Source organism: Schistocerca serialis, chromosome 3, assembly GCF_023864345.2.
Source record: "Schistocerca serialis cubense isolate TAMUIC-IGC-003099 chromosome 3, iqSchSeri2.2, whole genome shotgun sequence".
NCBI lineage: Eukaryota > Metazoa > Arthropoda > Insecta > Orthoptera > Acrididae > Schistocerca > Schistocerca serialis.
The window spans coordinates 351,461,520-352,614,952 of record NC_064640.1 but is presented as its reverse complement, the minus strand read 5'-3'; the positions used below and the strand labels follow the sequence as shown (position 1 = coordinate 352,614,952).

The 1,153,433-nt window shown below is 41.5% G+C and overlaps 1 protein-coding gene and 1 non-coding gene across 2 annotated transcripts; one reads left to right on the top strand and one right to left on the bottom strand.

Annotated features, from left to right (window-relative positions):
* The first annotated feature begins 433,134 nt into the window (after positions 1–433,134).
* On the top strand, positions 433,135–1,103,823 carry LOC126470159 (potassium voltage-gated channel subfamily H member 2). The gene is made up of 20 exons (XM_050097782.1): positions 433,135–433,158; positions 504,927–505,170; positions 649,588–649,769; positions 742,099–742,253; positions 810,340–810,460; positions 854,933–855,053; positions 894,437–894,597; positions 912,325–912,473; positions 922,924–923,066; positions 943,779–943,972; positions 958,732–958,949; positions 972,320–972,447; positions 996,544–996,633; positions 1,011,591–1,011,755; positions 1,056,369–1,056,816; positions 1,058,537–1,058,666; positions 1,058,820–1,058,938; positions 1,078,420–1,078,612; positions 1,094,930–1,095,142; positions 1,102,779–1,103,823. The coding sequence occupies exons 2-20, from the start codon at positions 505,053–505,055 to the stop codon at positions 1,102,851–1,102,853; spliced, it is 3,123 nt and encodes a 1,040-aa protein (XP_049953739.1). The 5' UTR covers positions 433,135–433,158; positions 504,927–505,052; the 3' UTR covers positions 1,102,854–1,103,823.
* Trnat-agu (transfer RNA threonine (anticodon AGU)) lies at positions 1,037,187–1,037,259 on the bottom strand. Its single transcript has one exon. It is a non-coding gene; the product is annotated as a tRNA-Thr (tRNA).
* Positions 1,103,824–1,153,433: the final 49,610 nt, after the last annotated feature.

The following is a 1,153,433-nucleotide window of genomic DNA, read 5'->3' as shown; positions in this document are numbered from 1 at the left end:
TGACCGAGGCACACAGGGCCAACACCCGGCATCATGGTGTGGGGAGCGATCTCCTACACTGACCGTACACCACTGGTGATCGTCGAGGGGACACTGAATAGTGCACGGTACATCCAAACCGTCATCGAACCCATCGTTCTACCATTCCTAGACCGGCAAGGGAACTTGCTGTTCCAACAGGACAATGCACGTCCGCATGTATCCCGTGCCACCCAACGTGCTCTAGAAGGTGTAAGTCAACTACCCTGGCCAGCAAGATCTCCAGATCTGTCCCCCATTGAGCATGTTTGGGACTGGATGAAGCGTCCTCTCACGCGGTCTGCACGTCCAGCACGAACGCTGGTCCAACTGAGGCGCCAGGTGGAAATGGCATGGCAAGCCGTTCCACAGGACTACATCCAGCATCTCTACGATCGTCTCCATGGGAGAATAGCAGCCTGCATTGCTGCGAAAGGTGGATATACACTGTACTAGTGCCGACATTGTGCATGCTCTGTTGCCTGTGTCTATGTGCCTGTGGTTCTGTCAGTGTGATCATGTGATGTATCTGACCCCAGGAATGTGTCAATAAAGTTTCCCCTTCCTGGGACAATGAATTCACGGTGTTCTTATTTCAATTTCCAGTAGTGTAGTTTCTTTAAAGCGCAACATAATAATAAAAAATGAGTTCATTATAACGCACGAACATCACGTTAGTAGCCATTATGCCAAATAGACGGAATATGAGTTCATTTTAACGCACGAATTAACAGCCATTACGCCGAATTGACGTACGATAGGACCGCATCACGAGAACTTCTATCCTCTCTAGAACAGCTGACTGACTCTGAGCAAGTGTTTTAGACTATTGAAGTGAAGGTGAGGTAACCAGCGGGGATCACAGATAAAACCGTCGTGCTCGTGGCCAGTTGATATGAAATAAATGTGAATATACAACGGAAGGAAAAAGTGAGACACGGAACTGATGTGACCGGTAATATCAGAGTCCTACGTATGTGTATGTGTGTCATACATTTTAGCACGGTAATTGTAGCAGCTTATTTGCTTGATGAGTGCAGCTCCCAGAGATATGCCTCAAAGAAGATTTGGCAACGCACATAAAGCAACGTGCAGATATCTGAAAATGGATCACCTTCAATTTTATAGCCCCCATACCATAACTAACAGGACCAAAAATCACAGTAAGATTGCTTTGTCATCTGGAGATATGCTGTAGTTTCATTCGATCGGCATTTGGAAATACATTAGTATGGTTCATAAATTTCAGAGTAAAATCAAACCAGCGTGAGATATAGCAAAGACAGTCAGGGAAGCGATTTACAGATCCCTTATTACCTTAAAGGGGAAAGTCAAAATTTTATGACGTTACTGAGATGTCCAAAATCAATCTACCATCCTCTTTTTCTGTCTGTTTAGGGTAAAATGAATCAAAGCACATAACCAATGATTCATGTATTTTACAGAACATTTTTAAAGCTAACTACATGGGTTGGACCTATTGGCGACATATAGAGGAAGATGAGGCAATTATTAAGACACAGTCGCCTAATTTGTACGATTAAGATGAGACAGCAAGCAGGATAAGAACGACTTACACACGAAATATTATCAGTATACACATTTACTTGAGTTGCTCATCCTTTCAGGTGAGCCTTATCGCCGACAGGTTTAAGTATTCAACCGTGAGATTTATATAGAAGAAAGAAGAAAAAATTGATAACTGCATTCTAATAAAACTGATACCTTCGGAAGTAAATGCCTTCTTCTCGCTATAAATCTTGCGCTGAGGTTATGAAAGTCATGGGATAGCTCCTAATATCTTGTCGGTCCACCTTTTTTCCGGTGTAGTGCGGCAATTCGACATGGCACGGACACAAGTCGTTGGAAGTCCCATGAAGAAAAATTGAGCCATGCTGTCTTTATAGCCGTCCATAATTGAGAAAGTGTTGGCGGCGCAGAATATTGTACACGAACTGACCGCTCGATTATGTCCCATAAATGTGTGATGGGATTGATGTCGGGCGATACGGGTGGCTAGATCTTTCGCTCGAACTGTCTAAAATTATCTTCAAACCAGTCACGAACACAAGTGGCCTGAAGACATGGCGCATTGTCACACATAAAAATTCCATCGTTGTTTGGGAACATGAAGTCCATGAATGGCTGCAAATGGTCTCCAAGTAGCCGATCAAAAATATATTTCCAATCATTGATTTGTTCAGTGTGTCCAGACGACCCAGTCCATTCCATGTAGACACAGCCCACACCATTACGGAGCCACCACCATCTTGTGCAGTGCCTTGTCGATAAGTTGGATCCATGGCTTCGTGGGGTTTGCGCCACACCAGAACCCTACCGTTAGCTCTTACCAGCTGAAATGGGGACTCATCTGACCAGGCCACGGTTTCCAGTCGTCTAGTGCCCACCCGACATGGTCACGAGCCCAGTAAAGGCACTGCAGGCTCTGTCGCTCGTGCTGTTAGCAAAGGTGCTCGCGTCGTTCGTCTGCTGCCATAGCCCATTAATGCCAGATTTCGCCACACTGTCCTAACGGATACGTTCGTCGTATGTCGCAAATTTAGTTATTTCACGAAGTGTTGCATGTCTGTTAGTACTGACAACTCTACGTAAATACCGTTGCTCTCGGTCGTTAAGTGAAGGCCGTCGGCCACTGCATTGTCCGTGGCGAGGGGTAATGCCTGAAACGTGGTATTCTCGGCACACTCTTGACACTGGGGGTCTCGTTGAATTCCCTAATGATTTCCGAAATGGAATGGCCCATACGTCTAGCTCGAACTAGCATTTCACGTTCAAAGTGTGCTAATTTCCGTAGTGCAACCATAATCACATCGGAAACCTTTTCACTTGAATCACTTGAGTACAAATGACAGCTCCGTTAATGCACCGCCCTTTTATACGTTATGTACGCGTTACTACCGCCATCTGTATTTGTGCATATCGCTATCCCATGACTTTTGTCACCTCAGTGTATAACAGGGGTCGCTGTTAGGTTTTAGGAAGACTCATTTGTTGGAGGCGTAACATATTTGTTTCAAAATTATTCCGTATTTATTTTGGAACGATGTCTTTCATTTCTTGATGTCATAATGTAGGGACACATTATGAATATTTTAACTCTAAATCGAGCCACTAGGGCTATACCAGTGTTTAATTTATGAGCCTTACCTAGCCCTTTTCAAGCTTAGGATTCTCACACTGATATCGTAGTTAATCGATTGACCTATAAGATTTGTTGGTAATAATATGAATTTATTTGAAGGAACAGCAGCATTCATCCAGTGAACTATCTGTATTTTGCTAACATGGCTGGAAGTCCTTTACAAAAAGTAAGTTGCGTAAGTTGCACGAATCAACGTTTATTTTCAGTAGGCTTCCATAAGACGTGAATATTGTTATAAGTAAACGGTGGGTTTTGAAACCCAGGTGGAAGGCTTTTCTCGTAGCAAACTCGCTCTATTCCCAGATGAGCACTTTAGGACCGCTTAATTGTGTTATGTAAATGTAATTTACTGAAATACGTATATAAGTAGAATCACTGGTGACTTACAGCACCTCTAGGTTCATTTTCTTGTGTTATAGTAATTCCAAGTCACAAAAATGTTTTGAAACACTAAAAAAAAACTATACGTGCAAAAGAGATAGAGGCTTTCCTACCTGAATCTTTAATAAAGTATGAATATGTTATGAAGCATTATATTATCGTGCTTCTTTGTCACTGAGATTTAGTAGAATAAAAGTAAATAATTATTAATAAACGCATTGGTTCTTACTATATTGGTGGAAATAATCCCGTTAATGAATATCTACTGTTTGGAATTAATATGATTTTGCTGTTTCGGATGTTTTCTGTGGATCGTTAAGACAATGGACTCGCTTTCACCTGAACGGCCATCGAAATTTACGTTTTCCATGATTCCCCTAAAGAGCAATCGCCGGAATGGTTTCTTTAAAAAAGATTCAGGAATTTCCTTATCCATATTTCCTGAATCCGTTCTTTTGTTCCGCCCCTAAAGACCTCGTCGTTGATAACACATTAAACACTTATCTTTCTCCACCGTTGTTCTTTGTTTATCTCATCCAATGGCCTGAAGAAGAACTTAAGGTTCATCCACCCCGTATTCAACTTGTTACTTTGTGAGTTTCTGTTTGCAGGAGCTTTCCTTTCGGTCACATATTATGGAAGTAATATCTCGCTATCGTTCGTGGAACTGACGTTTCATCTAGGCGCTTTCTCGATTGTTCGTGGCCATGAACTGAATGGTACCTACACTTATGGAAGTCATTTTTCACGCTTCTAATCGCAAATAAACCAAATCTGGTACCTAGCTGGTTATTTCTATTTCAGGAAAAGGTATTTCATCTACCTAATAGGGAGGTGCATAAGTTAAGGCATCGGCCTCGTATTCACGAAGAATGGATTCAGGTTTAGGTCCCATCATCTTGACGTACGTGTCCTGTACTTTCATTAATTAAGGCCATTGCCACAGTGGTTCATTGAGGAGACTGCGACGAATTGTCTTTCTTGTACGTTCTACTTCAATTAGAGTCAGTGCTCCGTCTCTAATGACCTCTATGCCGACCTTCTGTTATACTCTAATCTTACTTCTTTTCAATGCAACATCCAGTCAAATAAAGAAGCAGTTTGAGTATGTAATTTCTTTGGTTCTGTGACTGGAATGTGAGCGTGTGAAAATTTAATTTAATAATTTTAGGGATCATATTGAAGAATACGTTTAGGAGTGGGAATTTTAAGATTCTTCTTGAGATTAATGTGGGCCATGCCAGTCGTGCAAGGAGCACTATTCCATTGTTTGAGTGCTTATTTAAAATAGAAATGTAAAGTAAATTAATCAGGCGTGACTTCCGCGAAAATGCAGTTGTGTATCTAGTAGCTACAAGTACTAAAGATCCGCGCGGTGTAGCCGTGCGGTCAAGGCGCTTTGTCACGGTTCGTGCGGCTGCCCCCGTCGAAGGTTCGAGTCCTCCCCTGGGCATGGGTGTTTGTGTTGTCATTAGCGTAAGTTAGTTTAAGTTAGATTAAGTAGTGTGTAAGCTTAGGGACCGATGACCTCAACAGTTCGGTCCCATAGGCTCTTACCACAAATTTCCAATTTTCCAAGTACTAAAAAATAGGCCCAACGGAGCACACTGATCGTAGAATAACCTGGTGACTGTAGTAATTTCAATTGAGAAATCACAAATACATGGAACCATTTTCGTTTATCATCATTATTATTATGATTATTATTATACACGCATAGGCCGCTAGAGAACTACGTGAAGCGTCTACTGGATGTGCGATTTTCTCAGGCGCCGCATTTCTTTCACCTTCTCAGTGTGCAGTTTCTTCTTTTCTTCAGACCGAGTAGTTCCCGTCTGGAATTTCTTGACTTGGCTCACTTTCCACTGGAATACTTCGGGATTTACTGTTTCTGTCTTGTATAGTGAGTCTGGTATGTCAGTATCGTTCAATATTTCTCTTACTTCGGTTATCCACTTCATGTTCTTAATGCTCCCTCTGTACCCCAAGATCTGTTTAGTTTGTCGGGTGTTTTGTTATTATTATTGACAAATAAACAATAAAAGTACGATTTCATCGCCAGTTTGACTGGGCATAGACATTACTCAGTAATTTGGCAGTTAGTGAGGGGGTAGGGCGATAAACCACTTCATCTCACCACCGGAAGGCATGGGCAATTTATGTGATAATGGCGCGACGTTTATATCACCTCTGGCGTCGTGAGGATGCAGTTTGATGGCAAGCAGCTTTCATGTTCTGTTTCGTGGCCCTGAGGCAGCGATCCTAGCGGCTTAACGCCTGCGATTATGGCATAATCCCATTCCAGGTTGTCCGGCTACCGATGTAGTGCTGAAATCAGACGAGGGATATACAGATGGAGACTGAAGCATTGGAATGCAAGAAACTCCATTCGGCTTGGAATGGAAAATGAGTATGTCACAAGGTGACGACAGACATCGGAATAAATGCATGGATCTGAATCAATCTTGAACAGTGAGTGGACAATAGGATGACACAACTCCAGAAGACAAAGTTAGAATACTTTGTGCGAAGCAGCACGAAAAATCGCTCCTTGTCAGCCATCTCTGCATCTCTGCTTTCTCCTCTCACAGCTCGTCTGATCTCTCCTCTCTGTCCTGACTTTCTGATCTCTCTTCTCTCCTCTCTTCCCATCTGATTGATTACTGTCCTCCCGAGGCTGCCCCTACATGGCACATTTGTCCATAGTCTCACATTCTGTTTCAAGGGCACTGAATTTTTCGTCGTATCCTATTTGTCATTGCTGGGCCCGGTTTGTTAACTCATCCAATCGACTATCGACACTGCATAGCCACGCCATCCAGTCTTCATCCAGGATGACAAAATTTCCGACCTACTGAGTGGGAAAGTCCTCAGCGATGGCTGCGAGCTCCCTAGTGGATTCCATATCGGATTTTCACATGGAAACGGCTAGGAAATTCTTCAAGTGTTTGCATTCCAGCGTAGTCAACAAGGCAGCAACCCAACAAAAGATTCGTTTGTAACAGGGATATTCGAGCTTCGCTCAATTGTCCATAGGCATCTGGGGCTCCGCGGGTGCTCTCTGCTGTTGGTTTGTACACGGCACAAACCATTCAAATCATACTATAAGGTATCGGTAGTGATTTTAGTTTTTGATGGCATAGAGTGATCTGATGGTAAGCTAGTGCCCTTAATCTGTATTTCTCTCTGAAAATTGGCAAAAATGTGACAGTAATCCCTTAATCATTCATTCCTATTGTTCTTTTAACACATCCGCTGATGATCGCGTCGTCCCCCACAAGTGTAATGGCCACACTGTCGTTAATTAGAAAAGGGGGAACTTCTGCCCTGAAAACATATCAAACAATTTCTTTAACCTAACGCAACGGAAGCAAGCACCACAATGTGGCCTTAAGAAAACAAAAACGCGATGTTTAGCTGTACCTCATATATTTTAACTCTATTGCCTGATGCCCCTGAAAATGACTAGCGGGGTTCGAAGTAAAAGACTCAATGCAAACCTATAGTTTTGTTAACAGTTACTTGTACATGAATGAAATTTGAACTGCGTAGCAAACAACGTTCTTAAATGCTACTGTCCCTTGCGAAATGAAGACCTGCCAATAACTTAGCAGGTAAAATGATCAGCATGGAGGTGCTGGGTGCTTTTATGGGAACAAGGGAAATGCTGCAACAGAGATTAACGTTGTTCAGGGCAAAGAACAAGAGAGAAAGTTGCTGTTATTCATTCACAGAGATTCGCGGGGCTGTTAAACTTACAATTTCGTTAACCGATTTGCACGGGACGAGAGCAGAGCTAGAGAAAAGTGGATATGAGTTACAGTTATTGAAGCAAGAGAATGAACGTACTGGTCAACCTAATACAGGGCGATGTAAAGAACACGGGGCAAATATTTCAGGAATTCGTAAAGATTTTGGCGCAAAGAATTGTGACTACTAACAAGCTCTGATCGCTACCTAACTGGCAGTACGCCATCAAGCAGTTGCATTGTGTCATGGTACAGCTGCATGCACGGCGTGTCCACAGCATCTCCAACACGTAAAACTGTTGTAGCGCGCCTCGTCTTCAACTGCCCGCCGTTCTCTCCTCATTACACTCAAGTGGACGCACTTTTTGCCGTACATTCCGGTCAATCACGGGCCTAGCTTCCGAGCGCAACAGAACGATCCAGTCGGTTCGCGTCAAAAAGCGCGCCCTACAAATCCCTTGTTCGTCCGTTTTATTTGAAATTTTCTAGAAGCAACTCGAAGCTTCTACCGCGAACTTCCAGCAACCAATGAAAGCACTCGCCCACGAATTCGACTGGAAAGATCGTTCCACCTAAGCGCTCCAAGTCATGTACGCCAAGACAGAGATGGCTGGGGTCTTCTGCCAACATTTCTGTCCGTGTTCTTCGAGCCCCCGCCCCCTGCTATTGTCCTATGCATTCCAACGGTTCAGCCCTTCGTTTCTAGGCTCGGAATGAGCAGGAAATTCGCCTTAGCCCGCAACCAAACTAACAGAATGGATTTCATGCAAGATAGGGAATGGTAGTGGAATAAAGGCTGCTGATCATAAAGAGAAAATTAGAATTAAATAAAACACATACCCCACAGATCAGTGCCTATGGCCATTAGTACGAGTCGAATATGACAAAGATGTCATATAAAAATGATTAAAACTGTACGTAGTTGATAGGATAAACTCTAATGAAAGATGTACTCAAATAAACGTACGTGTTTCAAAAGCAAAGTCTACAGTAAAACTGTATCTGTCTGGCTTTCGGAAAGTCTCCCATGCAGGTCCAGCCTAAGTGGAGTCTCCGTCTGCTGAGTGCCTGGCAGCGGAGTATTGCACTGGTTACCGACTGGCTGACAGCGTAGTTCCGTACGCGGTGCAACTTCGAAATGACAAACTGCACTTACGTTTGCGATCGTGGAGGAGAGGTACTATTGTTTGTAATAGCCGGGTATTTTTTTTAAAATCAGCATGTCGAATACAGATTCAAGCTCAGAGGAAGATATGGAACTCTATGATTATCATTACTTTATTATTATTATTATTATTATTATTTCTTTCTTTTCTCAGACGTTATGTCTGGTCAAAAATGGAAAGTGACGCGGACCTTGATCAAGCGCGACTTCCTTTTAACTGTACGGTATATGTTATATTGCATTTAGGAACTTTCGGGTAATTGAACATGTATCAATAATTACGCATTTCTGTAGTTATACAAGTTTGGATGTAGCTGTATTGCATTGATGTACTGGTGGATATTGTGTGGTATGACTCCTGTAGTTGATAGTATAATTGGTATAATGTCAACTTTATCCTGATGTCACATGTCCTTGACTTCCTCAGCCAGTTGGATGTATTTTCAATTATTATTATTATTTCCTTCACTTTCTCAGACGTTAAGTCCGCCGGTTAAAAATGGAGTGACGCGGACCTTGATCAAGCGTCACTTCCTTTTAACTGTTATTATTATTATTATTATTATTATTATTATTATTGATGATCAAGCGAACGAAAAAAATTCTGGATTCACACTTACATCCAGAGAATCATGAACTATAGCCTTTTTTGTGTAGAAGCCAAGGAGCTGCAACATACAGATTCGAAATTTGTTGCTGTGTTATACAATCATTTGTATTATAACACCATTGTGTTTACATTTATCATAGATTTGTTTCTTCTGTGGGAATTTTCCGCGATTTTCAATGGTCGTTTGCAGCTACAATGTAACTTTACAGAACGACACGAGTGCTGGCACTCGCACAAAAGAATAATTGTAAAGTGATTTACGTTTTCTTGTATACAGGGTGTTACAAAAAGGTACGGCCAAACTTTCAGGAAACATTCCTCACACACAAAGAAGGAAAATATGTTATGTGGACATGTGTCCGGAAACGCTTACTTTCGATGTTAGAGCTCATTTTATTACTTCTCTTCAAATCACATTAATCATGGAATGGAAACACACAGCAACAGAACGTACCAGCGTGACTTCAAACACTTTGTTACAGGAAATGTTCAAAATGTCCTCCGGTAGCGAGGATACACGCATCCACCCTCCGTCGCATGGAATCCCTGATGCGCTGATGCAGCCCTGGAGAATGGCGTATTGTATCACAGCCGTCCACAATACGAGCACGAAGAGCCTCTACATTTGGTACCGGGGTTGCGTAGACAAGAGCTTTCAAATGCCCCCATAAATGAAAGTCAAGAGGGTTGAGGTCAGGAGAGCGTGGAATTGGTCCGCCTCTACCAATCCATCGGTCACCGAATCTGTTGTCGAGAAGCGTACGAACACTTCGACTGAAATGTGCAGGAGCTCCATCGTGCATGAACCACATGTTGTGTCGTACTTGTAAAGGCACATGTTCTAGCAGCACAGGTAGAGTATCCCGTATGAAATCATGATAACGTGCTCCATTGAGCGTAGGTGGAAGAACAAATTAAAATGAGCTCTAACACGGAAATTAAGCGTTTCCGGACACATGTCCACATAACATCTTTTCTTTATTTGTGTGTGAGGAATGTTTCCTGAAAGCTTGGCCGTACCTTTTTGTAACACCCTGTATATGTTCTCACAGATATAACTTTTTTTCAAACAATAGGTGTACAGTATGCTGTATACTCGTCACTTGAACTTCTTTTCCCATTTCACGCCACACTTTCACTGTAAAATCCCTCCTGCAGTAGGGTGGGACCTTATAGTTGTCTAAAATGATTTTTTTACGCTTTTAGTACAAATCCAGTATCCCGAAGCTGCTCGTTCGTTTTCAAAATAAAAGAGTACAGAATTGTGTTTGAGGAGACAACGCGACTCGGATCGCTTTATAAGGACACCACAATGCCGCTGCAACTAATTCGCAACGGGTTGCGAATGATTTGTTGATCAGTCACTCTTCATTCATCAGAGTCCAATTTAGCTACACAGGAAATGACGCGCAAGCGCATAGTTACCAGGTCGTGACGGTGAGGACTTTCATTTATGTTGTTCCGTGTGCGGAGGGCCTAAGAGACAGAGCGACCTGCCCATCGCAAGGTCCAAGTGGAGGCGGCTGACCAAAGGTACAACGTGCAGGGCTGAAGCTGAGCATTAGCAACGTCACAGCCGGTAACCATGGGTATGTAAGAAGAGGGCGACAGCTACATGGCAGTGATTACCACTTGAAAGTGATCTAGAAATAGTCAGCAGAAAATTTGTCGATGTATAACCGCTTGTCGCTGCTAGAAGCATGAAAATTTTTATTCAGGTGCAAGATATTTGGTGAAGATGTACCGGTATTAAATATTGACTTTTACCTTCAGCCAGATTTTCAGACCTCTGTCATGAAACACACAGAATCATTTGTTGCACAATTTGGAATCACTGTTTTAATTTATTTAGAAAGTCTATACAGTTCTATAACTCGAAATATGATCTGCATGTCTGTTAAGTATTGTGCACTCTTTATGACCAAGTATTTTTGGTTATATACGTCATCATTTAGAGATTTTTTAATAATTTTTTGAATGTTTGGGTTGTGCATTGGAATTAACTATCAGCTTATTTTTCATACTATATATTTATTTTTTAAGATTTCAAAAATCTGCTGTAATTAAACATGTATAAGGCACATATGTAAAGAGTTATAAATATACAGCAACTTCACTAGTTTACTTTGAAAATGTACGTGTGTAGAAGAAAATCTAAACACTAGAAAAAGTCATTTGGTAATTATAAAATCCTTTCTGTCACTAGATGTTTAAGAGTTCTTCATATCAGAATGCATCATCTTCTGCATCGTCTTTTCAAAGTTTCCTCTTTATGTCTCTTTTTTGTCTTGTCTTCTTGTTTGTTTCTTCCACTGCCATGTCAGCGGCACTTCTAGTCTATACGTTTGACGTTGGAAGGCACCTGGATTGTACCTGATCGTATGTGTAAGTATCTTCTTCAAAATATTATTATTGTTGAACACCGATGCTGCATCAAATGTAGCAATTTACAAAAACAAGAACGATACGAAAGTTGTTTTTGGACAATTGTACCGGATCAGGCTTTTCAAACATTCATTTGAATTCTGAAATTTCCCATATGCGTACTTTTTTAAAACGTCATGGTCATCTAGTAATCTGTATGTTCACTTTATGGCGTCCATCACTGCCATGTAATCACCCCATGACTCTATACAATCAGGACAAAACCGAAGGGACTCATAACGGTCACTTGATATTTTGTGAAACAATGTCTTTGGTATTCTCTCATGGATCTGATATCGTAGTTTCTTAGATCAATTATTACAGATTTAGTTGCTCTGGCTTTGCTGCTCAAGAGTTTTCCATTAGGGAGTTATTTGCTTTTTTTTTTGTTTAGTTAGTTTCAGTAGTATTAAAAGTATAATTTTTGTGTGTCCTATACATACTAGTTTCTCAGTCATGTTTTCTGGTGCACAGAGTTCACTTTCTGAACGTGTTCCGAAAGCTGAAACCTACCTATGTGGTACACCGCTAAGACACTGGACTCTCACGCGGGTGGATGGCTGTACGAATTCCCGTACGCCCATCCGGGGTAAGATTTTACGCGCTTTCCCTGAATTGCATAGGGAAAATGTCGGGAGAGTTCCTTCACAATCCTCCTATCAGAGCTTGTGCTCCATCTTTAATGACCATGACGTCGATAGTACGTTAAACCTTAATCGTCGTACTTGAAATTTGAAGAATCTCAATCACATAGAAACTTAATATTTCTTATTCAATATTTCTTTATAGAAATAGAGAAAAATCATTCTTGCAGCAGCTACTTCAATTCCAACAATACAAGCCCTATAGCTCCTCAAAACTGTTTCTTGTGATTTTCTCACTGCTTATGGTGCTGTACACGGCCATCTATTGCTTTCCAGTTGACAAAAAAATGCCAAAACCTACAGAACCTGAATATAGAAAATTTTCCCAGTGTCAGTGAATTCTGTTGACAGATAGTACATGGATATGTGCTAACACGTCATCCAGGTACTGTCACCAGACACATAAATGAGTATTTATTTCTTCAGTGTTCTCTTCCTTAATACTGTCTTCATACACACACACACACACCAGGGTGTCTTTCTGTCTTCTGTTGCGGGAAGAAACATTTGTACTTGGTGAAATTATATTTAAAACACCATTTACCAGTTTTGTTCCCTCCTGATTCACACCTAGACATCTTCTGTCATACACAAGTCTCAGTTTCACTTCTCAGCCTACCAGTTCTTACAGTTTCGTGTGTTCTCGTCTTGTCATTTAGTTGTAATTGACTGTGAATCAATTAATATGTAAGAGTGAGGAGAATCACAAGTATTTGCAATAATATCTGTAGAAATTATATTGAAAATATTACTACAACCTGTAAAATTGTCGTTTCAATCCACGGAACAGGTTACATGACCCAAAATCAGATATTTCAAGAAGTTAGGGGCCTTAGCTGATGAGCGTTCTTAACTTAAGAACAATATAAACGAATGTATCTGACATGTGTAAATCAAAGAATGCGCGAAACAAAGATGAGACATTGTCTCACAACATCCTAGATGGATACAATAGTTTACCCAGAATATGCAGTATGGGAACACGTTTAGCGTCTTTTAAAGGAAATTATTTTATTGTGTTCTTCAGGCTCGGGTCACATAAATGGTATTCTAACAGGATTCAACTTCTTAGTAAGTCTTCGTCACTTGATTTGCGTTGGTTACGTAGTAACTCATCAAAGTAGAACTGAACGGTCTACGAGGGGTTCTCCTATGTAGTTTATCCATGCTAAAAAGTCAAAACCGATTATGACTCCATTCTTCTGACCAGAGGCTGCAAAATATAATAAAAGAATTTTGGGCACAAAAGGCCTGACTGGAAGAGATGATCAAAAATATAGCAGCAGAAGCCAAATGCGTTGAGTTCTGAACAGGCTTGTGGCACAACAGATTGGTTATTAAATGTTAAATATTACTGATAGGTCGAATTCGGATATTCGGATGCAATATTTGGTGAGACTATTTCTGACAAAATTACACTATAAAATGCAGAAACAAAAATGACCTTTGAACTGTCTTCGTGCCCCCCCCCCCCCCCCCTCTCTTATTCTGCAACGACCATGAAGAAATATCTTACTGCTGTTGTAACGGGAACGTTACAGTTTATAAGGAGTTTTCTTTCGTTCCCAGTTTACCAATATTCGTATGATTGTAGATAAAAGTCCATTTCTGAAAAAAATTTAAAAATTATAAAAGAGACAAAAACCGCAACGCCGCATAAGCTGAGCATGAAATTTCTGTCACCAAACAAATTTTAGAGTACAATCGGCGCAATCAAATCACTACCACTTTACAGTACGTGCGACGCATGTATGAACTGAAAACAGACTTTGTGGGCGAGTCGCTGCCAAAGCAGAGCAGCATTTGATATGCTTCAGAATTATTAATTAGGGGGTTATTTCGATTAAGACCATAGTCCACTGGGGAGACAGACGGAGTATTTGCTCATTTATCGCGATGCATCCACTCGCTATTGATACGTCTGACAAACGGCTATATGAACGAGTACGTGATCCATTGTGTGAGCTGCGTAGATCTCGTACAGAACTGCATTTAAATCATTCGTTACAGTAGTTGATATACCTCTCTGTAGCACCCTGCACTTCATATAAACACTCAAAAGGATATACTGAAACATGACTTCTGGGACTAAAGTGCCCGCATAAATGAAACCACTGAAATAAACGTACGGATGGCCTAAAAGTCATCCCGTAGAATACGTCTCTTCACAGCGTGGAAAAAGGCCTCGTTTATAAGTAGCTAAAGCCAATACATCTTGCCGACGCATTATAAAAAGGAACTTGGAGACAACTGCTTTGAACCAAACCACAACTTGTGTATCATTGAAAAATACCGTTTATGATGAAGATGAACGGAAGCTGAACTTTGGAAGTCATCCGTTAGAAGTGACGTTCAGCAAACGATTCAACCATAATTCGTTGTTGGTAATGTAGGCCAGGATGGTGAGGGAGGAATCTCCACAGTGTCCCTTCGCAATGCCCACATTGAGTGGTTTTTATCAGATCTCGTACACGGAAATATGTTTCAAGAATCCCACACCTCACTGAGGTTAGATGAACTGCTTCCTTTTAGGGTGTGTGTAGACAGTACTGATTCGTGATAAAGTAATTATAGAAATATTAATGACGGTGGTAACTGGTGGTAAATGCAGTACCCGTACTTGTAGTTGCAATAATAGTAATATTTGTTTCGTTATCTTTACATCAACACTGTTAGAATAATGAGAAGATAGCAGTAGAGGGAACGTAAGGATGATGTGGTCTGTTGTAAAATTCTAGCTAATAGGTTGTAATATACAAGAAGTAACTAAATTAACATATTGCATTTTTCAGAGAGCAGGGCCATACCCTTCCCTCACCACTTATTCCAACGAGAGAGTTCTAAATTACGTTTCTCCTGGCATGACAAAAGCCATCTTTACGTATAATACATGTCATTTCGTCTGTGTTAATTACACTCATCGCTCATTGAAACGGGGAACAATAGCCACGTAGCCTGCCAGTGTTCTCCAGAAGACGTTACCAATGAATTTCAAATGTATAGCCAAAGAACTTCACTGTGAATACATTTGTAACATAAAATGGCTCTCTGATTTAATCTAATATTCGAGTCGTCTTTTATGTAACAGTATTAGTTATGTATGGCATAACGTTTATGGTTTCCCGGTGACTCCATCGCGATGCTGAAAATTTTCACCGGGCGAGGTGGTGCAGTGATTAGCTTAGTGGACTCGCTTTCGGGAGGACGACGGTTCAAATCCCCGTCCACTCACCCACATTTAAGTTTTCACCGTTTCCCTTAACCTCGCAAGACCAACAAAGGGATGGTTCCTTTGAAAGGGTCTGGCCGATTTCCTTTCCTATCCATCCTTAATACGACTTTGTGCTCCATCTCTAACGGTCTCATTGTCAACGAGACCTTAAACTCTAATCTTCCTTCCTTCTTGAAAATTTTTCCTGCAGGCTATTAGCTCATATCTCTTAAACGAAAACATAATTTTTCGTAACTCAAAGATTTATTTTATTGTCTACACCTGTTTTGACAGTGGATGGAATATTGAATATAAAAATAGCTTTGCAGTAATGTAAGGTACTGTGAGACAGCTGTCAGCCTCTAAACTGACGAAATACTTGTGAAATGTTTCAATAATTTTCTTAGTACTTTTATGAGACGTAACAACGATCGTCTGGTTTAATTACTGGTTAAATGTAAGAGTAATTTTTATCTTTCTTCAATAAAATTCATAAAATTATTTTATTTTACTTAAACTGAAATAACAGCATTTTTTGTCTTTTGCAATCATTGCGCATAAAATTCATCTTCTGTCAACTGCTAGGACGTAAAATACTAAAATCTTGCCCGGTGACCAACAAATAAATGGATGTCCGTATTAAAAGACTGTAGCATCACAGTGAACACCATACTGGCAGTATTCGTAAATCACTTGAATTTTGGATTCGCAAACGTAGCTGAAAGTTGGCTCACTGATGGTTAATGAAGAGTTTTAGTTTAGTGTTATTTTTTTCATTTACCTTGGATCATATTAACGACAACACGCCATCATGTGGAATGTGGTAGTAGGCTCACAAAGATGATACATTCTCTATGAAAACATGCCTACGCTCTGTCTGTTTACATAACTGGATTTTTGTTTCAAGCTGAATCTACAATAAAATTTGATAAACATGATCCAACCACATATATAGGCTGTTTCAGGAGGGACAGTAAATATTTTATGGACTGATAGTATAGACTAATTCGAATAACACTATCTATAAAACGTGTGTCTCTTCTTTATTGATCACAGATATACAGCTTTTGTATGTATCGCAAACAAGTACTAAGAGAAGGTGTTAAGCAAAGGCAAATGATTCAACTCCAAGTTTATTTTCATAAATTCCATCTCTGAAACTGATGTACTTTCGTATTCTCTTGACGACACCATAGTAAGAGAACGCCAAGATGTTCTCAAGAGCTACACATGGCGTTGTCAAGAGAATTCGAAAATGTATTTACGTCAACGTAATTATTTGCCTTTAGGACCTTCTGTTAGTGCTTGTTTGAGATACATTCTAACAGCTGTATCTCTGTAACGCTAAAAATTGGACTCGTGTTATTTTAACTGTTTTATTCGAATTATGCTACCACTTCCTAAAATATTTTTACTGTTCCTCATGGAAACCCCTGTGTAAACTATCTACCAAAAAAAAAAAAAAAGAAAAAAAATTGCAACCTGCCGGAGTGGCCGAGCGGTTCTAGGCGCTACAGTCTGGAATCACGCGACCGCTACGGTCGCAGGTTAGAATCCTGCCTCGGGCATGGATGTGTGTGATGTCCTTAGGTTAGTTAGGTTTAACTAGTTTTAAGTTCTAGGGGACTGATGACCTCAGATGTTAAGTCCCATAGTGCTCAGAGCCATTTGAAAAAATGCATGTGTGGAGTAGGTGGAGTTGTCAAGTATAAATTATTTCAATTTGTTTTCTCGACTTTCATTATCTGCCAGCACCTTGAATTCACGAGGTAGATGGTGAAATATTTTGTGGCTTTCTGTGCGAGAGTAAGGTTACATTTGGATTGTGGAAACACTTTTTGTTCTTATGACTGTGTTTATGAATGCTAATATTATTTTCATATGGTTCAGAACAAACTTGATAAGAGAAAAAACTGACCTTTAAAATAAAACCAATTTCAACAAAAATTATATAAAAATAGTTATGTGACGTTCTGTGTATACGACTGTGATATTTGCAGTCCCCTGCCGCTACAGGGCTCTGAATTGTAGCCTGTAACAAGGCGGTGTGTAGCGTAACTATGTCGGTGAGTGTGCTGTAATAGTGTTTCGAATTCGAAGAGTCCGTCCACACATCGAGAAGCCTCTCCTTCAGCATGCGATATCTCCAACAATCTGACTCCTTGAGTTCACTCTCATAGATCATCCTCCATACAGACCCGACTTGTCCTTATCTGATTTTCATTGATTTCCAGTGCTTAAGGAACACCTTAGAGAGATCCGCTTTGATAGTCATTTAACGGCGTAAGCAAAGGTGAGGTGGTGGTTTCGTCAACAAGGTCAAACTTTCTAAAATAAAATGGTCTCTCGATGTGAGATGCGTATTCAGCGCCAGGGTTACTATGTTGAGAAATTAATATGTAATCGTGAAGAACAAAGATGTAAAATGTTAAGAACATTCGTTTCACTTCATAGTTTTTACAGAAATACACTCCTGGAAATTGAAATAAGAACACCGTGAATTCATTGTCCCAGGAAGGGGAAACTTTATTGACACATTCCTGGGGTCAGATACATCACATAATCACACTGACAGAACCACAGGCACATAGACAAAGGCAACAGAGCATGCACAATGTCGGCACTAGTACAGTGTATATCCACCTTTCGCAGCAATGCAGGCTGCTATTCTCCCATGGAGACGATCGTAGAGATGCTGGATGTAGTCCTGTGGAACGGCTTGCCATGCCATTTCCACCTGGCGCCTCAGTTGGACCAGCGTTCGTGCTGGACGTGCAGACCGCGTGAGAGGACGCTTCATCCAGTCCCAAACATGCTCAATGGGGGACAGATCTGGAGATCTTGCTGGCCAGGGTAGTTGACTTACACCTTCTAGAGCACGTTGGGTGGCACGGGATACATGCGGACGTGCATTGTCCTGTTGGAACAGCAAGTTCCCTTGCCGGTCTAGGAATGGTAGAACGATGGGTTCGATGACGGTTTGGATGTACCGTGCACTATTCAGTGTCCCCTCGACGATCACCAGTGGTGTACGGCCAGTGTAGGAGATCGCTCCCCACACCATGATGCCAGGTGTTGGCCCTGTGTGCCTCGGTCGTATGCAGTCCTGATTGTGGCGCTCACCTGCACGGCGCCAAACACGCATACGACCATCATTGGCACCAAGGCAGAAGCGACTCTCATCGCTGAAGACGACACGTCTCCATTCGTCCCTCCATTCACGCCTGTCGCGACACCACTGGAGGCGGGCTGCACGATGTTGGGGCGTGAGCGGAAGACGGCCTAACGGTGTGCGGGACCGTAGCCCAGCTTCATGGAGACGGTTGCGAATGGTCCTCGCCGATACCCCAGGAGCAACAGTGTCCCTAATTTGCTGGGAAGTGGCGGTGCGGTCCCCTACGGCACTGCGTAGGATCCTACGGTCTTGGCGTGCATCCGTGCGTCGCTGCGGTCCGGTCCCAGGTCGACGGGCACGTGCACCTTCCGCCGACCACTGGCGACAACATCGATGTACTGTGGAGACCTCACGCCCCACGTGTTGAGCAATTCGGCGGTACGTCCACCCGGCCTCCCGCATGCCCACTATACGCCATCGCTCAAAGTCCGTCAACTGCACATATGGTTCACGTCCAGGCTGTCGCGGCATGCTACCAGTGTTAAAGACTGCGATGGAGCTCCGTATGCCACGGCAAACTGGCTGACACTGACGGCGGCGGTGCACAAATGCTGCGCAGCTAGCGCCATTCGACGGCCAACACCGCGGTTCCTTGTGTGTCCGCTGTGCCGTGCGTGTAATCATTGCTTGTACAGCCCTCTCGCAGTGTCCGGAGCAAGTATGGTGGGTCTGACACACCGGTGTCAATGTGTTCTTTTTTCCATTTCCAGGAGTGTATATCTGAGACATTACTTTTAATCACGCCCTCGTACATTACACACCATGTGACAATTCAGAACGGTAGTAACTTCGACATTCACATCAGTGTAGCACGAGAGAATCGAAAAGAGGGGAGGGCCGTAAATAAAAGCTATACTTAGGCTTGGAGGCGGTTGCGTTGCCACTAGGTCACCAATTAAAAGTTGACGCAGGCAGACTGTTCGCTTATCACGGTGGATACTCTGCATTCCCGATGTGAAAAAGTCTTTTTTCACGAGCTTCTTTTGAATGCCTAGTGTTTGATAATATATTTCTGCAATGGAATCAAACAAAATCTCGGTTGGTAAATTTAAAATCGTCTGCATATAGATTCGTACGGGAATAAAACAAAGGCTTGATGTTGTCTGACCATATTCAGAGTTGTACATATGACACAAAATACAATTTCACATAAATAAGGCGCTGATAATTCGACCTACGTGACGTTTTGTTCAAGAAGAACATGAATAAGCCTGTTGCAGCAGAAAGTTTCCATTGTGTATATGGATTGTATGTATGAGCAGCTGTAACGAACGAGTATATTAGTGATACTGAGCGAAAAACATGAACATTTTTCTGTAAAAGCTTTCTTCAGTAACATTGTAACAGAATTGCACCTTTCAAGAATGGCACTTTAGTGTACCTTATACTGTGCTTTGTGTTTAACCTACAGCCTTTGTTTTTTCTTTTCCGTAAGCTCTCATGGAACTCTCGGCATATCTCTCTTTATAGGAGAGGAGAGTCGTGGTATGTAGAAACCCTTTTAGATCTCGGCCTGAAAGTTAGCACTGTCACATAATATAGCTGAAAGCATTCATTAATTATACCTATGAAATGTGAACTTCGTTTTATCAAAAGCGTAAAATGTATCTCAGAAAAATGTTCCTTTGAAAGTAGTCACGTTACAGTCTTATTACGATCTTTTAAAAAGAGGAGGTGATGTTAAAGTTGTTCTTTTACGTTATTCACCTTCTCACATCGCGTTTTCAGAGAAGAAGCGTTGAGAGCCGCAGTTTCGGTAGAGTAAAAAAAAAAAACCTCTAATCTCAATTTCGGAGCCTGTCTTCAGTTTTTAGTAGTAAATCTGTTACTGTACTATATTGACAGTTTTAGTAAGTGCTGACTGACTAGTAAAATTTAACGATTTGCAGGTCAACACCTGATGTAGAACGGAACAGCATAGTCTGGATCTTCGTTTATAATTTGTAAACCATTGTGAAGTGCACAACAGAGGATACTTCACATTGTATCATATTTTAAAGTTTCTTTCCGTTCCATTAACATATGGAGCGCGGAAGATGTCTGTTTAAATGCCTCTATGCGCGCTGTAATTACTATAATCTTGTCGTTGCGGCAACTGCGGGAGCGATACGAAGAGAGCTGTAGTGTATTCCCGTATTCCTTACATAATACTAGCTCCTGAAACGTTTTATGTAGGCTTTCGCGTGAATGTTGGCGGATATCTTCAAGCGTTTGCCAGTTAAAATTTTCGGGCATTTCTGTGACCCTCTGCTGTGAGTCAGACAAACCTCTGACCATTCGTGCTGCCCATCTCTCCATCTCTGTATATTTTTAGTATCGCTTGTCTGCCCCAATATCTTGAGCAGTTTTCTAGGATGGATTATGCATTGTACGAGTGATTTTCAAGTAATCTCCTTTTTAGTTTGGCTGCATTTTGCCATTGTCCTGTCAATGAACCGGAGTCAGCCATCTGCTTTGCTTACAGTTGCGCTAAGTCATCACTCAATTTTATGTCCTTACAACTTGTTACAGACAGGTATTTTTAAGAGTTGACCAACTCCAGTTACGACTCACTGAAACTATAGTCGCTGGATACTAAGCTTTTTCGGTTTTGTGAAGTTAAAATTTTACGTTTCTGAACATTTAAGGCATGTTGCTTATCCATGGACCGCTTTAAAATCTGATAGAGATCTAAAAAAAATTCTGAGATTACTATTAATATTGTCTACCACGGCCATTAATATACTGCAACAATAGGAAGGCTGCCAAAAGTGTTTCCAGGGGTACGCAGGAAATTGCTACTACATCTGTCGATGACTTTCCATCTGAAAGAACATGTTGCGGCGTCCCTACCATAAATTCTCAATCCAGTTACAAACCCCATTTGGTGTCCCACACGATCTTGCTTCGTTAGCAAGCGTTGGCATAGTACTGAGTTACACGCCGTACGGAAGTCAGTAAATAATGCATACACTTGGCTGCTTTGCTACATGGTTTGTAGGATATCCAGTAGGGCTGTGTCCAGGTTTTTCAGAGTCTATGTGCATACAGACACAGTAAAATACAGACGCTGCGCTGCTGTATTTCATGCCAAAGAAAGGCAGTCTAACGAGTAAAATAATGTCTTTCGCTGTGCGGGAATCACACGATTGGTGTGCGAGCACTATGGGACATAGACACTAGGGCGTATGGAAATTTGGGTCTGGCCGTGACACGTGCTCGGGTAGCCGAAGCGTTTAAGGCGACCGCTCGCGTAAATCGGGAAAGTTTTCATGTGTTAGTAGTAAATCGCATAGCTTTTCTACATTCAAATTCGCATTTTGCGAATGCATTTCATAATTTCGGGGTTTCATTGGAGAAAAACTATACTTCGGTTTGGCATGTGCGATGTTTTCAAAATCTGTGCTCATTTGCATGGAGGAAGGCACTCTCTTCGAGATATCTCACTACTTTTCAGTTCTTAATATATTGTAAGGTTCTAGAATTGATGTATTTCAATAATATTGGATGATTGTTGTGTGATTTACTTCTGTTATAACCTTCTTTTAGTCCGAGTGTGACCTATTGTTTCTTCCAACCAATATGCACAGGTTTTTGTTCAGGGTGTACACGGCATCTTCCAAAGGAGGAGGCTAACTGAGCACAAACTCTTTACAGGATGTGGCAGGTATTCCATCGGACCCTGACGCCTTGTTCTATTTTAGCGATTTCAGCAGTTTATCAACACTGACGTGTAAATCTATACCACTCATCTTTGCAACAAGTGAGAACTGAACTGAAATAGTACTCCTGGATCTTCCTTTGAAAAGGACGTTTGATAACGAAGTTTTCAATTTCTGTTTTTCCTTTGCTTCTTTAGGTTTCTTTGTTTTCTTAGATTGTCTGAAAACTAACTTTGGCGTCAGTGACAACCATTACATATGACTAGACTTTCTGTGGGTTTCGTTAGAGGTCTTTCGATGATATTCTACACCACTGATTGCTCTTTTGACAGCCAAAAGTGCTTCTTTCAGCGTTTCCCTGTCTTTAGCCCTACGATTTGTTTTATATTTTTTGTGCAGTAGTCGTTATTTCTTTCGAAGTTTCTTTACAGAGACAGCATGAGGTATAGCCTCACAATGACTTAACGTACTAGGTAAATACCTATCCAATACTTCAACAATTTTTTCTGACTTCAGCCGTAGTTGCTCTCTTTGCTCCTGCCTACAGCTGCTTGTTTCACGTACTTCCTTGGGGTATGATAGTAATGGCTTTTTATGTATTTTATTGAAAATGTAAATCGTTATACTTAGTTTAGTAATGTTACTATGACCATTGTTGCTACAACGGCCTCATTGTCACAAATGCCAGTTTCAGCGTGAGCATCCTCGAGGAGTTCAGGTCTTTGTTGTCATTGTGAAACTACCTCTTTAATTATTTTTTTAATTAAACACTGACCTACAGAATTTTCCCTGGCAAAGACAACGTAGTCTTAATCTATTCATTTATTACCCACAATACACAGGCCCAACGCAATCTGACTGCTATACATTGACAATATGACTTCCAATAATTAACGCAAAAGAATGGCCCTGAATTGCAAGAAAACCTAACAATAACACAAATCAAAAAATATGAAATTAATGAAATATGAAACTACCTCCAACTCTGTCAATTGCCTCAACTCATTTCAATCATGAATCCCGATAGTGGAAACTCCATTCTTTTTCATGTCACTTACCTCACAGAAAATCTTCATAACATGACCTACAGAAATTGCAGCAAGTAGCAACAACAGCCAACTAAATAAAAACATTTTAACTACTAGTAGGCATATGGTTAGCAAAAAGAAAGATTTTGTTGAAGAGCAAACAGAGTATTTAGAAAATTTTACCTTATTCATATGACATCCAGTTCCAAAAATTATATAGTTGTCAATAATTCCACTACACAAACATTATCAACCATCATACATTTCCTTGCGAATTTTCTTATAAACACATCATTTCATCTCACTTTACAAAGCATGTACTACCAACACAGGGTCTCGACTAAGAATGTCATGTCCGTACACTTCCCTATCCACTCGCTATTTGCTAGTCCGTCCAACCACACTATCACTTGCCGAAGGCGCAGAGCGCTGTCAGCGATATTAACACAGTCTATAGCGCTGCCAACACGCAAACAGGCTACTTACAATTGGTTCTAATATATTTTCATCACGGGTGGGCTAACTTCTCAACACTATGGAGCAAGTGAAGGAATTCACAGCCCAGCTTACCACAGATTCTTCGAAGTCTCTGGTTGAAGCCGTTTCACTCGACTCAGAGCCAGGGGTACACATCGATTCTGGGAATAGTGCTGTTACATTTCATCAAAGTGTTATTTTCTTTACAAACTAGGTGAGGGGTATCATGCAGTTACATATCGCATCCGTAGTTCGTGAACACGTAACAATCCAGGATGTGCAGCATCAGTCATACAAGCCTCTAATTTGGAAAAGGAACTGGTATCGCAATTTGTGTGTTTATTGAGGCCTCTGTAACTCCGTCAATAACAAGGAAGTGAATATTAACCCTATCTGAACGATTTTCTGAGTTTAGAAACTGTGCTGAGCTATTTTTTTATTATCTCTCTTATGTTCTATTGAACTTATTGTAACATTCGCATCAAATAACCGCCATCATATATGAACATTACAAATATTTTAACCAGTACGATGTAGAGTTTTTCATGATTTCGATTTGTCCTGGATTCCAGTTTACAGTGATTCAAGTTTTTAATTGGGTGAAGAAAATCATTTTTTTTTCATGACTCCCGGTTAAGCAGTGAATATAGAAATAGTATCACCGTAAATTAAAAAGAGGAAAGGAACACGTAATCGAAATTCCAAATAGCAACATATCTACATGCTAACGAGTAATATCAGATATTATATATTCTTCTCATGTCACTGCACTCGCATTCGAGAAGGTGACGGTTCAAATCCCTGTCCGGCCATCGAGATTTAGTTTTTCCTTGATTTCCCTAAATTGTTCCAGGCAAATGCCGGCAGGGTTCCCTTGAATACGGCAAGGTCGATTGCCTTCCCCCACCCATTGTTAATCTGAGCTTGTGCTCCATTTCTAATAAACGGGACGTTAACGTCTAATCTTCCAGCTTTCCTACCTTTCTAACTTCACATGTGTATTTTTAGTCATACTGCAATAATTAGTAGGCAAATAACTAAAAATTATATATTTCCTGTTTCAGAACTCATCCTGCGATATCTAAATGCATAACAATTATCAACATTTACATTTCTGAATGTACAAAAAATATTTGATTTGATATCCATATGCCTGTAGAAGATAGGTGCCTCTAAGCTCTAGGTTTGTATTTCTATAAAAATTTAACTGCAGAAAAATATTTTATTGTACTTTCTGGTTACATTCTTACAAAATTAGCTCAAGTTATAACGCGATACGTATTCAGAATACTCAGTGTCAGGTTGTGAACTTAAGAGCATTTGATCTTTTTATTGACTGCCTATGCCTTGTTTTACGTGTAGTATTTTTCTCATTGTGAAGATGGTTCAAATGGCTCTGAGCATTATGCGACTTAACTGCTGAGGTCATCAGTCACCTAGAACTTAGAACTACTTAAACCTAACTAACCTAAGGACATCACACACATCCATGCCCGAGGCAGGATTCGAACCTGCGACCGTAGCGGTCGCTCGGCTCCAGACTGTAGCGCCTAGAACCGCAAGGACACTCCGGCCGGCGCCATTGTGAAGAAGACAACTGTACACTTATGGTATTCTTCTGATTCCTTATTGGAATTTGTTCCGCAGAGGCCGGCAGTTTAGTTCCCCGTCCCCTCATCCTGATACAGTTTTCCCTTGGTTTCATAAAATCTCTTGTTGAAAATGCCCGGATGGAGCTTTTAAAAAAGAAACTGCAGATTACTTTCCTCTCTCCCTGAGTTTACACTCTCTGTCTAATGACCTAGCCGTTTATGGGACTTTTTTTCCTCGTGGTCGTTCATTATTTGCAAGGGAAACTCCTCATCACCCCTCTTAGATTTAGTGGTAAGATTGTCCAGTAGATAGGCCGTCAAAAACTGAACGCACATAAAGCATGAAAACAGGAAGAAGGTGTACTGAACTGAAAAAAGAAAAACAGTGAACGGTCCAAGCTTGTCAACTGCAATACTGAACGAAATAAAAGCAGTGGTGTCGTGGTTAAGTGGTTACGGTGTTGGACTGTAAAGCGGACGAGCCGTGTTGAAAACTCCCTCGTGTCATTTATTTTTACTTTTTCCACAATTTTTTTTCACGTTATGAAATTTTTATTTTTTTCACAACATTGTGACCTGTCCGTTCAGTAATTGAAATGTTGTTCCCTTTCTGTAGTCTTGGCAGCTGTCATACAACACATTGGTTATAGAATATGAGTCATGTGGTAATAATACGTTACCGTCTCAAATAAATGTGGTGAATAGTGAGAGCAGGCGAGATACCACATAGACGTCTCACAGAATTGAAAATAACAAATAAACGGGCCTGAGCAAATGTTACAACAAGGGAATTCAAGAGTCAAAACTTCCGAAACGGAACGCAAATTCAAAAACGTTAAAAACGTATGTTTTGACAGAGCACAGAAAACTGTGTGATTGTGAAACTGTTGCGTTCATTTGTTGCAGCGTATGTGACAAACTATTATATTTTCAACACTTGCTTGGGAGTGATCACATTCACATTCATACCAACACCTAAATCGGGCAAGGAGGCATATCTCACTCAGTTACCGGCTGTATAAATAAGGTGCGTCGGTAAGAGATTCCTATCATTTGACACACGTACTGTCACTAGTGCCGTGTATGACACGCCACGTGTTTTCTGGTGTAGGATTCGGTTGACTTGTCGCCTTATCATCAAACGTTTGCGGTTCCTCGAAAGCCACTTCCTTGTTGCTGCTAATAGAGCAGTCGTGCAGAATCAGCTGCCATTATATGTCCCTTCCTTACACTTCGCAGTTGCAAACGGACGTTACATCACGACACAGATACAAGTTGGAATACAGTGAACAAAGGAAAGAAAAAGCTTGGCGCGAGGAGGGAGATTTGAATAGGCTCGTCTGCTTGACAATTCTTACACTGTGACGACTTCGCCATGACGCCACCACTCATTCAGGTTTCTGTATTTTGCACTTCTTGTCCTTGTATCGTCCACTGTTTTGCTTTTTTTTTTTCACTGTTCAGTGCACATGCTTGATATGTGTTCAGTTTTTGACGGGCTGTCCACTGGGACCTCGTACCACTAAATCTGAGGGGGATGCGATGGGGAGTTTCCCCTTGATAGGATCCATCTGAATTCGAGAGACTTTTTTACTGGCTCGTTTCGGAAAGAATTTGTAACACAAACACAAATGACAATGGCTTAGTACTCCGTGTCCTCTTTGAGAAAGTGTCACGTTGTCCTGTGCGTTATATGGATTGGAGCGACGTGTTTTTGCTTTTATCGCAGCGGGTCGCAAACGTGCGGAAATATCCAGAAGGCGACTCAATGAATCAGGAGAGTGGTTTGTTAGAATTTTTAATTGATCCGTCATTCGTGTCGATTCTCTGATTTAGGGTGCCTAATAAAATTCGGAGCTTCCTCGTTGATGATAGGCTACTTTTTGTACAATCATTATTTATGTGTGAGGGAAGCTACGTCTTATTCCGTACTTCACGTTAGACTGTGCATCATCTTATAATTGTTTGGGCAAAGCAACTATTACTTCAGAGTAAGTTAAGGGCACACTACCTCAATTACGACCATGCCTATTAAAGCTCTGTGGTGTTCAAACAAACCATCCGAATGATGACTGCTTTAATTAATAAAATTAAATTTTGTAAGCCACGTACAAATGAACGATGTTGATATCGAGTAGCTGTTGTGAAACTACTGTAACATCCTCCTTGTTTAAGAGTAAAATATGTTTAGTATTATTTCCCCATCCCACTTACCGACATTACCATATCTTCTGTTTAACAGCTGTTGTAAGACCACATTACAGGTGGAAAATGGGTATGACGAGGACGGGATACAACATGATTAGAGAAATCATTTCTGCGTTCGTGTGGTGTGATTTAGGGAAACCTCAGTTAGCTAATTCGTAAGTAGATTGTCGCTCGTTCCTGGCTTAAGGACCTATAATGGCATAGAAATTTGTTTCCCATATTTGTCACATTCACAACTTTCTTTGAAATATTAAATTCCTTTAGTTGATAAGCTTGTGACTTAATCATTTGTTTAAATGAATGCGTGGCGTCAGTTGCGTCTGTTCTTTCGGACATGTCCTAATGCAGCTGACAGCAGTAATCCCTTCCCTTTCCTTCCCTCCCCATCCTCCCCCCGCCCCCCTCCACTTTCAATTTACATATAATTAATCATTTGTCCCACATTAATTTGCCAGTCTGGCATGTACATGAGTAGATATCGTTTCTTCTTCTTTTCCCAGGTCTTTATTCCGTATCTTCACAGAGTCAGCATATAAATTACTGTATTTGGCATTGTTAGTGGTAGTGGATGGACGGATGCCCTTCCTGTTGCCATCCCTTTTGTCCTTGAACTGAATTTGTGTACCCCTATTGTCTGGGTCTAGTATTATTCCACGTGAAAGTGTGCGAATGTTTTCTAAATGTTTGCGAATCGTGTTACTGATGCGGGACGTGGGTACTAGCCCAGTATTCACCTAGTTGGATGTGAGAAACCGCCTAAAACCAACACCGATTCAAAGGAAGGCCTCAGCGCTTGTTGGTGACGTCACGTCAGCTAGGCACGGCGAACGCTAGGTCTGTTGCAGGCAGAAACGCCTGGGCGTGCTTATCACTATAAATCTCTTATTTTTGGACAAAATGTTTGGTATTGCTTTGGATTCTGCAGTTTTATTTAGATGAAAGATTTTCTTACTATCGTAAAGCTACATATGGAAATCATAGTTCTGTATTACTGAATCCTGTAGAAACAAACGTAGATCAACATGGGAAGATGCTTTGTCCCATTGCAAGCTTCGGAAATTTTACATTCAAGTAACTATATTTACTTAATCCATTTTGTTATCGAAACTTACCCCAACCCCCTTACAATGAACTCGTTTCTTTTATTTATTTATTTATTTTCGTTTGACATCGTCACTGGAAATGTGAACTAATTTACATGTGTAAATGTCCAACTGTTGCCAGTAATTAGATTACAGTCGTTTTCAACGGAAGGAATTCTAAACAGGAAACAAAATAGCTTCATACATCGAAAATACTGCTGAGCTTAAACTTTTTTAAACATGCGCGGTCGAAAAGATAAATATTTCCCTCTTGCAACTGAAAGGAGAAACTTTATAAGATAAAAAAAATTTATTTGATAAAACAAGTATCTCTCTTTTGCCTCTTCTTCTGTCCCCCACCCCCTCCCTCAACGTGTAGAATCGCAAGATATTTCATTAACATTCAGTGCTCCTCACCCCATAGTCAACCAAGATACCTAAATAAGAGCATCAATATGATCACAGTTTCTTGTAAAAGCAACCAAGTACAAACGTAACTTCCTCAGATTTACAAATAAGGTAAAGAAGCACGAATTCTCTTGCTGCTGGCCATGAAGTTGTTTTCGTAAGTCAGTCCTTAAAACAGGTGGAAATTTAAGTTCAGGAGTACACTATTTGTTAAGAAGTGTAATGAATTGCACAATTAATTGATTGCAGAAATCTCTCAGAACAATGTGTGTTGGTCAACTACCGCCAATAGTTTCACATTTTCCTGTGTCAGAGAGGGAGACACCACCATTATGAGTATGCCTGCAACAGACCTGGTGTTCGCTGTGCCTAGCTGACGTAACGTCACTAACAAGCGCCGAGGCCTTCCTTTGAGTTGGTGTTGCTAAAACCCATATACATGTTGGCCGGTACACCTGCCCTAGTAGCGCAGCTATCCGGGAAGGTCACACATGGGTAGATACTGATTTTGCCAATTAGATTATACAAAGTCCAGCAAATTGTCAGACTTTTACTATTCTTTCGATTATAAACGGCCACATTATTCTTTTTTCTTTCAAAGTTCACATTCTACAGTCTAATGCAGGGCTTCACAACGTACGTGAGCAACAAGGCGCGAGCACGGAGCAGCGCGAGCACGCTACCCCCACTACGGGACCAGAGCGGAGAGTGGGGAGAGTCACGTGGGGCACACAACAGCTGCCGCCAGTCAATGTAAATCCGCGGCCACCTGCAGGGATATCACTCACGAATTATTACTGCGACAAATGGAACAAATAAAGGAGAATGTACACGTGCCACATAATTTTATTAGCTTAGTGTATGCCTCTACATTTGTATTAATTTGTGAACTGTTACACAATAAAAGGTGTCACTGAAGTGTGGGATTCTCTGTTATCTTGTACTTTTGCCTTTTAAAATTGCGTCTATGTTCGGAGTAATTGTTCTTGTGCATTGTAGGCGCAGCGTGCAGTTTAAATTTCGATCAGACAATGCGTTTCTCAGGCGTGTCTTGTTACATTTCATTGCAGAGAACAGTTGTTCACAAACATGCGTGCAACCGAACATTGATATTATTGTAGCTGCTAGTTTGTGTAAACGAGGAAATCTATCCTGAGGGAAGTGTCTGTAGAATTCCAAAATGATTTCTTGTTCTGAAATTTGTCTCCGTATTCTGTCACACTGCAGGTCACTAATTTCTAGTTGCAGCTCAGGACGAATCTCTTCTATATTTGCTGAATATGGAGAGGAGAACAGATCAGAATCACTGTCTAGTGCTGTCAGATCTTGAAAGCATTGATCAAATTCTTCCTTAAGGGCAACTAAACTATGTGAATAACGTTCAGTCTTTGTGAACATCTTGCATGGATGATAATTTAGGAAAATGAGCTAGATTTCCTGTTTCCAGCTGACTCACCCAAAGTGTCAATTTCATTTTAAAAGCTCGTATTCGATCTATGAAATGAGTAATTAGCAGATCTTTACCTTGTAGTGAAATGTTCAAAGCATTCAGATGGCTAGTTAAATCTGCTAAGAATGCCAGATCACATTTCCATGAAGGCTCTTTCAATTCAGGAACACACATGTTATTTATTTCCATGAACATATTTATCTCATCTAATAGGCAAAAAAATCGATTTAATAATTCGCCACGACTAAGCCAGCGGACCTCGCTGTAATAAGGCAGGCTACCATACTGGCTTTCTACATCCTCAAGAAAGCTTTTAAATTGTCTGTGTTGTAGCCCATGCTTCCTTACATAATTGGTTGTACGAACAATAACACTCATCACATTTTTTAGAGTGATACTCATTGCACATACGTTTTCCTGATGGATCGCACAGTGAACGCCCCTTATTTCATCCGGCACGGTCAGTTTTTGCATTTTCTCCTTCAACAGCGCAACGAAACCTGATTTTTTTCCCTGTCATCGCTGGTGCACCGTCTGTAGCCGCTGAAACTAAAGAATTCCACGACAATCCTATATTTTCAACACTTTCTTCAACACTACTTAAAATATCAAAATGGTTCAAATGGCTCTGAGCACCATGGGACTTAACATCTGTGGTCATCAGTCCCCTAGAACTTAGAACTACTTAAACCTACCTAACCTAAGGACATCACACACATCCATCCCCGAGGCAGGATTCGAACCTGCGACCGTAGCAGAAGCGCGGTCCCGGACTGCGCGCCTAAAACCGCTAGCCACCGCGGCCGGCACTTAAAATACCACCTCCGATTGTAGTGTTTTTCATGGCTACTACATCGAGGAGCTCCTCCCTCACCTGAAGATCTCTATTAACACCTCTAATAAATATAGCAAGCTGCGCTGTTCCAGTGATATCAACACTTTCGTCCAGAGCTAGAGAATACGCCATAAAATCTTTACAGATATTTGCAAGCTGGCTCTGGACGTCGTCTGCCATGTCCTGTATGCGACGCATAATGGTCATGTTAGATAATGGCACAATCCGAAACTGCTCAACTTGAGATGGCCACAAATGTTCTGCTGCAACCACCAAACATTCTTTTACTAAATCGCCATCAGTGAAGGGGCGCAGGGATTTTGCTAAAAGCAAAGCAATTTTGTAACTCACTCTGAGAGTTGCCTCAGTTGATTTTTCTTTGTCGTCCAGATCTTCTTCGGATAGCTTCCTTTTAAGTTTAATAACTGCCTGTGCACGATCTGGTCCATCACATTTTCCACTTCCGTAGTCTTTCGCGTGGTACGACATATAATGGCGCTGCAAATTAAATTTCCTAAAAGAATTCAGCGTTTTGTGATATACTAAACATTTTGCAAGACCATCTTTTTCTGTAAACAGATACAATTCCTCCCAATGGGGGTTGAACTGCGAAAGCATGGTTGGGGTTACAACAACGGCGACTTGACATGATTCTTAACCAGCGAAGTGACTGTTAGAGCTGATCGTAGTACTTTAAACGTTACACAGTCGGCGCGAATTCAATAGGCACGCTGCGGCTCTATTCAAACTCAAACGTGCGCGCGCATTTCCCCTCCCTCCCCTCCCTCCCTACTCCGCGACCTTGCAACTGCACGCGAGCACGTGCCTGAGCAGACGCGAGTACTCGCCCTGGTCTAATGGCTCTCATAAACCCTAATGGGAATAAAGACGACTATGAGAACAGCAAGAGATGAGATCAGTAAAGCAACGGGTAATTGAATCGATGAAAACACTGTTGCAACTTCGGATAAGCTACCTTTGCGGATCACATGATATGCGTTCTAGTACCGCAGCTAACATTTTAGAAAAACCTTCGTAATGACGATAACAATAGTGCGAGCGATACTGATCTCGTAAATTATGTTGCTAAATTATTATCTTCTTGCTGCAGTGGAACAATATGCTCCTACATCGTAACTGAATGAATATTCCTGGGAAATAATATCTGATTCTGTCTTTTCCGTCTTGATGAGGATAATGTCTACATCTACGTGATTACTATGCAATTCACAATTACCTGGCACGGGGTGCATTCTACCACCTTCAAGCTATTTCTCTACTGTTCCAGTCTCGCACGGTGCTCAAGAAATGCAAGCACTTAAATCTTTCTTTGCGAGCTCTGATTTCTCTTGTTTTATCATGATGGTCATATCTCCACATGTAAGTGGGCGCCAACAGACTATGTTGGCAAGCGTAGGAGAATTGGTGATTGAAATTTCACAAGAAATTCCTGCCGCAACGAAAAACGCCTTTGTTTTAATGATTGCCACCCCAATTCACATATCATGTCTGTGGCGCTTTCTCTCATATTTCGCGATAATACAAAACAAGCTGCCCTTCTTTGAACTGTTTCGATGTCCTTCGTAAGCTCCATTTGACGCGGATCGCACACCTTACAGCAGAAGAGGGTGGACAAGCGTGGTGTAATAGTTTCTTTAGTAGACCTGTTGCACTCTCTGTGTTCTGCCAATAAACTGGTTTAATTTACCCACAACATTATCCATGTGACCGTTCCAGTTTAAGTTATTCGTAACTGTAATCCCTAAGTATTTAGTTGAATTATAGCCTTTAGATTTGTGACATTTATCGTGTAACAGAAATGTAATGGATTTGTTTTAGTACCTAGCAGTGTCCATGACCTCACACGTTTCATTATTTAGAGTCAATTGCCAATTTCCGCGCTGTACAGATACCTTCTCCAAATCATTTTGCAGTTACTTTTGATCATCTGATGATTTACAATACGGTAAATGACTGCATCATCTGAAAACAATCTAAGGGCTCTGCTCAGATTGGCTCCTATGTCTTTTATGTAGATCAGGGACGGCAGTAACACTTCCTTGGGGAACGCGAGATATTACTTCTGTTTTTCTCTATGATTTTACGTCAGTTACTACGCACTGTGACCTTTTTGACAGGAAATCACGAATCTAGTCACACAACTGAGACAATACTCTATAGGCACACAATTTGATTAGAAGACGCTTAAGAGGAACAGTGTCGAAAGCTTCCTGGAAACCTAAAAATACGGAATCAATTTGACTTCCCCTATCGACAGCACTCATTATCTCTTGAGAATAAACAGCTAGTTGTGATTCACAAGAACGATATTTTCTGAATTCGAGATGATTATCTGTCAATAAATCGTTTTCTTTCGGGTAATTCATAATGTTCTAACACAGTATATATCCTAATATCGTACTACAGACAGACGTTAGTGACATTGGTCTATAATTCAGCGTATTACTCATCTTCCCTGCCTTGGATATTGATGTGACTTGTGCATCTTCCAGTCTTTAGATATGGATCTTTCGAAGAGGGAGTTGTATATGGTTGCTATGTATGGAACTAGTGTATCAGCATACTCCGAAAAGAAACTGACTGGTCTACAGGACCGGAGGCCTTACCTTTATTAAGTGACCTACGCTGTTTCACTACATTGAGGATTTCTACTGCTAAGTTACTCATGTTAGCAGTTGTTCTAAATTCGAATTCTGGAATATTTACTTCGTCTTCTTTGGTGAAGGAGTTTCAGAAAACCGTGTTTAGTGGCTCTGCTTTAGTGACCGTCATTAGTGACACCACTATCGTGATTTATTTATATTTATATAGACTTTCAGTCAACTTATTTCGATGCTAAATAATTTCGAATTAAAGACTGTTATATGTCTCTTAAGTAGATTAGTTTATAGTGCAGTTCAAGTGTGACTAAGCATGAGGAAGATACAATATAGTTTTAGAGAGTGAAGAACCGTAATACTAGTATAGTGAAATGATTTTTAGTAGAATGATGTACAGTTAAAAGCGTTCTATGACGAGAATATTTATTTGCCGTCATAGAAGGAACTCATTCATTAATGTAACACAAAGTTAGTCAGAATTTATTTGTTTAATCGATACGGTATTCTCGATTTCTTTTTTCTAACAGTGCATGATATACTTGGGAGCCATGCACAGAAAATAGATACTGATAAGCTTTCTCAAATTTTTTACTATGTAGTAATGTCCAATACTTAATAACGGAAGATAGTGGACAATTTTGATGAGCCAAAGTCAATATTAAAGTAATACAAGTAAAATTAAGTAATTTTTATATATGGAAATGATATAGGTTTCTTGTAGTATGAAAACTGAATTAGCTACAAAATACCCGACTTGAAACTTCAGAACGATTCACCATGGACCCAAATCAGCCTGTAAATTACAATAACGTAAACACATAGGACGATCTGTCAGTCGATCTCAGATGATACAATCTCACAGTGAATAACTGTTTGTTACGCTGTAATGGTTCATCACAGCAGGCTTTAATATTGCCCATATTCAAGGAGATGAGTTAGGACATAACATTTCTACTTACGCAGTTGGATTTATGTTTCTCATCCTCAGACATTGTTTGTGAAGTTTCTGAATAGTTTACGGTGAATTCAGTCATCCTTTAAGCTTCCCATAGTGTCGAATGATAAAATTAGAAAATGTGGAAATCTGGTGAGCGATGATGCGTTTTCAATAAAGGTGTTCCCCATACAAGTGATTTTGTCTAGAATTGAATGCAGTAATCTGAAGTTTAGATAGCCTGGAAACGATTTCTTTATAAAAGAGGTAGTAGACATTGTCGGTAGCGACAGCGAAAGATATCAGAATAACGTGTTCGAAAAATAATAATACACGAAGTAGCCAGCATATTGATGAAACGTTAATGTCGGTGGCCTATTTTAACTATCCCAATAGCTTTCAGTATGCTTGAGTCCACAGACATCAAAAATCGATTAAAATAAACCATTATCCGGCTGAGGCTGTGTTTTATATGAATATGGTACTTTAAGCAATGTTAACCTAATAATCTTTGTCAAATGGCCTGGTAAACGTAGCAGCGAACATATATGATGAGAAATATCTACACACCTAATTATGGTTAATATAGCATTTTCCAAATAATATACTCTCCCAGTGAAACCAAAAAATCTTTCACTTAGTTAAGCAATTAAGTTTTTAATGTAACCGTTTCCTCTTTAAGAGCATTGAGACCTCTTGAGGAGACAATTATAGCATATTCTTAAGTTTTTCTCAGTCCGAAGGATCGTTTGAACTTCACAGTGCTTTACTAGTCAATATCGTACTGGAAGTGGTACGTGATACGTCCTGGTAATTTTTCAACTTTTGAACTGACTTATCCAGCAAGTTATTTGGGGACCTGCAGTCTAAGCAGACACCGAACCCATTTATGCCATAGCATTTTGCATAGAGACAAAAAAAAATGTTCAAATGAGTGTGAAATCTTATGGGACTTAACTGCTAAGGTCATCATTCCCTAAGCCTACACACTACTTAACTTAAATTATCCTAAGGACAAACACACACACCCTTGCCCGATGGAGGACTCGAACCTCCGCCGAGACCAGCCACACAGTCCATGACTGCAGCACCTGAGACCGCTCGGCTAATCCCGCGCGGCATAGAGACAAATTATTGCCACTGTTGAAAGAAGTGTCCATATTGTGTTTAGATGTTATAAATAGTTCTGGAACTTTTTTCTTTTCTATGATGTAGTAATAATTTACAAATCTACTAACAGATTTCGTGGATGCCGTAACAAAGGAAAAACAACACTTGTAGATCAGCATCCACGAAATCTGTAAGTAATTATTACTGCATCATGGGAAAGCAAGAAAGACCAAAACTGCTTATAACGTCAATACACAACATTCAAAAAGGAAACTAAATAATACAAACAAAAATATGCCTTGCAAATAATAAAGGCGAAACGCGTGTGGCACAAAAACTATGTTTTAGTCTGTTGTGAGTAGACAGTTCCAAAGTAATAATTATCAATACACCGCAGTTTTATACACAACTGAGGACGACAGGACGGCAAAAGTTCAAGATGTTAAGAGAGAATTCCGTCTAAAGAAAATTTTGATTCCTTCATTATCTCAGTAGAGAAAGAGTTTACAAGCGCTGACTACACAGAAAAATACTCGTCGTTTTCCGTACTATCAGTATCGAAACCTATTTTCGATATTCTGAATGGATGATGGAATACTGTGAGTGTTCACGTTAATGTCATAGCGTTTTCGACGAACATGGGAAAGGGGGGGGGGGGTGAGGAGGATGAGAAGAGGGTAGTCTTTTTTAACTTAAAAAGGCGATATTAATCTATTTGGTGTTATTTATCACATTTTTAATAGCCGATTTACTATTTCTATGTCACATAGATCACTCTTATTGAATATAATATAATTTTGTCCCACAGTTGCTTGACAGAACCATAAACTCTGTTATAAAATAATAAACTATTATAAAAGTCTGCACTAAACCCATCAGCCATTTGATCTCCACTGCTGGTCGAAGGCCTTCTCTAGACTTGCCCAGGAATTATATAAACACCCATACTGCTCCAGAAAGTTTCTTTAATCCCAACCGCCCGCCTTCCATTAAGTCATCTTGGTCTTTTTCATCTCTTGGAATCTAACAAAGAATATTCTTCCTTCGTCCATGTACCATCCATTCACCTGCCCACACCCCCTGATTACATCCATTTCCTTTTCATTATAGTCGTAATTACATCTTCCACTCCATTCTGTGATCCGCTTCTTTTGTTTGTTTTCGGTCTCTTATAGACATCCGTCTTCTCGCTGAACAACACTTTTTTTTTGTTTTTGCACTGGAAAAAATATTTCTCACATAATATACACTCATCGTAAACTATCCTTTTCAGACACCTCGGAATCATAGTCTTAAAATCCTATTCAGTTTCCAAATAGCGCTGCAGGCAATTTTTCATAATTATCTGCTTTCGTAAGTGTAAAAACTCTTCCACTGGATCTGTAACATCGTTTTTAGCTTGTACAATTTGCTTTTATACATTTTTTGGTGCTGTTATGATAGATTTTCAAGCTTATTTTCATACTTGCAGTATTAAATTCTTCCATTCGCGTCTGAAATCCGCCTGCATTCGAGACAAATAGCACACAATTATTAGCAAAAGGATAGTTCAGACATGTTCTATTTCTGCGTATTCCCACTTTGTTTTCCCAATTTAAAGAGCTGAAAACTTCGTCTAGGACTGCTGGGAATAGTTTTTGTGATGCAGGATCTCCTTGCCTCAGTTCGCTTTAAATTCTGAATTTTTTTAACGTTGTGAAGAAGTGTAATGGAAGTTCTATCATTGACTGTGGGCTCTTCTTTACGTTAATATAGATTTAATCTGTGCTTTGTTTGTTAAACATTTCTCAAAATTGATGGAAGGAGTAGATATAAAAATGCAGCGAATGAGAAAAAGTTTTGGTTCATACCCATTGCTCCGTTCTGTAATTGCGTTCACGATTGAGAAATGGTCAGTTGTGCTGTCTTCGCTACAAAAGCCAGCTTGTTGTTATGATGATTAAAATCTAATGTTTGTTTTGTGCGGTCAGTGATAATCTTCCTGTCTTGTACGCTATGATTTATCTTCCCGTTTCTTCTGAAAGAGATCAGGTTTTGGAGAATTGTTTTCTTTCGCTCATATGGTATCTCACTGTCGCTGGTCTCATGCACCATTCACAGATATGATAGGAATAGGAGATACGATAGCGGAACCAGAAGAACTCTGCACACTGTAAGGTGGCTCGCGAGAATAGCTCTGTATGTAAATGTAAATGAATATTAAGGGTTGCTACAGGGACATGAGAGAGGTCCTGAATGAGGGACTGACAACCATTAATCTGGTACACCGACAAGCCCTAGTGTGAATTCTGGCTGTTTTTCACAAAGACAGGCGTTCCTCATTTTAGCCTCATCGAGTAATACTCAGACAACTGAAATATAAAGGGACTTACGTGGACTGGTATATCATATTCTCATGTTTCAGCCCAGCTTTTATGACGGTAACATTGTGCTGATTACAGTGGAATGTGGTGAAGTTGATTGGTTGGACGCATGTGTACACATAATGCATTCACAAACTAAATATTGACTCCAGAATACGTGTGAAATCTTCATTCTGTATGCAATCCACATCGCCATTCTGAAAATGGCCTCTTAGAAAATGAATAATAGCACTAAATATCTTCATAAAGCTGTATAATGTTTGGCTACATAGTACTCTCCAGCCTTCCTACACTCTCTGACAAACAGTCTAAACACAAAATGTTCCTAGTGGCTGAATAAAAGAACGTTCGGTGTTAAACAATGGTTAACGCGCTGAGCTCTCGATCAGGGCTGTAGTTCAGATACTTGTTCGGCCATTAACCTTTAGGCTTTAGACGGTTTCCATAAATCATTTTATACAAGTCCTAGAATGGTTTCTTTTGAAAAGGCAACAACCGCTTTCTTGCCTCAGTTCCTGCCCAGTCATAGCCTGTACTGCCTCTCTAATGACCTAGTTTTCGACGAGACATGAAACGCTAATCTTCTTACATCCTTCCTGGAGAAATGAAAAGTTTATACAGTCTTTGAGAATAAAGTTCTCCGAATATAAGCTGTGGAAAACTAAAATTAAAACTGAAAGTTTCCAGAACTGTAGCTGCAGTTATCGATAGGAGATAAAATCTGAGCGAAGATAAAATCTGAGCGAAAGGTGCCATACGTCGTTAGCATTTTACGACTCATAACTCAGCTCTTGATTCCTACACAATATTAAACCCAGAAGAGGACGCGCAGCCCACATGTACACTAATATGCAAACGAGCCTTTCTCATAGCTTCAGTCTTTGTCAAGTGTGAATGAACAACCGCTGTCCGTTAACAAACTGAAAAAAACACAGCGTATATGAAAGCGTTACTCGCAATTTTCTACAATTAAATTTTTTTCCATTTTTCGCAAGAGCTCAGTAGTTCTGGCGGCTGTGGTTATCATAGTTTAGAATTTTTCCTCTGGACGTATACAGTCCCTGACGCATGTGATAAATCAAGCAGTATAGGCAAGAATTAAGACTACATACTTTGTAAGGAGTATTGCGTGTGTCTTTTTTTATTAGCGTGCTTCATGTGATCACAAGAGAGTTCGCTATATATTGGCCAGGGCACGCACTTCATCACTGCTAAGAGTACTATTAATCTCTGTGTTCTTGTGAAATTGCAGACAGTGCTCTCTAGGAAGAGGTCGACGTTTTACTCTCCAGTTACTGCTTACGATTCAGGCACCACTTACAGACTGATCAGAGCTTGAGAGGAAACCCCGAAATTGGGTGCTTAGCGCAGCAATTTGCAGAATTTGGACGAAGTAGTATGAGCATCAGTCCTAATATCGTAAAGTGCCACCTTTGGCATCGAAAACATCCTGGATTCTTCCTGGGCTATTGCACATTGCTCAATGGGAGGTTTATACTTCCGTCGCAAGGAAACTGTTACAGTTATTGGAGAAGATGGTTAACGAGTCCTAAATTGGTTCTTCAATATATGTAATAATTACTTGAAAAATATTCAAAGACAGTAACCGAGAAGTTGGTGAAGACTTATTATTTCGGTATCAATCTTGTAAAACAATTTTAAATTACAAGACTTTTGCAAGGGCAGACGTGTACTCTGACTATAATGTATTGGTTATTAGCTGTAGACTAAAACTGAAGAAACTACAAAAAGGTAGGAAATTAAGGACACGGGACCTGGATAATTTTATAGAGCAAGAGGTTGTTGAGTTTCAGAGGTAACACTAGGCACCGATTGCCTGAAACAGGGGAAATGAATACATTAAAGATGCATGGGTAGCTGTGAGAAATGGAACAGTGGAGGCAGTAGAGGGTCAAACAAGTAAAAAGACAAGGCCTAGTAGAAAGCCTTGACTATCACAGGAGATATTGAATTTAATTGATTAAAGAAGAATATATAAACGTGTAGCAAATGAAGCAGACAAAAGAGAACACACACATCTAAAATATGAGATTGACAAAGTGCAAATGGTGAAGCAGGAAGGACTAGAGGACAAATGAAAGGTGGCTAAAGCGTATATAACCAGGTGAAAGAAAATTAAAGAGTCCGTTGGAGAAAAGAGAAGGAACTATGAGAAAATCAGGAGCTCAGATAGAAAATCAGTACTAAGCGTGGAAGGGAAAACTCGGAGGTGGAAGGAGTAAGAGGGCCTGTTCAAGGAAAATGAACATGAGGGAGATGATGATATACTGCGAGACGAATTTGACAGAGCACTGACAGAATGAAGTCGAAACAAGGCCCCTCGAGTAGACCACATTCCGTCAGAATTACTTGTATCTTTGGAAGAGCCAACCGTGACAAAAGTATTTGTGCAGGATGTATGAGACAGGTGAAATATCAAATGGCTCAAATGGCTCTGAACACTATGGGACTTAACATCTATGGTCATCAGTCCCCTAGAACTTAGAACTACTTAAACCTAACTAACCGAAGGACATCACACAACACCCAGTCAGGCGAAATATCCTCACACTTAAAGAGGAGTATAATAATTTCAATTCTAAAGAAAGCAGGTGGCGACAGTACGAATATTACTGAACTATCAGTTTCATGAGCCATGGTTGTAAAATACGCTCATGAATTATTTACAGGAGAATGGAAAAACTCAGAAAATAAGTTTAGGAAACGCGAAACTACGTTTATAGCATTTGTAGACTCAGAGAAACGTTTTGACAATGTTGATTGGAATACAGTCTTTGAAATTCTAAAGGTAGCAGGGATAAAATATAAGGAGCGAAAGGCTATTTACAGCTTGTACAGAAACCATGCGGTAGTTATTAGAGTCGAGGGGCACGAAAGGAAAGTAGTAGTTGAGAATGGAGTGAGACAGGGCTGTAATCTGTCCCCAGTGTTACTCATTCTGTACGCGAAGCAAGCAGTAAAGGAAACCAAAGAAAAATTTGTAGTCGGAATTAAAGTTCAGGGAGAATAAATAAAAACTTTGACGATTGTCGATGACATTGTAATTCTGTTAAAAACAGCAAAGGACTTGGAGGACAGGCTGAGTTGAATGGAAACTTGAAAGGAAGATATAAGATGAACATCAACAAAAGCAAAACAAGGGTAATAGAATGGAGTCGAATAGAATCAGGCGATGTTGGGAGATTTGGTTAAGGAAAGCAAACACTAAAAGTAATAGATAAGATATGCTATTTGGGCTGTAAAATAACTGATAATGATCGAAGAAAAGAGGATCTAAAATGCAAACTGGAAGTGGCAAGAAAAGCGTTTCTGAAGAAGAGAAATTTGGTAACAACGAATGTAGATTTAAGTATTAGGAAGTCTTTTCTTAAAGTATTTGTCTGGAGTGTAGCCTTGTACGGAAATGAAATGTGGACGATAAACAGTTCAGTCAAGAAGAGAATAGAAGCTTTTGAAATGTGGTGCAACAGAAGAATGCAGAATATTAGATGGGTTGATCGCGTAAATAAAGAGGAGCTGGTGAACAGAACTGGAGAGAAAAGAAATTTGTGACACAACTTGACTAAAAGAATGGATCGGTTGATAGGACACTTTATGAGACGTCAAGGGATCACCAGTTTAGTACTGGACTGAAATGTGGAGCGTAAAAATTGTAGAGGAAGACTAAAAAACGAATACTGTAAGCAGGATCAAATGGATTTAGGTTGCAGTAGTTATTCTGGATAGAGTAAGGTGGAGAGCACAGCATCGAACGTCTTCGTACTGGAGACCACAAAAACAAAAAACCCAATTTTACATCTACATCTAAACTTCCATCTACGTATATGACCCTCAGGGCACCTTACGGTGTCTGTATACCTCTCGTGCCACTACAGCTTTCCCCGTTTCGTGTTCCATTTGCGAATCGTGGTTGGGAAGAACGATTTTTTGATAGGCCTGGGCATGAGATCGAATTTTGTTGATTTTCTTGTTATGCCATTTATAGAGATGAATTTTGGAGGTATTAATATGTTGCCTGACTCTTTAGAACTTTAACGTTCGGTATTTTAGGAGTAATTCTCTCCTGGTTGCACAACGCTATTCTTGTAGCGTCTGTCATTGTACTTTGATTAGCATCTGCGTGACGCTCTTGCGCTTAGTTAACAAACCCATGACTAAACGCACTGCTCTTCTGTGTATCGTCCCTGTCTGGTCTGTTAATCCCGCCTGGTAATGATCCCAGACTGACCAAAAGTGCTCTAGTCTGTCGAATGAGGGTTTTCTAAACGACTGCTTCCGTGTTGAACAATATTTCCATAGGAGTTTTCCAATGAATTCAGCCCAGCATCTGCTCTTCATACTACTACTTACATGTTATCTCTCTGGATTGAGACTCTTTTTATATTTTGCGATAGTTTGTTTCCACTGATTTACATCCAATAGTTTCATATAAAAATTGTAAGTGCTTCTGTCTATTTGTGTGCAATACGGTAACTTATTTATTCTGAGAGTCAACTACCAGTCCCTTCACCGACGGTACCTGTCCTGCAGATCATCCCGTATTCCGCAAGAGTTTTCTGGCGTTGCTTATTTCCTTGATACAGTAGCATTATCCGCGAACAGCCTTACGAAACTCCCAACGTTTTTCACCACATAATTTATTTATATCCCAGCGAAAATACTGGGTGTTACTCCTGAAGTTACATTTACATCCGACGATTTCATCCCCTTATTAATGAAGTTTATTTGCGAAGAAGTCCTCAATCCAAAAGCAAAGCTGGTCATTTATCCTGTGAGCTCATACTACGATCTTTAAAAAACAGTTTGGGACCGTAAAACTCTGCGAAAGTAAAGGAACATGGCTTCAGCGTGGGCGCAGTTATCTACGCCCCCGGGATCTCATGGACGAACAGAGCCAATTAAGTTTCACAAGACCAATGTTTATGCTGATTCCTGTAGAGGAGATTTTAGTTTTCCGAAATATATGCGAGCTTAAAATGTGTTCCATAATTCTAAAAAAGACTGACGTTAACGACATAACGCCATGGATATTTGCAGTAATCTGATGTCAATTCTTGAGAACGCCAATGGCGCCTTTTTCCAAATGCTTTGAACGCTTCGTAGCTACAGCGACCGACGATTTTCTGCTGCTAGAAGAGGAGCAAATTCTTTCGCGTAATTTGTATGGGATAATGCATGTATCTCGTCACGTTCAGGTGCCTTTCGTTTCGTGAGAGATTTTAGCGATTTCCTATTCCGCAATCACTTCTCTCGATATCCACTTTTCGACGTTTTTACGGTGATTAAAGGAGGAACGATATTACGCTCTGCCGTAGTGAAACAATTTCAGAAGATGGTCTTCTGTAGGACATCTTCCGTTGTGATTCTCGCATGATCATTGAGCTACTGGATAGATGCTTTTGATTCATTTCTTACCGTCGCTTAAGACCAAAAGTTCGTGAGTTTTCTCAGATCCGTTGTCAGAATTTTACTTTTAAATTCATTTAACAATTTTCTTTATATTTCCCCCGAGTGAAAGGAATAATTATCATTTTCTTGTGATGTATTTAGCAGATGCCGTTTTCCTGTTACTCTATAACAGGGCTTAACAACTGGCCGGTTTTGAGCGCGAGTATTCGCGTCTGCTCAGGCACGTGCTCGCGAGCAGGTGCAGGGTCGTGGAGTAGGGAGGGCGGGGAGGGAGGGGAAATGCGCGCGCACGTTTGAATAGGGCCGCAGCGTGCCTATTGAATTCGCGCCGACTGTGTAACGTTTAAAGTACTACGATCAGCTCTAACAGTCACTTCACTGGTTAAGAATCATGTCAAGTCGCCGTTGTTGTAACCCCAACCATGCTTTCGCAGTTCAACCCCTATTGGGAGGAATTGTATCTGTTTACAGAAAAAGATGGTCTTGCAAAATGTTTAGTATGTCACAAAACGCTGAATTCTTTTAGGAAATTTAATTTGCAGCGATAGTATATGTCGTACTACGCGAAAGCCCGCATCTCGTGGTCGTGCGGTAGCGTTCTCGCTTCCCACGCCCGGGTTCCCGGGTTCGATTCCCGGCAGGGTCAGGGATTTTCTCTGCCTCGTGATGGCTGGGTGTTCTGTGATGTCCTTAGGTTAGTTAGGTTTAAGTAGTTCTAAGTTCTAGGGGACTGATGACCGTAGATGTTAAGTCCCATAGTGCTCAGAGCCATTTGAACCAACCCTGCTCTATATGTTGCCATGGTACTATATAGGCCTACAGTAACTCAAGACGCCTCCCTCCTTAGATATTTAACTGTTTTCATGATGGTCTGAATATATACATACACTACTGACCATTAAAATTGCTACACCACGAAGATGACGTGCTACATATGCGAAATTTAACCGACAGGAAGAAGATGCTGTGATATGCAAATGATTAGCTTTTCAGAGTATTCACACCAGGTTGGCGCCGGTGGCGACACCTACAACGTGCTGACATGACGAATGTTTCCAACCGATTTCTCATACACAAACAGCAGTATACCGGTGTTGCCTGGTGAAACGTTGTTATGATGCCTCGTGTAAGGAAAAGTGCGTACCATCACGTTTCCGACTTTGATAAACGTCGGATTGTAGCCTATCGCGATTGTGGTTTATCGTATCGCGACATTGCTGCTCGCGTTGGTCGAGATCCAATGACTGTTAGCAGAATATGGAATGGGTGGGTTCAGGAGGGTAATACGGAACGCCGTGCTGAATCCCAACGGCCTCGTATCACGAGCTGTGGAGATGACAGGCATCTTATCCGCATGGCTGTAACGGATCGTGTAGCCACGTCTCGATCGCTGAGTCAACAGATGGGGACGTTTGCAAGACAACAACAATCTGCATGAACAGTTCGACGACGTTTGCAGCAGCATGGACTATCAGCTTGGAGACCATGGCTGCGTTTACCCTTGACGCTGCATCACAGTCAGGAGCGCCTGCGATGGTGTAGTAAACGACGAACCTGGGTGCACGAATGGCAAAACGTCACTTTTTCGGATGAATCCAGGTTCCGTTTACAGCATCATGATGGTCGCTTCCGTGTTTGGCGACATCGCGGTGAACGCACATTGGAAGCGTGTATTCGTCATCGCCGTACTGGCATATCACCCGGCATGATGGTATGGGGTGTCATTGGTTACACGTCTCGGTCACCTCTTGTTCGCACTGACGGCACTTCGAGCAGTGGACGTTACATTTCAGATGTGTTACGACCCGTGGCTCTACCCTTCATTTGATCCCTGTGAAACCCTACATTTCAGCAGGATAATGCTCGACCGCATGTTGCAGGTCCTGTACGGGCCTTTCTAGATATTGAAAATGTTCGACTGCTGCCCTGGCCAGCCTATTTTCCTGATCTCTCACCAACTGAAGACGTCTGGTCAGTGGTGGCCGAGCAACTGGTTCGTCACAATACGCTAGTCACTACTCTTGATGAACTGTGGTATCGTGTTGAAGCTGCATGGGCAGTGTACCTGTACACGCCATACAAGCTCTGTTTGACTCAATGCCCAGGCCTATCAAGGCCGTTATTACGGCCAGAGGTGGTTGTTCTGGGTACTGATTTCTCAGGATCTATGCACCCAAATTGCGTGAAAATGTAATTACATGTCACTTCTAGTATCATATACTTGTCCAAAGTATACCCGTTTATCATCTGCATTTCTTCTTGGTGTAGCAATTTTAATGGCCAGTAGTGTATCAATAAAGGGAAATGATTTTGCACGAAAACGAAAATAACCATACGTCCAAACACTACGCACCACTTCGAAGCATGGTCATTATGAAATTAAAAGAAATAGAGCCACATTACCCAAAACAAATATTTGCGCATTGCTGCAGAGGAGTGCAGGAACACGTCTGTACTAAAGTGTCACTGTCACGGAGCAGACCTACTTTGATTACATTTCTCACGTAGAAAGAGTATATTTATGGGTTGGAAAACAATAACAGATTAGTACAGGAGGAGAAATAGTTCCTTAACAATGCGTATAACCTCGCTCCTTTCTTTGCCACACATATACTTATGAGTCAATGTGCCTGTATTATTTGTGAAATATCTATAAATCAACGTATGACTATCATCATATGAGTAATTAATTAGAAACGCTCTCGCAATTTTTGAAATTTGCGGATAATGCGGCAGATGTATCTAGTAAATGAGTACTGGACAGAGAAATGTAGAGTATCCTGTGATATTTTCGTGCATTGACTCCAGCGGCTGATGTCATTTCACTTGTTCAAATCTACGTAGCTGTGAAAACGTGAAGACTGGGGTTACTTGCTGTTACAGGAATTTGTTTTGGAAAGCGAAAGCAGACCATGAACATATGCCTAACTCTTCAGCAGTAAGAGGTACCAACTGAGGTACACTTATGCTCATAAATTAAGGATAATTGCAGAATGTGGTGCCACACAACGTGGCACTACACAAAACTGGTGCTAACAGCGTAGGCACATAGGGAACACACACGACACAGATCTGTAAGTCCACGGTATTGGTGACAAGTTGAGAAAACCGTCCCAAAACACATGTGCTACAAAATGCCACTGTTTCCTGCGCATGTACCCCGACATCAGTATGGGATATGATCACCATGCACCACGCACAACGGGTTGGCATACTCTTGATCAGGTGGTCGAGCTGCTGCTGGGGTATAGCCTCTCGTTCTTGGACCAGTGCCTGTCGAAGCTCCTAAAGTGTCGTAGGGGTTTGAAGACGTGCAGTGATACTTCGACCGAGCTCGATGGGGTTTAGGTCTGGAGAACAGACAGGCCACTCCATTCGCCTGATATATTCTGTTTCAAGCTACTCCACCACGATGGCAGCTCGGTGGGGCCATGTGTTATCATCCATCAGGAGGAAGGTGGGACCCACTGCACCCCTGAAAAGGCGGACATACTAGTGCAAAATAACGTCCCGATACACCTGGCCTGTTACAGTTCCTCTGTCAAAGACATGCAGGGGTGTACATGCACCAATCATAGTCCCACCCCACACCATCAAACCACGACCTCCTTACAGGTCCATTTCAAGGACATTAATGGGTTGGTATCTAGTTCCTGGTTCACACCAGATGGCCGGCCGGAGTGGCATGTGGTTCTAGGCGCTACAGTCTGGAACCGAGTGACCGCTACGGTCGCAGGTTCGAATCCTGCCTCGGGCATGGATGTGTGTGATGTCCTTAGGTTAGTTAGGTTTAATTAGTTCTAAGTTCTAGGCGACCGATGACCTCAGAAGTTAAGTCGCATAGTGCTCAGAGCCATTTGAACCATTTTTTTCACGCTAGATGAAAACCCGCCGAGAATCACTGTGCAGACTATACCTGGACTCGTCCGTGAACATAACTTGGGATCACTGTTCCAATGACAATGTACTGTGTTCTTGACACCAGGCTTTATGGGCTCTCCTGCGACCAAGTGTCAGTGGACTGCACCTTGCAGTCTCCAGGCGAATAAACCATGCCTGTTCAGTCGTATGTAGACTGTGTGTCTGGAGACAACTGTTCCAGTGGCTGCGTTAAGGTCCCGAACAAGGCTACCTGCACTACTCCGTGGTCATCTGCGGGCACTGATGGTGAGATATCGGTCTTCCTGTGGTGTTGTACACTGTGGACGTCCCGTGCTGTAGCGCCTGGACACGTTTCCCGTCTGCTGGAATCGTTGCCATAATCTTGAGATAACACTTTGTGGCACACGAAGGGCCCGTGCTACGACCTATGTTTTAACAGCCTTCAGTCGTCCTAGTATTCTACCCCTTATAACGTCATCAGTATGTGTTCTTTGAGCCATATTTAACACACAGTCACCATTAGCACGTCTGGAAACGTCTGCACACTTACTCGCTGCACCATACTCTGACATGCACCAACACACCTCTCCGTATGTGGATTGCTGCCAGCGCCACCGTGTGACGACCGCAGGTCAAATGCACCGCATGGTCATACCCCGAGTTGAGTTAAACCCGCAAACCGCCCACCAGAGCGTTGTTTCACCATGTATCAGCACTATCCTTAATTTATGAGCACGAGTGTATTTAAGTACCAGAATTAGCCGTCGTTGATATGTGTCAGCTTCTCTAAGGTAAGCTGTTTTCTTGACTTTAAGGCTCCTAAACCTCTGAAAGTAGCAGAGGGCTTGTAAAAAGTAAGTTCTAGTACAGGCAATAGCCTCAGTAGGGCCCTGTTTCTGTGTTCTTCTGTTCACAAGTCATCGGTAATTTAGATTCTTTGCAAGGGCGTGCTGCGTAGTCTACTGAATAGCTCCCTTCGGACCACTAACGTTTTCACGACGATCTAAAGCTCTCCACTTCAGTTGTGGTCAGTGTGCCGTGGACATAAACTAGCATTCGTTCCCTCGGGCAGAATTAAATATTCATTCGATCCACACGAAAGCTTAAAGCAGAAATGTCAGAATACAGACTAAAAATTCAAAATAACATTGCATCTAAATTTGAATAAATTTATTTTCTATAGTGTAACAATAACACTCGGTGACAGTGTTAGTTGGTGTAAAATACTGTGCATGACCTAGATTGTGCAGCCCTTTCTAAATGTTTGCTTGTGACAGCTACGTCTCGACATCTCTTACGTAATGTTCTCGATAACAAGACTACGATGAACTCTTCACTCACATTTCACAGATGGTACTGTTCGGCCTTTTTACCAAATTGCTGTTGTGTTTACCACCTTACCATTACTTATGCAGTCTCTCGTGGGCTCTGGTCGGAAGCCAAGTCGCTATCTTTGTCGGGGCCGTGGTATGTTTAATGAGGTTAGCTTCCTGGGCATGACTCCTTACGATTCTTATGAGCCTCTTTGCTGTCAGTTAATGTCCCAGTCTATCTTCTATAGTAATAACATTTGTATACTTCAAGTGACTGTTTACTTTATGGCACACGTTGAAATGTGTACTACATCAATTTGCTTCGTTACACTTTGTATTCCACTCATGAGTGAACAACAGTTGCTTAAGACCTGCGCATGTGCCCGTTTTCTTTATAATCTTACGAACTTTGTTATCAAGTGATATATGCGCTGATGAGTAGTTATATGATATACTCTTAGTGGGAAATTTTATGAAATTCTCGATATGTACATCGTTATGACGTACACCACATTTCTTTTAGGGTCTCCCAATCAGATAGTTAACCGTTTTGTGACGTCTTGACCGTAATGAAACAGATAAGTGAAGATATTCAGAACTTCATTTTTATACCTCCTCTGTATCTTTTATTAAAGTTAACTAATACAGATTTCAGATAGAAAATCAGAACTCTACAATACATCCAAGCAGAATTTTCTAAAGACCTCTTTCTTAAATGAGTCAAGGTTCCTTAAAATTGTTCCATTCAATCTGTGCTCTATATTTTCTAAACAACAACACTTATCCCACTATTCCACCTTACACAATACAAGTATCCCTCGATATTTAAGTAAAGTATTCAATATAGTGTATAACTTTTACTAGCACGGTAGTCTTTGTCTGGCGTTTTACTTTCTTAACAGAAGAATTTTTTGTGTCAGACGTAAGACATGACTGAATCGATGCTACAATAGTTAGCGTACTGAAAACGTCGAGGCTCTCGCAGTCGACTTCACCGGTGTTTGTTGCCGTGTGTTTCGTGATCTTCGACGACAGCTGTTTTACTGAATTTCTAACATTTCTAAAGCACGAGTGTAGGAGTTATTCAGTAATTGTCGATAATAGCAGGCAAATAATCTAATCTGCTTCGATGTGGTTTGAAAGATGCGAACATTGCATTAAAAATTCAAGTTTTCATTCACAACCATGACTGTGTAAACGTCAGCGAGTTATTCTGACTGTACTGGTCACACGGAACGCAGAAATTTTGCACCACAATGTACATCGAGAACCCACAATCGGGACCGATGTCTGCATAAATTATTAAATGAACGTCTGGCCCAAAGAAGAAGGCTGCCGGTCAGCAGCTGCACAATGTGGGAACAAAGAGTATGAATCCGCAGCATCTGGGACCCATTTGTTTGAGAGACTGTCTATATTTCTAAACGGGTGTACTGGAAGCTAGTAGCAGTTGCAGGCTGCCTATCTAACCGTTTCCAGCGGTAACAGAAGTTTGATTTTCAATATTTCGCGTGATTATTGACCGATACTAAAAATCTAAAATGCTCTAATAATCTGTTCCGTAAGAGGTATAATGTTACGTTAAAAGTTTAACATAATAAGACAAGTATTACAGTTGAAAGCTGTGTGTCGTGAGACAGCGTAACGGACGGCGCGCAAATACCCGGAATTCATCCATCTAGTATTTGAGAATGAGAGCACTTGGCGACTTCCAACAAGTTTTAACGTAATTTGAAACTTTAAGAAACTTTGTCTCGCTGACCTTAGGGGCCTTACGCAATGGAGAAAGGAAAGATGTTTATCGCTTATTACGTTTTTGCTGCCCATTCAGTCAGACTTCAGCATCAGGCCTGACTTTTTAATTTATTACTTATTTACTTCCGACTCTATTCGTAACACAATTTGCAGACGTTCTCGTATGGCACTGAAGGCATTTGCCAAGTTACATCATTGTATGACAAATCGTTCAGGAGATATGACATAAACTAGCTTTCCTTATTACTGGAGCGCAAATTACCCAGACTGTGTTCATGCAGTGTTTTATAATGAGAGCACTTCCAACAAACTTGTAGAATAATTTCAAACCTTTCCTAAACATTTCCTCGCTTACATATTTAAAATCAAATATTTAACACATTAACTCATTTGTAAAGTAGTCATATGTTTGAAATTGTTTTTATACGTGTGAGTTCGATTCTTTAAAAATATCGATGGTTTACTGGTAACTTTATAAAGGAAATCAAAAGTATTATAACAGGGAAAGTACTTGGGACAAGAGAAAATAGCGGACACGGCCTTTCTGCCACATATACTACTATCAGCTACTCGCTCAGATCCTGTTGAAACGAACTTAATATACCGTGCACGTATGAAAAACTGAGAAAGCCGAGCATGGGATAAGTGCTTTGAATTACAGTGTAAAATTAGTGAGACAGAGTTTAATGCGGGTAGGTATTGCTGATCCAATTTATTCAAAAAAGAAAACAACTTCAACGGAAAGAAAAAGTAAACTGAACCGACGTTCCTCCTGTAGAGCTGAAGTCCGCTGCAGGTGACAGACGGAAAACCGAGCCAGTAACGGTCAAGGAAAGGCCCTTGAACAATGCCCGGACCGCTACATATAACCTCCGCTGCAGAAGCTATTCCAGTCCACCAGTAGGACTGTACGTGACAGTTGTTTGAATATGTTGACTAAATCGTCCGTACAACCCTGAAACACTCAACGACGGGCAGTTGTAAAATACATTGCGTTCTAAAACGGTAGTTGTCACCAGTGCAGAAGACCTCTTGAGATATAAATCTAACCGTAGTTCCATATCTGTAGGACATAAAAAAAATTATCGGTACTGGAAAAATGTTATAAGTCACGTAAGTTGTCAGTGATAGTATTAAATTGCAGCGTTCTGGCAGTAAGTTATTCTATGCGCAAACATCCGTCCACTGCGCAGGTGCAAACAAGTATCTCGTCAATAAAAATGGTTCAAATGTCTCTGAGCACTATGGGACTTAACATCCGAGGTCATCAGTCCCCAAGAACTTAGAAAACCTAACTAACCTAAGGACATCACACACATCCATGCCCTAGGCAGGATTCGAACCTGCGACCGTAGCAGTCGCGCGGGCCCGGACTGAAGCGCCTAGAACCGCTCGGCCACCGCGGCCGGCTCTCGTCAACAATTTATCTTTATTTTGTTTTCTGTTCATCATTAACTGAAATAGTTACAAAGAAATTAAGCACGTTGTTTATTGACGATCTTGGAAAAATGATTGCGGAACAGTAGGGGCTGAGTTGAAATTGGATTTTCATGATGAAGTGATGAGGGCAGACACAGCCTATATCAGTTTGAGTTGCTCCTCACTCTAGTAGCTCTGTACTCTTAATTTACTGAAGAAATGTTCAGGGAAAGACTAATTTTCATGTCGTAAAATTGGACCGGTAATACTGTGTACAGAAAGGTATTACTTACTGTGCTGTTAAGTTATGATACATATATCACCTTTCCATTTTTCAAAAAAATTCACACCTTGTCTGATAACTTGGACGTCACCACAAAAAAAGTACAAAATGCCCAAATTGACAAAGATTCATTGAACCCTGCAACTTCTGATTGTTTTCCCCCAAAAATGTGTAATACATATGCCAATGTTTCGAACTGGTGATACCTGTAAAACAATTGACAAGTGATATAGCGCTTATGTGCATATCTCGAAGAGCGTCTCGGATGGTTGTGGAATGGGACGTATAATGTTTTCATGGTTATTTAAGTAATGATCATATTGGGATTTGGTTCATGAAGTTATTGATTGTCGCGATTACTGCAGTCAGAATGTACGATGTAAACCTAAGTGTAGATGTCACGAGAATCCTTAGGTGGTCTCTCTGAGGGAAGCAGCTGTCTGTGTACTCGCATGTTTTTAAAATAATCTATGTTATCTTTTCATAGAAAGTCCGCATTATTTCGAGAGACAGTCACTCCGTCACATTCTTTTGGCACTGATGCAAAGAAGCGTCTGCTCTGATTTACTAGCATTTACCTAACTCCTCGTTTTCGATAAATATAACACTTCTGAGTCGAGGCTTCTTTATATTCGAGAATTATCTAAACGACTAACATTGTTCTTAACTTTTTCTTACACACTACAATGTACAATTTTCTCCAGCAACTCTTTGCATGCGTTATCGCTCCACTTCCAATAGCTTCGGAAAAAACGAAATACGTGACAGATGTTTTCTAATAGTACCTCCACACGTTTTCTGTCCTTTTCGTTTGCTTACATTAGTGATCATATTATAATGATTGTGTCAGGTAAATAATATGTTGTATGTTCTTCTGGAGCGCTTATCTTTTGTGGAGGATTAAACGTCCTCTACAAAGAAAAAGTTGCTTGAAGCTGAATATTCCTGCGTATAATTTCTGTGTGTGTGTGTGTGTGTGTGTGTGTGTGTGTGCGTGTGTGTGCGTGCCAGGGAAGGTAATAGGATATGTCAGGCGGTAGACGTGATGTATTCCTGGCTGGGACAAGCCGAATTCGGTGTTATGAAATCTTCACACGAGTCACAAACTGGATGTTTACAGACATTCTCTAAAACCTGATTTTGCTGATTATTTGCCATTGCAGGACTGCATGAAAGGCTGTCCAAAAGACAAAGAAGACTGAATGCACTTGGGCGCTACCTTGAGTTGCTTGGCTTCGTGATGTGGCGCGCGCTGCAGTGCGAAGCGTCACCCATGATCGATGCCGCACCGGTGCGTCTGCATTATGCAGCTGGCGCCGTTTCCGTTCGTACACCTGAAAGCACCGCAGTTCTGGAAAAAAAAGCTTCCGTATAAAGTAAATACCGCCACACTGCCGTGTTGTAACCACCATCCTACAGTATACAGAAACGAAATTAAATTAACATTTAATACCGTATGACAATTCACATAGGCTACGTACTCTGGAAGCAACAGTAAAATGGTTAGAGGTTCATAGAGATACATATTTGTAAACTGTTTAGAGTGCGACTTCATATAACAGTAGTACCGGTTTCTGCTACTTAACAGCATACATTTGATGACGTGTGTAATGCGTCACTTAACTGCATAAACATCGTATGTGCTCTTTCAACTCCTAGTTGAAACTGGTAATTACATGACACGGTGTTGCGATGTAGACTGTTAACAAAGTTTAGAAGAAAAAAAAATTGGTGTTCGTAATTTGTCTCCTATAGATGTAAGGTCAGTGTCTATTGCGGAGATATGAAGCACGAATCCAATATTTATGTGCATCGATCCAATTTCAAATAGTTTTAGTAATTTCTTGAAAACAATTTAAATGAAAATGAGTCCTTACGTTAAAGCGCTCGCTCCTGTTTAGTTTAATGGTTTGACTGACGTCAGTTTGTTCTTGTTTTTTATCACGCTCCACTCGGAAGGATGTAACACATTTCACAGGTAACTTTGCTACGAGAAAACTTTGGTGTGGAACCAAATGTATTGGCGATCCAGTACTGGAAAAATTAACTACTCAAAAATTGCGTGACGGTGCGCACAGAGGTTCCGGAACGATTTGTAGGAACCAGTTACATAAGAAAAAACGCGTCCATATTTTTACTGCGAAAATCTTCAGGTAAATGTAAAAAGATGTAATATTTGACACACAAAACATGCAGGCGTTTTGTTGCATTGATCAAAAAGTTGGAGAAACTACCCGTTAAGGAATCCGTTAAGTTGTTGCGTGAGCGCCGTACATAGTAATAACGGAAAGTTAATTGCGGAGCCGACAGAAGCTCTATTCTCGTTACTTACCCTCCCATCGGTTGACCCTGTGTCCAAACTGATTCAGTTTTGATACGGATACAGAAATTCCTTTAAATGTAATGAATAAAATCCGTTTTAGATCACACGTGTAGTTTAGGAGATTAAATCAACATGTTTAATAATTGGATAACAGTTGGCTTGGTACCGTCGCAGCCATATGTTGTAGGCTGTCCCAGAGTTAAGGTCGTTATATCAGTACCGTAGCTATATTTTATGGATAGGAGGTAGTATGTCCAGATATGACGAAAGCTGTACAACCAAGTTCTCACTGCAGCAATGAGGGAAACCTAGAATCAAAGTTTTTTGTCCAAGTAAGGGACATCAATGAGTCTTATGTATGATGCCTACGTATGATGTCTACACGATCGGCCTAGTTCTGACGATCGCTGATGAAACGTCTCTAATATATTCTAGTGGCAAAACAAGGGAGACCTTTTTCTGACATGACATCGAAGACTCCTTGTTCAAGGAAATAACGTTTGGGAGTCAAGCTGAGCTAGAATGAAAGAATCGTGAGCTCATACAAGTTTTTTTTTATTTTTATTTGCACAGAACCCGACCTGCATTTTAGCCTTCCTGAAAGCATTGGCAGTTTTGTTGCACCTGGGGCCAAAATATGATACGAAAATATGGACGACCTTGTCTGAAGTGAAATTGTCTGCTTTTCTGCTTTATTAAAAAGGCGAGGTATCTTGTATTGGCAAGCTGCAACGTCACTACTTACGAGGGTTGTTCAAAAAATGTCTTTTCAAATTGCGCGGGCGGGCAACGTATATTCGATTATCTATCTTGTTTGTTGTTATGTTGGTACGCATGTCCCATACATAAGTCCACAGTTTCAAGTGTACAGTATAATTAGTTTGTTTTTGACAAATAGAAAACTTAGATGTGTTTTAGTGTGCTCAGCGATTTTCGATTATTATAAAAAAATGGAGCAAAGAATTTCCATCAAATTTTGTGTGAAAAATGGAATCAAGTCCTCTAAAACATTTGATATGTTGACAGTGATATACGGTGAGTCTGCTCAAAGTAAAAAAAAAAGTTTATAAGTGGTACAAGCTCTTCCAAGATGGCCGAGAAGATGCCAATGACGAACCTCGCTCTGGACGCCCCAGGACATCAAAAACAGACGATAACGTCGAAGCTGTGAAGAACATTGTTTTGGAAAATCGTCGAATTACCTCAAGAGAAGTTGCTGATCATGTTGGCATATCGGTTGGCTCGTGTCATACAATTTTTCGGATGTTTTGGGCATGAGACGTGTGTCAGCGAAGTTTGTTCCAAAACTTCTCAATCAGAAGAACCGTCACATGAGCATCGCTCAGGAGCTCTTGAATGACGTCAGCGATAATCCTGATTTGCTCAAAAGGGTCATAACTGGTGACGAAACATGGTTTTATGGTTACGGCGTCGAAACCAAAGCCCAAACGTCCCAATTGAAGCATCACGGAGAGCCAAGACCGAAAAAAGCGCGCCAAGTTCGATCAAATGTCAAACTTTTGCTCACTGTTTTTTTTTCTTCAATTACCACGGTGTAGTGTATAATGAATTTTTGTCTCAATGTCGTACGGTCAATAAGGAGTATTACCTTGACGTTACGTGCGGTTTGCGAGAAGCAATACGCAAAAAAAAAACGTCCGGAAAAGTGGAAAAAGAATTCATGGCTCTTGCATCACGACAATGCACCTGATCATTCATCGTTGCTTGTGAGATATTTTTTGGCCTACAACAACTCGACATTCATGCCTCAGCCACCATATTCACCGGATTTTCCCCCCTGCGACTTTTGCTTGTTGCCAAAGCTGAAGAGACCTATGAAAGGACGAAGATTTTCAACGATTGAGGAAATAAAAACTACATCGCTGGAAGTACTCAAGGTTGTACCAAAAAGTGGTTATGAGAAATGCACCGATGATTAGAAGAAGCGTTGGCACAAGAATATTGTATCTGAGGAAGATTACTTCGAAGGGGACAACATGAATATTGATGAGTAAATAAACATTTTTTTCATAAAGATATAAAGTCACCTTACTTTTTGAACACAGCTCGTACACACCATCTAGCGCAAGCGAGGTTACCTATGCGGTGTTGAGACCCGCTACATTTATTCGCCTGCTACATGTCGAGGTATTATATTTCTTTCTTCATGTGAATATAGTATCTTCATGATCTTAAAAGTCTAAAGACATCTTTGTTAAAGTATTGGTATTATATTATATTGCGGTATATATTTCTGTGAAAAAGCTTTATGAATTTTGGTTTTCAAACTTTTGTGCCCACATTAATACATTCATATACGCATTCACATTTGTAATGTAAAGGTGTGTTATTAAGTTAGCAGGTAATCTGATGATGGAAAACGCGTTATGAAAATAAAGGAAATCCATTAATATCTAGTGACTACTGTATGCGACCTATCAGCTTTTTTAGAATCATTTTAGAAACGTATCAAAATGTTAGTTTCTACATAAAAACAATGTCCGTCAAATTGCTGCCGAAAACTATTGTGAAGACTGAAGTAAGTACCCCAGTGCTATTTCCATGCAAAAATCAATACAAATAAAATGCTAAACAGAGTTTTGACATTTCAAGTTTAGCCTAAAGGCGAATAATTCGGCATAAACTAACAACGTAGTAAAATTAACCTGATCAGTCAGAAAATACGTGTCAACTGAAATAGTATGCTCAGGAGGCAAACACGCAAACAGTCTAAAGTACTGGAAGAAACCGACTATTGAGTCCTACTCTTGCTGTAAGGCGCAATGCACCCTCAAGTTAAATATTTCCAGATCTTCAGAATTATAGTAATAATCTCAGGGCTGCTAATACTCATAAGCAAAGATATTGCCTCTACAGACACGTAAATTCCAACAGATGCTGTAAATATGTCCATATCATTAAGCCAGCTTTAGATAAAAATGGTAATGAATCATTGAGAGATTGTGACATATATGTCGGTATGGGAGGGAACGCAATTTCAGAGACTACTCCACCTTTGCCCATTGTTTGATAGAAAAAAATCTCGCTATGTTTTATCACAGGAGAAGATGTGATTCAGGAAGCACGCACTTCAACTTCCCATCAGTCCTGTTTCTCAACCGCTACAGAAACTGGGGCAGGTGAAAGAAGACCAAGACGAAGATGTTAAAGCCAAAGAAAACAAAATATTCCGAAAAAAAGTTGAAGGTACTGAAAAGAAGAAGAAGAACAACAACAACAACAGGATAAAACAGGATAATTAGGATGAGGATTGAGGTAGAAGAAGCAGGAGGAGAAGGAGAAGGAGAAGGAGAAGAAGATGAAGAAGAAGATTATTGAGACTGGGAAGATAACGTTCATGAGTGGAAGACAGTCTGCAACGAGTCGCCAGCAGATATGTACTGAAATAACCTGAATGAATTAGTAGAGAAATTAATTTTGGTTCAAATGGCTCTGAGCACTATGAGACTTCACATCTGAGGTCATCAGTCCCCTGGAACTTAGAACTACTTAAACCTAACTAACCTAAGGGCATCACATACATCCATGCCCGAGGCAGGATTCGAACCTGCGACCGTAGCGGTCGCGCGGTTCCAGACTGAAGCGACTAGAACCGCTCGGCCACTGCAGCCGCCAATTAATTTTCTTGCTGGCTTTGAAAGAGGTAGGCAATAATTCACATAATGAAATAAAATCTGTTGAAGAGGAACTTTAGACAGCACCGATTATTCCGTGAATTTGCAGGAAATAAAGAGGGCTCAATGATAAGTAGCATATGAGACTTTCAGCCTTACGTAGAGAAATGCAGTGCTTAGATGAATATTTGAGAACCCACTATTTTGATCTGGATCCTTGCCAATTCCACCAGACTGGATAAGATGCAGAGGGAAATAGATCCACCTTCCCATAGGTTTCTGTCGTCGTTTGATGCATCAACAGGGAAAGCATTAGTATTTTGATCATAACGCCATGTTAAATGTATTCCACCGTTTATGGACGGATGGTGAACTGCCTTTTGCGAGCATAAGATTTTGTCACTGTTTACCTTGGTAATTGTTGTCGACAAGTGCACTTTAGACAGAAAGTTAGAGCAATTGTTCTGCTCATGTGTGTGTTTGGTAACCAATTTTTATGTATTTCGATGAATTTAATGCGTGGTACAGAGATCGAACTTGCCGTCTGTTAAGCTATAAGTTATTTCAGTATTGTCAATAAGGTAGCTGTACGTTATACTGAAAGTTAAGATGTGGAAATGTTTAATTTGAAGCTGAATTTTGAGTTACACCTGAAGTATGCCTAAATAATTGCATTCTTCCAGTAATTAAGACTTCCTATTTGTTTGTGTGTTTGACTCTTTAGCATAGTATTATAGCTTACATGTATTTTCTGCGTGGTCAGGCTAGTTGTTTCTCACTTAGGCCGAATTTGAAATCTTAACTGTCTATATGGCATGTTATTAGTAATTATTTGGCATGAAAGTAGCATTGACGTACATACTTTAGAGTTCACAGTCGTATTTTAGACAGCAATTTAACGGATATGTGTATGTGGAAAATATAGCTATACCTGATGTAAACATCGCATTTTTTGCGTTGCTGATGTATTTTTGCAAACTTTTAGGCTTGAAAAGATCGTTGTAACACGAGAACCATCATAGAACGGTACCTTAGATGTGGAAAATAAATAATTTGAACCTCCAGTACATCGTACAGTACATATGTTACACAGGTTGACGTATTTTTCCTGTGGAGATAATGTAAGACACAGCCATTACATAAGGTTTTAGATAATCACTATTGAACATAGCGCTAAAGTTCTGACTGATCCGATACTTTTGAGAGCAGTCAAGATACATACTCAGGGGCAATATTGTGAATTTAATATTACCCATTAATTCATTAAGCTGTGATTGGTTTAAATGATGCATAATTATCATTGTTTAAATTATTTAATTATTAATTAAACTATTGTAATTAATTAACTCATGACTGACACTGTTGCTGGCTTCATCGATGGTAATGAATAAAACTGACTGTTAATATTACGCTGATACTCGGTGCAGAGGAGGGAGGGGGGGCTTACAAACCGCAACTGGTCTATTTCCAACATCTCGGATTTATTAATTTTTTTAATTGCTGCTAGCACTGCTGTGTTAGTTCCACGATCTTGGGTTTTAATTGGCTATTTTATTTTAATGACTGGTGCTACATTGCGAGTTTCTGTTTCATGTTAATGGCCCCTAAAATACTAGTATGAATATTTGGAGCACTGCAGTAATAGTTTTGTTTCAAAAGTAATGGACAAAAGACTTTAATCACCAAAGACGTTTCTCAGTAGGAGACAAAATTTCTAAGAAATTGAAAGGACACATACTTCAACAAAGTCAGATAACAGACTGCTTTTAAGAAATAGGCCTAGTGCAATGGACCATCTGCAGGATAGGAATTATAATTCATTGATAGGAACTGGTAACATAAGACGCATATATCGATTTATTAAGCAAGGCCGGCTAGGGTTGCCGAGCGGTTCTGGGCGCTACAGTCTGGAACCGCGCGACCGCTACGGTCGCAGGTTCGAATCCTGCCTCGGGCATGGATGTGTGTGATGTCCTTAGGTTAGTTGGGTTTAAGTAGTTCTAAGTTATGGGGGACTGATGACCTCAGATGTTAAGTCCCATAGTGCTCAGAGCCATTTGAACCATTAAGCAAGGGGGCTGCGTAGGGAAATTCAGAATTAAATCTAAAGCTATAAATGGCGACTTCATATCAGCGACACTTTTTCCTGCAGCCTGCAAATTGATTTGAAATAATTAAACTTTTGTTAATAAACAGTACACATTACCAGACCACCTTTGTACAACATTGGTTTGAGGATAATACTTCTTTTTCATTTTTCGACAGATGATTAATTTTAACAAGAATGGAGAAAATACACTCCTGGAAATGGAAAAAAGAACACATTGACACCGGTGTGTCAGACCTACCATACTTGCTACGGACACTGCGAGAGGGCTGTACAAGCAATAATCACACGCACTGCACAGTGGACACACCAGGAACCGCGGTGTTGGCCGTCGAATGGCGCTAGCTGCGCAGCATTTGTGCACCGCCGCCGTCAGTGTCAGCCAGTTTGCCGTGGCATACGGAGCTCCATCGCAGTCTTTAACACTGGTAGCATGCCGCGACAGCGTGGACGTGAACCGTATGTGCAGTTGACGGACTTTGAGCGATGGCGTATAGTGGGCATGCGGGAGGCCGGGTGGACGTACCGCCGAATTGCTCAACACGTGGGGCGTGAGGTCTCCACAGTACATCGATGTTGTCGCCAGTGGTCGGCGGAAGGTGCACGTGCCCGTCGACCTGGGACCGGACCGCAGCGACGCACGGATGCACGCCAAGACCGTAGGATCCTACGCAGTGCCGTAGGGGACCGCACCGCCACTTCCCAGCAAATTAGGGACACTGTTGCTCCTGGGGTATCGGCGAGGACCATTCGCAACCGTCTCCATGAAGCTGGGCTACGGTCCCGCACACCGTTAGGCCGTCTTCCGCTCACGCCCCAACATCGTGCAGCCCGCCTCCAGTGGTGTCGCGACAGGCGTGAATGGAGGGACGAATGGAGACGTGTCGTCTTCAGCGATGAGAGTCGCTTCTGCCTTGGTGCCAATGATGGTCGTATGCGTGTTTGGCGCCGTGCAGGTGAGCGCCACAATCAGGACTGCATACGACCGAGGCACACAGGGCCAACACCCGGCATCATGGTGTGGGGAGCGATCTCCTACACTGGCCGTACACCACTGGTGATCGTCGAGGGGACACTGAATAGTGCACGGTACATCCAAACCGTCATCGAACCCATCGTTCTACCATTCCTAGACCGGCAAGGGCACTTGCTGTTCCAACAGGACAGTGCACGTCCGCATGTATTCCGTGCCACCCAACGTGCTCTAGAAGGTTTAAGTCAACTACCCTGGCCAGCAAGATCTCCGGATCTGTCCCCCATTGAGCATGTTTGGGACTGGATGAAGCGTCGTCTCACGCGGTCTGCACGTCCAGCACGAACGCTGGTCCAACTGAGGCGCCAGGTGGAAATGGCATGGTAAGCCGTTCCACAGGACTACATCCAGCATCTCTACGATCGTCTCCATGGGAGAATAGCAGCCTGCATTGCTGCGAAAGGTGGATATACACTGTACTAGTGCCGACATTGTGCATGCTCTGTTGCCTGTGTCTATGTGCCTGTGGTTCTGTCAGTGTGATCATGTGATGTATCTGACCCCAGGAATGTGTCAATAAAGTTCCCCTTCCTGGGACAATGAATTCATGGTGTTCTTATTTCAATTTCCAGGAGTGTAAAAAGAGCAAGTATCGACTGAATAGAGCAGTAAGACGAAATTGATGTACAAGGGCTTTTTTTTGAAGTAATGTCCAATTGGTCGCGAAACTGGAAAACACTGCGAAAGTAAAAAATTATTTGCAATAGTTAGCAACACTTTTTTTTGTCTCTCTACATAGTCGCCGCTCAGACTTGGTCATTCGTCGTTGCGTTGTACAGCTTTCCGCCAATTCTCTACGCTGGTCTACAGCTCGTTATCTGTGCCAAAATATTGTCTTTATAGCCAGCGGATCATGTGAGAAAAGATGAAACTCAGGGGGAGACAGTTACGGGTTGTATTGTGGATGATCAAACACTTCCCATCGAAAACGATGCAGGAGCATGTTCACTGGCCGTGCTGACTGCGGCTGAGAATTGTGGTGAAGAAGGAAACACATGACTGTTACGTTATGTGGACTGCGTTACTTCAGGCGACACGTCTCAGCAGGCCCTCATACTAGGCGAGAGACACTATTTTGTAGGCATCTTTACGTGCGCACTGTGCGCTCAGAGCTGGAAACAGCGACGTGACGCGATCGACAGGAATACTAGATACACTGCACAACACATCTGTGCAATGTTTCATCGAATTTCTCTGTAGTTTCCGTTTCGTGCCCGATCGGATTTTACTTTCGAATAGTCCTCGTATAATCACTGCACCGACAGGTAGACAGCAATTATTATAACAACGTTATTGAACTACACTGAAGTGACAGAAGTCATGGAATAGCACGTACACAGATGGCATTAGTATCGCGTACACAAAGCATAAAAGGTCAGTTCACTGCCGAAGCAGTCATTTGTACTCTGGTGATTCATGTGAAAAGATTTCCAACTTAATTATGGCCGCACAACGGGAATTAACAGACTTTGAACACAGGGTGGTAACTGGAGCTAAACGCGTGGGATATTTGATTTCGGAAAGCGTGTCGAGAATACCTAATATCACGTGTTTCCTCTCACCACGGACAACGCACTGACCAACGGCTTTCACTTAACGACCAAGAGCAGTGGCATTTGCGTAGAGTTGTCATTGCTAACAGACAAACAATGCGTGAAATAATTGCAGAAATCGATGTCGGACGAAGGACGAAAGTATCAGTGCAGCGAAATTTGGCGTTAATGAGTTATGGCAGCAGACTATTGAACGGAGTGCCTTTGCTAACAGCACATGGCCTGCAGCGCCTGTTCTAGTCTCGTGACCATACCGGTTGGACCCTAGACCACAGAAAAATCGTGGTCTCGTCAGATTAGTTGGTGAGAACTAATGGTAGGGTTCGAGTGTGGCGCAGACCCCACGAAACCATGGACACAGGTTGTAAACAAGGTGCTGTCAAGCTGGTGGTGGCCCCATAACAGTGTGGGTTGTGTGTGCATGGTCCAACTAAACCGATTATTGACTGGTAATGGTCATGTTCGGCTACTTGGAGATCATCTGCGGCCATTCATGGACTTCATGTTCCCAAATAACGATGGAATTTTTATGGATGACAATGCACCATATCACCAGACCACAATTGTTCGCGACTGGTTTGAAGAACATTGTGTACAATCCGACCGAATGATTTGGCCTCCCAGATCGCCCAACATGTGTCTTCTCGAACATTTATGGGACATAATCGAGAGGTCAGTGTGCGCACAAGCTGACAACTTCCGTAATTATGGACGGCTATAGAGGCAGCATGAGTCTATATTTCTCAGGGGACTTCCAACGAGTTTTTAAGACCTTGCCACGCCGAGTTGCTGCACTATGCCGGTCAAAAGATCCGATACGGTTTTAGGAGGTATCCCATGACTTTTTCGTGTATTTTACGTATTCGTATACTCACAAGGTCCAGATACAACGAACAGATGGACACTACAATAAATAAGATCATCAAATTTGATTGGAATTGGTTTGGAAAACTGAGAGCTGTCGTTAATAATAAATTCTCTATTTATATGAACCAGAAAGTTTAATCTGCCAGTTCTAAACTAAGGCAACGAAACGTATGCCTTAAATGGCTGAAACATCGAAATATGTATATCTCTTACTAGGAAATGGACCATGGCAGATTCAGAGTAACGACGAAATCCCGGAAGCTGTATAAACTTGGTAGAGAAATGAAATAAATTTGAGATTTCGTAATGAATGCTATGAAATTAAGCTGGATAAGTACGATGTTCGTAGACAGTTTCAATTAACGGAAGACGGAGATGTCGACGACGACCCAATCGAATATGATAGGCGATATTATTTAACAGGCACAATGCATTGAATGAATGCGCAAGGGAGTAAAGTATGAAGAAGTTCAAAAGAGGCTTTCTATAGCATTTGTTGGAAAATGGCTGATAATTATTCTTCTCCAGTCGCTCCAATTGACGGTCTTGGAACAACAGTAATGTTAATTAATTAGTCACATTGTGTAGTACCAGCCTGTTAAAGGTTTCATTGTTTTCCGAAGTTTGACGTATTACGATCGTGCTACTATTCGACACTACACACTACAACCTTTTCTCTTGCGGTACTGTCTTTTATAATCCCAGTCCATTCTAAATTTAATTTGAGATATTCTTCACGAAAGTTACGTCATTAGACACGCGTTTTGTGATTGTCGTGCAATATCGTTTACATCATCATATTATGGGTTGGGTTGTTTGGGGGAGGAGACCAGACAGCGAGGTCATCGGTCTCATCGGATTAGGGAAGGACGGGGAAGGAAGGCGGTCGTGCCCTTTCAAAGGAACCATCCCGGAATTTGCCTGCAGCGATTAAGGGAAACCACGGGAAACATAAATCAAGATGGCCGGGTGCGGGATTGAACCGTCCCGAATGCGAGTCCATTTTGCTAGCCACTGCGCCACCTCGCTCGGTCATCATGTTATATTATGGCACGGCAGTTCTTTTCCTATAACGGAGACAAATTTCAGCCTCGACGTAATCTGCACAAAATCAGGATACAATAATTGTACCAACATAAATTCCGCTTAGGAAGTAATCAGACACACGAGAAAGTTGCAAATAATCTTTCAGGTATTTTAACAGAATTCTTCAGTATTTCGTTTTGTAGTGTCTTTTAGAGGACAAATTTGCAGGGTTCAAGCATACTGAATAAGATCGCATAGTGCTAAATACTGTAACTCCTTATCGTAAACCTTTCATGTCCAACAATATAAGAAATTAATTTCAAAATTTTTCACGAAATTAACCTACATCTTCTTAAGCAATGAATACAAGAAGAAATTTGTAAAAAGTAAACAATCATTTGTTTGAAGTTGTGGTTTCACTTTGAATTTACTGGGACATACAGTTTTCAACCACCCATCATTTCATGAAATATATTTGAAAGCAATTTCGCATTTTTTGTAGATACAATCGCACATTTCCAAACTTCCATGAACTTATTATGCCTAAAGCAAATTATAGTCCTAAATAACCGACAAAAAGGGGCCTAAAACGAATAAATATGTATCAGGAGTACATCCTGCTCCACTGGTTTTATTTAGAAGCCACTCATAGCAACAGTAGTACAAACTCAGATTTAGGTTACAGTAGCTTTAGATACGCTTCATTTCACTGTCGATGATCTCCTGTATATGATCACTATAAAAAACACATGTCTCAATCTCCTACAATCACGCAACATTATCTCCGCGCCGACTATTGGTACATTGAAAGCTGTACGTGACTGCTGCAACGAACTACATACGTGGAAGTATCTCAGTGTACCACAGACTGTCTTTGTCTTGCAATAGCATCGGTGGGTTCATGCGAAAGGCACTGGTACTTAAAAAAATTAATAAATCGATGGTTTCAAACAGAAACCACTTTTACTCAGAGGGTTAAGGAGCCTATGTCAACTTCTTACGGGGCCATCCTGATTTACGCTTTATTTGGTTTTGCTAACACGCTCTAGGGGAACGCGGAAACTGTTCGTTATAGTAACGGTATGCATTTGATTTTCAGTCTAAGTTGGGCAAACCGAAGGATGTTGCCCTGTAGTACGACACTGGACCCACATTCGACTGGACGGTGGTTTAGATTATTGTGGGCCATCAACATTTGTGTTTTCCGGGGTTTATCTAAATCGCTGAAAGTAAGTTCTGGATAGTTCCTTCGAGGGGGACAGGTCCGGTTTTCTTCCCCCAACCGATCTTGTTTCTGCAGTATCGGTCGCTGTCCGGTCTGCCCCACTTTCAAATATGTACGCCGCCAGCTACGCCACCGCGTTTCCTACAGCCACTATCGCGGCGCGAGGGCGCTGCAACGAACTATCATGCCGCTTCCGGTGAGACGCAAGCATCCCCTGTCCGGAGCTCCAACGGCGGGCGTACTTAAGATCGAATATTCATGCACAGAGCCTATTTTGTGTGTCTGTCAGTTGAATAGCATTTACCGACTTTCATAGTGGCTAGGACTCGACATCTTCCGAATAGACAGTGTATTGAGCATCTGTATTTATTTCTAAATTCAAATCTACTGTTAGCGGCTGACGATAGAATACAGCAACAAAGTTATGTATCACTTTTACTATTTGAGATTAAATGTAGATTAAATTATCTGATTTCTGTCTTCATGAACGGCATCTGCTCCTCGCTCATGTGTTCACTAAAAAACCACACAGCATCCAAAGGAAGACAGAACAGTTTTTGTCTGCTGACCTCCCTCGTCGACGGGACATTCAAACATGATCATCGTTCCTTCCTTAGAAAAAAAATTCAAATGTGTGTAAATTCCTGGTGCCTCAAACCACGCGACCACTCCGCGCGGCGTTCCTTCTTTCTTACCATCTGAAAAGCTACCATCAAGACATTTGCCTTAAGTGATTCGTAAAGACCACAAAAAACCGAAATCTGGAAGTGGACAGAGAATTTGAGTCTGTATACCACTTCTCCAGCACGCTCATTACGTTGGTCTTGGATGCTCGTTTACGCGGATCACTCGCCCATGATAGGGCCTATCATAACTACATGAATTACGATCGCCATCTCCAACTGTACTGAAAATAACAAGCAGAGATGATAAATTAGCCCCGCTGTATAGAAATCTACCTATTTAGACTTTTCTTGGATGTAAGACTACATTAATTACGAAAGTTTGAGTAGAAGAGATCCGCTTCAGTGAAAATACTCATTAATCAAAGTGAGCATGTTTCGGATTACTTACCAACAAGATGACAATCAAATCACAGCCACAATTAGCTTCTATTTCCGCCTACCATAATTTAACCACTGTTCTGTATGAACTGGTGTCGTTATTTCAAAAAATGGTTCAAATGGCTCTGAGCACTATGCGACTTAACTTCTGAGGTCATCAGTCGCCTAGAAGTTAGAACGAATTAAACCTAACTAACCTAAGGACATCACACACATCCATGCCCAAGGCAGGATTCGAACCTGCGACCGTAGCGGTCGCTCAGTTCCAGACTGTAGCGCCTAGAACCGCACGGCCACTCCGGCCGGCTCGTTATTTCAGGTCTCAAATTTTTCCTTTTCCTGGTGGATCAGTCCTCTCACATTTCTGCTTCTTGTTTTTCCGCATGTAGATCTCGTTTCATTATTCAGCACTTGTCGCTATGTTTCAAAACTTCGCATTTAACGTTTCCTGTTACTCGCCTCTCGTGTGTTGTACTTCATGTACGGCGCATTTGAATGTGCTTGTCGATTTACTCGAGGGGAATGTACCCTCTCACCAACGCCACTGCTTTGCATAACAACTCCCGTTTTGCGGGATATACCTCTTAATGAAATCCAGACCATTCATTAGCTGCTTACAGGCGTTGATAAATATCAACGGGGCAGTTGAAAATGTGTGCCCCGACCGGGACTCGAATCCGGGATCTCCTGCTTACATGGCAAACGCTCTATCCGACTGAGCCATCGAGGACACAGCTGACATCGCCACTGTAGGGACTCATCTCTGGCACGCTCCCCGTGAGACCCACATCTCCAACTTACTGTCCACACATTGCATTTGTAGTGACCCTGCCCACTATACTCATTACTCGCGGCAGTCATTTTGCTGATTCCCGTAAGCGTTTCAGCAATGTGAGTGCATCCGCACGGAATAAGATCATTGGCCGGCAAGCCTTAACTATACGAAGATAGTATCTGTTCTTCCGGACATGTACGAGAGAACAGATTCCATCTTCATATAAACTTCTTAATGTTCTGTGGGAACGTTTTAAGAATCTCCTCTGTTTCTTTTATGACTCATTGCCAACTTGTCTGTTTTTCATGACAAATAGGCATTAGGGCTCTTTACCCTGTTAAAATTTCGCAAATGCCTCCCTTTACTACGTAGAACGAAACTGTTTTCCCTATCATTGCTTCTTGTTCTCATTTTCTCAATTTTTACTCACACACTCGGCCCTGTTGTCCGGTAGTATAGTGTAGCAAAGTGACTGGTCACATCGGATCAAAATTTCTTTACTACAGATGTCATAGTTGCCCCCTTAGAGCTCTTCGTAATCAGTGTAGCTTCACTATACTCGACAGACTGTCCACTGTAACTAAAATCTAAGTCGTTCCTCACCATCCCATGGGAGAAAACGTTCTCGGTCCACATAAATAAATGCCGGCCGGAGTGGCCGAGAGGTTCTAGGCGCTACAGTCTGGAACCGCGCGACCGCTACGGTCGCAGGTTCGAATCCTGCCTCGGGCATGGATGTATGTGATGTCCTTAGGTTAGTTAGGTTTAAGTAGTTCTAAGTTCTAGGGGACTGATGACCTCAGATGTTAAGTCCCACAGTGCTCAGAGCCATTTGAGCCATGTTGTTCGAAGTTTTCTGTAATTCCTATATGATTGGAGTGTAGTTCTTGTTTCACAGCTAGTTCTCACCTTCAATTATTTATAATTATTTTCCGCCTTGTCCTTCGTCATGTATTATCTCGGTGATCTCAGTCGGACATCTTTTAGGATGTTTTCTTTCTCTCGTACTGCTACCACTATCGAGTCAAATAGTAGTTTATATCGTGAGAATGGAAGGGCAAGATGTTAGTTACATATCTTGTTTAACGCTTCTACCAGCCAGTTTCAAAACCGTTTGCGAATGCTATATCTTCGCGTTAAGCCCTGGCATTGTTTCTGTTTCCCTCTTCCGATATGCATATGTCAGATATTTGTGGCTTGGTAGAATCCTAGGTTAGAGTGTGTACTACTGCCCATTACGTCAGTGCTGGTTTCATTTTATCCACGAATTTCTGATATTCTTCATTCAGTTGCCATATCTAGTGCTTTTTTGGTAGCACTGGGGTTAGTAAACTTCTGTATGAACTTCCCCACAGAAATTTGTGGATTCCTGAGCAACTCTGTTTGTCTTAGGCCACGAGGTGCTAAATACTTATCTTCTGAAAGTTTTTCTATATTGAGTGTATTACAACCAGATTTTATTACATGTACTAAGTATTTCATTTCTTTTCTTGAGAATCCATACTTCTGTAGGAGTTACCTTATCAGCTGGCAGTTCAGTTAGAATGTGTGTATTTCCGCCACAACATCTTCTACTTAGTACCAAAGTGACCCCCATAATTAGAAAGGTAGTGTGTGATCTGAGGCTCGAATAAGACAATTAACTATGGAGTTCAAACTAAAGTGGAACTCTTCCCTCGGCATAAAGGCTGCTAGTTGTTTGGAATCCCTTCTCACATCCATTTATAAAGAAAATGATAGAGGACAAGCCTATACATTATAATATGTCAGATCTGACCAAGAGGTACGTTCGTCAGCTCGTGGAGCGGACAGTGGTAGGATCGAGCGAAATGTCGCGGTAATTAAGATTATGGACTCATTATTTGGTGCACGGCGGTCATCCAGATTTTGATTTTCCGTGATTTTACGAAATAGTTTAAGGTGAATTTCGTGACAGCTTCTTCGAAAGGGCGCGGATGATTTTCTTCCCCAGTCCGATCTTGTGCTTCGTCCCTAATTACCTCATCGTTGATGGAACATTAAACGCTAATCTTCCTTCCTTTCTTCCATGTGATAGGCTGCTCATCAGACAACTGGGCCGCGTCGTGAAACACGTGATTCATTCACTGCTGAAAAGCCCAAAACCTTTTTACAAGAAGTAAAAGTGGCATCTATCGTTTTGTGGCTCAGCATCTTACGGAAGCTGAAATTGGGGTGGTGGTGTGTGCGATTCGGGTGAAAACACCCTAGAAATGAAAAGAGAGGCATAGTCACCATTGAGCGATGACGTGTGAGGAGTTGACTCAGCTTTCGTGGTTCCAGACACCTATTTCCTTGATTACACCAACACAACACCGTGCAACTTTCGAGACAAAAGACGTCAAGAGCAGTATAGTGTGGAAAATGAAATTAATTAGCACTCTGTTTAGGTTACATCAGATACTGTATCCTTTAAATGCAGTTCGGTATAATTTATCCAAACACTTCTACTCCGCTAGAGGAAGGTATATTAATATCATGAAATTAATGCGGTAATGGAGTCGCCTACCCATTGAAGAATTTCCCAAAGTGTACGGAAATGCTGCTGCCTACATGCATACTTTTGGTCAAATTGCTGTTAGAAAATCATTTTTTTTCAGAAAGGTCCCATCTCTATTGTCGGACATGGGAAAACATTTACGTCTTGTGCCAGCTCGGACAGATTTTTGTCACTCGTGAGTAAAATGAACTGCACCTCTCAGAAATTAAGTAACTTTTATGTACTTATCCTCTGTTTTAATTTTTATTGGTTAGCGCGGCCTGCTGTGATCACGGTTCTGTAGTAAAAGTGTGTTAACTAGCCGCTATTGCTGCTTGCATAAAGCTGACGGTCCGCCATAGAGCTCTGTCTGCTCACAGCCGCTAGCGAGCACTCTACGTAAAAAGCTTGCTATAGAGGATAGTGATTTTGTATTTTTAAATTTCTCTACTTTTTGGTTACGTTCGATGGATGATCGCGTTGAGCGTAAATATGTCATCATAATTCTGTCTCGCCCAGCAGCCATCTAACTTCTCCTTTGCCTTTATCCATCGCTATGTGGGAATTTTCATATAGCCTTGTACTCAGCCCGATCACTCTCCACGTTTCCATTTACCGAATTATCGTTACACAGGAATCTAACATTTTTAGAGGCGATTTAATGTTTCCTTTCCCCTGCCTGATAAGTCTCAAAATATATCTTCATGTTCCAATAGCACACCGAGAAATTCTTCCTTCTGATTTTCTGCACTTTTGCCGCCTATACTGTTTACCTAACGTAAGTTATCCTCACTTCCCAGTCCCCACACCTCAGGCATTTTTTCTTCCCTGTGTTTCTCTTCTGCTCTTCTGTTGTACGTTTAGGGCGCAATGGGACCCCATCCTTATGGATCTTTGACAAACCGTATAATCTAGGTGGAACGGCCGCACCAGGACGTAGTTTTTCAATTGTGTCCTCAGGTAAGGAACTCTTCTTCAGAAGTGAAATCTTAGTCCGTTTTATGCGATCCGTGGGATCCTTCTGTACTATACGCTACGACGGATCCTTAAGTAAATCACACATGTTATTACGCCCTATTGTTTCTAATTTGGGTGCACCTACATACGACTTGGCAAAATATTTAGCATCGGCTCTCAGCTCTCATATGGGTAAATGTGAACACCATATTTCCAATTCCATGGATTTTATTCAGCGTTTAAAGTTGCTTCGTCTTTGTCCCTCTGATTTACTTGTTAGTTTTGATGTGGTGTCACTTTTTACTCGGATACCTCGTGAAGAGTCATTGATTTTAATTAGTGAAAAACTTGATATGGAAATGACGGAGCTCTGCTGTCATGTTTTGACATCTACCTATATTTTTATTTGATGGCAAATGTTTTCAACAAACCGACGGTGTGGCTATGGGGAGTTCTTTATCCCCCACGGTCTCTAATCTTTTTATGGAGGACTTTGAGGATATGGCCCCGATAACATCTGTTTTGAAGACTTCGTGTTTTCTGAGATATGTTGACGATATGTTTCTTGTTTGGCCACATGGAATAGAATCTTTGCACCGGTTATTGGACCATTTCAATTGTCTTCATCCGAACATCAAATTCACGATGGATAATGAAAAGGAGGTAACGATACCTTTTTTGGATGTACTAGTTTATAGAAAAGAAGACGGAACTCTTGGATACAGTGTTTACAGGAAGCCGACTCATACCGACAGGTATTTACATGCTACCAGCTGACATCCACCTATTCAACGTACAGGAATCCTTGAGACCTTGGTTAAACGAGCATATGCTGTCTCGGATGCTGAGAATTTACCATAGGAGCTGCAACATCTTAAGGACGTGTTCAATAATAACAGCTATATGGACCGACAAATTCGACGTGCTTTTGAGTTTGGACCTCTACCTGAACCTTCTGAAGACACCTTTAGGTCTGTGGCTTTTCTTCCGTATGCTGGGAATGTGTCCGCCAAGATAGGTAGACTTTTGAAGAAATATGAGATCAGACATGTTTTTCGTCCGCCAGCTGAGATTCGAGCACTTTTTGGCTCTGTTAAAGATGATTTAGGTTTGAGGAGTCTGGCGTTTACAAAATACCGTGTGAGTGCGTGAAAATTTACATTGGCCAAACTATTCATACCGTCAAAGACAGGTGTATTGAACATCATCGCCATACACGATTATTACAACCAGATAAATCTGCGGTGGCTGAGCATTGCCTTACAGAGGGACACAGGATGCTATACAACGAGACGCAAGTAGTTGCAAATGCTTCACGGTAATGGGATTGTGTTTTAAAAGAATCTGTTGAAATCAGACTAGCAGATAATATCATTAATCGTGATAATGGATACCTGCTAAGTAAAACGTGTAATCCTGTTTTATCAGATATATAGAAACAATGGCATCTGAATCGGCCGACTGAATAATCATTTGTAACGATATATCGTTTTCAACAGTATTCACCACCGGAGGCGCTGTAACTCTTTTTGCCCCAGGGGGCAGCAGGAATGACTGAGCGCGTGCGCACTGTATTTGACGCATGCGCTGTTGTACTTCCGATGCATATAAAGGTGCAGTCATTTGCGAGTGGAATCAGTTATCGGCGAGAGCAGCGTAGCTTTTGTCACCTGATGATGGCGGCCAGGTGGACCGCTGAAATATTGTGTTTTGATGTGTGGTATGCGTACTGTAAGACCTTCGGTACACACACCACCAGATTATTTGACTTGTCGCTCTAGCGAAGTAGGCGAGTGTCAGCAATATGTCTGGTGGTCTTATCGTGGCGTGTTTATCTTCTGCCGTTAAGTCAGACGATAGAAATGCCACTTGCACGCTTAGCGTAGCAGATTGACGGTGACCAACTTTAAACAGAACTTGATTAATTTTCACACACATTTATTAAAATAATAACAATCATAAATCTTTCTTAACTTGATTCTGGATGCTATTTACAATTGACAATCTGAAGTTCCTTTGGTCTTGGTACGTTAATCTTATTGTCACATATCTCTGATACTTGACAAAGTGTCTATACATTTCTCTTCATGGCTATGTACAGGAATATGATAATCTTATTAGGCGCAGACTGAAACTTGACTATAGACTGGTACAGACTAATGTAGACTAATGCAGATTGACTAATCGGAGGTCTGTACTCTCGTTATAATCCCTCGCGCGTTCAGGTATCACTGCCCGAGTGTGATCCGCGAGGAGAAAAGGTTCTACGTTAGCAGCAATCTCATTGGCTGCGTTACATATTAATACGTGGATCGGCGGAAGCAGAATTTGGTCCGTCTCTAAGACAGCGCCATCTCGTAGTGCGGAGACGGACGAGCGCTGCGCCTGCGCTGTTGTGCTTAGCGGGGCGCGCTCTGGTGGGAAAGTTGTGTACGCGCTGACTACACGGAACTATGTACACAACAAGATGACAGTTTGATCCGGCTGGAAACCCGACAAGAATTTGATATAATACCGTTTCGTCCAGTTTCTATGCTGTTCACCTCTTCCTTTGGTTTATAACCTCTGAATTCTGTCATTCATCTTTTTGATCATTAAACTTTATTTCCTTTCTTTAGAAGAACAGTCTACGTTATTTCAATGCAGGTAACACTTTCTGTTCTACTATTTTATCTGGACTTTGCAAACACATTTGCCAGAACCACCCATGTGACAAGCAGAAAAGGTCTCATTTTTGCTCTGCTGTTTGACTGGCGTCTCTCGTACCTCTATCAGACTCCTCAAAGACGCTGCCGGCGAATAGGGCTTTTCTCCAGCTCACTCCAAGGTAGCAGCTCAGTGTTCATTTGCGCCGATCACTTAATGACTTAATAGTTGTGCAGACTAGTGGCCAACCATTTTCTTAGTTTTGACGGCACAACTGGACATAACTGTATAAATTAGATTATTCGCAAGATCGGCCTAACATAGTATTAATTAGAGATAAGCAGTTGGTCCTAATACATCTGATTCATATACAAAAAATCTCTATGAAGTCCATTCGTTTTACAGACCCTTAACCTAGCCTAACCGCAAGAAAACTTCTTCAACGTGAATGATCACTATTGGCTCAAATCCTAACTTAAATTATCGTTATACTGATCTAGAACAAGCTACAAAAGTCTGTATCTCCCGCCACCTTGTGAGCGTTGCTCCTCCCTCCCCCACCTCCTTACCATTTCCTAACCACGGGACCGCTTCCCGATTTCTGTGATATTTCTTCTGTCCATGTTCTACCAAACAAAACCTCTTGCTTACTTGTTACTATGAATTTGGTAACTACACTAGATACACTATTATCCAAAAGTTAACCATAATAAGGAAAAGAATAAAATTGGTAGAGAATAATCAGCTGTCATTATAAATAGTCCTCGGTTATAGAGGATCATTCCCTTCTAAGAATAGTTATATTGTTCTGAGTTAGTTGAAACCAGCTCGCTAGACATAATGCCACATTTATGTTTGCACTTTGTTTATGAGCAATGTGTAATCTTTTGGTGAGGCTTGCAATGTAATACTACAAAGAAAAAAAATTTAGGCCTTGCATTAAAGGACAGAAAACATGGACGCCAAGATGCAGGCCAGAAACGAGCTCCAGTCTCCGATACCTTAATGTACTCGTACTTTTCAGTCGCTTCAAGCCTATATCTAAGGTTCCAGGACAGAGCAAAATGCTCGCTAACACACTGGACTGGCATTCTGGAGGACTACTGTTCAAATACGCGTCCGGCCATCCGGATTTAGGTATTCCGTGATTTCCCTAAATCGCTCCAGGCAAATGCCGGGATGGTTCCTCTGAAATGGCACGGCCGATTTCCTTCCCCATCCTTCCCTTAATCTGAGCTTGTGCTCCGACTCTAATTACGTCATTGTTGACAGCCCGTTAAACACTAACCTCCTCCTCCTCCTCCTCCTCAGAAAATGCTCGACACAGAAAAGTACACGGCTAATCAAGAGTAATCCTGTCATAATAGGACCGATACCAGGCTGCATGACTAAATCCACGGTATCTAGTCAGTTGTCTTAATTTTACAGCTCCTAAGAACTTACAGTTTGTCAAAAAACTATGTGTCGGAGGTTCAGAGGTATTTGACTGTATGCAGTGCCAGACTCAAAGCAGACATTTCAGACACGTTCGTTCTGAGATTGGCCTTGTTTCAGAGTGCGAATGATTGTCGTCACACAATCTCCTGTAGGAAAAATGTGCTGTAGAATCACAGAAACGACATAGAAAAAGACTTGTAGTGGTGATACCTGATGTGGAAAGGTATAACCACAGATGGGTCGCACTTAGTTTGATACGTTCGTTGATAGAGGGCTATTATTAACGCCCAGTAATTCGAAGCTCAGGTACTGCAACTACATGTGTTGGTTTACAAAGACGGTGTTCATTCGATATCCCTTGCGATATGCCCATCCACGTAGAATTGCTCCGGCGAATCAGTTCCTCGAAGGCGAGGACATCGATCACACAGACTCGGCAGCGAGATCTTGAGAAATGACATCCACGTAGCACGTCAAGAGGCATTATGGAAATTAACTGTACCCTGTTCTCCGGGTCCACGAACTCTTGCAGAACACATAAACAGTCGTAAAGGACAGTGTAACATTTACTATTGTACGGGCATTAACTTCAACCGATTATTTAGAGTGAGTGCGAGCCACTTGTGAGCATCCATTTCACTTCTCCACGTGCAACTTCTGAATTACCCTTGCGCACACGACACTGAAAATGTGTGTAAAACCGGTGTTTAATTATAAACTTTCCCTATTTAAACGTTATAACAGGGAATCACCGTACGAGTACCAAACTTGGTAGCATTAATGTCCAGAGTTTGAGGGTGCATGACTTCCATGCGACACAGCGCAACCGTCCAGTTCCAACTATGGGCACCAGGTGCCGTAATCACTCATCGTGACTCATAGTCTCACACACCTAACCAGTCGCAGTGCACTTGTTGACATGTCAACATGAGCTTGGACAAAAGGAGCAGGCATTATTGGTGAAGCTCTATCATCAAAACAACAGTTATGCTGCAGCTGGACTTAGAAAATCACCAGCTGAAAGGATTACGGAAGGGTCCTCTTTCTCCACCTGCTGTGTGGAGCATGATGAAGAAGTTCGAATGAACTGGAGAACTGGGCGTCGCTCCGGGAAGAGGCCGACGACCGGTTGCACCACAGGTGGTTTATGAAATCGGTGTTGCTACGGGAGACAACGCTGCACGCGATTCCCGATCGTCAGGCAGTGCGCGTGCTGAGCCACGGTAGTTGAACATCCCGTTGTCCACTGTACGGGAGGTGCTTCGAAGCATTCTCAAATGGTATCCGTACAAAATCCATATTGTACAGCAGCTTGCGTCACTGGATGCACAACGACGTGTTGACTTCGGTCTCCACTTTCTCGCAGGGACTGAAGTTGAGAACGGCTGGCCTTGGACCATCCTATGGATAGACGAAGCTCATTTTTCTCTAACGGGTAAGGTGAACACACAGAATTGCCGAGTGTGGGGATTTTCCCCTACAGTCACTGTACACGAAGTGAACGTGTCACCGTGTGGTGTGACTTCACGGCGATGTTCATCATTGGGCCATTCTTTTTTTGAACAGGTTGGCGCTCAAGGACCAAAGACGTGCAGTGTGACTGGCCAGCGTTACTGCGGTACGCTTCGCGAGCATGTTATACCCGCCCTACAGGAGAAAATGGTTGAAATGGCTCTGAGCTATCACACGTTCTGAAAAATGCGTCGATAGGGCTAGGGTTAGGGTTCCCGTACAACCTGTACGTGTTGCGATGGACGTAAAGTATAACGAAGGAACGCATTTTTCGCTATCATTGAAACATTGTTGCACACATAAAAGAACGCTGGCTATTCGTACTACCGCAAACACAGGTGTGTAGTGTAATAGCTGATGGAAGTATAGGAGTTCATTTAAGCTATTTGAAGCTGTACGATAATTTTGAATCCACGAGTATACCAGTTGAAATCTGAGAACGGGACAATTCATTTCTCACGACTCGTGTACGAGTATAAAGATACGACATTCTTTTCGTGACAGACTCGATTTGACGCCTTAATATTTCGAATATTGGATAACGCGGAGGAACGGGCGTCGGTGAATGTCAGAGCAGTTCTCGAGGGCGTGCGGCCGCGCCGGCAGCGGAGGCGAGCAGTGACGCGAGCGTGCCCGCAGGCGCTGGCGGCGCGGTCGGCGCTGGCGCGCCAGTGATGCGCGTGCTGGCCGGCGCGCTTTAATGTCGGATGGCAGCGGCGGCGGCGCTGGGCTGAAGGCCGCCATCACGGCGCCGCACTCGCGCCTTGCGGGGGGCGGCGCCAGCCCGCCCCCCGGCTCCGGCCCCGGCGTCGGCGCGGGCGCTGGCGGCAGCCCCTCCTACAAGGACATCCGCGTCCTCAACAACCTGCTCGACGATCTCAGCAAGCTGGACGCCGACGCCGAGCGCGTCGAGCTGCGGCGGCGCGGCTCAGAGCAGCGGGAGCCGGCCGACAGCGACGCTCTGCTGGAGCCGCCAGGGCGCGCCGAACAGGTACGGGAGGGCGGACGTTCGTGCTGCGTTACGTCGACTCGCTCGCTGTACCCACCAGGTTTGAGAGACCTAAAGGGATAATTGAAATCTTCTGTGTACCACTATTTGAACTTAAAGCTGTACTAGAACTTCTGGGGCAGACACTTATACTTTCAACTAGAGAAAGCTTCAGCTATATGGCAGATGTATCTCCTGAGGGTCGTCAGGCGCATTGTTTCTGGTGCTGTGGTAGAAATTTTCAGTTTTGTTGTTGCTATGTGTAGATGGAGTCAGCCCAAACAAATACCGCTCGTCGTGTGTTTTGTGCGATGCCCATCGTCGATGGAAAACGTTGCTGTGTTCTTTGTTAGAAAGGAAACGTTTAAGCGTAATTGTATGTGCCTATTCAGATTAGTCTAATACGATATTCGCCCTAACGATGTAATTTAAATCGGGCAGCTACACACGAATAATAACCTGTATCCGATCAACGATTGAGCATTGCCGCTTTATAATCATAGACAGAGAGCGCACCGCCGATGGCATTCGCAAAAGCATAAGAAACGGTTCGAGCCGGGCTACAGACTGCATTAGAGATTAGTCTAAAGTAGATACAGATGTACGACACGTAGGCTCAGTGCTAATACAGCAGGGTACTACACCGCTTTCAAGACGTCAAGAGGTACCGCGAAAATGACTTGCCCGTCTCGGGTGCACGCTACGTCACGTTGTCTGCTTGTTACCACCATGGCTAGCGCTGCTTGTCGCTCCACGAATGATGGTAAAGTATCATATTTTGCTACCCCTGTTAACAAATATCATTGAGCCGAATATTACTGTTGTGGGTTGGCAGGAGAGCCAACACCGGGTACTAGAGGAAGCCGAAAGGCACGCGTTTTAGCTCACGCAGGCTGGCGTGAGGTCTGGAACAGGACAAGGAAATTGGACTTTAGAAAAACGGACGTAGCTGGTGGAATACTTAACTTTAATCCATTAATAATGAGCGTCGCTCTTGACTGTACATGACTCAGTATCAATAGTAACTGGTAATGGCGCCTTGCTATGTCGTAGCAAATGACGTAGCTGAAGGCTATGCTAACTATCGTGTCGGCAAATGAGAGCGTATTTTGTGAGTGAACCATCGCTAGCAAAGTCGGCTGTACAACTGGGGCGAGTGCTAGGAAGTCTCTCTAGACCTGCCGTGTGGCGGCGCTTGGTCTGCAATCACTGATAGTGGCGACACGCGGGTCCGACGTATACTAACGGACCGCGGCCGATTTAAAGGCTACCACCTAGCAAGTGTGGTGTCTGGCGGTTACACCACAATTACTGTGGACGTATTTGGGATCTCTCTATCGAACGGGCACGTAAAAGTCCTTTCTAAAAACAATTTGCTTGTTACAAGAAACAATGAGACGTTTTTCTGAGACGATGCCTCTGTGCACACATTATGAAACGAAATTATAAATATCTGCGGAAATACCAAAAACGACGAGGTGACCAGAGACGAAACACAAATTCCGATTTTGGAAGGATGAGGAAGGAAACTGGCCATGGCATCTCGAGGGAACCATCCCGATTTTTGCCTTGAGCGATTAGGGAAGTCACAGGAAACTCAAAACTGGATCGCCGGACGGAGCTCTGAACCGTAGTCTTTCCGAACATGAGTCCAGTGCCCTAGTCCTGTGCAACCTACCTCAGTCGAAACATCAATCAGAGTCTTAAAAGATACAGTCTGGAACCGCACGCCCGCTACGGTCGCAGGTTCCAATCCTGCCTCGGGCATGGATGTGTGTGATGTCCTTAGGTTAGTTAGGTTTAAGTAGTTCTAAGTTCTAGGGGACTTATGACCACAGCAGTTGAGTCCCATAGTGCTCAGAGCCATTTAAACCATTTGAAGTCTTAAAAGAAAAGATAGACTCAGTGTAGTCGGATTGCTATTAAGACGATAGCCTCCTTCGGCACATTTCAAATATCTCCTCTGAATTCTCACGAAAGCATAATCCTTTCACTACCATTAATTAGTCGTTGATAACGCCTGGGGAAGCCGCTTAGGAAACTCAGGTGAGAATATTGGTGAAAATTACGCGAGGAGACAAACTAAACTTTTATCATGAACATTTATTCTCATAAAAATGATGTTAACATACAAGAAGCAACAGCCTACTATTAACGTTAGGCAGTGCCTGATTAATTCATGACGAAACAGTAAATGGAAATCACGATAGGTACCAGAAGGACTCGTATTTGTTGAATCATATATGAACTTCAAGGAAACGAAGGACTCGGTCAACACACTCTTAACAGGAGCCACACAGAAAATGTTAAAGATGGGTGAAAGTTAGACCATCACCGTACACATGCAATTACGGCAAAGAGGTTCGTAGCGCCTGACCTCAGGTTAACAATAAATGAGATAGACTTACGTATAGGATGTAATAAATGATCCGAAGAATATTCACACGCAAATACGAAAGTAAAAGCCGATGTGGCTGAGTAAACTAATAAGGGTAGCAAGTATGCGAATCATCACAAACAATTGAAAATTGAATAAGTAACTAACACGCGTACGAAAAGTATTAAGAGAAATACACTAGTGTCGATTAAATACTGAATAGTAGAAGCTGAGGACTCGACCCGCTCGTAGCAAACGTGATACACGCGAACAAAGCAAGTTTCAGAAATACAGAAATGCGGGATTCATTCCACACGGAAAAACAAATTAAACACGGAATTCAATATAACAAAAATTACGGCATCAGGAAAAGATGAAGCTGATGGCCAATTGGAACTAACAGGAACACATTAATCCAGCGGGACAAAGCACACGGCCGCGCGGGATTAGCCGAGCGGTCTGAAGGCGCTGCAGTCATGGACTGTGCGGCTGGTCCAGGCGGAGGTTAGAGTCCTCCCTCGGGCATGGGTGTGTGTGTTTGTCCTTAGGATACTTTAGGTTAAGTAGCGTGTAAGCTTATGGACTGATGACCGTAGCAGTTAAGTCCCATAAGATTTCACACACATTTGAACATTTTTAACAAAGCACACGCATAAAAGTTACAAAGAAACTCGAAAATTGTTGAAACGGTAGCAAGAAAAAGGATTACACGCACAAGGAGAGACAATTTCACACGCGTTAACACTAAAGGAAGAACTATTCTCACATAACTAAGTCTCACGAAGTCTCTCACACTTCCACATCACAGAGTTCCAGTGGAACAAAGCAACTCCCTGAATAGCGTAATAGATAACGGAAATCCTATTATTCCCTACAATAAATAAATTATGGAAAATGATTCCGAAGACAAGCGGCAAAGGAAACAATTAAATACTCCAGTTAGGCTAATACTTACACATCATCATAACGATTCTGAGTTACCAAGCTCGCGCTTAACCTACGATGTGCACTCACCGGACATAGCAGCACACAGTCCCTGAGCACAATTGCTGACCAGAGAGAGCCCCCAGGCAAACGTAAATGACCAAAGGGGTCCTTCCCATCAACCTAACCAAGTTCGAACAACTTACACAGAGGGGACAAAACTCTGTCTTGGTCAAGAAACTGTAAGGTGGTTATACTGCCACCACAGCAGACAGCAACCGCTACACTACAACCACATTGTAAATATAAAGCACACGCACGCATTTACACACTACTTCATGCAAGAGAGGAAAGGAAGGTTCAAGATGGCTCTGAGCACTATGGAACTCAACATCTGAGGTCATCAGTCCCCTAGAACTTAGAACTACTTAAACGTAACTAACCTAAGGACATCACACACATCCATGCCTGAGGCAGGATTCGAACCTGCGACAGTAGCGGTCGCGCGGTTCCAGACTGAAGCGCCTAGAACCGCTCGGCCACACCGGCCGGCGGAAAGGAAGGAACATAGGAATATAGTATACAAGTATTGGAAGATAGCGATGTAGGTATGTGGGAAAAAATGGATAAAAATTATACATTCGTAAACATAATTTAAACTGATGCAGAACACGTGTCGTTTGCACCATAACATCAACTATGGTCGAAATAATGTATTCCACTGATTAGTCTTCCCCCAGGTAAAATTAAGAAGGTCATCGAAAATCAGAGGTGCTAATATGAGATGCAATAAAAAGGCAAACGAAGCCAAATCTCGTGAATCAGTCATGACAGAGAAGTTTTAACACTCTTAGGACATCAGTAGAAACTGAAGTGAATTAAAAGCAGGAACAAATCGTAAGAAAGGGAGATAGTTGAATTCTCAACTTCGAATAAGTTCGGTACACATTTTCCGCGGATGACACATAAGAAATAAACTGGAGGCTGTAAAATGTAAACCGCTGAAGTGATCGTAATGCCATTGCCTACGGAAGAAGTGGTGGTCTTACTAAGAGCACTGAGGCCCCAAACTCTCCACTAGTGGGACATAGGCGCACACCAACATGACAAAAAGTCGAGCACGTGCACGCGTCGACCGTCCACTGCACTCAGTCGTGCTGAAATCAGAGAAATGGAGACTTCAGAATAAGAGCAAAGGGTGTTGTGCTTTCCCTGACAGCGGAAGGAGTGCAGGGATCGGAAATTCAGCGAAGAATGCGCTAGTGTGCGAAGAGCTCTGCGTATCCGTTGCTACGCTCAAGGCGTGGCACAAGTGATTCAAGTAAGGTCGGATGTCATTCGCCGATGGCGCAAGAACTGGAACGCTGCACTGCATTACCGATACCATTGTCCAGCATTTATTGAAGACCGGCAAGTTACCGTCACAGTCATTGCCCCAGAGGTCGAATTGAGAGTCGGAATTGCAACGGACATTCTGTGCTCTAAGTACACTTGTGCCATTCTTCTATGAATTTCCGTTCCCCGCGTTCTTTCCGTTATAAGGAAACGGGCTACATGCTCCTCTTTTGAAGCTTCCACTTCTCTGTTTTCAGCACTACTGACAAAGGAAGATGTCAGACATATCCAACTGATCCCGCTCGTATTTGGCAGGTCGCTTCCGTACAACCCAAAATGAATCATTCTTAAGTTATTTCAGGTCAACAATCCCTCATTTTTGAGAAAACCACCCGTAAAGCTCATGACTCACAATCGCTTCAAATTGGACGGCATCGATAACTAACTGAACACTGAGCATTTTGCCTTATTATATATGGGGTTCGCAAACGCATGTATTCCTATAAATCGAGGAAAGAACCTTCTATTCCTCTAGCTTATATACCTCTTAGGCAAACGCCGCGCGAGGAAAGCGCCACTGGCGTAGCGACCAGGGCACCTGTATTCGATTCCTAAGTTCATTCATTTTTTATTTATTTTGTTTTCCGTTTCGAAATTGGTGAGGATAAAATGGTTAATCAGGTAAGTAAATGAATAATAAATAACAACGTGATAGGCAAATATATCTCAAATGATTTGGATTAGAAAGGAACTAAAACTTTAATCCTGGTCGCTGTACACTGCCTCTTTCACTCACTGTCACATGTCCTCAGTTTCTTTCGAACAAGTGGACGGATGGTATTTATCATATAAGTATTCGAAGAAAATATGTTCGTGACACCAAGAACATCTGAAGAATGCAATCTTCGTGCAACTACATCGTTTCTTCCAAAGATTCAGCGCAAAATGGACTCGGTTTACATTTAAAAATATTTATTTTTCTGGAGTTAATTTTGATGCCTACCACGCATACGATAACTTTGCCTGAAAAATCGGTGCTGAAAACTCATCATGAATTATGCTGAGAATCGTTATTGCATCCGCGCGATTGTGCAATTCCCACTGCGTTTCCAGAAGTAGATACAATTTTAAGCCTCGAAATAAAGTTAGCGAGAAAAATAAACATCACATGGATGGCATGCTGGTGTACAGTTTAGCGGTATTTATTCTGCCGTGCAAGTCGATTGATCCTCGTCATCTGTAAACATGCTATCATACGTGACGGTATTAGTTTGTCCTCCCAGGAATCCAGTATCAGGTAAAATTTTTTACCAGCAACGTATGGTTTACAAATTTTCTTAAAATATATTTTGTAAATTTAATTTGTCGTTTTCCTGGATTTGGAGCGAGTGATAAACATTTTTTAACGAATCCATAACACGATTGACCTTTAGTATCCCCCGACGGCGAAATTAGTCGGTAGTTTCTTATAATTAAAACCTTAGGCAACAGTTTTACAGACGTTATGAGGGAATATTGTATCGTGTACTAATGCGTTATTTTATGTATATTACCAACTGCGATAAGGGTTAGTTTTTTCTCGTATGGGGTAACGTGTGACGATTGCTCGTCTTCGCAGCAGTCTTTTTCGGCATTGTTTTCATACAACGATGCTTAAAATTTTTATTCTTTACTAATCCAAGAAATTTGAGAAATTTATCTTCCTTCATTTTTATCATTCCATTTGATTTAATTACCGTATTAACCCTCTTACGCCTACCAAGTTTGAAACGAAAAATAAAACCAATGGAATAAAAAACTGAATGCATTTGGGAATCGAACACAGGTTCTACGTTGCCCAGGCTGATGCCTTAGTCGTTCAGCCAGCGACGTGTTCGTTGCACAGCGTTTACCTTGTGGGTACAATAGCTGCAGTCAAAAAAGTTCCTTTCCTTGCTTTCTGGGAAAATATTCGTTTGCGATCACTATATATGCGATGAAAAATCCTCAATTTTCAATTATCTATCGATATCGTGAAATTTGAGTCTATTGCGCGTCATGAACTTTCGAGCGGTTTTCTAAAAAACAGAGGGTTGTTGATCCAAAATATTTTAGTCTTTATTTTTACGCGACCTGTCAAATATGAGCCGAATCGATTTCCCGTTTGAGGCCTTCCCTTTGTGAGCACAGTGGATTATAGCAACCAACGAGGAGTTGAGAAGACAGTCAGGAGAGGCCTGAAGGGTGGGAGCGTAGCGTAGGCTCTCTCTGCCCGCGTCCTGCTACCTGTCACCACGCTCTCCTGACTTATGTCCGTCGTATCTTAGTCGTGATGGCTCCTTCTAGCCGCTGGCGGCCTGCTCACCTTCCCTAGGTGTGCCTATTGTATACAGTATATGAAATAAAGAAGACAGTATACCTGTATAATTAACAATTCAAACTATTCCTACCCTAAGGCCACTCCCTCAGCCTATTCTGTTGGCAGTATAATGGCATTGAAGTAACATTAATAAAGATCTAAATCAAATACTGAAAGCAATGCCCTTAGCATAAATAATGAAGAAAGCAGAAGAGAGCAAATGATAAACTTCATGGAAACCAAAGTGAAGTGCTTTTCACTTAAAGCAGGCTTTTGAATATGTTACTTGTTACATGTGCGGAGAACTAGGCGTTAGATGCAATGTATCACTAAAAAGAGGTTCTCGTGAGAAAATCGAATAACTGAAAATAAAAACAAATTTAAATACCAGAACACATACACGTTAAAGTTCTTCATTTGTGTGTCCATATTGTCCGTAGTTACTTTATAATTCTTGAGGGTATTTTTGTTCTGTCGTTGCAACTACAAAAATGTGTGATTTTTTCACCAGACGCGTTTCGCTTTATCATCAGGGGTCTGTAATTAAGTTATTGATCTTTTGATTTTTTCGATCTTAAAGCAAATCACTATGTAAATAACTTAATTACAGACCACTGATGATACTTTATCTCTATAAAGCAAAACGCGTCTGGTGGAAAAAATCATGCATTTTTGTAGTTGCAACGAAAGAACAAAAATGCCCTCAAGATATATTAAAATTATTGCTTTTCTGTACACGTCACCTTTCAAGTAGTTAGTATGGCACTACAGCTTTCCTACTCCACCGTAGCTCCCTTGTATACCTTTCTGGACTAGCTGGTCGATAAGGCGTGAACGTTAGCCTTCCTTTCGTCTTTGTAACAATAAAATATTCCTTTTGGAAAATCCCATGACATAGTCTGTGTTGAAATGTTGTGATCTGTGTTGAAATATGCCAGCCGGTGTGGCCGAGCGGTTCTAGGCGCTTCAGTCTGGAACCGCGCGACCGCTACGGTCGCAGGTTCGAATCCTGCCTCGGGCATGGATGTGTGTGATGATGTCCTTAGGTTAGTTAGGTTTAAGTAGTTCTAAGTTCTAGGGGACTGGTGACCTTAGAAGTTAAGTCCCATAGTGCTCAGAGCCATTTGAACCATTTTTTTTTTTTTTTTTTTTTTTTTTTTTTTTTTTTTTTGTTTCTTGGCTGTGTTACGTTCGCTCTTTCTGCGTCTCCAACCCGCATCGATTATTTTTCTGGCAAAGTGTCACTAAATAAGGTACTGGATCGCAAAGGTTGCTTAAGTTGAAGCCTCCGCTTTTTTTCATCTGGTGTGTCGTGTGTGGTGACAACAGTCGAGAAGAGGTATAAGGAGTACGAGTGACGGTCAGTAAACTCAACTGTTGTATGTGCATTATGATCCAGCTCAGCAAAGAAGCAAGTTTATAACTTTTAGTTTTGCGGTACTAACAATTCCACACGGAATTTTACTTTCGCAAAGAAAAAAGGGAAGGAGGTTGGGTTTAACGTCCCGCCGACATCGAGATCATTAGAGACGGAGCACAAGCGAACTGTGTCTGATTGTGAATATTTGATATACCGGCATGATGAAGTCGTTTACGTTAGATAAGTACTCTGAGTAAATTCGTTTTTGAACTCTTCGTTAGTGAGAGCAGCTCATTCGGTTTAGAAATAGGCCTTAAGGTACTTAACGATCGAGTGTTACCCTGTGAAACATTGCAAAATGTTATTAATTAAAATGAGTCAAACTCTTGCTGTCATTGACAACGTGTGCAGAGATCGACAATATTTTGGCATACGTAAAACAGGATATATTCATTCCATATTACACATCACTTGCTTCAGAGTTGCTGTAATGTCTCTAAAGTCTTTACCAATACATTGCAACATAATGTAGTACAAGAAATAAAATGTTAAATGGTGTGAGGTCTTTATGAAGAAGTTGGAGATCAGTATTTGAATTGCTAAAAGTAATTCAACAAATGTTAACTGTGCTCGACGCATTTCAGTGATAAAACAAAATGTTTTAAGTGTGTTTACATACTGTCATTCAATTTATAATGAAACTATACTTAGGTGTGGGTGAATAATGACACTGTTTTATTTCTCTCATAGAATTTAAAATTTGAGTTGGTTCAAAAGCTAGTGCATGTTGCGTATAATTCAACGAACGTTTCGTAAAATACTTGGTCACTGAATGTGACAACCTACTGCTCTCCTCCTTTACGACAGCTTTACGACGTGTAATTAGACAATGTACTAGCCTAGTGGTTTGGTCAACCATCGTCACTACATTACGACTGTCAGTGCCATTTTATGTCTATCAACGATTAACCACATTGCCCGATGTGCTGATCCATGCAGTCCCACAAAAGCTCAATAGGATTCAGACCTGGTGAGTCCCGGTCAGCGAACGTAGCTACATATACCCGTGCCCCAATGAGACGACAATGCTGGGAAGCTATAACTTCTTGGTCACTAGAGATAGGTGTCGTGTTCTCTTCCAAAGGCCTTGGTGGTTTACGTTGTTGTCATACAAAGGTCCCTGTACTATACAGCTGTGAACGCCTGCGTCAATTACGAACACAGTACAAATGCAACACAAACGCATCCATGGAAATCCAGTGTCTTCACTATTGTAAATAACTTTTCGGACCAACAGTCTGTTTTTACATCGTTAATCGGAGACTTTCCATGGTCGTTCCGCCAGACGAGTAGATGAAATATTTTGAGACGCAGATGATGGAATAGGCGTTTGTTGGAATGGGTCACAATATACATGAGTGTATGCACAGCATGATCATCACATATGCGTTTCGAATTTCCGATTAAGTGTTGTCTGGGAGGCTGTTTTGTAGTGCTGCCAATACTGCACGTAAGTTTCACTCAACTTTCAAACCTTTCTGTAAATCCTAAATGGTGGGAAATCGGTTTTACGTCGTGTGTTCCATAGAAACTACAATAACTCGTCCCCCCAGGGGGTCCACAACTCTTTTGTGGATACGTGCGTGGCGAGCACGGGGCGCCGAGCCATTGCAGCCTTCTTTCTCTCCCGGGCTGCATTTCCTTTCCCTTCCCCTCCTTTCCCCTCCATGCTCCTTTCCCCTCGCCCTCTCCTCTCCCTCTATAGGTGTCCTTGCTTATGTTGGCCCCCGCTATCATCCTGGTTCTGTTGGTTTTACACTCCGGCTTTGTTGCGTAATCATCTCCTCCTTTTGGCATTCCTTGGTCCCCCTCTGGGGTTTGACCTCCATTACAAAATTTCTCCTCCGTAGTGTGAGCCATTTGGGGAAGAGCACCTTACCTAGTGTCTCCGACGTGCGCCCTCCTAGTACATTCCACCTTTTCTTTCACGTCGTCGTCTGATGCTAGGGTGCATAGCCAGCACGGTAGCCAGCCCGTGTGGTGGGGTCGTTATGTACCCTTTTGGTTGAGCCCCCTGAACACACAGGGATCACACTTCTGATACCTGAGCTGTGACCTCCTCATGCATGCCTTGGAGTGGTTGCTCGTCATCCTGGAGCATCGAAACTCCCGGCAATGGCCGCCATGCCAGACGGCCCTTGCTGTGGCTGGGTGGCGCCCGTGAGGAGAGCCCCTGATCGGATTGGGTGGTATCAGGGCGGACACTATGCAGATGAAACGCATACGGGTCCAAAACTCTGACCGTTCTTCTGCGGCCGTCTCTCTGCGTGGAACTGATTCCTCAAGTGCTGCTTCTCTTCCCCCTTCGGCCTTCCCTTCCATGGCTACCCCCTGGGAAGAGGGTCAGGCCCGTCGTCTAGGGGCAAAGTTTGCACCAGGACTGATGGAGATACTTTCACCAGTTTCAAACCTTTATTCTTTGTAGAACACATTGAAGACAAGTTTGGCGAAGTGGACTCCCTGAGCAAGATGCGGTCGGGTTCGTTGCTGATAAAAACTACTTCAGCTGCCCAATCTGCGGCCCTTCGTGCTTGTACCCATCTTGGCACAATTCCTGTGTCCATTACCCCTCACCAGTCTCTAAATATGGTACAAGGTGTGATTTTTCACAGGGACCTCATCCTTCAAACTGATGAGGAACTTCGGGACAATCTCGGATGGCGGGGTGTTCACTTTGTTCAGCGTGTTCAGAAGGGTCCTAAAGATAATCGTATTGATACTGGTGCCTTTATCCTGGCCTTTGAAGGGGATACCCTCCCTGAGAAAGTTAAGATTATGGTCTATCGCTGTGATGTGAAGCCATGCATCCCACCTCCTATGAGGTGTTTTAAGTGCTTGCGTTTTGGCCACATGTCTTCTCGCTGTTCCCAGGCCCCTCTCTGTGGTGACTGTGGACGTCCACTCCATGAGGGGTGTCCCTGTGTTCCCCCTCCTGTATGAGTAAATTGTCATGGTAGTCATTCTCCACGTTCTCCAGATTGCCCAGTATATAAGAAAGAAAAAAAGATACAGGAGTATAAGTCCCTCGATCGTTTAACCTACACAGAGGCCCATAAGAAATATGCACGACTCCACCCTGTGTCCATGACATTTAGGTACGCCTTGGTTACATCTTCACCCCTTCCTCCCCCTTCCTTACCCCCATCCCGGACCCCTCTCCTCCCCCCCTCCCCTGCGGCTCCCACACCTTCTCCTATGGGCGCTGCTCCCCCTCCCCAGCCGGAGAAGTGTCCCACTCCTTCGGCGTCTGCCGGTCAAGGGCGCCTCTCCCGGGATGCCCCTTCCCGGCACCTTCCAGGTCAATGGTCTGCTCCCGCGCGGCGACCGCGAGAGCTTGGGTCTGTCGGCCCCCAGGTCGCCCGGTCTCTTTCTGTTCCTGATCTTGCTGCAGCTGGCTCCTTTATGCCACACAGCCCTCCTCGATCTCAGCCTGAAAAGAAGAAGAAACATAAGTCCCGGGACAAAGAGCCTCTTGTGTCACCGGAGGTCCTTCACCGACTTCTCAACCGGATTCTGACCTGTCGTTCATGGATGTCGCCCCCTCCTTGTCGGTGACGGGTGGGGACCCGGCGGTATGACTGGATTCAGCGTGTTCAGCCCTCATTTAAACCGTCGTTCTATGGTTCTCCAATGGAATTGTAATGGATACTATTGTCACCTTCCGGAATTGAAATCCCTTCTTTCGTCCTACTCTGCAGCTTGTGTGGTTCTCCAGGAATCTCATTTTACTGATGCTCACTCACCGACCCTCCGTGTGTTCCGTGTTTTCTGTCGAAATCGGGTCGGACCCTTGCGGGCTTCTGGTGGCATTTGTACGTTGGTCCGTACAGACATTGCTAGCACGAGGATTCCTCTCCAAACTACATTGGAAGCGGTTGCTGTTAGGGTCCACTTAGACTCTGCAGTCACAGTTTGCAATCTTTATCTCCCTCCTGACAGGACTCTTACACCTGCTGCCTTAACCACCCTTCTTCAGCAACTTCCTCCTCCCTTCCCCCTCCTTGGGGATTTTAATGCCCATCATCCTTTGTGGGGCAGTGCCTTTCCATCTAGACGAGGTCTTCTTATAGACCAATTTATTGCAGACCACGACCTGTGCCTTCTTAATGATGTCTCCCCTACTCATTTCAGTGCCGGTCATGGTACCTTTTCTGCCATTGATCTTTCTCTTTCTTCTCCCTCTCTCCTCCCTTCATTACACTGGTCGCCACACGACGACCTTTGTGATAGTGACCATTTCCCGTTGATTATCACGCTCCCTTCCCGCTCCCCGATGGACAGGTTACCTCGTTGGTCTTTCCACCGCGCCGATTGGCCTCTATACACTGCACAGGTCGAGTTTTCTCCCTCTTTGTCGGGTTGTATTGATGACGTCCTACGTGACGTGTCTGACGCGATTGTTCGCGCTGCTGGCCTTGCTGTCCCGCGCTCATCTGGACCATTTCGTCGCCGGCAAGTCCCGTGGTGGAGTACGGCCATTGCCATCCGTGATCGCCGTCGAGCTTTGCAACACTTTAAGAGGCACCCATCCGTAGCCAGCCTTACTACCTTTAAACGCCTCCGTGCTAAAGCCCGTTATTTAATCAAACAGAGTAAGCGGATATGTTGGGAACGATTCGTTTCTTCCCTTGGTTCTACTGTCCCTCTGTCACGGGTATGGGCTACACTTCGTTCTCTCAAAGGTGGCCATCGGCAGTCCACCCTCCCAGGCCTTCACCTCCCAGATGGCATTTGTACGGACCCATTAGTTCTTGCAGAACATCTTGCGACCCATTTTGCAGTGGCGTCAGCGTCAGCCTCCTATCCAGCTGTTTTCCTTCATCAAAAACAGCTGGCTGAAGCTTCCACCTTATGTTTCACCCCTTGTGAGTCAGCATCTTACAACGAACCTTTTACTGAAAGGGAATTTCTTTCTGCTCTATCTTCTTCTCATGATATGGCCCCTGGCCCAGATTCCATTCATAACCAACTGCTTCAACATCTCGGTGCTCCACAACAGCACCATCATCTTCGGGTGTTTAACCGTATCTGCCTCCAGGGTGACTTCCCTTCTCAGTGCAGGGATAGCATTGTGGTTCCTGTCCTTAAGCCTGGTCAGAACCCCCTATCTGTTGACAGCTATCGGCCAATTAGTTTGACCAATGTTGTTTGTAAGTTACTTGAATGGATAGTAGCCCGTCGGCTCAATTGGGTCCTTGAATCTCAGGACCTATTGTCGCTTTCGAGAGGGCGGTCTTCAATCGATCATTTACTTCGCTTGGAATCCGAAGTTCGGCAGGCTTTTTCCCAACGCCGCCATTTGGTTGCAGTGTTTTTTGACCTTTGCAAGGCCTATGACACGGCCTGGCGCCATCACATCTTACTTACCCTTCATCAGTGGGGTCTTCAGGGCCCACTCCCGATTTTTATCCGCCAGTTCCTGATCCATCGGTCATTCAGAGTTCGAGTTGGTACTGCTTTTAGTTCTCCACGGACCCAGGAGACGGGCATCCCACAGGGTTCTGTCTTGAGTGTCCTTCTTTTCCTCATTGCTATCGATGGACTTGTGGCCTCTGTCGGTCCCTTGGTCGCCCCTGCCCTGTATGTGGATGATTTCTGCATTTGGGTTAGTTCCTCCTCGATGGCATCTGCAGAGCGGCAGCTCCAGGTAGCTATACGGCGTGCCTCTGCATGGACCCTCTCACACGGGTTTCAATTCTCTCCTTTAAAATCGCGAGTGGTCCACTTCTGTCGCCGTACTACGATCCACCCTGATCCAGAGCTCTATCTCGCTGCACAACGATTGCCTGTGGCCCCACAGTTTCGTTTCCTGGGTCTTCTTTTCGACAACAAGCTCACTTGGCTGCCCCATATCAGACTCCTGAAGGTAGGATGTTTCCGTAAACTCAATGTCCTTCGCTTCCTTGCCCACTCCTCTTGGGGTGCGGACTGTTCCCTCCTTCTCCGTCTTTATCGTGCTCTAGTTCTGTCTCGCTTGGACTATGGTTGTCAAGTTTAAGGTTCAGCTGCTCCTTCCACACTGCACGTGCTGGATCCAGTCCACCATCGTGGTATCCGTTTGGCCACCGGTGCCTTCCCTACTAGCCCTGTTGATAGTCTCCTGGTTGAAGCTGGGATCCCCCCCCCCCCCTTTCTGTTCGGCGGTCCCAGCTTCTGGTGTCTTATGCACTCACTATCCGTTCCTCTCCCACTCATCCTTCCTATTCTATCCTGTTCCCAGGCCATGGACGTCGCCCACCCGACTCCCGCCCTCGGGCGGGTTTACCGGTTGGGCTGCGCCTTGCGTCTCTTTGCCGTGATTTTCAACTTCCTTCTTTGTCCTGTCTTCCTCGCTCCCTCCCCTCCACCCCTCCTTGGTTAGTTCCTCGGCCTCGACTTCAGATGGATCTCCGGCGTGGTCCGAAAGATTCCATCCCCCCGGTGGTGTTCCGTTCCTTTTTCCTCCAAATTTTGTGGGAGTTTCGGGATGCTGTTGTTTTTTACACTGATGGCTCTAAATCTGCTGATCGTGTTGGGTATGACTTCACGTCCTCTATTGGAACGGAAAGTCATCTGCTGCCACCTACATGTGGGGTGTTTACTGCGGAATTGATGGCAATTTCCCAGGCCCTTACCTTTATTAAACAGTCCCAACACAACCGCGTTTTGTTATGCACGGACTCGATGAGTGGCCTTCTTGCTATTGACCGGTGTTTTTCGCGCCATCCCTTGGTCTCTGCCATCCATGACCATCTCGCTGATATTCACCGTGCTGCTTGTTCTATTGACTTCCTTTGGGTCCCTGGCCATGTGGGTATCCCGGGTAATGATCTCGCTGATCGTTTGGCTTGGGGAGCAGTTACTTACTCCCCGTTATCTGTAGCCCCTCCTGCAGCGGATTTACGGCTTCACATCAAATCCCACTTCGCACAGTCATGGGCCAATTCTTGGGAGGCTACTCCCCTGTCTAATAAACTTCGTGCAATGAAGGTGACACCAGGCCCGTGGCGTTCTTCCTTTCGCATCTCCCGAAAGGACTCGACCACACTGTGTCGTCTCCACATTGGCCATACTCGGTTGACCTATGGTTTTCTTTTGCGTGATGAGCCACCCCCACTATGTGGTTGTGGAGCCTTCCAGTCAGTAGCCCACATTCTGGTTGAATGCCCCCTTCTTTTGGCTCTGCGTGCTAAGTACAGGCTCCCCTACACTTTACCTTTGATGTTGGCTGACGATTCCCGGATGGTCTCTCTGGTTCTCGGTTTCCTCCGGGAAAGTGGTTTTTATTCTCAGTTTTAAGGTTTTTAATCTCTCTCTGGTGTTGGGGCGGGGCGGTGAGTGTTTGGGTGTCTCCCACTGTAAGCAGTGTTCGGAGATTCCTGATTCACCTCCCAGACCGAATTCCTCTTTTCTTCAGCTTTTACTCTGTTTTTACCCTTTTTTTAAGGCTTGGTTAGTCTTTGTATTCCCATACATTATAGCAGTTGTACCTTTTAAGTCACAGGTGGTCTTGCCTATGCTGCTTCAGCATAGTGTTGGGTTCGTTCTCTTGCCGACTTCCCTCATTTTGTTTTCTACCAATGACAACATGACTGCCTTTTTCCGTTTTTTCCCTTTTTCCGTTTTATTGTTCTGACTTTACTGAGTCGTCCCATTAGCGGAATGGCGCATATTTGAAACAAGGGACTGATGACCTTGCTGTTTGGTCCCTTAAACCTCAACCAACCAACTAACCAACCAACAATAACTAGTCCAGAGTATCGAACTACATGGGAACAGATGTAGGACAGGTGTTAGAAGTATCAGACATCCTCGTGTTTAGTGTTGTTGTAACTGTCGTTGCTACGGTGGTGGTTCTGGTTGTGGTGGTGGTTGTCTTCACTCCGAAGACTTGTTTGATGCAGCTCTAGGCGCTAGTCACTCGTGTTAATAACTACTTCAAACTACATCCATTTGGACTTGCTTACTGTTGTCAAGCGGTGGTTCCCTCTAAAACTTTAGTCCTTTTCCCCCGTCCCACGCCATACACAGACACACACACACACACACACACACACACACACAGAGAGAGAGAGAGAGAGAGAGAGAGAGAGAGAGAGAGAGAGAGAGAGAGAGAAAGAGAGAGAGAGAACAGTAGTTGTAACATGTGATAGACATACACTTCTTCAAATCATGGACAACCATAATTCAGAACGGAGCAACTGAACTTACATGAGAGTAATAACATTCAAAAAAACGGAATGTCCAGTATCACAGACGTGCGAAGTGATATGAAGCTTGAACTTGCCAGATTACTTATTATTTATCTATATCCATGAACGAGAAAAAAGGGAACGTTCCACCCTTGCAGATGACAATCTGGTTATACATTGTGGCACTGTTTATGTAACGCAATGTCATTGTCTTACGCTGTTATTTCTAAAAATAACCTTCCCAGCACCGATTTCTTAGAGAATGGAATACTAACGAATTAAAGGAGAACGAGACGAAGTATGAACTCTGTTGAGACGGACTAAGAGAAAGCCTAGGCACTATTATAGTGAATCAGCAGAATGTTGTGAAGATGGAACCCAAACTAATCTTCCTCAAGATCGACTCTACCAGTTCTTCTGTAAATAATTAGTCACAGTATTTTGCAACCACGACTTCTTAAACTTATAATTTAGTAATATTGACACATTCTCAGCACCAGCCTTTTTTTTCGAATTGGTATTATTACATTCCTCTTGAAATCTGAGATTTTGTCAGTATCATATATCTTGTGTACCAAGTAGAACTGTGTTTTCATGGCTGATTGTCACAAGGATTTCAATAATTCTGAGGCACTGTCATCTACAGCTTCCAACATTTTACGTTTTAGAGATTTCTTTATCGATTCCAATATCTTGTCTGTTAACCATGGCGGCTTCTTTTCCGAATTTTTAGATTTTCTGATGCATTTCCTTCACCTATTTTAAAGTTAATGCAGCCGTGTTTCACTGTTTGAAGTGTCGTTATTATGTTTTTATATTTATGTCAAGTCAGTCGGAGTTTTCAGTTCCACCAACTTGTGTAGTCCTAAGTTTGAAATGCTTTCGGTTTTATTTTTGAAATTTCATCTGGCGTTTTATTTCTGCTTTGTTATGCTCATTATCACTGCCAGCACCTAGATACCTGTTGCAGGTCTGGACTTGATTCCACACTTTTTATTTTTTCAAAATATGATCTACCTCATATCTTTGATCCCCTGGGATCTTCCTGTCTGCGTTTGTTCAAGTGGTTGCCGAAAATTGTATTCATAACTATTAACTCGTAAGCAATGCAAAATAATATTGACGTTTCTCCCCTTTCTTTTCAGTGGCCGACAGTGATATCTCCTCTTAGTTTCTATTCCTTACGTTCACTGATGGGTGCATTGCTGTCTCCTGTTGTGATTAAATTTTCATCCCCTTTGACATGTTTGACGAATTCATCAACATAATCATATACTTATTCACTTTCACGCTCATCTGCATTTTTGGAGAGCATGGATACATGGAATATTAAAATGTCTGTTGGATATCTATTACACTACACAATTAGTTGGTTAGTTCCATTTACGTTTTATTCTCGATACAAATTTTAATGTGGAATGTGGACATCTGCATCTACATGGCTTCTTTGCAAATCACACTTAAGTGCCTGGCAGAGGCTTCAGCGAACCGCCTTCACGATAATTCTCTATTATTCCACTTTCGAACAGCGCGTGGAAAAAACGAACACCTGTATTTTCCGTGCGAGCTCTGATTTCCCCTATTTTATTATGTTGACAGTTTCTACCTATGATGGTGGGCACCAACTTGCAATCGGATGAGAAAGATCTTGATTGAAATTTCTCGAGAAGATCCCGCCGCAATGGGAAACGCCTTTGTTTTAATTAAGTCCTCCCCACATCCTGTATCATGCACGTGAGACTCTCTCCCATTTCTCGATAATACAAAACATGCTGTTATTCTTTGAACTTTCTCGATCTCCCATCTCGTAAGAATCCCACACCACGCAGCAGCACTCCAAAAGAGGACGAACAAGTGTGGTGTAGGTAATCTCTTTAGCAGATCTGTTCAATCTTCTAAGTGTTCTGCCAATAAAACGCAGTCTTTGGTTGCTTTCCCCATAACATTTTCTATGCGTTTTTCCAGTTTAAGTTGTTCGTAATGCAACTCCTAGATATCTATCTCAATTTACGGCCTTTGGATTCGATTGATTTACCTTGTACCGGAATTTAAGCGGACTCCTCATGGCACGAATTTGGATGACCGCACACATTTCATTATTCAGCGTCAATTGCCAATTTTCGCACCATACGGATATCTTTTCTAAATCGTTTTGCAATTTGTTTTGATCTTATGGTGAATTTAGTTGACCATAAACGACAGCATCATCTGCAAACAACGAAACACGGCTGCTCGGATAGTCTCTTAAATCGTTTATACAGATAACGAAAACCAGAAGGCCTATAACACTTCCAGTTTCCGTCAGTTACTACGAATTGTGATCTCTCAGACAGTAAATAACGAATTTAGTTGCGTAACTGAGACGACATACCATAAGCCCGCAATTTGATTACAAGCCGTTTGTGAGATACGGTGTCGACAGCCTTCAGGAAATCTAGAAACACGGAATCAATTTGAAATACCTTGTAGACAGTACTCCACATTTTGTGTGAGGGAAGTGCTGGTTGTGTCTCACAAGAACCATTTTTTCTTAATCCGTGTTGACAATGTGTCAACAGACCGTTCTCTTCAAGGTAAATTCAAATGGCTCTGAGCACTATGCGACTTAACTTCATCAGTCCCCTAGAACTTAGAACTACTGAAACCTAACTAACCTAAGGACAGCACACACATCCATGCCCGAGGCAGGATTCGAACCTGCGACCGTAGCGGTCGCGCGGTTCCAGACTGTAGCGCCTAGAACTGCTAGGCCACAACAGCCGGCTCTTCGAAGTAATGCATAATATTCTTACACAATATATGTTCCAAAATCCTGCTACATATCGACGGTAATTACATAGGCCTGTAATTTAGTGGAATGCTCCTACGACTTTCTTGAATATTGGTGTGAGCTTTGCAACATCCCAGTCTTTGGGTACGGATCTTCTGTCGAGCGAGCGGCTGTACATGATTGTTAACTACGGAACTATTGCATCAGCACACTCTGAAAGGAACCTTATTGTTATACAGTCTGGCCCGTGATTTAAGTTGCTTTACTACTCCGAGGATAACTATTTATAAGTGACCATGTTGGCAGATGTTCTTGATTAGAATTCTGAAATATTTACTTCGTCTTCATTGGTGATGGAAGTTCGGAAGGCTGTCTTTGATATCGCAGCTTTAGCAGCACTATCATCAATAGTATTTCCATTTCTATAGCGCAGAGAAGGCATGAGTGTGTCTTGCCGCTGGCATGCTTTATATTCGTCCAGAATCTATCTGGATTTTATGCCTGGTTTCGAGACAGTTTCTTTGTGGCAATTATTATAAGGATATTGCATTGAAGTCCGCGCTAAATTTCGAGCTTCAGTTCAGTTGGCTCCAAGCACTATGGGACTTAACATCTGAGCCGGCCGGGGTGGCCGAGCGGTTCTAGGCGCTACAGTCTGGCACCGAGCGACCACTACGGTCGCAGGTTCGAATCCTGCCTCGTGCATGGATGTGTGTGATGTCCTTATGTTAGTTAAGTTTAAGTAGTTCTAAGTTCTAGGGGACTGATGACCATAGATGTTAAGTCCCATAGTGCTCAGAGCCAATCTACTTCAATTTCGCTACAAGATAAACTACTTCTAACAGCAACAAACAAGCAACCACCAACTCTTTTTTGCGTATCCTTTCTGAACACCGTTAGGTCCTTCCTACCACAATTTACAACTGCTATACCGATGGTTCCTATATCTACGTTCTTCGTGTGTTCAAGTTGCACCCTTTGGGACTAAATCCCTTTTTATGTTTCCCCGAGACTCTCTAACCTAAAAAACCGCCCAGTCACGCCACACAGCCGTGTAACCGACTCTTGCGTGAAATGGACTCGTGACCTATTTAGCGGTACCCGAAACCCCACCACCGTATGGCACAAGTCAAGGAATCTGTAGCCTACACGGTCACAAAACCGTCTCAGCCTCTGATTCAGACTCTCTACTGGGCTCTGTACCAGAGGTCCAGAATCGGTCCTGTCGACTATGTTGCAAATGGTGAGCTCTTCTTTCCTCTCGCAAGCAAGACTGGCAGTCTTTACCATTTCAGATAGTCGCTCGAAACCGGAGAGAATCTATTCCACTCCAAAGCGACGCACTTCATTGGTATCGACGTCAGCCACCACCTGCAGTCGGCTGCACACTGTGCGCTTCATGGCATCTGGAAGGACCAGTTCCACGTCTGGAATGACTCCATCCGGTATGCACACGGAGTGCACGCTGGCTTTCTTCTCCTCTTTGGTAGCCATTTTCCTAAGAGACTCATAACGCGCCTAACACAGGAGTCCCAATTACAAATAATCCCACCGTCGGTGACAACCCAGATCTTGGAGGCTGAGAAGTCTCCTTTGAAACGGGACAAGCGATTGCGTCTTTGCTGAGGGACACTGTCAGCCAGAGATAGCAACTGGAACCGGTTTGTCAGACTGGCCGGGGAGACCTTACTTTCGACCCCCCAGTACGTCTTTCACAGCTTTCCACGCCCCGAACCGACCCCCCAATCGATCACGGGTGATAGGTCAACCTCAATGCGAGAATAGCTGGGCTGGCCACCGGGTCGGACTCTGACATGCTGGTCGCCCGTTGGATCCCCATGGCCGGTCCACAGCAGTGATGCCCATCCAATGCAGTCTGAAGCTGTGTAACCGAAGCCAACAGTGCAACAAAGTGTCACCAACGCAGCTCGCATTCGCACACAGCAATCACATACCTTATCCATACTGTAGACGATGGAAAAATACACTACACAAACAAACGACTGTCGACAAGTGCTGCGAAACACTACTGTAGACACATAACGCAAGAACTGTGTCAAGTAAAGTATATTAACACGCAGTGGTTAAAAAACTAAACTGCGAATCACATAGGAGAGACTAAATAATTGGCTCCTTGTTAGGAACTTGTAAAATGTCACAAAATCGGTTACTTTTCGACATAAGCGAAAACGCGAAAACTGTGTCTATTAAATTAACACGCAGAAATTCATGAACTAAACCACCAAAGCACACAGATGGTACTATACAATTCGCTCCTGGTCAGGATCTCGTAAAATGTCACAAAACTCGTTACTTCCCTGTTGCTGTTGTTTCTCGGCCGGCGGCTGCTGCTGCCTGACTGAAGAAAAGATTGTATAGACGAGAAAGAAAGTATTTATATGGCTGCTTTCAGCCAGTTAGCCACTTTACATATTTGTAACTAACAGTTTATTTCTGTTCATGGATTCCTGTGGGTATGGAAGCTGTTATCAAGGAGAAACATTTTATAAAAAAGGAAACAAACGCCCTTTAGTCAAATTGTAACTTTTATTTCAGTGCACAATGCGGTTCAAACCCTAGAGCTCATTTTCAGGTGATTCATCCGTCCACCTCTTTCTTTTTTGTGTTTCGGTTACTACTGGTCCTCTTTAATAAGAGTACATAGGTACATTGCAAGATGACAAATTGTGACCACAATTTTACACAAAACTGAAAAATTACTTACTGTTTCCAGCAGTAATTACTTTTTCTTAAGCGTAGTGTGTGTAGACATGCACTCTTAAGACAATAAAAAAAGCGACGCACCACGAAGGAGTTACGGAAATTGGTCACAAATTGATATTCATACAGGTATCGACGGAAGATGCAAAACAGTAAACTTTGGCTGCCTGTGGGTGACTGTGTGACGCTAGAGCGCATTTTCACCTTGCAACTGGCAACTATAGTAAACAGGGGACATGTAGATACCAGGGCATAAGGTCTTTGCATATTTCTTTCCGTGTATTCTATTGAACACAGACTGTGCCTTTCAGTCAGGAGCATGAAGAATATATGCACATGTCAGCATTTGAGAAAGGGAGTGTAGCTGGGCTCAAAAATCCAGTTGGAGTAATCGGCGAATCACTCATTTGAATAGTAGTGATGCCACTATACGACGATGTTGGCTAGAATGGGTGAACTATTGCCTAAGGCAGCGTCAAGTAGGAGGCTGCCCACATAGAGAGACAACAGAACGTGAGGAGCGAGCAGTCGTCAGAGACCCACTTATGGCCCCGGATTCATCATCATCATCGATCCGACGTGCAACCGCGTCTTCAGTGACCACAAGCACCATTAATGGGCGACTCACAGAAAGGGGGTTGATATCACGGCGTCCCTTGCGCCGACTACCATTGACCTCTGTACACCAAAAAGCCCGTCTGTAGTGATGTCGGGCACGTTCGGAGTGATGTCGGTCACGTTCGGAGTCGAAGCTCATTGACTGGAGTGCTGTTGCCTTCAGTGATGAGTCCCGCTTCGAACTGATCCCCAATGGCCTCTTATCCCCTATTACAGGCGAAGACGTGTCTGGAGGTGCCCCGGACAGCGGTAGGGTACCAACCAGACTGTCGCCCGCCATACTGCCCAACAGCCAGGAGTGATGATCTGGTGTGCCATTTCATTTCATAGCAGGACCCATTTGGTTGCCATCCGCGGCACTTTTACGGCATATCAATATGTCGACGATATTCGACGCCCCGTTTTGTTGCCCTTTATGGCAAGCCGTCTTGGGCTTACATTTTAGCAAGATAACGCTCACCCGCGGATGGAAAGAGTTTTTATTGCTTGTCATCGTGCTCGCCAAACCCTACCTTGGCCAGCAAGCTCAACGAGTCTCTCCCCAGTTGAAGACGTTTGGTGCATTATTGGGATGGCCCTCCCACCAGATCGGGACCAGTCGTTGGACAGAATTTGGCACGATATCACACAGGGCAACATACAGTAGCCCTATCAATCAGTGCCAAGTCAATAAGTGCTTGCATACGGGACAGAGGGGGACCAACGATTTACTGACTAGTTCAATTTGTGAAGCTCTTTTTCTTGAATTAATCATAGAATTTTCCTGAAATTGTAATCATTTGTTTGTATATGCATGTACATCACATATTCCAATTTCCATCCCGGATAATTCCTTCGTGATGTGTCGGGTTTTTTGTCTTAGTGTACACTCCTGGAAATGGAAAAAATAACACATTGACACCGGTGTGTCAGACCCACCATACTTGCTCCGGACACTGCGAGAGGGCTGTACAAGCAATGATCACACGCACGGCACAGCGGACACACCAGGAACCGCGGTGTTGGCCGTCGAATGGCGCTAGCTGCGCAGCATTTGTGCACCGCCGCCGTCAGTGTCAGCCAGTTTGCCGTGGCATACGGAGCTCCATCGCAGTCTTTAACACTGGTAGCATGCCGCGACAGCGTGGACGTGAACCGTATGTGCAGTTGACGGACTTTGAGCGAGGGCGTATAGTGGGCATGCGGGAGGCCGGGTGGACGTACCGCCGAATTGCTCAACACGTGGGGCGTGAGGTCTCCACAGTACATCGATGTTGTCGCCAGTGGTCGGCGGAAGGTGCACGTGCCCGTCGACCTGGGACCGGACCGCAGCGACGCACGGATGCACGCCAAGACCGTAGGATCCTACGCAGTGCCGTAGGGGACCGCACCGCCACTTCCCAGCAAATTAGGGACACTGTTGCTCCTGGGGTATCGGCGAGGACCATTCGCAACCGTCTCCATGAAGCTGGGCTACGGTCCCGCACACCGTTAGGCCGTCTTCCGCTCACGCCCCAACATCGTGCAGCCCGCCTCCAGTGGTGTCGCGACAGGCGTGAATGGAGGGACGAATGGAGACGTGTCGTCTTCAGCGATGAGAGTCGCTTCTGCCTTGGTGCCAATGATGGTCGTATGCGTGTTTGGCGCCATGCAGGTGAGCGCCACAATCAGGACTGCATACGACCGAGGCACACAGGGCCAACACCCGGCATCATGGTGTGGGGAGCGATCTCCTACACTGGCCGTACACCACTGGTGATCGTCGAGGGGACACTGAATAGTGCACGGTACATCCAAACCGTCATCGAACCCATCGTTCTACCATTCCTAGACCGGCAAGGGAACTTGCTGTTCCAACAGGACAATGCACGTCCGCATGTATCCCGTGCCACCCAACATGCTCTACAAGATGTAAGTCAACTACCCTGGCCAGCAAGATCTCCGGATCTGTCCCCCATTGAGCATGTTTGGGACTGGATGAAGCGTCGTCTCACGCGGTCTGCACGTCCAGCACGAACGCTGGTCCAACTGAGGCGCCAGGTGGAAATGGCATGGCAAGCCGTTCCACAGGACTACATCCAGCATCTCTACGATCGTCTCCATGGGAGAATAGCAGCCTGCATTGCTGCGAAAGGTGGATATACACTGTACTAGTGCCGACATTGTGCATGCTCTGTTGCCTTTGTCTATGTGCCTGTGGTTCTGTCAGTGTGATCATGTGATGTATCTGACCCCAGGAATGTGTCAATAAAGTTTCCCCTTCCTGGGACAATGAATTCACGGTGTTCTTATTTCAATTTCCAGGAGTGTATTTCCATACATATACACATTTTTCTCCTCACAGCACATTTACTTACGAAAGTCAGACAAGTCAAAGAATATTCCAATGTAAAGATGTTGCTTCTCCATATATTCACTGATTTTGCTGTTTCTTAGGTGAAAGAAAGGTGTTAGATTGTTATATGTCCGTCGTAAAGCAATTATTTGTGCAGATGTCAAATGTGACCTTAGATTGTAAAATGGTTACATCTACTACATTTTGTTTCTTTAGGAAAAAAATATAAACTTTTGAAACTGCTGAAAAAAAACTGCACCTGTTAAACGATGTCTATTTATAGATGGTTTTTCTCTGTGAAACCGTGTTCCTAACTGTTCTAAAAGATCAAGTTTTCTACCACTGTTCTGTGTGTGAAATTAAGTTAGACCGTAGTAGGTGTAGGTGGACGTTTCAGCCCTTACTGTGACATAGCAGGATTCACTACAAGGAAGGGCAGACCATTTTTTTCTAATATTATATTTGTAAATATCTCTATTATTCTCAAAATGTCCTCCTCCGTAGCTGAGTGGTCTGTGCGGTTGACTGCCATGCGGGGGATCCGGGTTCGATTCCCTATACAGCCAGGGACTTTTCTTTGCTGGGAGGAATGGTAAGGTGTCCAGTCTGACTCATGAGGCCAGCTGAGGAGCTACTCGAGTAATTAATAACGGTTGCGAGGCCAAGAAATCTGACAACGACCGAGAGAGCGGTGTACTGTACACATGTCCCTCCATACTGCATCCGATGACGCCTTCGGCAGAAGAGGACACGGTGGTCGGTCGGACCCGATCGGCCCGACTAGAGTCAGAACGCGGAACTTTGTCATTTTATCCCTAAAAATGCAAGCAGGGTTGCAAGTCGTTCTTTATTGGAAAGGACAGACCTAAAATCAATGTTCATTTTATGGAATGCTAAATTTTCTTTTTTATCTGACTGACGTGGTCTAAGCCTAGATGTAGATATCCTTGATTCCAGTTTTACAGTGAGGTGGACCCCAGCGAACTTGCATCAGCAAAGTGAGCAATCTGTCGGTGTAAACACTTGGCGAAGGAAAGCGAAAAGCATTCACACGTGTTTCGGTTCGCGTTTACTCTTGTCTCGTCAATCATCGACATTTAAGTTAATCATCAAAGGAATTTCACGCTCTCTCCACTTCCGTCCTCGCCTAGTTGTTGAACGTACATTGAAAGAATTTCAAGTATCATGTAAACTAAATGGATATGAACGAAATAGGTATTGAATTTAACTTATAATTTACATATTTTAAGTTGAAAGGAAGTTCTTCTGAATATGCTGAGAAAATAAAAACTGATACTCGTTTTCTGAAGTTGTCCAAAAATTATAACAACTATAACTAAAATTAAATCGTACTTTAGCTATGGTTTAAAAAGTTATGTTTTTAAGGATTTTTCTATACTTCTGAATTAACATTTTTAAATTGAATCAATTGAGTTCTCTAATAACTAATATTTTTTGTTTAACTAGTTCATACGTTATTAACTTTTATTGTTTCAGCAGTATAAGAAATTGAACAGTCTGATAAATATTAATTTTAGAATTTTTTGCTGTGGCTAACATTCGTAACAGCGCACTGTGAATCCAATACTTACTTTTTTGCAGTAAATGCTTTTGCGGGATGTATACCAGAATTATACTGGAGAGAATGTTGTACCCAGAGGACAGTGTCCCAAGCAACATACGATACTTTCGGTCGGTAATTCAATCTAGTGACTGACGATAAAATCACAAGAAGGAATGCCCACTAGGGACCGCCGTAAACAGTTTCCTCCATTTTGTACAGTTTTTATTGTTGCTAGATAGAGATTGTGTTTTCTGCAGCATTAGTAAACATATAGTGCTCTACACACTTTCGTGTTGTATAATGTATTAAAGTTTCCAGTTTGACGCCAAATTTGAGTTTTGTTTATTTTTATCTCTCCCCTCTAAAGATACGGCCGTTTATGTAAAGAAAATTTACGCGAAAGGTCAAAAAATTGCTCTAAGAACTATGCGACCAAACTGCTTAGGTCATCAGTCCCCTAGACGTAGAATTGCTTAAACCTATCTAACCTAACACACATTCATGCCCGGGGAAGGATTCGAACTGACGGCGCAAGCAGCCGCGTGGTCCGCGATATGACACCTTCTGATACAGCAAAGTACATGATCAAACACAGTGTTTACGAAAATGTATCTTTACACTATTTTGGCACGTGTCTGTGCCTCATGACTACCGGAGTGAATCTTTTAATACTGAATACTGGCAAACACATCCTGCCACAGACAACATGACTGTACATCTCGACTGCCTAATCCAGAGTGACGAACAGGAACTTAAATAAAAATTGGAAACACATCCTACGACAGACAACATGTCTCTTCTTCTCGGCTGCCTAATCCAGAGTGACGAACAGCCCGAAACACTTCGCGCGCCATACCAGAAAAGGCGTGACCCGAACGCTTCCGAAGTGCTTAGTCTGCAATTCCATCAGTCTTTTGTTTTTGATTTAAATTGTTTTTAATAATTCCAAATGACTGAATGATAGATGTTGAGAGATATTTATATTAAAAAGTGAAGTCATTCCAGTGAGTAGTTTAACTAATAATATTAACTATACTTAAATGTATTTGCGCCCTTGCTCCGAACACAGCAGCCAATCACAGAGCAGTAGCATTATGCAGGCGGTCTTTCTCACGGGAATGGTACCGAATCTAACATCTGTCACAGGTACCTCACACCACATTTCGTCATCTATATTCTTCTTGCAACTCCACTGCTCTGGGAACAGCTTCTTGGAGCCAAATATGATGGCTGACTAAGCTAGAAATATTACACCAGGAAGCACGTCGCAACAGAAATTGCTGCTTACATTGACATTTATGATGCGAATTAGTCGTCTTTCCATCACATGGACAACGAGGATGCTCTGTTTTGCTACAGTTGTTTCATAGCTTAGTAGTATTGTGTGTTCGTGGCGTTGCCAGTTTACATACTGCGCATGTAACACACATTAAAAGCGTTGGATGCCTAAAGTGATCGGTCTACTTGAAAAACGTTTGTTGTCATCGTAATTTAGGTAACTTGCTCTTCGACTTACAATTTGAAAATTTGAGGAAAAACGCTTTACCTTGCTGGTCCTAGTTTCAAGCATTGTCTGACTGAGAAAACGTAGGCGTAAAGGAGTCAGTGAAAGCAGTTATTCTCTATTATAGTAAACTTTTGAATCCACTGGACACTTGAATTCTCTGTATTGGTTCTTAGAATTTTGTTATTCCTCTTCTTATTTACTGTGTCAATGTCATCCGTGAGAATAAAATTGACGGCAGTGGGATTAGGTGTGACTGTTTATTAATATTCTGCGCCGCAACGTAAATTTTAAAGGTTATATTCTTTACGTAAAACAGAGTATCGGTTTCAGTCATAGGATCGACGATAAACTTCAGAAGTTCAAAAATGGCTCGCCTAGAACTTAGAACTAATTAAGCCTAACTAACCTAAGGACGTCACACACATCCATGCCCGAGGCAGGATTCGAACCTGCGACCGTAGCGGTCGCTCGGTTCCAGACTATAGCGCCTAGAACCGCGCGGCCACTCCGGCCGGCTCAGAAATACAATTACAGAATAGTGGCATATCGATTATGGCTCCACACCATCAACAATAGTAGTTACCCATACTTTTGTATTTGCTATTTGGCCATAGTCGCCCTTTAGAGACCAACCTGATTGTTCCACAATGCCATTTTTGACTTGCTTCTTAATATGTCCTATAACTACAGATTTGTTGAAAATATTAACTGTTAAATACGCTATTCCGCAAATTAAAAATTTCCAGTTACTCTTTATATCTTGAAACTTACTATCGTTCACTTTCACTGAAGAAAAGATACATAATACACTACTGGGCATTAAAATTGCTACACCAAGAAGAAATGTAAATGATACACGGGTATTCATTGGGCAAGTATATTATACTAGAACTGACATGTGATTCCATTTTCACGCAATTTGGGTGCATAGATCCTGATAAATCAGTACCCAGAACAACCACCTCTGGCCGTAATAACGGCCTTGATACGCCTGGGCATTGAGTCAAAGTAAGTTTGGATGGCGTGTACAGATACAGCTGCCCATGCAGCTTCAACGCGATACCACAGTTCATCAAGAGTAGTGACTGGCGTATTGTGACCAGCCAGTTGCTCGGCCACCATGGAGAAAGCTCTGGCTAGGGCAGCAGTCGAACATTTTCTGTATTCAGAAAGGCCCATACAGGACTGCAACATGCGGTCGTGCATTATCCTGCTGAAATGTTGGGTTTCGCAGGGATCGAATGAAAGGTAGAGCCACGGGTCGTAACACATCTGAAATGTAACGTCCACTGTTCAAAGTGCCGTCAGTGCGAGCAAGAGGGGTACCGAGACGTGTAACCAATGGCACCCCATACCATCACGCCGGGCGATACGCCAGTATGGCGATGACGAATACACGCTTCCAATGTGCGTTCACCGCGATGTCGCCAAACACGGATGCGACCATCATGATGCTGTAAACAGAACCTGGATTCATCCGAAAAAATGACGTTATGCCATTCGTGCATCCAGGTTCGTCGTTGAGTACACCATCGCAGGCGCTCCTGTCTGTGATGCAGCGTCAAGGGTAACCGCAGCCATGGTCTCCGAGCTGATAGTCCATGCTGCTGCAAACGTCGTCGAACTGTTCGTGCAGATGGTTGTTGTCTTGCAAACGTCCCCATCTGTTGACTCAGGGGTCGAGATGTTGCTGCACGATCCGTTACAGCCATGCGGATAAGATGCCTGTCATTTCGACTGCTTGTGATACGAGGCCGTCGGGATCCAGCACGGCGTTCCGTATTACCCTCCTGAACCCACCTATTCCATATTCTGCTAACAGTCATTGGAACTCGACCAACGCGAGCAGCAATGTCGCCGTACGATAAACCGCATTCGCGATAGGTTACAATCCGACCTTTATCAAAGTCGGAAACGTGATGGTACGCATTTCTCCTCCTTACACGAGGCATCACAACAACGTTTCTCCAGGCTACGCCGGTCAACTGCTATTTGTGTATGAGAAATCGGTTGGAAACTTTCCTCATGTGAGCACATTGTAGGTGTCGCTCCCGGGCCAACCTTGTGTGAATGCTCTGAAAAGCTAATCATTTGCATATCACAGCATCTTTTTCCTGCCGGTTAAATTTCGCGTCTGTAGCACGCCATCTTCGTGGTGTAGCAATTTTAATGGCCATTAGTGTAATAAAATGAATTCTTAGATTAGAATCTCAAAGCATACTGTGAATGTTTAAAATGAAATGAACTGAAAATCATCTTCTTTTCTAAAACACGTTACTGTTCCAGTGAACTTCTTCACCTCTCAAAATTTTTTACACCTCCGATGTTTAACCACATGTGGACAAATAGTTGGTCTCATGAAGCACCACTGTTTAGCCGTCACAAAATAATGCCTCAAAAGTCAGTAAATTAAACTATTGTTCTTCTGTTGCTCTGAATCGCATATACCAACCGCCCTCTGCTGCGACAACGACTCGAAGTCTATTGGGTATTTGATTTTTCTCTTCTTTTTCGGGCCTCCTTACCTCCCCATCTAGCCCAATCTTCGCTCTCCAATTACACCTTCATCGGTGAGCTTCTCCTCAGTATTTTTCATTTGTGCTGAATTTCGTTTTACCTTTTTTGCATATACGCGTGTCATGTATTTTTAGGGACTGCATGAATATATAACGTGGGTATTTCTTCTCCTAGCAAATTAAATATTACATATCTTGTTGTGATGTAATTTCTTTGTCCAGATTACACTTACTGCATTTCCTTAAAATTATATAAAATATTCGTCCGTAAAAACAAAAAACTTGAAACGTCTGTTGCAGCTGATTGGTTAAGGGCTGAAAAAAGAGCACCTCTGCTGATGCTGCTTAGTATCGCGTATAGCCTTCCGGCTTCCACAACGGCTCGAAGTCTGTTGCGCATTGGGCCCAATACTCTAGCCACATAACTAGGAGATTAAAGTAACTCATTCCAAGCGTCTTGAATCACATCAGAAAGCTGTCGTCGAGTCGACGGAGACTGTCCCTTTTCCCGTATTACTCTGACCATTTCTGCTCAAATATTCTCAATGGGATTCATGTCAGCTCCTTTAGGTGGCCATTCCATTACAGTAATATTACTATGGTCATCGAACCACATCTTAACCACTCGTGCCATATGAATAGGCGACTGATTTTGTTGGAACATGACAAATCTTCCTGTCACAGAAGATAACATCACGTTCACCAGAATTGATATATAATTGCGCGCATCGAGTCTTCCTTCCACTTCCCACAGGAGCCCACACCCTTCGGCCAATATCTATGCCCATACCAATATCTATGCCCATACCGTTGCCGACTCCCTGCCACTTCTTCGGCAACTGTAAATATTTTTTGGATCATACCTAGCACCTTTTGGCCGGTAAACAAGTACTTTTCCGGTTGATGCCGTAGAGAAAACTTTTTCGTCCGTGAAAATCTCTCGCCTCCAAAACTGGAGAGGGTTGTCGACATTTTCAGCAACAAAAGCAAGGCGGGCTTCTCTGTGGGAAACAATCAATGTCTCTTTCACAGCAACGCTTCTTGTTCTCAGTCCACCTTCCCTTAGACGACGAGTGACGGCCCTACTGCTAACATCCTGAGCTGCTGTTGTTTTGCGGCGACGGTCATGAGGCCTTCCATTCAGGTTACCACCCTCTTCCTTTCGTCTAATCCACCTGGCTGCCGTCGACTTGTAATGACCCATAGTTCTTGCTATATAGCCATTTCAAAATCCCACTGCATGGAGTGCTATTGTAGTGCCCTTGTCTGCCTCAGCCACATGGGCCATTTAGCGTTGACTAAATGATTCGTCGCGGTTAATATCCGCTGCGAAAACGGCGCTAGTAGGAAACTGACTTGCCTCCTCTTCGACTGCAGCCACAACGCAATGGCCAGGTATGTGTAACACGGAAATCGATGGCATAAACGAGAGATCGCAAGACCGTACCCGTGTCATTACATACTGGAGCAACTTAGAATCTGTAATTTTTCTCAGTAGGGACTGGTCCGCCCCTGTCATGTCTTATCCTGATAAATATTACATGAAATGAAATGTTTACGTTTTGCGTATACGGCAGGCCTAACGCAAGAAACATTTCTGAAATATCTGAGGTTCTAGGCGCTTCAGTCCGGAACTGCACGACTGCTACGGTCGCAGGTTCGAATCCTGCTTCGGGCATGGATGTGTGTGATGTCCTTAGGTTAGTTAGGTTTAAGTAGTTCTAAGTTCTGTGGGACTGATGACCTCAGAAGTTAAGTCCCATAGTGCTCAGAGCCATTTGAACCATTTATCGACATTCATAAAAACCAAAGCGTTTTTCGTTGCCGCGAGATCTTTTCACGAAATTTCAATCACCAACATCTGTTCTAAATGCCAAAACATTATTTCCGCGGGAACTTACACAGGAAGAAATGACCATAGTAATAATGTAATTCAGGGCTCGTAATAAAAGATTTAAGTCGTCCTTTTTCCCGCACGCTGTTAAAGGGTGGGACGGTAGAGAAATAGTCCGAAGGTGGTTCGATGAACCCGTTGCCAGGCACGTAAGTCTGGATTGCAAAGAAATCCTGTAGATGCAGTCATGTAGATGTAACAATGAAATTATGTTTTAATTACGACATGAGAGTTGCATTTGATTTGAACATTGAAGTTGTTTGCTGTTTATTTATTCTTTATTCATTATTTTCAGCCGTAGACTAACACCTAGGTGCGTTAAATTGACACTGAAATAAAGTGTCATGCATGGACCAATAACAATAAATTCTTAACGACTTGTTATGGTACTACAGTATCTGCCAGCGTCTTCAGAAGTGGATATCGCACACGATGTTCCTAGGGTGTTTATAAGTGGATAGTGCAGACGACTTCGAACAAATTTTGAATGTAGCTTCGTATAAGTTCCGTGATCAAACGGTCTGAGTTGCTGGTGAATACAGTTTATGCTCACTAGACAGTACATACTATCATTATCGGGTGCGGTGGCCGTGCGGTTCTAGGCGCTTCAAAATGGCTCAAATGGCTTTAGGCTCTATGGGACTTAACATCTGAGGTCATCAGTCCCCTAGACTTAGAAGTACTTTAACCTAACTAACCTAAGGACAACAGACACATCCATGCCCGAGGCAGGATTCCAACCTGCGACCGTAGCAGCAGCGCGGTTCCCGACTGAAGCGCCTAGAACCGCTCGGTCACAACAGCCGGCCTCTAGGCGCTTCAGTCACGAACCGCGCGGCTGCTTCAGTCACATGTTGGAATCCTACCTCGGGCATGGATGTGTGTGGTGCCCTTAGGTAGGTTTAAGTAGTTCCACGTCTAACATAGCTCACTTTCTTACACCACCAAGGGACCGTATACCGCAGGAAGTGCGATACATTTCCGCTTATTATGTCTACCTGTACTCGAGGTAAACGGGTTTTAAGTGTTGGGTAGACAGATAAACGGTCAAGAAAGTGAGACTAGTAGGGTTCCATTTTTACCGATTTAGCTGAAGAAATCCTAACAACGAAAATAGCTACGACAGTTACTTAAGATGACGGCCGCATAAATAATTCCCCCTACTCTTTATTCGAAATGTTCTAGTTGCAGCCGACACAGCATATTAATCGTAGCTACGCTTTCGATCCAAATCACGTTTACAGGAATGCAAATAAAATCCATTTGCCTATACACATGGTAATTCAGATCCCAGTATTAATGCCACCGCGTTTTAGAAGTGCGCGCATTCCCATTGCTAGATAGCTTAAGAAACACTTCAGCTAATGAACGTTTTCTGGCTGTGGCGAGTCTAATGGAGAATTCGAAACATAGTAGAATTCGTTTGGTAGCTATGTAGCCGTTTGTTTCCTGGGATGGTGCAGAATTATTCTACTAAATTTGCTCGCTAATAACAGTATTTTGTTATTTCGATAAACATCTCGAATGGTTGTCACATATACGGTGACATAAAGGTAGAAAATTCATTTTTTTGAGTCCAGAAAGCTCTATGCAACAGAAACTGCAGATCATTTTTCCATTTTCAATACGAAATTTCGGGCTTATTCATGTGTGGGGTAATAATAGAGGGCTGTTTGCTGGGTTGTCTGCTAGCGTAATGAAAGGTGTTTGCTACTGCAAGGGAGGTCTGGTTTGTTTTCGGTTCTAATCTCGATGGAGGCAGTAAAGCAATTTTAAGAAATTCTAGCGCCCCCCAATATGTTTTATTGCTAACTTTATTTTGTACCGACGCCCTATGAATGTCAATATGAAACTCTTGTAGAATTTCATACTTGTTACTGCCTACTTTTTCCGCTTCTGTTAATAATTGAATGATTTTTAACTTAATTTCGTTATGAATCTTCACGCATTGCTAAATTTGCACACTTTCATGGTAGGTCAGCAACGGCAATCAAGTATGACTGGTCTGAACGTTGATACAGACCGTTTCGCGGCAGAATGCGCATAATATTTTTATGCTTCCTAACGATCTGGGGTACTTTGTGTTACTAAAACAGTTATGTTATCTCGATAAGTTTAAATTCATTTTTATTAGTACAGTTCATTCTAATTAGCGATTTTTCTTTCATTTATGTCTTATATTTACGTGTTGTATTTGACACACTAATCAGCATTAATATAGTCTTACACATGATTGAAAACAGTCTGACATAGTTCGAATAGTTTTTCAGTTTCACGCCTGTGCATAGTATATTGGTAGCACTTCGTCGTCTTGCTTGTTATGTTGTGCAGCAGACTTTAAAGCTGTGCGGACCAGCATAACGAAAAGGCGAGGGGTCTCGCTCGTTTTGTCCACGACTGTACCTGTCTCCATGTGGCGTGGCCTGTTAGATGGTAGATGGTAGTGGTACATCCACATCAACGTGCAGGATTTTCCCCATCCGGTCTATATGGTAGTTTGTCATTGTTGTCGTCACACATCAGCTGTATTACGGAATGGTACCATCCCTCGTCTTGAATTATTTTTCGAAGTGCGGTATCGATGAAATACAATGCTCCATTTACTTTAAAAGATTAAAAACGGGAAGGGTCACAACAAACGTAATGTATGGAGAAAACTTAAAACCTAACAGTTCATAAAAACAGAAAGCATCTGATCTGGTGCCTGTGTCTACATACAAGTGTTATGTGCTTGAGGGTCTTGAAAACAGGCAAATTAATACGAAAAAATAGTGCTTCAACCTCAGTTTTCACTTTTAGCACTGACTACTAATAATCTTCAAATAGTGCATTGATCCCGATTACAACATGATATTTGAAAAAAATGGTTCAAATGGCTCTGAGCACTATGGGACTCAACTGCTGAGGTCATTAGTCCCCTAGGACTTAGAACTAGTTAAACCTAACTAACCTAAGGACATCACAAACATCCATGCCCGAGGCAGGATTCGAACCTGCGACCGTAGCGGTCTTGCGGTTCCAGACTGCAGCGCCTTTAACCGCACGGCCACTTCGGCCGGCTCATGATATTTGAGCGTAGTTTAAAAAATCAGGATCATTAGAAGAATATTATTGATTTTTTTGCTGTACTCAACCACTTATAACTTCTCGAGGAAAGCAGCGAACGGTGGATGCACTAAGTTTTCTTCTACATACCCATCTCATGCGATGTTTTGAATATATGTTATCTTGAAACTGCAAGAATCAAAAATTTTCAGTTTTTGTTCGATTTCTGCGTTCATTATAGGAAATAATAGGAATAAAAACCGAAAAAAGGTTATTTCAGTAACCGAGTATTTTGCAAGATTTTAACGGTGTGGTTGAACTGGCTTTGGAAAAAACCAGTGTAACATAAAACCGGTTGTTCAAATGGCTCTGAGCAATATGAGACTTAACATCTATGGTTATCAGTCCCCTAGAACTTAGAACTACTTAAACCTAACTAACCTAAGGACATCACACAACACCCAGCCATCACGAGGCAGAGAAAATCCCTGACCCCGCCGGGAATCGAACCCGGGAACCTGGGCGTAGGAAGCGAGAACGCTACCGCACGACCACGAGCTGCGGGCAAAACCGGTTGTTTCAGCGATAATCGCCACCCCTGCTCTCCAGTCCTTACGAGCTGGTATCTTCTTCTTCCTCTGGTCCTCTTCCTTGTCACCATTCCTTCTAATGCCTCCTGTTTTAGGTAATCTCTTCTCATCCAGTTTTCCAGCCAATTTCTTTTCCTTCCCGTAATTGTTACCTGTTTTCCTCTTATTCGATCACCCTATGTAACACAAATGCAGTCCTTGTTTTATCTGTTCATTTCATCCCTCTCATTCTTCTCCAAACCTACATCTAGCAACTTCTAAACATTTCTTCTCTCCCTCCTGCAGTGTCGACGTTTCTGCTCCATACAAGGCAACACTCCATACAAAACACTTCACTAATCTATGAACCTCAGCTTTAGTCTCTCACTTTTTTCTGAATTGTATTTTGTGTTGCAAGTGAAATAAAGCATTTTAATTATTTATGTACGGCGTTAGTACAGATATCTCGGAATAAAAACAAAGTACAAGCTTGATTTTTTTTTCTAGAAGTTCCTTAAAGCAGACTTTTAAAATATGTTACTCTCATAAATTATTGCTCAAGTACTTTTTAACAATGATTATCGAAAATTTCCGAATTTAACTCATACCTTTTTATAAAAGTCTTTAATTTTCTAATTTAAGTCATAAGGATACTCTTCTTCTCACTTAAGTATTGTTTGAGAAGTGTACATAATTTCAGCTCGCTTCCTTTAAAACACTGGTGTCCAAAATTATAGCAACAACCCGCTATGTCCCCGTCCTGTGTCTAATTCACGATATAATCAAACTATCAACAGATGGCCGTACGATCGTTTTCTGCATGCAAGATGGCATTTCGGTCATCATAAATCAACGTCAAAGATGACAGCAGGGCAGCTAACAAACGGAGTAGTGTTTCCTGGATTGTCCCACATCCACAGTTGCTGTGTGCACAACTGCAGTATGGCACAGAGAAAACGCCTACCATTCTGTGGCGGAGGACCATAGGAATAATGGAAGTAGGACAGTCGCAAACTCATTTGGCCTGACGGCTTAACGTGAATCTTTTTATTGTTTTTCGAATGTGGCGACAGTTTATAGAGACGGAAACTGTATCACTAACACCAGGGCAGGGCCGACCGCGTTTGACATCAGAAGCAGAGGACCGTTATGTGGCTGTAGAGGCACGACGATACCGCCTCAATACTGCACAGCAACTGGAATCTGTCCTCACAGCACCCACTGGACGTGTTGTATCGAGAAGGCTTCTACAGACTTGCCTTTACTGTCGGAGACCTGCTGTATGTGTGCCTCTGACGCGAGTCTTCAACATGCCACATGTACAGTCGAACAGTGGGCCAATGTTTTTTTCACAGGTGGGTCCCGATTGGGTCTAGAGAGCGGTTCTCGACGGATTCGCTCTGAAGGGAATGTGCAAGACGATTTCGAACATTGCGGAAAGACCAATATCGAGGATGATCGCTAATGGGGTGGGCAGCGATTATGTTGATCACTCGAACATCTCTTCATGAAATGGTACGGGTGAATGAGAAAGTTTTAACTGCTGACAGGTATCGTGACGAGGTCTTGGGACCTCCTGTACGATTGTTGCGAGGTGCTGTGCACCCAGGCTGCGTACTGTTGGACGATAGTGCTCGACCTCATAGAGCACGAGTGGTTGATGTTTTCTTGGAAACGGAAGATACTGTACGCATGGCGTGGCCTGCTCGCTCTCCCCATTTGAATCCCATAGCGCATGTCTGGGATCCACCAGTGAGGTGGATTGCATCACGTCAGCGTCCACCAATCACTCTCAAAGACTTGCGAGCAGCTCCGCAGGAAAAATATGCGTTATTGTCTCAACATGACATTGATGACGTTATTCACAGCATGCTCCATCGTTGTGACGCATTGTTGACAGAGGTCGTCATACCCCATAGTGAGCATATTAACAGGTTGTGTATGCAAATCTGTTAAGTTGGAAAAAACGAAGAACATTTTCGTCTACTGTTATGCATGTTGCAGTTGTTTACGCTCAGTATTCTTTACATTGTTCCTACGTTGCTATCACCTGTTTCTACTATTTTGTGGCAAAATAAACGCAACCTTGCAAAATTTCCGTTTGTTGCTTTAGTTATGGATACCAGTGTAGCTTTTAACCCATGTGTACCAGAACATCAGGAAATTCAAGATAAATTTAAAACTTATTTCTCTATTTAGCCTGCAATAATGCATCCCAGGTCCATGTTCATCTTGTTTCTGGTGCTGTTCTTCCTTCTTTTTCTTTTTCAGACTACTTCTTCTTATTCTTGCTCTTGGTTCCCTGCACTAATTCCTCTGCTTTGCTTATTTAGTGCATCAAGCACTTCCATCAATTCCAAAACCATGAACCTTGACACTGCGCCATCGTTGAAACATAGCAGAGCATCCAGCACACCTATTTTCAAAGTATTTAGTCCTACTAGCACAATTTTTGGCATCCATTCCCACACACAATTGTTAAAACTCTGATTGGGTTTTGAGTTCTGCCACGTGAACACTTCTCTAATAATCTTGTGTCACTGAGATCCTTATGCAGGGTGAAGCGAAATTCGCGCACTCGGGCTTCGCAGCGCAGACTCCTCGCATGCCAGCGATAAAAAAAAAAAGTCAGTCACAAAATTTCATCCGGCGATTGCGCTCGGCAGCAAAGGGCGTTAAAGAGTGGCAATCTGGCAACACTGTAACCACATGTATGGTAACTACCTCTGCCAGCTCATACTAACCGTGCTGTACAGCTGGTGCAGTGGATAGAGTTTTGGGTTAGCATGCAGGAGGTCGATGGTTCGATCCTGGGTTGGGGCGCACTTTATTTGCTAATTTACTTCTGCCATTTCATACTGTAATACACACCGTTTCTTAGGTAACATATATCCTAAATTTACAACTTTTTGTGACACTGAACATAACAAATACGTGGTTACACAATTAAGGAACAGACAGTTGAAACAAATGACCTGTCATAGGACAGAATAACTACCAAAAACAATATAAGTTTCAAGCTGCTAAAGATGATAGCACAGTACAATAACACAACATGTTTTTTGTTTGGTAAATGTATTCCAGGTGGTAGGGTATCTGGCATCTTAATCGTCAACAGCGATTGCAGCGGATCTTCTAGAACACATTTGCACTTACATACTAGAATTGTAGTAATGGAAAATTGGTCGGTTTGAAAGAAGCCCTTTCCACGTCGTGGGCGTGAATTTATTCGCACCACTTCATCTACTAGATGCAAAACCTGTTTTCTTTGTACCATCCTCCAATGGTCCCATTATTAGTACCAACTATTATTCTTGCCTCGTTCAGGTCCATTACATTTCGTTAGAGCCTTACTTTACCAGTAGGACTAAGCAACGTGCTTTGCGAATAATTTCCATACTCGGTTACTATTTGTATGTGTTATCACCATGGTCCCACTAATTATGACTTTCAACATTGAGTCTGGTAACCGCATGCTATTTAGTACGTATCTCAATGCATTATTATTATTATTATTATTATTATTTTTCTATCAATGTGATTGTGGAAACATCATGTCTGTTACCGTTAGGGAAACAGTGTAATTCTAAACCAAACATTTCACAATTAGCATTGTCGGGATGAATCATTCTGAAAACCGGACTGGTGTTGCCGCTCGTGAATATGCTGCTAGATATCCTCGTCGACGCAATCCAGATAAAAATGTGTTTCGTCGTCTGGAGTTGCACCATTGGGAGTCAGGTTCCCTTCTTCCACAATCGCCTGACAGGGTTCGTCCACAGACTCGCCGTACTCCAGCTACTGAGGAAGTTATTCTGGAGGTCATCAACCAAGAACCTCAGCGAAGCACATGTAACATAGCAAGGCAGTTGCGTGTCTCCTGCAGATCGCCATCAGCGGATGTAATACTGTGAATGGTTCCAACAACACCAGGAAGCCAACGATGACTTTATGAACACCATAATATGTTCGGATGAAGCAGCATTCACTCGTGGGGGTGTCTTCAATATGCACAATGCCCGCCATTGGTGTGAGGTTAACCCGTATGTCACCCGCGACTGTGGATATCGAGTTAGCTTTGGTTTCAATGTCTGATCTGGAATGTTGGGCGACAGGTGTTTGGGCCCCTACATGTTGCCTGACTGGTTGACCACATGATGGTGCACCTCCATATTCTAGAATTAATGTGCGACAGTATTTGGACAGAACATTTCCAGGGGAATGGCTCAGACATGGAGGTCCAGTTGTATGGCCACCACGTTCACGTGACCTATATCCCCTGGATTTTTTCATGTGGGTACACATGAAGGAGCACGTGTACTCTACTCCGCCGACGAATGTGCAAGAATTGGTAGCACCTGTTCATGCTGCTCTTGTTTCTGTGGACACAGCTTTGCTGCGAAGGGTCCAGAACTGTATGATCCGGCGAGGTGCGACCTGCAGAGAGGTCGCTTTGAGCATCAGTTGTTCTGAGGACAACTTATTCTATTGTGAAGGTCATGCGGTCATTAATATGGATATTATTATTGTCACTGGTTGCTAAGGTGCGTCAACTGAGCTATCATATGACATGTAGTATGAATTACAAGTAGATGTTGTGTTATTATACTGTGCTATCATCTTTAGCATCTCGAAATTGATGTTGTTTTTGTTGTTAGTGTTTCCTATGACAGGTCATTTGTTTCAACTGTCTGTTTCTTATTTGTCTATCCACGTATTTGTTATGTTCAGCGTTACAAAATGTTGTAAATTTAGGATACATGTGACCTAAGAAACGATGTGTATTACAGTATGCAATGTCAGAATGAAATTAGCAAATCAAAAAATGCGCCCTAAACCAGGATCGAACCCTCGACCTTCTGCATGCTAATCCAAAACTCTTTCCACTGCACCGACTGTACAGTGTACATGGAATGTGCTGACAGATGCACTTCCATATATATGTTTACAATGTTGCCAGATTGCCACTCTTTAACGTCCTTTTTCTGCCGGATGCACTCGCCAGACGAAATTTTGTGAGAGAGATTTTTTTAATCGTTGGCACGTGAGGAGGCGCGCTGCGAAGCCCGAGTTCGCGAATTTCGCTTCACCCTGTATATAGGTTCTACAACTTCCATCATAGCAAATGGCAAAGAATGTTTGTTTGAAGGTCTCACCTTGAATAATAACCCTCTGGTAGCCACACTATGACTCACTGACAGGTCGGCAGAATGTATGACATCGGTTGTCATCTGTGGATGTTTTATTAAAGAAGGTAGCCCATACTGCCTGTATCAATGGAAATAATTTCGTAAATTTTAAAAGATTTCCTCCATTAATAAAATAGAATTAAAATTTTCTGAAATTTCTGCTAAAGGCCCATACAGAACTACTGCAGATAATTCAACATATGGTAAGTCTACATACGCAAAAGTGAAGGAACCATGATGCTTTCAAAGGTTAGCCAACATAAGAGACTAAAAATTCATAAAAAAATAGACAAAAGAGAACAAAACTCTGTTTTTAACAGAGCTGTGTGCGTGACATAGGGGATCATCATGTGTGCAGCCACTTTTGAATTCCTCTAATTTTGGGGTTTTCTTCGGTACAATTTCCTGGAAGTAAAGTTTTTCTTGTTGAAAAAAGTAGAGAATTTTTTTTAAGGCAAAAATTTAAAAAATCGGTTTCTTGGCACTCGCATATAGACCCTCAAACAGGGTGGGTGAAAAATAATAGCCTTGGTGAATCCCTCTCCAAATTTTAATCCTTCTCTCATCTTCCCTCCTATTCTACCGTTTACCCTTCGTGTTAATACAGTGTAAGTTAAATGCAGCGGCGTCCGTGGAAGGTACCAAATCTAACTTCGCTTATAAATCCTTAATAGTGTCCACATATCCACAGAGACAGAGTGCTGACTGAAACCAAATATTGGTAACAGTGGAATTCTAAATTCCGATTGGAATTTGTATCGCAAAGATAGACTGGACGCTGGTGGTGGAGAATTATTTATAGCCGCAAATAATATAATAATGTTTATTGTGGTTAGCACAGATTTGTGTGAAGATAAGTTTTAGAGATGAATCAAGCATGGTAATGAGACGCTGTTATAGACCTTCTGACTTAGCAGTAGTAGTGCCGCAACATCTGAGGGGAAACTGGGATAATGCTGCCCTTAAATTTTCTGGCCATGTTGTAGTATTAGGAGGAAATTTCAACTTACCAGCTATAGACAGAGGACTCAAGTATAATGGCGGTTAGTGTAGACACAGAAACGTGTAAAATTCTTCTAAATGCATTATTTGAAAATTAGCTTCAGCAATTAGGTATCATCTTAGACCTCATGGTTACAAACAGTCCCGAACTGCTGGACTTATTTAACGTAGAGCAGGCAACAAGCGATCGTAAGACCGCTATAGCATCACTGACTGCAGCGCCTACATTATAGAAATAAAAAGAAAGATAGGCAGGTATTTCTGCTTAGAAAGTTTACAAAACATAGATTAGACATTACCTGAGCAGTCAAGATCAACCATTCATCTCTGGGACTGAAAATGTTAAGTATATATGGGAATAGTTCAAGAGTATTTACAAAACGCCTTAGGCAGTCATGGCCCGAGCAATGTTCTGAGGGACGGGGACGACGCGCCGAGGTTCTACAGCAGTGTTAGAAAGTTGCTCCGAAATCAGAGTTTCACCGCAGGTGATATTTTTTTAAAAAAAGGATCGAAGCATAAATTAGTGCAAGAAGATTCATTCGTGAAGCATATACGAACTCGAAAGTAAAATTCTATTCAAAGCGGTATCTCCGGACAATCAGCAACCACGAAAGTGTCGAAACGGAGGATAACAGGGGAATGAATGCTTAAATACTAATTTCCATTTTCCATAACTGTTTCACTGAGGAAGGTCATGTTGCGGTTCCTCATTTCAAATCGTCCCATGGACACCAGAATGGCAGATTTCAAAACAAATGACCGTGAGACTGAAAAATCAACTGAAATCGCTCCACTAGATTATGCGAAAGAACTTGCTCCTCTTCTAGCAGCAGTGTACGGTAGAAGGAATAAAGTGTTCCAAGTGACGCAGAAGGCAGTATACGCTGGCGTGCAGGCGCTGCTGTGTTCCTTGATTTCCGGACGGCATTCGATATAGTTCCGCGCTGTCGCCTAGTGAACAAAATACGAACGCTTATAATATCAGACTAGCTTTGGGATGGGATTGAAGAGTTCTTAGAAAATAGGACACAGCATCTCATTCTTACGGCAGAAAAATCTTCAGACGTAAAAATAACTTCGGGCATATCTCGAGGGACTGTCGTAAGACCATTATTGTTCACGAAATATATAAATTATCTAGAGGATAACGTAGCTCAAAGAGGCCATTCGTGGATGATGCTGTTGTATATAAAGAAGACGCAACGGCAGGAAATAGCTTCAGGTGGTCAGTGCTTGGTGCGAGGATTAACAGTTGTCTCGCAACGTAAACAGATATAACGTATAGCCCATAAACACACAGAAAGACCCCTTATTATATGGTTATGCCATTGCTGAACCGTCACTAGAACAATCAATACCTGGGACTATGCGTATGGATCAATTTAGAGTGGAACGATCACATGAAACTAATCGTAGAAAGGAAGATGCCAGATTGAGTTTGCGTGACCGCTACGGTCGCAGGTTCGAATCCTGCCTCGGGCATGGATGTGTGTGATGTCCTTAGGTTAGTTAGGTTTAATTAGTTCTAAGTTCTAGGCGACTGATGACCTCAGAAGTTAAGTCGCATAGTGCTCAGAGCCATTTGAACCAACCAGATTGAGTTTCATTAAAAGAATCCTCAGGTAATGAAATCCACTTACGAAGGAGGTAGGTTCCAAAACCCTCTTTTGTCATGTACTTAAATATGGACCCTCACGAGAGAGGATCGGTAGAGAGAATGGAGAAGATCCGAACAAAAAAAGCGCGTTTCGTCGCAGGTCCGTTTAGTCAGCGCTAACTCGTCGTAGAGATGCTCATCCAACTCCTTTGGCAGATTCTACAAAAGAGTCGTAGTGGTATGATGTTGGAATTTCGAGAGCGTACATTCCTAGGACATTCAACCAGTACATTGTTTCGTCATACGTATATCTCGTGGAAAGGCCGTGTAGGTACAATTAGAGAGATTCTTGCTCACTCGGTCGCTACTAATAATGGTTCATCCTGGAAGAGGAAACGGGGAAGTGACAGTGTTATGAATAGTACTCTACGTGACACACCAGGAGGTGGCTTCGAGTTATAGATGTATATGTAGACTTCGGGGTGACGTCTGACAAACAGTTGGGCCAAAGTAGCGCTTCATTAATTTTTCTGATAGTTTGGCCGTCTGCACAAGTGTAAAAATCCATGGAAGTCATCCTGTTGCAGGTTACAGTACGGTGATTTGTGTCATAACGTCCATGGACATTATTTTTGGTGTCAAATATCTGTATACGTGCACGATCTGTAGCTGATTCAGTTCTGGTGATAAGCTGTTTGATGTAATCGTCATGGGGATCGTCATATTCAACCTAAAGCAAAGTATTCATTATTGAGTCAACGGCTTGACCGTGGGTCGGCAAAATCAAAGCGATAACTTTAATATCTTGTTTAACTATGTTAAATGTGAATATCATGGCAGGAAATATCTTGTTCCAGTCTTTGTGTCTGACTTCTACATATATCGAGAACATATCTGCCAATGTGTTACTCTTTCGTCAGGGAATGGTACACAACTGCCATGTTACATCAAGAAATTATTTCTGACGCCAGTCTTGACTGCAGCACTGTACCACCATCAACGACCATTACATGATGCCCCATGCTTCAAAATTATGTCGTATAAATGGTAATTTCCTCAGCTTCGTCAGTCGATACACCCATGATGAAAACGTAGTCCTGTGAGGTACTCATTGCGCACCATTATTTATTTATTTCTGTTTGTCGACTTAGGAAATCTCCCAAAGAGATCAGTTACAATGTGATGAAAGGGTAACTGAAAGAATATCTGGTACCGGATTTCCAGATGGTAACTGAGGCACATGCTTCCATCGTTGACAGTCCCTACACTGACTAACATAGCGTCTAACAGACCGGTAGATTACGTGTCCAGTGGTACTTGCTTTTTATTCTGTCGAGGGTCTTCGAAAATCCCTGATGAGCTGACGTAAGAATGACGTGAAAACATTTTGGTATGGGTGGTCATTAAATGAGCTGGTATGACGAGCAACCATTTCCATCTCGTTTGTTCCTAATGTCTTTTATATAATGTTTCATCAATTAGTTTGAATTTACCTTTGACATCTTCAACTTCCTTAACATCTCTTTGGTCTTTAGTAATGTTGCACCGTGTCTTTGTTCAGCTGCAATGTTTGTTAGTTCAGGTGATGCTGCGAATATCACCAGCACTGTAGTGAACAGCCAACGAATTCCATAAAAGGCAGTCGGCATCATTGTGTTTGCGTCCATTATTTTATACTACTGTGACATCGTATTCATGAAGCCCACCTTCACTGTCTTTCTGATGAATACTTTAAGCTTGTCAGCCAGTATAAGGAATCGTAGTCAGTGACAATAGCGAATGGTCTGCCATACAAATATGGTCGGAATTTACTGACTGGCCAGACTATGCAAGGCAATCTTTCTCAGTCGCAGACCAATTCTTCTCGGGTTCGGAGAGCACTCTGGAGCAATCACTGCATATGCCCACTAGGATCAGTATGTAGACCTCGCTTGGCATTGCTATGAAAAAGTACCAATATTCGTGAAGATGACGGCAATTAGTTAAGGATACAGAAAAATATTTCTTTCTCCTTTCCCCAAGAAAATTTGACGTCTTCCTGTAGCAATTATTGTTGTGGCCATGCTATGCAACTAAAATCCTTTAGGAAACGTCTGCAGTAGGAGCGCATACCTAACAAGGAATTGTAAAATATGTTGTGGCTCTTACTTTTTCTGGATCAGGACGGACTTCGTTTCCATTAATTAGGGAATCCTGTAATTTATATTTCCTGGGTTCGAGGAGGCACTTTCTTGGATTCAGACAGTGGAGATACTTCTACACAGTGCACAAGTGGCACAGATGCTCATCAAAAATCTTTGAGAAGACAACAGTCTAATCCAGATATCTGAGACGTGTCGTCCAAGTAAGATGTCGAAGTTAGTGTCCATCATACGTTCAAAGGTGGTAGAGAATCCTGCTATCGTACTGCACGCGCGTTGGAAAATTTACCGCTGAAATAAGATTAAAACAGGGGAATTTTACGAAATCTACACTGAAATCTCCACATACTATAAACTATCTGTTCTTGTCTGACAGGTAGCTCGATAACACATTTAGATTTCTCACAAACAGCGGGCAGTTGCATAGAGGAGATCTGTAGAATGTTCCAGTTTCAATAAAGACATTCTGCAGTAACAACTTCCAAAAACTGATGCATATTTGTGACTTTGTGTCCAACTTTTATATATGTTGAAACTCCTCCTTTTTCCATTCTAACTCTTCAAAAATAATCCTAGTGTATAATCCCTTATTTAACCTCTCAATCCCTGCGATTTCATAGAGTTCAGAGAGGCTCAGAATATCTATCACTTCAGAATTTTCCACATGCAAGAAGCTTTTCTTCCTAAGTTTTCAACACCTTAATGTCCTCATAAAACAAACTAATTTTAATTTTCTCTAAAGTGTTACATATACATTCTAAGAAAAGAAAAAAAACGACGCATCACGAAGGAATTATCCGAATGCGACGAAAATTGGTAGATGTGATATACATCTGCAGACAAACAAACGATTACAGTTTCAGAAAATTGGACGATTTATCGGACAGAAAGAACTTCGTAAATTCAGCAACTCATTAACACGTTGTTCCACCTCTGGCCCTCATGCAAGCAGTTATTCGGCTTAGGACTAATTGATTGTTGTTTGCTGCCCTCCTGAGGGATATCGTACCGCATTCTGTCCGATTGGCTCCCTAGATCGGCAAAATCCCGTGCTGGTTGGGGGACCCTGGCCATAACGCTCCAAAAGTTCTCAATTTGTGAAAGATTCGGCGACCTTGCTGCCCAAGGTGGGGTTTCGCAAGTACGAAAACAAGCAGTAGAAGCTCTCGCCATGGGCAGGCGGGCATTATCTTGCTGAAATGTAAGCCCAGGATGTCTCGCCGTGAAGAGCAACAAAACGGGCGTGCAATGTTGTCTACATACTACCGGGCTGTAAGGGTGTTGCGGATGACAACCATAGGCTTCCTACAATGAAATGGAATGGTACCCTCGACCATCACTCGTGGTTTTCGGGCCGTATGGCGAACGAAAGACAGGTTGGTATCCCTCCGCTGTCCGAGGCGTTGCCAGACACGTCTTCAGGCTGGAGCCTCATTAACTGGAGTAGAATTGTCTCAGTGGTAAGTCCTGCTTCTAACTGATCCCCGATGACCAGCGAAGACGTGTCTGGAGATGCCGCAGACAACAGTGGGATACCAATCTGACTGTCGCCGGCCACACGACCCGTCAACCAGGAGTGATTATCTGGACTGCCATTTCATGTCGTAGCAGGGCCGTTTGGTTGTCATTCTCGTCACATTTACACCACATCGATAAGTCGACGATATGCTACGCCTCGTTTTCTTGTCCTTCATAGTAAGTCGTCCTGGGCTTATATTTCAGCAAGATAATGTCCGACCGCACACCGCGAGAGTTTCTGCTGCTTGTCTTCGTGCTTACCAAATCGCCGTCTCTCTCCCCAATTGAGATGGTGTGGAGCATTACCCAGTTGAGATGGTGTGGAGCATTATGGTCAGGGCCTTCCAGACAGCTCGCTATTATGGAGATCTAACACGCCAATCCCTCAGGAGGACATTCAACATCTCTATCAATCAATGCCAAGCCAAATATCTGCTAGCAAAAGGGGCGGAGATGGACAAAGGCGTTACTGACTTGCTCAATTTGTGAAACTCTTTCTCTTGGATAAATCATCCATTTTTTCTGATATTGTAATCATTTGTTTTCTAAACATGTACATCAAATGTTCCGAATTATGTCTCATTCGGATAATTCCTTCGTGGTGCGTCGTTTCTTTCCTTTATGTGTATTATGGTCCTGTTCTGTTCTAATTTCTTTCAAGACTGTTTGTAACTTGGCTATAACCTAAAAGCCGGCCGGTGTGGCCGAGCGGTTCTAGGCGCTACGGTCTGGAACCGTGCGACTGCTACGGTCGCAGGTTCGAATCCTGCCTCGGGCATGGATATGTGTGATGTCCTTAGGTTAGTCAGGTTTAAGTAGTTCTGAGTTCTAGGGTAATGATGACCTCAGATGTTGAGTCCCATAGTGCTCAGAACCAGTTATCGCCAAACACTTTCTCAATTTCCGGCTGGAATATGTCGCAGCTGTTGAAGTTTTCATTGTTCTCATACTAATGCAGGACCTGTGAAAGTATAATATTTTTGCTGTACTTGTTGACCCGTCCCCCTACCATGATTTCTGGATTTTGCAGTTAACTCTTTTCTTTATCGCCAGTTTATCTAGTCATTAATATTCACTATTCATTACTACAAGTACTTCTGGTCGACCATTGTCCCCACTCATAAAACCCTCGTCTTCTTGCCATCGTATCTCACTGATTCAAAAATGTGTACACGCTCTCTTTTTATACTTTCCGATCGCCTTGTTTACCGCACTCCAAAGCGTTCTAACACTCCACGTGCCCAACATAATTACATATTTTTCCTAATGGTTCCTCTGCATTGTAATGTATTGTATTGTATGTTAACTGGGGACCGAGAAACGACGGAGAGGCTCCGTCCCCGCCGCATCCGCAGTGGTCCACAACCCCACGACGACTACCACAGTCCACTTCACCCCTCCGCCGCCTCACACCGAACCCAGGGTTATTGCGCGGTGCGGATCCCGGTGGACCCCCCAGGGATCGTCTCACACCAGACGAGTGTAACCCCTATGTTTGCGTGGTAGAGCAATGGTGGAGTACACGTACGTGGAGAACTTGTTTGCGCAGCAATCGCCGACATAGTGTAACTGAGACGGAATAAGGGGAACCAGCCCACATTCGCCGAGGCAGATGGAAAACCACCTAAAAATCACCCACAGACTGGCCGGTTCACCGGACCTCGACACACATCCGCTGGGCGGATTCATGCCGGGGACCAGGCGCTCCTTCCCGCTCGGAAAGCCGTGGGTTAGACCGCACGGCCAACCGGGTGGGCTTCCTCTTCATAGTCCGTGCGTGGAGATGCGAATAGGAAACTACTTTACATCTAGAATATTATACCCAGAAGAAGCCATCACGATATTTGAAGCTGAAAATTTAACGTCTGCTGGCTGCATTACAATTGGCATAGTGCCAGTCCTTTTCTTGTGGCATTTATTTACTATGTCCTTCATGAAGTTTTGCTAAATGTCCTATGTCAGTATCTTTTATTTCAAACAGCTATGCTTTTATATGTATATAAACAGCTACTTTTACCTACATTTTGAGACATCATCACTGGTGGTTTTTGCTATTGCTAGTTGCTTACATATGCCCTGTCTTTTTGCAGTTCTCTCACTGCGTGTTGGTTCTTCAATGAGCGATTTGCGCGATTTCTGTTTTAGATTCTGTATAACCCCACAGTTCAAAGCGATCATTATGCTATTGCTCTGTGCGTTGGTTAACTGCCACTGCTCGTCTCTTCCCTAGAGAGCAGCTATTTATACTGTAGTTCTGGCAATTGCTCGACAGCTGCGGCGCAAGCAGGTGAGTAGTGACGGTGCCATTGTAATTTTCTGGAGACTACGACGTAGTATACCTACTAAGTGAATGCCTCACCTGAAATAGCGATGCCTTTAGGCCTAGTACTTTCCACAGATAGTAGTATATGTAGTTTTGTGCCCCACCTCACCCAACATCGTGGCCTGTAATTGAATTAGGCTGCAACCAATTTGCCATAAGTTTAATTCCACATGGGAATTTACGACTGTGTCTTAATAATTATTTCCTTTAGAAATTTACCCAATCTACTGAGTAAATCCGTAGTCTCACGTACACTATCACCGTGCACATAATTCTGTCGATTTACCCAATCCACATCTTCACCTTCATTCGTTAAATAGATATGTAGTAAATATATAGTTTCTAAACGTCGAGTCTTCCATTTCCCGCTGGTATTATTCTTGTTGCAGAAGACTTACTAGTATGTTGAATTTTCTTACGAATTTTGTAAACATGTAGTGTTTCTGAAATCCCTGCGTAACAGTGAAACTCAGGACCTGTGTTATTTTTAGAATCTCTGTAGTTGGCCGGGGTCTGACCATTATGGAAGCAGGATTTTTGATTTGCTGAAGGTATTATCTTTGCAGTAGTATCTCGGACTTCAAGATGACATAATGCTCAGTTTATTACTCCACTATATGGGAGGACGACAGTCCAACCCGCCCGAAAAACTAGATAAAAGTTTTCCTAAATGGCTTAAGTCAAATTCGAAGGTTTTCTATTACTCCGCAGTATCCATAAAAAATCTGTGAAAATCGTCTAGTCAATGATTTACCCCAGGTTGCACTAATCAGTACCTTTTGAATGTCTTCGGGTATGTGAGCGGGACTTGTCGTCTCTGAAACTGTTCTGATGTGTATTCTCCTTATAAAATGTTAAACTTCCGTTGATTGTCTCCACAATTAATTACGATACCTCGTTACGAAACGGTATTTTAGCTAAGAAGTCGAAAAGCAATTTTCAGACGCGTTTTCCCAGAATAATGCTGTCTTTTAGGGGGATTAATTTTAAATATCACTTCGGGTCTACATCCGTAAACAGTACATGGTTTACAGTTAGAAGTCATACACAGTCCTCCATTTTTATGGACGACATTTCAGTTTCCTGTTCTTCATTTATACTTATTGCTGCTAAACCCTGTCAACTACAGTCGACGCATAAAAGGTTAGAAAATTGGACAAAAGAAGCGAATTAAATCCTTTAGTTAATAAAGAATCTAAAAATTGCGTGCGCGGTTTTAATCATCTTCTTCGTGTTTTTAGTTACGTATTTAAAGCTGAGAGACACTATTCTCGTAATTTTTTAAAGGGTAACTGCTGGGTATTATATCTTTCAGACTGGCTACCCAGAACAAGGCAAGGTATGGTTTAACGTGGCTGTAGAGGGTTCCAAACTTTTCATTTCAGACCCCAATTGGTGCGAATTTTAAGAGGTTGATGATCAACTAGTTCGTCTCAATAGCTGAGTGGTCAGCGTGTCTGACTGACATACAGTTTGCCGGGGTTGGATTTCCGGCTCTGCCCGGGATTTTCCTTTGTATGAGGACTGGAATGTACTCAACCTCGTGTTGCCAACTGAGGAACTACTTGAGTGAGAAGTAGTGACACCAAGGTCTGGGAAGCCGACAGTGGCCGGGAGAGCGGCGTGCTGATCCCATGGCCGTACATACCCAATCCGAATGTCATTGCCAGTTGATGACATAGCGGCCGGGCGGAACTGGACAGGGCACTGGGCCGCAGTACCACAGTACGCAGAGTTGGTGTTTTGGTTAGTGATCACATATGGAGGCAGTCACAAGAAACTGTCATAGTTTGAAGCTCTACTGAAAATGTGTTGAGGCTCACACATAAACGTTATCGACAGTTGGCTAAAACCATAAATTCAGTAGTACGATCTGTGGGAAAACCAATATTTTTACGTAAAAGCAGAAGAGAATCAGCTTAAATTAACTGAAGTAGAAATTTAGTCTTATTCAAAGTTTGCCGCAGCGGTGACGCCGGTTCCCGTCAGATCACTGAAGTTATGCGCTGTGGGTCGTGGCGCCATCACATGGATGGGTGACCATCAGGGTCTGTCGAGCGCTTTTGGCAAGCTGGGTGCACTTAGCGTTAGTGAGGCTAGTTGGGGAGCTAACTGATTGAGAAGTGCGGTTCCGGTCACGAAGACTGACAACGACCGGCAAGGCGGTGTACTGACCACATGCTCCTTGATATCCGCATGCAGTGACGCTGATGGACTGAGGATGACGCAGAGGTTGGTCGGTACCGTTGGGCCTAGCCTGTTCGGACGGACTGTTTACAAGACCTGTTAGACACAGCTAAAAAAAAAAAAAAAAAAAAAAAAAAAAAAAAAAAAAAATAATAAAAAAATTAGGCTAAATCTTTACACCGTCGTCCAGTCTTACATGCAGTAGTACCTGAGAACTTAGGGAAAACATCAGTTCACTAGTATATATTTCTGTGTCATGGCGTAATAGCTATAGGAATTTCACAAGTGACCGGGGAGAGAGAACTTCTCGCGGGATAGTTATAAAAACCTTGTCTAAAAATCACTAGGCCAGACAGTTCGCTACCATACCCATTGTGGAGAGGGTGGGTGGTTGCCTTTGGTTTAGTTTAGATAGTTTTGTCCTACAACTTATTGTCCACCACGCAAGAAGGGCGTGTAAACTATTGAGGTTGATAACCTGAACATAGTCGTAAGCCAGTTACCAGTAATCTGTATTCCACCTGCTCACATTTCCAGCTCTCCATAGCTGAAAGAAAAACGTTGCTTGACACCGTGAGGAAACTATGAAGGAACTGCTGAAATCATTTAACCAATGATTCCAGAAAGAATCCATATATCCGAACTTCCTTTGTATGATATACACACAATGCTAACATTCCATCTAAATTTCTTTGGACCTATCACAGTTGAAAATCAAAATCCTATTCACAATTTTACTAATTACAAATTCAGTGGATATTAAACATCGGTTGGATTAATCAAAAATTGCTTAGCTCGCCTAATAGTAGAAAGTTTAATGCTTTACTCGCCACGTTGATTTTGAGTATAGGTGGCACAAAAAAACTCGCGGAACCGAAACGGATGAGACAAATAAATGTCTAATGCTCAAACAAAAGTTCAATTTTACACATTGTGAATCAAGTACGGCCATATTCTCTCTCATTATAACTTAGTTTCTCCGCTTAAAATCATTCGAGGCTACTTTTCATGGGTGCAACTCATGTCACAACTGAACACATCCAAGCTTCCCTGACCGACTGCAACACACTGACGATGATTGATTGTTTTTTTCTTTATTGTTATTTCATCCCCTCACTTCATATGGACTGGGGGTGAGCTGTCAGCGGTACAATACTCCGCTCTTCAACCAAGAGCATTCTGAATGATATAACAAATCTTAGAGAAAAAAGATATGAGGAGTGTTGTCATTTTTAATTAAAAAGATTAATAATGAACAGTTAAAATGACGAAAAGTGTAAGCAGTTTAAAAAACACAAACAAAACGTGGTGAGTTTCTTCCATCAAAAAACAATGGTGTGTGTAGGTTAGGGACGTACGGATTTGTTTGTGAAAGCGTAGCAGCATACCAGGGTTGGTGAGTAGAGGCGATACAGTGGCGTTATTGGAATCTAACTTGCAGATAGTATACGAGATGCGGAGGTGTTCTGTGTGGTTGAGGAGGGACGGGAATTTGATAACATGGTAGAGGATCCATGTGGGGGAAGGTAAACGGATGCAGAAGACAAGGCAGAGTGCATGGCATTCGAGGATTTGGAAGGACTTACAGAAATTTGGTGTGTTGGCTCGTTAGTAGGTGATATTTCCGCGTTAGTTGCCAGACTACGGTTATTCCAAGATAATTTAATGTGTTAGTTAACTGGATAGGATAGTTGTAAATGGAAACGTAGAAGTCATGGAGGCGGAAGGTGCAGGTGGTTCGTCCTGCAATTATTACCTGGGTTTGGAAGGGGTTGATCTCGAGGAGCCATTGGTTACACCACTAGGTAAATTGATACAGGTGGATTTCAAGGGATCGCTGGGAATTCTGGAGTGTAGCATAAAGAGCCTGACTGCTCTCATGGGATTGGTTGTGTACCCACGACAAACCCCATGGGGAACTCTTTGGCGAGTTCGTGCTTGGCTACCATGGGGCCCCAGCCTTTGCAGCATCTTTTCTCTTCCGTGCTGCATGTCTATTCTCTTGCTATTCTTTTTCCCCTGCCTTGGGGAACATGTCTGGCATATTTTTGGGAATGTGTTCAGCATTTTCAGTAGCTAACATCAGAACAATCCCACCACTGCCTTTTCATTCTTTCTCTCTTTCTTTGTTTCCCTTCTATCCTCCCTCCACTTCAGCAGTTGGTGTTCATCTTTTTCTTATTGCTCCCTGTGCGCTCCTGAATGCTGGCCCACGCGTCTGATGCATAACAGGTGACTGAGTAGCGCGTAATTCCCGGCCGCGGGTCGACATGTAGGGTTTGCACGTACCCCCTGGTGCAGGCCAGGTCCAGATAGGGGTGCTGTTACATTCCCAAATTGCCAGTTGGTCCCTCTGCCAGGTGTTGGCGTTACGTGATCTGAGGTGTGAACAATCACCTAAGGTAGAAGGAGCAGACCATTGTAGATGCTGGCAATCGTGGGGGATTTTCTCGCAATGAGCCAAACATCTCCTTCCCAGTCTATGTATACTAAACGTAAGTGGAATGAAGCTCATGATTCAAAGACTCTTCCAGTAGCACCTCAGTTCCTCATGGTTTCCTGTACTGAAGAAAATCAGTCCTTTGCTACGGTTATCCGTTTATTATTCAGTAAGGTGTTGATGCAATTGCTGGCCCTGTGGAAACCTGCTCTCGTTTACACAATGTTACTTTGCTTTGCTGTAGTATACAGAGAAGTTGCAGCATTAGAAAATTGTAGCGAAATGCAGGAAGATCTGCAGCGGATAGGCACTTGGTGCAGGGAGTGGCAACTGACCCTTAACATAGACAAATGTAATGTATTGCGAATACATAGAAAGAAGGATCCTTTATTGTATGATTACAGGATAGCGGAAGAAACACTGGTAGCAGTTACTTCTGTAAAATATCTGGGAGTATGCGTGCGGAACGATTTGAAGTGGAATGATCATATAAAATTAATTGTTGGTAAGGTGGGTACCAGGTTGAGATTCATTGGGAGAGTCCTTAGAAAATGTAGTCCATCAACAAAGGAGGTGGCTTACAAAACACTCGTTCGACCTATACTTGAGTATTGCTCATCAGTGTGGGATCCGTACCAGATCGGTTTGACAGAGGAGATAGAGAAGATCCAAAGAAGAGCGGCGCGTTTCGTCACAGGGTTCTTTGGTAACCGTGATAGCGTTACGGAGATGTTTAGCAAACTCAAGTGGCAGACTCTGCAAGAGAGGCGCTCTGCATCGCGGTGTAGCTTGTTCGCCAGGTTTCGAGAGGGAGTGTTTCTGAATGAGGTATCGAATATATTGCTTCCCCTTACTTATATTAATGTAAAATTAGAGAGATTCGAGCGTGCACGGAGGCTTTCAGACAGTCGTTCTTCCCGCGAAACATACGCGACTGGAACAGAAATGGGAGGTAATGACAGTGGCACGTAAAGTGCCCTCCTCCGCCACACACCGTTGGGTGGCTTGCGGAGTATAAATGTAGATGTAGATGATTCTCAAGCACAACTGCTTGCAGCTTGGCTCCTCCACAGCTATCCTGTTCGTGTGAGGCCCATTGAATGCTGGATTGCCGGCCTCGGTGGTCTAGCGGTTCTAGGCGCGCAGTCCGGAACCGCGCGACTGCTACGGTCGCAGGTTCGAATCCCGCCTCGGGCATGGATGTGTGTGATGTCCTTAAGTTAGTTAGGTTTAAGTAGTTCTAAGTTCTAGGGGACTGATGACCACAGATGTTAAGTCCCATAGTGCTCAGAGCCATTTGAACCATTTGAATGCTGGATTCTTCGTGTGGTATTATTCTCACTAGGCTTCTGGATGGTCTGACTGAGGCAAAAATCCAAACTTACCTCTCTGATCAGGGCATCACTGCAGTCCATCGAGTGATGAGAAAGGTAAATGCATCCTTAGTGCCCACACGCACTCTTTTTCTTACATTTGATAGAGTACTGCTTCCATCGATGATCAAAGCAAGCTATGAAGTTATCACAGTCTGACCGTACATTCCAAACCTGATGCGCTGGTACCAGTGTCATTGTTACAACCACAATCGAATGTCCTGTCGACACCTAGCCAAATGTGTAACCTGTGGTTGGGATGCTCACGAGGGTGGCTGTCCCTGCTGTATGACGACCATTCAGCCTCCTCCCGAGATTGTCACGGGTATCTCGTTGAGCGGGCCGTCCAGGAGATCCGAGTGAAGGAAAAAGTGCGTTACCCTGTCGCTCGCAAGTTGTTGGCTAATTGGAAACCCTGCGTTCTGCCATCCGGCACTAACAGTACCGTTCTTGCTATATCTCGCTCCCCAAAGGACATGGCCATGCAGACATGCGACCTCAAATTCAGCACTACGGTTGTAAAATCACCCAGTGTCACGGTAACATCTCCGTCTCCTTCACCTCCAGCTGTGCAACAAGCCACCAAATTTTCGCCTCACGTGGCAAAATCACTTGCTACACAAACAGCAGGCTGGAAACGACAGAAAGAATGCTCCCGTGCAGACATTTTACGTACCTCCAGCCAACAAATATGTGAAACATCATCTGCCAATCGCAAAGGCTCCAAGAAATCAAACAGAGGCAAACGGTCTTCTCCTTGGCGGACTCGGAGATCCTCTTCAATGGTGTCGCCATGTGTTTACCCTCAGCGCCGGCCAGAGTGGCCGAGCTGTTCTAGGCGCTTTAGTCTGGAACCGCGCGACCGCTACGGTCGCAGGTTCGATGTGTGGATGTGTGTGATGTCCTTAGGTTAGTTAGGTTTAAGTAGTTCTACGTTCTAGGGGACTAATGATCTCAGAAGTTAAGTCACATAGTGCTCAGAGCCATTTGAACCATTTGATACCCTCACCCAGCAGACCTCCATGTCGCCAGTGTGCATGGCCAACCGTTTTTCTGGCCTGGTCTCCACAGACCGACCGAGGGAGAATGCTGATGCCTCTGTAGATCTCGTAGAGCAGGATCCTAAAGCCGATGTGCCATGTAGCAGAGTGTCTTCGAAGGCTGGCTCTCGGCAGCCGCCGAGGTGCACCCCTTCATTTTTTCCTTCCTTTCCTTTCCCCATCATGACTCTCCCCCAGTGGAACGTTTGCTGCCTTAGGTCCAAGAAAGAGAAATTATGGCTGCTCTTGGCATCGCAGCGTCCACTTGTTCTGTGCCTCTAGGAAACGAAATTGCGTCCTCACGACAGCTTTGACCTCTCGCATTTCTTTCCAGTCCGCTTTGACCTTTCGCTCGACGACAGCATTCCATCTCATGGGGTAGTCATGCTGCTCATCTGGAATGACGTTTGTAGTCAAACCATCTTTCTGAACACATGGCTGCAAGCTTTTGCAGTTTACATTTTCCTTCCTCGCTTCACCTTATTCTTTTGTATCGTTTACATCCCTTCGTCATTTGGTGTCACTAGGGCAGACTTCCTCCAACTTATTGGGCAACTCCCTCATTGCTTTTTCGCGCTCAATGACTTTAATTCACACCATCCCTTTTGCAACTCTCCCAGAACTTGTCAGAGAAGTGCCATCTTGGCTGACCTCAATCAACACAACCTCATCTGCCTTAACACTGGAGCACCCACATTCCTTTCAGATTCCATGCACACCTATTCCCATTTGGACCTCTCGTTCTGTACAGCCCAGCGTGCCCGTCCGCTCGAGTGGTCCATTCTCTCTGACACATACTCGAGCGACCATTTCCCGTGCACTATCCGTTTGCTGACTCTTACGCCACCTACGTGCAAATCCAAATGGCAGCTTTCTAAGGCCGACTGGAAGCTTTACACCTCCCTGGTGAACTTCTATGAACAACTTTTCCCCAGTTTTGACGACCAGGTAGAATTCCTTACAAACTTTATCCTTACTGCTGAAGAACGTTCCATTCCTCGCACTTCATCTTTGTCATGCCGTGTCCCAGTGGAATGAGGCGGGCCGCGAGGCAATTCGCGCGCGGAGACGTGCTCTCCGCGTTTTTAACCGTCTTTCTACGACGGTGAACTGTATTCGTTATGAACAGTTGCGTGCGCAGTGTCATCACGTTCTTCGGGATAGCAAAAAAGATAGCTGGATTTCATTTACTAGTTCTTTTAACAGTTCCACTCCCTCCTCCGTCGTGTGGATCAACCTCCGACGGCTCTCTGGGACCAAGGTCTATTCCCCAATTTCCGGCCTGACCGTAGCAGATGATGTCATAGTGGACCCTATTGCTATCTCCAATACCTTGGGCCGCTATTTTGCGAAGATTTCGAGCTCTGCCCACTATCATCCCCCGCCTTTCTCCATCGGAAATGAGTGGAAGGCGATACCCTTCTCTTCTCAGAATCGTGAGTGCTACAATGCCGCTTTGACTATGAGAGAGCTAGATCATGCTCTCACTTCATTCTGATCCTTCGCCCCAGGGCCGGACGATGTTCACGTTCAGATGTAGCAGCACTTTTTTCTTGTGGGCAAGCACTTTCTCCTTCATACGTACAATCGCATCTGGGCAGATGGCACATTTCCCAGACGCTGGCGTGAAGCCACTGTCATACCTTCCTAAACCCGGTAAGGACAGATACCTTCCTTCTGGTTACCGCCACATTTCTCTCACCAGTTGTGTTTGCAAGGTGATGGAACCCATGATTCATGCCCACCTGGTGTGGTGGCTCGAGTCTCGCAATTTACGAACCACTGCACAATGTGGATTTCGAGCACGCCGTTCTGCAGTTAGCCATCTCATCACTTTCTCAAGCCATGTCATGAATGGTTTTCTGCAGAAATACCAGACTGTGGCCGTGTTTTTTTGATCTGGAGAAAGCCTACGACACCTGCTGGAGGGCTGGTATTCTCTGTACTCTCTACATGTGGGGCTTCCTTCAGGAATTTTTGAAAGACAGAGTTTTCAAGGTATGTGTGGGTTCTGCCTTGTCGGACACCTTTATCCAGGAAAACGGTGTGCCTCAGTGTTCCGTCCTCTTTGCTATCGCCATTAACCCTATTATGGCCTGTATCCCGCCAGGAATCGCAGACTCCCTTTTCGTTGACGATTTTGCCATCTATTGCAGTTCACCACTGACTTGTCTCCTTGAGTGGCGTCGTCAGCGTTGTCTCGATTGTCTCTACCCGTGGAGCATCGACAATGGCTTTCACTTTTCCACTGACAAAACCGTTTGTATGACTTTCTTGCGGCGTAATTGGCTTCTTCCACCGTCTCTACATCTTTGGCCTGTTGCTCTTCCGTTCGCTGAACCTACGAATTTCTGAGGTTCATACTCAATAGGGAACCTTCTTGGTCCTCCCACGTGTCTTACGTCGCCGCCTGCTGTATCTGGTCCCTCAGTGTCCTACGTGTCCTCAGCAGTACTTCCGGGGAGCGGATCGGACCACTCTCCTACGTTTCGACCTTGTCCGTTCAAAACTAGACATGGGTGTTTCGTTCATGCATCTGCACGTCTGTCCATCTTACTCCATCTCAATACAATCCACCATAGAGCATCCGTTTGGCCACTGACATCTTTTACACTAGCCCAGCTGAAAGTCTGTATGCAGAAGCAACAGAACTACCACTGTGCTACCGATGTGATGTTGTCCTCAGCGGATGCATATGCCGCTTGTCTGTCATACCTGGCCACCCATCCTATGCCTCCTTCTCCAATGACTCCCTCTTCTCTGATACCTCCTGGAGTTAGCTTTTGGCTCCTGATCCGGCTACTTAACTTCACGCTACCTGCCACTTTCCCAGTGGGTGTGAACCCTTCGCCGTCTTGGCTTCGTGCGGCGGCATGTGTTCACCTTGTACTTTATTCACTTCCCGAGGACACTAATCCAGAGTCGCTCTATCGCCGTAAGTTTCTCGACCTTCGCAAGGAACTTCGCGATAGTACCTTTGTGTACGCTGATGGCTCTCGGACTGACCGTGGTGTTGGGTGTGCCTTCGACTTTAGCACAGACGAATTTCGGTATCGGCTTTCGGAACACTGTTCAGTATATACAGCGCGGAGCTCTTCACCCTGCGCACTGTATCAGACCACGCAGTACTCGTACATCCAGCGACATAGGTTTTCCAATTTCTCAGAGCCCTTCAGCGCCTCTGTGCGCTGTACACAGTCCATCTATTAGTGCAACTGGTCCAGGAAAGCTTTCACTTGCTCACTCTTGATGGAACCACTGTGATGTTTATATGGATTCCTGGTTACGTCGATATGACGGAAAATGAGGCCGCTGACACTGTTGCCACGGCCGGAGTTCTTCTACCTCAAACCGCTAGTTCCTCCATTACCTCCGACGATCTCTGTGTTGCCGTCTGTCAGCAGGTGGTGTCAGTTTGACATCACCATTGCTCTTCCCTTCTTGGGAACAAGCTCCAGGGAATTAAGCCTCTCCCAGCGGCTTCGCCGGCCTCCTCGCGGCCGTCTCGCCGCAGGGGGATCATTTTAGCTAGGTTGAGTATTGGACACTGTCGTTTTAGCCATCGCCGTTTGTTAAGCGGTGATCCCCCATCACTTTGTGCTCATTGTCATCAACCTTTGACGGTTCGCCATCTCCTGACGGAATGCCCTTTTTTTTAGGCACTTACGTACCAATTTATGTTTGCCGTCTGACTTAGCGGCCGTTTTAGTGAACGACGCGCAGGCTGTCGACCGCGTTTTAATTTTATCCGTCATAACAATTTGGCGAAGGACATTTAATCTTTAGTTCGGTCCTCCGTTGTCTCTGTGGCGTATTTTATAGACCTCTCTCCAAGAGCCCCACCCCATGAACTATGGACCTTGCCGTTGGTGGGGAGGCTTGCGTGTCTCAGCGATACAGATGGCCGTACCGTAGGTGCAACCACAACGGAGGGGTGTCTGTTGAGAGGCCAGACAAACGTGTGGTTCCTGAAGAAGGGCAGCAGCCTTTTCAGTAGTTGCAGGGGCAACAGTCTGGATGATTGACTGATCTGGCCTTGTAACACTAATCAAAACGGCCTTGCTGTGCTGGTACTGCGAACGGCTGAAAGCAAGGGGAAACTACAGCCGTAATTTTTCCCGAGGGCATGCAGCTTTACTGTATGGTTAAATCATGATGGCGTCCTCTTGGGTAAAATATTCCGGAGGTAAAATAGTCCCCCATTCGGATCTCCGGGCGGGGATTACTCAAGAGGACGCCGTTATTAGGAGAAAGAAAACTGGCGTTCTACAGTTCGGAGCGTGAAATGTCAGATCCCTTAATTGGGCAGGTAGGTTTGAAAATTTAAAAAGGGAAATGGATAGGTTAAAGTTATAGTGGGAAGTATCCACGTAGTTGATAGATGAATGTATTAAACAGCTTCCACACATAACCACTCTGCATTAACAGTTTGGTGAACTTATGGGTCAGTTCTAGTTTGGCCAACGTGCACCTAGCAGATAATTAACGACTGTACACGAAAAGATATCAGTAAGCGCCTACCACATGTTACATTAAAAACAAAGCATTAATCCGACCAAAAAGGCAAAGCACGAAGCCGTCAATAATTAACATAGCAATATACACTGAGGAGCCAAAATATTATACTATCTGCTTAAAAGCGTCTTGATCCAAATTTCGAAAGTCGTTACACTAACGATTCGCCTGGCATGGATTCGACAAGTATTTGGTAAGTTTCCGGAACTATATGGCACCAGATGTCTAGGCACAGGTGACGCAATTCCCGTACATTACGGGCCGGTGCATTGTGGCCATGGAGGTGGCGCCCAAGAGTAACACGCAAACAGCCGACCAGCTTCGACCTTACCGAGATGTCCGTTCGCACGTACCGGGCTATAACAATATGCTCTCTGTCAAAGTCTTTTATGTCAATGGATATTCACATTTGCTGCCAGTACCGTCCATAGACTTATTTATTTCTGCTTATCTTGTATACTTTCCTTACCAACTCACGTGCCTGCAGTGCTACCAGACGGCATTCAGTCTCGCGATGGGCAGTGATCATAATCATGAACAATTGGGATAAGGAATCGATAGGAACCGGGATGGAAAGGAGATGCGAAGGAAATTGTAACTTCTAGTCGCACAGGGCACTGCGGTAATTTAAAGGCGAAAGTTGAAAATTTATGCCGGACTGGGACCCGAACAGGGATGATCTGTTTCTCTATGACTGTTGCCTTACCCACATTGGGCATCCGTACACGCTTTCCACCAGACCCAGATTTCAAACCTCCCGCTCGCCGCACCGCTCGACGCCCGCCCATAAATCCCCCTACTTGGTTCCCTAGGAGTTCGGACGTTGGTTGTGCATCCGCACTGAAACTTTTTCGTCAAACAGCTGTCGCGTCCATAGAAATGATATTGAGGAACTGTCAGACGCCATGAGATGTGCTTGCGTTGGGCACTATTCTGACAAATATCCTTGAGTTTTGGGTGGCGGTTTAGGAGGTCATGTTTCAGGGTAGTTCCCAATGATTTCGTTGTCACGTAGAGCCCATACCATCAGGCATCGCCGCCGAAAAGTCGTGTTAAACGCTACTAGGTACGATGAGTTGATTACGTCTGTGTGTCTCGTGAAACTCCAGTAATAGATGTCCAAGCTAATTCGACTTAAGTCGCAATGATTAAGGAACATTTGAGGTAATATAGACCGACCCACACGTGTTCCTTCAGTTATCACATACAGGGTGACAAATATTGAACTATATGAAGGAAAACGTAAATTAGTTACAAACTAAGGCATGCAAACATTTTATTCAACTTGTAGACGTCACTACAGATATTCAGATTTAGGTTATGACATGTTCGATATGCCTGCCATTGTTGGCGATGATGTGGCAGAGATGAATATCGAAATTCTGCATGACCCGCTGAAGTGTCGCAACATCGATGCTGTCGATGACCTTCTGAATGGCTGTTTACAGCTCATCAGTGGTCTTAGGGTTATTGTTGCACACCTTGTCTTTACTATAACCCCACAAAAAGAAGTCGCATATGTTCAGATCCGGGTATATGGCAGCCAATCGAGGCCCATGCCAATGGCCTCTGAGTACCCTAGAACCAGAATGCGATCCCCAAAGTCCTCCTCCAGGACCTCAAACACACTCTTGCTTCGGTGGGGTCGACCTTCGTCTTGCATGCACTACATTTTGTCGAAATCAGGGTCACCTTGGATAATGGGGATGAAATCATCTTCCAAAACCTTCACATACCGTTCGGTAGTCACCGTGCCATCAAACAATATCGCACTGGTTATTCCGTCACTGGACATTGCTCCCCACACAGTCACCTGTTGAGGGTGAAGAGACTTCTCGATCGCGAAATACAGAGTCTGTCCCCCAAATGCGCCAGGTCTGCTTTTTGACGAACCCGTCCAAATGAAAGTGGACTTCGTCGCTAAACAAACCATACAGCGCATACTAATTCCCATCATGCCCCGCGGCCAACCGCGCATTTTGAACATTATAACTCAAACCGCTCAGAACTTATGACGCTTTAATTTCGTATAGTTCAATAATTGTCATCCTGTATATTGAATGGGTCTATGACTTCCCACATGTTTGTGATCGATTTTGGGCCAGTATGTCGCTGTTATGACATGTTGTCGCAAAGAAGGGAAAGCAGAAAGGTGGAAGGAGTACATAGAGGGTCTATACAAGGGCGATGTACTTGAGGACAATATTATGGAAATGGAAGAGGATGTAGATGAAGATGAAATGGGAGATATGATACTGCGTGAAGAGTTTGACAGAGCACTGAAAGACCTGAGTCGAAACAAGGCCCCCGGAGTAGACAACATTCCATTGGAACTACTGACGGCCTTGGGAGAGCCAGTCCTGACAAAACTCTACCATCTGGTGAGTAAGATGTATGAGACAGGCGAAATACCCTCAGACTTCAAGAAGAATATAATAATTCCAATCCCAAAGAAAACAGGTGTTGACAGATGTGAAAATTACCGAACTATCAGTTTAATAAGTCACAGCTGCAAAGTACTAACGCGAATTCTTTACAGACGAATGGAAAAAACTGATAGAAGCCGACCTCGTGGAAGATTAGTTTGGATTCCGTAGAAATGTTGGAACACCTGAGGCAATACTGACCCTACGACTTATCTTGGAAGAAATATTAAGGAAAGGCAAACCTACGTTTCTAGCATTTGTAGACTTAGAGAAAGCTTTTGAAAATGTTGATGGAATACTCTCTTTCAAATTCTGAAGGTGGCAGGGGTAAAATACAGGGAGCGAAAGGCTATTTACAATTTGTACAGAAACCAGATGGCAGTTATAAGACTCGAGGGACATGAAAGGGAAGCAGTGGTTGGGAAGGAAGTGAGACAGGTTTGTAGCCTATCCCCGATTTTACTCAATCTGTATATTGAGCAAGCAGTAAAGGAAACAGAAGAAAAATTGGGGGTAGGAATTAAAATCCATGGAGAAGAAATAAAAACTTTGATGTTCTCCGATGACATTGTAATTCTGTCAGAGACAGCAAAGGACTTGCAAGAGCAGTTGAACAGAATGGACAGTGTCTTAAAAGGAGGATATAAGATGAACATCGACAAAAGCAAAACGAGGATAATGGAATGTAATCAAATTAAGTCGGGTGATTCTGAGGGAATTAGATTAGGAAATGAAACGCTTAAAGCAGTAAATGAGTTTTGCTATTTGGGGAGCAAAATAACTGATGATGGTCGAAGTAGAGAGGACATAAAATGTAGACTGGCAATGGCAAGGAAAGCGTTTCTCAAGAAGAGGAATTTGTTAACATCGAGTATAGATTTGAATGTCAGGAAGTCGTTTCTGAAAGTATTTGTATGGAGTGTAGCCATGTATGGAAGTGAAACATGGACGATAAATAGTTTGGACAGGAAGAGAATAGAAGCTTTCGAAATGTGGTGCTACAAAAGAATGCTGAAGATTAGATGGGTAGATCACGTAACTAATGAGGAGGTATTGATTAGAATTGGGGAGAAGAGGAGCTTGTGGCACAACTTGACTAGAAGAAGGGATCGGTTGGTAGGACATGTTCTGAGACATCGAGGGATCACCAATTTAGTATTTGAGGGCAGCGTGGAGGGTAAAAATCGTAGAGGGAGGCCAAGAGATGAATACACTAAGCAGATTCACAAGGATGTAGGCTGCAGTAGGTACTTGGAGATGAAGAAGTTTGCACAGGATAGAGTAGCATGGAGAGCTGCATCAAACCAGTCTCAGGAGTGAAGACCACAACAACAACAACAACAACATGTCGCTGTCTGATACATCAAGTAGTTTCCGCTATCCTGGTCGAATCCACACTTGTAGACGACTATCTGACCCCCAGGCAGGATCTTCCGTCGTTACTGAGCGCATATATGTGCTGTTCAGCAATATAGTTTTGTCTTTCACTACATTATCGTAAGAGGCTTTCCTGTAATTAAAATTCTGAGCGGCGGGATCTGTGATAGTAAGCACGAAGCACCTTATTTGGATCGCTGACAACAACTTTAACTTACGTGCGGTGATCGGCTTCTTCGCTACTGGTTCCCGCTGAGTGCTGAAGATATCATTTACATCGTACGTGAAATATTCTCTACTTTTCCACAGCCCTCGTCAAAACTTCGCGGAATCGTTTTAAAGCTGGAAGTTAATTTGTTGCCGGACGATATGTGTTTTCTTCCGTTCATATAGCATACAGCTTCATGAATTCTGTGAAGCTTGGTAGAGGAGTCTGTCACACACACACACACACACACACACACACACACACACACACACATCACATTTGTGGTAACGGATTTGTGTTATCCGAATAGAAATACGCAATTTTATGGATGCTTATATTGTAGCCTAATTTTTCATCGTTCGAAATGTACGGTACTGTACCTGTGGTGTTTAGTGTATTCATAAAAGTATGATGTCGTGTAAAATTTAATTTTGTGAACGATGTTTAGGTTAGTTTCACCCGAAGAATCGCGTTTATACTCAGAAAGGCAGAGTTTGCTAGTTTAGTTTACCTAAACGCTCTATCCAGAGGTGTTTACTTCATATGGGCACAATTGATGATGGTTCAAATGGCTGTGAGCACTATGGGACTCAACTTCTGAGGTCATCAGTCCCCTAGAACTTAGAACTACTTAAACCTAACCAACCTAAGGACATCACACACATCCATGCCCGAGGCAGGATTCGAACCTGCGACCGTAGCGGTCTCGCGGTTCCAGACTGGAGCGCCTAGAACCACACGGCCGCTCCGGCCGGCACAATTGGTGATATTTTACAGTTTAATATTATGGAAAGCATGATAGCATGAGGTATGTAACGTAATTTGTGACTGGATTGGGATTTGTTGGTCGGAGGACGCAGCATGTCATCTTACGTGGAGAGTCGTCGACATTTGTAGAAGTGAGTAGATGTGCTCTAGGGAAGCGTGTTGCGACCGTCCCTGTTCATGTTGTATATTAATAACAGGACACACAATATTAATACTTAGACTTAATGCAGATGATACAGTTATCTATAATCAAGTAGTGTGTTAAAGAAATTGTTCAAATATTCAGTCAGATCTTGATAGGGTTTCAAGTTGACAAAGAGATGGGGAGCTTCTCTTAAAAGTTCTGAAATATAGAACTGTGCACTTCATAATAGGAATGCACGTAGTATCCTGTAAGAACAATATCAAGGAAACACGGTTGGAATCGGTATGTTCGTAAGACTACGTGGGTGTAACAATTTGCCGGCCGCGGTGGTCTAGCGGTTCTAGGCGCTCAGTCAGGAACCGCGCGACTGCTACGGTCGCAGGTTCGAATCCTGCTTCGGGCATGGATGTGTGTGATGTCCTTAGGTTAGTTAGGTTTACGTAGTTCTAAGTTCTAGGGGACTGATGACCACAAATGTTAAGTCCCATAGTTCTCAGAGCCATTTGAACCATTTTGTAACAATTTGCCGGGATATGAAATGGAATAGTGACATAGGATTAGTCGTAGGCCGGGCAGGTGGCAGACTTCAGTTCGTTGGTAGCGGCATCAATTTACAAAGATTACTTTCAGAGCACACGTGTGAGTCATACTATAGAATTTCGCAAGTGTGGGGGCCAAAATAAGAAAAATACAAAGTGTACTGAACCTCCATAAAGAAGGACAGCACGAATGGTCAGAGGTTTGTCTGAGTAATTGGCAGAGCGTCACCGAAATGCTTACAAAGTACTAGTATTCAGTGATGAATCTAGCAATATAATAAAATTCTTGACTTATCGCGATTAGTCTAATTACAGCGCGCGTGGAGGAGTTTAAGCAATCACTCATCCCGCTCCTCGTGTGAGAATGGAACAGGAAGAAACCGTGAAATATGGTAGAGTGGGAAGTACGGCTGGCATGCGCATCGCGGTGGTCGGCTGTGGATGTCGGTGGGCGTGCGCAGAAGGCGGGCTGGGGGCGCCGGCGCCGTCGGCAGCCGCGGGCGGCGCGCCTCAGCTGCCGCAGTCGCACGCACGCGCCACGCCGCACGCGCCGCGGACGCTCCGCGCTACGTAAGGCGCCAGCGACACCTCTTTGTTTACATGTCGTTCTTCCTCCACCTTGTAGTCGTTCTGCTCGTGTCCCGAACACACGAATTCGTAGACGTCTCCTGTGCACGTTTTGTGGTTGATGATTCCGTTTCTTTTCGTACCTATACGGCAGTATGTAGTCATTGGAGACATACGAAATTATTTTGGCGACATATAAAGTAGTGCGCCGTGAAATAAGGAAACGAACATAATTATCTTCCGAAACGCGGATAATGTGTTGTAAATAAGTTTTCTCAGGAATTACGGGATTATGACGGGCAGGGAAATCCGGCCATGGTGAAACATTCTGGTGTAATGAATGTTTCCGCTGCTGAGAAAATAGATTATTTCTTTGTCGTTCGACAACGAGTTCAAAAGTCGACGTTACCTTGCTCTGATACACGGTAGACCTAATACGACGAAATAGGGTCTCAATATCGTCAGTTATTTAAACTATAAAACTGAAGAGGCCCATTTAATTTGAAACTGTTTCCTCTCTGTGAGCACCTAGTTTATATGAACCAGACGGAGAACGAAAGTACGTGCCCAGATTCTTAGTCTACAGGTAGGCTTATCTGACGTATAATCTGGTTTACATGTTTAAATGAGCGTACAAGCCCACAGTTCCTTTTAATCGGAGACGCACTTAAATAGATGCCTACGAACTGTGTGGATCCAACTGTGTTTAGCAGAAGCAACAGATGTTTTTTTGATATATTCTTGAAATATGTGTTCGTATTGTAATGTTTTGGAATGCTCGTTGTAATATTTACTTGTTTGGGCTTCGAAATATCCGCTTCTATAATGGAATCACCACCTGTAATGTGACTTTTTTTACTTCGGGTTCTTCCGAATGCCACCCCATTGTACTCGGCCGAGTCATATTCATTGGCAGGTATAGTTAGTATCCACGAGTCTGCGGTGAGATTTATTCGAAGATGGAACGTCGGAATGTCAGAAGTCTTGCAAAATCGATAATGACGACCCGGCTGCATGCAGAGCTTCTCTCGCGAGGAAAAGGTGAAAGGTCACTGCTCAGCCATCGTTACCCGCACCCGGCTGGCAGCGTACTTGTTCGAGACGAGATGTAACAAAACGGGCCACATTCGCCCGTCTTATACAAGAGCAATATTCCCTCACATTTACTGCTCAATAATGGAAAGATGGAAACAGAGTTTATCGAAATTTCTTTATCTGAGATTTGTTATCATAGAATGAGTTCCTGTATCATTTTGAAAAAATCTTTGGTTCAAAATGATCGAAGTTTAACCTTATTTTTCTTATACTGTTTTAACCAAATCAGTATGAATCAACCATTATTGTGACGAAATATGAACCTGTGGGTGACAATGAACACGCACTACTATAAATGCTGCCTGTATTACATAGATATTCTTATTCAGTCCTTTCACGGACAAAAAAAGAGGTCGTCTCCAAATTTAAGTTTGCACTGTGTATAAATTAAAATTGTTTTCATTAATTATTAATTTTTATTAATCATTAGGTAACCGTTACTGGTGCAGATTAACTGAGGAACAACGGAATTGAAATATGTTCATGATGTATGTGTGAACTCACGTCTTGGAATGAGAGTAGCACCAAGTGTAATAAAACTGCGTACTCGCTAGGAACTCCGAGATACTTTATATTAGCAATTATTAAATCTTAGTCAACACAGAACCAATATGAATGTCAATGGTGGTATATCATCAGTTATTAATGCTCTAAAATCAACGAATAACTATTAACTTCAGCCGGGCTAACAGAGCGTTTTCCATAATTAGAGTTGTAGTACTCAACTCTTTCTGCTAAACTGTTTAATGCCGAATAATAACTACTAGCGATTTATGGGAATCACGCATGCCCTGCCCTTATAAAATAAGCCACGAGTGAGCAAATGACTTGGTATTCGTTTAATTTGTCATAGGATAATTGCTAAGGAGCGTAATGGGTGTGTGTCAACCAAGGTCCTCTCATGCCGAACAGAACCTAAGGCTTTTCGTTAATGAATATCAATACAGTGTACACGTGATGTAACAACGAAGAAATACTTAATGTTCTGAATGCGCTGTAGCATCAAATTAGTCAAAAAAGAAAAACAGGGTTTAACACACATAAACGTGAGGTCATCTTTGGATATGGAGCACAAGCTCGGTTGAGACAACGGCAGTGAGGAAGTCAGACGTGTCATGTTTACAGGAACCAGCCATGAAATAGCCTTAAGAAATTTACGCAAAAACACTGAAAACTCAAATCCGGATTTGCTGGTGAAGATCTGAATCCTGCTCTTTTCGATGCGAATCTTGTTCCCTATCAAATGCGTCATTTCGCTCGGTAAAATTTTAATCTTTCATTTTTAATGAAGTACCTACTGCTCAGTTTGTTACAGGTTTACACAAAAAGAGTGAATATTCAAAATTGTGTGTCTTTAAGACTTGGGGATTTTATTGGGCAGTATAGGTGCTACACATTTTTTGGCGTTTCGTTATTTACTATTATCAAGTTCTTAAAGAATTTTTTTCGTAAAGGTTTTTTTAACTACTGATATCGACTGTTATAAATACTTGTACAATATCGTTTGTCTCTATATCGTTCAGCAGTTGTAGCATCACAACTGAAACATCGTACCCAAAAGAAGCTACTTTGTTACTTAAGGTATCAGAAATATTTACCTTGAAAATGCATCTCAACCTGAAACGCTAAGTACGTGTTCACTCAGAAATAACTGGATAGAAGCAGCTCAGAAATAACTGGATGGAAGCAGAGCAGACACTTTGTTCTGGGGCTGCTCTGGTTCGCAAGAAAGAAAAATACTCAAATGAACGCCAATTACTAAATTAATGTTTCGGCTCTAACTGACGGCTAGTTCTGATAAATTTTAAGTATAAAAAATGCCACTAAATGGAAGTCTGAGTAAAGACTCTTTTTCACATGCTTTACATCTAGTGGTCAGCGAAGTAATTTGGGACGATCGGTGCTAGATCACATTTAATCTGACTTCTATGTATTTTCCAGTTACTTTTCAGTGTGCGTTTGCTTATAAAAACTCTCAAGTGTGTGAGTAACAACATCATGCTTAGTATATTTCTGAAAGGGATAGGTGAGCAAAATTTTCCTAAATATGAGCGTAAGACAGGCAGAAACGCGGTCTCATTGAACCAGGGCACATTAAACCCAGTTAACATCGGCCTGAGTGATCCAAAGGTGTTTTAAGGCCAGTACCTTGCTCGAAATCGGTGAACGATAGTGAGCGAATCGAAATTTATGAGCAGATCGTATAAATTGCAGTTGCCTTACTGAAAGCTACGTCCTTGAGGTCACTTAAAGTTAAAATACATGTCAAACAATAACATTTTCCTGGTAACCATATTGTTTCATGATCGTTGTGGGTATCCAATCACGTAACATTATTTTTGCCACAAACAGTCATTGTTCTCAATGCACAATGGAATAGTGAGCATGAGAGAAATTCAACAGTTTTAAAAACTGAATATCAATTTTAGTAGTTTTGCAATGCAGGAAGGAACCAGAAATCTGTTTTCTGCATTTTTCTAATGGCGATGAAAAGTTGAGTCAGTTTCAGGATTGAAAATAATTTGATATTTAAAAGAATAATTTCTGGGCAAACATATTAAACTTCAAGTAATGATAGCATATTCTTGCTCACATCTTCAGTCTCTTGATGTACGCATTTGTTCTTTTAACTGTGTGTGGTTGACATTTGACTTCATATTCTGGTATCCTCTCTGTTTAAAATATTTCTATAAAGTGCTTCATGTATATATTCGAACTGAGGATTAAGTCATCAACTATTTCTCTGCTGCATGCAAGTTTGCCTTGAAGCTCCTAAACATACTAAAATAATTTTCGTCAGCCTACTGTCTCTTATTCGTAGCACGTAGACGAAGTCCAGTCTTCATTTACTGAAAATATGTTACATTTCCCGCTTTTTATAAACTTCTCCTTTTTTTAAGGAACCTAATGATCTTTCTCCCAATTTTTCAGTCAAGCTTCTCAAGTGCTGTTTCGAAGTTTTGTATCTAAGAATCAGCGTTTCTGATGCCTGCTAAACCTCTTGCATCACAATTTTCTGTTAGTTCCTTGCCATCTCTCTCTATAATAGTTTATTTTAATTTTTGATGAAGAGAAAATGTAGCCAATTTCATTTTATTTGCTCCATCAAACACAACTATTTCGTGTTTTCCTTATGTCCACCACTGCTCTAAGGATGCAAAGATTTCACCTCTTTGAATATCAGCCTATTTTATTTGAACGATGGTCGGATTACCCATTATAAACTTAAGAAACCTGTTTCACTAGACCACTGTGCAGAGTTCTTCAACCTCTGATTCCGTTAACTTAATTAATATTAGGAATATCATAAGGTCTGCTACGCATGTTAGGCAATCTATATCCAGGATAATTCTCAAAATGAGACCACTTATTTTGTTGTTTTCTTTATTTTCTAATGACTGTTCGTAAGGCGCAGATGAAGAAGACCGGTGTAACTCTTCCCTTTCTTTAATCCCAACTGGATGTGGAAGAATTCCTAAATTTCTGCTAGGAACTTGATTGTTGAGGTGCTGATATTTTGGTTCTTTAAGGATATTTGTCAAAGTTTATTTGACTGTCGAATGTTGGGCCTTTTTTGTATCTGTGAAAGTTGTAACACGATATTTCTTTCTTAGCTTGGCAAATTCGGTTAACGCATTGGGTTAAGAATGTGTTACGTGATCGCGCTTTCTTGCAAGGGAACCTCCCCATCACACCCCCTTCAGATTTAGTTATAAGTTGGCACAGTGGATAGGCCTTGAAAAACTGATCACAGATCAATCGAGAAAACAGGAAGAAGTTTTGTGGAACTAAGAAAAAAATAAGCAAAATATACAAACTGAGTAGTCCATGTGCAAGATAGGCAACAAGAAGGATAGGTTGAGCTTAGGAACGCCGTGGTCCCGTGGTTAGCGTGAGCAACTCCGGAACGAGAGGTCCTTGGTGAGTCTTCCCTTGAGTGAAAATTTTAATTTTTTTTTTTCAGACAATCATCAAAGTTCAGGCACTCACACATAATCAACTTCGATCTCCGAAATTCCAGGACATGTTCAGATTTGCTTGGACATACGCAGGATTTGACGGTCTACACACGGAAAAATTTGAAAACGTTAAAAACATGTTTTGACAGAGCACAGAGAAAACCGTGCGACTGTGAAATTGTTGCATTCATTTGTTGCAGTTTACGTCACAAACTTTTATGTTTTCATCACTTTTTTGGGAGTGATTATCACATCCACAAGAAAACCTAAATCGGGTAAGGTAGAAGAATCTTTTTACCCATTCGCCAAGTGCACAAGTTAGGTGGGTCAACAATATATTCCTGTCATGTGACTCACATGCCGTCACCAGTGTCGTATTGAATACATCAGACGTGGTTTCCTGTGGAGGAATCGGTTGACCTATGACCTTGCGATCAAATGCTTTCGGTTCCCATTGGAGAGGCACGTCATTTCGTCTGCTAATCGCACGATTTTGCGGTGCGGTCGCAAAACATAGACACTAAACGTATTACAGTGAACAGAGACGTCAATGAAGGAACGGACAGATCATAACTTTGCGAAAATAAAAAAAAGTAAACTTTTCAGCTGAGAGAAGAATTGAACCAAGGACCTGTCGTTCCGCAGCTGCTCACACTAACCACGGGACCACAGCGCTCCTAAGCTCACATTGTCCTTGATGTTGCTTATGTTGCGCATGGACTACTCAGTTTGTATATTTTGCTTATTTTTTTCATAGTTCCCCACAACTTCTTCCTGTTTTCTCGATTGATCTATGTTCAGTTTTTCAAGGCCTATCCACTGTGCCAACTTATAACTAAATCTGAGGGGGGTGCGATGGGGAGGTTCCCTTGTTAGAACCATTCAGAAAATCCACAAGCTGTTGATCGAGTTAAGTTTCAGCTTTGATACTGAGGCCGTTGGAAGAAAAACATATGTAATAAATAAGAATGAGATCATTTCGTAGTAGTGCGTGGACTTCATTGTGTAAGGGACTCACATGGCCGATTAACTGTCATTAGTACCTTTATCATTTACCAGGTATCGTCAAGGATAATCGCAAGCATTCTTCCGGTTATTCTCCACTGAAATGTTTACATGGGACATAGCTTTCCTTTAAATCTAACGTAAATTGTCATTTTATTTCTCTCTTCTTTGTTAGCAGAAATTACGCTACTTTTCTAAATGTTAGATACTGTTGATATTCATCTGCATTTGTGCCTGTTGTATTGTCTTGTGTAGGTGTTAATAATTTTGATATTTTTTGTGTGTTCCCATCTTTGCGGTTGTGGTTTGGTACGAAGAGACATGTGAAGATCTCGTTGATTTAATGGGTATCTTGTATATTCTAATCTTGTTATTTTGTCTGTTGTTCTAAGGCAGGAGCCTGAGTGTGATTTTGAATACATAATAACTAGAACTGAAATCGGCCGTGCAGAGCACTTTGACATTTATTATTTCTCTTCATCGCTTAGAGAGACAGCCACATGGTGTGGCTGGAACTTTCCTAACTCTGTAAGCGACCTTGTAGTACGAGGACAGTCACAAAGTTTAAATTGTCACCTCGGAAATATCAAGCTTCTACTAGGAAACTTGTTGACCGCGCTGCTCGTTCTCTATGTTTCCACCCTTCAGTGCTACATATTTTTCCCAACGATGAATGATACAAAACACGTGTTATTTATTAGGAACAAATAGCACCGTTACCGGCTTCGAATCGATAGTTTCATCATCACATTATTGTTCACATATAAAATTACATTATGCTGTACATGTGATGTTCGCTGACCCTGGCGAAAGTTCTTTGGGGTGGTGGTGCCCTACAACAAAAAACGATGTGAGATTAAAGGACTGCTTTATTATAAATGGACCTAACAATGAATCATAATAACGTAAACAGTTTGCTAAGATAAGAACTATATTAGTTTTGTGTTTCTTACATCGAAAATCACAATATTGATGTAATATTCACTTTCTGAGTAGCTATGTACGTAAAATTGTGTCTCATCACATGTCTTTTATACGATATATAGTAAATATCAAATGTAAATTGCTAGCAGACTGCCATAATATACACCTCCATAATATTTGCGTGTACAGGTTTCTCATTTTTTTTTTTTTTTGTCTTTCATAATATTTAAAAGGACACCTATTTCCACAATATTTTCATATTGAACTGGTTTTCTTTATTGGTTTCTATTAGTTGAAATTAATATTCATTCAAAGTATATTTCATTTAATGCAACATTTATGTCCTGCGAAGTTTCTATTGGAACATCTATGTACATATTGTAAGTTCTCTGTCAGTCACACTCTTTGGCAGTTTTTTTGTCCATGTGAATCGCCATATTTGTATGTAAACATCCATGTGTTCGAAATAAATTTGTGTGTGAGTGCTCTACACTACCTGTGTCTTCAAAGTTCGGCAAATTGTTAACTTTTGCATTGCGTTCTGTGAATCATAAAGAGAACCAGAATTTAAGATACAAGTAAAACAAAGCTAATTCAGTTATTAACTTAGGAAGTTGTTGCCATTATTATAATTCACTGTTAGGTCCATGTACAAGAGAATAATCACTTTTTCTTACTTTTTTTTGCTGTAATAAGGCATTTCACCCACACTACGACCCCCTCTCACCAAAGAACTTTCGCCACAATTAGCAAACATCACATGTAGAGCATAATTTAATTTTAAATGTGGATGGCCGTCTGAAGATGAACCTGTCGATTGGAAACTGGTAACATCACTAAGCTATTTTTCCTAATGAGTAATGGTTGTTTGCTGGTTTTAACTTATTGCACAATTAACCTGTATTTTCACACAGACACAGTCTCACCGAGTCGATTCTCGACAAAACGGCTATGGTTTCTTCATCCAAGAGAAGCAGCACATGTGACGGTGTCCCGGGCAAAATGAGCTTGGATGTTGTCGTCGAACAACATGGCCTTTTGGACAACTTCCCGCGATTCTTTCTCATGGAAACCACTCGTAACCCCCTCCTGAGATTGCGATAGTATGCTCCTGCGACGGTTTGCCCCTTGCGAGCGTAATTTGTGAACATTACATCATGGCAGTCCCAAAAATCATTCAGCATGACCTTTAACCTCTTTCGGCGGTGGTGAATCCACACCTTTTCATTGCCTCTTTTATACCCTTGTCTCGGGGCCCTAGTGATACCCTCATCACTCGTACCTGGTGATTAGGCGGCCAAAGGAGCCATTTGCACTGTCATAACATAGCTACAATACTCCATATTTCCACTGTTGCTTTGGTTCACCGGGATTTTGGAAGGGCTGTGAGAGAACCTACTGGGTGGCAACCTTTGTTACGTTCAAAATATCGTGCTGTATATTGAAAAGTGATGATGGATTTTGACCGTTTCCATTATCACTTTCTTTGTGATGCGTTGGTCTTTGATCGCCTGTGTCTTCAATTTCACTTGCGATTCCTGGTTCTTGGCAGGGAGATGTTCTGCCCTTTTGTTTTTCGTCATTCAGTGTTGCTAGACAACAAGGGTAGTGTTTGTGCCTCGTAGCCACTGTGGGATGTGGTGCATTGTTGCCGTACACTTGTAGAAACTCAACATGGTTTGTTGGAGAGTTGTTGCCCCTGAAATGCAGGAAACGAATTACTTCACGACACTCCACTTTATCAGTGGGCTTTGACATTTTGTTTTGGCTAATCTAGCGACTTACTGTGATACTAGGAAGTGGAGATTTCAATGTGTATCAGGATTGTAGACGTGTACCTGCAAACAAAGAAATGATCAATTACAAACTTTATTTTCCAGTGCGATAATTAAAAGTTCATGATTACTGCTCGGATATGACCATTTCTGTAGTCTCTCTTTCCTGTTCCACTCAACAATGAGAACTGTCAGTAAGCCTCCATACGGGTTCATATTTGCTTCTCCGTGACGCTCTCGTGGTTACTAAACCAGCTCGTGGCAAAACGCGCTGTTTTTCTTAGGATGTTCCTTATCTCCTGTATCGACACTTTCCAGACGGCACGACAGTCTAACTAGCCCGCTCCCAAACGAAACTCTGGCGACGTTTCAAAAAGGTTAATCGTTTCCAATAAGAGTTCAGACTGATGACGAATAGTCAATAACGGTCGAATACGGCTTTCGTCAGAGTCAGGTATGGTGACTGCTACGTTCTAGTTTTCCTAGGCAGATATGGCACGATTTTTATTCGTGCATATATGAACTGAACCGTTTCTTTGTATTTCTTTTCGCTGACCGTATGGCTGCTGAAATCTCCATAGAGGATTTTCGTAGGCTAGAATACTATCGTTTGGATTAGACTGTAGAGGTGACCTATAAACTCATCCACAGCTTCTCCATCAGTCTTGTTGGCACATTTCGTTTGTATCTGCATATTAACAGCAGTGGATTTCTTGTTGAAGTTTCGGAATAAAATAGATGATGATCATCATGTCCGTGATGAGAATTATGAAAAATGTCCATTGAGTAGGTTTCGGCAAAATAACTTTGTGTCCCATTTTGCCAAGAAATAATTTACACTTAGGTCATGGGATAGCGATACGTACATATACTGATGGCGGTAGTATAGCTTACAGAAGGTAAAAAAAGACAGTGAGCTAAAGAGCAGTGAGTTGAAGGAGCTGTCATTTGTACTCAAGTGATTAATGTGAAAAGGTTTCCGACGTGATTATGGCCGCACAACGGGAATTAACAGACATGGAACGCGGAATGGTAGTTAGAGTTAGACGCATGGGGCATTCCGCTTCGGAAATCGCTAAGAAATTCAATATTCCGAGGTCCACAGTGTCAAGAGTGTACCAAGAATACCAAATTTCAGACAATTACCTCTCACCTCGGCTAATGCAGTGTCTGATGGCTTCACTTAACGAGCGAGATCAGCGGCGTTTGCGGAGAGTTTTCAGTACTAAAGACAAGCAACATGTATTGAAATAACCGCAGAAATAAATGTACGACTTACGACAAACGGATTTGTTGAGACAGTGCGGCGAAATGTGGCGTTAATGGGCTATGACAACAGACGACCGACGCCAGTGCCTTTGCTAACAGCACGAGATCGCCTGCAACGTCTCTCTTGGGCTCATGACCATATCGGTAGGACCCCAGACGACTAAAAAAACGTAGCCTGGTCAGATGAGTCCCGAATTCAGAGCTGATGGTAGGGTTCGACTGTGGCACAGACCCCACGAAGTCATGGACCCAAATTGTCAACAAGGCACTGTGCAGGTTGGTGGTGACTCCATAAAGCTGTGGGCTGTGTTTACATGAAATGGACTGGGCTCCTGGTCCAGTTTAACAGATAATTGACTGAAAATGGTTATATTCGGCTACTTGGAGACCATTTGCAGCCACTAAAGGACTTCATGTCCGCAAACAGCGATGGAATTTTTATGGATGATGATGCACCGTGTCACTGGGCCACAATTGTTAGAGAGTGGTCTGAAGGATTATTGAGTCCATGCCACGTCGAGTTGCTGCACTACGCCGTGGTGAAGGAGGTTCGAAACGATGTTAGGAGGTATCCCATGACTTTTGCCACTTCTCTGTATATGATTTTCATTCAACGGAATATACTTTTATTGTGACTTTTCTGACTTGCTTGGAGGCTAAACTAGTTTGGTGAAGAGTGAAATGCCGTTTGGACTAGTGAGTTACAACCGAAATTGTGAAGCTAGGGCAAAGAAATGAAAGACCGAAAGGATAATTCGTAGACGACGAATACTGTAATAGCGCAATAACTTGGCAAAGTATGAGAGAAACGTTGAGTGACTTGAAAGCGAAATTTTTTCAGATGATCTGACTAAAAACCCGAAGAGGTTTTGGTCTTACGTAAAAGCAGTAAACGATTCGAAATCATCAGTTGAGTGAGTCAGTGACCATAATGGCACCGAAACGGAAAGTGGCCGACAGGAAGTCGAAATGCTGAGTTCGATCTTCCGAGGTTATTTCACCGCGAAGATTGTAATTATGTCACTCATTTCAGTGTTTGTACAAACGGCAAAATGGCAGAAATTGAGATAAGTGATTGTGGAATAGAAAAGCAAGTACAATCTCTTAGTAGCGGAAAGGCATCAGGACCAGATGAGAACCTGTAAGATTCTACAGAGATTACGCGAAAAAACTTGCTCTACTTCTAGCAACAGTTCGACGTAGGTTGCTGGAGCAACGAAGGGTACCTAACGACTCGAAAAAAGCGTCGGTCGTTCCCGTTTTCAAGTGAGTTAGGGACAGATGCACGTAATTACAGGCACATATCGTTGACGTCAAACTGTTGCAGAATTATGGAAATGTTTTATGTTAATGTATTACGATGTTTATGTAAAATCGACATGGATTCCGCGAACAGACATCTTGCTAAACTCAGCTCCCTCAGTTCCTCCATGAGATCCACTGCGCTTTAGACATCGGCGCTCAAGTTGACGCCGCGTTGCTCGACTTCAGGAAGGCATTTGACATCGTCCGCCACTGCCGTTTAGTGAAAAAAAAATACGAGCTTACCGAGTATCGGACCAGATTTGCAAATGGATTCAAGACTTCCTTGGAGACAGAACTTAGTTCGTGGTTCTTAACGGAACAAAATCGACAGATGTATAGGTAATTTCGGTAGTATCCCCAGGAAGTGAGGTAGGATCGTTACTGTTTACAGTGTATATAAATGATCAAGTAGACTGCGATGGAAGCTCTTTAAGGCTGTTCACAGATGATGCAGTTGTCTAAAAGAAGGTAGCAACGCCAGAAGACAGTAATGATTTGCAGAAGGACCTATAGAAGATTTATGTAAGGTGCAGAGATTGGCAGTCGACCCTGAACGTAACTAAATGTAACTTACAGCGCATACATAGGACAATAAATCTGTTACTGTACAACTACAGTATTGATGACAAATTGCTGGAAACAGTAGCCAACGTAAGCTATCTTAGAGTATCTGTCCGGAGTGACCTTAAGTATAATGACCACACAAAATTTTGCTGATGCCAGATTGAGATTCATAGAAAGAATCTTAAGGTAATGTAATTAATGCACTAAACAAGTTGCTTACAAGGCGCTTGTCCGGCCATTTTTTCAGTATTGTTCATCAATCTGGGACCCTCACCAGGTAGGGCTGACAGAATAAATAGAGAAGATGCAACGAAGAGCGGCCCATTTCGTCAACGAGGTCGTTTAGTTCGAGAGAGAGCGTGATAGAGACGCTCAATAAATTCCAGTATCAGGCGTTACAAGAGAGGCTTTGTGCATCACGGAGATGTTAACTATTTTGATTTCGAGAGACAATTTCCGGAAGAGGCGGGCAGCTTATTACTTCCTCCCATATACATCTCGCGAAATGACCACAACCAGGAAATTGGAGAAATCAGACGTAATACACGGGCTTACCGACAGTCATTCTTCCCACGCTTCATTCCAAAATGGAGCAGGGAAGGAGGTATCAGTTGTTGGTACCAGAAGTACCCTCAGTCACACATCGTCACGTGGTTTGCGGAGTTACGAGTTAGGCAGTTTATATTTGGCAGGAAACAAGTTAAGAAATCTAGGAGCAATGTCTCTACCCGTAATGTAATGTCTTCTGGGACAGTAAGAAACGAAGCAATGGAGCATGCAGTGCGCAGTCTAAAATAGCGTAAAAGTCAATGCGCGGTGGGTTGCCGCTTCTATTTGCTCTATAAAGTTTTAATTTGACTTAAGAGGCAAACAAGAAATATCTTTCATTTCTTAAAGAAGTAAAAAAGAAAAACTAGATTCTCCGACATTTTGCTTCATTTAAATACCATGTATTTCTGGGAGGCGGCGTTAAGCCTTTAATCTTTAACTTCTTGTTGAAAACTCAAATCATGCATGTGTTTCAAATATACACTACCTGACAAAAAATCATGAAGCACTCAGAAGACATGGTCAGATGTCAGTGCAACTTTGTAAACATACACCATGGGCAGCTATGAGAATTAGAGTTACAGTTCTCTGTGACAGTTAGAACGTCCACCAGAGTGTATTACTGTTGTTCGTGTCTGGTAGGGTATATAAGGGGAGTGAACAGTGTCAAATGTTAGGCAATCACAGTGAAGAACACGGTGATGGCTCATACGCGTGTGAGACAGAGTTCTCAGCACGTGCTAAGAGTTTGCTAAGGGTTCATTGTAAATCGAATCGGTCAATATCCAGATTTGTGGGCATTCGGATGTGACAGTGGCTTGATGTTAAACTACGTGGGAATGTGAGGGCAGACATACCTGTCGTCAAGTTTTCGATCGACCACGTTTGACCACCACAAGTGGAGGATCGACATATTGTGCAGCAAGGTCAACGTAGTCCACATCTGCGCCTGCCATCCGAGAACAAGTACTCGACTTCCTGCAACATTCTGTGTCATTCCGTTGGAGACTTGTAGCAGCCGGACTAGGGAATTATTGTACCATGCGTAAGCTGCCATAGCATCGCACTGTGTTCAGCGATGAATCGCCGATGTTCAATACCCTGGATGACCATCATCGTCGAGTATGGCAGCGAACCAGAGAGATGTCCCAATTTTCCAATGTTTTGGAGAGTCACAGCTGTGTTGTTCCTGTCGTCATGGTGTGAGGACCCATCGGGTATGACTTCAGGTCACGGTTGGTAGTGATTGAGGGAATTTTGACGGCACAACGATACACGATGGGCATTCTGCGTGCTCATACGCTACCTATCATGCGACAGTATCGTGGTGCCATTTTTCGACAGGAAAATGGTCGGCGACATATAGAACGTATGTTCATGAACTGTCTGCGAGATGCTGAAGTAGTCCCATGGCAAGCAAGATACCCAGATTTGTCTTCAATAGAATATGTGTGGGACCAGCTCGGACATCAACTCCGTCCTAGTGCCAGTATCCGTGATATGCATCAGGAAAGGATGTGACAGCTTTATGACACTCTTTCTAAGCGAGTTAGTGGATGTTTCTAGGCATAAGGGGATGGAACGTCATATTTATACATGGGCTCATCTTTCCACGTGCTCTGTAAATTTGACTCGATTTTTTAATCGCTGAAATGACATCAGATGCTCTCTCAACCCGTGAAGTTTCATTTCGTTTCTTCCTCTCCTTCTGGAGAGTTGTCAGTTATTGTTATGTGGAAATATATTTTTCTAAAGCATATGGTATAGTTTTTAAAATAGTACATATTTTAGAATAGTGTCTTCGCCTCTGTTTGTATTTCCACTGAAGAAATGTTCACCAAAAAATAATTTACTTAAACCATAATCTGAAATATTTTTGTCTTTTACTTCAGGTAATTTTCTCATAAAGACTTTTCCTCATATTAAATTTAATATGTTACGTATTATTATCACTGTTAAACAAAATTCTTAGACATTTAGTATGTGTCAGTGAAAGTGGACGGATCACAACCTTTGTTTGGAAAGGAGGGGAAAGAAATCGAGTTTTCCTTTCTCCAAGGAACTATCCCATCATATGCCTTAATCGATTCCGATCAACCAGGGGAAACCCAAATATGAATGACCCGCACTGAAGTTTAAATTCCATTACTGCCGAACGCAAGACCATCGTCTTTGGCACTGCTCCTTCTTGCTTAGTTACGATGAGTTATCAGAAGACGTGAAACTTGGTTTCATTGATAGTTAGGATTAAACTGTCTTGGCTTTTGAGGAAAAACGCTTGTTGACAAGAAGATGAAATGTTTAAGTATTTAATCTTGACCACTAAATTTAAATTAATAACTAGTTTGTAGAATACGGAATAGACGTAATAGCATGTACCCCCACTTCCTCTTCGCCGAGAAGTGGAAGGGAAATGAATGAATAAATAAAAATGTTAAACGTTAAACACCGACTGTGGTATCGTCCATGCAACAATATAAACTGTACGGAAGAATTTGGCGCCCCTGTATTTTTGCGAACTAGTGTGGGCTTAGATTCACTGAGATTAGAGTAGGGAATGAGCGAATAAGCATTATTTTAAAGAAGAAGGTTGTGTGAAATAGAAAGAAAACAATCACCAAAATAGTCAGTCTTTTCGAAAGTACACATATTGCACATTTGTGAAATCTTATATATGCTGCTGAGTAATATTAAATACTGTGTTGCTCCACCTAGTAAGAGGCGCTGATGCTCCATGATATGTCGTCGCAAAGCGGTGATGCCGCACGGACCTGTCTCTCACTTCGACTGAGATTACTCAGTGTGTGAGGAATGTTCAACTGGTCTCAAGGCTGCCCAGTCTGATTTATGACAGTAGATACCGCAGGACATTTTATTTAGTTGATTCCTACCTCTAGGAAAAAAGTGTTAACGGGGTGGGCGTGGTGTGCTCGAGCATTATCGTCTCTAAAGACGAACGCATTGTCGAAATGTTGACTGGAGTGATAAACAATAGGTTGTAGGACGCTGTCCCGATTCTGCACAGCCCTCATATTACCTTCGACTGTGATGAGAAGCGTCCGAATCCAGCAATATACCGATCCAAGACGTGTCTCATCTGAAGCCGTGGGATTGCATGCCTGAGATGTACTTTGGTACCTGGCTACCTTCAGACTCTGATAATTCCTGCCTCATCAGCTGGTGTTGCCGACCGCCGGCAACCACTGCGATTCTTCAGTGATTTGTGTCTCACGGTAGCGGCTGAATTTTTTAATAACGTCGCTGTGATGTACGAAATTAGGAGATAAGTTTCCTGCGCTGACAACCACTGTTGCCGTACAGTGACAATGTGCGCGCGTTCGAAGGTTAAAATGGCCTTTCGAGACACGTTGACACAATGAAAGTGCACACAAGCTCTAACGGAAGTGTATAAACAGAGATTCCGATTAGCTCAGGCTTCTGTCAGAGAGATGCTAATTGACTGTGTAGTTTATTTCAATTCGCAAGTCGACCGTTCCTGTATTTCTGTTTATCGTCGAATTGTAATAGCCTTACAAAAGTACCTAAAACTCGCGTTGTTACTGAAATCCAGCCATTGTCCTAGCATGCTACGGTAACAAATCGTCCTTTGTTTTGTCAGCCAAGAAGCTACAGATTGTGTAATCTTTGGTACAGTGATTTGACGAGTTGAGGAAGAATGCATGTACTCAAAGCGGAGTAGACATCATGCTCAAGGTGATTCGGCGGCTGCGGGCGACGGCGGGCGACGCCGCAGACTGCGGGGCCATCGGCATGCCGCGCGTCGAGACGGTACTTTGCCATTTATTTATCTTCCTTTCTTACCGTTTCTTTTCTCTAACTTACTATCTTCACTCACAAGTTGCTAGTTTAATTTGCCAGCCCTGTGTATTTCATATTTACCTTTTGACATCTTTAACTGTGGTGCGTAGGTACGTACCCGATTGCAGTTGAAGACTGCTATAACAGCAGAACTGCTGGAAGTAATGCAACGAGTGATGACGAATTCAGCATGGATACTGGTCTGCGTCACACAATGTAAAGCATGAGTAGGTAAATATTAGATGTTAATGTCACTGAGATCGAGGAAGTATTGTCAGCAACGGGATAGCAGAGATTAAAGAACGCAGAAAAACACTCATTTCTGCGTTCTACAGATGCTATTTGGAGAAAAAGAGTAACGTATTCGGGCCCATAAGGAGATGTGAATGTATATATCTGTCGCTCAATTAAGTAACACAATAATTGCGGTAATGATACGAAGTAATCTGGGATATAATATATGATTCCTTTCTTAGCTTACACTCTGAATAATCGTGTCGGAACACAGTGACTCACAGGCGTTAATGGCCAATAAGATAAATCAGGTCTCCCACATGTGAATCACTTTGTTTCTCTTAAGAGAACAACACATTGATAAGTGAAATCGTATTTACTTTACTTAACAGAAGTAAACGAAAAACGGACCACAAGTCGTCATTCACTGTGTCGAGTATATGAAACCACATAAAAGCCACAACCGGGGTATATGCCTTCTCTTGCTCCTGTAAATACGATCCAGATCGAATACCAGACGGCAAAAAAATACTGACGAGTAACCAACGTCTACCCGAAACAAGTTGACACATGCTTATGTTGACCAACACAAACGACTTATATTACATTGCGTGTCAACGTGGATTATAAAATTTCTAAGCGTTTAGTAGTAAACAATAGAGAAACATGTCTGTCCGAGGAGAACTTACGCAGTCGTTCTTCGGCAGAGAATCCATAACCATTCATACGACTCCCCACTCCGTGGAGTCGCCACTCAAAACCTGTGTAGCTGTTCTAATTGATCACTAGCAAGTCACCACATTTCAAAAACTGTACGACTTACATACTGGATCAATGGTGCTTCTGCGCTCAGCAATGGGTTCCTCATCACTTACTATTTTCACGAACATAGGCGGAGAAGAGATGGTTTACTATGCCGCCGTGAAAAACAACAAATGAGGAAGTCAGATGTGCAATTAAATTTATTAGGGACAGCTAAATGAAAACGAGATAGATGGAAAAAAGTACGTAACCTGTGGACACTTTGCAAAAATTGAAGCCTCCCATAAAGTCCAAACGTCCAGGAATATTGACGGAGTGCATTATTGTGTTGCGGGATAATGCCTGCCCACATGTTGCTGCCAAGACTGTTTCGACTACGATGCACAAGATCCACCGAGATACCCTTACACATGCGCCATACAGTCCCCATCGCTCCCCAGGCGCCGGCCGAAGTGGCCGTGCGGTTAAAGGCGCTGCAGTCTGGAACCGCAAGACCGCTACGGCCGCAGGTTCGAATCCTGCCTCGGGCGTGGATGTTTGTGATGTCTTTAGGTTAGTTAGGTTTAACTAGTTCTAAGTTCTAGGGGACTAATGACCTCAGCAGTTGAGTCCCATAGTGCTCAGAGCCAGCTCCCCAGGCGATTTCCATGTATTTGGAACCCTGAAAAAAGACTTTTCGTTGCCGTCGATTTGCTTCGGACGAAGAGATGCACACCTGTGTACAGTCATGGTTCCGTTTTTCCATGAATTCATCATTGACCGTGTTGTTTCACAGTGGGATAAATGTATTAACATTTCAGGCGATTACTTTGAAAATAATAGTTTACTTACTGTTTTTCCATCTGTATCCCATACATTATACGCCCTCGCCTTCTCCCGCTCCCCCCGCCCCCTCTCTCTCTCTCTCACTCACACACACACACACACACACACACACACACACACACACACTCACACACAAACTTTCGGCAGTCTACGCCCTGGGTATAATTAACTTCGAGAAACCACTTTCGCCTCCAGAGCATGGTAGGGTTGAGAGTTTCCTAATGTTTCTTTGCAGTTACATTCCTTGCTAAGAAATAACACTGAAAATATTTTGCTTACTGAGAGTACCTAACAGTAGCGTCACATAGAAAATACTCAGATCTGGTAATTTATTGTCTTTAAGTGCTTCTGTTATTTGTTCTTCTAAACCAACAGAGAAAATATACGATTTCCACTTTTTGAATATCGACGAGAACACTGATATCGCTCGATGCAATTTTACTAGTATATCGTATTTCATAACGTTATACTGAGTTATACAGTGTATTACATGGTTTCATCATTTGAAGACAAACTGAAAAATTTCCTTAAGCACTATACTCTTACTTAGGTTAACTCCTAAAAGTAGTTACATGCATAACATGTGAGGTCCTTCATTTTTTCCACGATGTGCTTACTTGGGTTTGATACACAAATACCTGAAATAATCAACATTGTCGAGATGAATGTTTTGGTTAACTTCCGAATTTAGATTTGTCTGCAAGTCCTTCCAAATGGCACGCGACGCTTTAATTATTAATTCGGCAGTCCTGTGTCTTACATGCGAACTCAATATATGTGTATAGTGTGAGTTTACTTATATAATAGCTGAGTTCAGCGTTTCCTCATGTTTCATTCACTTTTTGCTGTATTTCTCAGGTCTTATCTATACATTTTCTTACTAACTTCATACTTGCAGAATCGTAATATGTGTTGTAGTTATAGCTTAAGAGCGACTAGACATTCTGCGGGCTGTTATCACTCTGATTTCCTGTATGTGCAAATGTAAACAACGCTGCAGATTATTTATACGAATGTTGCTGTTATGAAATGGAGTCCACTCTTATTACTAGGTTACCTTTGTTCATTTAAATGAGTTTTAATTACAGATTTTGTTTACAAGCGGAAAAAGACGTGCATTTCAATAAGCCGGTCAGCTAAATAGTGCTTCCTACCAAATTACCGTACATAATACTTTGTTCAACATTCTTCACAAATAATTGTTTTCCTCTAGTGGACTTTGCACTGAAATAAACTTTACTAATTGATTAGAACTGTTTGTATTTGTCATGAACTGCTTTTTGCAGTTTTGCAGGTATAAAGTCTATAAAAATGTGAGAGAGGTACATTGTGAAGCTTAGAGTCCTCTTCACGAGGCGTACTCATATAGCGCAGACGTTATAGCATTTCAGACCAAAGGTGAAGATAGTTCAGATGTCAATAAGACTCCCTGCCCCCAAGCACCCACATAATGATTGGTATCAAAGATCACTTGAAAACTACAACAGCCGCTGGCTTGACTGAGTGGCACCACAACGCTAGGCCAGAGAATTCTATGCAGAGGACGTTCTTTGTAGTGAGAAATGAACTTACTGCAGACAAGGGCGCTGATACTCGTCCAGTTGGACATATTGCTACAGAAATTTCACCAATTTCACACTCAGTTGGATACAGAACTGAACAGTATAGATAAAGTAATTACTTTTGGTAATGGTGAGAGGGAACGCAAAACATATCATTGGTATCTCAATACAGATGACTTTTGTCGTTTCTTTCTGTAATTCGTTATCAGTACAGACTTTTTTTTATGGAATTCTTCGGAATTTGTCTAGAACGGATAGCCGGGAAGCCGTCGCACACGATGTACCAACCCGACATAGTTATTGCTGTAAGATCGGGAGACCAACCTATGACCATTTTGTAGTAATATGAATGAATGATGGCAGCCAGAGTAATATTATAAAGACAACGAATGTGTACAAGTTCAGCCAAGTAAATCGACGTTTTCAACCTAAAACAAAGGTAAAGGTATGTTCTAACGTAGGAATCGCCTTTGGACCATGGTTTAAATGAAGAACAACAATTTAAAAAACCTTACCGGATTTTATATCCAAGTGTATATTCGTCTAGTTATACCAAGCGTTTCCGTAGAATTGCAGATAGTTAAATTTAAATATAAGTGTGCTAGGCTTTGAGACTAGCCATTGGTGAAGCCTTCAGAAATATTTTTGCGCTGGATGTGCTGACCCCAAACATTGTTGGTCAGAACGAAACTTTTTCCATCAGTGATAGCTTCTGGGAACATCTATACACTTTCAGCAACGTCTCTTTCAACTCAAAATGTTCTGCAGCAGGTATGCAGCGAAGAGCCAAAGAAACTGGTACAACTGCTTAATATCGTGTAGGGCTCCCACGAGCACGCGGAAGTGCCTCAACACGACGTGGCACGGACTCGACTAATGTCTGAAGTAGTGCTGGAGGAAATTGACACCATGAATTCTACAGGGCTGTCTATAAATCCCCATGAGTACGAGGGGGTGGAGATCTCTTCTGAACAGCACGTTGTAAGGCATCCCAGATATGCTCAATAATGTTAATGTCTGGGGAGTTTGGTGGACAGCGGAAGTGTTTAAACTCAGAAAAGTGTTCCTGGAGCCACTCTGTAGCAATTCTGGACGTGTGGGGTGTCGCATTGTTCTACTGGAATTGCCCAAGTCCGTCAAAATACACAATGGACGTGAATGGGTGCAGGTGATCAGACAGGATACTTACGTACCTATCACTTGTCAGGGTCGTATCTAGACGTATCAGAGGCCCCATATCAATCCAACTGCACACGCCCCACACCATTACAGAGCCTCCACCAGCTTAAACAGTCCCCTGCTGACATGCAGAGTCCATGGATTCATGAGGTTGTCTGCTTACCCATACATCCGCTCGATACAATTTGAAACGTGACTCGTCCGTCTAGGCAACACGTTTCCAGTAATCAACAGTCCAATGTCGGTGCTGACGGGCAGGCGAGGTTTAAAGCTTTGTGTCGTGCAGTCATTAAGGGTAGACGAGTTGGCTTTCGGCTCCGAAAGGCCATATCGATGATGTTTCGTTGAATGGTTCGCACGCTGACACTTGTTGATGGCCCAGTATTGAAATTTGCAGCAATTTGCGGAAGGGTTCCAATAGTGTCACGTTGAACGATTCTCTTCAGTCGTCATTGGTCCCGTTCTTGCAGGATCTTCTACCCGCTGCAGCGATGTCGGAGATTTTATGTTTTACCGGATTCCTGATATTCACGGTACACAAGTAAAATGGTCGTACGGGAAAATCAAACTTCATCGCTACCTCGGAGATGCTGTGACCCATCGCTCTTGCGCCGACTATAACACTACGCTCAAACTAACTTAAATCCTGGTAACCTGCCATTGTAGCAGCAGTAACCGATATAACAAGTAAGCCAGACACTTGTTGTCTTATATAGGCGTTGCCGACCGCAGTGAAGTATTTTGCTTGTTTACATATCTCTGTATTTGAATACGCATGCTTATACCAGTTTCTTTGGCGCTTCAGTGTAATTCAGTGGTGAATGCCTAAATATGAATGCCAAAAAGTGAAAGTTATAACAATGTTCTCTTGTCATCAACTATTTACTCAGAGACTGCATGAGTCGTGAAATCGTGGTCCACAACACTCATTATACCTTAAAACTCATACCCAGACTTAGCTTTGTTCTCTCCAGTTCTGGTTACTTTATGGTCCTATCCACTAATCACTTTGATAATACCCCTTATTTACACTGCCAGTTGTACGGTCGATCTGTATCACTACAGTTAAATGGGAATAAGTTATTCTAAGAGACCAAAAAAGAAAAAAAATACTAAAAGTGCGAGAAGCAAAATCACCGGCAATACATAGAAAAATTCCATTGAAATATTGTTCACCACAAAAACGTCAATACATGATAAAATGAACACAAGTCGGAAAACAAATCGTGTTTCATATATTAATGAAATTAGTTGAACAATGTAATAACTAACATGCTCAACAATAAATATCACGCCCGCATCTCGTGGTCGTGCGGTAGCGTTCTCGCTTCCCACGCCCGGGTTCCCGGGTTCGATTCCCGGCGGGGTCAGGGATTTTCTCTGCCTCGTGATGGCTGGGTGTTGTGTGCTGTCCTTAGGTTAGTTAGGATTAAGTAGTTCTAAGTTCTAGGGGACTTATGACCACAGCAGTTGAGTCCCATAGTGCTCAGAGCCATTTGAACCAATAAATATCACAAATGATTTACGCTATAATTCATTCAAATGGCTAGAAAAAATGACACATGCAAAACGAAATACCTTTGGGGAAAATATAAAAGTACATCTAATCCGACGAGTCATAAAACACAAATAACTTACGACATGTAGAACGTCGTATTCGACAATAATGTCACGTATTACGTAGATGATGGGTTACAGAGAAAAAAGTGCCAGTTTGTAGCAATCTGTCATTCAGAACGCTGGGAAAATACACATCGCAAAATGTAAATAAATTATCTGCATTAGTCATCAAACATAAAGGACACCAGTTGCGACACAGTCGCAGCAAAATTCATATTGGTCCTTGAAAGGTTCTTTTTTATGTACTTATTATAGTTATGGATTACAATATTTTACACTAGGTAATTAATTTCGGTCTATGATGATCAGTTTCCAGACATGAGGACAAAAAATTATCAATTACGTCGATCCGACATCTGAAAATATGGTACAGTCAGAGTGAAGGGTTATTACAGTCGAGTGTGCAGATAGGGTCCAATACATGGAGGAGATCAGTATGGGGGAAGATTGGTGGAAATTTACTAAGGCGACGAAGGATCTACGTGGAGGAAGGTAAGGAAAGACAGAGTTCGTGGTGTTGAAGGTTTTGGAGGGAGTGATAGAACTTTATGGTAGAGCGTGTAATGCAATCAAGCCAATGATACATTAGGAATCCTACGATACCAGCGGGTATCGAGATCTTTGTTTACATAAAAAACTTCATATAAAAAACTGTGTGCATAAAAATTAATTACTTCGCGCCTAAATATTTGCACTCCATGTATTTAAATTAATGCTGAAGTTTTGACATAAAATTTTGTAAATTCAATTCTATGGTTCAAATGTCTCTGAGCACTAATGGACTTAACTTCTGAGGTCATCAGTCCCTTAGAACTTAGAACTACTTAAACCTAACTAACCTAAGGACATCACACACATCCATGCCCGAGGCAGGATTCAAACCTGCTACCGTAGCTGTCACGCGGTTCCAGACTGTAGAGCCTAGAACCGCTCGGCCACTCCGGCCGGCCTTCAATTCTATCAGTTTTGCTAAATATGTACCAGCAATTGTCTCTGATAAAGGTGTAAATCTTTGCTTTCTATAGTCCCTCTGTCCATCTTGATTCTCTGGAGACTTGACGGGAAATTGTCGTAAATGTTAAGTCGGGTTATTCTGTGAGGCTACAGAAAGCTGACGTATTTTTTGTTTTGTTTGTTTAAATTTAGCCGTCGTAGTATGAGAAATGTTAGAGAATACAAACGCTTAAAAGTTCAGATACTTCTCTTCATTCATTATTTCTAGAATTACCCGGTTTTTACAATCGTTTCAACAGTTAAATTTCCCTGTACAAGAAGAAAACCTCCGGACGTTATCATGCCTCCAAAAAAGAAAACTAAGCCCCAACCAAGACAATAAGCTACGTAAAACTCAATATTTTCGTTTGTGGATGTGTCCTTGGATGCAACTCACTTCAAAATAATGATTAACGTCCGGTATGAGGACGCAATCTTGAACATGCAGCATTGAAGGGGCGCATTCCAAGCAGATATCCATGAGACTGGCCTAGGAAAAAATAGATCGAATCAAGGTTTTGTGGGTGTGGAAGATAGTTGAGGGGTGCAATCTCCATGTTTGGCCACTGCTGAACATTGAAATTGCAATATCATGAAGACGTTATTCAACTATCATCTGACTGGCATGAAGTGTACTACATGCTTGGATATGCAAATGAATAGCGTTTCAGCACAACCGTACAAAATAGAGTAACGTCATTTGCATAGCACATATACTGAAAGATTACGCTACGGGTTTCTCATTCACAGATTGCAGTTCAGTATTGGTTGTTTGTGGAAAGATCGTGTTATTCCTAGTGTACGAAGGAGAAACATCTAGCACCACGTGTCAGATTTCAACATTGGCAGGCTCGTGGCGTATCAAGACTGTCTTTATTGTTCCACTATGCTGATGCTCGCTTTGATCGGGATCCCGCGACAGTTGTTCTAGCGTGAAATCGTTGGGTTCAGGAGGGTCGTACTCAACGCCATGCGTCTAGCGCCCGACAGGACAGACGTACTGCGCTCAGCCGTGCAGGATCGTGCGGCCATATCAACTAAGTTAGATTAGGTGAAAAAAATGGTTCATATGGCTCTGAGCACTATGGGACTTAACTTCTGAGGTCATAAGTCCCCTAGAACTTAGAACTACTTAAACCAACTAACCTAAGGACATCACACACATCCATGCCCGAGGCAGGATTGGAACCTGCTACCGCAGCGGTCGCGCGGTTCCAGACTGTAGCGCCTAGAACCGCTCGGCCAATACGGCCGGCAGTTAGATTAGGAAATAGACGTATATGCAGTATGGCAAGTATCTACGCAGACGTTCATTTCATTTCATTTATTGCATATTTAAAGACCTGCTGCCTGGTGTATTAAAAAGTAGGTAGTACATTACACAATTTTACATGTAATAGCACATTGTTCCACATTACCAGCAAAATTTGTTTTGAGCAATAAAACAAAGGTAATAATAATGAGTCACAAAGAAAATTAAATTAGCTGTAGGAAATATAATGTAAAAATAACAAATGTTAGTAATTAGGAGGGTTATAGTAAGAAGACAGGAAAGAGACGATCTGCAAATTTCTTTTACCGTGCCACGCGGAGTGGCGTCTTGTCACGGGCTGCGCGGCCACTCCCGCCGGAGGTTCGAGTCCTCCCTCGGGCATGAGTGTGTGTGTTGATGTTAGCATAAGTTAGTTTAACTTAGTTCAAGTAGTGTGTAAGTCTAGGGACGGAGGACCTATGCAGTTTGGTCCCTTACGCATTCATACACATTTGAACATTTCTTTTATCGTTAAAACAAAATATACTACGTAAGTTATGGTTCGTGTTGTTGCTGTTCAAGGTGGTAGGGAGGGCCTCGGTAGAATCATCGAGTCTCTCCCACCTCAAGAAGCATACAGATTATGTCTTCTTGTGTTACTGAATGAAATACATCATTAGTCACTGTGGGTGCATTTGTTCTACTGTTTAAGAACTAGTAGTACTTATTACATCTTGTAAGTGCGGGCAGTGTGACGACGTCTAGAGCTCCGAGAACTGTCAGCACGATGATCATTGTTGCGGCTGCTCTTGACGCGAAAATGGAGAGAGGCAAATCGATGTTGGTTCGTCCAGCGACAACACTGGAAGTCGCACTACATCTTTTCACAGGAGCCACGATGCTGCATTTAGCATCACGATGCAAGTATCAGTGTATGGAGGTTCCGAGGAAAACTAGCATTGTCAAACTGGATACATCATAGTTCTACGAGCCTATTACTTGGCGTATGGTATGGGGTGCCATTGGGTACACAATCTGATCACCTCTGGTTCTCATGGCTGGCGGTTTGGAGAGCAGCCGTAACATTTATGACGTGCGAAAGCCGGCTACTTTTTCACATCCTCGAGGTCCCCGTGACGTTCTCTTTCAACAGTATCATGGAATATCGCATGTTATCCGTGCTGTCCACAACCACCTCAATAAAGAAGGTGTACGTCTCTCTCCGTTGCTTGACACATTCTCCAAACCTCTTCCATTGAGAACATGCGATCATGGGTTGACGAGAGACAGGCACGCCGCCACTCGTAGGCCACCTCAAGTGATTGACTCTAGCACACAGTTTAAGCGGAGAAAATTGCGCACCTGCTCGTTTCATTCAAGCTCAGTTGCGCTCGACGCGCAGCTGGGTTAGAACCGTTGTTGCTGCCAGAGATGGCATTTATATGTACTGGTTTTCGCTACATGTATAGTCCCCAAATCATGTACAAAATTAGTTTTGCATCCTTCCTTGTATACTTTACACACCAATCAATTAATATTTTGTTAATCTCTGTTACTGATAGTGTTGCAGTTTTAATGACCATCAGTGTAGCTTTAGTCTATGTTATGCTTTCTGTTGGATAATTAGCGTATGTGTATTCCATATTAGTCGCTTCTCCAGTGTTAGTTCCAGTTATTTTAGTGTGTTGCTCAATAGGTAGAGTTCATGAGAAAGGAACCTGCGGGTGGTTCTTTCTGTAATTGTTGCCTGGGCTTTTGAAGAGTTTATCTTCAGGAGTCACTGGTTAAGAAAGGAGATAAACTTGTTTAGGTTGAGTTGGAGGGATCGCTGGGACTTCTAGACTGTAGGATAGAGGGCTTGTAAATTAGTGTTATCAACGGAATGACGGACGTGAACAAGCGGATTATTTGGCCATTTCGGAAGCATAGAGTCTATGAAGGTGAGGAGAAAGGACAACACCGTGGAGCACTCGTGTAATAGGGTGGAAGTTTTGTGAATTCGTATTGTTAACAGTGACATCATTAGAGGAGAAGCTGGGAAGGAAACCACGCTGATTAACAGGAACGAGTTGGCGATCGTTTGGGTGTCGGTGGGTACGTCGCGAGAGGTGGTTTCAAAAGCCCTTGTTAAAGCGAGGTCAGGCTAATGGGTCAGTAAGTGGAAGTATGATTAGGAGGTTTGCTGGGTTCTGGCCTTTTGTTTTATTCATCCATACATTTCGGCAGCGAAGCGCAGTACCGTCACCTCAATGTTGATTATTGCGTGCACCATTTGTTCCTTTGCGGCTGCTCAAGATGAACTGCCACGACCAAAATGTTAAGTTAAAATTCACTTCTACATGTCGCATCTGAAGCTCTCTTTGTCTTCACTCACTTTGATTGCCTGAAAAAGTCATCTTTGCCTCGTTTCCAATGAGTGTTTTATGCACATGGATGGGGAAATAGCTCGCCATTCTGCATCACGCATCAGCAGTAAAAAATTCTGCCCGAGGATCCTGAAAGTAAAAGCATTCGTCACCTTAGAGTGCCACGCATGAGCTAGATGCTATTCCTAGAATAATCTTATATCTTACGCGGTTTGCATGCAAGTTTCATGAAGTTATGCCGCGAATTTATCATTTGCACCAACACTGAGACCGACAGCAGTTCCTCGAGGAGCTTGTGGCATTCTGCAACTTACACAGAACGAAAATATTGCTCTAGGTATCGAAAAACGTCTTCAGATTTTCATTTAGTTCCCCCTGTATTCTGACATTGTAATTTATATGTCTATTGCGTATTATGAGTACCTGCACGCTGGAGCGTTGAGGGTGCACTTCCGACCTCACGCTATATTTCACTGCTGCTACTTCCTTTTCAAATGGGATAACGCAGTTATCTTCCTGATCCTGTACGGCACTCACTTCTGTTGATTTCTGATCGTCTTGAATGTCGTGTTGCTATTTGCGCGTGCCGTATGTTCTGGTGTGTAGAATTCACATCAATTTCACTGAGCTCTTATCATTCTTTAGAAATTTGTTAGTTGGTCCGTTCTATCTACTCTGAAAGTGCTCATAGTTTTCTTGAGGGTAGTTTTGGTCTGTCGTTGCAGCTACAAAAATGCGTGATTTTTCTCACCAGACGCGTTTTGCTTTATTGAGGTAAAGCATCATCAGTGGTCTGTAATTAAGTTATTTACATTTTGATTTGCTTTTTGGATCGAGAAACAGTTCGTTATGAATAGGTTGATTTGTACTTACGGTGATTTGTCGGCTGATTTCTCGCTTACATCGGGAAATGCAGTCTGCTAGCACATCGATGTTTTTCTGTTTTTGACACTGATAATTTTCGTCTAGTTTTTAGATCTTTTGCAGCACTATGCATTTCGCACACCACACTTTTATGCACACCACTGTGTTCTGTTTCTTTTCTTTTATAAAAAGCCAATCAGAATGTAAATAACTTAATTACAGACCACGGATGATGCTTTACCTCAAAAAAAGCAAAACGCGTCAGGTGAAAAAATCACTCATTTTTGTAGTTGCAACGACAGACCAAAAATACCCTCAAGAATTATAAAGCAACTATGGACACTATGGCCACACAAATGAAGAAATGAAGCTAAAAGTTTTGTTGTAAGGTATCTAGCGTAGCTGTATACCTTGCCGGAATACCTGCTTCTGGGAAAGCATAAGACGAGCCTGAGTTTCCTTCATATTCAGCATTTCCATCTGTAGCTGTTGCACTTTCCATTACATTCGCAGTTGAGTTCTCGGAATTTATTATGATCCCTTTACGTTACTTTAACATTACGTCAGGCAACTATGGTAATAGTTTCCGTCAGGCGGCTCAACGCAATTAGTAGCGAAAGAGAGATCACATAACATAACGTCAATCTGCAGAAAATGACCAGTAGTACCAATCTCATGTTTGTCTCGACTTTCAGATACCTTGGTTTCCTCTCTCCTCACTTTTGTCGAAGAGTTCATTATTGTTCTTGTGTTATTAGTTTGTAGTAATCTCTGTTTGCACCAGTAATAGAAGTTGTTACCAATATACTCTAATTCGTCTCCTGCATCGTTTTTCTCTGCAGTTGTCTTTCATAATATCAGTCAAAGAAGAGCCTTGCGGGCTTTCAAATAACTACGCACCCTCCGACTCAACGTTGCAATATTAAAAGTTTCTGCTGGTTTCGTTGTCTAGGGGCTGGGATACGTAGTTTCCGCTTTACAGGCCAAATACTGCTGAGTCTACAGTATACGATAAGAATACACACATGAATCGAATGGTCGAAGGTTTCTATCACTCGGCAATTGCGAATTATGAATGTAACATATAAATACATAGATGAAAAATTGCAATTAAATAAATCTGCAGGCATGCATTTACGCCGGAATCGATTGATTGTCCAGATACTACAAACGTCTATTCTTGCAATGAGCTCGTGAATATTGTTGATGATGCGCCGATTCGGAAAATGTAGTTTTTGCGGACGAGTACTGCTTCGAGCTGTCCAACAGTAATGTCTGCATACGCATGGGGTGCTATCGTGATAGTCACAATCTGGAAACCTTAATTTTTCAAATGTGTAGCACAAAAACACGAAATGTGCTGGTTTAGGTTCTAGACTTCCACTTATTTGAGGGCTATCTCAACATTAACCATTGCTTACGGAAGTTTGAGAGCCTGAGGCACACTATCCCCCGTTCGAGCAACTAAGCAGGCCTCATTTCAACAGGACAGAGATCTGTTATATGTGATGAGAAATGTAACCAGCCTGTTTCGAAGAAGCACGCGTGTCACTGCTTTCATGGCCTCCACTTCAGCTTGACATGTCGCCCACCGGATGCCTTAGGGATATTTTAGTGAGTCAGTTGTTCGTCACGGTCCTCCAGCAATCGGTACAGATTCGTATACAAACTAAGTGGGGAGGCAGCGCTAAAAACATGTCCACGCCCTCACTTTTTCCATGCCAAAACGTCTGGAGGTTGTGATCACACAGCGTGTTCACGATTATTTCAGTATCAAATTTTGTTAACATTGATTTGCACTGCTTTGAACTTCGACTGCAATTGTTGCCGACTTACAGGTATTTACTTCCAACACTCTTTCATATTTCTGATCTAGACAGTATTTAGTTATCATAGTAGTCAATTATTAAGGCAGATGTTTCACTTTTACCAGTTTCTTATGAAATTTATTATTAATTTCCAATTATAATGTATAACTTCATAATGAACATGGCTTTCTGTGCGAATGGTGGGTGGAAAACGTTCTTGTGACACGCAACAGACTGTGTTATGTATTGTGGGTTTCCTCCTAAGTGTAGTCAGGTGCCACTGCCAATGTTTTGGTGAAGATGTTTCAATTTTTGTAGCTGAAGTTGGCTCATACAAAGCCGGTTCATTGCGTATTCCATCCGACGCCTAGAGTTAACGGCGGCTCTTTTAATGATTCTTATTTTGGAACTGTTGTTCCTGAAAAGGATCTGATGCAGTATGCCGTGAAGAGATGCCGATCCAGTGATTTTATATTTTTAGTCGTCTGTATCACAACTATTCCTAGTCAGTTACACCTAATGGTTAAGATTGGTTGGTTTGTGGGATTAAAGGGACCAGTTTATTAAGAAATTGGGGGAATGTACAGAAACTAATATTTTATTTTCTCTGCAGATAAATTTCTACGTGCAAATTTAATCTCTCTAACAGTGCACTGAATGATCCTGAATTTCGACTGAATGATGCCGTTTTTACTATTTACAAATTATTTGTATCCCTGAGCTCATATTTGGTGAAAGACTGCCGTTCTTCCATTCCTGGCATTAAAAAAAAGAGCCGTGACCGCTGTGCAAGCACTAAATACCCTAATGAGCCAAAACATTATGAGCGCTTACATAATAGCGTATTGGTCCGCCTTTGGGATGCAACGCGGCAACATCGGTTCCACAAGTCCTTGGTACGATATTGCAGTGCTTGTATTATTTCGAATTATGATGTTATGTTCCATGATGCATGCATGCACATCCGAAGGAACATAGCATCGTACTTATTAATAACTCCGGCACTGCAATATCGTATTTTTCGCCGACAGCGGGCAAGCGACTTTCAAGTAAAATGTCTCCCCTGTGCGGAAATATACATAATGGATGTACGAGTACAGGTTTTATACACATGGCTGACGACATATGAAAGTTTAGGTCTCTTCGTAAGTCGTGCTCGGATAGCTTAATGGTAAAGCGACCGCTCGCGACAAGCAGGAAATCCGGCTTCGAATCCTGGTCCGGCACAAATTTTCATTGTCGTCACCCCATTATACAGCTGATGGTTGTCCATATTCGCAACTGCGAATACATTTCATGTAGTCCTTGGTACGTTTCCGGAAGGAAACATGTTCATTGATCCATGGTCCTGTTCCGATGATCTGACGTCGGGCCATAACACTCTGCGCTTTGTCAGAGTCGCATATGTCGGTGGAGTTCACAACCTGTAGTCCGTTTGGTCGCTAGAATGATTTCCTATTCGTCCCTATTCCGCTTATCTGCTTTCATTACCGGGGTACGTGACCGCAGCGCCACCAAGAAGCAATCAATCTGGAGGTAATGGTTTGGCTCATCAGTGTATATCTACCAGTATTTGTTTGGACACATTTTTAAGCACCGTATAATAATATTAATGTCGTATGTCTCTACGGCCTGGTGCAAGTTTTTCAGTTGGACTTCGCTTCGGCGTCTGCAGCTCGTGGTCTAGTGTCAGCATTGCTGCTGCTGGATCACGAGGTCCCGGGTTTGATTCCCGGCAGGGTGGGGTTTTTCTCCGCTTATGGACTGCGTGCTTGTGTTGTCCCCAGCATTTCATCATCATTCCGGAAAACGGCAAGACTGAACAGTGAAAAGACGGGGAATTCGTACGGGCGCTGATAACCAAGCCTTTGAGCACCCCACAAACCAAAAAGTCATCCACTTCGGCGACGTAGACGTCTGTGAGCCAACGGTACCTTCTGTACCTTTGCGGCGACCCATCTATGTACGACTGTGATCCAACGTTGTTTAACTTTGGTGGTCCGGTGAGAACTGTGCAACACAGCATGGCTGTTGGCTCCGGCATTCTATACAAAAGTAAGCAAAAGGTTTCGTCACGTCCATGAATGCGATATTTCTAAGGATAACAGATTGATCTGAAAATAATGAAATAACTGCCACCAAATTTGTTTGAATATTACGTTACGAGACCACGTACAGCCGTAAGTAAATAGATATTTTTATATGTTAGTCACTCTAGCCGCCAGTTTATTTGCTTAACAGGATGGTTAACTATGAGGCATTATGTTCGCTCCCCATTCGCTCAACATACAGTGCGCACATTATGGCACAAGATCTTCGCCACTACACCTGTTAGTGACACGCATGTATTCCTTCCATTTTTGAAATAATTATTCTTTTTTTCCTCTGTCTCAGTTAACATTAGTACTGTTTCTTTGGACGAATCCTTCATTCTGTTTTAAAGTTTTTCATATTTCTACATTATTGCTCATTGCTTGAAGTATTTGAGATGAAATAATAAACAGTTTCGTAACCCGTGTTTCTATTTTGCAGGTAAGTCTGCGGGAATGGTTTCGGCTGTATGACACTGCGTAAGTATTGAGCTTGTATTGTAAATAGAGGCGGGTAGTTCAAAAGTTGCGTCTCTTGCTGCGTCGCAAAACCACCTTTGTTCGATTCTGCTGTACTGAAATAAGGTAGATTTTTTCCTGCAGGATATGTTTCACATTTAGTTCAAATTGCGACAGAATGGTTATTGTATATTCTGTCTTTTATTAGAAATCAGTAGTATTGTGGATCATGTTTAAGAAAAGTCGTGCAGAATGTTTATGCGTAAGGATTTACTAGCAATTCAACAGCTGCACGGCAAGGTGATGTTTCTTCCTCTTTGCATTTTGTTTACTTTTTCTCTATTTAGTACACCATCCAACTATCTCCCATCTAAATCGAAACGCACATCACAGTATTTACAGCTATCCCCGGCAAGCAAAACTTCAGTAAGTTATTCCAATTACACTTGTAGCATGAGAAATTCTTTGTCTATTTTATTTCTGCGTATCTACAAGTTTTGTACGCAAAAAGTGTGATTCTAGTTTTATTACAATGACTTAAGCCGTGTCGGAGTGTGAGGGGCAAGACTCACAACATAGGTGTATGGTGTGAATGTATTATTTACGTGCAGCAGGCGGAGTAAAATGGAGGGGGGGTCGGCCAGGCAAAAATCAATAGTGCAACCACCTGCCAGTGCCGGCTCTTCGTTGCGCTGCGGGTTAAGCTCTCTAAGGAAAGCAGCCAACGTTTTCATAATGTGAACTAATTTTCTGTCACTGGTAACATTCCTACTCACGTAAGGATACTTGCTACGTTTAGGTCACACAGAAAACTTTCAAATGGGATCATTATCACAGGAGATACGGTAGCTTACTATACTGATCATGTGACTTGGCGAGGTGGCGATACTGGACTAGTACACAGGAAGCAGAAGAAGGGACTACTATTCAACTAGAAGTCCTCTTTTTTTACGTTCCGTGATTTCCGTAAATTATTTCATTGTTCCCTAATAGGACTACGGAACGCTCGCATCTCGTGGTCGTGCGGTAGCGTTCTCGCTTCCCACGCCCGGGTTCCCGGGTTCGATTCCCGGCGGGGTCAGGGATTTTCTCTGCTTCGTGATGGCTGGGTGTTGTGTGATGTCCTTAGGTTAGTTAGGTTTAAGTAGTTCTAAGTTCTAGGGGACTGATGACCTAAGATGTTAAGTCCCATAGTGCTCAGAGCCATTTGAACCATTTTGAGGACTACGGAACCTACTTTCTCCCATCCTCATCTGTGTCTGTTAGTGATTCTTCTCTAATGAACATGGTGTTGACAGGCTGTTAAACCCTAACCGTCATCTCACAGACATGCCTACTGACGGTTCTGGGACTAAATACCTCTCTTCACATTAATTATTCTCAATAATAACCACATACTGCACTTCCGTCGCGGTTGACTCAGCTGCTCATTCTGATGACAAAGATGCAAATATCTTTTCAAACGTGGCATTGGCTCGAAGAATGTTTGACTGATGGAATCCAGTATATTGTCCCTCTACATTCTCCGAGGGATCGTTCTCATATTCCATCAATATTTGAAAGTAACTTTTCTAAAAGTTATACAGAAACTCTATTAAAAATAAGCAGTTCGTGAATAGCTAAAGGCATTAAAATATCAAGTAAGAGGAAAAGGAGAGTTTATATAAAGACCAATATAAGTCAAGATCCGGTTTACCTGCATCCTAAAGAAATGTGTAGTATTTAAAAGAAAGTCATTAAAATATTCAGTAATATGCATATTATGACAGAAAGTAATAATGTAGTCAATAGGATTAAAATTATGTGGGATATTGTGAAATGAGAGAGAAAAGACAGCCAGTCAGCGCACAAAATACTTACTGTCACAATTAAACTGAACGACAAGGTTGTAACGATAATTCGTAAATTGCGAGTATTTTTAACGAACGCTTCATAGATGTAACAGCAAAATAGTGTTAAATGCTTCGTGGAAGAAGAAAGGGAATATATTAAAAATGTCATACAAAATAACTTTAAGCAAGTGGAAGTTGCACCAACACTTTTCCCTGAAATTAACAGAATTGCCGATGTTTTCAAAAACAAAATCTCGTATGACGTCTGAGGAGTTTGAAACGCAATTCTGAAAAGAGATGTTTTGACTTCAAAATGATTGTACTTAATAACACATGCTATGCATCATTGGCACAAGCAGTTTTTGCATATCGATTAAAATATTTCATTGTTAAAACCTGTTTATAAGAAAAGTGACAAGAAAAACTTAAAGTAATTATCGCCCGATTTCCTTACTGACATCCTTTACGAAAATATTCGAAAAACTAATATAGAGTAGTCACACATTTAAGTAGAAACAATTTACTTAGCACAACAGTTTGCATTCCGGAATGGCTGCTCAGCTGGGAATGCTTGGCCCATATCAATCGTGACATCGAACATCTGGTGCAAGGTTGCGGCGCCTGTGCACAGAACCACGCTGCACCACTGTACCAGTTCTCTACTTGGTCGGTCCGCTAGCACCATGCGACAGGGTGCCTGTCGATTTCGCTGGGCCGGCCGCGGTGGACGAGCGGTTCTAGGAGTGAAGTCCGGAACCGCGGGACTGCTACGGTCGCAGGTTCGAATCCTGCCTCGGGCATGGATGTGTGTGATGTCCTTAGGTTAGTTAGTGGTTCTAAGTTCTAGGGGACTGATGACATCAGATGTTAAGTCCCATAGTGCTCAGCCATTTGAACCATTTGATTTCGCTGGTCCATTTTTGGTCAGTATGTGGTTGTTGGTGGTCAAGTGTTGTCCAGTTTCTCATACATGGCCAACTCTTCTCCACATCGTCGACTGACACTGTTCGTGTGTTGTCGGTTATTTTTGCCATTGGGGTATCGCATAGGACCCTCGGTCCATATCTGTAGGAAATTTGTGTCGCGGTAGTTTGAAGACTTTTGCGTCTGCAATGGTATCCAGCAACAGACTACCGCCCGTTTCAGCGAGCTGCTAGCTCAAAGGTAGAGTGCTTCTTGCGTACATGCAGGACCCAAATGAAGAAGTTCGTGTCTGCCTCTTCCCGCGACGATGCGTTGTCGAGCTTTCTGGCTACAAACTGGGCCGGTCAACAAGTGCAGGCCGGTGGGACGTGTGCATATGCGACCCCTTCTGTAGGGTCTTGTGGATCAGTTGCGCCCTGAGTTGCATTCCACGGACCACCAGAGCTGCGTTTTACTCCAGCCGCTGTCGTTTTGGCCCGGTCCTTCAGCCAGTGGCGGGGGCGGGTGCCGGGTACCCTGGTGGGCCAAAAGGTCGGGAGTTGTTTGTAATGGACACTGGCCAATCATGGACATCAGTTGCACCAGCACCCTGTTGGGGCAATGTCTCTACGGCCATCCGGTTTTCTGTGCAGCAGGGTTGATCTCAACGTTGTTCCAGGGGCGAGCTCCGACTTGCAGCGGTGCGCCTACCCATTGCCGCTCCCTCCACGCCCTGCGTGTCCCCTGTCACGTGCAGCCTCGGGGCCCTGAGCGGCTCGAGTCTCCGCCTGCCGAGATGGAGCCCACGTATTTGTACCCACCTCCCTCCCCTTCCGCCTCCTGCTACCCATCGTCGATGGAAGTGACCCAGTACCCACTCGTGCCGGTGCACCTGCTGTTGCTACAGCCTCCATGTCCTTCCACGTTGCCTTCTTTGGTGGTCGGTCTGCTGCCGGGTTCTTTGGCGCCCTCTCCGGTTCTGCGACGGAGGCCCCAGCCCAAGCCTGGCCATTTTCGGTCCTACGTGACATTTTCAAGGGGTAGGAGGGGGGGGAGGGGAGAGATAGAGAATCCCCACCAGCAGACATCGCGATGGAAGCAGATGAGCTGGAGTGGGTAGAGCAGCAGAGTGGTTCGGAAACCTGCTACGGAGGGCACATGTGTTGTCTAGTATGGCCAGTGCCGCACTTGGGGGTGGCAGTAAGAGGAGCGGGGCAGTGCTCACTCTTGACATCAACCATCGCAAACGCTTCGTGCTGAGTGGTGTTCTCGTGCACTTAGTCGTTAGCCACCAAAGGCAGCCGCATGCTGAGTTTATTGACGTGCATGTCTCTACATGGCTTCGGACGCTCTGCTTCGCGTAGATTGACTCGTACGGCGAGCTTGTTCCCTCTCATGGGGTTCTGTTCCCTGGTTGCTATCGAGCTACTGTCCGCCCATGAAGTACGCTCACCGACAGTGTAGAAGAGCGGCGTTGTCACTCCTGTGTAGATACTAAAATAATGTACATCTTTGAACCTATTTCTTCTGTGACCATGTAATGCAAGTGAACTCCAACGTATTTCCAGGTTAACGCCTGGTGTCATTGTATGAATGTATACGTCGCATCTCAGACAACTTTAATTGCTGGCGTCCCTCGTAGATCCATCTTTGATAGGTAGATCCCTGTGCAGCCGTAGCGTTCTCTTCCGTCTTTAAATTTAGTGCCACGGATGTCACTAGTGTGCATGCCAATGAGGAAATTATTACAGCTGATAAATGTTGACTCTCTAGTTACACAAAGAATCGTATTCGCAATTGTGTATTCTGTCACGTTAGGACTTCGGTGAACAACCGACATCTAGCCGGTACATTGCAGACTTTTACCGAACCGGAATGCCTGTATGATCTAGCGTAACCAAGAGTATCAATCACCCACAAGGTTCCGATAGCTCACGCCAGCCTAACGAGCATATTTTCCTATGGCCGTCGCAACGTTTCCCTGTGACAATCGATGCAAAACTGGGGTGCTGCAACACTGACTGCGGAGCTGGTGACATCTGTGAATACAACGCTGTTATACTTGCTTATTGCATTCAACGGTAAGGTAGTATAATAGTTACGTAAACATACTCGCAGAACCAGTCCAAAAACAATTCAGAGCACACATCGACATACAAAACACAATCACTACAATACATTCTACATCTACATCTACATCCATACTCCGCAAGCCACCTGACGGTGTGTGGCGGAGGGTACCTTGAGTACCTCTATCGGTTCTCCCTTCTATTCCAGTCTCGTATTGTTCGTGGAAAGAAGGATTGTCGGTATGCCTCTGTGTGGACTCTAATCTCTCTGATTTTATCCTCATGGTCTCTTCGCGAGATATACGTAGGAGGGAGCAATATACTGCTTGACTCTTCGGTGAAGGTATGTTCTCGAAACTTTGACAAAAGCCCGTACCGAGCTACTGAGCGTCTCTCCTGCAGAGTCTTCCACTGGAGTTTATCTATCATCTCCGTAACGCTTTCGTAATTACTAAATGATCCTGTAACGAAGCGCGCTGCTCTCCGTTGGATCTTCTCTATATCTTCTATCAACCCTATCTGGTACGGATCCCACACTGCTGAGCAGTATCCAAGCAGTGGGCGAACAAGCGTACTGTAACCTACTTCCTTTGTTTTCGGATTGCATTTCCTTAGGATTCTTCCAATGAATCTCAGTCTGGCATCTGCTTTACCGACGATCAACATTATATGATCATTCCATTTTAAATCACTCCTAATGCGCACTCCCAGATAATTTATGGTATTAACTGCTTCCAGTTGCTGACCTGCTATTTTGTAGCTAAATGATAAAGGATCTATCTTTCTGTGTATTCGCAGCACATTACACTTGTCTACATTGAGATTCAATTGCCATTCCCTGCACCATGCGTCAATTCGCTGCAAATCCTCCTGCATTTCAGTACAATTTTCCATTGTTACAACCTCTCGATACACCACAGCATCATCTGCAAAAAGCCTCAGTGAACTTCCGATGTCATCCACAAGGTCATTTATGTATATTGTGAATAGCAACGGTCCTATGACACTTCCCTGCGGCACACCTGAAATCACTCTTACTTCGGAAGACTTCTCTCCATTGAGAATGACATGCTGCGTCCTGTTATCTAGGAACTCCTCAATCCAATCACACAATTGGTCTGATAGTCCATATGCTCTTACTTTGTTCATTAAACGACTGTGGGGAACTGTATCGAACGCCTTGCGGAAGTCAAGAAACACGGCATCTACCTGTGAACCCGTGTCTATGGCCCTCTGAGTCTCGTGGACGAATAGCGCGATCTGGGTTTCACATGACCGTCTTTTTCGAAACCCATGCTGATTCCTACAGAGTAGATTTCTAGTCTCCAGAAAAGTCATTATACTCGAACACAATACGTGTTCCAAAATTCTACAACTGATCGACGTTAGAGATATAGGTCTATAGTTCTGCACATCTGCTTGACGTCCCTTCGTGAAAACGGGGATGACCTGTGCCCTTTTCCAATCCTTTGGAACGCTACGCTCTTCTAGAGATCTACGGTACACCGCTGCAAGAAGGGGGGCAAGTTCCTTCGCGTACTCTGTGTAAAATTGAACTGGTATCCCATCAGGTCCAAGGCCTTTCCTCTTTTGACCGACTTTAATTGTTTCTCTATCCCTCTGTCGTCTATTTCGATATCTACCATTTTGTCATCTGTGCGACAATCTAGAGAAGGAACTACAGTGCAATCTTCCTCTGTGAAACAACTTTGGAAAAAGACATTTAGTATTTCGGCCTTTAGTCTGTCATCCTCTGTTTCAGCACCATTTTAGTCACAGAGTGTCTGGACATTTTGTTTTGATCCAACTACCGCTTTGACATAAGACCAAAATTCTTAGGATTTTCTACCAAGTCAGTACATAGAACTTTACTTTCGAATTCATTGAACGCCTCTCGCATAGCCCTCCTCACACTACATTTCGCTTCGCGTAATTTTTGTTTGTCTGCAAGGCTTTGGCTATGTTTATGTTTGCTGTGAAGTTCCCTTTGCTTCCGCAGCAGTTTTCTAACTCGGTTGTTGTACCACGGTGGCTCTTTTCCATCTCTTACGATCTTGCTTGGCACATACTCATCTAACGCATTATGTACGACGGTTTTGAACTTTGTCCACTGATCCTCAACACTATCTGTACTTGAGACAAAACTTTTGTGTTGAGCGAACAGGTACTCTGAAATCTGCTTCTTGCATCTTTTTCTAAACAGAAAAATTTTCCTACTCTTTTTAAGATTCCTATTTACGGCTGAAATCATCGATGCCGTAACCGCTTTATTCTCGCTGATTCCCTGTTCTGCGTTAAATTTTTCAAATAGTTCGGGTCTGTTTGTCACCAGAAGGTCTAATATGTTATCGCCACGAGTCGGTTCTCTGTTTAACTGCTCAAGGTAGTTTTCAGATAAAGCACTTAAAAAAATTTCACTGGATTCTTTGTCCCTGCCACCCGTTATGAACGTCTGAGTCTCCCAGTCTATATCCGGCAAATTAAAATCTCCACCCAGAACTATAACATGGTGGGGAAATCTACTCGAAATATTTTCCGAATTATCCTTCAGGTGCTCAGCCACAACAGCTGCTGAACCAGGAGGCCTATAGAGACATCCAATTACCATGTCTGAGCCTGCTTTAACCGTGACCTTCACCCAAATCATTTCACATTTCGGATCTCCATCAATTTCCTTCGATACTATTGCACTTCTTATCGCTATAAACACGCCTCCCCCTTCACTGTCCAGCCTGTCTCTGCGGTATACATTCCAACCTGAGTTTAGGGTTTCATTACTATTTACGTCTGGTTTCAGGCAACTTTCTGTCCCTAGCACTATGAGCGTTGTGACCGTTTATTAATGAGAGCAGTTCTGGGACCTTTCTGTAGACGCTCCTGCAGTTTACTATTAACACATTAATATTGTTATTCCCTGTTGCATTTTGCCTACTCCTACCTTGCTGCGTCTCAGGAGGCGTCTTGTCGGGCCTAGGGAGGGGATTCTCTAACCTAAAAAACCCCCATGTGCACTCCACACGTACTCCGATATCCTTGTAGCCGCTTCCGGCGTGTAGTGCACGCCTGACCTACTCAGGGGGACCCTACATTTCTCCACCCGATAGCGGAGGCACCCCAGATCTCCGCAGAATCGTCTGAGCCTCTGGTTTAACCCTTCCACTCGGCTCCAAACCAGAGGACCGCGATCGGTTCTGGGAACGATACTACAAATAGTTAGCTCTGATTTCACCCCGCGAGCGAGGCTTTCCGCCTTCACCAATTCCGCCAACCGCCTGTACGAACTGAGGATGATCTCTGAACCCAGACGGCAGGAGTCATTGGTGCCGACATGAGCAACAATTTGCAGTCGGGTGCACCCAGTGCTCTCTATCGCCGCCGGTAGGGCCTCCTCCACATCTCGGATGAGACCCCCCGGCAAGCAGACAGAGTGAACACTGGCCTTCTTCCCCGACCTTCCCGCTATTTCCCTAAGGGGCTCTATCACTCGCCTAACGTTGGAGCTCCCAATAACTAATAAACCCCTCCCCCCGTGTGCCTGCTCGGACCTTGCTGAAGGAGCAGCCACATGTCCACTCACAGGCAGAGCGGGCTATGCCACACGGCCAGCCTCCACATTGACCCTCCACCTCGTGCGCCGCGAACGCCGCTGAACCCGCCACTCCCCTTGGGGAGAGGGTGGCCCAACCGCGCCCAGTACACGCGAAGATGTCTCGACAGCAGGGACAGTGGGTGAAGCATGTAACACCTGGGGTGTACCTTGCGACGCACCAGACTCCCCACTGCCGCTACACTCCGAGGCAGCAGCCTGAAGACGGCTGACCGCGCCCATCAACACGCTCAGCTGTTCGCGAACAGTGGCCAGCTCCTCCTGCGTCCGTACACAGCAGTCACACATCCTATCCATCCTAAGGAATCAATTTACTGAAGAGAGTTAATCAACCTTTAACTAGACTGCTAATTCACTAAAGGCGGCTGTTTATTCACTAAACTGTGGTTGCTAGGCACTTCTTGTAGAAAACAATGAAAATAGCACTACCTGTCTCTAGACTGTATAGCAAACAAACACTAGCACTACTGGCACTATGGTTGACTAAAGGGACTCTCTCTGACTGTATTCAAAACAAACACGAAATCTATGGAACTATTAATAGCACTCGACAATTAAAGCTTCCTAAAAGCAAATACACACGGAAGAAGAAGTGACAAGTAAGAAAAATACAGTTAATACTTAAATTAAGGTAGCTCGCTGCACAGCAGACGTGAAGCAGACGGCAGTTACGACGACACTGACTCTACACACTGATTCTACACACAGTAATCACAGTGATGAGTACACGAAATAGTGGCACTGAAGACAAATGATACGAAAGTTATACAAATAATGTAAACTACACTCATGACTATGCGGTAAGCGATCTCAGAGTGCATGAAAGATTATGAGGAACGGCGGTTATGAGTCCAGTAGAAGATGCCCTGTGAACATTTTAATATGTGACGTATTGATAACTATACAGATTATTAGTCATATATTGTATCTCTCCAATGGTGACATTTAGAACGTCACCACGCAGTGTGATGCCCCCATATGGCAAGAAATGATGCACAACGATGGCAAGAAATGATGCACAACGGTCTTCCATATCATGAATCTATCCTTCGACATCTCTTGCTGTAATAACTCCCATTGCTTGGCAAGCATCTTCTATGGGTCACAAACGGTTCATGGTGACCGTATTACGGCTACACTTCTATGGCGTAACGCATCCTGCGCAGGCGCAACAAGATTTGGGTCTACGGAATGAGCAGCGACTTTAGACATGTGGTTTACTCCCGCTGGAGTTGTCCAGGCCAGCACTGTATGGTCTGGCATTATTATCCATCAGATGAAGCTTAGGTCCATGTACACCATGAAGAAAGGCACGCATACAGTACATTTTCATTTCCACTGCCGTCACAGTTTTGATAGGTGTTGCTAATGTGACTGTTAACTGGAGCCACTGTATTCATACTTTTTGAGAATACTCGCAGTCTTTTAACGTCTACAGATGAACAGGACCCGAAAATCAATCTCCAGACTGAACGGTGATTCATCCGTGAACGGGACACTCTCCACTTGTTCCCGAGATCACTCACGATGTGCAAGACGGTACTTTCACCAGCCACAAGTTGCAATTGCGTGCGACCGCTACGATCGCAGGTTCCAATCCTGCCTCGGGCATTGATGTGTGTGATGTCCTTAGGTTGGTTAGGTTTAATTAGTTCTAATCTCTAGGCGACTGATGACCTCAGAAGTTAAGTCGCATAGTGCTCAGAGCCTCTTTTTTTTTTTTTTTTTTTTTGCAATTGCGTACGGGAAATGCATCTGTCTTGGTCTCCGAGCGTACAGGGAAACCTCTCTAATTCGACTACGTACATGCGACACGAAAGAGTATACTCCAACCAGCCATTTCGAAACTTACACTATGTGATCGAAAGTATCCGGACACCTGGCTGAAAATGACTTAAAAGTTCGTGGCGCCCTACATCGGTAATGCTGGAATTCAACATGGTGTTGACCCACCCTTAGCCTTGATGACAGCTTCCACTCTCGCAGGCATACGTTCAACCAGGTGCTGGAAGGTTTCTTGGGGAATGGCAGCCCATTCTTCATGTGGTGCTGCATTGAGGAGAGGTATCGGTGTTGGTCGGTGAGGCCTGACACGAAGTCGGTGTTCCAAAACATCCCATAGGTTTTCTATAGGATTCAGGTAAGGACTCTGTGCAGGGCAGTCCCTAACAGGGATGTTATTGTCGTATAACAGCTCCGCCACAGGCCGTGCATTATGAACAGATGCTCGATCGTGTTGAAAGATGCAATCGCCATCATAGAATTGCTCTTCAACAGTGGGAAGCAAGAAGGTGCTTAAAACAACAATTAGGCCTGCGCTGTAATAGTGCCACGTAAAACAACAAGGGGTGCAAGTCTCCTCCATGAAAAACACGAGCACACCATAACACCACCGCCTCCGAATTTTACTGTTGGTAAATGACTGACAGATGACGTTCACCGGGCATTCGCCATGCCCACACTCTTGCCATCGGATCGCCACATTGTGTACCGTGATCCGTCAATCCGCACAATGTCTTTCCACTGTCCAGTCGTCCAATGTTTACGCTCCTTACACCAGGCATTTACCGGCATGATGTGTGGCTTATGAGTAACCGTTTGACCAAGAAGTCAAAGTTTTCTCACCTCCCTCCTAACTTTCATAGTACTTGCAGTGGATCGTGATTCAGTTTGGAATTCCTGTTTGATGGTCTGAATAGATGTCTGCATATTACACATTACGAACCTCTTCAACTGTCGGCGGTCTCTATCAGTCAACAGACGAGGTCGACCTGTACGCTTTTGTGCTGTACGTGTCCCTTCAGGTTTCCACTTAACTATCACATCGGTAACAGTGGATCTAGGGATGCTGAGGAGTGTGGAAATCTCACGTACAGACGTATGACAAGTAACACCCAGTCATCTGACCACGTTCGAAGTCCGTGAGTTCCGCGGAGCGCCCCATTCTGGTCTCTCGCGATGTCTAATGACTACTGAGATCGCCGATGTGGAGTACCTGGCAGTAGGTGGCAGCACAATGCACCTAATATGAAAAACGTATGTTTTTGGGGTTGTCCTGATACTTTTGATCACATAGCTTATTTTGATTTGCATTACTGGTAGTCAACCTTGGATCGACTTAGAGTGCAGTATTTTAGTTGCCGATATAATTAGGAAGTTACTAAAACGATAATAAGGTAGTTATTATTGATTTTTCCATCATAAGTACACTGAAATTTAATTAAGGAGAATTTTTACACCAGACGCGGTTCGCTTTTATTTATAAAGCATCTTCTGTAGTCACTTGTGTTTCTGTCTCTTGTCCACATATTCTCCAAACCACTGCTTCCTCCCTCTTTGTTAACAGGGAATGGTGTCGAAACACTTCGTTTCACATATACACTTGGCAGTTTTTGCCTTTCTGCACTTTTTCTTAAACTGCACTTGCGTTATTTGCACTTCACTCTGCACAATATTACAGTGTTCATGATAAACGTTGTAATACTGTACTGAGTGAGAACACACACAACTTCAGTTCGAATTCCGAAAGTGCGCTGAAGTGTAAATATCGCAAATGTAGAGCAAGAAAAAGTGTGGAAAGGCAAAGAGAGCCACGTGTATATGTAAAACTAAGTCTTTCGACACTAAGCTCTGCTAAAAAAAAGACGGAAAAAGTAGTGTTTTCGAGAATATGTAAACAAGAGACAGGGAACACCAGTGACCACAGAAGATGCTTTATAAAAAAAGCGAAACGCATCTGGTGTAAAAATTCTCTTTAACTAAATTGCAGTAAGCTTAAGATGGAGAAACCAGTAACAACTGATTATAACAGCTGCTGCGGAGGAAGTCCACGTGAACAAACATATTAGTAGTAAAGTATGTTATTTTTCTCGTGGTTCATAGGCATATAACGGTTTGATGTACAGTACTAAATTCTCGCGATCCCCGATTTCGCATGCTCTTTGACACTGTCTCGTTAGCTTACCAATCCAAATGATGACTCCGCTGACTGAAAGCAGTTGAAAGGTTAAGAAATATCCTTAGACATAAACAACTTACATTTTATCTGTCGCGTTCTGTTCAACTTGATGAGAAGTTGACGTTATAAATACGAGATTTACAACACGTCGACAGTTATTCCCTGTCAGTAAGTTAACCTGTATACGTCAGATATTAATTTGTGGAACTAGTCGGTATATGGGTTGGGAAACTGTACGAGGAATGCAGACTAGTGTTTGGAGTATCTAAGTAGAATGCACACATCAGTGCCTGTCTCAGTTGCTGTGTATAAGAAAAGTTGAAATATCGGTGATACAGACTGACAAAAAACCTGGTGATAAGCCCTGGGCGTACGACATCCCATCTAGTTAAGTGGCGATATTCGCAGACTTTTACCATATGCACTGTGCAAAGAGGTATCACATTATCGAAACCCAATAGTTGTCTCCAATTGCGACGTATATGTTTGAAATTTGGCTCAAAGGTACCGAAACCTTCCTCTGTAATGGTGCAAGAACGTGGCCCTCAGCGACTCACCCTCGGATTCGGCGAACCTTCAGACACCAAGGTGTCGATACATGCGAAAAAACGACCACAGCTCAGAAGTTCATGTGACGTGAAAGGTAGGTTAATTGTGTTACACTGGCCTAAAATTTCGCCTCAAGTCTGTGGATGTGTCACACGATGAGAACTTCGTTACACCCCCTCTTATCCACATTCCATCCCTTCTTTTGACGCTTCAGCGGTGTAGGTCAGAAGAGCCACACCTAGGTTGAAATCACGCGGTTTTCTTGTCCGTGGCCGACGAAAACATTTCAGACACACCGCCGCTCAGAATCGACACGAAAAGCTCCGAGGAGGTGGCATAAAGGGTGTCAATGAAGCCACCCCTTCTCTCGGGGCGTTGATTCCCACACATTTCCCAGTCGGAAACGGCGGTTCGCAGAAACTACGATGAGCAAAAGGACGATGTTCCTGACAACCTTTCACACTGCTAACACCCCCAGCAGATTCAACCATTATCTGAGGACATCGTATGCAAGCAACGGCCCTGAATGTCACCGCACCCCTTTGGAGTGTAGTGCGATTACAGTCTTTGCTCTAGTACACGTGGTGGAACCGCTTGGGACTGTTCAAAACCCTTCGACGAATTATGAATGTGATCCTCCTATGTCGTGATCACGGAGGATTGCGTATCTGCCAGAGACTTCGACACCCATTCAGCTGAGTGGTGCCTGGCGGCTGCTGTAGCGCCTGAGGGCAGGCGACCTCACGCAAGAATTATGGAAGGGGTTGTCTTACTTTCTGTATTATGTTCTTCATCTTTGACATTCCTTACTGACGTTAGTGAGTAACCTATAATCTCGTGAGTGCAGGTTGATCTAACATGTTTCTCACTCCAAAATCTGTTCAGCTTTGGTTGGTTTCCGAATGATATCGGTGATTTGATCTGTTGTTGACATTATTTTCTTCTTCACTTTTGACAGAACAATCTATACAACATGGCATGAAGCTCCTGCGACTCATTCTCTTATCTCAAACGACATGTTAAGAATTTGTATATGAATTAGAATTTGATTGACATATTGCCTGTTGGCGTCTTTCTCGGGTTCTTCGGACGTCGTTTGTTTGAAGATTTTTGTAAGGTTTCGCCAGCACACGGGATATCTTTATCAAAGTTTCATTCTCCATTACTGGTGCGAACTGAAAAATCATCATTCAAACGTCGACCGAAGATCTAGAGATGGAACACAACAGAGAATACGTCAATAACTAGCCATGAAAGCTAAACGAGTTGGTAGAATTTCATTCCTATTGCCACTGGTGGTTACAGCGTAACGGATAATTTCAGTTCTGAAGGTTTTGATGAGATGTGTTTATCCAGTACCTAAAATACACGTCCAACTCGTTACATACGTACAACCGGGGCAGAGAAGACGCTTGCTATGACTCCAGGTGGGGCAGGGAGAACTTCATACTAAGAATGTCTGACTGGCAGAATGACAGGCGTCAAATGTGACAGCAAAGTTTCCAATTGTGAGTTATTAATCTTTATTTATTATTTCTTTAACCTTATCTGATTAGGGCCATCAGGCCTTCTCCTACATTGGACTAGGGTTTCACACCTGCAGTGTCTTTTTTACATCATAGTTAACCAAGAAATTACAATTTTAATATGACAAATAATACTGACCATGAACTATTAAAGTTAATACTAGCAGCACGTCTACTGTTGCTGCTACTGTCACAAATAATAATAATAATATTAATAATAATAATAATAATAATAATGACAATGACGATAGTAGCAGGGTGAACATAATGGATGTTTTCAGATACAGCGATTTCTGTGGAAAAGAAATTTGAGGAGACGATACCAGCTAAGAACACAGGGAAATGAGGAAGATCTGGTCGGGAAGAAGAATGTACAGGGATAACGAGTGCGTACAAGGTCAGTGGTAGTCAGTGCTGTTGCTTCAGTAGACATGTCATTAACTGTCTTCTGAAGCTGAAGATATTCAGTTCTCCAACAGAATGTTTCTACTACTGAGAAGAACTTCGAGAAAGTGACTGAAAGATGGAGTGGGACAGAAAGATTTTGCTTTGATGGGAACGGTTGTTTCTGCCATGTTGTTCAGACAAGAGCGCTTACGTCAAACCAACTACAACGTTTTACGTCTATTGATGTGTAAAATGGAGCATTTATCTGCTTTTAGAGCATATTCTAGTAGTAACATGTTCTACTGCTTGATCAACTACATGCCTAGAATTCGTCCATAACTTATGGAATGTTTCTAGCCAGAATTGAATGTCACTAGATCCGTTTCAAGACATATCAGGACCACCATCTTATTACCTATATTACCATTAGAGTGTTGTGAACATTAATCTCATCCTCAGTTGAACTCAGCGTTTCGCCATAAATCAGAATTATCGATTTGAATAGTCAGCTTACGTTTCCAAACTATGACTTCTAGTAATATTTTAGAAATAATTCAAACGAAACAATGGACGTAGTAACACCACATTAAACGGTAACAGGAAACTGATATTTGAAAGCAAAGAAGAAGGCACAGATTGTAGATACAGAAAAAAAAATGTTACCTGAAGATCCCGCAGAGTTAAACGACCATGAAAAGGAAAACAGCATAGCAACAAAAGAAAAAGTAGCATAACGTTGTAATATAATTGTAAACTGGCAAACCATGAGGATGTAAGTCTGGAACCGCGCGACCGCTATGGTCTCAGGTTCGAATCCTGCCGCAGGCATGGATGTGTGTGGTGTCCTTAGGTTAGTTAGGTTTAAATAGTTCTAAGTTCTAGGGGACTGATGACCTCAGAAGTTAAGTCCCATAGGGCTCAGAGCCATTTCAACCATAAGGATGTAATGAAATGACTGGTGAAATGATATATAGATGGAATGATGAAACGGATTTTTTAAATTAATCATAGAAATTCGTGAAATGGGGGAAATTATGGAAGACATTAGAAATATGCGTCCTCGGAGTCTTTCATGGAGCCATATCTCAATAAAATCTTCTTGGTTTTCAAGCTGCGTCCATTCGAATGCAGTTCTCGAGCTCTCGATGGCTACCTCCACCATCGTCGTCAGGAGTAAAACTACTGACTGGTGGGGCTGGGTTTTTCCTTATTTATTATTGTCTCATCCCCCCACGCTCCATACGGATGGGGGTGGGGGAGGAGGGCGGTGGGCTGTCAGCAGTACAATACTACGCTCTTCAGACATGAGTGTTCATAAAAAGATAACAAAAGTGACAAAAAAAACATTATATGGACTGAGTACATTTTAAGCTAAAAAGATTAATTTCGGACAGCTAAAACGACAAAAAATATATACATTTAAAAATACAGTTGCGATGAGGTGAAGTTCTTCAGTGAAAGTAGACTGGAGTACTGCACTTTCTCCTAACATCTGAAGGACCTGCACAGGGTGAAAAAGTTTTCTGGGCAGAGAGAATATGGACCATATAGGTTAAGGGGTACAGGTGGATTTACAGAGAAAAGGAGAGAGGAGCCCTGATGTGGCGAGGGATAAGTGGGGAAGGGTTAAAGCTTGTACAAGGGATAAATATCAAGGCAGATGTCATTGTCTGGGAGAGGAAGTTGGTTGAAGGTGCACTGGGATAGGATATGGGGAAGGTGGGGAAGGTAGACGAATGCAGAAAGCAAGACAGAGTGCACAGCATTTGAGGATTTGGAGGTACACTCCTGGAAATGGAAAAAAGAACACATTGACACCGGTGTGTCAGACCCACCATACTTGCTCCAGACACTGCGAGAGGGCTGTACAAGCAATGATCACACGCACGGCACAGCGGACACACCAGGAACCGCGGTGTTGGCCGTCGAATGGCGCTAGCTGCGCAGCATTTGTGCACCGCCGCCGTCAGTGTGAGCCAGTTTGCCGTGGCATACGGAGCTCCATCGCAGTCTTTAACACTGGTAGCATGCCGCGACAGCGTGGACGTGAACCGTATGTGCAGTTGACAGACTTTGAGCGAGGGCGTATAGTGGGCATGCGGGAGGCCGGGTGGACGTACCGCCGAATTGCTCAACACGTGGGGAGTGAGGTCTCCACAGTACATCGATGTTGTCGCCAGTGGTCGGCGGAAGGTGCACGTGCCCGTTGACCTGGGACCGGACCGCAGCGACGCACGGATGCACGCCAAGACCGTAGGATCCTACGCAGTGCAGTAGGGGACCGCACCGCCACTTCCCAGCAAATTAGGGACACTGTTGCTCCTGGGGTATCGGCGAGGACCATTCGCAACCGTCTCCATGAAGCTGGGCTACGGTCCCGCACACCGTTAGGCCGTCTTCCGCTCACGCCCCAACATCGTGCAGCCCGCCTTCAGTGGTGTCGCGACAGGCGTGAATGGAGGGACGAATGGAGACGTGTCGTCTTCAGCGATGAGAGTCGCTTCTGCCTTGGTGCCAATGATGGTCGTATGCGTGTTTGGCGCCGTGCAGGTGAGCGCCACAATCAGGACTGCATACGACCGAGGCACACAGGGCCAACGCCCGGCAGCATGGTGTGGGGAGCGATCTCCTACACTGGCCGTACACCACTGGTGATCGTCGAGGGGACACTGAATAGTGCACGGTACATCCAAACCGTCATCGAACCCATCGTTCTACCATTCCTAGACCGGCAAGGGAACTTGCTGTTCCAACAGGACAATGCACGTCCGCATGTATCCCGTGCCACCCAACGTGCTCTAGAAGGTGTAAGTCAACTACCCTGGCCAGCAAGATCTCCGGATCTGTCCCCCATTGAGCATGTTTGGGACTGGATGAAGCGTCGTCTCACGCGGTCTGCACGTCCAGCACGAACGCTGGTCCAACTGAGGCGCCAGGTGGAAATGGCATGGCAAGCCGTTCCACAGGACTACATCCAGCATCTCTACGATCGTCTCCATGGGAGAATAGCAGCCTGCATTGCTGCGAAAGGTGGATATACACTGTACTAGTGCCGACATTGTGCATGCTCTGTTGCCTGTGTCTATGTGCCTGTGGTTCTGTCAGTGTGATCATGTGATGTATCTGACCCCAGGAATGTGTCAATAAAGTTTCCCCTACCTGGGACAATGAATTCACGGTGTTCTTATTTCAATTTCCAGGAGTGTATTTACAGAACTTTGGTGGGGCAGAGATCCATGCAACATTTGCATAACAAAGGATGGGTTGGATCAGGGTTTTGTAGTGTGGAGAATAGTGGAGGGGTGTAATGCCCAAGTCTGTCCTATTAGTAGTTTTAGTCTGTTGTATGCTTTCTGCTGGATGGTTAGTAGGTGGGGGTTCGCCATTAGTTGCCAGTTGAAGCTTAATCAAAGATATTTTAGGTTGTTGGTTAGCTGGATAGGACTGTTGTAAATGGTAAGGTAGCAGTCATACAGGTGAAAGTTACAGGTGGTTCGTCCTATAATTATTGCCTGGGTTTTGGAGGGGTGGATCTCGAGGAGCCATTAGTTACACCTGGAGGTAAACTGATTGAGATGAATTTGGAGGGATCGTTGGGATTTCTGGAGTGTTGGGTAGAGGGTGAGGAAAAACCGATGGACCATAGAGGTGGCGGTAGTTCAGGCATATCAGCGGTGTAGGGGAGACAAAGGAGAGGAGAGAGTATAAAACCTTGGGGCACTCCTGCAGTGGGGTGGAAGGTACAGGAATTGGTATTGTTAACCGTGACAAATGGGGGACAATTAAACAGGAAGAATGGAATAAGGCGGACATACAGGGTGTTTCAAAAATGACCGGTATATTTGAAACGGCAATAAAAACTAAACGAGCAGCGATAGAAATACACCGTTTGTTGCAATATGCTTGGGACAACAGTACATTTTCAGGCGGACAAACTTTCGAAATTACAGATGGCGCTGCAAGTGATGTGAAAGATATAGAAGACAACGCAGTCTGTGGGTGCGCCATTCTGTACGTCGTCTTTCTGCTGTAAGCGTGTGCTGTTCACAACGTGCAAGTGTGCTGTAGACAACATGGTTTATTCCTTAGAACGGAGGATTTTTCTGGTATTGGAATTCCACCGCCTAGAACACAGTGTTGTTGCAACAAGACGAAGTTTTCAACATAGGTTTAATGTAACCAAAGGACCGAAAAGCGATACAATAAAGGATCTGTTTGAAAAATTTCAACGGACTGCGAACGTGACGGATGAACGTGCTGGAAAGGTAGGGCGACCGCGTACGGCAACCACAGAGGGCAACGCGCAGCTAGTGCAGCAGGTGATCCAACAGCGGCCTCGGGTTTCCCCGTGTTGCAGCTGCGGTCCAAATGACGCCAACGTCCACGTATTGTCTCATGCGCCAGAGTTTACACCTCTATCCATACAAAATTCAAACGCGGCAACCCCTCAGCTCCGCTACCATTGCTGCACGAGAGACATTCGCTAACGATATAGTGCACAGGATTGATGACGGCGATATGCATGTGGGCAGCATTTGGTATACTGACGAAGCTTATTTTTACCTGGACGGCTTCGTCAATAAACAGAACTGGCGCATATGGGGAACCAAAAAGCCCCATGTTGCAGTCCCATCGTCCCTGCATCCTCAAAAAGTACTGGTCTGGGCCGCCATTTCTTCCAAAGGAATCATTGGCCCATTTTTCAGATCCGAAACGATTACTGCATCACGCTATCTGGACATTCTTCGTGAATTTGTGGTGGTACAAACTGCCTTAGACGACACTGCGAACACCTCGTGGTTTATGCAAGATGGTGCCCGGCCACATCAGATGGCCGACGTCTTTAATTTCCTGAATGAATATTTCGATGATCGTGTGATTGCTTTGGGCTATCTGAAACATACAGGAGGCGGCATGGATTGGCTTCCCTATTCGCCAGACATGAACCCCTGTGACTTCTTTCTGTGGGGACACTTGAAAGACCAGGTGTACCGCCAGAATCCAGAAACAATTGAACAGCTGAAGCAGTACATCTCATCTGCATGTGAAGCCATTCCGCCAGACACGTTGTCAAAGGTTTCGGGTAATTTCATTCGGAGACTACGCCATATTATTGCTACGCATGGTGGATATGTGGAAAATATTGTACTATAGAGTTTCCCAGACCGCAGCGCCATCTGTTGTTGAAAATTGTAACTACTGTAATTTCGAAAGTTTGTCTGCCTGAAAATGTACTGTTGTCCCAAGCATATTGCAACAAACGGTGTATTTCTATCGCTGCTCGTTTAGTTTTTATTGCCCTTTCAAATATACCGGTCATTTTTGAAACACCCTGTCGTTAACTGGAAGTGTGTATGTCTGGGGTTTGAAAAAGAGACAGGAATGCCATGCATGGTCGTAGGCTTTTTCTATGTCAAGGGATACAAAAATAGCGGATTTACGGGAGTTGAGTTGCTGGAATAGGAGATGGGTGAGATACAGGAGCTGGTCATCAGAGGAGAACTTGGGACAGAAGCCACAGTGATTAATGGGAAGAAAGTGGTGTTGGTGCAAGTGTTTATGGATGCACTGGGAGAGGATTAATTCAAAGACCTTGCTAAACACTGAAGTGGTGGTAGGAGGAGGCATGAGTTGAAGGTTTTGGGATTTGAGTAAAAGTAGGATTTTGTATGTTTTTCATTGTTGAAGAGAGTAACCTGCGGACAGGATAATGGTGTAAACGGTTGGAAGAGTGATAAGAAAGGAAAAGGGGCATTCTTTGAGGTGTCGATAAGTAATGCAGTCATGACTGAGAAAATTGTTACATTTTTTGTGGAGTACCTGTTTTATGTCACGTGTAGTAATTGATGCATTTAATTCTGTGTGTGGTATGTTGTCCAAGTACTGGAAGCTAGGAGGCAGGGGTGGGACAGCGGTATTTGTACGATCATGGAAGGTATAGAAAAGAGAGTATTCAAAATGTGGGTCATCAGACAAATATGATCCAAAGTGGTTAGCTTTGTTCAGGTTGTCAGGTAAGGGATGGTTATCATGGAGAGGTGGGTATTAGGGTACAATGTTGTAGCCAGTGAGTCAATGGAATGCCTTCCAGTACTTGGTAGAGTTAATGGGGAGTGTAGTGTTGAGTTTGGTGCATGTCTGGCGCTTGTCTGAGCGTTCTTTCTTTTTTTGCACTTAATAAATTCCTGATATACCTCTGCATTTTCTAATATGTGAGTGTATCACGGTCATTGGTCTGCAAAAAGGAACAGTACACACCACGAGATTCTCAGAGGAGTAGTAGGCCTTATGTGGGGTGGGGGAGGGCGGTGGGGATCTATGGCCATGGTAGGAATGTGGGCGGATATAGCATTTGACATGGTCTGCTGCAGCAAGGGCATGACACAGGGGATAACATCAAGTTTTTGGAAGGACAGGGGGTGGCTTCCAGTCTGGGCTTCTATGGATTCCCAGTAGGCATTCCAGGTGGTATGATAGTGGTCTTGGATAACTCTTGGATAGAGATTCAGATGGAGTGCATAAGGATCAGGTTGTGTGAAGGAGAGGTTAGGAAAGTAGGTTGTCACTTCCATTTCAATGGAGGACCTCTGCTGTGAGGCGACCAAAGAGATTGGAAGATGCTAGGATGACATCAGGGGTGGTGTTGCGAGACAGGTGTGGTGTGGGATGGGAACAATGTCACCATGCAGGGTGCCAGTAAACTGATGGCACTGCTCGCGTTATGCGGGGATCTACTAAGGATGATGAGGTCTGTGGCATTAATGTTGGTGGACATTTACGATCTATATGGGTGAGGAAGTCATACATAGTTGACATAGTGATAGACATCCCTGGGGTTGTGAAGCAGCTGAATGGGTTGAAAATAAATAAATCGCCAGGTCCTGATGGGATTCCAATTCGGTTTTACAGAGAGTACTCTACTGCATTGGCTCCTTACTTAGCTTGCATTTATCGCGAATCTCTTGCCCAACGTAAAGTCCCGAGTGACTGGAAAAAAGCGCAGGTGACAGCTGTATACAAGAAGGGTAGAAGGGCGGATCATCAAAATTACAGACCAATATCCGTAACATCGGTTTGTTGCAGGATTCTAGAACATATTCTCAGTTCGAATATAATGAATTTCCTTGAGACAGAGAAGTTGCTCTCCATACATCAGCATGGCTTTAGGAAGCATCGCTCCTGCGAAACGCAACTCGCCCTTTTTTCACATGATATCTTGCGAACCATGGATGAAGGGTATCTGACGGATGCCATATTTCTTGACTTCCGGAAAGCGTTTGACTCGGTGCCCCACTGCAGACTCCTTACTAAGGTACGAGCATATGGGATTGGTTCCCAGGTATGTGAGTGGCTCGAAGACGTCTTAAATAATAGAACCCAGTACGTCGTCCTCGATGGTGAGTGTTCATCGGAGGTGAGGGTATCATCTGGAGTGCCCCAGGGAAGTGTGGTAGGTCCGCTGTTGTTTTCTAGCTACATAAATGATCTTTTGGATAGGGTGGATAGCAATGTGCGGCTGTTTGCTGATAATGCTGTGGTGTACGGGAAGGTTGAGTGACTGTAGGAGGATACAAGATGACTTGGACAGGATTTGTGATTGGTATAAAGAATGGCAGCTAACTCTAAATATAGACAAATGTAAATTAATGCAGATGAATAGGAAAAAGATGCCCATAACGTTTGAATACTTCATTAGTAGTGTAGCGCTTGACACAGTCACGTCGATTAAATATTTGGGCGTAACATCACAGAGCGATATGAAGTGGGACAAGCATGTAATGGCAGTTGTAGGGAAGGCGGATAGTCGTCTTCGGTTCATTGGTAGAATTTTGGGAAGATGTGGTTCATCTGTAAAGGAGACCGCTTATAAAACACTAATACGACCTATTCTTCAGTACTGCTCGAGCGTTTGGGATCCCTATCGGGTCGGATTGAGGGAGGACGTAGAAGCAATTCAGAGGCGGGCTGCTATATTTATTACTAATAGGTTTGATCATCACGCGAGTGTTACGGAAATGCTTCAGGAACTCGGGTGGGAGTCTCTAGAGGAAAGGAGGCGTTCTTTTCGTGAATCGCTACTGAGGAAACTTAGAGAACCGGCATTTGAGGCTGACTGCAATACAGTTTTACTGCCGCCAACTTATATTTCGCGGAAAGACCACAGAGATAAGATAAGAGAGATTAGGGCTCATACAGAGGCATATAGGCAGTCATTTTTCCCTCGTTCTGTTTGTGAGTGGAACAGAGAGAGAAGATGCTAGTTGTGGTACGAGGTACCCTCCGCCACGCACCGTATGGTGGATTGCGTAGTATGTATGTAGATGTAGATGTAGATACGGGATGTGGTGATTAGGTTGGATGTAGATAGTGCCACAGGTAATGATTATGCTGTGGAAAAAGAGGGTAAGAATAAAGTGCCCAGTGGGAGTATTGTGTAAAGTTTGTGGCTGAACAGGGATGTTCGTGTGGCCAATTGCAACTCCACCCCTGGCCAGGGAAATTGGATTAACTGTGTGGTGGAGGATATAGGGAGAGGTGCAGATGGTATGGTAGGATTGGACGAACGTTTCGTTAAGGATAAATATATGGACGTTGTGTTGGGATAGGGTATGTACTAAAAGGTATTTTTGGGTGGGGAGGAAGCGAATGTTGTGGTAGAGGATTTTGTAGTGCTGTCCGCCATTATAAGAAATAAGAGTCGTTTGTGTGGATGAGTTCTGAGATGATTTAGACAAATGTGTCAAGGTGGGTAAAAATGAAGTGGACCTGGTTGTGAGAGTAGGTAGCTTGGGTGTTGAGATGGAAGATGGAGTGGGCAGAAAGGGAGATTTGTTGGAGGGTATGTGTATGTTGGAATGGATGGATGTTTTGGAGGACGTTTATAATTTAATTTGATAATATCTTCATCAGTGGCAATTTGGTGGGGGGAATTGTGGGTATGAGGGGGGGCTATCAATGGGACGGATTTGGACAATGAGCTCAGGTTTTGGAGGTCGTGGCTTAGCTTTGCATTTTGCAGAGTAAGTGGGGTGGGAGTCATTGCAGGTGTTGCAGGTAGGAGGGCATGCTGGGTTATGGCATTAAGAAAATGGGGGATTGGCAATGTGGACAGTTAGGTGGGTTTTTACTATCTGCAGTAATGTGGTCATTGTAACAGAGGCATTTTTGGCAATCGTAGGACTGATTTTGAAAGTTTGACATTGCAGTGGTGGTGGATCAGGGTTGCCTCTTTAAGGAGGTCTATGTTGGAAGCAGGCGAGGTGAATGGGACCCAGGTCATCATTGATCTGTAAGGCTTTTCACGCTTTAAATCATGGTGCTTGTTCAGATTAGATGCCACTTCCTTATCCATGATCTCAAGGTCGAATTTCGTGATCACTGGGGTGAGGGTGGGAGTACGATGGGGAGGTTGAGGTTGTCTGGCCCTAGGTGTGGTGATGAGAGGTGTTAACAAGGCTTTGGGACCAAAGCTAACATGAGGAGTTTTGGAGAGGGAAAAAGTATGGAAGCTCGGATCTAGGGAATTTAGTAAGATGGAATCTTTTCTTGGGATGGTTTGCTGAGTGTGGAGACTGGGTAGGTATTTTTTGATTTCAAAGTTTAGTTATTTGGGTTTAAGGAATTTTGGGTCATGGATGAAGATGATGAAGGTGTGGATGGCAGAGAAAAATGTTGGAGGAGGAGGAGTTGTACCCATATGCTGGGTGCCTTCTGGTTCAGTTTGTGATATTGTAGGTGTGGGAGATGGAGAGATGTCAGTGGTTTGAGGTTTTTGCAGGTTTCTTAATGGCTGTAGGAGGGAAGGGTGGTTGTGGGATGGGGGATAGCGGGATATGACGTTGTTGATAGTTACCTGGGAGTTGTGCAGGTCCCTCATCATGTCTTGCATGTGTTGGTGGAATGAGGTTCGATGAGGTGTTGCTTGAGAAGTCATCTGTTGCAACTGTTACACAGCAGGCTGTGAAACATGTGGCAACGGTGGAGGTGACTGGTGAATTGTGGCTGAAAGAGAAAAAGTGCAGGGAGCTGTAGACAGAGACACATGCACGTGTAACTGCTGCAGTAGGACAGGATACGGTAGGTAGGGGGGGATAGATGTAGGAGAGGAGGGTGGATTAGAGTACATGTTCCATGTGGTGCCAGTGGGTGAAGGAGATGGAAGGGTATCGATGATTGATGTAGTAAGGTGGTCCATGATGGCAGAGAGGATGAATGGTGTTGACTGTGGTGAGCAACCGCCAATGTGGGACTGGGACAATGGTGACAAGCTTTGAATTTGGTGACTGGGCTATCTTCAGTACATATTCGCCAGTTGGAAGTTCTCAGTGGCCTTGCTCTGCACCATCCCACTACCTGCTGCTGCTGCCACTTTGGGGTCTGCTACTGCCTGTCCACTGCTGCTGCCATCCATCACTGCTGTCATGTTGGTGTCTCCATGCTGTTTCTCCAACTTTGTCTTCGTCTGCTGTGTCATCTCTGTGGTGTCACCGCCAGACACCACACTTGCTAGGTGGTAGCCTTTAAATCGGCCGCGGTCCATTAGTATACGCCGAACCCGCGTGTCGCCACTGACAGTAATTGCAGACCGAGCGCCACCACACGGTAGGTCTAGAGAGATGTCCTGGCACTCGCCCCAGTTGTACAGCCGACGTTCATAGCTATGGTTCACTGACAACTACGCTCTCATTTGCCGAGACGATAGTTAGCATAGCCTTCAGCTACATTTGCTATGACCTAGCAAGGCGCCGTATTCTATTGATAATTAATATTATGAAGCATGTACCGTAACGAGAGATGTTCTACAATTGTGGATTAAAGTTAAGTATTACATAATCTACGTACTTTATTTACAATTCTCAAGATATTGTCCTGTTCCAGACCTCACGCCAGTCAGCGTGTAATTAAACGCGTACATTTCGGCCTCCTCTAGCAACCCAGTGTTGGCGCTTCTGCCAACACTACAATCTCCCCACTCATTGTTTTCGTTTCCTACCTCAGTGACACCCAATGCTGGTAGGCTCATATCCCTTTAAACATGGACGCCCCAGCCACCATCATTATCTACACGTCACCTTCGCCTGCCTCCACCATCACTTCATGGAGTTCCTCCTCTGGCTCCCCTCCTTATGCCCAGCCTCCACTCATTACTTTTTCCATCTCCTCTCCCATATTATATCTCCACATATACCAGTCCACTTCCACTCCTGCCCCCACACCCCTTTTCAAGAGTTTCCCCTTCTCCACAGTCGCCCTAAAACCCCAGCTTCTTCACCCACCCTGGTCATAGCTGCCAGGCCACAGTAGCCACCCCAGAAGATTCACTGACATCACCTCATGTTGGCACTTCTGCACCCCAAGAAGGACCTGCCTCCTTCACCTTCCACTCCAGTCCATCCCTCACCCATGTTCCCAAGCTACCCTCACCAAAAAACACCCTTAATGATCTAGTGTTCATCCCACTCCTGCCCCTCCACCAACAAACCACCACCCACCCCATCCCTTCTGACCTCCCCCCATTGACACCACCCCTATTCACGCACCCCGATCCCCCACTGTGCACATCTTCCTTCTTTACTGTCCTGACCCCAAGTTTCTTTACATCTGCACCCTCGCCATAGAAATCCATAAATACTTCCGCAATGCCCCCATGTCCCAACTCATTCCCTGCAAGGACTCCATTCTCAGCTGATCCTCCAAGTCCTCTCTCCACACCGACCTCCTCAAAAAGACCTCCCATATCACCTTTGGTCCCCATGCCACCCTTACACCGTTCCTTACCCCCTCATCTCCCTACCAGCCCAAACCCCCTCACTATCCTCCAACCCTCACCATGGTGATCATGAAGCTCAGCCCTGTGGTCACAGAGGTGGAGGGGTTGGCAGAACTGAATACCATCCCTGTCCTCAAAATCTGCTCTGCCCGCCACATTTTCAGTGACTCCGGACCCACTTTCCTCTTGTGTGTCTTCACTGAATCCCCCTCTTCCACCCACAACCTATGCACGGAGGGAGCCCTTATCTATAACTGCTGCGACCCTGTTGACCCTCCCCACTCCCCCCCTCCCCAGTCCCACCATTGCCGAAAGTGCCTGGTATACAATGCCTGTAAAAATCCTCCCATCTGCCCCCCTGCTGCAAAACCTCTCATTTCCTCCTCAAACAGTGTCCCAACCTAGCTCTCCTCTTTCATGTAATACACATAATGAAGCCCACCCCACCTATTCCTATAAATGTAAGGCAAAACCCCCGCCCAACAAAACAGAGGTCACCATCCCCATTTGTCCCAGTGATCAACCTCTCCACCTCAAAAATTTCCTCTGCTCTAACCCTCAGAGCCAAATACATCATCTCGTTCCTTACAACTGTCCTTCAGAACATCCACTCCTTCCAATGCCCACAGACCCTCCAGCAGAACTCCGCTGTCTCCCATTCCGTTTCTCACCTGAACACCTATGCTACCTACTCCCACGATGAAGCCCACTTCATCCTTACTCACTTCGACACTCTTGTCTAACTCTCTCTCGCCCCCCTCCCTCCTTTCCTTTCCTCTCTCTCCATCATTGTATGAAGACAGTATCAACTATTATAACAAAACATCCGCTCCTTCCCTGCCAACAAGCTTCTATTTATGTATACCTGTCACAGCACCAGTTTGACACCTTCATCCTCAACGAAACCTTCCTCCAAACTCACTCTCCCTGTGTCATACACCATACTGATAATCACTGCTCCTTAGTGCGAGGTGGCGTCGCTATTGGCGACCTTCAGCTTACTCTGTCTGGCCAAAACCCATGCTCAGTGACCCTACTGAACACCTTATCCTTATCGTCTTCCCGCCCCACCCCCCCCCCCCCACCCTAATCGTCACCTGTGCCACCATAAACATTCTTCCTGCTGCTCCCATCGCCTATGACATCCTCTCTCTTATTAACCATACCTTCTCCAACCATGTGATTGCTGTGGACCTTCATATCCATAGTCATGACCCTGCCACCCTCTGGTGGTGGCCTTAGTTCCTTTCCACTCTCTGAGGGGACCTTTTCCCCCTCCCTCAGCATACCCATCCCAAAAGTAGCACCATCCCTAATGTCATCCTCCTTTCCCTCAACCTCCTTGGGCATATCACTGCAGAAGTCCTAGATCCCTTTGGCAGTGATCACCTCCCAGTCCTTCTTACCATCTCCTTTGCCCCGTCGCCCTTGTCTGGCTCCCCTCCCAAGGTTGTTCACAACTGCCACCATGCTGACTGGAATACCTACTGGGAATCCATCGACACCCAGGTTAGAAGCCACCCCCTCCCCATCCAACATTCCGATGACATTGCTCACGCCTTGTCCTTCCTCTAGAGGACCATCTCTGAGACTGTGGTGGCCTATGTTCCAACCAAACCTATCCACCCCGTCTGGTCTACCATTTGTCTCCCAGCCATACTTCTTCTCCATGAATGCCGCCAACTCTACTGTTCCTTCTTCTGCACTCGTGACTGGGACAAAATGGTTCAAATGGCTCTAAGCACCATGGGACTTAACATCTGAGGTCATCAGTCCCCTAGACTTAGAAATTACTTAAACCTAACTAACCTAAGGACATCACACACATCCATGCCCAAGGCAGGATTCGAACCTGTGACTGTAGCAGCAGCGCGGTTCCGGACTGAAGCGCCTAGAACCGCTCGGCCACCGCGGCCGGCGTGACTGGGACACACTCCTCTGCCACCATCAATGACAAAGACGTGTTCGAAATCTTCTGACAGCAAAGAAACGCCAGGAATGGCGCAATATATGCACATTAATCAACACCACCCTCCCTTGCAACAACTCCTCCAAGAACTGGTCCACCTTCCACCACCTTACTAGTAGCCATCTCACCCTGCATTACACACTGACAGTTGTCCGTTCCCTGACAACCTCAGTAAGGCTAACTATTTGACTTCACACCTCCCCGAAGTCTTCTCCATACCTAATGACCCTCATTTTGATTTCACCCTCTTCCCTGATGCCCTTCATTGCACCGATACCACTGCCTTGGCACTTGCTCCTAGCTTCTAATACTTGTACCAGTAACTGCCTTCAGAATTGAACACTCCTATTACAGCACACGGCATTAAACTCATTCTATGCCCCGAACACAATACCACCCCTGGTCATAATTTCATCACCTACTGCCACCTCAAGGAATGTCCTCTCTCCTTCCAAGCCGATCTTGCCACACTGTACGACACCACCCTCCCCACTGGCTTTTACCCTGTCTTGTGGAAGACCTCCTGCAATCTGTTGTTCCTTAAACCAAACAAACCCACTTCTGACACTTCCTCCTATCATCCCATGTGCCTCACCTCCATGTTCAGTAAGATCTTAGAGTCCGTCCTCTCCCACTGTATCCATCACCACCTAACTCAACACCATTTCCTGTCCTTACACAGTGTGGTTTCCAGCCTTCCTTTTCTGCTGATGACCAGCTCTTCAACTTTTCTCGTCTCTTCCCCCTCCAACATAAATCCTGTCTCTCTGCTATTTTTGTTTCTGTCAACCTCCAGAACACCTATGACCATTTATGCCATTCTGGGCTCCTTTTCAGGCTCCAGACCTACGCCCTTCCTATCAGCTTCATTCATCTCATTGCGTCCTTTCTCTCCCACCATCCCTCCTGAAACTCCTGTCCAGCTGGATGTGGGGGTTGCATTTTTCAACCATCCTTCATACCTCCAAATCCTTGATCCCCCCCGCCCCCCCAATCCTTGGTACAGCAGTGTCGCCTGGATTCTGCCCCTGCCTCGCTTTCCTATCTGTCTCATATCCCCCATGAGAATCCCATATGACCTCATCCCTTTCCCACATCTCCTCCTTTTCCTTGAACACATCCGTATCCTCTACACCAGCTGCCACCTCGATCCCCCTCACTCCCAGGTGTCTCCTTTCCTCTCCACTCCCTGCCTGCTGTCGCACTTCAACCAGTGTGTTACACCCTATCTGCATCTCCACACCCTGCACCTCCTCTACCAGAGAAACTTTCAGTGTCTCCCGATATTTATCCTTCCTTCCAACTCTGACACCCCTCTTCGTTTCCCCTCCTCCTTAGGGCTCCCTTTCCATCTCCCTCTGCTGTTTCCTCCTTCCTACTCCCCTGTCCTTCTCACGTCTCGTTTTCCAGTCCTTGTGCTCCTTCCTGGATTGTTCGCATCTCCTATCCCCACCCTCCCCATTTCCTGTCACTTGGTGTGCTACTGGCTCCCGCCCTTCCGCCCCTTTCTGCCCCCTCTGCTCTATCGACCCCCCCTTCCCTCGATCCTCTTTTCCTCCTGTCTAATCTCCCCTCTCTTGGCAGGTACTTCCAGTTTTAGTCCAGCTAATCTCTGTCATGTTTTGGTGCTCACCATATGTGTTACATAAGTGCGGTGTGTGTTATATGTTGTCGTCCCATGTGGTTTTCATACTGTGAATGCCGTTTTTAATTGTTCTCTTCGTGTCGTCAGTGTTTCTGTACTACATGTTCGGCGAGTGTCATTTTAATTGTATATGGATTTTATGCAGGCGTGCCTCGCTACATACTTCTTTTTTGTGTATGTTAACCCCAACTGTTTCCCCTTCTCATGTGTCAACATCATCTTTTATCCCCATATTCTTTGTAGTTTCTCCTGCATTAGTTTCTACAGTCTCTTGGCTGAAGAGCGGTGTAGTGTACCGCTGCCAGCCCACCCCTGCTCACATGGCAGGGGTATGAAATAACAATAAAGAAAAAATAAACCAGCCTCGGCAGTCAGTAGTTTTACTCCTGACGATGATTTCGGAGATAGCCATCGAAAGCTCGAAAATTTTGTTCGAATTGAAACGACTTGAAAAACGAAAAGATTTTATTCACGTCAGATATAGTCTCATAATCCCAATACTAAATAAACCAGGAACTCGCACTATGAATCTGTTGCTGCACATTTAGAATATGTTGACAAGAATAACATAAGCTTTCGACAAGATGAACTCGAATATGTAAATGAAGCTTATGTCTAGTTTCGGTATAGATTTCATAGAAGACGAACAGTATGTGAATTTCAGAAAAATCAAAGAGACAAGAAATACACAAATGGTGGACTGCGCTACGGAGGCGGACACTACAGACGGAAACACGCACACATCCACACACTCGTGATCTTTAGGCCATTTTCTGTTCCGCACCACCGAGCGAGGTGGCGCAGTGGTTAGACACTGGACTCGCATTCGGAAGGACGACGGTTCAATCCCGCGTCCAGCCATCCTGATTTAGGTTTTCCGTGATTTCCCTAAATCACTCCAGGCAAATGCCGGGATGGTTCCTCTGAAAGGGCACGGCCGACTTCCTTCCCCATCCTTCCCTAATCCGATGAGACCGATGACCACGCTGTCTGGTCTCCTTCCCCAAACCAACCAACCAACCAACCTGTTCCGCACCTTCCCATTTGCGATCCTGAAAAACTGAGCATACCTCTATAATGATTGAGATGTTGAGTTCAGAAGGAGGAAAAGGTGTTAGTATTGTGCTATACATAGCTTGGGGGTAACCTTTGCTAGAAAGGGAAAAATTGGGGAAAAAAATAGTGCGAAGATGTTATGTGGAATGTTGAATGTTTTGTAATCATTATTATTATTTATTTGTATAATTTTTATCGAACCCCTACTGAGTTTTATCTGAGTAATCCTTCAATGTATAAAATGTATTGCATAACAGGTACTTAATAGTAGCCTTTTTAAATAAGTGTATTTTTGTAATTTCTTTAATCTCGTTTGGTAATTCATTGTACAGTTTTATTCCTTCGTAGAAAATGCTGTTTTGAGTTTTATGTTTATTTTTTCTTGGTAAATGTAAGTTGAATCTAGCTCTTGTTCCATGGTAATGAACTGAGCTGTTTGTGCAGTATTTACCAGTGGTATGAAACTGACTAGTAAATATATTCACATGGAGCAGTTAAAATCTCCAGAGTTTTAAACAGATCTTTACAATGAGATCGACTACTATTTTCGGTTATTATTCTTATCACCTTTTTCTGAATTTTGAAAACTGTGTTCATATTTTGCGCATTTGTTCCCCAGAAAACAATACCATAGCTAATAACTGAGTGTAAATATGAATAGTATGTAACTAAAAGACATTGCATGTTACACGCTGATCATAGGATTCTAAGAGCATAACAGATAACATTGTGTTTGCAAGTACCTTTTTGTGTTCATACCACTTCAGCAGAAATTCAATAGTCATTCCTAGAAATTTTGCATTTGTTACGCAGTCTCTAGAGGTGCCATCTACATTTAATTTAACGTAGTCATTTTCCCTCTTCAAACTGGAATTGACGGCATTAGTTTTCGTTATGTTCAATGTCACTTTATTGCTTATTGACCAATCATAAACGTCCTTGAGAGATTCATTTGCTTTCTTTGCAAGGAGTTCTCTTGTTTTCTCAGCGACTATAATATTGCCGTCATCAGCGAAAAGACTTCTTTCACAATGTGTAACGCTACTGGGAATGTCATTGATGTATACCAGGAATAGTGTTGGTCCTAATATGTTACCTTGCGGAACACCTACATTAATGTATTTTGGTTCTGATAAGTGTTTTACTGAATATTTTGATCTATTTGAAGCACGTGTTGCCTCTACTCTTTGTACGCTGTCTGCTAGGTATGATCGAAACCATTCATTAGCTACCTCTCTTATTCCTAATGCTTCCAATTTATTTAATAGACTCTTGTGGTCGACTCTATCAAAGGCCTTAGAAAGATCCAAAAATATGCCTGTAACACACTGATCTTTATCAAGAGCATCAATTACAACTTCTGTGTATTCTACTATGGCTGACTCCATATTTTTGCCAATTTGGAAACCAAACTGTGATTCGACTAAAATATTGTTTTAATTTAGGTAATTCATTAATCTGTCTTTCATAATTGCTTCTATTGTTTTTTAGAACGGTGACAGTAGGAAATTGAACCGGTAATTTTCTATGTCCTCTGCATTACCTTTCTTAAGCAGAGGTACAACTCTTTCCTGTTTTAACTACTCTGGAAATGTCGCTGATGTGAAGGATTCATTTATTGTGCACACATCAAGAAAAGTTTTGTATCACCTCGGTTCCGAGAGTTCCGGAACCTGTACAGAAAATTGAAATATAGATCAACATGAACATCATTTCCGCCCTTTTTATTGCTTATGAATATCACACATTGCATGTTGTACCACCATACAGCGAGATCTTCAGAGGTGGTAGTCCACATTGCTGTACACACTGGCACCTCTAATACTCATAGCATGTCCTCTTGCATTGATGCACGCCTGTATTCGTCGTGGCATACTATCCACACGTTCATCAAGGCACTGTTGGTCCAAATTGTCCCACTCCTCAACGGCGATTCGGTGTAGATCCCTCAGAGTGGTTGATGGGTCACGTCGTCCATAAATAGCCCTTTTCAATTTACCCCAGGCATGTTCGATAGGGTTCATGTCTGGAGAACATGCCGGCCACTCCATTCGAGCGATGTCGTTATCCTGAAGGAAGTCATTCACATGATGTGCACGGTGGTGGCGCGAATTTTCGTCCATGAAGACGAATGCCTCGGCAATATGCTGCCGATACGGTTGCGCTATCGGTCAGAAGATGGCATTCGCGTGTAGTACAGCCGTCACGGCGCCTTCCATGACCACCATCGGCGTACGTCGGCCCCACATAATGCCACTCCAAAACAGCACGGAACCTCCACCTTGCATCACTCGATGGACAGTGCATCTAAGGTGTTCAGCCTGACCGGGTTGCCTCCAAACACGTCTCCGACTATTGTCTGGTTGAAAGCATATGCGACACTCATCGGTGAAGAAAAAGTGATGCCAATCCTGAACTGACCATTGGGCATGATGTTGGGCCCATCTGTACCGCGCTGCATGGTGTCGTGATTGCAAAGATGACCTCGCCAGGGACGTCGGGAGTGAAGCTGCGCATCATGCAGCCTATTGTGCACAGTTTGGGTCATAACACGACGTGTTGTGGCTGCACGAAAAGCATTATTCAACGTGGTGGCATTGCTGTCAGGGATCCTCCGAGGCCGGCCGGGGTGGCCGAGCGGTTCTAGGCGCTGCAGTCTGGAACCGCGCGACCACTACGGTCGCAGGTTCGAATCCTGCCTCGGGCATGGGTGTGTGTGGTGTCCTTAGATTAGTTAGGTTTAAGTAGTTCTACGTTCTAGGGGACTGATGACCTTAGAAGTTAAGTCCCATAGTGCTCAGAGCCATTTGAACCATTTTTGATCCTCCGAGCCATAATCGTAGGTAGCTGTAAGCCACTGCAGTAGTAGCCCTTAGGCGGCCTGAGCGAGGCATGGCATCGACAGTTCCTGTCTCTGTATCTCCTTCATGCCGTACAACATCGCTTTGATTCACTCCAAGACACCTGGACACTTCATTTGTTGAAAGGCCTTCCTGGTACAAAGTTACAATGCAGAAGCCGTTTAACCGCGGTATTAACTGTCTAAGCATGGTTGAACTACAGACGACACGAGCCGTATAACTCCTTCCTGGTGGAATAACTGGAAGTCATCGGCTGCCGGACCTCCTCCTTCTAATAGGCACTGCTCATGCACGGTTGTTTACATCTTTGGGCGGGTTTAGTGACATCTCTGAGCAGTCAAAGGGACTGTGTCTGTGATACAATATCCACAGTCAACGTCTATGTTCAGGAGTTGTGGGAACTGGGGTGATGTAAAACTTTTTTTGACGTGTGTATTTGTTAAGAGGCCTTCTATAATCGCTACGCATTGTTTCAGTACACGCATTGGTACTTCATCTAAGCTAACTGACTTTCTAGTTTTTTAGATTTTGAACAGTTTTATTGACTTCATTCTCTGTGGTTGGAAGTAACGTCATCGTATTTAGTGCAACATTATTTGCAGTTGTTATATTTGTTTTGGGGAATTTTTGCTTTAAATTTTCTGCAATACTTGAAAAATGCTCGTTTACATAGTTTTCTAAGTGTTGTGGATCATTGATTGCCTCATCCCCCTCCCTTAGCAGTACGTTATGCTGCGTTCGTTGGCCTCTCCCTGTTTCCTTTTTTTATAACATCCCAGGTTGCTTTGCTTCTATTCTCTGCATTATATATTATTTTACCATTAAATGACTTTTTACAGCAATCAGCACCTTCCTATAGATCTTGTTGAGTGTATAATAGAAATTTAAGAATTCTGGATCATTGTGAATCTTTTTCATGGACTAGAGGTATTTAGGTGTTTGGGAGGACTTCTTAACACCTGCTGTTACCCATCTGTTTTTGTGAAATGTTAATATGGACATGCATACTTTTGGAAATGCCTTTTCAGAGTTCAGTTTAAATAACGTGGAGAATTTAGAGAATTTCATATTCGCATTGGTTCCCTTATCACTTAATCCCCGCTTTGTTTTGCTAGTTCTTTTGAAAAACCTTTTATTTTTATTTCTGATAGATGTCGTTTGCAGGCTTGAAGTTTAGGGAATGATTCGATGTTGTTAGTTGACAGAAATGGTCCGATATAAATATTTTACAGCTACATATCATTTTCCCCTGTCGATATTTATGGCCACATAATCAATTACTGATGCAGTAATTGTATTAACCCTTGTTCACTATTGACCAGTAGGGACATGCCAAAACTTTGAAGGAAATTTATGCGGGTGCTGCTGGATTCATTTATGATATTAGTGTTGATGTTAATGTCCCCACACAGAATTATGTTGACCTTTGTACTTGAGACTTTCTCTATAACTTCTGATAATTTATTGAAAAAACTGTCGATACTACCACTGGGAGATCTATACACGCACAAAAAGTTTAATTTCTTGGTGATATCAAGCCCTGTTAATTCAATAGCTGACATTTCAAAGTGTTTGTATTCACTTACTGTGCTGAGGTCATGTCTTGATTTGAACTGTGTTCCTTTTTTGATATAAATGCATGATCCTTCACCCTTAAAGCAGTTCTGCAGTAAGAGTTTGCCCTTTCATAGAATGATAATAATATATGTTGGATTTCTGTGTCTCAACACCAGTGCTCAGTAGCACAAACTACTGTGCAGTTCAAAGATTAGAGGTCAACTTATAACAGTTGCGTGTTATTGATTGCTGTTTTGATGGAGGATCGTTAAGTCTGTGAAATGCCCTATGTTACTCTTTCCAATGGTTTGTTTTTCTTTCTCACATCTGGTATGTGTTATATTTGGATTGTTAAAATCTGTCTTGTGAGAGATTGTTTCAGTATTTTTTTTCAACTGCTGGGGACGCTCTAAGGCAGGGTAACATGTTGTGTGGATTTATCCTAAAACAAACTTACTTCTCCTATCCATGACATCAGGCATTTGACCATGTGTGACCCTAGATCCACCCCCTATACTTTCATGAATCAGCTGTACCAATCTTCCCTTCCCAGTCCTGTTTAGGTGTGGGCCATGCCTAGTGAAACCCCTATCTGTTGAATTTAATGAAACTAAACTTCTAATTGTTGTTGCTTATAGGTCCCCTAACTCTGACTTCAGAGCATTTATGCTCAAACTAGAGAGGGTTCTTGATTCACTTTGTAGAAAGTACCAGAAATTAGTTATATGTGGTGATTTTTAATATAAATTTTGTACATGATGGTGCAAGAAAAAGGATGTTGGTAGATCTCCTAAATTCACATCATCTGATGCAGACTGTGTTTCTTCCAACTAGGGTTTTTTCCAACTATTTTTTTCCAATTAAAACCATATGGTCAGTTGTGAAGGAAGAATCTGGTCAGGAGCACACAGTCGACTATATATAATCTGTTCGTAGTAAAAATATTTCTGTTACTGATAAATCAGATATATGTAAAATATTGAACAGTCATTTTCTGAGCATTGCTGGTGAATTAAATAAAAATTTAGTTTCTACAAGGAATCGTATAACTTTCTTGGCAAATGCCTTTCGGAGATTTATGTCTGAAATACTCCTCTGTGATAAAGACAAGGGGGAGGTTTAGTCAATAATTAAATCACTGAAGACTAAGGACTCTCATGGATATGATGGAGTGCCTAGCAGCATATTAAAGTTATTTATTTCAAGTTTCTGTTACCAGTCACCAGTCACAGGATATTAAAGTACTTTGCTGCACATGTTAGCCCTTTATAGAGCCATATTTGTAATTTTTCCTTTAGGAATGGTCAGTTTCCTGAACGATTACTCAGTAGTAAAGCTGCTTTATAAAAAGGAGAAAAGGATAATGTAGACAATTTTAGACCTATATCTATGCCATCAGTGTTTGCTAAAGTTATTGAAAAAGCTGTGTATGTAGGGATAATTGATCATTTTATATCACACTATTTGCTATCAAATGTACATTTCGGCTTTAGAAGTCGTTTAACAACTGAAAATGCTATATTCTATTTTCTCTGTGAGGTACTGGATGGGTTAAACAAAAGGTTTCGAACGCAGGCAACCCAGTAAACAGATTTCCACCGACTACAATGACTTCACTTCATGTAAGTATTGACGTTTTCTCCGTCACAAATAGTCCCCGTATAGTGCACTTATAACGTGAGTTCCAAATTTGGAGAAACACTCTATTCACTGATATATTCTATTTTTTGTGTGTCTTGTATTTTTCGCATATTCGTTTCCTGAAACCCCTGTACAGGACGGCACGGGTAGGATGTGGGCGGCATGAAAGAAGTGGATTCTCAGTGTCGAATGAAATATGTAGACTGAAACAATATGTATGCAGATTCGAACTCGGATATGCCACTGGAATGGACGACATGGGCCGGAGGGCAGGTTCATATGGTTCAAATGGCTCTGAGCACTATGGGACTCAACTGCTGTGGTCATCAGTCCCCTAGAACTTAGAACTACTTAAACCTAACTAACCTAAGGACATCACACACATCCATGCCCGAGGCAGGATTCGAACCTGCGACCGTAGCAGTCGCACGGTTCCGGACCGCGCGCCTAGAACCGCGAGACCACCGCGGCCGGCTCGGAGGGCAGGAGTTTAGACAATTATTTGAAACAGGAATTAATGACATTTAGCTGCTAGTAGGCATTGATATACGTCAATGCGGAAAGTTGAAAATTCGATCTGGACTGGGATTCGAACATGGGTCTACTGCTCACTAGGCAGATGCTCTGATCACTAAGCCATCCGGACACAGTGGTCATCACACTGCACGTACTACCGTAGCACGCCTCCCGTCGCACCGAAGTTCTCAACTTATGCTCATACTACTGATCTAGTGCCCCTGCCTATTATCCTCATTACTCGCGGCGTTTCGCTGGTTCCCGTAAGAGTTCGAGCATGCTGTGCATTGCACTGAAGAGGTCATTGGTCAGCCTCTACTTAGTTATGTATGGAGTGTCTGTTCTTTTGGAGATGTCACATATGAATGCCATATCAACAGGCACCACATATATAATTAACGAGAGGCTGGTCAATAATCCCTTAAGTGCAGATGTACACCATGCCCGAACTCTTGCGGGAATTGGCGAAAAGTCGCGGGTAATGAGGATATTGGGCAGGTGCACTACATCAGTAGTGTGTGGATAAGTTGAGAATTTGGGTGCGGCGGGAGGCGTGCTGAGGTAGTCTAGGCAGTTGCGACAACCACTGTGTCCGGATGGCTGAGTGGTCAGAGCATCTGCATAGTGAACGAGAGAGCCGGGTTCGAATCTCAGTCCGGCACAAAATTTCGTCTTCCCCAATGATTTAAATCAATGGCTACTAGCATCTAAATATCATTAATTCCTTTGTGTCTTGATTCGTAATGGCTGCAGAATCAAAATGTAGTCTGTCCTTTCTGACATCTAGACAGATCAACCGCTCCTTATTGTCACATCGAATTATTGCACACCTGCAGACAGGCAACGCAGTGAACATATTTCCAAAGCGGGCTGCTTTCTCGCTTTGTACGAAAGAACAGACATCACATATATAATTTTTTGAAAGGAACGGTCATATTACAGTGGCGAAAACTGAATAGTATAGCGGAGGGCAGACCCACGTTAAAAAGAGATAGAGGTAGGGGCACATGACATAATGCCGTTTGCCGTGTAGGACGCCTCAGGTACAAGAGAGCGAGGTTCAAAAGTGTCTCTCTGCAGGCAGACTCGGGAGACGTTTCGTGGCTTGGCTCCCAAGCCTCCCGATTTGTTATTCAAAGAACGCAGGACTAGGCAGCGTCTTAGTAACGGCTCTGTACTGCCCTTAGACTTTTGATCTATCTATTCAGCACGCATATAGCGGCATGTGTAGTTGGGTGAAACGACTGGGTGCTGAATGTGAAATTTTAGACAGATAGGAAGACAGTAAAAATTATTAGTTTCTTGGGGTCCACGATGCGACTGACAATGTACGATGCGACTGAGAATTGGGGTTGTACATTCAATTACTTTGGTTGTACACCGTAGAGGTACTTATGAATAACCCTGTTTATACCAGAAGCTAATTTAATCTATTGGTTAAGATGCGGATTTTTTTCTGTTGCAATTTGTTGTTCGTGAGTAAAAAGTGTGTGTCCGTAGAAAGGGGTGGGGGTGGGGGGGTTAGGAGAGGGGTATAAGGAGGAGGGTAAATAAATTCCCAAAACGTAACATGCTTTACAAATGATTGAGTGTGTGACAGGTGAAAGTCATTTTTTAAAACAGTTACAAACTTTCAGCATCGGCTATGGTGGATAAAATTAAGGAGAAAATAATTTGGAGAATTTTAGAAACTGGGCAAGATCTGTAGTATACTTGTAATCACCGATCTCGCGAGGAATGCAACAAAATTTCTACAATGTTGTATTATATAACGAGGAAATTTTAGTAGTTTGTAAACAACGGGCTTGGTATGAGACTGCTGTTGAAGTGTAGACATATGCACCAGTACTGACAGGCAGAAGTCTTATTTCGCTGGGGTTGACAACAACAGCCGTCACAGCTGGATCCTGCAAATCAGAGGTGCGCGTTGGGGATAAACATGCGACCGTGGGCCTGTGTACTAAACAACATCGCAGATTCGATACTGGAGTAGCAGTGGTAGCCCGTCAAGATATTTTTTGTTATTCTCATTTTATCACGATGACCAGCGGCTTTTGTGATAAAATCTAGCCCTAATTATGTACTAGATGTTTAGATGTGAATTGCTGCAACAAACTCGTAATGGGAACTGAAAAATGAGGTGGGTTTCATATAGTCATGCTTTTTCGCTGTTTCATAGATGATCTAAAAAAGGTGCTCCAGTATTATCCGAACCCTATGAAATACAATTGTCTCCGGAAGACAGCACGAAGAATATGAAGATTTAAATGGGCCGTCGTGTTAACGGCGTGACTGGAAACTGTGATCCTTTGGTTACAAGTATTTTTCTTCGGTTAGTAACCGGCCAGCACGATCCGTTAATAAACAGCAAAATACAGGGCTATTACAAATGATTGAAGCGATTTCATAAATTCACTGTAGCTCCATTCATTGACATATGGTCACGACACACTACAGATACGTAGAAAAACTCATAAAGTTTTGTTCGGCTGAAGCCGCACTTCAGGTTTCTGCCACCAGAGCGCTCGAGAGCGCAGTGAGATAAAATGGCGACAGGAGCCGAGAAAGCGTATGTCGTGCTTGGAAATGCACTCACATCAGTCAGTCATAACAGTGCAACGACACTTCAGGACGAAGTTCAACAAAGATCCACCAACTGCTAACTCCATTCGGCGATGGTATGCGCAGTTTAAAGCTTCTGGATGCCTCTGTAAGGGGAAATCAACGGGTCGGCCTGCAGTGAGCGAAGAAACGGTTGAACGCGTGAGGGCAAGTTTCACGCGTAGCCCGCGGAAGTCGATGAATAAAGCAAGCAGGGAGCTAAACGTACCACAGCCGACGGTTTGGAAAATCTTACGGAAAAGGCTAAAGCAGAAGCCTTACCGTTTACAATTGCTACAAGCCCTGACACCCGATGACAAAGTCAAACGCTTTGAATTTTCGGCGCGGTTGCAACAGCTCTTGGAAGAGGATGCGTTCAGTGCGAAACTTGTTTTCAGTGATGAAGCAACATTTTTTCTTAATGGTGTAGTGAACAGACACAATGTGCGAATCTGGGCGGTAGAGAATCCTCACGCATTCGTGCAGCAAATTCGCAATTCACGTGATTTGTGCAATCTCTCAGTTTAAGGTATACAGCCCAGTTTCTTCTGCGAAAAAAACGTTACAGGACACGTGTATCTGGACATGCTGGAAAATTGGCTCATGCCACAACTGGAGACCGACAGCGCCGACTTCATCTTGCAACAGGATGGTGCTCCACCGCACTTCCATCATGATGTTTGGCATTTCTTAAACAGGAGATTGGAAAACCGATGGATCGGTCGTGGTGGAGATCATGATCAGCAATTCATATCATGGCCTCCACGCTCTCCCGACTTAACCCCATGCGATTTCTTTCTGTGGCGTTATGTGAAAGATTCAGTGTTTAAACCTCCTCTACCAAGAAACGTGCCAGAACTGCGAGCTCGCATCAACAATGCTTTCGAACTCATTGATGGGGACATGCTGCGCCGAGTGTGGGAGGAACTTGATTATCGGCTTGATGTCTGCCGAATCATTAAAGGGGCACATATCGAACATTTGTGAATGCCTAAAAAAACTTTTTGAGTTTTTGTATGTGTGTGCAAAGCATTGCGAAAATATTTCAAATAATAAAGTTATTGTAGAGCTGTGAAATCGCTTCAATCATTTGTAATAACCCTGTATTGTAATGATACTACCTCGTTTTTGTTTGAAGGTTACCATAACGTCGCATACGTGTGTCCTCTTTATTACGTAATGAGATGCTCGTACGGCTCTCATTTAGAATGAGCGAACTTCAGTTTGGATATTCCGTGGTCTCTATAAATATACTCATAGAATGCCCAGATTCTGCCTTAAAACCGATTTTGGCCGGTGCCTTCTCTACAGTATTAATAAGCAACCAGTTTCGATAAATAAATAATTTAGAATATCATGTGAAGGAAAACGGACACTGTGCCGTAATATGGAGGACCGTCAGAGTGCAGTTGCAGAATTTCACTACAGAGAATACTACAAAGTGCTCAAGAATCTCAGTAGGTGGCTTAAAACGATGCGCTATGCAATGTAATCCAGAGACAGAAGAAAATAAAATTTTATCGTTCGCTGTGAAAGAATAAGCGGAAACGAAGATGGGTGCATAGTATGGTACGTCTCTTCTGTGATAGGATGAATCTGTTGATCAAATAAGTGCAAGATGTTTGATGACAACACCCAGTCCACCGTTGGTAAGATAAGGTAAATTTTTATTGATATCGGCAACTATTCAGAACTTTTAGTACGTTACTGAGCTTGTTTGAGTTTGAAACAAGGTGCTTTATGTTTTTAAATATTTTAGCGACGACAAACGTTTATAATGTGCTGAGTTTCATCCACTTGACATAATTGTGCTTGAGGTTCAGCGTAAAAGGAGCATGTTTTGCTGCAAAAAGATGTTTAAGACTTGAAGGTGACAGCAAAGACTGTTGAAACCAGTTGTCTTGAATAAAAAATATTTTGTGCGACCTTGGCTTTTGAATGGTATTTTTACATTGTGAAACAGTAACTATTTAAAGTCCCGTCGACGACGAACTCTTACAGGCAAAGCACAGTCTCGGATTTGGGGAAGGCTGGTGAAACAAATCAGCTCTCTCCCCATTTCAAAGGAACCATCTCAACATTTGCGGTAAGTTATTAACGGAAACCACGGAAAACTGGCATCTGTATGGCCGCACTGGAATTCGAAAGCCGGTCGCGGTGGTGGAGCGGTTCTAGGCGCTCAGTCCGGAACCGCGCAGCTGCTACGGTCGCAGGTTCGAATCCTGCCTCGGGCATGGATGTGTGTGATGTCCCTAGGTTAGTTAGGTTTAAGTAGTTCTAAGGCTAGGGGACTGATGACCTCAGATGTTTAGTCCCATAGTGCTCAGACCCATTTGAACTTTCTTTTTTTTGGGGGGGGGGGGAGGGGGGGTTTCTAATCATCGTCCTGCAGAATGCGAGTCTAGTGTTCAGCCACTGCTCTCCCGTGTCCGGTGACATATGTAGAGTAGTACAGGCCAAGGCAACATTCCTCGCCTAAGGAGACAAACACAGGAAATTCTTAAAATGTACGGCTGGAACACAGCATTGCACGGAAGTGAATGGCGGCTTGTGTGGAAACCGGAAGGGAGCAGAAGTGTTGAAACGCGATTTTATTGGAGCATCTTGACAATTAAGTGAACTGATCAGAAATGTGGAGGTGCTCCCCAAAATAAACCGGGAAAGGAATGTGTGCAAAACATTATCTAGAAGGAGAAAGTAGATAATGTGTTAAGGTATCAGGGAACCGTACAAGCAAACACCGAGATCTGAATATATACAAAAAGCACTGAAGATGTGTAAGTGTTACTCTTAGATTATCACAGTAGAGGAAATCGTGGCGGACCACATTAAACGAGGCAGAAGACTGACTCAAAAAAGATTTGAGAGTATCAGCAGAAATGCTGTTTACGATTCGGTGTGTAGGGCTAAATGATAAGTGTGTCTTTTCTCATTTTACGAAATAAATAAATTGTGTGGACGAAGCTGTACACATGGATAAGTTGGGGCGTTAGGAGAAAAGCTCACCAATTGTTGAAAGTTGCTGGTAGATTAAAGCTGTGTGCCGGACCGAGACACGAACTGGAGACCGTTGCCTTTCGCGGGCAAGTGCTCTACAATCTGAGCTACCCAAGCACGACTCACGCCCCGTCCTCATGGCTTTACTTCTGCCAGTACTTCGTCTCCTACCGTCCAAACTTGTTATTTTGCACCCTTAAAATAACTACGAGAAACGTCCTCAGATTTTCAACAAACATGTAACAGATATGTATCTGACTGAAGTGCTGTAAAGGAAGCCAGTGACTGATTGATTGAGACAAACAGAGCGTGTGTTTATGAAGTGGAAGGGGTTGTCATAGGCTTCCTTTGTAGGTCTGCGACTATTACAGCAATGATCTGTCGCTATAAATGGCCGATAGTTAATTTTTTTTTCCATTTGCAGATGACAAACGTTTGTGAAAGATAAGGAATGTACCGTAAATGATTTGATAAACAGATTAGTTTTTAAAATCTCTCACGGCTTACCAAAAGCAAATTGTCTGTTGATTGCACTAAAACACCTTGTGCCCATTTTATGTCGGAGACTTTTCGTTAAAGTGCTATTTTGTTATTATAGCATACTTAGCTAATCAAGGAACCCAAATATTTGAAAATTTATAAAAACTAAAGATAAGATAAAAGGTTATTCAGCATCTAGTTCTGAAAATGAATACAGCTGTCCTCACTGTATGAATTTTCACTGCCTCTGCAAGTGAAACGATTTTTTTTTAACTTATTGTGTACATTATATCGAGTGGTATAATTTTCTGCATGTTCATTATATCGAGTGGTATAATATTCTGCACTAACTGCACGTGCACAAAGAATATTCTTAGCTCGGAAGTGTTTGTCCGTTGATCAAGAGTTGCGGAAGCCTAAAAATGCCACCCCTATACATACATTTACTCATGAGAGTCGTTGTTGGTAGTATGAACTCATTGAAAAGGAACAACAGCGTTCACTCAGCCGAAAAAGCTGTTTGCGTTTGGGTGAAACCTCCTTTATCATTGTATAGAAATTAGTGCACTGTTCTGTTGAATTCAGTTTCACTAGGAATCCAGTAACACTGAAACATTTCAGTAATCAATCGCACACTTTCTGTGACTGAATGACCTGCTCTGGGAAAAGGTAGAGCTATGAAGGGAAGGTTGCACGTTGCGTAGAGTCGAAGAATATGGGTAGAAACAAAGGGGCCAGAGGGGTAGCCATCAAGTTTTAACTATCACCTACAAAAAATCAGATTTCCCAGTTAATATTCTGTTAGTTTGTAGCTACATGTCTGCGGTTCTGACACTAACTGAAATCCCCAAACCACAGTATCGTAATATACCACCAGAGAGCCGAGACATAATGGCACAACTGGAGGATAGTGCTGTAATTCGTTTTCTGAAGGGAAAAAAACTGCTGAGTTTGTGGAAGTGTACGGTAAGACTGCACGGTCGTATGGAGATGGTTTCTCCATTTTGTTGTATCTCCTCTAGCGGGGGGCTGCTACAGATCTCAGTATGTACCAGGGCTTCACACACGCTTATGCAAACAAACATGGAAATGCATTTCATAACTTAGTTGCTTCGAGATGATAAGAAAACATTTGACTACCTTTCGTAATGTAAGGATAGGAGCGGATGGGATGGGGGATGAGAGGTTTGGAACTGGAGTAAGGAATTGCTATATGGGTTTGGCTACACTCAGGAGAGGAAAGGAATAGGGAAATATGGAGTGGTTGGGGAGGGAGCTGATGTGGGGAAGGACATGGAAGGAAGAGTTAAAGCTAATAGGCAGGATAAATATAAGGGGGGATTTCATTGTGTGGGATAGAAAGTCGGTTGAAGTTCTGTTGGGAGAGCGTATGGAGTGTGTGTTGGTAGGATATCTCGGCATTGGAGTGGCAGCGTAGTAGGGCAGTTATGACGGCACCAATGGAGTTTTGGAGTTGGAGTTGAATTTGGAGATAGTGTACGGCGTACAGAGGTGTTAAATGTGGGCGAGGAGACGTGGGAATTTGGTTAGATGATAAAGGATTCCTGTTGGGGAAGTTACATGGATGTTGAAGTCGAGGCAGGGAGCTTGGCATTCAAGGTTTTGAGAGGAAGTAATAGGAATTTGGTGTTGTGCATATCTAGGCAACATTGATGTAGGAGAGGATAGATTGGATCATCGTTCTGTAGATGTGGAGGAGTAAGATCCACGTGTTAGGCTGGTTAGCAGTTTCAGTAGTTTTAATCTGTTGGGTGCATTCAGCTGGATAATAAGTTTTGAATTCATGTTGGAACATCAGCGATCTTCTTAAGCAGTGTAAGGAAAATAGTCAGTCTATATCATAACTAATATTTATTGATTTTGATAACCGGTTTCATTCAAACATGACAATCTTTAGAACATTAACTCCTTGGTGATGTGTGGAGCCAGTACACGGAGCTGCTGTACGTACCAGTTAACAGCTGTTGATGACCGGTACCTTCTGGTAGGTACAGCAGCTCCGTGTACCGGCTCAACACGTCTCCAAGGAGTTAGTGATCTGAAGATGTTATGGTTGACTGAAACCAGTTACCAAAATCAATAAATAATAGTTGCCGTCTAGACTGGCTGTTTTTTGTTATTTCAGTTGGATAGTTTGTAAGCCCGCTTCTTTTTCTTTTACCTGGCCTTTATTACACATATTCGAGGTATCAGCATGTTAATTATTGGATTTGAAAATTTTGTTGGAAGAGGGTGGCCGAATTCCCTTCCTGACTCCAAGTTTTAATTTAAAGTGTTTTAATGCATTAGTTAGTGGATAGGACGATCGTCAGTGACTAGATGAAAGTAATGGACACCGAAACTCGTCCTTTAATTATTGACTCTATTTTGAGGGGAAGACAATGGCTGAATAGAGAGATCAGGTAGTTAAAATATAGATGGTGGGACCACTGGGGTTTCTGGAGTGTAGTGCAGAGGACTAGGAAAGCGGTGTCATCTGCGTAGTACAAGAGGAGGACAGGAGTTGATGGCTCAGGAATAGCAGGACTGTAAAGGAAGTATAGGAGTGGAGAGAGGACCGCGCCTTGGGCACACCTGCATTGAGATTGAAGATAAAGGATTTTTTATTGATAGTGACAAGGGATTATAAGGACGCAAAAAGGCCGCATAATTGACTGAAAGTTGTTAATATGGCTTTGTTTGTCTCTCCCTGTTTTCTCTGTTGTGGCATCCTAGACTGCTTTGCTTTTATTATCTGCATTGTGTATTATTTTTTCATTAAACGACCTTCTTGCAGCAATCAAAACCCCCCTAAAAATCTTTTTGAATCTGTGATAGAAATGCAAGAACTCTGTCTTATTATGTCTCGTTTTCATGGAATTAAGGTACTTAACGATTTTGGAGTTCTTCTTAATAACTGACGTTATCCATTTGCTTTTGTGAAATGGCGATACTGATGTGGATACTTTTGAAATGTCTTTTCAAAGTTCAATTTAAATAATGTTGATCATTTACAGAACTTCGCGTTCACATTGGTTTCTCCATACACTTCATCCCAGCTTTGGTTTACTTGTTCATTTGAAACATCTCGTATTGTGACTTCTAATAAATGTTTTTGTAAGCTTTCAGTTTAGGGAGTTTTTCCACGTCCGATTTTACTGTTATTATTTCGCATGAATAGTCAGATAGTCCAAAATCTATTACAGCTACATCACACTGTTCCCTGTCCATATTTGTGGCCACATAGTGATTTACCGATGCAGTCGCTGTAGTAACCTTTGTTGCACTATTGACCAACAGGGACATGACAGAACTCTGAAGGATATTTATGAACGTGCTACTAGTTTCATTTACGTATGTGTTTTTATGTTCAAGGTGTGATAGTAGCTAATAGTAACAATTTTTAACGCATCTGGTAAAAAGCTACTTTCAGTGTCGCAGCTAGAAAATAAATCCCTTTTTCATTCTGATGGCACTAAAAACATTCGCAGATTGTTTTAGCATTATGTTATTAACTACCAGAACTGGAACCGTACAACAAATTATACTGTGACTCAAATCAATTCTTCTTCCAGATTTGTAGAAATAATAAGCATTGTTCAGTTAAAGGAATTTGCAGTGTGCCATTAAAAATATTTTCCATCATTGTGGAGTTTGTGGTAGCCTGTGCTTCCTGTGCTTAGTTCTTTCATATGAAAACTATACATAGATTGTACATCTGGTTTCGCAAATATTCGTGTTGGAAGCTTTAGGGGTCACTCGTACAACGTGACAGAATGAATCACAGTCGGTCTTGGCGGAGCACTATTGCACCTACTGCTTATGACTCATGGACATACCCTTACAGCTTTGTCGCTATTATCTGCCCCTGTTCTTCAATGATTTGAGACAATCCGCCAAATGTAAATTTGCAGACCTGGTGTGTACTTACCATAAACACTCACATATTAGTAAAGAAATTCTCCAGTTCGATTATTTGTTGTTGCTATAAATAAAAATGTACTATCCGCTTAGTACTTTGCTTACATTCAAAGACCTCGTCAGATAATTTGTTTTCATTCCTAGTAAACACGTGACGTGTAGCAAATAAAGAGCACGACGTTTCGCTATAGAGATGAAATGTACGGCTAATTAATAGCACATGAGTATAGAAGCAGTGGACTATTCCCTTCTCTGCGTTACCCCAGATAGCACATCTACATCTACATCTACATTTATACTCCGCAAGCCACCCAACGGTGTGTGGCGGAGGGCACTTTACGTGCCACTGTCATTACCTCCCTTTCCTGTTCCAGTCGCGTATGGTTCACGGGAAGAACGAGTCTGAAAGCCTCCGTGCGCGCTCTAATCTCTCTAATTTTACATTCGTGATCTCCTCGGGAGGTATAAGTAGGGGGAAGCAATATATTCGATACCTCATCCAGAAACGCACCCTCTCGAAACCTGGCGAGCAAGCTACACCGCGATGCAGAGCGCCTCTCTTGCAGAGTCTGCCACTTGAGTTTATTAAACATCTCCGTAACGCTATTACGGTTACCAAATAACCCTGTGACGAAACGCGCCGCTCTTCTTTGGATCTTCTCTATCTCCTCCGTCAAACCGATCTGGTACGGATCCCACACTGATGAGCAATACTCAAGTATAGGTCGAACGAGTGTTTTGTAAGCCACCTCCTTTGTTGATGGACTACATTTTCTAAGCACTCTCCCAATGAATCTCAACCTGGTACCCGCCTTACCAACAATTAATTTTATATGATCATTCCACTTCAAATCGTTCCGCACGCATACTCCCAGATATTTTACAGAAGTAACTGCTACCAGTGTTTGTTCCGCTATCCTGTAATCATACAATAAAGGATCCTTCTTTCTATGTATTCGCAATACATTACATTTGTCTATGTTAAGGGTCAGTTGCCACTCCCTGCACCAAGTGCCTATCCGCTGCAGATCTTCCTGCATTTCGCTACAATTTTCTAATGCTGCAACTTCTCTGTATACTACAGCATCATCCGCGAAAAGCCGCATGGAACTTCCGACACTATCTACTAGGTCATTTATATATATTGTGAAAAGCAATGGTCCCATAACACTCCCCTGTGGCACGCCAGAGGTTACCTTAACGTCTGTAGACGTCCCTCCATTGATAACAACATGCTGTGCTCTGTTTGCTAAAAACTCTTCAAGCCAGCCACACAGCTGGTCTGATATTCCGTAGGCTCTTACTTTGTTTATCAGGCGACAGTGCGGAACTGTATCGAACGCCTTCCGGAAGTCAAGGAAAATAGCATCTACCTGGGAGCCTGTATCTAATATTTTCTGGGTCTCATGAACAAATAAAGCGAGTTGGGTCTCACACGATCGCTGTTTCCGGAATCCATGTTGATTCCTACAGAGTAGATTCTGGGTTTCCAAAAACGACATGATACTCGAGCAAAAAACATGTTCTAAAATTCTACAACAGATCGACGTCAGAGATATAGGTCTATAGTTTTGCGCATCTGCTCGACGACCCTTCTTGAAGACTGGGACTACCTGTGCTCTTTTCCAATCATTTGGAACCCTCCATTCCTCTAGAGACTTGCGGTACACGGCTGTTAGAAGGGGGGCAAGTTCTTTCGCGTACTCTGTGTAGAATCGAATTGGTATCCCGTCAGGTCCAGTGGACTTTCCTCTATTGAGCGATTCCAGTTGCTTTTCTATTCCTTGGACACTTATTTCGATGTCAGCCATTTTTTCGTTTGTGCGAGGATTTAGAGAAGGGACTGCAGTGCGGTCTTCCTCTGTGAAACAGCTTTGGAAAAAGGTGTTTAGTATTTCAGCTTTACGCGTGTCATCCTCTGTTTCAATGCCATCATCATCCCGGAGTGTCTGGATATGCTGTTTCGAGCCACTTACTGATTTAACGTAAGACCAGAACTTCCTAGGATTTTCTGTCAAGTCGGTACATAGAATTTTACTTTCGAATTCACTGAACGCTTCACGCATAGCCCTCCTTACGCTAACTTTGACATCGTTTAGCTTCTGTTTATCTGAGAGGTTTTGGCTGCGTTTAAACTTGGAGTGAAGCTCTCTTTGCTTTCGCAGTAGTTTCCTAACTTTGTTGTTGTACCACGGTGGGTTTTTCCCGTCCCTCACAGTTTTACTCGGCACGTACCTGTCTAAAACGCATTTTACGATTGCCTTGAACTTTTTCCATAAACTCTCAACATTGTCAGTGTCGAACAGAAATTTTCGTTTTGATCTGTTAGGTAGTCTGAAATCTGCCTTCTATTACTCTTGCTAAACAGATAAACCTTCCTCCCTTTTTTTATATTGCTATTAACTTCCATATTCAGGGATGCTGCAACGGCCTTATGATCACTGATTCCCTGTTCTGCACATACAGAGTCGAAAAGTTCAGGTCTGTTTGTTATCAGTAGGTCCAAGATGTTATCTCCACGAGTCGGTTCTCTGTTTAATTGCTCGAGGTAATTTTCGGATAGTGCACTCAGTATAATGTCACTCGATGCTCTGTCCCTACCACCCGTCCTAAACATCTGAGTGTCCCAGTCTATATCTGGTAAATTGAAATCTCCACCTAAGACTATAACATGCTGAGAAAATTTATGTGAAATGTATTCCAAATTTTCTCTCAGTTGTTCTGCCACTAATGCTTCTGAGTCGGGAGGTCGGTAAAAGGAGCCAATTATTAACCTAGCTCGGTTGTTGAGTGTAACCTCCACCCATAATAATTCACAGGAACTATCCACTTCTACTTCACTACAGGATAAACTACTACTAACAGCGACGAACACTCCACCACCGGTTGCATGCAATCTATCCTTTCTAAACACCGTCTGTACCTTTGTAAAAATTTCGGCAGAATTTATCTCTGGCTTAAGCCAGCTTTCTGTACCTATAACGATTTCAGCTTCGGTGCTTTCTATCAGCGCTTGAAGTTCTGGTACTTTACCAACGCAGCTTCGACAGTTGACAATTACTATACCGATTGCTGCTTGGTCCCCGCATGTCCTGACTTTGCCCCGCACCCGTTGAGGCTGTTGCCCTTTCTGTACTTGCCCAAGGCCATCTAACCTAAAAAACCGCCCAGCCCACGCCACACAACCCCTGCTACCCGTGTAGCCGCTTGTTGCGTGTAGTGGACTCCTGACCTATCCAGCGCTATCCAGCGGAACCTGAAACCCCACCACCCTATGGCGCAAGTCGAGAAATCTGCAGCCCACACGGTCGCAGAACCGTCTCAGCCTCTGATTCAGACCCTCCACTCGGCTCTGTACCAAAGGTCCGCAGTCAGTCCTGTCGACGATGCTGCAGATGGTGAGCTCTGCTTTCATCCCGCTAGCGGGACTGGCAGTCTTCACCAAATCAGATAGCCGCCGGAAGCCAGAGAGGATTTCCTCCGATCCATAGCGACACACATCATTGGTGCCGACATGAGCGACCACCTGCAGATGGGTGCACCCTGTACCCTTCATGGCATCCGGAAGGACCCTTTCCACATCTGGAATGACTACCCCCGGTATGCACACGGAGTGCACATTGGTTTTCTTCCCCTCTCTTGCTGCCATTTCCCTAAGGGGCCCCATTACGCGCCTGACGTTGGAGCTCCCAACTACCAGTAAGCCCACCCTCTGCGACCGCCGGATCTTGCAGACTGAGGGGCAACCTCTGGAACAGGACAAGCAGCCATGTCAGGCCGAAGATCAGTATCAGCCTGAGACAGAGCCTGAAACCGGTTCGTCAGACAAACTGGAGAGGCCTTCCGTTCTGCCCTCCGGAATGTCTTTCGCCCCCTGCCACACCTTGAGACGACCTCCCACTCTACCACAGGTGAGGGATCAGCCTCAATGCGGGCAGTATCCCGGGCAACCACAGTCGGAGTCCGATCGGGGGATGCGTGGGACGAGCTGGCCGTCCCCGACAAACCCCCATCCGGACCCCCACAGTGATGCCCATTGGCAACAGCCTCAAGCTGTGTGACCGAAACCAACACTGCCTGAAGCTGGGAGCGAAGGGATGCCAACTCAGCCTGCATCCGAACACAGCAGTTGCAGTCCCTATCCATGCTAAAAACTGTTATGCAAAGAACGTCTGAACTAATCTACTGACAGCGCAAACAAATCGACAAAATTTAAACGGTAATTAAAATACAAGATTTCCTAGTAAATGCAGTAATGCTTCTACTTGCGCACTGCTGACACTGCTCGGCGGCGGAAGGAGACTACGCGAATTTACACTATTCAGGTACTAAAACGCGATGCTACAACTCTCAAATACTATAATACGCCCGAAATTTATGAATTAAACAATGCAAGTACCAAAAACACGCAAAGAAATTAAGAATTAAACTATGTAACAAATGAGTGAGCTAGGAGTATGCGACTTGCTGCTGCAGCTGCTTATCCAACGGCGGCGGGGAGCACACTGCACGTTACTGTCTCCGTTTGTACTGGAGTAGCAGTACGTGTAAGGGGCGTAGGCACAAATATCCTAAAAATTCCACCAACCTGGCGTCTTCCCAGTGCAGAAGTACTGGTAATGGGAATTTATATGGAACTGCAGTGAAACAGGCTAAAGTTTTATCTCGTCTAAAGCGTATTGGTAGCGTATAGGGATACCAGCTATTTTTGTTACAAATGTATTCCATTTTTGTTACAAATGTATCCCTTCAGCGAAAATAGCAAACATTCTTTAGTCAAAATTTAGCCCTTGGCCTCTTTTAGACTGAACAATGCATATGATTAACATATCACAAGACAAATTAGACATTACCGAATTCTTAATATCTTCTCGGCACGCAGATGACCAAGCTTAGTTGAACACATTCTAACGCCGGAGCATCACACCTAGAACTCCCTGATTGGCGCGAACCTCTTCCTTGGTCATTCTGTTACTGGTCGATGACACACGAAGTGATTCGTGTCTCGTTAACTCTGATCATTTAAAATTAACTTTAAAATTACTTTTTAAATACGTCATAATAGTACAGTATTGGGAGGATCTCTCATCTTATGCTATTGTGGTGTGTATCCGCAGATGAATTCATTTACTATTATTAAATGAAGATAAGCGAGCTGGAGGGTAGAGAAGAGGATAATAGCAACTAGAATTCACTGAAGCAGCCAATGAGAGTGCAAGTAGTTTCTGTTGGCGCAGTTTCTCAGAAGTTTCGCATCTGTTGTGGCTGCCTTATTCCACTTTGAGGCGTGATATGTCTGTCACCATTGCCTAACTAAACTCAAATGTAATCCACGCGAACAAATTAATGGGTCCAAGAGTCAGAAATGCTTCAAAGTGCTTGTAATGCCAGTAGGAAAAGAATATGAACAATTGTACTTAAAGTGGAAACGTTACAGTTAAAAGTTACAATGCTCAGGTTGGAAAGGATGCATCGCAAAAGTGGGTTGCCTCTATGCTCTGAAATATAAGCACCATCGATTATGAACCAAGGTGTGTGTGTGTGTGTGTGTGTGTGTGTGTGTGTGTGTGTGTGTGTGTGTGTGTGTGTGTGTGGCTCGTCCTACATGGCGCTTCTGAGGTATAGCAACAAAAATGCTTTTACACTGTACAAACAACACTGTAAAAGCGCACAGTTAACATTTTGTTGGAATGGAAAGTGTCTCATAAACCCATATCGTGACTCTTCGTTGAATTAAAATAAGCCATATGTTTTATTATATTGTTTTATTTATTTTTAAACTTGTCAAACATTGTTGCAACAGATTATCAACTTAGCCGTTTCAGAAGATCATCGAGTTACAGTAGAGCACATAACCGCGCAGGTACTACGCACTTACTTGGGGACGTATAAGAGCGGACCGAAGGGTCGGATGAACGTGTGTGCTCCCACTATTGGATCACGCAATTACCTCATGGAACTCCAATTTTTTTTTCCTTCTGTTGGACCATCAGTAAAGTCTTAGGTCTTAGAAATGCAATTTCTGTAAAAATAGTGTGCTTGATAACACCTGTATGTTCTCTTAAGTCACCACATTCCCGTTTTGATTGATGCGAACACTCGTGAGGCACTTGTCCCCTCTATCCGTTTTCGATAAAACACTGAAGACAGAAAATCCATTTGTACAGCTCGCTACATGCGGATTGTTATCCCAGTCGATGTCAGAAAGACATAAGATTGCGTCTACCTATATTATTGTATCAGGACGTTAGTACCCACTACATCTATGAAGTACCGTGAAACGTTCTCAAATGGTATGTGTGACCTGGGAATGGCTGTAAGAGTGACATGGTACGAGTTCTCGTGTCACATTCTTTCTCGTCGTGATATTATTTACTTTCGGTTAAGACGTGCAATGAGCGTGACTGAGCATTTAAACGGTCAGACATACAAGTGTTATATGTCTTCCCTGAGCGAGAATCTAAAACCCATTTCCAGGAACAGATGACCCCTGTGCGTTTCTTTACACAACAACATGCATCCGTAAAAGGAAAGAAACTATATCCAAGAATAGGTTTACAACTAGCGCTTGAGGAAATCGAGGCCTGATTCTTAAGTGTCCTTAGAGAAAGTCACATAAAGGCTGTGGCCTCATTCGAACGCAATCAAATGTTCACGGTTAGAGGTACTTTGAGAAGACCCACACTGGGAATCGATGAACCAGAGATAAAGGTACTTCCTACGATACAACACACAAAATACTTTCCGCTTACACATATTTAAAAATCTACGTTGTTGTTCGGCTCGTCTAGGGCCAGAACGCGGAACTTTATTGTTCGAAGAATAATTTTGCAATTTGTACTGTTTCTGCTGTAAGGAATGTGACTATCTCTGATTATCAGAAAGGGTATTTACGTACGGAAAGAAAATAGTGTATCAAAAAGAATCATCCGATTTGGCACATCCATATTTCTGAAACTAATAAACACATACAGTGAATTTTGTTTTTTGATGAACGGAAAATTCAAAAAGGTTTTTTTTCATACCTTTTCATTGGTGTTCAACATGGCTCCCTTGAGACGCACGGCATATGTCAATGCGGTATTCAAATTGATCCCATACTGCAGAGAGCATGTCTTGAGTTACAGCTTCCACAGCTGCTGTTATGCGATGTCTCAGTTTATTCATCGTTGTTGGTAACAGAGGCACATAGATAGTCTTTTATAAACCCCACAAGACATAATCACGCACAATCACGCACAATCACGTCCGGTGACCTTGGAGGCCAGTAATGTAAGGTTGAGTCATTTGGTCCAGTGCGACTGATCCATCGTTCAGTAATCCTTTGGTTTAAAGATTCCCACACTTCAAGATGCCACTGTGGCGGTGCCCCATCCTGTTAGTAAAGAAGTCATTCGAATCAGTCTCCAACTGTGAGAAAAAAAAGTTCTCAGACATATCGAGATGGCTCTAAGCACTGTGGGACTTAACATCTGAGGTCATCGAGGTCATCAGTCCCCTAGACTTCGAACTGCTTAAACCTAACTAACCTAAGGACATCACACACATCCATGCCCGAGGCAGGATTCGAAGCTGTGACCGTAGCAGCAGCGCGGTTCCGGACTGAAGCCATATCGAGATACATGCTTCCTGTAACAGTGTCCTCGGCAAAGAAAGATGGACCATACACCTTTATTCCGCGAAACTGGTTCTTCCGTATCCCACATTCTCACGTTTTGACGATTCACCTTTCCATTTAAATGGAATGTTGCCTCGTCACTAAACACTAAGCGTGGGAGAAAACTGTCATCCTCCATCTTGCCAAGAATGAAAACACGTTGTTGTTTGTCACCTTAAAAATATGTTCAAATATGTGTGTATTCCTAAGGAACGAAACTACTGAGGTCATCGGTCCCTAGACTTACACAGTACTTAAACTAACTTACGCTAATAACACCACACACACACACACACACACACACACACACCCATGCCCGAGGGAGGACTCGAACCTCCGACGGGAGAGGCCGCGCAGTCCGTGACATGGTGCCTCAAACCGCACGGCCACACCGCGCGGCTTGTCACCTTCACGAAGGGTTTGCAGTAGCTGAATTTTTTATGGCTTCGTGTGTAAACGTCGACGCAACACACGCCAGACGGACATTGGGGGCATGTTGAGTGTCGAGCTGCACGGCGAACGGATTTCTGCGGACTCCTTGTCGAACTATGGCGGATGCGTTCGATGTCTGTGCCAGACAGTTGGGGACGCCCCGGCGATTTGCCATTACATAAACAACCTATTTCTCTAAATTGTTCATACCATCGTCTAATGCTCTGTGCTGGAGGAGGGTCCACACCATACATAGTACAAAGTCACGCCAAACAGTATTTCTGACCCGCACTGCGCAGAACGTGGAACACAAAACGCTTTCTGTTATCCCGATACCATTTTTACTATATCTGAAGTGGACACACACTGCTGCTACCTAGCGGGAACCATGTAAAACTCGACAGTTTGCTCTTTCCAACAGTACGTTGTTCACGCACGTATGTCAGATAACGCAATAGATATAATTTTTTTTGAATCGGATGATTCTTTTTGATACACGCAGTAAACATCTGTGCGGATCGAAACATGAACTAGTGTAAAAAGCTATGATATGGAAATGCTGCACTTAAAAGCAGTCATCCGTCGCGAGAAAAATGATCTCAAAACACAAACGAAGACGTTGCAGCAGCGACCAGCGCGTATGCCACAGTCGCGTTGTTTGGGGCAGCGATACCAGGCACTGCATCACACAGGCGTCTAACGAAGAGCAAAGGAAGATTTCGCCGTACACTTGTTGATCCGGTGAAAGTTAAGGAGGGATGTTACCCACAACACGATAATACATCGTAGGAGCAGCGAATACTGTAATACAGCGTACTGACGTAGTGGTTTATAGACGTGTTCATTTTAGTTTAGAAGTTTCTTGAGTAAGTCGAAAAACGGCACGTAATGCGGAAATACCAATATTGTTGTTCATGTCAGTTCATCGTTCTTCCCAAACTTCACTATTCTTTGTGTTTCATTTCATATTGCGAAACACTCACGTGAATATGGCTGAATGGTTGTCAGCCCAAGTACCGTGGCAAGATGTCGATGTCATGTGTCTGCAATCCTGTAGCCTGATGGAAAATTCTAGGTAGTTATGAATTTACGCAACTCTTCTCCACTGCTGTAATGGGCAAAAGTGGACCAAGAATGGACACTGACTTTCATGTTAATACATTGCCCTAGCGCTTGTTGTTAGTATATTTAGCTCTCCTCTCAATTTTCGTCAAATAACCTTCTGCATAGCTTTAAGTATTAGGCATATATAATTATTTTGAAGTTACTGGAAACAAGTCTTTCTCACAATACGAACCAATTTCGTAGAATTCTCATTTTCCTTACCCGACAACTTTCACATCAAAGTTGTGTTATCAAAAGTAAGCAGAATACCGTATGTGTCGCTCGAACCTCAGTGGCATTTTCCACTTCAGGACGCAGAATATTTTTTTCCTCGATAGGAATTATAACCGCGTAAACACGCTTCTTGGAAACGTCCTCCAACAACTACTTCGAGGCAAACTTTTAAAAAAATGGATAAAGCTACTCGTTGCGTCTGTTTGAAGGCAACTGCTTTGTATTCCTGATTTTTCTTCAGGAACGATACTCTCCATCTCACTGAAAAATTAAAAAAATAATTTCTTAGATATTGTTAGGATTCTATGTTTTTATTTTTATTTTCAAAGCCATCCACGCACAAATAACAGCTTAGATATAAGAATGACTTCTTCGGAGATATGAACAGTTTTGAGGAAATAATAACGTTCGTAAGCTAATATACACTGATATCTTTCAAGGATACCACAGCACATAATTACCTGGTGGCCTGTTGAGGACAGATGCGTATAACGCGTGGGTGTGGGAGCCAAACATGTCCCCGTCAGATACAAAATTTCTGAGACAAAAATTGCAGCTTTTAGAATGTTGTGTTGCCTTCAATAATATCAAGAAGACACTGTGTTGTAAATACATTTAATAACAAGGCAATTCTGTGATCTTGCCAGCTGTTCGGAAAAATCTACTCACAAGAGATAGGCGGCCAGTACACAAATCAGGCACAGGCATTCGCTTAGACCGTTTGGTAGTGTGTGAAAGCCGTGATATGGAGCAAAATATATTTTTACTATATAGGAATGTGTGTTAGCCAAGTGGCAACATCTTCTTGTAGCAATGTTTCTACTAGGTTCTAACTCGTCATCATATTCTGAAGTAAGAAAGGTAGCTTCAAGACGATGCGACGCTGCCACTGGGTTGACACCCCAAACAGATTTCAATAGTATTTTTTTATCATCCGGGCTAAGTCACACCGACTGCCACCAAGTTACAAAAGGAGATGAGCACTGCATATTTAACACAGCAACTTTCTTGCGGTTTTCATATCTTGTAGTATAATTGCGTCGTATTATACCATTTCCAAATTCTGATAAAGCCTTGGTACAATCTTTAATATATCTAGCTGTAAATAAATTTATGTGATGAGGAATACCGAGTCGAAAGAGGGAAATGTTTGGTACGCAGTAATTCACTGTATAAATGGAAAAGTAAGTATAAAGCCAGAAACAACAGAAACTGCAACAATGTCGGCCATTCGCGGTAGAGAGTAGTTTAATTTTTTGTTTCCATATCTATGTTTTAAAGGACGCTGCACGCGTGTGAAAAGCTATCTTTGAATTTAAAATTGAACTTTGGGAAGAATGGCAGTGGGAGTGGATCAATGCGGGGTAGAGCGTCGGGGCAGCGTCGGCGGTGCGCGCGCCGCCGCCAGAGGCGCTAGCGTCGAGCTGGGTGCCGGCTGTACCCGCTCAGTGTGCTGTGAGCGCGCGCGCGGCAATGGAATCAGCGCACCCATGTGCCGCTTTGTTCTGCTGCTTGTTGCATGAGAGGAGCGCCATCCACTCGTGCTGCCTCTTGGCGACGTAGCGTTTCGTTAACACCTCCGACTAATAAAAACCACCTTTCTCGTATAAAGGTGTGTTTGGTGCCATGTATGAACGCTGAAATCTTGTCCGTTTTTTGCGGAGAATATTCTACGATAAATGTGTATCGTCGTTAAAAGAGCTAACATTTTTCGAAGTGATCGACATATGTGGTATTCCAGTACAGTTATACAACTAATCTGGTGTTTGTTTGTACGGAAATCTGTTTAGACCGTACAATTTAACACGACTGTTTAGAAAGATGTAATATTAGATTATTTTGCTGTACAACGAACACTCAGAGATACAGAGTGAATAACTAGTAATATTTGACATTAATTATTCGAATGTCGTATCAGATTGCCGGTAAAATATCTGACGAGTTTGTCTTTTCTTGCACAGAGTGATCATATGTTCAGTTTCCTCTAATGGCTAATACTTCCAGAGACCAATTCCAGTCTTTCACAGAAACAGCGAAGTGCATGTATCTTTATTTTTAATAATTTCTCCAGTGACATGTGTTATCCGAAATGCATGTGTGTCTATTTACAAGTAAGTCCGATGTATTCGAGCGCTCATGTGATACTATAAAAGCAAATTTTGACAAGAGACAGATTTTAAATATAGAAACAGAACTGTTTTCTGTTTCCTAATATTTATTAACTTGTTTTGTTTCTGATAAAGGAGCATTCATTGGAGTACTATGAAATGCTTGATGTTACGCTCCGAGTTCTCGAAAATCCAATTACTGCTTGAACAGCACGCTATGTGGTACGTTAGTAATTAAGGTGTCAAGCCAATTTTTGTTCCTGAGCACAAACGACCAGCATCTGGAAATTTCTAATTACCAGTGATTATGGTTCCTCAGTAAGTTGAAGACATAACATTAAAGTAGAATAGCATACGAAGAAATTAGGTGGTTGATCATGATTTTATTCGACAAAGTCTTCTACGTCGAAAAGTATCAGTGTGGCATGGTTATCATTTACATGTCTACACGACCTACAGCTCGTGAAGTGCGCAGAAATAGCTACTGAATTAATTCTTCTAGTCTTCATATACAGAAAACTGTGAATCACATTTTCTGTGTTTACAGCTTCGAAAAGACTTTGGCTATAAACTTTATACAGTGGCAATGTCAGAGATGTCAATGCATTATGGATAAGATGTTTTATTCAGTGGATATTGGCAAGGGCCCGGAATCTTAGTCACGTGGCGTCTTACAAATTTTTGGCAGAAGTTGGCTGACAGAGCTACAAGCAGTGTCGTAGCTTACTTCTTTTAAGTGTCAGCTGTAGTACCGAAATTGTACACGCTCGTGGTGGAGTGTACCAACTCGCTGATACAGATGTCTCGTGTATTCAGAAAGTAACTTTTCATGATTCTTCATGCTGTAATTTTTAGAAATAAAGTATAATTGCTAATTTCGTGCTATATTTGACTGCATAAATGTTTTCGACAGGCAGATTAAGGAGCAGCTAAGCTGTCGATATGTGTCATCGTGGCAGAAGGGAGGATGTTGACAAAAACGTATACACAACATACCAATCCTCGTCGTACTTTCGAGAAGACTGAAGGAACAACTGAAACACTAAAAGAATGCAGTGAACACGCACAATAAAGATTGTTCGCAAATGTAAAACATTATAAAAGTTGTGCAAAAGCATAGTTGTTGATTACACAGTTCACTAAACGCTCAGTTGATTCGCGGCCGAATAGTGTGATAAATTTACTGGAAAAATCGGTGAAACTGAAGCCTGATAACTCTTTTTAAAAGTATGTGTTCCCGTCTTCGAATATTAACTTAATAGCACGATTTCACAATCGTGGAACTCGTTAATATTAGGTAAATATGCTCGACGTTCCGTAAAACGCACAAACAGTTGTATTAGCTGCTGTGCTGCTGGACTGAGTAGAGGCTTTTGTTGGTTGGCGTTCGTAATTATCATAGAGTTTCGCACAGACACGGTGACACTGAAACGCACAAATCCTTCACGTACAAGGATATAGTACATTGGGTAGTGTAGCTGTAAATGAGGAAGTGAGTGCTTTATGTGGGGTAGCGAGCATCAGCCGGCATGGATAAACAGCTGCTGGGCGCCTCCGGAGCTGCAGACGACTCTCAGCACAGCCGTAAGGGCGGCAGCCTTAAATACGACCTGTACGGCAAAAGAACGTCCCGATCGTCCATCGCCCGCGACTGCAAATGGTCCAGCGTGCGGCTGTCCGGCCGCAGGGGCGGCGGGGGCGGCGGCGGCGGGGGCGGCGGGGGCGGCGTGGCCGAGGTGCGCGACGCCATAGTCCGCATCGAGGCTGCCGCCAACGGGGGCCCCCTGCCCTCTGGACAGCAGCCCATCAAGGCCATCGGCAAAGAGGTACACAGCACTGCATGCAGTTCTGCACTTCGGAGTAGCTCTTTGCTTATCATGACAACAAAGGGAGTTCCGAGAGGGGCACGGGACAGGAGACGGATGTCTGACTCATCTGTAGCTTAATGGTGATCTCTCTCGTTTCCGAATATTGTAACCTCTTCTATAACATAATACAATTTCCCTACCAGACCATCAGTAGTTGAAGAGCGGCGAGAATGAGCACAGTTGGTGCACTTGAAACGCTGCCGCCTGAAGGGTGAACACGTGAAATTCTCTCTGAAGATGCGTTTCCCATTATTGACACCGTGTATAATGAACGATTGAGGTATCTCCATTACTTTCACGAACAAGCGATTACTTGTTCTTAGTTGAAAAGGAAAGTTACGTTCCAGAAAAACTCAGCTCTTCGCCGAAGAAGTTCAGAAAGTCTTCGTGTAACGATGTAAAATATCCAAATACTGGCAGACGATTCAGCTGCGATTCCGATATTTTAGTGATTTACGAAATTTTACAGAGACATGGCTTGGATATCACTTGAAAGCCAGTCCTCTAACTGAAAAGATACATCCCTGCTGTTGTACTCGCAGAAGTACTTCTCTAATTCCTTAGTACACTCTTAGCGAACGTATTCACATTTAGCCCACTTTCCTGCTCATTTTATGGGGTTTATAACGAATACTATTAAAGGAAAACTGGTTTCAACTTGTTACCAACTACCGAGTTGAGATTCCAATGTTCCTGGATTCCATAAAAGTCACTGTACCTGCAAATTAGTTGCGCAATTTGAAATTTAACTTTCACCCAAAGTCCTTACGGAACTCGAAGACACTGCCTTTGGTTCACAAGTATCCAATGGTACTGTTGCGGTTTTTACTGTTCTCTTTAGCGTATTTTAGTGTGCTTCGAAGCTGTGACACAACAAATTTATTCGTTTTTCCTAGCCTGCGTGTAGTCATTGGCAGTGAAAACCTTAGTTCCGAGGCTCCAAGTAGCATCTACATCTTCCACAATAATCCGGAACAGCCACTTTATAAGAGTAAGAGCTCTGTCATTTAGTAAAGTCTTTCAGACTGATATTTGATTATAAATGTACTTGAGTAGTCTTTTTCTGTATTTTCTGTGGTTAGTATCATTTTCGTTGTTAGCTTCCCATTAAAGAAAATCAGCGACGTCTTTCTGAAAAATTATGAAGCAGTGCTACATTAACTGAAGCTGTATTGCTAATCACCTATGTGTTTTTAATCAAAGGCACAAATCATTTAGAATGCCTCCTGAAACTAAAAAGAAATGAAATTATGCCTGAATTACCTCATGTCAATTATACATCTACACTGTCCAGTAACATTAATATGATCACCCATAAAAATCCTGAAAAACCACCTTTTTCAGCGCGATACATGCAGGAAGAGAGCCAGTGAACAGTGAGGTTCTGAAAGTTACCGACAGGGATGTAGAGCCATGGTGACTCCAGTGCCGTGGCCAACTGCGCTAGGTTTCTCGATAGTGCGAACAACCCGATCGAGGTTATCCCACAGATTCTCGGCTGGGTTTAAATCCTGGGAGTCTGATGGCCAGGGAAGTAAGGTAAACTCATCCTGGAGCTCTTCGAACCACGCAAGTACACTGCGAGCTGTGTAACACGTAGCATTTTCCTGCTAATAGATTCCATCGTCATGAGGAAAAGCAAATTACATATTGAGGTGGACATGTTCCCCGAGGATAGATACATGCTTCTGTTGATCCACTGTGCCTTCCGGACCGACGCCAGCACCCAAGGAATGTCACTAAAACATTCCCTATACCGTAAAGCTCCCTCCTCCGGCCTGGAGCCTTCTGACGATTGTTGCAGGGTCGTACACGCCAACGGTCATCTGTCCGAGGGAGCATAAAACGCGATTCATCTGAAAAGGCCATCTGTCGCCACTCAGAGGACGCCCAGTTGCGGTACTGGTTTGCAGATTCCAGCCTTCTTCCCCGATGAACAGCAGTCAGCATGGTTGCACGAATCAGGCCCCTGCTGCGGAGGCACACACGCAGCAACGTGGCATCACTGAACAATTGGTAGCCCCCTGGTTCATCTCGGCGGAAATTTGTTCAATAGTTGCATGCCTGTTCGCCTGTACACATCTCCACATCCGTTGTTCACCCCTCTCGTCTATGGCCCGTTGTGTGTCACAGTTGCCTCGACGCTGGTGTTGGTTAGCGCCAGTTTACCATGCACGTCATACTCAAACCATGGCGGCAAACGAACAGTTTACGGACTTACCATTTTCGGAAATTCGTCCACCCTTGCCTCGGAAGCCAATGCTCGTGCCCTTGTGGACGTCACATAAATCGCTCCGTTTCCGCATTACAACGACTTCTCTATTTTTCGAATCTCCCCGATATGCTTTACACTGAGGTGACAAAAATCGTGGGATAACTCGTAATATTGTGTTGGACATCCTTTTGCCCGGCTTAGTGCAGCAACTCGACTTGTCATGGACTCAACAAGACGTTGGAAGTCCCCTGCAGAAATATTGAGCCACGCAGCCTCTTCAGCCATCCATAATTGCGAAAGTATTGACGGTGCAGGATTTTGTGCACGAACTGACCTCTCGGTTATGTCGATATGAGTGACCAAATAATTCCCTCGCACTGTCCAGAATGTTCTTCAAACCAATCGCGAACAATTGTGGATCAGTGAATAGGCACATTGTCATCCATCAATATTCCATCGCTGTTTGGGAACATGAAGTCCATGAATTGCTGCAAATGGTCTCCAGGTAGCTGAATATAACCATTTTTCAATCAACTGTGGCTTCAGTTGGACCAGAGGACCCATTCAATTCCATGTAAACACAGCCCACACCATGAGCTTGCACAGTGCCTTGTTGACAACTTGTGTCCATGGCTTTTTGGGGTCTGCGCCACACACGAACCCTACCATAAGCTGTTAGCAACTGAAATTGGGAGCACCTAGGTCACGGATTTTCAGTCGTCTAGGGTCCAACCGATATGGTCACGAGGCCAGGAGAGACTGTGTAGACTGTCGTGCTGTTAGCAAAGGCACTCGCGTCGATCATCTGCTGCCATAGCCCATTAACGCCAAATTTCGCTGCACTTTCGTGACGGATACGTTCGTTGTACGTCACATAATAATTTCTGAGGTTACTTCATGCAATGTTGCTTGTCTGTGAGCACTGACAACTCTACGCAAACACCGCTGGTCTCGGTCGTTAAGTGTAGGCCGTCGATTACTGCTTTTTTCCGTGGTGAGAGGTAATGCCTGAATTGTGGTATTCTCGACACGCTCTTGACACTGTGGATCTGGGTATATTGAATTCCCTAATTATTCCTGAAATGTAATGTCCCATGCATCTAGTTCCAACTGGAATTTCGCGTTCAAAGTCTTATAATTCCCGTTGTAGGGCCACAATCATGTTGGAAACCTTTTCTCATGAATCACCTGAACACACCTGACAGGTCCACCAACGGACTGCCCTTTTACACCTAGTTTACGCGATACTAGCGCCGTCTGTAGATGTACATGTCACTACCCCATGACTTTTGTCATCTCAGTGTATATATCCCTCACTGCTAATACTGTCATCTGCCGTCTGTGAGTGGTTACTGCAAGTTGACGTCGAACATGGGTGGTGGTCACATTAATTTGAATGGATCGTTATGCTCCTGCACTACTGCACTATGAGACGAAAAGAACACTTTCAAACCAGAAAGTGATATCTGTCGTACCTAGAAATATATTCTTTTCAAGACCTGTTGTATATTTATTTCTTTCGGTAGGTGTGTTAATTACTAGCTACCACCCTCGTTTCTAATTCTGGAACGTATACAAAAAAAAAACTCAGAATTTTTTGCACCTGTATTATGACTTCTATCATTTATATACTTTATATGGAAAATTTCTTTCCCAAGACTGCTTTGGCCCCAGAAAATCCCCGAACACAGCGGCCTATGTAACCGAAGTAACAGCACGTTGAATCTGCCACTCCTGCTCTCCGCCCAACTACTACAGCACAACCTGTGGAGATGGATGAAATCACGAGGGAGGAGGTAGGCACTGCGTTTATTCCATATACAGGCGCACTCTCGGGGAAAATCGCCCGCATTTTGTAGAAACATCGGGTCGGAACTGTGTTTTGTCCTCCGAATAAAACTCGTGCACTGGTGGGGAGCGCCAAAGATGACCTCGGTTTGAGAAAGGCCGGCGTGTACCAGATTCCGTGTCAATGTGGCAAGTCGCATATTGGTCAGACGATGCGTACCGTCGAGGATCGATGCCGTGAACACCAGAGGCACACACGACTGATGTATCCGAGCAAGTCGGCGGTCGCTGAACATTGTTTGTCGGAAAATCACGCTATGGAGTATGAACGCACGAGGATTCTGGTACAGACGTCGAGATACTTGGACAGCGTTGTTAGAGAGGCCATCGAAATTCGCACCAATGACGACCTCATAAACCGTGACTGTGGCTATAATCTTAGCAAGGCTTGGGAACCAGCGATTGGGTTAATCAAGAGTAAATCGAGCAAACGTATAGTTGTGACGACCTCGGCGGACAGAGCCATCACTCCGACGTCATCTCAGACGCCGTCGCAATCTGTTCCACTGCGCGACCGTAGCGCGGGGCGCGGACAGCGGAGGGAGCGCGCCGCTGGCGGAGGGTATTTAAATCGGCCGCCGTCGTGCCCGAACCCAGTTCCCTTTGAGCAGCCATAGCGTACGGATCTCCGTGCCGGCACGTTCACAGGAGCTCAGTCCGTCGGTTCACCTGATGATGGGGACATGTATGACCGCCGAAATATTGTGCCCGTTGGACACTGTAGACCGGCAGTACACCGGTGGATATTTTGATTATCAAATACGCCGGGAGAAACTCAAGAATCACATGTCCATAATATTTCGTTGAATGCTTGGCACGCTGACACTTGTTGATGGCCCAGCACTGAAATCTGGAGTAATTTGCGGAAGTGTTGCATTTCTGTCACGTTGAAAGATTCTCTTCAGACTTCGTTGGGCCTGTTCTTGCAGGATCTTTTTCTGGCTGTAACGATGTCGGAGATTTGATGTTTTACCGGATTCCTGATATTCACGGTACACTCCTGAAATGGTCATACGGGAAAACCCCCACTTCATCGCTACCTGGCAGATATTGTCTCCCATCGCCCGTGCGCCGACTATAACACGTTCAAACTCACTTAAATCCTGATAACCTGCCATTGTAGCAGCAGTAACCGATGTAACAAGTAAGCCAGACACATGTCTTATATAGGCGTTGCCGACCGCAGCGCCGTATTCTGCCTGTTGACTTACGTCTGTATTTGAATACACATGCCTATACCAGTTTCTTTGGCGCTTCAGTGTGATATTCCTCCCGCGGTTGAGGTAGCTCCGTCGGAACCACTCAAGAGTGGGGAAGTCGCTGAGCCTTCTGATTTTCCAGTGATTCAACAGCAGTAAATTGAGGCCCCCCTAGGGTTACCTGTTCCTCGATGTCACCCATTCAGGTGACGTCGGAACGACCAACTGTTGTTACTCCACTGGAGGAGATTGGTGGCCAGGAAATGGTAACTGTCGATCCAGATGTTGTGATGCCTGACACGTCTCTTGTGCGTCAATCTGCATTGCAGGGAGCTCATCCTGCGGGATGGATCTCCGCGGCTTCTTGTTTGTCACCTACTTTGTTTAATTTTCAAGAACTGTCTACGTCGCCTGCCGATGCTGTATTGCGTCGTAACCGTTGTAAACAACGCGTCCAAACTGAGCACGCAGTGGCTCGTAAAAAAGAGAAACGTGAAGATTCCAGTGGCGGGGGTACCTTATGTATCATCAGTGAACTCAGCAATGGGTCGTGATACACACTGATTACGTAGTTCATTTGGTCAGCAGATGGAATTTCGTTTCTTCTTGTTAACGTATGCAGGTTTATATGTTTCTCTTTTTGCATGTTAATAGGGTGGAATCGGACCGCCGGCCGTTGTGGCCGAGCGCTTATAGATGCTTCAGTCTGGAACCGCGCGACCGCTACGGTCGCAGGTTCAAATCCTGCCTCGGGCACGGATGTGTGTGCTGTCCTTAGGTTAGTTAGCTTTAAGTAGTTCTAAATTCTGGGGGACTGATGACCTCAGATGTTAAGTCCCATAGTGCTCAGAGCCATTTGAACCATTTTTGAATCGGACCTGTTGCTCGCTTCGTTGTTTCGGTTTATCTATGATTCCTGTACGGATATCGTATTTTTACAAGAAGTTCAATCCACTCGCTTTTCTCTACCTCGTTTGTATGTTGTGTTTAATGTGGCTCCCGAATGTTCCTCGGAGATTACCTTGTTTTTTATGGAGAGCATTCCCATTGAAGGGATTGAAGTTCTTGATAATGGTAGAGACACTGACTCTCCTTTATGCACAGTCCGATGCCGGATGCGCTTTGGCCTGTTCCCGATTATATGAGGAAGAGTTAGTTTCTTTGTTAAGGAAAAGTCCGCAGTGTATTTCCTACCCTTGATGGTTGAAAACGCATGGAAAACATAAGATTCCCGAAGAGTGGAAAATAGTATTGATTTATGCACTACATGAAAATGAAAAAAGTCAACAATTGCAGAGAAATGTCTATTATCAAACATTATTAAAAATTATCTCTAACAGAGTTAAAGAAATTATAGGCAAACAACAGGGAGAACCTCAGACAGATTTTCGAAAGATAGCTTCTGCACAAAACAGGTTTTTAACTTAAAATTAATAATTCATTGAGGAATGTTGACTTGCAGACCTGTAGTAGCATCAAAAATTATTTTCCAGAAAGCATTTGACTCGGTCGACAGAGAAACAGTAGATAAAATTATAAAAGAATTTGGTATTAAAACTAAATTAACGAACATAAGTCGTGAAACTCTGACAAATATGATATCTAAAGTTAATGGTATTACAGCTTCACTGTCTAACTGCGTTTTAGGAAAAAATTGTAAGGTTCTGGAATTTGAAGCTAAAAAATAAAAAAAAATGAACCAATAATTCTGAGATGAAAAACTAACAGCATTAAGTTAAACTTCTTGGCTTTGGCGATGATTTTCCAATACCTTCAGAAAATCTAACACACGCGGTTGTTCAAATAAATCTTCTAGAAAAAATAGCTAAGAAAACTGGTCTCAAAATTTCATCTGAAAGAAAGACAAATATAAAAAAGCATCAAAATAAATAGAAACACAAACAGGTAAAATAACGAATCAGTAAATTTAAATATTTTGTAGAAACTATAGCTCAGAATGGACTAGAGCATTTTTAATTCATGTGAGAGTTACGAAAATGGAAAGAGCATATGCTTTGTCAAAAAAAAAATCTATAACAAGAAGTGCATATGTAGAAGAAGGAAGTTAAAACACTATACTCCAATGCTAAGACAAGGATGTTTGTATGCATGTAAATGCTTAACGATGAATGAAAACTGGAGAGAATAGAGGTACTAGGAAGACGAATTATTAGAAAAATAACGTGTGTAACGCAAACTACAGATGGTTGGAAAATGTGTAACGAGGAGATCTAAGAAAAAATAGTGAAAGTATCAGAAGTAATGGCAAAGCTAAGGTTGATGTTGTTTGGACACTACCGAATGAATAGCAATTGAGAAATGTTTGGATTACAGAAATAAACGAACTAAAAAGGAACAACATCGAAGAATCGGAAGTAACGAAAGAAAGCTTCTTAGACACTAAATTTACTATGCGTTCGAGGCAGAAGAAGAAAGGAATCGGGAACAAAATGTGCAGAAGAAAGCAAAAGATAACATGAGTAAAAGATGAAGTAAGGAAACAACAAATAAAGAAGAGGAATTAAAGTTGTTACTTGATCCTAGTTGGTCAGAATGAAAATTTAAAAAAAATTAAAAAAATTAAAAAATGGACAAATACGAGACGGACTCGTGCTCCGAGGGTCCCGTACAAACTTATTTGTATACAGGATGTTTATAAGTAAAGCTAAACTTTCAAACCGCTGTAGAAATAACACCACTGGTCAGAATGACGTCAAATTGCAACGGAATATTGACGGAGAAGGGGGAAAACGTATGGCAGAACAAAAATAAATAGTTACAAAATGTAACAATAGATGGTGCTGTAAGGATTATAATTTAATAGTGGTCGACTACAAATGACAAATGAGTCGTACAACAATGGCTAAGGTGTCCGTTTGACGTTAAACAAACTGTGCATGGGTGTAGAGGTGTGATATTGTTAGTTACAGAAGCCCATCCACCACGGCAAGGTCATATCACATCGGATGGGAAAAATCGGTTTGTAATTGTCCTGAGGCCAAAAATCGCATAGAAAATATCAGTCACATCGGTTTTTAATTGTTGTGAGGCCAAAAACCGCATAAAAAGCATCAATCACATCGGTTTTTAATTGTCTTGAGATCAAAAACCGCATGAAAGGCATCAGTCAAAATCCAATCTGATTATTAATATGCATGTGACTGGCGCGAAACATGTTCAACATGCTTTCCACCGTTTCCTGCAAAAAGTTGAAATCGAGAAACAGCATGCTTCACAACTGATCGAAGTATTTCCGGGGTCACGTTCAGAACGTGTTGCGCAATGCGTGCCTTCAATGCAGCAAAGTTTGCAATTGGAACACTGAACAAATGTTTCAGATAGCTCCACAGCCAGAAGTCACACAGATTAAGATCAGGTGACCGGGGCGGCCAGGCTGTAGGGAAATGGCGGCTGATAATTCTAGCATTTCCGAAATGGCGCTTCAACAGCTGCTTAACTGGATTTGCAATGTGCGGAGGTGCGCCATCTTGCATAAAAATGATCCCATCCACACTGTTGGAGAGCTGGAATGACGTGTTTGCGCAAAAGACACTCGTAGCGCTTACCAGTGACGGTACAGGTAACAGGACCGGAGGCACCTGTCTCTTCGGAAAAATATGGTCCTATGATAAATGATGCAGCACACAATAACCGCCAGCCGGAGTGGCCGAGCGGTTCTAGGCGCTTCAGTCTGGAACCGCGCGACCGCTACGGTCGCAGGTTCGAATCCTGCCTCGGGCATGGATGTGTGTGATGTGCGTAGGTTAGTTAGGTTTAAGTAGTTCTAAGTTCTAGGGGACTGATGACCTCCGATGTTAAGTCCCATAGTGCTCAGAGCCATTTGAACCATTTTTGAACACAGTAACCCTTTCAGGATGAAGTGGTACTGGTTGATTTGCGTGTGGATTTTCTGTTGCCCATTTCCGACAATTCTGTGTATTGACATACCATGTCAGATGGAAGTGGGCTTCGTCTGTCCACAAAATCTTCCACGGCCAATCATTGCCCATTTCCTCGTTAGCAAGAAATTTTAAAGCAAAGGTCTCTATTGCTGGCAGGCCAACAGGAAGCAACTCGTACACATGGGTAATTTTGAATGGTTCAAAGGATGATGTTTCGTAGGATTTTAGGCACCGTGCTCCCGGGTACGTCCAATGTTCGGGCAATTCTCTGTGCACTACACATTTGCACGCCACCACTCGTCTCTTCCTGCATTGCTGTGGCCATGCGTCCACTGACGTCGAATCAGTTCGTTTCCTCTCTCTACCAGGGTGCACACCAAAAGAACCCGTCTTTTCGAATTTCCGAATCATTTTCTCCAGATCCACGGCAGTCATCGGACCAACGCCTTTTTTCAAACCCTTTAGTGTCCGGAACTTCTGCAGAGCGATATGTGCACAGTCATCATTCTTGTAGTATAGCTTTACAAGCAGCGTGCCATCCTCCATTGAGACAGCAGTGGCAAACGTCACTGACATGACAGGAGGAAAGCCATGCACCCGACATGTTTATACCATCTTCAATGGGTTGTGCGCGTGACAGGTGTTTTCATTTATGAATTCTGACACATACAGCGCCATCTATTGATCAGTTTTCATACTATTTTTTTTCTTCTGCCATATGTTTTCCCCCCCTCTACGATAATATTCCGTTGCAATTTGACGTCATTCTGACCAGTGGTGTTACTTCTACCGTGTTTTGAAAGTTTAATTATAATGACCCTGTATATATAGATAGTTCATCCATCCCGATAATCGACAATCTTGACGACGTTTCCTTGGTATCGATACCAATCCTGACAGCATATCCGCCTGAGGTATTCCAACACTTTCGATAATGTATTAATATTGACTTTGAAGTGGAAATTTGTTGTGTGATTTCGTATTTGCTATTGTAATTTTTCATTTGTTTCATTTATTTTGGAATTATATGAACATGCTTTGCTAATTGGCAGTGTATGATGCTTTGACTTTGTCTGCTCTCGTCGCTTTTGCTATTACTGGTAAGATTTGCGGAAGTCTCCAGAGAAGGAAACGGTACAACCGACCATAGGGTACTGTTGTTTCGCAAATGTCGAACTGTTCCATGGATATTTTATCGAATGTTTAAACCTCGTCCAAAACAATCCTACACCAGTTACGAGTATTACTTTGGTTCGAAACGTAACAGATGCTGTACGCGTCGCAAGCATAGACTGTCGGGGAATGTTTGTAAGGAGAACGAGCTGGCCTGGCGCCTTGCGCCTTTCATCGCTAGACGACAAAAGCATCGTTTTCACAACGGCAGCGGACTTCGCTTCGTCGTGGCTCATCCAATTAGCAAGAAATATTTGTAAATTCTACACTAAGCTTCCTCGTGAAAAGCTCTACCTATTACTGAAAACCAGATCAAAATAACTACGTTAGTTTCTGAGATTTTTGACAGATTACGAATGCAATGTAAGTTTGTAATCGCAAAAAAATATGTGATATAATTACAAATTAACAATTTTCTGATTTTTTTCCTTTACTTGTACTGTGAAACCGTGCTTCTTGTCAAATTTCATCATTCTAGGTCAGCGGGAGGTACCCTATAAGTTTTGGTGAGAGAGTTAGCGAATATCGATAGTGGCTGTATCTTTTTATTGAATTGACGTAGAAGCTTAATTTTTTTACACCGCTGAGGGACCGTAGATATTTGACATAAATTTCAACTTGATACCCTTGATACCCTTTCCGAAGAAAAAGTGATCTTAACAATCGGACAGAAAGGCGGACAACGAAATGATCCTTTAATACTTCCGTTTTTACCGACTGAGGTACGGAACCCAAAAAAACAGTTAACAGGAATATGAATCAACCTAGCTATCCTATTTCTGAGGAAGCGTTGAACAGAGGTCGGAAACAGTCGTTGGTAACTGCTGACAGCCTGCTATTCGTTGCCCCAATGCATCCCAGAACTGAGTAACCTCAATCAAGTCCAAATCCGAAAGCAGGTCCATCAGTGAAATACAACATTTATCATTGAAAGCATGTGTATGACGCACACCAACTGAAGTGAACTGAACTTAGCTGAACTGAATGGGAGAGGACTGAACTGAATTCCTATATGGAGAGTGCTGCTATTTGTGCAAACATCGAATATTCCAAAATATAAAAACATTGCCAGATTAAAATATTTCGGGAACCTTCCAGGAATGATAAATACGAAATTATAGGTGGTGGTCAGGTTTGAATCGGTGATCCACATCTCGCCAGCCAACGACGCTAACCGTTACGCCACATACCTTGAAGCACATCTCACTGCAGTATCACGGATATGGATGTGTACATGCGTAAGATATCTTCTCCTGCGGGATATAAATCTTCCAGACCGGTTCAGTGAACGGGCTTTATTGCCCATGAAGAAAAAGCTCTGTACCTCTGAATATTAACAATAATTCTTCGTCCACAAGTTAAGATGTGAAGCTCCGTACGTCCATCTAACATGGAACTTCCCCGCAGGAGGACTATGTCGAATGTCACGATATTACAGTAGTATTACCGAGTACCAGGTTCTCTACAGACGATTGTGCGCCGATAACAACACTGCGAAATGAAACGGGAGTGATATGTGACGTGCACGTGCCTCCATTCATTCATTGTCCAATACTGGTGTTCCTGGTTACCAATAAACGGGTTTGTTGTTGCACCACCGCTGGTAGGGCGCAGAGTGCCAAGCGTTTTTGCTGTTCTGATTTACTGATTTGAGCCTCCGACCCAAATTTGTCAGGAAACTGCAACTATTGACGAGACTGCGAGCTCTGTGTATAACTATCTGTCACACGTCTTTGGATTTCGTCGTATAGATTATAACAACAGTCTTTTCCGTTTTGAAGTCATTGTTGTTGACAAACCTTGTACTGGCAGACCACAACCGTTTCCCTCATCTCAAACCCATCGCGAAAACATAAACAAATATTTTTTTGGTGCATTTAACACTATTGAGAATTTAATCTTCTATGACTTACTTTAAGGAATACTAAGGTTACTTTCTGCAAAACAACATTCTGAAGATGTCTTTTGGGGCATTAAGTTGTACACTTCACAAAGCGATGTAAGTGCTAAGACTTACACGGCCGGAGTCAGTTAACGTAAAAGCTTTCCTATTGTAAAGCAGCATGGTGTTAACAAATAACTGTTATCTAGCCCAGATGAAAGCCACTGCAACCGTGGTAGAAATTCCATTTTTATTTATTTAGCGACAGTTATTTTACAACACGATGGGGCTCTGTACCCAGAGAACTTTTATTACAATGGAAACAGTAGGACTAAGCTGTCCTCACAAATATAGTGCTAACATGACTGTGACGTTTTTGGTCTAATGCAGCGGTTTTATTTCCTAGCGTGTTCGAAATAGCGGATACTAATTTCGGTTTAAGATTGCATGTTTTTTTCGGTTTGTGAGTAAATCTCGATAGTCAATTGAATCATTATTCGTCTTTTCTCTTTCTACCTGTGTAAGGCGAAAAGGCCGTAGACTTTGGCGCCAACACTCAACACTCACCCGGTCCACAGTTGATCAAATGGTTCAAATGGCTCTGATCACTACGGAACTTAACATCTGACGTCATCAGTCCCCTAGAACTTAGAACTACTTAAACCTAACTAACCTAAGGACATCACACACATCCATGCTCGAGGTATGACTCGAACCTGCGACCGTAGCAGTCGTGCAGTTCCGGACTGAAGCGCCTAGAACCGATCGTCCACCGCGGCCGGCCACGGTTGATCGATAGTGCATCACGCATCTTATCTATCTTTCACTTTAAACATTCTGGTGAAAAGGGATTTCCAGTTGGTTTAAGTCAGCTGACAACCTTTCAGGATCCGAGGTGACTTTGCCCTATGAACCATTGTACGAAATACCCTTACAAGCTGACCCGCATGATGACAACTATCAACCTGAAGATACAAATCAGTGTGAGGTGGCTTCCTAGAAGCGGCTCTGACGTACCATCAACCTTCCTTCTGACCATCACATCACGGAAAGGAAGACAGCCATCCTTTTCCACCTATATTTTGGTCTTTGTGATCCATTTACCACGCCTGCTACACGAAATTTAAACTTAAATGTTTATAATATTATTTCATCAGCTTTCTAACGTGTATGGTTTATGAAACCGCAGATAAATTTACAACACTACATGCAACAGCTCTTATACAGCATGGCACAGCTTCATATTATTGAGTGGTTTGCAACATACCGCCTTGCTTGAATTTGACTCCATGTCGAAATATCAGTCGCAATAAATAATGTTTCAACAGCCAAAAGCAGAGTTTCCATTTGAGGACGTTTCTGCAGTGTATGTGCAACCGAGCGCGTGTGTGTAAGCACCGACATGTAGATAGGGTGTGTGGCCTTCAGACGGTAAGTTGTCTTATGATTTCCGCAATTTCTTCGATTTGTGGTGGCTTATTAAAAATACCTTTTTGAATGGTGGAAAAGTCAGCTCTGTTGAAGGAGAGAAATACAGGTTTTTATGTTATTTGCCACTTAGAATGAAAACGAGACAGAGAAACTAATATAAAATGTCGTTATTTGGAGTACAAGACCCTGCATACAGTTATATCGAGTATTGATGGGGAATTAGTTAGAATTACGGGGGTAAGTCAATTATTATCCGCAAAGTAGATATAAAATTTGATTTTAATCAAATAGGAAACATACAAGAACATCATTTTTCGACACAGTCTCCTTGCGTTTCAACGCACTTGTTCCATCGTTGTACAAGATTCTTGATGTCCTCATAAAAGAAGGTTCTCGGTTGAGCTGCGAGCCAGGAATGCACCGCTTCTTTCACTACTTCGTCAGAGGCAAATCGACGGCCCCTTAAAGCCTGTTTGAGTGGACCAAACAAGTGATAGTCAGAAGGGGGCAAGATCGGGACTATATGGAGGATGATCCAGTACTTCAAATTTGAGTTTCTGGAGCATTTCAGCAGTGTGGGCAGCAGTATGCAGACGGGCATTGTCGTGCAACAATATAACATCTTTTTACAGCAATCTTTGGCGTTTGCTTTGAATTGCAGGCTTTAGCCTGGCAGTAATCATCTCACTGTAACGTACACTGTCTATTGTTGTGCTCCTTTCCCCATAACGTTCCAGTACTGGACCTTGTACGTCCCAAAAACCGTAAGCATCAGTTTTCCTGCGGACGGTTGGGTCTTGAACTTTCTTGCACGGCGAATTTGGATGTTACCATTCCATACTCTGCGATTTCCTCTCCGGCTCGTAATGATGGGTCCATGTTTCGTCGCCAGTAATGATCCTGTCTAAGAAGTTGTCCCCTTCGATACCACAACGATACAAATGTTGTTTTTTTTTTCTTTTTTTTTTTTGTAGATGTCCAAGCGCGTTTGTTTATCCAACTGTATGAGTTGTTTTAGGACCCATTTTGCATAAACTTTATGAAACCCAAGTCTGTTGTGGATGATTTCATAGGCAGAACAGTGACTAATTTGCAGACGATGTTCCACTTCGTCAATAGTTAATCGTTTGTCTAAGAGAATCATTTCACGGGAACACTTAATTTGTTTCTTCATTTGTGGCGGTAAACGGTCGTCCGGCTCCTTCATCGTGCGTAACACTTGTGCGACCATTTCGGAATTTTTCAGTCCATTCGTAGACACTCCGTTGTAGCAAAACACTCTTCCCGTACCGTACCGAAAGTCTTCGATGAATATCGGCCCCTGATACGCCTTCCGACCACAAAAAAACGGATCACTGAACGTTGATCTTCTTTGGTGCAAATAGACAGCGGAGTAGCCATGATTAACAGCACGGCAGCGATAACGAAACTAACCTAGCAGCTTGAAAATTGCAAAGATATAACAACAAATAAACAAAGCGTATGTCTTCAACGTAAAACGACAGTACTATCAAAATAAACAAAAATATAACTAAATTGCGGATAATAATTGACTTACCCTCGTATGTAGCGAACAACACAGATTAGAGTCCTCCTTTTTCTAAATCGGGGATGTGTTATTCCTTCTCGAAACTGGCCATCATAACAGTGCAGAATGAGAAAGGGATGGTATTCAGGTTAAAGTAATCTTCTTGACACTTTCCATAAGATGTCGAGAATCTTCTGATTCATGAAAGGAGTCAAACCAAGAATGAGCTATAGATTTCTCATTGTCTACTGTACTTTTTCTTAGCAACTGCATGAAGAAGACACAGAAATGCGCTATCGACTAGCCATGGACCTGAGTTCTAGGCACCTGGGAACGATTATATCATGGTTAACGTACTAAGCGGTCTCGTAATGGCACGCCGAGTAGGTCATATTATGTTTCCGTATTGCATCGCCTCCGTTTAGCTTGCTCAGCGTCGCAAAAGGTTCTTGTTTTCTTCTTGGTTCCTTTACTTACGGAGATGGGTAGCAACACAGTGTCATTCAGATTGTTTTGAAAATTATTATGACTAATCCGTGAAGTGAAGGAATTTCACACTGTTATCAACTGAGAATTTGCACATGATACTGCCATTTAGCGTCTAGCAAATTCGTTAGAAGATGAAAACGAATCGAAAAATGATTTAGACAAGACACAAGTATGGTGGGAGAGGTGGCAGTTGACTCTAAACAATGAAAAGTGTGAGGTCATTAACATGAGTACTAATAGGAATCCGTTAAATTTCGTTTACGTGACAAATTAAACAAATCTAAAGGCTGTCAGTTCAACTAAATAGCTTGGAATTACAATCATGAACAACTTAAATTGGAATGATCACATAGGTAATGATGTGGGGAAAACCAACCAAAGTCTGCTTTTTATTGGCAAAACAGTTTTAAGATGCAACAAGTCTACTGAAGAGACTGCCTACACTACACTTGTCCGTAATTGGAAATTTGTGGTAAGGTCTTATGGGACCAAACTACTGAGGTCCCTAAGCTTACACACTACTTAATCTAACTTAAACTAACTTACGCTAAGGACGACACACACACAAACACACACACACACACACACACACACACACACACACACACACATGCCCGAGGTAGTACTCGAACCTCCGACGGGGGGAGCCCCGCGGACCGTGACTAGACGCGTAAGACAGCGCGGCTACCCCCTACCCCGCGCGATACATTTGTCCGTCCCCTGCTAGAGTATTACTGGGCGCTATTGGATCCGTATCGGGTATCATTGACGGACAACATCGAAAAAGTTCAAAGAAAGGCAGTTCGTTTTGTATTATCGCGAAGTAAGGTAGAGTGTCTCACGGACATGATACTGGAGTTGGGGTAGTAGCAGTCATTAAAACAAAGACTTTTTCGTAGCGGTGAGATCTTTTCACGAAATTTCATTCAGCAACTTGCTCCTCTGAATAAGAAAATTGTTTGTTGAAGCTCACCTACATAAGGAGAAATCATCATTGTATTAAATTAATAGAAATTAGAGCTTGCACGGAAAGACTTAAATGCTCGTTTTCCCAGCGCTTTGCTCGAGAGTAGAACGGTAGAGAAATAGTCCGAAGATGGTTCGTTTAACCCTCTGCCAGGTACTTAATTGTACACTGTAGAGCAGTCGTGTAGACGTAGATGTACTTCTTTCATCTGCAAGAAACCCCTGTAGCTTTGTGATACATCTGGAAATGAATTAACCATTCACTGTTGTAAACATAAGGCTGTTCACTTGATAAAGTATGTGATAACCTTCTTACGTATCTTATTACTGCACGAATATGTCTCTACACTGATCGTTGTTGACCAAAAATAAACGTGGCTCGTGAATCCGCAGAGAGAGAGAGAGAGAGAGAGAGAGAGAGAGAGAGAGAGGGAGGGAGAGAAATATATAATTATCGTTATCTGCCTGTTTCCATCTCCTAGGCGTCTTCCTGGACGTATTCATATGAAGGCCTTATTGTTTTCAATTCTCAGAGGCACTGCCTACGTTTACTCTCCTTCACAGATCGACAGAATGCTGTTTTAGGCGTGAATTAACTCCTTTGCTAGGACATGGATTCTCGGCAGCTCACTGACGATTCCCTGTCAATGTAATGTAAACCCTGAACCAAACAGTGATGTGAAAAATGAAAATCTGAGCCATCTCCTGCAAGCTCATACTGAATATGTACATTATTTTCTGAGGAAGATATTCTTTGACCATTCTCAGGAGTTTATTTACGATATCAATGGCTTTACCTTTTTTCTGAATGTCTGCCCTTCTTCGTCCAGTGTGATCCTTTGAGTGAAACTCTTTGTGATCTCAAATCCCTTCCAAGCATCGCAGTCTCATTGCGCTAACCACAAAACAACGTGATCGTCTGAGGCTAGGGAGTAGTGTACCTGAGCACGAATCCTAGCTATCAACACAGATTTTCAAATGTGAGGTTAACAATTGATGACTTTTTTGAATGAATGAATAAATAGAAAGCAGTGATATTACCAAATGAGCAACTGATGCAGTGTAAATTTTGAAGTTCGACATCATATCTCAATTTCAGTAGGATATTCCTCTTAACCTCTTCACAGTGAATCTTTTCTTGATTTCTCTCTCTTTCCAGTGGCCGACTTTGCTCCTTGCATCTTCTCACATCATTTCGTGAGTCTGTTCTACACGAACGTCTCTCTGGCAGTTGATGACTCCTTTCGTTAAGACTTCTGTGTGGTGGTACTGCGGACCTTGCACTGGTTGTTGGCGAGACAACTAGTGCAGGACGGAACGTGCACAACACTTTTATCTGCACATTCGATCGCGGTCAAATAGTGGCTGCCGGACGCCTTTCTTCAGCAAAATAATATACCATCTTATCGCCCCGTATTGTGTCAGAGTGGTTTAAAGAACTTTGCACGTACTTTTGTGCTCCTGCCCTTAAATGTGCTATTGAGCGAAATGTGCACAACTTGGACCAACTTAGAGTAGTACCTACGAATTGTAGGCACCTCAACGGTCTAGGGTAAGGACGAATCCTTAGCGCCTTCGGTGTATCGTGGAGTCAGTGCCAAGACGCACAGCCGCCACCATCAGGGCGAAAGCAAGTGCTTCATGCTACTAAGTAGTGCCTCTAATTAAACTCATGAATAGTCTCCACCGACTCTAGTACAGCGAATTCCCTTCAAAGTTGTCAGGGAACTTGCAGTCGAAGCGAGGGAAAATAACTATATGCCATCCTACAAGTACTATTCTGTCTATCGCAAGTAAATGACGGAGCTAGGTAGATTGCTTACAAGGGAACCTCCCCATCGCACCCCCCTCAGATTTAGTTATAACTTGGCGCGCTGGATAGGCCTTGATAAACTGAACACAAATCAATTGAGAAAACAGGAAGAAGTTGTGTGGAACTGTAAAAAAATAAGCAAAATATACAAACTGAGTAGTCCATGGGCTACATAGGCAACATCAAGGAAAACGTGAGCTCAGAAGTGCCGTGGTCCCGTGGAAGCGTGAGCAGCTGCAGAAGGAAAGGTCCCTGGTTCAAGTCTTCCCACGAGTGAAAATTTTGCATTTTTTATTTTAGCATAGTTATTATCTGTCCGCTCGTTCATTGACGTGTCTGTTCACTGTAATAAGTTTAGTGTCTGTGTTTTGCGACCGCATCGCAAAACCGTGCGATTAGTAGACGAAAGGACGTGCCTCTCCGATCGGAACCGAAAACATTTTATCGCAAGGTCATAGGTCAACCGATTCCTCCACAGGAAAACACATCTGATATATTCTATACGACACTGTTGACGGCATGTGCGTCACATGACAGGAATATGTTGTCGACCCACCTAACTTGTACACTTGGCGAATGGGTAAAAAGATTCTTCTACCTTGCCCGATTTAGGTTTTCTTGTGGATGTGATAATCACTCCCAAAAAAGTGATGAAAACATAAGAGTTTGTCACATAAACTGAAAATAGAAAATTAAAGTTTTCACTCGAGGGAAGATTTGAACCAACGACCTTTCGTTCGACAGCTGCTCACGTTACCACGAGACCACGGCGCTCCTGGGGTCCCTGTGTCCTTGAAGTTGCTTATCTACCCCTGAACTACTCAGTTTGTATATTTTGCTTATTTTTTCACAGTTCCACACAACTTCTTCCTGTTTTCTCAATTGATCTTTGTTCAGTTTTTCAAGGCCTATCCACTGTGTCAACTTATAACTAAATCTGAGGGGGGTGCGATGGCGAGGTTCCCTTGTTAGTAATTTGACAAATTCTCTAAGCTCAATAATGACGTTTTTTCAGAATACGTTTTTATCCCATAGGTCCCCATGTTAGTTTTCTGTTCATCTCTGTAACATTCTCCTAACATCCTTAGTTGTCTTAACTGATCACCAATGAATTTTAACGTAGACACTCATCCAGCAAAATTATTTTGGCGCAGTCGGTCATTGCGTACCATCTACTACGTATTTAACATCGCCTGTGAATCTCAGTCAAGTTAACACCATCTTCACATACATTTGTTTGGTCATGGAATTAATAACTGCAGTTTTCATTGTACGCTACCACGATCTGGCTGTGACAGGAGCATGGAAGTCCATTTATCAAATCCAGTTTTAAAATCTCATACTTCTCTTTAGATTCACTTATTTCGCACTCATTGTTATAGTACGCAGAGATGATAATAGCCCACAGGTCTAATAAACCAAAAATGCTTTCGTAGTTCTCAATCTTTATGCACACAGCAATTTTATCACTATTAGGCTCCAGACGGTATTATAATTTCCTAGAAATGTCAAATGCACCCAACATACAAGACATATAATGTCCTTTCAGCTGTTGTATCTTCTTCGGCAATGACACGATCTCCTTAAGTTCCGAGTTGTCCTGTCCAGAATCATACTATCAATCGTTGACAAGAGCGATGTGAAACACCACTACCATCTCCTTCAATGTCTACATATACACCTCAATGACTACTTTGCAATGCACACGTAAGTTGTTGGCAGAGGGTTGATAGAACCATATTCAGACTATTTCTCGACCTTTTGTTTCTCGAACATCACGTGGTGAAAACTAGCACCTAAATATTGCATTGCGATCTCAGCTTTTATATTATTTTATTGTGTTGATCATTTTTCTCTATGTAGGTGGTAGTCAGCAAATTACTTTCGAGTTCGGAACAGAAAGTTGGTGACTGAAATTTCGTGAAAAGATCTCGCCGCAACGTACAATGCCTTTGTTTTCATGATTGCCACCCCAACTCGCTTACCATACCCGTGATACTCTCGTCCCTGTTTGAATTTCTTTGATATCCTTCGTCAATCCTGTTTGGTAAGAATCCCATACCGCGCAGAAATATTCTAGATGATGACCGAAAAGCGTAGTTTAGGCAGAAGATCTAGTTGCTCTGTCAACAAAATACAGCCTTTGGTTCGCGTTTCCCAAACCTTTTCTTCATGTGATGTTTCCATTTCAAGTTGCTCGTAATTGTAGTTCGTAGGTGTTCAGCTGATTCGACAACTTTAAATTTTTGGATTTTATCGTCCAACCGAAATTTAACAGAGCACTTCACACTCTTTTATTATTTAGCGTCAAGTGTTCCTTTTTGCACGATACAGATATCTTGTCTAAGTCATTTTTCAATCCGTTTTGACCTTGTGACGACTTTCCTAGACGGTAAACGACAGCATTATCAACAAACAATCTAAGATGGCTGATCAGTTTGTCTCCTACAGGTAAATCGTTTATTTGTATTAGGAACAGCAGAGGGTCTATATCACTTCCCTAGGGAATCCCAGATATCACTTTTGTTTTACTCGATGACTTGCCGTCAGTTACTACAAACTGCGATCCTTTGACAGGAAATAACGAACCCAGTCACACCGTGGAGGCGATACTCCTTGGGAATGCGATTAGATTGGAAGCCACTTTGTGAGGATATTTGTTAAAAGTCTTCTAGAAATATGGACTGAACTCGAGATGCCATCCTGACAGCACTCATTACTTCGTGTGAGTTAAGAAGCAGTTGTGTTTCGCAAGAGAAATAGTTTCTGAATCTTTTCTGGTTACTTGTCAATAGGTCGCTTTACTCGAGAAATTTCATAACGTTCGAGCACAGTATGTGTTCCAAAAACCTACTGCACATCTATGTCAGTGGTATGGGTCCATAATTCAGCGAATTACTTCTATCTTCTTTTGTTATTTACTGGTGCGATATGTACAATTTTCCACTCTGTCGTTGAGCGAGAGGTTGCGTACGACTGCTAAAAATTTGGCTACTTCATCAGCGTACTCCGAAAGGAACCTAATTGGTATACAATTTAGATCGGAAGACATGTCTTTATTAAGTCGCTTTAGTAGTTTCGCTACACCGAGAGTATCTGTTTCTAAATTTCTTGTGGTGGCAGCTGTTATTTATTCTAATTCTGGAATATTTACTACAACTTCTTTCCTGAAGGAGTTTCAGAAAACTGTGTTTTGTTACTACGCTTTAGTGGCGCTGTCATCGGTAAGATTACCACTGCTAGCGCGCCTTGGAGGTATTGTGTCGCGCCGCTGGTGCACTTTACGTAAGACATAAACTTCTATCGTTCGCTTATCTGTCAGTGATGTAACTAACTTCCAAATCTCGCAGTCACTAAACAGCATTTGTAAGGAGGTATGATAGGAGAGCAAGCACTATTTGATAGCGAGACATCTCCTGTTAAACGAGATGTAAAAGATCAGATATTGTATCGTTATTGACGATTTTCATTGATATTTATTTGTAAGTCCATTGTATTTGCCTTTGTAAACATGTTTTATCAGTATTCTTGCGTTAAAGCTGTGGCGATTTCATAATTTAGAATTTTTTTTGTCTCTCATAAATCATTTCAAATTTTCTCCTTTCGGTTTTTGTTTCATATTTAATTATTGGCGTAGCCTTCCAATTGCCTAAAATTGTACTTCTGCGAAATAAACCAATATATTTCGCTAATTTCAGAACATAGCTTTTCTAATGTAGAATTTTATTTACAACAATTCAATACAAGTTTATTGCAGACACGATTACACCGAGGCGACAAAAGTCATGGGATGCCTTGTCGGACCTCCTTTTGTCCGGCGTAGTGCAGCAACTCGGCGTGGCATGTAGTCAACAAGCCGTCGGAAGTCCCCTGAATAAATGTTGAGCCATGCTGCTCCTATAGCCGTCCATAGTTGCGAAAGTGTTACCGGTGCAGGATTTTGTGTACGAACTGGCCTCTCGATCGTGTCCCATAAATGTTCGATGAGATTCATGTCGGGCGATCTGGATGGCCAGATCATTCGCTCGAACTGTCCAGAATGTTCTTCAAACGAATCGCAAACATAGCGCGTTGTCATCCATAAAAATTCCATTCTTGTTTGATAACATGACGTAAATGGCCTCCAAGTAGCCGAACATAAGCATTTCCACTATATGATCGGTTCAGTTGGACCAGAGGACCCAGACTAGTGAACGTAAACACAGCCCACACCTTTATGGAGCCACCCACAGCTTGCATAGTATCTTCATAACAACTTGAGCTCACGGCTTCACTCGAATCCTACCATCAGCTCTTACCAACAGAAATCGGGGATCATATCACCACGCCACGGTTTTCCAGTGGTCTCGGGTCCAACCGATATGGCTACAAGCCCAGGGTAGGTACTGCAGGTGATGTCGTGCTGTTAGCAAAGGCACTCGCGTCGGCCGTGTGCTGCTATTATAGCCCTTTAAATCCAGATTTCGACGCACTGTCCTAACGAATACCTTCGTCGTACGTTCCACATTGATTTCTGTGGTTATTTCACGCTGTGTAGTTTGTCTGTTAGCACTGACAGCTTACGCAAATCGTGCTGCTCTCGGTCGTTAAGTGAATGCCGTCGGCCATTCCGCTGTCCGTGGTCATAATTAATGCCTGACTTTCGTTGTTATCGGTACACTCTTGACAGTGTGTATCCAAACGATTTCCGAAATGGAATGCCCCATGTGTCTAGCTCCAGCTACAATTCCACGTGCAAATTCTGTTATATGAATCACCTGTGTACATATGACAGCTCCGCCAATGCACAGCGCCTTTATACCTAGTGTACGCGATACTACCGCCATCTGTATATGTGCATATCGCTATCCCACGACTTTCGTAAGCGCAGTGTACACGTATTTCTAACAAGAATTTTGAAGACTTTCAAGATATTTACGCAAAATTAGATCAGCTTACTGTCTTATTCATAAATTTCGGACGCTCATCAGTAATCTGCGAAAGCAATCAGAAACAAACCCTGTGTTTAGTTTCTATAGATAAAGCTATTTGCGAAGCTTACTGTTATAGCAAGTCGCTCTTACATTTTTTATGAAGAAAGTAGTAGTCGGATTCAGTGGCTGATAATATAATCGTTCTTTTGTATTGATTACAGTTTTTTATGAAGACAGTAGTGGCCGGCCGGTGTGGCCGAGAGGTTCTAGGCGGTACAGTCTGGAACCGCGCGACTGCTACGGTCGCAGGTTCCAATCCTGCCACGGGCATGGATGTGTGTGATGTCCTTAGGTCAGTTAGGTTTAAGTAGTTCTAAGTTCTAGGGGACTGATGACCTCAGAAGTTAAGTCCCATAGTGCTCAAGCCATTGAACTATTTGAAGACAGTAGTAGTCGGCTTAAGTGGCTCATTAAATAAACCTGTTGTGTTCAGATTCGATGTTAGTTAATGGGTGTACCAGCACATTTTGTTACCTAGTCGTGGGCAGCTACTGTATACTGGAAACATGCGGCCTTTAAAAAGCATCAGCAAGCAGCTGGCGCATGTAGGCTTGGGAGGCCTAGACTGGATGTGGCATTTTCTCGTGCTGCATCAGCTACGTCGACCTCGTATGTTTCTCATCACCGCTCGCAACCCAAGTCTTCAGCCGTGCCTCAAGCAAATATATTCAACCACATACCTCCATCGGAAATGCCTTGGTAGAAGTTTGATGAAAGCCAAATACAAAAGCGTCTCTGTGTTCGCTTAGAACTCCAGTGAATTTCGCAATCACATTTTCACATGTGTGTAAATTCCTAACGGACCAAACTGCTTAGGTCATCGGTCCCTAGACTTACACACTACTTAAACTATCCTATACTAAGAACAACACACACACCCATGCCCGAGGGAGGACTCGAACCTCCGGCGGGAGGGACCATGCAGTCCGTTACATGACGCCTCAAACCGCGCGCCCAACACGCGCGTCATTTTGCAATCGGTGTATGTTTCATTTGACTGGCGACCGTGTGTTTATAAGTCCCGACAATCGAATGGTTTATTAAAAAAATACGTCACGGAAGGTTCCTCCCACTTAAAGCTCATTGAAAAAAACAGCATCCTGTAAAACCAATGTGAGTGACATTTCATTGCACTAGTGTCTCTTAAGGCATGAGAGCAATTTCGCTTGATCTGTGTGTTGCATGTTCAGAGGGTATATGACTCCTGATTTTCATTATGTCCGCAAGTTCGGTGTGACAGATGTTCTTTGTTTCCTGGTTCCACTAGCAACAACACTTGCCCAGTTCTCTCCATCTGATGCACTTGGAGCTTTCAAGAAGTACGGGCTACTGGTGCGTAGCAAAAAAAGACGTGCTCGTGGTCTGCATCTCCCAGTATAAAGATAAACTCTTAATACTCTCTATGGGTTGATCAGTCGCTAGTTAGGAAGACATTCTTTCGCGAAGTGAGAATGTTGTGCCTTAAATATGTCCATACAATGCTGATGATCGTAACGAGAGGGTGTGGTGTTGTGGTGTTTACTGTCACGTTTACGTTGCTGATGACGATGAGAAAGAAAAGGAAGAGTACGAAATCTAATCCCTGCTCCTAGCCAACCCTTTTCGAATAATATCAATGAGGAAGCTGAGCTTCATGGCCTCGTGTGATGGTCGGCTTGGTATTAAGAGTGTCAGATGCTCTTGTCACATACTCTCACCACATGAGAGACTGCGGGGGGACCTGGGATTTAACCTACGAAGAACGTTTCTCGTTTGTCAGGAATTGGGCACCGCCTCCTCTCCCTTGCCGGCCACATACTGACGATAAAAATTTCTTCCACCATCAGGGACCGAACCGGTTACCTTTGAGTCGGGTGTACAAGTGTGTCTTAGCGTCCTGGGCTTCAAAGTATTATCCTAATCTCTAGAGGCATTGCAGACGTATAAGTTATCGTAGAACAAAGGAGTGATAGCGCAATACGTGGTACACACGACGAAGTTCCACATATACCTGTTACATTTTACGATCAACATACGTAGCTAAGCACGTGTGAATTGTATTTTTTGTCAGTAAATGAAAGCTCCACGCTTTCCAGTGGTAACCTGTTTCGCTACACGAAACGGGGAACACTTAATGGAATATTGTATTCAGTGGACTCGTATCAGGGATTTGGACTGACCTCAAGGGTGTACTTAATGACGGTCTAGTCAGAGAGTGGGCTGTGTAGCGCCTCCCGCACTTCGAGGCGGCGACATTGTTTTGAGGTGTGGGCGGGCGCGCCGTGTCCGGGCCGCATGCCAGCTGCGGCGCTATTGATTGTGTTGCCGAGGCAACGCGTGGCCGGCTGACCTGGCGCAGCGGGCCCGGGCACCGCCTTCGCCGACCTGTACCGTGTCACCGACGCTACCGATCCGCCCTTCTGCTCTCATCTCGCCGTCCACTAAAAGTCTGGCAGCTTTCAGACTGTTACGGTATTCATTTCAACTTCTTCAAGGATTATTCTCGTACAGCAGGAATAACAATCTTAACTGGTTCGTACAGTCACAGAAGTGCAGTTTGCGAATAAATGACGCTGTTAGAGTAGTAGTGTTTCATTTTTTCGCGGAGTTTTCCATTCCTGTCGCTTTCCAACTATGCATTTCATTTCATCTTAACTGCTGCATCCTGCATTATGGACAATCTGCCTTGTATACTCAAATCCTGCCCAGCCTCTGCAAGTTTTTCTCTCCAGCATTCAAATGGTTCAAATGGCTCCGAGCACTATGGGACTTAACTTCTAAGGTCATCAGTCCCCTAGAACTTAGAACTACTTAAACCTAACTAACCTAAGGACATCACACACATCCATGCCCGTGGCAGGATTCGAACCTGCGACCGTAGCAGTCGCGCGGTTCCAGACTGTAGCGCCTTTAACCGCTTGGCCACCACGGCCGGCTCTCCAGCATTCGTTGGAAAACAGTTTTCAACAACTACTCCTGACGTAATATTGTGTAGGTCATCCAACCAGCCTAGGGATATCTCGAATTTTTATCATCATTTCCAAATTTTTCCTCACTTAAGTTTCTATCTATGATGATCAACTCGTTTGGGCCTATGTGTGATGTAGGATCACATCTTCAGCAGAAGTTTGTTTTTTCCTGTAAAACGCGCTGACCGACAAGTTCCTACACGCCCCTTTTAATAGCCAGTAAGGAGCGCGAGAGAGAAATCACATGTTGCCTAAAGACCGTTGCTTTAGCGTCAACTCAAGAATGGACACTCTCTCTGGCTTCGGCCTTTAGCTAGTAATGTCGTGAACCTTCTTTTCTCTTTCCCGATCGTTTGAACTTCGTTTCGAAGACTAAACCACACCTTCCCATGACCACCTCGATTGGCTAATGGTCTGGCAATCCGAGTAGGATGCGCCCAATTGTATTCCGTACACTAGAATACAGCCACCTGTTTTCAAATGAACACTTTTATTTTAAAAAAATGTGGACTTCAGATGGCCACATTCTCGTCTAATCTGGCCCGAATCTATTTCTTCCATGTTTAAAATTGTTTCTAGCAATATTAGATGTGACTTAAGAATACCCCGTCGCTTTTCCATTTGCCCAGCACGAATTGGAAAATGACGATGAACGTAAGTGACGGTATTAGTGGCAACTGGCGCTGCAGAAAATAATGGTACTAGGGAACTACAGCACCAGGTGCTGAGAAATGGTTCAAATGGCTCTGAGCACTATGGGACTTAACTTCTAAGGTCATCAGTCCCCTAGAACTTAGAACTACTTAAACCTAACTAACCTAAGGACATTACACACATCCATGCCCGAGGCAGGATTCGAACCTGCGACCGTAGCGGTCGCGCGGTTCCAGACTGTAGCGCCTAGAACCGCTCGGCCACCCCGGCCGGCGGTGCTGAGAACAGTGCATTCTACTGTACTGTAGTGACATCACACTCCCCTAAGAACTGTCATCTTACAGGTCTGCAATACGAAAAAAAACGAGCTGTCTAATATGCATTGGCTAACCAAAACGTTAAGCATCGGATTTAGACGCAGTTTGGTAGAAGTAAATAAGACTAGCGGGCACGTAAATGATTACAGTTACAGTGATCTGTTACTGGTTGAACAGCCGTTAGAGTGCGTTAGTGTTATCACTATATGACCATGTTATCAGGCCTGATAGTGTATACAGGGTGTACACAGGCCTGCTAAGACAGGCCCGCCAGGTATACATGGTGAACCAGAACTCCACCGACGAAATTACAGAGGTGCTATTATAGAGTAAATCAAGAAGAAATTCTAGTAAAAATGGGCTCTAAAATGCGTACCTGAAGAGCTTTGAGGACTTGTTCATCTTAGCTACTGTTAGAGACAACTCTTCTACTGAAAGCTCTTTGTTGCTTTTCATGTTTTCAGAGGTGGTAGTATGAACCAAACTTAAAAGAAAAGTCCAGTAGAAATGGGCTGAAACATGTATTTTCTGCTGAACAACTGCTCATAGCTCTTAAGGTACAGTATGCATTTAGAGCCTATGTTAATTGGAATTTTTTTGTTGTTTTGATCCATAGTACCACCTCTGAAAGTTTTTTGGTGGAGTTCTGGTTCACCCATATAGAGGAAACGTAAGGTTCCGAGTTCTGATCCTGAAGGTTCAGACGGGCCTGACCAATTACCGTGTCACTATCTGTCAATGGCGGTATGGAAAGGCATGTGGCCAGCACACCGCTCTCGTTGTTGAGTTTCTTCACATTTGAACCGCTGCTGATCGGTCGAGTAGCTCCTCAGTTGGCCTCACGTGGCTGAGATCATAGCTAACCAGTCCTGCGACCAAGGAAATGTCTCTGGCAGTACTGGGCAGCGACCTGGGTTCCCCGCATGACAATCATCCGCGCCGACCACTGAGCTACGGAGGCGGGTCTCACCCTGTATACAGAACAAGTCAATATATCGAGATACGATTTAAAGCAGGCAATGTGGCATATTTTTCGACGTGCACGTATAAATTTTGACATTGATAAAGCGAAAAGACGACACCAACTTAATTTGGGTAATGGAACTACACTCCTGGAAATTGAAATAAGAACACCGTGAATTCATTGTCCCAGGAAGGGGAAACTTTATTGACACATTCCTGGGGTCAGATACATCACATGATCACACTGACAGAACCACAGGCACATAGACACAGGCAACAGAGCATGCACAATGTCGGCACTAGTACAGTGTATATCCACCTTTCGCAGCAATGCAGGCTGCTATTCTCCCATGGAGACGATCGTAGAGATGCTGGATGTAGTCCTGTGGAACGGCTTGCCATGCCATTTCCACCTGGCGCCTCAGTTGGACCAGCGTTCGTGCTGGACGTGCAGACCGCGTGAGACGACGCTTCATCCAGTCCCAAACATGCTCAATGGGGGACAGATCCGGAGATCTTGCTGGCCAGGGTAGTTGACTTACACCTTCTAGAGCACGTTGGGTGGCACGGGATACATGCGGACGTGCATTGTCCTGTTGGAACAGCAAGTTCCCTTGCCGGTCTAGGAATGGTAGAACGATGGGTTCGATGACGGTTTGGATGTACCGTGCACTATTCAGTGTCCCCTCGACGATCACCAGTGGTGTACGGCCAGTGTAGGAGATCGCTCCCCACACCATGATGCCGGGTGTTGGCCCTGTGTGCCTCGGTCGTATGCAGTCCTGATTGTGGCGCTCACCTGCACGGCGCCAAACACGCATACGACCATCATTGGCACCAAGGCAGAAGCGACTCTCATCGCTGAAGACGACACGTCTCCATTCGTCCCTCCATTCACGCCTGTCGCGACACCACTGGAGGCGGGCTGCACGATGTTGGGGCGTGAGCGGAAGACGGCCTAACGGTGTGCGGGACCGTAGCCCAGCTTCATGGAGACGGTTGCGAATGGTCCTCGCCGATACCCCAGGAGCAACAGTGTCCCTAATTTGCTGGGAAGTGGCGGTGCGGTCCCCTACGGCACTGTGTAGGGTCCTACGCACCCGTGCGTCGCTGCGGTCCGGTCCCAGGTCGACGGGCACGTGCACCTTCCGCCGACCACTGGCGACAACATCGATGTACTGTGGAGACCTCACGCCCCACGTGTTGAGCAATTCGGCGGTACGTCCACCCGGCCTCCCGCATGCCCACTATACGCCATCGCTCAAAGTCCGTGAACTGCACATACGGTTCACGTCCACGCTGTCGCGGCATGCTACCAGTGTTAAAGACTGCGATGGAGCTCCGTATGCCACGGCAAACTGGCTGACACTGACGGCGGCGGTGCACAAATGCTGCGCAGCTAGCGCCATTCGACGGCCAACACCGCGGTTCCTGGTGTGTCCGCTGTGCCGTGCGTGTGATCATTGCTTGTACAGCCCTCTCGCAGTGTCCGGAGCAAGTATGGTGGGTCTGACACACCGGTGTCAATGTGTTCTTTTTTCCATTTCCAGGAGTGTATATACTTTTTATGTAGCATAAATTAACATGTCCGAAAACTGCTCAAATTGTAGCTAAATAACAACGCTGAAAATCCAGTGTCCCGCCGTCAGGAAAAAAGGTTCTAAAAGTGTCTCTCCTACTGTCCAGACACGTAACTCAGGTACTGCTCGTCAAGCCAAGTGGTAGCCCGGCTGTAGCAGGAGCTAACATCACCGCCTGACTAGTCTCACACACGTCACAAATCAAAGTAGCACACGTTCTTACCTCGCATTGCTTTTTATCAAAAGCCTTCCATACAAAAAAGACAAAAGAGAAAAAGCATACTAAATATATATAATTAATACATGCAAAGAAATATAGATACAGTGTGAGGCAATTAAAGACTATAATAATAGTTATATATAAAGCGATTACAAACACTAAACATAATGAGACCAAAAATTAGCAACCTCGGCAGCATTCTCCCTGTCCCGCAATAGGTCCTCCAGCTTGCAGGAAACAGGGCACTAAGGACAGTTGTACAAGTGCTCGGTGGTTTGTGCCAGAGTGAAAAGCGATCACGAAATGCGACCGCGGGAAGCCACGACATCTTACCGTTAACGTAGTTAATTTTACTGACATTGAGAACAAGAAAGGCTTAATAGTGCCGACATAGAAGGCGACACAGGGTGCAACCACATGTTAACAGGCAAAAGTTGAGTAAGTTAATTACGGAAGAAGGGACACGATGCTGAATTGAGCAGACTTGGAGTATCTGCCCAAAAGCAGAACAAGTAAAATGCATACAATAAATATTCCATTGATAATATAGGTAACTGTATTGTTAAACAGGATTTTCTGTGATATTATGAAGAATACAAAGAGAACCGACTCTACAAAAACTTAACAACTTTTGTTACACGAAACTGGACTTCCAGGTTAGCAAAGGAATTCTTAGAAAAAAAAACTGTTCTACCTATGGGATTTGATTTCAAAAGGCGCCTTAATAAACGAGTCATTACATATTTTTCATAAACGCTAAACTGTGAATAAAGTTGGAAAGTGACAGTGTCCGACGAGCATTGTCAAACAACAGTGTTAAGCAACGTTTCATTGTTGTCACTTCAGAGTCTCGTTTCGTGGTCATTTCTACCTCATGACTAACGACATGAAAGCTTCGACTATCATGTAGAAAGTAAAAGTGATTAGAGACAAGGAAAGCCGAACTTTTGGCATTAATTAAGGAACAACAACATTCTGCTGTTTATTATAGTAACAAAATTTTGCAAGAAAATGGTACCCTGTTTACTACCGCTATACCATCTAGACCTAAGTGCTATAGGACTGGTATTGGATCTTGCAAGTAATAAGATACATGTTCGTAATACGTCAAACATCTCGCTCTCTAACCCGAATAAATAACGGCTGCTGCTTTTGCTGCTAATAAAGTAACGTCGTGTATCATCTTGCCTGGTTGAAGCCTTTCGGTGTAACGCTATTTCGGTGACTTGCGCGTCAATTTCGTTGCTTCTGTATTCAAGTAGCTTTTCCGCTGACCTCACAAGGCTGAGTGGACCTCCTTCTAGACGTTACCAGCAGAAAAAAATTAATGTGGTAGCCCAGAATTGTTTCGTATTTGCTGAACGACTGATCCTACAATGTACAGATGTTATTTATGCAGTTAGGGGGCGGAGGACATCCGTCATGTTGGAACCACAAGGACTGCTTTATGTCCAGTGAAATGTCTTCCAGTAACTCTCTCAATATGTATATTAAGCAATATTTGACATATGTCCTTGGAGAACAAATACGTAACAATTATTCTTGAGTTTCTCCCGGCGTATTTGATAGTCAAAATATCCACGGGTGTGCTGCCGGTCTATAGTGTCCAACGGGCACTATAGACCCGCAGCACACCCGTGGATATTTTGACGTAACAATTAGTTTTCGCCCCTCAGCGGCTGAGCATTCGTTTGCTGGGTACGGGCTTAGCGATCCTGGGGTTCCTGAACTGGGGACTGGTAAGCGCCGCCAGTCCTCTGTCACCGTAAGCTCTGGGAATGCTTCAGCGACCACTGTGCGGTGCGGCGATGGAATGCTGTGTGTCTCAGGGAACGTGGATCTTGGCTTGACCGCCCGGATCACGAGGATAGAATAAACCTCTGTAGAAACAACCCTCAATGTCAAGGTGTGCTACGCGCTGATGAGATGCATGGCTGTTGAGGTAGGCAACCTCTGGGGAACCTCATTTGTATAAGGCTTACCTACGCTTGCAGGGCTCTGCCTAGGTGGACTTCTATTTCCCTAGCTGCTCGTGGGACCGAGATGAATCGTTCGAAGTTCCCTCTTCCACTTCCCAGCGAAATGGGTGGGCCGCTGGTAGGTACTAACACCCAATCAAATAAGAGGGCTCGTGTAGTCAAACCTCCAGACTCAGGAATTACACAGAATTTGTCCATGCATAGTAACAGAATGCATGCTACCAGTCAGAATGCGTTTTTAATTGTGAAACGGAAAAAGGGCAGTTTCGACAAAGTTTCGCCTTTTTATACTCAAAATGGTTTGGAGTGCATCGTAGGTTCACTGGAAAACGACTGCATAAGGGTACGCTGTTGGTTGAACTACTAATTCCCAACAAGCTAAATGCGTCGGAGAATATGCCATAGAAAGGAAGCTCCACAACACCATTAACTGTAGCAAAGCTGTTGTGACCTGTCGAGGTCTTGTCGACATTCCCAATAAGGAATTGAAGGATGAGTGGGCTCAGGAGGGGATCGTTGACATGCAGAATATATTGAAAAGGGCGGACAGGGATCTGGTAAAATCTGACTCCTTCATTCTTACCTTCAATAGCACGAAACTCCCAGAGCACATCAAGACAGGTTTTCTTCGTCTCAGTGTACGACCATATGTCCCTAACCCAATGTACTGCTTTAAGTGCCAGCACCTTAGGCACACCACCTTAGGATGTAAGGGTGAAGCCACTTGTGGAAATTGTGGCAATGCCACCCATGATGGCATTGGCTGCTCCTCCCCTACAAAGTGTGTAAATTTCTCTGGGGATCACCCTGTCTGGAGTAGGGCTTGCAGTGGCTTCCTTGAGGAGCGAAAGATACAGGAGACTTCGAAACGTATCCCATATGGGAAGACCAAGAAGATCTATAAGGCCATGCAGCATCCCACATTCTCTGTCTCTTTTGCTTCCGCTCTTAAAAAGCCTATTTCGACAGCCAACGCTGTTACACAGACGGAGGTTGCTAGTGTCGGCAGTAGTGACTGCATTCGTCAGTGTACTTGTCAAGCTTCAATTGTTTCTGAGCTCATAGTCCCTCCGAAAACATTATAGAAGGTCACAGTTACCACCATTGTGGAGCTCATAGAACCTCCATAGGCAGAGTCTTGTAAAAGGTCCAGCGCTGCCTCTGCCGCTGTTGCGGTAGTTTCCACACAGCCCTCCCAGGCGATGAAAGCAAATGGGAAACTTCCGCCACAGGCGAAAACAGACGATAGACCATCAGACCATGACGATGTCATCCGACTTGATGGCCCTGTTGCTTCTGCTTTAGAGCCAATGAACAGCGAAGTCTTCCTGGGACAACCATCTTGCCCCAAAGCTGAAACTCCAACCGTTGTGGACGGTGGAAAGACAGGGTGGAAGTCCAAACACCATGATAAATGGATCCCATACTAAAGTGGTACGAGAATGGGTTCAGGACTCATGTGACGAAACTGAAATTCCTGGCACAGACCCAACCGCTGTGCTTGTATTTACAGGGAACTCACTTCAAAGCTACTAACGCCCCTGTGCTACAGGGCTATACCCTCCGTCGTAAGGATGGCCTGACTGGGGAACGAGCCAAGGGAGGTGTTGCTGTGTTTGTCACTAACAGAAACCACTCCTCTGCTCTCCCCTTGCTTAGTGCCCTACAAGCCATAGCCGTTGCAGTTCATGCGAATCCGACGATCACTATCTGCAGGATGAAATAGACTCTGAGGTTCTCGCAGGCCTTATTGAACAACTCCCCCACCCATTTCTCCCACTCGGTGATTTCAATGCTTGTACTGTGTTATGGGACTCACACTGTACTTATCCCAGGGGCCAAGTTTTGGAGACCCTCATAATGCCTCACAAGTTGTGCATCCTCAACACAGGTGGTCCCACACATTTCTTGGCTGCCACTGGGTCATCCTCTGCCATTAACTTCTCTTTCTGCTCTCCAGCCCTTGCTGACACAGCACAGTGAGAGGCAATTGATGACCTTCATTCCAGTGATCACTTCCCACTGTGGATCCATTACTGGATGGAGGATTGCTCGAATGGACTCCATCAAAATGGATGATCAGCAGGGCTAACTGGGCGCTCTTCAACCAGCTAGCTGTGTTTGAACACTGCGACAGCGCCCAAGAATAGGTGGCCCACATCATACATGTGATCCATCATGCCATTGACGTATCCGTACCACAGCCTTTCGGTCCTCTTAGGAGGCAACCTGTACCTTGGTGGACAGAACAGTGCTGTTCAGCCATCCGGGACAGGTGTGAGGCTCTTTGGCGGTTTAAATGGCGCCCGACAGCGGACAACCTCACAGCCTTTCAAATCGCGAGAGCCAAGGCCACATGCATCATTAAGGGGTGCAAGAAACGGCCATGGCAAGTGTTCCTGGACTCCATGAACGGTTCCACTTGTTCTGCACAAGTGTGGTAAGCCATCCACAGGATTTCTGGTAAACACAGTTGTTTACCGATAGCAGCGGTACTGAAGCAGGGGTGTCTGCAAACGACGCCAATAGACATCGCTCAGACACTAGCCGAACATTTTGCAAAAACAACAGCCGTTGCAAGCCACGATCCGGTATTTCGTCATTACCGTGCAACTGTAGAGAGGGGCAATTTGCAAAATGGACTTCGGATCGGACTGTTCTGAGACCTACAATTCTCCTTTCTCCATGTGGGAACTCGAATTGCCACTGTCTGAGACTCGTGATACTGCACCCGGTCACGACCAAATCCGGTACTGCATGCTTCGACATTTGCCAGCGGCGTCAAAGGAAATCCTCCTCAAATGTTTAGTCTTATGTGGCAGACAGGCACCTTCCCCAACTCGTGGAGGGAGGCGGTTCTGATGCCTCTCGTGAAACAGGGAAAGGGCTGCACATCTCCCAGTAGTTACAGGACTATCGCCTTAACGAACTGCATAGAGAAGAACATGGAGAGAATTGTTAACCGTCGTCTGGTATGGTTATTAGAGACTAGACAACTCCTTAGCCGTTCTCAGTGTGGATTCCGCAGACTTCGGTTCACTATCGACAACCTAACCCTGCTAGGGGCGGCCTATTCAGCAGTCTTTCCTAAGCAACCATCACTGTATCGGTATATTCTTCGACATCAGTAAGGCGTATGATACTACTTGGAGACCTGTTCTCTTGCACAACTACATCAATGGGGCTTTCGTGGCCACTTCCACATCTTCATACGGTCTTTACTGTCTCAACGGACCCGAGTTGGTGCCTCGCTGTCAGATAGTTTTGAGCAGGAGAATAGTGTCCCTCAGGGCAGTGTTTTAAGTGTTACCATATTTGCCATAGCCGTAAACAATATCATGTCTACGGTAAGGAGCCCTGTATAGTGCTCCTTATTTGTGGACAATTTTGCTGTTTCCTGTTCCTCCTCCAGTGTTGCAACAGCAAGCTATCAGTTGGAACTTACTGTGCAGAGGCTAGAGGAGTGGGCTGCAAAGATGGGCTTCCAGTTTTCTGTGGATAAGTATGTGTGTGTGTGTGTGTGTGTGTGTGTGTGTGTGTGTGTGTGTGTGTGTGCGTGCGTGCTCATTTATTCGTTCTCGTCGTACTTTTAATTTGCCTTTCTTGCATATGGGGGCACCATCCAACATTTTGGAGACTGTGCTGCTTCTGGGCCTTATTTTTTACTCCAAATTGTCGTGGTTGCCACACCTGAGAGACCTGAAAGCCAGAAACCTGAAGGCACTGAATCTGTTAAAGTGACTTACCACAGGTCTTGGGAAGCTGACAGGGCGCGTCTCCTCCAGTTTTATAGGGCTTTCGTGCGTTCACGGCTGACTAAGGGTGCACGGTGTATGGATCGGCGAGGCCTCATTATTTGAAAATCATTGACACTGTCCACCATGAGTTGCTTATAGGACCAATCCCATACTCAGCATCTGTGCTGAGGCCGGAGAACCGCTACTTACCATCCGGCGGCAGCTTCTCATCGTGTATCAGACGTGTAAGATCCTCGCAGTTCCGACTTCACCCCACACTCCATACTGTTACTCTTCTGCCTCTGGAACACCTCCTCTTCAACTGCCTACGGGCCACAATGCCGTTTGGGATCCGCGTGCAGAGTGAGATTTACTCAATCAGTGTGGAGCAAGTACGACCCCCAATCCATGGTTTTAACTGTCTGCGCCCTGATTACTGAAGAGGCCCAGCGCCATTTTAGATTTAGTGCAGTACAGGGGAGAATGCACTCCATTTTATATGAGCACCACCATTATGTAGCTGTCTTTACGGATTCTAGGCTTTACTATCTTCGACGCAGAATTATATGCGATCTTGAGGGCACTGGAACAAATGAGACGTTCACCCAGTGCTAAATTTCTTGTCTTTTCAGAGCCTCCGAACGCCCTTTACTCTCTCTAACGTTTGTATGGTTCAAATGGCTCTGAGCACTATGGGACTACATCTCTGGTCATCAGTCCCCTAGAACTTAGAACTACTTAAACCTAACTAACCTAAGGACATCACACACATCCAGCCCGAGGCAGGATTCGAACCTGCGACCGTAGCGGTCAGACGGTTCCAGACTGAAGCGCCTAGAACCGCACGGCCACACCGGCTGGCCAACGTTTGTACCCAGCAGGTGAAGTCGTCTAGAATATCCAGGATGCTCGCCTCCAACTACAACGACTGAGGAAGGAGGTGTCTTTCTGTTGGGTATCTGGGCACATGAGAATTGCGGGGAACGAAAGGGCGGATCGAGGAGCCAACGAGACGTGTCGTGATCTTCGGGTATTTCAGTGTGCCGTCCCCCTACATGCTATCACCTCGCTTTTGCGGTACAAAGTCATGCGTAGATGGAAAGACAAGTGAGTGGAAGTGACCGACAACAAGCTCCGTGTCGTAAAGCCCACAACTCGGCCGCGGCGTACTTCAAAACAATGTGTGTGAATTCCTAAGGGACGAAACTGCTGAGGTCATCGGTCCCTAGACTTACACACTACGTGAACTATCTTAAACTAACTTACGCTGAGGACAACACAAAGACCCGTGCCCGCGGGAGGACTCGAACCTACATCGGTAGGGGCCGCGCGATTCGTGACATGGCGCCTCTAACCGAGCGGTTGCGGCGTACTTCCTTCCAGCCATGTCGACGGGACGAGGTCCTTCTCACTCACCTTCTCTTAGGCCACAGCCCCGTGAAGCATGGATTCTTTCTCCGGCGAGAGGACCAGCGGACTGCGGCGGATTTGCCAACAGATCTGCCGTCCGTTTCAAGCAATGTTCAAACGAATGTGCTTCAAATTTTAAAGTTTTGTGATTGTCCAACATTTTTAACAAGATGTTTTTAATATGTCAACAGGGTGACTGGCTCACCCAAGTTTTTTGAACGTGGTCAACCAGTCACATTTCTCTGTGCTTTTCTTTTAGCTCTTTTGTGTTTTGTTTTCTGTGTTTTAATTTCATGTATAGGTACCTTAACTCCTATTTGGTTTTAGTGCGTGTGCGGTCATTTCGAGTGTATGAGTGTACAACAATTTTAGTTTATCTCCACATTCGTTTGTTTTGATAAGTGCATGGCCGCTGATAACCTCGCCGTTGGGCGCCCATAAGATCCAAACACACACACACACACACACACACACACACACACACACACACACGCACACAGTAGTTTTCAAATAAATATTTTATCCGCCTTGACTGCATTAATCTTTCTGTATTAATAGAGTCACGATGTATAACAAAACCCCTTGGATGTCTATTAGCAACTGTACATCACCACGAATAAAACAGAGACCAGTTACGCGATTGTTGAAGAACCGGCGCACAGGTGGGCTAAGGCTGTTTATACACTTTTCTCAGTCAACGTGGATTTTCAGATGACCAGGAATGCATGTTGCGCATTCGGAGACCTGTAACCGATTCTGATTGTCATGGCGGTAATACTGATGGAGCGAAATGTGGAAAGGATTAAATAAGTTGGACTGCAGTGTTTGCAGAATACCCTCCTTGGCTGGTCTCGTTCGTATATTGGAGCTGCCACGTATTGGTCTGGTAATTGATTGTTAGCGCTGCTAAACTATTAGTTCCATTTTTCTCACCATTTATTGTTATTTTTCGTTGGCGTATTTTATTATTTATATTTTCTGTTTCTTGATGTTTTATAATCATTGCAACGAAAGATCGTGAGATCTTGGTACGAGCAAGGTACCTTTCCGCCAGGCCGGTGAGCATTATGCAGCCCAGTGCCCCCAGACAGCGGCTAGCAGGCCAGCCCGCCGAGCTGTGCGTTCTGCTCACGGTACTCTCCTCTGCTCTAACGCACCTTATTAGTGTCTGAAACGTCCTTAAACTCGTGAGCAGAAAATATTAATCTTTGACGTTTTGTACAAAAGCGATTCCTACAGTGTCAGTTGATTCATACAGAGGACAATTTGCCAATGTGTTGGAGAGACATGTCGGTGTCAGCCCTAGCGTCTTCGTGTTGATGGTATCCGGCTTGACTTAAGGTTGCCTCCGGAAGTCATACAGGGACCTCTAACGTAACAGAAGTGCGTCACAAACATCCTGCATCCTCATGTGTTAGCTCTTTGGGACAGTATCCCGATGAAGCTTTATTTGATAAAATCCAGGTAAGGTACAGTGATTAAGGTATTATAATCTAGGACAGGTGGAATGGAATACACATCCTGGAATCACTTAAGTTTTCCATCGTTTCCCTAAATCACTTAAAGTTAATTCCACAATGGTTGCTTTCAGTACACTAGGAGCGATTTCCATTCCAGTTTTTCTACTGCCGAGATAGAGCTCTAATGATCTCAACGTTGAGAGATTTTTAAACTCGAACTTTCTTCTCCCTACGAAAAGTAAGTCTTAAAGACGTAGAGCACTTACATCTCGGACAGTATGTACGTAGATGTACTCCATCTGTCTCCTTACCACGCCCCAATAGCAGAAGAAATAGGAAAAGATGAAAACAGGGAAATTGTAGTTTTTACTGTCTTTTTGAAAGACACGACAAGGTTATATAGAAACACAGTCAACTGCAACCACTAACAATTAGTGTGGCTTGGCGGTAAAAACAATAAAAAATCTAGAACTGGTCTTCATGGTTGGTTATAAGAACGTACTACTATGTTCTATATACACGGTCCAGCCACATTAATGTGACCCTCTGTCAAAAACCTAAATAACAGTCTTTTTCAGCGCGGACGTGCAGGAAGAGAGTCAGTGACGTTCTGGAAACTACCGACAGGATTGTGGAGCCACGCCGACTCCAGTGCCGTAGACATCTGGGCTAGATTCCTCGGCTGATGTACCATGGCACAAACATCCCGATCTAGGTGGTCCCAGAGATTCTCTATTGGGCTTAAATATGGAGAGTTTGTTGGCCAGGGGAGTACAGTAAGCACATCCTGGTGCTCCTCGAACCACGCACGTACACTGCGAGCTGTGTGGCATGTTTTATTGTTCTGCTGGTAGATGCCATCGTGCCGAGGAAAAACAAACTGCATATAGGGTTGGACATGCTCCCCGAGGATAGATGTATACTTGTGTTGATCCACTGTGCCTTTCATAAAGACGAGATCACCCGGAGAACGCCACGATAACATTCACTAGACCATAACGCTGCGTCCTCCAGCCTGGATCCTTCCGACCATTTGCTGCAGGGCCGAACACGCCAACGGCGTGAAAATTCCAGCCTTCGTCGCCGGTGAATTGCAGTCAGGATGGGTATATGAACCGCGTGCCTGCTGCGGAGGCCCATACGCAGCAACGTTCAGTAAACGGTCGTCGAGGAGACACTGTTGCTAGCCCCTTGGTTCATCTGAGCAGTCAGATGCTCAACAGTTGCATGTCTTTTCGCTCGTACACATCTCCATAGGCTACGTTCATCCCTGTCATCTATGGCCCGTGGTACACAACAGTTGCCTCGGCGCCGGTTTAAGAAGGCGCCATTTTGCCATGCACGGTATGATTTAACCATAGTGGCACACGAACAGTTCACAAACTTAGCCGTTTGGGAAATACTTCCACCCTTGTCCAAACCGCATAATCACTGATTTTCGGGCTGACAGATAAATCGCTCTTTTTTCGCGTTACGAATGTTCAAATTTGTGTGAATTCCTAAGGGACCAAACTGCTGAGCCGCACGGGGTAGCCTGCGGTCTTTGGCGTCTTGTCATAATTTGCGCGGCTCCCTCCACCCCCCCCCCCCCTCCCCGCGTCGAAGGTTCGAGGCCTCCCTTGGGCATGGGTGTGTGTGTTGTCCTTAGTGTAAGTTAGATTACGTAGTGCGTAAGCCTAGGGAGCGATGACTTCAGCAGTTTGGTCCCATAGTCCTTACCACAAAATTTTTCAAACTGCCGAGGTCATCGGTCCCTAGACTTACATACCACTCAAACTGAGTTAAACTAACTTATGCTAAGAACAACACACACACCCGTGCCCGAGGGAGGGCTCAAGCCTCCGGCGGGAGGGGCCGTTAGCGTTACGACAACTAACTGCATTGTTTTCCATGTCTCACGACACGCTTTATATACATCCACTGCTAGTGTTCCACCTACCATCTGTGAATGGTTATTGCACGTTGACGTCGAACATAGGTAGGCAGGTGGTCGCATTAATGAAACTGGCCCGTGTATGTATCATGCAGGGACCACAACTATAAAACTAGAAATAAGCTAGGATGCGAAGTGATCATCACAATCAACTTGCGTTCACAGATGAGGGGTTCAATACCCGCCCAGTCATCCACATGTAGGTTTCCTGTTATATTCTGAACCATAGAAGACAATCACCGAGATCGTTTTGTGGAAAATCAGTGGCCGGTATTAAACCTGCGAAAGTGCAACAAACACTCGTTATTACACAATTACACAGCAAGGTTGGAGGCACAATTACCTCTTGGCTGTCCGCAAAACCAGACCACGCTGGGTCGTTGTAAAGTAGTAGATACACACCAAAGAAGAATCCATAGAGTCAGTGGTCGCGAAACAGCTTAGTTTTGAGTCTTTCATTCATTTTTCCCATTCTCTCTCCATATCTGATTATTTATGTGTCGTTGGGACAGTAAATTCTCTAATTTTTTTATACTGACTTCTTTTTGTCGAGGTATGATGCAGCTTCAGTTACGATCTTGTTCGAGGCCGTTGTTTGTTCTCTCTGGTAGCCTTCTGTAACCTTGTCATTTGCACTTGTATCTCACTGTCGCCACAGTTACTTAAAAAATATTCAAGCGTACAACGTCACCTGTCAAACATCTGCTAAAGCCTGATGTTCAAAAGTTTGGGAAGCTGGGCTGCGCGGGGTAGCCGCGTGGTCTTGGGCGCCTTGCCACGGTTCGCGCGGCTCCCTCTGTCGGCGGTTCGAGTCCTCTCTGGGGCACGGGTGTGTGTGTGTGTGTTGTCCCTAACGTAAGTTAGTTTAAGTTACATTACGCAGAGTGTAAGCCTAGGAACCGATGACCTCAGCAGCTTGATCCCATAGGAACTTACCATAAATTTCCAATTTTTTGGGGGGGGAGCTGGAAAGTAGCTAAAAATTCCTCATTTCGAGTGTGCTCGGATTTTCAAGAAATATTTCTTTCGTCTTAGTCATATTGAAAGGTTTAGAACGAATTTTCAGTGCACTACAACCCCGTTATTAATATAAATGGTGATCTTTCTCGTATAAGGCTTCCTGTCTTTTTACTATGAGAAAGATATTAACTTACTTCATTGTTTTTATTATTACTGAAATAATATATTTCCCAAACTTGCTGTTGTGGGAAATAGTTTATATCAGTCTGCTGTATAAATCATATTGCAGACCTTATTTTTGTAATAAAATAATTAATTTTCAACAAAACGTGATTTTCTGTATTTTGCCTCCTACCTGCGTCTGTTACGCAGACCTGCTAACTCCACTTTCTCAGGAAGCAACTCTCCTGGACCCAGAGAATTTCAGTCTGGCATTAACGTGTGGGGTATTTTTGGTACTTGAAATACAATATAAGTTAATAGATACAAGAAAAATAAAAATTCAGATTAAATCGTTAAGTAAATTAAAGAAAATAAAAAATATAGTAACACTGCCACTAATAAACAACTGCCACCCTCCCCATGTTTCATCGTTAAAAGAAAAACGAGAAGTCATTTCGAGTAGCTACACTAGCGTGTAGTTCGTGTTCACCTCTGGCACACGGAAAGTGGAATTCAGAAGACAGACGACCATGCGCAGATGGGCCGATGTCTGGTGTGAACTTCTCTTTCTTCACGTTCTGCACGTAGCGCTCCAGGACACAACCACGACCGTAATTGCCGTGGCCACTCGGGTTCCCTGAAACTGTGGCTCCATTAAGTTTCATGAGAGCTCCTCTTTCAGCTGTCAGAAACACCGTGTACACGGAAGTCATCACGCAGCTTCCTCATCTTGATAGTGTTCCTCTAATGTGTTTCTCAGTTCCTTTGTTGTTAATTTTCCCATGTTCATATTCGTGTGACCTGCTTCTGCGCAACGGATGCCTGTGTTTTACTGCTGCTGCTGCTGATCTGAGGAAACCTTATTTTTTATTTAATTAACTTCGTGCCATAGCCTTTCTTCTCTCAGTATTACACGGTCTGTTTTAGTCTGGACGAAATTACTATCAGCATCCGCCTTTATAGATTGCCTGTTACACTTCTGTACCACATCATCCAACGTTCCTTCACAGCCCACGCTTATATGAATTGCTAGAACTTCAGTTTATTATTTTAAAATCACGCAGATCTGACCGTGTCCAGTCAAGCAGAGGACCATTCCCTTTGAGGGCCGACGGATTAGAAGCCAAGGGTCTGCGACACTGAGAGGTAGAGTAGTGTGATGCCCTACAAAATTATACGACGAATTACCACTTCTAAGAAAAATACTAAACCCTTGGAAGACGGCGGAGCTGATCGTATTGAAAAAGGGAAAGGATGGTACAGGATGCAACCAACTGCAGGTGGTGGCTCATGTCGGTATCAATGACGTGTGTCGCTTTGGATTGGAAGAGATTCTCTCTGGTTTCGGGTGGCTAGCGGAAATGGTAAAGACTGCCAGTCTTGCTTGCGAGATTAAGGCGGAGCTCACCATCTGTAGCATCGTCGATAGAACCGACAGTGGTCCTCTGGTGTAGAGTCGAGTGGAGGGTCGGAATCAGAGGCGCAAGCGGTTCTGTCACCGTGTAGGCTGCAGATTCCTTGACTTGCGTGCGCCATTGGGTGGTGGGTTTCCGGGTACCGCTTAATTCTTAATAGGTCAGGAATCCACTACAAAAAGGAAGCGGTCCACAGGTAGAGGGGGCTGTGTGGAAGGGACTGAGTGGTTTTTTAGGTTAGAGGGTCTCAGGGAACCACAGAAAGTGCTTACTTTATCCCTGTTAGCAGACCGAGCGAGGTGGCGCAATGGTTAGCACACTGTACTCACATTCGGGAGGACGACGGTTCAATCCCGCGTCCGGCCATCCTGATTTAGGTTTTCCGTGATTTCCCTAAATCGCTCCAGGCAAATGCCGGGATGGTTCCTTTGAAAGGGCACGGCCGACTTCCTTCACCGTCCTTCCCTAATCCGATGAGACCGATGACCTCGCTGTTTGGTCTCTTCCCCCAAACAAACCCCCCCCCCCCCCCCCCCCCTGTTAGCATTCGAGTTTCAAGGAATGTATTTCATTTTACATTGTCAAAAGTTTTCACTAAATCTACAAATGCCATCAACGTAGGTTACCAGTTCTTGTTCTTTAATCCATGTTCTCCACTATTCAACTTCCCCTTCTTTTTAGTACAGATTCTGATATTCATACGGCCCCTTTTTTTATTCAAAAATTTCTTTTTTTATTTTCCTATAGGGGGACTCTTTATATTTCTAGTCATCCATTTATCCTCTAACCATTCCTGCTTCCCATTTCATCTTCTGTTGTATTCCTTGTATTACTTTCCCCTGTTTTACTAAATCTTTGCATAGCGCTGCCTTTGCAGTTATCGACAACCTGTAGTTTTTTCAGTTTATCCAGATCCCATATCCCTAATTTTCTATCTTTTTCCAGTTTCATTAGTTCCAATCGCAAGTCATATTAAATTATGATCACCGCCTATGTAGGCCGCTGATAATAAGATCTTGTTTAGAAATTTCTGACTTACCATTATATAATCTGCCTAAAATTTTCCTGTGTTTCCATGTCTCTTAAACGTGCAGTACCTTCTTTCATGTGTTAGCAGTGATAAAATTATTGTTTCATGCAATGTTCTACAAGGCTTCCCATTTCTTTCTTCTCCCCTCCCCCCTCCTCCCCCTCCTCCCAGTCCAAGTTATCCTAGTATTTTTCTTGTACATCCTTTTCCTATTATTGAATACCAGTCCTTCATCATAACTAAATTTTCCTCTCCCTTAATCTGAATAGCCGGCCGGAGTGGCCGAGCGGTTCTAGGCGCTTCAGTCTGGAACCGCGCGACCGCTACGGTCGTAGTTTCGAATTCTGCTTCGGGCATGGATGTGTGTGCTGTCCTTAGGTTAGTTAGGTTTAAGTAGTTTTAAGTTCTACGGGACTGATGACCTCAGATGTTAAGTCCCATAGTGCTCAGAGCCATTTGAACCATTTTTAATCTGAATAACTTTTATATCTCATTATACATTGTTTCAACCTCCTCACCTGCGGAGCTAGTAGACATATAAACTCATATTACAGTAGAGCGTGTTGGCTTCGCGGCTATCTTAATTAGGATAATACTTTCGTTATGCTTTCCATAGTATATTCCCCGAATTCACATTTTCTTATTGTCATACCTAGTCCTGCATTACCGATTTTTGATTTTGTGTTTGCAATCCTTTACTCATCTAATCAAGTGTCCTTTTCTTCTACATCTATCTACATCTACATGGTTACTCCGCAATTCACACTTAAGTGCCTGGCAGAGGGTTCATCGAACTATTTTCGTACTAGTTCTCTTCCATTCCACTCTCGAATGGCGCGTGGAAAAAAGGAACACCTAAATCTTTCCGTTCGAGCTCTAATTTCTCTTATTTTATTATGATTATCATTTCTCCCTACGTAGGTGGGTGTGAACAAAATATTTTCGCATTCGGAAGAGGAAGTTGGTGATTGAAATTTTGTAAATAGATCTCACCGCAAAGAAAACCGCCTTTGTTTCAGTGACTGCCACCCCAACTCGCGTATCATTTCAGTGACACTCTCACCCCTATTGCACGATAAAACGAAACGAGCTGCCCTTCTTTGCACTTTTTCGATGTACTCTGTCAATCATACCTGGTAAGGATCCTACACCGCGCAGCAGTATTCCAGCAGAGGACGGACAAATGTAATGTAGGCTGCCTCCTTAGTGGGTTTGTCGCATCTTATAAGTGTTCTGCCAACATAGCGCAGTCTTTGTTTCGCCTTCTCCACAATATTATCTATGAGGTCTTTCAATTTAAGTTGCTCGTAATTGTAATTGCTATGTATTTAGCCGAATTGACAGCCCTTAGATTTGTGCGATTTATCGTATACCCATCGGATTTCTTTTAGCACCCATGTGGATGACCTGGCACTTTTCTTTATTTATTGCCAATTGCCACTTTTCGCACCATACAGAAATTTTCTCTAGATAATTTTGTAATTGCAACTGATCGTCTGATGATTTTACTCGACGGTAAATTAAAGCGTCATCTGCAAACAATCTAAGGGGGCTGCTCAGATTATCACCTAGATCATTTACGTAAATCAGGAGCAGCAAAGGGCCTATGACACTACCTTGCGGAACGCCAGATATCACTTCTGTTCTACTCGATGATTTATCGTCCATCACTACGAACTGTGACCTCTCTGAGAGGAAATCACGAATCCAGTCACACAACTGAGACGATAATCCATATGCACGCAATGTGATTAATAGTCGCTTGTGAGGAACGGTATCAAAAGCCTTCTGGAAATCTAGGAATATGGAATCAATCTAAGATCCCTTGTCGACAGCACTCATTACTTCATGGGAATGAAGAGCTAGCTGTGTTGCACAAGAACGGTATTTTCTGAATGTGTGTTGGTTATGTATCAATAAGTCATTTTCTTCAAGGTGATTCATAATGTTCAAGCGCAGTATATGCTCCAAAATCCTACTGCAAATTGAGGTTAGTGATATGGGTCTTTAATATTATGGGTTATTCCTATTTCCTTTCTTCAGTATTGGTGTGACCTGTGCTACTTTCCAGTCTTTAGGAACAGACCTTTCGTCAAGTGAGCGGTTGGTATATGATTGCTAAGAAAGGTGCTTTTGTGTCTGCATGCTCTAAAAGGACCCTGATTGGTATACCATCTGGACCGGAAGACTTGCTTTCTTTAGTGATTTGAGTTGTTTCGCAACGCCTAAGATATCTACTTTTATGTCACTCATGTTAACAGCTGTTCTGATTTCGAATTCTGGAATATTTACTTCATCTTCTTTCGTGAAGGAATTAAGGAAAACTGTATTTCGTAAGTCCGCTTTAGTGGCACCATCATCGGTAGCATTTCCATCGCTATCGCGCAGTGACGATATTGACTGTTTTTTGGCACTGGTGTACTTTACATACGACCAGAATCTCTTTGGGTTTTCTACCGTATTTTGAGACAGTGTTTCATTGTGGAAACTATGAACAGAATCTCGCATTGACGTCCGCCCTAAATTTCGAGCTTCCGTGAAACTTAGCCAAGTTTGGGGATTTTGCGTTCTTCTGAATTTGGCGTGCTACCTGCCCTTCACTAAGTCCATTGTATATAACTTCAACCCATCCCTTTCTCTTTTAAAAGTCTGTAACCTGCCTCATCGATTTCCACGCTGTGACCCATAGATTTGTTTTTCATGACGTCAGCTCCCTTCTGACAAGGGAAACTCCCCATCGCACCCCACTCACATTTAGTGGTAAGATGACCCAGTGCATTGCCCGTCAAAAACTGAATACAGATCAAGTATGAAAACAGGAAGAAGGTGTATGAACTGTGAAAAAAGAAGCATAGTAGAAACAGTGAACGATCCAAGCTCAAGTTGTGTAACATGGAGCGTATCTGAACACCCACGACGTCGTGGTTGTGTGGACGTCGTGTTGGAGTCCGAAGGGGGATCCGTGTTCAAATCTCCCTCGTGTCCCATTTTTTTCACAAAATTATGAACTGTCCGTCCGGTCATTCTCGTGTCTGTTCGCTGTATTCAAATTTGTGTCTGTGTTGTGGTTCAAATGGTTCAAATGGCTCTGAGCACTATGGGACTCAACATCTTAGGTCATAAGTCCCCTAGAACTTAGAACTACTTAAACCTAACTAACCTAAGGACATCACACACACCCATGCCCGAGGCAGGATTCGAACCTGCGACCGTAGCAGTCCCGCGGTTCCGGACTGCAGCGCCAGAACCGCACGGCCACCGCGGCCGGCATGTGTTGTGGTGTAATGTCCGTTTGCAACAGCGAGTTGTACGGAAGGGACCTGCAGGCCAACGTATCTCCTGTTCTACGTAAGTGCCGCACGTTATGACTATTGCATTCTATTTTGGAAGTTTTAACTCTTGAATTTTTTGTTGTAACGTAGCTCACACGCGTTTATTTGTTGTTTTTATTTCTGTGAGAGGTCTAAGCGGGATCTCGCCTGCTCTCACTATTCATCACATTTACATACGACGGTAATGCAGGGTTTATCAAAAAGAACCATCCGATTTTAAAAAAATCATAACTTTTACGTTATTTGACATATGTACGTGAACAACGTACTGTTGGAAAGAGCAAACTCTCGAGTCTTGCATAGTTTCCACTAGGTAGCAGCAGTGCGCGGCCACTTCTGTTCTAATAAAAGTGGTGTCGGAACAACAGAAAGAGTTTTGTGTTTGACGTTTCACGCAGTGCGGGTCAGTAGTAACTGTTCAGCATGATTTTCCTACTAGTTTTGGTGTGGATTCTTCTACAACACAGAGCATTAGACAATGTCATGAACAATTCCGAGAAACAGGTTGTCTGTGTAAAGGCAAACCGTGTCTGACACAGACATCGAACGCATCCACCATAGTTCCACAAGGAGTCCGCAGAAATCCGTTCACCGTGCAGCTTGACACTGAACATGCCCCCAATGTCCGTCTGTCGTGTGTTGTGTCGACGTTTACACAGGAAACCATACAAGATTCAGCTACTGCAAGCTCTTCGTGAAGTTGACAATCAACAACGCGTGGAGTTCTATAATTTCGTTCTTGGCAAGATGGAGGAAGACAATTTTCTTCCATGCATAGTGTTTAGTGACGAGGCAACATTCCATGTAAATGGAAAGGTGAACCGTCATAATGTGAGAATATAGGATATGAAACAACCACATGAAATTGTACAACATGGGAGGGACTCTCCAAAATTTAATGTGTTTTGTGCAGTTTCACGGGGAAAGGTGTATGGTCCATTTTTCTTTGCAGTGAGCACTGTTAGAGGAAGCACATATCTCGATAGGTTTGAGAACTTCCTTTTCCCACAGTTGGTGACTGATTCGCACGATTTCATCTAGCAACTGGATGGGACACCGCCACACTGTCATCGGGAAGTGCGGGAATTTTTAAACCAAAAGATTGCTGAACGATGGATCGGTCCCACTGGATCAAATGATTCAACCTTACATTACTGTATGTGATTATTTCTTGTGGGGTTTGTAAAAGCCTCTGTTTATATGCCTCCGTTACCAACAACAATGAATGAACTGAGACATCGCATAACAGCAGCTGTGGGAGCCGTAACTCAAGACGTGCTCGCTGCAGTGTGGGAACAGTTTGAATACCGCATTGACATATGCCGTGCTGTGCATATCGAACACCTATGAAAAGGTGTGAAAAAACTTTTTGAGTTTCTCGTTCATCAAAAGACAAAGTTCATTGTACATGTTTATTAGTTCCAGAAATGTAGACGTGCCACATCGGATGATTCTTTTCTTACCACATGACTCATTCTGTAACCAGGGTATTGTATGACAGTAGCCAAGAATACAGAAGGAGAGCAGACACGTCAATGGATGGCGGAAAGTTCATAATTCTGTGCAATAAAGAGAAAAGTTGGGCACGAGGGAGATGAGAACACGGATCTCCCGTTTTGCAGTGTGACAACATGACCACACAACCACGACTGTGAGGTTCTTGCAACTCGCTCGATGTTGCGTATCTTGAACTTGGAACGTTCATTGTTTCTATTTTGCTTCTTTCCTCACAGTTCAGTACACCTTCTTGCTGCTTTCATGCTTGATCTATTTTCAGTTTTTGACGAGCTATCCACTAGGCCACGTTACCACTAAATCTGAGAGGCGTGCGGAGGGGAGTTCCCTTGTGAGTAGCTCCTGACAGGAGATCCGAAAGAAGAACTATTTTACTCCCGGAATATTTTACCCAAGAGGACACCATTATCGTTAAGCCATACAACAGAGCTGCATGCCCTCCGTAAAAATTGCGTCTATAGTTTCCCCTTGCTTTCAGTCTTCCGCTGTACCAACATAGCTGGTCAATATTGGCTAATGTTACGAGGCCAAATCAATTATTCATCTAGACTGTTGCCCCTGCAGTTACTGAAGAAAGAGTGCTGCTCCTCTTGAGGGATCACAGGTATCGAAGAAGTTATAAAACGAACATAAGGAATTCAGCCAACACTGAGAACAGTTTCCACGGCATAAACAAAAGATGAGACACAGTTATAGACAAAGTATTTATATTTAAGCGTAGGACATGCTACAAATCCACAAACTCGGTGACAGAGTAGTACACTGGAAGGAATGAATGGTTCGAATGGCTCTGAGCACTATGGGACTTAACATCTATGGTCATCAGTCCCCTAGAACTTAGAACTACTTAAACCTAACTAACCTAAGGACATCACACACTGGAAGTATCTTTAACACGGAATGCAACTGCTACGAAGCGCAAAACGACACATACAAAGCTATGTGACGCCATGAATGATGGCTGGTATACACTCCGTAATTAGTGAATGCCATGCTTGTTACAGAGCAATGCTGAGCGTGGCAGTTCGTGTACAGTGAGCGGCCATGTGCCTCCCGAGCAAATTGCTTCACGTGATCCGTACTTGTGATCAGTTGGGGTTCAATTCCTGACTGATCACGGGTTGCGTTTATATGGATTGTCTAACCCACTGAAGGTTATGGTCATTACGAAGTGCCGACGGCCTATTTCAGACCTCCTATCTGAGATGTGCAACGGTGTTCGACGTGGTACTAAATCATAATCTTCATTATTTCTTTGCTGGAAGTATTCCAGACATGTTATATTAAATTCATGTCAGGGACATGATTACTGAATGCTCTGAAATGCTCTCTATTGAAATTATTCGTCGCCAACGAGGTCGGATTATTCGAGCGTTGTCGTCGTAAGCATCAAGTACGTCAGGTAGAAATATCTGTTAGCATTGCCTGCTGTGGGCGCTGTTGCCGATGTTGGAAGATTTTGACTGGGAATTACATGGTCACACGAGAGTGCTAGTTCCAATAAGCGTGTGGTAATATTAACAAACATTTTTTTTAGTGGTATGTAAATGGATGCGGCGATTATCCCACTCGAGCTAGAAGGGATGAAGTTATTCTAGTGTCCCACACATTGAAAAGCCTGAAATTTGAGTTCATTTATTTAACATCAACTTTTTGGCAGATTCGTAAGAGTAATCACGCCATCTTAGGGAATATAATTTGGAGCCAGTCATATTGGGCTTATATCGAAAGCAGCTGGGCTTAGCACTTGTACCAACCCATCTCGTCCAGCTTTTTTTTTTTATATCACTGCCTCAGTCGAGCCGGGTATGTGGATACTATTTTCAATAGGCTTGAAGCGTTCCTAACTGAGGCAGTGCTTCTCGATTAAGGCTGTCCATGTTGATGAAACACGAACCTTCCGTTCACGACCCATTCTCATTGGAGTTTAATTCCATGTAACACAAATTCGTTCTCGCTGCTGGACATTTCCAAAATTATTTCCCTGATTCGTAACCACTTGAAGCATTACCTATAGCAGTGTGTAATAGTACTTGGCAATCTTCAAACGATATTGGATCTTTTCATCTATATACGTGCATAACATTACATATCTGTATGTTCAAAGTCAGGTGCGAATCTCTGTACTAGCAGCTGATGACTTGCTAATCTCGCTGCATTTGGTAACAAGTTTCTAACGAAGTCACCTCTCTGTACACAACTGCAAATAGCCTGACAAAGCAACAGGCGTTATCAACCATGTTATTTAAATACATCAGCAGCCCTACCTCACTACCTCGAGTTACGATCCTGAGAACGCCTCTCCATTAAGAACGGCATACTAATTTATACTGGCTATGAAGTTTCCAATCTAATTGCATGTATTTTCGGGTATTCAATGTGTACGTATTTTGTTACTTGGCAATGGTGCGTAACTGTATCGAGTCGCCCGGGAAGTAAAGACACGTGACCTTCGCTATCTACTGCCTCCTAGATTTCACGAGCGAATTGGTGCTTGCGAAAACCAAGTTCACTCCTACAAAGGAGAGGTTTAATCCCTAGAAAAGTCATCATAAACGTGCACAGTCCTTGTTCCCTAATCCTACAGGAAATTTACGTCTGTGATCTCTGCGGTTCTGCGCATTATTTTTGCGGTCTTTCTTGTAAATAGGAACGACCTACATATTTTTCGACTCACGTGCCACGCTCCTTTATTCCAGTGACATACGATAAACAGCTGATAGAAGATAGTCCAGCTTTTCTTCATATTCAACATGGAATCAATGGGCGCACCATCAGGCTCTTGCTATTTCCTCTATCGAGCTCCTTGAGCTATTCGTAAATTGCACATTTACTTGAATCTGTAATTACTTACGTGCTATTTTGGTATCCGTGCGAAGGCCGAACCTAAGAACTGATTTGTGATCTTCTTCGGTGAACTAGTTCCGGAAGACATAACGTAGAATTTCAGCCTTCGTTTTATCATCTGTCTTTTGGTGCTATCATAATCAACGAACATCTTTGCAGGAAACATTGATTGCCTTATTTCAGGTGGGACCAAAACGCTGTAAGGTTTTTGACAACCTAACGTGTAAGGTCTTAGTTTCAGATACATTGAACACTTTTCGCACAACTCTCTTTACGGTTGTTTTGTTACGCTTGTTTTGTCTCTGCTCAGATTTTGTTTTTCGGAAAGGCTCGACTTAGTCTGAATCTGATATGTAATACTTCCTGTTTTCGTAATAGCTAAGTAGAGACTAATACTGTTATTGGACCACGGTGGGTTCTTGCCATTCTTTCTGTCTTTCGTAACACTAACTTATGTAGCACATGGGCTACAATACATTTGAATTTATGCCAGAGATTCTACATATTTTCCTCTCCAAAACTGAATGTTGCTCCTGATTGCTCAGATAATTTCGTATCAGTTTATTATTTTCTTGTCACATTTGTTAAGCAGAAAAACGTGTATCTTCCTTAACTTTTCGTTAGACACCATTTATGAATGATGCTATAAGAGAATTGTGGTCGATGATTCAGATTCCTTCGTTCACAGAATCGAGGCTCTTAGTTGCCAGTTGATCTAATATGTTTCTGTCACGGATTTCCTGTCTTACCAGTTGCTGTAAATTATTTTCCGAAATTAAATTTAGTACAGCATCACCAGATTCTTCTTCCCGTTCTAAACGCGTGCGTCTTCCAATCTGTAGATGGAAGATTGTAATTAATCCATATCACTATGGGACGATCGAGAAAATTCTCATAATTGATGTAGTTCGGCGACAATAAGCTGTGATTACAATTTTAGGCGCGCTTTTGACGTTTATCTTCACTCAGATAACTTCCTTATGAGTTTGCATTTCTCTCATTGACATTACGAAGATCACGCCACTACCGTTAGTGTCCAGTCTGAGTTAAATATTTTACTGCTATTTATTTCTGATTTTAATAATCTTCCTGCTATAACATTTATGTGCGCGTTGTTTTCTATCAGTGGGAGAAAGTAGCTGTGAGACTGGGTTAAAATTTTCTATTCCTGACCTACGGTGACGATTGTTCTCCTTCACAATCACTACAGGTGACCTGCACATGACTCTTTGTTGTACTACATCTAAATGCTCTGAGGGGTTTGTCTGACGTAAAATGCCGTTACGCACCTTCGCCACGTAATCTACTAACTGAGTAGCTGCTTCTGAAGTGTCGCTACAGAACAGTCAAGAAATCTACATCACAAATCGTCCCAGAACCGGTGGTGTTTCTAATTTCTGGGAACTTTGCTACAAATCATGAACTGTGCGTGCACCCCGTGAGCGAGGCTAGGCTTCATCTCGTAAGTCAGCCGCCGAAATGATCCCAGGGTGGCCTCTGGATCCAGGCGGCAGACATCAGTTGTGCCGACACTAGCCACGACTTTCAGCCATCTACATCCAGTGCGTTCAGTAGCTCCTAGCATATAGCCTTCTCGAAGTCTCTGACGAAACTCACTGGCAAGCATATCGATTACACCACGCGTGGGGGAACGGCACGATGTGGGCCGGATCCAACCCGCGGAAGAAACTGGTGGGAGAGAGCGCGAGGCGCTCGAATTGTACTCCGCGCAGGACGCATTTTCAAATATTTCCGCCAATTCTCGGCTGTCTTCGGGTTCGCAGCACACTACGCAACCACTGAAAGTTTTGCTTATTCCGCGCATGCGCAGTTGTATTTCGCCGCCGCTGCATTTGAACAACGAAGAGAAAGTGTGTGAGCGCAAAGTTACGGCCCATGTATTCATGTTCTTGCTGAGTGGGGGAGCCAATACTCGGAAGGGGTGCAGGGAAAAGTATTTTCGCTTTTAGATCAGTGCCGACAGCAACACACACTCGTTATTTACTGCTTACGTCTGTGCTACAAATTGATATACCGCAAACGCTGTAGTAGGCGACAATGGCACGAAGATTACCGACTACTACCGGAATAAAGTTCAGTTGTAGCTGTTTGTTAATTCCTTGCAAGTGGGCGTCTTTACCGAGCTTTGGTAAAATGTCTGTCATTAAGAAGAGAGAAGTAGGTGTTGAATGTCGTCAATTCCATGAGAAATGGACAGGGGGTTACTTCTTTACCATGTACAAAGAAAAATCTGTCTGCTTGTTGTAAAGTGAATCACTATCTGTTGTGAAGGAATATAATATGTAACGGCACTATTCTACGAAACACATTGCTCATGGACAGCTTACAGGACTACTGCGGAATGACATAATAAAAATATTTTCGAAATTAGACAAACAACAGCAAACGTTTGTCAGGCAGAGGACAGAGTGCGACAATTCGGTTAAAGTGTAGTGAGTAGAAAAACTGACAAATCGTTTAAGCCTTTTGAGGAAGGCGAATTCGTAAAGGAAGGCCTTCTGAACATTGAGGATGTACTATGTCGCGAAAAAAAAATAAAGAGTTCAAACGAATATGATTATCAAGACGAACAGTTGTTTTTAGAATTGGTACACTGTGTGATCAGAAATATCCGGACACCTGGCTGAAATGATTTATAGTCTTGATGACAGCTTCCACTCTTTTCTTGGGGAATGGCAGCCCATTCTTCACGTAGTGTTGCGCTGAGGAGAGGTATCTATGTCCGTCGGTTAGGCCTGACACGAAGTCAGCGTTCCTAAACATCCCAAAGGTGGTCTGCAGGATTCAGATCAGGACTCTGTGCAGGCCAGTCCATTACAGAGATGTTACTGTCGTGTAACCACTCCGCCACAGCCCGTGCATTATGAACAGGTGCTCGATCGTGTTGAAAGGTGCAACCGCCATCCCCGATTTGCTCTTCAATAGCGGGAAGCAAGAAGGCTCTTAAAACATCTGTGTAGGGCAGTGCTGTAATAGTGCTACGCAACACAACAAAGGGTGCAAGCCCCCTCCATGGAAAACACGACCGCACCATAACACCATCGCGTCCAAATTTTAGTGTTGGCAGATTGACGTCCACCGGGCATTCGCCATACCCACACCCTGCTATCGGATCGTAACATTGTGTACCGTGATTCGTCACTCCACACAACGTTACCCATGTTCCATCGTCCAATGTTTACGCTCCTTAGACCATGCGAGCGTCGTTTGGCATTTAGCGGCGTGATGTGTGGAAATTTTGGAAATTTGTGGTAAGACCTTATGGGACCAAACTGCTGAGGTCATCGGTCCCCAAGTTTACACACTACTTAATCTAATTTAAACCAACTTACGCTCAGGACGGCACACACACACACACACACACCCATGCCCAAGGGAGGATTCAAACCTCCGACGAGGGGAGCCAAGCGGACCGTGACAAGACGCGTCAGACCGCGCGGCTACCCGGCATGGCCTGTGTGGCTTATGAGCAGCCGCTCGACCATGAAATCAAAGTTTTCTCACCTCCCGCCTAGCTGTCATAGTACTTGCAGTGGATCCCGATGCAGTTTGGAATCCCTGTGTGATGGTCTGAATAGATGTCTGCCTATTACACATTACGACCCTCTTCAACTGTCGGCGGTCTCTGTCAGTCAACAGACGAGGTCGGCGTGTACGCTTTTGTGCTGTACGTGTCCCTTCACGTTTCGACTACACTATCACATAGGAAACAGTGGACATAGGGGTGTTTAGGAGTGTCGAAATCTCGCGTACAGACGTATGACACAAGTGACATCCAATCACCTGGCCACGTTCGAAGTCCGTGAGTTCCGCGGTACGCCCCATTCTGGTCTCTCACTATGTCTTATGACTACTGAGGTCGCTGATATGGAGTACCTGGCAGTAGGTGGCAGTACAATACACCTAATATGAGAAACGTATGCTTTTGGGAGTGTCCGGATACTTTTGATCACATAATGTATGAGAGCTGATGACATTGAAAAAAGTTTGTGTGATCGTGCTACCAAATTCTAAGCATCTGCAGTCACTTCGGACGAGAGCACTGATTTGAGAGACACAGCTCACAAAGAGATCACGTGACAATCAAATTTTTGAAATCTGTTATTTTTATGATACGTGATGTTCAGAACTCAAATATCAAGTCTGAAAAGCATTTCGATGAAATTCTAAAAAATTATCGAGGAAAACGACTTTGAAGTTTTCTGACCATCTTTAAAATACTTAAGTATGGTCGCGTTTGCGGCACGTAACATGACCTCGTGGTAGAGTGTTCGTGTGCATTGTAGGGGGCGTGGGCTCGATTCCAGGTGCCATCACATTTTTTAAAAAAGGAGTTTGTTCTACGAACGTGAAGCGCAATATACGTAAAGATAGAAAAAATCGGTAGCGCTCGAGACGTAATCACTGGATTGACTCTCGTTTCGATCATTACTCTTTTCTTTTTCCATTCAATTAGAATACCTGCATCATTTAAATATAAAATTCATCAAATATCTGCTAAGTAACACAAATCTGTCATTTTTATGAAAAATGCACTTCATATTTCTAATTACATATTGCCCACAAGAATCCAGCTGTCATTGCAAACAAATATAAAGTCCTAATTATTAAAGAGAGACATTACAAATTATTTTGTTCACATCTTTATATATTTTACGCTTCACACAGATGTCTGTAGAACATGCACCTTTGTTTAAAAATTAGAATCCGCCGTGTCTCGAACCCAAGCCCTCCACAGGGCAGGTGAGCACTGCCACAGAATCACACCGCTTTTCAATAAAACGAACTTACGTTAGCTTATCAAACATGGTCGGAACACTGAAGTCGATTTCTCGATAATTTTTGAGAGTTGCATCGAAAGGTTTTGCCTGGCTGATAGTTAAGTTCTGAACTTCACGTATCACAAATATTTAAAAAGAAAAAAGATACGATTTCCATATGGTCTTCTTTGAGCTAGCAATTTTTTATCGCTGTGTGGATGTGGAGGTCAACTAAGAGGAGAACATTATAGCCATTGAAAGGAAATGCTACAGGTGAAGATATTTTCGAAGAAGTAAAAAAAATCATATAAACGCTCCATCTGCAGTGGAATCAACTCCCTGGAGTGTGTTCTGATTGAGGAACTCTGATGGTTGGTCCACGAAAAGATTTTATTGGCTTATTAAATGAAAAATCTGCTGAATTAAATACTGACAAAACCAATTTAGCAATTTTCACTGAATTATTTACTAACGAAGTGTGTGTGCAAAATCAACTAAAATTAAAAACTTCATAGGTGTGGCTAACACGAGCGTCAGTTTTATAAAGAACCATTCGATAAATAATCACCGTTTCAAACAGTATTTGGACGACGTATGCTACAATCACGAGGATTTAACATACCATTGCGAAGTGAGATGGCTGAGTACGCCAAAACGTTTTTCTGAAATTGGGCAAGAAATTGCAGATTTTATGGCAGTTAAAAGAGAAAACATTGGCTGATGTAAATAAGTCCCAATATATTTGTGAATTAGCGGTTCTGATTTACATTACATGTCATTTAAATGGCATAAATTACAAACTCCAGAAATAACGCCAGTTAGTTCACGAATTATACAGCCCTCTGAAGCTATTCAGACTAAGATGCACTTTTGAGAAATGCGGATGAGAGCTGGAACCTGTTGCTCTTTTCCTACAGCGTTAGCTCAAGAAAATGTTGGTTATGTTATTTATGGTGATGAAATGAAATCATTATTAGTGCAATTTGCCACAAGATTCTGTGGTTTCAGGAATCCAACAGTGCTGTTGCTATATTTTCTAACCCAATAAAATGTGATGAAAACCTTTATATGGAACTTATCGATCTTCAGGAAGATTTTTCTTTAAAATCTAATTTGGAGAAATAAACCTGGTCGAATTTTATAAGAGTTATTTGACTGAAGAAAAATATCCACAACTGAGATCATGTGCAAGACAGGAAATTTGTCTTTTCGGAAGCACATATAAATGTGAACAATTTTTTTCTCTCATGTTATAAGAATACCGGTTGACAACCTAGGAAATATCTCATGACTCTGTGTCAGTGATATAAATCTAGATAAGAACAATATTGTGCTAAAAATTCAAGCCCAGAGCTCACATTAACCTGCTGTTGATTTTTTAAAATGAATAAACCATTTCAAAGGCATTAACTTGTCAAATTACTTTTCATTAGGAATGTGGAATGCACTCAACGACTGGGATATGACTTTCAAAATGACAGAGAACAGCAATCAGTCGTCCTTTCCTATAGGATTTATTAAAGCAAATCTAGATTGCGGCTAGTAACTAGCCATTATGAATGCTAAAAATACAAGTACATAGTCAAGCGATATCGCAAAATTTGTGTGTTCAGTGTACTGGATTGAGACAAGCTCACCATGTTTCACAAATGAGATTATGTGTAACATAATATTCACGTTTTTTTTGAGAAGGTGTATTTTGTGGTATAGGTTATTGCGAAGACTTGTCAGGAAGCAAGGAACCGAGTTAAAATGTATTATGCAACCACAAACATTCAAGAACGATATAGTTTGACATTATGCGCCAGGGGCTTTGCTGTCAAGTCACGTGTGTTTCTTTTCTTTTTGGGTGTGGCTGTCATATTTCATTTCGACAATGCCGTCGTCTTTTCACACATTTTGCTATCCTGTATTCTTGTGTATAACATTGAGAGTTTCTGTGTATGACAGTATTCATGTTCCCTAGGAAACGCGTATCTTGAGGTAGAATCTGTTGTGATGGCATATTGAAAACTGAAGCGCATAGTTAAAATGCGGGTATATTGGCAAGAAATATTAATGTGACGGATGCTATACCTTCGAACATATGAAAAAGGAATGGTTCGAAATTTGTTTGCTGTTATTAACAACCTATATCTGATTTCTTTAAGTTCAAAAGATTACTCAATTTTTTGTAGATGCGATATTTAAGTTTGAGAGCCCCTATCCTTCTTTCTGAACCGATAAAGTTTACTGACAAGGTTGTTCAACATTCATCATATGAGACCCTTTCTTGGTTATCTAGATATATTATTGGGATAATCCTGTTTAGTAACATTATCGTATGTTGGGGAGAAGACGGGAGTATTGATTAAAATTGATTTATATATTTTAGTACTTTTTCTGCCTTCTTTGATTCGTGTAATTACATAACTGCCGGTATAAAAATTTCTGTTCTGGTATATTTTTGGACCTTTTGGCCACACACCTCGGAGTACTTCCGCGATTTAAAGCTGAATCCTATATTTTCGTGTAAGAAAAGTTGCACGATAACTCAGGTAAATATCCTTCGGGTGATCTCTTACTCAAGAAGTGAAAATGATGAAATTTAAATGTATACGCAATTTTTTTTTTTTTTTTGCGTCACAATGGAAAAAATTTTCTTTTATTCGACAAGTGAATTTTTCTTCAACTTCACATTGTGTCTGAGTACTTCAACCATGTATAGACTTTTTGTAGGGAGTCGTGGCTACGCACCGTAGGGCAGACCGCTTTTAATGTGAATGTTATTGTGTCATACTTGAGTTTATGACAGATGAATTAGTTACAAAGCCCATATTCATTGTGCTAGTTTCAAACTGAAAAAATTGACTGATTCAGAAGCGAGTGAATGATAAAAATAGCGACAACATTATCACCAAGTCAAGAAAGTAAATACCGAGCATCCAAATCGAACATAACATAAACCGCGGTAAAAAATTTTCACTACACTCATATCTTGCAAACTTGTGCCTTTCTGATCCGAAAGCTCTATCGTCCCTAGGAAGTCACGGCGTGTAGCTAACTGTGTAAGGAAGAGCTGCATTCTTAGTACAGTTCAGCAGAGCGTGCTGTGTACTTTAACAGCACGAGATTCGAAAACACTGGGCGTGCTAAATCCAGCTTATGCTTTTCCAAAGAACAAAGCATGGACGTATTCAAGTGAACTGGGTACATCTAGGCATTCAAAAATATTTCTATTCGGAAGATCACGGAAGGAAGAAAGGTAAAAGACTTAGAGTGTAAAGTTCCGTCGACTAAAAGGTCATTAGAGACGCAGCACAAGCTCGATTAGGGGAAGGATGGGAAAAGAAATCAGCCGCGCACTTTCAGCGGAACCACCCGGAATTTGCCTTAAGCGATTTAAGGAAATTACGGATAACCTAAATCCTGTTGTCCAGACGGAGATTTGAACCACCGTTCTCCGTAAGACGAGTCTAATATCTTGCCACCTCGCTCCTACAACACCGAGGTCCTATAAAAAAATTCTTTCGTGTGGGATATTTGTCAAATTTGCTACCAGATCGAGAATTTTTGCTAAGAAGAGCGCAATTCTTATGTTAATAGCGCAGGGGGACTGTATCGGTTGCAACTTCATATTTTTGACAGTTGTGTTTTTATCTATGAGGAGGAAATGGAATCTCAAAAAATTACAGGAACTTCCAGTCGGAGATAGACAAATTTTCAGTATGGTGCAAGCATGGTCACTAGCTCTATGTAGTTCTCGTTGACTAAACGGTTACTTAGACACAATTGGAGTCTGTCATGTCACGTAGATTCATTCACATGGAAAGAAAATGTCAGGCTCCGATGCGTTTGTGAGCTTCGAAGCAAATTGCTTATAAATCATTTGTACGGTCCATTCTAGGTGTTTTCTGAATCGTGGAGGGCCAGTATTAGGTCGAGCTGACAGGGAAAATTAGAAGTATACATTTAGAGGCATTGCGAGTCAGCACACTGATTATAACAGAAATGCCGAAAACCTTCAGCTAGCGGACACCGGAAGAAACATGTTTAATATATCACAATTACCTACTTTGGATGTGCCACGAACCGTTTTTAAGTGCGATATGAGCCGCGCGGAGTGGCCGCGCTGTTAGAGGCTCCATGTCACGGATGCGCGGCCCCTCCCGCCGGAGGTTGGAGTCTCTCTCGGGCATGGGTGTGTGTGTTGTTCTTAGCATAGGTTAGTTTAAGCAGTGTGTAAGTCTAGGGACCGATGACCTCAGCAGTTTGGTCCCTTAGGAATTCACATACATTTGAACATAAGTGCGATACGAATCTAATTTCTTGAGCCTCGTACATTTTACTTCCGCAGAGTCCGTGAAAGGCATTCACAAGGGCACGTAAGCAATCATGCATCCCAAGTTCTTTTGACGAATGAAATAGTTTGGTTTGTTAGTTTCTTGTTCCATAGATCATTTGCATGATTCTTTTATTGAAATGATGCGGAATTGACAGGTATACTTGACGTGATTACCGTTAATGTTAAGGAAGACATTTTTTAGTCCTACTCATGCCATTAAACTTAAAAACTAGTTGCTTTTTTAATTTTTTTGTTTTTGTTTATCAGCTACCAATTTTTAAATAGATATTCGTGCATGAGATAGAAGCTGCTGTCCAGGAGAAATGATTTTAGGTTAGATTTAAGACTTGCTTTGCTACGTGTCACACTGTTAATGGTAGTGAGCAGATGACCAAAAGGTTTTGTTGCTCCGTATTGGAGTCTTTCCTGAGCCACTGGCACCTTTAATAATGGGTAATAAAGGTCATTATTTCCTTTAGTTTTTGTGGGTACAACTGTCACTACTGTTCTCAAATTGTGATGGTCTATTTATGAAAAATTTCACTAGCGAATATATGTATTGCCGTGGTTCAGTTAAAATTCCCAACTCCTTTAAGAGATAACTACATGACGACCACAGGTGACCACCACATATTTTCTTACTGCTCACTTTTGTGCAATCAGTGATTTCTGAGTGGTGAGTTACCCCAGAATATTATTCTGTAAGACGTTACTAAGTGGAAATTTACAAAATATGTAAGGAAGTTCATTCCAAGACTAACAATAATACGAAGAGCAAAAGTAGCTGAACTTAACTGTTGAGAAGCTCAGTAACATAATTCTTCCAGTTCAAGTTTTCATCAACGTGTACTCCAAAAAATTTGGAGCATTCTACTCTATTTATTGACTCCTGTTCATGTGCTACATCAGTTGCTGGTATGACTACTTGTCGTAGAGAACTGAAAATTGTGTGTTTTCTCAAAACTTTGGCATAGTCCATTATCAGAGAACCCTTAATAATTCTTTCTAAAACATCATTCACAATCACTTCCGTTGTAAAATTAGCTGCCTTTATAACATTGCCTGAGTTATTCAGCACAACCTTTTGCATTCTGTTTGTTAAGTATGGCTAAAATCAGTTCTGTGTAATGCCATCAGTCCATAAATGTTACGTTTTTCTAAGAGTGTAACACAAGCTACACAGTGAAATGTCTTGGAAACATAAAAAAATTATAACTATTGAAACGTTATTATTTAAGGCTTGTAATACGAGGTCTATTCAAAAAATTTCGGAACATTCGTAATTTCACGCCAAAGGTGGGTTGGGGCGAAATGCGGTTGGCATCCCTGCACACGCCTGTGTTTAATGTGTAACTGCTGAAAGTTTCATTGTTGCAAGTCTGTTAGTTATCGTTCCGTGCCGTATTGAGTAGAACGTTGTGTCGCATAGTTAGTGAATTTCTAGGTAGCAGAGTTAGAGGAGCAACGCGTCTGCAATAAATTTTGTGTGAAACTCAAGAAAACTTTTACAGAGACACGCCACATGATGCAGGAAGCCTACGGTGATCAGTGCTTAAGCCGTACTAGGTTTTAAGAATGGTTCACACGGTTTAAAAATGGCCGGACGGAAGTTAAAGTTGACCCTCGCTCAGGACGCCCTTCAACGTCAACCGACGACGCTCATGTCAGGAACGACAACGAAACTGTGTGTGCCAGTCGAAGACTGACTGTCCGTGAGATTGCAGAAGAATGTAACGTTTCAGTTGGATCACATCAATATACCCTGACACAGCATTTTGGAATGCATCGTGTTGCCGCCAAGTTCGTCCCACGGCTCGTGAGTCAAGATCAGAAAGTCCTTCGCTCCCCAAGAGCTTTTAGGTCACGCAAATGAGAACGAGATGTTCCTTAAGAGAATTGTAACTGGTGATGAGACCTGGGTCTACGATTATGTTGTTGAGACCAAGGTTCAATCTTCACAAAGGGTCGGTAAAGTTTCTCCAAGACCAAAAAAGTTCGTCAGGTCAGGTCAAATGTCAAAGCCATGCTGATAATTTTCTTCGATTTTGAAGGATTAGTTCATCATGAATTCGTGCCACAAGATCAAACTGTTAATCGATTGTACTATCGGGACATGTTGCACCACCTACGAGAAAATGTGAGAAGTAAATAGCCTGAAATGTGGCGAGACAATTCATGGCTCTTGCATCACGATAACGTATACGCACATTCCTGTTGATACGTGACTATTACACAGAAAACGAAATCGCTGTGCTACCTCATCCTCTGTACTCTGCAGATCTGACCCCTGCAGACTTTTTTTTATTTCCAAAGTTGAAAACCTCGTTGTAAGGACGAAGATTTGCAACGATAGACAAGACAACAGAAAATTCTCAGACGGCGCTTCGCACGATCCAGCAAGAGGCGCTCCAAGACTGCTTCCGGGAGTGAAAAAGGCGTTGGGAGCGGTGTATCAAATATGGAGGAGAATATTTCGAAGGAGACTATGCACAATAAGTAATAGGTAAGCGCAGAAAAATTTTGTGGACAAAGTTCTGGAATTTTTTGAACAGACATCGTATTTTGTAGGTGAATGTGTAAATAACATTCTCAGTTGAACAACGTATCTGGAATCCAAATTGTAATATGCTCAGTAAGTCGCCTGTACTTAAATGTGAAACTATTCTTGGGTGCATCACCTTTTCGAATATTTTGGAAAATATGTCAGCAAGGAAACTGGACGATAACTTTTTAAGTCTTCCTCGTCATGTTTCTTATAACGAGCCTTAACGGTTGCATATTTTAACCTGTATTGAAAAATTCTCTGTGCCAGTGATGCATTACATACGTTATTGAAGACATTATTTATTAAACTGGAACAACTGTTCAGAATTCTGTTTGAAATTCGATCAACACCATATGAGCCTTTGCTTTTTAAAACATTGTGATTCTGTTAATTTCGTTGACTAATGTTGGTGCTACTTCTTGTTGCTTGAAGTTTTGTGGAATGATATTTTTAGTATATTCCAGTGCTACTTCAACTGAAACATTTAATCCAACTTTTGCTGCTACATTTAGAAGATGTTGTTAAAAGTACTTCGAACTTGTGAATCATCAGTCACAACATTGCCATTTAGTACAATTGTTAAGGTATCTTGTTCACTGGCTGGCTGTCCTGTATCCTGTTTGACAATATCCTATATACACTCCTGGAAATTGAAATAAGAACACCGTGAATTCATTGTCCCAGGAAGGGGAAACTTTATTGACACATTCCTGGGGTCAGATACACCACATGATCACACTGACAGAACCACAGGCACATAGACACAGGCAACAGAGCATGCACAATGTCGGCACTAGTACAGTGTATATCCACCTTTCGCAGCAATGCAGGCTGCTATTCTCCCATGGAGACGATCGTAGAGATGCTGGATGTAGTCCTGTGGAACGGCTTGCCATGCCATTTCCACCTGGCGCCTCAGTTGGACCAGCGTTCGTGCTGGACGTGCAGACCGCGTGAGACGACGCTTCATCCAGTCCCAAACATGCTCAATGGGGGACAGATCCGGAGATCTTGCTGGCCAGGGTAGTTGACTTACACCTTCTAGAGCACGTTGGGTGGCACGGGATACATGCGGACGTGCATTGTCCTGTTGGAACAGCAAGTTCCCTTGCCGGTCTAAGAATGGTAGAACGATGGGTTCGATGACGGTTTGGATGTACCGTGCACTATTCAGTGTCCCCTCGACGATCACCAGTGGTGTATGGCCAGTGTAGGAGATCGCTCCCCACACCATGATGCCGGGTGTTGGCCCTGTGTGCCTCGGGGGTTTGCAGTCCTGATTGTGGCGCTCACCTGCACGGCGCCAAACACGCATACGACCATCATTGGCACCAAGGCAGAAGCGACTCTCATCGCTGAAGACGACACGTCTCCATTCGTCCCTCCATTCACGCCTGTCGCGACACCACTGGAGGCGGGCTGCACGATGTTGGGGCGTCAGCGGAAGACGGCCTAACGGTGTGCGGGACCGTAGCCCAGCTTCATGGAGACGGTTGCGAATGGTCCTCGCCGATACCCCAGGAGCAACAGTGTCCCTAATTTGCTGGGAAGTGGCGGTGCGGTCCCCTACGGCACTGCGTAGGATCCTACGGTCTTAGCGTGCATCCGTGCGTCGCTGCGGTCCGGTCGCAGGTCGACGGGCACGTGCACCTTCCGCCGACCACTGGCGACAACATCGATGTACTGTGGAGACCTCACGCCCCACGTGTTGAGCAATTCGGCGGTACGTCCACCCAGCCTCCCGCATGCCCACTATACGCCCTCGCTCGAAGTCCGTCAACTGCACATACGGTTCACGTCCACGCTGTCGCGGCATGCTACCAGTGTTAAAGACTGCGATGGAGCTCCGTATGCCACGGCAAACTGGCTGACACTGACGGCGGCAGTGCACAAATGCTGCGCAGCTAGCGCCATTCGACGGCCAACACCGCGGTTCCTGGTGTGTCCGCTGTGCCGTGCGTGTGATCATTGCTTGTACAGCCCTCTCGCAGTGTCCGGAGCAAGTATGGTGGGTCTGACACACCGGTGTCAATGTGTTCTTTTTTCCATTTCCAGGAGTGTAGTTTTAATCTTAATACCTGCGTTATTAATTTCTGTCAGGACATGCATAGTTCTGGACATTTTAATGACTTCTTAAAATATAACAGTATTTTTTGTAGTGTGTGAGTAATGTCGGATCTTGACTTAATCTGGCCTCTACATAAATTTCCCTCTTCCTCTTATTTGAGACTTTAATTTCCCTTACTTGTCCTTTTAATGGGTTTCTGGATAACTTTTAGGAATGCTGGTTTCAAATATTGACACAATTTGACGTTAGCATCTCTTTCTGTATATACCTCATCCCATACCGCCTCTTTTAACTTTTAAAACACTGTGTCCTGTTCTCATTAATAAGCCTCACTAATTTGTATGGTTTAAAATGTAATATTTATTTCCATTACTTGTGCAGTGTGAGGCGATAGTTCCGTAACTACAGGGTACACATTAACTGTTTGAACCTGAGCACAGTCTATAAAAAAGTTGTTTGTCAGGGACCTACTATGTTGCTGCATATGAGCTAGAATCTAAAACTTTAATACGTGATGCAATAAACAGTGTCCATTGTCACAGAGCTTATAGTGATTTGCAGGCAACGACGTTGATGTAAGTGTAAACGCCGAATTACTGTATTGTTATTAATGTAAAAACTCGTATGTAACAGAAGCAGCAACAGTCGACTTTATGTCAAGAATTATTAATATCTGCTTTACACATTTCCAGATGAAGACCAATAAATGACTATGTTGCGGATTCTTTTAAATAATGTAAAATTTTCTTACACCTGCTACCATTTTTGTGGTACAGTGTCATTTCAGAGGAGTCAGGAGGCAGAAATGACGATTGAGATTTTAACATACAGTCGACGTCAAGAACATAAGAGAAGCAGCAAATCTCGAGTTAGGAGACACTATCCTGTCATTTTCCGTAAAAGTGTTAGGGAAACCACAAAAACGTAAATCTGGATAGCCAGATGGCGATATGAATGGCCCCTCATTTTGGCTGTCATTCCATTAGCTTAACCATTGGGCCACCCCGCTTGTTTAGTTGAGTCACTAGTTGGTATAGTGGCGTAGTGCTGTTCACAATCCAGAGACGGTTAAAATTAACGTCCAGTGTGGCGCCCATCAGTCATCAAAACAACTACTAGAAGGGATAAAAAATATTGGCTAGAAATTAACTTCTGATTCCTGACATATGTTGGGGAATAACTTCATTCAACATGAAGCGCTAATTTCCATTGCGTTGAAAGGCATGATGGTAGGAATAACTCCGCTTACAGCGTAATAAACAACAATTTTGCCAGCTGTGAGCGGAGTTCTTCCTAACAAAGAAATAAAGCGTGCAGTTCTTTTAAAGCGTAGCATGACTCAATAATTAAAGCAGCAGTGAACCTCCTCCCTACTGTAAACACTGAATGATGTAATTTTTTTCCTCACTCGGTTTTCGTTTTACGTCTCCAGGTAGAATACGTTTTCCCTGTCATTATGTGAAATGATAGCTTACTTATCTGCAAGTCTATCGACCTTCAGTTCACATTATTTTCGTGTTGTGGAACAATCCAGTTACTAAACCCCAAAATGCTCGCAAAATAGTTTATCATCAGTTGCTATGCGTGTCATATTTTGTAAGAATACTTCTTTTGAGTTATTGTAAGCGATTAGCACACAGGCCCATCCGAAATGCCATGAAATTCTACGTCTGATGTCGGAAGCTGCTACTTGTGATTAGAACCGTGAGTCACATCTCGTGGAAACTATTAAGTCAATAAATTTCTTCACTAATCGAAAAATTCAATCTGTATAATTGTATGAATTTTTTACGGAAACCCCATGGTGTCACTGGAAAAACTTATCAAATTCTTGCTTTTTTCTGTTATATTTGAGTGCCTGGTACTGTGCGAACGTCATGTTTGCAGCAGTTTACATTTGAGATTGTCAGTACATTATTTTAAAAGAAAAACATTCAAGTGTAGTGAAACAGTATGGGACAAGACGAAATACATGGTGAGTCAAAAAGGACTTTACAACTTCGAAATAATACAGAAATTGATTGAGATAACTTACGGAATCGGTAGATGTGTCATCTTGTAGGAAAAATTCCGGCACCAGGAGCATCAGCGTAGTGCACAATTAAAATGGGTGCTTTAAATGGTGCGGAGTGTGCTCGCTGTGTGTTCTGGTTTCATGAAACTATCTCTACAACAACTTGTCGGCGTAAATTTGGTGCTGAATACGCAGGCCTGCGATTTTCTCTTGGCACAAGTACTTTGCTGAGACGGGCTGTTCACTGCGACATGATAAATCACTAGGTTGCTCGCATGTTGATGGTTATGTCGAACATGTGAAGGAGAGCTTTGACCGTGGTCCACAAAAAATCACCGCGACGTGCCTCTCCCGAGACTCGCATTCCACAAAAGACTGTTAGGCGAGTACTGCATAGACGTTTACACTTGAGACCAAACAGATTAACACTGGGACAACACATTAGTGACGGAGATAAAGTTGCTCGTGGGGAATTCTGTGCGGAAATGCTGCATCGGATAGAGGACGACGAGACATTCGTGAACACAGTAATCGTCAGCGATGAGTCAACATTTCATATCAGTATCATGGCGAATACCCACAACTCTAATATGGGGCAGCGATAATCCACATGTAACCCTGGAACTCGTTTGTGACAGCCCCAAAGTTAATTTGTTTTGTGCCCTTAGCAAATTGAAAATGTACAGCCCTTCCTTCTTCATGGAGAAAAGGCTTGCTTGAAAACTTTTTAATTCCACAGATCGATGAAGATGACAGAGATGGGATGGTCACTACCAGCAAGACGGTGCACCATCTAGTTTCTTCACGGAAGTTCGAGGTTTCCTCGATAATTGCTTCCCAGGTCGGTACATTGTCCGTGAAGGGCCAGTCACATAGCCATCTCGCTCCTCAGACTTGTCACCACTGGATTATTTTCTCTATGGTTTCATTAAAGACCGTTTGTATATCCCTCCTCTACCAAACAATTTAGCCAATTAGAAAAACCGAATCTATGCTGCCATTGCAGAAGTTACTCCCGATTTGCTGCAACGAGTGTGGGAAGAAATTGATTACAGATGGGATGTTTGCCGCATCACAAATGGTAGTCACATCGAACTAAAATGACACTTGACACACTTACGTGTAACTTGAGGTTGTTTGCTACAAAATGACACACCTACCGATTCTGTAAGTTATCTTAATAAATTTCTATATCATTCCAAAGTTGCAAAGTCTTTTTCGACTCACTCTGTACAATAAGGTGGACTTTTTTGGGCTTTTATTTCTATTACCGTACACTAAGAATGGCGCAAACGTCAAAATAAAGACTGCCTAGGCGCTACAGTCTGGAGCCGAGCGACCGCTACGGTCGCAGGTTCGAATCCTGCCTCGGGCATGGATGTGTGTGATGTCCTTAGGTTAGTTAGGTTTAATTAGTTCTAGGTTCTAGGGGACTGATGACCACAGTAGTTGCGTCCCATAGTGCTCAGAGCCATTTGAACCATTTGAAGTTCTAAGTTCTAGGCGACTGATGACCTCAGACGTTAAGTTGTATAGAGCTCAGAGCCATTTGAACCCAAAGACTGCCTAGGTGACAACACTGTATGAAATAATAAACACTGTGCATGCGGGGAGCGTTTGCGAGTTTAGATAATAATAACTCCGTGTGGCTCAACGGCCTGGGGTAATTCTTTTATCTAGACGCCACTTCAGCGACTTGCGTGTCCTTAACCTACCCCATTTCTACTACAGGGGGAAGGGGACATACACATGTCATTCGCGCCGAATTTTCACGTTGTTGATAGGTGAAGGCTAGGTTGGGTAGTTGATTTTGGGGACGGGACCAAACAGGGAGATCATCGGACCCATCGCATTAGGGGAGGATGGGGAAGGACGTCGGCTGTGCCCTTTCAAAGAAACCATCCTGGTTTCGTCTGAAGCGATTTACGGGCTTCACGGTTAACCTAAATGAGAATGGCCGGACGCGAGTTTGAACCGTCGTCCTCGCGAATGTGAGTCCAGTGTAACCACGCGCGACCTAGCTCGGTGAAAGCTAGGTTAAAGTCAGACTGAAATGTTCCTTGATTCATCGGAATTCGATCCCTCTACCTTTCGGTTTCCAGGGGCGCTTTATTGCTAGACCACTAGGTCCGGCTGCAAGTTCATATGAAATATTCTAGTAGGAGCGTAGATATCGTTACAACTAGCTACAATGGAGAACAGCTGAAATGGACTCTTTGTATAACATTGGACCTATTTAGTGGAATTTCTTCCTACTCACTGTTGCTACTATGGTGTAGTGGTTAGTATATTTCACTACCATACCGAAGATCCCGTGTGTGACCCCACTGCTTGTTAAAGTACCCAGTAAAACTTATGGTGCCCAATCGTTTGCGTTACGAAAAATTAACATGTATTCCGGTAACGGTAGTGTCGAAAGGCGACTGAATAGCAGATAGAAGTCTGGAGAACTCATTTGCCCTTAGAATGGGAAACCTAACATACTGACGGCATGGACGTGTCGATGGAAACGAACACTGGCAATTAAAAATGGTGCAGTATGTCCAAAGGTCATTTGGTGTGCTAAAATAAGGTCATTGTCAGCATTTCTTTTATGAAATATTCGTGAAATAAATAAGAGCCACACAGCCACCTTCCCAAGCCTAAAAAAAGGAAAATCATAAAAACAGATACCTGGTCGAGGTGTTATACCGTAATACTACACATGATGTGACAGATATTAGTTTTGTTACGAACAGTTTGGTGTGCAAGAGAATGTGCTACTATGAGCGACGCCTCAATGGAATTAATCCTCAAAACACTGAAGTGAAAGTAACGCTAGCTACCATTACACATTTGAAGTGCCACTAGTTGATGTTTAATCCAAGGAAATACTCTCTGATTTCCGTAAATTAGGGGTAAATCACAATGCCAACAATAATCCGGGTAAACATGAAGTTGTGGTTATGTTCTCATGAGTATTGCTGCAGAAAATCAGCACATGGATACTTGCCACGGCGCAGTCGGCTTGTAGTATTTGTACACAGCAGGCAACTGCATGTTTGCGGTTAGGACGGCATACAGTCATTTGAGAGTGAGAGGACACAGTTGGAATAGCCAACATTGATAAATTATGTCGAGGATTATTTGATGGAAGAATTGCGATCTAGGCGCATTGACCAACTGGAGACGGATCAAACTAAAGACAGAAGTGGTTAGATGATTATATGTACGGCCTTCTGCTGCCCATCGATTGTGTCAACTACTTCCCACATAGCCGGCCACGGTGGCCGAGCGGTTCTAGGCGCTCAGTCCGGAACCGCGCGACTGCTGCGGTCGCAGGTTCGAATCCTGCCTCGGGCATGGATGTGTGTGATGTCCTTAGGTTAGTTAGGTTTAAGTAGTTCTAAGTTCTAGGGGACTGATGACCACAGATGTTAAGTCCCATAGTGCTCAGAGCCATTTGAACTTCCCAAATGGCTCTGAGCACTAAGGGACTTAACATCTGAGGTCATCAGTCCCTTGAACTTAGAACTACTTAAACCGAACTAACCTAAGGACATCACACACATCCATGCCCGAGGCAGGATTCGAACCCGCGACTGTAGCGGTCGCGCGGTTCCAGATTGAAGCGCCTAGAACGGCTCGGCCACCACGGCCGGCTAACTACTTCTCACCAAAGGTTTGGCATCGAGAAGTAAAAGTGTTCTGAGTGAGCTAATGACCCCATCCCATTTAAGCGCAGAAATTGTTTCAGCCATCATAATGCCGTCATGAAAGGCTTCATGACGTAGACGTAGATGTACATATAAGGCGACAAACTATATAGGAATCTCTCACTGATCGTCAGCAGAGGGAGCCTTTATAGTGGACTTCCTAAGATATCCTAATTGCAGTTCAAGGAGAGACGTTGGAAAATGACAGCATATGTGACATCGAAACACGCTATCATACGTGAAACATCCGTGAAACTGATAACTTCGAACTAGTTAATCTTTGTGTGTTAAGCGAAAATTTGCTTTAATGTTCCATCGAGGCAGGGACCATTAGAGATGGAACACAATTTCGGAATGAAAAGGATAGATAAACATTTAAGGAACGAGGACAGGAAAAAGGAGTCTACAGTCATTGTCAACTTTACGAATAAATCCGTCTAGATCGCTTACTGATTTTTTAAAAATTTATAACATTGTTTCACGGTACATATTTCAGCTACTACCAAACTTATATCTTTCAAAATGGACTGCTCCTTCGCTTATTTCTTTGGCACACTGTTTACCATTAATTTTAGTTACGCTTATAACAGCAGTCGAAACATTTTACATGAAGTAGTATAATAAACAAAACAACCATTAAGCGATATAAACGGCATTATTAATAAACTTGAGAAATATTTTGACAGTGTCCTTTTCAAAACACCCATCCTGACATTAACCTTAAGCAATTAAGAGAAACCGCGGATTACATAAACCTTCATAGTCGTACCGGGGTTTGAACTCTGCTTCTCGCATATGGGAATCCGGTGTCTTCAACGTGGCACCATCTCATGCGATATCTGTATGTGATGTGGCATACTAGTCCATGCTAAATATTTTATTACAGTGAAAGACTGTATTCTTTTATTTAAAGATACACTTATTACATGTTGTCCTTGCTTAGATGAACTAACTAACTTCGTCGAATATTTTTCCGTTGTCAAGATTCCATTTCGGAAATGGGACTCTAAATTATTTGCAAAATACCAATCTGTGGCTTCCATAACCTGATAGTTGGACGCAGAGTATTCGAACCACATGTCCCTCTTTATCTGGGAGTAGGTGAAAGTCAGTGGGTTCCAAATTTATTGAATAATTTCGAATCGTGAAACTCTTCCATACCTAATCTCCTTTGTCGATCCGTGCGTAATGCTGAGGAAAAGGGATTTTTTTCCAATTCCATCGAGTGAGTTGGTATAGTGGATAACACACTGGTTTGCATTCTGTAGGAGCTGGTTCAAATCCGTCTGGCTCTATAGACTCGCTTGAGGCAAAAACATGGATGGTTTCATTAGATTTCCTCCCGCTTCCTTGCCCAATACAACCATACGTTTCATCTCTAATGATGTCAAAGGGGCGTTAACCATAATCCTCCTGTTATTCGTTTGCAGAACAGTCGTTCCTCACGTATATTTCAACCAAATTAGTAGAAAATGCTTGCCCAGCGTATGACGGTTATTGTTTTACCCTCTCCATGGGAATCATTGGACAGCATCCTTTGTATTCCATAAAGCGCTAGCAATAACTTTTTCAACAGAGGACATAGATTCCGATTTTAATTGCTGATGTCATCCACTTCTTGCTCCAATTGTTGTTTCCTTTCTGTAGTGAATAGTTGACCCATTTTTCATGCATATTAACATATCAATGAAAAAACTGTTGAATTTTCTATGGAAAAGTCCAAGTATTGCTGAGGAACATGTTTGAGCTCTTTCTTTTTCTCAGCATTCATTAAATGCGATGCTCATAATAAGCAAGAGTTCCTCATCGTTAATTCTTCAAGCAAGATGTACTGTACTCTTTTCTTTTGTTACGTCAGTTACTTCATGCACCTTTTATCGTCCATCATCCACTACATGATTTTGCACTTCTCGCTCTTTTCATTTGCGAATGTAGTTTTGGAACGTTTTTCGTGTGGATCATCTTCAAGACATGTACAGGAACGTTTTAATTCACTTGCTCGTACACAAAAACTTCGTGACTATGATTTGGAGAAGGAGTCTGCAATGAGGACACACAATTTTCTTCTTTCTTCACACTTACCTGTTTCAGTGACGTTTTCCAAGCACCAGTTGCTTCTCTTTATTTTGCAGGTATGCCCGGAATGGCGCTGAGAGATTCATCTTGAGGATCAAGCTCAGTTTCGTGTCCGTGTTTGCTCCTCTGTTTGTTGTGTGAGTCAAAATAAAAGAAAAAAATTAAGTTTGTTCAAGGCATAATCCTTTCCCAAGACAATATGAATATAACATAACCAATAAAAATGGTTCAAATGGCTCTGAGCACTATGGGACTTAACACCTGTGGTCATCAGTCCCCAAGAACTTAGAACTACTTAAACCTAACTAACCTAAGGACATCACACACATCCATGCCCGAGGCAGGATTCGAACCTGCGACCGCAGCAGCCGCGCGGTTCCGGACTGAGCGCCTAGAACCGCTAGACCACCGCGGCCGGCTAAGTTCTAGGGGACTGATGACCTCAGAAGTTAAGTCCCATAGTGCTCAGAGCCATTTGAACCATTTTTTTGATTGGACAAAAATATTGAGACACCGCGAGAAATGCAAACTTTGAACATAAATACAGATGCTAGCCAAGCCTGTAGAGGGACGCTGTTGTATTTGACCATGAATGGCACCTTCCAGTGCCCTCAATAGCTTGCAAGTGTCAGTCGTGGTCAGAATAGTGTCCTGTGTACTTGTGAGAGCATTATGTCTGTCGGAGCTAACTGGATTCGAACGCGGGAAAATTGTCGGTACTTGTATGCTGGATGTTTCTGTGACCAAGGCAGACGAACTGTTTCGTGTTTCAAGAGACACCATATCGAAAATTTATACCGCATACAGGGAAAGCGGAAAACATCATCCACAATGCGGACGAAAGTGTGTTGTGTGATCGTGATAGGAGTTTATTGAAGAGGATTGTGACGAAAAATAAGATGGCGGTAGCCGCAAAAGTCACTGAAGAACTGAATGTCGCACTCGCGAACCATGTCAGTACCAAAACAATACGAAGGAAACCCCATAATCGGGAAACTGTAGGGCGAGCTGGTATTCCAAAAATCACACATCAGAGATACAGATGCCTGTAACAGGAAAACATTCAGTTACCATAAAATCTGGGCTATGGAGCAACGAAAGGAAGTCATTTGGTCGTATGAGTCTTGTTTCACACTATTTCAGACTTCTGGCCCAGCTTACGTCTGGTATACATCGTCTCAAGTTTACGATGCAGACTGCTTGCTAGCAAGAGTGAAACATGACGGCGGTTCGACGATGATTTGGGCAGCCATATCGCGGCATTGCATAGGCACCATGGTTACCCTGCAAGGTCGCAATACTTCCAACGATTTTGTGACCATTTTGGCTGATAAGGTCAGTGGTACAATGTTTGTTCTTCAGTGGGGATGCTGTGCTCCAAGACGATAGGGCCCCTGTTCACATAGCTCACATCCTCCAGGGCTGGTTTTCTTGACACCAGGATGAATTGTCCCATCTCTCGTGGCTACTACAGTTACCAGATCTCATTCATCGACCATCGGCCGCCGTGTCAATCTCTGCTAATGGCGTCATCCCGATGTGGTGAGGAAGAAGTGGGATCATCACAATGCTCTCCCAGCTCTCAGGTTCCCAAATCTTGGAGCCACTACTTCTCACTCAAGTAGCTGCTCGATTGGTATCACAAGACAGAGTGCATCCCGTTCCAGTGCTCTCGCCAAGGAAAAATCCCCTACAGCACCGGGAATTGAACCCAGGACCTCACCATGGTAATCACACATCCTAACCTATTCAGTTACGAAGGTGAACACGCGAATCAAGACATCAAGAAAATTTAATAACATCAACTCCATCTTCTTTTCAGGCCGAGGAGTTTTCCCCTTGACTTCCTGTCTTTAGGTAGACGCACGAACCTCCGTCTCTTCAAGTGTACGGTACGTGTCACAACTAAAAACGAAAACTGACGCGGAAGGAAGACTACGATAATAGAAGTAAAAACGTTCCGATACACGTGGCTCCGCAAACAAGCCGTTCATAAGATACTTGTGAATGTGTTGCGTCATGTCTGGGGGCCATCTCAGAAGTGACTTGAACAGCACTCTCTTTGACATGGATTAAAAACTGGAGTTGCGACCTGTACTTCCATGCAAATATTTACAAACTGATCCGGTGACATTTGAACGAATTCGTAACTCATTACAGACTCGAGTGCAGTATTGATTCAAAATGCGAAAACGACACACGCAACACTTCCTTTAGCAGGTACAAGTGGACAGTAGATTGTAACATGTATCCTACTGTAGCAGTACTGTAATTCTCGTTGAGGAAGACCACGGGTAAAATTTGAGCCCATTTAGATAAGGTCTGAATCTAAATGTTTACATTTTAGACGGAATGCCGGTTCGTACCCCATATTCGCTGTTACCTTGAAAACGATTTGTTTGTGGACATTTACTGGGACGTCTTTACTTCTATTATCCTACGTTTTTACCCGTGTCAGTTTTTGATATTAATAATTAGCTCCTATAAAAGTGCGGCTGCGCAGGTCTATCGACAAGACATTGGTTGATTTTGGGGGAGGGGACCAAACAGCGATGTCATCGGTCCCATCGGATTAGGGAAGGATGGGGAAGAAAACCGGCAGTGTCTTTTTAAAGGAACCATCCCGGCACTTGCCTGAATCGATTTAGGGAAGTCACGGAAAACCTAAATCAGGATGGGCGGACGCAGGTTTGAACCGTCGTCCTCCCGAATGCGACTCCAGTGTGCCAACCACTGCGCCACCTCGCTCGGTGAGAGGACATTCTAGATTCTTATGGACGTTATTATGACGTACAATAGCCGCATATTTCCATCCCAAAGACGAGATCGTTTTATCAGAGAATGTATTCGTCATTGAAGTATTCAGCGCGTGGGGTTGCCCACTAGGTGTGACCTACACTCCTGGAAATTGAAATAAGAACACCGTGAATTCATTGTCCCAGGAAGGGGAAACTTTATTGACACATTCCTGGGGTCAGATACATCACATGATCACACTGACAGAACCACAGGCACATAGACACAGGCAACAGAGCATGCACAATGTCGGCACTAGTACAGTGTATATCCACCTTTCGCAGCAATGCAGGCTGCTATTCTCCCATGGAGACGATCGTAGAGATGCTGGATGTAGTCCTGTGGAACGGCTTGCCATGCCATTTCCACCTGGCGCCTCAGTTGGACCAGCGTTCGTGCTGGACGTGCAGACCGCGTGAGACGACGCTTCATCCAGTCCCAAACATGCTCAATGGGGATAGATCGGGAGATCTTGCTGGCCAGGGTAGTTGACTTACACCTTCTAGAGCACGTTGGGTGGCACGGGATACATGCGGACATGCATTGTCCTTTTGGAACAGCAAGTTCCCTTGCCGGTCTAGGAATGGTAGAACGATGGGTTCGATGACGGTTTGGATGTACCGTGCACTATTCAGTGTCCCCTCGACGATCACCAGTGGTGTACGGCCAGTGTAGGAGATCGCTCCCCACACCATGATGCCGGGTGTTGGCCCTGTGTGCCTCGGTCGTATGCAGTCCTGATTGTGGCGCTCACCTGCACGGCGCCAAACACGCATACGCCCATCATTGGCACCAAGGCAGAAGCGACTCTCATCGCTGAAGACGACACGTCTCCATTCGTCCCTCCATTCACGCCTGTCGCGACACCACTGGAGGCGGGCTGCACGATGTTGGGGCGTGAGCGGAAGACGGCCTAACGGTGTGCGGGACCGTAGCCCAGCTTCATGGAGACGGTTGCGAATGGTCCTCGCCGATACCCCAGGAGCAACAGTGTCCCTAATTTGCTGGGAAGTGGCGGTGCGGTCCCCTACGGCACTGCGTAGGATCCTACGGTCTTGGCGTGCATCCGTGCGTCGCTGCGGTCCGGTCCCAGGTCGACGGGCACGTGCACCTTACGCCGACCACTAACGACAACATCGATGTACTGTGGAGACCTCACGCCCCACGTGCTGAGCAATTCGGCGGTACGTCCACCCGGCCTCCCGCATGCCCACTATACGCCCTCGCTCAAAGTCCGTCAGCTGCACATACGGTTCACGTCCACGCTGTCGCGGCATGCTACCAGTGTTAAAGACTGCGATGGAGCTCCGTATGCCACGACAGACTGGCTGACACTGACGGCGGCGGTGCACAAATGCTGCGCAGCTAGCGCCATTCGACGGCCAACACCGCGGTTCCTGGTGTGTCCGCTGTGCCGTGCGTGTAATCATTGCTTGTACAGCCCTCTCGCAGTGTCCGGAGCAAGTATGGTGGGTCTGACACACCGGTGTCAATGTGTTCTTTTTTCCATTTCCAGGAGTGTATATTCTACAGAACCATTAATGACGTTTGCTGTTATTCTCACCAAACACTTGCCGTGCTGAGGTCAGTTCTGCAAGAAGAACGTATTCATTGTCTGTAGAGCTCATTGATAGCATCATTAACAGCATAAGGCATTCTGTAGGTCATTAACTGAATCACGTTCAAAATTGGAAACTAAACTTTAGGCACGGAACTATCTTTTCGTGATTTACTTATGGCGCATCACCTGTACTACACTCTGGCTGAGTTTCGCCACATTTCACCTATCTTCTTGAGTAATTGTCATATATTCGTTGCTTTATTGGTAGCAATGTATGATAAGTACGACGGAAATCATATATTACCTGAAAACTGGAACGCTATGCGTTGGGGGAATGGAATGAAAGGTCAAAACTATTGCGGAGTTTCGTGGTTATGTTTCAACGGCCTCCTGAGAATTACAACATGAGAAGCGAGTTTACTTCTAAAAGACTGGAAAATACGAAGGATGTAAGTGAAATACATTACGCGCTTCACAACGAAACTAACTATGGGAAAAAGTTCAGATCATAAACTGGGGTTGGTGAGCGGTAGATACGGTATATTAACTAAACTGGAATCCATTGGATACTGGTGGTGCATGGCGACTGTTGAGTATTCAAATGTGAAGAACAGCTCCAGAATCCATTGTTTATTGCAGATCTAGATTTCGACTATAACATAATCATGGGCTAAAATACAAAAACAGAAAAAATCAATAACAGGTACAAGATATGTATATCACGTAGCTATACGAATTCACATGCGTACGTGGGAACAGCGATAACATACCATTACCAGAAGAGCCATATACGCGCAACCATGTTAGGGTATAAACATGTAAACTTGACGCTAGCATTTACGTCGCAGAAACAAAGCTTAAGCCATTGCTTACAACCAACGAAGAAAGCGAGAACCTGTAGTGCCCTCCATTGGAGTATACATCCGAGAAGCTGTAGCTCATAGTGCCACAAGAGGCATGAGGCGCCCTTTCTGAGATTTCATTTGAGGGAGGCGATAAGCTAAAAATACTTCATCTTAAATAACCTAATGTTTGGATTTATTTTCATTTCCACACTTCCATATTTATATCTGTTACATAGCTGTAAAAGTAGGCCTAATAGGTATATCAGATCACTCATTCGTAATGTAAGCAATTCACTAACCCGTACATTTTAAATTGCTTACAATATGAATTAGGCACCTTGATATATAGCTATTAGCCATACCTTTATAGCTATGCAACAAACTATAATTCGAAAGTAGGTAAATGTAAATTCATCTAAACATTAGGTTCATTAAGATGAATCGTTTTTAGCTATTACCTTCCTCAAATGTACTCACAGAAAGGGTGCCTCATGTCTCTTGTGGTACTATTTTATGTTATATTACTGCAGATTTTCAGGTCTCATTCACAGTGTCTCTTTATGCCTTTTGACATACATTCTGTAAATGTATTTCTGCAGCATTAATATTTTTATAATATTCGACAGGGTTTGTCGCAATGTAATAGCGTTAGAAACGCCTCCCGTCTGTTATGACTTTATTTGCATTTAAATCCTATTGGTCGCTTTTTATGTGTTTATATACACTCCTGGAAATTGAAATAAGAACACCGTGAATTCATTGTCCCAGGAAGGGGAAACTTTATTGACACATTCCTGGGGTCAGATACATCACATGATCACACTGACAGAACCACAGGCACATAGACACAGGCAACAGAGCATGCACAATGTCGGCACTAGTACAGTGTATATCCACCTTTCGCAGCAATGCAGGCTGCTATTCTCCCATGGAGACGATCGTAGAGATGCTGGATGTAGTCCTGTGGAACGGCTTGCCATGCCATTTCCACCTGGCGCCTCAGTTGGACCAGCGTTCGTGCTGGACGTGCAGACCGCGTGAGACGACGCTTCATCCAGTCCCAAACATGCTCAATGGGGATAGATCGGGAGATCTTGCTGGCCAGGGTAGTTGACTTACACCTTCTAGAGCACGTTGGGTGGCACGGGATACATGCGGACATGCATTGTCCTTTTGGAACAGCAAGTTCCCTTGCCGGTCTAGGAATGGTAGAACGATGGGTTCGATGACGGTTTGGATGTACCGTGCACTATTCAGTGTCCCCTCGACGATCACCAGTGGTGTACGGCCAGTGTAGGAGATCGCTCCCCACACCATGATGCCGGGTGTTGGCCCTGTGTGCCTCGGTCGTATGCAGTTCTGATTGTGGCGCTCACCTGCACGGCGCCAAACACGCATACGCCCATCATTGGCACCAAGGCAGAAGCGACTCTCATCGCTGAAGACGACACGTCTCCATTCGTCCCTCCATTCACGCCTGTCGCGACACCACTGGAGGCGGGCTGCACGATGTTGGGGCGTGAGCGGAAGACGGCCTAACGGTGTGCGGGACCGTAGCCCAGCTTCATGGAGACGGTTGCGAATGGTCCTCGCCGATACCCCAGGAGCAACAGTGTCCCTAATTTGCTGGAAGGTGGCGGTGCGGTCCCCTACGGCACTGCCTAGGATCCTATGGTCTTGGCGTGCATCCGTGCGTCGCTGCGGTCCGGTCCCAGGTCGACGGGCACGTGCACCTTCCGCCGACCACTGGCGACAACATCGATGTACTGTGGAGACCTCACGCCCCACGTGTTGAGCAATTCGGCGGAACGTCCACCCGGCCTCCCGCATGCCCACTATACGCCCTCGCTCGAAGTCCGTCAACTGCACATACGGTTCATGTCCACGCTGTCGCGGCATGCTACCAGTGTTAAAGACTGCGATGGAGCTCCGTATGCCACGGCAAACTGGCTGACACTGACGGCGGCGGCGCACAAATGCTGCGCAGCTAGCGCCATTCGACGGCAAACACCGCGGTTCCTGGTGTGTCCGCTGTGCCGTGCGTGTGATCATTGCTTGTACAGCCCTCTCGCAGTGTCCGGAGCAAGTATGGTTGGTCTGACACACCGGTGTCAATGTGTTCTTTTTTCCATTTCCAGGAGTGTATATTGACTATGTAATTTTCATATTCCAGATATATCTTATTTTAAGATTAATGAAGAAAGATGAGGGGTGTGTCCATGAGATCTATGCTTTCTTCTTCTCAGTCACATCATGCACCCACAAATAGTCCCCGCCGGATAACACATTACATGCTGGAGAGACAACCACATTCCCTTGGCTTTATTCTAATCTAAGAGATTCTGCGGTACCCAACAGGGACACGTCTTCCAGTAGGCCAATTTGTTCTGCACGATATCCACTACTCTACCAATAGAGATTTTGAGTTCGTGTGAAATTTTCTCCACGTGAATGCGACAATCGACTATGAATCAACCATTCTACACGGAAACACATTGTTATCTGAGGTGAACGTGTTTGACCTTTCTGTACTTTCCTTGTTTAGCATATATGATCTCCATGTATCAAACTCCTGCAACCACACCATACCTGTTTTCGTGACATTACACACGTTCCATTAGCTTCCACGAGTTGGCGGCGAATAGTAGCTGGGGGCGTTTTCTTTAATTATATAAACTATATTCCTCGTCGCGCTTCAATCCAGCTCCATTTATCCGTCGATATCTCCATTTTGAAATTGTTTCAATATGCTGCGGCACATCTACTTCCATCTGCAGCGGCGTTTCGTAGTTTTTATCGCCTCTCCTGTCTAGATATAGAATTTAATATTCACGGGGTTAGTACACTGCCTGGTAAAAAAAAGTGAAGAATCCAGAAGAAGAGGAGACGTGAGATGTAACTTCACGCTTGGAGAGGAATTGTGATGATATTTCGGTGGTTACAAAGTCGAATAAATTTATAAAGAACTTGGAAGTAGTAGCCTACTTACTAGTACGACTTTGAGATCCTCTGATCTAGCTGCATGAATTGATTCGGTTAGAAAGGATGTCATAAAGCCGTTGTATCCTCCCTGAGGCAATCTGGCCCACGACTGGCCTTAATATTGTGAATACTTGTACTAGGACGCAGTTGACGTCAGAGATGGTCCTACAAATGTTCAATTGTGGACAGATCTTGGCATCTTAATGGCCGCAGGGGTATCTCAACATCACACAGACAGTTCATAGAAACACATGCCATGTGTGAAAGAGTATTTCCTGTTGAAATTAGCATGAGGACGCAGGATGTCCATGTCATACAGTTGTGTCGCCAGAGGTCCCTCAGTCACTACCAGTTGTGACTTAAAGTCACGTCCGATGGCTCTCCACATCATAACGCCAGAAGTAATAACGCTGTATGTCTCCAAACCATTGGAAGAATGGGACTTCTAATCAGGTCGCTGCCGAAGTTCTCGACGATGCTCATCTGGATATTGAAAACCGTGTTTCATCTCTGAACACAATGCGACGTCATCCATTAGCAGTCCATGCTTCGGTCACGACCCACTCCAAACGCAGACGTTTGTGTTGTGGTGTTAACGGCAGCCTATGATTGGGACGGTAATTCATTACCATATTGCAGTGCCTGTGTATTGTGATTATGATGCGGAGTTCCTTTGGAAGTGCATGCAGTATCGTATTTATCTGCCGATACCGGGCAAGCGACTTTCAAGTACAACGTCTGACCTGTACGGGAATGTACATAATGGATGTACGAGTCCATGTCGTGGACGCATTGTTGACGACATATGGAAGTTCGGGTCTGGCCGTGAGTCGTGCACGGATAGCCAAATGGTTAGGCGACCTCTCGCGATAAGCGGGAAATCCGTGTTCGAGTTCCGGTCCGACACAAATTTTCATTGTCTTCATTTCATTCTACAGCCGATGGTTGTCATTATTCGCAATTGCGAATACATTTAAGGCAGTTCACTAGGCCGGCTGCTCCTACTTTCGGACCAGTGGTGTGGGATGGCACAGAATATTGCAGGATTCAATTACTTGTTGATGCTGACGTGAAGGGGATACGATATGCTTGGTGCACATTACAGCGACCCTCCTGTGTACTGGTCTGAGGCAGTCGACCGGAACTTTGGCCACAAGTATGCGTGACCTCACGTTGCCATACAGTCCAACATTGGGCTATAGTCGCATCCGAATGTCCCACAAACCTGCCTAATATATGTTTTGACCAGCCGGTCAAACAGAGACCCACAATGAGGCCCCCTTTGAAACTGTGATAGTTGCTGATAACGCTGTCTCACACGAGCACGTGGTATCTCCGAGTACTTTAGAGTGAACATTCGACAACTGGCCGTGTTCACGTTCCTTATATACCTCACCGGGCCTAGTAACAGCACTCAACGCGAAAAACACTAATGGCCGTTCTATCTGTCACTAACAATTGCTACTGTAATCTTTTACATACCCGCTGACAATGTATACGTGTACACAGTTACATTGATATATGAGTATATCATCTGGGAGTTTTACATTTCGTAACGAGGTGGAGTGTGTAGCACTGCCTAATGATTAGCTTGCTTGTGACAAAAGTTGATGTGTAGGTGAATTATTTGTAGGAAGGAAGGTAGTATTGGTATCAGAAGCATGTATTGGGTGATGTGTGTGAAGGAGCAATGTTTAAAGAAGTTGTTAGTGCGTGTCGTTGATATTAGATTTTACTAAGTTAGGAATGTGAGTATGAATAACAAAGCCTTGGTTTATGTTCAGAGTAGGAAAGGAAGGGACTGTTCGTGGTACGGGGTAACAAATGTATGGTTTATTTTATATTTCTGGATCAGGGAGCCGAACCTTGGTGAAAGTTACTTTGAGACAAGATGTGGAAAGTTTGGAGTAAAAGGTGTAGTGCGTTGGTTATGGAGGATTATCTGCCCACGTTCATGCTAGGATTACGCTAGTAACTTTACAGAATGAACAACATTTTTCGGGAGAGTTTTGTTAATTTGAGAAAAAGTGGAAACGTAACTACCTGGTAAAGGATGCTCGTGGGGACGGATAGGCAGCTGTAAGGGTAACAGAGTACACAATTTCCACGTAATATGTATCTGCGTGAATGCACGTTTTCGGGGATAATAATATGTATTCAGATTTTCAGATAGAGAAATGTACTCTGTTGTGTAGTTAAATAGTATCTTATCCCAGCATTGTAGTTCTAATCGCCATCAAGCGGTAATTACGAAATATTCCCACAGATGCCGATACCTACTATTCATACTACCTGAATGGACACTGTCTGCAAGAGCAAGGACGTAAAGTGCCGCTTAGCGCCTTCGTAAATACCTTGGTGAACTATCCACCGTTTGAAACTGTATATGCCAGCGCCAACTGACGAAAGCGCTGCGAACTTCCTGGCTCTAAAAATCCATACGTAGCACCGTGCAGCAGCCGCTCTCGACGCTTGAAGCTTCTCACACAAACTTATAACGTCTTGCACAGCTTCTTTATTGAAAACGCGTAGATAGTTGGCGCAGACTACATTATTTCGTTTTCAGTGAGCAACTAGGCTGGAAAGTACACAATATAACTCCTGCTTAGCGCTTCAGAATTTTGGAAGGTGAACTGTTAATTTTCTTCTGTATAAGCTGCTGTGATGGAACGTGTATTTTTAACATAAAATATTTTTGTGGGTAAAGTCGAACCTGGTTTTACAATATATATTGTATAGAGTCGAAGCGTTATTACTTGTAGTTTGGTATTAGTATGTAAATAAAAGCACCAGCTGCTGTGGAGAAATATTTAAAGATGCATTTTACATGTATGGCGAATCATTCCCACAGTTAACTGTTAACCTGAACAGTTAAGGTAAACTGATCAACCTCTTTCATAAGACGAGACAATCTAGAGATGAGTTTCCTTTAATGTACGTCTATGGTCACAAACTTTTTATTAACAGATTACCGGTTTCTTTAATGACCATCATCAGATCTACAGCAAAAATAGGAAAAACTTACTAGAGTCATGTGTAAAACGTATGAAAACGAAGTAAATATGTTATGCATTCAGTACTAGGTAAACTTTTCAACACACTATATATAACAGAGGCGTACAGTGGTTAGAGTTAAACATTGTCAAATAAAGCAAAGTAGGCATTGGGCACAAAGTCATTTTGTCAGTTAAGCAGTTTAGTTGGTTCTCTATTTTAAGCTTTATAAATTTCAAGCTCCTCTAACAAATTAAGAGCACCGCCTTTTTCCACTCTGTGCAGAATACGCATACAACTCTTAATGCTCCCCAAGGAATGACCAGTACCAGATAAATGCTGTCCCAAAGCCGTTTTGTTTCGTGGCTGTGAGTGTTCTTTAAACCTTAATTTAAAAGAGCGTTCTGTTTGACCGATATAATATTTGTCACAGTTACTGCAGTCAATCCTGTATACTCCAGAGCTATCAAATTTATCGTAGTTCCCGTTCAGTTTATGTTTTATTCGTTGTTTTAGGGTGTTATTAACCTGAAAGCCACATCTGACATCATACTTGTTAAAACATTTTTCTATTGGCAGGGACATTTTGCAGTTAAATTTCATGGAAATGGTTTTCATTCTATCTTTGCCGGTTCTCTTTTGTGTGTGGGTGTGTGTGTGTGTCTGCTGTTTGTTAAACGTTTCTTTAGCCTACTATAGGGGCGCGTGACGTCATTTATAGAAAAGCCGTTAGCTATCGCGATCTGCTTTAAAATGCTAAGTTCTTTACGTATTTCGTTTTCGTCCAAAGACATCTGGCACACTAAACTAAACTAAAATGTTGTTACCCGATCGGGCTCAAAAGCTATAGTCATATCTGAAGTCAGTAAGCGATTCGAAATCATCTAGTGAGTGGTTCAAATGGCTCTGAGCACTATGGGACTTAACATCTACGGTCCTGAGTCCCCTAGAACTTGTTGTTGTTGTTGTTGTGGTCTTCAGTCCTGAGACTGGTTTGATGCAGCTCTCCATGCTACTCTATCCTGTGCAAGCTTTTTCATCTCCCAGTACCTACTGCAACCTACATCCTTCTGAATCTGCTTAGTGTATTCATCTCTTGGTCTCCCTCTACGATTTTTACCCTCCACGCTCCCCTCCAATACTAAATTGGTGATCCCTTGGTGCCTCAGAACATGTCCTACCAACCGATCCCTTCTTCTGGTCAAGTTGTGCCACAAACTTCTCTTCTCCCCAATCCTATTCAATACTTCCTCATTAGTTATGTGATCTACCCATCTAATCTTCAGCATTCTTCTGTAGCACCACATTTCGAAAGCTTCTATTCTCTTCTTGTCCAAACTATTTATCGTCCATGTTTCACTTCCATACATGGCTACACTCCATACGAATACTTTCAGAAATGACTTCCTGACACTTAAATCAATACTGGATGTTAACAAATTTCTCTTCTTCAGAAACGCTTTCCTTGCCATTGCCAGTCTACATTTTATATCCTCTCTACTTCGACCATCATCAGTTATTTTGCTCCCCAAATAGCAAAACTCCTTTACTACTTTAAGTGCCTCATTTCCTAATCTAATTCCCTCAGCATCACCCGACTTAATTAGACTACATTCCATTATCCTTGTTTTGCTTTTGTTGATGTTCATCTTATATCCTCCTTTCAAGACACTGTCCATTCCATTCAACTGCTCTTCCAAGTCCTTTGCTGTCTCTGACAGAATTACAATGTCATCGGCGAACCTCAAAGTTTTTATTTCTACTCCATGAATTTTAATACCTACTCCGAATTTTTCTTTTGTTTCCTTTACTGCTTGCTCAATATACAGATTGAACAACATCGGGGAGAGGCTACAACCCTGTCTTACTCCCTTCCCAACCACTGCTTCCCTTTCATGTCCCTCGACTCTTATAACTGCCATCTGGTTTCTGTCCCTAGAACTTAGAACTACTTAAACCTAACTAACCTAAGGACATCACACAACACCCAGTCATCACGAGGCAGTGAAAATCTAGTGAGTGCTGCGTGACCCTATTGCCACTGTAAGGGAAAATGACAGCGGGAAGGTTGGAATATTAAATTCGGTCTTCCGGAGCTGGTTGAACGCGGAAGATCGTAATACGGTTTCTCCTTTCAATCATCACACGATCGCCGAAATGGCAGATATTGAGATAAGTGATCACGTAATAGAAAGCAACTACAATTGCTTAATAGTGGAAAGGCATATGAACCGGATTAGGTACCTATTAGATGCTACAAGTATTACCCGAAAGAGCTTGCTCCTCTTCTAGCAGTAGTATATCGTAGGTTACTGGAGAAACGAAGGGTACCTAGCAACTGCAAAGAAGCACAGGTCTTTCAAGAAGGGTCGTCGGAGAAACGCAAATAACAAAAGGCTAGTATCACTGACATATTTGTTGGGAATCATGGAACATGTTTTACGCTAATGAATTATACGTTTTTGGAGAACGAAAATCTCATCTGTAAAAATCAACGTGGATTCAGCAAACAGTGAGCTTGAGAAACTCAGTTCGCTCTGTTCGTCCATAAAGTCCAGAGCGCCGTAGATATCAGCGCCAAGGTTGATGCTGTAATTTTTGATTTCAGAAAGTCATTCAGTATAGCTCCACACTGTCGTTTAAGGAACAAAATGAGACCTTACCGACCAAATTTGTGACTGGATTCAGGACTTCCGTGCATGCAGAACTTAACATGTTGCACTTCACGGAACAGAATTGTCACGTGTACAGGTCATTTCAGGAATACGCCTAGGAAATGTGATAGGAACGTTACTGTTTACAGTATATATAAACGATCTAGTGGATAACTTGGGAAGCTCCATCCCCGCAGATGACGCAGTTGTATATAGGGAGGTAACAACGTCAGGGGGCGGTTGGGACTTGAGGAAAGACCTACAGAAGACTGATGAATGGTGCAGGAACTGGATATTGACCTTGAACATAAATAAATGAAACATATTGCTCATATATAGGCGAAGAAAGCGTTTAGTGTAAGAATACACTACTGGTGACGAATCACTGGAAACATTGTAAAACTAATGCAAAATTAATGTAAAACACGTAGGAGTAACCATCGGGAGCGACCTAAAATGGAATGGTCACATAAAATAGATCGTTGGTAAATGAGATGCCAGGCTGAGTCGTTAGGAGAATTTTAAGGAAATGTAAGTAACCCACGAAATAAGTAGCTGACAAAACAATTGTTCGATCGATTTTTGAGTATTGCTCATCAGTCTGGGACCGAAGAGGTAGAGAAGATCCGAAGAAGAGCGACACAGTTCGTCATGGGATCGTTCAGTCGGCAAGACAGCATGTAGGAGATGCTCCACAAACTCCTGTAGCAAACGTTAGAAGAGAGGCGTTGTGCATCACGGAGCTGTTTGCTATTGAAATCTCAAGAGAGTACATTCCTGGAAGAGTTGATAAACATTTTATTTCCTCCCACATACGTCTCGCGAAATGGCCACAACGAGAAAATCCGATAAGCTAGAGCTATGCGGAATTTCACCATCACTCTTCCCACGCGACGTTCGTGATTGGTACAAACAGAAAGAGAGGGGGAAGAGAGGGAAAGATAGTGGTACTAGAAATACTCTCCTACACACATCGTAAGGCGGCTTGCGGAACATTGATGTAGATAACTGCAATTAAAAATTAACTTGTAGAGGCAACAGCAATATTAACAGGGAGTTTGTCACTGGAAAGTGGCACCGAGCAAGATAGCGTAGTGATCAGCACACTGGACTCGCCATTCGAGAGGACGACGGTTCAAAACTGCCATCCAGATTTAGGTTTTCCGTGATTTTCCTAAATCGCTCGAGGCAAATGCCTGGATAGTTCCTTTGAAAGGACACGGCCGATTTCCTTTCCCATGCTTGACATAATCCGAGCTTGTGCTGCGTCTCTAATGACCTCAATGTAGACGGGACGTTAAATCCAATCTTCCTTCCTTCCTTAGAAAGTGGCCAAGAAAAGTATGCAGTTATGAACCTTCACCTAGCTCCAAAGTCCCTTACCCGGTGTTTATCAGCGTCTGTGTACTGTCAGAGGAGGAAGTTGGTTGTCAGGAGAGAGACATTTGCGACGGGGTGAATGCAGAAGCAGCAGCGGGTGGTGCACGCAATCAATACTGAGCGCAGCAACAGCTGCTGCCGCGAGTGCACGCGCCTCTGTCTCTGCCTCTGCTGCACTCTAACCTTTACGTCGCATTTACTGCTGCTGCCGAGCATCTCGCCTCAGTCAACAACTTAGTAATGCAAACGGAAGCAATTAATGAAATTAAAAGATTATCTCAGTTCGGATGCCTGCGCTGCTCAGCCTGTTTAAATTTTGTTCAGACTTCACGGTGAGTGTGATTAACACAGCTGATACAAGTAGATCACACTTCGTTGCTGTATAGGCCATATGTAAATTATTGCTGCCTGTGTAATCCTTCACGGGCTAGGTTGTGCACACTGCAAGTGGCCCAGCGTGGTGACAGCAGTTAACTAGTTGGATTCGTGTTCGAGAAGATCGCAGCTCAAATCCTCGCCCGGTCATCCAGATTTAGGTTTTCCATTGTTTCCCTAAATCAGTTGAGGCAGAAGCCAGGATGAGTCCTTCGAAATCCTCCCTCAACATTCACCAATCCAAGCCTGTTCTCCGTCTGTAATGACGTGGTCGGTGGGCCATTAGATGTAATCATCCTTCCTTCCTTCACATTGCAAGGTTATTTCGCCGGATATAAACGCCACTCGAGTAACTAAAATAAACCCTTTGTAATATCTAAGTTGTTACAGACATCTTTATGAAAGGATTCGGTTGATATAATCAGTGACAGGCACTATTTCAGGACACGTCACCTAAACAAGAACAGAACCGGCGAACTATACGATGAGAAATGTGGAGCGAAATACTTTGTAAAACTCTGTAAAAGTGTACAAAAACAGTTACAAATGGGTGCGTTCTCCCCCCTCGCAATGTTTTCTTCGGAACCCTGAGAAGTGTTCTACGCTAACCAAAGAGGCTCCTCACTTGCAAGGCTAGCGTTTCTGTGAGAAATATTATGGTGTCTAAAGCAGTGGGATCAGTCTTTGTACAATTAATCACCCGCCTTTCGTCTCAGCTGCTAGACTCCTCTATTATTAACCGGACTTCAAATGGCACCCCGAAAGACGTCCTCATTTATCACTGCATACAATTTGGAGGGCACTCTTAAGAAGCTTCAATTCATATACTTCCGTTGTTTTACACTCCACTTTTCCCAACCACTGACAGTATCTCACTTCCTTAATCGAAGATCGTTATTGGGCGTCAGTGAATTCTTGTGTAAGGTAGGGTTTTCTGTTGCTGCTCGGGTTCACTTTTTCAGCTTAATTCTTCATAATTCAGCATAATTCCTTCACTGTTTTCAAAATATCTCCTTCAAATGTGCTATACAGTAGGTTAAAATGTGGACGGTTTTTTTTCTCTTTTTTCCCTGTTTTCAGCTTTAATATGGGGTCGGTCTAATAGGCCTACCAGATGTGTCTGTAGGTTTCTCCTGATTCCATTCCATCTAGTCATTGTTACCATAGACTGAAAACATTTCTATGGAACAAGAAAATGTATGCAAAATTTTCTGGTCTGAACAATGTGTGTATCCTAAGCATATACACTGTGTAAAACATAAAAATATCTGAGACTTGTGCTGGAAGTCATGGCGGTGAACTAGAGATGACGTGAATGTCGCAGCGGCAGAGGCTCGACGATATGTTTAGAGCTTGTGAAGCATGTTGAATTTCACACCGTGAGGTAGTAGCCGTGAACAAGGGTATGAACTGAGTTCAGATACGTAGAAAAAGTAAGATTCTTTACTGGCAAAGGAATCATGTAATTTCAGAAAAGAAGGCATCTCGCTCGGTCTAGCAACTGTCAACATGAAGAGATGACGCTAGGTAATGTTTTAAACAGGCGAGTTACTGAAGCTGCTCCTGCAGTCATCAAAAGCTAAATCCCTCTAATATGACGTCAGTTATGAAACTACAAGCCAGGAGCACGGAAAGGACGAAGCACCACGCTCGTCCAGGTGTCGAATCAATACTGTGCCTCCGCGCGGTCTCTCATCTTTAATGCGATGTATTACGAGGAAGAGCCACTGCCGATCCTGCAGCTTAGCAGCTTTCATCATCAAATTTGTTCCCAAATGCCATCCCTCCTTCAAACAAAAGACACTTTGCTGCGATAACGTAGACCTATATGGTAGAGTCTCTCCGTGGTTGTGCTCGATAAGCACGTCGTGCTAGGTGCATCTTCTTTGTGAATGAAAGCTCCTTTGGGGGTATGGTCACCATTGCCGTCCGTCCATGACTACTCTGATGAATATAAGCACCTACTAAGACCGTCTGACCTATTCCATGTGTACAACGACCAAATACAGATACCATCTTTGAATTATAATGGGCATTACTTTTTGATATCGTTTTGTGGATGCGTCGAAATTGTTTATGCTGTTGGCTACCCGATTATTAGTTGACTGCGTGGTCGTGCGGTTCTAGGCGCTGCAGTCCGGAACCGCGGGACTGCTACGGTCGCATGTTCGAATCCTGCCTCGGGCATGGATGTGTGTGATGTCCTTAGGTTAGTTAGGTTTAAGTAGTTCTAAGTTCTAGGGGACTGATGACCTAAGATGTTAAGTCCCATAGTGCTCAGAGCCATTTGAACCATTAGTTGACTGCAGTGATTACCCTGCATTCAACATTAATTGGGCACCGTGCGTTAACCATGAGCACCTGAGCGAGTTGGAAGGAAGGAGCGACAGGTATAGTTTAGCGTCGACAGCGATGACATTAGAGACGTAATTTAATGGACATGGGTCAGGGAAAGAATAGTCAAAAATGGTTCAAATGGCTCTGAGCACTATGCGACTTAACTTCTGAGGTCATCAGTCGCCTAGAACTTAGAACTAGTTAAACCTAACTAACCTAAGGACATCACACACATCCACGCCCGAGGCAGGATTCGAACCTGCGACTGTAGCGGTCGCCCGGTTCCAGACTGTAGCGCCTAGAACCGCACGGCCACTCCGGCCGGCGAAAGAATAGTCCGCGCTGCTATTGTAGGAACTATCTTAGCACTCTCCTGAGGGGATCTAAGGAAATTACAAAAAACTAAAATTACGAGAGTTGAATGAAAAGTAATGCCTCCACCTTCGTTAATTGGGTTTGGATGGGAATATTTTAAAAACTCACACGCAGAAATTATCCTTAGAATGTGATCTTTAATTACCAATATTCACTTTTCCACATAATCACCAGCCAGTTGGATACATTTCTGCCACCGATGAACAAGTTTTCTGAAGCCGTCGCAGAAGAAGTCGACACTCTATTTCCGCAAACACGTCTTCATCAGAATCATAATGATGTCCCAGCAGATCGGGAAAAGATGGAAGTCAGACCGTTCTAAATCTGGACTGTATGGAGGATGCCATACGATGGTGAGATTTGGTCTCTGAAGTTCTGCTGTTGTGAAGTGTGTGGTTTGGCATTGTCATGCTACAGGAAAACATTTCCCTTTCCCTTTCGGACCCTTGTTAGCCGTCGTTTCAGAGTTCGCAGCGTTCTGATGTAACACTCTGAATTTATGTTGTCAAAAAAATGGTTCAAATGGTTCTGAGCACTATGGGACTTAACATCTGAGGTCATCAGTCCCCTAGAACTTAGAACTACTTAACCTAACTAACCTAAGGACATCACACACATCCATGCCCGAGGCAGGATTCGAACCTGCGACCGTAGCGGTCGCGCGGTTCCAAACTGAAGCGTCTAGAACCGCTCGGCCACTCCGGCGGGCGCTATTGTTGTCCCACGATCAAGGAAATCAACATGGATAACACCATCTGCGTTCCAGAACACTGTGGCCATGATTTTTCCGGAGCTGAGGGCTGCGTCTTGAATTTCTTTTTCCGAGGCGTCTTTGTGTCGATATTCCGTAGACTGACGTTTCGTCTCCGGGTCGTAATGGTGTACCCACGTTTCGTCTCCGGTCACAATTGAATGGAGAAAGGCGTCACCTTCATACTCGTAACGCGAGAGGAGTTCGTGGCAAATTGCAAGTCTTTGCCCTTTCATTTCAGGAGTCAGCATCCCAGATACCCATCGTGCACAGATCTTTCGATAGCCAAGCAAAGCAATAATACGACCCACACGTTCTTGTGAAATGCCGATTGTGCTTACAATTTCTCTCTGAGTGTTACGACGATCGTCCTGAATCAGTCTGTCAACATTTTGCTTGTGAAACTCGGTGGTTGCTGCCACAGGCCATCCAACTCTTTGCCACGCAGGTCAGATGTTCCTGCCCCAACATCTTTAAACTTACTCCCCCAACGACGCACAGTACTCACATGAACACAATCACCATAAACTGCTTTCATTCTCTGATGAATCACCTTTTGGGTGACACCTTCTGCTGTCAAGAATTCAATGACTGCAAGCTGCTTAAGTCGCATTGACCGATCGTCTGCGCAGGGTTCCATACTTTACACTGTAACAACACAACCGTTCAGTGCTAAGGCTTCCCGCCAACTGGAGCTGTAGAGAAGAGGCTACGGAAAGAGCCAGTGCCCGCCGTATACCAATGCTACCAACTGTTAAAGAGTTACGAAGGTGGAGGCATTACTTTTCAGTCAATCCTGGTAATATACGTAAGATCTATGCCTGTGAAGCACGATGCAATGTTCATTCGGACTTGCATGTGTGCATATCCGAAAAAAACAGGCGCTGCACCGACTACATGTGTCAAGAAATATAGGAAATGTATTCGCATTTGCGAGTATGAACCACTTTGGGCTGTATAGTGGAATGGCGACAATGAAAATTTGTGCTGGACTGGGACTCGATCCCGGATAAGCCGATTTACGTGACCAGTCGCCTTAACCACTTTGGCCATTCGGGCACGCATCACAGCCAGACCCTAACTTCCATATGTCACAGACTGGGACTCGATCCCGGATAAGCCGATTTACGTGACCAGTCGCCTTAACCACTTTGGCCATTCGGGCACGCATCACAGCCAGACCCTAACTTCCATATCTGTCACAATCTGAACTCGTACGTTACGTATATTCCCGTCCAGGAAGGACATATTTATTGAGAGTCGAGGAGCCGGCGAATAAATACGAAAGAGGAGTGCCTGTCTTATTATGGAGTACGATACAATGTCCTTCAGACATGCAAGCAACATTGACACATGCATGAATCAAACGGCACAGGGTACGTCTAAGAGCCCTCAGTTCGACAATACCTTTGGTGGCACCTGCCGCTACGGTCGCAGGTTCGAATCCTGCCTTAGGTTAGTTAGGTTTAGGTAGTTGTAAGTTCTAGGGGGACTGATGCTCTTAGCAGTTAAGTCCCATAGTGCTCAGTCATTTGGCACCTGCACACCTTTATTGAGGACTTTGAAAATGTACCTGTACAGAGACATCCTCTGAAGTAGTCCTGGGCGCTGCAGGCAGGCAGCCCCTTGACAACCTCCAATTGCAGATGCTTGCCTGCAGCCGCCTAGAACTACTTCGCATGTTGTCTCTGTAAGGGCATATTTTTAAAATTCTCCATAAAGGTGGGTGGGTGCTACTGAGGGTCATAGTATGAAGGCTTTCACGACCGGATGACATATCTTCTGGTAAACCTTCCGGGATGTAAGGTCGTGGTCCATGAAACTCTTCAGCTCCTAACGTTTCGTCCAGAGCTGCGCTGGACATCTTCAGAGGGGTGTTTCTCCTCCGGCAAGACTCACCGGAGGAGAAACACCCCTCTGAAGATGTCCAGCGCAGCTCTGGACGAAACGTTAGGAGCTGAAGAGTTTCATGGACCACGACCTTACATCCCGGAAGGTTTACCAGAAGCTACTGAGGGTGTTGCTGAACTGGAGGGGGGTGGGGGGTGGGGGGAGTGTTACAGGGTCCATTTGCCGATTTATTGACGTATGTGTCCAGTGCTGTACCTCCCTCCCTCTTCCGCAAAAAGAAGGGCTGAAAAGGTATAAGCAACCTTTGTTGCTTCGGATCACGTTAAAATTTCTTCGAATGGTTTTGAACGGTCCCTGGTGGTTCCTAACTGTACATAACAGAAAACTTGCGGTCGCGCTGCACTTGAAAGGGGTGCGATCAGCTTCAGTGGGGATGCAGCCTGATGACGCCCATAGTGAAGGTTTGAAACAAATAGTTTTCGACCGAGAAATGTGTTGGATGAGTTGGAATCAACACCCCAGGGAAATGGTTGGTTCCACTGACGCCCTTTACGCCACCCCCTGAGGAATTTTCGTATAGATTCAGTGCGGCGGTGTGTCTGAAATGTTTTCCGCGGCCACCCATAAGAAAACGGTGTGATTTCAACGCTGGAAGTCGCGGTCCTGACCTCTATCGCAGAGTCGTCAAAATAAGGGGTGAAATGTGGGTAAGGCATGTTGTGAAGAGCTTCTCGTCGCGCGATAGATCTACGCTGACATTCGCCAGAATTATAGTGAAATTTGACGCCAGTGTGACATCATTAACTCGCCTTACACGTCGCAGTAACTGCTGAGTCCTAGCCTTTTTCTTGCATGGGTCAATACCTTGCTGTTTGCAGCGTCATCAAGCTCGAGGTAACGTCGCAGAGCGCCACGCTTTGAACTACACTCCTGGAAATGGAAAAAAGAACACATTGACACCGGTGTGTCAGACCCACCATACTTGCTCCGGACACTGCGAGAGGGCTGTACAAGCAATGATCACACGCACGGCACAGCGGACACACCAGGAACCGCGGTGTTGGCCGTCGAATGGCGCTAGCTGCGCAGCATTTGTGCACCGCCGCCGTCAGTGTCAGCCAGTTTGCCGTGGCATACGGAGCTCCATCGCAGTCTTTAACACTGGTAGCATGCCGCGACAGCGTGGACGTGAACCGTATGTGCAGTTGACGGACTTTGAGCGAGGGCGTATAGTGGGCATGCGGGAGGCCGGGTGGACGTACCGCCGAATTGCTCAACACGTGGGGCGTGAGGTCTCCACAGTACATCGATGTTGTCGCCAGTGGTCGGTGGAAGGTGCACGTGCCCGTCGACCTGGGACCGGACCGCAGCGACGCACGGATGCACGCCAAGACCGTAGGATCCTACGCAGTGCCGTAGGGGACCGCACCGCCACTTCCCAGCAAATTAGGGACACTGTTGCTCCTGGGGTATCGGCGAGGACCATTCGCAACCGTCTCCATGAAGCTGGGCTACGGTCCCGCACACCGTTAGGCCGTCTTCCGCTCACGCCCCAACATCGTGCAGCCCGCCTCCAGTGGTGTCGCGACAGGCGTGAATGGAGGGACGAATGGAGACGTGTCGTCTTCAGCGATGAGAGTCGCTTCTGCCTTGGTGCCAATGATGGTCGTATGCTTGTTTGGCACCGTGCAGGTGAGCGCCACAATCAGGACTGCATACGACCGAGGCACACAGGGCCAACACCCGGCATCATGGTGTGGGGAGCGATCTCCTACACTGGCCGTACACCACTGGTGATCGTCGAGGGGACACTGAATAGTGCACGGTACATCCAAACCGTCATCGAACCCATCGTTCTACCATTCCTAGACCGGCAAGGGAACTTGCTGTTCCAACAGGACAATGCACATCCGCATGTATCCCGTGCCACCCAACGTGCTCTAGAAGGTGTAAGTCAACTACCCTGGCCAGCAAGATCTCCGGATCTGTCCCCCATTGAGCATGTTTGGGACTGGATGAAGCGTCGTCTCACGCGGTCTGCACGTCCAGCACGAACGCTGGTCCAACTGAGGCGCCAGGTGGAAATGGCATGGCAAGCCGTTCCACAGGACTACATCCAGCATCTCTACGATCGTCTCCATGGGAGAATAGCAGCCTGCATTGCTGCGAAAGGTGGATATACACTGTACTAGTGCCGACATTGTGCATGCTCTGTTGCCTGTGTCCATGTGCCTGTGGTTCTGTCAGTGTGATCATGTGATGTATCTGACCCCAGGAATGTGTCAATAAAGTTTCCCCTTCCTGGGACAATGAATTCACGGTGTTCTTATTTCAATATCCAGGAGTGTATTACAGAGGAAGGTTTTAGGCACCTTTGAGCCATTTTTAAACTTCTGCGACGCAATGTAGGAAAATTACGGGATTTCTAAAAAGTGATCTAATTGTGTTGTGTACGTACATTGCTGACACATACAGAATTTTTCTGTTTTGTGTTGAGCAAATGGATGCAACACTTCTTCTTAAACAAGTGCACGTTTTTAAATTGAAATTTCATGAGAGATTATAAAACCTGCCAACTCAGTCTAAAACTCCCGAACTTCTTCATTCAGTTTTTGTGAGATAGCACCATGTACGGCACATACGGGGCACTATTGTGCTCGGAATGTGCTTCGTGTCACAGTGGGCCACTTATTACGAGTACATGTGTTAGCACAGGAAATATTCTGATCGAAGAAACATCTACTTTTGATTTATGCAGGAAATCATGAATATGTCCTATCCATGAGAGCTCTCCCTTCTCGCCTCGTGCTCTAAAATAAGACTTTATCCACTTCATTATGTACTTCTCTATTCTATTCGAAGCAAGTGGAACGTCAATCTTCACAGAATTATATTTGAGAAATCAAATTATTGAGTTGTTCTATGCTGCCCCTGTCAAATAGAAATCAACATTTTATTAAGTGGTTGTGTAGAGCACCTTTTTACTGTGTATGCTATAGAATAAAGTATATCGACTTGCCTTGACTCCATCGATCTTCATTTTATTTCGGAGTATGATGTTTGTTACAGGAACAAAAAATTTACTAGCTGAGACAGATACTCAAGAAATAATTCCTTGACAAAATGGTTCAAATGGCTCTGAGCACTATGGGACTTAACATCTGTGGTCATCAGTCCCCTAGAACTTAGAACTACTTAAACCTAACTAACCTAAGGACATCACACACATCCATGCCCGAGGCAGGATTCGAACCTGTGACCGTAGCAGAATTCCTTGACAGAACAATTTGTTGTTTAATACAAGAAGTAGTAATTTACCTTGTCGATTCATAACTCATTTCTAAAGACATACAACGAGTACGTTAATAACTTGTTGTTACTGATATACAGGGTGTTTATAAATGAATATCGTAGTTTTAACGTTTTATAATATTTATTATATTAAACTTGCAGTTATAAATGATATGTCAAATGAAAGAGAAACTCAAACAGTTTTACCAAGAACCTTATAAATGTTCAATGTGAGCATCTTTGTCACACAGCACATATCAAATCTATAGCCAAGTTCTTCCCAAACATTGATAAGTGTGTCTTCAGTGATTGTAGCAACAGCTGCTTCAATCCAGTTTCTGGTGGTAGCGGAGGCTCATACACACGATCCTTGATAAAGGCCCAAAGGAAAAAGTCGCATGGCGTTACGTCAAAATGGTTCAAATGGCTCTGAGCACTATGGGACTCAACTGCTGTGGTCATCAGTCCCCTAGAACTTAGAACTATTTAAACCTAACTAACCTAAGGACATCACACACACCCATGCCCGAGGCAGGATTCGAACCTGCGACCGCAGCAGCAGCGCGGCTCCGGACTGGAGCGCCTAGAACCGCACGGCCACCGCGGCCGGCGTTACGTCAGGTGAACGTGGAGGCCATGTAAAGCAAGCCCTGTCATTGGGCCCCTTGCGGCCTATCCAGCACTTGGGTACAGTGAAGTTCAACCAATTGTGTACTTCACTAGGCCAGTGAGGTGGCGCACCATCTTGCTGGAAAATGAAGTTCTCTGGCTCATCATCTTCCAACTGAGGGAAGAGACATTGCTCCAGTGTATCAAGATAAGAAGTGCCAGTTACAGTAGGTTTATCAAAAAGAAAGGCCCATAAACTTTCTTCAGGGATACGGCACAAAAAACAGTCACTTTAGGGGAATCTCATGGCATTTGTACGACGTCGTGAGGATTTTCTGAGCCCCAGATGCACGCATTGTGAGTGTTAACATGTCCACTAAAGTAAAAGGTCCATTCATCACTGAAGACAACATGATCAAGAAAATCTTCATCGTCATGAAACAACATTTCGTGTGTGAAGTTGTCTCGTAATCCATGGCCTGCCGGCTAAGCCTGTGATAACTGTAAACGGTAAGGACGTAATTGTACACATTTTCTTAAAACGTTCCAAACAGTCGATACGGGAACTTGTAATTCACGACGAGCCTTCCGCACTGATTTCTTTAGGCTACGAGTGAACGACTCTCTCACTCGCTCAACAGTCTCTTCAATAACTCTTGGTCGTCCTGTGCTCTTCTCTTTACAAAGGCAGCCGGTATCTTCAAATTGATGATAGCATCTACGAATGTTATTACCACTTGGAGGATCACAACCGAACTTCACCCGTAACGCACGTTGCACAGTAACTACAGATTCGGTCTTTGCAAACTGCAAAACACAAAACTCTTTCTGTTTACTAGCCGCCATCTTCGCTACTACCGTTGTCTAGCGGATTGCGGCGGAAACACTGCGTGCTGCACATGCGCACTGGTGCCAAACACAACTGTTTGAGTTGCTTTTTCATTTGACATATCATTTGTAACTGTAAGTTTAATGTAATAAATATTGTAAACCGTTAAAACCCTGATATTCATTTAGAAACAGCCTGTATACTGTACCACTAATGCCCTCAGAGACTTTCGCAGCAGTATCCACCTGTAAACCTTTTTCGATGTTAAAATCGCATCATATTTCCGTTAAAAGTCGAGCTCTCGATGACATTCACCATCTTAATGGTCAGAAGCTGACTGTGTGTCGGAACCAATATTTGTTTCCGACGCAACTAAAACAACTCTCCCAAAATACAGGGTGATTATAATTAAAGTTCAACTTCAAACCGCTGTAAAAATATCACCACTGGTCAGAATGACGTCAAATTGCAACGGAATACTATCGGAGAAGGGGGAAAGTGTATGGCAGAAGAAAAATAAATTGTTACAAAATGTAGCAATAGATGGCACTGTAAGCATCATAATTTAATAGTGGTCGTCTACAAATGACAAATGAATCATACAACGAAGCCTGAAGTGTACATCTGATGTTAAACAAACTGTACTACTCAGTGTGCATGGGTGTATAGGTGTGATACTGTTAGTTTACGTAAGCCCATCCACTACGACAAGGTCATAACACATCGAATGGGAAAAATCGGTTTGTAATTGTCCTGAGGCCAAAACCCGCATAAAAAGCAACAATCACATCAGTTTTTAATTGTTCTGAGGCCAAAAACCGCATAAAAAGCATCAATCAAAATCAAATCGAATTATTAATTTCCATGTGACTGGCGCAAAACATGTTCAATATGCTGTCCACTGTTTTCTGAAACAAGTTGCAATCGAGAAGCAACATGTTCCACAACTTATTGAAGTGTTTCCGTGATGACTTTCAGAATGTGTTGCGCAATGCGTGCCTTCAATGCAGTTAAGTTTGCAGACGGAACACTGAACACATCATCTTTCAGATAGCCCCACAGCCAGAAGTCCCACAGATTAAGATCAGGTGACCGCGGCGGCCAGGCTGTAGGGAAATGGCGGCTGATAATTCTAGAATTTCCGAAATGGCGCTTCAGCAGCTGCTTAACAGGATTTCCAATGTGCAGATGTGCGCCATCTTGCATAAAAATGATCCGATCCACACATCCACAATGTTGGAGAGCTGGAATGACGTGGTTGCGCAAAAGACACTCGTAGCGCTTACCAGTGCCGGTACAGGTAACAGGACCGGAGGCACCTGTCTCTTCGAAAAAATGTGGTCCTATGATAAATGATGAACCACACAGTAGCCCTTTCAGGATGAAGTGGTACTGGTTGATTTGCGTGTGGATTTTCCGTTGCCCATATTCGACAATTCTGTGTATTGACATACCCTGTCATATGGAAGTGGGCTTCGTCTGTCCACAAAATCTTCCACGGCCAATCATTAACCATTTCCATGCGAGCAAGAAATTTTAAAGTAAAGGTCTCTCTTGCTGGCAGGTCAACAGGAAGCAAATCGTACAGATGGATAATTTCGAATGGATTGCAAGGAAGGTTGTTTCGTAGGATTTTGCGCACCGTGCTCACGGGTATGTCCTGTGTTCGGGCAATTCTCCGTGCACTACACATTTGCACACCACCACTCGTCTCCTCCTGCATTGCTGTGTCCACTGCTTCCACTGATGTCGAATCAATTCGTTTCCTCCCTCTACCAGTTTGCACACCAAAAGAACTTGTCTTTTTGAATTTCCGAATCATTTTCTCCAGACCCACGGCAGTCATCGGACCAAAACCTTTTTTTCAAATCCTTCAGTGTCCGGAACTTCTGCAGAGCGACGTGTGCACAGTCATCATTCTTGTAACACAGGTTTACAAGCAGAGCGCGATCTTGTGCATTGAGACAGTCATGGCGAACGTCGCAGTTACGAAGGGAGGAAAAGCCATGTAGCCGGTATGTTTATACCAACTTCAGTGGGTTGTGTGTATGACAGGTGTTTTCATTTATGTATTCCGACACATACAGCGCGATCTATTGATCAACTTTCACATTATTTTTTTCTGCCGTACGTTTTCCCCCTACTCCGATAATATTCCGTTGGAATTTGACGTCATTCTGACCAGTGGTGTTATTTCTACAGCAGTTTGAAAGTTGAACTTTAATTGTAATCACCCTGTATATCAAAAACAGAGGTGCAATATTCCCAAAGTTATGGCGAAGAATGTGGTTAATTTTTCGACTCATACATACATAAATCCTTATGGTCCATGGTGAAGGGTACCCTGCACCACTGCTAGTCATTCGCTTTTCTGTTCTGCTCGCAAATGGAGCGAGGAAAAAAGACTATCTGTATATCTCTGTAAGAGCCCTAATTTCTCTTATCGTATCTTCGCGGTCCTTACGCGACATGTACGATGGAATCGTTCTGCAGCTAGCCACAAGTACCGGTTTTCTAAATTTTCTCATTAGTGTTCCGTGAAAAGAACGTCGTCTTCCCTCCAGGGATTCCTATTTCAGTTAACGAAGCGTCCTCGTAATAATCGCGTGTTGATCGAATCTACCGGTAACATACCTAGCAGTACGCCTCTGATCTACGTGTAAGTCATCCTTTAATTCTACTTGGTGGGGATCCCAAACACTCGAGCAGTACTCAAGAATGTGTAGCAGTAATGTTGTACACGTGATCTCCTTTACAGATGAACCACACTTTCCCAAATATTCTCACACTAAACCGAAGTCGACCATTTGCCTTCCCTTCTGCCGATCGTATTGGATCGTTCCATTTCATATTGCTTTGCAGCGTTCCGCCTAGATACACTGCCTGACGAAAAAGGGAAATAGCGAGAAGGGTAGGAAGGATCGAAATGAAATTTCACGGGTTGAGAGGGTGCATAATTTTATTTCACTGGTTAAAATTTCGAGCCAAGTTTGCAAAGAACTTGGAAGTATGAGCCCACTTCTCAGTATAACGTTGCACCCCACCTGGCATGGGGGCATGCACTGATTCGGTTGGGAAATATATCATAAAGCCGTTGCATCTTCCCTTGTGGCAAGCTGGAACACAACTTTTGTAACTGGTCCTTGATATCGTGGATACTTGCACTGGAACGGAACTGACAGTCGATCTGGTGCCACTAATGTTCTGTAGGGGACAGATCAGGGAACCTTGCTGGCCACGTGAGTACCTACATCACATAAGCCATGTGTGAATGAGCATTGTCCTGTTGAAAAATAGCACCAAATTACTCTTACTTGAGAGGTAACACATGAGGATATACGACTGCCATGATGTACCGCTGTGCCGCCAGTGTTCCCTCAGCCACTACCAACCGCGACCTCAAGTCATATTCGACTGCTCCCTACACAGTGACGCCTGGAGTAATATCACCGTGCCTGTGTAAAACATAAGAATCGTATCTCGACCCAGGTCACCGCCATACCTGCTAAATATGGTCATTGTGGTCTTCAGTCCGAAGAATGGTTTAATGCATCTCTTCATGCTACTCTATCCTTTGCAAGCTTCTTCATCTCCGAATAACTACTGAATCTGTTTGTTGTCTTCATCTCTTGGTCTCCCTCTATAATCTTTATTCCCCCCTGCCTCTTTCCCACCAGTAGCCTATTGGTGATCCCTTGATGTTTCTAAATGCGTCATATCAACCGGACCTTTGTTTCAGTCAAGTTATACCACAAATTTCTTTTCTTCTCAGTTCTTTTCAGTACCTCCTTTTTAGTTACAAAGTCTACCCATCTAATGTTAAGCGTTCTTCTGTAGCACCACGCTCCAAAAGCCTCTATTCTCCTTCTTGCGTGAACTGTGTGTGTCGAATGTTGCTCTTTCATACAAGGCTAGACTCAAGACAAGAAACCTTCAGAAACAATTTCCTAAAACTTAAATTTATATTCTGTATTAACAAATTTCTCTTCTTCAGGATCTCTTTTCTTGCCGTTGCCAGTTTGCATTTTGTATCCTCTCTACTTCGGCCATCATCATTTATTTTACTGCCCGAATAGCAAAGCTCTTCTACTACATCTGGTCTGTCGTTTCCTAATCTAATTAACTCAAAGTCGCCAGATTTAATTCGATTACTTTCCATTACCCCTGTTTTGCTTTTGGTAATACTCATCTTATATCTTACTTTCAAGATATTGGCATGTAATTTTGCGGGTCCGTTATGCTGGAGTCAACTCCCCTTTTGTCAAGTCGTTCGGGACTTTGCGCTGAGCGAGATTGCTCTCTGTAAAACCGAACTGATATTCCATTCGTACCTGCCGATTTGTTGAAAACAAATTCTTTCTGTCGCTTCTCGAGCCAGGCATACCTATTTCTATGTCCTCCACATAAGAAAGAGTCTGTGGTATGGCAGCCGATGGTATGTATGTCCGATCCTCTTGGGTTAATGATTTGTAAAACGCGATATTTAAAGTTTCAGCTTTCCGTTTGCTGTCTTATATTGCCAAACCAGACTGGTGTATGAGTGACTGAACAGAAGTCTTCGAGCCGGTTAGGGTTTTTACGAAGGGCCAGATGGTGTTCTTGGAAGATCTTTCGCTATAGTGTGGCGATAAAGGTTGCATACTTCGTGCATTCATCTTTTTACACTAAATTTGACCTGCCAAAATTTGCACATTCGTTTTGAACCGAGAAATCAACGATCTCTGTTTCCTCAGCATTCTCCGAATTTTGTTATTAACGCTTTCACTACCGTTAGGTCGCTGTCAGAGATGCAGTGGCAAATTATTGTAAGTTGTTTGTATATATCGATGTCCCACTGGTAGAGGGACAAAATGCAAAATTCTTATAATTACAGAGTGCACCTGTAGGCCGTGCTGCCTTATTAACCTTGTGCTCCATATTGTTGCATCGCATTGGTTCGAGACTGCGAGTGGACAAACCAGTAAACTGATTTGTAAAGCGGGTTACTGTCGCTCCTTCCACAACAATTCGTGTTAATGAATTACATGTACCTATTGACGTTTTCGACGTCGCAAACAGAGCCCATATTGAGTACCTGTAAGATGGGTTACAAACTGGGAGAGATACTACATCCACTGAAATGTGTCTTTTTTTCTATGTCTTGTAGTTTTTGCGAGGTCTTCTACCGAAACCCCAGAGTTACTATGAATAACCCTGCATGTCTGACCCCTTCCTGCGTAGGAAAAGGAAACGGCGGTAAATACACTAAAGAGCCAAAGAAACTGGCCCCCTCGAACACGCAGAAGTGCCGCAACACGACGTGGCATGGACGCGAGTAATGCCTGAAGTAGTGCTAGAAGGAACTAACACCATGAATCCTGCAGGGTTGTCCATAAATCCGTAAGGGTACGAGGGGGTGTAGATCTCTTCTGAACAGCATATTGCAAGGCATCCCAGATATGCTCAATAATGTTCGTGTCTGAGGGGTTTGGTGGCCAACGGAAGTGTTTAAGCTCAGAAGAGCGTTTCTGGAGCCACCCTGTAGCAGTTGTGGACGTGTGGTGTGTCGCATTGTCCTGCTGGAATCGCCAAAATCCGTCGGAATGCACAATGGACATGAATGAATGCAGGTGATCAGACAGGATGCTTACATACGTGTCACCTGTCAGAGTCGTATCTAGACGTATCAGGGGTCCCATTTCATTCAAGCTGCACACGCCCCACACCATTACAGAGCCTCCATCAACTTGAAAAGTCCCCTGCTGACATGCAGTGTCCATGGATTCATGAGGTTGTCTCCATACCGTACACGTCCATTCGTTCGATACAACTTGAAACGAGACTCGTCCGACCAGGCAACATGTTTCCAGTCATCAACAGTCCAATGTCTCTGTTGACGAGCCCAGGCGAGGCGTAAAGCTTTGTGTCGTGCAGGCATCATGGGTATACGAGAGGGCCTTCGGCTCAGAAAGCCCATATCGATGATGTTTCGTTGAATGGTTCGCACGCTGACACTTGTGGATGGCCCAGCATTGAAATCTGCAGCAATTTGCGGAACGGTTGCACTTCTGTCACGTTGAACGATTCTCTTCAGTCGTCTTTGGTCTCATCGTTGCAGGATCTTTTTCCATCAGCAGCGATGTCGGAGATTTGATGTTTTAGCGGATTCCTGATATTCACGGTACTCTCGTGAAATGGTCGTACCGGAAAATCCCCAGTTCATCGCTACCTCGGACATGCTGTGTCCCATCGCTCGTGCGCCGACTATATCACCACGATCAAAGTCACTTAAATCTTGATATCCTGCCATTGTAGCAGCAGTAACAGATCTAAGAACTGCGCCAGGCACTTGTCTTAGGCGTTGCCGACCGCAGCGCCGTATTCTGCCTCTTTGTATATATCTGTATTTGAATAGGCTTGCCTGTACCAGTTTCTTTGGCGCTTCAGTGTATTTTCTTTCATATTGTTACTTCTGATGTCAAAATGAATTAAAATACCTATTAATGTCTATAACTCCAAAAAATATTGGTAGTGAAAGGAATGAACCAGGATGGGTCTTTTCCGTCCTTAATCCGCTTACACGGCACATACTTCTCAAGAACGCATTTCGCAAACAGTTTAAACTTTACCTGTAATTACGTTTTTCGGCAAGATTATAAAGAGCCTCGAAGAGGGTTGCAGCGACGTAACAAGCGACACATGATCAAATAGTAACAAGATAACGTCGCCGAAAACCGCTGACCCGCCATCAGGAGAAGAGGTCCTACAACCACTATCCTGCTAGATATAAGCAAATACGTAACTCAGCTACGGTTTGTGTGTTCACCTGTGCACTTGAAGCTCTTTAGTCTCTGCTTTGCTGCTGTGATCATACAAGCTACTCCCGAAGTTGTTTAGACTTTTACAATGTGTACATCAGTCGAACAAATGAATGTGGTTTTCGGTTACGGTGTATGTCGCAAAACTGTTACAGCAGCGGTGCAGTTGCATGTTGAAAGGTATCATGATAATGCCAAGCCCTCACGATGACCCTTTGTAGATATTATAAAAAGTTTTTTAGAAACTGAAAGTGTGAAGGCTAAAATACACCAAAGAAAATTAACAAAACTGATGATAGAAATTTAGCTAAGATTTTAACAGCGGTAACACAAAATCCACATGTCACAAAAGGCACATTGAATGTGCGAGTATTATCAGCCGAAGGAGAGGTCTGCGAATAATCCATTTCAATTCACTTCGGCCTTTACACATTTCGCTCCATCAACAACTTCTTAGTAATAACTTTCAGAATTGGATGCAGTTTTCCAAATGTTGCCTACGAAAACTGAAGAGTCACCCGGCGTTTCCGTGCAACATTATGTTTACAGACGAAGCATCGTTTACAAACCATTGAAAAATCACTCTTTACAATATTGTACTAAGGGTTAGTTGAAATTGCACGCTGGCTGAGAGAAGTGGATGGACAACGACTTTGGTCTGTCCACATTTGGTGAGAGCTTCTCAAGAATCTCAGTATTATCCTTGTTTTATTGATGGCATTCTAAATAGTCGCAAGTATCTACAGCTATATTGGGAAGGTATTCCACTGGACATAAGGCAATCCATTTCATACCAACATGACATACAGATTATTTTTTGTTCCTATGTTAGTGTTCGTGTGTATTTATTGACTTTTAGTCTCCAAATTTCAAATATTTTCATATCCTATATTGAAATTGTAATATTCGATATGCACTGAAAGCATTCAGCGTTGTCTATTGGCAGTCGTAGATGGATGTTGTCTGTCTAATAGATGTACGTCAGGGAAACAGAACAGTTCTACAAAGTGACCTATTCAGTGCAGTCATACATAATGTTCGAAATATAGAAAAACAGCTAAAACACACGATTCTCCTCGTCAACATAAGTGAACAGATCTGTAAACACATGTTCAAACTTTTCAGGAAGCCTACAGCAATGTTATCTACTCTCTGCATGGAACATAGATAATAGAAAGGACAGTTGCTGAAGACGGCAATAACGTGCAGATACAGTACAGACCGAATACTAAAATTAAAGCCCAACTACAAAATAAAAACAACATGAACACAAAGGCGACCCTGTTATAATAACAACGACAAACAACGTACCAAACAGACACAGATTCTAATGACAGCATACAAAGTCTCAAAAAATGGTACTCAATAGTACTCAATGACTTATGCTCACAACTTGCACACAGGGTAGAAACCACATTCAATAATATCTCCACCTGACAAACAACACATTGCAGAAACAGAAAGCCATAATTAAAACAGACAAAATGGGGAATGTTAGAGCTGCGAAAGCAAAGAAGTAGACAAAAATGTGGAAACACGAAAAACACAACACATCAGCATGCCTAATACGGCGTAGAAAAACCGTTGGCATTCAAAACAGCGTCCAGTCGTCTCGAAAGACAGGTCCTGTACAGTTTTCAAGGGAATGTTATAATATTCTTCGTGCAAAATAATAGTTCAGTTAAAGGAGATAAAGGTGAAACAATCACGTGCCCTTCTTTCCAAATTAGACCACAAAGGCTCAGTAATATTGAGATCTGGTGACTTTGGAGGCCAGTGGAGGTGCGACTATGCAGAGTAATCTCAGGGCCTATGGAATACCACGATATGGCTGCCCGAAATCTAGCAGTGTTCCACTCGTGGCAGCAAGCAGTATGCACCGTAAACTTGGGAAACCGTACGTCAGATGTAAAATCGGCCAGAAATTGGAAGCAGTTGAAAGAAGAGTCGCCTGACGAAAATATTTTCTTCTATAGCTTCATAGTCCAGGTTATGCGGCATCGGCACAGCGTTTTCCTGTTACGGACATTTGCGTTACTGATATATTGATTTGGAATTCCATATCTCTCTTTAATTTCCCGTTTACGGTGCTGGCTTCGTGTTGTTTTGTTCGTGAATGCGACATTCAGTTCTGCAGAGACTTTTGCAACTGTCATCCTCTTATTTTTCGTCACAATCCTCTCCATTGATCGTCTGTCACCAAAATTAATAATATCAAGGATGTACGCCCGAAAGATCATGGAATATTCAGTCAGCCAGGAAAACTTCGAGAAACGCATGACACAAGTTACTCAACATTTGCAGAAAATCTTATAAAATAAAATCACAACTGCCAACAACACATAACTAGACACAAATGTCGAAAGGAACAAATTCAACATGAACACATTGATACTGCAAGAAAACATAAGAAAAGAAAAATAAGCTAAGTAACTTCATAAATTTTAATAGTAAAAAGTGGTTAAAACGGGTTGTAAAAATATAAGTAGTTAGAAACCTCACACACTTATTCCGATACCATCCCATACCTCTTTCTTGCTGCTCCTCTGCCGTTCTCATCCTCTCCTTCTCACAACCATCTTCCTACCATTGTATTTTGGTTCAAGTATGTGGGACTTGTATGCTCCTGTTTCCATTTCTCATTAGGTGCTGTAAATATGCTGTTAATTTCTTACGTGAATCACTATCATTATAAAATTTGAAACCACGTCGTCATATTAACGAAAAGAATTTCTGAGAGAAATGCACGTGATCGATAGTGGTTACCAAACAGTTCGGCGCGCACCTTGGCACCGGCTTTAAATCATAATCCTGTTTGCGACTTTGTACTTTTGAGGAGCTGAGCCACCAACGTCACGACGACTGCTCCAATAAGTTAAAACTGGACAAGCGTGCTTCTCACAATCAGTGCTCGAAGCCTAACCCTGCTGATGCTTTAGATGCAGCTAATCTCGAAAGAAGTTCACTTACGAAATAGGCAAGCTTCCTGACTTGGCTTCTTACATTACTATTAATTTTCGAGTGTTAGTCCCCTGCCTTATAGGAGTCAGTTTAGGATACATAAAATCGACTCTAAAGGTTTGGACATCCTGCGTGACCACAGCGGCCGCGTTTGTCAAAGTTTGTGTAGCACTGTGTTCGATCCAAGCCATGAAATGTCTTACTGAAAAACGATGGTGTCAGGTTTAAAGTGTCTCAAAGCATTTTATTTTTTTTTTAATTTACTAAACAAAGGGAAAGTAATCAGTGTTTGTGACATCCGAGTAACAGTGCCAAATAATTTTTACTTGTGTTGGTAGATGGTTGCTTTTCTAGGGAACAGCATCTATACCAAACGTTGTATGGGGTCATAAAGATGTGGTCATGAAACTTGGTCGTAATTTGTTCTTGGACAGTGCAAATACTATATGACTAACGCAATACCAGGACATTGCGAGTCTCATCACTTTCACATAGCAAGTCTACAAAGCATCTCCAAACTTCTGATACCAGTAGAGCATTGACTAGAAAATATGTTCAGATCCTAGCCTAATCCGATGAATTTGAGTCTCATGTGAGATTACTGGTATGACTGCAGGGAACTAAGCCTGTATATGAATGTTTGAGCCAAGCGACAGTTTCTGCCCTGACCGGAAGGTTGAGCGCTAAAGAGTATAATACTGCATCCTAACATTGTAGACTGCCCAGGAATAATTTGGTTTATGTAGGTGCAGATCCAAACTGCAGCCGCAGTTTATGTCTCTAGGCCATATACCCTGTCTACATGTGCTGATCCTATATTAGTCCCAATGTTGCCCTAACAAATACATTTTGAATGTGATAAGTGCATTGCAACACATATCACATATTGGCAACGGGTAACAACGTATTAAAAAGAAAAGACATGCGTTTTTCGTAAGATGAAATCCTGTAGTCAGTTATGCTTGTGGTGATTCTGGAGATCTAATCATTGGATCGTTACACCTTTACAAACAACACCGCTGTCATATTTGTGCAGTAACGCAGCCTCACTATGGATGAGTATTATTTTAACTAAAATTTAAGATATAGAAACTAACGTACTATAAGCAGTCAATTGTATGAAGCTACAGCTAGGCAGCACCTGAAAGATGTAGCAAAGATAGGAATGGACACACAAGACATATAGTAAAAACTTACGGAATAATAATTTTGGAAGATGTAGTTTTTAGATGACAAGAAAATACACTCACAGTGATCGTAAGAGAAACATTTAAAACCATACTGCTTCAGGGAGAATCTTAGAAGCTGCATCGAGCTAGGTGGCGCCGTGGTCCAGACGGCGGAGTCGCGCGAGGAGTATGAATAGCCGTCCGGCCATTCAGTATTCGGTTTTCAAATGGTTCAAATGGCTCTGAGCACTATGGGACTCAACTGCTGTGGTCATAAGTCCCCTAGAACTTAGAACTACTTAACCCTAACTAACCTAAGGACATCACACACATCCATGCCCGAGGCAGGATTCGAACCTGCGACCGTAGCGGTCGTGCGGTTCCAGACTGTAGCGCCTTTAACCGCTCGGCCACTCCGGCCGGCCATTCGGTTTTCCTCGCTTTAGTTGAGTGCCTAAGCTACTGGTCGATTTTCTTCCCCATTCTTGTCCATTTCGAGCTTCTGCCTCTTTGTTAATGATATTGTCATTGATGAGGTGTTAGAACCACGTTCTATGTTCATAGAAGCAAGGCACTGACATGAAAGAAACAAGAATCTAACACTGAACGTAAAAGAGGAGAGGAACATTAAACGTGTAGTGGTGAAATGGCAGTTATGTCACTATGTGATGTTTGTGACGGTTAGTAAGTATTAGCTGTATTGGGATATTTGTTGAGGAGATTCAGCTGCCCGTCAAATTTTAACGATCGTTAATTCTGTTTGCCGCTAGATTGGTGGAAAGTGCCTTTAAGAGAGTGAGTAGTACAAACAGAGAAAGGGAAGTGAAGGCCTACACACTTGTATATATGTTAACATAATGCCTGTAATCAAAACATCTGTTACATATAATATTGTTACTTGCTATTTCAAACATTACAGTAGATGATGTTGTAACAAAATGCCGGTGTGTCATGTTGAGTATCTAATAGCAGCGTAATATTTTAATAAACGTGAAATGGTATTCGAGAATGAGCTCTGTTTTAAATCAGTCACCCTTGCCTTTTCTTACAAGTGATAAAGAGTTAGTACGTGTTAGAAAGTTTGTATCGATCCCAAGTTATCTTGCAGTCAGTCGCAACAGTGTTCTCTTCATATCAATGACACATATATAGCGTTACGTATGGTCGTGAGCGTAGGTGTTCAGCTCGTAAGCTTAGAAGCCTACCTTGGCTGGCACGTCGAGGTTAGGCGGTCCTGCAGCAATGATGTTCGTGGCAGGCTCGGTGTCTTTGTGTCTGAAGTAGTTTACACGTCACTCGATGTGGGCAACAGGCGGCGAGGAAACCATACCACGTCGCCAGTCGCCTGCGGACTCTCGTAGCGCCCACTTGGCCACCGCAGCGGCTGCCCATAGGTACTTCTTAACACACTCCATTCGCTTGCTTTGCGTAGTGTCGCCAATCCCGATATACGTCTCCGTCAAAGTACTCATTGTTTCAAACAATATTTAGTTCTTAAGCAATAGAGTGTCACTAGATATGGTCTTTTTCCCTGGGGCTAGTGGCGCCAATTGTAAAAATTAGGAAACTTGAGCAGTATTATTTGTTGCTATGTCTTGGATATTTGAAACATTCTACAAGCAGTCGAAACAGGAAGCCAGGTTAGTTAGCGTTGCATAACGCGCATTTAATATTAGCTCTTGTCCTGTGTGTTGAGCGTAATTAGAGATGTAATCCCACTAACATTTATTACGGTAGAAACATTTGCTCCTTTTGCTCCTTTCGCTGCTTCGCGACCCGGCTGCGTATTTCACGACTTTAAGTCAGCAATATCTGTGAGACTGCATACTGCTGACCTGTTCCAATACATTCCATTACACAAAAGCCAGATCTTGGCACATAACATGGCAACTGTAGAATTTGGTGAGTAAGTTGTATAAATTTTTTACTACATTCACATTTTTGCAGCATGATTTTCTTGCCTGAGTTTGCATGGGAATTCGTGTCTGTCCGAAATATTTGTAACTCTTTAACACTATCAGAGTGATTTATGATGGCTGTTGCTATAAGTTATCGCATTTACATACGAATATTACCACTATTTGATATTCCATATAGGGGGTTGTGGACTATGTTTAGTACTTGTTTTCGCTTGAGTTTGTTGGTACGTAAAAAATGTTTGTTACCTGTCCGGTTATTCTGTGTAATTGCAATTCAGTGGTCATTTTGGACCGAAACGCGAATTCTTGTTGCGCCATTCACTCATAATGGTGCCTATACGTAGTTTAAAATGAATCTCAGATACTATGCTAGCGTCGGTCATAAGCTGATTCAGCCGTAGTTAGTAGGTAGTGCTACTGTAGTTCTTTGGTTTCTGTATTGGACAGGTTTTTGTCGCTTTTCATTCAGATGGAAATTTGTTTGTTAATTAGCTAGTGCCTAGTCGTATACTTAGTACTAACACTTTACATGATGAGGTATTTTTAATCCTTCGTTGGTGATACTTTCGCGATTAAGAGAGAGAAAATAAGTTATTGGGAAGGTTTCCAGTCAATATTCTTAAATAATGCTTCTTCTAGAACTTCCCTCTGCAGCCGGACACAACAAAATCTGGGTTTTTTGTTTTTGTTGCTCGTTTTCAAAGTTTTCTATACTGTATGGTATCTGTACTACTGTGTTTTCATACTCTTACCTTGACGAGGATATCCTTGATTGCTGTTATGTATTAGAATATGAGAAATTTATTTTTATGATTCTAATTTCCATTTTTGCGTTCATGACCTGTCCCCACAATTGTGCTGGTTATAATCGCGAGAATATTTATTCATGTTATCAGGCGATCATTGTAAGTTTAACTGTGATAGGAGCACACACAGATGAAAACTTGAGATCGCCTATCTTAGTATTTTAATTTTCAACAGTTCCATTTTGGTTTCACATTTCTCATTATAATATGTTAAATAGTGCATGCAATTAGGAAAAACTGAAACCAACACAAAAAAAAATTTTTTGCTTCGAAACACTTATGTACCAGCAGTAGGCTTAAGTTTATAGGCCGTCCTTCAGCAAGAACGTAGGAACAATGAGTTATTAGTCTGCAACAGTAATATCGATATGGTGTCCATTGTTCTGGAGCGTATAGTGATTTTCACACACACGTATTTTTACTTGTCATAATGATATGTTTTCATCCACGTACGTCGTCAGATATTAGCTAACCAACAAGACGATTAGAAAATAAACATAGCATACTTTCGTCACTGAACTCACCATACTCGACAATTTCATTTTATGACTGGCTGAGAGAAAAACAGCGAAATTTTCATATTAATTTTATCATACGGATAATGGCTCTTAACTTTCAGTTTGGGATTTTCTGTAAGATATACGCGAAAAATAAAATTAAAGAAATTACGAAATATCTTTGTACAAATACTCTTTGCAATATCTTTATGTTTAACAATAAAACTAGTGCGAAAGTATCCAGAAGGGTATTAAATTTTCAAGGAAAGTGAATTATCCTTCCTCTTGTGCCGAACGAAGTGTCTGATTGCACAAAGAAGCGTATATTTTCGTACTTAATGTGCCACAAAAACAGAGAGCTTTCAATGAAGGAAGAAAGAAGAAAATCATAAAAGTTTCAAAAACGGAAACATATTTCTAGGAAATGTGAATATATTACTATCCAAATGCGACGGCGATTAGTGATTACTAATGAGCTCAGGAACTTGATATCCTTTCTACAGTAAAGGCGGTTCCCTAAATATTACTCTATTTTATGTTTGCTAAAAACATAAAGTGCTAAAAACATAAAGTGAAAATGCCAGTGTTTTTATAAGCATCAAATACAGCCTGCTTGTTATGTTTTTCCATTCTTTGCCATAACTGGAAGTTCACACAGGAAGAACAGATTTGCATTTTGAAGGATTCAGGCTTATAATTGCTGGCCATGTCTATTTAGACTTTCATTGGTTTCGTTAAATTATCCCAAATGGATGCTTTTACCGCCCAACCGACAGAATGTTAAAACGTAACAAAAAAGGGTTAATTAATTCATTAACAATAAGATGGGATACATTAAAAGAACCTTGATTGGCTTACATAAATATGAACAAAATTATTCCAACAGATTACTAAATATGAATCCCAAACAGCTTAAACGTAAAATAGCTTGTGATGCATGTCGTTAACATTCTTGTTATCGGCTGTATCTAGTTATAATTATGAGAAATGCGTAAACTGTATGAAGTTCAAATCCTTCGAAAGCTGTGCTCTCACTGGTTTTAAATTCCATTATTTTTATTTTTGTAATTTATCTTGAAATTTAAATTATCTTAAACATATAGGAAAAGAGCGCACATTTGTGCGTGTGTCGTCTGTATCAGCGCTACGATCATGGTCAGGGACTGGCATATATTGTGGTTCGGTGTCTTATTAAGCTTGCGCGTGAAGCGCCTCTTGATCATGTTCTTTCATCGCGGCCAGTGGGCCCTCGACCTCAACCATCGATGAGGAGCTCGAGCGCTCTAAGGAACAACGTACAAAGCTCCAACTCACCCTCATCGCTAACAGGGAGGCGCGTGCACTGAGAAACAAAATCACTCAGCTTGCATTCTGCAGACAATGATCATCTGACGGTTATACCGGGTGTTTCTCGTTAGATTCGTCAGTACCATTTTCTCTGATGTTTCAGCAGATATTGGCAATTTGATTTTTGCAATGTGTTGATGGCGTTGGCCCATTCAAATACTGGGCGTCACGTGTTTCTTACGATGCCCTGAGTCAATGGAAACCGCCGATGTGTTTCCCGTTAGAAGCAAAATTATGTTAAAGCGGAATTATGTGTGCCCATTCGATAGGCCGGTCATAAATTAGTCTATTGCGATATTTGTTTTATAGATATGTATTATCAGCGACAGTAAAACACGAAGAGTAGCCAGTACTGCAGCAGCTACAGAGCAGCGCTGCTGCGTAGAGGTAGCAATCGGCTCGGGCTGGGGCGATGACGTAGCTGCTGGAGAACTTGTTACGTTTCGTGTTTTAATGTTCCTGTTAATAAAGGATCTTCCATTAAGAGTGATATTTGAAGGAAAAAAAAACAGTGAGACTGTCAAAGTAAACTCCGCTTTATTTTGAAGCTTACACATTGCAATTATAGTCTGAACAAAAATTGTTTACATGTCCAGCACGGCTTTGAACACACTGACAGACACGATGGCTACAATTGTTAATCACTCTAACGGTATTGGCGTTATATCTGCTATAGCCTGACGAACGTTCGCCTCCAAATGTTCCAAAGTCTGTGGCTTGGCAGCTTAGACCTGGACTGTGAAGTAGCTCCAAAGAAAAAAATTCGTGTGTGTCAGATCACACGACTGTGGCGGACAGTTCACAGATAGACATCTACAGATGATCCGGTCGCCAAACTTCTCCCTCAGCAAATCGAGCGTAGCGTCAGCTATGTGGTACGTAGCGCCATGCTGCTGAAACCACATGTTTTCAATATCTGTGGTCTCAAGTGTTGGCCACAGATATCAGCGTAACATGGATCTTTAGCGGTTTCCACTGACTTCTGACGTCATCTCCAAAGAAATAATGTCCACGCCATAAACCGCACCACACAGTGAGTTTTTCTGAATACAGTGGCTTCATGGACCACTTGGGGGTTCTTCTCTCTCCAAATAACAATTTTGTGTTTTGGTAAAGCCACTACTAAAATCAGGATCAGCTTCCAACTGCTATACGACCGAATCAGCGAACTCATGACGCCATCTGTGATAGCTCCAACTCTTGAATCAATGCAACCAAATATTTTCGCAAGACTTGCCAAGTTGATGTCTCAGATAGCCGCAACTTTTGAGATCATCTTCAAAATGACAGATTCGGTTCTTCCTCAATACTGGTCGCTACTGTTGGGAAACTGTCCTCGTTTCGCGCTTTACGTTTTCTTCTTGATGGCTTCTGGCCGGGTAAAGTGAAATGCCGCTCAAACTTGGCCACAGTGCGGCGTATATCATGAATAAAGAAACGGTAATGATTTTTTATGATTTCTAAACGTTCAGGAAACTGCAAATTGTGCTGGGTATTTTTAACCTGAAAGCACACGAAAAATGTATTAAAAAACTGGAAATTAAAATTTTTAAAAGTGTCACATTTAATGAAATATCCTTTACATAGCGATGAAATGAATAATTCACTAGACCAGTTTTGGATCGCTCTGTCGAATGAGCACTTAAAATTAAGATTTAAAATCATTTTGTTTGTAACGGGAAACAAACCGACGCTTTCCGTTGACACATGAGAAACGTGATGAGCAGTATTTGTTCGCGTTGACTCCAGCTACAGATTGAAATAAACAAATTGCAAATATCTGCCGAGACACCCGAGAAAATGCACCTGACTACTATTATAAAGAACACGCTGTATGGTACGCAAAATACTCGAAAGTTTCAACTCAGCTGATCCAACACGAGCTGACAATTGTTAGCAAACGACGACATTTCCACCTTTATGGCGGCGGGCATCGTGATTCTAGTAGACGGTAGTGACAAGCGAACAGCTACTGTCCTACACGTAACAGCAAGGACAATTTACTGTAATCATTTTGTGGTCTGCGACTCTGAGACTTTCGAAGCAAGAAGCATTCTGTAATAGTGTCAGGATGAATCGTCATATTAGAAAACATGGTTGTAGAGGAAAATCTCGTCAGCTTGGTGCAGGTCAAAGAATCCTTGCGTTCAGATTCGATGGTATTAATAAAAACTTTGAACTCTGAACGGATGGACGTTTCTGTTACCAGCATAAGATGTATATATTCATCGGGTTGATCGTGGAAGGTAGACAAGACACTGAAGGATGGTGCTCACTGCAAACGGTAGGAAGAAACTGCTCTGTTCTTTGCTTCATAGCATGGTAGTGGTCCAGACACCCATGTTCCCCAAGAAACATTTCACAACAGGAGAAGTTTTGGGTTGTACAGATGAAATACGTGTGGTGCGTCCCTCTAGCTGACAAGTCGCTATCGTATGCTGATTATCGTGGCTCAGGCCAACAGCAGTTCGACCGGATGTTTTCAGATGAATTCCGATTCAGTGTAACCAGCAAATTTGGACGCAATCTGAAGTTCGGAGTACGATACACACGTTGCCGCGAACAAAGTATATTCAGATGTGGCGATTACTGCAGACATACAACACCCTTCATAAGTTTGGAAACACCGAGTGATTATGGACAATGGGTAGGAAATACATTATAAAATTGCTTTTTAATGTTTCCTAAATGATGGTTAAGCTCAAACAATTAATAGATAACTGCAACTATTAAATTTTAGATTCTTCAAAACCGCCACCTTTCGCTTTATTGCTTTAGGCATGCTACGAGTCAATGTTGCCAGGGTTTCGGTCGGAATTAGCCTCCATTCTTGCTGCAGGACCTCCCACAAGTGAGCCCCACTCATAATTCCCCATGTTTTGACCCTCCTGCCCAATTCATCCCATAGTAACTACATTGGGTTACAATCAGGGGACTGTGGAGGCCATTCGATGTTTCTCAGAATTTTATGAACCTCTAGAGACTTCACATACTTCTAACACAGCTGGATGCATGTTTCGGGTCGTTGTCTTGCTGGAAGAGAAACTCTTTCCCATTCAGAAGCAAACCAGATGCCTTGGCACGTCGCTTGATAATGACATGATAATCCTTTTGGTTCATTTTCCATATACTTTCACCAGATCTACGGCCCATACCATCATACAACTTCCTCCATGCTTCACAGTTTGAATTACGCTCTGAAGATTCAAGCAGTCATGGAGTAAACGGCGCACGAATTGATGGCGTTTACTTTCAAATTTTTCGAACCTAGAATCATCAGTGAAAAAGATTCTTTCCCAGTCTTCTGCTGTCCTGTATTGGTGTGTCGTAGCCCATTGAACTTTTTCTTCTTGTTAAAAGGGCGCGACAATGGTTTCCTTTCTGCTACATAACCGTAGAAGATGTTTACTGCCAGACGCCGTCTCACAATTAACTCACTCACTGATGTATCCCTATTTGTGGTTAGTTCAGTAGTCAATTCATGGACAGTTTGAATATGTTACGTTTACTGGTCACTAGCACATTATTTTCCTGGGTTTCCTGACCAAGGACGATCATCATAGGAGCCTGAATCTCGATGCCGGTGTGTGATCTTGACAATTTCGCTGATGGAAGTCATCAGTTTCTTTGATATTTGTCGGACACTATTGCCATCGGCTGTTTGGTAGGATACTGGAAAAATTCAGTTAATCTACAAAGAATGTTGCTTACAAAAGACTCTGTGACATATGGGAGTGTCGGACTCGTACTAAATCAGACTACAGGGATGTGTCACAGGATTGTTTCACTTAGAAAAAATGTCGTGGAAATACCGAAAAACCTGTATTTTTCGGAGCTTGAATACAGGTGTCTATTGTAACAAGAAAGCCTATTTACCAAAAAATATGACCCTTGCCATCCCCCCCCCCCCCCCCTCCCCACGAGCCTGGATGACAGCTGGTGGCGCAGCAGCAAGTCATGCTGTAAGGGAAGTATATAAGCGGAGCAGAGGCGAATAAGAAAGTATTCTAGTGACGGCAAGAAGAGCAAATATGGAAAACCACTGACGTAAGAGACTCTGACAAAGATAAAGTTGTTAGGGCCCGGCGCCCGGGAACGAGCATCTGGGAAACGGCGAAACTGGTCGGCTGTTGACGTGTTACTGTCGTGAGCATATGTGGAAAGTGGTTGAAGGGCGGTGAAACCTCGGATAGGCGACAAGGTTTGGACGTCCACGCCTCATAACGGAACGTGGTGGTCGAAGTCTTGACCGCTCTGTAAAGGAGGACAGGTGGCGATCTGTGGCAGATCTGACAACAGACACAATTCTGTTGCAGTCACATGTGTTTCGGAGCCCATCATTCAGCGCACATTGTTGAACATGAGCTCTGCAGCACACAACCCCTAAGTGTTCCCATGTTGACCCAACATCATCATCAGTTACGGCTGCAGTCGGCACAGCACCATCCGAATTGTAACATGGATCAATGAAAGGAAATGTCACCTAGTGGGTTGAACAAAGTTTCTTGTTAAATGAGGCTCGGATGTCCATCATCCAGGCTAACGACTACCCGAATCATGCACCCCACAGCATGGACGCAGATCGAGGAGTGCAGTATTATGCTATGGGACCTGCGGTAATAATTAAAGGCACCATGCTAGTTGTGGAATACTTACATATTATTGCAGCCTACGCACATCCCGTTATGCTTGATGACTTCCCTGACGGCGTTTGCATCTTCCAACAAGATAACTGTCCGTGACACTTGGCCAGAATCGTGTAATCGTGGAATTAAGAGGCATGATAGTGAACCCACGTTGATGTTTCGGCCATCAAATTCACCTAATTAGAACCTGTACGTAATGTAAGGGAATGAAGTGACACTTGCGTAGACATCTGGTGCCACATATATATAGAAACTTATAAGGGACTTTCCGAATGTATGCCACGTAGAACTGCTTTATTGTGTTTCAATGGTGGACCAGTACGCTGTTCAGCCGGTGGTCATAATATTTTGGCTAATCAGCGTGTATCTGGCCTGTACAATTGCAGCTATATTGCACTTGACGTAGCTGAGTTGAATAAGTATGGAGAAAGGAGTGTTCTTATCGACGATTTCACCTGAACTAACCGAGGAAATCACGGACTTTATAAATCAGAATGGCTTGACGGAATTAGAACTCTGCTCCTCCCGTTATGAATCCGGTGCTTAGATGTGCAGCTAAGAAAAAAAAAAAAAAAGAAAAAGCGACGCACAGCTAAGGGATAATCCGAGTGCGACGGAAATCTGTAGATGTGATGTACGTACAGGGACAAACAAATGTCTGCAATTAAAAAAAAACTGGGTGATTTATTTAAGAGAAAGAGCTTCAAAATTGAGAAAATCAGTAACACGTTGGTCCTCTATGGCACTTATGCAAGCAGTTATACCGTTGGCACTGATATAGTTGTGGGATATCCTGAGGGATACGGTGCCAAATTCTGTCCAACTGTCGCGATAGGTCGTCAAAATCTCGAAATGGTTGGAGGGCCCTGCCCATAATGCTTCGAATGTTCTCATTTGGGAAGAGATCCGGCGACCTTGCTGACCAAGATTTGGCAAGCACGAAGACGAACAGTAGAAACTCTTGCCATGCGCGGACTGGCATTATTTTGCCGAAAAGTAAGCCCAGGGAGGCTGCTATGTGATATAAGGACGCTGCGGATGGCAATCAAAGGGGTCCTGGTATGAAATGGAATGGTACCCCAGACCATCACTCCTGGTTGCCGGGCCACATGACGAGCAACAATCACGTTGGTATCCCATCACTGTTCAGGGCGTCTCTAGACACGTACTCGTTGGTCATCGTGGCTCGTTTCGAAGCGGAACTTATGGCAGAAGGCACTTCTACTCCAGATAATGAGATTCCAGGCCGAATGTGCCCGAAAACACTGCAGACGGTTTTTTGATGCACAGAGGTAAATGGTAGTCTGCGGAAGCGGTGCCGTGGGTTCAGCACCATTTCTGTGAACTATCTATTAATAGTCGTTGTGGTCACTGAAGCACCATTTGCACGTCGGATCAGTGATGATGATGATGATGATGATGATGATGATGATGATGATGATGATGATGATGATGATGATGATGATGATTCCAGGGCTCGGCGTGATTCTGTGACTATTGCTCGGCCCTCAAGTTCTGTGGTCTCTCTAGGTCGACAGCTTGCTTCTTGACGCTGTGCTCGGCCATGGTTCACCCACTCCTGCCAACTCCGTCGAACAGTGGCATCGCTCCTATTTAAATGTCGAGCGATTCACTGATTACGCCCACCGGCTTCTTTGAGACTAGCTACACATCTTCTCTAAAGTGCTGACATCTACGTATATTGAAACTTCCTGGCAGATTAAAACTGTGTGCCCGACCGAGACTCGAACTCGGGACCTTGCCTTTCGCGGGCAAGTGCTCTACCAACTGAGCTACCGAAGCACGACCCACGCCCGGTACTCACAGCTTTACTTCTGCCAGTACCTCGTCTCCTACCTTCCAAACTTTACAGAAGCTCTCCTGCGAACCTTGGAAGGTAGGAGACGAGGCACTGGCAGAAGTAAAGCTGTGAGTACCGGGCGTGAGTCGTGCTTCGGTAGCTCAGTTGGTAGAGCACTTGCCCGCGAAAGGCCAAGGTCCCGAGTTCGAGTCTCGGTCGGGCACACAGTTTTAATCTGCCAGGAAGTTTCATATCAGCGCACACTCCGCTGCAGAGTGAAAATCTCATTCTATCTACGTATATTGTTCACGCACCTGCTGTAAGGCATAGCTACTGCGCGTCTGAGGGCACGAAATGAAATTCGCAAATACTTTGTCTTTGTATTGACATGTCCCCTGTTTACTATCCTTGCCAGCTGCGCGGTGAAATTACACTTCAGCGTCACACATTCATTCATCGGCCGCCAGTGTTTACAATTTTGCATGAATATCAAATTGCGACCAATTTTCATAACTCTCTCGTGGTGCGTCATGTTTTGTTTATGGTATATTTTACACATTTAACTGTTTAAATACAAGTTACTATCACGAATACACAATCTGTTGGTGAAAACAGTTAAAATCAGTAAACAGTTTTAATACAGATCAAATTTTTTCATCTTTAACTTATAAGAAAATCGACATAAAACATCATAAGATTACATTCAAGCTACAATAAAAAATATGGATCATTCAGGACAACAATGTAAACGTCTCAGTGATGCTCTGTTATTACTACGAGTGTAAGTGAACTCGTTATGCTCTTATGTTTATGTTCCTTGTTACAGGAAAACACATTGTAACTTTTAGAGAGCTTGCGAATGAAAAATTACTAGACGGCTAATGAGTGGATACAAGATATGTGAGAAACTGAAGGTGAATATACCACGTGTGCTATATTTGAACTACAGATTAACTTAGAGTTGCTACTCATTCCGCTACTCAGGACACTTCAGTAGCTTGACGCGAGATTGTTCCTTTCTCATCCTTGTGCGATCTGTCAGCTATCTCAGTCAGATATATCATTCTTGCCCCATTCTCCTCTTTTCGTGAGGCACTGTTGCGGAAATTTAGAGAACCGGCGTTAATATGAGAGAAATTCGGCCTCGTACGGAGGCTTTCGGACAGTCGTTATTCCCTCGCTCTATTTGCGAGTCAAACAGGAAAGGAAATGCTAGTAGTGGTACGTGGTACCCCCTCCATGCACCGTACTGTGGCTTGCCGAGTATATAAGTAGATGTAGATAGTCCTACGAAGGTCCACAGACAGTTCTATGCTTTCTGCACAAGATGCCATCCCATCTCCTTACAGTCTTCTTTCATTTATGTTTAACGACTTTTAATGAAACCCTCTTCTTTTCCAGATGAGTGTTCCTCTCTGCCTAACTAAACTTAGGATCCGTATGCGGTCGTAAGCGAAATTCATATTATAACCACTCTACTGTAAACCATTTGTTCTGTAGGGATGAGTAATCGGCAGTCAGAGTCGCTCTCCAGTCGGTATGGGGACTCTCACACTGGCGTCAGGGAACCATAGTTGCAGATGTATACCACCAATGGAAACTAAAATCTTGACGCTGGTCTCTGCCTCCTCCTCCTAATCGTTATATAAACATATCGTTCATTAGTAGCCAGTATTGGAAACGACCGCCCCCTCTCTCCATGTACGATCAGCGCATATTTCCTACCTCAAGATGTTAGGCGCTGTCCCCCTGAGGGCATTTGGAATATACTGGAGCCTATCAGACCAGCTCAGTTCAGAGATTGTGTGCAGAGCCTGTTGAATCACCACACTGGATTCGGCGGTGCCGCCTCCTCGCTCGACAGACTCTAAAAACATCACCGTTCTCAAAGTCGTTGGTATTTAGTGCACCAGTCCACTCCAGCTTTGAGCGGCTGTTCAGCAATTGTCCCCACGCGACCATGCCATTTAAGCCTGATGCAGTACAAGAAAACTTGTAATCAGAATACGTTTTTCTCTGACAGGGTTGTCAGTGTGTGCCTTCCGAACAATTTACAAATTATAGTGCGGATTTATATGGCATTATGACGGCACTGGAGTGGACTTTCAAGCACCACAGTAAAAGTTTGTCTGTTATGACTCGCTAATTGCGCTACAAGCGAGTCATCAAATGTGTCGAGTAGACCAGTTGATTCAGCTCATTCGTGACTTCTTACAGCGGTTGCAACACTGTGGCAAGCAGGTGATCTTTTGCTGGGTACCTGGACACATGAGAATACAGGGTAACGACATAGCAAAGCAGACAAAGAAGCATGTCGAGATGGTGTTTGCATGGATGTGTCGTCCCCTTGCACGCCGTCATCTCAGTATCTGACAGACGAATCGTGCATCAGTTGGAAACTGTATGGTTGGAGGTGTCGGGAAACAAACTGTGGTCACTCAAATCGACCACTCAAGTATGGTGGACTTCCTGCCAACCTTACCGATGAAAGGAAGTGCTGATAATCAGATTCCTCCGACAGGATTATACACCATTCTGTGAAGTTGGTGTTGTGCCACTATAGGTTCAGCATCGTTTGGCGAAGTGTGCCTTATACACCGAGATCAGGGCAGCCCTCGATTTGACTGAAGATCTGCCCGTCGTCCTTGCCAAAAATGACGCCAGTGTTCCATGGGCTGAAATTTTATGAAGTGTCGTGACTCATCCCTAAGGTGCTGTAAGGTTGAGCGCCCTGTACTCATTATCGTCATCATCATCGTCATCTATGTATAACAAGAATGATGCATTAATACTAAATATTACTACAGACTACTTAAGGATGAGCATTACACGACCTGCAAACTCATCCTGTCTCTTTTTACTTACAGTAAGTGTGTAGGTATTATGGTTTTGTTGCATTTTGACCTTTGCTCACGGGTTTTCTTCATGCAGGGGCCGGGCAAGTGCCTTCCTTACATGCAGAGGCAATAACATCATCAAGATGGCACGAAGTTCGAAAAATTTAAGATGGAACTGGCATGGAACTCAAAACTGCATGACTGGGGGAAACTTAAAAAAAAAAATTAAAAATCCAAGATGGCGGAACTAGCCCAATTGTCCTATGTACCCTGCCCCCTTCCCCTGGTTTGATGGTCAATTATTAAAACAAATACGTAAAATTTCAACCAATCACATTGCATCTACACACGCACACACACACACACACACACACACACACACACACACACACGCCTCAATTCCCCCAGGGGGCTTGCCACTCTTTGGTGGGTTCGTTCTTGGCTACCACGGGGCCCCAGCCTTTGCAGCATATTTTCCCTTCCGTGCTGCATGTCTATCCTCTTGCTATTCTTTTTCCTTGGGGAACATGTCTGGGATGTTATTGGAAATGTTCTGCATTGTCTGTAGCTGACGTAAGAACAGTCTCACCATTGTTTTCCCACTCCTTTTTCCTTTCTTTGTTTCCCTTCTCCTCTCGTTCCTCCGCTTCAGCGTTTGAGTATCCTCTTTTTCTTCTTCCTCCCTGTTCACTCCTGAAGGCCAGTCCACGCGTCTGACGCATAACAGGTGACTGGATAACGCGTAATTCCCAGCCCCGGGTCGACATGTAGGGTTCGCACGTACCCCCTGGTACAGGCCAGGCCCAGTGATAGGTGACTGCCTGAGCTGCAACCTTCCCAAATTGCCGGTTGTCCCTCTGTCAGGTGTTTGGGAGGTGTGATCAGAGGTGTGAACAATCACCTAAGGCGGATGCACCCCCTTGTGAAGGGGGCCCCCAGGTGGAAGGAGTGCGCCCTTGGAGCCGCTGACAGTCATGGAGGATTTTCTCGCAATGAGCCAGTCATCTTCACAATCAATGTCTACGAAATGTAAACGTAATGCGGCTAGTGATTATAAAACCTTTCCCGCTGCACCACGGTTCCTCGTGGTCTCACGTACTGAAGACAGTCAGTCCTTCGCCAGGGTAAATCTGTTTATTATTCAGAAAGGTGTTGATGCAATTGCCGGCCCTGTGAAATGCTGCTCTGGTTTACGGAATGGCCCTTTGCTTTTGGAGACTACTTCTGATTCTGAAGCACAACAACTGCTTGCGCCTCGCTTCTCCACGGCTGCTCTGTTCGTGTCCACGCGTCTGACGCATAACAGGTGACTGGATAACGCGTAATTCCCAGCCCCGGGTCGACATGTAGGGTTCGCACGTACCTCAGCTCTGAGGTAGTGAAATCGTCCAGTGTCAAGCGTCGCCATCCCCCCGTCCAGTTGTGCAACGAGCCATCAAACCCTCGCCTCAAGGGGCGAAGCTACCAGCTACACAACCGGCAGGCCAGAAAGGACAGAAGGAGCACTCCCATGAAATTTTCCTACGTCCCTCCAGCCAAACAACACCCGAGTCTTCCTGTAACCGGAAAGGCTCGAAGAAGTCCATCAAAGGCAAACGGTCTTCTCCTTTGCCGACTCGAAAATCCTCTTTGACGGTGTTGCTACTTGATACCTTAGCCTGGCTGGCATCCGTGTCGCCGGTGCACTCCACCAACCGTTTTTCATCGTTGGACTCCACAGACTGACAGTACAAGCAAGCCGATGCTTCTGTGGATCCCATGGAGCAGGATCCTCCTGCGTCTGTGCCCTGTAGCAGCGACTCTTCACAGGCTGTCACTTGCCCCTGAGGTCAGCATTCCGCCTCATGGGGGCGTCATGCTGCCCATACAGGATGACATTCATAGTCAACCCATCTCCTTGACTACCAATCTTCCAGCTGTTGAAGTTCCCCTTTCTCTTCCTCACCTAACCTTTTCCCTCTGTACCATTTATGTTCCTCCATCATTCGATGTCACCAGGGCAGACTTCCTTCAACTTATTGGACAACTACCTCCCCAATTTCTGCTACTCGGTGACTTTAATGTGCATCATTCCCTTTGGGGTTCTCCCAGAACCTGTCTGAGAGGTGCCCTCTTGGCTGATCTTCTTAACCAACTCTCTGCATTAACACTGGAGCATCCACTTTCTTTTCCGACTCCTCACACACCTATTCCCATTTGGACCTATCCTTCGACACTGCCCATCATCTTGAGTGGTTCGTTCCTTCTGACGCCTACGCGAGCGACAATTTCCCATATGCTATCCGTTTGCTGATATCTACCCCACGTGCGTGCACACCCAAATGGCAGCTTACTAAGGCGGACTGGCGGCTTTACTCCTCCCTGGAGACCTTCGAAGAACAAGATTTCCCCAGTTGTGATGACCAGGTGGAATATCTCACAAACGTTCCATTCCTCATACTTCCTCTTTACCACGCTGTGTCCCAGGCCCTTGGTGGACTAAGGCGTGCCGCGACGCAATTCGCGCACATAGACGTACTCTACGCGTTTTTAACCGTCTTCCTACGATGGCGAACTGCATTCATTATAAACAGGTGCGTGCTAAGTGTCGTCGCGTTATTCGGGATAGCAAAAAAGCTAGCGAGATTTCATTCACTAGTTCTTTTAACAGTTCCATCCCTTCCTCAGTCATGTGGGCAAACGGCTCTCTGGGACCAAGATCCATCAGCCAATTTTCGGCCTGACAGTAGCAGACGATGTCACTGTGGACCCTCTTGTTATCTCAAACACCTTGTGCCGCCATTTTGCGGACGTTTCGAGCTCTTCCCACTGTTACCCTGCCTTCCTCCATCGGAAACGAGTGGAGGAGGCTCGGGGGACTCTCTTCTCAGAATCGGGAGTTCTAGAATGCCACCTTTAGTATGAGGGAGCTAGATCATGCTCTCAGTTCATCCCGATCCTCCGCCCCAGGACCAGACGCTGTTCACATTCAGATGTTGCAGCACCTTTCTCTTTCTGCTTAACACATACAACCGCATTTTTGCAGAGGGCACATGTCCTGGACTTTGGCGTGAAGCCCCTATCATACCCATACCTAAGACCAGTAAGAACAAAAGCCTTCCATCTAGCTACCGCCCCATCTCTCTCACCAGCTGCGTTTGCAAGGCAATGGAATGTATGATTCATGCCGGGCTAGTATGGTGGCACGAGTCTCGCAATTTACTAACGAAAGCACAGTGTGGATTTCGAGCGCGGCGTTCTGCAGTTGACCATCTTGTTACTTTGTCCACCCATGCCATGAATGGTTTTCTGCGGAAATCCCAGACTGTGGTCGTGTTTTTCGATATGTATAGGGCCTACGACGCCTGTTGGAGATGTCCTCCGTACTCTTTACACATGGGGCTTTCATGGGCGCCTGACCTGTTTCCTTCAGGAATGTTTAAAAGACCGAGTTTTCAAGGTGCGTGTGGGTTCTGCCTTGTCGGACACCTTTATCCAGGAAAACAGTATGCCTCAGGGTTCCGTCCAGAGTTTCGTCCTCTTTGCTATCGCCATTACCCTATAATGGCCTCTCTCCTGCTGGGCATCTCTGGCTCGCTTTTTGCTGACGATTTTGCCATCTATTACAGTTCTCCGAGGACCTATCTCACTGAGCGGCGGTTTCACCGATGTCTTGATCGTCCTCCATCTGAATTTCTTGCGTCGCAATTGGTTTCTCCCACCATCTTTACATCTTGGGCCTGTTGCCCTTCCGTTCGTCGAAACTACAAAATTCCTGGGGCTCATGCTCCATAGGAAACTCTCTTGGTCCTCCCATGTGTCTTAACTGGCAGCCCACTGTACACGGTTCCTCAATGTCCTACGTGTCCTGAATGGTACTTCCTGAGCTGCCAATCGAACCACCCCCCAGGGGGTCCACAACTCTTTTGTGGATATGTGCGTGGCGAGCACAGGGCCCCGAGCCATTGCAGCCTTCTTTCTCTCCAGGGCTGCATTTCCTTTCCCTTCCACTCCTTTCCCCTCCTTGCTCCTTTCCCCTCCTTGCTCCTTTCCCCTCGCCCTCTCCTCTCCCTCTCTTGGTGTCCTTGCTTATGTTGGCCCCGCTATCCTCCTGGTTCTGTTGGTTTTCCAATTCGGCTTTGTTTCATAATCATCTCCTCCTTTTGGCATTCCTTGATCCCCCTCTGGGGTTTGACCTCCATTACAAAATTTCTCCTCCGTAGTGTGAGCCATTTGGGGAAGAGCACCTTACCTAGTGTCTCCGACGTGCGCCCTCCTAGTACATTCCACCTTTTCTTTCTCGTCGTTGTCTGATACTAGGGTGCATAGCAAGCATGGTAGCCAGCCCGTGTGGTGGGGTCGCTATGTACCCTTTTGGTTGATCCCCCTGAACACACAGGGATCACACTTCTGATACCTGAGCTGTGACCTCCTCATGCATGCCTTGGAGTGGTTGCTCGTCATCCTGGAGCATCGGAACTCCCGGCAATGGCCGCCGTGCCAAACGGCCCTTGCTGTGGCAGGGTGGCGCCCGTGAGGAGAGCCCCTGATCGGAGTGGGTGGTATCAGGGCGGACACTATGCAAATGAAACGCATATGGGTCCAAAACTCTGGCCGTTTTTCTGCGGCCGTCTCTCTGCATGGAACTGATTCCTCAAGTGCTGCTTCTCTTGCCCCTTCGGCCTTCCCTTCCATGGCTACCCCCTGGGAAGAGGGTCAGGCCCGTCGTCTAGGGGCAAAACCTTTCCCCCATTATCTAGTTTGCACCAGGACTGATGGAGATACTTTCATCAGTGTCAAACCTTTATTCTTTGTGGAACACATTGAAGACAAGTTTGGCGAAGTGGACTCCCTGAGCAAGATGCGGTCGGGTTCGTTGCTGATAAAAACTACTTCAGCTGCCCAATCTGCGGCCCTTCGTGCCTGTACCCATCTTGGCACAATTCCTGTGTCCATTACCCCTCACCAGTCTCTAAATATGGTACAAGGTGTGATTTTTCACAGGGACCTCATCCTTCAATCTGATGAGGAACTTCGGGACAATCTCGGACGGCGGGGTGTTCACTTTGTTTGGCGTGTTCAGAAGGGTCCTAAAGACAATCGTATTGATACTGGTGCCTTTATCCTGGCCTTTGAAGGGGATACCCTCCATGAGAAAGTTAAGATTATGGTCTATCGTTGTGATGTGAAGCCGTACATCCCACCTCCTATGAGGTGTTTTAAGTGCTTGCGTTTTGGCCACATGTCTTCTCGCTGTTCCCAGGCCCCTCTCTGTGGTGACTGTGGACGTCCACTCCATGAGGGGAGTCCCTGTGTTCCCCCTCCTGTATGTGTAAATTGTCATGGTAGTCATTCTCCACGTTCACCAGATTGCCCAGTATATAAGAAACAAAAAAGATACAGGAGTATAAGTCCATCGATCGTTTAACCTACACAGAGGCCCGTAAGAAATATGCACGACTGCACCCTGTGTCCATGACATCTAGTTACGCCTTGGTTACATCTTCACCCCTTCCTCCCCCTTCCTTACCCCCATCCCGGACCCCTCTCCTCCCCCCCCCTCGCCTGCGGCTCCCACACCTTCTCCTATGGGCGCTGCTCCCCCTCCCCAGCCGGAGAAGTGTCCCACTCCTTCAGCGTCTGCCAGTCAAGGGCGCCTCTCCCGGGATGCTCCTTCCCGGCACCTTCCAGGCCAAAGGTCTGCTGCCGTGCGACGACCGCGAGAGCTGCGGTATGTCGGCCCCCAGGTCGCCCGGTCTCTTTCTGTTCCTGATCTTGCTGCAGCTGGCTCCTTTATGCCACACAGCCCTCCTCGATCTCAGCCTGAAAAGAAGAAGAAACATAAGTCCCGGGACAAAGAGCCTCTGGTGTCACCGGAGGTCCCTTCCCCGACTTCACAACCGGATTCTGACCTGTCGTTCATGAATGTCGCCCCCTCCTTGTCGGTGACGGGTGGGGACCCGGCGGTATGACTGGATTTAGCGTGTTCAGCCCCCATTTAAACCGTCGTTCTGTGGTTCTCCAATGGAATTGTAATGCATACTATCGTCACCTTCCGGAATTGAAATCCCTTCTTTCGTCCTACTCTGCAGCTTGTGTGGTTCTCCAGGAATCTCATTTTACTGATGCTCACTCACCGACCCTCCGTGGGTTCCGTGTTTTCTGTCGAAATCGGGTCGGACCCTTGCGGGCTTCTGGTGGCATTTGTACGTTGGTCCGTACAGACATTGCTAGCACGTGGATTCCTCTCCAAACTACATTGGAAGCGGTTGCTGTTAGGGTCCACTTAGACTCTGCATTCACAGTTTGCAATCTTTATATTGATGACGTCCTACGTGATGTGTCTGACGCGATTGTTCGCGCTGCTAGCCTTGCTGTCCAGCGCTCATCTGGACCATTTCGTCGCCGGCAAGTCCCGTGGTGGAGTACGGCCATTGCCATTGCCATCCGTGATCGCCGTCGAGCTTTGCAACACTTTGAGAGGCACCCATCCATAGCCAGCCTTACTACCTTTAAACGCCTCCATGCTAAAGCCCGTTATTTAATCAAACAGGGTAAGCGGATATGTTGGGAACGATTCGTTTCTTCCCTTGGTTCTACTGTCCCTTTGTCACGGGTATGGGCTACACTTCGTTCTCTCCAAGGTTGCCATCGGCAGTCCACCCTCCCAGGCCTTCACCTCCCAGATGGCATTTGTACGGACCCATTAGTTCTTGCAGAACATCTTGCGACCCATTTTGCAGTGGCGTCAGCGCAGCCTCCTATCCAGCTGCTTTCCTTCATCAAAAACAGCTGGCTGAAGCTTCCACCTTATGTTTCACCCCTTGTGAGTCAGAATCTTACAACGAACCTTTTACTGAATGGGAATATCCTTCTGCTCTATCTTCTTCTCATGATACGGCCCCTGGCCCAGATTCCATTCATAATCAACTGCTGCAACATCTCAGTGCTCCACAACGGCAACATCATCTTCGGGTGTTTAACTGTATCTGGCTCCAGGGTGACTTCCCTTCTCAGTGGAGGGATAGCATTGTGGTTCCTGTCCTTAAGCCTGGTAAGAACCCCCTATCTGTTGACAGCTATCGGCCAATTAGTTTGACCAATGTTGTTTGTAAGTTACTTGAACGGATGGTAGCCCGTCGGCTCAATTGGGTCCTCGAATCTCGGGATCTATTGTCGCCTTACCAGTGTGGCTTTCGGGAGGGACGGTCTTCAATCGATCATTTACTTCACTTGGAATCCGCAGTTCGGCAGGCTTTTTCCCAGCGCCGCCATTTGGTTGCAGTGTCTTTTGACCTTCGCAAGGCCTATGACATGGCCTGGCGCCATCACATCTTACTTACCCTTCATCAGTGGGGTCTTCGGGGCCCACTCCCGATTTTTATCCGCCAGTTCCTGATCCATCGGTCATTCAGAGTTCGAGTTGGTACTGCTTTCAGTTCTCCACGGACCCAGGAGACGGGCATCCCACAGGGTTCTGTCTTGAGTGTCCTTCTTTTCCTCATTGCTATCGATGGACTTGTGGCCTCTGTCGGTCCCTTGGTCGCCCATGCCCTGTATGTGAATGATTTCTGCATTTGGGTTAGTTCCTCCTCGATGGCATCTGCAGAGCGGCAGCTCCAGGTAGCTATACGGCGTGCCTCTGCATGGACCCTCTCACACGGGTTTCAATTCTCTCCTTTAAAATCGCGAGTGGTCCACTTCTGTCGCTGTACTACGATCCACCCTGATCCAGAGCTCTATCTCGCTGCACAACGATTGCCTGTGGTCCCACAGTTTCGTTTCCTGGGTCTTCTTTTCGACAACAAGCTCACTTGGCTGCCCCATATCAGACTCCTGAAGGTAGTATGTTTCCGCAAACTCAATGTCCTTCGCTTCCCACTCCTCTTGGGGTGCGGACCGTTCCCTCCTCCTCCGTCTTTATCGTGCTCTAGTTCTGTCTCGCTTGGACTATGGTTGTCAAGTTTATGGTTCAGCTGCTTCTTCCACACTGCACGTGCTGGATCCAGTCCACCATCGTGGTATCCGTTTGGCCACCGGTGCCTTCCCTACTAGCCCTGTTGATAGTCTCCTGGTTGAAGCTGGGATCCCCCCCCCCTTTCTGTTCGGCCGTCACAGCTTCTGGTGTCTTACGCACTCACTATGCGTTCCTCTCCCACTCATCCTTCCTATTCTATCCTGTTCCCAGACCATGGACGTTGCCCACCCGACTCCCGCCCTCGGACGGGTTTACCGGTTGAGCTGCGCCTTGCGTCTCTTTGCCGTGATTTTCAGCTTCCTTCCTTGACCTGTCTTCCTCGCTCTCTCCCCTCCACCCCTCCTTGGTTAGTTCCTCGGCCTCGACTTCGGATGGATCTCCGGCGCGGTCCGAAAGATTCCATCCCCCCGGTGGTGTTCCGTTCCTTTTTCCGCCAAATTTTATGGGAGTTTCGGGATGCTGTTGTTTTTTATACTGATGGCTCTAAATCTGCTGATCGTGTTGGGTATTCCTTCGTCCTCTGTCGGAACGGAAAGTCATCTGCTGCCACCTACATGTGGGGTGTTTACTGCGGAATTGATGGCAATTTCCCAGGCCCTTACCTTTATTAAACAGTCCCAACACAACCGCGTTTTGTTATGCACGGACTCGATGAGTGGCCTTCTTGCTATTGACCGGTGTTTTTCGCGCCATCCCTTGGTCTCTGCCATCCATGACCATCTCGCTGATATTCACCGTGCTGCTTGTTCTATTGACTTCCTTTGGGTCCCTGGCCATGTGGGTATCCCGGGTAATGAGCTCGCTGATCGTTTGGCTGGGGGAGCAGTTACTTACCCCCCGTTTTCTGTAGCCCCTCCTGCAGCGGATTTACTGTTTCACATCAAATCCCTCTTCGCACAGTCATGGGCCAATTCTTGGGAGGCTACTCCCCTGTCTAATAAACTTCGTGCAATTAAGGTGACACCAGGCCCGTGGCGTTCTTCCTTTCGCATCTCCCGAAAGGACTCGACCACACTGTGTCGACTCCGCATTGGCCATACTCGGTTGACCCATGGTTTTCTTTTGCGTGATGAGCCACCCCCACTATGTGGTTGTGGAGCCTTCCAGTCAGTAGCCCACATTTCGGTTGAATGCCCCCTTCTTTTGGCTCTGCGTGCTAAGTACAGGCTCCCCCACACTTTACCTTTGATGTTGGCTGACGATTCCCGGATGGTCTCTCTGATTCTCGGTTTCCTCCGGGAAAGTGGTTTTTATTCTCAGTTTCAAAGTTTTTAATCTCTCTCTGGTGTTGGGGCGGGGCGGTGAGTGTTTGGGTGTCTCCCACTGTAAGCAGTGTTCGGAGATTCCTGATTCACCTCCCAGACCGAATTCCTCTTTTCTTCCCCTTTTACTCTGTTTTTACCCTTTTTTTAAAGGCTTGGTTAGTCTTTGTATTCCCATACGTACTTTCTACATTATAGCAGTTGTACCTTTTAAGTCACAGGTGGTCTTGCCTATGCTGCTTCAGCATAGTGTTGGGTTCGTTCTCTTGCCGACTTCCCTCATTTTGTTTTTTACCAATGACAACATGACTGCCTTTTTACGTTTTTTCCCTTTTCCGTTTTATTGTTCTGACTTTACTGAGTTGTCCCATTAGCGGAATGGCGCATATTTGAACCAAGGGACTGATGACCTTGCTGTTTGGTCCCTTAAACCTCAAACAACCAAACCGATCGAAGCACCCTTCTCCGTTTGTACCGGTTCCTTGTCCGTTCGAAACTCGACTACGGGTGCCTTGTTTATGCGTCTGCACGTCTGTCTCCATTACGCCGTCTCAACACCATCGACCACCATAGTATCTGTTTGGCCACTGGCGTCTTTTACGCCAGCCCTGTTGAGAGTCTGTAAGCTGAAGCTGTTGAACTACCACTGTCCTACCGCCGTGACTTTCTCCTCAGCAGGTATGCATGCCGTGTGTCTGCCACCCTATGCCTCCTTCTTCGATGATTCCTTTGATCGACAGTATGGATCGCGTCCTCCTTCTCTGGTACCTCATGGAGTCCGCTTTCGGCACTTGCTACGGCGGCTTAACTTCTTACTAGATGGAACTTTCCCGGCTTCGTGAAGCGGCCCATGTTAACCTTGGCCTTAATTCGTTTCCTAAGGACACTACCCCGGCCTCGCTCTGTCGCTTTCAGTTTCACGACCTTCGCATGGAACTTCGCGGTAGTACCTTTGTATATACTGATGGCTCTCGGACTGACTGTGGGGTCGGGTGTGCTTTCGTCATTGGCACCCGTGTCTTTCAATATCGGCTTCCGGCACGCCGCTCACAAGGGAACCTCCCCATCGCACCCCCCTCACATTTAGTTATAAGTTGGCACAGTGGATAGGCCTTGAAAAATTGAACACAGATCAATCGAGAAAATAGGAAGAAGTTGTGTGGAACTAAAAAATAAGCAAAATATACAAACTTAGTAGTCCATGTGCAAGATAGGCAACATCAAGGATAGAGAGAGCTCAGGAGCGCCGTGGTCCCGTGGTTAGCGTGAGCAGCTGCGCAACGAGAGGTTCTTGGTTTAAGTCTTCCCTCGAGTGAAAAGTTAATTTTTTTTAATTTTCAGACAATTATTATCTGTCCGTCCGTCCGATGCGAGGTAACTGCGCCGTAGCATGAGGATGCTGCACATAAACAAACATCGAAACACGCGACGTCAGTCGACAACAGCGGACGGAAGAGAGAGTATTCCTGCTAACGAATCTTTCTGGCTGGCAGTTGACTGTTTGCTACTTTGGACGGGAGTGCATTAAATACGTGAGATGTATTCCGTGGGCAATATGAATCCAGCAAATATAGCTCGCGACTTCAATAACAAGGTCAATGAATATTTTCCGAACTGTAATTTTGCGGTGCGGTCGCAAAACATACACTAAACTTATTACGGTGAACAGAGACGTCAGTTAACGAACGGACAGATCATAACTTTGTGAAAATAAAGGAAAAAAAATTTCACTCGAGGAAAGACTTGAACCAAGGACCTCTCGCTCCGCAGTTGCTCATGGTAACCACGGGACCACGGCGCTCCTGAACTCACGTTATCCTTGATGTTACCTATCTCGCACATGGACTACTCAGTTTGTATATTTTGCTTATTTTTTTCATAATTCCACACAACTTCTTCCTGTTTTCTCGAATGATCTGTGTTCAGTTTTTCAAGGCCTATCCACTGTGCCAACTTATAACTAAATCTGAGGGGGGTGCGATGGGGAGGTTCCCTTGTCAGTATTTACAGCCGAGCTGTTCGCCCTGTTCAAAAATGGCTCTGAGCACTACGGGACTTAACATCTGAGGTCATCAGTCCCCTAGAACTTAGAACTACTTAAACCTAACTAACCTGTGGACATCACACACATCCATGCCCGAGGCAGGATTCCAACCTGCGACCATAGCGGTCGCGCGGCCCCGGATTGAAGCGCCTAGAACCACTCTGCCACAACGGCCGGCTCTTCGCCCTGTATCAGGCCACGAAGTACATCCAGCGACACAGACTTTTCAATTGTGTACTCTTCTCAGACTCACTCAGCACTCTTCAAAGTCTATGTGCGCTGTACACCGCCCATCCCTTAGTGCAGCGGGTCCAGCAACACTGTCACTTGCTCACTCTTGGTGGAGTCAGTGTGATGTTTCTGTGGGTTCCTGGTCATGTCGGTCTGCCAGGAAACGAGGCTGCTGACGCAGCTGCCAAAGCTGCAGTTCTCGTATCTCAGCCCGCGAGTTCCTTTATTCCCTCCGATGATCTCTGGGTTGTCGTCTGTCAGGAAGTGGTGTCCGTTTGGCATCGCCAGTGGTCCTCCCTTCGCGGGGATAAGCTCAGACTTATTCAGCCTCACCCAGCGGCTTGGACGAACTCCTCTCGGTCCTCCCGCTGGGAGGAGGTCATTTTAACTAGGCTGCGGATTGGGCACTGCCTTTTTATCCGTCGTCATTTTACACTCCTGGAAATGGAAAAAAGAACACATTGACACCGGTGTGTCAGACCCACCATACTTGCTCCGGACACTGCGAGAGGGCTGTACAAGCAATGATCACACGCACGGCACAGCGGACACACCAGGAACCGCGGTGTTGGCCGTCGAATGGCGCTAGCTGCGCAGCATTTGTGCACCGCCGCCGTCAGTGTCAGCCAGTTTGCCGTGGCATACGGAGCTCCATCGCAGGTTTTAACACTGGTAGCATGCCGCGACAGCGTGAACGTGAACCGTATGTGCAGTTGACAGACTTTGAGCGAGGGCGTATAGTGGGCATGCGGGAGGCCGGGTGGACGTACCGCCGAATTGCTCAACACGTGGGGCGTGAGGTCTCCACAGTACATCGATGTTGTCGCCAGTGGTCGGCGGAAGGTGCACGTGCCCGTCGACCTGGGACCGGACCGCAGCGACGCACGGATGCACGCCAAGACCGTAGGATCCTACGCAGTGCCGTAGGGGACCGCACCGCCACTTCCCAGCAAATTAGGGACACTGTTGCTCCTGGGGTATCGGCGAGGACCATTCGCAACCGTCTCCATGAAGCTGGGCTACGGTCCCGCACACCGTTAGGCCGTCTTCCGCTCACGCCCCAACATCGTGCAGCCCGCCTGCAGTGGTGTCGCGACAGGCGTGAATGGAGGGACGAATGGAGACGTGTCGTCTTCAGCGATGAGAGTCGCTTCTGCCTTGGTGCCAATGATGGTCGTATGCGTGTTTGGCGCAGTGCAGGTGAGCGCCACAATCAGGACTGCATACGACCGAGGCACACAGGGCCAACACCCGGCATCATGGTGTGGGGAGCGATCTCCTACACTGGCCCTACACCACTGGTGATCGTCGAGGGGACACTGAATAGTGCACAGTACATCTCAACCGTCATCGAACCCATCGTTCTACCATTCCTGGACCGGCAAGGGAACTTGCTGTTCCAACAGGACAATGCATGTCCGCATGTATCCCGTGCTACCCAACGTGCTCTAGAAGGTGCAAGTCAACTACCCTGGCCAGCAAGATCTCCGGATCTGTACCCCATTGAGCATGTTTGGAACTGGATGAAGCGTCGTCTCACGCGGTCTGCACGTCCAGCACGAACGCTGGTCCAACTGAGGCGCCAGGTGGAAATGGCATGGCAAGCCGTTCCACAGGACAACATCCAGCATCTCTACGATCGTCTCCATGGGAGAATAGCAGCCTGCATTGCTGCGAAAGGTGGATATACACTGTACTAGTGCCGACATTGTGCATGCTCTGTTGCCTGTGTCTATGTGCCTGTGGTTCTGTCAGTGTGATCATGTGATGTATCTGACCCCAGGAATGTGTCAATAAAGATTCCCCTTCCTGGGACAATGAATTCACGGTGTTCTTATTTCAATTTCCAGGAGTGTATAAGTGGCCCTACCCCACCACTTTGTGCACATTACGCCCAAGTTTTAACTGTCCGCCACTTCCTGACGTAATGCCCATTTTTTAACCCTTTACGTTCCCGCTTGGATTTGCCGTCTGAGTTATCGGACGTTTTAGCAAATGACGCGCAGGCTGTCGACCGCGCTTTAGTTTTTAGCCGCCAAAGCAATATCGCGAAGGCCATTTAATTCTTAGCTATCGAACTCCGTTTCTGTATGGTCTTAAAGGCGCTGCAGTCTGGAACTGCAAGACCGCTACGGTCGGAGGTTCGAATCCTGCCTCGGGCATGGGCTTTTGTGATGTCCTTAGGTTAGTTAGGTTTAACTAGTTCTAAGTTCTAGGGGACTAATAACCTCAGCAGTAGAGTCCCATAGTGCTCAGAGCCATTTGAACCATTTTGTATGGTCTTTTTTAGCCTTTTCTCCACGTCCCTGTTTTCATCTGTCTTCTCTTGTGTCAATTGCGACTGACGTTTAGTTGTTTTTTAACTGCTCTTTGTCTTCGTGTTCTATTGTTTTGACTTGGGCGCGTATGACCCCAGTTGTTTTTTGCGCCCTAAAGCTAAACACAACCAAACCATCACTACCCAGTGTACCACCCTCCTCATCTAAATCTACATCTACATGACTACAAGCCGGCCGCTGTGGTCGAGCGGTTCTAGGCGCTTCAGTCCGGAACCACGTAGCTGCTACGGGCGCAGGTTCGAATCCTGCCTCGGGCATGGATGTTGTGATGTCCTTGGGTTAGTTTGGTTTAAGTAGTTCTAAGTCTAGGGGACTGATGACCTTCGATGTTAAGTCCCGCAGTGCTTAGAGCCATTTGAACATCACTACCCCGCAATTCACAAATATGTGCCTGCAGAGGGTTCATCGAACCACCTTCAGGCTATTTTTCTACTTTTCCACACTTCAACAGTGCATAGGAAAAATGAGTAACACGCAAATTTTTCCATGTGTGCCTTGATTTATTTTATTATGATGATCATTCCACCATATGTAGGTGAATTTAAAAAAAAATTGTATTTGAAAGAGAAAGTTTGTGATTGAAATTTCGTGAAAAGATCTCAACGAAAAATTCCAATGATTTAATGACTGTTACCCCAATTTGTCTACCATGTCTGTGACACACTCTCCCCTATTTCGCGGTAATACAAACGAGCTGCCCTTCTTTGAACTTTTTCGATGTTCTCTGTCAATCCTATTTGACGCGGAAACCGCAACGCACAGCAGTACTCCAGAAGAGGGTGGACAAGCATAGCGCAAGCAGTTTCTTTAGTACACTTGGTGCATTTTCTGAGTGTTTTGCCAATGAAACACACTCTTTGGTTTGCTTTCCTCACAACATTATTCATTTGATCGTTCCAGTTTGTTATTTGTAATTGTAATTTCTAAGCATTTAGTGAAATTGACAGCCTTCAGATTTATGCACGTTGTCATGTAACCAAAATTTAACGGATTCCTTTTAGTACTCATATGAATGACTTCACACATTTCATTATTTAGAATCAATTTCCACTTTTCGCGTCACACAGGTATCTTGTCTGAAACATTTTGCAGTTTTTTTAATCTGATGACCTTACTAAAGGGTAAGTGACAGCATCATCTATAAGCAAACTAAGAGGGCTGCTCAGATTCTCCTAAATCGTTTATTCAGAGTAGAAACAACAGAGGGCCTATAGCGCTTCCTTTTGGAACGCTAGATATCATTTCTGTTTTACTCAGTGATTTTCCATCTCTGACTTGAACTGTAACCAATCTGATAGTAAGTCACGAATCCGGACGCACGGTGGAGACGATACTACATAATCACACAGTTTGGTTAGAAGTCGTATGTGGGGAATTGTGTCGAAAGCTGTCTGTAAATCCTGAAATATGGAATAAATCTCGTCTCCTCCTATCAGAGTCTTGGGCTTTAGCCACCATTTAAATGAGAGAGTTAGTTACAATGTATCTCCATCTGAGTTGTAATTAAAAGTATCCGAGCGACCATAATTATTTATCAAAAAATGCGTCACACACTTCAAGTATCTGAATTCTGTAAAATGACAAAAATGTTGTCAACTAGGTTTTCAGTATTCACTTTAAAAACTCGTTTATAGATTTTCTCACCAATCACATCAGTAAATTTCATTGAAAGCTACGTATCACACACTATGGAATATTAGAACAAATACAAAACAGTCTGTGTAAACAGTTAGCCGGCCGGGGTGGCCGAGCGGTTCTAGGCGCTACAGTCTGGAACCGCGCGACCATTACGGTCGCAGGTTCGAATCCTGCCTCGGGCATGGATGTGTGTGATGTACTTAAGTTAGTTAGGTTTAAGTAGTTCTAAGTTCTAGGGGACTGATGACCTTAGAAGTTGAGTCCTATAGTACTCAGAGTCATTTGAACCATTCTGTAAACAGTTGAAAACAAACATTTCATTATCCAGTGTAATTAACGAATTTGTAATTCGTAGCTGTCGAACATGAGTTTTACTTTAAGGGGGATAGGACGTCAAACGGGCCGACTTGAAGCAGGAGAGGCACCACAGGACATTTTATTTTCTACTGTCTATACGTTTACAAATAAATTCATAAATCTTTGTCAGCATGACCAGGAAGGATTCAGGATTCACACTCCTAGCAATGGAAGTGCAAAAACATAAAAAAAGAAATTTTTTTAGATATGAAATTTCATCATTGTTTCACTTACTGTTGGCTGCATTTGTTGCTATAGGTACATTTTTCTTCACGAGTAAGAGAGATTCTTTGATGAATTTTGCACAGCATACAAATCATACTTACAGCTGTATGAAACTCTAGAATTTTCTAAATCTATTGAAAACTGTGGTAAAAATTGAGATAATTAACTACAAAATTTGATTTTTTTTCTAAACATAAAGTTTAAAACGTAACAGCTCATTCATTTTTTCATAATTTAAATAGATTCTAGAGTTTCAGACACCATTAAGTATGGTTTGTATGCTGTGCAAAATTCCTCGAACAGTCTCTCTTACTTATGAAGAAAACTGTACCTATAGAAACAAATGCAGCCAATAGTAAGTGAAAAAATGATGAAATTTCACATGTAAAAAAATTATTTTGCTATGTTTTTCAACTTCCGCTGCTACGAGTGTGAATCCTGAATCCTTGCTGGTCATGCTGACAAAGTTTTATGAATTTGCTTTTAAAAGTATAGATAGTGGAAATTAAAATGTCCTGTGGTGCCTCTCCTGCTCCAAGTCGGCCCGTTTGACGTCCTACCCTCCTTAAATCTTAAATACTATTCTACAAAATCTAAAAAAAAGGCGAAACATAATCAACTTCTGATTGCATGCTCCTGTCGCTTGTCATTATCAGCACTGCTAAAATGTTCAAAGTTCAATTTGAGTACCAGACATTGTTTAAGACACAACGAAGCCTGAGGTGCCGGCCGGTGTGGCCGTGCGGTTAAAGGCGCTTCAGTCTGGAACCGCGTGACCGCTACGGTCGCAGGTTCGAATCCTGCCTCGGGCATGGATGTGTGTGATGTCCTTAGGTTAGTTAGGTTTAAGTAGTTCTAAGTTCTAGGGGACTGATGACCACAGACGTTAAGTCCCACAGTGCTCAGAGCCATTTGAAGCCTGAGGTTATTTTCACATCTGTGGTGCTTGTGAAGTGTCAGTGTCCTTTCTAAGCCTAACTGTCAGCAAAAATACACTGATCAGCCGGAACATTATGACCACCTATCTAACGGCTAGCATGTCCATTTTTGGCACGGATATCAGCGACGACGCGTCGTGGCATGGAAGCAGTGAGGCCTTTCTAGGTCGCTGGAGGGAATTGGCACCCATTTGCACACACAATTCACCTAATTCCCGTAATTTTCGAGGAGGGGAAGCGATAAGCCCTGACGCCACGCTCAATCACATCCCAGTTGTGTTCGATCGGGTTCAGATCTGGCGAGTTGAGGGGCCAGCACATCAACTGTAAGTCGTCACTGTGTTCCTCGAACCACTCTGTCACGCTCCTGGCCTTGTCACATGGCGCATTATCTTGCTGAAAAATGTCACTGCCATCGGGAAACATGATCACCATGTACGTGATCTGCAACCAGTGTACAGTATTCCTTGGCCGCCATGATGCCTAGCACAGGCTCCACTGAACTCATGGGTGCCCACATGAGTGTTCCCCAGAGCACAATGGAGCCGCCGCCAGCTTGTGTCCGTTTCGCAGTAATGATGTCAAGGAGCTGTTCCCGTGGAAGAGTACGGATTCGTGCCCTCCCATCGGCATGATGGAGTTACTGGGTTTCATCAGGGCATGTAGTGCTCTGTCACTGCGCCAACGTCCAGTGCCGATGGTCACGTGCCCATTCCAGTCATTAAAGTGTGATCGTTCCGCCTTAGTTCGCCGGCTATCCTGTGTTTTACCAGTCTCCCCAGCCTACGACGTCCGACATTTGCACTGACGGTTCGTCGCCCAACTCCGCGACGTCTGGACGTGGTTTCACCTTGACTTCGCCACGTGTTGAAGACACACACCACAGCGCTCCTCGAACAACCGACAAGTCGTGTAGTTTCCGAAATGCTCATGCCGAGCCTCCGGGCCGTCACACTCTGCCATCGGTCAAACTCAGATGGATCGAGTGCCTTTCCCAGTCTACACATGGACTGCACACTCACTGATACCACATGTACCGTGCGTGTGCCTGACTAGCAGTCATTTCTCACCAGGTGACGCTGCTATCGCCTGGACGGGTTTATATCGATAATGTTCTGGTTAATCAGTGTCAGCAAAGTAGGAACATGTAGTTCTTACTTAAAGTCAGAAATGTGCAATCGTTACTTCAAGTATGCAGCATTGTTTTCCACTTACAGACATATTCATCAAATGAGTGCCTAACACACGATTGTAAACTTTAAAGTAAATACTCCAGTGCTATTTCCGTGCTTCAATAATTACGGATAAAATGATAAATTAACAGTAGACATTAGAAATCAGGTTTAAAAGAGCCATGTTGTAAAACTAATCTGACCAGGCTTGCAACACCAGAAAATACGTGTTAGTTAAAATACACTCCTGGAAATGGAAAAAAGAACACATTGACACCGGTGTGTCAGACCCACCATACTTGCTCCGGACACTGCGAGAGGGCTGTACAAGCAATGATCACACGCACGGTACAGCGGACACACCAGGAACCGCGGCGTTGGCCGTCGAATGGCGCTAGCTGCGCAGCATTTGTGCACCGCCGCCGTCAGTGTCAGCCAGTTTGCCGTGGCATACGGAGCTCCATCGCAGTCTTTAACACTGGTAGCATGCCGCGACAGCGTGGACGTGAACCGTATGTGCAGTTGACGGACTTTGAGCGAGGGCGTATAGTGGGCATGCGGGAGGCCGAGTGGACGTACCGCCGAATTGCTCAACACGTGGGGCGTGAGGTCTCCACAGTACATCGATGTTGTCGCCAGTGGTCGGCGGAAGGTGCACGTGCCCGTCGACCTGGGACCGGACCGCAGCGACGCACGGATGCACGCCAAGACCGTAGGATCCTACGCAGTGCCGTAGGGGACCGCACCGCCACTTCCCAGCAAATTAGGGACACTGTTGCTCCTGGGGTATCGGCGAGGACCATTCGCAACCGTCTCCATGAAGCTGGGCTACGGTCCCGCACACCGTTAGGCCGTCTTCCGCTCACGCCCCAACATCGTGCAGCCCGCCTGCAGTGGTGTCGCGACAGGCGTGAATGGAGGGACGAATGGAGACGTGTCGTCTTCAGCGATGAGAGTCGCTTCTGCCTTGGTGCCAATGATGGTCGTATGCGTGTTTGGCGCCGTGCAGGTGAGCGCCACAATCAGGACTGCATACGACCGAGGCACACAGGGCCAACACGCGGCATCATGGTATGGGGAGCGATCTCCTACACTGTCCGTACACCACTGGTGATCGTCGAGGGGACACTGAATAGTGCACGGTACATCCAAACTGTCATCGAACCCATCGTTCTACCATTCCTAGATCGGCAAGGGAACTTGCTGTTCCAACAGGACAATGCACGTCCGCATGTATCCCGTGCCACCCAACGTGCTCTAGAAGGTGTAAGTCAACTACCCTGGCCAGCAAGATCTCCGGATCTGTACCCCATTGAGCATGTTTGGGACTGGATGAAGCGTCGTCTCACGCGGTCTGCACGTCCAGCACGAACGCTGGTCCAACTGAGGCGCCAGGTGGAAATGGCATGGCAAGCCGTTCCACAGGACTACATCCAGCATCTCTACGATCGTCTCCATGGAAGAATAGCAGCCTGCATTGCTGCGAAAGGTGGATATACACTGTACTAGTGCCGACATTGTGCATGCTCTGTTGCCTGTGTCTATGTGCCTGTGGTTCTGTCAGTGTGATCATGTGATGTATCTGACCCCAGGAATGTGTCAATAAAGTTTCCCCTTCCTGGGACAATGAATTCACGGTGTTCTTTTTTCAATTTCCAGGAGTGTACTACGCTAAGCTGCCAAGTACATAAAAAACTGGCTTTCTGATTTAGTGGAAGAATGTAATTAATTATGCCTACTCCTGATGTGAGTCACAGTAAAACCTCCAGTTAACTAATTCCGCTTCTAAACTGTTTTCAAGCACGATTTTAGCGGGGGTAAACATAATGCATCGTCTTACATACTAGAAAAATGTAATCAGTGATATTGACTGTCAGTTACTGCTTTTATTACAAATTATTGCTTTTATTACAAATTACAGTTTAAGACGACCAAACAGCTTAAGTTCATCAGTCTCTCATTCACTCCCCCCCCCCCCCCCCCCCCACAGGACAGAAGCAGTGTACCCAATCTGTCTGCGTATAGAGTAGATTCTGTGTTCAAGTGTGCGTGAAAGTGTTCTAAAGGTTTGCGTACCGTTTTTCTGAGACGGAAATTGCGAAATAGCCCAGTATTCACCTAGTGGTATGCAAGAAATCTCCAAAATATCACACACAGTCTGCCCGGCACACCGACCCTTCGATTCGCGGTCAGCATACTTCCCTGTCCCAGAAGCGGTCAGGTTAACATGTGTGGCTACCCAGGAAGGTGCAATATTTACCAATCGGAACTGTCGTGTCAAGGCCATCTAAACGTATATTGATTGTACTTCCTAGTCAACTATGAAACAGCACCAACATTTAATGAAACGCGATGTGAAAACACACACAAACACAACATAGTCAAACGACAAACTAACTCAGCAAACGCCATATTAGGAAGGAATGAAGGAGTAGTTTCGACGATTTTATTGCGATGTAGCACTCTAATTGCATACTTTTGTAATACACAATGAGAAATTCTACTGTTTAGACACACATCAAAACCAAAGACGAGGACAGAGTTGAAATCTTTCTCCAGAGAAGATAGTGCAAAAAGACGGAGATGCTATCTAGTAAACGCTTTGATAAATTTATTTATCCTTTAGCGAGTATAGGAAAACACACACACAATATAAATATATACCCGGGGAGTTCTACGAAAATTCTGGCGCAACAAAGTTGTGTTATTTCTCGACTACTAAGGATTTTACACACTTTGCCAGCACAATGGACCTTCAAGTTAAATACTTCCACATCTAAATTATGTGTTGCTTATTAAAATACACACAGCTTGCTAATTGGTACTACTTCAGTAAATTATATGTTAATACACGACTATATTTCGATATTTGTGCAATGCACTAAATTCATCCAAATTCATAAAAATTCGTTGCAAATACATCCTCATGAAGATCTACATTGATGCGTCAAACAGTATGATCACCTGCTTAATGGCTTGTTTGTCCGTCTTTGGAACTAAATACATCACTGATCGTGCCTATCAGGGATCCGACAGTTTGTTGGTAGATCTGTGGAGGAGTGTGGCATTATATGTCTATGCACAGGTCATGTAATTCGCGTAAATAACGAACCGCTGATTTGCTTATGCCAGATGGGTTCCATAGGAGTTACATCAGGTGAATTTGGTCACCGGGATATCAACGTGGGTTCAGTAAAATGCTCCTCAAACCACTATAGCATGGTTCTGGCTCAGAGACACGGACAGTTATACTGCTGAAGGATGACATCGCCGTCGGGGAAGACATCAAGCATGAAGTGATGCAGGTGACTGGCAGCTGTCAGCGTGTCTTCGATTAATACCACAGGTTCCATGCAAGCGTAGGAGTGTGTCTCCCATAGCATAATGCTGCTTCCACCAGCCTGTGTCTGTGGTGAGCTGCACGTTTCGACCCACCGTTCTCCTAGGTGACGGCGTTGGCGAATACGACCAGCAACCTAGTGTATCAAAAATGTGATTCACCCGAGGAGCCGACACGTTTCCATTGATCGACTGTCGATCTCGAAGGTATCGGCCCACTGCAGTCGTAATTCACGATGTCGTTGGGTCAGCATGTGAAAAGATGGGGGTGGTCTCCTGCGGAGCTCCGTGTTCAGCAGCGTAGATGATCATGACTGTAGCACGTGAACATTCGACCAGCTTTGTTGTTTTCGAGATACTCGTTCACAGGCTCTGCGTCATAATAATCTGCTCTTTGTCAAAGTTGCTTATCTCAATGGATTTCCCCATTTGAAGCCCATACCTTCGCTAGGGTGATCTTCTCCACTTATATATAGAACGTTTTTTACCGTGTCACATGCCCGCAGCGCCACGAGGCGGCATCCAACGTCGCGATGGGCAGTGGTCGTAATGTTTTGGCTTATCAGTGTAACTTACAGCTTACAAACCACAATGAATTACTGTTACTCTCGCATTTAAAACTCTTGTCTACAACTGTGTTGCCAGACGGGGTGGGGACTTTCTCTGGTTGGGACAGGGTGGATGCATTGTCTTCATCATTTCATCATCATCGACACGCAAACCGCTGAAGTGGCATCAAATAAAGATACTTTCGCCAAGTGACCAAACTTCCCAGAAGGGAACTCCCAGCCAATTATGCCCTATGCAGACTATAATTTTTCATTCCTTTAAAGCGCTACTGCAGATGTCAGTTACAGCCAGAAGTGTATCGAGTGCTAGTAAAATAAATAACGACAACATCGCAAAAAGCAATTCATCATACATCATGCATTGCATTTAGCGTAGCTATATGATCAGAATGCCTAACACTGGAATAATACAAAATATTATCATCCCCCCCTGTTACAGAGTGGAAAACTGTATTCCCTCTGTAATACGTATTACAGTGAGGCGAAACAAATCATGGCTAACTCCTAATACCCTGCCGGGCTTCCTTTTGTCCGGCGTAGTGCAGCAACTCAAAGTGGCATGAACCCAACAAGCCGTTGTAAGTCGCCTGCAGAAATGATGAGCCATGCTGCCTCTATAGCCGTCCATAATTGCGAAAGTGTTACCGGTGCAGGATTTTGTGCACGAACTGACCTCTCGATTATGTCCCTTAAATGTTCGATGGGACTCAAGAAAATGGTTCAAATGGCTCTGAGCACTATGGGACTTAACATCTGCGGTCATCAGTCCCATAGAACTTAGAACTACTTAAACCTAACTAAGCTAATGACGTCACACACATCAATGCCCGAGGCAGGATTCGAACCTGCGACCGTAGTGGTCGCGCGGTTCCAGACTGAAGCGCCTAGAACCGCTCGTCCACAGAAGCCGACGATGGGATTCATGTCGGGCGATCTGGGTATCCAAATTGTTCGCTCAAATTATCTATAATGTTCTTCAAACCAATCGTGAAGAATTTTGGCCCGGTGACTAGGCGCATTGTCATCCATAAAAACTCTACAGACCGCACCATAATGGAGAAACCACCAGCTCGCACATTGCCTCGTTGACAACTTGAGTTCATTTCTTTGTGGGGTCTGCGTCTCACTCGAATCCTAGCATCAGCTCTTACCAACTGAAATCAGGACTCATCTGACCAGGCCACGCCCGCATCTCGTGGTCGTGCGGTAGCGTTCTCGCTTCCCACGCCCGGGTTCCCGGGTTCGATTCCCGGCGGGGTCAGGGATTTTCTCTGCCTCGTGATGGCTGGGTGTTGTGTGCTGTCCTTAGGTTAGTTAGGTTTAAGTAGTTCTAAGTTCTAGGGGACTTATGACCACAGCAGTTGAGTCCCATAGTACTCAGAGCCATTTGAACCATTTTGAACCAGGCCACAGTTTTCCAGTCGTCTAGGGTTCAACCGATATGGTCACGCAGGAGAGGCGCTGTAGGCTATGCCGTGCTGTCAGCAAAGGCACTCGCGTCGGTCTTCTGCTGCCATACGCCATTAACGTCAGATTTCACCTTATTGTCCTAACGGATACGTTCGTAATACATCCCACATTGATTTCTGCTGTTGTTTCACACTGTGTTGCGTGTCTGTTAGCACTAACAACTGTACACAAACGCCACTGCTCTCGGTCGTTGAGTGAAGACCGTCGGCCACAGCGTTGGCCTTGGTGAGAGGTAATGCCAGAAATTTGGTATTGTCAGCACATTCTTGACACTGTAGATCTCGCAATACTGAATTCCCTAACGATTTCCGAAATGGAATGTTCCATGCGTCTAGCGCCAGCTACCATTTCGCGTTCAAATTCTGTTAATTCCCGTCGTGCGGCCATAATCAAATGGGAAACCTTTTCACATCAATCAGCTGAGTACAAATGACAGCTCCGCCAATACACAGGCCTTCTATACCTTGTGAACACGATACTACCTCCATCTGTATGTGTGCATATCGCTCTCCCATGACTTTTGTCATCTCAGTGCATAATGTTGTTGCGCCATTAAAGTGAGCATTACAGAGAGAGGAAATACTGTGTAACCTATTAAAATCAATGTGTATCGGCAGTAAGTATAAGCTGCTGGATGTCAGTTACTGAGGGTGTCATCTACTTGGTCACCTACTGAGTATGTCAGCTATAGGAAGAAATATTAGCTACTGGGCTGTTAGCTTCTTGTTTTCCAGCTGGTACATCATAAATAGGAGGGATAATTGTTACAGTATTGCTGCAACATGGTTTAACTGTTACAGTATTGCTGTAACATGATCTTAATAAGGGAGGTTGATTGTTACAGTTGGAACATCTCAGTACCTGACACCCCAGTAGCTCATATCGCTCCCGGCAGCTGATATATTCAGTAGCGGTCCCCTTCCCCAGTAGGTGGCACCCCCCCCCCCCCAGTCACTGACAAACCCAGTAGTTGAAGCCCACTGCAAATACACACTGCTTTCAATAAGTTTTCCAGTATTTCCTCTCTCTGTAATGCTTACTTTAATGAGGCAACAACAATATAACATACAGGGTGTTAACAAAAAGGTACGGCCAAACTTTCAGGAAACATTCCTCACACACAAAAAAAGAAAATATGTTATGTGGGCATGTGTCCGGAAACGCTTACTTTCCATGTTAGAGCTAATTTTATTACTTCTCTTCAAATCACATTAATCATGGAATGGAAACACACAGCAACAGAACGTACCAGCGTGACTTCAAACACTTTGTTACAGGAAATGTTCAAAATGTCCTCCGTTAGCGAGGATACATGCATCCACCCTCCGTCGCATGGAATCCCTGATGCGCTGATGCAGCCCCGGAGAATGGCGTATTGTATCACAGCCCACAATACGAGCGCGATGAGTCTCTACATTTTGTACCGCGGTTGCGTAGACAAGAGCTTTCAAATGCCCCCATAAATGAAAGTCAAGAGGGTTGAGGTCAGGAGAGCGTGGAGGCCATGGAATTGGTCCGCCTCTACCAATCCATCGGTCACAGAATCTGTTTTTGAGAAGCGTACGAACACTTCGACTGAAATGTGCGGGAGCTCCATCGTACATGAACCACATGTTGTGTCGTACTTGTAAAGGCACATGTTCTAGCAGCACAGGTAGATTATCCCGTATGAAATCATGATAACGTGCTCCATTGAGCGTAGGTGGAAGAACATGGGGCCCAATCAAGACATCACCAACAATGCCTGCCCAAATGTTCACAGAAAATCTGTGTTGATGACGTGATTGCACAATTGCGTGCGGATTCTCGTCAGCCCACACATGTTGATTGTGAAAATTGGAATGAAGCCTCATCCGTAAAGAGAACATCTGCACTGAAATGAGGATTGACACATTGTTGGATGAACCATTCGCAGAAGTGTACCCGTGGAGGCCAATCAGCTGCTGATAGTGCCTGCACACGCTGTACATGGTACGGAAACAACTGGTTCTCCCGTAGGACACTCCATACAGTGACGTGGTCAACGTTAACTTGTACAGCAGCAACTTCTCTGACGCTGACATTAGGGTTATCGTCAACTGCACGAAGAATTGCCTCGTCCATTGCAGGTGTCCTCGTCGTTCTAGGTCTTCCCCAGTCGCAAGTCATAGGCTGGAATGTTCCGTGCTCCCTAGGACGCCGATCAATTTCTTCGAACGTCTTCCTGTTGGGACACCTTCGTTCTGGAAATCTGTCAAGTTACAAACGTACCGCGCCACGGCTATTGCCCCGTGCTAATCCATACATCAAATGGGCATCTGCAAACTCTGCATTTGTAAACATTGCACTGACTGCAAAACCACGTTCGTGATGAACACTAACCTGTTGATGCTACCTACTGATGTGCTTGATGCTAGTACTGTAGAGCAATGAGTCGCATGTCAACACAAGCACCGAAATCAACATTACCTTCCTTCAATTGGGTCAACTGGCGGTGAATCGAGGAAGTACAGTACAGTACATACTGACGAAACTCTGGCTCTGAGCACTATACGACTTAACTTCTGAAGTCATCAGTCGCCTAGAACTTAGAACTAAGTAAACCTAACTAACCTAAGGACATCACACACATCCATGCCCGAGGCAGGATTCGAACCTGCGACCGTAGTGATCGCTCGGTTCCAGACTGTAGCGCCCAGAACCGCACGGCCACTCAGGCCGGCATACTGACGAAACTAAAATGAGCTCTAACATGATGGAAATCAAGCGTTTCCGCCGGCCGCGGTGGTCTAGCGGTTCTAGGCGCGCAGTCCGGAACCGCGCGATTGCTACGGTCGCAGGTTCGAATCCTGCCTCGTGCATGGATGTGTGTGATGTCCTTAGGTTAGTTAGGTTTAAGTAGTTCTAAGTTCTAGGGGACTGATGACCACAGATGTTAAGTCCCATAGTGCTCAGAGCCATTTGAACCATTTTTTTCAAGCGTTTCCGGACACATGTCCACATAACATCTTTTCTTTATTTGTGTGTGAGGAATGTTTCCTGAAAGTTTGGCCGTACCTTTTTCTAACACCCTGTATATTACAGCGGAATACATTTTTCCACTGTGTAACTCCAGAAGATGACAACGTGCTGTATTACGCTGGCGATAGGTATTCGATCATAGAATTATACTAAATGCACTCCAAGATGTATGGAGAGCTGCTTCTTGCGATGTTGTGATTCTTAGTTTTCTAATTTTTGGTGTAATTTGAGCTGGAAGTAAGATGTGCAGTCTACCAGTATTTTAGTAAGTTATACCAAAATTAGATATAGATATTTTGATAAACAATACCACTTTAGTTTGCTTGAATTTTTGTAGAGGTCTGTAACTATACTTGCAAATTACAGCAAGCAATCAAGCACAAGGACGCGCTCGCGCCTGTGTGTGTGTGTGTGTGTGTGTGTGTGTGTGTGTGTGTGTGTGTGTGTGTGTGTGTACACACTATGTGATAGGTTGAAAAATGTATACAGTTTTTTTTTTTTAAGTTATCACTGATGGCGAGGGAGGGAGAAGGGGGATGAGTACAATGCGCAACTAGCTTAGTTTTACCATCTCGGATCTTAAACAAAAAAAAAAAAAAAAAAAAAAAACACCTTTCCCAGCACATTGCATTTTTTAATTTTCTGTTAGCGCCATCGTGGATTTCTTGAGTTTCCTGACGTTTTGATGACGTCATTGCTCCTGCATGGGGGGAAGTGGGAGGAAGCCACTGTCCATATGTGTAGGTGACCTGACAGGAAAAGTGAAAGTGGACCGCAACCGTCATAAACATGCTACTCCAGTATTCCATTTACATGTCAGTGAGCTGACTGGACAAGATATGATGCATGTCACCCATTGCAGCTGCAGCGTTTACTGTCACACAACACTACTGTTACACCAATCATCAGTAAGTTATTGTCCAAACGCCGAGAATCTATGGTAACATGTAGCTATATTTGCATTACACTGCTTTGTTGTTGGTTCGTTGGAATTATTTGAATCTTTGATCTGAGACTGATGGTCTGTCAGCTAATATTGGCGAATTCTGTACTGCGACTAAAAAATTAGAACTTGCAATCGTGTGAGTTACGGAAATGAAATAACAGGCACACGAAATGGATCTTAATTCAGTTAACCGTCCCTGGAAAGAGTTACGGTTCTGGCTGCGAGTGATATTAGACTGCACCAAAACGTCCTCGCAGATACTGTAAGAGTAGTGGTGATACCACTTGTGACGCCGCAACTTGGTGCGAAGTGTTCCGTGGCGATCAAGAGTGGGCTAGCGTCATACGGCCTCAAAAAATTCCATGTAACTTCAGTTTCGTGTGTTCGCTGTTGAATGAAAATACAGCGTATTCTGAAGAGCTAAAGAATAAATTTTATTTTTAAGGCGAGCCAACGAATAGCATATATTTTGCCGATTGTTACTGATGGAATATGCGTTTTAACATTGTGTTACATTTAGTAGGCTCGTCGCCAATAAATGTACGAAAGTTCCAACCAAAAATATATCCGAGTTCAAGCAGCATAGAATTGTAAAATTGAATGAGACTTTGCTTTCGTGATTACCTTAAATTGTATTCTCGTATTTCTGTGACTGAATGTACCATAATTATCGTACTGTGTAGATTTAGGAGTTTTGTAACTAGGGGAAATCGCTCAAAATGCTAACCTTCTTTTCCAGTCACTTGAGAAGGACATACACTGATGAGCCAAAACATTATGAGTACTGCCTACCGCGTGGCCTATGCTGCCTGGTGGCGCTGACGGCACGTGACGCCGTAGGGGAAATACATGAGCGGAGCGAATGCGGAAATCTGCCGACTTAAGCGACTTTGACAAAAGCCAGATTGTCGTTACCCAGTGCCTGGGTGCGAGCATCTCGGAAACGGTTAAGATGGTCGGCGGTTCGCGTTCTGCTGTCGTGAGAATCTATGGAAAGTGGTTGAAGAATGCTGAAACGAAGAGTAGTAGAAGTCAGACAGCCATACCTCATTACAGAACACAGGGATCGGAGGCTTTCCTGCTCTATAAATCAGGATAGTTGGCGATCTGTAGGAGATCTGACTACAGAGTGCAGTGCTGGCACGAGCACAAGTGTTTTAGAGCACAGGGATCCGCGCACAGTGTCGAATATGGCGTTTCGTAGCAGGGGACCCCTTCGCGTTCCCATGTTGATCCAAAAACATCGTCAGTTATGATTACAATAGGTCCAGGATCCTCGAGACTGGGCCGCGAGTCAATGGAATCGTGTCACCTGGTCAGATGAATTCCATTTATTGTCAAAACAGGTCGTCGGTAGTGTTCAGACACGACATTCAATTGGGCTTCAGTGGGACCTGCGGTAGTAATCTAAGGCACTATGACAGCTGTTGTCTGCGTGTAAATTATTAGGGACCACCTTATGCTCGATTTCTTCCCCAACAGCGATGGGCTCTTCCAGCAGAATAACTGTCCGTGTCACAAGGCCAGAATAGTGCTGCAGTGGTTTGATGAGCGTAATAGTGAACTCGTGTTTATGTCTCTGCCATCAGATTCGGCTTACCTGAATCCCATGCCTATCGCGCACAACTCCGCACCCACAAACCGACCGCCCGTAAATTACGGGAAGTGTGTGACCTGTGCGTAGGCATCTGGCGCTACAAACCTCTGGAAACCTTCGGAGTACTTGTAGAATCCGTGGCACGCAGAATAACTGCCGAATTGCGTTCCAGAAGTGGACCGACACGCTTTTAAGTGGTCACGTTTCGACTCATCAGTGTATAGATGATAAAGAATCTGGCAACTTTAATAGTTGGACGCTAAATTCCCGGATAGAAACCACGAGAAGAACACAATATGGCAGATTCGAACAGTATTTGACTTCTCGTCAGTGTAGCATTATTATCGTGTTTGTCATTATTAGAGTGCCTCCGCTTGCAAGAGGGAGACAGGAAAACAGTTAGAACAGCATTTGCAGTTTACGTGGGCGACGCTGGCGATAGACGAGGGCTGAAGTGGGAGGGTGAGCGTGTGCAGATGGCGCGCCCCGGCCGGTGCGTGTCCGCGGAGCAGCTGCAGCCGTGGCTGGAGGCCGCGCCGGGCCCGCGCGACGCGGCGCTGGCGCTCGCGTCGCCGCGCTTCGTCGCCCACCCGCCGCTAGCCGCTACCGCCACCTCCCGCTCCAGGGCCCGGGCGCGCGCCAAAATCCCGCAAACGCTCAAGATCATCTCCAGGTAACACTCAGCTAACCGCGCATACTGGTACCGCCTCTCGAGCATCACTAAAATCTGACCTTCGTTCTTCGGCCTCTAGCTCATCGCCAACTTTTCTCTTTTCCGTGATGGCTTCTGAATCGTATCGTATTTTCAGTTTCCACTTTCTGCTCGGACTTTTATAAAGTCTCTTAATTCTGTGCATTATAGAGTACGAGATTTATCCTCACTTCCTCTGTTATGCCTGCAGCTGTGAGTCAGCGTTTCACGTCATACATCATCTACTCTAATTTTCGTGTTGTGAAGCTAATGCTTCTCATCTCTTTAGCTTCGTTTGCACACAAATTTCATGTATTCTGTACGTTAGATTATGTTACGATATGTATCTCCTTCTACACAAAAAAAAAGAATCTCTATCCCAAGATTTATTTTCACGCCGCTCGTACCGTGAGTAGTGACCCGCACAGGTACACATGTTTTGTCGCTCCCTTCCTGGAAAATGGACCGTACATACAAATTAGTAAAATAAAGAACGTCACGCCGACGGAAATTAGCAGTGTATTTCCCGAGCCGGCCGCGGTGGCCGTGCGGTTCTGGCGCTGCAGTCCGGAACCGCGGGGCTGCTACGGTCGCAGGTTCGAATCCTGCCTCGGGCATGGGTGTGTGTGATGTCCTTAGGTTAGTTAGGTTTAAGTAGTTCTAAGTTCTAGGGACTTATGACCTAAGATGTTGAGTCCCATAGTGCTCAGAGCCATTTGAACCATTTGTATTTCCCGAAGGAATCGTCCTCGCACTTTCCTCGAGTAATTTTTCTTTCCAGTACTTACAGGAACAACAATGTCGGTAACTGACTGATCTACCTTGTAACATTATCTTATATGGTCTCGCTGTGTTGGTACTGTGAAAAACTGAAAGCAACGGGAAACTACAGCCGTTACGTTTCCGAGAACACGCAGCTTCACCGAATGCTTTAATGATGATGGCATCCTCTTTCGTAAAATATTCTGCAGGTAAAATAGTTCTCTATTCGAGTCTCTCGACTGGTACAACTGTAATCAGGAAAAATAAATCTACGGGTCTCCTAATCAGGTACTATGTACGTTACGGGTAGGTTGAACTTGGATATAGTGAGAATTAGTGATGTACGACGGCAGAAAGAACAGGATCTCTGTTGAAGTGAGTACAGGATTATAAATAGAAAATCAAATACGGGTAATGGAAGAGTAGGCCTAACAATGAATAAGAAAAATAGGAATTCGGGTAAGCTACCTCCGCAAAATTTGAGAAATGTAGGAGATTAAAAATATGCAACCGGTATATACTGAAAGAACCACAGGTTGTTGAGAGTTTCAAAGCGAGCGTTAAGCAACGATTGACTGAAACAGGGGAAAGGAATTAGTAGATATCAAAAGCGTAATGTTGAGAGATGAAATATTGAAGGCAACAGAGGATGAAACAGGCAAAAAGATAAAGCCTAGCAGAAATACTTAGATATCACAAGACATACTGAATTAAACTGACACAGAGAGAAAATATAAAGATGCAGCAAGTAAAGAACCCAATGGAGCGAGCAGGCGTCGGAAACATGAGCTCGAGAGAGTGAAAAATGGGTGGAGGAGAAATACAGGGCTGTAGGTGCATGTACCTGGTGGTTATAGTTAAAGTGCATAATTAAAGTTCTTCATTAATACATTAGGATATGTACCAACTTTCGCTGACAACCAATAATTACAGCGCACAATGGAACTTGGCGTTTAGCTGCACTTTAATTATAACCACCCAATGTGACTAGGGGAATGGGAGATGACACTTCCTGCAAAAGTAGAGAGATCTTTAAAGAAAAGGAAAGTTTCTGAATGAACATTAATGGCTCACGTGACAAGCCAGTACGAAACGAAACAGATACCGTAACTTTGAAACTTGAAAGGCTTGCATAGAAGGTATATAGACCTTCGGACTAATGACATTGTTAAGGAAACGGAAGTTGAAGCAAATGAAGATGAGATGGAGATATGATAGTCCGAGAATAATTTGACAGACCGCTGAAACGATGGAACTGTACTAGACGGCAATATTAAGATATTTGGAAGAGACTACGGTGGCAACACTGTTCCTCCTGGTATGCAGCGTAAGGAAACAGGCGAAATACTTCCAGACTTCAGGCAGAACGTACTAATTCCAATTACAAAAAGACATGTGATGACAGGTGTCGACATTACCGAAATATCAGTTTAATAAGTGATGGCTGCAAAATACTGGCAAATTGTTCGTGGAAGTATGGCAGAGGCCAACCTCGTGGAAGATTAGTTTGGATTTCGCAGAAATGCAGCAAAACGTAAGTTTCTAGCACTTTTATATTTTGAGAAAGTATAGGCAATGTTGACTGGAGAAACATTTGAAATACTGTAGGTAGTAGAGATGAAATATAGGTAATGAAAAGTTATCTAGAACTTGTACAGAAACCAGACTACATTTGTAAGACTCGAAGGACATGAAAGGGAGTGAGACAGGGTTGTAGTCTATCCCCGATTTTATTCAATCTGTGCATTGAGCAAGCCGTGGAGGAGACCGAGGAGAAATTTGGAAAGATAGTTAAAGTTCAGAGAGAAGAAATTTAAAAAAATTGAGGTTTGTCGATGACATTGTTATCCTGTAGCTACAGCGAAGTACTTAGAACAGTTGAACGAAGTTGACAGTGTCTCGAAAAAGAGATTATAAGATGAACACTAATCGAGGCATGAGTACAGTAAGCAGGTTCAAATGAATTTAGGCTGCAGTAGTTACTCAGAGATAAAGAGGCTTTCAGAAGATGGAATAGAGTGAGAGCGGTATCATACTAGTCTTTGGACTAAATACCGGAACAGCAACAGAACTTAAAGCATATTTTATTCCATCAGTAATGTGCTCACAACTACGAATTCATCAGCCTGCAGTAGTAGCCTCTAGTTATTTAGTTTTGCTGGTCAATGACTTCTGTGTTTTTCCTGTAGACCATCTTCTATTCTTGAAGTTAGCTGAGGAACATTCTCAGAGCAAACTAGCTGTTCGGTATGAAGGTGCAACTAACTTTTGTATTCACAGTACGTCGGAAATTAATCTTATATATGAAATAGAAAGACATTCCGTACTTACATATGTTTCCCTTTGTGTGTGTGTGTGTGTGTGTGTGTGTGTGTGTGTGTGTGTGTGTGCTGGGGTGAGGGGGGGGGGGGGGGAGGTTGGCGAGATGGCCAGTCCCAAGGTTTCAGTGTTTCGGAGCATCCTCCTCAGTGACGTAAATTTGTATCTTCGACGTCCTTTGCGTTTTTGCGATCGTCAGTCTTCCATAAACTTATTATTGTTGTTTTATTCTTGTTATTCCTGTTTTCTTTTGAAGACTTCATCAGTATTGAACATTGGAACTAATGCAAGTTCTTCCTTGTATGTACCCTCCAGCTATAACATTGTTATTTTCAATCTGTGGTTAACCTACCTACGAGCAACATAAACACACACAAATAGAGACGGAGAGAGAGAGAGAGAGAGAGAGAGAGAGAGAGAGAGAGAGAGAGAGAGAGCGCGAGCGAGCGCTAGACACGCAATACTTCGTAATGACGTTAAGATGTTGAACGCTGAAATCAGTGGTTATGCAGTCAAATTTCTTAAAATGTAATACTTCAGGTTTTGGTACTTCTCGAAAGACGATACCTGTATGTGCTTGGTTCATGCGTTATGAGCCATGACGTTGTGTGGTTATGTTTGACCTGCTTGATGCCGATATCCTGTATGCAATAAATATCGCTTACCAGTTGAAATCTGTCGAAGTACTGGTAATCAACAATGTTTTCCGCTCAAAGTAGAACCCTTGTCCATATCGCTAGAAGGACGTAACGCTTTAAAAAGTAGTTCGCTGAAGAGCTCTAAGAAAACAAGAAATCTCTCAGCATTTATGTGACATTGACTATGCTCAGAAACATTTTGCATAAAAGAGTACACTTCCTGAAATTCTAGGAATATCAAAATTTGAACATGTCACAAACTAAACAAATACCTTAGTATTTACAGTGAAAAACGTGAGAGTTACAAGAAAGTAACATTAGAACAAATTTAACAGTAGAAAATGTGAATTTATACTAAGAATATTTATTTTGTTTGATTATTGAACACAACTATCTTCTCGAAAGCGGTAATCTGGATCGTTTTTCTAGCTGCATATCAAAGCAAGGAATAACTGTAGCCGGCGTGGTGTCCGAGCGGTTCTAGGTGCTTCAGTCCGGAACCGCGCGACTGCTACGGTCGCAAGTTCGAAGCCTGCCTCGGGCATGGATGTGTGTGATGTCCTTAGGTTAGTTAGGTTGAAGTAGTTCTTAGTTCTAGGGGACTGATGACCTAAGATGTTAAGTCCCATACTGTTCAGAGCCGTTTGAACCATTTGAATAACTGTAGCAACAGTTTTAGTGCGTTGCAAGCTTTGTAACATGTTGACGGAAATCGGAGGGATCGGGGGCAGTTTTAAATTAATAATCTTCCGGAACTTCCTGGAGGCGAAAATGGCAGCATACCAGTTAGGCTGCATATTAATATTTATTTAAAATTGGTCATCGTCATACGGGTCCAGAAACTGACATGATGGTATGGGATGCCATCAGGTACACACACAGCCATTTCTTGTTGACATAGCCTCTAATATGGGCAGTAGCCGTTACATTTCTGACGTATTAAGGCCAGTGGTTGCGCCCTATCTTCGAGAACTTCATGACGTTATCTTTCAACAAGATAACAGAAAACCTGTTTCCCGTGCTGTCCTGACATACCACAGTAGAGAAGGCGTTAGACTGTTGCCCTGACCTGCAAGTTCTTCACATCTCCCACCCATTGAAAATATCTCGTCATATATCGGCAAGAAACCGCAGGCACTACACGTCAGACTGTGACACAGAGCTGAAGCAGCATGGAATGATATATCTGTCATCCAAGCTTACTCCGACTCGGTGCACAGCCAGGTTAGAGTCATGGCAGCTGTTAGAAGTGGCAGCTCTGTGTAGTAAATTTTGCACCCTGTATACCCCGAAATCACCTAGAGATTTAATCATATACTGACAATGCGTAAAATAGCATTATTTGATATCATTCAGGGTGCTTTTAATTTCCAGCTCTGTTCATCCCTGCGATGCAGAGAAATCGTCTGGTCGATTCAGCCTGCAGTATAGAAAAGAGAGAGATTACTAAATGTACGTGATTGTGGCAGCTGGAGATGAGTGTTCTCGGGAACTGCAAGTCTCGTCCAGTATTCTCACATGTTTAGAAAATTAGCGAATGGGATTGAATCCGCTATTAGATGATAAATGGTTGGAATTTCGTGTCTCATCCAAAAACAGGAATGTCTGTATAGCAGAACTGAGTGCAATCTGTGAATCAAGTGACTGTTAAGCAAAGTACCATGAGAGACAGTCCTATTTCAGAACACACCATTTATAGCATATTGTAGCAAATGGGGCCCCACAGCAGACGATATATGTGCCATCCCCTATTGACCGATATCATCTTCAGTTACGATTGCACTGGAACCGAGAATATTGCTTTCGTGCCATGTATTCATGAAATAAATTCCCTAGCCCATGAATCATGTTTCTTGTTATAACATTTCAACTTTCATGTCATGATATACCGTCATTCATGATAATTCCTGTTGGACACATGTTCGGCGGGTTATAGAAATTTCAGAAGGAAGAAAAGAAAGATTATGGTTGAACGTCCCGTCGACGACGAGGTCATTAGAGACGGAGCAATAGCACGGGATGGTTAAGGATGGGGAAGGAAATCGGCCGTGCCCTTATCAAAGGATCCATGCCAGCATTTGCCTTAAGTTGTTTAGGGAAATCTCAGAAAACTTAATCTGCGTTACCGGACGGGGATTTGAACTGTCATCTTCCCGAATGCCAGTCCACTGCGCCACCTCGCTCGGTAGAAAGAAATTTCGGAAGTGGCTGTACGTTGCTACAGCAGAAAGAATTGGCTTTACAGGTCACTTATTTTATATTTATAGAACAGAAGTTTTAGATGAAACTGTGGTAAGATTGTCGCTACTAGTTTAATGCTTTACCAGCTATAGCAGTTATACCAACTAAGAACAAGTGGTGACCTTAACTAATAGTACCCTGTCTGTTTCTCATATATATTGACAATGTCACATGACCAGAATCATGCTAGATTGGTTTCACGATTGCGATGATAAAATTCACCCTCTGTTCCGCAGCTCGTATTTGTCGATTGTTTTTGTGTTGTCGTCGACTGCCACGTAGGAACCTCAAAAGTATGTAGTGGCAGTCAACATAGGATTCCGTAGACATATGATGCCATCTATTCTAGCCATGTATCAGTGGGCTTGCACAACGTCTACCACGATAAATTCTGCTGTTTTGCTCGCAAATCCATTAGTTGGATGGCTAGTTCCCATCTGTTGCTATAGAGTTGAAGGTTTTCTGGCTTCAGTTAGATGTAAAGGATACTTGTTGTTCGTAGCTGGAGCATCTCGTATATTCACACTGTGGCTACATGAGTTAAGGAACAAGCTGCGTTTCCAAAACCAACTAACAGCCGCGACACTATTAATATTAGTTTTCTCTGGGCTCGAAAATTTTGCCGTTCGAACCTATATAATCTTCAGAAGACTCAGTTTTCTGTTTCTTTTAATACCCATCTCTGGATTAATGATGGAAATGATGTAATGTGTAAAAATAATGTTGCCACAGCAGTATACTCACATCGTCCGCCGGCCGGGGTGGCCCAGCGGTTCTAAGCGCTACAGTCTGGAACCGCGCGACCGCTACAATCGCAGGTTCGAATCCTGCCTCGGGCATGGGTGTGTGTGATGTCCTTAGGTTAGTTAGGTTTAAGTAGTTCTAAGTTGTAGGGGACTGATGACCTCAGAAGTTATGTTCCATAGTGCTCAGAGCCATTTTTGAACCACATCGTCCTTTCCTTGCACCAGTTAAAATGAAGACCACATTGACTGTTTCATGCCAGATTTCTTAAGTACTTTGCCTGGTTTTAAATTGCCATTCATTCACGACTCCTTTTTGTGGACTTCTTCCAATAATCCCGTCAGTTCCTTGTAGTTCGTGATGGAAAATCACGCAGTTGTTGTAGACAAGCCTGTTTCCTTCTCTAGACGTTGTCTCCTCTATCATCGTCTATAAAGCCCACTCCACAGAAGCGAGTAAAGTTGTTTCAGTAACCTTAAGTTTCCTGTCGTTCGCAGTGAGCTCTTCTGGCCTGTAGCAATTTTCCGACTGAGCAAAGTATGAATAGTGTATTTTTTACGGAAATTTCAGTATCTTTACTATAATATATTTAAATCGAAACAGTGTTGTTGGGTAGTTACTGAGCTAAGCAAGCATAAGGAGAAAACTTGTTCACTTAGCTTTTCTGTGGCTAGTTCTGTAACTTTGTGTGCTGCATCTGTAATTATAACAACAGTAATAAACAAATTCTTATGTGATGAATTAACTCTTTCTTTACATTAGGTGTGCTTAGTAACAACATTACGTTTTTCGTTTTAATAGCTGAAATATTTCCAACTTAGCCAATAATTTTGACATTATTAAGGCCGAATATGTTAAATCGTTACATCAAGTGTTATGGAGACTACTAAAGTTTTTGTTACGGAGTTTGAGATATACTACTGAACAAAAGATAAATCAACATTCTGATATGTATACCAAATTTTGAAAATAATTGATGTCGATAAAAGGATTTAAGAAATACAGTATCTCATATATAGAAGTACTATTCACTTCATTTCTCGCTAACTCACTCAAGCCACTTAGTGTTTTTGGATGTTATTCCTGTTTCATATTTAATTTGGAGTAGGCATTCCTTGTAAATTGTAGATTAAATAGCCTGTCGCTCACATCAGCAAAAAAAAAACACATGATATTCATATTAAGACTTTCGGGTGGAATTATTTGATTAGCTACGTGAACTTAACATCAAATGTACTTTCACTGGCAGCAACTGAAATTGCTTACGTATTTAAACATTTGAACGAGACGGATGCCTTGTAGGAAGTATTTATCCATGGTGAATTGTACGAAAATGAGGCATTAGGATTCCGCGTTTCCGATTCTATATAGTTAAAAACATGCCCGCTCCATTCTATATACTTACAAACATGCCCGCAAAATTTGAAAATCGGTCGTTGTATGTAAAGGTACGTACAGATAAATGCGTGTGCCCCTTGACCATTTCTGTTTACTCGTTTCTGCTTGGATATCAATTCCCCTTTCTCTTACAGAACTGATGGACGTACTATCCTAATCACAAGTCACAGAAACGTTAACTCAGTGGAAAGTTCCTAAACAGGTAATCCGTAAATACTTTGCAAGGTCTTCACACAAAGTAATGAAAGCGTTGTGGCTGTCTCCAGTTCATAGTAAACAAATGCAAACAGGCAAAACACTGGCTGTTGCGAGGAAACGATAAAAAAGCACAGTTACGTGCGTATACTTCACCCGATTTCTAGTAGCGCACTTTGGGATCAGAGTCACTAATTCTTGGCAAAAACGATTTCATTTTTAATTTTATTCCCAAGCGACAAATTCACACGTATTGTCAAGTATTTTATCGTGTTTGTGGACGATGTGAAAGTTACACCATGTATAATATTTTCGGATGCATCTGCAGCTTCTAGCATTTCATAGATTGCGTGCTGTGGTTACTACCAGTAAAGAAATATTTTGTTTCGATGTTCTTTTGTTAGGATGTAGGTATGCGTATCATATGAAATCAAAAAATGCAGGGCTTCCTCATTTGTTGTACTTAGATATCTTACGAGGAAAGATTCTATGTGATGCCTAAACTTCTTGTGAGATTCCTTCTAGAATCACAGAGTTGTTTAATCTTAATTAAAAGGTGCTGAATTATAAGTGGATTGTGGATTAATATCTTCTTTTGGAGAATAGATAAGATACCAGCAACAGTTTTCTACGACACCTGTTATTTCTAGAACATAGGAGACTTATGTTTGTGTGTGTGTTTCATGGCCAGTATATAGGTCTATTGGTTGCAACACAATTTAGTTTCATATAGTGGTGTCACTAACGCTTTTTGACACTTTGGTTTCAGAACGAAACTCTTGGGTGCGATGTTACCAGTAGTGCTTCAAAACATGGCTTTTTAGTTTGTCATGTTGTAAGACCAACTCGCTTATTATTTCTTAGGCAACTATGATGTAAAATAGGTACTGTATGTGTGAAACCCTGGTGCGATGTAAGAGAGAGCTTGATGACCCTAATCAGATCAAGTTAAATAAATAAATAAATCTGGTTTTAATAATAATTTTCATTCCTATGAACTTCCCACATTTCAGATAGTAGTTAGGTCAAAGCTGATCTTTTTGAGTGTGAACCACAGGCAGTCCTAATTCCATCGTAGAGGAACCGATCGTGTTCGTTCGTAAAGCTTTTTAAGTGTTGTTAACTTCCTTCAAAGCGAGGCCACAGACAACAGTTCTAAATTGGAGTAACGTCAGTAAATTGCTTTATACAATTTGCCGCCCACAGCTGCAGACAGCATTGAAGGTTCATTTCATATTCCGTTTTGCTCTTTGGAGATCGTAGACCTTATGTGTGGGAATGATTCGCGTAGAAAAAATTATTTTATTGCGCCAATCATATAGGTCTTTAGTTCTACTGCTTCGTATAAGACCGTCCGCCTACTTATCTCAGTGGTGACGTCTTTGTCTACCATGCAGTGGGTTCGGGTTCAATTCCCGGCCGGGTTGGATATTTTCTCTGCACGTGGAGTGGGTGTTGTCCTCAGCATCCTTTCATCATATCCGACATGCAAGGCGCGCACTGTGGCGTCAACTGAAAGAAGGCTTGCAGCCCGGCGGCCGATCTTCCCTGGATGGGGCCAGTCGGGGTCAATGCCACACGATCATTTTTTGTAGGAGACCATCTTTGTGTATACGAACGAGGAAATAAAAACGCATGTCAGACTATTTGAGCCCCCTTGTACTATTTTGTTTTCTAACTATGTCGTTCAGTCAAATATATATATATATATTTTTTAATCTGTAGGCAGATGAATCGAATTCTAGTGCTGGAAGAATTTCCCATCACCAATATTTATTGAAGGTGAAGGGTGGAAGGGAAGGGAAAGGAAGGGAAGGGAAGGGAAGGGAAGGGAAGGGAAGGGAAGGGAAGGGAAGGGAAGGGAAGGGAAGGGGAGGGAGGGGGGTCGTGTACCCTTCCTGGTCACCATACGGTGCGCCAGAGTATCTTGCATTGAATCCCAAACCTGTGCGAAGCGGCTCATGGAGCAAACTTGTATGACACTTCTGATGGTAATCACTTCGCCAGAAGAAAATGTTATGCTCATCCCCGTGTCAGGTACACAACTGACTCCATATACGGAGGAAAGAAATCGGATCCTACCTCATTATTTTACTTTGTCTTACTAGAGGCCGTTTCCTTTTCATAATATCTCCCAAAAGAAGAGCACATTATGGTGAATAACGGCTCGCAGTGACATCTCTCACCGATACACTAGCGTTGAGTGGATTTTATATTTTTTGTTCATTTTATTTTGTTAGTATGGTGTGAATCTAATTTTCTCGTTATGTGGTATTATTTTGTGTTGGTGCCTAGCAAGCTGAGCGTTACACATGTACCAATATCTCTGTTCCTGTGAGGTGTACTCTTGGAGGAGCATCCATATTTTTGGAAATTTGTCGTTGTTGTGATTCTTTTAGTGCATCTGAAGAGCTCTAAATCAATTTGGCAGCGTTTTGTTTGTATGCACTACCCTCAATTTCCCTGTAGTCTGATGAAGCTTTGAAATTTACCTTCCTTAATAATTTGGAGAACTCACTTTCATTTTCTGCATGAAACCTAATGGGTTTTTTTTCTACGATCTCTTCTTCACATCATACACTCTTAACAAATGTTTCTTTATAAGCTGAGGATTAGAGTCTTCCTGACTTTTTGTTCTAGTTACAATCGTATCCGTCGACGCTGTTTATACATAAAATGCAATTCAATAGGACTCTTTCATATACACTCCTGGAAATGGAAAAAAGAACACATTGACACCGGTGTGTCAGACCCACCATACTTGCTCCAGACACTGCGAGAGGGCTGTACAAGCAATGGTCACACGCACGGCACAGCGGACACACCAGGAACCGCGGTGTTGGCCGTCTAATAGCGCTAGCTGCGCAGCATTTGTGCACCGCCGCCTTCAGTGTCAGCCAGTTTGCCGTGGCATACGGAGCTCCATCGCAGTCTTTAACACTGGTAGCATGTCGCGACAGCGTGGACGTGAACCGTATGTGCAGTTGACGGACTTTGAGCGAGGGCGTATAGTGGGCATGCGGGAGGCCGGGTGGACGTACCGCCGAATTGCTCAACACGTGGGGCGTGAGGTCTCCACAGTACATCGATGTTGTCGCAGTGGTCGGCGGAAGGTGCACGTGCCCGTCGACCTTGTACCGGACCGCAGCAACGCACGGATGCACGCCAAGACCGTAGGATCCTACGCAGTGCCGTAGGGGACCGCACCGCCACTTCCCAGCAAATTAGGGACACTGTTGCTCCTGGGGTATCGGCGAGGACCATTCGCAACAATCTCCATGAAGCTGGGCTACGGTCCCGCACACCGTTAGGCCGTCTTCCGCTCACGCCCCAACATCGTGCAGCCCGCCTCCAGTGGTGTCGCGACAGGCGTGAATGGAGGGACGAATGGAGACGTGTCGTCTTCAGCGATGAGAGTCGCTTCTGCCTTGGTGCCAATGATGGTCGTATGCGTGTTTGGCGCAGTGCAGGTGAGCGCCACAATCAGGACTGCATACGACCGAGGCACACAGGGCCAACACCCGGCATCATGGTGTGGGGAGCGATATCCTACACTGGCCGTACACCACTGGTGATCGTCGAGGGGACACTGAATAGTGCACGGTACATCCAAACCGTCATCGAACCCATCGTTCTACCATTCCTAGACCGGCAAGGGAACTTGCTGTTCCAACAGGACAATGCACGTCCGCATGTATCCCGTGCCACCCAACGTGCTCTAGAAGGTGTAAGTCAACTACCCTGGCCAGCAAGATCTCCGGATCTGTCCCCCATTGAGCATGTTTGGGACTGGATGAAGCGTCGTCTCACGCGGTCTGCACGTCCAGCACGAACGCTGGTCCAACTGAGGCGCCAGGTGGAAATGGCATGGCAAGCCGTTCCACAGGACTACATCCAGCATCTCTACGATCGTCTCCATGGGAGAATAGCAGCCTGCATTGCTGCGAAAGGTGGATATACACTGTACTAGTGCCGACATTGTGCATGCTCTGTTGCCTGTGTCTATGTGCCTGTGGTTCTGTCAGTGTGATCATGTGATGTATCTGACCCCAGGAATGTGTCAATAAAGTTTCCCCTTCCTGGGACAATGAATTCACGGTGTTCTTATTTCAATTTCCAGGAGTGTATGATATGTATTGTTCCAAGTACACAAAAAAATGAGACCATCAAAACTGATGTTTTCCAAGAGGGGTTATTGAGCATAAAATCTTCCAGCACCGCAATAGAGCAAAGATGATCTGCTGCAGATGGGTCACACTCATTTCACCGATAACTTTCATAGTCACAGAACATTGCATCGTCAGTCATGATCCGTAAGAAATAAATGATACCGATTTGAAGCATCTGTCACTTATATTTATAGACAGCGTGGGAGACCCTAGTGTGAAGAAAGATAAAGTGAAAGTAAAACTTTTTGGCTCTAACGTTGCAGCACGCCAACACATCCATTAAAATGACTGACTCTCTCTGAGATGCTTGGTCTTAGAGCGAATAACTTCAGCCAGTATTTGCCAGCTACCAAGTAAGTCCTTATCTGAATCCACTGAAGTTTCATAGATGACAGTCTTCAGATTTCTTCACAGAAAGAAGTTCAATTGTTCGACGTTAGGTGATCGATGAGATCAATCTACAGTGTCACCCGTACCCATCCAGTGTTAACCAAACAACCACCTGGTCTGGCAGAGAAACAAAAACGAGGGGAAGCATACAATAACCAGTAAAAAATCATATAACGTATCGGTCTGTAACCTCCCCCTTCCTAATCGGCCTATAGATTGCGATATAACTGACAGTGATCGCATATGCCTAATTAAATTTTATAATGAGTAAGCCCATCGTTACTGAAGGAAAATAACGCCGGTTAGTTGTGAAACGGGTGGAGTATAGTGCAATCGCTCACGAACCGCACAGGGGGAAAAAGGATACCACGTAATATTTACTACAAAAATCACTGCTAAGACAGAGAAAACACTGATTAGCTAAAAAGTGAGGAAATTAAACGGCCGCCAGCCCGCTAGGGCAATGAATGTCCAGAATCTTGAGAAAGGTAGTAAGAAAGAAATTTAAGCAAATCACCGGAATGGCAACAGAAGGTCCACGTCACAACAGTTCACGAGAAAATAAATGAATCAGTAAGCACTGAGTTTGCAGTTACTTATTCTGAAGTACTAAATTTTGAAAGTAACGTTAAATGAAATTACTGGTTAAATAAATGACTGGCTTAACTTAAACTTTGTTATGTAAAAAAATAGCTTTCAATAACCTTAGTGTAACGTAGGGCAAAATTTAGAAAAAGGCAAGCAATTTACTTTTGATTATTGAAAGACTGAACTGAATTTACTTTAAGCAAATAAGTAATTGGATTTACTTCTGAAATAACAACAATAAAATACCTACCAAGCCAGCAGAAGTCACTCGCTAAGCTAAATACAGAATAAATGAAATTGCACACACTTAATTTGTGCTCTATCTGTAGTTATTAGTTTTGCCAGTGAAATTTTACCTTACTTTAAGTAGCCTCTGTCGTGCAAAACAAGAATGAACAGTTACTGAGGTAGAAAATTTACACTGAAACTGGTCAGTAGCAAACACACAAACTGGCAGTAAATAGTTAATCAGTTTTCATATTATTATGACACTCGGTGATTACTTGGAAAGGAAAAGGGAGCCTGGTTGGTAATAATGTCTGAGGACAATGACAACACAGGTGCCGTACAAGTTTTGACTACTGCAAGTTATTATTCAAGTTATTTATACTTTGTGAAAGGAATGTTGCTGGACAAAGCCTCTACATTACTATATTTGTCAGTTAAGTCTTAAGATGTTGTAGCTGTGCGGTCGACGAAGAATGTAGCCGACGACAATGCTGAGCTGTCGTTGAGTCGTCTCCAAAGCCACGGATGATTATGAGACAGGCAATAGCTGGAATTGCAGCTTCCTCCGCCTGTCTACTCCTACCGTGCCCCCAATACTCGCCGGTTAACAAATCAAGCGCATTAACATTACCGCGAGCATAGCTGCACACCGCTGTGGCGGAAGCGACCAACAAACACTTCCGCACTTTTCCATGACTCAAGCTGCTCAGCTTCCTCTTTGCTTCCAACGTGACAGTGTCTCTCCACACGCAAAGACAGAAAACGGCACAGCTACTACCATTTCGTCATTGCTATCGATACGTTTCAGTAAAGTTGCCTTGGCACATTTATGCACAGCCAAAAATAAATATACTAGTACATTGATTACATATTATGTAATACAGCATACAGCTTCAGAATCAAAAGTACAGTGCAAGTTATCAAAGGATAGTAAATGACGAAAATTTTGGATGGTGTAGAAGGTATTTTCTCTGCATTTTCGGTGTTACAGGTCCTCAAAATTATTGTGAAATTATTTATGCGCTCCCTGGTAGATGGTGTGAAGACTCCAGTTGGTTACAACCTTATCCTTACTGTTGGAACACACTTAGTAGGTGAACAAAATACGCGAAACATAATTCGGTTGCACTGCACAATATTGCAAATATTGCTACTGGACCCCACGTGTGCAGCAAAATCAAAAGGTCCCTCTTACCAAATGAAATGGATATTTCGATTTTTAATGCACTTTTCTTCAGACTGTGATGTGACTACTTCAAAATCCGTGTGCCCCCTTCTTCGAATAGGCGTTGATGAAGAACGTGAGTTACAGCGTAGTGTGGTGTGGGTATCATACGCTAAGGGGACAAAAGTCGTGGGATACCTCCTAATATCGTGTCGAACCTCATTTTGCCCTGCATTGTCCACCAGCACAACGTGGCATGGACTCAACAAGTCATTGGACGTCCCCTGAGAAATATTGAGCCATGCTACCTCTATAAGCGTACATAATTGCGGTGGTGTTGCCGTTGCAGTATTTTGTGTACGAACTGACCTCTTTATTCTATCCCATAAATCTTCCATGGGATTGATTTCGGGCGATCTGGGGTCCTAATCATTCGTTCGAATTGTCCGGAATGTTCTTCAAACCAATACGAACAATTGTGGTCCATTGACCTGGTGCATTGTAATCCATAAAAATTCCATCGTTGTTTGGGGACATTAAGTCCATAAATCGCTGCAGATGGTCTCCAAGTAGCCGAACATAACCATTTTCAGTCAGTGATCTATTCAGTTGGCCAAAGGACCCAGTCCATTCCATGTAAACAGAGCCAACACCGTTATGGAGCCACCACCAGCTTGCACAGTTCCTTGTTAACAACTTTAATCCAAGGCCTTGTGGGGTCTGCGCCACACTCGAAGCCCATCATCAGTTCTTACAACTGAAATCGGGACTCATCTGACCAGGCCACGGTTTGCCAGTCGCCTAGGATCTAACCGATATGTTCACGAGACCAGGAGGGGCGGTGCAGGCGATATCGTGCTGTTACCAAAGACACTCGCATCGGTCGTCTACTGCCGTAGCCCAATAACGCCACATTTCGCCGCACTGCCATAACGGACACGTTCGTCGTACGTCCCTCATTGATTTCTGCGGTTATTTCAAGCAATGTTTTTTGTATGTTAGCACTGAAAACTACGCGAACGCCGATGCTCTCAGTCGTTACGTGAAGGCCGTCGGCCACTTTGGTTCCCGCAGTGAGAGGTAATGCCTGAAATTTGTTATTCTCCGCGCACTATTGACACTGTGGATCACGGAATACTGAATTACGAAATCGAATGTTCCATGCGTCTAGCTCTAACTACCATCCCGAGTTCAAAGTCTGTTAATACCCGTTGTGCGGCTACAGTCACGTCGGAAACCTTTACGTGTGAATCACCTGAGTACAAATTGCAGCTCCGCCAATTCACTGTCCTTTTGTACCTTGTGTACGCGATACTACCGTCATCTGGATATGTGGACGTCACTATCCCAGGTCTTTTGTTACCTCACTGTATAATTAAATATGTTTTTCTGTAGATGTTGCACTACGCACATCGTTGAACCCATCTAACACTATCAGGCTAACTGCTGTAAGTGGCGGTTGTTATCGTTCGGCGTGGAGTCTGACAGCAGATGCTGAGAGGGGGTCCTACGACTTGGAATTGATTTACATGTCGCTGTCCTCTGTATTAAAAAGGAAGGAAGTGAAATTTAAGTTACAAGTAACCTTATACGACGGGCAACCACAGTTAAAGAATCTGTACATAATATGAAGGGCAATCAGGCAAATTCAAATAGGAGATCGTAAAACAGTTTATATTAAACTGAGTGAAAGTCCAAATCCGCTAGCACGCTGGACTCGCATTCGGGTGGACGACGAGTCAAACCCGCGTCCGGCAATCCTGATTCAGGTTTTCCGTGATTTCCCTTAATCGCTTCAGGCAGATGCCGGGATGGTTCCTGTGAAAGGGCACGACTGACTTCCCTTCCCATCCTTCCCTAATCCGATGGGACCGATGACCTCGCTGTTGCCGGCCAGAGTGGCCGTGCGGTTCTATGCGCTACAGTCTGGAACCGAGCGACCGCTACGGTCACAGGTTCGAATCCTGCCTCGGGCATGGATGTGTGTGATGTCCTTAGGTTAGTTAGGTTTAATTAGTTCTAAGTTCTAGGCGACTGATGATCTCAGAAGTTAAGTCGCATAGTGCTCAGAGCCATTTGAACCATTGTTGAATCTCGCTGTTTGGCCCCCTCCCCCAAAGCAACCAATCAACCAACCAACCAGTCCAAATCCGCAATAACTGTTTGTTGTGTTTCAACACTGCATGGCGACCGGTTTCACACCATGGAGATATGTCTTCATATCTGCATATAGAATGAAACTGCGTAAGTAAAAGGGCGAAATTAAAATTTTTAGAGATGGAGCAGCTGTTCAGTTGGATAAGAAACGCGAATAAATCGCTCCCGTATGTGTTTTTGTGTCAGTCTAAAGCGATTCGAGAAAACAACGGAAACCTAAATCTGAATGGCTGGCCGAAGATTTGAAATATGTTCCTGAGGAAAAGTGTCCAATGTCATAACCGCTGCACATTCTGTTTCAGTTTGCCATCCAGTGTTGTCATCCCCAGTTACTTTCCACATTATGTTCCTCAAGGCGCAGTCGCCGGCCGCTGTGGCCGAGGGGTTCTAGGCGCTTCAGTCCGGAACCACGCTGCTGCTACGGTTGCAGGTTCGATGATAATGATGTTTGGTTTGTGGGGCGCTCAACTGGGCGGTTATCAGCGCCCGTACAAATTCCCATCCTTTGCTCAGTCCATTCTCGCCCCTTTCATGAATGCTGATGAAATGATGAGGACAACACAAACACCCAGTCGTCTCGAGGCAGACGAAAATCCCTGACCCCGCCGGGAATCGAACCCGGGACCCCGTGCTCGGGAAACGAGAACGCGACCGCGAGACAACGAACTGTGGAACGCAGGTTCGAATCCTGCCTCTGGCATGGATGTGTGTGATGTCCTTAGATTAGTTAGGTTTAAGTAGTTCCAAGTCTAGGGGACTGATGACCTCACATTTTAAGTGCTTAGAGCCATTTGAACGATTTTTTCAAGACGCTGTCTGCAATAACAGAAGGTAGACGGTATCTTTTCTTCAATGTGTGTAAATTGCCCTGCGTAATTATGGACATTTGTTTTTTTCCTAATTTTCGACAACGTAGACCTCCAGCAGTTACTTCAGACTTGAAATTTGAAACATGATATACCCCAATGCAGAGCCGCTCGTCAGGACACAATGACAAGTCCTAGTTTGCCCAGGAGTGGTAAGTAGTCGGCAAAGATTATATACGAGAAAAGCCTAATTGGTGAACATGTATAGGTAACCAGAATGAGATTTTCACTCTGCAGCGGAGTGTGCGCTGATATGAAACTTCCTGGCAGATTAAAACTGTGTGCCCGACCGAGACTCGAACTCGGGACCTGAAGCTGTGGGGACCGGGCGTGAGTCGTGCTTCGGTAGCTCAGATGGTAGAGCACTTGCCCGCGAAAGGCAAAGGTCCCGAGTTCGAGTCTCGGTCGGGCACACAGTTTTAATCTGCCAGGAAGTTTCATGTATAGGTATGGTTGTCTTGAGAAACAGACGTCATGCTTTAACAATTGCTTCTGCACCATTCTATTTAAGGTATGTCGTGTCGCGTGACTGTTTATCATCTATCAACATGTAATATATTTTTACTTTCGTATAATTCCTTTTTTGCCAAGAATTAAGACAGTTGGTTCCAAAGTGAACCGGTGCCACAAATGTCCACGTATGATTTCGGAAATGAAATTAAGGTATTTACATATTTTTGTGTTGATTATCATCAGCGTTGCACAACCAGTGGTATATGTTTTTATCTACGTACAGGGAAAGTACAAAAATGTAGACTTTCTGTTGGTCATGGTTTTTTCCACATTACTGTGCTTGCAGTTAGCATTTAAAAAATGCTAGATGTTATCAATTTAATAACAGCTATAATACTTTAGGTACTAAAACAGACTACTAAGAACGAGCTGTAAAAGTGGTTACTTCTTTTAAGTATTGCAAAATATTAAATTTTACAATAATTTGTCATCTTAAGATTCATTGATGAGTAATTAATATCATTGTTATGAAATATTTGTGTAACCTGGCTGTATCTTTATTTGGTATTTATTCTGATGCGACGCAAAAGAGCCAGAACTTTTATTTTTAGTCTATTCACTGAAGTATGTTATTGTACTACTGGCTGCTGTTTGCGGTTAATATAAACCGTTGCTATCTCCTTTCTGAGGTTGGCCTGTATATATTATCAACCTCTTGATTTACTTGATGAAATTGTGGACGAGCAGCACATTGCAGGCTCGATGCTACGGATGACGTCATATCAACGGCCTGGTTGCACCAATCAGGAGCCAGCATTCTCCACGACAGCCCGCATTCCGTCAAAGACAGCGCGCATTTAGCTCGAGCGACTAACCAGGTCCAGGTATCTGGTGTTTCAGTAGAACTTGCTCCAGTATATTCAATCGTAATAGACTAGTGTAGGCATATATTATTATAGCCTAGTGCTTGATACTTTAGTTACATGTGTATCATACAGGGCTGGCCACGTCACAGGACTGTCAGAAAAAATCGCGTAACTCGGTGAAAGTACACAGAAAACAACAGTCGCTCTTTGTTGCTTGTTTTATCTGAGTAGCACAAGCATATGTTGTTAGTATGGAAATATAGTTATGTGGTTCCTTGTCTAGTCATTTCTCCATCTTATTTCTTGAGTAGTGTCGTTCTAGATTAGACTCGTATGAGGCAAGTGCATTACCTGTTAGCTTTGATGTTCCGTAGTTGCTCTAATATGTTAGTAGACGTAGTCTGTTATTAATGTGTATGTACAAGAAAAACGATGCGCTCTAACTTTACGATTTCTGAAGTTGTTTTAGATGTAATAATATGTGTGTTTTCGTGTGTGACCGAAATGTTTATCGACGTACAACGTTTGAATCATACGATAACTTGAGACTAAGGGTAAAGGAATTAGTTACTCGTATGGACAATTTTATGTACTTTTTCCGAGTCAAAATTGTGAATAATTTCAGTAATTCGTGGAAATGATTTAGTTTAAAAATTTTCATGTAGAAAACTTACTGGTCACTGATGATTTGAGATAATACTATTTACAGATTATTACAAAGCAACTAGTAGCTCCAGTATGACGTGTTTAGTAGCTACAATAAACATAGTTTCAGTGCCTATCGTTCTCGCTGTATACTGTGTCGGATTCAAGGTCTTACTGACATTATTGTTTTATGTATTGGCAGTACCGTAACACTTACATAATAATTTCACGGCCTTTTGTAAAGCAGGATATCTTTTTGCCCAGGATATTACAAACTAATGTTTGATAAACAATATGCTCAGGAATTTTCTGCCACTGTCTGATTCCTTGCTGAGCACTGAATTTCTTAATTATTATTTTGTTCTGCAGTTATTCATATATTTTCATATATCCTTACTGTTATGAAAACTAATCCTTACTTTAATTCTGAGTTTCACACATTGTTTGCATTATGAAACCCATGACCAACTATTTGTAGGTAATGTTTTCAGAAGCTAGCAACAGCGCCATTTCCTCAATGAAAATAATTATAAATCCCCCATAAAATTATGCTTTCCGTATCATTCCGAATTCAGTGAGGAGGTCCATTGAAAACCTGACTACTTCTTCCTGTAGGCCCTTAAGTGTCAACTCTTAACTTTCTCTATAACATATTAAAATGGATACTTCAAAAGAATATTTTATGTAATTAATCTTTTCATCTGTTATCTTCAATTGTTGAATTAACTGAACCACATGAGTATTTTTGTGTCAAAACAGACATACGCCAATAAATAAATCACTCAGGACCAAAAAAAAAAAAAAAACGTTCATTCCGAATTATGGAAAGAAAGGAATTGCGCAATGTGGGACAAAACTTTTTCTTGGAACTTACGTGTATCCGCCTGTTTTGTATACAGAGATGACTATTACAAGGTGAAACATTATGAATTGTAACTGTGAAGTGTCTGGATTTTAAAATTAATAAATGATCTGTCCGATTTTGAAAACACACAAACATGCTGAACATGGAAATCAATTCTTTTTATCGAAAAAAGTTCCAACTTGAGTCTGTTAATCTTAGAATATAAGGTACTCTACTTTATAAGCAAGCTTACAGCGGTCTTTTTCCTTATAAGAACATACTTCATCTGTGTTGACCTTCTAACTTCAGATTTGTCTATTACTCATAAAGAGAGCTGAGAGAGCTGGGACAACGGCATATTTACTCTTACGGATCTCGCTTCGGCCTTGGTCCAGGCGACTGTCGGAGCAGACCTTGGCTCGAACACCAAAATTTCACTTGCAGTGCGTGAAATGTTTACGTCGCGGACGCTGGACATTATGCCTCCAGCACAAAACTTTCCACTTGTGCGTGGCGTGCTTGAGTCCATTAACATATCACAAAATGGCACGTATCTCTACTACTGGGTGACCATAAGAGGTCCCCTCGAGACATAGATATTACTGATCTACGACTTCTTCATCCATCAGTCTCCGCCGATTTAACGCACTTGGTTCTCCTTGTGGGTAGACATTGGGCAATACATAATGTGGCCAGAGGAAGAATAGCGGAGTGTGCCTGAGAATGCCGTGAGCAATTTGTAGATGATGATGATGATGGTTTATTTCGTCGTGGCGTTACACCAGCATACCGTCCGCCTCCATAGCGGAGCGATCAACACGATCAACACGGCTCATATAGAGGGATTTTTCCTTGTTTGAAGGACTGGTAGTGGTGCACTCAGCCTCGTTATGCTAACTGAGAAGCTACTTGACCAAGTAATAGCTCCTCCAGGTCACGAAAAATGACTACGGCTGGGAGTACGATGTGCTGACCCAATGGCCCTCCACCTTCATACTTTATCCAATGAAGCTGGAACGGTGGGCTCGCCAGGATCCGTGAACCGATTTTATAACCAGCATTCCACGTATCCCATTGTTTGCACATTCTGAATCTCACGCTATGGTGAATACTGACATTCAGTTATTCGTGCGAAGTGTAGGCCTCGTACAGTTGACAGCGAATGGTTCGCTACTGGTACAGAACTTGACTTTCCACATCTAAAGAAATACTTTTTACATTGCTTACTTGATTCAATGGAATGATTCCTCGTCAGTGGTCTGTGCCTGTTCAGTTGATTGATGCGTCCAGTATGTCAGTCTCACTATTGATCTGCTGTTAATTCCTAAAAAGTGGAGAAATAGGTAAAATGACATTATAGTGTGTCACTTGATACGTTCCTGGGCAAACGTGACGGTAAATAACTACTCGTCGAAGCGTGTGGTGAGAGCTGAAGCGAGTGCGATCCAGACGGTGTAGCGGGTGAGTTGTTGCCAGAGCAATGAGAACTAGCGTTCCAGCAGAGCGCGTAGCTGGCGGGCCGCCACGGACCACGTGGGCGCCTGCGCGCCCTCTCTAGCTATTTTTGGCAATCTGGAACGGGCTGTCTGCTTTTTGCTCCCCCTGGCTGACAGTCGCGTGGCGGCAGCCGCCGCGCCGCACCGCCCGTTGCTCGAGCCGCGCCGCACGCTTCCAGGTATTGCGCCGGACCTGTGAAACTACCGTTGCCTATCAGTCAACAGCCCGGGACACATTTTATCGATAGAGAAAGCTGTGCTAAGTCGACTGACTGTAACATTCGGTTCCACTTTTTGTCAGACTTTAATCGGATGTATGAGTGAGTCACACTATTAAGTTGCTGCACGTAACGATACTTCAAGTGCTTTTATTTTTATTCCTCGTTATACGGTTAGATGTATACGTCGATTATCAACACGGATCTCTGTTAAACGACGAGAGGTTGGTTAAAATACAGGGTGTTTCATGTATAACATGAGTGCCGTTTCCGGCGATAGGCGGGAACTGATAATGGGAAGGCAGTGTGCGATTGCAGTGTATGCTATGGGCCGCTGCGCGGACTTTGCGACGTGACGTATTAGTTTCTAGCTTAACTAGACGAGTTAGGAGCAGAAATCTCTACGTCATGTTCCACTTCAAACTGGTGTGTTAGCAGCATGAGTTCGCAGGGCTGAAACCTTATAAAGTAATTGTAGTGCATCAGCTGACAGATTAACGTACTGTTGCTTGACGTCAGTACTGCAGTTGGCTGTTGCAGTCTGCGCATAAATGAGAGGTTCATCTTGAACTCCTCTTTTGTCCGATTAAGTATAGTTACATTTATCAAGGTACGTGAACTCGCAAAACAGTCGACTTAGGATTTCTAAAAATCCTCATTCGTTACATAAAGAGCTTGTGCGTGATGTGGAAACAGAAGTATGGTATGCAGTTAGAGCAACACGAATTACTGGATCGATCATTTCCCACCAAATAGTAACTTCTGATAGGTATGTAAATAACATTTTTCCACAGAGCTAATAAATAACTAAATGACCTACGGTTACTTCATGCTGCACTGTACAAGAATATACATTGCCAGTTCATCTGTAACAGCATTACTAGGTATTTTGATGAGTACTGTTACTAGGCACCGAATTATTCACTTGATCTGCCGTGTAAGGTTTCAGGTGCGTTTCTGCACAGCCCTGTGAGTAGACAATGATGACAAGAGTCTGAAGGGCTAAATGGTACTACGATTTTCTGGAATTTATTTTCAAGTTCGCCTTAAACCTGTCTAGTTCGGTTAAAGCCGATACGCTACCTGCCAAATTCCGAGCATAAATACAGCGATGGGAGATAGGATGCCCAGCACTATTTCCTGCTCAACATCGGACACGGCGCTTCGGTTGTACGTGTGACATGCTACTTATTCCTAATGAGGCATGTGGATAACAACTCGTTACCCTTTGTTTTAAACTTTGTTTCTACAGACTGCGGTACTTTTATTTGCGAAATTTATGGTATGAATTTTTGCACTTCGCTTTCGGGAGTTTTTTTTACTGTGCATTTCTGGCTTTGAATACCCCCTGGTAAAAAGACACAAACCAGACAACAATAATTCAAAGGGAGACATTTCCACCTAAGTTTTTGTTATATACAAATACTTCGTTCAGCGGTACTGGACAGTTTCGATCTTAGCGCAAAGTGAAACAAGTAGATGGATTCTCGTATTAGGTACATGTAACAAATCACATATCGTACAAATTTTACCTGACATAGGTATAAATGGACGCAACAACGAAACCAATAACAGGTAACACATTTTTATAGGCTAGTCACATGTGACTGTCACAGGTATGCGAAGAAAAGTGTACATCTATAAGCTATCTGACCAAATAGTGTTTTTTTTCTGCTAGCCTTGGTACACTGTCTCCTCTTTCACAATAGGTCTTCTGTTGAAATTTTGAAGTTATCGTGGATTTGGCGCCCTATAAGAAATAATGAATCAAAATAATAATTGTTGATCGCGTCTGAGATGATGAAAGTGAAAGAATGGTAACAAGGCGGAACTCTGCAGGAGCCACGAATTTAGTCGTGTAACGATGTTCAGAAGTTTTGTCAAGCTACGAACATTCGACGAGGAAGCTTCGAATAGTATTGTACAAGTTTCAGATCGTTGTCCTAAAGAATTTTAGCTCATTTTCTTTTCTTTAAACATAACACTATAAATATTTACACCAGTTCCCAAAAATACAAAATTTTATCTTTAGAAACTGAAGACATCTACTGTTTCAGATATTTCTAGCATATGCATTAGATGCATTCGAACAGTTGCATTCCATAAGGAACCTGAAGAAACGAAAGGTAACGATACAAGTGAATCTCCTGGCGACTGGCCCATCTCTTCTCACGGCATCTGCTCTCGCGTTTCACATTTACTGGCGCGAAGAAGCTACTTGAGCCACAAAAAGAATACATTTGCGAAGTAGCGTTGCTTGAGATTTCTCTTACGTTCAGGCACCATTCGCGGTTTTCCTCTTTAAATGTTGGTTCACCTGATATTTATGTAACAATAATATGAGAAAATGTATTCTAATAATTTAAGAATACGATCGTTGTTCAGTTTTTTCGTATTTCGATGATCTCACAAATAATATTTGAACTTATTATCTTCAGTTTTTGACCCTATCTGAATACCTACATTCTACAAAGATTTGTTACGCTTTCAAACGAAGGGATCGCGGCATTAATGCAAAAATAATTCACAAAGTGACGACAGTCGAGGAAATGAATTCGACTATTTTTCGTTGATCAACCCTTGTTATAGCGTTGGCGCGGCTGCGCAGCTGCGAGAGCGCCAACAATAAACCGCCCTCCCACTGCTGCTCATTTACCGGGTCATTAACAGGCGCCTGTGGGCCGGCCCAAACAAACAGCACAGCACGTCTTTGTCAAACAGTGCTGCTGCGGACTGCAAATTTCATTTCAAAATAACAAAGGACAGAAAACAGCGTTTCGTCACATTTAAGACGTTTTCATTTTGCGTTACGGTCGAGGAATCGTACCCTGCATCATGTTATTCCTGTACTGCGTATAAGCGTTCGCTCTTATTAGTTTCTAAGCTAGTTTAATTTAATAGGCAGATGTGTGAGATACATGTAACATATTCCAATTAAATTTCTCTGTTGTTGACTGTACTTAGGTTCCACGTTTCTCTCTCGTTTGATCATCGCTGTGTGTAATTCGTAATAAGGAGGCGATAGGTTAAAGAATTGTTCCATACTGGTGTAGCTAGAAATAGGTCACGGGAAAGACTTTCCGTAGTTGGATAGGAGTGATTTCTCTCTTTTTCAGTACATGCGTGATAATTATAGCACGCTCTATTTATCATTATTATTATTATTATTATTATTATTATTATTATTATTACGGGAGACATCCAGATAGGAAATTCCTTTCCAGATCTGCGATTCGCAATTTACTGCTTTACAGCAAATCAGTCACATCGAACGCAAAGACGAGCATTATTTTCATAAAGAAGTAACATCAATATTTAAAAAAAGGAGTGGACACAAAATTTTGACATAAATGACGTAAATAACAAATAATCTAGTGAACGGAACTCAATAATGTATTATTAAAACCATAGATCGTTTTGTGCGAGAATTTTCTCCGTAAAATACGTACCGTGACTGGTATGTGTTGTTGTGACGTTGGTCTTCTGCCCGAATACTGGTTTGATGCAGTCTCCACGCTAGTCTTTCCTGTGCAAATCTCTTCATTCTTCATGTTTGCACAACTCCTGTAACGTACACCCATTTGAACCTCCATACTGATTTCAATCCTTAGTCTCCCTCGAAAATTTTACCCCTCCCCCCCCCCCCCCACTTCCTTCCCCCACTTCCTTCCACTCTAAAGTTGACAATTTGTCGATGTTGCAGGATGTGTCCTGTCAACCAATCCCTTCATTTTTGTGCCACAAATTTCGTTTTCCCGCAAGTCGATTCAGTACCACCTCATTTATTATTCGATCTACCCATCTAACCTTCAGCATTCCTCACTAGCATCACATTTCCACGGCTTCTATTTCCATCTTGTGTAACCTGCTTATTGTCCAAATTTACATAAATTCACGGCTGCACCCCAAAAGAATACCGTCAAATGCGAACATTTTAGGCTTCGCTTTACTGTTACTGTTATTGATATCGAATCAGCAGTACACATAATGTTTCATTCGACGTCAAATACCTTCACGAAAGACTTCTTAATATTTCTTGATGTTAACACCCCTCTTTTTCAGAAATGCGTTCCTTGCTGTTGCCAGTCTCAATTTTATATCCTCTCTACTTCGGCCGTCATCAGCAAAACTCGTGTACTTTAGCGTCTCATTTCCTAGCCTAATTCCCTCAGACTCGCCTGATTTAATTCGATTACACTCCATTACCACTGTTTTGGTTTTGTTGATGTTCGTTTTATAATCCCTTTCCAATACATAAGTCGACCCGTTCAATCATTCTTCTGAATGCTACTACTTCTCGAATGCGTACAGGCGAATAAAGATGCTACCGAGTATTCCCGGAACAAAAGAAAAATTCGTTTACAGAGATCTGCTATACATTCAGATCAGTAATTTAAATCAAGATAAACGTATACTACACGGTCCAGTTGCATCAATGTGACATCCCTATGTTCGACTTACCGTGCAGTAACCACTCACAGGCGGCAGGTGGCAGCACAAGCAATGGAGATTATATAAAGCGTGTCGGGTGGACTGGAAAAACAGTGCAGTTGTTGTCGCGATGCGGAAACGGAGTGATTTATCTGATGTCAAAAAGGGCATCATCGGTGGCTTTCGGGTGAAGAGTGGGAGGTTTTCCGAAATGGCTAAGTTTGTAAACTGTTTGCGTGCCGTCGTGGTTAAAGTATACCGTGCACGGCAAAATGGCGCTATCCGAAACCGAGGCCGAGGCAACTGTGGTTCACCACAGGTCATAAATGGCAGGGGTGAACGACGGCTGCGCAGATGTGTACGGGCGAATAGACGTGCAACTGTTGGGATGACCGCCCGGATGAACCAAGGGGGCACCAGCAGTGTCGCCCCAACGACAGTGTAACTAACGTATGGGCCTTCGCAGCAGGCGCTTGATTCATGCACCCATGCTGACCGCAGTTCATCGGCGACGAAGGCTGGAATTTGCACGCTAATACCGCAACTGGAAGTCCACTGAGTAGAGACAGGTGGACTTTTCACGTGAATCACTTTTTATGCTCCATCGGACAGATGGCCGTTGACGTCTACGGCGTGAAACGTCTGAAAGCAAGCAGGTGGGCAGCTTTATCATCAGGGGAATGTTTTCGTGACTTTCCGTGAGTGATCTCGTCATTCTACAAGGCATAATGGATCAACACAAGTTTGCGTCTATCCTTGGGCACCATGGCCACCACTAAATGCAGTTTGATTTTCCTTGGCTTGATGGCATCTACCAGTAGGACAATGCAACGAGTCACGCAGCTCTGTGTGCATGAATCGTTCTAAGAGCACCAGGGTGAGTTTACCGTATTCCCGTGGGCGCCAAACACGACAGATTTAGACACAATCGAAAATGTGTGGGACCATCGTGATCGAACTCTTCGCACCATGGATCCTCAACCGAGAAATCTAGCGTAGCTGTCCACGGCACTATAGTCAGTATGGCTCCACATTCCTGTCAGTACCTTCCAGAACCTCAGTGACTCTCTTTCTTCACATCTGGCAGCGGTCCACGCTGCAAAAGATGGTTAGTCAGGGTTTCGGCTGGTTGTCATATTAATGTTACTAGGCAGTGTAGTTTCCAAAAGTGAAAGTAAGAAGTCTGGAAGACTCCAGACAAACAAAAGCCGACAAGAAATAAGTAATTGTTCTGGACGTGACTTAAATCTCTGAACGAACGGTCACAAGCCGACGTCTGCCGTTCAACATCCGCATCGGTCGTGAGGAGCAAGCGTCCTTCCTCACCTCACTGCTGCTTTATCTGATCCAAAAATTAGCTCTCACCTAACTGTCGGCACTAAGTAAAACGTTACTGTAAGCAATCAGCTGCTCAGCAGTTCTCAGACTTTACTCAAGTGTTGCAGTGGGAGTACTATGCGTAAAATAGTATGTTTCTGTAACTAAAATAACAGCACGAAACTCGTGAGACGTTAGTCCGTCTAACATTTTGCAGGATCCTTCAGTGGCTTACTGACGCATTAACAACTCATATATTAAGCTACCGGTATGTACACTAGTGTCCAAAATTAAACCGAAAACCTCTATTTCCCCGTCCTGTGTCTAATTCACGATATAATCATACAAACTGTCAACAGATGTCCGCACTATCGTGTTCTGCATGGAAAACGGTATTTCGCTCGTCGCAAAACCACGCCAATGACGACGTCAGGGCACCCATCAAACGGAGTAGTGTTTGGCAGGTAGTCCCACATACGCAGTCGCTGCGTACACAGTCACAGGCGGAGCAGTATGGCACAGAGAAAACGCCTACCAGACACTCTGCTAGAGAGGGCCGTAGGAAGAATGGAAGCAGGACAGTTTCAAACTCCTGTGGCCCGATGGCTTAATGTGAATCGCTCTGTTGTTTCTCGGATATGTCAAAAATTTATAGAGACCGAAACTGTATCCCGAAGACCAGGGCAGGGCCGACCAAGTGTGGCAGAAAGATAGGACCGTTAGTTGGTTGTGATGGCACGATTGTGTCGCCGTAGTACTGTGGAGCAACTAGCATCTGACCTCGCAGCATCCACTGGACGTGTTTTATCGAGGCGAACGGTGTAGAGAAGACTTCGACAGAGAGGGTTTCATTGTCGGAGACTTACTTGATGTGTGCCTCTGACGCGTCTTCACAGAAGGGAACGTCTAGAGTGGAGTCGTCAGTATGCCATCTGGACAGTCGAACAGATCGATATCAAGGAGCAGCGCTAATGGTGTGGGCAGGGATTATGTCGAGACTCGAAAACCTCTTCATGAAACTGTAGGGGTGAATCTGAAAGGCTTAAGTGCTGTCGGGTATCGTGAAGAGATCTTTGGACCTATTTTGTGGCTGTTGAAAGGTGCTGTGCGCCAAGACTTCTTACTGATGGACGAGAATGCTTGACCTCATAGATCACGAGTGGTTGATGTCTTTTTGGAAACGGGAGATACTGCACGCATGGCGTGGCCTGTTCGCTCTCCCGATTTGAATCACATAGAGCATATCTGGGGTGCACTAGGGAAATGGGTTGCATAACGTCAACATCCACCAACCACTCTCAAAGACTTGCGAGCAGCTCCGCAGGAAGAATGGGCGTTATTGCCTTAACATGACGGCACTGATGACATTATTCACAGCCTTCTCCGTCGTTATCAGGCCTGTATTGCTCTGAGAGGTGGCCACGCCCCATAGTGAACACATTAATTAGCTGTCGGAATGTGGGTGCAAATATGTTAAGTAAGAAAAAAGAACATTTGCGTCTTCTGTCATGCGTGTTGCAGTTGTTTACGTTCTGTATTCTGTACATTGTTTCTGCTCTGCTATCACCTGTTTCTACTGTTTTGTGGCAAAATAAACGCAACCTTGTAAAATTTCCGTTTGTTGCTTTAATTTCGGGCACCATTGTAGTTCTAATAGCTGGCCACATCTCTCGCGTACTTGTACACGGAAGATCTTATATCAGCAAAAACATCTTTATAGATTTCACATTGAGGGAATCCAGACACTAACGACCTCGTCGTCGACGGGGCGAAAAATCTTAAGCTTCCTTCAGTACTGAATGACCCAATGGCCAGAATTTTTTCTATTTCTTCAGAATGGGAAATACTGAACGTGTGGATATCAGCCTTTTGCCTTGACTCATGACGTCATCAAAATGGCAAACACAAATTTCTCATCGAAATCCAATAATCGTAAAATAAGTGCTCTAATAAGAATTATAATTAAACTCATGACATCACATTCTTTGACTTCACCAAGTCAACAACCTCCTCCTTGCCTAGACCTCAGACTAAGATGTACACTGGTATACAAAACTCAAGGACGACAGTAACTTTCGTGTGATTTGTCACTGCTAAGTGACAGCGCTAGATGGAACGTGGACCATACATGGAAATAACTACTACAGTATGTTCCAGAAGTTAACTGAAAGAATTGCGCACTGAGACGAACACAAATAACACTTTTATTCGAAGACAATAACTACAACTGAAGTCACCGCGATTTATGACGGCCAGTACGGCCATGCAACATTATGGCTCCCCACACCCGAATACCTGGACTACCAAAGCGACCATTGTGGCTAATGTTCCTGGGCGTATTACACATTCCCACATCTCCACATGTGAACGTACGTCCAGCATTTTCGAAGGTGATCGGTTTGGTGGTCCAGTTGTTTTGTTGTGGCGCAGCATAATATTGCACTGGCGTAATGACCTGCAGATCTTTGAACACGGTATACTCATCTGTCAACGTTATTGTGATACTGTACTCCACCCCTATGTGCGTCTTTTCATGGGTCCATTTGGTCCTCACTTCATTTTCATGGCCCCCCAGGAGGCCCACAGTCCCTTTTGTGGGTACATGTGTGGCGTGCACGGGGCCCCAAGCTATTGCAGTGTCCTTCCTTTTTCCAGACCGCATTACTGTTCCTGATCCTCTCCTTCCCTGTCCTTGCTCCTTTCTCCCTGCCCCTTCCTTTCCCTCTTGGTGGACTTCTTTATATCGACCTGGCTATCCTCCCAGCTTTGTTTTGGTATGTGCTATTGTTTAGTTTGCTGTTTCCATCTCCTTTTCGACGTTTTTGGTCCCCTTGGGGTTTGACCTCCATTTCCAACGTTTTCTGTTCATTGTGAGCCATTTGGGGATGAACTCCCTACCTAGATTCCATGGTGCAGGCTCCTCTCCCCCTCCCCTCCATTTTCCCCTTGCACCCTGGCTCCCTTCCTCCTAGGTCACCAGCATGGTAGCCAGTCCGTGTGGTGGGGCTGTTAAGTATCCACTTGGCTGAGCCCCCTGACAACACAGGGATCACATTGCTAGTACCTGAGCTGTTAACGCCTCGTGTATGCCAAAGAGTTGATGCTCATCAGTTTGGGGCATCAGAACTCCCGGCAATGGCTGCCGAGCCAGACGGCCCTTCTGTGGCTGGGTGGCGCCCATGGGACGAGCCCCTGGTCGGAGTAGGTGGTACTAGGGCGGACGTCTTGCACATGAAGCCCCAAAGGATTCAACATCCTGGCCATTCTGTGGCCGTCTCTAAGAGTGATAGTAGAGATGACACTCCTTCTGATCCTTTGGCGTTCCCCTCCCTGGTCACCCCCTGGGAAGAGGGTCAAGCTCGCCGGCTTGAGTTGAAACCTTTACCTCGGTACCTCGTTTGTACCAGGACAGATGGCGAGAGTTTTGCCACAACCAAGCCTTTCTTTTTCGTGGAGACGATTGAAGATGAGTATAGCGAAGTGGAATCCATGACTAAAATGCGGTCCAGTTCTTTGCTCATAAAGACATCTTCTGCTGCCCAATCTGCAGCCCTGCATGCTTGTGACCATCTTGGTAACATCTCAGTCTCTGTCACACCCCACCAATCTTTGAACTCGGTACAGGGTATCATTTTCCACTGGGATCTTCTTCTCCAAACTGACGAGGAGCTCCGTGCAAACCTCGAGCAGCGAGGAGTCTGATTTATCCGCTGAGTACAGCGACGCCCTAAAAACAATCGCAATGATACAGGCGCCTTTATCCTGGCCTTCGAGGTGGATACCCTCCCAGAGAAGGTAAGGGTGATGGTGTATCGGTGTCATGTAGAACCTTACATTCCACCACCGATGAGATGCTTTAAATGCTTATGGTTTGGACACGTCTTCCCACTGCACCAATGATCGCCTTTGCGGTGACTGTGGGGGTCCCATCCATGGGGGAGTGCCTGTGCACCCCTACCAGTGTGTGTCAGTTGTAATGCACAGCATCCTCCACAGTTGCCAGCAAGCCTGATGTATGTGAGAGAACGACTAATTCGAGAGTAAAAGACTTTAGATCGACTTACCTACACTGAGGCTTGCTGAAAGTTTGACTGGCTCCATCCCGTGCCTCTAACTTCTACTTTTGCTTGTTACGTCCATTCCCCCTTCTATCTCCTCCTCTTCCAAGCCCCACCCAATTCGCCCCACACCTTCCCCCTCACCCTCACCCTCACCCTCACCCTCACCCTCACCCTCACTCTCCCACTCCCCCTCTGCCTCCTCATCAGTACCTATACCCACCCCTTTGGGTGCTGCTCGCCCTACCCCGCCGGAGAAGCGCTCCCCTTCTTTGGCAGCCACTGGTACTGGAGCTCCCTCCCAGGACTCCTCTTCCTGGCACCCCCCTGAAAGGCGATCTGCAGCTCCACATCAGCCATGTGATCTGCAGCCGGTGGGCGCAAAGATTGCCAGGTGTAATGCCGTGTCCCACCTTGCTGCAGTCTGCCCTTCTCTTCCTTCACAAGAGAAGAAGCAGAAGCAGAAGCACAAGAACAAGAACAAGGGCAAGGGCCCTCCAGTCCCCCCTGAGGTGCCGGCTTCCCCTCCTCCAGCCAATGAACCAACAGTCTGACCCCACCTATGTGGACATTACCCCATCCTTATCAGTGAAGGATGGTGACTCAGCAGCGTGACCTGCTCCAGTCTGTTCGCTTCCCATTTGGACTCCAGCTTGAGAATCCTCCAGTGGAATTGTAGTGGCTATTTGTGTCACCTCCTGGAGTTGTAGCCCCTTCTTTCCTCCTACTCAGCTGCGTGTATTGTTCTCGAGGAGACCCATTTTGTCAATTCTTACTCACCCACCTTCATGGATTCCACACTTTCTGTCGAAACCAAATTGGCCCCTTGCGGGCTTCTGGTGGTGTATGCACCTTGGTCCACAAGGACATTGTTAGTAAATGGGTTCCCCTCCATACAACTCTGGAAGCAACTGCTGTCAGGGTCTATCTGGCCACGCCAATCACAATCTGTAATCTCTACCTCCCACTTGACGGGCCACCTACATCCCTTGCCCTAACCACCCTTCTTCAACCACCCTTCTTCAACCACCCTTCTTCAACCACCCTTCTTCAACCACCCTTCTTCAACCACCCTTCTTCAACCACCCTTCTTCAACAACCCTTCCTTCTTCTAGGGGACTTTAATGCCCACAACCCTCTTTGGGGTAGTAACACGACTACTGCCTTTGGCAGGACAGTTGAAGCTGTTCTGGCAGGGCTTGACCTCTGTCTCTTAATCACTGGCGTTCCCACACACTTTTGTGTGGCACATGGCACTTTCTCTGTCATTGACCTCTCTGTATACAGTCCTAGCCTTCTTCCCTCCATTCAGGGGGGTGTCCACGATGACTTATGTGACAGTGATCATTACCTGATTGTTTTGACCTTCCTTCAGTATGTCTCGCTCCATCACCCTCCCAGGTGGGCCGTCTCTAAAGCTGATTGGGGTGCCTTCTCCTCTGCTGCCATCCCCACTGTACTACCACACAGTAGTATTGATGATTCTACCCAGACTTCGACTGCCGCCATTCTTGCTGCAGCTGTTTCAGCCATCCCTTCTTCCTTGGGTTCCCCCCATCAGAAGATGGTCCCATTGTGGACTCCAGAAATTGCTGTGGCCATAAAAGGCTGCAGCCATGCTCTTCAACACTTCAAGCGGCACCCTTCTACTGCTCTCCTTCTGGTCTTTAAACGATTCTGCACCCAGACTCATTATGTAATCAAATTTCAGAAACGGATTTGCTGGAAACGATAAGTGTCTGCCATAGGACCGCACACCTCCTCTTCACAAGTCTGGGCGAAACTGATGCGAATTTTTGGTCATCGTCCTCCCGCCGGCATTTGCAGGAATTTCTGTGCATGGTGTTGTTCTTACCGATCCGGACTTTGTCGCAGAGCATTTCACTCAACACTCTGCCCAAGCCTCTGTATCGACTCAGTGACCGCCCATGTTCCTCCTCCTTAAAGAGCGCTCGGAACGACCGCCTTTGCCTTTCGTTTCTCGCTGCTTGGAGCCTTATAATGCCCCATTTAGCGATTGGAAATTCGCCAGCGCTCTCGCCCTTTGTCCCGACATGCTCCTGGACTGGATCAGATACATAACCAAATGCTTCAACACTTATCAGTGGCTGGCCACCATCGTATACTGGCCCTTTTCAACGGTCTGTGGAGTGAGGGGGTATTTCCTACCCAGTGGCAGGAAAGCATTGTTATTCTGGTGTTGAAGCCTGGGAAGCCACCTCTTCAGGTGTATAGCTACCATCCAGTTAGCCTTACCAACACCCTTTGCAAGCTTCTTGAACGCCTGGTGAGTCGGCGGCTGTTTTGGATCCTTGAATCCCGCGACCTCTTGTTATCGATGAGCTTCCCTCTCTTTCTCGTCGCCATTAATGGACTGGTGGCGCTTGCTGGGCCGGCAGTGTCCCTCTCTTTGTATGCTGACGATTTTTGTATCTATGTCGCTACTTCCATCATAGACGCTGCAGAACACTGTCTACAGGGGCAATCTATTGGGCGCAACCTTGGGCGCTCTGCCATGACTTTCTGTTTTCGGTGGCCTGGTCATGCGTCATGCATTTCTACCGTCGCTGTACAGTCCATCCCTATCCGGACCTGTTCTTCAATGGCCAGTCCCTCGCGGTGTTGGACACCCAACGCTTCTTGGGTCTGGTCTTCGATGCCCAGTTGACATGACTCCCTCATCTTCGCCAGCTGAAGAGGATGTGCTGCTTACATCTCAATGTTCCTAGATGTCTGTGCAATACCACCTGGGGTGCAGACCGCTCTATTCTCCTGCGACTGTACAAAGTGCTGGTCCAGTCTCGTTTAGACTACAGGAGTCCTGTCCATGGTTCTGCGTCACCTTCGACATTGCAGATACTAGACCCCATCCACCATTGTGGGGTCTGACTCGCCACTCGCGACTTGTGCCTTCCAGACTAGCCCCATGATAAACCTTCTTGCAGAGGTGGGGATTCCACCACTGCGAGTTTTGTGCCAACAATAGCTTATATCTTATGCACTCTGCACGCTTTGCACCCCAAAGTACCCTAATTATGGTCTCCTTTGTCCAGACAAAGAGATCAACCTTCCGTGGCAGCGGCCAGGATGTGGGCTTACCATAGCTGCCCGCATTCAGTTGCTTTTTTCTGAGCTCCAGCACTTCCTTTTACCGCCGCTTTTCCTCACTCAAGCATTTACCCCTCCATGGTGCGTCTCTCGGCCACAGCTCTGTCTTGATCTCTCCATCAATTCAAAGGATTCTATCCCTCCGGAGGCCCTTCGCTACCAATTCTACTGTCTCCTCAGTTCATTCCATGGTTCAGAAGTGATTTATACTGATGGTCCATGGTTTCTGGTCACACTGGTTATGCTTACACCTATGCGAGACACGTGGAACTTTGTTCCTTGCCAGATGGCTGCAGTGTTTTTGCTGCAGAATTGGTACCATCTTGCGCGCACTGGACCATGTCCGCTTCTGCTCATGACTGTCCTTCACTATCTGTAGTGACTCCTTGAGCAGTTTGCATGCTATCGGCCAGTACTTCCCTCACTATCCATTGGTCATAGCTATCGAAAACTCCCTTTCTCGCCTTGATCAATGTGGATGCTCAGTGGTTTTCATTTGGACCCCAGGCCATGTTGGGATCCCTGGCAATGACCTTGCCAATCGACTGGCTAAATTGGCTACTAATGGGCCACCTCTTGCTATTGACATTCCGGAAATAGACCTTCACTCGGCATTACGTCGTCGGGTTTTTGGACTTTGGAATGCAGAATGGCACACTCTTTCTTCGCCAAACAAGCTGAGGGCGATAAAGGATTCTAAAACTATGTGGCGGTCCTCCTTACGGTCCTCTCGTAAAGCCTCTGCAGTCCTTTGCCAGCTTCGCATCGGCCATACTTAGCTGACTCACAGTTATCTCCTCCACCGTGAGGACCCCCCTCTCTGTCGTTGTAGAGCAATGCTGACTCTGGTTCACCTCTTACTGGACTGTCCCTACTTAGTCGCCCTGTGACGGACTTTTAGCTTTCCTGACTCGCTACCCCTGGCGTTAGCTGACAATGCCTCAGCGGCTGATCTAGTTTTACGATTTCTTCGTGATGGGAGTTTTGCTTTATTTTAGGGTGGTACCTTCAACCTTATCGGTGGGTGGAGGGGATGACGGGCTGTCTTGCTCCCCCCTTCGCCCCAACTGGACTGGCTTCGACTGGGCTTGGTGGTTCTCTCCCGCCCCCTGCCTTCCCACTCCTTTCTTTATGAGGTCTGTTTTATCTTGAGTGTCTATCTGTGCTTCTTCCTTCATGCCCCTGTCATTAGTCACTTTCTTTCCCTCTTCTCTTCTTCCCCCTTCTTCCTTCCTTCTCTGTCAATAAATTGTAACTTTATGGTCATTGTAGTTACCTCTCATAGTGTGAGGTTTTATCAGTTTTTGTTATTCCAAGGTCGGAGGGACTGATGACCGCATAGTTTGGTCCCTTTCTCCAGTCTAACCAACGATCGTTTTCATGGACGACATTGTGCGACCGAATCGAACAGCGGAGGAGTTGGAGGAGTTGGAGGAGTTGGAGGAGGTGGAGGAGGTGGAGGAGGTGGAGGAGGTGGAGGAGGTGGAGGAGGTGGAGGAGGTGGAGGAGGTGGAGGAGGTGGAGGAGGTGGAGGAGGTGGAGGAGGTGGAGGAGGTGGAGGAGGAGGCATTGGCGACTACTGGAACGAAAGAATATTCAGCGAATGGACTGACTTATCCGTTCCCCCAACTTAAATCCCATTTAGGACGTGTGGGATGCGTTGGGGAGACCTATTGCAGCACTTCCACATGCACCAACTACCAGCAGTTGACAGTCGCGCTGGTGGAGGACTGGAGCCCCCGACCACAAGAACCCATTACCAACTTTGTGACCAGCATGGCAGTACGTTGCAGAATATTAACTGACGTCCGTGGTGATTACACACGGATTGAGAACCATGTCCCGACTTTTGTTATGTGCAGGGCACCATCATGAATGACGGTGACTTTAGTGTAATCATTTATTTCAAAGAAGTGCCTTTTCTGTTCTCCTCATTGTGTATTTCCTTCATTTACCTGCTGCACTGTACTGCAGCAATTCTTTCTACACAACTGGCCATTAAAATTGCTGCACCAAGAAGAAATGCAGATCATAAACGGGTATTCATTGGACAAATATATTATACTAGAACTGACATGTGATTACATTTTCACGCAATTTGAGTGCATAGATCCTGAGAAATCAGTACCCAGAACAACCACCTGTGGTCGTAATAACGGCCTTGATAGGCCTGGGCATTGAGTCAAACAGAGCTTGGATGGAGAGTACAGGTACAGCTGCCCATGCAGCTTCAACACGATACCACAGTTTATCAAGAGTAGTAACTGACGTATTGTGACGAGCCAGTTGCTCGCCCACCATTGACCAGACCTTAGCACTGTTCAAAGTGCAGTCAATGACAAAAAGAGGTGAACGATACGTGTAACCAATGGCACCCAATACCATCACGCCGGGTGATACGACAGTAGGGCGATGACGAATACCCGTTTCACCGCGATGTCACCAAGCACGGATGCGACCATCATGATGCTGTAAACAGAACGTGGATTCATCCGAAAAAATGACGTTTGGCCATTCGTGCACCCAGGTTCGTCGTTGAGTACACCATCGCAGGCGCTCCTGTCTGTGACGCAGCGTCAAGGGTAACCGCAGCCATGGTCGCCGAGCTGATAGTCCATGCTGCTGCTGATAGTCCATGCTGCTGCAAACGTCGAACTGTTCGTGCAGATGGTTGTTGTCTTGCGAACGTCCCCATCTGTTGACTCAGGGATCGAGACGTGCCTGCACGATCCGTTACAGCCATGCGGATAAGATGCCTGTCATCTCGACTGCTAGTTATACGAGGCCGTTAGGATCAAGCACGGCGTTCCGTATTACCCTCCTGAACCCACCGATTCCATATTCTGCTATCAGTCATTGGATCTCGACCAACGCGAGCAGCAATGTCGCGATACGATAAACCGCAATCGCGATAGGCTACAATCCGACCTTTATCAAAGTCGGAAACGTGAAGGTACGCATTTCTCATCCTTACACGAGGCATCACAACAACATTTCACCAGGCAACGCCGGTCAACTGCTGTTTGTGTACGAGAAATCGGTTGGGGACTTTCCTCATGTCAGGACGTTGTAGGTGTCGCCACCGGCGCTAATCTTGTGTGAATGCTCTGAAAAGCTAATCATTTGCATATCACATCATCTTCTTCCTGTCGGTTAAATTTCGCGTCTGTAGCACGTCATCTTCGTGGTGTAGCAATTTTAATGGCCAGTAGTGTATGTATGGTCACATTTCATTGAGCTATGTTACTTGGTAGTGACGTATCACGAGAAAGTTACTTTCGTCCTTAAGTGTCGTCACAACCTACATTCCACAAAATAAAATATAAGCAAATCAGATGTTGTCGGTGTTCTGGTCTGTCAGTTTGAACACACAAGTCGTTACATGCCACATCATTAGGTCACGGGTGAAAGCCGACGTCCTGTATCAGTAGATCAAAGCCAACTGCACAACGCTCTATCAGCAAGCATACCGCACATATGAAACGTTTCATAATTTTTAGAATATTGAATGCCATCAACGGTTTCCAGTTCTCTACACGTCTCCGTAAATAGTGGTGCCAAAATACTCAAACGGGACCACAAGGTAATCGGTTTTTTGTGTGCTTTTATATTTATCGTACACGAAGTTCTGAACTCAAATATCAATTATAGAAAGCAGTTCAATGCAACTCTGAAAAACTCTGGACAAATTCGACTTTTTTTTTTTTTGAGTTTGACACCCTGATTTATGTCCCTCGTTTTGGAGTGACGTAGTGGCTGTGTGGTGGAATGCTCACCTGCCTTGTAGGCAGCCCAGGTTCGATTCCAGGCTCTGGTAAGCTTTCAAACAAAGGTCCAAGTTTCCCTGAAGCGTGAAATATATGAAGATTAAGAAATAAATTTAATTTGTAACTTTTTTTAAATCCAAACAATCTCTAGTAACAATCTTTTATAAAAGATCAGCAATTAATAATTTATATTTGAAATGAACACGTAACTGTATGTATGACGTGTAATTAGAAGTAAGAAGACGTGCGTTTCTTGTGAATATTACAAATAGATATGTGTTAATCAGCATATATTTGACGAATTTTGTATTTGACATAGATAATCGAAATGAAAAACAAAAAAAAAACAAAAGATAGTAACTGAAACGAGACTCGAACCGGCGATTACCAGACTCGAGGGCTACCGATTTTTTTTCCATCTTTATGCATTTTACACTTCGCGGAAAGGCCCGTAGAACAAGCACCATTGTTTAAAAATCAAATCGACCAGGAATCGAACTCAGCCGCGAACACAGCAGGCGAGCATTCTGCCACAGAGCCATACAGTCTGTCAAATGGATCTTACTTTAGGATGTTGTAGGCGCTCAGAACACTTCAAAGTCGATTTTCTCCAGAATTTTTGAGAGTAGCGTCTAACTGCTTTGTGATATAAATATAAAAATGACAAAACTCCATTTGCCGTATTGTCTCATTTTCACACGAAAAAATCACACATGTTGGGAGCCACTAATCTGAAAAGTGTGATGACTAGCAGGCTCAATTATTTCGTATATAGCGCTCCATATCCGCAATTTCCTTCGAACGAAGTAACCAGTACTACGACTGAATTCTTAAATTAGAGCTGCGCAGTCTGTTGAGGGACTTAGCTACTTCATCTGTTCCTATTAGTAGCACTCGAACCTGCGCTGAACGCTGACGTACTGTTAGTCCTCGTCTGTTGCTCTAGACGTGTAGACAATTCTCAATAATCGTCGCTACCCGTGATCGTGATACAGCAACATACGAATGTCGCACACGACTGTGATGGGTCGCGGTGTATACAGGGGATGGTGCCGCGTCACGTCATTACCCGAGGCTTTTATCCTGTTAGTGTAATGAGTTCATTTTCTCTGGCGTTACTTGTTCGCTTATTTCTGAAGATAGTCCTAGTTTTACTTAAGTAGTGTTCCAATCGATGTAGGTATCAACGTGTCACATTTCGCGCCGAATCGGTTTTCTGACACGTGTACGAGAAAACCTGGCCGCCAGCAAAGGTTTCCGTCTGTGTGTGCTGCGTACTCCGGATGCCGCCGGCTATTACTAGGAGAAAAGACGCGAGTGGAGGCGAGTTGTGGACAGCGTGTCTAGCGGAAGCGGCAAGCTGAAGCTGGCCGCATGGACGTGTGCCGTGATGTGGCAGGCGGCGCAGCACGAGGCGCCTCCGCTGCCACCGCGCAAGTTCGGCGCCCGGCCGCAGCGACGCCAGCGCCGCCGCTCGACGCAGCGCAGCCGCCGGCTGCCGGCTGCGGCCGCCGGCTCCACGGGCCTGCCCTCCTGGCAGCAGGTACGCTTTATGGCCGCTTCCATTAACACATCATCCACGAAATTGTTAACGAACTGTATTACGCCACGAGGAACACTAAAGGATGAAGACGATACAAATTCTGTTTCACTTTCCAGAATAGCTAAAAATTCCCCATCTGGCAGTCCTGGTTTAGCTTGCCGTGTTTTCCTTAAGTTGCAACAGATGCACGTAAGGATAACGTCACGGCTGATCTCTTGCTCCAGTATTGTCGAACGGAAATAGTGCTTCGTCTTCAGAGATCTTTACGATTACGCCTCCAGCATGCCTTGGGATCACTAAATAGTTTGTTAGCCGACGGTAGAAATAGTGTGTAATGTTCTCGCGGGTTTCTGAACTCATCTGTCATTTTGACACTGAGGAGGGAAAGTAGTCCTACAGCGTACCGACGAGACGACAATAAATCATTAGCGGCGGCAAAACATGACGCCTTAATTCAGTGGTGTTAAAATTTCTGTTTTCTTGTGGCTGCGGAAAGAAATAGTCTTCACTTATTGTGATTATGGTACTGGCAATTATTATCCAATGGTCATCATTTTAGCTCCAGAGAGCCGGTAATTCGCTGATAAACAACTGCCGGCCGCGGTGGTCTCGCGGTTCTAGGCGCGCAGTCCAGAACCGCGCGACTGCTACGGTCGCAGGTTCGAATCGTGCCTCGGGCATGGATGTGTGTGATGTCCTTAGGTCAGTTAGGTTTAAGTAGTTCTAAGTTCTAGGGGACTGATGACCACAGCTGTTAAGTCCCGTAGTGCTCAGAGCCGTTTGAACCATTTTTGATAAACAACTGGGCATTTGGACATAGGATACAGACATTGTTACCTCAGAAGACAACCTCAGTAAGTACACGTAAAAGACAGAAGAAATTCTACTGTATGAAGTTCCGCAAACATAACTCGCTACTTGCAACAAATGAGCTATGCTGTCACAGACAACGACCGGAAAAGCCAACATATTTCTGAAATCGACTACTTTCCATAGACAGCGCGAGGTGTCGCAGTGGGAGCGTAGTGGTTCATATCCCCTCCCCCACCCTCGACATCCATATTTAGGTCTTCCATAATTTCCCTAAATCACTTAAGTAAATACTGGGATGGTTCCTTTGAAAGGGCACGGCAATTTCCCTCCTCAGCCTTCCTCAACCAGAGTAGGTGCCCCATCTCTAATGAACTCGGTGTCGACGGACTTCCTGCCCTAATACTGCTTACTTTCTACCCTAATATTGCTTCTTTTCTTCGCTACGTTTGTAAGCTTATACACGTCATCTCCAAATACTCCGTCGATTTCATGAAACAACTGCGCCTCTGACTTGCACGTAAATTGTCTGCGTCTCCATATCTGGTCCTCATACAAAGAAAGCACATCTTTTTTTTGCAAACAATCGTGTAGTAATACTTAACAATTTCGCTGAAAGTCAGGTTGCGTGTTCATTCTACGTGACCACACGATAGCTTTCATATGTGTAGGTCGTTTAGCCACACAGAACTATTTAGATGTGGTGTTACTGAACCTGCCCTGAATATCCTGAAGGATTGAATTTTGTTTTAACTGTACTTGAACGAGGTTAATCATCTAAAATTATTGAATCTTGTGTTTCATCGATATAGTGGAGACCAGCTCTGACACGGCTAGAGTTCTCTGGTGAAGGCAACTGCATTTATAGATATGAAAGTTACTCTTGACAGCCCGTAAGTCATTCCACATAACATGCTTCCGTACCGGAAATCGCTAATACCTATTTATACGGTTGTGCCCGCTTCGAACGTAACAGCGTGGAAATCTTGTGAGATAAAAGGAAAAAGATTATCGCCAATATTTGGTTGCCGATATGAAGAGAATTGTTTTTTTTTTTTTTCAATGTCTCCACCGTGTCTCAGTGAGTCAGGGTATGTGATGCTGCTGATGGTTTCTACCGTCGCCGAGAGTCGTTAAGCACGGTTCTATTCGAGTCGTGTAGGCTGTGCGCTAAAGTCGGGTTTCACCTTTCCCATTTTTCCATCGTTACTAACATCAGTAAACTCCACAATACATCGATACAGCTAAACTTCAGACACCTGACATGCAACATACCCAAGTGGGGTCAACTAGAAACGCTTTAACAAAGCCACGAGCCACTCGCGCAGATCAGTAAATTACAAACGGACTAATACTAGTGACGTGCAAACGAAAATTAGTCTACCATTCCTCAGTTTAGAATTTCATTGGTGGATAACGTTCAACTCGTGATTTTTCTTGTTGACTGTTGACAGCTAGCAGATTATCTTTGACATTCCACAAGGCTTTGATAGGATTTTTTACGTTATATTCAACTTAGTATGAATTTAATGACTGCATATCAGTTATAAGGTGAATTTGAATGGATCAGATGCAATTGCCCGAAAATTAATCATTCGAGTATTATGGAATACGTGTCGACGGAATTTTTAAGAAACGGCTGAAACACAAATTTCATGGAAATACTGTAGATGTCTTGAGGTTTCTGTGTCGTCGAATATGTGTGATCTTCTTTCATGTGACTGTTTCTTATGTTGAAACGGCCTTGGATGCTGCTTTCAGTCACTTGGTTTGTGGAACTGTCCCTAAATTCCGCTTGCCATCTTTTATTGTTAAGCCAAAATTAATCATTATTTTTACTCTACATTACATCTGATCCTTTGATATGAAAACTCACACATTTTTAACATGAACGTATTCTAACTCGTCTGAATATAATTGAGAATATAAAATGTCTGCTACGTAAAAATCTTTTCTGTACACACACACACACACACACACACACACACACACACACACACAGTAATGCATATCCGTGTCATACTGACTTCACGTTAAGCTAACGCGCCCTCTCGGTTTAGTGTTATTGGTGTTTCCGTGTCAGTGTTTGTCGCACCCAGTCTGAGATTTTTACCTTCTAATTTAAATTAGTTGACTCCTGACGTTTAGAGTCTGGAGAGGCGATCTGCATACAATCATCCATCACAGAGCTCTGCCCTCCATCGCCATAGAAAATCACTTTGAAGTCTGGCTCCTACAAAATTAGTGTCAAATATCTGAAATTCAGGTATGATGTCAATCGCTATAATTCCCATCAAGCATGTAAAAGATCTGTTCTTAACTTTAATTACAATTATGTTTACTCACTTTCTTCCGTACAGCGAACTGACGACACAGGTTATTTGGATCTTTCTCCGCAAAATAATTTAGAAAAATTTGATCTAAAATGTGGCCTGTAATACGCTGTATTGATTATAAACAAAATTGTTTTTCAACTTAGTCGTTCTGGAAGTTCTCAATATTTTTTAGGTTAGTCACATATCAGTGCCTTGGAAATTTTCTCATACATAGGATACATCCATACCTACTCCTCAACACACCACAAGGTCCATGGTCGAGGGTACCTTGTACCATTACTGGTCATTTCCTTTGCTGTTCCACTCGCAAGTAGAGCGATGGAAATAAGACTGCCTATATGCCTCCGGACAAGCCATAATTTCTCGTGTCTTCATCTCCCTTGTGCGAAATGTACGTTGGCGTCCATAGAATCGTTCTGCAGTCATTCACTCCAGTGATTACTATTTCAGGTCACAATGTATCTCCTCAATGCTCGCGTGTTGATCGAACCTATCGTTAACAAATCCAGCCGCTCGCCACTGAATTGCCTGGACTCCTACATGATGCGGATACCAAACACGCAAGTAGTACTCGAGAATAGGTCGCACTAGAATTCTATACGTAGTCTGCTTTATAGATAACCTACACTTTCCTAAAAGTCGGCCGTGCCCTTTCAAAGGATCCATCCCGGCATTTGCCTGGAGTGATTTAGGGAAATCACGGAAAACCTAAATCAGGATGGCCGGACGCGGGATTGAACCGTCGTCCTCCCGAATGCGAGTCCAGTGTGCTAAGCACTGCGCCACCTCGTTCGGTTGCTGTGTGTTTTCTGCTGTTTGTGTGTTGTGTTTCACAGGCGGAGAGAGTGAATCGGAGCGAGAAATCGCCTAAAATCCACACCCAGGTCGACCTGTGTACAGGTCGAACAGTCATTTATACGTCTTGCAGACTTTACTAGCTAGCGTTTCACTTCTATCTCTATAGGAATGCGCTCCTTAACGTTGTCAAAATATCGGTTTAATAGACAATGTGCTGCAATTTATTTCATTCTGCACAATTTCCAAACTGCATCGAGAGAGGTGGCACAGTCGTAAGATACTGGGCTCGCATTAGGGAGGACGTCAGTCAAGTCGTCCCCGTCCGACCATTCACATTTTCCTAAATCGATGAAAGCAGATATCGGGATAGGTGCTTTGAAAAAGGACACGTTGATTTCCCATCCTAATTTAAGCTTTTGCTCAATCTAGTGATTAAGTCTTCAACGGTATGTTAAATCTTTGTTTTTCTTTCTTCCTTTCTTGCTTTCCTCCTTCCATCAGTTCAACTTTGCTTGTTCTTTCTTGAGACAATTGAAATATATGGAGGTGAAGGGGTTCTCGGGTGTTACTTTCTCTTCACACGAAGGAAGCCAACATTTTTTTTGTCGCTAGATGAAGGAATATTTTCTGTTCCAGTTTCATTCTTTTTATCCGATTTTCATGGTTACTCTGATTTATATAGTCGTTGCATTTTTTGATGCCTAGACTTAATATTTTTCTAGCAATATTTTCTATGTTTGTTGTCACTGCACGAAGAAATTCTTATTACCAATTCTTTTAAAAAATGTATATTATCGATTTCAATGGCACAAAGTAATTTGTGGAGGAAGAGACGCACTGGAAAAACGTATTTCATTTTACTAGTAAGCCAGACACACACATAATCGGTAACAGGATTTTCCGTCCTGTGCACCGCATGTGCAGTTAACTGATGTGGCTTCGGTGTTTCCCTATTGACACATCATTTAGTTGACCTAACCAGTAAAGTCAACTTTAGGTAGACACAGAAGCTCATTAAAGCGATTAACGAATTCAATGTGCGACATCTTGCAAATCGTGAACACACACCAAGAGGTAGGTACAGTTTTACTAAAATTACGAAAGTTATTGTACAAAATACAGCAGTGTCGACTGATATGTGTGAAACAGATTACGTCGAAGTATGTCACTGGGTCGAAAAGTTCTTTACGGAAAAAATGCAGCAGGAGATCGTGAGGATGGTAACGTCGCCTGTACACGATATTCTCAATAAATCTAAAAAACATCAAAAGAATATGTGGCACTCTCAGAATGTTTGTTGGTCGTACAATTTTGAACAACGGGATGTCATCGCAGAAAGGTTGGAAAGAGTTCTAGAATGGTATATGATTCGTTTATGTTTGGTGTAATAAATAGCAGCTCCCTTTAAATGTGATTAATTTCAAAAATAGTGCTCATAATTAGCAGTAAAATCTCGTATTATTCTAATAAAACTTAACTGATAAAAATTCTGATCCATAAACATCAATGAAATGTTTAGGGTACAATGAGTGATACAAAACGTTGTAGACATATGAACTCAATTTTAGATAGAGCAAAAAGATCATCTTTTATTCACGGCGCTATAACTGCTCCATTAAATTTCTGATGTGCAGCCCCACGAGTTCCACTTCTTCTTTTAATATTTGAGTCGTATACTGTTCGGCCATCTTCACACTGAGCTGCTACAGCACACGCTCCATCCTTTTAAATTCGCGTACCGCGTCACTGCATTCAGCCACAGATACATAAGCGTCAGAGACGTTGATCGGCGGCAAACAAGCATGGAGGTACATACTAAGTAGCCAACGATTTATGCTGTACGTTTCTTTAAAGCCGGCGCCCACATGTTAGGTGCCCCAAATCATTAACAGACTACTGGTTATGGTTGCTTCTTCTTCTTCTTCTTAATTTCTGTCGTGTGCACGCAAAAATTGCATGAAATAGTGAATGGTACAATGCTTTCGTGAGTAACATAGTGTCACGAAAGCATTTTCAGACGATTTTCTGGCATTAAATGAATATTTGATCCAGTAACACGACGCATTTTGCCTCGTTAACGTAACTTTCTTTTTCTTATGCGTTTCAAATAACCGAGAAGTACGTGCCACGAAAAGACTGCTTTCGTAATCCAGCATTTTCCTTTATACGGACTGACTAAACTAATGTTCAGTCCTAGTCCTCTTCCGGAAAATACAGAGAACATATTTACATGAGTTGGGTCGGTTTTAAATATTCCCTTTTCACAGCGTACATCAAGAGAGTTTTTCTAGTTGGATTGATAGGAAATCGACAGTCTAATGACAGAAATAAAACCACTACAGTAAAAACAGAGCAACCAATTCGTGTGTTAAAAAAAAAGTACCGCTTGAACAAGTCCACTTACGAATGAAACGTGACTCCTTTACAGTTGTTTAGACAGTAATAAAAACGATTAGAACATCCGTAAATGACACAAGCCGGCATTTTTTATACTTCCACCAAAAAAACTAATGTTTGGGGCACCTAACATGGCGGACGTCCGCTTAAAGTCTGTGACTTCCTGACAACGCCCTGTATTATACCTCCATACAGAGAAGTGTTCAGGAATTTAATCTGTGGCTACGCGGTCGATCCACACCGAGAAGTCATTAGGAGCTGCACTGTGCCGACGTCTTTGCAAGTTTATTAACACATTAACTGCCGCGAGGCCGCCGGCGGACACAGTTTTTACGCCTGGTGGTGTGTGCCCGTCCACGGCCAAATGCTCCTCTCTGTTTAGTACAGTGTATCTTCGGTCTACATCTACACTCTGAAAATCAATGTGAAATGCATGGCAGAGCGTAAGTTACGTTGATGACGACGACGATGATGATGATGATGATGTTTGGTTTGGGTGGTACTCAACTGCGCGGTTATCAGCACCGGTACAAATGCCCAGTCTTTACTCAGTCCAATCTCGCCATTTTCATGAATGATTATCAAATGGTAACACAAACACCCAGTCCCCGGGCGGAGAAAATCCCCAACCCGGCCGGGAATTGAATCCGGAACCCCGTGATCCAGAGGCACACGTTACATTGAGTCAGTTACTAACGATTTTTCCCGTTCCATTCACGTATGGAGCGTGAGAAGAATGACAGTTTGAATGCCTCTGTGCGCGCTGTAATTAATCTAAACCTGTCCACACGATCCCTACGAGAGCGATGAGTAGGGAGTTGTAATATATTGCTAGAGTCATCATGTACAGGCGGTTCTGGTAATTTTGCAAGTAGGGTTTTCGGGATAGGTTACGTCTGCCTTAAAGTGTGTGCTGGTTCAGTTCTTTCAATCTCTCTGTGACACTTTCCTGAGGGTCAAACAAACCTGTGACCATTCGTGCTGCATATGTTCCATATACCTTGTTAGTCGTATTTGGCAGGGGTCACGCTCACTCGAGACATAGTCTACGATGCCTTCCGCGAGTGATTCGTAAGCAAACTGATCGCATGTTCCTTGTATTCAAACAATACCCAGAAGTCTGCCACCAGCTTTCTCTACGACTTAGCCTACGTGATCGTTCCATTTCAATTCCCTACGAGGTATTACACCTACGTATTTGTGTGACTCATTAATATTATATTCATAGGATGCTATGTTTTATCGTTGTGTGAGGTGCACAATTTTACACTTCTGAACATTTCAAACAAGTTGCACTAGTTTGAAATCTTATCATGCTCTGACAATATTTGCACAGTTTCTTTTAGAGTGTACTTTAAGATGTCTGCATCAGTAGCGAAAAGTCTAAGGTTGCTATTAATATTGTCCGCAAGGTCGTTAACATACTTTATGAACAGCAAGGGTGGCCCAGCACACTTCCCCCGGGCACTCCTGAAGTTGTTTCTACATTTGTTGATGACTCTCCATCCAAGATAACATACAGTGTCCTACCCTCCAATAAATCTTGAGTCCAGTCACTAAGTTGGCATCATAGCCCATACGATCGTACTTTCGATAATAAGCGTAGATTTTAAGCTTTTCGGAAATCGATAAATACTGCATTTATCTGACTACTTTGATCAATGGCTTTCAGTATATGATACGCGAAAAGAGTGAGTTGGGCTTTACATGATCGATGTTTACGATATCTATGCTGGTTGGAATGGAGGATGTTGTTCTGTTTAAGGTATATCACTACGTTTCAACTCAGAATATGTTCTAAGATTCTACAACAAATGGATGTCGGCGATATTGGACGGTAGTTCTGTGGGTCGCTTCCTCTGCCATTCTTGTAGTAGGTGTGATTTGTGCTGTCCTCCAACTACTAGACGCGGTTTTTTGTTCGAGGGGTCTATGATAGCTTGTAGCTAGAAGAGTAGCAGCAAATTCGGTATAGAATCTGACAGCGATTCCATCGAGTCCTCGTGCTTTTTTAATTTTAGCTACTCCAGCTGTTTCTCAACACCACTGACACTAATATCTATTTCACTCATCTTTTCAGTGGTACAAGAATTAAATTGGGATTTTATTCCCGGTCTTTCCTTTCTGAAGGGACATTTGAAAACCGAGTTAAGGATTTCTTATTCTTCTATGCTACTCTCAATTTCATTTCCAAGTCCGTGAGTGAAGAGAGACTAATTCTGGAGACACTAATAAAGTGAATGGTGTGAAAAGCTGGAAAGAAAGAAGTTTGAAACTTAGAACAAAATATTGTACCTAATTTTCAGTACAGTGGAGTCAACTCAGCCCCCCCCCCCCGCCCTCTCTCCCAGGGGTTCCACAACTCTTTTGTTGATGCGTGCGTGGCGAGCACGGGACCCCGAGCTAGTGCAGCTCTTTCCTTTCCGGGCTACATGCCGTCCTTTTCCACATCCCTCCCCGTCTCTGATCCTTTCCCCCCCGCCCCTTCCCTTTCCCCTTCTCCCCCTCTTTGGGAATACGTTTTGTGCGTACATCCAGAGACGGACACTTGTGACTGTAAGACATAGTTTCTCTTATTTGCTCTCTATGCTGGAAAGTCTCTGTCCTCCCTTTGGTCTTCTTTTCCTTGCCTCTTCTCTTTACCCTCTTCTCCAATGCGGCGTTTGAGACCCCTTTTTTCCTTTTCTTTGTTATCCCTTTCTCTTTCTTTCCCACACGTAGCCGGTGACTGGGTAACGCGTTATTCCCCGCCCCGGGTATACAAGTAGGAGATGTACATACCCCCTGGTAAAGGCCAGGCCCAGGGAGAGGTGATCACCCGATCTGGTACCTTCCAAACGTGCCAATTGGTCCCTCCGTCTGTTTCTCGGGAGGTGTGATCTGAGGTGTGGACGATCATCTAAGGCGGGAGTGCCCTCAGAGAGGGGCCCCCATGAGGAAGGAGCGCGCCATCGGAGACGCCGGTAATCATTGGGGACACTTGCGCAGTGGTGTCCTCTACTTCTACTACTTCTGCCCACAAGAGAAAGCTAGGTGAGTCTCAGCCGCGGACACTTCTTCCATCAGTGCCACAGTTCATAGTTGTTTCTTGGTCTGACGAAGGTCAAGACTTCTCTATAGTCAACCCTGTGTTGGCACAACTGCAGGTCCTGTAAAGTCTTGTTCCAGGTTACGAAATGGCACCTTGTTGTTAGAAACAGTCAGTGCCCTCCAGGCACATAAATTGCTGCGAACTACACTGTTACACGCCTTCCCTGTCCAGGTGGAAGCGCACTATACTTTAAATACATCATGCGGGGTGGTTTATACCCGCTCAATCGACGGATTATCCAACGAGGACATTCAAAATTACCTGTCTGACCAAGACGTAACGGCCGTACATAGTCATGAAAAGGATTGACAAGGACTTGGTACTGACCCGTACTCTCTTCTTGATGTTTGACAGAGTTCAACTTCCATCGAACATTAAAGCAGGATATGAGATCAATTCAGTTCACCCTTACATCCCCAACCGAATGGGTTTGCTATCGGTGTCAGTGGTTTAATCACATCATCCAGTAGTGTTCCAATCCGGCCAAATGCGTTACATGTGGCAGGGATGCTCATGAAGGTGATCGTCCACCTCCATCCCCTCGTTGCATCAACTGTATGGGCGACCACACTGCTTCCTCTAGAGATTGCCTATTTTCAAAGATAAACCAATTATTCAGGAAATCTGAGTGAAGGAAAAGGTGTCTTCATTTGCTGCTCGTAAGTTATGTGCCAGTAGAAAACCCACTGCTCTCCCAGCGGGTAACTATAGCACTGTCCTTGCAACTCCTTGGCCTACTAAGGAGGTAGCTACACAGAATTGCGATCTCACCTTTAGCGCCACGCTAGTCAGATCGGCCAGCCCATAGATAACTTGCCCATCCTCCTCACTGTCACCTGCTCACTGAGGCTCACCCTTCATCGGCTCCAGCTAAATCACGGGCCCCAAAATCGGACGCTCGGACTTCCAAAAAAGAGCCTGCTCGCAAAGATTTTTTACGTACCCTGACCTCCCAACCATCGATTACTCCCTCCTATCAACGTCCTGCTTCCAAAAAGGCTCATACAAAAGTAAGTTCTTCTCCTTCTCTGCCACAGAGTGTCTTATCTAAAACGCCACGCAGTGGTAGGTGCCCTCAGCCATTTTCCGTGTCGCTGAGACGAACCGCTGGCAGCCAATCAACCAGCCAATGACCGGTGGCAGGAGCAAACCCCCAAGCAATCTATGGATCAGGATCTTCTGCCTTTGGCTGAATGCTGTTCCATGCCATCGGACCCCCTGTGGGTCCGGGGATTAGAATAGGCCCAAGGTATTCCTGCCTGTCATAAGAGGCGACTGAAAGGAGTCTCACACGTTTCAGCGTTACATGATGGTCCCCTGTAGGGTTTGACCTCCATCCTTCAAAATTTTCCTGAAGAGCGAGCCAACTGGGGAAGGGCGCCTTACATGTTGCATTGTGTCCATTGTACATTGAGATCTTTAGCCCACTTTCCCATCATCACATTGCAGTCTCGCCCATTCTCCATCTCTTGGGCGAGGACACCTTTCTGGTTGCGTTTTCCACCAAGCCCTATGCAGTGTCGCTTTCTGCATCGACGATGACCATGGACTTCTTTGCACCTTTGCCAGTCCGTTGTGGTGGGGCCACCATGTACCCTGTTGGTTGTAGCCCTTACCACACAGAGATCACTCTGCCAATGCCTGCACCATTAACTCCTCATGTATGCGATGGAGTAAATGCCTGCCACCCTGGGCATTGAGAGTCCTGGCAATCTGCATCCTGCCAGGTGGCCTTTGCTGTGGATGAGTGGCGCCCATGGGGAGTGTCCCTTGTCAGAGTGGTTGGCATCAGGGCAGATGACATGCAATGAAGTGTAGTCCATCACCTCTTGCTGGTGGTGAAACACCAGCAGTCTCTAAGTGTTCTGGAGCTCATTTCCGTGCACAGAAGTACGATCCCAAATCATTCACCTCCTTGGCCTTATCATGGGAGGAACATCACGCTAAGGTTGGCAGTGGATCTTATTTGCCCCGGTACCTTATATGTTCGAGAGGTAATGGGGGAATCTTTCATCACAACGAGACTCAGTTTTTTGTTGAGCATTTAGAGGACAAGTTTAGGGAGGTGGATGGCTTGCCAAAAATGAGAGCTGGGTCAGTCTTGATCAAATCAGCATCCTCTGCCCAGTCATGGGTGTTACTCGCTTGTGACAAGCTGGGGGATGTTTCAGTAACCATCACGCCCCATAAGAGCTTAAATATGGTCCAGGGTATCATATTTTACAGGGACATTCTTTTGCATTCTGACGATGGGCTGCGCGCCAATTTAGAGCGGCGAGGTGTAAATTTCGTCCGGCGTGTCCACTGGGGTCCAAGGGATAATCAGGTTGCCACTGGTGCCTTCATCTTGGCCTTCGAGGGTGATACATTGCCGAGAAGGTTAAGGTGATGGTCTACCACTGTGATGTAAAGCCATATATCCCTCTCCTGATGCAGTGCTAAAGTGCTGAAAGTTAGAACATATGTCTCCCCACTGTACTTCCAGTGTCACATGTCGAGATTGCAGACGCCCATCACATCCCGATACTCCATGTGCCCCACCTCCCATCTGTGTCAACTGTGATGAGCACCACTCACCTTGCTCGCCAGACTGCAGGATTCTCCATAAAGAAAGGAAAATCATGGAGTACAAGACCCTGGACCGACTGACCTACACTGAGGCTAAGAGAAAATTTGAACGCCTGCATCCTGTGCATATGACATCGTCTTACGCCGCTGCCACAACAGTTCTGGCACCATCGGCTCCAACAACCCCAGTCACCTCTCAGAGCCAGAAGACTACACCTCCCACTTGATGGAGGGGGGTATTTTCCTCCCTGTTGCTCGTACTCCACCTACTTCAGGAGCAACACCCCCAACCAATGGGGACGTCTGTCCCCACTTCTAAGCGAGAAAAGTGTAATTTTCCTTCCTCTTCTCTCGCTAGGAAGAGGTTCCTTCGGTCACTCCCTTCCCAGGTTTCTGCTAGTGGGAAAAATGACACCCGCCAGTGGCTGAAGAGCCCAAAAGCAGCTGGTCATAGGGCTTCACGCTCATCCGCAGTCCTGGAGACTGAGCCAATGAAGGCCTCCCAGCCAGGGAAACCCAAGGATCAGCGAGATAAATCCAAAAAGAAAACCACTAAGACCAAGGAAATTGCGGTGACACCCACACCACCGCTACCTACAAGCTCTGCATCTGAGGATGGGGTGGAGATTTTGACGTCCGCTGGAGACCTAGATCTCGCCAGACCCTCAGACAAAATAGATATAGACTGCTCAGGCAATAAGTCGGTGGCAACAGGTGACTCTGTGGCATAAACTACCTCATTGAATGTTCCATGCCTTCCCAGTCTCACGATGACGTTATCCTCCAGTGGAATTGCGGCGGTTTTTTCCACCACCTGGGTGAACTACGGCAACTGTTTAGCTTTACACCTGCTATCTGCGTTGCCCTCCAGGAAACCTGGTTCGTGGCAATGCAGACTCCCTGCCCTCCGGGGCTATAAGGGATATTACAGGAACCATAGCGACTATAATCTAATGTCAGATGGAGTTTGCGTTTATATCCTAAACTCACTCTGTAGTGACGCTGTGGCTGTCGGAATAAGGACGACGCAGGAAATAACTGTCTGCAATGTGTATTTTCCTCTAGGTGGTGCAGTACCCCTGAATGTATTAGCTGCACTGATTGATCAACTCCCTAAACCTTTCCTGCCGGCCGCGGTGGCCGAGCAGTTCTATGCGCTTCAGTCCGGAACCGCGCGACTGCTACGGTCGCAGGTTCGAATCCTGCCGTGGGCATGGTTCAAATGGTTCAGAGCACTATGCGACTGAACTTCTGAGGTCATCAGTCGCCTAACTAACGTAAGGAGATCACACACATCCATGCCCGAGGCAGGATTCGAACCTGCGACCGTAGCGGTCGCCCGGCTCCAGACTGTAGCGCCTAGAACCGCACGGCCACTCAGGCCGGCCGCCGTGGGCACGGATGTGTGTGATGTCCTTAGGTTAGTTCGGTTTAAGTAGGTCTAAGTTCTAGGGGACTGATGACCTCAGATGTTAAGTCCCATAGTGCTCAGAGCCATTTGAGCCTTTCCTACTTTTGGGAGATTTTAACACCCATAACCCCTTGCAGGGTGGCACTGTGCGTACTGGTTGCGGCAGAGATGTCGATACTTTACTGTCTCAGTTCGACCTCTGCCTCTGAAATACTGGGGCCGCCACGCATTTCATTGTGGCTCATGGTAGTTACTCGGCCATTGATTTATCACTTTGCAGCCCAGGACTACTTCCGTCTATCTACTGGAGATCGCATGACGACCTGTGTGGTGGTGACCACTTCCCCATCGTCCTGTCACTGCCGCAGCGTCAGGCCCACGGATGCCTATCCACATGGGCTTTAAACAAGGCGGATTGGGAAACTTTCACCTCTGTGCTGTCACTGTTGAATCTCCCCCACACGGTAACATCGATGTGACGGTTGAGCAGGTGACTACAATAGTAGTTTCTGCGGCAGAAAACGCGATCCCTCGCTCTTCAGGGTGCCTGAGGCGTAAGGCAGTCCCTTGGTGAACGCCGTAAGTCGCTGAAGCAATTGAGGAACGTCGGCGAGCTCTACAGAGGCATAAGCGACACCCTACTCTGGAGCACCTCATAGCCTTTAAACGGCTACGTGCCCGCGTTCTCCAAATTACCAAACGGCGGAAGCAGGAGCGTTGGGAGAGATACGTCTCGACCATTGGGTGCCATACGTCACCTTCCCAAGTCTGGGCAAAGATCAAACGTATTTTCGGGTACCAGGCCCCAACAGCTGTCCCCGGTGTTACCATAAATGGCGAGTTATGTACCGACGCAAACGCGATTGCCGAGCACTTTGCTGAGCACTTTGCTCGAGCCTCTGCGTCGGAGAATCATCCCCCATCTTTTGGCACTCTTAAACGGTGGCTGAAAGGGAACGTCCTCTCATTCACTACACGCCACAGTCAATCCTATAACGCCCCATTTGCAGATTGGGAGTTCCTCAGTGCCCCTGCACATTGCCCTGACACAGCTTCTGGGCCTGATCGGATCCACTGCCAGATGATTAAACATCTCTCATCTGACTACAAGTAACATCTCCTCGTCGTCTTCAACCAGATCTGGTGCGATGGCGTCTTTCCGTCGCAGTGAAGGGAGAGCACCATCATTCCGGTGCTCAAACCCGGTAAAAACCCGCTTGATGTGGATAGCTATCGGCCCATCAGCCTCACCAATGTTCTTTGTAAGCTGCTAGAACGTAAGGTATGTCGGCGTTTGGGCTGGGTCCTGGAGTCACGTGGCCTAATGGCTCCATGTCAGAGCGGCTTCCGCCAGGGTCGCTCTACCACTGATAATCTTGTGTCCCTCAAGTCTGCCATCCGAACAGCCTTTTCCAGGCGGCAACACCTGATTGCCGTCTTTTTTGACTTATGTAAAGCATACAACACGACTTGGCGACATCATATCCTTGCCACATTGTAGGAATGGGGTCTCTGGGGACCACTCCCGATTTTTATTCAAAACTTCCTGTCGCTCCATATTTTCCGTGTCCAAGATGGTGCCTCCCATCCATATCCAGGAGAATGGAGTCCCTCAGGGCTCTGTATTGAGTGTGTGTCTATTTATAGTGGCCATAAAGGGTCTAGCAGCAGCTGTCGGACCCTCCGTCTCACCTTCTCTGTATGCAGACGACTTCTGCACTTCGTACTGCTGCTCCAATACTGGTGTTGCTGAGCGTCGCCTACAGGGAGCCATCCACAAGGCACAGTCACGGGCTCTAGCCCACGGCTTCCAGTTTTCAGCCGCAAAGTCGTGTGTCATGCACTTCTGTCAGCGTCGTACTGTTCATCCGGACCCAGAACTTTGCCTTCATGACGATCCACTCACTGCAGTGGAGACATATCGATTCTTAGGACTGGTTTTCGACGCTCGATTGACTTGGTTTCCTCATCTTCGTCAGCTTAAGCAGAAGTGCTGGCAGCACCTCAATGCCCTCTGTTGCCTGAGCAACAGCAATTAGGGTGCAGATCGCTATATGCTGCTGCGGCTCTACAGAGCCCTTGTCCAATCCCGAACTGACTATGGGAGTGTGGTTTATGGTTCGGCAGCGCCCTCAGCGTTGCATTTACTCCACCCTGTGCACCACTGCGGGGTTCGACTAGCTACAAGAGATTTTAGGACGAGTCCGGTGACCAACGTACTGGTGGATGCTGGGGTCTCTCCATTGCAGATCAGAAGTGCACAACTGATCGCCAGTTACGTTGCACACATTCGTAGCTATCCTGAGCATCCGAATCACCGTCTCCTTTTCCCACCCGCGGCAGTTCATCTTCCGCATCCGCACCCCAGGTCGGGGCTAACGATCGCGGTTCGCGTGCGGTCCCTTCTCTCCGAACTGGAGTCCTTCGCTTTACCACCTCTACTTGCGGTCCGATCACATACGCCTCCATGGTGTACGCCTCGGCTGCAGCTTCGTCTGGACATATCACATGGCCCTAAGGACTCTGTTAACCATGTGGCTCTCCGCTGTCACTTCCTCTCGATTCTTGATCTGTTCCGGGGCCCTGAAGTGGTTTACACCGACGGCTCGATGGCTGATGGTCACGTAGGCTTTTCATATGTTCATGGAGGACATATTGAACAGAACTCCTTGCCAGATGGCTGCAGTGTTTTGACTGCAGAGCTGGCGGTCATATGCTCTTGAGCACATCCGTTCATGCCATGGCACGTCATTTCTGCTGTGTACTGACTCATTGAGAACCTACAAGCTATCGACCAGTGCTACCCTCGCCATCCTTTGGTAGCGTCCATTCAGGAGTCCATCTACCACCGGGATCGCTCCCATCGTTCAGTGGTGTTTGTGTGGACCCCTGGACACGTCTGAATCCCAGACAACGAACTTGCTGACAGGCAGGCCAAACAGGCGACGCGGAAACCGCTTCTGGAGATGGGCATCTCCGAAGCTGACCTGCGTTCTGTCTTATGCCGCAAGGTTTTCAGGATTTGGGAGACGGAATGGCATAACAGTACGCACAACAAGCTATGTATCATTAAGGAAACGACGAATGTGTGGAAGTCTTCCATGCAGTCATCTCACAGGGAATCAGTGGTCCTCTGCCGGCTCCGCATAGGCCATACATAGCTAACGCATGGTCACCACCTCCGTCGCAAGGACCAACATCTGTTTCGCTGTGACTCCCAAATGACAGTAGTCCACCTCTTGCTGGACTGCCCACTTTTAGCCGCTCTTCGGCGGAATTTAACTTTCCCAGCTCCCTACCTTCGGTGTTGGGCGACAATGACTCAGCAGCAGCTTTAGTTTTAAGTTTTATCCGTGATAGTGGGTTTTATACTTCTATGTAGGTTTTAGCTTATGTCCTTTGCCCCTCTGTGTCCTCCACGCAAGTGCTTTTAGGGTGGAAGTTTTAATGAGTTGCAGAGTGGCTGGCCTGCCTCGATGGTCTAGCGGTTCTAGGCGCTCAGTCCGGAACCGCGCGACTGCTACGGTCGCAGGTTCGAATCCTGCTTCGGGCATGGATGGGTGTGATGTCCTTAGGTTAGTTAGGTTTAAGTAGTTCTAAGTTCTAAGGGACTGATGACCACAGCAGTTAAGTCCCATAGTGCTCAGAGCCATTTGAACCATTTTGCAGAGTGGCTGGCTTCTCCTTTTTATTCTCGTGGCCGGCCAGGCACTGTAATCTGCTTTCTTGTTTTACTCTTTTCTGTTTCTAGCGTCTGTGTTGTTTTCTTCTCCTCTTTTGTTTCTTTCAGGGTTCGTTGCCTTTCCTTCGTTCTTGTAGTTTTTCCTTTCTTTCCGTTTTGTGTTATATGTCTCGTCCGTTTCTCACACTTGTGGCAATGTTTTATTAGTAACAAGGGACGGATGACTTCGTAGTTTGGTCACTTCCCCCCTCTTTTAAACCTACCAACCAACCAAGCCATCGGCCACTGGTCGTTGAGTTGACGGCAACCGTGGTGAGATTTTTCCCTTTTCTGTCTGCCCTATGTCAATTACCGATTGGAATATCCGCGAAATTCCCTCCAATCGGGATGAATTGTCGATCCTCTTACGATCCTACTTCTCCGTCGTCTTCTGTCTTCAGGAAACAAAGCTATGTCCCCATGATCGCTTTGTCTTCCCTCATTTCCAATTGGTTTGGTTTGACCTCCCCTCTGTTGATGGCACTCTGGCACACGGGGGACTTACGATTCTTCTCCATGATACAATCAATTATCACCGAATCCCCTTAAACAGTTCCTTTCAAGTTGTCGCTGTCCGTCTTTCCCTTTCTGGATACACCTTCTCTCTTTGTACCGTATACATTCCATTGTCCACACCAATGGCAACATCCGATCTCCTTCATCTCCTTGGTCAGCTCCCGCACCCCTGTTTGTTGGTTGGGGACTTCAATGCCCACGACCCGCTTTGGGGATCTCTGTGTCCTTGTTCGCGGGTCTCCATATAAATTCATCTCTTCCACCAAGCGGATCTTGTTTGCCTCAACATTGGGGAACCTACGTTTTTGTCTGCCTCCACGTCAAACTTCTCTCATTTTGACCTTTAGGTCGGTACTGTTCAGCTAGCTCGGCACTTTGAATGGTTCGCTCTTGCTGATACACACTCGAGTGACCATTTTCCACGTGTCCTTCGATTGTAACCACAACTGCCATCTATGCGCCCAAGGTGTTGGAAGTTTTCCCAAGTCGATTGGACACTTTTCTCCTCTCTAGCGACATTCGATGACCGTCAGTTTCCTAGCATCGACGATCAGGTCACTCATGTTACGGAAGTTATTCTTACAGCAGCGGAACGTTCAATACCTCGTACCTCCCCTTCCCCCCGGCACCACCCACTTCCTTTGTGGAACAAGACGTGCCGTGACGCAATACGCGAGCGGAGACGTGCTCTTCGAGTTTTCTGCCACCATCCTACTTTGGTCATTGAATCCGCTATAAGCAATTACGTGCGCGATGCCGTCGCATCATCCGCGATAGCAAGAAGGCAGGCTGGGACATCTTTACCACCTCCTTTAACACCTTCACTCCCTCATCTGTAGTTTGGAGTCGAATTCGATGGTTATCCGGCAAGTCTAATTTCTCCCCGATCTCTGGGCTCACTGTCGCGCATGATACGTTAGTCGATCCAGTCGCCATTTCTAACTCATTGGGTCAACACTTTGCTGAGATTTCGAACTCTTCAAATTACCCGCCAGCCTTTCTCCCGAAGAAACAGGCAGCGGAAGTGCGACCTCTTGCTTTCTCCTCTCAAAATCGCGAAAGCTATAATACCGTTTTTTCTACATGGAAACTCCAACACGCACTCTTCCTCTATCTCTTACGCCACATGACCGGATTGCATCCACATCCAAATGTTGCTGCATTTATCATACCGTAGTCTACGTGACCTCCTTCGCCTTTATAATCAATTTTGGAGCGACAGTACCTTTCCCAGAAGGTGGCGAGAAGCTATCATCATTCCTGTTCCGAAGCCTGGAAAGGACAAACATCTTCCCTCTAGCTATCGCCACGCATCTCTCACGAGTAGTGTATATAAGGTTTTGGAGCGTATGGTGAATTGCCGTTTAGGCTGGTGTCTGGAGTCCCAAAACCTTTAGCACCTGCCCAATGCGGTTTCCGAAAACATCGTTCTGCAGTTCACCATCTTGTTGCTCTCTCCAGTTATATCATGAACAATTTTCTCAGGTAACGCCAAACGGTAGCAGTATTTTTTGATCTGGAGAGAGCATACGATACCTGTTGGAGGACAGACATCCTCCGCACACTGTTCTCTTGGAGCTTTCGAAGTCGGATACCCCTTTTTATTCGTCAGTTCATGACAGTGCGCACATTTAAGGTACGGGTGAACACTACTCTTTCCCGTACTTTCTCCCAAGAAAACGGGGTGCCCCAGGGCTCCGTGCTCAGTGTTGTACTGTTTGCATGGCCGTCAATCCAATTAAGGATTGACTTCTTCCCGATATCTCGGGATCCCTCTTTGTCGACGATTTTACAATCTACTACAGCTCTCAACGGACCAACCTTCTTGAACGACGTCTGCAAGGATGTCTCGATTGCCTCCCCTCATGGAGTATTGAAACCGGCTTCAGCTTTTCTCCCACTAAGACCGTCATTGTAAATTTTTGGCTTCGTACGGAGTTTCCTCCGCCTTCCATACAAGGTCGCCAAATTCTTGTAACTTATGTTTGACAGAAAATTGTGCTGGTCTTCCCATGTTTCATATTTTTTGGCTCGCTGTCTGCGATCCCTCAACACCCTCCGTGTTCTGAGTGGGGTACCTCCTAGGGAGGGGCCGAGTGGTCCTCCACCGCCTATATCGCGCCTTACTGCGCTCGAAATTACACTATGGATGCATAGTTTACTCCTGTGCACGGCCGTCTACTGTTCGGCGTCGGGACTCTTTCCAGCACCGTGGATTGCGTTTAGCGCCTGGAGTTTTTTTACACCAGCCCCATGGAGAGCCTTTACGCTGAGACTGCTGAGCCTCCGCTGTCCAATCGGCGAGCTGTCCTACTGAATCGTTACGCTATTCATCTGTCTTCCATGCCTGCCCATCCGACTCTTGCCCTATTTTTTCGACGCCTCCTTGGATTTAGGGCATTCAGCCCACCCTTCTTCTCTACTACCACCAGGTGTCCGCTTCTGTCAACTGCTACTAAAACTTTTTTGGATAATGGGGCTACGGCGCCACCTTAGCTTCGTCACCAGACCTGCCTTCTCCGTGACCTTTGTTAGCTTCTTAAGGATAGTACCCGCCCTATAGTTTACCGCCGGGAATTTGCTGCTCTATGCACACAAATGGAGGATGCTAGATTTATTTACACTCTCGGCTCAGACCACATTTGGTGTTGGGAGTGCCTGTATTGTTGATGAAACCCCTAATAGATTTCGGCTTCCCGACCAGTGTTCAGTTTTTACTGAGGAGCTTTAAGCTGTTCTCCAGGCTGTCCAATACATCAGCTACAGTACATTATATGCTCGGATTCATTCAGCTCTCTTCTCAACCTTCAAGCTCTTTATCCCGTGCCGGCCGGAGTTGCCGTGCGGTTCTAGGCGCTACAGTCTGGAGCCGAGCGACCGCTACGGTCGCAGGTTCGAATCCTGCCTCGGGCATGGATGTGTGTGATGTCCTTAGGTTGGTTAGGTTTAATTAGTTCTAAGTTCCAGGCGACTGATGACCTCAGAAGTTAAGTCGCATAGTGCTCAGAGCCATTTGAGCCCATCTTTATCCCGTCCACCCTCTGGGCCACCGGATTCTGGACAGTCTCCACTTGGGGGGGGGGGGGGGCGGCGGCGGCGGCGGCGGCGGCGGCTCTGTGTCATTTCTTTGGAGCCCAGGGCACGTTGGTATCCGCGGAAACGAGGCAGCCGATATAGCTGCCAAGGCTGCAGTCTCTCTTCCTCGGCCCGCTGTTCGCATGGTCCCCTTGCTGATCTACAAAGCGTTTTATGTCGTCTTGTTGCTCTTTTATGGCACACACATTGGTCTACACTTCCCGATAATGAATTACGGAACGTAAAACCTCTTCCCTGTACTTGGACTTCTTCCTCTCGGCTTCGTCGTCGGGAGGAGGTAATTTAACTAGACTCCGGATAGGGCACTATCTTTTCAGCCAACGACATCTTTTAAGTGGAGATCCTCCCCCGCTTTTCCCCATTGCTCTCAACCGTGGACGGTGAGACACCTTTTACTTCAGTGCCCCAATTTTACTCCGCTACGCGCCTACTATATCTTACCTTTTAGCAGATGACACGCGCTGAGCCGGTCGCGTCCTTGAGTTTATCAGTGTCAGTGAGATGACATCGGTCATTGGAAGCTCCTTTTTCGGAGAATACACCCCCCCTCCCTTTCAAAAGTAGTTTTGTAAGATTTCCTTCCGTTTTAGTTTCGCTCCCATTGCTGCTGATTTACCATTCGGTGTTTTACCCTTCCCTAAGCCACAGAATGGGCGCTTATGGCCGTAGCAGTTTTACGCCCTAAAACCATAACAAAAAAAGAATCGTCTCAGTACTGAACTATGTACTGCTATAAACATAGGCCTCCGGAAATAATGCAACACCCTCAAGGACTGTGTTCAGTGAAAAAATGAAACGATCGTATGGCATTGATGGCCGCCAGTCCCCACATGAGGAAGTTCGGCCGCCGAGTTGCAAGACTTTACGGTTGATGCCACCTTGGACGACTTGCGTGTTGATGATGATAACACAACTCCCAGTCCCAGAGCGAAGAAAATCTCTGACCCAGTCGAGGATCGAACCGAGATCCGCTGCTTAGCAGTCAGACACGCTAACCACTCAGCTAAGGGGGCGAAGACTATGTTCTCTGGCACAAGGGTATAATAATACGCGCATATTGAAGGGTTGTAGTTTACTGATACATTTGCCACGGTCATCGGTAATCAAGTGGCGTTCAGGTGGCCTGTCTGTGCACCCTGTGTTTTGACTCTGCAGGCAGTAACTGTCATGAGTTTAGAGATGAACAGTGTTCTCAACAATCACTCTAACAAAAGAACCATTCCCGACTGTCGAGTATGTTCTCTTGTTGAAAAGCGGCGTCGCACTGTGGGCCTGCGGGAAGATGAATGGACATACCTACGGATTGCTGCACATGATGAACGCAGTGTATCGGTGGTGTATTGCTGCTTTCAACAGTGGTCTGTGGAACATTCCCACGCTTGTAGACAGTGTTCTGGACGTCTGCGTACTACAGACGCACATCAAGATCGACGTACTGGATAAGCAATTGTGGCTGACCGAACATCATCCAGGTACGAAACCCGCGAACATGTTGCACCTGCTGTATCAGCGGGGACCATTGGGAACCTTCTGGCTGCAGCAGGATTAGGATCACGTGTTCCTCTGGCCGGTCTGTCGTCACCACGACACCGCCAAGCATGGTTACCCTGATGTCGTGAAAGAGAAGAGTGGAGAGGGGACATTCGTTCTTTCGTGTTCAGCGGTGAGAGTACATCTTATCTGTATGCGGGTGAGGACGTAAACGTGTATGTTGTAGACTTGCTGAGCCGCGTATTGCAGAATGTATCCGCCCGCGACACAGGTCCCATCCCAGGCTTCGTCGTGTGGGAAGCCACCAGCTTCAGCTTCTGGTCGCATTTGGTGTTGCTGCAGGGTAAAGTAACCAGGCTCTTAGCCCAATGACACTGCTGTTTCTTCTTCAGGAAGGTGATGTGCTCTTTCAGCAGGAAAATGCACGTCCACAAACTGCTGCTCTTATACAATATGCTCTTCGTTGTATACAGTAACTGCCCTGACCAGAAAGTGCATCAGATCTCTCGCCGACTGAACACGTATGAGACATGATGGAGCGGGAACTTACTCGTTCTCCAGAGCCTGCAAGAACCGTTGCCGAAAAGCAACAAACGGTGCGAGATGCATAGGACAGTATTGCAGGATGTCATTCGGTGCCTTTATGATCGTTTGCATGCGAGAATATACGCCAGATTTGGCGCCAGGAGGGGGGGGGGGGGGCACGGGGTATTAAGCCGACTGTTTGAGCACCTTTTACAGTGCTGTTTTTGGTCTGAATTTGTTATCATATACTCCTACAATGATGAACTACGTGTCACTTCATGTGTCAATCAAATGACCTCGTCCTTGAGGGTGTTGTATTTTTTTCCGGCTGTGTAGTGGAGCGTGTGGCCGTCGGTGGCCATACGGCGTCAGGCGTGAACTTCTGCTGTCAGCCACCGCCCGCGTGGCACCCATCATGTTTAAGAAAGCTCTTGTATGCGATGACTTGTCCACTCTGAAAACGCTTTCTCTATTACTTTGCCAAAGTTCTTTGTCAAAGTGGGGATTCAATGCTGACAGAAGCACTTGAAATTCGTTTAGCGACGAATTAAGAAAGGTATAATAGAGACAACAGTTACAACTTGGATAGGATATGGAATCAAGCACTTCTTTAATAAATTTGCAAAGACGTCATCACAGTGCAGCTGATGATGACACATAGACTTGCTAGCATAGATCGACCGCATAGCACAGATTCAGTTCATTCATACTGTAATCCTTTGCCGCCGATCGACATCTATATGGGTTGTGGATCTGAGGCTGCATGCGGACTGACGCCGTCTGTTTAAAACGACGGAACGACTGCAGCAGCGTCAGTTTTTCGGCTTCCTCCGTAGATGGCCGAACGGTATACGGCCGAAATATTAGAAGTGGAATTTATGCGGCTGCACGGCCGAAATTTAACGGTGCAAAAAGAAGACCTGTTAGTCTGAAGAATCCTAGGAAAGTTACAACACATCTGCAAGTGAGGAAACGTAGGATAGAACCAACTCCTGTGACTTGTTTTCGAATACGGCTCGTTTGTTTGGCATCTTCATCTAGTTGATGTTAAGGAAGAGGCTGGAGGCTTTGCGTAAGTGCCGTAAAGATAGAAGAAGAGCGTTTAGCGTGTCTACTGATGAGTACAGAGTCATATTTCCCTGTTGCATAAGCAAATGCAACCACAACCGGAATGCCTGTTATACACCCTACTGTAGATTGTAGTGTATATGCACAGAAATATCCTCAGTTTACGTAAATTTCTTGTATCAGGTAACGTACCTTCCGTTAGAATAAAAAAGGTCCGCATAAATATTTTCCGTCGACGGTGTAGTACGAAGATAATAAGATGATAATCTTGCGCGAAGAATATGCCGTTTTCTTGAAATTTCAGTATCTGTACATCACGTGCGTTCGTTCTTGCCTTTCGCTATTTAAATGCCCCTGATAGTGATTTCAATCCATTCTGTGCTCTTCCCAAGAGCAGTTTCTTAATGAGACACACTCAGAGGGAGATTCAACCAACTTATTTCACAGAGTCACACTCCAGTTGTAAAACGTCATGCAGTGGAATTTCATACGTCTTCCAACTGATTATATTTTCACGTTAATGCCGATACATCGTACAGAAATCCTCAACCACGTGAAATCACACATGTTAAAAAAATAAACTTAGCACCTTTTTAGGTTCCGGAGGCTGTCTGGAGTATACAAAAATTTATTAGTATTGTTCGATATAAACTATAATACCAATTAATTTCGATAGTTGCTGCCTCTTGTTATATTGCATATCAGCATAAACTGCAAGAGAACGAAAATGAAAGGTAATGAATGTAAGAAAAATATTGAAACAAAAGTAAAATATTTCCATACCGAAATGTTAAAAATTATTGTGAAGAATAAAGGCCCATCATCTTGTGGAAAACCTAATTACATACTATTAAGAATTATACTTCATAGAAATACACGGAAATGTTATATGTCGTTCGCTTGTGATCATTATAAGTGTTATGTACATGGCAACGACACTCGGGAATAATTTCGAGTCCCACGCTCGTTGCCATGAAGATTGCGAAGGGCGTCGGAGCGAACATACGAGGGCCGTTCGGAAAGTAACGTCCGATCGGTTCGGGAAATGAAAACCACAGTGAAAATAAAAAATTTTTTATTCGCAACAGATAGCCAAACCTTCCAGCTACCTCTCTAAATAGTCGCCGCTCCGACTTGAACATTTGTCGTCACAGAAAGCAGCCGCCTGAGCTTTCCGCCAATTCTCTACGCTGGTCTGCCTTTTGTTGTTTGTGACAAAATGTTGTCTTCGTAACTGGCGGTTCATGTGAGCAGAGATGAATAACGGAGCGAAGCAATTAAGGGCTGTATGGTGGATGATCAATCACTTCCCATCGAAAACGCTGCAAGAGCGTCTTCATTGCCACTGCAGAATGCGGCTGAAAATTGTCTTGAAGAAAGAAACGCATGACATTTATGTTATGTGGGCTACATAGCTTCAGGCGAAATCTCTCACCAGATCCACGTACTTGGCGGGAGACACTGTTGTTTTAGGCACTTCTGCGTGATCACTTTGTGCTCTGAACTGAAAAGAGCGACGTGACACGATCGACATGCACACTAAAGGCACTGCCCAACACATCTGTGCAAAATTCCACATTTTCACAGTGGTTTCCATTTCGCACCTAATCGGACCTTACTTTACGCATCGCCTCTTATAATGCTCGCCAAATTTAAATTCCAGCAACTTCGATAGGGCGTAGTACCTTATAAGCTTTCACATGTTCATATGGCGCAACTCCGTGACCGTTAGATACGAAGTTGTGGGGAATAAGAAACACCCACAGTATTGGAATAGTCGTCCTGCATGGTTGCTGTGAAGTAAAAAAGATCTTATTACAGGTTTGAGTGAACTCAAAGCCTTTTTAACAAAAGATCTGAACGAAGAAAATTTAACATAGGTAAAGCAATGCGAGAAGTGTGCGAGGTTACATACACCATCAGCGACAAATTTTACTGTCCAATTAAGCCACCGACTCTGTTAAAATTGAAATACTAACACTAACAGAACAGCGACAATCTCGACACGACAATGTGCACACGAACAGACACGAATGTTCCCCAAACCTTAACGGTGTCAATCATTCCATAAACTCCACTAATTATTCGAAATAAAATCGACTACTTATTCGAAATAATTGTAACTCCGAAAATTTCACCAAGATGTCCAATAGTACAAGTTAAAAATGTTTCAAAAGAAACTAAAGTCTTTTGCTGACGCAGAATGTCAGTTGGATACAACTAAATCTTAGAAATGCGTACACCTTCTCCGACCTGGCACCAAGCCTAAAACTGAACTATTATGAAGTTTAGTGGTGGGTAAATGTAAGTACTCTGTTCAGAAACAGATTGCTGGTCGCCAGCCCCGTCCTTAATTTTTTTATCAGTATAATTTGCTTCATTTTCTAAACAATCGATAAAACTAAATCTTCGAGAAAGAATACCGTGAAACAGCTCGTGGTTGTGTGAAGATCAGACCACTTCTTACTAGTTCCACGACCAATAGTGTCCACCGGCAACGGCCACACGCCAACTGCCACCTGAAGTCAGGTGCCGCCCGACAAGATGAACGCCGCGCAGTGCACCTTGCCATGTTTCTGCTCTCGCACTGATCATCACAATAGTCTTTTCCCCTATAGTTCCATATTCCGCATGAAATATCCGTGATAAACAGAGTGAAAATCGTGTAATAACATGACGCGCGTAAGTTGCTATGAGCGAATTTTTTAATTGTCATTTTCTTCTTTGAAGTTCTACAATCTGTCTTACGGGTACATATTGGATTTTGCACACCTGAAACTTAAGAATGTTATTTAAGCGTAATAAAATGGAGTCGCAGCAGGAGAAAGGCCAAATACATGCAATACATTGTTTCCTTTGCGTTAAATAGAGGGACGGACGCAGCGGACTCATCTCGATGCATTTGTAATGTGTGTGACGGGAATGCTGTTAGGAAAATCACGTCAGAAACATCTTTCTGGCAGGAATGATTTTCCACATTCAGGAAGTCTCGGTAATTGCCATAGCATATGAACTGCGACCATTTAACCGTCGTGCAACATTTACATTCAATAGGCGAGGTTCATAAGTCTGGCGCTGGAGTACTGCAGGCTCTAATTCAAAGTAACAAAAATCAAATACTTCATTTTTTCTTGAACGTTGTGAGTTCGCTCACTCAGTATTCTTACGCAGTATTGTTACTGGTTAGGAGTTACGATGCCTCTATGGTAACTTCTTAATAAGATTAATGGCTGAGCTCCAACGAAAGACACATACTCGAGCAATGGGCAGTGTGAACATAATATTTTGCATTTGGTGGCACAGAAAGGCTGCTGAATACTATGAACTCTTCCCCAGAGTGTACCCATCTTGGTGCAAGTAAATCCCTTTATGACGTGATAGCAATCGCCCCACACACAATAAAAAAAGCATCGCGTTGACTCCGCTATACTCACCCCTCTATTTAACGCAAAGCAAACAATAATGCCAAATGGAGAGGACTCGTCAGCACCCAGACCCGGCAGTAGCTGGAGCGGGATTTGGATATAGATAGATAGATAGAAAAAATGTATTGGATATATTTGGCCTTTTTCTTCTTGAGATTCCATTTTATTACGCTTAAATAATGTTGATAATTTTCAGGTATGCAAAATACAATATATAACTGTAAGACAGATAATAGAACTTCAAATAAGAAAATGACAATTGGTACGTTCACTCATAGCAACTTACGCGTATTGTGTTATTGTCTTTCGGTTTATCAAAGTTATTTCACGCAGAAAATCGAACTACAATAAGGAAGACTATTCTGTTGACCATTGCGAGAGCAGAAACATGCCACGATGCACTGCGCGGCCTTCATCTTGCCGTACAGCACCTGATTTCAGTTGGCTGGTGGTACGTGGCAAACGAACACTTACCTGTTGACCACTTAGCGCGAGGAAACTCTAGAGAGTAAACTGTTACGATCTTCACATAGCCACGAATTCTTCTGAGGATGTGTTTCCGGAAGGTTTTGATGTTACGGATTGGTTAGAAAATGAAGCCAACTATGTTTATTGGTTCATCTTACAGGTACCTTTACAGACAGCCGAAGTACGGTTAAGAAGTGAAGGGACACGCAACTGCCGGGCTTTGTGGCCGAGTGGTTCTAGGCGCTTCAGTCTGGAACCTCGCTGCTGCTACGGTCGCAGGTTCTAATCCTGCCTCGCGCATGGATGTGTGTGACGTTCTTAAGTTAGTTAGGTTTAAGTAGTTCTAAGTTCTAGGGGACCGATGACTTCAGATGTTAAGTCCCATAGCGCTCAGAGCCATTTGAACCATTTGGGACTTTGCGTTGGGTGACAGATTAGCTATAAATACAAGCTATGTAAGGGGACACCGCAGCAGAGTACTCTCTGTAATACCGAACTGGGGCTCCATTCGGACCTGGTGACTTATTTGTTTTGCACTCTTTAAGTTGTTTCTGTACGTCAGATATTTCTATGTCCTCCATGCGGTTGTCTGTGCGACAATCAAATGACAGTATGTGTGTACGATCCTCCTGTGTGAATGATTTCTTAGATGTGAAATTTAAAACTTCATCTTTCTGAGCTTTGGCTGACTGTGGGCGACAGAGCAGGTGGCGGCACGGGGAGTCCGTCGCCTCGTGTTGACATCTCGGGGCAGGGAGGTTCCTACCGGCGTGAAGCAAGTTCTCATGATAAAAGTGGAGGCAAGTACGATGAGCAGTTGTGCGGCTAGACAGCATCGAGAGGTGCTAGTGACCCAGTACATCTCCAAAGAGATCAAAATGGGTGCTATCTGGGAACTCTCGTTGTTCATTTAGTGAAGTAATGTGGTTACTTTTTTTATCGGCATATATTTTAATTTCTTCCAATACGTTGGGTTGAGCACTTTTTCCTTCTCGATTTTTGAATCCGATTGAGTATCGTTCATAGTGCGCCAAGTCGTAGTTAATTTATATGCTCGCCAAATGCTGTTCTGTTATTTTGCGTATTTATAAGTGTGTTCTTTACATCACGTAAACAGAATAACACTATTGGCATGGGGGTAACATCGTGTTCAAGGGTCGTACGGATTTTCACATCTTCGTCGATAGCCGACAGAACGGAGATGCAAAATGACGGACCAATATTAACGTCGGTCTGTTGCAGAATCCTTGAGCATTTTCTCAACTCTGATATAGTGACTTGCAAATCGTAGATGCATGCCAACAGACAGCATGCATATTCCTCGATATATGGAATGAATTTAACAGAGTATTATACTGTAAACTGTTAAGCTTTTGGAATGGGTTCTCATCTGTGTGGATTGTCTGGAAACTTGTTGAGTGATACAACCAAGTACGTTTTCCTGAATGGCAACTGATCTTGCGAGACTCAGGTAAAGTAAGTATGAAAGATCTGTCTCTGTTCTCCATGTGTATAAGCAATCTGTGGGATAAGGTGGGCAGCAGTTGCTGTGTTCCCTGATGACGCTGTTGTCTACCGGAAAATGTCATTGTAAGGTTACTGTAGCGGAATTCAGTTTCCTTTGAATTTTCAGAAGTTGGTAGGAGAAACAGTTACGTGATTTTCGAATTGAGTATTAAAGGTATGCTGGGTGAGTGTCAGGTCGATGAAACGTCTAGTTGTAACGACATGAAATGGAAGGGACACCTAAGGTTAGTTGTAGGGAAGACGAATTGCCGATTACGTTATGTTAGCTGTGTCCTGGGAAAGTGTAGCGCACCTGCGAAGGAGACCGCGTGCAGATGGCGTGGCAGCCCTTTCGTAAGTATTATTCGAGAGTTGATTGGATTTGAAGGAAGACATCGAAGTAGTTCAGAGGCGTGTTGATAGATTTGTAACTGGTCGGTTCGAGTAATACAAGTGATAAGGAAATGTTCCGTAAGTTAAAAAAGGAAATCTTGGGGGAAAGACGATCATTTCACAAAACACTATTTTTGAAGTTTAGAGTACAGTTTTGTGACAGACTGGAAAACGATTCTACTGCCTCAAACGTCCGTCTGTGTCAGGGCCCTAAGAACAAAATTGGGAGAGTATGGTTAGTACAGAAGCATACAGGCAATCATTTTTCCTCGATCCATTTACGATCAGACCTGGAAAGGACACGACTAACAGTAGTAAAAAGTACCCACAGCTGCGTACTACGCAGGACATAGCGGAATATATGTGTAAACGTAGATAATCCCATAGAGAATAACACAGGACAAGTACACAAGTCGTAAGAAGATGTGGCTGAGCGCCCACTGAGAGCATGTCTTAGTTAAGCTGTTTGTCGCCGACAATTTCGGTTGCATATTGGAACAACGGTAGAAAAGTCAACGTACGATCCAAAGTTACCCACAGAAACTTCCGTGTATGGCAGTGCCCCAGTTTTATGCCTTTTTTTTTACGTGTAATGTTCTGCTTACTTCCTGGTTTTTGAAGTGGAAGGCAGAGGGTTGGATTTTGCGGTAGTCACGTTTTAGCTGATTCTTCTTATAATACTGTTGCATTAAATCCACAGCTTTTGTCACACCTATCTCAACGGGTTCAATAGTCAACCTTCGGTTGTAGTTTGCAGGTAGTCGGTTGTTATTCATTAGGGAACGTATTTTAGCCCGTTGGCAGACCGTGAGGAATGGGATCGACGAGCATTAGAGTGCTTGAACCACCCCATGAAGGGAATATCACATCATTTTCAAGCATATGTTCCGTTATTAACTGATTTGCAATTTTGAGGGACATTATCTGTCTTCGATACTTTTACAATGTGTGCATTCAGCTTCAAAACTACTCCAATAAAACTTCTCGCCGTATACGTGAAGTCTGTAGAGGTTAAACTTAATGTGTTTCTGACACACTATCGATATCCTGTTCATAAAATATGCCCTTATTTCTATTTTATGTCCAGGTATCTGAACTGTTGTACAACGGCGTTATCAGTAAAGAGTATTAACCACAGGAGCTTCATTCAAAAGACATAGACACAACTTTTTTTCTGCATAGAGACGACACTACTGAATACAAGGAAGAATTAGACGAACATGCAACCATTGATGTTTTAAACGAATAAAACGAGACTTGTAGGATACAATATATTAGCACTTTTGGCAGTAGCAAAGACAGATTTTTAAATACATTAAGTAAGTATAGAGCAACTACGGGCAGCATGGCCACACAAATGAATAATTTGTTCTACGTTAACCATTTTGTAACTGCTAACTATGTTTGCTACTCATTAGTGATTCTACATGAGTGTTCTACGTATTTTAGATCTATTTTATTTCTACTCAGTTACTATAGGCTATTATATAACATTGACAGTTTCTTTTTAATGTAGTTTTGCCTGAAGACCAGTATGTGCCGGAAGATCCGTTTTATGACAGTAGAGGAAGGGGCGAAATTTTGCTGTACTTTTAGAGGCTTTAGTGGCAAATAGTAATGTTTTGGTCGTTGCTGATGCAGGTGTGACCTTTTTTTCCAAACAGGTTTAATGTCGTCGGTTCTTGATCGCAAAATTATGTCAAGACACAGCTGGACATGGCCGAATAGGAACACGTTATAGATTACATAACTACAGTCACTTCCAACTGACATACCCTTAACTGGAATTTACGGAATAACGAGTGAAGTTCTACATTCACTGTATGGTGCAAGGGTTAGAAGTGTGTGTCTGAAGAGGGGGATTTCAGATAAACACTTAAATGTATAAATTTTTTGCCATGCACGCAGCTTCTCTAACTCACACGTGCGCACATATCTTAAAATACTAAGTCACTTAAAATGAGACACATACTGTGTTCACTTATTCATTTTCAGAAAAAAATATGGCAGTGTAAGGCACTGAGATATATACATACAATACACAGCTTCAGATTGCAGTGAACTGTGCTGCATGAAGTGTTGCATACAGTTAGCGTTGCTGATTACCGGGCGTTGCCCTCGTATGTATTTACTCCAGTCTTCTATTAGTTCATCTCCTCCTTCCTCTCTCTCTGTCCATGTCTTCTTTCTCCCTCTCTCTGTTCATCCCCTCCTGTTCCTCTCCTTGTCCATCTCCTCTTCCCTCTCTTTGCCCATCTCTTCCATTTCCCTTTCTCTGCCCACCTCCTCCTCTCCCATCTTTCTGTCCTTGTCCTTGTCCTCGTCCCCCCTCTCCCTGTCCATCTCCTCCATCCCGCTCTATCCATTTCATTGTCCCTTATCCTATCTCCATGTTATCAGCACCATCCCAATAGGAGGTACATGGTTCTTACCCCACAGTATATCTTTCCAGGCGGTAACATGTTTACAAAGTTTGTATGAGACCGATTCAGTGGCTTAGGTACAGTTTTTAACCCATGGCTTTGTCCACGTATGCATATGTCACATGTATTTCACGTATATTTAACATACTTCAACATATTTGCAAAATTATTTCACATGTATTCTAGCGAATTGAGCGCTGCAGTTTGGTTTTCACACAGTTCCATGTTTATGACGTCATATGTGCTCAACTATGTGTCATACATTGATGTAATTTGCTTGTATAGCCAGTGGCAAATCTTTATAATATCTGAGAAATGTTTTGCGAATAGAGTTAGTAGTAAATAAGTAATAAATTAAAACGTCATGCCTGATGTGACTGTTGTAAACGATAAACTTTTTTCTTTTCTTTCATCATTTTGTGTGGAATATGAGCAACTAAGTCTCGCAAAGGTTTGGAATGATGTGTAAAATACGTTGCAAGGCACCAAGTGCTCTCATTCTCAAGTAATGCATGAAAATAGACTGGCTACTTGCACGTCGTGAGCTACGCTCTTTTTTTACCCCCAACCACACCCGTTTGAGAGGTAGGTTGAAATCGACCCAGTGGTTTAGAAGGAGATGTGGAACAAATGGACATATATACGTGCCATTTTATAGTATAAGGGGCGATGAAAAATTTTTCGTTCGAATGCCACACCACACAACACCTTGCCTACATGTCGGGGCTTATACGCCCACATAGGAGTCGCGCTGGGTTGCATATACGCTGCAGAAACACTCGCAAACGGAAACTAAATTCCTTATGTTTGTAATGTTCGAATGTTGTGGAATATTCTGTGCTCGTTATAAACGTGTTTCTAGTGGCAGGGCCGGCCACGTTGGCCGAACGATTCTAGGCGCTTCAGTCTGGAAACGCGCGGCCGCTACGGTCGCAGGTTCGAATCCTGCCTCGGGCATGGATGTGTGTGATGTCCTTAGGTTAGTTAGGTTTAAGTAGTTCTAAGTTCTAGGGCACTAATGACCTTAGATGTTAAGTCCCATAGTGCTCAGAGGCATCTAGTGGCAGGTGTTGTACTTCACTGACGACCCTGCTTTCGGATTTGGGCTTGAATGTCGTAGCGATGTGACGGTGTGTGTCTATGCGAATTGATCATTTGTGAGACCACAGTATGGAGATTATGTACAATAAGACCAGAAGGTACGCGAAGACGGAAATGGTCGGTCGCCATCGACAGTGAGGTAATACTATCACTAAGCGGCTTGTTTTGTAAGTGCAGAAGTTAAAATACTTCTTGTGCAACTGAATAGAAACAGTTAGGGTCATGAAATGGCAGTGTGGTACGCTACGATACACTTGCTGACCTGCCGTGTTGTGATGCAGCAGTTCTGAGTCTATGCTGCTAGACCACAGTCGTCACAGTACGTTTCCGTAATAAATAGAGATTTTAAACTGAGCATTTAACTAACTAAAACGCCGGATTCTTCCAACGTTCATATAAAGTTGGAGATTTCAAATTACAGTGGGACCTCAAGCAATCTAACGTTTCATGTTTGTAAAATGTCGTCCAAGGCAACGCTTTCTCAGTTTTTGTTTTCTTAAAATTTCTGGAAAGAATGGCATTACAACATAGAGGTGTTTTTCTGGTTTGTCTAACTGGTTGTTATACAGCAATCATTTACGCTTGTTTGACTTCTGTCATCATACAGTAACAAAGATTGTGTGTGCCTTAACAGTACTGCTGCAGACATTGTTTCCTCAGAGAGGAAAGTTAGTCTGTGTTAACATTTTTTGGAAATAAAATCGTACATTACATTAATACTTGTTCCACAGATCATGAATACGACATTGGAACGTGTCAATTTAACATAAGATTTCTTTATAAGATAGATTTCAATTCTTTTTTACAATTACAGCTTCGTATCTAAAAATATCTATCAGACTTTTAATGCTATTTGGTAAGTGACGAAAGACTTTTGTTACAGCATAATTCACCACTTTTGTACCAAAGTCAGATTTAGCACAGCATAGTGAAGAACGTAGTTTTATTAGTGTTCTAGTGTTGTAGCTACGCACTTTGCTATTATTTTTGAACTGGGATGGGTTATTTGTGACACATTTCGTAAGTGAATATATGTACTGTAATGTGTGTATCTCTAGTTCCCTAAACAAATGTCTGCTAATTGATTGTGGATGGTCTCCATATATTACTCTGATTACACGCTTTTGTACAATGAATACTTTTTATCTTGATGATGAATAACCGCAAGATATGATGCCATATGAAAACAGTGAGTGTAGTCACAGTAGACTAATTTACTGATATGTTTATCACCAAAATTTGCAGTAACCCTTATACCATAAATAGTTGAACTCAAACGTGTCAGCAGATCATCAGCAACAGACTTCTCTTCAAAATCTATGTTTATCGATAGTTTTATGCCATTTACTGTACAGAACTATATATGATGTGCTCTCTTTTGCAGAGAACCACTTAATAATTTTCTGAAATGCATTATTTACAATTTCCTGAGCTAGTTCTTGTTTGTTTGGTGTGATTACTATACTTCTTTCATCAGCAAAAAGAACTAGCTTTGCAGCTTCATGAATATAGAGTGCCAAGTAAGAACAATAAGGGACCCGAGACTGAACCCTGTGGAACAGTGTTCTTGTTACCTCTCCAGTTAGAGGACTTTGCTGAGCATGTATATTTTCAACCTTCTGTATTCTTCCAGTCAAATACAAATGAATACCAAACATACATGTTGTTAGTACTTCATTTTTACAAATATGTGAATTTTGAATAAAAATGTGATAAGGGAGATTAGGCAATAGTTGTTAGCATCAGACCTATCCCCCTTTTTATGCATGGTTTAACAGTAGCATATTTCAGTGTATCTGGAAAAATGTCATGTTTCAGTGAGATATTACATATGTGTTATCTGTTGGTTGACAAGCTTTTAGTACTTATTTGGAAATGTCATCAATTTCATGTGAGCTTTTACCTTTGAGTGAATGTGTTATTTTCCTGGTATAAGTAGGATAGGTGGGTTGAATTTCAATTTTAACAGATTGCATAGGCATTGTCTCTTTCCTATTGAACCTTGCATTTTCTAATAAACAGCTGGATCCTATTTCCTCTACAACACATAAATAATGATTATTAAAGATATTTTCTACTTGTAGCTTTTTGTTAACAAATTTTGCATTGAGTTTGATAGAAATACAGTCTTTCTGCGCTCTTCGTTGCCCTGTTTCCCTTTTAACGATAGCCAAAATTTTTTAATTTTCTTATCAGTCTCACACCTAATGCATATACTTATGCACTTTTCTTTAATACAGCGCAGCATTTTTTATAATGTTTGACTGTTTCTGGATCTTCTAGCTATAAGATACACTTCTTGTTGACAAGATTTTTATCCCTTTAGTAAACCACGTATTTTTAGATGAATTCTTACAATTATGTTTCACTGTGTTCTTAGGGAAACTATTTTCAAATGTACTCCCAAAGGTATCACGAAATAGATTAAATTTTAAATTAGCATCCCATTCCCTAAACACCTCATCCCAGTCCAACTGTTGCAAGCCTTACCTAAAATTTGCAATTGTTAAATCTTTAATTGAATGCACTATTTTGGAGGACTGTTTTGCATTACCATATGGAGCTACGTTATATACTGTAACTAGCGGTGTATCATGATCAGAAATATCATTCGTAACAGGAAAAGTTTTATTTTATTAAATTTATCTTACTGTATAAAAAGCAATGACACAACAGTTTGATGTGTCAGTGGTGGTACCCCAACAGCGTCTGTTCCATGTGTTAGTGGCAACTGATTATTATGGCTAACAACCATAGTTGTAACACGGAGCTTGCTTCACTTGAGGTTGATAGCCTCTGACAGTCAAACATGGAAAGGTCTTTCAGAGAAAAATTTCCACCGTCCAACCCAGCTGGGAAGGAGAAGACTGTATCGGATTTGGTGAGAAGCCAACTAGAAGACTCCATTGAATCAGAGCATTTGATATCGATCAACTACCGTTAAGTGCATAATGCATTGCAACACATAACATTAATTCTTTACTGAAAACTGAAAAGCTGAAAAACCTCACAAGTGGATTGTCGACTTCAGTTTATTCATTTAACTGTGACCCACAAATTTTGATTGCTGTATCACTTTTATAAATGCATAACTACCTATGTAAGGGAACGTATCATAACCAATTCCATGTAACTTAAAGCTCACAGTTAGTATTTATTCATATTGTAAATGCGGATGTAAGTAAGTACATATGTTTCATATTTCCTTCTAAACTCTTGGATCGATTTTAACCAAACTTGATGCACATATCACTTACTGTCTGGTAAGAACCACTATGGTCATAGAACCGCCTGCATCTCAAACATGTGGGGGTGAAAAAGGAGCGTAGCTCGCGATGGGCATATAGCCAGAATTTATTCATCCAGTATTTCAGAATGAGCACACCTGGTGCCACGCAACCAACTTTACACGTGATATAAAACGTTTACGACACTTTTTCTTGCTGATACTCCTCCTCCTACAAAATTATGAACAGAAAAAAGTTTATCGCTTACAACAGATTCTCTGTTCATGTAGTAAAACTGCCAAATAAGGCATTACATTTCAATTTATTACTTCTTTACTACTTACCTTATTTGCAACACATTTTGTAGGTGGTATTCACATATACCACTGAACGTATCTGCAAAATTATATCATTGTACGACACATGGTTCAGCAGATACGACGTGATAAACATCGAGTTGCGTGAAAACCAAACTGCAGCGAGAAATTCGCTAAAATACAGGTGAAATATGTTTGCAAATGTGTGTGAAAAATATTAAATATATTTGAAATATTTGTGACATACGCTTATGCAAGCAAAGCTGTCGGAAAAGCTCCTCCAAAACACTTGGATTGGTTTCAACCAAACTTGGTAGACATGTTACTATCTGGAAAGAAATGCTGTGAGGGTATGAAACAGCAGTCTCCTATTGGGATTAGGCCGATAACACAAAGATAGGAGGTGGGAGGGGAGATGGGCAGACATAGAGGGGGGAGGAGGAGGAGGAGGAGGAGGACATCAACAAGGAGAAGAGGAAGGAGGAGATGGGGAAGGAAGAGATGGACAGAGGGGCAAGGCACAGGTGGACAGAGAGAGGGAGGAAGGAGATGAGGGAGGAGCGGCAGATGGACAGAGAGAGACAGAAGGTGGCGCTGGCAGAGAAGGGAGGAACGGGAGGTTGGACAGAGAGAGGGGTAAGGAGGAGATGGACAGAGGGAGGTGGAAGGTGATGCTGGACAGAGAGAGGCAAAGGTGCAATTGGACAAAGAGAGGGGGAAGGTGTAGTTGGACAGAGAGAGGGCATAGGAGGAGTTGGATATGGAGAGGAGGAAGGCGGATTGGACACAGAGAGGGGAGAGGAGGAGTTGAGCAGAGAGAGAGGTGTAAGGTGGTGGTGGACAGAGAGAGACGAAGTTGGAATTGGACAGTGAGGGGGGGGGGGGGAAGGTGGTGTTGGACTTAGAGAGGAGGAAGGAAGATATGGACAGAGAGAGGGGAGAGGAGGAAATGGACAGAGAGAGGGGAGAGGAGGAGATAGGCAGAGATAGGGAGAAAAGGAGGTGGATGAAGAGAGGGAGGAGGAGGAGATGATGAACCAAGTGAAGACTGGAATATGTACATACCTGGGAAACACCAGGTACTCATTATCTGAATCAATACATGTATCAGTATTGTGATCCTGCCTGTGATAAACTAGAATCAAAGTTATAAGGTATTCATTTCCATTGTGAGCAGGAAACAGTGAATCATTTTCAAATTTAAGTGATCTTTCTTTTTCTAAAAAAAATGTTCAAATGTGTGTGAAATCTTATGGGACTTAACTGCAAGGTCATCAGTCCCTAAGCTTACACACTACTTAACCTAAATTATCGTAAGGACAAACACACACACCCATGCCCGAGGGAGTACTCGAACCTCCGCCGGAACTGGCCGCACAGTCCATGACTGCAGCGCCTTCATTTCATTTTCTAGACCAATTTGCGACTCCTGTGATAATTTACACAAATCTGCTGCAGGTAGTATCCAAAGTGATTTTTAAATTATCGGAGTGAAATCTGCCTAACATTTGAAAACCGGCCTATAATTTCAAGAAACGTAAAGATGGCCTGAGAAAATGATTTTGTCTTTAAAACGAAAGATTGAAAAATCTGTGATTTTGAGGTAATAGTTGATGAAACATACAGTTACTATATTTTCATCCAGTCAACAAATTCGATTAAGAGCTTCTGAGTGTAGATCGTGGAAGCTTTTTCTTTCAGATACTCTACGAACGTTTACAATTGTCCAGTGGTTGATAATGGTTTGGAGGAAGACATCAGTTTGATTAATCTGTACAAAAAGGTAGGAATGATCTTTTGTTGCCTTGATCTATTCAGATACGGTATTTTTACTGAACAGTTTTAAAACTAATTTTATTTTCTATTTTTGTCTCCGAGAAGGATGCAAAACTTAAGTGTGTGCGTGGCCCTACTTCATCAATGAATGTTTTCTTTCTCAAACAGAAATTACAGATGCAGTGTCTTTTTTCACACCCTGGTGTTTTTCCCAGTTATTCCTTCTGCAGTAATAGATCGAATGATTTTATTTGTGCTGAAAAGTTCGCCATTCCGTTCACACTTTTTATTTGCTACGAAAATAAAAACTTTGGCTCCAACGCCTTATAACATTCAGTACCTCACTGGTATTTGTACATATGTCATGTTGACAACAGGTATGAAACCACAAAGTCAACATATTTGGACTAATTACAAAATATCTAAATATACAAATACATACATACTCCGCGAGCCACCGTTATGATGCATGGTGGAGGTTCCATGTATAAGGACTAGTCACTTCTTTCCCTGTTCCGTAGTCAAACGGAGCGAGGGAAGAATGACTGTCTTTTTGCCTCCGTACAAACTCTAATTTCTCTCGTCTTCTCAGTCCTTAAGGGAAATGTACGTTGGCGGTAGTAGCCAAACGCGAATGCTGGTTCCGTAAATTTTCTCAATAGTGTTTCGCGAACAGTTCGTCATCTTCCTTCCAGGGATTCAAATTTGAGTCCACAGATCGTCTGCAAAATACTAGCGTGTTGATCGACCTTGCGGTGACATTTCTCACAGCACGCCTATGAATTTCTTCGGTATCTTCCTTTAATCTAAACTGATGGGGATGCCAAATACTCAAGCACTACTGAAGAATGCCGGCCAGGGTGGCCGAGCGGTTCTAGGCGCTACAGTCTGGAACCACGCGACCGCTACGGTCGCAGGTTCGAATCCTGCCTCGGGCATGGGTGTGTGTGTGATGTCCTTAGGTTAGTTAGGTTTAAGAAGTTCTAGGGGACTGATGACCTCAGAAGTTAAGTCCCATAGTGCTCAGAGCCATATTTGAGTACTGAATAATGCGTCACACTGATGTTCTATGTGCGGTGTTGCAATAAACGGAAATAGACCATTCGCCTTCCCTACTACCGACCTTACCAGTTCGTTCCATTTCATATCACTTTGCATCTTCACGCCCAGGTATTTAATCGCTGCCCGCATCTCGTGGTCGTGCGGTAGCGTTCTCGCTTCCCACGCCCGGGTTCCCGGGTTCGATTCCCGGCGGGGTCAGGGATTTTCTCTGCCTCGTGATGGCTGGGTGTTGTGTGCTGTCCTTAGGTTAGTTAGGTTTAAGTAGTTCTAAGTTCTAGGGGACTGATGACCATAGATGTTAAGTCCCATAGTGCTCAGAGCCATTTGAACCATTTAATCGCTGTTACTAACAAGCAACACACCACTAATAATGCATTCGAACGTTGCTTTTCCTACTCGTGTGCGCTAACTTATATGTTTCTACATTTATAGCAAGCTGTCATTCATCGCTTCAAACACAAATTCTGTCTATGCCATCCTGTATCCTTCTACAATCACTAAACGACTATACTTTCCCGTATACTACAGCCTCATCAGAAAACAGTCGCAGATTGCTGCTCACCCCGTACTTCAGATCATTTATGTACGTAGCGAACAAAAGAGTGGTCCTGTCACATTTCCGTGGAGCACTCCGTACGATTCGCTTGTCTTTGAAAAACATTCGCCGTCGAGGACAACATACTGGGTTCTACTGCTTAAAAAGTCTTCGAGAGTAGCTGGGAACGTCATCAGTATGCTCGGACTTTCGTTAAGTCTGCAGCGGAAAACCACGTCATACTCTTTTCGGAAACATAGGAAAATGGAATCTGCCTATTTCTCTTCATACACGGCTCGCAGGGTATCATGTGAGAAAAGGCCAAGCTGTGTTTCACACGAGCGTTTCTTCTTAAATCCGTGTTCTACATCTACATCTACATCTATATCTACATTTATACTCCGCAAGCCACCCAACGGTGTGTGGCGGAGGGCACTTTACGTGCCACTGTCATCACCTCCCTTTCCTGTTCCAGTCGCGTATGGTTCGCGGGAAGAACGACTGTCTGAAAGCCTCCGTGCGCGCTCTAATCTCCCTAATTTTACATTCGTGATCTCCTCGGGAGGTATAAGTAGGGGGAAGCAATATATTCGATACCTCATCCAGAAACGCACCCTCTCGAAACCTGGCGAGCAAGCTACACCGCGATGCAGAGCGCCTCTCTTGCAGAGTCTGCCACTTGAGTTCGTTAAACATCTCCGTAACGCTATCACGGTTACCAAATAACCCTGTGACGAAACGCGCCGCTCTTCTTTGGATCTTCTCTTTGTGGACAGGAGCTTTTTTGTCTCAATGAAATTTATTACCTTTTAACTTAGAATATGGTTGAGAATTCTGCATCACACCGATGTTAAGGATACTGGTCTGTAACTTTTCGGGTTCTTTCGTTTACTTTTCTTGCATGCAAGAGTTAACTACTGGTTTTTCTAACGCACTGGACTTCGCGCTGGGCGAGAGATTCGCGACAAATGTAAACTTAGTAATACCACATACAGTTGCGATGCGTTAGCATATGCCTCAGCACTAGGAAAATTACTTCCTTATATTTCACCAGACTTACCTGAAAGCTGGGCTAAACACAAATTTAAAGTGTGTCACTTTAAACATGGACATTTTTTTTCATAGTCAACAAATATCTCTCTCTCTCTCTCTCTCTCTCTCTCTCTCTCTCTCTCTCTGTCTCTCTGAAAATCAATGGTTCTTTGTGCTACTGCGACGAGGATGCTCTTATGAATTAGAACGATGTTAGCTGAAACTAGCTGAAGCCATCTCTGTAAGAAACTAAGAAGAACAAAAGACCAGCGGCTTTGAAATAAAAGCCATAAGGAAAAGAGGAAAGCCTCTGTGTTCCACGGAAGCCGTTTCCCGAGGCAGGAAGCCTGTCAGCTGCGCCCGTTGCTCTGGGTTCCTCTGTTCATTATTCCACTTCGGTCACTCTCACTTACGAACTCATCTGCAACACATTAAGCACGAAATAACAAGTATTTATGTTCCTTCACTGCAAGGAGGTTTATTAATAGATGACCTTTTCGGTCTTCAGCAGCAGAATAGTTTCTTTAGCTTTGTTACACCATCAGTGATGTAGACATCAGGGTTAGTAAATACTCCCACGACTAAATCAGTCGCTAGCCCACCGAGATGAGGGCAACATACAGTAATATAACTTCAGAAGCGCCGTATGGCGTAAACGAGAGGCCATATCTGTTTTAAGTAACTACCAAGAATCATTCAGAATGCGTAACTACTGCTCCCCAGAGCAAATGAAAGCGAGTGTCCTTTCTCTCTTCGGCTCCACATTTAGGAAAGAAATGGCAACATTAAAGAAAATACTGTGTTCCAATGCGGAGTCGGTGCCTAGAAAAATACAGCCGCATTAACTCCTGCCTTACTTCACACATAGTGGGTGGACTCTGCGCCAAGATCCAATACACCCCTCAGCTTTATGAATTTAAGCATGTACCTGGAATTTACAACGTTAGAAAATCAGTCATAGGGGCAGAGGAGTAAATGGCTACCCAGTCCGTGGAACTGTGTCTCCGTACAATGGCTACTAAGTCTACATCAAGTAGTTACTACAATGGCAAGAGCGGAAGTAATTGCATGAGGCTGGATGATTCGCAATGAAATGGATCAGACTTGCCGAAAGCAGTAGCTGTGTCAACATGGTCATCTCATAAGATAGAAAACAAAGTTTTAATGCAGAGAATGAAAATGCTGACGTTATCTCTTCTGAATGAGAGCCAGAAAAGAGGAAACGGACTCAGACATTTCGCGCAATGTTTGGTATGCTCCAGAACTGAAGGATGATATTTCACGTCAACGAACTCGCCCTCCTTCACCGAACATATTGAGAATAAGCTTGGCCAAGGTGTTGCAACAGAAATGATCGGAAATGCATATCTGTTGATTAAAACGATGAACACCAACCAGTCACAGACCTCTTAGACCAGTGACATACTTGAAAATATGCTGGCCACTATAACTCTTCATAATGTGATTGAAAGTCTCATTTACCATCAAGACTTTTCATTATTAACTGACGATCTCCGTGTTAAACTTGAGCAACGTGGAAATATTATCATCTTGATAAATGATATGGAGCACGAAAAGAAAACGTGGTGAGTACTGTCTTTTTTACTCTAACTTTCAGAGCAAAGTTTTATCAGAGAAAGGTAAGAATATGATACATAGGCGAGACCTCAAACTTTATTACTCCTCCAATGTGATTTTATAGGTGCTTGATCACACATGTAACATCTCGCTGCGTTAATAAACCTATCTGTGAGGTCTGCGAAAGGATATGACAAGAGGTAAACACCTTGTAAACTCCTCTTGTATGCGTTTTAATGACCAACAATGGCACCTGACAGAGCTTCGAATGAAGGCTGCCTACCCTGGTGTCAACGTGGCAGTAAAGAGAGAGGGTTTACAGAAAACCAGCACTATATAGACAGAAACTATCATGTCTGCCATGAAAAACAAAACCACGCTCATAGGTCGTGTAGAGATTTATATAGGCTAATACGTTTCATATCTCCTCAGATAGGAAGTTGCCCTAACCACCGTATTAGAAACTGCAGCAGTCGTTATACATATATCCGTCAGGGTAAAGGTATGTAAGATATGTCTTCCCTCAAACAAAGAAGTAACACACCACGAATTAGTGAACCTAGAAGAACGAGTGCATTTTCAATTGTTAGCAGCTTCAGTTTGTTCAGCCCTCTGTGGAGACTCCAATAGAGGTCAATTAACAGTGCAAGTTATCTTTGAGTCGGAACTCTGTCTGCTTAACACGGGAACTTCAACGGACTTATGTAAAAGCAACTGTCGTTTCGTTAACAGCGTGAAATATTTTCGATCAACTGAGTTTACACTATGTAGTAACAACTACTTTGTAACCAGTGCTCACACAGCGTATGAGTATATGTGAGGTCTTTTTTGAAACAGCACTTCGGGTAACAATCGAATTGGCGCCTAGATTAACCATCTCATTCTAGAGTCGGTTCGAAATTCAATGAAATAACAAATGCAACGCTCGTACTGGCCGCTACGACCGTTTTATTTGTGGGGCAGAAGCACTATTTATGTAGGTACCATTTATTCGACGTGCCACTTACTCGTAAGCAACAATACTTTCCTATTTCCTTTGCTGCTCCAAAAAGCAAAACACCAAAGTCCTCGTGACCGATAACCGCACTGCTGAGTGCTTTAACATACTCTCATAGTTGAAATGTGTGTCTACCGCCATTTGCGTCTCATAGCACGTGATTTGCGAAACTTTGAGCAAGGTCCTTCTTGTGTTCGTGTTTGCCATGACAAGCGAGACGACTACTAATACGAGGGAAACAAAGTTTATTGGAGCCAGAGGTAAATAATCTTGGGGCTATACTGACTTTGATTTTACAGTCATTGTAAATATTTTCCTTTCCATATTATTCTTACGCAGCAGCTAAATAGTTTTCCTATCGAATTTGTCACATTTTTTTGACTCTATAGGTTAAGGTTCCTCCTTGATAATCGAACACAATGAAGAATTAGACGCTGTAGTAAGAAGTTCAACGAACTATGGCCACAAATTATTTCACATCGTTTGCGGCTGAGAGCTTCGCCGGAACGACTCATTAAAATATCAACAGCGGAAGTTTGTAACCTTTCTAGACTGGGTATTATGTTAGAACTCACCTAAGAAAAAGCGAAAAAAATGTGTTCGTACCTGATAGTGACATATTGTGCATCTGAAGTGATAATGTACCAGCAAACAATTTGAAGAAGATATTCCTCTTTAAATTCTTTTACTGGTAACATGATCCATACATTTGACGAGAGAAACGCTTGGAAAAAACTATAAAACAAGCCGCTCTATCCGTGATCCAGTAAACCAACTGGAAAGAATGTTTATGTTCTACTGGAAGGAATATGTGCCTAAAACCAATTCATAATTTAGGTAAGATTGTAAGAACCTCTGTTGTCCCTCAGACCTTCATATTGAGTTAAAATATATATACTGGATGTACTCTGTGAGAGTCGTTACAACCGGGAAACTTGCAGTATAGCAGTTCTTAGCTGGGAGCAGCCTATCTTCTATGGAAAAAGTTTTATTAGCACGACGTGGTAGCTCATGGTTAGCATCTGTAGCTCAACTGCATTATAATTAAGTTTAAGGGACGCTTGTGTTGCCATTGCCACGTGACCGGGTGCTCTGCACCTGTGCCGACATCCAGTATTCGTGAGTGAAAATAGTGTGTGGCATTGTGCCGAAATTCAGCTCTCTCCAGGTAACGGAGCCTGGCCCGATTCCCTGACACTGTGGCTTCCACAGATACTCAGCCCAGGTAATCGTTGTAGCCGCGTCATATGATGTCACAAATATCCACGACACGAAAATGTGTGTGATTTAGTTATCTCGACCTCTTTTTCATTTATCATTATTTTTCAGTATCTTACTTTCAGCTTTTGTATTCTACGCATTATCTACTAGTATGATTAATTTCGTCCACTTCGTGTGTTAGAGGTAATACGTACGGAAATTAGTGCTTTCACGACCACCATGTTGCCTGCGCGCTCAGCTTTAGAAGCTGAAAAAATAAGATGTGTGGGATATGGAGAAAAGGCTCTACAATCAATACATAAAACACATACATGCACGTCACAGCACAGCGCAGCGCAGCGCATCGCATTTGCTGTCTCTAAATTGACTCAACATAAGACAGGTTGTGTGGAGGTGAAAAGTTGAGACAGCACCCAGAAAGCTAGCAGAAAAGAAGATAAAGAGGAATCATTACAGTGTAGTGACTGATTAAACCAAATATAGGAATCAGTCACGTTTTCACTTTTTTAGAAACTGTGTTTGGAGTGGTCTAGCATTACTCTCTCTCTCTCTCTCTCTCTCTCTCTCTCTCTCTCTTTCTTTCTTTCTTTCTTTCTCTCTCTTTCTCCCTCTCCCTGTCTCTCCCCTGTAACACCAGTGGATAGATTATGCCAGAGGTTCTCACTAATCTGTTAGGATTTGCCACAACTTTATTTCATTTCACTTTTTTTTTAATTTAGTTCTCTGTCTTTCCCCTTCAGTTACGAAATGCTGGTAAACTGTTATTTAGTAAACACAATAGAATTATTTGTATATTATATGCAAACAAAGAAGCAGACTTAACCTGCAAGTATAGTGATGACACTGTTATTTGAAGCTTACCTTTAGTAACTTTTTGATGTTGTTGTTTTGACCTTCAGTCCGAAAACTGTATTGAAGAACCTCTCCATGTTAGTTGATCCTTTGCAAATGTCTTCATCTCTGTGGAATTGCTACAACGTACATCCATTTGAACCTGCTTATTGTTTTCAAGCGTTCATCTCCCTCTAAAACTGACGATACCTCAGTGTCCAGTCAAGTAAACCCTTCTTCCAGTCACGTTGTGCCACAAATTTTGTTTTTTTCTCGATTCGGTTAAGTATCTCCTCATTTGTTATTCGATTTATCGATCCAATCTTCAGCATTCTTCAGTGGCATTACATTCATTTTGTGGAAGTTCAAAGCGATTCTTTTCATGTAGTTCGTAAAAGTTAAGCGACTTAGCAAGTAGTGCATATTTTCCATATTTTTACACATCAGTAAAACTTATACCTGTGTAATAAGATCACACACCAGACACGAAGGTAATAGTGCGCTACAGGCACCGTACGCGTCCAGCTTTCCTCGTAAATGTTCTCTGTTCTCGGATGTGTTTTAAGTTTCCATTTGATCCCAGGAATAAAGATAGTGAACCTTTCCACTCCGCGATTGGACCCTGAATTAATATAGTGTCTCCTGGGAACTTTCAGAAATGAGGAAGTAAACGGCCTACCATATGTCATGTGCTCATTATTTATCGCCTTTGCGGCCAGTTTCAACAAGGCCATTTTCATTGATTTGTAATAAGCTTTGTCAGGTCTAGCGTGCCTGTCTTTTCCCTAGTGTTTGTCTTTGGTAGTAATATCCCCTCTGCGTGTCTATCGATAGACAAAACAATGGTTATTCGCCGTTGAGAGTATCTTTGCGGAAGAGCAGAGTTGGTTGGCCAATACTGTATGACTTCCGCGTCTAATAATTCAAACAAATTTTCAAATGGTCGAAGCTAAGAACTGACTTGTAGAATTTATAGCGAGAATTTTGACAAGCAGCTTCCCACTTCAGAAATCGACGACGTATAATATAATTCGTCAGTTTGAAGCTCTTGAAAAAATAGTCTGTTTCTAGATAGTGAAAGGTACGATGCTTCGATATAAGTTCGACGGACAAAGTGTTGGTCACCTACTTAAAATATCACACTGGACGTAATGGATCGCTGTTGATGGCGTAGACAAAGTACCAGGCGGTCATGTGACCATTCACAGCTGACGTAAGGCGTTACGATGTAGTGTATGCATGCCAATAGGTCTTACAGAATTAGCGCAATAAGACGGTGAGGGTACAGATGTGACAGAATGACAGGAAGGAGCAAACGAATTGAGATGTGCCCGTGACCACGATGTGGATGAAGTTACTCGAGTTGTTGGTGCCCCAGAGAAGTATGAAAGAACCACTGTTACTTTTTATACACAAAAATGGTCTGGCGGACATGGTCAGCAGCAGTCTGCGGCTGTTTGCTGATGATGCTGTGGTAATAGAAAGGCGTCGTCGTTGAGTGACTGTAGGAGGATACAAGGTAACTCAGATGAAATTTCTAATTGTTGTCATGGATGGCAGCTAGCTCTAAATGTAGAAAAATGTAAGTGAATGCAGATGAGTAGGAAAAACAAACCCATAATATTAGAGTGCTGCATTAGTAGTGTGCTGCATCACACAGCCGCGTCATTTAATATCTAAGCATAACGTTGCAAAGCAATATGAAATGGAATGAGCATGTAAGTCTTGTAGTAGGGAAGGCGAAGGGTCGACATCGGTTTGTTGGGGAATTTTAGGAAAGTAAAGTACACCGTTTATAGGACACTAGTGCGACCTATTGTTGAGTACTAGAAATGGCTCTAAGCACTATGGGACTTAACATCTGAGGTCATCAGTGCCCTAGAACTTAGAACTACTTAAACCTAACTAACTTAAGGACATAAGACATCCATGCCCGAGGCAGGATTCGAACCTGCGACCGTAGCAGCAGCGCAGTTCCGGACGGAAGCGGAAGCGCCTAGAACAGCTCGGCCACAGCGGCCGGCTGTAGAGTACTGTTCGAGTATTTGCGTTCCGCACCACATCAGATTAAAGGAAGTCATCGAAGCAAGTCAGAGGCTTACTGTTAGTTACCAGTAGATTCGGACAAAACGCAAGTATTGCGGAGATGCTTCGGGAACTCAAGTGGGAATAACTGGATGGGAGGTGACTTTCTTTTCGACGAGCAGTATTGAGAAAATTCAGAGAACCGGTATGTGAGGCTGACTGCAGAATGATTCTACTGCCGCCAACGTACATTTGGCGTAAGGACCACCAAGATAACATTAGAGAGATTAGGGCTGGTACGGAGGCTTGTGGACGGTTGTTTTTCCTTCGCTCTATTTGCAAGTGGAACAGGAAAGGAATTGACCAGTTGTGGTACAGGTTACCCTCTGCCACGCAGCCTGCGGAGTATTTATGTAGATGTAGATATCGAACGCAGGCTGTGAAACAGGTCTACAAGGAATAGTGTACACCACGCGCCTGTGTAACACGGTGTGAAGACAATGGTTGTAAAGACATCCTAACCGACAGGGAACTGAAACGGGGGTTACGCCTTGTCACTTCAAACCTGACAGAAATTTCTGCTGCCAATGAATTCAGGTCCATCAACCCAGTTCCTGAGTGTACATCGCGCGGAGAACAGCATGGAAAAGTTTGGAAATTTGTTGCAAGTTCTATGGGACCAATCTGCTGAGGTCATCGGTCCCTGGGCCTAGACACCACTAAATCTAACTTAAAGTAACTTACGCTAAGGACAATACACACACACACACACACACACACACACACACACACACACACACACACACGCGCCCAAGGCAGGACTCTAACCTTCGATGGTTGGAGCCGCGCGATCCCAAAGTGCCTAGACCGCGCCGCTAGAACAGCATGCAATCAACATTCGGACTCTGGTATCTCACGAAACGCCATTTTTCACACGGCCACATAAATCTTCACGTCTTCGGTAGCCCAAACAACGCAGAAACTAGACAGATGGCTGGAGGCGTATAGCGTGGTGCGACGAGTAGCGAGTTTTCCTCTTTTCAAATAATGTAAATCGTTGACTGCACCGACGGCCAATGGGACGTTTAACCCGCAGTGTGTGGAGGCTGTAGTTGAGACCACATATGGTTCTGAGGCGTTCATACCATTACTTGACTTCACTCATTCATGTTACCGTGAACATGAACAAGGAGTTCATTTCAACATTATGTTGCTGTTTCTTCTACAACTTCACGCTTAAGCTGTTGACGCGCCGTCCTCAGTGATGACAATAGTCGTGTTCTCGAGACTGCATGCATACGTCCCTGATTTGCCCAATACTCGAGCAACATATCCCATCTCAACTGGCCCGCTAAAGAACTCCATCGTATGCCCACAGAAACTGTTTTAGACTATTTGGAACAGCGGATGAAATACTGCAGTCAACTTCCCCGCAGTTTGGTAGCTCCATCTAGCAGATAATTCGAATTCCAAAGAAAGCAGTTACTGACAGGTCTGCATATTGCCGAACTACAAGTTTAATAAGTCATGGTAGCAAAATACTAGCGCGAATTCTTTACACAAATATGGAGAAATTGGTAGAAGCTGACCTCGGGGAAGATCAGTTCGGATCCCGGAGAAATGAGGGGAACACGCGAGACAATATTGACCCTACGACTCCTCTTAGAAGATGGGTTAAGGAAAGGAAAACCTACGTTTATGGTGTTTTTAGACTTAGAGAAAGCTTTTGACGATGTTGCCTGGAATACTCTCTTTGAAATTCTGAGGGTAGCAGGGGTACAACACAGAGGGTAGCAGGGGTACAACACAGGAAGCGAAACCAGACGGCAGTTATAAGAGTCGAGGGGAATGAAAGGGAAGCAGTGGTTGAGAAAGGACTGTAGACAGCGGTGTAGATTATACCCGATGTTATTCAATCTGTACATTGAGCACGCAATAAAGGAAACAAAATAAAAATTTGGAGTAGGAATTAAGTCCAGGGAGAAGAAATAAAACCTTTGTGGTGTGCCAGTTGACATCGTAATTCTGTCAGGGACAGCAAAGGACTTGGAAGAGCAACTGAATGGAATGGACAGTGTATTAAAAGGGCGATGTAAGATGAACATCAGTAAAAGCAAGACAAGGACAATGGTATGTAGTCTAATTGAAGGAGATTATGCTGATGGAATAAGATTGGGAAACGTGACACTTAAAGTAATAGGTGAGTTGTACTATTTGGGCAACAAAGTAACTAATGATGGCCGAAGTGGAGAGAATGCAAAATGTACTGTCACGGGCAGAAAAGCGCTTCTGAAGAAGAGAAATTTGTTAACATCGAATTAAGATTTAAGTGACAAAGTCTCTTCTGAGAGTATTTGTATGGAGTGTAGCAATGTATGGAAGTGAAAAATGGACGATAAACAGTTCATACAAGAAGAGAATAGATGCTTTAGAAATGTGGTGCTACAGAAGAATGCTGAAAATTAGATGGGTAGAACACACGTAACTCATGAGGAGGATGTTCTTCTTCTTCTCTCTCTCTCTCTCTCTCTCTCTCTCTCTCTCTCTCTCTCTCTCTCTCTCTTTCCAGCGATGACAGGCCCTGTAGACCACGCACTGCATCAACGAAATAGAATTGAGGAGAAAAGAAGATTTTGGCATAACCTGACTAGAAGAACGGAAAAATTGATAGGACACATCCTGTGACATCAAGAAATCACCTATTTAATACTGGAGGGAAGTGTGTGTGTGTGTGTGTGTGGGGGGGGGGGGGGGGTAAAAAACGTAGACTGAGACCAAGAGATGAATACAGTAAGAATATTCAGAGGGATGTAGGTTGCAGTAGTTATTCGGGGATGAAGAGGCTTGCACATATAGAGCTGAAGACAATAACAAAACAACAACAATGGATTTAAATCATGAACGAGTGGTTTCATATGGATATGGCATCACTGAAGGAACTTGTGGACTCTCGTCCTTGCCTAATTGAAACCATAATCAAGTCGATAGGCGCTGTTACTCGGTGTCAGCAGGGTATGTCCTGGGAGTAATTATTTTTTTAATTTGGTGTGGTTATGTAATATTCGAGCAACTTACTTAACGCAACATTGCATTCTGTTGTTGAAACTGCTAACGGTTATGTAGGAAAAGATTACTTTTTGCTTACTGGAGAGTCATAGACACCTTCTATTATAGTTATTTTCGTCATCTTGTGTCCACCATTTAAAAGAATGGTGTTAAAAGTGTTTATCAAAGGATGTATCAGTAACATATGTTACAAACTGTTTTAAAAAACCACGGAATGTAATAGATCATTTACGTGAAGCCACTGTAAAGCTACTAAATTTAGTCGAGAACTACTTATTCGTAAGTACCATACTTTTTTTTTTCTTTTTTGATATTTTGTGTTTCTTCATAATGACATATGTGACCACCACAAGCATGTGTCTGCTTGAAAGGGACCTTGCTGTTCGAGGGACCAGTATAGTTCCTGAAAATCAAAAGTCGAACAATTCAGTGGTCTGAGTACATCGACGAGGAGTATTCACACATCACCGAGTAAGAGAGATGGGATAAAGAGATCGTCAAATGGATCTTTAAAAAACGTAAGACAGACAGGTAGTGAGTCAGGAAGTATTAGTCGCAGTAAGGCAAGGGGGACGTTCCATAACATGTCTTTTTTTTTATTTTATTTATTTATTTATTGTTCCGTGGGACCACATTTAGGAGAAGTCTCCATGGTCATGGAACGAGTCAATACATGAAATTATAACACGATTGTAGAAACAGATAAAATGAAATATAAGAAACATATTCAGATGACAAGTCGTTAGTTTAAATAAAGAAAATCAAGAATGTAACACTGGAATTTGCTTAATTTTTTAGCTCTTCCAGGAGCTCCTCGACAGAATAGAAGGAGTGAGCCATGAGGAAACTCTTCAGTTTAGACTTAAAAGTGTTTGGGCTACTGCTAAGATTTTTGAGTTCTTGTGGTAGCATATTGAAAATTGATGCAGCAGAATACTGCACTCCTTTCTGCACAAGAGTCAAGGAAGTGCATTCCACATGCAGATTTGATTTCTGCCTAGTATTAACTGAGTGATAGCTGCTAACTCTTGGGAATAAGCTAATATTGCTAACAACAAACGACATTAAAGAAAATACATACTGTGAGGGCAATGTCAAAATTCCCAGACTATTGAATAGGGGTCGACAAGAGGTTTTCGAACTTACACCATACATAGCTCGAATAGCCCGTTTTTGAGCCAAAAATACCCTTTTTGAATCAGAAGAATTACCCCAAAAAATAATACCATATGACATAAGCGTATGAAAATATGCGAAGTATACTACTTTTCGTGTTGAAATGTCACTTATTTCAGATACTGTTCTAATGGTAAATAAAGCGGCATTTAGTTTCTGAACAAGATCCTGAACATGGGCTTTCCACAACAACTTACTATCTATCCGTACGCCTAGGAACTTGAACTGTTCCGTCTCGCTTATAACATGCCCATTCTGTCTGATTAAAATGTCAGTTCTTGTTGAATTGTGGGTTAGAAACTGTAAAAACTGAGTCTTACTGTGATTTAGCATCAAATTATTTTCCACAAGCCACGAACTTATATCATGAACTACATTATTTGATAATGTTTCAATATTACACACAAGATCCTTCACTACCAAGGTGGTGTCATCAGCAAACAGAAATATTTTTGAATCACCTGTAATACTAGAAGGCATATCATTTACATAAATAAGAAACAGCAGTGGCCCCAGCACCGACCCTTGGGGAACGCCCCATTTAACAGTGCCCCATTGGGACTGAACATCATTACCACTCTCAATATTGCGGAGGATTACCTTCTGCTTTCTGTTCTTAAAGTAGGAGGCGAACCAATTGTAAGCTACTCCCCTTACTCCATAATGTTCCAACTTCTGCAGTAATATTTTGTGGTCAACACAGTCAAAAGCCTTCGTTAAATCAAAGAAAACACCTAACGTTCGCAACCTTTTATTTAATCCGTCCAAAACCTCACAGAGAAAAGAGACTATAGCATTTTCAGTTGTTAAGCCATTTCTAAAACCAAACTGTACATTTGACAGCAAATTATGTGAATTTAAATGCTGCAGTAACCTTGTATATACAACCCTCTCGATAACTTTAGCAAACACCGATGGCATAGAAATAGGTCTATAATTGTCAACATTATCCCTGTCTCCCTTTTTATAAAGTGGCTTCACTACCGAGTACTTTAATCGGTCAGGAAACCGACCACTCCTAAAGGAAAAGTTACAGATATGGCTAAGTACTGAGCTAACATATGTGGAACAATACTTCAGTATTCTGCTAGATACCCCGTCATATCCATGAGAGTTCTTGGTCTTTAGTGATTTAATTATTAACTCAATCTCCCTCTTGTCAGTATCATGGAGGAGCATTTCAGGTAACAGTCTCGGAACACTTTTTTCTAAGAGCGCTATATGATTCCCTGTTGGGACTAGGTTTCTATTTAGTTTACCTGCTATACTCAGAAAGTGATTATTAAGTACTCTACATATATGCGACTTATCAGTAACACGGACATCCCCACTACGCACTGATTCTATATTCTCGACCTGTCTCTGCAGACCAGCCACTTCCTTTACGACTGACCATATGGTTTTAATTTTATCCTGAGACTTAGCTATTCTATCTGCATACCACATACTTTTTGCCTTCCTAATAACTTTTTTAAGCACCTTATAATACTGTTTGTAATGGGCTGCTGTATTTAGATTTTGACTGTTTCTAACGTTTTGATATAATTGCCACTTTGTTCTACAAGATATTCTTATCCCTTTAGTCAGCCACCCAGGCTGCCTGTTTGTGCTAGTACCCTGTTTTGAACGTTCTAACGGAAAACAACTTTCAAAGAGCATGAGAAAAGTCTTGAGGAAAGCATTATATTTATCGTCTACTGTATCAGCACTATAAACATCTTGCCACTCTTGTTCCTTGATAAGGTTTACAAAAGTCTGTACAGCAACTGGATCAGCTTTCCTAAAAAGTTGGTAACTATCTTTAACATGTGTTGCAGCACAAAAATCTTTTAGACTTAAAATTTGTGCATCATGATCGGAAAGGCCATTCACCTTTTTGCTAACAGAATGCCCTTCTAATAATGACGAATGAACAAAAATATTGTCTATGGTTGTTCTACTGTTCCCTTGCACTCTCGTTGGAAAGAATACGGTTTGCATAAGATTATATGAATTAAGGAGGTCTACCAGCATCCTTTTCCTTGCACAATCACTTATACAATTAATATTGAAGTCACCACATATAACTAACTTTTTGTATTTCCTATAAAGTGAACCAAGAACCTCCTCTAGCTTTAGCAAAAAAGTTGTGAAATCGGAGTCTGGGGATCTATAAATAACAACAGTAAGAAGTTTAGCTCCACTAAATTTAACCACACCTGCACAACATTCAAACACCTTTTCAGTGCAGTACTTTGAAACATCAATTGACTCAAATGGGATACCGTTTTTCACATACATGGCTACTCCCCCACACCGCAAAGAGCTCCTAGAAAAGCTGCCAGCCAACCTGTATCCTGGTAAAGGAAGCCTCTGAATTATCTCCTTATTTAAGAAGTGTTCAGATATACCAATAATTTCAGAGTCAACATCTATAAGCAGTTCACTAACTTTATCTCTAATACCTTGTATATTTTGATGAAATATACTAATTCCCTCATTAATCGGATACCCAAGCTTTGTAGAAAGTGGCTTCTTTGTTAGAGAGACTTCCCTTAAGCAGGAATACCTATCAGCTGACTTCAATCTAAAAAAGGTACAGCTCTAACACCCACAACTACCGGAATTTTCCCATGAGTGATCCCACCACCCCCACCTATGCTGTCACCTACAAGTTTTGCCAACCTCCCCTTCCCATACCTGTTGAGGTGCAGGCCATGTCTAGTGAAACCCGTCCTACTGATAGACTCCACCGACACCACTGAAATGTGACTCATGCCTTCTGTCATCAGCGCACCCCCAAGTCTCATGTTATTACGCCTGACGGCTGTATTAAGATGAGGCCGATCGTGACGCTGAAACAGTTCCACGAAATGCACATTCGTGTTGCCAGTCTGAGTGGCTATCTTTTCCAGGTCACCATCTATGTCATACTCCCCATCCCTATCAATACTATTACCAGCCCCACCCACAATCACTACCTGATCCTCTTTAGTAAAATCCCTACATAACCCCCCTATGTTAAAAGTCACCTGAGCCAATCCTGCATTAGGCTTCCTCTAGTACACACTGTGAAGGGACTTCATATCGCACTTCACTCGTGTAAACAACTGTTTCTGTTCAGTCAAACAATCTTGTGAAGAATGAGAATTTCAGGTAATACGAAGTTACTGGAGATTTACACCACAACATAAACTTCAGTAAAAACTTTTTCACATACATTGACTCACGAAGGTAAAGGTAACAGACAAGCAGAAAGAATTGGGGGGGGGGGGGGGGGGGTGGTGAAGAGGAGTGTAATATGCAAATGACTGACGGTAAAAATCAAACTCTTGCATTAACTTTATTTCCCATTCCTGGCAGAATACAGGAAGTTGAATTAATCTACCTCAAATACAACCCCACGATATGTTTTTCAAGTGTCTGAACGATGGCCGTAATATACTGGCATATAAAGAAAAGTTAGTTGTAGTGAGGAAATGCTACATCTGATAAAAAAAAAGGGGGGGGGTACATAATAAGAGAGGTGAAAGTAATTCAGCAAAGGAAACAGAACTGACAAAAAATACTCCCGAGGTTATATCAGAAATCAAAGTGAGAATATTATAAGAGAGAGAATCGTAGGGGCCTAATGACCTCAGCAGTTGAGTCCCATAGTGCTCAGAGCCATTTGAACCAGTTGTAACAGTTGTGGGCCAACTTGCCTCAGGAGAGGATACAACGGCGATGTGACACCCTTTCCAACCGACTCAGTTAATGCATTCAGACGAGAGGGGGCGCAACGTTATACTGAAAAGTGGGCTCGTACTGCCAAGTTCTTTCAAACTTTGACTCGATTTTTCTAAGCTTCGACGTAACATCACATGCCTTCTCCGTCCATGAAGTTTCATTTAATTTCCTCCTCCCCTTCTGGGTTCCTCACTTTCTTTTTGCAGTTTAGTTCAACATGCGAGACCGTTTAGCTGATGTGCAGTGGTTATGGAATGACTGCTCGTGAAACAAACCATTCACATTGGGGTTCAGCCCCTTCTACAGCTAAAGCAGCCTGTAGTTCGTGTTGTGGCTTGGCACACCCATACATAACCCAGTTGACAAACTAACGCCCCGGAAAGTTCTTGTAGTATCATGAGAAAGTTCAAAAAAATTCTTGAATACTGGACAGGCCATGAATTGATCCCGAAAGCCCACTGTGCTATGCATGCCTCCTCCTCCCCCGCTTGTGTTATGGCTGCCAGCAAAGGTAGCATTCCAACTGCAACTCAATTTCCGAACATCTCCCGAAAATAACTGTGATGCCTGCTGCTTTTATTAATGGGTATGACGGTCCCGTGAACCCTTATTAATCCAACAAAAATATTCTGCAGATTGAAACATGGATAGAAGTATTACTTCTCTGTCAGCACGTTCCACACAACTTACAAAAGATACATTACTTTCCATCTTTATTGACTATGTCCTCTCGCTTGTAAGCATGCGTTTCTCGTGGGATTACACTTTCGGACACCCGAGTAGCTAACTTGTATCGAATTGAACACTACCATCGAACGCTGACGACTCTTGAATGACCAGTGTCTGAGCAATACCCAATTTATAGCTCGCTTCTCAAGTTGACCCTTCAAGGTGAGCGGCATAATCCATTGTGAATAGCAATAAGAATTGGAGCTCACTGATGCCCCGCTATACTCCACTCGGATCAACATCGGAGAAAAGGTGAACCACCTGAAAAATAACTTTCATTTACACAGCATAATTGCAATATTAATCTAATTCAGTTATCATCTTGTTAATATACTGTTTATTATGATTATTGTCACTTTTTCTGCTTTCATTAAACTACACCTATATTCTTCATTTCACTTTAAAAGATTTGCACATTTCATTATATATTTCATTCAGAGCTCTTCTCTTTCCGTAGATGGAAGGAGAGCGTTAGATTCTGGAGCTTTGCGCCGCAGGGGTTGGCTGAGGCATGCTCTCAGGACCCGATAGGGCTCACCAAGTTCGTTCACTCGCCCGGGACGTTTCAAACAAATAGAGGGTGTTTCAAAAAGGACTTTACAACTTTAAAAATTCATATAAATTAATTCATAGTAACTACAAAGGTGATTATAGTGTCAATTTGCAGGGACATGCATCAAGTTTCGTCTCGCGTAGTTCGCTAGGGCCGAATCGCACCGTAAGGAGCGCTGGCGGCAGTTGCGTTGAAGATGGCTGCTGCCTTCACTGGACCCGAGCGTGCTGGCTGTGTGTTTTGGTTTGACGAATCGAAGTCGGCGACAACAGTTCAGTGTAATTTTCGTACCAAGTACGCTAAAGATCCTCCTAGTAGGCCTACAGTTTATGAATAGCATAGATGTTTTGTAGAAACAGGATCTTCGTTAAGACGTGGGAAATCATCAGGTCATCCAAGCACATCTGATGACGACTTTGAGCGAGTGAGACAACATTTTGTCAACAGCCCTACGAAATCGACCCGGCGTGCTTCTCGCGAACTGCAAATCCCACATACGACTGTTTGGCGTGTGTTTAGAAACTGTTTGCATTTGAAACCGTACAGATTACAATCGTACAAGCAATAAAATTTCTCGCAAGAACTTATGTGCGGATACGTTAAATCGATTACATGAGGATGAACATTTCTTGAACAAAATCATCTTTTCTGACGAGTCGACTTTTCACTTAAGTGGCAAGGTTAACATACATAACTGTAGGATTTGGAGCAATGAAAATCCACATCAGACACTGCAACATGTTCGTGATAGCCCTAAACTGAGCATTTTTTGTGCATTGAGCAAGGACAAAGTGTATGGCCACTTTCTTTTCCGTGAGAGAACGATCAATGGGACAGTGTACCTGGATATGTTACAACTGTTTTTGATACCACAGATCGATGAGGATGACCAAGAACGAAATGTTTACTTCATGCAAGATGGTGCACCACCCCACTACCTGGCTGACGTCTGTGATTTTCTCAGTGACCGCTTTAAAGGTCAATGGATTGGCCGCGATGTGTAGACCGCATGGCCCCCGCGTTCCCCCCACCTGACACCATTCGATTTTTTAATGGGAATTCATCAAGGATATCCTGTGCCGGCTTCTCTGCCTGAACTTAGAGCAAGAATTTACGCCGCCACTGAGCAGGTTACATCTGCAATGCTACAGCGAGTATGAGGAGAATCCCACGTGATGTGTGCAGGATAACCAACTGGAGCCACATACAACATCTTTAGTTTAAGTAAAAGAACTTGGTGTTTCCCTACAAAATAATACTAAACTCAGCTCTATATCTTCGTACAATAAATTTATACGAATTTTTATAGTTGTAAAGGCCTTTTTGAAACATCCTGTATATTGATATTCATACTGTTTCGTGTACGACAAAATCGCTGATCTGGCCTGTGCTTAAAACCCAACACTAGGAAAGCAGCCACCGATCGCCAGATACGCACAGCTCTGTGTGCGGATGCTACATCTACATCTACATTTATACTCCGCAAGCCACCCAACGGTGTGTGGCGGAGGGCACTTTACGTGCCACTGTCATTACCTCCCTTTAATGTTCCAGTCGCGTATGGTTCGCGGGAAGAACGACTGTCTGAAAGCCTCCGTGCGCGCTCTAATCTCTCTAATTTTACATTCGTGATCTCCTCGGGAGGTATAAGTAGAGGGAAGCAATATATTCGATACCTCATCCAGAAACGCACCCTCTCGAAACCTGGCGAGCAATCTACACCGCGATGCAGAGCGCCTCTCTTGCAGAGTCTGCCACTTGAGTTTATTAAACATCTCCGTAACGCTATCACGGTTACCAAATAACCCTGTGACGAAACGCGCCGCTCTTCTTTGGATCTTCTCTATCTCCTCCGTCAAACCGATCTGGTACGGATCCCACACTGATGAGCAATACTCAAGTATAGGTCGAACGAGTGTTTTGTAAGCCACCTCCTTTGTTGATGGACTACATTTTCTAAGCACTCTCCCAATGAATCTCAACCTGGTACCCGCCTTACCAACAATTAATTTTATATGATCATTCCACTTCAAATCGTTCCGCACGCATACTCCCAGATATTTTACAGAAGTAACTGCTACCAGTGTTTGTTCCGCTATCATATAATCATACAATAAAGGATCCTTCTTTCTATGTATTCGCAATACATTACATTTGTCTATGTTAAGGGACAGTTGCCACTCCCTGCACCAAGTGCCTATCCGCTGCAGATCTTCCTGCATTTCGCTACAATTTTCTAATGCTGCAACTTCTCTGTATACTACAGCATCATCCGCGAAAAGCCGCATGGAACTTCCGACACTATCTACTAGGTCATTTATATATATTGTGAAAAGCAATGGTCCCATAACACTCCCCTGTGGCACGCCAGAGGTTACCTTAACGTCTGTAGACGTCTCTCCATTGATAACAACATGCTGTGATCTGTTTGCTAAAAACTCTTCAATCCAGCCACACAGCTGGTCTGATATTCCGTAGGCTCTTACTTTGTTTATCAGGCGACAGTGCGGAACTGTATCGAACGCCTTCCGGAAGTCAAGGAAAATAGCATCTACCTGGGAGCCTGTATCTAATATTTTCTGGGTCTCATGAACAAATAAAGCGAGTTGGGTCTCACACGATCGCTGTTTCCGGAATCCATGTTGATTCCTACATAGTAGATTCTGGGTTTCTAAAAACGACATGATACTCGAGCAAAAAACATGTTCTAAAATTCTACAACAGATCGACGTCAGAGATATAGGTCTATAGTTTTGCGCATCTGCTCGACGACCCTTCTTGAAGACTGGGACTACCTGTGCTCTTTTCCAATCATTTGGAACCCTCCATTCCTCTAGAGACTTGCGGTACACGGCTGTTAGAAGGGGGGCAAGTTCTTTCGCGTACTCTGTGTAGAATCGAATTGGTATCTCGTCAGGTCCAGTGGACTTTCCTCTATTGAGTGATTCCAGTTGCTTTTCTATTCCTTGGACACTTATTTCGATGTCAGCCATTTTTTCGTTTGTGCGAGGATTTAGAGAAGGAACTGCAGTGCGGTCTTCCTCTGTGAAACAGCTTTGGAAAAAGGTGTTTAGTATTTCAGCTTTACGCGTGTCATCCTCTGTTTCAATGCCATCATCATCCCGTAGTGTCTGGATATGCTGTTTCGAGCCACTTACTGATTCAACGTAAGACCAGAACTTCCTAGGATTTTCTGTCAAGTCGGTACATAGAATTTTACTTTCGAATTCACTGAACGCTTCACGCATAGCCCTCCTTACGCTAACTTTGACATCGTTTAGCACCGAGCGAGGTGGCGCAGTGGTTAGACACTGGACTCGCATTCGGGAGGACGACGGTTCAATCCCGCGTCCGGCCATCCTGATTTAGGTTCTCCGTGATTTCCCTAAATCACTCCAGGCAAATGCCGGGATGGTTCCTCTGAAAGGGCACGGCCGACTTCCTTCCCCATCCTACCCTAATCCGATGAGACCGATGACCACGCTGTCTGGTCTCCTTCCCCAAAACAACCAACCAACCAACATCGTTTAGCTTCTGTTTGTCTGAGAGGTTTTGGCTGCGTTTAAACTTGGAGTGAAGCTCTCTTTGCTTTCGCAGTAGTTTCCTAACTTTGTTGTTGTACCACGGTGGGTTTTTCCCGTCCCTCACAGTTTTACTCGGCACGTACCTGTCTAAAACGCATTTTACGATTGCCTTGAACTTTTTCCATAAACACTCAACATTGTCAGTGTCGGAACAGAAATTTTCGTTTTGATCTGTTAGGTAGTCTGAAATCTGCCTTCTATTACTCTTGCTAAACAGATAAACCTTCCTCCCTTTTTTTATATTCCTATTAACTTCCATATTCAGGGATGCTGCAACGGCCTTATGATCACTGATTCCCTGTTCTGCACTTAAAGAGTCGAAAAGTTCGGGTCTGTTTGTTATCAGTAGGTCCAAGATGTTATCTCCACGAGTCGGTTCTCTGTTTAATTGCTCGAGGTAATTTTCGGATAGTGCACTCAGTATAATGTCACTCGATGCTCTGTCCCTACCACCCGTTTTAAACATCTGAGTGTCCCAGTCTATATCTAGTAAATTGAAATCTCCACCTAAGACTATAACATGCTGAGAAAATTTATGTGAAATGTATTCCAAATTTTCTCTCAGTTGTTCTGCCACTAATGCTTCTGAGTCGGGAGGTCGGTAAAAGGAGCCAATTATTAACCTAGCTCGGTTGTTGAGTGTAACCTCCACCCATAATAATTCACAGGAACTATCAACTTCTACTTCACTACAGGGTAAACTACTACTAACAGCGACAAACACGCCACCACCGGTTGCATGCAATCTATCCGTTCTAAACACCGTCTGTACCATTGTAAAAATTTCGGCAGAATTTATCTCTGGCTTAAGCCAGCTTTCTGTATCTATAACGATTTCAGCTTCTGTGCTTTCTATCAGCGCTTGAAGTTCTGGTACTTTATCAACGCAGCTTCGACAGTTGACAATTACAATACCGATTGCTGCTTGGTCCCCGCATGTCCTGGCTTTGCCCCGCACCCGTTGAGGCTGTTGCCCTTTCTGTACTTGCCCAAGGCCATCTAACCTAAAAAACCGCCCAGCCCACGCCACACAACCCCTGCTACCCGTGTAGCCGCTTGTTGCGTGTAGTGGACTCCTGACCTATCCAGCGGAACCCGAAACCCCACCACCCTATGGCGCAAGTCGAGGAATCTGCAGCCCACACGGTCGCAGAACCGTCTCAGCCTCTGATTCAGACCCTCCACTCGGCTCTGTACCAAAGGTCCGCAGTCAGTCCTGTCGACGATGCTGCAGATGGTGAGCTCTGCTTTCATCCCGCTAGCGAGACTGGCAGTGTTCACCAAATCAGATAGCCGCCGGAAGCCAGAGAGGATTTCCTCCGATCCATAGCGACACACATCATTGGTGCCGACATGAGCGACCACCTGCAGATGGGTGCACCCTGTACCCTTCATGGCATCCGGAAGGACCCTTTCCACATCTGGAATGACTCCCCCCGGTATGCACACGGAGTGCACATTGGTTTTTTTCCCCTCTCTTGCTGCCATTTCCCTAAGGGGCCCCATTACGCGCCTGACGTTGGAGCTCCCAACTACCAGTAAGCCCACCCTCTGCGACCGCCCGGATCTTGCAGACTGAGACACGAGTCAGAACTGCTAAATGGCGCAGCTATTTTCTCCCACTTGTTTCCGAAGTCGCTCCTAGCTTGGCACCTACGAGGTCAGAGGAATGGACCAGAGCATTTCCAGTGATAGCAGCCTGTGGTTCCCACGAATCGCCTGTCTCAGCGTTTGCGTCGTACGTGAAACGCATTGTATTTCACATAGCTCAAGAGAAAACGTCTTAATCATATTTTACGTACTGGAATTATAGGTCATATTTCATTTAAAGTTATTAAATGAAATAAACTGCTGAAACAAATTACTGTAGGATAGCGATCATGAGATAATATCGCCGAACGTATATGAGAGCAGCAGACCCGTTGCAACCGTATTTGTTGTAGGACAGCTTTCCTCAGACGGCCAACGTAATAAGCCTCATTTCACCTTTTGCCAGCATTGTAGGATAAACAGGTTTTTACTAACAAAAATGTAATTCTCTGTCTTTCTTTATGGCCGCGCGGGATTAGCCGAGCGGTCTCAGGCGCTGCAGTCATGGACTGTGCAAGCTGGTCCCGGCGGAGATTCTAGTCCACCCTCGGGCATGTTTGTGTGTGTGTGTGTGTGTGTGTGTGTGTGTGTGTGTGTGTGTGTGTGTGTGTGTGTGTTTGTTTGTGTCTTTGTGTGTGTCCTTAGGATAATTTAGGTTAAGTAATTTGTAAGCTTAGGGACTGATGACCTTAGCAGTTAAGTCCCATAAGATTTCACACACATTTGAACTTTTCTTTTTTTCTTTATGATTCAATGGAGGTTACGTTTAGCAGTTGTTCGTCGTTTCCATAGCAGTAGCGTAAGTCTCGACCCAGTATTTTTTTTATTATGCTTATCACCATAGTAAATTCTGCTGTGATAGGCTTCTGAGAATGCTCACTAATGAGGTCGCTTTCGGAAACGTCAGCGTCCCAATTTGCGGCGGTCAGCATCAAAAGCAATTCCGCCCGGGCGGACCCTCACTGATCCGGAATCTTTTCAGTTTCTCCCTACGACTGTAGTGATACACACTTTTTCGCCATTTTGGTTAAATTCTCGTGCGAAACAAAGAAACTATTGATTATGTGTGTCATCATTTTAGCATATTCGAAAGCCTGTTAGTGACTCTTGATGAGCATTTGGCGAACTGTTACAGTATTCAAATGTAGGCTATGCAACATTTTGTGAGTGATCTATTTCATAGACGAGTTGATTTAGCCAACATATTCCTTCTGCTTGCTTTACTCTCTTGTGAAAGAGTGTGAACTTTCATTTTACAAATGGAAGATGGCTGTAATACATTAAATCTATGCTAATTCATGCTACGTTTTTATATTTAATGAGTGGTGCAACATTAAATTTTTCTGTGTTTGGATCTAGTTAAGAGTCTTCGTGTCAGCCTCAAATCCTATCACAATGTGATCGCATATTCCTGTATTTTCAACAGTAACAATTCGGTACTGAATGTGCTGAAGCAGACAACGTACTTCAAATATCGTCGCGATAGTTTTGTGATCGGATAAGCTATAACGACCTATTGAAATGTGTGACAAGGACGAAGTACTTGAAATACTGGCAGTCCAGTTGATGTCACACAATGCCACATGCTAGTATCAGATGTTGTCCAACGCATATGAGAGTTCATGTATCCCCGCGAGACTTCACTGAATCCTGGAATGTAATTTCATTGAAGAGTTCACAGATGGCAGTGTAGTAAACTCATTTCGAGTATTATTGATAAATTTAAAAAATGTAAAATTACAGCCTTGAGCTGCTGGTAAAATTCTTTAATTACACAATCAGTTTCGGGCGATTGGCCATCACCAGATTCATAAAAGGATTCACAGCTTCATGTTAGGCGAAATCTAAAATTATTGTGGTCAAATGATAACGCCATGAATTAGACATTGTCAGGAATTAGACACTGCCAACATATCTTAAAATAAATTGTATCGTCAGTCTATAAAAATGACGCTAGGTAATGTACTCATTCATGAATGAGTACACTAACTACCACCGTTTTTATAGACTGACGACGTAATTTACACTGAAGCGCCAAAGACACTGGTGTAGGCATACGTATTCAAATACAGAGATATGTAAGCAGGCAGAATAAGGTGCTGCAGTCGGCAACGCTTATATAAGACAACAAGTGAAACTTCGTGGCAGATTAAAACTGTGTGTCAGACCGAGACTCGAACTCGGGATCTTTACCTTTCGCGGGCAAGTGCTCTACCAACTGAGCTACCCAAGCACGACTCAAGCCTCGTCCTGACAGCTTTACTTCTGCAGTACCTCGCCTCCTACCTTCCAAATTTCATAGAAGCTCTCCTGTGAGGACGGGGTGTGAGTCGTGCTTGGGTAGCTGAGTTGGTAGAGCACTTGCCTGCAAAAGACAAAGGTCCCGAGTTCGAGTCTCGGTCCGGCACACAGTTTTAGTCTGCGAGGTAGTTTCATACCAGCGCACATTCCGCTGCAGAGTGAAAATCTCATTCTGAAGACAAGTGTCTGGCGCAGTTGTTTGATCGGTTACTACCGCTACAATGGCAGGTTATCAAGATTCAAGTGAGTTTGAAGGTGGTGCTGTAGTTGGCGCACGAGCAATGGGACACAGCATCTCCGAGGTAGCGATGCAGTCGGGATTTTACCGTACGACCATTTCACGAGTGTATTGTAGATATCAGGAATCCGATATAACATCAAATTTCCAACATCGCTGCAAGAACGGTACCAACGTCGACTGAAGAGAATCGTTCGACGTGACAGAAGTGCAACCCTTCCGCGAACTGCTGCAGATTTCACTGCTTGGCCATCAACAAATGTCAGCGTGCGAACCATTCAACGTAACATCATCGATGTGGGCCGTCTGAGCCGAAGGCCCACTCGCGTACCTTTGATGACTGCACGACACAAAACTTTACGCCTCTCCTGGTCCCGTCGACAGCGATGTTGGACTGTTGATGACTGGAAACATGTTGCCTGGTCGGACGAATCTCGTCTCAAATTGTATCGAGCGGATTGACGTGTACGGGCATGGAGACAACCTCATGAATCCATGAACTGTGCATGTCAGCAGGGGACTGTTGAAGCTGGTGGAGGCTCTGTAAGGGTTCGGGCGTGTGCAGTAGGAGTCATATGGGACCCATGAAACGTAAGTAATCATGCTGTCTGATCACCTGCATCTATTCGTCCATTGTGCACTTGAGCAATTCCAGCAGGATAATGGACACCCCACACGTCCAGAACTGCTACATAGTGGCTCCAGGAACACTCTTCTGAGTTTAAACACTTCCTATGGCCACTCTTACAGATTTATGAAACCAGACATGAACATTATTGAACATATCTGGGATTCCTTGTAACGTGCTGTTCAGAAGAGTTCTCCACCCCGTCGTACTCTTACGGATTTATGAACAGCCGTGCAGGATTCATAGCGTCAATTCCCTTGAGGACTACTTCAGACGTTAGTCGAGTCCATACCACATTGTGTTGCGGCACTTCTGCGTGCTCGCGGGGGCCGTACACGATATCGTGCAGGTGTACCAGTTTCTTTGGCTCTTCAGTGTATATTGCAGTATAATAACAGTGTCTAATTCTTGATTTTATTAGCTGACGATAATGATGATAAATTTCGCCTAACGTGAAGCTGTGAATACTTTAATCAACATGATGTTGGTCACTCGGCCGAAACTGTTTCTATAATTATTTTCCCAGCAGCTCAAGGCGGTAATGTGACATTTTTGAAATGTATAAGAACTGTGGGACACTACCTCCTGAAAACATATCGCAAATATTGAATTTTCTACAAATACCTGATCACTTTTATCTGACAAACCTTAGTACCACTAAGTCTTACTCATTATGTACGAATGGGATCCGACGACTAGATGGTCAATGTGAAGCAACATTGTAGAAAGGGGCCTGAAAGGGAAATTATGAATTGTTTCGTCGTTGATGATTGTTACTGTAAACTGACTTAGTGCTAAGACTGCGTGTTCAGGATATCTCGTCCTGGTTTTACATTGTTTTTTGAACGTACAAATAAATTCCACAAATGGCACGGACAGTTTTGATACCATAGTTCTTTTATTGTTTGTGATAATGTTGCTGTTAGCTGTATGATTGCTCACTTCGGCATTTCTGGCATTCTAAAGTCCACTCTCAACTTTGCTGCACTCGTTACAAGAGTTAAGTTTGTAAAATGTTTCGTGTTGTATTTTCGTCTAAAGTGAAACTTGTTGCAGCTACAGCGATTACAATCACAGGAACGTAGTGGGAAGGGACGAAGTTGCACGAGGGCAATTTGGAAATTAGGGTACGACTGGTCGGAAATTGAAACCAGAGTGAAAATCAAAACAGTTTTATTTACAACAGTTGGCTACGTCTTGCAGCTAGTTATGTACATAGTCGTAATGTTGGTATAATGCAGCTGCCTGTGCTTTCCGCCACTTCTCTACGCTGGTGTGCAATTCACAGTCTTTGCCAAAATGTTGTCTACACAGCCAGCGGTTCATGTGAGCAGAGAGAAACGTCAGAGAGAGCCAAATCCGGGTTGTATGGTGGGTATTCAAACACTTCCTATCGAAAACGCTGCAAGGGCGTCCTCATTGGCTCTGCTGTTTGAGGCCGAGAATTGTCACGAAGAAAGACATGCATGACAAACACGATATGTAAGGTTGCATGAAAGCAGGCGAAACCTTGCAGCAGGCACCCATACTTGGAAGGAGACACTATTGTTCTGGGAATCTTTACGTGCTCACTGTGTGCTCAGAACAGAAAAGAGCGACGCGACGCGATCGACAGGCATACTGGAGACACTGCCCAACACAACTGTGCAAAGCTTTATCAGATTTTCACTGTCGTTTGCATTTCGCGGCCTATCTGAACTTACTGTCCGAATAGCCCTCGTAGATAATGCGGATGAGGCTTGCGAAGACATCATATTCGTATTTAGTGTTCGGAGGAATACCTTTAATACTCAGAAGTAAACCTAACAAGATAAGAACTTGGCCGGAGTTGAAATTTGAGGTCCGCACCATGTTACTAAAAGGCCAGTTGCATTACAACTGTGCTGTAATGCTCACAGAAGTAAAGAGCACTTGTAAATCTGAATGTGATTCAGGCAACTACATCTTGGGACTTAAGATGAACACGCGCCCTCTGAAACCAGAGAAGAAAACCTGCACCCTTTTCTTCCCAAGATTACAGACCCGGAAAAGACAGTAGATGTGTGGAAATGTATTCAAGGGAACAAAAGAGACAAGAAGTAGCTGAATGTTAATGTGGCTTCTGTAATATTTTAGTAAGTCTATGGATTAGTCGTTGGTGTGTTTAACTTGAATCGTAATTCACTTAATTTTTTTTTTTGACTGTTTAACGTGTTTCATCAGTAGATAGGGGAGAAAATAGAGTTCAAAGTTATTATTAACATATTTTTGCTCACAAAAGACTACTGCATGTGGTTTCGGCTTCAGTGACCATATGCATCCTGTGAAGAAAATCGTCCACGAAGCTGGCAATAAACTGATATTATCATTTCCTGACAGGCTATTAGTGGATCGTTCTAAAGCTCATCTCGAGACTTCGTAGAAGATATGATCACTTTGCTTTTATCGACCAGGTCTTCTCTCTCCATGGACCTTTATTTGACTCTTCGAAGTACAGTATAAGGGCAAGCTCGATTTTTCCCTACCACATTTTGTTCGCTGCCAAAACTGTGTGTCATATACAATTCACTTATTGACAAGGTGGGAACAACAGTTCCATCAAGAAATATTTTCGGAACGTAGTTGTTGGTGGATGTTCGCCGTGATGCGGAGTCTTTTCTCGTCGCTGTTGCTGCCCCAGTGTATTTCCGTCGCACAGGCAGACTGTTGTCGCTAGCGCCGAACACTGGCCATTGATGTAAAGAAACATTGGGTTTAACGTCCCGTCGACATCGAGGTCATTAGAGATGAAGCACAAGCTCGGATTGTGTTAGGGATGGGGAAGGAAATTGGCCATGCCCTTTCAAAGGAACCATCCCACCATTAGCGATTTAGGGAAATCACGGAAAATCTAAATATGGATGGTCGGACGCGGGTTTGAACCGTCGTCCTCCCGAATGCGAGTCCTGTGCTAACCACTGCGCAACCTCCCTCGGTGCCGTTGATGTAAAACCAGTATTCGATCCATAGTCAGTGAAACTGGTCTGTAATAGGTTAAGATTTTTTTTAAAAAAGATTAAAAGTGCATAATAAAACATTTTTTGATACTGACATTTCCTCTACACAAACTAATAAAATTTTCAAACGTTTTATGGCTTATTACTGCTCAGCGGCAGATAATCTCTTAATTGAGTTTCTTCTTACTCCGCCGCGGAGTGTGTTGTTATGGAAGCAACCCTTAGACTGTGGCTGAGTCCCCATCGCGCATGATCCTTACGGCAGCGACACAGAGGAGGCTGAAGTATATTCGTCAATTCTTCACTTATTACCTGTTCTCGAAATTTTTTAAGTAGGCCTTCGCAGGATGATTGGCGCGTATCTTCGAGCGTTTGCCAGTTCCGGTTTTTAAGCATTGTCGCAACACTCATACAAACCTACAACCATTCGTGCTGCCCTTCTTTGACCGTATACAAAGTAGAGCAGATCAGGGAACAAGAGGCAGCCGCTTTAATGCGAAATCATCCAAGCAGCAGTTGGTGCCCATATTACCTTAAGAGATGTTCCAGAACAGCTCTGGAAGGCGAGGTGTTCAGAGGAAATTATTCACCATTAATTCAGTTGGGAAAATATTTTTGAATGGAAGTACTATTACTGGCGTGTGAGTAAGTGAAGTAAATTATGTCCGAACTGGCGAACAGTGTCCATGCTGAATCACGTGGATGCGGTGATAGCGAAGCATCAATACAGTTAGTGTGGACCCTCTAAGTTGGACAGAGCTATCCACTGACGAGCACAGTTTCTCTCAAGATGTCAACCAGTTCTTATGAAACCCCTTGTACTCGTACCACAGTGTTTATGCTGGCGACATCAGTCTCTTAGTGTTCCGAGAGACGATCACGCGTTACCTGCACTGCGTAGTTATCCGTCTACAAGCAACTTTAGTGGTGATCGCCATTGGGTCTGCCCAGTGCCTTCGCTGTTGTCCAGAAGGGCTCTCGGATATCAATGAATCCCATACATCCCTCAAATACTACCGTAGTGGAAACTATTAGCATGCAAAAAGAATAAATGACCTATTGTTTGAAAATTTTCTTTATGGCATGAATGTCAAACTCGCAGCCTGCTGGCCGCATTCGTCTTTCTTGTCCCATTATCTTCTAAACGTACCAAAATGAACCTACATTTCTATGCAAATTACAGTGCGTTGCAGCCCACAAGATTTTATACCACATTAGCCTCAGAGTTTAACACGTCTGTTCGACACACTGCCAAAAGCCTACAGTGTTGCTCTCCAAAGCAGAGGCACTCAAGTTTATTGCCTCATTGGTGATCAGCTCTATTTCAATCATGAGGCAAGTGGATATTTTATTTTCACATCTATATCTACATAGGTACTCTGAAAATCACACTTAAGTACCTGGCAGAGGGTTCGTCGAACAACCTTTACAATAATTCTCTATTATTTCATTCTCGAACAGTGCACGGAAAAAAATGAATACCTGTATCTTTCCTTGAGAGCTCTGATTTCCCTTATTTTATTATGATGAGAGTTTCTCCCTATGTAGGTTGGCATCAGTAACATATTGTCGCATTCGGATGAGAAATTTGGTGATTGAAATTTCTTGAGAACATTCCGCCGCAACGAGGAACGCCTTTGTTTTAATGGTGTCCATCTCAAATCCTGTATCATATCAGTGACACGCTCTCCCCTATGTCTCGATAATACGAAACGTGCTGCTCTTTTTTGAACTTTCTCGATGTTCTCTGTTAATCCCATGTCGTAAGGATTCCACACCGCGCAGCAATACTGCAGAAGAGGACGAGCAAGCGTAGTGTAGGCAGTATCTTTAGTAGAACTGTTCGATTTTCTAAGTTTTCTGCCAATAAAACGCAGTCCTTGGTTTGCCTGCCCCACAACATTTTCTGTGTGTTCTTTCGAAATTAAATTGTTTGTAATTGTAATTCCTAGGTATTTAGTTGAATGTTCGGCCCTTAAATTAGACTGATTTATCGTGTAAACGAAGTTTAGCGGATTCCTTTTAGCATTCATTTGGATGACCTCTCACTTTTCATTATTTAGGGTCAATTGCCTCACCTTTACTACATCGTCGGTCCCTTATCTTAGTCCTTAATTCTCTTGCTGATATTACTGGTGCTCATTTATATCTTTGAAATATCTCCCTGTTCCATATGTTGTAATGGCCTATTCTTTATATCTGTAGTATTGTTTGTATGTAATTACATGAACAGAGTGGGTTAATTAGGGTAATTCAGCGATTGTGGTCTTTACGTACATCACTAAAGAGTATACGTAATTTTTAGGTTTCGCGTAACCCTAAAGGTAAAACAAACAAGCATGTTACTTACAGGGCAATATGTGTGCTCAGCAGAGAATATAAGAGCACGAGATATCGTAGTGCTTCCTCTGTGGAATATTTGAGAGACTCTCGTGTGTGCGCAATTCGTGAAAAAGTCGATCGTATATTTTACGTACATAACAAATAAATTTAATGGACTATATATGTAGTAAACTTTTTTCAAGCTTATATTTCGAGTCTTACGGAAATGATATGGAAGCAGATAATAGCCTGTGGAATTACTTACCATTTTACGATTTGCTTACGAAGGCATAACAAGAGAAAGAAATATTCTGTGAAATTAAGTACCATGTGTAGTTCTCGTCGCAGTTGTCAGCAGAATGAACATTTCGCAGTATTTTCAAGTATTTTCTAGGTTGTCGACTGAACTTAGTAGACGTACAGTCCAGTATTCCGATAGCCTCCTGTAGCGTGTCACACGTGGCTACTGACTGCCGCTCGTAAAAATAGGGGGCACAGTAAGCTGTAGACCTGCTGTTGAATTATCAATGCCTCGTGTAGCTGCCTGTTATGTCTTATCAATGTGTGTTTGGCGATTATTACGATTACAGCATCCTAATTACCATGTAAAGTTTTTAAAAGTCAACAAAATTATTGATTGCTACTGTAAACTTCCTTGTCATTCGTAGGGCATATATATTTCGCACGATTTTGATTGAATTAGCTTTTATTATAATTTTTTATTCGTCGATATATTTATCGCATGCATGACTGCCTTATGTGTGTATTGAGACTGCATTTATGTCAACAGAGGAAATAAAATTTCTTCTAACGTGTATGTTTATTATATTTATGGCATCTAGAGTAACGTAGTTTACTAGTTAGAGATACTTTAAACGTCCTCTCATTGCAGCCATTGCATATACATATCGTAGTATTCATTTTAAACCATATCATTGAAGGTTACTTTGGTGCATAAACAGAACTGTCATTACTCTGTCTGGATTAACTGCAATTGTCTCGTATTGTGGACCTTCTTCCTATATTGTTCACCTCCTCCTTGTCTGTTCACAATTGACTTCGTTCTTTCAGCTTGAAAAGCATATCGTTCGAGAATAGTAGTAAGGCAATAGCTGCTCGTGCCTGGCTGCTAATGTTGGTGGTTTGGTTGCAGGTGCTGTCGCTGGGCGCCGACGTGCTGCCCGAGTACAAGCTGCAGTCGCCGCGCATCCACAAGTGGACAATACTCCATTACAGCCCCTTTAAGGCGGTGTGGGACTGGATCATATTACTCCTCGTTATGTATACCGCCATCTTCACGCCGTACGTCGCTGCTTTCTTGCTTAACGAAGCCGATTTCAACACGAGAAAAAGCAAGAAATACGGTGAAGATCCTATCGTCGTGATCGACCTGATCGGTAAGTGAATAAGTCTAGAATTCCATAAGTAAAAAGTGTTCGTACTGTATCTGCACGGATCCTACACAGCACTGCGCAGTCGCTCACCAGTTGAGACGCATGTTCTGTGTCACCTACTTGCTTTGTCCACCCATAAAGATAGATTCGTATTACATTTTCCAACATAGAATCTATTTCTTATTGGTGTATCACGTGAACATAATCTTGCAGGCGCAAGACATTAAAATGTGGCCCAAAAATAAACGAAAATATAAAAGAAACGGTACCTTTTTTAAGGAATACGTGAACAGCTTACATGTTTTTACCTTGTCAGAATATATGTCCAATAACAAATAAAGTGAGTTAACTGACGGTGTGTCTATAGATGCTCTCGATTCAAGTCAGCTCGCAGTACTATAAATTGGGTAGAATATATTGCTTTCTTTTAATTTTAAAATGCTGACACAAAAGTGAAAAATAAAAATGTTATTTAACTACAAAACATAATTTTATGGTAACTGAACTTCCTTCATCTACACTTCCTCTCTCCCTTTAGTCACAGAAAAGTGATAACTGAATTTCATTTAGCATTATATTTCTGAATTTGAATTCAGCGTGCAATATTCAGTGTACAGCCCAAAATGTATTCAGTGTGTTGACACTGAAGATGTATGGTTAAATCAAATCCGATAGTGGTATAAACGAAAATCAGTGTGAACAATGAGTGTGGTCCAAAACAGCTCATTAAATGTGAAAAACTTTGACTTCAGAGGCACGTGCAAACACTAATCAAATAAACAGTGTCCGCAGCTCGTGATCTGGCGGTCGCGTTTTCGCTTCCCGAGCACGGGGTCCCGGGTTAGATACCCAGCGGGGTCAGGGATTTTCACCTGCCTCGAGATGACTGGGTGTTTGTGTTGTTCTCATCGTTTCATCATCATTAATGAAAGTGGCGAGACTAGACTGAGCAAAGGTTGGGCGCAGTTGAGAGCCCCACAAACCAAACATCATCAAATAAGCAGTGTGTAGATATGCACAGACGTAAAACAACTTTAAAATATACACTTGTGGTGTACGTTGTATCTTTACCACCATAATGTGATTTGTGATTCCATTTATTTAAACAAAGTCATATCTATCTGTGTCCGCCCCGATAGCTGAGTGGTCCGCGTGACAGATTGCCGTCCAGGGGCCCGGGTTCGATTCCCGGCTGGGCCGGGAATTTTCTCCGCTTAGGGACTGGGTGTTGTGTTGTCTTCATCATCATTTGATCCCCATCCGACGAATGTGGAATCGAATGTAATAAGACCTGCACCATGGCGGCCGGACCTGCCCCGTAAGGGGCCTCCCGGCCAATGACGCCAAACGCTCATTTCCATTTCCATATCTATCTGTGCACTGAATAATTAGTGGGCTGCTGAGGTACTCGTGCAAATGTCGATAAGTTAACTGCAATAAATCTAAGAAAACTGCAACGGAACTTAAACAATCATTTACGGTTTTCATTTCACTGGCCTCTATGCTGCTATCCCGTCTCAGGCATGGCTATGGGTTTCCAATGTACAGTTAGTGTGTGACTTATACAACCGAAGAATCAAGAGATGCGTATACATGTGTGCTCGAGGCAGACTAATCTGCAATATCCTTCAATTACATGAACACCGAGTTTCTAAGATACGTCTGATTTAAGCCTTGTGGGTTCGCATCTGGCTTTAGGGATTATACTAAAAGGCATGAGTTTAAATGAAGCAATTATTGTATCAGTCGTAAATATACTCTCTCACAAATCCATTTGTTGTTGACAACTGAGCAGGTATGTTTCAAATATGCGGTTGTGTAGTCACACTTATAACTCTGAACCGAGCGAGGTATTGCAGTGGTTGGCACACGGGACTCGCATTCGGGAGGACGCCCGTTCACACCTGCGTCTGGCTATCCAGAGACGTTAAACACTCATCTCCATCCCTTATTATTCAGTTTCGAAATATTCAACTGGAAGACAGTTTTATGCTCGCAGCTGCTATTCTCTGCGTCTTTTATAGGAAGGTATTCATAATGGAGCTGGTGCATTCAGTTTTCGTTCTCTGCACCAGTATATGAGTTTCGTGTACAACTGCAGCTTCTGAGGGACTGTGCTCTTCCAGACCATACTGTCATAAGAGTAACACTTGGCGTCGCGCTTTCTACATCACATTTCTATTAATAATGAAACAAAGAAATGAAATCAGTATTTCAATATAAATGTCACAAAGTAGCAAAGATAAAATATCTTTACAAGAAACAGATTATCATTTAAGATAATGAAATCGTGATAATCGAATATTCATCCGCAGTTGTCTGTTAATGCGTTATATTTGGAAGATTTGAATCCACTACAGAATCAGTAGCATTTCCTGATATAAGCACAGTAGACTCCTCGTCTGATCTACGGGTCTGAGCTTTGCAAATGTTTTTTTAGTAGAATTGGTGAGTCACTCATGACGTTACGGTCTCATCAGGTCACACCGATGCTGTAATGACGTACATCACTGCTTGTGTGGATGCTCTACGGCGACGGTTAGTTAATTTGTGTCGCTACTTGGATGAATAATAGTCAACGAAAAGTTGTTGAACAGCATAGACGCCCATTTTTCTTCAGATTTTGTTGGATTTTCGAGCCGTTGTTAGGAATCGAAACGGGTTGCCTGCTAGACCTTCAGCGAAACATAGCTACGCATGCCTCTGCAACTGCTTAGTGTGCTGGAGGAGATTGAGGTGACAGAAAATACTATACTCTGCCCTCCTTACAAGGCGTAATGCTGTTCAATTCGTTGCTCTCACAAGCTGCAGAAGATAAGACGAGAGTTCCTAGGGCTACGGGATCTAATTGTTCGTGCCTGGTTTATTAGACAGAAATTTCCTGAAGGTGAAAACATGTTTTCAGCGAGGTCTTCAAATTTTCGCTGGTTAATTCCTTTAATTCATTTTAGGTTATCGATCTGTGCCCATAACGTCATTGTACAGGCGTTCGTCAGTGATTCAGTAACTATACACACAGATTTGTGTTGACAGAGCCTCGTACATTCCACGAACAATTTTACAAACAGATCCCACGCTAGAGTGGTGTCCACGGGAGTCAACGAATAGAGCGTTCTCTGAAGGCATTTGTTTGTCTAGTTCGGCACGGAATCCACGGTTTTGAAGTGTCGCATTTTGTTGCACGAGTTCCTACTTGAAGCAGGTAGTCGGATGTGATAATGATACAGCTTGCGTTTTAGGGAACCTAGCAGAGAGGTGCAGGGTGCGCTTGTAGTGGCGTTGGCACTCTGTCCATTGCTGCCCACTTCACGCCGTAACCACAAACGTTTCACCTCTCCCCCTAGCTCTCAGCTCCTTGCATTTTGTATCATCAGCTGGACGGCATAAACTGGTACTGACCCTGCGTAACTTTGTTCTGTAGTTTGTTGCACTCTGTTTATACACTCGACCTACAATCTACTGGTTTGTGTAACCCGAAACCTGAACAACTCGGGTACATACTGTTACCAGCTGAGAATGTCTATACTGCCATTTCCTGTTCCTCGGGTTCGCCTGTACACTAAGCTAGCTCGACCAATCTCCAAATTAGGACTCTCCATCCCTGTTTATGGTTGGTAGTTAGAATCAGGTGGTGTAATAAGTCTGCTGTGACTCTGGCCAGAGTCTGTCCACACTGCTGTAGCACGTTGCAGTAACTAGTGAGGAGGACAGTTGAAATAAATGTGGCAGGTTGTCATTAAGTAACAGTACGCAATACTAGTTATATTGAAGATCTGTCATTGTTTAGCTTATTTAATCCTAGATTACTAAACCCTCGTAAAATTTACGATTTCAGTTGGTACTCACTCGCGGTTCTCTCCAATCTAGTATTCGTGATATACCACTGAAGATACTATAATTTACATTGATTTAGTAACAGTATAACATCCCCCCCCCCCAATTAGTGTTTTAGGGTTAATTCCAAAGTCTATTTATGTAGTTACAAGTGTTCAGTTGTGGAGCGAATGTTAATTTTCACTAATTTCAGTGGCATGGTAACGTAGCACTGATTTAAGAAATAATGTTAATGTTTCTCTCAGGGTAGACTTCGTTGCTGTACCACAAAAATGTTAATCCGCAATCCGGGGCTGTAAAATTATTCAAAGAGCTGCATTCATTCGAAAATTTCATGTGGAAGTGCCTTTCTCTCACGAATATCTTTAAATACGAGACAGAGGTTTAGACTGGACGAAATACGAAGTCCACGCATGGCCAGCTTGCATGCCAGTGTTCCAAGTTCTGTGACCCACGACAGCGACAACAATTGTTGCCCTCCTTGTTCTGTGTCCCGAAAATTATACATACTCCTCATCACGAATCATTGGAAGACTGACGATTTCTGTTCAGAAACTGCCTGTTTTACGAAACTTAATACAACCGAAGTTCCATAGACACACTAAAACAATAATAATATTCGCGCTAAGTGTGCTAATTGCAACGGCACCAGACACTTAACAACTAACATATTTGCTTATAGCATAACATTTTGTTTTAGTCGTCTTGCTGTATCTAAATAATTTAACAAAAACAATCTCTATCAATAGCATAGAAACAGGAGGTATTTACTCCATAGGATTTTCCTCCCTTTTACAGCTGGTGCCAATTGAATCACCGTGTCTTGTATCGTTCATTCATTAATCATGCTGATTACAGTTTGCGATTTCTGGGATCATTAACCACAATAAACGCTTGTAAACACATGCATATGAACATACTATCTTCTCCCTGAATTTATCCTATGCTGATGCATTTCTGTGTGCACTGGTTTTTTCTTGATTAAATTAGCGTTATGATTGATTGATTCATTCATTTTATTTGCCCCTTGCAGTGTCGTATCATGCTTGTACATAATGCACCCCGGAAAGAACAGTGACAACTAAAAAATTCACTACTTGAGAAAACTCGACTTAAGGAATTTATTCTTTAAAACTTACAGTGAAATAGTATAAGCTTTCTTTAAATTTGGAGTTAGTGTTTTTGGCAGTAAATTCCAGTATACTTTCGTGCACGTTGGGGCACTTTACACGTATTTTTCAGTGAAACTGAAGATGTCGTTTTCCGACTCCTGTCACTTTCGTTAACGGGGTGACATATGAGTTGTTTGGCAATTTGATTAAGTAACGATGGTGGTTTGTGAATTGTTGATTAAATATAGCAGTTATTGAAACTAGGTGGTATAGTTTTTAGCTACGTTCTGATACAAAACCGTCATTTGATTTTACGAAAATTGATAAGAAATTTCGTATTAACATAACTCTACAATAGCTGATAACTATCAATAGGATAGATTCAGCAATTATTTCATGAATTTAAACTCAGTTGTCCTTTTCGAAAGTGTTTATACATTTTGAATATTTGAGTTGGTTCAATCTCCGTATCGTCCGTCTTAAGATAGGAAATGCCTCTGACTTCTTAATAGGTGAGCGAGCTTCCTGACAGCTGTCATTCATCATGCGACCGCCGGGAAATGCGCCACACCCACCCTTGTCCGACCGTAAAATGGTTCAAATGGCTCTGAGCACTATGGGACTTAACATCTGTGGTCATCAGTCCCCTAGAACTTAGAACTACTTAAACCTAACTAACCTAAGGACATCACACACATCCATGCCCGAGGCAGAATTCGAACCTGCGACCGTAGTGGTCACGCGGGTCCAGACTGAAGCGCCTAGAACCGCACGGCCACACCGGCCGGCTATCCGACTGCAGAAGCCCTGCGTCTCACCGCCGTCACGTCACACGTAATAGATCACGCCGGTATTTACTAGCAGCCATTTCACCCAGCCGCCGTCTGTGAATTGAATGGAATGGAATGGAATGGAAAGAAGAAAAATGTAAATATATGGTGTAATAAAATATATTCTCTGCTATGCAGTTCAGCATAACAAATATAAAATTATTATTTTTGTTGGTCTTTTAAGTCCAAAGACTGGTTTACTGCAGATTTTTAAGCTAAACTCTACCGTCCAAAATCTCTTCATTTTTGCACAGCTATTTCTTCTTACATCCATTTAAAACACTTCCCTGCAGGCAAGCAGTGGTCTCCCTCTGCAACTTATACTCCGCCCCTCCCTATCACTAATTACCAAATGGGCCGTTCCTTCTTGTCATCCTATCTAGTGATTCCGTCTCTTGGATAAGCTTTGCCGTAAATCATTTTTCTTCCTAAGCAGATTCAGTACCTCCTTATCAGTTACCCGATTCACCCATCTAATATCCGGCATTCAGCTGTAATATGTCAAATGCTTCTATACTCTTTTCTGTACAGTTACCTTCAGAATAGGCTGCTTAACACTTCAATCTATATACTATTTTCACATATTTTTTCCTGTTCTTGCTGTTGCTAGTCTACATTTTAGGTTCTCTCTAGTTCGGCCATCTTCAGTTATTTTGCTGGCAAACAGAAAACTCATCTAATAATACTTTTAGTGTCTCATTTCCTTGTGTAATTCCTTCAGCATCGCCCGATTTAATTCGACCACACGAAACGTGATACTGATGCTACAACATATCTTAGAAGGTAGGTCAAAGAAAGGAAAACTTACGTCATCGTGGTCGACATCATCTTCCATTCAAGGATAAGGCTGTTGCCTGTTCCGAAGACTCAAATAAATTCATTCCCATCTTTTTTGATAATGATGAGTTGGGTTGAGGGGGCACTCGACATCACGGTCATCAGCGCCCTGACGAAAAGTCAACATGAAGTCTCATGGGTGGGGACGAAGGCTGTCCCCACATGCAGAGCAGTTTATAACGTACTAAAGTCTGCCGCCCTTCCCCACTAGTTTAGGGATGGGGCCTAATAGTTCACAAAATTTCACCACTCTGTTAACACTGGTATCGGTATCTGCGAGGACGGTGGGCAGATCTCCAGCAAGACCAAGGGCTACCCCGCGCGGGATTAGCCGAGCGGTCTAAGGCGGTGCAGTCGTGAACTATGCGGCTGGTCCCGGCGGAGGTTCGAGTCCTCCCTCGGGCATGGGTGTGTGTGTTTGTCCTTAGGATAATTTAGGTTAAGTAGTGTGTAAGCTTAGGGACTGATGACCTTAGCAGTTAAGTCCCATAAGATTTCACACCCACCCATCCATCAAGGGCTGCCCTAATATCAGTATACAGGACACACGTAGCCACAATATGCTGAACTGAAAGCGGCACGCCACAAACTTTACAGAAAGGTGGATCTTCCCCCCCTCCCTCCTTCCCCCCCCCCCCCCTCCCCAGGAGGAGGAAGCCATGTGTGAAAGGGCTATGCCCGATGCGCAGTCAGCCGGCCGGAGTGGCCGTGCGGTTCTGGGCGCTGCAGTCTGGATCCGAGCGACCGCTACGGTCGCAAGTTCGAATCCTGCCTCGGGCATGGATGTGTGTGATGTCCTTAGGTTAGTTAGGTTTAAGTAGTTCTAAGTTCTAGGGGACTGATGACCTCAGATGTTAAGTCCCATAGTGCTCAGAGCGATTTGAACCATTTTTGAGATAATGGCGTGCAACGGGATGGGACATTGATGGACAACACCATCCCAACATGCTTCCTTGGCAGCTTTGTCAGCCAAGTCGTTACCCTATATCCCAATATGGACAGGTACCCTGCAAAAGATCACCTCCTTGCCACGGCGTTGGAGCCGCTGTAAGCAGTCATGGATGAGCTGAATCAGTGGGTCTACCAGATACATTTGGTGAAGCACTTACAATGCACTAAGAGTGTCGGAACAGACAAGAAAACTCGTACGGTGATGTCTGTGAACCCTCTCCAGTGCCATTAGAATGTCATGTAACTCCGCATCATAATTTGTAAATTGTTCTGGAAGACGCACTCTAAAAACCCTATCAGGGAAAACCACAGAACAACTGAGAGCATTCCCCTGCTGGGCTCCATCTGTATAAATAACGATAAAACTATGGTACATACTTAAAATAGACGAAAACAAAGTTGTAAAAACCATATCTGGAGTACAATTTTTTGGGTACTGCGTCAAGCTTAAAATCATTTTGGGCCTCCGAAGACACCAAGGCGGCAGTGCGTTTCATCCCTGGGTGTGTATATTCATGCCCGAGAGATACAGATCCCTGAGACAGTGTGTAGCACGTATAACAAATGGCTGGGTCGCTTGGGGCCGATTCCTAAGCCGTTCGAAGGTGGGTTGGATCACTGAACTAAATGCCAATGACTGGGGTGATGCTGATATTTTTAGCGCCTGTCGAGCCAAAAGGATACGTCGCCGAATCCAGAGTGGTGGTTCACCAGCCTCTGCATACAGACTCTGAACTGGGCTGGTCCGAAAGGCTCCAGTCGATATCCGAATGCCTGCATGGTGGACAGCATCTGACATCCGGAGGAGGGAAGGAAGGGCCGATCCATAGGCCACCTGCCATAGTCTAAGCGTGATCGAACAAATGCCCTATAAAACTGTAAGAGGCGGGACCTGTCAGCTCCCCATGTTTTGCCGCCAAGGCATTTCAAAATGTTCAACAACCGGAAACCCTTTGTTCGCAGGTCTTCCAAGTGTGGGAGCCATGTTAATTTCGAGTCATATTGAGAGGTGGCGTGATCCCCCTCTCATATTTCTATCTTACTCTGAGTAATTCGATTTTCCTCTCCAATTGCATGCGGTGAGAAGTTGCTATTCCTTCACACGTGGACTTCCCACACAGCGTCTCTCGTCACCCGGGTGGTCCGGTGACAGGCGAGTTCTGCTGAGCTTGAAAGGGTTAAGCCGACAGGTGTGAGGGAGTCGAGTGGATGCTTTCCAGATGCCGACATTGTCATAAGAGTGGGAGCGACACGCCCAGAGGGCCCAGAAGGAGTGGCTGGGCTCGAGATTCCGTTACTTCGCAGAAACTTAGTGAAAACACTTTCTGGCGGCCTATCAGCGAGGCGTTGGAATGACTTGTGTTCCCAGGCAGTCTTGGCGGGCAAATTCCCGCGTTTTCTGCAAAATTGTAACTGTGATTGGCTTGCTCAGGGCATAGCTCCGTGACGTAGCAAAATCGACGCAGAAATTGGCGCCAAGGATCTCCATTGGTGGAATGGTAGTGCTTCAGCAATAGAGTGGAATTTTCCGCCGGTTTTCGAGTTGCTGATTGGAACGTTTAACCACGGCCACTGTTGTGGGGGCGGGAATTTTCTGTTTGTATGGGTGCTCTTGAGAGTCGGCTCTCGCCTTTCGGTCGGGGTAGGTTACAAGACTGAGCTCTTGCTGCTCTGGACAGTCTGCCTTCCGTTGGCTGTCTAATATACTTTCATTTAATTGTAACTGTTTGACGAAGTTGCTGAAGTTTCGACTTCAACGTAACTTTCCGGGTACAGTTGGCAATTGAGCGTTCTGCGTACAAGCGGCCTATGTTGTCCGTCGTGAGCAGTTTTGGCTAAAGTTGACTGTATCGGAGTTACTGTGTGACTTTGCTTGTTAAAATACATCACTGTACCGTCAGTGATTGTGTGGCGAGCCTTCTTCGTCTCCCTCAGAGACGCATTTGCATCGATAGGAAGTCTTTAGTCTGGAACAACCAGACCAGGACAATTTGTTTCGGGCTATACTGGCGACATTATCATCACCACGACGGGACGTCGAAGCAACCAGCCATCGCTTCCAGTACGCCAGATCGTGTCCTTGTAGTTAATAAGATAGCTGTAATGTATGGCCGCAGCACCGGCAGATTAGGGAATTTGCTCTGTGATAATCAGAGCTCAGCAGAGCGTGCCTGTTCCCGTCTTTTCTTACGTGGTTCTGTCTTGGATGTTCATTGCCTAAGTTCTCACTACTGTAGCAGCAATTAATGTTGGGTTGGCTGGGTGTTTCTCTTAAGATTTGAGTTGCAAGGAATTGGCTCCACATAACACTTGGTCACAAATGTCACAATCTAGTTTATGGACAACCTCACTTTCACAGCATTTATTTGAGTATCCAATTTTTATGTATTGTAAATGTTTCATGTGTTTTGTTTACTATTTTGAGTTTAGCCATAATAAATAAAATTGTTATTTTGGACAGAACTTTCATTCTGTTAATCGGTAGAGCAACCCTTTCATTTCTCACTATGTTAATGAAAATTTCCTTTATCTAATTAATTTATATCAAATTAAATTATTGCAGGTGCCAAACTTTTTTCTACTCCACTTGCAGCGTCGATTACAGTCAGTTCGCGTTTCTTCTTAATCCATGTGCAACAGCAAAAGTCGGAGTTTGAAAAGAGGGGGGGAGGCCTTAGAGCATCATTTCCATATGAAGATTCTAGTAGAGTTTAATGTTAAATACACTGCTACCCCGGCTCCTCGCAATATAATAAACCTAAAAAGCGCCCTGTGTCTTGAAAAAGTAAAATACGGTCCCCTATTGTGAGCTCTGGTTGTTTACTCCGACGAACACGATTAAAATTGACACACACAGTCTTCTCAGGTAAGAACCGAAAACCAGTTGTCTGGGCCCAGGTTTCTAGCCTCATAATGGTCAGTTGTAGCTGCCTTGTCGTCGTAAGATCGGAGGAAGAGTAGAAGATTGCAAAGTCATCCACAAACAAAGGGCATTTGACAGGGCTCCTGACTGGAGAGGAAATGCCATTGATAGCGATGGCAAACAATGTGACACTGAGGACACTACCCTGTTGCACACGATTCTCTTGGACATAGCAATCAGGCATGGCATCGCCAATGCGATAACGCCTGTTCTCGAGAAAGGATTGGATCAGAAGCGGCAGGCGTCCACGTAGTTCCCATTCATGAAGTTGGCGAACCTCCAGGTAGTGTCATACGCTTTTTCGAGGTCAAAAAACACACAAACTAAATGGTTTCGGCGTAAGAATGACTCCTGTATCGCCGTCTCCAGTGGAATTAAATTGTCAAGAGTGGAACGGTAGGGCCTGAAACCACACTGGAAGCGGCTCAGGTAACCTCGGGACTTGAGCAGCCAGACGAGGCGGCGGTTGACCATGCGTTCAAGAGTCTTATCCATACAAGTAGTAGGGCGACACTCCAGTAACTGTTAGGGGCGCTACGGTCCTTACCTGGTTTCCAGAATGGAATTAAGATTGCCGGTTTCCAGAATGGAATTAAGATTGCCTCCTTCCAAGTCGCGGGATACTGTCCATCAACCCAAATCTGATTGAAACAAGATAGGAGAAGACCTTTCGCTTCAGGTCACAGATGACGAAGCAGGGTATAATGGATCTCATCATGTCCTGGAGCAGTGTCACTGACTGCATATAAAGCTGATTACAATTCCCACATGGAGAATGGAAGGTAGTCGACTTCTTCATTATACGAGAAAAAATTGAGTTCCCTCATTTCTGCAGTCCGACGGAATACCTGAACATCAGGAGCGTGTCTGGATGACTTAGTAACAGTAAAATAGTGTTCAGCTAAAATATGAGCCATCTCTTCTGGCGTGTCCACCAAGACCCCATTATTTGACAAGGTCGTAAGGGGATGTGGAACGCCTTGCCTTAAACCCGTCTTGTTGATTCCCAAACGTGCGCAGCGGAAGGAGGCCGATTAATGGAAGTCGTGAATTCCCTCCAGGAAGCCCTCTTCCGTTCTTTGATCACTCGCCTTGCATGTTCTCTCGTAGACCTGAAGACATGAAGATTGTCTGTAGTTGGACCCCGTTTGAAGTTCCGAAGAACTGTCTGTCTGGGCCTGATTGCCAATCGAAAGTCGTCATTCCACCACGGTACACGCCGTCGTCCGAGGAGGTTACTAGACCTGGGGATGGACTCTGCGGCAGCCCTTTGGCTCTCATGAGTGATATAGGCCACCGCCTCTTGTGCAGAATCATTTCGTTCAAAAATAGCCTGTCGACTGTACTGTAACCAATTTGCCCTTTATATCATCTACCTGCGTGGTCTCCTGCTGGTCACTGTTCTAGGCAGCAGACGAATCCACACTGGGAAGTGGTCACTAGAATTTAAATCGGGAGCCACTTCCCACTGAACTGAATCTGCAATAGCTGAGGAACAAAAGCAAAGATCAATAGCTGAAAAAGACCCTGTAGCTGTGGAAAAGTGAGTCATCTGACCTGCGTTCAGAAGGCAGATATCCTCAGAATGGACTGGAGCAAGTAGTAGCCGAGCCCCACAGCACATTGTGGGCATTGAAGTCCCCCACGAGAAGGAATGGGCGCGGGAGTGCCTGTAAGAGGTCTGCCAGTGCGTCCGCATCCAAAGCGTCATGGGGGGGGGGGGGGGGCAGGTACAAAGAACACACTGTGATAGTAAACGGTGAGGGGGAGATTTCACAGCAATTGCTTGGATGGTCGTGGTAAGAGGGACAGGAGAGGAGTGGTATCTGTCATCAAGAAAAGTAGCCCCTCCACCTTTAGCCCTGCCGATAGTAGTATCTTCTTTCCTGTATATGTGGTAGCCCCGCAATGTAGGTGTGTCTGTGTCTGTAAGATGCGTTTCTTGTAAGCAGATGCAGAAAGGTTTATCCTGGACCAGCAGCTGCAACTCTTCCAAATGTGAGCGATATCCATTCAAATTCCACTGCAACACAGAAGTTCCTATGGAAGCCATTGGTTAGCGATGGTGGTTCTTTCCTTTCTCCCTCGGAGGCGGTGATTTACCGGGGAGGTCAGGGGGAACGTTAGCCGGTTCCACGTTCTCTAGTTCCTCCGATTGGAAGTCCATATCTTCATGAGCATAGTCGCCATCAGAAAGGTAGAGCGCTCGTCGATCCTAAGGCTTACATACCGCTTTCTTGGACAGAACTACTTTTAGAAGGACGTTTTTCTTTACTGACACGAGGAGGAGGCTGCCTGGGTAGCTGGGATGACTTAGGTGGCGTCTGAAGTTGGGGAATGGTATGTGGCTTAGGTGGTAAGTATACTTGTGACGGCTTTCGAGCGACATCAGTTGCAAGTGGAGCGTTTCCCTCACAGGTACAGTGACAAGTGCATGTGCTCGTACTTGAATCTGTGGTCTGAGTTTGTGTGAAGGCATCACACTTAGCTATTGGTGTTTTAAGGGCTGATGCAAAAGGAGTTGCAAAAACCGGTGGTTGCATGGCTTTGTAAGCCTTTTTTAGCCTCACCATAGGGTATGCGTCTCAACTCTTGAATTTTCTTTTACTCGTTGTAAACCCCACACTTTCTGCTAAACACTGGGTGTTCCCCAGAGCAGTTAACACATTTCGGAGGAAGTGTACAAGAAGTCCCTGACTCGTGAGCGGAGCCTCCACAATTGCCACAAGTAGCCTTACCATTACATCCCATAGTGTATGACCAAATCTTTGACATTTATAGCATCGCATGGGATAGCAACAAACGGGCAAACCTTAAGGCAGATATAGCTGGTAAGAATATGTTCCGGTAATTCGAGAGTACTAAACGTCAGAATAATCGTTGCCGATTTTTCCAATTTGCCATTGACTCTCCTCATATAATTCTGCATCTCCGTGACGCCCACATTCTTTCACTCTTCACACAACTCCGCGGGGTCCATCTCTATTATATCGGAGCAGGTAACCATGCCCTTACTATAGTTAAGGCCGTTATGCAATTCAGCCTCAATTGGGTAGTCGCTTAAGGCCTTACATCCCAGAAGCTTAGATATTTGGGTGGATTTATCAGTTTCAACCAAAAGCCTTCCATTACGTAGTCGTTTGACACATTTCAGAGACCCAGCAATACCTTCTAATGCCTTGTTAATATAGAAAGGGGATATCTTCTCAAAGCTTCCCCCGTTTCCCTTGATTACAATGAAAGTGTTATGGCACACTAATGCCCTGTGACTATTACTCGGAGACTTCTTTCCGGGAGGACTGACCAACCGAGCTCTCTTTGAGGAGTGGGTGTAGGTGTTGCCTGACGGTACTCCCATCCCGTCAGTAGTAGTAGTTTCATGAGACAGTTCCATAAGGATCCCACGAGACGCTGGGGAAACAACCATCGACCCAGGCAGAGCCCTGCATGCCTGAGCAAGCATGATTCAATTGGGGTGCGGCAGGTGCCCCAGATGTTGCTCGCTAAAGACTGTTTCACCTCAACAGCCATTCACCTCCTCAGCACGTAGCACACCTTGAGGTTGAGTATATATATATATATATATATATATATATATATATATATATATATATATATAGAGAGAGAGAGAGAGAGAGGTGGGTACCTTCCTCGCAGTCCAGGCGGTGAAGCCAAGACCCCCGTTCTCCGAAACACACAACATTCCACCGCTGCGCCGCACAGTGCTCGTTGAAGTATGACCAGAGCTTACGGTGACAGAGGGCTGGTGGCGCTTACCAGTCCTCAGCTCAGGAACCCCGGGGTCGCCAAGCCCGTGCTCAGCAAACGAATGCTGAGCCCCTGAGGGGATCTTTTTCGAGGTCTTCAGATATCTCTTTTTTCCCATCCGGCTTGCAGTTCAAGATTTTGTTGGGAATTCTGTGACGTGACATGCCATTCTCATGAGGTGTTTTCTCCAATCTTTACAATATTTTTGAAGTTTTTCTTTCATGTTGAAAGTATTTAATTCTGCTCTAATATCTTCATTTCTGACCAGGTCTCTTCTTGTGCAATCCTTCGTCTTACTTAGGCAAACTTAAGTTTATAGCATATATAGCTTTAGGAAAGCGTTTGACATTTTCGGCTGGACTACAGTCTTTGTAATAGTGAAGGTAGCTGGGGAAAAAAATACAGGTAATCAGGAAATGAAACGCTAAAAGTAGTAAATGACGTTTGCTACTGCGGAACCAAAATAACTGGTCATTGTCGAAGTAAAGAGCGTACAAAATGCAGAGTGGCGTAAGCAAGGAAAACATTTCTGAGAAGAAAAATGTTACAAATAGATAATAATTTTTGGTTTAGGAAGTCTCTTCTGAAAATATTTGTCTACAGTGTAGCCTTGCGTGGAAGTGAAACGTGGACGATAAACACGAAGGGAATACGAGCGTTTGAGGTATAGTGGTAGAGGTCAACGCCAAAGGTTAGATGGGTAGATCGAATAACTAATTGAAAGGTACTGAAACGAACTGGAAAAAAAGAAATTTATGGTACAACCTGACTAAAAGATGGGATCTGTTGTCAGGACATATCCTGAGACATCTAGACGTTCTCAATGTGGCAGTAGGGGCAAGAGTGTGAGTGTGAGTGTGTGTGTGTGTATGTGTGTGTGTGTGGAGGGGGGGAGGGGGGGGGTAAAAATTGTAGAGGAAAGCCAGTGATGAATACAGTAAGCATCTGGGTGGAAGTAAGTATAGAGATGAGGAGATTTGCACAGGATGGATTCTCGTGGTCAGCTGTATCAAATTAGTTCTCGGAACCAAGACGACGACGACAACAACAACAACAGCAACAACAACAACAACAGCAACAACAACCACCACCACCACCACATACCTACCTACCTACCTACCCACCTACCTACCTGTCCTGTTAAGGGATCTAACATTGCACACTCCGGCCCACATAACGCAAGTTTTGTTTTTCCTTATGACATCATTCTCTGTAGTAGTCCCCACCTGAAAATACTAATGGGGGATTATCTTCGTTATGCATTATTTTACCCAAGAAGATGCCATCAGCATTAGGCCATAGGACTCCTGTAGAGCTGCATGTCTTCGAGAAATATAACTGCTGTAGTTCCTTGTTGCTTTCGGGCATAACATATGAAAAAGGATAGCGGACATAACTAGATAGTTTACGAGTTTTCCATCTAGTGCCGGTTTGGGAATATTTCCCATCTACATTTAGATTTTATTGTTGTTGGCGCCTCATTTCAGGTACATGCTCGTAGTATAAGCTATTTTATAGTCAGAGATTCACGACAGATCTAGCTTTCCGAACCCGTGTCTGAAATTGACCTGTTGCAGTCTGCGGCTCTGAAACAAAAGTCTAAGACTGAAATAGACTCAGTCTGTAGCTAAAGGCTTCATCATAAATCGATCTTTTAACTGTGATTACATTCATTTTTTGCAGAAATGGGGTACTGGAAGGAAATAAGTGGCGTGCCTGAAAGGTCTTATGGTTGCCTTGTTCAAACCATATAGAAACTCGAGATTTTCAGGCGATAAAGTTAGAATTTGGATACAGACCGAACCTCCAGTCGTAAACATTTATGCCACGTAGATCACGCCTTCATTTCGTAATTCGAATACCTTACGCTTTATCAAGCATCTTCAGATACAAAACAGTCAAATATTATTACTATTATTTCAAGTAGATTCATCAGATCATGGAAGGCTTTCGAAATCATTATAATTTAAAGCAGTTCTTCTCGCTACATGTTAAACTTCAACTGTAAATTGAAAACTTTCGCTCTTCAACTTACTTATTTAGGTGATCCAGTTTGTTTCAAAATAGTGTCCTCTACTAATATTTAAAAATAAAACTATGTATTTACAGTTTTCTCTTTGTTGTTCTCCGTAATGAATGTAACTACTAATGATTTCAACCAGAAAAAATGTTTCATTTGTATGAGTTCTTGTGAATTTGTCTCCTTTGATTTCACCATACTTTCAATGTTAATGAAGAGTATTAGAAAAAACTGGATGAAAGGTCGAAATCAGTAATGCCTTACCAGTCTGGTCAGTAATACCAGAAATACAGTAATACCTTAAGTCCAATTTCTGGGTCATTTCGCTGGTGTATCGTTGGTTGTTTCGCTTTGCTCTGGGAAGGGATGGCATCTGGTTCTGATTCGGAGCCCCTTGTCCTCGTCCCAGCATTACAGGTAACTCTAGCTGTCATGACTGCCGCGTCGGTCGTAGCGTGATGCGGTTCCGTGTTTACACATCGTTTTGGTAGGGGAAGAAAGGCTCTTCCGCCGACCGCGAGCGAGTCGGTTTGCTCGTCAGCGTCAGTACGTGACAAAGTGCACCAGCCCACGGCTGATCGCCGGAGATTGCTACCTGGTGAATTTTGAAGGACATGTAGAGGAACTCAGCTTAGAGAATCCAAGTCTGTGACAGTAGGTCGCACACCTACGTCACCAGAGGCAAAAAATGATAAATCAATGTTTAGAGGGGGGAAACCGTTCACAGAAAAAGCTTCACCAGCCAGTTGTCTCTTACATCGCTTTATGACGAGAGCTAGTGCTTCAGTTATGAGGTGTATCCTCCTTGTCTGAGGTGGAGGTACAGCGAAGGAGGTACATTTTCTTAACGGATTACACAACTGCCTGTGGCAGCGAGGTAACATTGTTCCTGCAGCTGTGCAGTGCACATTAGCCATAGTCTTGTCTCTTTCCAGATATAGCGCCTTTCACTTAAGAAGTGTTGGTTAGGTTCTTTTTGGGGGAAGAGACCAAACAGCGAGGTCATCGGTCTCATCGGGTTAGGGAAGGACGGGGAAGGAGGTCGGCCGTGCCCTTTCAAAGGAACCATCCCGGCATTTGCCTGGAGCGATTTAGGGAAATCACGGAAAACCTAAATCAGGATGGCCGGACGCGGGATTGAACCGTCGTCCTCCCGAATGTGAGTCCAGTGTGCTAGCCACTTCGCTCGGTTACCTTAAGGAGGAGCTGGAAAGTCAGCTACTTGAACAGCGCACAGCTGAGGAAACTGTCGCAGATACATAGGAAGCAACGCTATTGAGTTTCTCTCGTGATGTAGCATAATCACCGGTAGTGACACCTATAACCGTATACGACACTACAGAAACTGAGACAGAGAAGAATCCATTTCTCTATTTTTTCAGGAACGGTAATCTATGCGACAAATTCAGATATCACCGGAAAAAAACCACGAGCAACACCATTAACTCTAAAAACACGGAAATCAGGAACGAGCCGATAGTACGATTGCAAACGGTGTATGTTTCGGGAGCACGGACAATCGTGGAAAAGAATTTAGAGCTTAAAACCAGGAACCATATGTCGTACGAACAAACAGACAGATACTTAAAACTATGGATTAAAGAACAAGGATGACTTTCGGACAGCGCAAAGGCTGTTAATAAGACCATCGGTACACTGACCGTGTGCTTTCGAACGCCAACGTTGAACATGCCGTGTTCATCGTGTTGGTGAACGCTCAGAAACGCTGCGCCTTGTTGCTAAGGTAAGTGTGTCTCATTGTGGTAAACGTGATCGCAGCGCGCTCCAGCGGCAGTAGTTGGAGGAGGAGGAGATGGTTAATGTTTAACTTGGTCAATAGCGACAGAGCAGAAACTCGGATTAGGAAAGGATGGGGAAGGAAATCGGCCGTGCCCTTCCAGTCACGGAAACCTGAATCAAGATGGCCGTACGCGAGTTTAAACCGTTGTCCCCCCGAATGCGAGTACATAGTGCTAATCACTGCCTCACCTCCCTCGGTGCGGCTGTTGTCGGCTATATCTGGCACGCAAATCACACTGTTTACGAAACAGACGGGCGTAAAATTCTCACGTTGGCTCCTTTGTCCATATGCTAGACATTTTGTTCTATCTGTACTACACATAAATAGAAACTTCAGTATCCTTGAACATGTTATCAGGCCAAAAGAGAAGTACCATGTTCAGTCAAAAAGGACATTGGCTCAGAGTTCAATTGCAAATAGTGCCATATAAATTTACAATATTTGTCCACAATAGATAAAAATAATTTAATCATTCTCACTTTTTAATTAAACCAAAAAACCATTCTTCAGTAGCAGAATTTTTACAACACAATGAATACAAAATTTGAAACAAGAAATTGCAAAAATATCTTACTGCAAGTAGTGCAAGCTGTCTTGTCGATAAGCCAATCGAGCAAACTCACTCCTTGGAATGCGAATATTACAAAATATACTTAAGTTACACTCATAAGAAAGTATTAGATCCTATTAGAAAACACGAAGTTTACTAAAAAAGAATTGGATCCAGCGATAGGCGAACCAACAAGCAAAATTTTATACATTACTTCTGTGTGTCTACTTCGTACGCTACACTTACCATACGTGACTTACGATCATACTTTGCGTCTTACCATCTCCTGAGAGCGTTAATCATATATATGTCATCAAGTGACATTTAATTAATTTAATTATAACATATTGCACCAAGAACAATGCGTTTTTGATGGATCTTCAATATTCCTTTGCCTTGAAATGACATAATTTCACAGTACGCATGTTGCGATACTTCTTTAACCACTAATATGTCGTTCCCTATCGTTTTATTACAGAAACCGTCGAATTAACGACGGGTTTTCGAGAGCTCCGCTATTTCCTGGAGCTCAAAAACGGCGTAGAGGTGGCAGAAAATAACTTAACTGATAGGAATAACCAGTTACTGAGAAGTAGTAGTTAGTGTTAACCACTCATCTGATACTAGCAGTCTTATAGTTACTGTCAATAGTGCGAGGCGCCATCTGTTTACCGAAGTGCGTACTACGCTTCCGTGTCATCTGAGACCCGACCGCGGATAAACGAACAGAGCAGAGGGCCTGACCATTTGTAAGGTATTCTATAGATCATAGAAATAACTGTCGGACTGCACGCCATGTGTTTATAGAAGTAGTTACGTTTAGTGAAATCTAACAACGCCAAGTGACCTTACGGATTTCGTACGACTATTGAAGTTACCGTCAGTAGATGAGTATTCCTGGAAGTTGTTTTTCTGTGGCAGTTCTCGCTCTAAGTTCTTTTGGAGAGTTACGGGCTACCGTTACAGATAACCGAGAAGTTGATAACAGTATCCCGGACTTCAGGAGGCCGTGGCAGGCGATATTTCCAGAGAGGAGGGAGATTGTAGGTAAACAAGTATTTTCTATGGAAATAACTAGCGCCGGCCGGTGTGGCCGTGCGGTTCTAGGCGCTACGGTCGCAGGTTCGAATTCTGCCTCGGGTATGGATGTGTGTGATGTCCTTAGGTTAGTTAGGTTTAATTAGTTCTAAATTCTAGGCGACTGATGACCTCAGAAGTTAAGTCGCATAGTGCTCAGAGCCATTTGAACCATTTGAAGTAACTAGCGGTCGTCAGGGGATTACACGGTTGATTTCAAGTTAATTTCCCGATGAGCTACAGATCTGAAACTTTCAACATAATTTAGAAGTGGATGATAATGCAATATTAATTGCCTTCTTCTCTGGTATGTGGCGGAGGGTACTTTGTTTCTCTGCCTGGGCAATTTTGGTACAAATTAGTTTAAAATCAACTTTCCAATGGGGTACAGACATTAAACTTTCGATATGGTTTAAAACCGGATGACAGTGCGATATTAACTCGCTTTCTTTGTCTGATGGGTTTCGGAGGGTAGTTTGTGTACCACTGCTGTTTTCCACTTTTCCTGTTCCAGTCGCAAATATTTTGCAATAAGATAGATTGCTGGTAAGTCTCCATGTGACCTCGAATCTCTTTAATTTTTATCTGCACGGTCTTACAGCGATACGATATATATGTAGTAGAAAGCAATATAGTGGATGGCTTAGATGAAGAGAAATTGAAATCTGGAATTTACGAACTCCATCTGCTGCAATGTCATCAGAATGTTTGAAAAATAAACACGACCAAAAAACGTAACATAATTATTTAAATAAAAAACCTGTTAATATTGCAGGTTTTTAAAACGGACTAAAAGGTCTAAAATCATTTCATCTATCTCCATAGAAATTTCTAACCTCCAACTATAGTCCTGAAAAATTAGTGCTTGTGATTTTTAATAGCTATGACAATGCTTCTAAAATTTAAAACGAAAACTGTGGGGCGCTTGCAATAAGTAATAGTAAGGAGCGTAGAGAGTAGCTGTCGTTGAGAAAGATCACAGAACAGTTGATACCACTTACAAGGCAATAAAGCTGTTAGTCACTTAGATGAACTAATCATACATGAATTACCTATTACATGTGCCCAGGATTTTTTCTTTCTCTTTTCTCAGGTATAGTCATACCTATAAGAAATTCAGAATATATTTTCAGGACTATCTATGTGGTGTTAGGAATCAGTATGGAGCTAGGAGAAATTATTTTATACTTTTTAGCCCGTTTGAAAAACGGATCGTAAATAACAATAAACGTAAGAGAGACACAACATTCTGAAGGCTTGGAGAAGTGTAACTAGTCATTCTCACACTGAAAATTAACACCGTGAAATTTTGCAGAAATCGAGCGGTTTCTAAAATCTCACATGAAACTTTATTGTGCTCTCAATTTTCTCAAATGGAATATCTTGCACTGTAATAAACGAATCTATTATGTTATGTTTATTTTTATGTTGCATTACACGGCCCTACACTTACTGCACTAAGTGAACAACACTAGAAAGAAAACTTGAAAATTTGCCTACAGTATTCTGCTTACATACTAGTTCATATATTGTCAAATTGGAAGACAGGCGATCTGTTATGTTAAAATGTGTAGATAAAAATCGTACGTCAAGGTCGGTAAGAGCTCGCTGACGAGCCATCTTCAGATCTCAAATACAAGAAATTGCCAAAAACAGGTGAACATTAGCATAATACATTTCATATCTAAACATCCATTCTACGATAAATACATACCAATAAACATTATTACTTCATTCCTTATGTATCAGCTACCAGGCATTACACATCATCATCTGTTGAGCTGTCATTAACACACTGAAAATTTATGTATAGATAGTGACGAAAAAGACACATAACGTACATTTGTTAAGTGGTATAAAGCTATAATCTTAGCTAAAGTAGGTCGTAATGACATGCATAATGCACAGCATTAGCTACGTATGTCTCCAGTGCTTATATTGCCACACCTGTGTTTAAATGCAACGTGACTGGCAGTGGTAACTATCATACAGTCCATGTGTGGATGTAAATATTACGTATGTCTCGCAACGCTACAAGAACAAGAAAGTAGCTGTATTGCGGCTGTCAGAGAACTGGCCATATATGTCGTTGTGTCCTGCCCACTCGTCTAATATGGGGTGCGTGGGCAATCTGCTTTCTCGGATCGCTAGACAACAATTCCAGGAAATCATATTAATGGATTTTTATTACAGTTAGATAAATGAGAATACTTAACTTTGACAATTTAGAATGGTGTCGCAAGCAAATGGTGACAGACAAATAAGAAGTCTCTTCAGTATAAACTCCAATACAGTGAAACAATACGTTTACGAAGTCGCTGCTGTAGATCTCGCAGAACGGCTAGTCTTCGACTCCGCTGCGGCCGTTTTTTTTTTTCCCTTTATTGTTACTTCATGCCTCAGTTGAGGCGGACCGGCAGCGGTCGACAGACGCCGCTCTTAGGCCAAAAGACACAACATATAGACACGGAAGACATAGGCGGGATGGGCATAGCAGAGGATGGGGCGGATGCGGGATTTATAAGTGTGGAGGATGGTGGAGGGGTCCACATCCCATGTGCGGCGAGAGAGGAGTTTGATGAGGCGGAGTCGGGAACGTGCCTTGGCTTGGATCGTCCGGAGATGGGGAGAGGGGAGAGGGGGCAGGAAAGGCGGCGGTCAAGAGTCACACCAAGGTACTTGAGGGTGAGGGTGAGGTTAATAGGACGGCCATAGATGGTGACATAAAACTCAAGGAGGCGGAGGGAAGGGGTGGTTTTGCCTACAATGATTGCCTTGGTTTTAGAATGATTGACCTTGAGCAGCCACTGGTTACAGTGGTCTCCTACTGAGGTCGCTGGTACGGAGTACCTGGCAGTAGGTGGCAGCACAATGCACCTAATATGAAAAACGTATGTTTTTGGGGGTGTTCGGATACTTTTGATCACATAGGGTATATGGCCAGTTCTGACAGCCGCAATACAGCTCCTTTCTTGTTCCTGTGGCGTTGCGAGTCATACTCCGTATTTACATCCACACATGGACTCTCTGACAGTTACCACTGTCAGTCACGTTACATTTAAACACAAGTGGGGCAATATACGCACTGGAGACAATTGTGGTTAATGCTGTGCATTATGTATACCATGATGACTTACTTTAGGGAAGATTATAGCTTTATACCACTTACCAAATGTACTTTGTATGTCTTTCCTTGTCACTACCCAAAAAAAGTTATCGGTGTGTTCATGACACCAAGAGCGATTCAGATCAACAGATTATGACGATGTGTAATGCTTGGTGGCTGACAGAGAAGGAATTAAGTAATATTTTTTATTAGTATGTGTCATAGAATGGAAATTTAAGTATAAAATGTATTATGCTATGGTTCACCTGTTATATGCAATTTTCTATATTTGAGATCTGAAGATGGTCTGTCAGTGAGCTGAAACTAGTAATCAGTAAAGGAGTTTTAGCGATCTTGACGTAGGATTTTTATCCTCGCAAATTTAGTTTTTTTAGTAGTGCGTCTAGAGAGCGCACGTAATAGAGCAACTAATTTATATTTCTGAAATGAGAATAGAAACCTTGATTAATTAATATTCACAACAAGTACTGACAATCGATTGCGAATCTTTACAGTCGCAGGTAACTGATCCAAAGTCGCCAGATGATAATCAGCGGATAGCATATTTTGACCGAAAACACAACACATATCATTATTTGAAACGATAACTTAAATAAACAATTATCGTTAAAAAGATAAGCTGCTCACTATGTTTTTGCCTTCACGATGAAAACTACTTGTGTAATTTGAATAGTGCCGAGGAATCTAAACACTATGAAGAATTAATTTATTGTTCAAATGGTTCAAATGTCTCTGAGCACTATGGGACTTAGAACTTAGAACTACTTAAACCTAACTAACCTAAAGACAGCACACAACACCCAGCCATCACGAGGCAGAGAAAATCCCTGACCCCGCCGGGAATAGAACCCAGGAACCCGGGCGTGGGAAGCGAGAACGCTACCGCACGACCACGAGATGCGGGCAAAATTTATTGTTATCAACCATGGTCTTGATCCGTAAACTCAAAGATAAAAAAGAAAAATCGGGATAGTAAGAAAAGAAACAGTCAGTCAATGTGTAGCACCAGACGAACTTCTCGAAGTTGTATGTTCGCAAACACTAATGACTTTTGTATTTCTTATTTTTGATTAATAACACCAAAATTAAATTTCGTGTGTCAGTAACATTCAGTCCTCATTTGCTGCGAGTCTCATGGTCTAATCTACACTCCTGGAAATGGAAAAAAGAACACATTGACACCGGTGTGTCAGACCCACCATACTTGCTCCGGACACTGCGAGAGGGCTGTACAAGCAATGATCACACGCACGGCACAGCGGACACACCAGGAACCGCGGTGTTGGCCGTCGAATGGCGCTAGCTGCGCAGCATTTGTGCACCGCCGCCGTCAGTGTCAGCCAGTTTGCCGTGGCATACGGAGCTCCATCGCAGTTTTTAACACTGGTAGCATGCCGCGACAGCGTGAACGTGAACCGTATGTGCAGTTGACGGACTTTGAGCGAGGGCGTATAGTGGGCATGCTGGAGGCCGGGTGGACGTACCGCCGAATTGCTCAACACGTGGGGCGTGAGGTCTCCACAGTACATCGATGTTGTCGCCAGTGGTCGGCGGAAGGTGCACGTGCCCGTCGACCTGGGACCGGACCGCAGCGACGCACGGATGCACGCCAAGACCGTAGGATCCTACGCAGTGCCGTAGGGGACCGCACCGCCACTTCCCAGCAAATTAGGGACACTGTTGCTCCTGGGGTATCGGCGAGGACCATTCGCAACCGTCTCCATGAAGCTGGGCTACGGTCCCGCACACCGTTAGGCCGTCTTCCGCTCACGCCCCAACATCGTGCAGCCCGCCTCCAGTGGTGTCGCGACAGGCGTGAATGGAGGGACGAATGGAGACGTGTCGTCTTCAGCGATGAGAGTCGCTTCTGCCTTGGTGCCAATGATGGTCGTATGCGTGTTTGGCGCAGTGCAGGTGAGCGCCACAATCAGGACTGCACACGACCGAGGCACACAGGGCCAACACCCGGCATCATGGTGTGGGGAGCGATCTCCTACACTGGCCGTACACCACTGGTGATCGTCGAGGGGACACTGAATAGTGCACGGTACATCCAAACCGTCATCGAACCCATCGTTCTACCATTCCTAGACCGGCAAGGGAACTTGCTGTTCCAACAGGACAATGCACGTCCGCATGTATCCCGTGCCACCCAACGTGCTCTAGAAGGTGTAAGTCAACTACCCTGGCCAGCAAGATCTCCGGATCTGTCCCCCATTGAGCATGTTTGGGACTGGATGAAGCGTCGTCTCACGCGGTCTGCACGTCCAGCACGAACGCTGGTCCAACTGAGGCGCCAGGTGGAAATGGCATGGCAAGCCGTTCCACAGGACTACATCCAGCATCTCTACGATCGTCTCCATGGGAGAATAGCAGCCTGCATTGCTGCGAAAGGTGGATATACACTGTACTAGTGCCGACATTGTGCATGCTCTGTTGCCTGTGTCTATGTGCCTGTGGTTCTGTCGGTGTGATCATGTGATGTATCTGACCCCAGGAATGTGTCAATAAAGTTTCCCCTTCGTGGGACAATGAATTCACGGTGTTCTTATTTCAATTTCCAGGAGTGTATAAGGGGTAGTCAAATGAAAACGAGACAGACGAAAAGAAAGTAAGTAAACCCCTTAGTATTTCAAAAGTAATCGCCGTAACTGTTAACACATTTATCCCACTGTGAGAGAAGACGGTCAATGCCTCAACGGGAAAATGTTTGTGGTTGCCTAAGGAATCATGATTGTACCCAAGCCCTCTTCGTCCGAAGCAAATGGAAGGCCATGAATGTCGTATTTCAGGGCTCAAAAAAATAAGAAAATCGCATCCGGAGATATGGAGACTGTGCGGACGGTATTTAAGGACTACTGAGCGAAACATCAGCAGCGCATTCAAAACAACCCTAGCAACATGATGCCAATGTTGAGGCTGCAGAAGTTTCCCTGGGAAGCCCTTACACATCTCCGACGTTTCACCATATAAACAATCTCTATTCCTGTTGGTAGCAGGAGAAATCCTGTATAAATCGGTTTCGAAGAACAGTGCAACATAGGATTTTCAATTGGTTTTTTCAAAGGTGAAGAACGTCTTTTGAGGCGTGATAAATTTTTTGACTGTAAGAATCGAATATGAGATCTTCGTAGCATTGCACAAAAACCAATCCAGCAGATGATCTGAACACATATAAACCCAAGCAGAGAAACAAAGATTTATGTTGAAATTATTTGAAACTTGGAGCGCATTCTTTCATCATACTTCAATCCGCATTTCCTCTGCTAAAAGTATCTGTCTGACGGAACCACAGAGAAAATTTATTTTACTATCTACCTGCCAGTAACAGTAAAACCTTCCAAAATCATTTTTGCTGATGGGTTCGCGGTTATCTGACCGTATCACAACTCCTGCTCAAGAGATTCCTCTTAGATATAGCAGGCGACGTCCACTAGCCACCGACTGCCCAAGTGATCGCGACTGTTGCCCTGTGGTGCGCCTATGATCTGTCACGTTGCTACACTTGCGTTTGCGAACATAAAATTATTTATTACATTGGTAACAGCAACTGTGTGACCATTGCTCACTCACCACATGAGGCGAGGATATTAAAGTAGGTAGTCAACCATTGCGAACAAATTTCACCGGATAAGAAAAGGGTTGGTGGGCAAGTTCATGAAGTTTCTGTTTGGCGTGTTGATACGCAGGTTGCTATAAGTATTTTTTATCAACTCCCATTTTTAATTTGAGGTTCTAGTATCATTGTTGTGGTGACATACTGAATGTTGCGTGTTTGAAGATTATGAAGAGTGATGTTTAAGCGTTAGAGAAGGGAGCGTTCAATGGAAGATGAATGTCATCCCTCACCGCTCTGGCACATTCAAATGTTTACCCTTTACGCCACTTATCGAACAACCATCAAGAATATGCGCTTAAAAGTCTCTGTAACTCCAAACTAATAAGTTTATCAAAAATCTACCCGAGCATTGTCAGACTGTTTTAGATAATGAGGGAGAATATATTGTGATTAATTTATCTCTTATTTTTATCTATAAAGAAAGAACTCTATAAATCATGCACTGCACTAATACAAATGACTTTCACGGTGAAAGTCTATTTTGCAAATTTTGCTTCTATATATTCGTGATAAGATTTGTTTTGGGTACCATTGACTAGCTTTCAAATTACTCTATGATCACTATTAGAGATGGGCAGACTCTTTCGTCCTTAGGAACTAGTTCACTGGTGGTCGCTCTTTTTTGGGAACCGTTAATTTTTACTCGTTCATCGTTCATTGTGCTTGGTATATGGTTCTTATGAATGGTTCAAATGGCTCTGAGCACTATGGAACTTAACATCTGTGGTCATCAGTCCCCTAGAACTTAGAACTACTTAAACCTAACTAACCTAAGGACATCACACACATCTATGCCCGAGGCAGGATTCGAACCTGCGACCGTAGCAGCCGCGCGGTTCCGGACTGCGCGCCTAGAACCGCTAGACCACCGCGGCCGGCGGTTCTTATGAAAAATTGAAAATTACTAGCATAGTTGACTGAAGATGGAAGGCGCAAACAGGGGGCACTTGCCTGCCCCCTGGAGTACAGAGTTTTTATTCATAATAGAATTCTCACGCACTTGTTACTTTCGTGATTCTGCAAAACATCTCGTTTAGCCGACTGTAGAGTTATGTGGCTGATCGCAGTGAAATAATATAAGGTGCCGCACGAGAAACCGGCCGCGAGTACAGATTGCTCGCCAGTTACGCACGGTTTTTTTGACCGCTACGAGCAGGATAGATAAACATGTAATAATTAGGCACTGAAGCAATAACAAATAAGCTAATGCAAACAACTTCAAAACAACAGATGACAATTGGTAAGCGACAATGAGCAGTCTAGTACTCAGGGCAGAATTTTCGTGCGCTATCCTGTACCACAGAAATAATATTGTCGGAGTTATCATATTCTCTTGACAAAATGTGACACCATACACTCGATTACGAAGCGCGGGCTCAAGTCGGTCTGCCTTCCATAACAATGAACACGCTCTTTTACCCTGGATCAAAGAAAGACGGAAAATGGCCACTCGTGTGTGCCGTGCCGACGTCCTTTGCATGTATAATAACAAAAAATGTTGCCTTTTCACAAGTATTTCTTCTGCTGTTTATCGAAATAGTGAAGTAAGCTTATACGCCGTTACCTGGAAAGATGTATGTATTACATACCACGTATTTTTATGTAATTTACGTAATTATAAAATACATTTGAATTACCGACCGTGGAGCTGAATAGAATATGAAAAGAACCAGAAGTTCAGAGTTCAAAAAGAGTTTGAAACAGATCTAGAATGGGCGTGCGAAGCGAACGAAACGAACATCGATGCTGGACCAACTATGAGCAGTCGGCAGCAGAACTGCGACGAGTGGCCACGCAAAGGAGGACGAGTTCCACAGGGGGGAGCGGGACCTAGGCCGGAACGAGACCGGCCGACATGCCGTTCGGGAACGAGACCGACCGTATCCCGTTCCCGGGAACTATAAGAAGAAAGCCGCGCTGAAGTGAACTATGAAAGACCGTTCCTTAGAAATGGTTCCTCGCTCGTTCCGTTCATCTTGGTGAACCATTCCTTTGGACCCGTTAGTTCGCGAACGACCCATCTCTAATCCCAATCAGATAGAGGCGGTACAAGAACTTTGTCTGGTCCAGATAATAAATGAATGTTAAGAAAAATATAAAAAATCGGCTGGTTGCAAATCGTTCTCGAATAAACCGCCAATTTAAATAAGAGTTGCACTTCGCTATTTATAATGGATATAGTGAATTTAAAAATCTATTTATACGGAAAAGTGTCAGTAACACGACTGGCCCAAACTCCACAAATTATCAAAATATCAATAAATCCCCGATTCTTTAAAGAATCGAACTCTCAAGTACAAAATCTTTTCAAACATCTGATTACAAATGAGTTAATGTGTTAAATACTTGCCTTTAAGGAAATAAGGGAGGAAAAGTTTTCTTTATGCCTCAAGTTTCTTGGAAGTCGCTAAGTGCTCTCATTATCAAAAGCTGGATGATTATAGTCTGGGAACTTGCACTCCATTTTAAACAAAGCTAACTTTCATGAATCTCAGTGTCTGACGCCATATCTGCTGACCTGTGTGTCGTACAATGATATGGTTTTGCAGGTACACTATGCGGTCAAAAGTATCCGGACACCCCCAAAATCATCCGTTTTTTTGTATTAGGTGCATTGTGCTGCCAACTACTGCCACTTACTCCATAACAGCAACCTCAGTAGTCATTAGACATCGTGAGAGAGCAGAATGGAACGCTCGGCGGAACTCATGGACTTCGAACGTGGTCAGATGACTGGGTGTCACTTGTCATACGTCTGTACGTTAGATTTGCACACTCCTAAACATCCGGAGTTCCACTGTTTCCGATGTGATAGTGAAATGGAAAAGTGAAGGGTCACGCACAGCACAAAAGCGTATAGGCCGACCTCGTCTATTGACTGACAGAGACAGCCGATAGTTGAAGAGGGTCGTAATGTGTAATAGGGAGACATCTATCCAGACCATCGCACAGGAATTCCAGACTGCATCAGGATACACTGCAAGTACTATGACAGTTAGGCGGGAGGTGAGAAAACATGAATTTCATGGTCGAGCGGCTGCTCATATGCCACACATCACGCCGGCAAATGCCAAACGACGCTTCGCTTGGATTAAGAAGCGTAAACATTGGACGATTGAACGGTGGAAAAGCGTTTTGTGGAGTGGCGAATCACGGTCACGGTACACAATGTGGCGATCCGATGGCAGGGTGTGGGTATGGCGAATGCCCGGAGAACGTCATCTGCCGGCTTGTGTAGTGCCAACAGTAAAATTCGGGTGGCGGTGGTGTTACGGTGTGGTCGTGTTTTCATGGAGGGGGCTGGCACCCCTTGTTGTTTTGCGTGGCACTATCACACCACAGGCCTACTTTGATGTTTTAAACACCTTCTTGCTTCCCACTGTTGAAGAGCTATTCGGGGATGGTGATTGCATCTTTCAACACGATCAAACATCTGTTCATAATGCACGACCTGTGGCGGAGTGGTTACACGACAATAACATTCCTGTAATGGACTGGCCTGTACAGAATCCTGACCTGGATCCTATAGAACACCTTTGGGGGATGTTTTGGAACGCCGACCTCGTACCAGGCCTCACCGACCGACATCGATACCTCTCCTCAGTGCAGCACTCCGTGAAGAATGGGCTGCCACTCCCCAAGGAAACTTCCAGCACCAGATTGAACGTATGCCTGCGAGAGTGGAAGCTGTCATCAAGGCTAAAGGTGGGCCGACACCGTATTGAATTCCATTATTAGCGATGGAGGGAGCCACGAACTTGTAAGACATTTTCAGCCACGTGTGCGGATACTTTTGATCATATAGTGTACATTCAGCGATATATGTACATACTGGATGCACAGTGTGTTTACAATAGAGACATCAGTAAAGAAATAATAAATTAAAACGTCATGCCTGATGCTAAGGTTTGACTGCATGAACAGCGAAAATGTAGTAAACGATAAACTGTTTTCTTCTGTCATCATTTTGCATGGAATTTCAGCGAGAAAATGTTTCGTAAAGGCTTGAAATGATGTGTTAAGTTTAATGGATGTCGTTAAGTGCTCATATTCTCAAATACTGAAAGAATGAAATCCGGGCCGTCAGTTACGCTGCCTCAAGACAAACACACTGTAATATTTGTCTTATTATGTTTAGCTTTTAACATAAGATTATACCTCTTAATGATTACATTATGACAACAATTTAAACTTTTAAATTCACTCAATAATTACGCGAAATACAGAAAATTGAGTTTATGTTGCATCTGCGCTGCACCTTTTACCAGGTTCCGGGATAGCGTCTTAGTAATACTAATGATGCTCTTCTGCAGCGAGACAGTCTGAGTGTGTGTGCAGTCCACAGTCGTACTGAAGTCGCGTTGCAGGATTACTATGAAAGCATGGAAATTAGCCAGCGGGAGCAGACGTAAATGAATTATTCAGTGCCACAAATAAGTTAATAAAATTGTGTATTCGAGAAAAAGCTGAAAATTATCTCTACAGAAACAGAAAAGTGGTGGCATTAACGAGTGTGTAGTTATGCAAGTTTTTCACCTTTAGGTCTACTGGGTACTGAATAAAGGTAGCGGGAAGACTAGTGAGGGAGAAGATTTTAAGATTTCCTTACTAAGTGTAAATTTGGTTGCTTGTAGCTCTGTCACTGGAAAGGTACAAATGCGGTCTCCATCGAAACCGGAACCGACACCTACAGAATCCTGGGCTTTGAAGTGCAATCGTGTTTCCACTGAGATCGCAGACAACTACGGAAGGCAACCCTCCCACGATGGCCTAGTTATGGCTAAGACATAATTCACAACGTAAAAGACGAGATTATTTGTGGCTTCGGCTTTAAACGAACGTCCTGACTTAAAAACACAAATTTTCTAAATCAATGAGTATTCCTTATGTGATTATTATTATTATTCAGAATACTTAACATTAACGAAAAGAAAATTTCGAGTGAATATACACACATCAAAAGAAATTTTGCATCAACTCGGTTCCGAGAGTTTCGCAATCTGTACAGAAACATCATTTCCGCCCTTTTTATTGCTCATGAAAATCACACATTGCATGTTGTACCACCATAAAGCGACACCTTCAGAGGTGGTGGCCAATATTGCTGTACACACCGGTACCTCTAATACCCAGTAGCACGTCCTCTTGTATTGATGCATGCCTGTATTCGTCGTGGCACATTATCCACAAGTTCATCAAGGCACTGTTGGTTCAGATTGTCCCATTCCTCAACGATGATTCGGCGTAGATCCCTCAGTGTGGTTGGTGGGTCACGTCGTCCATAAACAGCCCTTTCCAATCCATCCTAGGCATGTCCGATAGGGGTCATGCCTGGAGAACATGCTGGCCACTCTATTCGAGCGATGTCATTGTTCTGAAGGAAGTCATTCACAAGATGTGCACGATGGGGGCGTGAATTGCATCCATGAAGACGAATGCCTCGCCAATATGCTGCCGATATGGTTGCACTATTGGCCGGAGGATGGCACTCACTTATCGTGCAGCCGTTACGGCGCTTTCCGTGACCAACAGCGACGTACGTTGGCCCCACATAATGCCACCCCAGAACAGCAGCACTCGCTGGACAGTGTGTCTAAGGAGTTCAGCCTGACCGAGTTGCCTCCAAACACGTCTCCGATGCTTGTCTGGTTGAGGGCATATGCGACACTCATCAATGAAGAGAACGTGATGCCAATGCTGAGCGGTCCATTCGGCATGTTGTTAGGCCATCTGTACCGTGCTGCATGTTGTCGTAGTTGCAAAGATGGACCTCGCCGTGGGCGTCGAGAGTGAAGTTGCGCTTCATGCAGCCTGTTGCGCACAGTTTGGGTCAAAACACGACGTCCTGTGGCTGCACGAAAAGCGTTATTCAACATGGTGGCGTTGTTCTCAGTGTTCCTTCGAGCACTAATCCGTATGTAGCAGTCTTGCTTTGCAGTAGTAGCCCTTAGGCGGCCTGGGCGAAGCATGTCATCGACAGTTCCTGTCTCTCTGTATCTCCTCCATGTCCGAACAACATCGCTTTGGTTCACTCCGAGACGTCTAGACATTTCCCTTGTTGAGAGCCCTTCCTGGCACAAAATAACAATGCGGACGCGATCGAACCGCTGTATTGACCGTCTAGGAATGGTTTAACTACAGACAACACGAGCCGTGTACCTCCTTCCTGGTGGAATGAGTGGAACTGATCGGCTGTTGGACCCCCTCCGTCTAATAGGCGCTGCTCATGCATGGTTGTTTACATCTTTGGGTGGGTTTAGTGACATCTCTGAACAGTCAAGGGGACTGTGTCTCTGATACAATATCCACAGTCAACGTCTATCTTCAGGAGTTCTGGGAACCGGGATGATGCAAAACTTTTTCGATGTGTGTAGTAGGATAATTCTCAGGCGCTCCAGGAAGTAATTTGATGATCGCAGTGTTGACGAACATACTATGAGACGTTGCCACATCTATTACTCTAGTGGCAGGAAAAATTTTTCCACAGCTGAGCAATTTTTAGTGTGTCTCGTAGTTGTGCTTTGAAGAGGTAATGCAGGTTGCTGCCGAGTTGACAAAACGAAGAGGCCAATGAGTTTATTTGAAGCTGAAGCGTAGCTAAGCATAATATTCAGGTTCGCCTGCTGTAGCCTGAACACCGAAAATTAAGAGTAGGGATAATTATTTGGGCCACCTTCCTCTTAAGTAAAAGTCGTAATTATTTGTGTTTTTCTGTCTTCTCATTCTCCGGACACTCCTTTTTTTTAATTATTTTCTCAGCAGCACCAGTGATCTACTGTAATCATTATGAGTAGATAATACTTTTTGATCATTTGACCACTGTAAATTTGAAAACAATTTTTGTTAAGAATACTTTCATTGAGACTCTCCGATAATTACGAATAGCATAACATTTCAAATCAGGAAAGTCAACTGGGCTCAGAACTTGCAAAGAAGTGAACCGAACGAATGTCTGCAGTGCAAATTTGAATCAAGACAGCGCTAATATGAATTTTCTTCAGAACATGTAACAAGCAACACAAAACTCTGATAGTACTGTCTAGAATATGTCGTCATTAATGAAACTTTCATTCATTCTACAATAATCAAAGGAATGGAAAGTGTCATCTACTCTTAATGATTAAAATACGTCGACTTCTATTTATTGTTTGTCAGTAAATGCTAAATGCGTCTGATAAATTGGCTTGTCCACCTGCATTACGCTTTGGACGGAGAGAAACCAAATAACAATTAGAGGTCCACCAATCTGGGCGTGAGCTGTGTCTCGTAGTGTGTAATATTCGATCTTCATTTCTCAATGGTTTCACACTAGCGAAACCTTTAGTCTGTTGGGATATTTATATGAGACTTACAAAGGTGTGACTGTTAGAACAGAAAGTTCAGTTACATGGAACTATTACTTGTGAGTAAATATGACTCAGTTGGGGACGCTAATTTCAATTTTATTGCATCCGCTGACGATATGCAGAATGATTTTCGAACTGCTATGCATATTGCGTTCCCTACCTCGTGAATGTCGCCTAGACGATGTTGTGTCGGCTGACAGTCAGAACTGGTTGCCAACATGGGGTAAGTTCTTTACTGTTGTACTAGATTTTCTTCTTACCAACTTGTTTCTCAGTACAGTAATTGTTGCGTACTAAGTTTGGTGTGATAGGGCACGAGCTACAACATCAGTAAAAAACTTTTTTGGTAACAGAGATAGCTATAGATTGAAAAAACAGTATGGGAAGGCTATTATCTGACGGAAAAATAATCTCGACTACAGATTTATGTTGTTGTTGTTGTTGTCTTTAGTTCGAACACTGATTAGATGCAACAGTGCAATCTGATCTGCTCTGTGCATCCTCATTTCTAGGTAACTACGGCAACCTACAATCATTTCAAACTGTCTACGGTTATGTAAACTGAAAGTGGAGGGGGAAGAAAGGGACTGATGATATCAGCTGTATCGGGACTTCATGCAGGATCGGCGGCGACGATTGAAAATTTATGCCAGACCGTGAGTCGAACACGGGATCTTCTGCTTACTAGGCAGTGGCTTTAACCAAATGGTTCAAATGGCTCTAAGCACTGTGGGACTTAACATCTGAGGTCATCAGTCCCCTAGACATAGAACTACTTAAACCTAACTAACATAAGGACATTACACACATCCATGCCCGAGGCAGGATTAGAACCTGCGACCGAAGCAGCAGTGCAGTTCCGGACTGAAGTGCCTAGAATCGCTCGGCCACAGCGGCCGGCTGGCTTTAACCACTGCGCCATCCGGACCACATTCCCATCTTGCGCCACCTATCTGCTGTCCCCATCCATGTCTTCCATGCTCTCTAATTGTAGATTCCCGCTGAAGACCGAATGATATTGTGCATCCACAGTGAATGTTGTGGATCCATTGGCCATCGGGGCAAACCAATTATATAAGTGCGTGGTGTCTGTTCTTTCGAACTTGTCCGAAAGAACAGACATTACGTATTCACTCCTCGATCTTTCTTTATTATTTGTGTCCCCCTACCACCACACTTCTTTCTTCTATTATCGAATCGACGATTCCTTGATGCCACAGGATGTGCCCAATGAAACAACCCCATCTTTAAGTCAAATGGTGACAGATTTATGTTCTTTCTAAATCGATTCAGTTCCTTCTCATTATCTGGTCTACCCCTCTGATCTTCGGCATCCGACTACAGCACAACATTTCGAAAGTTTGAATTCTCTTCTTGTCTGAACTGTGTATCGTCCACATTGTACTTCCATACAGGCTACAGTCCAGACAAATGATCTCCAACTTATATTAGATTCCAAAACGTTTCTCTTCTAGAGAAGTGGCAAAACAGGAATGGTTATAAAACCAGGCTGTAAAAGCATGTATAATTATGGGAGGAGGAGGAGGAGGATATTAGTGTTTAACGTCCCGTCGACAACGAGGTCATTAGAGACGGAGCGCAAGCTCGGGTTAGGGAAGGATGGGGAAGGAAATCGGCCGTGCCCTTTCAAAGGAACCATCCCGGCATTTGCCTGAAGCGATTTAGGGAAATCACGGAAAACCTAAATCAGGATGGCCGGAGACGGGATTGAACCGTCGTCCTCCCGAATGCGAGTCCAGTGTGCTAACCACATAATTATGGGAAAGATAAATGACGCATATAGGAAAATTAGACTGACCGTTGGAGAAAAGAGAAGCTGCTCTACGAATATCAAGAGCTCAGATGGCAAGCCAGTACCAAGCAAGGAAGGGAAGATTGAAAGGTGGAATGAATATACACTGAAGAGCTAAAGAAAGTGGTACACCTGCGTAATATCGTGTAGGGTCCCGCAAGCACGCAGAAGTGCCGTAACACGACGTGGAATGTACTCGAATAATGTCTGAAGTAGTGCTGGAGGGAACTGACACCACTAATCCTGCAGGACTGTCCACAAATCCGTAAGAGTACGAGGAGGTGGAGATCCCTTCTGAACAGCACGTTGCAAGACATCCAAGATATGCTAAAAAATGTTCATGTCCGAGAGTTTGGTGGCCAGCGAAAGTGTTTAAACATAGAAGGGTGTTCTTGGAGGCACACTCTAGCTCTTCTGGACGTATGGGGAGTCGCGTTGTCCTGCTGGAAATTGCCCAAGTCCGTCGCAGTGCACAGTGGACTTGAATTGATGCAGGTGATCAGACAGGATGCTTACGTACGTGTCACTTGTCAGAGTATCTAGACATATCACGGGCTCCATATTATTGCAACTGCACACGCCCCACACCATTACAGAGGCTCCAGCAACTTGAACAGTCCCCTGATGACATGAAGGGTCTGTGAATTCATGATGTTGTCTCCGTAACCATACACTTCCATCCACTCGATACAATTTGAAACGAGATTCGTCCGACCAGGCAACATTTACGGTCATCAACAGTCCAGTGTGATGTTGAAGGGCCCAGACGAGGAGTAAAGGTTTGTGTCAAGCAGGCATCAAGGGAACACGGGTGGGCCTTCGGCTTCGAAAGCCCATATCGATGATGTTTCATTGAATGGTTCGCACCCTGACACTTGTTGACGGCCCGGAACTGAAATCTGGAGCAATTTGCGGAAGGGTTGTACTTCTGTCACGCCGAACGATTCTCTTCGGTCGTCGTTGGTCCCGTTCCTGCAAGATCTTTTTCCAGCCGTAGTGATGTCGGAGATTTGATGTTCTACCGGATTCCAGATAGCAAATATATCTCTGTATTTGAATACGCATGCCTATACCAGTTTATTGGGCGCTTCAGTGCATAATGGGGATCTACGTGGGAAATGAAACTGAAGTCAATATTATTCAAATGGAAGAGAAAGTAGATAGATATGTGATAGTAGATACAGCACTGAGAGAAGAATTTGACAGAGCGCTGAAAGAAGTAAGTCGAAACGAGGCCCCTGGAATGGACGACATTCACGATGTCCATAAGGCAGGCCTGTCACGTATAAAGATTTTTAAGGGCAAAGTGTAGCGATTCAGAACCAAACCGCTATGTCAGGAAGCGAGCCACTAAATTGATTTTGGCTGTGAATTCACCCTCCTGTGGTTACTTAATTCACAATTAAATTCATTTTATTGATCTGAACCATAAACCATCTAGTTCACGTGTAATTGTTTGATCTCGTCAGAGATTAAAGTAGTTATGGTCTGTTAAGTTGCTCAATGGATGTAGGTAGCAGCATTTATTCGGAGATGAAGAGGCATGCACAGAATGTACTGAGAAGAGATGCGTCAAACCAGTCTTTGGACTGAAGACCAGAACAACAACAACAACAACAACAACAACAGTTTTCGCGATCTCTCAGTATTATTAAAACTGCACATGCATTTCTCTTAGTAATACAATAAATTAGTCAGCAGCGTATCTTTTTATAAAAACTTGGTGCTTTGAGTTGTCAATTCAGTTAACGATGTGTTAGTATTAGGTCTGATAACCATTAATTATTTTTAACATAATGACGATTTTGGATCATATGGCTGCTGCTAATAAAGGTTCACATTGCGTCGGGGCGGTTATTAGCTTCTTTGTTCGCTAGCACTAAGTGAAGCAAGCTGCAAAAGTAATAACCACCTACCTCAGTATAGCGCTGGTTCACCGTCCGTTGTTCTGCATTCGTAGGTACTGTGCAGACGATGTTAAAAGCAGCGTTGAAGAAAACCATCGTCCATACTTACAATTGCATAGTCCGCGTAACTCGGGTAACAAAATAAACCTGCAAACTCTAGTAATAACGGGCATAAGGGGATACTTCCTTCCTTCATTGAAAATGTCTGCTTATCGATACTAATGTTTTTATTGTCTTTTAGCTATTGTGTCAACAAACCCACATTTACGTCGATATCACATCCACTACTAGTTCATGCAGCTTATGTCACACACAAGAGAGCCAGAAATGTGTAAGTCCAACACGAAATATTACAAGATTAATACAGTCAATACTCTGCTACGAAATGGGTTTCACACTCGGTCCTTTTCAGTGGATTCTTCAAATGAAGATGCTCACCAAAAATGTTCTGTAAATGCATACTGAACATGCCACGGAGAATTCTTTACAAAGGCCGATAGTATCTCACACGGTTTTCTCTACAACAAACACTCTAAAATCTCCCAAACTTCACAGAACTGTCCGTAACTGCATCTGCTTGCACGACGATACTAACCGAACGCGATATAAGTCTTTTCTTCATTTTATAAATAACTTTTTCGGACACGTCTAACATGACTTTCTCGTCCGGCAGGCAGTCCACGACTGACTGAATGCCGCTGCCTTCAGGGCATATAACTCATTCCAATGCGCGGGAAAGACTTTACTCTGGTTGTTTGATCAAAACGAACAGCCAGTCAGATTGATCTTGCATGATCATACTCGCGCTCAGACTGCTTTACTCCAATCAACATTCGCAGATGCATGTACGTCATTTCATGCTGCAAGTATTAACAAAATGTTCCACCGAACAAAACGAAACGAAAACTAAGAGAAAACTATGCTTGAAATATACTTTAGAACTGATTACTTTCTTACTACTTCTCTGGCTCCCTTATTACAAAAGCAAACACTCCTAGACATATGTCATCCGCCAGTTAGGGGGATTCACATTTTCTTCATGACATCCTGGTGGCATAACACTTTCTAGTTCAAATGGTTCAAATGGCTCTGAGCACTACGCGACTTAACTTCTGAGGTTATCAGTCGCCTAGAACTTAGAACTAATTAAACCTAACTAACCTAAGGACATCACACACATCCATGCCCGAGGCGGGATTCGAACCTGCGACCGTAGCGATCACGCGGTTCCAGACTGAAGCGCCTAGAACCGCACGGCCACACCGGCCGGCACAGTTGCTAGTTACATAAGGTGTAATACAATGTAGAATTTAAATTTGGCGTATGTCCCACATACACTCTCACATTCACTCTCATTTACTCCCACCCTAACACAAAATATAAATATTAACTTTTAAACTGTTATTTCCATTACGAATGAAAAATTATCGAAAGTTTTGAATTGAAAATCTTTATAAAATAAATCAGCACACTAAGAGTGCTACTACTGTGTTCAAATAACAAAAGAAATATAAACTGTTATTATTACTATCTGAATTTATTTTCTTAAGTGTCGGTTAAGTACTTTTTAATAGGTTTTTTATATCTCTGAATATCAAATTTCGACAAAAAGCTCGTCTGAATGACAAAAGGTCATGTATCAAATTTGGAATAAAACAGCTAATACTAATATTTAACGTAGTTATTTAGTCTCTTAGGTGAGGTGAATAAGTGATTTTAGTACGCGGCACAGTCAGCATTCTCATGGTCCGTTTTAGCGACAGGTTCGGCATACGGCAGGCCACATGCCGCCACTCGCTGGCCACCACCGAACAAAACAGCTTGCCATAACGTAACAAACTTGCTGCAAAAGTCTGCAGTCGCGTAATAGCTGCGACGCTACAACATGTACTGTCAATATTTTTAGTTCTGGACAGTAATGTTTGTAAATTGGGACCAAGAAGTGGCGCAAGGGTTTCTTCACATTTTAGAAATTAGAAAATTCATATGCCTATCATTAGCGTCATTCAAAAAGCAACTAGCCGGAGGCTGTAAAATGAAAATCGCTGAAGGAATCGTAATGCCACTACCCACGGAAGGATGTGTGGTTGGTATAAGAGCGCTGAGACCCAAAACCAGCTGCTAGAGGGGCATGGGCACACACCTACGTGACTACAGAGCGAGCACGTGCACGCGTCCGACGTCCACTGCATTCACTTGTGCTCAAAATAAAGACTTCAAAAGAAGAGTAAGGGGTTTAGTGAGTTTCCTTACATTGGAAGGAACCGGGAACGGAAAGTCATTGAAGAATGGAACAAGTGTGCGTAGAGAACAGAACGTCAGCTGCAGTTTGCAATTCCGACTCTCAGTTCGACCTCTGGGGCAATGGCTGCCGCCGTAACTCGCCTGTTTCCAATAATGAGGGCATCCACCTGCTGGATAGTACTATCGATTATTGCGGTGTAGAATTCCAGATAGAGTATCATCGGCGAAAGACATCCGTTGTTCCTTAAATCTCTTGTGCCCCACTTTGAGCCTTTGCAACAGGCATCCATTGCTCTTCGTACACTTGTGCCATCTTTGCTAAATTTCCGTTCTGCTCACTCCTTACGCCGTCAGCAACTACACCCCATTGCTCTTCTTTTAAAGCCTCCTTAACTCTGTTTTCAGCGCGACTGAACGCTGTGTACGGTGTACGCATGCACATGCTCGCTCTGTCATCACTTGGGTGTGTGACCATGTCCCTTTGTCCCTTTAGTGGAGAGTTTGGGGTCTCATCGCTTTTATAGTGTCTACACCTTCTCCCGTAGACAATGGCATTACGATCTTTCACCAGATTTCATTTTACAGCCTCCGACGGTTTTTTTTTACCCTAATACGTGCACTCTCTTCTCACTGTTAATAAAACTTATCGCCACTGTAGACTACAACTCAGTGGTTAATTGTTCTGTGGATATCGATAGAAATATTGTTTCCTCGTCGACCCACAATTCCCGGTAGCCTACTGAACTGACAAAATTTCTGTAATGTAAATTGTCATCAATCTCTCATAGCGTCAATGTGTCGTAAATTTATTTGCCACAGCTACACCAAACGTTGAAACTAGTGAATATGATACAATGAAATTTTCACCTAGGAGAAAACCACCAACGACCTACCACACCAAACGGCTGTCACTTTTCTAGTGCGTGAAAGAGCCGCTTAGTGGAAACTGTCACATGCCTGTGTGGAAAAAAAAAGGGAGGGGGCTCTTTTGTCTCTAGTGATTCATACTAGAGCGTGTACAGCAGCATACATATTGCCTTTCCACCAACGAATAAGTGAGTATAGCAGTAGTGGGAATTCTAAGCCGAATGACGCTGATCTCAGCACTATTCGGTGTCAGCATTTCAGGAATTGGACTGATGTCAGAAATTTTTGGTATCAGTGTTCCAGGAACTCGTAATTTTAGCACATTCCAGTGCCAGCATTTGCAATGCTGAGGCAACACATCCTGTTATATTGAAAGTCACTGAAACCCGTTCCACCAAAACCATTTGGCTCTCAGGCAACTGTGAAACATAGATGTCATCATTCTCCGAGCCAGACGCCCCACAGCTTTCTAGCAGTTTTCTGTCCATTCTATCTCTGTACTCTGTAGTGAGAAGGTCAGGGTGTGATTATTTGCTACAACAAATTAATATTTTGTTCTTATTCCAACTATGCAAATCTCATCATTCACTATAGTGAGAAGACCATTAGCAGCATATTGACAACAATAGTCAAATTTAGAGCCAAAGTGTGAGCATCGACTCTGTATCGAGCGACATAGAATGGTGGTGCGTCGAGGACAAACGAATGTGCTTGTGAAGCTGCTTGGGACGTTCAGAAAAACTCCACTGCAGTCAGTATATACTGTTCTCGTAATGTACCCGATACACATCACTATCAACTAAACTGCGAATGAATATTGGCTAAACGAGGGAAAACTAAAGAATACCGAAAGGGTAACTGGTGACAGGGTCACCAACGATCTCCATTAAAAAACTTGGGTGTGTAAAAGGGCTGATACCTGGAAGAGTCACTGCCACAATATTGACAAGAAGTGACGGGATTAGTTGTTGTGGCGTAACAAGCTAGTTACGCCACACTGAGAAGGGAGCCGAAAGAAAGGCACGCGTACACACACGCCGACTGGCGTCAAGTCTGGAACAGGATACGTTATGACTGCTATAAAGAAAATACGTAGCTTTAGAATATACTTAACTTTTAATCACTCCTTGTGATACATCTCTCTTGACTATACAAATGAGACTCGTAAGATACATGCACTGTTACAATTGGCGCCTTGCTAGGTCGTAGCCATGGACTTAGCAGAAGGCTATTCTAACTGTCTCTCGGCAAATGAGAGGAAGGCTTCGTCCGTATAGTCGCTAGCAATGTCGTCGTACAACTGGGGCGAATGCTAGTCCGTATCTCGAGACCTGCCTTGTGGTGGCGCTCGGTCTGCGATCACACAGTGGCGACACGCGGGTCCGACATGTACTAAATGGACCGCGGCCGATTTAAGCTACCTCCTAGCAAGTGTGGTGTCTGGTGGTGACACCACATTCCTCCCCCGCAAATCGGCGAACGGTCGGGTTATAAGGCTTCCGCCCGCCGTGCGGAGGACCCCATGTTGACATTTGCGATGAGGTGGGGAGCCTAACAACAGGCGAGGCTGTGCCACCCGCACCCGGCCATTCGGTCCGAGGGGAGCTAGGAAACGCCTGAAAACCTAGTCCAAGGTGCACGTCAACATGCGGTGTATGCGCCCGTAAAGAGACAGGAGGGGCCGAAGGGTCGACCTCCATTGCGTCGGGGTACCCGACGCGCGAAGACGCAATGTGGTCCGGAGCGGGCAAGAGTTCCATGGCGGAGGACAGCTGGTCACGGGAAGCGATCGGCGGCGCGTGACCCAGGGAGGCGCTAGGCGGCTGCAGCGAGGTGTCCACTGCGGGCGGCGCCGGCGGGAGAACAGGCGGCGGCGGCGCGTTGCCATGGGGCAAAATGGAAGGCATCGTCGGTAACACCTGGGGATGAGGCGAGCCAGTATATGGGTCCCCAGGGCGCTGACCGGACGGCACCGTCGCTGAAAGCAGACTGGGAGCGGCAGAACCCGTGCGACGACAGAGGCGCAGCTGATCGAGATGCCGACGCACCTCACCAGAGGCCCCCAAAACCAAATACATCGCGCGGCCGAGGCAGCGAAGAATGCGCCCTGCGAGCCAACGCCGTGAACCTCGATAGTTGCGATAGAATACAACGTCGCCTGGAGCAAAAGCAGGAGTCTGCCGCTGCACAGGAACCTGATGCGGCGGATGCAGCAAACACATCAAGGTTCAATGAGGACGACCGTGGAGCAACTCAGCCGGCGAGCGACCATCTCGGGGCTGAGAGCGATACGATGACAAAAAGAGCAACAAGGCGTCCTCCCGAGAATGCGACTCTTTCAACTTCAACATCTGTGACTTGAAAGTCCGGACCAATCGTTCAGCGGCACCGTTTGACTGAGGTGAAAACGGCGCGGATGTCAGATGTTGAATACCATTGGCCTGGCAGAACGACTGAAATTCTGTGGACATGAATTGTGGGCCATTGTCGGAAACGATAGTCTGTGGTAGACCTTCAATGCAAAAAATAGCGGACAACGCTTGGATGGTGGCAGATGACGTCGTGGAAGACATCCGGACAACAAATGGAAAATTACTGAAGGAATCGACAACAACCAACCATCTAGCATTCCAGAATGGACCAGCAAAATCAATGTGCAAGCGTTGCCAAGGAGAAGTGGCTTTTGGCCACGCAAAGACTTTCCGCGGCGGCGCGGAATGTTGTTCGGCACACGTCATGCAAGAAGAACACATATTCGTAATCGCAGCATCGATTCCGAACCAAGTACAGTGCTGACGAGCAAGTTGTTTCGTTCGCACTATACCCCAATGTCCTTGGTGAAGAAGCCGTAAAACAGAGGACTGTAACGAACGTGGGACCACGACTCTGGACTGATCATTATCAGAACGCAACAACAAAACACCACGTCGAACAAAAAGTCTCTCCTTATGAGCAAAAAATCGGCGAACCAACGGATCCTCGATCCGAGACTTTGACAAAGGCCATTGCGTAGCAACAAAACGCAAAACGGTAGCAAGGACAGGGTCAGCAGCTGTGGCTGTAGCTACACGACGAAAATCAATCGGAAACGAGTCGACCACTTCATCGGTTTCCGAATCAATGAACATGCAAGCAAGTTTGGAAGAATCGAATGCTTTATCCTCAGCAACAGGCAAACGGGACAACGCATCGGCGTTTCCGTGCTTAGCAGTGGACCGATACAAGATATCGTAGCGGTACTGCGAGAGGAAAATAGACCAGCGAATGAATTTCTGCGCTGTACGTGGAGGTACAGGCTTGGTCGGATGAAAAAGCGACGTCAAAGGTTTGTGGTCTGTGATGATGGTAAAGTGACGACCATACAAGAAATCATGGAACTTAGTAACACCAAACACGAGAGCCAAAGCTTCTTTCTCTATCTGTGAGTAATTTCTTTGCACAGACGAGAGCAATTTTGACGCAAAGGCAATAGGGCGATCATGCGAGCCAACTTTGTGCGCAAGCACAGCACCGATCCCGAAATCCGATGCATCTACCATCAACAAAAGGGGTTTCTGGGGATCGAATGGCGTAAGACCAGGATTTGAAAGCAACGCCGATTTCAACTGGCGAAAGGCGCGTTCGCATTCCGTCGTCCAGACGAACGGAACACCTGTACGGCGTAATCGATGAAGCGGAGCTGAAAGGGAAGAGACATTGCGCACATTCACTCACACCTTGTGATTCTAAATCGTTTAATGTTCTAGCGACCTGATCACGCAATGCGTGGGGGACATTGCGCGCTCGGAAAAATTTCGGTTGCGCGTTGACTTTCAGTTCCAAATGTGCTTCATAGTTCTTAGCGCAACCAAGGCCCGGTGCAAAAATGTCTGCAAATGCTTCACATAGCCGAGAAACACTGTCGGAAGGCACAGTCTGATTCACTGATAGGACCTGATTTACGATAGACATGTTAAACAACTGAAATAAATCTAAACCAAACAAGTTCACTGCAGTAGAAGAACGAAGAATGTAAAATGACACAAGTTTTGTTTGTCCCTTGTATGTTGCAAGAAGGCTGCACTGTCCTAACACAGGGATCCGCTGTCCTGAGTAACTTTTTAACTGAACATTTGTGGCACGCAACGGAGGTTTGCCCAGTGGTTTGTACGTGTCGTGATTGAGCAATGAAACTGCAGCTCCGGTATCGAGCTGGAATGGTATGACCTTGCCATTAAAGTCCAAATCTACAAAAAGTTTATTGTCCTGCTGACGACAAGAGCGACTGTTTTGGGCAATTTGAACAGACACTGGTACAGAACCACTTGCTAATTGACGTGATTTCCGGCGACGTCGACGCACAGTGTTTGTGGGACGAACACAGTCACTGTTAGAGAAAGTGGCACTGGATGGGGTGGAAGTAACTACATGAATGTCCATGGGCGAAGGTCCACGAGCCTGAGTGTCCTTGGTTCGATTCTGGCGCGAAGCAAAGGGCCTGGAATGGGTGCGATTGTCTGATCTGAGCTTTTTCTGGCAAACACTTTGAACATGTCCTTTCCTATTGCAGAAAAAGCAAATAGCTTGGCGTGACGGGTAATGTTCACGCGAATGTCTAGTAGCACACCGCGGGCATGATTTCACTGCATTTGTGTGCTGGCGCGGCACACCTGGTTTAGAGCGCGGCGGCAGCTGCGTCGAAGTGCGCGAGGGCAGGTGACCGGGCCGCGCAGCTCGCCTGGCGGGCCGCTTAATGTTACACACTGCTGGCGAAGTTTCAAAAGATTCCTGAGCACAGTCAAGTGTGTCTTGTCTATCCAATATGTCTATCACTTGTTGAAGGGAGGGATTAACTAGTTTCAAAATTTGCTCCCGTATGCGAACATCAGAAACGTTCTGTGCAATTGCATCACGTACCATTGTATCTGAATAAGAAAGGCCACAGTCACATTCAAAGGCACAGTCCCTAGTAAGTCCTTGCAATGTTGCTACCCATTCCCTATTAGTTTGACCGGCCGTACGTTTCGTACGAAAAAACGTATACCGTTTTGCAACTACATTAACTGTTTCTTTGAAATAGGCATCTAAAGCAGACAAAATTTCTTCGTAGGACAGAGCTGCTACGTCGCGTCGGGGAAACAATTTCACTATCACACGGTAGGTGGACACACCGACACAAGAAAGCAAAAACGGCTGCCGCTCATTACCTTGAATTCTGTAGACGGCTAGATGAAAGCCAAACTGTCGGGACCATTCTGGCCACGATTCTTGGGTTGAATCAAAATTACGGAAGGACGGTGCAACGGCGTTTTGTGGCTGCGGTAGCGATGAAGCGGCGGCGGCCGCATCGGTTTGCAGCGCACGTTGACCCTGGACGAGCTGTCCCAGGGCATCCAATAACGCCTGTGTCTGCTGATTCTGCAAGCGATAAAATTCGGACAGTACATCTGGAGATTGTGGCGAAGCCATGACACAATTAATTCAGAGCAAAGCAAGTAGAAAGAACACGATCATTTAAGCCTCGTCGCCAATCTGTTGCAGCGTAACAAGCTAGTTACGCCACACTGAGAAGGGAGCCGAAAGAAAGGCACGCGTACACACACGCCGACTGGCGTCAAGTCTGGAACAGGATACGTTATGACTGCTATAAAGAAAATACGTAGCTTTAGAATATACTTAACTTTTAATCACTCCTTGTGATACATCTCTCTTGACTATACAAATGAGACTCGTAAGATACATGCACTGTTACAATTGGCGCCTTGCTAGGTCGTAGCCATGGACTTAGCAGAAGGCTGTTCTAACTGTCTCTCGGCAAATGAGAGGAAGGCTTCGTCCGTATAGTTGCTAGCAATGTCGTCGTACAACTGGGGCGAATGCTAGTCCGTATCTCGAGACCTGCCTTGTGGTGGCGCTCGGTCTGCGATCACACAGTGGCGACACGCGGGTCCGACATGTACTAAATGGACCGCGGCCGATTTAAGCTACCACCTAGCAAGTGTGGTGTCTGGCGGTGACACCACATTAGTCTTTCTGGTTTCGTTTTCACACGATGCATACGCGACGGTAAGACACTGATAAAAGTGGCTTATAATTAACAACATAGCGAACAAGTTCTCCAGTAGATAGTTTGTTGAATGTACCCGAAAGTTACTGCCACGAACTTCCGAAGATTCAAAAAATGAAGTAGGATCTAGTAGTGATACTGAAACCAGTGGTGTCAATTCATCGCAGTTGCATACCGCATATGAGAATTCCTGCACCACCTGACTGATCGGTGCCCTCTCCCAAAAGCGGAATGACTCGTCTTACGTGGTTTTCTACGTACTGCTCGTTTCCAGGTGTAACACGGTTTGCAAGTCGAGGCGACTTTTGTACCTGTACGTGCCTTGAAACGTCATTTTTAGTGTTTATGCGTCCGCACCAGTCTCTCTGGCTTGTCGTGTGGTGAACAGAGGTACACACGTAGGGAAGTAGCTTCTATATCGTTTAGCGAGGAACTGGTTCTTAATGAAATGAAATGGTTTCTGAGTTGTTTTTGTTATCCAGCATTGGATCGCTGCAGTGTATCCCGCCTACGCTCTGTTAAAAACCGCTTCGTCAGTGGCGACTCCTATCATCATATTGTACACTTAGAGCTGCCGTTCCTGATTCATCTTACAAGTTAGATCCCGCTCCATTTTTTTCCAGTAGCTTTCGTAATGGATAGGTCGTGCAAAATGCTAGGAAGCTTTGATGTTGAAACATGCATAATATTCTCAGTATAATCGTCGACAGTAAATTACTGTTTCGTCATCGACGACTTTTCTGTGCTGTGATGTTTTTATTTCTCGTTGGTTCCCTCGGGTAGTACGTTTGTTCTGTGATAGAAGGCACTTCGTCCACTCATCGAATTGACGCGTGGGCCTTCAAGCTATCCACCCGTACTTGCGACTGGCACCCGCAGCTTCCGCCCGTAGTCACCTTCAGGGTGGTTCGTTGTACTCGTATATAGGCATCGCTCATCAGCACTGTCGATTGTCGACATCTGTTACGTGTGTTCTTTCATTGTTCCGTGAACGATTATTAACTGTGCGCCACTTGTTTGAAATTATTTAACAAAATTTCTAACAGAGAATCCTCTTTATTTGTTGTCATCTTAATAGGCCACCAGCCACATATTTAACTTTATTCTCTTATATCTTTTCGACACTATTCTTCTGGTCGCAGCGTCCGTTTTTCCATAACACGCGTGAAAACATAACGTTGATGGCATGCCTACAGGAAAGTATTTTATCACCCATCATGTGAAAACATCCTCCGACTGATTTCTCTCGAGTACAAGGTACTTGGGTAAGTGTGCTTCACTTATCTGTGGAGTGGCCTTAAACTGGAAAAAAAATTCCGTGCAGTTACGTATTAGAGAGATCACCACTGGGGAAACGTGCACCACACGCGAATCCTATGGATCAGTGCCACGCTCAACTTAACCACTGGCTAGGTGTTACTTTATTTGTCCCAGCAGAAGATAGTAATACATTTAATGTAAGTGGAGACTGACCTGTCAAGTTCTTTCTGTGAAATGAGGGTACCTTTGGTAATTTAGTAAGTTCGTTGAAAAACTTTTTACCGCTAATTCTAAATTCGTCCTGAATTTTTCCAAAAATTTTTTTGTCACGATCTGGGACATAAAAAAGAACGAATACAAACTACTGTCATTATTATGCCAAATTTGTTGAACTACGCCCTGTACTTAGCAAGTTACATTCGGAGACGGCCGCGCTCTGTGTTATGAATTTGCTCACTGAAGCAAACCGGTAAGTGCCCAGAGCTAAATGAAGCTGCATCACCGAGCACATGTTTCGTGAGTAAAACTGTAATTTATAATTCTGACAGAGTACAAAAAAATAGTTAACCATTTAGGAGCGTTCCTTCGAGTTTACAAAAGCGATCGTTTTCAAATGACGAAGAAATTTTACTACAAACGGAAGTATTCTTGACACCCAATTTCAGTAACGCACTTTACAATTTCAGTAACGCACTTTATACAGCACAGTCATCCCGCGGATGAAATGAACTTTAGATGGCCAACTACCAGCAGACTGTAGCTGTGACTCTGTGGGAATCCTATTAGCGATCGTTTAATAAACTCGTGCAGTACTCAAATTTATTGGAATAAGGAAGAAAAAAATTCGGAAGAAATTAATAATAATCAGGGAACGTCACAAACAGAGTAGTATAGGAATAGTCACATTCGAATAGAGAATGAGGCATTGGCAAGACCCAATAACATTGTCAAAAACGTTCTCTCGTTGTCAAAAAATACCGGAAAACATCGAACTTTTTGTAACTTAAATCTCGTACATTAAGTTGCACGTTTGAAATTTTTACTCAGTCCACCGAATTTTAACACGTGTCCCTGGATATGTTTTGCACTCCACGGAATAAAATGATTTTCTTAGTGTAACAATTTCTACTGTTCTCCACTTTGCACTACTGAATCCTCGCATTGCCCAAATAAAAAGGGCACGGGATTTTTTAAAAATAAGTAGGTAAACTATCATTTTTGCAGTGTCCACAACTTATGCCTCATCTCATTCTCTCTTCCTCCCCCCCCCCCCCCCCCAAACATTGTAGTTACGTTTCCTAAAATGCGAGTACATTGCACACGTTCCTCGCGTATTTCTTACACTGTTCGGGAATAACAGATAAACATGTCTGGGGTACCTTTACCGAGCTCTTCATCTATGCTTATATGTAAAGAGGGCAGTATAACAAGCACATTTATTTAGCTAAACGTTACATCATTTTTTATAAATTTTTCTTTCGAAGTTATCAGGCACGTTGTTATACAGCTTATCTTTTAAACTTGTCACTGACGATGCAGATTAATTAGGGATCTTATCCACTATCTACCTCTGTATCTATACTCAACAATCACTGTATTTATGAGGCGGAGTGAGTTTCATGTGTAACTGTCATTTTCCCCCTTTTCCAAATAAATTCGTGAGTGGAAGAATTCGATACACCTCTGTGATAGCTCAGTTTTTTTTCCATTTTTGCTGTCGTAGTCTTTTGGCGACGTAAGAGGAAGGAAGTAATAATTTATTCTTTACCTCTTCCTGGAACGTTTGCTTTATGATATTTCTGCGTATTACACATTTCATTGGGATTGCTCCAATGTATCACATTCTCGTATCTGTCTTCCTGTTCTGTCCGTAAGTGAAGTTAACGAGGTGACATAGACACTTCTACATTTATTAAATGGTTAAAACATGAGCATATTTATTTGCACCGTTTACAATATGTACAGATGAATTATATAAATACATGACTTTATTATCCTTGCGTATAACTGTTCCACACACTGACAGTTCGAGAGTACTGTGGATCATTGGTTCTCAGTACAATGCTCAATCATTTGCTGATTATCATCAGATTGGTAGCGTCGTACTAGGTCGTATTCTTAAATGTGAGTCTTCTGAGATCTAGCAGGAGCCTTTTTTTTCAATCTTTGTGCTGAAGTGCTACCGACTGCGTTGCTGGACTGTGTGTGTGGCGAGTGCAAGAGCAACTGTTCACTTTATTTGCTCTTAATAATGGCTCCTTTAATCCTTCTATTGTGTTGGTTTTTCACATCTAATGTTACTGGGGAACTTCTACGATGGCACACGGCACCCTGACCTGGTGCCAGTGTTCGGGTGCTACTGGTCCTGTGGACTCGAGCTGTCTATATGGAGGTCTCAGGGCATCTATGTTGTGCAAGAGCTTCTACGTCGTCTGGATGATAGCCTCCCGGGTCGTTAGTTGTTGTAGTTCGTGTAAATTCAGAATCCTAGTCCACCTAAGATCACTGAGGATGAGACGTAGACACCTCTGTATTTGGTCTTAATTTTGAAATACTGGTTGTCCCTCAAGCAGAACGACTATATAAGGTCGCAGGAGGACCGTTGCTGTATAAAATTTGAGTTTGTTGGAGCTGGCTATTAGTGAGTATAGTTGGTCAATGAGGTGGAGGATCTCCACCCTCTTTTCCTAGATGTGATATTTAAACAACAATTTGCTGTCCAGGATGACCCCCAGATAATTGATGTGATCGCTTCCTGCTGTAGCCGGTCGTGTACTGTTAGTTGATCCCGTAGGTGTGGTAGACGGCGTATGAACACGATTGCTCGAATTTTTCTTTGTTGCGAGTGATAGCTTTAATCTTCGCCCATCGTTCCGTTAACGTAAGTTGGTATTTAAGGCTACTAGTTAAGAGAGCAGTGTCATCCACAACTTGGGCGAGGACAGCTTGTGGCAGCAGCGGTAAATAATTTATGTAAATGACGAGCAGTGTGGGAGACAACACCGTTCCTTGTGGAATACAGTCTGTGCGTTATTTAATGCTAGATCTTTGTCCTTTCGTCTTTACCGTTAGTTGTCTATCCCGAAGAAAGCTAGATAGGAGTCTGATGCATTAATCCTGTAGTTTCGCCAGGAGTTTGTCTTTCATACGCGGTCGTATGCCATCTCCACGTCTAAAAATGCAGCCGCTGTGTAGTTGGAGAACTTGAGATTATAAGCAATGTATTCGGAGACCCGCAGAAGTTGAAGTTCGGCTGATTATCTGGGTTGAAATGCAAACTGGTCAGATTCGATTATTTCCTGGTCCACGATCGGTTGTCTGATTCGATGTAATATAAGACGTTCGAAAATCGTAGACACTATAAATAATAGACTTACAAGCCAAAGTTCAATGACTGGCTCAGGCCCTTGCCGGGCTTAGGAAGTGACACAATACTGGCGATTTTCCAAGCTGCTGGGAAGTATCCCATAATATAAATACACTGAACATCAAAACATAATTAATGTAAAGTAATCAAATTTCGGAAATACATTTGTCTAGGTAACATATTTAAGTTACTAACATTGGAAGGCCACAGGTTAATATAAGTGTGAGATAAGCCATTGCAAATGAGAAACGCTGTTACATAAAAAACCGGTGTAATGGAAATTTGTGGTAAGGTTTTATGGGACCAAACTGCTGAGGTTATCGGTCCCTAAGCTTACACACTACTTAATCTAATTTACACTAAGGAAAAAAAAAGACACACACACACACACACACACACACACACACACACACACACACACACACACACACACACATATATATATATATATATATATATATATATATATATCCCCGAGGGAAACTCGAACCTCCGACGGGGAAAAACCGGTGTAAGAATGTTGAATGCAAGCATGCTGACGTGCATGCATTGTGTTGTACAGCTCAGTTGGTTGCACTCGGTCGGTCAATACAGGGACGGTTAATGCTGATTGTGAATGCCGCTGGAGTTGTCCTCTACCGATGTCTCAAATGTGCTCGATTGGAGACAGATTTGGTGATCGAGCAGACCAAGGCAACATGTCGACACTCTGTAGGGCATGTTGGATTACAACAACGGTATGTGAACGACCGTCATCCTGTTGGAAAACACGCCCTGAAATACTGTTCATGAACGAGAGCACAACATGCCGAATCAGCAGATTGACGCTCAAATTTTCAGTCAGGGTGCGTAAGATAACCACGAGAGTGCTACTGCTGTTATACGAAATCGCGCCCTAGATTTTAACTCCAGGTGTGGGTCCAGTATGTGTAGCACGCAGACAGATTGGTTGCAGGCCCTCAGCTGGCATCCTTCTAACCAACACACGGCCATCGCTGGCCCAAGGCAGAACCAGCGTTCATCAGAAAATATAATAGGCCTCCATCCTGCCCTCCAATGAGCTCTTGCTTGGCACTACTGCGGTCGCAAATGGGGGTAGTGTGGGGTCAGTGGAATGCACGTTACTGGACATCTGGCTCTGAACTGTCCTTGAAGTAATAGATTTGTAACAATTCGTTGTGTCACTGTGGTGTGAACTGCTGCTCCAGTTGCTGCTGCATATGTAGTACGATGCGCCAGAGCCGTACGCCAAACATGATAATCTTCCACGTCTGTAGTGCGAAGAGGCCGTCCGGAGCCAAGTCTTCCTACGACCGTATATTCCCGTTATCACCCTTGCCAGCAGGCAAGTACAGTGGCTACGTTCCTGACAAGTCTATCTGTAATATTACAGAAGGAATATTCAGCTTCTCGTAATCCTATTGCACAACCTTGTTCAAACACAGTGCGGTGTTGATAATGGTGTCTTTGTCGCCTTAAAGGCATTCTTATTAGCTCACCAAGTCCAATCTCAAAGGTAACCAACGCTCACAACCGTTACAGCGTGTATTTAAAGCAATCTAATTTGCATCAACATATTCGTCCTTCTAGCGCCGCTCTTGTGCGACTGGCGCGAAATTTGAATAGATACCATCTTTCAGATGTAGAAACACGCCTACCAACTTCCGTATGTAGCTCAACTCATTCTTAGTGCTGCGATTTTTTTATACATCTGTAATGCATAAGCTTAGTCTTAATAAGCATCCCATAACTATGCAGCTACTGAATATTCTCGTTAGGAGCAAATGGTTCAAATGGCTCTAAGCGCTATGGGACTTAAAATATGAGGTCATCAGTCCCCTAGACTTAGAACTAATTAAACCTAACTAACCTAAGGACATCACACACATCCATGCCCGAGGCAGGAGTCAAACCTGCAACCGTAGCAGCCGCGTGGTTCCAGACTGAAGCGCCTAGAACCGCTGGACCACAGCGGCCGGCCGTTACGAGCACCAACGTCTTCCATGGTAGGTGTTTAAGCTGGTCATTGGTAACATTATTTGCTGAGTGGGTCTCAAGGTGCAAGATGATCTTCCGGATTACAGCTGGGGTGGTGCGTTCAGGTCTCATGATGCGAATTGTGTTGCGGATCTCCCATGCCATGCATTGAGTTCGGATTACACCGTCATTGTCATCGTCGAGGTCCAAGGTGTTTTGTGCCTCGTACGTATTGACAAAGATCTCTGCCGTGCCCAGGGGGTTATATATGAAGCCAGCGGGACCTTGGATGGCCAATTTAGATGGCTTCAACTGTCGCAGATCCTAAGCGAGGTTCCGTTCCTTCTGTGACTGTAATATCATGATCGACGTCTTCTTTTTCCAGACTTGGGTACGATGTTCCACAGCAAAGAAATGGAGTTCTCTGGATAACTGCTTCATTTCTCTTCTAGTTTTGTAACAGAGGGGAGAAGGATTCGAGGTAGATAGGCTGGTAGATTGTTCTGACCAACGCTTTTGGGTAGGCTCGTATAATTTTTCCTGTCAGTAATGTATTTTGGTTCTGATAAGTGTTTTAGTAAATGTTTAGATCTATTTGAAGTATGCGTTATCTCTATTCTTTGTACCCTATCTGTTAGGTATGATCGAAACCAGGCATTAGCTTACCCCTCTTATTCCTAATGCTTCTAAGTTATTTAATAGAATCTTGTGGTCGACTGTATCAAACGCCTAAGAAAGAGCCAGAAATGTGCCTGCGACACACTCATCTTTATCAGGAGCATCATGTACAACTTTTGTAAATTCTACTATGGCTGACTCCGTGTTTTTGCTACTTCATAAACCAAACTGTGATTCGCTTAAAAGATTGTATTTATTCAGGTAATTCATTACTCTTTCATAATTGCTTCTACTATTTTTGAGAATGCTGACAGCAGGGAAATGGGCCAGTAATTTTCTACGTCTTCTGCATTACCTTTCTTAAGCACAGGTACAACTCTTGCCTGTTTTAACTGCTCTGGAAATGTCCCTGATGGGAAGGATTCATTTGTTATATTTGTTATGGGGCCTTGTGTGATCCCTATGCATTGTTTCAGTACACACATTGGTACTTCATCTGAGCCTACTGACTTTTTATTTTTTAATTTTTGGACGGTTTTATTAACTTCATCCTCTGTGGTTGGAAGTAAAATCATTGTATTTAGTACAACATTACTTACAGGTGTTCTATTTGCTTTGGGGAATTTTTCCTGTAACGTCTGTGCAATACTTGAAAAATGCTCGTTTACATAGTTTGTTAAGCGTTGTGGATCATTTATTACCTTCTCCCCTTCCGTAGCAGTACGTTATTCTGCGTTTGTTTGCCTCTCCCCATTTCCTTTTTTATAACATACCAGACTGCTTTGCTTTCATTATCTGCATTATATATTATTTTTTCATTAAATGAATATTTTGCGGCATTCAGCACCTTCCTATAGATCTTTTTGTATCTATGATAGAAATTAAAGAATTCTGTATCATTGCGAATCTTTTTCATGGAACTGAGGTGTTTAATTGTTTGGGAGGACTTCTTAATACCTGCTGTTATCCATCTGTTTTTGTGAGATGTTCATACAGACATGCATACTTTTGGAAATGCCTTTTCAAAGTTCAATTTAAACAATGTGGAGGATTTAATGATTTCATATTCACATTGGTTTTCTTATACACTTCATTCCAGATTTGTATTTCTAGTTCTTTTGAAAAATCTTTTATTTTGATTTCTGATGTATGTCGTTTGTGAGCTTGTAGTTTAGGGAATGATTCGATGCCTGATTCTACTGCTGTTATTTGACAGAGATGGTCTAATAGTCCGAGATCTTTTACAGCTACATCACATTTTTCCCTGTCCATATTTGTGGCCACATGGTCGATTACTGATGCAGTCATTGTAGTAACCCTTGTTGTACTATTGACTAATAGGGACATGCCAAAACTTTGAAGGATATTTATAAAGGTGCTGCTGGATTCATTTATGATATTAGTGTTGATGTTAATGTACCCACACAGAATCATGTTGACCGTTGTACTTAAGACTTTATCTAGAACTTCTGTTAATTTATTGAAAAAAATAGGCCCTTTGCTGGTTATCTATATAAACGATTTAGGAGTCAATCAGAGCAGCTATCTTAGGTTGTTTGCAGATAGCTCAAATGGTTCGAATGGCTCTGAGCACTATGGGACTCAACTGCTGAGGTCATTAGTCCCCTAGAACTTAGAACTAGTTAAACCTAACTAACCTAAGGACATCACAAACATCCATGCCCGAGGCAGGATTCGAACATGCGACCGTAACGGTCTGGCGGTTCCAGACTGCAGCGCCTTTAACCGCACGGCCACTTCGGCCGGCATTTGCAGATGATACTGTCGTTTATCGTCTAGTAAAGTCATCAGAAGAGCAAAACAAATTGCAAAACTATTTAGATAAGAGATCTGTAGGGTGTGAAAATTGGTAATTGATCCTAAATAATGAAAAATGTGAGGTCATCCACATAAATGCTAAAAGAAATCCGTTAAACCTCGGGTACACGATAAATCAGTCAAATCTAAAGGCCGTAAATTCAACTAATACCAAGGAATTAGAATTACGAACAACTTAAACTGGAAAGGACACACAGAAAACGTTATGGGTAAGGCGAACCAAAGACAGCGTTTATTAGCAGGACACTTAGAAGATGCAACAGATTTACTAAAGAAACTGCCTGCACCACACTTGTCCGTCCTCTTGTACAGTATTGCTGCGTGGTGTGGGATTCCTACCAGATAGGATTAACGGAGTGCATCGAGAAAGTTCAAAGGAGAGAAGCACGTTTAGTATTATCGAGAAATAATGGAGAGAGTGTCACTTATATGATAACAGGATTTGGGGTGGACGCCAGTAGAACAAAGGCATTTTTTATTTCGGCGGAATGTTTTTCACGAAATTTCGACCAACTTTCTCATTAGAATGGGAAAATATTTTGTTGACACCGACCTACATAGGGAGAAACAATCATCATCATAAAATAAGGAAAATCAGAGCGTGCACGGAAATGTATAGGTGTTAGTTTCTTCCGCGCGCTGTACCAGATTGGAATAATAGAGAATTATTGTAAAGGTGGTTCGATGAACCCTCTGCCAGGCACTTCAGTGTGTTTTTCAGAGTGTCCATGTAGATGTAGATTAATGTGATGGCCTTGAGGCGCTCTTCTAAGCTGTGTAGTTGTCCCCTCCCCATCCCCCTTCGAGAATTCCACCCGTAACGGTTAGCGTTGAAATCGCCGCACAAGAGTATTTTGTTTTAACGATCAAATTTATTTATGGCGTCCTCTTGGTGGAACTACTGTAGGGAACTGAAATACGCTGCGATCATTTTGATAGTTCCATGAGATGTTGATATATAGACCGCCGTTGCTTCCAAGGATGTGAGTTGTGGCAGGACAATAGGCAGGCAGGTGCGTGGTAGTCTTCATGAGAAGAATAGCTGTGCCAGCCCTTCCAGCCCCCCACCACCCCATCCCTCTCACCTCCGGCCGTTGGTTCGGTCAGTCCTATACCCAACCATATTTTTCAGCTTAGAAGGCTGAGTTGGCTGCAGATGCGTCTCTGTCAAAAATAATATGTCCAGGTTTTTTGCCGGCCGCGGTAGTCTAGCGGTTCTAGGCGCTCAGTCCGGAGCCGCGCGACTGCTACGGTCGCAGGTTCGAATCCTGCCTCGGGCATGGATGTGTGTGATGTCCATAGGTTAGTTAGGTTTAAGTAGTTCTAAGTTCTAGGGGACTGATGACCATAGATGTTAAGTCCAATAGTGCTCAGAGCCATTTGAGCCATTTGAGCCATTTGAACCTTGAAGGTTTGTGGACCATAGCTGGGGGCAAAGATCTTCATGGCGCTTTCGAACGGCGTAAGTAGTTTTGAAGAAAATCTGGTGAGATGTTGAAGTTTCGTAATGTAGCTTTGAAAATTTTAAAGATATTCTAATGTCGGAGCGCAGTAATATTCTGTGATCCTGGAAAACATCTTTGTGATTCCCGAAAAGTCAAACGTATCTTGCCCAGTGGATAATAATGGTGATATTTGACGTCCGTTGCCTCTGGTGTGGGGACGTGATGTGCTTGTGGGTGATGATGTCCTCGTAGCAATGGAGGAAAGGTCCGTTTGGCCGTCCGTCCTGGGAGGTGCTGGAGCCGCAGTGGATTGCTGTTGTTGGGCTCTTGCGGCTTCGTCATTTGCGGTATATGTCCTTAGAGCATGCTGAAACCTGGGGCAATCCCTCTAGGTGGCAGGGTGTTCTGCCACTAGTTATAAAATTCCATTTTTGGTTCTGCTGTTTTGGACAGCTGTTTGAAGGATGGTGACCAGTGCATTTAACACAATCTGCTGGTAGACAGTAACAGTTGGCTGTTGGGGGGGAAAAAGTTGGCGACGTTTACAGTGAGGTGGTGGATGGTCCATCTTTGGAGTAGTACGTTTCAATTTTTACTTTTGTGTCCAGCCGATGTCAGACATAATATATTGATTCGTTGGCGGTGATACGAAATCCTCTGATTGTGCCAAAAGTTAATTTTTCTCGTCCCAGGATTTGAACTGGTAGACTGACGCTTGTTGGAAACCCTGGATTCCAAGTTCTTGGAGGAGGAGGGAACGAGTCTAGTGTGCAGTGAATTAAAAAGATGACTTAAAAAGACGCGTAGAGGATAACATTTGGTTGCAGTGAGTCAAAATGGTGATGGCGTCCTCTGGTGGCGAATGTGGCGCCATCCGTCAGAAGCCGTTTAGCTCTGGAGAGAGCGAGGCCCGGTGGCGGCGCGCTGGCTGGCTATTTGAAATCTTGTCTTTCACGGCGATGTGTACGGCGCGCGGCGCGCTGTGTGCCGTCGACAAGGACGACATCGTTATCGTATTAGCCCCCCCACAAAAAATAAATTGTGTATCTTCGTTGTAATAGTGTGGGTTCATTGTAATAGTGTGGGTGTGGCGACGACGCGGGTGAGGTCGATGATGTAGTGCAGCTGATGGAGTTGCCTGTATCGCGATGCCAGCTGGCGCCAACAAACTCGTGTCCCGACATTCCTTGTGTACAACGGTAACATTTGCCAAAAAATTGGAGGTGAGGCGACCATCCTGCTGCACAAGTGGGTGCAGTACTGGCGTTGTTGAGGAAGCTGAAGGTTGAATTTTTGATGCAGGCTCGATGTCCATGACTGAAGTCACTGAGAATCGCGACTAAGGCTGCAGCATCACAATAATCACGGAAACGTAACTGGCGTTGTTGCCGTCAGCCGAGCCTGATTTTCCATAAACGACATAATGAGCTCGTCCAGTAGTCTGAACGACATTGCCGTCCTGCTAATTGTGAGGCTTATTATAGACATGATAGAATAGTTTGTCCTTCGTGTGGAACTTCGTTGCAAAGCTGGCATCTGAAGCAGGATGTCAAGGGTGAAATAGATGCAACAAACTGCGGCGGCCATTGCTACGTAATAACTCTGACGGTGAAGCATTGGCTCTGAGCACTATGCGACTTAACATCTGTGGTCGTCAGTCCCCTAGAACTTAGAACTACTTAAACCTAACTAACCTAAGGACAACACACACACATCCATGCCCGATGCAGGATTCGAACCTGCGACCGTAGCGGTCACGCGGTTCCAGACTGAAGCGCCTAGAACCGCACGGCCACACCGGCCGGCTGGTGAAGCATTCTGGAAACGCCGTGCGCAGCGATACGAAATAACAAAAAAAAAAAAAAAATTCCCTCGAGTGCGAGGCATGAAGTTAGGACATTTGAGCCTTGAAAGTGGGAACAAAATGTTCAGCTTCGCCATTCGATTGAGGGGAGAATGGTTCTTTTCGGATATATTGAATTCCATTGTGTTGGAAAAAGTGTTAAAATTCCAACCAAGAAATCTGTGGGCCATTGTTCGAAATAAGAGTTCGTGGCAAAACTTCTAAAGAAAAGCAAATGCTTTGATAGCGCTAGCTCTAGTAGTCCAGTTCATTGAAATGACAATGGATATCTACTGTATGCATCAACGATAATCAGCCACCCTGTGTTCCAGAAAGGACCAGCAAAATAGATGTGGATACATTGCCAAGGATCGTCAGTTCAAGGCCATTAGTAAAATTGTTGGTGAGACGCAACCTAGTTGTCCGTGCATGTGTTGCAGTGGGCACTCATCTGTTCTGACTGGTTACAGAGCCCGAGCCACGTACAAATTTGGCGTGCTAGCAGCTTAGTTTCAAAGATTCCCCAATGTCCCCTGCTGAAATGTTGAGCCAATCATGACCCACATTTGATCATTAGGAGAATGCAATATAATTACACCATTCTGAAGCGAGGTGCTGTTGCATTGCACATGGTATTTGTGTACAGCTGCATCTGAAATTTATTTTGGGTTACGTGGAAAACCCTTGACCGTAGTACTTGAGCAATCGTAGTGATTCATTTTGTTCAGTATTTGGGCGATCTGCCGAAAATAACTGGGAAAGTTTGCAGTGCTTGCGAATCTGGTTGATTAATTTGAAACCTAGAAGCTTCTCCTGTATCTAATTCCGGATCTTTTCCCATAGGGACGCGGGGCAGAGTGCTTGAGTTTGCATGCTGTGGCATAGGGCGATGAGGAATTCCACACTGGTAATTTGTAAGAAGTAATAACCAACGTTGCAGCTTCTGTGCTGTATGATCAGGCACATCTTTCATACGAGGAAAGCGAGAAGTCAGTAGTTATGAACAATAATGAGAAAAATTTCTATCATGCAGATATTGACGAAATACTGTGACACCATAGATTATGGGTGAGGCTTTCTTTCCCAGCTGACGGTAATTTCCTTCGACCTTGATCAACGTCTTAAATGCGTCTGGCTTCTTGCAGCTTCTGTGCTGTATGATCAGGCACATCTTTCATACGAGGAAAGCGAGAAGTCAGTAGTTATGAACAATAATGAGAAAAATTTCTATCATGCAGATATTGACGAAATACTGTGACACCATAGATTATGGGTGAGGCTTTCTTTCCCAGCTGACGGTAATTTCCTTCGACCTTGCTCAACGTCTTAAATGCGTCTGGCTTCTTGCAGCTTCTGTGCTGTATGATCAGGCACATCTTTCATACGAGGAAAGCGAGAAGTCAGTAGTTATGAACAATAATGAGAAAAATTTCTATCATGCAGATATTGACGAAATACTGTGACACCATAGATTATGGGTGAGGCTTTCTTTCCCAGCTGACGGTAATTTCCTTCGACCTTGCTCAACGTCTTAAATGCGTCTGGCTTCAGCAGTGATGAGGCGAATACGCCTTGTTAGCCTCTCACCTGTTGTGTTGCGTGTGAGGGATCGCGCGCTTGTTTCCATCCGCGTAGCGGCTTGTCTTGGCCCTGCAACGAACTTGTGAGGTCACACTAGTAGGCTTGTCCGCCACACCTCGCAAACGCTCGGCTCCTCGCAAGGCCGGCACAAAATCTATTTTAATTGACAATGTGGCCACTATAGGTCTTAATATTAAAGTCGTCAGAAATAGCTAGTAGTTCCCCGCCGGAGACGGCTGCTGGGACTCGTAAGACCTGCCGTGTCACGTGCTGTGACGTACGCGCCACAGTCTGTCTTTCCCGTGGGCCTCGTCAGCGACCATCATGACTTTTTCTTACCTCCAACCCACGACTAAATTAACTTTTCCTTTGCTCATGAACGACCGAAGGCGTATGAAGTAGAACGATTTATGCGGTACGGTGCGTCTCCCGCTGCAAGATAAACTGTGCGACGACGTTGTGCAGCGCCACGATAATGATCTCAATTTTCGATATTCTGACGGACATATAGGGACTGTCGTGGTTGATCACGCCGCTTCTGAACGTTAAGGGTTTTCGAACACCTGTCTGAGGTGCCGTCGGACGTTGTGGTGGCAGCCTTTAAACCTTGCAGCAACGTCGTCACTCACGGTGCTGAAACGTGGAAGATGTTCGAAACCTACCGTATCCTCAATGGTGTCTGTCAGATAAAAATTTAACTGAAAAAACACGTGCCTTCCTATACCTGGTTATTTCCAGCTGCAGGACCGTCGTCGTATACGATGGACTGCCGCACACTTGTTTAGTTTGTGGCCAGGAAGGCCATGTTTATTCTGAATGTTTCCGACGTAGACTGGTTCAGACGCCGATCGGAGACGTCGCTTTCCCCACGGCGCCCACTGTGTTACCTATGTCTTACGCGTTCATGGCGGGGGCTGCACCTGCGCCCAGTCTGAATCAGCCGGCACCGGCCTCGACTCCTCTCGACGACGCGATGGACGTTTTGCCTGTCTCTCCTACAGTGCCGTCGGGCCAGTACCAACGAATGATGGCTATCAGCAGATGCAAGCCGTGTGTCCTGACCCCAGTGTCGTGGATCATAGTCTTACTAAGCTCCGCTATTATGCCCCCTGCCTGCATGTCGAACGACAGTCACCCACCGTCCGACACGGAACAAAATGTTAGGAAGCAACGGTTGTCGGGGAAAAGGAAGAGAGAACGCCGTACCCCTTCTGCTAACTGCCTCCATCGGATGTGTGCACCGGATGACGACCCTCCTACCGATGATGTGCTATCCTCTGACACCCTGACACTGGACGAAACAACGTCTCTCCCTGCCTCTATCTCCAGTCAGCATCCACCTATGGACACAGACCTTCCCTCGTCTGCGTCTGATGCGGTTGCCTCCCCTTCTGTGTCTGACGCTGTCTGTGGGCGCATCTCTGATGGTGTTCCACTGAACCAGCCCATGAGACGGCTGTCTCCTGAGCAGACGATGTCGATGCTGAGGATGGATGTTCTGTAGGTGTACATTGATGTGCCCTTCCACTGGGGCCTGACAAGGAGCTCCCTCTGCTTCCCTCATGTTTGCAACGCGTCCTCCTGGCAGTGGCAACTTTTCAAACTTATCGTATAGCCACGGTCAATGTCAATACCTTTCACACACGCCATAAAATGGCTTTACTCCATGAAATACTGTCTGCGGTAGACGTTGACGTTTCCCTCTTTCAGGAGATACATGTTGCAACTTTTTGTGCTCCCCATGGCTTTACGGCACACCTTTCCCATGCTTCCCCTACTGGTAGTAGGGTGGTGATCTACCTGCATTATCGCATCCTCGCTGATTCAGTTGCCTATCTCGCTCATGACAGAGGTATGGCTCTCACATTTAGTGGCATCAGGATCATCAATGTCTGTGCGCCACCTGATTCGGGTCGCCGCCGTGAACATTCCACTTTCTTCTCCAAGGCAGTCGCACCTCTCTTTCTGTGTCAGCAGAAAGCATTGATCACGGGAGGCGACTTCATCTCCATCCAGGCACCCGAAGACCAACTACCGTGTCACTCTCAATACGCCGTGCTAGCAGCAGTTCCCCAGCACCTCTGCCTTGTGGACTCTTGGGAGTGTGTTCATGGTGATCGTCCAAGGTTTATGCATTTTACTAGCCATTCTTCCAGTCGCCTCGACCGTGTTTGTATCTCTCGCGATATGGGGTGCAGGCTGCTGACAACTGACCTGTTGCATTCTTTGACCATGATGTATATATTTGTACTATCACTCTCTGCCACCAAAGGGTGTGGCATGGCTGGAAATCATTGAAACTGAACACGATCCATCTTACTTCACCCGAATGCCGGCAGCTTATAGAGACCGCGTGAACAGCTTGTCGTCAACACCGTGATGCACATCAGTCTGCCCTGTCATGGTGGGTCTGTAATATCATAGTCAGTTTCTTCTGTCATGATGCATCAGTGTATCAGGCGTTCATGACTAAGACGTCATGACTGAATTGCTTAATCTTCTTCAACTCTTGCAGTTAGACTCGTAATAAATACACTCCTGGAAATGGAAAAAAGAACACATTGACACCGGTGTGTCAGACCCACCATACTTGCTCCGGACACTGCGAGAGGGCTGTACAAGCAATGATCACACGCACGGCACAGCGGACACACCAGGAACCGCGGTGTTGGCCGTCGAATGGTGCTAGCTGTGCAGCATTTGTGCACCGCCGCCGTCAGTGTCAGCCAGTTTGCCGTGGCATACGGAGCTCCATCGCAGTCTTTAACACTGGTAGCATGCCGCGACAGCGTGGACGTGAACCGTATGTGCAGTTGACGGACTTTGAGCGAGGGCGTATAGTGGGCATGCGGGAGGCCGGGTGGACGTAAAGCCGAATTGCTCAACACGTGGGGCGTGAGGTCTCCACAGTACATCGATGTTGTCGCCAGTAGTCGGCGGAAGGTGCACGTGCCCGTCGACCTGGGACCGGACCGCAGCGACGCACGGATGCACGCCAAGACCGTAGGATCCTACGCAGTGCCGTAGGGGACCGCACCGCCACTTCCCAGCAAATTAGGGACACTGTTGCTCCTGGGGTATCGGCGAGGACCATTCGCAACCGTCTCCATGAAGCTGGGCTACGGTCCCGCACACCGTTAGGCCGTCTTCCGCTCACGCCCCAACATCGTGCAGCCCGCCTCCAGTGGTGTCGCGACAGCCGTGAATGGAGGGACGAATGGAGATGTGTCGTCTTCAGCGATGAGAGTCGATTCTGCCTTGGTGCCAATGATGGTCGTATGCGTGTTTGGCGCCGTGCAGGTGAGCGCCACAATCAGGACTGCATACGACCGAGGCACACAGGGCCAACACCCAGCATCATGGTGTGGGGAGCGACCTCCTACACTGGCCGTACACCACTGGTGATCGTCGAGGGGACACTGAATAGTGCACGGTACATCCAAACCGTCATCGAACCCATCGTTCTACCATTCCTAGACGGGCAAGGGAACTTGCTGTTCCAACAGGACAATGCACGTCCGCATGTATCCCGTGCCACCCAACGTGCTCTAGAAGGTGTAAGTCAACTACCCTGGCCAGCAAGATCTCCGGATCTGTCCCCCATTGAGCATGTTTGGGACTGGATGAAGCGTCGTCTCACGTGGTCTGCACGTCCAGCACGAACGCTGGTCCAACTGAGGCGCCAGGTGGAAATGGCATGGCAAGCCGTTCCACAGGACTACATCCAGCATCTCTACGATCGTCTCCATGGGAGAATAGCAGCCTGCATTGCTGCGAAAGGTGGATATACACTGTACTAGTGCCGACATTGTGCATGCTCTGTTGCCTGTGTCTATGTGCCTGTGGTTCTGTCAGTGTGATCATGTGATGTATCTGACCCCAGGAATGTGTCAATAAAGTTTCCCCTTCCTGGGACAATGAATTCACGGTGTTCTTATTTCAATTTCCAGGAGTGTAGTACGTGGAACAGAACATAAATAGGATTAATTAAGTGCTAAAAAATTATGCCTAAGGTTTTATCTTAATAATATGAATATTTATATATGTGTTTGGAGAGAGAGAGAGAGAGAGAGAGAGAGAGAGAGAGAGAGAGAGAGAGAGAGATTGATTTTTGATTGAGACTTTACTTTAAGCCGTAACTGGTACCTGAATTTTGGTTGCTGCCTCCTTAAATTATCAGCTTCTGCACCAGTTGGTGACGTATTATAATTTGGAGGAAGTTATTGTTCTTTAAGATTTAAAGTACTAGTCTGTTGGTTACTTGGCCATATTGCGGATAGCTTTGAGCCCAAGTTTTCTTAGCTTTTCATACCTAAGGGACCACTGTTGTAAGTAAATAAGATCAAACAGCAATCTGCTTTTCGTGAGAAAAGGAGATTGCTTGGCACACAAACTTCCTTCAAACTACACATCCTGCTACATCAAAATTGGTCAGTGGAGTTCAGCACCATACTATTATACGAGAACATAATTCAATTACTGTAATTAAAAAATTATTAGAGATCGTTACGTATTGAATGAAAACTATAGAGAATGCATTTCCTTTCCTGTATATAAGTGAACTTTGTACACTTACAATTCTGTCGATTGATAGCCGGCGACGACAATGAAGTTAACTTCATTTTCCAAATACAAGATATTTCTATTCTTCACTTCCAGAAAATTTGTATACATAAATGTTTGGCAACTCTTACACGTACTTTACTCCGTTTTATCACTGAAATAGCAATTTTCATTAAATGTAACAATACGTTCTGAGCGACGGCCTAGCAACACGTCCTCTTTCCACAAGATACAGATTAATAGTCATCTTTTTTTAATAATTTTTTTTAGAGTCCATACTGAACGATTCACAACTACTATCGTTGCGGGATTGCGCGCTAGAGAGTTTCTTGCTGTCCAGCTGCGCTTCACTTCAAGTACTTTTTGAATCAAATTTACATTTACAGTTTTACATACACTACTGGCCATTAAAATTGCTACACCACGAAGATGACGTGCTACAGACGCGAAATTTAACCGACAGGATGAAGATGCTGTGATATGCAAATTATTAGCTTTTCAGAGCATTCACACAATGTTAGCGCCGGTGGCGACACCTACAACGTGCTGACGTGAGGAAAGTTTCCAACCGATTTCTCATACACAAACAGCAGTTGACCGGCGTTGCCTGGTGAAACGTTGTTGTGATGCCTCGTGTAAGGAGGAGGAATCAAACTTTCATAAAGGTTGGATTGTAGCCTATCGCGATTGCGGTTTATCGTATCACGACATTGCTGCTCGCGTTGGTAGAGATCCAATGTCTGTTAGCAGAATATGGAATCGGTGGGTTCAGGAGGGTAATACGGAACGCCGTGCTGGATCCCAACAGCCTCGTGTAACTAGCAGTCGAGATGACAGGCATCTTATCCGCATGGCTGTAAGAGATCGTGCAGCCAAGTCTCCATCCTTGAGTCAACAGATTGGGACGTTTGCAAGACGACAACAGTTCGACGACGTTTGCAGCAGCATGGACTATCAGCTCGGAGACCATGGCTGCGGTTACCCTTGACGCTGCAACACAGACAGGAGCGCCTGCGATGGTGTACTCAACGACGAACCTGGGTGCAAGAATGGCAAAACGTCATTTTTTCGGATGAATCCAGGTTCTGTTTACAGCATCATGATGGTCGCATCCGTGTTTGGCGACATCGATGTGAACGCACATTGGAAGCGTGTATTCGTCATCGCCATACTGGCGTATCACCCGGCGTGATGGTATGGGGTGCCATTGGTTACACGTCTCGGTCACCTCTTGTTCGCATTGACGGCACTTTGAACAGTGGATGTTACATTTCAAATGTGTTGCGACCTGTGGCTCTACTCTTGATTCGATCCCTGCGAAACCCTACATTTCAGCACGATAATACACGACCGCATGTTGCAGGTCCTGTACGGGTCTATTTGGGTGTCCATACCCTGTCAAGTACAGTGTCGACGCGTTAACTGTTTCGTATGAAAAATCGCCCAATGTTCTTGGTGAAATAACTGCAACACTTCTTTTTGCAAAGCTTTAGGGATCAGCACACGTGACTGTCCACGTCACACCTTTCTGTAAAGCGAGGTTACGCTGACGTGAAAAGTATCGGCGCACTGTAGTGTTATTTATGCTATGCAAGGAACGAGGCCAAGATGTGTGAATGTATGTTAGCAAAATGTTCAAATGTGAATCAGCTTCCGTGGCCGGTGCAATTTTTCTATAGTTCAGTGGAAAAAATTGAAGCAATTCAGAACAAAAATGGCTCTGAGCACTATGGGACTTAACATCTATGGTCATCAGTCCCCTAGAACTTAGAACTACTTAAACCTAACTAACCTAAGGACATCACACACATCCATGCCCGAGGCAGGATTCGAACCTGCGACCGTAGCGGTCACGCGGTTCCAGACTGAAGCGCCTAGAACGCACGGCCACACTGGCCGGCAATTCAGAACACTCAGCATCGATGTGACCACAAGATGCAGCAGAAGCGTCAACGTCTGTATGAGGGCCAATCTGAAGACTTGAAAGTGCGTCCGCATTACCACGTTGAGCTGTCGGACGATACACAATATCTTACTGGTATTGAGACAACAACAAAGCCCATGTTTGCAATTTTTGGGCGGTTCATACAGGAACTAGTTTCGTCGGATGAAACAAGGACTGTAAAGGCTTGTAATACGTACTAAGTAAAATTTTCGGCCATACATTAGTGGTCGAATTTTGTGACACTATACATAACAGCCAAAGCCTCTTTTTCAATTTGTGAGTAGTTACACTTAGCATTGGACAACGCTGTTGATGCGAAAGCGATAGGCCTGTCTTTATTTAGCACCAATTCTGTGCGAAAGCACTGCACCGATTCCGTAAGAGGAAGCGTCAACTTGCAATACAAAATGGTTCAAATGGCTCTGAGCACTATGGGACTTAACATCTATGGTCATCAGTCCCCTAGAACTTAGAACTACTTAAACCTAACTAACCTAAGGACAGCACACAACACCCAGTCATCACGAGGCACTTGCAATACAAATGGTTTGTCAGGATCAAAGTGAACTAAGCATTGATCACTAAGCAATGCATCTTTAAGTTTTTGAAAAGCTACTTGGTACTCATCTATCCAAACAAAGGGGCCTTTTTTGCGCCGCAAGCGATGCAATGGAGCTGCGATTTGTGTAGCATTGGATATGAACCGAATACAATAGTTAATTTTCCCTAAGACTGACTGCAATTCTGTGACCAAGATACTGCAACTCAGGTTTTTAAAAAATCACACTTGTCCAGTCTACACTTTACTCCTGCATCAAATAACACACATAACAAAACATGCACATTTGCAATATGTTCTTCAGGTGTACGATATGCTACGATAGTATCCTCCAAATAGTTCGGACAGTTTGGCATTTGAGTGGTCAGCTGTTCCAAATACCGTTGGAAAATGGCAGGTGCGGAAGCACTGCCAAAAGGCAAACGCAGATATTTAAACAAACTCAAATGAGTATTCACTACCCACACTTTATGAGGTTCTTGATCAAGCGGTATTTGAAGATACGCGTAGCACAAATCAATTTTTGAAAAGTAGCGACCAGCGCCTAATCTGTCCATGAGATCCCATTTGCGTGGCAATGGGTAAGTATCAATCACACAGTTTGTGGGTTGACCGTAGATTTAAGTCAACACAGAGATGAACGCGACCTGAAGGTTCGGGATACAGAGCCAGTGGACTTGCCCATTGACTACCTTCTATGGGCGCAATAGCTCCGCTATCTTGCAATTCTTTAAGTTCAGCAGCGACTGCGTCCTATAATGCAATGGGAACAGTTATGGTCCAGCAAAGTTTTGGCTGAGCATTGTCTTTCAGAGTAATACGTGCAACAAATTTGTTAGCCTTGCCTAAACCTTCAGAAAAAGAGTTCAGGGAATTCTTTCAGCAAGCTAGCTACACTGTATTTTGCATGGAATGCAGACACTGACAACACATTTTCCTGAATGTTAAAGCCAAACAAATCAAATGAATTAAGGTCAAATATTTCTCACACTCGCGTGATTGTAGCACCGTAAAAGTCACTGTTACCGTGTGCGAGTGATACCTGGCAGGCAAAGTAAATTTTCCAAGAACCGGAATGTCTTGTCCATTATAAGCCGTTAGTTGCGTGCTAATTTTAGAAAGGCGTGGGAAACCCAACAATTCATGTGTGTGAAGATTCAGCAGTGTAACAGAGGCACCTGTGTCCAACTGCAATTTCCCACATTTCCCACAAAGAAGCAAATGAACAAAAAGTTTGATGGACTGGCGTAGCACTGAAAAAACTGTTTGCTTGCTAGTTTTGCTAATGCAGGTTGCAGATTTTGAATATACTGGATTAATGACATGGGCCTTGTGACTAGATTTTTGTGAGTGAGCCAAATTCTTATGTTTGTTCCGTTGCAAACATATGCATTGCACATGTCCTTTCACGCCACAAGCATAACACTGTGCTTGTCGAGAGGGGCAGTCTTGGCATTTGTGCCCTGAATAACACCAAGGGCATAACTCAATTCTGTTCGCCTGTGTAACCGCATATTTAGCGAGCATCTTACGTGGCGTGGAGAGTTATGTACACGGCGTGGCGAGCGCAAGCTGCCACTGCCCAATGGGTTACCCGCAGACAAGGGACTCAACCCGACAAATTGTTGGTTTAATAATCATCTTGGGGAGGAAGCTCTGTTTTTTCGTGTTTACTTTATCAATACGTATGTTTTTGGATAGTGTCCGCCTCTAGCAAAACACAATTTTGTTTTTTTAATCCAAACATATTTCACTGCAGTTGCAGCATCTTCAGTGGGCTTTTATTTTTCATCTGTTAATGATAAAGAATGTTCTTTACATGTAACTATTAGTTTTTAAATCGTAATTACAGATATTTGAAAAAACACGTGAATTATGAATTCATACCTTTTTAGCCCATGGTGTGGTTTTCCTGATGTGTTGTGTTACTACAGTGACTGTTTTGTTCCACACTTTGTCATCTGCAACCACTTACACCTTAAAGTAGATAATTGTTCAAGCCAAAATTACGATTTGAAAATTGTTACTTCTATGCCTGAAATTAATTAATTCTCTCTCTCTCTCTCTCTCTCTCTCTCTCTCTCTCTCTCTCTCTCTCTCTCTCGTCTGTGTGTGTGTGTGTGTGTGTGTGTGTGTGTGTGTGCGCGCGCGCGCGCATGGTATGACAACGAAATGCAAATTCAAATGTGCTTGTGATGCACACACACACACACACACACACACACACACACGGAATTAATTAATTTCAGGCATAGAAATAACAATTTTCAGATCATAATTTTGGCTTGAACAATTGGCCGGAGTGGCCGAGCGGTTCTAGGCGCTTCAGTCTGGAACCGCGCGACCGCTACGGTCGCAGGTTCGAATCCTGATGCGGGCATGGATGTGTTTGGTGTCCTTAGGTTATTTAGGTTTAATTAGTTCTCTAAGTTCTACGGGACTGATGACCACAGCTGTTAAGTCCCATAGTGCTCAGAGCCATTTTTGGCTTAAAAAATTTATCTACTTTAAGGTGTAAGTGCCCGCCGATGTGGCCGAACGGTTCTAGGCGCTTTAGTCCGGAACAGCTCTGCTGCTACGGTCACAGGTTCGAATCCTGCCTCGGGCATGGATGTGTTTGATGTCCTTAGGTTAGTTAGGTTTAAGTAGTTCTAAGTCTAGGGGACTGGTGACCTCAGATGTTAAGTCCCATAGTGCTTGGAGCCATTTGATCCATTTTTAGGCTGTAAGTGGTTGCAGATGACAAACTGTGGAACAAAACAGTCATTGTAGAAACGCAACACATCAGAAAAATCACGCCATGTGCTAAATAGGTATGAATTCATAATTATGCGTTTTTTTTTCAAATATCTGTAATTACGATTTAAAAACTAATAGTTGCATGTATACAAACAGTATAGAACATTCTTTATATGTAACAGATGAAAAATAAAAGCCCACTGAAGATGATGCAACTGCAGCGAAACATGTTTGGGTTACAAAACATAATTTTGTTTTGCTAAAGATGGACCCTATCCAAAAACATACAAATTGTTTGCTGCTCAAATTTATTGGCCGACAGGGCTCCTAAATCGTACTGAGATAGTATTTGTACTACTTGCTAAAATGATGGATCGGACTGTTTCAAAATCTGTTTTCTGAGTTTGACATCAGTTACATTGTACATGATCGCATTGCGCAACATAACATCTGAATGTAAAGCACCACAAGCACATTCGAATTTGCATTTCGTTGTCATACCATGCAAATCTGTTCCTGACCATTTTTAGAATTAAATATTTGATACTGAGCTGCTACCACATTCACTTCTTGATCATAATAGTTAGTTAGCGAATCTACAACCTGATCATATGAAAGTTCACTCTGAGTGGCGTTAGGAAATAACTTCTGTAGGAAACGGAACAATGCGCTTCCTACTGTTGAGAGGAAATAATGGCTTTTCACAGTGCTGGTACGTTGTCAGCAATTACGTGGGCTTCAAACTGTTGCAACCACTCGAGCCATTTTTCTTCGTGTTCATGAAACTGGCAAAAAAGTGGTATAGCACTTTGAGCTGCGGTAGGTGGTGTTTGTTCCATCTAATTCTGGCAGCTGTGGCGCCTGAGCAGGGGGTGGGATTGGTGGGGTGGGCATGTTGGAAGAGACAAATGCACGAAACAGACAAGGCAAGTAAGAAAAATAACTACAAAAGCAAAGAAAATGTCTGCAATGTCCATCTGAAAACTCTGATTAGCAAAAACGCGATAGTACGCTCTTAAACAAGTAAACACCCCTCCAAAGAAAAGACAAGCGAGAATTAAAGTTCCAGAGAAACACACAACAACATTCTGTGCCGCCAGGCACTGGGTTCTTCTTATAACTTGTCGCCAATGTAGTATCCTGCCCACTCGTCTAATATAGGGTGCCTAGGAAGCTGTTTTCTCGTATCTCTAGACAACAATTCAAGCAACTCGTATAGTTGGAGTTTATTACAGCAAGTGAAATTGACAATATCTAGCTTTGCGTATTCACAAAAGAGGTGTCACAAGCAAATAGAGACATGCAAATAATCTATGTCCTTCGGTACATACAATTTCAATGCAAGCAAAACAATCCAGTTCGTAAGTCACTGCTGTTGTGTTATAATGATGGATCATCTTCCACTCCACCCGCGGCTAGGCTGTGCGGCGCGTGTATTCTTTTCGTATAAATGCTGCTTCAGTCATGGTGTCGTCATAGTCAGTGTACTAATGGCTGATGTCATCTTACAGCCCTCTCTACGCTCTTGCGTTCTTGATCTTCATGCCAGCGCTTCTCACTATGCTGGAACAGTGTCTTTCTTAACCCACTCCGTGGTTGGGGTGTTACTGCAGTGATGAGTTGATCCACATCTTTTCCACTCTGAGAACTGATTATTCTCTGGTCGAGTCTGGCGACCTACCTCTCCCCCCTCATTGCAACATCGGTTTCCTACTATTCTCGTTGGTATTAATTATGATTAAAAAGCAGACAAAGAAGAAGTAAATAAATAATTGATGTTCTTCGTGTCTGTGCTCCACGTTCCCTAAGCTTTCCTAGGTTTCTGGGGGAGGAAGCGGGACGTGGTGGCCAGGCTTTGGGTTGCAACCCATGCCCCCTTTGCCCCCTCACCTTCCTTCGGGCGGCAGGAATGTTTCTTTGGAAAAAAAAGCATGCAAATGCTACAAGGCGTTTAGCGTTTCCTATCTTGTGAGATAAAATTGCTCCCATTCCCTATGATGATGCATCAACTGCCAGCACTACTGGTTTCTGCAGATCAAAATGAATTAGGCATGTATCACTAAGCAACGTATTTTTCAGCGTTTGAAGTGAGTGTTCACACTCTCCAGTCCTTAGAAAGGAACATTCTTTTCGCCAGGCGATGCAAAGGGATAACAATTTTTGCTGTGTTCAGAATGAATTTCATGTAGCAGTTTACTTTTCCAAGAACAGCATTTAATTGTCGCACGTCTGTAGGAGAAGGTAATCTCCGAATGGCCTGTAAATGCTTAGCCAAGGGATGCACCCCAAGGTCGTCAATGAGATGTCCCAAATATTCGATTTCTGTGTTGAAAAATGAACGTTTCTGCTTTTTCTACGTGGATTTTAGAAAAGAATCGTCCAACTGCTAGGCGACGTTCTCAGACACTTTATTATCAAACTTGTCTTTTAACCTTGTCACTGACGATTAGGAGTGATAGGGATCTTAACCACTATTTACATTTGTATCTATCCTCAGAAACCACCATATCATGTGTGGTGGAATTCGTTTCGTATGTAACGGTCATTTTTTCTCTTCCAAATAAATTCGTGATTGTCCATACACATTCTTGCAAGCTCGACTTTTTTCTGATTTTGCTATCGTAGTCGTTTGAGGAGATATGAGGGAGGAAGTAATTAATTCCTTGACTCCTTCTGGAACGTTCACTTCCTAGTAGTTTTGCCGTATTATACATTTAATTTGGATTCACCCAACATATCGCAGTCTGGGATCTGTCTTCCGGTTATGTCCGTAGGTGAACTAGATGGCACGGACACTTCAACAATTATTAAATGATTAAATATGAGCATATTGATTAGCACCGTTTACAATGTGTACGGATGAATTACATAAATATTTAACTTTGTAATCCTTGGCTGCAACTGCTCCACGCACTGACACTTCGAGAGTGCTGTGTATCATTGGCTCTTTGTTCAATGTTCAATCACTTGCTTATTATTATCGGATTAGTAGCATTGTTCTAGGACCTTTCATTCTTACTGCAAGTCTTCAGAGATCTGGGCCGAGCCAGGTGTGCGGCGACTTACGAAGACGCGTGGAGGATTACATTTGGTTGCAGAGAGTCGAAGCGCTGACGGCGTGCTCTTCTGGCGAACGTTCCTAAACCCACCTGAAGACGGTGAGCTCTGGAGGGAGCGAGGCTCGTCAGCTGCGCGCTATTGGCCTATTTGAAATCTCGGCTTCCATGGCGATTTGAAGCTCTTGTTGCATTTCCTAAAATTTTCCTGTGTTGTGAATTCCCTTCATGTAATAGCGGTAGCTTCAAACAGAAGCACGGAGCAGATCATTTGTATACACTGGTGAGCCAAAGTATTATCATCTCTACCCACTGCGAGACAGAGTGGCACCTGTTGGAGAGGGCACGTGACGCGATAAGGAAAGTAGATAAGCCGAGCAGACACAAGTGAGAAATTTTCTAACGACGATATGGGGCACGAATAGGGATATCCATTGAGGTAAGGGACTTTGACAAAGGGCAGATTCTTATGGCCCAGCGCTTGGGAACGCGCATCTCGGACACGGCAAAACTGGGCGGCTGTTCACGTGCAACTGTTGTGATCATCTGTAGTAAGTGGTTGAAGGATAGTGAAACCACGAACAGGCGACGGTGTGTTGGACGTCCACGCCTCATCACAGATCGTTAAGATCGGAGTCTTGGTCGCTGTGTGAAGTAGGACAGACGGCGATATGTGGCAGATCTGATGATAGAGTACAGGAACAAGTGTTTCAGAGCACACCTTTCAGTGAAAATTACTGAATATGGGGGCCCGCAGCAACGAGCCATACGTGTTGCCATTCTCACACAACGAGTCGTCAGTTATGATGACAGTGAGCACGAGATCATCTAAATTGGACCGTAGATCACAGGAAATGTGTTATCTGCTTTTATGAATCCCATTTCTTGTTACATCAGGTCGATGATCGTGTTTGGATACAGCATCAACAAGACGTCTTGCTGTTCGAAACATGCACCACACCACGGATGAAGGCCAGTGGGAGAAGTGTAATGTTGTAGGCTGCTGTATCTGTGTCGTTAGACAGTCTGTGATGTACACTGAGATGACATAAGTCCTGGCTAGTGATATACATATATGCAGGTGGCAGTAGTACCGCATGCCCAAGGTACAAGAAGTCAGCGCATTGGCCGACCAGTCATTTGTACTCGGGTGATTCGTGTGGAAAGGTTTCCGACGTTATTATGGCAGCACGACGGAATTAAAAGACTTTGAACGCGGAATGGTAGTTAGAGCTAGACGTATGGGACGTTCGGTTTCGGAAATATTTAGGGAGTTCAGTAAAACGAGACCCACAATGTCAATAGTGTGTCGAGAATACTAAATTTCAGGCATTACCTCTCACCACGGACAACGCAGTGCTCGACGGCCTTCGCTTAACAACAGAGAGCAACAGCGTTTGCGTAGAGTTGTCAGCGCTAACAGACAAGCAACACTGCACGAAATAACCGCAGAAATCAATGTGGGACGTACGACGAACGGATCTGTTAACACAATGGGGCGAAATTTGGCGTTTATAGGCTATGGCAGCAGACGACCGACGCGAGTGCCTTTACTAACAGCACATCGCCTGCAGCGCCTTTCCTGGGTTAGTGACATATCAGTTGGATCCTAGGCGACCGGAAAACCATGGCCCGGTCGGATGGGTCCCGATTTCAGTTGGTAAGAGCTGATGGTAGGATTCGAGTGTGGCGCAGACCCCACGAAGCCATAGACACAAGTTTTCAACAAGGTTCTGTGCAAGCTGGTGGTGACTCCATAATGGTCTGGGCTTTGTTTACATGTAATGGACTGGGTCATCAGGTCCAATTGAACCGATCGTTGACTGGAAATGGTTAGTTCGGCTACTTGGAGACCACTTGCAGTCATTCGTGGACTTCATGTTCCTGAACAGCGATGGAACTTTTATGGATAACAATTCGTCACGTCACCAGGCCACAGTTGTTCGCGACTGGCGTGAAGAACATTCTGGAAAATTCAAGCAAATGATTTGGCCACCCAGATCACCCGACATGAAGCCCATCGAACAATTATGGGACATAATCGAGAGGTCAGCTAGTGCACAAAATCCTGCACCGGCAACACTTTCGCAATTATGGAAGGCTACAAGGCAGCATGGCTCAATATTTCTGCAGGGGACTTCCAACGACTTGTTCTGTCCATGCCACGTCGAGTTGCTGTACTACGCTGGGCAAAAGGAGATCCGACACGATATTAGGAGCTATCCCATCACTTCTGTCACCTCAGTGTAATCTTCACCTGCGGCCAGTAAGAGGCACCCTTGAGCAATCACGTGGGCCTTACCTCGGACATAAAACAGGCCGCCGTGCCGGAATGAAATTACTTTCGCATCGTGCTGTGCTCTAGTATCTATCTCGCTCACGCTTTGCATACGTGACGAGACTGCTTATCGGATCTCATTCGGACAACTCTGTGGACTACAATAAACGGATGCTGACGGACTTTCGTGCCCACAGACTATCTGGATTCTTCTCTTGGGGTATGTCTACTGCTTTATAACGACCCGGCGCGGAATGATTTTGTGAACTATCAAGTGATAGTTTTGCATCCATCCTTACTATACAGTAAAGAGTGTTTCTTGAACTTTACCAAGTGTCAAAGTTGCACCGAGGACTCGAACTTAGCATGTGTTTGTTATGACAAAAGACGAAGTTCAGTGATCATGAATCCGGGATTCATGAAAGTGTGGCACCAACTACAATTCCACCATCAAGCGAAACAATAATATCAATGAAAGCAACAACTGTAACTTCAAACTCAATAGCAGGAACAACAAGAAGAACTACAAAAGCGAATAATGGAACAAGAACAAAAACAGCAAACGGAAATTATGGAACAGCAGCAGCTTATACCGCAACAGCTCATGAAATCGAAACGACGACGACGACGACGACGACTACTACTACTACTACTACTACTACTACTACTACTACCACCACCACCACCACCACCATCACCACCACCCGTTCCATTTCATCCAGAAAATGAATATCGTACGGAGACTCATAGTACATAAGTCTTTAAGAGAGTATCACGACTGACGTTGGTAAGCAGTGTGCTTTTCTGCTTTATTTGGTACAACATTTACGTCCTCTCACTAATTCTGAGTGTTTACAATTGTCAGAAATCCATAGTTTGCTCTCTCAGCATTACGAGCAACAGACGCATGTGGCAGCATTTAGGCTCGCATTTCTTGGTTGTTGCGTAAGTTACGTGCTGCGTGGGCAGCTACTCTCAATAGGTCTGAGCCGAAAGGGTCGATTTTATGTGAAAATCAAAGTTATAAGAATCTTATGTCGAATCGCCAGTGTATGATGTAGTCATTATTTACTCAGCTGATAAAAATGTTTGTGCACAGTAATTCTCTCTGCTGCACTTGTCGCCGCATCCCACATATCTGCCGCCATCGTTTTCTATCTCCCCTACTTTCTCGTCTTATTCTATTCCTTTTTTCTCCTGTTTTTCTGTGTCCCATCTAACAAGTCAACCTTCGACCTTCCTCTTCCCCGTCTTCCCTGATGATGGTACATCAAAATCTTTTTTGGCCATCTGTCATTTGCGTTGTATGTCCATACGCAGGCACTCTGCCGTTCTTCTGTTCTTTCTGTGATGCTCATTTGTGTCTGGGTCATTTCCTTAATCGTTTTCTTACGTTTTCTCGCCGAGATACTCTACACTATCTTCTGAAATAGTTGTTTCTACAACTCTCAGTTTGTTTTTAATTTTTTTCCAGTAAGTTACCAGCACTCGCATCCATAGGTCGTTATAGATTCTACAATACTTCTATAGAGCACCTTCTTTACTTTTCAAAGTATCTTAGAAGATCATAAAAGAGTGTTCAGCTTCTGGATTGTTGCTTTCTCAAGAGGTACTCTTTGCTGTATCTCCCAGTTACTTGTTCCGCCTTCCGACAGGATGCTACCTAGATTTTTTACATGCCTTGATGTGCTAGCTCTCTGCTATTACATTTCCAACGTTTTCACTACAGTTTAGATATGTAGTCTTTTCAAACTTTGCCGGCCGTTGTGGCCGAGCGGTTCTAGGCGCTTCAGTCTGGAACCGCCCCACCGCTACAGTCGCAGGTTCGAATCCTGCCTCGGGCATGCATGTGTGTGATGTCCTTAGGTTAGTTAGGTTTAAGTAGTTCTAAGTTCTAGGGGACTGATGACCTCAGATGTTAAGTCACATAGTGCTCATAGCCATTTGAACCATTTTTTTTCCAACTTTCCTTGCTGTCCCACTTCTCATATTCTCCTAATAATTTACTTAGCACAGGTATTGAATATAACAAATCCTCATATGTCTGATCCAGCACATCAGTATTTTGATGAAAGTGACGTATCTGCAGTAAAACTGCGTTCTCATTAACACGATAAGTGTGATCAATTCTCATCAAGTTCATCTTCGTCATCGTTCTTGGGATTCAAATTCCGACGTCCATTTAGGGACCAAGCAACAAATCAACAGCGGCATTTATTCGACTCTCAATTTCACGTAATTCCTCTGCCACCCATCTTCACTACAACAACAGCAGGACTCAAGGTCAAGGGGGCCAAGATGGTTTTTCTAAACGTAGGGTCGCTCACTGCCCGCACAAGGAGATGCGCTGTGAGCAATTCGGTAATACATGTCGCGGGTATTTGCAAATGCCGCACCGCATTGCATCAGTAACTCCACCTCTGTGTAAACATGCTACAACCATAGCTGAGTCCTTTCACAGAGTAACCCAGAGAAGTTTTCTGTCCCACTAACGATCAACATTCAGCTAAAAAGTTCCTTGTTGATACAGGTTCACCAGTTTTTATTACAAATATGGAAACCTATGGTTCTCCGTCTCAGCAGTTGGCACCAAGGAAATTACATTCCTACAGCAAATACCGCAGAATTTAGCACGGTATGTGCACAGTGACTGAGTTGTTCAAGAAAGGCAGCTATCTAATTGCTTTCGTAGTTGTGCCATAACGTCAGGCACAAAACAGTTTTTGGTGTGGACGCTTACTCATCTTTCGGTTTTAAAATAATAAATGACATCAACATTGTATTGGCAGCAGTGCAATTCAATCGTCTTGATTCATTTTAGCCGGCTGAAGTGGCCGAGCGGTTCTAGGCCCTTCAGTCTGCAACCGGTCGACTGCTACGGTCGCAGGTTCGAATCCTGCCTCGGGCATGGTCCCGGCGGAGGCCCGAGTCCTCCCTCGGGCATGTGTGTGTGTGTGTGTGTGTGTGTGTGTGTGTGTGTGTGTGTGTGTGTGTGTGTGTTTGTGTGCCTTACGATAATTTAGGTTAAGTAGTAAGCTTAGGGACTGATGACCTTGGCAGTTAAGTCCCATAAGATTTCACACACTTTTTCTTCTTTTCTTTTTTCCGGAATGGATGTGTGTGATGTCCTTAGGTTGGTTAGGTTTAAGTAGTTCTAAGTCTGGGGGCTTGATGACCTCAGTTGTTAAGTCCCATGGTGCTCAGAGCCATTTGAACCATTTGATTCATTGTGCACTAAATTTTCAAATCTTATTTTCACCAAGCTTAGACTGTGCAACTAATTATGTAGCTCACATTCAGTTAATATTCTGCGGCAACTCACCACTCTAAAGCTAGACCAGTGCCAGTAGCTTAGTGAGATGACCTCAGGACGGAATTAGATCGTCTGGTGCAGCAAGACATCCACGCACGCGTCACATCAAGTCAGTGAGCAACGCCGGTGGTAATTATATGCAAATCAGATGGTTATCTCCATATTTTTGGTGATTTTAAAACAACCATAGAGTCACAATCAGAGACTGATATCTATCCCGTCCTAAGGACAGAAGAGCTCATGTCACACCTGTCAGGTGGCCCGTATCTTTCTGAAATTGATTTATCCCAAGTATATTTGCAATTGCCGCTTGGCGAACGGTCACGCCAGTTAACGGTTATTAACACGGATTGTGGTTGTACAGATGTAACAGACTGCCATTCGGAATTAATAGTGCAGCAGCAATTTTCCAACGTTTTTGGAGAAATTGGTTCAAAATAATCGAAATACGGTAAAATATAAAATATTTGGCGCGTGCGCGCGCGCACACACACACACACACACACACACACACACACACACACACACACACACACGCTGACACAAACCACAAACGCGCGCGCGCATTTTCTATCACCCCTCTATTTACAAAGTCATGGCACAGAAAACATTCAAGAGGGAACTCAAAACTTACATATTAGGGACGGTATAGCCACCATTGTTGTGCCCCTCTCATCTCTTTCTTTCTCCTCTCCATCATAGCTTCGAATTTCACCATTATATTTCTCTTCCTCTAACCTATCTACCTCTTCTATATCTCTTTCACCCCATTCTATCGTCTTATGTCTCTGCTTGATGAGAATAACTCACAAGCTGCAAGAACATAACGAGAAAATTCCCAACTAGCAATAGGACTGACATTCATAAAAGAAAAATATGTTTACTTTCATATACATAGTCATTACTATTATTATTATTATTGATTGTTATAATTATTTCTATGATTGTTATAATTATCATTGTACTACTGTTATAATCTCTATTTATTTTTTCTTTAACATTAATACTGTATAACACGTTATATGTCCTTAATGTTCTGTAGAAACTGTAACTCGTTCAATCTGAGTATACCTGGTTAGGTGTAAGAGAGGGCCTGAAGGCCCTAATCTTGCCGGGTAAAATAAATGCACAAATAAAAATAAATAAATAAAAACAAAAATTTTAAAGCATGTGTATACAGGATGTTACAAAATTATACCGACAAACTTCGAGGGGTTTTAGAGTGCGTAGTGAGGAAAAAATTGAGGACAGGAATCCCTGTCCGGAAACGTTATCCAACGACGCTACGAAGCGTCGAAATTATTGGCACCGGCGCCTACCTCTAGACCACCCCTTCGGCAGCAAACATAACTTTGTACACTGACAGGCCACAGGTGGAGCGTCTCGCAACAGACCTCTGTTGGCTGTTATTCAATGATTGCGGCTGGTTGTCACAGTCGCCAGTGGAGAAGATGGAGATACCTCCTGAATAGAGAGACCTTGTCTCCTATGAATGCGATGCTCTGTTGCCTCTGTGGATGACAGTTTCGGACACAAGTTTGCATCCACAGCTTATTTTTCTCCTGGAACCTTTTAAAACCTCCAGTGTTTTCCGTATACAGAAGAAAAATAAACTGCGGATGGAAAAAGTGTCCGAAACAGTCATCCATCGAGGCAACAGGACTTCGCATTCCTTGGAGACAAGGCCTCTATACGCAGCAGCTAGCTCCATCTTTTCCACCTGCGATCGTGGCAATCAGTCGCGATCACGGAATAACAAACAACATTGCGACGCGTTCCTCCTACGGTCCGTCTTCGTACAGGTTTGCTGCCGAATGGGTGGCCTAGTCGCAGGCGCCGGCGCCTATAACTTCAACGCCATGTATCGTTGTTGGATGACATTTCAAGACACGGGTTCGTCTCTTCAATTTGTTGCTCACGACACCCTCTACAACCCGTCGAAATATATAGGTATCGTTTTGTAATTATCTATATATTCATTTGCAATGTGTCTAGATCACCCAGTCCAAAAAAACATTTATGTAACGACAAAACCGCCTGTTTCTCGTGCGAGATTTTTCATAGCACTCTTGAACAACCCCAATATGTGGTGGAACGTACCCTTGCTTGGATGCAGGCTTGAATCCGTCGTGGCATACCATCGATGAGATCACCAAGCCAGCCCTGGTCCAAATTGTCCCACTCTTCTCTGTTGATTCGTCGTGAATCGCACAGAGTGCGCGGTCGTTGTTGACGTCCAAAAATAGCTCGTCTCAGTCGGTCTCACACGTGATCGATTGGGTTCATGTCCAGGGAACATGCAGGCAGTCCACACTGGTGATCCTAGCATACTGAAGGAACATGTTCTCGACAACAGCACGGTGAGCACGCGAGTTATCATCCATCAAGTTGAAATTGTCACGAAAATGTTGGCGATGGTTTGCAGAATCTCACCCCTGTATCGGAGAGCAGTGTGGTTGCTCCCAACAACCGCTAGAGGTGGATTGTGGCCCCATGTAATGGCATGCAGAACATCACACTACCACCAACATGTTGCACATGTGGAACACAGTGTTGGAGGCGTTCTACACTCCTGGAAATTGAAATAAGAACACCGTGAATTCATTGTCCCAGGAAGGGGAAACTTTATTGACACATTCCTGGGGTCAGATACATCACATGATCACACTGACAGAACCACAGGCACATAGACACAGGCAACAGAGCATGCACAATGTCGGCACTAGTACAATGTATATCCACCTTTCGCAGCAATGCAGGCTGCTATTCTCCCATGGAGACGATCGTAGAGATGCTGGATGTAGTCCTGTGGAACGGCTTGCCATGCCATTTCCACCTGGCACCTCAGTTGGACCAGCGTTCGTGCTGGACGTGCAGAGCGCGTGAGACGACGCTTCATCAAGTCCCAAACATGCTCAGTGGGGGACAGATCCGGAGATCTTGCTGGCCAGGGTAGTTGACTTACACCTTCTAGAGCACGTTGGGTGGCACGGGATACATGCGGACGTGCATTGTCCTGTTGGAACAGCAAGTTCCCTTGCCGGTCTAGGAATGGTAGAACGATGGGTTCGATGACGGTTTGGATGTACCGTGCACTATTCAGTGTCCCCTCGACGATCACCAGTGGTGTACGGCCAGTGTAGGAGATCGCTCCCCACACCATGATGCCGGGTGTTGGCCCTGTGTGCCTCGGTCGTATGCAGTCCTGATTGTGGCGCTCACCTGCACGGCGCCAAACACGCATACGACCATCATTGACACCAAGGCAGAAGCGACTCTCATCGCTGAAGACGACACGTCTCCATTCGTCCCTCCATTCACGCCTGTCGCGACACCACTGGAGGCGGGCTGCACGATGTTGGGGCGTGAGCGGAAGACGGCCTAACGGTGTGCGGGACCGTAGCCCAGCTTCATGGAGACGGTTGCGAATGGTCCTCGCCGATACCCCAGGAGCAACAGTGTCCCTAATTTGCTGGGAAGTGGCGGTGCGGTCCCCTACGGCACTGCGTAGGATCCTACGGTCTTTGCGTGCATCCGTGCGTCGCTGCGGTCCGGTCCCAGGTCGACGGGCACGTGCACCTTCCGCCGACCACTGGCGACAACATCGATGTACTGTGGAGACCTCACGCCCCACGTGTTGAGCAATTCGGCGGTACGTCCACCCGGCCTCCCGCATGCCCACTATACACCCTCGCTCAAAGTCCGTCAACTGCACATACGGTTCTCGTCCACGCTGTCGCGGCATGCTACCAGTGTTAAAGACTGCGATGGAGCTCCGTATGCCACGGCAAACTGGCTGACACTGACGGCGGCGGTGCACAAATGCTGCGCAGCTAGCGCCATTCGACGGCCAACACCGCGGTTCCTGGTGTGTCCGCTGTGCCGTGCGTGTGATCATTGCTTGTACAGCCCTCTCGCAGTGTCCGGAGCAAGTATGGTGGGTCTGACACACCGGTGTCAATGTGTTCTTTTTTCCATTTCCAGGAGTGTATTTACCGGGTCGTATCCAGTCACGTTGTCTGCTTCAGGATGCAAACAGATCCGAGTTTTCTTCCATAAATCACACCCGATGCCATTCCTGTGGGCGTCCGTTTTGCGTAATTTCTTGCCAGTTTGTAACTGAGTCCATGGTGTTGTGTTGTACGACGTGGTGCTCGTCATGGTCATCGGAAATGAAGGTTCACCTCATGAATTTGTCTCCTAACAGTTTGATCCGATTCATGTCCTATAGCCACTTCGCACGCCCAATTCATTTCTGGAGCACCGAGCCGACTGTTTCTTTGACTTACACGTCGTAGATATGGATCATCCTGCACACCTATCGAACGTGGACAGCCTGTGCGGTGTAAGTACTCAACACTACCTGTCAATTGGAACCGATTTCATGTCCACATCACATCACATCCGGTGCACACGTCGAACAACTTCCCTTGTCTGCAAGCCTTCTGCGCATAACGTTATGATGCGGATCCAACCATTGGTTGATACTGTCTTTCGTGGCGTGATTGATGTTCACTGTACTGTTCCACAGACGTCTCTAACGCGTCCCTAGTGACAGTTTACTTTCAGCTGAAATGTTGCAATCCATTCGAGTGAAGCGCTCTACCTATAGGTAGAACTCATGTTAACTTTGTGTATGCTTACAAACGACGTCAGGGATGACCTTTCGATCGGTACAGGAACATCCACGATAGTAACACACCTGCACGACGTATCAGGGCAACGAAAAATTTTTATTGATGAGTGTAGTAAGTGGTGCTAAGAAAGAGCAACGTCTTGCAAACTTCCGTCTACTGTTCCAGACACTGCAATAAAATTGACAGAGGTACAACTTACAAAATGTGAATTCTTTCAAGAGTAAGTAGGGTACTTGGGCTACATATTGAGTCTTTGAGAACTACATCGAACTCTGAAACGTGTGGAAGCCATAGGAAAAAATAAACTTTCTGGCACCTAAAAGCTCTTGAGGCATTTCGTGATAAAATTAATTACTATGCCAAATTAATACCAAATAGCTCCCAGATTGCCATTTTCTGCCACCTAAAAGCTCTTGAGGCATTTCGTGATGAAAATTAATTACTATGCCAAATTAATACCAGATAGCGCCCAGATTGCCATACCTCGTAATAATTTATTCAGAAAGGTGGAAAATGTCAATAGTCAAAGTAATGTCGGAATAATTTTCAAAAGTTAAAGCAATAGCTAAAGTTCGCTCCTTGTCTGGCGACCTATGACCCGTCCACACGCCTTATCCAGACCACTGACACTCCGAAAATAGCATCGAGGCCATCCTTTCTCACAGTCGCTGATGAGAAAGAAGGTATAAAACGTTAATCTCAGCCAAGATAAACTATTCTAAATTCGAAAAAGAAGTCCTTGTGATCATATTTAGAACTCAAAAATTCCATACACTTCTTTACAGCGCAAAAATTACCTCGTTACTGACCATAAACTACTGATTTTCTTGTTCATCCACAAGAGCCGACCTCTTGCAAAAATGGCCCAACGCCTCCAACATTGAGCCCTCTTCAAACAATTATACAATTCATTATAGGCCTGCCACTGCATTTGCTTGTCATAAACCTCCTGCACGACGCTGACCACTGGGAGATGACACACAAGGCAGTGCACACACTGGCTCGACATCACAAGGACATACAGTGCCTGGCCAATGCCACAGTAACCATGGGAATGCATGCATGTGGAGTTTACCAGCTTATTCGTGTGAGAGATGTGGCCCATTATTATTTATGCATACTCAAGATTCCCATATGACATTCGAATTCTCAATATCGCAACAAGAGACGAATGAACACCTTGCAGAAATATTCGATACTGAAGAGGCCCCATAAACAATCGTTTCAGACAATAGCCTTCAATCCTCACCTGGTATATTTCAGGATTTCCACTCTCGAAACAGCATAACGCACCTGATAACTGCGCCTTTCCACACAGCCTCCAGTGGTGAAGCGGAGTGGTTAGTCCATATCTTTAATGTGCAGATGCGAAAAATCGTGTCAGCCGCTTCCAAAGCCAAGGTCCTGACCCATTTCCTGGCCTCCTACAGAGTCATACCAATCCAGAGATGCACTCTGGGACCTCCCACAGCCTACAGCACACCCACGTCAGTCCAATAATTGTCCTGCTACACCAGCACCAGCTGAGGACGCCCCTACTGCAAGCAGAGGACGCAGCACGACCATAGACACCAGGCAATTCCAAGATGGTCGTTGAACCCTTTGCTGGCGTGCCCACCCACACCTCCCCCCTGCTGGTATAGCCATCTTGCTACTGATAGGGTCACTTTCGACCTATGGGGCAGTTCTGTATCTTAATGCAGTGACGTCGATAGCCTGCATTATACACTGCCAAAGACTTCAGATGTGGCTGGGAAGAGGCAGGCATGAACAGTCACGCAGGAAATAAAACTGGCTGCCTTGCCACCGTGAACTTACTTTAAATTATGCTGTGCTCTCGTATCGCTGACGCTACGCATACGTGCTTGAACTGCTTATTGTATCTCACTTGGACAACTGTTTGTATTGCAGTACGCAATGTGTCTCTATAACTTTACATCGCCCTGCTATGGACTGGTTTTGTAAACTGTAGGGTGATAATTGTGTATCCATCCTTACTGTGTAACAAAGATTGGTTGTTGCGCTTTAAATAGTGTAATATAGGGGACTTTCACATGAGCTTCAATGAGACATTTGGTATTAATCGAAGACACCTAACAGCTATGGACTATGTGAACATTATTGCAGACCACCTGTATCCCTTCATGCTTGATATTCTCTGATGGCAGTGGCATCTTTCAGCAGGATAACTGTCCATGTCTCAGGGTCAGAATCGTTCTTCAGTATTTGAGGAACATGATAGTGAACCCATATTGACATTTGACCACCAACTTCGCAAGATCTGAACCCATTTGAACACATCTACAACACTACTGTGTGCCAGCTGTATGTCCACAGACCAGTGGCTCATAATTTATGGGAGTTGTGTGACTTGGGAGCAGATCTCCAGAAGCCTACCCTGAGCTTGTTGAATCCATGTTACGCAGAATCACTGCTGTTAGTGTTCAAAATGTTGACTAACACATAATTAAGTAGGTAGTTATAATGTTTTTGCTCATCAGCCTATACCATTATTACAGGGCAGGTATAGTATGCATACTGTCATTCTGTATTGCATCCACGCAATTGCAGAGACTGCTTACAAATCGGTGTCCAGGAGGGGAGGGGGTAATATTCGTCATCGATGAATATCGCCACGAGACTTTCATCCCTCTTCCCAAAGAGATCAGCCATTCTGTGGAGGCTGTAACCCCAAAATATGGGGGTGTCATAACTGAAATAAGTTTCTTGAAGAGACCGGTGCAGGGATCTGCCCTATGGCTCTCCAGCAAGGCAACTCTTGTAGGTATAGTTTCTATAGACAAGGCGTATGATAGTACTTCTTGAGGTACAATATTCTCATTCAGTTAAGTCAATGGTGTTTCCGTGAAAGACCACACATACTCGTATAGTCCTTCCTATCATAACCTTTTTTTTTTTTTTTTAAATACTGGGTTACTTAAGTTCAGTCTGACAGATTTGGCCAGGAAAATGGTATCCCTGAAAGCAGTCTTTTAAATGTATCTCTGTTCTCAATTGCTATCAGTGATATAGTGTCCAACATAAGGACCGCAGAGCAGTGTAGCTCTGGAAGTGTGTGTGTGTGTGTGTGTGTGTGTGTGTGTGTGTGTGTGTTGGTTACAATGATTTTAGATTTTCTACAGATTTTTCTGTGTGTGCGTGTGTGTGTGTGTGTGTGTGTGTGTGTGTTTTGATCTAAACTGTTCTTGTCGCATTGTAATGTGCCTAGCCTGCAAATGAGGAATCCAGTTTTAAATTTCAAACATTTTAGATTTTGAGTGAGGTTTCTAGGCCTCATGTGCGATATGTAGTAGTCATGGATATCAGATCTAACACAGACCAAGGATTGGAACCGACTGCCACATTGGCTACTGAAGAGGTCTAGAATAATTTTAAACTTAGCATGGTATAGAAGAGACTTCACTCCTGCATATGTTGTTAATTTGAGTTTTTAATGAAATTTAAAATGAGCACCACAACTTTTTACCTGCGTTTATAGACAGATATAAGCAGGAAGATCATTTGGGCTGTTCAGTCGCTTTTCTTGAGTGCGTCCTCAGCATTCGTTTCCAGAACAAATTAACTGTGTATGGTGCAGAGTTGGTGCAAGCTTGTGGGCATTGGAGCAAAATCAAAGTGCCTACTAGAGACATAGCATTCAGAACTCCCTTCTCCATGTGCAATGGCTTTCTGATGGGTATCAGTGCACTGGTTTTAGAAGAATGGATTTAGCAGATGTGGCAGCCAAAGCTTCGTGTATTGTACTGTAGGTGGCTCAGTGTGCTGTCCTGGTGCATGCCATACCCACACGATTGTGGTACAGGGTCATAAGATGGTGGGAATGAGACTGGTTGGAAGTAACAGACAATAAGCTATGGGGTTAGCCAACTACTTGGCCATGGTGTACCTCCTTCTGGCCACTGAGAAAATATGAAGTACTTATTATTCATTTTAAATGGATAGATTTTATATTTGGATAAGAGGGCAGAGGTTGGCCTATCAGCTGATCCATCCTGTATTTTGGTTGACAATGACACAAGTATGGTACAGCTTTAAATTGTTTATGATTGGGTCTGACTGGATAAGTGAATGTGAGTAGAAATGAGACAAACTGATTGTAATTATGCGCGAAATTATATGGTAGTTTTAGTTCTTTTAATCCATTCGTCTAGTGCTACTTTAGCAAATGTATTGTACTAATAACCTTGCTGTTGAGTGCCCTAAATAAACACACAGAATGTAGGCACTTTATTTAGTCAATTGCAGCTCTCGCCATTAGAGCTCTACTGGAAGGTACTGCTTCCTGCTACAGCTTCTGAAAAGTTGCTTTCCAGGTGGATCTGAAAAATACTTCCCGTCATGAAAAGTCCCAAACCCTTAAGCCAACCTGATAAACCCACATGACAACCCAATTTGAAGGATTACAAAAAGCTCAGCCCATTACATCCACGATGGGCAAGGCCTCCTTCCCCCAGATTTAATTTGTAATGTTGTTGATAATGTAAGAGGCTTGTAGTCACTGTTTCTCTCTTTACGTCAGATGAATCATAAACTTAGTGTCTGCTTGTCATAAGGAAATCCAAGATTTTACCCTTCATGTGTCGGTTATTTAAGTAACTATTCAAATTAACATCCTGGTACAACTTTTAAAAGTATCGTCACACGGTTTCCTGTCGTTTCCGCCCGGCCTAATCACGTGTCTCCCATTCTATAGCTTGTGTTTTCAAATCAAGGCCAATGGTAGGTTCTTGATTGGTGGGGAAAAAAAAAAAAAAACGAAAATCAGAGTGGAAAAAAAACTGCAACCTTTGGCGCGAGTTTGTTGAGTAAGTAACTAGACAGACAATTTGGCTTTGTTAACGTCACATATGACCAATCCTCTTTTTTGGACGATTGGTAATAGACAGTTGTGCGTGATGGATCCCTCACACACCAAGAAACTGTTTCATAAAAACCAATATCCCATTCTGAGAGCTGGTCTCTGCCACATTAAGTCTGGGTTTGAAGAAAAAGTAAAAAAATAAAAACTTGAAAAACAATTGATGAACATGTGATACAAGACAGCAGTTTCTGTAATAATGGGGCTATGTTTTTAGGGGGATAGATTGTGATTCGAAGAAATGTAGTATAGAATCAAACTTCACATTCACTGACAAGCAAACCTGATTAAATTAATTTGTTATCAGTGATTAGTGAGAATTTTCATATTTACATTTCTGTGAAGATGAGCGAAGTAATTAAAATGTATCAACTTTTTAAAGTAGTATAACAGTGCCAAAACATAAAGAAGCTAGATTTACATTAAAGAAAATTTAGTGTCGAAGACATTTGTATCTGTGTGCTATACAGATAGTAATCAGAAATTAGAAGCCCCACATATAGAAAGTTCACAGATCCCATGGTAGAAACATAAAACATCTTGACACACATTGACCATGATCTCAGGAAGCTTAAGAATACAACATGCAGAAAACAATAGTTCTGGTAATCTGTGAAAATTAAAGTATCACTTTCTGAAATCACAATCCTCATAGAAAAAATTCTTAAATATCAACGGAACCTATATCTTCTATGCCACAATTAGTGACACTGTGTTTTATTACATACCTGTACTGGGGTCTCTATATATAGGCAAAGACACTTCAGTAAACTTGACTCTTGGTTACCATGATCACTTTTGATAGTTGCTAACAGTACCTACAGGTCGTATCTTACCTAAAGAGACAATTATAATCTAAAATACTAATATTTTTCTAGTAAGTGAAATGTTGAGTATTTGCAGTATCTACTTACCAACCAGTCATGAAATAGTGAACTGGTTTATATATTAGTTCTCTTTGCAATAAAAAGCTAAGTAGCGAACAGAACATTTTCATCCATTGATGTGAGACACCTTTCCCAAAAAAGTAATGTTAAAAATGGGTTACATCAAGGACTAAGGTAATTTGTAAAAGTTAATGAAGGCCTTTAATTCTTTCTAAAGCAAACAGTAGTTCTTTTTTTTAAATACTTAGAAATACCAATAGAAAAGGCGATATTAAATCACATGATTAAAGAAAGAAAAACAAGGAAAATAGGATGGTACCGTATATTATGCAATCATCAAATGAAATAAAATTCACATGAAAAGCCGTGAAGAGCAGACTGGTAAGAAGACAAGCTGCTACTATTGTTGCTAATGCTAAAATAGATTTAACTCATTTTAATTCATACTAATTACTGAAACAAAAACTTGAGAATGCATCAGATATAACATTCCAAGAACATACAGAGACTGTAATTTTAAAAAGACCACTGCTCATCAAACCAGTATTTATTGACGAAATTCTAAATATCGCGAAGGTTTTGAGACATAAATATTCAGTTGTTGTCATTAACGTCATAGCTTACTAGAGTCCGGATTTTTATGCAATTACATTTTTTTTCCATCGTTCCTACCCACTTGAAAATATTCACGAATTATATTTTCATTGTTGATATATTTATTTTTATCATTATGTAGATTTACATATTTCAATGTAATTACTTTTTTTTACATATTTTAGCTCTATGGTAAGTAAAATCTCATAACATCACATTTTTACCCATATTCGTGTTTCCCAACACCCTGGAAAGTAGCTCCCGTAGAAAAATGCCCTAATCACATCTACCATGAAAGTAAATGATTACTAAAAATCTTGATGTAGTGCAATAAAACATGGTTAACTGTGCTTTGAGTTGGATTATGAAGGATGTACTTTTGCTTAATATTCTAAGCGTTTAAATTTCAGTTCTCAAAAGCAGAACAGGTACAATAACAATGCCGTGTGTAGTATATTGTGTGTAGTGAAGGGCTTCGTGTGCTGTTCAGATTGATAGTGAGGCAACAAAAAACTAGCGACCAGACATTTTCAACTACGAGAGATATCTACCGATTCGGAAAAAGGGAGTGCTTGCACCAAGAAGACTTTTGCAAATAGTGCTTCTTAAGGGTTCACGACAGTTTGTGTTCATGATTCCACCTGTTGCATTAACACTATCATCTCCATTGGAATTTTGGGTTCCTGTGAGCGACGTTTTCACTACTGATGGAGTGACTGTTTTATGGCGAGTGTGCAATAAGCAAATTGAGTGGTCTATGAAGTCTCAACTTCACCAAAATATACATAGTGATGCGCACACGATCGTCTAAGAAGCAAGTATTATTGACGCTGATACGAAACACACCGGACCCCACAAATGAGTTCTTTCATGATACCGTACGTGCTACGTTACGGTTGCTGTGAACATTCCACAGCAATAACTTAGTGCCTGAATATCGCGTGTTTCTAAAAAAAAAAAAAAAAAAAAAAAAAAAAAAAAAAAAAAAAAAATTCTGCAGGCAATAGGTTCCTGATAAAATGGACAGTTGCGTTCACCAAATATGTTTGGTACCCAACATAATCACTGGGCAAAATCGTATAACAAAAGTAATCATGTTGGCAACACAATGAGTAATGATTAACAATCATTTATTGAAATCGTATACAGGGTGATTGATGATGTCATAAACTTTTTCGTCTTCGTTAGAGTGAAACACACATCTTCTACTGAACAAGTGCCCATACCTCTTACGATATGCATTTTAGAGCCCATATTTACTAGACTTCTTTCCTTGTTTTGGTCGATACTACCTTCTCCAAAAATATGGAAATCAAAGAGCTTACAGCAGCAGAGATCTGTTTCACAGAATCTAAGATGAACGAGTGCTCGTAGCTCTTAAGATGTGCCATTTAAAGGCCACTTTTACTTGACTCTCTATAGTTTTGGTCCATGCTACCACCTATGAAAGTTACCTACTCTACATTATTGGCAACAACGGTACCCGTACATGTATTACACTGTCAGAGGCATTAGAACGATTGTCGCTTATAACTTTGGACTCTGTAGTTTCCGAACCTTGGTCCCTTACCTCAAATAATTTATACATTTATCATTTTCCATCATCCCTGAAAGTTTGTGTTATCACCAAACAGTTACCCTGTATATACAAGTAATTAGTTTTAGTGTGATGATGATGCGATGACGTGGTACTAAGGTTAAATTTCTGAAAACTAATCTAAACCTAATTTAATGAACAACGACTAAGAAATCTGATAGCAGCTCCAGTCTGGCTCTGCTGTTCGTGACAGTCTCTCGAGCTCTAGCTCTTAATCACTCACCCTGCAACATTCAGTGTATACGATGACTGCGGCAAATGCTCAACAATAAGTGTGTGGCGGTAACTACTGGTTAACTGTTTGCTAATGGTGACAACTGGTAACTCTTAGACAACTGGCCGAGTAAAGCTGTGCGTACACTAAAATCTTTTACGGATGACTGTTCATTTGCCAACTATTTGTCTGGCGTCAGACAGAAGCAGGATGTAGTCGCTACTATCAGCACTCTTTGTGATGTCCGAGCACATCTGTGTCGTATGAATGTAACTTACGGCCGCTTAGTGAACACTTTTCCGTAGCAGTGACATAACATTTGGTGCCCCCCACTCCCTTCTTCGTATATTTTTATATATGCAGCTGAAAAGGGAGAAAATAACTTGTATGTGATGTGAAAGAGAGATATTCGATTAATAAAGTCGTGTATTATTCCTTCAGTGTATGAACGGACAATTTTTCCCTTCGGTAAAAACATATGAAAATTTTTCTCGCCTTTATCTTAGCAAACTTTAACAGTTCACACAAGTGTTCTTGAGAAAGTGTTGACCTAAGGTAGGCTACGTCTTTATCAACGTGAACCTCGAAAGACTCCTTTCACCACCAGCTACCAATAAAGACAAAAGTCAGTAGCATTCGAAAATTACAAAAGCATTGTGGAAAATGAGAACAAAATTGCTTTTTGCACTGTAAGATCAGCTTTTTGAAGAACTTCCAAGAGTAAGAATGGGCATTAAGATAGTTTAGTTCCATCCCCATAATAGTTACTTTCTTCACCATCACTTAACACAGGCTCAAGATTCACGCATGTAGTTTTTAGTGTACCATTATCCCACATCTCCAGATTACGAATTTCATGCAGAAAGGTGAAGATCGTACTATGACTGTACATAAGTTGCAGATGTATCTTTCAATGAGCAGGTAGCTACAGCGACAATCAGGTAGAAAAACTTTACCTTCAAAGAGTGTTCTGCTCGACCTTCACCAATAGGTTCATCGTTAAACTTGGAGATAAACCACTTCTTCACTCTTCTGGGAAGCTTTCTTATCTTTTTGAAAGCTTGAATGAGATATAGGTTTGTAAAAAATCACTTTTGCATTCGTCTTCACACCATTAAGAACCTCTTCCAAACTCATCATCTTCAAAAAACTGAACATTTTCAGCTCAATCCACTGTACCCTTGAAGTTTAAAGTAACTCTTTGCAGAGCTTTGGTGAACTGGTTAGTAGTGTAACAAGGGAAGTTTTGGAACAAAGGGGACCATTGTTCTAGCACACCAAAGTCACTGATGGGATAAACCGTCTTTTTCTGTTAATATGACTCCTATATTACATCGTTGTGCAGTAAAGCAATACCTACAGCAAAAGTTCCATGTATCGACAAAGTTTTATGATGTCCGTGAGTCACCGTGTCACACAACTCCCCCACCAAATGTATAGGACACACGGTGCTGATGTCACGATCACCTCGCCCCACAGCTTGTCACTGTTTCATATATGTAGACAACCTTCCAAGATAGCTAGGAACCATCATTTTATAATAAGCACACTGTTCATTTTTTTCACGTCCTATTAGAATGTGGAATGTACATGTGTGAACTTGATTCCTGCCCAATTAGTAGTAGTGCAATCTGCATTTTGAATATACTAGCTAGCAGTGCTGTCGCCAACAGGTCCCCAAAAATACCAAACGTCTCACACCACACTGAGCTCCAGGTAAGGCATACCCCAGCGCTTAAGGTGAAAGCGAGCGCATTAGGAATGATACACTGCTATTAACAAGCCATCATCCAGAAGTACTGTACTTAGTGAGGTTCTTCCATATAATGGCATCTGTTTGATCTCTGCAGTAAGTTAGACAAAAAGGTAAGAAATGAAAATGGTGATTTCCCAGACAAATAAACTGTTTATGCGTTGCACGTTATGTCACATATATTTACATTCTGATTCAACCCCCCAGACCATTTACTAATCATTGATTCTCTACAATTCGCTTCACTCTACCAGCATTTCTATAAGCAGCATACTTGCCTTTTTGTACACATACAATTACTCTGCACCCCAAAACACCTACTTAGGCAGTTAACCTAACTGTACACATGTACTGAAGTGACAGGTAAATTACATAATTGCTAGGAAAGCTATACAGACAAACACCCAGTGTATGTGTAGCATTTAAATGGTTCTGATCAGCAGTCAGAGACCTGTTTTATTTTATGTCTAAAAATCATGAAAATGCACTTAAGAAGCATGATAATTTCCTGAAACATGTCATTAAGATAAATAATTCTAATTTAGATCTGTCGAGGTGGATATTCTTAGATATTCTACAGAAATTTAATGCCAATAGCATAGTTAGGACTGTGCCACATATGTTATTTGTTTTGTATCGTTAGAGTAATAAGGACTCTGACATACTGCCATGGCAAGCAGGCTGTTGACAAATTACCTTTATAATGCTTCTTTTGTGTATGCTGTGGCCCTTGTACGACTGGAGGGGTTTATTTTTTAAGCTAAGATTGTCGAGTGTGAGCAAAACAATGCTACAGGCACGCAAGTGCCCAGCCCTGCAACCAGACACTCCACCAGTTGTGACCTACTGTAAATTGAAGTACATGAGGTTGCTGCCCCGCCTCCGAGGAACTATCGAAGTAAATCAATCACAGCGACCCAGACATGCCGTACAGCTCTGTGCTGAGACGATTGCTGATAGTGCCACTTGAGATTTCTACAATGTTCTAAGACTCTGGAAGTATTATGTTAACAGGTGTTGGCGGTGAATGCTTTGTAATTCTGATATGTAGGTGCTGACTGTGCGAATTAATGGTTCCAAGGAAATGATGAACAGCACTATTCATGATGCTGCTATGCCAGAATCTGAGCTTAATTGCAAGTTCCCAACCACATTTTTTGTGTTCAAACCCTCAATCATGTTTTTTAATGGACAACAGAAGAGTGTTGCACCTTTGAAGCTGTCATCTTTAAAATGCATGTTTGGTATTTACTGTCTCGATACAGACTTTCTAAGCGTGTTATAACACTTTAATGAGATTCTGGATTGAGCGGAAAATAGAGTTTTTCCAGCTGAAATTTAGCACCTGTGTATAATATCCATGTTGTCTATGTTAACAATCAATTCTTAGTTTATAGGTATACATATATTTAAAACTGTAGGTAGACTGAGAATTTCCCTAGTACATACATCAGATGTGAAACCTAGAACTCCAAAACAGAAATATTTTGCCAACGTTACAACTCGAACTGCGTTGTATCAGTCATAGAGATGAGTGTGCTTACATCCTTATATCTTGCAGTAATTTATGCATAACCCACCATGAAAAATGCATTTTAAATTTCTGCAGCTGACTGCAGACTGTTTTCATTGTTGTCAATGACATTCTGTCAAGGTGGGATAGAAAATGTGGCTAGTATGGACAGTTGTATCTCCCTTACTTCATTTGTGAGGGGAACAGGAAAGTAAACAAATAGTAATAAAAATTACCATAAGTTACGAGGCAGTACACTTCGAAAGTACAGTATTTGACTGTCAAATACACAATGGAATGTGAACTAGATAATTTTTTTAGATTTATCTAAGTGTATTCCAAAGACATAGTAAACTGACATATACAGTCATGATTATCAATGCCCATTCAATCAACCTCCATGTCAAAACATGTACGCTCTTACTCTATGATACATAGAATAATACAGCTCCACTATGCCAAATTAAAGTGAGGAGAGAATTAGCCATATTAAGATGGGCCACCCTTGTAAATGAGTATGACCTGCACGTTGTGAATACCATATATAACAAAATTATAAAGAAGAGAAAGAAAATACACGAACAAATAGTGAGCACATATTCTGGAGAAAGGGAGCTAAAATTATGTTCAGGACATCAGATTGTGTAAAAACTGAATGCGTCATAACTTGCCACATAAGAATAATAAATATGGAAAATCTGGGGTCTACAAAATACTATGCCATGACTGCAGGAAAAAAAAACAATTGGCCAGACAGGCAGGTATTTTGACACGATATTTAAATAGCACATCTATACCAGCATCCAAACAGGGTTAGGCTTACATATGCAAAATGTGGGACATAATATTGCTAGCACTGACAATCAACTAGAGATTTTACATAAAGTTGAAAAAGTAAATGTTCGATATTTTAGAAGATCAGGAGATTTGTATTATGAAATGCAAGGAACTAGATAAACTCCACAATGAGCAGAATGAGTTTGCAACAAATCCATATTTTAACATTTACGATGATTTTTTAGTTGTGGTAATCACTGCATCCTATGTACATGCTCTAGCTGATGATGGGGCCTCGCTGTGACCTAGTGCAGCTCTGTGCCATATCTGCACTTCCTAACATCTGCCCAGCAACCTGCAGCAGGGAACTGCCCTGGTCGTCTCTTCTAAGCTTATGCAATGTGACATAACCCTTTAGTAAACTAAATGGCAGCACCATCAGGCATTGAAATATCTATATGTTGCAAGAAGCTTATGAGAGGAAGTAATGTGTTGCAGCCTTACAGATTTTTTTTTTTTTTTTTTTTTGCGCAAAACTGCTATGGTCATTAGCGCCCGGTCCGTGACTTAGGAAACAGTAAAAACCGAAAATGGAAACTAGCAGCAATGGGAAAGAAACTCAAAAAATTGGAGAAACTAAAAGCAGAAGGAAGGCTTAAAAATCCACTACAGAAAGGGGTTGGTTGTCCCAAAAAAAAAAGCTCCAAATGACTGACGTCATTTCACTGGCACTAATAAACTCGAGAACGCGATCGGCCGAGCGTGTGTCATCTGCTAAAATTGACGATATATCAGGCGACAGCTGTAGACGGGCGCGTAACGGAGTAAAATAGGGGCACTCAATTAAAAGGCGTCTTACCGTCCACAGCTGAGAGCAGTGGGGACAGAGTGGGGGAGGATCGCCGCTTAAAAGATGTCGATGGCTAAAAAGACAGTGCCCTATCCGGAGTCTAGTTAAAATTACCTCCTCCCGACGACGCGTTCGGGAGGAAGAGGTACAAGCACAAGGAAGAGCTTTCACGTCCCGCAATTTATTATGGGGAAGTGTCGACCAATGTGCGTGCCATAAAAAAACAACACGACGACATAAAACGCTCCGTAGATCGGCGAAGGGAATCGATTGAATAGCTGGCCGAAGAAGAGAGACTGCAGCCTTGGCCGTAATATCGGCCGCCTCATTTCCACAGATACCAACGTGTCTCGGGAGCCAGAGGAACGCCACCGAGACGCCCCCCAGGTGGAACAAGCGCAGACAGTCCTGAATCCGGTGGACCAGAGGGTGCACAGGGTAAAGAGCTTGGAGACTGAGGAGAGAGCTGAGAGAATCTGAGCGGATAACATACTGTATCCGCTGATGGTGGCGGATGTAGTGGACGGCCTGGAGAACAGCGTATAGCTCCGCAGTATAAACCGAACACTGGTCGGGAAGCCGAAATTGATATGGGGTGTCACCAACAATATAGGCACTCCCTACACCTAACGATGTTTTCGAGTCATCAGTGTAAATAAGTGTGGCTTCCTTCATTTGTGCACATAGAGCAGCAAATGCCCGACGATAAACAAGTGAAGGGTTACCATCCTTGGGAAATTGACAAAGGTCACGGAGCAGGCAGATCCGGGGACGGAGCCAAGGCGGTGCTGTACCCCAAGTTGTCAAGAAGGTTTTAGGAAAGCGGAAGGAAAGAGAATGGAGCAGTTGACGGAAGCGGACTCCCGGTGGTAGTAGGGAGGAGGGGCGGCCTGCATACCCTACATCAAAGGAGGCGTCGAAAAAAAATGTCATGGGCTGGATTAGCAGGCATGGAAGACAGATGGCTAGCATAACGACTCAGAAGGACTGTTCGCCGATTGGACAGCGGAGGTTCAGCAGTCTCAGCATAAAGGCTGGTGTAAAAACACTAAACGTAATCCACCGTGGTGGATAGAGTCGAGACGACGAAGAATAGACGGCCGACCAGAGGAGTAAACTATGCTTCCATAGTCCAATTTCGAGCGCACTGAGGCGCGACAGAGGCGGAGAAGGACCACTCGGTCCCCTCCCCAGGAGGTACCATTCAGGACACGGAGGGTGTTGAGGGATCGCACACAGCGAGCCGAAAGATAGGAAACGTGGGAGGACCAGCACAGTTTTCTGTCAAACATAAGACCCAAGAATTTAGCGACGTCCGAAAACGGAAGGTTGACAGGTCCTAGATGTAAGGAGGGTGGAAGAAACTCCTTATGTCGCCAAAAATTAACACAAACGGTCTTACTGGGAGAAAAACGGAAGCCGGTTTCGGTGCTCCAAGAGTAGAGGCGATCGAGACATCCTTGAAGACGTCGTTCAAGAAGGCTGGTCCGTTGAGAGCTGTAGTAGATCGCAAAATCGTCCACAAAGAGGGAACCCGAGACATCAGGAAGGAGACAATCCATAATTGGATTTATGGCAATAGCAAACAGTACAACACTTAGCACGGAGCCCTGTGGTACTCCGTTTTCTTGGGAGAAAGTACGGGAGAGGGTAGTGTTCACCCGCACTCTAAATGTGCGCTCTGTCATAAATTCGCGAAGAAAAAGGGGCAGCCGACCTCGAAAGCCCCAAGAGAACAGTGTGCGGAGGATGCCTGTCCTCCAACAGGTATCGTATGCTCTCTCCAGATCAAAAAATATTGCTACTGTTTGGCGTTTCCGGAGAAAATTGTTCATAATGTAAGTGGAGAGAGAAACAAGATGGTCAACTGCAGAACGGTGCTTTCGGAAACCGCATTGGGCAGGTGTTAAAAGACTGCGGGACTCCAGCCACCAAGCTAAACGGCAATTCACCATACGCTCCAAAACCTTACACACACTACTCGTGAGAGAAATGGGGCGATAGCTAGAGGGGAGATGTTTGTCCTTTCCAGGTTTCGGAACAGGAACGACGGTAGCTTCCCGCCATCGTCTGGGAAAAGTACTGTCGGTCCAAATTCGATTATAAATGGGAAGGAGGTGACGCAGACTATGGGTTGATAAATGCAGCAACATTTGGATGTGGATACCATCCGGTCCTGGGGCGGAGGAGCGAGAAGAATAGAGTGCATGTTGGAGTTCCCGCATGGAGAAAACAGTATTATAGCTTTCGCGATTTTGAGAGAAGAAAGCAAGAGGTTGCACTTCCGCTGCACGTTTCTTCGGGAGAAACGCTGGCGGGTAATTTGAAGAGCTCTAAATCTCACCAAAGTGTTTACCCAAGGAGTTAGAAATTGCGACGGGGTCCACTAACGTATCACGCGTGACAGTGAGCTCAGAGACCGAGGAGAAACTAGGCGCGACTGATAACTGTCGAAGCCGACGCCAAACTTCCTAGGAGGGAGTGAAGGTGTTAAATGAGCTAATAAAGAATTTCCAGCTTGCCTTCTTGCTATCGCGGATGACGCGACGGCATCGCGCACGGAACTGCTTATAACGGATACAGTTGGCCAAAGTAGGATGGTGGCGGAAAACGCGAAAAACACGTCGCCGCTCACGTATTGCGTCACGGCATGCCTCGTTCCACCAAGGAACTGGGGGCGCCGGGGCAATTCGGAGGTGCGTGGTATTGAACGTTCCGCAGCTGTAAGAATAACGTCAGTAACATGTGTGACGTCGACGCTAGGAAAGTGACGGTCATCGAATGTCGCTAGAGACGAAAAAAGTGTCCAATCGGCTTGGGCAAACTTCCAGCGTCGCGGGCGCATATAGGGCAGTTGAGGCTGCACTCTGAGGACACATGGAAAGTGGTCACTCGAGTGTGTATCATCAAGGGCGAACCATTCGAAGCGCCGAGCTAGCGGAACAGTACTGACCGAAAGGTCCAAATGAGAGAAATTTGTCGTGGAGGCAGACAAAAATGTAGGGACCCCAGTGTTCAGGCAAACTAGATCCGCTTGGTGGAAGACGTCTAGCAATAGTGAGCCACGTGGACAAGGATGTGGAGATCCACAAAGCGGGTGGTGGGCATTGAAGTCCCCAACCAGCAAATAGGGGGTGGGGGGTGGAAGCTGACCAAGAAGATGAAGGAGATCAGCTCGTGCCATTGGTGTGGACGATGGAATGTATACAGTACAAAGAGAAAAGGTATATCCAGAAAGGGAAAGACAGACAGCAACAGCTTGGAAGGAAGTGTTTAAGTGGATTGGGTGATAATGGAGAGTATCATGGAGAAGAATCATGAGTCCTCCATGGGCTGGAGTGCCTTCAACAGAGGGGAGATCAAATCAGACGGACTGAAAATGGGGGAGAACAAAGCGGTCATGGGGACGCAGCTTTGTTTCCTGAAGACAGAAGATGACCGGCGAGTAGGATCGTAAGAGGATCGACAATTCATCCCGATTGGCTCGAATGCCGCGGATATTCCAGTGGATAATGGACATAGGGTGAACAGAAAATGGGGGAATGTGACCAAGGTTGCCATCAACTCAACGACGTCTCAGAGCTTGCGACCGACAGCATGGAATGGCACTCAGCCGAAGGCAGAAGATCCTGATCCATAGGTCGCTCAGGAGCAGCTCCTGCCACCTGCGATCGGCCGCCAGCAGTGCGCCTCGGCGACACAGAAGACGGCCGAGGGCGATTTCCGCCAGGGGGTGCTGTAGATGAGACACGCCTTGGCGGAGAAGGAGATGAACTGGGTTTCTTATTAGCCTTCTTGGAAATATGATGTTTAGATGAAGGAGGAACCGATGGTTCAGAAGTTGGGGTACGTAAAAAATCTTCACGAGTGTGCTCTTTTTTCGAAGTCTTGGTGTCTGACTTTTGGGCTTGAGATTTTGCAGAACCCGATGAAGGGCGAGCCGTAGAGTGGGCAGGCGAAAGTGGTGAGGTTGAACGGGCGATCTTTGCGCTGGCCAATCTGACGACCGCGGCACTAAAGGTGAGGTTGCAAGTCTGCGTGGCCGCCTCCTTTGTTGGCCGAGGAGAAGCAGGGACAGTGCTCTATTTTCCTGTCTGAGGCACGGTGGGCTGTCGACTGGCGAATAATTTTCGAGCACTCTGATTTCCTGGATGAGCTTTTCGTCTTTAAAAATGGGGCAATCTCGAGAGGAAGCAGCGTGGTCACCCATACAGTTGATGCAGCGAGAGGATGGAGGTGGACAAGCACCCTCATGGGCATACTTGCCACACGTAACACATTTGGCCGGATTGGAACAGGACTGGCTGGTGTGATTGAACCACTGACACCGATAGCAACGCGTAGGGCGAACGGAAATTATCTCATAGCCTGCTTTGATTTTGGATGGGAGTTGAACTTTGTCAAATATCAAGAAGACATTGCGGGTTGGAATGATGTTTGTCAACCCTTTTCATGACTCTATGAACAGCCGTTACGCCCTGGTCAGACAGGTAGTGCTGAATTTCGTCGTCAGACAATCCATCGAGGGAGCGTGTATAAACGACTCCACGCGAGAAATTTAAAGTACGGTGCGGTTCCACCCGGACAGGGAAGGTGTGGAGAAGTGAAGTACGCAGCCATTTTTGTGCCTGGAGGGCACTGACTGTTTCTAACAACAAGGTGCCATTCCGTAATCTGGAACAAGACTTTACAGGACCTGCAATTGCGTCGACAACTTTCTGAATAATGAAAGGGTTGACCGTGGAGAAGTCATGACCTTCATCAGACCGAGAAACCACAAGGAACTGTGGCAACGATGGAAGAACTGTCTGTGGCTCAGACTCAGTGAACTTACGCTTGTGAGCAGACATAGTGGAAGGGGAGGAAACCATTGCGGAAGAATCCCCCATGATTACCGGCGTCTCTGATGGCGCGCTCCTCCTTTGTGGGGGCCCTCTCTGAGGGCACTCCCGCATTAGGTGATTGTTCACACCTCAGATCACACCTCCCGACAAATGGACGGAGGGACCAATCGGCACTTTCGGAAGGTATCAGCTTGGGTAATCACCCCTCCCTGGGCCTGGCCATTACCAGGGGGTACGCACGTACGTACGGGTCCTACCTGTCTACCCGGGGCGGGGAATGATGCGTTACCCCGTCACCAGCTACGCACGAAAATGCGAGGGTCAGCCTTCAGACACGCACAGGGAGGAAGATAGAGAAAGGGAAAAACAAAGAAAGGGAAAGGAATGAAGAGAGATCTCAAACGCCGCAGCAGAGAAAAGGGTAAAGAGAAGAGGTAAGGAAAAGGAGGACAAAGGAAGGATGAAGACATACAAGCAGAGAAGGCGAAGAATGCGTTACATTTACGAGCATCTGTCTCCAGACGTGGGCACAAACCATACTCCCAGAGGGGGAGAAAGGGAAGGAAAGAGCCAGAGGTGAGGGGAGGGGGGGCGAAAATGGGGGATAGGGAAGGATGTGGAAAAGGAAGGTATGCAGCCCGGAAAGGAAGGAGGGCCACATTAGCTCGGGGTCCCATGCTCGCTACGCACGTATCCACAAAAGAGTTGTGGACCCCCTGGGGGATTACAGATGGTTTGATTCTGTCTACAGTTCCTACTTAGCCTGTCTGGCACAGCTAAATGTATACTTCACACCTGTCAGTTGCCTTTTTCTAGCAGAATATCTTACAAGTTGCCTTATAGAGGATGGTTTAAGTCTTCTTGATAGAGTGATTCCTTTAGGTATTATCCGTTATGATATACAACTTCCGTGTGTGTTATGATGCTTTAACACACACACACACACACACACACACACACACGCGCGCGCGCGCGATCTGATGATGTTAGGTAATATTTCCCACATGTAGGGGAATATGGCAGTTTCATCTTGACACCATGTTTCTCAAAAGCACTCTCCTGCCACTATTAAAGCAAGCACATACATATGGCATCATGCACACAAATATCTTGTACTTAACATTGTCAGTTCTGCCCCTTCTGCCACAAATTCCAATTACTCCCTCTGTATAATGCCGTTTCTGAGAACATCTGTAAATCATTGTAGACAAGGAATTATAACTGCTAGGTGACAGAATCAAATATTTTTCCATGACATACACCCCACTGCAGCATCAAGTCACTACTAGCATAGTGGAGTGTACATGGTACCTTGGGCATGCTATCTGCTCATTGCATAGCATTTATAACCAGATGATAGATACCCGACTGATCAGGTGCAGCTACCAAAGTTTCTATACAGGGTACTCAGAAACAATCTGAAAAACTTGCTAGGATGTTACAGCAGAGGTTGTGCCAAGAAATAAGTGCTAGGAAAAAAATTTGATGTGATGCGTCATTTCAGTGTTATCTAGCATTGAAATTAGCCAATCCAGTCATTGCATGTGCAAATTCAAGCACTTGAATGCACTAAAATGTGGCAATGTACAGGCATTTGTGGCTTTGTGAGTTACCACTTATTGAAATGCACATTACCGATTAAAATGTGCCTTTTGTGGAAGTGATCAGTTTGAGCTAATGGAGCAAAAGCTACATTTCTTTGGTTTGAAGCAAACCAAATGATGTACACGTTCAGCGACACTGCTTCTGGCAGGCTTCTTGAATTTACCTATGCGACAACCTACTACTGATGTAGTGCCCCTGCTCATTAGCCTAATTACTCATGGCATCTCACTGATGCATCTGCACTGAAGGGGTCATAGGCTGTCCTCACCTCAATTATGTATGTGGTGTCTGTTCTTTCAGGCATGTGGTGGCTGTTCTTTTGGACATGTTTGACAGAGCAGGCACCACATATATACTCAGTGGAGGAGGAGACAACACTTCAGCTGACATATCTCCAGTAATATTTCATCACCATCCTGCCGGTGTATAGAATATTTTCCTTCCAGAAAAAATTCTTTATTATCAGAAACATTCTGTTGCTGCAAAGAATGTGGAGAAGTACCTGGCTGTTCATCATGATTTGACATGAAAGGTAAGATAGGGTACCTTAGCAATTTCAGTGGGGATGTAACATTCTAATAAGCAGCTGTGAACGATTAAAATTTTATTTTAATGTTGCAATATAGACTTCCAAAATAAAGTCAAAGTAAAATGTACCTTCTTAATATACTTTTCATGTTTGTGGTATGTTTAAGTGCACTCTGATATTAATATAATTTCTATGGTGTAATTAAGAAATGTATTTTAGTTAAAATTTTTGTTTTATGTTAAATAGTTAAATAATTATTTTCATGATATTACATATTTTCAGACATATTGTACCCTTTTCGATTACATAAACATGTACATATTTTTCAAAAATACAACTAATTATTACTTACTGCATTGTAAAAATATCACAGCATATATTTACAGTTTTGTTATTCTCTGAAACCACTGCACCAGTAGGTCTATTGTCTGCATAAAAGAAAGGGCAATGAGCACTGGAAACTAAAGGCTTGTATCATTACTTTCACACTTTTAAAAAATTATGAAAAAGTGTTTTTGTCACAGTTGAGTGCCTTCCATAACAATAAGTATTGTCATTTCTGAATGTCACCGTGACTAACATTCACAGAGATTGACTGAAAATACTACTTTCAATATCACAAACAAGGAAAACTCCTCTGTAAGCCCAAAGAGAACTACTACTTAGGAAATGAGAATGTCACAACAATTACAAAAAAGAGTATGTTCCCTTACAAACCAGAGTCTGGAAATACAGATCTAGTCATTGTTGCAGAACATCCAAAGTAAAATCCCAAAAGTACTGTCAGTTATTGTCAGAAAATCTCATATTTGGAAGCTAAGTGTAGCTACAAATATGTTACTGATAAATTTCTAATTTTTTGATAGCAAGACAGACATGAGTGCACTGAAACTGGCAGTCTTTAAATTCAATGCGTTTTTGTGACTGAAAAAAATCGGAATCTACAGTAACTAGCTCCCCAGAAAAACTAAATAGCCATCTAGTCACCTATAATGTATACCATCTAAGGCAATTTTAATGTGCTATTACAACAAAATTATAAGAATTATCAAATACATAGAAAGAAATAGTTCTTTCATGTACAGTGATGTATCAAGTAACATATACACAGCATACACCTATATGTACAAGTACATGTACCACAAATGACTTAAACAAAATGGTCATTTAGTATGATTTGGGCCAAGAATGTTGTTGTGCATAATCATAATTTGCTAAGTGCTAATTAGTAAACAATGAATATTTATTGGTGCACATAACACTATTTTACCTGATCCATACAGTGTATGTTGTCTGTGGATCCAATAAACAACATGTCATGTCCAGACATGTTCACATATTGTAATATGGATAAAAATGAAGTTTTTCTGCTAAAATGGCACATGCTGAAGTGATATCAGTTCTCACTAATTACATTCTGCATCTAAGGTAACCAGTTTAGATTTTCTCTAGATTTAGCCAACCAGTTGCAAAAAAAAAAGTTTATTAGCCATTGGCCTGGGTTTTGATATTTCTAAACATATCTTCTTCAGAACGATGATGGTACATAGTGGCTCTTGTCATATATAAAATTGACAGAACAAAAATTATCCCAAGGCATGGTTTTAGATAGCAGCCAGATTATATTTAGTGTACTTCAGAATAAATGCCAACTGATAGAGGCTCTTGTCAACATAAAATTATAATAGGAGTCACAGGATAAAATATTTACGCAAGTTAAGTGTACATCATGCCAGAAACAAAGGTCAGCTCTTACAGTTTTATTTATTTTCACACATAAATATAAGGTCTATAAAATATAAAACTCTGATCTCAGAATTTTGTTAGGAGTAAACAAAAATATATTATGCATTAATGAACACTGGCTAAGTGCAGATCAATTGCAGTTACATGTACCACCTGGGTTTGACTTAGTAACAGATTACTGTAGATGAACGCAAAACTATTGGGGGGGGGGGGGCACTTGATATATACTGAAAACATTATGATCACTTACCTAATAGCCAGTCCGTCCACCTATGGCAGAGATAACAGTGGCAACGCATCATGGTGTGGAGGCAGTCAGGCCTTGGTAGATCACTATAGGGAGTTGGCACCACCTGCGCGCGCGCACACGCACGCACACGCGCACGCGCACACGCACACACACACACACTCTGACACCACCTTGTCACATTCCAGACGTGTTGGATTGGGTTCATATCTGTCTCACCACTCTGTCGAGCTTACAATGTTTAACATCTAAAATGAGGGGTAACCACCCAACTCCACAATTTCTGGATTTGCTTTCACCTCTGTTTCGCTACTTGTTGGAAGACACTCACCACAGCACTTCTCAAACACCCGACAAGTCATGCAGTTTCTGAAATGCTCATGCTGAGCCTCTGGGCCATTACGATCTGCCATTACATTATTTGTACAGACTGCAGAAACATACTAGACTTTGAGGAATGGCCTAAATATAGGATTTTAATTTTTGATGACAAATATTGACATAACGCTAAGGAAACTTAAAAAACTTAATCTACTCATTATGCTAGTGTCATGTGACCTGTATGATATTAATGATAACTCAACAAGATAGTCTGCCTGCCTTGGTAATGTAATTACTAATGTTGACACAAATCAGTATGAACTAGGGCTGTTACATACACAGTATGTAATAGACCATGAAGATATCTGCTTCAAATTAAAAACTAAAAATCTTGTATCTGACTGCAGTAAAATTAAGTAACTACATTAAGCTTCTGAATGAAGAGAACATTGATAATTATGGAACACAGCTAATGATGACAAACTGGAGTGACATTCCACTTGAAAGTAATCATATTGAAAATGCATTTGCATTATTCATCAGTGAACTGTCAGATACATTCAGAACTTGTTGCCCTAAAGTAGTGAGAAAAAATAAAGGAACTACCAGGAAACATGGTTTCAAATTGTGCATACCTGGTTCACATTTGATTGATAAAGGCTTTGAACCCTGTCAAGGGGACCTGGAACATTCTATCTTCTCTATGTTAATTTCACCAAATACAAGGAATATTTTTTTCTTGAACCATTAAACATATGGCTCTGAAATTTGGACAATATTTTCAAAGGGTATTTTTTCTACAATGTTATAATGCCATGTTAAGAAATATTTCACAATGTTTTTAAATGCTGCGAATTTTTCTCTGAAATTTGGCATCTTTTCTTCTATAACTTCTTAATTATACAACGTTTTTTTACAATTTGTTATAACAATGAAGAATATGAAATAAACAATATTGTATATAGTTTTGATTCACCTACAGTTAAGAGTTTTTGAGAAAATGTTTCTTAAATATGAAAATTATGAACTTGCAGGAAATGGCTTCCAAAAATTTTAAATACATTCGCACTCAATATGATGGATCATCAGCATCCTCTTCTTTTTCTAGTGTTAGTTTTCTTTTCACAGGTCTATTCTTCCTGCACCTCTTAGTCTTTCTTCGTCAGTTAGGCACATTGTGGAAATAGTGTTGTGCTGTTGTTGAAAACCGAAATCTTTCAGAACATCACATTTTATAATGTTTCCAGCATTGTATGTTGCAACTGCATCATACATTCCAAAGTACAATGTTTTTATCTGTACAAACACTGTTTTTGGAATCGTAATCCAAGTTAAATTGTTCACACTTTGATTGGGATTTTGTGTTTTCCCATGTAGACACTTTCCCAATAAATTTGTGACAGGTCTCTGAATATGAGCTTAATTACATAAATTACAGCATTTGGCAAACTGTTTTTATGATTCCTTTCCTGGTTGGTACTTACACTATGTGTCATCACCTGTGGGGCATAGTGCACGTTGTGGGCACTCATTTGTTGATGCAGTATGAAAAAATAATGCCCATACTGATTTCTTCATATACTCAGTGCTTCCTGTATTTTGCCTAATTGCACAGCCATAATACCTCTTCAATCTGTCAATTGTTTCATCTGTCAGTCTCTCTATTCCTCCAAGGGTCTTACCATCACAAAGCTTCTGGGATCATAATGTCTGCTTCAGTTTGTGCAAGCAAACCCCCATGTGCTTCTGCACAAGTTCTGTGCATTCCGGTTTTTTAATGTGAATTTCATTGCCATAAGGTTTGAATTCATCCACAGTTTTATATCCCTTAGAATCACATTCTTCAGATATTTAGTATATCGTACATTATACAACTCCTCTGATCTGGAAAAAATTCGTTTCACTCCCTCTACTTCCATCACTCCACTTGTTCCATGAAAATTTGCTTCACAACCTTCATTATGTTCCTCCTTGGTATTGGCCTTTCATCTACAATGTTTGGAGAGAATAGCAACATCAATAACTTTGCAACTGTCTCCACTGGTAGCTGTCAGGACTCCATTTAGAGAGTTATGACCTCTGCGTTGCCATGATCCATCTAAAGCAGGGCTTCACAACATACGTGCTCACGGAGCAAGCTGTGAGCAGCAAGGCGCGAGCATGGAGCAGCGCGAGCACGCTACCCCCACTACCGGACCAGAGCTGAGAGTCGGGAGAGTCACGTGGGGCACACAACAGCTGCCGCCAGTCAATGTAAATCCGCGGCCACCTGCAGGGATATCACTCACGAATTATTACTGCGACAAATGAAACAAATAAAGGAGAATGTACACGTGCCACATAATTTTATTAGCTTAGTGTATGCCTCTACATTCGTATTAATTTGTGAACTATTACACAATAAAAGGTGTCACTGAAGTGTGAGATTCTCGGTTATCTTGTACTTTTTGCCCTTGCATCGTAGGCGCAGCGTGCAGTTTAAATTTTGATCAGACAATGCGTTTCTCAGGCGCGTCTTGTTACATTTCAGTGCAGAGAACAGTTGTTCACAAACATATGTGGAACTGAACACTGATATTATTGTAGCAGCCAGTTTGTGCAAATGAGGAAATCTATTCAGAGGAAAGTGTCTGTAGAATTCCAAAATGTTTTTCTTGTTCTGAAATTTGTCTCTGTATTCTCTGTCACACTGCAGGTCAATAATTTCTAGTTGCAGCTCAGGACGAATCTCTTCAATATTTGCTGAATATGAAGAGGAGAACAGATCAAAATCACTGTCTAGTGCTGTCAGATCTTGAAAGCGTTGATCAAATTCTTCCTTAAGGGCAACTAAACTATGGGAATAACGTTCAGTCTTTGTGAACATCTTGCATGGATGATAATTTAGGAAAATGAGCTACATTTCCTGTTTCCAGCTGACTCACACAAAGTGTCAAATTCATTTTAAAAGCTCGTATTCGATATATGAAATGAGTAATTAGCAGATCTTTACCTTGTAGTGGAATGTTCAAAGCATTCAGATCGCTAGTTAAATCTGCTAAGAATGCGAGATCACATTTTCATGAAGGCTCTTTCAATTCAGGAACACACATGTTATTTATTTCCATGAACATATTTATCTCATCTAATAGGCAAAAAAATCGATTTAATAATTCGCCACGACTAATCCAGCGGACCTCGCTGTAATAAGGCAGGCTGCCACACTGGCTTTCTACTTCCTCAAGAAAGCTTTTAAATTGCCTGTGTTGTAGCCCATGCTTCCTTACATAATTGGTTGTACGAACAACAACACTCACTACATTTTTTAGAGTGATACTCTTTGCACATTAGTTTTCCTGGTGGATCACACAGTAAACGCCCCATATTTCATTCAGCACGGTCAGTTTTTGCATTTTCTACTTCAACAGCGCAACGAAATCTGATTATTTCCCTTTCATCGCTGGTGCACCATCTGTAGACACTGAAACTAATGAATTCCACGACAATCCTATATTTTCCAACACTTTCTTCAATACTACTTAAAATATCACCTCCGGTTGTAGTGTTCTTCATGGCTACTATATCGAGGAGCTCCTCCCTCACCTGAAGATCTCTTTTAACACCTCTAATAAATATGGCAAGCTGCGCTGTTCCAGTGATATCAACACTTTCGTCCAGAGCTATAGAATAAGCCTTAAAATCTTTACAGATATTTGCAAGCTGGCTCTGGACGTCGTCTGCCATGTCCTGTATGCGACGCATAATGCTCATGTTAGATAATGGCACAATCCGAAACTGTTCAACTTGAGATGGACGCAAATGTTCCGCTGCAACTACCAAACATTCATTTATTAAATCGCCATCAGTGATGGGGCGCAGGGATTTTACTAAAAGCAAAGCAATTTTGTAACTCACTCAGAGCTGCCTCAGTTTATTTTTCTTCGTCGTCCAGATCTTCTTCGGATAGCTTTCTTTTAAGTTTAATTACTTCCTGTGCACGATCTGGTCCATCATATTTTCCACTTCCGTAGTCTTTCGCGTGGTACGACATATAATGTCGCTGCAAATTAAATTTCCTAAAAGAATTCAGCGTTTTGTGACATACTAAACATTTTGCAACACCATCTTTTTCTGTAAACAGATACAATTCCTCCCAACTGCGAAAGCATGGTTGGGGTTACACAACGGCGACTTGATATGATTCTTAACCAGCGAAATGACTTTTAGAGCTGATCGTAGTACTTTAAACGTTACACAGTCGTCGCGATTTCAATAGGCAAGCTGCGGCCCTATTCAAACGTGCGCGCGCATTTCCCCTCCCTCCCCACCCCGCGACCTTGCACCTGCTCGCGAGCACGTGCCTGAGCAGACGCGAGTACTCGCGCTCAAAACCGGCCAGTTGTTAAGCCCTGATCTAAAGCAACAGCTAAATTTCTACAATTTCCATTATCAGTCACAGCCTCTTAAACTACTTGTTATTTGTGCAACATCTTCAGCAGAAGATCCCAGCAGTTCATTATAAAATCCAACCTTGTTGGTGTTATAACATCAAGTTGAACACACATTTCAAAACGACACAACACACGTAAGTCACTGAGCAAGTTGACCAGGCAAGATATGTGAACACGATAACATTCAAATGAGCACGGAGTCCAAGTCTAGTGGCCGCTGGCTGGTTGGCGGCTTAGGTGGCGCGGCTGCTGCATGGGTGGCAGACAGCGCCGCATGTAGAGGACGCGCGCAATTGCGTGGCGGTACTTTGAACGATCGGCGAGTCACAACACTTTTCCCCCCTTTGAAATTTTTGCACTGGTCTTGATGGAGTTGGCCTGTAGATTGCTAACATCCATAGGCGTTGTTTGAGTGGCCGTAAAGTCTGGAGGAGGCGGCTTCCTGTACGGACGGAAGTGTCCCCGATGATAACGGGTCGAGATGACAGGAGACGTAGGGGTCAAATCTGCTGGGGCCCCATGCACCAATCTGCCCATTGCGGCAAGTCCGGTTGATATAACAGGAGACATGGGCGATGTGTCGGCGTCCGTAGGAGAAGGAGGCTAGTAGAGTTGCTCCGACAGATGATGGTCATCTGGTTCCTGCATGGGCACGTCTCCTGGTGGCGTACGTTCTTGTGCTGGCACCGAGATGACAGTGAGATGACTGCGTTGTGAGTAATGAGAGATTCCAGTATCCTGAGCGTCAGGTAGAGCCGAAGATGGTGTAGTGGCATCTGGAACAGGCGCTGCCGGCACACGAGGCCGAAGCTGGTCCGAATGACGCACTGCAACACCCGTGTCCGTCTGGATTTCATACAGGCGTCTGCCACAGTGCCGTAAGATGCGGCCCGGACTCCATTTTGGCCACCTGCCATATCCCCATACCCATAGAAGGTCGTCGGCGGTGAACCGGCCAAGCGAAGGCACCCGCGGCCGTGAGGTGGAAGGCCGCAGAAGATGAAGTAGCGTGCGGGGCTGTCGGCCATGTAATAGCTCAGCCGGGCTGTGGTCACCCATGGGGGCGAAATGGTAAGAAGCCAGAAATTGGAGAAGCGCATCATCAGCAGCAGCAGAAGAAGTCAAGAGTTTCCTCATCTGAGCCTTAAATGTGCAGACCAGTCGTTCATCCTCACCGTTTGATTGTGGATGGAACAGAGGGGCCATGACATGCACGAAGCCGTGACGAGCACAAAAATCCGCAAATTCGGAAGAGGCAAATTGCGGACCATTATCAGTAACAAGAGTAGAGGGAAGGCCTTCCAAAGAAAAAATGCGGGCGATAGCATTTGTGGTTGCCGCAGTTGTAGGCGATGTGCAATGGACAATGAAAGGAAAGTTAGAGTAGGCGTTGATTACGAGGAGCCAATAAGTACCTAAAAAGGGTCCCGCAAAGTTAGCATGAATGTGCTCCCAGGGCTTTTCAGGCGAAGGCCACGGTGACAAAGATGACTTCGGGGCGGCGGACTGTGACGCACAAGGGCCGCAGGCAGTGACCATGTGTGCTATTTTAGAGTCGATGCCAGGCCAGTATACATGACAGCGCGCCAGAGATTTTGTGCGAGAAACACCCCAGCGCCCTTGGTGAAGCAGGCGGAAGACCGAAGCACGCAAAGACGCAGGTACCACAACACGCTGCGAAGCATTTTCGGTGGAAAGGAGAATAACACCATCCCTAGCCGTGAGGCGGTAGCGCAAAGCGTAGTAGTTCCACAACGGATAAGAAGTCTTAGCGGACGGATGATCTGGCCAACCCTTCTGAAAACAGCGTAAAACCCGGGAGAGGGTAGGGTCAGAACCCGTAGCAGCCGCCAGCCGGTTCCCGGTGATGGGGAATCCGTCCACAACCTGCTGCTTGGAAACATCCAGGTGGAAACACAAAAGTTCGTCCCTATCGAATGCCAGATCAGGACCCATGGGAAGGCGAGACAGTGCATCAGCATTCGCATGTTATGGTGAATTCTGAAGATTACACTTAAGACCGGCAGTCTGTAAGACGTGAAAAAGTGTGCGGAGGTTCTGAAGAGTTTCTTCAGTGGTGGCGCCAGTGACAACAATGTCGTCGATGTATTTGATACACCCAGGGACAGGGAGCAATAATTGTTCCAAGAATCGCTGAAAGAGAGCAGGGGCAGTGCCAACCCAGAATGGCAATCGTTGGTATTGATAGAGGCCGAAAGGCGTGTTAAGGACCAGAAACTGCCGGGAAGCAGCGTCGAGAGGAAGGTGATAAGCTTCCGACAGGTAAAGTTTAGAAAAATACTGGCCTCCAGCAAGCTTCGTGAACAATTCTTCAGGTCGAGGCATAGGGTAAGTGTCGATAAGGCATTGAGCATTTACAGTGGCTTTGAAATAGCCACAGAGACGAATATCACCATTTGGCTTAGCAACGACAACGACAGGAGAGAACCACTCACTGGAAGTGACAGGAAGCAAGACCCCTGAAGCAGTGAGACGATCCGGCTCCCGTTTTACCCTATCACGAAGGGCCACAGGAATGGGCTATGCCCGAAAAAACTTAGGCCGAGCAGTGGGTTTGAGCGTGATATGAGCTTCAAAGTCGTTTGCACGGCCTAACCCAGGAGAAGAAAGGGACGAAAATGTCGTCGATAAGGAATCCAATTGAGCGTAAGGAATAGCATCAGAGACGATATTGACAGTCATCTATGGAGAACCCAAAAACGCGAAAAGCATCGAAACCAAAAAGATTTTCTGCGTTACTTTGGTCGACCACAAATCTGGGAACAGTGCGAACGACGGATTTGTAAGATAACTCAGCATTAAACTGTCCCAAGAGAGAAATCTTCTGTTTATTGTACGTCCGTAATTGCCGAGTGACAGGTGATAGGAGTGGAGAACCCAACTGAAGATACGTCTGAGAATTGATGATAGTGGCAGCAGAACCAGTATCCACCTGCATGCGAACATATCGACCAAGGGTTTGGACTGTGAGGAATAACTTCCCTGAAAGGGAAGAAGTGCAATTGACAGACAACACAGAAGCAGAATCAGCGTCACAGTCATGAACATCATCTATGCGGGCGGATTTGCAAACGGAAGACACATGACCCTTCTTTTTGCAATTGTGACACACGGCCCAACGTTGAGGACAATCTTCGCGTGAATGTTTCGTAAAACACCGCGGACATGAAGGAAGTTGCCGGGGGTTTTGCTGCAGTTTCTGAGAGAGTTGTTTACGGTTAGGCCGAGGCTGCGCGTGGCAGCGTACTGCGGACACGTCGGCCGACGAGGACACGTCGCACGCATCGTCAACAGCGCACAGAGGTTGTATGTCCCCGACGTCATCCCACGCCTCTATTTGCGCTCCAGCGGCGCGAGAAATTTCAAAAGACTGCGCGATGGAGAGGACTTCATCTAGTGTCGGATTTGCCAGCTGAAGGGCACGTTGCCTCACTTCTTTGTCGGGCGCCGACCGGATAATAGCATCCCGTACCATGGAATCTGCGTAGGATTCTTTGTGAACGTCAGTAACAAATTGACACTTGCGACTGAGGCCGTGAAGCTCAGCAGCCCAAGCTTGATAGGATTGATTCGGTTGTTTTTGACAACGATAAAAGGCAACACGAGAGGCTAACACATGCGTTTGCTTATGAAAGTAGACTGACAGAAGTGAGCACATTTCAGCAAAGGACAAAGACGCAGGATCTATCAAAGGAGCCAATTACGACAACAATCGATACATTTGAGGTGAAATCCATGAAAGGAACAGAGACTTACAAGTTTGTTCATCCGTGACATGAAATGCCAAGAAGTGCTGTCGAAGATGTTTTTCATAATCAGACCAGTCTTCCGCCGTCTCGTCGTAAGGAGGAAAAGGAAGTATAGACAACGACGAGAAACGGCCCGCATTGGATGCCGCGACGAAATCGTGAATCGCCGATGTGAGAAGCGTTTGCTGTTCAATGAGACCTTGCAATAGTTGCTCTAAAGTAGCCATGGAAACCTGTGGGTCAACGATGAAAAGGAAAACTCCCATCCTCGTCGCCAATTGTTATAACGTCAAGTTTAACACATATGTTTCAAAACGACACAACACAAGTGAGTCACTGAGCAAGTTGACCAAGCAAGACATGTGAACACGATAACATTCAAATGAGCACTGAGTGCAAGTCTAGCGGCCGCTGGCTGGCTGACCTCTTAGGTGGCGCTGCTGCTGCATAGCTGGCAGACAGCGCCGCATGAAGGGGACGCGCGTAATTGCGCGGCGGCGCTTTGAATGATCGGCGAGCCACAACAGTTTGGTGGTTTTGGCAAGTTCATAATTCCACATAACATTGTTCCTGCAACACTGCCCTTTCCTATGTAACACAAGCCATACACTAGCATAAAATTTGTCATACACTTTCTTTCCACTTTTACCACTATGAGGAATACTATTAGAATTATAAAGCAAAACCTCTCCACCAGATTTGTCACACTTCAATAACATTTTACGTGCCAAACCAATGTGTGAAATTTCTTTGAATCTGGGTCCTCTTTGTTTCCAAACTTGGCATAATGCATTATGTTTTAAAATATTAGACAGCAAGGAAATGTTAATAATGTCATCACATCATTACTGTCAGTTTCATAGTTTTCAAATTCTTCATCGGTGTCGGAAAGTTTACTGCAGGAAGTAGTTTTATCACACAGATTTGGAGTGGTTGGTGAAGCAGATGGAACAGCATCTCCCTTCGAAACAACAAAGGGTTTCTTCTTCCACTCATTGCGTCTTTTCTTATACACTCAAGTGCTGAAACGGGACATATTTATACCCACAAACCAAACATGTAAAACAGATATGAGAAAAATTTGTCAAATATGCAAATTTCCTGAGCCAAACAACAAACACATAGCAAACTTCACAAGTCAACAAACACGGCATGCCATTTATGTTTACAGATATGAACATTCACTTGTCACAGAGATCAAGGTCTACAACATTAGTAAACAAAAGACTGGCGAATTATGCAAAGAAACGTTGCCTAAAGACAGCGAGCGGTGCCATCAGAGATGACACACCAACTCCCTACAGCCATTTACAAGGTGTGGCACATCAGCTTTGAAATGACAAAAAACACATGTAGAATTCACTTAGAAGAGTGAAACTTGATTTGTTTTGATCAAAAATCTCAAATAATTTTATAATGGAAAAAACTAAAAAAACTGTTAATTTTGCCATTTTCATCATTCACTCACCTTAATGATTTCGTATGACAAAGCAGAAAATAGTGCAGCAGAAAGAGCAAACCACTTAAGATTAAAAACAAATATAAGGCAGAAATCAGATGAAGCAGGTGCAAGGCAAATGATGATTATATTAATATGTCCCAAGCTAAATGTAAAGCTGTGTGGACTGTTGTCAGGACTCATCTGGGTAGAAATAAAGACGTTAACAAAATAATTCCTGTGATTCTGGTATCACATCAGAAGACAGCAGCACTTTCTTCATTAATATTGGCAATATGAATAACACTGTTGCAAGTGAATGTAGCCATAGATACAGCAATAACTCCGATCATAAAAACATCTACCTACAAAATTTCGAAGATGTAGTTTCTGTCTTTAAATGGAAAGAGGTAAAGTAACTAATATTTCAACACCAATAGCAAATTTGAGTTACTCAAAATTGAAAGATATTTATAGTCTCTCCAATGTTACAATAAAAAAAAAATTGTGGATGTAATAGCACATGCACTTTGTTGACTTATAAACCCTGTATTTGTCAGTGGCTGCTTCCCTTCATCCTTAAAAATGAGTCATTACTCCTCTGCACAAAAAAGGTCACAAGTCGTCTCTTAATAATTAATGCCCAATCTCTCTTATAACTATCATTTTGAAAGCAGTGGAATATTGCATACAGCTCCAAGTCAGTCAACATCCGCTGTGAATAATTTTCTTAGTGACTTTCAGTATGGCTATAGGACTGGCTTGTCAACAATAAAGACAGTTGAAAATATTGTTTAATTTGTTCCATTGTCTTGCGAATCAAGATTATCTGTTAATGCTATCCTTGTGGATCTCGGCAAGACATGTGTCTCTGACAGCCATAGAATACTACTAGGAAAACTCTGCTGCTATGGGTTTAGAGGATCAGAACCATCTCTGATTGTATCTGACGTGAATGACAGAAAACAAATTGTGCAGTCCAACAGTATTAGGTCAAAGATTTGATTAGATTACATATGATTTACTTTAATTCCAATTGATCCGTAGTGAGGAGGTCCTCCAGGATGTAGAACATTTCAGAAAAACAGCAATACATGACAAATATTTACAAGGCATGGTCATCATTTTTTAATGAATGCTCTATGAAAGAATCATTTTACAAATACTAATGCACTGAATTTAAAATAAAAAAGTTTTTTATTTATTTATAAGGTAATAAATGTGTAATACAACTACTAAATACTTATTTACAATGAACACATTACTGCACTGAAATTGTGCAAACTTATGTTGTACTATATATATATATATATATATATATATATATATATATATATATATATATATATTTTACACACAAATCAGTTGGTTCTACTGAGAAATTCATCAATGGAGTTGAAGGAGTTGGCCACCAATAAATCCTTTAGGATTCTCTTAAACTGAATTTCATTGGCTGTTAAGCTTTTGATGGCTGATGGCACGTTATTGAAAATGTGTGTTCCTGAATAATGCACACCTTTTTGTACAAGACTAAGTGACTTTAAATCCTTATGAAGATTATTCTTATTTCTAGTATTGATTCCATGAATTGAGCTGTTGGTTTCAAAAAGTGATCTATTTTTAATGACAAATTTCATTATAGAATAAATATATTGGGAAGCAGTACTTAGTATCCCTAGTTCCCTAAACAGGCTTCTGCAGGATGTTCTTGAGTTAACACCACATATAACTCTTACTGCACGTTTTTTTGCGTGGAAAACTTTAGCTTGGCTCAATGAATTGCCCCAAAAAATAATCCCATATGACATTATGGAATGAAAGTAAGCACAGTATGTCAGCTTTTTCATTTTTATATCCCCTATGTCTGACACAATTCGCATTGCAAATATAGATTTGTTAAGACACTTCAGCAGTTCTGTGGTGTCCTCCTCCCAGTTGAATTTATTATCAAGCTGTAATCTCAAGAATTTAACACTGTCCACTTCTTCTATCTGCTTGTCATTGTATGTTAGGCATATACTCATGGGACACCCCTTACAAGTTCTGAAATGCATGTAGTGTGTTTTTTCAAAGTTTAGTGACAAAGAATTGGCTAGGCACCAATGATTAATGTCCACAAATATTTTATTAGCTGACCTTTCTAAGACTACACTTGATTTTATATTTATTGCAATGTTTGTATCATCAGCAAACAAAATGAACTTGGCTTCTGGTAATGTTACTCATGAAAGGTCGTTGATATACACAAGAAAAAGTAAGGGCCCTAAAATGGAACCTCTGGGACCCCACATGTAATTAGTTCCCAGTTGGATGATGCCTGATAGCTTGATACATGTCTCTTTCCTAATAACACCCTTTGTTTCCTGCCAGAGATATAAGATTTGAACCATTTTTTTTGCAGCATTTCCTGTTACACTATAATATTCTAATTTACTTAAAAAGATATTGTGATTTACACAGTCAAATGCCTTTGACAGATTGCAAAATATACCAATTGCCTACAATTTTGTCTAATGAATTAGGCACATTTTCACTGTAAGTGTAGATAGCCTTCTCAATATCAGAACCCTTTAGAAATCTGAACTGTGACTTTGACAGTATGTTATTTGAGATAAGATGGTTATAAAGCCGATTGTACATTACTTTTTCTAAAATTTTTGAGAATGCTGGCAAAAGTGAAATTGGACGGAAATTTGATGCTATCTCTTATCTCCCTTCTTAAATAGTGGCTTAACTTCAGCATATTTCAACCATTTAGGAAATATTCCACTGATAAATGATTGGTTACACACATAGCTTAATATGTTACTTGACTCAGAATCACATTCTCTAATTAACTTTGTTGATATTTCATCATACCCACTAGATGTTTTTGATTTTAAAGATTTTATGATGGATATTATTTCTGCTGGGGTTGTGAGGGTCAAATTCATATTATGGAAGTTACTTGAAATGTCTGGTCTGAGGTATTCCACAGCAGCATCTACAGAACCTGACAACCCCATCTTGTCAGTAACAGTTATAAAATGTTTGTTAAAAAGTTCTGCAACACTATACACGTCTGTCACCAATGTATCATTTACTCTTAATACTATTTGTCCATCTTCGTGTCTGGTTCTACCAGTCTCCTCCTTCACTATATCCCATATAGTCTTTATTTTGTTATCTGATATGACTATCTTTTCCTTGTAATATATTTGCTTTGATGTCTGTATTACAGTCTTTAATATTTTGCAGTATTTCTTGTAATGTGCTATAGCATCAACATTGGAACTGTTTCGGATTGACAGATACAGTTTTCTTTTTGTTTTACAAGATACCCCTATTCCTTGAGTAATCCAAAGCTTTTTTTGTAGACTTTGCTCTAACCTTGATAAGTTTTGGGGAAAAACAGTTTTCGAATAAGGTAAGCACTTTATTAGCAAAGCTGCTATATTTTTCATTCATGCCATGAGCACTGTTAACATCAGTCCAGTGAATGTCTCTGAGGGGTGTCCTAAAACAATCAATTTTTGGCTTATTGATTACCCTCTTGAGCTCAGATTTAACAAATTTTATATCCTGTTCAGTATTAACATTTAACAGAAGCAACTGCATGTCATGGTCCGAGAGGCCATTGACTATTGGTTTTGTAATATAATTTTTTTCATTGGACTTTCCTATAAAGATATTATCAGTGGCTGTTTGTGAGCAATTGGCTACCCTAGTGGGGAACTTTACAGTGGGAATTAAGTTGAATGATGGCGTTACTAACTCAAATAGGTTCTTGTTGCGAGAGTCTTTAAGGAAATCTACAATGAAATCAGCAGCAACCACTATTTCTTTGTTTTTGGATGTTAAATGTGCCAGTACAGCTTCAAGGTGGTTTACAAACAGATTAAAGTTACCTGCAGGTGCTCGATATACACTTAATATTATGAAAGATTATTTTGTGAATTTCTGCTTCTGTTGCACTTGCTTCCATATGCTGTTCTAAGCAAAATTTATGAATGTCTGTGTTCTTAAATTTATGACAGTTCCTGATGAATGTGGCAACTCCTCCTTTCTCCATTTCTGCTCCACAAAAGTGAGATGCTAACCTAAACCCTGTAACACTTAAAAGTTCTATACCAGTGGTCACATGATGTTCAGAGAGGCAGATTATGTCATCTGGGTTTGAAGACTCTAATTCATCTATGCAGATAATTAATTAATTAATTTTATTTCTCAGTCCTCAAATATTTTGATGCGATAAAGATAGCTGACATTTCACATTGACTGAGTTAAAATTGGGTAGAGTTAAAATATCTGCTGACTGTTGAAAATTCTTAATCAATAGCTGTTTATGCTGATGTAATAAGCTAGAATTATGTTTTTTTGGTTTCTTTCTCAAACTGAAGGTTTGTCTCAGTCCTAACCTCTCTTAAAATTTGGTTTGTTTCTGTCCTCGCTACCCTAAACAAGGGTCTTTTCTGAACCCTATAACCACTGGTATTTTACCACACGACAGTGCCTCCCACCTTTAACTTTCCTGCTATTTTCCCAGCCAGTTTACCCTTCCCCTTCCTGTTGAGGTGAAGGCCATGCCTATTGTAATCCCACCTATTGAGAGAATCAACAGGAACCACACCAATGTGTGGCCCTGCACCCGACATAAGCAGCCGTACCAACTCCAAATTAACTTTCTTGACAGAAGAGTTCAAATGACGTCGGTCATGGCACCCAAGAACAGATACGAACTCAACACTAGTATGCTTCGATGCTGATGCAACCTTTGCCAGGTCACACTCTATACTGTAACCAGGACCTCGGTCAATACCATTACCTGCCCCACCCACTATAACCATGGTGTGTTCCTTAGTGAAATCTTTGCAAAGTGATCCTAAATCCTCTGTCACCTGCTCCAGACCAGCACTAGGTTTAAAAAAATTGGTGACCTGGTATTCTGACCCTAGTTCATCCTTCAAAAGTTGACCAACACCTCTTCCATGGGAACTACCTAACAACAACCCTTTCTTTCTCTTTACTGATCTGCCTACATTGTTACTTTTCAATTTGCTGCTGAAAGTTTGTTATGCCCTGTTTACACCTGCAACTGCTTGAGGCTAACCAGCTTCTAACTGAAGCAACATGTCAAATCTATTTTCCACATCCACCACGAAGCTGTCAGACAAAGTTCTAGGCCTGTCCCTCCTGTTGCCTGTTGCCTGTTACCACTTCCCACCTCTCTTTACCCTTCTCCCTCCTTAACCTGTCAAGGTCTCCCCTGGCCTTGTCTAACTCAGTCTGAAGGGCGGCAATTTTCCCCTCCTGTTCTAGTATCTTCCTATAAAACCACTGATGAGTCTCATTTACTTCCTCTATTCCCACGACACTGCAGTCGCCCACATGGAAAAAACTACAGCACCCATCACACCACAGCCCCGACCTAACAATTCTATGGCAAGTCAAGCACTTTTCACTCATGATAAACGTAATAGATTTTTAAGAATAAGTCAGTTAAATCACAGATAAATACGAAAATATGGTTCCACAAATTTTGCCTATATGCAACTGTGTGTAAACAAAAACAATTGCAAAGTTTCTGAATTAACAACTTAAATTTTACGCTACTTTCCAGGAATGCTACTTAAATAATGAAGAAGTACGCTACAGTTAAATTGCTGGAGAGAGAGCAAAGAACGACTAAACGAAATTCTATAGATTTGCTGTGGCAAAATTTAAACAGAAAATATGACTGTATAATATTTTCACATTTTCTGCTATATTACGCAAAGAAAAATGAAACCTTTAATGGTACACTTGAAAGGCACACTAATACACCTATTCACCAAGTAATCAGCAGTGAACTATATGTTTTGTAATCTAAAATGACTTATCTTTACGAGAACACCAAAACTCGTGCTAGTCACCTGGCTGCATAGCTGTCTTGGATATCGTGCAGGGCATGCCACAATGTTCTGTGTTTCGACCTTTAATCTTCATAATACACAGGATGATTCAGCTGCCCCTACCAATATCATTTTATGCAGACCACAATGTTATATCTGGCTCTCAGAAACCATGCATGAGATTTTCATATTCTCTCACTTACTACATGGAAACTGTTAGTCCTACAGAAAAAAAGAGCATCACCATTTTGTAGTAAATATAATGTAGTTAAATTTTGTATGAGTATATGTTTTCACTGGAGGCCAGGGTTTTCAAGTTATTCAAGAAAACTGTACAAAAGTGACATTCAAACACATTTCCACCCCCACACTCAGCCCTCACCAGTCGGGATTTCTGGTATGTTGTTCATGGCATTGTTCGTACTACTGCACAAAAATGCCCAACTAAATGAACTGTTCCCAGTATTTGACCTTTTTTGATCCCAGTTGTTTGGGATATTATGCCAACAGCACAGTTGACTATTTTGCTAACATTATTAACTTAAAAGTGTCAGTGAGGGTCATGAAAGGGAAACAGCTTTTGTAAAAGTTATGCTAAAACTACTAGGGCATGTTTAAATGTAATGCCTCTCAATTTTTTTATTCTTTTCTCCGTACTGGTTGAGGTATCACATGTCATGCAGATCACTCAGTCGACTTTCCCACTTCATGATTGTGGATGGGCAGGGCAGGGAACATAACTATGCTGGTGTGTGAGAAACAGCATACTGTAATCAAGTTCCAAATGTCAAGAGTTCCTCCATGCATGGAGCACCCTCCCATTCACTGTGATAGTGCCAGACCATGTACGAGTGTTGTGACATTTGCAACAATGTGATACCTTGGGTTCATTGTCAGCAATAAATCTACATATGGTCCCGACTTGGCCCCATCCAATTTACATCTGTTTTCAAGACTTAAAGAAGACCTTTAAGCCCTTCACTTTGATAGCGATGAAGCTGTGCAACCACAGCTGAGGTTGTGGCTCTATCAACAGTGTCAAACATTTGACATTGACAGTATCAATATGATTTGTCATTGGGAGAAATGGGTTCAGTTCCCAGAGTGACTATGTTGAGAAATAAATATGTAGACATGAAGAATAAAGATGCAGAATGTCAATAAAGTTTGTTTGAATTAAATAGCTTGAAGAAGTTTCACATAAAAAATTTGGAGGCATTACTTTCCAGCATGCTATCATAATTACATTGACAGTTGGATTCAAACTTAGCAATTAAAAGCACAGTAGTTTCATATTCAGAATCCCTGGCAATTATGGTGATGTAATTGTTTATTTTATGCTGCTAAAATTCACAAAATTGTTGGTTAAAGTCACTGAACACCAAACATGGTCAAATGTGGGAAATAATTCATGCAGTCACAAATTTTCGTACAATTTTAGAAGGAAGTGCCGATAGCGACATATTAAAAATCATAATTGGTGTGGGCGGAGTGTGGGAGTGGAGCTGGGTTTGAAAGTCACATTATTACATTTTTCTTGAACAACTCAAAAACTATGGGCTCTAGGGAAGGCATATCCTAGTACAGAATTTAGCTACATTAAGTTCCATGCAAAAAGGTTCTGTTCATTTTTTCTGTAGAAGTAGTATTTATATGTAGTGAGTGAGAGGATAGGAAAATCTTGCATGTGAGTTTTTGAAGGCCAGCTATGACGTTGCAGGTTGCATAAAGTGACACCGGTAGGGCACCTGAATCACCTGTATGTAAATGATGCTGATGTTTGGTTTATGGGGTGCTCAACTGGGCGGTCATCAGCACCTGTACAAAGTCCCAAGTTTTACACAGTCCAATTTTTAACTCAGTCCAATCTAGCAGCTGTCACAGGTGATGATGACACGACAACGATGATGACGCCAACACTCAGTCCCCAGCCAGAGAAAAACCCCAACCCGGCCGGGAATCAAACCCGTGACCCCTGATCCAGAGGCAGCAACGGTAGCCACTAGAACACGAGCTGCGGACCTTTATGTAAGTGACTTGCCCAGCATTATGCTGTGTAAATCTGCACTCTGTCCAAATGATAGCACTTTGTTACAGTTGGGAAAATACTTAGGAACATTAAAGCAGGAAAGAGTTATCTTCTCAGAGTAGCCAGTAGGTGGTTCCAAATCAATGACTTGAGTATTAACCATAAAATAAACTGTAAAGATCCTCTTCATCTTATGTATTAAATATTATAGCAATGATCATGCTTCAGCTAAACTACTTGGTATCCATCTTAAGTCAAAAATAAGGTGGAAGAGTCATCCTGATTATATCCCTTTTGGTATTACGTTCTCTAACATGTACAAAAGGAAACCACACAGTAAGAAACCATCATTGATATAACACACATCTAAAACAGCAGACTGACATCATAGTTGCAAGACTTAAGAAACCTCAAGATAGTTATGAGTACATGGGAGTGATACTGTTTAACATGTCAGTACAGTCACAAAATGTTTCACCAAGTATGTTTAAAAGTGTCACACAGAAATAGCTTCGAGAAAAAGAATTTTTTATACAATAGAAGAGTTTAAAATGTGCCCAAAAATGATCTTAAGCACTAATTTAGTTTCTTTTATATTAAACTTATATATTTGAATTTATTGAATATATCATGTGCAGTATGATGGGCAGTTTTGTATCTTGGTAGACAATAATTATTTGAAGTATCTTTTACAGTACATATTTTATTTGTGTAATTGCATATGTAAGTGTGTATGTAGACAAAATACAACATTGATTGGATTTTTAATACTTAAAGTGGATAATACATAAATCTAAACTTCAAATTACTGAAACATATTTTAATGACTAGAAAATTATGGGAACTCCACATACAAAATTCTTACACTGCAGTCCATTAATACTGCAACACTACAAAGGTGGGCAGCACACAGCAAATGTTAAATTTTAACGAAGTGTGTTACATGCTTGGATATACAAATTATTAGTGTTTCAACACATCTGCAGTAAGTAGGCGGGAGTAACACCAGCTACAATCTGTATGTAAGGAAAGATTAGGCAGTGGGTTTCTCATGCAGAAACCACATTTGATTGTTGTTTGTTTGTGAGAAGATCATAATTTTAAGCTTTGTGTAAGGAAAATAAACATTTTTAGGACATGTCAGAATTCAACAATGGCAACATCTTGCAGTTTAGCATTCCATGATACTACTGCATGAGACACTGTTTTCAATGGTCTTCTCACAAACAAACAACAATCAAATGTGGTTGCTGCATGAGAAACCCACTGCCTAATCTTTCCTTACATACAGATTGTAGCTGGTGTTACTCCTGCCTACTTACTGCAGATGTGTTGAAACACTAATAATTTGTATATCCAAGCATGTAACACACTTCGTTAAAATTTAACATTTGCTGTGTGCTGCCCACCTTTGTAGTGTTGCAGTATTAATGGACTGCAGTGTAAGAATTTTGTATGTGGAGTTCCCAAGATTTTCTAGTCATTAAAATGACATTGTTTGACTGGCCTTGCAGGACTTTACAACCGTGTCATGTACCTGCATATTGACCATTGTTGCAGTTTCCCCTAAGGTGGCAGCAGAGGGAGATGCACCAACAATGGTGCACCAAATGACAACACCATATTTAGGAATGATGCCAGGTCATCTTTTGGATAGGTCCTAGTTCCACATACATCGTCACATTGGACGTAGCCATTTGTGAAGGCTATGATGACAATGAATATTGCCAGATCACATTTGTCATCATTGTATGTACCCACCACCTGATGTGATGGTATTGAATGCCACTGTGTAAATAACACAGTCAACTCAGGCTTGCTCAGCCAGTAATTAGGACAACAGCCATTACATTTCTGACTTGTTAAGACTGGTGGCTGTGCCCTGTCTTTGAGATCTCTGTGACATTATTTTTCAAGAAGGTAATGCAAGACTGCAAATAGCCTGTACTGTTCTGAATTCCTTGATAAAGTGGGTGTTCAGATGTCGCCTCGCCAACAAACTTTTGAGGTCTGTAAACCTCTGAAAACATCTAGGCATGAATTGCCAAGAGATTGGCATGCCATAACTCTCCAGTCACTACCACTCATGAAATATGGCATAAAGTTGAAACAAAGCAGAGTGAAGTACCAATATCTGTCATTCAAGCTCAGTTTCACTTGATGCCTAACCAGATTAGAGCCATAATTCCTGACAGAGATGGCAACTGTGTACTAATTTTTGCACGCTACATGCCCCAGATCAGCTACAAATTTAATTGTGTTCTTCTGACTATACTTTATGCACACAATAAATAAGTTTCAATATTTTCTGCCCTTCCTGGTATTATAATTTAATGGCCAGCACTGTATATATCCAAATGTACAATCAGTTAATACAGAATGACCATATTTATTGGTTGCTCAAGAAACCTCTAGAGCAGTTTCTTAATACGTCATTTGAGAAATAATGTTGTCCCTATACTTTGCTTATTTCCAATTGCAGTGTGAGATTATATTGTTATTCCTAATTTAGGGCACCATTTTATGTAGTTATTACTAAACTTGTAGCCCTATGCTGGAATTTAATCAAGTTGTGAAAGATTTTCTAATTTATAAACAATTTAGGGACAAAGTAAGCAGCCACCTTAGATTGTTTGCAGATGATTGTCATTTACTGTTTAGTAAAGACACCATCAGACCACAGTGAATTAGAAAATGATTTATACTAGATATTGGCATGTTGTGAAAAGTGAAAGTTGACTCTAAGCAATAACAAGTGTGAGGTCTTCCACGTGAGTATCGGTACATGGCATTAAACTTCAGTAACTCAATAAATAACAAAAATTTAAAGGGTTTAGATTCAACTGAATCCCTAAGGTTTAAAATTATGGGCTACTTTAACTGGAAACATCACATAGAAAACACTGTAGGGAATGTGAAACAAAGACTGTGTTTGAGGTCCTATTCACACAGAAGTGATGTGACACAGACATTTGGTGGGGATGTGGCATTGTTTGAAGCCACCTCTGTGTTAAGAAATGAAGCAATTCACGCAGAGCTAGTCCTCACCATGTCCTTTTGTGGGTGTGAGTGGTGCACTCAAGCTACATGAAGCAGAGACTTTCAGGAGGCACACTGCTGTTTTCATTAATTTGATGTGTCAAATGTGAGATGATTTAGAGCTACATCCATCTCTGTACTTAGTTTCTCAGTTAAAATTTTTTTGCATAAAATTAAATACCAATTTTGCGATTCACACATGTTCTCCACTATGCAACATTTCTCATTTGATTTTTGGGAAACTATTGATAAAAATTTTTGATTCTTTCACACTGTACCATCTGATATAGCAGATGAACTCTCTTTTAGATAGTGGTTATAGTTATTTTGATATTTGAAAATTAAGTAAGTACTGTGCATATTTCGAAAACTTTGCAGTGCAAAGTGTAGTCATTGGCCAGTTAACATTTAGTACATTTCAGGTCCCTCATTGCTGAGAACAAAAGGAGCTAACATATTGAAATTGTTTCTTGCATTGGAAGTAGAGTCATATCTTTTTCCAGTCCTGAGTAAATAAGTGATATATTTTGCTGTGATGTACGAAGGCGATTTGAAAAGTTCTCGGAATGGAATAGAAAAAAGTACTTACATCACTGAAACTTTTTTTATTTTTCAATGTAGTCTCCTTGTAGATTAATGCACTTGGTCCATTGATGTTCCAGTGCCTTGATCCCATCTCGCATTGTCTTGATGGAAGATGACTTTCTTCCTTGTTAAACCTGGCAATTTTTCGCGTGTATTTTGTTGCAATTTATTCAGGAGGTTAGCACAACATTCTCCAGTAATTGTTTGCCCAGTGGCGAGATAGTCTACAAACAGAATACCCTTTGCATCCCAGAACACTGATGCCATGACCTTGCCCACCAAAGGAATTGTCTTTGCTTTCTTTGGTGGTGAAGAATCAGCATGTTCCCACTGCTTTGGCTGTTGTTTTGTCTCTGGAGTATAGTAGAAACACCCAAGTTTCATCTGTGGTCACAACCTGGCACAAAAAAATCTTATTCGTTTCTCCTAAAATGAGACAAACATTGTTCTGATATGTTGATTCTCATGCGGTTTTGATCCAGCATCAAGAGTTATGGCATCCATCTTGGAGATAATTTTTTCATTTCTAATTCATCAGTTAAAACGTGATATACCCTTTCAGATGGCATTTGGCAAGTTTGAGTAATATTATGCACTTTCAATTGGTGATCCTCCATGACCATTTTGTGCACTTTTGCAATGATTTCTGGAGTAGTGACATGCCTTGGCCAACCACTGTGCGGAGCATCATCTAAGCTCTCTCGACCAAATTTAAATTCATGTGTTCATTTGGCAACAGCTGAAGCAGAGCAGAATCCCCCAGTGTATTCTGGAAATCGGCATGAATGTCCTTTGATTTCATACCTTTCTTTACAAAGTAGTTAATCACTGCTCAAATCTCAATTTTTTTCTGTCTTTGCAAATCACAATGTGGGAACAACAACAGAGCCATGTCACCATCACAGCTATCTTCCAAGAGCACTGATATGGCACATGTTTACAGGCAACAGTCCAATGAACATTACGTGAACAACTCATAGTGCTAGTGCTGACTTCTCATGGTGATTCCGAGAACTTTTCAAACTACCCTTGTATATGGGTTTATGAAGTCATTTACAATCACATTTTAAGTTAACATTGCATTAAGAGTAGAATACAGAGAATGCAATCAGTTTATGAAGGAGATTGCATATAAACCACTCGTGCGAGTCATTCTGGAATATTGCTCAAGTATGTGGGACCTGTATCAGACAGAACTAATAGGGGATTTTGAATGTGTACAGAGAAGGGCAGCACAAATGATCATAGGTTTGTTTGAACCATGGGTGAGTGTCACAGTGATGCTGAAGAAACTGAACTGAGAGACTCCTGAAAATAAACTATCCCAAGATAGTCTACTTACAAAGTTCCAAGAACCTGCTTTAAGTGATGACTCTAGGAATGTACTACAACACCCTACTTATCACTCACATGGGGATTGTGAAGACAAGGTTATATTAATTACAGAACACACAGAGGCATTTATACAATCGTTTTTCCCATGTTCCATACGTGAATGGGATGGGAAGAAACCCTAACAACTGGTACATTGGGACGTACCACCTGCCACGCACTTCACAGTGGTTTGTAGTGTATTGACATAGAAGAGTTAGTTTGGTTAAAAAAAAAAAGAGATAGATGATTGCAGACCCAGTGACATAGTTAGGTATATGCTGTATATATCAACTTTTATTTTCTGCTCTAACAGTTTCATTCACAAAACATTCAATAACTATGCTTGTTCACATATTGTTGAACAAATGGCATGCATTCCAGCAAGCAATGAATGTGAAACAGGATTTTTTATTGATATAATGAAAGAATACTGTGTTGTGGATGTTTTATGCTTACCTATTAGTTTAGCAGTGCCTGTTTTATGTCCTATTTTGCCGTTCTTGATGCAGTCAGTATATATAAGGTAAAACACCATTTTCCATAATTGTTTTGACAGTTGTTACACAATTACATACATTTTTTTTAATAGTATTATTTTCCTGGTTGGACAATGTTGAATCTGTACAGTTGCAACATTGTGCTGCTGAAACTCTTATTGTGCTTTTTTTCCACAGTCACCTCATGTATGCAGTGCTGAAATGGGTCAGTATCTCAGGAGTGAAAAGAATTTTTATCTGGCAAAAAAGGCCATTATGCACATTGCTAGAGTAAGAAACCATGTATCACATAGGGAATACTTTATAAAGAGGTGAGAATACTGGAAATTGCATCCCTGTTTATTCTCAGTTGCTGGTGCCTATCAAGAAGAAACAGGACAGCCATGAACTGCAGAGGTCTATACATTAGTATGACACATGTCAAAAGCAGATGTCTGCTGCTCATGGTCTAGTGGCTAGTGTTGTTACCTCTGGACCACAGGGTCACGGGTTCGATTCCCAGCCAGGTTGGGGATTTTCTCTGCTCCAGTACTGGATGTTTGTGTTGTCCTCATCATTTCTTTGTCATCATCATTGTCATCATCATTTGTGACAGTGACTACATTGGACTGTGAAACAAATTGGACTGTGAAAAAATTGGGATTTTGTGCAGGTGATGATGACCGTGCAGTTGAGCACCCCACAAACCAAACATCATCATCATCATCATCATCATCATCATCAAAAGCAGTTTACTGACATCCCAGTTATTAGGCTTACAAACCCAAAATAGTTTTACATAAGAATACAGTTATTTGACGTGTTACCTACATGAATGTCTTCTCGAACATTATGAAAAGTTGACCTGATCAAAAAGCCTTCTAGCCTATATAATAGAGGAATTTAAAATATTTAATAAAAATGAGAGGAATTTAAAATATTTAATGAAAATGATCAAATCTCGTAAAATTGTTGTATGATCTGACCACTATATCCTATTATTTGAGCTTATCTTGAAGTGTTTATTGTCTTTATACTGTTATGCTTTCTTCTCATAAAACATTTATACTTATTTATTAACCTGTATCAAGCATACCTAAATATATGTTAAAACGTTTTTCTCGATACATAAATGGAGTGGAAAGAAACCTTGATAACCCTAATACTGTTTCTCCTTTCTCCTTTCATCATTCTGCATGGTACATTTATATTTAATGATTATTACATGTATCTAGTATAATCCATGTATATTCCTATAACATGTTCAAAATGTATGATTTATTATGCAGCTATACATTGTATGTTAAAGGACAACATGAGTTACATGGAAAATGCTTCAAGATGGATCAATAAATCAGTCAAAAAACTCTCATTTTTCTGTGTTACTTATTGCAGACTGGTTGCAATCTTATCTTCAGGAAAGAAAACAGAAAGTAATTTTAAAGAGCTCTGATGAGTCAAGGGATACCTCTGCTCAGTCTGAATGGACTTCTATTAGTTGTGGTGTGCCTAAAGGCTCAATTCTGGGGCCACTGTTGTTTTTGATGTTTATAAATGATTTACCATTGTGTGCAAGCCTGCCTTGCAAATTTACTCTCTTTGCTGACGATACCACCATCTTCATGAGTGGAAAGTCATATGTTAATTTTGAGGAGTCAGTTAACAACATACCCTCTGAAGTGATTAACTGGTTCAGTGTTAATGGTCTCTCTCTAAACTCAAGTAAGTCAAATTTTATCCAATTCCATACAAAAACAAAAAAAGTGAGAGAAATAAATGTAACATGTGGAAATCAACCAATAGAAAGAATGGATGTGACTAAATTTCTTGGAGTACATATTGATAGCAAAATGAACTGGTCATTCCATACAACAGACCCTAAAAAAATTGAGCTCGGCTATGTATGCTATCAGAATGATGTCTTCCAAGGAGATTTAACCACTATGAAGTCCGCATACTATGGGTATTTTCACTCCATTATGTGTTACGGAATTATCTTCTGGGGAAATTTAGCTTTGGCGAAGAAAATTTTTGTGGCCCAGAAAAGGGCTATTAGAATTATGTGCAGAGTACCCCCTAGGACATCATGCCGTAACCTTTTCAAAAGCTTGCAAATAATGCCCACTGTATCCCAGTACATATATTCCTTAGTCCAGTATTGATATCACACGAAATGTGTAGCCATACTCAATTATTTTGAAGGAGCCTCTGTGTAACCCTTTGTCTACTGCACTAAGGTCCCTGAAATCCTCTTGGTTGCATGTTGCAGACAAGGAATATTAGCTTTGCCAGTGACTTGAGTCCACTTATCTGGGTGGAAGGAACTTTTGTTCCTCTCCATAAGGGCAATAGCTCTGTCACATGGTGGGAAACTATGCCCTTAATGAGGACTTTCCAGTATAGAGCAGTGAAATATGTATGTATGAATGATCAGATTTTGGAAAAGTGCCCTAATATTTTGAACATCCCTCACAAAATCTGCAATATTTAGGCATACGTTCCAACAAAAATCATATGAAAAATAGGAATTATGATCACAACATTCCTGTTTCATTGCTTTTCTGTGGATGATGTAATCTACTTTGTCTGACACAACACAGAGACACTTTTGAGACATTCTGTAAAAATTCTGGAAATGGCTAGACAGCCTACACATGACTTCTTTCGTTATGTTGAATGTTCCCATGTTTCTTCCCTTTTTTCAGCCATAATGGATGTACCCAATATCTTTGCTGCTGAACATTTATAAGTTGCAAAAGGTCCAGTGAATCACTATCTTCATCAGATGAAGATGACATATTTCAATCCGTTTGTAGAATGATCATCCTGCATCTCTCTGACAGCACCTCTTCAGTGTGCATTGCTCATGTCCCACCCATACCACTTTCCTACCACACCATTTCTGTGTCAATTGATCTTAGCATTGCACGCTGAAGTGCTGCTATCAAGGAGATTGAGGACATTTGTGCTGTAAATAGTATCAGAGTATGGCATCTTCATCAGTCAGAGATAAGTGATGCAGTGGATCTTTCGCAATTGTAAATGTTCCGCAGCATGTAAGATACTGGGTGCATCTATTATGGTTGAAAAAGGGAGGAAATATGGAATAGGTATAGTTGACATAATGAAAGAACTATGCATCCTGAGCATTTCCAGAATTTTTAAAGAATGTCTCAAAAGTGTTTCTACATTTTGTTAGACAAAGTGAAGGACAGTAGTCAAAGGAAAGCAACAAAATGGAGGCAGCCTATTTGTCCTGAAGAGAGATTACAGTATTAATAACCCTGAGGTATGTTGACTAGAAAAAAATCTATGTTTGTCAAGGAAACATTTGTTAAAATATTTTCTAACAGAAAGAATGAGTAATCATTATTCATCAGTATACAAGTGAAATAAAAAATAGAAGAAATGCAATTTCATTGCTTTGCAGGTACTATGTTACTGGGCGGTAATTCAGATTCTATTCATTCCATATTCTGAAAGGCCATTCCACAGTTCAATCAATTTTATATGGAATATTACAGGTTTCATGCAAAACATACAGCCTGGAAATATGCCTACACCTTCTGTAGCAAAATTGGAAGGAATAACATATTGTGCCTATGCACTGTTGAACATGTCCAACAGTCTCTGATGTGCTGATGGCAAATGCTTAAGAATGAAGGTACCACCAAGCTTGGGCTCTGCTTTTTGTGAACTACAGTGAATTGTTTTTTAGTTGTGTTGTTAGGTGTCGTAGATGCAGATGGCATATTTGTAACAGTGGATATATGTGAATATGGACGGAATGGCAAAGGACAAGCTTTTTGGAACCGTAATTTTAGTGGAGCTTTGCATCAAGGACACCTATGTTTACCAGGCCCAACTCCATTACCAAGTAAAATGTACAAAGTTTATTTTTGTTTTGTGATAAATGCGGCATTCCCCTACATGCAAATGTAATGAAACATTCGTCATGGAATCAGTTGACGAACAAGCAAAGAATATTTAACAGCAAATTCTTCATTTGTGTGACCATAGTGTCCATAGTAGCTTTATAATACTTGAGGGTGTTTTTGGTCTGTCATTGCAACTACAAAAACATGTAATGTTTTCACCAGAAGTATTTCACTTTATTGATGTAAAGCATCGTCAGTGGTCTGTAATTAAGTTTTTTACATTTTGATTTGCTTTTTATATCAAAAAACAGTTCGTTAAGAATAGGTTGATTTGTACTTACAGTGATTTTTCAGCTGATTTCTTGCTTACATAGGGAAATGCGGACTGCTAGCACATTCATGTTTTTCTGTTTTTGACACTGATAATATTTGTCTAATTTTTAGATGTTCTGAAGCCCTATGTATTTCTCACCACTAGGATGTTTAAAGTGTACCAGACCACTACGATTTTTAAATGAAATGCAGGGATACATCAAGTGATAGAGCAGTCTGGGTCATTATGTAATCATTTTTTCAAAAGAGGACCATGTAGTGATAGTGGGCGGGTTCGGCACTGATGGCAGACAACATTGCACGTTTCCCTGGTGTATGTCAGGAGTATGAATAGTTGGGGTTTCACTAGGTCTGGCCTACACCTAAACAGGACTGGAAAGGGAAGATTAGTACAGTTAATTCATGAAAGTGTAAGGGGTGGATCTGGGCCACACATGGTCAAATACTTGTCAAGGGTAGGAGAAGTAAGTCTTTTTCTTTATAATAAATCCAGACAACAGGTTCCCCTGCCTGAAGAGTATCTCCAGCAGTTTAAAAAACTCTGGAACAATCAGTCACAAAGTAGGTCCTACCACATCAAATGATACAAATACTGCATGCTGTAAAGAAAAAAGAAACAATTTGAAAGAGTAACATGGAATGTTACATAGACATAAGAATTGAAATCAATAAAAAATAAAATACAACAGTTTGAAATGAGCTCCATTCTTTGCACTCTGCAGTAGTTTGTCTTACTGAGCTCTGGTACAGACACACATAAATCCAATATATAGTATCACCATTGTATGAAAGGACAGACTCTTACTGTAAGTCTACTTCATGCATTTGTTTCAGAAAAGCAACACAATTCAAAGCAATAAATGACCCTAGTATAGTGAGTGAAGACAAACATTTAAAAAAATATATCAGCTGTTGAATTAACAGGGCTTGATATGACCAAGAAATTCATAATTTTCTGTGTGTATCCATCTCCCAGTCATAGTGTGGACACCTTTTTCCAATAAATTAACAGAAGTTCTGGATAAAATCTCAAGTACAAAATTCAACATAATTTTGTGTGGTGACATAAACATAAACACAAATATCATAAATGAAACTAGTAGCACCCTCATAAATATCTTTCACAGTTTTGGCAAGTCACTGTTGGTTACCAGTGCAATGAAGGTTACAACAGTGACCTCATCAGTAATTGACCATGTGGTCACAAATGTGGACAGGAAAAAGTGAGATGTAGCTGTAAAATATCTTAGACTATTAGACTATTTGTCAAATAATTACAGAAAAATTGGGCATAGAAAAATTCCATAAACTGCAAGCTTACACAAGACATTTATCAGAAATCAAAATACAAGATTTTTCAAAAGAACTAGCTAACCAAAGCTGGTAGGAAGTGTATAGAGAAGCCAGTATAAATGTGAACTCCAAATTATCAATGTTATATAAACTGAACTTTGAAAAGACATTTTCAAAAATTCCCCATTTAGTATCAATGTATCACAAAAGCAAATGGTTAACAGTAGGTATAAAAAAGTCCTCCCCATCCCTTAAGTACTTTAACTCCATAAAAAAGAATTGTAATGAGGCAGAATTCTTAAATTACTATCATAGTTATGAAAGGATTGATAGGAAGTTACTGATTGCTGCAAAAAAATTATTTACTGACAAAGTAATTAAAAAATACAGAAAATAAAACCAAAACAGTCTGGGATGCCATAACAAAAGAAACAGGGAGAAACAAACAAAAGCATATTAACATACTGATAATGGAGGGGATATAAAGCAATAAATAATCCGCACCACCTAGAAAACTATGAAAATGAGTTTTTTCAATTATTGCAGAGAAGGTACAATAAAAATGCACAAAAACAAATATAACACATGTAAATAATCACGCACGAAGTACAATGATGTCACGAGCAACCACAGTATGTATACTGAAACAACGTATAGAGTGTGTACAAGCTCCCTTAACAAACATAATAAATTAATATTTTGCACCAGTACAATTTCCAGGGTGTTTAAAACAGGGAAGAGTTGTACCTTTACTAAAGAAAGGTAATGCAGAAGACATATAGAAAATTACCAGCCAATTTCCCTGCTGTCACCATTCTCAATAATAGAATCAATTATGAAATACAGATTCATGAATTACTTTTATAAATAAAATATTTTACGTGAAGCACAGTTTGAGTTCCGAAGTGATAGAAGTGTGGCAAGTGCCAGAATAGAATTCACAAAAGTGGTATTTGATGTCCTTGATAAAGATGAATGTGTCACAGGCATATTTTTAGATCTTTATAAGGCTTTTAATACTGTTGACCATAAGATTCTACTAAGTAAGCTGGAAGCATTAGGAATAAAAGGTGTAGCTAAGGACTGGTTCCGATCATACCTAGCAAATATGATACAAAGTGTAGGGGTTAGATATACCTTCAATAAGTCTAAACTTTTAGTAAAACACATATCAGAACCAAAACACATTAGTATACGATTTCATCGGGGTATCGTATTATGTCCAATGCTGATGCCGATGTACATCAATGACTTTTCCAGTAGTGTTACTCTTTGCTGATGACAGCATTATTATAGTCATGGAGAAAACAAGATAACTCTTTGTAGACAAAGCAAATGGAATGCTCCAAGTAGTTTACAATTGGTCAATAAGCAATAAAATGACATTGAATAAAAAGACAACTGATGCCATAAATTTCAGACTGAACTGGAAAAATGCCACTTAAATGTAGATTACATCTCTGCAGACTTCTAACAAATGGAAAATTCCTAGGAATGAACATTGACTCACAGTCAAAGTGGTGTGTACACACAAAGATACTTGTAAACATAATGGCAGCAACATGTTATGCCCTCAGTCCTGTCATCAGTACATAATAGCCAGTGTCTTTCAGTTACATACTATTCATGTTTACACTCAGTTCTTAGCTATGGTACTCTTTTCTGTGGAACAAATGCTCAAAATATCAACACAGTTTTCAAAATGCAGAAAAGAGTGATAAGAATAATAACTGAAAATATTAGTTGACCTCATTGTAAAGATCTGTTCAACAAACTAAGGATTTTAACAGCACAGTGTGAGTATATTTACTGATCAATTATACACATTAAGGGGAGTTGGAATGCCCTATCTCGCCAATGTTAAATTTGCTAACTTTGTGTACCTTTTTCTTTGGAACTATTATCTTCAGAACTTTGAAATTCTGGCAGAGGTTTTCAGCATATATTGTGAGCCCACTGAACTAGAACCAATGTTTTCTTTTTGTTGGTATAGTATTTATGAATTTTTTACCATTAAGCCATTTTTTATTGGAAAAAGTATAACATAAACTTCCCTAGTTCAGAGAATAAGCCAGTTCTTGTCATGATTCTAGTTCAGTGGCCTCTTTGAACTGTTTTGCAGCATTTCTGAAAATTTGAATGTTGTTGGTTGAGTGGTTTATGAGATAAAGGTACATGTAACACTAAAAATGTCAAATGCCAGAAAATGCGATTAAAGTAATTTATTATGAAAATTCACAAATACCTTTTATTCTATTATCAAAAGTGTCCAGCAGAGTAATCAGGGTCATCTTCTAGTTCTTCTTCTTCACCTAGAAGCTTTCTTCTCCTTGCTGCCCTTGCTTTTTTTGTATTAAATTCAGCTGCATACTGAGCCTTCCTTACTCGCACGCTGTCCAGAAGCTGAAGACCTCTGATGGTGTTGATACCAGGAGCAATGCCGAGCCTTGCCATGACCTTTAGCCTACCCATATGACCATCATTGAATGAAATAACAGCATCACTGACTCCCCATTTCAATGTTTTTATCCCAACAAATACATTCTTAGGTACACGAGTCCAAATGAGGTTGTTGAACGACTCGTTTTGATTCTGGGTACAACCATGAAGACATTTTCGCAGAAGATCAGGATGCCCCAAGTCTCTATATATTGGTTTAATTACTTCCATAACAGCCAATGGAATATAATTTTTATGGTGATAAGGATCCCCAGTAGCTTGAGATTTTCTATAATTGCACCATGACTGAGGACCATCTGGACAAGCAAAATGTTGAGGATTATCATCAGTTGATGATCGATGTAAATATGTGGCCCATACAGCTTGTCTCATTTCCTGCAAATTATTTGCATTATTTCTTATTGCCATACCATAGTATTGTTGTAATTCATTTATAATTTTATCTGACAGGCGACCTCTAATGGTTTTACCATCTGACAAAATTTTGTCCTTCAGATTCTGTTTCAGTTTCCTTAGACGAGTGCCCATTCGTTTCTGAACATGACCGACACATTCTAGTTTAGTTATTGTCTTATTGACATATGGCATGGATTCTGTAACACTTTTGTATGCCTTGGAGTCCCCATCTCCAAGGAATTTTGTGTAAAATACTCCCCGTTCTTTTTCTGATCTGCTAAACATTTTCACAGCAGCGGCAGCCTCCATGCCTCCACTCGTACCTTCATAATTCTTGCTACATATGTGAGCTGCTTCTATCTTACCAGATGCACAATGGTAACAATGTTTAGTGAGCACTTCATAGTCCAAAACTTTACCGCTGTCCACACTAGTAACAGTAGCAACAGCATTTTTGGATGTGTGACCCCTTTTCTGCCAGGTTCCATCAAAAGCAACAGGGATATCTGGGTTTCCTTCATTTATATATTTTGCTTCACTGGCAGCAGCTTTCATTGATAAATCTGCTACAGACTGAACAGCATCTCCTATCACTTCAGTGTAATTGTCAATTTTAGCAGGTGGAGGTGGAAGATTCATTATGGCACAAAATGTTTGAGCAGCAGTATGTCCTTTACCAATTGCTCTCATTGCATACATTAGCCTGATATTACTCTCAAACAAATTGCTACTGCATGTTTTAGAGCTCCAAAAACAGGTCTCATTTTCACAACTGGCACAAACTATAGCAATTTTGCAGGAAAGTCCTATAGATTTTGTTATGTTCATATCAAAAGAACCTCCACAAAGATTACAACACAAACATTTCTTCATAAACTCAGTAAAAACAGGAAAGTCGACTAAAACATATTGTTCATTAGAAGCTTCATCTGTAATTTCACTTGCACAGTTTGATAACTTCTTTTTTGATGCACTGGTGGGCGTGTCTCCTTCACACATCTCAGCTGTACAAACGTCAGAACTTTCACCAGCATCAACAGGTGCTGAAGCAGAATCACTTGAACAAACGTTATTTGTAAATCTATTACCGCGAAACTTTCGCTTTTTAAATAATGATGCACTCCTAGGCATCGTAGAAACTACGCACTCACCACTGAAAGTCAAAACAAGACAGATAACAAACTCCAAATGAGCGACAAACTAAACTCGAGGCTCAAAACAAACACTCACAGATCAAAAACTGAACAATAAACACAGCTAGTCGTAAAAACAATGGTACCTATGGAAGGATCAAAGATTCTACAACTGAAGAGTGAAATCCACAGCCTTCTATATGTAATGTTTTCGGAAATGCGAAGATTTAAATGTGTACAAATCACAAGATGGGTAACTTTGCTGGGCGCACATGTAATTTTGAAAAATTAAATAAAAATACTTCCAATTGGAATTTCTTAACAAATTTTGCACCATTTTAAGCAGAAAATTTCAAATTAAGTTATAAGGTTAAAAACTGAAAATGTGAATTTTTTCCATTTTCCGGCATTCCAACTCCCCTTAAAAATAACATTGATAATTAGTGCACAAACAGCTCTGTCCATGACCATGGAACAAGATCCAGTCTGCACTTACATTCACTGAAAAAGAATAAACATAAAACTGAAAACACCATTTTCTGCCTAGGAATAAAACTGTACAATGAATTTCAAAATGAAATTTAAAAAAGGCGCTGAAATAAACTTATTTAAAATGCAGTCTGTGTTAAACAACACATTCTATACACTGAAGGATTACTTAGACAACACAAACCACGGGATTTGTGAAAAATGTAACACAAACAAATAATAATAATAATAATAATAATAATAATAATAATAATAATAATAATAATGGTAAAACATTTGTCATTCTGCATAACACTTTCACACTATATTTTTCCCCTTTTTTCCCTTCAGGAGAAACCTCCTACCAAAGCTATGCAATATATAATAAATACTAATACCTTATCCTCTTTATGAATGTGACATATCACTCGTTATAGAGGGACACTAACTCAGCTTTTCAGGATAGTGATTGGGAAGTTGTGGTACAATACACAAAATGGTCAGCAAATAGTGTGTGTAATGTTATGAAGCACTGTATGTATAGTGTATGTAATGTGTGCAGTGATTAGGAGTGAGAAATGGACGAAAATTATAGCATTGACCTTCTGCATTATTAAATAACTTCTTTGTAAAACAGTATTTAGTTTAGGGATAAACCAAATGAACCAACACTATTTTAAATAGCATTGAGGGGGGTGGAAGCTCTGATCTTCATTCAGCCATTCTGATTTATGTTTTCTATAGTTTTGCTAAATTGCTTCAGGTAAATGTCGGGATGGTTCCTGCTATAAGGCCATGGTCAGCTACCTTTCACATTCTTGTCATACTAGACCTTTAAGTATATAAATGTCCATATATGTGAATTACTTTAATTTTGTTGTTCTTAATCTCAAATACCAAGATATGCCCCATATCCTTGTAAAAAAACTCCATGGATGAATAAAAGTACTACTACTGCTACTACTACTACTACTACCACCACCACCACAATAAGAAACCAAATAACCACTTAAATACAACCACATGAGACAACTCCACAGTATATGAGAGTATCTCCACACATACTTCATAGAATGCACTCCCATTCAATTTCAGGATAGATGTTGCAATCAGAGTATGATGCTTCATTTCATTTAGTTCTCCAGCAATGTTCTCCCATGCTCTGCCTTGCATACTACAATTGCAATAGTTTGCATGATTATGATCATACAACTGAGAATACTTTTCTATATATTTCATTTTATTTTAACTCAAAATCGTCTCACTTTTTGACACTTCAAATTTATGAAGACAGCAGCATCACACTTGAAAATCTCCATCATGTCTCAGTTCAATGTGCTGCTTGTGGCTACAAATTGACATAGTGCAGACCACAAAGTTGCACATTCCCTGTGCTCTGTTTCATTTGCTGGAATGGAGGTGGCTTGAAACAACACCACAACACTTCTGTGTGCATTGTAACTTGGAGATGCAACAGATCTATCAAAGAGACTGCCTAACTGTGCTTGCCCATCCACTTCTGGAGTGTTGCTCCTCTGTATGAAATCCTTAATAAATAGAATTGGTGGGTAGCACTGAAAAAGTTCAAAGAAGAGCAGCCAGTTTTGGATTATCATGAAATGGGGGAGAGTGTTTCACAAATTTGCCAAGTGAATTGTGATGACAATCCTTAAAACAAATACAGTTTTCATTGCAGTGGAATCATTTTCACCAAATTTCAGTCACCAACTTCCTCCTGCAAATGCTAAAATATTTTTTTGACTGCCACGTATGTAAAAGACATCAGATTTAAGCCTTTAGGGAATCGCCAAAGTCAGTATTTTATACAGGTAACTGCAGATATGCAATTTGTAAAAATAAAGCTTTTTGTAAATTAATATAAGGTGAAAATGAAAACAGTGTACTTACTTTGCACAAACCAAACTGAAGCAAAATGAACCTCTGCTCTACAAGAGAGCAATATTATTTACGAATTTCACAGAAACTCTTAAAACTTGCAATAAGTGTGAATTGTATGTGGCTATTTACTGGAAAAAACTGAATATTGTTTTAACACTGTGAAAGGATAGATGGCTACTCACCAAAACATGACATGTTGAGTTGCAGACAGGCATGACAAAAAGACTTGTTACATATAAGCTTTCATCCATAGTATTCCTTGGAAAGTAAAACACACATTCACACAAACTGGCACACCTCACATACACATGACTGCTCTCTATGGCTGCTCCAGATAGAATGCAACAGAAATATGTCAGACAGGAGCAGCAATCCGGAGTGGAGCAGGGAAGGGAGAGTGATGGCAGGGTATGGATGGGGGAACAGGAAACAACATTGCCTGGTGGCACGTTGAGGGACTAGAGGTGGCAGGACATGGCTGCCAGGAACAACATCGTGACATTGTGGAGAAGGGAGAGAGGTGGGAAAATGGCAAGCAGAAAGGAGAGGGTCAGAGGCAGAGAAAAGATCAATGGGTGTGCCAGCAAACAGCAGCACACAATGAGGGTGAGTGGAGGCAGCGTGAAATGTGAGGGGCTGGCAGTACAGAGGGGGCAAAAACAACTGAGTGGCAGTTGGCAGTTGTGAGGACAGTAGGGTACCACAGGTTGAGGATGGGAGGATTTTAGAGCAAAGAGTGTGTTGTGAAAATTACTCCCATTTATGCAACTCAGAAGAGCTGGTGGTGGAGGGGAGAATCCCTGTTGCCTGGGCTGTGAAGCAGCCATTGAAATCAAGCATGTTATGAATAGCTGCATATTGTACCACAGGGTGGTCCACTTTGCTCTTTGTCACAATTTGACATGAACATTCATTCTGATGGACAGCTGGTTGATAGTTATACCAATGTAAAAAGCTGAGCAATGGTTGCACCAGAGCTAGTCTATGACTTGGTTGCTTTCACAGGTGGCCCAGCCTCTGATGAGGTAGGATATTCCTATGACAGGACTGGAATAGGAAACACTGGGTGGGTGGATTTGGCAGATCTTGCACCTGGGTGTTCCTCAGAGATATGATCCCTGTGGCAAGGAGTTGGGATGGGAGTGGTGCAAGGGTGGACTAAGATGTTGTGGAGGTTGTGTGGACAATAGAACACTACTTTAGGAGCGGGGGGAAGGTCTGGGATAGGAGTCCCTAATTTCAGACCATGACAATATATAATCAAAGCAGTGACAAAGGTTGTGGTTCAGTTGTTCCAGCAGTCCAGGGTTGTCTTGTGTGATGAAAGGGACACTCCAGATTGTTGCTCCCATTCAATGTGTTTCTGCTGCATTCTGGCTGAAGCAATCATGTGTGTGTGTGTGTGGGGGGGGGGGGGTGCCCCATGAGCACACTTGCTTGTGTGAATGTGTGTGCGTTTTTCTTTTCATGAGGTTTTGGCTGTAGACTTATGTGTAACAGTCTTTTTGTCATGCCTTTCTCTGACTCAGTGTGTCATCTTCGTGGTGAGTAGCTCTCTATCCATTCATAATTGTTGATATTTCAACCTCGACTTTCCACCGTATGAATATTATTTTATTATTATATTTCACTTAACCAACATCTAATTTGAAACATGTTCACACTAAATTATTCTCATCACTTGTAAACTATCTCACTGTACCTGTTTATAGAAAAGACCAATTAACAAGTGAATTAAATCAAATCAGTGATATATTTGTTTTAATTTACTGTAGTGTTGCTGTAAAGTAAGTATTTGTAGTTGCATGAGTAGCTATTTTGTCACTGAAAATCACTATTGTATTCATGTTTTATGTACTTATGCAGAACACACACTGTGCCATCTAACAGAACAATGCAAATGAAAAATTACTTTTTATTAATGTAGCAACCTTGTTTTGTACATGCAGCTTACTAAAAAATGTAAAAGAAAATAAGACACTTGTCAAGCATTTCAAGTCTAGGGTAAGTTAAGCACTGATGTTAATAAGTACCACACATAATTTCTGCCCTTTTCATATATTCCTTGAGGTCAAATATTTGAGTGGATTGAAAACAAGACTCACTAGAAATTAAGCAATGTATTTTTGTCCAAATTTTCATAACAAAGCGAAGAATAGGATATGAACAAATGGGGTATTAAAGTGACCAGTCTGATAGGTCTAGTTCTGCAAAAACATGTAATTGCTCAAAAGTAATCATGGTAATTAAGAAAAATTTAATTAATGATTTGAGGGAAAACTGAAATATTTCCACAACAGCTGCTGCTAGCTATGTAAATGAAGTGTCTAAAAATATTAAATTACTGGGTAAATTGAAATGTCTCTACTTTCTCTTAACCTATTTACTCTTCACAATAATAGAATACCAATCAATATTGAAATATATTGTATTTCATGCTTTCTGAACAGAACTTGCAAAAAAAAATTGGTAAAAGGAAAAATGTTTTGTGAAATGATGTATCTAAAATTAAGAAATAAGTTAGATCATGCAAACATTTGATTCACTTTTGAATTATGCTCAAAATCATGTACAGCAAATGAGGGGAGATTGAGAATTTAAAGATGAGTGTGTAAATTAGAGTCTTAGGATTTTAAAGGGTAGTAGAGGTAAATTGTCTGGTGGAATGTCACTCAGTGACCTCATACTTGACTAACATATGGGAATCTCATCTACTTACTGTAGATTATTTTGAGCATCATTTGAATGCACAGCAAATGTTTCTCTAATCTATTTTTTCTTGGTTTTGGGCAAATCATGTAACCATTCTTTTTTTCAATTTTTTTATTATAAGGGGTGATCAAAGAGTTTCCTTTTGAGGGCATTGCTGCAGCGTATATGCAATGTAGCACAACTCTGAAGTGGTTATTTAAGCACTTCAAGTAGGCAAGGGTGTAGTGTGGCATTCGTGTCTTTCTGACATAGATGGTAAATGCAGAAATGTGAACTGAGCCAACATTAATACCAGTGTGTTGAAAAAGGGCCAGTATGGTGTTATTCTTTACAACACACAGTTACCAAATGGGTATCCTCAACCTGGTGCATTGGTGAGATGATTGCTTCAATGCTGATGGCAATTTTGCCTGGCTGGCATATTGATTATGGACTATATGGCTTTCTAATGGAAACTTTTTGATTACCCCTTGTATTTCCATATTCCTAAATTTTCTCCCCTATATTGAGATCCAAGGAAAATGATGGTGTTTTTGTAAGTAACTTATGTGCTAGATCTATTTTTATTCTTTTCATCTGTTTTGGAAAATTATGTAGCAGCTTTATCACCTAACTGAGGAAATATGTAGCTCATCAGTTTTGTGGATGCTAAAAATGATCATTTCATTGTCTGCACAGATTCCTGAAAAAGAATTCTTTGTCCCGCTAGACTTTTGTACTCTTTACTTGTACTTTTGTGGATTACTTTATACAATTATGTTAAGAGAACAACATTTTAATCTTTTTCAGTTGATGTAACATTCATCATAGACATACTTATAAATTTCCGCACAACATATGTGAACAGCAATGAAGAGGTAGTATCTCATCCAGGGAAGATTGCAGTGCATTACCTGAAAGGCTGGTTTGTAATAGACTTGGTGGCTGCTATTCCTTTTGATCTTCTTCTTTTCAACTCAGACACTGATGAGGTAAACCCTTTTTCTGTGCTCTTTATTTGCTGCATGGTAAGATGTATGTATTAAAATAATTTCTGAATTAGTGACTCTGAGGGAGTGAGACAGTCTTGCAAACTATTCTTTCATTTCCAAGTATTTGTTACAACTTCTCTTTGTTATTTTGTGGGCACTTTGATAAAGAATTTCATTAAAACAGTCCAAATAATTGCAGTTTAATGTCTGTAACTGATTTGGTTAAATCATAATCGTGCACGACAGGTAGTCGGTAACTAGCAATTCATATTGGTACATGTTCAGTAACCAAAACTACTTATGTATTTTACATTACAGTGATATGAACTGTTTTATTAAAAACGATCACTGTAATTTCATAAGAAATTATGTTTATAGTTGTTGCAGACATATATCAGTTTAATGAATTAAATGTTATGTGAGAAAACTGGCTACTTAAATCTGAATATCAGTGCCTTTAAGAAAAATTAATCTTACTTGAGATAGTGAACTGTGGTAGCAGAAATAAGCAGAACAATTTTTTTTAAATATATAATGAACCCTTCAGTCGTTTCACAGACGTGGAGGACATTATCTTCTACGTGTGCACAATTGAATATCAGAGGAGTAAATAAGAGATACTACATAATGAAGCTGAATTTATATAAACATCCATTAAAATATCTTATAACAATCACTATCTTGCAATGATTTACTTATTTGCTATTATTATCTGATATTTATTAACCATCTTCAGACATCATAAAGATAACAGAAGCTATTTATGCCTCATTTATTATTATTAAAGACTGATGCTCAAATCAGGAAAGTTCTCTATAACTGGTATTTATAACCACCTTAAACAAAGAGTCCACAATTATAGCCCAGTGGACTGAAATTGCAAATATATTTTTCTTTTCTGTAGTTAGCTCATTACTTCCTCGTCTCTGTTATTAAGCTGCCTGAGCAAATGTTGGTTCTCTGGTCACAGTGTATGGTACTTTTACTGATGACTATGCTGTCACTGTCCAATGGTTGTTACGTTGTGTAGCCTGTTGCAAGAGGTGTCATTTGTTCTGGAATCCATTGATTCCACTTTTTGTGGCTACTGTTGTTGAGACTGACGTAATAGCAAGCAGGAATACATTTTAATGGGAGCAAATGTATTATTTCTTCCACCAGAAGCAGAAAAAAAACATTGTGTGTGTGTGTGTGTGTGTGTGTGTGTGTGTGTGTGTGTGTGTGTGTGTGTGTGTGTGTGGTCCCCATCATACCTGAAAGGTATGTAGTTCTGGCAGACTTTGTTAAAGGTTAATGTTATCATGAATTGTCATATGTGCTATACATCTTTCTTTTGATTTTGATGATATAGCACTAGATTATAATTCTTAAATATACATGTCTAAACATATGAGTTTCTTAAATCAGCGAAGAACAACTGGGATGTTAGCTATGTACTGCATCATGCACAAATGTGAGAGATTACATGGTTTTTACAACTACTCTGTTAATCCTTTTTTTTTCAGCTTGCAAAAACAATATTTTTAACTCTTACATTCAAAAGTAAATTTATTATTCTCTGGGCACCCTCTCATCCTGCAGTAAGCAGTGTGCAGTGACATACAAAAGTTATAGCACTGTTATGTCAAATTGGCATGATCAAGTGAGTAGGCTACACAATTCAATTACATGTAAATGCACCAATCTCATCTTTTTGTTTCTAACTAGTGAATGTACACAAAGAATTTTCTACATTATTTTTGAAGGAGAATTTTATTTGTGGATACATGGATGAATATATTTTTCTGGAAATATCAGTTCCACAGCTACACTGTGTTGTTGGTATTTTACTCATTTATATTTCATTCTTTGTCAGGTTCCAGCTTGACAGCTTACAAGACTGAGTACTTCAGAAGGAAGCTGCAGTCCCAAAATTAATAAAATAGAAATAGTAAAGCAGGTGCAGCTGTGGAACTTAGATCAAAAAATGAACAGAGCTTCATAATGGCTTTCAGATAGAAAGATGTTCCATCAAATGTTAGGGACTGTGAAATTATCATGCATGGTTATTTTATGATCATATTCAGTCTAGTTCTACTTACATTATAGATTGCATTAAATGTGATCAATTATAAATTTGACCAACAAAGATGGCAAGCTACTTTAACTAATGCGGCATTATGTACTGTAGTAGCTATCATGTGTGAATGCAACAGAACATGAAGGTGTTCACAAACATCTATGTAGATTCAGCAGCTGATTCACAATATAACTGCATTGAGTTGATTGTAAAAGACTGCGTGAGACCATAACACCTGTTTGTGAAATGCACTATGCAGAGTGGTGCAGTCATTCATTTTGTACATGTTTGTATTTTTATCTTAGGGGATTAATGACACTAGTTGATCTACCTTTACAGCTCAGTTCATAATGACTACTATGAATGGTTGTTTAGCTGCCATTTCTGACCTTTACTGGATTACATTCTTTCAAAATGGCTGGATGTTCCATGAGGAAACATGTATATATAAGAGTACAAATGTTCAAACTCAACTGTTAGTTCTGAATTATTTGAATCCCTAGCCTGCTCAAATCACTTGTATATTATGAACCAAACTTACGGGGCATTCTGGAAAGGTTCATTCATACTTTTGATGGTTCACTTAGAAGTGCTTGGGAGATGCTAGAAATCTATATATTTCCACATAGGTTTCTTCTAGATACAAATTTACAGTTGTTATTCAATGAAGTACAGGTATCCATATGTTCTGTCTTACAGTATTGGCCACATTTTTTAGTTCTATACTCAAAAATATACCTGTACTGCAGAATAACATTAACATAATGTTCATTGTGTCTCATTCTGAACAAGTGCTCCAGAATACTTTATTTCATTGGCTCTTAAATTTATTTGTAAGGTTGCTTGCTTCAACTGATGGACTGTTTCAATTTATGATAGTATTATCCAAAAAATTATTTGTAGAATGCTTTGAAAGTAGTGGTCAACAATGTTTATTCCAAAACAGCAGAAAAATTAGGGGATAATATGACTGTTATCTTGATGTATTTATAAGGAAAGAGAGATAGAACAACAGAAGATCGTGAACAGACAGTATCACAAAAAAATTGTGTTAAGTATTTAAATTTGAGTTATGACACAAACTAAAAACTTGAAAGTGGAAATAAAGACTTGTGTGACCATAATTAATTTTAAACAAGTTCCGTGGGCTTTTTCCCTCTGACAGTGTTCATGTCTATGCTTTTTTCTCATTTTGTGAATACTTCCCCAAAAATACACTCCTGGAAATGGAAGAAAGAACACATTGACACCGGTATGTCAGACCCACCATACTTGCTCCGGACACTGCGAGAGGGCTGTACAAGCAATGATCACACGCACGGCACAGCGGACACACCAGGAACCGCGGTGTTGTCCGTCGAATGGCGCTAGCTGCGCAGCATTTGTGCACCGCCGCCGTCAGTGTCAGCCAGTTTGCCGTGGCATACGGAGCTCCATCGCAGTCTTTAACACTGGTAGCATGCCGCGACAGCGTGGACGTGAACCGTATGTGCAGTTGACAGACTTTGAGCGAGGGCGTATAGTGGGCATGCAGGAGGCCGGGTGGACGTACCGCCGAATTGCTCAACACGTGGGGCGTGAGGTCTCCACAGTACATCGATGTTGTCGCCAGTGGTCGGCGGAAGGTGCACGTGCCCGTCGACCTGGGACCGGACTGCAGCAACACACGGATGCACGCCAAGACCGTAGGATCCTACGCAGTGCCGTAGGGGACCGCACCGCCACTTCCCAGCAAATTAGGGACACTGTTGCTCCTGGGGTATCGGCGAGGACCATTCGCAACCGTCTCCATGAAGCTGGGCTACGGTCCCGCACACCGTTAGGCCGTCTTCCGCTCACGCCCCAACATCGTGCAGCCCACCTCCAGTGGTGTCGCGACAGGCGTGAATGGAGGGACGAATGGAGACGTGTCGTCTTCAGCGATGAGAGTCGCTTCTGCCTTGGTGCCAATGATGGGCGTATGCGTGTTTGGCGCCGTGCAGGTGAGCGCCACAATCAGGACTGCATACGACCGAGGCACACAGGGCCAACACCCGGCATCATGGTGTGGGGAGCGATCTCCTACACTGGCCATACACCACTGGTGATCGTCGAGGGGACACTGAATAGTGCACGGTACATCCAAACCGTCATCGAACCCATCGTTCTACCATTCCTAGACCGGAAAGGGAACTTGCTGTTCCAACAGGACAATGCACGTCCGCATGTATCCCGTGCCACCCAATGTGCTCTAGGAGGTGTAAGTCAACTACCCTGGCCAGCAAGATCTCCGGATCTGTCCCCCATTGAGCATGTTTGGGACTGGATGAAGCGTCATCTCGTGCGGTCTGCATGTCCAGCACGAACGCTGGTCCAACTGAGGCGCCAGGTGGAAATGGCATGGCAAGCCGTTCCACAGGACTACATCCAGCATCTCTACGATCGTCTCCATGGGAGAATAGCAGCCTGCATTGCTGCGAAAGGTGGATATACACTGTACTAGTGCCGACATTGTGCATGCTCTGTTGCCTGTGTCTATGTGCCTGGGGTTCTGTCAGTGTGATCATGTGATGTATCTGACCCCAGGAATGTGTCAATAAAGTTTCCCCTTCCTGGGACAATGAATTCACGGTGTTCTTATTTCAATTTCCAGGAGTGTAGTTAATAACACTTCTAGAATGCATGCATTCTTCAAAGTTAATGTGGTGCCATGTGTCTGTTTGAATAGTTGTGAGAGTTCGTTTTGGAGAAAGACCTTGAACCATCACTTCCAGTACAACGATAGCATTTGTTGAGTTTGAAATATGATTTCTTGGCAGTTCCTGTACTGTCAGAATATATCTATGATCATCACTTTATAAAATTCAGGACAGTACTTGAAAAGTATCTGGCAAATAATGAACTTTCTGTTGATGAGGATAATCTTAGTTTCAATTGAGCTTCTGATATAGATCACTGTATATAGCATACAGTAGTGGCAGTTGTAACAGTGTTGTGAAATGGACAACTTGGTTGTTCAAATGTATGATGGGAAAACTGCTTAATTTAGAAGCATTAAGCAATGAATGGATAATATGCATAATATCTAAACAAAGTATTTCTAATATGTGTGATACACTTTTGAAACTGCCATAATTAATGTGACACATCCAAGTAGTTCAAATTGATTTTCAACATACTAAAAGCACATCTAAATTAATTTTGAAACAAATTATATATGATTTAACATTAAAAAAGTAAATAACATATGGACATTAATTGCAGAAGCTGAAAGTATGTGTGAGACACTTGTGAGCTGTGGGAAAATTCAATAAAAAAGCTGTTTTATGTAAGATTAGATTCACTCTGCAGGCAAATGTCACAAATTCTCATGCATCACAACTATACAGTGGTTGCTAACACACACTTTCATGAAACCAATCTTTAATTTTCATTGATTTAAACAAAATCAATCCTTGTACAATAAGAGTTATTCAGTCTAGCTTTGGGAGTTGATGAATTAAAATTCCTCTGATATTGCTAACCTCTGAAGTTTTCACCTCCTCCTACTGTGTCCCATGCTGTCCTCCCTGATTCTAGCACACCCTTCCATATCACTTCAGTGTGTGTGTGTGTGTGTGTGTGTGTGTGTGTGTGTGTGTGTGTGTGTACATTTTGTTGAATTTTTTCCTCATCTCACATCTTAGTTTGTATTTCATTCAGGATTTTAAAATATTGCACAAATTAAATTGTTAATGATGATGTACAGTACATTACACCTGGAAATGGATGAGGATATTTTTAAAAGCATGCAGTGAGACACTGCAGTTTTAGTTTCACCAGAATTTAATGAATCGCTAGTTGCTTTTATATAGAACTGGCAAATATATTGTTTTGGGAGAATAGACATCAGTTTGATGAATTTCCATTTCTCCTGTTCATTACTGCTTATGTTTTATACATTCAGTTATACGGTTCTTTATTCTAAATCATGCACTGTCTCTTCTTTCTGCTTACCTTCTCTAAATTATCTTTTCTTTATTCATCTTGAGCATGGCACTTTTCTTAATTTTAGAGCAGTTACTTCTGTCTTGATATATGTGCAAAATGTTATGATTCATTAAATAGGTTTTATGTGATATCAGGATAGTTTTGACTCATCTGATATTTTAATGATTTATTGCTACAAAAATTCTGATAGGCAAGTAATATCACCCTATAAATTTAAAGAGTGCTTCCAAATAAATAGTAAGTTGTCCTCTTTCTCACTACTTCTAATTTCATTGTTTGTTGGTCATTTCATATTATTTTCTCTTGTTGTTCAGCGATTTAACTTAATATTTGATATTTTCATCTCATTTTTCTAGTATACCAAGCGGTCTTTCCTTATGATCGTTGATTATTCTGTATCCAAAAGTTTGTATATTGTAAAGAAGCTCAGGTGAAAAATCTAATAAAACACCTGAGTGCTTCAGCAGTATTTACTTCCTCTATTGGATAAATACCATTTTATAAACTTTACTGTTATTCGCATGATATGAATGCATTGTGTCTGTCTTTTCAGACATGTCCAAAGAAACATATACCACAGATTCATAAAATTGATATGCCTTGATGGGCTATGAATCCACAACCATCAGTGCAAATGCACATTTACGTTCAGTCTGCAGTGGGAGTCTAAATTTAGTGAACATGGAGGACACGGATGGGGACTGCAGATAAGTGGTGAGGCTAGATGGGAATGTGGGTTGATCGAAGCATGTGCCGAGGTAGTCTGTGCATTTTTGATTAACACTGTGGCTTGGTAGCCCAGTTCTTCACACAACTGCCTAGTAAGCAGGAGATCCCAGGTTCGTGTCCTGGTCCAACACACATTTTCACTCATCGCTGCTGATTACACATAAATTCCTGATCCAGCTGATATCATCAGTATCACTTTCCTTTCCTCCCCCCCCCCCCCCCCCCCTCTCCCTCCACCATCACTTCACATAACACTGTTTTTCACCAACATTTATTGATTTTATTTATTGTTTACATTCATTACATTCCTCACCCATAACAGTGATGCTGATTTAATTTTTTGTACATTTGCTGTCTGGCCTCCAATTAATTTTTTTTTTTTTAAGAAAACATCAATTATTTTCTAAAGTTGAATATTCACTGTCATATGTTGTATTCTACTCTGTGTTGTGCTACTATCTCTATTGTTTGTGAGATTTACAAACGTATCATTGCTGTTTGAGCTTATTGTACAACTTCACTATAAAATGATTTCATTGTTTGTAATAATGTCAGTACATATGGGCACAATATCTTAGGACAGTGGTATTCTACCTTTTAGAGTTTTTAATCAGCTTTTAATGTCGTTAAATCTTAGTCTTTCAACAAAATCAATGCCAATGATGAGTTCCCTGCTTCATCATCAGCTCTTTCAATCTTGGCCCAAGATTGGAAATTGTGATTCAAATCTCTTTCTCCACACTGAGTGAGATGGTGTGGTGGTTAGCACATGGACTCTGATTTGGTAGGACAGTGGTTTAAATCCCCATATGGCCATCCAGTCATAGGTTTTCCATAATTTCCTGAAATCACTCCAGGCAAATGTCAGGACAATTCCTTTGGAAAGGGAATGGCCAATTTCCTTCCCCACCCTTTCATAATCCAAGCTTATGTGCCAGCTATAATGACTGCACTCCCATAAGAACTGAGAACTCTAATCTTCCACTCTTTCTTCTCTTTCCCTGCATTCATGTATAATATATTTTTTGTGCTGATGACTTCCAATGCTGAGTAACCTACTTCACATAAGTAGGATGTTGCAAAATGTACTTGTAGAGACTTTTTACCTACTTGCACATATTCTTGCTTCACCAACCTTCATAACTCAAGCATTGATGAGCAAATGAAGTGAGATTTCATGTTGAGTCTGAAGAAATATCAATAAATTGCTCTTGCTCTTCAGTGGTAAGTGTTCATGCAAGTTCTGTACTGAAAATATCTTTGATCTAGTTGTGTTGTTCAACTTCTTCTGGAAAACACATAAGAAAGTACTACCTTTGTTCAGTTAAATAATATAAAAACATAGGCTTCAATTTTTTACCCAAAAACAAGTCATTAAAACTATTTGAAGAGCAGGGAAAATGTATATCTTTATTGCCTATTTTTTTTCCACAATAGTAGTTGCTTTCTGAAGGCTGCAATATTGTCTGACAGTTGCAGAATGCTGGTGTCATTATCTTCAAGGGATACGTTTGTGAATTGAGTTTCTTAAAGCCAAAAAAATAAGCCAGCTTCAAAATCAAGTCACTTCTACTAACTTCTCGGAACTCAAATGTTTCTCTTGAGCAAGGTAAAAGCGAAGTTCATTCCTGACTTTGTATACACTTTTCAAGATATCTCTACATGAGAGGCAGCGAGAGTTACTGTAAAAATTTAGGGAAATGTGTACAGCTCTCATAGCAATGCCATTTGATGAAAACATATTGACTTCAGTGCTTGAATTTCAAAGATATTAACCACTTCAGTCACTGATTGAAGAACCTCGTAAAGGACAGGGGTCATGCTACTCAGTGAATAAGATAGTGTGCCCAAGTAGCATGAGATGCCTCTTTATGGATCAGAGCTTGCAATCAGGTATAACAGCAAGTGATACTATGACTTTCATCTCTACACATGCCTACATAATTTTCCCAATTAATGTTGTTTTTGTACGTAAAATAGTATATTGTTCCAAAGAGGTATGTTTCATTTGAACCAGGACTTATTTTCCTGCAGAAAATAGGATCTTCAAGAAATATACAATAATGTATACACCACATGTAACAAATTAGATGCACATCATTGTGGTGGTCTGTAGCTTCATCTGACTCAGTATCCAAATCACCATTATCTTTGAATTTTCTGAACCAACTGATCATTAATGTCATCTGCGATATTGAATATTCAATGACTGATAGTACTGTCTGACAAAGACAGATTGGGCAGCTGACTAACTTATTATAGTAGATACCATGTCCCAAGTAGCTGGTAAAATAAGATTCTCCGCTACGATGTGAGGTTCCTTGCTCTTTGCTACACTGTAGGCAACTTTGTAAGATGAAAGAACTGCATGGGGGAAAAATATTTTCATGATTTGTTTACCAATTACCATGATTTTACCCCAAACATTTCACTTTATTAGGAAGTTTCCTCTCTGCAGCTAGGAGTTTGAAACAAATCACACACTTTGTTCATTCCCCATTTACTGCAGTAGAACACGTAAAACCAAAATTCAAGTCACTACTGTCACACTTCCTGCATTTTCATCTATTCATGTCTTCAGAACTGCATGATACATTAGAAGCTGCACTTAAATTTAAAAATTTGTATACACTGATAGAGAAACGCAAATTATGAAAGACAAACAACAATTAAAACTGAACTTGAAAGTTAGTAAGGTTGATGGAGCAGTTTATTACTCTGAGATTTATTGCACCTGACTACCATTATGACTAAACTGAATGCTGGAATGTTCACCTCAGCTTTCACAATCCCGTGTGCTTTCTGATACCAGTATGGTATTACTATGTTGAAATTGTTCTAGAAGGTACTAGAAACTTATCATTTTCCCATGCATCTGGTACTCCCATCTACATTTGGTCGTGTCAACCAGTGAGCCTTCCTGCTTGAGATGACTCAAAGCCTTCTATAATGATGTATCTGGGATTGTAAAACAGTTAAGATCCTTAGATGCCAGGAAGGCATCTGGCCCAGATGGTATCCCCGTAAGATTATGTGTTGACTATGCCTTCTGCATATAATTATGATTATTATTATTATTATTATTATTATTATTATTATTATTGAAGCTTTAAATAAAATTTCAAAATAGAGTCGGTATATTTTTACCGTACTACATAACGTAGATGCTACGTTACACCCCGCCTCCATTGTATTAAAAGATTCTAATCATTTAATGCAATAACCAATAAATTTTAAGATTTGGAACTATATAAGCAAACATTGTTAATTCAAAAATTATTCCACACTATTTCAGTCAAAACAATTAATTCAATTTATCACTTTTCAATAATCATATCAGATTTTTTTATACCATCACTGACTGATATTATTTAAAATCGGTTTTATAACATATTAAAAGTATCCCTGCAATTACTTGCTCTCAATCTTACATAGAATTGTTAAACACAAAATATGAAAATATTATATGTCATTTCAAAATTCATATTTATTACTGAAGATTCAAAAAATTAAATTCTGTTACAGCTCGTGAGCACACACATTTTTTGATAAATCATCATTAATTGCCTTTACCTTTGAGTAAGAAAATCATTTAAAACATATTTTACCACAAATTATAATCATCAAGAAAATTATAAATCTTGCATCCTGTGCAATAAGAAAAACCATAATTCTACTTAGTCATACTTTTCAAACCTTACATCTATTTCCAATCAATGTTTGTGATGAGCCTTAAATGATGGAGCCTCTCTTCATTTCAGAGCCTTTTTTGTCTCAGTTATCTATACTTCTCAATGTTATGTCACAGTTGAATATTCACTCAGTTTCTTCACACTTGGGTACTTCTCCTAACCACCTTGAGTTTTCACATGTTTTCTGCGTTTGCTGTGTTTTTGATTTATTTCGTGGCAAGCAGATAGTTTTCAAAATTTATACCTCAGGACCTTATAACTAATGCACAAGTCTGTTGTACTCTCATAATTCCTTGCACTTAACAACTAACAACTTCCTACCAAGGGTGGGATTTTTACATCGGTGCAGTCCTTTTTCATCCTTATTTGCTAATAAGGGAGGAATTTGTCCATCTCCACAGTCCTTTGACCTAGGGCCTTAACACTAATTGTCTCTAAATAAGACTTTAAATAAATACCCCATCAACCTTACAGACATCATACCTTAGAAGGCTGAAATTCTAAACCTAGATTTCAAAAACTCGTTTACGGTAGAAGACTGCAGCACCATTCTCCCTTTCAGTTATCAAACAAACACAAGGATGGCTGACATGGTGTTTATTGTATCTGGGATTGTAAAACAGTTAAGATCCTTAGATGCCAGCAAGGCATCTGGCCCAGACGGTATCCTCGTAAGATTATATGTTGACTATGCAACAAATATAGCACCATCCTTATCCATCATCTATCAGAGATCATTGGAGCAGTGGAATGTTCCACAGGACTGGAAGAAGGCCCAGGTCATAGCAATCTATAAAAAGGGTAGAAAATCAGATGCACATAATTACCGGCCAATTTCACTGACATCAATTTGTTGTAGAATCATGGAAGATATTTTGTGTTCAGACATAATGACCTTTCTGGACTCTGAGAAGCTCATCTCTAGAAACCAGCATGGTCTTAGGGAACAGGGGTCATGTGAGACACAGCTGGCCCTCTTTGTGTATGATATACAATGGGCTCTAGATACCAGCTCCCAGGTTGATGCCATATTTCTCGAGTTATGAAAGGCGATTGACTCAGTTCCACACTGTCGCTTGCTCCAAAAAGTGTGCACTTACGATCTATCTGATGATATATGCAGTTGGATAGAAAGTTTCCTAACAGGCAGAGAGCAGTATGTAATCCTGAATGGGGTGACTTCAACAGAAGCAAGCGTAACTTCAGGTGTGCCCTAGGGCAGTGTAATAGGTCCACTGCTTTTTATGATTTACATAAACGATCTGGTTGATGGTATTGATAGTGGCATTAGACTGTTTGCTGACGATGCTGTAGTCTACAGGAAAGTAGTATCACATGAAAGTTGTGAACGAATCAATGAGAATTTGCAGAAAACAAATGTGCGGTGTAATTACTGGCAGTTATCTCTCAATATTAGTAAGTGCAGCCTACTGCATATAACAAGGCAAAAATCTCCAGTAATGGAAGAGTACAAAATAAATGCCCAGTCTTTGGAAGCGGTAACATCTGTCAAGTATCTGGGTGTGATTATTCAAAATGATCTCAAATGGAATGATCAGATTACACAAGTAATGGGCAAGGTGAACCCTAGATTGCAGTTTATTGGTAGAATCCTGAAGTGATGTAGTCCTTCAACAAAGGAAATTGCTTACAATGCATTAGCTCATCCAGTATTACAGTATTGTTCATCTGTATGGGACCCTTACCAGTTGGGTCTGATTCAAGTGATTGAGAAGGTCCAAAGAAGTGCAGCAAGATTCCTGACTGGTACATATAGCCATCGCGAGAGCATTACAAATCTCATAGAAAGTTTGAAGTGAGACACAGTTGCAGATAGATTATGCGCTAAACGGAAGGAGCTGCTCACTAAATTCTGAAATCCGATCTTCACTGAGGATGTAGAGCATATATTATCACCACCAGCTTTCAAATCGTGCAGTGATCACCATTCAAAGATAAGGGAAATTAGAGCTCATACTGAGGTGTTCAGACAATCATTTTTCCCTCGCGCTATCCATGAGTGGAACAGAGGAGGGGAAATATGACTTTGGTACAAATTGTGCTCTCCGCCACACACCGCTTGGCAGCTAGCAGAGTGTATATGTAGATGTAGATGTAGACAAATATTTTCCTATTCTCAATAACTTTCACAAATACCTACTAAATCCTATTTCAACTTTACCAAATTCCAACAGATACTTCTCACCTACGTCATAACTTTCACAAATAAACCTCCATTCGGTTTTGTATAACCCTATTTTTAATTCTCTTGTGACCTTTGTCAGGAATACCTTTGTCATGAACGCTATTGTTTCAGTTTCAGTTGTGCATGTTCCAAGCTGTGAATAATACAGTTCTGCCACAACTGTGTGATCTTCTAAAGTTAAAATTCTTTACTTTACTGTGACCAAGATATCCATTTAACATTCAGCTAAACTTGTTGGTAAAGGCCCATATTATTTCTCTCACATTGGCTTTACTATACTTGTCTTTCTTGTACAGATAGTGTCATTTAAATAACATTGGCTCATAGTAATTTGTTCAGTGGAAACCTAATGGAAAAACTGTGCTTGCTAGCTGAACCCTACTTGTGCTTTGGCAGAGGTACCAAATTTTCCCTAACAATTAATAGCAAGGCGCTCCCATTACATTTGTTGCTGCAAAATTCCTAACTATATCTGGTGGTCACTGCCTGTCCCAGCCTCTTATCACTTCACATTTTGTTGACAATTTAATTCGTCTACAGCTACTTTATTATAATAGCTCCATGAACAATGCTTTATTATCTTTGTGTATCTGCATTTTACTTCATTTGTACTGCAACTTTATTTAACACTTCTATTTAATTTCAACTGTTGTTAATAGCCATTTCTTTTACCGTTTAGCTGTACCACCTCATCACATCTGGTCACTTACCTTAGCTCTTATCATAACTTAATATTTTTTTCCTGCCCTTGACTCTCATTCTCAAAGAATAATCATGAAACATTCACACGCATCAGAGCATCTTTTACTTGATTATTCGATGTTACTACCACTTACCTTTGCGAACACTCATTAATGTCATTCTCACTATTCATATACTATTACAAAAAAAACTCGTCGTGCGTGTAGATCTTAATTCTACTTGGTTCTCCTTACAGTCTCTCAGACTCCAAGAAATTCTATGGATCATGGGGATATGGGGAAGAGTGGGGGATGAATGATCATGTAGGACACTGAAAACTATTTGACAGCTGTCGATGCATGACTGCCAGATTGTGTACCAGTCACAGGAAGACCAATCTCCTACATATTTAAATGGGGCCAACCGTATATTCCAAAACCACCATGTAACATCTAAAGATGAAAGGAATTTAACACCATGAAATTATTGAAGCAACTGATCTACTTGCACTGGGCAGTTACTTCCTCTTTCTACTACATCACTGAGCCTTCTCACGTCCAACATCAAATGTATGCTCCTGTCACACTTTGGAACAATTCCCAGTGGGTTAATGTGTTGCTCAATAACTCCCCAAGCCAACATCCTGTCTACTTTTTCACAGCTTCCCTCTTTGAATATGGTACAGCATATTCCTTGGCACCATAGTTCTCATCAGGTTTTGTATTTAATTTACACTCAAAGTCCATAACCCGCCCTGGAGCCTCCAAAAATACCTCCCGCAATTTCACTACCAACTGTTTTAAGTCTTCTTTCTGGCTACTAGACAAAACTTTGTTAGCTACCTTATCCTCTTTATTTCCAAAGTATTCTTTTGTTCAAGTTCCTTCTGTACATTATATATGCTTACATATTTTGGTCCATTATCATCCTGGAACTGATCGATAAAGAAACTACCTGAGTTGTCCCTTTCACATTTGAATTGGTTTTTAAATGACACTACAAAATCTCATCCTTGCACTCACTGCTTCATTGTCTTGCCTTCAAAGTCCACTGAGGGTTTAAATTCATTTAAAAAATCCGCCCCTACCAAAATTTTTATGCTCAAATTTTCAATAACAAAGAAATTATGTTCTAATATTTTCTCATTCAGCACCATGGGTAACCATACTTCATGTTCAATGGCTCTGGCAACTTTCCCTGTCACACCTACAATTTTTACACCTGTAACTGGCAAAACTGAAAAATTTTATTTCTTTGGGATTGCTTCATAGAATTCTCTGGGGCTGACACTTTTGAACCACTATCTACAAGAATATCTGCTATGGCACCTAGTAATTGGGCAGTAACAATGGGATTCACATAATTCTTCACATTATCATTTTCACCATCTTCCACCAAAAGATCATTAATTATCTCTCTTCTACTAAAATCAGAAAAATTCCTTGACTCTTTATTATTGGTAACAATAGGTGAACAATGACAAAAACTGGCCAGCCTATCATGAAGCAGTAAGTTGCACAGGTTTTGTGCCTGACGCCACCCTTCTTGTACGTCCAAATTATGAAGTTCCTCATCACTAATAATCCTCTCAGAGACAAACTCAGGCTCCTCATTGGCATCTCCTTCAAAAATAAATTCCCTAACTTCTTCGTAATTATTAATAAGCCATTAAATTCAAAATTCTGTTCACAGATTATACTATTATCAAACGCTTACCTTCTGTAAATCTTCTTGTCATTGCTCTTCATTATCGGGAGACGACATGGCTGAAATTATGCGTACCCAAGGTGTCATCCCTTGATTCTACATTGAACATGTCTTCAGTCAATGGTTCTTTAAACAACTCAGAAAGGTGAAAAATGCTGTCTACATTCTGTTTCTCCATCAAATTAATTCCTTTACTTACATGCAAACTTCTATCATCTTTTAAATGCTGATTGGAGGTGAGTTCCTCTGAATGAGCGGTGAGTGGATTAGGTTGAGTGACAGTCCCTCCTCTGCCTCTGTATGTGCGCCTTGGCTGCACGCGCATCATCTTTTCCTCAGCAGCTGACTGTCTTGCCTGTTGTTCTGCACCTGTAATTGCTCTACTCTACTAAGATAGTGATAATAATTCCCATAGGTATCTCACGGTGCTGGTAGCATTGCTTCCTGTACATCATATGGTAAGAGGCATTCTAGATTACAACTGAATGACTTAACATCCAAGTTGGTTTCAATTTTTGGAAATTTGTGATAAGGTCCTGTGGGACCAAACTACTGAGGTTATCGGTTCCTAGGCTTGCACACCACGTAATGTAACTTTAACTAACTTATGCTAAGGACAACACACACATCCATGCCCGAGGGAGGACTCTAACCTCCAACTATGGAAGTCGCACGAACCATAGTAAGTTGCCTCAGATCGCAGAGCTACCCCGCGTGGCTGTTTCAGCTAATTTTAACTTGCCCCCCAGTGTTCACAGAAATCTGTTAACGAACAGTACTGTGATTGACATGGCTCTCCACATAAAAATTCGTCATCAAATCATCTTGTATTTCTTCAAAAACCTATCCTGAAATTCCTTTACCATTTTACAAGAATCTGTGACACAATTTGCCCATATTATGGTATCGGCCTTTAAAAATCCTACTATAAATGCAATTTGTTCCTCCGCTTCTCACATGGCAGACAAAACCTTCTCAAAACTTTGAATAAATACTTTTGGATGCACTTTACCATTTGGAACAAAATAATCAAACGTCCTGCACTTAATTAAAGCTGCATCTGCAGTTCCAAAGTTTGGAAAATGCACAATTTTACATAATAACTTAATGGTTTTCTCTGCAAGATTAAATATTTGTTTATCAGGTACTTTGTTATGAGCAATTTGTGTTGACTGAAATGATTGCCTTTTATTACATTCCACACTAATTACGTTATTCATCTCAGAGACAGCACCTTTAACCATCTGTACATTTTCTTTATTCATTTCAGTACGCAAAGTTACTATTTGTTCATCCACAGTTTGCTCGTATTCTACCTGTTCAGCAAAGGTCACTTGCTGAAAGTCATTGCATTCTTTCTTATGCTCTTTAAACTGAGTCAGTGCTGCAGGTGTAGATTCCACAATTAATTATTTGCAATCGTTCTGAACAAATGTTACTTCTCCCATTACTTTAGTGTCCATTTCCAAAAATTTAGTTTCCCATTCCTTTCTCATTTGCATAGAATGCTCAATAAAATGAACATTCAATTACTTTTCCAATTTAGTCATTTTACCAGTAGGTTTAATTTCTACCTTCTGGAGCTCACTTTTTAACAAGGCATTTACCTCAAACTTTACAGATTTCATGTCAGATTTTATGGATTACACATTTGCATTTACTGTACTTATATGAATGCCCAAGGCACTTAGTACTGACAGATGTTGATTATTTCCCTCTCTAGCAAGTATCTGTTCTGAAATCTTTTGAGAATTTGAATTTTCCAGAATTTGAGTACTCTCAGCCATAAAATTACCTGAATCATCAAGAGTCCATTCCTCTAAGTAGTTATTAATTTTAATGCTAGACTCCACTTCCTCTACACTTGGCATCATATCATTTGCCAATTCATCAATACAATCATCAAGTGGTTCTTGTTTGATTGTAACATCTTTAAAACTATTGGAGGGTTCACCTAGCTCGTCAGCATATGAGAACATATCCTTGTCTGCTTGCTCCACCATTTTCTCACTCATAATGAAAATTGAGAATAGTTCTCTATCAATTAACTTTGCCTTGAGGCGGTCCACTAGGCTGTGATGGAATGGCCGATTTCGCAGAGTGGTTGATGCACGTTACCCGCCGTGCTGTGTGAGATCTCTTATCTGGTGCCCTAGCCTCCTGCCAGTGATGATGAGTGGTAGGCTTGCAGCACCCCAAGCATCACCTCACCTTTTGTGACGTCATATTCTGCCACCTGCTGTTGCCTATGGCAGCTCTCTCAGGACTGCTTCTGCTCATGTCCCATTATACTGTGTGCGATGTGTTCTACTCAGATCCATCTGCTGCTCCGTGCTTTACTTCCAGTAGAAAATGATTTCAAGAAATAGCTCACACTAAAACATTCTGATAATGTCTTCAAATTCGTAATATTTACTAATTACCTTGTGGATAATGTACAATTTTAAAACTGCCTGATTTATTTCACTAACCATTTTTATTTGATTTATTTTGTTGCCGGGTTCATTCAGTGTTACATCTGACATGTCACCACTGAAAATTTTTCCACACTTCAGCACCATAATGAAAATTTTGCCATTTGCCAGCTGATCACACCACATTAGAAGTTAGTAGGGTCGGTGGAGCAGTTTATTACTCTGAGATTTATTCCATCTGACTACCATTATGACTAAGCTGAATGCTGGAATGTGATATAAAATAAGTTACATACTATTATTAATGTATCAGTGCTAGTGGTTAGTCACTTGAAAGCCTTGCTGCCACATAGATCATATTATATCAGGCACGCTACGGGCCAACATCCACCTAACATTTGTTATGTGGCATATGCACCACAGATCACAACCTTTATATTTCTTGAAGATGTTTGGCTCTCAGAGATAGTATTGCTCTCTCGTTCTTGATGCTACTCACTGTAAACAATCTTGGGAAGCAACAAAGCACCCAAGTAATTTTGTAATGATAAAGGTTGTTGCAGCAAATCAGAACACAGATCTACCATGATAAATAAAATATAATTCAGCGACACAGTATCCTCCAATAAAGCACATGTTACAACTGCAAGGGATTGCTGTTACAGTAATGTTTGACACCTGCAGTTAATCCGAGAGCACACAAATAACAGAGTATCAGACTAACGTCTTCCCTTATGTGCCTTATGATGACACATCTCTTTTATGTTCATAAATTATCTTCACAATGAATCAGGCTCTATCCTTCAGAACAAAGCAATATATGTTAGCGCCTTCTAGAATAATCTGTATTCTCTTTACGTACATAGAATTTAGATACCGGTTTCACTCAGAGCCAAACAATTAATTTTGCACTGCCACACGGGACTTATAATGATGCAAGTTGAACAAACACTCACTTGCCTGAACATTACCACATTACACAATGAATTTAGGTTCATTTAACTGCACTCGACTGTGCAACCATTTTGCATACAATAAAACCTTGAAGACCTATCACAAATTCACACCAGCACCAAGCCATGCAAAAAATCACTTACACATGATGATGAGACTGCATCTTGATTGTGATAAGCGCTTCTGCCTTTGTTCTAAAGTTCATCACAGTTCCAATGAGACTTCATATCACACAATCAAAATTACTGTCTTGTGTATGCTTTCACTGGCATGCCAAATTGCGAAATAACCTGCTGCTACTCATCTGCAGTTCCAGACACTTGGAGCAGTGCCTGGAAAACCATTTTTACTGTAAAAGCACTTATTGACCGAATAATGTTAGCATTTCATCAGAGTGGTCAGATACGGGTCAGTCTATCAGAGCAAAAGTGCCAATGTCAAAAGTAATGCTTCCCACCAGTTTATTCATACTTCCACACCAATCAGTAATCACGTCATTACTCATTTTATAAACTAATGAAAGAAAATAGTAAGAGAGGAGATAATTTTCTTAAGCCCTGTCCTCAATTATGTGCTTTAGTTTTCATTTAAAATATATTTTTCTTAACTTGAATGGTTAAGAATAAGTGGGACTATTTTTTCTGTATGCCGATGTCTTGCAATATTGCCACTGAAACTCTACAGAGGAGGGGTTCCCCTCAGCATTCACAATCCCACATGCTTTCTGATACCAGAATGGTATTGCTATGCTGAAATTTTTCTAGAAGGTACTAGAAACCTATCATTTTCCCATGCAGCTGGCATTCTCATCTGCATCTGGCCACACCAACCAGTGCGCCTTCCCACTCAATATAACTCATTGCCTTCTATACCAATTGTTCAACATATGCCTGCCTACTGCCTTCTTCATACTCTCAATTACATTTTCTTTGATTAATAATGAAAATATATTAATTCACGTCACCTTATCGGTGGTGCAAATTATTTTGGTTTAAATTTGGGTGAATCCCTTACATTATATTATTATTATTATTATTATTAAAATTAAAATTAAAATTAAAATTACTATTGAAGCCTTTAAATAAAATTGCAAATTAGAGTGGGTATATTTATGCAGTACTACATAACATAGTTGCTATGTTAGAACCTTCATTCTACAAAATTATTGTTCATACTTATGTTACTGCATGAAAACAAATGGCTCATTTAATATTATTCAACTGGCAGCTACTATGCTGCTGTAATAAGAACACTTACCTTGCCAGCCTGCTGCATATCACTAATAGTGCACAAATTATTCCTTTACCCAGAAACAAAACTATTATTTTTGTGAAACCACTGCACTGTCCGTAGTGTAAGGCTGTGATGTCCCTGAGAGCCCAAGATGCTCACATTGTCTTAGGGTGGGGAAATTGGATTGAAATCAAATTTGAGCTGAAAAAATGAAGATACAAGGATGTCTAACACTTACATCTCTCATTCTCATGCCAATTCTATTCCCTGATTTTATATTCTAAATCAATTCAGTGGATAGAGCTTCTTATCACAGTAAAAAAAAAAAAAAAAAAAAAAAAAAAAAAAAAAAAAAAAAGAAGGAAAGAAAGTAAATAGGTATAAAATGTTAAAGAAATACAGTGTATGTATAACATTTTTCATTATAATTATAGACCATATCAGAGATAACAGAACAAAAACAGTTAATAAAGGAAACATGAAATTATGCAGTATTCAGATAGAGTGTATGTAAACAATATTATAAACAGAGTGGCCAAAATTTACTGGAAATGTCCATTTTGAAGATGTTCTATGTATGTTACCGTCATGTGGCGTGAGTGTAGATACAGTACCTGAGAAGTTTGTTACAAGCAGGTATGTAGCGAATATGGCAGCACATTGTGAGTTAACTGATTTTGAATGTGAGATGATTATTGCCACATTATGCATGAATCATTGTATATCAAGGATTACACAATAATTTAGGTTGAGGTCAGTAGTATTTTGGGTACATTTGTGGTATCATGTTATTTCAAAAGAACTTTACAGGGCCATTGGCAGTCTACTGCGAGAGAAATCTGTTAATTTGAATGTGGGGCATCAGGAACCCATTTCTGTCCACATTCTGTGGAGACAAATTTACCCCATAAGCATCAGCAGCTCAGTGTTCAGTGTGTCTGACTGCTGTGCAGGGGACCTGGGTTCAATTCTCAAACTGCTAGGGATTTTTCTTGGTGGGAGGACTGAAACAGGGTGCACTCAACTTTTTGAGGCCAAATTGAGGAGCTATCTCATTGAGATGTAGCATCTCTGAGATAAAAAAAACAACAATTGCTGGAAGAATGGTGTGCTGACCCTGTGCCCCTCCATACAATATCCAAATGATGCCTTTGGCAGAGGCTGACATGGCAGTCTGGGCCAGAATGTGACGCTATGCTTTGCTTCAGCAGCCCAATGACCAACATGTACCCTTTGCTGACACATCAGTGCAAAGCTCAATGACTGGCTTTGGCTTGTGGACAGAATCCCTGGACATCCAACCATGGCACAATGTGGCATAGTCTGTGTGGTGTCACCGCCAGACACCACACTTGCTAGGTGGTAGCTTTAAATCGGCCGCGGTCCATTAGTACATGTCGGACCCGCGTGTCGCCACTGTCAGGGATCGCAGACCGAGCGCCACCACAAGGCAGGTCTCGAGAGACTGACTAGCACTCGCCCCAGTTGTACGGACGACTTTGCTAGCGACTACATGGATGAAGCATTGCTCATTAGCTGAGCCAATAGTTAGAATAGCCTTCAGCTAAGTCAATGGCTACGACCTAGCAAGGCGCCCTAGCAATTGATAGTTATCGTATGAATTGTCTCATCAAGAACGCTGTGTACAAATAATGGATTAAAGTTAAGTATTCCAGCAGCTACATACTTTTCTTTATAGCATTCATTACTTCTCCTGTTTCAGACCTCAATCGCCTGCATGCTTAATGGCCGCCTCCCTTAAAAAATGTGCGTAGTGTTGGCAAACTGCCAACACTACAGTCTGATGATTTCTGGTTTCAGTTGTATTGAGCTGATCAGCATCTTAGAGTGTGGGATATGCTCCATGAAACTATGGGTTCTGTATGTCAACAGAGTTGTGTCTGGGCAGGAGGTGTCAGAGTTATGATGTGGGTTGTGTTCACATGACCATAATTAGATGCAGTTATCCAGTTACAGGGACCAGTGACAGGTGCGTGGTCTGTGGAGATTCATGCAGACCATCTGCATCCCTTTATGGCATTAGAATACCCTGATGGAGAGTATATTTTTTGTCAGGACACTGCTGCATCACTACTCTTTAGTTGCATGCAGGTGTCTCAATGAACACTCCAGTGAATTCATGGCTATGGCTTGTCATTTTTAGGATGATGATTATACACATGTAAGCTCAGTTTACCAGAATGAACTATACAAGAACAATTGTGGGTGCCTTTGAGAGAAACCTGGATCAGGAACTCTTCAGAACAATACCAACACTGAAATAGAGTGACCACTTAGACCTTTTACTACAGTTTTAATGGCTGTTGGAGAACCAGTTTACTATTAACATCACATTTAATATAATACTACCTTATGAATTTTGGCCATTCATTGTAAGCGAAATTACAGTTTTTCATTTTGCTTAGTAGTTTTTTAAGACAACAGAGGGTGAAATTTTCTATATTATAGTAATATATGTATGTAACAATGTAAAATCTTATTTCCAAATATATTTGTGATTCAAGTTTCATATGCTATTAAAAAGTTAGCAATTTTTAAGTTGTGCTGTTTGAGGTTCTTCCAAGATCATAACTGCTTGGAAGGATCAGGGGCATTATGTTTGATGGTGTTACGGAAACTGCATAATATTTCTCATCATCTTCAGTTTACAGTTTCCACAACATCCAAGAACTTTCCAAGTAGTACTTATATTAGTAGGGGAGCACTTAATGACCATTTCTGTCACTTTAAAAAGATTATAACATATTCTCATACCGCTTGTTTTATGGCTGAAACAAATTTTCTCATGATCAAATGATTATTGCCTATTTAATTCATTTACATAGCATAACATGATATTGTTGTGACAGTGAATAGACAATATTAAATCATGTAGTAAATCTGACTACTTATAAAGCAATGTTTACTTATGAAACAGAGAGAAGAAAGAAAAGGTGTGACAAATAAAGTGAATCTCTCTTACACAAACTAGATTCAACAGAAACTTGTATAAAAGGGAGAAAAAGGAAGTAAAATTTTTAGAAAACACAGGTGTAGGTGAGGCACACAAAATATTTGACTAAGACCTGTGTGATGGATGTTTCTGACAACTATTGGTTATATATTAGTCGAAAGTATAGTTACTTTAAGTTCTTTTTTTCCTTTCTATTATTTTTACTTTTGCAATGATTCTTCTCATTTTTTAGTTCAAAAATTATATTTACTTGTAATTTTTTATATCAATCATTGTTATTGCAGTGTTCCTATGTGATGAATATAGTTTCTGTTCATGTTTGACCTTTTGTATGAGAATTTCCATAGTACATTTCAAAACTGATTGCTTATCAATATTTGAGGTAAAAGAAATTGATAGGTAATGTAACAGAAAAAAATACAGCAGTGAGGTCACCAGTAATTATTATCTGATCCATTATAAGTATTCCAGTAAATACACATTCATTTGTGCTATTTCTTATGTCTATCATTTGTTTCTCAATATTTCTTGCATCAGCCAACTTATGACAAGACATTTTTCTTTTTGTAATACGTTTTACATGGCTAATGTTGCAGCCTTTTTTGTTTTCTCTATTTCTTTTGAAAAATAAGACTTAGAGCTCTTCAAAATATTTACTGCAAGATTTTTACTTATTAAAGTCCCAGTGATAAGTCATGTCAAAACATAATGTACCGGTACACTATGTTGCAAAACTTTCTGTACATAATGTTAAAGGAGATGAAGAATGCATCCAATGTAGTCATTTAGTAGTACTCTTAAAAAAGCAGTTATTGGGGGTCCTGTGAAATACTAGAAATTTTTCTTTATTGACATGATCTACTTACAAACATGGTAAACAGAATCACTGCCTAGACTGCAATGTTAAAACAATGATCAAAAATACCTTAATTGAGTTAAAGTACATTAACAAAGTTTTAGTGGTAAGAGTAATTTGCAAAATTATACAATGTGTTTCATTAAGTGTCTTATATATTAAATGACTGATATGTAAAATTCCATGATGTGATACATAAGTGTGTAAGACTTTCAAAAGTGGGTGACCAAGTGATAGGTTTATCCCAGTTTATCAGTTGGTTTCCAAAACTAACTGTCTGGTTATGCCTCCTGGGACTCTAAGGGTAAATCATACAGCAGCTATGGTAAGACTTATTTCAGAAAAATAATGTGAACATATGTGGTCTAGAAGTGTCATGAATGACATATTGATTTAGAATGAATGGTTGTCAAAAACAATAAAAATACATGCATTGAATATTCAGGTTGAAAATACAATATGTGAAAAATTTGTATTTGTGTAGAACACTTCAGCAACAGTATCAGTCTGCTTTTCAGTCTGCTATGGAAGTGGTGTGTGAAATACTTCGATAGAAATAATCAACACCCTCATACACTTTTATATACTAAAACTAAAAACAATATAACTGCACAGTGTGCAGGTGTTGCTCTGTTTAGGGTTGTATACAACTTAAATTATTGTTCTTGGACCACTCTCATAACATCAAAGACTTTCTTCTTGTCAGAAGCATGTACTGCTAGATCCTCTCTCTCTTCACATCTATGTTCAATGCAGCCCTTTTCTCTTTAATATGAGTGCACATGCATGAGCAACTGCTGGTTTGAAACTTATCTGTTGGGAATACACTGCCATTTCATTCACAGGTGCTTATCAATTTCTGTTGGCAGTTGTGACACCAGATGCATGCCAGCTAATTAACACCTTAAAAAATACTTTATTAGCACCATACATAAACTTTCTGCATGAATGCAGACAGCAAGGACTGCATCCTCTTCAGTATCTGATCATCAATTGTGAATATGTCAAACCGACGGTTTCATACACATAGCAAAATTCCAGTGGCTATGACGATGGGTTTATGTCCCTATCCAAAATGAGCTAGCCTTGGTTTTCTGTATCTCTTGTGTAATCTTGTACAGATAGTTTTGCAACACATTGTGTATAATTTGCTACTTAATGATTTAGAATTGTTAATGAATGATGTAATTGTTTATGCATTTGAAAACTTACAAAGGCTTGTTACCTCTTCCAAAAATTGGGCAGTAGCCTTAAAATAAAACCTGTTTTGTATGAAAATAATTATATATATACTGTTTTTCTCCAACAGATTTTAAGATTATGTTTTGCTCTCTTTTGCATCATTGCATGGCATACTGGTACATGATAGTTTGTCTTTGTTTCACTCATTGACTGTTCATGATAATAATGTTTGGAAATGATTGTGAAACTTTAGAATGTATCACAGATCTATGTTACTACTGTTTAGCACCATCTTCTTTGAATAATTAATGATGAATAATTTGAAATAAATGGTACAAAACCTATTAGGGGAAAAATATTAAACAGATCAAAGAAAATTATTTCAGAATATTTTTGTTCATTTCAGAGTGATTAAAATTTTTAATACTTATTCTGAACAGTCTAGGTAGCATGGCACATATTAAATGGATGGTGTTTAGTAATATTAATCCAGGAACCATGATAAAAAATGTGAAAATTAATTTCGCGCTTCGAGAAAAGTTTGTTTCAGCATCAGCTGCTCTAGATATTTCATTTCAGTGAAACTGAATGCTTCTTCTTCCATTATTCTCAATTTATAAAAATTGTCTGGTGCACAAACTACTTCCTACAGATCTTCCATTTCAAATATACACTCATGCTCATAAATTGAGGATAATGCTGATACATGGTGAAATAACGCTCTGGTGGGCTGTTTGTGGGTTTAAATCACCTCGGGGTATGACCATGTGGTGCATTTGACCTGCGGTCTTCGCACGGTGGCGCTGGCAGCAGTCCACATATGCGGAGGTGTGTTGGTTTATGTCAGAGTACGGTGCAGCGAGTAAGAGTGCAGACGTTTTCAGATGTGCTAATGGGGACTGTGTGTTGAAAATGGCTCAAAGAACACATATTGATGACATTATGAGGGGTAGAATACTAGGGCGACTGGAGGCTGGTCAAACACAGCAGGTCGCAGGACAGGCCCTCTGTGTGCCACAGAGTGTGATCTCGAGATTATGGCAACAATTCCAGCAGACAGGAAATGTGTCCAGGTGCTACAGTATGGGACACCCACATTGTAAAACACCACAAGAAGACCAATATCTCATCATCAGTGCCTGCAGACGGCCATGAAGTACTGCAAGTAGTCTTGCTCAGGACCTTACCACAGCTGCTGGAACAATTGTCTCCAGACACACAGTCTACATACGACTGAACAGACATGGTTTATTCACCTGGAGACTGCAAGGTGCAGTCCACTGACACCTGGTCGCAGGAGAGCCCGTAAAGGCTGGTGTCAAGAACACATTACATGGTCATTGGAACAGTGGTCCCAGGTTATGTTCACGGACGCGTCCAGGTATAGTCTGAACAGTGATTCTTGCCGGGTTTTCATCTGGCATGAACCAGGAACCGGATACCAACCCCTTAATGTCCTTCAAAGGGACCTGTATGGAGGTGGTGGTTTGATGGTATGGGTTGGGATTATGATTGGTGCATGTACACCCCTTCACGTCTTTGACAGAGGAACTGTAACAAGTTAGGTGTATTGGGACGTCATTTTGCACCAGTATGCCCACCTTTTCAGGGGTGCAGTGGGTCCCACCTTCCTCCTGATGGATGATAACACATGGCCCCACCAAGCTGCCATCGTGGGGGAGTACCTTGAAACAGAAGATATCAAGTGAATGGAGTGGCCTGCCTGTTCTCCAGACCTAAATCCCATGAAGCACGTCTGGGATGCTCTCAGTCATGTATCTCTGCATGTCTTCAAACCCCTACCACACTTCAGGAGCTCTGACAGGCAGTGGTGCAAGAATGGGAAGCGATACCCCAGCAGCTGCTCGACCACCTGATCCAGATTATGCCAAACTGTTGTGCAGCCTGTGTACATGTGCATGGTGATCATATCACATATTGATGTCAGGGTAGATGCGAAGGAAATAGTGGCATTCTGTTGCACATGTGTTTCGGGATGGTTTTCTCAACTTATCACTAATACCGTTGACTTGCAGAACTGTGTTGTGTGTGTTCCCTAAGTGCCTATGCTATTAGCACAAGTTTTGTGCAGTGCCACATTGTGTGGCATCACATTCTGCAATTATCCTTAATTTATGAGCATGAGTGTATTTAAAAATGAAGTTAACAAAAAACAAAACTTCCGGTAAATGATAAAGAAAACTGGAAATATTTTAATAGAAATACCAAATAATGTGTTATTTTGTCCCGTTTGGACATGTCCAAGAATCATTGCTGAAGACATAGACTGAAGACGTAACAATTCACAAAAAGAGGTATGTCCCACATGCACATGTAAGTTGCCTGCTCTGTTCGCAATTACATCATTGATAAGGATTCTCATTCTTGTAATTCGACAGAGATATTTGTGTGATGACAACATCAGATTCTTTTAAACTGACCGTTATTACCTTTATAATTGTTCTGTTTGTTGTCTCCAGTTTTACAAACATTATGTATGAGATATAATCTGTAACTTCTTTTGATCAAGTAAATGGAAATTTCTGGTTTGCAGTACTCAGTTGCTTCATGTGATTACCTTCATTTTCAAAATATAGTAGTCTTCTGAAAAGTATGAAAGTGATAACATCTGTTTTCTACAGCTCAAAACCACTATTGGGGTTCTTTTGTGTAAATCTACAACTACCAAATGCAGTTCTCTTTAAATTTCATTGGCAGTTTCAAAATGTACAACATTCTATCAGTTTGAATTTTATTTGGTGAAATATCATAGTCAAATCATTTTGAGAATAAGTACAATGGGAAATGCCAACAATGTCAGTACTTTCCAAAACATTGCTGGTTTTGAAGACAAGGTGCCTGTGATTTTTGTGTTGAAGTTCTGATCTCTCTTGGTACATATTTTCTTCTAAATGTGGCCGAAAGAAAGAAAGAAAGAAAGAGAGAGAGAGAGAGGGAGGGAGGGAGAGGATGGTTGTCATTAGTGTTTGTAGCAGAAAATGCACAAGAAAGAATAATATTGGTGCCAAAGAAGATGACGTACACAATATTTGTTTAACTTTGACACTGTCCTGTTTTCTTTGGCCTTAGTTAGTTTAAGCCTTTATACTGCACTGACTGCTCCATTGGTTCCAGATTTTGCCCATGAATACAGCTTTCATCACCAGTCATATTTATGAAGTGGATTATGCGGTCATGTATAAGGGCCCACAGCCATGATATATTTTTTTAAAGAAAATATTGTCCATTGTGACCATAAATTTTTCCATTTATTAGTTGCTATTGGTCAGTTTTGACTGAGAGGTAATTCTCAAGCTCGTACATAGTATGGGTATGCTACATACTGTAGGAGTTGTTGTGTGTGAATTAATCTACTTGGCCACATGTGCAACCACACATTAACACTGACATAATCTGTATCAAATATGAACAGAAAAATTGTAAAACATGTGGAAGAACCATGTGCGATACACTTTAAGGACAGCAATAACATCCATTCACTGAAGAACCACATTTTATCATGTATGAACCTCAACTTATACACTTGTCCCATCCATAATCATATTTAATGAATTTATAAGTTGAGATTGATGTACAATAAAATGTGATTGGATGTTAAGTTTGTCCTTAAGCTGTCGTTCATGTAGTTCTTCCACATGCTTTACAGTCTTTCTGTTTGTATTTGATACAAACCATGCCACTGTTAACGTGTGGTTCTACGTGTGGACTAATTTACATGCCACAGGTCCTACAGCATGTTGCCCAGTATATGTAGTTGATTCTGACTTGTCAGTCAAAACTGGCCAATAGCTGCTAAAAAATGAAAAAAAAAATACAGCTTGAAGTGGACAATGTTTTCTTTTGAAAATCTACTCTTTGACTTAGTGGATGTTCACACATAACTTCCTAAATCATTTCACATAGTTTTGTACCAGGTGTAATGAGTTTAGTACAAGTCTTAATGTGTTTACTGCTGAACTAGGCACTCCATGGTTGTGAGTACAGTTAGCCAAAATGTTCCAGCTTCATGTTACAAAATTAGTAAATATTATTACATTCATTTCCATCTCTTCCTGGAGAAAAAATCTAATGCAGGTCCTTTGTGGAAAATAGGCCTGCACCTGATGAATTTCCCTCAGGAGTGTTTACTCTCAAATCTCTATTGCTAAATGCCATCCAAATAAAGTATCACTTTAGTTTCATGTTAGATAGTACTCTCCATTATTTTTTGTAGTATACTGGCATAGCCTTTGGGGTTAATTTTTTTAAAAATGGAATGTGAAAGTACATACAAATACTTCTCTCTTTCTGGAGTCTATAGTCCAATGATGATGTAGAGTAGTTTTGATTATATACACAGTATGAATCACACAATTAGGAATTTCAAATATATTCTTTGAGCTCAATTCCACTGTGACTATAGCAATACATTATCTTAAAATTCATAATTATTTTTACACTTTAACTGTTTTCCCCAATGGTACAGGAGACATTAAAATAAACTAAATACTAAAACTTTTGGACATAGTATCTTCTCAAGAAGTGTAGTTCTGTACAGAGCAAGTAAAATTTTATTATTACTGATTTCATGAAGTCTATATCTGTTTAAAATGGTAGGCCCTATGCACACTGTAATTAATTCAACAACTATCACACTATATGGGGAACAAGGGTAATGTACAAACTTCATAATATTTATTCACTGATTTGCTACATACCTGATCAGGTGTTTGACTGTTGAATTCTTACAGTTTTCTTAAATTGTCATTGTTAATAAATACTTCATTCAGGCCAAATCATACCATACATTACTTTTGTACTTTTTTGGCTATAAGAAAGAGAATAAATGGCGGAAAAAATAAAATAACAAAAACCACCAAGTGACATGACATAACATACTATTTTTCAAATATCCATTCATACTTCTAATAAGTTTTCAACAATGATCGAGCATAATTACACATTGGTAATGACAGAGGAAAGTGTTACTGCAGTTGTGTGTGCTGTAAATCAGTGTAAACATCATGCATGCATTTTGCTCTGTCATTTCATTTAATGTTCATGTCATATAGGAAAAAGTAGCAGAAATATATAGTAAACAAAATCTTTTTGTGTTACTAGAGTTACTACAGATAAAAACACCCAAAGTATGGGGTAGAAATTAAAATTTCATCTAAATCTTGAGAACACATTTGGTTTTGTGTACAAGTAATTCTATTAGTAACAATTATTCCAGGAAACTTTAATAAAATGCTAGGGTTGCTAAATTATGACTTCACCCTCCTCCAGTCCCACTTTTCTTGTACCCAGCTGTGCTCCCTCATGATATTCCCCCCCTCCCTAACCACCATCATCCCTTGTGGGTTTCCTCCCCTAAGATACATTGTAAATGGAATTTCATTAGTATTTCAGAATAAGAAAAGAGAATAAATAAAAAAATAAATAAATGTTTGTACAGAATATGCAACTACACTTTTATTCCAAAAATATAACATTATCTCAAACATTTAGTACACTGACACATCATTGATATATGTTTGTAGATTCCACAACATTTGTCTTTCTCAATGGGCCTTCAGCTGCTATGTAATAGATCAGTGAATAAAGTGTTTTCCCATCTAATAACAACAGTTACCTAAACATTAATAGTGTATTAAAAAATATACATTTTTATACACTGTTAATTAATTATTAAATTTTATGATAGGGTTTAAAGGCTATACACCAGTTTATGAATAATAAACCAATGAGTACTTTCAGAAATAGGCATACAAGCTAAAACCTGAGAGATTAGATATTAATATAGTTCCATACAAATACAGGTAGAGGAAGGGTATTTTTTTATATTTTTTGAATCATTTAAGAATTTACCCAAATATAAGGCAACAGAAATGGCATGTAATAATTTTTTGGCATTTGTATGTGTCTCCTTCTTCACAGTTAGTGAGCATAATGTGACATGACAGACTTAATATGGTGTTGCTGTTAAGTGTTTCATGTGCTTGGTATGTAAATGTACTTTCTAAGCAATAGTGTGTCTAACTCTCCTTCATCATAGTTCTATAGATATCTGTCTTTTACTTCAGTAGTTTCTTGTCTAAGTGTGTTATTTTCAGTAGAATCTTACATTTTGCAGTTGGGCTTGGATGCTGATGAGGTTAGTTTTTAATATTATTTTAGTTTCTGTTATCTGCATTTAGTGATTTATAGTCATTGTTTATTTTAACCACTTAACTCTGGGCTGTCAGATTTGCTTGCCTACCAGAAAGTTGTGTGAATAGGAAATAGATGCAGAATGTGTGTGCTTTTACTAGCATGGTGAGTCTTTCTATGCTTCACGCATTTTGTTGTAGTATATGTTTAAAGATTATAACACTAATATCAATAAACAATAAAAATATATATAGATGAATAAAGTTTGGACAGTGATCATAAGAAATTGGAACCTTAAACTGGTACCAAATCACTCCAAACCCGTTTGCATATGCAGTTTCTTGGCATTTGATACATTTTAGTCTTATATCAAATGATGATTATTTGTATAAAATAATAAATATTTAGAACAGGTAAACCTCAGATGCTGAGATTAAGAGTGTTCAAGATGGGCAGACTGAAGAGTTTTACAGAATTTATACGAAGTATTAAAATTGGAAGCAGCATGTACCATAACGGTGCATGAAGAGTTATTTTGTGAACAGCTGTTTGGTATTGCCATAAAAGTTAAAGTTTGGCACACCAGTGAGCCTACCAGAGTTTTTCAGGTAGTATTTATGTGCAGTTAGGCAGCTGTTTGCGTTTTGTCTAAGTTTACCTCAAGCCTCTACAACACATACATTCAAACACAGGTATAAAACATGAAAATCAATACATAAAAAATAGAGAAAAAATATTTCCCCTACTCACACTTATGCAGACATAAGTATTGAAGTATATTCATAGTGTGTATGTTACAAAATACCTAGAATACTAATATCACATGGAAAAAAGAGGAGCCTATTGCCAGAAGATGCCACAGGCTTATGAATTACTGTAATTGAGAATGGTAGTAGTGTTGTACAGCTCTCCTTGCTATGTGTAATATCTTTGAAAACATCACATGCAGAAAAACTCTTGACTTTTCATTTCTTATTTATCTGGCATTCAAAGACTACTATTGTACTTACCATTCACATGGCAGTGCAGTAATCTGAAATATAATATTTCTGTTTGTGGCCAGTTTAACAACAGATGAGTATAGTTTCGGTTGGAAATATTCCTTCAGTTTCTTGTGTTATTAGATTTCATGAGCACCTACATGACAAGACTCTTTACTTTTTCCTGAACTTTCATTGCCCATTTGTAGAAAAGCTCATATGTTCTTCAAATCAGCTGAGGATTGCCACTTCTTTTAAATTTGAAAATATTCGTAGAAATGAATTATAGCAATACTCCTATTGTTTCTGAAAGGAATGTCCTGGAGTTTAACAGCAATGTTCTATTGTATGACTGGACTCTTGATAAAACAATCTGCGTAGAAATGGTGGAAGGTGAGACTGTAGAGAACAGACTTTCATGTTAGTAGTGTGACTACTTGCTGATAAATATTATCAGTGGGTAACAGACATTCAATACTGATGCATATACATGTGTGTACTTTCTCTATTGCATTGTCTGCAACTCACAAAGGATACCCAGCATTCTAGATATTTTTTTAAGTCTCTGACTGTGCTGAACTTATCAAGAGGCTGCAAATCAAAAATGCAACTGCTGACCACTTTTCCACGTTTTCATTAGACCTGGTTTCAACATGATGCATGCTGCAAAAAATAAGTTTTAACAATCTAAAAATTATTTTAGTAGTCATGTAGTCTGAAGTTTGTGATACTCTGTTTCCTCCAAAATAACTAGGATTTTTCCAATTCTGATATTTTGTACATCTGCACAGATAGTGTATGAACCACTTTGAAATTTATGATGGAAGATACTTAGCATAGTACTACATATTAGGGTTCCTGCGCATTCCAGTTGTGTGTGGAGCACAAAATGAATGACTGCTCAGATGCCTCTGCTCATGCTGTAATTGGTTGAATGTGTTTTGGCACTCTCCATGGGGACAAAATATTGGAGGCCGTAGTGTGGTTCTAGAGTCTTTGCTTAATACTAGTTCTTGAAGCTCTGTAACTAACGTTTAGCAGGCTTATTGGTATTCAGGTTTTTCAGCACTTCCATTATGGTCTCCCATGAGTGAAACATACCTATAACCATGCTTGCTACCCTTCTGTGTACACATTTCTTGTTGGTTTACCTGCAGAATTGGATCTACATGAGTCTGAAGATAAATGATAAGGACCACAGAAGTCAGAATGAGTGCAGGACATCATTTTCATGTATTGATATTTTGAATTCCTGTCTCTTAAAGGACAACATGCAGTGATCCAATTTCTGTAAATGAAATTTTTTAATTGCAATTCTTCTAGTTATGTTTAGTTTCTCGAAGATAGCTGCATCTTGCATAGCCCAATATTTTCAAGAATGTTTATTTGTATGTGACATTTTAAATTTTCATCTGTTGAAGAATTTTAACCAAAAGTAATATAGCCACATGAGCTCAGATACATTGTCAAGAATGTCTCAATTTCCATTCCAGATTATCTATGTCAGTTAGAAAGAAAATCTTTGTGTTATTATTGCATCAAAGACTACTCAATATCCAGCAAGTTGTCAGTTCAGGGGAAAGTCATTTTCATAGACCTGTGTGGGGAAGAAAATACCTGAATTAAAGGTGATAAATATTCTGAAGAAATGAGTAGCACTCATAGGTTTTGCAATCTGAAATGAAAATACAACAGTGGTTTTCTAGTTCTTATCACATAACACATCAGTCAAGAGAAAATGTGTTACAAATCATCTCTCAGATCATATTTAAACTTTAAATCCACATGTATGCTCTGCAAATCACCATAAATTATCTGATATAGGGTACTTTTTTAAGTATATTTTATATTAAATTTTATACCTGTTCTGTTCACATGTAGAGTATGGCAAGAAAGAATCATTGTATGTGTTTGCACTAGCTGTTATTAGTCTGTTTCTTTTCACCAGCTTTGTGAGAGTGACATACAGGGGATTGAAGAATACTTACAGGTTCCACCTGTAAAACCACTTCTTTGCGTTTTACATGTCTTGCCGAGTATGAGACATTTTAATTAGTGTCTGTCCATTTAGGAACACAACAGCTTCACTCAGCTGCATATAAGTCTCATGACAATTCATAATACTGGGTATATGAGGTAAGTCCCTTCTTAATCTAACACAGTGTGGATTGCACACAACAGTATCCAGTTAATAAGAGACAAGTGTTTTATAAGCAATCTCTTTCATAGAAGATTGGCAGTTTACCATTCCCCAAATAATCAATAGAAGTCTACCAATTTGCTTTTTCCTGAAAGATTATTTATGATTTGTTGATTTAATATCCTTACACATCATCATTCCCAGGTATTTGTCTGGTTTGCCTGACTCCTATTGTGGCCCAGTACATCCTGGCCAAAGGCTTTGTATGTGTGTGGAACATGATTTTTCATTTATCGAAATTAGGAGGTAGTTAAAATTCTTTAATGAGACTTTTATTCTGTTAGCACTTGACCACAATTTTTTATTGGATAACATAACCTTATATCCTTATAGTGAGCCACACCATCTGCAAAATGGTTGAGATGGCCATTAATTTCATCTGCTCATTAATCTGTATTTGTACTTTCGAATTAAAGGAAACCACTTGCCAAAAAGCAGAAGGGCCAAGTTGTGAATAGGCACACACAAAAGAAAGAAAATTTAGCACCTTCAGATGGACTGGTTCTGGTGAGGGTAGCATCAGATGGAGTGCATACAGGAAGAGGGAGATAGGAGGCTGGGAGAGGGACTTGAGGTGGGTGGCTAGTGGTTCGGAGGGAGGCTAGGAATATGGGAGGGAAGGGGTGGCAGAGTATATGGGATTGCACAGTTGTAGTGGCCACAGCAAGTGACACACACTGAAGGTGACATGGGTAGGTGAATTGAGAGGTGGTGATAGGATGGAGAAAGGGGAAACTGTTGGGTGGAGAGTGTGAGGCAGTGGGTTACTTGAGACTGAGGCCAGAATGATTACAGGAGCAGAGGATATGTTGTAAGGGTAACTCCCACCAGCATGGTTCAGAGAAGCTAGTGGTGGAGGGAAGGCTCCAGATGGTTTGGGTTGTGAAACACCCATTGAAATTGAACATGTTGTGCTTTGCTGGATGTTGTGTGACTGAGTGGTCAATTTTGTTCTTGAAAACAGTTTAATGGTGGACATTCATCCTGGTGGGCAGCTGGTTTGTAGCCATACCAACATAACAGGCTGTGCAGTGTTTACAGCAGAGTTGGTAAATAACTTAACTACTTTCATAGGTGGCCCAGCCTCTGATGGGGTGGGATAAGCCTGTGACAGGACTAGTGTAGGTGGTGCTGAAAGGGTGGATTGGCTAGGTCTTTCACCTTGGTCTGGGTCAGGGACATGATCTCCATGGCAAGGAGTTGAGAGTGGGAGTGGCATAGGGATGGACTAGGATGTTATGTAAGTTGGGTGGGCAGCAGTACACCACTTTAGGAAGGGTGGGAAAGATCTTGGGTTTGATATCCCTCATTTTATGGCAGGATGAAAGATAATCAAAGCTCTGTTGAAGGATATGATTTGGCTGCTCCAGTCCAGAGTGGTACTGGGTGATAAGGGGCGCTCCTTTGTAGCTGATTCTTGGGGGGGGGGGGGGGGGATTAGGGGTGTGTGAGGATATGGAATGGGAATATGTTTATTGAGTGAATTGCCTGTCTGTGAGTGCTTCAGCATACTGAGCATGGTAGTTATCATCACTGCAGATACATCTTCCACAGGTGGCTGGACTGTGGGACAGATTTTTTGTTATGGAAGGAATAGCAGGTGTCAAAATGCAGCTACTGTTGGTGGTTAGTGGGTTTAATGTGGACACAGGTGTGAATAGAGCCATGTGAGTGGCATCAACATCTAGTGGCATATTGGGTTGGAGGAGGACAAGGTGAAGCAGATGGGGGAAAGGTTTTGAGGTTTTGAGGTTGTGAAAAAATGTGTAAGGGGTGTTGTGGCCCTAAGTCCAGATAAGGAAGATGATATCAATGAACATGAAACAGACTAGGAGTTGGAAGTTTTGGAAGGCTAGGAAGGTTTCCTCTAGGCAGCCCACAAACAGGCTGGCATAGGAGGGTGCCATGCAGGTGCTGATGGCTGTGCCACAGATTTGTTTGTAAACCTTCCCTTCAAAGGAAAAGTTGTTGTTGGTGAGGATATAGTTGGTAAGGTGTACAAGGAATGAGGTGGTTGGTTTAGAGTCTGAAAGACATTGGAAGAGGTAGTGTGCAATAGTGCCAAGGCCATGGGCATGAGGGATGTTGGTGTATTGGGAGGTGACATCAGCAGTGACAAATAAGGATCGCAGAAACGTGTGGGGATGGTGGAAAGTTCGTGAAGGGAGTGGTTAGTATCTTTGATGTGAGAGACTAGCTTTTGTGCAGTTGGTTGGAGGTGATGGTCAACAAGAGTAGAAGTTCTTTGAGTGCGAGCACAGCAGTCAGTTACAATGGGGTGTCCAGTATTGTTGAGCTTGTGGATTTTGAGGAGCATGTAGAAGTTGGGTGTGTGAGGTGTTGTTTGGGGGAGGAGGAAGATGGGCTCAGGTGAGAGGCTCTGGGAAGGGCCTTTGGATTTCAATAGGGATTGCACATTATATTGGTCTTCTGGAAGACAATCACTCTGGCAGAGTTTTTAAGTGGAGGGAGTCTTCATGATTCATCATGACACTGATGGAACCTATGTCTTCAGGGAGGATGATTAGGAGTGGATATGTTCTCAGGTTGTGTATGGCTGTCTTTTCTTCTGCCAAAAGGTTAGTGTTCATAGGACGGGACCTGGGGAAGGATGATGAGGCCAAGTTGCAGTTAGGGAAGTTCTGGAAGCTGACTAGGGGGTGATTAGATCGGAGTGGGGGTCACAGAAGTGTTTCATTGTAGGGATTAGGAGAAGGAGAGTACATCTTTGACAAGTTGAACATGGTCAAATCAGGGTGTAGGGATGAAGGTTGGGACTTTGGATAGGACTGAAACTTCTGAGGGACTGAGGTTTTTGGTAGAGAGTTTAAGAACATTGTTTTGGGTGTGCTTGTGGGTTTTGTGGGGTGTTGGGAGGGAGTTTTAAAGGATGTGGTAAATTGAAGACATCAGCTCAGCAGAGGCTGGGTACTATAAGGAATTGAAAAGGGGGTTCAGTATGAGAAGGATGGGTGTTGATAAATAGTGGTGCTCCAAGGCATGAATAGGAGTGTAAAGGTTGAAAAATTTATGGAGGTAGTTTCTGGAATACTCCTCTAGGTTGATAATTTTTATTTTCAATGGAGTCACAGTCATGGTAAATTTTTGAATGATGCTGTTGCCATTTAACTGTAATAATTTTTATATGATCCAGATTGTGGCCTTAAGCCATTTGCAAGTACAAAAACGTATTTGTATGTCAAAAGACATCAGAATGGCGTGAAATACAAGTCATTGTCAAAAAACTATATCTGGTCATATAGGCGAGGTGCTGTCATAAGTAAAAGTAAGAACGTCTCTAAACTACGTAAATGTATTACAAACAGGTTTATTGGTTAGCAGTTTTAGATTACAGCTGTGCTATAGGGTCCAGAAGTGAAAGTCTGTAATACATTTAGGTGTTTTAGAAATGTTCTCACTCTTAATAATGACAGGTCTGGCCTATATGACCAGATATGCTTTTTTGACAAGGACTTGTATTTCATGCGTCTGATGTCTTTTGACATACAAATAAGTTTTTGTACTTGAAAATGGCCTGAGATTGCAATCTGGATTTTCAACAATAAAATAAAAATTATTAGAGTCAAATGGTGGGAGTATCATTAAAAAAAAAAAAAAAAAAAAAAAAAAAAAAAAAAAAAAAACTCCTTCAAGTCTTGGAATGCAAGTGTTTCTGTTTCAGAAATGTGTATGTAGTGAGGGTTGCATAGTAACAGTATCTTGCAGGGGGAATAGAGGTGATTGTGGGATGCCTGTGCCATGGAAAGGTGATTTTGCACTACCAGACTCATGAGGGATATGGACTGGCAGAACCTGAAAAGGTGAAGGTCATTGCCAAAGGAGGGATGGGATCCAGAGAAGGGAATTTTTATGGTTAGGTTGTTGGGGGTAAGGGATCTTGGTTTAGACAGCGTTTAAGGAACATAATGTGAAACTGTTTTTTAGCCAAGGGAAGTGGTATTTTTTCTGAATTGGTGCAGAAAGATGGGCAGTGGTCCAATGAGGTAGTGATGATGGTAGGAAATGGATGAGTGAAAGTTTTAGATGGTTATAAAGAGAACTGGATAATGTACCATGGGTTAGTGGAGTGAAAAGGATGGAAGTAATTGTGCTGGTAGCAATATGGTGGATTTGTGGTGTGACAACATTTAAGTTATTGTCATGCATGGGAAAGAAGAAGGAAAAATGTAAAGTTCTGGAAGGAGGAATGTGTGAGGGATGGGTGTATCCAGGGGTTAAATGTAGTGGTTGGTTGGTGGAATGGGTTATAATTGTAATCCAGCAGATATGTGTTACATAGAATGGCATGCAGTGCAGTTGTAACAGCTGCAATCAGTGCTATAGGGTGTAACAAAAGTTGCCTGCATGTGCATAACAAAGACAAGTGGGAAAACATATTATAAAAAGATACAGATGTACAATACAGGAGAGACAAATAGGATGTAAATTATGTATAATAACAAAGGAGGGACATTACAATGTTTGGAAGGAAGAGAGCCGCTAGGAGGTATTAATGTTGCTTGCCTTTGTTATCTATGAGCTTCACCTGTGCCAACCAACATAGTTATGTGCAACTTTTGTGACACCCTATAGCACCAGTTGTTGCCGTTGCAACTGCGCTGCATGCTGTTCACGTAACAGCCACCTACCGGACCACAGCTACAACACAATCCAGCAACCAGCCACTACATTCGTCCTCAGACTCCAACCATCCCTCCTCACACATTCTTCCTGTCTGAGTTTTTACTCCCTCCTTCTTCTTTCCCATGTGTGAGCATAACTTGAATACCATCGTTCCACAAAATGACCCTATTGCTCCCAGCACAATTACTTCTGTCCTTTTCACTCCATGAACTCATTCTCTATTATCCATTTCTTCTTATATCCACATAACACTTTCATTGACCACTTCCAGTGTCATTTCCTATTTACTAACATCATCCCAACCCCAACAGATCTCTGTCTCATCTTTCAGTGCCTTTTCGGGAAAGTAAACTCCCTGGCTAAAACTCAGTTCCACATCCTGTTCCTTAAATGCTGTCTAAACCATGGAATTCCCCCAGTGGCCTGACCATAAAAATTCCCTTCTCTGCAGCCCATTCTCCCTTTCATAATGATATTTGCCTTTTCAGATTCTGCCAGTCCCTATCCCTCTTGAACATGGTACTGGAAAAACACTTCTTGATGGCACAGACATCTCAGAACCACCTCTCCTCCCTCCTCCACATACTGTTTCTATGCAATCCTCAGTACATACATAACATCTCTGAACTCCAAAATGATACCCTTGCACTGCAGCACCTGGGGAAGCATTCCAGACACCACTTCCATAAACTGTCCAACCTGTTGACATTGTACTGTTGTCTTGGAGGACTGCTATCCATCAACACCCATCCTTCTCACAGTGAACCCCTTTGCCCCTCTGTCAGCCCCCCATAGCATCCAGACTCTGTTTACATGACCTCTTCAATTTACTGCATCTTCCAAAATTCCCAACCAGTACTTATCCTTACAACACATCCTCTATTCCTGTAATAATTCTGGCCTCAACCTCAGGTAATCTGCTGTCCCCGCTTTTTTTCTTTCATCCTCACTGTCAGTTTTACAGAAAACAGGAAAATTTTATTTATGGCTTATTAGCTTGTGATTAGAATACTACTGTGGATTCTAAATCATTTAAACTTTTAATTCTATACATTCCCAGATTAAAACTATGCAAAATACTGTTACTGAAACTACTGTCCTTACATATCCAGCAGCTGGAGAGGCCTATTTCATACCCCATGTACCATTAATCCCAACTGATTTGCCTCTTCATTTCAGGGAACCTCAGTTCCCAAACAGGGTTGCATTTGCAATAACAATGAACAAGGCTCGAGGTCAGAGACAAGGGTAAGAGAACAGAGAGGAGGGGTGGAGGAAATGGACATACAGAGGGTGGAGGAGGTGATGTACACAGAGAGGGGGGAGGGTGATGAGGAGATGAACAAAGAGAGTGGGGGGCAGGAGGAGAAGAAAATGGGCAGAAATAAGTGGGAGAAATAGTTTAGGATGCATAGCCAGTTCTGATACATATTTAGCAATTGCAAAGCATTGCCATGTTTGTAGTATTTAGTATGAACAGGTGTAGCTTGATCATATTTCTCTGACACATAGGAGCTACCCAAAATTATTTATATGGATAATATTTCTTTTAAGATAACATACGCAGTTTGTTTTTCAAGTCAGGCAGAACCCAAATGCAAAACTGCCAAAATTTCCAATACAAATGTAAGTTCATTATTAGATGCTACCATAGTACAAAACTCAAAAGCGTATTTGAAAATATAGAGAAATAATACGAAATGCCTAAAATTGAACCTAAGTACTAGTGAAAAGACTCTTTATACCTGAAATTTTAAATTAGTTATATGGAAAATTCAGATGGCCAGTGTGCAAACCAGCTTAAGTTTTTAGCCTACTCTTTGCGGCTCATTTTGTCCATTGTGTTCACAGAGGTTTTTATTTGCTGACACAACAATTATGAATGCACATGGTTTGCATGGAAGATGACAAATATGATGCTGAAATAAACATTTGTCACAAATTCAAACTATGTGCTGAATCAAGAATCAAACCCGCACCTCTGCCTGTCACTGCTAGTTCAGTACCAGATGTGCTATTGAAACAGTCCTCACAGACCAATTTGCCACTTGGTTATCTCCACAGATTCCAAATTTTAGAGGCACTTTCCAGAAATGCAGCTAGATGAGCACTTCAGGGGTATAGCTAGGAGTTTGATTTATCATTAATGCCATGGGTGTAACTGAGATTATGTGGTGTATTATGCACTTTTAGAAACAGCAGTTCCTTCTTTAAAAGCTATAGTGAAAACAGTATCTTTCACAATACCATTAGCACAATGAAACTACAGAAACAAACAGCTATGGTATTGGATTTGTGGTGAGGTTATTTGCACAGAAATTTTTGTTAGGAATGTTCACGAAATGTCTCTACTCATTTAATCAATTAAGATATAGTCCTTCACATGGCTGTAAACTGAAGTTACATAACTGTGCAACTAGGTGGATCTAATACCATATTTATATGCACTATTGGAGATTAATATTTGGGGCTATGCTATAGTCAGTGTGCTTTTTTTTCCCCTTAAATGATAGTAATATGAAATGTTTCTCAGTTTCAATTCCCTAGCAGGATGTTTGGGGAGGGAGGAAGGTGGGGGGATCATAGGGAGGAAGGTTACATTGCTCCAAATATGTAGTAGCTAGGTGAAATGAATTCATAAAGTGAATCACTATACAGGGTGAAGAAAAATGCCATGTTTCAAGGTCAGCATATGATTCCTCACCCAGATTTAGGACAAAAGTTTATATAGCAAAAGCAGATAGGACGCATTTTGAGGACACATGTATGAGAATGAGGAGCTGGTAACATCATGCAATGCATTGGAATGTGCAGAGAAACATGTATAACCCTGCACTACTGTACCAGCTGTCATACCTCACTGAGTAGACTGCTGGAACATTAAACTCTCATCTGCCATGGAGCTATTGTTCAAATCTATGACAGGTTCCTTTTTTATTTTTTAGATGTCCACTCCCTAGTTCTCACTGCTTATAAGCAGGACATCATTTTGTCACATGACAATAGCTTATCACATGACAGTGGGATAAAACAAGCTGCATGCATGTGTGTACTAACCACACAGTGTATGACCATAACTGGTCCTTTCCAGTTCATGTACAGTGGCTTCCCAATGGAGTACACAAGTGGTGACTACATTGATATGCTTTTGGTGCTGTGTGCTGCTCATGCATGTGCTGCATGGTCCCCTCAAAGGCACCATCCCGATAAGAATGTTTTTCATAACCTGGAGCAATGCTCTTGGGAACCAGGTAATCTTTGTCCACAAGTAATGGACAGAGGCCATCCAAGGACTAGACACAGTCCACAAACAGAGGACATTACTCTTGAAACTGCTCACCAGTCACTTTGGTGAAATACCCTTGATATTGAAAGGCAGTTCCAGATAGCTCAAAGACTGGTTGTTGAACTGTTGCATGGTGAAGACCTGCATCCATATCATTACACATTAACTTAACACCACAAGACTGCAATTGATGAGTACACTTTTGTGAGTGGCCTTTGCACCTGGTGGAAGATATCAAAACATTTTATAAACAATGTGATATGGACTGATGAACCTAGCTTCTCCTGTGAAAGTATTTTCAACCTTCACAACAGCCATTATTGGTCGAATCACAATGCACGTGTCACCCATGAATGTGTCTTCCAGGCACACTTTGCCATATACCTGTTGACTGGAATTGTGTGTTGCTAGATAAGTTGAATGCATCTCTGTATCATATGTTTCTTTGCAGTATTTTGCCTGAGGCATTAGAAAATATTCCACATGGTGTTCAGTGACAGCTGTGGTTTCAGCATGGTGCAATGCCACACATTGGAATGAAGGTGCATAATTATTTAAATGGAGCATACCCAGGGAAATGGATTATTCATGGAGGTCCATTGTTCTGGCCTACACATCCCTTGGACCTTAAACCATTAGATTTTTATTTATGGGGACATTTAAAGGAACAAGCTCTTAGTACTCCATCTGTGAATATACATGAACTAATAGATTGCATGTGTGCTGCTTAGAGAGTGGCATATATTGTGCAGGGTCCAGCAAAGTATTATGTGTAGTGTCTAGCAAAATATTATTCAGCATGTGGTGAAGTTTTTGCAAATGCAAGGTGGTCACTTTGAACATCTTCTCTAAAGTGAATGTTACTCGTACATGTAGATAATGCCTCTGTGAAAATAATCCCAGACATCCAACATACAACATACTGAACGGAGTTACTGTGCATAGCATAATGTGCACTCAAGTGTAGCCTACATATTTCATTTATTTATTTGCTTTTTTATGTCATTTGATATAGATGATGTTACTGTAGCCACTGTTGTTTTATATTGGCTTCATTTGTGTCGTGGACAAAAGAAAGTGGGCTTTTATGCCTGTAAGAAGAAGAACATGTTACGTCTGGAAGACACATTCATGGGTGACACGTGGGTTGTGATTCAACCAATAATGGCTGTTGTGGAGGTTGAAAATACTTTCACAGGAGAAGCTAGGTTCATCAGTCCATATCACATTGTTTATAAAATGTTTTGATATCGTCCACCAGGTGCAAAGGCCACTCACAAAAGTGTACTCATCAATTGCAGTCTTGTGGTGTTAAGTTAATGTGTAATGATATGGATGCAGTTTGCCAGAAACTTGTTTCTCAAATTCCATTTCCATTACACCTATTGGTGGGGCTAGGTTTTGTTTGATACATTTCAATAAAGGAAACAGTAACACAAAGAAATACACAAGAGACTGCATTGTGGAGGTGTAACTTGGACACAGTTTGATGCTAAAACTGAAAAAAATATTTTGCATGAATGCAACTCGAACATTCAGTGAATCTGCATATCCATTCCCCATAGCATTGCTTCATCTCATTGAGCTAATGGGACAGTCTTGGCACTGCACAGAGTTCACACTATCTGTTCTTGGCCATACTGCACACAGTTACAATGTTGCCAGAAACTTGTTTCTTAAATTTCATTTCCATTACACCTATTGGTGGGGCTAGGTTTTGTTTGATACATTTTTGTCATGAACTGGGATGAGAAATCTTATGCAGGTGCAGCATTTTTTCTTCACCCTGTATTCTTGTTCACAGCTCATGGTGTAGTGGCTAGTGTCACTACCTTTAGAATGCATGTTCCTATGTTTGATCCCAACTGAGTCGAATATTTTTGTTGGTTGGGGACTTTATTCTGTGTTGTCTAATCATTTTATCTAATTATCATCATAAAGACATGGAAGTTGCCAAAGTGGCATCAAACAGAAAGCCTTAAACCCGGTGCCTGACCAGTCTCAGTTGGGGTCTCCTAGATAATGGTGCTGTACTATCATTTCATTTCAATATTCGTCACGTAAAACAAGGAAACTGTGATGAAACTACTGTGAAAAAGGAAGTGAGGAAGATCTCGAAAACTAGACTGGCTTTTACATTTTTGGTAGTTACTTTCATGTTTTCTTTCTTTAATTTTCTCTTAAATTCATCAGAATAACAGCTTGACCACATCATTGGTGATTACAAAACAGGCTTCAGATGATCATGTCCATGATAGATCTGTAACCTGTACATGATTGTATGTATCTGACAATGTATCAGTTTGCCCTTTTGGGTGTCCAGACTGTTTTAGGAAAAGCACAGAGTGGACTGGAAGACCAAAAAACAAATCCATCAGAATACTCCAACCACAATGTGTGCAGTGAAATTGCTTAATAAATTCTCTGGCTCTTCTGAAGTGTGTAGAAGCATTTGAAAGAGAGATGATTTCTACTCCCTTCTCTTTAATCTAGTTCTTGGTGAGTTATCAGAGACATTATGTGAACACTGAAAAATCTGAATAAAAAGTGAAGGTGACATGCTTAGACTTCACTGATAACATAGCAGTCATTAATAAGATAAAAGAGTAATTATATATTCCAAGGAGAAACTTCACAATGTTTTAATGAGAGTAGACCTCCAGTTATGATGCAACAAAACCCACATGTGAAATATTAGACAGAATGATGATAGTAAAGATAAAGACTTAATACAGGCATCTGGTTATGGAAGTGCCCAACTGCTTAAAGAAACAGTAATAATTAGGTTTGGTGAAGAAAGTAAATTAAATGGCATTGTAACTGAAATATTTTCTGAAAAGGCTTTCTCCTGGCCATACCTTGTGCAGTATGATAATTAATGACATTTACCCAAAACATAAATTGTTATTGTGCAGGTTGTCATGAGCTGGAACTCCCAATGTCATTCTAATCTAATCTAATCTAATCTAATCTTTGTTGAAAACATGTAAACAGTCCACTGGAATACCAAAGAAGTTCTACATGTTCATTTGTTGGCATGTATTCAGTGACATTTTGTAGAAGATGTGCATATTCTTGTACATAAAATAGCACCCAGTGGACCTCATGAAGTGTATGTAAAATCCTTCAGACTGTAAGGTTTCACAGTTCCTCAGGTATTAAGACAGGATAGTGTCTCCTGTATTTCTGACAATTCAATGCAAGGTTTACACACATCCTTATATTCAGCAGTGTGCAATGTATACTTACCAACAGAAAAAACAGTCATTGGGAATAAGAACCCTAGTTGAGCTCCTGTACAGAACAATGTAAATGAAATGTAATGTGTCTGTTTTTCACTTTGTGTTACAGGACCCATAGGAGGTAATATTATTTGTATGTTACTTGAAACTGGTGTTGTCGGTACCAACCATTTGCAAGAGGACTAAAAAACATTTCTGATAGATACTTCTTTGGACTGCATCTGACTGACTGGGGTGTTATACTTCTACTGATGATCTCTGTAGCTGCGTGCACAGCATTCAGACTGTACATGAAGAGGGTTCCAGTACTGAATTTAAATGACATTGAATTTTTATTTCTCTTCTTGTTGAAAACATGTCTTGGGACTCAGTAATTGTATACAGTGATGCCATCACATGTATCTGCACCATCAACCAATAAAGATGTTGTTCTAGAAATCATAGAGGGTCATTTCCAGTGGGTGTTATGATAAAGCTGATATTAGTCTAAAATTTTTGTGACAGTTACACATGGGATGGCTCTGATCTGAAGCAACTGGCATTTGTGAGGCATAATAGGAATAATTACTGTTGGTGTGAGAATTCTTCATCATAGTTTCCATGACACTGTTTGACCATAGGAACAGTTATCATGCTAATGATGACAACAGTTTAATCAGAATAAAATACCATAGGAAACAGCAACAGTTGGAATAAATGCCTATTAACAATATGGGAAAATTGTTAATTGAACTTGTACATACAGTTTCCAGTTGTAGAAAAGATTCTGCACTCTTATAAAATTAGTCACATGATTAACAAACCCTTGTGGCTGACTTAAAAACTATAAAATGAAACATTCATAATATAATGTAAAGTGTGATGTTGTTGTTATTGCCGTGGTCTTCAGTCCAAAGCCTGGTTTGATGCAGCTCTCCATGCTACTTCATTCAGTACAAGGCTCTTCATCTCCAAATTAGCAATGCAATATACATTCATTTAAACTTTCTTACCAAATTCATCTTTTGGCATCCCACTACAATTTTTACCTTCCACATTTCCATCCATTACCAAATTGATGATTCCTTAATGTCTTAGGGTGTGTCCTATTAATGGATCCATTCTTTTAGTCAAGTTGTTCCATAAATCTGTTTTTCCCCAATTTAATTCAGTACCTCTTCATTAGTTAATCAATCTACCAATCTAAATGTCACTTTTGTAGCACCAAATTTCTAAATCTTCTGTTCCCTTTTTGTCTGATATGTCTGTCACCCAGATTTCACTTCTATACATGGCTACACTCCAGACAAATATCTTCAGAAAATAATCCCTAACACCTTAATCTGTTCAAATGCAAAGGAGGACAGCAGTCAGTCATAGAATCCATAGTTTATTACAGGTCTAGATTTTCACTCTCCAATGCTAAAATACAAAATCAGAGAGAATCAAGAACAGGTTCAAATTACATATTTAATGCAGTTATACTCCATATAAATAGGGACATAGCAATAGTATGTCATTTCCAGAAGAGTCATGCAGGCATAACCATGTCAGAGCATAAATGTGTGACAATAGACGCCAGCATTTATTGACAAAAAAAAAAAAAAAAAAAGAAAAAGGACTGAAGCCTTTGCTTAAGCAGTGCAGACAGCAAGAATATCTATCACCAAGGACCTGTAGTGCCCTGTATCGGGGTATACATCTGAATAGCTATAACTCAATTATATTATATTATTTTATAAGACCATACCTGTTAAGTGACTTCTAAACTACAATATGTCTGGGATATGCAAATTACTTATTGAATCACTATAAATGCATAAAAAGTGAACAGTAGAATTTAAATACATATAAAGTCATAAAAGACAGGAGTGGTCCTCTATGGGGTCACATCATGACAAAACCATGCCACATTTTATGATAAGACTAAGGGATTAAAAATCCATTGTATACAACATACCATAAGGACTATAAGGTGCTATGGACTAGAAGATACACCTTAATTTTTACCGAGTTTTTTTAGAAAATAACATGTTTACCATTTTTATTTGTAGATTGCAAATCCAGACAGAAAAAAATTCTTAGTTTATAAGACTGAACTGCCCTTTAAAATCCCTGAAATCGTCATATGAGCTTCCTTTCACTTCTTCTTCTTCTTTAATTCCTCCTCCTTCTCCTCCTCCTCCTCCTCTTCTTCCTGTTCATCATCATTGTTATCCTCTTCATAAATAAGATGGTCTTCATTGCCATCAAGAGCATTACTTATGCCACACTCCTTGAAAGATTTAACAATACTGTCTCCTCTCTCTCTCTCTCTCTCAACCATGCCTGTTTTGTCCACTGACACACTTGTTTGATTGTAGGTTGTTTGAAAGCTCCATTTGGAATGAATTCGTGATGGGTTTCATCCCTCATCAATTTGTCCTGTTCCTCTCTCATATACACTTTAAGTGGTTATTTATCGAGACATCCAGAAGTTGCAATTGTGACCTACTGAGAGTCCTCCTGGAAAAACAGCAAGCTCTATATTTTCCTGTCTCAGTATCTGTTTTACAGAATTTTTCAAATGCCTGCTAAACTGCTCTAGCACAAGAGGAGAACTGTTCTTCAATAGAGCACCTTTCCTTCTCTCTCACACCTTGTTAATCCATAATTTCATAGCAGCCTTGTCCATCCAACCCTTGTCATGTACATGAACAATGGCACCTGGCATTATTTCAGAAGGTTTTGGTACTGCTTGCACTTGAAAATGATCATTTGGATTAAGTTTACTGCCATCAGCACAACATGAGAAGACAACACTGTAGTACATTTTTCATGTCCATTTGTTTTGATAGTTACAGTTGTAGTAGCTTTTAAAGCAACAGCTCTGTTACTTGGTACATCAAATGTCAGAGGAATTTTGTCCTTATGTGCATAGTTCCATGCTGTTTTCTTTTTCCCCTGATGTTGAATAATAAAATAATGGAAAACTAATATTTTCTCTTCATACTCTTGGGGCATTTTGTGAGATATTTTGGTTTTGGTTTGCATGCTAAGTCCATGAAGCTTCATAAACCTGTAGCACCAACCAACACCACCCTTAAGGTCTGTTAAGTCTCACTGTAGCACTAGCTTACGAGCATGTATCTGAAACATTTTTGTATCAATTCCATTGTCATTTTGATGGTGCCATTGACTCTATTTCAATATGTCATTTTCTAGCTTTGGCCAGTTTGCTTTCAGTCCTCTATTTGCACATTTAGTCTTCCTCAAGTGTTTCAGTTCTTCTGTACTAGCCCTCCAATCATCAATGGTTTTTTCTGTTGGTGGAGGACCAAAATCTGCTCAGCTGCTCTGTTTCCATGTTGTTCTGCATTTGCTATTACTTTCAATTTATAGCCCACATCATATGAATACCTTTTATTTTGTTCTGTTACGAAACTAGCTACTAACAAAAATATTGTACTGTTACCAATAACACAAATCACTTTCAATATAAGTTCACTGGCACCATAGATTGCAATGATGCATCATAGGCTAGACAGTGTTCTAGGTTTTTGTTTGTGGGGTGGGATGGAGGCAGTGTTAGCAAGCTTGTGAATCCCCACAATTGATGTTCGTTGCATCAGTGCAGTCCTGCTGCCAGTTGAATCCAATGTTGCCAGTTAGAGACAGGTTTCCCCAGCATCAAATATATGGCCATTTTTAAGACTGGCAGGAATTTTAAATCAGGTACTGGACATTTTTATATTTATTTTGAATATGAGAGACACCTGAATTTTGGAGGCAATTTTTGGAAAAAAAAGTGCATTTCATAGTCCATAAAATACAGTATTTACTTAGTGAAATAAATACAAATGGCACACTTGTATAGTAAATTGCTTGTCTGTTGTATAAGGGAAGGCCAACAATGTTGTTCGGCATGATCGCTTATGGATTTAAATGCCTTTTCTTTTTGAAAACGCGGTGTCACCAAAGTAAGTTTCTATTCTATGCTCGGTCTTTCCCATGCAGCATGCATGACAATTGGTGCACTATATCTTTGCATTTGGAATTCTTGCATTGAGCCAATTAGGGATGGCTTATAGACCTTTTAGAGGAAGTCAAGATAATTAGCCATCATAGATCTATCGTCCATCTGATTAAAGAACAGATGTTGGTGAAAAATACCCAGTTTTGGGAGCAGTTTGAGGATCATTGTATCAAAAATAAAATATATCCTGACCCATAAGGGATATGTCCAACACCTTTTTTTTTCTTTATTGGGTGGGGGGGGGGGGAGGGGGGGCAGGGGGGGCTGGCAGCAGCTTAGGGTGCCGCTCTTTAGCCTACAGAATATTTAAAAACAGAATAAGAAGAAATAAACAATAAAAAAAGGTGGTAAAAACAGTGACATTTAAAACTATAAAATGGCAGAAAGTTGTGAAGTTAAAAATATAAAAACAAAGGGTTGGGGATGCTAATTAAGACACACAGTAAGCAGACAGACAATTAAAAAAACAAAGTGACAGTTTGGTTTCTGTTTGCAAGAGATAAGTCACACCTAGCAACAGTATGGCCTCTGTTCACAACACTTAAAAAAGTCGCACAACACTTAGCACGTAATAAACACTGCACTAAAGAGTAGACACGAAGATTGCGCACCACAGCCAGAGGCAGATGGGGGGGGGGGGGGGGGAGTGGAGGACCCAGACAGTTGAGGGGGAAAAAAGGGGGAGGAGAGGAAAAATAAAAAAGGGAGGGAAGCCGATGGAGGGAGAGGACAAATAAAGGGTGGGGAAGGCAGAGGAGGGGAATGCAAAAGGACTTGGGGGAGGGAGGGGAGTCAAAGAGAGGGTAGGCGGGGAAGAAACAGGATGGAAGGGGGGGGGGGAGGGAGCACAGGAGAAGGAGAGAGGTAGGGAAGGAGAGGTGAGGATCAGAGTTAATAGGAGGGATAAATGGAGGGTGAGAGTACATCATCCGGAAGGGAGAGTTAATGGAAGCCACCTTGGGAAAGGAAATGAAGGATGTAGAGGTGGAGTGAAGGTGGGACACAATGGTGAATGCACAACAGTGGGCGGGGGTTGGAGAGGAGAGGAGCAACCAGGGGATGCGGGGGATCAAGTCTGCAGGATGTGTAGAGGACTCGGATACATTTGAGGGAAAGGAGCAGATGGGGAAAAGAAATAAGGTCAGATGTCCAACAACAGCATTGGGCTACCATTATACAACATATTGTCAATTTCTGTGTGAGTGCACTGTTTGTACATATTTCAGTTTTGGTTATGCCTTCCAAATAATAGTCCCTTGTACTCATTATGACTTTTAGTGTCATTTGGCATGATAAATAGTGTAACCACATTTTTGTATTTGCTGTAATGGTTCCAATTTAACATCTTAGTAGATGACTTGATATTATGCTGCCTGTGAGGTGCAGCACTGTCAAAGATGAAAAAAAATCCTTAACTGTTATCATCATTGGTTTGTGCAGTGTCTTACCATGACAATCTATTTCTTAGAAAAAGAAGTTTTTTAAAAGTTTGTAATGGCTGTTTTGTAAACTTCTCTTATATGTCATGCAAACTCAATTCATAATAAAATTTCAAATGTGGGTTTTGTGAATTGCTAAGATTATGAAGGATATACCTATTAGCAATACCTTTATAGCTATGTAACAGACATAAATATGGAAGTATGTAAATGGAAATTTATCCAAACATTAGGTTCTTTAACATGAAGTGCTTTTGGATTATTACCTCCCTCAAATGTAATCTCAGAGAGGACACATCATTTTTGTTTTATACTATTTTATATTAATGCAGCTTTTTAAGTTTGCATTCACAATCTTTGTTCATGCTTATTGGACACACACTTATGAAAGATGTTGTATAAAACATCTGTATATAGATTTTTAATCTATTAGTCTTACTATAAAATCTGACACACTGTAATCACAGTGTAATCCCACTGGCAACTCTCCTGTCTTTTATGACTTTATTTGCACTTAAATAATGTTGATCACTTTTTATGCATTTATATATATTCACTATGTAATTTGCATATCCCTGATATTTTGTATTTTATGATTCATTTAACAGTTATGGTATTCAATAAAACTGAGCTATGTCTTCTCAGATGCATACTCCAATTGATGGCACTATGAGTCCTCAACAATACACATTCTTTCTGTCTGCACTGGTTGTAAGCAATGGCTTGAGTTTTGTTTCTGTCATGTAAATGCCAGTACCAGTTGTCACATGTTTATGCTTTGACATGGTTATGCCTATATGACTCCTCTGATGATGGTATGTTATCACTATGTTACCACTTAAATGGAATTGTATAACTGTGTTGTATAAGTATTTTGTACCTATTCTTGTTTCGTTCTGCTTTTGTATTTTAGCACTGATGATGACTATGTTAGAGCCGAAATCTAGCTTTGCAATAAATTATGGATTCTGCAACTGAATGACTGTATTTCTTTACATTTGAATGTTCAACAGTTGTTGTGCACCACCAGTATCCAATGAATTCTATTTTAGCTGATACTTTCATTTATATTAAATGTTAAAAAAATTCTCCTTTTCAGAAATGTTGGTCATACTGTAGCCAATATGCATTTCATGTCTCTCTGCTTTAGCCGTCATCAGTTACTTTGCTGCCCAAATAACAATACATATCTATAACTTTCAGTGTCTCTTTTGCTAATCTGTTTCCTTCAGCATCACCTTATTTAATTTGACTATATTCATTATCCTTGTTTTATTTTTATTGATCTCCATCTTATAACCTCTTTTCAAGACATTATCCATTCCATTCATCTGCTCTTTCAAGTCCTTTGCTGTCTTTCACAGAATTACAATGCCATTTGACAAATGTCAATTTCATATTTCTTCTCCCTGAACTTTAATTCTCTCTCCATATTTCTCCATGGTTTCATTTCCTTTACTGATTACTTAATGTACAGATTGAATAACATCAGGGACAGGCTGCAACACTGTATCATTCCCTTCTGCTTCCCTTGCATGTCCTTCGACTCTTGAAACTGGATTGTGGTTTCCGTAGAATTTGTAAATAACATTTTGCTCCCTGTAGTTTACCCCTGCTACCTTGAACATTTCAAATGCTTTCTAAGTCTGCAAATGCTATAAACTTAGGTCTGCCTTTTCTTAACATATCTTCTAAGATAAGTCATAGCATCAATCTTGTGTGGGATGTTCCTACATTTTTCCATAACCCACACTCACCTTCTTCAAGGTCAGCTGCTGCCAGCCCTTTTATTCTTCCGTAAATAATTTGTGTCAATATTATGAAACCAAGACTGATGAAACTGATAGTTTGATAATATTCACATGTGTCATTACATACCTTCTTTGGAATTGGAATTATTGAATTATTCTTGCAGTGAGTCTCGTGCATCTTGGACACCAGGTAGAGTAGTTTTCATGTCTCTAAATAATGCTGAGGGAATGCTATCTATTCCAAGAGCCTTGTTTCACCTTAGGCCTTTCAGTATTCTGTCAGACTCTTCTCACAGTATCATATTCCCCAACTAATCTCCATGTACTTTCCATTCCTTTTCCATGATATTGCCTTCAGGTTCATCTCCTTAAGTATTTTTCTTTGTCCTTTCAGCAGTCCCTTCCATATATACTACTTGATTGGCATGTGAGCTCTTGATATTCTTACTGCCTGCTTCTGTTTCCACCAAAGGTCTATATAATTTTCCTGTTGAGGCATTTATCTTTCACCTACATGTGCGACTTACAGCCTTGCATTTGTCATCTAGCCATTACTGCTGTGCCATTTTGAATATTCTGTCAGTCTAATTTCTTAGATTTGCCTGTATTCACTTTTTCCTATTTCATTATCTGTTTTTTTTATTTTCTCTGTTTTTCAATTAAATTCAATATGTACTTTGTTAACCAAGCATTTCTACTAGGGTTTGTCTTTTTGTCTAAGTGGTCCTCTATTGCCTTCACTATTTCATCTCTCAAACATACCCATACAACTTCAATTGTGTTCCTTTCCCCTGTTTCTGTCAAACATTGCATACTGCTCCCTTTGAAACTCTCAACAGCCACTGGTTTCTTACATATATCATGGTCCCATCTGCTTAATTTCTAAACTTTTTGCAATTTTGTCAGTGTTACTGTGCAGTTCATAACCAATAAATTATGGTCAGAGTCCACATCTGTACCTTGGAAATGCCTTGCTGTGTAAAATCTGATTTCAAAATCTCTCTCACACCATTGTATTACCATGAGCTGTGTTGCATGTTGTGTGATGTTGGCTTTAGTGTCGCTGGCAGGTGTTCTGCGGTTGTCCAGGGCACACCTGACCACCAGGAGCTATTTGTTTTTTACTGTCTATCATTTCTAGAAGATTCTTGTAATATGTAATGTTTATAACATTTGTATATTCTGAAATATTTCATGTTTGTGTAAATATCAGCATTCAGAATTCTTTGATGTTTGTATAACTAGCAGTGTTCTCCATCCAGAATCTCAGCTCTGTTCTGGCTACAAACTGATTTCTGTAATAAACATGCTTTCTGTAGTATGTGTTGAACTTCATTGGTGACCCTGCCTTCAGAGTTGGACTTGACTCTAGTTTCAACTTGACATAGTTTGGTTGAGACACCAGTACTTGTTCCTATAAGATCTGTATATTCAGGTGTCAGATGGATTCAAAGAGAACAGCAAGTCATCAGGCATCTATCAATGTTTTGGAGACATACTGATTAGTACTTGAAAAATGGCCGTTAGGATTCAACCAATTTACCATATACAATGGGTGAGATGATATGATTTGTTTGAATGTGCACTTTTCCTTGGATGGAAAAGCCTAGCAGTGCTTTGAGAACAATGAAGAGAAGCTCAATAGCTGCGGCAAATTCCTGAATAAACCATAGAAAATGTTTGGTGACAATCAGTATTAAGTCCAATTAGCACAAAAACAATTGAAGAACAGAGCTAAATGTCATAGAGAAATGGCACAGTCATACATGCAGATTGTCCTGGTTCTATGTTACATAGCAAATCCTATCATGAGAGAAGCTGAAAAAATCTGACGCTTGATGCAAGGACTCACAAAACTCGTGTACCAAGTTCTTCTGGTAAAGGATGTCACAAGAACAGAACAATGCATCAAGTGGTTGCAGCACATTGAGTAAATGCAATCGAAAAAAAAAAAAAAAAAAAGGTTGGATTATTGAGGTATTACAGACTGCCAAATGTGGTCCCTGTGGCAGTTGTGGAAGAATACAATGATCTTGCCTGTCTCATATTCCACATAGTAAGAAAAAAGATGCAGAAGTGTATGGCAAATAGAAGTTTCAGGCTGAGTATACAAGAAATAGTGCCTTGGGGTATCAACCTAGTACATCAGGAAGTAATAGGGAATGTTGAGAAAGAGATGTATTGGTCTTTAGCATCAGTCTCCCCCACCAGCCAAAAGTGGTAGGAAAAATGTACATGGCCAACTCAGACTTATGCCACAGCCATCAAACAAGAACCCAGTGCCCAACCAATGTAAGTACAACCAACTCCTCTGCCAAGTATAACACTCCTCAGAAGAATAGACATATGGAGGAGAGAGAGCAACTCCTGTGGGTTTCCATTGTGGGTGCCCTGAACATCTTGTACACAACTACTGAGAAGGAAGGTGAGTTTTCAATGACTGTGCCACAGGTGTCAACAACAACACTAGTTTTATCCATGCCAGTCAGCTGCAGGTGATTATAGCTGACTTGTGGGACGAAGCCCATCACTGTACCCTGGACGAGGCATCTCCCCAATATGCAGTAGCCATTCCTCCTCATTGTATACTGGTACCAACCAGAGCTCCAGATTGACAAGGCTATTTTTGCTAGCAGGCATAACTAAGATTGCTCTGTAGAGTTATTTGCAGTTAAAGATGTTGTTATCCCATCATCAACAAGATGAGTCCAGTCATCAAACTAGATACGCAGTTAAACTGTAAAGCTTTTGGTAGTTGCAGAAAGCCACTCTGCCTCACAAAGGAAATCTGAATATCAGATTTAACACTATAGTAATAACCATTGTAGGTGGACGATTTGGATCAATAGTTATCGAGCAACCACAACTCATCCCTAAAGGTATTTGCATAGAACTAGCCAAACCAGTCTGGGATGGACAGCTCAGTGCCACTGATATTACCACTACAGACAGTGCAGAAGGGGAAGCTTCTACTGAATTTCTGATAAGATCTGCACTGACAGAGGAACAACTTTGCTGAGTGATAGCCATTCTGCATCAGTTTTCACTTGCTTTTAAAGCTAGAGTGGAGAAAATCCAGACCAAAATGCCCATCGTAAAACATCATACAACACTTGGGATCACCCACCAACTAGCCAGTACCCATATAGTGTCACCAGCTGAACAATGGATAATCCCAGAGGAAATAGAGAAGGTGCTGCAAGATAACATCACTGAATCTTGAAAGATTCCTTGGTACTCTGCTGCAGTTTATGAAGAAGAATGGCAGCACGTTGCATTGCTGCATCAATTACTGATGACTGAACAAAATCATGGAAAATCCAAAAAAGTCTCTCTTCATTATTCAGAAAATAAAAATTTTGGGGAACCTCAGTACAGTCATGATATGAGAAGTTTTCTCCAAATGTGCTTGTTCTACTGGTCACCCATAAAGGACTTCTGTAACAAGGCATGACCCTTGCAAGAACTACTGCAGCTAGATGACAAACATTCCTGGAACAAGACAAAACGAAGGTTTGTCCTTGTCCTTAAGGAGAGGCCAACAACTTCTCCACTTGTAACATTGTATGATGAACATGCTGAGAAAGAACTTTACACTGATGCTTGTCAGTTTTGGGTAGGGATATTTCTAGTACAAATACATGAATTGGTTAAAAGGTGGTAGCTTATGCATCCAGACTACTCTCCAAGATAAACTGCTCTGCAGCTGAGAAAGAGTGCCTTGCAGTTGTTTGCACCATCAACAAGTTCTGCGCTATTTATTTGGCAAACTATTCACCATTGTGACATTACCATTTTTTGTACTGGCTGACTAGTTTGAAGGATCCATTTGGATGATTGATGAGATATACACTGAGACTTCTGAAGTACATTGTCACAGTGATATATAAAAGCAGATGAAAATACAAGGATGTCAAATGCATTTCAAGGACTCTTTATATTTTGAACATGGCTGCACTTCAGCAACTGTGCATGCAAGAGCTTCAATGGATTGGAAATAAGAGCCAACCAGTTGCAAAATACAGGTTTATTAAACCTTGACCACGGTTTGGACAGTTTCAAGACTGTCTTCTTCAGAAGACAAATCTTATGACATTATGTGTAGAACCGATATGGTATAGTTACATTAAACAAAATTACAGGAAATGCTTACAAATAATTGTAGTGAAGCATACTCACATAGAATCACATTATCTATATCCAATCTGGAAGTTAGAGGCTCTGTTTAATATGTGTTTATGTCACCCACTTAATCACCATTTAAAATGCATGACTTAAGAATAATTGCTGTCTACTCTAGAGCTTAGTCTTAAAATATTACATATTTGACAGTGGACTGAACAATGTGTAGTGTGCCACTTAACGGACTTCTATATGTATGACATTGAATATAAAATACACCAACTGACTGAAGAGTAGAGGCTCTAGTTTTAGACTGCCTCTTGTAGGTGGCATATTGTACATATTCATTACTAGAATTAATATATTAACTAAAAAGTTTAAAAGAGGAGAGGGGGGGGGGGGGGGATCATAAAAAAATGTGCCATTAAAGTCATGCTGCAAATCAAAGAGCCGGCAGGCTCAGGAAAATGTAGCAAACTCTTTACAATATCATAAAAATGCATGAGAAGCGCTTGAGCATGGATATGCAACCATAACAAGCATTAGTGTCAAAGAAAAATGTTTCAAGGAAATATTATCAATGTATGACGTATTAAGTTGACCCCTGACATTAAGAAATGCTGTAAAAAGATATACTGTTGTGGAGAAACTGCAAACATTAGAAGACAAATGCAAACTGGTAAAAGAGAAGGGAGAGGTGGAAACATTTTAGTAATGAACTACCTTAGACCCATCCTCCCCTTTTACAGTTTTTGGTATGCTTTATTTTGCCTATAACATCATGATCTCTGGGCATATGTACACTGCTTAGTGACCTTCATATATTTGTTATTTTAATGGGTATTTTATAACACCCCCCCCCCCCCCCTTTCTGCTATATTTGCTCATATAGCATGCCTTATCAGTAGGACCAGTTCCCTTAGGATGATGCTTCACAAGTGATGATCTACCCCCTGCCCCCCCTCACCCTTCCTTCACCCCCTCTCTTTCATCAATTTGCATTTGTCTTTAACATTTGCAGTTTCTTCATCACATTGTATCCTTTTGCAATATTGCTTCAAGTCAGGGGTCAGCTTGATACGTCATTCATAGATAATATTTCCTCGATGCATTTTTGCTTTGACACTCAGGCCTGTTACAGATGCATATCCACACACAAGTGCTTCTTGTGCACTTTTATGACATTGATATAGTTTACATGAACCTGTGGGCTGTTAATTAGCCATATGACTTTCATGTCACACTTTTTGATACCCCCTTCCAGTCAACCCTTTTAAACTTTTTAGTTAATATATTAATTCTAGTAATGAATATGTACTTATGGCATCACACATGCTGCTGATTGTGGCTACATACATACAGGATGTGCATGAGTGCCACCTACAAGAGGCACTCTAAAACTAATGCCTCTACTCTTCGGCCAGATGGCATATGTCACTAGCCCTGCAAAAGACATACGGCAATCTATAGAACCCAGTGGCACATTTTGTATTTAATGTCGTACATAAACAAATCTATCTGTCAAGTGACAAACTACACGTTGTTGGATCCATTGTCAAATGTATGATACTTTAAAAAAGTTTTAAGACTAAACTCTAAAAGAGAGATCAACTACTTTTAAATCATGTATTTTAAATGATGATTAAGTGGATGATATAAACATGTACTAGACAGAGTCAGTGACTTCCACATTGGATATAGATAATGTGATTCTATATGAGTACACTTCACTAAGATTATTTGTAAGAATTTCCTGTAGCTTTGTTTAATGTAATGGTATTGTATCTGTTCTACACACAATGTGGTAATATTTGTTAATAAGTACAATACCTTCTGAAGAAGACAGTTTTGAAACTGTCAAAACTGTGGTCAAAGTTTAATGAACATGTGTTTTGGCACTGGTTAACTGTTATTTCCAATCCATTGAAGCTATTTCAAGGAATCTTTTGATGGGACACAGCAATGTGGACAAAATCTCAGTCAATGCTGCAGTAGATGAAATTGCTGGTGAACAGTGGGAAGACCCAGCACAGTTGAAAAACATAGAAGACTTGAAGAGGGAGGTATTGACAAAAGGAGATTCCAGTTGGTAAAACACATCATTGTGTAAGATAAACTGTGATTCATCGTAGCAGAAATGGTTGTTCTTCATCCCAGCCTCATCTAGATCCAGCTATCCTGAAGTATTATCATGACATTTCAACATCTGGCCGCCATTTGGTGATGGACCTGTACTGAGCCCAATGACAGCATGGGTGGATGCCTCATATAGGTGCACTGTGGCAGTGGCAGTAGTGTTCTGTGCTGGTCTAAAGTAATCACTTCATCATTGCACATTGTTGTTTGGTTATTCAAGTTTGTTCTCATAATAGAAGCCTGTTTATGGTCATATGCTTCACTTTATGCCTTTTTTGCAGTAGGTACTGTTTTTCAAGACTACGTAATACTGAAAGAACTCTGAGGAGTATAGCCGCATCTGTGACATTTGTTGAGCTGGTATTTTGTCTGTAAACATTTCAGTTATATTGTGTGGAAGCCTGTCACCTGAATTATTTCATACTTACTTGTTTGTTGAAGATGGTATTGATTCTACACACATTATACATAAATTAATTGGCAAGTTGTTGTTGAAGGCATAAAAGATGAATGGCTATTGTTTCACTCGAATGGAAAGCTGGAGTTCAACAAGTTTTAAGAGTCTGGTGGGTTAATACTGTAGCTGCTGGTAAGTGTCAGACTGTTACCTGATAACAGCAGAAAAAAAAGATGAAAAGATAGAAGAAGATTCAATATATTATACAAAAGAAAATTTGTGTGTTTCCACTACTGCATTAACCACCAAATTCTAAACAGATGTAGTTTGGTATCAGAATCTGTAGGTTTTTTTGTAATCTGTTGAATAACTATTACAGATACTGTGCTTAGTTGTTACAGGTTTATTAGGCAGAAGAAGGCTGGGGTACTGCTGGTTACCATCCATCATATACTATAATGGGCACACTGTTTCTCATGCACTGAGATAGTTACATTACACATTGCCATGTTACACACAATAATTCAGGGCCCCTGGGTGACAGAGGGCTGCAAATATGTAAACATTTGGAATAAAGATGCAGAATGTTAATAACATTTGTTTTATTTAAAAAGCTGCAAGAGCTTCCATGTAAAAAATTCGGTGGCATTACTTTTTCACATGACCTACATTGTTTTTCTTGTACTTTTTGCCTTATCCTCTGTCCTCTGTCATGTACCATTACTTAGTGCCTGTTTTTCTTCTTCTCCTTACCTCTGCCTGCCCTCCCTCCTTACACTCTCTCTCTTATTCTATATTATCTTCTTTGTATCATTCTAAATCTTTGTCCATAAAGTTTAGCTGTTTTCATAGCTTTTTATCCAAATTATCATTTCATTAATCCTTGTTACTGATCTCTATGTCTTTGTACATAACTTCTAAATGTTGATTATCACCTGCTTTTAGCACATTATTGACAAATCTAGACTTAAAATATCAGCCATTATATGGCAGTGCTGTGCTGTGATCTCTATATCTCAGTTGTGTTTATTTATTTTTTATTTGCTACAGTTTGCAAATAAAATATGTGTTTGTATATAAATTACACTTTGGTGCTCTCCCAAAATTTTGCATATTTTACTTTTACTACTTTTTTTCTCTGCTGTTCTTTCACATTTCAGATAGGTCAACCACTGTTAATAAATGTCAATACTGTCCTTTGCATGACAAAATCCCACCAGGTCAACATGAACATGCATGATGCACTCCATAGGCATGATTATAATGCTGAGGGGTGCTGTTATATGCCTACCAATCTTGCTCTGTTGGAATCTGGCACATGCTTGAGCCCATTTTCTGCAGTCCACCTTAATGCCTGGCCGAACCACTTTTTTTGCTATCAACTTGACCATAGCACTCATTTCTGGCTGCACTAAATTGTGGAAGGCCTTAAAAACTTGTTGCCAGAATGTTAAAGGGAGAAAAGCATGTGGTAGGTTCTACTATGTTTCACACCACAATGAAACCTACAGTTCAGGCACATGTATCTGTGGAAAGTTGAGGCTGTACTGCTACTGCTCAAGAAGAAAATGTAGGTTGTTGTCATTCTGTTGCTGTTCCACAGTGCTGTCCTATGGAATGGCCCTCATGCTTACACAACAGCATGAGGAAAAATCAGCAACTACATTTCTGCAGCTGCTGACATGTTTTACATCCATGGTGAACTGAAAAATGTATTCAGCTTGTCTATATTACCTTGGTGAGGTATATGTGTAGACTTTAGAAATGAAGGCAGTAAGTGTATCATGCTTCAGGTAGACAGTTCAATGTTCAACTTCCATTGAATCACAGGAAACTTTTATTGCAGCATGTCTGTGCACACCATTTTTGCTGTACTGTCATAAGCATTAGTGAGAAAAATCCTAGGGGCTGCCAGGGTCCATGTACAAGTATCTGCAGGGCATTTCTGATGGCTACCTGGCTCACATCCACCATTAATGCCATCAGTGCGTTATGCTATGGGTGTGCGAGGAGCATTGTCTGAACTGAATGTTCTTTTAATTGAGTTGAATGTTGCCATTCGTTCTTGATTCACTTTGACAATTGATTCACTTGGGCAGTCTAAATTTTGCATGATTAGTCCATGACATGGTGAAATTTTTCTGTATCACTCCTGGCACAATGCTGACTGGAAATACTTTCTGTCTGAGTGAACCATAAGTTTTGTCTTGTAGTCCAGAATGGAAGGTATTTAACACAGCTGGAGGTCCTGTCTCATGCTGGCATCACATGTGATCTGGGATGCTGATCTGTTGATTTACCTGCCTCAGAATGCTGTACCATATGTGTTTCTTGATCTGCACCCTCCTGCCTGACTCCACTGCCGCCTTTGTGGTTATTCAAGTCCTGTGTTCCTTTGCAGGTTCAGCACTGTAGGATTTTTATGTTCACAAAGTAAACAGACACTATAATGATTATGTAGACATCATCTCTGAATGCACACATTTATTTTACTTGCCATTGCATGAAAGCTTCTTAAAGCAAGAAAAAGTGCCTGATAAGCAAGAGGACATGAATAAAAATACACAATTTATCATTTGTTTGTTCATTACTGATTAGTCAACTGCAGTACAAGAATTCTCTTGATGCTCTAACTTGCTGACATTAACAACCATGAAAAGCATGTTGAGTAGAACATATTGTAGTCAGTAATTGAAAATACAGCGTAGAACCAGAATGATTACTGATGTAACCTGACTGCAACTCTTTAGTCATATTTCCTTGAATGTAAGGTCAATGTCACCATTATCATAATGCTTGCAGTTTCTTGTAATGCAGTTGTAATGACCTCAGGATTGACCAATCAGTCATGAAAAAACAAATGAAAAATTGTCTATTTTTACTGTATGCAATTAAAACCCACCACTGAAAAGGGAAATTCAGGCTATACATATCCACCACTGAAAAGGGCAACTGAGGCTGCACAAATCACATGCACATCCCAGTCCCCCCCCTCCCTCCCTCTCTCTCTCTCTCTCTCTCTCTCTCTCTCTCTCTCTCTCTCTCTCTCTCTCTTTCTCTCTCTCTTTCTCTCTATCTATCTATCTATATATCTAAAAACAAAGATGATGTGACTTACCAAACAAAGTGCTGGCAGGTCGATAGACACACAAACTAACACAAACAAACACACAAAATTCAAGCTTTCGCAACAAACTGTTGCCTCATCAGGAAAGAGGGAAGGAGAGGGAAAGACGAAAGGATGTGGGTTTTAAGGGAGAGGGTAAGGAGTCATTCCAATCCCGGGAGCGGAAGGACTTACCTTATGGATATGTGTGTGTGTGCGAGTGTATACCTGTCCTTTTTTCCCCCTAAGGTAAGTCTTTCCGCTCCCAGGATTGGAATGACTCCTTACCCTCTCCCTTAAAACCCATATCCTTTCGTCTTTCCCTCTCCTTCCCTCTTTCCTGATGAGGCAACAGTTTGTTGCGAAAGCTTGAATTTTGTGTGTTTGTTTGTGTTAGTTTGTGTGTCTATCGACCTGCCAGCGCTTCGTTTGGTAAGTCACATCATCTTTGTTTTTAGATATATTTTTCCCACGTGGAATGTTTCCCTCTATTATATATTTCTATTACAGATATGCTTGAGGGGGAGACCCCTTGCTAAATGTGATGGTAGTCAAATGGTGTAGTGCCTGCATTCACATCCCATTTACCTTCCATGTGAATTTCCTTGAATCACAAATTTTGCAATATTTTTCACTCTTTGGCAATACAGTTAAAGCTGTTGTGAAGTTTGTTTATTGTTATTTTTAATAAAATAAATTGTACTGTGAAGAAGAAAAACAAACTGTTCAGTGTGCAACCCACAAACTTTGATGGCATGTGTTTTCTGCTTGGCATAAACTGTATGTTTTTCTGTTTTCCATCTTTTCTCTCACAAAATATACGTGGTTATCTTTTGAAGGTGAAAAAGCAAGCAAACTTTTTAAACCGTTATTGCTTGAGACCCTTCTTCTGTTTCTCCTAGTGTGGTAATCCTTCACAGTGTGCCAAGTGGTAGTGGTAGCGGAGGCACAAAAAGTAGTAATATACCAAGCACTCTGGATGAAAGCCATTTTCTTGCAGGCACACGTTCCTCACTCATTGTGTGTGCAAACTTGGTGTTCATTTATGAAGACCCTCCCCATGGTATTTAATTTGATACTACCGTGCCATCCAAAATATTGTTGCTAACAATTGAATGGGACTCTGTGTGTGGGGGGGGGGGGGGGGGGGGGGGCGGCAGAAATGACTGCACTAAGAGTAAAAATTGTGAAATTTGATAGTCATATACCCTGAACCCCGTTTTCTTTGTTCATAATAAAAATTATTTTATTTAAAATAACAATACATAAATTGGGTGACAGATTTCATTCTATTATCAAAGAGAGAAAAAAATGTAACCAAATCCACACTAACAGAAACTGACTGCGATCTGACTGCAGGTCTTAAACTTCTCAGGTACTGACCTATTAGCAAGGGCTTTCCTCCTCAGGCAAATCTTCAATTGATTGAAATCACTAATTCTTGGATTATTAGTAAATTATTGGATTTTGGGTCTGAAATGTATGATTTCCTAATGTTTGAGTGTACTAATAAGTCACCCGAACAATGCAGATTATGTAACACCATGTTTGACATTAATTTTTTTAGAAAGTGGAATCAGAGTGATCAGAACCTTTCTGCAGGAATTACTTTTGAGTGGTCCCTAATTAGCATGTGAAATTTTGTCAAACTTGGTGGGTTGTAGTGGTACGGCACATCCTTGTGAGCGACAGAAATAGATGATTATTGGTTCTTTGACAAAAATTGACATAATTTCCTGAATTTATAATAAATTCACTATTATTTAATGAAACAGATATATGTATCAACAAATTTCACCATTTCAAATAAATAATATGACATCACTGATTGACAATAATGTAACTGCATAACACAAAATTCCATTGATATGATAAGTGAAAATTAGTTATAAAGATATGTATGAGAGGATTGAAGTGCCATAGTGGAGATGCTAATGATTAAATGAATGAGTAGTCTCTGTATATATGTGCATAAAATGACAGTTCAGACAAACTCTACAAGGCTGAAAATGGAAAGCAATCACCACTGCTCCCATTTCAAAAAAGAGCATCAGAAAAAAGATTCTAGTGATCATAGCAGTATCAGAAATACATATTTACTCAACCACGAAAGATTACATTGTCTGGACGGACTGATTTTTCCACTTAGTCACACAAGCAAATGAGACAAGGAACAACAGAGAACTAGTTCCTTCAAACTGCTAGTAGTATTAATGTTATGATTGGGGAAATGCTAGTATTGCCTTCTTCGTGGCCACTTTGTATACAGAAAACAGTCTGAAATGAATTTTTAAAGGAATTATTCCTGTAGGTCAGGTGATGATTGTTACCGTAATAGATGGTTTTTCCAACAAAGTATTTCTCCATGTCACCATTAGGAATGTCAGGCTGTAGTTTTAAATCTACATTAAAACCTATCTATACTTCCCTGCCCTTCTAATGTGACTCCAATGTAGCATTTTTGTGACCACTGTGATTATCTTGTTCACTCTGTGGCTGTTATGTCAAGAGTATACCAAATACAACATGAGTCTTGATAACAGTGACAGTCTGTAAATTTGGCAAGTTACAGTCATCCTGTATCAGTTTCAACCATTTCACTGGCAGTATTTAAATAATCATGAAGCAAAACAAAAGAACAGATGCCACGCAGAATCCACAGCTGTGGTACATATTACATAAATTGAATGGGGAGGAGGGATAAAGGAAAGGAAAAGGAAGGAACTATTGACATCAACTGCATTGGGACTTTATGCGAATCAGCAGCAATGACTGAAAATGTGTGCCAAAGCAGGATTCGAATCCTGGATGTCCTGCTTACTAGGCAGTAGCATTAACCCCTGTGCCATCCAGACCCAGTGTTTATCACAATTAATGGCTCTGAGAACTATGGGACTTAGCTACTGAGGTCATCAGTCCCCTAGAACTTAGAACTACTTAAACCTAACTAACCTAAGGACATCACACACATCCATGCCCGAGGCAGGATTCGAACCTGCGACCGTAGCGGTCACGCGGTTCCAAACTGACGCGCTTAGAACCGCATGGCCACACCGGCCGGCTTATCACAATTGCATGGACTATCTCAGCTGACACACATTTCCACCTAGTGCCACCTACCTGCAGTCCCCATCAATGTCCTCCATGCTGACTACTTTGAGACATATCGGAAAGAACAGTCACCACACAGTCATATAATTGATTCACCTCGGTGAGCAATGAATCCACCACCTTCAGTGTGGATTCACAGTTATGTTCAACCTCCTGCAGCAATCTCAAAGCAACAAACTTGGAGGATGTGGATGGGAACTGCAAATAGGTAGTGCTAGGCGGAAATGTGGGTCGGCTGGGATGCATGCTGAGATAGTCCATGCAATTGCAATAAATACTGTGGCTGGATGGTACAGTGGTTCATACAACTGCCTAGTAAGCTGAAGATTCGAGGTTCAAATCCCAGTCTGGCCTACATTTCCACTCACTGCCGCAGATTCCGCATGAACTCCAGATGCAACTGATATCAATAGTTCCTTCCCTTTCTTTTCCTTTATCTCCCCTCCACCTTTAATTTACATAATATGTAAGTTTTTGGTGTATTTCTCAAATTCTTGTACACCTTTAGCCTTAGGCCACTTCAATGTATCTAAATACAGTTATTGACTTCAAGATCATTCATGATGGCAAATATTGCAACTTTGTTCAAAGAAAAAAAAATGTATGTGGTAATTTATTCTTGTGATTTTGTAAAATTTATCAAAAATTTATCACTGTAACATTCTTCTAGATGACTGACTGCTGTACCTTATGTATGCTTAACAGAAGTTCCAGAGTGAAACTTTCATTCTGCAGCAGAGTCTTCACTGTTTTTAAACTTCCTGGTACATACAACTGTGTCAGATCAGGACCCAGAAATGAATACTTGCTCTACACGGACAATCCTCTTACTGACTGAGCTCTTCAGGCGTGACTGATGACCGGATCTCACAGCTTTAGTTATGGCAATTGTCCGTTGTATGTGAATTAAGGATAACTGGTTTGATATTCACAGAAATAACCATTGACAGAATGAGATTGTGTACAAATGTCAGATGTCAGGAGTTGACAGTATTCATTTTTAATATTATTTCTCTTCATGAAACAGAAAAAAATCACTGGTATATCTTACGTTTATTGGAGGGCTAACTAAAATTTCTCCCCTATGGTATTTATGTAAAACTCAGTTATTAAGTGCTGTAATAGATTAACACACATAAATATCTCAGTAACAAGAGTACTAATCAAGAGCACTAATAAAACTACCATACAGTGGTAGATACATATTAACAGATTCATAAACCAATATAACACAATGTGATTTTTATTGTACTTACAAGGGAACCTCCCCATCGCACCCCCCTCAGATTTAGTTATAAGTTGGCATAGTGGATAGGCCTTGAAAAACTGAACACAGATCAATCGAGAAAACAGGAAGAAGTTGTGTGGAACTATGAAAAAAATAAGCAAAATATGCAAACTGAGTAGTCCATGGCCAAGATAAGCAACATCAAGGATAGTGCGAGCTTAGGAGGGCCATGGTTAGTGTGAGCAGGCACTCAGACGTAATCAACTTCGCTCTCCAAAATTCCAGGACTTGTTCAGATTTGCTTGGACATGTGCAGGATTTGACGGTCTACACACGGAAAAATTTGAAAACGTTAAAAACATATGATTTGACAGAGCACAGGGAAAACTGTGCTACTGTGTTGGATTCATTTGTTGCAGTTTGTGTGACAAACTCTCATGTTTTCATCACTAATTTGGGAGTGATTATCACATCCACAAGAAAACCTAAATCGGGCAAGGTAGAAGAATCTTTTTACCCATTCGCCAAGTGTACAAGTTAGGTGGGTCGACAACATATTCCTGTCATGTGACGCACATGCCGTCACCAGTGTTGTATAGAATATATCAGACATGTTTTCCTGTGGAGGAATTGGTTGACCTATGACCATGCGATCAAATGTTTTCGGTTCCCATTGGAGAGGACCGCCCTTTCGTCTACTAATCGCACGGCTTTGCAGTGCGGTCACAAAACACAGACACTAAACTTATTACAGTGAACAGAGACGTCAATGAATGAACGGACAGATCATAACTTTGCGAAAATAAAATAAAAAAAATGTTTCAGACGATCTGAAGAACTCTTTTCTATAATTCCTTCTTGCAAAAGATTCTTCAACAGTTCTGTAACTGCTGCTGTTATGAATCTGTTGGATTTTCTAGAAATTAACTGCTGTATAAGACTGTCAATCAAGTTAGAAGTTTCTATGGCATGGTTACAGTTAAACAGGTAGACTGAGTGGAGTGGTGGTAGTGTTGGGGTGGGCAGACTGGGTAGAGGGGATGAGAGGCAGAAGGCAGGAAGATTTGTTGGGGGTTGTTAGCTAGTGCATTGGAGGGAGGCAGCCAGTTTTCTGGCTAGGAATGCATGAGGGAGGGGTGGCAGCCACACAAGCTAGGCATGTGATGCACATTTACCAGAGCTGGTGGGGCACAGTGCACAAAGAAGGTGACATGGAGACATAAATCAGGAGGGGGTGATGGGGAAGGGAAGAGGAAAGTGTTGTCTGGGAGTAGTGGACTGACAGAGATTGAGGCCAGCAGGTTTACAGGAGTGAAGGATGCATTGCAAGGATAACTCTCATTTGTGTAGTTTCGAGAAGTTGGTGATGGAGGGAAGGACCTGGATGGACCCAGTTGTGAAGCAACCATTGAAATAATTATTACCACTACCTGCACTTTGATAGCTGTCATCCCTTCCATACCAAAATATACCTTCTATGCTTCCTTGCCACCAGTGTATAGTGAATCTTCAGTGACAAGACCTCCTTGTCTAGCGTGCTAAAGGCCTCACAAGGGCCTTCACAGATGGGCACTAATCCCCAAACCCTGTCTGCAAATAGATTTCCTGGTATGTATCCTCCACACATATGGTACATATCCACCACGCCCTCATCCTCCTACCATCCCAAAGAATTATCTACAAAGGAGCACACCCTTCATCACTCAATATCACCCTGGTCTATAATAACTCAACCATATCCTTTGCCAGGGCTTTGATTATTATCTACTATCATGGCCTCAAATGAGGAAAATCTTGCCCATCCCTTGTAAAGCTGCATTACATTACCCATCCAACATACACAACATTATAGTTCATCCCTGTGCCACTTGCAACCCCCTTGCCATGTGGATCCCTGTGGAAGTCCCAGGTGCAAGATCTGCCCAATCCACACACCCAGCAGTTTGTATTCGAGTCTGGTCATGTGCTTATTGTACCACATCAGAGGGGCAGAGCCACCTGTGAAAGCAGCCATGTCATATACCATCACTGCCACAATTACTGCACAGCTGTCCACAAAAATGAATGGCCACCGGTAGACTGTGGCCAAAAGTAAAGATGACTATACAGTGGTACAATATGCAGCTGAGCACAGAACACTAAATGTCAATGTCTGCTTCACAACCTGGGCTATCTGGATCCTTCCCTCCACCACCAGCACTTCTGAACCACAAAGAGGAGAATTAACCATACAACATATCCTTTGCTCCCATAACCCTCCTGCCCTACATCTCAATTAACCCATTGTCCCCACACCCTCCACCCAACAGTTTCCTCTTTCTCTGTTCTATCACCCCCTCTTGATTCACATCTCCACATCACCTCCATCTTGCTCCCTTCTTCCCCAGTCCAGCACCCATCCATCACCTGCCTAGCTCTTACACCTGCTACCCCTCCCTCCCCACATTTCCAGCCAGAAAACTTGCTGCCTAGCTCCAAGCTGCTAGCTATCCAGCCCCAAACCCTCTTCCTGCCTCCCACCTCTCTCTCTGCCCACCCACATCACCTGACACAGCCCAGCCCATCCAGCCCACCAACACAACCCCTACACCAACCATGTGCATGCCTTTCTCTCTCTCTCTCTCTCTCTCTCTCTCTCTCTCTCTGTTTGTGTGTGTGTGTGTGTGTGTGTGTGTGTGTGTGTGTGTGTGTGTGTGTCTGTCTTTGTGCATGTGCGCTTGGTGACTGGTTTCCTTTATTCCTACATTAATTACATTCTACCAGAAATTTCTTACTATACTTGTGAAAGCAAGAATTCCGTATTCTGAGTCCCATCATTGTTCACTTCCATTTGTGCTATTTCTACCACATCCTGAACTAAATTTAGTTATAGTTTCTTCTCCTCAGTGCTCCTTTTCTCATGACATCAGCTATAATATTTTTCTTCTAAAGGACATTCGACATTCTTTCCTGTCATGTAATACAGTCACATTTAAAATTTTGTTTCCCATTTTCAGCTTGAATACTTCATGGAAGTCACATACATCATTGCTTTTCCTGTCTCATGTGCTCATAGGAATGCTTTTTATAGTCATACACTTTAATCACTGATATAGTAACAATTGTATTTTGCATTTTTTCTGAGCTGCTATTTGAGCTAAAATTTTTAATTAAATTACTGAAATGCTATACAGCTGTGTGTTGTAAAAAGAAATTTGGTCAACATGTTTAATGGTAATATCAGTTAACTGTGCTATCGTTATGTTAAAGCCTTATAATTACAGGAAACAGTGAACTAAGATTTAGTTTGCTCATTCTTACAACTGAAACTTGCATAGTGTATAGTTTGGATCATAATATTTGGCCATGCATTATGTGTCAAATTCTTTTTCTTGTGCTACTTTGTTTCATACTCACTCTCTCTCAGTTGTTCTTGCTAATTTAAAATGACTCATTTGGTGTTTATTAGGTACTTTATGAGAAGTTCACAGTAATCTAGTTGGTTTAGGATAAATCACATACACCAATAATTAAGCTTCTTATAACTGTGTTTTTAGAATGTTGAAACTGAGTCAGAATAAAATGATGATCATACCTTTTCTTTTACTTAAGGATGAAACATTAATTAATGAGGCCTCTGATGAGGGTAACAGCTTGGAGGATTGGCTAAAGCCCATCAGTGAACAGAATGTCAATGATCAGAAAGAGGTGTAGTGTCTGGAGATTGTAAAGACTGAAGATGATTCACTCCAGGAAAACTAAAATTTACCTACATAAGACTTCTGAGTTGTTTGTCATACATTTGTACCACTAAATCTTTTTACGTATAAATTCACTAATGCTTGTGACAGGAGCTCAAATATAATGAGGTATATCAAACAGAATGACTTCCTCCATGCCAACCAGCATCAATTTCCAAAACATAGATTATGTGAAACCCAACTTACACTTTTCACACATGTCATCCTGAAGGCCATTGGTCAGGGAATTCAGGTAGCTGCAGTGTTCTCAGTTTCTAAAAAGCATTTGACTTGGTACCACATCATACTTTTCGTAGGTGATGTAGTTATCTACAGTGAAATACAGTCTGACCAAAGCTGCACAAATATTCAGTTAGACTTGATAAGATTTCAAAGTAGTGCAATGATTGGCAGCTTATTTTAAATGTTCACAAATGTAAGATTGTGCACTTCACAAAAGGAAAAAAAAAACCATAGTATCTTTTGAATATAATATAAGTGAGTCACTGTTGGAATCAGTAAACTCATAAAAATGCCTTCATGTAACTTTTAGTAAGGACATGAAATGGAATGATCACATAGGCTCAGTCATGAATAAATCAGGTAACAGACTCAGTAGAATTCTAGGGAAATGCAATCAGTTTACAAAGGAGGCTGCTTACAAATCACTCACGCAACCTATCACAGAATATTGCCCAAATGTGTGAAACCTGTATCGTGTAGGACTAGCAGGGGATATTGAATTTATACAGAGAAGGGCAGCATGAATGGTCACAGGTTTGTTTGACCCATGGTTGAGTGTAACAGAGATGTTGAAAGAACAGAACTGGCATAGTCTTGAAGGTAGACATAAACTATCCTGAGAAAGTCTAGTAACAAAATTTCAAGAACAGGCTTTAAATGATTACTCTAGGAATATATTACAACCTCCTAAATATGCCTCTCATTGGGATCATGAGGAAAAGATTAGATCAATTGCATCATGCACCGAGGCATTTAAACAGTTATTCTTCCTGTGCTCCATATGTGAATGGTACTGGAAGATGCTCTAATAACTCATTCAATAGGATGTACTCTCTGCCATGCACTTCACAGTGGTTTGCAGAGTATAGATGTAGATATAGATGAAGATATGGCTAGCAATTTGTTTTACAAATTGACCACCTGAACAATGAAAGAAAGGTTTAAAGGAAGTGTGACTTCTGTAAATCTCTTCACGGTCATAATACAGAAAAACATATCGTATATTATAATGGATCTTTCAACAAGGGAACACCCAGTTCCTTTCCCCATCCTTGTTTATATAAGATACTTAATGAGGTTTTGTGGTTTTTAAGATCCTGCACTCATACTTTGATGGAACACTGTTGAAATCTCAGTATTGTAATTATGATCTGAGATTTCTGTGGTTTTTGTAAGTTAGTTTAGGCAACTTCCTAATTGGTGTCCAAAATGTAGCCACAGTTATTTTCTTTCCTTATCTTTACTCACCTGAGCTACTCATCTTTCTCTAAGAATCTCAATGTGATTTTATGTTTTAGTTTCCCTTCTTCTCTTTTGTATGTGCAAGAACCACTGAAATCATTAGAACTCTCTTTGTATCCACCCAGTTAAAAATTTTGACTCCATTATTGTTCTCTGCTCCACACATTTCCCTCTTTTTAAGCTTCTTCTTGACAATATCCTCAGGAAGTCCTGCTCCATCTGGACAAATTGTTCCATAGAGAAGCAGTTCCTCAGAGAAGCGTATTTTTATGTAACGACTTATGAGCTAGAGAAATGCTTGTATAGACATTGTCAGCATAAAGAATGTCGTCTTTTCCAAAAAGACGCCCATATATTTTCATAGTGATAGGTTCAGCGTGACCTGCATCTTGCAGTTTGTCATCTTTCCATTGACAGATACCAAAGGAAAAAGTTTAACTTTCCTCTGTACACATTTTTTACTGTTTTACACCATATGTGTGGGACTTGTTGGGGATATACTGCCTAAAAAATAAGCTTTCTCTTCAAGAAATCATAGATTCATCAATTACCACATCTCTTTCAGGGGTCGGAACAGTTTGAAAGTTGCTCTGCAGACGTTCGTCTAACAACTGTAGTTTGTAAGTCCTGTCATTTTTGTTTCTAGGGCATCATCATCAACAAAATGCCAGAAAGGTAATAACACTAGAAACTGGTCATGATGCATAGTGGCTTTTAAACTTTATTTTCATACAGTGTTTTCTCTAACAAATAAAGAGAAATTTCTGAGACTTTGTTTAACCCTAAAATTAGCATTATGCCAATAAATGTACTTATTTCTTCCTCATAAGTGTCAGCCCTGTTGGCCAGTCAAGGGTTGTTTTTTTTTTGGTAGCATTTTGGATGGTTTCTGTGATGCATATCTGTTTGTTTCGAACAAACAATTGTTAAATATGCCTTGTCTTACCAACATTTTGTAAACAACAGAATGGATGTCAAAATTTATGGAAATATTAACTTCTGAATCCCAAATAAAAATTACTCATGGTATATTTTGTGCAATTGTTTTATAAATTGGGATACCATTTTAATCAACACCATTACCATTACCAGAATTATGTGTGGTACCATGAATCTTATCAGAACAGGAGTCGTCATCACTTTCATTTAGATCTGAAGAGGATCTTGAACTTGGGGATTGTAAGCTGGGTCATTTTCAGATGCAGGAGAGAAGTCATAGTCACTGAGTCACTTTTATTTACTTAATAGTTCAGATTGTAGTGTAGCCCCTCCTCATCTAATGGAATGCCACATCTTTGTTTCCTTGTTACCAGCAGCCCAGAAGTAGATGTATTCCTTTCTAGCTAAATGTGCAATGAAACATGATTATAATTGGTGCCAACCATAATTATAATAGAAGATAAACAATTATATCATAACTGTAAACAATATTTTACTACATACCTTAAAGCAGCTATTCTTGGCTGCTAGTGCTATCAAATGACAGTGTGTATTTTTCAAAGCAGCTGTTCTTGCCTGTTAGCACTGACAAATTATGGTGTATGTATTTTAATGTACAACATCTAGTCAACAAAAGGTGGGGTTATGGAGTGTCATACAAGCTATGTGAATGGTCTGAAGACTTCAGTATGTCATTTTCAACATGAAGTGATCACCAGACAAGAAAGTAGCTTTAGGTGTACATCACGGCAGTCTCACATCACTGTTCACATACACATTAATGACCTGCGCGATAATGTCAAACACTCCATGAGGTTATTTACAATGATTATGCTGTATATAATGGGACCAAAATGCCATCAATTGCAGCAAAATGCAGGAAAACTTACTGAACACTGAGACTGAGTGCAAGGACTGGATTATACACTGAAGAGCCAAAGAAACTGGTACGCGTCCCAGATATCATGTAGGGCTCCCATGAGCACATAGAAGTGCTGCAACACAAAGTGGCATGGACTGAACTAATATCTGAAGTAGTGCTGCAGGGCTGGTCTGCGGAGTTTGGTGGCCATCAGAAGTGTTTAAACTCAGAAGAGTGTTCCTGGAGCCACTCTGTAGCAATTCTGGATGTGTGGGGTGTCACATTGTCCTGCTGGATTTGCCAAAGTCCTTTGTAATGCACAATAGACATGAATAGATGCAGGTGATCAGACAGGATGCCTACATATGTGTCACCTGTCAGTCATATCTAGACTATGAGGGGCCCCATATCACTCCAACTGCACACGCCCCACACCATTACAGGGCCTCCACCAGCTTGAGCAGTCCCCTGTTGACATGCAGTGTCCATGGATTCATGAGGTTGCCTCCATACCCATACACATCCATCTGTTCAATACAATTTGAAATGAGATTTGTCTGACAGGGCAACATGTTTCTAGTCATCAACAGTCCAATGTCAGTGTTGACGGGCCCAGGCGATGTGTAATTCTTTGTCTCATGCAGTCATCAATGGTACAAGGGTGGGCCTTTAGCTCCAAAAGCCCATGTTGATGATGTAGCATTGAATGGTTCACACACTGACACTTTTTGATGACCTAGTATTGAAATCTGGAGCAAGTTTTGGTATGGTTTCCATCATGTTGAACGATTCTCTTCAGTCATCATTGGTCTTGTTCTTGTAGGAACTTTTTATGGCTGCAGTGATAGCAGAGATTTAATAATTACTATTAAAAACAGTCTTGATCACGATTTATTTAACAAGGTGACCGGTTTCGACGACTATTGTGGTCATCTTCAGACCATTGAGTAGGAACCCCTTTCTGTTGGAGAATCATAATCAGTTGTGATTCTCCAACAGAAAGGGGTTCCTACTCAATGGTCTGAAGATGACCACAGTAGTGGTCGAAACCGGTCACCTTGTTAAATAAATCGTGATCAAGACTGTTTTTAATAGTAATTATTTACAAGACATTGATCACTGCTGTTCCCGTAATGCATTCAAAAGTAATTCAGAGATTTAATGTTTTACTGGATTGTTAATATTCAAGGGTACACGCATGAAATGGTGATATGAGGAAATCTCCACTTCACCACTACCTTGGAAATGCTGTGTCCCCGTGCACTGACTATAACACCACATTCAAACTCACTTAAATGTTGATAACCTGCCATTGTAGCAGCAGTTACCAATCTAACAACTACACCAGACACTTGTTGTCTTACATAGGTGTTGCTGACCACAGCACTGTATTCCTCCTATTTTCATATCTCTGTATTGGAATATGCTCACCTATACCACTTTCTTTGGCACTTCAATGTATGTACTGATTTAAAGTGGAACAACCACACAAAATTACACTTTTGACTATTAAAACAGCAGGTAACAAACATCAAAATAGTATGATGTGCACTGAGTACTTGGATATGAAAGTGATTATCATTTGAACAAAATTGCTTGAAGCAAGGAGGAGTAATGCCCTCTAAATTCTGTGTATAAGGAAGGTTACACAACAGATTTCTCATTCATAAATCACATTTGAGTGGTCATTGTGCATGAGAGGATTCTATTATGCCCTATGTAAGAAGGAGAAACATTTACCAGCACAGGTTAGACTTCATCAATATGATCAGCCTATCAAGACTGTGATTTAACACATACTTTTAATCAGGAAGTGGGCTTATTTGCAGTAAGACATATTTCCACATGGAAAGTGTGATGACATTTGGAGCACTGGAGACTATCAACATGGAAACCAAACTTCATGTGGCAGCAGGAAGAAGTGCATCAACAATGATGTGCCAAAGACACTGAACTCAAGAATGGCACCACACCATCTTTTCAGAAGAGTCCCAGTTCTGTATACAGAATCACAATGGATGTGTCTGTATGTGCAGGTTCCCGGAACAACTCCAGATTCTATTAATTATTATCATTCAGGCTCAGTACATGGAGTGATGGTATAGGATTCCATTGCATACACACCACCATCATCTCAGGTTAAAGCTACAAAAGCAATGAATAATTTTTGTACTATATATATATATTTGGTATTATCGAGACACAAACACATTACAAAGTATCAGTTATGCAGTACATGACTAATAATGAATGTCATTACACATAAAGCCTGTAAAACATGCTGATAGTGCTGAGCAGTGAACACGCTAGTATTTATTGACAACTGAGTGATGCAACAGAATTGCAGATAGCTGTGGAACAAAGGAGTGTTTTGAGATTTCAGATATTGTAGTTAAAGCTGTTTTTTGGTCAGACTTGAATTCATAATTCTTAAGGTAAAGTGCCATAATGGAGTGGTTTTTATACTATAGCTGTGTGCAGCCAAAAAATATGCTGTTCTTAGTAGTACTGATAGTATAGAAACCTGTGGTAGATGATGCAGCTCTGTAGGAAATAATTTCAAGGGCAATTTTTTTTCCAAATTTGTTGTGGATTCTTCTCTGACTAAGAGAGCTGGTTTTGATATATCAAACTAATAAGTTTATTTTTACAAAAAAATAGAAACAAAATACATAAACTGTTCATCTAACCTTCCCATTTCATGTATGAAAAATGTGAGGCATATGACCTCCTCTACTGTACTTTCATGTGAGAACCCTGTCCATGAAATTAACTATGACTGTATGACAAGTTTCCTCATCCATTTTGCTGACAACTCATAAAATTTCCTCCTTCAAGTGATGGATATTTTGAGGGTTTTGTCGTACACTGTTGACTTGAGATGACCACAAAGGAAAAAGTCACAAGGAATTAAGTCACATGACCTTGGTGGCCACTGATGGTCAGCATTGCATGGAATGAGGTGATCCAGGAACCATTCATGGAGCAACTGAATTGTTTTGCAGGAAGTATGGCAGGTGGTACTGTCCTGCTGAATCCACAGATCTTCAGTGTCCATTCCATCCAAATGAGGCCCCAAAAACTCCCTTACTGTTGTACACTATCAGCCTCCATTAGCTGTCACAGCTTGTCCACCAACCAAAAGCCACACCAAACTATCGCTCACTGTTAATGCATTTTCCTTTCTTGGATCATGCAAAGATTTTCTGCCACCACCCAGATATGGCAGTTCTACTTGTTCTTAAAACCATTTAAGTGGTAGTGTGGTTCATCATGATTTTGTTGGCAAAGCTGTCATTCTCCTGTCATCGTCTCAGAACCCAGTCAAGAAACTGTTGCCTCTTCAGTTGATCTGTCACTTTCAGTTGCTGCATCAACTTAATTTTATAGGCATGCTAATGGAAGTCATACTCGAGGATTTTATGTACAGAAGAAAAGCTTAAGCCCAGTTGTTGGGAATGGTGATGAATTGATTTCATTGGGCTAACAGCCACACTGCCACAAACCACTACAATGTTCTGCTCACTTTGGCCAGAATGACAACACCAAGGACTTTTAAGGTTTACAGATGAATCTGTCTCAAAGAACCTTTCTATCTGTGAACTGATGGTCCATTTGGTGCCTTATTATGCCCTATAATCACATGAAGTCACCTGACAATTAGTTTCTGCATAACTTTCTCTATTCTGATAAAATATTTTTACAATCAGAATGTTCCTGGAAATAGAAACGAAACAAAACAATGTAACCAACAGACAAACAAAAATTTACCAGCCATTTCAAAACCCACGCTCTTTTTGAACCAACCTTTCTGATAGGTGATAAAAGTCACACTTTGCTTTGTTTCCTGTCTCTTCTATGAAGATAGCTCACAGTTTGTTTCTTTTCTGTCTCATGATGATTGCACTACACATTGAGAAAATGCACTAAATTGCTGTTAATAAAAACTCATAAAAGTAGTATAGTCATTCTGAACTGGAACTAATTCCTCCATTCATATCAAGTTAACATTTAATTTACAACTTAATTTTATTATCAATCAGAACACTTTATAAGAAACATAGTTAGGTTGCACTAAGTGATGTTGGAGATAAGCAGTTCCCAGACATGTCACTCACACTACTGCATATACTGCATGTGTGAAACTGATCTTTGAGTAAGGAATTGTAAGCTTACACTTACTGATGACTCTGCCAGAGTAGATTACAAATTGCATATGGAAAGAAGACATGATAACTAATGAAATGTATTCATTGCTGTGTGTTGCCAGTGACATGCTCTGCCGAGTATAGCAAATTCGAAAGCTATGAAAAATACTGACTTTGCTTATATATGGGAACAAACCATGTGCAGGGAAGAAAACATGCATGTAACAAAGTGTTACAGGCAATAATGAAATGGTACTTTAAATGCCATGCAATATACTTTACTAAGTAAAGAATAGATATCGTATGCAACAGCTAGTAATTTGAGCAGTAGGTATTACATTTCAGATGTGTGAAGGCAGTCTCTTTGAGGTCTCCATGATGTTCTCTTTCAACACGATATGGCAAGACCACATGTTGCTGGTGCTGTTGGGACCTTCCTCGATAGAGAGGATGGTCAACTTGTTCTCCAAATTGATCATGAGTTGAAAACATCCCATTATGAGTTGCCAAGGTAGTTGTATACCACCACATACCAGCCACTATGGTTAGTGATCTCTTGTGTAGAGCTGAATCAGTCTGGAATGATGCATCAATATCTATCATCCAGTCCGATATTCAGCCATGTTAACAAAATTGTTGCTGTTAGAGGTGGCAGCTCTGTGTACTAAATTTCACACCCTGTGGACCCTCAGTTCACTTACAGTTTTAATCATGTTTCATTAATATTACACTGTTTACACACAGTATGTAAAACTTCTTAATTTGTCACTCTCCCTGGTGCTGAAATTTTAATGGCCAAAAGCGCAGTTGTAGGAATGGCAGCAGCAGATAGAAAAGAAGAGTCACTCAACATATTACTTCTTCCCACATACATCTGGTGAAATATCTATGAAAATAAAATCAGAGAAATTTGTAATCTCATGGGGGCTTTCTGGAAGTTTTCTTTTCCGCTCATCATTTGTAAATGGCTCAGGAAAAATAAGAAAATGATAGCGATACACAAAGCACACTCCAGCATACATCATATGATGGCATGTGGTATAACAAAATGGTATAGATGTGTTTGTGGATGTAATCTACTGAGTCAGAGGGCAGGAGTCTAGAGGAATTTGTGTTTAATGTGGAAGAAATAGCCCCGTCTGCCAGTGTTTAGCCACTGAGAGGGCATGCGTGTTTTAATTTGTTAGAAGAAACTGCAGGCTGACAATAAATCAGGCAATGATAACATCACAGTGCTTTGTGTCAAGAAATCAGAGTAATATATAGTTTTAAAAAATTAAAAAACTAAAATAACAGATTTATGGGAGAGATTAAGAGCTGTATAGTAAAAGAAATTGATCTCTATACCCAAAGTGCAAAGGTGATATACTTACTGAACAACATATTCAAACTAATGCAAATAACTGATGCCCACAGCCCTACAGAAACCATTTATGTGCCTAATTCTGCAGATTTAATATCCTTTCTTTTCTGAACTCTTTGATGAACTTTTGTGGGAATCTGAAAAGTGTTATAGGTGATTACTCTATTTCTTCATGGACATGAAGTGTCTTCTTGTCACATTTACATTGACAAAATGTGCTAGTAGGCTTGAGCTGTTTGAGTGTGTAATTAATTTGTTTACCTTACCTTCTATATGCAGTGTATCATTTCAGTCCTCCAGATATTTGTATAATTCTGGTTAGTTGACATTATTATTTAGATTCTGCAGATGATGTGTGTAGTGATAAACAGGTTATCATCATAAATGCAGAACACATCTCAAACATTAATGTGACTTTATTGTATCATACTGCCACATTGTAACCAGAATCAAGTCTAATTCCAAAAGCAGGGTCACCGGGGAAGTACACCACATAGCAGTGAAAGTAGGTTTATTTCAAACACCAGTTTACAGCCAGAACAGAACTCCTTGATGGAGAATGGTGCTATTTACACAAATACCAAATATTCACGTGTAAGAACTTTCAAGAACCTCCCAGAAACAATAAATACTAAAGAACAAATAATTGCTGAGTGCTGGGTTTGAGCTGGGGATCTGCAGCGCCCCAACCAGCAACATTAAATGCTACATCTCACTGCATGCAGCTGGTCCAACATTGCTCCCTCTCCTCAAGTAATGGTGAATAATTGTTTCAGAAATTCTCATTGGAGCCAACTACAGCACCCTGGATCTTAATCTTGCTCATGGTCCTCTGTAAGTCAGCACTGGCATTCTGGTCATGTTGTCACAGTCTCTTCACTATGATGAGCATGGAAGAGAGCCCCTTGCATCAAAGCTGTGATTATCTAACAGGTATTCAGTTTCCTTGAACAAGAAGCCATCACTGTTGCTCTATTCCTCAGGACTGTAGTAAGGCTTCATAGAGAGGACATGGACAACATTTCTTCACTTCTGTGTTCTTTGTGAAAAGTCATAATCCTTGTCTTTGTATTTGATGTCCAGCAAGTGATAAAGCCCCACAGTAGTGTTTAAGTAACATATAGAATAGTCTAACTTCCTGCACAGGCATAAAAATCTTTATTAAGTCCCACTAGCCATTGCTTAGTGCTATAGCACTCTGTCTTTCTCCTGAGCATCCAGAGTATGTATGCAGGTGCGCTGTCTTGCTTCTTTGGTCATGATGATAGATGTTTCATTAGTCATTCTGAGTCAAATGGAAACAGGAACTGATGTCCATTGTTGTTTTGCTTCACAACTGTGGAGCAGAAAGAATAGTGTAAAGCCTGTAGTGTCATGCTCCACTGTATTGTATTTAAATATCACAACAGGCAGTATTGTATCCTAATCTCTCTATTCAGCATCAGCGTACATCTACAACACATCTACACCATATCTGCCAATGTCTTTTTAAAGCATTTTGTGGGGCAGTTAGTCTATGGGTGGTAGGTAGTTGTCCTCCTGTTAGTAATGTTGCATGTGAAATTACCTCTGATACTAGCCTCAACTGGAAAACTTTTCAGCAATCAGAAATCATCACATGGGGTGCTCCCTGCTTCAAAATGCTGTTTGCTACAAGGAACCTTGAATTTCTGGAGATTTGGCTCTCAGCACATCTTTAATGACAGCGTAGCAAGTGAGGTAATCAGTGCAGACTATTATCATTCAATTTCTGTTCATAATTTTTAGGTACCCCCAAGAGGTCAATTCCAGTTCAGTGGAATGGTGGTACTGCAGAGGGAATTGGTACTAGATGCCCTGTAGGTAATTGCAGCAAAAGCTTCCTTCTCTGGCATTCCTTACAGTGGCTAACACAATGTATAACAGATTGGTAGAGACTTGACTAGTGATACCTGCATCTGATCCTGTCTAGAGTCTTCATGACTGTCAGGTGACCAGATTTTGGAGCAATTTGGAAAAACTTCACAATAGCTGGACATAGATGTACATAGATGAGAAGGATGTAGATGAGCTGGAATGTTCAGCAACCATCGCTGCCCCATCAGATCATGGTTCCTCTTATATATTGTTCTGTTTATTAACTGGAATTGTCCTATGGTCAGTTCCTCATTCTTAAAGGGTTTTATGGTTTTCAGCAATACAGGATCTTCCCTCTGTTCACCAGCAATTTCATTTATCAGCAGTGACTGAGATTTCATCCATGCTACTGCATTCTGCCACAGGATTCCTTGAAAGACAGTTGGTCCCCTTGTGTTTGCATCTGTTTTTGTATTCCACTGTGATGTCATACTCCAGAAGTCTCAGTGCTAATCTTGCCAGTGGATGCGGTATATCCTTCATGCTAGTCATCCAGCATAGACAATGGTGGTCTGTCAAAGTGATGATTGAGGTTTGCAAAATAAATATCACCAGATCTTCTTGATGACCCAAAAATGAAAGGCACTCTTTATTGAGTTATAGAGTAGTTCCTCTCAGACTTGGAGTGTACCGTGCAAGCAAAAGCCATCTACTATTTAGCACCTACCTGAACTTCTACTAGAATAGTACTTAACCCATAACTGACAGCATCAGTCTGAAGTTCCATCTCAGCATTCTCTTCATACAATGCTATGTCTGGAGAAGATGTTATTGCCTCTTTAAGGACAAGGAAAGATCTTTCTTGCACCACTTTCCAGGAAAAGGTGGTGCTTCCCTGCAGTGGTTCTTGGGAGGGATGTTCCTTGGTACGGAACCTTTATAAAATGCCAGCAGTAGGAGTAGATTTTGAGAAAGCTTCTTATATAACAAATATGTTGAGGAAATAGAAAATCTGTGACTGTTCTTATTTTCTCTGGATTGAGATGAAGTCCACTGTCATTCTCTTGGTGTCCCATGATTTTTATTTCTTGAGTGGTGAAGAGGCACTTCTTCAGGTTCAAGTAGAGGCCAGCAGTCTATACACACTTTATCATGGTCTTCAGATGGCTTAGATGTTCTTCATATATCTTCAAAAATTGACAATGTCATCCAAATAGCAAAGAGACATAATCGATTTTAGGTGTCAAAGAAGGTTTTTTTGTATTACATTTGAAGATGGCTAGAGCATCATGTAGTCCAAATGTCATAACATTTAACTCATAGAAGCTGTCATTTGTCATGAAGGCAGTCTTGTTTCAGACAGCCTCAGTTTCATAGTATCCTGTCTGCATGTTTGTAGTTGAGAAATGCTTGGGTCTTTGAAACTGCCTTCACTATCATCAAAGTGCTGAAGTGAATAGATATTTTTTGTGATTCTATTCAGTCACCTGTAGTCGATTCAGAAATGCCAATGTGCCTTCCTTCTTCTTCACATATACCTCAGGAGAGGATCAAGGACTCTCTGAAAGTTCAGTGATAGCACCTTGTACCATCTTCTCCACTTCCTTCTGGACTACCTGTCATTTAGCTGGCAATGCCCTATACAATCACTGGTTAAATGCTGAATATTTCCCAGTGTTCATACAGTATTTTACCAAGTGCTGCTTGGTATGTGTTTTCTCCACTCCAGATTAGAAATCATTCAAAACCTGTCCCAGTATGGCTAACACCTGCATATGTTGTTCCTCGGTCAGGCCATTTTCTGTTGGCACTTCGATAAAAGTTGACTGATATTTGGATTTCTTTTCTGAGATGGAGTAGCTTTTTACAATTTACAAAAGCTTCAAGGTCTAACTGAGCATCTAGTTTGATGACTGGAAATCACCTTGTTAATGATGATGGGATAACATCACCTTCAGCTGCAAACAACTGCTCAGAGCAAACTTTATTGCATATGCTTGTCAAAATAGGTTTGCCAAAGTGGCACTCTGATCTTCCACAGTCTATGACTGCTTGTGATGACTGTAAGTAGTCCTATGCAAGAATAATATTATGACTGCATTCCGATAAAATGACAAATTCAAATGGCTGTGTTCTGTCATCGATTGTTATTTTTGCAATACATGTTTCTGTCAGCTGGACATATTAGTCATTTGCAACTTTCACATAATTTGTTGTTTCACAAAACACAGTATTCTTTAGTTTGTGATAATAAGCATTCAGCATTACAGAAAAAGAAGCTCCTGGGTTGACTAGAGCGAAGACTGGTTGGCTGTTGATGATGACATTAGTGAGAATTCCTGACATGTTGCTGACTCTCATCTGTCATGGATTTTCATCTATGGTGGTCTCACTTCAATAGGTGGTTGCCTCACTTAGTTTTCCTGAGTTTAGGAGCAAGACTAGAGGGTGGTGCCTCTGTACAATGATGGAATGATTGTGCCATGTTGGGAAGCAACCGCATCCAAGGTAAGGCAGTGGTGTTCAATCCAGAGGTCTTCTTCTGTGGGGTGCTATACTTGGTGGAAGAGTTGGTTAAACCTTGTTAGGTCATGTGCTGGCTTGCCATTTGATGACTGTGGAAATTCAGACTTGGCAGAGTCCCTCCTTCCTGGTGCGTTCAACTGGCACCAGAGGTTGGTGCTAAAGTCTGATATACTGCTTCCCTCACACTCTATATTACTTCCTGATGTACAGGCTTAACTGTCAAAGCTGCTGTCTCTAGTTCATATGGTCCAACATTTCTGGTCATGGTATACTACTGAATCTCTCCTGTTACTATACGGCATATGGTGAACTTCCACAATTGCCATAGGAACCACATCTGGCAGGCAGTCATACCTCTTTTGTCCAACTATTTTCTGTTGCATTTCCTCAGTGTGCTAGAACTGCTTGATGATTTTTCTGTTGTTGTGACATACTTTACCAGAAGAGCTAGATACATGTCTTCTGTGACCACTTCCACGAAGTTTGACTGAGCGAGATGGCGCAGTGGTTAGCATACTGGACTCACATTCAGGAGGATGACGATTCAAACCTTCATGCAGGCATCCTGATTTATGTTTTCTGTGATTTCCTTAGAATGCAACAGGCAAATGCTGTGATGATTCCTTTGAAAGGGCATGGCGAATTTTGGTTCCCTCTCCTGAATCAACGAACTGACCAACCAACCAACCAACCAACCAACTAGGAAGGTTGAGATTTTGTCAGCTTCTGTCATACTAAAGTTCAAAATCTGTGTTAGGACCAAATCATCCTGTATGATTTCCCTAGGGTGTTGGGCTCTGTTTTCCAATTGTCCTTCGGCTAAGTGATCTTGCTATTGATTTTCACCAAAAGTGTTCTTCAGATTGGCTAGAAATTTGTCCCAGCAATTGAGCTTCACTTTTTTATTCTTGAACCACTGCTGGGATATGTCTTCCAGCTAAAGTGCACATTTGCCAAACACTTCATGTTATTTTCCCTGTAGCATTTAGTGACTCAATTGAATCCTTTCAACCACTTTGTTGGGTCCTCAACAGTGTTGTTGTGCAACAGACTTTCAGCTGTTTTGGAAATCATTGGTCTCCTGAATATACAGATGATGGGAGTGATGTACTGCTTGTATTCTGATTCCTGTCTGTATAGGTGATGACTTTTACATTCATTGATTGGAGCCACAATGATGTAGATGTTGTGAACTACCTGGCATCTCCACTAAACAATGTTACGTCATAACCTGAATCAAGTCCAAGTCTGAAATCAGGGTGATCAATGAAGTAGAAAACTTAGCACTGAAAGCACATTTATTATGAACACTGCTGTGCACCCATAAATGAACTGAACAGAACTGAGCTCATGGACAGAGAGAGCTGCTATTTATACAAATATAAGATATTTTTAGAAACTTCGAGAAATGTTAAATACTAAATGACAATTAATTGCTTGTGGTCAGGTTTTGACAGGTGAACTGCAGCACACTAGTCAGCAACTCTAACTACACCACACAAGATGCAGCACAGCTCATGGCAGTACTCTGTACCTTTGTTTTTGCAACATGAGTACTTAAAAGGGCTTGATAATTTCCCATTTTCCAGACGTATATCAGAATGTTGTGTGTCATTGCCATTTTATCTGAGAGAATGATTAATTTTAAATTACTGTGAAAACAATGAATAGAAGTGAATACAAAAATGAATGTAAATCATAAAACTAATGAATAAATTATAATATTTCATGACATTGTGTAAATGCTATAGATGACATAATATATACAAAGCACAAGCACGTATACAAAACACCAGATGTAAACTTGTCATCTTCAGCCAAACAGATCTGTGGTGGATGAACGCTGCATCCCTATTGACCACTCTATGATATATAACACCACTCAGTAAATAGCCACAACCACATGGTTTGAGAATGTGTAGTTGTTAAAGTGGTGAGAATATGGTCTTTAGATAACCCAATCAATAATTTAGCCAGTGCTTGGAATCTCTTCATATTTCAAATTTACACTGATAGGTATTTATATTCAGAGTTTGCATCATCTGCTGATCAGAATGAACAACAATCTGAAGTATGATCCCTGTGGATTTTTGTTTTCTGTCTAGTGTTTTTGTGTTCTGAACTATTGTGTGTGCTTTTTTGTGCGAATTTCTTGCTGTATCTTGTTGGTGACTGAAGAAATAAACAGCTATAAGATCATGCTCAGAAGTCCACCGATATGACTCCTGGACAATGACTATTTGCTTTGTAGCTGTAATACTGGAAGATAAAAATAGTTGTTCCACGCTTATTACCAAGTGAGGTGGCCCAGTGGTTAGCGCACTGGACTTTCATTTGGGAGAATGATGGTTCAATCCCGCGTCCGGCCATCCTGATTTAGGTTTTCCGTGATTGCCCTAAATCGTTCCAGGCTAATGCCGGGATGGTTCCTTTGAAAGGGCACGGCCGACTTTCTTCCTTATTCTTCCCTAATCTGATTAGACTGATGACATCACTGGTTGGTCTCCTCCCCCAAAAACAACCCAACCCAGCCCTCCATGCTTATTCCCAAAATTTGGCGGAAGAGTCTCATGGGTTTTCCAGTAAGTTTATGCATTTCCTCTCATCTGCTTACAGTTCATCCCCCTCTTTACTCCACATGTATTTCTTTCATGTCTGTCAGCTTACTGCCACGAATATAGTTAAAAAATTTAATGTAATCAAATCTGAACTCTGTCATTCACCTCCTGAATATAAGCTGTTAAAATACATTATATATAGTGAAATTACACTGAGGAGCCAACACTTTAGGACCACCTGCTTAGATGCATGTTGGTCCACATCTGGACTGCAATACAGAAGTGGTTCTACATTCCATGGATTCAGGAAGTCTATGGGAGACTTCCAAAGGTATTTGAAACCTGATGTCTATGCACTGTACAGGCAATTCTCATAAATTACAAGCTAATTGTTTGTGGACATGGAGCTGGTGTCCAGTAATGTGCTATATATGTTCCTTCAGGGTCAGATTAGGCACATTTGGTGCTCAAGACATCTTCATCAGTTCACTGTTGTGCTCCTTAAACTACTGTAGCACCATGTTGGCCTTGTGACACAGTTATATTGCTGGAAGATGCCATCATCTTCGGGGAATGTTCATATTGTCCGCAGCTGTCATGGTGCTTTCAATTACTACCACATGTCCCATGGAAGACCAAATGAACATCCCCCATAACATAGTACTACACTCACTGGCTTTCATCTGTGGCATGGTAATGTTTTGAGGAGCCATTCACCTGGATGATGACATATTTTGTCATGACTGTTGACTTGATGTAACAAGAGAATAATTGATCAGAGTAGGCAACATGTTTGGATTGATGCATGGCCTAGTCTTGATGATCCCATGCTCACTGCAATTGTAATTGACAATGCTGTTGGCTCAACATGAAAACACGTTGATGTCATCTGCTGTGAAGCTCCATGTTCAACAAAGTGCAATATACAGTATTCTCTGAAACACTTTTGCCTGCAACTATTTGCATATCTTACATGAGAACTTCATGAAACATTCACTGAATCTCTGTATATGAAGTTATGCTTGGTATAATTTATGTGTGGAGGAGTTTTCAAAATATTTGGTAGAAGAGAGTGAGTTACTTCTCACTCCATGTTTCTGTTTGGCTCCTTACTGCAGGAAGGTAGCTGACCAGTAATAGTAGCAATAATTCATGTCAACAATTTATACCATATATACGCAGGAAAAATAAAAATTGTATCAAGGCTTCGAATAGTTTCCTTGTTCCACACTTGACAAATTCTGCTAGGATTCCTTCTGTACCTGCACCCCAGCCATTTTTTAAATTTATGCACAGCAATTTCAATGTTTGTCTCTGTCTCTCTAATTAATATTTGTGTCTGTGAAATAGTTTTGTAATCAGCCCCATTTTTTGTCATTAATTTCTTGCAGTGGTCTACCCACTGTTTTTCTAGATATTAATTGTATACTGGTGTGATTCTTCTCATGTGACTGAACTCTTTCAATAAATTTCCATACTTCTGAACATTTTCCCCCTCTGAATGTGTATTAATGTTGGTGCCTACTCTATCCCACATTCGTCTCTTTGTGGTTGAAATTGCTTGCCATTCCATACTCGTCAGTTCCATAGAACCTAGTTTCCTTTATTTTCCTCAGTTTTACTAGTAACCATTTTTGATAATATATCAGCAGTGCTTCTGTTTCTTTATTCTATCACAGTTTCTTACTTGGACTTCTACTCTTTTGCCACCATTAGAACACCACTTCATCTACAGATTTATGTGTTTCACCAAGCTTCTGATGGAGTCTCTGTTGATAGAGTAATAGTGTGCTATCATGCACCAGACTGTATATATCCTAAAACTTACTTGTAATTTCTTCAGTTCTTCCTGTGTTTGTATACTTCTCTGCTGCTGATGCTTTTAAGGAAATGCTATTTTAGCTTTAACTAAGCCATGGTCTGAGCCACATATAACATCTCTGTATGCTCTTAAATTATTAACCTGCATACTCATGATCTGTTTCATTTTCATGTGCTCAGTAATGGATTTCTGATTTCTCGTGTGTTGCACTGTGTACACATGTGGATTTCTTTGCAAGTATAGAGAGCATTAAGTATTTTAAGATAAGTACTTTGATGTATTTCTGTTAGCCTTTCTCCATAGTCATTCAAATTTACTTCTCCATGGGGTTCCACTATTTTGCTCTTTGTTTTTCAACCCCTTCTACTATTAGAATCATAAGGATGGTAAATTCTGTAGTCTTACCTATTTTAGCCACTTCCTTGTTAATCATTCCAAAGAACTTGTCTTTATTAGTGTTTAGTTCATCATCATACATTGCATACAAATTCAAGATTTTCACGTGAGTTTGTAATAAATTCATATTAAACCTCAAATATTATACCAATCTCTAACCCTTCCATAGCTCTACTTCATCAATTCTACTACCATATAGATGTTTGGCCAGTAAAATGGTTAAAAGCAACACAACAGCAAAATTATAAATCCTTTATTGAAGGAAGGTTAAAGACAAATATATTTCAAGATTTTCATGGTCTTTCCTTTTGCAATAAACCACAAAAACTCACACCACACAGGTTCACAAACAAAAGGGCATTGATACATACTTTTCACACAGCAGGAAAACTATGGAATAAGTACTCAAAAGAAAATCACATCAGCTGTTTGTACAATAATCTATGTGATCACATGTCAAGAGTATTGAATACAAACAATAGTTACACGAACAACAGAACAAGAAAAATATTAGCTCAGTTTATCTAATGGATGAAAAAAACTTGACAGAAATTGTGAAAACACTGATAGTACACATATGCAATGAAATAACCAGAATAGCCAAGATAAAAATGAATACAACATCCAAAAGTGGTACAAAAAATAAATCAAAGTGCCTTTGATTGAAGCATATGGCTATCTATCTCAAATGGCCTCTTGACTACAATTGTTGCATTGAGTAACTGTACAAAATCAACTTCAAAGGAAAAACCCTCATCCCAACAATGTGAATTTCTTCAGGATTTATGAGCTCTGCTGATGGCACATGTTGCACACAATCTTGTGATGCTCCCCACACACAGGTGCATCTCACATTAAACAGTTGCTTTTTGTCATTCCTCTCAGCTTATGATTGCAGTCTCTGCAAATGCGAAGTTTCTTAGGTTGAGAGGGCTGGGTTGGGATGTGGGTCTATGACCTGCATTGGGAATTGCTGGAGGAGGGGTGGAGTTCCTCTTCCTTTTGTTTCAGGCACTATTCAGAGATGGCTGTAACCTCAACATGTTTTCTATTCTTTGCTTCATGTAATGATGTTGTCCTACAGTATCTTTTCTTTCAGTGAGTCATTTGTGCATCAGAGCATCTGCAAGGGAGAATATGAAATTTAGCCAAGGCAGGAAATTCCAGGCCATTTCTGTTTCAGACAGTAGCTTGCATTTGGGTGGCACCAAGATCTATTGGAAGGAAGCTGCTGAAGCACTCTTCTTTCTTGAACCATTCTTGTTTCTTGTGTTCTGCACATTTTTCAGGCCAGTATTTGTGGGACAAATAGTTGACTGTTTTGTCTTCTTCTCATTCTTCCCAACAGAGGCTTCCTTCTCAATTTGGGTCACCATGGCCTTTAGTGTTTCTTCATCCCAATCTGATGCAGAGTAGATAGTGTCATTGCAAATGATATCTTCTCCTTTGATGTTATCTTCATCAGAATCACCAGATGATAACATGTCAAGATCTGATTCCATTGCATCCATAACTCTCAGGTTTCAGTAATTCATCAGGACATAAAAAGAAAATGACAGTTATGGAACCAAACATTCTTTTTGACAAATATCCAATCAGATAACTACTGCAAATTGTTTGCTCATTACTAAACATTTGTTAAATCGAAGAGTCAATTTTGTTCTCAAATACTACACATTAGTCATTTTGATGAATCAACATTTACGTGCATACATATACTGTTGTCAATTCTGCACTTTAACTCCAGGAGGAAATATGTTTACCTGATGGAAGAGTGGCATAGGTCAATTCCACTGCTGGTATCACAGAGCCAGCTACAGACCTGCCAGGCACTGCTGCAAGGACAGCATGCCCCTCCTGTCCACAACAAGAAGGGGGATTTGAAGGGAAATGTGTTCGTCGAATCAACTACCGATAGTATACTATGGTTAATTTGTACGATATTTCCATTTACAGCTTTTAAGTGTGCTACTTTATGTTTGCTTTGTACTGATTATGAGAGATACACCACTTTTTGCTCTTTGGTCTTTTGCCATCCTTGTAAAAAATTTTATATAATTGTTAAACATTTCTAAGCCTGCTCCTCTTTTCTTTCTTCCAGCCAACACAACAATGTCCATCATGAGGCTGCCTAATTTGTATGTAATTTCTAACACCTTCTCCTTCATTTGTTGCATATTCCAGTTCTGATGTTTGTGCTCCTTTCCTGAACCTGCTTTTGCTTACCAAGTGGTCCATCTAAACTTCCAAGGGCTTTTTGTTAACACTGAAACTTTTACAAGGCACAGGGTGCTGTCCTGACACATCAACCCCCTACCAGGACTACCACATGATTTTGGTTAAAGTTGTCTTTCTCATGTTGTTTTTCTAGAATTTGGAGACCAAACTTCCTATTTTCCTTGTTCTTTCACTGCTCAGAAAGTTTCCTGAGCATTGTTGACTATTTCTTGTAGATAATTCCTTTACTTTATCCACTATTGGGACAAATGGTCCTCATTCACCTTAAAAATCACTGAATACCTTCACCTTTAACCCTGGTACTACCAGCCAGGCCAGCTGGACCAATGTTTCTTTGAGAGCTGTTACTCCTCTACCACTCATCTTTATTCTGGCTTTTGACAGGCATAGCCTGGTTTCCCAATGTAATGAAATTAAGCTGGAATGACCAATGTTATTGTGTAGAATACTGTAGAAAAATCACTGTGTCTAGTGATCGCTGATGGCTGTTACCATTTTCCTCACCAGTTTCATAGAAAGTATTGAACAGATAACAGTGAATGAACTAGCACACTTCAATTTTAGATCTTACAGTTTTCAGAAAAATGTGAGATATTTACTGTAAGTTTGTTCATTTTTATATTACTGGTTACTTATAGGAAAATTGAGACATGTCAAAGTTACAGGTAGCTGATTTGTTACAATATTTTTAATAAATCATTGATTGTGCTACATCTTGAAATTTTCAGAAATATTACGTATTTGCATATCTTACATGAGAACTTCATGAAACATTCACTGAATCTCTGTGTATGAAGTTATGCTTGGTATAATTTATGTGTGGAGGAGTTTTCAAAATATTTGGTAGAAGAGAGTGAGTTACTTCTCACTCCATGTTTCTGTTTGGCTCCTTACTGCAGGAAGGCAGCTGACCAGTAACAGTAGCAATGATTCATGTCAACAATTTATACCATATATATGCAGGAAAAATAAAAATCGTATAAAGCTAAGGAGGTGGTGCAGGCACCATTTTAATATTAACATTTGTACATATTTCTCTTTGTGTGGGTAAAAATACACTCCATGTAATCTAATTTGAAGTTCAGTGTGCTTTCATTGTGGATCTGTACATGAATATGAGAGCTAAAAACATTTTACTTTGCTCACTACATTTCATAATTGTTACACTAAAACTAATATCACAGTCATTATCTTGGTGCATGATTGAATTCTAAAAAAGGAATTTTCTATTAAATTAAACTTTCTGTGTATGTAATCTTCTGACAGCTCAACAATGAATATCTCTTTAAAAATAATTAAATGATGTGGTAAAATATTTTAAGTAGACTTGTTTTAAATTGTAATAAAGTTTTGCCCACTACCTCCTCTTCTGATACAGTATTCAGTGTGTTCTCACAGTATAATATACCCTTTTAAAATAAAATTGGAAGTAATTTTGTAATGTGTTCTGATAAACTATGATTTCAGTACTATAGTTTTTAACAATGTTATTAATAGTAGTGTCATGACTTCAGCCTTCAGATAACTGATAGTAATTGAACTATAATCAGAAATAACCCCTATATGAAATGCAGAAGAGCTCATTTAAATTTCTAACATGTAGTTCAGCTGAAGGAACTATTGCAATGGGAAAATCTAAATTATCAGTCACCATTTAGCTAGTGCAGCAGAGTAGTCAGTATAAAAAAGAGAAGTTTTATATGCTAGACTAGATTTTTGAATTCTACATTCAGGAAAAGGACATATGAATGTAAATTCACCATAATGGCAGCCTCATCTCCAAATTCTCTATATAATATTTTAAGTAGAAAAGTCAGCTACATTACTTATATTCATCAATGACACTTTCCTCTGTTAACTGAATGATACTGTTTCCTTTCTTCTCTCTGTAACTATTCCATTATGGATTACTTTGTATCAAGAAGAAGATGTTCTTTTAATAATATTTATGTTCATTGCAGAGTTTTAATGAGAAATTTTTGTTGTATACAGACAACAACATTGATTGGTCTCCTGAAGACAGCAAGACTCTTGCGGTTGGTGAGAGTTGCTCGGAAGATTGATCGTTACTCAGAATATGGTGCTGCCGTCCTTCTGCTGCTTATGGCTACTTTTGCTCTTATTGCTCACTGGCTTGCATGTATATGGTCAGTATCAGGATCATTAAAGAAGCTTAAAATAATGAAATTTCATGTATTGGATTATTTACAGCATGTCATGCAAATGGAGATAATGCACTAAGATCTTGCTATATAAATAAGTTACAAATAATGTTTTCTCACATCAAATGGGAATATTTAATCTGCTATCATGTAACATAACAAGGATTTAAGGTCAAAATCTGATAGCTTTGTCAAAGGAACTGTGTTGGCACTAATAGTTACTAACATAGCAAGTGTTAACCTATTTTTTAAAATTGTATCCCAATACCTTAAATTTCATAGCTACTTCAGTCTAACATCGTGCACTAGTGACTAATTTTGAACAAAATATTACATATTCATGTGTGATTGTTGAAAGAATGACAGGCACACCAAACTGACCAGCAAAAAAAAAAAAAAAACATTCTTAGTAGAAATGTTATAAAGAGGTGACAGTATTGCTTTGTCAGTGTGGAAGGCACGATGGCTGTATGCAATCTCTGATAGAAATACTGATTAATTTTTATGACCCTGTTGCCATCAATAACTGCTGTTAAATTGAATATCACAGGTGATTAATTTGAGGTTCCTTTAATTATAGTACACGTAAAACACCCAGTAATCAAATTCTGTTATCCCCTACATATCACATAAACAACATAGAAAATATATTTAAAATGCATAGAGAAATAGTGAGTTAGGGAGAGAGAGAGAGAGAGAGAGAGAGAGAGAGAGAGAGAGAGAGAGAGAGAGAGAGATACTCTCTTGTTACCACAACAAATGTCGTAGTTCAATGTGCAACATTACTGGGATGTCAGAGGCAGAGTCATCTGTTGAGAAAGGAGTCATGTCATCTGCCAACTTTGCTGCAGTCACTGCATGGCTTTTTATGTTGGTTTGACAACCAACCAGCTGTCCATCTGAATGAATGGCCATGGCAAACTGTATCCAAGAACAAGCCTTCACTCCCATTACGCTCCAGCCTTCACTCTGCACTAACCCAGTGTCCCCACACCCTCCACCCAACAGTTTACCCTTCTACTGTCCTGTCACCCCGTCTTAATCCACACTCGACATCACCTTCATCATATGCTGCACCTCGCTGTCCCTGGTACCCGTGTATCACTTGCCTAGCCCACTCACCTGTCACCATTCCCTATTGCATTCCTAGCCAGCAAACCTGCTGTCTGTCTCCAAGCTGCTAGCTACCCATCTCCAACCCCCCTTCATGCCTCACACCTGTCTCCCCCTCTCCCCACTTCTCTTGACACAACCGCCAACCCACCCTAGTCCACCTGCTGAAATGCAATCCCAAATTGCACGTGAGTTGTGTGTGCTTTCTATGAATCAGTGCTGCTGCTATTCAATGAGTGGTTTTTATTACTCCTAAATTAATTACTGGGATTTAATTATATCTGGTACAGTCCTTCAGTGTGACACTCAAAGGCAAGACACATGATACTGTACTCTCTCAACAGTGTGAAATGTTGGGTGTCCAACACATGGATACTCCAACCACAAGAAAATGCAAACTGTAAGATTTTAACACTTGAAGGGTGTGCTATGGATACTACAGTTCAGAGAAAACTGATGCTTATTGAAACAGAGGCAGTGGGAAATGATATGTTAACAAAAGGGGGTACTGTTAAACAACATAAGTTATGACAGCTGATAAATGGGTTAGAGTAAGCAAATCATTCACAAATTCATTGTAGGATAATAACAGCCAGTCAGGAATTACAACATGCAGAACCACATCCTCACTATAAGATACAGAAGATGAAACCACACCTGTGTTCCTCTGCTCAATGTTTTTCACTGAGCACAGAGTTTAGCACAGCTGCAGAAACTCTACCCATAGAAACTCCAAGCACAGCAAAATGTCCCTTGTACTGATGATTTGCAATACTTGCAGATGACAGAGAACTTTTAAATCATAAGTTACATGATGTGATGTATCCAGTTCACCAATAAATTAGGCTACTGTTCAGACAGGTGCTGAATCTATTCTCATTTGGGAAATGGTTCCATGGTAGGAAATTGGGACTTTGATGTGCATGATGTTGTCTCTCGCTTGTCAAAAATAAAATTAAGCCTACTGTCCAGTTATATGTAACCATTTGTTTTCATTCAGTTCTTTGAACAGAGGGCACCACACTGTGACTCACTAGTTCTGTCAGAGAGGTTTGAGGAACATTAAATGGACATGAAGGTGTTTAAGAGCACTCACCCCTCCCCCCCTCCCCCAAGTCACCTGACCTGTATTATACTGGACACATCTTGAATGTCGAGTATCACAATGGCTCTTCAAAATGTTTGATGACTTGCGGAGTTTGTGTCATAATGCATTGTGACCATGTGTAGTACATGCTACTTGGAAGTGTCTAATTTAGTTACTCAAAAATATACTAGACAGATTATTCACTGTGCTTACAGTCAAGTTGCTTAAGCTTTAACCAAGTATCAGCAGTGTAGTTATTATCCAAAATTATATAAAATAATCAGGATATTGTGCAATGTCACCTATAAGTACCAGTTCATTAAACTAACATATCATGTTTTGTGAGTGAATATGTGATACTTGGATTTTATCCCACTATTATATGTGAGTACTGTCTTTGTTTAAAATGGAATGGTATTACTTGGAGATTCAATATAATTTTTTATTGATTGATTTCTTCTATGAAACAAAAATTCTGTAAAATTAGAGAAACTTCAGTAAAAAAAGAGTCCCTGGGTTGCAACCAAATATCTTTTTGTAGAACAACATTACCTCAAATCCATTTGATGTTTTATGTTATAAAATAAATATCAGAAATACTTGATAGTCAGATCCAATTTTTTGCATGTAGGACGGGACTTTTAAAAATAAAAAAGTCAAGAATATTTCAGGATCTAACTTAAGAAATCTATCTCAGATGATGTGGATATTATTCATTCTGTAATCCTGAATGGCTGAACAATATTTTCTGAAAGACAACATAAAATCTGCATCTGCATAATACTTAAGCAGTGTAAAATAAGAATACCCTTCTTTAAATCATTCAAGGCAAATTATGGAATGGATGGGTTGAGTTGCTAAAGTAATGACAAGCTAAATCCTCTATAATCATATTCAAAAGTAAGCTGCTGATTTGTCTATAGGGTTCACTCTGTTGGCAGTACTTTAAGCCCCAGAGAAATAATAGTTTTTAACATTAAAGGTATTATGGAGAGATAAGCTGTATTAGTTAATATTGCTATGAAAAGTGTAGCTGGTATTTTTACACAGTTGATTTCATCAGTAAAAAGTGAGTGTGAAAATGTCATCCAGTTAACTGTTTGCATTTGCCTTCCTTTATGAGCATGGATTTTTAATACAAATACTAGAGGATTGCTGCTGCTGTTATAGCACAGTAACGTTTTACATTTTTCTGTAAACTGCAATTTCAGCAAGCACTCATATTTTGGTTCTCCTGAACTGTACAACTGTGCACAGATGATAATTGTGAATTAGGTTTATTGCCACATCTCCTTCAATATATTGTCTTGCTTGTATTAAATTTTTAGAATAAGTCTATCATATTGAGACATAACATAAAATACTTGAAATCGCCTGTCATAAAGCATCCAAATAGTACCATGATACACCAGCAAAATTTCTTTTTACTGCTAAATCCCCTTACTTGAGGATACATGTCTGTAGGAGGCTTCCCACCTGTTGCAGCACGTTTTTAATAATACTGCTCTTTCTATGTGTAATAACATCAGTCAAGTTTATATCACTGAAGTAATGGATCATTTGATGTAGGAAAACACAAGATCTTTCGATACAACAACTAAAACAAGAGTTTTAATCTTAGCTCATTACTTTTAGAATTGGTGAACTGACAGAATGAATTTATATTTTGTATTTTTGTAAATGGTTTACTGGCTGGCACCATCATATGGAATTTCAACAATAAATTACCAATTTCAGCTGTTATTTGCTGCTTTTGTAACAGGAAGTAATAGTTCCTCCACAAGAATGCAGAGAAAATAACACTGAATATGTAGTTCCCACTTTCCAAACATTGACTTTCTAGTTTTCACTTTCCAGTATAAAAAGCTATGCCAGTCAAAATGTTGTGTAATACACTAAAAAACATATAAATAATGGAAAGAATGAAGGTAACAACGTATCTTACAACTGAGGTACTGAATGGTTGGTAGGCACATAAATAAGACTGAAAACATTGCTGAATTTTGGACAATGTCTTTGTTATTAAAACACACACACACACACACACACACACACACACACACACACACACACGGATGCATGCATACTACATCATCCAGGTCAATTACAGGTGCACTGCAGCTTGCAGCTTGACTGGGGTGAGGGCTTGTGTCATACGGAGCAGGGGAGTGTGGTGAGGTGGTGGGGAGGGGGATGGGTTGGAATGAAGTGTGGCTGATGGCTTGCAGGGAGATGCAGTTAGCAGATGTGTTTGGTATGTGGCACTAGTGAACTCAACATTGTACATACAGGGGAAATTGCATGTTGTACACAATGCATTGGAGAGGAGCTTGTTCTACTCGTGCCCACAGTTTTCGGATGCCCATTCTTTTAGGTGGGCAGTTGGTTTCTGAGCATATTCACATAAACCACTGTGCAAAAGCTACATCAAAGGTGGTATATGGTATGGTTTCAGAGGCTGCCCTGCTTCTGATGTAGTAGGATATGCCTATGGTGGGACTGGAGTAGGCTATGCTGGTTAGATGCATAGGACAAGTCTTGCATGTGGGTCTTCCAGATGGATATGACCCATAAGACAAATGGTCAGGTGTAGGTGTGGCATACAGACACACCAGAATATTTTGCAGATTGGGTGGATAGTGGAATTCAGCTTTTCAAGAAGTAGGAAGGGTAGTGAGGAAAATATTCCACATTTTCTAAAATCACAATAGATAGTAAGGGTGATACTCCTTTGCAGAACTGAGGTACTGTTGATGGTTAGTGGCTTCATACAGACAGAGGTTACTGTGGATCCAATGGAGAGATGGAGGTCAATGTCTAGGAAAGTGGCAAACTGGACTGGATGGAGCAGGTAGGAGAGAAATCGTTGAAGTTGTGGAGGAAGGAGGATAGAGTATCTTGCCGCTGGTTCCAGATCATGAAGATATCTTTAATAAACCTGAACCAAGTAAGGGTTTAGTATCTTGGGTCGCTAGGAATGTTTCACTTAGGTGCCCCATAGTTAGACTGGCATAGGAGGGCATCATGTCGTTACCCATTGTGATGCCTTGCATTTATTTATATAGTGTTCCATCAGAAGATAGGTGGTTGTTGTTATGGAAATAGTACTTGCATGACAGGTGCATAGGGAATGTGGTAATAGGTTTGGAACTGGTAGGACATTACTTCAGCCATTGTTGAACAGTGACAAGGATAGTGGCATCATCAGTGATGTTTAGGTTTATGGATTGTAATAGGTGTTGGGGAGGGATGGGTTGTTGGGCTTAGGAGGGAGACGATTTTGAGGCAGAATCTTTGGGTTGGGCCTACAGATTTGAGTAGGGATGAGAGGCTATGTTGGACTTCTGGGATGGGATCACTACAACGGGGCCTGTAGATGGAAGAGTCCTACAGTTGACTGATAATATTCAGTCATGCAACCCTTGCAGTTCATCACAACAGTGGTGGAATCTCTGTCCACTAGGTAGATGATTAAAGCTAGGTTTCTCTCAAGTTTGTGGATGTTTGTTCTTTCTACAGTCAAGAGGTTTGTGTTTTCAGGCAGGGACATTCTAAAAAAAGATGAGTCCAGGTTGGAGGCAAAGAGTTCTTCAAAAGTTACCAGGTTGGTTGGTTGGTTGGTTTGGGGAAGGAGACCAGACAGCGTGGTCATCGGTCTCATCGGATTAGGGAAGGATGGGGAAGGAAGTCGGCCGTGCCCTTTCAGAGGAACCATCCCGGCATTTGCCTGGAGTGATTTAGGGAAATCACGGAAAACCTAAATCAGGATTGAACCGTCGTCCTTCCGAATGCGAGTCCAGTGTGTAAGCACTGCGCCACCTCGCTCGGTAAAAGTTACCAGGAGATGGTTATGTAGAAGTGGGGAGGGTTACTGTGTACATCTTTGGTGTAGCTTTTGCATGATCTTTTATGTAGGGATGACCAGCAACAAATGGTCCATTCAAATGAATAGTCACTGCCAAATTGTGCCCAATACAGTCCACCTGGCCTCAATGCCTGTTAGCTCCTGTCCCACCCCACTTCACTATCTATACTAACATCTGTCTCTCTACGTATAGTCTACTTTTCCATCTGTTATGTCTGACCCTCCCAATCCGATCATCAGTGTCACTGTGTGCCACACAAGACTTCCCCTCACTTCACCAGAGCAAAATCACACTGGTGCCATATCCCTATTCTGTCCATTTGTTGCCTCTTCTGCCCACTGCCCAGCCATCAGCCATACTTCCCTCCTTCCCCCTCCCCACCTTTTCTCACCACTGTTGTGCCAATAGAAGTATATTTGGTTAAAATATACCAAGACTTTTTCATCTTTGGTGAATTGTCAATTATACATCAGTCTCATAATCTGCACAATCTGAACCATATAAGTCAGATACAGGAGACACGGCAAACATTTGCAGTAAAGCTTCACAGCAGTGAGATAAGAACAGATGCTAATAACAGTATCCTAACAATAATAATAATAATAATAATAATAATAACACAGTTTTGTAATAGAAAAATCTAATATTAAGTTAAACCTTGATCAAATTGATGCGGTTTGGTGGTTCAGTGGTAAAGCACCAGACTGCAGATTCTGAGGTTTTCAGTTTTATCATTGATAAGTCTGATTGATTTGTCTGTACTTTTCACTTTTTTCATTTCCGGAAATGTTTGTTCACGTGAAAAGTTCTGTGTTGCAATGTGGTTCAGAACCCACGTTGAACTATAGGCTCCTCTGCACAAGACTGAGTAAGTCAATTCAAAGTTTGGAGGAATACAATCGGCTACAACCACTAATAGGCCCATACCTTTGTTTTATTTTGCTCAAATTATCAGTTCATTTTTGTGAATGCTTCTGTTGGATAGTACCATTTCTCCCACTGAATCTCCTGTAGTCTTGTTTTTAGAGGATCTGACTTTATATGAAGTATGTTATTAGCAATTAATTTATTATATCTTTCATCACTATATACTGTGGAAGCTGTGCATGAAATCTTATTAATCATGTTAATCAAATGAGCATTTATATTCCCTATAGTATTTTTATTATTCAAGTTAATGTTTTTAAGAGAGCAGATTACATTTATTTTTCATAGAAAATGATTCAGTTAGGCATTTTAGAAATGATGTAGTTGTACTTCCTTTCTATATATCAATATATAAACTGTGAACATGCTGAAACTCAACACATTCATAGGAAATCCATTTCTCTGTATTTCTCAATATTTTATTGATACTGAGGGAGAAGCTCGGGTTTGTTACACCAAACAACACCCATTTAGCAGAGTTCATTTATTCACCTAAACACATGCAAGGCTCACAAAGAAATGAACATGGAGGAACAACCCAAAGACAATGCTCAGAGTACAAAGACGAAGCTCAGAGACCAAAGATGAATGCATATCAATGCTGGTGTCGACCTCGTCGGTGCCACATAGCCCGCCCCCTGCAGTACAGAATACTCTTGAGAGGCCGGGGGGTGGGAGGGTGACTAAGGCGTTGGCAGGAGTGGTCCGCGGGAGCCGGATCATAGTCAGCGCGACAGCGTTGTCGGGGGGCTGTGTGGGTAGATGTCGTGAAGGAAGGTCCGGCCGCCAAACCTGGAAGTCATTGAAGCGAGCCGGGCGTTGTACTGGGCATGCTGGTCGTGCGGCGACTGGTAGGCTGGCGGTTTGCGGGTGGAACGGAGCGACAACACTGATGTTTCTGGTGGGTGTGGGCGAACACACAAAGCATGTCCAGGTCGAAGTCAGGTGGGAGGGGAACACATTTCACCAGGTGGCAGGGAATGGAGGAGGTTGTGTCATGAGTACTGGATGAAGAGAAACACACGACGAACAGTGTACAATCGTGCAGTATTATTGAGATGTCATGGATTATTGCCAGGGGACAGGCACGAACACCTCAAATGAGGGCACGTTCAAGATGGGGGGGGGGGGGGGGGGGGGGTCATGATAAACCTTGACAGGGCGAGGCAGGTGACAGTGGAGATGTCGAGGGGACCGGTGAAGGGCCCCGCAGTGAGGGTGTGACCATAGGTAAGCTCAATGTGGGGAGCATGTGGTCACTCGACGGAGTGTGTGAGACCGGAGTAGAGGGCGATGTCGGAGGAGAGCTTGTCGATTGGAGCTGGAAGTCACTCGATTGAGTGTGTAAGTCCGACGTGAAGGCAGTGGTCGGAGCGTCGTGAGCCACGACAGTGAGTGGCATGGTCGTGGCCTGAAAGGGGGGGGGGGGGGGAGAAGAAGGCTCAACATGAGCAGGCTTAAGTCTGTTGACAGAGACTGTAACAGCTGAATCTTTCATCTGGATGTCATAGGTGTTGGCTGAGTGCCGGAGAACTCGGTACGGGCCGGTATATCGTGGATGGATAGGAGCACGGACAGTGTCATCTCAGAGCATGACGTACTCGCAATTGTCCAGAGATTTTGGGATGTGAACCTTAGGGTGGGAATGGCTGGCGGGCGGAGGGATATGGATGTTGATGAAGTGGCATCTGACAAGGTCCACAAAGGAAGGTAAGTCAGACTGAGGGAGAGAAGCGGAAGGGCTCACAAGTTTGCCAGGGAGAACAATGTTCTGGCCGTATACGAACTCGGTTATTGTGCCTTTGAGGTCTTCCTTCTAGATCGCACGAATGCTGAGTAGCACAAGGGGAGGGGCTCCGTCCATAGAGAGTCTTGGCATCAAAGAGCCGCCTTGAAAGTGCGGTGCCAACGCTCGACTAGCCCGTCACTTTGCAGGTGACATGTTGTGGTACGGATATGCCGGATGCCGCAAATGTTACAAATCCCGTTGAACAGGGCTGACTCAAACTGTCTGCCCTGGTCAGTCGTGATGATAGCTGGACCGTAACGTGATACCGATGACTCGACGAAAGCTCAAGCAACAGTTTCTGCCATAATATTGGGGAGGGGGACAGCGTCGACCCAGCGAGTTGTTCGGTCGATAGAACGAGAGAACATAATGAAGGCCATTAGAGGGGGAGAGAGGGCCAACAATGTCAATATGAATATGCTGGAAACGCCCAGGAAGGATCGAAAAGGCGCCAAGGGGGCAGGGGGGTGAAGTGTGCTTGTGTACTTTGCAGCATTGGCATGCGATGCAGGAGCATGCCCATTGCTGGCAGTCCTTGTTGACATTTCTCCACACAAAGTGCTCCGCTACGAGGCAGGCGGACGCACGAACACCGGGGTGGGCTAAATTATGCAATGCGTTGAAGACAGCTCAACGCAGCATGGTTGAGACGAGGGGGCGTAACGTGCCAGTACTGTCATCGCACCAGTTCTGACCAGAAATGCCATGGAAGGTGGTGCAGACAAAGTGTAGTGAAGGAGTAGAGTCTGAAATAAGGATTTGTGTTTGCTCATCGGCGGGTTGGAGGCTAGGCAGTTCAGAGAGGTCTAACAGCAAATGGATGGCGTTGACTCGTGAAAGGAAATCAGCAACTATATTGTCAGCACCCTTTATGTCTCTGACATTGGTGGCGAACTGGGGTACGAAGTCCATGTATCTGAAGCGGCGAGGAGGCAGGTCAGCTGGCGGGTTTGTAATGGCGGCAGCCAGGGGTTTGTGGTTCGTTAAAACATAGAAAGTGCATCCTTGAATGTCGGTCTAAAAATGTGTAATCGCCTCGTAGATTGCGAGCAACTTCCTGTCAAATGCGGAATATTTCGGTTGTGCATTGGTGAGCTTGTGCGAGAAGAACTGCAGAGGCGAAGTTTGGCTGTCGATTGTCTGGCTAAGGACAGCGCCAAAGGCAGTGTTGCTCACGTCTGTGGTGATGAAAAGCTGCGCATTGGGATGAGGATGCGCTATGGTGCAGGCCTTGGCAAGAAGATTTTTGAGGGCAGTGAAAGAGTCAGTCATAGTAGAGGTCCATGGAATGGGCCGAGATCCAGAAGTGTTGGTGCCTGCCAAGGTGTCTGTTAATGGAGCCTGAATCTCCGCAGCCCAAGGTAGATGTCGGCGATAATAATTAACCATCCCCAAAAAGTGCCGGAGCTCTTTGAATGACGAAGGTCCGGGTAGGTTTAGTATTGTTTGTACTTTCTCAGGGGGCGGTGAAATGCCGATGGCAGAGACCAGAAAACCAAGAAAAGTGACAGCAGGTTGATGTAGCTGCAATTTGTCCTGGTTGGTCTCAATGCCTGCTGCCGCGAGAGTGTTCATAACAGTTTCCACATGTCGAATGTGGTCCTCGATGGAGGAACTGAACACAAGAATGTCATCAAGATATGCAAAGCAGAATTTTAGGTCGAATAGAACTTCGTTGATGAAGCATTGCCAAGTCTGGGTTGCATTTTGCAGACCGAAGGGCATGAATTGAAACTGAAATAACCCAATTGGGGTGGTGATTGCTGTCTTCTCGATGTCTTCAGGTGCCATGGGGATCTGGTGGTAGGCCCGTTTGCAATCAATGACAGAGAATGTGGTCGCACCTGCGAGGGAACTGGTAAAGTCAGCAATGTTGGATATGGGGTAGGTGCCCATAATTGTTCGTGCATTTAGTTGACAGTAGTCTACGCACATGCACCAGGACCCATCTTTCTTGGGTGTCATATGTAGGGGCGTAGACCAGCTACTGGCAGAGGGTTCAATGACGCTGGAGCTTGGTAGTTCAGAAATCTGATTTTTAAGGTTGGAGAGGCACTCGGGACAAAGTCGACGTGGTTTAGTGGAGATCGGGGGACCTGGCGTGAGGCGAAGCTTGTGAACCATGCCATTGGTGAATACGGAAATGTTGCTGGCGGCATGGGAGGCGGTTTGTTTACAACGTATGGTGGGCAGGGCAGGTGAGGCGTGGTTGTGGTGTTCGGAGCCACTAGGCGGATCCAACGGGAGCTGAGGCGGCAAAGTGTCCCAGGAGTCAACACGACAAGATGGCCGCCGGCCTGAAGCAGTGGCACCGTGGTCGGGTGAGCTCGGTAGAGCTCGTGAGCCGTTAGTGAGTCCATTGTCCGAGGGTGCGGCCTGTGGCAGCACAGTCACTGGCGAAACACTTGGTGCGAGTGCACTGTTGGTGTTGTCAGTGGCGGTCACATGGCGGGGAGCAGGAGCCGAAGTTTCGTAGTTTGAGGTGCTGTCCACGAGGGGCGGGATAGGAGCCGTCAGTTCGGGAACACGTGACACTCGTTGCGCATGCGCACTTCTGTCCAGCCGAGTGTCAAATGCTGCCATGTTAGGAGGGTGTGGCCCTGCAGAACTGTCAGTACATGTTATGGCAGTCTTGATAGCATAGTTGCGAGGGGTGGCAGGAGGTAAACACACAGAGGCTCGATTGCTGGGATTGCAAGCAGATTCGGCGCACTTACTGACCTTGCTTTGTCCTTGTTGTAGTGTCTGTAATTCATTTGCTGCATCGGAGAGATGTAGCTGTGTTTTGTGGAGCCGGAGGGAGAACTCGAAGTTTTCCTTGCATAAGGGAGCAATGTGTTCAATCTCGACAAGGCACGTGTGCGTCGACAGAAACGAGCATGTACGGATGAGATGAGCCCGGACCAATGTGTCACCGGGCAGGGGGGGGGGGGGGGGGGGTTGCTCGATAGAGCACAGGGGAAGTGAGTCTTTGACAGATGATGAAACACGGTGTTTTGCACTAGGTCTGGTGAAAGTTTGTGGTGTTGGAAGAAGGCAATACCTAGTATAGGTTTGTCAATTTCGCACACTAAAATAGTCCACTCGAGTTTGCAGTTTGCAGAGAGTGAGACGACGTGGGAAGTTGAACCCGAGTATTGTATTTTAGTTGAATTCACTTCTTGCAGTGAAGTATGATGAGGGCGGATGTTCGACGATGCTAAGCACGTAGGCAGCTGCGAAACATCAGCGTCTGTTTCCACTAGGAAAAGGTATCGTCCGCAATTATCTGGTTGTTCCCGGACAGAATGGAGCACTGGGGGGGGCGCCTGTCATGTTGTGTGCAGCAGGCGGCACCCAGACCTACCTGCGATTGGCATTTGGGAAGTAGCAGGGTGGTCTGCAGTTCCATGCCGCCTCACCAAACTGTGTATGGAAGTAACAGTACAGGTAGTGCAGTTGCATTTCCTGCGGAAAGTTCGTTGCCAGTGGCGGTGGCCGAGGTTCGGTTGCCTCAGCAGGTTCAGTTGCAGGAGGGGGCGTGGGAGCTGGTGACGCTGCAGTTGCTTGTGTACTGCTTCCCAGAGCGAGCGGAAAGGTCGGCACAGTATGGCCCCAGCCGCATCGGGCCACAGGGCGATGAGCCTGAACCTGAGACTTGTCAGGTAGGCAGTGGCTGGCGAAATAGAACAATGATACATCGTGTAACTTGTCAGCAATTGTCATTCTTTGCTCAACAGCTTCAGGAGACTTTTGAGCCAGAGAAAAGTGGATGTGAGGAGATAGTTTATCTGACCAGATGGCAAGGAGAGCTGTGTCAGAGAATAGATCGGTGCTGACCAGGGCACGTAGCCGTCTCCAGAGCTGGGAAGGTTTGTTGTTGCCTAGTTCCTCAATGTGGAGCACTTGCCGTATTGCTGCGTCAGTTGAGTGTGCAAGCCGATGTAGAACTGTCTTTTTGGCTAGAGTATACGGGGTAGATGAGTCCGGGGCATCGACCAGGTCAGCACTAAAGTCGTCCTGGTTGTGAAGGTGGGTAATGAGTCACAGAAAGCTGGTTGACTCATCGAGTTTGTAATGGTCGAAAACTTCGTCCACAATTTTTAACCAGGTTGTTGCTCTGCCGGGATTAAACGGCAGCAGCATCGGTAAGCATTGTAGAATGTTCGGAAGAACAGGTTGAGTTGAGTTCGGTGAGGCACTGCGTGAATCGAGCTGTTGTTGCTGTAGTATTCCAGGAGAGTGTGCCTCCAGGGGATGTGGCAACGATGGCTGTTCGGGTAACAGCATGAAGGTGACACGTTGTGGTTGAGTGCGATCAGTCATGAAGCGTAAGGCCAAGATGGGTGAGACACTGTAATGTGTCGATTGCGGTTGCTGAAGCTCAACACATTATGGGTGTGTTCGGATTGATGCATCGTGGAAGACTGACGTGGATTAGGCACCGAGATGTGCCGAGAATGGTAGCGGAAGCTCGACTGGTGCTGGCACGGGGCCGACAGACGAGAAAAAGTTCAAAGTTTGAGAATGCGTGCTAGTCCACGGAAAGCTCAACGTATGATCAGAGTCAGGGCCACCTGTGTTTCAGGGAGGCTGCGGAGTTGCGGGCTGTCCAGAAGCACAATGTGGGAAATGATGTCGAACGTGGGACAGAATGTGTGAATGTTCACTGTTCATAGTCACTTCACTCAAAATGGTGTGTGGATAAGGTGAATGTCGTGGCACAAAACACTGAGGCATAGCAGTGAGATGGAGGTGGAGGTCAGGCACAGATAACAATTTATTGATCCTGTTGCAGGCCGAGGTATCGAAGTAGGAAAGCATGTGCTGATGCTGAACTGAGGCAGGCGCGGGCGTGGTCAGATGCTGAGGAGGTAGACTTGTGAACAAAGCAGTTCCGGCCACATGGCAGGTATCCGCATGGTACTGAATGGATTTTGGCGTGGCAAATCGTTGTCCTGGCAGTGGTAGGTTGTCCGATGAAGCATTTGCAGAAATCGGCATTGGTCCGGCACTGCACGGAGATCCGTGAGGGGTAACTGCACAGTCGATGAGGGAGGGCACATGTGGCAGGAACAAAGGTGTTTGATAGCTGGAGTCAAGCACACTCCTAACCTCACTTTTTGTTGCAGGCTTGAAAGCATCCTGTGAAATCGGTGGAATCATCGAGTGAGAGGCATCGTGTTGCAGTCCTGGCGGGTTTACATCCCCCGTAACATGATGCATGTTGATCACAAAATCCAGCGTTAGGCGCTGGTCCGAAGTCATTGTTTTCATATGCTGTGTCGATGTAATACACGTGAAAATAACTGAAGCGGAGGTCACAGACACAGTAAAACGGCGAAAACTGAAGACGTTACAACTTGGGGTCACCAGTGAGGGAGAAGTTCGGTTTGGTTACACCGAACAACACCCATGTAGCAGTAGTTCATTTATTCACCTAAACACATGCAAGGTTCACAAAGAACTGAACATGACAGAACAGCCCATAGACAATGCTCAGAGTCGAAAGACGATGCTCAGAGTCGAAAGACGAACGCATATCGATACTGGTGTGGACCTCATCGGTGCCACAATACCATTGTCTAATAAGACTAAAAGGAACCGTGTGGATTGGGCATGTGCATGGTTTCCATTCTACTTGACTATATAGAAATGGATACCCACACACGTGGCACACAAAATGGAGGCACATGATCACTTTGTAATTTACAGTTGCACAGACATGGCCTGTTGCTACTGGTGTAGTTATTTACAAGTTCATTCAGGATATGGAGGAAGTGAAGGCCCCATCAGAGGGGTATGGCATACTGCATGATCAGTGCTGGGGAGCTGACTTCCCTGATGTCTTCTTCCATCATAAGCTCACTCTGAGCTGCATGGGCAGTTTTTTGGGCTTGAGTTATTTGCCTTACTTGCCTTAGAGAAGGATTTGATACATACAATTTGTGGTTCCTCATTTCTGCATTAGGAGCAAGACAAACTATTATGTCCCTAATTAGAGCACCCATGCAATTCTACTCACATAAACATCTGCAATTGCAGTTCCTATTAATTTGAACTAGGTGGAGCTCCAGTCTATGGAAGACTGACTGGAATCCTTTTTTCAATGCCAAGCTTCTGACCTGGCTGCAATAGTTTTTGTTTTTTTTGTTTTTTATTTTTATTTTTAATGTTCTAACAATAAAGAACATATTCTACACAACTGATACATTGCTGGATTTGTTAATAGCTCCAATTTCTTTATTAGCTGATATTGTTTGGGATTTCTTGACAAGAACATGGCTTTTTGCCAAATCAGATTTCTGTCTATGACAAACAGAATCCCTGATGTTAAGACCTGTGTCAAAGCAGTAGTGCACTTGCCATGTACTTCACAGATTGCATCACAACTGACTCAAGACTGGTCCTTGGCAGGCTTATTTGCTAGATTCTGGCACGGTCACATCAGACGATACTCCTGATGACCTGCTTCCTCTGGGTAATGATGCCACCACAGTCAACAGTAAAGCTATGCCAGCTATTCAGTTTCCAAAGTGAAGTTAGATGACACTACTACCTGCACACTCTGTTGTTTATTGACGGAAGGTAATTTTTCATTGTGGGAAATATTTAGGCAATGAATGGAATTTTAATGGATTTAATGGAATGATAAAAGATGGGAGAAATAAAATAAACTATTGATCAAGTGGAAAATATTTATAAAATTTATATATCATCAAGCATAATTTCTCATTGCTAGATTTTGTCCATTTTGGTCATAACCTAGTAAAATGATTTATTGTAATGGCAAAGAATATTCATAACAAAGTCAGGGCAGGTGCTGAGACACAGATAGGCAACAAAAAAACTGTCACAAAATAAGCTTTTGGCCAACAAGGCCTTTGTCAAAAATAGACAACAGACACAAACATACACTCACACGAATGCAACTCACCCACTCATGATCACAGTCTCTTGCAGCTGAAGCCAAACTACAAGCAGCAGCAGCAGTGCATGATGGGAAAGGCAACTGGGAGGGGGTAAGGAGGAGGCTGGGGCAGGGAGGGGGAGGTATAGCAGGTTAAGGATGGGGGACAATGAAGTGCTGCAGGGGAACATGCAGAGATCAGGTAGCAAGAGGGTAGGGCAGCTATGTGCAGTCAGGAGGTTAGACGGTAGTGGGGAAGAGTGGAGGGTTAGCAAAAAAGGAGAGAAATAAAAAGACTGGGTGTGTTGGTGGAATAGAGGGCTGTGTAGTGCTGGAATGTGAACAGGGAAGAGGCTAGATGGGTGATGACAATGACTAACGAAGGTTGAGGCCAGGAGGGTTACAGGAACAGAGGATATATTGCAGAGAGAGTTTCCACCTACACAGTTCTGAAAAGCTGCTGTTGGTGGGAAGCATCCATATGGCTCAGGCTGTTAGGCAGTCATTGAAATGAAGAATGTCGTATTGGGTGGCATGCTCAGCAACAGGATGGTCCAGTTGTTTATTGGCCACAGTTTCAGTGGCCAGTCATGAGACAGACAGTTTGTTGGTGGTCATGGCCATCACACAGAAGCAGCACAGTGGTTTCAGCTTAGCTTGTAGATTACATGACTGGTTTCACAGGTAGCCCTGCCATTGATGGGATAGGTGATGTTTGTGATCGGACTGATGTAGGTGGTGGTGGAAGGATGTATGGGGCTGGTCTTGTATCTAGGTCTATTACAGGGACATGAGCCATGAGGTAAGGGGTTGTGAACAAGGGCTGTGTAGGGATGGATGAGTATATTGTGTAGGTTCAGTGGACAGTGGGATACCACTGTGGGAGGGGTGGAAAGAATATTGGACAGGATATTTCTCATTTCAGGGCATGACAAGAGGTAGTCAAAACAATGATGGAGAATGTAATTCAGTTGTTCCAGTCCTGGGTGGTACTGAGTTACAAGGAGAATGCTCCTCTGTGGCCAGACGTTGAGACTTTGGGAGGTGATGGGTGATGGGAAAACAAGGCATGGGAGATTTGTTTTTGTGTAAGTTTGCGAGGGTAATTATGGTCTGTAAAAGCCTCAGTGATACCCTCAGCATATTTTGAGAGGGACTGCTGATCACTGCAGGTGTGGCAGCCATGGGTGGCTAAGCTGTTTAGGAAGGATTCCTCTAGGATCAGGATCAAGGGTAAGGACACCCTGTCCACATTCCTCTAAAACCTGAACACTTTCTCCCCCGTTTGCTTCACCCCATCTACTCAACCCAACTAGCCACCTTCCTAAATGTTGAACTCCACCTCAAAGATGGCTACATCAGTACCTCTGTCCACATCAAATCTACTAACCATCAGGAATACCTCCACTTGGAGAGCTGCCACCCATTCCATATGAAGAAGTCCTTTCTATACAACCTAGCCACCCATGGCTGTTGCATCTGCAATGACAAGCAGTCTCTCTCAAAATATACTGAGAGTGTCACTGAGACCTTTACGGACCATAATTATTCTCCCAACCTTTTACAAAAACAAATCTCCCATGCGTTATCTTCCCAGTCACCCACCACCTCCCAAAATCTCACCGTCTGACCACAGAGGAGCATTCCCCTCACATCTCAGTACCATGCAGGACTGGAGCAACTGAATTACATTCGTGGAGGTATGCTCTGCCTTTATAACTAATTGAAGGCAGTTTATTTACTGCCATATGCATTTTGCTTCTTTTATTTGGGAAGCATCCTCAGTGATGATTTCCAGCACTGTTAACTCATGCATGTGGTCCCGGAGATGTATTTGTTAGTTTCGATGCTCCAACTGGCTGATTTCTGGAGTTCTTTTGCCCACGTTTGACACATCACATACATCACTAGCAATTTCCATTCTGTGATCAACACGTGTGTTTCAATCTTGTTACATGTCATTATCTTCACTGTGTGATACAGACACAATACAAACTTAACAGTTGAAGATAAATAAATATTGACTGACTATTGTTCTATCCTCTGTATGCAGTGTTAGGAGATGTCAGTATGGTGGGGCATGTTGTTAGTACACAGCTCTCCTGGCTGTTAATGTTAAATCTTCCTATCTGAAGCAACTACTCATCCTTCAAGAATCATCTCAGTTGTACTCATGAGGTTGTGTGTGTGTTCTGTAACACTAGTCCTGCCAATGGGAAAGCCTTTGATAGTTATGGTAATTGAACCCAGTGATCAGAAATGCTGATAGCCTGGCTTCACAGACATACATCAGAATCTGAATGTGCTCATATATAAATGCTGAGACCTGTTTTACATTTGCTGTTAGCTCCTTTATATATCTCTGCTTATGCTGTGTCATATTTATTCATTAATAAAGGGTGATCATGACAACTTGAGATTTGTTGTTAAATAATTTGAATAATTAACATAATAACCCATATCAATGATACTGACTCCATACAATAGCAGCTTCTTAGATGGACCTCCCTGCACCCAAAACATCTAAACAGGTAAATAATATGTCTACAGGTTTACTAACTACTGGACTATGGTGGGAGTTAATATTGTCAGTTCAGCAATGGACTCCACTGTATGATTTGTACTGAGCACTTCTTTTCTCTGTCTTTATTTAAAATTAGAATTAGACATTGGAGAGACAACCACTGATCAGTTTAAATTTTAGCTTAGAGGAATGCTGCATACAAAATGCAGATTTCAAATATGTTTAAAAAATATGTCTTACAGTAAGTGTACTAAATGGTTCTTTTTATAGGCTTTCCTAAATCCTTGCTGTGCTACAGCCAGAATTCTTTTGTTTTTCTATGAAATTGGTAACTATGTTTCTAATAGCTGTTTCTACAATTTTTGATAAGGTGGGTGTAATTTTTATGGGTCAACAGTCTTCAGTATCCCCCTTGTCACCACCTTTATAAATTGACATTACTTTACTCTTTTTCATATATTTTGGGAACAGATCCTTCTAAATTACCAAGTTTACTAGAAATGTCAGGCTCTGGTAGTAACTGTGAACACTGTTTGAAAACTTTTTCAGATATTCCATTATACTCTCTGTACCTCTGTTTTTCAGTGAACCAATTGTATTACTAACTTCTGTTTCATCTGTTGGAAATAGGAATGGGCATTTTGTCATTTCTAGTGGAACTATACTCTTTTTACTCAATGCTTATTTTGTTTCATTTGCTTCTGAACTGTATTTACGTATGCTTATATAAGGTGGAACACACTTCATGTGGATCAGTCATTTCTTCTCTTGTGCTGTTAGTATTATATTCCTATTTTCTGTCTCATTCATTCCTGTTTGTATTTGTGTATGATCAGACTGTCTTATAAATATTTGATGAAGGTCCAATTTTATGTTTATAATATCTAGACTTTGCTTGTCTTATTGTCCTGCTACACACTTTCTTCTGATTTCTTTACATTTCACAAGCTGCTTGACAATTAATTTCTGTAACTTTCATATAAATATTTTAAATCTTCTCAAGCATTCGTGATTTCTCTGGTGATCGATTTCTTTCTAGGTCCTACATTTATCTTTCTATGGACTTTTGAGAAAGCTATATTTATGTGGTGAGTTAAGGCTGAAATGAAAGTTTTTCAGTTTTATTCCAAATCATTGCTTTATAGAGCCTCCTTATCTTCTGATCTGAGTGCCACTTCTAATATGTTTAGATTTCCAGCATTTTTCAGCCTACACTCTACAACTACATTTCCAATTTCAGTTTTCTTATTCTGTAATTCAGTTAACTGATCATGGTGATCTGAAATGACTGCATTAATTATGTGTAGTTTCAGTTAATTTAAAGTTACATTTGTAAAAACATTATGTATTATTTTTTCTGATGATTCAGTGCTTCTTGTTGGGCCATTTGTAATTTGTAAAAGGTACTGGGTAGTAATTAGTACCTCACATCTGTATTTTTTTTTTCTTTACATAAAAAAAGAAAATGGAGAAGAAAAACGCTTAGAAATGTTCAGCCTGTAACCATAGGTACAAAATAATTTGCAGTGTGAATGTAAAATGACTCATTTCACATCATTACAATTTATCATGTAAAATGATCCATGGAACATGAAACTAAGTAAGTAACTATTTTTACAAGCAGCTTCATATTATATGTATTTATATCATCATGAAAACATTTTGCATAGCTACTTAATTCAGTGAATTTATATATACAGCACCAGCTAGTCCTGTGCATTGGAACAGAATAAAATCTTCTTGGTTTTCAAGCCATATCCTTTTGAATAAAACACCCGAGATTTTGATGGCTATCTCTGCCATTGTTGTTGGCAATAAAAACTACTGACTACTGGGGATTGCACAGTTTTCTGCTTATACAGGCATGATTGCAGTATTTGGTACCAATCAGAAAGGGCAGAAACAGTATACACATGGAAGGTTGGGCAACTCGTAGCATTTCCAGCCCACCATTGGACCAAGTGATGATAAGTGTCATGAGGGGCTGGCAACAAATTTTAAACTGTCACTCCTGCCTCCCTGCAAGTGTCAAGCATCCATCTTTGCTTTCTTTTGACAACCAGTTCCTGCCCCCAAACCCTTCAAAGTGTGTACCCCTGATCTCTGTCAAAATTGTTGCTGTTTATTCTAGTCTTGACCAACTAATTTATAACAGAATCCCAATATGTTGATGTGTGAGCCAAGAATTTAATCTTTTCAAACAGTTGTTAATGTCTGTTTTCCAGGCAATGCTTAGCTATGTCCATCTTGTGAAGTTCGCTTTGTTTAATATGTCACTTGTGCTCAGTACAATGTTCTGCAACTGTATGAATTGTTTGACCTGTATAGATGCTGCTGCATTTGCAAGGGGCACCATACACACAGGGCACATGAAGAGCTGTGTTATCCTTAACAGAGCAAAGCATATCTCCTATCTTGGAGGGTGGGCTGGAACAGAATACTGATCTCAGTCCATGTCTCTGCAGCACACATCCTAACTTGCTGTTCGTTGCCCGACATTATGGCAGGAAAGCAGTTGGCTTGGCCTCTTCTGCTGATTCACTAGGTGTCCTCCATCAGTGGCACCTGGAAGAATTTTCAGTGTCTCACCTGCTGTATCGCTTTTCTCCGAACCCATGTCTGAAACATTACAATTCAGAGTATAGGTGGGAATCGTCATAAATAATCTTTGCTCTGTGTCCTAACATGTTCAGGACTGCTTTCTTGTGTTCAGGGTTGTGAAAACTATTGGTACTGAAGTAGTGAACAGTATGTGTTGGTTTCCTGTACACTGAATGACAAAGCTGGTCTTGTGCTTTCTCCTTAACCAAACCATGCTGTACACTAGAAAGTAGCCCTGAACATGTTAGTATGTAGAACCAAGATTATTTCTGATGATGACCACTTACTGTCTGAGTTGCAGCATTTGAGACATGTATTCAGAGAGAATGGTCATAACAAAGGGGACATTGCAAATGCTTTCATGTGCACTGATGAAGGATGCCTTACAAATCGGCAGAATAGGCCAAGCCAGCCGCTCTCCTGCCAGACTGTGGGGCAATAGGTATCAACTTATGATGTGTGCTGCAGAGACATAGACTGAGACCAGTGTTCTCAACCACCCCAAAGATTCAAACTGCCTTGTTAAAGATGACATAGCTCTTCGTGTGCCCAGTTTATATGATGTCCCTTGTGAATAGATTAAAAAAATATGCTCAGTTGTGGAACATTGTACTGAGCCCAAGTGACATATTAAACACAAGTTCACCATAGGAAAGTAAAGATGGATGCTCGAAGCTTGAAGGGAAGTGAGTGGCAGCTTCAACTACGGCACCAGCCCCTCGTACCTCATTCGGTCCCACAGTGGGTTGGAGCTGTTGTGAGCTGCCCAACTCCCTTCCCGAGCATGCATCATTTCAACTCTGTCTGATTGGTGTCAGTTGCAGCAATCGTGTCTATATAAGTGGAGGAAAACTGTGGCAGCACTTGTAGTCAGTGATTTTTACTCCTGATGTCAATGATGGAAATAGCCATTGAAAGCTCAAGTGTTTTACTCAAAATGACTTGGTTTGAAAATGAGAAGATTTTATTCAGGCACACCACCACAAAAGTCTCCAAGGATGCTAGTTTTGTAAATCATTAATAGTTTTGTCAAGTTAAATCTTCAAGTTGTATCAGGAAATATTTTAGTCTCGAGCTTGTAGTGATATACACCTAACACTAGACATTTGTCTGCAAGAAAAATTGTTTGAATGGCTGCCGTTTCAGGACATATTTCTCTACTGTTTGTAACTGGCTATTGAATACATTCACTTATACTGCTATCCACTTAGAATGTATACGTACCCCCAGTGCAGGAAGGGGTGGCTATGAACCAGGATGGTGTGAGTGGGTGATGGCGGCAAGTGGGTAGCCCGGCATGCTCCAGAGGAAGGCAGCAGCAAATGTAACAAGTTCTTTTTTGAAACATCTGCACTGTGTAGTACACTAGGTCAGTGGCTGACTGGCCATTGAATTCTGCTGAGCTGGCAGCTTGCCTGCCCCAAGATGGTGACTTGGAGTTTCCTCAGTGCACCAGAAGCTTAGTTATGTATGTCAGGTACCTGCCAATGGCATGTACTTGACCCTGATGTATCTGCTGTGGATCCAGGCAGTGCCCTGCTGTCATGGTGACTGATGCACACTGCAATGAGGCACCCACCCTGCAAGAGAGAAAGACAGTTGGTGTGACCCATTGCCCCTGGGCAGCAGTTGGCAGTGTTGCTGGACTAGACCTAGTATGGTCTGCTGTGCCATGACACTAAGTCAAGGAGGGACCTAGTGCATAGAGCTGTTGCTGTGCTATGGCCCCAAACTGGTTACCTCCGCTGGCAGGTCCCCGTGGCGACCGGTGACCTCTGGCACAGATCTGTCCTCCTGGTAGAGCTGCAAGACTGAGAATAATTTCTTACAAAATGTCCCGTATATATAGTAAGCAGTGGTGCACATGTTGTACATATGCATTACTTCCAGTTGTGTAACCTGAAACACCATTGCCAGTTTAGTGTGAAAATCTATCTTGCCCTTGCTGCACAAGTTTGTGCAGCGTTGCTGAGTCTGCTGTTTTAGCAAGCTAACTTGCCGCACGACACTGTGATGGCCTTGTTGAATTATTACAGTGACAACATCCTACACCTACCTGCTGTCAGCATTGTAGGGCTTATGCTAACATGCCCATAAATGGCTGGTATACTACCTAATTTACATATTTTCCCACATTCTCACTGCAAGGCTATATTCTCATTTTCTTATACTCTAGGGATCCATTCTGCTGGAATCTTAAGTACTGGCGGTTTGTGGTGACAGTTGGCTCTCTGCCTCAGAAGAATAAAAGCTATGTGCAACAGAGCTAGAGTCACTGTGGCACTTATTATTGTGACACACAAAATCACTGTCACATGTCATCATCCTTCTCTCAACACACTATTTGCTGCATTAACTGCTCAGCTGAAATGCATCCTTCCTGCGCAGCTATCCATCGAGCCAGGGAAAGGGTTAAATCAGGTTTTAAAGTTGCATTTAGAAATATTACATTAGATGGTGGCAACAATTTCAAAGGTACACCTGGCCAATAGAACTGTTGTTGTCAGACATTCAGTGGCATGATTCTCACAATCGTGGCTGGTATATGGAAGGTTGATAGTGTCACATCACATGTAGTCCCATTGATTAATAAACCACCCAGTTCCTTTAAGTTCAATCCATTTGTCCTCCATGAGTTTCCCTTGTTCATAACTACTCACCACTACTACCATGTCATCATAAGAGGAGTAAATCCTGCTTGCTGGAAATGAAGTCTTGGTTCCACTATATTTGTTAGACAATCTAGTCCTTTCTGTCTGGCTAAGAACAGCTGTACTGTGCATGTGTTCTGGCTGGTTTTTATTACCCTGGTTGGACACACCTTGAGCTTCCCCATTCCAAAATGTTGTAACTCTTCCTCCATCATTATTACATACCTTCTACAATCTTCCAGAATTAATAATTTCTCATCGATCCCCACCTGCATGAACTTTTCAGGAACTCTCTGCATGAACTTTCCAGGAGCTTCCCACTTCATTGGATATGTGTGAATGACATAACACTCAAACTGTGCATGTCTTCCTGTACTTGGAATCCAATTAGACTATACAGTCATGCTCAGTAAGTTTTTATTCTACAGTAGGTTGTCATTCTACTGATGCTATGTGGTAGTAGAACGGTAGGATTTCTCTGCTGGGTTCCATAATTAGACTTAACTCAGCTGGTAGCTTGTTCTGTGCTTTCTGTAACCCCAACAAGTATTGTTTAGGTGACAAATGATTAGGACGTAAATGTCCAAGCAACATGTGGTTCATAGCTTCCTGCAGGTTTAACACTACCCCTCGTCTGTTCCATATGCTATCTGCTAATACTTGAAACAGCCTCGTCACTACAGTTTCGTTATCTATTATTTCTACTCATGCTTGCAGCACTTCCAAATTCTGATTCATCAAGTCCTCCAATGCCATGGTTTAATCCATTAGTCTATGCATTAATTTCCATAACAACTGTGTGTTGTTAAGCATTTCACTCTCGTAATTCACAATGTATGTAGTGTACTGTTCTTATGCCAGTTTAGTTTCCTCTTCTAATTTTTCTACTACTTCACAGTTTTGTTTAAACCTCTGCTATGACTCCCATCTGCCATTCCAAACACTGTTTTCAAAATTCTACCTCTGGCATCCAGCAATCCTCTCTTCCAGTGGAGATGTGGCAAAACTTCCCCTTCCTGTTTCATTTGTCCCTATAGTTGCCTGTAGGATCTGTGTGGTTTATCACACAACCCTGACATTTCCTTGAGTACCCCCATGCTCATGGCACTTTGCCAACATCTGATAAATACTTCTTCCAACCTCCTCACCTTATTACATATTTCCCATGTGTTAAAAACTGTCTTCAGCATCCACTGAAGTCTGGTAACTGCCACAGCCTCTTGCCTCAACAACAGCACTCCTATTTCCAGGTGCAAGTTCAGTAACTCCTCCACCTCTATCCAAGTGATGAAATGCAATGCTACCATGACTAACATTCCTTCTCTTCTTACGCTTGATGTATGCAACATAAGGATGGGGACAAATATCATGTTTGCTCCCCTCTCAGAAGGTTGTTGCCAGTAACAAGCCCATTCACATACAACAAAAATAACAGAAAAAATCTATATCTTATTTACTACAATCCTATACATACCTGAGTATATATAAAAAGAAATTCTTGACAAAAAACCCTTATCTTCTTGATCTTAATGAATATAGTACTTTATGCACCGGCTCAACCACATCTTCTTGTCTTTCTTCTGATTCTTTCTCCTCGGGTTCTTCTCAGGTTACTGTCTCAAAGCTCCTGGAATCAACTTCTGACTACCTCAAAAAATTGTGGACACCTAACATGTACTATTTTCATTCTTGTGGGCAACTGAAGCCTCACACTGATGAGCAAAGTAGTCTCAATGACCTGATAGAGTCCTTGATTCCTTGTAATGAACTCCTTTATCGTCTCTTTCTGAATGTAAAAACTGAATAACATGACACATTGCCCAACTTTATACTACAATAAACATGCCTTACATTTCACTGATTCCTCCTGCTTCTCCGCTGTCTTCGTATTCACCTTTTATACTCTTTTTGTAAACTCACATACCAAGGCTTTACCTTCCTTTGCCTTTATCAAATCAAATGGTGATAGTATTTTCTGACCATACACTACCTCATATGGGAACAACCTACTATTTATGTGTACTTTTGAATTATACATTGACACAATGCACCTTAGATATGTATACTGTACTAGTCATCAAAATGTATGTTCTCATAGTAACTTAACATTTTACAAATTGTTCTATCCAGTTATTAACCATTGCCTGTGGAACTGTCACTGCCTGCTGATTGAGCATAGCAACCATCCCCATATTGTACTGAGAAACGTGATCTATTATTGTTAATATGAACTGGTTTCCTGCTGCCATACAGTTGAAGGCCCTAATACACCAGTTCCAAGGATTTCAAATCATTTTGACGCTTGAGGTAGCCTCTTCAATGGTACTCACATAAGATTCAGAGCAGCTCCTTGCACACAATGTATGTGGGTACTGGAGTATTGATCCACATCTGCTTTCCTTCCTCTCCACTAATATCTCTCAGCCACTCTCTAGGTTGTTGCTCCGCATCCACCGTCACCAGATGATACATGATCATGTGCTTCCTTTTGAAACTTCTCCATAAACTTCACTCATACTACTAGCTGTGGCCCTAGCCTTGTTTCCTTTCACAACAGTCCATCACATGACCAAACCTGTGGTTACATCCCGTACTGTTTACAGTCAATGTCAGTACTCTGCAGCGCCTGCCACTCTGAAAGGCCATGACCCACAAATTTCAGCACTAGTAGCTTCATGCTTAATGTGTCTGCATTCCCATGCTTCCTCCCTGGCTTGTGTACTATTTTTTAGTCGAATTTGCTAAGTCTCAGGGTCCATTTTGTAAGCCTGCTAAATGGATCTTTCAGTTCCAATAACCACTTGAAAGCAGAGTGCTCAGTCATTATCCAAAATTTTCCCCATAAAGATAACATCTAAAATACATCTCACTGGATATTCTCCACCTCGTTCAGCTTTCTTAACATGCCAGCTATTGGATGTTCTTCACTGTTAATCTCCTGGCTCAGACACACCACAAAGCATGTTTAGATGTGTCACATGAAAGTATAAACTGCTTCTAACATTCTGGAAATACTAGAACCTGGCTTGACATAAAGACTCTCATTAATTCTTCAAATGCATCATGACACTGTTCTAACCTTGTGAATTTCACAACCTTCCTTAGCAACTGTGTGAATGGTCATGCTATGTCAGCAAACCCTTTCACAAAACGTATGTAGTAATTTGAGATCCCAAAAGAAGACTGTAGTTCCTTAACTGACTTAGACACTGGGAACTCTTGTACAGCTTGCACTAGCATCAGGGCTGACCTTAATTCATCTTTACTAATTATGTGGCCTAAATACTCTACCTTCTGTAATGCAGAGTGGCACTTCTCTGTGCTCAACATCAGATAGGTGTCCTCAATAATTTAAATAGTTCCTTCAGATGTTGTCTTTGCTACTCTATGCATTTTAAGAATCTGATAATATCGTCTAAGTAAACTGGCCACTGGCATGGTTTCAAACCTCTCAACACACCATACAATAACCTATGAAACACTGCAGATGCATTTTTCAATCCAAATAGCATTCTTTTGAACAGATAGTGCCCTCATAGTACCAAAAGTGCTCTCTTTGGCTGGTCTTATGGAACAACCTCCAATTGATAGATATACTCCTTAAATCCATGGTCAAAAAGTACTGACATCATCCCAAGTTTTCAATGGTCTCAGTAATACTGGGGATGGGGACACATCCACTGCAGCCTTTCTGTTCAGATGAGAGTCATCACAGCAGAACCTGTATTGTATAGAACCTTCTGTAGAGTCTTTTGGTGCAACCACAATTCCTCTACCCTATAGGCTACCACTTATCCTGTCTGCTAACTGCTGGTTAGTACAATCTTTGATAAATTGCAAATATCTGGGTTTATTATATGGTTTCTGATACTCTGGTGCTTCAGCCCCTGTTGGTATTCAGTGTGGAGTCACTGGCATTGCAGGTAATGGACCCCATGGAAAAACAAATTCTCAAATTCGAATGGCAATCCTACCATCCACTCTCTCTCTCTATCTCTCTCTCTCTCTCTCTCTCTCTCTCTCTCTCACTCTCTCTCTCTCTCTCTCTCTCTCTGGCATCTGACCCATGTGCTCCTGTGTCCAACAAAAACTTGTACTCTTTATCTCTTACAACACCCATTACTGCACATGCCACAGCTTCATGTGTATTTGTTGCATCTAACTACCTCCTTGTCCACCCCTACATCCATTGCCAAAATTCTGCTGCTTATCCGTCAATTTTCTCCATTTCTCTCTGGCTGATGATGTTGCCTCTGTAAATGTCCCTTCTGTCCACACCTGTAACACTTCATGTTCACAGAAAATGCCCCACATCTATCCAATGTGCCTGTTGATGTGTCAGTTTCTTTGCAGTCTGTTTCTAACCTAGTAGCAGAATGCAGATCATTTGGTACAATCTTCCACAGTTTCCCTGTGCCTCTTCACAATATTGCTCAACTGCTCCCAATAATACCTCACAGTCTTGTATCTTTGCAAAAGCCACGTTTCCAACTGCTCAGTTTACTGCATTTCTTAATGCCTCTGTACACCTCACATACGTTTTCACCTCTCCCAGTTGACATGGGCACATATGACCCTTGTTGTTTTTGCACCCTAAAGTAAAACAAAACGAACCTCTCCCAGTAGTCACAGTTTTTCTATGTACAACTGACTATTGGCCCAACCACCCATCTCCATCAGCATGTTAAAGGTCCTGTAAGAACAACTGCTCATCCTCAGATTACTTTCCAGGAAAGGGAACAATTAATCCTGTAGCAGTTAGATCCACATCGTGCTGTGGTACCTAAAGCAATGCTAACTGTTTGTCCCTACCTGTCAGCTGCCCATGTAATTTTGTATTATCCATTGTTATTTGCATTACCTTTTCTAACAATACCTGCACTGCTTCCAGCTCTGGCAAACGTTTTTTGCTGACTCTCAAAAATGGTTCAAATGGCTCTGAGCACTATGGGACTTAACATCTGAGGCCATCAGTCCCCTATAACTTAGAACTACTTAAACTTAACTAACCTAAGGACATCAGACACATCCACGCCCGAGGCAGGATTTGAACCTGCGACCATAGCAGTCGCGCGGTTCCAGACTGAAGCACCTAGAACCATTCGGTCACAGTGGCCGGCCTTGCTGACTCTGCCACTGCCAAACTTCTACTCTCCTTTACATACAGCAATAGAAAAATAAATCACAACTCCAAGAAATCATCACAAACTAGTCTTTACATTGTATCATGAGCCACCTACACTCTGTACACCACATTGCAATATGATAGTACAGATAACATGTATAACAGATGGGAGGCACTGACTCCATGAATAGCACATAATCCCCAAGCAAGTTACCTGTGTACACATTACAGACACCAAATACTTCTCTCTGCAATTGCCTTTAAACTTAGATAAGTAAGTTGGCTAAGGTAACCTGTAAATAACGATGAGAGTCATGCCTCACTTCCATGTCTATTAGATCCTACAAAACATAACCAAATGGTTCATCACACACCACACCATGTTGATGCCATAGATTGTGGTCCAGACACCATACTTATTGAAGACACCACAGCAAATTCTGACACTAAACTACAGTGCTGCTGAATTCTGCTGGACTGGGTGCTTATCTGAAGGTTGTTCAACAGTTTTGTAGCTGTGTTATTTCTCAGATGGATTTGATTCATGCATAGTGGGAGTGTTCACCCAGGCTTTGTATGAGTCACTCAAGTTCACATATCACAATTGACCATGCATTCTATTACCATACCTGAAGTACACACTTGCATTAGATAATACATGTTTTTCAATGAAGTCTGCATCATCTGATAATCTGATGCCATATAAATCTAAGACAAAAAAGACATACCACAAAGGAATTTCTGAATGGTACAGAAATTGTTAGAAGTGATGCACATACACAGATAAACAAATGATTACACTTTCAGAAAATTGGATGATTTATTCAAGAGAAAGAAATTCACAAATTGTGCAAGTCAATAATTGATTGCTTCACGTCTGGTCCTTATGCAAACACTTCTTCTGCTTGGCATTGATTGACGGAGTTGTTGGATGTCCTCCTAAGGGATATAGTGCCAAATTCCGTCCAATTGGTGGATTATATTGTAAAAATCCTAATGTGGTTGGAACACCCTGCCCATAATGCTCAATACATTCCCAACTAGGGAGAGATCAGGTGACTTTGCTGGTCAAGGTGGGCTTTGCCAAGCATGAAGAGCAGTAGCAGTAACTCTCAGTGATTGCGGGTGGACATTACCTTTCTGAAATGTAAGTGCAGGAAGGTTTTCCTTGAAGGTCAACAGGACAGTGCATATATATCATAAACATACCACTATACTGTAAGGATCCATGGATGACAACCAAAGCAGTTTTGCTATGAAATGGAATGTAACTCCAGACCTTCACTCCTGGATGTTGGACAGTATGGCTGACAATAGAGATTTTGATATCCCATTGCTGTCCGGGGTATCTCCAGAGACATTTTCTTTGGTCTTGTCTTCGGGCCTCAGTTCAAAGTGGGACTCATCACTGAAGAAAATTCTTCTCCAGTTAACAAAATTTCAGGCTGAATGTGCCCAACACCATTGCAGACAGGCTTGTTGGTCTACAGAAGTCAATGGTAGTTGGCACAAGAAGTGCTGTGAGCTCAGCCCCTTTCAGTGAACTGCACATTAATGGTCCTTGTGGTCTCTGAAGCACCATTTGCACATTGAATCAATAATAATGTTAAATATAAGGCTCTGAGTGCCTCTCTGATGATTATTTGGTTCTCATATTCTGTTGTCTCTCTAGGTCAAGCACTTCCTTCTTGATGTTGTGTTTGGCCATGGTTCACCCATTCCTGCCAACATTCAAATTTTGAGGGATTTGCCAATTTCTCCACCTAAAAAGCAAAAGACATTGATTGTTAATTGTCCTCTGGCCAAAAACCACATAAAAAACAAAATATCTTTGGTTGCTAATTTTTTTGAGGCTGGTGAAAAACATGTTGAATATGCTGCCACTGTTTTATGCCACAAGTTGGAATTAAGTAACAGTATGTTCCACAACAGATTGGAGTGTCTCGGAGGTCATGTTTAGAATGTGCTGCACAATGTGTGTCTTCAGTTTAGCTACATTCCTGACTGAAGCACTGAACACATCTTTCAGATAACCCCACAGCCAGAAGTCACAGAGATTAAGATCATCTGATCTGGATGGCCAGGCTGTAGAGAAATGATAGCTAATAATTCTAGCATATCTGAAATGACTCTGCTGCAGCCACCTCTTTGGCTGTACATTGTGTGGAGGAGTGGCATCTTGCATAAAAGTGATCCTACCCAAACAGCCTCATTTTTGAAGGGTTGGAATGGCTTTGGCATGCAAAAGACTCTCATACCATTTACCAATAACAGTACATGTAACAGGACCTGCAGGACTCATCTCCTCAGAAAAATGTTGCCCAACAACAAACGATGCCATCAACCCTCACCACACAGCACCTTTGCTGAATGAAGTTGCACCAGTTGATGTGTATGGGGATTTTCCATTGCCCGTATTCTGCAGTTCTGCATTTTGGCATGTCCTTGAAGATGGAAATGAGCTTCATCTGTCCACAGAGTGTTCCATGCCCATTCATTGACCTCTTCCATATGAGCAAGAAATAGCAGAGCAAATGTTTGTCCTCCTGGCAGGTCTGCAGGAAGCAACTCCTGAACATAACAGATTTTGTAGGGATAGTAATGCAGGATGTTTCATAGGATTTTGTGCACGATGCTTACAGGCAGGTTCAACATTTGGGCAATTCCATGTGCTCTGCATATTTGCACAACACTTCTCGATCTCTTCTGCAAAGTTTTGGCCACATCTTCAACAGAAGATGGATCAACTGCTTTCCTCCTTCTGAGTACATTGCAGTAGAAAAGGACCTGCAGCCTGCAAGATCCAGGCAGTCACAGAGGGTGGGATTATTGGTAGTTGGGAGCTCCAGTGTTAGGTGTATTATGGGACCCCTTAGAGACATGGGTGCCGACGAGGGAAAGAAAGGCATTGTGCACTCTGTCTGCATACTGGGTGAAGCTCTTCTGGATGTGGAACAGGTCCTTCTGGATGACATGAAGAGCACAGGGTACAGCCAACTCTAGATGGTGACTCACCTCAGTTATAGCTGTTGGTTACTTCAATTTACCCTCACTATGTTATTGAAAATACATGTTTAAATCCAGGGGTATGCATAAAACATCATCCAAAAATGTGTTAAATGCATTAATTAAAAAGTGTCTTTAGCAATTAGTTCATGAGCCCACTCGAATAGTAAACAGTTGTGAAAACACACTTGAACTCTTAGCAGCAAATAATCCTGAGCTAATAATGATGATCAGAATGGATACAGGGATTAGTGAACACAAACTGGATGTAGCAAGACTGAATACTGTAACTCCCAAATCCACCAAAAATAAACAAAATATATATCTATTTAAGAAAGCTGATGAAGATTCACTTTATGCCTTCCTGAGAGATAATCTCCGCTCCTTCCAAATTAACACTGTGAGTGTAGACTAGCTGTAGCTTGAGTTCAAAGAAATAGTATCGACAGCAATTAGAGACTTATACCAAATAAATTAACAAAAGATGGAGCTGATCACCCATGGTATACAAAAGAGGTCAGACCACTTTGCAGAAAATGAAAAAAACATGTCAAATCCAAACAAACACAAAATAACCAAGACTGGCATTCTTTTACAAAAGCTCAAAATTTAGCACAGAGTTCAATGTTATGTGCTTATAATAGTTTTCACAATGAATCTTTGTCTCAAAATCTGGCAGAAAATCCAAAGAGATTCTGGTCATATGTAAAGTATGCTAGTGGCAAGATGCAATCAATGCCTTTTCTGCTTAATAGCAATGGAAATACCATTGATGATAGTGATGCTAAAGCAGAGCTATTAAACACAGCCTTCCAGAATTCCTTCACTAAAGAGGATGAAGTAAATCTTCCAAAATTCAAGTCAAGAACTGCTGTCAAAGTGAGTAACTTAGAAATAGATATCCTCACTCGACGGAAGATCCATACCCAAAGACTGGAAAGTTGCATGGGTCACACCAATATTCAAGAAAGGCAATAGGCTTAATACACTAAATTACAAGCTCTTATCATTAACATTGATATTCAGTAGGATTTTGGAACATATATTGTGTCTGAACATTATGAATTACCTCAAAGAGAATGGTTTATTGACACATAGTCAACACAGATTTAGAAATCATTCTTCTTATGAAATATAGCTAGCTCTTTATTCACACAAAATGTTGAGTGCTATTGACAAGGTGTTTCAGATTGATTCCATATTTCTAGATTTCCAGAAGGTTTTTTACACTATACCTCTAAAGTGGCTTGTAATCATGTTGTGTGCTTATGGAATATCATCTCAGTTATGCAACTGGATTGGTCAAAGACGTGATGTTTCATAGTAATTGATAGAAAGTCATTGAACAAAACAGAAGTAACTTTTGGTGTTTGCCAAGGTAGTGTTATAGGCTGTCTGCTGTTCCTTATCTGTATAAATGACTTACGGGAACAATCTGAGCAGCCATATTAGGTTGTTCGCAGATGACACTGTTGTTCATCATCTAGTGAAGCCATCATAAGATGAAAACCAATCACAAATGATTTAGATAAGATATCTATATGGTGCAAAAATTGGCAATTAATCTTAAATAATGAAAAGTGTTAGGTCATCCACAGGAGTGCTAAAGGGAGTCTGTTAAACTTTGGTTACAAGATAAATCAATCAAATCTAAATGCCATAAACTCAACTAAATACCTAGGAAGTACAATTACAAACAGCTTAAATTGGAAAGTACAAATGCTGTGGGAAGGTGAACAAAAGATTGCATTTTATTGACAGAACACTAATTACAGGGTAAAATGGATCTACTAAATCTGCTACACTTGTCTGTCCTCGTTTGGATTACTGCTGTGTGGTGTGAGATCCTTACCAGATAGGATTAGTGGAGTACATTGAGAAAGTTCAAAGGAGGGTAGCATGTTTTTACTATTGAGAAATAAGGCAAAAGGTGTCACAGACATGATACAGGATTTAGGGTGGAAATCATTAAAACAAAGACATTTTTCGTTGTGGTGAGATTTCTCACCATCTTTTTCCTCCAAACATGCAAATATTTTGTTGATGCTAACCTACATAGGGAGAAATCAGCATCATAATAAAATAAAGGAAATCAGAGCTCACATGGGAAGATATAGGTGTTCATTTTTTCTGTGCACTGTTCAAGGGTGGAATAACAGAGAATTAATGTGAGAGTGGTTTGATGAACCCTTTGCCAAGCACTTAGTGTGATTTGCAGAGTAGCCATGTAGATGTAGATGTAGAACCTGTAATCATTTTCTCCAGAGCCTTAACACACATTGAACCAATGCCATTTTTCATAGCCTTGAGTGTCCAGAACATTTGCAAGGCTATTGGTGCACAGTCATCATTTTTGTTAGAGAACTTTACCAGCAGTGCATGATCCTTCATGGAGACAATTGTATTGGACACCTCGGACATGAACTGAGGAATAGCCCTGTGCCACACGTCTGTTGGTGTGCATATTCTGATGCTTACTGTGCCATCTGTTGGTAAAATGTTCATTAAATTTTATTTTGCTCCGTAACATTTACCTCTGTGTTCAAATTTGACATGATTCTGTGCAGTGGTTTTTTCTACAGCATTTTGAAACTGTAACTTAAAGTATGGACATCCAGTATTTATACATGTTCTGTCAGTATTTCTACAGAAATAAACACTCTAATTATGTTCAGTAGCATATTATTACTGCTCCAAATTTTTTAATGCGGTGTAAGAAACCCAACATATCATATCATTTTGGAAAAAAAGTAGGATTGGATACACATTAAGTGTAAGATAGCCTTAAAGAAATGACTAAAAGGTATTAAATTTGTTGAAGTGTGTGAATTCAATCCATTTTGTAAGACTAACCTATTCATGTAGTTGAATTACTAATGAAATCTCTTTCACATAATTAATATGGCCATCAATGTCAGAATATTAACTAACCTCTAAGAACCTCCAAGCTGACTTTTGGCTGTGAGTGCATTGTCTCAAACACATTCAACATCCCCTTCACTTGGATATGGTCTTTTGCATAATTTACTGGATATACTGTGTTATTTTCATTAAACTGAAACCATATACATCTATCATTTTGCATGTTAGTCTTCTTTATTATATTTTTATACCCCAGTATGAAACTGCAATGCAAGACTTAAATTTGGTGAACTGTAAGACACATTTGGCCTTTTTTCTTGGATCTACACTTTAATTATATTTGGCTGCACAACATCCAGCTGCAGCGCTGCCTAAGTAACTGGGCTTGCAACATAAATTTTTTAATGCAGCTTGACAGTTTCACCGAGGAATGTGGGCCAGTGACAAGATCTTGGACTGATGGTCAGGATGGTTAAAACCATGACTGAGACATCAAGTATTTAAGTTTTGCATGATTTCCCATAAGTTGAACGCCAGAATGTTTCCTTCAAAAGGAAACATCTGATTTCCTTCACTTCCTTCCCCAATCTGAGTTTATGCTACATCTCTGATGATCTTGTTGTCAACATAATCCTTTTTTCTTGACAATCAGAGGCACATATAATACACCAGCACAAAACAAATGAGACAGCTCACATTAAGAAACTTGATTTGCTGGAAATAAATGATGGCAAAGCTTTTGTACCATCTCACAGCAAACAACACAGAGAAATTGTGTTGTAAAGGGAATGAGTGCAGATGTGTAGATTACTTTGAGTCCCACTTTGATAGTAACCACCAATTATGAACGTATTTGTCAAGTATGCAGATTTTCAGCCACAATATTCCCATTTCATTTGTGTCAGTCCTCATAGACAACACTGTTTAGTGAAGTCTGACAACACATATGTAGTAAAATCTAGAGTGAAAAAAGAAATCTGGTTATAGTTTAACTTCATGTCTACATAAGTGTCATTAAAGGTGGATCAACATTTTTAGGGGAGAGAATCAGTCATGATTGTCTTGAAGCAACCATCTCAGAAAGTGCCAGAAGTAATTTATAGTTACCACTGCAAATCTAAAGAAAGTTTTCTGGGCAAGAATTTGAACTCTGCTCTCCATAAATAAGAGCCTAATGCCTTAACAACTGTTCCAATTTGCTCATTAATTTGAGTAGAACCTATTCCCTACATTCCTCATGTTTTCATCTTATCTGCATGAATTTCATGACTAACAGTATCAAGGGCACCTGTTGTTGTTGTTGTTGTGGTCTTCAGTCCAGAGACTGGTTTGATGCAGCTCTCCATGCTACTCTATCCTATGCAAGTTTCTTTATCTCCCAGTACCTACTGCAGCCTACATCCTTCTGAATCTGTTTAGTGTATTCACCTCTTGGTCTCCCTCTACGATTTTTACCCTCCATGCTGCCCTCCAATACTAGATTGGTAATCCCTTGATGCCTCAGAATATGTCCTACCAAGCGATCCCTTCTCCTAGTCAAGTTGTGCCACAAATTTCTCTTCTCCCCAATTCTGTTCAATACCTCCTCATTAGTTATGTGATCTACCCATGTAATCTTCAGCATTCTGCTGTAGCACCACATTTCAAAAGTTTCTGTTCTCTTCTTGTCCAAACTATTTATCGTCGACGTATCACTTCCGTACATGGCCACACTCCATACATCTTCCTGACACTTAAATCTATACTTAATGTTAACAAATTTCTCTTCTTCAGAAATGCTTTCCTTGCCATTGCCAGTTGACATTTTATATCCTCTCTACTTTAACCAACATCAGTATTTTGCTCCTCAAATAGCAAAACCCATTTACTACTTTAAGCGTCTCATTCCCTAATCTAATTCCCTCAGCATCACTTGATTTAATTTGGCTACATTCCATTCTCCTTGTTTTGCTTTTGCTGATGTTCATCTTATATCCTCCTTTCAAGACACTGTCCATTCCGTTCAACTGTTCTTCTGGGTCCTTTGCTGTCTCTGACAGAATTACAATGTCATCATTGAACCTCAAAGGTTTTATTTCTTCTCCATGGATTTTAATTCCTACTCCAAATTTTTCTTTTGTTTCCTTTAGTGCTTGCTCGATATACAGATTGAATAACATCAGAAATAGGCTACCACCCTGTCTCACTCCCTTCCCAACCACTGCTTCCCTTTCATGCCCCTCAACTCTTATAACTGGCCGTCTGGTTTCTGTACAAATTGTAAATAGCCTTTTGCTCCCTGTATTTTACCCCTGCCACCTTCAGAATTTGAAAGAAAGTATTCCAGTCAACATTGTCAACAGCTTTCTCTAAGTCTATAAATGCTAGAAATGTAGGTTTGCCTTTCCTTAATCTATTTTCTAAGATAAGTCGTAGGATCAGTATTGCCTCACGTGTTCCAACATTTCTACGGAATCCAAACTGATCTTCCCCGAGGTCAGCTTCAACCAGTTTTTCCATTCGTCTGTAAAGAATTCATGTTAGTATTTTGCAGCTGTGGCTTATTAAACTGATAGTTCAGTAATTTTCACGTCTGTCAACACCTGCTTCCTTTGGGATTGGAATTATTATAGTCTTCTTTAAGTCTGAGGGTATTTCGCCTGTCTCATACAACTTGCTCACCAGATGGTAGAGTATTTTCAGGGCTGGCTCCCCCAAGGCTATCAGTAGTTGTATTGGGGTGTTGTCTACTCTTGCGGCCTTGTTTTGACTCAGGTCTTTCAGTGCTCTGTCAAACTCTTCACACAGTATCATCCTCTTCCATTTCCATAATATTGTCCTCAAGTACATTGCCCTTGTATAGACCCTCTATATACTCCTTCCACCTTTCTGCTTTCCCTTCTTTGCTTAGAACTGGGTTTCCCTCTGAGCTCTTGTTATTCATGCAAGTGGTTCTCTTTTCCCCGAAGGTCTCCTTAATTTTCCTGTAGCCAGTATCTATCTTACCCCTAGTGATACACGCCTCTAAATCCTTACATTTGTCCTCTAGCCATCCCTGCTTAGCCATTTTGCACTTTCTGTTGATCTCATTTTTGAGATGTTTGTATTCCTTTTTGCCTGCTTCATTTGCTGCATTTTTGTATTCTCTCCTTTCATCAATTAAATGCAGTATCTCTTCTGTTACCCAAGGACTTCTATTAGCCCTTGTCTTTTTACCTACTTGACCCTCTGCTGCCTTCACTATTTCATCTCTCAAAGCTACCCATTCTTCTTCTACTGTATTTCTTTCCCCCATTCTTGTCAGTGGTTCCCTAATGCTCTCACTGAAACACTCTAAAACCTCTGGTTCTGTCAGTTTATCCAGGTCCCATCTCCTTAAATTCCCACCTTTTTGCAGTTTCTTCAGTTGTAATCTTCAGTTCATAACCAATAGATTGTGGTCAGAGTCCACATCTGCCCCTGGAGATGTCTTACAATTTAAAACCTGGTTCCTAAATCTCTGTCTTATCATTATATAATCTATCTGACACCTTCTCGAGTGTCTCTAGGCTTCTCCCATGTATACAACTTTCTTTCATGATTCTTGAACCAAGTGTTAGCTATGATTAAGTTATGCCCTGTGCAAAATTCTACCAGGTTGCTTCCTCTTTCATTCCATACCCCCATTCCATAATCACCTACTACGTTTCCTTCTCTTACTTTTCCTACTATTGAATTCCAGTCACCCATGACTATTAAATTTTCATCTCCCTTCACTATCTGAATAATTTCTTTTATCTCATCATACATTTCATCAATGTCTTCGTCATCTGTGGAGCTAGTTGGCATATAAAATTGTAATACTGTGATAGGCGTGGGCTTCATATCTATCTTGGCCACAATAATGCGTTCACTATGCTGTTTGTAGTAGCTTGCCTGCATTCTTATTTTTTTATTCATTATTAAACCTACTCCTGCATTACCCCTATTTGATTTTGTATTTATAACCCTTTATTCACCTGACCAAAAGTCTTGTTCCTCCTGCCACTGAACTTCACTAATTCCCACTTTACCATGTCCATTTCTGTTTTTAAATTTTCTAACCTACCTGCCCAATTAAGGGATCTGACATTCCACTCTCTGACCCGTTGGACGCCAGTTTTCTTTCTCCTGATATTGGCGTCCTCCTGAGTAGTCCCCGCCCAGAGATCCAAATGGGGGACTATTTTACCTCCGGAATATATTACCCAAGAGGACGCCATCATCATTTAACCATACAGTAAAGCTGCATGCCCTCGGGAAAAATTACAGCTGTAGTTTCCCCTTGCTTTCAACCGTTCGCAGTACCAGCACAGCAAGGCCGTTTTGGTTAGTGTTACAAGGCTAGATCAGTCAATCATCCAGACTGTTGCCCCTGCAACTACTGAAAAGGCTGCTGCCCCTCTTCAGGAACCACACGTTTGTCTGGCCTAAAACCACACGTTTGTCTGGCCTCTCAACAGATACCCCTCCATTGTGGTTGCACCTACGTTACGGCTATCTGTAATGCTGAGGCACACAAGCCTCCCCACCAATGGCACGGTCCATGTTTCATGGGGTGGGGGGGGGGGGGGGGGGGCAAAAGAAAAATAAATTTCCCAGCTAATAAATAGCTTTGATTGTTAGTGACAATATTCCATTTACATATTCTGCCATTTTAAATTGAAAGTTGTTATTTATGTTTAACAGTGTGTGTTCTTTTATCCTCCTGCTGATGATATTTCTTTGGAATTTCAATTTTATATGATTTTTTGAGATGAGGTTGAACTTGGAAAATACACTAAGAAGCTAACATATTATAGACTTCAAACAAAGTTTCTTTCTTCATTAATATATCCCATACTCTTGAGTGCATTTTGCCATACTGACAATTATTTCCTGTTTCACTGCTTCATAAATTCACAATGCTGTGTATAAACTTAAATAAGGTACTTTGATACATATGAGACTTTTCTTGTCATATCGTGATGATCTACAGGGTATTTCTGAGAAGATAACAAAAAATACCAATAGTGATGAGGAAGGGCAAATTTATCAGTTTGAGATAGATAATCCTGATCCAGAAACAATTATTTCAGTAGTTATAAGCATGAGAAAATTTGAAATTTACTGTTGTTCTGCTGACAACTGTAAAAATCCAACTAGAGACATTTGTGCCATAATTTTACCATTCTGCACAACTTATACATGGTGCTACATTTGCAACAATAGTTCAGAGTGGTATCCTCACATCCTTTTTGAAGACATGACATTGTTGTACAAAGTTCTGTCGTAACTATTTGGGCAGTCCTGGTGCATTTATTCAATGCTCTAGGCAGCAAGAATTCTTGCCATCAGATGCGCATCAGGCTTGACATGTTTCATGTGTAAGAGAATTTTCATATGATCTCATAAGTAGAAATAAAGTGGGGCAGACCAGTGAAAGAAATGGCCAAAGACCTCATCTCCCTATCCTTTGAGAGGTGAGGTGTCTTCATGAGTAAGGTGTGCAAAGTCAGCTTGAACTTGGGCATGCTGGAACCATGGGATACAGAAAATCAAGTGGAACATCTTCCAAACAATATGAGGAGTATGTGTGTCAGAAATATTGTACACTCGTATCATAATGTGGAAAGGAAACAGATATGGGTGTATTAATTACCATTCATTATATCTGCTTACCTGTTCACTACAAATCTGTGCTGATCGCTCTTCACGACTCTGCATGATGATCCTCAGTGGTCCATATGTGACATAGAGCATTCCTCCTCTGGTGAATCAGCCTGCACCCAAGAAAATTTACATAATAAGCAAAATGAAGGTTGACCATACAAAAATGTAGCAACCATTCACACTGCAAAAATGATGTTACACATGCAACTGATTCAGTGCTGATTGAAGGATCCATGTAAACAAGCACTGTTTCTTTGAAGTCCATATGGTTCATAGCATTCCTCAGCAATTGTATTGTTTTATCAATAAGCCCTGTTTTCTAATCCAGTGGAACAGTCTTGAAAACATCGTGTCTGTAAGTTGTCTCTTGCATAGGTACTTGAACAAATACAAGCTCTCAATTTTCCTGCATATACTTCTTGATTGCCTGTACATAAAAATCATATCTGCCAATTTTGTGACCAGTTATAATTGCATTTCAGTAGGCACCCCTGAGGTCATCCATAGTACAAAGGGGGTTCATGCAATAAGTTATCTCAAACTTCACCATATCTCAAGCATGCTCAGTCTCATTCATGTCAGCAGATACTGCAATCTTTTTCATTTGGTTGATTGATACCTGTTGGAGGAAGGTGTTCAGAAGGTGGGCTTGGTGTGTTTTTTGCATTACCATCTTGAAAGACAAATACATTGCTGAAAAGTTGACTTTAGGACTGGACAGCAAGTTGGAGGATCATGTCCCCAAGGTCCACAGCTCTTAAATTACCTTCAATAGCAGTGGAAGGCATCCAACATATGTGCATGATATTGACTCAGAATGTGATTGACCCATCTACTTACTAATCCCATAGGACTGCACACATAAGGTGTACATTTGTGTATGCTCACTTCCACACTCTTATAGGATGATGATGAGAAATCGGACAAATCTTGCACTTGTTAGTGAAGAGAAACTGATGCAACTAATCACAGTTCAATTCCAGGTGTTTCATATCCTACCTTCTATTTACACCATTTTCTAGGGGTATGTACTGTGCAGGTGCAGAGGGGTCCTGGTGAGGATAGACATGATATAGGCATCCTTAAGGGCACTTGAATTATAATGTGTAGATTTTCACAAAAAAAGGAAATTTCATTCCTTGTTTGGAATACAAATGTGTTCACCCAGGTTGGTTTGTGAGGTCATCATAAGATTATGTTAATTTTTGTGTTGGAATAGAGTTCAAGAAAAAAGACAGAGAAAAGGAATCACATCATTGCTAACTGAAAACTGTGTCCAGAGAAAGCATCCACATTACAGGTGTCAGCCAACAGTTAACACATGATTTCTCTCCCATACTTCCTGTTGTCTATTGAGAATGTGTGCGTAGTGTGCATATAGTCAGTTGATCACATTCCATAGGACCAAACACCCTTTGCTGAAGCAATGATCTTACTCAGAATTTGGGTCAAAATGAATTCTACTTGAAAATTATAGGAGAACATTAAAATGAGAGTCTGCATTTTAACCTAGCCCTCACCTCTCAGTGATGTGAGGAGTCACCAGGAATGACACATGGTTCAGATTCCACATTAAATTGTAGATCCTCTTTCCCCACTTGGATAACTGGGTTAGGGTAGGGACACACAAATAGCTCAAGTAGTGTCCAATTGAAAGACCTGCACCAGACCACTGAGCCACTTGAAATTATTAATAAAATGAGAAATTAAAAAAAAAGTTAAATACTAGTCAGACCAGCTAGGTGACCTGCATATTCCTCCAACTTCTGTATGGTCCACATCTAATGGGGATGGGGTGGGGGGATTGTGACCCATTGGAGGCATATACCTAAGGGTAAAAAAGGCCTGAGTGGCTAAGTTTGCCAGATGGACTTAAAAAAAAAGAAAAAAATGGCCTAAACAGTGACAGGATGGTGCTGTGATTGTAGCTGGACATGAAAGGGTATGGTATTGGCCTTATAATCCACAGCAGTTGAGTAAAAGAAGCAACAGATACAGTTATTTATGTGCAACATTCATATAAATGGGTATGAATGTGATGCCATGGGGATACTAATACAATTCTAAATTTCCAAAAGTAAAATTGTCAAACTCTCACAGTCAGAGATTTCAATTCCCATTAAACCAAAAGTACTAAACATGGTGACTTAAGTTCATCAGTTACTAAAATATGGGCTCTTAAGTCCCTTAGAGGTGAGATGTGAATTCTGTAATAAGCACTCTTGTTAAGTGTAAGCGAGCAAAATATTTGAACCTCACAGCCAACTGAACCTATCAAGTACTAAGAGTTGTAACACATGGAACCTCATGTCCTTTAAAAGCAAAATGTAAATTCCCTATTAATTGCACACCATAAGCATGAATCAACAAAATTACAGACTTTAGAATAAAGGAGACCACTTGTCAAAAAACTGAAGCATTAGTCATGGACAGGCACGGGCATGCGTGCACACGTGCTTACTGGTGTGTATGGCGTCCCCTCTGAATGAGGTAGCACTTACATAGGACAAACTATTCAGACTGTTGCTAAGCATTGTGCAGAGCACTCATGATATATTAAACACAGCAAACTTGAGAAGTAGCCCATAGCTGAATATTCCATAGAAAATTGATTTAAAATACAAGTTTAAAAAACAAGATTTTTAGATGAAAAATAAGCATATTGGGATTCTGTTATAAAAGAAGTGGCCAAAATGAGAATAAATGGTGACAATTTTATCAGAGAGCAAGAATATATACTTAGTACGGCACAGGGGCTGGCTCTGGACATAAAATGAAAGTAAATATGGAGGCTTGACAGTTGTACGGAGGTGGGAGCAGCAGTTTTAAATGTGGTGCTGGTCCCTTGGGCCACCTGCCTATCACTTGGTCTACCAGTATCCCATCAGAGATGGAAATCACTCTCAGCTGACGTTATGACTTCAGATGCCTGAGCACTAGGTCCCATGCTTTACTGAGAGTGAAGGCACTATCTCTGTTGATTATGTCATTGGCCATTTGTATTTCTACAATCTCCTTTAGAACAAAATCCCAAAATGATAAAGTCTCTCTTAGCACTTTTGTTTGTTTCCCAGCAGCCATACACTATTCCACAACCAAACGTTTCGTGGGCTGGTTGAATTTGATGTGTCTCCTGTGCTCCTGTCACCCTTTTTTGACTGTCCACACAGTCTATCCAGTGTACTGAATGGAATGTGATAGACATGCAATTTACAGAGCCACAGGTCCCCTTTGATCCCACCTAATAGTTCACATGGGTTTTCAAGTGGACGGATAACACATTTAATGTTATGACAAGTCAAGATTCTGTTGATTTTGTGCAATACTTTGCATCTGTAACATCAAGTATGCCATTGTCTCATCTTCCTTGTCATGTTCTGTTTGCTGGACCTGTATCTTTTGTTTGAAAGCACATCAGATTTCTCTGTCACTCTATCCATTTTTGAATGCATCCTTAATGTGAGTGAGTTCCCTTGGTAAGTTTTCTTCATCTGGTAAGGCAGAAATCAGACTACCTGTGCAGACAATCAAAGAAAGGTGTCAGGAGCTCAGGAGACACCAAAGTCAACAGACCCATTTGCATAACACTGCATGGCTACAAGGGACTTAATGAACAAATGAAAGTGTTAAGATAGATGTTGCCGTTTTGGGATTGTGTTCTCAATGAGACTGCTGAAATATGAGTGGCCAATGGCCTGATCAGTACAGACAGTAGCTTCACTCTCCGTAAAGTGTGGGACCAAATGCTCAGCTAACTGAAGACACAAAGTTGACTGAGATCATCTTTCATACCTGATGGGGAGGCAGAAACATTGAGTGACAGGAGTTCATGCCCATCACTTGACAACTGTCCATCCACCACTGGGCTGGATAGTGAGGGGAGTGATAGGGAGTGATAACAGTAGCAAAGATGCTCATTGTACAGGTATCACCTGGATGATGGGAAGGAATGCTGTTGGAATAATGTGTTTTCTAAGTGACTGCATCTGGCTAGACAGCCTAGGGCAATACAGGCAGTTGATTAACTGAGGAAGCTTAAAATTATGTATCTGAACTTTACTGTTAGAGCACCTTAGTTGTATGTTTCTTCCAGTTCAAATTTTCATCAATATTTACTTCCAAACTTTGGTACATTCTATCCCATTTAGTTAGTCCTGTCCATGTTCTATATTAATGGATGGTGGTATTCTTTTTATTGAAAATCATTTTATATCACCATCAGATGCCATGAAAACATTTATTATTCTACATCTACATTTATACTCCGCAAGCCACCCAACGGTGTGTGGCGGAGGGCACTTTATGTGCCACTGTCATTACCTCTCTTTTCTGTTCCAGTCGCGTATGGTTCACGGGAAGAACGACTGTCTGAAAGCCTCCGTGCGCTCTCTAATCTCTCTAATTTTACATTCGTGATCTCCTCGGGAGGTATAAGTAGGGGGAAGCAATATATTCAATACCTCATCCAGAAACGCACACTCTCGAAGCCTGGCGAGCAAGCTACACCATGATGCAGAGCACCTCTCTTGTAGAGTGTGCCACTTGAGTTTGCTAAACATCTCCGTAACGCTATCACGGTTACCAAATAACCCTGTGGTGAAACGCGCCTCTCTTCTTTGGATCTTCTCTATCTCCTCCATCAACCCAATCTGGTATGGATCCCACACTGATTAGCAATACTCAAGTATAGGTCGAACGAGTGTTTTGTAAGCCACCTCCTTTCTTGATGGACTACATTTTCTAAGGACTCTCCCAATGAATCTCAACCTGGTGCCCGCCTTACCAATAATTAATTTTATATGATCATTCCACTTCAAATCGTTCCACACGCATACTCCCAGATATTTTAGAGAAGTAACTGCTACCAGTGTTTGTTCTGCTATCATATAATCATACAATAAAGGATCCTTCTTTCTATGTATTCGCAATACATTACATTTGTCTATGTTAAGGGTCAGTTGCCACTCCCTGCACCAAGTACCTATCCGCTGCAGATCTTCCTGCATTTTGCTACAATTTTCTAATGCTGCAACTTCTCTGTATACTACAGCATCATCCACGAAAAGCCGCATGGAACTTCCGACACTATCTACTAGGTCATTTATATATATTGTGAAAAGCAATGGTCCCATAACACTCCCCTGTGGCACGCCAGAGGTTACGTTAACATCTGTAAACGTCTCTCCATTGATAACAACATGCTGTGTTCTGTTTGCTAAAAACTCTTCAATCCAGCCACACAGCTGGTCTGATATTCCATAGGCTCTTCCTTCGTTTATCAGGCGACAGTGTGGAACTGTATCGAACGCCTTCTGGAAGTCAAGGAAAATAGCATCTAACTGGGAGCCTGTATCTAATATTTTCTGGGTCTCATGAACAAATAAAGTGAGTTGGGTCTCACACAATTGCTGTTTCTGGAATCCATGTTGATTCCTACAGAGTAGATTCTGTGTTTCCAAAAACGACATGATACTCGAGCAAAAAACATGTTATAAAATTCTACAACAGATCGACGTCAGAGATATAGGTCTATAGTTTTGCACATCTGCTCGACGAGCCTTCTTGAAGACTGGGACTACCTGTGCTCTTTTCCAATCATTTGGAACCTTCCGTTCCTCTAGAGACTTGCGGTACACGGTTGTTAGAATGGGGGCAAGTTCTTTCGCGTACTCTGTGTAGAATCGAATTGGTATCCCATCAGCTCCCGTGGACTTTCCTCTGTTGAGTGATTCCAGTTGCTTTTCTATTCCTTGGACACTTATTTCAATGTCAGCCATTTTTTCGTTTGTGCGAGGATTTAGAGAAGGAACTGCAGTGCGGTCTTCCTCTGTGAAACAGCTTTGGAAAAAGGTGTTTGGTATTTCAGCTTTACACGTGTCATCCTCTGTTTCAATGCCATCATCATCCTGGAGTGTCTGGATATGCTGTTTCGAGCCACTTACTGATTTAATGTAAGACCAGAACTTCCTAGGATTTTCTGTCAAGTCAGTAGATAAAATTTTACTTTCAAATTCACTGAACGCTTCATGCATAGCCCTCCTTACACTAACTTTGACATCATTTAACTTCTGTTTGTCTGAGAGGTTTTGGCTGCATTTAAACTTGTAATGAAGCTCTCTTTCCTTTCGCAGTAGTTTCCCAACTTTGTTGTTGAACCATGGTGGGTTTTTCCTGTCCCTCACAGTTTTACTCGGCACGTACCTGTCTAAAATGGATTTTACAATTGCCTTGAACTTCTTCCATAAACACTCAACATTGTCAGTGTCGGAACAGAAATTTTTGTTTTGATCTGTTAGGTAGTCTGAAATCTGCCTTCTATTACTCTTGCTAAACAGATAAATCTTCCTCCCTTTTTTTATATTCCTATTAACTTCCATATTCAGGGATGCTGCAACGGCCTTATGATCACTGATTCCCTGTTGTGCACTTACAGAGTTGAAAAGTTCAGGTCTGTTTGTTATCAGTAGGTCCAAGATGTTATCTCCATGAGTCGGTTCTCTGTTTAATTGCTCGAGTTAATTTTTGGATGGTGCACTCAGTATAATGTCACTCGATGCTCTGTCCCTACCACCCATTCTAAACATCTGAGTGTCCCAGTCTATATCTGGTAAGCTATCAGAGTAAAATGTTGCTGTTCATCATCATCATTCACAATTGATTTGAATCATACTCGACAAAAACATTACTTATTGTGCCTGACGATGATTAGCAGTTATTGAAACTGATAGCAATAATAAAGATTTTTTGTTACATTTGATGGCAGTAAAATATGATTTGCCACAAATATCCATAAGCTGTGCAGCATCAACTAAAGAAGGTATTCCATTCCTTGTAAATAACTCCATATACTGTTTTTATCATATTTAAGGAAGAGTCATTGTTCAGAGTACCATTTAATAGTTCTTTGAAAACCTTGGTTAACAATGTCTTCTCTTGATTTCTCTCTCTAACAGAATTAATTGCAACATTGGTGACATCTCTGAAAAGTACTAATTACATTTGAGGTATGTTTAGTGGAAGGCCAATAAAAGTCTTGCATCACACTCATAATTTTGATAATTTATATTTTTTGGTTGAAACCACTTTTGCAATATTCTTTTGCCTGTAGAAAATCAATGTTTACAGTCAGCTCTGCAATGAATATCAAGTAAATCTATTTCTCAGTAAAACTGAATAGAGTATGCTCTATCTCCAACCTGTGCTGTCTTTTTGGATGCAGCTGAGAAGACTATGTTGATCCAAAGGGTAGATAGCTGTCTCCACCCAATGAACTTGAACTCTGGGGATTAATTACAAACAACAGCACAAATCACACAACATTAAGGTGCACAAAGAATGTTAGCAAGGGTACATATGGAATGTATCCTGGATGAGTGGTGTTGGGGTCTCTTCACCAATGACTGCAGGATTTTTGTGATGCCTGATGATCATTGAAGAAGGGTGTGTTGGTGGGTAGGCACCAGTTCAGGTCTCATGCTTGCAGTCTGTTGGGTTCAGTAAGGAGCAAAGCCATTTGTGTTTTCTGGCAACATCATGTATGGGTGTTGATGTCCTCATAGCTGTGGACCATAATTTGAGAGCTGTGCATTATAAGGATAGGATCCTTCAACCTACTGTCTTAACACTACAGTCAGTATTTCAGCTATGTCTTAGATGCATTCAAATGAAAATGAGACAGATGGAGAAAAGTAAGTAAACTTTTTATTATTTCAAAAGTAATTGCCATGATTGCTATTACATTTATCCCATTGTGAGACAAGATGGTCAGTGACTTCATGGACAAATGTTTGCAGTTGCCTGTGGAACCATGATTGTACCAAGAAGTGCACCTCTTGATCTAAGCAAATTAGTGACCATGAATGTCTGCCTTCAGGGCACCAAAATCACGGAAATTACAAGGGGAGAGATTGGGATTGTATGGAGGATATGTAAGGGCTTCCCAGTGAAACTTCTGCAGCATAGTCAAAACAGCCTTGTTGACATTTGGGCCTACTCTTGACTGACTGTTGGAGGTTACATGGTGACTTAGATAGAATTTGTAGTTGGTATGATGAATGGCAGCTAGCTATAAATGTAGAAAAATGTACGTTATTGCAGATTAGTAAGAAAAACAAACCCATAATAATTTTTAAATATAGCACTAGTAGTGTGCTGCCAGACACAGTCACATCTATTATGTATGCAGGTATAACTCTGCAAAGCAATATGAAATGGAATGGACATATAGGGATGCTATAGGAAGGTGAATGCTCAACTTCAGTTTATTGGGAGAATTTTAGGAAAGTGTGGAATTTTAGGAAAGTGTGGTTCATCTGCAAATGAAGTAGCATATAGAACATTGGTGTGACCCCTTCTTGAGTACTGCTTGAGTGTTTGGGATCCCTCCCAGGTCAGATTAAAGGAAGACAATGAAACAATTCAGAGAGATGCTGCCAGATTTGTAACCTGTAGGTTTGATTAGCGTGAAGGTATTATGGAGATTCTTCATGAACTGAAATGGGAACCCCTGGTGGGAAGACAACCTTCTTTTAAAGAGACATTCTTCAGGAAATTTAGAGAAATGTCATTTGAAGCCAACTGCAGAACAATTCTACTGCAATTGATATACATTTCATGTAATGATCACAAAGATAAGATGAGAGAAGTTAGGACTTGCATGGAGACTTATGGGCAGTTGTTTTTCCTTGCTCTATTTTTGAGTGGAACAGGAGGGAAAATGAGTGGTGGGATAAGTGGCACACTCTGCCATGCACTTCATGTTGGCTTGTGGAGCATGTTTGTTGATGTAGAATGTAATTTAAATTACAAATAGCTTACTGAGGTTTCTACACAGTTATTGAGAACTAGACATCATTACTGTGAAATGATTTTTGCACTGAAGTATTTTTTCTAAAATACAAGTAACCCAAAATACAACGTTTCATGAGATATTAATGAATGTAAATACATGTACATGATTACTGTTTAATTGACATGTATATATATTAAGAATAGTAGAGGACCTATAACTCTCACTTGGGGAACCCCAGATATCACTTTGGTTTCACTTGATGATTTACTGTCAGTTACTGTGAGCTGGGACCTTTCTGACAAGATATACCCAGCTGCACAACTGAGTTGATACTCCATGGGCACACAAGTTGATTAGAATCTGCTTGTGGGGAATCCTGCCAAAAGCCTTCTAGAAATCTAAAAATATGAAATGGACTTGAGATCTGCTGCCAATAATCACCAGTACATCATGCAAATGAAGAGCCAGTTGTGTTTCACAAGGACAATATTTTCTGTGTATGTGCTGTCTATGTGTCAACAGACTATTTTCTTCCAAGCATTTCACAATGTTCATTCACAGTACATGTTCCAAATACAGTGTGAGTGATATGGATCTATGGTTCAGTGGATTACTTCTGTTTCATTTCTTGTGTATTGGTGTAACCTGTGTGATGTTCCAGTCTTTAGGTATGGATCTTTTGTTGAGTGAAAGGTTGTATGGGGTTTGCTAAAAATTAACCTACTTCATTAACATACTCAAAAAGGAATCTGATTGGTATATGTTCTGGGCCAGAATACCTTTATTAGGTGACTTTAGTTGCTTCGCTACACTGAGGGTATCTACTTCCAGATTATTCATATTGGCTGTTGTTATTGATTTGAATTCTGGAATGTTAACTGCATCTTCTTTGGTAAAGGAATTTTGGAAAACTGTGTTTAGTAACTCCACTTTAGTGTAGCTGTCAACAGTAACATTACCATGGCCATCATGCAGTGAAGATACTGGTTGTGTCTTACCAATGGTATTCTTTACATACAACAAGAATCTCTTTGGATTTTCTGTCAGGTTTTTATATATAGTTTTGCTATGGAAACTGTTGAAAAATCTTTCACTGAAGTAGTTGGGCTGTGGACCATAATTTGAGAGCTGTGCATTATAAGGATAGGATCCTTCAACCTACTGTCTTAACACTACAGTCAGTATTTCAGCTATGTCTTAGATGCATTCAAATGAAAATGAGACAGATGGAGAAAAGTAAGTAAACTTTTTATTATTTCAAAAGTAATTGCCATGATTGCTATTACATTTATCCCATTGTGAGACAAGATGGTCAGTGACTTCATGGACAAATGTTTGCAGTTGCCTGTGGAACCATGATTGTACCAAGAAGTGCACCTCTTGATCTAAGCAAATTAGTGACCATGAATGTCTGCCTTCAGGGCACCAAAATCACGGAAATTACAAGGGGAGAGATTGGGATTGTATGGAGGATATGTAAGGGCTTCCCAGTGAAACTTCTGCAGCATAGTCAAAACAGCCTTGTTGACATTTGGGCCTACTCTTGACTGACTGTTGGAGGTTACATGGTGACTTAGATAGAATTTGTAGTTGGTATGATGAATGGCAGCTAGCTATAAATGTAGAAAAATGTACGTTATTGCAGATTAGTAAGAAAAACAAACCCATAATAATTTTTAAATATAGCACTAGTAGTGTGCTGCCAGACACAGTCACATCTATTATGTATGCAGGTATAACTCTGCAAAGCAATATGAAATGGAATGGACATATAGGGATGCTATAGGAAGGTGAATGCTCAACTTCAGTTTATTGGGAGAATTTTAGGAAAGTGTGGAATTTTAGGAAAGTGTGGTTCATCTGCAAATGAAGTAGCATATAGAACATTGGTGTGACCCCTTCTTGAGTACTGCTTGAGTGTTTGGGATCCCTCCCAGGTCAGATTAAAGGAAGACAATGAAACAATTCAGAGAGATGCTGCCAGATTTGTAACCTGTAGGTTTGATTAGCGTGAAGGTATTATGGAGATTCTTCATGAACTGAAATGGGAACCCCTGGTGGGAAGACAACCTTCTTTTAAAGAGACATTCTTCAGGAAATTTAGAGAAATGTCATTTGAAGCCAACTGCAGAACAATTCTACTGCAATTGATATACATTTCATGTAATGATCACAAAGATAAGATGAGAGAAGTTAGGACTTGCATGGAGACTTATGGGCAGTTGTTTTTCCTTGCTCTATTTTTGAGTGGAACAGGAGGGAAAATGAGTGGTGGGATAAGTGGCACACTCTGCCATGCACTTCATGTTGGCTTGTGGAGCATGTTTGTTGATGTAGAATGTAATTTAAATTACAAATAGCTTACTGAGGTTTCTACACAGTTATTGAGAACTAGACATCATTACTGTGAAATGATTTTTGCACTGAAGTATTTTTTCTAAAATACAAGTAACCCAAAATACAACGTTTCATGAGATATTAATGAATGTAAATACATGTACATGATTACTGTTTAATTGACATGTATATATATTAAGAATAGTAGAGGACCTATAACTCTCACTTGGGGAACCCCAGATATCACTTTGGTTTCACTTGATGATTTACTGTCAGTTACTGTGAGCTGGGACCTTTCTGACAAGATATACCCAGCTGCACAACTGAGTTGATACTCCATGGGCACACAAGTTGATTAGAATCTGCTTGTGGGGAATCCTGCCAAAAGCCTTCTAGAAATCTAAAAATATGAAATGGACTTGAGATCTGCTGCCAATAATCACCAGTACATCATGCAAATGAAGAGCCAGTTGTGTTTCACAAGGACAATATTTTCTGTGTATGTGCTGTCTATGTGTCAACAGACTATTTTCTTCCAAGCATTTCACAATGTTCATTCACAGTACATGTTCCAAATACAGTGTGAGTGATATGGATCTATGGTTCAGTGGATTACTTCTGTTTCATTTCTTGTGTATTGGTGTAACCTGTGTGATGTTCCAGTCTTTAGGTATGGATCTTTTGTTGAGTGAAAGGTTGTATGGGGTTTGCTAAAAATTAACCTACTTCATTAACATACTCAAAAAGGAATCTGATTGGTATATGTTCTGGGCCAGAATACCTTTATTAGGTGACTTTAGTTGTTTCGCTACACTGAGGGTATCTACTTCCAGATTATTCATATTGGCTGTTGTTATTGATTTGAATTCTGGAATGTTAACTGCATCTTCTTTGGTAAAGGAATTTTGGAAAACTGTGTTTAGTAACTCCACTTTAGTGTAGCTGTCAACAGTAACATTACCATGGCCATCATGCAGTGAAGATACTGGTTGTGTCTTACCAATGGTATTCTTTACATACAACAAGAATCTCTTTGGATTTTCTGTCAGGTTTTTATATATAGTTTTGCTATGGAAACTGTTGAAAAATCTTTCACTGAAGTAGAAGCTAAGTTTTGAGCATCTGAAAGTTGTTATTAATCTTGCAGGTTTTACATTCCTTTAAATATGGCATGCTGTTTTCATTGCTTCTGAAACAATGTCTGAACTTGTTTTGAGTACCAAGAAGTGAGGCATATCTCCATCTCTTATTGATGTAATTGGTATAAAACTCTTTCATGAGGCTGGTTGGAGTGGACAACCAGGGTGGGACTATGTGTTGGGATCTTGCCATCACTGCACAGGTTTGACTTTAATAAGCACCCCCATTTCAGAAAATTTGCTGCAAACCTTGTTATTCCTGTCTCAATGCTTTCATTAGGTCTACACATCTATGACAACACACTGTTTGTACTCTCAGTCATCAAGAATTAAGTTTAGCTTCAAAAGTTAACCATGTGCAAAATTCTGCAATATCTGTCATCCATGAGCAAACTCTTTAAAATCATTGCTGTGTAAAATTTGATGAACTATATAGCCTTAATCAAATTTCAATCTAGAGTAGTGCCAACATTAAAAAAAAGGGTATATATCATATTTTAATAACATCCGTTACATTGAATAACATTGTTTAAACAAGTCACATTGTAATTAAGAGACTATGTTAAAAATTAAATTGACTTATGACTACACAGATCAGAAAACATAACTTTGGATATGGATATGAAGAAAAACTGTATCTATGAACATAGTTGGAGTCACTGGAAAGCATTATACAACTTGTAGTCTCCTTCACACCACAACTATGATAAACCAATAAAAAAAATCTTAAACTGAACAATGGAAAATACAAGATGGAATAATGACAGTGACATCATCAAAATCTTATACTGAAGTATTCTGGTGGGGTGTTTAACTTAATTTTTACTAGGTTAGCCATTCAGTCTAACACACCGCTTTCCAGGCGGGAAGACATGCCAGTCCCTGGCACGAATCCACCCAACAGGTTAGTGTCAAGGTCCAGTGTGTTGGCCAGTCTGTGGATGGTTTTTAAAGTGGTTTTCCATCTGCCTCGGCGAATCCCAGTTGGTTCCCTTATTCTGCCTCAGTTACACTATGTCGGTGATTGCTGCACAAACACTTTCTCCATGTACGCGTACACCATCATTACTCTACCACGCAAAAATTGGGGTTACATTCATCTGGTGTGAGACGTTCCCGGGGGTGGGGTCTCATGGAGGGCTGAACCGAACAATAACCCTGGGTTCAGTGTGGGACGGTGGTCAGGTGAGTGGACTGCTGCAGCCTATATTAGTTCATACTAAATAACAATCAGCATCTTGGCAAATGTATTCTCTTGGGTTGTGTAAAGAATTTGACATATGGTCTGCTATGTTAGAATTGTAGTAATCATTTCATTTTTAAATAAGAATATCATTTTTCATGAGCTCATAAGAAACTCGTTAAATGTGAGAAACATTGTGTCTATGGAAATACAACAATAAAAGAAAAAAGATAACAGGCTGTAAAATGTAGATGTAGTTTATACACGGAAATTTATAAATTACAGAAATAGCAACAACCAAGGAGAAAATAAAGTGGTTAACATGCAAATTAAGAACATTTTTATATATTAGTCCTGCTTCAAAGCGCTGGCACTGAAATGAGTTTATGTGATCAAAGAGAGTATTTGTTAGAGCTGTTGTATAAAGCTTGGAAACCCAAATACCACTGCAGTATAGAGACAGAGAATCTAAATATTACAGTGGTTTTTACTTACAGAATCCTACAAGAGACAATAACTATAGCCTTCTGGTTAAAATTCAAATTAATGGTATCAGATAACAATGCTAGTGCTATAGCCACATACGAAATACTTGGATATGTGCCATAGCACCAGGCCACTGGCATGCTACACTATGTGATCAAAAGTGTCTGGCACCCCCAAAAACCTACATTTTTTATATTAGGTGCATTGTGCTGCCACCTACTCTAGGTACTCAATATCAGTGACTCTGTAGTCATTAGACATTGTGAGAGAGCAGAATGCGGAGCTCCGCAGATCTCATGGACTATGAACATGGTCAGGTGATTGGGTATCACGTGTGTCATATGTCTGTACGTGAGATTTCCACGCTCCTAAACAGCCCTAAGTCCACTCTTTCTGATGTGATAATGAAGTAGAAATGTGAAGTGACATGTACAGCACAAAAGTATACAGGGGGACATTTTCTATTGACTGACAGAGACCACTGACAGTTGAAGATGGTTGTAATGTGTAATAGGCAGACACCTATCCAAACCATCACACAGAAATTCCAAACTGCATCAGGATCCACTGCAAGTACTATGACAGTTAGGCGGGAGGTGAGAAAACTTGGATTTCATGGTCGAGTGGCTACTCATAAGCCACACATCATGCCGGTAAATGCCAAATGACACCTCGCTTGGTGTAGGGAGCATAAACATTGGACAACTGAACAGTGGAAAAATGTTGTGTGGAGTGATGAATCATGGTACACAGATTGGCGATCTAATGGCAGGGTGTGGGTATGGTGAATGCCCACTGAACGTCATCTGCCAGCGTGTGTAGTGCCAACAGTAAAATTCAGAGGTGGTGGCATTATGGTGTGGTCATGTTTTCCATGGAGGAGCTTGCACCCCTTGTTGTTTTGCATCGCACTATCACAGCACAGGCCTAACTAAATTTATGTCTTAAGCGCCTTTTTGCTTCCCATTGTTCAAGAGCAATTCGGTGATGGCGATTGCATCTTTCAAGATGATTGAGCGTCTGTTCATAATGCACAGCCTGTGGCAGAGTGGTTACATGACAATAACATCCCTGTAATGGACTGGCTTTCACAGAGTCCTGACGTGAATCCTATAAAACACCTTTGGGATGTTTTGGAAAACCAACTTCATGCCAGGTCTCACCGACTGACATCGATACCTCTCTTCAGTGCAGCACTTTGTGAAGAATGGGCTGGCATTCCCCAAGAAACCTTCCAGCACCTGACTGAACATATGCCTGTGAGAGTGAAAGCTGTCATCAAGGCTAAGGGTGGGCCAACAGCATATTTAATTCCAGCATTATTGATGGAGGGCACACAAACTCATAAGTAATTTTCAGCCAGGTGTCTGGATACTGTTGATCAAATAGTGTACATTTTGAATATTCCGACAATGGCAGCTGCATCGGTCAGTCACCAGAGGCTACTTGTAGTAGGCCACATGACTTGTGCACAAGGCATGGCATCCACCATGCCATCTACTGGAGCCCTCCTCTTTATAACCACAGTGCATTAGGCACTCACTCTCATATTGTGTTACTTATTGTCAGCAACTGCTTGTATCAGTACCTGGACTGTTTCTACGTCTGTGTTTATACTCTAACTCTTGTTTGCTTGTATGTGGAAGAAGAATAAACTTTGATTTATTGTGACTGTGCTACTGTTTGTGTCTTACAGTATGATACAACTATTATCATAGACAAACAGGTGCATACTTCAAGGTTTATTGACATATTTCAAAAAATCTGAAGCTTCTTTGTCTGTGTGCAACACATATTTACAATATTTTCACAAATTATACATTTAAAAACGTTTACATCTTGGTATCTTTTACCACTAAACATTTTCTGGTTACTGAACTGTCAAAAACATGTAGGCAGTTTTCAAATATGAAAAACAATGTATAAAGGAATTTTAAAAAAATAATTATATTTAATAATTAATTGAGTTCAAATGTTTTTTGATTGCTGTAGTTTTAAAAACCAGAAACTTTGACAAATTACTAGGTAGCATCTAGATTGGCTTAGTGAGTGATCCAGTAATGCCTAGAACCATGTGTTAGAAAGCTATAAGTTAGTGAATTTCTCTTGGTATAAATATTTCTGGTGCTAGAAAAAGCCAGCTAAGTAGTGAACTAAAATATAACAACTAGGCTTTTATTAAGTGTTTCACATGTTGTAAAATTTTATTTCAGAATATTATAAGGTGGGAAACAATTGACAACTTATTTTTTAGATTTAAAAACAAGACAAACACTGTTAGCATTATCTATTGTTAAAAAGAATGACGTGTTAGATTTTATAATAACAGAATGTCGATGTTGATATACCAAATAATCAGAGTGAAGAAAATTACTTTTGACTTGTCCCAAAATCTATGTGCCTCACAGAATCTAAAAATGTTTTGACAAGGAATGTTGGAAATACATTACAACTTAACAAATTTCTGTGTGATGCGATAAGGATGAGATGGTATAAACACTTAAGTGCATAAACCAATAGGTGTCCTTGTATGACATCTGTACTTCGAAAAATTATTGCTGTATCCTGCAAATAGTGCATGTGAGTGTGAGTGCACCATGTTTGGTGTCACCACATGTGTGTGTTCAAATTGGCCACCAACTGTATCACTGAAGACACTTGTTGGAGGCATGCATGCAGCAAGGTCTTCACCAATCCATCTGTTTGTGACTCACACATATATATCCACAGAGCAGCACTAGCTTATTCCCTTATGTCCATTCAGTGTACTGTTGACATCAGTGTTTCTTGTTACATGGGGATCCTCAAGAGGCTGTTATCCATTATTGTTCTGAGATTCATGTATAAAATCATATCTGTGTTACTTGGACCAGTCCCATGTATTTCTTGGATACTACACGAATGGTGACAAGGATGGGATGGTTTCTGCATGTGCAATCTTTAAGTGACTTTTCATCGGGTTTATTCATTATGGATGCTGCACTACTGGCTCTGATTGAACTTATTTTTATCTTATTTATGTATATACTTATTTCTTAGTTCATTAATGCATCTGAGACACAGGGATATGGTTGGTTGGTTGGTTTGGGGAAGGAGACCAGACAGCGTGGTCATCGGTCTCATCGGATAAGGGAAGGATGGGGAAGGAAGTCGGCCGTGCCCTTTCAGAGGAACCACCCCGGCATTTGCCTGGAGTGATTTAGGGAAATCATGGAAAACCTAAATCAGGATGGCCGGACGCGGGATTGAACCGTCGTCCTCCCGAATGCGAGTCCAGTGTCTAACCACTGCGCCACCTTGCTCGGTACAGGGATATGGAATGACTTAAATATTATACAAATGTATTTACGTAGAACATAGTAGTTAATTTAAAAAAATAGCTATAGAACATAATATTTATTTTACAAAAACAGTTGCAGGGAAAGCACATAATATAAAACTACAACAGAAGAAGTAAGCAGAGGGATAAAGACAAGTATTAACACATGTTGTTTAAAATGTGACAAACAAGCAGTGAATATATATATATATATATATATATATATATATATATATATATATATATATATATATATATATATATATATATATATATATGGTTATAATAGAGGGAAACATTCCACGTAGGAAATAAATATCTAAAAACAAAGATGATTTGACTTACCAAATGAAAGTGCTGGCAGGTCGACAGACACACAAACAACCACAAACATACACACAAAATTCAAGTTTTCGCCACAAACTGTTGCCTCATCAGGAAAGAGGGAAGGAGAGGGAAAGACGAAAGGAAGTGGGTTTTAAGGGAGAGGGTAAGGAGTCATTCCAATCCCGGGAGCGGAAAGACTTACCTTAGGGGGAAAAAAGGACGGGTATACACTCGCGCACACACACACACACACACATATATCCATCCACACATATACAGACACAAGCAGACAAATATGTCTGCTTGTGTCTGTATATGTGTGGATGGATATATGTGTGTGTGTGTGTGTGTGTGTGTGTGTGTGTGTGTGTGTGTGTGTGTGTGTGTGTGTGTGTGTGCGCGCGCGCGAGTGTATACCCGTCCTTTTTTCCCCCTAAGGTAAGTCTTTCCGCTCCTGGGATTGGAATGACTTCTTACCCTCTCCCTTAAAACCCACTTCCTTTCGTCTTTCCCTCTCCTTCCCTCTTTCCTGATGAGGCAACAGTTTGTTGCGAAAGCTTGAATTTTGTGTGTATGTTTGTGGTTATTTGTGTGTCTGTCGACCTGCCAGCACTTTCATTTGGTAAGTCAAATCATCTTTGTTTTTATATATATATATATATATATATATATATATATATATATATATATATATATATATATATATATATATATATATATATATATATATAATAGAGGGAAACATTCCACGTGCCTTTACAAATGTCTGCTTGTGTCTGTGTATGTGTGGATGGATATGTGTGTGTGTGCGAGTGTATACCTGTCCTTTTTTCCCCCTAAGGTAAGTCTTTCCGCTCCCGGGATTGGAATGACTCCTTACCCTCTCCCTTAAAACCCATATCCTTTTGTCTTTCCTTCTCCTTCCCTCTTTCCTGACGAGGCAACCATTGGTTGCGAAAGCTAGAATTTTGTGTGTATGTTTGTGTTTGTTTGTGTGTCTATCGACCTGCCAGCGCTTTTGTTTGGTAAGTTTCATCATCTTATATATATATATATATATATATATATATATATATATATCCAAATTTCATGCTTCTCTGTCAAAAAATTCATTGAATGAATAAAAAGCTTTTTGAAGTAAATGTACTTTTAAGTAATGCCTTGTTACTATGCAGGCGGTGAATTAAAAATTTTAACATTGCAGTGCTGTACACCTTTCTGCACCTGAGATAGAGCTTTTAGTTCACAGTGGAGGTTAGCCTTCCTCCCTGTGTTGTGATCATGGAACATTTCACTGGTTGCATAGTGGGCAGGATTCTCAGCCATGAAACTCATAATCAAGTAAATATATTGGGATGTTGTAGTAAGTATCCCGAGCATCTTGAACAAATTATGGCAGGAGGTTCTTGAATAAACTTTGCACATTAGTTGGACTATATTTTTACTGCAAGCAGATTTTCTTTCATGAAGGTGAAGTGCCCCAGAAGTTAATTTGATAGCACATGATGGAATGTAAGTTCCCAAAATAAGTATATTTTGTGTCACAGATGTCTCCACTTTATGAGATTGTCCTAATGGTAAGAATAGCAGAGGACAATTTTTTATGGTGTATTGGATATGATGTCGCCAGCTGACCCTGCTGTGTATGAGGAGTCCAAAGAATTTGGTCCAATGTACTCTTTGAATTTGATGACTGTCATGTAAAATAGGAATCTCTTGTGGGACTTCGTGATCAAAGCTGAAGTGGATGTAATTGGTTGTTCAGGTTCACTGTTAGTGAGTTAGGCTAAGAGTTCTTAAAGTAATTTGTTGGCTTCAGCTTTTATGTCAGTGGACTGTTTGTTGTTTATCATAGTGCTAGTATCATCAGCAAACATAGTAAACTTGCATGTTTTGTTTGACAAAGGCTGGACATTTATGTAAATTAGAAACAGCAGTGGATCAAGAACTGACCCCTGAGGAACTCATAGAGTGCAGTGCCCCAGTCAGATTTCACTTCATCCCCTGCTATGCTGCTCTTATCAATAGCTACCTTCTGCTTCCTACCATTTAAGTAAGATTCTAGCCAGTTTCTCACTGCCCCTCTGATGCTGTAGTGCAATGTTTTATTGACAAAGATTTTGTGATCCACTCAGTCAAAAGCCTAAGAGAGATCACAAAAGATCCCAACTGGCTTCATTTTTATATCAAGGGATCCTAATATGTCATTTGTGAATGGAAATATTTCTCCAGTAGTGGGCATACCTTTTCAGAAACCAAACTATCACTGACATTTGAAAGTTTTCGAGGTGCCGTATAATTCTGGAATGCAGTAATTTTTTCAAAGACTTTTGCAGAAGTGGTCAAAAGAAAGATGGGGCAATAGTTAGTGACATGTGTTGAGTCTCCCTTTTTGTGTAGTGGCTTCACTATAGCAAGCTTTATTCCATCTTGGAAGACCCCCTGATACATAAGGCATTATATATGTCGGATAAAACTTTAGATAATTGAACAGAGCAGGCTTTTTGTAGATTACTGGAAATATTATCTACACCTGATAGTTCTTTAATTTTTAATGATACAATAGTTTTCTTTACTTTGTTACTAGTTAGGGGAGGATACACTTATTTTACTTACTAGATTTGGAGAATTGTGTTTCAGTATCTCCATGGCACTTTCTAAGGAGCCATTGCAGCCTATTTGTGCAGCAGCACTTATGAAATGGTCATTGAATTTTTTTGCAACTATCTCTTGATTGCTTATATATTTATCATCAATATTTAAAACAAAGTTTACATGTTTATTAGCACTATTGACACCTGACTCACTCCTGATTATATCCCAGTTTGTTTTGATTTTATTATAGGTTTGGTTGATTTTGGTGTTAAAATATGAACTTTTTGAGTATTTAATTACATTACTTAGCATTTTACAGTACTTTTTTAAATGATATATATAGGCAGGATTTCTGGAATGTTTTGCTGTGATTTACAATTCACATATGTGTTTGCAGGATATCCTTATCATCTTGGTGATCTGTGATTTTCTTGTGATTTCTTTGAGCTTATTTCAGCCATGATCACTATGTCAGCTTCTATTAACAGACAGATCTGTTCAACTCCAGACAAGGAAGTGCACCAGAAGGCTTTACTCTGTGAAACACCCCACCACCCTCCCCATTGGCAGAAGTTTTGCAAATAGCACAGTCTTTTGAAGTTTATCAGGCAGTAGGTGACCAAATTGAAATGTGGGATGATGAAGCACTGCTGTCACAAGATGTTACCACTAGGACGACAGATAGCTTGCATTAGGAAGTGGTAGTAGTGACAATAAATATATAGGCCCAGCACCGAGCTGAACAAGGACAAGCAAAGCAGCCACAACCATCACAGCACACAATCAGCATTCTCTGTTTCCATCTTGTCCCTTCTTTTTTTGTCCAGCATGAATGTTTGGCATGCCCTGAGTGCTGGGCTATTTTTAATACTTACCAGAATAAAGGCCTCATCGCCTCCCTCTGACATTCATTGTAGGTTGCTCAGGGTATGGACATGGATGTAAACTGTGTGACTCAAATGCTTGTGACTCCTCCCAAGTTGTTTATTGAATCAAGTGTTTTTCGCCAAATGATCCAGTTATAGCTCAATACAAGAGCTGCAGAGATGTTATTGAATTCTCAAACGTATGTGAGTTTAAGCTTGCTGCTGTTGTTACTGGTCAAGCAGAAGCTGGTCTGTTACAACAAACAGAACATTGCATTGTTGGTACAATTTACAGGATCTGCCTCTTACAAGTCAGTTGTTCACTCCATTACATTTTTTGTGATTGATGATGCCAATGTTGAAAAGAGATGGACACATTTCAGGCATTTAGATATTCTCTCATCAATGCAGTTCACCATGTGACCCATTAGGTACCATATTATCAGTTGGAAACATGGTGTGAAGAGTTTTCAGACTTGTTCTCAGAGGGTGTAAGGTGTGCTACAAATTTTTCTGCTCATATTTCTTTGAAATGTATGGCTTGACTTCATTTTTGTTATGTGCATCCGTTCCTGTCGCCATGAAAGACCAAGTGTAAGCAGAATGGGACAGACTTCAATCTCTAGCAGTGGCTAGTGACTGGTCATTTCACTGGCTGTAATTTGGAAGTGATTGGGAAAACTTTGCCCTGTGGTGACTTCAGCACTACTGTTGATGTGCAGTTGATCATGTATACATATCCTCTCTCATGCCAGGAGGAACTTTTGGTAAAAATGTGGAGTGGCTAGTACTTTTTTAAAACTGATTTGTCTGAAGCGTGGTTCCTGTGGACGAAGTGTCTTGTCGAGTTTTGGGTTTGAATGCTCCTTTTGGTCTCTATTATTATTTGTGCCTTCCATTTGGTGTGCCTAGTGCCCCTGCTGTTTAACAAAGTTTTTTTAAAGCATTTGTCTATTCCTGTTCTGGGTTGCATTAATTATCTGGATGATATTGTTGTCACAGGCTCCTCCATGGCCAATCACTTGGAAAATTTAGGCACTTTGTTTCTGTCTTAAAATACGGAAGCTTATGGTTTAACCTCACAAAAAAGTCTCAGTTTTTTTTCAACCTTCAGTTATTTATTTAGGCTTCGAGGTCTTGCAGAATGGGGTTCACCCTCTGCCAGACCATACCTCTGCAGTTACATCTATGTATCACCCCTCGTTCATGATGGAACTTCAGGCCTTCCTAGGGAAGACAGCCTACTACCATAAATTCTTGCCAGGGCAGCCACATTGGCCCGCCTGTTGCATGTACTGTTATGCAAGAATCTACATTTTTGATGGGGCCTGGATTGCGAAAATGATTTCCAAATATCAAAATCCAAACTACACTCAACCCTATGTTTAGCTACATTAGACAAACACACAGTTTTCGTGACTGACGTCTCACAGTAAGGCCTTAGTGTTGCGTTAGTGTACTGATATGCTGATGACTCTGAATGACCTATTGCTTTTGTCTTGAAATCTTTCACTCTGGTCCAGTAGTGTTACCCTGAGGTGGCAAAAGAAGCTCTTGGCATAGTCTATGCTCTGAAGAAATTTCATATTTTTTATATGGATCATAGTTTAACCTTATTACTGATCATAAACCCTCACACTTCCTTGTCTGACAAAGCGGCAAACCATCTGAAACACTGGGCACTGTTCTTCTGTCACTACAACTGTGAAATCCATTTTTGACCTACATCTAAAAATGCTAATGTGGACACCTTGTCCTGCCTTCCTGTGGGTCCTGATCCCAACTTTGATTGTGAAGAATTGCTTTGCTTACATCTTCATATTGTAATGAAGCTGAAGTCAAGGGTTTTCCAATTACAAGCTTGTAGATAGCAGCTGCCATTGCTGCCAACCCATTTCTCCACCAGGTGGTTCAATGTATTCACAGGCAGGTCACATAAACTACCGGATTGACCTTTGAACCCCCTGTGCAAATATTTTTCCTTGTATTATCACCTCTCTGTTGTTAACAGTGTTTCACTGTAGTCCACGTAAGACCTCTCTCCCAGCTCCCAGAATAGTCATTCCCCCTGCATTATGGTGTGACATTCTATGCCTTCTCCACTGGGGCCATTGGGAAGTTTTGTGCACTAAACTATTAGGTAGGAGACAAGGTTTTTGGCCAGAGATTGATGACAAAATTGTCGATTTTGTTGCTGTTTGGGGGCAGTGTGCCCGACAACTAGCAGCTCACAGGAAGTCTCTGTCCACATGGTCTGCTACAATCCAGCCAAAGTGATGCATTCATGTCAACTGTACAGGTCCATTTGTGAATTCCTTGGTCATGCATGCTTTTTCCTGGTTCCCTTACATTCTCTGGCTTGCATTGACATTGGCTGAGGTCACAATTTGTATGCTGTAGAGGGTTTTCTCTATTGAGTTGTAGCTTTGTACCTTACTTTCCATTAACGGGCCCCATTCTTTCAGTTGTTTTGTTCCCATCATTGTATTCATCATGTTATGGCTCCACCATTCCACCCATAATCAAACGGCAAGGTGGAATGACTGTTGCATTCATTCAAGTACTAAATGAAATAGTTTGTTGTGGATTCTTTGCTGGATGCTGCACTTCTCCCTTTTCTGAGAACATATCGCTTAATGTCGGTGTGAGAGCAGAGCGTGGCTGAGTTGCTTCATGGCTGACAGCCACACACACTCCTCCAGCTTCTGCAGCCTGCATTGCACCTGTTGTGGTTGGCTTCATCTGACCTCTTCGCATTGGGATCACTGGTGTGGGTGCAAAGGTTTACCGACCACTGTTTTCCACTGATGGGGACCTGTCCTTGTGACAACCATATAACTGATGGGCTGTTGTCCCACCACTTTGATTTCTGCACTCCTCCTCACTACCGGAAGCTACCAGTTTGCTGGTGAGGCCCCCATCACTGCAGCCTGCCCTGCTGCCTTCTGCCTTGAGCCCATCATTGCCTACTGTGGAGGCAATCAACACCCTCCCAATGGCTGCCTGTCTATTTCCTGTGCTGCACTATAGCACCATGGGGTTCCTGTTTCCCAGCGCCAGTGCCAGTTCATCTCTAGCATCTGGCCTGTTGGTGCAGCCTGCTGGGCCAATTCTGCCAGCCCCCTTGCCATCATTGCATCAGGCATTGTCACCAGTGTGTCCAGCCACATCTCCTCCAGACTGGGATGTACCTGCTGATTATGACACAGAGATGGCGATGGCACCCTTCTCTCCAGTGCTGTCATCAGGTGCCTCAGGGGCTCACCCCCCAAGCTCATATCTGCGTCCTCGTGCATACTGGCCCTATGCTCTGATGCCTGCCTGGCAGATTCCATCAGCACTGGCTAGTGCTGCTCTGGATCTGATGGATGTGACTTTTGACGGGCCACCAGCATCTCCTCCATCATTTAAGCACCCACTTTTCTTGAGGGAGAGGTGTGCTGTATGCTGCAACTAGTGCATGTGACCGTGAGTGCACTGACAGATATATCACTGTGGGTGCTTGTTTGAATCAGTTGCCAACTGTATTAGATTGGGCTGGATGCTGGAGGCTGTGTGCATGTGTCAAGGTCTCTGCTGTACCATCTGCCAGCAACTCATATATATATATATGCACTCAGCAGTGCTAACTGATTCTCTTTTGAGTCCACATCAGTGTACTGTGTGTCATTACGTGGAGACCCATGAGAGTCTGTTTTCCATTATTGTTCTGAGGTTCATGAATAAAACCATATTTGTGTTACTTGGACCAGTGTCATGTATCACTTGGTTACTACAATTACTTTTTTTTTCCAGATGCATTCCTGGTATGTTAATATATGCAAAAGAAAAACATCTGTTCGAGAGAGATGTTATGAAAGACATGAGAAATTACAGCTATTTTTCAATTCTTTTAATCATGCTGAAAGTATGGAAAGATCTATATGCAATCCAAATTAAATATTTCATTTCAAAATATAATATAGTTGTATGTAAATGGCTGGCAGTTCAAGATGGAAGTAACACTGTCACAACCATAAATATATTTGTGCAAAGCATCAGAAATATATTTTATTAGGGTACTGATAGTGACAGTACATTAAATTTCAGTGATTTGGAAAGATTCTTTAACTCTGTAAAACTTGTCTAGCCCATTACTAAACAAAATAAATGTGAAATTGGCGCAATGCATTGTTATGGCTTACATCATATCTGCTGAACAAATGCATGAAATAGGATAATTGCTACCTCAGATCCTATAAATGATTCTAAACAGAGTACAAAAACACAAGGTTTCTGTTGTATGTGAATGACTTGCTTGTAAATATAAATTCCCTTAGCTTTCCATTTCCAGATGACATTTCTTCTAATTAAGTATAGTGAAAAAATATGATTTTGATGTAATTTCACTCACTATCCTAGAAACCTCTTGAAGCTAAATGGATTCAGACTGAACATTTTTTAAATCCATTGTGCAGTTTACATGTAAATAATCAGAATGCTAATAAAATCATAACCATTAATGTGTGGAGGAAGTCAATGAAGTCAAATGCCTTTGACTAATTCTAGACTAGAATTATCCTGTTATACCAACAAGGAGTGAGAATGGAAAACATTCCAAGTGCCATTTCTGTTCAAAATATAGATATTGTCATGTCTTTGACTCTAAGGACATATAAACCATTGATGATTTCCTCATATATAAAATTAATGGAGTTTGCTCATTTTGAAATGCACATCCAGATCTCCATATCTTTTCATTTGGAACTGTTAGTTTACTGCTCTAGAGATATGTCATTCAATGTGTTGATGTTTTTCATGCTGCAGATCAGTTTGTTCATTATTTTATCCTACAACAAAACAATGATAGCCAACACAGAGCTCATGTCATGATATACCTTAAGCACAAAAGGTGTAGCACATGTAGTATCTACCTCCATGGATCTATTGTGGAATTAATTGATGATTATGCTAAAGCCATAAGATGTTCAATATGAGTGCCCATTAAGTGTCTGAAGATTGTGAAATGATAATAATGTTCACATGGGTCTTTGATCATTTATTTTGAACAGTGAATTTCTCCAGATTACATTAGATTAGTACTTGTTTCATAGATCATGAATACGACACTTCGTAATAATGTGGAAAGTGTCAGGTTAATAAAAGGTGTCTATACAAGATATTACATTAGACAAAATTTTACATGACACTCAATATTTTTAATTTTTAATTTTTTTTGGAGGGTTTGGGGGGGGGGGGGGGTTGGGAAATTACCCACTTACTATAGCCAAAAATTCATCTAACGAGTAAAAGGAGTTGCCATTAAGAAATTCTTTTCATTTCCTTTCAAATGCAATATGGCTATCTGTCAGACTTTTGATGCTATTAGGTAAGTGACCAAAGACTTTTGTGGCAGCATAATTTACCCCCTTCTGAGCCAAAGTTAGATTTAACCTTGAGTAGTGAAGATCATCCTTTCTCCTAGTGTTGTAGCCATGTACACTGCTATTACTTTTGAATTCGTTCGGATTGTTAATAACAAATTTCATAAGTGAATGTATATATTGTGAGGCTACAGTGTAGATTTCTAGCTCTTTAAATAAGTGTCTGCAGGATGATCTTGGATGAGCTCCAGCAATTATTCTGATTACACGCTTTTGTGCAATGAACACTCTTTTACTCAATGATGAGTTACCCCAGTATATGATGCCATACGAAAGCAGAGAATGAAAATAGGCATGGTAAGCTAATTTACTCAGATGTATATCGCCAAGATTTGCAATCACCCTAATAGCATAAGTAGCTGGACTCAAACGTTTCAGTAGATCCTCAGTGTGTTTTTTCCAGTTCAACCACTCATCAATGCATACACCTAGAAATTTTGAATATTCTACCTTAGCTACAGATTTCTGATCAAAGTCTATATTTATTAATGGTGTCATTCCATTTACTGTGTGGAACTGTATATACTGTGTCATGTCAAAGTTTAATGAGAGCCCATTTGCAGAGAACCACTTAATGATTTTCTGAAAAACATCGTGTACAATTTCACTAGTTATTTCTTGTCTGTCGGGTGTGATAGCTATACTTGTCTCATCGGCAAAAAGTACCAGCTTTGCATCTTCGTGAATATAGAATGGAAAGTCATTAATATATATTAAGAACAGCAGAGGATCCAAGACCGAACCTTGCGGCACCCCATTCTTGATTGTTCCCCAGTTTGAGAAATCACCAGTTTTTTACAAGTTATGTGAACTGTTTATTTCAACTTTCTGCACTCTTCCAGTTAGGTATGATTTAAACCATTTGAGCACTGTCCCATTCATACTACAGTACTTGAGCTTATCTAGAAGTATTCCATGATTTACACAATCAAAACCCTTTGATAGATCACAAAAAATGCCAACGGGTGACTTCCGGTTACTCAGAGCATTTAATATTTCATTAGTGAAAGTATATATAGCACTTTCCATTGAAAAACCCTTCTGGAAACTAAACTGATATTTTGTTAAAACTTTATTTTTACAAAGGTGTGAAGCTACTCTACAATACATTACTTTTTCAAGAATTTTGGATAAGGCAGTCAGAAGAGAGATTGGGTGGTAGTTGTTAACATCAGATGTATCCCCTTTTTTATGCAGTGGTTTAACAATGAAATACCATTAATTCCATGTGAGCTTTTATTCTTGAAAGAGTTCATTATCTTCCTGATTTCAGAAGGAGAGGTGGGTGGAATGTATAGTTTAAACATGCCCTGAAATAGTTGCTTTTCATTTTAATTTTTTTTTCCACAAGATAGTTGTTTTTGTAATTTTTATGTGACCCAACTTAAAATACAAACTTATCTGTATATTTTACTGTTTCTCCTAGTGTCTGCTGTATAGCAAATAGGAAGTATGTGCAGTTTTTACTTAAATTGTAATGAATAATGTCAAATTTATCTGTTGGTCTCAATTTCAGGTATGCAATTGGACATGCTGAGCGAACCTTGATGAATAACAGAGTTGGTTGGCTAGATATATTAGCTAATGACACTCATCAGTTTTACAATGCCAATAACACAGGAGGTCCATCAATAAAGGTAGGTGCCATAGACTACATAAAATGAGATAAATTCTGCAGTGTTCTGCTAATCTCCTCATTTCAGCCACATTTTTGAAAGATTAATTAATTAGTTAGTTAGTTTCATGTGTCAGGGACCATATGTGTGATCAGTTGCAATGATGTGAAATTATACATTTGACATTTGCCTCTTAGATTAATTTGTAAATATGGCATCATGCACCACATATTATTTTTACAGCACGTTTTTTTCTTTCTTAAAGATGAGTTACCAGCAACATATGACATTATTGAATGAAGATATGCAAAATAGATCAACTTACTGATTTCTTTCTCCCCAAGATCAGTAATGGTTCTAAGTACACATGAGGCTGAATTAAATTGTTTTAAGTGTTCTAATGTATACTTCTCACAGTTTAAATTCTCATCAATGTAGACACCTAAAAATTTTGAAGTTTCCACTCAGTTTATTATTTCTTCCATGTGGGTTACACTTATTATTGGGGTAGCACTTCTAGATGTGCAGAACTGAATGTGTTGTGTAATTTTGAAATTGAAAGTATGACCACTCACAGGAAACTACCCTGTGATACAGTTAAGAACATTGTTTACAATTTCTTCTATTGCTATATGTGTGCTTAGATTGGTTACAATACTACTGTCATCTGGGAATATAACAAATTCTGCTTGTTGTATATTAGATGGCAATTTGTTTACATATATCAATAACAATAGTGCACCTAAGACAGACCCTTGTGGAATTCCATACATGATTTCTTCCTAGTCAGAATAATGTTCCAAGGCTACACTAGTTGAATTAATAAGTACAACTTTTGGCATTCTTTTGGTTAGATATGACATTATCCATTACTTGACTATACCATCATTCAATGAAACTTCAGTTTATCTACAGAATATTGTGATTCAGACAATGAAATGCCTTTGGTAGGTGGCAGAAAATACCAACTGGTGCTATTTCATTATTTGATGGGCATAAAATTTGATTAGAGAACATGTAAATGGAATTTTCATTTGAGCAACTCTTCTAAAATCCAAACTGTTGTTTACTGAGTGTAATACTGAGTGCTTGATTCTAACCTAAAAAAGGTACTCCTCTGATGCTAGTAATCATCAAAATCTTGCTTTATGTGATGGTGGTCACCCATACATGTTTCAGCAAGATGCTCAGCTAACCTATCTTTCCCTCTCCTATTCAGGTGTATTCTATGTCTAGCATTTCCCCATTTTTCAATTGTAGCAACAGGCACAGCACTTGTATGAGATTTCAGTCAGCAGCAGCCTTCTCAACTCAGTGTTCACATGGCTAACAGCAGTGTTAACCCAGAGCTGGTCAAGACACTGCAGAGCCTCCAAGAAACTCACAGTGGTGTATGTAGTTCCTGTGGCCATCAGAGTGTGCATCATTTGAGTGTCTATGTGGTTATGTGTGTACTATTTCTATATACGTACAAGACTTTTGTGTATTTTTCCCATAGTATTGTAGTGGGTTGTAGTACTTTAGATTACCCACATTTCAAGCATGTCTCTTGAAGTGTCATGGCAGAAATAACATGAATGAAACAGCAAACTCTTACATCCCAAAAATTGATAGTATTAATAATGAAACACAAAGCAACTTGGGAATTTTTTTTTTATAACCTTGCAAAGATAATATTGAAAGTAAATCTGGTAACATCATGTAAGTAACTACAATGGCAGTTCATATAAAGGTGTATTAGATACTGAAAAGAAATGTTAAGTCAGTGTTTGTTTGTGAGTATAGGTTCCTTGAACCATTTTGAAAATTTACGATACGCACATCTACATCATATTAACTACATGTAATTATTACTTCAGCATTAAATCATGATCTTTTTTGGTAGATCAATGTAATTTAGTGATTTTAAGTAGGGAAGAATGACAGTATTGATAGAAGACAATATTTCCAAAAGACTGACAGGATAGGATAAGAGTGGATGTAGCTAAGAAACTAAAGTGATGAAGTGATACAACAGCTGGAATCCCTTGCTTGCCATGACACAGGACATACTGAGAATGTTTGTTCTCCTGAAGTATTACACAATGTATTAATATAAAAAACCAATTAAATTTCTTGTCAACGTTAAACAACAGATCAATTATTACTAGCACATGGACAATATATTCAGTGAAAAGTTTTTCTTTTTATCAACAAGTAAATTTGCAGCCTCAGTTTATGTAATTAGACATTCATTAAGCTTTATGACTATATTTTTTAATTTCAGTAATGTTCCTTAGTCCAAACAACTTCCTAAGATTATGGATATATCAGTCTATTGGTGTTTGGATGTGGGTTTGCCAATACCTCAAATGGGACTATATAGGTATCAAAGAATTTTTTTAACTCAGCCGTTAACAATTTGGATATCTCGTGGGTCTTAACTGAGTTCTTGTCTTACATTGTATTATTTTAAATGTAGAATCATGTTTCTTCATTCTTGTTCACCTTGTTTCTTCATTTCTTTTATTTTTCAACAGCTTCTTTTTCCTTGTGTTGAAGTAGGTTTACATTCTAGAAATTCAATGTGTTCATTAATGACATTAGCTGGTTTTGTGTCAAATAGTACTTCTTGTGGTGAAAAACCTGTTAATATTTTTTGCAAACTGTTCATCACATTTTCAAAATTAACTAGATTTTCAATCCAAGACAGATTTTTATGACATTTATGTTTTTACTATCATCTTCCTTTCCTTTCTCAATGAATTGTTTTTGTATTATACTCCCTTTTTGTCTGACACATATATTGTTTTCTCTCTCTTTTCAAGAACTACACAAACTCTAAGTAACTCACGAGTCCCCAAAATAAATTCTTCACTTAATTCTGAAATTATTGAGGAAACATGTTCAAATTCTACACCTTGAGTTTCAAACATCATTAAAGTGTGGTATCTCACCAACTTACTTTGTCTACCAACAGCCCCTGTAATCTTTACTCCTATCACTGGCATCTCAATATAATTCTCATTCTCTTTAACTTCATCACTTAAAGCTTCCGATGTTCCAGAAATTCTGCTGCCTGAATCCAGTTATGCTTTCCCTTTCCAATATCCTATTTTTATGTGAACATATGGATACTCTATTTCATCCGTTGTCTTTGTATTGAAGTATTCATGTAATAGGTCCTTTTCAACTGCAAAGGACTTCCAATCTTTGCAATTCTGAATGCTCCTGTTTATCAGTAAATCATTTACCTTCATCATCTGATTAATGCTTGTATCAGAGTCATCATTGACACAAGACATACTGAGAATATTTGTTCTCCTGAAGTATTACAAGTTCCCAAAAACTGCAATTAAACCTTAACTCATATATGCCTTCTTTTTGCATGATTCATAATTTGTATTGCAATTTATTTCCATCCTATCAGGGTAAACTCTTTGTCACAAGGCTGCTAACTTTCTTCGATAATGTATCACTAAATAAGTCTTCCCCAACATTTACCCAAAACGTGCACAGAAAACTTTTATTACTAACTTTAAGATTTAGAATTAAAGCCAGGTTAGGCATCTTGTATGTAGATTTGTTTTGAACATGTTCAGTGATTAAGTCATGAGCATCATTGTTATTTACACATGTAACAGATTCAGACACTTCATGTGCAACTTCATTTTCATTTCTACTTGCCTCTATCAACTTGCATCATCAACTCCTCTTCCTCCTTTCTTTAACAAAACATCCTTAAATCCAACCAAATAATCCACATTTTCACTTTTATTACCCATAAGTCTCCCTCATCAACAACTTATCAAGCATTAGTGGCATCGTCATCTACCATACATTTCTCACTCTTCTCATGTTTTGCAACTTCTCTTCATTCAGAAAATATCTCGCAAATATTAAAGCTATAATCACCAGTCTCTTTCAAATTTTTTCACAGGTGAACATTGTAAAAGTTTTCTAAATCACTTTCCTGTAACTCATAATTCAGATTTTTAGTTTCTTTTGTGTTTTGTTTTTTAAGCCTTTTTTGCTACAAATTGCCCCAATACTTTTGATCTACTCTTCATTTGTTAAGTTGGTACTCTTGCTTAATTGCCTCTTTATTGAATCAACTGTTTTGTGTAGCCTTTATGTTCCCTTATTGGTCCATGTATTGAAATCATTGTCCTTCACTCTCACATTGAGAACCTTTAGTTTAACTGTTCAGTAATTTTAGCACCCTGAATGAAATGTTTATGTGGCTGTTCATTATGATCTTAGTTTCTGTTGCTTCACTCATATTCCCTATTGTAGTGTATCCCTCTGTTATCAAAATCTCTTGGTGGTCCCTCTTCTGGATTTCAATGATTGTCATCATTCATAACCCCTCCCGTGACAATTATTGTTTCCCCAATTTCCATTATAATTGTTTTGTGTGAAATGATTTGAACCAAAACTTTGTCTATGATTTCTTTCAAATGCTCTGTCCATCTTTTCTACATGTTTAAGGAATTGTTCAGCTGATTCATCAGGCCAGTACATTAATTCTCATCGTATATTCTCAGGTAACCTTATCTTGAAAGCATCAGTTTTTGTCAGTTTATTGAAAGCCTGATTTAAATGAACATGTTTCTGCAATTCATTCTTACAAAACTCTTTCATCCTCCCTTTGTGTCCTATGTAACTTGATCAGTTGAGAAATTCACTTTTAATTGTAGCTTGTTCTGACTACCCAAAACTCTTTTTGAACTGTTGATAAGATAAATACTGTGTACAACTATGATTTGCCCAAGGTAATGCATCGCCGATTGAATTTTGTTTCACAAATTTCGTTTTAAGGTTATCTGTTATGGTTGGAATAAAAATTGTCTTTACAGTGCTGTAAGAAATCAGAAGGATGCAAACCATCATCTTCAGGAAACTTTTGGCTACCATACTAGAAAAATCCATTAAAACATGTATTAAAAATGTTTTTGGTGTCATACATTCCTGCAAATGACATGACTGTTTTTGAAAACCAAGCAAATTATTATGTATGAATGACACATTGTTTTTAAGTTCTTTATCTTTTTCTGAAATGGTCTTTCTGAGACTATGGAATTTTCTTTCACAAGTTTTGTTAACAGATACAACTACATTATTAAAATTACATTTTGCCTCTAAAATTGCACCTTGCAAATTTATTTCCAGATCAGTTACTTTGTGACAAACAATTTGAAAGCTGGATTCTGTCTTTGTGACTCTGTCACTTAATTCTGTGATTTTTGAATTTGTGGCTTCAATTTGTCTACATAGTTCATCTCTGAAAGCCTGAATCTGACTTCCTGCCTTTAATTTAACAGCATCACAACTTTCAGTAGTCTTGTTTTCTAATTAGGTTTTCAAAGTGCCACTTTTATCAGAAATTTGTATGTTTGTTTCAGAAATTTGATTGTTCAAAGATTCACTGGTTTACATAGAGTGTTACTATTTTGTGTTCAAATCTTTATAGCTGCACTCATTTCTGACATAAATTGTTTCAGTGATGGTTTGTTTCCTAAATCTACTGAATCTTCCAAACCCTGATTCTGAAGTCCTAACTCTGAATTATCTTCCTCAAAGAGTCCTTAATGAAGCCACTTTTCTCTTTCTTTAGTGACACTGAAAATACAGGGTATTTATAAAATAGTTATGAAAAAGTAACCTGTAATTGTGAAAAAGGTAAATAACTTACAGAAATGTTTGATACAGCATTGAGCGCCGTATATCTTCAAGCTTTATTTGCAAATATTCAATTTGGCCTCCTTTGTAACATGACAAACATCCTGTGTAATCAATGTCCTGCTAAATCCTATGAACCAGCTCTAGATGTATGGTGGCAACTGCTTGTGTTATCCATTGCTACAACTCATCAACATTCCCTGGAAGTGGAGGAACAAATACATTGTCTTTAATGTAACCCTATACACAGAAGTCTATTGAGGTTAAATCAGGTGATCATGGTGGTCTGGATATTGTTCCATCATGTCGAATCCAGGTCAGCACATTCCTACAGAGATATGACAACTTTATGATGATAATGTGGTGGTGCACCATCTTACTGGAAAATAACATTGTAACATGAGGCATATTCAATTCTAAGCTGGCACAGCTCTTTGACGTACTTGGACTATGACTGTAAGACTGGTGAACTTGCTCAATTGCTGCATCAGAGACTGCTGGCTTACCCTGACCCAACGTCCTATGTGATACATAGCCAGTTTCAGTGAAATGGTTATAGCAATTAATAACAGTTTTTATTTGATTTGGTGACTTGTGATATTTAGTCCTGAACTGTAGTGGTGGATTTGGATTAATTAAACCACAAATAACACTGTGCATGTTCTGCACCCAATGATGACAGCTGGAATAAGTCACTAGTGTTAAAATTGGGAACTAGCAGTGGTAGGCAGCAATAAAACTTGAAGATATACTACATTCAGTGCTGTATCAAACATTTCCGTAATTTATTTATCCTTTTCAGAGTTAAAGGTTACTTTTGTATAACTAATTCATAAACACCCTGTATGACTAATAAAGTATGTTAGCAACATTACTTCACACACAAAAAACTTTTCTGTTGCTCTTTTCTCTTAAGTAAGATACTTATAGAAAAAGCAGGAATCATGCACTTAACTTCTGTCGCTTTGTGTCCATTATGTCCTGTTTGTTCTCCAGTCCTACTGTGCACAAGTCTTGATTGTTCTTCCTTTCCTTTCCATTTCATTGCCTTTTGCAGTCATCATAAATTTTAGTTTTCTTTCACATTTAACTTACCTGAAAAGTAGGTACAATTAATATTTATCCATACAATGAAATTAAATTGGATGGTGCCACCAAGTGTAATGGATTCTTCAATACTGCCTGTTCAATAACCTATGTTGAAACAAGACATTTACCATTATTTTGTCATTAGTTTGCATTGAGTCCTACATCCATAGTTCTAAACCAGTAATTATCTCATTTGTTCATTGTTGTTCTCATTGTCTTCAGTAGAGGATATTGCTGGTCCCAAGTTGTCATCCTTCTAATAAGAAATATTGAAGGGTCAAAGGATTATTATTCAGGTAACTTTTGATGATTATTCTAATAAAAGCAATTTCTGAACTCTGAAATAGATATATTCTTCAGTATTTCCACACTCTACATTAGAGCACACAATACTTCTGCCTTCAGCAGTGCTATAAGACAATATCAAGTCCATTTGCAGTAACCCTTCTGCCAAGTGTGTCCATTCCACAACAGATTCTCGATGAGTGTCTGTGCCTCCCTCTCAATCAACAAGAACAGTGATCTCATGTAGAGATCAGAGTTCATAACACTATTGACTGTAATCCAAATGGAAAATATTGATACCCACTGGTACCATACATTTTGTATTATATTATTAGTGTGATTGCATTACAGAATACACCAAATAAAATGTGATGCCTGTAGTCTATGATGTATAGGACATACTAGAAGAAATTTGTGTACAAAGTCTTGAGCTCATATTTTCAGAGCTACAGGTGTTCAATCTATGCCATGTTACCATGCATCAAAGAGTAACCTCCATGTAGAAACCAGTAATGAGATCCTCACATACCTTCACTCACTGCAACAGTAAGAAATGGTACCACTGTCTGAAGAACATTTTAAATGAGATAAAATGTGTAGCCTTTTACAAAAGAATCCATTTCTTAAATGAACTGAATTTTTTGTCAACAAGGGCAATTACAATATGTTCTCTGATCTATGATCAACTAATGCCTTTCAAATGCAGGAGAGCAGAAAAATAGTTAATATCAAGTCATACTTGTGTGGCCCAGAAGTGTGAATTTGTTAAAAAGATAATGAATATGACATTTTGTCACATATCAGTCACTAACTAAAACTGATTTTCAACATTCGGTGGTCATCAAACTGAAAATAACATTGAAGTGTTGCACAAAAACATTTGTATGTAGACAACAAAAGACAAAATGCAGCAGTGCTCCTAAGTGAAACAAAAGCTGATTTATTATGCTCTAATGAGCATGAGTTAAATGAAACAGAACTTTGTAGTTCAATAATAAAAGTCTATTATTTGTTTAGTTATTTCTGCAAACCAAAACATAATGGTGGAAGTTTTGCTATGTACAGGAAGACAATTTGTAGTCCATAATATACTGAATACAGTAAATGCATAAATTTTCCAATATTGCATGGAAAAAGACTATGAAATTACTTGAATAGTGTATGAGGAACTAAGAATTTTATGTGTATATAGATCTCCAAGTCCAATATTCATGAAAAAGAACTGAGTAAGTTATCACTGAGTTTTAAGATGAAAGGTATTGTAATATATAGAGACTATAACCTAGACATTGAGAAAGAATCAAAACCAAAACAAGAATTAAATGAAATATTGTTACCAGTATTGTGTAATGTGAAACTAGTAAATATACGTACCTACTAGAGTTATTAGTAACACTGAAAATTGTGAAATAAGTGAATTTGAAGCAAAAGTTCTGCAAACGCATTCTTTGAATGTACAAAGACAGGTTACAATTCTTGATGCGTAACACAATAATAAATTCTTCTGAAAATGTCATTGATTAACAAAATGATTAGACTACAGATAAAATGGTTTACTTAATATTATTTACATATTTTTTCAAAGCACATTGTTAATTGCATGTAAGTGTGATATTCTTCTAATGTATAGAAGGGATTTTGTAACAGGAATTGTTTCAGCTGAAATTTAAGCTTCGTTGTGGGAAGGGTCATAACTGTATTGGGCAGTGTATTGGCTAATTTTAAACCTACTTGTTGTGGATCCTTTGAGTAGAATGCTGTTCCTTGGCTGCTGATGCAAAATTTTTCTTTGGTACTGTACTGTACTGATGCAAATCGGAACAAATGTTGAACTACAGTCTTTTAACAAGTAATATTGCTTTTAAAATGTGCATGTTTCCTATGGCTAGTTCATCAGTTTTTGAACAGAAGAGAATAGATAGAAATTTATTGTCTCGTAACATACAATTTCAAGTCATTGGCTTAATGTACAGAAGACTCGTCAAAACACAAAAACTGGTTTATAATTTTCTTTATACTATCATTAATATAATATGCCATATCAAATAATTAATTAATTAAGCATTTAATAATTTTTCTTCAAAAGTAACAAACTTTTAAAAATTAATAGTCCCAAGTACTTGCTCTCTCCTGCTCAAATTTGAGGTTGTCATTCATGAATTATTCTGCTGAATAGTAACATTTCTGCACTAGTTTCTCATATAAGATTTTTTCAGTGTTTCTAAATTTGTGCCAAGCAGTTGTCTTCCTTTCACTTTGTTGTAAATTTTTGTACCCATATAATGTGGAGTTTGAGCATAAAGTTTTAAATGGTGGTGTGCAGCATAACAATTATTTTGATTTCTGATGTTGTAATCATGTTGAAAATGATTTGCTGCAAAAAAATCAGGGTTATTGTGTACACAGATACTCAGCTCATAGATGTTTAGTGAGGGAACACTTAATATACTTAGTTTTTTTAGGAGTGGGTGATATGATTTTCTTTGCCCTACATTTGGCATATTTCTAATGATGATTTTCTGAAGTTTTAATATTCGACACACATAGTATGAGTTACCCCAAAGTACAATTCCATACCTTATTACTCATTCAAAGTAGCTATGATACACTAGTTTTCTTATGCCCATACTGTTAGCACTGTACAATATCCTCATTACAATTGCTTGGCTATTTAATTTATTCACAAGGTACTGTATATATGAGCCCCATGATAGATTTTTATCCAGTTGCATTCCAAGGAATTTCACACACAGTTTTTATGACTGACCTGCATATCAGTTAATTGTGCTTCTTTGGTTTTAAACTACGTTAAATGAGGCTTTTCCATTTTTAACGTTAACCCATTTAAATCAAATCAGCTATATAATTTTTCTAAAGAATTTAATACAGTTTGGGGAATGTGGTCAGTACTGTTACTTTCAGTGATTACAGATGTGTCATCTGAGTGACAGTCAATATTAAGTGGTAGATCATTTATATAAAACAGAAACAGAATGGGTCCTAAAACAGAACCTTGTGGTACTCCATGTGAAATGGTTTTCTGTTTTGAAGTATAAGTTCCTCTCTCTGATGATTAAACCACTCTTTGTCTTTGGTTGGTTAGGTAGGACTTAAACCATTCTAATACCATGCCCCTAATTCCATACTTTTCCAGTTTACAGAGTAGCAAGGAGCAGAGTAGCAATATTTTTGATACTGATGGAAGAAGAGAAATTGGATGATAGTTTCCCATGTGTTCCTTTGTGCCATTTTTAAACAGTGTCTTAACTATTGCATACTTTAGTGTGTCTGAAAAATAATTATTGTAGATAATGGCTTTGCAATTATTTTAGCCCGCATCTCGTGGTCGTGCGGTAGCGTTCTCGCTTCCCACGCCCGGGTTCCCGGGTTCGATTCCCGGCGGGGTCAGGGATTTTCTCTGCCTCGTGATGGCTGGGTGTTGTGTGCTGTCCTTAGGTTAGTTAGGTGTAAGTAGTTCTAAGTTCTAGGGGACTGATGACCATAGATGTTAAGTCCCATAGTGCTCAAAGCCATTTGAACCAATTATTTTAGAGACTGTTGTAAACACTTTTGTTGGTATCCCATCCCATTCTGCTGATGTTTTACTTTTCAGTGATAGTATCAGGTTTTCCGTATCTTTTACAGTAGTTTTGGCAAATGTACTGAAAAGTTCACTTGAAATTGCTCACTGTTGAAGAAGTTTATGGGGTTAAACAAGCTACAGTATGAATCCTTATATCTTCCTCCACAGATCATTCTTATACCCCTTTTTCGAAGTAGCAATAGCTTATTTAGATTTCCTTTTGTTGTTTCTCCCCAGATTTCTATTCTGTAATTCAGCTGAGAGGGAAATGAAGTATTTAGGACAATAGTATCTTTGCAGAATTTGCTAATCGTATTAACTGTAAATATATTCCTACAATCTTATATGCCGGTGTGTCAACATGTTTGTCCAATTTTAGATTGCTTTGAATTGTTAAACTAAGGAATTTTGCACCAAAATCTTTTCTTCCCCCCCCCCTCCTTTTTTTTACTACTTCATTGCCCATTTATGGTTTAATTTCATCTTTAAAACTACTTTTGTGAAACCCATGAGGCATGTTTTGTTTGTGCTTACATTACTGTTTTGCTTGTGCTTACATTATTCCAATTTGAAAGCCACTTAGGCATTCATTAAAGTACTGAACAATTTTATTTATCAGATTATTACAGTGGGTCTCTAGTTCATCAAATGATTCCTTTTCACACATGATGTACATATTATTGTATACAGAACTACTTTGGATCTTTCATTGCAATATTTTATGTCATTTACAGGAATCAAAAATGGAAGAGGACACTGGGCACTCTATATTTTATATTGATTTTGGATTTGTAAACACCACTTTCAGTTTTAAGCTGTAAAAACTGCTTTCAGTTACTCATGTAAAAGTTTATTAGGTCATGAGTAGTGCCTCTGATGCCAATGTTCCATAGCTTATCTAATAGGATAGTAATGTTCACACAGTCAAGAGCTTTCTCAAGGACCTGCAACATGTTTCTTGTTCTTGATGCCACTTATTACCTCTTCAATTAATTGAGCAGCTGCTGTTCTATTTAATTTACAATTCACAATCCATTTTGACTTTCAAATGTTAGGATGTGCTCGTTAAGAGAGTTTATAATCATGTTATGTACGACTTTTTCAACTATTTTGAAAAAAGCAGGAAGTATTGATATTGGGCTGTAGTTTTCAATTTTATATTTCTCACCTTTCTTAAAGATCAGTGTTACCTGGTCTAGTTTTAGTCTGTCTGGGAAGATTTTTGATTCTATTCTATAACTTTGAGGTGGATGTTCAGGTCAGTTACACCAAACAACACTTTATTAACAGGAGTTCATTTATTCACCTCTTTACACAAGCAAGGCTTACAAAGAACTAACATGGCAGTTTCGCCCAAAGATAATCTTAGTTTAGTTCAAAGATGATACTCAGATTGATGCTGGTGTCGACCTCACTGGTGCCATACAACCGCACAACCCCCCCCCCCCCCCCCCCCCCAAAGTACGGAGTACTCTTGAGAGGCCACGGGGATGACTATGGTGTCGGCAGGTGTGGTCTGTGGGAGACATACCACGGTCAGCTCGACAGCGTCGTCGGGGAGCTGTGTTGGTAGATGTCATGAAGGAAGGTTCGCCCACTGAACCTGGAAGTCATTGAAGTGCGCCGGGCATCGTACTGGGCATGCTGGTCGTGCGGCGACAGGGAGGCTGGCAGTTTGCGAGTGGAATGGAGCAATAGCGATGATGACTCCGGTGGGCATGGCGAACACACGAAGCTTGTCCAGGAAGGTGTCGGGCAAGAGGGGAACACATTTCACTAGGTGGCAGGGAATGGTGGAGTTTGTGTCATGAGCACCGGATGAAGGGAAACACACAATGAACAGTGTGTCATCGCGTAGTATTATAGATATTGTGGATTATGTCCAGGGGGACAGGCACAGACATCTCGAATGAGGACGTGTTCAAGATAGGAGGGCGTGAGAAACCACGACAGGGCAAGGCAGGTGACGGGGGAGAGGTCAAAGGGACCGGTGAAGGGCCCAGATGCGAGGGCATGATCGTAGGTAAGCTCGATGTGGGGAGCATGTGATCACTCGATGGACTGCGTGAGACCAGAGTAGAGGGCGAGGTTGGAGAAGAGCTCAACGATTGGAGCTGGAAGTCACTCGACCGAGTGTGTAAGCCCAATGTGGAGGGAGTGGTCAGAGTGTAGTGAGCCACAACAGTGAGTGGCGTGGTCATGGCCTTTAAGGGGCGTAGAAGCAGGCTCGACATGAACAGGCTTCAGTCTGTTGACAGAGACTGTAACAGCTGAATCTTTTATCTGGATGTCATAGGTGTTGGCTGAGCGCCGGAGAACTTGGTATTGACCGGTATATGGAGGTTGGACGGGAGCGCGGACAGTGTCATCTCAGAGCATGAAGTATTCGCAGTTGTCCAGAGATTTCGGGACGTGAACCTTAGGGTGGGAGTGGCTGGCAGGCAGAGGGATATGGAGATTGGTCAAGTGGCATCTGACGTGGTCCATGAAGGAAGGTAAGTCAGACTGAGGGAGAGAAGCGGAAGGGCTCACAAGTTCTCCATGGAGAAAAATGTTCTGGTCATATACGAACTTGGCTATTGTGCCATTGAGGTCTTCCTTATAGATTGCACGAATGCCGAGTAGCACAAGGGGACGGGCCTCTGTCCATAGAGAGTCTTGGCATTGAAGAGCCGCCTTGAAAGTGAGTGCCAGCACTCAATTAGCCAGTTACTTTGTGGGTGATATGCTGTGGTATGGATGCGCCAGATGCCGCAAATGTTACAAATCTCATTGAACAGGGCCAACTCAAATTGTGTGCCCTAGTCAGTCGCGATGATAGCTGGACATCTGAAATGCAATACCCATGACTCAACAAAAGCTCAAGCAACAGTTTCTGCCGTAATATTGGGGAGGGGGACAGCCTCGACCCAGTGAGTTGTTCGGTCGATAGAAGAGAGAACATAACGAAAAGCCGTTAGAGGGGGAAAGAGGGCTGATGATGTCAATATGAATATTCTGGAAACACCCAGGAGGGATCGAAAAGGCGCCAAGGGGGCCGGAGGGGGGGAGGGGGGGGTTGGGGGAGAAGTGTGCTTGCGTACTTTGCAGTGTTGGCACACGACGCAGGAGTGTGCCCATTGCTGGCAGTCCTTGTTGACATTTCTCCACACAAAGCGCTCCGCTACAAGGCGGGCAGACACATGAGCACTGGGGTGGGCTAAATTTTGCTGTGCACTGAAGACAGCTCGACAGAGCGTGGTTGGGATGAGGGGGCGTAACGTGCCTGTACTGTCGTCTTACCAGATCTCACGAGAATTGCAGGGAAGGTGGTGCGGACGAAGTGTAATGAAGAGGTTGGTTGGAGATTAGGCAGTTCAGCGAGGTCTAACAGCGAATGAACGGCATCAATTCGTGAAAGGAAATCAGCAACTATATTGTCAGCACCCTTTATGTGTCTGACATCGGTGTTGAACTGAGATATGAAGTCCATGTATCTGAAGCGGCGAGGAGGCAGGTCAGCTAGATGGTTTGTAATGGCCACAACCAGGGGTTTGAGGTCTGTTAAAACATTGAAAGGGCATCCCTAAACATCAGTCTTAAAATGCCTGATCGCTTCATAGACTGTGAGCAACTCCCTGTCAAATGCGGAATATTTCCCTTGTGCATTGGTGAGCTTTCGTGAGAAGAACTGCAGAGGCGAAGTTTGGCCGTCGACTGTCTGGCTAAGGACAGTGCTGATGGCAGTATCACTCATGTCTGTGGTGATGAAAAGCTGTGCATTGGGATGAGGATGCGCGACGGAGCAGGCCTCGGCAAGAAGATTCTTGTGGGCAGTGAAAGAGGCAGTCATAGCAGGGGTCCATGGAACGGGCCGAGATCCAGAAGTTTTTGTGCCTGCCAAGGCGTCTGTCAGTGGAGCCTGAATCTCCGCAGCCCAAGGTAGGTGTCGGCGATAATAATTAACCATCACCAGAAAGTGCCGGAGCTCTTTGAATGACGAAGGTCTGGGTAGGTTTAGTATTATTTGTACTTTCTCAGGGGGCGGTGAAATGCCGTCGGCAGATACCCGAAAACCAAGAAAAGTGACAGCGGGTTGATGTAGCTGCAATTTGTCCTGGTTGGTCTCAATGCCTTCTGCCGCGAGAGTGTTCATAACAGTTTGCACATGTCAAATGTTGTCCTCGATGGAGGAGCTGAACACAAGAATGTCATCAAGATATGCAAAGCAGAATTTTAGGTTGAATAGAACTTCGTTGATGAAGCGTTGCCAGGTCTGGGTTACGTTTTGCAGACCGAAGGGAATTAATTGAAACTGAAATAATGCAATTGGGGTGGTGATTGCTGTCTTCTCGATGTCTTCAGGTGACATGGGTATCTGGTGGTAGGCCTGTTTGCAGTCAATGACAGAGAACATGGTCGCACCTGCGAGGGAACTGGTAAAGTCGGCAATGTAGGGCGTGGGGTAGGTGTCCATAATTGTTCATGTGTTTAGTTGACCGTCTTTCTTGGGTGTCATGTGTATGGGCGTAGGCCAGCTACTGGCAGATGGTTCAATTACGCTGGAGCTTAGTAGTTCAGAAATCTATTTTTTAAGGTTGGAGGGGCACCGGGGACGAAAGTCAACGTGGTTTACTGGAGATCGGGGGGCCTGGCGTGAGGCAAAGCTTGTGAACCATACAGTTGGTGATGACGGAAATGTTGCTGGCAGCACGGGATGCGATTTGTTTACAATGTGTGGCGGGCAGGGCAGGCGAGGCCTGGTCGTGGTGTTCGGAGCCACTCGGCGGATCCAACGGGAGACGAGGTGGCGAAGTGTCCCAGGAGTCAATGATACAAGATGGCCGCTGGCCCATAGCAGTGGCACCATAGTCGGGTGAGCTCGGTAGAAATCGTGAAGTGTTAGTGAGTCCATTGTCTGAGAGCATGGGCACGGTCGTGGGTGAAAGGCTTGGTGCAAGTGCACTGTTGGTGTTGTCAGTGGCGGTCACAGGGCGGCACACAGGAGTCGAATTTGCATTGTTTGAGTTGCTGTCCATGAGGGGCGGGGTAGGAGCTGTCAGTTCGGGAACACGTGACACTCGTCGTGCATGCACAATTCTGTCCGGCCGAGTGTCAAATGCTGCCGTGTTAGGAGGGTGTGGCCTTGCGGAACTGTCAGTACACATTATGGCAGTCTTGGTAGCACAGTTGCGAGTGGTAGTGGGAGGCAAACACACGGAAGCTCAATTGCTGGGATTGCAAGCAGATTCGGCACACTTACTGACCTTGCTTTGTCCTTGATATTGTCTGTAATTCCTTTGCTGCATCGGAGAGCTGGAGCTGTGTTTTGTGGAGCTGGAGGGAAAGCTCAAAGTTTTCCTTGCATAGGCGAGCAACGTGTTCAAGATCGACAAGGCACTTATGCGTGGTTTCTTGTAACGTTGTCGACAGAGACAAGCATGTACGGATGAGATGAGCCTGGACCGATGTGTCACGGGTGGGTTGCTCGATGGAGCACAGGGCAAGTGAGTCTTGGACGGATGGTTAAACACAGTGTTTTGCACTAGGTCCGGTGAAAGTTTGTGGTGTCGCAAGAAGTCAATTTCTAGTATAGGTTCGTCAATTTCGCACACTAAAAGAGTCCAATCGAGTTTGCAGTTTGCGGAGAGTGAGATGACTTGTGAGGTTGAACCCGAGCATTGTAGTTTAGTTGATTCACAATTTGCAGTGAAGTATGATGAGGGCGGATGTTCAACGATGCTAAGAATGTGGGCAGCAGTGAAACATCAGTGCCTGTGTCCACTAAGAAAAGGTATCCTGATGAAATGTCTTTAATGTAAAATCGTCCACAATTATTCAGTTGTTCCCAGACAGAATGGAGCACTGGGGGGTGCCTGTCATGTTGTGCGCAGGAGCCGGCACTCAAATCTACCTGCGATTGGCGTTTGGGAAGTAGCAGGGTGGTCTGCAGTTCCATGCTGCCTCACCAAACAGTGTGTGGAAGTAACACTACGGGTAGTGCGGTTGAATTTCCTGCGGAAAGTTCGTTGCCAGTGGCAGTGGCCGAGGTTCAGTGGCCACAGCAGGTTCAGTTGCAGGAGGGGGCATGACCGCGGGAAGAGCTGGTGATGTCCCAGTTGCCTGTTTACTGCTTCCCGGGCCGAGCAGAACAGTTGGCACTGTACGGCCCTGGCCGCGTCCAGCCACAGGGCGATGAGCCTGAACCTGAGACTTGTCAGGTAGGCAGTGGCTGGCAAAATGGAGTAGTGATGCATCATGTAGTTTGTCAGCAATTGTAATTCATTGCTCGACAAGTTCGAGAGACCTCGGTGAGCCAGAACAAAGCGGATGTGAGGAGAAAGTTTATCTGACCAGATGGCAAGGAGAGCTGTGTCAGAAAGTATATCGGCGCTGACCAGGGCACATAGCCATCTCCAGAGTTGGGAAGGTTTGTCATTGCCTAGTTTCTCGACGTGGATAACTTGCCGTATTGCTTGGCTCAGTTGAGCGCACAAGCCAATGTAGAACTGTCTTTTTGGCTAGAGTGTACCAGGTAGCTGAGTCCGGGGCATCGACCAGGTCAGCAGTCAAGTCCTCCTGGTCATGCAGGTGGGTGATAAGGCACAGAAATCTGGTTTATTCGTCGAGTCTGTAATGGTCGAACACTTTGTCCACAATTGTGAACCAGGTTGTTGCCCTGTCAGGATTAAACGGCGGCAGCGGCCGTCAGCGTTGTAGAATGTTCGGAAGAAGGGGTTGAGTTGAATTCATCGGGGCACTGCTTGACATGAGCTGTTGCTGCTGCAGTATTCCAGGAGAGTATGCCTCCAAGGGATATGCCTCCAGGGGATGTGGTGACGAGGGCTGGTCAGGTGGCAGCGTGAAGGTGATGCATTTTGGTTGAGCGCGATCCGTTGCACCGCGGAAAGCTGACGCGCGAGAGACACCATAATGTGTCGATTGAGGTTGCAGAAGCTCAACATGTTGTGGGTGTGTTTGGATTGACGCATCATGGAAGATCGACGTGGATGAGGCATGAAGATGTGCTGAGAGCGGTGGCAGAAGCTTGACTGGAGCCGGTGCGGGGCCGACAGGTGAGAAAAAGTTCAAAGTATGAAAACGAATGCTAGTCAGCGGAAAGCTCGACTTATGATCAGAGCCAGAGCCACCTGTGTTGCAGGGAGGCTGCGGAGGTGCGGGCTGTCCAGAAGTGCAGTGCAGAAAATGATTTCGAATGTCAGATAGGATGTGTGAATGTTCGCTGTTCATAGTCACTCCACTCAAAATAGTGTGCGGGTAAAGTGAATGTTGTTGCAGAAAACACTGAGGGGTAGCAGTGGGACGGAGATGGAGGGCAGGCACAGATAAGAAGCTATTGTTCCTGTTGCAGGCCGAGGTATTGAAGCAGGAAGGCATGTCCTGATGCTGAACTGAGGCAGGCGTGGGCGTGGTCAGATGATGAGGAGGTTGACCTGTGAACAAAGCGGTTCCGGCCACGTGACATGAATCCGCGTGGTACTGCATGAATTGCAGCATTGTCCTGGTGGTGGTAGGTCGTCCAACGAAGCATTTGCAGAAATCGGCGCATGTCCCGCCCTGCACGGAAATCCATAAGAGGTAACTGCACCATCGATGAGGGAGGTCATATGTGGTGGGAACAAAGGCATCTGATAGCTGGAGTCATGCACACTCCTAACCTCATTTATTGTTGCTGCCTCGAAAACGTGTGGCGAAATCGGTGTAATCATCGAGTGAGAGGCATCGTGTTGCAGTCATGGTGGGTGTACATCACCCGCAACATGATGCATGTCGATCACAAAATCCGGGGTTAGGCGTTGGGCTGAAGCTATTGTTCGAATGTTGTATTGATGTAATACGTGCGAAAATAACCAATGCAGAGGCAGCAGACACAGTAAAATTGCAAAAATGGAAGACATTACAACTCGGGGTCACCAGTGAGGTGGATGTTTGGGTCAGTTACACCAAACAACACCTTATTAACAGGAGTTCATTTATTCACCTCTTTACACAAGCAAGGCTTACAAAGAACTAACATGGCGGTTTCGCCCAAAGATAATCTTAGTTTAGTTCAAAGATGATACTCAGATCAATGCTGGTGTCAACCTCATCGGTGCCACAACTTATTGCACAGAGACATTTTGTCTACACACCTTTAATACTTTAATAATGAGGCCATCATGCCCTGCAGAACTGGAAGATTTTAAAGAGCTAATGATGTTCACTATTTCTTTGCAATTTGTGGGAGTTTAGATATATGGCATTCTCAGATGGATTGCCTTTAAAATTATACAGCATGTTGTTATGTTTGTCATTGATAGCTTTCCCTGCTCAAGAAAAATGTTGTTGTTGTGACAGTGCCATGACATTTAAGAGTGCCGCCACGTCAGTATGCGCAAACGGCGATAGAGGCGCTCCGCAACTCGGCTGAGCGCGGGAGCACCACCTAGCTACGAACAGAGCCGGCCACATGTCACGGCATGGCAGTCGAATGACCGATATGGAATTGGTAGCATGTAACCAACTATTGTTTCTACGTTTGTATATCCACGCAATTTATTAGTGATTAAAGGTTATAACACTTTTTGGCGACGAGGTAGAATATTTTTGTTCCTGCGTTGTGGATTTGTGTGTTCGTGTCGGGGCAGACATGGAACAGCTTATGCAAGTGCTCATTGAACAACAAACACAGCTGACAGCTGCTATTCAGGCGTTGTTGACGTCACTTACTCATCGTCTGTCTTCCTCGTCTCCACCTCCGTTCCCTCCTTACGACGAGGCCGCTGAAGACTGGGGGGATTATGAGAAGCATTTGCGGCAACACTTCTTGGCTTTCGGCGTTGTCGACGCTCCTATGTGTAAGTCGTTATTTCTATCTTGGGTTTCCCCATGGATCTATCAGCTGCTATCTCAGTTAGCCCCGCTGCGGGAACCTGCCTCTCTGTCCTTCCAAGAAATGTGTGACTTATTGTCTAACTATTACCGAAAAAACACCCACGTCGTTGCCGACCGCGTGGCATTCTCCCGGTGTCGTAAACAGCCCCATCAATCTTACCGGGCTTGGGCGGCGTAACTACACGGTCTGAGTAGGAAATGTCAGTTTGTCACGGGCACTCATCATGAGTCTGATGCTGATTCAATAGTTAGGGATGCTATTCTACGGCTTACTCCTGATAAAGAAGTTCGGCAATGTGCCTTACAACTGCCAAAACCGTCGTTGTCGGAAGCTCTAAGCATCGCTCAATCTTTTGAAGTGTCTCACGCTGCTGGTGCGCAAATAGACACGTGGTGTGATGTAGGCGCTATACAGACCACTTTCGACATGGACAAATTGCCTGTTTTCCAGGGGGCCGACGATGTGGCGGCGGTTCACTTGTGTCAACAACATCGCGTTGGGCCGCCACGCTTGCAGCGAAAACAGCAACCACAGAAGCAGGTTCGTTCCGCACTTCCTTCTTGTCCACGTTGTTTCGTACAGCATGACAGGGCCGCGTGTCCAAAACGTTTACCGAGCGAGGTGGCGCAGTGGTTAGCACACTGGACTCGCATTCGGAAGGACGACGGTTCAATCCCGCGTCCGGCCATCCTGATTTAGATTTTCCGTGATTTCCCTATATCACTTCAGGCAAATGCCGGGATGGTTCCTTTGAAAGGTCACGGCCGATTTCCTTCCCCATCCTTCCCTAATCCGAGCTTGTGCTATGTCTCTAATGACCTCGTTGTCGATGGGACGTTAAACACTAATCTCCTCCTCCAAAACGTTGGGCCATGTGTATTTCATGTAGGAAAAAAGGCCACATTGCTTCTGTGTGTCAGTCCCCTAAAGTTCCTGTTGACGAGGATGAGGCATCGGACATGGATGTTAACTGTGTGCTTTCTCAAACAAATAAGTTGTTTGTTACTGTTCGTGTTCTGGATAAAGACATTCGCATGCAAGTGGACACTGGCTCTGCAGTAACTCTCATTAATTCTCGCACGTATTTGGAGTTGGGCTCCCCTCCCTTGTCTACAGTTACGCGAAATCTGAGAACTTATAATAAACAGAAAATTCCTATCGTTGGCCAGTTTGATGCTTCCACTGCCTACAAGTCTGTTGTTAGGCCCCTCACGTTTTATGTGGTGGATCATGCGGGCACTGAAAACCTGTTCAGTTATGATGCTTTCCAGTTGTTCGGGTTCTCCATTGATGATGATGTGCACCTCATATCTGAGGATATTCTGTATCAACAGCTGGATGGATTGTGTTCTGAATTCTCGTCCGTGTTCTCTGCTGGTCTGGGTCGTGCCAAGGATTTTGAAGCCCACATTACTCTTAAACCAACAGCTCGCCCTAAGTTTTTCCGGGCATGCCATATTCCGGTTGCGTTGCATGCACCTGTCAAGGCTGAGATAGGCAGGTTAACAGCTTCAGGGATTCTCCTTCCTGTTACCTCTAGCGAATGGGCATCGCCAATCGTGGTGGCTTCTAAACCAAACGGGAGTCTGCGATTGTGTGGTGAATTTAAAGCCACAGTCAACGCTCAGAGCCTCATTGACACATATCCTCTTCCCCGTCCTGAGGTGTTATATACCAAGCTCGCTGGGGGCCAGTTTTTTTCCAAACTTGACTTATCGGAGGCGTACCATCAGTTGCCGTTGGATGCGTCTTCCAAGGAATTTCTCGTCATCAACACTCCTTGTGGGTTGTATCAGTACCAGCGGTTACCGTTTGGCGTCGCTAGTGCGCCGGCCATTTTTCAGTGGTTTTTGGAACAGCTCACAGCTTCCGTTCCCAGCTGCATAAACTATCTGGATGACATTGTTGTCACGGAGGCCTCCACTGAGGAGCACCTTCGCAATTTACGTTCACTGTTTCGGGTTCTCCATTCGGCTGAGTTGAAGTGCAATCTGGACAAGTCGCAGTTCTTCCAACCCTCCATCGTGTATCTTTGTTTCCACTTGTCCCGTGAGGGTATAAGTCCTCTACATCAGCATGTTGCAGCCATTACCGCTCTACCCCGGCCGTCTACGGTAAAAGAACTTCAGGCGTTTCTAGGCGAGATTGCTTATTATCACAAATTCATTCCATCCGCGGCAGCGGTAGCTCATCCTCTGCATCAACTGTTACGCAAAAACGTTCCTTTCTGTTGGTCCGATGAGTGTGAGCAGGCTTTTGTTAGCCTGAAGGCTCATTTGCAGTCGGCGCCTTGTCTTGCCGCATTCCGTCCGGGTCAGCACTTGGTTCTGGCGACTGACGCGTCCCAGTATGGCCTAGGGGCTGTTGTCGCCCATCGGTATGAGGATGGGTCAGAACAACCCATCGCCTATGCTTCCAAGACCCTCAATGATTCGCAATGGCGTTATTCTCAAATCGAAAAGGAGGTGCTCGCTATCATTTATGCCCTAAAAAAGTTCAGCGTTTTTTTGTATGGTTCAAAGTTTCACCTCATCACCGACCACAAGCCGCTGGTCTCTCTGTTCAGCCCATTGGCGTCACTTCTGGATAAGGCAGCTCACTGCCTGCAACGTTGGGCCTTATACTTGTCTCGTTTTCACTATGAGATTCACTATCACCCCACGGCCCAGCATGCCAATGCTGATGCGTTGTCGCGTTTGCCGATGGGCCCCGACCCGGTTTTCGATCGAGATGAACTACTCTGTTTCCACATTGATGAGGCAGAACATCGTGCGGTCGAGGGTTTTCCGCTTACAGGTTTGCAGGTCGCATCGGCTACTGCGCGGGACCCGGTCCTGCGTGAGGTGATCGGTTTTATTCAACGGGGTTGGCCAGACAGGACCAAGGGCCGGGCATCAAATCCCCTTCGCAACTACCATGCCTTGCGCCTTCGTCTGTCTGTTCGTGATGGTGTTGTTCTTCTGGCTACGGATGGTGCATCTCCACGGGTCGTGGTGCCAGCCTCTCTTCCCAAAGATGTTCTCAAACTGTTGCATGAAGGCCATTGGGGGATTTCTCGGACTAAGTCCCTGGCCCGCAGGCACGTTTATTGGCCCGGTATTGATTCGGACATCGCCCACATGGTCGCTGCGTGTGGTCAGTGTGCTCAACAACTGGCTGCACCCCGTACAATGCCCTCTCTGTGGCCTGACCCGGCGCAGCCGTGGGAACGGGTGCACGCTGACTTTGCCGGCCCCTTCCTCGGCACTTATTGGCTGCTGTTGATTGACGCCTTCTCGAAGTTTCCGTTAGTTGTTTGATGTCCGTCACCCACCACTGCGGCAACGACGCTGGCTTAGTCCAAAATCTTTGCGCTAGAAGGTCTTCCATCCACAATCGTCACGGACAATGGCCCTCAGTTCTCTTCGAAGGCCTTCCGTGATTTTTGTACTGGACACAGGATTCATCATGTTACAGCACCGCCCTTCCATCCGCAATTGAATGGGGAGGTTGAGCACCTTGTCCGCACTTTCAAAAGCCAGATGAAAAAATTCCTTCGTGATTTTTCCACAGATGATGCTATGTTGCATTTTCTGAGTTCTTATCGCTTCACGCCTCTGGGTGATCGCAGCCCTGCTGAACACTTGCATGGCTGCCAACCGCACACTCTACTGCACCTGCTTCACCCTGTCAGGCCTTTTACTGTCCCCCCTCGTGCAGGAAAATAGTCGGTGGGTGCCGACGTGTCGGCATGAGGGTATGGATCTCGCCCTAAATGGATTCCAGGGGTGGCCAAGGCTCTTTGCGGCCGCCGGCTTTGTGAAATACGTACAGACAATGGCCTGGTTGTTCGCCATTACGACCAGATGCGCCCACAAGTGGTGGCGACGCCGGTGCCACCACCCCTTCCTTCGCCTCCACCAGCCCGAGAAGCCAGTCCTGTCGCTGCTGCCGATCTCCCGTGCGTGTCGCTGCAGCCGACATCGCTACCGCTTCCGAGTACGCCGGACCCGGCCCCAGTTGCGACGCCGCCTTCTCCGGGACCCATCTCGCTGGAGCACACCCATAGGTCCACGACACCTATGGATGCTGCTCAGGAGTTTTCACCCATCATCTCATCCAGGAGGCACGTTCCACACACGGGTTTCCGTCCTGGACATTTTCGACCGTACTCTCGTGTTTCTCTGCGGGATCTTCTCGGGGCCTCCCAAGAGGCCATGGATGTCTCCGCGCTGTCCGTGTCTCCCAGGAAGTGAGTGTTTTTTTTCAAGGGGGGAAAAGTGTTGTGACAAAGCCATGACTTTTATGAGTGCCGCCACATCAGTACGCGCAAACGGCGATAGAGGCACTCCGCAACTCTGCTGAGTGTGGGAGCGCCACCTAGCTATGAACGGCGCCGGCCACATGTCACGGCAGGGCAGTCGAATGACTGATACGGAATTGGTAGCATGTAACCAGCTATTGTTTCTACGTTTGTATATCCATGCAATTTATTAGTGATTAAAGGTTATAACAGTGGTCTTCAGTCCAGAGACTGGTTTGATGCAGCTCTCCACGCTACTCTATCCTGTGCAAGCTTCTTCATCTCCCAGTATCTACTGCAACCTACATCCTTCTTAATCTGTTTAGTGTATTCATCTCTTGGTCTCCCTCTACGACTTTTACCCTCTGCGCTGCCCTACAACACTAAATTGGTCATCCTTTGAGGCCTCAGAACATGTCCTACCAACCGATCCCTTCTTCTAGTCAAGTTGTGCCACAAATTTCTCTTCTCCCCATTTCTATTCAATACCTCCTCATTAGTTATGTGATCTACCCATCTAATCTTCAGCGTCGTTCTGTAGCACCACATTTTGAAAGCTTCTTTTCTCTTTTTGTCTAAACTATTTATTGTCGATGTTTCACTTAAATATGTGGCAACACTCCATACAAATACTTTCAGAAATGACTTCCTGACACTTAATTCTATTCTCGATGTTAACAAATTTCTCTTCTTCAGAAATGTTTTCCTTGCCATTGCCAGTCTACATTTTATATCTCCTCTACTCCGACCATCCTCAGTTATTTTGCTCGCCAAATAGCAAAACTCATTTACTACTTTAAGCATCCCATTTCCTAATCTAATAACCTCAGCATCACCCGATTTAATTCGACTACTTTCTATTATCCTCATTTTGCTTTTGTTGATGTTCATCTTATATCCTCCTATCAAGACACTGTCCATTCCGTTCAGCTGCACTTCCACGTCCAGTGCTGTCTCTGATAGAATTTCAATGTCATCGGCAAATCTCAAAGTTTTAATTTCTTCTCCATGGATTTTAATTTCTACTCCAAAGTTTTCTTTTCTTTCCTTTACTTCTTGCTCAATATACAGATTGAATAACATAGGGGATAGACTACAAACCTGTCTCATTCCCTCCCCAACCACTGCTTCCCTTTCATGCTCCTCAACTCTTATAACTGGCCGTCTGGTTTCTGTACAAATTGTAAATAGCTTTCGCTCCCTGTATTTTACCCCTGTCACCTTCAGAATTTGAAAGAAAGTATTCCAGTCAACATTGTTAACAGCTTTCTCTAAGTATATAAATGCAAGAAACGTAGGTTTGCCTTTCCTTAATCTATTTTCTAAGATAAATCATAGGGTCAGTATTGCCTCACATGTTCCAACATTTCTACGGAATCCAAACTGATCTTCCTTGAGGTCAGCTTCTACCAGTTTTTCCATTCGTCTGTAAAGAATCCATGTTAGTATTTTGCAGCTGTGGCTTATTAAACTGATCGTTCAGTAATTTTCACATCTGTCAACACCTGCTTTCTTTGGGATTGGAATTATTATATTCTACTTTAAGTCTGAGGGTATTTCGCCTGTCTCATACATCTTGCTCACCAGATGGTAGAGTATTTTCAGGGCTGGCTCCCCCAAGGCTATCAGTAGTTGTATTGGGGCGTTGTCAACTCTTGGGGCCTTGTTTTGACTCAGGTCTTTCAGTGCTGTGTCAAACTCTTGACACAGTATCATATCTCCCATTTCATATTCATCTACATCCTCTTCCATTTCCATAATATTGTCCACAAGAACATTACCCTTGCATAGACCCTCTATATACTCCTTCCACCTTTCTGCTTTCCCTTCTTTGCTTAGAACTGGGTTTCCCTCTGAGCTCTTGTTATTCGTGCAAGTGGTTCTCTTTTCTCCAAAGGTCTCTTTAATTTTCCTGTAGGCAGTATTTATTTTACCCCTAGAGATATATGCCTCTACATCCTCACATTTGTCCTGTACAATCTCTTCATCATTTGGGGAGCTAGTCGACATACAAACTTGTACTACTGTGGTAGGTGTGGGCTTTGTGTCTATCTTGGCTACAATAATGTGTGCACTATGCTGTTTGTAGTAGCTTATCCACACTCCTATTTTTTTTTAAATTCATTATTAAACCTACTCCTGCATTACCCTTCTTTGATTTTGTATTTATAACCCTGTATTCACCTGACCAAAAGTCTTGTTACTCCTGCCACCGAACTTCACTAATTCCCACTATATCTAACTTTAACCTATCCATTTCCGTTTTTAAATTTTCTAACCTTCCTGCCCGATTAAGGGATCTGACATTCCACACTCCAACTGGTAGAACACCAGTTTTCTTTCTCCTGATAACAATGTCCTCCTGAGTAGTCTCCACCCAGAGATCAAAATGGGGGACTATTTTACCTCCGGAATATTTTACCCAAGAGGACACCATCATCATTTAACGATACAATAAAGCTGCATTCCCTTGGGATAAATTATGGCTGTAGTTTCCCCTTGCTTTCAGCCATTCACAGTACCAGCACAGCAAGGCCGTTTTGGTTAGTGTTACAGGGCCACATCAGTCAATCATCCAGACTGTTGCCCCTGCAACTACTGAAAACTGAAAATGCTGCTGTCCCTCTTCAGGAACCACACATTTGTCTGGCCTCGCAACAGATACCCATCCGCTCTGGTTGCACCTATGATATGGCTATCTGTATTGTTGAGGCATGCAAGCGTCCCCACCAACGGGAAGGTCCATGGCTCATGGCGGGGGGGTTGGGGTGGGGGTGGCGGGGGGGGGGGGGGGGGGGGGAGGGGGTGGTTGCAAGAAAATTATTCATTGAAAATATTTACAGTTTCAAGTTGGTCTTTTAAGACCATCTAATAGATCCACCTTTTGTTCCAATAGGTCCATAGTGTGGAAATTGTCCATGTGATGTAGAATGGCCATCCGGTGTGGCCGAGCGGTTCTAGGCACTTCAGTCTGGGACCACGCAACTGCTATGGTCACAGGTTCGAACCCTGTCTCAGGCATGGATATGTGTGATGTCCTTAGGTTGATTAGGCTTAAGTAGCTCTAAGTTCTAGGGGACTGATTACCTCGGATGTTAAGCCCCATACTGCTCACAGCTATTTGAACCATTTTTTTTTATTTAGAATGATTCAGGAAAATTAGAATACCCTATAAATATTTACATTGGAAAATAACTGCTAATGTACCTTCTGCAAAGTCCAAGTTAAATGGTTCTCATCGATGTGGAATAAGTAAAAAAAATCTAAACTTATATTCATTTGAAAGATGAAAAATAACTTGACACTAAATACGTAACTGTTCAGTACACCAAGATGCATATGATAATTCTTGGGCTGTTGCAGCCATGCGTCATCAAGCAGAAAAATCATTTTACAACACTGATTTACAGTGATCACATTACTGCACTGAATTTGTAAAAACGTTAAATTGTTCTAATACTCACATTACTTGATATTGGTAATACACACATCAGTTGCCCTACTAAAGAATTCATCAGTGGAGTAGAGAAGTTGACCACCACTATAAACTTTAGGTTTTTAAACTGTACTTTATTAGTAGTTCAACTTTTTATGGACACTGGCAAGTTATGGAAAAGATGTGTTCCTAGATACTGAACACCTTTTTGGACCAAGGTAACCGACTTTCATTCTTTGTTAAGATTATTAGTATTTCTAGGACTTATTCCATAAACTAAGCTGTTAGTTAAAAAAAAGAGATAATTTGTAATGATAAATATCACTAAGGAATAAATGTATTGTAAAGCATTAGCGAGTATCCCTAGTTCCCTAAAAGGGCCTCTGCAGGCTGTTCTAGAATTCACATCACAAATAGTTCTTACTACATATTTTTAGGCCTAGGGAACTTTAGTTTGTGATCCCTCCGGTTTTTTTGGTATGATTGATTAATGGTGTGCTTCTGTGTGTTTTGACCAGATATTGTTTCCATTTTATGGTTGGAGACCAGGCAGCGCACACATATAACAACGAAACTCGCAGCCCCTGAAGATGATGGCTGGGTCAACCATCTAAATATTATGCATAAAATGGAAACAATAACTTGGCAGAACACCTGGAAGCGTGCCATTAACCTTAATTTGGTTTGATGAGGTACCCCAAAAAATAGTCTCGTGTGACTTTAGAGAATGAAATTAAGCATAGTATGCTAGCTTTTTATTTTTGTATCACCTGTGTCTGACAGTATTCACATTGCAAATAGAGGTTTGTTTAGGCACTTCAGTAGTTCTGTAGTATTCTCCACCCAGCTGAAATTATTATCAAGGTGAAATCTTAAGAATTTAACACTGACAACTTCTTCTATCTGTTTGTCATCATATTTTAGGCGTATACAGTTGAGAAACTTATTACAAGTTCTAAACTGCATGTAGTGTGATTTTTGAAAGTTTAGTGACAAAGAATTTGCTAGAAATCAGTTACTAATGGCCATGAAAATTTCATAACCAGATTTTTCTATGACTTGATTTGCAATTGCAATATTTTATCATTTGCTCATTTGCAAACAAAACAAACTTGGCATCTGGTAATGTTACAGATGAAAGATCATTGATATACACAAGAAAAAGTAAGGGCCATAAGATGGAACCTTATGGAACACCACATGTAATTAGTGACCAAATACAAGCCTCTTTCCTAATGACACCCTTTCGTTCCTTTCAGAGATGTAGAATTTGAACCATTTCGCACCATTTCCTGTTACATCATAATCTACCAATTTAATCAAAAGCTATTGAGATTTATATAGTCAATTGCCTTTGGCAGAGCACAAAGGCCAAAGAAACTTGGTATCTGCTATGTTATTGAATTTGACAAAAGCTTTTAGCACAATGACCCATAAAGCATTAATTGAAAAACTTGGAAGCTATTAGATACATGAACATCCAGCACAATGCATATAAAAAATGTGTCACTAATACAGGGCATTTTTTGAGATTGAAATATGGCATTTTGAAACCCCTGTATGAGAAAGGTGACAGAGATTTCAATAACTACCAACCTGTTTCAATATTGACAGTTTCCAAAAGTTTTAAGATGATGATTTATTCTCAAATACCATCCCATCTGAGCAACATGTTTCCTCAATAAATCACAGTTTGGAAGAAAAGGATACACTAAATTAATGAATTCTTATGTGGAGGGAAGGGAGTTATTAAGCATATGTTGTTTCTAAGATTATTATATGTCTCTTGACCCTTCAGGTCACCATGTTCGTCATTCCTTTCTATGCTATGCCAAGGATAGAAATAAATCATTTTTTCTGTGGTATAATAGTTCTTAAAGGTGCAATTTTTTAAATATATGATTGGTTGTTTAAAACTAGCTTAGTAAAGGAATAGGCAAACTGTAGAGATGTCATCAGAATACCCAAATTGCTTCAAGAAATATTGAACTGATGCCAAATATTACTTGTGTCTCAGTATCAGATACTTCCTTCCACAATGAAAATTTACCATAGTGAATTGAACTGAAAGATACTAATTTATTAAGTTAGTATTTTGACCTTAACATTTCAGAGTTGTGCTATAAATTGTAACTCAAAAGTCTGTTTACTTAGACATTTCAAAATATATAGCATGTGATTTCCAAGACAAGTGCACATTCAGAATATGAAGACTATTTCAGTCACTAATTTTCAATCATTTTTTACTGTTATGTGTGAAGTCTGGTTTTGTGCAATATGGAATTCTATATATGGGGTTTTATCCAGGTTCAGCGACAATACAGTGACATAAAACCAGTTATCAAATTCTAATAAAATGTCATATACTTATCCTGGAGCAGTGCTTATTATAGTTATTTCATCATGTGCAAAATTAATAGTGATGTTTCTTGAGTATGGAATGGAACCTATTCTATATTATAGCAATAATACACAGTCCATCAAAAAAGTTCTGAGACTGATTTTATTCCTGGCATACAAATGACACCAGCACAGTAACTATGGTGGCAGGTTGAACTAACAACTGTAAACACCCAATGTGCACTCGACAAGTCAGTTGTGAGCAGGCAGTATTAAGTAACAGACATGGGGCTGCAATGTGTCATTGTTCTGATGTCACAAATCACAGTGGTTTGGAATCTCTAAATGAAGTGTTCAAGACATTCTCCAAAATGTTTTGGGGAAGAGAAAACTGTGTGCAAAGTTTATCCACACACCTGAACATAAATGATGGCACATTGAATCCTGCCACTGTTTGATTGAAATGCAAAATGGAGACAATTATTTTCTGGGAAAAATCATCATGGGTGATGAGACTTGGTGTTACCACTATGAACCTACAAAATGACAGAGCACAGAAATTCGTATGAAGGATGAGTTGTTTGACTAAATAACTGACGTTCAAGCATTATGATGTGCAAGTTGAACAACATCCCAAAGAATGTCTTTTCTGGTGGTTTCACATTGTTGTATGAAAATTCTGCATTCTGTGCATTGTACTCAAGTGGTGGGGAGAGGGGGAGGCAGGGAGGAAATTATGTAAACAACTGAAGCATAAAATGACCTTTATAACATTATCAATTTTTCTATTAATCCAGACTGGAAGCTTTTTGGAGTGATGTAGTAAATAAGGATCCTGTAGTGATCACTTCAGCATACCAGTCACAATGTCTTCACAGTCTCAGTAATGTGTCTTCTTGCTGTCTGTTAGTTAGCAGCAAAATAGCTCATGCATGTGTAATATGAGGGTGGTTTGAAAAGTTCTCAGAATTACCACGAGAGGTCAGCACTAGTGCGAGTTGTTCACATTATATTCATTGGGCTGTTGCCTGTAAACACATGCCAAATCAGTACTCTTGGAAGGGAGCTGTGCTGGTGACATGGCTTTGTTGTTGCTTCCATGTAGTAATTTGCAAAGATAAAAAAAACTGAGATTCAAGCAATAATAAAGTACTTCATAATGAAAGGTATGAAAGCAAAGGACATTCATGCTGATTTCCAGAATACTCTGGGTACTCTGCTCCTTCATGTTCAACTATTGGTTCAACTATTGCCAAGTGGAAAAATGAGTTTAAATTTGGTCAGGAGAGCTTAGATGATGATCAGTGCAGTGGTTGGCAAGATGTGTCACTACTCCAGAAACCATTGCAAAAGTGCACAAAATAGTCATGGAGGATCACCAATTGGAAGTGGGTAAAATTGCTCCTGCTTCTGAGCAAATATGAAATGGTATATCACTTTTTAACTGAAGAATTAGAAATGAAAATATTATCTGTAAGATGGATGCCATGACTCTTGACACTGGATCAAAAATGCATGAGAATGGACATACCGAAACAACGTTTGGCCCATTTTAGGAGAAACAAACAAGATTTTTTGTGCCCGATTGTGACCACAGATGATATTTGGGTACATTATTATAACCCAGAAACAAACAACAGTCAGTGACACCTACAACGTGCTGACATGAGGAAAGTTTCCAACTGATTTCTCATACACAAATAGCAGTTGACGGGCATTGCCTGGTGAAATGTTGTTGTGATGCCTCATGTAAGGAGGAGAAATGCGTACCATCACGTTTCCGACTTTTATAAAGGTTGGATTGTAGCCTATCACAATTGTGGTTTATCGTATCGCGACACTGTTGCTCGCGTTGGTCGGGATCCGATGACTGTTAGCAGAATATGGAATTGGTGGGTTCAGGTGGGTAATACGGAACGCCGTGCTGGATTCCAACGGCCTCGTATCACTAGCAGTCGAAATGACAGGCATCTTATCCGCATGGCTGTAATGGATCATGCAGCAACATCTCGATCCATGAGTCAACAGATGGGGACGTTTGCAAGACAACAACCATCTGCACTAATAATTCTACGACGTTTGCAGCAGCGTGGACTATCAACTCGGAGACCATGGCTGCGGTTACCCTTGACGCTGCATCACAGACAGGAGCGCCTGCGATGGTGTCCTCAATGAAGAACCTGGGTTCACGAATGGCAAAACGTCATTTTTTCATATGAATCCAGGTTCTGTTTACAGCATCATGATGGTCGCATCCGTGTTTGGCGACATCGCGATGAATGCACATTGGAAACATGTATTTGTCATCGCCATACTGGTGTATCACCCGGCGTGATGGTATGGGGTGCCACTGGTTACACGTCTCGGTCACCTCTTGTTCGCATTGACAGCACTTTGAACAGCGGACGTTACATTTCAGCTGTGTTACATCCCGTGGCTCTACCCTTCATTAGATCCTTCCAAAACCCTACATTTCAGCAGGATAATGCACGACCACATGTTGCAGGTCCTGTACGGGCCTTTCTGGATACAGAAAATGTTCCACTGCTGCACTGGCCAGCACATTCTCCAGATCTCTCACCAATTGAAAACGTCTGGTCAATGGTGGCTGAGCAACTGGCTCATCACAATGTGCCAGTCACTACTCTTGATGAACTGTGGTATTGTGTTGAAGCTGCATGGGCAGTTGTACCTGTACACGCCATCCAAGCTCTGTTTGACTCTATGTCCAGGCGTATCAAAGCTGTTATTATGGCCAGAGGTGGTTGTTTTGGGTACTGATTTCTCAGGATCTATGCACCCAAATTGTGTGAAAATGTAATCACATGTCAGTTGTAGTATAATATATTTGTCCAATGAATACCCGTTTATCATCTGCATTTCTTCTTGGTGTAGCAGTTTTAATGGCCAGTAGTGTATGCTGATTCTCTGCCACTAAATAAAGCAAAGACAATTCCTTCAGTGGGCAAGGTCATGGAATCAGTGTTCTGGGATGCGAAGGCGATTCTGTTCGTAGATTATGTCCCCACTGCCCAAACAGCTACTGGAGAATGCTATACTAACCTCCAGGACAAATTGCAACAAACAATACATGAAAAAAGGCCAGGTTTAGCAAGGAAGAAAGTCATCTTCCATTAAGACAATGCACGCCTGCACACATGTGCTGCTGCCACGGCAAAATTACGCAAACTAAGGTATGAATTGTTGCTACACCCACCATATTTGCCTGATATGGCTCCATCAGACTTCCATCTCTTAGTAAAACTGAAAATTTTTCTTGGTGGATGAAGATTAACTTCAAATGAAAAATTGATAGCTGGAGTTGACAACTATTTTGCAGGCCCGGAGGAAACTCATTTTCGAGACGGGATCAAGGCACTGGAATATCATTGGACCAAGTGCATTAATCTACAAGGAGATTACATTGAAAAATAAAAAAAGTTTCAGTGATGTAAATACTTTTCTTCTATTCCATTCCGAGAACTTTTCAAACCATCCTCGTACCATAATGTTTGAATTTTTGTAAATGACAATTTTTTTTGTCACAGTCTGTGTGTATATCCCACCCCTGTGGACCTTTCTTTATGATATGTTTCAGTTAATCACCTGTTTCCTATTGGTTCTTTCTGGTCATTAATTTTCTGATTTTAAAAATTTTTTTTTTTTTTTTTTTTTTTTATTGAGCAATTTTACATCTGTAGGTAGTCTGTTATAGGGTAAGGCTCAGATACTGTGCATTCAGAGCCCAATAAGTACCTCATGATATGTATTTTCCAGCTTTCTTAGGAACAGAATGTGTGGGAAAAGCCCATACACTATCTGACAGCCTGACTATTCCTGCTTGCAGTAATTTGTCAGTAGCAGTTTTAGCTGCTCATAGTCTGTGTGGTGCTAGTGCATGTGTTTTGTAGTAGACCAGTGGACCTGTTGTGGTGTTAATTTTGTGCATAATTTTGTGACTAATGTCTCTCTGTTTATATGCCACACACGTCAAGGAGGGGGACGTGGGGGCCAGATGTAGGGAATGCATGCACACTATTAGAAAAATTCACTGTATTGATCTGTATCAGTGGTGGGTTGTGTGGTGCAGTATGCCCCGATTGTCCATGTGTGTCACCTTCCCGGATCATGTTGGATGCTGCCTCATTCATGATAGGTGTTTGCAGATGGTGCTGCAGTTCATGCTGTAACATCCATCAGGAAGATTGCATGCCATCCTGTTCCCTTCCCAAAAAAGTACTGAAGTTTTCAATTCTGGCTTTTCATTGTGTAGCCTGAGATTCTGATTTTTTACTTCTTCACAACTCATCACCTGAAATCTAAAATGAATTTTTCACTCTGCATTGGAGTATGTGCTCATATGAAACTTCCTGCCAGACTGAAATTGTGGCTTGGCTGTTTCTCAAACCCAGGAACTTTGCCTTTCATGGGCAAGTGCTCTACTGGCTGAGCTACCCAATCATGACTCATAACACATTCTCACAGCCTTACATCTGCCAGTAACTCATCGCCTATCTTCCAAAATTCATGTAAGTTCCATGAAATTTGCAAGACTAGCACTCCTGGAAGGAAGGATATTGCATAGACATGATGTAGCCACAGCCTGAGGGATGTTTCTGAAATGAATTTTTCTCTCTGCAGCTGTGTGTGCTGCTATGAAACTTCCCAGTTAGATTAAGACTGTCAGACCAGGATGCAAACAAGGGACCTTTACGTTTTGTGGGCAAGTGTATAATTCAGATTGTAAAGCCTGATGGTCATTAAGTAGTTTCAGGTGGATGTCATATCTAGAGAATTGTATTGGAATAGTCCCCTTCAAAATTGCATGTGAGTGTGCTGGCAGATTGCCAGTGATACCAAGTAGTGACTCTCCACTGCTGATTTGTCTGATACCACCTCACATTAGATCAGGGGAGAGGTCAAACTGACAGAGAAAATCCATGCCTGAGATTGTTTTATTGACACAGTCAGAGTCAGTGTTGATAAGAAACTATTAATTTGTTGAGTTGTCTAACATGTACAGTCTACTACAATCACTTTTAAATGCTGCAGAACTAGTTTGGAATATGTGCTTGAGCTGTAGGTGGCTTTGTTGAATGTAGCAATCCCGAATGCTTGTTGTGGATTGAGTCCTACGTTTGTGTGGTTGCATAGCATGAAGCAGTTGCATGTCCAGTCACCAAGGTGGGTGGGAAACCATCACAGCAGTGGCCATGCCCCCTCTCTTGTGTGAGAAATGTTATCATCAGCCATGGGTGTGCCATTCATGGCTGGCTGGGGTCACTGCTCTTGCAGTAGGAAGTAGTGACATCACTCTCATTAGAGTACATAATTACTCGGATCTTGTTGCCTCCTCATTGTTACAGGTAGTATGTCATGCCAGGAATATCTTGCTGGTGGTCATTGTTGTCGATTTTATCTGAGTATTGTTGTTACTATAGGATTGCAAAAGTCTGTCAGCCAGAAATACAGGGCTATTCAAAAAGAAGGAACAGATTTCAAACATTTATTACTTCCAAACTACAGAAGATAGAAACACAATTCCCACACCACACTGCACCACCACCGCACCCAGTACACTCACTGTGGGCCAGGAAAGAGCATGCAGTCGAATGAGCACAATGTAGGGATCCAGGTGTGTGTGTGTGTGTGTGTGTGTGTGTGTGTTTCTCCTACAGTCTGAGAAAGGAATTTCATTACAAAAGCTAGCAAAAGTAAAGTTCTGTACCTTTCGTGTGTGTATCTGTCGCAAAGCAGCTCTTCTGCCTTTAAGTGAATCATTTCCTTCATTCCTAAATAAAACATTATGATGTGGAATGTGTCACCTGAACAAACAACCATAAACACACATTTCTTTTAAAAAATCCATTAGAATGAAATTGCTAAGGCTTTCATGGCCACTTGTTGACAAATTGCCTGTTGGCTTGTCTCGGGTTCTTTGGCCAACATTTGTTGGATAATTTTTCTGATGCACAAATGGCTGGCATTTTCAAAGTTTTGCTCTCTATTGCTGGTGGTGGACTGCAGACAAGCTCGAAATTGTAGGCTATATGAGGGTCGTCCACAAAGTAAGATCCATTTCTATTTCTATCTGTGGCAGCACTATGATCACAGCTCTGAGCATGTGCAACAGATACTCTGACTCAAGGAGAAGACATGTACATGATTTTTAGATTGCTGCTGCTGACATGTGTTTTGTAGTGCTTCTTTATAATGTCAGTTGTAAATTGAAAAGCCACCACATGTGAAATCAAATCTGTGATTCGGTTTCTAAATGCAAAGAAAGTTAAACCAAAGGAAATTCATTAGCAAATCTGTGAGGTTTATGAACAAAATGCTATGAGTGATTCAATGGTTAGAAGATGGGTCAGACTGTTCAATGAAGGACGTGATCAAGTGCATGATGTATAACGAAGTGGACACCCGTCTGTGGTTACTGATGAACTGGTTCTCACAATTGAAGAGAAGATTAAGTACAACCATAAGTTTACACTTAGTGCCCTTGCTATGGAAGTTCCACAAATCTCGTGATCACTAATTCATGAAATTGTTACTGAAAAACTGAAATTTTGAAAACTTTGCTCACGTTGGGTACCCAAAATTCTTACTGAACAAACAAAAAACAACAGATGGGCAGTGCACTTCAGTTTTTGACATGCTACAATGAAGATGGCGATGGTTTTCTTTCTCAGATAGTCATGGGGGATAAAAATTGGGTATTGTATGACATGTCTGAAACAAAACGGCAGTCAGTAGAATGGAGGCACGCTTCATCCCCAATGGAGTTTAAGCTTAAGTGAATCTTGACACCTCAAAAAGTCATGTGCACCATTTTTTGGGACAGAAAAGGCATTTTGCTGATTGATTTCTTACCATGAGGCCAAACAATCAACGCAATGGTTACTGGGAGACCATTAAGAAATTGCACTGCGCAATACAGAACAAGTGCTGAAGATTACTGTCAAAAGATTGTTATTTTTTTCCATGATAATGCTCGACCTCACACAACAAGTGTGACTAAACAACTTTTACGGGAATTTCACTGGGATGTGTTTCATCATCCTCCCTACACCCTGGACCTCACTCCTAGAGACTTTCATCTCTTCTTACACCTAAAATCTGTCCTTGGTGGTCAACACTTCAACGATGATGATGAGCTGAAAGAACATGTTACTGCATGGTTGAATACACAGGTGGCAACCTTCTATGAAGAAGGCATACAAAAACTTGTGCCACGCTATGACAAGTGCCTAGAAAACTTTGGAAGCTATGTAGAAAAGTAGTTTAACAGTTGTTGATTTTTGTACAATATTTTTTCTGTATCTGTACAGGTTTGTTTTATATAACCAAATGGAACTTAATTTGTTGACATACCTTGTATATACCTTGTGTGCCAATGTCCCAGGGCTTTTCCACAGTCATCACCACTGAGATTCTCCCCTTGCTACCTGCAGAAGTCATTCTCTGCAGCCTGGGACTCCAGGATCCCCAGCCTCAAAGTGAGTGGATCCTGCATTCCCATGCTGCAGAGAATGACCATTGCATGTAGCAAGAGGAGGACTGCAGCAATAATGACCATGGAAAAGCCCTTGGATGTTGGCACACCAGATACAGACAACCTGCAGCCATGAGCTCATCTCCAGTGCACCACCATCAATGGAGGGTGAAACTTTGCCAATGCCAGCCATTTGTGCTGGGAAAACAACAGAAAAATTATCCAGTAAATATTAGCCAAAGGGCCTGAGACAGAAGCCAACAGGCTGTCTGCCACTTGAATGACTTTGGGAACTTCACACTCACATTGCAGTATATTTACTATGTAATGACATACTTCATTAATGATAATATTTAAGAAAGTTTTTAGGGACTTAAACGAAATTTTTAAAACTGATGTGACCTAATTGTCAATTGTAAAAATTAAATTAAGCTCTTGTATTATTAATTTGTAATGTAATTTTAGCTATTCTAATATACTGGATCCCCATATGATAATAATATTATAATAAAGTTAGTTACAGATAAAATCAATACTAGAAAAGTCAGCTCTACACAGTTCTAGGGTGGGAGAAGGTTGTAAGAAACTTAAGTGGAATAAGCATAAAAAAAAGGTTGGGACTGCTAACAGAAAACAAAGAATAAAAAAAGGTAATGGTACATAATAATTTTGTAACTGTACCAAAAATAAATAATTACACAGATGATCTAAAACATTATGACTGTTGCCCTCCTGGTGGCATTGTGGGCACATGGTGTGGAACAGAGATAAATGTGACATCATTCTAGTGACAATATGGGCCAGAAATGGGGAAATCGAATGATATACATGGCTTTCATAAATGGCAGCTTGTTATAGCCCTGTTTCTGGGAACAAGCGTCTTTGTATACTATACAGAGTGCATTCCATAAGTAATGCGGCCAATTTTTTTCTGATGCAACAGTACACAACAGTGTGTTGTAACCAGCTGGGCTAAGTGGAGAGGGGTGTTAGCTTCAAAACGCTCTTTGTGTCATTAGGCTGTGAGCTGCTGGAGAGTGAGGACATGCTTTTCCATCAACCCCGTTTTGAGCTTATGTAACACGGCACAATGTATCATTCTGTAGAGCAACGGTACGCTATCAAATTTTGCGTTAAACTTGGGAAGTCCACCACCGAAATGTTTCCATTACTTCAGCATGCCTTTGGGACTGATTGCTTGTCCAAATCACAAGTTTTCCAATGGCAAAAGTTGTTCATGGAAGGCCGAGAGGAGATCACTGACGAACCTCGCAGTGGACGGCCATCAACCACACGAGTCGACGAAAATGATGCATGTGCGCGATTGTTTGAGCTCTGACAGATGGCTTAGCCTTCAATTGATAGCACAAACTCAAAACATGTCTAAAACAACCGTTTTCTGCATTGTGACTGAAGATTTGAACATGAGAAATGTGTGTGCCAAACTCATCCCAAAAGTGTTGACAGACGAACACAAGCATGTACGAGTGCTTCGGTGCCAAGAAATGTTGGAAATGTGTGAAAATGATCCTAATATTTTTAAATTCATTTATCACTGGTGATGAGTCATAGATTTTTGAGTTTGACCCTGAGACAAAAAGGCAGAGCTCTGCGTGGCACACCCCATCATCACCCCGTCTCAAGAAGGCACGCATGAGCAAGTCCAGGATCAAAACCATGCTCATTGTCTTCTTTGACATCAGAGGCATTGTCCGCCACAAATTTATATCCACCAGGACTACAGTAAACTCAGCTTTCTACTTGGAAGTGCTCAAAAACTGAAAAGGAGGGTCTCGCGCTGCCAAAGTGGCATCAAGGACACGTGGAAAGATCACCACAATAATGCGCTGAGTCACAGCGCCTTCATTGTCAACGAGTTCCTGGCCAGGACCAACATCCCATTGATTCCCCAGCCTCCCTACAGTCCTGACCTGTTTCCCGCTGACTTATTTTTGTTTCCTCGGTAAAAAGGTGTCGTAAAAGGAAAACATTGGGACATGATTGAAAGCATCGAAGCACATGTTACATCAGCTGTAAAGGACAGTCCGGAAAATGCATTCCAGGATGCCTTCCAGGCGTGGAAACACCACCTCCAGAAGTGTATCAACACAAGAGGGTGCTATTTTGAAAATTTTTGATTATTTGTACGAATATATTCAATAAATGACTTTTTGTGAATTTGGTTGCATTACTTATGGAACACACCTTGTAGTCATGAGCATCTAGGGAAAGTGGTTGAAGAATGGTGAAATCATGAGTAGGCAACAAGGTGTAGGACTTCCCTATCTCATCATAGAATGTGGAGATCAGAGGTTTGCCCAGTCTGCAAGTGAACTGTGGCATATCTGATGTCAGTGTAAAAGCCTGGTGTAGGCACATATTACTCAGAATGCACATGCTCCATCAGACAACCCATGCATGTTCCCATGTCAACTCTACAACATGGTCAGTTGCAATTGCAAGGGGCATAAGATTATCGAGACTGGACTCTATATCAGTGGAGATACATTGCCCTTGGTTTGATGAATCATGTTTCTTGTTACATAGCATCACAGGTCATGAATAAATGCACCATAATCAAGGTGAATTTCAGCTCAAAACATTTACCATGCGACGAATGCAGGCTGCTGAGGGCAGTATCATACTATGGGTCTGGGGGCATTCACCTATGCTTCCTTGAGCCGTGTGGTAGTAATCAGAGACACCACAACAGCTATGGAAAATATGAACATTGTTGTGGATTACTTGCATCCCTTGTTGATTGATGTCCTTCCTAATGTTGATGGCATCTTCCAGCTGGATAACTGTACATCTCACAAGTCCAAAATCATGCCACACTGGCTTGAGCAGCATGGTAGTGAGCTCATGTTGATGCCTTGACCAGCTAGAAATTTTGTGTAAATCATCTTGTATCCTGCTACAGTCACTCAACAATCACAACTTCCAGTACACTGGAGCATCATCAGCAAACAACCACCGATTACTGCTCCCCCTGTCCATCAGATCATTTATGTACGTCGAGAATAAGAGTGGTTCTATCACACTGCCCTGGGCCACTGTTGATGATGCCCTTGTTTTGGATGAACACTCACCATCAAGGACAATGCACTGGACAGTGTTACTTAAGAAACCTTCAAGCCATCCACATATCTGGGAACCTAATTCATATGCTGTTACCTTCATTGACAGTCTGCAGTGGGCCACTGTGTAAAATGCTTTTCAGAAATCTAGGAATATAATCAGTCTGTTGTGCTACTTCTGTGTTTTGCAAGCTATTGAGTGAGAAAAGGGCAAGCTGAATTTTACACAAGTGATACTTTCTAAAACTGTATTGAGTAGTGGACAGAAGCTTTTGCTCTCAAGGAAATTAATTATATTCAAACTGAGAATATCTTCAAAAATTCTGCAGCAAACCATTGTTAAGAATATTGGTCTGTAATTTGTAAGGACACTTGCTGATTTAATCTTAACACTATTCAAATAGCTCGAAGTGCGTGCCAGGATCTCTTGTCATTATACTCCATAGGTTGACCAGTACAGAGGCAGCCTTCTGCAATAGGAGATTTGTTGGCTGCTGTAAAAGTGTGTGAAGTTTATGCTTCATACACTGATCTTCCATGGTCCAAATAGTCTGATCATGTGTGACATGTCATGACTGCATAGAATGTGGTGGACACCCACCTTACACAAACCAATATCATCACTTACTTGCTAAAAAAAGTTCTAACCTTAGTTGGTGCTTGAGACACACACTTCACATCATATCTCCATCTAATATGAGCAATCCTTTTGGAAATCTTACCTGCATAAGACAAAAGGCCATAGACTTAGATGCCACTGAGTCATGGTTCGTCAGTTGTGAAACGCACATCTGATCTGTCTTTCACTATAAGCATTCTGGTGAAAAATGGCTTCAATGTTGACTAACTTAGCTGACAAACTTTCATGGTCTGAGATGAAGTTAAAAACTACCCTTTCATGGCACATACCAGACACTGCATGAACAATATTTCCAATCAGACTGTGCCCAAGATTCACCATTCAGCTAATCCTAATAAAATGCTGAAAATATCAAAGTAATCATCAAATGAAGTAAAAATAATTTCTTAGAGACAAAATACAATGGTGAGCAAATATATTGAATTTTTTCACTAATAAGTGTGATACCATCTCATTGCATGATGCAGTTAGTGGCAAGAGAAGTAATGTGATGCATAACTTTCACAAATATTGGAACATAATGGCCTTGACACTGTATCAAAAATGAAATTGCACATTGCAATCTAACTCTTCTTATACAAAGTTTATCAGACTTCAGCAAGCAACAATACATTTCCTCCCCATGGAGGTGAACAATGTGAAACTCAAGTTTCTTCCACCATGTAACTTATAGGAATTGACCCAGGTAATGTCTTTGACAAGCACCAATGTTTTGACAGGTAAAAGCCCTGTATTTTTTGAGGTACAAATGCAATGTGTGTGTGTGTGTGTGTGTGTGTGTGTGTGTGTGTGTGTGTGTGTGTGTGTGTGTTTTTGTTTTGGCTGAAGACATCACCTGGCTGTATTCTCATAAGTCATTTACCCTGAAGATGTCAAACCCATAAAACAATTGAGAGCCAGTAAAAGAATTTCATGCTGGAATTTAAAATGTTCACAATATACATGCTGTGTGGTGTCAGTTGACCAGTCATTAGAAATATAGACGTCTATAACAAACAGTGGTTGCTCTTGTAGCCAATCAGTGTTATTGCTGAGGCTGATGGTAAACTAACATCCTGTCCCATCAAGTCAAATCAGACCATTCCTACCTTTGGTCCACCTACTACCCTACCACAATATTATAAGGACTAGGATAGATTGCTACTCACCATAAGGATGAACCATTGAGTTGCAGACAGGCACAACAGAAAGAGTGTTACTCATGCAGCTATCAGTCAAAGCCTCCCTAAAAAAAAAAAAAAAAAAAAAAAAAAAAAAAAACCCCTATTCAGACAAGCAAGCACATATATATATATATATATATATATATATATATATATATATATATATATATATCACACACACGGCTCTGGTCAGAGCTACTGGTAGTGGTGTCCAAGTGTGCATGAGGTGTGCTTGCTTGTGCAAATGTGTGTATGTTTTCTTTGCTGTGGAAAGCTTTGGCTGAAAGCTGCATGTGTAACAGTCTTTTTGTTGTGCCTGTTCGCAACTCAGTGGGTCATCTTTACAGTGAGTAGCAATCTGTCCTATTCCTAATATTGTTGTTACCTCTTGTCACCATTATTGAAAACACATGATGATGATACAGTAAACAAAAACTGTATCTATTTCTTCAGTTGTCACATACACTGTGGAAGTTGGGATAGCTTCCCAAGCAAATCAACAAGTCTCATTAACATACTTTATTTAAGCAGTATCTTTTGTTCTGTGCTCAACATTTGCAGAATGCATTTGTTCTGATATCCATACTCCAGGGTAATACATATGGATCAAATGCTTATGTACAAATCGGATACAAATTGATGAACAATTAACCTGCAATCTGCCTAAATATCTGCCTTTTAATGCTCACTTAGTGACTTTGACTTGATCAAATCAGTTGTGGATTTTTTTTAAAATTTGAGGTGGAGAAAATGGCACTAACAGATATTAGAAAGCCAGAAGACGCAAGTTTCTACATTCACCATCCTTCTGTAAATCTTGTTGTACAAGATGCTCTCTCTAGTCAGAAATTGTATCGTAGATTGCAGCACATCTGTTGGATAAATGCACCACTGAAACCATGTGTTATGATGTGTCAAGTGATACCTGTGAATGTTGGAACTTGTAATAAGTTTGTTCACATTTTTTATGCTATCCTGCAGATGATGCTGCACCTATTTGGATACAGAAGATTTTATTGTAGTGATTCTTGTAAATTCTCACTTTCCTCGCAATGCTACATATATTGTAATAAAATTGAACAACACAGTTTTATAATTTTTCATACATATTATCAAAAGTATTTGTGTTTCGCAAACATTACTAGTGAGTCTTCATGATTTATCAGGAAAGGACTAAATCAGCATTTTAGAGGATACAGTTTCACAAACAACATTATAATCATGAGCATGAGCTGACAGTTGTGAACAACATGGAATGTATATACACTGTGCAATAGAGTTAAAGGATCACTATTTCAGAACCCTGTAACTGTCTTCCATTGCGATGCTTAAGTTTGAAATTTGGGTCAAAGGTGCCTACAACCATTCTCTATAACGGCGCAAAAGCCCTGCAACATCACCCTCGAACTTGACAGTGCTTCAAACAGCAAATTTCAGAAAATGGCAAGAGCTCAGATGTTCATGTGATGTGTAAGGTGGGTTAATGATATCACATTGGCACCAGATTTCACCACAATTCTGCACAATGCCACCATGAATGTGTCATACAACAGGGAGCTTGTCACAGCCACTCTTACCCACATTTCACCCCTTATTTTGATGCCTCCTGAATGGAGGATATACCCACAATGCCCAGCACTGAAATCATGCAGTTTTCTTATGAGTGGCCAATAAAAACAGTTTGGACACACCACCACTCAGAAATGACATGAAAAGGCCTCAGGGGCTGGCATGAAGAGTGTCAGTGAAACCACTCCCTCCCTTGGGATGTTGAGTCCCACACATTTCACAGTTGAAAACGATAGTGTGCAGTGTGACAAGCAACATAAAGACATTCTTGACAATCTTTGATACTGCTGGCATGTCCCTGATGCTTCAACCCTTCTCTAAGGATATCATGGTGTAGTGACCCCACTGAATGTGATCTCACCCCTTTTGAGTGACGTGATCTCACCACTCTGGGGTGCAGTGCAGCCACAATTTTTGCTTTGGTGTACAGGTTGGAACCACTAGGGACCATTCAAAAACTTTGAGAAAATTTAGATGTGGTCTGAAATAGCAAAGAGTGCTTATGTTTTTTTAGTGCCCCTGTTGCACACTCTCCTATGGTATGACTACAGATGTGTGCAACATTGACACAAGCATGAGTCAATTAGCAGAGGGTCCCTCAATCGGGACAACCCAACCTTCTTCAGAATAACAGTATCTATCATTTGTCCATAGTGGACATCGTCAAGCTAAAACTACAAATCGATAAATAATTTGACGATAATTTATGGATTTGTAGTTTTAGCTTTACGATGTCCACTATGGACGTACGATACATACTGTTATTCTGAAGAAGGTTGGGCTATCCCGACTGAAACCTAGGTAAATTCTAGGTAAACGGTGCAACTGAGGCTGTTCATTATTAAAATTAATATTTATACAGTTGCTGACAGGGCCACGAAATGTTGAAGATATTTAAATACATTGTTCTTGTAATTCACTAAAAATTTATTTATTAATTCAGAATGTATTGTAGCAATTATTCAACTGAAAATTTCTTTGCCTCTCTGTTACAGTCCCGCTACATCACTTCATTGTACTTCACATTCAGCAGTTTAACTTCTGTGGGATTTGGAAATGTAGCACCAAATACAGATTCAGAGAAGATGTTCACTATCTGTGTTATGTTAGTTGGATGTAAGTGGTGGTTTTAGTTTTTTTCATTGCTTTGCATGAATGGCAATGTAGTATAGGATTATAGAGTAGCTGCATTTTAATTAATAACAAAAATTTACTATGTGGATAATCTTAAGCATGATAATTAATTTTCTGTCCAAGTTAAATGAGCTAATGTAAAACTGTATACTATTGGAATTATTGTATTATGGTAGAAGCAGTTTGCACTAATCTGCTTCATGCTAACTTCATGAGAATCTGTCAAATAACTAATTTCCAAGGCTTTAAAAATTTTAAATGTTACATATCTTTCTGTAAATTGCACAGTGTAAATACTGAGTAGTGAAGTAGCAGATATGAATCACAGTATGAATGTACAAATAAGGAATGGAAGGAGTAAAAGTAACAACTCAATATGTATTTTAATCATTGAGTTGTCAATAGGCAAATAAACAAGACTTAAGGGCAATATAGAAATCTCTCTCTCTCTCTCTCTCTCTCTCTCTCTCTCTCTCTCTCTGTGTGTGTGTGTGTGTGTGTGTGTGTGTGTGTGTGTGTGTGTGTGTGCGCGCGCTTTGTTCTGGGTTAGCTCTAAAGAAGAAAATGGGCTAAAAGCTTAGCAGTTTTGCAGTCTTATTTATATTTGTATTGACTGCTCAACAATGCAACTATGTGGTGAGTTATTACCTTCATTCCTTTCATTATTTGTATTCTATTCAGGACTTAACAATACTGTAACATTATAATTTTTGGCGTGTGTTTCTGTCGTCTGACTGATTTGTTTTGAAGTGTACATCACTGTAAGACCGCATTCAAAAGCAGATTGGTACTGTTATTGTCTTGTTAAGGAAACTTCCTTTTTCCTCTAGGAAATTTATAAGAAAATTAATCTGGCCAAATCCCATTTGGGACACACTAAGACTCCATAGACATAAGATATGCATTCCAACTTCATTTCCCTTCCTTCCAACCTGTAGTATGTTAACTTGCATCTATTACTTCTTGATGCTATATTTGTAGTTTTGTAGTTATTATTTTTTATTTGTAAAAGAAAATGCCATGATATTTCGTAGTTATTCCAGAACAGTGAGGGGGAGTTTGTAACCACTGGAAAATATTCCAAAAGGTACAGTGGTATGTCTTATTGGCCTCATCAGCCATTAACCTTTCACTCCTGGATGTCGGCCTTTTCCAGTCTCCTCCATACTTTACAATCTCACATCAGAGTTTATCTTACTTGTTGGCTTTTGCCATCACTCTCTCATTGTCATCCCTTAGGTCTTTTCATACTGCATGGAGTCTGACACAATATCTCTTTAGTCCATAGTTTATCATTTAACTATATGCCAAGCCCATTTCCATTGCAATTTTGTAAGTCAATATTACGTTCTCAACTACTCTTTTTTTCCATTTTCATTCCACCCCTTCCACTCCCCCCCCCCCCCCCCCCCCCCCCTGCCGTTGTATTATGCTCAGCATACATTTTTCCATTACTCATTAGGAAACCTCAATTTTTGAACAGTCTGAGCACTTAACAGACATGTTTCACTTCTGTAATTTATTACTGCCTACATACCTTGGATGTAGACTTTCTGTTTAAGCTACATTGGGAATTTACTTCTGAATACTGCATTTTGTTATCCAAATGAAATGCAAGTACATTTCATTCTCCTGCTTATTTCTTTAAGTGTCCATTTGCCTTTTGTTTTCAGCAGTAATTGGTATACATATTTGTGAACTGTTTCTACGACATCATCATAAATCTTTACTATTTTTGCACCTGCATACCCTTTGTACATTATTTTGGTCTTATCATAATCAATCTTCTTCTGTTCCTTTGCTGAGTTCTTCTGAATCTGAAGCAGACAAGACACTGTTATCCGAAAATCATAGGAGGTTCAGATAAGAACTGTGTGTACTAACCATTTCTACATCACATTTACTGATATGAAGATATCTTCCACAGCTACAGAATTTTGATTTGGTGATATGGAGTTCCATTGTCCAACTGAACTTTTCACTCTCATAGTGTAACCAATTGGAAGCTCCGCCATATATTATACAACAAACTGGTGTACATAGATTCTATTCCTGTTGTGACAAGCATCACTTTTCAATAGCCTACAAACATATTATGAAGTGCCAGGTGCTATTCATTCCTTCTTTCATTAGCTTTTCCTGCTACAGTATCATGTTAACAAGAGCTGAAAATACTATATATTTTTAGATTTTACTGGTAATGGTTATGATGATTTGCACTGTCTTTAAGTATAAAGATTTTTTGTATGTACCAGTATGCTTGTTCAAGTCCACAAAATAAAAGTAAAAGCTGATGTTTTTCATTTGGGTGCCAGTTATTTGATTTCTGTAGCTACACAGTAGTATTACAGTGCAGTCTGGAGTTAGCACAGTTACTATGCACCTATTAGTTATCTACAAATTATAACAGGTTACATGTGATATATTATAACAGAGAAAGAAGCCTGTTACCACTGGAGACAGTGGCACAAGTTACCCCAAAGCTGTAACACAACACACGTCTTACTAACACATGTGAATCCATCTGATGATGGAGGTTTAAACTATCAAAACACATTGTGGATATACTTAAACAGAGACTGGTAGCACTAAACTTGTTGTTTCATTTGATTATTAGTGTAACTTAAGTTCACTATGTATGAGGCATATATGAAAGATAAAGTGTTTGATTTTGAATTGTCTTTGCATTGAAATGGGTATTGTCATCCAGATGGTATGATATTTTGGTAAGGTGACTTGTTCCCTTCATCAGGCAGTACTGATTGCCTTTCACTGGGAGGTATCTTATATATTTCCTCCCTATTGATCCCAAACCCACAATCCCCAGGTGCAGCTACAGTGATGTGTAAATATAAGTGCACTGCTGGGGAACAAGTCCAGTCCTCAGTGGCCATGTCATCAAGCTAGGATCAAGACAGTAATAGAGTGAAAGAGGCATGTCACATGGTGTGGTCTGAGATATTCTTTTGATATGGAATGAATAAACCTTCTCACTGAGTGGTATTTAGCACACTTAAGGCTGGATCCAAAGCCTTACTTAGTTGAAACCATCAGTTTTCCCCCCTTAGTTCAGTGTGTAGCTGGATATTTACAAATTACTTTAAGACATAATTTCACAATGTCTTGGCCTGTTGCCACAACTTACATCTTTTGGAAATGTAGTGCTCTGTTACAGATAACATTGTTAGTCATCCTTTATATATGAAATGTGTACTCTCAGCCCACCTTTCCTGTACTGCCCAGATGATCTAGCCTTCGTAAATTTTCCACAATGGCAGAGATGTTGTAATCTTATGGTTTCCAGAATCCTAGGACAACCTAGTGGACCCCAACAGTGCTTTCACCTTGGGTGGTGGGTAAAACAGGTGCTTTATATTATATTTCCACAGTATTGTTCCAATTTTCACACATGTATTCCCTACATTTTGTATCTACAGAAAGATAGAAGGTGATTCGATCACATGTAGGAAAAGGAGGACCATCTTACTTGTTCAGACCACACTCCAAGAGCTACTTTGTCCAGAAGTGACTGTATCCACCACACTTCACATATTATCTAAAGTGCATAAAGGAAGGGTGTCACTCCACCCCATCATTAGCAACATTGACACACCATTATACGAGCTAAACACTTGACAGTGACAGTCAGCACCTTCATTGTATGGAATTTGGTAAATTTCACAAAGCAGCTTCAGAGCTTTGAGATGGTTTCCCTCTAAGCGACTTTCTAAACATCATAGTAGAGAAGTTCATACCATTACTGATGAAAATCTTTGAATTCATATTTATATTGATATACTTTCTGTCTGATGGAAAATCATATGGACAGGCTGACAGAGTGGTAATGGGCTACCATTATCACCAGTAGTAGCCAATATTTTAATGGATAAATTTAGCGGAGCCACCTTAGTGAGCAGTCCACAAGCTCTCATGCTTTTTCTGATGTGTAGGTAAAATATTTGTTTTCTGGCTACACAAATTACACTAATTATAAGACTATTAGCAACATTTTGTATGATTACTTGGTTTTTGATTATTCTTCCTCAATAGCACCTTTAAACTCATAGTCTCTTACAGAAAATTGTCTGGACAATCTAAAAAGTTCCTCCCTGACAACTCCTTCTGTTCTGTAGAAGAATTTCTATTACTATAATGTGTAAAAAGTAATGTATTGGAATTACTAACTCACATCTGTATGTATTAAAACAATGCTTCATGAATGTTCCCCATGTAACCATATTTAAAAATTAAGTTGTGTTTTGTATGTTCCACATCACTATGATTTATCACAAAGATGATCCCTGGAACCTGAAGCTAACTAACTAAATATCTAACTTTGTTAATAGGCAACAGACACAACACCCTGCATTTTATGTTGAGGTGACAAAAGTCATGGGATACCTCCCAATATCATGACCTCCTTTTATGCAGCTTATTACAGCAGCTCAACAAGGCATGGACTCAACAAGTCATTGGAAGTCCCCTGCAGATATATTGAGCCCTGCCGCCTCTATAGCCATCTATAATTCTGAAAGTCTTGCCAGTGCAGGATTTACTGCATGAGCAGATCTCTCGATTATGTCCCATAAATATTTTGATGGAATTGATGTTGGGTAGTATGGGCAGCCAAATTGTTTGCTCAAACTGTCAAATATGTTCTTCAAACGAACTGTGAACAGTTGTGGCTTGGTGACTATTCCATCAGTGTTTGGGATCATGAACTCCATGAATGGCTGTAAATGGTCTCCAGGTAGCTGAACATTACCATTTCCAGTCAATTATCAGTTCAGTTGAACCAGAGGATGCAGTCCATTCCATGTAAACACAGGCCACACCATTATGCAGCCACCACCAGCTTGTACAGTGGCTTGTTGACAACTTGGGTCCATGGCTTCATGGGGCTTGTGCCACACTCAAACCCTACCATCATCTCTTACTGACTGAAAAGAGAACTCCTCTGATCAGGCCACAGTTTTCCACTCATCTAGGGTCCAACCAATATGGTCACAAGTCCAGGAGAGGCACTTCATGCAATGTCATGCTGTAAGCAAAGGCTTTCATGTCAGTCATCTGCCGCCATAGTCCATTAATGCCAAATTTCATCATACAGTCTTAATGGATATGTTCATCATACATCCCAAATTGATTTCTGTCATCATTTCATGCAGATTTGCTTGTCTGCTATCACTGAAAACTCTACAAAAATTCTGTTGCTCTCAGTCATTAAGTGAAGGCTGTCGGGCACTGAATTTTCCATGATGAAAGGTAATGCTTGTAATTTGGTATTCTTGGCACACTCTTGAAACTGTGGGTCTCAGGATACTGAATCCCTTAATGATTTCTGAAATGGAATGTCATTTGCAGCTAGCTCCCACTACCATTCTGCATTCAAAGTCTGTTGAGTCCCATTGTGTGGCCATAATGACATCAGAAACCAGTGCATATGAATCACATGAATACAAATGACGGTTCTACCAATGCAGTGTACTTTTATGGCTTGTGTACATCATACAGTCATCATCCGTATATGTGCATTCATGGTCCCATGATGTTTCTCACCTCATTGTATGTTCCCTTATTGGCATATTTATTCTGATTTGAACTACCATGGAGTGATGACCAGTCATTTACACAGTCCCTCATATAATTATCAGTTCATTATTTGTCACTGCATCAACCAAGCAAGCAATCCTAGTTGTTGTTATCAGACAGTATAGCAATAATCCAGTGGTAGCTTTGGAACAAGTATTTTGCTAACATCCTTTCTCATCTTACTTTTACATAACACTGATTAAATGTTCACTGCATTCACATATAACAAAGGCTACACAAATGTTCACTTGTAGTTGTTCATGAGCTAATGACTATCAATGTAATAGTTTTCTGAAGTAAACATCCACCAAAATGCTATGGTATAATCAAGGATCCTTACACATTGAAGCCATTGATTCACAATAGAGATGCTAATTGGTTACTAGCTTATTACAGACTTTGACAAGGAATTGTTGATTGTGTCTTTGCTATGTGTAAATGCTTTATGCACATTATGACCAAAACGATGACATGAACTATCGTGGAGATGTTGCCTTAGTGATCATTAGCTGCAGACTCTTTACATAAGAGCAGACAGTGACACAAAGATGTTCACCAGTTTAATTCTAATGACCAAATCTTACATACACTTTAAAAAAAGAGATGTCAGTTGTGTCATTGTAGGGTGTGCAGATAATGGTGTGGAGATATTACTCAGCTGTATTCTAGCCAAGAATTTAGGACTTAAGACTGGTATATGAATATTTTGTGAATTTAGTAATTACATTATATTTTATAATAGTGCAAATTTCATATTAAGGGGTGATGTCCACCTACTAAGCCCAACAATAATTTTGTTTAATAGAGTGATAAGTGATTAGGAAAGGATTAAAGTTCAATATATTATTTGCTTAACACATTGTACACCTGTGCCATGGATACTTATTGTCATGTAAAATTTCCTGGCTCATAATTTTACTAATTTAGGTAAATTCTTAATTAATAAATTATTTCAACAAACAAATGCATTTTCTAATCCAGGATAATTAAGGCAACAAAAATAAAGTGTCAAACATGGGAATTAAGCAAGCTGAAGAACTTAAGTTGTGAACATTCTAATGTGGAGCAAAACTTTAAATACAGATATTTTTTTAATTAATTATTTTTCAGAAAAGTGAATGTTGTTACCATAAAGAATAAAATTATGGTTATCGAATCAGCTATGCCAGTTTTCTAAGATTTACTGCCTAGCTCATGACTTTTTTCACAGCCACATGGCTTTGTAACAACTTAAATTATTGGTTTATTTTCAGTAAAGGAGTTTTATGTAAAACTAGTTATGTCATGGGAAGTAGCAGTTGTTAAGATATAAATAATAAGATTAATTGCATAAATAAGAACTTGACACTTCTGTATATGCTTTCTCTGTGCATAAGTGGAATTATCTGAATGAAAAAGAAAATTATTTAAAGGACTAGATTGGTAGCAGGTGAAGAAAAATCCTCTTTGCTACATTTCATTTTGAACTAACTGCACCTTTACATCAGATTCATGATCAAGACAGATGAAAGGAACGAACATCATATTCTGTGTGAGCTCATCATTGGGTCGACTACATCCTACACTACAGAAGGAAAATGTAACTTGGCCAAATAGACTTATGAAGGACCTGATGATGATCAGATTAAATACAATTAGTGGTGGCGTGTTTATTGCTGTTAAAGTAGTTTACCTTGGAAGGAGATTGAAACAGTTAATTCATGTGAGTTAGTATGTGTAGAGGCTATAGCTGACAACCAGAATAAATTAATAATTGATTCCTTTTACTGACCCCCTGACTCAGATGAGATATTTGGTGTGAAATGTTCAAAGACAACATTAGTCTCATTTCAAACAAGTACCCCACATATCAACTATGATTGATGGTGGCATCAGTTTACGCACAACGTATTGGAAAAAGTGTGTGTGTGAAGTTGGTGATAGGCATAAAATGTAATCAAACATTGTATTCTATACTTAATCTGAAAATTACTTTAAGTAGTTAGTTTAAGAGACCATTCAAATTGCAAATGTTTGTGAAAACATACTTGACCTCTTAGCAACAAAGAATCCTGAGCAAAAAGGGAGTATCATGATGGATACAGGGATTAGTGACCAGAAGGTCATTATAGCAAGACTGAACACTGTAATATGCAAACCCACCAACAATAAATGCAAAATATATCTCTTTATAGAAACTGATAAAAATCCACTTGAAAATTTCATGAGAGACAGTCTCATCTTCTTCCAAACTAACTATGTAAAGGTAAATCAGATGTGGCTTCTATTCGAAGAAATAGTGTCAAAGCCAGTTGAAAAATTTACATCAAATAAATTAATAAGCAACAGAAATAGTCCCCAATTGTACAAATCATGGTCAAAAAGTTATTGTGGAAGGAACAAATTTAAAATAATGCAAAATCTACAAGATAGGCAATGTTTCACTGAAGCTTGAAATTTAGTGTGGACTTCAATTTGAGATGCTTCTAATAGTTTCCACAATGAAATACTCTCTCAAAGTGATGCAAAACATCAGAGAACTTCTTCTTGCATGTAAAGTAACACCAGTGGCTAGACATAACCACTAATTTTTCTGCCAGAGTTTCTGAACATGGTTTTCTGAAGTTCCTTTACAAAACAGGTGAAACAGATGTTCCAAAATTCAAATCAAGAACAGCTGCAAACGTGAGCAAGTTAGAAGCCAATATCATTGGTGTAGGGAAGCAACTCAAATCACTCAATAAAGGGAAGTCTTCCAGACCAGATTATATACCAGTTAGATTCGTTTTTCAATATGCTGATATAATAGCTCCATACTTAGCAATCACATAGAACTGTTTGCTTGATGGAAGATCCAAACCTAAAGGCAGGAAAGTTGCACAGTTCACACCAATACTGAGGAAACAAAACAGGAGTAATGTGCTGAATTACAGGCCCATAACAGTTACATTTGTTTGCAGTGGGATTTTGGAACAGATACTGTGTTTGAACATTATGAATTAAGGCCACAGTTAGTAGAAACTGATGATAGGTCATAAAGTAAAACAGAAGTGAAATCTGGCATTCCCCAAGGAAGTATTACAGCACTCTCCTGCTTTAATCTATACAAATGGTTTAGGGGAGAATCTAAGTAGCCCTTTTAGATTGTTTGCAGATGATGCTATTGTTTATCATCAAGTAAAGTTGTCAGAGGATCAAAACTAATTGCAAAATGAGTTGCTGATAGGCATACACAAAAGAAAGAAAACCTGATGGTTTTTGGAGTTATCCTTTAACAGAGTAAAATAACACACACACACACACACACACACACACACACACACACACACACACACACACACATGGGGTAGTTAGAGGGAAAGGTATGGGGGAGGCAGGGAGACGGACTGAAGTGACTCAGAGGGGGTGACCGGTTTGTCAGTTAGGAATGTGGGAAGGATGGGTGGCAGGTATATGGGCTGGCACAGTTGTAGCATCTGGTGGGAATGGCCATGACTGGTGCTATACAGTGTCACAAAAGTTTCACACAACCATGTTGGCTTGCATGGGCCAAGCCATAATCTACATCCTGTTTGTCTCTCCTGTATTGTCCGCACACATCCTTTCCTACATTTTCCTGCCAGTTCTTGTTATGCATGCTTTTTGCCTGTACCAATGAACATGTTGTGTGTGGCTTTTGTGACACCCTGTAGCACCAGTCATGGTCATTACCACTGGCTGCTATAATTCTGCCAGCCCATATATCTGCCACCCCTCTCTCGCACATTCCTAGAGGACAAACTGGCCACCTTCCTCCAAACCACTAGCCACCCACCCTCAATTGATAAAGCAGCAGTTAACTTAATAATGTTTGCATACTGGTAGCTCTGCTTTCAGCCCTGTTTATAGGAGTGTAGGCAGTCTGTCTGTTGCTGAGTTTTGGATAACCTGTCCCAGCTAAGTGTTTGTTGTATAGCTCTGTGATCTGTTACAGACATTTGACTGTGTAAATTACAGTAGCCTTTTAAAATAAATTAGAATATTATGGTCTAGCATAAAATAATGCAAATTAGTTCAAATCATATCTCTTTGGCAGGAAACAAATGGTGTTCATCATCCAGATGGAAACTAATTACATATTATGTTCAATAAGGTTTCACCTTAGAGCCCTTACATATTTTTGTATATGTTAATGAGCTTCCATCAGTAACATTACCAGATGCCAAATCGATTTTGTTTGCAGATGACACAGTCATTAAAAAAAAAAAAAAAAAAAAGCAAATCACGTATAGTGTTAGAATCTTTGGTTAATGAAATTTTCAGTGATATTAATAAGTGAGTCCTAGACAGCTTTTTATCTCTAAACTTTCCAAAGACACACTATATGAAGTTCAGAATTTGTAAGAGAATTCATACAAGTAAATGACTAAAATATAATGGCAAGCAGGTAGATGAGGTAGAAAATGTTAAATTCTTGGGCTTAAAGGTTCATAATAAATTGAGTTGGGAGGAGCATATCACAGAATAGGTAAAGCACCTAAACCAATATTTATCTTCAATACAGAGGTCATCAGACATAGTAGATATAAAAATAAAAGTAGCCTACTTCACTTACTTTCATTCCATAATGTCATATGGGATAATTTTTTAGAGTCACTCATTAAGATGAACTGAGGTTTTTTAATTGAATTGAATGGAATTCTTTAATTCCAAAACTGTGTGGTATGAATCACCGATTGAATACAAATTTTTTATCATTAAGGTAAGTGGTGTTTTTAATGTAGTTTTGGGCATGGATTTTAGATAAAGTATTAAAAATGCATATCACTTGCTGTTTTGATACAAATTAGAAATTCTGGGAGGTTTTTAAATTGTAGCCATTTAATCATTATTATAAAACACTGTATTGTTTTGTGATGTTTTACAATGCAATGTGCTTCAGGATGTTGTTTTATTTTAGAGTGTATAATACAGCTACCATAAACTATGGCTGCTTGAATCCTCATCCATGGTGAACAGGATGACTGCTGCACCAAGTATCTGCTTTTCATGTGTGATGCAAAAGTCATGCAAAAAAGAAGCAGCACTTTTCTTGAAAAATCTGGCCAAGAAAAATGCCGGAAATTGGAAGGAAAAACATATTATATGATTTTTTGTTATACCTTTCAAAAATTCTCCTGCCTCCACATCTTACAAAAATGGGTGCTATGAAACAGTTCAGTAAACCCCTACCAAAAGATGCTGACATTTGTGAGTATGGAAAAAGCAATTTCCTGGGACAGTCAGAAGCTAAGCTGAAAGTAGAGCTTCTGTTGACCCTGGCTTTGATGGAAGATAAAGCATTTGAAGTTTCTCTCCAACTACTAAAACCCTGATGTAAAAGAACATGTTAAGGGACTTACTGGATAACTGGAAATTGTGGGTGCCTCAGTCAGTTTGAAACTGCACTTCCTGGACTCATAATGCACCTATTTTCCTGAAATACTTGGTGCTATGAGTGAGGAACAGGAAGGAAAGTTCCAACAAGACATTCTGTATTAGCTCTTTCCATTTATTTTGCTTTACATGATAACTTATAGCCATTGCTTTTACTTCCAAGTTTCCTAACACTCGTCTCTCATAAATATATAAAAAGTATTTATTACCTATATTGTTGTTCTTTCTTGATGATGACAAACCCTTTTAACAATTTATTTCAACCTTTTTCATGGGCATATAATCAATTCCTAGAACCAAATGCACAGTGATGTGAGGTACTACTAAAAATTCTTATTCTCTCATCATTCCATGCAAAAAAGGTGTTTTGATTGGTTTGTTTACCCCTGATTTTTTTTATACTCGATACAGGTACTTCAGCTATCTTTTCTATCTCCTGTATCCATTCATACCAACTATTGGAAACTGCCAAAATCTCATTGCCTGTGCCCAGAAAAATCATTTATTTGTCATGCAAAATTCCTATCGCTATCAGTGTTTGTCATACACATTTCTTAATTGAATTCATTTCCTCCTGTAACAAGTCCTCTTTGATACACTCTTGATTTCTTCTCATAATTTTTCTCTTGCTGGTAATCCCTCTTGTAATAATTCACTAGCAATTGGCTTTACTTTTTCTTCTCTTCATAGCTTAACAGAGAATACACCATCACTTCCAACTGTCTTTTTCTCCACTAAACTTGTGAATATGTTTGTTTTCCAAATCTCATTTACACCATCTTCTCTCTTTCCTTATAGTACACTATTCTCATTTTCATCTTCATCCTCTCCTTCTTCACTATCTTCTACAGAACTCAGCTCACAGCTTTCCTTTTCCTGAACAACTGCATTTTTATTCTTCAATTCCTCACTGATTTTCCTTACTCCTTCTCACTTGTGCAAAAAATCTCTGTACCTATACTTAAAAACTCCTATCCTCTTCATTGGATCCATCAACATCCTCACAGATCTTCCCCTTCTTTACTCCTTAGTATGCATCCCATTTTACTCTCATTGTTCTCTTCTGATCATCTTCTTCTCCACATCCCCTGATTAAAAGTGATTTCTGCTGATGAATGGGTTTGGGCCAATTCCATCTTCCAGCTGCAGTGGAAATATTAGTGAGTCATTTCCCCCATACCTAATCCTCCATATTTTTGAAGTGTCCTCCATGACTTCTTCCTCTCATACTTCGAAGTCTACTCACATTTACTGATCTCATAACATAATCCTTTTGGCCTCACATTGCTTTCTTGGTTGAAATGTCATCCTTCTCTTACATATCTTTGTCAGCCTCTCTGACTCTGTTGAAAATGTATCAACATTACTTCCCCGGATACTGATATACAAAGTGGATCCAAAAAATGTAACACTGTTTAATTGTCCATAACTTCCAAAGTAATTGACAGAAACTTATAATTTTTGATAATTTAATAATTATTATTCTGGTCATCACCACATTGGTGTGTTGTTTTGTTATATGATGGTTTTTTCTTTTCAGTCATGCATAAACATGGCTGACACAAGACTGACATTTGATGAAAGGAAGGAAGTTTTGGAGTGGTACATTAAGTATGAAAACAGTGATGACATTCAATGCCTATGCCACAATGAGTTTCAAATGGAGCCATCAACATTTGTAACAACATTGCACATTGTAGGCAGATTTGAAGTGAAAGACTGTGTTAAACATGTACACAAACAGCAATCTGGTTGACCTGTAAGAGTAAGCCCAGTGAACCCCATGCTGTGTCACAACAATTTACCCTCTCACCACAGAAGTCTGTGAGACTGTGCCCATGAAACCAGGGTGAGTCATTCAGGTGTTTGGCACATTTTGTAAAGGGTGAAGTTTAAGTGCTGCATCAAAAGATTGCTACATGCAATGGACGATTATAACCCACATGATAGACTGGAATGCTGCGAGTGATTTCACGGTGTGGTGGGCAACAATCAAATGTTTGCAGAGATGATAGTGTGGTCTGCTGTTGTGCTATTTAAATTCAGTGGTACAGTAAACTGCCACAACTGCATCTAATGATCTGCTGCAAATCTGCACATCAATGTGGAAAAAGCCATGAATTTACTGGAAATGAATGTATGGTGTGGGTTATCTTATAGTGGTTTGATTGGGATGTTTTTGTTTGCTGGCACAGTTACCATTGTTTATTATTTATTTGTGTCAAAGCATAATACTTCAGCATACAAGGTACATACATATACATACATAATAATATTTATAAGCCAATTCCTAGTCAAAAAAAATTGAAGACACTATTACATCTGCTGGATCCTAGTCTACACTGATGTATATTAAAAGAATGGTAAGCAAAAGAAATAAGTGAAAACTAAAAATCTATACAACTTCAGTCAAGTATTTAGCACTCACAGACACTTTATAGGCTGCAGACGACAGATCATCAGTGGTACATTTGCAGGACATATTCTACATTGGTATAAGTGCTCCATGGTTTGTTGAATTCCATAGTCACAAAGGCTTTATAATCTGGGGTAACCCCATTTCTGCAAATTATCTTTTGACCTTGTGACCCCAGTTCTGGACTTGTTTGGAGTTTTGCACACAGGCCATTCTTCAATGAAACCAGCACTTATATTTTCCAATGGTGTTCAGACCACATCTTCCACATAGATAATTGGTAACAATTCTGTTGGACAGTATTGTCTGTTGCCCCATTAAAATTTTCCTGGACATCAGTCATGATGGAGGAGGATTATGACCGTATAATGGGTATTTATTGGAGGTAGATATCTTGCTCCTTTCTCTGCATGCAGTTATCTCGTGCCTGATCTCTGGTGGGGCAGTTCCAACTAAATGGTAGAGTTTGTCCCATGATATAAATTTCAGACTAATTAAGAGCAATATACACTTGTTTAGCATGGGCAGAATTACATGAGACAAGGTTAGCACATTTTCCTGCAGTGTAACACAAAGATAAAGCTGTAGTTTTAAGTGTTTTCACTGCTGCAGCACAGGGTGTGCCTGTAAGTTTGCTCACTATGTTGTTTCTTGCAGATACTTCTTATTTTACATTTAGGAAGTGAAGCTTGAAAGTCAGTGTGTGGTGAAGAGTGACTCAAAGATATCTGGGCTGGAAACTTTGTTCTCGCTGCACTCCTGTCGAAGGCACTTGAAGTTTCTTGAGGGCCTCTTTGTTCCTCAGATGGAATGTGCACACTTGTGATTTGCTGGGAGTTTGCTTAACTGGTTCTGAGAGTAGTATTCATTTGATTCCCTCAGAGCAGCATATTAATATTCAGTTCCACCTGGTCAAAGGTCTGCCTGGAACAGAAGGCAAGTTCATCAGCAGAGATGAAACTTCAGTTGTTATTAGTCAGCGATTGATTGCTGGTATAAATATTAAATAAAGGAGAAACCAAAACACTACCTATTCATTTGGACTTCCCAATGACTGCACTGATCTTGAAATTCCACAAAAGACCTACCTTGAAAGAGATCTTGAACTACTCATGTAAGATGGTAATCTGTAGTTGTTCCATACATTTTTCACAGGAGCATTTGATGGTTTATTGTGTCATAAGCTGCTGTTACGTCAAGAAATGCTACCTCAGGGATCTTTCATGTCTCAGAGTCATCTTCAGTGTGGTGGATTAAATTACCTATGCTGTGCAGTCCTAAACTGGCATAAATCCAGCTCACTGTAGGATTAATACAGGTCCAACTGCTTCTAAGAGTGTATCATGGGTCATTCAATCTGTAACTCCTTGCATCATCAGCTTGCTTGGCTGTGTTCAGAATGGCAACTACACTAGACTTCCTCCATAACTCTGGGATCTGACAGTTAGCGAGACAATTGTTGAAGAAGCATAGCAGCCAGTCCTGCATTTTTTGATCAAATTGTTTTACTCTGCAGTGAAAGATAATGTTCCACATGAACTTCAGTTACTGGTGTGGTGTGCCTAGAGAAGCTTCAGACATACATTTTACCTGCTGTGTGTGAACTGTATGGAGATGAAAGGTTTAATTTCAACAAAATGGTGCCTCTATTCACTGCCATAATTGTGTCAGGGAATATCTCAATGAAAACGTATCTGCAAGATGGATTGACTGAAGAGGAGCTGTTGAGTATCCACCAAATTCCCCAGAATCAATGATTCTGGAATTTTACCTATGCGAAACACTAAAGGGTGTCATTTACTGACAAAAACAATCTCTACAGGATCAACTTCAAGAATTCATTGAACATTCCTGTGCAGAAATCCAACTGGACATGTTGCAGTTGATAGTTTATAGAATACTCAGGTGTCAAGCCAGGTCATGTCATAATTCCTTCATGATATTTTGGCAAACAGACATGCTGCCATCTTCAGGTGGTCCCTGATGAATCCTGGACTGCTCCTCTCAGCATCCTGTATCTGCTGGCCATTAACCCCTCCATAACCTCACTCTGATTGCTGTCCGCATGGCCGTCATGGCAAATGGTTGTGGTGGTGGTGGGGGACGTGGCAACTTGACCTGTACTCTGGCATACAGTGCCTTTGCTACCATTGTCAGGCATGGATGCCACTATCTGGGAATGCCTCTTCCTGTTCCACCTCCATCGTAAATTGTATGTTGGGGTGCAGTGAGTTGAGATGTTGCAGAAATTTGCTTAAGCCACATAGACAGGACAGTTTAAGCGAATTTGTTGAACATCTCAACTTGCTTCACCCCAACATACAGTTTATGATTTGCATGGAATAGTATGGTGCCCTTCCATTTCTTGACATCCTGCTGAAACAGAAACCTGATGGCAAACTGAGACACAGTGTGCACAAGCCACTGAAATCAGACTGCAAGATAGAGATAGAGGGGTACATCTCAGTCTGGTATGGAACCCTGGACTGAACCTGGAAAGGAAGATGTGTTCCCAGATGGTGGCAACCATGCCTGGTGGTGCTAGCGAGGACACTGCAGGCCAGAGTACGGACCGAGGTGCCATTTCCCCCACCACCACTGCTGTCCATCATGGCAGCCGCATGGACAGCAAGTGGAGAGAGATGGTTGAGGGGGTGACAGACAGCATATATAGGACACTGAGAGGAGCAGCGCAGCATTCATCAGGGACCACCTGAGGATGGCAATGTGTCTGGTTGCCTAAATATCATGGAGGAATATGACTGCCCCAGATGGACACCCAAGAACTCTATAAATTACAAATACACTGGGAAAACATCAGATAGCAGTCAGTAGTTCATGCAGCAGTTTGGTGACATCTCCTGTGTGTGGATGTTAATGATCACCACTTCAAATGCTTACATCAGTTTCAAGAAATTGAACTTTAAGCTACATTTTCACCAAAAAGAGATGTTTCCATCAGTTAATTTTGTAGTTATGAGCAAATAAACAGTGTATACATTTTTTTCTGCTCTGTATTTGTGTAGTTCCCATGAAGGCTTTTTATACAAATTGTACATTATATCTTCTTTCTCTGTATGCTGATCTAGGTGCTTCTTTCCATTGATATCCATCATGTTTTTCCTGAACTTACCTATCTGCTTGGCTAGTCCTGTCTCTTCCTATATACTCCATCCCTTGCTTAAATACTTACCAACTAGCTTCTGACTTTTGCTCTCTGCAGTTCCTCAGTGACTCTATCTTCTTTGTAGTCTCTTTTTCAACATTACCTGTTTTTGTCAAAGACCTGTAACTGATCTACTCAAGTCTTCTATTCATTGTGTTTTGTTTGCTTCTAAATCTGTACTTAATTCTGCACTTTTCATTTCTACTGCTACTACTCTTGACTTCATTTCTGCTGTTACTGTATCAAAACTGTCCTTCCCTGATTTAATTTGTACTTCTATCTTAACATCTACTGTCACTATCTTTTCCTCTATATCTGATCTTAAAGACTCATTATTTTATTTCATTTTGAATCTAATCCTTGTAATCTTGGATATAATGACAGATCCATGTCAACCACTGACTTGTTGATAGCTAACATCAAATCTGCCAACTGTTACTACCATTTATTGCTACCTTTTCTACTTTTGGCACACTAAATCACTCTCACTCTATAAGGGGCAATCAGATATAAACAAGATACATAGACAAAAAGTAGCTGAACTATTTATTATTTCAAAAGTAATAACCATAACTGTTAATACATTTATCCGACTGTTGGGTCAGTGCCTTCATTGGAAAATGTTTGCATTTTCCTATGGAACCATGATTGTACACAGAGATGCACCTCTTCATCCAAAGCAAAGTAGCAGCCAGGAATCTCTTTCATCAGGGCTCTTAAATTATGAAAATGGTATGGGGATTGATCAAGACTGTGTGGACAATGTGTAAGGGCTCCTAGTGAAATGTTTGTAGCGTACTCAGAACAAACTTGGCAATGTATAGGCAGCCCCTTACATGTCCCTCATACAGGCCCAGTTCTTCCCAATGTGGTTTCAATATTTTTGGGACCTTCAAGAAAGACATTTTTGGCCATCAATATGCTTTGGACAAAGAGATGCATGCCTGGGTACAATCATGGTTCTGTAGACAACCAAAAACATTTTTCCATGACCATCTTGTCTCACAGCAGGATAAATGTATTAACAATTAAGACAGCTACTTCAGAAATAATTAACAGTTTACTAATTTTTCCCATCTGTCTCATTTTTATGTTATGCCCCATACATCTATCATTGGCTCCTAATTCCATCTTATGCACTCTGAAAGTAAAAGTAAACTCTGTCCAAACCAGCCTCGATATGTCCAATAGTACAGATCAACTGGTGTACCATCATCAGACAATAAGAATCACTGGATGTGGATATGGAGTGGCATGTGGTCAGCACTCTGCTCACCTGGCCATTGTCAGTTTTTGTGACCAGACCTTCTACTTTTCAATCAAGTAGCTCCCCAATTGGCCTCACAAGGCCTGAGTAGCACCCTGCTTGCCAACAGCGCTTGGCTCACTTGGACAGTGACTCATCCAAGTGTTAGGCAAGCTTGACAATGCTTGACTTGGATGATTTGCTGGGAACTTGTCTACAATTCAGCTTCTGTGTTTTCCTGAATTTTGCTCTCTGCTTATCTTTGCTTTGTCTTATTACTTCTGCTTCTATTTGTTCCTCTATTTTGCATGTGTTTCTATATCATTCTTTACACTGCACTCACAGACTCCCTGTACTTTTTGATGAGAGGTGATATGGTTACTTTGAAGATAACAGTGATCCGATATCTGACAATACGTCAAATCCACAGCAGTCTATGATCATAAGTATTTGTTTTATTCAATGACCAGTTTGTCATAATGATCATTTTAAGATTCATCTAAATAAAGTGCATATTTATGAGTAAGAGCATTGTTATAATTATGTACATTACAGTCAATTCCAGTAAATGTCATTGTTACCACCACAACAGCTCCACTTCCCCAGCAGAGAATTTCTCGTATCGTACCGGCTGTTAAAGGAAATAAATCACAGTCCCAGAAGTGTCAGCATCTCAATCAGCCACCAAATATTCAAAGCCTTTTTTGTAAGTTAGACCAACTTATAATAAATATTGAGGAACCAAGAGGTGCAAATTGTGCTCACATTCTCTGCCTAACATAACACCATGCCGCTGTTGGCATTGAAATTCTCAGTATTCCAAACTATGTATGAGCTACCTCATATTGTAGAAAGCATATGAGCAGAGATGGGGTAGCTATTTATGTGAAAAAGAATCTGTCCTTTAATACAATAGATGTACAAAAATATTGTGTGGAGCAACATTTAGGGGTATGTGTTACTGGAATAGCAGGAGCTGACAAGAAATTGGCAATTGTAGCAGTATACAGGGCTCCATCTGGTAATTTTAAAATGTTTATAAAACAATTGGCTTCTGTGATATCGTGTCTAACAAGGAGAAATAGTGACACTATATTGACGGGAGATTTTCCTAGTAAACTCACCTACTAATGCAGAATTTGCAAATTTAATGCATACCTACAATCTTGTCTCCACTGTCAGTTTTCCCACAAGAACTACTACTGCTTCCAGCACTCTAATTGACAATATCTTTGTAGATCTGAGTAGAGCTAGTCATACCACAGTAGCAAAAGTCATAAATGGTCTCTCTGACCATGACAGGCAAATACTCACCATTAAAAACTTTAATACACATCAGAGTAATGCTTGTGCTCAATGGAGAACCATTAGAAACCTGAATGAGGAAAATATTCAAGAGTTTAAATTATGCCTTCAAGAGACTGATTGGAGGTATGTTTATCTTGCAGGTGATGCTAATACAAAATATAATTTATTTACTGATGACGTACAAGTATATTTGAAAGTGTCCTCCCTGAAATTTCTGAAGATACAAATGTATCACCTGTAACTGTCAATGAAATAAAAAAAATTATTCACTCATTAAAAAGTAAAAGATCTTCAGGTATAGGCAACATCTACAGCAAGCTGTTAAAATCCTGCAGTTGTGAAGTAAGTGTAGTATTTGCTCACATTTGCAAAACATCTCTTTTTGAAGGAGTTGTTCCAGAGAGGATGAAATATGCCATTGTAAAACCTCTTTACAAGTCCAGCAATGCTACAGATGTCACAAATTATTGTCCTGTCTCTCTGCTAACAACATTTTCAAAGGTTCCTGAAAAAGCAGTGTGTATCATGATTGTGGCCCACATAGATAACCATAATATTACATACATCAAAAAAAAAGTTTTGTATCACCCCAGTTCCCAAAACTCCTGAAAATAGACATTGACTGTGGACTGTGGACATTCTATCACAGACCCAGTCCCTTTGACTGTTCAGAGATGTTTTGCATCACCCCAGTTCCCAGAACTCCTGAAAATAGACATTGACTGTGGACATTCTATCACAGGCCCAGTCCCTTTGACTCTTCAGAGATGTCACTAAACCCACCCAAAGATGTAAACAACCATGCATGAGTAGTGTGTATTAGATGGAGGGGGTCTGACAGCTGATCAGTTCCAGTCATTCCACCAGGAAGGAGGTACACGGCTCATGTTGTCTGTAGCTTAACCATGCCTAGATGGTCAGTACCATGGTTTGATCATATCTGCATTGCTACTTTGTGCCAAGAAGGGCTTTCAACAAGGGAAGTGTCCAGGTGTCTCGGAGTGAAGCAAAGTAATGTTGTCGGGACATGGAGGAGATACAGAGAGACAGGAACTGTCAATGACATGTCTCTCGCAGGCCACCCAAGGGCTGCTACTGCAGTGGATCACTACTACCTACAGATTATCGCTCAGAGGAACCCTGAGAACAATGCCACCATGTTGAATAATGCTTTTTGTGTAGCCATAGGATGTCGTTTTATGACTCAAACTGTGCGCAATAGGTTGCATGATCCACAACTTCACTCCTGACATCCATGGTGAGGTCCATCTTGGCAACCATGACACCATACAGTGCAGTACAGATGGGCCCAACAACATGCCAAATGGACTGCTCAGGATTGGCATCACATTCTTTTCATCGATGAGTGTCGCATATGCTTTCAACCAGACAATCGTCGGAGATGTGTTTGGAGGCAACCCAGTCAGGCTGAATGCCTTAGACACACTGTCCACCAAGTGCAGCAAGGTGGAGGTTCCCTGCTGTTTTGGGGTGGCATTATGTGGGGCCAATGTACGCAGCTGGTGGTCATGGAAGGAGCCATAACGGCTGTGCGATACGTGAATGCCATCCTCTGACTGATAGTGCAACCATATTGGCAGCATATTGGCGATGCATTTGTCTTCATGAATGACAATTCATGTCCCCATTGTGCACATCTGCTTATGGATGATGTGACCCACCAACCACTCTCAGGGATCTATGCCAATTCGCCATTGAGGAGTGGTAGAATCTGGACCAACAGTACCTTGATGAACATGTGGCTAGTATGCCACAAGAAATGCAGGCATGCATTAGTGCAAGAGGACATGCTACTTGGTATTAGAGGTACCGATGTGTACAGAAATCTGGACCACCACCTCTGAAGGTCTCACTGTATGGCAATGAGCAATAAAAAGGGTGGAAATGATGTTTATGTTGATTCTATTCCAATTTTCTGTACAGGTTCTGGAACTCTCAGAACCAAGGTGATGCAAAACTTTTTTTGGAGTGTGTATTAATGATAGACAGCTTGGTTTTCAAAAAGGGATTTCGACAGAGCGAGCCATATACTCTCTTACAAATGATGTCGTGGAGTCTATTAACAGTAAGAAGTCACCAGTTGGTGTCTTCTGTGACCTTTCTTAGTCTTTAGATTGTGTAAACCACAAGATATTTTTAGATAAGGCCTATCACTATGGAATCAAAGGGCCTATAGGTAACTGGTTAAAATCATATCTCAATGACAGGAAACAAAAGGTGGTCCTACATGGCTGCAACAATGATTCTCTTAATACAGTGGCTTCTGAATGGGGCAAAATACAGCATGGGGCTCCTCATGGATCTTTCCTTGGTCCCTTGCTGTTTTTAATATATGTTAATGATCTACCCCTGTCCAATTGGTAAAAAATGTGAATTCACATGGTTTGCTGATTATAGGATGATAGTAGATAGGGTGTTCACTACTGATGTTAATGACATACTCAGGAAGTTACGGCATGATTTACAAGTAATTCTCTTTGAATTAATATAAAAAACTAATTTTATTCAGTTTCACACTAAAAGTAAAAATCCAGAAAATTGCACACAACAACCAGGTACTAGAACAGACGCACTCCACTAAATTCCTAGGGGTTCATGTTGACTGTAGGCTCAACTGGGAACATCATGTGTCCCTGACTCTAAAAAGGCTGTCACCAGCAACTTTGATCATCTTGGAGACATCAGCATTTTAAAATCAGCTTATTTTGGGTACTTTCACTCAGTAATGAGTTATGGCATAATCTTCTGGGATAATTCACCAGTCCCAAACAAAAATCCTAACAGCTCAGAAGAGAGCAGTCAGAATTACATGTGAGGCTTCTCCATGAACCTCATGTAGAAAAGTAGGAATACTGACAAGAAGAAGTCAGTACATATACTAATTTTGTCATTAAAATTATGCTCAGTGTGAAACAAATTGTTTATGCTACACTATAACACTAGAGGTAAAGATGATGTCTCTTTTGGACTAAAAAATTTGTAACTTGTACAGAAGGGAGTTAAGTATGATGCTATTAAGACTTTTAAAGCACTGTCACCATCCACTGTACTCTTAGATGAATTCTTTTCCAGAAATAATTAAAAGTTTCCATATACACTTTTAATCCACTTCTTGAATAAAAAGATATATCTTGTTATTCAATTGCATGATGAAAGATACAATACTATGTTAATGTCAGACAGTGAATTACAATACTAGATAAATGTTAGCTAGCAAATAATAAAAATTTATACTATTATTTATATGATTGTACTATGTTATCCATATTCTGTAATATTAACTGTATTTGTATAATTGTATTGACACATTGCACATCCAAACAAATTACTTGCATGTACAGATCCACAGAATATGCATACTAACCAAACAAAAAAAAAAATAAATAAATAAATAAATAAATACAATTAGCAGTGAGATTCATGTTGTCTAAGAAGGAAATAAGCAACCTATGTCCTTGAAGTTAACAAAAGAGACATATAAAATGTATAGCCATTCATGATTATACATTTTAATTGCCTCTTTTGTTAACTCAAAAGACATAGAACAAAAGAACCATACTTCTGTCATAAAATCTCACTGAATATTGAATGAATCAGAATTACCATTATCATTTTGGGTTGAAACCATCAGCACAGTGCAGCTCACCTGACCTGGAACCGGGCCTCTGGTCTCTCATAAACTGGCTTTTTAAATCATCATCCTTTTATGAATGGACTTGATGGATATTTGTGAAAGAAGTTACTCAACACTGCAGAAAATGATTTTGAATCTCTTCGTAAATATTGTTGCTTAATATTTCCTTTTTGATAATCAGCTTTATTATTTGCAAGACTCTTTATTTTTGGACCATATGAGTAACACACACTAATTAACAAACTTTCATAAAGTTCACTGGTACCAGACTAATGCATTTCTTTTTGCAACTCTAAGAAATATATTCGCTTCACATTTTAAACAGTTCAGAGCTAACTGACTGAGAAATATGTTATGTCTACTTTTGCTCTAGTAAATCTGGATTATGTAATACAAAATGAGCTGAAAGTTTACACAGTGAGGTCTCAGACATAACTACATGGTCTTTATGTCATTATTGCAAACCACAGACTGACTACATGATATTACTGTAACAATGACTGAACCTAAACAGCCCAAGACAATGTGTATGATGTCTGTTTATAGTTGCACACACTATCAGAAATTGAAGTTTGTTGAAATACAAGCTTTCTCCACATCAGACAGTAATATAAAAATTAGGAAAATTAAAAGGAACAAAGATACAATATGCAGTGATCCAGTTTTTGTAACTAATAGATTGGTAGCAGTATAACAACAAAATGGCAAAAATAATAAGTACGCCTTTATGTGGGAAATTTTAATGTATTTGGATAGTTCCAAAGCCTGCCAAAAATTTTTATGAAATTGAAATTTTCTAATTGTAATAATTAATAAGAAAGTAAGAAGTTATTTTAGTGAAAATTTGCATTTTTGGAAGTGAGTGAGAGAGAGAGAGAGAGAGAGAGAGAGAGAGAGAGAGAGAGAGAGAGAGAGAGAGGGAGGGAGAGAGAGAGAGTGTCCATAAAACTATGGTATGTACAATACAAATATTTTGAATATGAATAACTTTTGGAATAGAAAGCTTTTGGAAGACACAAAGTTTTTCCTGAAGAGATGAGAATGGGAGCTTTCAAATGGGTTACACCAGTTTAGAAACAAACAACTATTTTCTCATTGAAAATTTCACCTTCATTTGGCTTACATGTATAGTAAATTATGAATATTTCTTTTGAAAAATATTTCCAGTTGGACTAACTATAATATTGTTATCAGTAACTGAGAAACTGCACAGTGAATAATAAAGATTAGAAATTCACTATTTCAGTAAGAAGCTGGATATTTTGAGCAGATATGGTATGTGTAGTGAAACAAGATTAAACAACAGAACAAAAATAATATTGATGTCATGTGGTGTAAGGACAAATAGGATAGTCCCACTTTGCTCTGTTACAACAACAAAATACATAAAAACATTTTTCTTAATAAGAGGGTTATGTAATGGAACTCCTTATGAGAAGTAGATGAAGATAATTTATGACATGTATCTTTCCCCTACTTGCGGTAAAAGGTCTGTCTTGCTGGATAAGTCAAAAATTAAGGAGATATGAAGACCATAGGCTATTGTGACTATTCTGAAGTCTGTTGAGCTTAGGTACCGAAGGATCATAAGGTCCACTTTTCAAGAGGTGTGAAGTCCTGAACCCAACCAAATTTTTGTGGACTAAGAAAAGTGCCTCAACCTGAACTTCAAGGAATGAGATAATAGTGTTCTTCAAAACACCATATCAGAGCCATTGTCTAATGATGAAACATTCTATTCTTTTGAAGATGATGATGTTCTGCCCAAACCTGACAATGTCAGCACCACAATAAAACATAGACAGCTCAGATAAAAGCTATTGTGATTTGGCAGAAGAATGCATCCCACCAAAATGTACAAGTTCCAAACAATGCATCTCAGAACAAGTCTCATACAACAATTTTCAATGTGGGAAGGATGTCTATGAGATCAACAGTCAATGTCAAATCACCAACTCTTGAAGAAGAAACACTGATTCATGATGTAAACTTAGCTGCAAATGGAATGGAGATAAACATTAATGTTACATTAATGGCTCAGACTGCCATGAGTAGTTCAATGGTCTATACACCCATATCGTGTCACTAGTCAAAAATAATATCTGGAACATTGTTGGCAGATCAGCGATAATAGAATAATGGACTGCAGAACAATTCTGATAAGTAAATGCAGTAGTGATGGTTCCCTACTTTGGAGAAAAGCATGAATAGTGGCATGAGGAATCAGCTAATGTCATGAAGTTGACTTCGCAGAAACATTTGTCTCAGTTTCAAGGATTGAGGCATTTAGATGACTCATTATTCTGTCAGCCAAACATGATTGCATGTCTCACAGTTGGATATAACCACTGCATCACAAAATGGTGACAATGACACAGAAGTGTTCATGCAATAACCAGACTTACATGTTGAAATCTTACAAAATATCACACAAACTGAGAAAGATAACCACAAAGTTGAGAAGGTGAGTGACATGCTCCAAATGTGGGGATCTGGTGATGAAGTGTGTAAACTGAGAACTGAGTCAAGGAAAACATCCACTCCTTCTACTTCTTCATATAGATGATGGTATAATTGATTCAGTGGATGCAGACACAGTGGAGCAAGTCAGGGATAAACTCTCTTCCACATTTGATGTGGCCATAGATGCCAATCATTCAAATGACAGAAGTACATTATATCAAAAGGACTACATCAGAAAAGCCTTCGTTGATTCCAAATGATTGAATAGTGGCCATTACAATCTCCTTTGGTGACTGGGTGCAAGTTGAACAGAACAGCTGCAGGAAACCAGACTCATTGAGGGAGTTGGTTGTACATACTGTAGCCACCTGACCTGACCATCTTTATGCAGTCACCAAGTTGAGCCAGTAAAACAACAATACTATTCATTGGAAGGGTTCTAAGCAAAGACGAAAAGCTGGATTTCGCCAAAGACAAGGAGGGAATCTTTGGGTCTTCTTATGCACATTTCGGGAATTCTGAAACTAAAAGGGCATCATACACAGATTATAACATCACCATTTCCAGAGCAGTGATCTCATGGTGTCCATGTAGACAGTCATCAGTCTTTTTCAACAGAAGTTCGACCAGAGCACCAAAGAAAATGATCCAGCTGTTAACATTCATGAAAGAACTGTGACTGAGGAAACTGTCTAACAGATTCTTGTTCAATGATAAACATTCTGATGGGAAATTAACAATCTAAACCAGTTTTTCACTTAAAGACAAAAATACTGACATGAAGTTTCATTTTATACATCAAGCTCTCCAATAGCACCCATGAAAATTTGAATATCAGCAGACAGAGGACATGGAGGTTGATGTGTTGACGAAGTTGGTTTATTTATTTATGTTTAATGTCTTGACTTTCAGGATTTGCCCATACGGCTACTTCAGTAGTGGAATGTCAGTTATGACAATACAAATAAGAGGACAACACAACACCCAGTCCCCAATGGGAGAGAGTCTCCAACCTGACCAGGAATTGAACCCAGGCACCCTTGGTTAGCAATCTACCATGCTGACACGTAGCTACCAAGGCAAACAATGAACTTCTTCCTGCACCAATATACAGAAAGTGTACTGAAGGACAATTTTTTTAAATCTAAAAGTCTTCATGTAAGACTTTATTCTCCATTTATATCATGGCCATAATAATTGTAGGGAAATGTTTAAATTTGAAATGGGGCTGCTAGCAAAGAGCTGGAAATAAACAGACAGCTGTTCAGCAACAAGGAGTTTAACAGGCCATGAAAATTGCTGAAGTCTCAGATTAACTTGCATCTCCCATAACAAGGGCAATGACTGGCCATTAACAGTAAGAACCTGTTTGCTCAGTGACTTAAAACTTGGAAACTTACAAATATGCTTATTCTCAGTATACCATGTGTAATTAAACAGGGAAACACTGATGCTGGAATCCAGCAATCCACTGGCTGGTTCTTGGTTAATGGTGGCAGAGTTAAACAGAATGGAGGACTTAATGATTCCTCTTAACTTATTGCATCCCACTGCTGGAAAATCTCCTCACCTCCCCAAACTCCTCTCTGACACCATCACTTGCCACCACCTCCCCCACATCGCTCCAGATATTGGCAAGCAAAAGGCCCCAGTTTCTTACACCTAAAACAGTTCTGCCTACCCACTCAGGTCCTTCCATGATGCTGAGGGGAAGCATGACCTGGCATATTGCCTTGCTGGTTAGCAGCCCTACTTTTTGATCAGCAAAACAAATACTCTCTGTATCTGATGCCACCAGATCTATGTCAGTAAAAGTAAATGTTGTGGACTGACAAGACAGCCAGTCCACAGTGACGGGTAAGCGAAAGGCACGCGCTTAAACTCACGCAGGCTGGCGTGAGGTCTGAAACAGGATACATAATGAATGCTATAAAGAAAAGTACGTAGCTGCTAGAATACTTAACTTTAATCCACAATTGGTGAACATTGGTCTTGTTAATGTACATGCTTCATTAGATACATAGCAAAGGATAAATGGCGCCTTGCTAGGTCGTAGCAATTGACATAGCTGAAGGCTATGCTAACTATCGTCTCTGCAAATGAGAGCGTAATTCTCAGTGAACCTTTCCTAGCAACGTCGGCTGTACAACTGGGGCGAGTGCCAGGACGTCTCTCTAGACCTGCCATGTGGTGGCGCTCGGTCTGCAATTACTGACAGTGGCGACACGCGGGTCCAACGTATACTAATGGACCGCGGCCGATTTAAAGGCGACCACCTAGCAAGTGTGGTGTCTGGCGGTGACACCACAGAAAAAACTGAATTCCATCAATTATATTGCTAACAACCTGAGACTTGCTGAACCTGACACACAGTGCTTGTTTAGTGTGTCTAATGTTGTCAATGTAATTCATGAAATTTTCTTGTTGATTTTGTGCCCTGAGATAATGCTTGTTGATTAACCCATTCCTCAATATGTCTGAGAAACTTCAGTTAACAGTCCAGTCACAGAAAACACACAAGGTGCCCCCTTCTTGTATAACCTGATCAATCATACTAACCAGCTGGCTGCTGGTTAGTGGGTAAATGAACTGAAAAATTACAAGATCGGGAATCTGAAGGGCAGCGGCCTGTTCTTGCAACTTAACTGACAAGTAAAAAAATTCTATAGCTTGTTCACTTGTCTCCATTGGCAAATTTGTAACCCCTTGCACAATAACCACCATAGAATTAGGTAAATGTCTAAATGCTTCCAAATCTCTACACTATCACCACTCCATGAAAGATGCTCGAGCCCATGAGTACTGTCTAGCCATACCTCCTCGTCTGCACCTTTTACCCATAGCAGAAGATTAACTGTTCATTGAAGTTCCTTAATATTTTCTTGCATTACTCTGATCTCTCTCCTTTGCTTAGCATCTGTTCAAATCCTGGGCTCTATTACTCAGATGGTCAAGATGAGCATGCACACACAGTAACTGAGAGCATGAAGGGCTACAACCCTGAAGCAAGTCAACATTGTTCAGCACACCGGTGAGTGACTCTTTACAAATAATCATGCATTGATCTACCTCGCCAAGAGTTGCAGGGCTCAGTTGCAGTGGGCACTGGTGCAGGCCACAGAGATGCTGCCTTCCACTGGTTGACCATGAGTCTTTAATTCATGCAGTAGCTACTTTCTGGAGATGCAGTACATCCCACATCCACAACCAGGCTCTGCTACAAATGAAATGGGACAGCTGGCAAAGAGTTTGAAGTGGTTAGGTGCTATAACATGAAGTTAATGTTTGTACCAGAAAGTACATTTACTTTTTTTTAAGGTCCAAATACCTAATCTTATTATTAACAATGCCTTAAACAATTATAGGAATTTGAGTGATATCAGTTTACAGCAAACTCAAAATATACCACACATTCTGAGTTCTCTGAATTACACCTAAGAACTATAACAGAATATATAACCCCAAAAGATATATTATGCTTTGAACCCTTTGAATTATACAAGCACATAAGAACTAAAACAGAAGGAAAAGGGTCATTAACAAGTTATCGAGAACACAACTAATGTAAATGGAAAACTAATAATTAGTTCAGATCAGGCAATTATAGATCACCAGAACAGTGAGCAAAAAGCAACACATATAAATTAAAATCAAGCAATGATGCCTTTTTGATTGAACAATGCATGTAATGGGTAATAATGATTTAACACCAAATAATCTGTGACTAGTGATCAATAGGCTCAAAATTTCACGTGAGCATTCCTCAACAATCAGTCCTGTGCCATGTCTTAACTTTCCAGTCAATAGCCTAATAGAAAAGAGTCTTTGAACTCTGCATACCTGATTCAAACTAAACAAAATACCCCAGTGGGCTCACTTAATACAGTTAAGAGGGATCAATTCTTGTCCCAAGAAGACAATGCAAAATTGTTATCACCATGTGCTCTTCCTTTTGACATTCATGGATGTTCGGTAATTACATGCTGTGTCATATAATGTTTATAGAGTTTTATAGTGTTTTAACTTACTGTTTTAACTTTCATAGTGTTCTAACCCTTCATCTATTAACATCATTTATGATCTTGAATATTTAATTTGTCCACATAGCTTTAATTATATCACTGATTTATGTCACTCTTTAAATAGTTAACATTTTTTTAAGACACAGGACTGTAGAAGCAGTTAAATAAACAAACATACCTCTTGTGATTCCATAGATTTTACCAGCATGTTACATGTTTATGCTCTTCACAGATATGCTGCCAGATATGATCGTCTTCACTACACGATATTTTGATGATCCATCTGGCCACCATCTTCAGGTGCAATTGCTGAGTACACAGTCACACTGGAACTGAATACAATTATCTGATGACATTATTAATAGAGATAAAGGGTTTCCTTTGAGCAAGATATGGAACCCTATTTTATCTGCTACAAAACAACAGTGGTCTGGTTTATGACCCGCTACATCATAATTTGCAATTTATCACTTTCACCAGTTTCCACTGCTGGTGGCATTGCAATTCTTCACTTTGCAGGGGGCAGCTGTTCTGCTTGTCGTGCAGGCGCAGTGGGCTGTACCCGAGGTATAAAGGAGCCACCGTTTCTGATGTTCATTCAGTTCTGGCATGATTGTGTGCTCAGTAATTGCACCTGAAGATGGCAGCCAGATGGATCGTCAAAATATTGTGTAGTGAAGACGATCATATCCAGCAGCATACCCATGAACTGCATAAACATTCCTCTTACTAAGTTATTTCAGTTATGTGAAAAAAAATATAATGCTGATTGGGCATATACTCTGAACTCCTTGTCAAACCATGAAATTTATACTGATTATCTGCTGCTAGGTAGATCATTGTTTGTTGTTTTGTTGTTAGAATTAAAAAGATAGAAATATGAAGGGAGTACTTCAAGTCTATCTTGGCTGTTCACATGTATGAACAATGTCACACGCCTGTGCCTAAAATGTAAATTCCGTTTGAACCTTGCATCTGCTGGGTAATAAATTCCATTCACACTCTGCCATCATGTCTTCACTTTTGCTGTGGACTGTCATAATTTTTAATTCTGAGATTGGACAATCAATTTTACTTTTGTAACACTCACTTGGGGACCATTATGTTTACTGAACACAATCAGTGTTTTTAACAAAGTTGTCTGTTAGCACAGGAACCAAATTGTGAAAGTTCTTGGTGATACATTCATCATAATAGAAATTATTACAGAATAGTAGTTCCTGATTGAGCTGACTGAAGTCCAAGCACTACTTAGCTGATAAGCATATGTTTTGTAATCGATCTTAGATTAAACATAATGCAGGTAGAAACCACAAATTCATAATTTGTAGCACCCTGCACACAGTAAACAATTGTAGTGGTCAAAGTCCACAGCTAGAGGTGAGTAGAGTAACAGGAACTGAGGAAGAGACTGCTACTAGGCACCCTTATATTTGCTCTCTATATCAATTCACATGACTTGCAAGCAATATCTGCAGTGCTCTTGCCATAAGTACCCTTGCCAGATGTGGACAATGTTATGCATATCAGTAGATCTTTATTGCCTATTTACTAAATCCCTCCCCCCTTGAACTGGCACATAGGGGTGTATCCTACCCTACTGGTGCAGTGGAGAATGAAATGGCAGAAGCTGCTCAGAGCTGCATGTTGTCAAGATGGAAGGCACCTTGCATACATTCAAGGCCCCTGGCAACAATGCTTCTGGTTCCAGAGCTTCTTGTGTAGGACTGGAGACTGCTGGACATAGAGGCATCTGTGAGGGATTTGGCGGGTCCAGTGATTCAACTTTCTTTCCTTATTGTGGGACCTGCAACATACACTCCTGGAAATTGAAATAAGAACACCGTGAATTCATTGTCCCAGGAAGGGGAAACTTTATTGACACATTCCTGGGGTCAGATACATCACATGATCACACTGACAGAACCACAGGCACATAGACACAGGCAACAGAGCATGCACAATGTCGGCACTAGTACAGTGTATATCCACCTTTCGCAGAAATGCAGGCTGCTATTCTCCCATGGAGACGATCGTAGAGATGCTGGATGTAGTCCTGTGGAACGGCTTGCCATGCCATTTCCACCTGGCGCCTCAGTTGGACCAGCATTCGTGCTGGACGTGCAGACCGCGTGAGACGACGCTTCATCCAGTCCCAAACATGCTCAATGGGGGACAGATCTGGAGATCTTGCTGGCCAGGGTAGTTGACTTACACCTTCTAGAGCACGTTGGGTGGCACGGGATACGTGCGGACGTGCATTGTCCTGTTGGAACAGCAAGTTCCCTTGCCGGTCTAGGAATGGTAGAACGATGGGTTCAATGACGGTTTGGATGTACCGTGCACTATTCAGTGTCCCCTCGACGATCACCAGTGGTGTACGGCCAGTGTAGGAGATCGCTCCCCACACCATGATGCCGGGTGTTGGCCCTGTGTGCCTCGGTCGTATGCAGTCCTGATTGTGGCGCTCACCTGCATGGCGCCAAACACGCATACGACCATCATTGGCACCAAGGCAGAAGCGACTTTCATCGCTGAAGACGACACATCTCCATTCGTCCCTCCATTCACGCCTGTCACGACACCACTGGAGGCGGGCTGCATGATGTTGGGGCGTGAGCGGAAGACGGCCTAACGGTGTGCGGGACCGAAGCCCAGCTTCATGGAGACGGTTGCGAATGGTCCTCGCCGATACCCAATGAGCAACAGTGTCCCTAATTTGCTGGGAAGTGGCGGTGTGGTCCCCTACGGCACTGCGTAGGATCCTACGGTCTTGGCGTGCATCTGTGCGTCGCTGCGGTCCGGTCCCAGGTCGACGGGCACGTGCACCTTCCGCCGACCACTGGCGACAACATTGATGTACTGTGGAGACCTCACGCCCCACGTGTTGAGCAATTCGGCGGTACGTCCACCCGGCCTCCCGCATGCCCACTATACGCCCTCGCTCAAAGTCCGTCAACTGCACATACGGTTCACTTCCACGCAGTCGCGGCATGCTACCAGTGTTAAAGACTGCGATGGAGCTCCGTATGCCACCGCAAACTGGCTGACACTGACGGCGGTGGTGTACAAATGCTGCGCAGCTAGCGCCATTCGACGGCCAACACCGCGGTTCCTGGTGTGTCCGCTGTGCCGTGCATGTGATCATTGCTTGTACAGTCCTCTCGCAGTGTCCGGAGCAAGTATGGTGGGTCTGACACACTGGTGTCAATGTGTTCTTTTTTCTATTTCCAGGAGTGTATATTATGTCACAGTAGGATGTTATGCAGAGGATTGTTAGACAGTATGCTGCTTGATATTTTATTTTAGTATATAAGCTTTTTTTGTCTTTATTTAATCAGTACATGTCCTGACACTGGAGATGGGCGTATGTCAATTTTGAGTAAACTATTACTGCTGTCTATAGCTGTTGGATGTGATATCCTTTCCAGTAAAATTTTAATGTTGTTTGATAATTTGATGTTGCACATACATTATAATATGTTTTTTATTATTTTGACAGTTGTTGAAATTCAAGTTTGACAGCTAGTTGTTTACTTGGAGATATTTATGTTTTTGTCAATGTAAACATAAATATACATCAAACACAGACAACATCAATATCTTTGAGTAAACAACTAGCTGTCAAAGTTGAATTTATACAGCTGTCAAAATAATGAAGTGTTTATTGTAATATATGTAGAACATCAAATTACTGAACAGTGTTAAAACCTTACAGAAAAAATACTACATTCAACAATTACTGACAGCAATAATATTTTTCTCAAAGTTGACATATGTCTATCTGCAGCATCAGTAAGTGTACTGATGAAGGCAATAAAGCCAACATAAGCTTATATACTAAAATAAAATATCAAGCAGCATGCTGTCTACCAATTCTCTGCAAGATTAAATTTTTGGTGATGCCGGATTGATGTCTGTGGGTGTGTTGTGTAGCTTGTGGCAAGGAGTGACTAGGTAGCCATCTGACAGTGGACTCCATGATGAATAAAATTGCTAACTAGGGTGCCACAACTAGAGATAGTAACAGTGCTGTTGCAGGATTCAGTGGGTTGAACTGACCACCACTACCAACAACAACAAGAACAACAACAACACCTGGCACTCCTCCTGTACTGTCATGGATCCCCAGATCGATCTGGCAGTCCATCCAGATGTGCATTTCCACACTAGGACACCCACATGGAATGGTCTGGCTGCATCTACTTAGTGTTCTGTGAGTAGACATTGAAGATCCAGGAGCACCCTGTGATGGTGCCCATGAAGGTACTGCATTGTTGCAATTCAAGTTTGACAGTTAGTTGTTTACTCAAAGATATTTCTGTTGTTGTCTACATAATATGCTTCTACCATCTGTGAGAAGCTAGGAAGGTGTTTAGTGCTGAAGCAGATAGCTTGTTCAAGGATGGATGAAAAGGGGTGTGTGGTAAGATGTCTAATTTCAATGTGGCTGCAAAGCCTTTTGAAATTAGTCACTGTGAATTGGGGACCTCAGTCCATCACCAGTGTGCGGGGTGCACCCTCTATTGCACATGCTCACACAAAGGTGGCTGTTGTCTGCTGAATGTGGATGACACATAGAAAGTGGGAAAAGACGACCATAATGATTAACCACATGAATCTCAAGAAAGGGCCTCTGATGTTGGCATGAACTTGTCCTATGGCTGTGTCATTGTTGGCCACAGTGAAAGTGATTGAAGTGGTACTGGTGTGCCAGCTGCATCATCCTGGAAATCTACCTGTTGGTTGATGTATGAGCTGCAACACCTGATGTTGCAGGTGGGGCAGCACCACCATCCAACTCTGTTTATCATCTTCTGTAAAGCACCATACCTTGCTGAACGTTAAGTTGATGCCACTGATGAAGACAGCAAAGATCGGGTGGATCTGCCCCAGAGAGCTTGGGAGGCCAAATATATTATTGACTGATGGATCTGTCACAACCAAAAATGATAAAATGTGTGACATCTGAATAAAAGCACTCATCAGTTGCACACAACATAGAAATTTTACCTCATAGTGGTCATAAACAGTTTACTGAGTGAGTAAGCACCTAGTCTAAAGTGTGAAGACTGGTTTATAACAGAGACCAATGCACCTGTGTTGAAAAGAAAAGTCACTAGAATGTCTTGCACTGTTGCCTTAACGAAATTTTACATGCTACCAGCACATGATTACTGCTTGAAACATTATTAATTTGAATCAGTTGTGGCCACTTCCTTGTGCCCTCTGTGCTATGACATACTTCCACAATGGAACTTTTACATAAACACTTAAAACGCTCCTCCTCATATTGTGGGACATTTCTATCTGGGATACAAGGAACATAGAGTCCAGGTGCCTTGGAAACAAAGTTTACCAATGCAAATGATGCCTGGTACTAGCCTGGGATAGTGGGGAATGCAGCTGGGTGGCTGCCACTGAATGTAAATGGTTTATCACTTTAGAGTCTGTTATGGAAACCAACTGCACTGTATCAGTGTGGTTCTGGGTCACATCAGAAATTTAAGTCTGCCAAAAAAGTTTGTTGTGCTGTTTGCAGAATTTCAAATGCATGTTCAGTTCACTACACTTCAGCCAGGGAGTTGAGAGACTGATTTAAATCTTGTGTGGAGGCTCTTAGTGCTATGAGACTTAACTTCTGAGGTCACCAGTCTCTTGTGTGGACCTCTGTATTTGTGGTTAAGAGTATCACTACACCAGGTATTAAGCTATTCACATACGATTTACCACACGCACATGTGAATTAACATTTTTGACTCAACCCCTGAAAATCTCCTATCCAAAATGTGTAACCCAGTGTCTGACTTATGATGTTGTATGAATTCTAGCCATACTGCTAGCATATGCATTTTTTAGGAAACATAGTCCGATGTTACAGAGAAAATATTGGATAATAGTAACATTAATGGATTGGACAACAGTGTTAACATTAGAACCAAGTAATATAATGGAAGATTTGTACACAGTAAGAAGGCTCATTGGTAATCCAGTGAACTATTGAACTGTTTAATTTAGTCCTGATGCTAGTTTAGCTGTGGCTGCCAAAACTAGAGAAATCTGGTGTCCACGGCAGCATTTGGTGAACCAAAACTATGAGTTCTTTGCTGCTAGTGTTATGTCTCTCACTTAGGGCCAACAATGTTTATTGAAAACAATAAACTTCAGTAAGAACAAATTAAAACTGTTTGAGTCCATGAACCAAACAATGATAGTTGTCAGTAGCACATTTATCTGAGCTATGATACAAATTATTGTGAAATGGCACCTGATTAAGCTGAATAAAGCTCAATCCCTAAGTAGCCAATAAGCATGTGTTTAGTAATCAATATTCAATTAAGGCTAGTTGCAGTTGAACTACAGGTTCATAATTCATAGCACTGTGCACACAGTAATTAGTCATGGCAGTTAAGGACCACAGGTACAGGCAAGTTGAATAACATTAAGTGAGGGAGAGACCGCTGCCAGGTGGCCTTATATTTACCCACATTGAACTTTACATGACTGGCAAGCAATATCAGCATATTCTTACTGCAAGCACCTGTGCCAATTGTGGTTGATGTTACATGTATTGATAAGTCTATATCTTTCATTTTCATGACCGATGAGATTACTGAAGTTACATATAGAGTCTTGGTATAACAGAGATTCCTTCAGTCACATGAAGTAAATATCATGTAAATATTATTGGATTTGCCAATTTAATGTACAAACTGCATTTTATTTCATGGAAATGGATGAAGAAAAATATGGTGCTATAAGTAATAAGAAAATTTTCAAAATATAGATTTAATAATCATACAAAAAAATAGATGTAGACAACTTATAAACTCCATATAAGGATGTACTCACCTATAAACAAAATTATACAGACTGTTTATGGTTCACCGTTCATTGAAAAAAGTAATTCCAAATACTTTGGTTTGCTATTGATTTAGGTAATTCCAAACACATTTTACAGACATATAAGGTTATTCATAACTTATTAAATATGGGCTTAAAATATCTAGAATTAATCTGAGCTATATTAAAAACCCACAATTTCCATTGCATCTGTAAGAACACTGGCTCATTGAACACTCTTGCAAGATACTCTTTAATCTTTAACAATGGAAAATCCAGAATGGAATGTAACAATATCACGAAAAAGATAGCTGCTACTCACCATATAGTAGAAATGCTGAGTTGCAGATAAGCATAGCAAAAAGACTGTCACAAAATGAGCATCCAGCCAACAAGACCTTTGTCAAAGAAACACACACACACACACACACACACACACACACACACACACACACAGAGTCAAGCAAAAGCAACTCCCACACAAATGAACACAGTCTCTGGTTGCTGAAGTCAGGCCAGGACAAGTGACCAGCAGTGCGTGATGGGATAGACAACCAGCCGGGGATAAGGAGGAGGCTGGGGCAGGGACAGGAAGGGATAGCAGGTAGGGGTGGGGGACAGTGAAGTCCTGCTAGTGGGAGTGTGCAGGTGTGAGCTGGAGAGAGGGTAGAGCAGCTGGTTCAGTCAGGAGGTTGGATGGAGAGTGGAGGAGGGAGGAAAAAAGGGGTGGAGTAAAAAGACTGGGAGCATTGGTGGAATAGAGGGCTATGTACTGCTGGAATGGGAACAAGGGAGGGGCTAGATGGGTGAGGACAATGACTAACGCAGGTTGTGGCCAGGAGCATCAAGGAAATGTAGGGTATATTGCAGGGAGAGTTCCCATGTGTGGAATTCAGTGAAGCTGGTATTGGTGGGTAGGATTCAGATGGCACAGGCTGTGAAGCAGTCATCAAAATGAAGAATGTCATACTGGGTGGCATGCTCAGCAACAGGGTGGTCCAGTTGTTTCTTGGCCACAGTTTGTTAGTGGCCATTCATGTGACAGACAGCTTGTTGGTTGCCATGCCCACCACATAGAATATAGCACAGGGGTTGCAGCTTAGCTTGTACATCACATGACTGGTTACACAGGTAGCCCTGCCTTTGATGAGATAGGTAATGTCTGTGACTTGACTGGAGTAGGTGGTTGTGGGAGGACATATGGGACAGGTCTTGAATCTAATTTCATTACAGGGATATGAGTCATGAGACAAGAGGCTGGGAGCAGGGGTTGTGTAGAGATGGACAAGGATATTGTATAGGTTCGGTGGGTGGGTGAATACCACTGTGGCGGTGGAGGGTGGGGGTGGGGGGGGGGGGGGGGGGGGAAGGAAGGATATTGGGTAGGACGTTTCTCATTTCAGTGCATGAAAAGATGTAGTTGAAACCCTGGTGGAGAATGTAATTCAGTTGCTCCAATTTAGGTGCTGCTGAGTCACGAGGGGAATGCTCCTCTGTGGTCAGAATGGTGGGACTTTGGGAGATGGTGGGTTAGTGGAAAGATAAGGCAAAAGAGATCTGTTTTTGTACAAGATGGGAGGGTAATTACCATCTGTAAAGGCCTCAGTGAGACACTTGTAAATTTCTAGAGAGACAGCTCATCACAGCATATGTTATGGCCATGGGTGGCTAGGCTGTATTGAAGGGACTTCTTGGTATGTACTGGGCGGAAACTGTCAAAGTGGAGGTTTTGTTGGTGGTTGGTGAGTTTGATATGGACAGAGGTACTGATGTAGCCATCTTTGAGACGGAAGTCAATATCAAGGAAGATGGCATATTGGGTTGAGTAGGACCAGGTGAAGGAAATGGGGGAGAAAATGTTGAGGTTCTGGAGGAATATGGATATGGTGTCCTCACCCTCAATCCAGATCATGATGTCATCAGTGAATCTGAACCAGCTTGAGGGGTTTGGCATTCTGGGTGTTTATTAAGGATGCCTGTAGATGGCCCATGAATAGGTTGGCATGGTCTGATACCATGTGGGTGCCTATAGCCATACCTTGGGTTTGTTGGTAGGTAATACTTTCAAAGGAGAAGTAATTGTGGGTGAGGATGTAGTTGTTCATGGCAAGTAGAAAGGAGGTTGTCAGTTTGTAATCCATCAAACATTGGGAACGGTAGTGTTCAGTAGCGGTAAGGCCTTGGACATTAGGGATGTTAGTGTAAAGAGATGTGGCACCAATAGTGACCAGCAGGGCACTGTGTGGTTAAATAACAGGAACTTTGGAGAGTCTGTGGAGGAAATGGGTGGTATATTTTATATAGGAGGGTAGGTTGTGGGTAATACGTTGAAGCTGTTGGTCTAAAAGAGCAGAGCTGCACTACCCTCTCCCTACCTCATCTCTGCATGCTCCCACTAGCAGCACTTGACTGTTCCCCACCTCTAACCTGTTACCCCTCCCGCTCCCCTCCCCAGCCTCCTTCTTACCCCTACCTGGTTGCCTCTCCCATCACTCGCTGTTGCTTGTAGTCCGGCTTCAGCTGTCAGACTCTGTGAGTCGTGTGTGTGTGTGTGTGTGTGTGTGTGTGTGTGTGTGTGTGTGTGTGCGCGCGCGTGTGTGTGTACATGCGCATGCTGTCTCTTTTCAACAAAGGCCTCATTGGCTGGAAGCTCATTCAGTGACAGTCTTTTTGTTGTGCCTATCTGCGACTCAGAATCTCTGCTGTTTGTGAGTAGCAATAACCTTTTTCATAATATTGTTACTCTTTAACCAGGGAATTTCTAAAGAGTGCAAGGGATAACATATAACATAAGTCATAAGTGTAAATGGTAAGTGTAAATAAAGCTATATAAATTTTAACATGCCCATATAATAATTTGCAGTTTATACCTGTTCACAGATACAGCACATTTACTTACATTTACAAAGTTTGAAAACCTCACACATAGCATGATAAAAGAAAGGATACTGACAGGCAAATAAGCTTATAGAATTGAAGGTGTATAGATTGTTCTAAATTCTATATTTCTGTTTGTGTGTCTGTGATAATTGTGTGTGGAAAATACTTCGTGTTGTAGGTGATGGTCTACAGATTTTGTGCAAAATATTGACAAGAACAATGTGTGTAGAGGATGGTCCTGTGGCATAATTTTTGTATGATGAAAAATTTCTCCTTTCTTATAATTAAACTTATAAAAGAAGCCTATGATATAGTTGTTTACTTTGATGAACTATTTTTGTACCATTTAAATCTTTGCATTATACTTTTTTTATTTTCAGCACTTATGTATGCCAGCATATTTGGAAATGTATCTGCAATCATACAGCGACTGTATTCAGGGACTGCAAGATATCATACACAGATGCTGAGAGTGAGAGAATTCATTCGTTTTCACCAGATACCTAATCCTTTACGCCAGAGGTTGGAAGAATACTTTCAGGTATGATATTCCTTTACAGTCATTAGTCTTTATTATTGGCTTCTGTTACATTTCATTCTTTGTCAGAACTGAGTTCAGTTTGCTTTGAATTGTGTTTCAGGTTGTCTCACTTGAGTAGTTCTAAATTTCCAAGAGCTGTTGTGCATGTTGGAAAGGACAGAGTACTATGAAAGATTGAAACAATGAGGGAATGTTGATTCACAGATATGAATGTTATCATACTCTATAATTTTTTTTTTCACTGGTGTCACTTGAGAGAATTTTGTAGGGTGAAGAAGTTTGTATTGATAAACTGTTCCACAAAATTTGTTCTGTGTACATACAGATCTTTCCAGAAAAACAGTATCTGTATTAACTGTCATGTAATACATGAAACTATTTTTCAGTGTCTTGTTTTACAGTGTACAATGGAGTGTCCATCACCATGTACAGGGTGTTTCAAAAATGACCGGTATATTTGAAATGGCAATAAAAACTAAACGAGCAGCGATAGAAATACACCGTTTGTTGCAATATGCTTGGGACAACAGTACATTTTCAGGCGGACAAACTTTCGAAATTACAGTAGTTACAATTTTCAACAACAGATGGTGCTGCAAGTGATGTGAAAGATATAGAAGACAACTCAGTCTGTGGGTGCACCATTCTGTACGTCGTCTTTCTGCTGTAAGCGTGTGCTGTTCACAACATGCAAGTGTGCTGTAGACAACATGGTTTATTCCTTAGAACAGAGGATTTTTCTGGTGTTGGAATTCCACCACCTAGAACACAGTGTTGTTGCAACAAGACGAAGTTTTCAACGGAGGTTTAATGTAACCAAAGGACCGAAAAGCGATACAATAAAGGATCTGTTTGAAAAATTTCAACGGACTGGGAACGTGATGGATGAACGTGCTGGAAAGGTAGGGCGACCGCGTAAGGCAACCACAGAGGCAACACGCAGCTAGTGCAGCAGGTGATCCAACAGCGGCCTCGAGTTTCCGTTCACCGTGTTGCAGCTGTGGTCCAAATGACACCAACGTCCACGTATTGTCTCATGCGCCAGAGTTTACACCTCTATCCATACAAAATTCAAACACGGCAACCCCTCAGCGCCGCTACCATTGCTGCACGAGAGACATTCGCTAACGATATAGTGCACAGGATTGATGACGGCGATATGCATGTGGGCAGCATTTGGTTTACTGACGAAGCTTATTTTTACCTGGATGGCTTCGTCAATAAACAGAACTGGCACATATGGGGAACCGAAAAGCCCCATGTTGCAGTCCCATCGTCCCTGCATCCTCAAAAAGTACTGGTCTGGGCCGCCATTTCTTCCAAAGAAATCATTGGCCCATTTTTCAGATCCGAAACGATTACTGCATCACGCTATCTGGACATTCTTCGTGAATTTGTGGTGGTACAAACTACCTTAGACGACACTGTGAACACCTTGTGGTTTATGCAATATGGTGCCCGGCCACATCAGATGGCCGACGTCTTTAATTTCCTGAATGAATATTTCGATGATCGTGTGATTGCTTTGGGCTATCTGAAACATACAGGAGGCGGCATGGATTGGCTTCCCTATTCGCCAGACATGAACCCCTGTGACTTCTTTCTGTGGGGACACTTGAAAGACCAGGTGTACCACCAGAATCCAGAAACAATTGAACAGCTGAAGCAGTACATCTCATCTGCATGTGAAGCCATTCCGCCAGACACATTGTCAAAGGTTTCGGGTAATTTCATTCAGAGACTACGCCATATTATTGCTACGCATGGTGGATATGAGGAAAATATCGTACTATAGAGTTTCCCAGACCGCAGCGCCATCTGTTGTTGAAAATTGTAACTACTGTAATTTCGAAAGTTTGTCTGCCTGAAAATGTACTGTTGTCCCAAGCATATTGCAACAAACGGTGTATTTCTATCGCTGCTCGTTTAGTTTTTATTGCCGTTTCAAATATACCGGTCATTTTTGAAACACCCTGTATGAAGGAACAGGCACTGTTTTGATTTACAGCTGTATGAAACAGAAGAAATATATTTACAATTTTGAAAATGATTAGACTTCAGCTGTACAATTTATTGGTGACATGTGAAAATTTGTACTAGATCAGAACTTGAACCTGGATTTCTCATAAAGCAGAAATCTGTGTCTGAGCTCTGGTCCAGAACACGTTTTCATATTTCATCAATACATTGTGCAGCTGAAGTCTAACTGTATTTTCAACTGCAGATACATTTCTTCCAATACATAAAAGCAGTCAAAGATAAACCCAACTCAGTTCCAAAGTTTTGAATGAACAACACATACTAACATGAATTTTTCCAAGAGACTGCTGGGAAATATGATATGTGTATTTGGCAGTTAGTATACCTTAAAAATACACAACTCTTGTCAAACATGGCTGTGAAAAGTCTTGGGAATGATACACACTGAGGTGACGAGAGCCATGGGATACCTCCTAATATAATGTCGGACCACATTTTGCATGGTATAGTGCAGCAACTTGACGTGGCATGCACTCAGTATGTCATTGGGAACCCTGCAGAAATACTGAGTCATGCTGCCTCTATAACTATCCATAACTGGGATAGTGTTGCTGCCTAAGGATTTTGTGCATGAACTGACCTCTTGATTATGTCCATAAATGTTTGAGGGGATTCATGTCAAGCAATCTTGATGATCAAACCATTCTCTCAAATTCCCCAAAATGTTCTTCAGACCATTTGTGAACAGTTGTGGCTCAGTGACTGGGCACATTGTCATTCATAAAATTTCTATCATTGTTTGGGAACATGAAGCCCATGACCATGAAATATTAATGTGCAAACCTGAAAGACAAAGATCTAGGTTCAAGACCAGTTTAGATACACAGTTTTTAATCTGCAGGTAGTTTCAAAACAGTGAACATTCTACTCCAGAGGCAAATATTTATTCTGGGAAGAAAACTTTATATTTAAGAGTAAATGGAAATTGCAAGAAAACTAATAATATCATTATACAATATATATATATATATATATATAATTCTGCATCAGATGTTTTTCCCTTGTTTTTCCTTGTATTACAAAAATTGACAGTTATCTTTATTTTTGTCCATCTAGATTGCACATATTTCTATAGTTGTGACTGTTTTTTTTACAGTCAAATTATCTTCAGAGCTGAATGTGTCATCTACATGCTTTGTCATGGGATAATATGTTCGGTGATGTAGCATAAATATTGATTATAGGATTTGATAGGTTACTCTTGTCATGACATACTAAGCTATGAAGATGTTTTGATGGATCTGAAACTGGTAATAACATTAGAAATACAGGGTGAAGCAAAATTCATGGACTCGGGCTTCACAGCGCGGCTTCTCACATGCCAGGAATAAAAAAATGCCTCTTTCAAAATTTTGTCTGTTGAGTACATCCAGCAGGAAAAGGATGTTAAAGAGTGGCAATCTGGCAACACTGTAAGTACATGCATGGTAACTACCTCTATCAGCAAATGTTAGTTGTGCTGTACAGTTGGTGCAGTGGATAAAGTTTTGGATTAGCATGCAGGAGGTTGAGAGTTCAATCCTGAGTTGGGGTGCATTTTTTGTAGTTGCTACTTTCATTCTGACATTTCATACTGTAATATACTCTGTTCATTAGATCACATGTATCCTAAATTTACAACATTTTGTAACGCTGAATGTAGGAAATATGTGGTTAGACAAATAACAAAAAGCCAGTTGAAAGAAATGGCCTGTCATAGGACCAAATAACTACAAAAACAATATCAATTTTGAGATGCTAAAGGTGATAGGGCAGTACAACAACACAACATCTACACTACTGGCCATTAAAATTGCTACACCAAGAAGAAATGCAGATGATAAACGGGTATTCATTGGTCAAATATATTATACTAGAACTGACACGTGATTACATTTGTACGCAGTTTGCGTGCATAGATCCTGAAAAATCAGTACCCAGAACAGCCGCTTCTGGCCGTAATAACGGCCTTGATACACTTGGGCATTGAATCAAACAGAGCTTGGATGGCGTGTACAGGCACAGCTGCCCATGCAGCTTCAACACGACACCATAGTTCATCAAGAGTAGTGACTGGCATATTGTGATGAGCCAGTTGCTCAGCCACCATTGACCAGACGTTTTCAATTGGTGAGAGATCTGGAGAATGTGCTGGCCAGGGCAGCTGTTGAACATTTTCTGCATCCAGAAAGGCCCGTACAGGACCTGCAACATGCGGTCGTGCATTATCCTGCTGAAATGTAGTGTTTTGCAGGGATCTAATGCAGGGTAGAGCCATGGATTGCAACACATCTGAAATGTAACGTCCACTGTTCAGAGTGCCGTCAATTCGAACAAGAAGTGACCAAGACGTGTAATGAATGGCACCCCATACCATCCCGCTGGGTGATAAGCCAGTATGGCGATGATGAATACACGCTTCCAATGTGCGTTCACCGCGATGTGGCCAAACATGGATGCGACCATCATGATGCTGTAAACAGAACCTGGATTCATCTGAAAAAATGACATTTTGCCATTCGTGCATCCTGGTTCGTCGTTCAGTACACCATCGCAAGCACTCCTGTCTGTGATGCAGCATCAAGGGGAATCACAGCCATGGTCTCCAAGCTGATAGTCCATGCTGCTGCTAACATTATTGAACTGTTCTTGCAGATGGTTGTTGTCTTGCAAATGTCCCCATCTGTTGACTCAGGGATCGAGATGTGGCTGCAACATCCGTTACGGCCATGCGGATAAGATTCCTGTCATCTCGACTGCTAGTGACACGAGGCCATTGGGATCCAGCATGGCATTCTGTATTACCCTCCTGAACCCACCGATTCAATATTCTGCTAACAGTCATGGGATCTTGACCAACGCGAGCAGCAATGTCGCGATACGATAAACCGCAATCGCGATACGCTACAATCCGACCTTTATCAAAGTTGAAAACATGATGGTACACATTTCTCCTTCTTACACGAGGCATCACGACTACGTTTCACAAGGCAATGCAGGTCAACTGCTGTTTGTGTATGAGAAATTGGTTTGAAACTTTCGTCATGTCAGCATGTTGTAGGTGTCACCACCGGCGCCAACCTTGTGTGAATGCTCTGAAAAGCTAATCATTTGCACACCACAGCATTTTCTTCCTGTTGGTTAAATTTCACATCTGTAGCATGTCATCTTCATAGTGTAGCAATTTTAATGGCCAGTAGTGTTTTTGTCATTTATACTACATGTAATATGAGTGCTCAGATCTCCCTCATTAGCAACCAGTGACAATAATAATGTCCCTATTAATGACTGCATGACTTTCACAGTAAAATACATTGTCCTCAGAACATTAGATGCTCAAAGCGACCTCCTTGCACATCCAAACATTGTGCAACCCACCTCATCGTGCAGCTCTGAACCCTCTGCAGCAAAGCTGCATCCACAATAACAAGAGCAGCATGAACACATGCTACCAATTCATCCACATTAGCTGGTGGAGTAGAGTACACATGCTCCTTCAGGTGTCCTCACAAGAAGAAATCCTGGGGATTTAGGTCAGGTGAACATGGTGGCCATACAACTGGACCACTATGTCCAAGCCATTTCCCTGGAAATGTTCTGTCCAAATACTGTCGCACATTGATTCGAGAATGTGGAGGTGAACCATCATGTTGGAACCATATCCTCTGTCAAACATGTAATGGAACATCTCCCAGTGCATCAAGCTGATAGTTTGAGAGGAGTGCATGATACATTCATGCAGTCAACCAGTCAGGCGACTTGTAGGGGCCCAAACACCTGTCACCAATATTCCAGCCCAGATGTTGATACCAAAGCGAAATTGATATCCATAGCCATGGGTGACTTGCAGGTTAACCTCACACCAATGGTGGGCACTGCATATTGAAGACTTCTTCACTAGTGAATGCTGCATCATCTGACCATATTACAGCACTCACAAAGTCATCATTGGCTTCCTGTTGTTGTTGGAACCATTCACGGGATAGCATCCACTGATGGCAATCTGCAGGATGCGGGTGTTGCATGAAAGCACAATGATGGGGGTGCAGCTCATGCTCATGCATGATGTTAATGACAGTGCATTGCGAGACACACAGCTGTCTTGCTATGCTACGTGCACTTCACTGAGGTTCTTGGTGTATGACCTCCAGAATAGCTTCCTCAGTAGTTGGAGTATGGCCTGTCTGTGGATGACCTCCGTAATGTGATGGTGGAAGGATAGAACCTGATTCCTGAAGGTAGAGCTCCAGACAACAAAACACATTTTCATATGGTTGGCGTTGACAATGATATCTAGCAACATATTCATGAGTGACAACACCAGCCCAGTTATCATATGCACCAAGGATCAAAAGCATATCCACATACTCATCATTTGTGTATGCCATACATATGCCACACTGGTTCAGATGTCTACAATGAGAAAATTCAATATGTGTTCTCATCTACATTGGAGTCTGTGATGGGTGTGTTACTCTGCTCACAACTAGTCCCTGTCTAGTGGACAACACCTACAGTATAAACATGGCATCAGTCCTGTGTGCTGTTCTACTGAAAACACATTATCCCTTTGACAGATATTGTCCTGCATGATGCATCCCGACAACAGTAATTGTGAAATATTTGCTTTTGAATTACACTGTTTCCCTAATGGTAACAGATGTTATGTTTCCACAATCCCATTGATAGAATAATAATAAGAAGAATAACAATAATGCACTGAGATATGTACTAAACAGCATGTGGTTATCAGACTCATTGTTGAAAGGCATAATTAGTGGGTCCATGGAGATAACACACATAAATAGTAACGAAGTTTGAACATTATTCGCAAAGCATGTTGCTAACCCTACAGGTAATGTAAGGCCCTAACGAAATGTAATGAACCTGAATGAGGCAAGAATAACAGTTGGTACTGATGTATGGGACCACTGGAGCAGTGTACAAAGAAAACATCTAATAAAAGATGTAGTGCAAATAACTTAATGCCCACTGTTGTGGATTGGCCGGAGAGCCAACCCACGGAGTTTGTAGGAAGCCGAAAGGCATGCATTTTAGCTCACGCAGGCTGGCATGAGGACTGGAACAGGACAAGGAATTTAGAAAAAAAAAAGGATGTAGCTGGTGGAATACTTAACTTTAATCCATTAATGTTGAACGTAGCTCTTGTCTGTACATTCTTTACAATATCGATAGCAACTGATAATGGCGCCTTGTTAGGTTGTAGCAAATGACGTAGCTGAAGGCTATGCTAACTATTGCCTCGGCAAATGAGAGCGTAATTTGTCAGTGAACCATCGCTAGCAAAGTTGGCTGTACAACTGGGGCGAGTGCTAGGAAGTCTCTCTAGACCTGCCATGTGGCGGCGCTCGGTCTGCAATCACTGATAGTGGCGACACACGGGTCCGACATATACTAACGGACCGCGGCCGATTTAAAGGCTACCACCTAGCAAGTGTGGTGTGTGGTGGTGACACCACATTCCTCCCCCGCAAATCGGCGGACGGTTGTGGCATAAGGCTTCCGCCCGCCGTGGAGAGGACCCCATGTTGACATATGCGATGAGGTGGGGAGCCTAACAACAGGAGAGGCTATGCCACCCGTACCCTGCCATTCTGACCGAGGGGAGCTAGGAAACGCCTGAAAACCTGCTCCAGGGTGCACGACAACATGCGGTATAGGCACCCGTAGAGAGACAGTAGGGGCCGAAGGGTCGACCTCCATCGGGCCGGGGCACCCGACGGGCGAAGACAACATATGGTCCGGAGCGGGCAAGAGTTTCATGTCAGAGGACAACTGGTCATGGGAAGCAATCGGCGGCACGTGACCCAGGGAGGCACCCGGCGGTTGCAGCGACGCGTCCACTGCGGGCGTCGCCAGCAGGAGAACAGGCGGCGGCGGCGGTGGCGGCGCGACGCCATGGGGCAAAATGTAAGGCAGCGTCGGTAACACCTGGGGCTGAGGCGAGCCAGTAGATGGGTCCCCAGGGCGCTGACCGGACGGCACCATCGCTAAAAGCAGACGGGGAGCGGCAGATCCCGTGTGACGACAGAGGCACAGCTGATTGAGATGCCGACGCACCTCACCAGAGGCCCTCAAAACCAGATACATCTTGCGGCCGAGGCAGCGAAGAATGCGCCCTTTGAGCCAACGCCGTGAACCTTGATAGTTGCGGTAGTAGACAACGTCACCTGGAGCAAAAGCAGGTGTCTGCCGCTGCACAGGAAACTGATGCGGCGGATGTAGCAAAGACATCAAGGTTCGATGAGGGCGACCGTGGAGCAACTCAGCCGGCGAGCGACCATCTCGGGGCTGAGAGCGATACGAGGACAAAAAGAGCAATAACATGTCCTCCTGAGAATGCGACTCTTTCAGCTTCAACATCTGTGACTTGAAAGTCCTGACCAATCGTTCAGCGGCACTGTTTGATGGTGGCGAAAATGGCGCGGACGTCAGATGTTGAATACAATTGGCCTTGCAGGATGACTGAAATTCTGTGGACATGAATTGTGGGCCATTGTCGGAAACAATAGTCTGCGGAAGACCTTAAATGCAAAAGATAGTGGATAACGCTTGGATGGTGGCAGATGACATCGTGGAAGACATCCAGACAACAAGAGGAAAATTACTGAATGAATCTACCACAACCAACCATCGAGCATTCCCGAATGGACCAGCAAAATCGATGTGTAAGCGTTGCCAAGGGGAAGTGGCTTTTGGCCATGCAAAGAATTTCCGCGGTGGTGCGGATTGTTGTTCGGCACACGCCATGCAAGAAGAGCACATATGCGTAATCGCAGCATCGATTCCGAACCAAGTACAGTGCTGACGAGCAAGTTGTTTCGTTCTCACTATACCCCAATGTCCTTGGTGGAGAAGCCATAAGACAGAGGACTGTAACGAACGTGGGACCACGACCCTGGACTGATCATTATCAGAATGCAACAGCAAAACAGCACGTCGTACAAAAAGTCTCTCCTTGTGAGCAAAAAATCAGCGAACCAACGGATCCCCAATCCGTGACTTTGACCAGGGCCATTGAGTAGCAACGAAACGCAGAACGGTAGCCAGGACAGGGTCGGCAGCTGTAGCTGTAGCTACACGACGAAAATCAATCGGAAACGAGTCGACCACGTCATCGGTTTCCGAATCAATGAACATGCAAGCAAGTTCGGAGGAATCGAATGCCCTATCCTCAGCAACAGGCAAACGGGACAACGCATTGGCGTTTCCATGCTTAGCAATGGTCCGATACAAGATATCGTAGCGGTACTGCGAGAGGAAAATAGACCAGCGAATGAATTTCTGCACTGTACGTGGAGGTACAGGCTTGGTCGGATGAAAAAGCGATGTCAAACGTTTGTGGTCCATGATGATGGTAAAGTGACGACCATACAAGAAATCATGAAACTTAGTAACACCAAATACAAGAGCCAATGCTTCTTTCTCGATCTGTGAATAATTTCTTTGCGCAGACGAGAGCAATTTGGACGCAAAGGCAATAGGGCGATCATGCGATCCATCTTTGTGCACAAGCAAAACACCGATCCCGAAATCCGATGCATCCACCATCAACAAAAGGGGTTTCTGGGGATCGAATGGCATAAGGCAAGTATTGGAAAGCAATGCTGATTTCAACTGGCGAAAGGCGCATTTGCATTCTGTCGTCCAGACGAACGGAACACTTTTATGGTGTAAGCGATGAAGCGGAGCTGAAATGGAAGAGGCATGGGGAACATATTTGTTATAGTAATTTATTTTTCCCAGCACACTCAGTAGCTGCTTCAAATTCTGCGGTGAAGGCAAGTCTTGTATGGCACGGAGGTGCTCTGGACTGGGATGTATGCCTTGGGCATTGAGTACATGTCTCAGATAGGGTAAGTCATAAGCAAAAAACACACATTTGTCCTTCCGCAAGCGAAGACCATTTTGTCGCAAGACCTGAAATAATGTTCTGAGATTGGCTAAATGTTCTTCTTCCGTCTTTCCGGAGATCACAATATCGTCCAGATAGTTTGCTGCAGTAGGGACCGACACACAAACAGTTTGTAGATATTGCTGAAACAATGCAGGGGCAGATGCACACCCGAATGGCAGTCATTTGAATCGATACAAACCAAGATGCGTGTTAACCACCAAGACGCGCTGGGATTCTTCGTCCACCGGTATTTGCAAGTACGCATCTGCTAGTTCCAACTTCGAAAAATTTTTACCCGGGCACAGTTTGTCAAAAAGAGCTTCTGGGTGGGGTAAAGAAAAAGTTGCAGTCACTAGTTGTGGATTCAGTGTTGCCTTGAAGTCCACACAAAGTCTCACTTTTCCGGAAGGTTTTTGCAAAATTACTAAGGGTGATGCCCAGAGAGAAGCCTGCACACGTTCAATTACTCCTTGTGATTCCAAATCGTGTAATGTTTTTGCGACCTCATCACGCAATGCGTGGGGAACATTGCGCGCTCTGAAGAATTTCAGTTGTGTGTTTACTTTCAGTTCCAAATGTGCTTTATAGTTCTTAGTGCAACCAAGGCGCGGTGCAAAAATGTCTGCAAATTCTTCACATAGACGAGAAACACTGTCCGAAGGCACAGTCTGGTTCACTGATAAGGAGCTGATTGACTATAGACAAGTTAAACAACTGAAACAAATTGAAACCAAACAAGTTCACTGCAGAAGAAGAACGAAGGACGTACAATGACACACGTTTTGTTTGTCCCTTGTATGTTGCAAGAAGGCTGCACTGTCCTAACACAGGGAGCCCGTGACCTGAATATGTAGTTAGCTTAACATTTGCGGCACGCAACGGAGGTGTGCCCAGCTGTTTGTATGTGACGTGATTGATCAGTGAAACTGCAGCTCCGGTATCGAGCTGAAATGGTATCACTTTGCCGTTAATGTCCAAGTCTACAAAAAGTTTATTGTCCTGCTGACGACAAGAGCGACTGTCTCGTGCAACGTGAACTGACACTGGTACAAAATCACTTGTGACATGACGGGATTTCTGTCGATGTCGACACACACTATTTGTGGGACGAACACAGTCACTGTTAGAGAGAGTGGCACTGGGCGGAGTGGAATGAACTACATGAATTTCCATGGGCGAAGTTTCATGAGCCGGAGTATCCTTGGTTCGATTCTGATTCCGGCATGAAGCAAAGGGCCTGGAATGGTTGTGAGTGTTCCGATCTGAGCTTTTTCTGGCAAACACTCTGAACATGTCCTTTTTCATTACAGAAAAAGCAAATAGCCTGGCGTGACAAGCAATTCTCACGCGAATGTCTAGTAGCACACCACGGGCATGATTTTAGCACTGCATTTGCTTGCCTGCGTGGCACACATGGCTGAGAGCCTGGTGGCAGCTGCGCGGACGGGCACAAGGGCTGTTTGTTCCCTGCAGCGCGCCCGGCGGTCCGGTTAATGTGACACACGGCTGGTGAAGTTTCAAATGATTCCTGAGCAAAGTCAAGTGTGTCCTGTCGATCCAATATGTACATCACTTGTTGAAGGGAGGGATTGACTAGTTTCAAAATCTGTTCCCTTATACGAACATCAGAAACGTTCTCTGCAATTGCATCACGTACCATATTATCTGAATAAGGGAATCCACATTGACACTCATTAGCACAATCCCTAGTAAGGCCTTACAAAGTTGCAACCCACTCCCTATTAGTCTGACCTGCCGTACGTTTTGTATGAAAGAAGGTATACCGTTTGGCAACTACATTGACTGAGTCTTTGAAATATGCATCTAATGCAGACAAAATTTCGTCATAGGACAGAGTTGCTACATCGCGTCGGGGAAATAATTTGACTATCACACAGTAGGTGTGCATACCGACAGATGACAAAAGAAAAGGCTGCCGCTCATTACCTTGAATTCTGTAGGTGGCGAGATGGAATCCAAATTGGCATGACCACTCCGTACAGCTTTCCAGTGCAGCATCAAAAGGACGAAAAGTCGGTGCAACTGCGTGTTGTGGCTGCGTGAGTGGTGGAACGGCGGCTGCTGCATCGTTTTGCATTGCATGTTGACCCTGGACGAGCTCTCCAAGGGCATCCAGTAAGGCCTGCATCTGCTGATTCTGTAAGCAATAAAATTCGGACAGTACATCTGGAGATTGTGGCGAAGCCCTTACACAAGTAAATCGGGGCAGTATAATTACGAACGCGAATTGGCGTCATCGCCAAAATGTTATGCATTGGACGGAGGAAGCCGAAAGGCACACGTTTTAGGTCACGCAGGCTGGCGTGAGGTCTGGAACAGGACAAGGAATTTACAAAAAAAAGGATGTAGCTGGTGGAATACTTAACTTTAATCCATTAATGTTGAACATAGCTCTTGTCTGTACATTCTTTACAATATCAATAGCAACTGATAATGGTGCCTTGCTAGGTCATAGCAGATGACGTAGCTGAAGGCTATGCTAACTATCGTCTCGGCAAATGAGAGCGTAATTTGTCAGTGAACCATCGCTAGCAAAGTCGGCTGTACAACTAGGGCGAGTGCTAGGAAGTCTCTTTAGACCTGCCGTGTGGCGGCGCTCGGTCTGCAATCACTGATAGTGGCGACACGCGGGTCCGACATATACTAACGGACCACGGCCGATTTAAAGGCTACTACCTAGCAAGTGTGGTGTCTGGTGGCGACACCACACCCACGACGTGGAAAGGGCTTCTTTCAAAGTTGACGAATCTCCCATTTCTACAATTGTAGTATGTAAGTACAAATATTTTCTAGAGGACCCACTGCAATTGCTGTTGACAGTTAAGATGCCAGATACCATACCACCTGGACTACATTTACCAAATAAAAAGACACATGCCTCAACCCAGGGTCGAACTCTCGACCTTCTGCATGCTAACCCAAAACTCTATCCACTACACCAACTTTACAGCATGACTAACATTTGCTGACAGAGGTAGTTACCATACATGTGCTTACAGTGTTACCAGATTGCCACTCTTTAAAATCGTTTTTCTGCCGGATGTACTCACCGGCCGAAGTTTTGTGAGAGACATTTTTTTTGTTGCTGACATGTGAGGAGTTGCACTGTGAAGCCCAAGTGCATGAATTTTGCCTCACCCTGTATATGTAATGTAGACAGCCAATAAAATTTGTCTTTAAATGTTATACATGGAGACTGGAAATCTGCAGGAAACCTCCCCACAACTTGATAGTTTTACCTCAGCACGCTTCCCAAACTAAGTCCTGTTGAACACGTATTGGTCATAATAAATAAATGACTATATCAGTTCTGCTAGCCACTCAAAAGGAGAAACAACTGTCCCTTGCAATGCAGAAAGCATGGTTTACAAGTCCAGAGGAAGAAATGTGGGGTCCTGGTTCTCAATGCTGTACAGAATTTAACAGTATGATGTGATCACTCACTGGAAATGTTTTGCTGTCTCCATAATTGTGTGAATGCATCTACTCACAGGTTTGTTAAAAGCCAGGACATACAACCTAAAATAGAATCACATTTGTAATACTCATGAAGAGTTCAGCCTAATGTTCAAAGCGAGAAATGTTTTCCTTTCATATGAAGGGCTTTTAGACCACTGATGTTTTCTCCATACTTACTCTTACCTATTCATAAGTGACCATTAGGGTGGCCCTTACTTTTAAATTTTCTAGAAGTTCAGCTCCTACCTTACCTTCTTCCAGCCAATGAAAAAACAATCTGTACAAAACTTTAGGAGACCTACAAGGACCATGATGTTTTGAAATTTTTTCCTGTAAGGTGAATTTTTATTATTTTTTTATTTATTTCATTTGCAATCACTTGTACATACTTGTAATGGAAATTAATAATATTTCATTAATTTAAGTAACATGAGTTCTCTGTTTCTAGTAGCTTTTGATGTGCTACTACTAGGGTAATATAAAAAAAAAAAACTAAAATTGTTCACTATCCAAACTATGTTCTTTTATTTTCCATGCACATTGTTAGATAAACTTATACTACTGTCACTAGATCCCTATTATTGTTGTTATTATTATTATTATTATTATTATTATTATTATTATTAGAAGTAGAATTATTTGATAAATTTATTTCATAACATCATTATTTTCTAAAATGTTATTGGTTAGGTTTAATTATGACTTCTGTGACATTTTCTTCTTAAATGAATGGCATCATCTTTTTCCATTAGTTCTGTAGACAAATCAAGATTACTGTTTTACATTTCTCTAATAACCTACATTTTGAGTCATAATATGGGGGCCAAACTACCTCAAAACCATTAAGTTTGGAACCTTTTCTTTTGTAATTTAGGAGTCACATAGCATACAGTAAAGGAAGACACAACATTGGTAATTCAAAAAGTTTCCATATTGTTGAAAAAAGCACTTCATACTAGAAGAACTGCCAAACAGTTGATTAGTTATTCAGACTCTATGACTTATGGAAAGCCTTACAAAAATGTTTGATTAGAATTGCAGACAAGAAAAAAGCAAAGAGATATATTGTGGAAATGGTGGTCAATCTCTTTGATGTAGGTCATAAGGATGTTTTGGAACAGGTGATGAACAGAAGAAAATGAGAAGTTTTAATGCCTCAGTGCCAAAATGGATGTTTTGCCTCCATGTTTGATTTAGATCAATTCGAACAATGTTTTGCCACTCATCAGTTTGATGCATCAAAAACAAATGAGGCAATATCAGCCAGTGAAAGCGATGATGCTGGTGAGAACAGTAAAACATCATCTCTCACGTCATGTTTTGTTTGAATAGAGGTTGTAAATAAAAATACATTTCTCATATAAAATTTGCATGTGTTGTTAATGAAAGTATAATTTTCATTAAGTTTTCTCAGTTTTAAGAAAACTTTCAAAAATATTTTTTTTTTTTTTAATATTTGAGTCCAAAAGTTTTTTTAACAAGTGCTATAATGGCCTTGATGTGTCTTCATAAATTTCTTTTGGATTGAAAAAATGGTGAAGAAGGGGAAGATTATATAACTTCTCCTTTTTCTTGCCACTTTAGTAGAACATTATAACGAAGTGGTTGGGAGGGGGGGGGCGGGGGGGGAGGGGAGGCAGCAAAATTTAACCTTTCAAAAAATGACTTATATCTAAGGGTAAACCAAGTTTCAATTATACCAGTGCATTATTTCGAAAGCTTGGTGGTATATCGGTATAATTTTGTCCTTCTTTGTTTTACCTTTCATCCATATTCTATGATCAGTAGGTTGTTTATTCCATTCAGTATGTCTTGTAATTTTGCCTCAGATTCAGCAGTGTTATCTGTGAATCTAATTGTTGATATCCTTTGACCTGGAATTGTAATTCCATTTGTGATAATTTCTTTTATTTGTGGCACTGTTTCTTTGATATAGTGAAGGAGAAAGACTGCATCACTGCCTTACACCCTTTTTAATACAAGCACTTCCTTCTTGGTCTTCCACTCTTATTGTTCCTTTGTTCTTATACATACTGTGTATTAGCCATGTTTCTCTACAGCTTACCCCAATTTTTCTAGAATTTTGAACAATTGGCACCATTTTACTTTTTGATCAGGTTGAGTAATTCTATGAACATATCTTGGAATTTTCTTAACACTAGAATTGCCTGCTATATTGAACCTCATAAAACTGCAAATGGGACAAAAATGACCCCTCTCTAATTAATGCTTCCTCAACTTGTTTTTAGATTTTTATTTTAGGTGATGAATTTTATTGCAACAAAAAAACCACTCCAATGGTCTTTTATTTTGTTTTAATTCTAAACATTAAGCACATTAGTGCTTGATACTCAGAATTATATACATATGGTGGCTGCTCAGAAAGTAATGCATTGCATTTTTTAAAACAATTATTTATTGAACATAATGAGAATTGCACACATGAAAGAATGGTGTTTCATCTTCGCATCCTATTTTTCCACATAATCTCCATCCCATTCTGTGGCCTTCCTCCAGCATAAAACAAGGGTGTGTATGCCCTGTCAGTACCAATCCTTGTCATGGTGATGGAGCTAGTGCTTCACTGTGTGAATCACCTCCTCATTGTCCTCAAAACATCTTAATGGGTCTGTCCTCATGAATGACAGCATCAGCTCACTGCAACATGTCAGGTGTGACAGCCATGGATGGTCTCCCTGACTACTGCAAATCATGGAGCTCTGGCAAACTGCCTTCTGATGACCTCACCCCCCAATGTCCAGCGACTAACTGTACTTCTGTCAACAGCAGATGCTCCATAGACTTTGCACGAGTGTTTGTGAATATTCCCCCCAGTTTCTTCTCTGCAGTGAGAAATTCAATGATGGCATGTTGCTTGTAATGTACAGCACCTACAGACACCACTTTTAAACTGTCATGCAGCTACACTATCTGTCGGAAGTGATGTGAATCTGGTGCACTCACTCAGGAGACTTCAAATAATACATACGTTACATTTTGCATTCATAGCATTATTTTTGGCTGAGAAAAAAAATGTGGTGCATTACTTTCTGGGTAACCCTCGTATGTTAAAAAAATCATGAGAGCTGTATTTATGGCTTTTCAACTTATGATTTGAATACTACTATGCAACTGAAACTTTGTGATACTACCCATTTGCAGTTTAAAACTACACAGAATACTGTCACTGAATCTGTTATCCTCACAGATCCAGCAATTGGATGTGGTATTTCTCTTACCCCATATACTAATAATCCCAACCAATTTACTGCTTCATTTTAAGGGACTACAGTTCCCAGTCAAATTTCATTTGCACTAACATAAAAATGCTCAGAGTCAGAAAGAGCAGTAAGACAGATAGGAGGGTTGAGGAAATGGACATAGAAATGGGGGAGGAAGAAATGAACAGAGAGAGAGCAAGGAGGAAATGCTGCTTTCAGAGAGAGGAGGAGGAGGAGGAGGAGGAGGAGATGGTGATAGAGAGTGAGGAGGAGGAGATGATCAAAGAGAGTGAGGAGGAGCAGATGATCAAAGAGAGTGAGGAGGAGAAGATGGGCAGTGAGAAGATTTTCCATTGCCATATACATTTATTAATTGTAAAGCATTACTAATTTTGGTAACTGAATGTAAATGCAACCTTGCAATTCCTTTGATTTTCTAATTTATTCTTCTGATATTCATGTGTCTTACTTGTAGCAGAACGTTGATGTTGACCATTGTTTGAAATATTTGTTGATGTACCTTAATTGTATCATCATAAATATTTTAAAAAATCAATAGTTTTATATTTTCTTAGTAGTTCTTTTACTCCCTGTGTGGTGGCTTCCTTTCTGTGTCTCAAATTTTTGGAGTGTTCACCTTATTCTTACTACTCCATAATTGAATAAACACACAACAAGTTATTCATCTTTTTCCACTTATTTTCAAGTATCATTGTCATAATATAATAATCAACAGTAATTATGGCTAAAGTATAGTACAATGTAATGGGTTGTTCTCTCATGTAAATGTGTTTTGGACTGTACAGTATAAGGTACCACCTGAACAAGCTTTTAAATTGACACTGCCACTGTGTTCCACATTAATTTAATCAATTAGGCACATTTGCAAGATGTTCCTAATCTTAAAAATGAAAAAGATCACCAAATAGGAAATTGAGAGCAATTGCATCCTTCTTTATGGTAGACTATGAAAATGTTTGTGTAGCACAATGATGATCTTTGTTTATTTCAGTGTGCTGTATAATTTAGTAACAGGCTCTTATCCAAACATAAATGAGTCAACTAATTCACAGAAATATTCATTTACAGCATGCATGGACATATACCAATGGAATTGATATGAACAGTGTACTTAAAGGTTTTCCTGAGTGCCTGCAGGCAGATATTTGCTTGCACCTAAATCGTAACTTATTGAGTAACTGTTCAGCCTTTGAAGGAGCTTCTCCTGGATGCCTCAGGTATGATCAGTAACACATATATTACACTGCAAATAGTAAATGAGCAAGAAACTTCATGTAGTATTTTGCAACACTTTGTTTTGTCACTACTAATATTATAATTACCATATAAAATCACTGGAAGACCATATTTTGTACATGTAAAATGATTTTTTTTATAAATACAGACAATTTATAGTTGGTGTTTCCTTTATGAAGTTCAAATTACTGCCTTTACTTTCATATTTTTATTTTCTACCATGTAAAAATCATATCCTTTTCAAATTAAGTGTTTTGTGACACGTAGGCACAGTGTCTGTACTAACAATATTGATGCTCTTTTCAAATCTTATACATCATTATGATGGTTAGATATTGTCAGTAGTCTTTTGGTAGTATCTCTCCAGTCCCATATAACCTTTAATTCATCAGACACTGATAATCATTTTTCTCCACAATCAACCTGAAATTCTCACTACATACTGACTCTGGCTGAGGCCAGGCTGTGAGCAATAGTGTAAAATAAGAGAAGCACTCTGGGTGGTTGGCGTAAGGAGGAAACTGTGGTGGGGAGGGGGAGGAATATCAGGGTATGGGTGGGACAGGGTGAAGTATGCTTGTGGGAGCGTAGAGCAACAAGGTGGGGAGAGGGAAGAGCAGCTAGGTGCAGAGCAGAAAAGGAGAGAAGTAAAAGGCTGTGGACACATTGGCGGAGTAGAAGGCTGTGCAGTGCTGCTGTGAGAACAGGAAATGGAATAGCTGGGTGAAGGACAGTGACTAACGAAGATTGAGCCCAGGAGGTTAATGGGAATATAGGATATATTCCAGGGAGAGTTCTCATCTGTGTAATTCAGAAAAGCTGGCATATTTAGGAAGGATCCAGATGGAACAGGCTTGTCAGCAACTGGGTGATCCAGATTTCCTGGCCACAGTTTGTTGATGGCCATTCATATGGACAGACAGCTTGTTGGTTTCCATGTCCACATAGAATGCAGCACAGTGATTGCAGCTTAGCTTGTAGATCGCATGACTGGTTTCACAGATAGCCCTGTCTTTGATGGGATAGGTGATGCTCATGCCTGAACTAGAGAAGGTAATGGTGGCAGGATGTATGGGACATGTCTTGGATCCAAATCTATTTCAGGAATATGAGCCATCAGCCAGGGGCAGGGAGCAGGGGTTGAGTAGAGATGAACGAGAAAATTGTATAGGTTCAATGGGCAGTGGAATACCATTGTGTGAGGGATTGGAAGGATAGTGGGTAGGACATTCATCATTTCAGGGTATGATGGTAGGTAGCCAAAACCTGGTGGAGAATGTGATTCCATTGGTCCACTCCTGGGTGGCACTGAGTCATGAGGGGAATGCTCCTCTGTGCTTGGTTGAACGTTGGTAATTAGGGAGGTGCTGCGAGACTAGAGAGATAAAGCATGGGAGATCTGTTTCTGTACAAGGTTGAAAGGGTAATTACAATCTTTGAATGACTCAGTGAGACCCTTGGTATATTTTGAAAAGGCTGCCTGTCACTGCAAATTTGACAACCACTGGTGGCTAGGCTGTGTGGAAGGGTCTTCTTGGTATTGAATGGGTGGAAGCTGTCAAAGTGGATGTATTTCTGGTGGTTTGTGGGATTGATGTGGATAATGGTACTGAAGACTGAAAACCACAACAACAACAACAATGGTACTGATGTACAATGAAGCGTCAAAGGAATTGGTGTAGGCATGCATATTCACATACAGAGACTGAAGTCAGCAATGCCTAAATAAGACAAGTGTATGATGCAGTTGTTAAACTGGTTACTGCTGCTACAATGACAGGTTATCAAGAACATGGTGTTATAATTGGTGCATGATCGATGGGACACAGCATCTCTGAGGTAGTGATGAAGTGGGGATTTTCCCATACAACTATTTCATGAGTGTACCATGAATATCAGGAATCTGGTAAAACATCAAATCTCTGACATCACTGCAGCTGGGAAAAGATTCTACAAGAATGAGACCAACAATGACTTAAGAGAGTCATTCAATGTGACAGAAGTGCAACCCTTCCACAAATTGCTTCAGATTTTAGTGCTGGGCCATTACCAAGTGTCAGCATGTGAACCATTCAATGAAACATCATCACTATGGGCTTTCAGAGCCCAAGGCCTACATATGTACACATGATGACTGCACAACACAAAGCTTTACACCTCGCCTAGGCCCATCAACACAGACACTGGACTATTGATCGCTGGAGACATGTTGCCTAGTTGGACGAGTCTCATTTCAAATTGTATCGAGCGGATGGATATGTACGGATATGGAGACAACCTCATGAAGCCATGGACCCTGTATGTCAGCAGGGGACTGTTTGAGCTGATGGAGGCTGTGTAATGGTGTGGAGTGTGTGCAGTTGGAGTGATATGGGACCCCTGATATTTCTAGATATGACTCTGACAGGTGACATGCACGTAGGCATCCTGTCTGATCATCTACATCCATTCATGTCCGTTGTGCATTCCGACACACTTAGGAAATTCCAGCAGGACAATGTGACACCCCACACATCCAGAACTGCTATAGAGTATCTCCAGGAACACTCTTCTGAGTTTAAACACTTCTGCTGGCCACCAAACTTCCCAGACATGAACATTATTGAAAATATCTGGGATGCCTTGCAATGTGCTGTTCCAAAGAGATCTCCACTCCCTCGTACTCTTACAGATTTGTGGACAGACCTGCAGGATTCATGGTGTCAATTACATCTGGCACTACTTCAGACATTAGTCAAGTCCACACCATGTTGTGTTGTGGTACTTCTACATACCCATGGGGGCCCTACATGATTATTAGGCAGGTGTACCAGTTTCTTTGGCTCTTCAGTGTAGATATCTTTGAGGTGTATCTCAAAATCGAGGAAGGTGGCTTGTTGGGTTGAGGAGGACCAGGTGAACCAAATGGAGGAGAATGTGTTGACATTCTAGATAAATGTGGGTAGATTGTCCTCACTGTCAGTCCAAATCATGAAGGTGCCATCAATGAATCTGAACCAGGTGAGGGGTTTGGGATTCTGGATGTTCAGGAAAGATTCCTCTAGAAGGCACATCAATAGGTTGACATAGGATGGTGCCATGCGGGTACTCATTGCCACACCCCAGATTTGTTTGTATGTGATGCCTTCAAAGGCCTCAACCTGTGTTAGTTACTGTGTCTATACCTTCGCTGTTCCCATTCCAGCACTACACACCCTTCTGTTCCACCAATGCACCCACAGTCTTTACACTTCTCTCCCATTCCTCAACCCCCCCTTGCCCTCCATCTAACCTCCCACTGCACCTGGCTGCCCTACCCTGCCCCCACCTCATCTCTCTATTCTCCTACAAGCACACTTTACCGTCCCCCAACCATACACTGCTGTCCCTCCACTCTGTGCCACTGCCTCCTCCTTAACCCCGCAAACCACACTGCTTCTCCCATCATGCACTGTTGCTCAGAGTCTGGCCTTGTTAACCCGAGAGAGTGGCCATGAGTGTGTGAGTTGCATTTGTGTGAATGTGTGTATATGTTGCTCAACTCAGAAGAAGGCATTTTGGCTGAAAGCTTACTTGTCAAGCTGTCTTTTTGTTGTGCCTGTCTGCAATTCAGCACCTCCACTATATGGTGAGTATCAGTCTATTCTTTTCATAATACTGTTGTTATTCCATCCTGGATTTTCCATTGTGTGATTTTACTGGCTGATTCTAAGACTCTGATAAGAAAGATATGTAAAGATTGAACAATCCCAGCAACATCATCATAACTATAACTATTACCCTGGAAAAGATTGATACTGCTAATATGTGCTATGAAGCTGTCCAGGGGTTAGGCATGTTACATGAACACAAGGTAACATTTACATATTTTGTGGTTGTTGACAATGAGTGATCATTGGGTGTCTGAATGGTCCTCTTACCTTAAGTAATTATCGAACTGTGCATCATGTATGTATAGCATTTTACATGTATTGTGTTTAGTTCTGTTATGTAAGGCATGACAGTAAGATAAGTATATACCATTATTTTAACTATACCATAGTCTTTCATTGAAATTAGCCATAAATTTATTGCTTTACATAAACTTTTATTTCTCATTATTTTGTTATGATTTGTCTTTGATGACAGCCACTTTATGGTTTAATTATTAAACTGTTTCTAAAATTGGGTAAATTAATCATTTAGTTATAAGTTCATTCCCACAATAGTTTAATTTATTGGTATTCAATTACAAACTAAAGATATTTTAGAAAGGTTGGACCCTAAGGATAAATTGAAAGAACCAGATGTTGTTGAAACTTTAAAAGGGAGCATCAGGCAGAGATTGACAGAAAATGGGGAAAGGAATATGATAGAAGATGAATGGGTAGCTTTGAGAGATGAAATAATGAAAGCAACAGAGGATTAATTAAGCAAAAAGACAAGGTTGAGTAGAAATTCATGGACAGTGCATGAGATACTGAATTTAACTGAAGAGAGCAAAAAGTATAAGAATGCAGCCAAAGAAGTGGGTCAAAAGGAACATAAACATCTAAAAAAGTGAGTTTCACAGAAAGTCCAAAATGACAAAGTAGGGATGGCTAGATGGGAAATGCAAGACTGTAATAACATGAATGACTAGGGAAAAGATATATTCCACCTGAGGAAAGTTATAGAGGTCTTTGAAGAAAAAAGAAACACCTCTACGAATATCAAGTGCTCGCATGGCACACCAGTACTAAGTAAAGATTGGAGGGCTAAAAGGTGGAAGGAATATTTGGTCTCTACAAGGAAAATGAACTTGGGAACAACAATATAGAAAGAGAAGAGGATATGGACAAATTGAAGGGATAGATATGATACTGTGGAAATAATTTGACACAGCACTGAAAGAATGAAGTTGAAACAAGGGCTCTGGAATAGATAACATTCCCTCACATTTATTGAGATCATTGGGAGAGCAAGCCATGACAAAACTGTTCCACATGGTATTCAAGATATGTGAAACAGGTGAAATAACCTCAGACTTAAAGAAGACTGTAATAATTAAACAGTGGAAAATCCAGGATGGAATAATAGCAGTATTATGAAAAGGATAGGCAGCCAATCTTCATATAGGGGACATGCTGAGTCGCAGATAGCCACAACAGACCGTTAAACAGGTAATCTTTTGGCCAGAAAGGCCTTAAGCAGTATTAGACAACTCTCTCTCTCTCTCTCTCTCTCTCTCTCTCTCTCTGACACAGCTCACTCACATGTGATGACAGTCTCTGGCTGCTGAGGCCAGTCTGCCCTTGGCTGCCAGAGACTGTGGTAATTTATCTTTGAGCTGAGTTTGTGTGTTTGTGTGTGTGTGTGTGTGTGTGTGTGTGTGTGTGTGTGTGTGTGTGTGTGTGTGTGTGTTTTTTTTTTGTTTGTTTGTTTGTTTGAGTGGTCAGTCTAATCCCAATGAAGGCCTTTTTGGACAAAAGCTTATTTGTTTGACAGTCTTTTTTGTTGTGTGCATCTGCAACTCAATATCTCCACTATATGGTGAGTAGCAGTCTATACTTTTCATAATATTGTCAGAATGTAATACTTCATACTCCCAAAAAGGCAGGTGCTGAAAGGTGTGAATATTAACAGACTATCAGATTAATTAGTCACAATTCAAAATACTGGCAATTTATTTACAGAAGTATGAAAAAACTGGTACAAGCCACATCAGTTCTGTGTACGGGTGATACTGCTATATTTATTAAAGATGGCAGTGCAGAAAAGATTCCAAGCTCTAATGTGAGCATACTGGATACCCAAGAAAACTGGTTCTAGTGAAACTGATTGAAACTGAACATTGTAGACACCCATACAGTTAATTTCAAAACTAAACATTCAGTGTGTGGAACTTAAAATACAATGTAACAATCAGCTAATGGAAGAAGTTGACAGGATCAAATTCCTTGGATTAAATATTGATAAGAACTTATCTGGAATGCATGTATTTACTTCTCATCTAATAAATTAAGCAGTTTTGTATTTTCAGTGCTAATACTAACAAATTCTACTGACATGAGCACACAAAAAATAGCATATTATGGTTTTTTTGAATCTGTCAGTAGGTGGGGTATAGTTTTCTGTGGAATTTCAATAGCATATCTCTAATACTGAAAGTGCAGAATAAAACTGTTGGATACATGTGTACTCTACAGCAAAAGTATCTTGTCACCCATTATTTTGGAAATTACAAATCCTGGCTATTTCCTTCATATAACTCTACAATATTACAATCTTGCTGCACAACTGACAAAAATTATTGGAGACCAATCATTTTAACTACACATACAACACAAAACAGAAAAGTAATTATGTGCCTTCCCCCCCCCCCCTCCCCCCCTCCTATACACCATGCCCCACCACCACCAACTGCAATTATACACATGGAAAATATATGGGGATAACTACATATAATAAATTAATGGGCATGAACATATTTAATACAAAGCAGATATTCTAAAAATTAGGTTACAGCAGATTCTGTGGGAGAAATTCTGTGATTTGGTAAATGAATTCATGGAACATGAAATGATAATTTGGGCTAGATTAAATTTTTTAAAAATTGTGTTATTGCTAGAATGCCAATATTAAGATCAGTTGTAGAAACCTGTACAGTTTTTATCACAATTTTGACATGTCTCCTGTACATGAATCAAATTATTTACATTATATACATGATGAGAGTAATAAGCCAGAGTTCACCTTGAGGAAAATTAGTTTGGGCTGCAGAGAAATGTTGGAACACAGGATGCAATACAGACTCTATGGCATATCTTAAAATATAGGTTGAAGAAATGCAACTCTACATGTATAACATTTGTAGATTTAGAGAATTCTGAGTGCTGAGTGTTATACACTCTTTGAAATTCTGAATGTAACAGGAATAAAATGGAGAGAAGGAAATGTTATCTACAACTTGTACAAACACTGGCCTGTAGTTAAGAGAGTTGAAGGACATGAAAGGGAAGCAGTATTTGAGAAAGAGGTAAGACTTATTTTATCTTCTCCCTTATGCTATTTAATCTGTATACTGAGCAAGCAGTAAAAGAAATGAAGGAGAAATTTGGAAAGGAGATTAAAGTTTAGGAGGATGAAATAAAATTTTTTGAGGTGTGCCAATGACATTGTAATTTTATCAGACTCAGAAAAGAACTTGGAAATTTCTTGAAAGAAGTTCAGAAGATCAGCGAAACCAAAACAAGGACAATGGAATGTATTGGAAGTAAATCTGATTATGCTAATATCTTTGAGTTAGGAACTAAAAGCATTTGATGGGTTTTGCTATTTGGATAGCAAAGCAACTGATGATGGCCAAAGTAGAGAAAATATAAAATGCAGGCAGGCAATATAAAAAAAAGCCTTTCTGAAAAAGGGAAATTTATTGACTTCAAATTTAAATTTAAATGTTACAAAGTTTTTTTCTAAAGGTGTTAATATGAATTGTAGCCTTTTATGGAAGTGAAATGTTTACAATTAACAGTTCAGGCAAGAACAGTATGGAAGCTTTCCACACATGATACTATAGAAAAATACCGAAGATTAGATGGCTGGATTGAAAAACTAATGAGGAACAAATTGGGAACAGAGAAATTTGTTCCACAACTCGGCTAAAAGAAGGGGTCAGTTGATATATCACATCCTGATGCATCAAGGTATTGTCAATTTGGTTAACTGATGGAACAGTGGAGGGTTTCAGATTGTAGAGAGAGAGACCGAAATTTGAGTACAGTATACTGCAAATTAAAGTAGATTGTACTAGTTATACAGAGATGAAGAGGTCTGCTCATGACAGACCAGCATGGTGAGCTGTATCAAATCAGTCTTAGGTTTCAATGCAACACAATAACAGTAATACTATGTTGTTGTACATAAAGGATGATAACCTTATTAAATAGTGAGAAAATATTCTGCAACAACTGAGTTCTACATAAGCCAATTTTTAATTTCTGTCCATATTACTATACACTGATCAGGCATAACATTATGACCACCTTCCGAATAGCCAGTATGTTCACCTTTGGTACAGATAACAGCAGTGATGCATCATAGCATGAAAACAATGAGGCCTTGGTAGGTCACTGGAGGGAATTGGCGCCACATCTGCACACACACAACTCAACTAATTCCCGTAAATTCTGGGAAGGGGACGATGAGCTCTGCCACAACATTCAGTCACATCCCAGATGTGTTTGATTCGGTTCAGATCTGGTAAGTTGGCAGGCCAGCACATCAATTGGAACTCTCCACTGTGTTACTCAAACCACTCCATCACTTTCCGGCCTTGTAACATGGAGCATTATCTTGCTGAAAAATGCCACTCCCGTTGGGAAACATGACTGTCACAAATGGGTCTGCGGGGTCTACAACTAGTATACTATACTCCATTGGCATTGTGGTGTCTTGCACAAGCTCCACTGGACCCGTGGATGTCCACATAAATGTTCCCCAGAGCATAATGGACCCACTGTCAGCTTGTCTCCATCCCACAGTACAGGTGTCAAGTAGCTGTTCCTGGATTTGTGCCCTTCCATCGGCATCCTGTTACACATTCCCAATTCATGCCTCCACATCATCTTCATGCTGAATCTCACAAACTCACAGGCTCCAGTGCCCATGTGTTGCATGCTTAGCCTGTGCAGCTGCCACCCTACCCTCTTGCCTTTCTATCCTGCATACCTGCTGCCTCCCTCTGAGGTGCTGGCTATGCATCCCCAGCCCCTCCTCCTGCTTCCCACCTCCTTTGCCCTCTACCAACCCCACCCAACACAACCCTCACATCAGTCTGTGTGAGTAATCTACCTCATAAAATGATTTTTTATGAAAGCTAGCAAAATTTTCTTTCTTATTTTTGTGTCTGTTGATGACTATAAAACTATGTTTTATAGTTTATGAAATAGTGTGGTTAAATAGTAAGATTTTAAAATGCCATAATTGATACTGTTCATCACCATTGTATCTGAGTCAGCAATCCACGCATATTTTCTGGTGGCATGACAAGTGTGGAAACTACTGTAAATTTATTCAGAGATACATGACACTTTTGATGCAGATGCCACATTAACTGACTGTGTAATGAATGAAATCAAGAGTTCTTTAAGTTTGGTAACTTTCAGCCTATTCAAGAGAATTATAGTTGCAGAGACCACCTAAATTCTCATAAAAGCCTGCAAGAAATGTACTCATAGGATTTAAGATACTAAAGATAAAGTGTAAAAGTATGCACAAAAATGTTCCACAACTGCCATCAGTATTGAAAAGCTGTTGAGCTTACATAAAACCCAGAACCAGGAGCTGTCAACCACTAGGAATTTATAATCTCAAACCATCACAAACAACCTAAGTGTTTACCAAAACAACAGGATCTATAGATCTGGAAATAGCATATGATATTGTATTTACAGCAGTAGACAAGAGTATTCAAATTTGATATTGCAGTGCCTATGTTATGTTGATTATGATGCAAAGTTCCTTTGGACATACATGCATGTCCAAAGGAACAGGCACTGCAATGACCACAGCCATTACGAAACACATCAAATGAATTTGCAACTGCGGATAAGGACAACCATCAGCTGTAGAACTGAATGGCGACAATGAAAATTTGTGCCATACTAGGACTTGAACCTGGATTTTCCACTTACCATTTAGATATCTGTGCACAACCCATGGCCAGGCCCAAACGTCCATATGTTGTCAACCATTTGTCTATGATCTGAACTCGTACATCCATTATTTATATTCATTTGATGTGATTCGTAATGGCTGTGGTCGCTGCAGTGCCTCTTCCTTTGGACAATTATGCATGTCCAAAGGAACTTTGCATCATAATCAGAATAACACAGGCACTGTAATATCATATTTATCTACCAATACCGGGCAAGCGACTTTCAAGTACAACATCTGATCTGTACTGCAGTATACATAATGGATGTACGAGTTCAGGTCATAGACCCATGGTTGATGACATACGGAAGTTCAGGTCACACCATGGGTTGTGCAGGGGTAGCCAGGTGATAAGGTGACTGCTTGCAATAAGCAGGAAATCTGCGTTTGTGTCCCAGTCTGGCACAAATTTTCATTGTCATCATCCCATTCTATAGCTGATGGTAGCCCTTATTTGCAACTGCAAAATTATTTCATGTGTAGAATATTAAACCTCTTGTTGTAGTCCAATTCTTTCATTGGCATCCAGACCCATCTGCAGTAGTACAAGAAGAAAATTCTTAAAAAAATACTTAGTAAACATGGTATATGTACTATTTAATCCAGTGACAATCCTTTGATGCGATACCACACTGCAGAAACAAAACAGTCAATTTATGTGGCAGGGATATGATTTTGTGAGTTTTGTTTGTATGTTACATTCCTTAATTTGTACTTCAGCTTTCTCTTTTTCTATGATACTTCTGCATTTAATAATACCTTAAATACATTTTGCAGAGCTCTGTCTTTGAAGTTCAAGACCACTCATGCACCTCCTGGGGATACCCTTGTACATAAAGGTGATGTTTTGACGTCACTATATTTCATTGCTAGAGGGTCAATAGAAATACTAAAGGATGATATTGTAATGGCTATTTTGGGTGAGTACTGTATGGCTATTTATTTCAACCTCTGTACATTCCTTGCAATTTATAAAGTATGATTTTTTTTTATCTGTCCAATAGACATACATCCTTAACATAAAATAAAAGTTCAACATTTTTTTGTTTTTTGGAAAGCAATCTAAGATATGTTACAAAGAAATCCCTATATTGTGTATAGCTTGTTAGGTAATTATCAGTGTATCATATTTTGACATCTTATTGAGCACATTCGGTAATGGCTGATGTTTTAAAAATTCAGTGCTTTGTAGTAGGTGCATGAGAAAAGATTAATTTAAGTTTTTTTTTTTTTTTTTTTTTTTTAAGTTTCAGATTGCATAGTGGAAACACTGAATAATTTAGAATTAACATTGTTTCTATTTCCATCAAATACTATATAGTGACAAGGTATAATGTAATGGAAATACAATGTAGTGGAAAGATGTAATGTTAATTGGATAAATAAAAAATTCACTCACCAAGTGCCAGCAGGCGAGTACATATATAAAATGTGTTAAAAAGTTTGCAAACTTTTGGCACCTGTGGCTACTTCTTCTGATAGAAGAGTTGAAGGGGAAGAAAGAGGGATGAAGAAAAATGACTGCTGAGGTTTAGGAAAAGGGGTGGATGTAAATTAAGGCCAGGTGGGTGTTGAGAATCAAGGAGATGTTGTAGTGCTGGTTCCCACCTGTGGAGTTCTGAGGAACTTGTATCTGGTACATGTGATTAAACAGGCATCAGGGTCAGGACTGTCATGTTGTATAGCATGTTCTGCAACAGGATCCTTTGTGTTGCCAGTATACACCCTTTTCCCATGCCCATTTATCTTAACTGATAACTTGGTGGTAGTTATTCCAATGTAAAAGGCTGGACAGTGTTTATGTAACAGCTGATACACAGCTTGTCTCATTTCACAGATGGCTCTCCCTTTGATAATATATGTTTTGCCAGTTATGGGCTGGCATAGGTGTTAGTAAGAGGGTGCATAATAGAAGTCTTACAGTGGGGATGATCACAGGGGTAGGAGCCAGAGGGTAGGGAGTTAGGTGAAGAGGGAGCATAGGAGCATAGAGTCTGATGAGGATCCAAGGAAAACATAGACTATCAAAGGGAGAGCCACCTGTGAAAAGACACATATTGCATACCAGCTGTTACGTGAATGCTGCTTGGCCTTTTACATTGGCATGACTACCACCAAATTATCAATCTTTTCATGGGTCACTTGGAGGGGACTTAACAAGGATCCATAAGCCTTCAGTCCATGGTTTGATTTATGTACATTGATGACATCGTTGCCTTATAGACTCATAGTGAGGCTGACCTGCTAAAATTCTTGGTATCTCTAAATACATTGTCCTAATTAAATTTCATATGGTCCTATTCTGAACCCATGCCACTTTTCTTGACATTGATCTCATCCTCATCAAAGGTTAGCTGTACACCTCTGTTCACATTAAACTTCCTAACAAACAACTGTGTCTGCAGCTCATAGTCTAGTGGCTAGCATTGCTGTCTCTCGATCATGGAGTCCTGGGTTAAATTCTTGGCTGGGTTGGGGATTTTCTCCATCCAGAGACTGGGTGTTTCTATTGTCTAATCATTTCATCATCATTCCAGACAATGGTGAGACTGGACAGTGAAAACATTGGGAATTTGTATGGGTGCTGATAACCATGCTGTTAAGCAGCCCGTGAACCAAAAAATCATCATCAAATTAAATCAAACAATAGTACTTGCGTTTTGATGGTTGCCATACTTTCCATATCAGAAGTTTCCTCCCTTGCAGCCTTGGTGTTCAAGGTAAATGTATTTGTTCAGATGCAGACTGTTTACAGAAATACACCACTATTCTCACTTCAGCCTTCACTGGATGGAATTACCCCACCAACCTAATTCAAAAGCTGATTTCTCAGTGCATCACATTCAATCCTGGTACTGCTGACCTCTCCAAAAAGCAACTTAGGTGTACACCACATGTCACTCAGTATTCTCCTGACATTGAATGTTTTAATCAGCTATGGCTTCCTAAAATTATGCCCTGAAATGAGGTCCATTCTATGTGACATTTCGCCCACCACACCTAGAATAGCTTTCTGTCACTCTCTCAATCTCCACAATATCCTTGTCAGACTCTATGCTCCTTCTGCACCCTTCTCGATACCCTATGGCTCTTACTCCTGTGCCCCCTGCGGGTCCAGGGGCTAGAATTGGCCTGAAGTATTCCTGCCTGTCATAAGAGGAGACTAAAAGGAGACTCACACATTTTGGCCTTTGTATGATGATCCCCTGTAGGGTTTCACCTCAATTTTTTAAAAAATTTTCCTAAGAGCGAACCAACTGGGGAAGGGTGCCTTACATGGTGCATAGTGTCCATCAAGTGCTGAAACCTCTTCAATCGTTCGTCAATGTGGATCTGCAGTTCCGCTTGTTCTCCAGCTGTTGGGTGAGGTCACTCTCCTGGCTGTGTTTGCCTCTATCCTCTGTGCAGTATCACTTTCTTTGCTGTTGATAATAATGGACTTCTTAGCTCATTTGCACCTGTTATCCAGCATCGTAGCCAGTCCATTGTGGTGGGGCCTCCATGTACCCTTTTGGTTGTAGCCCCCTGACGACACAGGGATTGCTCTGCTGATGCCTGTGCCATTAACTCCCCACGTATGCCAAGGAGTAGATGCCTGTCACCCTGGGCATAGGAAGTCTCGGCAATGGCCATCCTGCCAGGTGGCCTTTGCTGCAGCTGGGTGGCACCCATGGGGAGGGCCCCTAGTCGGAGTGGATGGCATCAGGGCAGATGAAGCTTAGTACGTCATCTCTTGCTGGTGGTCAAACACCAGCAGTCTCTAAGCGGTCAAGGACTAACTTCTGTGCTAAGAAATACAACTCCAAATCATAGCCTCCCCCCCCTCCCTGGTCATACCATGGGAGGAATGCCAGGCTAAGGATGGCAGTTAAGCTTATTCATCTTGTACCTCATTTGTACAAGAGTTGATGGCAAATCTTTCTTGTCAGTGAAACCTCAGTTTTTGTGGAGCATTTAGAGGACAAGTTTGGGGAGGTGGAGGGCTTGTCCAAAATGTGATCAGGGTCAGTCTTGATCAAAAGAGCATCTTCTGCCCAGTCACAGGCACTACTCGCCTGTGACAAGGTGGGGGATGTTTCTGTTTCCATCACACTCCATAAGAGCTTAAATATGGTCCATGGTATCATATTTCACAGGGACCTTGTTTTTCAGTCTGACGATGAGCTGCGCACCAATTTAGGGCAACGAGATGTCCATTTCATCTGGTATGTCCACTGGGGTCCAAGGGATAATCAGGTTGCCACTGGTGCCTTCATCTTGGCCTTCAAGGGTGACACATTACCCAAGAAAGTCAAGGTTATGGTCTTACTGCTGTGACATAAAGCCATATATGTATATATATATATATATATCACTCCGTTGATGTGGTGTGACCATATATCATCCTGCTGTACTTCGAACATCACCTGTCAGGATTGTGGACGTCCTTCATATCCCAATATTCGCTGTGCCCCGTCTCCCATCTGTGTCAACTGTGGAGAGCATCATTTGCCTTGCTTCTCAGACTGCAGGATTCTCCAGAAAGAAAGAGAAATAATGGAACTCAAGACCCTGGACTGACCAACCTACACTGAGGCTAAGAGAAAATATGAGATGCTACATCCTGTGCATGTGATGTCAACCTCTGCTGGCGCTACAACAATGGTTCTACCATCTTCTGTTGCGCTGCATACAGTTGGCTCTCAGGGGTCTCAGGCTCCACCTGCCTCCTTGATAATGGGGGGGGGGGGGGAGGTGGGGGCCCTTCCCTCTGTGTTTCTCCTGCACAACCTACTTCATAGCAACACACCTTCCCCTCCCCCCCCCCCCCCTCCCCAACCATCAGATCAGGGGTGCCAGTCCCCACTTCTCAGGCAGAGAAGCGTAAGTCTAATTTGGCTCCTCTCACCAGGAAGGGATCTCTTGGGTCACTCCCTTCCTAGGTTCCTACCAGTGGCAATGCTGACAACTGCCCGTGGCTGAAGCAACCATATCTATCATTGGGCTTCATGGACCTCCACGACACTGAATCAGTGAAGCCCTCCCAGCCGAACAAACCTAAGGAGCAGTGAGGGATGTCAATTGCACAGGTACTCATCTGGTGGCAGCAGGTGACCCTGAGGCATAGACTGTCTCATTGGGTCTTTCATGCTTTCCCAGTCTTATGATCACACAATCCTCCAGTGGAATTGTGTTTTCCACCACCTGGCTGAGGTACGGCAACTGTTAAGCTTTAAACTTGCTTTCTGCACCTACATCTACATCCATACTCCACATGCCACCTGACGGTGTGTGGCAGAGGATACCTTGAGTACCTCTATAGGTTCTCCCTTCTATTCCAGTCTCGTACTGTTCGTGGAAAGAAGGATTTTTGGTATGCCTCTGTGTGGGCTCTAATCTCTCTGATTTTATCCTCATGGTCTCTTCGCGAGATATACATAGGAGGGAGCAATATATTGCTTGACTCCTCGGTGAAGGTATGTTCTCGAAACTTCAACAAAAGCCCGTACCAAGCTACTGAGTGTCTCTCCTGCAGACTCTTCCACTGGAGTTTATCTATCATCTCCATAACACTTTCGTAATTACTGAATGATCCTGTAATGAAGTGCGCTGCTCTCCGTTGGATCTTGTCTATCTCTTCTATCAACCCTATCTGGTACGGATCCCACACTGGTGAGCAGTATTCAAGCAGTGGGTGAACAAGTGTACTGTAACCTACTTCCTTTGTTTTCAGATTGCATTTCCTTAGGATTCTTCCACTGAATCTCAGTCTGGCATCTGCTTTACCGATGATCAACTTTATATGATCATTCCATTTTAGAACACTCCTAATGCCTACTCCCAGATAATTTATGGAATTAACTGCTTCCAGTTGCTGACCTGCTATATGGTAGCTAAATGATAAGGGGTCTTTCTTTATATGTATTCGCAGCACATTACACTTGTCTACATTGAGGTTCAATCACCATTCCCTGCACCATGCATCAATTCGTTGCAGATCCTCCTGCATTTCAGTACAATTTTCCATTGTTACAATCTCTCGATATACCACAGCATCATCCGCAAAAAGCCTCAGTGAACTTTTTTTCCGATATTATCCACAAGGTCATTTATGTATATTGTGAATAGCAACGGTCCTATGACATTCCCCGGCGGCACACCTGAAATCACTCTTACTTCGGAAGGCTTCGCTCCATTGAGAATGAAATGCTGTGTTCTGTTATCTAGGAACTCTTCAATCCAATCACACAATTGGTCTGATAGTCCATATGCTCTAACTTTGTTCATTAAACGACTGTGGGGAACTGTATCGAACACCTTGCGGAAGTCAAGAAACATGGCATCTATCTGAGAACCCGTGTCTATGTCCCTCTGAGTCTCGTGGACGAATAGCACAATCTGGGTTTCACACGACTGTCTTTTTCAAAATCCATGCTGATTCCTACAGAGTAGATTTCTAGTCTCCAGAAAAGTCATTATACTTGAACATAATATGTGTTCCAAAATTCTACAACTGATTGACGTTAGAGATATTGGTATATAGTTCTCCACAGCTGTTCGACTTCCTTTCTTGAAAATGGGGATGACCTATGCTCTTTTCCAATCCTTTGGAATGCTATGCTCTTCTAGAGACCAGGTTCCTGGCAATGCAGACCCCTGTTCTCCGGGGCTGTAAAGGATATTACAGGAATCATAGTGGCTATAATAGAGTGCCAGGTGGAGTTCATGTCTATGTCCTGAACTCAGAATGTAGTGAACCTGTGCCCCTTCAAACCCCCTCTTGAAACTGTGCTGTCATAATAAGGATGACACAGGAAATAACTGTCTGCAATGTATATCTTTCTCCACATGGTGCAGTACCCTTGAACATATTGGCTGCACTGATTCATCAACTCCCTAAACCTTTCCTACTCTTGGAAGATTTTAACGGGCATATAACCCCTTGTGGGTTACTGCTTACTCGCCGAGGTAGGGAGGTTGAAAATTTACTGTCACAACTAGACCTCTGCCTCTTAAATACAGGTGCTCCCTCACATTTCAGTGTGGCACATGGCACATGGCACATATTCAGCCATTGATCTTTCGGTTTGCAGTCCTGGCCTTCTCCCATCTGTCCACTGGAGAGCTCACGATGACTTGTGTGGTAGTGACCACTTCCCCATCTTTCTGTCAATCCCCTGGCGTCATGCCCATGGTTACCTACCCAGATGGGCTTTAAACAAAGCAGACTGGGAAGCCTTCACCTCTGCTGTCAAATGGCCCCAGCAGTCTCTAAGAAAGGAAAGGTTGATCACAACACTGACAGGTATCACCCTAAATCGTTCCCCTCCCTAGCAACACCTTGGGAAGAACATAGGGCTTCAGAATGACAGCATCCCTATTCGCCATGTTACTTAGCTTGCAGCAGAACTGATCACTACGCCTTTCTGGAAACGAAGCCTCTGTCTTTTGTTGAGCACCTAGAGGATACATTTGGGAAAGTGACAGCGCTGTCCAAAAGGTGCAATGCATCGATTTTGATTCAGACAGCACCCCCAACCCAGTCCTGGGTATTACACACCTGTGACAAGCTGGATGATATTCTTCTTTCAGTTACTCCCCACAAAAGCCTCAATATGGTCCAGGGAACTATTTTTCATCACGACCTCCTGTTACAGTCTGAAGACAAACTACATGTCCATTTCTTCTTGCACATTTACAGGGGACCCAAAGACAATAGAGTTGCCACTGGGGCCTTCATCTTCGCCTTTGAGGGTGATTCATTAGCTGCAAAGGTCAAGGTGATGGTGTATCAATGTGACGTCAAACACTATGTCCCTTCCCCTATGCGGTGCTTCCATTGCTGGAAATTCAGGCAAATGTCCTCCCAGTGCCCTTCCAGCAACACATGTAGAAACTGTAGACGTTCTCTGCATCCAAATACTCTATGTGCACCACCTCCCACCTGTGTGAACTGTGGGACTGCCCAGTACTCCAAAAGGAGCACAAAATTATGGAGTACAAGACCCAGGACATGCTATCTTATTGTGAGGCTAAACTCAAATACAAAAGACTAAGCCCTGTTCCCATGCTATCTCCTTATGCTGCTGCTGTGATGGTGTCGCCATCGATGGCGCCGTTGCATCATCATCTAAGGTTGCTCCAGTGGGCCATCAGGGCCACCCATCTCCCTCCTCCTGTCCAGTTGGCTGTGGGCATGTCGTCTTCTGTTGCTCCCAAAGCTTCTGCCTTGGGAGCATCACCCCCCAAAATGCCAGGGACATTGGTCAAAGGGATTCATGGTATTCCTCTGTCCCTGAAGCTACTTCTGAGTAGCCCTCCCAGCAAGCCCCTAGGGAGCAGCGAGAGATGAAAACTTCAAAGAAAAAGTTCACCAAGAAACTGTAGCCTCCAATGCCCCCTGCACCAGTACTCCCCCATGGCTCTGCGTCCGAGGATGAGGTGGAGATTCTGGCATCCCCTGAGGATCTAGCTCTTGCTGATGCCTCAAATGCTATGGTAATGGAGGCCAACACTCAATCAGTGGCGGCAGGTGATGCTGAGACCTCATTTGCCTTCTTGGTCATTCTATGCCACCCCAGACAACAGAAAGCATCATTCGCCAGTGGAACTGTGGCAGTTTTTTCTCCCACCTGGCTGAGTTACATCAACTTTTAAGCAGTACACATGCTCTTTGCATTGTCCTACAGGAGACCTGGTTTTCTGCAATGCAGACCCCTGCCCTTCGTAGGTACTGGGGGTACTACAAAATCTGTCCTGCCTGTGACAGAGTGTCAGGTGGAGTATGTATTTTCATTCTTGCCTCTGTCTATAGTGAACCCATGGCCCTTCAAACACCTTTAGAAGCTGGAGCTTTCAGGGTGAGGACAACACAGGAAATTACCATGTCTAACGTCTACCTCCCTCCAGATGGTGAAGCACCAGCCCACATTTTGGCTGCACTCATTTCGCAACTCCCCCCACCTTTCCTCCTCCTGGCTGATTTTAACGTCCATAACCCTTTGTGGGGTGGAGCCAAGGTTAATGGCCATGGCAAAGATGTGAAGGACCTTCTAACTCACCTTCACCTTTGCCTCCTAAGTACAGGTGCCCCCACATATTTCAGTGTGGCACATGGCACATATTCGGCCATTGATCTCTTGGTTTGCAGTCCTGGACTTCTCCCATCTATCCATTGGAGAGTACATGAGTGACAATACCTCATTGCCGTCTTTTTCGATCTCACGAACGCCTACGATACCACTTGGCAATACCACATCCTTGTTACTCTGCATGAGTGGGGTCTTTGGAGCCCACTCCAGATTTTTATACAGAACGTTTTGTCACATTGCACTTTCAGAGTTCGCATTGGTGCTTCCCATAGTGCACCCTATATACAAGGGAATGGGGGCCTGCAGGGCTCTGTCCTGAGTGTCCCACTTTTTTTTTCAATTGCCGTCAATGGTCTCGCATTAGCAGTAGGATCATCAGTGTCTCCCCTCCTATATGATGATGACTTTTTAATTTCCTTCTGCTCCTCTTCTACTATGGCAGCTGAATGCCATCTGCAGGGAGCTATACAGAAGGTGCAGTTATGGTCCCTCACTCATGGCTTTCAGTTTTCAGCCACCAAAACTTGCATGATGAACTTCTGTCATCATTGTACCATCCACCCCAATCCAGAACTTTACCTTGATGACCAACTACTAGATGTAGTGGAGACTTACCACTTTCTGGGACTGGTCTTTGACACCTGCTTAAGTTGGCTTTCCCATCTTTGTCAGCTTAAGGACAAGTGCTGGTGGCACCTTAATCCCATTCAATGCCTGAGCCACACCAACTGGGGTGCTGATCATCAAACACTGCTGCAGCTGTACCAAGCCCTCATACAGTCCCTAATTGATTATGGGAGTGTGGTATATGGTTTGGCAGCCCCCTCTACACTGAGTCTACTAGACCCCATCCACCGCTGTGGAGTTCGCCTCATGACAGGTGCCTTCCGATCTAGCCCTGTGAACAGCCTACTTGGAGAAGCTGGCATTCCTCCACTGTGGCTCTGGCAGCAACTATTGCTCCCAAATTATATCACCCACATACATAGTTCACCTCGCCATCCAAATTATCACGGCGGTCCATCTCTTGCAATTGCGGCCTAGAACCGGGCTTTCCTTCACCATCCAAATCAGGTCACTTCTTCATGAACTCGGCACTTACCCTTACTACCTTTCCTGCAGGCCCCCTTCTGTAGTCCTCCATGGTCCATACCTCGGCCACAGCTTCAGCTGGACCTACTGCAAGGCCCCAAAGGCTCAGTTCCACCTGATGCCCTCTGTCAGCATTTTATCTCTCTTCTTGGCCAGTTTGAGGACTCAGAAGTAATCTACGCTGATGAATCCCTGGTTGACAGTCTTGATGGCTATGCTTATGCTCACATTGGCCATACTGAACAACACTCCTTGCTGGATGGCTGTAGCATTTCCACTGCAGAGTTGGTTGCCCTCTATCATGCTCTTGATCATATCCGCTCCTGCTCTGGTGAGTCCTTTGTCATTTGTAGTGACTCCTTAAGCAGCCTGCAAGCTCTCGACTAGTGCTTCCATAGGCATCCTTTGGTACTGTTAATCCAGGAGTCTCTTTATGACCTCTGCTCCAGTGGACACCCAGCAACCTTCATTTAGACCCCAGGCCATGTCAGGATACTGGGCAATGAACTTGCTTACCATCTGACCAAACAGGCCACCAGTAAACCACCTCTGGAGATTGGCCTACCGGAGACCAACTTGTGAGCAGTCTTTTGCCACAAAGTTTTTTCAATCTGGGATACTGAATGGCACACCCTGAGTACACCAAATAAACTCTGTGCTATCGAAGAGATGACGAATGTGTAGCGGTCATCCATGCCAGCCACTCTCAGGGAATCTGTTGTCCCTTGCCAGTTCTGCATTGGCCATACATGGCTAACACATGGTCACCTCCTCTGTCACAAGGATCCACCTTGGTGTTACTGTGGCTCCCTTCTAACTGTCATCCACATCTTGCTGGACTGCCAAATTTTAGCCGCTCTGAAGCGGACTTTTAACCTTCCCAGCATCCTACCTTTGGTGTTGGGCAACGACACCTCAGCAGCAGATTTAATTTTAGGTGTTATTCATGAGGGTGTATCATACCATCTAAGGGTGGGCATGTGACCTTCTCTCTGAGGTCTCCACCCTCCCTTCATTTTAACTCTGTCACCCTTTCTTTGCCTTTGTTTGTCTTTGTGTTCATCTTTTCTCTACATGTGTTCCTCTCGCCTTGCCTTTTTGGGTTGGACATTTTAATGTGTTGCAGAGTGGCTGGCTCATCCTCTTTTATTCTTGTGATCAGCCAGCTCAGACCATCTACCCTATGGTTTTAATACCTTCTTCTACTTTTCCTTGCAGTGTATGTTTTCCTCGTTTTTTGTTCCTTCCATTCGTTTTCTTTTTAGGTGTGGTTCCCCATTCCTTTCCCCCTTTTACTTTCTCAAACATACTTTGGGTGTTGTTTTATCTTGAGAATTGTTTGCAACAGGAAAAAGAGACTGATGACCCTGTAGTTTGCGCCCTTTATACCCCACACCAACTAACCTTGTCACCTTCAACCGTATCTGGTGTGATGGCATCTTTCCATCGCAATGGTGGGAGAGCACCATCATTCCAGTGTTCAAACCCAATCAAAACCCACTCGATGTGGATAGCTACCAGCCCATCAGCCTCATCAACTTTCTTTGTAAGCTGCTGGAATGTATGGTGTGTCAGTGTTTGGGTTGGGTCTTGGAGTAACGTGACCTACCGGCTCCATGTCAGTGTGGCTTTCGCCAGGGTTGCTCTACCACTGATAATCTTGTGTCCCTCAAGTCTACCATCTGAACAGCCTTTTCCAGATGCCAACATCTGGTTGCCACCTTTTTTGACTTACATAAAGCATACAACACTACCTGGTGAAATCATATCCATGCCACATTTTATGAGTGGGGTCTCCGGGACCCACTCCCAATTTTTATCCAAAACTTCCAGTCGCTCCATACTTTCCATGTCCAAGTCAGTGCCTCCCATAGTTCCCCCCATGTTCAGGAGAATGGCATTCCACAGGGCTCCATATTTAGTGTATCTCTATTTTTAGTGACCATTAACGGCCTAGCAGCAGCTGTAAGGCCATCCGTCTCACTTTCTCTGTATGCCGATAACTTCTGCATTTCGTACTGTGTACTGAGTGGCACCTACACTTAGCCATTCACAAAGTGCAGTCATGGGCTGTAGCCCACGGCTTTCAGTTTTCAGCTGCAAAGTTGTGTGTCATGCATTTCTGTCGGTGTCACACCATTCATCCAGAGCCAGAACCTTACCTTCATGATGATCCACTCGCTGTAGTGGAGACATATTTATTCTTAGGACTGGTTTTTGACACCCAATTGACTTGGCTACCTTACCTTGGTCAGCTTAAGTGCAAGTGCTGGTACCACTTCAATGCCCTCTTTTGCCTGAGCAACACCAGCTGGGGTGCAGAGAGCTCTACGCTGCTGCAGCTCTACAGAGCCCTTGTTCAATCCCGCCTTGGCTATGGGAGTCTGGTTTATGGTTTGGCAGTGCCCTCATCATTGCGTTTACTTGACCCAGTGCACCACTGTGGCATTCGCCTAGCATCGGGAGCTTTTTGAACAGGTCAGGTGACCATTGTCCTGGTGCAGGCCAGAGTACCTCCATTGAAGGCTAGGCGTGCACAACTGCTTGCCAGTTACATTGATCACATTCATAGTTCTCCTGCATATCCGAATTACCATCTCCTTTTCCCAACTACGGCAGTTCATCTCCCGCATCAGTGGCCCAGTGGCTTATGATTTTGGTTCACATCCAGTCACTTCTGTCTAAATTGGAGTCCTTGCCGTTACCACTTCTCCTCTAGGTTCATTCACATACAACTCAATGGTGTACACCTAGGCCGCAGAGTCTACTGGACCTTTTGCATGGCCCTAAGGACTCCAGTAACCTTGCAGTTCTCCGCTATCACTTCCTCTCAATTCTGGACACGTACTGGAACCATGAAGTGGTTTACACTGACGGCTCGATGGCTGATGTTCACATCGGCTTTGTGTATGTTCATGGACATATTGAACAGCACTCCTTGCCAGATGACTGCAGTTTTCTCACTGCAGCACTGGCGGCCATATCTTGTGCTCTTGAGCACATCTGCTCGTGCCCTGGTGAGTCATTTCTCCTGTGTACTGACTCCTTGAGCAACCTACAAATTATTGACCAGTGCTACCCTCACCATCCTTTGGTAGCATCCATTCAGGTGTCCATCTATGATCTGGAATGGTCCCATCATTCAGTGGTGTTTTTGTGGACCCCAGAACACGTCAGAATCCCAGGCAATGAACAGGCTCGCCATCAGGCTATGCAGAAACCGCTTCTGGAGATGGCCATCTCCGAAACCGACCTGCGTTCTGTCTTACGCCACAGTTTTTTTTTGGCTTTCGGACATGATATGGCATAACAGTATGTACAAAAAACTGCATGTCTTTAAGAAGGCTATGAATGTGTCGAAGTTTTCCATGTGGTCTTCTCGCAGGGAATCAGTTGTCCTCTGCCAGCTCTGCATTGGCCATACGTGGCTAATACACGGTTACCTCCTCTGTCACAGTGACCCACCTCGGTGTCACTGTGACTCACAAATGATGGTCGTCCACCTCTTGCTGTCCTGCCCACTTTTAGCTGTTCTGCAGCAGACTTTTAACCTTCCCAGCACCTTACCTTCAGTGTTGGGTGACAATGCCTCAACAGGAGCTTTAGTTTTACATCTTACTCATGAGGGTGGGTTTTATTATTTGATCTAAGTTTTAGTGCATGTCCTTTGTCCCTCTGTGTCCTCCACCCTAGTGCTTTTAGGGTGGAGATTTTAGTGTGTTGCTGAATGGCTGGCTTCTCCTTTTTTTTCCCATGGTCAGCCAGCCATGGTAATCTGCTGTCTTGTTTTGGTCTCTTCTACATATTTCTTGCATGTCTCTGTGGTTTTCTTGTCCAATTTTGTCCATTTTAGTGTTTTTTGCTCTTTTGTGATTCTTCCAGCTGTGTTTTGTATGTCTCAGTTATTTTACTCCCGACATTGTGGAATTATTTTAATTGGAATGAGTGACAAATGATCCATCAGTTTGGTCCCTCCCCCACTCTATTAAACCAACCAACCAATCCTACTCTTGTGACCATCCCTACTGTAAGACTTGCCCTATGAATCCTCTTACTACCATCTATACCAGCCCTTTAACTGGCAAAACATATACTATCAAAGCGAGAGCCACCTTTGAAATGACACGTCATATGCCAGCTATTATGTAAACACTGTTTGATCTCTTACATTGGCATGACCACCACCAAGTTATCAGTTAGGATGAATGGGCATAGGCAGAGGGGGTATACTGGCAACACACAAGATCGTGATGCAGAGAATGCTCTACAACATGACAGTCATGACCTCAGTGCCTGTTTCACCACGCATGCCATCTGGATTCTTCCCCCAGACACCAGTTTCTCAGACCTCCACACATTGGAATGGTGTTACAACCTGTCTTTTTCTCACCATCCACCTGGCTTTAATTTACATTAATTTCTATAGTCTCAGCATTTCTTCACAGTAACTATTCCTTTCTTCACTCCCTTTTAGTTTCCTAAATTTTTCAGTTTCTGTCTTTTTTTCACTGCCCTCTCCCACCTCTATCACATACGATATACTTAACTTTTCACTGTTATTAACTTGTGCATGATGTTTTGGCAGTAATCTCTGTCTTGCATGTTATCCTATCTTCCAGCTTCAAGTTCTCAAGTTTTCAAATCTCGTCCAGGGCAGTCCCAAACAACTGTTCATCCCACCCAGTGAGTCTCCCAGGTTCTTGGAAACTTTTCCAAACTGTACCTTTTGTAAACCTCAACAGTCCTTTTCCTTCATTCTTCTTTGTTCTCCTTCAACCCTTCTGCTAGAAGAAGGAGTCATTGGCTCATGTGTGTTCTCCTGCTGTGGCTGCTAGGGGAGTAGATTCTTTATTCTACCAGTTACATTATATTTTCAAAAAATGGTTATTTTTGTTGATTTCTTACAGTTTTTTTATATCATTTGTTGATTTATTCTGTGTCTACTTCAACCTTGACCTATCTTCCATCAATCAATTAGTTCTCATGATGTATTCTGCTGGGGCATAGCATATTTTTACTGTAATAGTGACCAAAACCAACACATTCTTTAACAGTTATTGAGGTCATCTTCCAGGTTCTGTAGCTAAAATAATTACAAATTAAAATAAAACACTGCTTTCGTATGTGCATTCTTCAAATGTTATAAATAAATATACATTCAGCTATGCGCACAGAGAGTAGCTGAGCTGCAGTACAAAAATTTGGAAAAACATTTTGTCATTGTTAAAAAAAAGTTTTAAATACACCATTACTAAGGGGCTGAAAGTAAATGGTGATACCTACTACTACTACTACTACTGATTATCATTTACATCATTTATCATTGAATTTTCAACAAATGGGGCAATGTATTAATTTTACTTCTGATGTTTTCCACTATGATGCTACATATCTGTACACAAGGGTCAGCATAACTGCTGATACCTCTGTGGTCTTATGGAGTCCACAACATAAATTTCTGCCATCACCAGTCATTGTCATTCCAGATAGATTATATACCTGAATTCCCACACTTAACTAACCTTAGCCTGTATTTTGTAAACATCTGAGAGTTTTAAAGTAACTTCACTTTATTGCTGTCATATTTTTATTGTTATTTATAAAATAATATAAACAGATTCAGATTTGCATAAAATGGTAGCATATATGTATCAAGTGTCACTGGAAACAAATTATTATGACAATGATAGTTTTTTAGAGTTGACTTTGAAGTTTCTGAAGTTTGTTTTATGTAGCTTTCAATTCATGAGACTGCAGACATGGCCAGTCTCTCACACACATTTTTATCAGTGATTTGTTAAAAAAATTACTGTGACAGAATCATTTTATAAACAGACTGTTGTGAAATTTCAAAATTATATCATCAGTAACAATCTACTAGGATGTGATTGTTAAAACAGGAAACTGGCAAAACAACCATGACTGTGAAAATAATGTGAACCAGTAATCAATGTACTCTCAGGCACAACTGTGGAACTTCACATGTACTGCAAAAATGGGAGGCAGCCATTTGCCATGTCAGAACCACCTTAATATGTCATAGTTATGTGTAGGTTTGTCTGTTATATTTCCTTTCAATCTTCTTTGATGATTACCATTCAATCAACATGCACACTGCAGTCCACAGATATGAGAAAAGCCTCCAATAACTATGACAGTGATAAAAGACACACAGTTTTGTTAAAATATATGTTTTATGCCATTACATTACTGAATAAACTAATTGTTGTAATTGGGACACTCAACACACCCAAGTTGTTGTTATAAATTTATTAGACTGTGGCTTGGATGCCAATCATCATAACATACAGTGAACATAATAAGGCAAATGTATACAAGTAGTAGCAACATGATAATTGAGCACAACTGTATCCAGCAGGGTTTAAATAGGTACTTGCCCATGGCAGGCTCTATTGGAAGTTCACAATATTGCTCTTTCATGGCACACTCTCATGGGCAACAGCACACTTCTAATGCATGTGGCTTTCAAGTATGAACTTATTACTGCATTCCTCTTCATTTGAGGAACAGCTTGAATTCACAAGATGTCCATGGCATCTTCCTCCATGGGTGTTGAAGTCTGCCTTCTCATGTCAATCCATATAGTAGGATGGGTGACGTCAGTGTGAGGTCCATGTCCATGACAGGTCCAGGGTCTGGTTGTGCTGGTGCTCCCTCTGTTGGTGCCTGAGGTGGAGGAGACAGCTCTGGTGTGGACAACAGCTGCATCGGTTCAGGTATCGGTATTGGAGAAGCTGTGCCAAGTTTGTCCACTGGTGATGGGGGACCCCTTGTATGTCATGGGAGGGACCCAGCCACATCAGGTGATCCATCAAGCAACGGAGACTTGTGTGGCTACATCGGCGTCCCAGAGAAGGTTGTCCTGTCGTCCACTTGTAGGCACAACTGGTCATAATGACTTGCACAGAGGCCTTCCTCTGTACAGATGTTGCAGAGATAGTGGCCGCAGCATCAGGATATGATGGTGGGAATCCATTTGGCGTGGCAACCAAACCCACATCTCTAGACAGCCACCCCAGCTGAAACGGGACAATGGATGCACAGTTTGACATCCCTGGCCAGGCTGCAGGAGATGCTGGAGCATCTGGGGTTGACACCTGTGGAGCAGTATGGTGGGGCTGTTGTTGTCCAATGGCATGAACTGATAGGGAGACAGAAATTGATCTAAGGCACCGCCGGCAGGGGCCGAGTCATGTACTTTTTCAGTTGCATTTTGAATGTTCTAACTAACCTCTCAGCCTTACTGTTGGACTGTGGGTGGAAGGGCAGGGCGAAAATGTGGCAAAGCCTGCAGGTGTTGCAGAAGGAGGCAAACTCCTGCAACACAAGCTGAGGGCAGTTATCAGCGAGCAATGTTGCCAGAAGTACTTCGATGTAAAAAAGTTTTTACAGAGCTGTCACAGTGGCAGGTGCCAAACTTGACAGGAAATGTACAACATATGGGAACCATCAATTACTATTAGACAGTATTCATTAAGGAAAGGGCTGGCAAAATCAATGTGGAGGCAGTCCCAGACCTGTGAAGGTTGCATCCACAAAAACATCTTGCTGCATTGAGAACATGTTGTAACCAAACAAATGATGCCACTGTCCAAAGCAGGCCAAAAAACATGACAATAGGCTAATGCCTTGGAGCATCATATCCCCATCCCAGTGATCAGCATGAAGCAATTGCAGGATCTCCAAATGGAGAGTCGAGAGATCCACTAGGCCAGGAGCTGGATAGTCTGTACCTAGAAGTAGAACACCATCAACAACAGAGAAATGATGCCAAAGCACATAGTAGTTACAGAGGGGTCAGATGCTTGTGAGGGAGACCCTTCTGGCCAGTTATATTGTACTTTCCGTAAAATCCGATTGGTAGCAGTAGCCTAAGTGATATGAGCACTAGTGATTGGACAACAATCAACGGTTTGTTGAGCACATTCATCAATGTGGAAACAGAATAACTCCAACCAATCAAATACTGGGTCCTGACTGGTTGTAAGATGGGAGAGCGTGTCGGCATTCACATGTTTAGCCGTAGGACAGACATGAATCTTGTAGTTGTACTGATAGGGAACAGTACCAATCATTGAAGGCAATGCACTGCTTTGTCTGGTAGGGATGCTGAGGGGTTAAACAGCGAAAATAATGGATTGTGATCCATGATGAGATGGAATTTTACACCATACAGGAAAAGATGAATCTCCTTTAAGGCATAAACAATGGCGAGGGCTTCTTTCTCTATTTGTGAGTATCTAGTCTGAGCCAAATTGAGCATCTTAGACATGTTTTCAATAAGCCACTGGGAACCATCAGGATATTTATAAGCTAATGGCGCCTCCAGCACATGCTGGGTTGCATCTGTTTGCTAACACTAAATGTTGACCCAGTTGGTAGGTTATGAGGCAATGTGCAGATTGTAACATAAACCTGAATTTGGAAAACGCTGTTACACATGCCTGTGACCAGCAGAAAGATGTCCCCTTATGAAGCAAGACATGTAACAGTTGTGTAACTGACACTGTCCTTGGCAGAACTGATGATGATAAGCAAACTTACATATATATATTTAAAAAAAAAAAAAGAAATGGAGCTCCTTGCCCAACGCAGGACACAAATGAGCAACAATGACAGAGACATTCTGACAAAAAGGTTTTACACTGGCACTACAGACCATGTACCCAAGATAAACAATAGAATGCTGAAAGAAGTGGCAATTTTCTCAATTGCATTTTAACCCAGTGGCCTGTAACACCATAAAGAGTGTCTGTAAGATTTTGAGATGTTCAGCAGTGGAGGAGCTGGAGACCACAATATCATCAAGGTAGTTGGCACAGCCAGCCAAAGACCTCATGAGTTGTTGAAGAGACTCTTGCAAAATTGCTGGGGTGCTGTCCATGCCAAATGGTAACCACAAGTATTGATACAGCCCAAAATGCATGTTAATGACCAAGAGCCATTGAAAGTCAACATCTACAGGAAGCTGCAAATATGCTTCAGAGAGGTTGATCTTAGAAAAATACTAACCACCAGCCAGCTTAGCCAAACGTTTGTCATGGAAAGGGAAGGGATATGTGTCAGTGATAGAATGATGTTTGACAGAAACTTTTAAATTGTCACAAAGGCGTAAAATTCCTAACAGCTTCTTGACGGTGGCTGAGGGAGTAGCCCATTTGCTGGAAGGGATTGGTTGGACAGCCCTGGAGGCTATGAGGTAGTTGATCTCCTACCCTTGAATTGATCACAGAGCGCCATCGGTACTGGGTGAGCCCGAAAGAAACGAGCTCTGACTGAAGGTTTGATGATGATGTGCGATTTGAAATTATTGGCACAACCCAAATCCCCAGAAAACAGGGGGTAAAGTTCAGAGAATAAAGAGTCAAGTTGTGTACAAGACACTTGATCAGAGATGAGATTAATTTCATCAGAAATAATAAACCCAAAAATGTTAATGGCATCCACACCAAACAAATTCTCAGTGCTTGCATTGTTCACCACCAGAACAGTCAGTTGATGAACCACAGATTTATATTTGATTGGGGTCTAGAAACTACCTAGTATGAGAATGCTTTGTTTATTGTGACTGACTAATGTACATGATACTGGCACTGAAGGAGGAGAACCCAAGTCCATGTATGTTTGCAAGTTTAGTAATAACACAGCAACACCAGTGTCGACTTGTGTATGCAAAACCTTCTGATAAACCTTGACTTCAATAAAAGTTTTATTGGATGCAATATAGATTGCCAATACACTGTTGGCATTCATGTCAGTCCCTGCAATAGGCTGCTGGAATTTTGCATTACAAACAGGAGCAATGTGGCCCATTTTGTTGCACTAGCAGCAAACGGCCCACCGCTTTGGATAATCTGGTTATCATGAGTGACAAAACATGACAGACAAGAGGGAAGCAAGGAGCACTTGCATTTTTGTTCATTGCTGGGTTTGCTGTGCTGCTGCAGCTGTGGCTGCTGCAGTGAGATGGGCTGGCTGCTGTGATATTTTGCTCATTTTCAGATCACTGCCACCTGGACCGTGAACAGTCCAAAAAATACAGGGGGAAGTGGGTTGAACTTCTGCAATGTTGCACCACAATTCAATTTGACTAACCACAGCTCTTGAAACCTCAAATGATTGTGCAATAGTCAGAACATCGGAGAGGGAGGGTTTTTCACACTGAAGGACCTGGTCATGAACGTCCAAATTGATCATCATGATTGCATCATGAACTATTTTGTCGGCATATGACTCTTTATGTATGTCAGTAACAAAGTGACAATGATGGCTTAAACCATGAAGTTCAGCTGCTCAAGTATTATAGGAATTTTCGGGTTTCTTAAAACATAATTAGAACTCAACTCGAACGGCAATGAGGTACATCCATATACAGTAGTATTTCAAAAGAAGGTTGCATATGTTATCAAAAAACAGTGAAGATGGGTCCTACAGAGGGGCCAGTTGGCAAAGGAGTTGATACAGTTGAGGCAACAACCAAGACAAAAAGAAAGCATACCATAAGGTGACATCAGTCAAACCAAACACATGAAAATGCTGCCACAATCATTTTTTGTTGGCTTCCCATTCGTCGACAGACTCTTCGTAAGCCAGAAATAGGGGGGTAAATGACTGGGGTAGCAAGACTGAGAGGGACCTGAACTGGCCAAAACAGCGGCAAACATTTGCAATACCTAGGTTTGATTGTGTTCAGCTCTAGCGAACAGCTCCTGCTGTTGATTGAAATGCTGCAACACCACAGTAAGAACCCTTTGCTGACTAACCAGCTGGCATAAAATCTCATCAGTAGCACATCAGACATTGTAGATGCAGTGGAGGACCCACCAGAGACTGAAAACAGTGCGGAGAATGATCTCATACTTGTCTTCACTTGTATTGTAATTTGGACACACAACACTACCAAGAATGTTAGTACAACTTTGTTAGACTTTGGCTTGTGTGCCAATCACCATAACATACACTGAACACAATAAGATAAGGCAAATTTATGCAAGCAATAATAAGATGATTACTGAGCACAAGTGTAGTTCGCCGGGGTTTAAACAGGCATTCGCCTGTGGCAGGCCCAATCAGATGTTCACAGTACTGCTCTTGTGCAGCACACTCTCACAGATGACAACATACTGCTAATGTGTGTGGCTTTCAAGTGTGTGCACATTACTTCAAAAACACATATGTAAAAACACAAATGTCCCTGTTTGAGACCCAGTCTGGCACAAAGTTGCAATGTGCCAGAAAGTTTCGTATCAGTGCACATTTCACTGCAGAGTGAAAATTCATTCTGGAAATACATAGCTGTTCAAATATATAATGTAAAACATTATGTGAAGTGACTTATAATATTGAACTTCCTCTATAAACATTTTTGCTATTATAAAATATGATTAAGATTACTGAGTAATGGCCAAATTACTTGAGATAGTGAAAAGTGTTTTTTTCTTTTTACAGGAAAGGATGATATTTTTGGGGAAAATCCATGTATTCATCCAACACTGGGCAAGTCATCATGTAATGTGCGAGCCCTTACCTATTGCGATCTGCATAAAATTCACCGTGATGACCTTTTAGACGTACTAGAGTTATATCCTGAGTTTTATAACTCATTTTCTAACAATCTTGAAATTACATTTAATATGAGAGATGTAAGTAAATTTTTGTATCAGGTTTCCTATGATCTTTTAACATACAAAAATGTTTTTATTTTGCTGCTTAATTTATAAAATATTGTAGTCACAATCTTTATGAAATATTATCTTGAATTTTATGTAGGAACTAAATACATGTGAGTACTGAACAGTAGTAGTTCCAGAACAATGATTATGCCCATCCACAGTGAAAAGTGTGAAAAGTGTTAACAGTCCAACAAAATGACTAAATGAAAGTAAGAGGGCAGGGTGAAGTGCTAGGCTTGACTTAAAGATGATATGGATATAAGTGCAACTTAGTTTTTGTAATGTAGTTACACACTGCTAAGTAATGTAAGTAAATTGTCAACTTTCTCTGCCAATATATTTTATTTTGAAATTAGTCATGTGGATATTTTGATCAAATTAATAAAATGGACCACTGTTCAATCATAAAATTTTATGTCTATCTTAGTTTAGCATCAGTGTAAAGCTGTTGAAACTTCATAGAGGTGTATTAAGTGTTTCCTTCTTCATTTCTAATAAATAGGAAATTTTCAGCTGGATTCAAATGTTGTTGTTCTTCTTTCAAGGATACTGAATGAAAGTGTGTTTCAAATTAGCAACCGCAAATGATATATCAAGCCATTTTTAGATTATCTTAAAAATAGTCAAATGCATTTTGTACACCGATCTGGTACCATGGATAAAATGTCATCCACTGCTTTAGGCCAGAAAAAATACAGCAATCATTTCTGTGGATGAAAGCTAGTAGCCCTTTGCCGAGAAAGGTTAAGGCCATTTTATTGATTCAAAAGATTCTGACACATGTTTCCTTGGATGGAAAAGGGCTTCTTTTTGTTCATTATTAACTTGCCTAAAATATGTCTTCATGGGAATTCATCAACTGTAACTTCAGTTAATATGGGTGATGTGTGTTACAGTTCTTTGCTACAGTTTATCTGTAGCAAAAATTCAACTTTAGGGTGCTGGAGAGATGAGTGTACCTCACCAGCATGTATAGCCACCTAGTGTTATTGTGGCTCTGTGTCTTGGTGTTCAGGTTGTGGGTGTGTTTATTCTTTGGCATTCTGCATTTCTTATAGAAGTCGCCAGTTGCTTACTTACACCTCCCCCAGAAGTAAAGTATTTTGGCTATCTGGTTGAGTCTTATATTGATAAATCCCAAAGTAGGTGCACAATGAGATCAGATGCTTGATTTTGCTCACTTTGTTAGTGAGCAACTGAAAAATTTTCAGAGGTTTTTCAGGAATACCTTCAGAGTATTTTAGTATAAGAGACCCATGGTCTCCAGTGGCTCATTACAGAGTTATTGAATTTTGCTTGGGTTCTTGCCCCATTTAGCTCTGTATCTGTATTGCAATGAAAAATGTGCACAACAGTGAAAATATGGACTTCATTTATCTGCATATGAAAGCTACATACTGCTTTAAAAATAGCCAGGTTGGATATAACTGTTTTTATGAACTATAAGAAACAATAGAATTTTGTAATTCTTCAGGCTTTGCCAGTGAGGCATTGTCTTGTTGAACAATCAGGTTATTGCTAGTTTTTGGCATCTTTCTTATAGGTGCAGACAGCACCTGAAGAAGACTGTGAGTTATGCAATTGAATCAATGTGCAAGAAAGGCATGAATAACCAGCAGAAGTCTGATTGTTCAACATGACAGTAGACTTTTGGATTACAGAAAATACTGCTAGTTGCAAATTTAAAAAAAATAACATCGATATTAGTTGTCTTCTGCAATGTGAATCCCTTTGTTTACATGAGTGAGTGATATATTGCAAATTAGAGTGAATTACATGAAGTTATTATTTAGTGCAGTAATTAATAAATGAAGTATGTATTTTGCACAGAAAAATTAAAGTAACAAAATTATGTAGTCAGAGTTTGAAATCTGACAGTAATTGTAACAGAATTTACAATGAAATTTACCTCTTGGAACTTTAAATTCAATTAACATAGAAGATAATTAATTTCAGGAAAGATAAAATGTGTATTGTACTATTGAATGGCACAAGTCATTATATTGAAAAATGTGTATGAACTCATACAAAATGTGCAGAGCCATACTGTATGAATATTTCCAATTAATGATACTCTCTAATTAATATGCTCTCCAGTCAAACTAATTATACCAGTAGCTTCAGAATAATTGACTGAATGATTGAGGTAATAGTTACATTGAGCGTTGCCTGGCTATGAACTTAAAGTTTTCATATGTCTACTAAACATTAATCAAATGTCTATTTTAATAAACAAATTAATTTTGGAAACAAAGTTAATTAATGGGGGAGGGGACATAACAGATTGGTGATAGCCAACTTTCTACATCTCAGATGGTATGTGGAGTGTGTCTCGTGTGAAAACAAACAACTTGCTTTAGCTAAAGGTATTTTCTATTGACAATAGTAGTGCCCACTTTACTGTTCACATCTAAGCTTGCTTTTAGTACAACTCAGTTCTGTCTCAGGTTTGTTTTTCTGTCAGTTAATCTGTATGTTAAATGCAAAGCTGTCAGATAGGTTTGTCCATGAAAAGTTGGCTCATATGCATCTTGTGCATGGGGTCCCTGAATGCAATCTAAGAGTGGTACAACAATGGTATTCTGAGCTGTTCCTGCAGTGACAGCAGCCACTTTTGCATCTAAAGGGTTGTTACATTGCTTTGTTTTATGTGTTGTACATTGTAGTGACAGCATATTACAGGCCTTTTTTTCTGTTGTGGAGATATTTTCATAAAAACAGAGGTGATCAGGAAAACAAATTGAGTAAGTCATCATCATGTTATTACCCCATAACAAGCTGCTGGAGACTGTAGATCACTAATACCAGATTACTCAGAAGGGATCCCTGAACAAACTCTGAAAGTTTGTCAGTACAGTAAATACTGCACAAGTCCTCTAGGCCAACTGAATGAAAAAGAAGTGGAAACAAGTCTGAACTGCAAAAGATGGAATTCATTGGGACAATGGACAAAAGTAATTTGGTATTGGGATAACATAGGGATTTTGAATATAAATTTTTGGAACATCCACCATATTCATCAGAGATGGCATCCATTGACTTCCATTTATCCTTGTATTTAACAAAATTTCTGGCTGGAAAACATGTTAAGTCTGATGAATAGAATATGACAGATATAGCTGGGCATTTTGCAGACTGCTTAAAAATCCCACTTCAGGATGGAATCTACCAACTGGAAAAGTGTTTACAAAGTGTATTGGCTTATAAGGGAATTAAATGTAACAAATAACTATATTTTTGACTTAAACAAACAACAATCTTTAATTGCTGTACCAGTTTCTTTTCAATTTTCTCTCATACTTTTATTACTATTCTGCATGTTGCAGTTCCAGTTTTTTAAGAGATTAATCTGAATTGTCTCAGTCTATTTGAGACTTGCCTTCCTTTAACTTTATTTTGGGCAGAACATTTTGCTCTTGATGTATGTATAAAGCATATCTTTTCAGCTTCCAATAATGATCTATATTACCAATGTTAAAGCAATGTCAAAATAAGTCAGATGGCTATCCTTTTCAAATTTAATATTATTTGTGATTTGTTTCATTCCTTTTTTGTGTCAGTTATCTACACTGTTATGGACATTGTAAAACAATTAAAATGGCAGAGATTCTCTACCCGTCACTTTCCAAGAATTCAGAGAATCATCATCATCATCAGCCAATTCAATCATTATATGATGTGGCCTCTTCGAGTCATGGATTCAGGTAGGCTTTCAGAAGTCTTCTCCAAGTGGGACGGTCTTGGGCAGTTCTCTGCCAGGTGTTACCAGCGATCTTCTTGATGTCTTTGTCCCATCTGTCTGGTGGTCTTCCTCTAGGCCTCCGGTGCTCTCTCGGACTCCACTCCAGTACTAGCTTCGTCCATCTGTTGTCTTTCCTTCTTGCAATGTGGCCAGCCCACTGCCATTTCAAGGAACCTACTCTCTCGAAGATGTCGAAAACCTTTGTCACAGACTGGATGTCATCTGCCCTTTTCCTGTCCTTTCTTGTGTAGCCCAGTATTGATCTCTCCATGGCTCTCTGTGCTGTCCTAAGTTTCCCTTTTGTGAATGAGTTTAGTGTCCATGTCTCGCAGCCATACATCATCACAGGAAGAATGCATTGATCAAACACTGCTTTCTTCAGATTTACTGGCAATTTTGATCTGAATACTTTTGAATTCTTCCCAAATGCTTGCCACCCAAGCTTGATGCATCTATAGATTTCTGGCCTGATGTCTCCCTTCATATTTATTATCTGGCCAAGGTAGACATATTCACTGACCTCTTCTAGTAGACTGTCCTTGACTTTCACATCTCCAGCTGGGACCCATTTGTTGGATATTACTTTTGTTTTGGAAAGGTTCATGTTCAAGCCAACCAGCTGACATTCCGATGCAAGATCTGTAACCAAGTTTTGGAGCTCTGCGAAGTCTTTGGCCAGTAAGGCAATATCATCAGCAAATCTCAAGTTGGTAAGCCTTCTTCCATTAATTCTAATTCCCTTACCTTCCCAGCTCAGCTTTGACATAGCCATTTCCAATACAGCAGAGAATAGTTTTGGGAGATGGGATTGCCTTGCTTGACACCCCTCATGATGTGGAATTCTTGTGTTGATTCGCCGATCTTAACATAAGCTGAAGAATTCTTGTAGATTTCCCTGAGCACTTCAATGTATGCTGCTCCCATTCCTTGCTCACTGAAAGCTTGGAGGACAGCTACATGGCTAACAGAGTCAAATGCCTTTTCAAAGTCAACAAAGGCAATGCAGAGAGGCAGTTGGTATTATTTGCTCTGCTTATCACTTCACTAACGGTCAGAATGTGGTCAATAGTGCTAAAATTGCTTCGGAATCCAGCTTGTTCTATAGGTTGGGCTGAGCCTAGGGAGGAACTAATTCAGTTTAACAAGATCTTTGTGAAAATTTTGTACAAAATTGAGAGCAAGCTGATAGGACGGTAGTTTTTAATATTGTGAATACTTCCTTTCTTGTGTATCAAAATAAACTTAGCCTTGTTCCACAATAGTGGGATTGAAGCATAGTGCAGGCAGGAAGTAAATACTTTTGCCAAGTGACTTATTGTTACCTCTCCTGCCAGTTTGAGGATGTCAATGCTGAGCTCATCATCACCTGGCACTTTTCCCTACTTCATGCTATCTAGAGCACACTTGACTTCCGATGGGAGTATATCTGGAACACTAGGTATATTATTTAAATTAGATACACTCAAATTTTCCCCTGGATTGGTATACAAATTGCTATAAAAGTCTCTGATGAACTTCAAAACCGCCTCCTTTTCAGTGATTTGACTGTCATTTCCATCGAGTGCGATAATCTGCTTTTTACCGATTGTGAGTTTGCGTTTGGCTGACTTTAAACTTGTCTTGTTCTCCAAGCTTGTTCGTAAGGTGTCTTCAGTGAATTTCTGTATGTCAGTTTTCATTTCTCTTCACATTGCCTTACATAGTTCGGAATACATAACCATGTCACGATCGGTTTGGATTTTCATTTCTCTCCTCTGTTGTAAAAGGGTTTCAGTTTTGGCACTGAATTTCTTTGGTTGTTTATTTTTTTGGCATAGGCCACCGACTTCTTGTGCACTTGAAACAATCATTTCCACCAAATCACAATCTTTAGTTACGTGGACCTTGCTTTGGAGGACTTCTTGGGATTTCGAGGAATGTTTTTCCAGGTTTTTGAGGTTGATTACCCTTCTCTTCTCTTTCATAAGTTTACTCCTTTCATTTCTTACATTGAGTTCGACCCTTGCTCTCACAAGATGGTGATCACTGCCAGTGTTGAACTGACGTATCAGAGAATATTAGGAATTATATCACAAAACTCAAACTGCTGCAGTACAAATATCAAAAAATCCTAAAAATTAAGATATGCAGATATGATCAGGGCAGATTTGGCTATCAGAAGTGCACTGAGTGAAATTCCAGTTACTACTCTTGCAGAGTCATTCTGCAGGTCCTCTTCCAAAATCCTAAGAAGTTGTAGTCATATGTTAAGACTCAGTGACACAAAATTTATTGTACAACCTGAAGTCAGTGAGATGGAAGATCAAAGTGACAATAATCAAAATTGAAACCAAAATGTTATTTCTATTTTCAAATTCCCCTTTCCAAAGGAAACTCTTGAAATACTGCATCTATAAAGTTACTGTACTTTTGCTAAGGATTGAATAACCCAGATTCACCTGTAAGAGAAAACCAGTCAGCAGAACAAGGAAAATTTAGCAATGGCATTTCAGTAGTGAAATATCTACATATAATGAGTCAAATGATGAGAAATATCGAAAATCCTTGTCAGTATACAAAGGCCTCTGATTCTATGTTCCATAAAACAATATTTGGTTCTTTAAAATGACAAAATATGGTTAAAATTTATATTGACATATCTAATTTGCAGCTGACATTAAACTGGAGGAAAATCACACAAAACTTAAGGATGAGTGAAGCAAGGAAATCCACTTCCAGTCAAGTAACTTTAAATTTCAAAATTTTCACTTAAGAGCCTATATTTGATGAAAAAACACCCAAAAGCAGAAAATAAATTCAATCATGTGAGATTTTTAGATGACACTGTGCTGTTTGCAGTTGACATATATCAGCTATATGAGGTATTCCAAGAACTTAGTGAAGTGAATAAGAATTCTGGGATATATGTTAACGCAATTAATACAAAGCTAACAATAAATTTCTTTGATGATATGGCAGTAATGCTTATGTCTCTTGAATGCATGTCATAAAGTACATAATGTGGATAGGTTTTGTGAGTTAGTGACAGTTAAAATCTCTCTGCCTAAAGAAAAAGGTCCATAGATTATGTATGAATCCTATATTCTCATATGTCTTGCAGACTTGGACTTTAAGTGCAAAATCAGGAAAACAAAGTAATGGAGATATTTAGGTCACTGGAAAGAAACTTGCTAATTGCAAATTGGGAGATATAATTAGAAATAATACATAGGAAATAGAACTAGGGTAAATAATGGATTGATCTAAATTAAAACACTGAAACTGCAATAGTCAGGACTTCCACTGAAAAGCCAGATCACAAAGGGTGAAAATTTACTTTTGAATGGATTTACTTGCTGGGAAAGAGAAGAAATGGAGAGAAGATGTAGACATGGTCAGAGGATTTGTGAAGGATTTCCATGGCCAACGACAGCTTGAAATGGAGACCAATGAATGCAATTAGGAGAGTCTTTCATGGCACATTAATACTTGTCAACAACAATCATGGTTATATCCATAAGTAGGTGATTCTATGAACAGTGTTACAAAATAAATGATACTGCAAAAATGTAACAGGACACAAAAAATTAATGAAATCCCTGTCAGGTCGTATACAGAATTGTTGCTGGATTAGCTTTACCCTTAACTGTTATTAACTGCAGATTACAAGAACAGCCAATCCCAACCACTTTAGTGGCAGCTGAACTTAGTCACAGAATGACAGATCTGTGTTACAGATATTCACAAGTAGCAGAATTGTTAAACACATCATGATATTAATAAAATGGCTTATATCTGTATGACAACAAGCCTGGATTCAGCACATTATGTAAATTGCAAATCCATGATCTTCCCAAAGTATTTCCTCAAATATACTGTGTTTTGTGTTTTTTAAGAAAATTTTTTAGTTGAGTGCCTACTGATTTCTATTAAAGAAACTAGAAGTGTATGGGTTTTCCAGCTGTATTTCCAACTGGAATAGGGATTTCTTAATAAGCAGAATGTAGTCCTGTGGTTAGGAAAAGGGTCTATGTGGACAAGTAATTCTGAGTATACTTTTGAAGGGAAAAATACTAGGACAGTTAAATATTGGTGCTCAGGCTATACACCAATAACTTGACAGATATGAGTTGCTACTTCAGACTTTTTTCAAATGATAGGTTTATGTACCATGAAGTATTATTTGCAAAACAAAACAAAAGAAATCTGCAGTCAAATTGCAAGAGAATATAAATGCAGTATGATGGCTGCTAACAGGCCTACATGAGGAAAAAAATGTTGTGTGCTTCTCAAATTGTAACAAGATAGTAGAATTATGATGGCATGATAAGAAAGTCACAGCTGAAAAGCTGAAATGATCATATTACACAAATGTCTAGCACAAAAAATTCAAAAGGAGTTACAGAAAGGAATGATTGTGTATATTCAATGATAGGTGAAGTGCATAGCAAGGTATATTTGATTCATAAGATATTGGGAGAACTATAAGACTATCAATGTATAACATACATTTAAAACCTTTATTGAAGCAGAGTTCAAGGCTGATATCAGTAACAGAATTTCCATCATTTTTGGTGAATACAATTCAAATTACAAGTCATTTCATTCAGCCATGGGAGAGAGTAAAAAATTCTCAGAAAGCTTAAACAGAAGAGTCTCTAAGAAAGAATCCTATTATGTAATTATTTAGGAATAAAGGATATGACACTCTGAAAGGCAGCAACATTGCATTGTCAATAGGTACCCAAACAAAAGGTACAAAATTTTGCTAGCTTTGGCATAAATTTCCTTTTTCAAGCTTGTTCAAAAAACATGCACACAAACACACGTCACTCACTCACATGCACATGACTCTCTCCCTGCATTGAGCTCAGTCGACTGCTAGCTCTTTCCTGGCCCATGGTGAGTGTACTGGGGTGAAGTGGGGGTGTGAGATGGGATTGGATGAGGGATGTAGAGAGGTGGGAAGCAGTGAGGGGGTTGGGGGAATTGTCTGGTGGCTTGTGGGAGAGTGGAGAGCTGTCTATGGGCTAGCTAGGGGTGCAAGTAAAGGGGCCAGGTGGTAGATGGGATGGGCATGTGATTTCATAGACTAGGGTATGGTATTGCAGCACACAACTAGCTGACACAAATTGGATGGGGCTACTGTGGCAAGGGATGCTGTACACACACACACACACACACACACACACACACACACACACACACACACAATTGGGTGGGGGGATTGGGGGGGGAGGGGGGGGGGGACAGTGAGTTACCTTAGGTTTAGGCCAGGGAGATTAAGAGAGCGAAGGGTGTGCTGTAATGATAGCTCCCATCTGCACAGCTCAAAGAATCTGGTGATTGTGGGGAGGATCCAGATGGTATGAGCGCAGCCATTGAAATCTCACATGTTGTGCTCTGCTGCATGTTGTGTCACTGGGTGGTCCAACTTGTTTTTGGCAATGTTTGGAGGTGACCATTCATTCTAGTTGACAGCTTCTTGGTTGTCATTGTTGTTGTGGTCTTCAGTCCTGAGACTGGTTTGATGCAGCTGTCCATGCTACTCTATCCTGTGCAACCTTCTTCATCTCCCAGTACTTAACTGCAACCTACATCCTTCTGAATCTGTTTAGTGTATTCATCTCTTGGTCTCCCTCTATGATTTTTACTCTCCACGCTGTCCTCCAATGCTAAATTTGTGATCCCTTGATGCCTCAGAACATGTCCTACCAACCGATCCCTTCTTCTTGTCAAGCTGCACCACAGACTCCTCTTCTCCCCAATTCTATTCAATACCTCCTCATTAGTTATGTGATCTACCCATCTAATCTTCAGCATTCTTCTGTAGCACCACATTTCAAAAGCTTCTATTCTCTTCTTGTCCAAACTATTTATTGTCCATGTTTCATTTCCATACATGGCTACACTCCATACAAATACTTTCAGAAACAACTTCCTGACACTTAAATCTATACTCGATGTTAACAAATTTCTCTTCTTCAGAAACACTTTCCTTGCCATTGCCAGTCTACATTTTATATGGTTGTCATACAAATGTAAAACACTGTGCAGTGGTTGCAGCAGGGCTGGTATATAACATGGCTGCTTTCACAGGTTGCCCAGCCCCTGATGGGGTAGGATAAGCCTATAACGGGACTAGAGTAGGTGGTTCTGGGTGGGTGGATTGGGCAGGTCTTGCATGTGGTGGTTGGGTGGGTGGCAGAGCACCACTTTGGGATGGGTTGGAAGTATCTTGGGTAAGATATCCCTCATTTGAGGGCATGATGATAGATAATCAAAGCCCTGATGACGGATGTGGTTCAGTCATTCCAGTCCCAGGTGTTATTAGGTGACAAAGGGGGTACTTCATTGGATATGAGAATCATGTGTGTGCAAGGATATGGCACAGGAGATCTGCTTACAAATTAGATCTGGAGCATATTGCCTGTCTGCGAAGGCCTTTGTGAGGCCTTCAGCATACTGGGAGAGGAAGTTCTCATCACTGCAGATGTGTCTGCCGTGGGTGGCCAGGTTATAGGCAAGGGATTTTTTGGTGTGTAAGGAGTGGCAGCTGTCAAAGTGCAAGTACTGTTGGTGATTGGTGGGTTTTATGTGGACTGAGGTGTGGATGGAGCCATCTGAGAGGAGGAGATCGACTTCTAGGAGGATGGCATGATGGGTGGAGGAGGACCAGGTGAAATGGATGGGAGAGAAGCTGTTGAGGTTGCGGAGGAGTGAGGATAAGGTGACCTTGGGTTCAGATTATAAATATGTCATCAACCAGACCCAGGGTCTGGGGTTTTGGGAAGCTAGGAATGTTTCCCATGGGTAGTCCATGAAGAGGTTGGCATGGAGGCTGCCATGCAGGTGCCCATGGCTGTGCAATGAATTTAATGATGATGTTTGGTTTGTTAGGCACTCAACTGCGAGGTCATCAGCACCCGTACAAAGTCCCAATTTTGACACAGTCCAATTTTTTACACAGTTCAATCTAGCCACTGTCACAAATGATGATGAAATGATGAGGACGACACAAAAATCCAGTCCGTGGGCAGAGAAAATCCCCAACCTGTGCAGGAATCCAACGCAGAACCCCATGTGTGAAATGGATTTGTCTGTATACCTTCCCTTCAAACGTGAAGTAATTATGGGTTAGGAAGTAGTTGGTTAGGTGTGCAAGGTAGGTTTGGGATATGCAGGGCACTGGGAGAGGTAGTGTTCAATCACAGCAAGGCCATGGGCATGAAGGATGTTTGTATAAAAGGAGATTGCATCAACAGTGCTGAGTAGGAATCCAGGAGATGAGGATGTGGGGATGATGGAGAGCTGGTGGATTAAGTGGTTTGTTTCTTTAATGTGGGAGGATAGGTCTTGGAAAATTGGTTGCACATATTGGTCAACAAGGGCTGAGATTCTTCCAGTAGGGGCACTATAACCAGCAACAGTGGGGTGCCCAGGATTTTTAGGTTTGGGGATTTTGGGAAGCATGTAGAAGGTGGGTGTGAGGTCTGTTGTTGGGGTGAGTAGGGAGATGGATTCAGGGAAGAGGTTCTGGAAAGGGCTTATGGATTTTGGCAGGGATTGAAGGCTCTGGTGGACTTCTGAGATGGGGTCATTTTGGCACAGCTGGTCAGTGTGTCAGTCAACTGGTGGAGGCCCATTGTCTGCTGGGAGGATGATTAGGTCACGATCCATTTTTAGGTTGTGTAGGGCAGTCCTTTCTTCTGCTGGAAGTTTGTTCTTTGGGAAGGATCTGGGGAAGGATAGTGTGGCCAGGTTGGAAGTTAGGAATTCCTGGAAGGTCACCAAGGGGTGGTTAGATAGGAGTATGGCAGGGTCATGGTTGGATGGTGGTGCAAATTGGGACAAGCAATGTTTAATGTTAAGACTGGATTGGCTTTGGTTGGAGGGGTTGGTGGTGAAGAAGTGGTTCCAATGCAGGGAGCAGGAGAAGGAGAGTAGGTCTTTCATGAGCCCAACATGGTTAAGCCATGGAGTAGACCCGAATTTGAGGCTCTGGACAGGACTGAAACCTGTGTGGCACTGAGAATTTTGGTGGAGAAGTTAACAACAGTGTTCTGGGAGTGTTTTGGCAATGGATTTCATGGATTGTTGGTAGGGGGTTTCTGAGGATGCGGTAGGTTGAAAACGTCAGCTAAGCAGAGTCTAGGTGCTATGAGGGACTGACAAGAAGGAGCACTGTGGGCATTATGGGGGTTAGTTAGTGGTGCCCCAAGGTGAGAATAGGATGTCAGCCTTGCAGAAATCAATAAGAAAGTTTTAGATTAATAGCAATCAATGCACAGGCATATAGCCAGTCTTTCTAAATTTACTCCATCAGTGAAGAAAATGGGAACGTCTCTCAGTATGTGAGCGAGTAGGAAGCAATCTATCATAATATGTTTGACTTTTACACTGGTTTGATTTATTCCTCAGGCAACATGTTTTATAAGATATTTTCAACCTTCTGGAATGTGTAGTATGAAAAATAAATGATTTCAGTGGCGAAGGTTAAACATTTTAATACTGCTCACCCATCTTGCCATTGTCATCGTCATTCCATTTCCACAGATGGAAAAAATATGTGACGGTAAAATGTACGATCTTCTACAAATCTTGAAAGGATCAAAAGAGTAAAGACTGTTATGGAGATACATTCCCCAAGTACCTTAATGTGTAGCATTATCTGTCAGTTTCACAGTTGTAAGTCTGTCACTGCATAATTTGTAAATGATAATAAGGACATTTTTGTAAATTGAATACTGCCTGAATTTCACCATTCTGTCTACATACAGTATAAGGAAAGCATCTAATTTGAAGAGCATATTAACTGGTATAATTTTAGGTGTCACGGGAAACAGTAATAGTTCTGAAATAACAGATATCTTCTTTCAGAGTTTTAAACTATTATTGTCAAGTTCAAACTAAATAGAGCTTTTAGGTATATTTTGGGGTTTGTCGACATTTTTCATTATTTTTAATATGAATTTGTTGGTATTGTGTTTTGTAGTAAATGTGTCTAATGTGTAACCAGATTCTGTCTTGATTTGAGAATCAATAGAATTTCTTAATCAAACGAGGAACCCCTTGAGTGCGAGGTCACAAGTTCAGCCATTAGTAAGGCTCATTTGAAATTGTTGTGTTAACTTTATGACAGACACAATATTAGCTGCTAATGACTCACTACATACATCAGTAAGGCAACAGATGATGAGTGTCTGGGAGGTGCAGAGATTAGCCTTCAATGGGAAGTATGTATTACACTTCACAAAATGAACATCGTCAACATTCAAGAAATGTATGAAAAAAACACTTAACTAGCACCATGAACATCTAATGACAAATAGTACACTACAGAAGTGCAGTAATATGTTTTATAGGCATGGAGAAACCAAACATCCAGAGGCTGAATTTGCACCATGGTTCTGGGTGGTATGCATTGTGTCTTGCACTTTTCAGAAGGGATAGTTTGTGCATACCATATTTGTAACTATCTTACACCCATTTTACCCCTCTTTCTTGCTGTAATGTAAATATTCCCTACTATCCTGGCAACAACATGCAAATGAGAAAAAATCATAATGCTCAGAGCACCTCCAGTTTCTCACAGCACAATAAATAACTTTTCACCAATTTACCATCCAGATTAACAGTCAGCATAATTGTATATGAATGCATTAAGGCATTGATGCTAGCTGATCTCGATACAACCCTCTTGGTACCCCTAATTTCCAGCATTCCTTTCACATGCATTTCCTATTCAAATAGTGATTGGTCAGAGTTGAAAACAAATTCCTTAGTGAATGTTGGGATAAGTTTGTTTATCTCATCTACAAATTTTCAGGCTGATATTGCAGTTTGCTGTGCATTGTCAATTTTACAGTTTATTTGAAATTTCATTATCTTACGTCTTCCATTTCTGTAGCATTGTCTGAAGTTATGCAACCATCCACTGTTGCCCTTGAAATCACTGTAATCTATGTCACATGTAATTTGATGTGTGTAATGTAGTAGGTCATTATCACGAAAATCTTGTAAATTGTATCGAGTGTCCTTGAAACGTGCAAACACCAGTTTTTGTAACAAGTGTGTCTTGTCCTCCCTTGAATATCCATAGTTTTTCTTATGCACCACATGGTCATCTTGCTATGGAGTTGTTTGAAATCTGTTCATATTTGTTTTTTTACTATGCTTGGATGATCTTTCATGTCCTTAGTTACATTTAGTACTTGCTCCTTGGACAATGATAGTCTTTTACTACATTTTGCAGGAGATAGGATTCATGACTCCCTGTCTGACAAAGATGATGAACTACATGGCTCAACAACTGTTTCAGCATCACTTTCTCTTGTTAAGTATGTATATGTATAGTCATCATTGTGCTCCTCATGTACATTGTCCACACAGTCGAGTGTATAGGACACCACACATTCGTATTGCAGAAATGCTAGTATTTCATGTGCCACTTCTTTCTCACTCTGCAAAATTTCTTGGGTTCCTTTCCGATGAAATGTCAAATTCAGCAACTATTGTTGTAGATATAATGAAGAGTTCACTTTGTTTATTGTTGCCATTGCTCTGCTTTGTCTCGATACCACCAGCCCTGTAGCCTTGTTGTGAGTTACTTATTGACTAAGCAGTTCAACTGTGCTCTGTAGTGTCATATTGTGCCCACCATTGGCTACCTTCAGTCCTGCCCCTTGTTGTTATTAGCAGTCAATAACGTGGTTGCATGGTAAGCAACTTGTGGGGTGTTGAATGCCATAAACATAATTGGTATTTTGCAACCTTGCACTCAAGGGTTTCCTTGACAGTTACATTGTACAATCAATATAAAACTATCATTTAGATCATTGTATTCATCCTGTTATTTGATAAATATGATGCCTAAGTGTTAAAATGTAGTCTGTGCATTATTAAGTAAAATGTCTTCAAGCAATGTGACAAAAGGGAGTATTTATTCAACAACTTCATTTTTGTTGGGTATTCAATATGTGAGATTACCTTATGATCACTATCACAGGAGGAGCTTGCAGGCGTAGATCCCAGAGCAGCTAGGAGGCATAGAACAGGTTTAGCTTCTCGTTCAAGCTCACAAGACAGAGATTCAGATGTAAGAAGATATGCTTACAGACCACCTCGTCGTCGAACATTTCATCACAGAGGATCAGGTGGTGGGCCATGTGGGGATGGCACTCTAGGAGGCAACAGTCAAGATTCCAGTGAAGATGGGTCTGAGTTGTAAGTTGTATCTATGTATACCATGCCTTAAATCTCATTATATTGTTAGTCAAAGCTACTAGAAGAAGTAATAGAGTTTAAAAGAAATTTGTTTGCCCACTGATAATTAACATCAATTAAATTAAAGTGGAAGTTTTTTTACTATCTCTAGATGATGATTATTTTCATTATTAATACTCTTACTGACTTATGTTTGCAAAATACATGAACAGATTTCATTTAAGTACTGTGTGTCCTCTTCCAAACCCTAAAAACATGTTTAAGTCATTTTGTGAAACACTTCCAAAAATTTTATTGTTTTTCATTGTCTCTGCAATGTCCTTGGTGGAAAAAAAAATCATTTAAGCAGTAAAGGTAGGGACTTGCTGAATAGTGGAGGCAGTCAGTCATTGATAAGTATATAAATACAAAAATGTTTGGTTGAATCCTGTCTCCAAGTTATAGAGTACACATACAGACACATTTACCTACACTTACATCTACATCTACATACATACTCCACAAGCCACCATATGGTGCATGGTGGAGGGTACCTTGTACCACTACTAGTCATTTCCTTTTCTGCTCCACTCACAAACATAGTGAGGGAAAAATGACTGTCTATATATCACGGTAGGAGCCATAATTTCTAGTATCTTATCTTCATAGTCTCTATGCAAAATTTGTGTTGGTGGCAGCAGAATCATTCTGCTGTCAGCTTCAGTTGCTGGTCTCTAAATTTTCTCAGTAGTGTTCTCTGGAAAGAATGTTGCCTTCCCTCCAGGGAATCCCATTTGAGTTCCCAAAGCATCTCCATAATACTAGCAGCCAGCCTCTGAATTAATCAAGAATAGGTTACACTAGCATCCTATAGGTGGTCTCCTTTACAGATGAATGACACTTTTCCAAAATTCTCCCAATAAACTGAAGCCAACCATTCACTCTCCTTACCACAGTCCTCACATGATTGTTACAGTTCATATCAATTTGCAGTATTATGCCCAGATATTTAAATGACATGACTGTGTCAAGCAGGCCACTACTAATGCTGTATCTGAATAATGTAGATTTGTTTTTCCTACTCATCTGCATTAACTAAATTTTTTCTACATTTAGAGCTACCTGCCATTTATCACACCAACCAGAAATTTTGTCTTTCATCTTGTAAGTTCCTACAGTCACTCAACTTTCATACCTTCCCACACACCACAGCATCATCAACAAACAACTGCAAATTGCCACCCACCCTGTCTGCCAGATGATTTACGTATATAGAGAATAATAGCATTCCTATCACACTTACCCAGGGTACTCCTGATGATACCCTTGACTCTGATGAATACTCATCATCAATGACAGCATACTGGGTTCTGTTGCTTAGGTTGTCTTCAAGCCACTCTCTTATCTGGGAACCTATTAGATATACTCATACCTTGTTAACAGTCTGCAGTGGGGCACTATGTCAAACTCTTTTCGGAAATCTAGAAATATGGAATCTGCCTATTGCCCTTCATCCATAGTTCACAGTATATCAAGTGAGAAAAGGGCAATATGAGTTTTGCACAAGAAATGCTCTCTAAAACTGTGTTGATTCATGCACATAAGCTTCTCAGTCTCAAGGAACTTTGTTATATTCGGACTGAGAATATGTTGAAGAATTCTGTAGCAAACTAATGTTAAGGATATTGTGCTGTAATTCTGCAGGTCTCTTCTTTTACCCTTCTTATAAACAAGTGTCATATGCACTTCTTTTTAATGTGCTTGGGAATTTTCACTGAGTGAGAAATTAATGATAAATACATTCAAAGTAATGGGCAAGTGCCATAGAGAACTCTTTGTAAAACTGAATTGGAATTCCACCCAGACCTGGTGACTTATTTGTTTTCAACTCATTCAGTTGTTTCTCCCTGCCAGAGATGCTTATTACTATGTCTACATCTACATCTACATCTATGCAGATACTCTGCAAATTACACTTAAGTGCCTGACACAGGGTTCTTCCAACCACCTTCACAATAATTCTCTATTATCACATTCTCAAACAGCACGTGGAAAAAATGAACACCTACATATTTCCGTTTTCCGTTTGAGCTCTGATTTGCCTTATCTTATTGTGATGAGCATTTCTCCCTATGTAGGTCAGCATAATCTATACAGGAGCCTGTTTTGTGGTTTAATGATGGTATGTTTGTACAGCTGTATGGCTACATTCTCACTGGGAGACTGCATAGTTCCTGCACTGCAACTTGACTGGGGAGAGGGATTGCGTTCTGTAGAATGGACAAGGAGAGAAGGATGTAGGGGGGGGGGGGGGATGCAGGCTTGGGTGGGATGGCTGATGGCTGTGTGGCTAGGCAGTTGATGCTTGGGGCAGGAATGTGTTACCTATGATCTCTTTCTGTCTGCAATTTGGCAGAGTTGTGTGCAGCACATAGTGACATGTAGGAATAGGTTGGAACTGGTAGATAGAACAGAGAAAGAGAAATACAGGTACAGTGGAAAAGAGGCCATGAGTGCTGGATGAGTGAAGTTAGGGGCATAGGGCAGGGGTGGAAGTGGTTGTGGAGTGGGGACTAGCTGCGACTGAACTCAGGAAAATTACAGGATTGTATGATGCAATATGAGGACAGTTCCCATCTATGTAATTCAGAGAAGCTGAAGTTGTGGAGGGGAGGGGAAGGGAGGATCCAGATGATACAGGATGTGAAGCAGCCATTGGTGCATTGTACTTAACAATGTGATTTGCCACTGGGAAGTCAACTCTGCCCTCAGTCACAGTTTGACAGATGCCATTCATTTGGATTGACAGGTGGTTGGTGCTCATAAGCATGTAAAATATTTTGTAGAAACTACACCAGTGTGATATATGATATGTTATGACTGTTTACATAGGTCCCCTGTCTCTGATATGATGAGGTAAGCATATGACGTGCACCTGGGTCTTCCACAGGGGTATGACACATGCAGTAGGGGTTAGGAGTTCGCACTGTATACGGATGGACCAGAACATTGTGTTTATTGAGTGGGTGACAGAACATAACTTGGGAGGGTGTTCCTTATTTCCAGACATTATGATATGTGAAGTACTGGTGAAGGATGTGGTTAATTTGCCCCATTCATGATTGATATTGGGCTATGAGAAGGGTGATCTTTAGCAGCTGATTCCTGGGGATGGTTGGAGGATTAGAGATGTTTGTGGATACTGCAAGGGCATTATTTTTTTGGACTAGGTGTGGGGGTAATTCCCAATGTGAAAGTCTCAGCAAAGCTTTAAGCACACTCGGCAAGGAACTGATAATCACCCCAGATATGCTCTTCAGTGGTGACCAGAGTACATGGGGAAGACTGTGCAGAACTCTGCCTGCCTGTAACCAGAATGAGCTCACCAGTGTTATATTCCTGCCCTGTGCACACTCTTCCTCTCCCTCCCAGTGTTCACCCACCCTTCTCCAGTGCTCACTTCCCTCATTTCACCAACTCCACTCAACACAACTCCATACACCAGTTGAGCTGCAGTGCGAGCATAATCCACAAATCCAGAGCAGTGCAAACATTAGATGTCTATGTGTGCGAGTATGTGTATTCTATCACTCTGAAGGAGGATTTGTTCAAAAGCTATTAATATTCTCAATCTGGTTTATATTTCTCTCAGTAACTCGGCACCTTAACTTTTCAGTGAGTTGTTACCTTCACTCATTAAATTATGTTAACTATTTTTCTGTTATATTTGCTATAAGAATTTCTACAATTTCCAATACAGAGCTATATATTTCCTTTTAGTTTGCAAATGAGTTCTGGACATACTCAACTTTGACTTCATTGGGACAAATGTTTGACATAGGTGGACGTCAGAATTCAGGGTACACATACTTAATATGTTATTGTCTAAACAGGCAGAGAGCCTCGTGATTTAACATTGATGTGACAGTCATCAAAATCATATTTTGTGATCTTCTCTATGTTTGTGGAGAAAATTATTAGTTGTCTGTTTCTGATAATATTTTTTAAAATAAATCTTCCACAGATACAGTTGGTTTGTTTATTTATTTATGCTAATGATAGTATAATAATTGTTCAAATGTTCGAATGTGTGTGAAATCTTATGGCACTTAACTGCTAAGGTCATCAGTCCCTAAGCTTACAGACTACTTAACTTAAATTATCCTAAGGACAAACACACACACACCGATGCCCAAGGGAGGACTCGAACCTCCAGCGGGACCAGCCGCACAGTTCATGATTGCAGTGCCTTAGACCGCTCAGCTAATCCCACACAGCTATAATAATTGGTTGGGCATCCAAAACTGAACAAGACCCAGAAGATTATCTAGTTGAAATATGAAATTCAGCACCACATTTCTTACACATCTCAGTGACTTTCATATTATCAAATTTGTGGCCTTGTGGCTACTGCCTTTGATTACTAATTTAAAAGTTTTGAGATAGATATCAGCAACTGATAACAATTGAAATAAAATCTATTTTATCCAAGTCATTGTCTTTTTACTTTTGTAATGATTCTATAGTGTCTTTTTTTTGTTCAAATGAGGCTTTGTTTACTCACCAACATAAACACATGTGATTTTTCTTTCTTAACTATCATACATCTTTTTTGAATCAGTTGTTTTGTCCTCATAGTCCATTTTGCATTGTGATGTACCCAACTGGAGACGTAGACAATCGCAACATGAATAACACATGTATCTTGTCATTTGAGATTTCTTTATTTTGACACTATATACATTTCTTCTGCATATTTATAGCACTTTGTTTGGTGTCAGATGTGTCCAGCTCCCTTCTTTTTTTATCAGTTCCTAAAATTTCAACAAATCTAAACAACATAGATAAAGGCATACCTGGATTTGAAATATTTATCCTCTGTTAGTGGTCTTAAACAACTGTTATCCTAAACCTCCAAGAAAATCTTGAAATCTCATCATATCATTTTCATTTCTGAAATACATAACTTGGTTGTTTACTAATGTGGTTTTCAGTAATTATTGGCTATTTATTCCATTTTGGGAGACATGATAACCTGAACACATCTTGACTACAATATCCAACCCAGATTTTTTTTTATTGTACAATCATTTCAAGTTTCATTTTACTTCATGTCCCTTCATCGAAAGCCCTATCAAAATGAAAGCTGGAGATCAAGTTGACATTCTTCTTCACTTTCTACATGCATGAAAACATCTTTTATATTGTAAAGCACGGTTTTTTATACTCTTTGGTACATTTGGAATTTGTTCCTTCTTTTTCTTAAGTGTCTCATTGACTGACAACCCAGAATCTTTTAGTCAGATTTCAGGAAGAGAAATATCACTGTACAAGCTATTGGTCGTAACCTTAAACCCTGTTTCTTTAAAAAGGGAAAATCATTTATTCAACAACATGAGTTCCTTTATTGTTTACTTCATGAAGTCCTTTGCACTGTTTACCATCATAAATTTCTATATTACTGATGTAAAACATTTTGCAGTCAACTAAAGAAAATATTTTTGAACTATACTTCGCAAGTTTTGATGGAAAATATTGTATAAATTTGCATCAGCTACTGAACACTTCCAGTTTCTCATAATCTGTAACAATTTTACCAGGTGAGGAACATATTACAGATGGCTACAAAGTAATCAGTGAAATCTCTTATCACTGCAATATGATCGTTTTCCTTTCTCATAGATGTTGTTTCTCTTTCATAAAATCTTAAACATTACAGAAGAAATCTAAATCTTCTGAATCCCACAGTCATCCAGGATATTTCACTTCCATAGACTTTTGATTGCCATATTTCATCAAGATTCATTTTCTCTTCTGTATTCAGTTCAGTCAGATAAAATAAGTCTGACTACAGCCTTTATCTCAGTTAAATGTTAATAATGCATCTCTTGTGAGACTGAAGTTTGCCTTTATGTTGTCAATATATTGACTTGTGCAAGACAATATTATTTCTAACAGTTTTGTGTGAGGCAGCCCCAGACATAAGAAATATTGTCCATATTTTTTGCTAGACCCTTCCTAAACAGAAATGACATAAGTAAATTTTGTTTGGTTCTTTTTTTGTGAAGAATAGAATGATTTCCTTAAATAAAGAGTTAATGGTTTTGTTAGTCTTCCTCCTCAAAGATGTACAAAATTCTTCCTTCTCATCACAATCTTGAGGACATGAACTGTATTCCACATTACTTTGTTCTGTATCTGAATTCTCCTCACTTTCCTCAATTACAGAAAAAGCAGCTTTATCACCAACTTCACTATCAGGCTCTCATCTGTGACTGAAACATCCAAAAAGTGTTTCTGAATTTACTGACCATCCTCTTCCACAACCATGTTATACATCTTTCTGAATGCCATCATTTATAAACAAACAAATTTGTACATATTTTGTCAAAATCTAACAGTTAGCTTTAAATTCACCTTCAGAATGAATATGTGTTGTAAGCATATGAAAATAATTATATTTGGAGATCTACAAATATGTAACAAATAGTCACAAGTCTCTTAGATACATGGAGGGTTTTGATGAGAATTGATTTCTCTTTAAATACTGTAGTGTTATAAACTGAATATCTATCAAATGAAATGCTAATGGGTAGGTAGAAGAAAATTTATATTTGCTCTGCAATAATAAAACTTGTGCAGCTTGTCAGAGTCATGGATGTAATTTTTCTGTCATATCTGTAATAATGCTCCATTGACAACAAATTTTGAGAAATGTGATCGCTGACAAAGGGAGATAGACAGGAGCAATGTTGTAAGACTCCTATTGCAGTCTAGTTTTGTGAGAAAATTAATACATTTGCATCTGTCAGACTACCATGACTTACAGAATGTTATAAACCTTAGATAATGATTTTCATACTGAATGAAAAGGAGTGATATTGTCAGATTGTTGTTACTTTCTTGTTTTCTGAGAAAATTAATTCATTTGCATCTGTCAGACCACCACAACTTATGAAATGTTATAAACCTTTTATAATTATTTCTCATGTTAGGTACTTAGGATTTATTAATCTGAACAGACTACTGAAAATCTAAGATGGAATTTTTACTGACCCATAAATAAGGGCAAAAAAATAATAGACTTGCCTTTGGCGTAATCAGTTAACAAATGAACAAAGTCAAATAGTGTACCAACTCCTCAATAGTTATTGCAGTAAAAATCTTTCTTTGCTAAAAGTAAGCTGTAGATGAACACAATTAGTGTATTTGTATAGGTCTGGCTGTGACATGAGTACAAAATTCCATTATCTTGAAATTCTTTCTGAGCTTTCCACAGAAGACTGATATTGTAAGTCAGTGTCAAAGTGAGAGATTACACTAGGATGTACAAAAAATGCAAGCTAGATACCAATGGCTATCGGATGCTTAGGTAGATGGACAATTTTTCATGCAGCAGATCACAAATAAACTACTCAAAACTAGTTTTGTACCACCATCATACCTATGAATGTGTGTGGGCTTAGATTCAAGGGAAGCCGCAATGAAAGAATAAGCATCCTGGAACTAAAAAGACACTTTACTATGAAGTAGGAACAAAAAATAACAAAAATAATGGTAATCTTGACATAAGTACACATCTTTCCACATTTTTGAAATCAAAGTCTACAGCAATCTACATCCAGTATCATGTTTCTCCACTACAATGAGTATTGCAACATGCTTGGATCCTACTTATCATGCTGCACACAAGATTGTTGTAGTTCAAGCTTGTTCTACTTGCTGTATCCCGCTACTAATGCATGTAAGTGTGAGTGTGCTGAGTATGATGTCACCATGCATGCATGCTCGAATCAGCTGCTATCTGTATCAGCATGGGTCAGCTGCTGGAGGCCACCAGTGGGAGGCACATGTGCGGTGCTGTCCACGTGATGCCATCTGCTGGCTGCTCGCACATACATATGCGTGGAGCAATGCTGACTGACTCCCTTTATGTGATCCTAGTTTGTATTGTGCACATCAGTGTTCTTTGCCTTGTGAAGTCTTGAGAAGGTTATTGTTCAGAGGTGATTCAAGTCATATTTGTGTGATTTGGATTAATTTTATGTAATAATTGGTTAATACACATTTGAAATCAATCCACGTCACACAAATACATCTTTAAAAATAACCTCCTGTTGGGATCTCACAATTCACAGAACACTGGTGTGCATGATACAAACTAAGATCACACAGAAGTAGTCAGTGCTGCTCCGCGCAAATATATGTGCCAGCCGCTGGCAGACAACATGGCGGGAACTGCGTCATGTACCTGCCTCCTACAGGCAGCCTCCAGTGGCCAGCCCACACTGATACAGTTGGCAGCCAATTCAAACATGCATGTGCAATGACACCACACTCACAGCACTCACACTCACACACTATTAGCAGGATACAGCACTACTCTTTGAAGATGGCTCTCATGAGGTCATCCACTGTTTGAGGGCAGTTCTTCCTGCAGCATTGCTAGTTTCAACTGGTCCTAAGCAAAGTCAGTCTGGTCATATCAGCAGACACTGCATACCATTCCATTTATTTGATTCCTGCTTTCTGGAGGAAGGTATTCATGCTGTGGGTGCATTATCAACCATAACGGGTGCATTATCAGTCATAAAAATGAAGCTATCACCAAAATTTTGACTGTAGGGCTGGACAACAGGTTGGAGGATCCTTTCCTGATGCTGCACTGTCCTCAAATGTCCCTCAATTGTAATGAGAGGGATCCAGGATCAGTATGTGGAACCAGTCCTAAAACATCATGTTGAACATGTGGAACTGCTTGCATGAGACTTGCATAGGTATGTAACCACCTCCACATTCATCTACAATGGGGATTAGATATAATCCTACACTTGTTGATGAAGAGAACCTGATTCCATTGAGCCTGGATCCATTTCACATTATCCCTTGTCCTCCTCCTTCACGTACCACACATTGCACAAAAGGAGGGGGGCGGGGGGTATGGTTATTTGTAATGAGTGCCTAGAAGACAAACTGACCATATGCAGACAGTTAGATACTGTCTGGGTCAATGCAGCCCTCTCAGTTGCCATCAGTAAGGCAGCATCCAGTTCTGTTGCATTCTCCCTGGGATACTTCGAAGCTATAATTCATATGTGCTTGTCATCATCTGGAACTGTTGACTGCAGGCAACCAATATAAAACAGATTGTCAGTGTTTTGTGTATGCCAGTTTGATGGGCAACTTCCCATGCTTACAACTTTCCTTGTCATAAAGTGACAATGTGTATACTTTCTATGCTTGAAATGACACTTTGAGGCATGTTGACATACTGAACAGTGTATATCTCCCCTTCATGAATGGAGATGCACTACTAAACTGCACTGATGAGGAGAACATTGGAAGTACCACTATGTGATTTCCCAGAAACTTCGCTCCATGAATGATGTGTCAAAATAAATGAATAAACACTTCAACTTATCTGTAGATTCTTACCCATTTCTGAGAAAATGATGATCAAAATTTTCGAGGTAGTTTACATGCTTTACAGCACATAGTAAGTTTAACTGAAGCAGTGACACAATGTTTAGCATTGTGACTTCATAATTTTGTACCACATGTTTGAAACCCAATTATTGGTTTTATTTGTGTTTCTGTTTTTCATTTGTGTACCCATTCCACAGAAGATTAGATTAGATTTACTTTCATTCCAATTAATCCGTAGTGAGGAGGTCCTCCAGGATGTAGAACATGTCAGAGTAACAATAATACATGACAAATATTTACAAATAAAACAAATAAGCTAATGTATCTTCCACAGGTCCCAAGTGGAATGATCATCGTTCTTTTAATGAACACTATATTAAAGGATCATTTTACAACACTCATTTACTAAGATCGCATTAATGCACTACACAAACATTTTCCAATGTATGTTGAAGCAATGTTACCTATCTTCATGTGCTAAGTGTCTGTCTGCTGAATGAATTTAAAAATAAATAAATAAATAAATAAATGAGAAAATTATTTAAAATTGTTTTTAGTGAAATTCCTGTAGTGTATCTTAATGCATAACCAACAGCAAGTGCCAGTTTTTGGGAAAATGATCCATTATGCATGATTGCCATGAAATTATTGCCAATGTGTGAATATCTTCGGCAATATTAACAGTGTCTCTCTCTTGAATGAGATTCATGTGAAGAAATGGCACTGTGGCAAATCTGACTTTGTGTAGTGCTCATAGAGTGTGGAATTTGTGTGTTCCCAATGTTTCTACAATTGGTGTAATCTAAGTGAATGCATGAAACATTCCTAAAGAATAGATGTAAAAATTAAAAGTAAGAATTTATATAAGAATTGATTCCCTTCAAAATACCATACACCCTTATTACACACTATATTGTGTAATAAATATATTACACTTATTGTGAAACCGAGTTGTAATTTTATAATTAATACAATGCCCTTATATGCCCTAATCTGATAAGAAGGACATGGGTAGATCAGTGGGAAAAGAAGACAAATAAGATAAAATAAAAACAGTAATTGGGTTGTTAAACCACAATGCTAACCAGTGTACCACCACTTCGGTGAACGTATTACATACTGTAAGGCATATAAACTACCTAGAAAACTTTTACCATTGTTTTCCCAGAAAGAGTTAAGTTTCTATGAATAAGCAGAGACACTTATTGGCATATTTTAATCCCTCTTCCACTGAGCATAGGTTCTCAGAAATGGGGTGATAGCACTTGCCATTTTCTCCTTGTGAGAATGCATATTTACTTTTATATAAAACATTTTCATTTATCTTTTTGTGTGACATTTTATTAAAAGCATAAGCTTTTGATGATTATGTCCACCAATGTCATCCAGAACAAACATTTGATTGTCAGGAAGACATTGGGATTGTCCTTACCAACACCCCATACCACACTCTCCCCATTACTAAATATAAAATCCATGCCTCATATATGCTTCCACCTGTGGTGCACATCTCTGAAAAACAGAATGTAAACTGTCACAAGCCTTATTTTGGAATATTGATACATCTAATACTGCCTTCCATGATGCACCACTGAATGCATAGCTCTTGTTTCTGCTGTAATTATTGTTGCATATTCTGATTTCCACAGTCTCTGTAATAACCAATTTCCAGCACTAGGAAACATGGTACAGAATTTTCATTTTTTTTAAATAATCTTGCAGTTCTTTGTAGGGATGTGTTCATTGACCTCCAATTTATTTTATGGCTTTCTGAACTTCATGTGATATTGATTTTCAGTACAGTATTCTGAAACAGTTCAAAAGGGCTGATACGTAACATTATTGCCACAATGAAAACATAGACTCCGTTTTACAAGATATGGTATTTCTTTGAAAAAGTTACTCACAAACATTATTAAACGAGTAAATATCAAAAACATGTATGCAGGCAGAGGCCAGTTTTCAGATGTCAATAGTAGAAAAAGAGTTAGGTTTAAAAAGTCATAATTGGATATAAATGTATTAATTTACTGAGAGAAAAATGACATAGTAATACAGAACTGCAGATTAAATGTATATCTATCACAATAATTTAATAATTTAAATCAGTTAATAGGATTAATATTCTTTCTGCAGATGTCTATCAAGGGAAGTACTTAAATATTTTGTTTATTTCATTACTTACATTTTGAATCAGCCAGTGTTCTCGAGTGTATTTTCTGAATAACTGGATAATGCACCAGTAGTATCATAGTGTAAGATTTCCTATTCTTTAAAATATCTTTGAAAAAACTATTTACTGCAGAACTCAGAAACCTTTTTCAAAACAATAACTTGTTAACAGCTTCCTTATATCAATTTTAATCAAGGCAGAAAACCATTTTTGATGTTGGAAACAATGTTCTAGGAGTGTTTTCACGTTTATTGTGACCTTGAGAAAGATTTTTATTGCAAATATATAATACTGTTATGAAAACTTATGTCATAAAGACCCCTCATATCATCCCCTCTCACTCGTGGTTTTGTAAAGTCTTCCATAATGTACAAAAAACAGGAGTGCATGTTAATAGAATCCATTTCAAGGATAAACTTTGAGTCATAAAAATAATTATAAAATATCTCACCCCTCAAGAACTATTCTTGGCCATTAATAATCATGTCAAACAGAAATTAAACAATTTATGTGTTTGAAGGGGCCCAACGTTTTCCCACTGATCGTAATGCTGTTGAAAACGGACATATTAAATGTCATCCATGGTGGTGAATATCTAAGACAAAATAGTGGAAGTTGTGAATATGACCATTTTGAGGTCTTACTAGAAGTTGTTATAGCTCCCACTATTCTAACGTGACACAATCCAAATTCCAAAGTATCGGAGATGCTTGTCCCTTGTCTTCTCCATGAAGCACAGAGATATATCAAAAAAGACTTCCATTGCCAGGTTTTAAACCACCAAATGAAAGAAAAAAAGGGGAAGTCATAACTGTGATCTATGAAGATTTGTAGGGTCACACAATTCACGAGAGAGTGAGAGTATGAGTATGAGTAGGGAGCAGACATTATGAAACAACAAGGTCTTATTCAATGCTGCTACTAGAATATCAGCAGAAAAAGCACTCATGACTCCTTTTTGGAATACAAAAATATTATTGCTTGCTGACTTTCTCTGTGAGAGAAGGAGATTTATTGCAGCACATTAAAGTGTACTGGTTGAAATGAAATCTGGTTATCCCAGGAAATAGCATCAATCCTCTATTTCATCTGCGATGTGTGGAAGGTACATGAGCATTTTTTTTTCTTTCTAAATAGTTATTATGAATTCTTGTTTTTCTGGCAGCCTGGATAATCTCTTCACTATGGATCCATTGGAACAAAAAGTGCATCTAATCTAATATAAAATATTCTAATTCCATATACAAACATACATCTGCATTCACCAGCTTTTACCCTAGGCTGAATTTTGTGAAACTTAATGAACACTTTGTTTGCAATTCTAATTTATTCCATATGATACAGTCCCGGAAAAAGTAGTTTGGAGGCTCAAGTCTCAACATTGATACAGTGGTTGCCTTCTGCACAGCTGTATATTTATGTGGCTTATCTTCTTTTTTATCACAAAAGTGTCACTAGGCTGCAAAGAAAACTTATTTCTGCAGAAAAAATATAAAAATATGTGAGTTTATGTGCCACAATAAATTTGAAAATAGGAAGGTAAAGAAATGTATTTTCTAACTGCCTTCCTACCATGTTGTCTCAGCAGCATGAATTTTGGTGTCTGTCAGTAATTCTTCTGTTTCTTTTTATTACTTCTTTTACAAATGTAGAACAACACAGTATTTTGTAGTTGTTTGTTTGCTAATAATTTGTGAACTAAATATTTTAATTCAAGGTGAATAAACTGAAAATGATCTTATTGCTTAATAAATGTACATATAACATGAGACACACTTCACTATTGTTACAGTGAGAAGTCTGGTCATGGCATTCTAGAATTCTCAGCGGATAAGGCTGGTCGGGATGTGACTCCAATGAATCTTGAATTTGGAGATGATGACAGACAAGTGAAACCAGGAACACTTAATTCAATTGCTGGTAAGTATTAAATGTCACCTGAAAAATAATAGTAATGAAATAGCAGCAGATTTTACTCTCAGGAGGAGACAAGTCCAAGAAACATAAAACTAAAATTCTCTATAGTTATTTGAAACATGAAATTGCGGTTCATAGTTAACTGAATTAGTGGTAAAACATTGAACTTGTATACAGGAGACAACAGTTCAAATCATCATTTGCTCATCCAGAATTAGGTTTCCCTTGATTTTCGTAAATTACTTAAGTTAAAATTTGGGATGGTTCCTTTCATAGCACATGTCTAGTATCATTCCCCATCTTTCCATAATATGAACTTGCATTCCAACTGTAACAAGCTCATTGTTGATGAGATGTTAAAGTGTGATCTTGCTTTTCCAAATGGAAACATATGCAAGAAATTATTATGATATCAAGCAATCTGTGTAGGTTATTGATTTAACTGAATACATCTCTTCCAGAATTGGTTAAGGTCTTTTTTATTAATTAAATTTGGATTTGATTTATACTTTTGCTTTCAAATTTTATTTAAGTAATTCTTTTACTAGTTAAAATTAATATTCTCACATAAAATTGCTAAATAGACATCTAATTTCTCTCAGTGTCTGTTGTCATTTAACACACAGTGTAGCTTATTTACAGTCATGTTCACCACTTAATTTTCATTCTACCATTATGTAACTTTGTGTTACTTTAATTTATGTCCTATTTTCTTTTAAATAATTGCTTTATTGAGGCACAAAGCAATTAATGACATCAGCTGCCAGTGGCCATTGATTTACAGCAAAGGGGAAAGTTTAAAGAAAGTTTAAATTTGTGGCAGACTGTCATTCGAACCTGGGTCTTCTGCTTACTAGACAGATGCCCTGACAAATGTGCCATCCACATGCAGTGCTCATTGCAACTGCACAGACTACCCTAACATGCCTAGTACAGAATTTCATTCATTCCTGTAAGAGTTCGAGTGTGGTGTGCATATACATTGAGTTGATCAATTGGTGGTCATCCTTGCCTTGATTTATATATATATATATATATATATATATATATATATATATATATATATATATATATATATATATATATATATATATATATAGAGGGAAACATTCCACATGGGAAAAATATATCTAAAAACAAATATGATGTGACTTACCAAACGAAAGTGCTGGCACGTTGATAGACACACAAACAAACACAAACATACACACAAAATTCAAGCATTCGCAACAAACTGTTGCCTCATCGGGAAAGAGGGAAGGAGAGGGAAAGACGAAAGGATGTGGGTTTTAAGGGAGAGGGTAAGGAGTCATTCCAATCCCGGGAGCGGAAAGACTTACCTTAGGGGGAAAAAAGGACGGGTATACACTCGCGCACAAACACACATATCCATCCACACATATATAGACACAAGCAGACACACACACACACACACACACACACACACACACACACACACACACACATATATATATATATATATATATATATATATATATATATATATATATATATATATATACACTCCTGGAAATTGAAATAAGAACACCGTGAATTCATTGTCCCAGGAAGGGGAAACTTTATTGACACATTCCTGGGGTCAGATACATCACATGATCACACTGACAGAACCACAGGCACATAGACACAGGCAACAGAGCATGCACAATGTCGGCACTAGTACAGTGTATATCCACCTTTCGCAGCAATGCAGGCTGCTATTCTCCCATGGAGACGATCGTAGAGATGCTGGATGTAGTCCTGTGGAACGGCTTGCCATGCCATTTCCACCTGGCGCCTCAGTTGGACCAGCGTTCGTGCTGGACGTGCAGACCGCGTGAGACGACGCTTCATCCAGTCCAAAACATGCTCAATGGGGGACAGATCCGGAGATCTTGCTGGCCAGGGTAGTTGACTTACACCTTCTAGAGCACGTTGGGTGGCACGGGATACATGCGGACGTGCATTGTCCTGTTGGAACAGCAAGTTCCCTTGCCGGTCTAGGAATGGTAGAACGATGGGTTTGATGAAGGTTTGGATGTACCGTGCACTATTCAGTGTCCGCTCGACGATCACCAGTGGTGTACGGCCAGTGTAGGAGATCGCTCCCCACACCATGATGCCGGGTGTTGGCCCTGTGTGCCTCGGTCGTATGCAGTCCTGATTGTGGCGCTCACCTGCACGGCGCCAAACACGCATACGACCATCATTGGCACCAAGGCAGAAGCGACTCTCATCACTGAAGACGACACGTCTCCATTCGTCCCTCCATTCACGCCTGTCGCGACACCACTGGAGGCGGGCTGCACGATGTTGGGGCGTGAGCGGAAGACGGCCTAACGGTGTGCGGGACCGTAGCCCAGCTTCATGGAGACGGTTGAGAATAGTCCTCGCCGATACCCCAGGAGGAACAGTGTCCCTAATTTGCTGGGAAGTGGCGGTGTGGTCCCCTACGGCACTGCGTAGGATCCTACGGTCTTGGCGTGCATCCGTGCGTCGCTGCGGTCCAGTCCCAGGTCGACGGGCACGTGCACCTTCCGCCGACCACTGGCGACAACATCGATGTACTGTGGAGACCTCACGCCCCACGTGTTGAGCAATTTGGCAGTATGTCCACCCGGCCTCCCGCATGCCCACTACACGCCCTCGCTCAAAGTCCGTCAACTGCACATACGGTTCACGTCCACGCTGTCGCGGCATGCTACCAGTGTTAAAGACTGCGATGGAGCTCCGTATGCCATGGCAAACTGGCTGACACTGACGGCAGCGGTGCACAAATGCTGCGCAGCTAGCGCCATTCGACGGCCAACCCCGCGGTTCCTGGTGTGTCCGCTGTGCCGTGCGTGTGATCATTGCTTGTACGTCCCTCTCGCAGTGTCCAGAGCAAGTATGGTGGGTCTGACACACCGGTGTCAATGTGTTCTTTTTTCCATTTCCAGGAGTCTATATATATACAACAATGTGTTCTTTTTTCCATTTCCAGTTCAGCAATGGAGAAAGTTGAAAATCTGTGCTGAACTGAGATTCAAACCCATGTCCTCTGCCTACTAGGCAGATGTGCTGACCATGTAGTCATCACAACTGCATGGACTACTCTACTGTGTCTCCAATCAGACCAAAATTCTCAACTTATTGACATACTTCTGACATACTGCCCCTTTCTCATTATCCTCATTACTTGGGGCATTTCACTGATTCCTGTATGAGTTTATTGGAGATATGATGTAATAATGGTCTAACAACTTTTAACATTGTACTTTGCAATGTCATAAAACCTGATATCTAGATAGTACAGAAGATAAATATAGTAATATACAGTCAAATCGCGATTTACTCTTTTTGAAAAGTATTGCATGACTGTGGTTAACACCATCAAAAACTTTTTAATTTTTGGTGGTTATGATGGAAAGGTAGATATTCAGAGTTGTTGAAGTGAGTAATTGTATTCAAATGTTTAAATGCAGCTGTCCCTCATTTGAATGTTGAAAAACCAGGATGTCCCAAACCTAAAATCATACTTGAAATCATTTAGAATACACACGATATGATAATGTACTATTGGCAGTTATAAGCATATGAATTAGTCAATGCCATAGATATATCAGGAGAAATACTATGGTTCATTTTATATGAACAATGAACAGTGAGTGAGAGGTGGTGCTGTAGCTTAAATTACGTTATACTGGCTTAATATGACAGGAAGTGAGCCAGATTCAGATCAAATGGAAGTTGTAATGCCAGATAATTGTAGCTATATGCATGAAGACCTCAGAAGTATAGTCAATTTGTGTGGTGACTGCCGGCCGGTGTGGCCGAGCGGTTCTGGGCGCTACAGTCTGGAACCGCGTGACCGCTACAGTCGCTGGTTCGAATCCTGCCTCGGGCATGGATGTGTGTGATGTCCTTAGGTTACTTAGGTTTAAGTCGTTCTAAGTTCTAGGGGACTGATGACCTCAGATGTTAAGTCCCATAGTGCTCAGAGCCATTTGAACCTTTTGTGTGGTGACTGATATCTGACCATATCAAACCTTTTTCAAATAACAATGTTTAAATGAACTTTGCGTTTACAATTCTTAAGATTTGACTTAGTGATGACAGTAGCCAAAACCTGGTAATAAATGAAAATATAATATATGGTGTAGATGGCTTTATTTGTAAAACTTTATACTGATGTCAGACTCATTTAGGTAATTTATTTGTCTAATTAATAAACATTGTTTAAGATTCATTGGTTCATGTGTGTTGCATTAAATAATATTGTGGAAGCTGCACAATATTTCAAGACAGCTGCTCATCATCTTCAAGTGCTTACTGATGTGTTGCTGCAGTGGCTCACCAATATATATGCTTACCTGCCAAAAAAAGCACAGGCACCATGGTGTGGGGCTATAACATCATAGATAGAGCATGGTAACATCTAGCACCCCTGCCAATAAAATGGAGTCTTCACAGGCATGATGTGGCAAACAAAAAGCTGCAAATCACAGCATATCATGTGCACAGGCAGAGTGTTGGCATCCAGTTTAAGTGTGTGGACTCTGATTTCCCATCTCTGTTGACTCAGGTTCATTTGTTTGTGGCTGACAATGCTTTAGTAATGCCAGTGCTGGTTCACATGCCTTGCTGAGTTGATATCTTGTGTCTCTATTAATCAGGTCATTACTTACTTGTATTTCAACAGCTTCTTTAATGATGGAGTCCCAGTACAAGTAAGCAGAAGAAAGGGTCCCTGTCTCTCCATAGTTCATACTATGCAGTGTGTTGCAACTGTGTTCAGCAACAGCAGACTTTTCTGGCTGACACAATGTGGTATGACATCTATGTTCAGTGCATCTGTCTTTAACAGTGCAACACATCTAGCCAATGTATGATTTTGCACACTGGTACGGGATTTTATATATTGTCATTAATGGAATCCAGCATCATTTGCACTTGCACTAGAGAGCAGAAGACACATTTTATTTGATGTCTCTTGAACAGCCTGCTGATCTTGAGGAACACACTATCAACACAGGGTAGAAAAGTCATCCTTGTGGAGTTCTCCATTTCTCCTGGCTATTCTTAAAGTTTAGTGGATGCAAGTTGAAATGCATTACAAATCTGTTTATCAGAGTACCTGTTTTGTAAAAAGAGAGAGTGAAGATAGCTAAGTTCTGCTGGTAAACTCCATGGATCTGAGATAACTCTAGTCCTATGAAAGAGAGTCCACAATATGCCACTGTGTTGAGATGGGTGATGGCAGTTCATAGCTCATACATACAGATCTGTGTGATTTGGTTTATGAAACACATTGTGCCCAAGGAACCATCTCCTTTTTTCCAGACCAAGACATCTAAGAATGGGGGGGGGGGGGGGGCCTCCATTTGTCTCCACTTTCATGGTGAAGCAAATGCTCAGATGGAGAGAATTAAGGTGTTCTAGAAATACAGAACATGTTGCTGCCCCACGTGGCCTTACTACAAAGCTGTCATCCACATATATGCAGAAACATTTAGGTTTCATCATCACTGACTGAAGTGCTTTTCCTTGAAGTACCTCATAAAAAGGTTAGCTACCATGGGAGACAAATGACTGCCCATAGCACACCATCAGTTTGCTCAAAATATTAAATCAAAGGTAAGTCGAGGTAAGCTCATGTTTGAATTGATGTAAGATGTCCTCCTCCAAATTAACCCCTATAAGTTGTAATGAATTCACCAAAGGTACACATGTGAACAAAGAGACCACATCAAAACTCACTAATATGTCAGCTGGTTCATGACACAAAGTCTTAATTCTCTGTATAAATAAACTCAGAATATTTTATACAGTCACTGAAGACTTTGCATCTTGAACCAGCTGGTATATTAGTGAGTTTCAATGTGGTCTCTTTGTTCACACAAGTATCCCTGGTGGATTCATTGCAGCTTATAGGAGACATGTTGGAGGAGGACATATTACATCTGTTCAAAGATATGCTTACCTTGACTTAGTTTTTATTTAATGAACAATATTTTGAGCAAACTGATGGTTTGCCCTTTGTCTCCCATAGTAGCTAACCTTTTTGTGAAAGACCAAGAAAAACCACTTCAGTCGGTGGTGTGAAACCTAAATGTTTCTGGATGTATGTGGATGACACCTCTGTAATAAGGCCACATGTGGCAGTAACATGCCCTGTGTTTCTGTAACACCTTAATGGCCTTCATCCAAACATTTGCTTCACCATGAAAGTGGAGAAAGATGGAGACCTCCGATTTTTAGATGTCTTTGCCCACAGAAAAGAAGATGGTCCCTTGGGTCACAATGTGTTTTGTAAACCAACTTACACAGGCCTGTATCTATAAGCTATGGCCTGCCATCACCCATTTCAATGCAGTGACACATTACAGACTCTTGTTCATAGGACTAGAGTTATCACAGATGCAGGGAGCTTATCAGCAGAGATTATCCACCTTCACTCTGTCTTGTTACAAACAGATACTCCAATGAACATATTTGTAATGCATTTCAACCTGCACACACTAAACCTCAAGAACAGACAGAAGAAACAGAGAACTTTACAAGGGTTGTTTTTCTACCCTAGGTTGGTGATGTGTCCTACAAGTTTGTCAGGCTGTTCAAGAAGCTTCAAATAAACTGGGTCTTACTAAGGCAGCATCAGCTGCAGGTGAATGAATTTAAGTCAACACAGATGGGGAATCATAGCCTCCACACTTAAACTGGATGCCATAACTCTGCCTGCATGCATGCATACTGTGCTGCGATTTGCAACTGCACTTTTCCCACATTGTATATGCAAAGAACATAGCCCATTTCTCTGGCAGGGGGCACTGGATGTCACTGTGCTGTATGTTTCATCTATTATATTATAGCCCATACCTTGGTGCCAGCACTTTTCTAGTGAGCCAGCATATATATACTGGTGAGCCACTGCAGCAACATATCTAAGTATATGAAGATGATGAGCAGCTGTCTTATTGAAATATTGTGCAGCTTGCACAACATTATTGGATGCAGCGCCTATGGACCAATGAAGCTGTTACAACATTGGGAAAGTTTCAAACAGCACAACATTGTTTCAGATAGTGTCATTGATAGTAATTGAGCTAATGGATTTTTGTGATAGTTATTGATTAGTTGTTTGCAGATCAACAGATACTGGCTACCTGAAGTAGTAGGGGAAGAGCCTCATCCAGCTGTAGGTCATTATAAGGTGCAACAGATGTCTAGCAAAAATACTCAGTGTAGGTCAATAACAAAAGAGAGTAGAAAGAAAAGAGTCTTGCTGCTAGATAGTTGCCATGGGAAGAATGTAGGCCAGATGGTACAGGTCTAATCAGGTGAAGGGTACAAGGTCACAAGTATTGTGAAGTCAAATGCTAGCCTTAGCTAGGTGACAGAAGGGATAGGGAATTTGTGGAATGGTTTTGATAAACCTTTAGTAGGTTGAGAAGGGAACAGCCTGGCTATGGATTGTAATTACAACATTAGGGAGGAGCTGCATGAAATAGGAGTAGCAACTACATGCACAAATTAGAGTTTTGTGAATGTCTTGCAGCATCATGGCCAGCCATGGGTCAACAGTGGTGTGAGCCATACAAACACAGAGTTGAGCAGACTGCTGTTGACTGAAATGAAATCTCATATTAGTACAGTGCCTGTTACTAGAATTGGGAGATGGGGATATACTTGACATGACCTACATCTGAGTGGGAGAGGGAAAAATAGATTGGCTGAGCTTCTCACAGAGAATATATGAGGGGCCACCATCACACAAAGCAAAATCACTATGGATACTGGTGTCAGACAGACCTTTTTTTAGGTTAGAATCAGGATTCAGGCACCTTGTTTTGAAAGGAGTCAAAATAACAGAAGAGTCCCACAAAATGCACAGAAAAATAAGGTTAGTTTATTTCATCAAAATATTAGAGGACTAAGTAATAAGGAAGAAGAGTTCTTATCTGTTTGAAAAAGTGAGAGAGCTCTGTGCCCACATAACTACAGGAATCAATAAGCTACATATAGAACATTGCACTCTAGCAGGTTACTTATTCAGAACTAATATGGGAAAAAAAGTTGTTACATACAGAAGACAGACAGAATGCAATTTCAAAAATATTGAGACAAATAGTGTAGTATAGTGTAGTGTATTGATCAGAATATATAAGTGTTAAGTGTGTGCTTGTGAAATAATACTGAACAATACTTCATTTTTAATTCTAAATGGTTATTGATCTCCCCTTGGAAAGTTTGAACTGTTTATGAAGAATCTGGATTCCTTACTGTGTCATCAGTCAGACAGATTGACTTTAATTTTTTCTACTGGAAGTTAATCATTGCTCTGTAGTTTTATAAAGATCAGCAACAGCTTTTATAAGTGAACTGAAATATAGAAGTAGCATACTGACAATTTTAGTCACATTTGCTCAAGTGTTTCTCACTTGTATTATAAGAAGTGCTGTATTATTTCATGAAAGTGGTAGAATATGCCTGCATTGGTAACTGTTAGCACTACTTTGACCACTTCACCAACAATTACCAATGCAAAGGGCCAAAGGACCTGATTGTGTGCTCAAGCATCTTTGAATGAGATCAATAAATAAAGATAAAAACCATACTCTTAACCTGATATAATAGAAAAATAAATTTGGCAAAGGCAATTCCTCTTTGACAGAAGCAAGTGAGGACAAACTACTGTGACAAAAATAATTACCTTCATGCAACAATATACTCCATACACCCTCACACTACCTCAAACATATTTTTAGTTACAGCTCTTCACCTGCTAGTTTTTATTTGTTTGTTGGAGTTTGGTGAATACCTCACACAGCCAACATTTTCCTACATAGGTGATTCATCTAGTGATTGAAAACGATTTTGTAAAAATATGTAAAGTTCTCATAATAGTTGGCAACATATCATAATATCACATCCTGACAGCTGGACATATAGACCTTTATGTTAGATTATTGAAGGGAAAAGGAATTGTACAAATACACTAATTTGTTCTAAAGAGGAAATGATGTGCAATTTTATGTTTATATGATGGCTTTGATAACATAATGATGAAACATGTTAAGATACAGCACTATCACTTGACTAACAGTCCATGAGATGGTACACATATACTCATGTGTATGTGTGGGTAACACACTATTATTCTATAAGTTTTTGTGTTTTTTGATGTGTGGTGCTGATACTAGTGGAAAATTGCTGCTTCACCTTGCTCAGTCTGCAGCATAAAGTGACTTGCTGGTCATGACAGCACTTGTATGAAAAGAATAAATGATTTAGATTGCCTCTGACATTGACTCACATAAACAAGTTGGTGAGTCTCTGATCTCTATTGTGTGGATGTAGCCATAGGAACTGTGATGGAAGTAAATACTTACGATGGACATTTAGTGCCTTCAGTTATATGTTCAATCCTTAAAATATAACCTTTGAAGGTGAATCAGTTTGTTGCAGGTTATAGTAATGTACTGTTTATCTCTCTGCCAGCGTCTATATTCCCACATTTATTTCCATATGTTATATGCCTTTGCATTAAGTTTAGGAAAGTGGTCAGATGCATTTAAACCTGTTTTATGTTGCTTCATTTTTAAGGAAGTCCACATATTTATATTTGAATGCATTGCACTGGTATACAGGGTAAGTTTACCAAAGTTTCACACCACAGTAGCTCAACCACTTTCTTCACTGTGTTAATAAGATGAGCATAGTTGTTTCATCTACATCTATGTACATACTCTGTAAGCCACCATATTGTGTATGGTGGGGAAGATATAATGTACCACTACTAGTCGTTTCCTTTACTGTTCCACTTGCATATGGAGTAAGGGAAAAATAACTGACTATAGGCCTCTGCATGCTCCGTAATTTCTCTTATCTTGTCATTACAATCCTTACACAAAATGTGTGTTGACAGCAGTAGAATCATTCTGATAATAAATACCCATTTGTTAAATTTTCTCAATGTATTCCGTCTAGGGATTCCTATTGGAGTTCACAAATCATCCCTATTCTACATGAGGTCTGCTTTGTTGATGAGCTACACTTTCCTAAAATTCTCTCAATGAACTTGTCTTTACCATTAGCCTTGCCTTTTACCATCCCTGTGTGTTCATTTTATTTCATATTGCCTTGAAATATTACACCTAGGTATTTAATTGGTGTGAATTAATCACACAGCATACCACTATTACTATATTTTGAAATTGCTGTATAGATTTTCCTACTCATGTGCATTAATAGTTTTTCTTCCTTTAGGAAAAGCTGCCATTCATCACACCAAATAGAAATTCTGTATGAGTCATACTGTATCATCCTACAGTCACTCAATGACAGTACTTTCCCACAGACAAAGCATCGTCAGCAAACAGTCATAGGTTACTCCTCACCCAAATGATACCTTGTCTTTGATGAACACTCACTGTTGAGGACAGCATGCTTTACTTAGGAAGTCTTTGAACCACTCACATATATGGGTACTTGTTCCATATACTTGGACTTTGTTAACATTCTGCAGTGGGGAAAGATGTCATATGCTTTCCAGAAATATAGGAATAAGGAATCTGCCTGTGCCCTTTATCTATGGTTCACAGGATATTGTGTGAGAAAAGGGCAAGCTGAGTTTTGCATGAGCAATATTTTCTAAATCACTGCTGATTTGTGGACAGAAGCATTAATGTCTCAATAAAAATTATTACATTCAGACTAAGAGTATATTCAAGAATTCTGTAGCATACCATAGTTTAGCGTATGGATTTGTAATTTTCAAGTCCATTCTTTCACCCTTCTTATCTACACGTGTTACCTGTACTTTTTTCCAGTTGCTTGGGACTTTGTGCTGAGTGAGAGATCCACAATAAATGCAAGCTGTGTAAGGGGCCAAAACCAAATTTGGATTCCATCTGGGCTTGGTGACTTAGTTTTTCCAACCCTTTCAGTTGCTTCTCAGTACTAGGGATGTCTATTTTAATGTCCCCTGTGTGGGAGTCTGTGTAATGGTCAAATGCAGTATATCAGTGTTATGACCCTCCTGTATGAATGCTTTCTTTAAACATGAAAATTAAAACTTCAGCTTTCATTTTACTATCTTCTATTGCAACTTCAGACTGAGTACAAGCCTTCAACCCACTTAGTGATTGGCATATGCCCAGAATTTCTGTGAGTTATCAGTAAGATCCTTCCCTAAGGTATAATGGAGAAAGTTCTTACATGCCCCATTGATCAATCTTCTTATAGCTGCACAAATTTCTACTATTTCCTGTTGACATTTCCAAATTCTTTTTTGACCTTAGAGTGAAACAACCTCTGCTTCCAAAGCATTTTATGAAATTAGTTATTAAACATAATGGGTCTTTTCTGTTCTTAATTCTCTCACTCAGCACATACTTTTTCAGAGCACAATTCACATTTTTTCCATAACTCCTCTGCGCCAATCATATCAGAACTTCCTAGCCTTCTTGATGGGCTTATTAACTCAAGTAACCATCAGCACTATGATGACATCATAATCACAGATCCCTGTCTCTGTACTGGCACTGTCAATAACGTCAGGACTGTTTGTAGCTACAATGTCTAAAATATTTTGGTTTCATGTGGCTTGTCAAACTGGCTGCTCAAGACAGTTTGGAGAACATGTCAGAACTACTTCACAAGACTGTCTGTCTCTACTGCTAGCAATGACTCCATAAATGTCCCAGTCAATAGTCACTAAGTTAAAGTTGATTCCAACTAAAATTACATGATCAGCGATTTCCATGCTTCTGATTTTAGACAGTCTTTTACTCATTTTACAACCTTTATGTCAGAATCTGGAGGCCAGCAAAAACATCTGTTGATTAACATTTGTTCACCTTGTCTTATTACTTGTATCCAGATAACTTCACAGTTAGGCTCAATTTCACATTAATAGAGACAATATTTTTGACTTTTTCATATGCCTTCCACGCCTTGTTAAGTATTATCCAGCTTTCTACTTCTCATGTCATCTAGCTCTCAGTTCTAAGAATAATCTGAGTGTAACAACTTTCCTGGTGGGCAATAAATTCGGGGACTTTGTTATGAATGATTCAGCAATTTACTGTCCAAAATTTTGACAGCTGAAATGCATTCACTTTTTGTGCAATCTGATTTCACTCTCTTATGTATCATCTGAGTAGTGTGGCTAAGTGGCTCAGATGTCACATGTCAACTGCAGATCTAATGCTCTAGGGTTAGATTCCCAATAAGTCTTGAAATATTTTTCTAGTGTTCTGCACTGCTAGATTCTTTAGTATTGAATGACAGTGGCTTAAAAACCTGTGTGACATGAATTATCAGCTTCTGAAACACATATTGGCTCTATATAATATGCAAAACAATTGAAGGGTCACTTATTTGAAAAACACTGATTTTACCCCATGGGGGTGCATATATGTGAAATATGGCTCAAAGGTGTGTGTATAGCCTTCCTCTGTAAGGTACAGAGGCATGGTGCCTTAAAGACATCACCCTTAGGCTTGTCGGCACTTTGAACAGCAAGGTGTCGACACGTGAAGAAAAGGTCTCCATTCAGAAGTTCACGTGAAGTGTAAAGTGGGTTAATGATGTAGCAATGGTACTAAATTTTACCACAACTCTGCCCAGTGCCACTGTGGATGTGTCACTCAACGGAAAGGTTGTCACAACTCTCTTTCTCACATATCAGCCATTCTCTTGGCACCTCTGTGATGGAGGTGAGAACAGTGATGCCCAGCATTGAACTCATGTGGTTTTCCTATGGGTGGTGAGGAAAACATTTCAGACACACTGCACCTCAGAATTGACAAGAAAAGGCCTCAAGGCAGTGGCATGAAAGGCTTAAGTGAAACCACTGCTTCCCATGGGGTATTCATTTACACACATTCCATGGTCAAAAATTACAATTTGCAGTGTGATGTGCAACAAAATGATGTTTTTGACAGTTTTTAACACTGCTGACACTCCCCAGATGATCCAACCCTTCTCCAAGGACATCATGGGCCTGCAACCCCATTGAACATTATCTGGCCCCTTTGGACTGTAGCACAACACAATTTTGTGCTCTGGTATACATGGTGGAACCACTAGGAAGTTTTCAATATCAGTGGAAGAAATTTGAACACGATTTGAAGCAAAAATTGTTGTTTATGCTGTTTCAGCTATCATATTTCATGCCCCCCCCCCCCCCCATATGACGCTCTGAGGAAGGGGGATGTTTGGAGATGCAACATTGATATATGTGTGAAAAAAATTGCAGTGGATCCCTCTAAGATCCCCCTGTTTGGAAACATCTTCGGTGCTACCCGTACACTTGTATTGAGCATTTTAAAAATGTACCTGCACGGAGACAACCCATGATGGAGTCCTAGGTGTGAGCAGGTAGGCAACCCCTTTGACACCCCCCAGATTCTGGATGCCCACAAGAAGGCACTAGAGCAGCAGCAGCATAGCACCACTTAGTTGAAGGATGTGAAAAGGGCTGCCTGCCTGCAGGCACTTAGGAATCCTTTAAGGGTTGCCTGTGACCAAGTACATTTTTAAAGTGGTTAATAAAGCTGTGTGGGTGGCAATAAGGGTGTTTCTGAACTGAGGGTCTTACAGGAACACATTGGACCCTTTTGCATTTTATTCATGCACATTTAAAGGATCAGGCCACAGGAGAGCTTAAAACATGATGTCTGAATAAGCATAAACACCCTTGGCTGCATTGGATCATGTTCAAATTTCATTGAATCATTTTGACCAGTCCCTAGTGGCTGCACCCTGCATACCAGTGAACAAAATTATAGTCATGCTACAATTGAAAGTGGTCAGATCATTTTCAATTGGGTTCCTGTCCCACGATGTCCTTAGAGAATGGTTGGATTGTCTGGGGGATGTTGGCAGTGTCAAAGGTTAGCAAGAAAATTGTTCTCTTGCACATCACAAACTGTCATTTTTGACCATGAAATGTGTGTAATACATGCACCAAGAGAAACGATGGTTTCATTGGTGCCCTTTATGTCACCTTCTAAGGCCCTTTCTTGTCAGTTCTGAGTGGTGGTGCATCTTAAATGGTTTTCTTGGCCAATTAAGAGAGCTGCATGATTTCAGTGCTAGGTGTTGGTGGTCTGATCTCTATTGCAGAGGTGTCAAAGGAAGGGATGAGATGTGGGTAAGAGGGGAGAGTGACAACCTTCCATGGTGGCAATGGGCAAAATTGTGGTGAGATTTGTCGCCAGTGTGACATCATTAATCGACTATACCCGTCACATTAACTTCTGAGCTGTGGCCTCTCTGTCTTTCTCTCTCTCTCTCTCTCTCTCTCTCTCTCTCTCTCTCTCTCTCTCTCTCTCTCTCTTTTTTTTTTTTTCAACACCATGCTGTCTGAACCATTGCTGAGCCTGAGGGTGATGTCTCAGGATGCCATGCTTTTACACCATAACAACGGCAGATTGTAGGCATTTTGAGCTAAATTTCAAACTTCTGTGTCACAATGGAGGAAAATGGTGGATTTTCAAATAAGTGTTCCTTATCTGTTTTGTGCAGTTTAGTATTTGTCATGAACTAAGTTTTGAAACCATACTGCCTGAATCATCATCTGCTGCTTTCCTCGCATTCTGGCCCACTGGCCACTGTAGTGGGACATACTCTGTGTTCAAGAGCTATTGTCATCATAAACTGTATTGTTTCTTTTTGTTTATGGTACTGTCTGATGATTCCAATGATTGTTGTCAATGAGTTACAACAAGCTCCCCACATGTTCTGTGACAGAGCAGACCAGTTCTTGGAATTAAAAGATAAACAATTTAAACTAAAGTTTCAATTAGACAAAAAACTATGCAACAATATGAATAAACACTGTGAGAATGTTTGCTAAAACCAACCAAAGAAACTTGCCACAGAGTACAGTGTGTATGCTACTATTAATACTAAGCATTTTATGCTGCAGGATACTGGCCCAAGACAAATTCCAGCAATAAATCTTTTTCAACTGTGGAGAAGGTTGAAGAATGATCCTTCCTCAGAATATTTTCCTGTATCTTTACAACATGAAACTATCAAAAACAACTAATGTGTATCTATGATGTATGATCAATATCTATAATGAAAGTATGATAATTGTGTTGGGAACTGCTTTTAGTGGTGTTACCAAGTGTATCTCATGTTAATTTTGATCAATACTGAACCTTGTTTCTTCAGCCAAGATTAGTGTTACATGACACAGAAAATTCATGATCTAGCTTCATTTTCTGAATTAAGGCAAAATTGATCTCCAGTCAGTGAAGTTTATAAAACTGGCCGTTAATGAGTGAAATATTAAGACGCCATTATGTCCTAGAAACCTGTTAAATGTAAGAAATGACATGATAGCCACTGCCTCTGTCATAAACACTAACATTTTCTGAAGTAGAGTTTTTTATTTTTTATTTTTACTTTACATGTCTAGTTCCATAGGACCAAATTGAGGGGCATATCTCCATGATCATGGAATGTGTCAGTACATGAAATTGTAACAGAAAAGTAATAACATATATAATAAAATGTTTATGAATCCTAAAAAGTTAAGCTATAATTTCATGTAAACACATTCAACAATATAACATAGGCATCAGCTTAATTTTACAAGGAACTCCTCAGCAGAATAGATGGAGTGAGCCATGAGGAAACTCTTCAGTTTAGATTTGAAAGCACATGGATTATTAGTAAGATTTTTTAATTCCTATTGTAACTTATTGAAAATGGATGCAGTAGAATACTGCATGCCTTTCTGAAAAAAAGACAAGTAAGTGTGATCCAAATGTATATTGGATTGCTGCAAAAGCTGCTAATTCTTGGGAATAAACTGACATTATTAATAATAAATGACAGTAAAAAATAAACAGGGTGGAGAAAAATTGTGTCATGAAATTTTAACCCGGAATAGCTGATGCCAGTAGGAATCAAAATTACTAATGTTTTGTAGGTCGACAATGCACCATTTTTGAACTATGGAAACTTGGCACCACACACTCCGATTGGCCATGGGATTGCCCTGTTGCCATTCATCAATTGACAGGCAGAACTATGGTTGTTGGTTCACAAATACAAATGTCCCTTGCCCCATTACTGTCCCAATGTAATACGCCTATGTGTCGAATAGGTCTTGCTGTTTGTCTCCACCTCATGTTAGAGGCATTCACACATAAGCTTCACTTCAGAGCACACACACACATCACCTGTGATTTAGTCATATAGTAAGTATGGTGGCACAGTACTCATTTGGAGAACAACAAGGTATGGTTTTTATCCTTGGACTAGCTGACAGTAATGCACTTTAAGCTTGGCAGTTGTATGGGGAATGGTACCCATCAAGATGCCACCACACCTGGAAACATTTACAGCAATTCACTGGTGGCTTGGTGAAACAGGCTCATTAGCAGGATATCATGGTGATGCTGGAAGACCTCGAATATGATGGCATGCTGCATTTGAAGAGACTGTTCTTGAGCGCTTCGAGGAAGCACCTACGACAAGTACTCGAGCGATTGGACATGACATTGGGGTCACTCATCAGTTAGTCTGGGAGGTTTTGAGGAATGATGGCCAGCATCCATTTAGTTCTCACCCTATCCAAGACCCAATTCCTGTGGCAGACTATGGACACAGGCTAGGGTTTTGCTGGTGGTCTCTACAACGTGTTGTATGAGATACTGACTACCCCGCCATTGTGTTGTTTACCGATGAGTTCGCCTTCTATCAGGATGGCCTTTACAACACTCTAAATATTCATCACTGGGCAAGGAGAAATCCTCATGTCACATATATCCACGGACACCAGGAACGATTTTTGTTCAACATTGGGGCAGGCATTGTGGGTGACCATCTGATTAGGCCACTCCACCTACCTCCTCAACTTACCGGGGCAAATTAACTTCACTTTTTGGAAGAAACTCTACTTGGCCTACTGGAAGATGTTCCCCTGGACAATTGGCTATGCATGTGGTTGCAGCATGATGGGGCAGCTGCACATAACAGTCGTGCTGCGTGCAGATATTTAAATGAAGGCCAGGTAATTGGCAGAGGTGCTCATAGGACGTGGCCCCTGCGACCACCAGACCTCACGCCACCAGACTTTTTCCAGTGAGGGTTCTTCAAGGTTCTAGTTCACCCACCCAAATGTGAAACACCTAGAAACAAAAAGTAATTAATAGATCACATTCAACATGCTGCCAATCACATCAGGGCAATGCCAGGAATCTTTGGAAGAGTTTGGCAAAACACCATTCGATGTTACCAATCTTTTGTCATGTTAGAGGGCCACCAGTTTGAGCACCTGCTTTAAGTAAACAATGTCCTAGTTACAAAAAAGGCCCTTTGTAAAAGACTTTCTGTATGCAAAGTAACAGCTGTTGATGGGTTTGTTCCCAGCACGTCTTATCATGAAACTACAATGGATGTGTCAGGACAGTGACGGATTTGCCTCAGACCCCCAGAGAGGAAGTTTGGCACACTACCACCAAGTGTGTGGGATGTTTTGGATACATTGTGATCTCTGGCAGGCAAAGCATTCATGGTCATGCATTGTCCAGAGCTTCCGGCAACAGAGCAATCCTGTGCCCAATTGGAACATGTGGCGCCAAGTTCCCGTAGTTTAAAAATTGTGCGTTATGGACCTACACAACATTGGTAATTTTGATTCCTACTGACATAAGCTATTCATGGTTAAAATTTCATGACACAATTTTTCTCCACCCTGTATATATTGAGAGGCCAGTGTCAGAATAGCCAAACTAATGAACAGGGTTTGACAAGAGATGCACAAACTTACAACACTTATTGCCCAAACCACCCATTTCTGAGCCAAAAGTACCCTTTGAGAATGAGAAGAGTTATACCAAAATATAATACCATATGTCATAAGTGAATGAAAATAAGCAAAGTAGACTACTTGTTGTGTCTAAACTATCACTTACTTCAGATACTGTTCTAATAGTAAAAATACCAGCATTAAGTCTTTGAACAAAATCCTGAACGTAGTCTTTCCATGACAGTTTACTATGTATCTGAATGCCTAGAAATTTCAACCATTCAGTCTTACTAATCATATTCTGACTCTGTGTAGTTAAACTATGCTTGGAGATGAGGTAAATAGAAGGCACTACCATCATAAGGTTGATCAGTTGTAACTGCCCCATCAATAGATATCTTAATATCATCTGGTCACTGCATTTCAATGTGAGCAATCAAAATAATGTGACCATTTTGTGACGAGATGTGTGTCCCACTCATTATGTACCAACATGCGGAGAATATTTATCACTTGCTCCACCCTTGGAAGAATATGTTCAATGTAGATATTTTAATCAACCATGGATTGTGTATCCAAGATTGTGCTCTATCACTGATTATTTTATTGTTGATGGGACATTAAACTCTGATATTCCTTCCTTCCATGGGTTGTGAGTTAATCCCATGAATTGTGCAGTCAAGTTAACTGATACTGTATGGTCTTTCAACTTCATCCATGGAAGATGTTGTGTACATTTGCAGGGAAATACCATTACGAAGTTGTATAAAACATCCTCAGGCTTCTTGCTACATCAGTTAATGGTAAAACCTCAAGCTTTCGATGATTACCTTCATTGTCTTCATCAGAAGCAACTGAGTTGATGTGGTAAGAAGTCTGAGAATGTTTTGCACAACAGTGCCATCACAAAAGACTTCATTCTCACGACTATGAAGTACTTGGTAGGTGACATTTCTATCCAATATTTTTATGAGCCAATCATCCAGTGTTGTGACAGCACAATCTACTTTATTGAGGAAAGTGGCCATTGAGTATAGGCATAAATAGTCTGCATATTGTAGTATATTAACAGTTCAGGGCACACGTTTTGATATCAGCAATACATGTGATATGCAGTACTGAGCTAAAGACTATCCCTTGAGGCAAGCCTTATGGTATTCTGCATTGGCCCACATCTTGTGTGCAACCAAATCTGTGCCCATGAAGTTTGAAGTAGCCTATATACACCTGTCATGAACATATCCAGAATTCTAAGAGTTCGAAGCTTATCTCCTAGTCATGGAATTTGAATGCTATCATACACAGCTATGATATTAGAGAAGACTATGATAAGGAAAATTCCCTAGACAAATGTGGCTAAGATTTTACTCATGAATCATTGTCATAAATCCTGATTCCCCCTCTGAAGCAATTACGAGTCCAGTATTGTAAGTCTTTTTGTTCCAGCCATCATTTCAGTCATATTTTTACAATCCGTTCTAGAGTTTTACTGATGTGGGAACTAAGAAAAACTGTCTTATAAAACACAGAATGACTAGGTTCTTTTCCCTCCTTTGATATAGATATACCCATATTTTTGGGAGAGATTCTGTAGGCCATGTTTCATTGAGGATGCATAGCAGATGTAATGCTTCTGATAGCAAGTATGTGAGCATCATGTGACAAATATTGGCAAGCCTAATGGTGCTATTAGAGGTTTTCTTGCATGACAGATGAAGTACCTTCATTATAATCATAGTGAGAAGAAATGAAATTTCATGTGTGTTAACAGATGATGGGGTGATTATGTTTGTAGAGAATTTTATCCAGCTCACAACTGTATCTACAATTTCATGAGCATATTTTGTAATTATAAATCTATCTGCTTTTAGGCATATGTTTATTATTTGAACACTGTGTTTTAGTGAGACACACATGAATTTCCAGTCATCTCTTTTGTACAGTTTCAAGAATTACTTGTCTCATATTTGCATTTTAGACAACTTTTTTTGGCAGGCAGCTTTCTAATCTTATTAAAATGATAGTCCAAGAACAATTTTTCATTTCACCATATCATTGGCTGGTTGTTACAAAAACAGTAAATAGTTTTCCTGGCAATGTTTCTAGAAGATCCTACTACAATACATCCAGGAAACAGTCATATGTAATGTCTCAAATGAGATGGGAAGAGAACTGGTCATGTCCTCATTTTTTGTAAGTCAAATAACCCTTCTTGTTAGTTCAGTCACAGTTTCATTTAACTGATCCAACCGTTTGGAGTGGAGAAGCCATGTTTTCTGCCAAAGTGATAAAAATGGGATGCTCAACCAATCTAATGTGATATTTCAAGGTTGTCACAGCCACATAGATTGAGAGAGATAAGCGGTAACAATGATATCTGTTCAATAAGAAGAAGATGCCATTGTGGTGGAAGGATATTTAATGTTACAAAGTTTTGATCTTCTATTAGTGAGTTTCTGCACAATTTTGGTTTGCTGGATTTCAGTCTCTTGTTCTAATGTAATTTATAAGATTGCTAAAAAGTTAGTAATGTGGCCACATGAGGAGAAAATTTTCTAACATCAGTAATTTTATATGACTGTTCTCAGTGAGTAGTTAAATCACACACTTGTAAATGAATCATTTAGTAATTTTACACATGATGGTTATAGCATCATACAGGGTACCATTAATTGTAGAAATGCAATAGTTCAATGGATGTATTGGGTGATACCATCCTTCCCATTAACCCAGTCATATTTAATTATTTTGCATCTATCTAATCTGGGAGTTAAGTATTAATTGTGTTTCTGCAATCATAAAAAATCAGTTCATAAATGATATGCATTTCATGGAGTAAGGTTTCACTGCTGAATTTCTTTGACCATACATTCAATTGGAGGACACTGTGGCCCATTCATTGAGTTCAAAATATTGAGGATTATTTCTTTAATGAATGGAAGCTGCTTGATATTCTGGTGCTGATCTATATTTGTATGTCATCATTTAAGCTATAATATTGTCCCTAATGTACTCTGAACTTCTACGATAAGTTACAGTAGTCCGTGCCACCTTCTGTAGGATCAGAGAATATGTATTTTTCACAGTCATAGATAATGGAATTTATCATGGTCAATATGTTTTGTGAACAGCTGTTAAAAATACATTATCTGATCTAGTTAGCTGGACACCTATAAGTAGACATTAATGTGGGGAATATCCACCTTTCACCTTTATGACCACTTGAACTGTGCTGGGTACAATTTCAGTGAGGTCTGAACGTCTGTGGAGGAATGGCAGCCTATTCTTCCTCAAGAATTGAAACCAGAGGACTATTATTTACATGTTGCACCTGGCATTGTCTTCATGATGTTGGATGCTCATGTCTGGAGCAAAGTCAACATTCTAACTCATCCTGAAGGTTCTCTAGATTGGGACTCAGGGCAGGCCAGTCCATTTAAGGAACATAATTGTCCAAAAACTATTGCCTCACAGCTGGGTGCTTAATGACAGGGTGCTTAGTCATGTTGATATAAGCAATCATCATCTCCAAACTATCTCTACTCTATGCAGTACACAAACTGTAAAATGTGTTCATACACTTCCACATTTAGAATTTTCATAATCACAATATGGGGACTAAGCCTAAACCACAAGTGACACCCCCATACCATAACAGCACCTCCTCCCTACTTCATTGTTGACATTACACATTATGGCAGGTAATGTTCTGCAGGCATATGCCACATCCAAACTCTTCTGTCAGATTGCCACAGAGTGTAGCATGATCCATCACTCCAAGTTACTCATTTACAGCCATCCATAGTTCTGTGGTGTCACTCTTTACTGCATTATTTCAAGTGTCACTTAGCACTGACTGCAGTAGTGCTGCTTGACCAACATATCTCTTTCTTTTAACATCCTGCACACAGTCATTGTACTAGCAAGACTGCTGACAGCATTTTGGAACTCATGAGCAACTCCATCCAATAATTTAATGCAATTTTTTGCAATGACCCTCCCCAGTGTTTGGTGGTCCCTGTCCATCAGTACATGAGGTCTGGTGGTCTTGATTTAGTTCTGGTTTTTGCTCCATGTTTCCACTTCACAACTGCATCACAGTCAGTCACTTTGGGCATATTAACAAGGGTTGAAGTGTCCCTGATGGATTTGTTACTCAGGTGACATCAAAATACTAGTCCACATTCAAAATCACTAAGCTCTTCTGACTGACCCATTCTGCTGTCACTGCTTCGTTACTGACAGCCCAATTCTCCATACCTTCCTTTATACTGTCCGGTCTGAATCTCATGACATGCAGTGGTCAGTTCTGTATTACATAGGTGTGTGTCCATACTTTCGGTGGATCATATATTGTGCTGTTGTGGTGTTACTTGATGCTGTTCATGCAGTTATCTATAACACTAACCAATAACACCCTCAAAGATGCACCCCCTCCATTAGTTGAAGGCATGGGCAAATATAAACTTTGGTGGTGGTGTTGCCATGAACTATTATTCACATCTTATGTCTGGCATTGCCGTTGTGATTTTGCTGCTGGCTGTAATAGCCAGATTGGGGAAATAGTGTGAACCCCTTGTGACTGCCATGCATATGAATAAGGATCCACTATAGGTAGAGTATACCTAATGATTTTCTGTAACACTCACTTCCTCAGAAGTGCTCCTTTTTTAAATATTAAATCACTGCTACTACATGTGAATAACAGAAATACAGTATCTTTAGAAACTGATTACTTTTGAATACATCATGGGAACAGACAGTGATCAGTGTTATTACTAATAGTTACTATTATAATCAGTCTTGATCACAAATTTATTTATTCTGGTAACCAGTTTTGACCATGCCTGTGGTCATCTTCAAACCTATAAGTCAAATACAAAGTCTGATCTGAGGGCTACATACATTAAAGAAAATTATATAAAATTACAAAGATTATAAAGTGATGAATTACCAAAATGCTGTATGAGCAGGAGCCTCCTTCTGGTGGTAAATCACTGTTAGATAGAGCAGTGCACATCTTACTTATATACTGGAGCCTCCGCCCACTTCTATAATGTATGTAGCCCTCTGATCAGACTTTGTATATGACTTATAGGTCTGAAGATGACCACAGGCATGGTCAAAACCAGTTACCAGAATAAATAAAGTTGTGATCAAAACTGATGGTAATAGTAACTATTTAGAAACTAAGAGTCATTAATTACTTCAGTTGGATAACTGTCAGAAGTTGAACATAACAGCACATTTTTGTGTAGTGCTTCATATCATTTATTATGTAAATGTAACATTTCAAGACAATTCAGTCTTTCAGTAATTCTAAATACAATTTAATATTCGTATGTAGATATTTATCAATCAATTTATTAAAAATGTTTTATTTATTGAAAACTTCTTGTTTAAAAGTTAGAAATTAAAATTTTTCACTTCAGGTGGAAAGCAATGCCTAATCTCTGGACTCAGTGGCCAGTGCTTTGATTCTCATGTAGTCTGAAAATGTCTCTCTGATTGACATGAGTAAAATAGCTACTTGATATTGATGTCTTTTACTTTTTCATGAGAAAAATACATGTTATGAGATTTATTGGAATGAGAACTGTGCCTGAATGCTATGGAACATTTCTTAGTTATTACATGTTTGGAACTGAATCATAAATCAGATACTGGACCTTCATGCAAGGTTACAGTTAAATATAAATTTATACTGGTCCAAGAGATTCCATGTACTAACTGTATGAATGTCCTTCAGAAAGTAAGTCCACTTTGTATTTTCCATATAGTCTCCACCATTGGCAGCCTTATCAGTTTAATAAAGCTGGGAAAAATTTGAGAGATTAACGTCCAAACTCCAGCTGTACTCCAATCTATTAATTAGGTCTAAGCTACATTTCACTGCTGGGCAAAGACAGAGGGAGAGCTGAAGTTTTATTTTATTCCCTAATTAGTTGTGAGAAAAGAATTTTCAGTATGCTGTTCCATATCTCATGAATTCTGCTTCTACCTTGTGAAAAAAATGACACCTCTTACTTTCAAGCATTGCCATTAAGACTAATCTCTGTTAATAATGTTACATCACATTTTCATGCTATGTAAGTAGCCAATCATCATGTGCTGGAATGGCAGTTTGGCTGAGAAATTTTAAAAGTTTGTTCATAAACAATTCACAGATTCTTTTCATTACAAAGCTGCAAGTAAATGCTATAATTGCATGGAGATTTTCAGTTTTGTCACCTCAGACTTTCATTTTGCTGTGGAAAGCTTCTTAGTAATCATTAAGACAACATGTTACATCAGTTTTTGCTACAACCACAGTCTAACTGAACCTCATGTTTGACTGTGTGCAGGCATGTTCTCGCAACTGAAAAGAAGCTTCACGGATCTCCGCTTGCACAGGTCTTCCAGCCAGAGGCTCCACAACACTGACATTAAGACTGGTAGGCATATAGCCAGCATGAGGCATGCAAGCATGTCTGCTTCACTCATTCACTGTGCAAGCATATTTCTTGTAGAGTACCAGATTTCAATTTCTAAATTGTTACAGCTATCTACCTTTCAAAATACTTTCTTGTGCAGCAAGAAATTTTTCATTTTAGTCTATACATATATAATTTATATAAATTTTCAGTTTATATTAAACATGCCATTGTCCTTTTTCTCCTCTGTTGACTCAGTATCATGCTTCATATCGACTTCTGTTCTTGTCTTACTTCAACATGCTATATCAGACAAATAATAAATCATTTCACGTACTAATTAATCTCTTCCAGTATCTTGTTTTACATAAACTTTTATTTTCTACATCTTATTTCCTTCTTAAGAGCATGTGGGCAACATCAGGTAGATAAGATGATTTTTATCTTTCTTTATCATAGCTTTTATGTTTATTTTAAAGGTTTTTTTCTGCTGTCTTTATGTACAATAATATTATCATGCATATTTTAAGCATTGTGGAATAAAAAAGAGGAGTTCATTTAAAGATATAGCTTTGATATCTGACAATTATTTTTGATGTAATTAATAAGTTTTATGAAATGAAATTCATATACCTCTATAAAATAGTGTTTGTCCTTTTTTTTTTTTTTTTTTTTATAAAAAAGGTGACTTAATTATGTGGCAAATTGTCTCATAAAAGGATGTAGTAACACATTTAGGTTTTCCTACTAGTGCTATTTACAAAGTGATGCATAGACTGGAGTAGTGAATGTGAGGTTATCACTTGAAAACTGAATGCAGTTTTAAAAAAGAAAGCAATGCTCACTAATCACATCTGTTGTTTAGATCTTCAAACAGAATGAAGTTATGGTTATGTCAAACAGAATGCCATGCATTTTAGAAAAAAGATTTGGTCATCATGCCTTTTGTTATCGCTTAACCATCAGATCACAGCATGGTTGAAATTTTTACTTATTGATATTGGTTAGTGATGAAATTAAATTACTTTTTTTTTCATTCAGGGTTAGATTTGTGGCTATCTGCAGTAACCTGATATAATGGTGCAAAATATAAGTTAATCAGTTACATATCATACCACTTATATTTATACATAACTGTTCTGCTGTCACTCTGTGTTCACTGTGCCACTGTTATGTATAAATATAACTGTTGTGCTGACACTCAGTATTCAGAAAACACACACTTTTGTCTTCCATAAAGTTACATATTTGAAATATAGTTTTCAAAGTGCGTAAGTATAACAAGCTAATATAATGGAGATGGTAGACTGAAGCTATTGTTTATGACCATTTAGCATATTCTCCCAACGATAATTTTTTTCCTTATCAAATGTCCTGATGAGTCTTTTCCTGACTGCTATTGGAAAGCTTTCTTTTTCACTCAGCTGTGCTGTTGCTTGAAATCAGTAGATTTCTCCATTAAAATGCTTTCATGTGTACAATAATGTCAATAAAATCCATAACATATCCCTAGATGTCTATCACTAGACCAAAATTTCTCAAACACTGTGGCCCAAAACATTGGTGTGCCATAAAATACGTATCAAGTGTCTCGTGAGATTTTTAATGTCTTCTGATCTTCCACAGATAAAATATCTGGACATAAAAAAATTATCACCAAATTATTTCTTGAAACAGTCCAATTTCAAAGAAATTGCTCATGATTATATGTGATTATACACATAATAATAAAAAATGTATCATATTTACTTTATGTAGTTGCTTTTTTGCATCTAGGAGAAAAATCACATGTAGGGGTGTTAAAAAAGTTTGAAATGTGCTTTGGTATGCCCCAAAGAAAAAAAAATGTTAAGAAACACGGCACTAGATCATGGGTGGCATTCTCATCAGTGAATCACTGCCAGGTGAATCTCATCAGTCTACCTTCTGCTTTTCTGGAGAAAAGCTGAGCAGTCATTGTAACTGTCCATCAAAAATCTCCCAAGAAACTGGAATTGTAAGCCTCGTATGGGAAAAGTGTAGGTCACTCTGTACTGCATATATGCATATGATTCAGACATAATTAAAGCTAGTACATTAAACCCATACTATCACGAATGTGTTAGCACTTTTGTAGTAAGCAGATTGTAGTCTCTTGGTGAAGATTTCAGTGTAATGCCACCTAACTATTGTTTGGTCAGTATGACAGATGTGTGGTAGTGTGTGATTCACTCACAGCAGTATGGAGATTGGACAATTTATTCTGGAGTCAGTAACAGCAAAATCATAGCATGAATAACTGATTGGAGGCATTTACGTATATTTTCCCCTCTTTAGTTTATGGAGAAATTCTCATTCCGCAATCAACTAGGGATCTGAAAGTTGTGGCTGCTACACTTACATGAATATAATGCAAAGAGATCAGTTTAGAGGCAGTGGGTTCCTGTGTTGTGGAGAAATTACAGTGGATTAGTGTATGTCTTCACATCTTTATTTGTGGTTTTTAGAGGTGCAGGTGATCCACCATTCTTCTTCTTGATCAGAAAGAAGTGGTTCTCACAAGTGAATATGTATATCATATGGACTCAGCAATGTCTCCAGATTGGAACACTGCTGAGCATATTTGGGATAACTTTGGGAAGAAAAACTACAGTTTGGAAGTGACATTGGCAATGTTTTTGGGATTCCACATTTATCTTTGTAGGAATGGGATCATCTGTTGATTTTTAGATCCTTCTAATAGAGAGCATGCAACATTGTTTCCAAGCATGTCAGACAGCTATCAGTGTTCATATGCACTAGTCAATGCTTTCTCCTTGTGCAAGGGATTTCCCAATTTTCTCACTGTTTTTCATGTATATCTTCACTTTTAAAACTTTTCCAATTATGTTTTGGATTCTGGTGTATGTCAAAAGTCTACTGGCTGTATCTTCTCTTGTTCCATAGCACTTCTGGTATTCTGTTGGGGCAATTTGCTCACATTTATTCATTATGATTAATTTTTTCTACATTTATTCTTCAAATAAATGAATATAGCCGAACATCAACTATTTCTCTTTGCTGATGATACTAATATCCTTACATCAAATACAGATGAATCTCTTCAGTCAGCAATTAATAGGAGTACAACCCAACTAGACTCATGGCTTGCATCAAATAGACTACTCCTAAATGCAAAAAGTACACTATGCTTGATCTTCCGTACCATTCAGAACAGAACTCCCCAGGTTCCAACATTAACACTAATTGGCAGCAATGTAGAATTTGTCAATGAAACAAAATTCTTGAGGACTGACATCACTGATACATTCACATGGAAAAAAACACATTGACATGATTAGTCCAGGCTAAGCTAAGTTTGTTTTATGCTCCACTCAGTGAGGGATGAGCTAAATGCCAGCACATTGACATGTATTTATTATGATCTTTTCCATTCAGTACCAGTACTATGCTATGGAATTATTTTTTTGGGGTCACAGTTTTGAATCAAGAAAATTATTTATACTGCAAATAAGCAATAAGAATAATCCTGTACAAAAAGCAAGGAAATAAATGTAAGCCGTTCCTTAAAAAATTAAACATACTGCCTCTCACTAGCCAACACATATTTGAACTTATCTGTTTTATTAAATAAAACATTATTAGATTGCACAGGAAGCTGGACAGTCATCATCATGATACAAGGTTAAAAAAAAACTGTTAAGACTTGTTCCCCATTCTACTAAACTATATAGCAATAGTATTAAATGTATGGGAATCAAACTGTACAACCATCTCCCGAAAGAAGTACAAAGTTTTCAAGAATAAACAAAATTTAAAGAAAAACGTTAAGTACACTCCTAGCAAGGCACTGCTTTTACAGACTACAAGACTTTCTTGAATGTGATCTATCATAAATTAAATTATATATTTTTATTATGTTTAAAAAGTAAACTGTTTCATTAGAAGTAACCTAGTGTCCATTAATGAACTTTTGTTTTTTCATTATGACCAACATTATTATTTGAACTTATTCTGGTATTATTATGATTACATATATATCTTCACTGAGATGTACACTACAAGAAACAGTGCTATTTCTATATATGTTCTCATATTATTTGTTTGACTTCTCCCATATCATGTTGTACACTTCTGTACACTGAATGATTGAGTGGATCAATAAATATACAAATAAAAACTGTCACATTATATGTTTGTCAGTGAAGCATTATCACTCAGATTAAGAATCTTGGAACTCCATAAATTAATACTTACTGTGCAGTATTTACTTAGTCTCCTACCAATCACTGATTCTTTTAATTTATTTTTTATTTATTTATCCTTTGACAAAGTAAATTGTATGGATCAAGGTATATTTTCATTTCATGCACTGACAGGTACATAGTTTTTACTGTCTACTGTTTTACAAAAATATAATTTATTACAAAATTATTCTAGGGCTGTTTCATATTAAATTAGATATTACACAGTTTTTCTTTTGATACAATCAGGATAAATCTCTTGGTCATGAGTTACAAGGGACTTTCTTGACTTCTGACAACTAATCACACTTTTCCTTTATCATTGTTTATCTCAATCTCCTAAAAGAATTAGATTTATTCTGTGGAATAGAGCTTATGTATTTACCTTTGACTGCATATGCTCCTTCATTTTGATCACGGAGTTGTGCTCACAATCAATCACTCTAGGTTTCAGTTTTTCATGTGTCTCCCTCCTATTTGTATTTAAATATAAAATGACACTTCAGAAGTGTCTCTTCTTTGTAGAAAGTAAACCCTTACACTCTGTTCTCTTTGCATTTTAACTTACTATATCTCTGCAAAGATGCAGGCTGGTGTGGCCGAATTGTTCTAGGCTCTTCAGTCTCGAACCACGCGACCGCTACAGTCACAGGTTTGAATCCTGCCTTGGGCATGGATGTGTGTGATGTCTTTAGGTTAGTTAGGTTTAAGTAGTTCTAAGTTCTGGGGGACTGATGACCTCAGATGTTAAGTCCCATAGTGCTCAGAGCCATTTGAACCATCTGCAAAGACAATGTCAGATAACCCCCTTCTTGAAAATATAAAATTAGTTAGTGTAGTCCACAATTGAAACCCTAATTTAGTTGCTCTGCCTTTTGTTTCTTTACCAGCATCATGCCTTGGAAACCCTCTTTTCCTATAATATACCTGATTCTGTTATTAAATATAATAGTACTATAGTTATTGGTACAGAACTCAATTTCATCTGTCTGTTAGCTACTTCTGCCCTTTTTTGTATCATATACATTTACAAATAAATCTTTTTCTTCAAATTCATGCAGTTCATTCTACCTCAGATAACATTGCTATCTCTACACATTCCCTCAAATTTTGATCAGAAAATTCATTGGTTTCGAAACACATTTTGATTATTCAAACAAATTTTGGTCTTGCTGCCAATCATCATTGCGTACCATGATATTCCAGCTGGACACCTGCCAGTCATTCTCAGATGAGCCATCAAAGACTGATGAAGACATCCTCCATTCTGCAGCATATAGTGCACTGTGAGTATTCTTCACATGCATGAAGTTGGCAGATGAACCACACTACCCGGTGGTAGTGCCCTTGCTTGTGGAACTGCAGAACTCAGTTGTCCTCTGCATTAGCACTCACTGTGGCCATCTGTGCATTCTGTCATCTTCAATTAAAGCAAATCATCAAGATGATAATATCCTACACACTGTCTAAATGGTAGTCCCTACCACAGATCATCAGATTTTCTGCCAGGCATATTTCCACAGATTCTTTAATAATTGCATCCCAAAAATTTGTTGCTGTAGTCAAAATCATTATTTTATCATATTTCTTTGAATTTCCAGTGGAAAGACAATTTTCAGGAACAGTGGACTTGCAGTGTTGCAGTGTTGATGTTCAGTGCAACATCCTTTTGTAGAATGTAAGCCACACCTCATTGGTAGGGTGTATTGTAAATTCTGGCCTTTTGCAGTAACAAATCATCCTTCACTGAGCCCAGGTCTGTAATCTTAGATGGAGGGTGAAAAATCTCTTTCACATGAAATTTACCGAAGATTCTTGCTACATAAAACAAAATGTTGGCCACAAAATGAAGGAAATCTAAAGGTTTTGCTGTTGTATTCTTCTCTTTATCCACTTACTGGTTCTTGGTTTTAACTGATAGTGCTCTCTTAATCTGCCAGTCAGAATATGCATTATCCCTGAACATTGTCTTTAGGTGGGTGAGCTCTTTAGGCAGATTATCTTTATTTGAAGCTGTATGAGCTCTGAGTGCAATGGTTTAAGTATGCTCATAGTTTGCAGTGGATGATGACAACTCAACACTTGTAAATACAAATCAGTACAAGAGGGCTTATGATGAAGCAAATGTTCCAGAGAGCCATCATTCTTCTGCCTAATACATACAAGAAAGGCAGACAATCATCTTCCTCTATTTCCATGGTGAAGTGGATGTTGTTAACTCCACTAATTTATCTTGTCCATGAAGGCCACACTATGAAAGTTTTGTCCACATATCTCCCAAAAACAGTCGATTTAGGGATGGCTGATTCAAGTGCTCTTTCCTCGAACTCCTCAATAGAAAGGTTAGCCACCAAAGGAGACAGAGGGCTATGCATGGCAACACTGTCAGTCTGTTCAAAATATTCTTGGTTGAACATAAAATAAGCTGAGTCAAGAGCATGCTGAAACTAATTGCTAATTATTGACAAAGATTTTCTTCCTTTTGTGGGCAACATTTTGTTTAAGATAGCAAGAATCCTTCATAAATTTCAGGTGAAAGTGCTTTTCCACCCATCATCTAAAAGTGCACATCTTCTGGGCTCAGAATTTACAAAATACCGTGCCAGTTGGTATGGCTTACATGGGAAAGACCACATTCACCATAAAACAACGTTACACTGAACATCAGTGCTGTAATTGCCATTTGAAACCAAGAAAGTCTGCTATTGCTGAACTTTCTATTTCCACAGGACATTTGATGGAGTATGATAAAATAATGATTTTGACCACAGCAACATCTTTTTGGGGCTCCATTATTAAAGGATGTGTGGAAATACACCTGGTGGGAAATCTTATAATCTGTAATAGTGCCTACCAGTGGGGCAGTGTGTGGAACCCTATCATCTCCACAATTTGCTCTAAACAAATATGGCAGAGTGTGCCAATGGCCACAATGAGCAATAATGCAGAGGAGAGCTGAGTTCCATGGCTCCACCAGTGAATGTGCTACTGCCAGGTAGTATGGTCAGCCTCTCAACATGATTTTGACACATGCGTGGAATACTAACAGTGTGCTATATTCTATGGAATGGAGGATGTCTTCGTAAATCTTTGCTGGCTTACCTGAGGATGACTGGCAGGTGCCCAGTTGTAATGTTGTGGGATGTATTTAATGACAATTGGCTGAAAGCCTGAAATTTGTTTGAACATTCAGTCTGCAGTGAAAATTTTAAAATTCACATGTTTTGATTAATCCAAATATTTTTTATAATAATGCTCTTTAGAAGTTTTCTTCTTTCATGTTCAATGGTATAAAATTTTAAGGAAAGAAGATTAAGAGTTTAAAATCTTTTTGATGATGAGGTTACTAAAGCTGACAAAATTTTAATATGCCATGCTAGGAATTATGAGGGTCATACTGAATGTCCTGGTTTGACATAATTATTCCAAATTTAAGTTAATTCACGTGCAACACATCCATTAGCATCACAAACAGTATAGACACTGATTCCATTCAGTTTGTTTGTTTTCATAATATTTCTTCTTCTCATAATAGAACTCAAACCAAGGATTTTGCTGCATACTACAATAAATGAACATAATAGAACTCAAACCAAGGATTTTGCTGCATACTACAATAAATGAAATATAATTTCTTTTATATCATTTACTGTAAGACTTCTGAAATTCATTTTCCATATGCCATTCCATTTGTTCCAAAAATTAGAAACATAAGTTTTCATCAACACTATTTTCTATGTCTCTATTTTCAGAGTGTCTCCACATCATACTTATACTGTTCTTGTGACTCAGATCCCACAGAAGACATACTAAACTCTAACTTTGAAACATTCAATTATTTTTCCTTTCTGTTTGAAGAAAGTGTGCTTTTAGTACAAAATCATCATAAGCATAGAACAGTAAAGGTTTTTTTTTTGTTCTTGTTACTAAAATCAAATTCTTAGGTATTAGTCACAATAAAGTTTGTTTGTATCACTAATCTTATTACTTTATAGGTGTTTTTTTTTCCTTTGCACAATTTCTGCACTAGCAGATCCTGTAAACAGAATTTTCTTTCTGCCTATGTGCCATTTCTAATAAAAGAAACTTACTGAAATATGAAAACACTGTATTTCTTCTATAAAACTTTATACAGCTGAGGTTCTTCACCACAGCACAGTCACAAAGCAGCAATTGAAAATACTGTTATTATCTCTCTAAGTTGGCTTTTACATTCATGAACACAAAAATTACATTGATCACATTATATTACAGTGATCACATTATATTCTGCAAAAAATTAATACAAAGTCTCTTAAAATATAACACTGTAATTTGTTATGTATTTATGCTCTTTTGAGCCTTATTTGTAATCTTTTACTTCATACTTCACATATGTACTTTTTGGGAAAATTACTTGTAGATTCCTGCTCCTGTTCCAATAGAGGTAGCCCATCTCCTTTAGTACAGTGTTTAGTATTTCTGTTGTTTTACTGCTATATTTATTTTGCACTTTCTTGGTCATCTGCTGACATGAACACTGAGTGTATCATTCTTTGCGAGCTTACACAGGCAAATGGTGATAAATGTCTCAGAAAGTACATTACTGAACTGATGTCACTATCAGAAGCCATCTTTATGTACTACAGTGAGCACTGGCAAACATAATTGCTTTTCTTTGAGAATGACAGTTAACACAGCTACTTATTCTTACTTTTCCTTGTTCAGTAAATGTCGTGGGCTTCATCCTGTTTACCATGAGGAGATTTATTCTGTAGATGGATAAAAGGAAATTGTGCTGTATTTCCCTCTCCATTATTGAAAACAGTTTGAAGGTACCAACAAAAAAAACTGCTATATTTACTCTTACATACAAGGGGTTGTCATAAAGCTGTAATAATCACATAGATAAAATCAAGCTATGAATATTAAACTTGGCTAGTCCTTCCCTATATGTTCACCCATCAGTGAGACATGCTTCCCAATCTTGGGTGACATGATGAAGATCCTGGTTGTAGATATTTGCACTTTGACTGTTCAGGAAAAGTTCCACTTCAAAAATCACCTCCTCCTTATTTTGAAAATTGCTGCCATGTAATGGTTTCTTCACCTGAGAAAAGAGGAAGAAGTCACAGGCAACAAGTTGCAAGAGCATAGGAAGTAAGAAAACTTAATAGCCCAAAGAAGCAGCACATGTGCCTGTGTTCTGTACTGAATGTGGTGATGTGATGTCAGAGAACAAAAACACTCCATTGGCACAGCTTTTTCAGATGCTTCTTGATGGCCTTCCTTAACCTTATCACAAGATTTTAGTAGTGTGCTTCTGTAATGGTTCACCCCTAATGACTATAATCTGTGGTATTCACATTCGACATCAGCTTGCCCAATGGTGGTTGAATATTTGCCTTTTTTGTGATACTAAATCCACATTTTTCAACTGTTTGCTTTTCTACATTGTCTATGGGTCATAGTGTCACTCCAAGCACTTTTACATGGTGATTAGGTGGCTAAAGAAATCATCTGGATTGGCTTGATATAGCTGCAACATTTCTGCTCTCGACTCACATCAGTGCACTATTTGAATGAATGTGAGCTGTCAGGAACCCAGAGTACAGCAATCTTTGTAGCTTTCAAAATGTTGTGGAAGATGTTGAAAACTAATTGATTACTGATTGTATGACACTCGATCGTGGCGTGCAGCACATGGTTTATTTACATAGACAGCTATGTTTTATAGCCAACATGACATCAGCAGCCATGTCCACATAACAGCACACTGGTATCTCTTACTGGCTGCAAGGAGAGTCACCAATAGTGGTCATCGCAGGGTATCGACCTCACTGTTGGATGACAGACATATAGCAGATTTTCACTTCTTCCACTATTGCCTAAAGTGTGATTCAGTAGTCTTTTAGCAGAACACCAGGGCCCCCAGTTCTATAGTGATTCCTGGTTCTTCATCATTCATACAAATTCTGAAAACAAATTACCACATGGTACTCCACTTCATCAATACACTGCAACATACTATTTTAGCTCCTCATGCTGTGGCACAGAGTTTCCAGTGTGTACCAGGAGTGCTGGTATGTCCCTGAAAAAAGAAAAAAAAAGATTTTTTTTTATATGGTAATTAAAACTTCATGACCACCCCTTGTATAAATGTCAGGAGTGAGGGAATATGTGTATAGATAGACTAAGAAGGAAGCATATCATGTGAGACGAATATAATATAATATTATGTTTTTAAAAATTCAGTTTCCAGAAATTGTTGTAAAATAGTGAGGGAAGTGTCTGTAATGCCAGTGGTTAAGTTGTTCTCTTGTCACACACATGCAGCCATTTTCTTAAAGATTATTTTACAAAAAATTGCGACACTATCATAATTTAAAAAATGGATACCATGTCACCGTGAAGTTTTTCTCTTCCATTACAGTGTTATATCTTATAGTTTGCATAGAATTTAATGGTTAAGATGAATGCTAGTAAAGATGTAATGATATCTGCATTACCAACAATCATCAGGCTACTTTGTTTATTAAAATTATTTCACAACCATAGGAACATACAATTTTTTTAATTACCTCACAGTGAGAGCACAACATTACTCACAGGGTTATTGCTCCTACTCCTGTGTGTATACCTTTTGATACAAACAATTACAATACAGTAATAACAGTAGTAGGTTCCACCAGAGTCCAGGCAATCTAGGGCAATTAACTTTGAATGTGGCTTGCTGTCATCAGTAGGGGTGGGCTGTACATCACCACTCTCTACCCGAACAAACCAGCATAATAATGTTTATACCAAATCCTTATAATAACAGTGAGACACATTAGCAAATAATTTAATAAAAGTTAAACTGTGGTTGCATCTGTTATTTTAAATCCTGAAGGATCATAATGATGCTGAAAACAGATTGAACTTAAATCCCTTTTATTTTTGAAAAATCCACAATGTATGCAAATGGTGGCCACAGCAAATAATTCAATGAATAACAGTCCAGTATCTATCAGCAGTGCAAAATTTGGAATTACATCATGCAGACATAACATTTACACCCAGCAGCATGTGCTAAATAATAAAGTACAACAGCGCAATAAACTCTCAAAAACTTGATCTGTGTCTCAGTGTTGACTAGTATGAGATTTATTATTCCCAGTGACTCTAAACTTTATAACCTCAATGTGAGATTTCATCACTAACTAAGCTGCCTCTAGAGACTGAAATCTGACTCCTGTAATTAGACATAGTGTCACACCTGCTTAAGAGTATTCTAAGTCCCACTACAAAAAAGTATCATTCATGGCACACACATTGCCCGTAACCTTACCAACTTCAGATGAAACCGAGATCAAAGTACCTCATCACAAACTTCAGACAGAGGATGACAGACCATGAGCTCTGTCCTGCACACTTATTGAAAGGTTCACTCACATAAACACTGCTCAATTCAGTGCACATATTTTTATCCTGACCACCATTCATAATTTTCATAGTAATTTAATGTAAATACTTGTGGCAAAACATTAGACAATATTTGAGGTCAGTTCAACTCTCTTAATAAAATCAATTCTGAATCATTTCAACAAATATAAACAAATCATACATATTCCACATTCGGCACTCGAGTCAAAACACTGACTTGACCTACTTTATAAATCATGACTGTAATTAGACATACATCATAAGTTATTAGACTATTAAAGAAGAAAACTTTTGGAGATAAGATCATATGTATCTCTGTGCAGTTCTGGCTCTGTTTACATAAATAAACTAAGTTGCTTATAACATTAATGTATATTTGTTTAACTAGAAAGGTAATCTGTTCATTATGTTGCTGGCATTGTCCTCTTTCATTTGGTGCATAACAAGTGTGTCTTTCATGATGGCTTGAGTTGTTACAATTTGTTATAGACATAACGATAATAATGTTAATAATTTAACTATTAAAGCTTCTAACATAGATTTATCTTCAATGAGCCCTTTCCATTGCCACAGTTCCAAAGCCATCACTGATTTCTTTCCACCATGCTTGTAAGGCATGTTACATATTTTCATTAAAACTGTATTAGTGATGACATTCCAAGTCTCAGGCCCCTCCATCTCCACTCATCCCATGACTGTGCCACTTTTAACATATCCCTCTTTCTGACCAGGAAAACCCTGATGAGCATGAGGCCTCGTGGCTTGCTAGCTGCCTTTAACTGCACTTGGCTCACCTGTCACTCTCTGTCTGACAGCTGGCCACTCCAACAAAAGTTCACACCAACCCACCACTGAACTGTCAGATTTAGTATGCCCTGAGGCATTCGATCTGGCTGCTCATAATGTTACACTCGATTCCTCTTTGAATGAGGTCATTCATTCATGTAAAAGCTCAGAGCTTTTTTCATTCTCTTTGTTATAAGCAGATCAAGTTTTATCATCCTGTGACATAACTTTGTGTATATCTCAATAACTGCTGCCTTGATACTGTGTAAATGTGAGTACAAAGTTTCCCACATGGATATAGTTCCTATGAACTGCTGTGTTATATGCACTTGCTTGCAGAGAATTTCTCTTCCACAATTATTTCCCTCAATCTAATTTCTTAATTGTTACTTCCTAGTAAACGTGAAAGAAAATATCCTAATATCAAAAAATATACAAAATAATTAACAACTTACCATAAAGAGGACATGTAAAGTTGCAGACAGGCACAATTAAAAGACGGTTATGCAAAACTCTCTGTCACTGCTTTCATAGGTAAAAGAGAGACACACACCATTCACACACACAAGCAAGCATACCTCATGCTCAAATGACCGCCAACTCCAGCATCTTGGGCTGGAGCATATTTAACATGTTCCTTCCTGGAGTTTTCATTATTTAATTGGAAATAATTAACATAGTAAGGAAAGTTCTGACAGGATGAAAATACTTTAGTTGTAAAGATCATTCACAGAATAGCAGAAGAATTGAGTACTTGACAGGCATGCACAAAAGAGAAAGAAAACTTGCTAGCTGTTGGAATAAATCCTTTGTCGAGCTATAGCACATGCTCTCGCGCGCGCGCTCACACACACACACACACACATTTGTATTTGCACTTTAGTTTGACAGGAATTTATTCCCAAAGGTCATAAGTTTTCTTTCCATTTTGTGTGTGCCTGTCGATGACTCAGTACTTCCACTGCTTGGTGAGTGGTCTCCTTTGCTCAAAAAATAATTAACAATTATTGTTTCTGAAATTAAGCTTATATATATTATCTTAGACATATTTAACATAAAACTGATTATTTACATGTGATCTGCGGCATTATTTATCTTATTGACAGTGTACCCACTTCAAACTATTTTAAATAAGTTGTTTTATTTTAATGTGTTTTATTTTGCTGGGGTCCTCACTAAATATGACACATCATAGTATCACACATGGGAAAAATGTTATCCATGCTCAGTTATTCTTAAAAGAATTTCTTAATAATCTCTGTGGCTATTATGTTCAGCATTGAATATCATGGTTACACTGATATTGATCATTTTTGTACTGCATTTACCTAGGAGTATTTTTTACTTCAGACATTTGAAGCAAAGCATACTTTTACATCAATTCAAAGAAATTTGTCTTTTCTGAATTTCTGTGTCATGTTAGCAAAGTAAGATTACCCAAATAATCAGCAGAAATAATCTTTCACATATGCTGTATAGTTCTTTTTTTTTAGTCAGGGAGTGGTGATGAATGTTTGTTGTTAAGAATAATTTTCTTCTATTTGAAAGGGTACTGTGTTCAAAATTTTTATTACTCTTAAGCTTCAAAAAGTGCCAGTTTCTTTTAAATAACAGTAGATACTCACTATAGCCAACATATTCTTCCTGACAGAATGAGCAGATGTAGTGATATTTGAAATAATTCTCATGTATTTTTCAGTCTCAGTTGCACTTCTTTTTGCAAAAATGAGCAACTGAGAATGAAGAATAAATGAGAATAGCTTTAAGGATAGATATTATTGTCTAACCACCTGTATAACTTATGTTTCTTATATTGAATTTTCTTTTAGATTTCATGCATTGATTTATTTTTTACATGACGTAAACATTTGACAGATGTTTCCATTACTAAGAACCTATTGATCTTCCAAGCATCTGAATTAATTAAAAGCTATTGGGTTTATCAAAAAGGTGTAATGTTTGAATACGATTTACTGTCTTTACATTTCCTGGCAGATTGTGGAGAAGAATCTTACCTAAATAATATTTGTATGTGGTCTTTAGCTGGAACATAATGTCATCAAGATAATGTTATGTTCCGGCTGAAGACCCAATATGAATATTATCAATTAATATTATGGAAAAGTTTATGGAGCCACATCTTACCTAAATGTTGCAAATTTTCAACAAACTTACTCAGATGTAAACAAAGGAGCTTTATGTAGCACTATGCTGTAGCAAAACATTGTAGGATCCTCATGAGATATTAGCATACTTAAACTATGAACTCTGTGGCAGTATTTGGCTTGTTATGCTTTTTCCAGCTTGCTGAAAATATCTCACCTTCATGTGATCAGTCACATCAAACAAACATTTTTGATAACTAAAGTCGCACACTAATACTAAATCACTGGATACTTATATTATATTCAAAGGGAAATGAACAATTTGTCACATAAAACTAATTTTGTAATTTAGCTTTTCTGACATGTAGTTGCTGTTTGAGCTTGGCATGCTGGTTAATTAGTAATTACAGGCCAAGCTGTAATAGTTAGCACATTGCTTGATGCTAGTTGAACATCATAGGTGGCTTGACGAACACGGTGGTAGCACTGGACTCCCTCATGAAATCCAGCAGCCATGGAAATGGCAAGCACTCACAAGGTACTCCAAACGTGGGCCCATCTCCTGCTGTATCGGTCCACTGCTGCACCAAAGAGAACCAGCCATTGCTTCATCATCAAACTCCAAGTATGTCCATTCAGGGCAGCAGATTTCTCAAGATGATACTATTTTCTTTTTCCTTTTTATAGTTTCATGTATGTGTGTAAGACTTTTTTCTTATTAATTTATAGTTTGTTATCTGTGCCAGTATTGCTGAAAAGTTTTGAAGTAAGTAATTATGAATGTAAAAAAATAAAATATAAACTACATCAGACCAAAGCATATGGCGTACTGGTAAGAAGTGAGCAAAAGCATGTCTGTCTTAGTGAGGTACCAGATGCTATACATTACACAGTGACTATAAAATATATGCTTATAGACATTTATAAGTAAAGAATGTGCATTGTTACTGGATTCAAAGTGCTCTGTGGCTCTGCAACTTTTTATATAACAATTTAATTCATAGGTTAAAGAGACTAATCATTTCTTGGCTCATTCAGAATTGACATAATTTCTGTTCCGATCAAGTACTTTTTTGGCACATTTTCCTAATTCATTGCTCCTGTTGTCTATGACTTACACACTGATCAGCACTTTCTCAATCTTTACTGATCAGGAAAAGGAAAAAAAGCCTATATTACCTCTTTATCTTTGTTAACAAATTCCAAATTCACCAAGAACTGTTCCACCTTTGAGAATCAAAATTATGAAGAGTTTGGTTGCTCTAGTGTGGCAGCAATGATAGTATCTTCTTCTTCTTCTTCTTCTGACAACTTCTTTACAGAATGCTTAAGAAGGGATTCTTGGAGACCAGTGATTTTCAGCTGTTCTCATGGTTCTCATTTATTGATGATGTGTTCTTCATCTGGGCGGATGGTATAGCTGATGTGCAAAATTTCCTTACGTAACCAATCCATGTTGAAGATATGTTTTCCTGTCAAAATTTAAGTTGATCTATGTCTGTCCCTTTCAATATCTCCCTCTTGTGGTAAAATTGCCATCTGATTGCATAAAACAGATAGCCAGCTGCTCTGTTCCCTATTATCTTCATCCATTTCCCCATCTGCTCTGAAGACAGAGCCCAAGTGCTTAAATTTACAAACTGATTCTAGTTTCTAGTGGATCCCATTCATTGTAATGTTATCCAATTCTTCCCCTTAGTTTATTATAATCATAGTTTTCGTTTTTAAAACATATATCTCAATTCAAAGGAGGTATTGAATAGAATTGGGGAGAAGAGGAGTTTGTGGCACAACTTGACAAGAAGAAGGGACCCATTGGTAGGACATGTTCTGAGGCATCAAGGGATCACAAATTTAGCATTGGAGGGCAGCGTGGAGGGTAAAAATCGTAGAGGGAGACCAAGAGATGAATACACTAAGTAGATTCAGAAGGATGTAGGTTGCAGTAAGTACTGGGAGATGAAGAAGATTGCACAGGATAGATTAGCATGGAGAGCTGCATCAAACCAGTCTCAGGACTGAAGACAACAACAACAACAACCTCAATTCCTTTCTCCTTCAACTCTGTCTCCTGTACACTGATGCTGTGTTTGAGTTTTTATTGACTAAGCAGAAGATTGAGACTACAGCCTTGCTGGTCTCTTTTCCTCATACTTCATTTAGCAGAGCTCTGATTTCCTGTTCTCACATTGATTCTGCATTTTGCATAAAGGCTCCTGTAGGATCTATATGAAGACTGATTGACCCCACATTCCTGTAAGGACTTCTGTAGTTCAGGTCTTGAAATGGTGTTAGGTGCCTTGTTTCTCTCTATAAGTTTTTGACAAGGCGTTTTAAATATAAGATGAGATTTTAGGTACCTCCATTAGGATGAAAGCCCTACATCCCATCTTATAATCTGTCTTTGACCAGCTTCCTCAATCTAGTTTCTACAGCCATTATGGGGATCTTTACAAGTACAGATAGCAGTTAAATGCCTCTGTGATCATTATGCACAAAATTATCCTCTTTCATAAAAATGGAAATTACTACTGTTGCTTGCCAGTTTCTAGAGATAGTCTTTGTTTTCCACACATGCATCATGATTATAAATATGAAGTCATCTGCCTTCTTCCTCGAGATTTTAATCATTTACAGTGCGATACAACTGTGTCTTGCTGCTACTGTCCCATAGGTTAGCATCTGCATTTTGCTTCATTCCAGTCCTTGTTTGGTCCTTCTTACTTTTTCATTCTGCTTTCTCTCCTATTCTATTTGCTGTTTGTTTGCACATAATCAAATAACTCATGGATGTACATTATCTGACCAAAACTATCCCGAAACCTATTAGTGGACATTAATATGGGGTCGATCCATACTTTGCCTTTACGACTGCTTGATCTCTGTGGAGTAATGGCTGCTTGTTCTTCCTAAACAGCTGAAGCCAGAGAAGGTAGTGATGTTGTGCACTGGTATCTGGAAAGAAGTCAATGTTCTAACTCATCCCAAAGGGTTGAGGTCAGGACTCGGTGCAGGCCAGATCATTTTAGGAATGTTATTGTCCAAAACCTGTTTCCTCGCAGATGATGCTTTTTGACAGGGTGTATTGCCATGCTCATACAAACAATCATCATCTCTGAACTATTCCTCTATTGTATGCAGTACACAATGCTGTAAAATGTGTTCATAACATTCAACATTTTGCCTGTTCTTAGGTAGAATGTGGTGACCCCAACCTAACTGTGATAAACACCCCCATACTATAACACCGTCTCTTCCTTACTTCACTGTTGGCACTGTGTATAATGGAAGATAACATTCTGCAGGCATTCTCCAAATCCTGACTCTTTTATTGGATTGCCGCATTGTGTAGCATGATTCCCCACTCAAAATAACTTGTTTCCAGTCTCTCACTGTGCAGTGGCATCACTCTACACACCACCTCAAGCATAGCTAAACATTGACTAAATAAATGTATGGCTTATAAGGAGCTACTCAAGCACTGTAGCCCATTCATTTTAACTCCATACGCACAGTCATTGTGCTAACTGGTCTGTTGGTTGCACTTTGGAACCCAAGAGAGATTTCCTCTGCTGATTTCATGCCTGGTCATGGTTTAGCTAGGGGTTGTTTCTCTGCATTTATACTTCACAGCCATATCACCAACAGTCAGCTTGGGCAGAAGGGTTGAAATATCCCTGATGCATTTGTTACTCAGGTGACATCCAAAGACTAGTCTACATTATATGTAGCAGAGATTTCCTGCTGATCATCTTTACTGTTTCTCTACTGACAACACAATAATCCCCACCCCCTTTTACAGTGATGGGTCTGCATCTCGTGGCTTCTCTTAGTCAATTCTGCTTTAAATAGGGTTTTCCGGATACTTCTGACCAGCTAGTGTATTTATTAAATATGGGAATATTACTGAGGCTTCCCAATCTCTAGTGATTTTCTGTGTCTTCTACACATCCACCGTGATTTTTTAACAAGAGGTTTCCATTTTGTTCCTCAAGGTTTTAGTCATTTCTGGCATTATACCACTGTCTCTTTCTGCTTTCTTATTAGTTTTTTATACTCTCTGCACTTTGCTTGCTTCCAGTTCTTGTTTGGCCCCTCTTATTTCTTAATTCTGTATTTTGTCCCACACTATTCACTCTTTATTTGCACATAGTCAAATAACTCATGAGTATATTCTCTCAATATCTCCATTATTTCTGCCTTTGTTGATATGATGTTTCAATTTTTGTCTTTCACGTATTTCAGAGGTCTTTATTTCTCTCTTCCTGTGGTTCTGAATACTAAATTCTCATGATATTTTCTGTTCTTTTCCATTTGCTTGTCAAATTCTTTCCATGCATATATATTTATTTATTTTACACTCACTAGTATCTTTAAATCCAGAAATGGTCCTCCATCCATCCTCCTCCTTTCTCACCTCTTTCTGGATGCAAATCCCTCATATCCTCTACACTTGAAGTATATCAGAATCAGGTTAAGTTAGTAAGTGAGTAAATAAATAAGAACAGATATACAAGTAGAAAAGTACGGTTCCCTTGATCCTTTCATGAATCTTAAGAAAACTTCCTTGATACTGACCTCTAGCTCACTTTTGGCCATATCCCAATCCTCAGCACATGTTCAGTTATCAGTTGACAACATTATCTTATGTTGACAGTTGCCAACAACTACATGTTATATACATCCTCCCCTACAGTTTTGGTATTAATGGTATGTATATTGTCTTAGTCAATGATTTGTTAAGGAAAATATCATCAGCCTCACCACTCTCTTCAGTTTTGCATTTATTTTATCACTTGTATTTGCAAGTGCTTACAAATTAATAGCATCTTTATGTTGATTTAATATAGATAAGTGAGTTGTCATATTCATGTTAATATTAAATGCTCTGAATAACCGGACATCACCCACTGGTATTTTTTGTGATCTCTCAAAGGCCTTTGATTGTGTAAATCATGGAATTCTTTTAGATAAGCTAAATCACTATGGTTTGAGGGGGGCAGTGCACAAATGGTTTAATTCATACTTAACTGGAAGAATGCAGAAAGTTGAAATAAGTGGTTCATGTAATGTTAAAACAACAGCTGATTCCTCAAACTGGGGGGCTAATCAAGTACGGGGTCCCACAGGGTTTGGTCTTAGGTCCTTTACTGTTCTTGATATACGTTAATGACTTACCATTCCACATTGATGAAGATGCAAAGTTAGTTCTTTTTGCTGATGATACAAGTATAGTAATAACATCCAAAAACCAAGAACTAAGTGATGTAATTGTAAATGATGTTTTTCACAAAATTATTAAGTGGTTCTCAGCAAACGGACTCTCTTTAAATTTTGATAAAACACAGTATATACAGTTCTGTACAGTAAATGGCACAACTCCAGTAATAAATATAGGCTTTGAACAGAAGTCTGTAGCTAAGGTAGAATTTTCAAAAATTTTAGGTGTGTCCATTGATGAGAGGTTAAACTGGAAGCAACACATTGATGGTCTGCTGAAACGTCTGAGTTCAGCTACGTATGCTATTAGGGTTATTGCAAATTTTGGTGATAAGAATCTCTGTAAATTAGCTTACTACGCCTACTTTCATTCACTGCTTTTGTATGGCATCATATTCTGGGGTAATTCATCATTGAGTAGAAAAGTATTCATTGCTCAAAAACGTGTAATCAGAATAATTGCTGGAACCCACCCACGGTCATCCTGCAGACATCTATTTAAGGATCTAGGGATCCTCACAGTAACCTCACAGTATATATATTCACTTATGAAATTTGTTGTTAATAATCCAACCCAGTTCAAAAGTAATAGCAGTGTGCATAGCTATAACACCAGGAGAAAGGATGATCTTCACTATGCAGGGTTAAATCTGACTTTGGCACAGAAAGGGGTAAATTATGCTGCCACAAAAGTCTTTGGTCACCTACCAAACAGCATCAAAAGCCTGACAGATAGCCAACCAACATTTAAAAATAAATTAAAAGAATTTCTAGATGACAATTCCTTCTACTCATTGGCTGAATTTTTAGATATAAATTAAGGGAGAAAAAATAAATAAATAAATAAAATAAAATAAAAAAACAACTCAAACATTAGTGTCATGCAATATTTTGTGTAATGTAATATCTTGTACAGACAGCTTTTATTAACCTGACACGTTCCACATCATTACGAAGTGTCGTATTCATGATCTATGGAACAAGTATTAATCTAATCTAATCTCTAATCTAATCCTAACAAACAGCTGAAAGAAAGAGGAAACTACAGCTGTAATCTTTCCTGAGTGCCTGCAGCCCTACTGTATAGTTAAATGATAATGGCATCCTCTTGAGAAAAATATTCTGGAGGTAAAAATTATGACCCTTTAGGATCTACAGCTGGGGACTAGTCAGGAGGATGTGATCACCTAGAGAAACAAAACTGGGATTTTGCAGGTCAAAGTTCAGAATGTTAAATACCTTAATCAGGCAAGTAGGCTACAAAATGTAAATAGAGATATGGATAGGTTGAAGTTAGATATAATGGAAATTAGTAAAGTTTGGTGGCAGGAGGAACAGGACTTGTGATCAGGTGGATATGGGGTTCTAAATACAAAATCAGAAAGGCGTAATGCCGGAGTAGGTTTAAAAATGAATAATAAAATACAAATGAGAATAAGCTGCTATAAAAAGCTTAGTGAATGGATTATCACAGCCAAGATAGATACTGAGCCCACACCCACCACAGTGAACTGGAGGAAATGAATGAAAGAGGAAGCCGCCTGTAGAATTTTGCACAGGGCATAATTTTATCATTGCTAACACTAGGTTTAAGAGTCTTGAAAGAAGGTTGTATACATAGAAGAGACCTGGAGACACTGGAAGCTTTCAGATAGACACAAATTTTGAAACCAGATTTTAAATTGTAAGATATTTCTGTGGGCAGACATGGACTCTGATCACAATTTATTGGTTATGAACTGTAGATTGATATGGATGAAATTGCAAAAAGGTAGGAAATTAAGGAGACAGGACCTGGACAAGTTGAAAGAACAAAAAGTTATTGGGAGTTTCGGAAGGAGTACTACACAATGATTGACTAGAACTGAGAAAAGGAATGCAGAAGAAGATGAATAGGTAGCCTTGAGAGATAAAATAGTGAAGGTAGCGGAGCATCAAAAGATAAATTGACAAGGCTTAGTAGAAATCCTTGGATATCACAGAAGATATTGAATTAAACTGATGAAAAGAGAAAATATAAAAATACTGCAAATCAAGCTGGTGAAAGGGAATACAAATGTACACATAATGAGAAAAAATTAAAGAGGTCATTGGAAAAAAAGAGAAGTGGCTGTATGAATATCAAGAGCTTAGGTGAAAAAACAGTTATAAGCAAAGAAGGGAAAGATGAAAGGTGGAAGGAGTATGTATAAGGTCAGTGCAAGGCAATATGAAGGCAATATAATGGAAAAGAAATATGATGTAGAAGAAGATTAGATGGGAAATACAATATTGTGAGAAGAATTTGACAGAGCACTGAAACACTTAAGTCAAAACAAGACCCCTGAAGTAGATGACATTCTGTGAGAACTACTCATAGCCTTGGGACAATCAGCTGTAACAAAACTAATACAACTGGTGTGCAAGATGTATGATACAGGCAAAACACCTCAGGCTTTAAGAAGCACATAATAATTCCCGTTACAAAGACAGCATGTGCTGACAGGTGTGAATATTACTAAACTATCAGTTTAATAAGTCATGGTTGCAAAATACTAACTTGAATTCTTTAAAAAAGAAAGGAAGAACTGGTAGAAACCAACCTCTGGGAAGATGTTTGGATTCTGGAGAAATGTAGGAACACACAAGCAATACTGACACTGTGACTTCTCTTAGAAGACAGTTTAAGGAAAGGCAAGCATACATTTATAGCTTTTGTAGACTTAGAGAAAGCTTTTGACAATGTTGACTGGAATACACTCTTCAAAATTCTGTAAGTAGCAGGGATAATATACAGGGAGCAAAAGGCTATTTAAAACTTGTATAGAAACCAGAGAGCAGTTATAAGAATCGAGAATCATGAAATGGAAGCACTGCTCGAAAAGGGAGTCAGACAGAGCTGTAGCCTATCCATGATGTTATTCAATCTGTACACTGACCAAGCAATAAAGGAAAGAAAAGGAAAATTTGGAATACAAATTAAAGTTCAGTTTGGAGAAATAAAATCTTTTAAGTTTAAGTCAGGAAAGGATATGGAAGAGCAATTTAATGGAATGAACAGTGTCTTGAAAGGAGGACATAAGATGAACATCAATAAAAGTGATACAAGGATTTGTTAATTGGACATCAAAATAATTAATGATGGCAGAAGAAGAGAGGTTATAAAATGTAAACTCACAATGGCAAGTGTTTCTGAAGAAGAGGAATTTGTTAACATCCAATATACAGAGATTTCAGTGTTAGGAAATATTTTCTGAAGGTATTTATTTTGAGCGTAGCCATGTATGGAAGTGAAACAAGGATGATAAACAGCTTAAACAGAAGAGAATGGAAGCTTTTGAATTGTGGTGTTACAGAAGAATGCTGAAGACACTAAATAGAATTGAAGAGACAACAAATTTGTGACACAGCTAGACTAAAGGAAAGGATTGGTTGACAGGACATTCTGAGACATCAAGGGATCACCAATTTAGTATTGGAGGAAAGTGTGTGTGTGTGTGTGGGGGGGGGGGGGAGGGGGGGGGGGAGGGGGGGGGGAGGAGGGTAAAAATCATAGAGGGAGACCAAGAGAGAAACACAGTAAGCACACTCAGAACAATGTAGGTTGCAGTAGTTATTTGGAGATGAAGAGGACTGAACAGGATAGAGTAGTTTGGAGAGCTGCATCAAAGCAATCTTTGGACTGAACACCACAACAACAACATTCATGAAGAACGGAATATAAATTCAAATGTGTATAAAAAGATAAACTTTGTATAGGTAAGTGTAATGAAAGATGTACTTTAGTGAGTGAATGTTGGGCATTGTAATGCCTGTTAGTGCTACAATGTGCATGGCCCCATTGGGTAATGGCAAAATTTTCATGAAAAAGTTTTATGTCTTACTATTCTGCCTATTAGGCAAAAAGAAAGTATTACTGATTTCCGGTGATTTTACACTACTGGCCATTAAAATTGCTACACCTAGAAGAAATCCAGATGATACATGGGTATTCATTGGACAAATATATTATACTAGAATTGACCTGTGATTACATTTTCATGCAATTAGGGTGCATAGATCCTGAGAAATCAGTACCCAAAACAACCACCTCTGGCCGTAATAACAGCCTTGGTACGCCTGGGCATTGAGTCAAAGAGAGCTTGGATGGCGTGTACAGGTACAGCCAATCATGCAGCTTCAACACGATACCACAGTTCATCAAGAGTAGTGACTGGCGTATTGTGACGAGCCAGTTATTTCTGAAAAAATCATTCTTGTGAAACACAACTAACTATTTATTCTAATGAAGTGATGAGTGCTACCAACAGGGGATCGGAAACTGATTTCATATTTCTAGATTTCCAAAAGGCTTTTGATATATCTCCTCACAACTAGCTTGCAATCAAGCTGTGTGCCTATGGAGTATCATCTCAGTTGTGTGACTGGATTCATAATTTCCTGTCAGAAAGACCACAGTTCATAGTAACTGATGAGAAGTCAATGAGTAAAACACAAGTGATATCTGGTGTTCACCAGGGAAGTGTTACAAACTCTCTGCTGTTACTAATCTGTACAAACAATGTAGGAGACAATCTGAGTAGCCATCTTAAATTGTTTTCAGATGATTCTGTCATTTAATATCCAGTAAAGTCATCAGAAGATCAAAACCAATTGCAAAATGATTTAGACAAGATATCTGTCTAGTCCAAAAAGTGGCAGTTAACGCTAAATTATGAAACATGTGATGTCATAACATGAGTACTTAAAGGAATCTGTCAAATTTCAGTTTCATGATGGATAACACAAATCTAAAGGCTGCCAATTCAGCTGAATACCTAGTAATTACAATTATGAACAACTTAAACTGGAATGAAGGCAAACCAAAAACTACATTTTATTGGCAGAACTCTTAGGAGGTACAACATTTCTATTATGCTTGTCTGTCTTCTGCTAGAATACTGCTGCATGATATGGGTTCATTACCAGATAGGGTTGACTGAGGACATAAAAAAAGTTTAAAGAAGGGAACCAACTTTTTTATGTCATGAAATAATTTTTGTATACTGTGAAATAGGGGAAACAATGTCACAGATATGTTATGCAAGCTGGAGTGGCCATCATTAAAACACAGGATTTTTTATGCAATTAGAATCATCCATGAAATTTAAATCTCCATCATTCCTCTCTGAATGCAAAAATATTTTGTTGACACCCACCGAAATAGAGGGAAAGTTTTCGTATGTTCATCCTTTTGACAGGGGGTCTTTGGGATGATGGTCGCTTTCTATTGTGAGAAAATAAAATGCCTACAGCCATTCTTATGATTTTATTTATTTTGTTGCAACCAGTTTCGGCACTTCAGTGCACAATTTTCAGGCTGTAGTTGATGTGGAAGGGTGTTGACATGATCCCTATATATATCACATCAGTGGCCAGCGTAACTGGAAACACAACTTAGAGTGCTGACACCTAAGTTTTCAGATAAGCTGCGTTTCCAGTTATGCTCGCTGCTGATGCAATATATATATAGGGGTTGTGTCAACCCCCTTCCGCATCAATTACAGCCTGAAGATGGCACACTGAGGTGCTGAAACTGGTTGCAACAAAATAAATAAATTCATAAGAATGGGTGTAGGCATTTTATTTTCTCACAGTACATAGGGATAAGTGATAATTGTAATAAAATAAAAGGAATCAGTGCTTGCACAGAAAGATTTAAGTATTTGTTTTTCCCACTTGGTAGAGAGTGGAACGGTTGAGAAATATGTGAAAGTGGTCTGATGAAATCTCTGCCGGGCACTTAAGGGTGAATTGCAGAGTAATCATGTTGATGTAGATGTAGGTATAGACATGCCTAGAATGTGGTAGTTCAGGAATCCAGTCATGATGGAAATATATTAAACCTAATGGCAACAAATAGACCTGACCCATTATAAAACAGGTGTCCATTACCATGAGGCATTTGTAGCAAGAATGAATTATAAAGTATGAAAGACAGCTAAAAGAAGTAGGAAGATTTATATCTTAATAAGTTAATGAGCCACTCGTGCACATCTCAAAGGGCAACTCGAAACATGTACCTTTGGGTGAAAAGTAGAATAGCTCATGATGGAAGTGATTCTTACTACTATTGTATACATTCTCCTATCACTAGTTATTCCAATCCCATCACTATAAAGCATATAATCTAAAAACAAGAGTCCACTGTGGTATTTCATTATTATATATATCATATGTTGTACAACTACTGCTCACTGTTTTGCACTGATATAATGAAAGATACACTGCCATTAAAATGGGAGTAAATACAAATGATAATCAGTACATCTACATCTACATCTACATTGATACTCCGCAAGCCACCCAACGGTGCGTGGCGGAGGGCACTTTACGTGCCACTGTCATTACCTCCCTTTCCTGTTCCAGTCCTGTATGGTTCGCGGGAAGAACGACTGTCTGAAAGCCTCCGTGCATGCTCTAATCTCTCTAATTTTACATTCGTGATCTCCTCGGGAGGTATAAGTAGGGGGAAGCAATATATTCGATACCTCATCCAGAAACGCACCCTCTCGAAACCTGGCGAGCAAGCTACACCGCGATGCAGAGTGCCTCTCTTGCAGAGTCTGCCACTTGAGTTTATTAAACATCTCCGTAACGCTATCACGGTTACCAAATAACCCTGTGACGAAACGCGCCGCTCTTCTTTGGATCTTCTCTATCTCCTCCGTCAGACCGATCTGGTACGGATCCCACACTGATGAGCAATACTCAAGTATAGGTCGAACGAGTGTTTTGTAAGCCACCTCCTTTGTTGCTGGACTACATTTTCTAAGGACTCTCCCAATGAATCTCAACCTGGTACCCGCCTTACCAACAATTAATTTTATATGATCATTCCACTTCAAATCGCTCCGCACGCATACTCCCAGATATTTTACAGAAGTAACTGCTACCATTGTTTGTTCCACTATCATATAATCATACAATAAAGGATCCTTCTTTCTATGTATTCGCAATACATTACATTTGTCTATGTTAAGGGTCAGTTGCCACTCCCTGCACCAAGTGCCTATCCGCTGCAGATCTTCCTGCATTTCGCTACAATTTTCTAATGCTGCAACTTCTCTGTATACTACAGCATCATCCGCGAAAAGCCGCATGGAACTTCTGACACTATCTACTAAGTCATTTATATATATTGTGAAAAGCAATGGTCCCATAACACTCCCCTGTGGCACGCCAGAGGTTACTTTAACGTCTGTAGACGTCTCTCCATTGATAACAACATGCTGTGTTCTGTTTGCTAAAAACTCTTCAATCCAGCCACACAGCTGGTCTGATATTCCGTAGGCTCTTACTTTGTTTATCAGGCGACAGTGCGGAACTGTATTGAACGCCTTCCGGAAGTCAAGAAAAATAGCATCTACCTGGGAGCCTGTATCTAATATTTTCTGGTTCTCATGAACAAATAAAGCGAGTTGGGTCTCACACGATTGCTGTTTCCGGAATCCATGTTGATTCCTACATAGTAGATTCTGGGTTTCCAGAAATGACATGATACGCGAGCAAAAAACATGTTCTAAAATTCTACAACAGATCGACGTCAGAGATATAGGTCTATAGTTTTGCGCACCTGCTCGACGAGCCTTCTTGAAGACTGGGACTACCTGTGCTCTTTTCCAATCATTTGGAACCCTCCGTTCCTCTAGAGACTTGCGGTACACGGCTGTTAGAAGGGGGGCAAGTTCTTTCGCGTACTCTGTGTAGAATCGAATTGGTATCCCATCAGGTCCAGTGGACTTTCCTCTATTGAGTGATTCCAGTTGCTTTTCTATTCCTTGAACACTTATTTCGATGTCAGCCATTTTTTCGTTTGTGCGAGGATTTAGAGAAGGAACTGCAGTGCGGTCTTCCTCTGTGAAACAGCTTTGGAAAAAGGTGTTTAGTATTTCAGCTTTACGCGTATTATCCTCTGTTTCAACGCCATCATCATCCCGTAGTGTCTGGATATGCTGTTTCGAGCCACTTACTGATTTAACATAAGACCAGAACTTCCTAGGATTTTCTGTCAAGTCGGTACATAGAATTTTACTTTCAAATTCAATGAACGCTTCACGCATAGCCCTCCTTACGCTAACTTTGATATCGTTTAGCTTCTGTTTGTCTGAGAGGTTTTGGCTGCGTTTATACTTGGAGCTCTCTTTGCTTTCGCAGTAGTTTCCTAACTTTGTTGTTGTACCACGGTGGGTTTTTCCCGTCCCTCACAGTTTTACTCGGCACGTACCTGTCTAAAACGCATTTTACGATTGCCTTGAACTTTTTCCATAAACACTCAACATTGTCAGTGTCGGAACAGAAATTTTCGTTTTGATCTGTTAGGTAGTCTGAAATCTGCCTTCTATTACTCTTGCTAAACAGATAAACCTTCCTCCCTTTTTTTATATTCCTATTAACTTCCATATTCAGGGATGCTACAACGGCCTTATGATCACTGATTCCCTGTTCTGTACATACAGAGTCGAAAAGTTCGGGTCTGTTTGTTATCAGTAGGTCCAAGATGTTATCTCCACGAGTCGGTTCTCTGTTTAATTGCTCGAGGTAATTTTCGGATAGTGCACTCAGTATAATGTCACTCGATGCTCTGTCCCTACCACCCGTCCTAAACATCTGAGTGTCCCAGTCTATATCTGGTAAATTGAAATCTCCACCTAAGACTATAACATGCTGAGAAAATTTATGTGAAATGTATTCCAAATTTTCTCTCAGTTGTTCTGCCACTAATGCTGCTGAGTCGGGAGGTCGGTAAAAGGAGCCAATTATTAACCTAGTTCGGTTGTTTAGTGTAACCTCCACCCATAATAATTCACAGGAACTATCCACTTCTACTTCACTACAGGATAAACTACTACTAACAGCGACGAACACTCCACCACCGGTTGCATGCAATCTATCCTTTCTAAACACCGTCTGTACCTTTGTAAAAATTTCGGCAGAATTTATCTCTGGCTTAAGCCAGCTTTCAGTACCTATAACGATTTCAGCTTCGGTGCTTTCTATCAGCGCTTGAAGTTGCGGTACTTTACCAATGCAGCTTCGACAATTGACAATTACAATACCAATTGCTGCTTGGTCCCCGCATGTCCTGACTTTTCCCCGCACCCGTTGAGGCTGTTGCCCTTTCTGTACTTGCCCAAGGCCATCTAACCTAAAAAACCGCCCAGCCCACGCCACACAACCCCTGCTACCCGTGTAGCCGCTTGTTGCGTGTAGTGGACTCCTGACCTATCCAGCGGAACCCGAAACCCCACCAGCCTATTGCGCAAGTCGAGGAATCTGCAGACCACACGGTCGCAGAACCGTCTCAGCCTCTGATTCAGACCCTCCACTCGGCTCTGTACCAAAGGTCCGCAGTCAGTCCTGTCGACAATGCTGCAGATGGTGAGCTCTGCTTTCATCCCGCTAGCGAGACTGGCAGTCTTCACCAAATCAGGTAGCCGCCGGAAGCCAGAGAGGATTTCCTCCGATCCATAGCGACACACATCATTGGTGCTGACATGAGTGACCACCTGCAGATGGGTGCACCCTGTACCCTTCATGGCATCTGGAAGGACCCTTTCCACATCTGGAATGATCCCCCCCGGTATGCACACGGAGTGCACATTGGTTTTCTTCCCCTCTCTTGCTGCCATTTCCCTAAGGGGCCCCATTACGCGCCTGACGTTGGAGCTCCCAACTACCAGTAAGCCCACCCTCTGCAACTGCCCGGATTTTGCAGACTGAGGGGCAACCTCTGGAACAGGACAAGCAGCCATGTCAGGCCGAAGATCAGTATCAGCCTGAGACAGAGCCTGAAACCGGTTCGTCAGACAAACTGGAGAGGCTTTCCGTTCAGCCCTCCGGAATGTCTTTCGCCCCCTGCCACACCTTGAAACGACCTCCCACTCTACCACAGGTGAGGGGTCAGCCTCAATGCGGCAGTATCCCGGGCAACCACAGTCGTAGTCCGATCAGGGGATGCGTGGGACGAGCTGGCCGTCCCCGACAAACCCCCATCCGGACCCCCACAGTGATGCCCATTAGCAACAGCCTCAAGCTGTGTGACCGAAGCCAACACTGCCTGAAGCTGGGAGCGAAGGGATGCCAACTCAGCCTGCATCCGAACACAGCAGTTGCAGTCCCTATCCATGCTAAAAACTGTTTTGCAAAAAACGTCTGAACAAATCTACAGAGAGCACAAACAAATCGACAAAATTTAAACGGTTATTAAAATACAAGATTGCCTAGTAAATGCAGTAATGCTGCTACTTGCGCACTGCTGACACTGCTCCGCGGCGGAAGGAGACTAAGCGAAATTACACTATTCAGGTACTAAAACGCGATGCTACACTCTCAAATACTATAAAACGCCCGAAATTTATGAATTAAACAATGCAAGTACCAAAAACACGCAAAGAAATTAAGAATTAAACTATGTAACAAACGAGTGATTTAGGAGTATACGACTTGCTGCTCAGCTGCTTATCCAACGGCGGTAGTAATCTCACAGTGTCTTCCATGTGAAAGAACAACCATGAAGTGAGTATTTGCGCACTAAAGGGAAAATTTAGGACTGTAGCCTCCATTATCAGTATTTCATAACTTTGCATATGATAACGTCTCACCATTCACATTCCGAAATTATTTAAATCTTTCCTGTTGTCACCTATGCCATACATCTCTTCTCCATCCCAGTTCCTCCCAAAATCTCAATGAATCTTTTTCCCTCCCTCACTCCTGCTTCAGTTCCCTTCAGTGTCCTGTTGTTTTATTTTCCTGTTGTCTTTTTCTCTACTGTACTGTTTAATTTTTCTTCTTCTCAACTATCTACTTATATATTTGTCGTTTCTTTATTTATTACTGATTTTGCTGTTGATATACCATCGTGTATCTCCTCCATCAATTATTTCACACCTTTTAGCACTATCTTGCATTTTGGCAGTTAAAAGAACTCTTCATTACAGAAGATTGTTATTCAGTTAGATTTTTTCAAGTGCACCAGTTTGGACTAGGTAAGTGGACGCTCCTTTCTATATTTATTTCATTATATCACGCCTATAGATAATATCACTCTGACCTTGCATGTTGGTGAAAATGCTTACACTTTTTCGCACAAATGAAATTATGAAACATACATCAAAGGTAAGAAATATGACTCAAATTATGTTTGAATGTTGGGTTCCAATTGCTTTATCAGATGTAATACTGAGGGAGAGTTATAAATGTATGAAGGGGAAGGTAGTGTAAGTACATTAATCCTGAGAAAGAAACAAGAAAGCAATTTCCATAGAAAATAATGTGTAATACATTGTTGTGCATGTATGAAAGGCACAGAGATAATAGCACAGCAATAGTAAATGAAACTACAAACCAAGAAACCAACAAATGAATTATAAGTGAAATTCTCAACCCAAAAATTATTTTTGCTCTCCATTAATTTTCATATGATTCCTATACTTTTTAATTTTTTTGTTATACTTTTGCCTTATTCGTATCTGTTCAGCAGCCTCTAGCTCATGTGATTTTTTTGTATCTGTAGAACCGTTTGTCCTTCTGTGCTCTAATTTCTATCTGACTGATTTTATTTTTGGTAAACAGTGTAGGTATATGCAGATATATGCTTCTTTGTCCACTGTTTAGCATCATGGTGATTGTTCTGCACATGTCATTTGCAGTTGTCCAATGTTTTTTGCCTGATATCAGCTGATATTTTATGGAATTTTCTTCACTTATAACTGCTGTTGGCAGTGCTTGGTACTTTGCTACAGTCTCTTCCAGGCTTCTTTAACCAGTGCATGACTGTATATTTTCTCATCCACTACAGAGTTCATTGTAATACATAATCTTACTCTGTAATTATGCTGTAACTTTTCACAGTAAAAATGATGTTATAAATGGTGCTAGAGGCTCTGATGATGGTTAGTTACCATTTGTTAATGAAACAGCTGTTTCTAATCTGCATGTATAGGTTGATGGAGTGTCCTCATTTTAAGTAACATTAAATTCAGGAAATTCTTAGTGCACTAACTACTTGAACTCAGTGGATACAGTTGCTTGTTTCAAGGTATACTGATTTGACATCCCAATCTCTGTTCAGCATATTGTTGGAACTGTGATTCTGTATGGTTTCATTCCAATAGAAAAACTTAACTGTAATTCCAGTAAATTCATTAAATTGCAAGATATTTTCACCATAGCCTAAATCTCACCAAATTTTAACTTGGTAGTGAGAGTGCCATACATACACAGTTAACAGGTCTAAAAATAAATTATGTAATATCATATGCATATTCCAACATTTCAACACCTTTGGTTTGTCTTTTCTGTTATATTAAGATAAAATATTTTCTGCTGTATTTAATTGTTCAAGAAATTAAGAAATCAGCAATTGAATCAGTTGCTCAACTAAAACAACTGTTATAATGTTTATTTGGAGTACATTTTCTTCAATAATAGGAAGAAAATAATCTCATATCTGTGATGTAGGATTTAGCTCTCATTCACCAATTTTGCTTATACATGAAGGCTTCATTATCTTCAGTAGTACTTCCTCTGAATGTGATACTCTCCTCAAGATTCTTACAATTGCGTTTTGGTAATAAACTATCGTCATTTCCCCTCTGGTTAAATTTCCTTCTAGGTCAACAGTGAATTCAGTACTACATAAATTAATGGTGCTGTGTATTGACTCATAACTCATAATCAGTTGATGGGACTAAAATCAGTTATTCAAAGATTTAGCAAAATTATTATTGCCCTATTTAAATTTGTTTGTGATACTATACAAACCAATGACCAAAAATTCTATCAAATTGTGAAACAATAAAGAAGACAACCGAATTATGTTGTATGCTGTTGTTGCTCTATAATTCTTCCATTTTTATGACTCATTCTGGAAGAATTGTGTGATTAACTATACCTAGAGGCCACACCACATCTGTTATACTACTACATATGTTACAAATTAGGTCTAAACAATAAATGAATCATCATTATGCATTCATGTGTATTCCTTTGTTACTCAGTCACACCATATACAAAGTAATTCCATTTTAAAGGATAGGTACATCCTCTACAATCAGAGATGTATGTAGTTTAAAGTGTTAAACTGCCTTATTTGGACTTAGAAATCTCTCTCATCATGTTGACTTGCAGGATGGGTGCTCTTTACATACTTTTGCTCGATAATATTGGGTGGTTACAATTAAGGTGTAGGTAGTCACAGAGGTCCAGTGTAGGAGATAGAGAAGATCCAAAGAAGAGCAGCGCGTTTCGTCACAGGGTTATTTGGTAACCGTGATAGCGTTATGGAGATGTTTAACAAACTCAAGTGGCAGACTCTGCAAGAGAGGCGCTCTGCATCGCGGTGTAGCTTGCTCGCCAGGTTTCGAGAGGGTGCGTTTCTGGATGAGGTATTGAATATATTGCTTCCCCCTACTTATACCTCCCGAGGAGATCACGAATGTAAAATTAGAGAGATTAGAGCGCGCACGGAGGCTTTCAGACAGTCGTTCTTCCCGCGAACCATACGTGACTGGAACAGGAAAGGGAGGTAATTACAGTGGCACGTAAAGTGCCCTCTGCCACACATCGTTGGGTGGCTTGCGGAGTATAAATGAAGATGTAGATGTACTGTGTGGTAGCAGAACTTGGTACATACGCTAATATTTTAATGCAAAACCAATCAACGCTGGAAAAAATTAGTTCCAAATTTGGCCACCAGGTGCAAATCTGGCACTGTACACTGTTAGTATGATGGTATGCCATCCACACTGGCATTTGACAATCCATAACATGAGTGAACAGTGTGGCTGTCAAGAAGAGAGACTATATGATGTTAGTGAAACTGTTTTATGTGAACGGCAGCAATTACAGTGTTGCATTGAGAGTGTGTTGCTGACTGAAAGTCCTAAGGAGGGACATAATGTCATTAAATAGTTTAAAGAAGATTATAATGAAATTCGAAATCATGGGTGAGCTTGATATGGCACCTGGAGGAGCAAAGCATGCTATCCCAGTGGAAGTTATTGATGATGTTGCTGTCGCTGTTACTGACCATGCAGCACATGCTCCAGGTAGTAATAGCACTCATGTAGTGTCATGAGAATTGTCTGTCCCATGGTCAACAGTACAGAAAGTCTTGCAGTCTGTTTTACACAAGTACCTGTACAAGATTCAGATGGTCCAGCAACTGAAACCTCATGATCCTCAGCAATGTTCTTAATTTGCTCTTTGGTTTCTGACACACATCATGTTGACATGTGGCCAGGCAATATTCTATGGAGTGATGAGGTACGATTTATATACACGGTGCACTGAATACACAGAACTGCCAAGTCTGGGGTACTGTGAAACCATGCGTTGTGCATGAAGAGCCATTGCAGTCACTGTACGTTACTGTGTGGTATGGATTCACAAGTACCTTTATTCTTGGTCCATTCTTTGTTGAAGAGAACACATGCAGAGCACCTGAGCACCTGTGAGGTGTACTGTGATGTCTGCATGTTATCAAGACTTTCTTGTTCAGCAAGTGATTCCTGCTTTGGAAGTGTGCAACTGTGTGGAAACCACTGTTTTCATGCAATATGGGGTACCAGATCACGTTGCTCACCCAGTGAAAGATCTGCTTAAGGCAACCTTACATGAATGTGCTATTTTCAGAGGTTTTTGAGATGCATGACCTGCAAGATCACCTGATCGGAATCCGTGACACTTTTGGCTCTGGGGAAATCTAAATGAATGCATTTACCCATATTCAGTCTCTACCTCATCTGAAGGTCAGTATACATTAACAAGTTTCTCAGATTCCCCCAGAACTGCAGGGAGCAACTGTTGATCACATCATTTTACAGATGCACCATCTCTTCCTTATCTCTGGTGCTCATAATAACAGTTAATAATAACAGTTAATAATAAAATCAAAATATCTTTTCTGCGTATGTCCCATTCCTTATCCACTATATGGAAACATTTTTATACATCTTTCTTGCATCCACAGTGCCAGATTTGAACATGGTGACTGAAAATGCAGAAATTGAACTAATTTTTTTCCAGTGTAAATTGGTTCTGCATTAAAGCATTAGCATATCTACCAAGTTTCACTGCCGTATGATAATTACAGCCCACACTTGACCTTTGTGAGTAGCTGCACTTTAACTGTAACCATCTGGTGTCATGTGGCATTATCATTTGGGCAATGCATATAGGGTCAAAACAGTGTCTACCCTACAGAAGCATGCAGTACAAATAATATGTTAAGTTGATAACCAAACATTCTCCAGAAAGCTGATCACAGACATAGGGATTCTTACAGTTTCATACCAATACATATTCTTCCTAATGGTATCTGTGATCAGCAAAAAGAGTGAATGTAAGATGAACTGTACAATTCACAACAACAGAACTAGATATAAATATAATTTTGATTTAGACTATGCAACTCTATCTAAGGTTCAGAATGGAGTTTTATATTCTGATGCAAAAATCTCTTAACAAGTTGGCAGGATGCATCAGGCAGGAACTTCAAATTCCTCTTATGTTCAAAAGTGAAGTAAAAGAATACCCTATTACCCACTCTTACAACTTGTCATAATATTTAGAATTTGGCATGTAAATTTCACATAACATCAATGTTGTGTTAAACAGATCTTTACTCTTCCGATATATAGAAAGAGCTGATTGTATTCTGTGTAAAGTTACAAAGATGCTTTATAGAATGTATTAGATAAAAACAGCTGCTGAGTGGCATAAAGTGAGAAGCAGTGGCTTTTTTCAGAATTTGGTTTTCCTCTTAATACACATCAACATATCGGTATATCAAATAACCTAGAAGTAATTCCCATAATTGTCAGTGTAAGATGATTTGCAGTGGTCGTAATTTGTAGTCATTATACTTCACAGAAGTGCTGAGTCTGCATATTAATGTACATCTTCCACATCCCTGAAGGCTCCCCTTCATTATGGAATTTATTGGAAAGTATGGAGAAGGAACCAACCTTCTGTGGAAGGATAGCATTGTCATTTGTATTGTCACTAGGCTCCCTGCTGGCCAGCCAACATTCCAAGAAGGTGATTGGACTTAGTTCATTATGTTGCCAGCAACACAAAGGCCCAAAGTAAGTAAACAGTATTGTGTGAAATGCAGAAATCAATGAACTGGCACCTAAATAATTTGTTATGGTGGTGACTGGAGACTTTGGGAAACAATGCTAGTGTACAGAGCATTTTAGAAGGAAGGAAGAAAGAAAGAAAGAAAGATTAGAGTTTTAATATCCACCATGTTACAAACAAAAAGCAAGAAGAAAATTAATAAGTATACAAGAAGGGAGAGGGAGAGATGTTCTTGGTACAATGTTGGGGGTTGATGGGCAGAGATCATGAACTCAGCAAATCATTATGATATTAACGAAAGCCCTGTCTTATGTGAGAAATGGAAGGGAACAAAAGTTTTTGCATGGACATAGAAAAGGAGATTAAAGTACATTCTACAATAAGTTGTGGACTGGAGGAATCTTTTATCTGAGAGAGGAGGAACCACCTCAGAGCAGACTAGTGTGAATCAACTGACAGATGGGGGAGGAATTGGACATAAGACTTGTTCTCCTTGCTCATACATTATGTAACATGAAGTGACAATTAATTAATGCACAAAAATACCATTACTGCTTAAGCAATACTGTGCATCATCACTCATTTTCAGTCTTACATAGTGAATTCACAGATACATTATGCGTATACTTCTGTTGTTATTTCCATGTATAGTAACAGTAATAATTGTGTTGTACACAACATTAATTTCATGTATACATAACTATATTTGCATCCATTTCCTACAGAATTTGGACACAATACTCTTCTTTTTTCCTCTGATTTATCACAGTATTGAGAAACTTGGTTCTAGAACTGATGTTTTAAATTTTAATTATAAGTAGCTGATCATGTGTACTTTTATAAAACAATCACTGAAAACAAAATGCCAGTTAAAATTATCTCTATTGAAATAACAAATGGAGTATCTTCTAATAGTAAGTACAAAATGAAATATCTTCCAACTACTACTGTTGATATTGCTCTAGAGAAAAGTCACTTTACTGTCTGGTGGACATTTTAGTGTAATATGGAAATAGTTGAGAAATGTATGTCCATCAAGGTTCAACAGTACCTTAAAAAACTTTGCCTATGACTATTATTCTAAAGCCTGTTAGTCTAAAGTATTTAACCTTCTTAGCTTTATATCTCATTTATGTACAGTAATCAGAGAAATTCAGGTGCATCTTTCAGGTATGTGATACACCAACAACATATGTACACACTAATATGTCCACGTTGACTTTCAGTGAAAAATGTTAGTAAATGAGTTATCTGAAAAATATGTAGAACAGATAGTTCAGAACCCCACTCATGTTGAAAATATATTAGATCTAATGACAACAAACAGACCTGACCACTTTGAGGAAGTCCACATTGAAACTGGTATCAGTGACCATGGGGCACATAAAGTTAGTTAGTTAGTTAAAGCAGTATTCAATACCAAAGTACGAAGAGCAAATAAAATAAGCAGAAAGATTTATATTGAGCAAACTAGACAAAGGATCTATAGTGTCTTATCTCAATGAGGAAACTGAAAGTTTTAGCTTAGGACAGGAACATGTGAGGAACTATGGCTCAAGTTTAAAAGAATAGTTGACCATGCACTGGATAGATTTGTACCTAGTGGCACAGACCATGATGAGAGATATTCTCCATGGTATACAGTAACTATAAAGAAACTTCTAAAGAAACGGAGTATACTGCATAATAGGGATAAAGCAAAGCAGATGGCTACAGATAGAGAGATGATGAACGAAACACATTTGGTCATGTAGAGAGCAATGTATGACTACCATAGCAGAATATTGTCGAAATATATTTCACAAAACCCAAAGAAATTCTTGTTGTATGTGAAGGCTGACAGCAGCATCAAAGTTAGTGCCAGTCTCTCATTGACAAGGCAGAAAATGAAATTGAGAGTAACAAAGCAAAAGTGTAGATGCTTAACTCCATTTACAAATGTTCCTTTACAAAGGAAAAACTATAAATATTCCCTCAGTTTAATTCTTGCACCGCTAAAAACATGTGTGAAATAGATATTAGTGTCAGTGGCATTGAGAAATAGCTGAAATCTTTAGAACTGAACAAAGCCCCATGGCCTGATGGAATCCCTATCTGATTCTAAAACCAGTTTTTGACTGAGTCAGGCTCTCTGGTATAATCTAGTGTAGATCCCTTGACCAGTAGCTGAAGAAAGCACAGATCACACATGTCTACAAGAAGGGTAGTGGAATAGATCCACAGAAATATGATCCAGTGTTCTTTACAATGATATGTTGTAGAATCCTAGAAAGTATTCTGGGCTCAAACATAATGAGGTATCTTGAACAGAATGACCTCCTTCATATCAACCAGCAAGGATTCTGAAAACATCAATGAAGCAGAACCCAACTTGCACTTTTCTCACATGACAAACTGAAAGCTTTGGATCAACACAGTCATGTAGATACAGCATTCCTTAGTATCTGGAAAGCATTAGACTCAGTATCACACCAACACTTATTATTGAAAGTACATCATATGTGATATGAAACAAAATGTGCGACTAGTTTGATTGTTTCTCGGTAGGGAGGATGCAGCATGTTATCTTGAATGGAGAGTCATCAACAGATGTAGAAATAACTTTGTGTGTACCCCAGGGAAGCATGTTAATTTTGCTGTTTGTTATTAATAGTAACCCAGAACTTTTCACAGGTGATGCAGTTATCCACAATGAAGTGTAGTATGAACAAAGCTGTACAAATATTCAATCACAACTTGTTAATATTTCAAAGTGGTGCAAAGTTTGGCAACTTGTATAAATATTCAGAAATGTAAAATTGTGCACTTCACAGAAAAAGTATCCTATGAATATAGTACCAGTGAGTCATAGTTGGAATCTGTAAACTCATACAAATATCTGGTGCAACACACAATATGGATATGAAATGGAACAATCACATACATTCTGTTGTGGGTAAAGCAGGTGGCAGACTTTGGTGTATCAGTAGCATACTTGGAAAATGAAATCAGTCTACAAAGAAGATTGCTTAAAAATCACTAGTGTGACCCATCCTAGAAATACTGATGAAGTGTGTGGACCATTACGAAATAGGACTAGCAGGGGGTATTGAACGTATACAGAGAAGGGTAGAGTGAATGGTCATAGGTTTGTTTGATAAATGGGAGAGTGTCACAGAGATGATGAAAGAACTAAACTGACAGACTCTTGAAGTTAGATGATAACTGTCCTGAGAAAATGTACTAACAAAGTTACAAGTACTGGTTTTAAATGATGACTCTAGGAACATACTAAAACTCCCTACATATTGCTCCTATAGGGATAAAGAGGACAAGATTACATTAATCACAGTATGCACAGAGGCATCATCATTTCTGTACTCCACATATGAATGGAATGTGGAAAAGCCCTAATAACTTGCACAGTGGGATGCACCATCTACCATGCACTTCACAGTGGTTTGCAGTATAGCTATAAATGCAGTTGGGGAATGTAGTAACATTTAGAGAACTATCTCTGGTGTAGTCACACACTCAGATATCTTTCCTATGTTCATTCCACATTTTTGTGTTGTCTTTCCTTGGACCATAGTTTTTCTAGCACATTACATCAAATTCCTTAGATGTATTACAGTTCTCAAGTGTATGAACTACCCACCTGTGAACATATCATTTCAACAGCTTCACTGTATGATTAATTTTTGGTTCTTCAGATCACCCCTGTGGATGATGTCCCTTGTACAGCTTTATAAATATTAATACACTTTCTTCTTCTTTTCTTAAAGGTTTAGGCATTTGTGTCTGTTCCATTTTCACTTTTCATTGTGGCTCACAGAATATAATTCACCTGTGGGATTAAATATCAAATCATTCAAAAGTATTCAGTTGTATAACACTTCAGCATACTGTTAGCTACTTTTGGCCCACATGTATATCCCAAATTATTTATGGTTTCCCATGTCTCAGTAATGCTTCTAGCAATTACTAACTTCTCACTTGGTTTTCCTATTCTCCATCTATATTAACTGCTCGCAGTTTCTCCATTACTGTATCCAATGTTTCTCAACACTACCAAATCTGTATCAGTCTCCATTCCTAACTCCTGGACAACCATGACTTTTATGTCAATATTGACCTACATTTGTGTGATTTTTTGCAAAGGCCATCAAAATATTCTCTTAAATAAATATTCAGAATTTGTGTACAGGTGTGCTGAGGACAAATTTCCCACTTTCTAAGTATCCATTGAGGCAGAAACTTCTTTTAGAATACAACTGATTAAAGCAACACTGTTGTGTTCATCTCCTGTGAAGATATTGAACCATCCATGGTTGAAAGCCTGTTGGAAGCACTGTACTAGTCACACATGCACATGCATTCTGTTGTAAAGAATAGATTTTAAGAATAAACACATACCGCACATAAAGTGATAACTGCATACACTGTTTACAATGGGATCCACACATTCCATTAATTAGTACTGATCAGGTTATCAAACAATAAACTGCATGAGTCCTTCAGTATTAATGTGACAGAAAAAAATTTCTTTCTTTTCTTTTCCATTGGTCACTGACCCTGTAGACTAAGTGCTGCATCAGCAATAAGTATATATGTGCTGTGTGTCCTTCCAGACATGTCTGAAAGAACAGACACCAATTTCATCCAACAGTGATTATGAATTAAGACATAAAGAAATTACAGAGTTTATGAGTGGGCATTGATTTAAATCAATGAGGAAAGTTGAAAATTTGTGCCAGACCACGATTCGAACCTGGGGCTCCTGCTTACTAGGCAGATGCTCTGACCACTAAGCCATCTGAGCACAGTGGTCATTGAAACTGCATAATAGCTGCTGGATCAAAATGGTGTCTGTTCTTTCAGACATGTCTGGAAGGATAGACAGCACACACACACACACACACACACACACACACACACACACACACACACACACACACAATGATCTCTTCCATGCAGATGCACACCAGGCTCCAATTATTAGAAGAATCAGCAAAATGCCATGAGTAATGAGGATAATGTGCAAGGGCACTACATAATAAGAGTTTGGATAAGTTGGGAATGTGCACCTGACAGGAGGTGTGCTAGTGAAGTCCATACGGTTGCAATGACCACTGTTTCTGGACAGCTCAGTGGTCAGAGCATTTGCCTAGTGCACAGGGAACTCGGATTCGAATCCGGGTCTTGCACAAATTTTCAACTATTCCCTATGATTTCCACCAATGCCTGCTCGCAACCAACATCTGTAATTCCTTCATGTCTCAACAATAAGTTTCCACTGCTTTCTGCATGTTGTTTTCTCCAAATTGACTACATTCAAAGCTTCCACATCTTTTTTTATATTGTCTGCCCATCTGTTTCTTGGCCTACCCAGGAGTCTTTTTGTTGTAATGTGGGAATGAAAGCTTGTTTATAAGTCATGTCTCTGGCATATGGATTATGTGACTTGTCCATTGGAGTTGTTTGCTCTTTTGATATTGTAAAACATCGGCTAGTTCATGATCTCATAAATTTCATTATTCTTTCTTGCTCTCCAATTATCTCCATCTCTTATGGGGTCCCAGATTTCTCATCACATTTCCTTCAAATGCTAGAAACTTTTGTATCTCCCTTTTAATTAGTGTTCAGTTTACTGAATTGTAGAGGACAATGGAACATATAACAGCACTGTAGATCTTCATTTTTACAGCATGTGACATGGCTTCAGTCTTTAATGTATCTTTGAGGGCATACAGACATCCGGAGCCGGCAGAAATTCTTTGATTTACATCAGGGGTCTCCAAACATTTCCACAAAATCCTAAGGGCTGAGGTCTAGCTACAGTCTGTCTTAAGTCTTCTTAAGGGGGGCCGGAGGTGCCTATGCTGCCCATGTTAAAATCACTAAGTTTGAAGAACATTTATGAATAAACTACCAAATAGAAAAATTTGAATTCTTTTTTTACATATAGAGTGGTTTAGTATTGCAGTTATGACAGAGGGATTTTGGAGTATCTTTTCTAGTTTCCTTCCAATTATTTTTTTTATTAATGACCCAAATTTTTTTTACAAATAATTGCTTTATAATTAAACTGAAATGAAACTACTGAACATATTGCCAAATGGCTGTGCTACAATGTAAGTTTGACCACTAGGAGTGCTGTATAAAAATTTCATCTCTCTAGCTTGAGTGGATTTTGAGAAAATGTTCCTTATATTCGAAAAATTATAATTTACGGGAAATGGCTATCAAAGTTTCTCAATACATTCCTGCACTATAGAATGGATTATCAGGGTCTTCTTCTTCATTCTCCAAAAGCTTCCTCTTCTGTCTTCTTTTCTGGCCTGTTGTTCCATCATACGTCATATGCCTTTCTCTTCTTTCTGCTCCTCTTATCCTTTCTCTGTCAATATTTCTTAGTGCTCATACAGTGTTCACCCCAGCTGTAAATCCTAATGCCTTCAGAACTTCACACTGTTCCTTTGGTTGTAGGCTTCTATTGCGTCATAAATGCCAAAGTGCAGTGTTTTTATACATACAAACACCCTTTTAGGAATCACTTTCCAAATCAAATTGCTTACGCTCTCATTAGGATTCTGCGTCTTTCCGTGTAGACATTTGTGTAACAATTCTGGCTGTGCTAAGCCATGAAAAATTGGTTTTATTGTTTTATTGTACATACTGCATATTACCCGCTTTACACAAGAAGTATAATACTACCAACAACAGGCGCAACACTGAACTAATTTGAAACGGTAAACAGCAAAGAGACGATGTTCCGCGCTCTTATTCATTGTAGTATCGCAACTTGGTATTAGTGTTAATTTTCTTTTCCCTACATTCTTCCTCTTCTTATATATGGTTACTAAAATGCGGCATCGTAACCAGAACAAAAGTGTACGACAATATTAAATGGAGCAAGATGTTTGAAATTCTGAGGAAAATAGGAGTAAGCTGTAAGGAAATACGGGTAATATTTGTCACAGAAAACAATGTAGCCAACCCTTGCACACTCGCTGTATGCATAACATTAGGTGCTGTATGCGTAACAGGCTGAGAAAATTCCAAGCAGTTCGCCAGGAAGTCACAAGAGGGTGTTAGATGCATTCAGCGGCCGCCCATTTCCTCTGCAGGCGTGGGGGAAAATGGTAATAACTCCACTTCTAGGGCGAGTAGAACAATAATTCAAAGTTTAAATTAAAGAGGAATGTTCCAATTAATTTTCAGTAGCAAAAAAAGAAAAAAATGTAATTTTTTGGATTTGACCACCTCTGGCTCCCTTTAAGTCTGTGTTCGTTAGTACTGCTCAGAACTCCTCGGTACAGTTCAGAAGTGTTTTTGAAGCTTACCACTGCTGCCAATATTTACAAACTGACGCTGAATGACCCCGCAGTAGTTGTTACAAAGTGAACTGCTTATTGTTTGACCTCAAGCTGCGGCCTTAATTTCATTTCATAAATGCTTTTACAAATAAATACCACTTGTGAAGGACATTGTAATGCACTTTTATGAAAATCTGCTTACTTCTGTTATTCATTACCATCACAGCAAGTGATCACAACATAGCATGAGATGCATATGGTATCAGCACTGTGGGTATCTTCCCACTGCAAGATTTCTCGCCACTTGGTGGTAATAGCAGTTACCTCTTCATTCCCTGAGGTCACAGCTGGCAAGGCTCCAGAAGACTTGTACAGACTCAAGTTCATCATACCAACATGCTGTAGTGTTAAATTAAGCATAAATTTTTGCTTCTGATGATATCTGTGGCACACGTAGTCGGGTGGACTCCACTCTGCAATGTCTGTCATCTCTTACGGGCAAGTGTCCAAGTCATTTCATTGTTGTGGTGATAGCTGATGTGCATACTGCACTTTACATATTGTTATGATTACTTCCAACAGTGCTAAACATATAGAAGTGATGCCTCCTGGAGTGTAGAGAAGTGCAGTAGTAGGCTACAGCACCATCTTGTGGTTAGTGGCAACATGTGCACTCTGAAAACAAAATATAGTGAGACTAATGTGTTTTGTGACTGCAGTTTCTTAGTGAAGATACTGTGTGCTTAATTTGATTTAATTAAAATTGCCTTAAAGATAAATCAAGTGCAATGTGGAGAAAATGACTTGTATTATGAAGCATTACACTGACCTAACTGTCAGAAAACTCTGAAGCGATTTTTTGCAATCCAAATAACAACAAAATGTTCTTGAATGAAGTAATCATCCTCTGGCTGTTAAAAACAGTGAGTGGGCATGGTAGTTACCATTCTATACAGTTTTAATTAAATATACGAATGACCTTAATTTGAAGTTATTAGTAGAAAACCAGTTACTGCCTGATTTGTACACCCATATTTAATCCTTCTGATAAAAAGTTGTTTTGTTTCGGTCTCAATTCAATGAAAAATGTTTCACAAATTTTAATACATGTAAAATATTCAGTCAGGACTCAGAGACTCCGCTTCCAGTAGACTTCTCTATTGAAATTTTCCTTCTTTACAGCCAGCAGCATAATATGTGTCTGATAACGACATGATTGTTATAGTTGATACACCAAATAGCTGCTTATAATAAGTAATCTTTATTTATGAGGTCTGTTTTGGTACTCATACCTGTTCTCACCAAAATTGTAATTGCAGGTACTTGAAAATTGTGACTAAGCCAAAACAGACTGTCGTAAATAAAGATTACTTCATTATAAGCAGCTATGTGGTGTATCAACTATATCAATCTCTATTGAAACTTTGAGTGCTTCAAAAATAAATTATGAGTCTCATTTTTTAGATTTTGATTCATTTGAAATCACTATCAAAATTTTCAAAATTCTTTTAATGCCGATATAGAAACTTGTACCCCAGAACTTTAAACAGAAAGGGTTGAATTGCAGTGTAGTGACTTTTATAAGGATAAATATTTAAATTCATGATTGTATGAATTTTATACTGTTTGACCAGTTGCATAAGTTTGTACAAGGATTTTTTCCTACTTTCAGCACTACTTATATTTGTGAAAAAACATTCTATGAAAAAAATTACAGATCAAAACATCATAATTGCTCCTAAAAACAACTGAGTGCTGTACATATTTTGTATGATTTATTTTCGTTGTAAATTTTTCACTGTAAAGTGTTACTTCACTTAATAAGCTCGATTCATTCCTGAATCTTACTCGAATCCATACAGAATAGGTAAATGCATTCAGTTCTGAAAAATTGTTACTCAAACAGATTTAGAATGGAGGTTCATAATTTCTTATTTGTAGTACGGGCATCTTTAATGAATTCGTTTTCCTTAATGGTGGCAAATTAAAATCATAATTCATAAGCAGATACTGTAAGGGGAAGTGTTACCATGCACCATCAAAGAAAAGACCTTGGAACATCATTACAGAGAATTTGCAGCATCATTGTGGAAGCCCGGGCAGTGGTGCAGGTGGCAACTGTGGCGCTAGATATATTGTGATCAGTGCAGCTGATTGAATACAGAATTGTTGGAGCTTTTGCTTTACAGAACAGTAGTTTATAGAGAATGTGTGATTTACTGTTCATTTTTAGTTGTCAAATAGACCGTAGTTTGGAGACCCCCATTTACATATATGGGTATTTGATTATTACAACTGTAGCAACGTTCCAGGTATTTCAACTGATTAACAGACTTGAACTTGTTTCTGTCAACTGTGAAGTGCTCTTATGCATATTTAGTTGTTTATACATATGCATTACAGAGTATGCAAGTAGACAGGAAAATCTTACTGGAACAAATTCATCGTAATTAAATTAAACAGGCAGATAATATAAATTTGATGCAAGAATCTTAACAAAATGAAATGCATGACTGTGACTAAGAGATGCATGTATGAACATAATGTCAAAAAATAGAAATTTCTACTTGTAACTCTGACATCCCAGGGACTTTGGTGTATCTATAGTATGATGTTAGGCTTTAATATCACTTATGCTTTCTTGAATTATAATATAGAATAATACACAAGCTGATTTAAAAAGATAACTTCACTGTCACCAGTTATGATGCAACTATTATTAAAAAGACCAAGCAGAACAAAAATGATAAATTCAGTTGTGCTTGGATGGCTCAGTCAGTAGAGCACTTGCTCTTGAAAGGCAAAGGTCCCTATCTGCCACACAGTTTTAACTTGCCAGGGACTTTCAAACATGATAAATATTCATTCAACAATAATTTTCAAGCTGTAAGACCAAGTATGTCAACTTTATACTTGCTGTTTTCTTTGGATCTGAAGTGTGTTTCTCTTTGACAGCCAATACTTCACTATGAAACATATCCTGTAGATCACATATCAGAATTCCTCTCATTCTGTTATGCCATGTACCCAGAACACAATACATTTCTGTCTCACATCAGCTTGATAAATTAAAATGGATTTTGACAGTCTTCTGTGTAGTTGTGAGAACATTGTATCAGAGCAAAGTGAATTTGAATTTGGACAAATTGTGGTGCCCATATGGTGGGTGCGTCCATAGCAAACAGGAACCATCTCAAAAATTTATACTGCTTACACAGAAAGCAGAAAACAGTGTGTGGTAAGTTACAATGTGGACAAAAGTGTGTGTAATCATGACAGAAGGTCACTGAAGAGAAATGTGATTAAAAATAAGAGAAGGACAACTGCAGAATTGAATGTCACACTCACAAACCCTGTCAGCACCAAAACTACACAAAGGGAGCTTTTTAAATTGGCAGCCGGCCGGTGTGGCCGAGCAGTTCTAGGCACTTCATTCTGGAACTGCAAGACTGCTATGGTGGCAGGTTCAAATCCTGCCTCAGGCATGGATGTGTGTGCTGTCCTTAGGTTAGTTAGGTTTAAGTAGTTCTAAGTTCTTGATGACCTCAGGTGTTAAGTCCCATAGTGCTCAGAGCCATTTGAACCATTTTGAACCATTTTTAAATTGGCAATTGTAGGGCGAACTGGAATTCCATGGGCACACATCAGTGATGCAAATGTCCACAATGGGAAAACATGTTGCTGGAGCAATAAAACCTGGACTGGACATTTGGCTGGATGAGTTTCACTTCACACTGTTCCCAACTTCTGGCTTAGTTTACACCCTAAGAGTGAAATGTAGTGGGATTTCAGAGATGATTTGGGCAGTCATATCATGATTTTCCACAGACCCCATGGTTTCTCCATAAAGTCACATTCGAGACAAGGTTTGTGTGACCATTTTGACAGGTCAAGTACATCCAATGGTAGAATGTTTGTTCCCTAATGGCGATACTATGTTCCAAGATCACAGAGCCCCTGTTCACATAGCTGTGATTTTGTGAGCATGGGGATGAACTGTCACGTCTTCCCTGGCTACCACAGTCACCAAATCTCAATATTTATTGAGCCTTTGTGGTCCATTTTGGAGAGAATTGTGTGTGATCACTATCCACCTCCATCATCATTACATCTGAACTAGTCAGTACTTTGCAGGAAAAATTACATAACAGTCTCCTGAAAACCATACAGGGCCTGTATTTATCCATTCTGAGATGACTGGAAGCTGTTTTGAAAACCAACAGGTTTCCTGTGTTTTTTATGTTTTGATATTTTGATATTTTTGTTCAACCTGTGTAAAGTAAATGCCAGACAATTTTGATAATAGTTCAGTTGTGTCTCGGTACTGCTTGAGAATGAGTTGTTATGCAAAACTGGTAGCAGTAGATAAAGTACAAAAGAAGCTGCTCTGGTGGATTATTATTACTTTGAAATTAATTTGATGACTGTAAATTCCTTGGCATCAACTATATAAGGTATAGATCTACTACCCAACATTGACATATGAAAACTTGTACCAGACCAGGACTCAAACCCAGATTTCCTGCTTAAAGCAAGCAGTTGCATTATCTGTGCACGCTTCCCGGACCAACCCAAGCTTTCATATGTCACACCATCTGCGTCCTTATATATTCCACTAAATTCATCACGTAATGCTTGCAATGTTACTTGAATTGCCACAACAGGGAGGATGAGACAATGAGGAATCAAAAATAGTGTTGTCAATTCCTTGCTGTCTCATTCTCCCAAGATGTACCACATAGAAGCAACACATATACGTCAACATTTTTCATAGATTTCAAGAAATGTAGATGGAAATATCTGTGATACTGGTTCAAGTGCAGATGCTATGAATAGAAAATGTATCTAAACTGGTTCAAATACTTTTGATATGAGAGGGATGTTGTTAAAATGTTCTTTGTTAAATTTTCGCTTTCAGCAAGCATAACGGCAGGTAACATAAAGCAATTTCAACAGAAGCTGGCACAGAATGGGGTACTGTTCCAGAGCTCAATGTTAGAGAAAATGCTGATTAACAAGGATAATGTTAATGACATCATTCGGGAAGATTTGTATAAGCGGAAGATGTATTCCTAATTTGGGCAATAAAGATAAAAATAAGTGTAAGTGTCTTTGACATGTGTGACCAAGTTTCACCTTTCCTTCAAACCAGTAAGAAAGAGGAACATACTTACAGATACTAGTTCGGTCTAGGGAAGGATACCAATCAACATGGCAACAGTTTGTGGATGTCTGCTTCAAGTTTTTCAGATGTTTAAAGACATCTGACTTACGTCAGTTTCTAAAGAAGTCTTTGCTAACAGTTTCCAGGAGCTTTTGCAAGTGTTGTCAAAAGTGAATTATCAACAATGTAGATTGCTTTGAAGACAAGTCTCAGTATTTTGCTTCTATTTTCTGTCATTTTAGTTTTATTATACAATTTTTTGAACTTGTTATACACATCTTGTAGATATGTGTATGATCACTGATTTAATGGCTGTAAGAACAGAAATTTGTATTTACTTCTCCAGGGATCCAGACATCTGTGTAATATACAAATGAGGAGTTAATATGATATGCTTTAAATTTGTCTAATAATTTCTCAGAAACCTAGACAATGACAGAAAGTTGATCCACACTTTATTTCCATATCTTTTCTTTGATTTTGTGTGTCATTGTTTGTCTGCAGATGTCTTTTGTGAACAGCGAGAAAATAGTATTAAAGAATAAATTTACGAATACCTAAGGGAAAAGATTTCAAGCTCCCTGGAGGAATGTTAATTTTATATGTCCTTCTGCGTGATTAAGTAGGGTAATAGACTGCCAATAAATGGATTGATCAATCAAAAATCCCAATGCAGAGGACAGGAGGGAGTGGAAGCATGCAAAATATGACTGCAATATTGTCTCCAAGTCAACACAATGACAGACTTTCCTTAGTGCTATGAAACCTGATGTGATTCTTAAAGTATCATTAACAAATTGAATGCTCAGTTAGATTTTGAGCTTCTAGCTGGTCTTTTTGTTGAAAATGGTGAAGGTGGGTCAGAGGCTGCAATATATGTGTAAATTTGCACTTATCTATTCCTTGATGTGCCAGTACACCTCTTTTGTGAATTCAAGTTGTAAGTACCACAGATTACAAAATGTGTAACAGCAGTTCAGTGGTCACACATAAACTTATTCAGCTTAATGGAGAATGCATTGGTGCTGATAGTGACTCCTCTTTTAGAGTTTAATAACAATATTTCATGAAAGCAGAACCCACCAACAAACATTCTGATATTCAAATTGCCTCTATTATTAACGTCAAAGCATAAATAGGCATTGTTGTGTTCAAGAAATATTTATGTGGTGCTATTAAACACCTTGCCTTTTATTGTCTGAATCATTGTTGGATTAAATCTTCTAGTCCTTGTGGGTACTTCACGCCTGAGAAAACACCACATAACTGATGAAATCATCTCAGGTTATCAGCTGAGCAGCAGCATCATCTTGGAGCAATACTTCAGCAACTTCCTAAATGTCTACTTCAGGCAATGAGTTTGGCTCTGGGATGTGATATTTTATATCTACTGGCTCACAGCCTTCTCTGTTGAGGGAGCATCAAGTGGGACAGTAGTATATTTCTGGGAGAGGGTACCCCAACTGTGGTGGTGGAGGCAGGCAGGAGGGGAGGGGGCTCTGTCCATCTGCTCCTTCCCTATATATCTCCTCCTCCTGCCTCTCTCTGTCCATCTCCTCCTCCCTGTCTCTCGGCCTATCTGCTCCTCCCCACTTTCTGTCCACCTCCTTCACTTTCCTTTCTCCGACCATCTCATCCTCCTCCCTCTCTCTGTCCATCTCCTCCTCTTTTGTTGCTTTCTCCATCTCCTCCTCTTTCTTTCTCTGTCCATCTCCCCTTCCCTTTCAGTCCTACTCCCCTTCTCTCTTCACAGTGTCACACCCACTGTAATAGGAGGTTTCTGGTTCTTACCCTCAGAGTATTTCTTTCCAAGTACTAAGTAATATTTGTATCAAGTTTAGTTGAAAATGATTCAGGGGTTTACGAGGAGACTTTTACCGAGTGCATTTTCTGCATGTACACATGTCACATATCTGTTTAGTATAACTCACACATATTTGTGCACCTGTATCTCTAGCAAATTTTATCTTCAATTTCACTTTATGATGTCATATCTCCTGAATGATGTGTTGTACAATGATATAATTTTGCAGCTGCATTAACTAAGAAGTGTAGCCATAGTTACATGTGCAAATATGCCCTGTCTGTCAAATGTGGCTGAAGAGTGATTGTCTAAAGTAGGCTATTTTGAATGGTGTGGTCCACACTAAGTTTACAGTCCAAAACAATTTAATTGCACTTTGATATTAAATAACCTACAGTTTATGGCCAAATTGAGTCTCATCTACTATAATTTATGCACAGATAAACAGCTAGCCACATACCACAGTCAGCTGGTGGCTTATAATGTGACTGTTCGAGTGCAGTAGCCTAACACTGAAGTGAAAGAAGTTTACACGTTACAGGCATTTAATTAACACAATCACTGATCAACTATCTTAAATCCCTGTCCTTTCAAGCAGAAATCATATCAACAGTAAAAAGAAAGTGCACAGTAAGTATAATTCGGAAATAACACAGTGCACAGTGCTGTCCTATTGACAGTAAACGTTATTGAAGATTAATACAGTTCATGAAGTTAGCTGCAAGGTGACAGTCAATAATTGTAACCAGTCACTGAATTACTGAAAGGTCTCCTGGATTCACAATTTGGATAAAAATTGGCACATTGTACAAATTGTAATTTGTACAGTGTACATTTTTAGACACTGATCTTACTCACATTATACACTTGCACAGACTGACTAAAGTGGATCCCAGCAGCCTTTATTTTATAATATTACAATAATTAGCAATCCATTCAGCTGTCATTGTCTACTGTCTTTTTACAACTTACACTTAAGGATTTCTAGTTTTGAATAACTGGACAGTGGAATAAGATTTGTGTGACAGAAGACTTTTACATAAAACAGTAATTGGTACTGAAGTGTGCTCTCTAGTTTGCCAAAATTTGGTATTCTATTTCAGTAACAATATTTTAGGTAAGAGTGCTAATTACTGAAACAAAATGGAGACAAAAGTTACTGACATATTTCGAGCATTCGCTGCATAAATGCTTCACTTACCTATGTATACTTTTGATCTACTTTATCTGAAAGTTAACAGTTGGGTGCATGTTTACATATGAACAATCATAACAAAGTTGCAGTCATTGTTATTTGCAATTAGCACAGGTTTTAGGTAAACTACTCCTAATTACACCAACTGATTGTGATTAACAAACGGAATGTACTGGATAATGAAGTCAAGTTGGCTAATCCCTTAGTTAATATTTGAAATTTTCGGTAGTGTGCACGTGCACTTATAGGTGATAATCTTGAAGATATCTGAAGAAAAAATTTCATCTTTCATTTCCTGGAAAAGTATAGAAAAGTATAAATCCATTGCCATAACATAAGTGCATCTATAACATCCAACAACTAACCTTAAATGTACAAGAATTTAAGATTTTAGTTCTGTATGAGCATAAGACATTTTACTACATTAGTGAGAGTGCTAGACGATGGTTTCTTAATGGGGAAAAAAAAAAAAAAAAAAAAAAAAAAAAAAAAAAAAAAAAAAAAATGGAAGGCCTGAGAAACAGAAAACAATTGACAGTATTAAATAAATCTGATTCATAAAGAAAGTTTGATGGAACATAGATCATTTTAGAACAACTATCACTTGCAGAACAAGAAAAATGTCCTTTCCTTTATGGGAACTACATAATCTGTGTACAAGATAGGTGGTGATGCAGAAATGATAACATATGGAAGTTTGGGTCTGGAAGTGAGCCATGAAAGAATAGCCAAAGCAGTTAAGGCAAATGCTCATCTAAAGTAGGAAATCCAGGTTCGAGTCCTGGTATGGCACAAATTTTCATTGTCATCATTCCATTGGAGTGGAGTGCAATATTGTATTGGCAATAAATCCTGGTAATTTATATTGTCCCAATATACCAGGCACCTTCTATGTATGATTCACAGTGTCTGTAGTCTTTTTGTTTTTATTTGCATGAAATGAAGCAACAGGTGAACAGCTGCTGCTCTAGAATTTGTATTAATTGATATTTTTTGGCAGTTTAAAACTATGTGCTTGATTGGAACTCAAACTGGAAACATTGGCTTTCATGGTCAATGCTACCCAGGCACCAACCCATCCTCGCAGATTCAGTTCTGACACTACCTTTTCATTCTTTACTGACTTCTCAAAATTCTCTAGCATAATTTGCCAAACCTTTGGAGAAGTGGTATAGCCACAGCCTAGGAATTTATTTCCACTTGGGATCTTTCATTTTGCAGCAGAATGTATACTGTGGTTTTGAAACTTCTTGGCAAATTTAACCCAACTGATCATGAGTTCTGGCCATTCAGAACAGTTTTAAACTACTTGCAAGTTTCAAAACAGCAGGCATTGTGCTGCATTGTGAAAGAGCCATTCTATGTTCAAGTTATTTACTAAAATTTGGCATTTAGAATATGAATAATATTTGGGACTGATAAATGTTTTGTGAGGTTCGTGAAAGTTCATTATTGTCTGATATATTCTCTGCAAAAATTCTGAGTATTCAGTGATTTTTAATGGCAAGAAACATGGTTTAGGCTGTGAATAAAGCATTTATGTGCATACAAGTGATGTACATATTTGTGAGTCTTGTAAGCAAACGTCTGCACCTGTATATTACAATTTGTCCAGTATGTAGGTTTGCATGAAAGCAAAACTGAATGTCAAAATATAACACCAAGTTTTAGAAGCTCAAGTGTCAGTAATGTAATATATGCCATTGTTACATAATGTTTTCTGCTACATATTATTGACACATTTGAATGCTGAGATGGAAGTTCTATATTATGGTCTTTTGCTGCAGCAAACTGTAGTTTATAAATATTCATATTTTTATTCATAATACATTATGTTTCACCAGACAATTGAAGTAGAGGCTCATTATCTATAATGGTGAAACATATTGTATATTATAGTACTTCTTGAGGAGTGCACCTCTGATGAATACTAACTGTTCTCAGGATGGTTAGAGTTTCATAAGAAGTACTGTAAATTGCATCATATTTTTGAGACTGTGTTCTCAAATAACATTATGAGTGAAACCCATAATTTTCCTGCTACAGGGAATGCATAGCCTAGAAATTATTCCTCTTGTAGTTTGTGATCACATGAACTAGTAATAAATGCGAAATGAATTCTGTTTTGATGAGCAGAACTAAAATAATGAGATAGAAATAATGATCTAGTGCCTCTCTTGATTATATTTGATACTCTAAAGAAGTAATATATTCTAGGGCATAATAAAATGTCATTTCAGTACATACTACAACACCTTTTCAAATAAAATTTCTTCTTTGGTCTCTTGATATAGAATTTTCATTCACACTACCAGATAATCAATACATAAAATAGGGGAAAGACAATCACTCACCTATAGCAGATAGATGTGTGACACATAGATGAGAAAACAGTATTTCTACTAGCTCGCTCAAAAGCTAGTGTGAATACTGTTTTCTGTTATGTGTGTCTATGTTCCACACATCAGTCCACTATAGGTGAGTGATTGCCTTTCCCGTATTTTACATATTGTTCCAGCAAGGAATTTCCATTATCATTCTGTCTTCTTATTGATAATATTCTGTGAATTCTGATTACTATTTTTTGTTGCCATGTGTTTAGACACATGATACAATAAATCAACAAATCTACCAATGTCCACTATCTAAAATATTATACAAAAAGTAGAGCATTAAAGTGTTGGGTATGGATAAATAGGCATGAAACAATCAAGTAAAGTGAATAGTTGAGAAGTTCATGACAATAGCACTGAATTTGAGTAATAATAATTATGAAATTTTAAACATATCAAAAATGACACCTTTTTCCAGAACCAGGGAACAAAATACAGAAAGTGGACATTATCTGGAGATGACAGAATAGTGCACAGGCACCCAAAACCCAAAAGTAGGAGAGATCTACAGTATCAAAATTGAGATAAAATTGAGATTTTATGATCACTGGAGTAAGTGACACCTATCAACAAATGTTGATGGCCATGATAGATGCAAGGGATATTATGAAATAAGCACAAAGAAAAATAAATGAAAGTCAGCTGAAATTAATAAGTGCACAGAATAAGTGCCGGCCGCAGTGGTCTCACGGTTCTAGGCGCGCAGTCCGGGACCGCGCGACTGCTACGGTCGCAGGCTCGAATCCTGCCTCGGGCATGGATGTGTGTGATGTTCTTAGGTTAGTTAGGTTTAAATAGTTCTAAGTTCTAGGGGACTGATGACCACAGCTGTTAAGTCCCATAGTGCTCAGAGCCATTTGAACCATTTTTTTGAACAGAATAAGTAAACAAATTAAAGTCAATATACACATAAAAGAACAGTGGTTTCGGAATAAAATATCATAGGAAACAAGAGAAAAAAAGTTTGGAACAAATTAAAATGAAAATTTAAAGAGAAAAGGAGTAGGGAAAGATGAAAGGTAAGAAGAAAATGTGTTAGTCAGTGACTGGGAAACACAGGAAGAAGGAGATTTATTATAGTGAAGATCAAGGGTGCCCATATGATATTTTGTAGGGGATCCTATCCTGGGGTATGGATTATTGTTAATATTTTGGAAGATCAAAGGTGAATTGTAAGTAGCTATATTTGTTCATCAGACGAGATAGCAAAAATGATGCTATATCAAAATATACTAGGTCCACGTCCAGTGGTCTCATAATACCAGGTGCTTGAGCAATGGAGCTTATGACCAATGGCAAAGCGTACGTTTGTTTACACAACCCTCCAATGATATATAGCCATCTCAAATAACAAATCCTGTAATATGATTAAACAGTTGGTTTTATAAAATTTTTTTATTTGCATAGCAGATACATAGAAGGCTTGTTGTTTAGTTAGTGGGTGAGGTGGCATTGTTGTTAGTACACTGGACTCACATTTGAGAGGACAGCAATTCAAATCCCCATACAGCCATCCAGATTTAGATTTACCATGATTTCCCTTAATCACTTGCAGGGATGGTTCCTTTGAAAGGGCATGGCTGATTTTCTTCTTCGTCCTTCCTTTATCTGAGCTTGTCATCTGGCTCTAATGATCTTGTCAGTGAAAGGATGCTAAACTCCAAACTTGATTCACATTTTTGATCTTTAATTCTGTTTTCTTTGCAGAGCAGACCATGCAACAATACTTGGGGCTGAGTTGGCTAGTAAATTCAGCTATCCACTCCATCTTTTCTACTTGCTTCCTGTGCTGCCACATCTCACTCCAATTTTCCATCAGCAGAAATCAGCAAAATTGGAAGCCTTTGATCAAATATGATATTTGCTACAGCAGATGCTCGTACAATACAGTAGTGAAGTGGCAGAAAAAACTGTATAGCTGAAGATTAGTGAGCTGTGAAGGTGACAGTTTTGTGAGCCTGGTGCATGTCTGTTCGGTAGCAGGCATTTCTCTATGGTGCTACTTGGACACAATGACATGCCAGAAATCACACTGTGACAAAAGAATGCATTTACAGTTGTGTGGGCTGAGGGAAAGGCAGCTTCTCTTAAGTACAAAGCAGTAACAAAAGGAGTAGGAAAAATTGCGTACCTCTTCCAGTTAATTCTTAAACTGTTGTTCTTTATAGTTTTCTTTGGTCAATTTTCGTGCCCCCTTTGTGAATACACCCTTGGCAGGAGCTAATCTTGTCATGTCCTCCATACAACCTTGACCTTCAGTGTAGTGAAGCAGCTCAAATCACTTCATAAGCAAGGCTTCTGGACCAGATGGCATACCTATTAGGTTCCTTTCAGAGTGCGCTGATGTAATAACTCCCTATTTAGCGGTCATATACAACCAGTCACTCAGTGAAAGAGTCATACTTAAAGACTGGAAAGTTGCACAGGTCACATCAATCCTCAAGAAAGGAAATGGAAGTAATCTACTGAATTACAGACCCAAATCACTGGCATTGATTTGCAGTAGGAGTTTGGAACATATGCTGTGTTTGAATAATATGAAGTAACTCAATGAAAATGATCTATTGACATATAGTTGGCTTGGATTCAGAAACTATCATTCTTGTTCAACATAACTGTTGCTTTATTCTCATGACATAATGAGCTTTATTGACATATGATCTCAAATTGCTTCCATATTTCTAGATTTCCAGAAGGCTTTTGATACCATTCCTTACAAGCAATTTCTAATCAAACTGTATGCCTATGGAGTATCACCTCAGTTGTGCAACTGGATTCATGATTTTGTATCAACAAGGTCACAGTTTGTGGTAATTGACAGAGAGTCATTGAGAAACACGGAAGTGATATCTGGGGCTCCCAAAAGAAGTGTTACAGGCATTCTGATTTACCTAATCTATATAAACAATTTAGGAGACAATCTAAGTAGCTCTGTTACATTGTTTGCAGATGATGCTGTCATTTACCATCTTGTAAAGTCATCAGAAAATCAAAACCATTTGCGAAATTATGTAGACATGATACCTGTATGGTGTGAAAAATGATAACTGACTCTTAGTAATGAAAAGTGTGAGGTCATCTACAAGAATACTAAAAGGAATCGATTAAATTTTTGTTACATGATAAATCACATAAATCTAAAGGCTGTTAATTCAAATAAATACCTAGGGATAGAAATTATGAACAACTTGCCTTGGAACAATTACATATACAGGGAGTTACAAAAAGGTATGGCCAAACTTTCAGGAAACATTCCTCACACTCAAATAAAGAAAAGATGTTATGTGGACATGTGACTGGAAACGCTTAATTTCCATGTTAGAGCTCATTTTAGTTTCATCAGTATGTACTGTACTTCCTTGATTCACCGCCATGATTTCATACAGGATACTCTACCTGTGCTGCTAGAACATGTGCCTTTACAAGTACGACAAAACATGTGGTTCATGCATGATGGAGCTCCTGCACATTTCAGTCGAAGTGTTCGTACGCTTCTCGACAACAGATTCGGTGACCGATGGATTGGTAGAGGCGGACCAATTCCAAGGCCTCCATGCTCTCCTGACCTCAACCCTCTTGACTTTCATTTATGGGGGCATTTGAAAGCTCTTGTCTACACAACCCCGGTACCAAATGTAGAGACTCTTCATGCTCATATTGTGGACGGCTGTGATACAATACACCATTCTCCAGGGCTGCATCAGCGCATCAGGGATTCCATTCGACAGAGGGTGGATGCATGTATCCTCACTAACAGAGGACATTTTGAACATTTCCTGTAAGAAAGTGTTTGAGGTCACGCTGGTACGTTCTGTTGTTGTGTGTTTCCATTCCATGATTAATGTGATTTGAAGAGAAGTAATAAAATGAGCTCTAACATGGAAAGTAAGCGTTTCCAGACACATGTCCACATAACATATTTTCTTTCTTTGTGTGTGAGGAATGTTTCCTGAAAGTTTGGCCGTACCTTTTTGTAACACCCTGTATAGTGTGGTGGGGAAGGTGAATGAAACACATGTGTTTTATTGACAAAACACCTAGGAAATGCAGTAAATTCACTAAGGAGATTACCTATCTTACATTTGTGTCTCCTTTGCTAGTGTATTGCCTGCACAGTATGGACTAGATAAGATTGACAGAGAACATAAAAAAATTTTCAAAGAAGGGGAGCTCATTTTGTATTATCACAAAAGAAGGGAGAGAGCATCATGGATGTGATATGTGAGTTAGGTTGGCAACCATTGGGACAAAGGCTTTTTTCATTGTGGTGAGAACTTTATATGAAGTCCATAGCTCATGTTCACGTTCTTGCTTCCTGAGCACATGGTCCCAAGTTTGATTCCCAGCAGAGTCAGGGATTTTCACCTGCTTCGAGGTGACTGGGTGTTTCTGTTGTCCTCTTCACTTCATAACCATTCATGAAAGTGGCGAGATTGGACTGAGCAAAGGTTGGGAATTTGTAAGGGTGCTGATAAATGTGCAGTTGAGTGACCCACAAACCAATCATCATCATCATCACCTTTATATGAAATTTCAATCGGCTACTTTATTCTCCAATGGCAAAAATATTTTGTTGGCCTCCACCTATGTTGGGAGAAATTATTATAATAATAAAATAAGACAAATCAGAGCTCGCACAGAAAGATTTAACTTTTTATTTTTCCCACATGATGTTCAAGAGTGGAATGGTAGAGAAATAGTGTGAATGTGGTTTGATGAACCCTCTGTAGGCACTCAAGTGTGAACTTTAGAGTAGTCATGTGGATGTAGATATACTACTGTTGTCTCTCTCTCTCTCTCTCTCTCTCTCTCTCTCTCTCTCTCTCTCTCTCTCTCTCTCTCTCTCTCTCTCCCCCCCCCATCCCTCCCTCCCTCCCTCCCTCCCTCCCTGCCCCCCTCCCCCTCTCCCCCTCCTCCTCCCCCTCCCTCCCTCCTTCCCTGTGCTGCTCCATCAACAGATTATAGATATTTTATGATTCATATTTATATGACTAATGTGTAATAAAAATAGTAAAAATTTTGAATTAAGGCATTATCACAATATGTCAATGGCATCATTCAAAATGTGTATAATTATGATAATAAACACATCACATTACAAAAAGATAACTTGAAAGGAGACCGAGATGAGAGACAACAACTGAATTGGACTGTAATGGTTTCTTGAAAATTTTGCCATTTGATACACTAACAGGAACAGCAGAGGAACATTTGAAGCATGTTAAGATGTGGAACTTGAGATATCAACAGTTACAAATGTTTACATTATTATGTAAATTTCACTTCTTGGGAAAAAGCAGTTACCATGCTGAAAATATTGCCCAGGAAGCATGTTATTTTGCTACGAGGACATGTCTTGAGATAAAATGGCTATGAAGCTGTAGTTGATTATGAATACTGTATGGCAATGGAAAATTTCTGTATAAGAATTTAATTTTTGATACAATGGATGCTACACTGGCTGATAAATGTGCAAAATATACATGATTTCAAGTTCCACAAGAATTTATCACATGGATAATACTCATTTAGTTGAACTTAACATAGGAAGCCAGCAGATTAATGTAACAGCAATTCATCACATTTGAAGAATTTGTATTGAAACTGAAAGCACTGTGATAAAAAGGAAAGATACTGGTATAATATAAATTCTCTTAGATTTATTGGTATCTCATTTTTAAGTGGCCCTGATAGCATTAAAATTGTAAAGATATCTGTACAATAATACTAACAGATGAAGTTTTTTACTTCCTAAGTGATAAAATTGTTATTGAGCTGAGTTTGTATCAAATTTCATTGACATACTATGCCTGAAAACACAGTATCCCTTCTCATGCCAAGTCTTTCTCCAGCGAATATTATTCATCATTTGTTTCAAGGAAGAGTTTTGATCACAGAAGAATCCAATACAGAGTGAGAGTAATCACAACGAAACTAAATAACTTTTCGTATAATTTCAGCCTTTCCTGTAAGGTGGTGTTCAGATGAATCATTACATTTCAGATATCACCACAAAACATTAGAATTGTTTCAAGAGTAATGTGGATTCTGATTCAGTTTCAGGAATTGGCTTATCGACTCCCCACCTTTCCCGCCGCCGCACATCTGAAACACAACAGTCATCAGTGACATCGACAACAGCAGTAGCTGTTCAATATGACGAACGAGATGATAACCTTCACAGTATCCCCAGTGTGCCTATCCCTGCTACCCCACAACAAGCACCTCTGTCAGCTTTAAGCCAAGCGACCGAGTCATCCTATTACACAACACCTTCACCCCCCATACATTCCAGTCCTCTGCAGCGAGTAGATATGTACCGACAGCATCAGCAGACTGCTGACCATTCATTGGTCTATTCCCATGTAGGTGCTCAACAAACAGTATTATCGACAGGAAGTTACCAAACTCCCGGTCACACTCGGGCCGAGTACACTGGCTCACCAGCTTGGACACAACCTGGGAGGGAACCTGATGTCTACGCAATGATAAATCAGCTGAGCAGGTGTGTAAACTGTGAAAGGATAATAATTTCTTTTTTATTTCAGTAATTTTTTATTGTTATAATTATTAACTTAAAATGTGTTTCATTTATTTTATTTGATGTGAAAAAATCTGAATATTAGCAAAAGACAAGTGCACATTCACTTTTAGCAGTAAGATCCCTTGGCACTCATTTTCACCATGACTAAAGTAATGATCTATAAATTCTGCAGCCACAGTATTACCAAGTGTCTCACTTTTATTCTCTTGCTACTATTTTATTTTGTAAGTTTATTGTTTGTAGATTAACTTTCCTTAAAGTAAGCCTATCATTCTCATATTCTTTTATAATATATCACTTATTCATGACACCATTTTGATGTCACTTTTTCCAGCGTTATAACGTGTTGCATTACTCCATTTCTTTATGTAGTCAGATATGGTAATTGAATGTCCTGGTAGAATGTGAATAATTTAAGAATGAAAGTAACAGTACACTCAATAGTAGAGGCATTGAGTCATTGACAGGCACAGCAACAAGACTGAAAACTTTCCAACATTCAGACAAGTCCTTTTTAAAGCTATAGTGCATATGCATGCAAAATCATGCCAGGACTGAAGTTCTGTAGCGTGACTGGGGTCAGAGACTGTATCATGTAGAGTGAGTAAGAAGAGAAAGGAGGCAGCAAGCAAGAGAGAGGGTTGCAGAAGAGTGGCAGATGGCTCAGACATAGGCAACATGTGCATGGGATATAGGAATGTGGGAGAGAGAGGCAGTAGGTGCACAGGATAAGAATGTAGCATAAGCACCAGCAGTGATGAGTTCCTGCAGTGCACAGTGATGATGGTGCGGAGAGACTACAGCTGTAAGGATTACAGGAATGAAGGATGTGTTGTGAGGACAATGCCCATCTGTGTACTCCAGAAGAGCTAGTGTCAGGAGGAAGGATCCAGAGTACACAGACTGTTAAGCAGCCATTGGAATTGGGAGTGTCATGCTCAGCATTGTGTTCTATTACTGGGTGGACAACTTTGCTGTTGGCTACAGTTTGTTCATTGCTGTCTGTTCAGGTGGACAACTTTACCTGGCCACACCCATGTAAAATGGGTAACCAGATTGGCATAGGATGTGCCAACTGGGTGTATCAGACAGGTCTTGCACTGTGTCTCCCACAGTGGTATGACACATATGACAAGGGATTGGGAGTGGTTGTGGCATAAGAATGGACTGGTATATTGCTTAGATTGTGCAGGCTGCAGAATCCACTCTTTCACCCCACCATTGTCGTGTGCTGCATCAACTCTGTGGTCACATTACTATCCCGTGCACCTGCTACCTCTCCCTCCCACAATCCTATCATGCACTTCTGCTCCCTCTGAGCTGTCAGTCACCCTTACCCAACCATCCCTGCCACTGCCCACCTCCTTACTCACCTCACTTACCACACACAACACAATCCCTCAACAAATATGGCTCCAGAACGGCAGTCCTGGCATTGTGTGTTCACCCAGCACAGTGCAGTCACAGGTCTGAAAGCTAGTAAGTTTTTTGTCATGTTTATGTACCGGTCAGTGCCTCCACTATTTGGCAAGTCATTACCTATAATCTTAAATTATTTATATAGTCAATATAGACTGCATTATGTCACTTAATATAAAATATTGTTTTCAATAATTTCATTACCTTAAAACAATTTTTATCCCTTAATTAATATTATTTAACATCCTCCTGTTGCCCACAGGCAAGTGCAGGCACTGGAACACAGTGTAGCTAGTGATGTGAGAATGATACTTAGTATTCTGAAGCAACAGCAGCAACAGGGTCACAGCTCTGAATCATCTGGCTCATCAGTCATACCTGATGTGCGAGAGGTAAGTGATGCAGCTTAGCTGCAACTGACTCTGCTAAATATTTGTTTAAATTTTGTAAATGGTAACTCATTTTTATTTCTCATTAAATAGTATAGCTGTGGTATCTTCATGTGTGTAATATTCTAATTTGTAATTTTAATATCTGGTTCAAAGTCTTCTTCTGACTTTGGCCAGAGGTCAGGAAGATCCTCCCGAGATCATGCTCCTAGTGCCCAGAGAAGTTATAGTGCATCTCACGAGACTCCAGCTTCATTGCCTTCAAATAATTTCAGGTAATGTAATACCTGTTTAACAAAGAAGCACCAATTATTTGTTGTTTGCAATTTTTTGTTAATTCTCTGTGCTAATTTTCATTCACCCTATGGCTGACCTCTTGTCTTTCCTTGCACCCATTTTTACCACAATCTTGTTATGTAGTTACTTTTGGTATTGTGCTGATATTTTTGAAGGAGAAATCTTTGACTACAGTTTATCGATAATAAGAATGAGATCTTTAGATATGGTGTACAAGTTGGATTGTTTAAAGGACAGGAAAAAGGAAATTAAGTTGTCTTCTTTTCAAATAATCCACTCCATGACTGCTTTATGGAAACCACAGTGAAGTAAATCAGAATGGGTGGATGGGGATTTAAACACTGCACCTTCCAATTATGAGATCTGACACACACACACACACACACACACACACACACACACACACACACACACACACACACACACACACAACTACTAGACTGCAATTGGTGTATAAGTTCACAGTACAGTTCTCAAGTGAAACTGCAAACACTCTCTGAATAGGTACTTCAGAAGTAGAAACATACAGAAAGAGAGGGAGAGAGAGAGAGAGAGAGAGAGAGAGAGAGAATAATTCAGCACTAATATATTGTTCCCCTGTTCATCATATATAGTCCCTAATTATAATTTTAATCCTCCGTAAACTATATATTTACCACTACAACTTACATTACTGTTTATTTAAGTTTATTTAAGATAGAAATGTGTAGATAAACTACTATTGTAGCAAGTATCATTACTTAATATGCTCCTGCAACTGGGGCTAAGTGTGCTTTCCTTTAACATTGCTCTGAGCAAGATTTGGCACCTCAGCTACCTTATTACGACTTTCAATAAAGAAGGTACACTGATTACATAGTACAGATTATGACTGATTCCCAAATTCTTAGCCAATAGCTCTGTAAAATTCATATTAAATCATAACTCTAAGAGTTATTCCCAACAAATGTTTTTGTAGTGTGTTCTCTCTGACTGTCTTGATGTAATTTTCTTACTTTCTTATACTGTCTTCATGCTTTCATATTTTATTATAGCCGGCCGAAGTGGCCGTGTGGTTAAAGGCGCTACAGTCTGGAACCGCAAGACCGCTATGGTCGCAGGTTCGAATCCTGCCTCGGGCATGGATGTTTGTGATGTCCTTAGGTTAGTTCGGTTTAACTAGTTCTAAGTTCTAGGGGACTAATGACCTCAGCGGTTGAGTCCCATAGTGCTCAGAGCCATTTGAACCATTTTATTATATTAAACTGATGCAGACAATATTCTATATAAACAACCAGTGCTGAAAACTGTCAGTCATTTCTAAACTTTGGTAATTGTTAAAAAAAGTTTATTTTCTATAGCTGTGGTCCAGCACAAATTTTCATCTGTTACCATTGAGTTATTTCAATACCTCATTGCAGAACGGTCAGAAAATTCTTTCTTCAAAAACATTTTAATTTGAATGAGGAATAATAAATTGTATTTGATTATGTTTACTGTGTTTAATGAAATATTAAACAGTTTACATTAAACTTTTAAAAAAATGATTAACAACAATACAATGAATCGAATTTTACATCGGGCTTTTTATGAATAGAGCATGAAGAAGTAACCAATTTGTATATTGGACAATACCTTCAGCAATTTCATAAAGTTCCTACTGCGAATGATCAGAAGATGATGTGAGATGGGAGACTAAGCCATACGCAATGTATGGAAAAAAATCTGTTTACTCTATTTTTTAGCATAATTGATTGTTCAATCAATAAGTAAACCCAATTTTGAAGAGCTTGTAATGTATCATGTGAAATATACACACATCAAAAAAAGTTTTGCTTCACCCCAGTTCCCAGAACTCCTTAAGATAGACATCGACTGTGGATATTGTATCACAGACACAATCCCTTTGACTGATCAGAGATGTCACTAAACCTGCCCAAAGATGTAAACAACCATGCATAAGCAGCACCTACAGCCAATCAGTTCCAGTCATTCCATCAGGAAGGAGGTACACAGCTCGTGTTGTTTGTAGTTCAACCATGCCTAGACGGTCAGTACGGCAGTTCAATTACATCCGCATTGTTTCTTTGTGCCAGGAAGGGCTCTCAACAAGGGAAGTGTCCAGGCATCTCGGAGTGAACCAAAGCGATGTTCTTTGGACATGGAGGAGATACATAGAGACAGGAACTGTTGATGACATGCCTCGCTTAGACTGCCCCAGGGCTACTACTGCAGTGGATGACCACTACCTATGGTTTATGGCTCGGAGGAACTCTGACAGCAACACCACTATGTTGAATAATGCTTATCATGCAGCCACAGGATGCCATGTTACGACTCAAACTATGCACAATAGGCTGCAAGACACGCAACTTCACTCCCGAAGTCCATGGGGAGATCCATCTTTGGAACCAAAACACCATGCAGCATGGTACAGATGGGCCCAACAACATGGTGAATGGACCGCTCAGGATTGGCATCATGTTCTCTTCACCGATAAGTGTTGCATATGCCTTCAACCAGACAATCACCAGAGATGTGTTTGGAGGCAACCTGGTCAGGCCGAATGCCTTAGACACACTATCCAGTGAGTGAAACAAGGTGGAGGGAGGTTCCCTGCTGTTTTGGGGGGCGCGTTATGTGGGGCTGACATACACCACTGGTGGTCATGGAAGGCACCGTAATGGCTGTACAATATGTGAATGCCATCCTCCGACCGATAGTGCAACCACATTGGCAGCATATTGGTGAGGCATTCGTCTTCACAGACAACAATTCATGTCCCATCATGCACATCTTGTAAATGACATCCTTCAGGATAATGACATCACTCGACTAGAGTGGCCAGCATTTTCTCCCAACATAAACCCTATCAAACATGCCTGGGATAGATTGAAAAGTGATCCACCAACCACTCTGACAGATCTATGCTGAATTGCCATTGAGGAGAGGGAAAATCTGGACCAACAGTGCCTTGATGAACTTGTGGATAGTATGCCACAACAAATACAGGCATACTTCAATGCAAGAGGACATGCTACTGGGTACCAGTGTGTACAGCAATCTGGACTACCACCTATGGAGGTCTCACTGTATGGTGGTACAGCATGCAATGTGTGGTTTTCATGAGCAATAAAATGGGCAGAAATGATGTTTATGTTGATCTCTATACCAATTTTCTGTACAGGATCCGGAATTCTCAGAACCAAAGTGATGTAAAACTTTTTTTGGTGTGTGTATTTCATTAAAATGTGAAGCACATAAAAGTTTCAGCACACTACAAAATATAAGATTTTACTTTGACCATCTGTAGCAGTGTAATCATTAAAGTCTATGAGTAAACAAACACACTGTTAAGTTGTTGTTAATGACCATGGTAATTCAAAGACTGTCATATGAAAGTATCACATACAGTTCAAAATGCATGTTTCAGTTTGCTTGTAAATTCTAATTATATAATTTTTATGTTACCGGGACTGATATACATAACCATGTGAAAGAAACATTTGTCTGTAACTGATGACTGTCACTGATTATCAGCTAGGTGTCATAGTTTCTGTGTAAATTTTATTACCATTGTTATTCATGATACACTCAACTTAATAGCAGATAAATAGCATTTGCCACTTTGAAGCCGCTGGGAACCTCAATGTTTATGATCAACAGATATCAGTCCACTGCTTTTGAGTATAAATAAGAGTGCATTATGTTGGACATCAAAAGTGTTATATTGTCCATATATAAGCACCTAACATAATAGCAGATAAATAGCATTTGCCACTTTGAAACCGCTGGGAACCTCAATGTTTATGATCAACAGATATCAGTCCACTGCTTTTGAGTATAAATAAGAGTGCATTATGTTGGACATCAAAAGTGTTATATTGTCCATATATAAGCACCTATGCTGAGGTATCTACCACAGCACTGCATCAGACCTGTTCAGGTTGTACACCCCTTACTGGAAATGGCTTGTAATGGGCAGCATAGGTATGTTGCGGCCCATCGATGGTCGCACCCGGGAATTCAGTTGGCAGAGCTAAAACTGATACCTACCATGCAGTATTTTGTCATGAGGCTGAGCAAGTTCAATATAATAGCATTAGTTTATTCACATAACTTATAGTACTTTGATGGGTGCAGTGTAGTGTCGGCATGCCCCCCACAGCACTGTTCCATGAGTCCAGCCGGCACAGCAACTCCTGGTATGCTAACGCCACTGCTCCGTCATCAAGGCCACTCAGCTGGAAGTCGGCCATGCTCTGCCTAGTTGCTGCCCACTGATGCGTCACATCTTGCGCCACGTAGCTGCCTGCGATTCCGGAGACTGCTACAGTCCCTGGTCTTTGCCGCCCTCCATCCCATTTGGCCTGCTCTGTCCAACCATGGGACAAAGGTGGATGTACTGGTCACGAATGGCCCTCGGCTGCTGCTGCTACCAGGACAAGACCAGACACGAACACGCGCCCTCCTGGATGCGGTGCCGCAACTTGCCACTAGTGGTGCTTGTCGGATGGCAACACCCACCGTCATCTCCGGTGTTGCTGCAGCAGTGCCACACCTCTTGCAGTGTACGATTTGCACAGACCCTGGTGCGCCAGGTGGGAAGCAAACGTGGTCCGTCCTGGACCCACTGCAGACCACTGTCACTGCCCTCCTTCAGGCAGACTGTGGAATCTCCAAGTACCCAGCTGCCATTCTGTCCCACCCCAGTGTTTTGTCCCCAGATGTGGAATACAGCGCGAATAAGTACATAGAAACAAAGTACAGGTTTACACAGAATATTTACAACATCGTTACCAGACTGGCCCCTATAAGCATAGACCAGCACAGGTCCGACCCGATTCTCGACTGACCTGGCACCCCCTCAAGCTAAAAGTGCCCAACTATTTATACTGCTTTTCCCCTTGCTTCTGACGTAGCGTCAGAGAGAGACAGAAACTATGGCAAGGGTAAATTTCCATATGTCAGCCACTTACATATTGTCACTCCTGGCTCTGGCCTACTGCCTTGCCTCATACATCGCAATTACTTAAAGCAATGCTGCAGTTCCCTGCCTCGCTGTTACTTTACTCCAAACAAATTGTATGTGCAATACGTCGCTGCAGCTCCACATCATGTTAACCCTGTCTGGCCTACTGGCTGCCGACTATTACCACACACTGCCAGCGGCCCCAGACTTCATCACCCAACTGTGCCTTTACTGAATTTTACAAAATTCCCCTTTCCTACAACTAATACTAGTGCAGCAGGTAGTTGGTCATGCCTATAATGAAATGCTGGAGCTTGTAACTTGGGAATTCTCCACTGTCTTCTAAACAGATAGGAGGCAATATTTTAACCCAATAAAATAAGTGACCCATCTTGAATTTCTACTTCTGTTTTGGCTCTGACTCCTCTTTTATCAACAAATGCATGCATGTGTGGAATTTGGTTTGTCAGATCGTGGAAGCTCCAAAGATAATCTTATAGCTGAGTCTCTTAGAAAAATAGCACATGGGCAAAGACTGATAAAACGAGACATGTTCAGTGGATTAGGGAGAGTGAAGCTCTTATCTGAAATTTAGAAGAGACATTGCAAATCATTATTCAGTGTCTGCAATGTAGGCAATAGCAAACAGTGGCAGGAAATAGCACAATGCTACAACACTGGACTTGTGACTAGGAATACCTATGCTGCCCATTACAAGCCATTTCCAGTAAGGGGTGTACAACCTGAACAGGTCTGATGCAGTGCTGTGGTAGATACCTCAGTGTAGGTGCTTATATATGGACAATATAACATTTTTGATGTCCAACATAATGCACTCTTATACTCAAAAGCAGTGGACTGATATCTGTTGATCATAAACATTGAGGTTCCCAGTGGTTTGAAAGTGGCAAATGCTATTTATCTGCTATTAAGTTGAGTGTATCATGACTAACAGTGGTAATAAAATTTACACAGAAACTATGACACCTAGCTGATAATCAGTGACAGTCATCAGTTACAGACAAATGTTTCTTTCACATGGTTATGTATATCAGTCCCGGTAACATAAAAATTATATAATTAGAATTTACAAGCAAACTGAAACATGCAGTTTGAACTGTATGTGATACTTTCATATGATAGTCTTTGAATTACCATGGTCAATAACAACAGCTTAACAGTGTGTTTGTTTACTCATAGACTTTAATAATTACATCACTGCCTGATTCTCATAATTTAGGTTTTCAATCATTTTCTCAAATATCTTCCAGCAAATACCATTATGCTTCCCTCGATAATGGCGTGGCAATTTCCTTCTCTACTGTTCTTTAGTGGAGCCATTACCTTATCTCCAGTGACCTCATTCTTGATTAACTGTTAAATTTAACCCTTTTATCCATTCAGTTCTCCTGACACTGTTGAGTAAACACATGTTTGACTGAGCTTGGTAAGTTGGGATGCATTGTATAGAGGAGGCAGCTACTCATGCAGCAAAGAACAAGTAATGAGTATATAGTCCTCTTATTTTAAGCAACTTGCCATGGAGATCCAATCTGCATTCCTTCATGGAAAGTTCATTCCATCTTGAAAACAGTAGTAAAAAATTTGGCTTATTGTTTAAGGCTGAATACAAACAGTGAAAACATAACCTGTACATTATTAAAAAAAAATAACTAAATAAACTTCAGGGTACATTTTCAGAATTAGTCTTGGTTATCAGTAGCAATATAAGTAGTAATAATTAGGGAGGTAAATCCAGGTTGAGCCACATTTAAGTGGCGCTAAACTCATCAGCACTGAGTAGAATATTTAGTGCAAACGCTGATTGACCTGCAAGGTAAGCTGTGCAGTTGTCGAGAGGGACTTTCAGGTTATCAGTGTTTTGTTCAAACTTGGGCAAAATAATCTGATTGAACAAGCAAAAATTTCTATATTGTTTTACTGTGCTACATGTGTCACCATTAGATTCATTGGCAGCATAATAAGATTTGGGCTTTACTACATAAAGTATTTTAAGGTGGAACCAAACATTAATTTAGATCCTGGAAAAGTAAATCTTTGGCTAAAATTTGTGTGAAGTATTTTTTAGAAAATACGGTGTGAAAAAGGTGCCCTGAAAACTGCAGTGTGACTCATTTTGGAATACTGTTGCTCTGTCTTTGGTTTGTAAGGAAGGTATTAGTTTGTTCATTGGGTCTTTTGCTTGATATATCAAAACAACAAGTACCTCAGTTCACAGGCTATTAAATTAATTATAGTGTAACGATAAGTGATAAGTATGTATCATTGGTAAAGTGTTAGACTGCAGACCCAAAGGTCTCAGCTACAATTCTTAGTATGTCCCAGGATTGTTATCTGTCATGTTTCCCTTCTTTCACCTTTGCCAATGTTTGTTAATGGAATATTCTGAGTTTTACCATAGTTCAGAATTCATGTTAAACTGTACTTACCCCTATAACTGGCTTGGTACATCAGTTCAAAGGCCAGAGGGTGACAATGGCATGCCAACTCTAACAGGCTCATGCATAGTAAAGCACTGTGGTGTTCAAACCAACCTTCTACATCTACATATCTACATTTATACTCCACAAACCACCCAACGGTGTGTGGCAGAGGGCACTTTACGTGCCACTGTCATTACCTCCCTTTCCTGTTCCAGTCGCGTATGGTTCGCAGGAAGAACGACTGTCTGAAAGCCTCCGTGTGTGCTCTAATCTCTCTAATTTTACATTCGTGATCTCCTTGGGAGGTATAAGTAGGGGGAAGCAATATATTCGATACCTCATCCAGAAACGCACCCTCCCGAAACCTGGCAAGCAAGCTACACCTCGATGCCGAGCGCCTCTCTTGCAGAGTCTGCCACTTGAGTTTGTTAAATATCTCCGTAATGCTATCACGGTTACCAAATAACACGGTGATGAAACGCGTCGCTCTTCTTTGGATCTTCTCTATCTCCTCCGTCAACCCGATCTGGTACGGATCCCACACTGATGAGCAATACTCAAATATAGGTCGAACGAGTGTTTTGTAAGCCACCTCCTTTGTTGATGGACTACATTTTCTAAGGACTCTCCCAATGAATCTCAACCTGATACCCACCTTACCAACAATTAATTTTATATGATCATTCCACTTCAAATCGTTCCGCACGCATACTCCCAGATATTTTACAGAAGTAACTGCTACCAGTGTTTGTTCCGCTATCATGTAATCATACAATAAAGGATCCTTCTTTCTATGTATTCGCAATACATTACATTTGTCTATGTTAAGGGTCAGTTGCCACTCCCTGCACCAAGTACCTATCTGCTGCAGATCTTCCTGCATTTTGCTACAATTTTCTAATGCTGCAACTTCTCTGTATACTACAGCATCATCCGCGAAAAGCCGCATGGCACTTCTGACACTATCTACTAGGTCATTTGTATATATTGGGAAAAGCAATGGTCCCATAACACTCCCCTGTGGCACGCCAGAGGTCACTTTAACGTCTGTAGACGTCTCTCCATTGATAACAACATGCTGTGTTCTGTTTGCTAAAAACTCTTCAATCCAACCACACAGCTGGTCTGATATTCTGTAGGCTCTTACTTTGTTTATCAGGCGACAGTGCGGAACTGTATCGAACGCCTTCCGGAAGTCAAGAAAAGTAGCATCTACCTGGGAGCCTGTATCTAATATTTTCTGGGTCTCATGAACAAATAAAGTGAGTTGGGTCTCACACGATCGCTGTTTCCAGAATCCATGTTGATTCCTGCATAGTAGATTCTGGGTTTCCAAAAACGACATGATACTCGAGCAAAAAACATGTTCTAAAATTCTACAACAGATCGACATCAGAGATATAGGTCTATAGGTTTGCGCATCTGCTCGACGACCCTTCTTGAAGACTGGGACTACCTGTGCTCTTTTCCAATCATTTGGAACCTTCCGTTCCTCTAGAGACTTGCGGTACACGGCTGTTAGAAGGGGGGCAAGTTCTTTCGCGTAGTCTGTGTAGAATCTAATTGGTATCCCGTCAGGTCCAGTGGACTTTCCTCTGTTGAGTGATTCCAGTTGCTTTTCTATTCCTTGGACACTTATTTCGATGTCAGCCATTTTTTCATTTGTGCGAGGATTTAGAGAAGGAACTGCAGTGTGGTCTTCCTTTGTGAAACAGCTTTGGAAAAATGTGTTTAGTATTTCAGCTTTACGCATATTATCCTCTGTTTCAACGCCATCATCATCCCGTAGTGTCTGGATATGCTGTTTCGAGCCACTTACTGATTTAACATAAGACCAGAACTTCCTAGGATTTTCTGTCAAGTCGGTACATAGAATTTTACTTTCGAATTCAATGAACGCTTCACGCATAGCCCTCCTTACGCTAACTTTGACATCGTTTAGCTTCTGTTTGTCTGAGAGGTTTTGGCTGCGTTTAAACTTGGAGTGAAGCTCTCTTTGCTTTCGCAGTAGTTTCCTAACTTTGTTGTTGTGCCACGGTGGGTTTTTCCCGTCCCTCACAGTTTTACTCGGCACGTACCTGTCTAAAACGCATTTTACGATTGCCTTGAACTTTTTCCATAAACAATCAACATTGTCAGTGTCGGAACAGAAATTTTCGTTTTGATCTGTTAGGTAGTCTGAAATCTGCCTTCTATTACTCTTGCTAAACAGATAAACCTTCCTCCCTTTTTTTATATTCCTATTAACTTCCATATTCAGGGATGCTGCAACGGCCTTATGATCACTGATTCCCTGTTCTGCACATACAGAGTCGAAAAGTTCAGGTCTGTTTGTTATCAGTAGGTCCAAGATGTTATCTCCACGAGTCGGTTCTCTGTTTAATTGCTCGAGGTAATTTTCGGATAGTGCACTCAGTATAATGTCACTCGATGCTCTGTCCCTACCACCCGTCCTAAACATCTGAGTGTCCCAGTCTATATCTGGTAAATTGAAATCTCCACCTAAGACTATAACATGCTGAGAAAATGTATGTGAAATGTATTCCAAATTTTCCCTCAGTTGTTCTGCCACTAATGCTGCTGAGTCAGGAGGTCGGTAAAAGGAGCCAATTATTAACCTAGCTTGGTTGTTTAGTGTAACCTCCACCCATAATAATTCACAGGAACTATCCACTTCTACTTCACTACAGGATAAACTACTACTAACAGCGACGAACACTCCACCACCGGTTGCATGCAATTTATCCTGTCTAAACACCGTCTGTACCTTTGTAAAAATTTTGGCAAAATTTATATCTGGCTTCAGCCAGCTTTCTGTACCTATAACAATTTCAGCTTTCTATCAATGCTTGAAGTTCCGGTACTTTACCAACACAGCTTCGACAGTTGACAATTACAATACCGATTGCTGCTTGGTCCCCGTATGTCCTGATTTTGCCCCACACCTGTTGAAGCTGTTGCCCTTTCTGTACTTGCCCAAGGCCATCTAACATAAAAAACAGCCCCGCCCATGCCACACAACCCCTGCTACCCGTGTAGCCACTTGTTGCGTGTAGTGGACTCCTGACCTATCCAGTGGAACCTGAAACCCCACCACCCTATGGCGCAAGTCGAGGAATCTGCAGCCCACACGGTCGCAGAACCGTCTCAGCCTCTGATTCAGACCCTCCACTCGGCTCTGTACCAAAGGTCCGCAGTCAGTCCTGTCGATGATGCTGCAGATGGTGAGATCTGCTTTCATCCCGCTAGCGAGACTGGCAGTCTTCACCAAATCAGATAGCTGCTGGAAGCCAGAGAGGATTTCCTCCGATCCATAGCGACACACATCATTGGTGCTGACATGAGCGACCACCTGCAGATGGGTGCACCCTGTACCCTTCATGGCATCCGGAAGGACCCTTTCCACATCTGGAATGACTCCCCCCGGTATGCAAATGGAGGGCACATTGGTTTTCTTCCCCTCTCTTGCTGCCATATCCCTAAGGGGCCCCATTACACGCGTGACGTTGGAGCTCCCAACTACCAGTAAGCCCACCCTCTGCGACCGCCTGGATCTTGCAGACTGAGGGGCAACCTCTGGAACAGGACAAGCAGCCATGTCAGGCCGAAGATCAGTATCAGCCTGAGACAGAGCCTGAAACCGGTTCGTCAGACAAACTGGAGAGGCCTTCCGTTCAGCCCTCCGGAATGTCTTTCGCCCCCTGCCACACCTTGAGACGACCTCCCACTCTACCACAGGTGAGGGATCTGCCTCAACGTGGGCAGTATCCTGGGCAACTACAGTTGTAGTCCGATCGGGGGATGCATGGGACGAGCTGGCTGTCCCCGACAAACCCCCATCCGGACCCCCACAGTGATGCCCATTGGCAACAGCCTCAAGCTGTGTGACCGAAGCCAACACTGCCTGAAGCTGGGAGCAAAGGGATGCCAACTCAGCCTGCATCCGAACACAGCAGTTGCAGTCCCTATCCATGTTAAAAACTGTTGTGCAAAGAACGTCTGAACTAATCTACAGAGAGTGCAAACAAATCGACACAAAATTTAAACGGTTATTAAAATACAAGATTGCCTAGTAAATGCAGTAATGCTGCTACTTGCGCACTACTGACACACTGCTCGGAGGTGGAAGGAGACTACGCGATTTTACACTATTCAGGTACTAAAACGCGACGCTACAACTCTCAAATACTATAATACGCCCAAAATTTATGAATTAAACAATGCAAGTACCAAAAACATGCAAAGAAATTAAGAATTAAACTATGTAACAAATGAGTGAGCTAGGAGTATACGACTTGCTGCTGCAGCTGCTTATCCAACGGTGGCAGGGAGCACACTGACTGTGACCAACCGACACCGGCCGTTCAAAACAAAAACAGAAGACAGATGACTACGCGAATTTACACTATTCAGGTACTAAAACGCGATGCTACAACTCTCAAATTCTATAATATGCCCGAAATTTATGAATTAAACAATGCAAGTACCAAAAACTCGCAAAGAAATTAAGAATTAAACTATGTAACAAATGAGTGAGCTAGGAGTATACGACTTGCTGCTGCAGCTGCTTATCCAACGGTGGCAGGGAGCACACCTTCAGGTTGATTACAGCTTTACATTTTTTATGTGTGCATGTGTGCAGGCTGGCCATTTACAATTAATTTTACATAGTACTATCACTTCTACTTTTTCTTCTTCTACCCCTTCTTCTTTTTCTAACTCATTTCCCTTTTGTTTTCAATCATTGGGGTAACCTCGCTGTATGCATTTCTTTCATTCCACTCTATTATTGCAAAATCTCTCCATTTGCATCATTGCTTATCCATGCCTTTGTCCAAATTTCTTGACCATGTTCTCCCATGTGATGCAAGGTCTTCCTCACCCAGCTCCTTCCTGCACACATGTTTAAAATACATTTTTAGCTTTTCTTTCCTGTCCCATTCTCTTAACAAGCCCATAACACCTCAACTGACACTTCTTGACCACCACACTCATTGCTATCTTTGAAGAAGTATGTTCTGTTACGAGATTCGTTCATTTCTAACTCAATCTATTCTAGTATTTCCCATTGCTTTCCTCGTAAACATCATTTCTGCAACAGTAATTCTACATAATTGTTTCTCTTGTTGTGTCAAACTCTCTATACCATATGCTGTAATTGATGCCATAATTGCACTGTAAATTTCAGTGGCAGCTTCTGCAAAAAGTAACCAATGTGCTACAATATTACAGATATAAACAGATGGTGTTTTATTACTTTTGTGCATGTTCACACCAGATGTCCTTGTCTGTCTGACCCAGAGTATAGTAAATTTCCAAATTGGGATTTATGTGCAGTTAAAATTAAAAGTGAACTATTTTTCAATATTAAATCACATGCACACACTTCAGTGTGCTGATCACTACAAAATATACTTGTCTCAATGTTTGTGAACATTTTAGTTCTACATAAGTGAGGTGCTACAGTGTAATATTTTAAATTTACCGTCTCTAATGCTGTGGTTATGTGGTACTCTGATGGGCACAGGGTGATTATCTTTTCAGAGCTCTCCTAATTTTCCAAACGGACAATAAGCTCTTCTACCTTATTACCCAGTCCTCTAATATCCTAATGAAATAAACTGACCTTACTTTTCTGGGCATTCTTAAGCATTTTTGGGGCTCTTCTGTTATTTGTTTTTAACAATCTGCTTGACTCCTGATTCTAACATAAAAAAGGATTCTCTCTGACAACAGTAACTGCAGGGTTCTTGCTCTGTGTGATGTAGGGCCCCAAACATTTTCTGGAAGAAGCTCAGCCAACCTATCTTCCCCTCTCTTATTCAGGTGTAGACCATGTCTAGTATATCCCCATCTCTCAATTGAGGCAACGGACACTGCACTCATATGATATTTCATTTCAGTCAGCAGCAGCCTGCACAACTCAGTGTTCACAATGCTCACAGCAGTGTTAATCCAGTGCTGGTCATGGCGCTGTAGGCCCTCCACAAAACTCACACTTGTGTGCATGGTTGCTACTCCTGCTGCTGTAGAATCATGCTACATCTACATCCATATTGTGCAAACCAGTGTGAAGTCCATGGTAGAGTGTGTTACCATTGTATCAAATATTGGTGATTTCTTCTCATTTCATTCACATATTTTGAAGTTTAAATAAGTTTTTTTTTCAATTGATTGCCAGTTGATGCTTTTCAGTGTTTTCATGACATGATTGTAAGAGTCAAACAAGCTTGTGACCATTCATGGAGCCCTTCTTTGTTTACAATTAATATCCCCCATTAGTTCTGTTTGGTATGAGTCCTATGTAGTCGAGCAATAGTCTAGGGTGGGCCATGAGTCTTTTAGAAACAATCTTCATAGTTGACTGACCACATTTTTCTGGCATCCCCAATGATAGCCTGCCAGCTGCTACATATAATTGATTTTCAGACATTATTTCTTTATAGATAACTGCATCATCTGCTAAAAATCTGTCATTACTATTTATATTGTCCATTTAGTTATTTATAGACAACACAACAACAGAAATGGTAATGGTCTGAACATACTCCTCTGGGATACATTTGAATCTAATTCTAAATCTATCGATGTCTATCAATCCAAGACAGTGCTCTGCATGATTTTTACAAAGATATCATTTATCCAGTCACATTTTTTGTTTCGTACCCTACTTCTTACTAACATAAAACACTGTATTTTTCTTTTACAAATTATGTCAATGTCTGTAGTGATTCCAGGTCTCTTAATCCTCTCTCTAATTAGTTTACTGATAAAGTTATTTTCAAGTAGCTACTAAAGTATATAATAGATTCTGTTAAATTTAACAGTGGTTCTTTGTTAATGTTCATACTCTATAAATTTCCTGCCGGTTTTTAAATTGTAAATATTTTATCTTAATTCTGTTTTCAGGTTACCAGTGTTGTGTCCCTGTACTTTAAGGCAATAGATTGCTTATAGCACTACCAGTTATTTGCTTTCTTGTAGTTTCCATTGCCAAGACATTATCAAGATAGGGCTTACTAACTTATAGCACAGGAATTAGAAAATTAATCATTAAAAGCTCATTGTGCAGTCCAAATAACATTTCTCTATTACTTCTCCTCTCAGAATCTATTCAAAAATCTATGTTGGAATTGCCACACATCATTAAACATTTCTTTCTTATCTGACAGAAAGCACCACAACTAATCAAGGTGACTAATAAAGAGCTCAAAGTAAGGATCTAGATTTATACTCCACAAGCTATGGTACAGTGCATACTGGAGGGTACTCATAGCAGTACTGATTTTCTGTTGTATCCCACTAATGTCTATATGCCCTTGTAAGTGCACCAATCTCTCTTCTCTTGGTCTCACAATCTTTATGAGATATATGATGCATAATAGTTGCATAGTCTTTTTTGGATACCAGTCTCTAACTTTATCCAACAGGGGTTACATCCTTGGATTTGCATTTAAATTGCCTGAGCAACTCTTCACTCCTTCATATGGATTCTAGCACCATGTTATCCTGTTGCATGTGTATGAATTCCTTCAGTGTTTGTCATGTGTACTTGATAAGACTGTAAATTAACAATACAATACTGTGGAATTGGTTGCACTAGTATCCTGTACATAATTTCTTTTACAAATGTACTGTACTTTTCCAATACCATTCTAACAGATCTGGGTCTTCCATTTACCTTTTAAAATATTGATTTTCATGGTCATTTCATTTCATTTCACTTTTTGGTATTGCCCATAAATACCTACAAAATGTGGCAGTATCAAGATGTGCACTCCTACTCTTATAATCTGCTACTACTGAGGGCTTTCTCTTTGTTATAGCTATTATATTATATATTCCAAAATTTAAAGAGAGCTACCATTCATTATATCAAGTGGAAAATTTGTTCAAGTCTTGCTGCATTTCCTTACAGTTGTCCAATGATGATACTTTCATGTAGACAAGTGTATCACCAGTGAATAATCATATAGTGCTGCTGCTGATATTATCTGGTGTATCATTTATATACACGAAAAAAACACACACACACACACACACACACACACACACAAAGGAATTGTCTGAATGGGGCAGAAATAAGTAGATTTACTGATGTACGTGTACAGACAAATAAATGATCACAATTTCAGAAAAACTGGATGATTTATTCAAGAGAAAGAGCTTCACAAATTTTACAAGTGAATAATGTGTTGGTCCACCTCTGACCCATATGTAAGCAGTTATTTTGCTTGACATAGGTTGATAGAGTTGTTGGATGTTTTTGTGAGCGATATCATGCCAAATTCTGTCCAGTTTGCATGTTAGATCATCAAAATGTCAAGCTTGTTGGAAAGCTCTGCCCATAATGGAAAATGTGCTGGCCATAGTAGGGTTTGATAAACATGAAGACAAAGAAACTCTCACCATGTGCAGACAGACATTATCTTGCTGAAATGTAAGCCCAGGATGGCTTGCCATGAAGGGCAACAAAATGGGTCGTAAAATATCGCATGTGTACTGCTGTACTGTAAGGGTGCCATAGATGACAACCAAAGGGATGCTACTTTGATCATAAATGGCACCCCAAACTGTCACTCCTGGTTGTTAGGCCATATGGTAGGCATCAGTCAGGTTGGTATCCCACTGCTGTCCGGGGCATCTTGAGACAAGTCTTTCCTGATCATTGGGGCTCAATTCGAAGCATAACTCATCACTGAAGACAATTATACTCCAGTCAATGAGATTCCAGGCAGAAGACAAGTTTGGAGATGCCCCAGAGAGCTGTGGGATACCAAGCTGACTGTCACCCATCATATGCCCTGATAACCAGGAGTCATGGTGTAGGGTGCCATTTGTTATCATGGCATTGCCTCTTTGGTTGACATCCATGGCACTCTTACAGCACAGTTGTATGTAGACAATATTCTTTGCCCCATTTTGTTGCCCTTCATGGCAAGCCATCCTGGGCTTACATTTCATGAAGATAATGCCTGCCCACACATGGGGAGAGTTACTCTCGGTTGTCTTCATACCTACCAAACCCTACCTAGGTCAGCAATGTCACCATATCTCTGCCGAATTAACAATGTTTGTAGTACCATGGGCAGAGCCCTCCAACCAGATTGGGATTTTGAAGATCTAATGTGCCAGTTGGATAGAATTAGGCATGATATCACTGAGGAGCAAAACCAACTACTCTATTAATAAATGCCAAGAAAAATTACTGCTTTCATAAGGGCCAGAGGTGCAGAAACACTATTATCTTGCTCAGTTTGTGAACCTCTTTTTCTTTAATGAATCATCTGTTGTTTCTGAAGTTGTAATCATTTATTTGTCTGTACATGTACTTCACATCTATCCATTTCCATCCCATTCAGATAATTCCTTAATGAGACATAATTTTTTTGGTCTAGAGTGTACATTGAAAACATTATGGAACTTGTGATGTTATTGTCATTTTTGTATAACTTTTGCTGACCAGCAGAGCATACTGGCTTCTATTAGACAAATATTCATTGACCCATCTTGTATCTGTGAAGATATTCAATATGTCGGTGTCTTGGTTATCAGTCAGTGATATGATACAGAGTGAAATGCCTTTCAAAAATCTAGAAAGATAGAATCTACCTGTTCACATCCATCTGTTGTTGGCAAGATGTTACGTAAGCACAAAGCAGTCTGTGTGTAACATAAGGGCTTTTTCCTGAATCTGTGCTGAGTCTTCACCGAAAGACATATCATTTCTCATCATTGCTTTCCCATTTTGGACTTCCTGTAAGTCTCATTTTTTCCTGGTTCCTTTTCTTCATTTTTACATTTTGCCCTTCCCTCATTTGAATTCAGTGTTTGGTCTGTTATGCAAGGATTTCTACTAGGTCTTGTCTTATGCCTATTTTATCCTCTGTTGCCTTTTATTAGTATTTTATCTCACACAGTTGCTCAAATGTCTTCTTTCAGCCAACCATTGAATAAAGTTATGGTCCCATCTCCTTAATTTCATGCTGGCCTAAAATTTCTTCAGTTTTAATTTGCAGTTCATAACCATTAAATTATGGCTAGAGTTGGTATCTGTCCCAGGGAATATTTTGCAGTTTAAAATCTGGTTTCAAAAGTCACTGTCTTACAATTATGTAACTGATCTGAAACCTTCCAATGTCTCCAGGTCTCTTCCATGTACAAAATCTTCTATTCTGATTCTTATACATAGTGTTAGCAATAATAAAATTGTGCTCTGTGCAAAATTCTATCAGGCTGCTTCTACTGACATTCATTTCTCCCAGTCTACATTGCCCTACTAGCTTTCTTTCTCTCCCTTTTCGTATTATTGAACTCCAGTTTCATTACAGTTAAATTTTTTCTCCCTTAATGGACTGAAAAATTTCTTTTAACTCATCATACAATCTTTGTCTCTTCAGCATTTGCTGAGCTAGTAGGTATATATAATCTTCTACTACTTTTGTGGGTGTTGGCTTTGTGTCTAACATGGCTATGATACTGCTTTCACCTTGCTGTTCATTGTTGCTTACCTGCATTCTCCTTTTCTTATTCATTATTAGATGTATTCCTGCATTACATTTATTTGATTTTCTGTTGATAACCCTGTATGCACTTAGCTAGAAGTGCTACTAAACCAGTGGAGCCATACATTCTCCGAAAATATAATGAATGTAGTATTGTGTTGCTTTCAGCCATTTGCAGTACAATCATAGCACTCTCATATTAGTTAATGTTACAATGTGAGAGCAGTCAGTTATCTAGACTATTGACCTGGCAAGTACTGAAAAGACCACTGTTCATCTTCAGGAACTATATGTTGGTATGGTTTCTCAACTGATATCCTTCCAGTGTGGTTACACCTAACATATAGCTATCTATATCATTTTGGAACACAAGCCGCCCTGCTGCAATAGGTTTTGCAGCTCTAATAATATGATAGTTGTATACTTTTGTGTGTCTTGCTTGTTATCAGTTATGTAATTATATTACTCATGATTATTCAAGATTTGTGTTGGATATTTCTGAACTAATAGAATAATGGTTATACCAGTTTATTTATTTATTTATGCAGTTCATCTCTGTTAATAAAAGCCTAAACATTTAGCTGCAAAACTATGTGCTTGAACTTGTCTGTCAGTCCTGCTGAATCAATTCCTGTCCCAGTGCGTGATATAAATTAATTTTTGTTTCACATAATATAATTCTGCATACTTCATTTGTACTATTGATGATAAAAGGTTTAAAACACTGTTGAAAGACTAGTTGTGATTTATGCAGAATATTTTATTCTGCAACTCATTGATTTAGGAAGTGACACTTTGGATCATAATTGCTATTCACAAGATAACTTTAGCATGTAAATAACTTGAAGAAGTATACACATAATTATTAAAATAATTTTAACAAAAGCTACAGTGTTAGTCTTCTGTATGTAAATATAGAAAAATATCTGATTGATGATGTTAGAAGACAATTTCTCATGATTTTATGGAAAGTAAAACATGACATTTCCTGTTGAATGAAGTGGAGTTTCATAAACAGAAATCTGATAAGTGCAGTTATTTTTACTTGCCATGTCATTGCACAGTAACTTAAAACACATGTTTTACAAAAATCTTGTTCTGTCTCTGCTCTGATACTGCATAATTCACTGTATGTACATTTTGGCAATGATAAGTCAACAAATTTTGCTGGTGCTGCCAGTAGCAGAGAAAATTGTCACTAATTGGAAAATATTCATTCGTCTTGAAGTGCTGGCAATATTTTCATGTGTGTCACTTCTGCTTTCATATAAGCACAATGCATGGGTAATGGTGGCAGCACTGTGCAAAGAAGTTGGTGCTGCTTCCCCTTCATCTCCCCTCTCCCCTCGGCAGTTATAATGTGAGGACAAGGCACACCTCCTACTGTTTCCAATAGGCACCATGTGAATCATCTTATCATGGCCAAACAGTAAAGTAAAATCATTTCAGGAAATGAACTGCTGCAAAATTCTCATAATAGAAAATGAAATTATTATGCTTGGCCATTGTCCAGAGTTTGGAAATAACTCTCTGAAATATTGTGAAAATTATGTTTTCAGGCCAACACCAATGGAAGATTTCCGGCATGCTGCCACTGGCAGTAACAGTATGGATTTACAACACCAGTCACACTCTCACCACTCCGTCCCACAGCAAGTGACTCCTGAACTTACCTCCAGGCATCCACATTACAAGCATTCAGCATCACGCATTCCACAGCGCAGTCAGTCACAACCAGTAGATCTTATGCAGGTCAGTTACTGTGCTTTTTACATATGACATGTGATTCAGAAAAACACATTTTGTTATTGTTATAATTCTGAGTAAAATTGTGTTGTTTTTATATTGTTTTTAAACCTATTTAACAATGGTATGAGGAAATACCACATAAATAGTGAAATGCCTATAAACTGATAATACAAAGGGATCTAAATTGCATCTGTTAACAGCTGGATAGGAACAATGTAGGTAATATATGTTTCTCTCAAAAGTCACAAATGTTCGTTGGTGTATGTGAAGCACAGAGTGTAAAACTTTGCTGCTATATGACCACTGACTGCAACATGCTGTACTTAACATTCATGCATCACTTTCTTTATGAGCATAGACAGAAACTACCCAGGGAGTATGAACTACGATATAAAAGTAAATGATATGACTTGTAATGTTATGTGGTGTTTGCAGTATAGGTTTCACAGCAAGTATCTACTGCTACACTTTTACTGTCTGTAACTTTGCAGCATGATGATCAACTTTGTTCCCAAATTAAAGCAATATTTTAGTTCAAAGTACACAAACTGATACTAGAAAACAAAATAATTTTTGATGTTTTGTCTCCTTTGGAATCCAGGAGTATGCAGTAAAGATACTACAGTAAGTGGATCTTAACTTAAAAACATTTTGCTGTAAGTAATAATCAGCATTTATGTAACAGTTCATTGATAGTTGAGTGAATATATGGATGTACATGCTGTGTCTTTCAATAAATCTTAAGTGTCTACACCTATGTCTATACTCCATGAATCACGATAAACAGCATGACTTAAAATGATTTTTGTTATACCATACATTAGGGTTCATTTCCATCACATTTTTGTAATGACAGAGTGACTGCTCATATGCCTCTAAGTCAGTTGTTACTACATAGTTTCTACAAGATTGTACCACATACAAGAGCAGAATCATCAATGAAAACCAACATTTAATCTAGCAATGCTAATTACATAGAGTCCCAGCAATGTCCAAATATCTAGTAAAATAAGTTTGTAAAATCATGTAGAACTTCTCTGTTGTATGATGTTGCCTGATGCAAGCATTCAGAATATCATCAGGTTGATATGGAGATACCCATCACTACTTCAGATTTGAAATGAAGTACAAATACTATCATAAAAGCTATAGTGTCTTGCTTGACATATTGTGTGAGAAAGTCATGACAGTTATTGTGCTGTCCCAGTATCTTTGTTTACTGTCAACATTCACATGTAAATCTCCCAACATCTTAAGAAAATAATGCATGATACCATTTTGATTTTTTGTGATATCCAACTGTCATCCTGCAAGCAATATTATATCATGAAATTGCCTGTGATACAAGCTTTTAATGAGATACAATTACATCATTATACATTGTTTTGTGTTTGTGAAATTTATGTCTTTCACATGGAATTAGGTGATTATTCGAGCTTTGGTGGCTGCTAAAGTTTTGAGAACAGTATATGGTGATGTAGTCAGTGTACTTCCTGATCCATTGATTCTCAACTCCCATTTGATAGAATGGAACATCTGCAGCAACAATTGATACCACATCACTTGCATTCTCTTCAATGGCTTATATAGTGTGTTATGTCAACTACGTGATTCTATCAAGGGTCTTTACAAATAGCTTGAAATCAGATACTGGAGTACTGGTTGGTGAGCAGTAACTAAAATAAGATAACAAGCAACTCATTTCTGTTCTTGGATTGTAGCTATTTTTATACCAGATTGTTTTTATGGCAGTCCATAGGGTGTGGAGGGCAGCGTGGAGGGTAAAAATCGTAGAGGGAGACCAAGAGATGAATACACTAAGCAGATTCAGAAGGATGTAGGTTGCAGTAGGTACTGGGAGATGAAAAAGCTTGCACAGGATAGAGTAGCATGGAGAGCTGCATCAAACCAGTCTCAGGACTGAAGACCACAACAACAACAACAACATAGGGTGTGTGCACTTCTGGGTGTCCCTGAGCTTGCCCTCAAGTAAGTGCAGCTAGTTTAGGCTCCCCACCAGGTTATCTTATTGCAAACATTCTGCTTATGCACGGACTCCCTGGCTACCCCTGCCAGCATGCACTAAACTTATATGGTAAGGTCATGTAGACTAAAGCCCAGCTACCTGTCTGTCCTGTCCAATAATGCCCACTGGCAAGCACTCTGACTTGGACAGCCTGTTTTATACAGTGCTGTCTTCAGCAATGCTGGTCCATCCATTGTGCCGAGATGTACCTCCTAGCTATTGCCCAAATAGCAGTCAGCGTCTTCATGTTTGCGTGCTTGATTGCATATTACAGTAGCAATGTACTTCTTAGTTCTCAGTGTCCATATTGCTAGTCATTCTCACAGAACTTGCATGCTTTCCAGCCAGCATAAAGATCTATGGTCATTACAATAAGTAATGAATTAGTAAAAAAAATATGGTGGCTGCTTACAAAATGCTCACACAGTTGCAAAATATTTTGCCTTAACTGTAGGTAAACTCTTCTGAGGGATGTACAGTACTTCTGAGCCATAAGCAGTTTCTTTTTCTGAGCCTTCCTGGATTTACACTAGAATTGTGTATGTCCTATAACCTTTAGTATCAGTGCACAATTCCATCCTTACATTCCCATTGTTCAGTGCCAGGAATGAGGGCAATGTCAGTGTTCAGCAAGAACAATTCAACATAATTTATGCTCCTAATTGTAAGGCAATTACATGTCTCCCAGTAACAGTCCTTGTACTGAGTGTGCATTGTTATATTAAAACCCTTTGTGAGGTGCCTGTACTAGCAGCACATTCTGAACTTTTCACATCACAAATCTGATGGACTGAGATGGACTCCACATCCATAAATTGTTAGCCAAGATTTTTGTTTCGTGGGATAAAAAGGGTAACACAGTATGGGCACATTGCCTAAGGGAAACACAGTGTTGCAAACAAAATTCTCTTAATGTAGTTTTCAGCCTTGTGTCACAAAAATAGTACCTTAATTGGTTTCAAGTACTTGGATAGTTACCATTGGAATATCTGTTTAAAAAGAAAGAAAAAAGGGGATAGTAAATACAAGGAAACTAAATTACAAAATCAGACTATCTTGTATATGCAGCACATGAACTTGAATACATTACATAGCAATAAAGTACAGCTAAACAGGGTAGGAGGGGCATTCCCAGTTAAACATACCCCCTATCTTATTGGTGATCTGAAGGCTGCAGAAACCCCATAATAGCATGATACTCGTAACTCTTAAGTTGCAAAAAAAAAGGATTAAACACATTTGAAATATAAACTTCTCCTCTCACAGTGAAAACTAATAAAAAAAATTGAACTGTGAAACTGTTACTAGTATTTACACTTTTTTTACTAGTTTTCACTATGAAAAGGATGTATCACAATTAATTTTATTTTGTGAATAATACTATTAGTAATGTAAACTCCTTCTACAGGCCATGGCTGGCCCATCAGTACCAACAAATTGCCATGTCACCATCTGTCAGTGACATCACTGGATGTAATATAGAGTGGCATGGGGCTAGCATACCACTCTATTGGCTGTTATAAGTTTTTGTTACATGGAGCTGCTACTACACAGTCAAGTAATTCCTCAGTTGGGATCCTGAGACTGAGTGCATCCCATTTCAGTCCTCCCACTAAGGAAAAATCCCTTGCAGTCCCAGGAATTGAACCCCGGTCCTCCACATGGCAGTCAGATGTGCTAACCATTCAGATTTGGAACCAGGCAGGTTTGAGAAGGGTACACCTCACAGTCAATTTTACATTTTGAATAAGCCCACTACTAGTGAAAACTAATTAAGAAAGTATGTAACTACTGCCAGTAACTACATAATGTTTTCCTAATGTCTGCTTTGAGAAGGATGTGTCTAACAATCAGTTTCATATTGTGAATATTTTTAAACTATTAGGATGGTGTATAATTTTGCAGCATTTTTGTTTTGCATGTTGGTATTCTGGTTGTAATGGGTTTATTTGTCAATTACCATTTTTAATTGTAGTTGACTGTTGTTACTTGAGGTTACATGTTGTCAGTTGGATATAGCGAGAGGAGCTGTGGACACTAGAAAATGAGTGTCAAATGGATAATTCAGATCATTTCTGACTTATTCTTCTGTTTGAATTCAATAGAGGGGTGACAGCAGTGGAGGCAATCAGAAACATTTGCATCATGTATGGGGATAAAGTCATGAAAATGGTTTCCTCATTTTACAGAGGATCATTTTGACGTTTCTGACTCTCCACATTCAGGAAGTTAGTTAGTTACTTTCATGTTCCATGGATCATTTTGCACAATAAATCACCATGGTGTGGAGCAAGTCATTTTACATTCATATTGCAAATTAATTTGCGCACACACACACACACACACACACACACACACACACATATATATATATATATATATATATATATATATATATATATATATATATATATATATATATATATATATATATATATATATATATATATATATATATATAGTAGTTTCTTTTGTAATTTAGTTTCCTAGTATTTTACTATTCTATTTCTTTTTAAACAGATCATCTGATGGTCACTTGCTGAGAACTCTAAGCCAGTTATGATATGATTTGTGTGACCTAAGATTGAAAAATACAGTAAAAGACTTTCACTGATAAATGTGTACTTTCTCAGATTCAGATGAAGGCCAGTGGTCTGCATACATTTCACTTAAGTAGCTTAGATATTCTTCATATATCTTTGAAAAGTGACATGGCAACCAGGTAGCAAAAGTAAAATGTTCCTTAGAGGTGTTTATGCAAGACGTCCACCACATGTTTTCTACCACACTTTGTGTATGTAGAACACAGTTTATGATCATTGATACTGACAGTAATGCAGAGACTTTAGAACAGACAGATGGTTCCTGAGGTCAATGACATCAGAGTTTGTGAAGTGAATGGCTAGCCCAAAACAAATCCAGATCATAGGAAAGTCATCTAAAGTACATACAACAGCCCAGGGAGCAATCCAAACCACAAACATAATAATGGCAGGGTCAAAACTCTACTGTTCATCAAAACTCTACTGGTCAATGGTGCGTAACTAAAGGCTTCAAAGACTAGTGAGACACTGGCTGGAAAGTGGCTTCTCATGTGGGAAGAAGCTGTGGCTGGAGTATGTAGCCCAAGTGTCTGTGACCTGTTCTCCACACTGATTCTCAGGATGACTGGAGAATATGAAACACTGTCAGATACTAAACACCTCCTCATTGTAACTGGCACTTAGGGCTGGAAAAAGCATGGCCCATGCTGACCTTGTTAAGGAAGGTTAGATGAAAGATGCTGGAAACCCCGATAGAGGCTGGTGCAGAAGTTTATTGGTACAGCTGACTAGGTTGGCTGCCAGCACAGGCAGTGTGATTGCCAACTGATCAGTAGGTTATGGGGGTCACATTTGTCCTACCTGCAGAGAAATGGGTGTCAGGCAAGTAGGAGAAGGTAATAATGATTGGATCACTGTGGGCACCTGAGTATGAAAGCAATCCACCTCCATCTATTGTGTGGTAGGGGGTCTCTGGCATTGGTGAGAGCCAAAAGTGGCCTTGGGGGTGGAAGTGGTTCCACCTCCATTAGCTCCCACTGCTGGTCATTGTCAATGCCTTGTCAATACCAAATACACAGTTGGAGGCTGTAATAGTACCAAGCAGGCTGTTGGGCATGCATGTCCCAGGAATGGTTGTGTAGATCTTGCCCTATAAGCAGTTGTAGGGGAAGGGGGTGGCACAACATGTTGCAGCTGGAACTGATTTTGATGCCTGATTAGATGCCCCTGGCTGGGCACAACCTCAAACATTTGCAACTCCCTCTAACAGAAGATGGCACCTCGTATCCACCTGAGGTTCTGGCCAAAGGTACTAGCCCAGATGTGGGTGCCTCTGTGGTATTATGGCTGTGTGTATGGGTGGTGGGCCTGCTGAGCCATGCACAGCAATTCAAAGAGTTTCCGAGGTCTATGCCTTTGTAAAATTTCATCTGGGTGGAGCTGGTGAGTGTTTCCTCACAGTAGACTCTTGTCATTACCATGTGTACCTGCATTTTGAAGGTCCTGACAATCTGCTTGGCTTCAGAATCATGTGCAAGATGGAAAGGGACATTGGTTAGGTGCTCAACACCAATGATGGGCTCAATTGATTGTGGGCATTTGCTTGCCAATTCCGTATGGTGTGTTCTGTGGTGGTGTCAATGCCAGGCCAATACATGACTCCATGCTATTGTCTTGATTCTGCACATTCCCCAATGTGCATTGTGAAAGAGCTTCAATACATGTGGGCAGAGAGTGGAAAGAACTATCACCCAGCATACAGAATCATCTGTAGCTATCAGAACGGTACCCACATTGATATTCAATCTGCTCTGTATGGAAAAATAGGCGTGTCATTCCCTGTCAGTGCACTTAAGCATGTTCTCCAGCCAACCCTATCATATACCAGATAGTACCCTTCAGAATTGTGTATCACAGGCCATTTCCAGTGCTATGTATCATGCTGTAATTGGAAAACTGTCAAGGATGTGTGAATGATTTGCATCTAAGGCAAAATACACTTCATGCCTGTCAAACTGCACCTGGGCCATATGGCAAGGGGAAGGTGCATCATCATTTGAGTGATGTGAAGTGAGACAGTAGTGGATCACATAGTTACAGTTACTTAGGAACATTACCTACCATTGGAGCCACTGTTCTGTCTCATTGGGAATTTTTGAATGTGGACTAAACAGTGAAATGAGGGGCTTGTGGTAGGTGATAAATGTGAAACATCCTGATGCCATATATGATGGCCAACACCTCTTTCTCAGCTTGCAAATAATTTCTCTGTGCTGCATTTAATATTTTAGATGCAAATGCACTTGACTATTCCTTGCCATTGGAATGTTTATGGGCAGTATGGCATCAATTCCATAGTCTGACATATCAGTGGCAAGTGTTAAACATTCACCAGGCTGAGTTGTTGCTGAGTTAGGAGCAACATAAGGCATTTTTTAAGCTGCAAGGAAGATTTCTGGCATGCCTCTGACTACAAAAATTTAATGTCTTTTTATGCAGGTGGTTAAGTGGATGGAAATATGGGTCAATAAATTTCGCATAATAAAAGGAGACGAGATACTGGCAGAAGTAAAGCTGTGAGTACCGGGCATGAGTCGTGCTTCGATAGCTCAGATGGTAGAGCACTTGCCCGCGAAAGGCAAAGGTCCCGAGTTCGAGTCTCAGTTGGGCACACAGTTTTAATCTGCCAGGAAGTTTCATATCAGCGCACACTCTGCTGCAGAGTGAAAATCTCATTCTGGATAATTTACATTGTCTAGGTACAACTGTAGTTCTCTGAGGTTCTTAGGAACTGGATTGCATCCACATGATCCTGTGTGGGTGTGTGCCATTCTTTACTCATATATGTCCTTGGCAACTCTGCCAAAACAAATTAAATTTTTTGAGGTGAAAATGCAGACCATGGACCTGGAGCTGCTCAAACATCAACTGTAGATTGGATTCTATATGGGACATCTGTAGGATGTGCAGATGCTGCTCCCACTTGGTCCCACTAATTAGCAAGTAATCTAATAATTAATACAGTTGGGGATACCTTGGATGAGATGATCAAGATATCTCTGAAATATTGCAGAAGCACTTGTGACCCAAATGGCAACCTGTTATAATGATACAGGCCAAATGGCATATTAATCACTAGAAGCTGCTTCATCTAATCATCTGCAGGAAATCCAGAATAGGTGTCAGTGAGATTGATCTTTCAAAAAATAATGGCCCTTAGCCAATTTTGTCAATTCCTCCAGCCTAGGACTTGGATACAGGTCAATATTTGCTTGAGCATTGGCGGCAAACTTAAAATCATTACAAATTCTAAGTGATCAATTTGGTTTTCTAACTATGACCATGGCAATAGCCCTCTGACTACACAAACTGCGGATATAATTCCCATACTTTGTGGCTGATCTATTTCTGCTATAACTGCCTATGCATAACGAAAGGCACTGAAAAAGCTCTACAGAACTTAAGCATAGCCAATAGCTTTAAGGATATGTGGGCCTGGAACCCTGTTTTGCCAACCTAAAGTGTGTTCAAACAATTGCTTAAAGTGCACACATAATGTATCAAGTTTTGTGGAAGGTATTACAGTTGAAAACAGATTCACTCGGTCCTGTATTTGGAAACCAAAAAGCTCAATAGTGTCCAAAGCAAAAATCTTAGTTGCTGTCAAGAGTTGACTACTAGCAGGATTAGCTGCCAAGCTACATTTTGACACTTAGCTTGGACTGTAATCTGACCCACAATGACTGGTCACTGTATGTCACTACTCTGTGCTGAGGGGACCTCAGCTATAGAGAGAAAATCTATCAGTATGTGTCTTCATCATTTAGAGACATGGCCGCACCTGTGTTCAACTGGAAATCTGCCATCACTCCATTGCTGCATGAGCCTCTGCATCTCATTTGCTGCTGCTGTTGGCACCAACAAGATAGCATGTAGTGCACTGACAGCCTATGTTATTTATGTGTGCTGGCCAGCCAAGCACTCGCTAGGTGCCCTGGTTTGCAGCATGCAAAGAAGGTGACATCACAGAAAGGGCAGTGACACTTTTGATGCTGTGAGTTGCAATCTGGACATGATTTGATGTCACAATCTTTTTTGGGACTCTTTGAAAATGACGAGGAGAAAACTGTTGCATGAGCCTCTGCTCCTTTTTGACACACAAACAGTGAACAAAGTGTTTTTGTTTCTGTGTGTCTATCAGTAATGAGGGCGATGGATTGCTAATTACTGCATCCCATGTCACTGGACTGTCGGATGAATGGGTGTTCATTAAATCGTATAATGATGTTGACTGGAAGTCATCAGCTGATCATAGAGCACAACTGTGACTACTAACAACATTGACACAACAGAAATTGTGAAACATAGCTTGTGCTCATGCAGTTACTTCATGAGCTTTGGCAACTTTTAGCATGTTGCTCAGGATGGAACCACATGACTCTAAAGCATTCTCACTAACTTCTCTGTCAGGAGTGAGAAACATAATATCATAGATTATGCATTCTGCATATGAAGTTTAACACTATTTACAGAAAAAAATCACATTTGTGTGTAAAATTATGCAAGTCAGCCACCTAAGCTGTGCATAATTGCTTACATTATTTATCACATTGATTAAACTTGATCTTACATGCAATGATGTGGGCTTGATGAGCATATTAGTCAGTTAGCAAACCCCAATCATTAGGAAAACTCAAACTACCAGGATCTGGGAGTGAACATAGTTTCTGCACCATTTTGTGCAATTTATTACTAGAAAACTGATGTTCAGAAGACTGATGTTCAGGGTCATTTAGTTCACTTTCCTTACACTGAAGAACAGAAAGACAGTAATAGACATCCCATTTCTTGTGTGGAACGTTAAAGCAAGGTGAAGTGTGACACCCTCTGGTATCACTCAGAAGGGGTAGGACCACTCTAAAGTGACCTGGCTGATCAAGGGTGGGGCTGACTGGTGGGCTGGTGGGTCCCAATTGTAGACTGATGGCATAGAAAAAAACACTTTATTCCTTTTCAGTTACACATTTCTCCATTTTCAGTGTGAGGCAGACATGCACCACTCCAACACAACAGGCCCGCAGTGGTCAGCAGATGGCTAGCCTCCACTCCAGCAAGACAATACTTGTTTCAATTCAAATTGATGCATATCTCTGGCTAGGCAGCAAGCTGGTGGTCCATCAGTAGGCTTAGGCCCTGATGTCAGTGGTACTCTTTGTCTTCTTGCTGTGTCTGCCTTCTACTGTTGAATGCATGTGTTCAGGTAACTCAAACGTGGCTTGCTTCTTCTGTGGTGATGAGGGAAGGCCGTTATGCATGGAATATGTCCCACTGCTTCCAGGCAGGATTGTGGCTGTGGCATGAGCAGATGGTAGGTCTGCTGTGCTGTGGCACCAAGGCCCACAGGGTGGACTTAGTGTGAGAGATGTCTGCCCTGACTTGGTCTTGAACCCATGACACGATGTGGCAGCACCCAGTTGTCTCATCATCTAGGATAACCCTGGTGCATTTCCTGCAGTGTACCCTGACTCCTGATCAAGCACCTCATAAGACGGTTCTTGCCCTGGCATAGTGACACCATCCGGCACACTCCAACTACTACCGCTACATGTTGCATGTTTCACAGAGTACAGCTAGCCTGTCTTGCAGTCCTTTCGTGTACATGTTGCTATAAACTATATGTCGCCATAAAGTGCTTACCAGCCAGTGGTAGTTTCTTACAAAGTTTTACAAGTTCACCCAAATTGGGATAGTGATGCTACAAAGGACAGTGCAGAAACTGCAGCTGCCGATATTTTGTTTTGCAGCAGCTGTAATAGCAATTTCTGCTGTTACTGGTGGAATCCTCACTTTTTTTTTGTTGATGTTGTTGTAGTTGTTGGTGCTGCTGGAAGTTCCACTGTTTTTCTTGCTGTTGTTGCAGTTGCTGTTGGTGTTGCAGCTGTAACTGCTGCTGCCACAAATTTATAAACTTAGGGTCCGTGCTTCACTGGTATAGTTGCATGATGAGAAAGTTCTCGTTGCCAGTTTTCTATTCTACTCTGCATAGGTAGAATGCAGATTATGATCAGTCTTACTGGCAGTAATGCAGAGACAGGTGGAACAAATACATGGTGTCTGAAGTCAATGATGGTGGAGCTTACAAATTGAATGGCTAGCCAGAATCAAAGCTCACAGCATACCACAGTCATGTTAAGCATATATAACAGTCCAGGAGCAATCCAAATCACAAATGTGATACACAGAAAGTCAAAACTTTACGTTCAATGACACATAACAAAAAGCTTCAAGGAATAGAAAAAGACTTGCTGGAAGTGTCAGGCTGTGGCAGCGACAGGCAGTCTCATGCCAGTAAGTGGTTCCACATGACATGCACGGTAGTAAGCTGAGTCTGGATTATGTAGCACGAGTATCTCTGACCTGTTCTCCAGATTGGTTCTTGGGCTGGGAGTGAATCTCTATCGCAGTCAGATACTAAAATGTATTCTGAGATGACTTGAGGACTGTATACAGCAGACAATGTATCTTTGGATTCGTAGTAGCTATCAGGAGCTATGAAGTTAGTCTATTTGTGATCAGCCTCTTGAACCTCAAACTGCTAATAGACAGTCTGCTTATATGTGGTGGAGACATACTACTTTGAAAACATCCTAGCTCTCAGAGTTTCATGGTAGCAGTTTTACATCTGTTTTGCTGCTTTTGTTCAGTAATGGGTAATGAAACAGAAATTTCATGTGCTATCTTATTTATTCATTAATATCTCAAGACAGGTGCAGAAGACTCTCTGACTATTGAATTTTCTTCATGAGTTACCTGTTGCTTGTCTAACCCACACTATACCATTTCTGTGGGTGGATGGATGGCCTTAAGTGGTTAACTTCGAGTTCTCAGTATAGATTCCTTGCATGAAAACATCAACTGAACTGCTATGTGTGCTCTTGTGTGTTTGTTTATATCCTCAATGGCAACAAGTACTCTTTTTTCAGATTAAAATGATACCTCATAGTCAAACACAGCCTCAACAAACTTGAACATTTTGGAAGATATGATTCTGCCAGTGTCATTAGTTTTCTTAATTCTCTAGGGACAAGCCATGTAGCTCCTGCATTGCGTGGATTATATTCGAAAAAGACAATCAACATAGGACCTACATAGGCTGCTTCTCAGCTTTTTAAATGTATTCTGATATTTGTCTTTTGTCTGCAGTCGATGTAAAAATATTTTATAATGCTTTTACTACAACAAAAAATGCAGATGGAAAAACTTTCACTTGTATTGGTGGAAAATGAATATAGACAACATTTTGTGCTACTTGCTGTGTTCCCCTTTCCACCATGCACTGTACCTCACAATGTCACACACAATGCAAATAGCATCGATTGTTGTCTTTGTATTTAGTTTCAAGACAGCATTACACTGCAGTACTGAAAAACAGGAAAGTTCTAATTGCCCAGATGCTAAAAAAATGAAGTATTGTTTCACTGATGAGACCATTTGCTGTTTGTGAAATGGGAGGACAACAGGAATGTATTTCTTTTGATGAAAGAACACAAAATGACTGTAGCCAATGTCAACATTTGAAAAAAATTATTAACGACATAGAAGATGAAACCCACCTGTATTTTGGATTATAATAAATACAAGACAGGTCTGGACTACAGCTACCATCTAATGGGCTACTACTGTTTTGAGAGGAAACAAATAACACTGGGATAAAGCTTTTTTTTCATGTTTTCATGACAATGGTTGTAAATTTGTATATCTTATATAAAATGTCAGGGCCTACTAACAAACACCTTGTTGAATTTGTCACAAAATTGGCAGCTGCTTTGATGAGCATAGTAGGACTGTTTGAATCAACTTCCTCTCAAAATAATTGACCTATAAACAGACTCAAGGAAAAACATTTTCCTTAAGTGCTTCTGGCTAGACGAGAATGTCAAAATGCCCTCTGAGGAGTAGTAAGCTTTGTGCAGAACAAAGCAAGGGGAAACTGTGAAAGTGACAAGAAAGGATACAAGGTGTTATTGTGAAGGATGTGATGTAGGGCTTTGTTTTCCAAAATGCTTCAAAATTTTTTACATTAAGGCAAATGTAACCAAGTAATTTGCTATAAAAAGCTAGATTTTAAAACAGCTTTATTTTTAGTACCAATAACTTCTAATTATATATCCATTTAGGAAATGAAATATGGAGCAGTCTTTTTGTTGTTATGAAGACAATATATTTTCATTTAAGTATGAAGCAATTGTGACTGATGTAAGAATATGTATCTATGCAGCATTTCTTAGAAAAATGGCCCATTTTTCAAATGCAGTAAACTGACATAAGCTCTGTGCAGTAGAACATGCTACACAAAATTCAGAAAATCTTTGAGAAGCACAGTATCTGCTAGCTGTCCAGTTTTAAATGTTAAAAAAGTTTTCTGACACCTTGGAAACTTGTCAATGATAGATTCCAGTCTGTGTTGGTCTCGGAACACAAACAATACTTTTATGTCATTTTTTATGAAGGAATGCCAATTAAAATGAATAGCTCGGATGCAAAAGCCACTATCTGCATGATAAGAGAAACTGAAATAGTCACAAAAACTCAACCCATCCAACCTATTGAAGTTGAATGCTTCATTTCTTTTTTTTTTTTAAATAAGTAAAAAATAATTAATTACTCAGTATTAATAGCTGAAATCTGCAACTATGTTTTATACATACAAATCTTAAGTCAAATATTGACTTAGCAGTTTTTGCACCCAATTCATGCAGTTCATGGGTTTTGCAAACATATCAAAACATTTAGTTGTAAAACCAGCTGTTCGGTGATACGTTAGGAATGATGGAAGGATCTATATCTACATCTACATCTACATCTACATGGATACTCTACAAATCACATTTAAGTTCCTGGCAGAGGATTCATTGAACCACCTTCACAATGCTCTATTATTCCAATCTCATATAGCATCTGGAAAGAACAAACACTTATACCTTTCCGTACGAGCTCTGATTTCCCTGTTCTATCATGGTGATCGTTTCTCCCTATGTAGCTTGGATGGAATTTAATTGTTGTGAATATAAACAGACTATGTGGAAGTGATATTTTTTTACCAGGAAAAAATGACATATTTACTGTGAAAAAGAGAACAAGAATGAATGTTCAGCATTAGGTTAAAAGTAAAAACAGCATCGTGCTTTCAACATCACAAGAGATAGTAGAAAATAAAATAAACTCCATATTGCATCTTAATAAAGCATCAACAAAATTTTAGAAACTGAAAAAAAAAATTGGCAGTAAGTTGCATCTTAATTAAAAACAGCAACAAAAAATTCTAGAAAATGAAATTGGCTGGAAATTACTTTTAAGTGACATCAACACCAGTACTGTCCATCAGCTCAAAATTGCTTCTAGCTTCTTCCTTGCTCGGAGGGTTGGCAGTGGCAGGAGTGACTCTAGAAGTGCCTTCCTGCTCATCAAACACCATGGTGTAGAATTTAAGTTTGTCTTTGGCCACCCGGTCTTCACCAAAGTGGAACTGCAAAAAGATTTTTCATGCCTGCAAGTATGGCTTCTGAAAGTTATACATCTGCTGTGGTGGTGTTGGGCTGTTCGCTTTGCTGAAATTTTTTCCTGTCATCAGGATGCTCTTCCCATCCATGAACTAGACATATCTTATTTTTGATTTTCATGAACATGATTTTTTTGGCTTTTTGAATCTGGAAATGCCAGCTACCAGTAACTTTCACTCAGCTTTCCACATATTCTTTCCATTCCTGAACAGGACATTCATTTTGTCCTAGATGTACTACTGTTGAAAAATTTCTCAGTGAGGTGGATGTATACAGACAGACAAGTTTTCAATTATGCTCAACTTGTGAAGTTGTCTTTCGATACCAAGCGAGGTGGCGCAGTGGCTAACACACTGGACTCGCATTCGGAGGACGACGGTTCAATCCCGCGTCCGGCCATCCTGATTTTGGTTTTCCGTGATTTCCCTAAAACGCTCCAGGCAAATGCTGGGATGGTTCCTTTGAAAGGGCATGGCTGACTTCCTTCCCTGTCCTTCCCCAAGCTGATGAGACCAATGACCTCGCTGTCTGGTCTTCCCCAAACAACCCAACCCAACCCCTTGTCTTTCGATGTTACCAAAAACCCTGTCAAGTGGAATGAATGAGTGGCCCACTATTGGGGACCACAGTTCTATTTTTTCTAGACTGATGGGAGTTTCAAGAAGAAACCAGTGACATACATCACATATTTTGAAAAGTAGGCAGAAGTCTGTAAATGCAGGTAAAATAAAAGGGATAATAAGTGTAATGAGTTAAGTTAAATAATCATGTAACATACATAAAAAGATGTGATTGAACCACATGATTGGTCAAATATTTCATTTTTTACTGCTAACACCCCCTCCCCCAGTGGTTACTTAAAATCCTCCCCAGTGGACAATTCCTGAAAAATATGAACTGGGAGTGATTTGAAACAGTGTAAGTGTAGTGCATAGCACAACTACGCATAATCGCATACACTCCTTGCTGTTATCTGCAAGAGCTACTGCATTTAAAACAAGTTTTCTTTAGTTTTGCTATGCACTACACTTATACTTTGTTGCTAGATAGTACAACTTTCAGTTTTGCAGGAATGGTCCATTAAATTGGTCAGACTGTGCCACTGTGTAAAGAAGGGCATAGATTGTACCACAAATTTGTTGAGGTTATGTCATAAGAATTACTGTCAGCACAGTTTTTGTTGCATAAGATTGACTTAATAAAACTGACCAGGATGGCTCTTCCTTGTCTGGGAGGGACAACTGCCCTCAGTCTTGTTCTTGTCATTTGCAACTTCTATGATGGGTTCAACTTCTTGCAAAGTACCTACTATTTCCATTACTTCCACTTTGTTTCCAGCATCTTCTGCATTTAAAAGTCCACAGAATCACTCATTTTCTTAAAAACACATATGGCAAGATGCTGATCAGCTGAGCTGTGCTTACCAGCTTATGTTTCAACAATGCATCGGCAGCAAGAGCTTCATTGTTGCCTATGTGTTCACTCCAACCTAACTCTGAATAAGAAAAATAGCCCTTCTAATCATAACAAGCTGAAAGGTACCTCTGAATGTCTAGACTGGTAAGTCAGAAATCAGTTGGCATACTTTGCATCTGGACATGGGGCGGTGACTGCGATGCCAGTCGAACTTGGTGGGTTTTGTAAATGTTGGATATTATGTGGGCTTTGCACCCAAGGACAACTTGCAGTTAGTGGCTTTTGCAACCATTCATGGTTTTCTATAGCCATATTCAACAGTTTCTAGTGCATTTTGCATTCTGAAAACTATTCCATCATGTAGGCACTGAAAAAATCTGTACGGCAGTGTGCCCAACTCAAAATCGACAAAAAATGCATTTATCACTTTTTGCATCTGGGCTACTCAAGTGGTACCACTTAACACTACAAAATGCAATAAATCACAGGCTTAAAAGCCAGTATAAATATTTGAACAGAAGCAAGCATCCATTCATATAGAGTAGAGAATTAATTTGATATATAACTGCTCTTGATGCTCTCTGCCGGAGCTGAACATTTATATTCGAGAAATAATAAAATTCATGTTCACAACTGCTATTAAGCCAATTATAAATTTTTATCACATCCAGATGCTTTTTACTTTGGAAAATTATTGATTACATTCATAGATACAGATAACCAATGTAGGTTTAGTACTGCATTTCTTTACTAATGGAAACAATTTTTGGTTAAGGTACAGCATCAGCACACACCATCTTGGCATCAACAACATGGTGATACTGAGAGTGAGGATGCATGGCCTGTTCAGCATACTGCAGATACTAGAAAAGATGATTTTTCATTTAGAGGAACTGCGGCTGAAGAGACACCATCATGGGATTTTAAAGATGCTCCAGTGGCGCCTATTGCTAGGCTAGAGTCATTGGATGAACTTGATCAAGGACAGGTAATATGATGTATGCTTTATGTATTTATGAGAGCACAAGTTTCTCTTTGCACAACTCGAAGTAATTAGGATTATGTGTGGGCTTGAATGCTTGCATCTATTCATATAATTAGGGATGTGAGAAGCAAGCATACAGTACATTTATTCTGTAATGAACTTTGATATCTACAATCTGGTGCTGTTGTAAAATAGTGGTGAGATTTGCAAATACAATACTAGAAGGAAAACACAATTTCACTGTTCACTGCTGAACTCACCACTGCTTTAGAAAGAAGTAAAATCCACAACTGTTAAGCTACTCTTGAGTTACTTAGAAGACATTATTTGGGACAGGTATGAGAAAGCATATTTTGAAACCTTGCCAAATATGTAGCACAATGTTCTGAATTATTTAACATGACTCCATCAAGAGAAAGGGAACAGGAAGCAACAATAACAGATTAAGGTATTCTGTATTCTGAATTCTAGCAATTTAACCATACTGTAAATATATGTCTTCTTATCTCCATTTAAGTTTCTCCTGTTTTAGCTTCTCGTAACTCTACTGTTTTCCACTTTTGCTAATTTTCCTCATTGTCAGTTACACAGTCAACTCTGAGTTTGTCATCATTCTGTTTCTAAGCCTCCTGTGTCTTAACTGCTTAACTGTGAGGCCTCTGTACCTAGGATGGACTAAGAACTGCTCAAACATGCTGATTCAATTACATGCTATGGTGAGGAAAGCAGACAATATAGGTAAGCACACTGGACAGAAAATTAGTCATACCAGGAGACGACATATTAATACCATGTAACATCACATCTAACTTTGACAGTGGCCTCACCTTGTTGGGGAAGAGAGTCCATTCTTCAGGTATGCCATATCTAGCTGAGGCCACTCATTGATGATTAAATCCCATAGAGCTACCAAATGAAAGGTATGTAAGTTGCTATTTTCCATCTGTGTCATTAATAATCCAAGATATTTTCTGTGGGATTAAGACCAGGTGATTTAGCAAACCAGACAAGGCACAGTAGGGTGCTCCAGTGTTCTTTGAACTGGGAAAAAAAGGTGTGCAGACCTGTGAACACAACTGTTGTCTTCTGGCAAGATGGGAGTGTAACTTAATCATGGAGATGTAGAGAAAAGGGCCACACATTTTCACAGGGAATGTTGAAATAAACATGCTGGTTCATTTTTATGGTATCTGAATGAGTAGGACCATGTTTTGGTATGGAAAATACCTCCAAAACACCACAGAACCATCTACAGCCTGAACTACACCTTCCACTCACTGTCAGTTAAATGCCTCACTGTGCTGTTGATACAATCAGTGCCTTGTGTCATTAGAAAGGAGGAAAAATCACAATTAGTTGCATCATAATACATGCATCTAGTCAGCTATTGTCTGGTTTCTGTACTGCTTGGCTCATTAAAGACATACAGCTTTATGTGCCTGTGCGAGCAATAGCCTTTTGTGAGGTACCCAATTCAAAATGTCCATTACATAGTGTTCCCTTCAGAAAGTTCATTCATAAACTGGTGGAAATGCACTTGCTTTCACTGACAGCAGTAGTTCCTGTTGAGTCTGAAACTGCTTATCATTGACAGGGTGTTACATGCATCTTTGTTCACTAACAGTTAGGAACATTCTAAGAGCACTGTTCTTACACTGTGTTACATGGCTGTGAGGGGTCAACTGTATGTTGTAGACACATTCAACAGTCTGCATTGATACACCAGTAAAATAGGTAATTTTATTCATGGTGTGGTCATAGGCATGTTCAAATATGATAGCTCTTTCCTGCTATTCCGTCGTGTCTCCATCTTAGTGCATTGATTCCATAACACTGATTTGCATGTAACACTATTTCATTGCCTGGACATATGAATGAGATGGATGGTTAGATGACTATGGGGTACTAGTTTACGCCTTCCAAAGAACTTAAAAGTGACCAGTGTGCTCTTTTAAGGGGGTGATGAGCATTTTGTATCATGAGTTTATGATTATCATATTCATAATCATTGGTTTCCTAATGGGTACATCCTCACCACAATATCTTTGATGCATTTAAGGAACATGGGGTCTTATTCCAGAGCATATTGGTAGTAGACTAAGTAATAAAATGAGAATATGAGATTCTGAGTATGCTTTGAAAGAGAGTTTTAATAAAATACCTTCAAGAAGTATGGATGCTGTGCCTCATGATATGGGCACAGGCCATACACTAGTTTAAATGGCACTGAACAGGTACACCATGTGTTTACCACTTTCTGAAAGTGCATTCATAAAGCCCACAAAATGTAAATTTTCACAGTGATTTTGTCATCATAAAGCTAATGATGCTGCCTTCCACAGATGAATTCATCCATGTGCATGCTGCAAAGTAATGCCTCGAAATTTTTTATGTGAAAACTCTTAAAGCTATATAAATAAAACAAAAATTATTAACATTCTGCATCTTTATTCTTCATATCTACAGATCTGCAGCCCTCTACCACTAACAGGCTCCAGATTGTCATGTGTGACAAGACAGTGTGTAATGTAGATATATCATAGCATGAGAAATGGTGTGCTGTAATCAATTGTCAAATTTGAAGACTTTGTCCCTCTCCTTCAGTAAGACAATGACAGACCACACATGAGTGCTGCAACATCTGCAACAATCTGACACACTGTGTTCCCTGTCATCGATCATTCTCCGCATGGTCCCAACTTGGACTCATTTTACTCTGTTTCCAGAGTTTAAAGAACACCTCTGAGGACTTCATTTTGATAGTGATGAAGTGGATCAAGAGGTGAGGTTGTGGCCCTGGCAGCCAAGTCAAACATACTACCGTATTTGTATCGATAAAGTGGTCTCTCATTGAGAGATGTTTGGTCATCGGTAGGGTGACTGCATTGTGAAATAAATATGTAGACATGAAGAATGAAGATGTAAAATGTTAATAACATTTGTTTTACTTAAGAAGCTTTCAGAGTTTTCATATAAAAGATTTGGAGGCATTACTTTACAGCATGTCCTCATAGATGAGAGATAGTTCATGTGTGATGGTTGTTTTAGCAGTCAGAATAGTCACTAACTCGCAGTTACTGTTAGATGTCTCTAAAAAAGGTTTTTTTTTTTTTATAGACATAGACATTTTAGCTGGAACAGTTTATAATTATCCTCCAGGATCTTGCTTCTTTCAGCACACTTAACTGGATGAAATTACTATCAGTTTCTACATATCACTCTTATGGAATACTTGTTCACAATAATTTTTGTTTCCTGCATGTAGGATCAAAGGCACATTTTAGTGTTTATTTGGGAGCTTAGCTAACTGCCGGATTGGAGGAACTTTAGGTATGTCAGTAAGGATGAATATAATCTGTTGTGTTACCAGTGCATTTGCCTGGTTTAATGGACCTTTCTGTGGTGTAATGTTAAGAGTGTATTGGATAAATAGTGCAGGAACAAATTCATTAAAGTACCTTAACATGGGAAATCGCATCAAACTGTCATTTGTAGTGCAAAGTGGTTACTTAATTACTCAGTCAAAATCTAAAGATCTTTAAATATAAGTAAGATTCACTAAATCACAATAACACAGTGCTACATCACATGGGAGTAAATAGCAAAAAATTTCCAACTGCATGCATTGTAGAATTCGAAGCAAGTATGAGTTTGTGCATTATGATTCTCTCAGGTGACATCTAATCTAGGAAGTTAAGGTTCTGATATCAAAAACAGGCCTGGTAATAGTTCCTGGTGGCATGACCTCAAAGCTTCAAGTAATGGATGTTGTTGTGAACAGATCTTTCAATGATCATCTGTGACAGCTTTAGAGGGAGTGGCTTATTCAAGGAGATCATGCTCTCACTCCAGGGGTAAATCAAAGAAACCTTGAGTATCCACAGTGTCATAGTGCATCCTTAACTGCCAGGAGCAGAATATCAAGTGAATCCAGGAGCAGAATACCAAGTGAATCCACAATGAAATGATTCAAAAAGTAATTCATATGCAATGCCATGGATGGCTCAGAAAATTACATAAGGAGCAGTCAAAAAGTTTTCCTCCAAAGGCCATACAGTCCAGAGTCGGTATCCCAATCAGGCAAAATCATTGCGGGCATAGAGGCAATCATCCCACAAACATATTAAGTTAAAGATGCCCATTTGTTAAAGTACAGTTCTGCTGTGTGAAGAAGTCGATAACTGCCTGCAGTACATTGGGGCAGGTGCTCAGATGTCTCCTAGTTCATTTGGTGTAACTTCTGCATTACGATATTTGCAATATGCAGACATGCATAATCATGAAGAAGCAAAACAGAACTTGGCACACCATTCCACAATGGTGGTTTTTGACAGATGTGCTGCCCCATACACAGTCTTCATTCTCCAGTGGATGTCTATTGGTGTTTATGCTTCAGCAGCCAAGAAAAGAATAACAGTACATCGCTCCTGTTTGGACGCATTTGATAATAACATTGCCATAGTTCACATATTCACATTACCACACATGTTAGAAAGGCATGAATGCACACTAATCCCTTGCCTACATGTCTGTGCTTATATACTCACACCAGAGTGATGCTGTGTTGCATATATACTGCAGCAGATGGAAGTTTTTATCAGCCCTTAAAATATTTTATGAATTTCGGAAGTTAATTACTTCTTGTATTTAAAAGAGGGCATTTGGGTTTGTGTTTCTGTGATCAAATCTATGATTAATAGAATAAAATCGTTTTAGTATATTATGTAAACCTCAAATTTGTAAAATATATATGTTTAAATAAATTTTGTAGTTGTCATATGAGACAATTGATATGTGTGGAGCTATAATTTAGAATGAGAGGTAGGTTGCATGTCAGATATACACTGATCATCCAGAACAATATGACCATTAACCTACTATTGATACAAAGCTGTCCAGGTGATATCAGTATCACTTGGCGAGGAATGAATGTTACTCAGACACATGCACAGTGCATGTTGTATCAGTGAGTGTGCTGTTTGTGTGTAAAATGAGGAAGGCGCATGATCTATCTGAGTTTGACCGAGGGCAGTTGCGATGGTCTGCACAAGCATTTCAGAAAATGCATGACTTGTTGGGTTTTCGAGGAGTGCTGTGGTGAGTGTCTTCAGCATGTGGCGAAACCAAGGTGAAACAATGTCCAGATGTTGTCGGTCTGGACTGCTACCCTTCATTACAGATGTTGAACGTCGTAGCCTGGGCAGAGTGGTAAAACAGGACAGCTGGCAAACTGTGGCAGAAATAACATCAGACTTTAATGCTGCGCAGAGTATAAGTGTGTCTAAACACACAGTGTGCTGAACACTCCTAACAATGGGCCTCCACAGCCAACAACTCATGCATGTGCCAATGTTATCACCACGACATCGGCAACTATGACTGAAATGGGCAAGTGACCATCAGCACTGGATTTTGGCACACTGTGCAAAATGTTGCATGGTCTGATGAATCCCAATACCTTCTTTATCATGCTGATGGGAGGGTGTGAATCCTTTGTCTTGACACCTGTACTGTGGGATGCAGATGAGCTGACGGCAGCTCCATTATGCTCTGGGGAACATTCACATGGGCATCCCTGAGTTCAATGGAGCTCGTGAATGGCACCATGATACCCAAAGATTATTGTACACTGGTTGCAGACCGTGTACACTACTTCGTGATGATGTGATGGCTGTGGCATTTTTCAACAAGATAATGCGCCATATCACAAGGCCAGAAATGTGTTGGAGTGGTTTGAGGAAGACAGTGGCAAGTTCCAGTTGATGTACTGTCCACCAAATCACCAGATCTGAAGCCGATTGAACACATTCAGGATATGATTCATTGTGACATCAGAGCTCATGGCCCCTGTCCCCAGAATTTATGGGAGTAAGGTGACTTGTGTATGCAGGCATGATGCCAACTCCCTCCAGTGAACTACCAAGGCCTCATTATATCCTTGCCATGATGCACTGCTGTTGTTATCCATGCCAAAGGTGCACATACCGACTGTTAGGTAGATGGTCACAATGTTCTAGCTGATCAGTGCATAGTGGTTAGCCACAATCATGAACTGTCAATGAGAAGCTTAAGAGAGCATCTTGTTATTTATTTAAATGTTGTGTAGATCATATCCTCAATAAATGTAAAAAGATGCAACATCCCAGATATACAAAAAGTGCTCAAATATGCATAAAATTTGTGAACGTTTATGTGCTGATATAAATTTCAATTGGTACATTTATCCAAGAACTCAGTTTTATTACAGATTTAGTTGTTGAAGACAAACAACTTTTTGTACCATTAAAGATATTTTATTCCTTGCAGAACGTTTATTGCTTTCATAGATTAACATTGAGTTTTTGGCAACTTATCTTTATGTCCCCAGCATCATCATTTATTCTTATGACAAAGGTATTTGACATTTTAGAATATAATTTGGTATATTTGGCTGTTGTGGAGTCACAGTAAGGGAGATCTCTCTATTTTATACTGAATTTTAAATGTATTAGAGGAAGCAAAGCAGATGAGAATGGAGGACAAGAGTGAGGAGGTTTAGGAACTACCTGCTAACTACTGTTGACAGCAGATAGCATTTAAGAATATAAAAACTGAAAATCCTGTTTTTCTTGATATCATTTAAGAATGTAAAAACTGAAAATCCTGTTTTTCTAAAGTCTTAATTCATAAAACTGCTTAATGAATGAATTGGGTGGGCAAATGGTGAAGACACCATAGCCTAGATTTGTGGCCTGAAGCGCAAGTCCAAATCCCAAATTTAACAAAACTTTCTTTTTGCTTCCTTGAAATATACTTCTTTCACAAAATTATTATTCCAATAACATGAATGATTTATTTATATGATGTGGAAGATATTCTCATTATTAACAAAATTAATGTATTTATTTTAGTGGGAACCACACTGATGTTACACTAGTATAGACATCCAAATTCACAGAAAGTAAATCATAGCTATCACTGTGCTGTATAAAGTGATACTGATGATCAAATAAACCTGATGCTAGAGCCTAGCCTGTGCTTTTTACAGCTTGGGTCACATTCTCTACCTTGTGTAAACAAAGGCTAGTCTCCATTAGAACAGTAAACTGGTGCAACATATTGAACTACTGTACTGTAGCAACATATTGAACTATTATTTGCCAACAGCGGACAAGTGCAGTGACGACACAGACCATTAATACAAAAATCAAAGAATGCACATGAAATATAATAAAGCTATTTATAACAGTGAAATACAGATTATTTTATGAAAAAATACATTTTATGTCGGGAAAAAAATCGCAAAAACTGCTATGTGGGTTTTTACCTAAGTCCACAGAGTCAAAGTATGGCACTTTCACCACAGTACCAGTGGACTGGCTTACCAGCACTTTATAGACATAACATGTTAAGCAACACAGACAATTCTATGCCAATTTCCTCAAAAGGTGATAAGTATTAAGCTAAAACCTCAAACAGCCCCCCCCTCCCCCTCCTCCCACCAAGCAGCAACAACAGTTTTATCCAAAACCATCACCACAGTTTGATCCAAAACCATCACTGACAACTGTCAGCAGCTCTTGTCAAGTGCACTGTTAACAAACATAAATACCAGTTTGTTAATTCTTATGTAACTTAATTATAACATACCATCTTCCAGGACTCACAGAGTAGCAGCCCACGTGGTGCAACATCTGGCCCATCCACAACGGAAGTGAAAACATCAGATGTCTAGTCTACTCTCCACAAGTGTTTTTCAAGACACGTTCTTGTTGTCACTGAGAAAAAGACATACATGGACAAGTGAGCAAGAAACTCTTCAGGGAATCGCAGCCCAAATGAAATGGACTGTTTTATAATAGTCAAAACATTGTCACAAGACAGTAGTGTTTTCAATAATTTGTATTTTTTTTAAACACGTTACAGGAATTTATATGAAAATATTACTTTGCATTGTAAAAAAAAAAACATTGTGCAATCACACAGTTATTCACTCATCTGATGCTGCCTGAATCAAATAATACGGTATTTTAAGGAATGATTCTTTAAAATTGGGATAAGTCAGTAGCTTTTAGCTATTCACAGTGCTTGGCAACACCACTAAAATGAACTAAGAAGGTGGTGTACTGGACAGAGTTGTGTATTCATAGGCAACTGAAAGTCAGCATAAAATAGAATAATATTCTAGTGTGTGACAGAGGTTACAGAGGACATACTGTTGTAATCAGGACATCTGACTCACTGTTAGTCATGGTCAATGGCTCACAGTAACATTAATTATACGTGATAACAACTTGCGTATGCTTTGGTCTTAACAATTTATATAACTGAATAAATAAATTTTCTTGAAGACTGGGCATTCATATTCACATAAGTTGATTTTTTCTCAGAAGAATTCTGTCTGTTGTTCTGCTAAATGTTTTGGAGGTTTGACATGAAATCATAAACTTTTGTCTATTAACACCTTTCTGTAGGTGACTGCTGCAGACATGAACATGCAAGACATTGTTGCACAGTCAAGGAAGCAATGTTTTAACTTGAGCTTTCTTGTGAAAACACACAGGTTACCATTTCATAATACACATGTTTCTTTCTCCTTTTGGCATTACTTACTTTGTGCTTCACAGTGACAGGTTTTGCACATTAAAATGTATTGGATACTTGTAAAAGGAACATAATTCCTAGTTTTATATTATGAAACATTCTTTGAGACTTCTTTTTATTTAATTTCATATCACATTTGGACATTCAAAGCATTGAATTAGTCTCCTATTTTGATACTAGCATTTTTTAGCATACATGCATAGCTACTATATGCGTTTACAAAAGTTATTCTTGTTCTTTAAAATACATACTAATTGATTAACCACATCTATTCCATTTTCCATTTCATGTAATAAAATGGATACTCGTTTATTTGTCCCAGTAGTATTCACAGACAGTCAATTGTTGAAACAAACTTACACTCATAATAGTGAGTTTCTGGAAATGAGCCAATGAACCACAAGTGACATAACCATGTTCTCCTACATTTAATGAGATTTTGGTTTTGGGAACAACCACTGCAATGTTTTGCAACATATTGCATCATGTGGTGCACCAAAAACCTAGTCCAAAACACCAAACAAATTTTCCTAAAGAAGATAAAATTTTCTGATGATTAATTTTGTACCTTCACTGTAAGTAATATTAACCTTCAGAATGACATGCTCAAATATATCACTATTTATCACATTTAAATATACTACTCTATATGTTCAAGAAAATATTGGCACATGTGTCTTATAATTGTCTATTTGCCTCACATTTTGCTCAGTATTCATGGTCCCTGGTTTTGTTTTATGCAGACAGAAAATGATGTAAGTTTGTCAAAATTCTGAAATGGAATTCTTCATTCTTTCCAACTTCTGTGAATAATGTATTATTATACTTGTGTCAATATTTCAGTATTTTTGAGAAGAGGGGAGGGGGGGGGGGGAAGATATCAGTTAACAGCAATTGATAACTTACAGAGCTCTGGGACTGATTTATGAGAAGAGAATTTGGTCTCATGCAACCTTCATGTGCTATCAAACAGAAAATCAGGCAAACTATCCATAATGTCACTGTAAGCTGGTTTTTTTTTCCTGTAGTGCTTGTGATTACATTTATAAGAAATACTAATTTCTTTATTTCTAGTGACTTAGTACTTACACACCTGTTAGTTTCTATTCTTTATTGGCTCACAAAACCCCTGTCTGAATGTACAATTCATTTACTTTCTATGTGTTTGTGAAGGTTTACACAGTATATTGTGTAGACATTTGATGCAGAGAATTTGGTTTCAAACTGATACATTGTTTTCAGAATTTACTTTTAGTGTCAAATATTTATACATATATGATGAAAACTGCGATTAATGCCCTATAATCTGATACAGTATTATATAAATTTATTTTATCCTGAAGGTGCCCAAATGTACAAAAAGTTATTCACACACACACACACACACACACACACACACACACACACACACACACACAAACAAACAAACAAACAAAATGAAATGGAATCTCTGTGCAAAGTATTTGTTACCAGATTTTCATGTTCTGCAAATACAATTACAAAAAGCCTGTCCATTACACATGGCATAGTTATACTTTCCAATATCAGTATGCTTGCAAGCTACAGATTCTACTGGAAACTTATTTTAGAAAAAAGTATTTTTCAAGTCAGAAGTATTTTATGAATTTCGAGTGCTGTACCCTCTAGCCATCAGATTAATATATTTTCACATTCTAGTTAATCTTTTGGTACACTAAGAATAATTCATAGCCCATAAGTATGAAGGTGAAAAATTTTGACTTGTCTTCAACTTTAGCCTTAAAAGTACTTTTTTCCTCTTCAGATGTAGTGAATGCTGTGTTTTATAACTTACATTATCGTACAGTAATTAAATTTTTCCAATATGTTCCTGCCATTAAAGAACTCTAAAATGTCCAGTTTTGTCACTCTTAGAATCTTATTGTCTTTTAATTTGCGTTTGTACTTAATTTTAGAGCCTTTGCAGTTCCAGGTGTTTAGTAGTATGATGCACATTTATCAACATTCTGTTGTCAACAAACATCTTTCTTTAGTAGTTCTTGACAACATCAAAAGTCTCGTTGGTGCCTAAAGGAAGAAATCAGGGGCAAGGTTAAGGGAAAAATGGTGCTTTTTTAGTGCACATATCACTATTTCATTATTCAGAATACAAATTTAAAAAACAACTATGCTAGGTCCACCATACATAATGCCATCACAATTAAGATATTAATAGTTTTCGTATCCATCCATACTGCTGAATGAGAATGCGTGAGTAGAAATTATGACCCAAGTATTGTGTGTCAAACATCTGAAGTGTTCCAGCATTCAATGAGTATTACAAATTGTTTATTCGTTCTCTTCATAATTCTGTCCTTTCCTTCTCTTCGTGTTGCTGTCCTTTTTCAAATGTTATAATGTCATCACTAATTGATCCTCCATTCTGTATATAGTTACAGAACACAACACATTTGCTCAACTGTATTTCAACAGAAGTTAGTAATTCCTGCAAGCTTGTTTAATTGTATATTATTAAAAATGTGTCACTTCTTGCTTTCTACTTCATCTCACATATTGTATTAGTTATGTCACTGATATAAGTAGCAAACTAACAGCATCCTGAAGAAGTGTGTTCTCAAATTTTGTACATTTTTAAAGTAATCGGTTATCAGATGCCCTTCTCCACATGTTCCCCAATGTATGCCACCAGTTATCAATCAGAGGGAAATTATAGCTTATACATTTCATATGAAGTTATTATGAATTACACTCTTATAAATATTTAGGAAACATAACATCAACATTTGATATCCTGTTGATAAGTGGTCATTTTATTTCTAATTTTGTGGAGGTCATGGGAAACAGTAGCAATTCCATGATGTGTTGGCAGTAGTCTTCCATTCTGAGAGAGGCTACTAATGATTGCTCTTCGATGTCACAAAATGTGGAGGCATTTTTCTATTAGCAGTGTGATCCAGTTACAGAATTAATTTCTCCAGGATGTAGATCTTGTGCACTTGTGTGTGTTAACCTTAGGTCAAATGGTGATACAGCTGTGCCTGTTCCATCATTTTGGTACATGTGAATGCAAATATTGAGCCTTTGTTCATGAAAACATAATCTCTGTTATTTTAGCAAAAAGCACGTGAAGTAAGTGCACATTATTTTTGTGAGATCATATGTGTGTATACCTGATTTGTTATGTAGATATCTGTTTCAAGAGATTGCTCATAAATTGTGTACATATTTCCTTAAAAAATAATGGAACTATGTTAACTACTTATATTACAGTGTGTACATAATGTGTATATTGTTAAGAGTTTTTTATTTATTGAAGTTGTTATGTACTGTACATAATTTTTAGATCATGTTTCATATCTTAAACATCAGCATAAAAGGCATGCTTGGATGAAACAGACATGTATTAGGTCTGTTAATTATTGAACAGTAATGGACAATTTGTTTTATATTTGTTATTGCTCCAGTGCAAATAATGATTTCATATCATCAGTATACTGGAATGAATAATTCTTAAGTTAAATTTTCTTTCCCTTTTTGTAGCTTTTGAAAATTGTTTTTCAATTTCATGTAATAAGAAATTGTAAGTTCAAAGTGATCTGTAAATGGAACTTCTGTATAAAATATGAATTATCTCTTCAGATTGTTCATAATGTAATTCCATAAAAGACTGCTTTGTAATAGACTACACAAATTCATAAAAACACTATATAATTTCAAACATACCACATTTGGAGGAACTGTGTAGGTACTTGGGGTAGTTAAATGAAACATTTATGACATGTCAGTCTTCAGATAAGATGAGTGCAAGTGAGTCATTGTGACATGTTAAGTTGTTGTTATTGTTATTGTTATTGTTGTTATAAAAACACCAAAATAAACAAAAACCTGTGATTTTTTATGAACTGCAACTGAACTGGCTCAAAAAGGAAAATGAAACTTGATACATCAGCGCAGGTGTTTGAAATACTTATGGAACATGGTTTTTGAAGAATTTGGCTGTTATATCAATAATAATTACATAAAATTTTTAAATTTTATATTCTTTTTCAATGATCTTGTGAGCTCTTATGGGGTGTCTGTATTGCACAAATATATATTAATTTATATATGTAATGCAATGCAGATCTAATGCTGCTGTTGTCATTTATTAAGTGAAGATGCTTTCACTCTAAATGTTGACACTTTGTTCAACCACAGATGTAAGGACTGGGTTCTTGCTTTGTAAGGGTGTTACGTTTAAAATATCAATAATTTTACCACATTTTTATGACACTCTTTCTTGGCATTAACAAGATATCTAACACTGCTGTCTGCCAGTCTAGCACATGAAACAGAATGCTACTGGACAAGTGAAAAGTGCCCTTATTTTAAATGCCTTACAGACTGTTTCATTACTATCTATTGTGTTTAAATTATTATTTTAATTGTCGTATTGGCATTAGCATTTTTTACATGCAGATAAATTTTAAAGACTTAAAATAAGGTAGCTGCAGAAGAAATTTACACTTAGCTATTTGGGAACATAAAACATTTAATAATAATAATAATAATAATAATAATTCATCTGCTTCAATGCATAAAAATTATAAACAAGCACTAAGACACTGGTCTGATTGATAAAAGCCTTCTATTAATATATTTCTCTTTAAAATTTTATCATTTCATTGTGAGAGGAAGGTCTCATCATAAGCAGGTCCACAATTTTAAAATGAGTTTGTATTTTGTGGGAAAGAAATTGAGTTTTACTTCTACCTCTATGTTCTTAACAGCCACAAACAAAAATTGTAATGTTGTTCACTCTTTGTCTCAAGTAATCTTTATGGCATTATTTGTTTCTCTTTACTAGCTTTGTAAAGAAAAGCAGGTTAGAACAACGAATGAGAGGCTCCTTGCAGTTTACTTTATTCTTGTTGAATGATGTTTGACAAACAGACCTTCTAATAATTGGTGAGATATTATGATAAGGAAGTTTCTCAGAATAACATTCTTGTATAAACATTCACAGTGTCCTTGTCACATCAAATAAGAATAAAATTCTAGCTTGTGATATTAATTTCCATTGTTTTTGTCAGGTAGATGATGCTGTATTCCAAACTGACACAACAAGAATAGTGAAAGTATTTTATACTAATGACAACTAAGATATTTGTTTGCAGTTTCCGAAATATTGTCTGCATCTCTATTTCTCAAAGATATGCCACAAAGCCTTTACATGAAAGAAGGAACTATGACAGATAAATATATCACATCACGTATTGCAAGCAATTTCTTTAGTTTGATGTAAAGTACTAACTTCTTTAATTTTAAATGAACAATAATATAAATAAATGGACATTTTCCCCATTACCTCTGCAGCCTTTAAGATGTTCTGTTCTTTAACTGAGCAGTAGAACATCTTCCTTGGAATTTTGAAACTTTTTGTGTTTTCAGTCAATGGCTTTCCATTTTGTAAATCAAAGTTTGGTGGAGGATGCATTTTAACAGAATCCATAGGAGACAGTGTGTGACAGGTTATTGATTCAGAAATAGTGTTATGGTAATTCTTTAGGGCTGCATTGAAAATTATTTTCCTTTCTGTTCCAACCATTTTAATAACTGCATCTTTATCTAGTTCAAACTATGTTTACTCATGCATCCACATTTGTCATTCATTTGCCATCACAAACAAATTTGTCATCTATATATTGTTGTGAAATATATACTTACTTAACCCTATTATGGTCTACCTCATAGTACAGAAATGGATAGATATATGAAGAATAAACTATCAGTAACAACTGTATGTTACATCATACTGTGCAGTTCATGGGCACAGGTGAATGATATTGTCCTCCACTACCAGCGTGGGACTCTTTGATATGTATTGGGAATCATGATGAAACATTAGCAGATTATTTATAGGGCTGTCAGCTGAGGAATCCATAATTCTCTCAGAGATTTTATTATTAAATGCAAGTGAAAAGTTGTGAGCATTTATTTATTTACTATATTTCTTACTGCAATGATGATATTAATCATGCATATTAACAACCACAGCTAAATTTCTTTCTTCTCAGTAAGTAGCAGCCACATAATGTAGTAATTATAAATAGTTTGTATGACAGTAATTTAAATAATATTCCTAAGTTTTAAAAATTAAGTAAATTTTTAGTCTGGAACTGTAGTTTCCTCATAAATATTCTGTACATTTTTTATTGCTCAGAACTACTGGTTTCTTCTTATATGTTATCATTTCTTACCTTTTTTTGTAGTTGTCATTCTAGCAACCAACAAGGCAGTTATCTGACATTTGGTACCATTTGTTCATTTTTTCACATTCAGAAGTCCCACTCATTACTACAGCTGTTCTGAAGATGTTTCAATTTTTGTGTCTTCTGGCTGTATTCCCATTTCCTCTACATCTTTGATGTTCATATACCATGGTATTCTTTCTTGTTTTTGGCTTTGAGTCAATGACATTGAAGATACTATATGTTCATTTGATGTAATTCATCCTTCTTTGTGCCCATAAAATCAGATTGTACATGTTTGATTTGTGCCCATAATATTTGCAATTTTGCAGTAACTTTGTGTTTTTTTATATTGATCACATTTTTATATTGTTTTTCTTTCTCTTTGCTTTCTAATTCCACTAGTATGCATCTTTCTGAAATGATAAGGAACTCAGCTACATAAAGACACGAAAGAGTTGTGTTGTATCGAAGAATTTTGGTATTTATGGAAAAGAACTTTTTCTTGTAAATGTTTCATGTGGTTTAGAAAGCTATTTCCATTATTTAAGTCTTACTTTGAAGGCTTGTTTATCTAGCCAATTGGGTGTAATCCATTTGCCCAGAAATTTAAAGCTGTTAACATGTTTTATTGTTCCATACCTGGTTTATAGTTAGTTTGTGTTGTCCATGAATTTGACAGTACTACTGCTCTTGTTGAAAGAGATTTGCAAGACAGTTTTTCTGCTACTTCTTTCAATCCATTAATTTGTTTTGTTGCTGTTTCAAAATCTTATCTCATTATGGCTATATCATCTGCAAAAGCTAAACATTTTATTTCCACATCTCTGTTCTTTGTCCCAGTTCTCAAATATTTAAACCAGTTTCAAAGTTTTAATTCCTTGTGCCATTCCTGTATTATTTTTTCCAATACACAGTTGAACAAGAGCAGTGATAGGGTATCTCCATGTCAAATGCATGTATTGATTTCAGACACTTTAGAGAAAAATCCTTGGAATATTATTTTTGACTTTGTGTTAGTTAGGATTGCTCTTATAAACCCTAGTAGTTTTTAATCAGCTCAAACTTAACCACTTTGTTAAGTATCAGAATGGCCAATGCAGTTGTATGCCTTTTTAACATGTAGAAATTATGTACATGTTTTCTTGTCTCAGCATAAAATGTATTGTTAACATTTTCAGAATCAGTATTTGTCATGTTGTTGTTGATCCTTATGAATGATCCTTGATATTCTCCCAGTTTATGCTTGACTTGTTGTTTTATCAATTTTAATATGGATGGTGATGTGATCTTGAATGCTACTGAGAGTAATGGGATGCCCCAAGAACTATTCACATTATCTTGTAGTTCCTCTTTCTCCTATACCTTTACTATGCTGTTACATCAATAATCAACTGCTGCTTCAAGCACAAGCTTCTATAATTCTGTTATTATGCAGACTTCATTAGCAACTTTAGTCTGTGGATATAATGCTTGATTTTATTGCAGTTTGGAGGAGGAGATAACCCATTTTTATCTGTTTATTTGTTATAACTGGATTAATTGGTTTTGGATGATTTTGATGTTTTTTAAAAGCAATTTTCAAGGCTTTTGCAATTTTCTTCTTTTGACATAGCTAGGTACCCATATTCTGGTTGAAAACAAATGAATGGGGTTTCTATCTTTTTATCCTTTTTTGAAATTCCTATAACATTCACAGAATGTATTTTGTTGGTAGTTTTGCTCTACATTGTTCAGTACTGCCTTTTGATTTTTAGACTTCCCACTGCATATGTTTTGTGCTATATTTTTATCATTAGGTTTCATATATACCACATTTTTCCTTACTTTGTTGGATTTGTTGTATTTTCTCCAAGCAGTGACACTATCCTTTTATACCTATTGACAGCTGTCATTCCACTATGCATGTTTACCAACTGTCATTCTGTATTTTTGAACCCTTTTATACTACTTTCGTTTTTTTAATCAAGACACAGCTGTTGTGTTCCGTTTACTATTATGAATCATTAGTATGTGCTTCATAATTGAACCACACTGATAACAGTCTGTATTTATCCCTATTTTGACTCTGACAGTCATTATTTAATACAGTGCTTCAAGGTATAGCCATATGGTCTATTTAGATATTTCCAGCAGCTGCGATAAGTGAGTGTGTTAAGTGATTGCAACATTGTTTGCTTTCTGAGGATGCATCAAAAGTGTGTGGACATTAGCTGATGATTGTGGCTTTCCCAAAATTTTTTGGTCTTTTCGTATGTGAGGTAGTGCTCAACTATAGTTCTATAGATCTTTTCCCATACAAACTGAGCATTAAAATCTACCATTAAGATCTTCATATTTGGTTCTATGGTACTTGCCATTCTGGAAGCCATAGTGTTTTAAATTTGTCTGTATTTCCAAAATGCTTTCAATTTATACCATCTGTTCGGGTATGGATGTCAGTAAACATATATGTTTTGTTGTACAGCATGTGCATAGCAAACTTGTGGGTTAATAATTTAAGTGAGATCGAAGTTTGTTGTTGTAAACAGCAAAGGGTGTGCCAGCAACTGGGGTTTCTCCCACCACTCTTTTTTGGGCTTTATTCTTAAAGAAATTCATATAATTAAAAAAATTCTTCATCTTGAATGTGGATTTCTCACAGTTTATTTAATTTTTGCTAAAAATAATAAGCAAATAAGCAGAGCTGCTACAATCAATGAGTGCAAGTACCACTGTCATGAAACTTTGTTTTGGAATTAGATTTGTTCAAAAATTTGTCATTTCTAGGTGGCCCTTTAGTCTCTGCTGCTAATTTGCTTTAAATATCTGTTTGTTTATTCAGTTTTCACCTTTCAGGTATCTATGCATCTCTTCCCTTGGTTAGCACATGGAACTCACACTCAGGACATTACTTGTGATTCCTTTCTAGTGGTTAGTTACTTAATTTGTGATGTGGCTCCCTTTCAGTCTCCAAAAGGTAGCTGTAGGACTGGGATGTTTCCTACTGTTTCACTAGTACTGCATTGTGAAGGATGATTATTTTGTGTGTGTGTGTGTGTGTGTGTGTGTGTGTGTGTGTGTGTGTGTGTCAGGGAGATGGAGGGTGGTGCAATTTTCCTGTTGCTCTTTCCTGTGAAATACATAGAGCAGTTGGAATAATCTCTGACAAACATGGGAAAGAAATAGTGAGCTGCATCCTCTGAAAGTGGTTGGTACTGTCCTTAGGTTGGGTTAAAACATTATAGGTGTTATGTTTTTTGGACTGTTATCACATAATCTGAAAAAAATTCTGTAAATTTAATTAATTCTGGCTGTGAAAGTCTGCACTGTATGACTGTAAACAAAATTTTGATATAAATGCTGCTGCCACTGTATGTTGGAGGACTCCAGAAAGTTTGTTTGATACTGGCCCATGAAAAAAAATTATCAAGAATGAAAATGGGTTTATTTGTCAGTTGTCAGATGTTTGCCACATATATCAGACATCAGGTGTCATACAAATAATGTGTGTTTCTAACATAATAATCAATCCCATTTACATACTCAGCTTGGTGAGAGAAATTCAGTTTTTCTATAAATAACTATGACTGTCATACATGTATGTGTCACAAAACAGTCACAGAATCCTTAGTTTTATACTGTATTATCATAATGAATTCTTATGGCCTGTGGAGATGCTCATATTACCAAACATTTACATTATTCGTTGCTATGCCATAAATCGCTTTCATTGCTGTTGTGAATTATATCTGTTGGCTATAGTGTATCTCTTCTTAAGCTCGTAAAGGAAAAATTCTGTCATATAAACTCATTTGCTTTACTCCAAACATAATTCTTAGAAACTGAAAATGGGTAATTTACAATTTCTACCTAGATCTTTGTGTTGAAAGAGCATCCAAAACTTATTTATTGCAGTAATATTGACACTAACTTACACTGTAAGTCTCTATTGATTTGTGTGTCTCTTTTGTTTGAGGTGCACAATGTATCCATAATTGCCTATGCTGAACTTTTATTTTTTGCATATTTTTAAATGACCAAATTTTTTCTACCTTCCATCTCTCATGACAATAAGAATTACAAGTTATAATGAATTACAGAAATACACCTAGTAAGTGAATGAGCCATTACAGTATGTTGTTAGGTAAAAACAATTATTTAACAAAGAGTGCAAGAGGTATTTCCACCTCTTAGTAAATATCTCACTTGTTATTAGAGTGGTCTCACATTTTAGAAAAATTTCATTTGTTTTTAACTTTAATAAACAACAGATTATTAACATGCATTTATGACAGTTTACTAGTATAAAATCAATTTAAAAATTTCAGTGAGTAGGTTTTCATCGCATACAAATAGATGTAAGTACTGAAAGACCTGCAGGTAATGTAATAAATGGTGCAATATAATGTCTGAGAAGTATGCAGTGTGTCTCATATTGTGATTTTTGCTGTCACGGTGCTTGCATTAACGCAAATGTGTTGTTTCTATAGAGGAACTGTGATTAAAGCACAAGTATCGTTATATTATGATGTCACAAAGAGCTAATTTAAATGTTACTCTTTTTAATGATATATATGTAAATATCCATATACTGTTTATACTTGCATTTGTTTGGGGAAGTAAATAGATAGTACAAGATATTCTGAGTGTTATTCTTTTTATTGTTAAGTGTATATAAACATTCCACTTATAATGTTGACTTTCATGTATAACATATGCTGTGTTCAAATGAGGTTTAGTTGTCACATTGGATTATAGATTACTTAATTCTACCATGTGTATTTTTAATGTGAAAGCTTTGAACTTACAACTGCAGGTTCAACAAACATTCAGTAAAAGACATGTGATTAATGCTAACGGTAAATATAAAATACTTACACCGGAGATAATTTTTGTATATACTCTTAATGGAGCACAATCTGTTGCTAAATACAGAAAAAAGATGACTTCTGTGCAATCGACTCTTTTCATATCTATTGTTTTAATTTTATCTGTTTCCCAGTTAGGTGCATCTCTCGAAGTAAACATGTACCCTCTTCTTAGTAATGGACACACACTTTCATAGTTATCATTTTTCTTTCCTGATTTTTAAATAGTGAAGAATTATGGCCTATAACCTAACTTATTAGTTGTTTTTATGGGTCATTATTAAATAAATTGACAAAAATTACCAAATGCTGAAACAACTGTGACACAAGAAGAAGAACAGTGTGTCTACAGAAACATATGGGCTTTCCCAACATCATTGAAGGCTGAGAAGGCAAACTGTACAATAATCTTGTGTGTATGTTTAGCTGTCAGTGTTCAAAGACTGATTGTTCACATCCAATCTTCCGTAAATCAGCTGTGCCATATCTCATTTCCCTAAACAATAGAAATCCATATACATTTGTACTTATTACTTGTTTCAAACAAAGCAAGAATCAAACTGTTTTAATTGCCTATGAGATCGTGACTACATTCTGTTTTGCAAATTTCCCACATTATTTTCCAAGAGTACTTTTGCCTGCAAAATGTTTCTCTCATTAATTATAGTCAACTTAGTAGTGTGAATGGTTATTGTAAGCTGTACATAGGAAACAGCATCAAGATTTTGTCTCATAGTGTAGTGGTCTGATTATAATTTTAGCTTCTAAATAGATTACAATTTTTAAATTATATATAATCAGATTATGCTGATTGTATGGCATAAGACAAGATGTATGGCAGTAATACTTTCTGCTAATCATCATTTTTCAAAAGGTGCACTCCTTGAGATTCATCTACTCTACAATTCCTACATAAAGAGGTGTGTGTGATGTACTGAGTAGAACAGTGTGTACAGTGATGTCAGGACAAATATGAAAGTGACAGACAAGTTTCATACTTTTTGCTGTGTGTACAGTGATACATTACAAAATTTATCTTGTACCTAATAATTTTTTTCACCTTTGAGGGATATTTTGCACTGTTTTAAGCATGAAGAATATTTTTGTTTACATGACATTGTTTTGTGCTTTTGCAAATGGCCATGATTAAAGAATATTTATTACGTATTATTTGTATTTGCATGACATATATCTACATGTGGAATTTTACATTGTACAGTTATCAACAAAGTTTTTCAGTTTATTTTTGAACCCCACGAGACATTAATGTTACAGTGGAACTCTGTGGCATTGGAACCAATATTGTGCATAATCACTGCCAGAAGATAACACAAGAAATCATACAGGTGAGAGACATGTATGTTATAAATGCACACTTGTGTTTGAACTGAGGCATAAATCTGTGATCCTTTTGTTACTGTGAACATACTGTAAAGAACATTGTTAGCAGGGCTGGTGGTATACTGTCAGATAGATAAAAATGAGTGTAATATTCCATATAACTGTTTTTAATCTCATACGAAGAACTCCAAAACATAATTTAATTGCAAGAAAACTATACAATTTTGATGCCAAATCTGAATTTTATTGCATGAAACATTAATCCCTGAGTTCAGAATAAGAGACAAAAACATTTGTTTAAGTTCAGATGAAGGTCTCTAGAGATGGAAAAATATGGGGACATCAAAACACCATAATAACTCTCACATTGCTAATTTTCACGAGTAAAATTGATGTGATTAATAATAATATCAGGAAAACAAAATTTGATTATTGTATACCAAATGAAGAAAAAAGAAAACCAAAAATTATCTCAGAGACACAGTGAAAGTCATAAATACAGGCAGTATACAATATATGGGTTGTATGTACCATCCAAAATGTTTTCAAAAGCTGTCAACAGACTAAATAAACGATTGCTTGGATGTTCTCATGAGTAAAACTAGGCAATATTGAGGAGTAGCTGTTGAACTCGGGAATGGACTGGAGTCAGGTTAGCCTTAAGGAAGCTCGGATTGTCTTCCATTAATATACAAAGGTCAGAAAAAAACATGTACATGGCAGTATGGCTCTCAGGAAATGTGTTAGATTGTGGATATATATTACTTCTGTGTGCAGCACTGGATATTGCTCTCACAGTACAACAATACTATCTCACACACACACACACACACACACACACACACACAGATATATATATGAATAAAAAAATGAAATTATTCAAAACTGTTTATTTAAACTGGGAAGATGACCTACAAACTTAATACACTGCTTTTAATTATCTGTACACATTGATTCATTATTATGTGCTAATCTATTTTAGGCAGATTCCTTGGTGCACACACATACAGAGGCATACATGCAATACGTGAGCTAAAATGAGTTTCGAATGAGCTAGACCATGTGAAAGAAGGGTCTCTGGAAATTTGATATTCAAGGATAAATTGTAAACAGCAAAAGCTTACTGGCAGATGTTCATAAGAAATATTACCTCTCAACATTGTGTTGTAGAGATTACACTCTTTCATGCGATAAACAGAGGTTTGTGCACTGAAATTGCTTACAAGGGAACCTCCTCATCGCACCCCCCTCAGATTTAGTTATAAGTTGGCACAGTGGATAGGCCTTGAAAAACTGAACACATATCAATCGAGAAAATAGGAAGAAGTTTTGTGGAACAATGAAAAAATTAGTAAAATATAAAAACCGAGTAGTCCATGCACAAGATAGGCAACATCAAGGAGAATGTGAGCTCGGGAGCGCCGTGGTCCCGTGGTTAGCGTGAGTAGCTGCAGAACGAGAGGTCCTTTGTTCAAGTCTTCCCTCGACTGAAAATTTTACTTTCTTTATTTTAGTAACGTTATGATCTATCCGTTCGTTCATTGATGTCTCTGTTCACTGCAATAAGTTTAGTGTATGTGTTTTGAGACCGCACCGCAAAACCGTGCGATTAATAGACGAAAGTACGTGCCGCTCCAATGGGAACCGAAAACATTTGATCGCAAGGTCATAGGTCAACCGATTCCTCCACGGAAAAACACATCTGATATATTCTATACGACACTGGTGACAGCATGTGCGTCACATGACAGGAATGTGTTGTCGACCCACCTAACTTGTACACTTGGCGAATGGTTAAAAAGATTCTTCTACCTTGCCCGATTTAGGTTTTCTTGTGGATGTGATAATCACTCCCAAAAAAGTGGTGAAAACATAAGAGTTTGTCACATAAACTGAAAATAAAAAATTAAACTTTTCACTCGAGGGAAGACTCGAACCCACGACCTCTCATTCCGTAGCTACTCTCGCTAACCACGGTACCACAGCGCTCCCTGACTCCCAGTGTCCTTGATGTTGCCTATCTTGGCATGGACTACTCAGTTTGTATATTTTACTAATTTTTTTCATAGTTCCACATAACTTCTTCCTGTTTTCTCGATTGATCTGTGTTCAGTTTTTCAAGGCCTATCCACTGTGCCAACTTATAACTAAATCTGAGGGGGTGCGATGGGGAGGTTCCCTTGTTACTACTTTTTAACCTTGGACTTGAAGCAACTTTATGTGATATGCTGTGAAGCAGATTGCTAAAAGTAATAGAAATGCAGTTTGTGTACTAATCCTCACAGTTTCTGCAGGAATCACATTTTTTAGTTGGAAAGCGGTTATGGGTGGCCTATACTACTGTTGTGAATGTAGTGCAAATGGACATTCTGAGAGTCTGTACTTCTCAGTGTGATGGAGACACACCAACCAACTAGATTCATGTTTTGATCAAAATACAGATAATAAGTCTATTCTTAAATACTGATATTGTGTGGTGGGCAAAAAAATTACAGGTTTCCAATATTATTGCTTTATATATTTTATTTAGGACATAGTATACATGTTTAGAGTAAATGCTGAAAATGTGACCTGCTCACATCTGTAAATGCTTCAGTACATTGCAGATATGGCAATCACACACACTGTAGCATTCTAAGATTAGTTAGAACACTACGACAGGCATCCTGACTACATTTCTATAAATTCTCAACAATTAGATTGTCATCCTCAACTGAATACAGCTGTCCATTCAAGTGATCCACAAGCAGAAGTCAATTAACAGGGTTTGAATCTTGTGATTTGTATGACCCATCTACTGGTCTATCACTTTTGGTACTATGGATAGATGTACTAAAGTGGGCTTTTGCACAATTGTCCCTGTAGCACAGGAGTGGCCACAGCGTGTCAAACTTTATGCATGCAGAGTGTGCGGGCTGCACACTGACCAAGGCCTGGCCTGTCTCAGCTTTGCTCAGTACCTAGAACATTGGAAGTACTTAGAACAGCATGACATTTCACAGAGTACTGTGGTGTGGTGTTTTTTCGGTCAGTACAACTCACTTGAGTTTGGCAGAATCATGGTGTCAGTGCTGTTTACCCTTTGCTACTTGTTCATGGTAGGACATGCATAGGTCCAGTGACTGTCTGCACAAAAGGAGGCAGTCTAGTGATCTATCATCAAAAGCCTTTGAAAATGAATGGGAATGAAAGAAGAGAGGAATGAGAATTCTCAACATGTATTATGCAGTCGCATAAGTGGCAGGTACTGCAAATTTGCTATGAAATGACATTAAAATACTATGCAGAAAGAATTTAAAAATTTAGTCAAGAACGAAAGAGCAAAACATTACGTTGATTGATAGACAGCATTAATTGTTCTGTACATCAAGAAGTATTTTGTGTTTAATTTGCAAGCTTGTAACAATGAAGATATTGGTGTATGAATAATAATATTCCTAAAGTTGCAAGAATCATTCCACTGTTAGTTGCAACAATTTTTGATAGAACTGAATGAAGAGTATTGAAGACTTTATATTTTAGTGCAAAATTTGTTGGTTGAGTAAAGGTGCATACGAGGAACAATTTTTTGATTTTAAACTTGCTGCTTTTGACTTTATGAAGCAAGAAAGAGAGCAGAAACAAAAATTAGATAATCCAGAATGGATTGAAGACCTTACATTTTAGTGAACTTCTCTACACACTGCCCACAGTAACATATTTCAAGGACAGTACACATTTCTTCTGATTTGATGGGGATGTATTTAAAAAGAAAATTGTGTTGTAGAAGGGACACATTCTAACAAATACAGTCCAGCTACCTAAGTTCACTGGTGTTAAAACGTGAGGTTTCAAGAATTCATGGTGGCATTGAAAGAATTAAAAGGATGGTTTCATATTACAAGAATAGTTTCATAAATACTTTGAGGGTACTGACAACCTTATATCTGTTTTTGACTTGTTTCTGAGATTGTTCATCGTTTCAGTTGAAAGTGCCTCTATGAATGTGCAGATATAATTGATTGATATGCAAGGTCAGTCCTGTTTTAAAGACAAATCCCTTTAAGTTAAAACTGTCCAGGATGTCTACACTACTTTCCTCAGGTAGAGAGTGCAAAAGTGCTACAATATTTTGACCAACATAAATAAGTCATAATTAAGTGACAACTTGAGTGCCAAAATATGTGATATTGTCTGCATATTTCTGTTTGCTGACATTCAGTACTGGATATAAATTATATTAGGCCTTCAGCGTGCCAAATATAATTTAATAATACTGCTAAATGTTGTTGAGAAATGTGAAATATAAAACCAACTCATATGCAGTGTGTCTGCATTTCAATTTACATGTGACACATTTGCAACATCCTCTTCCCTCTGCTCATGATCAGACAGCATGGCATGGCAGTGGGGGAAATGTGCCAGTCAGATTAAGTGCTATGACACTCGTGCCAAATCCCAGTCTGTGAGCTGAATTCTTGGCCACCCCAGATGTACCATAACTAATTGTCCAGTGGCACATCTCTGAGTAACTGTTGCAGATTGCAGTCCAAGAAGTATCAATTGGAGAGTGCAGATAGTCATAAGGGAATGCTGTGTGGCATATTTAGTACCAAACTAATAACACCATTCCAAATACTTACAGAAGACATTTCCTGGAAGTGGCAGTACTGTACTGCATATGTGTTGATGTGTGCCCATGCTTGATATGAGTGTTGAATACATATTGTCTGTTGAAGAAAGCTTCTTTTGTGAACAGTAGACTGTCGTAAAATAATGGGCCTTGCCAAATTTCACCTTAGGACTACTAATGGTACTATACATATGTTGGTCACAGGATGAAAATCTACACTACCTGGTAGTTATATCTATCCAAACTGGAAGCTCTGGCACGTGTGTTAGTTCCAGCGCAGTTTAATACATAATGCTCAATGTTTAACCATTAGTGACCAACATCAAAATAGCTTGGTTTTAAAATACCTTCCACATAAAAAGAAACATTTAGTAAAGGTATCAGTTTACATGATTTGTTCTCTAGTTGCATATAACAGATTGTGTAACCCAATATTTATAATTATGTGGCATGACAATAATAGCTTTCAAGGTGTGCTGCTGCAGCCAATCATTGAAGGTCAATGATATTTTGGTGAAAAACCATTCTGTCTTTACCAGGTGGTGCTGATAGAATGATGTGTCCACTGCATGATGGCAGTGTTTATACCTGCTGGTCAAGAGTTTAGACCTTGCTGGCCCCACATCATGCTCAGTGGTGGGGAGTCGTAGGGTGGATGGGGTCTCTCAGTTGCCTGCTGCCCTCTGGCCCTATCACATTTCATGTCCAGATGTTGTGTTCTGCTTTGATGGAGTTTAGTACTGGCTCCAATACCTTGTTCAGTTGGAAGCCCATGTCCCTGTTGATTAAATTATCAGTCACAAGGATTTCAATCACTTCTTTGAAAATGGAATCCCAGTGGTAGACTTGTATTGTAGCTGGAAGACATAAAACTGATGTTATGTTGTTTCTGCAGTAGTCTCCCAATTTTTGATAGTACATTTCCAACAGAAGGTATGAAAGCAGTCTTCTTATCAAATTCTTCCATGTTCTCATCCCCTGTATCATTCTTGGGGCTCTCAGGCCCACACTGAACTAGGACACCAAGAAAAGGAAGTTTGCCGTCTTTTACTATTTCCATGGTAAACTGGATATTTTCATGGATGGAGTTCAGATGTTCTAAGAATTTCTGTAGTTTCTTGTGCCCATGTGTCCAGATGACAAAAGTGTCATCGATATACCATAAGAAACAAACAGGTTTTAGTTCACAGGTTTCCAGTGCCCTGCCCTCAAAGTACTCCGTGAACAAATTTGCTACAATTTGCTAGAGGAGGCTGCCCATGGCTATGCCACCAGTCTCCTCCATTGAAAATAGAACAGGCTGATGCCAGAATATGTCTATAAAGCTGTGTCAGTTAAGTGCTGAACTTCTTGTTGATTATTTTTATGGGTTCTTCCAAGGGGACTCGAGTGAAACTCTGTGGGCTACTGTTAGATGGCAGCAGCATGCTGCGCATGCGTAGTCTGTGCAGCTAGCCTCTGTCTGCCGGGAGGCGGGTGGTGGGGAGCATGGCGGCTGTAGTTCCAACAATCCGCCGGGAGCACTAAATGCAAGTGCCAGACCAGATGTGGTGTTCTAGATACCATGCTGGGCAGCTATATCAGTGTTGTTATTAATAAAGACGGAGTCAGTCATCATGCAGCCGTGCGTGCAGCAGCATCGAAGACCACACAGAGAGCATGCCTCACTATAGGAGCAGATTTAGGTGTTCACGCCTTCCTGTTTATAAGGCCATAGATGATGTTGAAATTACTACGACGTCAGGTCTTAGAGGTCAAGTGATCCTTCAGGGCCCATCTACATTTTGTGGAGGTGTTTTGAACTTTACTGTTACCAAAAGTAAAGCACCACAGCATGGTAATGGCTGCCAGTGTAAAGGCCCAACATATATACCAGATGCTTTGCCAGGGGATATGTTGGTGCCCCAGTGATGCTCACTATTGGCTGAATTCGTCCTATGTGGGTCTTTGGCAGACCATACAACTAGGTGCCACAGTAGTGTGTTGGCAAAGCAATCTGGCAAGTCATCATGGCCCATTCATTAACAGAACAGAGGTGCTTTGCTGCACTTTCTTAGTTTGATCTGCTGCTATTTTTTGGTATGCTAGATTGTCCAGAACCTATAGCATTTTCCACCTATATTCTTTACATTGGAAAGCATGACATTGTCTTTATTGGCTGGAAACACAATGATTTATTTGTCTTCTCTGAGTGTACATAGTACTTTAATTTCTGATCTGGAAAAGTTGCTTCATGATGGAGCCAAGTTAGTAAGAATTTGGCAGGTTTCCTGATAAATTTCCTCTGTGGCATCACTTGTATTCTTTGGACAGCCTGCTCCATGGTGCTCATAATCTTGGCTATTGGAAGAGATGCACATGTCAGTGCAAGGTTCAGCCCTTTCTCCATTACTACTGTCACTGTGTCTTCCAGTGGTTTTTTCTGTAAGACTGATCATTCTGCATCTGTTGGCTTCATGTTCTTGTGACTCCTTAACTGAAAATCAAGAAAACTTTTGATTTGTCTCCCAGTTGGTTCCTTGACTGTTTATTTCAGTATAGCCAAGATTGTAATTATTTAAAGAGTGAATAGAATTTGACTTTATTTTTCTAATTTTTTCAGCACCTTGGATCACAGGCTGTATGATGCTAGGACCAGCATTATTGGTTAATCCATAATGAATAAAAGATAAAATATCATTACTAGTCAATACATTTTTCTCACCAAATATATCTCTCCTGGAAATTTTATTTTTCTTATAAAAAATAACTATTATGAATGGAGAGCCTAAAAGTGCATGAATTAGAAGCTAAAGCAAAACAATTAGGAATAAGAGTTTATTATAAACTTAGAAAACAACTACTTATTGATCTTATTAACAACATCAATAACAACAATAAAAAAATTGATAAAAACAATAATAATGAGATGAATGAACTAAAATCTAAAGAACAATAGATTGTTCAAACAATTCATCTTATGTGTAAAAATTTAAATTTTGAGCAATTACATGAATTTTATTACCAAATGAAACTTATGGAGATATAGTTGTTGACTGAATTAAAAAGGAAAATCCATTTACTGAATTTGACTGAGTGTATATATCAAAGGAAGAAAATTTATCTGAACTTTTATGAAAGAATTTAAAGACAAATAAGCCTGGAATAATATATCAAGATATTCAAAATTATCGGAAGATTTTGTGAGAGACTTTCATGATAAAGTAAATTGGTTATACATATCAAGGTATTAGAGATTATCTGAAGATTTTATAAGAGAGTTTCAGGATAAAGTAAATTGCGGTAGTATGTCATATCGACAAAAAATATCATATGATAAAATAATTTCTGAAGATTTTGTGGGAGAATTTCAAGATAAAACTGACCTGATTAATGTATCATGTGACCAAAAATTAACTGAAGATTTTGTCATAGAAGTTCATGAAAAAACAAACTGGAGCCAAATATCAAGTGGACAAACACCATGTGAAAATTTTGTGAGAGAATTTCCAAATAGAATAAATTAGGAGAATATATAACTGCTTCATAATTTATCTTAAGATTTTATGACAGAATTTCAGGATAAAGTAAACTAGGGTAGTATATCAAGTGATCAAGTACTGCCCATGAAATGTAAAGATAAAGTTAACTAGGAAAAAGTTTTAAGCTGTCAAAATTTATCTGAATCATTCATACCAAAAATAATATAATCTTATGAAATGATAGATCAATGGATCAGTCTGAAGGTAAGAATTGTTCTATATGTTTAATTGCTCAAAATCTTCAACTTTTAAAAACAAAATGTTATCACATTTTTCATAAAAAATATATTGATAATGTTGTGGGTTGGCAGGAGAGCCAACACCGTGTTACTAGAGGAAGCCGAAAGGCATGCGTTTTAGCTCATGCAGGCTGGCGTGAGGTCTGGAACAGGACAAGAAAAATTAGAATTTAGAAAAAGCGGTCATAGCTGGTGGAATACTTAACTTTAATCCATTAATGGCGAACGTCGCTCTTGACTGTACATGATTCAGTATCAATAGTAACTGGTAATGGCGCCTTGCTAGGTCGTAGCAAATGACATAGCTTAAGGCTATGCTAACTATCATCTCGGCAAATGAGAGCGTATTTTGTCAGTGAACCATTGCTAACAAAGTCGGTTGTACAACTGGGATGAGTGCTAGGAAGTCTCTCTACACCTGCCGTGTGGCGGCGCTGGGCCTGCAATCACTGATAGTGGAGACACGCGGGTCCGACGTATACTAACGGACCGCGGCCGATTTAAAGGCTACCACCTAGCAAGTGTGGTGTCTGCAGTGACACCACAGATAAATGATTAGTAGGTCATTTGTACTGAGCAGCCTGTAGAAGTGTTGTTAAAAATCTGTAGGATGACACAGTTTTGATGAAGACTAATTATATCATTAATCAATTGCTCTTGCATGTAATCATTGAAATAATTGTGCCAACAAACAATTCTTTAACTTTCTTTCCTTCTTTGGTATCAATTTACTGAATTAGGATTATTATTAAATCTCTACATTTCTTCACAATTTGGATGTCTATCTTTGGTTCTATACAATTGCCTTTGTAAGTATTTTCATTGTGCTCTAATGATATAATAATTATACTCAAAGTTTTCATCAAATAATTTTAAAAGAACTAAAGTTAGTCTTAAATTCTGATCGAATGTTTGAGGAACAACATGAGGCAATAAAGTATATGTTTCTCTGTTTTTTGGCAGTATTTCTATAGTGTTATGAATTATACCATTTAAATTTTCTATTTGACCATTCTTAATTTTCCAAATGGTTATTTGACCACGATACATCTCTTTCACTTCATTTTTAATTTTATATTCTCAATGTTTACGAACTGAAGGTAAAAGTTCTTCATAAACCCAATACTGAAAATCTTGTACTAGTTTCATTTTTGATTTCAGGATTAGTGAACATAGACCAGGTTGATAAATAAATTTTGTGTCTGGAGTCATGAGTAACAAATCATTATCCTTCAAATTCTTACACTTTTTCCTATATTTTTCACTAACATGATCTGATATTGCCTCTGTTGTGTTCGTAAATTCTAATTTAGCTTTAAACTATGGTTTATTCTTTTCATCAGTAATCATAAACACTTCCTTGTTATTATATGTGAGCTTGTTGTTGCCAAGGTCAATGAGTGACTCTATTTAATAAAAATAATTTTTATTAGAATTTTTCATAATTAAAATGATAGATACTGGGTACATTGACGAATTTCATATTTAGGTAATGCCATTTCTTTACTCTTCAACTATTTTAATCGCATCTGATAACATTTTAAGTTTATATCAGTGGAGATACTTCCACCACTGTTGTGAAAATAGTAGTTGGAGGTGATAACTGTAAATCAAGAAAGGATTTAAATGATTTAGGTTATTTGAATATTCTAACAACAATGGAAATACTCAAGTAGGTTGTGGTGTATTTAAAGAAGCATCAGTGATATTTCAGACACACACAGTCTTGAAATAAATGGTGAGTTAAGTGAAAAAACTTTAAATTTTATGGATAAACCTAGATATGATCTAAAAGATATAAATACTGTCTATAGAAGCACTATGTATAAATGAAATAACAAAAATATTAAAATGGTATTATAAAGGTGAAACTAGAAAGGCATTACAAGTAAAAAAGGCTGCATTTCATTTATGGTAAAAGTATATTGACATTCAGTTTCATCAAGAGAACAACAATCATGATAGTTTAACTATAAATAAAAGATCAGGACATAGTTATGAGATATATGGTCACCATTGTCCAAAGGACCTAGATTGAAATGATAATGTGTTTGGCCATGTGTTTTTCCAAATAGGAATAATGATGCAGTGGAAATATACATGGATGATGAAGAAGAGCTGTGGTACTTAGACATTGATGGGCATACACCAAAAGATAAACCAAATTTACTTGAAGCTTTGGTTAATCCAACTGGTAAGGCATTAGGCTTGGAACACACAGATCTTGATGGAGCAGTAATGTACCCGTACTGTAGGGATTCACATTTACAATTATCTCAAGATGATATCGATGCTATTCGAAGCTTGTATGTTTAAAAAATTGAAAACAACACAGCCATCTATGCCAAAAAGAATTCCAGTTGTTTCACCTGAACCAATTGATTATTTATGTCACATTGAGAAGTTTGATCACTTATTAGCTGTGAATGAAATTTTATATATTTTTATCAAATTTATAAAAAATAGATGGAATATATAAAAATGACAAGCAGTGAATCAATACATGGGTGTCCTCCACCATTTTATTGTATGAGATTACGTAAAAAAATATTATTAAGTGGTGTAGTCAACACATATACAGGAAGAACATTTTTAATCTACAATGAATTTTTAAATGTGGCAATAGATGAATGCGATTTTAAATATAAAAGATGAGGCACTATAACTGTAGAATTTCCAAGAGTGCCTACTGGAATGAATTCAGCGTTTATATGCATGAATAGTTTGTTGTTTTTTTTTTCAAGGATGATACTTTCTATAAATATAATGAATTCACAAAAAGGTAGTTAGAGTTAGTACAGTTGATTTATTGTCATTTGGTGTTGATTATGATAAATCATCAGCATTAGTTCCTGAGGTAATAAGTATATTACAAGATATATTGCATAAACTAGAAAATTTTACTTTTTCCCAATATAAATTTTTTCTATATAAATAGAGCAGGTTCAGTCTAAAATGTGTAAATATTGCAAAACTGAGAAGTCAGTTGATAATTTTACTCACAGAAATATACAAATGATGGTTATAGGGCAATGTGTACCCAATGTATAAAGAATATCATATAAGAATATACAATAGTAAATGAATTGCTTGTTTGTGTGTGAAAAAATGTTTCTATATATCATTATAAAAATCTCTTACAATGAATTATGATTGAAGAACATTCAAAGATATTGTTGTTGATGAAAAATGATGAACAACAGGCCAAGACTGATTTTACACAAAAAGTGATTTGATTGTCAAGAGATTAAAAAGAAAAAAGAATTTTTTACTCAGATCCATTGTGTAAAGACAAACGTCATATATATGTAAGAAATGTACTTGAGAATACATAAAAAATGTGCAGTATGGCTGAGCCTGTTTTAAAATTCCTTAATACAAATTTTCTATCTTAAATAAGAGCCTAAACTGGAGCACTTCATGATTTCCAACTTTGTGATTATTGTAGAAGAAATAATAAAACCAATTACAAGAGATTAAGTAAAAATGAATTAATTAATTTATTTATATTACATTATTTATCTGCTCCTACAAGGACTCTCAATAATACGACAGTAGTTGAACTCAAAACCTGAGCTAAAAATCTTGGTTTTAGAGGCTAAAGTGAATTAAAGAGTGAGGATTAATTAATGTAATTATTATACAAATTTTCCACATCATCAAGAATCATTCCAAAAGACTAAAAGAGGACCAAAATATGCACCTAGAATAAATTGTTTTTACAGATTTGACAATGTTTTTCAAAAAACTCAGCCACCGAGAGAAGAAAATATGGTGAGACTAGATCAAATTTATCCATTTGGTAGTAAACTATTTCAGCAAGAGAAAGAGAACAAACTGCCGAAAAACTATTTATTTGAGATTAAAGAAATAAAATCTAAATTTAATCAAAAAATTTAAAGCTTGGTCTGTTGACCATAAAATTATCTTTAACGCTGTTAATAATGGTAAACTTGATACCGTAGTGAGAAAACAGATTATATAAGGAAAGCACTTAATTCTGTGGTACAAGTAGCTAAAAAGGGAACTAATTTTAGAAAAAGAGATGAGTTGAATATAACAGCAGCAAATTCAAAAACTTTTAATCCAATTTCTATATGATATAAAGCATGAAATAATAGCAAACAAGCTGTTCGCAATAAAATAAGATATATAGTAATATGTGAGGAGTCTATTGACATAGCGAATACTACATTTAATATTCAGATGTTAACAATTCCAACAGGTAGTAACGGTAATGAAAGAATAAATTTAGCTGATGATTAAAAATCTAAAAGGTGTATTACTAGAAATAATAATAGTGATAACCTGTGTTGTTCTAGAGGAATAATAGTTGCATTAACATAGTATACAGATTTTAACCTAGGCACTGAACCAATTACTGGTGAAATTTAAAAAAAATTAAAGAATGAGATAAATACAAATTACAAAAAGAGTTAACCAGGATGTTATGTAAGCACGTAGGTGAATACAGTGATGGAGTATTTACTCTAGAAGATATTAAAAATGTTGAGCGACTATAGGATATTCAAATAAATGTTTTATGTGGTGAAATTTTAAATCCGTTATCATGGTCCTGAGAAAACAATAAAAACATATCTGTATAAATATCTCAAACATTTAATGTAATTAATAGTATATGAGCATTCTTAGGACCATTATATTTCTGAGATAAATGTAACAAAACATATAATAATGGGACCAGACATAAATGCAAGATAGAAAAAAATATATACATTATGCAACAGTACAGAACACAATACTGTGTAAAATAAGGTATATCAATAAAACTGTAATAGATATTATTATAATGATGAATGCTTGAACAATTACCAAGAATTATGTGATGTATGGTAGCTTATAAATAAAAAGAATGTAAAAGGATTAGTTTGAAGTCTAAAGTAAATGACTTTTACTTTAAAGTGTGTAGAATCTGTGACTTAGAAGTAGAATTTAAGAAATCATAAATGGTACATGCAATAAAAAATACAAAGATGTGGCGAATGTGAAAGAAAATTTAGTGACAAATATATAGTCATAGGTTGTCAAGTGTGTATATTTTTGAATGTTCAAAACTAATACAGTTACAGGAAAACAGTTTAAGTCTTGTAAAAATGGATCCCCAAAGAGAATTCCTTCTACCTATACTTAAAAATAGATGTGGTTGGATTATGAAGCTCAACCAGGAATATGAATACATATTTCAAATATATAATAGTTCATAATTTTAATGCAGAAACAGTTTATAAATTTAAAACAAATGATGAGTTCTGTAGGTGGATGGTATGTAATGAACATAATGATTATACATTTATAGCTTATAATGATAAAGATTATGATTTACACTTCATTCTTAAGTATTGTGTTGCAAATATAATAAAGCCATATACTGTCTACACAGGGTCTAAATTAATGTTAGTGGAGTTAGAACAATTAGTCTAAAAATTATAGGTAGCAGCAATTTTATAGAAGTAAAACTAAGCAAATTTCCAGAAATATTTGATTTGAAAGAATTAAAGAAAGGTTCCTTCCCAGATTTATTCACTACATGGGAAAATTACATAGGACTGATTCCTGATATAAAATATTATTATGCCAATACTATGAAACCAAAAGATAGGGAAATATTTCTCAAATGGCATAGGCAAAAAGTTAAAGAAAATTATATGTTCAGTATGAAGAAAGGAAGTAATGAAGCCGGCCGTGGTGGCCGAGCGGTTCTAGGCGCTACAGTCTGGAACCGCGCGACCGCTACGGTCGCAGGTTCGAATCCTCCCTCGGGCATGGATGTTTGTGACGTCCTTAGTTTAGGTAGGTTTAAGTAGTTCTAAGTTCTAGGGGACTGATGACCTCAGAAGTTAAGTCCCATAGTGCTCAGAGCCATTTGAACCATTTTTTGAAGTAATGAATACTGTTATTATGATTCTTTCTGAACACTGTCGTCAGATGAGTTATCTCGGATCTGAGGTGTTCCTTGTCCTAAATAGTCCTGGCTCTGTGAATTATGGTTTTCAGCGTAGATTGTATCCCTACTAAGCCCAGGCTAGGATTCTACGGAAGTTAAGATCCTTCCTCCAGTATCTCTGCTGTGGCCACCTGTCGAAGGCCCTCAAGAAAACGGTGCTGAATAGAATATCTAAACCTGTAGATGATGTCCTAAGTCCTGTTCAAGTCGGCTTTAGACCAGGACGCTCATGCACTGCGCAAATTTTGTAGTTTACCGGATGACTAAGGATTTTGGATTTCCAAGTTCAGTACACTGTGTACTACAGAACAGACGCTCCTATGTTACCATACAGGAAAAAAATCGTAGGTGGAGAAACCAAAAAAATAGTCCTGCCCAAGGCAGCTTTGTTGTTCAACATATGCACTAACGACCAGTCAACACATCCCGATGGCAGGTAGTTTATATATGCAGATCACACGGCCGTTGCTGCTCAGTGGCGCACCTTCGAGGAAGTGGAGGAGAAATTAACTAGCAACCTTGAAATACTGAGGAATCACTATCACCAAAACCACGTGAAAACAAATCCAGCAAAGATGCTATAGTTAAGGAGTGGATATGTCATAAGGGGGATGAACGTGATGTCAGTATTGTATCCTTACAAGGAGCCTTCTATTTCTGTTATCAGCTCTCTCACCATTGGACAGTGAATGAGCAGACATGACTCTAGCTCTACATCAACGAGTTAATTTGAGAAAGACAGTGGTGAAATAGTCTGATAATATCGAGTGTCTCGTCTGGGAATTAGGAACTGCTGGGTCCAGCAGCGTTCATCACACTGTCATCAACTTCTCTGACAAGGAACTTGACAAAGCCACCATCTGGGTGTTGGGTAAAGGCCTACATAAATTTCGCTTCAGCTCCACAAATGCTACCAGTTACCGAGATTATCAGTAGAGTGGAACAAGCAGTGTGGAATCTTCTTCAGGAATCAGAAGACAGTCTAGCTATTGAAGAACTCTGTTCTCTCTGACGAGTGTGTGAAATATTTGAAGCCAAGAGCACCTAGGCCACCCATTTTGTACGGTATGCCATAAATACACAAAGATGGAATACCACTTAGACCAATCATGGGTGCTATTGGCTGTCCTACAAACAGGATGACAAAGTATTTATCTAAGTTGTTCACGCCTGCAGTCACCCACTACAGACACAGACACATTAATAAACGGTCACAATGCCCATATAGTACTACGGACAGAAAGTTGGCTGAAACCAGACGTAAACAGTAATGAAATCCTAAACTCAGATTGGAATGTATACCGCAGAGACAGGCTGGACAGTGAAGGGGGAGGCGTGTTTATAGCGATAAGAAGTGCAATAGTATCGAAGGAAATTGACGGAGATCCGAAATGTGAAATGATTTGGGTGAAGGTCACGGTTAAAGCAGGCTCAGACATGGTAATTGGATGTCTCTATAGGCCCCCTGGCTCAGCAGCTGTTGTGGCTGAGCACCTGAAGGATAATTTGGAAAATATTTCGAGTAGATTTCCCCACCATGTTATAGTTCTGGGTGGAGATTTTAATTTGCCGGATATAGACTGGGAGACTCAGACGTTCATAACGGGTGGCAGGGACAAAGTATCCAGTGAAATTTTTTTAAGTGCTTTATGTGAAAACTACCTTGAGCAGTTAAACAGAGAACCGACTCGTGGCGATAACATATTAGACCTTCTGGTGACAAACAGACCCGAACTATTTGAAAAAGTTAACGCGGAACAGGGAATCAGCGATCATAAAGCGGTTACGGCATCGATGGTTTCAGCCGTAAATAGGAATATTAAAAAGGGTAGGAAGATTTTTCTGTTTAGAAAAAGTGACAAAAAGCAGATTTCAGAATACCTGTTGGCTCAACACAAAAGTTTTGTCTCAAGTACAGATAGTGTTGAGGATCAGTGGACAAAGTTCAAAACCGTCGTACATAATGCGTTAGATGAGTATGTGCCAAGCAAGATCGTAAGAGATGGAAAAGAGCCACCGTGGTACAACAACCGAGTTAGAAAACTGCTGCGGACGCAAAGGGAACTTCACAGCAAACATAAACATAGCCAAAGCCTTGCAGACAAACAAAAATTACGCGAGGCGAAATGTAGTGTGAGGAGGGCTATGCGAGAGGCGTTCAATGAATTCGAAAGTAAAGTTCTATGTACTGACTTGGCAGAAAATCCTAAGAAATTTTGGTCTTATGTCAAAGCGGTAGGTGGGTCAAAACAAAATGTCCAGACACTCTGTGACCAAAATGGTACTGAAACAGAGGATGACAGACTAAAGGCCGAAATACTAAATGTCTTTTTCCAAAGTTGTTTCACAGAGGAAGATTGCACTGTAGTTCCTTCTCTAGATTGTCGCACAGATGACAAAATGGTAGATATCGAAATAGACGACAGAGGGATAGAGAAACAATTAAAATCGCTCAAAAGAGGAAAGGCCTCTGGACCTGATGGGATACCAGTTCAATTTTACACAGAGTACGCGAAGGAACTTGCCCCCCTCCTTGCAGCGGTGTACCGTAGGTCTTTAGAAGAGCGTAGCGTTCCAAAGGATTGGAAAAGGGCACAGGTCATCCCCGTTTTCAAGAAGGGACGTCGAGCAGATGTGCAGAACTATAGACCTATATCTCTAACGTCGATCAGTTGTAGAATTTTGGAACACGTATTGTGTTCGAGTATAATGACTTTTCTGGAGACAAGAAATCTACTCTGTAGGAATCAGCATGGGTTTCGAAAAAGACGGTCATGTGAAACCCAGCTCGCGCTATTCGTCCACGAGACTCAGAGGGCCATAGACACGGGTTCACAGGTAGATGCCGTGTTTCTTGACTTCCGCAAAGCGTTCGATACAGTTCCCCACAGTCGTTTAATGAACAAAGTAAGAGCATATGGACTATCAGACCAATTGTGTGATTGTATTCAGGAGTTCCTAGATAACAGGACGCAGCATGTCATTCTCAATGGAGAGAAGTCTTCCGAAGTAAGAGTGATTTCAGGTGTGCCGCAGGGGAGTGTAATAGGACAGTTGTTACTCACAATATACATAAATGACCTTGTGGATGACATCGGAAGTTCACTGAGGCTTTTTGCGGATGATGCTGTGGTGTATCGAGAGGTTGTAACAATGGAAAATTGTACTGAAATGCAGGAGGATCTGCAGCGAATTGACGCATGGCGCAGGGAATGGCAATTGAATCTCAATGTAGACAAGTGTAATGTGCTGCGAATACACAGAAAGATAGATCCTTTATCATTTAGCTACAAAATAGCAGGTCAGCAACTGGAAGTAGTTAATACCATAAATTATCTGGGAGTACGCATTAGGAGTGATTTAAAATGGAATGATCATATAATGTTGATCGTCGGTAAAGCAGATGGCAGACTGAGATTCATTGGAAGAATCCTAAGGAAATGCAATCCGAAAACAAAAGAAGTAGGTTACAGTACGCTTGTTCGCCCACTGCTTGAATACTGCTCAGCAGTGTGGGATCCGTACCAGATAGGGTTGATAGAAGATATAGCGCTTCGTTACAGGATCATTTAGTAAACGCGAAAGCGTTACGGATATGATAGATAAACTCCAGTGTAAGACTCTGCAGGAGAGACGCTCAGTAGCTCGGTACGGGCTTTTGTCAAAGTTTCGAGAACATACCTTCACCGAAGAGTCAAGCAGTATATTGCTCCCTCCTACGTATATCTCGCGAAGAGACCATGAGGATAAAATCAGACAGATTAGAGCCCACACGGAGGCATACCGACAATCCTTCTTTCCACGAACAATACGAGACTGGAATAGAAGGGAGAACCGATAGAGGTACTCAAGGTACCCTCCGCCACACACCGTCAGGTGGCTTGCGGAGTATGGATGTAGATGTATTAGAAATTCTGAAATGTTTGTGGATGTCATCAAGCAGATAAGGATAGGTCCAAATGAAAAGACATATCATACTCAACTTCAAAAAGGTCTCCCAGTTTATGAAAGTATCAGTAGAAGGTACATTAAGACTAGTGGCCACTCATTTCTATCCTGAAATCATAGAATTATTCCGACATGCCCTCATGAAAACATTTGTTTGTATGGTGGAAGGTACTGTGAAATGACTGATGGAGCACCCGTGGGTTCATCATTGTGGCTAACTACAGCTGATTTTTTCATAGAGTATTTCTAAGAACGAATGTTGAGTAGTGCTCCCTCCATCCACCCTGCTGCTGCAGATATGGTGGCGACACATCTTTAATCTTCATTGACCCTATGAATAGTATGCACCCAAATGTAAGATTTATAGCAGGGATGTGTTGATTGACCGGCAAGCAGATAGACGACTTGGCCACTCTGCGTATCGAAAACCGATCTGTAACTCAACCGGTGCAGCTTTCACCATCCAGCACAGAAGAAAGCTGTTCTGAACACCCTAATTCACACAGCCAGGACTATTTCTGACAAGAAGCACCTTGGATCTGAGATGAATCATCTGATGACCGTGGTCAGAAGGAACAGGTATTCAGTACACAGTTGGAGGTTAACGTTGTTGAGAAATCAAAGACGTGATGCGGTTCGATAAAGCCAGAAGGACCAACATGTAGTGCAGCTTCCATTCTGCTGAGCAACAGCTAGTAACACAGACAGAGGCCGAAACAGGCAAGTATTCAGACCAGTGTTTCGATCACCCAAGAAAATTTAAAAAATGTTACGAGCTGTTTAAAGATAATCTCGGTCTGAGAGTGCCAGGGATTTGTAATATTCCTTAGGAGTGTGGCGACAGTTATGTGGGTCAGCCTATACGGGAAATTACCGAACACTGAAATTTGAGAAATCGGCTGTGGCTGAGGACAGGCTTTTAAATAAACACCAGATTATATTTGTACACAATAGAGACACTGTCTATTTACTTAACTGTGCATGGAAGCGTGCACTTGATGAAGAAAGAGCATGTGATGTTGACATGATTCAGCCAATTATTGAAATTTGACGTGTCACGTTTACCGAGAACGTTTTATCCAAGCATTTCAGTATGACTGCTATAAATGGGTTATTAATCAGAATATTCTTTTGTTGGCTTCTTCAATCTCTAGGACTTTTATGACCCTCAGAATTGAACCTCCGGTAACAGCAACTGTTAAGGCAGTGAAGAATAGAATATAATCCCTACTGGGATGTTCTTCTAAGTGATTCATCGAAAGTCGTTCGGTATCCAGCTGTTAGTTCCTATTCTTATGTATCACTCTGACACACCATTTGTATTGCTTTAGAACCTATCTTGCTAATTGCTCTAATACATCCTTCAGGCTTGCCACCGGCATAAAAATGGTGATCCATTACAAAAATGAGAGTTCTTTCAAGTAAATAAAGTCGGAACATACAGACTGTCCTTCACTGTTACAGAGTAGTTCTCTGACAGCAAGTATTCTGGAGGAATAGTATCGGCATCCAGAGGGCCTCAGCTCGTCCTGCATCATACCCATAATCTAAACAGATCGTAATTAAGAAGAATTTTCAGTCACGATCAGTCAGTTCATCTCTTGTAAAATCCACACACTGCCTCAACAAATAGCTCAGAAATGTCTCCTTGTGAATGATAGATCTTTCCGAGTAGGAGCAGCTTTATGCATCGGACAGTACTGTGGAACATCAAGCAGAACCCGCAGCAAACATGTAGAGCAATAGCTTCGGGGTGACTGTACGGTAACGACCGAAGGACCGAACTGGCGACCCCTATATACTGTAGAGCCCAGGTTACTGCAGCTCCTCAGCCAGTTCCCATAGAGCTCATAATCATAATACAGTTCCTCGTATTGGCGAGATTAATGTCCTGGCATTAGCAAATGTTGATACCCATAAAGACTGACTCAGCATTCACTCGCACCTCCTTCGTTGTCATGTTAACAAGAATATTTTCGCAATGTGTGACCATTCGGCACTCAGGTAAGTTAGGCATAATCACCGCAGACTTATGCTGCCAGAGCACAAATGTAACCCACATATCAAGGATTGCACAATCCATAGGTATATTTAAGGGGTAAGTCACATGTTGTCTGTGAGGAGAAATTGCTGAAACTTCATACGACTGTTACAACAGGCTTGCTGTGCTTGTGTGGGTGAGATTACTCCCACCATGTTCAACAAGTTGCTGCCCTGAATGCTTACCTCTACCACACGTCTCTGCTTTCCATGTATATTCGTTACTCACATGTGAGGGACTGAGTGGTCCACTGATACCTTGCTGTAAATCTCGCGCAGGACTTTGTCGCACTCGCAAAGGGACCTTGAATAGCAAACGCTGACACTTCAAACGAATATTTCGGCATTTGCCTACACACCATTTCCAGATGCATGTCCATTGCCCTCACATGACGGGTTGGGTAGTCGAAGGGCTGTTTTGGGGGTGAACAGTATGCAGTCTGCTCCAGGCCTCTGTCGTGGCCCATAATTGCTCGTCGATATCAAGACATCCCACAACGTGTGTACCCCAACAGTCACACAGTTGACCCAATGTGCACCTCAGGCATGTACTACGACCTCTCCAGCGCCTTCTTGAATTCGCACCAGAGCTGCACATATCCCATCATTGTAAGCGTACCCCTGAGTGGAAAAATCAACATGGCCGCTTATTGTAAGGTATTGTAAAGGCAATGATGTTCCACCCCATTAGAAACGAAGCGAGTGGCTACACAACAGTATACAAGTGCATGCTGCTGAATGAACATACATATTTTTTTTAATAATTAGGTTAAGAGATATACAGTCCGTAATGAATCAGATCACTTCATCTTTTTCATTTATGAAATAGAGTTTTGGGTTAAGTGTACGAAATTTTACCTCAAATGAGGTACTGTAGGCTACTGTGAATACATAGCTCGACAGAGGTGTCAGTTGTGTTTGGAATGGGGAAAGGAAAGCTTGTAAGTTGTTCCAACAAATGTCTTAAGAATCTTCGTGTTTATGTTGGAAAATAGTCACCTGATATGTACAGCATCAGTCAATAATCCCATACTTGTATTCACAGTTGCTTTAATGTTTTGCTGCCAGAAATGAAGAAATAGTTGTTTTAAATAAAAATATATGATACCTAAAGTGTATTATTTACCTTGAAACTCATAGAATGAAATTAAAAATGACTAAGGTTTGATGTAGTGAAATTCAGTAATCGAGAACAAATTGTTAATGAATTACCTAACTGTATGACGTAGAACTTTAGTTGTAAACATGTTTCACTCAACATAGAAACCTAATTCAGCAGACGGCTGCACCAAAAGTCTGAAAGGACATTTAGATACTGTGAAACGATAGAAATGTTTACTGTCATGTCACCAGTATTTTTAGAAAGTGGCATATACACTCCTGGAAATTGAAATAAGAACACCGTGAATTCATTGTCCCAGGAAGGGGAAACTTTATTGACACATTCCTGGGGTCAGATACATCACATGATCACACTGACAGAACCACAGGCACATAGACAAGGGCAACAGAGCATGCACAATGTCGGCACTAGTACAGTGTATATCCACCTTTCGCAGCAATGCAGGCTGCTATTCTCCCATGGAGACGATCGTAGAGATGCTGGATGTAGTCCTGTGGAACGGCTTGCCATGCCATTTCCACCTGGCGCCTCAGTTGGACCAGCGTTCGTGCTGGACGTGCAGACCGCGTGAGACGACGCTTCATCCAGTCCCAAACATGCTCAATGGGGGACAGATCCGGAGATCTTGCTGGCCAGGGTAGTTGACTTACACCTTCTAGAGCACGTTGGGTGGCACGGGATACATGCGGACGTGCATTGTCCTGTTGGAACAGCAAGTTCCCTTGCCGGTCTAGGAATGGTAGAACGATGGGTTCGATGACGGTTTGGATGTACCGTGCACTATTCAGTGTCCCCTCGACGATCACCAGCGGTGTACGGCGAGTGTAGGAGATCGCTCCCCACACCATGATGCCGGGTGTTGGCCCTGTGTGCCTCGGTCGTATGCAGTCCTGATTGTGGCGCTCACCTGCACGGCGCCAAACACGCATACGACCATCATTGGCACTAAGGCAGAAGCGACTCTCATCGCTGAAGACGACACGTCTCCATTCGTCCCTCCATTCACGCCTGTCGCGACACCACTGGAGGCGGGCTGCACGATGTTGGGGTGTGAGCAGAAGACGGCCTAACGGTGTGCGGGACCGTAGCCCAGCTTCATGGAGACGGTTGCGAATGGTCCTCGCCGATACCCCAGGAGCAACAGTGTCCCTAATTTGCTGGGAAGTGGCGGTGCGGTCCCCTACGGCACTGCGTAGGATCCTACGGTCTTGGCGTGCATCCGTGCGTCGCTGCGGTCCGGTCCCAGGTCGACGGGCACGTGCACCTTCCGCCGACCACTGGCTACAACATCGATGTACTGTGGAGACCTCACGCCCCACGTGTTGAGCAATTCGGCGGTACATCCACCCGGCCTTCCGCATGCCCACTATACGCCCTCGCTCAAAGTCCGTCAACTGCACATACGGTTCACGTCCACGCTGTCGCGGCATGCTACCAGTGTTAAAGACTGCGATGGAGCTCCGTATGCCACGGCAAACTGGCTGACACTGACGGCGGCGGTGCACAAATGTTGCGCAGCTAGCGCCATTCGACGGCCAACACCGCGGTTCCTGGTGTGTCCGCTGTGCCGTGCGTGTGATCATTGCTTGTACAGCCCTCTCTCAGTGTCCGGAGCAAGTGTGGTGGGTCTGACACACCGGTGTCAATGTGTTCTTTTTTCCATTTCCAGGAGTGTATTATTTAATGTAGAGGTATAACTACAGATTAAAGTTTCAAAGCCATTTTTCTTATTCATCTTCCTCCTCCTTTTCTTCTTCTTCTTCTTCTTCTTATTCCTTATACATTCCACTTACACAGGATTGGCTTTCAGAAGATAATGAAAGTTATTGCGTTTTTAAAAAATGAAAGACAATTGTCAACATGAGTTGCAAGTGCAGTACTGAAAAATCACGATATATAAATGTTGAGAAGTTAGGGTATAAATACCTTTAAGAAAGACTGCTAATTGGGCAGCTAAACTATTCATACCCATTGATGAGTATTTTCTTAATTTGTTTAAGTTCATGCATTGCATACAAACTGGGGACAAAAATTCGTAAATTCCGAAACATCACTCCTGTCTACTTTATAAACAGTCATTCGTCAATTGCTTAATTGTATCGTAATATTAATACCCTCAAATAACTGATACTTTGAATAATGAATTACTTCATATTCATTTAAGGCGTTCACATTAACAGAGTCTGAATGATAACCAATATTTGATACTCAGTCGTCAGTAATTAATTATGGAACTGTTTGCAAAGAATTACTTGCTTCAACTTATAACGGGCCTACACTTTCAGATAATTGAAGTAATTGAGGGCACATGTTCCTACTGTCCCTATTGTCCGGGAAGAAGCATTGGTCCTGAAGCGCAAATTAAATTAAAAAAATGTAGACCCAGTTGTAACTGAATCATTATTGTATGATTACTTCTATGCAATACTGATCGAAAGAATTTTGACAAATAATAAAGACTGCAAAGTAGTTAGTGAAATTTCAGATAATGAAGTTAAAAACTTTTTAGTTTAGATTACAAGTTTTATAGAAAAGGGTCGCCAGCTCACAGGGTGAAGGAACAATTTGGAAAAGTACTTATGTACCAATTAATGTAAGACACTCAGGCGGGAATGGGCTCAATAACTCTGACTCGAGCTCAGGTTGGAAATCACATTTAGTAACATTAAGCAAATATAATCTTCAAATCAGTAAAGCAAATTGTGCGAAGCATGTGCACTTGACTGCTTATTGTTTGGCACTCAGTTTGTATATTAAATATCTTTGCCCAGCCTACCATAATGCCTCCTGTTAATATTTCAGCTATTGTAATTGTTCTTAAATAAATAATTTCTGTTAAGCAAAATATATCTTATTAGTGCATGACTTTCGTTAAAGAACTACTGATTAACTTTTGTATAAAAATGTTACATATTTTGGAAATGGGTGATCACGCAAAGAAATTTAACATTATGATCTACAATAATCTTCAAAAACTCACGAAAATTACTTTTTACAATCACTGAATGCTAATGCTGGGTTTTAAGTGAAGATTTCGCTGAGCAACAAAGTCCATTATCTTTAACTATCAGTCTCAATTTTTTTAAAGTTTTTATAGCTTTAACTTTTTTAATCAAATTATCAAAATTAAATTAGCTCAGGAATTTTAGTGGTTTTATCAGGAAAAATGAGATTCGGTTTTAATTAATAATGAGAAGGTTGGACCCTACTTCGTAACTGTTCGGATTTAAGCACTTCTAACACAGCATTAACGTTAAGTTGGTAATTAGTCACAAAATGAAACTACTGCGCTGGCTAGTCTTCTGGTGCTGGTAAGGTAGTAATCGCCAAGAATGCGTGATAGAGCCTCTTCTAAGCGTCGCTTTGCAATAAACAATTTTGGGCCCTAAGTGCTTTTCTTTCATATTAATTCCTCTTGATGCATTTTTCACTGTTCCCAATTAACACAATAATGGTGCCTAGCCCCAACAGGTAATTTTTTCCGTTTAGTATCTTACAATGTCTCGCATTACGTGCCGTTAGTAACCACTACGCCTGAGCTCTTCTGCCACACACTGCTGCACAAGAATTTGCGCCAGATTCAACTGCATCGCGCGATCGCGCATAGCGACGGTGTTCCCTACTTTAAAATGTAGTCTTTGACTGTTCACAATAACAGATCGTCATGATTAGACAAACGTTTTTATTACATGTTATTACATAATATTTTTAGATATTGCATTTAATTTACATGATCATAGTCATTCATTAGAAAATACTTACAAAATAGTGAAAAAATGTATTACATAAAAATTACTCCATTAGTCGAAATTGCAACTTTAATACTGTGAAAATTTCTTGTCAGACACTGTGATGTTGTGTTACAAACTTGTGATACAGCCTTTCAGTATAGTTATTATAAGAGTTGTAAAGGACAGATATATGTATCTCACTTCCTGTTTCACAGTCACTGGACTCTTCTTACGAATGAGGCAATATCTTCAAGAAAAAGTAAATATTATAAGACAAACAATGATTGAATCTCTGTCCCTTCGCTTCAACTTTTCAGTACGGTCATCTGGAATTAGATTTTTGTTTTGTATGTATTAAACTGTTCTATGTATTTTACTTCTTTGTACACCAGTCACACAGTTGTGTAAATAAAGTTATTTCTGTACCCAAATGCAGTGAGTTTCTACCTGTGAGTATACAGTTCAAACTGTGGTGTTGGAAAGAATTTTCTTTCCTAGTAATGGCTTGCAAAGCATCTGAAAAAATAGTAATCATCAGACTCTACGTCAGCATCTCTCGATAATTCTCAAATCAGATCACAGGTTATCTTGGGGTGAGGAACTGTGACATTACTGGCAGTGATTGCCAGCCCATTAAGTACTAACAGTAAGAATTGGGTCTGAGTGGTCAGCTGATTCCCTTGTCGTCGTTTCATTTTCATAATCATCCACGACAACACAAGCATAACAAGACACATTGTATGTACTCATCGCAGTCATCCATATTGCACATACCCCTGTAGCATTCTGTTCCACCCCCACCAGCGACAGCCAATGATCTTAGGAAGTGAACTGTCCTCTGAGCCCCTTCACATCTAAACAGGACACTTTTAACATTATAATTCAATGGAACTAGGTATCTGTACAATGGTTAGCACTGATGTCGTCAGTGAAAGGATTTCCCTCCATACTACACTGAAAGCAATAACAATGCTGATACAAATGACCGGGGCAATTACCGTTTATACTATTTATTTATCCCCAGGCAGGGCACCAGCTTACCCTAAGATGTCCACCTTAATCCGACAACTCTCCGACAACCTGAGGATTTCAATGCGCACCACCCCTGCGACGGAGCTCCACGTCGTCTTGTAAGGGTCTTCCGATTTATCAACTTCTTTCCGATTTCGATCTTTATCTCCTCAATGACAATAGTTCTCCCATTTTAGTTCCACCCATCGCACTGGTTTGGCTACCGTCTTTGCAATCTCTTCCTTCAATCTCGTGGCTTTGATAAAATGGTAGCCATACAACGAACTTTGAAAACTAACCACTTTCCGGTGATGCCGCCACTTCCTTGACACTACTCGACGGATAAATTGCCACTTTGGGCTCTCAGAACAGCCAACTGGCAGTTTTATACCTCTACCTTCACCTTCGTGTCTATCAGATTGCACTGACAAGGTTGTGGGAGCTGTATCCGACATTATCTCCCACCCAGATGGAATTGCTGCACCCTTTTTACAGGACCCCCACACAAGCAGCTGACATCATGGAGGATGGGAAGCATTGCTACAGCTATTCAGGACCGTCGAAAGGTCCTACAATTTCTCAAGTAAAGTCCTTCACAGATGACCCACATCACTTTGAAGTGGCTCCAAGCAAAGGTGTGTTACCTGCTTAAACTAAGTAAGAATTAACACTGAGAGTGCTACGTCTCATACATGGATACATATGCCACTTCATCCCCGGTGTGAACCAAGATCCATAGCCTACTGGGCTGTCAAAGATCAACAATGGTTGTTGGTTTCCTTCTTCACAGTAGTAATTCTACCAATGTGTATGATCTTGCAGAACACCCAACAACCATCTTTGTGACTGTGTTTGCATCCTCTAATTACCGAACTACTTTACGAGTCCATAAAAGACAAGTGGAAGAATCCCTCTTTCTTCTACCCCTGTAACCCTGAACTGTTTAATAAATCTGTCACTGACTGGAAACTTCGTCAGACCCATGACTCGTCTCATGATATAACTCCGGGCCTTAGTTTGAGTCATAATCACATGATGCTGCATCTAAATGTGACTCACAGCAACGTAGTGAAACATCGATTATATCAGTTCAGGTGAGTAGAGGGACTAACTTCGGTTCAGCACAATTTGTTATTGCAGGTTGCCTACATCAGGGGCAGGTATGCACTCAGGGACAAACCTATTGTTCTCCTTTGATTGACCGGTACTTAACCTATTGTTCTCCTTTGATTGACAGGTACTTAACCTATTTTTCTGATAAAAGGATTCTTCCTTTTGATTGTGCTGTCAGTGCATTTTGTTAGTTCGGGTTGCCTACATCAGGGGCAGGTATTCATTCAGGGGAAAACCAATTATTCTCCTTTAATTGACAGGTACTTCACCTATTGTTCTCCTTTGATTGACAGGCACTTAACCTATTGTTCTGCTAAAAGGATCCTTCCTTTTGATTGACAGGCACTTAACCAATTGTTTCCCCCCCACCTCACTCCCCACCCCCTCAGGGAACCTCCCCCTCGCTGCTCGCTGCTACAGCTACACCCTCAGTTCCGAGTTACTGGAATACCTCCTCTCACTCTTATCAATTTGTTTGACTACTTAATTAAATTGATCAATTAATTAACCTCTACCTCTGTCTGGTAGGTCCCCCTCCTACCCTCCCTCCCAGACATTGGCGGTAAAAATACTCAGTTGATTGGTAAATTAGATGGAAATAGATTGCTGTGTATGGAATATCGCTTAAACAATTTAGATAATGTGTGGAATATTGTTTATTTCAACAATTTAGAGGATTCAAGGCAGTGTATGGGGTATATGAAAGCGTATATTGTTTATTTATAAAACATTCAGTTTGTGGGGATTGGATTTCTCTTTCTGATCATTCTCTGTTGTTTGGAAACATCTAGGTCTTACAAGAAGCAATTACATGTGGCGAACATGTTGCATAACCTAATGTTCAGCACAGGGTGTCTTAACCTAATGTTTGGGCCTTTGTTGGCACTTAACCAATTGTTCTGTTAAGTTGTTTTCCACGTCACCCCCATATCCTTGAACTATTATACCGCCTTTCATAAGAAATTAAGTAACCAGTTATGTCCTTCAACCATTTTCTGGTACACTTTTCGAGTATTACCTGTTTTTGAACGCCATTTCTGGCGCATCCTTCTCTATCACCCACCCCCTTACACTATTGTTCTGCATTTTACGTAAAAATTATTCAAATAAACTCAGTGTTCTGCACTTAACCTGCTGTTCTGCTCCATATCACACACTCACACACACCCTCCCCTTAACTATTGTACCGCTAACACCATGTTGATATAAAAAATTTATACATATTAATTAAATTGATATTCTTCACATGTATGGGGTAGTTACTTTTTTATTTTGCAGCATCCTATTGGTCAGAGAAATCGACGAAATATAGTTTAAACAAAAGACCGTTAATAAAACACACATCCCACCACACACTGCCTGCTGCCCCCCTGTCAACTGGACCATACAGGACCCTAACGCACATGCTCCCAGAAGTTGGGATGCACCGGCAGCCCCAACGTAGCTATGACGCGTAGGTGTCGGTTTGGGTCCCGCAAGGATGAGGCGGCTGCATCTCTTTCATACTTGACACATGCAAAATTCCTGTCAAAACGTGTTTACCTAGGCACCGTTGCTGGTGCAATGATGCATCATTGAGATGCGGGTCCAGTGCCGAGAGACATGTTACAATGCTTCCCAGAATAGCACAGGGTGCATTGTTCCTAGTGATCATGGGGCAGCCCATTCATCACTGAATTTACCTGCCAAATTGTTACTGCTGCTGGTGTGGGAGCACCATCCGCCATAGTTTTCTGCCAACAAGACTTTCAGTGGCAGAATTATTTTGTACAGATCGCTACGTTGCACTGACAGTTAAACCCTGCAAAAGTTGTCTACAGATCACCAAATACATACAAGACTCAAGAGACTATTCGGAGTCAGGAACATTTTTACCAGTGTAACTGCAATTACATATTACGATTGCTGCGGACGTAATGCTTGGAAAGACTTCACCAACGCAGGTTGGTGAACTGTAATCAGCAATTGTTCTGTTCTGTTAAGTGGTTTTCCACGTCACTCCCGTATCCTTGAACTATGAGACTGCCATTCATACCCAATTAAGTAACCAGTATGTCCTCTAACCATTTTCTGGTACACTTTTCGAGTATCACCTTCTTTTGAACTCCATTTCTGGCGCATCCTTCTCTGTCACCCACCCCCTTAAACTATTGTTCTGTATTTTACGTAAAAATTATTCAAATAAACTTAGTGTTCTGCACAAGGAAAATGCAAGGGTACACTTAGGGGTGCCGATAATGTTCTTACCACTATGTAGAGATTCCTTTAATCCAGCGCAAAGGATGTCTTGTGAATGAATGATTATGTTTGGCTCTTTTCGAATTTACCAGCCAAATTACTGATGCCACTGCTGTGGAAGCACCATCAACCTTTTTTTTCATTCTGCAGACAAGTCTTTCAGCAGCAAAAAACTATTTTACACACATCGCCATATTGCAATGACAATTAAAAACTGCAAATTGCTCTACATATCGACAAACAGGGAAAGAAACTTACTCAGTTACACTGCTCGCCCACTGAGGAGAGGAGCTTGAATATTAGAGCTTGAAACCGATTTCCAACCCAACAATATATCACCGTGTACCATGTCGATGTAGTACACATACAATTTGTATCCTGCACCATACAAAAATCGCCCCTTATACATCATTCATACATATACCACGCAGACAGACAGCACTGTAGGTATACTCTCGGCACTAGATATTTCCTGCGACATCAGGTGGTCATCCACTCCCAACACATGACCAGAGCGCCCTCAGTGGATCAATGTCACCCTCAGAACTATTGTGCAAAGATGGGCTCGTTTCCCTCTCGGCACAAACAAGTTACTGTTTCTGGCCCAAACCTGCTTGCTTGCTCGCTTTTCTACACCCATCCCTAGACTCTGGGATTACAAGAACATATCTAATTTCGCATGGTTTGCTAGAATATTATACCATTTGCGCCGTACTTCTCGATATCAAGCACATAGCAATATCGCTTGCATAGCAGTATTCTTGCGCAACATAGTTCGCAAGATATAGACTGGAAATTATATCGCTAGAAACCCTAAACTTTAGCTAGGTGGAGCGTGCTGTAAACAAGAGAGTAACTAGAAACTTATCCTGTATGCGAAGACCTTTACGTGAGAACTCGAAAAAAATAGAGGAAACTGATATTTCCACTCGTGAACACCGATGTCTGTGATGTAACAGATTCCGAATCATCCCTATAATTTAAAGTCAACTAAGCTGTTTCTCACGTCTAGAGAGGAAGTAAACGTGTCTTCCACCTGTCTTTCACCTGCTAGATGCACACACCACAATCGATGTTCTCACAACTAAATAAAGACGCGAAATGTGAAGAAGCAGTCAACCAAACAGTTACATGGGAAGGAATAATGGTACAGCGCAAACACATGTCCATGTTGAATCTTCTCAGATTTTCACGCGATCACGAAAGCTACCCAACACATGCTAAGTATTAATTCGCTATTCGGCCGTCTAGAGGACGATACAGTTATGTCAGCTACATTCCTACACTCTTAACAGACCTTTCCATTCAGACAGCTCCTGCCGTTAACAGGAAACGTGAATCACTACCACCTCAGGACATCGGTGCTGCATGCCAAGCACCCCTACACAGAATTATCCTGGGAAATCGGTCACATATATATTTGAACCCTGTACTTACAATTAAATGTTATGTTCGCTATCTCAAATGAACAACATTCGACAATGAGTGAAGTATCGGAAATACACCCTGAATATCTGTACCATTCTTGTGACTTGACATACTCTCCCCTTTGCTATCACAGTATCCCACGTCTAAAATGGCTCTGAGCACTATGGGACTTAACATCTGTGGTCATCAGTCCCCTAGAACTTAGAACTACTTAAACCTAACTAACCGAAGGACATCACACACATCCATGCCCGAGGCAGGACTCGAACCTGCGACTGTAGCAGTGGCGCGGTTCCGGACTGAGCGCCTAGAACCACTAGACCACCGTGGCTGGCATCCCACGTCAAATCCATACCTTCCTTATGACTGGACATAGTCATTTTCTTTGCACAAGTTGGAACACAAACGCATACTTTATAAACCTGATGCTCAAGCGAGGATATCACGCACCCCCCTACTGCTAACTATAATACTTCGCCAATAAATGATTGCAGACAATACAAAATAATACTGAGAAAAAATCAGCTATGGGTTGACATGTCTCATCAATTTTTCTTGCAAGTGGTACGACTGTGTCATAGAAAGAGAGGCGTAATCGTCTTACAAATCGCCAGATGTTAGAAAACCAGTTCGCAACAGCTACTGTATGTGACTGTCACAAGCGGTCTTGGTTCTACTGGTGCACACAGGAATCCATGTTAAAAGCTATATTGGCTTTATAAATTGAGGTTTGAGATTACCTCCAAATGAATTGGTTTTTCCAGACAAATACCAAGACGGTGATCGTAGGAGTGTATATTAACAGGCCAGCAGTGCAGTTACACGTAGCCTGTGATGCAACCTCGTGGTAAAATCGTTGAATTTTGAAAGTGATTCGGCTTAGGAACGTGGTATGAAGTCGCTATTTGCAACTCCCTCACGCCGCTAGATATTTCTCCAGTATTTGTAACATATTCTGTCTCGATACCATGTCAGAGTTTCTGCAATATATCCACTGACCTATAGGATATGACTGATTGAGAAGGATCACAAACAGTAGTACATGAAGCGCTGACTCAGGTCGTAAGAAATGTATACCAGCTTTTCACATCTTTAGTGTTACGCTATCCGCTAGAAATGATGTCTATGATTTGGAGTCAAGTCTTTCCATTCAACTAGATACCTGTGTTGGATCCTATGGAGAACTCCTTTAATGATTACAGCCACAAATGAATCATATTTCTGTGCTGCTGGTCCTGACGGAGGTTCGAGTCTTCCCTAGAGCATGGGAGTGTGTGTTTGTCCTTAGGATAATTTAGGTGAAGTAGTATGTAAGCTTAGGGACTGATGACCTTAGTAGTTAAGTCCCATAAGGTTTCAAACGCATTTGAACATTTGAATCATATTTCAGGCACTCTCAAATCTCGAAACGAGTCACCTTTTTGCATCTACACTCCTGGAAATGGAAAAAAGAACACATTGACACCGGTGTGTCAGACCCACCATACTTGCTCCGGACACTGCGAGAGGGCTGTACAAGCAATGATCACACGCACGGCACAGCGGACACACCAGGAACCGCGGTGTTGGCCGTCGAATGGCGCTAGCTGCGCAACATTTGTGCACCGCCGCCGTCAGTGTCAGCCAGTTTGCCGTGGCATACGGAGCTCCATCGCAGTCTTTAACACTGGTAGCATGCCGCGACAGCGTGGACGTGAACCGTATGTGCAGTTGACGGACTTTGAGCGAGGGCGTATAGTGGGCATGCGGGAGGCCGGGTGGACGTACCGCCGAATTGCTCAACACGTGGGGCGTGAGGTCTCCACAGTACATCGATGTTGTAGCCAGTGGTCGGCGGAAGGTGCACGTGCCCATCGACCTGGGACCGGACCGCAGGGACGCACGGATGCACGCCAAGACCGTAGGATCCTACGCAGTGCCGTAGGGGACCGCACCGCCACTTCCCAGCAAATTAGGGACACTGTTGCTCCTGGGGTATCGGCGAGGACCATTCGCAACCGTCTACATGAAGTTGGGCTACGGTCCCGCACACCGTTAGGCCGTCTTCTGCTCACACCCCAACATCGTGCAGCCCGCCTCCAGTGGTGTCGCGACAGGCGTGAATGGAGGGACGAATGGAGACGTGTCGTCTTCAGCGATGAGAGTCGCTTCTGCCTTAGTGCCAATGATGGTCGTATGCGTGTTTGGCGCCGTGCAGGTGAGCGCCACAATCAGGACTGCATACGACCGAGGCACACAGGGCCAACACCCGGCATCATGGTGTGGGGAGCGATCTCCTACACTCGCCGTACACCGCTGGTGATCGTCGAGGGGACACTGAATAGTGCACGGTACATCCAAACCGTCATCGAACCCATCGTTCTACCATTCCTAGACCGGCAAGGGAACTTGCTGTTCCAACAGGACAATGCACGTCCGCATGTATCCCGTGCCACCCAACGTGCTCTAGAAGGTGTAAGTCAACTACCCTGGCCAGCAAGATCTCCGGATCTGTCCCCCATTGAGCATGTTTGGGACTGGATGAAGCGTCGTCTCACGCGGTCTGCACGTCCAGCACGAACGCTGGTCCAACTGAGGCGCCAGGTGGAAATGGCATGGCAAGCCGTTCCACAGGACTACATCCAGCATCTCTACGATCGTCTCCATGGGAGAATAGCAGCCTGCATTGCTGCGAAAGGTGGATATACACTGTACTAGTGCCGACATTGTGCATGCTCTGTTGCCCTTGTCTATGTGCCTGTGGTTCTGTCAGTGTGATCATGTGATGTATCTGACCCCAGGAATGTGTCAATAAAGTTTCCCCTTCCTGGGACAATGAATTCACGGTGTTCTTATTTCAATTTCCAGAAGTGTATATGCTCCAGTAAAATTCCAATGTAGTTTTAGTCAGTCCCTATGTATCTTGGTATTGCTGCCATTTCTGCAACTTTGCGCATGTGATCGATTCAGTTTAAGTTGGATCTGAATAGACGTTGGAGAAAGCCATATCCACCACCTTCTGCAACCTGTCTAGAAACTCAGCGACCTGAGTTAGTGCGTCAGGTCCACGTTTTGACCAATCAGTGTAAATGGGCCCAATGTGGTGCGTCCCCAAACTACATAAAGATACTACAGTCTGAAGCAGATCCGAGTCCATCATGACCCATTCACATCTGTCACCCCAACACGCTATCATCTTTATTCTGTTCCATCCAACAGTGGAAAATTACGAACCTCCAATTCATCCAATATAGAACTCCTCCCATATATTGAAAACAAATACCATCTGCATGCCGGCACTAAGCGCATGTGATGATCCTATTAAATTCACAGGTATTTATCCACTGCAGAGGCCAGTTTAAAGCTTCATCACCTGTACTGTACCGTACCCCACAAACTATACCATAAGTCAAAGGCCCTGTGTCGTTGTTTGAAACATTGTTTTTCTTTCTGCTCTAACATGCTTTGTACACTGCCAAACATTTTGTTTTTCTGCTAGACTTTGAGGTCTGTGTCAGTCTCTAAACTGACATTAACTCTTTATAATCCATTGCTTCTCACAGAAAACTAGATGTTGCATGGTGTAAGTCATGTTGTTACCATTACACACCACACACACTGGATGATTTCAAATAAAATAGAGTTACAACATAAGTAAACTGGAAAAGTTTAGCGGCATTGTGGAAAGTTTCCAAACTGCAGTCCGAAGGTGACTGACGATCTGTATATTTAAATTCATCTATCATAGTGATGGAATAGCTAGCTAATGGCTCTGCGTTCCGTTTCGGCTGATTCCTCATCCTGCAGTCATGTACGTGATCACTGTATCGGTGCTAGCTTTTCCCAGAAGGTGTTGTGCCTTGACCAAAACTCTTTCTCGAGCTCGACAAGTGATGTCAGTCAATCATTAGGTGGTAACCAACAGCATGCCAGTGGATGGATGGGATGGAAAAGACACTGTGAATATACTGCAATAATAAGCGTCACAGTTGATAGCGTGAACAATTTTAGCAATTTTACAGTAATTTCAACACAGACCAATGATGCGACACCATGTTTCCCCAATTTCAGTATCACAGCTAAACTGCCCCTTCTCTACTTTGCGAGTATCATTGCGAATGATGATAGATGACAGTGCAGTACATCCATTAATTGTTAACTGTCGAACACATACATCATCAAAGTATATCAGACAACACTCTACATATTTCTAACACCTCGAGCATAGTGCTTAATTTATGATCTATCCCTATGCTGAGGGGAGTCACTGAGCATTCTCGGAGTCTTAGGGTAAAATTAGAGACTGAAAGACCCCCACTCACACAGTCATTGACCAACCCACCCTGCAACACCATTACCGATTTAATCTGCAGCTAACCAGAAGTAGACCGCTACATTCCACGTCTCGTGAATGAATGGAGCTAGCAAAGTCCTTCACCATCCAAGTATACAGGGTTTCTCCAGATGCATCCATGTTGAGGAGGTTAGCACCCCTTATCAGTGTATAGTAACAGATGTGAAAGTGTTGTGATGCAATAGCAGACAGTTAAGATAGAACAAGAAATGGGTGATTTTTATGTGTGATTTAGCTCCAGACAGATGGAGTTCGAAGCATTTTTAGGTAAATCAACCAACCTATCAATTTTAAAGTATTGTTCTAGAATCTAGAATCAGTACCTGGAAGGTATTAGTAAGAGAAAACATAAACACATGCACTCCTAAGGCTACAACGTTCCACACTCAAAACAGGCTACAATGTTAGATTGCTTGCATTCCAACCTATCAGTCATATGCAATATAGCGCTCTTAATATTCCAATGTAGGAAATATATTTCAAGTGCATGGCATACATACTTCTTCCCGGTTTCTCTGCGATAAACTATGTTATCGAACCGTAAAACGAAAAAACTACTTCCTTAAAATATTGGCTCTGTGTGATACAAGCACAATATAGCTTTCCAGAGATGTATAGCGTCCACTGTCCACATCCGATCATGGTTCAGAATTATACTATGCAAGCATCAGCCCTACATAAATGATCATTAGTAATGGGGAATACTTCTTACAAGAAAATAGATAAACATATAGCAGTCATCTGATGACCGACAGGTTTACCCTTAACGATCGCAAGTAGACAGTGCTTTAAATCACTGTATATGAGTCGAACACAGGCTGTCACACGACTGATGCATCCTGACAGAACAGTGAAAACATTGACCTGCAGCAGCTTCTCACTCTCTATAATGCATGGCCGCGTGGAGTGCCTGCACGGTTATAGGCACCATGTCACTGATTGCGCGGCACCTCTTGCCGGAGGTTTGAGTCCTCCCTCGGGCATGGGTGTGTGTGTTGTTCTTAGCATAGTTTAGTTTAAATTACTTTAAGTAGTGTGTAAGTCTAGGGACCGATGACCTCTGCTGTTTGGTCCCTTAAGAATTCACACACATTTGAACATCTAGAATGCATCATCATTCTACCATTAACTCGTACCTCATTACAGCTCCATCTCAATCGATCACCCTGTCCACTTTCTGTTGTCCTGTAATGCAGATGCATGTAAGTTTAGAGGCGGATGGTTTACTGCTATCCTGAAAAGCGTCAAATACAGTAGTCAACTCGCATGTGTCACTGGTACCTCAACAGACATACAGTATAATGCTTCTTCGACAGCAAAAAAAGAATGACTGCTTCCATGATTCCCTTCACTTTCATGTCGACATTTTCTCGTATTCCTCTTGCTGCCGCATACTTGTTCCCACGTACCAGAAGATACGCAAGTACTTCCTCAATTTCCCTGCATTTCGGTGTATATTCGGTCAATTTATACCTATTCCCCCATCAATTTTCGCAATTCTATCAATTCTATGTCAGTTCTATCCATGTGATCATGACATAACCTCTCGTTCTGTGTTCTAAAACTGCTTGTAAACATAGTACAGCTGACAATACCTAGCTCAAATGCACTGATCTGGAGACATAGTATAGCACTTTACTCGACTGTATCCAGTCACTTTCACATTTGGAGAGCGTTTGCTCTATATAAGCATGTGTAGCGGATGGTCTCCAGGACCCACAGTAGACCCAAGTTAGCGTTCGAGTGTGGATCCACCATGCGTTATATCCAGAGTGATGTTGGGGTGTGACTCCACAATGTGCTATGTCCGGGATATGGTTTGAAGGCGGAACCGCCATGCACAATTTAAGCAGCGATGTTGCGATGCAGATAAACAATACACCACATCCGAGTTAGTGTTCGAGTGTGGATCTGCTGCGCACTATACATGGTTCGAATGGCTCTGAGCACTATGGGACTTAACATCTGAGGTCATCAGTCCCCTAGAACTTAGAACTACTTAAACCTAA

Bases quoted from the DNA above. Each gene is read 5' to 3' on its own strand.
- LOC126470159 (XM_050097782.1), top strand. From the start codon at position 505,053: ATGTATACCGCCATCTTCACGCCGTACGTCGCTGCTTTCTTGCTTAAC. The intron at 894,598-912,324 runs GTATGATATTCC...ATTCATTTACAG, and splicing joins GGTTGGAAGAATACTTTCAG to CATGCATGGACATATACCAA. The intron at 1,056,817-1,058,536 runs GTGTGTAAACTG...TGTTGCCCACAG, and splicing joins ATGATAAATCAGCTGAGCAG to GCAAGTGCAGGCACTGGAAC.